Raw genomic sequence first — 1,115,432 nt, forward strand, 5'->3', positions numbered from 1 at the left:
CTTTTGTGCGCCGTTTTGCGGTCCCCACAACTCTCCGCCTTCTCTTGAGGGTGAGAAGGCCGGGTGTCTCTAGAGTTGCCGCCTCTATCAGGTGAGGAGGCATGGGGAATACCAGGTGGTAGTTCGTCTATTTATTTATTACATTTCTATACCGCCCAGTACTTGAAGCTGTCTTGGGCGTTTCGCGACAGTTCAAACTCTAAAATGCAGCAATGTGATAAAATGCAATATGAAACTTTTCAAAGTTTAAAACTGCAGTATAAAACCAGAGTAAAAAACAGTACAAGAATGTTTATCGTTTTGAACATTTTAAAGGTTTAAAATGATAAAAACTGAAAAATGAAGGGACTTGGATGAATAAAAAAAGTCTTCACCTGGTGCTGAAAAGACCACAATGTAGGCAGCTGGCAGCAGAGGCTGGTGGCTCAGAGGCTGGTGGGACAGTGAATCTGCTCTGGGTTTCAGTCAGAACCAGCCAAAACTCTAAACGAGGGATCCGAGATGCTGAACCTATGTTGTGGGCAGGGTTCGCCCCCTTGGATAGTTCCATTAGAGTTTTGGCTGCTTCTAACTAAAAAGCCCCACTGAAATCTGAGCCACCAGCCTCCTCTGGCAGCAGTTGAAACTCTTTCCACAAATGCGGTGCCACCAATGAAAAGGCCCTTTTCTTAGTAGCTACCTGCCTCTCTTCATTTAGCAGGGGAACCTAGAGGAGGACCTTTGAAGATGCTCGTAGGGTCCGGGCAGGTATATACGTTGTTATTATTATTGCGCTATTGGTGTGCGTGGAATTTTACAAAACATTACAGGACAGGTTTCTGCCCCAAGAGGCTTACAATCTGAAAACCGATAAACGGGAGATATGTATTTGCTTGTCTCTTTTCTGAATTAAAACTGGGGCACACTTCATCCTTATACTCAATAAGGCACAGAGTTCTCAATGAGCTCCCCGGCTTCGTTCACGACCTCTGGCCCAAGGGTAACGCCTGCCCTGGAGACACCGCGAGGTGCAAGATGGCCTCTAGAAGGGTGAATGTGGCTGCATTCAAAGAAGCACTGTATCAAAGATGTGCGAAGTCCTTTTCCCTCTCTTCTCGGCATGGGTGAGACCACACCTGGAGTCTTGCGTACGATTCTGGGCACCCCATTTCCAGAAGGACATCGACAGGTTAGAACAGGTTCAGAGGAGGGCAACAAAGATGCTACAGGGTCTTGAGGACGTGCCCTACGAGGACTGGCTGAAGGAACTTGAGGTGTTCAGTCTGGAGAAAAGGAGACTGAGGGCAGACAGGTGAGCAGTGTTCAGGTACATAAAAGGCTGCTGCAAGGAAGATGCTCAAGAACTATTTTCCACAGCCACAGAAAGTAGGACCTGAATTGATGGCTATAAGTCACAGCTATCTACCTATCTATGATGTTGGAGAAAGCAACCTGTAGACGTGCGGGCCAGTTTTTCACTGGGGCAGGGGCGCGATTTGTGTGAATTCACATAGCGACAATGTGCATTAACTAATTAGTGTGAATTAGCACAAATCCCCCCCACAAAAGTGAAAAACTGGTTCGCAAGTCTACAGATGGGATTCATAGAAATCCAAATGCACTTGAATCCACAGCCAATTACTGCTAATTTGCATTTACGAACACACATTCGCATCGCTTCGCATCAGGGTGAATCGAATGAAATTCTGGTGTAAAAACTCCGATTCTGTCAATGAGCGGATGATGGAACACGAGACGCCGAGCAACCTGCGAAATGGATTCTGTGAACACATCCTTGGCTCTGCTTTCTCCCTTTTCTCTTGCTGGTTTGACTCAGCAAGTTTCTTGAGTCCCTAAAAAGGAAATGCAGCCAGTGGTTGCCATCTCGGATTCCCTGTGATTTATGGCCAATTAAGGGATTAATTAACGGTGCCTTCGTGACTGTAAAGGCAAGATCAGGATTCTGCCTCCATCAGCTGGGGAGTGATAAATGAGGACATCCTGAACTTGTCCTGGCTTTAATTAAATTATTTACCTAAAGGGAGGCTTCCTTCCCGTGAGACTAGTATATTCTTGAAGCTCAACGGAGCATGGCCTCCTCAGTATACTGTTTTGCGTTCCAGGTTCGAGGGTGGGCGGTGTCCTGGGTGGTCAATCTCCAAATTTGACCAAGGAGGAAACAGTCTCTGCTTCCAAAGCACTCCTAGCACTAAGGATCAAAAGGCATTGCCTGGTTTTCATCTTTCCCCCCCAGAACAAATTCCTCCCCCCTCAACAATTAAAACCTCATCTAAAAGGACATACACACTGAGGGAGAAATATTCTTGCTACGGGATTTCTTATTTGAAACAACTTTCTACACGAAATCCACCGAATCTTGAGATGCATCACTTTCAGAGTTTGTTTCACGCACACATATTTTGGCCACGCTGTCTGGGGCTGATGGGAGGTGTAGTCTCCCCCTTCCCTCCCCCCTATGTCCTGAAATTATCATCTGATTCCACATGCCCCCATTTGTGGGGGGGGGGAGGGACCACTCAAGAGCGGGACTTTTCCGTGGTGGCCCCCAAATTGTCCGACACCCTCCCTAGAGAACTACTCTGCCTAGCAGGGACTTTGTTGACTTTTCAGCACCAGGCAAACGACCTTTCCATTCTCCCATTCTTTTAAAAAGTATGTTGAACTGCAGCTTGCTTTGATTTAATGCTGGGTTTTCTTTAAAAAAAATCGCCTTCTCCGTATTTTTAGCTGCTTGGTTATTGATCTCTTTTAAATGCAGGATTTCAGTAAATGCAGGATTTCAGTAGCTGCTTTGAAAACTATGGCCCTGTTCAGACAACGCCCTAAACCATGATGGTTAAGTGTTTTGAGCTAAATGTTACGGCTTAGTGTGTTGTGTGAACTTTTCCTAACCACGGTGGCAACATTACCACGGTTTAAACACGTTTGCTAACCACTTGCTGCAACACACCATGTTGTCTGAACAGGCCTTATAGCTTTCTGTATGTTTTATTATTGGTTTCATTGTTTTTGCAGGACTGGGAGTTGTAGGACTTTTTCTGCCTAAATTTATTTATTTATTATATTTTTATACCGCCCAATAGCCGAAGCTCTCTGGGCGGTTCACAAAAATTTAAACCATGAAAAGCGTAAAAACAACCCACAATTTAAAAACACGAATACAAAACATGAATGCAAAATGCAATATAAAAAGCACATATAAAACAATGTAAATATTGTAAAAATGTTTATATTTTTATAATATAAAAAGCACATATAAAACAGCCATAGGGTTAGGCGCTAAGTAAATAAAGACATTCCTTTAATACTAGCTGCAAAGCCTCAGAAGAATCATAGGAAGGTGCCATTCACAAGTCAGACAATAGAGCCATTTAGCCCAAATGTGGTTGATCCTAATGGTTCTCCAGATTTTTGGACACCAACAGTGTTGTACCAGAAGCAGGACTCACAGGGATGATGTCCCGGGACTGTTTAATTTGCAGGGACGAGTGGCATTAACTGCCACCTTCCTCAGACTTTCCTGTCCCCTTTGAGCTTCACGGCTACCCTCACAGTAGCTGGGAGGAAAATGCATTTTCTCCGCATTAATATACTCTTCCCTGTTATAATGCAAAGTATTTTGGGGTGGGGGCAGCTCAGTGTCAATTGAGCAATGAACGCCCGCTGGCTTTGCAGAAGACCCATTCGCCTCGTTTCTGGTGAAGATTAAGACTCTTAGAAAGGGGTTTGCTGGGCTCTCCTTGGGGACGTGACAGCGGAGCCCCTCCTGCTGAGTGCCAGCACCAAGACATTTACCACGCCGCCGCTGGTCTGAGGTCTTTCCCAGGGATGCCTGGAGATGCCAGGGTTAGAACCTGGGCCTTCTGCACACAAAACACGTGCTCTCCCCCTTCCCTCTATTTCAAGATGCTAGTCCTCACCATTCTGAGAAAAGGGGCGATTTGGATGGGGGAAGATATTGCCTCTTTGATGGCGTTGGAGAGAGAAACAATTGCCGGTCCTTTTGGCTTTTGTACAGGGAATGGAAAGAGGCCATCTAACCCAGTATTGTCGGCACTGACCGGCAGCAGCCGCTTTCCAGGGTTTTAGGCAGGATTTTCCCTAGCCCTACCTGGAAATGCTGTTGGGGTCGAACCTGGGACTGTCTGCGTGCTAGGCAGGGGCTCTTCCACTGAGCCACAACCTTTCTCCCTAATTGAAGTAAAATTCTACTCCTCATGGTCCTAAATGATGGAGCTGGCTTCAACAGGAACAGTGAGTCAGACCCTGGGTCCATCTAATCCAGTGTTGTCAGCACAGATCGGCAGCAACAGCCCTCCAGGTGGGAGTTTTCCCATCCCTACCTGGAGAAGCCGGAAACTGAACCCGGGACTTTATGCATACAAAGCAAATGCTCTACCACTGAGCTCCGGTTTCCCCTGCCTAGAGAGGAAGGCTGGCTTTTGCCCGTTGCCTCGTTCTCTCTCGATTTTCTCTCTCTCCCTCCCTCCCTGGGTTTTGCAGGTGCTCATTCACCTGTAGCACAGAGAGAGAGAGAGAGAGAGAGAGAGAAGCAAACACTGTATCCTTGACCTCTCATTGTGAATGCATCAAGGAAACGTTGGCTCGAAATTCTTCCGCCTGAAACTGTTGCGTCTCGATGCGCTCAGCTGGGGAAGTGGCCCCAGAGAGGCCCGGCCCGTAAACAAAACCTGTTGGCAGGATCTGTCAAGGGGGTGTTGCCCAGCCAGGCCTCCGTGGCTAAAAAAGGGGAGGCCGGTTACGGAGTCCGGTTCCAGTTATAGGGGAGGGAGGGAGGGGAGGGTAGAGGAAGAGTGAGGTGTGTGGATTGGCTGACTGTGGCTCTATGATCGGGCAACCTTTGTACATGTACACATCGGATGTTCGGGGGTGACAAATACACTCTGCCCTGCTGTGATCCTGCTGCCCCGTGCTCACGGATCGTCCGCCTTGCTCTCTTCTGCCCCCTGGAGGTAAGTGGAGGAGACCCCCTGCTCCTGCCCTTGGGGAAACAGAAGCAAGGGTCCGAAGCGAAGGGGTCGAAAGTCCTTTTTCTCTCCCTCTCTCGTCAAAGCAGAACTCATCCCATGAGACCGCCTGGCCAAAGAGTAATTGAAATCTCGCGTCTAGCAGCTGCATCTCCCCCCCCCTCCCCAAGCATGGTTTTGTTTTGTTTTGTTATGATCCGGATTGAACCCCCTGCTCCTACTCTAGAGTAAGAAATAATTAAAAAATGATGTAGGCGAGGGATTCAGGACAGACCATGTTGACACAACCAGGAATTGATTTGTGGAACTCACCGCCTCAAGGTGTGGAAACGGCCGCTGGGTTAGAAATGGCTTTAAAAGAGGGTGAGTCAAATCCTGGAGGAAACGTCTGTCCAGGGCTCCTAGTCACGATAGCTAATATTTGATCAGAGACGGTGTAACTCGCTGTAGTGATACCAGTTCCTGGGGAGCAACAGGTGAGCGAGAAAATAATTGTCTCTTTTTGTGGGCCTCAAGCTGCATCTGGATGGTCAGATAAATCCTTGAATTGATCTAGCAGGGCCTCTTTTTACGATATGATTAAAAGGGAGTTAGATGCATTCATAGCGGGCAGATTAATCAACAGTATTATACCGATGGGCAAACCGGTCGGTTTCACTTTGGTGCCGCCTTTGATTTTCTAAAAATTTCAAGATGTTTCTCTCCTGAATATGAAGAACTTGGTTTTTGCTCAATTCTGATTAAAAAAAAAATGAACTGAACTGAAATTCTCACCCATCTGCCCTGGCAAGGGCCGGCCCTCCCATAAGGCAGGGTGAGGCAGTTGCTTCAGGCAGCAGAGGCTGGGAGGTGGCAGCAAGACGTTGGAGAAGAGCTGTGAATGATGCAGGCGGCTCTTGACCCCGTACGTTAGTGTGTGTATGCAGGATGTTGTCTCATCGCCAGTGCTGAAGAAAGTAGCCAATTTATTTATTTATTAAAAACATCTGTATCTTGCCCTATATCACTGGGATCTCAGGTCCAGTCAGGTATTGTACCTGCAATGGGAGGGGAGCGCCATCTTGTCTCTCAGCTCAGGCCGCAAAATGTCTTGAGCCGGCCCTGTGCACCAGCCCAGTCCAACACTTACAGCTATTCCCAGCAGGGAGAGGGCCATGTTGTATAGGGTGACCAGTGTCATTTTGACGCATGTAGCACCTCCCTCCTCCTCATAACAGTCAAAGCTGCAGGAGCCCTGCCTAGTGTGACCTGATACAAAAGAAGGCAGGGGTCCTGCAGTTTTAACTGTTGTGATGAAGAGGGGATTTCACCAGGTGCTGCGTGCCTACAAGTGACACTGGCTGAAATTCCCTTTTCTGTACAACAGTTAAGGATCCAGGAGCCCGATCCTCCTTTCCATAGGGTCACCCTAATGTTGTACCTGCCTGCCTTGTCAGTGTTAAAAGATGAAGAGCCTGACAGGGGGAGAAAGTGGCAATCCTGATTCAGGGTTGAACACACAGAGATTCAAAGCCAGACTTTTAAGAGTGAAGGCCCCTGGGGTTTTGTGACTGGCTATGCCCACCAGGGCGGCCTTGTTTCAAACAGCTACGCCCTCACCGCATCAGGGCAGCCATTTTGTGCGAGTGTCCACAACGCTCTCTCAAAGTTTCAAATGTGCCCACGGACTCAAAAAGGATGGGGACCCCAAGCTAAGACCGGATGAACGAATCTTTCTGTCTCCATGCCTCCCCATTCAAATTTTCTTTTAATAACTTTTTGTCCCTTGTGTGGCGAATGCTGCGAATTTTGGTAAATACTTCTCAAAACCGAACTGAGATGAAATTCTCGCCCGCAGATAGTAGAGCTTCTAGGGCCAGGGGCAGGCTACCTCCCAAAACTAGTGGCTTAGTAGCAACATTACTTAGATGACCTGGGTTTGGGTTTCTACTAGGTATCCGGTCTCTTTCCAAACCCGATTCAAAGTGTTGTTTTTAACCTTTAAAGCTGGCTGGGTCAACACATTTGGAGCACATCAGGACAGGGAAAGCTGCAGTTAAACTTGGCTTGGGGTCAAACTTGGCTTTGAGTCTCTCCTCCCAGGTGCCTCCACCAGATCAGGTGAGCCGGGTGGCTACAAGGGCCTTTTCAGTGTTGGCCCCTCAACTGTGGAATCTGTTCCAAAGACGTTCACCTGACAGACCCACACGCTAGGGTCTTTTCTCCACCAGGTGAAAACCTTTTTTAAAAATCTTCCCAGGCATTTTAAGAACGGTTTTTTACTGCTTTTTCGATCACAACGCTTTGACTGCTGCCGTTTTGACTCTGGTTTGGGGCGTTTTCGTTTTAACTCTCAGCTGCTGTTTTTATCTCGGTTCTCGTTACGTGCTGTGTTTCATTCGGGGTTTTGCAATTTATATTTTAGTTTTTAAAAAGAATTCTACGCCGGCCAGAGAACTTGGGGAGACTGGGTGGTTTAAAAGGGTTGTGCATGGGGGTGGATCTGGATTGACACTGGGTTGACCGCGCTGGTGGAAGTGGGCTTTACCGTCTGTGCCTTCCAACGTAGTAGGGATGGGGAACTGGCTAGCTGCAGCCTGATTTTGAAATTAGACTTGCAATAATCTGAATACATTATTTCAAAAGGATCACCTCCTGTCCTGAAGCAAGAGAACCTTTCCAGCTAAAGCAGGGGCAAGGAACTCGAGATGCTGTTGCACTCCGACTCCCATCAATCCCAATCAGCATGTCCAAGGGCCAGGACATGATGGGAGTTGCAGTCCAACCACATCTAGGCGTCCACACATGCCTCATCCCTGATACTTCTCTGGCTCCTCCCTGCCCTCAAATGGCATCCCATAGAACAAGTTGTGTTTTGCGAAGATATCCAGCATAATCTTAGCGGCTACAAATATGGTTTAAGAAGTCCCAGGTTCGACCGTCGTTGGGCGCTGGCGATTTTCCGGGGGTTACAGCTGCTGCATTTCTGCCGGTTTCGGTATTTTCTGGTTGTGTGATTTTTACCTCCCACATTGATACGGCAGTCATTCCACCAATGTAGCGACGGTATATCTCCCTGCTCCTCTGGGCATAATGTGAGTATAGGATTTCTTTGCCGACCTGCTGGCGCTCTGGCGTTTTCAAACGGTTGCGTAGCAGAGAGAATTTTGGCACGTGCAACTCCTCTCACCTCTGCAGTGACAAGTTCCCGTGTGCAACAGTCCGTCGCTTAACATAACGGCCGCGCGTTACTCCTGGTCTTCTTCATTTCGGGAGGCGATTGCTTTCATTGGTGTTTGATTTTCCCTGCTGTGATGTTGAACTTTTCATATGAAAATTGCTTTGGGGGTGTGTGATGTTTTATTTTTTTAGCCTCCCCCAAACACCTTTGTTCCGAGTGAAGCGCGACGTGTAACTTTTCGAGAGCCGGGCCGATGATTATCTCGCGATCCATTCAAGAGCGGACGAAACGCCTGGGCTCCTCAGGCATTTGAAGCGTTTTTAAAAGAAAAGAAAACACTTGCATACATTTCCTCCTTCTGCAGTGGGGGGTGGACATGCGTGCCAACTTGCTATAAACTTGTTCAAACAACGCTATTCTCTCGCCTTTAGATGTGCCAGGCCCGTGTTTCAAAGGACATGGGAAGCCGTGTTTGGGAGTGTATGGGGGGGGTGATACCATGTTCGGGCTCCAGGCCTTTGAGGGCCCAATGGGTCCCTCCCTCAGTGGGTCCTGATGGATCTGACCGATGGATCTGATGCGTCCATCAAGTCCAGCATTCTGCCCACACAGGGGCCGACCAGCTGCCCACGGGAAACCCAGAGTATGGATTTGGGTATGTGTGGATAGGGTGCATCAACTTGCTCTTTGCCGCAGCCACCGAAAGCTATTGATCCCTCCTCGGAATGCGAATCTGGGCACAAAGTGGAAGGTGGTGCAGCCATTCTGACCAGGCTGTGGGGCGTCCTATGACCTTGCTATCCAGGTCCCATGAACCATCTGGACCCGGCTTGCAAAACCTAGGGATCCAAATCCCTCCCTCTGGAATTCCTCAGTGGGCCACACCTCCTTTCCTTGGCTCCACCCCTTCCCCAACTGCCTATCGTTGGGTGTTTTCGTGGCTTTTGTGCTCTCCCTCATTTTGGAAGGCTGAAATGCCTCGCCTAAGACTTAGTTAGCAGCAGGAAGAGCTGTCAACTCAAATCTGCTGGTATTTTGGGGGGGGGGCTTTTGCCTTTGGCTCCACCCACCACTGGAACGCAACCCCGCAAGAGCTTCTCCCAAATGGAATGGGGCCCTTGGGCTGAAAGAGATTTGACATAGGGCTGCGCTCAGACCTCCCTATCTGCTTCGGAGTCCGATTCGGAGCTTCCAATTCAGCCTCTATCTGCCTTGGCCTGGATTCGACCCGAAGCATGGTTCAGATGTTCAAATTATTGGGACATCCAATGGGCTGGATGGGGCTGTTCGGTGAAGAGGGGGACCCAAGCAGAGGCAGCTGCATGAGGCCCTGCCCCTTACCTGGACCCACCATGAATGCCTGCAGCCATGAGGGCCTCTTCAAAGTAGTTGGCATTTTAAAAATGGTGACTCCATCAAGGGGCCCATACAGCTGTTGGTGCTCACAATGGGTCCAGGTAAGGAGCTGGGGGCTCATGTGGTATGGGGCATGAGCAGGGGAGAGGGTCTGAATCGGTCCAAAGCACATCAGATTCAATTCATGCCGAATCTGCCCAGAGCTGACCTACTTCGGTTCCGGATCGATTCGGTCCGAATTGGCTCACTTCGGCTTGGAATTCAGATCCTGCACCGGAGTAGTGCACAGCCCTAGTTCGACACCCCTGATCTGGACCCTTGGGACCTCTTGACGTTTCCCAACAACTTTTCAACAGCGGCTCCACGCCCGATGGCCTTGGAGGCACCGCGGATCGAGATGGAACCGAGGCATGCCTCCCGCCTGCCTTGCGAGTGGCCGCACGGACGCGAACAACTGGAAACGTGGTGTGGAAGTGGGACCGATGCATCCAGCCTGTGCATGGGGCCAGGGAGCCATTGGAGCAGACGCCCCTGCCTTCTTTCACACGGGCCTTGCTGACCATGGCGATTCTCGTGACGGGCAGGCGAAGCTGCTGATGTCCAACAGATCCCCTCGTCTTTCCACGACTCTTTGGAATGCGCTGATATTTGCTGAGGGTTTGCTCACGCTGGCTCCAGCCCTGGGCTTTGTTGAACATGGGGGTGGGTCCCTTTGTTTACCCGAGGCTTCTTTTGTGTATATATTTCCTTTATCCGAGGCTCGGGTTATATATATGTTTCCTTTATAAGGGATGTATCTCAGGCCCGTTTTGTGTTTGCATCTCTCTCTGTGTGTCTGTCATGTACACAGACACACACAACACAAACCACAAAACTAGCCTGGGAAGGGAGAGGATGGTGTCTTTCAAAGACAGGGCTGGATCCAGGTTTTGGGGGCCAAGATGCCCTCCGTCTCGCCGCCGTGGTCACCAGCGGCTTTTGCTTCTCCTCCTCCTCTTCCACACCGTGCCTCCCACTTATTTGCTTGACAGGCAGAGAGCCAGGAGGCCGTGGCATCTGCTCTTCACCACCAACATCGTCTGGGCCACGTCAAGTGGCAGGTGAACAAGCAGGTTGGCATGGGGAAGAGGAGGTGCGACACCAGTGGATTCTTGTCGGTGGGCTCCTGCTGGGATACGGCCCGGCCATGCTGACCCTTGTCACTGCCCTTGCTCAAAGCACTCCATTTGCTGTTACAGCTGAGCTTGTGATTCCCAGTCTTTCCACAGCGGAAGCCTCTAATCCATCACTATCCAGTTAATTAAGGGGCAGACCCCTGCTATGGGGGAGAGGAAGAGCGAGGAACCACAGCAGAGGGAACCATTTTTTCCTACGTCTGGTTTAGAAATGTCCATCGCTGGGAAATCCGTTTCTCTTTTCACTCGGCAGAGGTCTGCAGCGTGCTGGACTCAGCTTGCATTTTCAGCCAAGCCGTGGGTTTTTCCCAAACCCTGGGAACATGTTGTGTGCTTATTGGGGTGGTGTCCTGTAATTTGTGCAAATAGAGATTTACACAAATTGCAGCTGAAACGTGTGATTTTCAAATTTGCACAAAATTCGGGGGTAATTCGCTCAACTCGTGTTGAGTCAGGTTTAGCAGCAGAAAGTGCCCTGAGTTCTTGGGCTGCTGGTGGTTTGAACGGTATGGCTCGGGTCCAGGTTATCTGAAAGACCGTATTCTCCCTTATGAGCCTGCCCGTGCTTTGAGATCATCTGGAGAAGCCCTTCTTTCAGTGCCACCATCTTCACGGGCGCACTTGGTGGGAACATGGGAGAGGGCCTTCTCGGTGGCTGCTCCGGTGCTCTGGAACTCTCTTCCCGGGGAAGCTAGGCTGGCTCCCTCCTTGATGGTCTTTCGGAAGCAGGCTAAAACTTGTTTGTCAGGCCTTTGGAGAATAATCTGGTCCTCCGTCTATGTTAAGGACTTGTAAAGTTTATGTTTTAATATTGTTTTAATATATATTTTTGTACATTTCTTTTCCTAGGTTTTACAATGTATGTTTTAAACTTTTTAAGGCCGCCTTGAGGCCCAGTATTGGGCAAAAGGCGGGATACAAATAAATATAATAATAATAATAATAATAATAATAACAACAACAACAACAACAACAACAACAACAACAACAGCAAAGGCGGCTCATTGAGTTTCGCCCTTCTCAAATGGATTCTTCCAACATCACCTGTCTGGTTCAGCTGAGCTGGTCTTACCTTCTCTTCTTGTTCTTACCTTCTCTTCTTCCCTGCCCCCCCTCAACCCCTGCTTCTCACAAATAACTGCCTCTCCAGAAAGTAAACCTTATCAACTTTGGTTTATGTTGCAAGAACGACTGTGCTGGTGTGACCAGATCCCTTGTGAGATTGCTGGTTCTTAATCTCTTCTTTTGCTAAAAAGGAAAAAGGAAAAAAGGAATGTCTCGTGATAAGTTTACTAATACATCCTGCTTGTGAAGCCTGCGCGGGACGGAAAATGAACGGCACGCAGGCACATACCTTCAGTAGAGTGGAGTTTGTCTGTATGTGCGTGCGTGCGTGCGTGCGTGCAGGGGGACGAGCAGTGAAAGTGGGTGTGAGGACAGGGGCATTTCAGCTGCACAAGAGTGTTGAGTTTTTCAGCTGTGATCTGTTGTGTGTGTGGGGGGGTTATACTTACGGTGGCCTCCTTGCAACTATGCCATTACTAACAGTAGCTGGAGTTGTGCATCACCGCAAAAAAAAAAAAAAAGGGGGGGGCCCCGGTAGGGGTTTATAGGTCAAAACCAGCACTTTGAATTGGGCTCGGAAACATATAGGCATTCTGTTCACATAGCATTCTGTTCACATGGTGGCTGACCAGCTGTCAACAGGAGACCTGTGAGCAGGATACAGCACTGTCTTGCCCATGTTCTCCAGATGATGAAGATGATCCACAGGCGGGCTGATTTGGCCCCAAGGCCGAAGGTTCACCACCCCCGGTGTAAAACTTTGCTTGCCGATTTCTGCGGATCAGGTCTCTGCGAAAGGGGCAGGAGCCGGAAGGGCTGGTTTTTTCCGCTCTAGCTAGTTGGCAACGCTAGATGTGCACTCACGGAACGCCCTCCTGCCCTGGCAGGCCTTTCCTGCCTAGGCCCAGTAGACTGGACTTCCCTGACTTCAACGAAGCCAGAGAGCAAAAGGGAACCCGAGAAGGGAGTGAAGTCATTTTCTTGAAAGAGAACCAGCCCCCCCTGCCCCTGAGCTTCCACTGCTTCCCCTCCCCACAGCCCAGTGTTTATCTTGCCACAACATACACCTGCTTTGGCTCATTCCCAGTAGAGCCACACCAGAAAACCCAGTATGGCTGCCAAGAGCAATACGTTAATCCTCTTTTCAAAGCCAAAAAGGCATCCCTCGTGTTGGCAAGGGTTGTCTCATTGCCAGCAGGTCAGAGAGCAACGGGGGTGACCCTGGAGTGCTACCAAGTCCCCAAAGGGTCAAAATTAGCTTGCAGGCAATTTTGGCCCTTAGGGTGCACTGTAATATCACTGGATGTCTTCTTCTTCTTCTTCTTCTTCTTCTTCTTCTTCTTCTTCTTCTTCTTCTTCTTCTTCTTCTTCTTCTTCTTCTTCTTCTTCTTCTTCTTCTTCCCCTGTTTTGACACTTGTTTGGGGGTATGTGTGTGGCCCACAGTGGGCTTCGGGAGGAGGCAAAAATGCCTCCCAGAATTCCTGAAGTTGCGTACCCCTGCTTTACTGTGTCCTGCCCCACGTCCCTTTTCTGCGTTGCGCCCCCAGCAGCTCTCCCTCTTACCTTTACCGCCGCTGCCTCCTCAGCTCCCTGGAGAGCGGTGTGGCTAAAAGAAGCGACCAGCGTAGCTCCAACGCTGCTTCCCAGGGCACCCTCCCCAACCTTCCTCTGGCTCGTGGTCAGAGTGATGGGACACATTTTGGCCGACTGCTCCCCAGAGTTCTGCTGGACGCTCTCCCCCTGTGGCCTTTGCTGCAATGGGAGGATGGGACCCTCGGGGCCTTCCTCAGCATTTGATCGTGGCACCCAGTGGGTGGCTGCTTTGGAGAGCCTTGCACCAACACGGTACCACATAGCACGGTGGGAAAATGGCCTCCAGAGCACCTGCTGGGATCAGGGAGAGTGGCGCAATTGACCACGCCTCTCGCTCTGCCACCTGAGGCAAGGACTTCCATCTGCTTCATGGGAAAGCCATCCCCAGGCAGATCATTCCTGGACCATATGTTCAAGAACATAAGAGCCCTGCTGGATCTGTCTAGTCCAGGATTCTGTTCACACAGTGGCCAAACAGCAGCCCACTGGAAACTCACAAGCAGGACTGGAGTGCAACAGCACCCTCCTGCCCATGTTCCCCAGCAGCTGGTGTACATAGGTCTACCACCTCTACTACTGGAGGTAGCACAGAGCCATCAGAACAGATAGCCTTTTCCTCCGCGAATTTGTCCAACCCCCTTTTAAAGCCATCCAAATTGCTGGCCATTGCTACATGGCTAGCCTTCTCCTCCAGGAATGTATTCAACCTCCATTTAAAGCCGCCCAAATCTGTGTCCATCACTACATCTTGTGGCACTGAGTTCCACAGTTTAACTCTGCGCTGTGTGAAGAAGTCCTCCCTTTGATGTGTCCTGAATCTCCCACCCATCACCTTCATGGGATAAGGACCCCGTTGGGTTCTAGTATTACAAGCGAGGGAGAAAAATGTCTCCCTGCTCACTTTCTCCACCCCAGGCATCATTTTGTCCACCTCTATCCTGTCTCCCCTCAGCCTCCTTTTTTCCAAGCTAAACAATCCCAGGTGTTGTAACCTTCCCTCATAGGGGAGCTGCTCCACCCCCTTGATAGTTTCAGTTGCCCTTTTCTGCACTGTTTCCAACTCTACAGTGCCCTTTTTTAGATTTATTCACACACACACACACACAGAGGCTTCAATCCAGCATGCAGCTCCAACCGGATTACCCTGTTGGCAATGCAATCCTCAACAGAATTTCCCAAGCCTGCTCTCTCTCTCTCCCTCTCCCTGTGCACTCTCATCTTGCCATTAGCGCACACGCACGTCAGTGTCCGCTCCTTAAAATGTTTGCCCCTTTACAGCTGCCGAGATCCGCTTTGAACGGTCGCCAACTAATCGCAGGCCAATTACATCTCGCTAGTATAACTTTAACCTGAAGAACCATTTGTCTCTTCGAGAGTTTTGAGCCGTGCGTAATCGGTCGGAGGGGAATGACTCGAGCAGCGAACAGGCATGTGACAAGCATGTCTGCTGTTTCCGTCTGTGACATTTAGGAGGGTATTGGTGACAGCTCTCACCTGTGTGTGTGTTTGTGTGTGTGGATATATCTCTGCAAAGAGGGGAGTGAAGCTCACACACAGGGCTGTGGCGCCAATGGGCGGCATTTGGGGGCACTTGCCGAGGGCCTACACCCCAACGCGGCCCCCACTGACAAGCGCCCCCTGGAGTTGCTCCTCTTCTTCCCTATTGCAACCTGTTTGTCCACCTGCCACCCGGTCTGGCCCATGGTGACTGGTTGCAGGACTTTTTTTCAGCCTAAACATGCGTAGGATTGCGCCTTTGATTAATGCCTTCTGGAATGGGGTGTTTTGTGACCGCCCACGCCCACCGTGGTCGGCATTTCAGGAATGGTTAAGCCTGCCCCCCATGGCAGCCATTTTGTGTGAGCGCCCATGATAATCTTTCAGCACTCCACATATGCCCACTAACCCCAAAACGTTAGGGACCGGTGTACTAAGGACACAGCAGGATTTACTTCTGAGTAACTGAGTACACTGTTAAAATGCCAATTCACATGCTGCCAGTATGAATCACTCACACACCATAAATGCACCATATTATGATCAAAACCCTTTAAAAGACCTTAGTCCACCCATTTTATTAAGAACGTCAGAAGAGCCCTGCTGGATCAGACCAAGGGTCCATCCAGTCTAGTGTTCGGTTCACACAGTGGTCAACCAGCTGTCAACCAGGGACCTCTGAACACACTCCAGCTTGTCTATGTCCTTCTTGAATTGTGGAGCCCAGAACTGGATGCAATACTCTAGATGAGGCTTAACCAGGGCCGAATAGAGAGGAACCAGGACCTCACGTGATTTGGAAGCTAAACTTCTATTAATGCAGCCCAAAATAGCATTTGCCTTTCTTGCAGCCATATCACATTGTTGGCTCATTTTCATCTTGTGATCTACAACAATTCCAAGATCCTTCTCGTTTGTAGTATTGCTGAGCCAAGTATCTCCCACCTTGTAACTGTGCATTTGGTTTCTATTTCCTAGATGTAGAACTTGGCATTTATCCCTATTAAATTTCATTCTGTTGTTTTCAGCCCCGCATTCCAGCCTATCAAGATTACTTTGAAGTTTGTTTCTGTCTTCCAGGGTATTAGCTATCCCACCCAATTTTGTGTCATTTGCACCCTCCCACCCATGTTCCCCGGCAACTGGTGCACACAGGCTTACTGCCTCGGATACTAGAGGTGGCACAAACCTATTAGGACTAGTAGTCATTGATAGCCTTCCAAATTGGTGGCCATCACCACGTCTTGTGAATTCCATCATTTAACTCCGCGTTGCGTGAAACGGTCCTTTGATTCTCAGCCACCATTTACCTCCTACCAGGGATCTAGACTAGCTTAAGTTTCTCCACGCCTGCAAAATCACCTGCAGCATGGAAAGGGTTAAAATAAAACCCCACAGGGTCTGGCCAAGGTATCGTGTGGGGTGCCTGTTCCCCCCTGGGAGTCTTTAGCGATCCGTGTAATTGATTCCAGTGCTCCGTCAGGGGGAGGCGATGTGCGTCAACTCGAGTTTCTCCAGCTCCGTGTTGTGCGTTAGCTTCAAATTTCCGGTGGTTTTCAGCTGTGAAAATTGGGAAATCTTTGTTTAGGAGCCTGAGGAGGAATAGCAGTACATGTTATCAAGTCATCTAGATCAGGGGAGGGGAAACGCCTTGGGTCCCAATCCTGCCCTCTTCCCCAGGCCAGACCATCTTTCCCCATCTTCCAATGATTTCCCAGCTTTTGTGCATTTTTTTCTCCATTCTGAAGGTCGAAATGCCTCTTGTAAGGCTTAGTTACTGGTAGTAAGAACTTTAAGCTACAATATTGGGGCATTTGGCTCCACCTCTTTGGATATGGCCGTGCCCCCTTTTGCCTTCAGACCCCGCCTGCCGCTGGAATGCAGCCTCTGATGGCTTCTCCCAAACTGAATTCGGATTTCAGGCTGATGGAGCTTCCTCACCTTGATGCACAGACACCTTCAGATCCTGCAGTAGAATTATAACATGCAAGGTTGCTCATTGTCCCGCTATTTTTGATGTCCACGGTGTGCGTGCCGTTGGTTTTGTAGTCAAAGTAGCATCACCCATGTCCAGGAAAGGAGATATCAGCCGGCTTCCATGAGCACTGACGCTTACAGAAGCACAAATAATGTATTTCAAAGGGAAATCTTAAGGCAGGGAATAAAGTGGGGTGGAAGGAGAACGGAATGGAATTTCCTGGAGGCGGCATGGCTGGCTGGCTGGCATCCTGAAGAGGAGCACTGCAACATTTTGTTGAAGCTCTGTTAATCTGAAAAAGATGGCCACTTCTATTAGCATTCAGCTAAGTGGGGTGGGGGGCTCTTGTGGTGCTCCAGATTTTTGGACTACAAGTCCCATGAACCCTAGTCAGCATCATCAGTACTGAGGGATGATGGCTGTGGTAGGCCAAAATATATGGAGCTAACAAATCTGAATCCGTAGGAGTGTGATGAAAACACACACATACCAACATCTCCTGGTTAAAACTCAAAAGTCATCCTCAGAAGGTAGCTGAAATATATTGATTGATTTATTGATTCATTATATTTATATCTCGCCTTTCTTCCTTGAAGGAACTCAAGGTGGCATACATAACCCTCCTCCTCCTCCTCTCCGTTATATCCTCACAACAACAACCCTGTGAGGTAGGTTGGGCCGAGAGCCTGTGACTGGCCCAAAGTCACCCAGTGGGTTTCCATGGCCGAGTGGGGACTAGAACCCGGATCTCCTGACTCCCAGCCCAATACTCTAACCACTAGGCCACACTGGCTCCAAGCTTATATTTGGCAAACCTCATTGGGTAATTCTTGTATTTCTACCTCCCTAGACATGGCCTTCAAATGGAATACCTGGTACTTCCCTGCAGCCCTTGGGCTGCTGGGCGTATTCTGCCTCACAGCCCTGATCCTCAGCTTGGTGGGAATCCACAAGGTCACGTTACCTGCCAGGAACAAGGTGAGCGTGCCAACCAATTGCGACTAATACCATACCTTGCTGCAAGTACCTTCCCCAGGTAGAAAGGTAGAAGTTCGGTTCATGCTGAACACTGAATGATTTTTAAAGGCTTGCATGAAAATTCATCACCATTTTTGTTTACATTTCTCCTAATACACAAATATTTGCCTAATGTACACATTTTTCAAAAACAAGTCCTGTGAAAGAATGTATTTTGAACATTATTTTTTCCAATACATGCGTTTTTATATGCTTTTTAAACAAAAATAAATAGAGAACGCCTTTGCAAAATTCGCAGAAGTATGAATTTTGAAGAATTACTAAGCTTCAGTTTGCACACGACTTTGTTCGGTAAATTTGCATTAAAATGTGAACTAAACGAATTTCTCCCCCAATCCTAGCCTGTATACATCCTTACTAGGGAGTAAGTGCCATTGAAATTAATGGGCCCGACTTGTAAGTAAACATGCCTAGGATTATTCTGATAGGTTGTCTTCAGAAATTACAAAATGTGTGTGCTGAAGGCGGCAGGGAGATGAGGCACTTGAGCAAAATCCATGTTGACTGCCCACCCCCATATCATAATATCTAAAGCCAACCTGATGGAGGACCTAGGACCTAGCTACTTCTGAAGTTATTCTTGATTGAATGTGCAAAGCAACTGAGATCTTGCAAAGAGCTTTGAATCAATTTAGCAGCTCAGGTTGTACAAAGCTTATTTTAACCAGGCCTGCTGCTTCCCATCTGAATGCGGTTTTGAATGTCTTTCCTCCAGTATGGACTGGTGTTTGATGCGGGCTCATCCCACACCTCCCTGTTTGTCTACCAGTGGCCGACGGACAAAGAAAACAACACCGGCGTCGTCAGCCAAACTTTCTCCTGCCATGTCAACGGTCAGCGTTTTTTCTTTTTCTTTTTGCTGACGCTAAAATACAGCAGGGCATCTGAGGGAGGTGGGAGACATAGCACGACCAAGAATCGGGGGTCCCCAAACTTTTTGGGTCAGTGGGCACACTTGGAATGTTGGGAGGGTGTCGTGGGCGCTCTCACAAAATGGCTGCCGTAGTGGGTGTGGCCGTTTTCCAGAAGCCAAACTGGTGGGGAGAAAAAAAAATGTATTGCCCAGGAAATGAAATCCAAAGCAGACGTGGGATCTGGGCTCTGAAACACTAAACTACTCTTTTTACTAAAATTAAGATGGTGCCGGACAGCGGGACTTCACTTTGCAAAGTGCTGGTTTCCCAGTTTTTTTGTTTTTTAAGCGAGACCTGGCGGAAGGCCCTTTAACAGAGTCGGACAATGAAGAAGGGGGTCATGAGTCCGGGATCAGCTTCAGCAGGCTGTCCGAGCTCGGGAGCTACAGGGCGAATAGCCAGCACCTGGGGTCAGTAGTTGAAAGAATCCGTGCAGTCCAGGGAAGACGTTGGAAACAACGTACCAACCCCCTGTGTTCAGCCCATCCGGCTCTCCGTGCGTTTAGACTCTCTCGTGAACCTTCACACACACACACACACACACACACGTGACCCCCCGACTCTGTCTGCGTCTGAGCCCTCCTCTGTGACCGTGTGATTCAACTCAGTCGGCGTCCCAGGTAACGGTGAAATCCCAGCTGCCGTTTTTTCTGGCTTGGCCTCCTCCTTGATGGTGGGGACTGCTGTAAATTCTCCGCTCGTAGCTGGCAGACACTGACAGAAAGTCGCCATTTTCGGGATTTTGCAATGGAACGCTCCAGTCGAGAAACGTGTCCCGAAATGCAAATATTTGACAAGATAAGGTTCAAGTATGCATTACTGGGGTCTCTTGGAACTCAGACCCGCAACCTCGGCTTTGTAATTACATTTTTGGATAAGTTCCTTTTCTTTTAGCCTCATCAGTTGGTCTTCCGGGAAGTGGATGTTTCGTGACTGGCCGGCCATGGGCAAGCCCCACCCATGGCAGCCATTTTGTGAGAGTGACCGCTGCACTCTCTCAAAATTTCAGATGTGCCCGCCGACCCAAAAGGTTTAGGGACCCCTGGCGTGATGCTTTGAAAGTGCAAAATTGGGTAAGTTTGTGTGAAAATGTGAACTGAGCGAAATCGCCCTGCATCTCGAACTCATGGGGACTCCTGACCCTGCCTTTTGTGTTTCAGCATCTGGGATATCGAGTTTTGCAAACAACCCTGCAGAAGCAGGCGTCTCCCTCCAGAAATGCCTGGATGAGGCCATGACGGTTATCCCTTTAGAACGGCAGCGGGAGACACCGGCTTATCTGGGAGCTACAGCTGGCATGAGGCTACTCAGGTACAGAGTCAGAGAACTAGGTTCTGCAAGGTGCGGTCCAGTTCGGAACTCACTGTCAAAGCAGGAGTTAGTTTTTGAAACAGGAATCTCAACCGAAGGCTCTCATTTGAGTTGGCAGAATAATCCAATCTAGAGAAACCTGGTTCTTCTACATTCAGGCTTTCTTGATGCAGAATGTAGATGATTTGGGGATGGAATTTCCCCTCCATCCCCAATTAAAAGTAAAAATAGTGCCGCTGGCAATATATAACCCTAAATCCCAAATTGCCCTGCATGTCCAAGTTCTCAAGACTTTCTTTGCACACTGCTGCTACAGAATGGAGAACGAGACGGCATCAGCGCGGGTTCTGGAGGAAGTCGGGAAGACCATCCAGAAATATCCGGTGAGCTTCCGAGGCGCTCGGATCATTACCGGGGAGGACGAAGGCGCCTACGGGTGGATCACCATCAACTACCTGCTGGACTCCTTTACCGAGGTGAGTCTGAACGGAGGGACGCACGCATGATTTAAAATGCGTTCCTTCTGTGTTTCGTGGATATTGGAGCACGGATTTTGTTCCGTCGTCCGGTCATCAACCAAATTGATTTCTTTTTTGGTTTCTGAATTTGTGTGAAAGCGAATTTGCGGAAATTTGCACGTGTGTGAATGTGCAAATTCACACACCCCCGTAGGAAACCTGCAAGCAATCGCGCCCTTCTTCTCGTATTCCCCACTGGTTTCCAGTAAGTGCTGGTGCCAGGAGTCAGCACAGTTGGGCATGCGTCGTGGTCCCACACCCCAGCAAGGGCCCACTGATAAGATCCCCCCAGACTTACTCCTCTTCCTCGCTACTGCAACCTGCTTCTTCGCCTGCCTCTCCTTCTGGCCCAAACAATGGCAGTAGTGCCTAGTATTCTCCTGGTTGTGTCCCTACAGTATTCTGCTAAAGACCAAGACTGGATTCATCCTCCATCAGCCAATATCCTGGGAGCTCTGGATCTCGGAGGGGCCTCGACCCAAATTAGTTTCATGCCATCCGGCCACATCGCCGACCAGTCCAAAGCCGCTCGCTTCCGGCTTTATGGCTTCGATTATGCCATCTATACCCACAGCTACCTGTGCTACGGTCAGAACCAAGCCCTCCAGCAAGCAATCCGGGTTATTCTTGTAAGTCGCTCCGAAGGTCATTCAGATGATACCTGATCAGAAACCATTGGGTAGGACCGGATTAAGATGTGCCGAGGTCTGGAGACATATCAGGATTCAGAAGCCCCATCCCATAAAAATAGAGAGATAAAATGTATTCCATTATAATAGGAAGGGTAATGAAGGGGGACCACCCAGTTTCAGGGTGTACTTATAGTTGAACGATGTTAGATAATCTTCTCTAAAGATATGTATAAAAGGACTGATTAAGTAAGTTGATTTGAACTTCTTTTAAATTGGCCCAAGTTTGCTCTTGTTGCCTCCAAAACAAAATATTGCGTTGCCACACTTTCGCTGTATAAGGCAACTCTGCTGTAAGTCACACCAGACATTCCAACATACTTAAGCCAAAAGGACAGAGAGCCTGGCATGCAAGAGGAGAGGTGTCTAAGGACACATCAGTGCTCTTGGGTACTGCATTGGAGACTTTAGCCCATGGTTTCTACCACGGTTTCTCTCTCTGGTTCTTGTCTCCAGAATCTAACCACCTCTGCCACGGCCAACCACCCTTGCTATCCGGTGGGCTACAATGATTCCGTCATGACGGAAGCCCTCTATGACAGCCCATGTGCCCAGCGACCGAGCACACCTGCCGCCTCGAGGAACGTGACTCTGGTGGGCACTGGAAATGCCAACCTTTGCCGGGAGACCTTCAAGAAGATCTTCAACTTCTCCGGCTGCAGCCATGATGGATCCTGCGGCTTCAATGGGGTCTACCAGCCACCAGTCAACGGAAAATTCCTGGTATGGAAAATTTCTGACACATCCTGAATTGGCAGGGAGCAGGGGTGAGAGTGGCATGTCCCAGAGTTGGCATGGCGGGGCCCTTTGACAACAGTCCCCTGGAGTTGCTCCTCCTCTTCCCCATTGCCACCTGCTTGTTCGCCGGCCTCTCCCTCTCGCTGAGACAACAGACGTGGTGAGAACTAGGAGCAGCAGATGCTGCAGCCTCCTGGCTCTCTGCCTGCCAAGCAAGCAAGCGAGAGCCATGATGAGGAAGAGGAGGAGGGACAATCGCAGTGGGTGACCATGGCAGTGAGAAGGTTGACTCGCTTAGGGAGGGGGGCCATTCAGGATGTCTTTCCCAAGGGCCCTCCCAAAACTGGAGCTGACAGTATATGCATTTGTCGCTCTTTGGGTTTGCACGGAGACTGGGGATTGGGTATCTACTCCATGAATCTAGGAACACACACATAAATTGAAAGTAGCCCTGTTGGTGTGTGTGTGTGTGTGTGTGTGTGTGTGTGTGTGTGTGTGTGTTCATTTTATTTCATTTTTATACCACTCAACAGCGAAAACACTCTGGGAGGGTCACAAACCCCCCCAAAAGTTTTGATACTATACCGTTACAACTGGGACCCCCAACAGAAAGCTGCAATGGATTCTCACCTTGTCGGGAATCCGACGAGAGCCAGCCAGGTCCTGCTCCGGGAAATGCCATTGCATTCCCCCCACCAACACCAACACTGTTTCTGTGTTTTCCCATCAGCTTTCTGTGGCTACTGAGTATGCCCATTGCCTTGATTTTTGAGGAGCGTTGCCCCTTCAAGTTTCCTTTTCAATCGGGCTTTATACTCCTGCAAAAAAAAAGTGTGTTTCCTCCCAGGCATGCGGAGACCTCTCTCCCTTCTTTATCTCTGTTTTGGCTCCACCAAGGAGCCAAAACCTCTTTCAGGATGAGGGCCTCATTCCATTGCAGAGAAGCTCTCGGGGGCCTCATTCCGGGGGTGGGCAGGGCCCAAGCTCCAGGGAGGGCGATGCCCCAAACGCCCGAACTACAAGCGCATTGGAGCTGAGAACTCTTCCTTGCCAGTAACTCAGCCTCAGGAGAGGAAAGAAGCTGGCTGGGAGAAAGGGGCGGGGTCAAGGGAAGGAGGCGTGGCCATCTGGGCAACCTCAGAAGCCAGATTTGGCTCCCAGGTAGGAGGTTCCCCACCCCGGTGCTACTCCATCCTGTTGGCACTCACCACTTGGTTTCGTTAGTAGAGGGAAGGGGTTGAAGACCAACCCAAACGTCACCGAGTCTTGCATCCTACTGGGCAGGATTACGCGACTTGATTACGCCCATTATGCAGATCCCCCCCGCAGGTTGGGAATCAGCTAGCAGGCCTTAATGCAGTGACAGGGCAGGCATGTCGGCCGGCTGGCCAGGGAATGAAGCGTCTAGGGCATCTCCGCATGTCTTCCAGCAGGATATGAAACGAAGGCCAAGAAAACATACCATATTTGCATTCGCTCCAACTATATTCCTAAATATTTGCTGAAAGTCAAATGCATTCATCTCCTTCATGCTGTGTTTATGCTTTTTATTGGGTTTTTAAAACAACAACAACAAATAAAACGTTAATAAACAATGAGACAACTTGGGAATGAAACAACTGTCATATGTCATTGCCATACAGAGATGCCCTTGACTATATTCAATTCATTTATCCTATTCCATTCATATCCTACTGTCCTAACACATCTTTCCATCCTTGATCATGAGTCTCTGGTGGGTTTAATGTTTCCTTTTTTTAAAAAAAATAAATCTTTCCAGGCCTTTTCTGCCTACTACTACACCTTCCACTTTCTCAACTTGACCGAGACTCAGCCGTTGGACACCGTAGAAGATGCCGTTCAGGCGTTCTGCAAAAGAACATGGGATGAAGTAGGTCCCCGATGACGTATAACGGGTAGAGGGAGTGGACTAGATGGTCTTGGGGGTCCTTCTGACTCTGGGTATGGGTGACATGGGACAAACCGACCAGAACTGTGTTTGCTCTCTGGGTGGGCGACCTCCAAAGCCAAGAATGAAGGATAGGGCAACCAGGCGCAAAGGAGAATCAAGGACTTTGTAGAATACTGGCGCCAGGGGTCGGTATGGACGGTCCCCCACCCCAGCAGAGACCTGCTCACAAGACCCCCCTGGACTTGCGCCTCTGCTTCACTTGCCTCTCGCTCTGGCCCAGACAGCAGTGGTGGAGAGGAGGAGGAGCAGGAGACGCGTGGCCTCTTTGCTCCCTGGCTCCTGCCTGCCAAACAAACATGGAATGAGAAGGTAGATCAGGGCTTCTGCAGATTGCAGGGGTTCCTGCACAGCCCCACTATCAATGGTCACTAGTCATGATGGCTATATATTATTTCCAGGATCAAATACCTCTGAGCACCAGTTGTGGAGAACCTGGCCACGAGGCTGCTACTGGGCTCATGTTTTGCACGTTCTTACGTCTGCTTGGCCACTGCGAGAACCGAACTTTGGACTAGATGGACCTTTGGTCTGATCCAGGGGGTGTTCTTGCTATTTTATTGTGTTGTCATCCTGCGACACGAAGGCCACTTTCAAGGACGCTTGCTCAGTGAAAGCATAACGATCTTGCACTTGGGGGCCTCTGGGGGAAGGTAAAGCGAAGCTGTGCAGGACCTCGGCCAGGCTGCTGAGAATGCACGCGGGGCTCTGTTGGAGCTCAAAGATGGTCCTCGCCTGATGCTCCCTTTTTGCCTTCGGCGCGCGTATTGCTGCGCCTGTCCTGCCTCCTCTTCCGTCTCGCTCTGTGTCTTTCTCCAGGCCTGGAGGAGGTGGTGCAGCGCAGCAGCGGTCCGTGATCAATTTCCAAATTAGAAGGGGAGGAGACGGCCTGTCCTCCTCGGAAAACAAAATGGCGGTGGCAGCTTGGGCCGCGGCCCAGCTGTTGGCGACCAGTGGTGCAGAACAGCCCCCAATCTCTTGCCTTCCAGATGTGTTGGAGCACAGGCTCAGAATGATGGGAGTTGTGTGCCCACAACACATCTGTAGGATCCCAGGTTGAGGAAGGCTGGTGTCGAAGGAAGAGTTCTGGGAGAGCTTTCTCAACTCTCCCATGCTGTAGCCTGGGCGGCAACTCCTAAATTCCTCCCTTCTACACAAGCATTAGAAGAGGAAGATGCTCCGATCACCTGAATTGCAGCATCCGGGGTCCAGATACCCTGTGACACTGCAAACAGTCTCTCCCGCTCTTTGGTGACCTTTTCTCTGTCTTCATCTGCGCTTCCCCACCCCCTTCCAGTTGATGTTGAGTTATCCCACGGAGAAGAAGAGCCGTCTAAAAGACTACTGCGCCAGCGCGAATTACATCCTAACCCTCCTGTTGAACGGTTATGGCTTCAGCAACGTCACTTGGAGGAATATTGCCTTCCGGATGCAGGTAAGAGCACAGTTGGGATCCCAGCCTCCGCGTGGCCAAGGCCAAACTTCCTGAGTAGGCAAGAGCGAGGGACAACTCCATCAATTTCGATGTCCCCTTTTCCCCAGTCTTAAATTCGGTCCATCCCGAGCTTTGAAGGTTTTAAAATTTATTTTAGAGATTGCATTTCTTCCAATGCATGCATTTTTGTAGGCCATTTTCAGAAACTCTTTTCTTTATTGATTGAGTCATTTCTTTGGTGTGTATCCCGCCTTTCCATCAAGAAAACGGCACTCCATTTTTCTAGTGGAATGCTTTTTAAACATTATTTCCCCAGATATACGCATTTTCATGGGTCCTACTCATTAGTGTTTTTTTTAAAATTGCTGTGCATTTGAGGGGGGGTTCACCTCACAGATTGATTTGGGGGTTGATGTTTTTAATGTCTGAAAAATATGAATGTTGTGTGGTTGTACAGTTTTCGAGTCCATCAAGGACATACGAACAAACACTTCCTTTTATTTGTATAGAAGAAGATACATAAACTAGGGCAAGCGTCATTTTGGCTCCAGATCCGGGCGCAGCAGGATCAGCAGACCCCCAATAAAGCCGGGTGCCATCCCCCTGTCCCATCAGATGCCTGAATAATTTGGACATCTGAATCTCACTCCAGATCCGGATCCAGATTGGGTCGGATCTAAAGCAGGGTTGGGGATCGGTGCACAGCTCTCATATAAACAGATTTTAAAATGTGAAACGTTTTGGCATAAAACCCCAGCTTTCACATTTAAATGTGTGTGTGTATAATAAACTGCATGCACTATTGTTGTTCATTTGTTTTGTTTTGGAGTGCTGTGTTATGTGAATTGCATCACCTACTTATTGGTGTATTCTTTGGTTTTAAACAAGTAGGTGGATTGATTAAATCTAGTAGCGTCAAATAAAAAACCACAGGCCAGTTTCCAGCTGGCTCGTGGTACGGGCAGCTCCGAGGATGAGCCATCTCCAAGCTGGCCTCCCTTACCACTGCTGCGCTCTCTCTTCCTGCAGGCCGCCAACTCGGACATCGGTTGGACGCTCGGCTACATGCTCAACCTCACGAACATGATCCCGGCGGAAGCCCCCCGGCCGCTGAGAGGTCACGAGGAAGGGGAGTGGGCGGCCGCCATCTTCTTCATTGCCGCTGCGCTGGCCCTCTGCCTCGTTCTGCTCCTCCTCTCTGCCTTGCGGTGAGAGAGGCGCTATTGGGACCGTCCATGCCCGGCACGGCGAGCACTCTTGCGCACTCTCGAGCGAGGGGGGACTCCCAGTGCTATGCATCTCCGACCCCAGAAGTCTTCCCAGATGCGCTGTCCAGGAGATGCCATGCTGGGCCTGCCACCCTTCCGGAGGGACCCTCCTGGGCCCAACAGATTCAACGCCGGCTACTCATCCAAGAGTCATTTTTGTCTTTCTTGGGAGCCATTTAATTAACCCACCACCGCTTTTCCCCCCCTCTAGTAGCCGCGAACCAGGAAGCACCCAGTTCAACTCTGACCTCAATTTACACAGTGGCCTTAGGGAACTCTTTCTCTCTGCCTCAGTCACCCATCTGCAAAATTGGCATAATAATGCTGGCCGACCTTATAGGGTTGTGTGAAGGATGGACTCCAGATTTAAGTCTTGCTTCAAGAAGACTTGTTGAAATCAATGGGAATTAAGTTAGTCCTAACATGTCCTGTTGATTCCAATGGGTCTCTTCTGAATTTGACTAAAACTGGCTCCAACCCAATGGCTTAAACTGCCTAAATGCTGAATCGGTAATTTTGTCAATATTACTGTTATTATTTCCCCACCTGCTCTATTTTCTGGAGCCCTCCGAGAAAGACTTGCAACGATCACACGAACGCAGTACTTGCTATCCTGATTTGCGAGTGATTTGCCTACGTGGCCGTGGATGGCCACTCGAAACGGCCCTGTGCTGTTCAGAAAACATGTTATTCGTAGAAAAAGTGCAGAAAAGGGCAACTAAAATGATGAAGGGGCTGGAGCATCTCCCCTACGAGGGAAGGTTACAACAGACGGGATTGCTTAGCTTGGGAAAAAGGAGGCTGAGCAGAGACAGGATAGAGGTGGACAAAATCATGCCTGGTGTGGACAGGGGGACATTTTTCTCCCTCTCTCAAAATGCTAGAACCCAACGGAGTCATCTCATGGAGCTGATTGGGGGGAGATTTAGGACAAATTAAAGGAAGGACTTCTTCACACAGCGCAGAGTTAAATGATGGAATTCTCTATCACACGATGGAACAATGGCCACCAATTTGGATGGCTTTAAAAGGGGGGTGGATAAATTCTTGAAAGAGAAGGCGATCCATAGCTACTAGCCCTGATGGTTATGTGCTACCTCCAGATCTGAGGCAGTAAGCCTGTGTGCACCAGTTGCTGGGGAACATGGGCAGGAGGGTACTGATGTTCTGCTTTGTTGGTCCCTGGCCGACGGCTGGTTGGCCCCTGCGTGAACAGAGTGCTGGGCTAGATGGACCCTCGTGTGATTCAGCAGTACACTTCTTTTGTTCTTAGCCTTTTTGCCGTGGCATGGTTGTGACGGCTACATGCCAGTGGTTAAATATGGCAGCCTGTGGCAGGAATGTTGGAGATTTGAATTAATTTGGATTTCTCTGAATCTGACCTGCGGATGCTACAGCAGATTGCCTTCTTCTGAGTCATGAGGACTTCTGGACTCGTTTTTTTCACTTTTGGAAGGGATTTGCACTCATTCGCCTTTGCGCACACTACTTAACATGGAACGGTAGCTACTGTGGTCTGGTCATTGGGGTCACGCCTGGGAACCCCGTGGTGGGGCCTTCCTTCCACCCTGGGAGAAAGGTGGAATCCTATATTCTAATAATGAACCTATTCTCTGAGTGCTTTTTCCTTAAGTAGCCAAAACTGCACCACCCATGCACAAAAAGGTGGTATTTGCAGGCTTGCATTTCCTTCCAGGTTTGCAGAAGTACAACTAAATCTTGAAAGGAAAAAGGCATAAGAGGTAGGGTTAAAAAATAAACAATGGCCAGTGAGGACTGTATGCTTCATGACCACAAAATATTCACTGTCTGTTAGAGTGAGAATGGATTGGAGTATTTTAGAAAAGGGCCCGGCTGGCACCTTGTACAGAAGCATTCCAAAGTGCAATATTTTTGTTTCACATCCCACTTGTATAAATTGGTGAAATACTTGAGGATTTGGTTTTAACGGTCTGGATATCGTCTCTTTGTTGCGAAAGGCCGGTTCTGTTTTCATATTCCGTTTTCGCACGGGGAGGTTTTTGCATGGAATACACCAGCAGCCGCCGAAAAACTGGGAAATTGCCCCATCAGAAAACAACAACCCAATTTGCAGAATTTCCCCATTCATCAAAATTGCTCTGCGTTGCTGAGATTATCGACTTTGGAGTTTGAGAATATCAGGAACCCAGATGGGAAGGACCAGGGGGCGGGGGAATGAAGGAAGATGGCCACTCTAGGACATTTGACAGAAGTGGAGGGCTTCTTATTTTGGAGACCTGTTCCAAAGACCCAATACAGCAGGTCACAGCAGGAAAAAAAATGCAGGCTGGGTAAGAATTCTACTTGCAGGGCCGGCCCTACGATGAGGCAGAGTGAAGCAACCACCTAATACCAGGGTCTAAAATTAACTCGCTGCACCGCTGACAATAGATCTGTTCATAGAATCAGGGCATAAACCCATAGCAATAATAACAGCACATGCAGAGGAATCCCGCAATGCCGGGTTGTTTAATGTTTAATATTTAATTATTATTTTCACAAGCTGTCGGCTCCGTGTTTTACAGGAAAGGTCAGGCGCCTGTCTTCTGTCAATATATATAAGCACACATCTTCGGTGATTTGCAGGTTATTTCCTTATTCTCTCAAGTGGCGTTAAAAAGAGGATGAGACACGTTTGCCGGAGAAGAGCTGTCTGTCCAGATCGACAAACCAGTTCTAGCACCTTTCACCTCCACCAGGAGCAGGGGTTTTGTAAAGAGAATGAGACTTAATGGCCTATTCAAGACCAGGGCAGTGTTGTGTAGTGGTTAGAGTGTTGGAAAGGGATGTAAAAGACCTGGGTTCGAGGCCCCACTCAGCTATGAAGCTCGCTGGGTGACTCTGGCCTAGTCCTGGACTCTCAGCCTAAACCTACCTCGCAGGGTTGTTGGAAGGATAAAACAGAGAGGAGGAGGACCATGTAAGCTGCCTTGCTAGAGGAAAACATCTAAGAGGGGAGGGACACACACCAGGCCTCCTCTTCTCCTTTAGAGGTAGGTGGCGTTAGCGCTCTCTTCCACCGCAAAGCATTTTGGGAAAATGCCAACAGCTCCATTGCAGCGCCCTTCCAGCCATTCCGTGTTCACTGTGGAAACACAAGGAGGCCTCGGGTGAGGAGAAGTGGGCTACGGGGAAAGGGGCCAATTGTATAGCTGCTGGCGGCCGCCTCAGGGGCTGGGGGGGGGCAGGAGGGAGGGATCGGAGGACAGAGGCAGGTATCCCACGCAGTCTGTACTGCAAACTCCGAAGCAGCCCTGCTGGCTTCGGGTCTGGTAAAGCAGGGACCTCTGTCAGTCCGAGGGCCAAAGAAGCTCTCGGGGACCACCTGCCAGTGGTGGCCGGGGCCACAGTACCCCCCAAATACCGGCCTCTTTGAGCACAAAGCTCTTTCTGCCCATAACTAAAGGTGACCAGAGGCATTTCAAGCTTTTAGAATGGGGGGAAATTTGCACAAAACACAGGAATCCACCTGAAATCAGTGCCTGGGGAAAGGGGTGGGGGGCGGAGCCCTCTGGGGAATCCCAAAAGGCCAACTTGGGACCCTGGGATGGGCGGATTTTAATAGATACAGAGAGGAGGGAATTCTGGCGAGTGCAGCTTCTCAGCCCTGCGGGACAAGCTGGATTTGCCAAAGAGTTCTCTCTTTGGCACAGTTGTTCAAAACAGGCTGGAGCTCTAGAGCCAGGATTTACCCAAAGGAAAGGTAACTAGGGTGCATCTCCACCCACCCACCCAACACCTGGTCTTGGGGCTCCACTCCAGTACCTTCAGAGAGAACCTCCAGCTTGTCACCTTCCTTAAAATGCAGGTCCACTTGCGCCTGACCGCCATAGGGATGGTGCGCAACCATGCGGTACAGGACCGGTCTGTTCACGCTTTCTTCTTTACCCTTCAAAACGCACAAAACGGGGCTGGATTGGCACAGGCAGTGGAATGAGGACGCAATGAGGGATAGGAGAGTGAACTTCAGACTGCATTTTTGAGGGCTACAGAATCAGTAAAGAAGAAGAAAAAAAAACTCCCCGCAGGTAGAAAGCTAGCAGGGCAGGGAGGGACACTCCAGCTGGGTCATTCCTCCTGTTGTGCTAGTTTTCTACTTGCAGGGAACTGGGGGTCTGTGCTTTTTTTAAAAAAAGGGTTCCCATTCAGCCTGGATCGAGACAGCGAAGAGAAAAATAACCCATGTCTTTGAGACAGAAAACCCAAGACTACATAATATGTACCTGGCACCAAAGGGTCAGGCGACCCTCCTGAACTTCTTGCCATACCGTCTTCAGTTCCTCATCATTGTTAATAGGTATTAACTCGTCATGCCCTGGAGGCCTGTACCTGCAATGGGTCAGTAACACAGCCAGACATGTGAATACGTGATTCGACAGAGGGAAATGTAAATTTCTGCATTTAGGTAAAAAAAAACCAAGACAGCAATTGGACAGATATAAGATGGGGGATAACCGATAGTTTCAGTAGTATGTGTGAAAAGAATCTTAGGATTGTCATCAGTCGCAAGTTGAACATAAGCCAGCAGTGAGACGTGGCTGCAAAAAAGGCAAATGCAATTTCAGGCTGCACGAAAAGAAGCAGAGTTTTGAAGACAGAAAATAATAGTTCTGCTTCATGCTGACCTAGAACATTTCTACACAAGACTTTTATTGCCCGCTCACGATTGGCTGCTCATGGAAGTTTGCAGGTCCTTCACATGACGTCGGCAACCTCCAGTGTCTCCCACATTTTTTGAGTTTTATACCACTTTTAAAAAGATCGAAGATGAGCTGAAATAAAAGCTCATGGTGGCATATCGGCAGTGTGCAATGCCGGTGTTGTGCTACAATACAGCCACTAGATGGCACTGTTTCATTGAACATATAGAGCATTGCGGAGACAGGAAGTTTTCAATTCCGTTGTCCGCTGTTGAAACGAACCCATCGTAAACCCGCAAAGAAACTGGAAGAAGAAAGCCCTAGTAGGGATGCAGGATTTCAGTCTCGTGTGATGAACCTCCTGGTCTAGAGTACTGTGTCCAGTTCTGGGTGCTGCTCTTTAAAAAGGATGTGGAGCAGGGCTTCAAAAACTCAGGCCCAGGGGCCCAATCCAAAGCATTTTCAGCCCCATTTTGAAGGATTGAAATGCCTCACCTAAGGGTTTCGTTACTGACAGGAAGACCTTTAAGCTTTAAAAAATGCTGGCAATTTTGGAGAAGTCAGAGAGGGGTGGCCGGCCTAATCACACTTTATATACCCGACGGTCTGTCAGATAGAAAGGAGCAAAGTCTCATTCTCTCAGGGAGCAGAGGGAAGGACTATTTCTAACGAGTTTAAGTTTCAGGAGAGCGGATTTTGGCCGAACATAAGAAACATATTTATTCATCTATTTATCTATGCTGCCCGATAGCTGAAGCTCTCCGGTGTGTGTGTGTGTGTTTCACACCAATGAAAAGCATAAAATCCAAGACAATGGAATACAACGTACAAAGTTTAAACCGGCAGGGTAAAAATAAAACCAGGAACTGAATACAACTCAGCCACAGCGCAAAGATTTAAAATGCAATGCCAGATTCAAAATGGAAACACTTAAAATGACTGGAAAAGGAAGGCGGGGGAGAAAAGGTCTTTACCTGGCACCGAAAAGAGTACAACGTGGCCCCCAGGCGTGTCTCTCTGGGATGCTTTACTGATGCTCTGAGCAGTTCGACAGTTGGTGGAATCGGAGTTGGTGGCCTAATGTGGACAGGCAGTGTGGTGTAGTGGTTAGAGAGTTGGATTATGGGGTTGAACCTACCTCAGTGTCATCTGTGCTGCCTGCCTACGACACTCCTCCTGCAACAACGTGGTGAGATCAGCCAGGGATGGCGCGGCGCCCACCTTCATGTCCACGGTGTAGGAACCATGTACCTTTAGCAGGATGGGCCTGCTGTCAAGGTGAGAAGCTTCCCGCCGCGCCGAATGGACCTGCTCGAGAGACGGGACGCAAGCGATGGTGAACCGGGGCGAAGGAACGACTCAGAGCACATCTGTTCGTAGTGTGATCGCGACAACCACTTGGGGTTCACACCACACGAGAAGCCAGAGTAAGGGTTGGGAGAAGCCATGGTTTGTTGTTGGGTTGTGAATTGTGGGTTGTTCTTGGTTAACAAACCATGGTTTTGTGGGTTCACACAACGCAACAGCCCATGGTTAAGCGACAACCCACACTCAACCCGAAGTCTGGCTTATCGTGTTGTGCGAAACCAACCGTTTTGTGAGAGGGCCGTCTGTTTTCCCCATTGCCATGGGAAGGTCTCACCTCTAGGGCTTTTCCGGGATCAGTGCCACTGGCATCTGCCCTGCCCGCATTTCCCTCTGTGGGAGCTGCAAAGAAAAATCCCTCCATTACTTTATTTCATTGCATTTCGATCCTGCCTTTCTGCCGAGGCGTGTGCTGAAACGCTCGACGCAGGGGAGTCACCGGTATGTATCGCTTCCTTCCGAATGCCCCCAAGATATGGGATTAATATTACTAAATCAGAGCAGTGAACTTTTTATTTTACAGAGCAGGAAGTAATAATACTGGAAAGACAAAATTTAAAGGTAACAAAATGTCACAAAGGAACATTTGCAAGGACTAAACCGTGATGGATTTGAAACTAAAATAAAGGGTGAATTTGGTAGATGGAAACATCTTAAGCTATCTCTTTTCAGGAAGAATAGCAGCAAGAAAGATGAACATAATTTCTAATTCCTAAGATTTTTTAAAAAAACCATTTTGTCTTTAATGGGGGGCGGGGGGGGGCTGTCTTGCGCTACCTCCGCCTCACAGCTCACCTGGTTTGCTCCTTACCTGGTTTCTGCATCCTCGGTCTCTCACGAGGCCAGCTGGGGGGTGCTGTAACAGGTGGTGGTGGGACGTGATTAATGAATTTCTGAAAGAACAGGGAATCGTTGAGTTACGGCAAATTCCTTGGGGGATAGCAAAGAAGACAAAACTTGCCCGGTTCAAGAGTAGGCAAAAGAAAAAGTTCCAACACACTCAGGACAGGGTTGCCAACTTTTAAGCTGCCCTCTGTTGCTGTGCTTTTTAACAGCAGCTTCTTGTGAAGCTCTCAGCAGGGGGGAAACGTTTACTTCCGTGTTGTGATGCGTTTCACTGCTGATTTCTGCCTATTGAGCTGTTAAGTAGCGCAAGAGCCATCCACGTTTAGGTCAGCTGGCAATCTTAGCTGCTCTGGGAAGCATGCTGGCAGCCGTGGAGGCTGGGGAAGTGAAAGTCAAAAGGATCTAGGGGACTTGTACAAAGCCAGCGCAGAAAGAGCAGGGAACGAGCACAGCTGAGGAGGAAATATTGGAGATGGACCCTTGAATCAATGAGAACTCCAAATGGCATAAAATTTGGTTTTAGGGAGTGAGGCGAGGTAAGCAGCTTGGTAGATCCTGCCTCTGGAACACGCAGCTTGGTAGATCCTGCCTCTGGAACAACAACGTTGGAAAAGTGGTGGCAGCAGTGGGATACAAATAGTTTTTCATCACAGGGGACGGAGCATCATACCCGTATGCTGCTTTGGGTACATTTACGTGAGCATACAAAATAACAACAACAACAGCAATGAAGAAAAGGGGAAGGAGCAAAGGCTGGACTCCCCCCCCCCCAATCCCTGGGAGATGAGAGAAGCACGAGCATCCCGCCATTTCCCCCCTCGTCCTTCCCCATTCCTTTTTCCTTGTGTGTCGTGACTTTTTTAGCCTGCAGGAGCAAGAACTGTCTTGTTTTGCTGATCGCATGTAAACCGCGCCAGGAGCCATTTTGGCTGAGGAGCAAGATAAAGGAACACTTGAAATACTCCACTGAGACCATGTGCATACGCACCACCCCGCCCTTTCTCAGGCATGTGAAGATGAGATCATGGCCACCCTGGGGCCTCAGCTGACCGCGCAAGCAAAACATGTGTCTGTTTGCATATAGGCTACGTGCTCCTTTAGTCCCTAAAAATATGTCAGGGGCTCCCCTACTTAAAGAAAGGAAGTGAAACACTGATCTGTGGCCCGCCCAGTGTTCCCTCAATGGCCGCACCCCCTTTTCTCTTGGTTCCACCCCTTTTCAGGTGTTTTTGTATCTGTGGCCCCACCTCTTTTGCCTCTGGCCACGCCCATCCCTGGAACGCGGGCACCGTGCATTTCTCCGAAACGAAATTCGGTTCTCTGGACAATACGCTTCAACAGCCCAGCCTTATGCGCTGGCACCTGCTAGTGAGGCCTGCCACGTTTGCTCCCGACAGAAGCTCTGCACCTTTAACAATGGCACAGCAGGCAGAAATCCAACCGGTGCAGTTTCCTCCACTGGAGAGAACACTGGGCTGCCATACATCCAGGCATGCTGTTGATGCATGCTGCACCGGTTTGATTTCCGCACGGGAGGTAGGGGGAAAGCTTCACCTATAGGCTGTCTGTCTGTTACACGGCTGTCAATGCACAAAGGAGCCCTGCCATGGAGAAATGTTGGCAGCCGCTGTCTCCAGGAGAAGGACATGTGTGGCCGTACTGTACAACACTCCACTCCCATGTTCCCCTACTCACCTGGGTCTGCAGACCACGAGAGGCGCTCAACTTATCCTCCAGAAAAGCAGAGGAGATCACCTGTCATAGAAAGCGGGAGATATTCTGGTATTTCGGCCCCAGAGAATTCTCTGAAATTGACTCCACCCCTCGCATAGAATCTCTCCCTGCACATAGAAAACTAGCATATCAAGGAAAGACTAAGTTAGTACCCTTCTTCTCCCTGACCTGCTAGTTTTCCACATGGAGGGAATTGTTTTTTGTACGGAGCAACATTTCGTCACGTTATCCATCCCACCCCCGTAACTTGGCATCTAAAGTGGTGCAGCCCAGAGGCGGTCTGACCACCTCACTGAGGACTAGGCTCATGACACCAGAATGACATCACCCCCTTTTAGCCATGGAATTGCAGCCGTTACCTTGGGCTGCCCCAAGAAATCCTTTTCTTCCAGCTCTTCCACGTCTTTGGTCGGAGGCCTGAAAATCTCCCCCACAGGGACGCTTCGCGGCTCCAGGAAGAGATGTTCCTAGAGTAGAGCAATTCAAAACAAGGTTTATCTATTTATATATATTCATCCCGCTCCCCAGCCAAAAAGCCTCTGGGACTGGCTTCAATACAATCAGTAGAGCAAGACACCCACTGCCTGCAGTTTTACAAGCAAAGACACGACACACAAGGAAAACGGATGAGGAGGGAAAAGGGAAACCAGGTTATCTTGTCCCAAATAAATAAAAGCAAAAGAGTCCCGCAACTCCAATTTAAGAATGTGAGAAAAGCCCTGCTGAACCAGTCAAAAGTCCATTTCTGGGGTCTCCGGTGTGGTACCCTTGTGGTATTCCTGCGGAGGTTTCTCTTGGCACTCGCCATGTTCCCTGTCCCTCCCGATCTTTATTTTACATCTGATGGTTTTTACCTAATGAACTGAGAGACTGGCACGCTGCAAAGCGAAGTGACCAGCGAAGAGTCCAGCCACACCTGCCTTGACAGCCATTTTGTGAGAGCAGCCACGAGACCCTCTCCAAACTTACAAACGTGCCCAGTGACCCAAAAAGGTTGGGAGACTCCTGATGCAGTTCACCACCCGGGGAAAACGGAGGCTTCCGAAAAGCCAGCAGAGGAGACGCAAAGGCTACAGGCCTCTCCCAATCTGGCATGCTCCAGACGAGTTGGACTGCAGATCCCATCATCCCCAGCCAGGGATGATGGGACTTGTAGTCCAAAAATCTGGTCACAATGAAGACTGCTTTAAATCCAAGTGTGTGCTGTGTTCCTTGGAGCGGCCTGCTGCTGCTCCTGACTTTGGGGCTTTGAATCCACAATTTCTGTAGAGCGCCCCGCCCCCACCCCAGCTCCGATAAAAGCGGGACGTCTGACTTGCCTGCACCTGCTCCAGAGCCGTATTGAGCTGGGGGATCGGGCCCTTGTGGGACTGTCCGGCAGCCTCCTCCAGTGTTCGCCGAGCATCCTGCCATCTCCCAAGGCGGCACTGGGCCGCAGCGGTATTGTACAGCACCTGCAGGAAAGAACGAAGGAGGCAAGCTTGGGCGGTCACACAGGATTCTTCAGCGGAGAGGAGGAAGGTACTGGTTAGAGGTACTGGTTCCTCTCTGTTCGGCCCTGGTTAGGCCTCATATTGCGTCCAGTTCTGGGCTCCACAATTCAAGAAGGACGCAGACAAGCTGGAGCGTGTTCAGAGGAGGGCAACCAGGATGATCAGGGGTCTGGAAACAAAGCCCTATGAAGAGAGACTGAAAGAACTGGGCATGTTGAGCCTGGAGAAGAGAAGATTGAGGGGAGACATGGTAGCACTCTTCAAATACTTAAAAGGTTGTCACACAGAAGAGGGCCAGGATCTCTTCTCGATCCTCCCAGAGTGCAGGACACGGAATAATGGACTCAAGTTAAAGGAAGCAAGATTCCAGCTGGACATCAGGAAAAACTTCCTGACTGTTAGAGCAGTGTGACAATGGAATCAGTTACCTAGGGAGGTTGTGGGCTCTCCCACACTAGAGGCCTTCAAGAGGCAGCTGGACAACCACCTGTCAGGGATGCTTTAGGGTGGATTCCTGCATTGAGCAGGGGGTTGGACTCGATGGCCTTGTAGGCCCCTTCCAACTCTGCTATTCTATGATTCTATGAAGGAATGGGATGTGGAGTTGCCATGGCCGTCCCGCAGATAAGGCCTGAAAACCTGCCCCCTGGTGAGTCCAGATGAATGTTTTGCTCTAGGTGCCTTGTCATGTGGGCCCCTGGAGGAGTGGTGGGATCCACGCAGTGGAGGCTGGTGGCTCTGATTTCAGTGGGTCTGTGAATCCATCTGGGTTTCGGTCTGAACCATCCAGAACTCTAGTTTGGGGTTTACCACCTTGGATCACTCCTTTAGAGTTCTGGCTGGTTTGGACCAAAACCCAGATGGATTCAAAGACCCACCAAAATTGGAGCCATCAGCCTCCATTGTATATATTACTCCCCCCCACACACACCCATAGGAGACAAAGGCCAAATTCTGATCTTCCCCTGGATCCCATTGGATCCTAAATTACGTCTGCAGGGAGGGGGTTCAGATAAGGCAAGGACTGACGGACATCAGCCATCTTCTGTCTCCGTTATCACATCATTCGCCACCGCCTCTTACCTCCCAGGTACACAGCACAAACTTGAGACCCAGCTGCTTGTAATCGATGCAAGGGTTCTTCCGGAGGTGCGTCAGGGCTAGTCTGCAGTCATTCAGGGCTTCTTCATACCTGCCGCGGGAAGAATGGGGAAGGGGAGATCAATTGGGGGTCAGGCGCACATGTGCGCTTTTATTCTGTACTAGCGAAAGCAGCCAGCTTCGTACAGGTTGGAATACATCACCGTTTGAGGCGGCACCGCCTTCAAGCAAAGTTATGAGCCGTCAGGATTGGGCCCATGGTACAAACCCCATATGAATGGAGCCATGACCACACCCTGCCATGGTACACCCTTCTAGCCCCCTGAGGGAGGGGACTACCCACTCCATTCCAATGAGGGGGGTGCCCCACAGCAGCAGGGAGAGGGCAGTTGCATAAATCTTCCCACAGCCTCCTAATCTCTCTTGGCTTCAAATTCTAGGGACTGCAAAGCTATGTGCTGGTTAGGGAAGTTTGCCACCTAGTGACTGAAGATGTTAGTGCAAGCTTCCATTGCACAGACACATTTAAACGAATTAAAATTAATTGATGTGTTTTTAAAACAAATCAACCTCAAGGTGCACAGCCCTAGGGTCCTCTTAGTATGTGTGCCAAGTTTCAGGTGTCTATGTACCACGGTCTTGGCGCTATGGCGCTGACGGACAGACAGACACACATCCTGTTTTATCTGAGTGTGTCTATTTAGCTATCTATGCACAGAGAAAGCATGAAAAAGCTATGTGCTGGTCCAGGAAGCCTACCACCTAGTGACTGAAAGTGGTAGTGCAGGTTTCAACCAGAAGGAAGTGTTTCCAATTAATTAAAATTAATTAACATGTTTGAAAAAACAAAACAAATATGCTCGAGGTGAATGGATGCGAAGTCTGGGAACCAAATTCTACCCCTTTTTCTTTTGACTCCACCTCTTTTGGCCTCGGCCACGCCCACCACTGGAATGCAGTCCCTGACTTCTTGAAAGAGAGCAAGGGCACTCACCTCTCCAGCCGCAGGCAGACATAGCCTCTCTGGAAGAAGCCCACAGCTAAGCAATTGTCTTTGGAAACAGTCCGGTCTAACGCCTGGAGGCAGAAATAGGACCACTCATTAGAGCCAAGATGGCCAACTTCTTTTTATCGCCCCTGCTCCAGTGCTTCGAACAAGGGAGAAGAAATGAGGCAATTGACGCTTGTCCAGGGAATAAAGATGAAGTGGTAAGAAATGCTTCGCCTGTTTCATTTCTGCACGTCGGGCTGCTTATCTTAGTTGGCACAGCTTTCTCTGCAATGGGAAAGGTTGAAAATGTCTTGCCCGTGGGCCCTCCAAAACCTTACTATGATGCTATGCAGAGACCACGTGTGGACCGGACTGAACTCCTCCGTCCACCTTCCAAGGCAGAAAATCTTTCCTTTCCGTTGACCCGGAAACAGCATTTGCTTCACCCCAACACTGTTACCACAGCCCTTGTTTCTCGGCGATGAGCGAAAGGCACTTTGTACATGCTCTTTAAAGAAGACTTGAGTTTTAAATGGGATTGAGATTCTACGATGGCCTGACGTAGGAGAATTCCGTAACTGGAGGCATGGTGGAGCCGATTTGTTTCTTCAGAACATGGTGGAAAGGATCACTGTTTATCAAGGCGGGTGCCGAGAGTCGGTTCAGTTGGGCATCTGTCAAGGGCTCACACCCTGCAGGGGCCCACTGACAAGCACCCCCTGAAGTTGTTCCTCCTCTTCCCCATTGCAACCTGCTTGTCCACCGGCCTCTCCCGCTCGCTGAGACAACAGAGTTGGGGAGAACTAGGAGCAGGAGATGCTGCAGCCTCCTTGCTCCCTGGCTCTCTGCCTGCCAAGCAAGCAAGTGGGAGCCATGATGAGGAAGAGGAGGACGAACAAGAGCAGCAGGTGACCATGGTGGTGAACCAGGAGTGGCTGCAACTCTCTCTTGTGTGTATACTTGGTGGTAAAAAAAAAGTGTGTGTGCGGTGAGAGGCAGCGCGGCATAGTGGTTAGTGTTGGATTAGGACCGGGAAGACCCGGGTTCGAATCCCCACTCGGCCATGAAGCTCACCGGGTGACTTTGGGACCATTCCCTGACTCTCAGCCTCACCTACCTCGCAGGGTGGTTGTGAGGATAAAACAGTGAGGAAGAGGAGGATCACGTAGTTTCACCTGCTATGCCTTCATAAACAGCCCTACTCCAAACTAGCTTCCAAACGCTCGTTACGAATCCACGGGAGTTGGGGCAGTCAGTGATTTATGTAAGTAGATATCAGCAGTTCGGGTTTCAGTTTTAAGTCTGGCATTGTTTGTGACGATGAAACGCATTCTGGGCCTTTTTGGGTTTTTTTAGAAAAAGATATTAGCTACAATTTTATCTCATTCCAGGAGGCACCACTCACCGTGCTATGTGGAGTGACAACTTTATGTATTCCCTGAATTTGGGATCAACTGAGTCAGCCCGTGTATATTTTCTTTTTCCAAAAAAACGTACCTGAACTGGAGTTTTTAACAAGCTGTGATATGTCCCCTTGACTGTATGTACTTTCAAAACTGCTAAAGTTATCAATCCTGTCGTTACCTCCGGGACACTAATTATTCTTATTGTTTTGTGTATGTTTTCTTTTTTTATTTTAGCTATCAGGCCACTGGGTCTGAAACCCTGCGGCATTTCTCACTTACCTCCAGGGCTCCCTCCAGGTCCCCTCGGAGGAGGTGCAAAGAGCCAATGTTGAAATCTATCTTGGAGGTCGGAGTTGCGACGCTGCGGAAGACGTTTAAGGCGCGTTCCCCATCTCCCTTCTCCAGGGCCAAAACACCTTCGTTCCAACGCCTCACCAGCTCTCGGTAACCCATCGTTTCAGAGCGAGCGATTTGGCTCCAGGAAGTCACTCGGCCTTTGCTTTCCCCAGCTTTGCTTTCCAAGTGATGCAAACCAGGAAGTTTCGCATCCTTCCCTCCCTGACACCCCCCCGCCACCGTTGTTGCCACCTGAACCTGGCCGGCTTCTCTTGCTCACACGAGGAAATGCCAGCTTAAAAGGAGGAGTCTTTCGGATGACCGACAAGACAATTCGGCCACAAAGCTCTTTCTGTCTGGGACTGAAACAGACAAGAAGCCCTCTGTCTGCGTCCGTATCTGTTTATCGTCAGGTGCGCTGCCTTTTTTCGTCTTTCTTTTTTCCCCGTTACACGCCCAGGTTTGCACATGCTGAATTTTTGTGACCACAAAAGCATTTGCGTTTCAAGAGTTTTGCCGGGGTGTACGAAGGATCGCCACTTTTCTTTTCTTTTTTCTTTTTGCTGGGATGTGTGAAGCCGTTTACGTAGTGTTTACATGCGTGCTGAAAACTAGATCGATCCATTCCCTGCTCCGGGATTAAGGCTGCAATCTTACGCCCACTTCCCTGAGAGTAAGATCCATTGAACTCAATGGGACTTCCTTCTGAATATGCAGGTATCAGCCTGCACTGTGAGAAACTCAGGGGAGGCAGCCAGAGACCTGGCGGATGACGAATTTAGCAACGCACACGAAATAAATGTTTTAATCAGGTTTTCCCGAAAGGACCGTCCCTGTGATATCAGATTGTAGGACGATAAAGCTGTTCTGGTCAATCTTTAACCAAAGGAACAATCACTCTTTGGGCATTTAAACGAGTGAAGGAGAGTGGAAATGCAAGGAAATGAAAGAGCTGTTGCGTGGTGTAACGGCGTGAGAGTTTTCAGCAGCGTGTAACGTGTACACAGGGGCAGCGTCGAAGGTAGCCAAAGTTGGGCACGGGCCCAGGGCCCACGGACAAGGGCCCCCTGGAACTGCTCCCCCTCTTCCCTGTGGAAACCCATTTATTCACCAGCCTCTCCCTTTGCCCCAGGCAAAGGCGAAGCAGGCGATGCCCTGGTCTTCCTTGCTCCCTGGCACTCTGCTTTTCAAGCAAACAAGGGGTGGCAAAGTTGGAAAAGAGGACGAGGAGCAAAAGCCGGGCGTGAGAAGGTAGATTCACTGAGGGAGGGTGGCCTTTGAGGATGTCTTGCTCAAGGCCCCTCCATAACCTGGGTAGGCGTGATGAATCAGGCCTCAGTACGAGCCAGTGTGTTCTGGCACGAGAGTGTTGGCCTGGGAGCTCCGGATTCTAGGCCCCACTCGGCCGCAAAGTGCTCTGGGTGACTCTGGGGCAGTCATACCTACCTCGCAGGGTTGTTATGAGGATAAAATGTTGTGGAGGAGGATCTTGTACGCCTCTTTGGGCTCCTTGGAGGAGAAGCGGGATATAAACATAACAATAAATAAATAAATATGAGAATGGGGGTATTACAACTGAGATCTGCAACAAAATGTTGCAGTGTTGAGTGCTGCTGTTCACACCATCCCATCCTCACTCTGAGCCCTGTTTTCCTTTCCAGCCCTCCCCGCAATATCTGTGAAATATTGGCAGGGCGATTGAAGCACTAGAGGCCTGAGGAACTTGCCCCGGCACATCTCTGAAAGATTTTCTCCTCTTCCTTGACTCATTCCACTCAACTTCCATTGGGGACGGTCATTTTGCCACATCTCTGCTCCGGAACAGGTGTGGCTGCAGTGTTCATTCACTCCCGATGCAGAGATGCAACAGGAATTTGAGAAATGCTGTTAAGGCATTAAGGGAAGTGAACACCTCGTCCCAGATGAAATGACAGGCGTGATGTCCATGTTTGCTGAGGTCATCCAACGGGCCTTTGATTCGAGCGCCTTCATGGCCAAAATTCTACATTGTTCCTTACACGTTGTTCTACCCCTTAAAGGCGGCCCAGAAATAATTTAAAACATATAGACTCTCCCTTGCTTCTGGAACCTCAAAAAGGCTCTACAAGTGACGTTTTGGCAATATATATATACATATATTAAAATTGCACCCATTAAGGCTGCAATCCTATGCATGTTTAGACAGAAAAAAGTCATACATGCCCCAGCCATGGTTTTTTTGTGTATGTGGAAGGATAGTGAGCAAAGTTCAGTTCCGGTACTCAAAAGGACTCAGAATTCTTTCATTCTGAGTGTATTTCTTTTTTTGCATTTGGCTCTGGATTTCAGAATGCTAGGAAAAAACAAAGTAGATCCCGCAAGCCTGGAGTCGTCACTTCCTGCTTATATGATGCGTGCGTGCATGTGTCACAGCAGGACGCAAGCTTGGAAGAGAGATTCCCTCCTATGTGAGAGAGAAATGCCTCTTCTAACAAGGTACCAGCCACCCAATGGCACGACAAGAGGGATCCATGTGTCGTAGCAGGCGCTGAAACCGAAGCAGTCCTTTTGCGAGAAAGAAGAGGGAGTCCTCTTCGAAGGTGGTGCCTCTCATCTGCTGTTTTCACAGGTAGTTGTATTATATATGCATCTTCTAATCGGGCACCTTTTAAAATCAATTAAGGCTGCAATCCTATGCACACTTGTTTGTGGTTTATTCGTTCAGTCGTTTCCGACTCTTCGTGACTTCATGGACCAGCCCACGCCAGAGCTTTCTGTCGGCCGTCGCCACCCCTACCTCCCCCAGGGTCAAGTCCGTCACCTCCAGAATATCATCCATCCACCTTGCCCTTGGCCGGCCCCTCTTCCTTTTGCCTTCCACTTTCCCTAGCATCAGCATCTTCTCCAGGGTTACCTAGGAGTAAATCCGATTGAATGCAGTGGGAGCAGCAGTTTCTGCAGCCGAAAATCTCCCCACGGCCTGAGTTCGATCCCAGCGGAAGCTGGTTTCAGGCAGCCGGCTCAGGTCGACTCAGCCTTCCATCCTCCCGAGGTCGGTAAAATGAGTACCCAGCTAGCTGGGGGAAAGGGAATAACGGCCGGGGAAGGCAACAGCAAACCACCCCGCTATGAGGCCTGCCAAGAAAACGTCAGTGAAAGCTGGCGTCCCTCCAAGAGTCAGCAATGACTCAGTGCTTGCACGAGAGGTTCCTTTCCTTTCCTTCCTTCAGACATCCACAGGACTGCACTGCAAAAGTATTACATCCTGTCATCTAACTGATCACTCAAACGTTACAGATCTACTCGAAAGCCAGTTAAACGTGTTTGGATATTCAGTTTTTCATGCTGGGAATGGCAGAAAATTAATCTAGTTGACCACAATTGCTGCAAACAAAGAGAAAACAAGAGAGAGCGAGAGAAAAGAAAACCAACAGAATTTATTGGTCATTTGTCAATATAAAAACAAATAAACAAACCCCCAACAGCAATGGTGTGATAGCAGAGGAACTGCTGGTTAAATTCATATATTATATTATGTACACATCTGAATGCCATTTCCTAAATACAATATGTACACAGCCATACAACAGCCGAAACGAACAACGTAAAACCGAGCAAGGTTAGCAAAAAAAAAAAGAGAGAGCGAGGCCTTGTTTGAGGGAATTGTATGTGCTCTGGGACAAAATGGCAGATGTATCCACAGTTTCGAACTTCAAGTAACATGGAAAGGAAATGTCCCAGTCCGGGCAGCCCTCAAAGAAAGGGGCAAAAGGTGCATAATTGTCGCTCTTGACGAAACTTCTCATTTCTACCTGCCGTTGCTAGGTTACGTGCCAGAAAGGCCGGCTGCGGCCTACCTGATGGTTAGGCTGCAGCCAGCCCTTCTCTTGGGTAACCTAGCAACCAGGTGAGGGGGCGGCAACCTGGCGCACGCCAGATGTTTTGGCCTACAATTCTCATAATCCCTCACCATTGCCAAAGCTGGCTGGGTCTGTTGGGAGTTGTAGTCCAAAACATATGGAGGGCCTCAGGTCGCCGGCCCGTGAATTAGCTCCTACGGTGGCCAACTGACCAGAAAAAGCACACTCTGGCCTGCTCATGTGCCTTTTTAGCATCAGCTGGATCAAGAGAAATCCATCCAGAGAGCTTATCATGGTAAGGCGATAAAATGGGATCTGCGAATATCTGCAGATCTGTTGCAAAAATAGCTCGTTCCCTGATGTACCAAGTCCAATAAAGCACACAAGGAGGAGTTGATGTTAAAGCCACAGATGCAAGCGTGCAGTAAGATAGTTGGCAACTTTGCCAGTTTCTTTAGGAAGTCAGTGGTGATACCGCAAAACTGGGTGGCATTCTCCCCCCCCCCCCAATACCAATGGAGGTGTAGTTCAGTGGCATCTGTAGGCCATAGGATTCAGTCCCTCACATCTCCAGTTATAAATGCTGTGAAATGTTTTCTTAAGACCCCGTTTTAATCCCTGTATCCCAGCCTGGGGACATTCAGAAGTTTTGGGCCACAATGCCTATCAGCCCCAGCCAACATGGCCAATGACCAGGAATGCTGGGAATTGGCGTCAAAACATCTGGGGGCACCAGGTTGGGGAAGGCTATTGTAGACATACAGGGCTGGAAGGAATAGTGGTCATACCCAATACAAGACAGCGTCTTATAGTACTTTCTTTCCTCCGTTCCCATGACAGCCAGGATGAAAAACAGAGCTTCCAGCCCAAACAACTACCTGATAAAAGGGATCAACTAGGATCCAAGGGCTAGAACCTGCATGGCTGTAGGTAAGTCTACCTGAAGGTCTACCTCACAGGGTAGACAATTGTAGGGGGATGCACGCTGGGCATGAATTGTGCCACATCGGAGCCGGGGTGGGTGGGTGGGGGGCAAGTGGTGTACTTTCCATGCAAGAAAACACCAAACTTTCTCTCATTCGCTGGCACATTCTATCCTGCGGCTCACAGAAATTGCTGCTAAAGCTTTTTTTTTTTTTTTTGCTTTGCGGCCAAACCATGCCACGGAATGTTTGCTAACATTCTGACTTCGGAAAGTGAAAGGTCAGTTATGGAATGTTGAAAATCAAGGCGGCACAAGAAAACCTAGTTAGGGATTTTCTTTTTCTTGTCTGGAATGTTTGTGATATGTTGGTGGATGCATCTAGTCGGTAAGTCCAGGGTGGTTTTTGTGTGTGCGGTGGCTTTTGTGTATGTATGGGTATAAAAATGTAATACGTTCTATGTTACGTGTTATAGGGAGCCCCTGCGGAACGAGGTTATCTCTGAAACATTGGACAAGTGGCATAAAATAAACCGGTGCTCGTGTGATTGTGCATCGCTTCTGTTTTATGGAATGCAAATGAGCCATGGTGGCTGAAACTTATCACGCTGGCATTTTTTAAAAGCCATGCCTTTAAGATTCATGACTATGTGTGGGTGTCAGGAAGGACATGATCCCAGAGATAAATTGGGTAGTCCACTGTGTGATTTCCAGAGAGGCTTATTTCTTATTATATGCCACTGTCCTTTGCATACACATCTTAACTTCTTAACAACGCTACAGTCCAGAATAAGTCAGGTTCTTGGAAATCTGAATTCCAGTTATCCCCAAATTCCTGGCTCCCTGAATACACGGCATGTTCCTAAACATTCTTTTGCTGGGTGGAAAAAAAGAGGTCTGTGGTTGCTGCTTCCCCAGCCCCCTTTGATTCTCCGATCACTGAGGTTTTGTTGTCACTGTCACAAATGCACATGCGCAACTGACAATGTGCAAGATGGCAAAACCCCTCAGGAGGCCAGGGGTTAAAGCCTCCTTCCCCAACCACAGCCCCCAACTGGCTTGGTCCCACCTGCTAAAAGGAAACAACCAAAAAATGTGAATAATGTCACACATCTAGCTTGACCCTTAGTTCCAGGTAGATGTGCATAGGGTTGCACTATTAAACTGGTCTAAACTGGTCTCTTTCCCAAGGAACCCTGGGAACTGTAGTTTTGGGACTCAGGAGTTCCAAAGGAGATCTCAAATAGAGAATTCTCTGTATCTCCACTGAACTACAGTTCTCAGGCATCGGCGTGCGCAGCACATTTCATTAGGGAGTGAACCCAGGGAATTTAAAACTGCCATTCCTCTTCCTTCCACAATGCCTCCAATGTAACATGTGCCTTGATTGGAGTTTTTATGGCCCCATTGCTCCAATCGGGGCCATAAAGGCCCCATCTTCAGCAAGGGGGGTGAGGGTTGGGAAAGTGTGCTTTCTGGGGCCTCTGAAAAGTGTGTATTTTCCCCTGCCACGCTAATGGTGACCACCATTAGCACAGCGAGGGGGGCTCTGGAGACATTCAGGTGTGCCTGGGCACACCCTGTACACACGCCTATGTAATCTCAGCATTATTTGGGGAAACGAAAGTTGCTATGTACCTTTGCCCTATAGTCACACCTTTTACGCGTTTAACAGTCATTTCAGCTGCAGCATTTGGGGAGTGAAGCTTTTTGCCACCTTGAGGGAAGCCTGACAATCCAATACCACTTCACGAGCTGGCAGGCAGTCCCTTCCCAGCACCATGAAATCAGGCCTGTGCATCTGCGCAAAAACGCCATCTCACCCCACTTCAAATTGCTCTTCTGTCGCGAATACGCCTACCCGGCATAATTTATCATGCATTTTGTTAGCCCTGGATATAGAGCAGAAGTGACATGATTGATAGCTGTCCTTCTCTCCACTATTGCTGAGGTTTTAAAAAAATAAATTAAAACCACATTTTTCTGACTTAATTTTAAGGGCTAGAAGTTTGGTTGTTGTTGCTGTTTTTAAAAATGAAAGCTGAGCTTCTCCAGTCTGTACTCATGACTGTGGAAAAGAGAGTTTGCACACAGCCTCAGAGATGGCCTTTGGTCCAGAGAGATTTCTAGAAGTTTTGAAAGGCTTCTAAAAACTACATAAAAATAATAAAAAAAGAGGCAGACATTCAAGGGATTTTTTTAAAGGCAGGGTTTCCTTGAACAAGGGGAGAAGGTGACAGGTTGTGTCAAAATGAAGTTAAGGGCGCAATCCTGTGTATGATTAGACAGAAAAAATTGTAGGACTTTTGTAGGACTTTTTCCCTGTCTAAACATGCATAGGATTGCGTCATAAGTTAGTGAGAGGCTCCAATTCTGACGTCTGCTTCCTCTTTGGCATCTTATTAAAGCGGGATGTGGCTACAGAGCGATTTGCACATCAGTCCATTTTGGCTACAAGTTCACAGCAAAAGGCCATCATCATCATCATTATCATCATCATCAAGGCAGTAGTAACAGTGTCAACTAGTTCCCCCTGCAAGAACACCCTCCTCTCAAAAAATCTCAACGACCTTCCTACGGCCATTAACATTCTTCTTCTTCTTTTGGTTAAAAGAAATATAAAATCCAGTGTGGAAGAATTCACACTCGCCCTCCCCCCCCCCCAGCAAACATGGAGTCATGGGCGTCAACGGCCTCCCAAACCCAGAGGATGTAGCCTTGCGATGGCGTTTGACGCTGCTCCATTTTCCAACTTTTGTCCTTCGCTCCTTGTTAGGTTGCATCAAAGATGACTTTTCCAGGGTTGACGCACCTCCAAAGAACTGACAGGAATATTTATTTCCTCAACCGCGTTTTCCATTTTGAAGAGAGGGCGGTTTTCGCCATTTTGTGAGGAAGGAAGAGAAGAGACCTTTCTCTGTATATCCAGGGAGGAAGGCAAAATTATTCCACGAGATGGGGCTTTCTTGGATCCGTGGGTCTCTGGACCGTGGCTGAGGGAGAGAGCAGCTACCACGAGGGTCTCCTTCAAAGAGAAGTCACAGAAAGTGGATTTTGGGAAGCCACCTTGAGCGTGGCCAGAATTGTTTGCCGTGGCAACCGTCCACATTGACGCACCGTGCCACGGAAAGGGCGCCTCACGCCACATTTCGAAGGCATTCCAACAGGTGGCCACTTCAAGGGTTACTTCGGTGGTTTGTCCAAATCCCCTGCAGCAAGGGAGTCTGACAGAAACCTGAGGGCGTTTTGGCCGGCGGGAGGCAGCCCTGCCTCTCTCCACAGCGTCCCTCACGCTCTTTTGCAGGTCAAATGCTCCCGTCCATTTGTTCCACCAGAAACAGGTGGATGGCCTCGAACACAGGACGGTCTTTGATATCTCGGCTCCAGCATTTCATCATCAAGGCAAAAACAGGATTTGGGCACAGTGGCGGCTGACCCAGGTACGCCTGTGGGCAGGAAATGACGTTCTGTGAGAGGCATTTCTGAACCACAGTTGTCTGCAGTCAGCTGGAGACACCGCCATTTTTTAAAATGCTGCTTATTATTTGCTTTATTTATTTATTTATTTATTTATTTAATTACATTTATATACCGCCCCACAGCCGAAGCTCTCTGGGCGGTTTACAACATTTGGGTGGTTTATAACATTATTATGTACCTGCTTGAACCCTTAAGTCATAAGAACATCAAAACGGAGTGGGCTGGATCCGGCCAAGGGTCCATCTAGTCCAGCACTCTGTTCAGCCCACAAGCAGGACATGAGTGTAACAGCACCCTCCCGCCCATGTTCCCCAAAAACTGGTGCATACAGGCTTACTGCATCTGATCCCAGAGGTGTAGCATATAGCCATCAGGACTAGTAGCCAGTGACAACTAGAGTTTAACTCTGCGCTGTGTGAACGCTGGCTGGGCTTCCTAATACCTGCCGGCCTTGGTCTCGGAAGAACTCCCCGGTGTTCTCGATGACTTGCTCGTCAGAGAACCAGCTGTACGGCTGTTCCTTGCACAGCGTGAACATCTCCCACAGCGTCACCCCGAAGGCCCACACGTCGCTGGCCGTGGTGAACTTGCCCTGCAGGGACGGAGAAGAAGACCACAGTGACGGAAGACCGTGTCAAGATTGAATCTAGTTTTGGTCGTCATCATCACCTAGATCAGAGATGGGGATAATCGGGCCAGATCCAACCCTTTTGAGGTCCCAATCCAGTACTCAGGGGTGGCATTAAGAGTACAGGAGCCATTTGGAGTACAGGAAACGATCACGTCACATATCAAGTTCAGTGTAAAGCTATAAAAGTAAAGGGGAGATACTGGATGGGGGTTGATCCCAGACACGAGTAATCTCTGCTGGCAGAAATCTGTATTGGTAATGTACACGCTGTCCTTGGTCTAGTTTTCTTTTCCTGCTGTCACCTTTGTCAACAAACACCAAGGTATCCATTTCTTTCCATCCCTGCCTTAAATACACCTGCTCGCTGTTAATACATCTTTAAAATATAGTCTACGAGCGTCTAGGTATAAAGGAGCTGTGTTAAGTGTAAAATGACGGAGTCACAAAATAACACCTCTCTATGGACCAGAGAGATCATTAGGTTAATTAGGGAGGTCATTAGGTTAATTATCCACACATTATTTCTCCCAACAGTTTCCGGGCTTTAAAAGATTTAAATGTCCCTCCTACGGTTTTGTGCCTGGTAGTAGTAGGTCTAAGCTAAAATATGCTGGTAGTTTGAGTATTTTGGACCCGCCCTGTCCACCTTCAGCCCTGCCCCCTTTTACCTTCTCCCCCTGGGAACTTCTCTGAAATTGAATTTGGCCCTCAGACTGAAAGAGGTTCAACATTCCAGTATTAGAGACTGATTGTAACACGTCTAAGCGGGGAGTATGCCACTTCTTTGTGTATTGTGCCTTGCCCGTTGTCCGGCCCTCTTACCAGGAGGATACTTTCCCAAGCCATCCAGCGGATCGGCAGCACCGCCCTGCCCTGGATCCGGTAGTAATCCCCGCTGTACAGGTTCCGGCTCATGCCGAAATCGGCAATCTTGATGGTGTAATTGTTGCCAACCAGGCAGTTACGTGTGGCCAGGTCCCGGTGTACAAAGTTAAGGGAAGCCAAGTACTTCATGCCGGAGGCAATCTGAGTAGCCATCAGCAGGAGGTGGAGGCAGCTGAGAGAGGGAAACAGATACAAGGGCAATCAAGGGGGTGTCCCCGCCATCTCAGCCACGAGCCGTGGAGGCCGGCGGCTCCGATATCAATGGGGCAGTGAATCTGCAGCGGGTTTCAGCCAGAACCAGTCAGAATTCTAAAGGAGCTAGCCAAGGTGTGGAAGCACCCTGCCATGGGGCACCCCTACAGCTCCCTGAGGGAGGGGTTTGTTCCCCCATTCCCCTTGAGGGCTGCCCCATGGCAGAGGGAGAGGGCAGCTCTCTCATTCTGTCCTCGCCATCCTAACCACCCCCCGGCTCCCGACTGCATGGACTACAAAGCTATGCGCTGGTTAGAGAAGTCTACCACCTTGTGGCTGAAGATGTTACTGCAGGCTTGAACCACATGCACACATTTCAATCAATTAATTAATACATTATATACATAAAAGCAAAATAACCCTGAGGTGCTCGCCCCTAGGGTCCCCTTAGTATGATTGCCAAGTTTCAAGTGTCTAGGAGTCACGGTCTTGGAGCTATGGCATGGACAGACAGACAGACACACCATCTTTTAGTATTATAGATGTATGGCTGCCAGCTGTTCTCTTAGCCAGCGGCTCCCACGGCTGACGCACCCCTTCCCCTCCATCACCTGACACAGGGAATATTGTTGGCGAGCGTAAAGGTGCTTCTGCTCTGCCGTTGCAACAGGAACTGGTGGAGATCCCCGTTCTCCATGTACTCGGTGATCATGCACAGGGGATCGTCACGCACGCACACCCCCAGCAAACGGATGATGTTCGGGTCCTTCAGCCGGGACATGATTTTGATCTCCTTGAGGAAATCGTTCCTTGAGATGGCAAAAGGACACAGGAATAATAGCGTCAGACAGCGGGCCAGATCCCATTTCGGAGAAGTTTTTTTTTTTTTAGGGGGGTGGGTGGGATCGAAAGTACAGGAGGTGGGGCCATAGGCGTGCGTGCCTGTGCAAGGGAAGAGAGGGCATGCTTCTTTTGAGATGGTTCCTACCATCCAGAGCGAGCTCCATCTAGCCCACCGGCCCAGGGTCAGATAAAACCTACTTGGGCTTTTGGAAAAGGCTACCTGTGAGAGCGGATTCTCTCCGGACTGCCCCCCGCGGTTTGTGCTCACCTGGCCGTCTTGGTGACATTGGCGCGTAGCATTTTGACGGCCACGAGAACGGCCTGGCTGGAGGCCTCTGGGGAAACCCGACCCAAGAATTCCAGGAGACCGTCAGCTTCGCAGAGATGGACCTAGAAAGGAAAGGGCCAACCAGCCAGAGGGGATCAGTCAAGCAGATCTAGAGAAGACGGGGACCACCCTCACGAAATGAAGCAAAACACCTTCTTGTCACCAAAACGGGACTGCCGTCAGCCGCCAGGAAACAAAGGATGACCCAGGAGGAAAAAAAAAGTGGACTGGACAGCTCCATATGGAAACCAGGTGTGATGTTTATACAGCAGCAGGGCTCATGTTCGAACCCCGGAATCTCCAGGTAGGGCTAAGAAAGAACCCTGCCTGAAACCTGGAGAGCCGTGGCCGGGATTTGAACGCGAGACCTTCTGAATCCAAACCTGGGCCCTTAACAGGCTAAGGTAAGCTAGCCTTCTCCTCCAAGAATTTATTAAAGCCATCCAGATTGGTGGCCGTCATTACAACTTGTGGTAGGGAATTCCGTAGTTTCACTCTGCGCCTGCCTGGCAGCCTGTGAATGACGCCAGCTCTCCCTGGGCCCCAACGGAGCGTATCTGTGGGGAAAAGCTCGACCCACCTCTCCAAACTGTCCTTCACCCAGCTTCTCCTTGAGCCGCAGCTGCTGCCTCGGAAACTCAGCCACGGAGATGTCCTTCTTGGTCAACGAGTCGATGGTGATGGCCGGCACAGCGTACGTGTTGTTGCCCGTCACGCCCTGCAGGCTGACGATGTCCGTCTCGGCATAGTGGGGCACGTTGTTCTGGAAACCTTGGTGCGGGGTGCACTTGGTGACGTCTGGCTCAGCGTAATCGCCACTACACGCTGCGGGGGAAACGCCGACAAAAGACGGGGGAAGACACGGACAAATATCAGTCCAACAATCTGTTTCATTTAAGAGATTTGGTATATTTATATGCCGCTTTTTTCAGCCGGCTAGGTTTTCCCGAGCAGCTTACGACAGACCACAAAACCGATGACACAATAGCAATAGATCTGTAAACGGGGTGCAGTGTCAGCGAAAGACATTTGGCTGCAGTGGGAGAACGCTGATCCAAAGTCAATTTCCAGAGCTCTTCCTAGGGGCTGCATTCTAATAGCAGGGAGCAAAGCTAGTAGGGTCAAACATACCCACATATTGTAGCTTAAAGTGCTTATTGATAGTAACCAAGTCTTCGGAGAGGCATTTCGACTGCTGAAAATGAGGAAGAAACCAATCAAAAGCCGGGAACCGTCCAAGCCATCAGAGGGGGTGACCAGCGAAAGGAGGTGTGGCATTCTGGGGAAACCCGGAGGGCTGGATTGGGACTGGATTTGGCCCACAGGCTGGAGGGTTCAACACCCATGGTGCACTCGATGCAGAAAAACCAAATGGCTCCCACCTCCTCCCATGGTGGTAAGTATCTAATAACAAGTGGAACAATCGCTTTACTGCCCTTTAAGATTTCCTCTGGGATTTCGTGTTCACTGGACTCCACGACGTCTTCATAATAAGGGTTTGTCTAATTCTCATAACTATTGGAGGTGTCATGCATCTCATGCTTCTCTTGGCAATGCCCACCAGTTGCCTCCTTTGGAGAGGAGGTCATAATATGGATAAACTTTATATTGGAACAGTCTTTAATATTGAACGATGTCTCTTGGATGTTAATGTATGGTCAGCATAAATGGACTTTCCAAGCCCGTATGACAGCCAAAAGACTTGTATTATGCTAGGATAAGTCTTCGTGAGGACCTAACAGCGCTATCAATGGGGTGGTATATAGGCACCATTCATTAATAGATAAATATAAGGCTATTTGGTCTGCTTTTCTTGAAGCTTATGCAAGAAAACCCTGGATGTCATATTTGATATTAGTATTTTTATGCATGCAATTTCTTGTTCTTTTTTCACTTCTTTTCATGATCTGTTTTGTTTGAATAATAATAATAATAATAATAATAATAATAATAATAATAATAATAATAATAGAAGATTTCCTCCAGCCGCACAAAATAATCTGCCATGGGTTAGTAGGCTTTGCAGGCAAAAGATCCCACCCAGTTTTGCTGCTGCTTAACATAACTCAGGAGTAGGTTTTGGGGGAAACTCAAGGGAAAGACAATGGTCCAACCTGCCTCCCGGTAGTGGGCAGGTGTAGCCCCGTCGGACTGCCTCCGAAAGGCACGCTTGCCGGTGTGGGCGTGGGCCTTACCCGAGTCCTCGGCGCTCTGCGAGAGCTCCGGCAGTTTCTGGAGGAGGGTGATGGGCTGGTGATATTCCAGGTCCAACGGGAAGACCCTCTCGTAGGTGGGGTTGGTCTGGTGGATTTGGGTCTGGCCGCTGACGATCCTGGAGCTGTAAAAGGAAAGGCGGACGGTGGCGTCCTCTTCCAGGATTCGCCGGGGAGCCTTGGGGAACGGAGAGGGAAGAAGCTGTTGAGCTCTCTGCACAGAGGACACAGAAACGCCCTCCTCCCCTCCCCCAAAATACCAGAAACGCCCCCCTCAAAAAATAATTCAGCCTAGTTTAGCTTAAAGCAGCTCCTGCCAGTAACAAAACCACAGGAGAGAAGTTTTACAGGATTGGCTAACTGGAAATGAGAGGGGGGGTGTGCCCTGCTGAAAAACCACCACCCCCATTCCCCCAGCCCTGCTGAAAACGGTTTCATTTTTTCCTCTTCCCTCCCCATGCCTTTTTTCCTCGTGTGCTGTGTCTTTTTTAGATTGTAAGCCTGCAAGGGCAGGGACCGTCTTGAGCTCCTGATTGGACGTAAGCTGCTCTAGGAAGTTTTTTTAAGCTGAGGGGTGGGATAAAAGTATTTCGCATCAGTAGGCCTTGGGTTGAGAGTTTGGCCCCTTTTGGACACCGCACAGTGATGGGAACACACTGTGTGTGTGTGAATATTTCAGATAAATCAATAATAAAAGAGAGGGGTTCCGAGTGAGCCGGCCAGCTAGCTGGCCTGCTGTGGGACGCACCATACCGTCTCGAGGCGCTTCTGGGCGTACTGCCTCCACAGGATGGCAGCGATGACCACCAGGAGTAGAAGGATGATGCCCACCAGGCAGCCGACCAAAACGGAGGTGTTGGAGTTTTCGGTCTTGTGTTCGATCCAGGGGCTCATGGCAGACATTGTGGAGGTGGTCACTGCAAGAGGAGTCGGGTGGTCAAGCGATCCATCAATCCATCAACCAATCACAGGCCTTGTGGCAGACTCCACAGTGGGCCCTGCGGGGCGAATTAGCTAATCCATCCATCCGTCCTGGGGTCATCCCATTAGGGTGATGGGCGGGAGATTCAGGACAGATCAAAGGAAGGACTTCTTCACACAGCGCAGAGTTAAACTATGGAACTCACTGCCACAAGATGTAGTGATGGACACAGATTTGGGCGGCTTTAAATGGAGGTTGGATAAATTCCTGGAGGAGAAGGCTAGCCATGGCTACTAGTCCTGATGGCTGTGTCCTACCTCCAGTATCTGTCCTGAACCTCCCATGAGCCTCAGGGTGGGATGAGCCCTTTGGTATTATGGGAGAGGGAGAAAAACGCCTCCCTGTCCCATTCTCCACACTGTCCATAATTGTGTGCACCTCTATCCTGTCTCCCCTCAGCCTCCTTTTTTCGAAGTGAAACAATCCCAGCTGTTGTAACCTTCCCTCGTTGGGGAGATGCTCCAATGGGAAAACGCTCACAAAAGGACAAATGGGTTTTCAGGCGAAAAGGCGATGCCCGCCACATGATAAGGACAGGAGTGAAAACGAGCTTCGAAGGAACTCAGTGGCTTTTGCCGGTTCGCTCAGTCCAGCCATCGGCTGCCCAGGGTGATTTGCTAAGCTTTTGGATGCGCTACATGGCTTCTGCCTTACCCCAAGTGCCGTCCGTAGCATTCGGTTCCTCCGATGGGAGAATCGTTGAAGTTGTGCTTGAGGCGAGAGTCACGACAATCGGGTCAAAGGCATCAATGTCTTCTGGAGGAACAGAAAGAGCTACATCAGTTTATCACTCACAGCCAGGGGCAATCCTCGACCAGGGTTTGCTGCCCAGTCACAACTCAGTCATCCCAAACACGGAGCTGACGAAAGGCAAGGTCTCTGCCCCGAGGAGCTCCCAATGGGACGATCCGCCGCAGTCTTTATTTCTATTTCGTTTGTTTATGTTTCACATTTGCCACCCGGCTCTTCGACCTGGAAGATTTCTGGAGCGGCTTACAAGGAGATTTATCACCCATAGCTATACTAATGTCAAAACAAAGAAACCAATAAAACAAAAAGAATGAATTTAAAGAAACACACACACACACAGACGGCAAACAGCATAACTAGCAGAAGCTAAAATCTGCAGATCTCACAGGCCTGGATGAAACCTTTAGGAAGGGTTTCGCTGCTTGAGTGTTGCAAGAAATTAATTAATTGAATAAAGGTGCAGAGCGGTAGAGCAGCAGTTTCTGCAGCCGAAACTCTCCCCACGGCCTGAGTTCGATCCCAGCGGAAGCTGGTTTCAGGCAGCCGGCTCAGGTCGACTCAGCCTTCCATCCTCCTGAGGTCAGTAAAATGAGTACCCAGTAAAATGGGGGAAAGGTAATCGCGGCCAGGGAAGGCAACGGCAAACCACCCCGCTATAAGGCCTGCCAAGAAAACGTCAGCGAAAGCTGGCGTCCCTCCAAGCGTCAGTCATGACTCAGTGCTTGCACGAGAGGTTCCTTTCTTTTCCTTCTGCTGTATCAAACTGCTGCCCTTAAAAAACACTCTCAAAGTGCTGCAGATGTTACAGTGCAATTCCAGATGTGTCTTTGATTGTTATAAATTAAGGCTCCTTCCCTCCCCCCCCCCCGTTCTGGCATATAGATCCCTTGGGCCAGGCGGTGGGGCTGGTGTTGGGCTATTTACCTGATTGGAAGGAGACTTCGCTGATCATCATCCAGGTGTCGGCGAAATGGAAACGGCACAGGATCGCCTTGCCGACGCGCTGGTTGAGGGGGACGGTCACGAACCGCGCACTGGGGTTCTTGTCGTCCAGGACCGTGTCCACGCCCACGGGCTCTGGCTCCCACACGGCGATCAGCCGCAGCTTGAAGAGGCATTCCACCCTCTCGAAGATTTTCACGCCCTTGGAAAACATGTTGTTGCAATGGACCTGGTGTTGAGGCAGGGAGAGGGACAACGGGAGGAGAAAACGTCAGAGGCCTTGTGGGAACGGCGGGCTGGAAATAAAATGGTCACCAGGCCACCACGGCCCTAACGAAATGACTGCCGTGACCCTAAACAAAATGGCTGCCACACCACCAGGGCCCTACCTTCATGGAAGTGAAGTTCCTCTGTCGGTCAAACTGGAACTCCATCTCGATGGCGCCGTCCTGAAAGCTGTCGTTCTTCCAGCCGACGTAGTCGTAGCCCGGCCACACGCGGTACTGGTGGCTCTTGGTGAAGTCGTCCAAGCCCAGGATGCCGTCCGTCAGCTGGCCCAATCCACCGTGCAGGAGCCTGAGAAGAGAGCGTGTCCCCAAAAGAATCTCTTGAGGTGCTTCCGGGGCGAGGGTCAGAGCAGCTATTCTAACGCTAAATTTTGAAATCCGGGCGCGCTTCATAACCAGTCCCCCTAGCCACGCCCCCAAGGAGAATCCAAAACGGCAGGCAGCTCTGTTGGTATTGATCAACCAGTGCTAGGAGTAATCATCTCCGCCAGGAGCGGGTCTTTGGCAAAGCAATGAAGGGGCAATTAATGGGCAATTAAAGGGACTTCAATTCCCCCAAAATACTTCACATTATAACAGGGAACCTTATATTGCTGCTGGGGGGGAATCCATTTTCCTCACGTGCCGCGTGTTTCTAAATTGCAGGGAATGTCTTGTTTTACTGACTGATGTCAGCTGCTCTTGGAGGCCCTTTTGGCTGAGGGGTGTCTGAGAAAGAAAGAAAGAAAGAAAGAAAGAAAGAAAGAAAGAAAGAAAGAAAAGGGGTGAAAGGGAGATGCGCTTTCTGGGCGTTCTTACCTGCGCTCCTGGTAACCATCGTAGGTTGAGTCATTCAGGTAGACAATGGGGTGTCCAGGAGCCGCCATGATCTCCCCCTCGGGAATCCTGTAGGACTCCAAGCCATCTGGGAAAGGAGACCGCTGAGCGTCAGCTGGGCGGCCCCAATCCCTTCAACCTGAGCAAAAAACGCAGCGGTGCCGCCCAGCCCCATATCACATCAAGGCAAGCCTGAGATGCTGTCACTAGACTCGGTTCACGCTGACTGCTCTGAAGGCCTCCCTGCTTCCCACCTCAGCCAGGTGAGAAGCAGGACGCCCTTCAAGCCATACCTGCACAACGATTTGCTCATACTGAGCATCTGGGGCCACAATCAGCAGCTTTATAGGACTGGGTGGGACCCGATTGGCCTGTTTATGTCACATGGCCCCTGTAGAGCAGAGAGCTGCAATACTCCCCCCTGCCCAGGGGTGGTGCTGAAGCGTAGCGGAGGATGATCCAGCAGTTCCCTCCTCCAGGAAGACCATAGAACAGAGGTGTTGAACCTCTCACCCTGAGGGCCGAATTAAATTTCAGGAAAGCACTCGGGGGCCGGATTCCAGTGGTGGGCGGGGCCAAAGGCAAAATGGGCAGGGCTAAAAATGCCAGCATATTTTAGCTTAAAGCTCTTACTGGCCATAACAAAGACTTGGGAGAGCATTTCAACCTTTGTGGGCGGGGAAGAAATGCACATTAAACCTAGGAAGCCACCACATGATTGGTGGGTGGAGAAAGGGGTTGGTCCAGGGAGAGGAAGTGTGGCCTTTTGGAGAACCCTGGAAGGCTGTATTGGAATCCCAGATGGTCCAGATCTGCCCTATGGGCCTGAGATCCGACTCTCCTTCCACAGAGAGTAAGGGCACCTAGGTCCTGCTACCCTACTTCCCCAGGGCCTTACCAGAGGTGGCCACCATGTCAAGTCCTTACCTGACCAAACGCAACCGTAGAGTTCCACTCGCATGCAGACGGTCATGGGCTGCTCCGTCACCGGGATCACGCGGATGTAGCGGGCGATGACAGGTGGGCGGAGGTCTTTCAGGACGACGTCGTACGTGTCAATGTTGCCTTGGATCACCTGGAAGGGAGAAGGAGATTCCTTCAGCTCAGATTCAGGCCTAAGACGCGGGAGCTGGAGATACCTACACCAGCAGAGCTTCAGGCGTGGGAAGGATGAACCCAAGGCCCCAGGAGCTTCTCACCCACCTGCCCGTTCTGACGGTCTTTCCAAGAGAGCCATTGCTCCCCGTTGCGGCTGTAGTCGATGCGATACGCGCGGGCAAACTCTTTGCCGGTAGCGCGCGCATGCCGCCCTTGGGTGCCCACCAGCGTGATGAAATAGAGCTTGTGCAGGTCTATCTGGAGGAACTGCACGTCTTCAGGCTGCAGGAGACCAGCTGGGCACCAGGCGCCGTCGCCCTCTTCCCGCAGCAAACTGAGAGAGAGAGAGAGAGAGAGAGAGAGACCAGATGTGAAAGCAGAAAGCAGATGCAAACCCAACCTGAATGAGGAACTTTATAAAGCAAGGGTGAGCAACCTCTTTTGAGCCCGGAGAAGCTCTCGGGGGCCGCCTTACAGCGGTGGGAGTGGCTGAGGAGAAAGGAGGCGGAGCCAAAGGCAAAAAGGGGTGGCGTCAAAGGCAAAAGGGTGGGGACTAAGGCAAAAGAAGTGACGCTCAAAATACCAGATGATTTGAACTTCAACCTTTTAGAATGGGGGAAAGAAACATGAGTCAGACACGACTTTTGTCCGTTTCGTTTTGTTGAAACTCACAATTAAAAAAAATATGATTAAAGCCTGAAGAGAAATGGGGCTGGACGGCACCACTGTGCTTTGCAGCACGCCGGCCTCCCAGTTAAAAATAAATAGAAATTTAAAAAGTATTAAGAAATAAAATAAAAATCAGCAGGAGCAAGCAGTTTGGCATGCGCAGCGCACATCAAGGTGTGGAAATATGGGATCCTACATTGGTTCGACACTTGATCTCTGATCAACACCCCCTGCGCTTCCTGTTATCAATTTATCTTTGTTTCAGTTTCTCTAACTTCCTCGATGTTTTGCAAAAGGGAGTGTGTGTGTGTGTGTGTGTGTTTGTGTGTAACTTTGCGCAGCCCTGTGCAAAGCATTGCGCCAAAGCGAAGTCTCGGGAGTTCGTCCCGCTCACCGTGCGTATTGGGGCCCTGTAGAGTCGTACCACTGGCTGGAAGCGGTGATGTCCTCGTCTCGGATCGACCCTTCGTGCATCCCCAAAGGGTACCGGCATATCGCTTTGGAAGGGAGGTTGAAAAAAGGAAAGAAAAAAAGCACAACTTTGGCATCAGCATAAAGATGAAGAGATCAAGGCCGTTTTCGTTTCATTTCACGGAGCAGAGGTCCCCCAAACTTTTGGGGGGCTGCATATTTGGAATGTGGAGAGGGTGTGTTGGGCACATTCACAAAATGGCTGCCACGCGGGCGGGGCTCGCCCTTTCATGAAATGGTTGCCACGATGGGCAGGGGAGGCTAAAGGGAAATTGACAGGGGCAGGGGCTGAAGTCCAAGACAGAGAACGGAGGCTGAGCTCCAAAGCAGAAAAACACCAGTCAAGACTGCCCTTCACTCGGTCCCTGGTAGGGCTGATGGAGAAATCCGTTTGGGGGGTGGGATTTGGGAAGTTTTCCTTGGTCCGGGCCTCTGGACTTGGTTTGGGTTCCCACTGCAGTGCTGGACTCAATCTGCATTTTGCACCGGTCAATTTTCTGCAGTTTCTCCAATTTACATGAATTTCGGAGGCGTTTGCGTGAATTTGTGAGCAATTTGCGTGAGTTTCTGAAACATTGGCACGGATTTCGGAGCCGTCGGTGCGAATTTCCCAGCCATTTGCATGAGTTTCCCAGCCACTTGCGCCAAGTTTGGAACCGTTTATGCAAATGTGGCCGTGATTTGCACAAAAGGCTCAGAAATTCGTGCAAATTGCAAGACCTGCAAAATAAAATAAAAAATTGGGCAAACAAACTTTCCCGCCGTTCGGGTGAAAGCAAACACAAGTCAAGCCATCCACGCTGCTGAACTCCGTCAAGTCAAAATGGGCATCCTTATTTATTTTATTTATTTATTTGTTACATTTTTATACCGCCCAGTAGCCGAAGCTCTCTAGTCACATCCTAGTCTCTGGCCCTTTGAATCCTCGTGCACCTAAACTGGACCAAATCTCAGCTCCGACCAAATCTCTGAGCCAGGCCTAGCTAGGCCTGGCATATTGTTAGAAAATGGTAGGCCATCAGGAGTCACAAGTTCTCAGGAGAAACCCGCCGGGCAGGGGGAAACGGAGATGGGGTAGCCCACCCCTGCCAGCTTCCTACCGGGGTTGATTTCTGAGCTGGAGCAACGGGAGAGGCCGGCCAGCAAGAGGAGGGGCAAGCAGAGCATCCTCGGCGCTGTGGGGGGTGTTTCCCACAGCCCGTGGGTCAGTCGGGCGGTGGTCCCCAAGGGTCAGTCTCTGCCATTCACATTTCTGAGAAGAGAGAGAGAGAAAGAGATGATAGGACAGGAGCGAGATTTCCAGGTTATGTGCCTGTGCATGTCATGATGGGGTTGTGGAACCTTCGGTCCCGGGTAGGTCGACTAGGTCCCAATCCAGCCCTCCAAGATTCCCCAAATGGCCACACACCCTTCCACCAATCACTTCCTGGTTTTAATTTTGGTGAATCGCTCTTAGGTTCATGGGGCAGCATAGAAAAGTAATCAATCAATCAAAGTAACATGAATCCCCCCCTTTTTTTTTGGCAGCATTGGGTTTTCTGGGGTACACTTCTTCTGAATCTGGAGGTTCCAATTAGCTACTACTGAGCCCATCTGCCACCAAAGTATCTTTCAGAGACCCTTTCTTCCGCCTGCGGCATGGAGAGGACTCAGCGGATTATTCTGCTTTCGTTGCCCGCGAAGATTTGGTCTTCCACGGTAATTTGGCCGTTTGCTGCCGCTTCGTTTTTGAGTAAGTTGCATCATACCTCATTTCATGGAAGAGGGCTGAATGATCAAATCCACAAGTAAAACACACACACACACACACCTTTGGCAGCTGAAGCTTATTGAAGGACCATCAGTTTGGGGAGACGGGGAAGATTGGATCCCTGTAGATATCTAATTGATACTTAGTCCGGGCCGCGGTGCTTGCAAAAGTTATGTTGGGGGACATCAAGTTGGCTGGGTTCCTCTGGCGCCGCTGCTTCTCAACGCAAGGGGATGATGCCTTTGCATTGCTCTCGTCCGCGGACACAGTTCTGTCCCCAACCCATCTCCTTTCTACCCGAGCGCAGATAGTAAGGGGAGAACTGAAGAGTCCAAATTCACACACACCCCAGCATCCCGGCGGAGAAGCAGGGAAGGGTTAAACCTCTCCTCGCCGGGGGCCCGGGGCGGATCCGCTTGCTAATTGCTAACAGCTGGCAGGCTGTCCGTTGAAAGCCCCGTCACAGCCATTGGACGGACCGAAACGCTGCGCGCCGTCCCTTCTGCAAGGGGGAGGCGGGCTGGGAGGGAGCGAGACGAAACAGCTGCCTGGGACCTGGGGCGAAAGGCACCCATTCCACGCCAGGCGGGGCCGGGCGGTTTTATCTCTCTGCCGGGCCTCTGCTTTTTGTACTGCTGGTGCTCCCTCCCTCTCTCATGCGTGTGCATGCTCTGGTGTGAGAATGGAAGAACAGAAGGAGAGCCCTGACGCTGGTTCAGGCCCAAGGTCTGTCTCATCCGGCATTCTGCTCCCACAGCGGCCAACCGCCCGAGCGCAGGAAAGCCACAAGTGGGACTCAAGCGCAACAGCACCCTCCCGCCCATGTTCCCCAGCAACTGGTGCACCTAGGCATACCTGACGCTGGAGGTAGCACCAAGCCATCAGGACTAGTAGCCATGGATAGCCTTCTCCTCCTCCAGGAATTTATCCAACCCTCCCCCTTTTAAAGCCATCCAAATTGGTGGCCATCACTACATCTTGTGGTAGGGAGTTCCATAGTTGAACGACGCGCTTCCTTTGATCTGTCCTGATCACGCGCAATGCTCCACCCCAGCCTTCCCCAACACGGTGCCCTCCAGGTGGTTCGGACTACAACTCTCGCTATCCGTAACCTGCTGGCTGGGGATGATGGGAATTGTGGTTGAAAACATCCGGGAGACGGCTTACTCCACGCTCACCCTCTTGAACTCTCACACTTCTCTGCGTTCATCCGTCCCCGACCAGGAACCTTATAGATGTGTTGGACTACAAACCCCATCAGCCCCATGCTGGCTGGGGACGCTGGGAGATGTGGTCTGAGGTATCTGCGGGTCGCAAGATTGGGGGAAGCTGCTCTGTAGTATCCTCCCCCCCACCCTGTTCTCCAAGATGCGTCCTCTTTGTAGAAAGCAGGCAGGAAGAGACGGGCCTCACTCCCAGCATCTGCCGGCCTTCTGTTCCCGTCCCCAAACCTAGATCCGAGCGTGCCCCCTGCCCTCTTCTCTCAACTTCGTGTTAGGGCGCTTTCCCGCTTACCCTTCTCCCCTGAAGGAAGCATGGTTTCAAAATCAAAGTTCCGCTCTATTCTTCTCCGGTCAGAACTCCCCTCGAATGCTGTGGACGCCACACTTGAAGGGGGATTCACACCAATCGGAACGAGTTCAGAGAGGGACATTAGGGACTAGAAACTTAGTCCTACGAGGAAAGATGAAAGGGACTGGGTCTCTTTAGCCTTGAGAAGAGGCTGAGGGAGGATCTGGCAGCACTTTCCAAGTCCCTAAAGCAGCCTTCCTCAACCTGGGGCGCTCCAGATGTGTTGGACTACAACTCCCAGAATGCCCCAGCCAGGTGCAGTCCAACACATCTGGAGCGCTCCAGGTTGAGGAAGGCTGCCCTAAAGGATTGTCCCTTAGAAGAGGGTGGCGACCTGTTCTCAGTCATCCAAGACACAGAATAACGGGCATAAATTACAGGAAAAGCTTGTTTTGGTTGGACCTCTGAAAAACTTCCCCCCAGTCAATGCAGTCTGACAGTGGAACCAATTGCCCAAGGAGATGGTGGGGTCTCTGTCCCTGGACGTATTCAAGCAGAGACTGGACAGCCATCCGTCAGGGATGCTCAAAACGGGATTCCTGCACTGAGGAGAGAGTTAGCCTCAATGCCCTCTTTCACCTCTAGGATTCTACAATTCACCCTGTCCATTTATTTATTTTATTAATTTCTATTCTGCCTTTCCAACAACAACATAAAGGCACCAAAGGTGGCTGACAGCACAATTCAGGTTAACGAAGTCCGAATTGAAACACAGCATAAAAACAAAGAATTTTAAAAACACAAGGAGAAAAGAAATAAGCGTGCCCAAACCAATTAATCTGCTGACACCACTTCAGCAACAGACCAGGTTGGATGCCAAAGGCCAGCCTGAATAGAAATGTCTTTGTCTGCCGGGGTGGAAGGACGACAGAGAGGGGGCCAAACTAGCCTCCCACGGCAGGGCGCATACGTTGTGCTGGGCTCGTACATTTCGCTTCCGCAACGTGACATCAGGGCTGCGGTGTCTGGCATGAAGGGGCCGTTGCCCAAGGTGCACGCTTGTGTTGTTGGGCCCTGGCAGGCTTCCTTGGCAGTGGCGGTGAGTAGCAACATGGCGTAGCGGAGACCAGGCAGTTTAATTTCCCGCAATGCTCCGGAGCGAGGCTCACCTCAGGTGCATTGTGGGAAATTTAAATGGTGGCCAAACTCAGCCGCTCGGGCTGGTGGGAAAAGGATCGTAACAGAGGGAAAGGCTGATGGCTGATACTTCCCAGCATTTCGCAGAAGGAAACAGGCGCATATTTGAAATACTCCCGTTATCATCCCAAGGAGAAACAATGCCCAGGCCATGTGCAACATCACCATTGCTGCATTGGTTTGCTCTGCGACAACCCCGTCCTCTGGGAGTTTAAGAAGCCAAGAAGGAACAATGAAGCAAAAGAACACTTCCAGAAAGGCAATTGGTTGCCTTGCAACGGGTTATCATTGGTTTGGTATATTCATCACCCCTTCATGCGCAATCCTATGCATGTTTGTACAGACAAAAGTCCTACGAGTTGTAGGACTTTTGCCTGTCTAAACATACAAAGGATTTCACCATTAGGGTTCATGTACTCCGGACATCCTCGGCTTTAGTGCGCATCCATGCAAACTGGCTTCCCCGAACCGGGTGCCTTTCAGGTGCATTGGACAACCATCGCCCCCAGCCAGCATGGTCACTGGTGGGTGGTGGGAATTGTAGTCCAACACTTTTCCCAATCTCGCTCCAAGAAAGACCGTGCATCGCCTGGTCGTGTCGGCAGGACGGCCGCATACGCATCACCGATAAAGCGGAAATGCGTTACAAAGGACAAAAGGGAGCGCAGGGCTGCATAAATGCGCACGTGCGGATTGATTGGCGTCTGTGTAAATGGAGAAACTATCCCGACCGCAGAAACACGGGAGACCTCACAACATAGTGCACAGGGAGCTGGGGCCAGGTGGCCCACGTGCCCGCCTGTCCAGGCTGTTGTCCCTGTGGATGGCCAACTGTTCTTATGGCCCTTGGAATAGGGGACACCTTCAAATAGAGGACTGCTCTTCAAAAAGAGGACACTCCTCTGTACAGTAGGATGTGTGGCCGCCCTACTTGTTGGGAGAGAACACTGAGCATAGCCGCGCATCCGTGCGCGCCACAACACATCCTTTAAACTGCAATGTTTCGGCATATCAGGAAACCAGGTATTTCCAACGGTTGATTCTCCTTCCCTCCTCTGAGGCCGGGGTGAGTGTGTGGGGGTTAAAGGGAAGCATCCCTCCGCTCTTCCTGGCCTGTCCCCGACTTCCTGCCGCCAAGGGTGCCCGGCAGAGGCGTCTCCCCGTCACGAGAAGGCACGAGCGGGCCCGGCCGGGGCCTCGTAGCTGGAGAAAAGAGGTGTCCTGCCAAGCCAGTTTGTCTTGCGCAAAACTAAACAAAAAAGGAGGCGCGTGAGGAGGCATTGCGCAAAAAGGAGACGAAGAGGAGGACGGAAAAGAAGAAGAGAGGAAGAGGAGGAGAGAAGGGCCTCCTTGCTTACCTGTCCGGCCTAGCCTCTCCGCCACCGCCATGGCGATCCCAGGCTCCCTACCGCCACGGATCCAGCTGTTGCGCCGGCCTTCCCCACATCCCTTCCCCTCGCAAGCGACTTTTCCAGCAGCAGCAGCAGCAGATCCGCTCAAAAACTTTGTTTCTGGGGCAGGGCCTTCCTCTCCCGCCCTGTCCCTCTGCTCGGGCCCTGGAGACTTTCCTCGCCTTTGTCACTCCTGTTCCTATGGCAACTGGGAGGCCACGGAAAAGAGCAGATGTGCGCGCATGAGTGTGTGCGTGTGGCAGGAAAAGCTGCTGTCTCCTTGGGCCTCCCTCCTCCTCCTCCTCCTCCTCCTCCTCCTCCTCCTCCTCCTCCTCCTCCTCCTCTCTCCCTCCAGCACACACACACCCAGGCTAAGAGCCGCTTCCTTGGGCCAGGCTTGGCCTGGAGTCAGGCCAAAGCATTGCACGCAAAGGAGGGGAACCGCAACACACAAAAGAAGCCCGCCTCTTCAGAAAAGAGGGGGACGGGGTTGAGGAGGGGGGGGACGTGTTGGAGTTTCTCTCCCCCCCACCCCCGCTTCCAGCTGTCCCTGCACAACTGGGAAACTGCGCGCACCAGGCCCGGAGCGGCTTCGAGCTCCCTGCGCATTCCCAAGCTCAACGGGACTTCGGTGTTGCAAAAAACGGTGGCTCGGACGGGATCGGTACCCCAGCATGTCCGGGTATTCATTGCAGGCACACACACACACACACACACACACACACACACACAGTATGTCCAGGCATTTGGGTGGCTGGAAGCCAAGACAGCTGGTGGTGCAAAGATACAGAAAATTAAGTTTAAAAGAAGAAAAAGAAAGCTAGCCGTGGTGGTCCGTGCAAGAGAGAGAGAGAAGAAGAATCCCCAAACCTATAGCTTGATTAGTGGTGGTACCACCTAGCCAGATGAAGAGTCCTGCAGGACACGAAAGCTTTCACATTTCTGTGGAGTTTGGGTTGGTCCTCGTCGAGGTATCGCCCCACTGCGGGTTTGGGAAAATTAAATGCCTCTCTTGCATACGCACCAATTGTCGTGATTTAATCCGTTTTTCTGGTCCCCGTTCCTCCGTGTTTGCTTTTCCTCAAGTTTCATTTCTTTCCCAGACTCTCTAAACCAGAGATGGAGAATGTGTGTGTATCTCCTATGTGTTGTACTGCAATTCCCATCAGCCCCAGCCAGCACAGCCAGTAGCAGGGGATCATGGGAGCTGCGGTCCAGGAATGTCAGGACGGGCACATGGCCCCCAACTCGCTGGGTAACGTCCCAGGCCAGTCCTATGTAGAGGAGACCCATGGAAACGAATGGGACTTCAGTTACTCATGACTCCCAACGGTTTCATTCATTTCAATGGGTCTATCCTATGTAGGACTGACATTGCACAACCCTATACATGCCTGATTCAGAAGTTAATGCCTCTGAGTTCAGTGGGATTTACTCACAAAGTTGGGGGAAAGCGGTTTTAAATGGTCTTGTAGTGCAGCGCTATCCTATGCAGTCTGTCTGTGTTCAATAGGGCTTACTTCCTCGGCTAGTTGGCGGTGATGGGAGTTGGAGTGCAGCACATCTGGGGCTAACCGGGTTAGGCCACTCTTGACTTTGAAATCAGGGAGTTGGCAGGCAGAATAAAGGAGCACACCACACTGCAGGTGAAACATGCATTTCCTCCCAGATCCATAACAGGCGTGCGCTCAGGGAGTAAACCTTTAGTTGCATGGCAGGGAAGGCAGATGGTGTGGAAATACGTACCATTAAGTCCAGGGCACTGTGAATTGGCCGCGTTCCGGCTCTTTCTGGAGAGTGAATTTCTCCGCAGGTCGAATTGACTATTTAAACAAAGCAAGTTTCTAGCTCTCATGACAGCAGGAAAGTTTCTGTACGTATGTATTTATATGTTACATTTAAATCCGGCCTGTTTTTCCTCTTGCCGGCAACCGGAGGCGGCTCACACCTTCCTCTGGCTTTTCTCCGCGGGGCAGGTTAGGTTGAGATGCGCCCAAAGTTGCCTGGTGAGTTTCATGGACGAGCGGGGGGACTGGAATGCTTTTATAATTTATTTATCTTTATTTATTATTGCACTTATAAACCAGTTTTCCTCTTGTAAGGGCCCCTTTGCGCTGGGTTCGGAAGCTTCAGCTAGTGCAGAATGTTGCCATTTTAAACTTTTACATTTTTATTATGCAATCCCTCCGCCCCCCCCCCCATATTTTATGGTTTAAATTGCAAACTGCTCAGAGAGCCTCGGCTATTGGGCAGTATAAAAATGTAATAAATAAATAAATACATAAAAGAACATAAATCTTTGGGTTTGAAAGAGGTGTTTTTCTGTTTTGGAGTTCACGTCCCACACCTCTGCTTTGTACTTTGAAAAATCCCTCTCCTATCAGTCCCACAAGTTTGCCTTCTGGGAAATGAGTGTTTCGTGACCGGCCACGCCCACCGCATCAGCCATTTTGTGAATGGACAAGTTCCCCCCCCCATGGCAGCCATTTTGTGAGAGCAGCCACGATGCTCAGAATTCCAAATGTGCCCACCAACCCCAAAAAGGTTGGGACCCCTATATGCATCCACTCCCGGCTAGTCAAGAGATTTGATATCTGGGGGGAGTCGATGGAACGCGGAGGCCTCATACCATAGAGGTGTTTATGGAATCACCATTCGCTGTGCAACTTCGGCGCCGCGCAGCTTGGGTGTTTCACTTTGGGAGTGTGGCTGCGCGAGACGTAACCCTGAAGGCTTTGGAGAGACAGCAAGCCGATTACATCAACCGGCCGGGTTTTATTTTTGTTTTACTTTTTGGTAATTTACAAGCTGGCCAGCAACGGAGGCTAATCAGCCAGTTCTTATATAAGCAACGTAGCGGCGGGGGGAAGCGAAGCAGGGGAGTGACCAATTTTAGAGACCAACAAGCACACCCGATATAAGAACATCAGAAGAGCCCTGAGGCTGTATCACACCCAGGGTCCGTCTAGCCCAGCACTCTGTTCACGCAGGGGCCAACCAGCCATCGACCAGGGACCCACAAGCAGGACACGGTGCAACAGCACCCTCCCACCCATGTTCCCCAGCAACTGGGGCACACAGGCTTACTGCCTCGGATACTGGAGGTAGCACACAGCCATCAGGGCTAGTAGCCATTGATAGCCTTTGCCTCCAGGGCTTTATCCAACCCCCTTTTAAAGTCATCCCAGTTGGTGGCCATCGCCACATCTTGTGGTAGCGAATTCCATAGTTGAACTCTGCGCGATGTGAAGAAGTCCTTCCTTTTATTTGTCCCGGCTGTCTCACCCAACAGCTTCATGGGATGACCCCATGGGGTCCTAGTATTATGGGAGACGGAGACAAATGTCTCCCTCTCCACATTCTCCATACCATGCATAATTTTGTCCACCTCTATCCTGTCTCTGCTCAGCATCTTCTCCCCAACAGAGAAGCTATTGACCGCTTGCAGGGCCTTTCCTCAACCAGGCCCCCTCCAGATGCTTTGGACAACAACTCCCATCAGCCCCGGCCAGCACAGCCAGGGGCTCAGGCTTCACAGGACTTGCATTCCAAAATATCCGCGCCACCTTGGGAAAGTTTGCGACCGTGCTCCGAAAATGCTGGCCAGCCATGTCTTGTGCAACCCCTCGTAAAGCCCTCGCCCCGCCGGGGTGAGAGGATTCCCCCGCGTGCGTGGGTGAACGCTTTGCACGCAACGGGTGCAAAGCGCTCCGGGTGTTTCCTCCAAAGGGCTCATTAGCAGGAGCGATTCCCGCCTTCCAATTAGCCTCGTCATGCTCTTAATTTGAGGCCCACGGACGAAGGAGCGCAAAAGACCTGCAGGCTTCCTGGGTCCAGACGATGTCGCACACAGGTTCAGCTACTCAGCAGCACACGGCTGTGGTGCAGGAGAGGCTGGTGTCTCCGAGGGCACTGGGATGGGGAATCCGCTCTGGGATTCAGTCAGAACCAGTCAGATCTCTAAAGTTCTAAACTCCAAAGTTTCACACCTTGGAGAGCTTCTTCAGAGCTCTGGCTGGTTCTGACTGGAACCCGGAGCTGATTTACTGCCCCATTGACCTCGGAGTCAGCAGCCTCCACTCCTGTTGGGGAATTACATGGGCGAAAAGAAGGAAATTTTCCTGAGTGCCCCCTTTCAGCTCCACCCAGCCCATTCTTTTTAAAAACTCTTTTCTTATACTCTCAGACAGCCTCTGCCTGCAGAGATTTGAGGTTTAAACCGGGCCGGATCCAGGAGAGAAGAAAACCAAATAAATAAATGGGAGACTCAATTTCGTTTCTTCTGGCCGGAGCTCAACATTACCAACTTACCCGGGACCTAGGCTGCTCCTGTGCCCATTTCAAGCGAGGCGGCACTTGACACTGGGTTTCTTCGTCATTTACTTTAATGCAGCTCTGCGTGTGCACGCGCATGGCGGATCAGGATAATGCTTTTTGGCTCAACCCGCAGGGTGATGCGCAGAAATCAACAGCTGAAGTGTTTCGCATTACGGAGATCACGGTGGCGCTAAAAGCACAGCTGCTGAGGCCGGTTGAGAAGTTGGCAACCTAGCTGGAGCAGTCCTCTCTCTATGACGGTGTCCTCTGCTTTGAACTGCTCCCCGGTCCAATTTCAGTTTCAAGGTCAAAAACCATCAGAAATGTCGCCCGTCCACAGTTCGTGCCCGAACGACAGGCTGAACAGGTGGGCGCATGGGTCATCTGGTCACAGTCTCCAATGGCGAGACGGACTATGGCCTTTTCTAGACCTACCTGTAAATCTGGGCCTGACCAGGGGAGATCCCGTGATGCAAATATTGCGGGATCTCACCTTAGTCTACACGCGTGGCGCGCTGTTGCGCCCGCCATTTTTTTTTTTACTGAAGGGGCTGGACACGCAGGAGCGGTCCTGCGCAAAAGTGAGTATTTTAAAAAAAAAATTCCCCGAACTCCCCCCGTCCCCGATCTCTCCCCTTCCGTGGCCCCGATCTCTCCCCTTCCGTGGCCCCGATCTCCCCCCCGTCCCCGATGGGCACAGAGAGCGCTGCGCCCCATCCGCGCCTCCTGCCTCCTCACGAGTAATTGCAAGGAGCCAGGAAAACCGCTTGTTAGAGGCGCCACATGTTCGCGGTCTCAGCCCGAGACTGTGAAAAATATCAGGCTAAAAGTGGTGCCTGTTATCCCAGGGCCAGGGAGGGTTGATCCCTCCCTGAGCCCGGGATCCCCTGTGAGTCATCTGGACGCCCAGGGACGAGCCCGGGGTTCACCCTGGGATAAACACTGGTCTAGCAAAGGCCTATATTTCTACTGAATTTTTAATCATGATTACGTGTAAATTAGCATGTGCCCATGCCATGCCAAACCATGGTTCCTCTCTTGTCCTCCCGTTCGGCGATTCAGAAACCCGAAAATACGAAACCGTGAACAAGAAAGCGAATAATCGGAGCAATAGCTTAAAGAATTAGGGTGCAATCCTATGCATGTTTAGGCAGGGGGGGAAAGTCCTACAACTCCCAGCTGGAAGTTGTAGGACCTTTTTCCGTCTATAGGATTGTGCTCTAAATCCCCATTGGAAGAGGAAGGTCTTTGCCCAGTGTTTATTTATTTTATTTATTGCATTTGTATAGCGCCCCATAGCTGAAGCTCTCTGGGCGGTTCACATTTATTTTATTTATTTATTTATTACATTCCTATACCGCCCAATAGCCGGAGCTCTCTGGGCGGTTCACATAAGATAAAACATTTAAAAACAATATACAAAAATTTTAAACCACAAAAACAAGCAAAATACACATACATTTAAAACCAGTACAACAACTTTAAAAACAATGAGCCAAAAAAACAGACCCAGGATCCCAGGGTCATTACGTATTGCTAAATGCCTGGGAGAAGAGAAAAGTCTTGACCTGGCGCCGAAAAGATGACAATGTTGGCGCCTGGCAGGCCTCGTCGGGGAGATTGTTTCACAGTTGGGGGGACACCACAGAGAAGGCCCTCTCTCTTGTTGCCACTCTCCAAGCCTTAGATGTTGAACGTAGTATATTCACGTCGGGAGAGGCGTTCCATCAGGTATTGTGGTCCCAAGCCGTGTAAGGCGTTATAGGTCAAAACCAGCACCTTGAATCAGGCTCGGAAACATACAGGCAGCCAGTGTTTAAATGCATACAGTGCAAAAGCCAGACGTATCTTCTCAGAAAGGGCATTCCAGAAACGGGCCACAGCAGAGAAGGCTCTTTCCCTGGGAGCCACTCATCGCTCCGGAGACGAACTTCGCAATCAGGCAGGGAAGTTAAAACGGAGGAACAAACACAAAACAGCAGGTCCAGATTTGGGTGTGTGTGTCCCCCCTTCGTTCTTCCTGGCAATTTGCCCTCCCTAAAAACATGGGGGCAGGAAACTGGGGAGCAGCGGTGGAGCGGCAAGGGTGTGTCGAACCCATAAAGAGAGCACTCCGCATGCTAAAGGCAAACACATCAAACCCCTGGTCGCTACAGAAACCCCAAATTTTGATCTGCAATAGGGAGGAGAAATACACAAACACACCACACACAACTCTCTTACCATATTTCATTCACAGTTCAGAAATGATAGTTGAGCGGAGGCCGTTTGCACACACGGCACGTGAGCGTTCGTGCCCCACGCAGCTGCGCACTAGAAGGAGATGCGTCCACTCGCGACGTCTCGATCCCGCCAGCAAGCGGGCTGAGCCCTGAAGGATGGCAAAACCCTCGCAGTTCGGTAACACTCGCGTCCAGGCAAAAGGAAGGATGGAAATTTACCTAGGGGCAGGATTCAAAGACTGGGGACAGTCCCCGGAATGTACGGTGCACCATCCAGAAACAGATGTGCTGGTGCCTCTTTTAACGCACATCACTATCGAACGAGGATGAAGTTCGGAGGTTTAAATGGCCGGACTGCAGGACTGAAGAAATGCATACTCCACCCGTTTTGTTCCAGGGCCACGGAGCGACCGTTTAATTCTCCTATACCCCACAAAATCCCTCTCAAGTCATTGAACCCTTAAGGACCCCTAGGTGAGCTCTCCTTTGCTAGACCTCATCTGCAGAACTTAAGGACTTGAAACATCAGCCTCTCTCCTTATTCCCTGGACCAGTGCTCCACGTCCGCCGCTACCAGGTCTCACAAGACAGGCCGCCTCTCGGTCCGGAACAGAGGCTGAAGCAGTGGTCTCCATTGGCACGATTCCATCACCCGAGGAATTGGACAGAGCCTGGAGGTGCCGGATGCCTGAAGACGGACCATGCTGCTGGTCCTCAGTGAGGTCCTCTCGCTCGGGCTCCTCCGTGAGGATCTGCAGGAAGAGGACACCGCCGAAAAAGAAGAGCCACCTTTTGGTGGCATCCGTCTCCTTCCGAGGGCAACGTTTCCTCCCCAGCGGAGGGTACAGGATCCTGCTGGGCTTTCTGCCTCTCCGTGCTACGGGGCCGGGCATCCTCTCCGAAAAAGTCCCAACCGCTGAAGCCGCGGAGACAGGTGCACCTGCTGCATTGGGCATCCTTCGCCTGGAGGATTGGACCGCCTTGGAAAACCCTCGGGAACTGACGGGAAAGCGACGATCAGGGAGAAGCAACGGCTCTCGGAAGCCTCTGTCGAGGCAGAAAATGCCCAGGTGTGTGGAGGTAGGCTCTTGCGCTGGTTTTTAGCTTCCAAAAGGTCTGCTTATCCATGTGTGTTTTTTCCCCGGTGGAGTTCGGTCAGGGTGGAGCTGCTCTGACTCACAGGTGACTCTGCCCCAAATCGCTCACCTGTCCACACCCACAGGAGGGAACGGCTAGCCAGGCCGGGAAGATTCCCACCTCCAACGCGGAGCGAAATTGCTCAGCCTCCAGGTGAGAGCTCCAAAATGCTGCCAGATGTTGCCAAGGGCTAGCCCATCTTGGACTACAACTCCAATCATCCCCCTGCTGGCCGTGGGGATGAGGCTCTACTCCAAAATGGGTCTTGAGATATATATGAAATCTTTTCCAAGGATTTTCTGCTCTCCCCTGGGAAGTAAACCTACCGTTTGGCAGAGCGTGGAGAACCCTGCTTTTCAGAGGGCACCCATGGTAGCCACTCAGTACTGGGGTAGCACAAATCGCAGGCCAGGAGGATGGACCGTCCAACTTGCTCTAAGGCAGCCTTCTTCAACCTGGGGCACTCCAGATGTGTTGGACTACAACTCCCAGAATGCCCCAGCCAGCTGGCTGGGGCATTCTGGGAGATGCAGTCCAACACATCTGGAGCGCCACAGGTTGAGGAAGGCTGCTCTAAGGCCACTGCTAGGTCCCTCTGCAGCACCGCGAGAGACCGTCATTCGACAGCATGGAATTGACCTGAGTGACGGGAGAAGCTTCACCTGTTGGATTTCTGCCCGCCACGCTTCCCAAATGACTACGCTTCGGCACACCGCGAAAGAACAGCCCGATTGCCACATGTTATTAAAAATCATTTGCTCAATTAAATTCATTGATGCGTCAAGGTATTAAGTTAATTATTATTCATAATACTGAATTAAAAAAAAATTGCTTGACTTAACTGGCAGCCCCAAAGCCTCCCCGCAGGGGAGGTTGCCCCGCCATCTCTCTGCATGAGTCACTGGACTAGCCTGCCTTTTGTCCCATCAGCCTCTGCTCAGGATGGGTCGTTCCACGACGCCACGTGCGATTGAGCTATCCAGTCGCTCCTGAGGTAGAAGTGCAGCCCTTCGAGGAGGCTGTCTGTTGTACCTCTGCATGGGTCACTGCTCTGCATTTGCCTCCTTCCAATTCAGAGTCCCACCCAGTGGCTAATACAGAGGATGGGGGTCTTACCTCTGAGGGCAGCTAGTGTTTACTCCTGCACACTTGGAACGTCAGCTTTCGATTACTCTGCTGTTTTAAAAGTATTTTGGGTTGGATCCAGCATCCACCCAATTCGGGGGACTCCCCACTTCTCCCCAACCCCAGAACAGCTCACTCTATTCAGTAGGGCCGCCTGACTCTCTGTGTAGCTGCCATGGGAGGTAGTGGGCAGAGAAGCACACTTCCTTCCACGAAGTTGACCCAGCATAAATTCGAAGTTATTAATAGTAGTATTAGTGTTTTTATCTTCATGTTGATTGCTGCATTTTTAATTGTTTATCGCAGGGGCAACTTGGAAGCATTTGCTGAGCTGGCAATGAGCCTTTCCAATGAGCCGGCCAACGAACGATTCCATAAATCAGATATTCGGGCAAAAAGCCAAGCGTCACTGTCTCAAGCGCTCAGCCAGACAAAAAAGTTGGCAACCCGGCAGGCCCCATTCTTCGATCGTGCTCCGAGGTGCCGGTTCTGCCAATAGAAGTCCGTCCGAATGGGTACTCCTTTTTCCTGGGGGGTTTACTTTTGTGTGTTGATCTTGTTTTGAGTCGCGTGTGCTTTTCGGGTTGTCATCTGACCGAGGTTTTTGGGGTGGCGTGGCAAGTTTGGGAAGAAGGAGGGAAATAGCTATCTTTCGGGACCAAAGCCAAGGCGTGAGGGAGCAGGCAAACAGATGTGCCTGACCCAGATGTTGCTACTAACGGCCCCGGTGTGCTCCCTGCACTTTGCACGCCTTCGCAGGAGAGGAGACGGGAAAGAGTTTATTATCGCTGCGCGACCTGTTGAGGCCCAGGGCATTTTGCGGAGCGCCGCCCTCCCGTGTCAAGCCCCAGCTTAGATCTTGACAGTGAAATTTAATTTAACAGAACGCCTCGGAGCCATTTCGCTCCCCCCCACAAATTGCTCCTTCTCTCTTTCTCTCTTTCTCTTTCTTCCGATGCCAGCTCCTTTCTCATTATCATAGGGGGCAAAGCGGGTGATTCCCCGTGGGGCGATTGGTACCGTCAGGGCTTTATCTGCATCCCGCTAGCGCCCACTCACTTGGAGGAGCGGGGCGGATCCCCTTACCCCCGATTGCTTAGCAACGTCAACACAGGAGACAGACACGCTGGGCCCCGAATCCTTCTCAGCTTCGGCTCTGAATCGCTGGGAGAAGCGATGGGGAGTGGAAGTGGTCAATGGGTGATACTGCAGTTTGCAACCCAGCAGTGATCAGGTGACATCATGGGCCAATAAGGTCCCACCTAGGCCTATAAAGCTATTGATTATGACCTGGCTGTTTAGTGTGAGTAACAAGCTGAGACCGCTCTAACCCCAATGTCTTGCTTCCAAACCATTCACCCAAGGAGCTAGATCTCATGAGGGCTCCGACATCATTTTTGTGCTTCCAGACAGAGGGCTCCTTGTGCTCCCATTCAGAAGGCGTCGTGCAGCTATTTTGTCTTTCCCTCCTTAATGGATTTTCCGTGGTAGGGGAAGAGCAGTGGGGAAAAGGTAAGAGGGTGGAGTTATGAGTTAAAGGCTTTGGCCTTTCCTCCATGACGCATTTATCATGCACTCATTATTCCTGCTCACGGTTGTTTATGGGTTCTTTAGATGATGTCATGACCCTCCAGTTCCGCTTCTGTATCTAACCAGCACTTTGGGCAGGGTGTGTGTGTTAGAGCAGGGGAAATGCTGCATTTAATTGTGGAAGCGAAAGCAAGGGCAATTTCCTCTTGTGTATTTGCATTATACTGCTATACCACAGCGCCACCTAGAGGTTATGGAGCGGGAAAGCAGGAAAGGAAACATTCCTCGTGTGGTGCTCGGACTTCACTTCTGTGACGAAACCAAGAGCCGATTAACAGCCTGGTGTGGAAAAGCGCTTTGTCATCCCAAGCCGCTATAAAATTCCGTGAATGAGGCAGAACATGGTAAAAGCCTTGACCGGAAACACGCTGCGCCTCTCTTCGTCAGGGATGCATTGCAACGCCAACTAACGGCGTTGCAACGCCAACTAACGGCACGTCCGAGCGCAAAAAATAAGGCAGCTCTTTTGCAAAACAAACCAGTGAATCAGCTGCTCTTGTTTCGCTTCCCTCTCATGATTCATTTGCCTGATAATTGTAGCAGTTAATTTCAAAAAAGGGATAGCCTCCTGCAGGGTAAATCTCTTGTGCCTGACCAGACAAATACTTTGTGGTTAAAACAACAACAACACCCAACCCAACCCAAAAAAACCACCCCCAAATACTTCTGATTATAGTTTTCTATTTTTAGGGAGAGTTTATTAATATGCCCCTGCCGGCTTTGCAGAAAACGCCGCACGACATGAAAACAGAAAAGGAAGAAAATAAGGCATGAGTCAACGCACCTGCTTTATCAGTCCGCCTGCCTGGGCCCCAGGTGTTTCCATAAGGAGGTGCATGCAAAAGAAGGCTATTTTTGAATTGCGTGGCCGCAGGGAGAAATCTGAGGCAGCTTTCAAATGAAAGAACGGGGAATCGCCCCACTATTCTAGGGGTGCAGGGACAGAGGAAGCCGAAGTTCTCAATGGGGGGGGTGTCTTGAAAGCAGCTTGGAGAGGGAACTCGGCAAGGAATGGGTCAGTAGGGCAGTGGGTTTGAGTGGTTAGAGCAGGGCTGTTAAACATCAGGCCCGTGGGCCACACCCAGCCTCTGTGAGGTCCTCTGAGGCTCCGCAAATGGCCGTACCTCAACGCCCCTTTCCTCCTGATCCCTCCCCCTTTCACCCAACCACAAATCGTTGGGCCGTTTTTCCAGTTTTTGTGGAGCTCCCCAGTCCCATTCTAAAAGGTGAACGCTTCACCTGAGGCTGGGTTATTATTGGCGGTAAGGGCTTTAAGTGAAAATCAGCTGGGATTTCTGGCTCCGCCCCTCTGCCTTTGGCTCCTCCCACCAATGGACTGCAGCCCCCCGAGAGCTTCACTGCAGTGCAGTTTGGCCCTCAGGGTGAAAGAGGTTCAACACCCCTAGTGTGACTTTTAGTATTGGTGCAAAACCTTACGCCAAAACTCTCCCTTTCGCTGCTATGTTTCGGAATACCTCCTTAGCAACTGGCCTAAATTGCTTTTCCTCCACCTTCTTTTATCAAGGCTTTTGTAAAAAAAAACCAATAATGCCCTTCACATGGGACCTCTCTTTTTTCTTCAGCATTTTTATTATTATTTAAAAAACGCAACAACGGGTGCAGGGATCAATCCAGACTAAATTTGTTTGAACTCACTTCCCTGCCCTATAAGAATAAAACTCCGTCATCAGGAGGCAGGAGAAGTAGAAGGGAGACCTTGTAGCAGTTCCGTATGGATGAAGGACTTCTTCCCACAGCGCAGAGTTAAACTATGGAACTCACTACCACAAGATGTGGTGATGGCCACCCATTGGGATGGCTTTAAAAGGGGGTTGGATAAAGTCCTGGAGGAGGAGAAGAAGGCCAGCCATGGCTACTAGCCCTGATGGCTCTGTGCTTCCTCCAGTATCACAGGCATTAAGCCTATGCACCAGTTGTTGGGGAACATGGGCGGGAGGGTGCTGTTGCTCTCATGTCCTGCTTTGGGTATCTCGTGGGCAGCTGGTGGGCCACTGTGTGACCAGAAGGCTGGAGCAGATGGACCCTTGGTCTGATCCAGCCGGGCTCTTCTGATGTTCTCATATCGTTAAGTAGTAACTTAGAGGAGTTAATCACTTCTGTGAATAATCCATACCATTTGGATGTTGTCTGCTATGGATTAGTCACACTTCCTAGGTGTAAGTTCTGGCGATATATATTTTTAAACTACGTCACCCTCATCCTTGCTCACTCCGGGAAAACAAGCGCGTCCCCCACAACGCAAATGAGAGGGAAGCAAACCTTGGGTCTGGGATTTGTATCTCTGCCCTTACAATAGATTCACTTTGGACACCACCTGTTTACAGCCGCTGATGGCGAACTCTTGCCCACCTTGGGTGTAATAGTTGAGTTGGCCGGCTAAGCGCTCGATGTGGCTCGGGTCGGGATAGATGCCTTCGCTCATCATCTCCTCATAGAAGCAGCTCTGGACGTGGTTCTTCTCCAACAGCGTGAACGGAACGATCTCCACCGTCGTCCAAAGGGGGTGGAGGTGGCCGAGAACGGGCCGGAGAGCCGTCCTCAGCTCCTCCATCTTTCCCTGGGGCTGCAGGAGGTTCTGCAGAACGACGTCCATGATCTCGTCGCCGCCCAGGTTGCTGATGAGGATGTAGACGGCGTTGAGGAACTCGTTGGTTTGGTTCTTCTGGAAGAACCCTCCGAGGGTCTCCAGCAAAGCCGGGGACATGGACTCCACCTCATCCAGAATAAAGACGGGGATCTTCTCTTCGATCTCGGCTTGGGTTACCATATCGCTGATTGTCTTGGACAGTTCTGACTGGCAGTCGTATACGGAAGCGGGGTCCGGGCACCGGTGCATCGTGAAGTAGTGGAGCACGGAATGGTGGTCCATGACCGATCGGAAGTGTTTGGCTAACAGCCAACCGACGTGGCTTTTCCCCACCCCGCTTGGGCCGTTGAAGGACATCACCAACGGCTTGTTGTGGATGTGGGTGGCCAGGTAATCTTTGAGCAGCCCTATGATGTTCTCCACCGCTAGCGCCTGCCCAAAAACTTCGCGGCGCATGGTTTTCTCCAACCCATCCAGGTCGTATTTCAGGAGGTTATCGTCCAAGTTCTCGATGGCGTTGAGGATCTGGAAGCAAACGATGCCGACCAGCAAGAGGAGGCATCTCTTGGCTTTGCTCTTGTGCTCTACGGGGAGGTATTTCCTCGAACTGTCCGGGTACAGCACCCTCGGGTTCTTGCACCTCTTCTTCCGTTTGCTGCCTCTCTGCGGGGTCGGCTGCGCAGAGGTGTCGAAAGTGAAATACTTCGAACTCTCAAAGCTCGCTTGGCCCAAGAGGGAGGTGGACGCAGCGCCCACCTTGGCTCGGCCCAAGGAGATCTGCCGTTGGAGGAGCTTCGCTTGGGGGTCCCCCGGCAAGAGGCCTTTCTTAAGGATGTGGGCCGTCCTCCGGAGGCGAATGACGGCCCGAACCGGGGAGGAGAGCAGAGAGAGTTTGTGGGAGCTTTTCACTGGGGTCTTCCGGCCATCCATCCCGACCTCTTCCGGTACACCTCGCAGACCTGTCTTCTCTGGGAGAATAAAAGGAAGCATCAGGACAGCAGGAAGAAGGGTTGCAAACTGTACGGGTTGCAAAGCGATGTGCTGGTTAGGGAAGCCTGCCCCCTAGTGCCTGGAGGTGTTACTGCAGGGTTTGACCACATGGACGCATTTTAATTGATTAATGTGTTTTAAAAGCAAAATCACCCTGTGGGGGTAACACCCCAGGGTCCCCTTAGTTTTCCTGCCAGGTTTGCGCCATCTAGTTTTCACAGTATTGGCGCTGACAGATGGACAGACAGACACATTCTCTTTTATTATTCTAATTTAAAGGCGGGGGTTAGACACTTTCGTGGGGTACGTATCTATCAACAGCTACTAGCCATGGCAGTAGATGGAACCTCCAGACTTAGTGGGAGTCTATCTCCAAAAGCCAGTTCCTGGGAGGGCTTCCCAGAATCTGAGTGCCTCCTCCCAGGGTGGTTTGGAGGACAGCGACAAAGAAGGAGGGAGGGCCTTTGCCGTGGTTGCTCCTCGAATCGCATCCCAGGCATGGCCCATCAGACACCAACACAATCTTTCCCAGCACCAGGTTAAGACCTTCTTCTGTTCCTAGGAATTTGCTGGCCTACAATGGATGCTTTAATGGATCCATTAAATGGTTTATTAATATCCCATGTCCTTTTAGGGATGGTGGTATTTTAATTGATAACTACTTTTAGCTCGCTTAAATTTTCCGTGTTTTCATTTTCTTCTAAGCCGCCTTGAGGCTTAAACATGATTGAGAAACGTTATCAATAAGAGAATGATAATAAGAGTCAGAATGATAAAAGTCAAACAAAAAAAAGGTGTATAAGAAATCTTATTAATAAGCATAATAATAGCAACAACAACAATAATAGCAATAATAGCAATAATAATAATAATAATAGCAAGAGGTAACTGGAGGAAGGATGAAACTAACCTTCCCCAAACTAGAATCATTCCGATGTTTTGACTACAATTCCAATTAGGCCCAGCTGTAATGGCCAGCAGACAGGAATGATGGGAACTGTAGTCCAAAACAAGCTGGATCAGGCCATTATTGCTGCCACTGCAATATTAAAGCGGAAACCCGCACAGAAGTCCACCGCTTGAGTTGAGATAACTGTTTCAACTGGATCATGCAATCGGTCGATATCTTTAAAATCCAGAAGACGCATCTTCTTCAACAGCGGTGCCACCTTGAGGCGGCGGCTTTGCAAGGCAGTTTCTCATGTCGGAATAAACCCCTGAGGGCAACTTTGCAGTTTTAAAAAACGCTGCCAAGTCAAAACATGCATCTATAAGAAAGGGATATCTATCTCAGCCATATACAGAAACATTAGCGGATTAGAGATTTGAAGCTAAGGATGTCCTAAGTGGGTTTTGGTGGGTTTTTTTAAAAAATTATTCACTGTAATTCAGTTATCGGTACTTCTAATGCAAGGTGTCGAATGTATATTAATTTTGTCTTAACTATTGTGTGTTAGATTCATTCTAATAAGGGTCAGGTAATGCTGCCCGAGGCTTGAATTCAGTTCTGCAGAAGTGGTCGTTAGCCACATCCCAGCGGGGCGCAAGGACAAATGCAAAACGGATCAGGGCCAAACTGGAAAAAAATAACACACCAAGAATACCAGCGTATTTATGCTTAAAACTCTTACTGCCGGTAACTTAGCCTAGGAGAGGCATTTCAGTCTTTTAGTGGGTAAAACATGTACAAAAGCTGGTAAGCACCTTATGATTGGTAGATGGAGAAAGGGGGCGGGGCAAAGGGAAGGGGCGGGGCCATCTGCGGCACACAGGAGGGCCAGATAACACCAGAGGCTTCAGGTTCAACACCCTTGCATTAGGCGTTACTCCAGAGGTGCAGTAGAATTTATTCGCCCTTAGAAGAGGTTCCCTGTCGCATCTCTGTGTGAACTGCTCTAAGCGGGGGGCGGGGGGGGGAGAAGATGGAGCTACTCAGGAGTTTGGACAACCCGGCTCTGCCACTCCCCCAAGCTCATGATGCCGGCGAATGGATTTGAATACGTTTGCTTAGGCTTTATGATTTTTAACTTGCTCGTTATCCACCCTAAGTCCTTGGGATAGAGGGCGGGCAGGAGCTTCTAAACCTCATCAATAACTCGGCGGGGAGGATTTTGTTTGTGCAAACACGGCCCACGGGGATCAGACCGCCGCTTAGGCCTTGAACAGAATGCGTCACTCGGATGATGAATTGGGTCTCAGCATGAGTTGCCGGGAATGTCCACCCAGCTACTTATTAATGCAGGAATTCCAGGGTGGGGGTGGGGGGCAGCAGCAAAACGGGCCGGGCCTCATTCCTGAACCGAAACTCTTTACGCTCCAGGAATCGAAACCAGCACGTCTAAGAGGGTGGCGGGAGAAAGATAGAGGGGTCAGCATGACTTTACACAAACGTGCATCTTGGGTGACCCTATGGAAAGGAGGACAGGGCTCCTGCATCTTTAACAGTTGCATTGAAAAGGGAATTTCAGCAGGTGTCCTTTGTATGCATGCATCACCTGGTGAAATTCCCTCTTCATCGCAACATTTAAGTCTGCGGGAGCCCTGCCCTCTTTTGTATCTGGTCAAGAGGGGAAGGCTCCTGCAGCTTTAGCTGTTGTGATGAAGAGGGTATTTCACCATGTGCTGCAGGCATACCAGTGACACCTGCTGAAATTCCCTTTTCTACGCAACTGTTAAAGATGCAGGAGCCCGGTCCTCCTTTCCATAGGGTCACCCTATGCGGATGCACCCTACACAGCGGAGGCTGGCAGCTCTGGTTACGGGACTCTAAAGGAGCCACCCAAGGGCTGGACCTATTTGGGGGAGCCCTGGTTGATTTTGACTATACCCTTCACTGGGAGAACGGCTTGCCCAGACCGAATTCGGTTCTGTTGGAATCGCCGCCATTCCCCACTTTGGAGATATTATTGTCTCTTTCTTACATGCCCCTCCGCCCCTCTCCAGTAGCTGGCAGGAAGACCTTTAAATTAAAATATGCTGGCGTTTTTGGCCATGCCCATTTTGGTCTTTGGCCACGCCCACTGCGGCCCCCGAGAGGGTCACGGAAATGGAATCTGGCCCTTAAAATGAAAATCCCCCCCTCCCTGATTTATGGATTACCAATGCCCTCTTCAACCAGTTTGTGAAGCCCAAAATATGTTCCATCTCAGGCCCCTTTGTGGCACGCGACAGGATCTCCACGCAGCCAGATCACAAAAGCATTTTTCCGGATGTGGAAAGCTCAGATCTTTGCGATCAACTTGCAATCGCATCACGTAATGATGCTTTCTTAAGCTTGCTTCGTCTCTGGTTTTCATTTCGGACAGAGGCGCAGGGCATGTTTAAAAGTTGGCAACCCTATGTAGAGTTACGAACTGTTTCTTCACGTAGAGCAGTTCTTCCCAACTTAGCACATCCCAGATATGTTGGACTACAGCTCCAATCATTTCCTGGCCAAGTTGGCTGAGGCAGATGGGAGATGTTGTCCCAACACAACTGGGGAGCCCCAGTTTGGGGAAAGTTACCTTACGTGGAGAAACGGTTCATGGAATGGCACTGATCAAGCCTGAACGAGTGAGGTGCTCCCATGTGCTTGCCAATCAATCAATCAATCAATCAATCAATCAATCAACAGTCAATGAGGTCTAGCAGCATGTGCTGCCAAAGAAACTGAAGGAATCAGATTCAACATGTGGATTTCGTTGGAATTCAGAGGCAGCAGAGTAGTTTATGTTTTCCATTTCTAAGCCATAAATTTGCACGTGGTGCCGTGTGCCTCATTCTTACCGCAGAAAACTTTTTCAGAATTTCATCCTTCGTTATCAGTTAGCCAAGCTGCGAAGGCCACGCATAACTTCCGAAGAAATACGGCCCTATAATTACAGTTGTCCGTTAAGCTGCGGTACCGGTTTTTGGCTCGTACATTAAAGTAAGGAAACGCCCCAAGCTCTGGGTGTCTGCTGGGAGACCAGCTTCATTGGTTGTTTCTCTACTTTTCATGTAGCCACAGCACAGGTGCCCTGCCGCGCAGGGGTGGATGGGGAGGAGTTTGGCAGCTTTAAGGTTGCCAACTTTCAAAACTAACCCTCGCTTCTCTGCATTTAGCCGCAGCTCAGTCTGCAGGCATTAGCAGGTGGCAAAATGTTCTTGAAAAAAAACTCCACCTGCTGATTTCATGCTGCTGTTAAAAGCGCCGGAGCAGGCCAGGTTGGACTTTTTCAGGTCAGTTGGCAACCCGCTCCCAAATGCATGTGAGGCTTGTCCGTCGCCCCTTTTCCCGGGAGTGGGGAACAAAAAGAAGGGGCCAACCAAAACGGAAGGCCTGCCTGACACAACCCCTAAGAGTTGCCAACATTTTCTCTGTTTCTTTTTTTTTGCAGGCAAGGCTCCTGTCCCTTTTTTAGCTGTCGCAGAAAATCGGAAGAGGAAGTTCCCCCCAGTTTTTATCTCTGTATCAGGGAAAGCTTCACTCTCTTAAAATAGCTGCATGCCAGGCGAGCTACTGCCACCACAGAAATCCTACCTGGAGGGAGCAGCAGAGTGCGTGGGCAGTAGCCCCTGCACAGAGTTGCCAACTTTTTCACCAGCCTCTGCTCCTGTGTGCTTTTGACAGCAAGTTCCACACCGTCAGTGGGATGCTAGTACATTCTCTCTCTCTCTCTCTTTCTCTTTCTCTCTGCCTTTCCGTGTTGCAAAGCCCAAGTCTTTCTCTTCCGCACCTCCACTGCCTGGTCAGCTGGCAACCTGACCCTCCGAGGGAAAGACCCCTCCCGCAAAACGCCTGGAATCTCCACCCGCCCAGCCTCACCGCAAACAGCCGGAGACCATCACCACGCGTCGGGTCTTGCGCGCTTCATCGGGAATTGAGGTACACGGCGGAATCTGTGCGCAGGGGAGGCCTCGCGGCACTTGTGCAAAAGCGCCGTGGTATGCCTCGGTGCGTGTGCGTGTGTGCGGGAGAGAGAGAGAATGTGAGAGAGCAATGGCAAAGCTCGGAGCGGGGCCTCTCTCTCCCTCCCTCCCTCCCTCCCTCCCTCCTTCCCTCCCGTGCTTCCTCCTCACACCCACAATGAGGCCTTATCTCCCTCGCGCACGGCAGCTGTGTTTGGCTGTGGGCTGGCGCACGGCCGCTTCATTTGTAAGACATGGACCAAAAAAAAAAAAACCCTCTGCCCGTGGCCCCTCATTGGCTGTGTCGGGGCTGAACAGGAAACCTGACTCCATGAGGCGGATCAGGCCACCCTTGCTAGGGCAGGCCTCTACACGAAGGAGGACAGGGTCACGGAGAGGCAAAAGGGACAACAGGCCGGCAAAACCACGCCACGGGACTCAGGCTCGCTCCTCGGCCTGGATGAACGTGGGGTGCGTGGTGGCGCTCCGCTGGTGCCATGCGTCGTCCACTACCTCGGAAAGTCCTCCAGCCCTCAGGATCTGGCCACATCCGCTCTGACGGGGCCTAAGGGCGGCTCCCTCATGAGGTGGGCTGAAGGCATCGCCTCAGGTGGCAAAGGCGGGACGCCACATGTGCAACGTGGCATTTGGGACACAGACCCGCGCCTCTGCCTCGCACTCCGTTTTGGGGCCGTGTTTCTTGTTGCGTCAACCTCCTCAGTTTGGCTTCTGCGAAATGGGCATTGGAGTTTCGAACTCAGAACTTTTTCTTCGCCCCCCCCCCCACTTCTGCCTTGGACTTCGGTTCATGGGCAAGTGGCTTTTCTCCTTCGCCCCACCCAGTTGCCATCTGGGAAATGGGCATGTTGTGACCGCCATGGCACCCATTTTGTGGATGGGTAGGCAGCTCTGGCAGCCATGTTATGAGCGCACCCACGAAGTTCCATCGTTTTGTCTCCTGTCCTGCTCGTGTCCTCTGTTTCACCGTGGCAAGTTTACAGTGCCCCGATTCTTGCTACTTGAACTGGCCACCGGCAGCTTTATAGCTGAGCGGAGATTTGAACCCGGGTCTTCCTACACTCAGTCCAGCCGTCTTAATCGCAAGATGGCACAGGCTTTCATCCAAGCCCAACTTGGGCCTGCCAAAATAGCAGCCTGGCCAAAAATAAGCAAGTCGACCCTAAAGATTGCCACCTTTCAAACCAGCCATTGCAGCTGCGCTGCTAGCAGCCCCTCCCCTTTCAAATATAAACAACCCTTAAAGGGCCACGCTCACTCACCAACACAAGGGTCCCCCAGATCGAGTGAATTTGAGCCCATGGCGTCCCACGTCTTGCCTCCGCGACGAAGCCTCCTGCCTTTGTTTTCCACGAACCCTGAATCATGCAAATTTGCCAGAAACCTGCAACAATGTCAGGTGTAGCGTCTCCTTTGCATAACCGCCACACAGGCCAAGGGCAAGTAAAAACACACACACACACAGTTGCAAAACAATACTCAATTAAATACGTGCGTAGAAACGCAACATGACAGGGGAAAATTCCAGGCCGAAAGCTGGGCAGTAAATTTAGGAAGACCAAGCAAAACGTCACAGGAGGGTATGCAAGCTTTCAAGTTGCACAGGGTTCTTCAACAGGCAAGGCGGTACAAAAAGCAGGGGGACATCGCTCGTGGAATATTTGCATGGCATGATTCATCTTTGTCAGCCGTTTGGAGGGGCTTTTATATATTTTAGCTGAAGAGAGAGCTAAAAACGCTGTAAATAAATTAGTCATAAATTTGCACAGCCCTGTTTCTTATCACCTCTGTTGTCTCGGGGCAGAGTGAGAGGCAGGGGAACGAACAGGTTGCAAATTGGGAAGAGGAGGAGCAAGTGCTGGGGTGTGGGCCCTTGGCGTGGGCCCGACCATCTGACCTGTGACGCCAGCCGTGCTAAGCGATAAGAACGGACACCAGGCCGACCAGAACTACACCACAGTGCAGGGATGTATATCCAGCCTCGTCGCCTTGCCAAATCCTTGAACGCTGGCCCTGGAATCGTCACCTGCTATTTTTCTGCAGATTGCTGTGTTCAAGGTGCAGGAAACCTGCCATCAAAAAAAAAAAAAAAGTTGGCACACCTAGTTTCTGAAGAACTCAACCCTACTCCCTTTTCCAGGTTTCTAAGTCCTTTAGCAGGCGTGGTTCGTCGTGCTGGCGACGATAGGAAAATTTACGTGCCAAAATTCCTGCTTCTGCAAAGCTGTCAAAAAGGGGACGGGGGCCCTGCTGTTCCCTTCTGCATCCAGTCTCTCTACTTTTCCTCCGGTCTGGAGCTTGCAACCCCCATCTTCCCAGCTGGAGAGAAGAGAGGGAAGACGTCCCAGGCAGGACATACTTTCCCCCCAAAAAGTATTTGAGTTACAGCAGGAGCAGGCCGCCCCCTGAGAACACCAATATTCATGGGAGACACTTTACGCTCAAGGCCGGAAGCATCGTCCTGGATTTTGGAAAAGAGCTGCTTTTGCTTTATTGGACTTGCTGGAGAGAGACCATTGAGAAAATGCTCTCCCGTCTCTCTTAAAGCAATCTAAGATAGCTTATTACCAAGTGCAAATCCCAAATGTTAATGATAAATTAAGAATTTGGAAATGTAAAAAGGCCAGAAGTATTGCATTCAACTGCATCAAAGAGAAAGCAATACACAGACATGAGCAGGTTCACGACGAATTCTGGGTAAGTGGCAGAAAAATAATGGTCAAGGTGACCTGAATGGTTTCCCAAAAGGAAAAAAAAACTGGTTTAAAAGCCCTATCACTCGAGCCAAGAAGTTATTTGAGTTAGATCTAAAGTTATTTGTGTATTATTCCACATCAAAAGTGTACTTAAAGTTTATGAGCAACAAATACGGTGAAAGGCGCACACATAAAAAAAGTTTGATACAGATGTCTAGAAAAATTTATAGACTTGCGTTTAATTGGCAAACTCTAAGTAAAGGAATTATTGTTAAAATTGATCTTATCTAGTCCGAAAGGGTACATGCAAGCCTTTTATGTATGTTCGTTTTTTAAAGAATGGGTAACAATGAAATAATCAAGGCTGTGTGCTCCAGTTTATGGGACATTAGATAATATTAGTTATGAGGTCATTTCTACACAAGAAAGGTATAAATATGTCTTTATTTTAGAATGCGGGAACTTCATATTAGAAGCATACCAGGTGGGTGTATCTGTTCGCTGAGGGATGCTGGGAGTTGCCCCTCTTGCTGGCTGGGGAATGCAGGGAGCTGTAGGCTTTTTTCTGCCAAAGCATCCTATGATTGCACCCTTATCATACTACTTTTAAAGGCAAAAATCATTTAGCTCTTCTGTCATGTACTATAGCTGCTCCAGCTTTCTCTGGGAGACGAATGAGACAAAGCGCTGGGCAATTTACAAAGCTTTATTGCAAGCAATAAACACTTCTGTAACACAAACTAGGCGCCTTCTGTGAAACTCCCCCTTAGGCAACAACTATGCAAACTAAGCAAGACAATTGTCCGTTCAAAGAAAAGGCCTTCCAAAAGTTCATAACTTCAAGGTGGTTGATGCGTGGGCGATTTCTCATGCAATCTGTCCGCCTGTCTCTTTGCCGCTAACCTCGCTGAATGTTTTAGTTTCCGGCGATTCCTAGCATCAAGTAAGGTCTTTGAATGCTCAACACCGGAAGTTGACTCCCTGTCTCCTGAAAGCATAGAATTTGGCCTTGAAGAAATAGACTCTGGAGGGGGCAGATTTTCAGCTGGAGTCTCTCCCGTGTGAACCTCCTCCCTCACTGGCTCTAACTGCCTGGTGTCTGGCTCAGCGTCTTCTGAGTCTGAATCTGTTTCTGATTGATTACCTGCCTCACCTACTCCCAAAACAGGAGCAGTGGGGCTATACGTGACATCTTCCATGGTGGAGGGTTCTTCTTCTGTGATACTGTTTTGATCTGCTGCTGTTTTTGATGACGGGTTGTTTTTAATTATTTTATAATAAATATATTGTTTCTACCCTTGCGTCTGTGTGAACTGCCTTCGGATCCAGGTATAGGGGAAAGGCAATATATATATTCATCTCAACAACAAATGAAACAAACAAACAAACAGGGGACTTATTGGTAAACAAAAATAAAATGTATTTATTTGCCTCATTTCTGTTGCTGCTGGTCGTACAAACTGAAGACGCTGTCTCGTTTCAGGTTGGGCGATTTCTCCACCAAGCCCAGAACTGTCTGCTCAGATCACTGACAGCTTTCCACCATTTCAAGCAGAGAGAAGTTGTTCTCATCACCTGCAGTCTAATCCTTTTAACCAGAAACCTCAGGGATTGAATCTTGGACTTTATACAAGCAAAGTGTGCGCTCCGGCACTGAGCTATAAAAACGAGCCTCAAAACGAGCCACGCAGGCTGCTAAAGTCCCAAATTTCGTCAGGCTTTGGACCAAAATACTTCACTTTCCCCCACTTTTTTGGTAGTCTTCAGGGCTAGAAACCTGCAGAGCCTTTTTTAAAAGCGAACCTTCAAACGTAGAACTTCAGGGCGCTGTGCTTTGCACAGTGCAATCGTTGTACACAGTGTAATCTTTGTACAGCCCCATGGGACCCTCAGACCCCAAATGGTGTCCCCCCATTGTTTCGATTCGGTCCCTATTGTTTGTGGAGTCGGTGGTGCTGCGCCAGGCTGGAGTTCCGCGTGAAGCCTTTCCCACAGATCTTGCACTTGAAGGGCTTCTCCCCGGAGTGTCCCCGGTGATGCCGGTACAGAGCTGAGCATAGGCTGAAAGTCTTCCCGCACTCCCGGCACTGGTATGGCTTCTCCCCTGTGTGGATTCTCTGGTGCTTGATGAGATCCGAGCTCTGTCGGAAACGCATCTCGCACTCGGTGCACTGGTACCGCTTCTCGGCCAGATGGCTCTTGAGGTGCTCGCGAAGGACCGAGGCATCGCTGAATCTCCTCCTGCAGGTGGGGCACTGGTTCGGACGCTCTTCGGGAAGCGCTGTCGTGTCCCCAAGAAGCCCTGTTTGGCTGCAAAAGATCCTCCCTTGCTCTTGACTGACGGACGGTTTCCCTCCTCGTCCGGCATCAGTATCCTGAACTTGAGCGTGTCCTGCGCCCTGACGGTCCTGCTTTTGTAGCATTCTGGCCAAATCTTTTGGCAATCTCACTTGGAGAACGCTTGCCCACTCCTCGTCACGATCCAGGGAAACGTCTCCTACGCGTCTTCCTGGGGAGCTCTTGGTGGGCTCCTCTGTCTCCTTGTTCTCTTGCGACGGAGTCTCTTCCTCTTTTGGGGTCGTTGTACTACCTGCAAGAAGAAAACAAGGCATGGATCAGTCGTTCCACTGCCCTGAAAAAAAAGGAGCATTGTGCGAGGACAGGGGTGGGAAGGCAGAGCATAAATACGGGTGGTGGGTAAAATTCAAAATCGGTGTGCTTTCGACGTATCGGCATCTCTTAATTGTTTTGTTTTTGACAGGTATCAGCCAAAATGCTGTAAGCTATCAGCCATCATAAAATGTCAAATACTATTGCATGTCAAATACTAATACCATTGCATGTCAACTATCATAGACTGTCAAAAACTAAATACCTTTAGATATCAAGTATCAACTACTAAATAGCCATTGCTATCACCTGTCACATACTGTCAAATACTAATACCATTGCATGTCATCTTTCATAGACAGTCAAAAACTAAATACCCTTACATATCAAATATCAACTACTACATGCATGTTACCTATATTATGGAATACTAAATATCATTGTATGTCATTTCATTTCAATTACTACATTTCTATACCGCCAATAGCCAAACCTTAAAAATACAGCGTTATGCATAATATAAAAACTGTTTTGCTATGAACATATAAACAGAGAATACACACACACACTTATCTAAAAAAATATCCCATCTATCAATTATTAAACACTACTGCAACCCTTCTAATATAGTCAAAAACTATAAGCTGTTGCATGTCAAATGCAAATACCATTGTATATCATTTAAAAATTATTGTGAAATATTATAAACCACTGCAAATATTAATATTGCCAAATACTAAATATTAACTAAACAGTTAAATATTAAATGTTAACACATTAACTACCATATATTATTCATTCGTTTCATTTCTGTCCTGTAGCTGAAGCTGTTTCGACGCTTCACAAAAATGTATCACATATTAAATGTCACTGATTTTCGGCCACTGAGCCATATCAAAGGTCAACAGTCCAATATAATCATTGGAAACAAAGCAAAGTATCCACTCTTGAACTCAAACAAATCTCAAATGTTTGTCTATTCCTAGGGTGGAAACGCCATTGAACACAGAAGGGCTTTATCTCCTATTAAACCTACGTGGGTTTCCTTTGCAAGAATGGCAAAGGAAGATTTTTAAGGGCATTTCTGGGCGTTCCTGCAGATAGTTTATCTTGAGGGAAGCTGGAAATCGGTGCCTCCTTCGCACCGGATGCAAAGGTTTATCTGAGCACTGCATTCCTAGTGTTTTTCAGAGTCTAGGAATTCCAAGTTGCAGCAAGACCAAAAAAAGTTATACTTGCTTCAGGGACTGCAAGGCTTCATACGCTGGACTTGGCAGCTTTCCCTGCAGCCCAGACAATCCCCCCCCCCCCCCAAATCCCACAGCTAATAATTGGCACCAGGGGAACCCAAGTGAACTCTGAGTTTATAAAAACACAAGCAAACACACACAAACACTTTGCACATGCTCAAAATACTTCTTTATCAGGCTTCCAACCTATCAGGGATGTCGAAGCAATTGGAGAACAATGGAACGGTGGTTGGGGCGGAGAGAAATCCGAGTTGCGTGCTTTGCAACGGAAGTAGTGCGCCTGACTGTCTAAAGAGGAGGAATATAAGGGCGCAACCCTATGCTTGTTTAGACAGAAAAAAGTCCTACAACTCCCCAGCCAGCATAGGATTCCACCCTAAGTTGATTAAGTCATGGGTCTACAATAATTTAGCTGCTGCCCCATTCTCCTTACCTGGCAAGTTTTGGTTCGTAACCATCTCTCGCCCTCCTGTCTCCTGGGAGGCCAAATCCTGCCTGGGTCCTGATGTCGCTGGTTCTTTCTCCTGCAAATCTGCGCTCAGTTCCTAGAACAAACAGAACATGAATGAAAGCGAATAAAAACTCTTCCTGAGGCTGCAGGCTGTGGTTTCTACCATGCACCACCGAAATTCCCCCCTGCCTCATCCTCTCGGGCGTTCTGTTGGGCTCCAAAGCTGTTGACCCTTCTTTACAATTTGGGATCCTGTCCTCAAAAAGGTGCCGTTTTAGTCTCCCTGCCCGGAATACTTCGGCGAATGGAGCAGCAGCGGCCACTCCCGACAGATACAGACGTGGGATGCCACACGCCTGGCGTTGCATTAAGCCAGGGGCGTTCAACTGCTTTCAGTCCAGATCCCATTTGGGAAAAGTTCTCGGGGGCCGCGTTGTGGTGGTGGGCGGGGCTGAAAGCAAAAGGGGGCGGGGCCTCCCTCACAGCGTAAACAAGGATCGCGGCGTTTGGGATAAGGGTCATGTGCCGCCCGTTCGTTTGCGCAACAGATGCCCGGTGCACCTTTGCTCCACGCTCTCACCTGCCGCTGTTCCTCCCAGAGCTTGGCCTCTCGGCGCTTCTGCAGGAAACCGTCCACCAAGGCCACTGCTTGTTGACACGTCTCGGGGTTTCGTTCTGTGACCCAGTTCTGGGTTTCGCCGGGCAGGATAGACAGGAACTGCTCCAGAACCAGCAACTCCAAGATATGCTCCTTCGTGTGTCTCTCCGGTTTCAGCCACCGATAGCAAAGATCCTGGAGCTGTCCGCAGACCTCCAGAGGACATCCGGCCTCCGGGTAACGGAACTGCCGGAAGCGTCGGCGCCGTGTCTCTGCGGTGACGTTGTAGGCTTTCAAAACGGCCTCCTTCAGCTTCTCGTAGTCCTTTCGGTTGCAGGCACCGAGGGCGCGATAGGCCAAGTGGGCCGTGTCACGCAGGGATGGCGCGAGCCGTGCCGTCCACTCTTCCCTCGGCCACGAACAGGCCTCGGCCACGCGCTCGAAGGTGGCCAAGTAGGCCTCGATATCGTCACTCTGCGTCAACGGTGGAGGATGCAAGTTGTCCCACGCCGGGGTGGCCGGCGCCTCTGGACGGCTCTTCAGTCGGGCTTCCCTGCTCCGAAAGACTCCACGTTCCTGCTTCTCTGCAGGCAATAATGGCAGACCTAAAAGCTCTTTTAACAGGACTGTCACGGTTCCATTTCTGTAGCCGAGACCTGTCCGGGCGTGTCCATCCCTTTCAGCATTCGGCTCCAGCTGAGTTTGGAACGAGAAATCCTGGGCCATGACGGTGGCGGCCGTTTTGTTCTCCACAAGATGGCGGATGGGGAGGCCTTATCCGAGCAAGAGCTGTTTCAGAACTTCGCTTCCTGAGGTAATTTCTCCCGTTTCTTGTTCTTCTCTTCACGATACATGGGGAAGGCGGTAACTCCAGGACCTGGAAAGGACACAAAGGTACCTCATAGGTATCTTATGGTCAGCCCATCTAACCCAGAATTGTCAACTCTGTCGGCAGTCTCACATGGGGAAGATTTGTTCTCATCACTGCTACCCGACCGTTTTGGCTCGAGATGACAAGGATGGAAATTGGAAGCTTCTGCATGCAACGCGTAAGAACATCAAAAGTGCCCGGCTGGATCAGACCGAAGGTCCATCTAGTCCAGCACTCTGTTCACACAGTGGCCCACCAGCTGTTGACCAGGAACCCACAAGCAGGACATGAGTGCAGCAGCACCCTCCCACCCATGCTCCCCAGCAACTGGTGCACACAGGCTTACTGCCTTGGATACTGGAGGTAGCACATAGCCATCAGGGCTAGTAGCCATTGAAAGCCTTCTTCTCCAGGAATTTAGCCAACCCCCTTTCAGAGCCATCTAAATTGGGAGCCTTCGCTCCACCCTAACTCACCTTTTCCCCCCCAAGCTAAACAATGCCAGCTGTTGTAATCTTACCTCTTAGGGGAGATGCTCCAGCCCCTGGATCAATTCAGTTGCCCTTTTCTGCACTTTTTCCAGCTCTACAATGTCCTTTTTTTTAGGTGCAGTGACCAGAACCGCACACCGTATTCCGAGTGTGGCCGCACCATAGACTTGTATAACGGCAGGATGATCTTGGCAGTTTTATTCTCACTTCCCTTCCTAATTATGTCTAATGTGGAACTTGCCTTTTTCACGGAAGCTGCGTACTGGGTCGGCATTTTCACGGAGCTGGCAGTTTCCGCATGCAATGCATGTGCTCCACCACTGAGCGATGGCTGCAAGCAGGCTGTGGCACCTACTGCCAAAGCCCAGTAGGCCACGCTGGTGAAGAGGGAGGAAAAATCCAGGGGATTTGGGGCAGAGGGGTGCTGCTGGGGGGGGGGGGGTGCCGGCCCTGAACAGCGCAGAATGTTGGATGACACCAGTTTGGATGGGTTTAAAAGAAGATCAGACCAATTCCTGGAGCAGAAGGCTATCAAGGGCCGCTAGTCCTCATGGCTATATGCTACCTCCAGGGTCAAAGGCCGTGTGCAGATGTACATCAGTTGCTGGGGAACATGGGCGGGACGGTGCTATTGCACTCACGACCTTTCTGTGGGTTTTCCACGGGCAGACGGTTGGGAAGAGAAAGCCAGACGAAGTGGACCTTTGGTCTGATGCAGCACAGCTCTTTGGATGTTTTGGAACAGGGCTGGGGCGTGGGGAATGCGCCACAGCAATTAGAAAGGTGGAAATAGCGATGCAAAGTCCATCTTATGTGCAATTTCCTAAGTGAATGACCCCACCCCCAGCTCATCCCGTCCTGAGCAGCTCTCCAGTTGAGGGAAGCAACGGAGGGACGAGAAACTTTTTTTTGAGTTGCGGTTTCAGGGCACCGTCCCCAGGAGGAACCAGGAAAGAGAACTAGAGAACCACTTCAGCTGGGAAAGGCAGCCCAAGTTCCTCGTGGGCTGCAGGAACAACAGGAACATCAATGAGAGAAAAGAAGAAGCGAGAGAGAGAGAGAGAGAAAAGAAACCTTTTTTACCGGCAGCAACGGGCCGGGCAGAAATGGCGGCTGTGGAATGGCAGTGGCCAACTTCCCCTCTGCCCTCAGCCGTTCGTGCTCTTGCGCCTTTTAGCAGCCAGACAGCATCCAGCACTGGGACAGGTTTGGCTGTGGCTGAGGCTTTTATCTTTGCCGCAGGAAAAATTTCACCTGCAGTGTGGGTGGGTGTGAGGCTGCCGTTAAAACGCAAAGATGCGGAAAGGGTATCCCCCAAAATAGCCTTCCTGACTTGGCGCCCTGCAAATATGTTGGACTACAAGCCCCAGTACCCACAGCCAGCCAACATGGGAGTTGTAGTCCAAAACCAGGTTGGGGAAGGTTCCTCCTGAGGCGCGGAGGATGGGTTGTTGAGTGTTTTGTACACAGGTGGCGTGCGGGAGAAAATTGGCAGCCAGGAGATAACCCCTCCCCCTGGTTCATTTGGGGGGTGCGGGTGGCAGACTTTCAGCCAACTCATTTCTTTGCCCCAGAATGTTTATCGAACACCAGAGCTCACGGTCTCTGAGCATGCACAGAGCACCTTTCCCTCGCCACTGAGGGAAATGCAAGCAGCCCTGGGTAGGGAGCCCTTCTGTGTCTCCCGGCGGCATAAATGCCATTCGACAGCAGAGAAAAGTTGTAGGCATGCAAATTCCCTCTTCTTTGCAAGTATTAAAAAGGCAAAGGATGCTCCCTACAAATCCCAACACCTTATGCGCTTCTAGAGGAGGGATGATTTCCCCCCATCTCCATCTCTGCATGCCCATAACTGGAAGGAGGGACATTGCAGCCTTGTCCTGCACTCAGCTCCTGGGGAAAATCCTGCCCCAGCCGTGTAGCGCTAGCAGGTTCTGTTTCAATGCGCCTCATACATGTGCTGCCCTTGCGCTTGCCTGAACCCCAATCCCAGACCCTTCTTCCTTGATGACCCAACACCCTCAGCAACTTACCTAGTCACCAGCTACCGTGCAGAGAGTGATCCACTACCAAAGTTTGTTCAGGGCAGAGCAGGAAGCAGCTGTGGTGACTGCAGCAATGAACTGAGGGGTGTGTACATTCACACATGTGCCTGCACCCACTCATGCTTACCCTTGTGCATTCTTCTCTAGGACGCAGCTGTCTTTGGTATTAACTCTTCATCCAACTCAAAAACAACGGTAATACTTCCTTATGGGGAGTTAACAACGTTCTCCACTTCTGCTGGGTAGAACACCTAGGTTGCTGAGGCTACGCTTTCATTAAAATGATAAAGCATGTTTCTAGATCTCATGGCTGAACAGGCATTCTTGGAAGCAAGTGGCACCTAGTGAAATCTCAGAATAACACGCCCAGCCCCTGAAGAGGGAACGGATTACGGAAAATTCTGCAAGAAGCTGCAAATGAATTACGCGATTAAAACCACACATTTGCACGGGTTGCAGCATTCTGCCGGTTTGGGGGCAGAATTGTAATCTTTATTTTTGTAGCTCAGACTATATCCAACAACAAAAGAGGTTTGGGAATCAACAGTATTGGATCTAAAATGCTGTGGAGAGCTCTTGAGTCCTTGGGATTTTTGTAAACCGAGCCAGGGTGATAGAATGGCGTGGTGGATTAACACGGGGGTGGGTGGGTGCAGAACTTCACGCCCAGGGGCTGAAGTCCTGGGCTCTTTGCTCCCAAATACTCAGCCTCTTTGGGGCTGTTAAGTCCCTTAACCTACACATCAGGATGGAGGCAGGCCACTGATTGCGCTCGTGTTAAAACCAGGCTTGTATTTGAAATTCCAGAGCAGCAGGCACATGGAATTCCATCCAGGTAAGCGTGCAAGCTGGCCTAGAAGGGATGGATCACCCCGCTTGCTAGCTGCAGAAGAGGGAAAATGCCTTCCTTGGTGACCAGCACAGACAGGCAGCAAGCTGAAGTGTCCACAGGGCAGAACATTTTCGAAAAGGGAAATTTTTCCAGCACATTGTTTTCCGCAGAATTTTCTCAAAATTTTGAAAATTGTAATTTCAAAGTTGTAATTAATGTTTTCAGATGATTACTGCTCACACGTATGTGAGAATACATACATGCCAATGAAATACGTGTATATGTCTCAGAATGAAAGGGAATCAAGAAATAGTGACAGCAAAACTGAAGGTGCCCCAGCCACCTCAGAGGCAGACAGTTGCTCTGTTGAAATTGGTTAAGTGGTTGTCAGCATATCATGCACAATTCTTTGCTAAAATTAGTTAGTGCTGCCTTCCGCAACCAGGCCTCCATTTTGACTGAAGAATGCTGGGGGTTGTAGTCCAATTATCTAGAGGGCACCAGGTTGGGAAAAGGCTGAATCGGTAACGAAAAAGCCCCACTGGATCAGACCGAGGGTCCATCTAGTCCCGTGCTCTGTTCACAGTGGCCAACTAACTGTTGACCAGGAACCCACAATCAGGATGCAGGTGTCACAGCACCCTCCTACCCATGCTCCCCAGCAACTGGTGTAATCAGTTTACTGCCTCTGGTACTGGATGTAGCTGGTCTAGTAACCATGGGTAGCCTCCTCCTCCAGGAATCTGTCCCAATCCCTTTTAAAGCCATCCAAATCGGTGGCCATCACAACTTGTGGACAGGAATTCCATATTTAACCGTGCGCCGTGTGAAGAAGCCCTTCCTCTGAACTGTCCCGAATCTCCCACCAGTCAGCTTCAAGGGTTCTAGTGTTACAGTTGAGGGAGAAAAATGTGCGTCACCTTTTCAGTACCTTTGTTTCTTTTCTAACATTTAAATAAGGGAAGTATATGCGATTGTAAAAATACCCACCCAATGGACCATTTAAATCGCATTAAATATGCTTTCATTTCCCCCCAAGTATTTCAGATCCCATGCTGGTGGTATACCGAGGCAAAAATTAACACGGGCTACTTTTTGAAGTGTTAATTCTTCATTTTGCTTGTATTTAGTAAGCATGCTAAATTAGATCACTCTCTATTCGTGTTATGATGAGAACTGAAAGTTTTCCAATACAAATCACCCTAGATTGCAGTGGAATTTCACCGCCCCCCCAGATTTTTTGGGGGGTGGGGGTGGGCTTTTTCCAATTTGAATTTTCTGAGAAAACCCACATCACCCTTTGAGCCCCGCCTTCCATCTTGATCTTCCGTGGTGCTTGTGAGAAAGGAAGTAAACAGCACCGTGATCTTGCCCTGGTTTCCTGGTGCAATATCTCTCGCGAACTAGGAGGCTGAGATAAATGTCGTCTCTCAAAACAAGACCCGCCGACTCCACGCCCCTGCCTCAAAGTCTCCGCCTCTGTCACGATAACCCCGCCAAAGTGAGTGCCCCCCAGAGCGGCGAGAGAGTGCAGGCCCAAAGGAGCGGACACAGCCAAACACAGCTTCCAAAGGAAAAAGACACCTTTAATGGGAAAATGCTAGCCAGTGGGTCAGGGGCACGCCTGAGGCTCATGCCTTCACGGCATACTTCCGAGGCGGGTAGAGGCGCTCTTTCCGCTGCTGTTTCTTGGTCTTCAGCCCCTCCTCGTGCTTGTTGAGCCGTCGCCTCATGGCTCGCGTCTTCTTGGGCCGCAGGTCCAGGGGCTTGTATTTCTTGCCCTGTTTATGGGAGAGAGAGAGAGAAGCCAGGCTCAGGAAGGACACTGAGATACAGAATACGGACAACAGCAGCCTGCAGTCTGGACTTCAAGAACACCGCCACTTCTGTGAGGCTTTTGGCTTAAGCCAGGCTTGGAAAACGCCGCTCGCCTGGGGCGAATACAAAGGCCATCGAAGGCAACTAGTCTTAATGGCTGTATGCTACCTCAGTGTTGTGCCCCAGAGTGTTATGGAGGTCTACACTGCAGTCGGAGCTCTGTGTACCTACCGGACAGCGGCCTGGACCAGACGGCCCCAGCACAAGCTATCCGAGCAGGAGATTGCTGTAGCAAGAGCAGATTCACACTGCATCCACAAGGTGCCAAGCAGTGCTGGGTGTTAGCCTTGCAAACCGTAGCGCTTTGGAAAACCATCCCTCCACCCTCAGACTGACATTATCAGTATGGGAAGATTCCAGACGGGGGACCTCAAAAGACTGGGTTCACACAAGACGCTGATGCGCACTCAGCAGTCGAGTTTAGGTTGTTGCTGAACCTGGGTTGTTCGTTGAACTGCGGGTTAGCGTGCTGTCTGGGCGCAGGACATTTTCCGCTGGGTGGCTTGTTAACCATGCAGTGGGGCTTATTCTCGAACAAGCCACCTCGAGAACCCATGGTTTGTTGTTCAAGGTGGTTAACAAGCCAGCCTGTGGAAACTGGCCTGGGTTCAGACAACGAACAACTCCACCCATGTTCCCCAGCATCTGGTGCACACAGCCTTACTGCCTCGGATACTGGAGGTAGCACCCATCAGGGCTGGTAGCCATTGATAGCCTTCGCCTCCCGGAATTTATCCAACCCCCTCTGAAAGCCATCCAAATTGGTGGCCGTCACCACATCTTGTGGAACTGAATTCTGTAGTTTTAACTCTGTGCTGTGTGAAGAAGTCCTTCCTTTTTATTTGCCCTGAATCTCCCACCAATCAGCTTCATGGGAAATGACCCCAGTGGGTTCTAATATTATGGGAGAGGGAGAAAAATGTCTCCCTCCACATTTTCCATGCTATGCATCATTCTGTACACCTCTACCAACTCCCAGAACCCTCGTGGCTGGGGCATTCTGGGAGTTGTTGTCCATCCGGAGGGCACCAGGATGGGTTAAGCTGCACTGGATGTTCCTCCACGTTCACTGGGAGAATTCTCCTGGCTTTGCCCTCCTGTTCCACCAAAAGCCATCCCAACGGAAGAGGCGGGATGCAGGGAAAGCGGTCGGCACGCAGCTTCAGACTCACTTTGTAGAACTTCCGGAGGTTTTCCTTCTGGGTCTGGTTAATGACAGTCAGCACTCTGGCGATGGATTTGCGAACCACCCGGCTGCAAGGGGGCAAAAGGGAGACAAGGGTTAGCACAGGAGAGCGGCAGTTGGCGCTAACAGCCGCCACTTCTATTAGAAGCGACAATAGAAGTATAGCTTCCAAATCGTGCGAGGTACTGGTTCCCCTCTATTCGGCACTGGTTAGGTCTCATCTTGAGTACTGCGTCCGGTTCTGGGCGCCACACTTCAAGAAGGACGCAGACAAGCTGGACGGGATTCAGAGGAGGGCAATGAGGATGGTCAGGGGTCTGGAAACAAAGCCCTATGAGGACAGACGGAAAGAACTGGGCATGTTTAGCTTGGAGAAGACTGAGGGGAGACATGATCGCACTCTTCAAATACTGGTTGTCACACAGAGGAGGGCCAGGGGATCTCTTCTCGATCCTCCCAGAGTGCAGGACATGGAATAATGGGCTCAAGTTACAGGAAGCCAGATTCTGGCTGGACATCAGGAAAAACGTCCTGACTGTTAGAGCAGTACGACGATAGAACCAATGCCTCCCACACTGGAGGCCTTCCAGAGGCAGCTGGACAGCCATCTGCCAGGGATGCTTGAAGGTGGATTCCTGCATTGAGCAGGGGGCTGGACTCGATGGCCTCATAGGCCCCTTCCAACTCTTCTATTCTGTGATTCAGTGACCCAGGTCCCTGACAAAGGCGCTGCTACGGCAGAAGACTCACATTTTGGAGAGTTTGGAGGCTGCTCCACCAGTCACTTTGGCGACACGCAGCTGAGACAGCTCCACCTTGAGGTCGTCCAGCTGTTTCAGCAGCTCCTCCTTCTTCTTCCCTCGTAAGTCACGGGCTTTGATCTTGGCCTAAGGAGAAGAGTAAAGAGGTCATGCGAGTGCAAGGTGGCTGCCAGTTTGGCCTCCCCGCTTTTCTGCTGTTGATGTGTAGCTATGTAGCACCTGTCCTTGCTATCGGGGCAATATGGAAGACCAAACGATGAACGGTATAGCACAGATGTTTTTAAAAGCTCCTCTCTTTCTCAATTTTTTGCTAGTGGAAGCCTAGACAGACATGACCCACGCTGTGCTGATGCACTACACAGGCAAGAAATGGGATGGGACGTCAGCATACCAGTTGGTCCGCTTTGCAGACAAGGCAGCATTGTGTATACATCGTGAATCAGCGGCAGCACAGAAAAATGCCCAAGACGTGGCATTGCTTACAACACAACAGGGAAGGGGAAACGTGTGGCACTCCAGATATTTTGATCTGCAGCGCCAATCATACCACACCATTGGCTAAGCTGCCTAGAGGTAATGGCAGTTGTAGTCCAAAACACCCAGAAGGCCACTGGTTGCTCACTTCTGACATAGAATTCTGGTTCTGGAAATCTCAGCTCTCTCTCTTTTTTTAAAAAAAGAAAAGTTTGCCCATTGGGCAATCTTGGCTAAAATCTCAGGAGCCTCCGTTCTGCTACAAAGAGGCATGGAAGTTTTATTCAGCTTGCATAATGTACATACAGAGTGCAAACCTGAACACGGGTTTCAGAAAAGCACTTCTGGCAGAATGGTGGCGAAGTCAGCTGCACTACATTCTTGGACTAGAATCCCAGTTCGTTATCTCTATAGTCTCACATTTGCAGCCCCTGAATTGCACAAGATGGGATCTTATTTATCTTAAGCATTTTTACCCGTCAGGGCAAAATGCTTCCAATGCCTTTCCAGATCAATGCAAAAATATGTCGGTCCCCACCCTCAAGGGTTACAAACTAAAAGCCATGACAGAAAATGGGTGCATGCATGTATTTTTAGAATACTTGTTGGTGCAACGTCTTCTGCTCTTCTAGGGAAATCATAATTCAACACCTGCTTAGTTTACCACTCGATGTTTCCAGAGACCTCGCACTGGGCCTCAGGTACATGCCTACCTAGCAACACAGCCACCAAATAATTCCCATGGGAAACACCCTTGCAAAAGCCAACACTGAACCTAAGAATTCCCTGTGCCAAATGAAGCCAAGGATCCATCTTCTCAAGCCTATTAATGGCTGCTAGTCCTGGCTGCTACCTCCGGTATTAGAGGCCCAGGTGCAGGAGTAGTTGGGGAACATGGGTGGGAGGGTGCTCACTCATGTATTACTTATGGGTTTCCGACAGTCGGCCGGTCGGCCACTGTGAACAGGATGTTAGTTGAGATGGACCTTTGGGTTCTTCTCATGGTCTTAAATCCAGAACTCTTGCACCAGCAATGGCCAATCAAATGGCCCTGAAAAGCAAACCAGCAGAGCGAAACGGGAAATACCCCCTCCAGCATCTGGTACTCACAGGTATACTGCCTTGATACACAGAAGCCCCATTTAGCTAGAATGGCAAATTAATGTTGGCAGCCCAATCCGCCATGCAGCTGTCTAATTCCCCTTAGATAATTCCGCCCAGAGAGCTTCGGCTATTGGGCGGTATAAAAATGAAATAAATACTATATTTCTTCGATTGTAAGACGCACACTAATTTCAGTACCACCGACAGAAAAAAAAATCTAAGACACACCCGCGATTCTAAGACGCACCCCATTTTTAGAGATGTTTACACGGGGGAAAAAAGTGTGTCTTGGATTCGAAGAAATAGGGTAAGTAAATAAAAGATACCTGGGACTATTACAGCATGTTTGCGGCTCCCCGCAGAAACACAGCTCAATCCCAAAACAGGCTTTCATCACAGGCTGATTCACACAGCAGGCAGAGACCATCTCTGGCTGCCTGGAAGGATGCTGGGAATTACAGGACTTTTGCTCTGGCTAAACATGTGTCAGATTATGCCCTAAAGTAACTGATTTGGCCCTAGCTGCCGCCGACACCTCACCTGGCTACAGACTGCCTGGCGAGGTTCCCACCAGCTTGGGAAAGTCAAATTTACGAATATATTCCTTGCTTTTATTGCTGTAGACATTTCAGTTTTCCTGGTATCTGTCCCCTAAGAACCTTCAGAGGGGTAAAGAATACGACGGTGCTACAGGCAATTTTGACTAGCTTTGAAACATCGAGAGGTAGTTTTAGTGGTTAAAAACACCCAAGAACATAAGTGTCCTGATGCTGGATCAGACCGAGGGTCCATCTAGTCCAGCACTCTGTTCACACAGTGGTCAGCCAGGGACCAACAAAGCAGGACATGGTGCAGCAGCACCCTCCCACCCATGTTCCCCAGCAACTGGTGCGCACAGGTTTACTGCCTCGGATATTGGAAATAGCACATACTCATCAAGGTTAGTAGCCAGGAATTTATCCAAGCCCCTTTTAAAGCCACTGAAATTTGAAATTGGTGGCCATATTCAGATAGGTAAGAGTCCTACAACTCCCAGCATACCCCAGCCAGAACTGTTGGCTGGGGCATGCTGGGAGTTGTAGGCCTTCTCCCCCCCCCCCACTAAACATACATAGGATTGTGCCCGAACTGATACTGGTACCATCGAGAGGCATCCATGCACTCGTGTGAACCTGTCCACACTGGTTAGGAAACCACAGCTCGCTCTGAAACGTGCTGCCAGTGGCAAACCCGGGTCTGCCGTAGCGTAACGTGTGAAGAGGCCTTCCACGCATCCCTTCCAACTTTGAAGTCTCACTCACGTAAGGGGCTACAAAGAAGCCCGCTTTTAATCCTCAAGCGCCGCTTCCTCCCAGGGCCCCGGCGCGGCCTACCCCAATCCATCGCTCCAGCTCACGAAGACCCTCCATCGCCCCGCCATTTCGGGCGGCCTGACGCCTCCGGCCTTCTCCCGACCCATCCCGCCGACACCCACGGCCCGAAACCCGCTTCCTGGAGCCGATGGAACCGGATTCAACCTGGTCCCCCCGACCTCGCTCTCACCATAGTAGCGACGAAGGACTCGAGCCGCCGACGCGAAAGGAAAGGACGGAAGCCGGGAAGGAACAGGAAACCAGAGCGCCGGAGCGACCAATGAGAGCATAGAGGAGGGGGGGAAGGACCGAAAGCGGACGCTTTACTCTTTTCTCTCCTCCTTCTCGTAATGGTTTAGTCCATATTCCCAGATGAGAGGCGCGCAGTCGCAGTGGAGGCTGGTGGCTCCTATTTCAGTGGGGCTGTGGATCCACTCTGGGTTCCAGTCTCTCCAAACTGGGTTCAGCACCTTGGATATCTCCTTTGGAGTTCTGGCTGGTTCTGACTGAAACCCAGAGCGGATTCGCAGGTTCCTTGGAGATAAAAAGGCGGAATAGTATTGTAATTAATAAATAAAAATAAATACTATAATAATAATAATAATAATAATAATAATAATAATAATAATAATAATAATAATAATAATAACGCACATTGTTACTTTTTGCAAGAATAATCAGTATTGGCCGAGTACATTAATGGATGTGCCTATATGCAAATGTAATAAATACTAAAATAATCCACAATAATAATAATAATAATAATAATAATAATAATAATAATAATAATAATAATAATAATAATAGCAGCATTTATATCCCGTCTTTTTTCCTGCAAGGAACCCAAGGCGGGTACATAACCCTCCTCCTCCTCCTCTCCACTTTACCCTCACAACAACAACCCTGCGAGGTGGGTTGGGCTGAGAGTCTGTGTGTTTCCATGGCTGAGTGGGGACACTCTGGCCACTACACCACACTGATTAGCTGAACATGTCTCATTGGTAATAGTATATTTATATGTGTGTGTGTGTGTGTGTGTGTGTGTGTGTGTGTGTGTGTGTGTGTGTGTTCAACATGCCAGCCTGCCACTGATGCATGGTTCCATTCCATTCCCATCTCCACCCCACAGCCAGCCAGTGCACTGCGCTCTCTGAGGATGCTCAGTCGTCATTGCACTGTTTTGGGGGAGGATTCTCCTTCTTTTATTTGTTTTAGAAAGATTTTTTTTCTTTGCTCTTCTACAAACCTCTTGATCCCCATATTTATTTATTAATTTATTAAGACATTTATATCCCACCCTATATCACAAGGAGATTATATATATATATATATATATATATATGTATGTATATATATATATATAAATAATACACACACACACACACACACACACACACTTGAGCATATATACATATACATATATACACATACACACACACACACACACATATTTCATATTATATATTTTAAACATATATGCGGAAGGCAACGTTTTAGAGAATACATAAATCAAATCCCCCGCCCCCCACCCCCACCCCCACCTCCGGCGACTTCCAGGAAAGAGCCCCCTGTTGCAAGCGCGAGCCCCCTGATTAATGCAGGCCCGGCTGGCCATCCGTCCCGTGCCATGCCGCGCTCTGCCCTCAAGGTGGCGCTCGCCCCCCCTGGCCTTCCGATGATACAGCGGAGGCGACGACGGCGGCAGGGGTGGGGCGAGAGCCAGGAGACCCAGGAGCGCGCGAGACGGGCGGGCGGCTCGGCCAATGGGGCGCCGCCGCTGGGAGGCGCGGGGCCAATGAGGGCGCGGGAGCGGCGCGCGGGGCGGGCCTAGGGAGGCCGTGCCCAGGTTAGGCGGAGGCGGCGCTGCCTCCCTCCCCGCCGCCGCCCCCGCCGCCGCCGCCGCTGCAGCCTCGCTCGGTAGCGCGGATGGTGAGAGGGGCTGCCCGCCAGCGCCTGCCCCGCACCGGCCCGGTCTCCAGGTGAGGGGGAGGGGGCGCATTTGGGGAGGGGGCTGCCGGGAGGGGCGGGGGGCGAGGGAGGGCTGAGGGTCGCTTGTGGGGCAGCTGGGGGTAGAGGGACCGGAGGCGTTTGGGCGTCCTCTGGGGGCGGGGGCGGGGAAGCTCGGGGGAGAGGGAGCCTGAGGGGGGTGGCATGAGGGGAGGGGGTTTGGGGGGTCCTCTGGCGGGTGGAAGGTGGGGGTGGGGAAGCTGGGGGTCGAGGAGCGCGAGGGGTTTGGGGAGGAGCGGGGGGGGGCTTGAGGGTCCTCTGACGGGGTGGGGGTCGTCTGGGGTGTTGGTGTGGGGAAGCTGGGGGTCGAGGAGTTGTGAGAGGTTTGCGGGGGGGAATGGGGGGCCTGTTTTTGAGGGTCCTCTGACAGGTTGAGGGGGCGGGGAGGAGCCTGAGGGGGTTGGGGGGGAGTGGGGGGGTCTTTGGGTCAGGGGACTTGAGGAAATAAGAGCCATGTGGCGGTTTTGGGGGTTGACTGGGGGTCGAGGGGCGCGAGGGGTTTGGGGGAGGTTTTGGGGGGCGCGAGGAGTGGCGGGTTGAGGGCTGCCTGGGGGGTGTCTGGGGAAGCATGAGGGGTTTGGGGGGTTGGTTGGGGTGTAGGTTTGGGTGTGTGTTTACAGACGTTGCGGTAGAGGCGTGTGAGAGGCCATGTTGAGGGGTTGGGTGCATGAGAGGCGAGTGCGAATTAGGGGTAGAGGAAGATGCAAGGCTGGGGGATGTTTACAGAAGCACAGGAGGGTGCGGGGGTGCAGGGGCAAAGGATTTGGAGCAACTGCATGTACCATGAGGGGTTTGGGGATATTGTATGGGGAGGAGGAGAGCATGAGGAATTTGGGGCAATGCCCCTATGAAGTCTTGGTGTAGGGAGGAATTGGAGGGTGTCAGAGGACCATGTGAGGAGTTGGGGACCCCAATGGGGTTTGTTTGGGGTATGTGAGTATTGTGGGCTAGAGCGTTTGGGGTACAAAGAAGTTGGTGGTAAGCGTTGTGAAGGCTTGGGGTAGAAACGTGTGGGGAGCAAAGCAAGGGGGAAATGACGTTGGGGCGTTGTATGCGGAAGTATGAAGGACTGTGGGGAATTGGGATATGGGGCGTGGGGTTCGGAAAGTTGGATATAGCTGAAATGTTAGGATAACTGTATCACGAGGGGGCTGGGCTGAGGGTTTACTCTTTAGAACATTGCTGGTCAGAGATGGATATGCCAGGACAGATGGAGTTTATACAATGATGTGTGGCAAAATTGCGGGTGGAGAATTAGGATGAGGCATAAATATGGTTTGTGTGAGGACAGAAAAAAAGGAAGGGCTTCTTCACACAGCGCAGAGTTAAACTATGGAACTCACTACCGCAAGATACATGGACACCCATTTGTATGGCTTCAAAAGGGGGTTGGATAAATTCCTGGAGGAGAAGGCTTTCCATGGCTACTAGCCCTGATGGCTATGTGCTACCTCCAGTATCCGAGGCAGTTGCTGGGGAACATGGGTGGGAGGGGTCCGTTGCACCTGTGTCCTGGTTGACAGCTGGTCGGCCACTGTGTGAACCAGAGTTCTGGACTAGATGGACCCTTGGTCTGATCCAGCAGGGCTCTTCTTACGTTCTTAAGCTCTTATGGAAGGAATTTGAGGCGTCCAGGTGCAGCCACTGAAGATGTAGGATGGATATGAGGTGTTGGTGATAAGGGCATGGATTTGATGTGGCTGGATGGGGGATGCTGGGATTGGTAGTTTCAGGTTGGAGAGGACTTGGCAAAGACTCAGGCGAAAGGGAGAGAGATTTCTTAAAATGCGATAAGCGGAATATAAATCTATTAAATAATAATAATGATTGGCATTGAGATGGGCTTGGACTGTGGCTGATGTGGTGTTGAGGGGTGGATCTCATCAGCTATGGGACGGGACGGTCCTGGCAGGAGGTGAATTGCTGGTGACTTGTTTTGGATGGAAGCCGGGGCAGAGGTGTCTTGGGCGTTGAGTGTGGAAGGGCACTCAGGGGTGAAGTTATCCTCTGAGGATGGATTTCAGGGGAGCGAAGAGGCACGGTGCTTCTTGGAGCATGCCTGTTCCAGCAGATGCAGCTAATGTAGGACCACTGCATTGTGGGCTGGGAGAGGACCAACTGCCCCTTTGAACCTTAGGAAGATCTTGCAAGAGACCTAAGGGGGACTGAACCCCTGGATTGGTAGGTGGTTACAACTTGCGTGTCGGTGACCCTTTCTTTGCTTCGCGTGTGTGTAGTGGCAGGGGTGGGTGAGATTACTCCAAACGTTCCACATTGGAGCATTAAAATCGCCGAAGAAGCAAGAAGGTCTTTTCTCGACACCTCTTCGCCCCCCTTTGCTTTCTGACGCTTGGGATGTCTTTTGAGTCTAAAATTCTGCCCGGGTTGTGATGCCGGAGTTTCCTGGTGATGTGCTCACCTCGGGAGAGGGAGGGTTTTTGTCATCCTTGCTCGTCCCCCCTGTCATCGCCTTCTCTCTTTCCCCGCCCCCTCTCCAGAACCACAGGCCTGGCGGAGAAGCCCCTGCGCCGACGGAGAAGCAGGTAAGAGCACGGCTGCATCTCTCTCTTCTCCAGAATCCCCTTTTCCCGGTTTAGTGGCGACGAATGCAATAGGCTGCATGAATCGTGTTTTATACCTCACACATCTTGCTCTCTTTCCCTGTTGCTGTTGCAGAAGCTGTGTGTGTGTGTGTTGTGGTTTTTCTCAGATTTTTGGGGGGTAGGTGGGCAGAAAGGACACTTAGGCCTGGCTTGGAAACACAGAGCTGATGGTGAACAGGTCCTGCTCTTTTTTGGGGGGGAAAGGCAAGGATGGAAGTGAAGAGCTAGCACCCCCCCCCATTTCTTTGGTTCGAAATGGGGTTGTATCTGCAGAGACAGATTTCACCTAGTGCCTGTGACAGGAAGGTGGTGAATTCTCCTCCTCTCCCCTAAGTCTCATTGGACTTATGCCACCCATACATGCTTGAGGAGGAATGCCTACTGGGAAGAGTACACCTCGAACTCAAGGCAGTGTGTTGCTTTGTGCTTTGTCCGCGTCTTTCTGCATCTTCCTCTGTTCAGCTATCAGAGCCCCCGTGTCGAAAGCTACACTGCGGTTGTATCAGCTGCGCTAAGCGTTGGCTTCCCATTCCTTAATCCAGGGTTTAATGTCTGAATGGGAGAATCGCTCCCTTGTGTCTGGCGATGCGCTCATTCCACAGGTTTAACGGGTTCAGAGCAGCTTTTGCTCCTTCAAAATCTTGCAGATTTAAGCTGCCTCTGGCATGTAGGAGAGTCTCTTTTTACCTCCTCTCTTTTTACCTGCTGTTGGGGGGGGGAGAACCCCCCCTCCCCAGCTTCCCACCCTGGTGGCTGAAATGACATCAGCTCCTTGCCGTGTGTGCATCGGTGCTTCCTTCCTTACGTGAGCTTCTCTCGGACATGGTCCGCCGGTTGCACTGTCTGATCTGCCCTTTCGTGGGTGGCTGGATTGCACTGGAGAAATGCAAAAAGATGCCAGGGGTTGACAACATTGCATGCGGTGGGGAATGATGGGTGCATTTTGGAAGGGGTGGGTGGGATGCGGTTTGTGCTGTCGTGAAAGCGGTCAGCGGCCTGTTGGGCAGCACAAGCCTGCAAAAAGCCTGTGAGTCGCCCAGCTTTGCTACAGAGGAAGCTGGCGTTTCACTCCCCCCCCTCCTCTCGTGTCTGCCTCTCACCAGGAGACCTTGTCTTGCATTCCTGGAGTGCTCTGCCGTCTCCGAGGAGCTGTAGGAAGCAGCTCGGTGGTGTGTGCATCCCCACCCCACCCCGACCCCTCGCCGTTTGAGGGGTAGGATGCGCTCCGTGTGCCCATAGAAGTGTAGAAGGTGAAAGGGGCTGTGAAGGTTTTGCGTTTGGGGTCAGTGCGAGAGGGAGCGCAATGAGGCTGCTGGTGGAGGGGGAGGAAGAGGTGGAGGGATGGAAAATGAATGCAGCAGATGCAGACAGGAAAGTCCCTTCTGAAGGTTGTATTATTAAGCGAATCCGTCGCACGGATTCCTGGCTGCCGATTTCCCTCCCCTGTTTCCTTGCCCACCTCTGCTCGAGGATTTTGTAAATTCTACAAGTGGCTCAGGTTTCTGCCTGCCTCTCTCTCTCTCTCTCTCTCTCTCTCTCTCTCTCTCTCTCAAGTGTTTGCTGTGTAACGTTGCTGGCATCTTTCCAGTGCTGTCAGAATGTCAGGTTGAAAATTCCCTTTGGGGCAAAATGATTGGGATTATTGCCCGTTGGAGAGCACAGCCAGGAGCGTGTTGCTCTGGTCCTCCAATATGGCTGAGACAATCCTCCCGTAGCATTGCAGGTGCAATTTATGCATTTGGATTTGGTACGGAATGTATCTAAGAAGCTGCCCTCGTTCGCACATGGTTTGGGTTGTAGAATTCTGGATTGTCATGAATTCTGGGTGGTCAATAAACCATGCGCTAACAAAGCATGGTTTGTTGACCACGAATCACCCATGGTGGTTGTTGGGTAGTAAACTCTGGGTTGTTTAAACCACGGGATGTTGTTATGTGTGAATCCAGAACTGTGGATTCCACAGGTTATTTTGCCAGGCTACAGTGGCGGTGGGCAAGAGCATTAAAAAAAAACCCACCAGGCACTTTACATGCCAGTCGGGATACAGGGAGGGAGCATGTGAAGTAGGGACGCAAACTATCCAAGGGTAGAGAAAAACCAGGGTTTGTTGGATCATCTTCCAAACAAACCCTGTGTAGGGCAACAAATCATAGGTTAAATTAACCATGGGTTAGCATTATGTGTAAACCAGGTCACTACTTCCATTTTGTGAGTACTGTTGAAATTTGCAGGGCATTTTGGAGGGTTTTTCCCAAGGGAAGACAGGAAGGTCTGTACCCAGATTTCCTAGTGACCCTGCAATCTTCCTTCTCCCATACCCTGGATTGTGAAACCTAGACAACTGAAGTTTGGCATGCAAAATAAGGGGAGCCTTGAGTCTGCACCTCAGGGTGATTTTGTTTTTAAACCTCATTAATTAATTTTAATTATTTTTAATACGTTGAAGCCTGCAGAAACATCTTCAACCACTAGGTGGAAGACTTCCTAGGATAGATTAGGGGGCCGAGGGGCAGGATTAGATGTCTTCCCCCTCCCCCTGCTGTGGAACAGACCCCTCTTCAGGGGAATGGAGTGGGCACAGCCGTCAGGGGGCTATGGGTGTGAGCCATTGCAGGGGCCGTGCCTAGGGGTGCCAGCAGGCTGAGCTCCACTCAGATGCAGCAGGCATAACGTGTCTAGCCCTGTCAGCTGTGAACATTTGCTTGAAGGCTTCACTATATCAAACTAAGGGCAATTCCTAACCCGTTCAAGGCTGGGTCCGTTGACCAGTAAAAATAATAAATGTTCAGGTTAAATGCTTAATACGAATTTAATATTGCATGTAGTTTGGCCCTTTAAAATGGGGATTAGGCAGACTCATAGAGGAGGAGCCATATTGGGTGAATGGAACTTCCATGGTTAGAGGCAGTGTACTTTTGATTAATAAATACTGGGACAAAAAACGAAGGAGGGCTAATGCCTTCCCGCTGTGATGTTTGGTCTCATCAAGCACGTGGCTTTCCTTATAGCAGAGGGAGATGATTCATCAGATAACCTGCACACAGCTTGCTTATTTATTTAATTATAGTATTTTCATCCTGCCTTTCACCCTAGAAGGTCCTCAGACTATCTTACAAAGATCAGGAATAGGAGAGTTCCTGCCCTGCACGCTTGCAATCTAAAAGGCATGGCATAAAAGGAAAGGGGATTAGGAGGGAGAAGGAAAAACACATGCCCTTGGCTGCAAAGTTCAGCACGTCATGGTGTTCAGTGTAAATATAGTTGAAAGGCGGCTGCTTCCTCTGAAGTCCTCAGCAGTGACAGTTGGTAGCTGAAGAGGAATGGGCTCCATAGTTTGGCAACTGTGGGGTGTGGGGATCCGGCCAGCTGAAGATACCGAAAGGGCTGCATTTGGCTCTGGGCTGTCTGGTTGCCAACCTCTGCCCACAGATTCCCTTTCCCGCTGACTTCAGTTGGGAAAACCGTGGTAGAGCTGCTTTGAGCTCTTAGCCATAGCACAGGCAGAGAGCAGCCACAGCTGCTGGAGAACCGGAGTGCATTTGGCGACCTGAGCTGAACCCGATTGTGTAACGCTTGGAAATTTCTTCGTAGCTCCAGCCGTGGCATGAAGGGCTGAAAGTTCTTCATGTTGTACCTGCCTGCGGGGCAAGAATAGTGGCTTGTTGCTGGTTGTTCTGAAGTGAGATTAATGTCCCTCCTTTCTTTTCTTCTTCTTTTTAGCCCCCAATCTCTACCTTTCTCTCAGTGCCTTGGGTCAGTTGTTGCAAAGGGAATAGCTTTTGAACTGAAGTATCGAGTTACTCTGGTGTTTGGTTCTCACTCCTTCTGTCCACTCTGCCAGTTCTACAAGGAATGGTGTCTACGCTTGGCAGGAGTCAAGGCATAGGAGCATTGCTGAACATGCAGGCATCCGTGTGTGTGTGTGTGTGTGTCCTTGCAATAAACTAAAATCTGGAAGGAGGAGAAGCGGAAACATCCAAAACAAGGAACTTGTGGTCCCTCCAATCTCTCAGAACACCCAGCTGGACAGCCACTGTGTGAACAGAGTGCTGGTTTAGATGGGCCCTTGGCCTGATCCAGCACAGCTCTTCTTATGTCCCCCCCATCTGAACTTTCCCATTGATATACTATCGTCTGGGAAGGGTTTGTAGGTTGGAGGATGCTCAGGTAGAGCCCTTCAGTGGTGTTTCTGCAGCTTTGGAAGGGATCGCACAGGTATCTCGCTACTAGAATTGGATAAGGAGCGAAAGGTTTGTCTCGGGCAATTGAGGTTGCAGGGCATGTGTAGACAAAAAGGAAGTCCCACAACTTCAATACCATTGATGGTCCTCACCTGGGAAACAGAAGATGAACAGAATCTTTTGCCTTTCCCCCCTGCACTCACCTTCTGCCCCATCTTGATTTATTAGTACATTTTGTATCTCACCTTTTCACCTCTTGCAAGAAACCCAAGGTGGTTTACGTAGTCCTTCTCTCCATTTTATCGTCACAACCACCCTGTGAGTTAGGCCAGGCTGACTGTCAGTGGCTCAGTTCATACAACGCTTTTCTCTACGCAGTGTGAAAACTCCACTCAACGGTGGAATTTTTAGGAGGTACTCACCACACAACATGTTCCAACTCCACCGTTGTGTGAATGTGGGCTACCGTGGAGTACAGTAAAACTCAACGTGACGTTTGATTGACAGTTCCTCCGCCCTCCCCTACTCATCCTGATGCTATCCCATCAGCCATTGCTGCAAAAAGACAGTCCTGGTGGCTCTCCTAGAGTGGCACTTCCTCCTTTGGCCACTCTAGCCAGGGAACTCTGTAGCCAGTGTGGAAACTCCACGGAGCCCTCCAGACAATACAGGACACAACAGTTGTGCAGGAGCTCTCCTCTGCCCAGTGCGGATATTCAGGGTGGAGTGGGTTTTTTTTTTAAAAAAAAAAAAAAACTCCACCGTGGGGTGGAATTTTCCCTCCAGACAACACATTTCTCAACGGTGGTATAACAACTCCACTGTAGAGTTTTAAAACTACCGTTGAGAAATGTGTTGTCTGAACTGAGCTAGTGATTGGCCCAAAGTCACCCACTGAGCTTCATGGCCCAGTGGGGACTGGAACTGAAATTGCCTGAATACCAGTCCAGCGCTCTAACCACTACACCACACTGGCCATTTATCTCTAGCAGGTTCATTTGAATGGTTTGAAGGCAAGCTCATGTGTGCAAGAAGAGAAAACCTGTGCCTCTGAAAGTATTTGAGTTGGCTGCCCCCCAAAATGCTACCTAACAATTTATGCTCAGTAAGAGAGACCAGCAGACCTTTTTGCTATAAGAGCAGACCACGCTATCCATCATTCTGGCGTCCTGAGGATATTGAGTGGGAAGGTGGTACAGTAATAGGGGGACAGCATGTGGAACGGTACGGCTTGGATGCTTTGCTACCTGTGATGTGGGTGGTGGGAAAACCTGGAGAAGTCTGCACGGCCCTTGATGGCATTTCACTGTGCGCGCCTTGCCGGATTAAACCAAAGGTCTGTCGTGTCTGATGTTTCATGAATGGACAGCCATTGGCCTCCGGAGCAGTCAAATTATTTGCATCTAGGCCAGGTGTTTGACCTCTAATTTAGATTCTCCCAATCCTTTTAGCTGAGAGGGACAACCGTTATGTATGTGGCCTTCCTTTTTCAAGCTACGAGGAGTAGCAGCTTACTTAATTTGTTAAAAAGATAGAATAGTGAGTTGTGTCAAATTCTAAACCAGATATTTATTTATATTTGCATTTTATCCTGCCCTTCCTATGTGGAGCTTACTTGGGGATTGTTAGGCGGAGACGGATATACCTAGAGCTACATAATATGGAATCTAGTTTCCCTACAAACATGTAGCTGTGTGGACGTCATTCCATTCTCCAACCAAGCGCAGATATAACCTTGCTCAGCCTCCTTACACCTGGCCCAGGACAGATAATAGCCCTGTCTGTCAGGCGACGGTATTACTTTTTTCCTTCCTAACTGGGCTGTCTTCCGAAGAAGCAAGACATTGTCGTGGCTCTCGGATGCTCTCCAGGAACTTGGCTGTTCTAGGGAAGCATTTCCTGACTGCTCGAGGTAAGGGGGCCGGGTTTGGCTCGGCTATGAGTGGAGTTGGCTACCTGCCACTTGACAGGCAGAAAATGGAGCTGGCTGGTTTCCCCTGCTCTGTAACTTAGAGACAATCCGGCATGGTGCAGCAGGAGATATTGTATTACAGCCCTCGGTCAGCCAGGATTGAGTACAAGCAGTAGTACTTGCCTTATCCTTCCAGTTGCTCTTGGGCCTACCTGGGGGTGAGCGAGTTTCCGTCGCTTTTAAATCTCTTATTATGTTTTAAAAACCTTTATACTGCTGCTGGTTTTTACTTCGATTTTATACTGCAGTTTTTATCGTTTAAAAGCGTTATGTTATGTTTTATCGTATTTATTGGTTTAAATTCTTGTGAAATGTCCAGAGAGCTTCAGCTCTTGGATGGTATAGAGATGATGATGATGATAATGATAATAATGATGACGACAATGATGCCTCTTCAGTACGTGGCAATACATTTGCGATCCTAACTGATAGAACAGGTGGCTTTTGGCATCCATATACCTCTCTGAGTGTTCCAAGGACATTATCTAGGCAGTCCTTACAACCTCCCTGAAGAGTAGGCCAATATTAATCCCCCACATTCCAGATGTGGAGTGCTAGCAAACACTGAACATAGAGCCAACGTGGTGTAGTGGTTAGTGTGTTGGCCTGGGACTCAGGAAAACTGTGTTCAAGTCCCTGCACAGCGGTGACGTTCGCTTCCCAAAGGCCAATGGCTGTCCATTCATGAAACATTAGACTTGAAGGACCTTTGGTTTAATCCAGCAAGGCGTGCACAGTGAAATGCCATCAAGGGCCACGCAGACTTCTCCGGGTTTTCCCACCGCCCATCACAGGGAGCAAAGCATCCAAGCCGTACTGTTCCACATGTTGTCCCCCTATTACTATACTACCTTCCCACTCAACATCCTCGGGACGCCAGAATGATGGATAGCGTGGTCTGCTCTTCCAGCAAAAAGGTCTGCTGGTCTCCCTTACCGAGCATAAATCGCTAGGTAGCTTTTTTTTTTTTTTTGGCAGCCAGCTCACATACTTTCAGAGGCACAGGCCTCTCTCTGAGCCATTTTTCTCTTCTTGCACAAATGTGCTTGCCTTCCAACCGTTCAGATGAACCTGCTAGAGATAAATGGCCAGTGTGGTGTAGCAGTTGGACTGGGATTGGGGAGTTCCAGGTTCTAGACCCCGCTGGGCTATGAAGCTCTCTGGGTGACTTTAGGGCAGTCCCTGACTGTCAGCCTAACCTACCTTATAGGGTTGTTGTGAGGTTAAAGCAGAGAGGAAGAGTGTTATGTGAGCCACCTTGGGTTCCTTGCGAGAGGAAAAAGGCGGGATATAAATGTAATAAATAGAAATAAAGAAACAGGGGTGTTGGACGCTGTAACATATTGCTGCAGTTCCCACTTGTCTCTGACATTAACGTTCCCCATCGCTTAGCACTGTTCTGAGGTTTTACATCTTTCTTCGTACTCTGCAACACCTTCTCGTAGTGCGCTTTGCTTTGCTTCAGTTTCCTGGAGTATTTTTCATAGGTGGGGACTCTGTGTTTGTCCTGAAATTTCACTTGAGGCAAAACAGAGGGTTGATGTTACTGCTTTGTCACATCTGCACCCTGGTTCTCACTGTGATTTCTGTTTACACTTGAAATGCACCTTTGGGATAGGAGAAGGCAATGTATATCTGTGTTTCCCAGTTCGTGTAGTTAAATTTCCTCCCCACTCCATGTTAGAGCAGTTACAAAGTTCATCACCCAGTGGATGAGCCGGTTCACACGTCACACTGCAATTCCTGGGTTGTCTAACTTGGGAATTGCTGGGGTCACGTTTCTGCTTTCCGTCCCTTGGTTGTTTTGTGATGCGCAAACCCAGAAGCTCTGGGTTGTTTAAGGGTTAAATGTAGCTGGCTAGGGTATTCTGGGAGTTGTAGTCCAACACCTACGGAGGGCACTAGGTAGGGGAAAGCTATGTGAGAACAATAATAACAGCAACAGCCCAGATTAAAAGAAATGCTCTCAGCATGTGCATTTTTGCAATTTTAGCTCACTTAAATCCCAGTATCATTGTGAGTACAAGAATAAACTGGCATTTGTGTCCTGCTGCTCAGATGTCCCTGTTAGCTTTGGCTCTCTGGGTGGTCATGGGGGGGGGGGGGTGAGTTCTCAGGCCCTTGATTTTGGCCCCAAGGTCCAACCATAACGGTGCCAATGTTACTTCTCCATCAAAGCAGGTGCTCTCAGCCAGAGGTTGAGTCACCACAATCTCAATAATGCTGCTTAGACCCATTTCAATTGCCCCAAACCACAGCACTGTGTCCTTCCATAACTCAGGGTTGCACCCTCAAATCCACTGAATCTAGAGGCAAGAGTTTCCTCCCTGCGTTGGTTGTGTTGTGCGAGAAGAGCTAATTTTAAAAACACATCCTCCTGTACACAGACAATTTTCCACGTGGGTGAATAGAGGAAAATAATGATTAGGATGTGGGATCTTGGTAATTATAACAACAGAGTCTCCGTGACACTGTCATGGCGGCAGCAATGTCTCCTTTCCCCAAAAAGTTAAGTGGGGGAATGATCCGTGCTAGCCTTGGCAGCGATCGGCCGGTGCTGCCCTCTAAGCAATTCACGCCGGCCGCAGGATGGTCGCCCCGTGGGAAGAAAGATGAAACGGGCAGGGCGTGCTTCCTGCGTTCGTACTTCTGCCAAATTAAGGGCCTCTTATAATTGAGGAATCGTGAGGGGCAGTTGAATAGCAGCACCAGAAGCAATAGCATTAACATCTAAGGCTTGCGGAGTGGACATTTTTAATGTCACTTTCCCTGCCCAGAGCCCTCAACAGTCCCCATTGTCACCAGGAGCAACCAGGAGTTGTAGGTTGTCTCACCAACTCAGAAGGAGCTGGTTTACCTGCTAGCCCAGGATTGTCTATTTTGCTTGGCATTGGCTCTCCAGGGTAGGCATGGCCGGACCCCCTGCCACTGGCCCACATCCCAGGAGGGGCTCCAGCAGTAGCCCCCTGGAGCTGCTCCTCCTCCTCTTCCCCCTTGCAACCTGCTCGTCCACCTACCCCTCGCTCTGGCCCAGACAGCGGTGGTGGTGAGGAAGGTGGAGCAGGAGATGCCGCGGTCTCCTGGCTCTCTGCCTGCCCAGCAAATAGGTGGGAGCCATAAGGAGCAAGAGTCAGTGGTGACCATGGTGCTGAGAAAGCAGACTCACCCACGGAGGGAGGGTGTCTTCTCAAATACATGGAGCCGAAACCGGTCTTAGGCGATGGTCACCTCATCTGACCTCTGCTGCAACACATGGCTGTCAATCCCCAAAATTGACCCTCACAACATCTAAACCTTTGCATGTATCAATGGGTAATTCCAGCCTGCTTGCAAAACAAAATGGGCCTCGGTTGCTCACGTGAGCAAGCCAAGCTGTAAGGGAAGGCAATAAAACCCCAGGGTAACTGGCCAACCCGTCTTGAAGGAAAGTCCCTTCTTGATTGTGAACTGGTGATGTCTTCACCAACCAGTGTGGTGTAGTGGTTAGAGTGTTGGACTGGGACTTGGGAGATCTGGGTTCACGTCCCCACTCGGTCGTGAAACTCACTGGGTGACTTTGGGCCAGTCCCTGACTCTCAGCCCCACCTACCTCGCAGGGTCGTTGTGAGGGTAAAATGGAGAGGAGGAGGAAGACCACATAAGCCACCATGGGTTCCTTACAAGAGGGGCGGGGTGGGGGAGGCAGGATATAAATGTAACAATAATAAGATAAATTGCAGTAAAGCAGCGATCATAAATGATCTTATCTTAAGAGCTCTGTCAAGGATCCGTGATAGGATTAGCCTCCCAACAGAACCGCTTTCTTCTCTGGTGTAGTATGTTGGGTCCAAATTGTCTCAGGATAAGCTGGGATAATTTATGACTTTGGCGGCGAGTGGGGGTGGGGGAAACAGATCGGGTAACTTGCGTATGGAATAAAAGGAATGGTGTCCGTAATTATATCCTTCCGGCCAACTGTCTTTCTCAGGCGCACCACAAGGGAAATGCTGGCAACGGCAGTAAATACAGAGAGACCTTGCCATCGGTCACTTTGAAGCGGATAAAAGAGCGATGAGGTCCAGGTATCTTTACGGGAAAAGCAGTCGATGAGGCTGGGTATATACTTGAGCCCACGTCTGCACTGCGGTTTAATTCTGTTCGGCGTGGTGTCAGTTCTTATTGCTTAGCAGTGCTGGGGGCCTGGGTAGGGCCCCACTGAAAAGAGCCCCGTGGATTTGCTCCTCCACTTCCTCCCTTGCAACCTGCTTGTTCCCCTGCCTCTTGCTCCGGCCCAGACCACGGAGGTGGTGAGAAGGAGCAGCAGATGGGTCTGGGTTGCTCCCTGGCTCTCTGCCTGCCAAGGAAGCAAGTGGGAGCAATGGTGAGAAAGACGAGGGAGGAGCGAGAGCAGGTGGTGACCATGGCGGTGAGAAGCAGATTGATTGAGGGAGCGCTGCTCAAGGGCCCTCCGAAGCCTGGAGCCGCCACTGCCTCTGCTACGATTAAAATTTAGCTGATCTCGCCCAGGGCCCCAAATTCACCTGGAGGCAGCATTGTCGCTTAGCCCTGTTTATTTACTTATTTAAAGAAGACCCCACGTTTTCAAGGCGTGTGCAAGCAGCTATTGAAAGGGCGCTGAAATAAAACAACAGCAATTAACACGAGCACTGAAAATCGGAAGGGAAAAGGATGAGGGGTTTTGGAATCTTAACATGTTCGTATCAGATTGCCTGCTTTTGCCGGAGCTCCAATCCTGGAAACGCAACCCTGTGTCTTCACTGCAAAGCAATGCAGGAAAAAAGGCTGTTGCGAGATACTGTGGGTAGGAGTCGGTGACTTGAGTTTCCATTGAAAGACAGTGGCGAGCTAGAAAAGACGGAAGCTCTTTCCCCTCTCTCCATGCTGTTCGAAGGGTTCTCCAGGCAACACGAACCTCAGCCTTTAATGCAGCCTTCCTCAACCTGGGGCGCTCCAGATGTGTTGGGCTGCATCTCCCAGAATGCTGGCTGGGGCATTCTGGGAGTTGTAGTCCAACACATCTGGAGCGCCCCAGGTTGAGGAAGGCTGCTTTAATGGGCACAGACTTTTGAAGCTGGTTATGCTTTTTGGCTGTTTTTGAAGACCGTAAAGCAGGGTTGGGCACTTTAGGCCTTGGGCCAAACACGGCCCGCCTGGGGCGAGGTCCTCTAGATGGCCTCAGCCCATTTCTCCTTCTCCCCCCACAATTGTTGAGTGATTTCCCAGATTTTGTGCAGTTCCCCCCCCATTTTCAAAGGTTGCAAGGCCTCTCCTAAACCTGAGTTATTGGCAGGAAGAGTGTTAAGCTAAAATAGGCATTGTTTGGTTTTTTGGCCCTGCCCCCTTTTGCCTCTGGCCCCACCCCTTTTCCATTAGCCCCACCCACCTGTCAAGCATGCGGCCCCGTGACAGGTTCTCCAAAATTGAATCCGGCCCTCGGCTGAAAGAGGTTCACCACCCCTGCTGCAAGACACATTTACAGTATAAAAATGGTTAGGGTCGTATACTGTCATGGCTTCTCTCAAAGCATCCTGGGAATTGTAGTTTCCGAGAACTCTAGAGATCTCCCCCCCCCTCCCCCGCCGCCCCCTTCAGGGCTGCAGCCAGAGGAGAGGGAGTAATTCTTATACCTGTTGAAGTCTGTGGTATAGATGAGCAGGACTTCATACGTTTTTGCAGCCGTTAGACGAGCGCATCGTTTGGGCCTGGTACTGGACATACTCAATTTATTTTGGAATGTGGAAGCAGGTTTTGGAACTGGGAGGGGAGAAAGCATTCAAAAAGCAAACCCCGTTAAAGGACTGGATTTGCTGCAATGGAGGAATTTCGTGGGAGGTTGAAGTTGCTAGCAAAACTTCCTCCATGAGGGTGAAATATCTGCATTGCAGAGAGAAGGCTTATGGGTTCAGGCATCTCCAAGTGGGCCAGTGGGCCCGCTTGGAACTATGAGGGGGTACCGTGGGTGCTCTCACAAAACGGCTGCCATGAACTGGCTTGCCCACTCAAGGAAATGGCAACCGTGGTCAGCGTGGCCGGTCTCAAAACTCTCATTTCGCAGAAGGGCCAACTGATGAGCCGAAAAGAAAAGTCGCTTGCCCAAGAACCTTAGACCCCGAGGCAGGGATGGGCGGCTGAGCTCCAAAGCACAAAACCACTCGGTCGGACCTAAATAAATATGGTGCAGGAGGCCCTCAGGAGCTTCTGGAAACGGAAGATGCTTTTATCATGGAAAAAACAGCTGAGGGGGTGATGAGTTTTTTTCTCCTCCCCGAAATGTTTTCTCAAAATGGCAGTTCGGGCTCAGTTCCGCCCGCCCGTGCGCTTGCACTCATGTAACGGGTATCGTGCACATCGGTGCGCGTTGTGTGCGGCATGATGGTTGGCGAATGTGAAGCGACTTCCCTGGCTAAAGAAATATGGCTTGCTCTTTCCAAAATGAGTTCCTCTTGTCTTCCTGCAACCTTTTGTTTTGTTTTTCAAAGTAGAAATCCTGAAACGGGGAGAGAGAGTCCTTTCGCAGATCAACGTGCGATGCCTCCGCAGGTGTCCTGGCTGCACAGCCATCATCTCCGCGTTCTCTTCCCTTCCCCCGCGCACGCTATGCACACCTTTCTACAATGCCTGTCCAAAGCTAGAGAGAGAGAGGGAGAGAGAGGGAGGGAGGCTGTCAAAGCGAACAACAAGCGGAAGGAACAGCCGTCGAAGATGAATAGAATTAATAGCTACTTATTTCTTGGAAAATATGCACAAAGGACAACCGGGACCAGACTTGTTCTTGCAGTCTTAATTGGGCACTGCTGTTTGCATCTAACCAGCAGCAATTGGCTGCTATTACCTGCTAAAAATAACGAGGGATTGTATCCCCTCCCCTCCCCTCGTGGCGCTCTGATTTCTTTTGCCTCACGTGCGCCGCCTTTCGCGTCTGGCACAGCGTCGCTCTTTGGCGGGAGCGCTGGGCTTGGCACGCTGCAATTTTCTCAACTCGTTCGCCTTGGAGCTCTCGGGAAGCCCTTTTAATGTTGTCATCTGCTCTGGGGCATCCGTTCCCCGCTCTGATGTCTGCCACGGGGCTCTTGTGTTTTGCCCAGGATTCCCAGGTGTGTTTACGGCAGGCTTTCCGTTCACGCAGGACACTCCCTAGGTCGACCCCCGGCTCAAACTTCCTTGCGTGACAAGGGAAACAGAAGGTGGGCAGCTGTTCCAGAGAGCCCTGCCTGCCACCCACACTCTCGCTGCAGCAAATGCATGCCTTCTTGGGAGGGGGGGGAGGCCTCACCCTGCTTCATGGTAGGGCCAGTTCTACTCTTGGTCTTTCAGGCCTTCTCTGAAGTCTGTAAAACGCCCAGTGTTCTCCTGCAGCTGAGCGCAGAAGAGGTGGGCAAGCTGTCGTCTAGGAAAGCGAATGTCACCCTCTTATTGAGGAACCTCCCTGGAATGCAGTTTTGGAAACCGCTGGCTTGTACAAAAGTCCACGTGCATCTTCTGCAAGTGTCTGCATTATGTGCCATCAATGAGCGGCAGAGCGGAAGGTTCTGAGCCGCCTTGCGGGAGAAAAAAACATGAACCGGGTGCGGGGGAGGCCGGCATGTTTTCCAGAGGTTCTCCACCGGCTTGTCAGCACACCGCCGAGGGAGGGAGGGAGGTGTTCCCTTCAGGCCTGTAGGAGAGAGTTCTGATTTTGAATTCAGGGCTGGATGGCTTACAACAATAAAATACATATCATAGAATCATAGAATCATAGAATAGCAGAGTTGGAAGGGGCCTACAAGGCCATCGAGTCCAACCCCCTGCTCAATGCAGGAATCCACCCTAAAGCATCCCTGACAGGTGGTTGTCCAGCTGCCTCTTGAAGGCCTCTAGTGTGGGAGAGCCCACAACCTCCCTAGGTAGCTGATTCCACCGTCGCACTGCTCTAACAGTCAGTTAAACTCTAACATAAAACAGGTAAAATATTAAAAGCAATCAAAACATCAACACAGTAAAAATAATAATAAATACCACTACTATTACTGTTACTGCTACTTTTACTTGTACTATTGCTACCACATTACACAATTGGTAACCTGGCATTTTACTGCAAATCGTAGAGTTGGAAGGGGCCTCTAAGGCCATCGCATCCAGCTCAATGCAGGAATCCACCTTAAAGCATCCCCGACAGATGGCTGTCCAGCTGCCTCTTGAAGGCCTCTAGGGTGGGAGAGCCCACCATCTCCCTAGGTCACTGGTTCCATTGTCGTACTGCTCTAACAGCCAGGAAGTTTTTCCTGATGTCCACACGGAATCTGGCTTCCTGTCACTTGAGCCCGCGATTCCAGTCGATTTTGATCCTGATCTCCTGCTCGCTCCTACTCTACTCCAACTTCCAGTGGCTCTCCCCAAGGCCTCAAGCAGAGGCCATGAACCCTGCACCGTATGCAAGCATGCATCTACTCCACCTCTTAGCTACGCTCCCTCCCCGTGGCCTTGTAGCAGAGAGACTGCAACGTTTGCAAGCCTTCTAGGAGCTGCTGGGGGAGGTTGGTTTAGCTTAGCTTTCCGTATGATCTCTCCTAGGCCGTCCCCTTCGAAATTTTACAGCCGCCGTTCTAGCCTGCAAGAGGGCTGGCAGGCAGTTAAGCCACAGAGCCGGAAGCAAAGTCATTGAAACTGCTGGAGTCTGAAAAAGAAAATATATATATATAGTCTTCTCTAATTTTAGCCAAAGAAGCCTCACATTGATCAGTTCCCTGGATCATGACATGTTTGGAGCTGTCCAGAGGTTGGCTGATAAATGGAGAAATAATTTGCTGTCTAATTAGACTGGCCATTCGGCATGTGGCATAGTGGTGCCACCAGCCTGCCCAGCAAGCGGTTGGCCATTCTGACACCGTCCAGAGGCCAAAGGGGGGGGGGAATTCTTCAAGGGCTTGGTGGGCCGGAAATGTCCAGCTGGAGTGACATTCATTACGCCAGTCTCTGACTTTCCCTGTGGCTGTTTTTGCAGCCTGCCTAGCATGTGGGCATGGGAGTATCTTTAAACTAGCACACACACCCCAATTCTAGTTTTCCTAGCAGGGCTAGGAAAAGGGGTGAGTGGGCACCTGGCGAACCCTATGAGGTCCAGATTTGGCTCCTAAGAGGAACCCCATGACCTAGAGAATATGGCCAGAGAATTATATTGAATTAGGCAACTGAATTATTGATCTCTTCTAGCAAAGGCTGGGCAGCCATCTGTTGGCTGAATTTCCTGCATTGGACAGAGGGTCAGACTACATGTCCTACGTGACTCCCTCTAGCTCTCCGATCCTTTGTTTGTTGTTTTGCTCATTTTCTTGAGCTGCTGCCATGTCACTAGCCTTAAAAACACCTCCAGGGGTAAACCAATGAGCCACAGCTCGCAAAGGACGAAACCTTAGAAGGTAAAGTGCTTATTAGCAGGGCTTAAGCAACCAGGTACCTGGGAGGAAATGGTTGCTGGTCTGTAAGTAAACCGATCCCCTTGGGGAACATGTTGGCAGGTGGGTGAGAAATGAGGTACCGGAGGCTGGAGCCCAGGGAGAGAAATTACTCCGCTTTGGGGAAATGACCTGGGCCGATTTCTTCCAATGGAGGTTTGTGAAAATAATGCCTCTCGGGTGCCCCCTAAAACTTGTTGTTCCGTCCTTCAATCTTCCCGTTATTACCGTCTTGTTGCCGCTGTTCCTAGCTCCCTCACCAGCAGACTCTCTCTCTCTCTCTCTCTCTCTCACACACACACACATAGAGACACCGTCCTCCTGATTCTTGGCGTGTAATCTGATGACAGCAGAATTTGTTGTTGTAGTGAAGTCTGCCTGTTTGGTCCCTCTTCAGTATATTGTCTTGGGAGCAGGTTGATGGCGAAGGATTACTTGGAGCTGAGCTGCATGGGAGATAACATGACATTTTTAAATAAGGAGAAAAGAAGAAGAGAATCCGTTATGATTATTACTAGGGTTCAACTGCTCCCTCTCCCCGCCCCAATGTGTGTGTGGGGTTGTACCTTCATGATTAAAATCTGCCGGTGTGTTCGAAACATGCCTAACTTTGTCTCTAACATGCTGTCTTTGGGTTGGATCCATCATCTGCCTTCCGCCACGGGAAGGGCTATTTCGCCAGAAGGGAATCCCTTCCACCTGGTTTTTGGGGAACGCCCCTCCCGCAATTCACCCCATTCAGTAGGCTCTCCAGAGTCTACATAGCATTCCCAGAGGGCTCGTGAGGCTGCCTTGAGAAGGACCGGGCACAGAACGTATCAAGCCAGTGCCCATGCGCAGCTATTCCAGGGCAGCGTCGAGGGTAGGCGCGGTTGGGCATGGGCCCAGGGCCCACGCCCCAGCAGGACCCTACTGAGAAGGGCCCCCTGGGCTTTCTCCTCTTCGCCATGGCAACCTGACTTTCTCTCTGCCCCAGGCAACAGTGGTGGTAGGGAGGAGGAGGAGGAGGAGGAGGAGGAGGAGGAGGAGGAGGAGGAGGAGGAGGAGGAGGAGGAGGCTGTGACACGGCCTTCTTGCTCACTGGTTCTCTCCTTGGCAAGCAAGCGATAGCTGCCATGAAGAAGAGGAGAAGGAGCAAGCGCAGCGGCTGGCCATGGCGGCAAGAAGGCCGGCTAACATCAGGAAAAACTTCCTGACTGTTAGAGCGGTACGACAATGGAACCAGTGACCTAGGGAGGTGGTGGGCTCTCCCACACTAGAGGCCTTCAAGAGGCAGCTGGACAACCATCTGTCAGGGATGCTGTAGGGTGGATTCCTGCATTGAGCAGGGGGTTGGACTTGATGGTCTTCTAGGCCCCTTCCAGCTCTACTATTCTATGATTCTAAGGAGAAGGCCCACGGGATGGGCCCTCCAAAACCTGGAGCTGCCCCTGGCTCGGAACCTCCTGCCCCTCCAGGCTCCCAGCACCCTATGCGTATTCCCGCCTCTCCGAAATCATTCCTCTCTTGTACCCTTAAAGTGACAAAGTGCTTCAGAGCTCTTTTCCTCTCACCCTTGCAACAGTTCCGAAGGCCGGACACGCCGCCGACTCAAAGCCACGTGACGATGCCGTGGTTTTGCTGAGAAGGTTCGGCAGACCGCAGCACCGTTTGCAACGCTGAGTGTCCGGGTGGGTGGTCCTTTTATTATTATTATTATTATTATTATTATTTTAAGCTTCTTAAATTTTTAATCGGCAGAAGCATTAAGTAAGGCCTTTTTAGTAAGACAGAAAAGGCAGTGTCAGCATTTAGCTGCTTTGCTGTCTCACCCTTTTGCAGAAGGAAAAGGTGTTGCGATTCAGAACCAGATGCAGCTCCGCTCCTCCTGTTGTGAGCCTTTCACTTAAAAAGCGGCTGTGCGTTATTTAACCTTTTCTAATTTCCCTTCCGCCTCCGCTTGGAGCCCTCCCCGTGTCGTGGCCTACAGCTCCCGCCTGCCCTAGCCACCGTGGCCAATGTGGACAAGGGATTGTAGGCCAAATCCTCTGGCTTAAGCGGCATTCTTTGAGAGGCTGAAAGGGTGTTATTGTGCCTACTGTTGCTTCCTGGGCAAGCTTGCTCAACCTCATCTGCGCCAGATGTGTTGGACCATCCATCCCAGCACCCCTAGCCAGCCAGAGATGCTGGGAGTACTAGCCCAACACATCTGGCAGGCCCTAGTTGGGAGAAGTCAGTCCTAAGGGTGTTAAAAAGACTTTGGCTTGCTAGCAAGTCCTGTAACCTCAGCCACCAGGCCCTGCACCTCTCCCTCTCGGCCCTCTTAATTGGCCAGGGATGCTTTAGGGTGGATTCCTGCCTTGAGCAGGGGGTTGGACTCGATGGCCTTGTAGGCCCCTTCCAACTCTGCTATTCTAGGATTCTAGGGAGCAGGTTTTGGCCCGTGCTGCCTCTGGTTGCCGGTGGCTCCCATAAGCCCGTCGGCCCCCATCCTTGCCTTGCCCCAAGGACTAAGGCTTCCCGTAATTGGCCCAGTTTAAAGGTGGTGCCTCCATTGCTTCCCCTTTCCTCATGGTTACCAGTAACATCTGGACTCGTGGAACCATACGCATAAAAGCAAGCTTAATCCCCGATGCAGAATTCGGCGTCCTCCACATTGTGCACAGCGTCCTCCGCGTGTGTCTTTGTTCCACCATTCCTTTCCGGGCTTTTATCCTCTTTCCAGTTGCTCCATTTTTCCTTCTCCAAAAGGATATTTTTAGCCTGCTTTTGTATGTCTGTTTCTCCTCCACCGCCACCCCCCCCACCCCCCCCCCCCGGCTCCCCGATTTGCTTTTCTGTCTGAGGCAAGGAAAGTGGCGTTTTCTCCACTTGCTCATTTTTCTCCACATCACTCCCCACCCTTGACTGTTTTGTCTGCCTCTCCATCTCTCCATCTGTCTCCTCTTCCAGTGGCTCGTTCACGCCACCTTGTTTACTTGCTCATTTCAGCTTGGCGTTCTCCGCTTGAATCTTCCACTCCCTTTTGTCCACATCACGTGACGGTTCTGGGGATACAACTACAGACACCTCTGCAAACATGTTTGCTTGGTAATGATAACTCAGGGGGCATGTACGGTGGAACTGGGCCGGAAGGAAAGAGAGCTTGGGGTTGTGGCGGGCAGCTGGATGAAACGGTCGGCCCAGCATGCGGCTGGTGAGAGAGAGGCAAATGCCATGTTAGGCAGAATTAGGAAAGGGATTGAAAATGAAACCGCCAAGACCACACCGCCCTTATGTAAATCTAGGGTGAGACCGCTGTTGGAATACGGGGTACCATTCTGGCCAACGCACCTAAAAATGGCATATTGTAGAGTTGGAAAAAGTGGCAACTAAAATGATAAAGGGGCTGGCGCAAGTCCCCTACGAGGGAAGGTTACAACAGCTGGGAGTCATGAGAAGACTCAGAGGCAGTATGCCCATGGGCAACAGTTGCTGGGGAACATGGGCAGGAGAGTCCTGTTGCACTCGTGTGCTGCTTGTGGGCTTCCCGTGGGCAGCTGGTTGTCCGTTGCGTGAACAGAGTGCTGGACTAGATGGACTCTTGGTCTGATCCAGCCTCAGGGCTCTTCGGATGTTCTTAAGTAAAGCAATTAAGCCTTCTCTCAGGTAGTTCCCCCACCCTCACCCTGGTTGGGTTTACTTCCGGTCTCAGAACCAGAAATACATGTAGTTGGGGGGGGGGGTGGACTGTTGAGCTGATGCCTTATAGCCAATTTGTACGACTGTTTTCAAAAACAGACCCAGTGACCTGGTCTGCATGTAACAGCTTTAGTTAGGAGTACTAGTTGAGGATGGGTTGTCAAATTATGGCTTGTTGTTATGTGAAAACCCTGGACTGTGGTTCAACTATGGTTTGTTAACCATAAACAAGACAACCCATTGTTTGTTGTTGGGTTGTGAACTCTGGGTTGTTTCTCTCTTCAGGGGCATTTCTCTCCTTTTTGGGGGCCTCCTCTCCTTTGTCAGAGCACTAGAGAGAGAGAGGAAACTTCCTGTTCTCCTCTGAAAAATAGCCACTATCACACTCTTTCGCTCTCGTCTACGGCAGGCCGAAACGTCCATTCAGTTCTCGCCGGTGACACTTAGGCACACACGAACCTCCACATTAAAGTCATCTACATAGCAAGCTCTCAACCTCTCGCAGTTCTGGTCTCCCTTTCCTGGAAACATGGAATGAGTCCCCATCTGAACCAGGGCTCAATGAGAAAAGAGATGCACCCCATAGGCTGTGTGGCCTGAAGTATCCCGTCACAGTGCGTTAGGAAACATCTGGTGTGACAAGGAAGGCTTTTGTGGGGGACATCATGTTATGCGCAAAGTGTGTATGGAACGGCAGACAGTAGGGTGAATCCGTACAATATTTTTCAAGGTGAGAAATACAAGATGATGCCAATTTGTCGTTTCCATCACCCACCTGCGCATATAACCTTGCTGGGGGGTAAACCTAGGGCTCGATCCAGGATCTGCCATCTGCAAGAGGAAGTGCTCTGATTGCAGAAGTTCCCTCTGTCCCAATTTCTGGAGGATCCCCACACACAGCTCACCTCTTTCAGCAGCATCCCCTGACTCTCTGTGTAGCATTTTCAGGGGGCAGGAGGGGTGTGTGCTGCCCTGGGAAGGGGGGGTAGGAAACTCCCCTCCGTCAGCGCAGTTGTTCCCGTGTAAATCGTCCCTCAGCTGTCGCCACCAGCTGCCGATCCAGCTGAGGGAGGTGAGCGGAAGAGAAGGGCCATTCTGTAAAAGAAGGACTGCTTTCCCCCTCTTCCCTCCCCGTTCCATTTTCCTTGTGTGTCGCGTCTTTTCAGATTGGAAGCCTGCGGTTACAGGGACTGTCGTGTTTAATTGATTATATATAAGTGTCTCTGTGGGCCTTTTTGGCTGAGAAGCAGCATAAAAACACTTAGAACAGATAAATAAATGAAAATAACCCCCTAGAGTCTCTCCAGCCCTGTTTCTTGGTAGAGCAGACTGCTCTGACTGACTTAGTATTGCTGCGAGCCTTGAGTTTACACAGGCGGGGTGGAAAATCTCTGATGTATTTCTTCTTCTTTTTTAAAGGAAGTCTCCAGGATCTGTTTTTAAAAAAAGCACTGGTTTTTTTTTGTGGTTCGGTAATGAATGGAGGAGAAGGACAGCAAATGACAGTGACTTGCTCAGCCTCTCTCGTTCTCTCCTTCCCTTGTGGATTTTAGTTGGCCTCTGGGGGTGGAGAAGGGGTGGGCGGATTGCGTGTCGAGGAGGGCGAACTGTTCCCCCTTCCCATCCCTGTGACATTCTGCGTGTCGGAGTCCCAGCTGCAGCTCTCGTTCCGAGCCTCCTGCCATCCATGGCTAATGTCGATTTCTGTCCGTTCCCCCTCCCTAGGACTGATTTTGCCCTGACAGAAACCATGTCGACGGGCGGCGTGGAAGACGACATCCCTCAGGGAGAGCGGAAGACCGTCACGGACTTCTGTTACCTGCTGGATAAATCCAAACAGCTTTTCAACGGCTTAAGGTTGGTCGGGTCTGGGGTGTTTTGCGTTTCCTGGCACTTTTGGAGGCTGTCAGGTTGGGCAACGCCGCATCACAGGGAAAAACTGGGGAGCCCAACAGCGCTAAAATCCCAGAATCCAAGTTCCGTGCTGATTGAAATTGAAATCTGCCACCTGTAGAAATGTATTTTATTTATTTATTACGTTTCTGTTCTGCCCAAATTATCTTAATTATGCAGATTTTCAACCTTTTCCTCCTAATTTTGTGTAATTCTGCTTTATGGTGCCCGTAGGCTTTATGGCTCGACAAAGTTCCGCTATGTGTACGACTTGGTCTGTGTCTGCAAGCTGAGCTGCGGGCTGTTCCGTGAACGCCTTTGCACATTTTTTGGGATGGGTGGGAAGGTTCTGTAATTTGCGCACATTTCTGTAATTTGTGCGCAGTTATGCAAGTTTGGCTGCAATTGTGTCATTTGCACACTTCCCGTCGTGATTTACTCAAATTGCTCAGAATTTTGTGCAAATTGTAGAACTCTGCTTGACTGCAGCGATGCTTTACTGTGAAATTCTCTCTTTCACATTCTGAAATTGTACAGTCCATTCTCTGACCCCCCCTAGACGTGCTCTTCAGTTCGGGGAGCTAGAGCCTCAGATCATGTTGTCTTTGCTGTACGCACACATCCTCTATTCATGCGCTCTGCCTGATGCATCAAGCCCTTCCTTGCAAGCAAAGAGGAGAAATTGTGCACACCAAAATCCCAGCTGTATCTATTTGGGCTCATGGGGGAGCTGGTGGAAATACAAGCCGTGTGTTTCTTCAAAACGAAAACGGAGATAATACGATGTTCCTCAAAGAGTCTGGGTGTGTTTGAAGGGGTGTGGGAGAAACCGCTTGATTGGGCTCACGGTCTGTCGCTGGTTCCTGTGGATAAGCAAGCGTTACCTGAGTTACCGTCTCCTGGGATGATTTTCAGGTCAAGAGCAGGAAAGTGGAGATACGGAGCACACAGGCAGGGTATGTTTTCAGCGGCTGGCAGAAACGGTCGGGCGGAGAATATTTTTTGTTTTTTAAAAAGATTTTTAGGTTGCTTTGAAGGAGTAGGAACCTCTCAAGGTGGCATGCAAAAATAAAAATGCCCAAAGAAAACAGAAGAGCGATAAATAAAGGGGGAGCAATCCCATGGCCCCTGGACAGTGTCTGGGGGGCATAGGATATTTCGGTTCCCTAGATCTGAGATCGGAGGCAGTGTGCCGACTTCGGAGGGGGGAATCTGAGCTCCAGCCCCACTCCTTCCTTGCAGCAGGCATGGAAAGAACCGCACAAGTTGTCTCTCTTGAGATCGGGAATGCAACCTCGGAGTGGGGGTGGGTGGTGGTAACAGGGGCACTCTAGTAGGCAGGGAGCGGTGAAGACTAGAGAGGCCAGGATACGAGCTATCTCGAGGCCTCTCCAGCCTCCACCCCCACGAAACTCCCCAGCCCAACTGACAAAGAACTCCATCTAATGAAAAGGCAGAGCAGGGAGACAGGGAGGCGAAGATCGCCGCCGCTGCTGCCGTGCCTCCTGCTCTGCACTGGATGATTGTCAGCTTCCAGGTTCGGAGCCTTACAGTCACCGAGGGCAGAAATAATAGAATGGCATCCTTAATCGACAAAATACTATTAAAACAGATAACACCAATAAAAACAGTAGATATCCAACTTAACATTACTTCGAGCTAGGTTGTAGAACAGCGCCCTCCACGATCCTTTTGGGGGGCAGTTGGCGGATTTGGAGTCAGACTCGTGGCTGCCCTCACAAAATGGCTGCCACAATGGCGAGAAGAGGCTCTTCAACCCGGCGGTTGATGGGCGGAGTGGGCGTGCGGCGCCCCGGTCTTGCGCAAGAGCAGGCTCTGAGGGAAGGTGCGGTGGCTTTTGGGAAAACAATCCGCAGGCGATCCCATGTTCCTGGTTCCATATCGGGCCGGGGTGAGCGGCTTGGGCCATGTCTGTCGCTCTCCCTGCAGCGTAGCCCATCTCGAGACGCACTGCGGATTCCACCCCCAGCCCGGTAATTGCTTTCGCTCTGCAAGGCCCTGTTGTTACGCTGGCCTGCTGGGCTAATAGCTTCTTGCTATTATCAAGCCCAAGGAGCAGGAATTGTGTGTGTGTGTGTGTGTGTGTGTGCGTATAACAGGTTCCCCTTTTCCTGCTGAAGAACGGTGGCACATCCTCATCAGGCTGACGTAGGAAACGCTGCACTTCCGGAGGGGTTCTTCAACGTATTTAGGCAGGGCTGGGGAATGCTGACTTCGAATATTTTAAATAATAAAATAAAGCTGGCAATGGCAGGCACCTAAGGATAGGGCTGGGTGTTTGCAGCGATGTTGTGGGAGCACCGGAACAGAGGAAGCTACTGAGTCTGAGCGTTGGTCCATTTAGCCCAGTATTGCTGGCACTGACCGGCAGCCGCCGCTCTCCAAGGTTTGCAGGCAGGAGTTTTCCCAGCTCTACCTGGGGAATCGAACCTGGGGCCTTCTGCCTGCAAAGCAGGGGCTGTTCCACTGAGCTACGGGAAAGTTGCAGGATGTGGCAGTAGGGAGAACAGGCAGCTTCCTGTGGCTCTTCATGGCTAGGTTCCCACAACATGCTAAGCTGCAACGGCTCATTTTCTGGCAGAACCCACGATTGATTTGTGTCTTGAATTCCCGCACTATGGGTCACCCTCCCACAGACACATTTTCTTATGGATCTGTTAGATACTGCACTTTCGTGAGACAGGGACCTTGGGGCCCACGTCCGCCATGTTGGAGACTACGGGGCTGATCCTCAAAGCGACCGTTGGCAGCTCAGCCCTCCCATGCCAGCTGTGAATGCTTCTTAAGTTACAACCCCAAAGGGGCAGCTCCCTTGTCTGTTTCCCTTTTGGCCCCGCCGCCTCCAGAAAACACCTCGCATGATTGCCTGCCCTTCTGGTACGTTGGGCTCTCTGAATGCCGCCTGCTGTTTTTTCACGGAGCCCCGGGTTCACCGTCAGTCAGCATGCAAAAGAGAGCACTTCTGCTTCTCTCCATAGTGTTTATTCAGCACAAACCTCGCTCGTGGTTCTTTAACATAAGTAAAAAAGAAAAGGCCGGTCACCGCCCGAAGATGCTTGCAGTCTTAAGTTTTGGCCACGGGAAGGAAGGGGGAAGAGACCCAGTGGTTTACGCATTCTGGGTTTGACTGCAGCGTTGCTCTGCAAAGGTGCAGTTTTAAGACATTGACAAAATGAGGGGCGAAAGCCTATCTCTCATCACGGAGCATTTGAGAGCCTCCTAGCCAGAGCTGGCAAGACTTTGCAAATTCCTAGGAGCCGCTGTTGCATTTTAATGAAAGCAGATGACACGCCCGTCTGTGGCTTTCCCACAGTGGCCTTTCTGCAGAGCTGGCGAGCCCGGCCCAGCCTGTGACTTTCAAACTCCGCTTCTTCCTCTTTCGTGGATGCCTGTTGTTTGTGCGGGTAGCGGTGGGAGCGTTGAAGGTTTGTCCTTACGAACCAGACCAGGACACTTAAGAGATCACCTGGTCCCCTTACTGGCCTGCTCGGTTGGTGCGGTCATCAGGAGATGCCCTCCTGGTAGTGTTTCCTTCTCGGAGGTCCGCTCCATCACGGCTCAGAACAGGGCCTTTAGCGTCGTGGCGCCCACCCTCTGGAACTCCCAACCACGACAGATTAGGCGGCCGCACCTTGGAGAGCTCATTTAGTGTTCTCTCTGGTTCTGACTGAAACCCGGAGCGGATTCACCACCCCACCGACATTGGAGCCACCAGCCTCCACTGCCCACACTCTTGGACGGGAAACGCATGACGCATAACACGGCACACAGAGAAATGATGTCCATCTGGATGAGCATCACCAGGTGGTCTCTATGCCCCACATGAAGACCCCCCTCTTTTTACTTTGCCAGCTAATGATGTCGGGTCCCCCCGCTTTGCTCTCTTTCAGAGACTTACCTCAGTACGGGCAGAAGCAGTGGCAGTCCTATTTTGGGAGGACCTTTGACGTTTACACCAAGCTCTGGAAATTTCAGCAGCAGCACCGGTAAGAGAGAGCCCTGTAAAAACGACTCCTCCTGGCTCGAGATGGCTTCCCGGCCTCTTCCTGGAACGCACGGGGCGGAGTTGTGGGCGGTTTGGGTGCCCAGGCCGGACTCCTTCCTCGGGAAGAGAGCGTCCCCTTCGGTAACCCTCCAACAAGTTCAGCATCCCGGACAAATAGCTGCACTACAGCAGGGCCTGGTCTAAACATGGACAGGGCTGTGCCTTAAAGCTCTTATTACTGCCAGCAACTCAGCCTTTGGAGAGGCATTTCGACCTCTTAGAAAGGCTCGTTTGAGGCTTGTGAGACTTTGGGTGCAATCCTACGCATGTTTAGACGGGGGGAAAGGTCGTGGGGAGTGCTGGGAGGCTGCGGGAGTGCGCCAGCAGGCTGCCCTTTAGCCCTCTTAAGCAATAAATGGAGACCGCTGCGTTTGGGTGCCAGAAATCTTTATAAAGGAAATTCTAGGGTTGGTGTGGCACCGTCTGTAGAACGTATTGAACGTGACCCGTCCTCTCCCTCTTTCTTTCTTTTTTCTTTTGCGGGGACAAAAATGAAGGCAAGTGTTAGACAATCGGTACGGCCTGAAGCGCTGGCAAATCGGCGAAATTGCTTCCAAGATCGGGCAGCTTTACTACCACTACTAGTAAGTCACTCCTCCCAAGCCTTGAGCGTCGTATTTATTATTTTTACTTATTAAAACATTTGTATCCTGCTCTATATCACTAGGATCTCAGGGTGGCAGACAGATAAGCTTGCCGTCGACGGTTACTGGTCAGTCTGCTAGTAGGCATGGACTGCCTCTGTATTACTGGCACGATGCCTCTGTAGGCCAGTTGTAGGGGAAGACGAGTCGGAGGCTGCTCTTGCACTCATGTCCTGCTGGTGGGCTTCCCACAGGCATTTGGTTGGCCACCGTGTGGACGGAATGCTGGACTAAGTTCCGGCACCAGGTTTCGGATGGCAGGCTGCAAAGGGGAAGAAGAGTGACATTTCCAAGGGGGTGCTTCTCAGTGGGTCCCTGCTGGGGTATGGATCCCTGGGCGTGTGGGCCTTCATTGATGCCGGCCCTGCTGTTCTAGATAGGCCTTTGCTCTGAACCGCCATAGCCCCTCATTTTTTTGTGCTCTTAGACTGCCCAATAACCGGACTCCTGTGAGCGATGTACGTACAATGCAAAACATTAAAACAGTTATAAAAGCATCACAAAACCGAGATAAAACCACCAGCAGCGGGGTAAAACATAAAACCAGCAGTAAAATGAAGCAGGGCAAAGAGCTAAAACGCACTTAAAATCAGTTCTTTAAATGCATGGGAATGCGGAAAGGTCCTGAGAAGACCATCGTGTAGGCGCCGGGTGGGTCTCTCTGGGGAGGGTGTTCCGCAGAGGCGGTGCCACCGCTGAAGAGGCCCCCGTGCCTGCATGGCATGACAAAACTGTTCGGTGTAATGTCAGAAGTGTCAATGAAAGGCTTGTAGGGGAAAGGGTGACCCTCATGCTCGGTTGTGGGGTGGGGGGGTGGGTCCGCACAGGCTCTGGCCGTGGAGGGCTGAGCCCGCCTCTTCCTTCCGCAGCCTTCGCACGTCTGAAACCAGCTACCTGAACGAAGCCTTCTCCTTTTACTCTGCGATCCGGCAGAGGTCTTACTACTCCCAAGTCAACAAAGAAGACAGGTCAGGCCATGCCTCCGTCTTGTGAGTTCTGCGATTCTTCGGAGCGAGAAAGTGCTGCGTCTGAACACTCGTGGCTGGGCGGGCGGCGGGGGGGGTGGCGTGGCGGGGGGTGGGGCAGCTCTGGGTTCGGTTGGCGTCCTGCAGCTGGTGGCGGGAATCCTGCCCGAATGGGGTTGGGGTTAGGGGCTGTTGGGTCAGAGTGGAGCCAGAGAAAAAGCCGAGTTCCAAGTGGGAACACGCTGCCCGCATGACAGCCCCGGTTGTACGAGAAGCCTTTGCGACGGATGTAGAACTTCGGAGCGGACACTGGCCCTCCTGCGGTCACACTCTAGGGATGTAGAATTCCCCCTACTTTTCCCTGGCCGTTGTTCGTTCAATTATTTCTTGCCTTTTTTCACGGTCTTTCCCCCCCTACAAAAAGGTTGAAACGCCTCTCCTACGCCTTAGTTACTAGCAGTAAGAGCATTAAGCTAAAATAGGCTGGTATTTTTGGGCAGTTTTGCCCCTCCACTTGCTGGAATGCGACCCCTGGGAGCACCTCCCAAATGGAATTCCGCCATGAGCTAAGCTGCCTCTGTGACCCTCCTCTGAAAACACAGGCTCCCATCTCTCTCTCTCTCTCTCTCTCTCTCTCTCTCTCTCTCTCTCTCTCTCTCTCCCCCCGCCCCCCCCCCCCCGATAATTCATGGAGCTGAGGCAGAAGCCCCAGGGGCTTTGATGCGCCCAGCCTTTCATCCACAATTCAATCCCTGGCATCTCCAGGTAGAGCAAGGAAAAAACCTGCCTGGAGCCCTGGAGCGCTCTTGCTGCCAGTCAGTGTCAGCAATACTGGGCTGGATGGACTTGTGTTTCTGTGCTGCCTGATTCTTTTAAGGGAAGCCACCAGGGCTTGAGGCTGGGCCTCTCGCCTGCATGCAAAGTGTGCGCTCTCTTTTTCCGCATGCAAATCATGTCCCTCCCGTTGGCGAGACAGCTGTGCTGGCAGGTAACACAGAGGCTTGTGGGCTTCCAGAGTCGCTTATTTCTGGCCTTCCCACACGGTTGGCCTTTGAAGCTCCAGGAACCGCACAGGCGCTGGGGATTAGATCTTTCCTGGTTGCATTGCGGCTCTGATTAAAAACCCGAGACGGCATCGCCGGCTTTTCCTCCGCAGGAGCCATCTTAAGGTGTCGGTTCTCTTCTCTTCCAGCTGCTGAATATTTCTCCGTCTTCTCCCATTTTGCTTTCTCTTCCCAGGCCTGAACTGGTAGTCAAGAAGCTGCGTTATTACGCACGGTTCATAGTGGTTTGTCTTTTGCTGAACAAAATGGATGTCGTCAAAGACCTCGTAAAGGTAAACCGGCCGTAGCCCTTCGGATGTGCTGAACTGGTGTCATATCCCTCCTGCCCAGGTGCTCGGAGGAGTGTGTCAGCCGCACAGCAACCCTGCGAGGCTGGCCTGCCCCAAGACCAGCTGACGGGCCTTTGAGCCTTCGGTTCGCCCACCCAAAGCCTTCTCTCTAGTCCAGATACTAATCACGGATTTCTGTATTATGTGTGTAAGCTGTTATATTTGTTGTTCTTGCAATTTATGTTCCGCCTATATACAAAATACTCTAGGCGGCGTACAAAGTTAGAAACGTTTTAAACAAGATGGAACAGTCAGTAAGACAATACCTAGGGCAGCACAAAGATCTTAAAAGCAATTTAAACGATAAAACAATCCAGCATAAAAGCAATAAATAACAGTATAGATGATAGACAATATATAGCAGCATAAAAATAATATATAAGTTACGTTGGAGCTGCTGTTTGCAGGGAGATGCCATGCGTACATTTAATAACAACGATAATAATATAATACCCACAAAATATATAAGAAAATTACACACACCCCCAAAAGAAGAGCTCTGCTAAATTATTTCCAAGCTGTTCCTCTTTCTTTCACCGTTGCTTTTTCCAGGAATTGTCGGACGAGATTGAAGACTACACCCACCGGTTCAACACGGAGGACCAAGTGGAATGGAACCTGGTTCTCCAAGAGGTGGCGGCTTTCATCGAGGTAAGGATGAAGGCTCTAATGTTGCTCAGCGTTGGTCCGGACAGAGGCTGGGGTCTTCCTTCTGGGATAATCCCATTCTGCCCATTCAGAAAGAGCCGCCGCCGTTTCTGCTTCCTTTTGAGCAAATTTTTACAGGGCTTGAAAGCCTCATGTTTTCAGATTGCGCCTGTTAATCGAGCCAGATGTTTTGGGACTGGTTCTCCCTTACTGATGCCAGAGCTTCCAAGGCTCTCCCGCCCCAAAGGGCTCCCCGAGTGACTTTCAATGATTAGTAAAGACACAATCCCTGCCCTCGGGCTTACAATAAAGACGCATCACAAAAGGAAAAAGGTTTGGGAGGGAGGAGGAAAAAGGCAGGCACCAGTTCTTAGTTTCAAAGTTCTCATAGGTGATCTTTCAAGGCGCCCATTTAACACGGTTCTGAAGGATTCTCACGGGTGCTGTGCGGTGGTGGTGGTGGGTGGGGCGACTGGCTCTCTTGACTGGCTCTCTTTCTAGGCAGACCCCGTCATAATCCTGAATGACGACAACACCCTCGTGATCCTCTCCAATCGCCTCTCTGAAACGGGCGCTCCTCTGCTGGAGCAGGGGATGATCGTGGGGCAGCTGACGCTCGCCGACGCCCTCATCATTGGCAACTGCAACAATCAGGTGGGCTCCGGCACACAACCGTTTCCTTGTCCGAGGTTCACCCCACCGCCCCCACACAAAAAAGTGGTAGGGGTGTGTTTTTTTAAGGCCTAAGAAAAAGCACTGCTGAGGGGACCCAAAGATCCCTCACTTGCATGGTGCGGAGAAGGGGGATAGGGGGACATTTCTCTCCCTCTCCCATAATACTAGAACTCAAAGGGGTCATATCCCATGAAGCTGATGGGTGGGAGATCCGGGAGAGATCAAAGGAAGGACCTCTTCACACAGCGGAGAGTTAAATTATGGAACTCACTGCCACAAGATGGGGCGATGGCCACCTATTTGGATGGCTTTAAAAGGGGGTTGGATCGATTCCTGGAGGAGGAGGCTATCGAGGGCTACTGATCCCGATGGCTACGTGCTATCTCCACTATCAGAGGCAGTAAGCCTACGTGCACCAGTTGCTGGGGAACATGGGCGGGAGGGTGCTGTTGCATGCATGTCCTGCTCTGTTGGTCCCTGGTCGGCAGTTGGACTACATGGACCCTTGGCCTGATCCAGCATGAGGGCTCTACTTCTGCTCTTCCTTGTCCAACACCCTTGTCTCCCCACAGTGGCCGACCCAGATGTGGCCCTCCTGAGATACCAGTCCAGCCCTCTGGGGCTCTCCAAGTGGCCCCGCCCCTTCCCCCGCCCCGCCCCTTTCCCCCTAGCCACCAATCGTTTCGTGCTTTCCCAACGTTTGTGCCATCGTCTCCTCCGTTCTAAAAGGCTCAGTCGCTGGCAGGAAGAGTGTTAAGCGAAAACGGGCTGGTTAAATAAATGCCTCCTGTAGAAAGGTTCAACGACAACCCGTCCCTCTGGATTGCCATGGCGTGTGAACCGGGTTTCTGTGGCTATTTTTACTCCTGTACACGGCTTGCGCGTCTTTTGTGGATAAGCAACCTTCGTGGGTTTTATTTCTTCCTTTTAAAGAAAACGTTTGCAATGCTTCCATGCCCAGCCCAGGTGAGAGACCTCAGAGGACTCTCAGGGCCTCTGAAACTGGTTCTCTCCTAGGTCAAATTCAGTGAGCTGACAATCGACATGTTCCGAATCCTGCAAGCCCTGGAGAGGGAGCCGATGAACTTGGCGTCGCAAATGAACAAGCCCGGGTTACAGGCAAGCTGCTTCCTCGGTGTTTTCACTCGCCAGCTTAGCAGTCGCGTCTTTTTTGCGGGCTTGTGGGCTGAGTAGTTTCTCCCCCCCCCCTTTAGAATTCCACCTGGGCTGATTTTGTAATAATTGAGAGAGAGCCGTGCTGTGATGAATAATCCCCCTGTCTCCTTTTTTTTTAGTGCAGACCACAAGAGCTGCTTTAGGAACCTCTGTTTTTATCTTATACAGGAGACGACCGAAAAGCCAGCAAGGAGGGAAAATCCTCACAAGTACTTGCTTTACAAGCCGACCTTCAGCCAGCTTTATACCTTCCTAGCTGCCTCGTTTAAGGTTTGTGCGACAGGGTGGCGGGGGAACGCGTCTTCGCGGTGGCCCGACCTCCCAAAGTGCAACTCCGCTGCATCGGGCAAGGCCGGCCCGACTGTTAGACAATGGCTCAGTTCAGACGACACGTTAGTCAGCACAGTGTGAAAACGCCACCCGACGCTTGCGTTTTTAGGAGGGGGTCCCCACACAACTCCACCGTTGTGTGAGTGTGGGGTACCGTGGAGTTGAGTCAAAGTCAACGCGGCCTTTGAGTGACAGTTCCTCCGCCCTCTCTCTTCTCCCGGTCCTCCTGATGGTATCCCATCAGCCATTGCTGCAAAAACAATCCCGACGGCTCTCCTGGAGCAGCGCTCGCTCCTCTTGCCAGGGAACTCCGTAGCCAGCAGGGAAAGTCAGCTCAACGCAACGGAAAACTCCGCGGAGGCCGCCACAGAGAGCCCTTCCTTTGGCCTGTCCTAAATCTCTCACCCCTCAGCTTCGTGGGATGACCCCAACGCATTCTAGTATTATGGGAGGGGGCGGAAAACGTCTCCCTGTCCACGTTCTCCACACCAGGCATAACTTTGTACACCGCTATCACGCCTCCCTTCGCCTCCTTTCCTGGGCAAGGTCCTTGAGTGGGTGGTGGCCAACCAGCCCCAGGCTCTCTTGGCTGAGACTGATTATCCCAATCCATTTGAGTCAGGGTTGTTTTTCCTTCTCTGGGTTCCTTTGCTTTGTCAACCACCCCGAGGGCTTTTGCCAGATGGGCGGTATATCAGTTTATCCCGGAAGTAAATAAATGCTGCCCCCCCCCCCGGTACCCTCTTTGTCCCCTGCCCCCCTTTTCTTCCTCTGTCAACCTTTCAGGAGCTGCCTGCGAACAGCGTCTTGCTGATCTACCTGTCGGCCACTGGCGTGTTCCCTTCAGGTCGTTCGGATAGTGAAGGTACAAATAAAGGAATGCCCCCTGTCATGAACAGGGCTTGAATTCTCTTTATGATCCACGGGCCGGCGGGGGGGGGGGACCTCCAGACTGGTTCCGTCAAAGGAGAAGCTGCTTTTTCCACCCCCCCGAGGGGGTTCGCTTTCCTTTGCTGACATAGCGGTGTAATGCTATGCGTGTGTCCGGCTTTGCTTCTCAGTCTGCCCGGGGCCACGGCGAAGGCTTTCAGATGTCGGAAGCATTAGGCCTGGTTCAGATGCTTCACCGCAGGGGTGGGCAAATCTCAGGGCCTCTTGAGGTCCTGATCTGCCCGTTAGGGTTTTTTTCTGGGTGGCCACGTCCCCTTCCCTTGACCCCCCTCCCCCCCCCAACCACAGATCGTTTCGTGGTTTTATGGCTTGGGTGCAGTTTTTTTCTCCAACTTTAAAAAGGTGAAAGTGCCTCTCCTAAAGCTGAGTGTGTGATTCTATGTATGTTTAAGCAGAGAGGAAAAAATCCTACTACTCCCAGCTGGGAGTTGCAAGACGCTTTTCTGTCTAAACATACTTATTTAATCACACACTTATTTAATCATTCCAATTATTTATATCCCACCTTTCAAGATCAAGTCTTACCAAAGTGGCTTCTGAGACAATTATGACTCTCTATTCTACACATCACGTATAATAATAATAATAATAATAATAATAATAATAATAATAATAATAATAATAATAATAATAATAGTTACCTGCCTCTCCCTCCGGATCGAGGCGGGGTACAACGCAAATGCCACAAAACACAGTTGATCAAAACTTCCAAAACTGCTACATTATTAAAAGCATCATACCATTAAAAGGCAAAGTAGGTGTTTCCTTCCCTCTTTCATTTCTCAGAGGAAAAAAAATGGCGGTGGGGAACAGTCCAGGATTACATAGAATTGTAGAGTTGGAAGGGGCTTCTAAGGCCATCGAGTCCGACCCCCTGCTCAATGCAGGAATCCACCCTAAAGCTTCCCTGACAGATGGCTGTCCAGCTGCCTCTTGAAGGCCTCTAGTGTGGGAGAGCCCACCACCTCCCTAGGTCACTGGTTCCATTGTCGCACTGCTCTAACAGAAAGTTTTTCCTGATGTCCAGCCGGAATCTGGCTTCCTGTAACTTCAGCCTGTTATTCTGTGAACTGCACTCTGGGAGGATCAAGAAGAGATCCTGGCCCTCCTCTGTGTGACAACCTTTTAAGTATTTGAAGAATGCTCTCATGTCTCCCCTCAATCTCCTCTTCTCCAGGCTAAACATGCCCAGTTCTTTCAGTCTCTCTTCATAGGGCTTTGTTTCCAGACCCCTGATGTTACAAGGCTCCATGCAGAACACATCACTTTAAGTCGGGTAACTTTAAGCCACCCATCCCTCACCCTTAGCAATGCTGGCTGGGGGTAGTTTTCAGCCCAAACAAGTTGCCCATCCCTGTTTCACGTTAGAACGGTGCCTGTTCATGCACTACACAGAGATGATCACCAGTCCGGTAAGTGTCTGAACCATGCCTTAAGTGTCAGAAATTCTGGTCGCTTCTGGACTTCTCCTGGCCTCCTGTTTGTTTGTTTTCAAATTACAGTTTGAACACCCAAGACGTGAACTTGTATTGTTAACTTCCAAGCAGGGCCAGAGACGGCTGTGCTTGGAAACGGAGATGGTGGTGACTCTTCCCTTGTTTATCCATCATGACAATTCAAGCCCTTGTCATGACTTTGGTGACTTCCCTCCCCGCCTCCCCAACCTGGCAGAAATATTGGGATGCAGTGGCCATGTGTTTTCAAACACCCCCCCTCTTTTGCCCTTCTGCTCCCCTGCAAAAAAATCCATTAAAAATTGGCTGATGCTGAATGGCTGGATCCCATCCCTCCAAATGAAGCGATTTGATTCTCACCATATATTTGCATTCAACCAAGTAACTCCTCTGAGCTGGTGTCATATTATCTTCACTCCACCCACTTAAGACTTGCATTCCTTTATAAAATGCATGCTTGTTTCACCTTCCTTGCATGGTTCATAAACCTTTCCAGAGATTTACGAAGGGGAGGGGAGAGGGGGGAAAAAACCTGTAACGAAAGAAAGTTTACAGGGTTTTTTTTAAAACCAAAACCGCTTGGGAAGCAGCTGTGTAGGGCTTTGGTGTCGGATGTGTTGCCTGTTTTTGTCTCAGCCTGCCGCTTGATCTCTTGTTCTTCTTCCACGTGTACAGTAGAACAAGCGTCCATCTCTGTCCTTTGGAGAGTCTTCTGGTTTTCCTGTTTCTTTTCTAGTTCCGAGTGGCATGTGAACCCATGGCTGGGGTCTCCAAAGTGCCCACAGAGACCTCTCTTGGCCCCCGCCAGGTGTCTAACTCTGCCCCTCACCCACCTCATCTCCCCTGGCTTAAAACTGCAAAGCTATGTGCTCATTAGGGGAGCCTAGTGGCTGAAGATGTTACTGCAGCCTTCAACCCCGCAGAAGCATTTAAATGAATTAAAATTAATTCATGAGTGTTTTTAAAAACAACATCAACAAAATAACCCCAAGGTGCATGCATGCCCAATTTCAGATGTCTGAGTTTCACAGTCCTGGTGCTATGGGACGGACAGGCAGACACCCCCTCTTCTATTATTAGAGATTATATCAGGGGTGGGGGAACCTCCGGCCCGTGTGTGTGGGGGGTCCCTATCTGGCCTGTTTAGGCTTGTACGTTTCAGTTTTAAGTTGTGACCTGCAGCTCTGAAAGGAAATGAGGGTTGGCCCGGGCCACGCTCATAAGAACATGAGAAGAGCCCTGCTGGATCATCTGTTCCAGCACTCTGTTCATACAGTGGCCACCCAGCTGTCAAACAGGGTCCCACAAGCAGGATACAGGGGCAACAGCACCCTCCCACCCATGTTCCTCAGCAACTGGTGTATATAGGCTTATTGCCTCAGATACTGGAGAAGGTACATAGCCATCAGGACGAGTAGCCCTTGATAGCCTTCTCCTCTTCCAGGAATTTATCCAACCCCTTTTAAAGCCACCCAAATTGGTGATCATCACATCTTGTGGTAGCAAATTCCATAGTTTAACTCTGCGCTGTGTGAAGAAGCCCGTCCTTTTCTCTGTCCTGACTCTCCCACCCATCAGCTTCCTGGGATAATGACCCCGTTGGGTTCTAGGATTATGGGAGACGGAGACAAATGTCTCCCTCTCCACATTCTTTACACCAGGCATCATTTTGTCCACCTCCATCCTGTCTCCGCTCAGCCTCCTTTTTTCTAACCTAAACAATCCCAGCTGCTGTAACCTTCCCTGGTAGGGGAGATGCTCCAGCCCTGGACTTCAGGCCAGTTCAGAAGCTAGCCTCCATCGTGAGGGGGCAGTGAAGTGCAGAGTCAACTTAAAAGCGGCGCCTCGCTGTGGAAATTGAGCAAACCCCAATGGGCAGTCATGAAGCCAATGCCGGAAGCCGGACCAACAAATAAGGGGTGTTAACCCCAACGTTTTTGAAGCTTTCCAAAGTACACCCCAGTCTGTATTCTCTCCGTGACGCTCTCGTGGTGGCGGTGGCGGTGGTCAGCGTGACTCTGGAAAGGTTCTAGTTAGCTTGTTAACTGGTGGACGGATGCATCCTCGTCCTTGAATGTATTGCTTCGATGGTGGCACGTGTGTTTAACGTTGTGTGTATTGATCCTTCTGGTATGAAATAAACACGGTTCTACTTAGAGAGACCTCTAAGGACATGGGCATCGCCTTTTGGCACGGCGTAATCTTGAAACGAGGGTCTATCCAGTTGGCCGACCCAAGGACTGAATCCTGCTCTCGTGGCAACTTTATCCCACCTCTGGGAGCACTGTCAAATTTTAATCCAGCTGTGGTAGTTGACATAGCAGGGGTGCAGATCATCTGCCCGGCGGTCACATCCCGCCCTCCAGAATTCCTTGAATGGCCCCCTCCGCATTTCTGGCTTCTGGTGCAGTTACTTCTCTATTTGAAAAGGTTGAAATCCCTCTCCTAAGACTTCATGACAAGCCGGAAGGGCTTTAACTTGCCTTCTCACCGCCACGGTCACCAACTGCTCCTCCTCCTCCTCCTCTTCCTCCTCCTCTTCCCACTTCCAGAGAACCAGGGAGCAAGGAGGCTGTGGCGTCTCCTGCTTCTCCTCCTCCCCACCACCAGTGTTGTCTTGAACAAGCAGGTTGCAATGGAGAGGAAGAGGGACAACTCCAGTGGGCCCTCTGGTGGGGCATGGGTCCCTGGGCAGACGCCCAGCCGTGCCTATCCTTGGCGCCAGCCCTGTTAATAAGCCTCAACTCGGTTGTCTGAAATGGCTGAGAAATTACCCATCGTTAAAGGTGTGTTCATGCAGCAACAAACATGTTACTTCTGCCTTCCGTTGGTTAGTTACGGCCAGTAAGACCTTCAAGCTAAAATATGATGGGATTTTGCACCCTCCCCCTTTAGCTCTGGCAGTTCAGCGAATAACTTGCAGGTTCCCACAAACTCCACTTTTCTCCTGTCAAGGAGAAAAATCCACTCTTTTATTGAGTGTAATACAGCTGTATGGAGAGAGTCCTACAGACAAAGAACGTCTCTCCTGGCAGTGTGAAAAGCGGGTATATTTATACACCGCCATTTATACATTTATAAATGTATAAATTATACATTTATACATTATACCATTATACATTTATTTATACGTTATACATGTATTTGTGAACCGCCCAGAGAGCTTCGGCTATTGGGCGGTATAAAAATGTAATAAATAAATAAATAAAAATAAATACACGGCAGCATCTTAACCAGTTAGCAGTTGGCAAAATTCTAAAGCAAAACAAAGACAGATCAAAGAAAACCTCTTCATTATACCTTATCAGCAGGTGACCCATAACTCTTCTGCCAATGTCAGAATGACCTTTCCATCAAGCTAGCTTACTTGTCTTAAACGATGTCAAAAGGCCTTGATACAGCATTTCCTTCCATTGAAGCAGTTTCAGCATTACAGCACATTCAGGTACATATATCATTCCGATCGCATCATGCAAGAACCAAACTCCATCCAGAGGCCGACATGCAGAGCAGGCAGATCAAGGCTTGTCCTTTCACACTCCCAAATGGGGATCGCCGCCTCGCCTTCCGTGTTTGTTTCTTCCCTGACCCAGCTGTGTAGCTGCTGTTCATCCGGGCTCCTGTTCCCCCCACCCCCCCCCTGCAGGTCCCTATGATTTTGGCGGTGTGCTGACAAACAGCAACCGGGACATTATCAATGGAGACGGACTCCACAAGAGGAACCAGTCATATAAGGAGATGCATTGGTGAGTAGCCTCGTTCCTCTGAGACCGGAGTCGCCAACGTGGTGGTCCGACACAAAAGGAAAAGGGGTGCCGGGGGGGGGGGGGAGAAAGAGCAAACTCAGGCACCTGTGTTTAGCTTCAAAGGAAGAACATCAGAAGTGCCCTGATACTGGATCAGACCCAGGGCCCATCTAGTCCAGCACTCTGTTCACATAGTGGCCAACCAGCCATCGGCCAGGGATGAACAAGCAGGACATGGTGCAACAGCACCCTCCCACCCCTGTTCCCCAGCAACTGGTGCACACAGGCTTACTGCCTCAGATACTGGAGGTAGCACATAGCCATCAGGGCTAGTAGCCATGGATAGCCTTCTCCAGGGAATTCATCCAACTCCTTTTTAAAGCTGTCCCAGTTGGTGGTCATCATGACATTTTCTGGCAGTGAATCGTTTAACTCTGCGCTGTGTAAAGAGGTCCTTCCTTTTCTCTGTCCTGAATCTCCCACCCATCAGCTTCATGGGATGATGACCCCTTTGGGTCCTAGCGTTATGGAAGAGGGAGAAAAATGTTCCCTTATCCACATTCTCCACACCAGGTTTTTGTACACCTCTATCATGTCTCCCCTTAGCCTGCTTTTTTCCAAGCTGAACAAGCCCAGCTTTTGTAACCTTCCCTCATAGGGGAGACGCTCCAACCCATGGATCAATTTAGTAAATGAAAAGGGGTTGGAGGAGGAGCCCTTAGATTAATTTATGTTGGAACAAGCACTTTAGGCAGCAAGCTGAGAAGGATCTCTAGTGGTTCTGGGGGCGCTGTGATCTAAAAGCTCCACGCTTTGTCTCAGTGCCGTGTTTGACATTTGTTGAGGTGTTTCCTCCCTTGGGGAGAACTGTTGCAGATCTAAAGGGGGGGGGGAAGAGGAGGAATGGGTGTAGAATGCCCCCCTCGCTTCTTCGCTTTGTGATACGCCCTCTGTTCTCCCTTTCAGCCTGCATCCTGGCGACCTCTATCCTTTCACGAGGAAGCCTCTGTTTATCATAGTGGACTCCTCTAACAGCGTTGCCTACAAGGTAAGGCCTCTCTCTGCAAAGTGGGTGGGCATCAAGAGCTTGGTGCCACAGCAGAAAAGGCCCTCTTCCTGGTAGCCACCTGCCTCACTTCCTTCTTGGAGAAGGACCAATTCAAGGTGCTGGTTTTAACCTGTAAAGCCTTACACAGCTCGGGACCACAATACCTGACGGAACGCCTCTCCCGACATGAACCTACCCATACACTGCGCTCTGCTTCTAAGGACCTCCTCCGAGTGCCTACTCCGAGGGAAACTCGGAGGATGGCAACAAGGAAGAGGGCCTTTTCGGTGCTGGCCCCCCAATTATGGAATGGTCTCCCCGATGAGGCTCGCCTGGTGCCAACATTGTTATCTTTTCGGCGCCGGGTCAAGACTTTTCTCTTTTCCCAGGCACGTAACAGCATTTAACAACGCTAAGTTTTTGGTTTTTTTTAAACGGACCCCAGAACTGTTGTTTTTAAATGGATTCCGTTGTTTTTATACTGTTTATGTTTTTGACGGTTTAAAATTTTGTATACTTTTTTAATGTTCGCTGTTTTAAACTTTTGTAAACCGCCCAGAGAGCTTCGGCTATGGGACGGTATATAAATGTAATAAATCAAATCAATCAAATCACTGAAAATGATTGCAAGTACATACAGGAGGGGACAGTTCTTTGGATAACCTGGCCCCGAGCTGTTTTAGGGTTTCAAGCTTAATACTAGCACTTTGAATCAGTCCCAGAAATGGTAGCCAGTGTAGACGGAAGACCGTTTCAACGAGTTCCACTAGTATTTCACTGTTGCTAATTCCATTCACTTTGGCACGCCGCTTTTTTTTTGCCCAGAAAGGCGTTATATTTTTAAACTGTTTTTCATCTGAGCGGTTGTCCACCCCTTAAACCTGCCTTGGCTGTCTGGTGCCATGGAGCTTAATGCTTAATCAGCGCTTCAGTTCGGAAGGGGAAGGAAAGGGAGGGGTGAATATTGTTCTGATTAGAGCCAGCTGGTCTCTAATATGTTAACAAGCTTAGTAGGAATTAACTTAATGAATCTTAGTGGAATTGGCACATTTGGAAAGGGAGTTGCCCTCTGGAGTCCTGGATGGAAACCAAGAAAAAGCTGGCGTTGTAGTTTGGACTTCCTTTTCTCTCCTCTGTCTCTCCAAAATGTCCACCCCCTCCTCTAATATTTCTTTCCCACCATGGGGAGCGTTAAAGGAGGCGCTAGAAAATGTCTCTCTCTTGCCTGGGGAAGCCGAGCGATTTGTCTGTCTTCAAGACCGTGTGTGCTTCTCAACACCTGGTCGCCACGTACAGGATGTTGAATGTCCTGGTCAGCTGCCCAAGCGGGGTCCTGTGGGGGACGGCATAATCCGGCATAATCCTTCATCACCCGTACTTGTTAGCTGAGGATTGTGGGAGTTGTAGTCCAATGCCTCTGGCAGACACCAGATTGGAGAATGCTTGTTTGTTGGCAAACAAATAAACCAAACCTACATGTCTTGCACAGATACCAGAATGGGATATTGGGGAGGGGGGGTGTCAACGGAGCCCCCCCCCCCTATGAGGACAGTTGAAGCAGCAACTTTGAACTTTTATTTACGGCCACGGCCTCTGTCAGGGTCCTGCACATTTGGTTCAGCTGTTGCCCCTGGTGTCCCTTCTCTTCTGCCACTGATGGGAAACCACGTTTCGTTCCCATTTCCCCATTGCCAGGGGATTCGCTGCTCCCAGACCAGTTGCTGAGCTCTGAGTGTGTGACTCTCTCTCTCTCTTTCTCTCTCTCTCTCTGTCTCTTTAAACACTTCTCTTGCAGAATTTCACAAACTTATTTGGACAACCACTGGTGTGCCTGCTTTCTCCAACAACATACCCCAAAGCGTTACAAGGTAGGACAGCGTTTCAGTCGCTGCGTTATTGTCTTTGCGCTTTGCAAATGTCTGTGAATTAGACCATTAGCCTTCCTAGATTAACCATTTCTGGAACACCTTTCCCCCTTATTTGATTCCCCTGAACTGTAATAGGTCTTTTGGGGGGTGGGAGAGGGGACTGAGCCTGTCTCCCCTGTCTTCTGGGATTTTGCAACAAGGGTCTCGTCCACATAGGTGTCGAAACTGAAATTGGCTTCCTACTGCCAGTAATTAAGCTGTAGGAGAGGCATTTCAGTCTTTTAGAATGGGGGCGGCGGAACACTTTGCAGAAGCCAGGGAAAAAAGCAAGTGGTTGGTAATCCAGGGGAAGGAGGTGGGGCCAGGAGAAAGCGGGGCGGCATCTTGGGAACTCTCAATGGCTTCTAGTCCTGATGGCTCTATACTGTCTCCACTAGCAGAGGCATTAAGCCCATGTACACCAGTTGCTGGGGAACATGGACAGGAGGGTGCTGTTGCACCATGTCCTGCTTGCGGGTTTCCTGTGGGCAGATAGTTGGTCACTGCGCGAACAGAATGCTGGGTGAGAGAGCCCCTCGGCCTGATCCAGCACAGCTCTTACGTTCTTAACGCTGGGGGGATGGATTTGGTCCTTGGGGCAGAGGATCCCCAACGTTCCTCAAACCCGGCACCTCCTTAAAACGCCGTTGCTTCAGGAAGCTTTCCTTGTGGTTTACCAGAATTCAGATTTTATAATAACTTTGGTGGGGTTTTTTTTTTAAAAAAAAATACCAATTTTAAATATGGTGTTTTTATTCTTTTATTTTTATCTGTTGCTCACTGCTCTGAAATCTTTTGGATGTGGAGTGATATATAAATATTGTAAATAAAATAAAATAAATAACCCACCTTGGGCTACTGGATGGTGGGTGATCCCGTGTGCTGGAAATCAGAAACGTGTGTCACAGGGCCTGTTCAGACAACACGCTAAATCATGGTTAGGCCACTTAACCCCCTTGTAGCAAATGGTGAGTGAACATACCATGGTTATGTAGCCATCATGGTTGGAAATGAGTCACATGACACACACTGTCATGGTTCACAGGACATGCTAAACCATCACATTTAGCTCAAAAATGCTTAACCCCCGTGGCTGAGCGTGTCATCTGAACAGGGTCAAAAATCCAACTTCTGAACCAAATGTTGTGCAAATGGTGTCCTCTTTTTTGACGACACGTTTCCTCTTTTCTGGCCATGCGTAAGTGGTTAGAACATTAAGAAGGGAATAGGAAGGCAGACCTTCTGCTGGTTTTTAGGTTTCCGCTGATGAAGCACAGGTCGTGTGTCGTCCCTTCTTCCGTTGCGCCGGAGGCTGTGGCAAACGTATCCGTAGAAGCTTACTTGGCTGGACGAACTTAATGGAAGACCCTCTCCGGAGTGACTAGTGGATCTAATTAGGGAGCTAAATATTTTCTGGATTTCAAAGGCTCTCTATTAACTTTCCAACCCGTTTTTCCAGTCCCTATAATTGTAAATGGTTCTGGTGTGTCGCTCTCTGAGAGAGCAGCCCTTTTACTGCTACCTCCAAGCATGAAGGCCAGTCTGGTGACATAATTTGTGGCTCAGGAAGGTGGTGCTCAGCCACGAATGCGGGGGAGAGACGCTGGAGACTTCACCGTTTGGCTTTGGAGGTGAGTTCTCTTAGGCGCCAGGAGGCTTTGAGTAGAAAAATAAGTCTTGTGCCTGCGGAAATAACCCACCCGTTTTAGCCCAGAAGAATGCTGAAAATGGTAGAACTTGCCTTTTTCTTGAGAGGAAACACACGGGCGCACCAAACGGTGAAGGTCTCCAGCAGTGGTGGGGGTCGGGGTGGGTGGGGAAGGTGATGCCCTCTTTAGCAATTTGCCTGAAAGAAAGACATCGTCCCTTTCTCTCTCTCTCTCTCTCTCATCCGGCTTAGCCTTACGGATTTGAAACCGAGCTAGTGGAGTTGAAGAGTCTGGTGAATTATTGGGATGGGGAACGGCATATTTATGTGTTTATTTTTGAGGGGGAGATGGGGGGCAGTTCCTTCGAGGTATTGTGCTTCATTCCACATGGGGATCATGGTGCCTGTTTACTGATGCCAATTAGCAATTCACAGTACTTACCCCCCAAAAAGGAATTCTTGCCCACTTTTGCAAATGGACTCCTCTCCTGTTGGTCAACACTAAGCCAAGTCATGGAGAGTTGACTTAGATCTAGTAATAGCTTTCGGTGGCACCTCTCTGTGTGTCATGGTTGAAGGCCGCGGAGCGGTTACTATGGGCGACAGTGCCTCCCTCTCTCTCTCTCCCCCTCGTCCGTTTCATATGCTAAGTACATCGTGTTTTCTTGACTTGTAGATCAGTCCCAACGTGGCAGCCTCTTCACTTTCTTTCTGAACAACCCCTTAATGGCATTCCTGTTTGTCTCTGGATTATCAAGCATGCGCAAAGGATTGTGGGACAAATGTCACGATTACCTTCGCAAAATCAACCGGGATATCGCACAATTGCTGACACATTCCCGTTCCATAGGTATGGATTGGCGCAAGGAGACTTGCACCCAGCGCCGGGCAACGGTGATAATGATTTTGGTTTTTTTTTAAGTGTTTAGGGTTAGGGAGGAACCATGTCTGTTTTCCTGGAATTGTTGATTAATCACTTTCCCGAAGCCGGCTTTCTCTAAGAGCTACTTGTTCCCCTTTGCAGATCAGGCCTTCCTCCAGTTTTTTGGAGATGAATTCCTTCGCTTACTTCTAACGAGATTCATCTTCTGCTCAGCCACCATGAGGATGCACAAAATCTTCCGGGTATGGTGCATAGCTCTTTCTTCCGCTCGTTGATAGATACGGGCCTGTTTCTCCCATAAATGCTATGGGTTATTGAATTCTGGGCTGTTGCGATGTGTAAAAGTGACGCCAGTGCATGGCCAAAAAGCAAATTCATACTTGAGCGTATTTTATTAAGCCGAGATTTGATTTCCACCCTGTTATTTACACTTTGAGTTGTCGACAGCCATTTTATAGTGTCCGGGGAGAGCCATGATCAATTATATATGTTCTGAAATGCACGTCCCTTCATGATGACTTGATCGGACAATTAAACTCCTGATATTCTTTTGTTCCTTTCCTCCCTCTCTTCCCATAGCAGGAAACTAGGAATTACCCAGAATCCTATCCCCAACTGCCAAGAGATGAAACCGTGGAGAACCCACACCTCCAAAAGCACATCTTGGAGTTGGCTTCTATGCTGGATGTCCGAAACGTGTTCCTGGAAACTACGCTGGATGATTATTAAAACGGAAACACACAATTCTGGCTTTCTTACTGCGGGTTTTTCCCCCCCCCAGGCCAGAATATTATTTTTTTTTGAAATGGTGCCATTTTCTAATGTGAAGATCCACAAAAAGGAGTTTACTTGATTTTTATTTTTAAAGTTACGATTATTTTTTTAACAAATAATAATAATAATAATAATAATAATAAATGGCTTAGCTGTGGGCACGGCTGTTCCATTCTGTACGGGGGTCAATTTTATAGAGGAATTCCTCGTTTTAAAAATTTTAGACTAAAGAAATCCCTTGGGTTTTAAATTTTGATTTGGAGGTGGAAACCACCCACCTGTCGCAAATTATTTAAATGCTGTCGGTCACTTTTAGCCCTCGTGTGTGGAAATCCTTTATTTTTGTACACTTTTTAAAAATTTGGAAGCAAAAAAAAAGAAGAAAAAAAAAGAAGAAGAAAAACAAGGGAAAAGAATCCCAAGGAGAAAACTGTTCTCTTCCGTCCCCAAAGATTATTTCGGATTTGAAATGTGAAGGGTGGGATCACAACGTGGAAAGCAGCCATAGCAATAAAAGAGTCTTTTTGAGACGATTACGCTTAGTCACCTCAACAAAGGAGGAGTTGAAGGGATGGCAGAGTGATCCCCTACAGATGAAGTGTTCCCTTGAAATTCCTCATTGAGCTGCAAAAGTGATGTATGTGGGTTAAAAAACGCAGGTCTTTATCTTGCCTGCCCCTGAAGCACTGGCTCATGGTGTATTACTGCATCAAGAAATTGTCCCCCTTTCCCCATTTCTATATCAGACCACGCTCTGTGCCTCTGGCTGAACCACAACCTTTCCTGAGATCCTCCAAAGGAGAACAGCCTTCCTCTGTCGCTCCATTAAGGACCCTTCCCCAGCCCAGGAATGGAACATAACCGCCTTTTCCTGCACATGGGCGAGGAGTTCTTTTGACTTGCCGCGCTTGGAAGAATGCTTTCATGGCGTTCCCCTGGATCCGGGAGAGCGGCTCTCCCTGGACCCTGGTTTAGCGATTGATGGCGTGAGCGCTGCAAGAAGATGGCCGCCCGTCTTTCGGGGCTGAGAGCTCCTCGAAATGAAACCCTGTTACAGTTGTGGGAAAGGTTTTCAGCACTCCTCTTGTGGCCCGTGCGAAACGCGCACCCTCCCGGCCACCGTTGGGGCGAGGTGCTGGTTAACGTCTTTCCCAGCGGAGCCCCTTAGGCATCCATTTGGTCGGCCGGCATCTCGTCGCTCTTGCGGGAGGGGCTTTTTTGCTGGGACATTGTGGGGGGGAAGGGTGCCACGGCAGCAAGGAAAACGGAAGTCTGTTGGGAATGGACCTAAAGAGTAAGCGTGGGGATGTTGCGGAGGAAGGAGAGAGATGCTGAGAATGAGGGTGCCGCTCTCAAACTGCCCTCGACGCCCGTCTGTGAAACGGGCTGTGGCTCAGTCAACTGCCCTTGAAGGGGTGGGGGGGTCTGTCCCCAAACCTACAGCTAAGCACAACCACCTTGGGAGTCCTCAAGGTTTTATTTCTCTACCCCTGTCTGTATTCAGCAACTAGGGCATGGCAGAGCGAAAACCACTTCTGCCCCACAAGGCAGGCATGAATCCTTCGTCCAGCAGTCCGCGTTGCGGGCCTAGAATGGGGAAAGGACGTTTTCCCATCACGAGGAAACGGGGAAGAACTCTCTCGGCTTTGTGTTTGCGTGTGGCTGTCATCTCGACCGTCTTGGACGGGCTGCTGTCCAGTCGTTGGAAATGGGGTTACTGCTCGTGATAGCCGTCCGTGTGAGCGCACAATTCAAGTTCTCTTTCAGCCGGAGACAACGGGCTCTGCGAGGAGATCGCGGGGTCGTTTCGAGATGTTCCGTAGAAAATGCGATTCGTTCAAAGCTAGGGCGGAAGTGAGGCTGAAGGGTGGGCAATGGAGCAAGCGTTTCTTTTTCGTGTGTAGATGCTTCACCCAAGTAAATAATTGTTTTGCTTGGTATCTGTTCCAGCAGAGTGTCCCTGTTTAGACGACACGCTAAAGCCACAGGGGTTAAGCGTTTTGAGCTAAACATTTTGGCTTCGTGTGTCGTGGGAACCGTCCCTTACCAGGGTGGCTACAAAACCACGGTTTAAACACGCTCGCTAACCATTTGCTGTGAAAGGGTGAGCGGCCAAACCATGGTTTAGAGCGTCATCTGAACAGGCCCGCCGTCGTGCAAAGCATTGCCCAGGAAAACACCCGGCGTGTCGGGAGCAGCAGGACTGCGATCTTGTTGCGGAGCTGGAGAAGGCAGCGTTACGGCGAGCGATAGCAAGAGGTGCCTTAGGTCGGGGCGAAAAGTGCAATGAGACGCAGGCAAGAGGCATAGAGTTCGCAGAGCTTTTACTGCCCTAATATGCCTGGCTTTAAGACGCCTTCACTTTTCAACGGGCAATCAGAAGAGCCGTTTCATCGCAGCAAAGCTGTTTCCATTGGGTTAGGTTTGGTAACGGGGCATTGGTGCATTTTCTTCTGTGGTGCTTCGTTCTTTCAGTCCTTATAACTATATTATTATTGTTGTTGTTATTATTAATATTATTATTTTAAAACGACAGTGTAGGTGAAAGGCGTTTTGTTACATGTACTATATGCACTCTGCCTGCCAATTTCTGGAAGAGACGCTCCTTGTAAATGTGTCTGTACATATGTAGATATTAATATATATATATATATATATAAGATAGCGTGAGTTCCATATGTATACAAAAGTAAGATGTATACACTGGTGCTGAGCAAAATTCATTCCAGGCGGGGTAGCTTCCTTACAAATGTTGTTGCTTGGACAGTGATTGTTTGAGTCGGTCATTCAGAGGTGGCATTTTCGGCCATGTGGGATTTACCGAACAATTTTGCTGTCCCCAAAACACATCGGTGACCTGCATGTGTGTCTTAAACTCAAGGCGGCGGGGAGGGGAATCATTTACTGAGTGAACTGCAACCACGCAACGCTCCCCAACCAGGTTTTGGCTTGTGATACGGGAGCTTCGGTGCCTCTCCATAACATGTTTCCAACTCAGCGCTATTTCTTCTGTTCTATCTGTCCCAGAGTAGGCTTCAAAGTGATCATTCTTCCTAGGGGAATCTAGCACACTGTCTTCTTTCTTGTGGGGGGTCCGTTGATAAACAAGTTTTCTCTGGCTGCCTGCCGTGGTCTTGCTGAGATTCCACAGTTGGCTGTGTCTTGCTCCATTTTGCCAGCATTGATGCTGGACTAGCTCGTCTGTGTAAGCTTCTCTTAATTAAATATTTTTCAACTGTATAAGTCTGGGCCAAAACAGAACTGCGTATACAGTTCAGTAGAACAGATACACAAAACACAAATGGTTACAAGACTGTTCCCCCCCCTCTCCCCATAATCAAGAACAGATATTAAAAGTCGGATATCCTTCTAACGATTGACAGCATGAGTATCGTTTAATGTCGTTGATCTTTCTGGTGTGGGTGTAGCTGAGGCATATTCGTTGAGTCGAAACAAAGCAGGAATTGTGGGAAGAATTGATTTCTGGCTTCGTTATGAACAGGACAATCCAAGAGTGAGGGATATCTCTAGGGTGGGAGAGCCCACAACCTCCCTAGGTAACTGGTTCCATTGTCGTACTGCTCTAACAGTCAGGACGTTTTTCCTGATGTTCAGTTGGAACCTGGCTTCCTGTCACTTGAGCCCATTCTTCCGTGTCCGGCACTGGGAGGATCGAGAAGAGATCCTGGCCCTCCTCTGTGTGACAACCTTTCAAGAGTGCTATCATGTCTCCCCTCAGTCTTCTCTTCTCCAGGCTAAACATGTGCAATTCTGTCAGTCTCTCCTCAAAGGGCTTTGTTTCCAGACCCCTGATATTCCTGGTTGCCCTCCTCTGAACCACGCTCCAGCTTGTCTGCATCCTTCTTGACATCTCTGATTCTCTGGAATGCAAGATCTCTACGTTTCCCAGATCATCATGGAGAATACATTAGGAACTAATCAGATTGACTTCCACTCACCCTTCTTGCTTCGCTAAGCTGGCTGTCAGATAGGCGAGTTTAAATGCACAAAGATACCTGTTTCATTGTCTTAAAATGCCATAAAGACACTGCTGGAATTGCTCTCAGACCTAAGCAGGTCTTCTGTGTTATATTCTCGTCATGGTAACTTAAGCCAAACTTTTGGGCGACAGTTTCAGAAACTTGAGTTTGCTCCGGAATCCATGTCTGGATTCTAATTTGGACGTGTTTTGTACGTACCAGGGTTCCGATGCCACGCACCCTTGCAGGGAAGCACATTCCAGTGAAATAGTTGGACGCTTAATTGAAGTAAATGTGAGCTATGCATGAACTAGGAACTTGCACATTTGCTGCTAAGTGAGAAGCCTCCAGAGCCATCTTAAGCTGAACCAGGGCATGGGCAAAACGTCGTTAAATATCATTTATATCTACGGCGTTGCCTAAAGCACAAGAAAACAGCTTTTCTTGTTTGGCCTTGTTGGAGCAACCCAATAGAGATTCACAAGGGCAAGAGAGATTTTAAAAAATAAATAAATACTATTTCGTAGAAAAATGGAGCACGTTTTGCTTTTCTCTGGGAATTGGAGTGCAGAAGACTTAAGACGGAGGAGCCTTTCTAGGTAAAGCATCTGTCAATCAGCAGGGTGTGTTGCTGTTGTTTTTTAAATGCAAGGAACTGCTTGCTATCTCAGTATTACTTTTCTTGGAAGGCTGGGACTGATGAATGTGCAGCCACTGGACGTCTCATGACAGAAGTTGCAAACGATCACTCCTTGAGCAAGTGTTGACGTTTGACGTGTCCGATTCTGGCTTGACTTTTAGGGGTGGCTTTGAACCCTAATACCACTAAGGCCTGATTACTGATTCGATTGTGGATCTTTTAAGCCTGTGCTTTTAGTGCCATTTTGCATGTTGATGCATATCGTGTTTGCTTCTATGGGCTTTGCAGGCCTCTAGATTTGCCTGGTTTTGACGATTTAAAAATTATAGTAGTGCTCTCAGCTATGGTGATTCTCTGAGCTCTTTGCTCATACGGGCATGTTTGGATAACGCAGCAAGAAAACGTCCATAAATTCAGTAGATACAATAGAATTGAACCCTGCTTGGAGGGGGGAAATTCAACTGTAGTTTGCGCCTGCAAGCATTTCTTTTTTTAAGAGATAATGGTTTGGATTCAGTTTTAGTCATACTTAGAGTAGACCGGCTGGGGCATGCCGGTTGTTGTGGGACTTTTTTCCTGTCTAAACTGTATAGGATCGTGCCCTTCCGTTTTTATGTAGCTCCAATGCCTCTACTCTTAAGTATGGCTAAATCTGGAGCCCACTCAATGCCAACAGCTTTAAGTCAGGGAGAGCTTATGAATACATTGAAATCAAAACTTCAGACTCTGTAATGGTGACTTTTTAGGATGGCGTTCCCCACTGAAATTCTAGCAAACTCGGAACAAGCTGACACCGGCCAGGATCAGTTTAGCATTGTCCGTACCTAGAATGGCAGCGATGGAGAAAAATGTGTTCTTCTTTTTTTTAAAATAAATGAAGCTTGTATTAGAACGTAACATACCTGTTTCCCTCCCTTCTTTTTAATAACGCGACTTTTATTTGGGAGTTGTAATAAATAACTTTGCCGGTAAAAATATTTTAATAATCTGTGACAAATGCTCGTCTGTAATTGAAATGTTATTAAACTGTGATGCCAGTTGTACGGAATATACAGCTGTATCTCTTAGACAAAGAGTTTGAAGCACAAGCGTTTTACATGTACCTAACCCTGTCCTCAGTGCTGCTAGTCCATAGTGCATGTGTTGATGCTGTAGAGTAAACTCCGTAACGGTTCACAAAGCCACGGTTACTTTTTGTTACGCAACCACGGTCTTTGGTGACCCTCTCTTTCCACGATGACTTGAGATTTCTACGACATTCCTCGTCTGGCCAGCGTGATGCGATGCTTGTCTTACGCTGAAAAGATTGGGGTCATTCTTGTCTCTGCCTTGCCAAGAGTTATTTGCTTACACTCCGTAGCTCCCCAATTGATGTGGAAACCTGGTGTCCGTCTCTTGTAAAATTGTGTAAAAGTGTCTGTCTTGCGAATGCATCTGAATGACCTAAGCCATACGCTCCACCACGGATGTTCCCTTTTTTTTCCAACCACCACACTATTGGACATTTCTCCCAGGTTGTGGCCAGATATAGATAATTCATGCTGTAGTTTGTGCAGGTGTACTTCCAATGATTCAATGAAGGATGTTTCGGCAAGGTAGTAACGGTGACTCACAAGGAGGGCGACTTTCTCTATGCCCCAAGCATTTGCCTTGCCCTTCTATTTTCTGCTGCTGGGAAGAGTATTCTACCGAATAAAATTTCCGAGCTATAACACTGTGACTCTCAACAGACCCAACATAGCATCAAGGGAACAAAATACTGTAAAAAATAATAATAATACTGCTTTTATGTTGTGTTAAGTAACAAGGTTATGACATTTCTGGGGTTTTGCTGTCCGTGTATTGAAGACTTCCACGTTGGTTAATGTTCGCTTGGAATGTGAGTACATTCATCGGTTGTGAATTACTGTACATGAATTTTGTATCTGAGACCCACTCAAATTATATGTATTACCAATATACAATAAACATATTTGCCTACTGGTGTCCATCTGAGTGATCACAATTAGGTGGACCATGCATTTAAAGAAAAAGGAAAGATTTCCTTTTAAGGATCAATCGCCACGTGAGTCTCAGAATTATGCTACTGATTAATTAATACGCTATTTTCAACAATGAACCAAGAACGGAGTTTGTGTCAACTGTTGGGCATTCTTTCACTAAGATTTTGTTTGCTTCAATGTTCATGGATTATATTTTCCTTAATCAGTTTCTCCCCAAGAGTTGCTTGGAAGACCCACGGTAGTTTTATAGAAAGATCATTACTCCACTTTTGCTGCAGTTTGTAGTTCAGTCACAGCTCACAGTCCTTCGACCAGTTGGTGAGTTTCAACTCTCAAATTAACTGCTGTTGGAGTTGGTTTCAAAGTAAGGATCCAGTGATTTGGAAATACAGGTTTAAAACTGGCTCAACCATAGACAAATCGCCGTCCCAACGGTTCCCTGCCTGTTTTAACCACGATGTATTCCAACCCCTCTCTTTGGTTCTTAATAAGTGGTTTGTATATACGCAGCTACTTCCGTCATTTCAAGTGGATTTTGCAATGCCCATTCTCTTGGGCTGTCTTTAACCAAAATATCCACGGGAACGGAATTCCTTCCTGAAACGCTCCAGTTTTATAAGGCGAACTTGCTTATCAAGCTGGTTAATGTGAAAATGATTCTGGGAGGGTCTCTGTGTGCTCAGCATGAACTTCTGAAAGCTTCACAACCGCTCCTTCACATTGGAAAACACCAAAACCGAATAACTGCCCCCTTGCATGCTTATGGTAAACCAGGAGTGAGGAACCGCTTCAAGCCCGTGGGCCGATTTCAATTTTGGACAAGCTCTCGGACACCGCAGCCCAGCAGTGAGCGGGGATGAAGACAAAAGCTGGAGCACAGTACACCCCCCCCCCCCAAAAGGGGAGGAACCCCAGAGCCTTTTATCTTGCATCTCTTACGGCCGTTAATTGAGTCATAGGAGAGGCATTTCAACCTTTTAGACTGGGAGAAAAACAGCAAAAATGGAGAACCCATCAAATGGTCATTGGTAGAGAAGACAGGAAGTGGAGCCAAGAAAGGAAAGTGTACCTGACCTGTGTTAAATTATGGAAATAAGCACTCGTGATAGAAAACCTGCATTTCCCCCGGGTAACATTTGTTTTAAAACAAAACATCGCAACAGTCACAGTACTACTGGGGGGGGAATTCGGGGGGACCAGCAGCAACCGTTGCTTCTACGTAACAAGAAATTAAAGAACGGCAGGCTGGAGGCTAACATTTGGAACAAGGCATTGAGGGTTATAAACGTTGAAATCCCTTGGGTCAGGGACCAAAGAACTCACCTATAATTGCAACATTGGCTATTTGCAATAGCTCCCTTTTTAAGAACGCAAGAAGAGCCGTGATGGATCAGAGGGTCCGCCTTGTCCACACGGTGGCTAACCAGCTGTCAAAGGGAAATCCACAAACAGGACATGGTGCCACAGCACCCTCCCACCCATGTTCCCCAGCAACTGGTGTACATAGGCTCACTGCTTCTGATACTGGAGAGAATATGAAAAATAACCTGAGAAGAGCCCTGCTGAATCAGGCCAAGGGTCCATCCAGTCCAGGCTCTGTTCACACAGTGGCCAACCAGCCATCGGCCAGGGACCAACAAGGCAGGACATGGTGCAACAGCACCCTCCCACCCATGTTCCCCAGCAACTGTACATGCTTTAGGGTGGATTCCTGCATTGAGCAGGGGGTTGGACTCGATGGCCTTCTAGGCCCCTTCCGACTCTACTATTCTATCATTTTATGTTGACTCAGCACCTCGTGAAAGTCCCTCTTCATCACAACAGTGGAAGCAGGGCTCCTGCAGCTTTAGCTGTTGTGACGAGGAAGGGATTTCACCCGGTGCTGCGCGCCTACAAGTGACACCTGCTGAAATGCCCTTTTCTAGACAACTCTTAACCGGAGCCCGGTCCTCCTTTCCGCAGGGCCACCCTACACCCAGGCCTGCTAGGGCTGTGGTGACTTGGAAACGGTGTTCTTCACATGGCACAAAACACCTGCTTTTAAAGCACCTTCCCCAACCTGGCGCCCCTTTTGAGGGGGTTTATTTGTTTATTACATTTCTATACCGCCCAATAGCCGGAGCGCTCTGGGCGGTTCACAAAAATTAAAAACATTCATATGAATAAATAAATAAAATAAATAAAAACCATTCATATTAAATGAATAAAACCATTCATTTAAACCACAACAGTATAAAACCATAATATAAAATACAATATAAGTATTGTATTTTGCAATGGCTGGGGGCGATGGGAGTTGCACTCCAACCCCTCAAAAGGGGCGCCAGGTTGGGGAAGGCAGAGCAGCCTCCCCGCCCTCAGGCGAAGCTCCTCCTCCTGTTGGGGACGGGGGAGGGGCGCGCGACGTCGACGCCACTCGGCCCCGCCCCCTTCCCCCCGCCCTTTTTGTTTCGGTCGCGCGAGGGGCGTGGTCTATGCTCCGGCCTCGCCCCCTCCCGTGGGTACGCCTCCGCGCATGCGCTCTCCCTGCCTTCTGCCCCGTCACTTCCGACAGCCGGTGGCGGAGACGGTGTTTCCGGGTCCGGCGTCGTCGGTGTCTTTTTTCTTTTTCCTGTCAGGACAGCTGGTGAGTTGGATCCCCGCGAATGTATTCCTCTTATTTTCTGGACCTGCCGGTTCGGCTAATTCGTTTCCCCCCCCCCCCCCCGGCTCCTGAGGCGTATCAAATTGGCGGGGAGCGAATTGTCCGTATCTTACGGTAACAGACTTGTCGGCAATACCTTAAAACTGGAGATAGCGACGCGTTTTCCTTTCACGTTTAGGGTTGCGTCTGAGAGATGGGATGGTAATTACGGTAACAGAGCAACTTCGGCGAGAGGGTAGTTGCGGAGCTGGAGTAATTACGGTAATAGGGCAATTACGGTAATGGGGAGGCAGGGGGTGCCCGGCTGTTACGATAAATACGGTAATAGAGGGGCAGGGAAGGGGGGGCTATTAAAAAAGTTTTTCTTTTGATGCAGTCAAACAAAAGGGGGGCAACAGTGCGACACCCCACCCTAGAAACCTCCTACTGGCTTCTATCTGTCTGCCCCCCACTCCCCACCCCATTTACCGTATTTAACATTGAGAAAATTATTGCTCTGGGCGCTGGCTGAGCCCAGGAAGCCTTGACTCCTTTGCAGCAGGTGAATGAGCCTGTTGCAAAGAAGGCGACGAAGAGCCTCACTTCCTGGCACCTTCAACTGAAATGCCGTCGCTGTACTGGCAGCCTGTGTGTGTGTTGGGCTTACTAGGGTGCTGGGTCGCGGGAAGGCGGTGTGACGGCACGAGTGAGCTTTCAAGTTCCACAGAACTCTTCTTCGGGCTGGAGGTAAAGCAGGAAGGTGCGGGGACAGAAGAGGAAAGAATAGCGCTCCAAAGACAAAGCGGGGTTCTAACACCATGGCCGGCCAATGTTCTCTTTTCCCTCTCGCTTTCTTCCCCTTTCCTCCTCTCCATCCTGCTGTCTTTTGCTCCACGCCTAACCTGAAGTCAGAGTTCCAGAGAACGGAAAAGCTACTTTGCGGCGTTGTGACGTTTTAGTCATCCCGTAATAAAGATATGATCCACCAGTGACATCTGGATTTTTTTTCTTCCCTGCTGGACCAACACAGTTCTATTGTGTTTCTCTTTGCCCATTATCATGACTTTGCATTTTTATTCCATCCTTCCTCCAAGGCGCACTGGGGCAGTGGACAGAGCGCTCTCTCGCGCTCTCTTGCTCCTCCTTACTTTACTCTCACAACAACCCTTTGAGGCAGGTTAGGCTGAGCAGTTGCAACTGGCCCAAAGTCCATCATCCAGTGAGCTTCACAGCCAAGAGAAATTCCAAAGGTAACCCTTCATCACAGCTGGTCTCAAAACAGCGGGCATTTAAAAAGCATTTATTCCAGTCTGCATTTGGTGCTTAAAAATCATAAGCTGCTGCTTTAGTATGTAGTTACTTTATTTGATACACTGGGCCTCACGACGGGAGCCGTCAGCCCACTGACACACTGAACTTGGTGGGGTTTGCTTCTGAGTCCGCATGTATGGGATTGTGCTGTAGATAACGTTTTGAGGAGCCTGGATGTTATGGTGGCAATGGGAGGGCGGGCGGATATGATTGGACCCCAGCCTGCAAACCTGGTCCTCTGGTGGGTGTCATCTCTGTCCAGAGCAGGCCTCACCTTTCCACCATCTTTTGAACTGTGTTCCAAGGAATTCTGGGGGTTCCCCACAAGCTTATCTGAGATTTGTCAATGAGAAGGAGTCAATAACGCCAGACAAGTCAACTTGCTGATTTCCCTCCAGCAAAGGAGAGTTGAGTGTGTTTTCAGGGTCATGCGATTTAAGAGCAGGGCCGTTAACCCTGTCCGGCTCACACGCTTCCCGACCAATGAGAAAATTCCAGCTACCGTTTAACTGAACTATTTGATTTCGCTGTAACTTTTGGTATTTTGTGTCTTACGTTATCCTACGGTGCTGCAACACCTCTTGATGCGGAGTGGTTTCGAGATGAGATAATAAGCGTTGACTGCGAGCTCCAAGTGTTGTTTGAGAGTAGAACCTGCATTGGGTGCGGAGACTGAAGGGACAGGATGGCAGTCACCAACTTGGTACAAGCCAAGGCGGTCTCATGAGGTTCTCACAGTGGGAGCCTTGGGGCGTGTAGAGTTAAACATGGAAAAAGCTGTGGTCGCTCCCCCTGGTATTGTAATCAGCCTGATCGTGTGTCAAAGTCGGTGTCTGGTGCTTGACAGCTACTGTGAGGTTGTCAAGGGACCCGGTGAATAATTCATGGTTGCTTGGGGCGACGGTGCTAGGTAGATCGAGAAGCTGAGTCTGGAGAAGGTAAGTGGAGTTGTGGCAGGGCGGCTTGTTCACTCCAACACAGCGCCATCAGTCCATGGGTTTCATCAACCCATGAATTGGTGTTACATGAGAACCAGGACAGCGACTCAAGAAGCTAATACAGCTTTGCTTTTAGATTTCACTGGGATGGCGTCCGTTCCATTTGTCCAATTTCACTTGCCTTGTATTCATTCATTGTGCTGCTACTTAAATGTTCTAGGGGCGGGGGAGAAATGCATTGCTAAAAGTGGGGAAGTTTTCCATGAAAAATATAGCCGTGGATATTTTCCTTCCGTTTCTGAAATATTCCCTCCCACGTCAGCTCTTGTATGCTGAGATAAGCAGCTGTCTGAGTGGGGAAGGTTGGGGGTCCTCCCTGTCTCCCTTTCTGAAACCTTGAATGGCAACTCTGCAAACCGCTGCTGGAGGAAAACGCTGCTCAGCCTGGGTTGATAGCCAGGACAGTGAGCTGGATGTAGTTGCCGGGGAGGAGAGTACCAATAATAGGGTTGAAAGGAAGGAGATAAAACACTTTGCTTAAAATAATCTTTAATATCCTTTCTCCTGGAGTGCCTGCAACTGTTGATAACATCGACCCGGGTGAGGAGAAGTCCCTGTCCTCTTGTGACACTAATGTGTTGAGTGAGTTCGGGGCTTCCATCCCCCTGTACCTGCTGCAGGGCTGGTGAGGCAGCAGCAGTAACGAGAGGGGTAATGAGGTGACTTTTTAAGTTACTGTTCCCCCAATGTTTCCAGCAGCTTCGTCTCCTGAGAATTAAGTGAGCTGGGAGACATTGAAACCATCAACCTGACAACGTCTGGAAAACGTCTCGTGGAAGAGTACAAGACGAAACTCTAGCAGAAACCTTGTGATATTTAATTGTTGTCCAAGTTTTGCTACGTAAACTGCTTTGAAGACACTTAAGTTGGAAAGCAGTATATAAAATTCTAAAGCAAAAAAAGAGGCAGCCCGTTCTGTCTCTAGCCGCTACGGGGCCTTTGAATGGACAAAATTCAACTTGTTTTCATTCTAAAGTTGTCTATGCTAAGCCGCCATCGTTTCGGCAGCAAACCCCTTTTCCTGAAAAAAATAAAATACACGAGGGTATTGGGTGGCAACGTGAGTCGTGCGCTGCCCACCCCAGTTCTAAAGGAAAAAGTGATTTTCCCGTCCCACAGATTTTAGTCTGAAACATCTGGAGGGCACCAGGTTGGGGGGAAAGGTGGTACAGATTCTTAAACTAGTTCTTGTGGATGCGTGTCCGTTGAACCGTCTTGTCCAATTTGGTCTTTACAGATGTTTCTCTTCTTCCTTTGAATTGCCCAGCAGCGCTGGGCTATGAGCCCCTTGAGGGAGAGGAACTGACTGGATGGACGACACACGTTCGGTACTGAGGACGATTTCCCCGATCCATTGCTCCGTGTGTCCCCCGTCTTGAGTCGGGGGCAACCGTGCTTTCGCCGGCCTGATCCTGCGGCTACGGGAAGATGTTTGCCAAACTGAAGAAGAAGATTGCTGAAGAGGCGGCTACCGCTCCGCGGCCGGGAGGGGCCACCAGGATGCCCAGATCGGTCAGCAGGGAGTCGATCACGTCTGCGGGAGCGGACTCCGGCGACGACTTCGTAAGTGGGTTCAGAAGCAGCGCTTCCAAAGGCAACGCTGCGTTTGTCCGCTTGATTCTTACGCAGGAGACGGCCGGTAGAATAATAATGTTTAAAAAGCCATCATGAAAGAGCTTTTCCTGGGGTGTGTTGCTCCTCTTAAAGTGGATGCGGGAGGGCGCACCTCTTTTGTCCAGGGCGAGGAGTTGGACGCACTAAGGAGCCGGAGCCGGTACCTGCTAGACTGGCCAAATTTCCATCCGTGTACGATGGTAAAATCTGCCCATCGGTTTTCTTTCCAGGGGGAAAAAGCACAAGAGTTTCTGTCTTTTCTGCCAGCGTTGCAGTGTTGCTCTTTCACCTGCTTTTTGGCAAGGCAAATGCCCACTTCCAGTCTGCCTCGTCATGTCATCTGAGCTCATGAGTAGGTGGGAACTTCCTGCTCACCAATACCGGCTCCAGGGACGGAGGGAGCAGCCATAGCTTCGTGCCCGGGCATGAAGGAGGTGTCAGGTTCAACCCCAGCAGCCTCTCCAAGTAGGGCAGGGAAAACTCCTGCCTGAAACTCCAGGGAGCCACAGCTGCCTGTCAGTGTCGACAGCACTGGAGTAGACGGGCCCAGGGTCTGACTCCGGAGACGGCAGCTCCTGGCGAACTTTGTGGTTTTCAAAGATACCAGAGTTGGCCAGCCCTGGACTGACTGAGCTGTAGCCTGGCCTTCCTTATCCTGGTGCCTTCCAAACGTTTTGGACTTCAGCTCCCATCAGCCCCAACCAACAGGGCCAACGGAATGCCGTTCAAAACGTTTTGGCGATACCCTGCTTGGGGAAGGCCGTGTTTCCTTCTCTGTCCGGCAGCAACTGTTAGAGCAGCGTTGCTCCCACCTGGTGCCCTCCAGTTGTGTTGGACTGCAATTCCCATCACACCCAGCCAACACGGCCATGATGGCAGTTGCAGTCCAGCACGACTGCCCTCCAGGTGGAGGAAAAGCCGTGTTAGAGTTTCTGGAGTGTAAAAAATACGAGGCTGCCGTGCGAGTCATGGGAATCTCACGCGAGGCCCGAGCGATAGCAGTGCTGAGTTTAGAGGGAGAAGCGTATTCAACCGAGACGCATGCTAATGGCCAGAGATGACCTGGTAGCGCCGCTGTGCACCCAGACCTTCCTCGTGGGGGCCTGCCTAGCCACGTTACGCCCTGAAGCAGCCTCCCCTGAGACTTCACAATCGTCACATGGGAAGCCCAGCTGCTCCCCTCTGTCCAAATCCCAGCGGACGCTGGCGACTCCAATGCCAGTGGGGCGGTGGATCCACCCTGGGGTTTAGTTAGAACTCTTTATGGGGCTATGCAAGGCGCAAAGCAGGCTGCACTGTGATAGCCCCTATAGAACTAAATCCACTGCTCCCGCTGGCATTGGAACCTCCAGGGGCCGCTGCCCAAACCTGCCTCCTACTGTTGGGTTAGCCAGCACGGAGGCAGGTTCTTTGGAGCCCTTTCGAGGTAGCCGAGGGGGCGTCCCGTCCTCGTTGTGGCTGAAATGCACAAGGACGGCCGTCCTGCCCTTTCCAAGCATCATAGTGAGCGTCCCTCTGTGTGTCTCTTAACCCGCCAAGCACTCTGACGGAAGCAGCTCCAGAGAAGACCTTTCATCTCAGCTGTTCCGAAGGAACGAACAAATCCGGAAGCTGGAGGTCAAGCTGTCTGGTAAGTGTCTCGTTTTACGCGGCGTTGATTTCGGGGCACAGGTTCGCCCTCCTGGACGGGACGATATGTAAGAGCTGTAAACCTCTGTTTCCACCCCGCACCCACCAAGAAAAACGTTCCCATTTTAATGCCACTTCTGCAGTTGACTCCAGTCAGACTGCTGGGGTCATTCCGCTCTCTGCACGCGGGTAGGTTATCCATATTTGAAACTTCCGCTTCTTGAAAATGTGGCCGCCTCTCACTTGGAGAGCTTTAAACTAAAATGGGCTTGTATTTTGGGTATTTCGGGTCCTCCCACCATGGGAAGGCAGCCCCTGAGGACTTCTCTGAAAAGGGATCCGGCCCTTGGAGCGGAAGAGGCTTTTCACCCCTGATCTAGCGGTATCCTTTGTAATTGCCCCGAAGCGCTCGCTGGCGCTACGCTGATGGGCTGTAACGAGAAAGGGGGGGGGAATGTCCGCCTTGGACTTCCTTGCTGTCCTGGTAACTGTCTGCCTGTGCCCCGTTGGGGTCCGTGTGATTCCCCTTTTACTGGCGAACTTGAGAACGTCTCCTTCTGTCTGTACCTCCTCCTGCCTCCATACTTCGCGTCCAGTAGCAGTATTTTGTTTTTCCTGGTGTCCAGGCGAGGCTGTCTGCCTCGCCTTCCTTAAGAGAAATGATTTTCAAATAAAGAAAATCATGGTTTTCCTCCACTCACCATTTATTTTTATTTTATGTTTTCTTCACCCCTCACCCCCCCCCCCTGCTTTTCCTACTGTCTGTCCATATCCGGTCGTGGTGCTGCTGCTTCCTTCCCCCAAGATTACGCTGAGCAGGTCCGAAACTTGCAGAAGATTAAGGAGAAGCTAGAGAATGCCTTAGAGACACACCAGGATTGTACGTACCCGTCTTTTCTTTCCCTTTTTTAAAGAGGTTAGAAGCCTTGGAAAGGACAAAGAGTCGCACGGTCTTTCTGGCTGCAACAGGTAGCCAGCCCAGAAAATGGCACGTACCAAAACGAGAGGGTAGAGAAAACCGTGATGTCGTTTTGTCTGGGGCTGTGGGGATCTGAAACTCAGCTGGGAGTGTGTGTTCTCCGACTCAGGAGTCCCTCAGAGTAGAGCCCGACATGCGGCAGGGGAAGGCACAGCAGCAGTACGGATCAGGAAGGGCAGGCGTCCGGCATTTAAGAACACGAGCGGAGCCCTGATGCTGGATCAGACTCAGGGTCCATCTAGTCCTGTTCACACAGGGGCCGACCGGCTGCCCATGGGAAACCCACATGCAGGACACGAGCACAACAGCACCCACCCGCCCATGTTCCCCAGCAACCAGTGTGCCTAGGCCTACTGCCTCCGTTCCTGGAGGCAGCCCAGAGCCATCAGGACTAGGAGCCATTGACAGACGAGAAGCTTCCTGCTGCCTGCCAGTTGAAAGGGACGGTGTGGCCTTCCCCTACGTCTCCCTGCGCCTGAAGCCGGGGCGCCCACAGTTCGAGGGCTCTCCGAAAGCTGTGACCTTCTCCCTTCAAGCTTAGACGCCCCCAGTGGCCCGGAAGCCCTGCGAAGCGCCCTTGGCTTGGGCGGCAACCTTCCAGTCGGTGTCACGTCCCCCCTGTCTCCCTGCTTGTTTCCTTTTTTAAAAAAGGTGTGCGTCAGTCTATGGGGCAGCCAGAACTGGGTTGCTCCTTTTGGCTTCAGGAGGGGAAAATGTCTGCCTGATTTGTAGCGAACAAAGAATCTGCTGTACGTTGTCTGGAGCCTCGTGGGAGGGAGCCGGTCTCGCTAAATTCTTTATCTTGGGTTTCTCTCTGCATGCTATGCCGATATCTTAAAAGCGGCCTCCCTCCCTCCCTCCCTCCCTCCCTCCCATAAGTGACTGGCCAGAGACAGGTTCAAGATTTGTTAATGGAACATTCTGGCTTCCATTTTCTGCTGTTTAACCAAGAAATCTTAAAGCTTTCTATGTTTAGTCTTTTACATATGGCATACTTAGATATCATTTAGAGTTGAACAGTCTCCTTTTAGGATCCGGGCTCTACTTGTTCGTTAGGCCAATTTATATTCTATTAACACAACCAGATCAGATCCTGGTTTGTAGGCAAGCAGAGACTATGGTTTGGCTGTTCAGAACCAGTGTGCCACTCGCCCGTCATGGCTCATGAGGAGAGGCGGGCGCGGGAGGAGGCAGCACGCCGGCCCGCGTCTCGTTCCCGCAACGCCAAACCTCAGCAGCCTCCCTCAGTTGGTTTATTATTATTATTATTATTATTTATTTATTTATATAGCACCATCAATGTACATTCTTTGTTGCATGGAAGCAGTTTGAGATATTAGGCTTGAAGAGAGAGAGAGGTCGAAAGCGCCACTGCTGTAAAACGTCACATCATTCAGCGTAGCTTTATTTATTTATTTAAGTGTTTCTATCCCAGTCCTCATACAATCAGACTGTCCCCTGCCTGCACGCTTACAGGCTCAAAAGACACGACATACAAGGGGAAAGCGGTGGGGAGGGAAGAAGAAGAAAAAAATGTAAGCGGCCCTTCAGCTGGGCTGGTGGAATGTCCCCTCTCCTCTCCCTGCCTACAGCGGTTGAGGGAGGAAGAGCCAACATACTTGGTGGATTTGCTGTGTAGCTGGAAGGGAAAGAAAGATAAACGAGGCAGAGAATTGTGAGATATTCTCTCCGCTGAGAAGCATGTTAAAAAACACACACAGAGTTCTCGGCAGTTGCTTGCTCCTGATGCGCGACTTCTGCAAGGTTCAAGCAGACTTTGATTTGGTCTTTTCAAAGCGTCCCTTTTCCATCTCATCCTGCCCGTGGGAGAGAGCCGGAGCTCAGTGGTAGAACAAATGCTTTCGGTGGAGGATGTCCCGGGTTCCAGGACCGGCACAGATGCGCACTGCCTGAGGCTCCACATCGCAGTGGGGACCCGCCGGCAAATTTGCTGCTCCTCTTTGCCTTTGCAGCCTGCTCCTTCCCCTGCCTCTCGCTCTGGCCCAGGCTCTCTGCCTGCCCAGCAAGCCAGTGGCGCCCTTGAGGAGGAGGAGGAGGAGGAGGAGGAAGAGCTGCTGATTAGAACGGCAGGGAGCAGGTGGGCTCACTGAGGGAGGGGCCCCGTTGCACACGGACCCCCCAGAGCCAACACGGCCAGCTTCATCCGCCCCCTGAAAGCGCCAATCCAAAGGATCCAAGGTAACAGATGATGGCAACGAACTCTTGGCCAATGACGTTGCAGAGCTGTCGCCTGTCAAAGAAAGGACCAACTTTCCCCAACTTGGGGCTGCCCAGCTGGGTTGGACTGCAATCCCCCGAATGCCCCAGCCAGGGGGATTCTGGGGGTTGTTATCCCAACACGTCTGGGTGGGATGGGGAAAGCTGCTCTATGTGTCCCGGGCTCGATGGACAAATACAAGCTGTTCCTTGTATTCCTACCACGGCGCCGTGCTGGCCTTGCCGCGGCTCATCGCGTCGCGTTGTCGCCCGCAGCCTTCGTGAAGAAGCTTCAAGAGCAGAACGAAGCTCATCAAGCCAGCACGGCCAAGATGGCGGAAGGGATGGCGCTGGCGCTGGAAAAGAAGGACCAGGTAGGCTGGCCGGGGAAATCCCCGGCGCCAGGAGTCACAGATCCAGGGGTGTGGGAGCGGTTTCCCCAAAACAAGGCGACCCTCCCGGTCTTCTCCGTTGCTAAAGAGGAATGCGATCCGACCACTGAGTTTGGGGTAGCGTCAAGGTCACCTGCTGCTTGAGTTACACAGAGGTAACAAGCTAACCTGTTTACAAGCAGGTATGTGCCCTAGGCTCAGCTTGCTCCCTGCTGTCCTGCCCCGTGTCAGGAGGGGATGTCAGAAAGATCTGGTTCCCCTTTGCGCTCAACCTGGCAGCTTGCACAAGTCAGGATTGCAAACCACGGCTTAACGCTGGGCTTGCGGGAAACCCTTAATTTGTCAGCTTTGGATGAAACTGCACGGTATGATTTGCTACATACTTCACTCTGAAGCGACCCGTGTCCTCCGTTCAAACATGGGGAAGGGGAGCAGGGGGTCTGCGAACCCAAGTAAAACGGACAGTCGCTGCCTCACAGGCGTACAATGTAAAAAGACAGGACACCCAAGAAAAAGAGGAGGAGGAGGGAAGAGGAAAAAACCAAAGTCATCTTTCAGCAGGGTCGATAGGCTAGGTTTTCCCCAGGAGGCCCTAGTTTATGTGTCCAGTGGGGCGGGAGGTGCTTGTCCCAGGAGTGTAACCCACCCTGTTTGGGGCACTGAATTGCCAGGCGTGATTGTGTGCAAGCACACCCGCTCTCTTTCTTGGAGATGCTCCTTCCCTCGGAGACTGTCCCTTTAAGGAAGGTGGCCCCTCTCTCTCTCTCTCTCTCTCTCTCTCTCTCTCTCTGTGATGCAACAACAGCACCTGCTGCTGCTGCTCCTTTGAACCGGGCAGAGCCGTTGTGCCGGGCTCTCTGCTCCCTCCTTTTCCCTTGCGGCTTCTGCTGTTCCCCTGGCCCGTCGCCAGCTCACCCCAGGCGCACCAATGTTGACTTGCCCGTTTCTCCTTTCCCAGGAATGGCGAGAGAAGCTGTCCCACCTTGAGAAGGCAAGTGCTTGCTTAGATAGGCCGGGGCTGGGATGGGGGGCGCAAATGGGGGCACGTCTCGTCTTTGGGGGCGCTTCTCCCCCACCACAATGGGCTCAGATTACAAAGTTGTTCTCATCCGTGGGGCGTTGGCTGCCTCGACCGGCCCCTGCCCCCCTGAAGCCCTCTTCCCTCATGTTTGACAGGAGAGGAAGGTCCTTTCGGCCCAGCTGCAAGAGATGAGGGAGAAGAGCCTGAACCTCTTCCAGAAGAGGGACGAGATGGATGAGTTGGAAGGCTTCCAGCAGCAGGAACTGGCGAAAGTCAAGCACATGGTGAGGGCCGCCTCCTTTGGGACAGGCCTCCGAGTCGTCCTCAGGGACGTGATTTGGGCAACTTTGCCCCCGCCCCAGCCAAGACGGCTGTTCCGCTCCGCCTCCGCCCTCCATTCCGTTGGACTCTCATCTCGACTCTCCTGAGCTTGCGCGTCTCCAGGCTCTAACTTTTGCTCCTTGTCCCCGCCCAGCTTTTGCAGAAGGAAGAGTCGCTGGCCCGGATGGAGCAGGAGCTGGGGTCTTCGGAGCAAGAGCTGAGGGGCGCCCGGGAGGAGCTGCAGGCCTCCCGCTCGCTGTCCTCGCGCCTGGCTGGGGAGCTGAAGGAGCTACGGCAGCAGCACGCGGCCCTGGAAACAGAGAGGTGAGGGGAAGGGCACCCCGGGTGGCGGGCCCAGGGCGGGCGCGCCCGGAATGTTGAGAGAGGGCCATGGGGCTGTCACCGAATGGGGCTTGCCCGGTGCTGGTAACCAACCAGCTGAGTTGGCCGTCCGTTGGCTCATCTGTGGCCTCCAGGTTATGCTCCCCGCTCTTTTTCCTGCAGGGATGAGCTCATAGACGCGGAGGAGAGCGCGGAAAGCAAGATTACCAGCCTGGAGCAGCGGGCCCACGAGCTCCAAGCCTACATCCAGCGGCTGTCGGTAGATCTACAAAACGTACGTTGGGAAATTCAGGCTGTGGCTGGTCGGCCTTCCTTCCCCCCCACCCCCGGGAATGCGTCTGAAGGGGACTTCCTCCTGCCTAAACACGCACAGGATCATGCCCTAACACTTCCAAGCACATCCAGTAACAAACAGCTGAAGCGTTACTGACTTTGGGGCAGCGGCGAACCCCACCCACCCGAAATAACGACCCTGCTGTTGCTGGAAGGCCGGTTTGCGTATTCGCTGGCTTTGCCACCACGTGTGCCCTTCGCAGGGCACCTCAGGCAGTCCCGGGTGCTCCCTGCCTTTGGAAGTGTGGCAGGCAGACGCTCTCAGAGAGAGGGAGGTTCCTGGCCGCTGCGCTTCACGGCTGCAGCTCCCGGTCCAGAGGGGCGGCTCGTGACCCACGCTCAGACTTAGGGGTCCTTGTCTCGCCCTCTTTTCTAGGCGCAGGTCGCTGCCTCCGGCTGCGAAAAGAAGCTGGAATCCTTGCAGGGCGAACACGCCTCTCTGAAAGTGGAGTACGAGCAGCAGAAGCAAAAGGTACCGCCTGGACATCCGCAGCCCCGCGGGCGTAAGAAATGGGCCACACGGGCTTCCCCCGCGTCCAGGCACCGCTGTAGGGAAAAGCAGGGAAGGGGCTCCGCCCGGGAGCCGTTGCTGCCAGTCAGTGTCGACCAAGCTGGGTCTGACTTGGTAGAAGGCCGGTTGCTCTCCTCCCTGCTCTTTTCCTCTTCCATCATGATATTCCGGAGCCGCTCTCGGGTGTGGCTGTGGATGTCGCTTCCCTCCCTTCGGCATTCGCCGGTCCCCTCGGTCAAGGAAGTAGAAAACCCCGTCGGCAGCATGTGCCAACATCGGAGGGTGGTCCAGGGGGGCCACGTCGCCCTTGAGCTTTGCGATAGGGGGAGGAGCTGCCGGGCGATGGGCCGCACGGCAAAACCACGTGTGTCCCAACAGATGACCGCCGAAGTGGAGGAGAGAAGCCGGCTCGTGGGCCACCTGCAGGAGAAAGTGGCCACCCTGGAGAAGCGGTTCGAAGGGAACCTCTCGGGCGACGAGCACGTCCGGGAGCTGCTCAGGGAGGTGAATGTGGCGCACGGGACGCTCGGATGTTGCACGTGTGGGAGGCTGTTTCATTCGGGGGAGAGGGGCGTCGCTCAGTGGTGGAGTCCCCGCTTCGCAGGCCGCAGGTCCCGGGTTCGATCTCCGGCGGCATCTTTAGGCAGAGCAGGGGAAAACACCTGCCTGCCTGCAAACCCCGAAGAGCTGTTGCTGCCAGTCTGTGTCGACAACACTGGGCAGCTTCCAGTGTTCCTAGGGGATTCAGCCCTTAAGTCTGGATCACGAGGACTGGACTCTTAGTTTATTTGTACGCGACGGGCAAGAGCTTAGCAGTAGAGCCCCGGCTTGGCGTGCGGAAGGCCCCGGGTTGGATCCCTGGCCTCTCCAGGGAGGGCTGGAAAAAATCCTGCCTGACACCCGGGAGACCTGTTGCTGCCAGTCAGTGCGGACCACACCGGGCTAGGCGGACCAGTGGTCTGACTCAGTAGGCAGCAGATTCCCATGTAAGTCTCTGTAGGCTTGCTATTTTATTTATTTATTGCATTTATATACCGCCCCATAGCCGAAGCTCTCTGGGCAGTTTACAACATTAAAAAAAATGTATTATGGTTGTTATTAATTGATTTGTATTGTGTGTGTGTTATCTTTGTATAATGGTGAAAGAGTGGCATCATCATGGCCACCATTGTATAAATAACACCCATTTCCGTTTTGAACCTCTGTAGAAAAGTGCTCTTGAACAGAGGCTGGAGGAAGCCAGGCAGCAACTCTCATCGGCCCGGGCCGGTCACACGGAGAGCCTAAGCCTCCTGGAAACGCAGGTACGCCGGGCGGAGTGTCTCTCGGAAGATGGGGGAGCGCATGGACGGGAGTCCCGCCCCCCTCGGCTTGGTCTAGGCAGGGGTTTCATTTCGAGGTGCTCCTCTTTGGGTTTTCAGTGCCACTGCTCCGCTTCAGGACGGGTGGTACAGCTCTGGGGAGTTTCTCTGAGCATGTGCAAAGTGATGACCGGTCAGTCCTGCGTATTTGGGATTAAGGGGACGTCGTTTCGAGGCAACAGACCTCTCTGTTCGCAAATGTTAGAATATATTTCTATTTCATTAGATTTCTGTTTGATTAGATGTGCACCAACATTTTTTTTAAAAAAAACAGGCTCATGTTGAAAGCCGTTTTGTTCATGCCGTCTGTCCCTGTTGTAGTTCAGCCTCTCATCTTATCGATATGCCGATATGACATATTCTGCATATTGCCTTTTATGTTTTGATGATTTGCAGGCATCTCTTTAAAATCTGTAGATGTAAGCAGCTTATAAGTACTTGCACATATATAAATTCGTTTCTTAGGTAGGCCCATATTTGAACAGAGGGATGGGTGTGGGAGACAGAGAAATAAATCCTCCTCTTCTCCGAAAGCTGACGCCCACGATTAGGGAAGTCTTATTTTGAAGCCTTTGCTGGGATGTACGATTTCAGAACGCACGTGCCTGAGTGCTAGAGCCATCTATAATACTGGGATTTCGGAGGGAAGCAGCCTGGTTCATACTTGGGGTGGGTGGGTGGGAGGGGGAGCGCACCCCTTCCCCCGAACATTCAAACACGAGACCCTCCCGCTGCGTTCACCAGCTGTGTGGCCCAAAAGGGCCCAGCCGGCAAAAGTTGCACCTGGCTGTTCTCCTGGTTGTGCGTTTCAGAGACGGTGTGTGTTGCATCCTAGATCAGCAAACTGAACGGCGAAGCGGCCGAGAGGCAGGCGCACCTGAGCGAGCGTGAGGCGTTCATGTGGAGCCTCCAGGAGAGCGGCACGCACCAGGTAGCGTCCGTGGGAGCCGGTGTGTTTCCCGTTCCCATATTGGCAGGGTGGGGCAGGTGTGTGTCTTTGAGGGGCTGGTGGGAAGCCAAGGAAAAACCATCCTCGGTCCTGATGGCCGTGTGCTACTTCCAGGATCAGAGGCCATCAGCAGCATCTCTACACCAGTGGCTGGGGAACATGGGTGGGAGGGGGCTGTTGCCCCTGTGTGCTGCTTGTGGGTCCCTGGCCGACGGTTGGTGGGCCACTGTGGGAACAGAGTGCTGGACGAGACGGGCCCTCGGTCTGCTCCAGCCTCTGGGCGCTTCTGATGTTCTCTCTTTCTTTGTAGCTAAAAGACCTTGAGCGAGCCCTGCAGCTTGCCGAAGAGGCAACCGCAAGAAGCAAAGATGACGTCGAGGAGAAGGCGCTGCAGATCCAGAAGCTGGTGAGTTCTTCCGGCCTGGCTTGTACCCCTCTTGCCTGGGACGTTATGTAAGAGGAGAAAACCTGCCTGCCAAATGTGTTCGTTTCTTACTTTTTCACCCCGCCTGTTTTCCCTCTTGCAAGAAAGCCACGGCAGCGCATACGGTCTTCCGCTCCGTTTTATCCTCACGACAACCCTGTGAGGTAGGTGGGGCTGAGAGTCGGGGGCTGGCCCAAAGCCACCCAGTGAGCTTTGAGGGTCAACCGGGGACTTGAACCCAGGTCTCCCCGATCCCAGTCCAACACTCCAACTGCTACGCCGACGCTGGCGGTCTCTTGCAACCTGACATGCAAGCCTTGGTGGAGAATTATGGGCGTTGTAGTCCAAGACATCTGGAGGGCAACAGGTCGAGGGAAAGGCTGCGGCGTGGTATGAGCTTGATCCAGCACTGCCGTTCCACTGATGGAAGGAGTTCCCTTAGCAGCACCAAGAGGGGAGGCGATTCCTCCTCTCTCCGCCCTCCAGAGCAGCTCTTAGGGCAGCACAGAGCGCTGCCGAGGAGAGGAGAGAGGGGCAACGTCCTATCATGCCATTAGCGTGACGTTGGATTTAGCCGCATCTTTTCTCCTGTGGGCATGACTGCGCCTTCCACATCTGTACTTTGCCCAAGAGGAGGGAAGGGGCCAAGACGCTGGTGTCCTGGTCAACCGGTCCACCCCAACAGTGGCAAAGCAGGTAGCTGGCTGTTGCCTCCCTCCAAAGCTTAAAATTTACCTGCAGTTCAGGAGTAAGGGTGAATTGAAAGGGGGCAGCGGGCCTGACGGTGCCTCCAAGGCAGCTGGGCTTCTCCCGCCCTCTTCTTTGTCACGGAATCAGAGCAGTGACTGGCGCGTCGGCCATGTTGGTTTTCCTCCTCCACCCAGGGGTGGTGGTGGTGGCCTTTAAACATCTTTTACTGGCACCTAGGAATTTGGGACATGTTTCTAACTGAGTCGTTGCTTTGTTCCCTCGTCTTCATACGATCACCTTATCTAGTACAGGTTCTGGAGTTGCTGTGATTAAAATAAATAAAGTGGCTAGACCTCAAGAATTTCAGAGGTATCTGAAAGCATCTCGCAGGCTGTCCTTACCGAATTCTCGTGTTCTGGGGCCTGGTTTCCTGACTCTCTCTCCCACTGCACACAGCTAACATTTCCCGTGCCCCTCTGGCCTCTTTCCTTGTGACTGTGTGGCTTCCGATTAGAAATCTGAAAAACAACCTGAAACTACCCTAGGAATAAAAAGCACCCAAAGGAAATGCAGCATCCCTCCCCAACTGGGTGCCCTCCAGATGTTTTGGATTTCTTTTCCCATCAGCCCCAGTCAACGTGGGCGATGGCTAGGAATTGTGCAAGTTGCAGTCTGAAACTTGGAGGGGACCAAGTCTGTGGAAGGCTGGAACAGGAGAGCCCTGCAAATTAAGTTCTTCTCTTTTTTCTTTTCTAGCAGAGTGGGAAAATATATGCTGAGCTCATCCCTCCAGCGGGGTTTTATTGAATGTTAGAACTGGCTTCTACCCATTTTTTCTGCTTCTTCTCCTCCCTACCGTCTTGGCAGCAAAGGGATCTGGAGTCGGAGAGCATCCGATCGCAGGAGCGCCTCTCCGCGGCGCAGCGCCAGTGCACGGAGCAGGTCGTGGCGTTGAAGGAGCAGGTCGCAGTCCTCGAAGGCGCGCGGGAGTCTGACGGGACGGCCACCCGGCTCCACGTGGTGAGTGCCCCTCCAGCCTGAGAAAAAGCCAATTTGAACCCAGGCCTTTCTCACTCAGCGCACAGTTGATTGAGCTGTGCCAGGGTGAGGGGTGGGGAAGAGCGAACGGAGGCGGCATTGAACCAAAAGAATACACAAAGCCCCCCTAAAGCTGTGGATCTGGTCCAAGCAGCTCCGTGTTCCCCCGTTTTTGCTCAGAGCCAGCTGGAGAAAAGCAACAAAGAGCTGAAAGACAGATGCGGCGACTTAGAGAGCTCGTTGTGGACGCAGGAGTCTGAGCTGGAAAGACTAAAGGTGCGCAGTTGGGGGGGGGGTGCTGCCGTCCTGACGATGGGACGGCCTTTGGGGGTGAAGCGCAGCATAGATTCTGGAGGTGGGCGGCTGCATGGCAGAGAAGGCAAAGCGGAGGGAATAGAGGATCCTGGCAGAGGGCATGGCTGGTCGGCAGCTCCCAACGTTGGAGGTCACGGCCAGCCCCCGCGAGTCCACCCGCCGCTCTTTGCGCCCCTTCCCTCCGGGTCAGGGGCTGCTTCAGCATCCCCCAACTGCTGCCCTTTAGAGCTGTTGGAATCCAAAGCGCCCACGATCCGCCCCCGCCCAGCACCGTCCACCCCGGGCGGAGCGCACGGCCATCTTTCGCCGGGGGATCAGAGATGTGGAACCTCAGGCCCATGGGCCCAGTCCAGCCCTCCGTGCGTGGCCACGCCCGCGTCTCCCGGCCGTTTGGTGCTTTGCCCTTTTCCTCCACGTTCTAGAAGGTTGAAACGCCGCCCCAGCGGCTCCCTTGCTGCTTGCATGAACCTCAAGCTAAAATAGGCTGGTGTTTGGGGGCCGGCCCATCCCTGGAGTGCCGCCCCCCCCCCCCCCCCGAGAGCTTCTCTGAAATGGAATGCCGCCCTCAGACCGGAAGGGGCTGGGCACCCCTTGCTTGTATAGTAACCAAGCTGGGGACGAAGGTCCCTGTTGAAATAAGTCCTCGTACTTCAGGTCTGGAGGGCATCTCGCCCAGATGGAATTGGCTAAAGCGCCCCTTGGGGTGGCGGCCGCTTTCTCCCCATGGCGGCAGCCAGCGTTTGGCCATTCCGAACTCTTCGTCCCCTGACTCCGGGGTTCTTGCCGCTTTGCAGGACGAATTGCGCAGCAGCGCCGCCATCGCTGAAACCCTGGAGGAGACGCGGAAAGGCAGGGAGGAGCTCCAACAGCAGGTCAGGCGCCGGGCTGGCCCCACTCAGCTATGGGTGGCGGCGTAGGCCTTATTCCCTGAGACCCCAGAAACGGAGGCCTCCCACTTGACCCAGCTGCTCCAGGAGCAAGAAAGCCCTTCATCGCAGCCGCTTCTTTCTTTATCTTGAGATTTATTCAGAGTATTGTCTGTTTAAGGTTTTTTTTTTTATTCCGTTCTGCCTCGAGCGGCATATAGTCGGTCAATAAAACAAGGTTCCCTTACAGTCTAAAAAGAAGGCACGACACGCAAGGAAAGAGGGGTGGGGAGGGAAGAGGAAAAAAACGAACAAAGACTTTCAGCAGGGCAGGTGGAACGGCCCTGCTTCCCCTCCCATCTCCTGGGGCGGCGGTGGGGGGGGGCACAGTGCCACTGGAGGAGGCCCCGATATTCTGTACAGCTGCTCCTGCCTCCCTCTCTCCTTCTTTGCCACTGGGCAGGTTCTGTCGGTCGGCCTGGGGGTGGGTGGGGATTCTCAACACAGCTTAAAAGCAAGAGATGCAACAAGCCCCAAATGCAAGCCCGCGCACTCCCTCCTTCTCCCAGTCGCTGAATCCAGGTGTCCGTAGTCCCTTCACCGCTGGATGAGGCCAGCGTGGGCTCCTGCTGCAGCCCCAGCGAAGCTGGGGAGTTGGAGCGGAGTGGGGTTTTCTTTTCCGACAAGGAAGGGGGAAGCTGGCTCCCTGCGGCTGCTCCTGCCCACTGCTCTTGTTCGTGAAAAGCCGTTTGAGGATGATTTTGGCTCCGCCAGGAAAAAGAATTCTCGTCCGGGGTCCCCGCGGCGGCGGCGGCTCCGGCCCTGCCACCTGCTGTTCATGGGGGGAATTACAGTTGGGCATCGCTTTTACCGAGAGCAGGAGGGCGACTTTTGCAGCTTCACCGTCGACACGAGGTGGGGAAGACAGAAGTGGAAGGTAGCGGGGAGGGGCCAGCAAGGGCCGGATCAGCTTTGTAAAAGAGGATCTTGCCGTGAGAAGACTTGGGCAAGGAGAGATGGCTGAGAGAGAGGAGGCGGCTGCGTCAATGGGGCAGCATAAGAAAAAAGAGGCAAGATAAGAGAGGGCCAACTTTGGAGGGGTGAGAAGAAAGGGAGCCGCAGATTCACACCTGTTCGTGGGAACTGCAGGCGTCAAAAGGCCTTGGTACAAAGGCAAGGTCAGGGGAGAAGAGAGGAGGAGTCAGCGGGGCGGCGAATCCGCTCCGGGTTTCAGCCGGAACCCGTCAGAACTCAAAAGGAGCTCCCCAAGGTGCGTCCGCACCTTGGAGAGCTCCTTCAGAGTTCTGACGGGTTCCGGCTGAAACCCGGAGCGGATTCGCCGCCCCGCTGACGTCGGATCCGAGCTGCAAGTTGTGGCAATACCCTGGTGCGGAGTGTAAAAGGGGGCACCTAGAGAGAGAGAGATCTGGAGCAGGGGTTTTACTCTATGCAAGTTGAGGCAGTGGATCAGTACACGCGTGTGAGAGCGAGAGCGCTGGCCCATTTCAAGGGCGGGGAGGCTTCACAAATACAGCTCGCTTGCTCCGTCCTGACTGTTTGTGGCCCTTTTCTTCCCGGCGGGTAGGTCGCTGGTCTCGCCTCGTCGCTGAAGGAGAAGGACCTGCTGATCGCGAGTAAAACGGACGCGCTTCGGAAAGAGGAGGAGGAGCTGAAGCGTTTGAGGCAAGGTGAGTCAGAGGCCCAGCAACAGTTGCCAGGTATTTCCGTCTGACGTTTGTCCCTCCGTTCTGTTCCGACGGGTGTTGTGTCAAGGGGCTGTTTTGGCATTGGCACGTCACCCTCCTCTCCCAAGCACCTGCCATGCTTTTTGTGGGACGGGACTCCCCCCCTCCCCTCTTTGCACTCAGAGAGGAAAAGCCAGTGTGGCGTCATGGTTGGAGCCAGGCTAGGAGAGGGCAGGGCCCGGGTTCGGATCCCCTCAGCTCCAAAGCTTGCTGCGCCACGGTGATGCGGAGCCGGGCCAGGACATTCTGGGTGTTTGGGGGTTCATCGCTCCTTCTCCCAGCCTGGCCTCCCTTGTAGGGTGGCCGTGCAGATAAAACCGGAGGATTTGTGTATGCCGTTCCAGCCCCCCTTGGACAAAGGATAGGATGGAATTTGGAGCGGTCCTGGCTTCGTGTCTGGAACCTGCTCCCCCCCCTCCCTTCACCCATCCTTTGCTGTGTCCCGTTTCTCCCAAGGCCATGACACGGTTCTGCTGCAGATGCACCACTTGCAGACCAGCCTGGAGCTGGGCCAGCGCAAGGCTGCTGAGAGGGAGGCCGTGGCGGAGGAGCAGATCGGCGCGTTGCAGGCCCAGCTGCGGGAACAGCAGGAGCGCCTGCTCGCCAGCGAGAAGCAGGTGAGCGGCCGGGCCCTGAGCTTGGGGGGCGGGGGCTCCTGCTCTCCCCAAAGCGACGCGGCGGCGGTCAGGAGTCCCCTCCTGAGTCTCCCCTCCTCCTTCACCTGGGTAGAGAACCGTGGTGGCAGGGCGGAGACCGACCTCCTCCTGTGACCCTTGCTCAGAGCCGCGATGCCTCCACGCCCCGGCGGCAAGCGGTGTCCTCTCGCCCTGCAGGCCCTGCTTGCGGCCTTCCCAGGGGCTTTGGGTCAGCCGCTGTGGCGGAACGTGGCTGGGTGTTTGGAAGCTCCGTGGTAGGATGCTGATGGACGGACACACACGCCTCCTTTTATTAGGGTCGATAAACAGGGTTGCCTGCAGGCTGTGGTTCCGCGAGAGCTCGAATGAAGCTGCAGGGCATTTTAACGGGCACAGAATCCAGTGTCCCAAGAACCTCGGTTTTCCTTTTAAAAAAAGAGATGAAGAAGCTCAGTGATGCTTGGGAAGTGGGGGGGGGGGCGCGGGGGGGGGCCTGATGGCATCTCAGGAACCAGAAGGGGCTGCGATGTAAGATTCCCCCTTCCCACAGCTGCAGAAGCCAAACGAATGGTGCGAAATAAACCATGCATCTCTGCACGATTTAGGCACGTCGCAAGGCTTGGGTTGCCGCAGCGCAGGGTGGCGTTCTCCGGCGCCCTTTAGATCTTGGCCTCCTTGGATCTGTTTGGAGGCGTGTCGGCGCGCCCTTTGGCCCATGACCAGCTTGGTGGGGTTGATGGTCCCTCAGGCTTTGGTGCTTTTCTTTCCACCTTCCCAGGCAGGGTTAGCAAGCGTGAGTGTATCGCACGCGCACTCCACTCCCGGCGCCCTGAACTTTTCCGGGATTGCCTGTTGCTTCCCGTTCCGTGCGTTTGCTGACTCCTGCTCCCCTTCCTGCCAGGCTGCTATGCTGGAACTGGCGTCGGCGGCGTTGACAACGCACTTGCACCCCTCTGAAGTCGGAGAAGGCGAGCCCAATGGGGAAGTGGCTGCCACGGACGTCGTCCAGCTACAGAAGGAGAACAGGGACCTGGAGCAGCAAATTGCAGAGAAGAACAAGGTGCGGAGCCGCGTACGAAGCTCTCTTCTGGGTTTCCCTCTTGGGTTTTCTGGGTCCATTGCCTGCTCTGACTACAGTACAGGGAGACGTCTCCTCCTGGCTTTTGTCTGTCTTTCTGGGAGCGCCGCCTTGTTTTCACGAAGCTCGTTCCCATGAGAGAGTTGCAAGGACGACTCCAGGTGCAAAGAAGAGCCCCTGGATAATGAGGGCCTCTGTTGGCATTGCCGGTATTTATGGTCCCGCCCCTTACCTCCAGTATCCGAGGCAGTAAGCCTGTGTGCACCAGTTGCTGGGGAACATGGGTGGGAGGGTGCTGTTGCAATCCTGCTTGTGGGCCCCTGTTCGTCGGTTGGTTGGCCGCTGTGTGAGAACGCTGGACTAGATGGACCCTCGATCTGATCCAGCATCGGGGCTCTTCTCATGTTCTTATAATGAACACAGCAGAGCGCTCAGTCGCTCTCAATTGAACCGTGTTCGCCCATGAGCCGAAGTTCTCCTTCCCCTCTTTCTCCCACGGCAGATGATAAAGCAGCTACAACAGAGGATGGCGGAACTAAAGAAGACCCTGCAGAAGGAATTGGTGAGTATCGCCTGTGCCGAAAGCCTGACCAGACGTTGACGGGTCTGAATGCACACACTGAGAGGTGCAGCTTGAGAACGAGGCAGCCTTATAAATGTTCAAAGGATAGCAGGGGCTACGAAGGGACCAGACGGTGGGAACTGGTGGAAGGAAGGTGTGAGATGGCCTTCTCGGTGGCTGCTCCAAAGCTCTGGAGTCCCTTGCCAAGAGAGGCCCAACGAGCCCCGTACCTGACCCTCCACCCGCAGGAGATGGGTAAAGGTATGCAAATTTCAAAGCAGAGCAGTGAGTAGGGTCGATAAATATATGCCAATTTCATGGCAGAGCAGTAAAATAGAGTGTGTGTGTGTGTTACACAGATTTTTTGAATGTGTGCATTTACCCATGACCCCTAAAACTGCATGTTGAGAACGTGTTCAGTACACCCTCCGGGGTGAGGAAGGATGGTGGCAGCCGTAGCAAGATCACGAGGAGCAGCGGAGGCTTTGGCCACTCTTGCTGGGCTGCAAAAATCCCTGCTCCAGCCGTTCCCGACAACCCTCAGTTAAGTTGCCCTGTTAGATTCGGACGTCACGACAAGCTATCCCCACAGTGGCTTAGCGTGGGGGGCGATCCCAGGTCTCTCTATACCATTTTCAGGGGAAGCCCACGGAAATCACGTTCAATGTGGCTCAGCCTTCCCTAACCTTTTGCCCTCCGAATGTTTCTGACTTCAACTCCCGTCAACCCTAGACTGCAGGGCTGTGAGAGTTGCATTCCAAAACCCCCGGAGTGCCCGTTTGGCAAAGGCTCGGACGGCGCACGTGTGCCTGTGCGGACGCATCCCTTTTCCCAAGGTTAACCCAGGAGGAAGGCCGTTTCACTGGTTGCCAAGCGCTTCCTCTCCAGAACGGGCTGGAGAGCGGCCCGGGGCCCGAGAAGGCGTCTGCTGCGTTCCCTGGCCGTGTTTCAGCGCGCCGTGTTTTCTCCCTTTCAGAAAATCCGACCCGACGGCGAGGTCCCTGAAGTGCCCACTGCCGCCTTGACTGTGACAAACAACTCCGACCTGACCGACTCCCGGGAGATCAACTTTGAGTACCTGAAGCACGTGGTGCTAAAATTTATGTCTTGCCGGGAATCGGAGGTAAAAGACACACACACACACCCTGCTGTGCTGACGATGCCATTTTATCTTGTTGTCTTTTTTCTCCTCCTGGCTGTAAATCAAGCATGTCTCTACCGGGCGGGGGATGTTCCATGCGAGTTCCAGAGTCCTGCTTTTTAAGTTAAAGCTTAAACGAACGCGGAAGGGTCTATTTCAATTCAGAAATCCCTGTTCGCTTTGATGGGGAGGGGTGGGAGGGTCTCCACGCTCTCAAGATTGGCCGCAGGAAGTCGGCATCAGAGGAGAACATAAAACAGCAGTGGACTCTGCTGTGTACTCTGGAGGCATTCTAAGCTGCGTGTAACCTCTGCACTCGAGGAGGGGGAGCCGGGATGTGTTCGCTCCATCCCCCGCACCCTCCACCTTTGCAGCGGAGAGCTGCTTTCCGCACAATTCAGAATCCTGGTTTTCCACTGCAGTCAGTCCTCCTCTTCCTTTGGAGGCGACAAAGCTAGCATGCTGCTTTCTGCTTCCCCTTCCTCACGTGCGGAGATTCCCCACGCTTAAGATTGCCTGCTCAGGGCTCATCTTTAATTCTAAGCGTTTGGGGAAGCCTCCCCCCACTCCCACTCGCTGGCTGTCTACTTCAATGACCGGGTCTGCAGGGGCTGTACACATGGGCTCAATTGTGACTGGGCGGCCGCTGCGTTTCAGGCGTTCCATTTGATCAAAGCGGTGTCCGTGCTGTTGAACTTCTCTCAAGAGGAAGAAAACATGCTCAAGGAGACCTTGGAGTACAAGGTAAGGCTGCGTTTCAATGCTTAGGATCAGTGACGAAGAAGAAGGGGCCTGTCTGAACTCGGACCGTGACGTCCGAGTTCAGACAGGGCATCCCGTGGGTCGACTTCCGCTATGCGAACCTGCGTGGCAATGAAGATGGACTTCCGAGGCCTTCTCCAGATCTCCCTGTCCTTCAGAAGGCAGGGGCCTACTCTGAGAATTCTGCCCACTTGTGCTCTCAGGGAATGTCGTGGCTGGCAGGAGGGGCGGTTACTTCACAATTGCTTTCCTCCTTGGCGGTTGGTTGGTTTTATTGGCACCGCTGTTTTGACTCGGCACCGGTTCTTTCGTCTGAACTTAGTGCTGTTGTTTTAATTCTGAGGCAAGTCGCCCCCCAAGGACTTTCACAATGGAAAAGCAGGGCAGGGAATTCCTAAGTGAAATAGTGCCCCGGGTCCCCCGAGAAGCTTCAGGCAGAAGTGCCTCCTCCCCACCCCACCTCAGCACTGAGTAAGAAGGAAACCACTGCTCCGTCATCCTTGCTGTGGTTTTTATTTAAAAATTGATTGACCCCCCCCCCCCCTTGGGAGCAGCAAATTCCGTGGTGGTGCAAAGACTTGGCTCGGTCTGTCTTTTGACTTCCTGCCCTTGCATTTCCGTAAATGGCCCTGAATTATGAAAGAAGGAGGAAATAATTCCCCCCCCCCAATGCATCGTTTTAGATGGGGAGTGGTGTATAAACAGTGGAAATAAAACCTCCCAGGCCTTGCCATGCTACCGACATGAACATCGGCAGCAGAGTCACTCTGCCTGACGCGTGTTGTGCTTCTCCCCCACCCTTCAGATGTCCTGGTTTGGGTCAAAGCCATCTCCGAGGGGCAGCATCCGGCCTTCCATCTCAAGCCCGAGGACCCCGTGGTCGTAAATGGCTCCAGGATGTGCCGCCCGCCCACCTGCCCGCCTCCGGCTGCTGCTGCTTCTCTTCCTACGGAAAGGATGCCGCGCCCACTGATGGAGGTGTCTTAAATCGCCGCTGCCACATTATTTTGTACAAGAGCATTGAAAAAATTGTTTACAAAGCCGTGCTGTACAAGGAGTGTCCTTTCTGGCAGCCAGATCCCTTCCGTCGTCCGGTGGGGGGGGAACAGCCGATGTCAGGGTGGGCCGCGTCGTGGCCGGCCCTCCGAGGCCTTCTGGAACCAAAGCGTTATGTTTGTGGTAGCGCGGGAAGGCTTGTGCCAGGGCAGAAACCGCCACCCGCGTACAGTGAGCTTGCTGCCCTAGCGTCGTTCCTGACAGCGCCGAATCCTTTGGGGACAGGAAGCCATTGGGTGGCTTTGGACTGTCAGTCCCACCCCCCTTTTGCTTCACACGGACGTCACTTGCTGGCACGTTCAACCTCCGCTGGAAAACGGCGTCCGCGACCACCGCCGGCAGAGCACAACTTTCTACAGGGTCAGCCAGCTTTATTTTTCTTAAAGAAAAACAATTTTAAATGGTCTTTTACGACGTTTCTTGCCTTTTTAAACTAACGTATTAATGTGTAATAGCGGTAGCCGGCTGGAAAGAGGACAGCTGCCGCTCCTTTTCATAGTGGGGCTAGAACGCCACAGCGTTAAGAGGAGGCACCGGGATTTAACCTCCTTGACAAGATTGCTGCGGGAAACAGGGTTGGTTTCACCTGGGATTTGCTTCGCAGGGGCAGGGGAGCGGTTGCGAGAGCAGCCCGGACCCGGCACGTCCAACCTCCAGCGTATCCCAGCGTCGGTCTACGTGCGACCTGTGGAAGAAGCGCGAAGGACTGACCCGGTCAGCCCTTTGGACGGACGCATCAGCTGGCTCAAACAACCGCGGTTGATTTTTAACACTACTTGAGGGAACGGAATCGCTGGATCTGGGTCAGGTCAGGTCAGTGGTGAGCCCCACACCCACGAGATTAGAAACTGCAGGGTGGGCTGGGGTTATTAACCAGTTTATTTAAACGTTCTATATATACTATACTGTACAGAACCATGTAAGGCAGCGGACTGCAGTTCTGTTACCACCGCATATTGCTAAGCAACAGTATTTTTATTTTTACCAAATTGCTTCTTAAGAAAAATGTAACCGGGGCTCCGAAGTAAAGTTTCTAACCGTTGGCACTTCTGCAGTTAACCCAAGATGTACATTTTTGGGGAGTGCCAGATTTTAAGGTCTTGTATAGAAGCCCGCTTTGTCAGCGCCTTCTTGTGGGTGTGTATGTTCATTCGATAGTAGCAACTGATGCACTTTTGGGGGCCTTGTACAAAGGGAACACAACCCACCTGGAAGGGGGCGGGGGGGGGAAGCCTTTATGGACTCATTCGGTGTACATAGGGGACTGTGCTCTGTAATGGCTTGTAGAGACCTGATTTGCGGTGCAATACATTTTTTGATTAAAACTTGAGGCTGAGTTTTCCTTCTTGCTTGCTTCCTCCATGGGGGTGTATTTAACTGGTGGACTGCAGGTCCCTGGAAGAAAATGTTGGCGTTCCAGTGTGCATTTGCAGCAGATTTTTCCTCTCCTACAAGAGGTGGGCCTTATGTTATGGGGAAAGGTTGTTTCAACTGTTCCAAACTTATTGGAAATCTATCGCAGCCTGCCCCAATTTGATGCCCTCCAGAGGGGTTGGATTACAGCACTCATAATCCCCCAGCCAGGGATTATGGGTGTTGTAATCCAACCCCTCCGGAGGGCATCCAGTCAGCTGATGTATTGTACCCTGTTTTCTTTAGGATGCAGCATTCAAACATCCTTCATTTTCAGAACACAATTATAACACAAGCTTAAAGCACTTCTGTAGTTCTAGACCACTCCAATGGAGTTCTAGATCACCCCATGGGCCTCTTTCAGTGCTCCTGCTTCTTACCAGCACCTGACAGCTGCCAGTCACGACAGGTATATGCCACCTCCGGGATCGGAAGCAGCCTGCCTCTCGCCGTGAGGTGCTGGGGAGCGTGGGCTGTCAACACTCACCCCCTTTTTGTCGATTTTCCATAAACATTTGGCGAACACCTGGGGAACGCAGGATGGCAGGGCTAGCCAGCCTTTCAGTCTAACCCAGCCAGGCCAGCCAACCAATTTGGAAAAACAAGATTAAGAGTTAGGGTTAGTATATTAAAAATTGAATTTTTAGGTGGGCGATCTAGCTGCGGATCCCTTAACGTTTGAGATTCCACAGGGGCCGCTGGAAAGGCAGAGAGGGGGAAATGGATACCCCATCTGAGGTTTTCGGGAGGGGACGCAGACTACAGCTGCGATTGAACATATAAGCCAGACCTAGACGACAACGACTCTTCCAGCTCCCTTAGAAAAAATAGCGTGCGCAAATTCAGTCCTACCTGACTCAAATCCCAACGGTGCACGGCTTGAATGCGGATGCTAGATTTCCTAGGCAGAAATGCACTGGACGAGAGACAACTGTGAGGAAAACACAGGCGCCAGTTCTGTATTTTGTTCACCCCCCACCCTCAGCAGACTAGCCTGGAAAGAATCTGCTGCGTGTGTGTGTGTGTGTGTGTATACACAGAGGAGGGAGCAGCCCTCCGCATTCAACCATTTACTCTAACCATCCAAGAACTTTATTTTGATAGAGCAGCAGGCACTTTACATGAAACCCAACTCTAGCCCAGCAATCTGAACTATGTACAAAAAGCCCTCTTGCATAAGAAAACCCCTGAACCCAGGCTCTCGTTTTGCTCCCGGCATTACAGCTAACCCCCCTCCCCCTGCAACCATGTGTTAATTTTAAATTAAAGCCTCACTCACCCCGCACACACTGGGCCAGAGCAAACCGTCCCGGAGACGGACGCACACGCACACACACCCCGTCACCCCACCACCCCACTTCCCCTCGCAGCTCCTGGATCTGATAGTCAGAACACATGATTATGCAGACGTTCCCCCCCACAACATCTGTGGTTAAAAGGGCTTTGTTCCAAGCCTGGAAGGAGACACACACACACACACACACCCCAACACGAACCAACAGTACTTCAGTCGATCGTGGCTCCTGGGAGGGTGGACCAAAGTGTCGGCGGGGCCCGGCCCTCCTCCTGGCTCCACAAGAGTTCTTGGGTGTCTCAAGTCAAGTGCACACGGTCCTTTAAACAGTTTTTCGGGCGGTAAGAACTCTGACTATGGATCCTAGGCCACCTACTGCTAATGCCTGGGAGGGAGGGAAAAAGAAAGAAGAGTTAGTGACTGGGGCCCCCACACGCACGCAGCCCAAAGCGACAGAGTGAGGGGAGCACGACACTGCTGCCCTCAGAGCTTCCTGCTCCCCTGTCTCCGTCTGAGCTCTACGGTTGTTGGCTGCTGCTCATAAAAAGGCCGCTTGTCTGCCAGGAGCTGAGAAAGGTCTTTTACGGAGACCTCCCGGCGTTCCCTCCTGACCAATTGGGATGGCTTTAAAAGGGGGTTGGATCAATTCCTGGAAGAGGCGAAGGCTATCCATGGCTACTAGCCCTGATGGTTGTGTGCTACCTCCAGTATCCGAGGCAGTAAGCCTGCGTACACCAGTTGCTGGGGAACATGGGTTGGAGGGGGCTGTTACACTTGTGTCCTGCTGTGTGGGTCCCTGGCTGATGGCTGGTTGGCCACTGTGCGGACAGAGTGCTGGACTTAGATGGACCCTCAGTCTGACCCAGCATCAGGGCACTTCTGATGTTCTTACTCTCCAGTCCACACCAGTCCGTTCCCTGACTAACCCATGGGGCAGCATCACATGGCCCCTTCCTTATTTCATCACATCGGCAGGAGCCGACGTTTTGGGGAGGCCAACGGGGCTCGGCCCGGATCTCCATGCTTTGGGTGTCTTCAGGTAACCTCACTGTTCTGCTGAAAAATGTTTCAGCATGACGCTTCTAGCGTGTCTAAAGAAACAGATTTATTCTGCTCTCCTGAGAACATGGCCATGACTCTCAACAGAGGCGAGCGTCGATCTGGATGCGTCACGACTGAACCTGCCCTCAAGGCATAAAGCGGCAGCTGAAGACGAGCCTCTCACACACAGGTTGGCATCCCAGGTTCTATTTGCAGAACCTGGGATGCCTAGAGCAGGCTTTGACCCTCCTCCCAGGGAGAACCCCACCTCGCTTACTGCAAACAACTCCGAGAAAGCAAGAAGGGTTTTGCTCGTGTTTTCTGGAGCGCTTGCTTGCCTGACTTAATAAATCCCCTCTCCCTGCAGCGCCTGAACAGGCAAGCCAGTGGCAGGAAGGGGCCGTTGCTCTCTGCCTTCTCCTTCTGAGTCATTGGCGTGGGTGGGTCTCCCTAACCCCGCTGCCGAAATTGCTCCGGGCAGGTGCGGCTTCCGCCCGCAGACAGATGCGTTTGCTCTTTGCGAACTGCGTGAAACCACTGCACGAGGCAGACATGTTCCCTTTGCACTTTCAGCCTTGCAGGAGAATGCAAATCATACTAAAGCTCTCTGGGAGAGGTGTAGCAGAACAGGCAACGGAACTCTAGCCAGCATGCAAAGCAGGAAACCATGGCCACCTCTCCTACCACTCTGCCTTCGAGCGTGGGAAGCTGTAGGCACATGCAGCCACTCTTCCTCCTCCTCCTCCTCCTCCTCCTCCTCCTCCTGAGTCGGAAGCAAGCCACCTGGTTTCACAGCTCCCCCCTCCCCCCAAGTACCAACCCACGTAGGTCCCAAGCCACCGTTTCCATTGGAAACAAAGAGGCCAAGCAGAAACTGGTTTCATGTTGTCATGAGAACACAAGACTCCCCCTGCATCCGCCCACTTGTACGTCTGCAAGGAAAAAGTCCAGCACTGAGCATCGCTAGGCTGGTAAACCATTAACAGAAGGGTGTGTACAATCCTTACGCTGCCCCATTGTCACAGGGTTGACTCCAGCTTTGCAAGTGATGTTTAACACAGGTCACGCTTCTCAGGAAGCTCCATTTCCTAAAGCTGCCACACATCTCGGAACAATCATTGGCCCAAGACATAGAACTACACTGCTGTAGACTTTGTGCAGGATCCAGCGTAAATCTGGGTCCAGACCTTGGTTTTTTTTGTGGGGGGGGATGGGCTGTGTGTGTGTGTGATTTCAGGCTTGAGGCATATGTTCAGCAGGTAGAAATAGTGAAGTCTCTCCTGGGCTCTGCTACTTCCAGCAGCAGGCGTTTTGCAAATTGGAATGTGTTGCATCGAAAAGCCCCCCGCACAGAGAGAAGCAGCAAGGCAGGAAGAAGGCTAGGCTGAGCCTTTCTCCCTGACGCGCTAGTTTACTACAAGCAGAGGAAACTGAGGTTTTGGCTTTTGCTGCACTTAACTGTCCCGCCGGCAACCTCAAACTGAAGCATACGGTAACAGCTTTCCCACTTGATAAACTGAGCCTTACCCATGCTGAGCTCAAGCCAGCCTGCAAAGCAGGAAATCGGTGCACCCGTCTCCTACCAGGCTCCAGCTCTTTGGAGCAGGGGGATTCTTTGGGGACAGACCTGGACAGTAGCTTCCTGCCTCATGGTCTGGCACATTAGTGCATAGCCACAAGTTCAGCCATCTTCCTTTGGGGTGGGGTGGAGCCTTCTCGCCCAGCACCTCGTGCCAAAAACACAGAGTCCTCTTACGCATAACCGGTGTGGAAGGCAACGGGGATAGAGTCCCTGCCTTGGGTGTGCCTCGCCTATCGGGTGCTTAAAAGCAGCAATGTGCAAAAGCGAGGCCCCTGTGCAATCTCTCAGCTCTGCACTTAAGAACATTCCGAGCTCATCTGCTTACACGACCTAACGCCCCCCCCAGCCTCACCGTGTGGTAGGCAAGCGTTTTGTGGAGCGCGTGGGGGCAGAGAAACAGCCCTTCAAGAACAGCGATGTGGCCTGCGTGAGCCGCGGATCGGGCCCTACAGTTTGAAGGAGAGGCGTCACGTACCTTTTCGTGCCACTGAAGTAGTATTGCACTGCTATTTTCCGTTGGCTTTTCAAATCCTTTATAAATGTACTTCATTAACAAGTCAATACCGTTGCTATCTAAGGAGTTCACCGCCTGCTCGATCTCGCTGCCTTTAAAAGAGGTGAGCACCTTCAGCGCCACTTCCTGGGCCCGCTCCTGGAGAGAAACACACACACACGAAGAGCAGAATGAGGCTGCAGGTACAATTGGAACTCACATTGGGCTGTTTCCTAGGAATTGACTTAACAGTGGGAAGACTGAACTCCAAAGTGCTGCTTCAAGGTTATTCATCTTACAACCGGCAGCTGGGCTGAAAGAGAGAGACTGGAAGGGAGACTGAAAGAACCGGGCATGTTTAGCCTGGAGAAAAGATTGAGGGGAGACATGAGAGCACCCTTCAAATACTTAAAAGATTGTCACACAGAGGAGGGCCAGGATCTCTTCTCGATCCTCCCAGAGTGCAGGACAAGGAATAACGGGCTCAAGTTAAAAGAAGCCAGATTCCGGCTGGACATCAGGAAAAACTTCCTGACTGTTAGAGCAGTGCGACGGTGGAATCAGTTACCTAGGGAGGTCGTGGGCTCTCCCACACTGGAGGCCTTCAAGAGGCAGCTGGACAACCCTCTGTCAGGGATGCTTTAGGGTGGATTCCTGCATTGAGCAGGGGGTTGGACTAGATGGCCTTGTAGACCCCTTCCAACTCTGCTATTCTATGATTCTGGTGAAGGAATGCACAGCACCTCCGCCAAGCAACTAGGATCAGTTAGAAAGACTGCTGTGCACACCAAGTACCTGCGTCAATAAGGGCTCTGGGTTTACTGGCATTTACAGTGTCAGGACAGGGGCAGCCCAACACCCCACCAGATTCCGCTTACCTTTGCTGCTGGGTTCTTTGCGTTAACAGGAGAATTCTGTAAAGCTACCCGGAACGCCCTCAGCATGTCACCTGTTCAGCAAAGCAAGTCAAGGAGCCAAAGCAGTTGAGCCGGCAAACACAACACACCAAAATCAGCACCTTGCTAGGCCTGGAAATCAAATGGTCACTAATGAAGCTTTCTCAGCACTGGTGGTTTAGAGCCGCCGGTTGTCTCTCTCCAGCAGAGGACTTGCCAACTACCTGGCTTCTGCCAATCAGATTCTCATTTCAGTCCAGTTGCAGAAACAGTCTGTTGAATACGAGGCAGGCTAAGACGTCCCACGAGGCCAAACGGACTCACTGATTAAGCAACTAAAGAAAGGACACTGAATCTTGAACTAGTCTTCTAAAAATAGGAGTCCCTGCCCCCCGATGCACTAAATACTATTTCGTGCATTCAATTTCTGGTTGTCCTCAAACTGCGCAGCAAGGAGTCTGACAGAAATCCCCTTCGCAAGAGCATCACTGATTGCAAGCAAAGACTCCTTCTGTGTCAAGGTCAACTCGCTCCACACGCCATTAAAGCAATTGTTCACAATGAAGTTGACAGGAAACTCTTTATCACCCAAAGCCAAAGTGACAGAACTCCACAGAGCCGACGACTGATCAAGGAAACCCTGGGTCACAACTATCCTTGAACTCATCTGTGTAACTCTCCCAGTATTACAACAAATCTGATTTTGCTCATCTTTGACCTAAAGCTTCTTAAAAAAAAGAAGAAAAAGATTCACTTACGTAACTGTCAGGATGCAGGTTTTTAAAAATCAGTTTAATTAGTATAGACAAGGCCACATTTCCGACTGAACCTCCACATTGGGGGGGGGGGCTTGGATCCAGATTTACTCTGGATCAACTGTACTGGTGAGAGAGGGTTCCCCACCATAGCATCCTGAAAATGCTACACAAAGAGTTGGGAGACACTGCTTGAATGGGGTAAGCTGTAGTGTGTGTGTGTGTGTGTGTGTGTGTGTGTGTGTGTGTGTGTGTGAGGGGTAATCCCCCAAAATCAGGCAAAGGGGCCTTCCAGAAAAGAAAGCCTTCCTCCTGTCGAAGGCAGATCCTGGATCCACCCCACACACTGAAGATCTTTTCTTTCTTTCTTTTTCTGTATTGTTGGCTTTACTTAGCTGGCATGGATAAAGACTGAACCCAAATACACACAAAATCTCAGATGCAGCACCTCAGAATCAACATGATCTTCTTCGCTAGTTTTACTTTAGGCTTCCAGCTAGATCAGCTGCCTCAGGACAGGAGGAAAGAGGTAAGCAATTACTTTAATATGGATAATTACTGTAACTGTACTCTGTTGCTAACACACGTGTTTCGCTGTGTTTTCCTCAAACGGAGCTTAGCTCCCAGGCACTGATTCCTTCCCAACACCTTCTCAACTGACACAGGGCACTCTCACATTCCCTCATGCTGCCAGCCCCCACCAAAAGAAGAAAGCTGCCATAACAAATACAGATTTTGAGCAAGGTCCTAACATCTCAGAATTCTGATTCACCACCAGCTTGACAGATTTCGCTCAAGGTTTTCAAAACTAGCAAGGGCATAACCGAAGACCTCAGTACCACAGCTGTCCTCCCAAGGTAGAGGCCTACTTTTTCAAAGGACCAGAAATTCCTTCTGCCCAGCAACAAAGTGATGGCTCTCAAATAGTTCTGCATATTTTGCTCTTGTACTTGATGGAGAGGAACCCCTGATTACAGTAACTGACGTAACAAACCATCTTTTTTCGTAAGCCAGAGAATAAATGAGTCACAGACACCCTTAACATACTGGTGGCACTGGGTTTTTAAAAAAACACTTGCCTGCCACCACCCACAAGTTGCAGAAATCAAATCAAAAGGATGTCTATGAAACATGTTTGCTCTCCGCTTCCAGATGGTCTCTCAACAAAAGCAGCAATCTGGGTTATGTCCGGAGGAGGTTGGTGGCGGAGTTGGTTTGAGCAGCTTCGCATCACTCACTGCAAGGCCATGCTAAGCACGGAACATGGAACTTCGAAGTATCTGGTGTTGAGGATCTCAAAAGCATTTTCAACATTTCTGCTCTTGACTCTGCCATTTTGAGCAGCGTGCAGCTCCTCCATCTCAAGCTACAGGGCTACTTTAACTGGAGATTCACATAGCCCAACTACAGAAAGTTCAAGGAAAGCTATCAGGAAGGATGAACGCAGGAGCAAATATGACCATTTAGGGTGCCATTCTATGCATGTTTAGGCAGAACAAAAGTCCTACAACTCCCAGCATTCCCCAGCCAGCACCGCTGGCAACCACAAGCAAGGAATGCATATTTATATATGACATCTCCATACTGCCCAATAGCCAAATACTATGAAACTGGACTCAATAACGTGCCAGTATTATCCTGATCAGCTATCTCTGATCTCCTGGGACCATTAAGGAGGGGACAAAGTCCCACTGTATTGAATGCATTATTTCACTCTCGGCAAGCACTGGCAAGACAGAGGTGTGTTAATTCTGCTCTGTTGCATTTCAACATATACTCATGGCTGCTGCTTTAACCAAATCTTTCTCTCTCTCTCTCTCTCTCTCCTGTAAGTGACAGAAGCAGCAGCTCCTGATCTGTTGACCTACAGCCAGGACTTCCTGCTCTGCATTCCAGAAAGCCCAGGCTCCCGTTGCATCATGAGGTATGGGAAAAGGCAGCATTTGTGGAGCCCAGCTGGCAGAAACAGACACACACACCCGCCACTTTCTGGATCCAGTACGGCAAGTGCTTTCTTGCCAAACCTACTTCCACCTACAACAGATGCATGCATCACGGCCCGACACAGGTTCGTCACTGCTGACACACCGTGGTCGGCCGCAGGGCGGGGCTCGCCTCGCCCCAGAGGGCCCTGCCCTGCAACATCACCTTGCCTCAACGCCCTCTTAACCTGCCTCTACTGCAGCCTGCTCAGCTGTGTGCACCCGTTTAGGGACGGCGTTTCTGCAGGTTATCTGCAGCTCCTTACACAGCCGGTCACCGCAACTGCTTGGCAGGCCCAGATTACATGACACACCATTCACACTGCTGCAAATCAGCAACACAAAACAGCATCCCAAAGGTTACAAGCACGAAGGACCAGCCCTTAAGAGAGTTCAACCTTTAGAAGCTGCCTCACCCTGCCTTTTATGGTCATATGCCAGTTCCATTCCACCCCTCACCACCCTCCTTAAACAAAATGGGACGTGCAGACCTGAGTAAGGATTTCCCGCCATATACTCAAACCCTCTGAGAGAGGTGAACTGGAAGTCCATTGCTAGAAGGAGGGAGGTGGGCCCCTATTAGTACTCACCAAAGATTAGGTCTTGGACAAAAAGAAAAGGAGGGGACAGTTTGTCAGACTAGAAAGCCAGAGAGATGAGATGAAATAGAGCTGTGAATAACTGGTGGACGTGTCTAGACATCCGTAATATTCCTACATCACTGCCAAAGCCTTGCTGAAGTTTGGCACTAGGGATAGAGAAGCTCTGAGTAACTAAGATACCTAATGCAGATATGGGGCTGTGATTGGGGGGGCAGGGGAGGGAGCGTAGACATGGAGTTTTGACAGGAATGCAGCACTACCCCAGTCTCAAGAATCAGCAGCAGGAAGCAGCGAGGGCATGAGGAGTAGATGACTCACTGAAGCAAAAGCTGCAGAGGACAAAGTGGCGAAGCCAGGCAGCTGCTGCAAGGCGATTCCCCCAGGACTCCCGACACTTCCAAGCGAGTCCCTTGGAACCTCACCCTACAAGAGGCTGGTACCTGGAGTAAGAATCACCGCGGCAACCAAGCCAGGAAAGGTTGATAGAAGTAGCCTCTCTCTTCCTGCCACTCCCAAAAACGCAGAAGCCACAAAATATTCAGGTGGGCACGTTTAGGCATGTGGGCTACTAGTCATTGCCTGATCTTGCTTGCAGGGTGTCCCTCTTCCCTTAGAGAAGAGTTGTGGGGAGAAAAGTGCTAAGCAGTGAAGAGAATAGGAATATCCTTGGGAAGCAGAGCGGGGAGGAACTCTAACGACTCTTCTTTTTTCCTCTTTTTCAACCCCCCACCATGGAAAGGAAGAAGAGGATGCCCCAAAGCCCCTGTCTTGAACTTGTGGGTCAAGACTGACTACCGGACTGTGGCCTGAGCTCTGGTAGGACATAATGGTAGCATTACACGAGGCAAATATGAGCTAAAAAGGGTAAGAAGTAGGTCCCCAAAGGTATATATATATGCTAAAGGCAAGTCCTGGGTCTAAACAAGGCTGCTGGGCTGACCAATATCTAAAAGGCCCTTGGGGATGAGAAGAAGAGGAATATCCCAAGGCACATTATTAAGAGGAGTAATGCTCCAAAGCGGCCTATTTGGGTGGAGAATAAAAGGGGTTGAACAGGATTGCCCTGCCTCAAGCAACAGGAACAGGAGGAATGAATGGAGACCAGTGGAAAGATTTCTGCAAATCGTAAGGTAGGGTTCCCCAACCTGCTGCCCTTTAGATTTTTTGTACTACAACTCCCATCAGACCCAGCCAGCACAGCCAATAGACAGTGATAATGGGAGTTGTACTCCAAACATCTGGAGAGCATCAAGTTAGGGAAGGTGAGGACAGAGGAGAAACGGGTGGGGGAGAAAGGCAGATGGAATGAAGAATTAGAGGGAGGGAAGAGGAACACCCCCGGGGGCAGATAAGGAGAAAGAGGGGCAAAAAAAGATTGCCCCACCTCAAGCAATAGAAGTAAGGGGGTGGGGGAGAGAATGAAGGGCGAAAGACTGTCCGAAGCCAAGTGGAGGCAAGGAAGGGGGTGGAAAAGAGGAAAAACTCCCCTGGCTCACAGGGAGAAAAGGGGGCAAAAATGAGCGCCTCAAGAAACAGGAGTAGGGGGCAGAATAGAAACAGAGCAGGAGTAATGGGGAGGGGGCTTAGGAAATGCTAGAAGAGCCCCTCCCCCACCAGGGACCCCCAAGAGGGTTTGGACTACAACTCCCAGCACACACACACACACACACACACACCAGCCAGCATAGGTGGCCTAGCAAGCAGCTCATTAAGTCAGCAATCCACCCCCACTCCAATGGGTTGGACTACAGCTCCCAGCATCCCCAAGTCAACATGGGCAGCCAAACGAGTAACCCATTCAGTCCCCCTCGCCCTACCCCCACCCCTCGGTGTTGGACTACAACTCCCAGCACCGCCTGGCTAGGGGACGCTGGGAGTGGTGGTCCGACCCCTCCGGGGCCGCGCGGGCCGAGGAAGGATATTGCCGCAGCGCCGCCTCCACCTCCGGACCGGGCCCACCTTCGCTCTCCGCCGGGCCGGCCCCGCTCCCGGCCTCCGGGCCGCCGTCGGGCTCCTCCACGAAGCGGTTCTCGTCGAACTGGTCGATGTCGAGGCGGCGGAAGCGCGAGGAGAGCGAGCTCCGCGCCATGGCCGCGCCGGGACGGAGAGTCAGTCAGACGGCAGCTCCCCTCAGGCGCCGCCGCCGCCGGAGCCCCTCACGCTCGCGCACACACACGCACGCAGCGGCCGGAAACGGAAACCCCGCCTGCCGGGCGGAGAGGCGGGGCCGACGCGACGACCAATCCCCGGGGCGGAGCCGGCAGGGGCGGTGCTTCGCCTCAGGCGCTCGCCCTTCAGGCCAAGACGTTCCTCCCCCTCCTCCACCCACGTGACCTCAAAACGCATTCCTTCCCCGCCCCGCCCCCTCCTCCTCCTCCTCGTGTCCGTTGAGATTCGAATAAATTCGTTAGCCTGGTCAGGGCGCATAAAAGGCAAAAATCCAACCTGAGGCCTACTTCGAGTAGACCCATTGAAATGAACCACACTTATGTTAGGCTGGAATTTCCCCAAATACTTCAAATGAATACATTTGTGACAACTGCATTAAAAAGTCACAGTTTGGGCTGTAGCCAATGCGAAGTCGGATTACACCCATTCATTTCAATGGGCCTACTCTGAGAAGGAGGAACGGGGGATACAATACTTTGAGTCGTCTTCTCATTAAACATCGCCTTCCCTAAGTAAAAACACCTCAAAGCAGTTCAATTCACCTCAGTCCTAGTCCACGAACAAGACGGTCTGCTTCCCTTTACAGGTGTGGGCCTCTTCCGGCCCTCCAGCTGTTTTTGGCCTGCAACTGCCATCAGTCCTAGCCAGCATAGCAATGGTGAAGGATGATGGGCATTGTATTAGGCCAGCCTTCCTCAACCTTCGGCGCTCCAGATGTGTTGGACTACAACTCCCAGAATGCCCCAGCCACTGGCTGGGGCATTCTGGGAGATGCAGTCCAACACATCTGGAGTGCCCCAGGTTGAGGAAGGCTGTATTAGGCCAAAATATTTGGAGGGCCGCAAGCACTCAACACACACCTCCTTCATACACACGGCTGCCGCTGTTGCTCAGTTTTTACCTCAGTTCTCCAATCATTTGTTTCATGGCCCCAAATTCAGTTCAGTTTGCAAGCTGGGCACATACGCAAGGATGTTGGGCACATACGCGTAGGATGTTGAGAGAGCTAAGCGTATATTGTAAGAATGAAGCCCTTCAGGTCAATTACGATAAAACCAAAATCTCACTTTCTGGGGAAAAGGAGGAAAGAATACCAAGGGTTAAAAGATGGCGTCTCTGCCAAAGGGTGGCTACAGGTGGCTACATGCCAGATTTGCATTCCTTAATGGTGGACATCATGTGCTAGCAGACAAAGGCGAAAACTTTCCACCAATAGAGCATCAAATGTAACCTATGACTCATTGAGAACACTCTTCTGTGCCTCAGATTAATTCAAATTATGTCAAACAGCAGAGAAGTGGGCAATTTGTGGCCTTCCAGATGTTTTGGCTGAATACGACTCCCATGATCCCTCACCACTGACTCCCATCGTAGGCCGAAACACCTGAGGTGCCACAAGTGGCCCTCCTCTACGGCAGATCACCTTGCTCATATCTACCTCCGTCAATTTCACTTCAGTCCGCTTCATGCTACCTTGTGAACAACACATCGCCTAATGCGGTTTAATCAACCTCACCCCGTTCAGCTTCCGTTCTTCACCTAAGTTTAAACTTGCTTCCTTCGCAACCTGAAGTGGTCACAAGAAAAATCATTTGGACATGCCTAGCTGGAAACAGTGACTACAACGAGATCCTGCATCAGCAGAATCCAACCCTCCTAATATTAGTATAATCTAACCCCATGGTATTTCTATTGCTTTATAACCTGGAAATAGAATTAAACAGACATTCCCTAGAATGCTAGGGCAATCCCAGTCTTCACAAGAAGAGTAATAGTTTGATCTAAAGGTGCGCAGAGAACAGGTATTTTGGGTCAGTGTACCAGTTTCCAAAACGCAAAAAAAAAAAGTCCGTATGAGACATACCTGTACTTAGCCAAACAATAGTCACATACATTTGCAATATATCTTTGGGAAGAGATGAAAATGAAAAGACATACATTCACATCAACAATACAGGGTTTTATTCTGAATGTTTAACCTAGAGGCAGAGTTCAAGGTACGACTTTATTAAAAATACAAGGTATCTGAGAAAAAAAATCAGAACAATTATTTTAATGTACAAATTCAAATACCTGTGGTGGGTTTTGCATTTCAGTTTGAATCCTAAAAAATAAAAAAAAACCAAAAACAATCAGGGGCAGCTTTTTAAGCCACTTATTTTATACCAGCTTAAAACAAAAGATAAACCAGGACAATTCACTTCTACATCTTGGATATCTGTATCTTAGTTGGACTTCGAAAATCCTATTGTGCACAGTTAAGCACATCTTTGCTGCTGAAATTTCTTAAAACCTTATCCCCCTGCACAAAAAAACCCAAAAAATGACAACTCCCTAAAGACAACCCCCTAGACGACATCTGATGTCTTGCTCTGTTTTTATTTTATTTGAAAGGAAAATGAAGCTTTTCCTTAAAAAAAACAACAACTCAACCCTACAAGAGAGCAAGGTAAGTGCTTAGAGGCGTTTCAAAAGCACTCTTGGACAAGTCTGGGAGGAGAGGATTGGGACCAATAGGGCATGGATGTGTGGAAAATAAAGAGACGCATCGCTACAATGTACAACACATTTAGATAATTAAAAAAAAAAGGCAAGAGGCAGCATTTCAGCAGCAAAGTGCTCAATAAAAAGTATGTCACACAGAAAACGGTACAAGGGCTAGAGCAATGTTCTCAGAGGAAATACGGTGTGGTCGTCCTCGGAGGAATCACACGCTCCGAGTCTGGGACTGCACGGAAGAGCTTTGGTTCTCTCGTATTTACATCTTTAAAGACCATGATTGAGGCGATATTCCCACAGCGATAGCAGTAGTTCGGGGCCGACCATACCGTGACCAGCTTCTCATCGAACATGAATTTATAACCCTCGTGCACCAGCTGGTGGGCTCGGCAGATGAGCTTCAAGTTGTTGATGTGGACAAACTGGAAAAGCGAAAGAGGGGACAAGGAAAGATGTTTATGGTGTTGGAAAAGTGCCCAGCTCTGAACCAGAGTTGCTACGGTAGTTGCCAATGAAATGTTGCAAAATGTCTAAGAGAAGCCATTCTTAAGATAACCAAAATCAAGCGAATGTTCTCTTAAAGAACAGTGAGTACCTATCTCTTTGTGTTGATGCTTGCCAAAAGAACTGGCCATGTATTCTTTTCAGCTAGAAATTTCCTGTTATATGGTGTATGCAGCACCAGAGAAGGTAAGTGTATAAAAACCTAGCTACCTCCCTTGCGAGGTAGGCACATGCTTTGGGAGCAATTCGCTCTTGTGTCTCTTTATTCTGCAGAATAAACGTTGTTTGACCCATACTTCATCTCCTCTCCTCGTGTGCTGAATTGGGACTTGGTACACCAGGGAACGAGCTATTTTGGCAACAATTCTGGCGAGCCAGCCAGGAGACGAACCTAGACTTCATTTCATGGAAGGCAGCCACGGCAACCATTAATACTAGAACCCTCGCGGTCATCTGATGAAGCTGATGGGTGGGAGATTCAGGACAGATCAAAGAAAGGGCTTCTTCACACAGCGCAGGGTCCAACTACGGAATTTGCTACCACAAGATGTGGTGATGGTCACCGATTTGGATGGCTTTAAAAGGGGGTTGGATAAAGTCCTGGAGGAGGAGGCGATCAATGGCTACTAGTCCTGACGGCTTGATCCTGCCTCCAGTATCAGAGGCAGGAAGCCTATATACACCAGTTGCTGGGGAATATGGGCATGAGGATGCTGCTGCACTGTGTCCTGCTTGTGGGTCCCTCGTTGACAGCTGGTTGGCCAATGTGTAAACAGATGTTGGACTAGCCTTCCTCAACCTGGAGCACTCCAGATGTGTTGGACTACAACTCCCAGAATGCCCCAGCCAGCTGGCTGGGGCATTCTGGGAGATGCAGTCCAACACATCTGGAGCGCCCCAGGTTGAGGAAGGCTGGACTAGATGGACCCTTGTTCTGTTCTCAAGAAGACCATCGCAGATGCGCGCGCACCACAAGCAGATGATATTCTCCTGGCCACAGGCTGAAAGCCTCCTCCTTTTAAGGACTTCTTTTCCCTGCAACCGGTATTCCCAAGTTTCTCTCTAACACATGGTGCGTCTGAAATGTGATCTTGAAAGCCGAACTACCATCTCTGAGAACATGTGAGCCAAGCCAGTGGTACAGTAGATAGAACACGGAAACATTTTCAATGTTCATTACCTTGAAGCACCACCATTTTGATTACTGTCTCTAAAGGCTGGCCGGGTCATGGGATGCAATAGAATACCTCCAAATCTCCAAACAGAGATTTATACTGGGGAGCAAGCGCAAATAGTACAAGGGTAATTGAGCCTCAGGCCTGCGGACCAATAGATGCATTTCCCTTCTCCAAACAGTGTGTTGCTTTCGCAGCTTTTGAACCTTTCCCCCACCCCATTCTAAAAGGCTGAAATGCCTCCCCTAAGGCTTACTAGCAGTAAGCTAAAAGATGCTGACTTTAGGGGATTCTCTCTCCCCCCCCCCACCTGCCATTTTGCCTTTGGTCTCACCCACCATTGGAAGGTGTCCTGCAATTAAATCGAACATTTAATTCGGCTCTTGGGTTGAAAGATGTATGAATGAATGAATGAATGAATGAATGAACTGACAGCATTTATAGGCTGCTGTACATTTAAACAGATCCCGAAGTGGTGAACAATAAAAGATAAAATAATAAAAAGACAAAATAAGTAAAATACCTATTTAAAGATTGTTAGTTGTAAAAACAGAGTACCGATAAAAAAAACAAAACCATAGCAGGTCAGTCAAGAAAGTCTCTGTTTTCAGGCGGCGCCAGAAACAACAGTGTTGGTGACTGCCTGACCTCCAGAAGCAGCTTCCATAGGAAGGGGCCACCACATTGAAGGCTCTTCTCTGGATGGGCTGCAATTGGGCCATAGGTCCATGTGGAACCAGCACACGCATGCCTTCTGTGACAAGGCAGCTTGATAGGGGAGAAGGCGCTCTCTCAGGTATCCGGGTCCCAAGTTGTTTAGGGCTTTATACACTAGTATTAGTACGTGTTACCTCTGCAACATGAATAGGATAAAATGGCCTCTCCCACTCTTAACTCGTCTCACGCAAGCAATAAACAGTGCATCTGGCATTTGTGAGAGAAGCAGAAAACGATCTAAAGTTCATACTTTTTTTTCTCTTAACAAAAGCAAACAAAAGCTAAAAAGACAGAGTTCACCCATTGTCCATGACGAATTGCTCCATTACTATTAAAAAAAGAAAACCAGCCTGCATATTGGCCATGCTTTCTCAGACGATACTCCGGATGCACGCTGGAGTTTCTGCCAGGCACATTTTAGGAGATGGCTTTTTCTTTCTTACCTCGTTGGTGACCTTTGCGCCAAACAGCCAGCCTGCTCCTCGGGGACTAATGGCCCAGGTGTCAACGTCTTCCGGGTCAGACCAGACGAGGTCGCAAAAAGCGCCTTTGTGCGGAATCTCTTGGTTTCGCTCGATGGTTCGGATCTGATCCAGCGTTTTGATATCTGGAGACAGGCCTCCGTGGACACAAAGGATCTGCTCGTCTATTAACTTAACACGGGGGATAGGTTTCATTAGCACCACAAATGTGAAATTCAAAAGACGTATGGGGAAGAGCCAGGGAGAAGAGCCCCTTTCAGTCCGAGGGCTGGGTTCCATTCCAGAGAAGTTCTCGAGGGGGGGGGGGGAACGGTCCAGTGGTGGGCGGGGCTAAGGGCAATAGGGGGCGAGGCCCAAAACCCCAGCATATTTTAGCTTCAAGCTTTTAGGAGAGGCATTTCAACCTTTTAGAATTGGGGGAATTTCACAAAAGGTGGGAAACAGCCAAACCATCAGTGGTCTAGGGAAAGAAGTGTGACTGGAAGACCAGGTGGGCTGATTATGACCCCAGTAATTTATTATTACGTTTATATGCCGCCCCATAGCTGAAGCTCTCTGGGCGGTTTACAAAGATTAAAAGACTAGACATTAAAAATCAATATACAAAATTTAAAACCATAAAAACAGCAAACATTTAAAACATTTTTTTAAAAAACAGTCAGCCAGGCCAAAGCTAGTTCTAGAGTCAGTTACACTCAACATATGCTGTTAAATGCCCGGGAGAAAAGAGAAGTCTTGACCTGGCGCTGAAAAGATAACAATGTTGGTGCCAGGAACAGAGATATACAGTCATTCATGTTACATTTTCAAAAGGGAAACTTTAAAGGGAAACCCCTTACCGCTGCTACTGTAAGCATGTCAAAGACTTTGGTGCAGTATCTCCAGGCATTAGCGTTACCATATTTGGTTTGGCATTCATCTATTCACAAGAGAGAGTGAGAAAGGTAACGAAAACCATGTTTGATTATTCATAAGTTCTCAGTCCAAATAGAGAAAAGGGGTTGCAGGAACAGCAGCAGCGAGAGCCTTTCGTTCCCAACGGAAGCTCCCCCTGTTCACTTCCATTCTGTCTAAGGATATTTTTTCCCCACAAGTTACATCCCCACATGCATTATAATCTCCACAGCCTTCAGAATGGGTTTCCTTATTTTACGCAATTGCGAAGTTTTATCCGACGTAGTCAGCATTTCTTGAACGCCTGACAAAATAGGTCACCCTTTTAATTTGTGCTTTCATGGCAAGAGAAAAGCTTAGAGAGCTTGTATGTATAGCAATGGTTGAAGACAGTGCAGCTTGAGAAACTGACAGATTTAAAAATATTATATTAACTATCTCATGCCCACATCAACCAAGAATTTTAGATTTAAAACTCTGTTCCAGCCCTCTATTAGCCAATATACTGTACCTTATCTCTCCTACACACTTTTTCTCATGTGAACACACCCCCTTCTTTGACAGGTCCAATTAGGTATCCAAATTACACAGTCTATCCTTGCAGGTAGTGAGGAAAACCAGCACGGATTTTCTCTTGCTAAGATTTTACAGTGCACCCCACTCCAAGCCTTTAAGAATGGCTTCTTATATTATGAGTTTCATGTTTGCTTTCAGTTGCAATAAATCCATTTTCTGTAATTCCCTGTAACACAAAAAACCCCACCTCTGCATCTTCCAGGGGGACAAGTCAATACGTTGCAATGTTTATGTTGATTAGAACCGAGAATTGGTTTTAGGGGCAGGGGACGACAACTTACCATAAAATCCATACACTTGCGTGATCTGTCTGCTTTCATGATTTCCACGCAAGAGTGTGATGCGGTCGGGCCATTTTGCTTTTAGGGCAAGAAGGTAAGTAAACGTCTCCAGGCTGTAATAGCCTCTGTCTACAAAATCACCCTGAAAAGTGAAAACAGCGCTTTACTGCATCACACGCTCAGGCTGCAACCTTGCGCACACTTACTTGAACTCAGTGGGATTTACCATCGGAGTAAACATGATTAGGTTGTTGGGTTATTTCCAAAAGTGTACACTTCCCTCACCCCTCCCTATCACAAATGAGTCAGCAGGAGCCTTTCTCCACTGAGTCTGGTGCTGCCCATACTGGACTGCCATCGCATTCCACGGCTCAGGAAAAGGAAGGTTTATCTATCACCTGTTGGACTCGATGACTTTATAGGCCCCTTCCAACTCTACTATTCTAGGATACTACACTGGAGATTATCAGGGCTTGACCACAGAACTGGTACATAAAGCAGGCTGTTGTACCTCAGGCACAGGGCCCCAAACGTGACCTCCTGGGGTCCCCAGATGGCCACCCCCAGGCCCCGCTCACCAATCGTTGGGTATTTCCCAACTTTTGTGCAATTTTGTTTCTGTTCTAAAAGGTTGAAATGGCTTCGTTATTGGCACTAAGAGTGTTCCATGCTAAAATAGGCTGGTATTTTGCAGGGACCCCCTTTGGCCCTGCCCACCCCTGGAATGCGGCCCCCGAGAAGATCTCAGAAACGAGATTTGGCCCTCGGCCTGAAAGAGGCTCAGCGCGTCTGAAGTAAAGTACACGGACCACTGCGCTATGGCCTGGCAAAGTTCTAAAGCCTGGACTATTGAAACGACTGTGCTAAAGACCCGTTGAGCTAACTGCAGAAAGCACCAGTGCTTTTCTCGACTGCTGCTCGTACACATTACGTTCAAGGGTCCCGTTCAGAAGCCCTCCTGCTTCAAGTAACGTATGAATGCCGAGTGGGAACAAGGGCAGGATGTTCATAATAAGGAATAAAAGCCCCAGAAAAAAAGAACATGAAGCAAGCCCCTCCTAGCCCTCAATGCCTAAGTAAGAATTTCAATAATTTGCACCTACCATAAATATGTAGTTTGTGTCAGGAACCTGACCTCCAGTTCTGAATAATTCACATAAATCATAAAACTGAAAGGCAAAAAAAAGAAAGAAAAGAAAAAAGGACAAACTTTAGCAAGGACACGTTTGTACCATCAGAAGGGCGCGTTAAGCCAAGGTGATTCACAATTGTCATGGAATTATGTGAACTTTCTGCTAATAAAAATGCTTCTGAAAGGTGTCAGGGGAACAGCCATACACTGAACAGAGAAAGGTGCATGCACTGAACGCTCAAGTATTATAACCCCGCAAACAGCTAAAACGCGAACAGTTTCATCCTAGGATTACCTGAAACTAGTCAATGCTGCATCAATGCAAGGCAGACAGCAGCGCTTTCGCTATTCTGATGTTCAGATGTGTCATTGTTTACGTAGCCAAAATAGCACCAGTGGTGTGCAAGAGGGAGGCGACACCAAGCATGGGGAATCACAAGGTTTGCAGAAGTACCAAAAAATACATCTTTAGGATAAAAAACTAAGGGGTGGGAGACCTCATACGTGTCCAGTGGCCAGGGAATACTGACTGCTGGAAAGGGAGGGGGGAAAGTAGAAAACCAGGTGGGAAGGGGAACCCTGAAAACAAACACCCCATGCTGCAACATTTTGTTGTAGCTCCCGTTTGCTTTACCAGCTCCTGGTCAATGTTCTGTCTTCTGTTTGGACTATGGGCCTTGGTACACTTAAAAAGTCAATTATTGTTAATATTGGTGTTTTATAGTTGCAGTATTTCGTGTTGTGTGTGTGAGAGGAGAATGCAGCCGCCTTCTCACTGAGTATCCTGGAGGGATGCTTGCCCTCATCCTACTTCACCCATCCCCACTCTTCACTCACCTCTGGCCCAGCCCATCAGAACCACAAGAGTGTTGGAACTGCAGCCTGATTGTCAACATTAATATGCTGCCACAACGTGTCACACTACTAGCGGAAGAGCACTTCCTTCAGACATTATGGATTTTTAAAAAATATGACAAGGCTATGAAAAAAAAAAGCTGGTATCCAAAGACAAGAGTTAAGGTAAGTAACTATATTTACAAAATCATGTCACTAACAGCTGTAGAAGGAGTGAATTGTAGCCAGCAACAGAGAAACTGAGCCTGATGTAATTAGCTCCATGGGAGTGACAAAGGCTATCTAATTTCTGGGCCTCTTAATTTGAGTCAGCCCGGTCTAATACATATACAGAAGCTCGGTTTATTTAGGCGTCACAGAAGACACTTCTGTTGAAACGCGTTTGACGTTTTTTTATCATTGTGTTTTTATAAAAATGTCTCTGTTCATATTTGTATACTCTATGGTCGTTACTAGTTTATTTGCAAGTTTAATGTCCATTTCAGATGTTAACTGTTAGTGACATGATTTTGTAAATATAGTTACTTACCTTAACTCTTGTCTTTGGATACCAGCTTGTTTTGGATAAGGGTTATGCCCTTTTTCGTATATAGTATATGAAAAAAAAAGTCCTTAAGGGTGCAATTCTATGCATGTTTAGACGTGGAGTCCTAAAACTGCCAACATAGCTGGCTGCAGAATGCTGGGAGTTGTAGGACTTTTGCTGCCGAAACATGCATAAGACTGCTACAGGTGTTCTGGTGCACAGGGAATGCTTGATTCAACCCTGCAAGCGTTCTCTGGACGTCCCTAAACATCAGATAGAACTGAAGTGAATGAGAAACTTCAGGAATGATTCCTGTCGTGGTTAAGAGTATTGGATTGGGAGATCTGGGTTCAAGTCCCCACTCGGCCATGAGGCTCACTGGGTGGCTTTGGGCCAGTCACCAACTCTCAGACTAACCTACCTCACAGCATTGTTGTGAGAACAAATGGGAGAGTTGGAAGATCATGCAAGCTGCCTTGGGTTACTGGCAAGAGGAAAAAAGGTGGGATATAAATGCAAATAAAGGTAATAAATAAATGTAAAAATCAAGCAGCTCAATTTACTGCAGCCAAAAAGCAAAGGACAAAAAACTAAAAATAAAACCCAAACGTATAAGGAAAGGTACATGGCTTGGTCGCTCAGGAGATTGTACATGTATACATCTCAGGTTTGCAAACCCAACTTCATGTGTTTGGATCAGCGTGTGAAGGAGTTAAAAACACCTGGATAATGTGCGCACAGAACAAAGGCCACCACACCTGAATTTTTGTGGAATGCCCAGCATTGTTAGTATTAATAAACACTAATAAGATCATCCCCTCATTTTCTTCCAAGTTATAAAGAATACTGAGGTCACATCCAACAGATGCACCTGTTTCCCCCTAAGCTAATACTGGCACACTCTTTACAACGTGAAGAGTCGCTTGCAAGGAGGCTACACCGCCAAAGGAACAGTCCCTGTGAATATCCCACCTGTCCATGTATGTCGCCACAGACTGTGACCGGTGTAGAAACGGGCTGCACGTTAGATTCTTCTAGAAGCAGGTCACACACGTAGTCACACAGGCGCTAGAAAGAGAGAATGACTTCCGGTCAGTATCTGATTTCTCTGTATAATGGACAATATAATGGCACATGGGCAAACACCTGGCCTAACAATGGCTGAAGTATCACCAGGGCTTTTCAACCTGAACTGGCTGCCAGTCCGTTTCTGGGCCCAACTCAATGTGTTGGTACTAACTCTTAACGCCCTAAAATGGCTTGGGACCAGGTTATCTGGATGATTGGATCCTCCCATATATACCTCAGACAGCTCATAAAATAATGCGCAGAAGCCCTTCTTCAGGTGGCCTCCATTTATTGGACAGCATATAAATTAATAAAATAAACATATCTAATCTGTATGACACAATCCTTCTGCATAGCATTCTGGGAAAAGATCGAGAGGGTCCAGCCTTGCAAATAAACTACTTAAGTTACTAGCCCATAAGAGGTTTTAGCAATCTGCCTGCTCGCATACCTATGTTAGTCATTGGTAGCACATAAAAGAGAAAAAGAACAAATTCTTGAATTACAAAAGTTTCCCTTCCTGCTAGACTGGCAGCTGTTTCTGCTTTCTGTAGCAATGATGCCAGAGACTCAAGTCTCAGCAATTAATCAAACTGTCCCTGGATTGTTCAATGTTGTATCCTAACCAAGACTTCTGGCTTGCCTTTTCCACAAGCCAGAGAAATCACATATTGGGCACGTTCAGACGACATGCTAAGCCATGGTTAGACCGCTCACCCTTTTGCAGCAAATCGTTAGTGAGTGTGTTTTAACCATGGTTATGTAGCCACTGTGGTTAGGAATGGTTCACATGACATGCTAAGCCGTGGTTCACACAACATGCTAAGCCATGTTTAGTTCAAAATACTAAACATGTGGCTTAATGTGTCTTCTGAACAGGGTCTTAGTTTGTTTGGGGGTTATTTCTCTGGCTTTTCAGGGAAGAGACATGCCAGAGGATCAGATCCAGACACAATGCTAAAGAACCACAGGATGGAGTGTCCTGGGTGTGTTTAGCCACTTGCAGCAGGAGCAATCAGGCAGCGTGCACAACAACCAGGGGTTTAAAAATGATAGACCAAAAGGCGGACCAAAATAAACACACAACTAGTTTATCATCTCTACCACTATATATTGCTCCAACTCGCAGGACTCTTCATCAGACTGAAGTAAGTTTGTCAACCTGAGAAAGTTTGGTCACAACACAGATGGCTAGCTTTCTCTTTTGCCACTACAAAAGTTGTTTAAAAACTACAAAAGTTGTAAACGGTACAACTTTGCCCACTTTAGTAGCCTGGGAAAGAAGAGAACGCACACAGAGAACACAGTACAAAGAGGCAAGGGAAAAACCTAGCCCCAAGGAGTTAAGGATGCAAATATACTGCACGCTCTGAAGCTACAAGCTCATTTCCTGGAGAGGGCTCGCTAGGCAACCGATCAAACAAACACTCACTCACAGGGTAAGGAGCCCACACAGCCCCCTGCTGAAAGCGCGGCGCAAAGTCAGCTAGCCCCAGAATCTCTCTCCCCTCTCTTCTCCCAAGGCAGATAGGATCTGGCTCCCCACGCCAGCCCTCTCTCAGTGTCAAGAACTGAGAAGACCCCAGCTCTCCCAAAACCCAAAATTTGGAAGGAAGCGTGGTGTCCATTTCCTCACACCCACTTTCTATCCTAGGGCCATCAGATATCGTCAGGAGAGTCAAAGCGTTGTGCAGTAGCTAAAGGGCAGGGCAGACCTGTGTTCAGTTCCCCCCTTGGCTCTGAAGCCCGCTGAGTGAGAAGGGACACCGTTATCTCTCAACCTAACCAACCTCACAAGATGCACCACCTTGAGCTCTGAAGGAAAGGAAAGGCATAAATGTCATAGATTAAGAAATAGATCCTCCCTCTCCCCTAACCTTCCGGTTCTTCAACCTATTTTGTGTAATTTATTTAAAAAACTTAATCCCCCTCCAGTCTCTAAACACTCAAGACCGCTGACAAAAACACAAATATAACTCTGCCATCGCAAAAACAAATGCTAAAAAATCCTGTAACAGATAGAAGGAACACGTCATACTATCCAATCCAATCCCAGTGCAAACTCGTACCGATTAATTCATCCAGTACACCCCTATTTAAGGCTACAGTTCTGAACACACAAACTTCTGAGTAAACCCCGTTGAACACAGATGAACAAATATTACACTTTTCAATATTAACGCATAGAGCCAGCATAGTGGTTAGAACAATTGTCCTAAACTGGTGCCCTCCAGATGTTTTGGACTAACTCCCAGCATTACTGACCATAGGCTATGCTGGTAGTGGCTGATGGGAGTTGAAGTCCAAAGCATCTGGAGCACACAAAGTTGCAGAAGTCTAGGTTAGAGTGCTGGAGAAGAACTGAGGAGACCTGGGCTCAAATCCCCATTCAGCTATGAAGCTCACTGGGTGATCAGTCACCACTTCTGCCCTTAGCCTACCTCACAGGGTTGTTATGAGGATAAAAAGAGTGTGTGCAAACCTATGTGCAACACCCTGAGCTCTTCAGAGTAGAGACAGGATACAAATCAAGAGTGATCAACATGTAGCTCTCCAGGTGTTTTGACCTACACCTCCCATCATCCCCTTGGCTCTGCTGCCTAGGGCTGATGGGAGTTGTAGACCAAAACATCTGTAGGGCCACTGGAATAGAGGCAAAATATACAAAATACATACTGGAGACATGTTTAAAAACACACACACTTAACACAACAACAGCCTGCAGAAAGAACAGCAACGTCTCTTGCCGCCCCTTGAAGACTAACAAATTTATTTTGGCATAAGCTGTCGTGGAAACTGCACATTTTGACAGAAAGCAGGCCCTCCAGACGGTTTCTGGTCAAACCCCACTAACTCCATGGACTTGAGAGAGAGAGTTTACTCAAAGCAGAACCACAAGGACACCCTCTTAGAGGGAGGGAGGGAGGGAGACCACTGCCCTTCTCTCTACACACACCATTCTAGCTACAGGTCCCCCACAACCTTCTGGCAACAGGACCCCACCAACTATTCCCCCCCTCCCCAAACCTTTTGGCTACACATCCCCTCGCCACACACTTCTGGCTTCTGGAGCCTCCCAACATTTGGGTTTCTCCCCACCCCCCACTATAATTCTGGTTACAGGACCTCCCCACCCTTTTGGCTACAGGTCTCCCCTTCCCCAACTCTGGCTACAGGACCCCCCAAACTTTTGGGCCTCCACATAATTCTAGCTACAGGACCCCCCAAACTTTTGGGCCTCCACATAACTCTGGCTACAGGACCCCCAAAACTTTTGGGCCTCCACATAATTCTGGCTACAGGACCCCCAAAACTTTTGGGCCTCCACATAATTCTGGCTACATGACCAGCCAAACCTTTTTGGCTACAGGACTCCCCACCCCACCCCAATTCTGGCTAGAGGAGCCCCACACACCTCTTGGTCCCCTCATAATGGTACCTACACACACCCCCACAAGCCTTTTGGCTACAGGACTCCCTCCCACCCCAAGTCTGGCTACAGGACACCCACACCCACGAGCCTTTTGGCTACAGGTTGCCCCCCAACTTTCTGTGAGGAGCCCCCAGCGTCTTTCGGCTCCCCGCCTCACCTTGAGGTCGTTCTCGGGCAGGTACTTGCAGAGCCGCGCGATCTCCACGTACTTATCCAAGTCGAGGGGCGCCATTTTGGGAGGGAGGGAGGGGGGGAGAGAGAGAGAGGCGCTTTGAAGAGGGGGAGGGGGAGAAGGGGGGCAGGAGGAGGACAAGGGGGGAGGAGAGAGGACCGGACCGGAAGCGGGGCCCGGCACTTCCGGGTGGTGGGGCGGGCTGGCAAAGCTCCTCCGGGCTGAGCGCGCGCGAAGGACCCGGCCCCGAATTTGAAAAGTAGGGAGGGGGAGAAATCTTCGCCTTCTTTTCTCTTTTCCCTCCCGGCGGGAGGGAAGGAAGACCAGACCGGAAATGACAACGAGCACTTCCGGCGGAAGTTTGAATCCGAGACCGAGGGCTTTCTTCCGGCCCGGCCGAAAGCAGCTTCCGGCTTCTCTCCTTCCGCTTCCGCCCCAATCCCGGGCTGCCCTTACAGAAGCTCTAGAACCCCGTGGCATGCTGGGATATGTAGTCAGTATCCTTGTCTAGTTTAGCCAGTACCTGATGCCCCTCTAGATGTGTAGGACTACCAACTCCCAGCATCCTCCAGCTTGGCTTGGGTATGCTGGGAATTGTAGTCCGATGCAACTGGGGATTGAAGTCCAACACATCTGGAGGGCCACCAGGTCAGCCTTCCTTGCAAGTAGAAAGCTAGCACAGCAGGGAGAAGGCCAGGATGGAACCTTTCTCCCTGGGAAGCTAGCTTTCTAGTTTCAAATTTTATTTTTACATGGAGGAACATTCAAATATGGTGTCCCTCCCCTTCAGTCTGAAGGACTGCTCTCCTATAGAAGACTTGTACATAGACCAGGGAGAAGATGGGTTTTCAGTCACTACAGAAAGTGGGATCTAAACCAGTCTTCCCCAGCCTGGGGCCCTCCAAATGTGTCGGACCACCATTCCCATCACATACACACAGCTAGCTGCAGGTGCATTGTAGCCTGACGCATCTGCATTATGGTATTTCCAATACCATAATGAAGGCAATCTTGTTCTGGGACAGACGGAGGGTGCCTGGAGGATGATTAAATAGGGGAGACCAGATGCAAAGTAGAGCATCCCTGTGTAGAAAGGAGGGGCCGTAGCACAGTGGTAGAGCCCCTGCCTCGCGTTCAGAAGGCCCAGGTTCCCCGGCATGTCCAGGTAGAGCTGTGGAAGAAGCCTGCCTGAAGCCCAGGAGAGTTTCGACAAAACTGGCCTACGTGGTCTCACTTCCTGATCAGCTGCAGGTGCTTAGCAGGTCTGGTGCGCTCCAATCACATGTGTTGACCTACAAACCCCATCATCCCCAGCAGCCATGCTGCCTGGGGGCGATGGGAGCTGGAGAAGGCTGCTGCAAACTCGTTGCTGCCCCCAAATCCCATCTTCTGTGCCAGCATGAAAAGTGTGGGACCCCAAGCGCACACCGAGCCAGGTGGCATCTTAAAAAGGGGCACGTTCATGGTGGCCGAATAAACTTCGGGGACTGCATTCCACGCGCCAGCTTTTGCCATAATAAAAGTCTTCGCCTCTTTATGGAGCGATTCCAAGGGGCTCTTGTTAGCAGGGGCCCGTGGGGCTGTGGGCCCTGGGCCACTGCCTGATCCTGCCCACCCTTGGCCTCAGCGGAGCATCCTTGATACCTCTGCAGCATCACGGAGCCTTCGGGATTCCCTCCAAACCTGGTCACCTAACAAGGGTACTACCAGAGCCCCATCCCTGGCCTGAGTCCTCCGCTGACCCCACGGGGCCCTACAGGCAGCCAAATATTAGGTCGGCTCCTCCGTCCAGGCCACAGCAAGAGGCAGGTGAACGAGCAGGTTGCAACAGGGAAAGGAGCAGCAAATCCTGGAGTCGGCCGGTGTACTAGCTCCCCAGTCCTGCTTCTGTGGAGGAGCAGGAGAAGTCTGCTTATGCTCAGAAGCATCTCGCCAGCATGACTTTCACAGCTCCCTCTCCGCAAATAAATAATAAACTGGGGTCTAAACTGACCTCTGGAATGGGAGGAGGAAAGGTGCACGTGGGGATGGCGATCAAAGGTGCAACTCGGGAGGAAGAGGGGGTGGGGAGCCTGGCTGCTTTGTAGCTGGGCGGGGCGGGGCTTTCTGTCTCCCAGCAACGGGCCCGGGAGGAGGTGGGGCGCCGATTTAGGCTCCACCCCCGCCTTCCTCCTCGCTCCGCATCCATGGGGCCCGAGCCGGGATCCGAGACGCCGTTGCGGGAGTTGAAGCCCGGACAGAGCCCCGAAGGCGCCAGCTGGTGGGTTGCCAATGCGGGGCGGCGTTGCACGTGGGGATGCGTTTGGGGGCGCGTGCAAAGAGGACGCGTGTGCAAGCGAGGCCGTGGCTGCGTTTCTGGGGGTTTGGATGGGAGGTGGGCAGGCTGAAGTGGGCTTGGAAGCCGGTGCGTGTGTGCTCTGAACGTGTGAATGTCTGTGCGCGTGTGTATCGAAGAATTGGGCGATCCGCGTCATGCTCTCCCCCACCGATAAAAAGGGGAGGAGAAAAATAATCTTGCAAGGAAACGTGACCCGTATCCTGCCCTTATTTATTTATTTTTACATTTAAACCCCTTTTTTTTCCTTTTGCAGCCCAAGGTGGCTTACATGATCCTTCTCCTCCTCTCTATTTTGTCCTAACAACAGCCCTGCAAGGTAGTCACCCAGTGAGCTTCACAGCTGAGTGGGGATTCAAACCCCATTCTCCCGAGTCCCAGTCCAAAGCTCTAACCACTGCACTGCACTGCCGCATCCCAGTCCAAAGCTCTAACCACTACACCGCACTGCCACGTCCCAGTCCAGAGCTCTAACCACTACACCGCACTATCTCCTTAGACAGCCATATTATTTCAGCTGTGAAGCATGCAACCAACATTTCTCTTCGACACCCCCCACCCCGCCAGACTCCAGCTACTTCAAAATTCCTGATGTTAGAGTAAAAAAAGCAAACAAAAACAGTTTTGCCAACCCAGATTTTAAAAGGAAAAGAAGTCCTCTGAGCATGTACAGTGTTGCATTTTAACCTCTCCTTAAATCGTAGCATCATCATGATTCCAGAAATAAGATGCAGTTTTATTCTGCTGCCCTGATGCTAAAGGAGCCCTGCCCTCTTTTGTATCTGGTCACTCTACTAGAGGGCAGGGCTCCTGCAGCTTTAACTCTTGTGATGAAGAGGGAATTTCACCAGGTGCTGCAAGCGTACAAATGCAGAAATTCCCTTTTCTATGCAACTGTTGACTATTTAAACCACCGTTGGTTATCGTGTTGTCTGAACCCAGTCTATTTCTCTCTGCCAGGTATTCCCTTCTCCCGCTGGGGGAGAGCCCCTGTGCCCGGGTGGGCCAGACCGCCTTATATCTGCCTCCCCTGGATCCAGGCAGCAGAAAAGGAAAAATTCTCATTGTTGGCGGAGCAAACCCAAACGGCAGTTTCTCTGATTCTTACTTCATTGATCTTGGTAAGGGAAGAAAGCGTGTCAGTGCTGCGGGGAAAGCGCTGATTTGGCTGCAGAGGACTTCTGCTTTCATTTTGTTGTTGCTGAAAAAAGCAGGTTCCTAGTCCTCTGGATTCCTGACTAAGGGTTGGCTCCTGCCCCACCCCACAGCTCACCCCACTGAATAGATCTCCTGACTCTCTGCAGCATTTTCGGGGGCCTGAAGGGGGTGGGGAAGTCCACGTCCATCAGCACGGTTGATCCAGCGTCAGTCTGGATCCAACCTCACATCTCCATATCCTAGAATTGTGGAGTTGGATGTGCAGGAAAACCAATTCAACCATCCGAGAAGGGTGGCTGTCCAGCCTTTTCTGAAAAACCTCCAGAAATGGAGAACCTGCAACCTTGGCAGGTTGCAGGTTCTCTGTTGTACAGATCTTACCGTCAGGAAGTTCTCATTATATTTAATCGAAATCTAGGTAGCTGTCACTTATGGCTGAATTTCTCTAACCTTGGAGCAGGATTTTACTGGCGTAAAAATTGTAAGCACAAAACACTTAACTGCGTTTGAAGCGTTGGCTTTACTCGGCGCAAGTTCCTAGTCCATATGGTACGAAAGGTCAGGTAAGAAATGCATGGTAGCAGTAAGCAACTTGGTATACTCCAGATGTTTTGGACTACAAGTCTCATAATCCTTGGTCATTGCCATGCAGGCTGCGAATGATGGAATTGGTGGTCAACGATATCTGGAGAGGAACAGGATAGCTGTGTTGAAGATAGCGGGGACCGATTTCTGAGTACACGTGCACAGGATTACTTGTGAGCCACCCAATGCTTTTATGAATTGATGTGTCTTTCTGCACTGCAGATGCACACAGCTGGACGGCCCCCGTCTGGAAAGGGCTCTTTCCACGCTACGAACATGCCGCCTTCATTCCCGCTAGCCGGCCCACAAGCCTCTGGGTGTTCGGAGGGTCCAGCGAAACTGGAAACAGGAATTGTGTGCAAGTTTTGGACCTTGGTAAGCAGTCGCGGTTCCTCATGTCCCGATGGCGGTGTTTCTCTTTCCAGATTTCTGTCGTAATGTTCTAGTCGTATCTTTCAAACCTGTTTTAAATCTAGTCTTGTGTTTTAAATCTCCACAGGGCTGCTGGGTTTGATTTTGGTTTTCCTTTTATACTGTAGTTTTCAACTTTTTCAATTTTATTTTGCATTTTATGCGGGATTTTGTGGTTTTCATTGTTGTTGAACTGCCCAGGCAGCTTCAGATATGGGGCAGTATAGAAATGCAATTAATTAATCCCATGGAATAAATCAATAATCTTGATAGGATTTTTTTTCTAAACATGCATAGGATGGTAGGACCTTTTTCGTTCTAAACACGCATAGGATGATAGGACCTTTTTCCGTGTAAACATGCATAGGATTTTACCTTTAGACATGGTTTGCATTTTCTGTGTCTGTAATTTGATTTTCTTGCCTAGAATATATCTAGAACCCCTGCTTTTTTTCAGTCTCACCATTTGCAAACTCTTTTTTGCCATCCTTATTAGGAACAGGAACCTGGGAGAGCCCCAAAGTGAGCGGCACGCCACCCTCCCCTCGCACGTTCCACACATCCTCAGCAGCCATTGGTGACCGATTGTATGTCTTTGGCGGAGGGGAGAAAGGGGCGGATCCGGTCAAAGATCAGCAACTTCATGTATTCGACGCGGGTAAGTTTGGCTGGCGGTTTTTCAGAAGTCAAAGAGTTCTTCATCTGGATGGATTAAAGCAGTGGTTGAGTGCCTTGAAGGCCTTCCAGATGTTTTGGATTACAATTCCCATTAGCCCCAGCCACCGTGGCCCATGGTCAGGAATGCTGGGAGTTGTAGTCCAAAACATCTGGAGGGCACACGGTTGGGAGGCAGCTGATTTAAAAGTAGTCCTGTCCCAATCCATGAGTAACTCAAGTCTCATTAATTTCAATGGGGATACTCCCCTTATACAAATCGGTGGTGTGGCTGCACTTGGACTACTGTGTCACTGCACCTAAAAAAAGATATTGTAGAGCTGGAAAAAAAAATGCAGAAAAGAGCAGCTAAGGGACTGGAGCATCTCCCCTACAAGGGAAGGTTACAACAGCTGGGATTTTTTAGCTTGGAAAAAATGGAGGCTGAAGGGAGACAGGATAGTCGGACAAAATGATGCCTGGTGTGGAGAAAGTGAACAGGGAGACATTTTTCTCCCTCTCTCAAAATACTAGAACCCAACGGGGTTATTATCCCATGAAGCTGATGGGTGGGAGATTCAGGACACATCAACGGGAGGACTTCTTCACAAAGTGCAGAGTTAAACTATGGAACTCACTACCACAAGGTGTAGCAACAGCCACCAATTTGGATGGCTTTAAAAAGGAGTTGGATGAATTCCTGGAGAAGGCTATCCATGGCTACTAGCCCTGATGGCTATGTGCTACCTCCAGTATCTGAGGCAGTAAGCCTGTGTTGTTGGGGAACATGGGTGGGAGGGTGCTGTTGCAGCACCATGTCCTGCTTGTGGGACCCTGGTCGACAGCTGGTTGGCCACTGTGTGAACAGAGTAGATGGACCTTCGGTGTGATCCAGCTGGGCACTTCTGATGAACCAAAGCTGTTTCAGAGCTCTTGTTCCTGCCCTCGCCCTGATGCACGAACTCTCACCCCCGTAGCCACGCTGTCCTGGTCACAGCCAGAGGTACACGGCCACCCTCCCGCTCCTCGGCACGGCCACGCCATGGTGGCTGTCCACAACAGACTCTTCGTACACGGCGGCTTGGCCAGTGACACGTTTTACGGCGACCTCTTCTCCGTTGATATCAGTAAGTTCTGTTGGCTGTGCCAAATTACAAGAAGGGGTGCGTGGGTGTGTTTTTTTGCCGTTCGCCTCTGTGGGAGAGAAAGAAAGAAATGGAGAGAGAGAGAAAAAGGGCCAGGGGGAGAAAAGACTAGAAACTTTTCTTTTTAAACAAAAGACGTGATCCCCAAATGATTCTGCCTTCTTGACCGAGTTCAGGTTTTGACGGGTGAAATTGCAGATTGGCCGAACGCGCACCCGGATCTATAGGTGCGTTTCAAGCTCTGTTTCGCTTTAGCTTTCTGACAGGTGAAAGGTTGACGACCAATTTCTCCGCTTGCAGCTGACATGAAGTGGGAGACGCTGCCGGCCGCCGGATCTGTCCCAGGAGGCCGGGCGGCCCACGCAGCAGCGGCTTTCCGAGACCACCTGTACATCTTCGGCGGAATGGACCCGACGGGAGCGCTGAACACGATGTACAAATATCACATAGGTGGGTTTTCCCTTCTGATGTCTTCAGAGCAGCCGGCCGCAACCCGGGGGCCTAACAAATCATTTGGCGTTTGAGCCCCATCTGCCCCAGCAAGCATGGCCATTGGTCGGGAATGCTGGGTGTGGTAGTCCAAAGCATCTCGAGGGCATACAGTTGAGGAAGGCTTCTTTGGGGCTACGTATGAATATTTCCAGCTTGTTTGGTTCAGGAATTCACCGTTGAGCGGTGATGTTTTAACGTACATGCAGCTGCTACTTCCTGCTTTAGATTTTGCAAACCGTTTGCCCCAGGAGGGCTGTTCCTGGTTTTGGAGGGCGCTTGGAGGAGAACATCTTCTGTGGGGCCCCCCTTCCTGAATTTACCTTCTCATTGCCGTGGTCCCCAGCTGCCTTTGCTCCCCCTCTTCTTCATCACGGATCTCCTGCTCCTCCTCCTCACCACCACCGTTGCCTGGACCGGAGTGAGGGGCAGGAGAACGAGCAGTTGGCAATGGAGAAGAGCAGCCGCAGCAGCCGCTGAGGACCCTTGCTGGAGTGTGGGCCCTTCACAGGTGCCCAATTATACCTACCCTTGCCACCCACCTGGCTTTTCCCTAGCCTGTAGATCAGCCATCTCCAACCTGCTGTCCTTCAGGTGTCTGGGACTACAACTCCCACAATCCCCCAGCCAGCATAGCTCTGAGTTAGAAGCCTGTCCTCGGAGGCCCAGTTTTGGCCAGAAGACAATTCATAAAGAAACAAACGCACAATTTTCTCTTTTGAAAAATAAAAATCAACCCTGCAGAAAAAGGCCACTGGACACGTGTAGAGTTCAACTCCCCGTTACCCCCGGGACGGCTGGACCATTCTATGTGTGTGATTCCATGGAGAGCATCTCCGGGCGACGAAAAGGCTGCCGGAGGGGACAACGGCCGCACGGAAGCCACGGAGCGCTCCGACCCAGAGAGTCAACTCAAGAAGGCCTGTCCAGCAGAGCACCTGGTGCACCTTTGCTTAATATTTGGCGGAATGGATATGAAAGGGGAGATTTATAGGGACACTGTGGTAAGCCTCCTTGAGTAATAATAATAAAGTTCGTTTAAACAATTCAGGTGTTTGATGGTCATAATTATCGGTCTGGCTCTCCCGCCTGCTCATTACGTTCAAACTTTGCACCAGCAATCCAGGTTGTGTGCTGTAGGGCCAGAAATTCCGTATCTGTGTTGCATTTTAAAGTTTTGGCTCGTCTAGAGTATTTGCAATTTCTGGACGCTGGGCAGAGTACCAGCTCCAGGATTTTGGGAGCCCTTGGGGCAAGTCACCCAGTGGGGATCCCCTTCTTTAGTGAGTCCACCTTCTCATGGCAGCAAGAACCTCTGGAAATCCAAAACTTCTGGAGATATAACCTTCTGCTTAACCTCCTAGCATAGAAGAGCCAAAAGTCAAGGCTGTGTTGGACGGCAGTTGAATCGTGATGCTGCTCTGTAACAGGCTATTCTGTTAAGTAGACATTTTAAATTGTTTCCTGACATTGTTCAGTGATTGAGCTTTTCGAGTCCTTTCCCTTTTTAACCTCAGCTTTTAAAAGTCTTGTACTTCTCCCAAACTTCATGCTGTCTCTAGAGCACACCGATAATCTCCGTTTCACTGCTCCTTGGTCCGATCTGTCATCGCTGACCCCCTGAATCGGCAAGGGCTGCTAGCACTTAAAAGGCTTCTAGACGGTGCTCCAAAAGCAAATTCAAAGCTTGGGCGGGAAAAGATGTCAAAGTTAAGGATATGTGTAAGATAAAAGTGGAGGCTCTGCCTCACAAGTACTTCTTCCTCACATCCCAAATTCAACACCTTTAACCTTTGCATTGTGTGTGGAATACCTGGAGAGAAGCACAGCAGCTGTCAAAACCCACCTAAACCCTTGGCAGAAGCTAGGACAGGATTCAAGCGACAGAGAGGGTCAAGATTCAAGTAAGCTCTGCCTTACAAATTCATAGAATAGCGGAGTTGGAAGGGGCCTACAAGGCCATGGAGTGCAACCCCCTGCTCAATGCAGGAATCCACCCTAAAGCATCCCTGACAGATGGTTGTCCAGCTGCCTCTTGAATGACTCTAATTATATTGGTTTTACGCTGCATCTTTCACAGGGGAGCTATTGATCACAAAGCTGCCACTCAAAGAAGCAACAGAAAACATACCCAACCTGTAAGCCTCATTCTCCCTGGATAACCACTTCCAGAAGGCTAAGCGTACTAAGTCTGTTGTAACAAGTACAGTCTCGAGGCACCTTATTCTGACATAAGCTTTCATGGACACTGTCCACAGAAGTCTATGCCAGAATTAAGTGTATGAGTTTCAAGGTGCCACAGGACGCTTCGTCGTTCTTGTTACTCATAATCCTCTCCAGGCACGAAAAGGAGAAGTTAACCTGACTGAGTCTTGTGGTGTTTTGATAGACAGTGGATTTTAAATAAGACAGTGGGTTTAAAATCCACTATCAACTGCTGAAGGGGTGTGTGAGAAGCAGCCTTAGCTGTAGCCAGCTTGATACTCTGCTCTGAGAAAAGAAGCCCCTGATGCTTCGTGTATCAGGGAACCTGTAGACAGGAGCTGCCAGGCACAGCTATGCAAGACCTGGTCTCCCCACAGCCTTTGTGCAATTGCGTATTAACTTGACCCAAATCCAGTGTAAGTAACAAATTTATTGTTGTCACTTGGGAGGGTAGAAAAGTTCTCCACAGAACGCACACGACCCAGTTTGTTAAATAGAATGGTTTCAAGGTGAACACTTCTATGCCCCCTCCTCCTGGTAAGTTAACCTCTCCTCTCCCCCCCCACCCCCCCGCCCGGACATTTATCAACTGCTAACGAAAAGCAGTAAACAGCCACTTCGGGCTAGCATTTCCAACTCCACTTGAGTGAAGATTCTGGTCACATTCCAGATCTAGAGTTCAATAGTTTAAACAAAAGTTCAGAGTCCAATATTTACAGCGTGTCCAACGTTCAGGAAGCCACGGCCTACAATTCATCCTTCTCCCCCGCCGCTTCCTCCTCCTCGCCGGGGGGTGGGGGCCCTGCGCTGCCATAGAGCTTGCCCACGATGGGCTGGACCACCTCTTCCAGCTCCTTCTTTTGAGCTTTGAAGTCTTCGATGTCGGCATCTTGGTGGCTCTCGAGCCATTCAATCTTCTCCTCCACGGCCTTCTCCATCGTCTCTTTGTCTTCCGACGACAACTTGCCACCCAGCTTCTCCTTATCCCCGATCTGGTTTTTCAGCGAGTAGGCGTAGCTTTCCAGTTCGTTCCGGGCATCGATCCGCTCTTTCAGCTTCTTGTCTTCCTCGGCAAATTTCTCCGCGTCGGTCACCATCCTCTCGATCTCTTCCGGCGTCAGGCGGTTCTGGTCGTTGGTGATGGTGATCTTGTTCTTGTTGCCTGTGCCTTTGTCCTCAGCGGTGACGCGAAGGATCCCGTTCACGTCGATCTCAAAGGTGACCTCAATCTGGGGGACGCCCCGGGGAGCGGGAGGGATGCCAGTCAGGTCAAAGGTCCCCAGCAGATGGTTATCCTTTGTGAGAGGACGCTCTCCTGCAAGAGGGGAGGGGAGAGGAAAAAAAAGAGACCTGGTTCACATGGAGGAATCACAGTAGATTATGCTGAGGCAATCTGTGCAAATATGGAGCGATGCTTTAAAGTCCTCCTCCTATCATTTCTGTGAAGGATGACCATACACCATGTGTGCCCAACCTGCTGCCTGCTCTCCAGATGCTTAGGACTGCAACTACCATCATCTGCGAATGATGGGAATTGCACTCTGAAATATCTAAAGGGTGCTACAGTGAGGCAGGCTGCCCTACGTCCTAGCACATTAGCGTCCCCCACAAAGGGGCTGACGCACGCCTTTCTGGCTCACACGAGACAGGAAACACCCGTGTCTACAGGAGGCGGTCCGTTTACCTTCACAGACTTTGATTGTCACCGTCGGCTGGTTATCGGAAGCAGTGGAGAAGATCTGCGACTTCTTGGTGGGGACAACCGTGTTCCTTGGGATGAGCTTGGTCATGACTCCGCCGACCGTCTCAATGCCCAGAGTTAGAGGGCAGACGTCGAGGAGCACCAGGTCACCTGAGGAAGAACAAGGTTAAAGCAACAGCCAATAAAAGCACTACCGCCTGACCTCTCCCAACTATAGCTGGATTTGCTGCCACTCTAAAGACAAAAGGGAACGCATGAACGGAGCTTCCATGCCAATCCCGCCGGCTTTTCACCCCTCCAAGCTGTCCTTCTTTGAGGACCTACCCAACACCTCTGGCAACGTTTAGGCCACCGCACTCACCAGTATCTTCCACTCCTGAGAGAACACCAGCTTGGACGGCAGCACCATAAGCCACAGCCTCGTCCGGGTTGATGCCCCGAGAGGGCTCCTTGCCGTTGAAAAATTCCTTCACCAGCTGCTGAATCTTGGGGATTCGGGTTGAGCCACCCACCAGCACGATTTCATCAATGTCTGACTTCTTGAGGTCTGCATCCTCCAGGACTTTCTGGACAGGCTTCATGGTGGAACGGAAGAGATCCTACAAGACGAATTCAAAAGCCACTGAGTGGATGTCGCTGTGCGGACAGTGCCTCAGAGAGGGAGGGCCGCTCAGGGTCAGACTGGCCAACTCCACTATATAGCATCTCATTTTTGGAAGCCGCCAAAACGTTATGAACTAAACCTTGTCTGAACAGCTATTTTATTCAGCTGCTAATGTAATTTGATTGGTACGGTGCCTGAAATGGAACAGAGTAATTCTCCCAAATGGGTTACAAATTTGGGAACCAGTCATGTTTCTGTAACCCTAAGTGCTTTCCAGGGAAATTGAGCCTCTTTGAGTCCAAGGGCTCAATTCCAAACTACCAGCAAACTGTAACTTAAACCCTGTACTACTGGAAAGAAACTGAAAAAGCCAGGAAACAACCAAATAATTAGCAGCTGAGGTAAGGGGGAAGTGGCCACCTCGAGAACCCCAAAGGGATGTGTTTGCACACCCTCCCCACAAGCAAGCCGGATTTGGCCTGTGGACTTGAGGATTTGCACCCTTGTTCTGAGTGGTAGATCCAACTCTGCCCTGAATCCAAGGTACCTACCATGTTCAATTCTTCGAATTTGGCCCTGGTCAAGGTTTCAGATAAGTCTTCTCCTTCAAAAAAGGACTCAATCTCAATCCTGGACTGGTGCTGAGAGGAGAGGGCTCTCTTGGCTTTCTCCACTTCTCGTCGGAGCTTCTGAACGGCTCGGTTGTCCTTGCGGACGTCCTTCCCGGTTTTCTTCTTGTACAGCTTAATGAAGTGCTCCATCACCCGCTGGTCAAAGTCTTCCCCACCCAGGTGAGTGTCGCCGTTGGTAGCCACGACTTCAAAGACGCCGTTGTCGATGGTGAGGAGGGAGACGTCGAAGGTCCCGCCCCCCAAATCAAAGACAAGGATGTTCTTCTCGCCTTCTCTCTTGTCCAAGCCATAAGCGATAGCAGCAGCAGTACTGTCAGGAAGAGGCAGTGTTAGCACTCTGGACCTCCACGGCACATTTCAAGACTTCACTGAAAGCGTTTATAGCTCACTTTTCATTCAAATGACTTACGGTTCATTGATGATTCTCATGACGTTCAATCCAGCAATGGTGCCTGCATCCTTCGTGGCCTGGCGCTGGGCGTCATTGAAGTAAGCTGGTACGGTGACGACAGCGTGAGTAACCTGGAAGAGCAGGATGAGAATTAAGCCCCGTTTCTCTTGCCTGAAGCTGTAAGAACACCCAGGAGCTCGTTTTGAGGAGGGAACAGGGGTTGTCCTTCCAAGATTACTTGGAGAAATGGGTGCTTCCCCACTCCCAAGCTGGGCTTCCAAGGAAAGCAAACAGGTACAGGCTGCCCAGTAAAAAACACTCACAAAGCTTGCTTCTTCTGTTTGCTTCCTTCAAGTGAAAAACAAGTTACTCACCTTCTTTCCCAAGTAGGCCTCGGCAGTCTCCTTCATCTTCGTCAGAACCATAGCTGAAATTTCTTCAGGGGCAAACGTCTTCATTTGTCCTCCTCCAATATCAACCTGAATATAAGGTTTCGACTTCTTTTCAATTACCTGTTAAGAGAAATAGAATTGAACATGGTTACAAACTTGAATCATCACACTGACAACATTAACAATGCGATTTCGGGATTCTTTTGCGCATGCTGCAAGCTTAAAAAAAAACGAACAAAAACGCACTTCAGAGAGTATATAAAACCCAACAGAAACAGACGGGATAAAATGCATACCTTGAAAGGCAGGTATTTGACATCCTGCTGCACGGAAGGGTCATTCCACGTTCTCCCAATGAGACGTTTGGCATCAAAAACTGTATTCTCCGGGTTGGAGGTCAGCTGGTTCTTAGCTGCATCCCCAATAAGACGTTCTCCTTCTGGAGTGAAGGCCACGTAGGAGGGAGTAATTCTGTTGCCCTGGTCATTGGCAATGATCTCCACACGCCCGTTCTTGAAGACACCAACGCTGTGGAAAAGAATAGAAGTCATCAATAGACTGACAGCAAGACAGGTGTAAGACGCATCTAGTTAAGAACTTGCTTCTGTGAAGAGATGATGCAAGTCAACTAGAGCCTTATAGCCTGCTTGGATCGACCCTGATGTTTCAGACCAAGGCTCTTGTTTTTAGTAGCAGTACTGGAAACACGGTCATGTAATCATTTGCAGAGGAATATGCGGTGGGGCCATAGCTCAGTGACAGAGCCCCTTGCTCTGCATGCAGAAGGACCCAGGTTCAATCCCTGGCATCTCTCAGGTAGGACTAGAAAGACATGCCTGAAACCCTGAAGAATTGCTGCCTGCCAGTGTTGATGGTGCTGGGCTAGATAGACTCAGTAGAACGACGATTCATTAAGTACCTAGTATGTCTTGTGTTGCTACTACCACGTTGTGCAAGAACGCTAAAGTGGATATACAATTCCAAGTTTTTACACTAATTCAGTAATATGACTCACTGTTCCTGCATCAGATCTTATCTGTATTTTGCAACCAGTATACATCAGACCATAAACCAGCTTTCCCCAACCTGATGCCCTCCAGATGTTTTGGACTCCAACTCCCATCAGTCCCAGCCAACATGGCCGACAGTCAGGAATCCTCAGAGCTGTAGCCCCAAAGTGTCTGGAGGGTGCCACATTAAGGGAAAGGCTGCCATAAACTGCTCAAGGCAAGGGCCCACATAGTAGTTTAAAAGGAAGTATGGTCCCTTCTTCTACATACCAGGAGTATGTGGTTCCCAGGTCGATGCCAACAACGGTCCCCACATTTTCCTTTTTGTCATCGTCATCAGCGAACACGCTGCCGACAAGCAGCAGGCAAACAAGAAGGTACTTCATGCTGTCCTCACGTTACGTCTCACACACCAGCTAAAAAAACACTGTGGAAAGAGAAGCCAAATGTCAATTGCAATACTAGGCCAAAAGAGGCCACAGAACACCAGGGAATGTTCTCAAAGTGGGAGCAATACATAGCAGTATCCCTGGTCCTGCAAAGATCCAGACTGCAGCAGAAGCAAAAGAGGCAGAAGCTTTAAAATAGTTATTTTCATCAGTAAAGTTAAGACTTCAGGCATCAAAAAAGAACAACACGTGCTGTGTCAGCCCAGCCCCCCTGGCCCACAATCTCACTCAAGGCCTAGAAAAAAATTCTATTCACAGGAAAGGAAGCAAAAGGCTCAGAGGAAATGACGTTCGTTTCTTCCTCAAAGCCTGCTAGCTTGGCGGTCCAGTCACTTGGCAAGGAATGATTGCATTTGAACAGAGGCCCAACCCACTCTTTTAGTAACTTTTACATACAACCCCTGAAAAGAGAGAGAGGCGGGGAGGGTGAAAAATCAGCATTCTTTATACAGAAGCTTTTCTGTTACCCTTATATGGGTTGGACTCCAACTCCCATAATTGCCAGCCACAATTATGGGAGTTGCAGCCCAACCCATCTGGGGGGCACCAAGTTTGGGACGGTGGGTACAGGGGAGGCCAACAAGTGCATGCTGCATTCACCCAGCCTGAAAACAGAAGGTCATATGAGCCTTGTATGTGGTCCAAACAGTCCCAAGCCCCAGAAGCAAAGCAATCCAGTCCTCATTCCTGGACCAGCAACATCCTCTATACCAGAATTACCCAACGGGATTGCCTCTCGATATTTTGGACTCCAACTGTCCATAATTCTTCACCCCAGCTGATAGGAGTTGCATTAACACATCTGGAGGGTAACACGTTGGGGAAGGCTGCTCTATTCACACAAACACTCGCTCTTCCATTTCTTTCCCCCCTAAATTCTTGGCATATGGAGTCACTCTAAGCCTAGATGACACATAATCACTGCAGCCTCGCATAGAAGAAAACCACGGGGGCAAACGGAGCAGGGTGAGCAGACCTTAACTAGTGCACCCACAGAGCTATGACAGCTGTTCCCAATGCCCCCCAAACCCGAGCAGGAGACAAGGCATCGAGGCATTAAACTTGTACGTGTTTAAGTGGGCCTTTTCTTTTTGAAGCTTAATGACCCCCCTCCTTTTTCCAAGTCTTGGACTCCCTCGCTCTTCCTTGGAAGAGGCCAAATGGACCACAAGAGGGGGAGAACGGCCAGGCCAAGCCAAACAGCTGTTAAAAGCCCTTTTATTTGCTCTAAGGCAGGCTTCCCCATCTTGGGGTCCTCCAGATGTGTTGGACTACATCTCCCACAATCCCCCAGATTGGGGCAGTCTGTTCAAAGGCATTTCTCTGTGATGTAGGTTTCAGGGAAGTTAAGAAATTAAAAGAGAGAGAAGAAGAAATAATGGGGATCTAGAGAAGACGCTGGACTACAGGTCCCATCATACCGAGCAAGGCTGGCAAAGGATGATGGGGAAGTAGAGCCCCCCCCCCGGGATGCTGCCAGGTTTGGGCAAAGAAGTTGAGGCGCTGTCCACGGTGGCTGGGGATGATGGGGACTGCAATCCAATAGCTTTGTAAGGTGCCAGATGGGGGGGGAAGAGCACAAGGTGCTGTCTATAGTGGTTGGGGAGTGATGGACGCTGTAGTCCGGCACCTCTGGAAGGCGCCAGCTTGTTGGGGGGGGGAAGAGTGCTAAGAGTTGTCTGCGGTAACTGGGGATAATGGGGAATGTAGTCCAGCAAGGGCGAAGTTGGGGAAAAGCAGGCATAGATTATTGAAGACGGAATATATCCAAGCTAGGGTTGATGGGTTGTGTGATACCCCTTTGGAGGGAGCCAGGTTACGGAGGGTGGGGGGAAGGCCATGCAGGCTGGGGATGATGGGCGCTGTAGTCAAGGGAGGGACCAACGAAGCCCCCACCCCTCCGCCCAAGGCCCCGGCGGCGCCAGGCCTTACCTCTGACTGCCACGCGATGCCCGTCCGCACGATCCGCCGCGCCTTGGCTCTGCGCCCTCCCTGCCGATCTCTACCCCGGCCTGAAGCTCAATCGAGTACTCGGGCCTAGGCGGGCCTCGGCGCTTATATATCTTCCCGCAGCCTTGCGTGGAGGCTTGCGATTGGACCTTGTCCGCTCGCTGGAGCCTCCCGATTGGTCGCTCTCCACCAAGCTGGCCGTCGCCGATTGGCCCGCCCGGTTCGTGACGTTTCGGGGCCCGCCCTCGGCCGCGTCTCTCTCCTTCCCTTCTCCCTTTTTTTCTTTGCCGCCCGCCCGCGAGTCTCATTGGGCCGCCCTGCCGGTGTCGCGGACCAATCGGACTGCGCGCTATGGGCCAGGCGGAGGGAGCCCATTGGCCGGGAGGGGACGTCATGTTGAAGGGAGATTGCGCGAGGCTGGGCGGGGTCCTTCTGGAAGTTTCTATGGTTACCAGGCCTAGCAGCCAGAATGAGGCGGGGAACTGCGTTATAGGACTGGGCTGCTGCCATTCCCCAATAATGTCCCCATAGAGAAGCACTGAGGGCCGCCTCACACATTGTCTTCCTGTCCTACTCCATTCCCCATAGGAGACTATGTGGAACCCTAATTCAGCCTCCCCCAACCTGGTGCCCTCCAGATGTGTTGGACTACAACTCCCAGCATCCTCCTCCATTCCTGGAGAAGGCTATCAATGGCTACTAGTCCTGATGGCTAAGTGCAGCCTCCAGTAACAGAGGCAGTAGGCCAATGTACACCAGTTGCTGGGGAACATGGGTGGGAGGGTGCTGTTGCACCCGTGTCCTGCTTGTGGGATCCTGGTCGACACTGATCAGGGTGCTTGACTAAGAACATCAGAAGAGCACTGAGGCTGGATCAGACCAAGGGTCCATCTAGTCCAGCACTCTGTTCGCACAGTGGCCAACCAGCCATCGGCCAGGGATGAACAAGCAGGACATGGTGCAACGGGCCCCTTCCGCCCATGTTCCCCAGCAACTGGTGCACACAGGCTTACTGCCTCGAAGACTGGATGGACCCTTGGTCTGATCCAGGATCAGGGCTCCTCTTACGTTCTCATGTATCAAAGGACCAGAAAAATGGATGTTGTCAAATGTCTCTCTTAAGACTTTCAATGAGAAAAGCCGGACATCAAAGGAATGACCTTGGAAAGATTTCAGAGAATGCATGGCAACATGAGCAGCAGGTGGAAATATGACTCCTAAATCAGTTTGGATAAAACACACTGCAAATCAATGAAAAGAGGGAGAAAGGAGCAGGGAAGGGAAGTTCTGGGCCTGCTCCAGTTAGACTGGCTCCTTGCCCCTGCCAGGGATGATAGGGGAAACAGAACCATTCCACCAGCCCAGCTGAACGACTTTATGTTTTCCTCTTCCCTCCATATCACCTTTTCCTTGTGTGTCGTATCTTTGGAGCTTGTGAGCCTTTGGTCTTTTTTACTGGTTGATTTTTCAAAATACAACAATCAATAAATAATATGAATGACAGGAAAGAATAGAAAAATATATATGTTCCAATGGATTCTTAGGTTTTGAGAGAGTGTTGGTACCAAGCCTGAAATTGAATTCAGAACTGAATTACTATTGGCAGCAAATTGCCATGTAGCACAGTACTGGAAAAAGGAAGATAGGGAATGAATGAACACCTGAGAAAATAATTGCAGGGAGAATAAATAGCCAAGATTTATTAATAAAATGTATTGCATAATCATTAGTGGATGGTTTGAATGCTTTGTAACTATCTAATGGTTTTCAACAGAAGAAAGGAAAGGAAAATAGGAAGACAGACACAGACGAATGCAAGAAAAGGAGAAAGAATTGAACTGAGAGAAAAGCTCTCAGAGTAGCCTACAAAAATATAAGTGGCATTACAGGCTTATGTTCTAAAATTAAGATATGACACACACAAGAAATATAGGGGAGGGAGGGAGGGGAATTACATATAATTAAAACTGTTTTAGAAAGCCTATTTGGCTACAATAGTCTATAACTCCAGTATTGCAAAGATCCATTAGCAGTATTCTGAGATGGGCTGGAAATGTAATAAAGAGATGGGGGAATTTCTACCATTGTTGGTGGCAGCATTGTCAGACTAAGAGAAATTGTCAACAAGCGTTAGCGCCACTTCATAATATTCTGGGGGGAAAGTTACCTCTTAACCCTAAAAAAAAAAAAATCTTTGCAAACTTTACAGGCTTTATGAATAAGGATAAGGTAATATTCCTTTATCACATGATACTGGCTGCTAGAGTAGTATATGCAAAGCATTGAGAAACTCATCAACTCCCAAGAATTAGAGAGTAATCTATTATGCTATGGGACTTTGCAGGTTTAAATAAACTAAAGGCACAATAATTATGTATGTTTTGATAGAAAAAAAGCCTTTAGACTCCCACTATGGCTGGCTGGGGAATGCTGGAAGTTGTAGGACTTTTTTTGGTGGAAACATGCATAGGATTGCACCATAATTTAGTTTATTGCTAGTCAGTGACGGATGTTTGAGCAAAATGAAAGTGGATTGAACAATTCTGGAACAGCTGACACACTATAGCGATTGGTAACCCATTTTTGTCGGTTTAAGGAAGATTAAATGTCGGTATAAGTTGGCTGTTTAGTATGCTGACATCATCGTGGGTATTGTCTTCTGCTGGAACATTTAATCTTAAAAATCAGTTTAAAAATGGGCAAACCAAAATGCCTATTTGAAGAGATGGCAACAATTTTCTTCTTCTCCTGCTCACAAGGCACATGGTTGGAAATGAATGGCCCTTGGGAGGGCTGGAAGGCCCCAATCCCCGCTTGGTGAAACATGGAGAAAGTGATGGACCATTGGCTTCTTCTTCCTAGAGGCATGGAAGGTGGCCCCTTATAACAATACAATACATCGTCATCATCATCATGGTGATGAGGAGAAGGTGCACTTTGATACTGTGCTTCAATTACATGCAACAAAGATGGCGGCCAAAATCCTTTCCCCTCTTGGCAAGTTGGGCACTGTTCTCCAGCACTAGGAGCAAGAATCTCTAGGCACAATGGACAAGAAGAAGCATTAAGAGTGCCACGATCCCAGCGGGAAAGGTGGAAGCCATCAATGGAAGTTACCACAGAGAAAGCATGCTAAGCTTTTACCTCAAGATGGGCCTAAAATGGCCGCCATATGCATGGCCATTAGAGAGGCAGTTACGGTTTACCCATCTTAGCCCTCAGGTGGGCCAACTGGATGAAACTTTTACCTCAGATTAAGAAAGGCGGCAAGGGAGGACATTAAGGCAGGGGGATTTAAGTGCAACTCAAAGCCATACATGAAATTGTTCCCATCTGTGGAGTGTGCAACACAAAATGGCCGCCGATTTGGCAAGGAAGTTGAAAATGATGGCGTGAGAAGGGAAGGGGGGATTCAGCAAGGTGGATGATCAGGAGGACTGGGCACGGCGCTTTCGCAGTTTTTCTGGGCATGTTCAGGAAAATGGCCCTGAAATTATTATTTTTTAAAACAAAATGGACGAGTCACGTGATACCCTTGAGAGCTGTCGTTCCTGGAGAACGCACAGAGTGCTCATGCGTGAGAGGAGGCAAGGCAGAAAAGCTTCACTGTGTGCTTTGCATTTTCCAAACGCGGATATCTGACTTACTGGCAAGCTTGGACCAACGCTAACGTTAAATACAATAGAACTAAGACACTGACGTTGGCCACCCCAACGTGGTACCCATGTGGACACCAATATGCCCGCAGACACTTCCCTTGGTGTCTGCCAGACTCCCCACCTCTCCTGCTTGTTTTAATTGTTAACCTTTTAAAAGAATTAATAAAAGTATTAACTGGGAGGCTGTTGTGCTGCAAAGTGACCCACGCCAACTTCCTTTCCCAGAAGCCTCTTGGCCTCACATAAGGTTTCTTGTATTCTATTGTAGTGCTCATTTTTTAAAAACAGTATTAGATCTTTGCATCCATTTGTTCACGGATTTTGACATTTTAACCCAGCAGCAGGCCATGATCTTTTGTCTCATTGTAGAAAAGCACAATATGCATTTGCACCATTAAATGGTGTACGAATAATGCAAGAAGCTGTCCAAATCCTTGAGACAAAAGTTGCGTTCGCCAGATTGCCTACCACTGCTCTGGGCGCTAGAGGGCACTCCGGTTGAAGAAATGAACTCAATGGACTTGGGGCAAACGGAAAACATCTAAAAAATGGAATTAAAAGCAATGCTGAAAGCGTTTGCGGCCTCGGTAATGAGCTAAGCGTGTTCATCCCTGAAAGATATGGGGTACCTGGGAACCCTAACACGCACGCACCTCCGAGAGGGAAAGGGCACGGGGGTCCTAGGAAGGAGTTGGAGAGGTGCTGTGCCACGTCTTCTTCAGAGGGAGACGCCTGGCATTGCTTCCCTTCCACGAAGAGCCGAGAGAGACTTCTCACAGCCTCGTTCCAGGGTTTAGCTGCCATGCTCATGCCAGCGTGGGCATTGTTGAAGGGACAGCCAAGTATTCCCAGGAATAGAAGATGGAAGCCACCATGTCACACACTCCTTCCCTTCCTTGGTAGCCCTTCTCCATGCATGGGAGGAGTTCCTCCTCTTTTCCCAACATCTCCAGTATCAGAGGCAGTAAGCCTGTGTGCACCAGTCGCTGGGGAACATGGGTGGGAGTGTGCTTTTGCACCATGTCCTGCTTGTTCATCCCTGGCCGATGGCTGGTTGGCCCCTGTGTGAACAGAGTGCTGGACTAGATGGACCCTTGGTCTGATCCAGCATGGCACTTTTTCTGTTCTTATCTGATCAGAGCTCCCCCAGGGCCAGAAGGCAGGACACGGTCTAGGGCTGGATCCAGGATCTTCCATAAGTGGAAGGATCTCTTACTGGAAGTTCCAGCTACCAGATTTTTGCGGATTCCCCCGATACTCTTCCACACACCACAAACCATCCTATGCCCTCATGAGAGGCGTTACATGGTTAGGAATGTTGTGGAGAGAATGAATAAAGGGACATTATTCTCTCTCACACACAATAAACATAAATACCCCAATTACTGGGGAAGCTTGAAAAAAAAGAGTTTTACAATTCTCCCTTGAATTGGGGAACCACGGTGTACCCCAAAATAGCTAAGATAAAGCCAAATGACACAGGAAGCTGAAATTTGATATAGATGTAGTCCAAGGTACCCTGATAACTAGAGATGTCTAGAAAAGGACATTTTAACGTCTCTCTTGTTAAAGGAAGGAAGGGACACGTACCACCACCACCACCACCCACACAGAAGTGCTTAGGATACTTCAATATTACAGAGAAGTGCCAAATTTTAGTACATATCTTGACAGGGCTGTGATTTCAGTTGGCTGTGAATCTATTCTGGGTTTCGGTCAGACTCAGCCAGAGTGCCAAAGGAGCTATCGAAAGTGCTGTACCTACGGTGGGGCCAGGGTTCAGCACCTTGGATAGCTCCATCAAGAGTTTTGGCTGGGGAGCAAATGACATCCGTGACCCTGCTAATAAAAAGGTCCCAGGACTTTGTCCCTGTGAGCCATGACTCCACTATACCACTGAATACCAACCTATTTTAGCTTGAAGCTCTCACTGCTGGTACGTTAAGCTTTAGGAGAGGTGTTTCAACCTTATAGAATTGGGGAAAGGAGAACCGAGAGGAGGGTAAGGAAGCAGCAGCCAGGCACCTCTCCATCGGGCCTGGGTCCAGTTCCAGCTGAGAGCCCTCGTCCTTCCTGCTACCAACTGCTGCTGCTGAGGCCATCAGAGGGAAAGGAAATGGCACTCAGCCATCCCTCCATCGTGCCTTGATCTGTATGAGGCTATTAGAGGGACGGGGAAAAGAAGCAGCTGCTGAACTTGCAACCAAAAATCTAGTGCCTGAATTTGCTTCTTTTTTCCTCCTCCCTCCCAATCCCTTCTTTTTGTGTCGTGTGTGTGTTTTTAGATTGTAAGCCTGTAGGCAGGGACTGTCTTAAGAAATATTTTTGTAAGCTGCTTTGAGAGCCTTTTTGAGAGCCAATTCTAAAGCGTGGGATAAAAGTGCTATAATAAAATAAATAAATAAATAAAATAAACGTCAAAATGATTGGCAGTTGGGGAAAGGGTAGGAGGCATGGCTATTGGGGGGGACTCTTGAGGGCCGAATAGGGAACACAAGCACGCCAGATATGGTCCAGAGCTGTGAGGTTCAATACCTCATGCACTACAGTTCTATAATTTGTTCAACTTGCGGGATGGAAACATAGAATCATAGAATAGTAGAGTTGGAAGGGGCCTCTAAGGCCATTGAGTCCACCCCCCTACTCAATGCAGGACCTCACCTTTAAGCATACCTGACAGATGGTTGTCCAGCTGCCTCTTGAAGGCCTCCAGTGTGGGAAAGCCAACCACTGAAGGATCTACAGTCCCCCTGGGAGCCCATTTAGGGAAGCAGGTTCGAAACATGCACAAAACTGAGTTTGATGGGTTGTCTAATGTGGGTGATCTTCACCATCCCATTCACAGATGCTAAATTGGGGGAGGATGGGACATACTGTATGCATTTATTTATTTTCAAGGATGGATCAAACATTCCCGACAGGCTTAGTGGGGCTGCTTACTGTCAGTAGCAAAGGGTGGCCATTTTCTCTCTTTCTCCCACCATTTCTGAAATAAGTATTTACACAAGACTATAAAATACATTTGATAAATGTCTACTTGTGAAACAGAGAGAGCACTATAGTACTTCCTATCAACAATAAGCGACCCTCAAAATATTTTAGAATCCTTTTGCTCCCATCAAAATTGCTCCCCGGCCCCCGCCCTGGCTTTGTGGCTCCATCAGTTGTCATCCACAAAAATGGAAGCCAATTGTTTGCCACCAGAGTCCCCAAGATTTTGGGTCAGGGAGCCCCATTTAGAATTTTGAGAGTGCTGCAGGTGCTCTCACAAAATGGCTGCCGTGGGGAGGCCTTGCACATTCACGAAAATGGCTGCCATGGTGGGCGCGGCCAGTCAGAAAATACTCATTTCCAAGAAGGCGAACGGGTGAGCCTAAAAGAAAAATAACTCACCCCAGAACCCAAGTACGAGACAGTGGTGTGAGTCTGAGCTCCAGACCACTGTTTTGAACCCAAATAAATATGGCGCCGGTGGGCGGCACTTTGCTTTGCATCCAGCTAGCCTCCCGGTTAAAAAATGATTCATTTTAAATATCTAAAGAAATATAATAATTATCAGGAAGGGGCAGAGAGATGTGTGTCTCTGGAGACGTTGGTGCCTAAATAGAGGCACAAGGTTCACTGCAATAAGTACTGAAAAAGGTACTTCATCATACAGGTACTGTAAACATCCATCTAAGAGAGTAACAGAGAGCGTCAGACGCGGAAGCTGAGCGTGGGCAGGTACCACGGAGGCTGCGAGCCAAGCCTGGAGTGAGCAGAAATCTGGAGGTACTGAGGGGAGGCCACGTTGCCGAAACTGAGCAAAGTCTACAACTCTGTAAGACTTTATACCTCGGAGTAGCACCTGATTCGCTGTCCGGCATCACCTGACCTTCCAGGCCACCATGCCCAATTTTCCCTCTTCCATCCGTCAGCCCTGATGACACAGGGAAACCAGGCCTTTTGCTTCACGGAAAGTATGAATCAGGTTCCCTGAAGTCCGCAAAGAAACTTACACCTGCACCATTTCGGGTGTTTTTTGGTTGTTCGTTTGTTTCAGAAAGACGAAGAGTTGGGTTTTTTTTTCTTTCTTTTTTTTTTTAAAGCTCCGACAATATCGGCCACATTTAACACTTTTGTTTCATGCAGAGAAAACTTCGGATACGGGGTTATTTCGTCATTCGTCGTTTTACAAACAAGAGGCGAAAATGGCAAAACCAACACAGCGGGGCAAAGGAAATACAGAAAGGTACGCACACAAGAGAGGGGAAAGACAGCATTCGGAAACTCTCCAAGGCCAGGAGGGCGCAGCGGATCTCCGAGATCGGGGATCAACCGGCTTCAGCGTGGCCCTTTTGGTGTGAGGGGGACGGACAAAGGACAAACACAGCATAAAGGAGTCACATTCATCCCCTTTCCGCCTCAGCCAGACAGCACAACTCCCATTTATCACTTCAGGGGAAATCATTTTCTTTCTTTTTGGCTTGATTTCTACCGTGGGTGAGAACACCTCGGCAGCAGAGACGCATGTAAACCTTACAGCCTTTGATCGCAGGTTTTTTCCTTTTTCTTTCTGACACATCCCGACTAAAAATACAGCAGCAACGTTGAAGCGGCAAATAAATAGGTACCGATAATTTAGAGGTCTTTCGAAAACAGGGTGGGGGGGAAAGTGCCTCGCTTTCCCTAGACACACACACACAAATAAAATAAAGAGAACGTACAATACTGTGGCACACACACACACACGCCTCCGAATTAATTTATACGTGTACATATATCCGCCCCCCCCTCCTGCAGCAATGCAATTTTCTGCAATCTGAGACGATGGTGTGGAACATGGGTTTCAAATGGGTTTTTTTTTAAAATCCCCCCTCCCTCATTCCCAGCCCATTTTAAAAGCGAAAGCCAACTCCGGTTAATAAGCTTCCCACCCTGACATTTACGATTCAGTCCTGTGGCAGCCAGACACACTGATGTGTTAATAAGTACCTTTGTCTTCAACCTGCATTTCCCCAGCCCCCCATGAAAGAAATGCGAAATATCCCTTCTTCTTAGTTCGTTCAAAGCAAAGAGGAACCAAAAAAAATGTGCGAAAGGAAATGCCCCACCCCACCCAGAGGTATTCAAGGGCTCAAACAAATCATGTTGTCTTCACTTCTTCGTCTTCTTTCTCCCCCTTTCTTCTTCTTCTTCTTCTTCTTTTTCCCCTTACCCCTTTCTTTCTGCCCCCCCCCGCCCCCGTTAAATGCAGAAGTTGGAAAATGGAGAAAAGTTGAAGTTGAGCGCAAAGTGGCTGGGTTGACGTCACGCCCAAAGCGCATCCCTTGTTCGCATTTAACGTAAAAGAGGGCTGGCGAGCGTCTTGACTGAGGGCGGGGTAGGGTGTCTGATGGCACTGGAAGAGGCTTCCCTCAGGCGTGTCTGAAAAAGAGTGGGGAGAAGAATATAGGGGAGGAGAGAGAGTTAAAAAATAAAGAGGCACAGGGGTATTGTAAAGGGTAGGCACGGTCCGGCATGTGGCGAGGGCCCACACCCTAGCAGGGGGCCACTGATCAGCCCCCTGGAGCTGCTGCTCCTCTTCCCTGTTGCAGCCTGCTTGTTCACCGGCCTCTCCCTCTCGCTGAGACGACAGCGGTGGTGAGAACTAGGAGCAACAGATGCCGCAGCCTCCGTGCTCCCTGGCTCTCTGCCTGCCAAGCAAGCCAGTGGGAGCCATGATGAGGAAGAGGAGGAGATGGTGACCATGGTGGTGAGAAGGTCGACTTACTGCGGTTGGAGGCCTCAGCTTGTCCCCTGCCATGGGTCACCCCTTTAGCCCCCTGAGGGAGAGGTCTTCCTACTCCATTCCCCTGAGGGGGGCTGCCCTACAGCTGTGGGGAGGGGACAGGTCTATAACTCTGTCCCTCAGACTCCTAATCTCCTCTGGCTTCCAACTGTATGGACTGCAAAGCTACACAATGGTTAGGGATGTCTGCCATCTTGTGGATGAAGATATCACTGCAGGACACATTAAAATTAATTAAAATTAATTGGGTGTTTTTGGGATGTTTTTTAAAGAAAACAACCCTGAGGTGCACAACTCTAGAATCCCCCCCAGTAATCAGACCATGTTTCTGGCATCTCTGTTCCATGGTCTCAGTGCTATTGTGCTGACAGATGGGACACACATCCTTTTTCATTATTAGATATGAAGAAAGAATGAATATCCTGCCCTTCAAATAAATTCCCAGGGCAGCTTACCATACAAATTCAAAATATTTAAAGTATATTTTTTTAAAAAAAGAATATGATGGGCTAAAAGGAACAGGGCCAAAATTCTAATTCAATGGCGTAAAAAGCCCTTACCAGCTAAAAACCACAGTTAGGACTTTCTTTATTTGGCTCCAGAGCTAAAGCTGATGTCTTTACAGGGGCTGATTCCTTTGGATGCAATTTTCTGGGGTTTAACCCTCAAACAACGCCTGACGACACGACAAATTATGGCCCCCTCCCTGAATATTCAAAATGGCTGCCCGCACATGGCGGGCTGCAGTGATCATGCAAATTGGACCCTTTCTCTCTCTCTCTCTCTCTCTCTCGCTAGCCACTCGGCCACTCACCAAAGCATAGGACCACGGAACTATACGAGTCCGTCGTAGAGGGACAGAGCCTGGACAATGGAGGGGTCGGCCTTGGATCCCTCCTGGAATTCCTGCAGCGTGAGCTTCCCATCGGCGTTCTGAAACACAGGAAGAAGGAGCGATCAAAGACGGAGCTGGGCAGCCGACACAGAGACTTTCGTTCTTATGTCCGTTCATCCCAGGAGTTGATTCATCTCTCGCGACCCTCCCACCGACGGGCTGTGCCTTATCGTGCCCCGTCGGCATCTCTGGATGGAGCCCACGGTTACACCAAGGGAACAAGACACCAGAAAACGTCTTACTTTATCCATCATGGCGAAAATACGGTCCACCCTCTTCTCCGGCGTGTTTTCTTCTTCGGGGAGTTCAACTGTATTGCCCTGTGGAAAGGAAGAGGAGAAGAAGAAATTTCTCCCTGATTGGCCAGACTCCTCTCTCGGCCTTGAATGCCCTCGCTATTTTCGTTCTCCGAAGTCAAGCTCGCCTGCCTCTTTGCTGCAGTCTAACTCCGCCGCTCCGTTCCCATGTCCATCCGTCTTATGGCAAACCCTCACCTCTCCCCAGTCCTCGCAACGAGGTAGGATTAGGCTGACGGTTAGCGACCAGCCCAAAGTCACCCAGTGAGCTTCACAGCCGAGCAAGGACTAGAACCCGGAACTCCTCAGTCCCAGTCCAACATTCTAACCACTACACCACACTGGCCCTCTTTGCTTTTTTCAAATTACAAAAACTAACTGGGAAGCTGGTATTCTGCAAAGTGAAACACGCCCCCCCCCCCAGATCGCCATCTTTATTTGGCCTCAAAACAATGGCTTTGAATTTTGGAATTCAGGCACCGCCTCAGCCTTGGACTTCGGTTCTTGGGCAAATGACTTTTTCTTTTAGCCTCACCAGTTTGCCTTCTGGGAAATGGGTATTTTGTGACCAGCCATGTCCACCATGGCAACCATTTTGTGAGAGCACCCACGACACTGAAAAATTCCAAACCTTTCCACCATCCTAAAAGGGTCAAGAAACCCCGTTGCGATGGACAAGCTCAGCAGTTGAGGATTGCATTCATATTAGGGGCGGCTCTGCTCTGCCCAACCGAGTAGACGGGGGGAAGAAATCACCCCCACCCCAATTTTGTATCCTTGCAAACGAGTCGACAAATAATGCTTTCGCACAGCCTTTCCAATCTTGGGTCCTCAGAAGTTCTTCGACTTCAACTCCCATCCTCCCCGGCAAATGGCCATGCTAGTGGGTATGGTGGGAATTGTAGTTGAGCCCAGAATTGCGATACTCAGTCAGTATTTCTACAAGAAAACAGGCTCGATACCAACTCTTTTCACACAGAAACGGGCTGGGGACTCAGATTTGAAAAAGGATAATTAGCCCCTATTCAGTTTTATTGGCTCAATTGCTGAGAAAACCTGAGAGAATAATTTGCGGCACATCAGTAGCCTAAAAGAAAGAATCAACTTCTACAGTTTACAAAAGCGTGATTCCCCAATCGCCTGGAGACTGTTTTTTTGCTTTGGTCGCCTAGGGTGAGCAAAATCTAATCTCCAGGTGACCACACAAATCGTACTTTTGTAAATTTTGAAAATGTTCACGTTTACATTAAGCATTCTGCTTTTCCGGGGTCTAGCCTAGAACGTGCCTCTCCCTCCATCTAACCCCCTTTCTGGAAATAACAAGACCTTTCTCTCCAATGCGCACTCACCACCATCTGGTAAATAGCATCTACAATGTCCAGCATCTCGTTTCGTGTGATGTACCCATCGTTGTCCAGGTCGTACAGTTTAAAGGCCCCTAAAACAACAAGGAGAAGGTAGGGGGATCATTACAGGTAGAGCCGGGAAGCAGGCGCACTAAACGCCTCGCTGGTAGCAGAGAGCGAATTCAGACGGGCCATCCGGGAGACATCAGTGCAGATATCAGCTAACCTAGGGTTAGGAGAGACGTGCGGTGTTTCTGCACAGAAACAGGCTCGACGCATGTTGCGATCAGAAAGGAAATGGGTTGAGGTAAAGTCCATTAAAAAAAAAAAAAAACAGTTTCAAAATCGTAGGAAGGGATACATCTGCTCTACTCTGTGCTGGTCAGTCCTCGCCTCGAATACAATGCCCACTTCTGGACACCACCCTTGAAGGGGGATTCTCATCAATCGGAACAAGCTCGTAGAAGGGCCATAGGGACTAGAAAGGGGGAAAGAGGGAAAGAGCTGAGTCTGTTTAGTCTTGAGAAGACTGAAATGGGGGGGGGGGGGGGTAGGACAACGCTTCCCAAGTCCCTGAAGGGCCGTCACGCGGAAGAGGGCTGCAGCACGTGTTTTTGTCATCTGAGACACAAAATAATTCATAGAATCATAGAATAGCAGAGTTGGAAGGGGCCTACAAGGCCATCGAGTCCAACCCCCTGCTCAATGCAGGAATCCACCCTAAAGCATCCCCAACAGATGCTTGTCCAGCTGCCTCTTGAACGCCTCTCGTGTGGGAGAGCCCACAACCTCCCTAGGTAACTGATTCCATTGTCGCACTGCTCTAACAGTCAGGACGTTTTTCCTGATGTCCAGCTGGAATCTGGCTTCCTTTAACTTGAGCCCGTTATTCCGTGTCTTGCACTCTGGGAGGATCAAGAAGAGATCCTGGCCCTCCTCTGTGTGACAACCTTTTATGTATTGGAAGAGTGCTCTCATGTCTCCCCTCCATCTTCTCTTCTCCAGGCTAAACATGCCGTTCTTTCAGTCTCTCTTCATAGGGCTTTGTTTCCAGACCCCTGATCATCCTGGTTGCCCTCCTCTGAACATGCTCCAGCTTGTCTGCGTCCTTCTTGAATTGTGGAGCCCAGAACTGAACGCAATACTCTAGATGAGGCCTAACCAGGGCTGAATAGAGAGGAACCAGTATCTCACGCGATTTGGAAGCTATACTTCTATTAATGCAGCCCCAAATAGCATTTGCCTTTCTTGCAGCCATATCACACTGTTGGCTCATATTCAGCTTGCAAAGAATATGAGAAGCAACAGCGAGATTTTGGTTGAACCTCAGGGGAAATGTCCTCATGGTCAGAGCAGTTGGACAATGGAAGGTGGGGAGGTGTTGGTTCACCGTCCCCGGAGGTATTGAAGCAGTGACCCGGCAACCATCTGTCAGGGATGCTCAAAACTAGTCCTGATGGCTCAGTGCTACCTCCAGTATTAGAAGCAGTTAAGCCTTTATACACCGGTTGCTGGGGAACATGGGCAGGAGGGTGCAAAAGCGATCACTTACACCGCAGTTTCTCATCCAACGTTCCTCGGGAAGTGACTGAAAGGGCCTGGATGAACTCCGAAAACTCGATCCTTCCATCCTGAGAAAAAGAAAAGGGATTTGATGAGAGCCGAACCTCCTAGAAAATGTTGTTGTTGTTTTAAAAAAAGGGCCTGAATTCTGTTTACACAAAAGGCTGAGCCTCTGAAAAAAACATTAACAACATTTCCACGTGCGTGCACACCCACAGATACCGTCACCCCAATTTCGTTCCCCATCTATGAAAACACTGTTCTGGTCTTTGCTTCAGGCGAACTATTTCTCGGCTCAGGTAAACCTAATTTTCTTGCGTCCCTTTCGAAAAGGAAGGAGCATTAATCGCCCGAGGGAAAAGGAAAAAGGGGGAAAGCAGCAACTAAGAAAAAAGCATTTAGCTTTGCTGCAGCTTGCTAACGGGGGGGGGGGGGGAACCCCACCCTTAATCTGGTCAGCAACAAGAATCCCGGCGCATCGTGTAATTCCTGCCACAGATAATTCCGGAAGCTTTTAGTGAATTGAGGGAAGTGGGGGGGGGTTCAGAAAGGCGGATTGCCCGGCCGTCTTCCTCAGCCGCATGAAATGTCTTTCTCTCTCCCCCCCCCCCCGGCATCTTTTAGCATTTCACTTAATATCTGTTTCCCTGTAATAATAACAGAGAGAGAAAAAATATCCCCCCGGGGACATCCGGGGACGGACGTCAATTTTGTACCATGGCAGAGCGAAGGCTCGGATATTTCGTCCCCCCGAGAAGAGCTGTGCTAGAGATCATTCACAACAGCAAGCCCATGAATGCTTTAGAGGGAGGGGACGCGAGACATTTTCGGCCCCCGAGAGCAGCATCCGGCTATGGCTGGGGGCTGCACATACGATGCAGGTAATTTGAGACCCTGGATGTCTCCGGTCTTACAGGATTGGGGCGGAACTGACACGCCTGTAACTTCAGTTGCGAAACTCACGATTAACACTTCCCTTCTTGCTGCCACCGTTCTGTGCTTTCCAGAAGCGTCTACTTCTTGACGTGTTATAAAACAAGGGTGGGCAACACACATTCCGCGGGCCACACGCGGCCCATGTCCCCCCTCCACGCTGTTACGGCCCCTGCTACCCTGCCAAGCGTGTGCGTGTGTGGGGTGTGTGTGTAAAATGATGCATGGTAGTAGTGGCCGTGGAGTGTTCGAATTGGAGCTTGTTATCATTCTTCATTGCCCATTCAGGACCAGCCACCCCCCAAATACTTTACCTTTATTCTTGTTGGGGAAATTCATTTCTACCTGCCCCCTGCTACTTTGAAGACTGTGGCTAAGCTCAGAGGGAACAGGGGATTCTAAAGGGGGGTGGCAGGTGATGTCAGAGTCCCTGCTGATAAAATCAGCCCCGGGGCTGCAACCCCGTGAACCCCTGCCTCCACGACACCAATTCCCACAGTTCCAGCCTGGTATCCAGACTTGAGAGCCAGGATTGGATACAGAATCTGGCAGTTTGGAGAGACGAGGCGGAGAGTTTTCATTTCCGCCAGAAGCAGATCTGTTCAGATGCCCATTCAAGACCAAGGTGTCATGTATAGCCCTACTGCTCCTGTATTAGGAGCAGGTGATGCAAGTAATCAATCAGACTCAGAGGACGCTGAGCCAGACACCAGGCAGTTAGAGCCAGTGGGGGAAGAGGTTCACACAGGAGAGGCTTCAGCTGCAAATCTGCCCCCTCCAGAGTCTATCTCTTCAAGGCCAAATTCTATGCTTTCAGTGGACAGGGAGTCAACTTCTGGGGGTGAGCTTTCAGAAACCTTACTTGATGCTAGGAATCGCCGGAAACTAAAAGATTCTGCGAGGTTAGCGGCAAAGAGACAGTTGGACAGATTGCATGAAAAATCGTCCATGCATTTATAAACATTTGAAAAGCCTTTTCTTTTCTTTGAACGGACAATTGTCTTGCTTAGTTTGCATAGTTTTTGCCCAGGGGGGAGTTTCACAGAAGGTGCCTAGTTTGTGTTACAGAAGTGTTTATTGCTTGCAATATAGCTTTGTAAATTGCCCAGCGCTTTGCCTCATTGGTCTCCCAGAGAAAGCTGGAGCAGCTACAGTACACGACACAAGGCCACCCCGAAATATTTGGGATTACAACAGGAAACGGTCCATTGTCACTGGCGAAATCCGTCTGCCTCCCCGCAGCTACTGTGAGGATTGCAGCTAAGCTTGGAGGGAACAGGGAAATCGGAGCAGGTGTCAGCGTCCCCACTACTAAAAAAGTGGTAGTATTTTGTCCCTGTGAGCCCTGGTGCCAGGACGCCATGGCCAACTTCCAGCGACCACCATCAGAAGGAAAACAGCTTTCTCAGAAGCAGAACCAAAGGGTACTGGGAGAAGAATTCACTTTCCTTTCCGCAGTGAGATCAGGGAAAGGAGTGAGGCTACGGAAAAGGTGGTGCGGCGAATAGCAGCACTGGAATATTGTTCCTCCACCACCACCCTCAGTCGAGCTGATTTGCTGCATTTGGAGGAGAGCGGGCGGGGGGGTTAGAGGGAAGGAATTAAGGCGCAGCAAAGGGGAGCAGCACGGGTCACAGAGGAAAGGTGCAAAATTACTTTGTTTTCGTCGAAGACGTTAAAGACAAAGGTTGCAAACTTGGTGGGGTCGCCGAAGGGGAAAAATTGCTTGTAGATCTTTTGGAATCCAGCCGCGTCTAACTGTCCACTGGGGCAATCCTTGATAAAACCTTTGTACCTGAGAAAGAGAGGAAGAAAGAAAGAGAAGATGAATTTGAAATGGGTTTGGAATTGCCGCCAGAAAAAGCAGCGGACACGGGAATCACCCTCCAGAGCAGTTTTTGAGTAGGTGGGCACCTCTGGAATTTTATTTTATTTATTTATTTATTACACTTTTATATCGCCCAATAGCCGAAGCTCTCTGGGCGGTTCACAAAAATTAAAACCATGAAAAGCATAAAAACAACCAACAATTTTAAAAAACATGAATATAAAATACAATATAAAAAGCACAACCAGGATTAAAACCACACAGCAAAAATGTTGAGGGCGTCATGGGCACTCTCACAAAATGGCTGCCAGGAGGGGCGAGCGGGGCTTGCCAGTTTCATTAAAAGGGCGACTGTGGCGTTGGGCTTGGTGGGTCTGAGATGTTTCCCCAGAAGGCAGACTGATGAGACTAAAAGAAAAGTCCCTGGTCCAAAGCAAAGGAGGAGTTCTGAGCTCCAAAACACAAGCTGACTCTTTTCAAACCCAAATCAAGATGGTGCCAGGGGGGAGGGGCGGGCCTTCCCTTTGCATCCGGCCCGTCCTTTCTGCGCCTTTCCAAAACGGAGACAAACCATGCCGGCGATCAATCTTATCCCGTCGATCGGTGATGGGGGCAACGGGGACAGATGGCCAAAATATTTACTCCTTGGCCCCCTTCCGCCCCCAGCTGTTTCTTCTGATTTAGGTAACACAGCAGCCGTGGTTAGAATAATATTTACAGGAAAGGAGAACTTGATGGATGCTCCAGCTGTCATTGGGAGAATCTGGCTTACCTTTCCAGTGCATGGATCATCGAGGGAAAGCAATCTGGGGCGGGGGGGGGGGGAGAAACCCACATGGTCGAAACTCCCCATCAGAAGTTCTAGAAGTTCTAAAGAGCTTTCATTCTGCACGGCTTCTCCATATAAGCCCAGTTGTGGGGGAGAAGAACAGGCACCTGGCACACATCTCCTCCGGCTGGCTCCGAGGACGCCGTGCGAACCCACCCTCCCCGTTTACGAGAAGTTGGGTATACCAGGAATGATTTCGCAAGCACTACATCCCCTGAGACTATCACTGGGATTGATGAGGGCGCGCTTTCGGAGCGTTGCACTGCATTGACCCGCAGCAGGGAAGTCGGGGATTTATCCCGACTTTTCCTGGCTAAGCGAGGTCGGCGTGGCTCTTCCCCGTCTGCCCTCGCTCGGGTACTCCACTGGGGGTGGGTGGGTGGGGGCAAGGTGACAGAAGAAACTGCTATTCGCGTTTCTCCAAGCCCAAGGCATACCGGCTGTTTTTCATTTTGGAGATGTCTACCCCACAATAATCTTTGGAGATGTCTACCCCACAATAATTTACGGGTTTCAGCCGATTCGTCCTTGCGGGTTTTTCCCCCCGTTGAAGCTATCGTGCAAACAGGACAAATAAACCAGAGGCCTGTCAAAATAATGTTTACAACGCCGATAAGAACAAGAAAATAATAAACATAACCTCGTATTATAAATATATGCTTAAAAAGTTACTACACTGATGTCATTACCAGCACTGTATCGTGTCTAAAAACTGTGACCGTGGTGTATGTATATCATGTATCAGAAAGTATTTCTTCTAAAAAGATGATTGTATCAGAAGTAATTTTCATGCACAGTTTTGCTAGGCAACCAGCAGCTTTGCCGTTGATGACCGTGCAGGTGGATGCGTCAGGTATATTTGTGAATAAATAAGGTTAATGAACACTATCTATGCCTGCATGTATAATCGTGTAGTAGTGTGCTTTGGGCACTCTGTATATGTTATTAGACCTCTCATTGGTTGCCAGAAGCCACGGGAGGGGAAAGGCCTGGTCAGCCTTAGGGCCGCTGGAAAACCCGTGCTGCCTCCCTTCGTGCGAATAGCTTGATGCCACCCTCCAGCAGTGGCACCCCGGGGTTTGGCAAGAGGGTGGCACCAACCTGAAGACAGCCCCCAAGTCAACAGGGCATTTAATCTGCATTTAGTTAACCGCCATCTAGAACTATATGGGCAGATAAAACAAATAATAATAATAATAATAATAATAATAATAATAATAATAATAATGGCTAGCTTGGGCTCCATGGAGGAAAAAAGGCAGGATATAAATGTAATAATAATAAATAAAAAAATAAAATATAACTGATGATGGTGTTCAGAGGCAGTATACCTCTTAATCTCAAATACTGGATGCCATCAATGTGGAAAGGACCCCATTATAGAATCATAGAATAGCAGAGTTAGAAGGGGCCTACAAGGCCATGGAGTCCAATCCCCTGCTCAAGGCAGGAATCCACCCTAAAGCATCCCTGACAGATGGTTGTCCAGCTGCCTCTTGAAGGCCTCTAGTGTGGGAGAGCCCACCACCTCCCTAGGTCACTGGTTCCGTTGTCATACTGCTCTAACAGTCAGGACGTTTTTCCTGATGTCCAGCCGGAATCTGGCTTCCTGTCACTTGAGCCCATTATTCCATGTCCTGCACTCTGGGAGGATCGAGAAGAGATCCTGGCCCTCCTCTGTGTAACAACCTTTTAAGTATTTGAAGAGTGCTCTCATGTCTCCCCTCCATCTTCTCTTCTCCAGGCTAAACCGGCCCAGTTGTTTCAGTCTCTCTCCACAGGGCTTTGTTTCCAGACCCCTGCTCATCCTGGTTGCCATTCATACCCTGTTTCGATGTATCCTGAAGCCATTTGCCTGACCACTGCTGGCAACAGAACACAGGGTTAGATGAGCCATGATTGATTCCAGTTAGCCACTTTTTATATTCTCCTTCAGACACTGCTGCACATCGTGTGTGTATTTTCTCCCTGGTTGTGGCTTGCAAGATTTGCAAACACAGTTGGTGACGGGTGTTTGTGGAGATGGATGGGAACTCATCCCTTCCGCTAAAGTATTCTGAGTTCAGCTTCTGTCCCCCGGACAACGTCCCAGAGAAATAATCTCGATCTGCACCCACTGGAGCAGCCCACAGCAATGGTGCCACCTCACGCAACGGCGCTTCAAGATTTGCTGCGCCTTTCTCTGCAACGCTGCAACAACCCTCACTGCAGCAGAGACGTAAAGTCGGTCAGGCACAGATATTTGAGCAGGCACCCTCCCAAGGCATGTGCCTGCGACTGGGTGTGAATAATAATCGGATCGTGCTAACGGAGTTTCCAGAACTCAGCGGGAGAGAAAGAGCTTTGCAGGCAGAAAATCCCTAATTCAGCCGGCCGCACCTTCATTTAAAAGGCTCTCGAAAAAGCGAGGCAGGAGAACATCCCTGCAGGAGCTGTTCTTCAAGCCAGTTTGGTGCCCTTCAAACATTTTGCACACAAGCTGGGAAATGATTGGTGGGAAAAGGGTAGGGCCAGAAGAGGATGGTGTGGCCATCTGGGGAACTCCGGAAGGCCGGATCGGGACCCCAGGAAGGGCCCAATTTGACCTCCAGGCCTAAGGTTCCCGGCCCCTGATTTCCACATATGGCATTTGCAGAACACTCTCACAAACACAACTCAACGGCAGATAACTTGAACGGAGCAGCCTACTCCCCGCTCTTTCCCATCGTCAGCAGATGGGAGTGGAGAAGTTGGAATGCTGAATGGTATTCCATAACACCTCAACAGCTGATGTTTACTACTCCTGGGCAAGGGGGCACATTTCAAATATGCTGAATCGCCACGGAGGTTGCAGCCTGTATTTGCCTCTTACCACTGATCTTACCACCGCAGTCCAGGCCCTGGTTCTTTCCAGACCGGACTATTGCAATCTGTTATATACAGGGCTTCCCTTGAAGCAAATCCAGCGCCTACAGGCTGTACAAAATGCAGCAGCCAGGTTGGTCAAGGGGCTCCCAAAGTGGTCTCATATCACTTTGGTGCTTCAAGAGGTCCATTGGCTGCCGGTGGCTGCTAGGGTGCGCTGCAAGGTCTTGTTGACCAGGTATAAAACCCTGCATTGCTTGGGTCCTGGATACCTGAGCACTCGCCTTTCTCCTGGGTCTCACCACTGGCAGACTCGCTCCCAGGAGCAGGGTGCCCTGACGGTCCCCTGCTACAAATTGGAATGTAGCGCTGGCCTAAATTCAGTGGTTGGCCCCCGGTTATGGAACAATGTGCCACTGGAGTTTCAACAGGCTCCCACTTGTAATTGCTTCAAACGCCTTTGTAAGGTGTTTTTATTTTCACAAGAGTCTGGGGGGTGGGTTTAAACTGGGGGTCGAGGGCTTTTAATGGTTTGAGGGTGAGGGTTTTAATGGAATTGTCGTAATGTGGGTTGAGGGTTTTAATGGAATTGTTTTATGTGTTATTGTAAAGCGCCTCGATGCCAGAAATGGTGAGGCGGCGCTATAAAAATGCTTTAAATAAATAAATACTAAGGCTATTGATGGCTACTAGTCCTGATGGCTCTGTGCTAACTCCAGTATCAGAGGCAGTGTGTACACCAGTTGCTGGGGAGCATGGGTGGGAGGGTGTGGTTGCACCGTGCCCTGCTTATGGCTCCCTGCTCAACAGCTGGTCGGCCACTGTGTGAACAGAGTTCTGGACTAGTTGGACCCTCGGTCTGATCCAGCAGGGCTCTTCTTCTGTTCTTAAGACACCCTCAATGGGCCTCCTATCTCAGTGAGTCCACCTTCTCACCACCTGCTCTTCCTTCTCCTCTTCCTGGCTCCCACTTGCTTGTTCGGCAGGCAGAGAACCAGGGAACAAGGAGGCCGCGGCATCTGCTCCTCCTCCTTCTCACCACCTTTGTTGTCTCAGCGAGAGGGAGAGGCCGGTGAACAAGCAAGTTGCAACGGGGAAGAGGAGGAGCAAATCCAGGAGGCGCTTGTCAGTGGGCCCCTGCTGGGATGTGGGCCCATGCCGGCTCTTGGCACCCACTCCCTTTTCAGGAGAGGAGAAAAACAGAATTCCTTTGTTTTCAGTTGGATGCTAGTTAAATGCTAACGGTGCTGATGGAGCGGGATGGGGTGGGGTGGGGGAGAGAATTAATTCCACACTTCCCGCAAAACAAAGCTGTGCAGGAAACATCTCCTTTCCACGTGTTGACAGAAAGCTGGCCAACATACCACAGAGAATGGCAGTGTTGGGTGTGGGGGGGGACACAGCGCAAAAGCAGAGAACTCCCAGGGGCGCAGAGAGGTCGGGGGGAGGGCTTATGAAATGGGGCCATCTGAATCTGTCAAGCATCAGCCAAGGTAGGATGACCCTATGGAAAGGAGGACTGAGCTCCTGTACCTTTAACAGTTGTATAGAAAAGGGAATTTCAGCAGGTGTCCTTTGTACACATGCAGCACCGAGTGAAAATCCCTCTTCATCACAACAGCTAAAGCTGCAGGAGCCCTGCCCTCTTGACCAGACACAAAAGAGGGCAGATAGAGACAGGTATGGATGAATAGAGGCCGAGAGAGAGAGAGAGAGAGAGAGAGAGAGAGAGAGAGAGAAAAGAGAGAGAGGAAGAAAGGGAGGGATAGATGAGAACATTTAAAAAGCCCTGCTGGACCAGAGCAAAGGCTCCCGAGCCCTGCAGCCTGTCGCTTGTAGCGGCTGAAGCAAATCAACCAACACTCCCCTTTTAAAAGGGATCTGAGCCAGTGAATCCTGAAAATCATGCGCTGAGCATAAATGAAGCAGGCAGGGATGCATCTAGACAAGCCTCCCTCCCACACACACTGGGCAAACATCGCCTTCCCCCCCCACTCCCCGCACTCCATGCTAACTCCTTCCCACCCCCTCCTCACGCCTTTCCCTGGAAGGAAGGTGCGAAGGAACGGAACGTTTGCACTCATCCAATTCAGCGCTGCATGCTAGCTGGCCGGCTACCCAGAAAAACGGGCCGTGGGTGGGTATTTTTGAGAAGGAATAAAAAAGTATTTTGATGATGATGATGATGTTTTCCCTCCCAGAAAGAAGGAAGCGGGTGTTTATTCTTCAATGACTAAGAGCGTGCTTTGTTGTTCAATCTGTAACAACGGAGGCCTGCTGGTGCGTGGCAGTGCACAAGTGCATCAGCAAAGAAATCGGGCTGGGGGGGTGGGGGGAACGTTTGACAACATGCAGCAGACCAAAGCTGCTGCTGCGATCTTCCCCCTCTTTCTCCAGATACTTTCAGTTAAACACAACAGTTTACTAGCAGTGTAAAACAAGGAACCTTGCAACTAAAGGTATTTTGTCAATAGAGCTGCATGCTACGAAAGGCATTAAAAGAAAATAAAAGTTGCAAAAATCCAAGTTCTTTTACCCTAAGCTGCGCCTAGACTTTTTCAAGCTGCTTCTTTCTGCTCCTTCCTTTCGCTCTGGTCTTTCTCTGGCAGGCTCTCTCACTCTTTTATCCCCTCTCCCCCCCCCCAAAAAAGCCCCTGAAAGTACTCTTTCAGTCTTGAAGAAATGAAACTTAACTGGAAAAATGAAACTCAACCAGGGAATGAATCTTAACTGGAGAAATGAAACTACACTTCTCAGGGATACGCCTCCCCCCCCCACCGCCCCCCCCACAAAAAAAAACTCCAGGCCTCTGAGGCCTGACTTTTTAAACTTTGCCTCAGCAGGCCTCAAACCTTCACAGTTGGACTCCAACACCCATGACCCACAGCCCATGGGTGGGTGTGAATACACTGGGAGTTAGGTGGGTTGTGCGGCCGGCCAGCCAATGGTGCGTTATTCTCCAGTGCCACGTTTCAAACAGTCCAACTGTCATTCTTTTTGGAGAGGGGAAGATGCTAGTCCTCATGAATCTGGAAACAAGAGGTGTGGTCTCCTCCTTTTCAGCCTTGTGTGCACGTGGGACTGGTAAATGGTCACCCTATTCTCCCTTTTTTGTTTTGGTTCCTCTCTGCTAACTGGCTTCCTAACAGCAGGCCCAAAAGTAAGTCATTCCCCTCAAAGCCTAACTCAGTACTAGTACAATATATTGTCGCTGGAAAAATTTGTTCCCCACCCCACCCCACTGCTACTGGGAGGATTGCAGCTACGCTCAGCGGGAAGAGGGAATTCCGGTGGTGGTGGTGGATGACGCCAGCGTCCCTGCGGATAAAATAAAGTCCCTGCCTTGCGTCCCTGCAAAACCCCACCTCTGCTACGCTACTGTCTGTCTGAGCAATGCCGGCTGAAGAAACACTCCACAGGCCTGCCCGGGAAGCCTGAGGTCAGCTACGTTTAAAACCGCAGCCGGCGTGACGCCACCCTGCCTCGCCACCTAAGCACGCCCTGCTTTTTATTTTTACCCTGATTTCTAGCGTTCTTTGACGCAGGGGAGGAGAATTTCTGCTCATCTGCCTGCTCCGATCCCCGCACCGAGCTGTCTCTCCCTCCCCACACCAACCCACGCCCCGCCAACGGCCTGAAAAAGAAAGCACTTCGGATAATAAATTCAATTTAAAGCCAAAAAGAGAGAGCGAGAGAGAGAGTGAGAAGGGGGAGGAGAGGAATATTTTGCTCTTTGGCACTTTGGCTAGAATCGTGTTCCAGTTTGCCAATGGCTCGAGGGCTAATGCTCTCTCTCCTTGATAGCGCCTGGCCTCTTTCCCAAAAAAGAATAATAAAAGTATAAGGACACGCAGACACGAGCCAACATTTCTTGTCTGCCTGTGCGCTCTGGAGGTAATGAACCCTCGACGAAATAAGGAAACGGGAAAAAACACACACACAACCTTTGACAGACGACATGCTGCAGGCCTTCCAAAGGTGGCCACCCTTGCCCACGGACACAGGAAGCTCCGAGCCCGCCGGCAAGTGGACACACCATGTACACACATGTGCAACGCAGCATTCTCCATTCTGATGGTTTTGCGCATACACACACACACACACACACACACACACGCTCGTGAGTTCGCAACAAGTGTGAAACAGCACTAGTTACTCACCACTGTTGGACTTCCTTCTCTGTAACTGAAAGAGAAGAAAAGAAAGAGAGGAAAAGTTCAGACACACGTGCGCATCAGTTTATGTATTTATTCATTACGTTTCTATTAGGAGTGTGCACGGACCCCCCGCTCCGCCCCGCGGGCCGATCCGAAAATTTCCGATCGGCCCGCTCCGCGCCGCTCCGCCCATACTCCGCTCCTCTTTGCTGCGGAGCTCCGGCTCCGAATCGGAGCTCCGCAGTGGAGGGGAGTGGCGCCAGGTAAGGCCGGGAGAGGAGGGTGGGGTTCTTTACCGGGCGGCAGAGCCCGGTAAGGGACCAAGGGGGAGGGGGGCCTTACCTGCCTCCGTCCGCGGTCCCTCGGCTTCTTCAATTGAGCCCGCGGTTCAACCAGGAAGTCTGGGCCGCAAGTGCGGACTTCCTGGTTGAACCGCGGGCTCAATTGAAGAAGCCGAGGGACCGCGGACGGACGCAGGTAAGGGAGAGGAGGGGGGGGTTACCGGGCCCTGGCACTGTCGCCGCATGGGCGACAGCGACAGCAGCAGGGCCCGGTAAACCCCACTTACCTTTCTGGCGGAGCTCCGGATCGAGGCGAAGGATCCGCCTTCACCTCGATCCTCTTCGCCACGCTCCGCCGGCCCCACAATCCTCTTCGCCTCCGCCTTAAGGGCAGGCGAATCCCCCCGCTCCGCTCCTGCTTCTCCGGTTCGAGGAGAAGCGGAGCACATCCCTAGTTTCTATACTGCTCCATAGCCGAAGCTCTCTGGGCAGTTTACAAAGGTTAAAAGCAGTGGACATTAAAAACAAATATAACATTTGATTTCTCGACGCTTAACCCCTCGGGTCTAGGTGACCCATTCATCACCGACAGTGGCGTAGCGAAGGCAGGTCTCACAGGTGACACACTTGTTGTTTTACAAGCAGGGATGCTGTTGTCTGAACTTAGCTGCAATCCTCAAAATAGCTGGGGAAGGAAATGAAATTATTCACCCACTTCATGCCAGGGAGGGAAACGAGCATCTAAGGAGCAGGAGGGGAAGGTGCAACCGCAAGGTTGCATCCCAATGTGCAAACGGTGGCGTGCGCGGGGCCTACGTCCCGCTGGCCCCACTCCCAACAGCCTCAGCAGCGGCTTCCTTTCTCAGCCGCCCACCCCATCCTCCATTCCCCCTTCACGCCGTCTGTCTCGGGGCCCGCCATTTCGGCTCCCCGCCCGCCATCGGCACATCTTCAGAGCAAAGCGTGCGAGGACGGCGCTTCGAGGCCTTTTGATGTTACTTGCTTTTCATGCCTCCTGGATTAATCAGGCGCTTCAGAGCAATCTCGCTCCGTCCCGCCCCCAGCCTGGTTTTGATGAATAAGTTCCACCTAGTGCCAAGGATTTCTACACACACACACACACACACACCACCTCTCCCTCTCTTTTACATTACTATTTTTATTCCTCCCCAGCAAGCCTCTTTTTAATGGTTATTAGACCTTAGGGACATTTCACTCTTTGCGTAGCTTCGCCTTCCCCAAGCTGATGCCCTTGAGAGGTGTTCGACTAAAGCTCCCAGAAATCCCCCAGCTGGGGATTCGAACTCGGAACTCTGCAGCTCAAGTCCACCACTCTACCTAAATCGGTGCTCTCCAGGTACATTGGATTGCCAAGTTCCCATCATCCTCAGGAAGGAGATAGCTCAACAGATCTAGAAGCTGTAGCCCAGGGATGGGGAACCTCAGGCCCAGGGGCCCACTCTGCCCCTCCGGTGTTTCCCAGATAGCCCCGCCCCTTTTGCTGGCCCCGCCTCTTTTGCCAACCACCGAGCGTTGGATGGTTTACTGGTGCAGATTCCCCTCCATACTAAAAGGTGGAAAAGCCTCTCCTGAATCACTAGCAGGAAGACCTTAAAGCTATTTATTTTCATTTATTTATTGCAGCTTTATACTGCCCAATAGCTGAGCCTCTCTGGGCAGTTGACAATCAAAACCATAACATACAAACAAGTTGAAAATTAAAACTTTAAAAGTTAAGAATACCATATAAAACCAAAATAAGTCATAGTCCCAGGGAAAGCCTGTCTGAAAAGATATGTTTTCGGGAGGCATTTAAAGGATGTTACATTTTCCACCTCCCAAACTGCACGAAGGAGGGTTTTCCAGAGGGTGGGTGCCACTACAGAGAAGGCCCCGCCGAGGTTCTGTCCATTTTGGAATGACAAACAAGAGCACCTCTGAACACTGTAAATGTTGTCTGGGTGTGTCTAAGGGAATCGTCTGCTGGGTAACCTGGTCCCAAGTTGTTTAGGGCTCTATAGGATAATAATATAACCTTGTGCATGGCTCGGTAGCTAACAGGCAGCCAGTGAAGTTCTTTTAGCACACTGCCGCCTGAGTCCCCTTACGGCAAATGTCTATGTCGCCCACTTCTGATGTAACTGCTCTAGGGCTTGAATCAGCAAATAGCCATTCCTAGAATTTCTAATTCCCAGGGGTGGATCCCGGTTTTAGAGATTTATTTATTTATTTATTTATTTATTTATTTATTTATTGCATTTCTATACCGCCCAATAGCCGAAGCTCTCTGGGCGGTTCACAAAATTAAGACCATTCAAAGTATAAATCAGTATAAAACCATAATATAAAATACAATATAAAAGCACAACCAAGATAAAAAAAACAGCAGCAATGCAAAAATACAAATTTAAATTACAAATTTGAAACAGCAAAGTTAAAATTAATTTATAGACTGTTAAAATGCTGGGAGAATAAAAAGGTCTTCACCCGGCGTCTAAAATAATATAGTGTAGGTGCCGGGCAAACCTCCTTAGGGGGCTCATTCCACAGCTGGGCTGCCACAGCAGAGAAGGCCCTGCTCCTGGTAGCCACCTGCCTCACTTCCTTTGGCAGGGGCTCACGGTAAACCTCCGTAGCCCCCAGACTCAGTGAGTCTACCTTCTCCAGGGCTTCTTGCTCCTCCTCCTCATGGCTCCCACTTGCTTGCTCAGCAAGGAGGCTGTGGCATCTGCTCCTCCTCCTTCTCACCACCTCTGTTGTGTCAGCGAGAGGGAGAGGCCGGTGAACGAGCAGGCTGCAACGGGGAAGAGGAGGAGCAAGTCCAGAGGGCTCTTCTCAGCCGGCCCCTGCTGGGATGGGGCCCCTCGGCAGCTGTCCAATAATGCAGCCTGTTGGCACCGCCCCTGCTGCTCTCCCCGTGTCACTCTTTTAAGGGCCTGCCTTTGGCTATCTGCCCGTCCTTCTCTTGCTGCATCCTGCTCCTTAGTTATAGCTGCGTGTTGGGGTTCCTTCCGAGACGTTGGCGCGCTTGCCTTCCCCCCTCCTGCCGCGGAGACCTTTATCGGCATGGCTTAATCGATACCCTGTCAGAACGGCGCAGAGCTAATGAGCCGCAGGGGGAAAGAAAGCGGGTTTTGAGACCCTGAAGGCCCTTCGGGGAGCGTAATGTGATTGTATCCATAAGGAGACGATTCAGGGAGCAGAGACAACCAGAAACACTTAGGAATGTAGGAACACTGAGTAAAGACCATTGGTGCATCTGGATCACAGCCTCCATCATTCCCATGTGTTGGACTACATCTCCCATAATCCCCAGACAGCATGGGCAACCCGAATCGGGAGCATTCTGGTGCTCTATGAGGGGTATCAGCCCCGAGTCTATTTGTCCAGGCCCTCGATCTTTTACCCGGCGTGTCCTTTGGATCCAATGGAAAGTTTTTCCTTTGGTTCCAATGGAAAGTTTTCCCCTGCAGCTTAATTGCCGCCATGGCTGCCATGGTGGGTGTGGCCAGTCGCAACTCTCATTTCCCAGAAGGCAAAGGGGCCAGGCTAAAAGAAACGACATTCATCTACGAACTAAAATCAGAGGCGGGAAAGGGAGTCTGTCGTCCGAATCACAAAACTGTGAGGCAGAACCCAAAGAAAGATGGCGCTGAAACGAGGCCCTTACTTCGGCTGTCGCCCACCCCAGTTGCGAAAAGGTGTAAGGGAAGGACGTCAGAAGAGTCCTGAGGCTGGATCCGGCCAAGGACCCATCTAGGCCAGCGCTCTGTTCACACAGGGGCCAAGCAGCTGTCGACCAGGGAACAACAAAGCAGAACTCTTAAGAAATTAAATGCTTAAGAAATTAAATATAATCCAGGAAGCTCAGACAACACCAAGAGAGCTTTTCGTGGGTAGATTGGTGCCTACGGGCAGCATGTCAGAGCCCCTAATTCTAAATATGCCCCCGGTTTTTTACCGGGTTGGCTCAAATAATCTTTTTTTTTTAAAAAAAGAAGTGTGTTTCTACTCCTGCTGTAATGTTAATCCAGACGGGGAAATACATCCACCCTTTGGCATTCATTCTCTCTCTCTCGCTCCTAAACACTTTGACCGTTCTCGTCTGATTCTCCAGCCCTGCCAATAAAATGCTATTTGGCTGTAGGCTGGCCTGCAAGAGAGGATAAATGAAGAAGAAACGACAGAGAAACCTCCCCTGCCCCCGCCTTCCCTGTTCCCAAGCACTAAAGCGTGCAAAGCCGGGGACCAGGCTGAACGAATTCGTTCAAGAGGAATGCGAATTAACCTGCAATAAATCAATATTTATTCATTGCTCGAAGTGTGTATGTGGGGGGGGGGGCAGTTTCTTTAATCCAGGCAGCCATCCCGGTGGAGACGGACGGGCCGCAGCAGGAGGAGGCTGGGCAAAGCATGTAGCCGAGGGCAGGGCGGAAGGACAAAAAACGCATTAGCGGAGTGATGGATTGACACCCGCTAAGCAGCAGAGGGAATTTTCTGCGGCAGAAATGTCCACGCTGCAGTAGCTGCTCTAGCGGAGGGGAAGCAGTCCTCTCCTTCGTTCACGCTCCTGTCCACCCAGGCCACCGATACCGAGTAGCCAGTTCCATCGAGCAGAATTTCTAATCTCTGGAGGAGGAGGCGGCAAGACACACACCCCTCCGGAGGGTCACTGTGCAGCTTTATTTCTTGCTTGTTAAGACTTTGATCCTGCCTTTCTACCAACAAAAAGACCCAAGTGCATTCAACTCCGCTTTCAACGGTTCCGAAAAGGGACGTTTCCCCCACAACCTTTGCCATTCCCTAGAAGGTGTGCAACCCCTTCTAGCCCGAGAGCTGAATTCCATTTCCCAGCCGTTCTCGGGGGCCGCTTTCCGGTGTGGGCGGGGCTACGGGCAAAGGGGCGTGGCCAAACAGACAAAAATACCGGCCTATTGTAGCCGAGAGATCTTAGTGCCGGTAACTCAGCGGCGGGGGCAGCATTTCAACCTTTTAGAAGGGGCGTTAACTTTCAAAGCCCTAAATGGCAAGTGAGGCTGGTGGCTCTAACTTCGGCAGAGTTGCGAATCCATTCTGGGTTTCAGTCAAAACCAGCGGGCACTCTAAAGGAGCTATGCAAGGTTCTGAAAGAACTGGGCATGTTTAGCCTGGAGAAGAGCAGATTGGGGGGAGACATGAGAGCACTCTTCAAATACTTAAAAGGTTGTCACACAGAGGAGGGCCAGGATCTCTTCTTGATCATCCCAGAGTGCAGGACATGGAATAACGGGCTCAAGTTAAAGGAAGCCAGATTCCGGCTGGACATCAGGAAAAACTTCCTGACTGTTAGAGCAGTACAACATTGGAACCAGTGACCTAGAGAGGTGGTGGCCTCTCCCACCCTAGAGGCATTCAAGATGCAGCTGGACAGCCATCCATCAGGGATGCTTTAGACCTTCAAGAGGCAGGTTGACAACCATCTGTCAGGGATGCTTTAGGATGGATTCCTGCATTGAGCAGGGGGTTGGACTAGATGGCCTTGTAGGCCCCTTCCAACTCTGCTATTCTCTGATTCTATGAATTGTTTTGGCGGACAGGTTTCAGCACTTTAGACAGCTCCTTTAGAGTTCTGACTGGTCGTGAATGGATTCATTGCTTTGTTAAAATCGGAGACCCCAGACTCCACTGGGGGCCAAATTACCTGAAGGAACATCTCCCCCCTTCTATACCTGCCTGGACCCAAGATCATTCTCCGAGGGCCTCGTCCAGGGACACCCCCCCGCCCAAGGGTGTGAGGCCAATGGCTACCAAACAGCCTTTTTAGTGGTGGCACCCATTCGGTGGAAAGTCCTTCCCAGAGAGCCTCACCAGTCAGGCCCATATTGGGGTCTTTTGGGCACCAGGTGAAGACTTCTTTTAAATCCCCCCAGCTTTTTTTTTGGTTCTCCAGTTCACTTGTTTTTAAAGTGGATTTTAAGATATTTGCGCTGCAGCGGGTTTTTATTTTGCATTTTTGTTTTTTTATCCGGATTTATTCTGTGCTGCTTTAACTTTCGATGGCCTTTATAGTCCATGTGATTATGTAACTTATGGTTTAGCAGACTTCCTCAACCTGGGGCACTCCAGATGTGTTGGACTGCATCGCCCAGAATGCCCCAGCCAGCTGGCTGGGGCATTCTGGGCGTTGCAGTCCAACACATCTGGAGCGCCCCAGGTTGAGGAAGGCTGGTTTACAGGCTTCACTCACAAACTGCCCGGAGAGCTTCAGCTATTGGGGCGGTATAGAAATGTGGGAAATAAATAAATAAATCCCTCTTCCTCCATTCACACAGAATGCACCATCCGGTCGAACGCAATCACATTTCACACCTCTCTCTGCCCACTCAACACCACGGCACTCTTCCACGTTGGCTCCTCTCCCGTCAAAAGCATTTACACTTCTGCGCTCCTGCCTCCCAAATGGCTTTGCTTCATTATCATAACTTCAGTTCCGAACAGACAGTGAGAGAAAGGAGGAGGAAAACGGAGAACACATTTAGGGGGGGCCAATATTTTAAAAAAACAATGACATTACTTGTATACAGAGACTGGTTTCCCTGGAGTTCCGATCAAAACCGAAGCACACACTCCTTTCTCCTGGGTTAAAGTTGGAGGCACAGTTCGAGGTACACACGAATCTTGTTCCTGACCATTGAACTTGCCCTGTTTTGCACCCCAAATGCAAAAGTGAGCGCATTTTTGACGGCTTGCCCACAAAAACGCATACTTTGGAAAAACGTGCCCGTAAAAGGATGCACATTTTTTTGGGGGGGGAAATGTGCATTTTCACGCTTTTGTCCATGGGGGGGGGGGACGTGTATATTCCACCATTTGAATGGGGAGAGGCGGGAGCTTGCAATCAGGAATGGGAATTAGACAAACCAAACTTCAAAGTGGAGTTTGGAGGCTCTCAATTACCTCAACCCATCTCTAGGCACACTTTCCTCTTGAGTGGGAAAGGAGTAAGGGGAAAAGAAATATGTAAGGGGGCCCTGGTGTCTGCCCATCAGTGCCCGGTTTACGCCTCCCAAAATTATCTCAAGAATTTCTGATCAGTGTAATTGTGTGAGACACAACTTTTGCTGCATTTTTAGCATTGTACATTGTCAGGAACGGACTTCAACAGAAATGCAACACGCAAAGCACCTTTTTCAAATACATCTTAAATAGTTCTCCACAGGCCGGCTGCTCCTGCATGCCGGGAACACCAGAAAAAGCAGAGATATGATCAGCTTCGGGTCAAACGTTAACAGCCCAGGAAATTGGAAGCTTTCGCCAATGATCTACATTGCACAAACAATCGTTTATAGGCACAAAGCCCCAAACTCATAAAATCGTCTCTGGGTATTTCTTTCAAAAACCCTCTTTGCAAATTCATAATTCTGAAGCAGAAGGTTGGTGACTGTTTTGAGAAAGACCATCCTAGTGGGAATTTAAATTAGGTTCGTTTAAAAAATAAAAAGTTTTTTTTTACTCCAGTGGTTTCCTCTCATAAAAATTCTAGCTACGCTGGTTAAACATTGAAAGCGCAGAAAAGAAGTCACTCATTCATACTGTATGTATGTTGCTTCAGGCAAAATCCACGCACATAGAAATCTAACATGTCAAAAGGGGGAGGCCCAGCTTTCTTCCTGATGTGCTAGATTTCTATGTACAGGGTTATGGCTGTTGCTTGTGTGGATGAGTGCTCAGGCTTCCGCGCACATAGAAATCTAACACGTCAGCCCCCACCCCCAGCTTTCCTCCTGACATGCTAGATTTCTATGTGCAGGTTTATGGCTGTTGTTGCTTGTGCAGAGGAGCAGCCCCAGGTCTGTGGTCCCTATGCCCAGGGCTCTTTCATACGTCGGTCTGTGGTTCCAAACTATATGACGGGGCTCTTTCGTACATCGGTTGAATAGTTTACAGTTGTCGCCAATAATTTCGTTGTTTTAGGAGATGTCAATGTTTTAGAGGATGCTTGTTTTCAATAGTTTTAAATGTTTTAAATTTTTCAAGACTAGAGCCTTCTTAGAGAAAGGCATCTAACAATCACCATCAGCTAGATAGACAAAGAAAAAACCTAGAAAAGGCACCCTTAGAAATGAGCTCACAGCCCATGGTTCAACGCATCATCATATTTTTAACTCGGGTGCGGGGGGCAGAGAACCAAAATTTCAGATCCGTCTCCTTCTCCCTCTCTGCACCATGCCACCAGCCCCTCCTGTCTTTGACACCCTACATTTTCCTCCTCCTTTGCAACTGAACAAAATTGGCACCGTTCACATTCGCTGAGCGCTCGGCTTGACGCCAGGGTCATCCGCCCGTTCCATCTTCCAGGATTAATTCTGGGTTGTCAGTCCCTCCTGCCAGAGCATCAAATCTAGTAGCAGAGACAATGAGCTTTCTTTTCTATTCTCTCTTCTTCTTTTTTAAATCAAGGGTGGGGAAATCAAGTTCCTAGTCCTTAATGCAGTGGGGGCGGAAGGGCTGGGACCAAAAACAGCAGTACATTTTAGCTTGACGCTTTTCCTGGCAGCTACTGAGCCTTAAGGGAGCCATTTCAAATCTTTACAGGTGGGGGAGGAACTCACAGCAGATGGGAAAATACCAACCGATAGGGGATTAATGGAATGGAAGTCAGGGCAGGACTCTGCCCATCTGGGTAATTTTGAGGGGGGCAGGATTGAGCCCCCCAGGCCTGAATTTCTGCACTGCCTAAAGTAGATGGTTCCTGGTATGATGATGATGATATTTATATCCCGCCTTCTTCCCAGTCCTGGGACTCAAGGCAGTTTACAAAATTAAAACATGTACAATTAAATATAAATTAGAAAAGTTAAAATAGAATTAAACCTACATTAAATTAAAAACATGTTAAAATTAAAAAACTGTAACAGGTTAAAAGTGTGTGTGTGTGGGGGGGGGATCCAATACTTTAGCACAGGTCCAGTATAGTTCCAAAAGCCTGCTGAAACAAAAACGGTTTTGCCTTCCTCCGAAACTGTAGCACAGAGGGAGCCAGCCTAGCCTCCCCAGGAAGGGAGATCCAGAGCCTTGGAGCAGCCACCGAGAAGGCCCTGTCCCGCGGACCCATCAGGTGTGCCGGGGATGTTGGTGGGACTGAGAGAAGGGCCTCTCCAGAAGATCTCAGAGCACGGGCAGGCTCATAGGGGAGAATGCGGCCTTTCAGATCACCTGGACCCGAGCCATAGAGGGCTTTATAGGTGATAACCTCTAAATTCCTGCTGTACTATATATTTTGGAAGGTGGTGATGAAAAGGCACAGGCAGAACAAAGGGGAGAGAGAGAGAGAGAGAGAGCATGCATGGGGAGCGTTCTGCGGGGAGACCCAAGACTTTCCTGAAAGGTGAGGCGATATTCCACAAGCCGACGTCTCGTCTCTCCTTACCGCAGTCGGACACACCCAGCTGTACAATTTATTCCCGTAGGGCAAAAGTAAAGAACAAGGAAAATGTTCTGGCAGGGAAATTCCAGGAGGGAACCGGCGCTTTCCCCCTTTGTAAGAGGGATTTGGCTCTGGCAGTTTCCCTGGGCTGGTTTGCACAAGAAAAACTCACCGGTTGTCATCACCTCTGGAGAAGAACTCTGGGATGAGTCACCTGCACCCTGTCAAGATCTCTTCTTGATCATCCCAGAGTGAAGGATGCGGAATCATGGGCTCAAGTGACAGGAAGGCAGATTCCAGATGGGCAGCAGGAAAAACTTTCTGGCTGTTAGAGAAGTACAACGATGGAACCCATGACCTAGGGAGGCGGTGGGCTCTCCCACACTAGAGGCCTTCAAGAGGCAGCTGGACAGCCATCTGCCAGGGATGCTTTAAGGTGGATTCCTGCATTGAGCAGGGGGTTGGACTTGATGGCCTTCTAGGCCCCTTCCAACTCTACTATTCTAGGATTCTATAGTCATGTTCATTTAGCAAGCAAAATAAGGATGTGAACTTGCAGCAGGTTTCCACGTTGGAAACATGCGATAAGTAAAGCTCCAAGCTGGAATGGCTGAGAGTTAGGGTTACCTGGTAGCAAGGAAACGACCAGGTGGACGCTGTCTGTTTGCCTCCTGCTGCGAGCAGGAGGTCCCATCAGGTCTGGTTGCCAAAAGCTCTGATGGGTTCTTCTGACATTTTTTTCTTTCATTCTCCCCCTTGATGATGACGAAAATCTTCCACCGGCACGCTTCCTTCTCACAAGCGGGGAAGGCTTTTACACGAGGTCAGCATTCAATCCCTTGCCAGCATTGGGAAGTGGTACAGTCCCAGAAGGAGGACTATACCGCGTGCTTTTCCTCAGTGCTGGCTCCAGGGTTTTGGAGGGCCCTTGGGCAAGATGCCTCCATGGGACCCCTCCAACCTGGTGCCATTTGGATGTGTGGGTCACCAGCTGCTCTTCTTCCTCCTCCTCCTCTTCCTCATCATGGCTCCCACTTCCTTGCTCAGCAGGCAGAGAGCCAGAGAGCCAGGAGGCCGCGGCATCTGTTGCTCCTAGTTCTCACTATGTCTGTTGTCTCAGCGAGAGGGAGAGGCTGGCGAACAAGCAGGTTGCAAGGGGGAAGAGGAGGAGCAACTCTGGGTGGATCTTGTCCATGAACCTCTGATAGGATGTGGGCCCTTGACACATGCCCCACCGTGCCTGCCCTTGACGCCAGCTCTGCTCTTCCCTACTGGGTAGATCAGCCATCTCCAACCTGCTGTCCTTTGGATGTGTGGCACTACAACACCCATAATCCCCAAACAGCACAGCCCTGAGTTATAGTCCAACACAAGACTGGTATAAATCCACCCACAAACTTCTTCCATTGGCGTTGTGACCATCGTCAAGGGAGTCTATGGGGGTGGACTGGGGGGGGCTGTTTTCTCACTCTTCATTGCTCATTGCCGGGCCTTTGTCAACAGCAAATCATATTTACAAGGGTTTTTTGGGGGGAGGGCCCCCCAACAGGAGCATTGACTAATGCAAAGAGAGCAGCCAGCCGGCCTACACGAGTTCCACGTGACGCGGCATCAGGGCAAGCCACGCCGAACTAGAGCATATTTTGCGGGGGACGGATTCTCTGCGTCCATCGCCTGCTTGTTTCTTTGGGAGCCGGCGGAGGGGAGGGGGGCGGATCAAGAAAAGCCATTCCAAAAGACAAACTGATGGGCAGCCTGCGGAGACCCGTGCTGGAGAGCTCCCGGTGAAAGAGCTGCCCAATACTGAACCGATCATTGCTGCCTGGTAATGAGACGCAAGAGTCCATTTCAGAGAAGCTCTCGGGGGCCGCATTTCAGTGGTGGGTGGGGCCAAACTCAAAAGGGGAGGGCCAAAACGGAAAAAGAAATATGAAGATATGTTATCTTAAAGCATTTAGAGAGCAAGTGATGGTTTGGTGCAGGGGTGTGGAACCTCTTTCGGCCCGAGGGCCGGATTTCATTTCGGAACTGCTCTCGGGGGCCGGAATCCGGTAGTGGGACCAAACTAACAACATAGTGTAGCTTAAAGGTCTTAGGGCCAGTAACTAAGCCTTAGGGGAGGCATTTAAGCATTTTAGAATGGGGGAGGGAGGAGGGAAGTGCCCAAATGCGAGGCACCACCCAAAAAATCAGGGGGCAGGGAATTGGGATAGGGCCAAGGGGAAGGGGACAGAATTCTGGAGGGCCAGATTTGGAAACGAGGGGTGAGGTTTCGTACCCCTGACTTGGTACAGCTGTGCAATCAATGTTGCATCCTTGGTCAGCAACTAGTTTGTCAGGAAAGCGACGGTATCGTAGCGAGCCAAAGGCAATCCCGAAAACATCTTGCCCGCAATCCAGATGGCCAAGTCAGCAACCAGTGTGGAAGGGCAGGATCAGGCCCCAGGGACCACCAGTTGCTGACCCTGAGGCTCAGACGGGCCGGCGATCTGAGCCAACAGAAGCAGGGTCCTCGCCTCCCTGCTATCGGCAGGCAGGATCCGGCGAATGGCCGGGTCCGCTCTGTGAGCCGTCCTGGACCGCCGAAAGCGCTCCTGGCTTTGAAAGGGTTGTGCATTGCGCCAGTGTGCAGCGAGTGCACGGACCTGCTGCGTCCTCATTGATTGCCTTTTTCGGGTAAGCAATGCTGTGGGACTGCAGCAATGGCCACGGAGGAAGTGGGTGGGAGAGAGAGAGAGAGAGAGAGAGAGAGAGAGAGAGAGGCGCACACCTTTGTCTGCAAACGTGCTCAGCATTCAATCGTTCCGCAAAGCTGGGGTTTCCAACCTGCGTTTCCCTCCCCCCCCACACACACACGCAGAGTTGAGCAAACCAGCACCAAATAACACCCCCCATCTTTGTACGGCCTTGTGCCATTTTCACAGAACACCCCGTCGCTATCAACTGAACGCCCCGTTAGAGCGATTCGGTGCTGCCGAAAAGACCAGGCCAGATGCTCCGAGAGCTCACCAAGATGGACAGCGGGGGGTGTCAAATCGGGAGGTCGAAGCGGCGTTGGGAGGGGTGAGAGAGAGAGAAATCCATTCTGAAAGGCAGATTATCCAACAACGCAAACAGCCAATAAAGGGAGGGAAGGAAGAAGCCCTGCTCAGCGTCGTTTCACAAAGTTCGCTTGCTTATCGTACCGCGTGAAGGGCGAGGAATCGCTCACTGGGTCGGACCCCAGGCTCCGGCGATATCAGCTTTCCCCCGAACTGCTGCCCTCCAGCTGGGTTGGACTACAATTCCCAGCATAACCCAGCCTGGGGGATGCTGGGCACTGCAGTCCGACCCGTATCAAAGGCCACCAGCTTGGGGAGGAACGGCTGATCCGGTCCGGCGTTCTGGGAACGTCTCCAAGAAGCCCACAGCCGTCGTTGCTTCCCGGCAAGGGACACCCGGAGAGCCGCGGAACGGTGCTTCCATTCCCACACTGAAAAGCTGCAGGCAGCAAACCACGGATTTAGAAATGCATTCATGCGGACGTTAAGAGTCGCCGCATCGGGGCCGGTGGCCCGTTTCTCAGATACCTGAGCAGGACATGAAGATAGCAAGCCTTCCATGTTTCCTGCCCCCAGCCTGTGGCATTTAGAGGTACACTGCCTCTGCCTCTGGAGGCTCCATTTTAATTCTGGGGTCTCCAACATGGTGCCTTGTGGGCCCCAACGAGCCCACAAACACCTCTCTTGGCATCTGCCCGGCTCGCTGCCTCTTCTGATTATTATTATTATCATCATCATCATCATCATCCCATCTTTTACCCGATATTGGGCCTTCTACCAGCCAGCACAGTCTGGCTGTGGAAGATGGGGGTTGGTGTCCAACACACATGGAGAGTGCCAAATTGGGGAGTCCCGCTGGACATACCATCCAAAATTTCGAGCATGGGGGAGATCGATAGAAAAGGGGTAGATTTTCCTCTCTTATAATAATTCGTGTGTGTGTGTGTGTCACAATGAAATAGATCACATCAGAAGCTGCCTTCTACAGAGTCCGACCGTTGGTCCATGTAGCCCAGTATTGCCGGCACTGACTGGCAGCAGCCGCTCTCCGGGGATTCAGGCAGGAATTTTCCCAGCTCTACCTGGGACCTTCTAACCTACAGCCGTTCCTCTTAAAAGCCAAAGCAAGGTTCCAGTCCTCATAGTACTGGTAAAAAGACAGCTTTAAAGCAGATCGTTGGAAGCTGGAGCCATCTGGCCCAGGATTGTCAACACTGACAGGCAGCCACAGCTCTCCAGGGGTTCACACAGGAATCCCGCTCCCCACCCTCCGCACAGGACTACCTGGAAAAGCCGGGACACAAACCGGGGACTTCCTCCCGACCAACGAACAGTAGGCTGAGGACAGGTGAAAGGAAAGGCAGCTTTGGCAGAACAGAAGTCAACGTCATGGATTCCGCTGCCACAAGACCGTGGGGGTTGAAGTTTTGGTTGTTGTATGTGGCGGTGGTATTTTGAAGGCTAATTGTTGCAGCTGTATTAAATTTTGAAGGTTTTATTTTTTTTTATTGCAAGTCACTTTGAGTCTTTTTCTTTCATAAGAACGTAAGAAGAGCCCTGCAGGATCAAACGAAGGGTCCATCTAGTCTGACATCTGTTCACACATTGGCCAACCAGTTGTCGACCAGGGACCCACATACCTGCAAAAGACCCCTCACACCCATGTTCCCCAGCAACTGATATATATATATATAGGCTTCCTGCCTCTGATACTGGAGGCAGGATCAAGCCATCAGGACTAGTAGCCATGGATCGCCGTCTCCAGGAATTTCCCTTCTAATAAATATTAATAACAACAATAATGATAATAATAACGAAGAGAGGATCGGATTTAAATTGGGGCACCCCAGGTGATAATCCCAGCTCATCCGTGACGCAGTATTCACTGAGTGAACTCAGGTTGGTCACCATCGCAGGGCTGTCGTGAGGCTAAAATGGAAGTGGGAACGGAGAAAATGTTTTTAGAGGAAAGATGATCCTCTTTCATAAATCACAGAGATTCTTTTTTTCTCTCTAATGCTTTCGTATAGTAACATTTTGCACCAAGATACTCCAAGTCCTGTCCCAAGAGAAAAGGAATTCTCCTCCCCTGATTATGCAAATTAAGCACATTTGCATAATGATCATCCTTTTGCTGACGTTTGTTCTAATTCTGCATTTTGTTGTTATCTCAGCATCATTGTCGGACATGGGGATAGATAACTGAAGCCCCGACGGCAATTTTATGTAGACACCACCACCCCAGGTCCCAAACACACACACCATGGGCTTTTAGGAGTTTGCATTTCCGAACAAATTTCTGCCCACCATAAGGACTAGTAACTTTCTCTTTTTAAGAACAAGACGTTCCCAGAAAGCCGCAATCTGGTTTGATCAATGCGGCTTCCCCCATGTACCAAGACGGGAGCGCTGCAGAGGGTGTGTGGGAATAGTTCCAGTCGACTCAAATCAGTGAGCCAAACTAAATACTTCTGCTAGGAAGCAAACACAAATCAACCACAAAGATCCCTCGCTGACTGGCAATGCAGCAACCCGGGCGTGCGGTAAAAGCCACCCGCAGAATTTCCAAACCCACACGCAATAGGGGAACTCATTGAGGCGCAAGCCTGTATTCCAATTTTCTGGGCCCGCTATCACAACGGCGGAGAGGAAGGAACGAAAAATCTCAAAAACCATAAGCCATATTCGCCATCCAAATTTCAGAACGCCACGCAAAATTATCCCGCAAAATGCCTGGTGGGGAAATCGAGGAAACGGAGTGGGGGGGACACACCACGTTTTCTGCCTGCGTTTTGTTTTGTTCTATCCCTCACCACGCATTACGCTTTTCTCTCTTGGTCTCTCATTCAGACTAATTGTCCACCCCACCCCCCGGATTGCTAGGCCTTTTGAGGGTGCGTCGTGAGGGGTAGAAATCCCTCCTCCCCAAAGCCTCAGAAATGGTGCAACCATTCCTCTCTTTTCCCCAGCACATGGGCGCATGGTGCGCGCACATACACCAGCCCTGACTCCCTTCCGGCTCAGCCCGCCTCCACCCACCCAGAGTGGTTGTCGCTATGAGCATCTCTGGATGACAAGGCGCATGAATCACCGCAGAGCACGCGAGCCCCTTGGAAGGGGGGGGGAGAGAGAGGAAAACCTGCTGGCCTTTTTGCTTCCCTGTGCCATAGAAATAATGACACCCCCTTTCTCCCCGTCCACCCGCCCCCACTCGCCCAATGCCATTCTCTTTTCCAAACCCTCTGCTTTTTAATCAGCGCATCATATAGCACTGCTAAACTACAGCCAAATTCATCTCCCCGCGGCCCCAACCCAAATTCGTGACCTATGGCTTCGCATCGCTAATGACTGCATAGGTAACACCTCCTCTCCACCAAAAGAGACAAAAAAAAAAAAACCCTCCCCATCCACAGCCTCCCCTCTGCCTGATTCCGAAATCCGACAATCACCAGGAAGTGAGCCCACCCAAAGGATTTCACAGTTTTGCTTCGGGGTGGGCATGAAAAGGACTTACAGTAGGTCTTCCTGGTCAGCTCTTCCACAACTTCGGGCTTCAACTTGCTGTTTGATTTCCCCATGGCGGCCCGGCGGGTGTCTCCTCCAGACTTAGCAGGGCATAAATTTTTCGCGCGATGGGCCTCCCTTTGCTCAATGAAGAGACATATAGGACGGCGGGAGAGAGGAGGCGCTCTCAGTTTTGAACACGAAGCTGACGCTTCGGACCGCGTTCCCGTAGCAGCGGCAACACCGGGGAAGGGGGGGGGGAGAGGATGGAAGGAAATGGGGGGGAGGGGGAGAGAGAAAGAGAGGGGAAAGTGGAGTGCAGCGGGGGGATCTCCTTGATGCGTTCAGATGCGGCAGTCCAGTCCTGGAAGCCTCCTTCCTTCCTTGGCGTAGAAACCCGGCGCTCTCAAGAGAGCTGCAGAGGTTGGGGGAGCGGCAGTTTCTTTTCCATACCCAGCAAAAGGGGGGGGTGGCGGTGGAGGAAAAGGCTTGTGTCGATTTGGCAGCAAACCCCAAAGGCAGAAATTCCACGCAGCGACCCGAATCGGAACGCCGGAGGCCGGGAGCTTCGGGGCGAATGTTCGCCTCTCCGCCGACAGAAGCGTTCCCTGCGGAGGGGGGATTTTCTCTCCGTTCCCGGCTGCGTTTCCTTTCTCCGTCTCTCTCGCTCACTCGCGCTCTCTTTCTCTCCGTGCCTCGGTCTCTCCTTTCGCTGTGGCTGTGGGGAGTGTTGCCGCGGTCGCCCCTGGTTACAAAACGCCCTCCTCTCTGCCTCTCTTCCCGCCTCTCGCGCTCTCCGGGTTGCTTCAGCAAGCTCGGATGCGCTGCTGCGCTGATAAGGTGTTAACTGGAATGTGCCAGTCAAGGCAAGCAGGCGAGGTTCCTTTTGTCTTCCCTTGGCTTTTCCTTTAAAGAGGGGGGGAGGAAGGAAAGGAGGGGGGAACCGCAAATCAGTACCTTTTCCATTCACAGTTTCCCCCTCCTTTTGCAGAAAAAAAACCCCACAGCACACTAAACTGTCCGAAACCTTGACGTCGACGAGAGCCAATAGGAGAAGTCAGGAAAATCGCGCCGGCGAATCACAAAATGCTTTCGGGCGATGCACCAACGCCATTCCTTTTTCCTGGGAAATGTCGACATTGACCAAGCCATCGTTAGAAAAGGCCCCATTACAAAGCTGGGGCGCGATTACAACTCCCGTGTTGCAACAGCTCCCTTGGTTTCAGGCACAATTCAAAATGATGGTTATGACCTATAAAGTCCTACACGGCTCGGGTTCAGGTGATCTGAAAGGCCGTATCCTCCCTTATGAGCCTGCCCGGGCTCTGAGATCTTCAGGGGAGGCCCTTCGCTCCGTCCCATCACCATCTTACGCATGCCTGGTGGGAACCCGGGACAGGGCCTTCTCGGTGGCTGCTCCAAGGGTCTGGAACTCCCTTTCCAGGGAAGCTGGGCTGGCTCCCTCCTTACTATACTTTCAGAGGCAGACAAAAGCTTTTTTGTTCCAGCAGGCCTTTGGGAAGAGTCTGGATGTCTGTTAATACGCTGGATGTTTTATTCTTACTTGTCTTTTAATTTTTTAAAAAATGTTTTAATATTACAGCTGGTTTAATTATATATTTTTTTAACTTTTGTATAATTCTATGTTTTAATTGTATATGTTTTAATTTTGTAAAGCTGCCTTGAGTTCAACGCCTCTTCTACCAGGCATTTAGCAGCATTTAACAACGCTAAGTTTGTTTTTTAACAGACCCCAGAACGGTTTTTTTAAATGGATGCCGTTGTTTTTATACTGTTGTTTTTACGGTTTTGATGGTTTTAAATTTTGTATACTTTTAATGTTTACTGTTTTTAACTTCTGTAAACCACTCAGAGAGCTTCGGCTAAGGGGCGGTATATGAAGGTAATAAATAAATTATTATTATTATTATTATTATTATTATTATTATTATTATTATTTGCTCATGGCGGTTTTTATAGATGAACCTAATGGGCTTTGCCAGGTCATGGTATCTTTTACTCTTTCAGGGATTTCCTGGCTATTGAGCATGTTTTAAATTATGGCTGCTTTCTGGATGCTGGTGTGGATGTATTTTGGTAGGCCCAGTTTCGAAGGTTAACTGTGAAGTTTTTTGATGTGACTAATGGAATAATTGTGACCTTTGCATATGCCAAAATGCCATAGGAATGCAAGAAAAAGCACAGACCTGGCTTTGGGCATAGAATTCCACCTCCTGCACATCTTAGCTGTTGCTTTACAAGCAGGTTACTAGTCCTTATGAAAGTGCAACAAAAGTGCAGGACATCCCAAAAGTCTGGGTGGGTGGGCGGATAGGAACGAGCCCTGCTCCCTCCCCGATGATGCCAAAGCGTCCAACTTGCGTTAATATTTCCAGGTTGCAGAATTCAGCTGGCCCCGGAGCGCAGAATTTTCATCACACCACTGTTGTGCTGCAGTTTTTGGCTTCCAAGCCATATCCTGTATGCCTCCGGCTAAATTCCCTTAATCTCTGTTCCAGGGGCTATTTCAGTGGTTGCTGCCCTGATAAGCTTCAATTAAAGGGGAGGGAAGCAACTTTCTGGGAATGCCAGAGATAAGGGGCGGGACACAAAGGCCCCCTCAAAATGAAACCCAGCAGCAGCTCTGTCAGGCCTTGGCAAATGGCAATCCATTATTTTCCTAATCTCCATGGAAGCAAAGAAAACACGCCGGGATGAAGTCTTCGAGCACATTAGGCAAAAGAATCTGGCATAACGATCGCGAACCGTTACTTTCCATTATCTCCTGTCCCCTCTTTACGCTCCATCAGTCTCAGTTGCAGGTTGACCGCAACAAAGCTGCCCAGCCGCCAAAAAGGGATAGCCCATGGGAGACAGGGGCCCTGATCCGCTCAGGCGCCGAAACTGGGAATAAAAAATGGTTGGAGCAGTCAAATCTTACAGAGACACAACAGGATGCCTCTCGAGTCAGGTTGATCCCTTCCCCTCTTCTCCATCATGAAAGGGTGGGCGACTCGGTGGCTTGGGGATGTTTTGGACTACAACTCCCATACGCCCCAATAAGTATGGCCATGGGTCAGGGCGTTCTGGGAGTTGTAGTCCAATACATCCTAAGGGCATCTCGTCATCCCCCTTCCCAGCATCAATTAAGTTTTGGGAAAAAAGCTTTTCGGGGGGCGCCACCCACATCAGCTTTGAACCCTCCCACTTTTGTGGGGCCTGCCATGTGGGTCCCCAAAGCTTCCCTGGTCGGGAACGTGGCCCACAGACCAAGAGGGGTTCAATTCTGTGCCTGATTCAAGGCATTGGTCGCTGGTGTCTCCAATTTCAGTGGGGGATCCAGTGAATCCATGCTGGGTTTCGGTCAGAGCCAGTTAGAACCTTAAAGGAACTCTCCATGGTGCTGAATCTGTTTGGTGGATAGTGGTGTCTCTGGGGCATGCTGGGAATTAAAGTGTGTTTTTTGGTCTAACTACACATGCATAAATTTCTAGTGTTTTGAGTTGAGTCACTGGGATATGCAACACACGCCCCAGACATTAAAAGAAAAAGAAAAACGTGGCTACATAAAACAGCTTGATTTCATCTACAGATTTCTGCCAAGCGTGAGCAAGAACCAGGAAGGGCAGTGCTTGCGCCCAGGACGTAAGCAGGAGTAACAACGGCGAAGAACCACGGCCGAATATTGTATTTTCGGATATCCAAGGCCAGGCAGCCATGACATTCGATTTAGATTTCAGAGATATGGTCTAGGGAGCCTGGGATGAAATTAAACTCTGATTAGAGGGCACTCAGGCATAAGGGCGGGTGTATTTCACATTTCCCTAACTGCATCACTGATTTGATGCTGGATGCATACCAAAAAAAGTGGGAGACAAGAAATCCCGAAAAGAATGCTGTCCAACCTTTGCTCGAAGGCCCGCAATGAAGGAGAGTCAACCAAAACCGTAGGCCAACAATGCCCAACCTTTTGGGGTCAGTGGGCACATTTGGAATTTTGAGAGTGTTGTGGGCCCTCTCACAAAATGGCTGCCATTGGGGGTGGGGCTTGCTCATTCATAAAATGGCCGCCACAGTGGGCGTGGGTGGTCACGGAACTCTCCTTTCCCAGAAAGCCAACTGGCGAGACCAAATGAAAACATCACTTGCCCGAAAGCCTAAACAGAAGACAGACGGGGTGGGGGGGGGGACTCCACTCCAAAACACGAAACGCACGCTCCGGAACCCAAATAAAGGTGGAGATGGAGGACGGCGGTCCGCAGTGCAGCAGGCCAGCCTCCCAGATGAAAAAGTCATACTTTAAAAAACTGCAAAGAAATAAAATTAAAATCGGGAGAGGCAGGAAGCCCAGCAGATGCCAAGAGAGGTTTCCGTGGGCAATGAGTTATCAGCTTCAGAATCTTTAACTCAAAGACCTTTCTGCTAATGTTCAACCAAAATCTGTCTTCCTGTAATGGAAGCCCGTGAAGTTGAACAAGCTGAAATTAAACCCAGACAAGTGTCGCTGACTAGTAGAAAGCCCTGCCCAGGGACTGGGAGCCAACCTGGATGGAGTTGCGCTCTCCCTGAAAGATTAGGTTCGTAGCTTGGGAATGTTCCTGGATCCTTTTGCTGTCCTTGAATCTTCAGGTGGCAGCGGTGGCAAGGAGCGCGTCTGTGCACCTATATCCAGTACACCTGCTGTGCTCGCACCCAAGTCAGTCTGACGTGCCAACAGTTATCCATGATTTAGTTTCATCACGGTTAGACTACCGCAATGCGCTGTACATGGGGCTAACCCTTGAAGAGCGTCCAAACACTTTCTGTCAGTGCAAAATGCAGCCGCGGGGCTCCTAACTGGGGCACGGGTTCACATCATCCCAAGAGTGAAAGATCTGCACTCATCGCCCATTGTTTTCCAGGCTCAAGCCAAGGCGTTGGGCTCGTTGGCCAGCTTCAAGCTAGACACGTCTTCGCTTGACAACACCAAAACAGCTCTCCCAGAAATCCCATAACTACAGTGGTAAATTCAAGGAAAGGAGAAGTACCGAAAATGAGGAATGGATCCGATTACATGGAGAGAGCACGCTTCCTGTCCTCGGGAAAGAAAGCCCCGCTATGAATTGTCCAGGGACGTATTCCCTTTAGCAGCAATTTGAAAAATACATAGCCCTCTATTAGGCAGTGTTCTGAAAACAGCTCATTAAAGCAGCAATGCTTAGGGACGGAGCGGCGGTATTTGTCAACGTATCTTCGGCACGAGTGAGAGGCCGGGTTTTTTTTATAGGCGGACGCAAGAGGGAAGAGAGATTCTTAGAAGAGCTGCAGGTGTCGAACTTGGGATGCTAGCTGGGGCATCTAAGGCGAAGGTGCCATCTTGGTGACTCCCTTTCTCTCCAAAACGAGACCCCCTTTTGGGTCAAAATGGGACGCAGGGCCTAAGATCGAATGAAATGGTTTTGCAGGATGTCCCCAGCCTTTTGGGATCGGTGGAATTTTGAGAGTGTTGTAGGCGCTCTCACAAAATAAAAAAAATCTACACAAAATTATAAACGGGATGCGCTACTAGTGGTCATGGTTTTAGGTTTAGTGCTGTGCCGCGCGCCTCGCCGGAGTATCATTTTTCCCCTTATGAACATTTTTAAAGCACACTTTTTGCCCCTAGCCAACGCATTTTTTCAAATACGATTGTCGGCTTGGGAACGTGCGAGGTTTCTCCAAAAACCGCTCCCCCATTTCGGCTTGCGAATCGGGCGAATCCGACAACGAATCGGAATGAAATCCTCACACATCCCTAAGCGTGTGGCAAAACAGAAATGACAGAATTTTCAGTGATGCGGGGGTGGGTTTTTTTGATTTCACCCCTGTCTTTTGCCCCTCTCCATGTTTATGAAATGCAGAATCCCTTTGCTTCACTTGCGGTCGCAGAACAACTGTTTCTCGGGTGCAGAATTGGCAGCTGCGTTTTGATGGGGCTGCTCTTTCTTTGGAGAGAACGAAGCGTATAGAGACCTAACTCCTCCTGACCTCCTGGCAACCCTCACATCGGCCAGCCGATGCTGAGAAAACAAGATGCTAACGGGATTCGGTTCTATTTTAAAACCTGCCCTGCCTCCAAGATCATGCGTCCAGAGGATGAAAAAGACGCCAGAAAACGGGCTGCCTTTCTCTCCTTAACTGCTGGATTTATTGTATCCCAGGTGCGAGGAAGAAAACTGGCAGGGGAGCTGCTGTGATAAAAATAACGTAATACTAATAATACAAATATTCTCCAAGTACCGGTCCTTGGGAAGCCAAAATGGCTCCAGCCATACACAAGTATCAGCAGACTTGGGGAAGTTCCAAGAGAACCCCACGGTTCTCATTGGCCCATTCCCTTCTTCCTCACTGCAACCTGCTTGTCCACCTGCCTTTACGTACAAGCATATAAACCGAGAGCACAAACACACATGGATCTAAACAGTTTTGAACAATCGCCACGAAGAAAAATCCAGGACCTGATGAAAACGTCTGAGCAAAGAGGAAGGTCTTAACCTAGTGATGAAAAGATAACAATGTGGGCACCACACAGGCCTCGTTGGGGAAATCATCCTAGCATTCGCGGGGCCACCACTGAAAAGGCCTTCTTCCCTTCTTGCTGTCTTCAGAGCCTCTTTCAGAAGCGGCACCCAGAGAAGGGCCTTAGATGATGAACACAGTGTAGGGGTAAGTTCATTCCGGGAGAAGTGCTCTGTCAGCAATTGCGGTCCTGAGCTGTGTAACACTTTGTAGGTTCAAACTAGCCCCTTGAATTGGGCTCGGAAACTTAAATCTTTAATAGATGCCAAATACCTTCTGCTCTATTAATTGCAACGGCCATCCGTGTGCAGCAGAGAAATCCAAAAAATAAACCTACCTATGAAGTACTCCAGCTGGCCTCCCCCAGCGCTAAGGATGGGGGAATATTTCGCTTGAGCGTTTATCCAAATTCACAAAGTCCTCCAAATTCAGGACAAAAAAAGAACTTATTTGTTTTTAATTGAATGTGGGAGAAACCAAATGTAACAAATGTGTCCATTTAGGACTAGGACATTGAGTACTTAGCTACTCCTGCTAGGAGGAGGAACCAACAGGGAGCAAAGTGGCAGACTACACCAGTACGCTCATGAAAGGTAAGCCAGGCTACGTGTGTTGTATGAACATGGCCATCACTTCAGCTACCTTGACACCAGCTTTGTCTCTAAGCTCTCGCCTGGTTGCCAAAGGCGACCAAGAATTGCATACAGTCTGGCAGAAGAGAACTCTGTCCTTTGCCCCCTGCACAGAAATGGGACTCGCTGTCCCTCCTCCACCAAATTGCCGGAGGCAAGCAAAAGTAACTATGAAAATGCAAGAAATAAAATAAATAGATAAAAATAATAAACTAGCTTGCAAACATTTTTTCAAGGCAACTGTCCTATAAGGCCAGGCGGTAGTTTAAGCACCCTACGGCAGGAGCAGGGGCATGAGGCCGACTTAACCGTGTCTTGCCAAAAGCCACTTGGGAAGTTGTTGGTGGCTGATGTGAGATTTGAACCCAGAACTTGGCTCACCGGCACCTACGAAATCTAATAAATAATGAGAATAATGCTCCATGCTGCTACGCCAGCCCCGACTACTCTTGAATGAAGCCTTGAGTCTCACATTTCTCAGCGTCTCCTCTTACAGCATTGCTCTCACCTTGCGCACGCTAAGTGCAACATAACCAGGAGCCGTGTTGAGTATTTTCCCTCCCCTGAGGAGCAACAACATACCACCTAAAGGCACGGAAAGTTGTTTGAGCCCCTCGACGTCTTGCACTGAGCTTCCGAACCCCGCAGCCCGGGCCTTTCATTAAGCAAGTTTGCAGAAAATCTCTCTTTCTCTCTCTCTCTCTCTCACACACACACACATCATCATCTGTTCGCCATATTGCAAAACTGCTGGTGTGAAAGCGTTTATGCAAAGAGCCATCACCTCTGGGATGAGGCGAGGTTGAGCAGAGAAAACGCGGAGGCTGAAAACGAGACAGCAGACACAACGGGAGGGACCGAAAGAGAGAGACCGCAAGGCACAAGCCCAACCCTTGGGACGAATTCCATTTCGGAGCTGTTGGGGGGGGGCGCATTCTAGTAGTGGGCGTGGCCAAGGGCAAAAAAGGTGTGGCCATTTTTTTTAAAAAAAGCTTGGCCTGTAAGCAACACGGCCTTAGGAGAAGTATTCCAACCATTTAGACTGGAGAAAAATGGGATGAAAGCCAGGGAACTGCCCAATGGATAAGGGTTGGGGAAAGGGGAGTGGCCTACTGGGGAATTCTGGAGGGCTGCATTTGGCCCCCAGGTTTAACGTTCTGCACCTTTGAGGGAAGCAGGCTTTTTATCCAAGCCCCCTTTTAAAGCCATCTAAGTTGGGAGCCATCACTACATCTGGTGGGAGGGAATTCCATAGTTCAACTATGCGCTGCGATGATGCAAGATAACAGTTACGGTGGCACATTTATGGCGCAATTCTATCATGGTGCCAGTCCGTCTCCGAACCTGGAGGCCAACAGGCATCTCATGCGCAGCGGGAAGAGCGCCGACGCCATCGTCGCCTCCCACTCCGCATTTTTTGCTAGATGGGCGTTTTTGCCCATCTAGCTGGTACTTGGTGGAGCGAGAGGGGAGGAGGTTGGACAGTTCAGCGGGGCTTACTCCTGAATAACAACTCCCTTGGGGCTGTGCTTACTCAAGAACAAGTCCCACAAAGCCCAGCAAGGCTTCTTCGCAGGTAAGCGTGCAAATGATTCCAGCCTCACAGTGTGCCCCTGGGCGTGTTTTACTCAGGAGTAAACCCTGTCAGTCAGTGGGACTTCCTTCCATGCGATAGACCTATTGCATGTGTGCCGCCTTGAGTGCTGACGCGGGAGTAAACCTTTCCATACGACTTTTTCCTAAATAAGTGCACATTAGATTGGGGCCCTCTGCTAATTTGGTTTCAAGAGCACTTCAGCCCAAGGGCCAGAGGTACCATCAGGAGGAAAAATTTAGGACACATGTCTAAGGTCCCAGTAGCACCCCGCCCAAAAAAAATCCAACTCCCATCATTCTTAGCCAGCATGGCTGGGGGATGCTGGGAGCTGTAGTCCAACCCACCTGGAGGTCACCAGGTTGGACGAGGGCTCCTACAGTGAGACGGCCCATTGCACAGCGAGCAGAGCACTTTCTTCCCCTGCAGAAGGTGGTGGGTTCAAATCCTGCAGCCCCCAGCTAAGAGCTGTTATAGACTGCAGATGGAAAGCAGCCGCCAACTCACCCATCTTCCAGAGGAGGCGGATTCAAATCCTGCAGAAACAAGGTGGCCTCCGTTCCCCTCCTGATTTTTATTTTATTCCTGAAGATACTTTTTTTAAAAAAAGTCACACTTTCTTTTTTAAAAAGCCGAGCGCCTGGAGTGCTACCCAGCCAAATAAAGATGGCGCTCCGGTGCCATTTTTATTTGCTTTCCAAAGAACAGTGTTCTGTCTTTTGAAGCTCAGAGCACACCTTTGCCTCCTGCTCGGCTTCTCGAGCAATTTTTTTCCCCATCTCGCCATGCTGGGAAATGAGAGTCCTGCGAGCGGCCATGCCCACCGTGGCAGCCATCTTAGGTGTGGGCAACCCGCCCACGGCAGCCATTTTGTGAGAGGGCCCACAACGGTCCCTCGACGTTCCGAACACGCCCACCGACTCAAAACAGTCGGGGACCCTTGCCGCAGTACCTGAAGGAAATCCCCCCTTCCTCCGCAGTCTCAGTTTCTGAACTGAGACTCCAGGCCGCCTTCAAATTGACCCACAGCAGCTGTTTTGCTGCCCGGGGCCTTTATTTTTTTAAGAGAGGTGATTTTCTTTCGCGGCCCGAAGTTTCCTCCGGTCTCCGAAGCGCAGACACCTGATCGATCCGCTCTTCAGCTTGCAGACATAAAGTCACAGGAGGGCTATTTTAAGAACACTTTGATGGTCTGATTCCCGCCTTGAATATCTTCAGCAACCTTTCCTGGCCCTGGTGAAGAAATCTAGGACGGAAGCAGCAGAGAACACCTCCTTGGGAAGGTTATGGGCTTTGGTGTATATAGGCTTATTGCCTCCAATACTGGAGGTAGCACGTAGCCATCAGGGCTAGGAGCCATGAATAGCCTTCTCCTCCAGGAATTTATCCAACCCCTTTTTAAAACCATCCCAACTGGTGGCCATCACCCCATCTTGTGGTAGTGAGTTCCGCAGTTTAACTACGTGCTGTTGGCTGCTGAGGAAGCAGGATCTAGGATGAGGTGGGCCTTTTGTTTGATCTAGCTCCGACATCCTTATTCCTTCTAGGTCACATTCTAGTGTCACCACCTCTAGTGTCACTACTTACTACTGGTCTATACCCACAACAGCAGAGTAAGCTGGCGAGGACTGTACCACTTTTAAAAGGACTGTACCACTTTTTTTAAAAGTTTCTCTTCGTTAAAAGCTGCAACGTACGAAAAACGATCCACGTTTTCACTTCCCTTTAATGTTCAACCGTGCTCAGGAGTAAAGCAATTAAAACGGCAGGATGAAAGATTCCTAATCATCAAATCTTTAATTTTGTACACCTGTTCCACGGCAGGAAAACCACATTACATAGAGGAAAAGAAAGCCCCCTGATTTCTATGCCCCCTTGCTCCTTTTACATAAATACTGTCATTTTATTTTTCTTAAAAAAGGGCAATTAAAAAAAAAGAAGACACACACCTTAAAACACGGATTCATTTTGCATCCCAAATCCTGGACACGGAACAGAGACGCTTCAAGGTCCCCAGGAGGGAAAACGCACACACGCAAATCTTGCATTAAAAAAAAAAATGAAATATTTTTACGTTTTGTTAAGATGGTGGCATTTTTATCCAGAAGCTTATTTAGGAAGTTTATTAAAAAAAAAAGTGGAAGAGAGAGAAAAAAGAAGAAAGCACACAGAATTCTTCCCCAGATTAACCAAGTATTTTGGTCAGCTACTGAATTGGTTCTCTGGCTACAAAGTCTTCAGATATAAAAACCTGGGCTGCCCCAGGCCAACGTGGATATTACAAGCTCTTCTTTAACGCGGGATGCCGGAACCTCCAGGAATGCACTGAGAAGCGTGGAGTCCGAAGCGTTCATGGGAAGGAAACATTGTTTCCAGAGTAGCCCCGCAATGGGTTCTAGAGTCGCTACCTAATGGGTTCTAGAATGGGGGTGTGATTGGTTCTAGGGCAAGGAGAAGAGGGGGTTGGGAGATTGTCTTTCTTCACATATATAAAAAACCCACAAACCTTTAAAAGGATATTTTAAAAGTGGGGGAAGCCCAGCCTTGTAAGGAGCCGGTGGGCATGTTGTTTCAAGCCAACGCTCTGCCGCCACGTGTGAAGTTCTCTCAGTTCCTTATCCAATAGTTCGCTGCTGCTGAGCGAACGGAGCGGAGGGCTGGCGTTCCATCTTTCAGAGGGCAAATGATCCCTGTGAACTTCCCTCCCTCTTCTCCTCTGCCCCGCCAAGCCACCCTGCCCTAACCGTTTTTAAAATGGGGTGATTTAAGAGCCTGCAACGTTGCAGAAGTTCCAGGTTCAGAAAGCGAAGGGAACCGTGAGACCGAATTTCGGCCCAGAAGCAGAACATGTCAGCCCAGGACCTAAAAGTGGATTACAATCCCTGCCAAATCTAGAATGCAGTCCCTATCAAACAGAAGGGTTTACTCCGGGGGTGGGCAAGTTCCAGAGGGCATTTCTGCGCCCAAGACGCCACGCAGTGCCCAGGGCACCTCCCCAAAACCAAAGGGCTGAAATTGGACACACACCACATACTCCCAAAAGCTACAGAATAATATGATGGTTAAATGTAGCGTATTTTGGAGTTAAATGTAACCTATTTGGTACTCTGTAGCGTCTACGGAACCCACTTTGTTTGGGGTTTTTTAACGGGGTGGAGGAGCTGCGACCGACGGAGGCTGCACGCGGCCCGTGTGTTGCTCACCCCTGGTTTATACCTTCTTTCCCCCACTTCACCCAGCTGCACTCACATCAATAGGCCATCTGGACTGAAAGTCTTCCAGCTAGAGTGTCCCTTGCCTACAGCTTCCTACGCTACAGGTCTGTGATACAGCAACTCAAAAAAGATACTCTTAAAGCCCGAAGTCCTCACTATCTGTATTTGGTGGTGTGTCTGTGCTGTTTTCCCACCCCAAGAAGGGCACAGGGAAGGAGCTACCGTAGCTGATTACGAGATGGAGGTGCAAGCCCACCCCTTCTAAAATGGCCCATATACGTCGGAAGGGAACATCAACAGCGACTCAGACGATCCCTCTTCTACAACATCGACCCAAAGAATAAACAGCGCGACCAACCATGCGTCGGCGAGGCTCCTGAGTGGAGCAATGAAAACGCGGAGATTCCGACCGGCCGTGAAGCTTGACAAGGTGTCAACACGAGAGCCCGTGCGGTTCTGCTCTTAAAAAGACGCCCACCCGTTTCACAGGGGAAGGAACAAATCAAAAACGTTGTGAAAAATAAATCTGGTATTGCGGGAATGGGCCGGAGGCAGCGTTTTGCGTTCAGAGGAACGCCCCGTGGAGAATACGCAGCATGCTTTCATATTGTCCTCTCCCATTTGTGTGTGTGGGGGGGGAGGGAGGTGGAGAAGGCCTTCGCACACAGGTACGCTCTGAAAACGCTGCAATGCGCCACATTCTTTGGCAGACGTGCTCCCAGGATGTGTAACAAGGCGGGGGGAAGGGGAAAAATCAAGCACACACAACCTTCAGAGAAGATGGGAGGGAAAGAAGCAGGTGCCCCCCAACGGACCATTAGGAGAAAGTGGTCAGAGGCCCTGCGTCTCACACAATCCTTGCGCGCAAAAAACCAAACGAACCCAAAAGCCCCAGCAAGCAGCTTTGCACAACTTCGTGTTCCCGTTTCTCGCATTGTAAGCCTTAGGCCAGCCTTCCTCAACCTGGGGCGCTCCAGATGTGTTGGACTACAACTCCCAGAATGCCCCAGCCAGCCGAGCTGGCTGGGGCATTCTGGGAGATGCAGTCCAACACATCTGGAGCGCCCCAGGTTGAGGAAGGCTGCCTTAGGGAAAGGGAAGCCAGGCCCGGGATGGAGCCAGTTTGAAAGAAGGCACCCCGGGGTTCTCTGGATGCAACAGCGCAGAGAACCAAGTCAAATCCTCCCTCCAGCCCCTCTGCCGTTTTGCCTTGGACTTTTATGTCCAAGCTGCCTTTTGCAACTTAGGGCTCTCCGGATGTACTCGACTGTAAGTGGTTTAGAATTTCATTTTCTGGAACGCTGCCTGGTCCGGATTTCCTGCTTGTAGCCCAACACACCTAGCAGGCACCAGGTTGCTATAAAATAAGCAATTTGTTTATTGCCTTGCATTGGAAGCAAGAAACCTATTCGAATCGGGCAACGTTCTGGAAGGCGGAATTCTTCCCACTAGTGAATTCTCCTGGGGCCTTTCAGGGCTGCCTAAGCGAAGTTCGAGAGATGGAATAGAATCTCGGTTTCCAATTTGAAATTCCCAGACTGCACGTCAGCCTGTTCCCCACTCCCCAAATCAGGCCAGGCCAGGCTGCTGGGACCTTTACGCAGCAAACCACGGAAGAGATGAACAGGCCAATGAGAGCCTTGCTGCTAGAAAAGGCTTACAGAGGAGTGCTATTTTCTGCCTGAGGAAGACTGGAGCTCTGGTGTCCCTTTAGTTGTTGTTTTAAACCCCAGCACTTATTTCAATCAGCTACTGGGACAAAAAGATCCACAGGCAGCAAGCTTCAGCCCACGTGCTTACGGGGAACCAGAAACACTCGGCTTCTACTAACAGGAGGAGGCTAAAAAGCTCCCGTCCTGCAGTTGGTGCAATGCTGGACATCCATCAGTGCCGTGCAGCGTGCAGGCCACGCGTGGGACGCCCTGGACTGTTTTTGCGGCCGCTGCCAAATTGGCCACCAAAATTTGACGGTGCGGCAGGAACAAAGGGCCAAATTCCCCTTGCCTTAAGGGAAAACAAGGGGCAGGGTGACACGGGGGTAGGGGGAGAAGGTGGCATCAGGGCGGGGAGAAGGAAATCGCAGCCCCCGCCCCCGCCCCTGCCCTAAACGGAGCTGCAGTCTACAGACAAAGCGGCTCTAATTTTGGGAAGCGACGAGCCAAAATCTCTACAGCCAGGCCAGTGCAGGAGCTCTGGAGAGGAAAGGAACAGGAGAGTCCTCGTTTGCAGTGACAGGATCGCGTGCCTTCGAATTCCTCTTCGCCGGAAGCCAGCTGCTCTGCAAAGCGCCCCTTCCTAAAAAAAAACTTTCAGAACAGAGACACCCGGGGGTGTGTGTGTGTTTCCTTCTGGTGAGAGGTGGCCATGCACCTTTCTCGCTCACCCGCTGTCGTCAACTCGGCGGCTGCAAGGTCACAACAGAAGTTGCCTCCTGTCCGACAGCTCCTGAAATCCGACGGATTCTCCCAAACAAGCATCTGTTGGGCCGGAGTGGCGGGGATGGAACGAACGGGGCGTATAGACACCGGCGAGGAGTCGACGCGCCTTTGAGAGGGTGCAGCTGATGGAATTGCTGGTTTGCGTCACAGGATGAGAGCTTGTTTGGGCTGAGAAAGAAGAGAGACGGAGAACGTCTCGCCTGTTTCGTACAGGGAGCCCAACGGCAGGGGCACCAATCCGAAAGCACATCAGAACGCACAACAGACTGAAACAGCGGAGATTTGACACGCTCGGTAGGCGCTGGTTACTCCTCAGGTCCTAGAAGTACAAGCGCTATCCCGATCCGCTAGCTCCAAAATCCCGGGACCAGCTAATTCTGGATTTCTCTCTAAGGGTGGGGTGGGGTGGCTCTGTGGTGTTTTTGTCTTCTCTTTTTCTGGCAGGGACTTGGAATCCGTCACGCCTGACTGCGCCACTTTTCGGACAAAGGTGTGGAAGGTGGACAGAACCACGCGGAACAAAAACGCCCACCGCGCTCCCCCGTTTCGTTGGGACACATTCAAGAACCCGTCGGGTAAATGCACAAAGTCAACGGGAGCTTTTCCTGGGCCACGCTGTTAAGGACTGGGTCGGGGAATTGGCAGAAGGAAAGGCTACTACTGCCGGATAAGCCTTTTGGTCTCCGAAAGAAAGAAAGAAAGAAAGAAAGAAAGAAAGAAAGAAAGAAAGAAAGATTCTAGTTCTATCTGGGGGCAGAATTCTTCTGCCCTCCATCCAAACGGCAGGAATAAAAAGAAGCGACTCGAGTCAGCGGAAAAGGTAGAAACCAACCACGAAGGAACGTCCCCCCACAAGCAACACCTCCCCAAGCGCCTCGCGAATCTCCCGGCACGCAGCGTTACATAGCGGGTCTTTTGCATTTCAGAAGGCATCGATATAAAATATATATATATATGTATATATGTGTATATCTATAATTTTACACACACAACTGCTACCAGTCATTTTTTGTTTCTTTCACATTTGGAAGCAGCGTCTCAAGGAGCTGAGCTGCGGACTTTTTCGGAGTCAAGTTTCCCAAAGGAGGAGGGGGCGGGGTGGAGAATGAAACCAAAGCAACGAAAACAAAAGATCTTGAAACAATAATAAGGTAAGGGCCATCAGCTTATCCAGAAAACCTTCCTTGTAGGTACCAGAAGAGTCCAAGATCCTTAAGACAGAGGATACAGTTTTGATTTTTCTTTTCTTTTCTTTTCTAGCTTTTTTTTTGCAGTATTTTGTCTCTGCTCACCCGACCCCAATATTCTGTTTCCGTATGAGGAAGCTCAACTTGCTCCCCTTTCTGTCGAGGGAAGTCAAAGATCAATAAATTAGAGTTTGTCTGAAAAGTGCGGCTTTGTCCTAGGGGTGAGGGGTGGGGCGGAGGGGGGGTGGGGGTGGGGGTGGGGAGGAAGACGAACATCACGCAGAGCTTTCTCGCTCGCTTCGGGATTCCGTGGAGCCGTTCACCACCTTCTTGACTTTCTTCATGCCCTCCATGACTCCTGAAGTGGTCACCCTGAAGTGGGAAGAAAACGGCAGACACCCATCAGGTGGGAAGGGTCCCTGCAAACGCGGCCCACCAGGCAGAAGCACGGCAAAACCCCACCCCACCCCCCAGGACAAAAACCAGCCATGCTAATGTGCAGCTTATCTTATACATGCAAATTGAGAAGTGAACAACAAGGATTTATTTAAATTTCACCGGGGGGTGGGGGGGCAAAAAGCCCCCTCCACGTGCCAACTTCCCTACTCAAATAAAATACATTTGCGAATTTTGCGTAAAATACATCCCAGGTCAGCCCAAACCCTCCTTCTCCGCTGCAGCTGAATTGCCCTAGAGAAGATTTGTGACGGGTGTTGAAGCATGTGGGAAGGGGGGGGGGAACGAACTCCTTCACACACACCCCAGCTGCGATCTGGGGAGGGAGATGCAGTCGCTACGAGACGTGGGGATGGCCACCCGTTTGGACGGCTTTAAAAGAGGGTTGGAGAAATCCCTGGAGGAGGAGGAGGAGAAGGCCTGATGGCTCTGTGCTACTTCTAATATCGGAGGCAGGAAGCCTAGGTACACCAGGTGCTGGGGAATATGGGTGGAGGGTGCTGGTGCACTCCTGCTCTGCTTGGGGATTCCTGGCCAACAGCTGGCTGGCTACTGTGGGAGCAGAGTGCTGGGCCAGACGGACCCTTGGCCTGATCCAGGAGTGTCCAGCACGGCAAATAAGAGGAGAGAAAAACTCTCCTGTTGGCACCAATGGATACTCGGGGTCTGGGGAAAAGACCTGGGGTCCCTGGGAAATGGATTCAGGGCTGGGGGAAAGGTAGTTTGCCCCCGATTCCTAGGCACAGACTCGATGAAAGCTGGCAGCCCTTGGCTAGCTTTACCCAGCCATCGGCCCACCGTCAACAGCCCCCTGAGGGCCATTCGCTCAGACCTCTGGGAAGACCCATTTATCCTATCCAACAGCAGCCCACCAGGCAGGAACAAAGAGAGAGACAGAGAGAGAGAGAGAAGGCCGTCGGCCTGCTGTCTTTTGACTCCAGTCTCGTCCATCGCTGGCTTCAGCCCCACCTGCTGGCAGGATGCGACCCCCAAAGCAGACAGTAGTTTTCTAACAAGCTAACAGGGCCCCTTGCGTGGTTCCTGGCCCCCCCTCCTTTTGGGGACGCTGTGTTTGTGCTGCTCACCCCAAAATCGTAAAGCTGCAGAGAGCCACAGAGGGGCGTGGGATTTGCCAAGTGCAGAGAGAGCATGCATATTATGGGATGCTTGGCTGTAATTAAGGGATGACGGGCTGGCAGAAGACTTTTGGTAATGTGTTGTACGATACTTGAGAGAGAAAGAGAGAGAGAGAGAGAGAGAGAGAGATTGAGATTGATTCTATATACACCAAGGAGGAAGAGGCCATGACAAAATGGGCATCTCAGCAAAACAGATGACACACAGCAGCCAGCTTGGCTTCCAGGAACAGAAAAGTAATTCATTACAAAAAGAAAAACAAAGGGGGGGGGGACATCTTTGGATCTCGACAAAACTCCCCTCCAGCCGACAGCAACCAAATTCACCGAGGCTTTGAGAAAAGATCGAAAGGACTACTTAAGGCATAACCCTGTACATCAGCCTTCCTCAACCGGGGGCGCTCCAGATGTGTTGGACTACAACTCCCAGAATGCCCCAGCCACCACCTCCAGAGAAGCCATTTTGTGAGAGCGCTCACAACAGTCTATCAAATTTCCAAATGAGCCCACCGGCCCAACACTTAGGTGCGCAACACTTAGGCTATTTGACACGATTCAGGGAGAGAATCGTGGATCTACTCAAGCCTGGCCCTTTTTTGGCTAGTTACATCACGTCAAGGGGGATTGACTGGGTGGGTTCAGGAGGTTATTAAGGCCGCCTCAAATAGTTTGGGTCCAAATTACTTGAAGGAACATCTCCCATATCAACCTGCCCACACTTTAAGATAAGCGAGAGGCCTTTCTCACTGTTGAGGGCGGGTGATTCGACAAGACGGGGCCCCACACGTCCGCAATAAGTCACCGCTGAGGGTCAGCCAGGCCCCCCAACTGCAGGCTTTTAGGAAGGCCTGGAAGATATCCTCCTTTATCCTGCCTTGCGCCTGATTAGGCTTTATCGGACCGGGTTGCATCTGCAATTGTGTGCTGCGGGCATTGTCTTTAGCTGGCATTTTGGGGAACATTTGCGTCGGGTTTTGTGATGTAAAATTAACTACTGCATGCCGCCTTGGGGTGGCTCGTGTCCTTAAGGGTGGCCAAGACGTATTTTAAATACATAAAGTGAAAGAGAGGCCACATCTTAAGAAATCCTCATCGGACCCAGTTGATTGGAACAACAATTGCCCCATTTCAAACATCCCTTTTTTGATTCGAGGCGCTCAAGAAGGCTCTGATTTCGGTGTGGCTGTGAATCTGTGGACGAGATCACATGACAAGGACGGACGGACACCCCTCCCTGGCAACTGCTTCCAGGTCAACACGCCTTGCTCTGCTCCACTTTTGCATTTCACAGCCAGCCACGACGCTTCCACAGAAGCTCTGCCCGACGCCCAAGCGACCGAAATGCAAAAAGGGTCCCTTACACAGCTTCCATGTCCAAGCTGTCTTCGTCGTCCTGAGAAAGCTGCAGGTAAGGGTTGTCGGAGGCCGGTCGGAACTTGTACCCGGTTAGGACGAAGAACACCAAGGTGGCCATCTCGTCCAGCAACTGCAACCGAAAACGAGACACTCAGGAAACGGTAGCCCCAAAGAAGCCCCGACCGCCCACCACCAGCAGCGTGGCGCTTGCTAATTTCCCCTTCCTCGATTCAGTCCCCAGGGAAGATTCCGACATGCACTACAACGAAAGGTGCTCGTGCGAATCTCTTGGTTCTTATGACAGCCTTGCGAGGTAGGTTAATACCGTGGGCTAAACATTGGCTATTTGCTCGTAATGCTACATTAAACACCTTGAGCTCCCCTTTAGTAATATAGCATAGTAGGGACAGACCCCAGTTAGTGCATTTTCCTTCTCCCCCCAACCCCTCCCAAAAAATTTGCTCAAGACTCAGCCTCAATTTGTGCACATGTGAATTTGGGCAAATCTCCCCCAGGTTTTTAAGAAATGGTACGAAAGTTCACACGGCTTGGAAAAAGAGGTCTTGCTACAGAGTCCATGGGTCTGAACTCGTTTAAATCTGCAGAGGCTTTCTCCAACATTCCTCTATATATTGTAACACCTGATACGCAAAATATGTTACAATGGTAATATTACATGTCTGCAATATATCCCAGTCATTGACGCTTTTCAATTTAGGGGGCTTTCTCGTGGCTGGTGTGTGTGTGTTGTTTGTGAGTTTAGAACCAAAAAGAAAAAGGCAAATCACGGTGTTCCTGCTGCCTCTTTCAGTGCTCTTGAGTATTATCTGAAGGGCATTTCTGGCACGTTCCGAGATCAATAAAGCAATTACTTTCCAGCCCTTGTGTATATAATCCAGCAACCCCGCTGGAGAAAACCGTGACGGGGCGGAAAGGTGGTGGGGGGGGACGCCTTTCAATGATGAAAAACGCAAATATTGCAAATTTGGCAACCCCCACCCAGAGAGAGTTTCCGTGAAAGCTCATTTGCCCTGTGAAGCAGGTGGCTCAAAAAGGTTCATATTTTCATGTCGAGTTGCCGCTTGGATACGAGTGCAGGCGAGGGGAGACAGGGGTGCCGGTACCTGATAAAGCCATTTCCACTGGAACGGAACAGCGATCTTGATGAGGATGGCGATGATCCGTGTGAAGTAAATGTAACACACAATCTGCAGAGAAGAGGAACGGAGGGGGAAGGAGGGGACACGGAGTCAGCCGCCGGAGCGAAAGGGGCTGATCCTTCGGGAATTAATCCCCGCAAGCGATAAAACGTCTCAGCTGGGAACGACTCGAGAGCTTCACTCCCCCTCGCCAAGGGGGAAATGGCGGAGGACGGAGGTCGATTTCCATCCGAGACGACAACTCACACGTTGAAACAGCCTAGGACCAAAGCGAGGGATCCTTTAATGGCCAAGGTCCGAGGGTCAGGTTCCAGTCTCGGGGGAAGAGAGGGAACCTTTAGGGAAGGACAGACGCACCTGGGTCTGGAGCGCCGGGCGCTCGTGGCCTCACAGCGTGAGCTTTTTTGGGAGGGCAAGAAAGGCAATACCTCATCGATAGGGACATGAACTCTCCCTGCGATGCCCAGACGGACAATCCAAGACCTACAATCCCCTTTGAAGCTGCTGCAAGGGAAGGTAGAACTACCCAGGCAGCTTCAGCTACTGGCCGGTATAGGAACGAAATTAAATGGAAAGCGGAATTAGGAAAAGAGGATCTTGCCTTCCCTGAAGAATGGGGCAGAAAGATCTGCACTGACAGCATTCAAACCACTGGAGCCCAGCGGCTCCTACTGCAGTGAGGCGGCCCTGGGTTTTAGGCACAACTCCAAAAGATCTATCCAAGGTGCTGAATCCATTTGAGGGACAGGGTTCCGCAACTTGGACTCCGCCTTTCAGACTTCTGAATGGTGCGGACGGAAACCCAGAGCGGATTCAGTGCCTCGCTGAAACGGGAGCCTCCTTCAAATGAGAATTCAGGTACAGAGAGATGTATGTTTTTCAGGGCTTTCTGGCATTTCACACGGCAGTTGATTTTGAAAATACAGGCAACGAGGAAGAAGGGCACCGTGGAACACCACAGCAAATCGCCAATTTAAAAGGGGGGGGGGGAAAGCCTTAGTATGTTCTGGGTGCCCCAGTGGAACAAGAGACTCTCGCTATTGGAAAGCGTTTATAGAGGTGCCCGTTGTGTAGCTGAAACACGGACAGAAAAAAATTAATGTGCGCGCTTGATTGGAATGCGGCCAGAACCTAAAAGGGTTTCCACCTAGGAGGTAAAATAGAAATCATTGTGCTTAAAAATTGGAATCCCTTGCTTTTCAAAGATTCAAATCACTCGCTGAGGCAGTTTGCACATCATCGCGGCCTCCCAAATTTCATCAATCCCCTACTGTTTAGAACGTCAGTCGGGAAATTTCCAATTACCGGCCTTCTTTAAAGATGTGGCCGCCCCCCTTCCGCTTCGCCTGGTCTGAAACGCAAAGGCGGCATGGGAGCAGGCCCACGGGTGGCGTGGCGTGGCCGGAGCGCCTCACCGCCCCCTCGGAGGCCTGGCTCACAGCCGCTCGCGTCAAACGTCTTACCATGACGTAGTAATGTCTGAAGAGCTTCAGCTTTGCTAGGTTGATGGCAGCTGCAGAAAGAGCAAACAAAAGAGGAGTTAGCAGCGGAAGGCGCGACTCGCAAAATGGCGGCAAGCTGGCCGCCAAGGAGGAAAGAGAAGGCAGCAATTCTACCTTGGAAGGCACACTTCAAGCGTTCCAAGGGACACGCGGTCTTGGAACCCCCGCCCCTGCGGGTCTAATCAAAGCTCCCCCATCTGGCCCACAGATCCATGGGTTCCTCTAGAAAGCGAGACTTGCCCCCTTGAGGAACCACCACCGTTATCGCCAATTTCAGCTCTTAAGAAAAACGACGGAGACGTCAGCACTTGAAACTGAAGGACGGAGAAGGTTAAGACAGTGGCAGAGCTTCGGGAAAGGAGGACGGGATTCCTTCGCCCCGCACGGAGCACGTCTCCCAAATGCAGAAACCGAACCGGTCCATCCATTCTGCAAATCGGGGCACTGGCCTCCCCATGGTTTCTGCCAAACCACTAAGGACAGCCGATTGCAACCTTCCCAGATACAGTAACCCACTTTGAACTGGGAGGCTGACGTGATGCAAAGGTCCATGTCCGGAGCCATCTTTATTTGGGTTCCAAAGAGTGGTTCTGCGTTTCAAGGACAGAAAGCTTAGGAACTGAAGCATTTGAACACCTGACCGGGCTGAAAGCTAGCAAAAGCGTCAAACAAGCAAGCAGTGAGGGCACTGGCACGGTGCAGGAGCTAAGCAACTGAATCGCAGGTTCAATGGCTGGCAGGATTGAACCCTGGCAGCTTGGGTTCCATATAGGGGGGCGTTTTCAAGGAGGAGGGAGCTTACACAGCTGGGAAGGGTTAACTCCCCCCTTCCTAAATGCTGTAACACCACCACCCCTCCCAAAGCGTCCTCTGCGTGGCAATTCCGTCTTTAAAAACGTTTTCCATTGGTTTGGGATGATCTTGGCCAGAATGCAGATTAATTGAATTCATGTCAGTTGAAAGCATTTGACTGAGAAATTAATCGCCTGGTTTCGCCCTTCGCAGAATTTAAATGCCTCCGAGTCATTATTTCTAAATGCGCACGTATCCTTATTGTAGGGATGGCCGAAGTCACCCGGGTCTGACTCATCAAACACTCATGGAGTCACCGAAAAAGCTCGGTGGGGCAACGGCCCGGCGAGGCAGACCCGGGTAAGCTCGCCCATCCGTAGCAATAAGAATGGGAAAAGGTGAGACGCGTCTCAGTGTGGGCAGCCATTCAGTGGACTTGCGGGAATTTCACTTCCCCTCCACCCCCCAAAGTGGGTTACCTATTAGCGGTACAATGACTGCGTAATAAAGGTTTTTCTTTTCTTCTTCCCCGACGGAAGGAGATTTTTGGAACAGCAGCAAGAGCAGAGTGAACAGAGGAAGAAAATCAGACCCCAATCATGACTCAAAGCCACTGGTCCAATCGTCAAGATTATTATGTCCGGTGTTTATTTTAGGAACGTAGCGGGTCATGATTCATGGGGCGCGATGAAGAAGAGAGGTAACTGCGCAAGGCTTGCTTGGCTTTTTAAATTCCTTTTAAAAAAAGAAATCCATGTTCCTGACCGCAAAAGTAGCCCCTCCATCAGGACAAGGGGGCCTCTTTCCATTTCAGAGAAGCCCTCAGGGGCTCCGTTCCAGTGGTGAGCGTAGCTGAAGGCAAAGTGGGCGAGGGCTGAAATGCCAGCTCTTGCTGCCAGTAACTAAAGCCTTATGTCCTGCTTCCAAGCCCTCCTGCCGAGATGTGAGACAATAAAGAGGCAAATTGCTTGGCACAGGTAACTACCATAGAGATAACACATTTTTCAAAAGTAAGGGGTCCATGGCTTGGCACTTGAAAAACAAGGGGTCCGCAGTACTTAGCTAATTGGGAACCACTGTATTAAATAATTAAAAAATCACAGAGATACGGAGCTGAGAAAGAAGAAGCTGTACGTGCTTCCTCTGCCTGCCACGCCGTGTGCTTTCGCTCAGCTCAGAAGTCACCTTGACATGTAGAAACCCCCTCCTTGGCCACTATATCACCTTAGGCTTCGTTCCTTCCGTTTCTCTCCGCCTGGCTTTCTTTTAGCTTTTATCGCCTGCGCCAGCAATGTTCCCAGTGGCATTGAGCGAGGGTGGCATAAAGTTTGAGAAACAAGAGGAGGCTTCTCCCATACACCCCACCCCCTACTCCACAACCCTTCCAAAGGGCCGAGCGGGCTATTTCCGCAACGCTGAGAAGTAAGACAAGACACTGCACAGCAAAGGAAAGGAAAGGAGAGCTCCAGATGACCACCAAATCCAGCAGGCAAGAGCTGACCTTTTTCAGAATGTGTGTGTCACAAGATCAGACAACTTCCAAGGGAGAGGGGTGGGCGGCACGGGGCCCAGAGGGGTTTTGATAGCCATCACAGGGTTCCTCACCCCTCCCACCCTGCACCAGATTGTGGAGCTGCCCCTGTGCTGCGTTTCCCAGAGGAATCACTGGGAATACTAGCAATGTTTCTGGTTGTGTCGCCGCTGCGTTTGGGTCCCATTGCTGGAGTGTTCGGGAGGAGGCAATCCCGCCACCCCACCACTCCGCAACCATCCACAACTGAGAAAACCTGAACACCCTAAAAGCCAGCTAAACACCAACATATTTGAACTAAACTGAGAAGAGGCTCAATCAAGGTGGGTTCCTCACCTTTCCCGTCTGTTGCGGAGGCCTCCTGTAAATGCCTTATGGACCTAGAAGAGAGAATTTCACGTGAATTGGTTATGAGTCCAGCGTTTCATACCAGGTCTCCCCTTAGCCTCCTTTCCCCCCAAGCGGAATAACCCCAGCTGTTGTAACCTTCCCTCATAGAGGAGTAGCTCCAGTTGCCCTTCTCTGCGATTTCCCCATGATATCTCTTCTTCCTCTTTTTTTAATAGTAGTAGTGACCAGGACTGTACGCAGTATTCTAAGTGTGGCCATGCCCTTGGTTGGGCTCAAGGCCAAGGCCAGGCTCTGCTCACTGGGGTGAATGATTACAACTGGACTCCTGGGAGGGGATCCTGTGGGCACTGGCCTGCAATCAGCTGCCTGAGGCCTGCCCTGTGTTGCCAGGGCCCGAGAGATAAAAGGGGCGATGGAGGGTGGCTTCGCTGTCTCCCCTCTTCACATATCAAGGCGTTGCGAGCTGGTGCGTTCTTGAACCCTGGCTGGGATCCTGCCTCGGGGGATCCTTTACTCAGGTAACGTATAGGAGAGGCCCGTTGGCGTTGCATTGTTTTGCTTGGGATATAGCAGCAAAGGTTCTCTGTAACATTTGGTATAAGTCTGATTTCTTTTCCCTCTCTCCCCGTTCCCCATCTGAATAAACTACTGATCTACTTCTAGAGCGGAGCGGGCTTCCTTCTGGGCAAACCACAACGCTAGGCTCAGTGTCTCTGGGCTGAGTGACTGGCTACTGTATATCGTTTGGCCTTGGGGAAATGGTTGGTGGCCCAGCTACGCCCCTATCTGGACAGGGATAACCTAGCTTCAGTCGTCCATGCTCTGGTAACCTCCAAATTAGATTACTGCAATGCCCTCTACGTGGGGCAGCCTTTGAAGACAGTTTGGAAGCTGCAGCTTGTGCAAAATGCGGCGGCCAGATTGATAACTGGAACAAGGAGGTTCGAGCATATAACCCCGATTCTGGCCCGCCTATACGTTTCCGAGCCCAATTCAAGGTGCTGGTTTTAACCTATAAAGCCCTACATGGCTTGGGACGCAATACCTGATGGAACGCCTCTCCCGACATGAACCTACCCGTACACTGCGCTCAACATCTAAGGTCCTCCTCCGAGTGCCTCCTCCGAGGGAAGCTCGGAGGATGGCAACCAGGGAGAGGGCCTTTTCGGTGGTGGCCCCCCAATTATGGAATGATCTCTCCGACGAGGCTCGCCTGGCACCAACACTGTTAGGCCCAACACAGGTAGTCCTAAGGGGGACTACCACGAACTGTTATCTTTCAGGCGCCAGGTCCAGACTTTTCTCTTCTCCCTGGCATTTTAACAGCATTTAACAACGCGAAGTTTGTTTTTAATGGACCCCAGAACTGTTGTTTTTAAATGGACACTGTTGTTTTTATACTGTTGTTTTTATGTTTTTGATGGTTTTAAATTTTGTATACTTCTTTTACTGTTTACTGTTTTTAACTTTTGTAAACCGCCCAGAGAGCTTCGGCTATGGGGCGGTATATAAATGTAATAAATAAATAAATAAAAAATAGAGGGCGCGAGCTTGAGCCTTGATTTTGGCGGACCCCAAGCATATCCAAAGGCCCGAGACTCAGACTGGATTGGAGGAATCGGGGGTGGCAGCCTATTGGCCGTTGGAGATCCCTGCCTACCTTGCAGGGAAGTCTGGGATAACGCTCACCCTCCCTTCACAAGTGTGAAGAAACAGCCGAGCCAAAATGCCCACGAAGCCTGCTACTCCAGGCGTTTGCTGCCTGTCCCCAACCCCGGCCCTGTAAGGGGGACTACCACGAACGAGGTTACGTGGGCAGTGTCTCCAGACTCCGCCCGTAGTGCGGCAGCGGCCACAACTCACCATACGACTGGGAACAGGATGGCTCCGCAGCAAAGCAAGTCCACCAGGAAGAGGATCTCTTTCCACAGCCCGTATTCCGTCGTGCCTTCTTCTGTCGACTCGATGATGATGTACGCGACATTCGCCAAGACCTGGGAGAGGGCGAGAGAGTCGTGGGCCGCCCGAGAAACAGCAGAAGCGTGCCAGCTTCTGCAGGATTGCAAAACTCCCTTTTCCCAGGGCTCTCTGTTTTTATTTAGCCCTTGCGGCCGGCAAGGCAGGCTTGGAAGCGGGTGGATGTAATGAGCCCAGCCGCCAGGTCTCCCGACAGAGGATTCTGATGAGACGCAGGCTACTTTCTCGAGGGTAGGACAGCCCAACTGGCTAGAGGACACAGCCCTGACATCATCCTCTGGCTCACAGGACGAATCCCTGCACCTCCGTTTTCCCAGCCTTGCAGGTGTCTCAGGATGCAGAATCCGGCGAGGGCCCTTTAATAATCCATTTAGCTCCTCCAAGAAAGGGGAAGGTGATGACACAGCAAGACTCGTCAGCCTGCATCAGGTTTCGGTTGGCTTCAGCTCCCTGCTGAAGCAACATCCTCCTACTGCCCTAGCAGCAAAGAGCTCCAGCCAGCACTTGGGAGCTATCCAAGGTCCTGTTTTCTCCTTTGGGGACACAACTCCTGGTTCCACCCCTCGCCTTTTGGCTTTTTTGCTCACTCGTTATCTCGGGTTTCCTTTCTCTTTCGGCTACTTCCTGTTTTCTCCTTGCCTTTTTTCCTGACAGCTCACAGGCCGGTTCTCACAATCGCCAGGAGTTCAACAAGCTACAGCGGCTGCTTGAAGCTCTGGTGCACGCCAGGCGCCATTTGCCTAATCACCTACCTGGGCACGGCTCGTCATGTCCCCTGAACTTGGGCACCGTGGCTTGCTGGAGGGGGAAACTTCCATCAAAACACCCACGGGCTCTTGTTGGGCTATTTGAAAGTTCTTTCCCCCCCTCCAATAACTCATGCTGCCCAGGTTTGGACACTGACAAGCCATGTCTAGACAGGTGATTAGGCAAACGGGGCTCAGCATGCACCATGGCTTGTTTAACCCATGGCGATCGTGTGAACCAGGTCAATGGATGCAAACAGTTTCCCCTGCAAACAGAACAGGTTGGTGAGTAATCCCCGCTGAAGTTTCAAAATCCAGTGGAGCAGCTGAATAGGGTTTCCACAGGCTGTAGGGTGGGGCTTTAGTACGGTGCCAATCCCTACTACCAGGAGAACACGGCGCACCCTTAAAATGAGCACAGGGCAGGGAAACATCTCGCAGAAAAACACACACACTAAACACCCAGCCCAGCCCAAAATGTGCATTTTCCCCATAGGCTAAAGCAGGGGAATTTGCACACTTGGGGAGAATTTGTGCATGAGACATGATAGCCCTCTTCAAATACTTGAAAGGTTGTCACACAGAGGAGGGCCAGGATCTCTTTTCGACCCTCCCAGAGTGCAGGACACGGAATAACGGGCTCAAGTTACAGGAAGCCAGATTCCAGCTGGGCATCAGGAAAAACTTCCTGACTGTTAGAGCAGTATGACAATGGAATCAGTTACCTAGGGAGGTGGTGGGCTCTCCCACACTGGAGGCCTTCAAGAGGCAGCTGGACAACCATCTGTCAGGGATGCTTTAGGGTGGATTCCTGCATTGAGCAGGGGGTTGGACTCCATGGCCTTGTAGGCCCCTTCCAACTCTGCTATTCTATGATTCTATGATTTGGGGCATTTGCGCAAATTCACGTTTGCGCGAATACAGAAACGGGGGGAAATCCGCTTCTGACGGAATCGATTTTGCACATTCGATCCATCCTTACCTGCAGTGGGATGACAATCATGAAAATCTTCTTGTCCTTATCGGAGAGGATGTGCTTAATGAACGCCCAGCCTGTGCCGATGAGAGCGATGGTGATGAACAGCAAAGCCCCTTTCAACCTGGAAAAGGAAACACACACGCACACACACCGACAATCAACTGGAGTTCGCATTGGCAAAGAAGGGAAATTTCCTTGAACACTCAAGAACAGTCTTTGCCCAACCTACTGCCCTCAGATGTGTTGGGACTACAGTGCCCATGATCCCTTGGCACCATGACTGATCAATCAAAGGAAAATGTTATCCAAGTCACGTTTAAAATGCCAGATTTCGAATGCAGATTTCGAAGAAATTTAGAACCAGATTTTTCTACATTCCCATCCTGCACCCGTAAAAAAAGGTTTGCTCCCATCACAGTTTATATTAAAAATAAAATAACCCTGGGACCTGCTTGACCTCTGGAAGGATGGGAGCCAAAGCAGAGCCTGCCTAGCTGACCTCAGCGGAGGGGGAGGAACGCACGGAGAACGACACGGTCCGAACACTTACAGGTGAGTGATGTAGTAGACGACCGCCCAGCCTTCAATGGGGAAACCCTGAGTCGAGATGTAGTGGTAGTCGATCTGCAAGAGGAGGACGCACAACTCAGCTCTGCACCAAACATTTTCAGCCTAACTCCTGCCCTTTCCACGCAGGATCTGTTGATTTCAACCTGCCTGTCATCCTTACGGATGGTACAGGATGCGACCAAACTGATGCGCCGAAAGGAAAATGCAAGAAAAGCAATCCAGTCAAGCACATTCCAATCCGCCTCTGGGCACCCTCTCTTTGCACCTGCCGGCCTTCCTGCCCAGCCTGGTATTTATTTCATTTCTTCAGTTTATCTACTTAATTTTTTTAAAAGCGACCGGGTGAAGCTGGCCTGCTGCAGAGCCAAGCGCCGCCCTCCGGCGCCACTTTTATTGGGGCAAAGTAATCTTTTCCCTTGCAGCAGTGCGGGCGTCCTCAGCGCAGTTTTCCTTTTCGGAAACAAGGATGACGTGACTGGCCATGGCAGCCATTTTGTGAGAGCACCCACGACGTGCTCTCAAAATTCCAAATGTTCCCACCGCCCCCAAACAGCTGGGCAGATTAGTATAAATGACTCGGGGGGGGGGAACTACCGGGCATAACCGAACCCCCCTACCCCGTGGCAGCCATTTTGTGAGAGCACCCACGACGCACTCTCAAAATTCCAAATGTTCCCACCACCACCCAAACAGCTGGGCAGATTAGTATAAATGACTCAGGGGGGGAGGGGAAACTACTGTGCATAACCAAACACCCCCCCGCCCCATGGCAGCCATTTCGTGAGAGCACCCACGACACCCTCTGAAAATTCAAAAGTGCCCAATGACCCCAAAAGGGTGGGGAAACCCGCCCTAGACAGACACCCGACCAGTGCAGTCATCTTTTCAGTTTCAGCAGTGTGGACGTTCTCAGCACAGTTACCGGGACAAAGAAACACGCTGCGTAAAACTTTGAGAAGGCCTGTCTGCATCTCCTCTCCCGCCTGTCTCCTGTCCCTGCCCACCGCTGACTCCCCTGTGGCACAGAGAGCAGCCAGAGGAACCACAGAGCAACTTACCGCATGGAAGACTAAAGACAGGGACTTGGTAAAAGGAAGCGCGGCCATCAGCCAGTGGATTTTGAACACATCAGCCCTGTAACGGAGAGGTGGCAATGAAGGAGCAACACAGGCTCAAGCGTCAGACGAGCTACTGAGGTTGGGGAGCATTTTTATGGGTGCGTCTATAAAATCCAAAGGCAGCCGGCCTACACATGTTTTGGAAAAGAAGCCAACGTCTGTGGGCTTTGTTTCCCCTTTATTTCCAGGCAACGTCCTTATTCACAGGGTCTAGGAAATGGTTTAACAGCTATCAAATAAAACAGACAAACTAGCCCAGTTTGCACGTAACGCCAACCTATGGTATGGGTTGTTGCGACGCGTGAACTCAGCCAAGCTAGCAAACCATGGTTTGTTCACCATGGACTACCCAGAAAGAGGACCCATTGTTTGCTGTTGGGTTATGGACACTGGGTTGTTGAAACCATGGGTTGTTGTTTCATGTGAACTCAGAAGGGGGGGTTGTTCACAGGTTGTTTTGTCAGGCTGCACAGGCAGCAGGTAAGAATGGTTAAAACACACACACACACACACACACAAACCCAGCTGTTCTGCGAACCAGTACAAAAGCACCACAAAGGCGTTTGGATTACAAGGGGGCCAAACAGCAGACAAAACTCTTAGGGCAGCCTTCCTCAACCTGGGGCGCTCCAGATGTGTTGGACTGCATCTCCCAGAATGCCCCAGCCAGCTGGCTGGGGCATTCTGGGAGTTGTAGTCCAACACATCTGGAGCGCCCCAGGTTGAGAAAGGCTGCCTTAGGGGAACAAACAAATCCGCACTCACTGGGGCTGTTCACACAACACACTAACCTACCCTCAATGGTTGAGGGTGGGTTGTTTTGATCTGTGCGTTTTCTGTTGCCTGAATGCAGCCAGGGTGGCTGGGTCAGCATGCAATGCAGCTTCTTTTCTAGAACAAGCCCCCTTGAGAACCCATGGCTTGTCGCTGGGTTGTTCAGGGCGGTCCCCAAGACACGCCACGTGGTAAGCAAGACGCTCTGGCTGCCTTCAGACATGAGAACGCCCCTACGGGAAACATGCTTTGTTCGGACAGCACGCTAACCCACGGTCCGACAAGCAACCCGCAGTTCAGAACAACCCACCCTCAACCACTGAGGGTGGGTTAGCGTGTTGTGTGAACAGGCCCAGTGAACGTGGGCTTGGCGTATTCCATGAGCCCAGCCAAAAAGTCCTAGTCATCATTTTGGGGGGGGGGGGGAGGGGGCAAGATTGCAGCTGCTTTGCAAAGTTTACCTGCGTTTCCGAAGCGTGTGGATCCAGACCACCCCAGAGATCAAAAAGAAGAGAGACATGGATATGTACAGCTTGGGCAGAGGGATTTCTCCCGCCGAGAGGTAGCTGTTGGGGTTCTCCTCCTTTATCACGATCTGAAAGCGGGGGAAGCATTAACATGAAAAGCGGGGTGGTCAGGCACAGGGGACAAAACCCACCCATCCCGGGGTCTTAATCCGGCCCTCTGGGGTGTACCCCTACACTAGCGGAAGCACTTACTCTCGCACAAAGGTCCTTGGGTAAGTGAGAAGCACTAAGCATTTCTTAAACCGTTGAATTTGCAGCTACTGCAATCAGGGCAACCCCTGTTCAACCCCTAAGGCAACCCTCTTTTCCCTTCCGACACCCCGTCCACCAAAAACTTTCCGGGGAGTTTTGGGGGACAAACCAACTCACTTCAAAGGAGAAGAAAACTTTCTCGTTCTCCACGCCGTCCGGAACACATTTGTAGAAATAGAGGCTGTAGAGGCCTTCCTGGTTCTTGGAGCTGATGTTGAAGTGGAACTGAAAGAGAAAAAGGAGGCGTCCGTGACTCCCGCAAGCTCTCAGGAGCTGCTCCGACGGAAGGCGCCCGTCCTCCACCTGCACCCCAGGCCTAAAATGCGCCCCTGCTTTTAAGAAAGCGTAACTGCGAATTAAAACACACCAGGTGTGCCCGGGTAGAGCTGGAAAATCGGATCGACACCATTCTAATGGAGAGATTGTGGTACGGAGGGGGAAGAAGCTCTCTGACAGCTCCTGTTCATTTATTTTTTACTCAGAAGTAGTTAAAAGCATGCTGAAAATCTTATTTCCCCCCTTTTCCCTCCTCATCGCCTTTTCCTCGTGTGTTGTCGTTTCTAGATCGTAAGCCTACAGGCAGCTACTGTCTTTTACTGATTAACTGATTGTGCTTGATCAATCAATCAATCAGTCAAGGACAGTCCCCTGCCTGCGGACTTGCAACCTAAAAATGACAACAACACACGAGGAAAAGGCGAAGGGGAGGGAAAAGGAAGACAAATACGTTTTCAGCAAGGCTGGTGGAGGGGCCCTGCTTCCAAATGGAGGAAGGCCCTGGCGTTCCCTGAGCCTGCTCCGGTCCCCCTCGCGCCTTCTTGCCCGTCTTCCCTCGCCTTCTCCTTCTTCCGTGTCTGGATTAGGCGATTTATTTGTTGGGGGGAAATTTGTCCTGCCACGCTTCGGGTGCTTCCGCATCACTCATGACAGCCAACATTTCAAAACAATTGTAAAATATAATAAAATCTCCTTGCACACATGGCAAAACTACCTCGTAGTTCCAGTGGAACTCCCCACCTCTGGAGTTCAGGCAAGAGTCAACGTTGTATTGCATCCAGCACTTCCTGAAAACGTTGCTGTTTCACGAAGCTTTCCCCGAACCACCGGCCGCGGTTTTATCAGAGTTTTGTTCTTTTAAAAGTGCAATTTTTAATACAGTGTTTTTATTCTATTTCTTGTTTGTCACTTCGAAATCTTTGGATGGGGAGTGATTTATAAACATGGTAAATATGTAAATAAAAGAAACGAATCGGTTCAGACGACGCCCATTAAGCCAGGGAGGCGAAGCATTTTGATTCTAAACGTTATGGCTTCGCGAGTCGTGGGGACTCTTCCTAACCGTGGTGGCTACATAAGCACGATTTAAAGACGCTCGCTAACCACTGGAGGCAAAAGTGTTAGCAGCCTAACCATTTTATCGCAGGATCACTGCGATAAAAACAGAGGCACATGCTACGGAAAAGACAGAGCCATTCGACAATGGGGGTGCTGTGATTACCAGTCTCCTATCCCGGTTGCCGTTGATGCAATCCGTCTCCGAAGGCAGGGGCGCGTGGAGAAGGGCCCCCGAAGAGGATTTGAGTGATCGGTTAGGTTTGCATGGAAAAAGCCTGTCCTTTCAGTACCTTCCGGCCAAGCAGACCCTCCCCTCCGCTTATGTTTCAGAGACGGACTACCGAGAAGAGACCCACCTGGAATGAAAAGCCGTTGTCTTTGTCTTGGATGGGGTACCTCCTCTCCGCCGGCCCCTGAACCTTGAATAGAAGGCAAAGCGGTTTCACAATGCGGCGTGGTTAAATGAAACGCATTATGCAACTAAACCAGCCATTCAACACAGCAGAGGAAACATTTCAACTGCACAGGTGAAAAAGTGAAAGAGCATTTTCAAACCGTAGGCCCGACTGTTCTCTGTGAAGTCGGTGAGGCCCAGTGTCAGTGACTGGCCCAAAGTCACCCAGTGTGGGACTGGGGGACTCAGGAGATCCGGGTTCTAGTCTCCACGCAGCCACGAAGCTCACTGGGTTGACTTTGGAACAGTCACTGACTCTTGGCCTAGCCTACCTCACAGGGTGGTTGTGAGGATAAAATGGAAAGGAGGACCACGAACACTGCTTTGGGCTCCTCGCAAGAGGAAAAAAGGTGGCATATAAACATAATAATTAACAAAACATAAAAACTAATGAAATATAAAAATAAAGAGAGGATACTTAGATAAGAGTCAACGCTTGTCTCCAGGTGTAACACTAAGTCAGCTTTTGGAGGATGGGGACCACATTGCCTCCCCCCCACCCACCCCGAAACCACGGAGGGGGAAGCAAGCCCCCGAATTTGCCGCTGCGATGTTCCCCAGCCGCTGGCAACTTTGGCTTCCCAGCGGTGGGAAAAGTCATAAGGAGCAAAGGTGTGCTTTGTCTCCAAGCAGGCTGGCGCTTCTGCTTGGAAATGGGGGCTCGGGGCCGCCCGCACGCCTTGTTGTCCCGCAAAACGGCTGCGGCGTTCGCCACCGCTGAAAATGCGGAGGTGGCAGCAAGGGAACGCAGCAGAACAGCCGGCAAAAGCAGCCACGGGAGGCCAGAGGCGGCCCACACGTCGCCCACCCGGCTTCATCGCGAGGAGAATGATCCAAACCAAGTCTAGGACTGGTGCGCGCATGCGCTCCCTGCCCTCTCCTCCCGTGGCACGGCTGCGAGGAGATCAAAATAATAATAATAATAATAATAATAATAAAATTATTTATTTGTTACCCGCCTCTCCCTCTGGATCAAGGCGGGGCACAACACAAATAAAAACACCATAAAATACATAAAACTAATTCAAACCTTTAAAACCGGTGCATCATTAAAAGCAGCACACCATTAAAAAAGGCATCTTAAAATTCCGCTGGGTAGGCCTGCCGGAAGAGATCAGTCTTCATGGCTTTCTTAAATACTGGAAGACTGTTAAGTTGAAGAATCTCTCCCGGCAAGCCATTCCACAAACTGGGAGTGGCAGAAGAAAAGGTCCTCTGGGTAATAGTTGTCAGCCTTGTTTTTGGTGGCTGGAGAAAATTCTTCCCAGAGGACCTGAGTATGCGGAGCGGATTACGGGAGAAGGCGATCCCGCAGGTAGCCTGGACCCAAACCAGGTAGGGCTTTAAAGGTGATAACCAAAACTTTGTACTTCTGGTTGAGACGACAAGGTCTTCCGAGGGCTTGGAATGTGGACACAGCCGGCATGTACTTACTGGGGGGCACCCCCTAACGGACGGGAAATGCACCCCTGCTCAAGAATGGGCGGCGCCCTTCCTCCCTCCCTTGCCTCCAACAGCTTCGGAAAACTGTCCGTCTGGTCTTACCTGGTTTTCGGTCCCGTTTTGCTTGGCTGGCTGCTTGGGATCTAGATGTACAAAACACGCAAAAGTGAAGTCAGAGACGTTCAAACGAGGCGGGAGATCCAAGCCCTTGCTCAACACTCTTGCGCGTCCCAATTGCCACAGGAAGGCATGGAGAAGTTCCCATCCAGCATCAATACCCTTCAGGAGAACAATCAGTTCTACCCAGAGTAAACACCCAGAGTGATGCCTGCATCACCGTTCGGGGCACTCTCCTGCGCGGCTGCTCACAAGAAGGCAAGCCTGTGTCTTTGTGACTCCGGTAGAACTTATGGCTTAACCTTCCACCCCTCTTCTCCTCTTCTCTTCCTCCACTCCCACGATTCCCCTCCAGATGTTTCGGACTACAACTCCAGCATTTAGCCAAGCTAGCTAGCACTGATGGGATTTGACGTCCAGGCTGATCAAAACCGGAAGGACGCGTATACATTCTCTCTTTTTATGCTGGGGGAAACTTTTCAATCCCATTCTAGCCTCTGCGTTGCGTCCCCTGAAAACTATCGACAGACCAGAGGTGGTTATTCCAGGGTAACTGAGCGCCCCCTCAAACCCCAAAACCTTCGAGTGAGCAACCCCCATGTTTCCAGGATTGGACAGATAGAAACAGGGTCCGAAAGCACGAGTCGTGTCCCGTTAAATGGTCTTCAAAGGGAAACCGAATCGGACCCCTGTTCAGCTATCAGGGCTAACCGGCGTAAATGGACAAATTCTCAAATTCCCTTGCGGTGGCCATCTTGGGGCAGTGACCTCCATAAATAAGTAATCCCCATGTGGCTTAGAGCCTCGTGTGGCGCAGAGCAGTAAAGCAGCAGTTTCTGCAACTGAAACTCTCCCCACGGCCTGAGTTCGATCCCAGCGGAAGCTGGTTTCAGGCGGCTGGCTCGGGTCGACTCAGCCTTCCATCCTCCCGAGGTCGGTAAAATGAGTACCCAGTGAGCTGGGGGAAAGGTAACAATGGCCGGGGAAGGCAACGGCAAACCACCCCGTTATAAGGCCTGCCAAGAAAACGTCAGCGAAAGCACGAGAGGTCCCTTTCCTTTTTTTTCCATGTGTCTTAATCCCATAAAACACCGGCTTCCGTAGAAGGCAATTAATTCAAGCTATAAAGTTCGGGACAAACTTCTTTTGCCTGGGGGAGGCTTACCGGAAATCTGGATGCTTGCCAAATGCGCGCTCCCCGGAGGCTCATTGAAGATTATTTTGGGCAATTGCGAAGGGTTGATTTCGGGCTTGACTTTCACGCTGCGGAGACAAGGGAGGAGGGGCGTGTTTCGACAGCGCAAAAAGCAAACGGAAGGGCCCGGAAATAGGAATCGGGGGATTCTCTTTCCGGCTCTACGGCGTTATTGTTGCGGGGAAGGGAAACCGCTTTTTGAATGGACTAGGAAGGAGGGCACGAGGCCGGGGAAGCGATTGACCAGTGCACTCAAGACGCGAGCAGGAAGGAAACGCAGCCTAATTCGGCCTGCAAGATCTCCGGAGTCCGCTTTAAACCAGCCTTGAAAGGAAACAGAAGGTGGCAGGGCAACTTTCCCGAGGAGGCCCAGCAAATATTATGGTTTTATCCGGCCCGTCCTCCGAGACCAGCACAGTACGAGCTATCACCCCCCACACACTTTTATGCTCACAGCACCTTATGGGGCAGGTGAGGTGGAGAGAAAACAACCCTGCGGTGGAAACGTGGGGCGGGCGATCCCTTCTGCCAGGGCTTGGGCCTCTGCGGGAGGCCTATTTGCCCAGATCTTTCAGTCAGTCATTGTTTCATTTACTTATTGAATTTATACCCCACCCATCCATCAAAAGGCGCCCAACAAGATCATCTGGCCGCTAACCAGAACCACGTGCGGTTTTGCTGTTACACGTTTTGATCCTGCCGGATTTTGGCAGATGGGGCCTTCAACATCTGCCTCGAGGCGGTTTTACCTGGCAACTGTTTGGATTCATTGCTTTCATTGTTAGCTGTTCCGAGAGCCCTTTGGGACTGAAGAACAGGTTACAAGGGCATTCAACGCAGACAAACAATGCGAGGTCATGGATATAATTTAGCCGGCTCTCCTCTCTGCCTGGTGGTCTCCAATGTGGTGCTCACGGACACCCCTCCGGGCCCATGGACACCCCTCTTGGAGTCCAGCAGGCTCTCTTCCCCTCCTGATTTTTATTTTATTCGTTAAGACATTTTTTTTAAAAAAACCCATTGTCTTTTAAATTGTCCCTGTAGGCCTGACACAGCTCAAGAGCGGCTAGTTGCTGATCGCTGCGACACAACGTTCAATTCTCTGGCCCTCAACAGGAAGCGGTGATCAGAATGGGCCGTCCCAGTTCACACTACAGATGGGAGAAACCACTTCGAACACACACACCCGGTACCGCCTTCCCGGCCCACGTATGGCAGTTTTATTTTCAATCCCTTGCCGAATAATCCCTAGCGCGAAATTCACCTCTTTCCCAGCACTGGGCTGCCGTTCGCAGTGAGCTCCCTAAGAGAACCCCAAGATTCAATCCCTGCCAGGTCAGAACCCCATCACTGTGGGTGTGAAATTAGGGTTTTTTTTGCCCCAACGTCTAAAACGGCTGATGATGAAATGCACGTTGCCACCTCCGTGTCCTGCTAGTGCTTTCTACCGCACGGGGAGCCCAGACCCGGGGGCCAGGGGAGAGCGGAGGAGAGCTTGGGAGACACGCAACGCGGATCTCTTACAACTTCTTTGTGAAGTTCAGGAGCAGATGGATGGAGTCGTCACGGTCTGGCGTTCTGTTCAAAATGCAGTAATCCCGGTCTTCATCCTGGCGGAGAAGGGGCGAAAAAGCAAACGGTCTCTGTGTGTGCGTGTGTGCGTGTGTTTTGCACAATCCCGCTTCTATCCCCTATAACAAGGGTGGGCAGACTGCAGGTTTTCGGGAGCTACTTTGGGTGGGTGTGTTTTTATTAGAACCCCGATGTCGATCAAGCCTGTGCCTTATGCAAAACAACTCCTGAGTTCACAGTCCCTTCCCACAAAAATCCACCCCCGGCTTTCTTTATTTCAGCAGCACAACTGTTGGGGGTGGGGGGGGGAGCAGCTTTGGGGCATGTCTTTTTGCTGTTGCCATTGTTAAATAACTGGGAGTCACATCTTTGCCGATCTGCATCAAACCATCCGGAGATCTACTAGCACAGCCTTCCTCAACCTGGGGTGCTCCAGATGTGTTGGACTACAACTCCCAGAATGCCCCAGCCAGCTGGCTGGGGCATTCTGGGAGATGCAGTCCAACACATCTGGAGCGCCCCAGGTTGAGGAAGGCTGTTAACTAGCAGAACTTCTGCCCCACGGTGCTCTACAACAACAGAGAATTTCAATGCCCTTTCGGGTTTTAATGCAGCAGGTGGGTCGCTCGTCAGAGAAACAGTTATCAATCTGGAAGGTGCTGCTACATGCTGCCGAATCAGGATGTGTCTGGGTTAACTTTGGGCTCAAGATACACTCTGGCTGGGTTCACACAACACGCTTACCCACCATGGGTTATTGCGTCAGGTGAATGCAATGCATTTTCCACAGGATGGCTTCTCAACCCCCCTTGAGAACCCATGACATCTTGTTGAGTTGTTCAGGGTGGAGTTAACAAGGCGTGCTGCATGGTTCATGAGTAACCTGAGGGCGGGGAGGGGGGGGCAGGGAGGAAACGTACTGGGTTCAGACAACACAATCACCCACCCTGTGGAAAACACGCTGCCTTCAGACAAAGCGAGAATCCACCCTTCTAATTGGTTTCAGCTAAGCAAGAGGAACACCCAGTCCCCGTCGATCTTACCAGGTAAGTGGAGAATCCATCATTCTGCGTTCGGTCTAAACTGAACCCCATCTAAAAAGCAAAAGCAAACGTTTTCCATGTAACGAACTATTACAATGTGAGGCCACCAACTGGTTTAAAATACCTTTAATAAAACAGAGGGCCGTAAGCGTAGGCTGCCCAAATGTTCCCACCTGGCTCCGTGGTTTGTTTAGCTGCTCCTAAGAACGTAAGAGCAGCCCTGCTGAATCAGACCAAGAATCCACCGAGTTCAGCATCCTGTTTACACAGCAACCAACTAGTTGTGGACCAGGAAGCCACAGGCAGGACACGGGCTCAACAGCATCCTCTGACCCATGTTACCCAGCAACAGGTGTACATAGGCTTACTCCCATGATCCCACACCATCGGCTCTGCTGGCGAGGGCTGATAAGAGTTGCAGTCAACAACCTCAAGCTTCTAAGGCCATCAAGTCCAACCCCCTGCTCAGTGCAGGAATCCACCTTAAAGCATCCCTGACAGAGGGCTGTCCAGCTGCCTCTTGAAGATCTAAAGCAGAGCTTTCCAAACTGTATGTCGCAACACGTTAGCGTGTCAGCTGCAGTGTGTAGGTGTGTCACGCGAAGGTAATGAGAAACCTCTGAGTCTCTGTGAAATAAGCAAGACCAACTTGCATGCATTTTTACGCAGCAAAGGTGCCGATCAGTATGGTGCACTAGTATATGCCCCTTCTGTCGTATCCGTGTATGCACACCGCGGTCGAGGGATCCTACAGGCACTGCGCATGCGCAGTATGCATAATCGAGTCGAAACAGCTGATTCCGCGTCACTTCCGGTGACGCAGCTGTACCTGGAATGACGCATTCGAGAAATTCCATGGGTCCAGTTTTTTGATAGAACACCGTCTCCGCCGCCGCTCGATCGCAGCTCGACAAAATTGGTTCAATGTGAAAAGTCTTGGAAATGTATGTTATTATCTTGCAAATCGTATATTTTTAAAAATATAAATGAAAGGTTTTCATGAGATATGTTGTGTCCCCATACATTTCATTATTACAATTTATGTATGTGTCCGTCTCTTTTATAAGGGGTTAGTTTAACCTCCGGTTTGCTAGTAAAACTGAATTACTGTGTCGCGAAATGATGCATGTCTAAAAAGTGTGTCACCAACATGAAAAGTTTGGAAAGCTCTGGTCTAAAGCATCCCTGATGGATGGCTGTCCAGCTGCCTCTTGAATGCCTCTAGGGTGGGAGAGCCCACCACCTCCCTAGGTCACTGGTTCCATTGTCGTACTGCTCTAACAGCTGGAATCTGGCTTCCTTTAACTTGAGCCCATTATTCCGTGTCCTGCACTCTGGGAGGATCGAGGAGAGATCCTGGCCCTCCTCTGTGGGACAACCTTTCAAGTATTTGAAGAGCGCTCTCATGTCTCCCCTCCATCTTCTCTTCTCCAGGCTAAACATGCCCAGTTCTTTCAGTCTCTCTTCATAGGGCTTTGCTTCCAGACCTCTGATCATCCTGGTTGCCCTCCTCTGAACCCCCTCCAGCTTGACTGCCTCCTTCTTAAAGTGTGGGGCCCCGTACTCACGATGAGGCCTAACCAGTCATCAGTTAAGATGACAGCTTTTGTTTAAAGGATGAACCACCTCCAGGGGCCAAGCGGCGTAGAATCCAGAAACACGGCCCCTCCCTACACCTCCAGAGAAGGGAATGGGATCTCTTTCCTTGGGGTAAGTACAGAAGAGGCTTACCACAACGTTTTTATCAGCAACCCCTGGAGGGTTAATGGACAGGTTAGTGACGTTGACCATCAGGTATCCATCCTTGAAGAAGCCAAATGTGTTGAGATGAACTTTCTGCCGCACGTCGTCCTGGAAGAGAAAAAAAAAGCAAAGTACAGACAATTAAGCAGACGCAGTGGAAAACTGAAAATGCGTGAGCCACTCTAATGGGTGTTGCTGTGTGCCTCACCAGTCTGGATCAAGGCCAGCTATTTATGGTATGGATTCACGTCCCACGCCTTCAACTAAATCCCGGGGTGGCTTTCAAACTGTCGGAATTGTGAGCAGAGGGGGGAAGGGAACAAGTTGGGTTTTAAAAGCCTTTGGCGAATGATCTGGACCTCCGTCTGTGCCAAGGACTTTTATTTATTTATTTATTGCATTTCTATAACGCCCAATAGCCGAAGCTCTCTGGGCGGTTTACAAAAATTAAAAACATTCAAAGTATAAAACAACAGTATAAAAACATAATATAAAATACAATATAAAAGCTCAACCAGATAAAAACAGCAGCAATGCAAAATTACAAATTTAAAACACCAAGTTAAAATTTATTTATAGACTGTTAAAATGCTGGGAGAATAAAAAGGTCTTCACCTGGCGTCTAAAAGCATATAATGTAGGTGCCAAGCGAACCTCCTTAGGGAGCTCATTCCACAGCCGGGGTGCCACAGCAGAGAAGGCCCTGCCCCTCCTGGTAGCCACCTGCCTCACTTCCTTTGGCAGGGGCTCACGGAGAAGGACCCCTGAGGATGACCTTAGTCCGGGCAGGCACATATGGGAGGAGGCGTTCCTTCAGATAGCCTGGCCCCAAGCCGTTTAGGGCTTTAAATGTCAATACCAGCACTTTGAATCGGGCCCGGACCTGGACTGGCAGCCAATGAAGCTGGAAAAGGACTGGCGTGATGTAATTGTCATTTAAAATGTTTAAATGTTTTAATTTTGGAATATGTTTAATACAATTTTAACTTTGGCATATCTCTATAGATTTTTAATGTATACGTTTTCAATTCTGTAATGCCGCCTTGAGGTCCAGCATTGGGCAAAAGGCGGGATTGATGAAGATGATGATGATGATGATGATAATAATAATAATGACCACCATCAACAAACGCATCTAAGTAACTGTTTTTGGAAGGCAAGGCAAGGGGGCCATGATTTGCCTAAAATGGGAGGAGCCGGGGTGGGGTGGGCCTGCACACGTGTGTGTCTCCTCTAAGCACCGGTCCATGGCTTATCAGTCCATTACTAAGTAAGCCGTTCACGCCGCAGCCATTTGCAAGTCATCCCCAGGCTGTATCACAACCTTCAGGACCCAGTTGTTTCCTCCGACCGCCCCCCACGTACGCCCCATTGAGCGTGGACCTAGAAGTGCATTTGAAGGATGAAAGGAAAACTGCCAGGAGTGAGCTAGGCCTGCAAGAGACTCCTGAAGGGAAACCATCTGGTTAATCAGGACAAAAGGCCATCAGTCACACACGGCTTCCCACCAATTGCTGATTCAGAGAATTCCAGCTCATTTCTCTTGGCACGTCTAGATCTTTAGGATACAGAAGAGGAGCACGGGCCAAGGAGCTGAGTTGAGGCACCCCGGGGCTGTTTTGCTGATGGCTGCCCGTATCCTGCCTCCCATGGGTAAACAAGTTCAGGGCTTTGCCTACGGGGTGAGCCTTGGACAAAGCCCAGCCTGCAGCCACCAAGGCTGGCAGATCCAAAACGTGTCGAAGAACCACATAACTGGACCTCGCGATGAATGCGGTTCGTCACAAAGCCCAAAACGGTGCAAGGAACTGCTGAAAGAGAGGCGTGAGTTTGCTTTGTGGCGCTCAACGCTCAACTAAGGGTCGCTCCTGCTAAAGAATGCCAGCTGTTTGGGGTCAACAGCCCAGCTGTGGGCTCCCCGGAAGCACTGCGGGAACAGAACACGGGACGGACTGGAACTTTGGCGTTGATCCTTGCAGTGAGTTCCTTCCTGTTGCCTTCTATGCAGTAAAGCAGGGGGGGGACGCCTCCGTAGCCTGAGGGCCGAGTCCTGTCTCGGAGAAGCTCTTGGGGGCCGCATTCCAAAAATGCAAACATCACCCAATTGTAGCTTAAAGATCTTAGTGCCAGCGACTCAGCCGTCTGAGGCATTTCAACCGTCTGAATGGGGTGAAAAAGTGCGCACAGAAGCTGGGAAACCCCAAAGCCTTGGTGGTGTGGGAAAGGAGAAACCTGGTGGATTGGGACCCCAGAAGGGCTGGGTTTGGCAACCGGGGCCTGAAGTCCCCCGACCAGAGCAGATTTCAACGGTTCCCTACATAAACACTGTCAAATCTTGAGTGAGCCTACCAGGTTTAAAATAGATCCTGGAAATGTTACGCACTTCGACTGAAAATATTTACAGCCTACCTTTATTTATAGACACTCAAGGCAGACAAACCATGACAAACAGCGAAAGCAAAACAATACAACAAAAAACCTGCAAATAACTTCATCTATATCTTCTGCAGACTCCATGGCTATGTTTCGAGATGCGGGGGGGGGGCTTATTTTCCCCACCTTGTGCATGCACCTTGTGCAGCTACCATTCACGTAAGTACCCAAAACACGGCTTGGGTTATCGTGTCATAGAATCGTAGAACAGCAGTGTTGGAAGGGGCCTACAAGGCCATCGAGTCCAACCCCCTGCTCAATGCAGGAACCCAGCGCAGTACACAGCATCCCACAAACCATGGCTTCTTCTAGGGGTTGTGGGATGATTTAGAAGCCCACACACACACCGTGCACCTCGCCAGGTTCAGACGACATGATAACCTAATTAATAATAATAATAATAATAAATTCATTTCTTACCCGCCTCTCCATTCTGATCCAGGCAGGGAACAACAATAGACGATAAAATACATAATACTCAATTAAAACATAATATACATTGTTAAAAACATCCTAAAAGCATCCTAAAGTTCCACTGGATAGCCCTGCCAGAAGAGATCAGTCTTGATAGCTTTCTTAAATGCTAAAAGACTGTTAAGTTGACGAATCTCCTCTGGCAGGCCATTCCAGTCTGAGAGCAGCAGAAGAGAAGGTCTTCTGGGTAACAGTTGTCAATCTAGTTTTTGCTAGCTGAAGTAGATTCTTCCCAGAGGACCTGAGTGTGCAGGGCGGATTGTACGGGGAAGGCGATCCCGCAGGTGGCCTGGACCCAAACTATGTAGGGCTTTAAAGGTGATAACCCACACTTTAGACTTTGCTTGGAAACTAATTGGCAGCCAGTGAAGAGATTTTAAGACTGGTGTAATGTGGTGACCCCTAGGTGTACCGGTGACCAACCGTGCTGCCGTATTTTGAACTAGTTGAAGTTTCCAGACTAGGCACAAAGGTAGCCCTATGTAGAGTGCATTGCAGAAGTCGAGCCTCGAAGTTACCAGCGTGTGCACGACCGTCTTTAGGTCTTCTAACTCTAGGAAAGGGCGCAGCTGGCATATCAGCTGAAGCTGATAGCAGGCACTCCTGGCTGTCGCATCTATTTGGCCTGTCATTTGGAGCGGCGGATCCAGAAGCACCCCGAAGCTGCGAACACAGTCTTTCAGAGGGAGTGTCACCCCATCCAGAACCGGTTGACACACCTCCAAACCCAGGTTGGGGCCTCTTGACAGCGAGCACCTCCATCTTGTCTGGATTCAGCTTCGGTTTGTTTTTCCTCATCCAGCCCATTACCGCCTCCAAGCATTCATTCAAAGGAGTCACACTATCCTTAGCTGACGCTGTTGTCGAAGGCATAGAGAAATATATTTGGGCGTCATCAGCGTACTGATAGCACCCCGCCCCATGCCTCCGGATGATCTCTCCCAGCAGTTTCATGTAAATATTAAATAGCATTGGGAAAAGGATGGTACCTTGTGGTACACCACACAGCAGCCCCTTCTTTGAGGAGCAGCTATCCCCAAGCATCACCATCTGAAACCTGCCCAAGAGGTAGGACCGGAACCACTGAAGCACAGTGCCCCCGATTCCCAGTCCCCTCAGGCGATCCATAGGATACCATGGTCGATGGTATCCAAAGCCGCTGAGAGGTCCAAAAGTACCAGCAGGGACACACTCCCCCTGTCAATACTCAGGCCTAGATCATCCACTAAGGCGACCATAACTGTCTCAACTCTGTATCCTACTCAGAAGCCAGTTTGAAATGGGTCTAGAAAATCTGTGTCACCCAAAACTGCTTGGAGTTGGGAGGCAGCCGCCCTCTCAGTCACTTTGCCCCCAAATGGTAGATTTTTGGGTCTATGGTTATTAAAATCCAGGGGATTCAGGGAGGGCTTTTTCAGAAGCGGCCATACTATCGCCTCTTTTAAGCATGATGGAAAACTCTCTCCTGAGAGATGCATTGATAATATGTTGCAATTGCAATCTAACTGCATCTCCTCCCTGGGTGACCAGCCAAGTAGGACAGGGATCGAGAGGACAAGTCGTCCTCTTCACTCGTCCAAGCAGCTTGTCCACGTCCTCGGTACTCACCAACTGAACGGATCCAGGGTAATCCTACTCACAAAGTTGCTGGACACTCCATTGTCAACTTCTGCTACAATGATTGCGTCTAAGTCGGCTCTTATCCAAGAGATTTTATCTGTGAAATGATCGTTAAAGGCATCACAGCGAACTGTCGTGAGCTCTAAAGTCGGGTTCAGGGGGGAAGGTGTCTGCGTTAGACCCCTCACCACCCTGAACAGTTCTGCTGGCCACGAATTCGCAGACGCAATGCGTGCAGAGAAGAAAGCTTTCTTTGCTGCACTTACTGCCACCCCACCGGAACAAAGATGTTCTCTATGTCGTGTCTAGGCAAAGGCCAGTTGTGCGAGCGGCACGAGGGGAAAAGGTCACGGTGGCCAAACCCGGTCACGGTTAAAAAACGAACCTGGTCACGGTTAGAAAACCCATGCAATTTCTTCTCCCCACCCCCACCGAGATTTTAAAATCTCTTCACTGGCTGCCAATTAGTTTCCAAGCAACGTATAAAGTTTTGGTTATCACCTTTGAAGCCCTACCTGGTTTGGGTCCAGGCTACCTGCGGGATCGCCTTCTCCCGTACAATCCGACTCGCACACTCAGGTCCTCTGGGAAGAATCTACTTCAGCTAGCAAAAACTAGATTAACAACAGTTACCCAGAGGACCTTCTCTTCTGCTGCTCCCAAAGTGTGGAACGGCCTGCCGGAGGAGACTCATCAGCTTAACAGTCTACTAGCATTCAAGAAAGCTATCAAGAATGATCTTTTCTGGCAGGCCTATCTAGTGGAATTTTAAGATGTTTTTAGGATGTTTTTAACAATGTATATTATGTTTTAATTGAGTATTATGTATTTTATCGTTTATTGTCGTTCCCTGCCTCGATCAAATTGGAGAGGCGGGCAAGAAATAAATTATTATTATTATTATACTCCCCACAACCAGGTGTTTTGGGCTGCAACTTCCTCATACCCTGACTACTGGCTATGGTGGCTGGGGCTGATGGGACTGGTAGTCCAAAACGCCTGGAGGGCATTGGGCTTTGGAAGGCCGCCCCTATTTTTAAGCAAGGAAAACAAACTAGAATCGACGTAGGAATTTCCAATACGGTATTTATACCCAATTCACATATCCTGTTTCGGAGGCACACCCTCTTGCAAACGTCTAACGTGACAGAGCTACAGGGCAGTGGGGGAAATGGGTCAGACTGGAAGAAGGAAACAGCCAAGAGGAGGCAGGAAGAAAAAGTCAAATCATTCGTTTTCAAGCATCAGGGCACAGGCTTTTATTTCTCTGTTGCTCCGTGTTCTTGCTTCATGACACGTCTCTACTTGCAGCTTGAGCGAACCCAATAAAAACCTCAAATTGCACATGAAACTGGAAACACAGAGTCAATCCCTTTGGTCCATTTAGCTCATCCGTGTCTACACTGACCGGCTGCAGCCGCTCTCCAGAGTTTCAGGCAGGAGATTTTCCTGCCCTACCTGGAGATGCCGCCGGGGTTCGAAGCTGGGAACCTTCTGCATGAAAAGCAAGGGCTCTTCTGCCACAGAGCGACAGCTCAACAGCTAAAAGGATAGCACGTCAAACTTCTGGTTCTGCGCGCGTATTTAAACCCAAACCTCTTGGAAAGTAGCTGGTACTTAGCACAGCTTTCAGGTTGTGTAAGTTTGTTTTTTACCCTTAAACAAAATGGTCATTTCGGAAGGTTAAATGATGGAATTCACAACCACAAGATGTGGTGATGGCCACCAATTTGGATGGCTTTGTGAACGGCTATCAATGGCTACTAGCCCTGATGGCTCCGTGCTACCTCTAGTACCTGAGGCATTAAGCCTATATGCACCAGTTGCTGGGGAACATGGGCGAGGAGGTGCCTGCTTGTGGCTTTCCCACTGGGGGAGTTGGCTGGCCACTCTGCAAACAGAATGCTGGACTAGATGGACCCTTGGTCTGATCCAGCACAGCTCTACTTATGTTCTCATGTGGACAAACGGCACAAGCAGCTGTGTTTGCCCACTAGGAAAAAAAACAAATATAACTTAGAGGGTTGGTTCCAGGATCTGCATTCTGCAAGGTCAGTGTTAGAGAAAGAGAAAAGAAAAGCCAGGGTAGAAATAAGAAGGAAGCGTTGTTTGTAGAGGACGTAATAGATGCTCAGTCTGAAATGTATAACAGTCTTAAGATGACACAAAAAGAAAAGGTAACCATTCTGACCACACACAAAATCCGTAAAACCATGAATATCTTTGTTGGACCAACAAAATGCAAGAGGAGGGGAAAAGAAGGAGCTCATGTTCAAGGCCGAAGGTGGCCGTTCAGAGAGCTCACTGCAAGGGAATCGTGTGAACGCAGAGAGAGACGAAGATGGAAGAGCTACCCCTCCCTTTGAAAGCGTAGAAGCCAACAGTTCCATCCGCAGAAGCGAGGAAAAGCTTTGGCCCTATCCATTTATTTACAAACTTGCTGCAAGAGTCATTTCTGTCCTTATGAACAATGTCTAAACCCTTCAATAGCCGTTCTTTAACAGCAGCCGCTTTCCCAATATCTAGCGAGAACAATTCCGGCTGCCGCTAATAAATGTATAATCGATGCTTTAATAGAATTGTCCGACATCTCCAGAAGCTAATTCAATAATATAGTTAATGCCTCAAATTGTACATTCGCGCCTGTTATTGCTTATAGAGATCATTTTGAGCTTCAGGACAGTTCCAGAAGACATGAGCTAAACCAGCGTCTAGACAACGACATTTCCAGCCCCTGAACCTATTGCTTCTATATAGCCTGTACATTCTTTGTGCTGTCTTGTACCACCTATATAAGATTTGTTTTTCCACTGCCATGGTTATCTGGGTCAGAGCAAGAAGCTGGTGAACAAGCAGGCTGCAACGGAGAATGGGAGGAGCAACTCTGTGGAGCTCGTCGGAGGGCCCTTGCTGGGGTGTGGGCCCTTGGTAAATGCCCAACCAGGCCTACACTTGATGCCATCTCGGAAGGAAGGAAGGAATCACGCTGTAGACTCTCTCCTATGCAGCCCAGAGTTTCCCCTGTCACTCCAGCAGGCACAAAGCAAAGCTGCTCCTATACTGCCAACATAACGTAATACGTTTCTGGGAAAGTTAGCAGTAGCAAGGACCCAAACACTAGGGCGGAGGAGAAATACAGTTGATAAACCTGTTTAGGAACATTGGAAGCTGCCTTATACTGAGTCTGGGCCTTGGTCCATTGTCTCTCCAGCATTTCAGGCAGGATTTTTTCCAGCTCTACCTGGAGATGCCACCAGGTATCGAACTTGGGAACCTTCTGCCTGCCCACTGAGCCACGGACCCTTCCAGATTACTGTAAACAACGACACCCTACAGTTCAGGCCACTCTCTACTTCCTCCCAAAATACATTTGAACAAATGGCGTACGGTTCTCAACAGCGACAACGTTTTTTCCGTGAGACGAAGGTTGGCGGTTTGCAGGTTTGAACTACAAAAAGTCCTACAACTACCAAGCCAGTTATGCTGGGTGGCGAATGCTGGGAGTTGCAAGACCTTTCTGCTATCTACACACGCGTAGGATTGCGCCCTAAGAGAGGAAGCGTGTGTGTCCGGCTGCGGTTTCCCACTTCTAGGAGCTCAAACGGTATTTAGGCAGCCTTAGAAAAGAGGAAGCGACATGCTAAAAAGGGGCATTGGCTCAGCTCAGCACGGAGCTAGCAATGAGCAAGCATTTCCACTGTCCCTTCTGAATCGAAAGCTGAAGGAAAGATACTCCAAGCGACAGGAATAAAACAGAAACATCAGCTGCACGGTTATAAAAGTCCCTAGGTCACGGCTGGCGATGCTTTCAACCCGAAGGGCCACAAGCCATTTCAGAGACGTTCTCAAGGGTGGGCAGGGGCCGAGGGCAAAAAAGGGCAGGGCTGAACCACCCAAAACAACATCCTATTTAATCTTAATGCTCTTGTTGCCAGTCACTAAGCCAGATTGGGACCTCAGGCAGGATTCAGCCAAAGGTGATGGTAAATTACCCTATACGTGACCCCGCTGCAGCCTTCTGCCAACTTGCGCCCCCCACCCCACCCCAAGTATTGGACTACAATCCCCATCACCCCTGACCACAGGCCATGCTGGCTGTGGTTGATAGGAATCATGGTAAAACATAGCTGGAGGGCACCAAGTTTGGGGAAAGGCTGCCCTGGCCTTACAGCAACTTTCTCCCAGACTGCCCCCTGCCCCGATACACTGCACAACAAACCCCATCCCCTATGGCCATAAGCTGTTGGTCTGAGTCACAGTCCAATGTACCTGAAGAACACCAGATTGGGTGAAGGGCTGCCATTGCCCCCAAAATGCCACTTGATGTGTGGACTACAACGCCCATCACCCCATCCCTCACCAAGATGGAGAGCCAAAAGGCCATCCTGGCCTTAGAGGAGCCTTCCCCCAACCCACCCACCCCCACCCGATGTGTTGGATTACAGCTCCCATCACCCTTGACCACTGGCCATGTTGCCTGGAGCTGATGGGAGTCCTAGTCCAACCTTTCCAGAGAGCACCAGGAAGAGGAGGGAAGCTGCCATTGCCCTATAGCAGACTTCTACAACTCTGGCAGTGGCCTCCATGTGTTGGATTACAGCTCCCATCACCTTTGACCACTGGTCATGCTGCCTGGGGCTGATGGGAGTCCTAGTCCAACACATCAGGACAGCACCAGGAAGGGTGGGTGGTGGGTGGGGAGGCTGCCATTGCCCTACAGCAGCCTTCCACCCCTCTGGCAGCAGCCTCCGCATGTTGCACTACAACTCCCATCACCCTTGGCCACGCTCCATGCTGCCTGGGGCTGATGGGAGTCCTAGTCCAACCTTTCTGGAGAACACCAGAAAGAGGAGGGAAGCTGCCGTTGCCCTACAGCAGCCTTCCCCCCCTCCGCGTGCTGGACTACAGCTCCCATCAGCCTTGGCCGGGGTCCGCGCCCCCGCTCCGCCTCCGCCTCCCCTCCCGGCCTACCTTGAGGGTGAGGTGGTGGACGCGGGCCTGCGCGGGGGCCGCCGAGAGCAGAGCCGCCAGCAGGGCGGCGACCGCGGCCTTGGGCCGGAGGAAGGCGCCGGAGCCTCCGCCGCGGCTGCTGCTGCCACACGACGCCATGTTCACTCCTGCATCAACACCGCCCTCCGCCCCGGCCGCTTCCGGGGTCAGAGGGCAACGCGGCGGAAGCAGGCGCGGCGCGCTAGGACGGGGGCCGGACGGGCGCGAGGAGGAACAGGGGCCGCCTAGAGCGGCGCACGCGGACTTCCGGCGAGGCGCATAGAGCCATGAATTATACAGAGGAGAGCATGGCGGTGCTGGGAGAGGCAGCTTCCGGGTTCGCTTTGCTGTCAGAACCATATTAGGTGTTATCAAGACTTTTGTGGCTTTTTACGGGTCTTCGTCCAAAAATAATAATAATCAGATTTTGTCACCTGGCCGCGGGATGGGGAGTGGTCGCCTAGGAAATTCTCTCAGTGTTTTAACACTTAATTTTAACTTAAATTTAAATTTTACTGTTTTAAACTCTGTATTTTAATCTTATATCAATTTTGCTGCGTGGTTTTATCCTGGTTGTGCTTTTTATACTGTATTTTGTATTTGTGCTTTTAACCTGTTGGTTGTTTTATTGTGATTTTAATGTTTTATTGTGGTTTTAAATTTTGTGAACCGCCCAGAGAGCTTCGGCTACTGGGCGGTATAAAAATGTAATAAATAAAAAGACCTCTAGGTTGTACTCTCAAATCCATTTATTGGTGGATATTGCACTATGAAAGCGGTATGAAAGCGCAATATAAGCGGCGGCAGCCACACGGCTGCTTTATGGCGGCATCGAAGCGCTATAGCCGCAGTTGGGGAGGCCAGCCGCTATCCCGACCAAGTGGCTTTCTCTTGGCTGTTCTGTTCTGCTGCAAACTTGCATTTATTTAGTATATATTTTTGAATACTGTTGTGATATTGCTGTTTAGTATATTGTTAAATATTGTTGTAGTATATGGTTGAATATTTTTTGTGATGTTTCTGCTGTAAACTTGCATTTAGTGGAGTCGAATGGATTGTTGTATTTATTGTATTGCAAACTGCTGGTTCACTTTATTTTATGTACAGCACTTTGTAATAAGGCAATATATTTATATTATTATTATTATTATTATTATTATTATTATTACTACTTTTTTTCTGTGTCAGCATGCATAGGATTGCACGCCTTTTTCTTTCTAAATATGCCTCGGATTGCAGCTTTTTCCCCTGTCTAAACATGCATAGGATTGTACCTTTTTTCTATCTGAACATGCATAGGATTGCACCCTTTTTCTGTCTGAACATGCATAGGATTGCACCCTTTTTCTGTCTGAACGTGCATAGGATTGCACCCTTTTTCTGTCTGAACGTGCATAGGATTGCACCCTTTTTCTGTCTGAACGTGCATAGGATTGTACCCTTTTTCTATCTGAACGTGCATAGGATTGCACCCTTTTTCTGTCAACGTGCATAGGTTTGCACCCTTAAAATGACAGGAGGAGGAAGAGGGTTTGCAGACTTCCAAAGCCTGCCCTGCCAGGTGATGTGACCGTTTCAGGTTTCAGTCCCCCCCCACACACACACACACCCCAGGACCACTAGGGAAGAAGAAAAAAGCGGCAGACCATCTTTTGATCCTCCAAAACATCTCGTTCCCCATAGCCTCCACTAGATGTCACATGAATTCAACCAAGCGGCTTCCGGTCGCCCAAAAGGCAGATGGATCAATATTCATTTAATTGCAAATCATTGTTTCAGTGTTGTTGTTTAATTATTAAAGCTGTGCCCTTTAATCAGCCAATCAATTGGCGATATGAATTTATTTTTTAAAATTAATTGACGAACAGAGGACCGTAGGAGACTGTTTTCTACCAGGTCACACACGTCACAACTCCCATGGTTTGTTTAAACCACGGTTAGTTGTGAATGTGTGGAAGCCAGCTCGTTCCTGGCTGGCCGGCCGCTCCTGCTGAGCTAAACAACCAAAAATCTTCGCAAATTACAGCTGAAAGTTGCATTATTTGTGGAAAGTGCTTTTTCTGCCCTCCAAAACCAACTGAAATTTCCCCAGGTTTCGGGAACAAACCCCCGTTTTGGCTCGAAAATGCAAGCTGAGTTGGGAGGGGGACACTGCGGGACTCTGTCAGGCCCATAAAGGGCCAATTTTCCTGGTGATGGACATCCCTATTTCAGACATCATGACAACGTTTAAATCCTCCTGGCTGCAGTGGGAGCAATTGGACAAGTGACAACTGTCATGCATTTCACCATTGCAAATTAACCCGTTCTATCTGTCCACCTTGTTACAGGACATAGTCTGGACATACTTGCATCCCTGACATCATCATCATCATCATCATCATCATCATCATCATTATTATTATTATTATTAGCATTAGCATTTTTATACCGCCCAATAGCCGAAGCATTGTGCATTTTGGATTTAATTGCTTGCCCCATGACACCTTGACTCAAGGAGCCTGTTTCGTTTTGTTCCGGAAGGCACAGCCCCAAAAAGCTTCCAAGAACCAAGAATTCGTCAAGTGGGTGGCAGAGGATTCCACGTCCCTGCTAATAAAAAAAAATCACGCTGCTGTGTTCCAGTGTGCCTTGAGTCCGCTACACCACTGATGCCAGGAAAAACAAATCAGCCTTCCGCAAATCTCCGTTTGTCAGGCTGCTGCTGACCGTAAAGGCAAAGACGCAAGACCCGTTAAGAACTTGGCAATCTTTCTGTTGATGAGCCTGCATCAAGAATCAACAAGCTCTGGTAGAAATTGTCAATAAATTCAATCCAGTGCCTTTTATTGGCCAACATTTCAAACTTCCGCTGTAGCTTTGCCTTTCCAAGCCGTTTGCTATGCAGGCGTTCGCAGGTGACCGTTCTTTTTATCTCTGTGCTGGGAGACGCCAACACAGGTCTGATAGTCTGGAGATATATCAGGGTGGTGGTGTGTGCTACTTTACAGAGGACGACATCACTAACTCCAGTTTTAATATGAAGAACCATTAGAAGGGAGAGCTGCAGGAGCCATGAACTGGGATTGCTTAGCTTGGGGGGAAAGCCGGCTAAGGGGAGACATGATAGAGACGTACAAAACTATGCCTGGGGTGGAGAAGGTGGATAGGGGGACATTTTTCTCCTTCTCCCACAATACTAGAACCCACAGGGGTCATATCCCATGAACTGATTGGTGGGAGATTCAGGACAGAGAAAAGGAAGGACTTCTTCACACAGCGCAGAGTTAAATTATGGCACTCACGACCACAAGATGTAGTGATGGCCACCAATTGGGATGGGTTTAAAAAGGGGTTGGATAAATTCCTGGAGGAGAAGGCTATCCATGGCTACTAGCCCTGATGGCTCTGTGCTATCTCCAGTATTTGAGGCAGTAATCCCGTGTGCACCAGTTGCTGGGGAACATGGGTGGGAGGGTGCTGTTGCACCATGTCCTGCTTTGTTGGTCCCTGGTTGATGGCTGGTTGGCCACTGTCTGATCAGAGTGCTGGACTAGATGGACCCTTGGTCTGATCCAGCATCAGGGCTCTTCTTTTGTTCTTCTGAAGTTAGCCATCCACAGATAGCAGCACCTGCACAGCGGGCTCACTCAGGCCACAGCTAGACCTAAGGTTTATCCTGGGATCATCCAGGGTCCGCCCCTGCCTGAGCACTGGATCCCCTGTGTGTCACCTAGATGAACAGGTTTGACCCCTGGACGATCCAGGGATACACCTTAGGTCTAGCTATGGCCTCAGTTCCCCCCGTTACGGTAAGATGTACTGGTCTTGTCATTTAAATCTGCGTATTTCTAAACATGTATCTATGCCTATGAATTGACATACGCATGTTTTCTGTCAATCTGTGTCCTCTGCATAGTTCTCAATGTACTCAATTAGCACATGCAAAATGTATGCAAATCGATGCCACCCTATCTCATACTGCTGTTTAAAGCATATGACAAGTCATTTTTTTCCTGGTCTTCTGGAAGCCTTAACCTCATTTGATTAAAATAAACAGATGAGGCACTTTTTACCACGCAGCTTCAGGTGGACCATATCCTGTGAACTGTGGTTCCTTTTTGTTTTTAACACTTTGGTATTATTTTGAGCTGGTGCTTCACACTTTGGTTTTTGGAGGGGAGGGGGGAATATTTTTCCCCGTTGCTATGGGATGAGAAATAGTTCCATCCCAGGAGAGGGCGATTCTGCAGTTATTTTGCCAGTTTCTAGGAGAGGAAGATGATGTGTGTATTTAAAATAATAATAATAATAATAATAATAATAATAATAATAATAATAATAATAATAATAATACCAAAACATTGCAGCGGTCAACACAATCGACAAATATAGCGCTTAATTTGTATATCAAGTTAGATCAGCGATGGAGAACCTGTAGCCTTCCAGGTATTCTGAGATTACCATTCCCAGTATCCCCAGCCACTGGTGCTGTAGACTGGGGCTGATGGGAGTTGCTGTCCCCCCAGATCTGAAGGGCCCCAAGTTCCTCTGTCCCCGAACTGCCAATATCGAAATTAAATCCTGTGTTCGTCCTACAGAGAGTCACAACTGACATGTCATATTTATTTCGGTGGGTCTACTCTACCCAGGACTAAGATGGCATATTTTCCTAGGTAGGTTCCCCACCGCTGACTTAGATCTACTCGGGGATCAGGCCGCCTGGTTTAGAAGCCTCCCGTCTTACCTGCACATTGGAGACTAGGAGCATAGCAATGTCTTGCCCAGTATTGCTTACGGTAAGAGTGTTGAACCTCTTTCTGTGTGCACCAGTTGCTGGGGAACATGGGTGGGAGGGTGCTGTTGCACCATGTCCTGCTTCTGGATCCCTGGTCAACAGCTGGTTGGCCACTGTGTGAACAGAGTGCTGGACTAGATGGACCCTCGGCCTCATCCATCAGGGCTCTTCTTACGTTCTTATGATACGCCGCTAACCCTTTTGCAACAAATGGTTAATGAGCATGTTTAAACAGTGGTTACGTAGTCACTGTGGTTAGGAATAGTTCACACGACACACTAAGTCATGGTTTACACAACACGCCAAGCCGTGTGGCGTAGTGGCTAAAGTGTTGGACTGGGAGTCTTGAGATCCGGCTTCTAGTCCTTGGAAGCCCACAGGGTGACTTTGGGGCCAGTCACAGAATCTCAGCCCAGCCTACCTCACAGGGTTGTTGTTGTGAGGATAAAAATGGAGAGAGGGGAGGAGGATTATGTACACCGCCTTGGGTTCCTCGGAGGAAAAAAGACAGGATATAAATGCATAAATAAATAAATAAATAAATAAATAAATAAATAAGCCATAATGTTTAGCTTGAAATGCTTCACCACTGTGGTTTAGCATGTTGTCAGAACAGGGTCAAAGTCTCAAAGCCTATCCCCAACTCCCATCATGCTGGCTGAAACATGCTAGGAGTTAAAGGACTTTCTTCTGTCTGAACATGCATAGGATCCCACACTAAAATGTGTAGTTTTTGATGTATGTACTGTTTAGAATGTTTTTCATTATTGCAGGGTGTTATCATTTTAGGACTCCCCCCCACATCTAAACATGCCCAGGACTGCATCCTAAAACGTGCACCTTTTACCGACTATCCTGCTTTGAGCATTCTTGTTTTGCAGGGTTTTCTGATTCTAGGACTCTCTTCCTACATCTAAAAATGCTGGCCGGGGGATGCTGGGAGATGCCTGTTTCGACAGAAAACTAATAATCCCCCATCCAATTCTGTCCTTGAATTGTTCGCCTCCGGCTAGATGGCTTTGGAGGCACGTCAGGCGGCCTGCAAACGTTCATTTGGCCGGTGTGTCTCTCTCTCTGTGTGTGTGCAATGCTCCAAAATTGGGGGCTTAATTATTATTATTATTTTGCAAAGCAAGCTGATGTCTAAGAGGCTGCTGCGTTCTGTATCGCAGCATCCTGATGGGCTTCTGCTGCTGTCCCTGCTTTGCATCGCTTTAGCCCTGGGCCCCAGAGGCCTCCTTCGCGCTTGCGCAAATTCTCTGTGCTGGACAGAGCCCCCCCTTTTCTCTACACACTCCCTCGCCTTCCATGCTCCTCCAGGTGGCGCATGCGCGCAGCACCGGGGAGCTGTCAAGCCCTCTCCCCTCCCTCAGTACTCCAGGGCTGCCCTCCTTGCTAGATGCTGCTGCTGCTGTTTGTCCCTGCTGCTCTGGCCATTTTGCTCTGGAGGGAAGCAATGAGGAGGTAGCAGCAATTGCCACAAGAGAAGGTGTCGGGGTGAGAGGAGGAGACGACCCCCCCCAAAAAAAACCCAGCAAAAAAAGAGGCCCAAGATCCAGAAGGTGGAATTAAAACACACAAAAAAAGCTAAAAAGCTGCTGTCTTGGCCAACATATGCTCTTTTTTCGCAACCGTCTTGGAGGGGTGCTTTCCTTTTTTTGGGGGTGGCAGGGCCAGAAAAGGGGGGCCTGGACCCCAGACCCTTGAAAATCCCGTCCACCAAGCCCCTCGGCCGCCCCGGGCTGGATCTGCCGGAACCATGAGCTGGGGGAAAGAGTTGTGGGTAAGTGACCCGAGGGTGTGAGGAAAGAAAGCGGAGAAGCGTGGTTTTGTTTTTAATTTCCATTTATTTTTTTGCAGCGTGTGTGTGTCTGTCTGTGGGTGGGTGGGGGCTATTTCTGCATGGCTGAACAAGGGGAGGAGAGAGCGGTCGCCTTATTTCTGGGCTCAGGAGGTGGGGGGTGTCTACCCTGTTAGGGATTCCACCTGCGTAAAAAGATTTTTAAAAATGGTGCAACAAAGTTGACCCTCCCCAAATTGATCTCTCTTCCCTCTCCTCCTTTCTGTCCATGCTTTTTTTCTCTGCCTCCCAGTGAAATAACGGTTTCCAGGATTAAGGTCCAGGACACCGCGTGTTCTCTGCAATATAGCATCACTGGTATTTCTTTCTTTCTTTTTGTTTTCCTTCCTTTTTTCAAAATAATAAATGAATCCAGAGATGTTCAGGTAGTTATTGAGAATGGAAAAGGGGTCATGGGGGGAACCCAGCAACTGCACGTCTCTTTCATGAGCTACGCAATAATCCATCCTTTTCTCCCGCAAAATGTGGACCGTTATCATTGGAGGCTTTGGGGCCGTGGAGATGTCTGGAGTGTGTGTAGTGGGGTGGTGGTGGGGGCGGCAAGGCGCCGTTAAGTTTCCGATTCAAAAATTGTCTTTCTCAACGCAGAGGAAGGAAATTAACCGGAGGTATTTTGCATTGCAGCTAGCCACAGACTTCTGTGGCAGGGTGGAGGAAAAAGAAACGAAAAAGAGAAGCAGAGAGAGAGAGAAAGAGAGAGAGAAAAAGGATTGATACGCATGTACAGGCGTGAAAGATTCTCTCTCTCTCTCACTCTCTCTCTGATGAAATCAACTGTGTTTCAGCATCTTTGGGGATGTTCTCTGGGAGAAGGATCCTGGTGGTTTCAGCCAAGAGAGGGAAAGAAAGAAACAGATCTTTTTTAAAAAAATGTAGTTAGAGATCTAAGCAGAGAGAAAGATGCAAGGGCTGACTTGCGTTGGCCTCTGGCTTCATCAGCACCCCAACGAAATCTCGGTGTCTTATCCACGTAGCTCTTCTCCAGCGGGGTACCACCCGCCTCTGTTTTTCGCATACCGTAGCCCTTTCGCGACATTCACATGCTACTCATCCAGCATGTCAATGCTAGAAAACAACCCAAAGTGAGCTGTTCTCCTTCCCCCACCCCCTTTTTGCAGGATTTAAGAAAGGGGAAAGAAAAAAGGTGGCGGAGCAGAAATCCACTTTCAAAGCTTTGATGCTTTTCCTCTCCCCCCCCCTCCCACTTCCATTTTGTCAGAGGTTTGGCAGAAAAGCCAAACCACGGCTTTGATGCATCCTAAAGGATCCAGTTTCCAGAGTTGTTAAGGAGGAGAAATGCAGCACAGCTCCCGGGAGGTGTGCAGGAAGTGAGAGGCTTTTACAGTGCCATCTTATGCATGTCTCCTCGGATGTAAGTCCCATTGAGTTGAATGGGACTGCCTCCCAGGTGAGTGTGTATAGGATGGAGGCCTTGCTTAAGGAAACCCTGGGTGAGAGGGCGTGACGAAACTAAAGGTGCAGCTTTTATTTACCTGCTTGGGGTGGGGGGGAGAACTTAACACCTACTGACGCCGCAGAATAAAACAGCAATAATTCTATCGCACCTAACAGCTCCTCCTCTATCCTCCCGTCAAAACAAATCTTATTGTATGCCTTAAAATGGACTGGGAAGATCCAGGTTCTGAATCGCTACTCAGCCATGAACCTCAGCTGGGCCGGTTGGTCTCTCTACCTGCCTGGCCTACCTCGCAAGGGTGTTGGGATGATACAGTGCGGCGGGGGGAGGAGGATCCAGGACTCTGCCTTGAGCTCCTTGAAAGAAAGACGAGATATAAAGGCAATGCATCTTTTTTAAAAAAAATTCCCTTGGGCTGGGGATGATGGGCGTTGCAGTCCAATGCATCTCCAAGGACATCAGGTTGTGGAAGGCTGAGCTCTGTCTCGTCCTGCAGGCTGTTTCCCACGCTGGGCTCTTGGGAAGCCTGAAAGCAGAATGTGGATGCAATAGCCCTCTCCCGCTGTTGTCCCCCTGCAAATGGTACTAAGAGGCATATTCTGTTGAATCTGGAAGCTGCATACATGGCTGGCATTGAGGCATTTACCACGGCTTTGATGCATCCTAAAGGATCCAGTTTCCAGAGTTGTTAAGGCCCATGCCCCAGCAGAGATCCCCTTGGCGTTGCTCCTCCTCTTCCCCATTGCAACCTGCTTGTTCGCCGGCCTCTCCCTCTCGCTGAGACAACAGCGGTGGTGAGAACTAGGAGCAACAGATGCTGTGGCCTCCTTGCTCCCTGGCTCTCTGCCTGCCGAGCAAGGAAGTGATGAGGAAGAGGAGGAGGAGGAGCAAGAGCGACTGGGGGCCCTGGTGTTGAGTAGAGTCACTCAGAGAAGGAGCCCATGGAGGGTGTCTCAACCAAAGGCCCTCCAAAACTTGTAGCCAGCATTGGTTGTAGATGGCTGTCACAGCTAGTAACCACTAAGAGGTCTCACTTCCACCATGAGCCTGCTTAATCCTCTTGAAAGCTGCCTAATTCTGTGGCCATCACCACACTGTGTAGAAGGTAATTCCATCATTCCTTTTGCCCATCCTGAATCTCCCATCGGACAAAGTGTTACGAGAGAGGGGAGAAATACTATCCCATTTCTTAACCCCTGGCATAATTTTACAGACCCCTGCCATGTCTCCCCTTAGTTGTTCCCCGCCACCCCCAAAAGGCCCCAAATGTGATTGCTTTGTCTCACAGGGGACTTCCTGCAGCCCCCTGGATCAGTTTGGTTGTCCTCTTGTACACAAAAAGTAGATGATCTATAATGAGTTGGATCCAGATTTATGCCGGATCAACCGTGCTGCCAGGTGTGGACGTCTCCTCCGGTTCCTTTCCACCGTAGCTCCTCCATCCCCCTGAATATGCAAAGCAGAGAGGAAGGACACCCTGCAGAACATAAGCAGGAATGGGAGATCCCTAAAACTCGGGCGGAGGGACCTCCCAAGAGCGGAGCCCTACCTCTAAAGGCAATCCCCTTCCTCTCATGGAAGGCAGATCCTGGATCCCTCCTGATACTTCTGTACCACATAACGTCACGAAATTTCTTCGCCTATGATGGCGGATTGTGAAGCAAACTCATATGAAGGGTTCCTTTGGGCGAGTGAACTGGGATTTGTGGAGACACAAACTATTTTAATGATAGGGGATTAACGCCGGGTGAGGTTTCTGCCTCGGCCAGACGGTCGGCCAAAAGGAAACGGAGCTAGCGGCGGATGAGGACGGATGAAATTAGTGGATTGTGTGACGGTCGGATTTCAGGCTTGTGGGCCAGGGCCGGAGGCCGAGAGTTGTCATTGGTTGAAGGAGAGGAGTTACGTTGAGGGGTGACTAGAATTCTGAAATCGCTCAGCATCTCCAGAATGTTGGCCATCCTCCGGCGTACGAGGATCTGTTTCCGTTCGCCTGAAGATGCGACGGCCCCACGCTGGGTGTACGGTCGGTTCAACCGGCTTTTTGGAAGGAGACGCTCAGAGTCTGCTTTCTAGGTAAACAGCTAATTACAAAGTCGTCTGTCTGTGCAGAGATTCCTGTGGCGGACGCTAAATACAAGGAGCGAAAGATCAGCTGATGATGCCATGTCTGATTGCCGGTAATGGCTGTTCTGTCGGCCCGATCGTTGCGAGAGAAATCCGGGGCGGGAAAGGAACGGCATGTGCTTGGCTGCAGGTGGATTCTTGCCATAACAGCCGGAGGCCAGGCCAGGTGGGACGCTTCGCCCCTCAACCCAGTTTTGGGAACGACACCCCCCCTTGAAACAGCAGGGGCGTAAACCTTGAAGCTCGCCGTTGTGGTTTTGAAAGTCTAGCGCTCGGGGCAGGGGGCCTCTGAGCTGAGTCAAGAGCGCCTTGCGCAGGAGGGTGGGAAAAAAGGCCGGAGGACCTAGCTGATGTACGGCAGCTTGTGTTTGCTGGTGTTTGGGGCTCCAAACTTCTGGCTTTGGCTCCGCCCACCAATGAAATGTGGCCCTCAAGGGCTTCTCCGAAATGGAATTTGGCCCTTGAGCTGAAAGAGGTTAAGCCCCCAGCCATAAAATATTTTTGGGAAGGGGGGATAATTTTTCTCAATTTAATCCCCCACCGCTTGCAGGGTCATTGACCACAGGGTTAGGGAAGATCCATCCATCCAAGTTCGGAATGACAGGGGACCATCAAGAGGCCGGCTCAGCGTTCCTGATTCGTGTCCTGCCCCTTCAAATGGGCGCGTTCCGTTGCAAGAGAGATGCTACCTTTCCCATATTTCTTCAACCTCTAGCTTAGCCCCTGGGGAACGGAGGAATCTGGTAGCTCTTTGCTGGGGAGTGGGGAGAGACATTTGGCTCAAAGGCTTCTAATTAACGGCTCCCTTAGTCCAGAGGTGTCAAACCACTTTTAGCCCATAGTCCACCTTCCATTTCGAAGGGCTGCGTTCCGGCCAAAGGCAAAACAGGGCAGAGCCAATAATTAAAGAAATACCAGTATCTGGTAGCTTAGTTTCAACTGCTGATAATGGGGATAAAAACTTCTCAAAAGCTGGGAGACCATCAAAGGCACCGTGAGTTTTTTAGGGAAAACCTGTTTCTCTGCGAAATCGCTGCAGCAGTTGCCTGGACTCCCTATTTTTGGCTGGACCGGTTGTGAGTGTCACTCAGAAAGGGCGCTGCTTGCAGGCGGGCAAGTTTTACCTGCTGTAGAACAAGTTTCTTTTTCACATGTCAAGTCGAGATTTGATCATTGCCAGCAACCTTTCCCAAGTTGGGGCTGTCTGTATGTGCTGGACTGCAATGCTCATTATCCCCAGCAGCTGGGGATGATGGAATTTATAGTCCAACCTACCTGGAGGTGGGGGGGAAAGCGATTTTTGAGGGTACCCATCCTTTGGCAAGCACCTGCTCCCTCTTCTCAAATGGGCAGGATTTGGCCACGTCTGAGAGGTAAACTGAGCAGCTGTTACAAGCGAAAACTCATCAGGGGCCTTTCCTCTGAATGGAGAAGGCGTGAAGGGCACGGCCTGGGAGACCAGCTGAGAGCAACGTACGGTTTGAAGGTTTGGTGTGTGTTCCCTTGAGGTACTTCTGTGTGAGGATTTCAGCACACCAAGTTTCTAGCCCTCAGGAAGTATTGCAATTTGAACCCGTGGGAGAACACTTTGAACAGTTCATAAAAGAAGAAGCAGAAAAAGCAGGTTGGATTATATCGCCAGTTTCCTGGCTTTTGCCTGGTTTCCCCCCACCCTTTCTATGGGGGCAAAATGCTTCTCCCAAGGCTTAGAAAGAGCTAAAACACGACAGTCTTTTTTGGTGGAGATGTTAGCCCCACCCCCTTTTGCCTCTGGCCCCGCCCACCCCTGGGAGGTGGTTCCCGAAAGCTTCTCTGAACAGAAATTCGGCCGTCGGGAGCTGAAAGAGGTTCAACATCTATTGAGATTTTCAAGGCCTCGGACACGTTTGAAGGGGATGGTCTCCAAACAATGCAAGCGCATCATATTTTAGTGGGCGCCTGTCGGGTTCATGAAAACCTTTTAAGATAATTGCAGGGCAGACGTGTGCAAATTTATTGTTTGGAATACGTTGTCCATTCTGCTGCAGGGAGCATTGAATACGTGTGTGTGTGTGTGTGTGTGTGTGTGTGAAAGATAGACAGACGAGCAACAGTAATTTCGAAATATATTTGGAGCTAATTACTCTATTGTTACTCTTCTATATTTTAACCTACAACTGCATTCACTGTTGCCTGGCTGTTGTGCCACTTTTACATCTCTCTTTCTCTCTGAATACACGAGCGTAAAGCCCATGTTGCCATGAAGAATGCAAATGTGACTCAGGCATAGGGAATCCCCTTTCTGAAATTTGCATGTGGTGCAGCCCCGCCTCCTCTCTTGCACTGGCCAATTGGCCACCTCCGTCTCCTTCCCCCCCCCACCTTCGCGCCCCACTGATTGGCTGAGCGGGGCTGTCCGTCACCTGTTCGGCGCAGTGGAAACGAATAGCCATTAAAGCTCGAGCTTTGAACTTTTGCGAACTTTTGACGTTCTCTGCACGTTTCTGCTCAACCTTCAGTTTAAAACAAAAATGAGCCAAATCGGTCTGGTAGATATGGAGTAATAAGCCTTACACTACTGTATTCTTAGATAAGACATAAATGCAGATGTTTTTAAAGCTGTTTGGCTCCAGAAAAACTAATTCAAGCATGGCCAAATGCTGGGAATTCTGAAGCTGCTGGGGTTTTATTTGCTTTGTAATAGTCACAAAAACCATGTTTTTATTGCTGTGAATCAGGGACATAATTTCTGAATTTCTTGCTTTAGCAGTTTACCGCCAAACTTCCCACAGCCTTTGTTGAAATCTGTTTTATATTGAAATATTCTTAACGTGGGGGGAGGGTTTCCCAGGGTTCGTTTCTTCAGCATTTACACATGGAAATCAGCCGTGCGCAACTCTGTTGCTCTTGAAACAGGTAAACCCATTATTGGCTGAGTGCACATTCCTATGCGTGTTCAGACAGGGGAGGAAAAGTCTCCAACTCCCAGCGTTCCCCGGGCAGCCATGCTGGTCATTGTAGGATAGGGTGACACTATGAAAAGGAGGACAGACTCCTGTATCTTTAACAGTTGTGTAGAAAAAGGAATTTCAGCAGGTGTCATTTCTGTGCATGCAGCACCTGTTGAAATTCCCCTTTCCATATAACTGTTAAAGATATAGGAACCCTGTGCTCCTTTTCGTATGGTGACTCTATCTTATGGTCTCAACCTGGTGTCCTCCAGATGTTTTGGACTACAACTCTCAGGATTTCTGACTATGGGCCATGCCAGTTGGGACCAATGGGAGTTGAAGTCTGGGATGTGCCCAGGTGACTTGTAGTTCTTTAGGCCAACTTTCTACAGCCCTACTAGGGCAGATATACTAGGGTGACCCTATGAAAAGGAGGACCGGGCTCCTGTATCTTTAACAGTTGTATTGAAAAGGGAATTTCAGCAGGTGTCATTTGTATATATGGAGAACCTGGTGAAATTCCCTCTTCATCACACCTGTTAAAGCTGCAGGTGCCCTGCCCTCTTTTAAATCTGGTCACTCTAGTATAGCTCCTGCAGCTTTAACTAGTGTGATGAAGAGGAAATTTCACCAGGTTTTCCATATATACAAATGGCACCTGTTGAAATTCCCTTTTCAATACAACTGTTAAAGATACAGGAGCCCAGTCCTCCTTTTCACAGGGTCACCCTATTGTAAAACTTTCTCCTGTCTGAACATGCATAGGATTGCACGCAAATATAATGGATAGATATACAATGACAGTTCAGAGGAAAACAATCATAAACAACCAAATCTTACTCCTGACAAAAAACAAGCAAATATTCTAAATAAATTTCATAAATAAACTTCCCCGGCTGTAGAAGGTTCGGCACGCCAGGAGAAAAGCTTCTAACCTAAGCTTTTCCCTGCTGGTTTTCTACCTGCAAGGAACCTTTGGGTAAGGCGTGGGGAAGCATTCAGCCCTCTTCAGCCTGGAGTGGTATAGTCCTGCCACCCAGTTTCCTCACCTGAGGGAAAACCAGGCCCTCTGCTTGCATTGCAAATTGAACTGAACTTCACCTCTTTGGTCTACTCTTCACGCCCCCACCGAAATGCCGGCACTAGCCTCTTTTGGGGAAATAAAACACCAGCCTGTCTTCGTAATGACAGGCCTGAGGCGGCTGCGTATATATTTGTGGTTGCCGAAAGCTGCCACCCCTGGGGAATGCTGGGTTTGAAAGTGTGTTAGCGGCCAGGCAGTGGGATGACCGGGAAGTTAGGATGGGAGGGGGGAAAGACTGATTTCTTTATTATAGCTGGAGAGAGAGGCAGAGAGAGAGAGAGACAGAGACAGACAGAGAGAGACAGAGAGCAGGCTGGGAAACACTTGAACCAACCTGGTTTCAAGAAACAAAATGTGTGTTCTGTGTGGCCCAGTTACGACTGCAGCATGGAGGGCCTGGTTCTTCCTCAAATGTCCTCTGTATGCCTGTGTCATTACCGGGCTCCCTAACCGTTTGGGGTCAGGGAGCACATTGGGATTTTTCAAGGCGTTTAACCGTGGGTTCCCAATTCCGGGTTGTCTCTCCCCCACACACACACAAAACCCAGAGTCCCGGATTTGGACATCACGATAAACAACCCACGGATGGAGCGTCCTTGAGCTGTTTCCCTCCTGCTGCTGCTGCGGGAGAAATTGAGCCCTGGAATCCACCACGCTCGCTGGAGAAATCCATTGGTAGGATGGGATTTGATGCATTTTCCTCAGCTCGACCCCTTCCCGGACTTTGTTCTGTTTCCCACGGAGGTGCCTGACTCCGTCTGCAATGAGTCAAGCCTGTTTGTGGATTTTCCAGGTGTTTTGCGCAATTTTTGGAAGGATTTGTGCACTTTGCACAAATTTCTGGCGAATTTGCATAACCGAAGGCCGGATTTGCTCGAACGAGGTGGGCAAACAAATGTGTTTTCAGCTGTCGGAAGGCGCAATCCAGAAATGCTTAGAAACTAGCACTGTGGCTCTCGCTCCGGCCCAGACAATGGTGGTGGTGAAAAGGAGGAGCAGGAGACACCGCGGCCCCCTGGCTCCCTCTGCCTTTCCAGCAAGCAAGCAGGAGCCGGGATGAGGAAGAGCAGGAGCAGGTGACAAATGTGGTGAGAAGGTGGACTCACGGAGGAAGGGGAGTGAAGTGGAGCAAGTCCAGGGTGATTGCGTCAGCAGACTCCTGCTGCGGTGTGGGCCTTAGGAAAGTGCCCCATCGTGCCGACCCTTCATGCCAGCTGTACATGAGGGCTCTGTAAGTGCAGGACCAGTGTCAATGGTAGCCATGGATGGGCATGTGCTGATGGCCTTCACAAGAGCAGGGGCCCACTGAGAAGAACACCTGGAGTTGCTCCTCCTCTTCCCCATTGCCACCTGCTTGCCACCGGCCTCTCCCTCTCGCTGAGACAACAGAGGTGGTGAGAGCTAGGAGCAGTAGATGCTGCGGCCTCCTTGCTCCCTGGCTCTTTGTCTGTTATGCAAGCAAGTGGGAGCAAGGAGGAGGAGGAGCAGCAAGAGAAGCTGGTGACCATGGCGGTGAGCAGGTGGACTCAATGAGGGATGGAGACCATGGTGGGTGTCTCAAGCCCCCTCCAGAAACTGGAGCCGGCATTGGTAGAGCTAGTATTTCGTGGCCGTTCATTTGCATCTCTGTGTGTTTTGGGGGTAGCGTAGCATCCTCAGGAGTGAGTTGTAGCTGATCCTTTACAGTAGTACTACAGCTACTACCAACGTGTGTATTACAACAGCAGACATCCCAGACCGTGTGTGTGGGAAGACTTGGCTCATGGCTTAAGCGAAAGGAGTGCATCTTCTGTCATTGTACAGCAAAATGAAAGGAATGAGCCAGAACCTGCTGCCGCTGTCCACGAAAGGTTGCCCAGCGGCACCTGGTGCTCCCTGGGGTTAGTGGGGAGGAAGGGGGCCCACACACCAGAAGTAAGGGGGGCACTGTCCAAAATGGGTGGAGGCACAGCTGTCTGCGGAATTCCCCGCCAAGGGAGGCTGAGTTTGCGTCCCCTGTTGATGAAGCCGCTGTTCCGTAACGTTGTACACGTGGCTATTCTCGGGGAGGCGGTCTCGTACTAACCTGAGTCAAAACAGATAGCAACGGGGGCTACCTTTACATCTTCAAATCGCCCCCTGATTAGTCATGCTAGATTCGGAAAACTCCTCCGCCCTTTGCTCACTGAAGGGAAGTGAGCAAGCAGGAAGTGGTAGTTACTAGGACATTTTCTGTTCAGGGGGATTCTTATGAAAGGAAACTGTCGCTGTTTTCTGGTGTTCATGCCTCAGCGTTATCTCTACTTTCAGTGCTGTTGATGTCCCTGATCCTTGTCGTTGGTGCACGGGCAAAAGGACTTCCCAAACGTAGGCTGCTGAAATGAAAAAGGTTTAGTGATAACCAGGTGTTCAAACTTTTGGATCCAGTGTTGCTATCTAAATTCCATGGAAAGATGGGAACCCACTAAATATTTTCCAAAGGAACATAAAAATTCACTCCTGGGAACCCCAAATTTTCTCCTTCATTTATTTGTGACATGCGTATACCACTGAAGATAATATTTTTTTAAAAAAAAAAAAACACCTCAGCTGTTCGCAAGAAATATTACAATGATATAACTAAGTGACACAAAGACACAGACTGTCAGAGGTGAACTTCTGGAAATCAAAGAGAGATGGACCACATCTTAGTAAGTTTGAATTCAATTCACTTCCAAAAGTCATGAAGGAAGAAACAGCCTGACAGACCCATTTCAGAAAATCACAGGTTGCGTTCCTCGCTTTCAGTTCGATTCCAGGTATGTGACGGGCTGTTTTCCCCCCACAAAAAGGAGAACCAGTCAGCGTTGATTATTTATTTTTATTTATTAAAACGTTTGTATCCCGCCCTATATCACTAGGATCTCAGGGCAACGTACAGATAAAATTACACAACAATATAAAACTATAAATATACCCAGCTAAAAACAAATTAAACCATTCATCAAGCTAAAACCAGGATAGAATTTAAAAGCAGTAAAACCCAATTAAAACAATTAAAACAATGTGCAGGCGTGGTGAATTTAGCCGTCAAAGGCTTTGTTTAAAAAGCCACGTCTTTAATTGGTGCTGGAATGAAGTCAGTGCTGGTACCAGTCGGGCCCCCAAGGGGAGGGAATTCCACAGTCGGGGTGCCCAACGCCCGTTTTCCCCCCTTCTGACACCTGTCAGACATGTAAACCTGCCAGACTGGAGTGAATTCCAGCTTTGCAAACCCTGTGAGGTCTCAAAAGCCTTCACTGCAGGTATTTACAATTTTTTTCCTCTACTTTGCCTCTGCCCACCCCCCAAATAGGAAACTCTATTTTGTTCCATCAGCAGTGACATTTAGAAGCACGCACCAGGGAAATTCAGGAACTGGACTTTACCGCTTCAGTTTGGGGAATCCCGGGTTCAAATCCTCCTCCCTACAGATTCCCCCCACCCTGGAAAAAAACACCCTGTTAGCAGAAAATGAAAACATCAGGAAGAAATATTCCAGTCTACAGCAGGCTACCCGGTGCACTAGTTTTCCATGTGCGGGGAGCACCGGGACTTACTCTCCATGGGCATAAAAAGCTTGCAACACAACTGACACCAAATAAGCCTGCTTCAACCCACACCCACCCACCCAAAAACCCCACAACTTAGCTTCTATTAATCCGAGAATTGTAATTTAAATACATCAAGACTAATCCGCGGGGAATTTCCTAGTGATTAATTCCTGGCTAAAGAAACTGGTGGCACAACTCTCAACGTTAACCCAAGGTAGTAAGCAAACACAGAGAGAAAAGCCCTGTTTCAAGAGAATAATTATTTATTTAGAGATGAACGCCTTGCAATTCAGGCATGTGGAAGCTCAGCTTCAGGGCCAAAACCCGGCCTTCCCTTGTTCAAAATCCGGCCTTCCGGTGTTCGCCGGATGGCCACGCCCCCTTTCCGAATCCCTGATTGTTTGGCGGGTTTCCGGTGCTCACATGTGGGGCCTCCCTCCTGGTTCTAAATGGTTGAAATGCCTCCCCTTAAGGCTTAGTTTGCTGTCAGTAAGAGCTTTAAACAAAGTGATGTTGATATTTTGGCTCCTCCCCCTTTGCCTTTAGCCACGCCCACCTTTGGAATGTCCCCCCCCCAAGCAATTCGCTGAAACGATAATCCATCTGTTGGCTAAAAATGTCGGCTAAAATGGAGTCTTTCCCAAAGGGCAGCTTACTAGAGGTGGGGATTTATATGTGTTTCTACATGTATGTGGAGGCGTGTTGAAGTTGTGTGACTACCTGCAGGTGCAAGGTTTTCCCCCCCATCAGTACCACAGCACAGAAAGTGTTCAAAGAACCCCTCCCTTTGCTCAGTCCTGATTATCTCCCGCCCCTCCATCCACATTTACAAATAGAAATAAATAAACCTGCAGTGCTGAGTTATGTGTTTCACGTAACCTCACACAGTTTGGCTCAAGTTTCTAGCCCCTGTGACTGCGAAAAGGTACTTGAAAATGCTTGGTCTGCCCATAACGAACTGAAGTCGGACCACGATTTCCAGCGTTGGAGGGGTGTTCCTCTCCCCTTGGTCTGCAAAACCAGAACAAATTCTGCAAATTAGTAAAATGTGGCAGAATCGTGTTCACGGGATAAGAAAGAATAACCATGCAACTTTCCTTCCTTCAGGTCATTTCTGCCAACTTTTTCTTGGTGCAAAGTGGGACAGACCTTGGTGCGGAATTATAGTTTATTAATATTCTCTGGGCACGTCCACCTCAAGAAAACGTTTCTCTCTTGCTTTGTGTTGCAGACAGCTCGTGTCGGTTGGGGCCGGGTTGTTTAAGGATTTGCTCGGGAAACAGTAAGCTAACAAAGAATGCTTTTGTGCGAAATCCTCTTTAGCAGAAAATCTTGAGCGGGTTGTGGAAATACAAACTAAGTATGACTCTTTGTCTTGGTTTTTTAATTTGTGTTGAAACCAGATCGGCCCCGATGAATCGGTGCGATGTCTAAAATGAATTGCTGTGGGGGTTTTCAGCACTTCTCATAGAACATGTGGTTGGTTTTGTCGGAATGTGTGAACTGGGGGACACTCAAAGAGATGGGATAACGGTGTGTGAAATCTACCTTTTCGGAGAGATTTTTTTTTAAATGTTGAAGTCAATGGACTTTTTGAACAATCACTCCTAGGATTGAGCTTTTGGCTGTGGGTTTCCTGTTCCTACTGATTTAAGATATTCAAAAATAATATTTTAAAAAATAGAGGTTGACATGCTGCGATGCACAGGTTTTGTGTTTTGAAGCTCAGAACCCACCTCTACTTCGTACTTTGGTTCATGGGAATGTGACTTTTCTGTTAGTCCCACCAGTTTGCCTTCTGGGAAATGAGTGTTTTGTGATGGGCCATGTCTACCACAGCAGCCATTTTGTGAATGGGGAGGCCCCGCCCCCATGGCAGCCATTTTGTGAGAGCGCCCATGACAGCCTCAAATTCCAAATGTGCCCAGCGACCCATAAAATTTGGAGACTCCTGAGCTAATTATTATTTCCCCCCTATTTTATTTACTCAGAAAAAAGGCTACTTTAGTTCCCTCATAGTCAGTCCTATTTACTTTATATTACACCACATACTATTTCTAATATCCACTTGCCTGCATCTTGTAGAATATTCTTGTTTTTTTCAGACCAGAACTATATAGTACAAGCCAAACATTTCCCAACCGTTCATTTATGTATTACATTTCTGATCTGCCCAATAACTAACGTTCTCTAGGTGGACTGAAAACAGTTGACAAACTAAAATGGCATCTAACAGTTAAAAATATAAAATATGCAAATGCTTAAAAGGATAAAATGCAATATAGTGCAAAACAACAAGAAGCACAGGAATTGATAAAGCAAGCCATAATAACCTAGAATTAGGACTCTTAAAATGCCTGGGAGAAAAGAAAGGTTTTGCCTGGCGCCAAAAGATAACAATGTAGGTGCCAGCCGAATCTCTTTGGGGAATTTATTCATAAGCGAGGTGCCACCACGGAGAAGGCCCTCTGTCTTGTAGCCCCCCCCAGCTTCCTATGGTGGGGGCACCTATAGGAGAAGCCCCTGAATCTGTCAGGTACATGTGTGAGGAGATGTGCCTTCACTACACATTTTCCACATGATCCAAGTAAAAGAGTTGTGACACTCACAGGGGAGAATCAGCAACAAACCAGAAGTGTGTGCTTAACCCTTCTGCACCCGCCAATTCTTCCCGGCAAATGCCTCCCTGGGCCGTTTTTCAGGCTTGTCTCCAAACCCCCCAGATGTAATCCTGGTGGAAGGAGAGAAATGGCTGAAGGGCAGGGGATGCTTAAAGGAAAGAATCAGCCATGGGGGGGAAGGGTTAAGCACCTCTCCCCTCTGCTACCTGATTCTCCACTACAGCTATTCATGTTACCAAGTGTCTTCAAACGTGTGGCTTTCTCCAAAGACTCAATCTTCTACTACTGGCATTTTTCAATGCATCCCCCCCCCCCCGCACACTCACAAGGAAACAAAACCTAGTCTGTTAATGGGGCAGTTTGCAAATTCGGATTCTGACGCCTCTTCCCTAATCGCTTGAAAAATATCACTCGTATCTTATCTTTGATTTGTCGTAGGTTTTTTTTTTCATGCCACACGCCAAAGCGTGCCATCTGGCCTTCCTGGATCAGCCAACCAAGTTTGACCTTAATCTGGAGTTAATATTTGTTTTTCGGCCGATTTCACCCAGATCTGATTTTGACTCGGCGCAGACAATAGCGTTTCTTTTAACTGTGGGGGGGGGGGGGGCAATGCCCAGATTAGTCCCTTTCGGGGGTTGTCTCCTTTTAAGTGCATAGAAATATTTTCAGTTTCGATTTGTTGGACACGACCTTGGTTTTCGAACTGTAATCCCTAGGGATCGAACCACAGGCATGGGGGGGTCCCAAGCTGGTATTATTTTTGTATTTTGCCCGTGCCCTTTTGCCTTTGACGCCGCCCACCACTGGCATGTGTCCCCACCCCCAGAGTTTCTCCAAGATGGAATGCGGCCCATGGACTGAAATCCATGTGCTACAGTGATAGGTTTCTCTACAAGCGATGCCCGGATGTCTTCCGGAGCTTAATGCTGAGAGAGATCCATACCCTTGACGATCTGCCTTGGAAGAGTTACTTACCCTTCGATGCAAATTAATTCTCCATTTGCCAAATGGTTGTGCAACGCTCTGCTTAGAGGACGACATCAATATTAAACGGGAGCATCAATAAACCTCTTGGGTAGCCCTGGAATTTCAAACCAAGTGTTGAGTTGTCAGCGGATCGCAGTCATTCGCGGACGGCTTTTTGAAAGGGGCGACGCGGCGCTTGGGGGCATGACCTGGCCGACGTTGAGAACGGACAAATCCCTTTGATTTCACAGGAAGAGTTTTCAAGCGTGGGCTGGACTCGGTGGGACCTCAACCACGTTCAATTTGTGCAGGGTGGATCAATGTCGGAATTAGACATTTGGAGGGACCCTGTTCAGATCGTCTACTTCTGAACAAAATCAATTTGCAAGGGGAATACAGTGACCACCGTAGTAGATCCAACCCACTCTTCACTGATACTTTCGGCTTGTGGGCCTCCCTGTGTGCTGTAGATGATGATGATGATGGTGGTGATGATGATGATGATGATGATGACGGTGATGATGATGATTATAACATCCATCTTTTCTTTTGCCAAGAAGCCAAGGCAACTTACATGGACTCGTCATGTCCATTTTATGCTTACAACAACCCTGTGAGGTAGGTTAGGCCATGAATCAGTGATTGGCTCAAAGCCACCCAGTGAGCTTCACTGCTGAGTGCTGACTAGAACCCGGATCTCCCATGTCCCAGTCCAACACTCTAACCACTACACCACACTGCCGCCGTCCATTTCAGCTGCTCATTTTTTCAATCTTCAAAGTTCGATTTGTCTCAAACATTGAGAATTCCTCCAGCCTTCAGTGTAGTCCCGAAGATTGAGACGAATTTTGTTTTACAAATTTGCATGAGAATCCCTAAGCATTTTGGGGTACATTTCTGCTAATACATGCATTTTGAATGCAATTTCTGACTAAAGTACGCAATTCTCATCATATAATGCATTTTTGAGCATGATTTGCCCTAATACGTGCCCTGTTGCATGGGTTTTTTGGTTGGAGAACTGCCCTGCCGAATTCGGAGATGTGCGAATTTCTCTCTTGTTCCTACTCAGAAACCTGGAAAATCAGGGTTGATTATCTCATGAGCACTGACACACATAGAAAAGGCTCCCTGCTTGCAGAAATCACACCTCCAACTTGTGGAAGGTGACAGGGTGGAGTCAGGGTGCCTGTCTTGGCTGTCTCTTTTCGCACGTTGTTTATTCGCAGAAGTCGAATGCCTGGATAGGGCCGGAAACAGGGCTATAGGCATAAGCTGATAGGATTCTAGATTTAGAATCCAGCTGGGAATGATGGAACTTGCAGTCCAATACATCTGAAGGACACCCAGTTGGGGCAGGCCGAAAGAGCTCTTTGGAAGAGGAGCTCCTGCAAAAACACGGCGTCATTTCATGGCTATTTCAGTTCTAGCGAAATTATTCACTCTGTCTTTTCTGTTTGAGGCTGAACAAGTGCCTTTGTCTGCTTTTGTTGGGTCAGCGTTCCACGCAAATATTTCCCCTTTTTCTTCCACCTACCTCCTTGCATTCATTTAAATCTGTGGGGGACTATTGTTAACTGGGGGGGTGGGAAACGAGATAGCAACTCCTTTTTCTTTCGAGAAAGCAATATGGAGTAGCACGTGGCCATTGAAACAAGAAGGTTGTTTTGGTTCAAACCCTTTCCTTTTTATTATTTCAGTGTCCCCCTGCCCCTTCTTCAAATATAGAAGATTTCTTTCAAAATCGAGTTGGGAATCTACGTGACTTTGTGGATTAAAACTACCTCCTGCTACACTCTGCTTGGTTTTACCATGATAAATTCATTGGGGCCAATTAATACTAGCATTTAATCCCTGTACGGTAACATCTGGCTCACTTCCACGATGCTTTTCCTAACCTGTTGCCCCATCATTATTTCTCCCTCCATATTCCATTTCTCCAACAACTACTTTTATGGTGTTTTTCTCGGTGCTTGCAATTCCCATGTGCTACAAAGATGTGTTCGTTCCAACCTGGTGGTATTATAACTTCTTCCAGTGGGGCCCTCTTTGGTATTTTTCGTCCCACCCCTGTTGCCTGCTTTTTACTTGCAAGGATTCTGATGGGACTTTCAGGAAATCCATGATTTTTGATGTACAGATATTTTTCGCTGTGCACTTACACAGCTGCGCAGCTGTGATCAAACATTTTACCTTTAAAGTATTCCTGCACAACTGAAGATGTGCATGCAGTTAGCCAACATTTTTCTTGAAAAAGAAAGAACCAGAACTCCTCATATCTTTCTCTTCCCTGATTCTTCTACTCTGTGCTCTTTCTTTCTCCTCACCCACAGTAGGATCTACGTTTCTTTCCCCTCCTTCTCCTTTTCTTTCCTGCTCTTTCCTGGCCCTGATTTTCATGGGATTTTCGGGCAGAAAGTCTGTGATTTATTTAATTTTTGCGGCATTTTTCACTGCACACCTACACAGCTGTGCAGCAGCAAATAACAGCACGCTTTCTTTTTAAACCCACATTCCTGTGCACTTCATTCATCGCATGTGCTCCCAGAGCAGCAATTGTGTTTTGAAAAGATACTAAAGTGTAGGTCAGTGTTCCCCAGCCTGGCGCCATCCATATGTTTTGCGCTACAACCCCCATCAGCCCCAGTTAGCATAGACCATGCTCAGGGATGATGGAAATAAAACCTCTAGAGGTCCCAGGTTGGGGAAGTCTGGTGTAACTTCTCCCATGGAGATAGAGATATCGGAATTAAATTGGTAGACATATTCAGAATGCTATCCGACGTTTCAAGCTATTATACCAGCTCGACTTTTGTATCCTTTTTCTAAGGATGCTAAAACAGCACAAAACATCAGTGGTTTGGATTCACATGTAAACCATGGTTTATTGTTACATAAGTGAGCCACGGTGCTTGCAAACGCAACCCTCCACTCTCTCACTGAAGCGATTGCAAAGCTTTCGCGGTTGTTTTCAACTCACCGCAGTTACTTGTAATGACTGAACCTGGACAAACTGTGGTTAGTTTTAACTATAGTTTAGGGAAACAAGCCAACTTGCAACTGTGGTTTATGATCCTGGCTTGTTTCCTGAAACCATAGTTAACATGAACCACAGTTCTTGCTTCAGACATGAGAAGTAACTGTGGTTAGTTCAAAACAGAAGGAAAAACTCCCTGTCTCTGACTCTCAGGCACAATGGAGAAAGAGAGGGGAGGACGGCCGGGTTGGAGGAGAGCAGAAGGGGAAAGCGCTTGACCCCAAGGAGTACATTACTTCATGGGCAGCCATTTTGAATTGGTTCAGCAGAGGCTGGTGACTCCAGCGTCAGTGGGGCTGTGAATCCACTCTGGGTTTCAGTCCAACCCAGCCAGAACTCTAAAGGACCTCTCCAAGGTGCTGAAGCCATTTTTGGGCTGTGGCTTTGTTTGACTTTCCTCTAAAAGTATAAGCTGGCCTTCCCTTACCTGATGCCTTCCAGATGTGCTGGGCTAGAATTCCAAGAACACCCCCCCCTCAGCCAGCTGTCCAGATGGAGTGAGATTTTGGCGTTGGAGTCCTTTGAAAAATGCAGTGATGCCCTCACACATGTGCTGAGGTTGTTGACTTCCTTTGCTGAATTCCACAGGGATCAGCCGGTTGCCAGCAATCTTCCCGGTCTCCTGAGTCATAGAGGTGGAGCCAGGAAGGATTTTTTTACTCATTCTTTATGACAAAGCACAATGCCTTTCTGTGAATCAGCGGTATCCACAAAACTCTGGATTCCTTTAGGAAGAAGAACACCGTACTCTTCCAAATGCATTAACAACACACACACACACACACACACACACACATTTTTTTATTTATTTATTTATTTACAATATTTATATACCGCTCCCCATTGAAAATTTCAGAGCGGTGTACAAGATAAAATGAAAATAAAAACAGAATAAAACAATTAAAACGGATTTTAAAAGAAGCAAACGCAGTGACTCATGGCTGGACATTAAGGAAAGGCTTCCTGGAATAATTATGTTTTCAGGAGGCGCCGGAAGGAGTACAAAGTTAGCGCCTGCCGGACCTCCATAGGCAGGGAATTCTACAGTAACCCTTTGCTGGAAAACATATTCCTACAACTTGAGGGACTTTCCATTTGATTATTATTATCATCTCTTTTCTCGCTCGTGGTGTTTTTTCTAGAAAGACATGAGGGCCTTTGCCAGGTCATGCTGTCTTTTACTGATTCAGGAATTTCCTGACAATTGAGCATGTTTTAATTATGACTGCTTTCTGGGTGTTGGTGGGCATGTATTTTGGTAAGCCCAGTTTCTGAAGGTTTTCTGTATAGTTTTTGGATGTGATGCCAGTGACTGATGTGACTAATGGGATAATTAGTGACTTTTTTTCCTGTTGCCATAGTTTTTTAAAAAATTCCAATGCCAGTGATGTATTTTCTCTATCTCTCCTTTCCTCATTTTTGTCATTAGGTATTGCTATGTCAATGAAGTATGTATGTTTTTCTTTTTTGTCTATAACTGTTATGTCTGGTCGGTTGCAAAGTGTTGCTTTGTCCATATGAATTGTTCTATCCCAGCATATTTTATTATCTGCATTTTGCAAGATTGTTGCGGGTGCCCAACTGAGTCCCAGAGTGGGAACCAGGGGGAGGGGTCCACTGGAGTCCTGGGCCCAGTCAGCTGCTCGTGACATCCCGAGATAGAACACCCATCAGGATTGAGACCACATTGTATCCTGGACACCCTTTTTTTTTTTTGGTGCGGCTCAGCCCAAATAATTTATGGATTCATTCCTTTCATCCCCTACCTTTTTACCAAGCAAAATGGTGATCCAGGCAGCTTACAATCATAAATAAAACCTGATTAAAAAAATAATAAAACGGATGCATTAAAACACAATTAGAAACACAACAATAACAGAATAAAAACCGCATCCCAACCCAATAGATCCTCTGATACGCCGAAAGCCTGCTTGAATAAGCAAGTTCCGTTTCTGATTTCTTTTGCTTGGAAAGCGGCAGGCCTTTCTGACATATGTTTCCAATTGTGGTAAAATCACACCGTACCGAAAGCCTCAGTGCGCGTGTAAACTTACTTTGGGGGGATTTAACTGCTATTTCAATTTGGCTCACGTCTGTGATTCCTCCCCCCTTCTTTTTCTTCTCCCCGTTGAAGCGAGCTTGCTGCCGATTGTGGGTTTGACCGTGGTTGCCTTTGAACGTCACCCTCGAGAAAGTTATGCCCTCATTGGTTAACTCCTCCAAGGGATCGGACGTGGGGCACGTTGCTCAAAATGGAACGGAAGTGATGGAATGATGATTGGGGGGGGGAGAAATGCACACAAGCCAGGAAGCTGCCAAATGATTGGTAGGTGGGGGGAATGGGCGTGGACGGAAGAAGACAACTCCAGAAGGCCAAATTTGCCCCCCAGGTGGGCAGAATCATTTTCATAATAGGTGTTTTTTCTTTGCTAATCTTTGGGAGAATACAGTCCAACCCAATCAAAAGGAAGACACTGTGCTATTTGTAGTGTTGTAAGGCAGCCTTCTGCACAATCAGGATTATGTTCTTAAAACAAAGGAAATACCATCATATTTATATCCTGCCTTTTTCTCCTCCAATGAACTCAAGGCAGTGTACATAATCCTCCTCTGCTCCATTTTATCCTCACAACAACAACCCTGTGAGGTAGGTTGGGCTGAGAGTCTGTGACTGGCCCAAAGTCACCCAGTGGGTTTCCATGGCCAAGTGGGGACTAGAACCCGGATCTCAAGGCTCCCAGTCCAACACCTTAGCCACTACACCACACTGGCTCTATACATTCTTGACATGCTAAATTTTAACACGGGGGCATTCTGGGGTGCCACTTATACTTGCTACTTGAATCATGCCTCGTTTTCAGTTCCCGCAAATCGTTCTCAAAAAAAGGTAGTCAGCCACCTGAGAGAGCAGCGGTTTAGGCATGTGAAACTAAGCAGTTCCTTTTTAACTCACCACCGACATTTGGACTTGTGCCTTTCCTGAAAGGGGATGTCCACCGTCCCCTGTTGCCTGAGATCTGGGTTCCATTTTGTGGGGTGCGCCACGTATACGAGGAAAGGCTCAAGCACACAGGTGTGGCGTGCGAGTTAACTTCTAAGCACGAAAAACCAAAAAGGTGAAAGCAAACAAGTCAGGGGAAAAGAAGAGAGAAGCAGGTTCTCAGGATGCAAAGGAATTATTGATACAAACCCCAGCGCAGTTTGGAACGGGGGGGAATGGTGCAGAAGCTGGGCAACCCACCAAAGGATTGGTGGGCAGGAGTCAGAGTTGGCGCTAGGGCAAGGTGGGTTTCGCCCATGGGCCTAAGGTTGTACACCCTGCACGGGATACTTACAGGGAACGCTGTTCTAGCCAGCTATTCCTTCCACTTCCAGGATACAATAAGCTTTGTTTATTATTTGTTTCCGTTATTATTATTATTTACATTTATATACCGCCCCATCACCGAAGCTCTCTGGCGTTTTACAAAAGTTAAAAACAATGAACATTAAAAAGAAATATACAAAATTTAAAACCATAAAAATCATAAAATACAAACAAAAACAGAAAATATCCATTTATAAACAACTATTCTGGGGTCAGTTAAAAAACTCAGCTTATGCTGTTAAACGCCTGGGAGAAGAGAAAGGTCTTGACCTGGCGCCGAAAAGATAACAACGTTGGCGCCAGGCGAGCCTCGTCGGGGAGATCGTTCCATAATTGAGGGGCTTCCACTGAAAAGGCCCTCTCCCTGGTTGCCATTCTCCAAGCTTCCCTCGGAGTAGGCACTCAGATGAGGACCTTAGATGTAGTGCACAGTGTACGGGTAGGTTTATGTCGGGAGAGGCGTTCCATCAGGTACTGCGGTCCCAAGCCATGTAGGGCTTTATAAGTTAAAACCAGCACCTTGAGTTGGGCTCGGAAGCGTACAGGCAGCCAACGCAAGAGGGCCAGAATCGGGGTTATATGCTCGAACCTTCTGGTTCCAGTTATCAATCTGGCCACTGCATTTTGCACAAGCTGCAGCTTCCGAACCGTCTTCAAAGGCTGCCCCACGTAGAGGGCATTGCAGTAATCAAATTTGGAGGTTGTTTTCCAACTTTAGCCACTGAGCATGCTGAGTCCTCCTTGAGATTTGGGGCTGGGTGGGGAGATTGTGTTCCCTTTTGGATCTTTTCTATTTATCTTAAATTCTTCATACCTTGGGGTTCACCCCAACTTACTGATTCCTCCCCTTTTGGCTCCAATCTGGCCTTCGCCCAACCGCCTGCGTTTGCCGTCAGCGGGAATGAGAACAACCAGCCCGTGTACCTGTCAGACCTCAGAGAAAAACCCAGGCGTTCCCCCCACCCCCTCCTCTCCGCTCCTGTGAAGCCAACCATTCGCCAAAGGTCCGTGTATTCCCAGGACGCGCCAACGCAACCTCTCATTAGCGGAGCGCTGCCGACTTAATTAACCGACACGGTTTATTATGCGGAAAGTCTTATGACATTCGAGGCAGCTGAGCCAGGCAGAAAACCTTGGGGGAGCTTTGTGCTTCTCTTTCCTCCCAGCCCCCAGCCTCCGTCCCCAAATCCCGGGTTTTCTGAATGCTTTTGCAGCAGTTAAGCAGTGCCGGCCAACCTTTCGGAGAGAACGCCACGAGCCCGAAGGATGAGATAATGCCGCTGTCTTGGGTGCTGCTTTACACTGGTTCTCCCTGCCCCCCTGCCTGGCCGTATTTTGCCTCTAAGCTTACGGAGTCAGGCAGCGCTCAGGGCAAGAGAAGGAAGCAGATCTATGACTAGCGACGTCTCCTTATAGGGAGCATCCGCAAAGCCAAACCTTGCTCTTACTGGGAAGAAAATGCAACCAGAGGCCATCTTGGATTTTGTTTTCCCCTTACGAAGGAAGGACGGGTGCTTGGGAACCTCCTTGGCTTTGGCCTGGAGGTAATAGCACTAGGGGTTGGGGTGGTGGGGTGCCCGCTGAGGCCCGCACCCTTAGCCCAGCTGGCCCCCAAAGCCAGGGATGAGAATCTCAGGCCACGCCTCCTTGCTTGGCCACGCCCTGATTTCCTACACTCACAACGTCCAGTGTTTCCCCGTTTATGTGTCCCCCTCCCCTCCCTTTGGAGTCTAAATTTAAATTTGTAAGCTCCTTGGGGCAGAGAACTGCCTTATGTTTTCATATGGTGCTCTATGTCGTCGTCGTCTTCTTCTTCTTCTTCTTCTTCTTCTTCTTCTTCTTCTTCTTCTTCTTATTATTATTATTATTATTATTATTATTATTATTATTATCCCTCTCTTTCCCTCCTTCCCTAACCTTGGTCTAAATTTAAATTTGTAAGCTCCTTGGGAAACCAATGGATTATTTTGCAGCCACGTTGATGAACTTTGGTGGTGGGAGTGTGGCCTGCGAGGGTGGGTAGAAAGTGGCCCTGGATCCCCTGAAACTTCCCACCCCTGATTTTGGGCTTTAAAGGTGAAAACTGGTACTTTACATCAGGCTCAGAAATGCCCCAGAAACCAAGGCCCCTGCCACGTATGCAAAGCCTGCCGGCTCCCTACTGATATCCGGGCGGCTGTGTCCTGTCCCAGCTGGAGCTTCCGAACTGTCTCCAAGGGCCGCCCCATGTAGAGTGCATGACAGTACCCCAGCCGGGATGGAACCAGAGCGGGAATCACCGAGCCACGATCCTTCCTCTCCAGATTGGGTCGGAACCAAATGTGGCATCCGAAGGTTGTAAAAAAACCTCCTAGCCGTGTCGTGGCCACCCGAGCTCCCGGGAACGCCATTGCCTAAAACTGCCTTGGTGGGAGCACAGCTCAGCTAAGACCAGATGTCTAGCCCTTAACATCACTGTCGTGTGTGTGTGTGTGTGTGTGTGTGTGTGTGTGTGTGTGTGTATTTAAAGCGACTGGCACAGACTCCCATCAGACGGACGGGAGCAAACCTGGAATGTCTTGCTCGGGAGAGCTCCACCGGCGTCTCTGATTTGAGGACGCCTCCTCCAATGAGACAGCCCCTCGGAAGTGTGCGAGCCAGGCGAAGGCAATTCCCATTGGCGGAGGGTTCCCCCACCCCAGGAATGCCGGGGCTGTTGCTATAGCAGCATCCGAAAGCTGCCTCTCCGGAGTTTAACCCTTCCCCTTCTCCCCTTTTTTCAACCTGCTCCTTCGGAGCTCACCAGGTCTCCGAACAGCTGCAGCGAGCGATGGAATGACATGCAATTTGCTTTCCTTCCCCTGCTCCCCGCCAACCCACACTTGAAATGAAAGTTTCCACTCCAGGCCCAAACAGTTTGGGCAAACCCACCCCTCTGGGGGGCCCAGTAAGACTTTCTGGGGTTCCTCAGATGGCCATCCCTTCTCCCCTCCAACGATCATTCGGTAGTTGCCTGGATTTTGTACAATCCACCCCCGCCCCCTGCTTCCAGGTTTAAAATGCTGAAATGCATCTCTTAAGACTGAGTTACTGGCAGCGAGAGTGCTAAGCGAACTATGCTGCTACGTTCTGTAGTTTGGCCACGCCCCTTTGCCTTTGGCCCCGCCCACCACTGGAACACGGCCCCCGAGACCTTCTCTCAACTGGGATTCGGCCCTCGGGGTGAAAAAGGTTTAACGCCCCTGCTCCAAACCATTCCCCAGCCAGTTGTCCTCCAAGTGCTTGAAGCTAAAATATTCTTGTATTTTAGGGTTTTAGACCTTGCCCTCTTTTGCCTCTGGCCCCTCCCACCATCAGAATACACACACACACACACACACACACACACACACACACACACACACACACCGAGAGCTTCCCCCAGAAAACCCTTTCTCTTATTTCCGAAGACAGAACTTAGAATTATTGCCACATCTTTGGTTTTCTCCTTCTGCTCGAGCTTCTACCAATTTATCAAGTTTAATTCTTTACATGCCTAGAGGAACTTAGCAATGCTTTAGCTCAGCTTTTTATATTCAAGTCATGTGTAGGAGGAAGTAAATTAGCAAATCACTAGAGTCAGCACATTTTTAGCATGTTTTAGGTTAGTTTTACAACGCAAGTAGAACTCATGATGAAAAGGAGTTGTAATGTTAGAAGTTCAAGTGAAAGGGGGGGGGAATCAAAGACTTATAATTAATTCTAAGTTCCATCTTCAGAAATAAAAGAAACGGTTGTATCCAGTGTTAGCCCTATGTAGAGTAGACCCATTGAAATGAATAGACCATGGTGCCAGCTTTGTAACTCTTTTGGTTGATCTCCTATTTATGTTATCTTCTCTTCCACTGTTGATAATGTAATCAATCGGGGAAGTTCCAGACACTCATATAACCTGCCATGCTATCTTTTCTTAACGTTTGTGATTTTCTTAAATAAGAACATAAGAATGTAAGACGAACCCTGATGGTATCAGAGGGTCCATCTCATCCAGCACTCTGCTCACACAGAGGCCAACCACCGGTCAACCAGAAACCAACAAAGCAGCACATGAATGCAACAGCACCCTCCCACCCATGTTCCCCAACAACTGGTGTCTATAGGCTTATTATAGGCTTATCCACCCCCCTTTGAACGCCATCCAAATTGGTGGCCATCACTACGTCTTGTGGCAGTAAATTTCATAGTTTAACTCTGGGCTGTGCAAAGAAGTCCTTCCTTTGATCTATCTTGAATCTCCCACCAATCAGTTGTGCGGGATGACTCTGGGTTCTAGTATTTTGAGAGAGGGAGAAAAATGGACGGATTTCACTGTATCCTAAAGAGAGCTTTTGCCTGCTTGCTTTTGAATGCTCTTCTGGAGAGAGAGAGAGAGAGAGAGAGAGACAGAGACAGAGAGAGAGAGAGAGAGAGAGAGGGCCCATCTTTTTTGCAAGAGTTAAGATTTGTGAGCCAGGTTTCCTGGTAGGCCTGACCATCTTCTGTGAATCAAAGGAAGTGGTTGCTTTTCACACATGGTGCTGCGGCTGCCATTTAGATGGCTCTAAGAACAAGAGATATTCAGGTTGGCTTCCTGCTCTGGAGGAAGTCAACATGACTTCATGGGCTTGCACCAATTTATCGCAATATTTTTTGTCGTCACCTTTAAAACCTAGTGGAACGTGCACGTTTTCTTGGATGTCCAGAATTGACTCTCTTGCTTTAGCCGTGCAAAACAGGGAGTGGTTGTTCAAAAACCCATTCTAGACCAAAAAGATAGACGATGGGGTCATGTTTCAGTTCAGTCCAGGTAAGTGAAAATGTCCATTTATTTTTAAGTAGGAATTTGAAATAGCTAGAATTTCACCCTGTCAAATGGCTTGTACAAACATTTCCATTTCTTGGATCCCAGTTGGTGGTGAATCATAGAATAGTAGAGTTGGAAGGGGCCTACAAGGCCATTGAGTCCAACCCCCTGCTCAATGCAGGAATCCATCCTAAAGCATCCCTGACGGATGGTTTTCCAGCTGCCTCTTGAATGCCTCTAGTGTGGGAGAGCCCACCACCTCCCTAGGTCACTGGTTCCATTTTCATACTGCTCTAACAGTCAGGAAGTTTTTCCTGATGTCCAGCCGGAATCTGGCTTCCTGTAACTTGAGCCCGTTATTCCGTGTCCTGCACTCTGGAAGAATCGAGAAGAGATCCTGGCCCTCCTCTGTGTGACAACCTTTCCAGTATTTGAAGAGTGCTATCATGTCATATCGTGTTTGCCCTGATTGCTGCTGCTTTCTCATCCTTTGCTCAGTCACATGCCTGATCCCAGCCAATCAGGAAGCCCGTGTAGTAAGTGGAAAGAAGCAGTAAGACAGCCAATGTAGTGTAGTGTTGGAGTGGGAGTTGGGACTCTCAGAGACTCTCAGCCCAACCTACCTCACAGGGTTGATGTTTTGAAGATTCAGTGGAGAGGAGGAGGATTATGTACGCTGCCTTGGGTTCCTTGGAGGGGGGAAAAGGCGGGATATAAAAGCAATAAATAAATTAAATAAATAATGCTGCATTAAGGGCAAGTGAAGCCAATTGAGAATAAGAGTGAGTGAGGGCAATGTAGAAACATAAGCAAACGTTTTTGTACAAGGAGTGCTTAAAAGTGTTCTTTTTAAAAAGTTCTTTTGAAAAAGGATGTGTTTTTCAGTACTATGAGTAGTTTTAGCCCAGTCTCATCTTTTTCGGTTTCAAATCACCGTGTCGGGAAGGCTCATTTCAGAGGGCCGCGAAATAGTGAAACGCTTCACCGTGTGCCCCAGAACGCTTCCCCAAATTCTCTAGGTGAGCAAAACAAGGACTGTTGATTTAGGATGTTAAAAAGCAGATCTGATCCACTGGGTCGGAGAAACTGAAAGAGGGAAGGTTATTTTTAATATTGTATCAGTTCTATATGCTCTTTTAATCAGTTTAATGCATTTGATTTATATGGTGTTGTTATCCTTAATGTTGTTCCCTGCCTCGATCCAAAGGGAGAGGCGGGAATAATAATAATAATAATAATAATAATAATAATAATAATAATAATAATAATGGGATAAATGGGACATATTGTCTGGCCTGGGATAGGGCACACTGACGTTCAGGGCATGGTATTATTAATTACCAATGTATTTTTAATAGTATTATTAATTACCATAAGCACGAATCAACAAAGTTCTCCGAATTCCATCCCAAATCTCATTCTGACATAGTGTTTGTGCCAGCTGCTGCTTTCTCCTCTTGGTTTAGTCAAGTGGCTGATCCTAGCCAATCAGGGAGCCAATGTATTGCGTGAAAAGAAGCCATGATGCCGCATTCAGGGCAAGAGAAGAGGATAAGAGCAAGTGAGAGCAAAACAGGCAAATCGTTTTGTACAGGGAGTGCTGAAAAGTGGTCCTTTTTATTAAGAAAAAACAAAAAAGAGGAAGTATTTTTCGGTAGTTTTAGCCCAGACCATATCGGACGCAGTTTTTTCCATGTAGTGCACATGCAGTCGAGCAATGTTTCTGGGCCCCCGAATCACCTTGCACACTTGGAAACGTACAGACTTTCACTGCAGATTGAGTCCGTGTTCAGTCCGGAAAGTGCGAAATGGGTAGATCCTGACAAAAACAAGTTGAAACGAATTTCCTACGCACCTTTACCGCTCAGCACAGTTTGAAGCACCTGTAACCAAGGGCATGGATCCGGATTTACACTGGATTCCCTGGCCCGTCCCTTCCCACGGCAGCCCGTCCACCCTCTTGAAAAGGGCACCCGGAGAGTAAGGAGACCCAGCAGAATGGAGTGAGCTGTATTTGTGAGAAGGGAGGGAGGATCCCCGAAATTTGGCGGAGGGAACTTCCGCAAGCAGGAGGCCCCTTCCTTTGGAGGGAGGCAGATCCTGGATCTAACCCAATATTTATAAAACAGGTTATCACACTCTGTTCCGTAACGCTCGGAGCCGGAGCTGGAAAAAAACCCAATGTTTATCTTTCATCAATGTGACGTTAGGCATAAATATTAGTAATTTTCTCTTAGACGGCCGACGCGTAATTGATAACTCCCGAGCCCGGCCTTATATGGCTGCTCATGCTACAGAAGGCTCAGCCATGCCTTGGCAATCACAGCTCAGATCCGAGCGCAGACTGTGTATGACTGGAGATTTGGAAGCAGAGCGGTTTGTAAACACAGCTGAGGTCACTTATTGGGGCGGAGGATTTCTGGATGTGATACCGTGCTTCTGCCTGCTCTGGGTTTTTTTTTTTAACTTTTTGTAAGCAAATGCAAGGCTCTGTTGGAAATGGTCTGGGATTGCTGTAGCCTCAAGCTGCATCATGCGCTTCGCTTTGGGAAGGTTGCAAGGATTTTCTACCCCCCAAAAAAATAATTGCAATGCCCCCTTTCCTCCGCAATGCATTTTCGCTGCACTGCATTTCTTGCAACCAGGGCTGGTGGGGAAATCCGGAATGGATTCAAAAGAGACTTCTTTGAATTGGCCTGTGGGTTCTGGAGTAGATTGGCTTCTTCCAAGTTGAGCAGGTCCCGCGGACCGGGTTTTTACATTTGGGCGGGGGGATTTGCGCCAATTTGCGGAACCGTTTGTGAACAGGGATGAAACTCTCTTGCACAAAATCCAGTTGACACAAGGAAAGATTCCTGACACCCTGCAAAACGTTTTGGGAATGCATTTGACGAAATCCCTTCTCCCCTCCCTACAATAAAGCCTCTGATGCTGACGGTGATTGGCTGAGCTAACGTGATGGTGTGGAATATGGGAAGATTACAGCTGTTCGGGGAAAAGTGCTACAGAACGAATGCAGTCCTATCTCCCGTGAGGGAAGGGAGCATTGTCAGTTTGGGTGGGATTAACAGCCCCCTCCCCCAGGGGATAGGAACATTAAGTTTTGTTTTTCTATGGGCAGGCTTAGAATGGGGGAAAGCTCATTTATTTATTATTGTTGATTTAATATGTTTCTACACAGCCTTTCTGCCCAGGCACACATTCTTAAATGCAGAAACAAGCATGCAAGTATTACCACAGAAACAGCAACACGATAGCTCAAACCAACACCAGAAGGCCCTTCTCTCAGGCCAATTGATATTCTCCTCAGGAGCCAATGGTAAAAATCCCCGGGTCTCAGCTTCTTCACTTCCAGGAGACAGGGAAGTGATAGGGCACAGAGCGCAGAAAGGCTAAAAGTACTGGAGTAGGCCTGGACTAAAGCCTCACCTGTATTTGGGGCATTTGACTTCAGACCGCAGATGAGGGCTCATATGATGGTTTGCTCCTCCATTACAATAATAATAATAATAATAATAATAATAATAATAATAATAATAATAACAACAACAACAACCCTGCAAACAGAAAACTAGCAGCTCAGAAGGCCAATCCTACAACATTTCTTCCTGACACATTAGCTTTCTACATGCAGGGCTTCCTTTAAAAAAACACCAAGAACAATTTGAGCATTCATTCCTGAGAGGCCCCACCTGCCGCCTGAGGAAGTTACAGCCCATATCCAGAAAACGTCTTACCTTACCACTGGTCTTTATATGTGGTTTCTAGTCGGCCCCAAGCCTCCGAGCTAGAAGGGGGAGAGGAAGAGATCGTGAGTGGATGAGCTCAAGGGGCCGGGTTTCATTCCCTGCTCAGCTCCGGGCTTCTGCCTTGCAAATCTTGCTGCAGGAGTGAGGTTTCCAGACACCGTTCTGCACCAAAGCTGCTGAGAATCTTACAGAGATGTTGGCGGGAGCGATTGCTGACCTCTTGGGCGGGGGACCGACAGACATCATGGTAACTGGCGCTTTTCCGAAGCTGGTTACTGCAGGGCTGCAATCCGAAACGCAGTTGCTGGGGAGTAAGCTGCCTCAAACAGTGAGAATTACTTCTGAGTAAGCAGCGCCGGTTCCAAGTTTCGGAGGGCCCTTGGGCAGGACGCCCTCCGTAGAACCTCTCCCTGTGTGAGTCGGCCGTCTCACTGCCATGGCCACCAGCTGCTCTGGGTCCTCCTCCTCTTCCTCAACGTGGCTCCCACTTGCTTGCTTGAGAGGCAAAGAGCCAGGAGGCTGGGCCATCGGCTGCTGCTCCTTCTCACCACCTCTGTTGTCTCAGCGAGAGGGAGAGGCCGGTGAGCAAGCTGGTTGCAATAGGAAAGAGGAGGAGCAACTCTGGGGGCCTCTTGCCAGGGACCCCTGCTGGGATGTGGGCCCCTGAGTGCTGCCCAACCATGCCGACCCTTGAGTGTTTGACATTCCCTGGTGTATATGGTTTTGGATTGTGTTTACCTCCATTTATGTTGCCTAGATTTTGTTGATGTTGTTGCACTTGCATTGTACCTTGACACTGCCAGCCACGAAACAACATGGCAGGGAATGGTCAGAGTTGAGTTGTGGGGGGGACGGGGACTGGCGAGTTGAAGAAAGGTTTAGAAATGCCAATTCTCCCCTGAAAATCCTTTATCGATGATGATGATGATTTTCATTTCTATAACACCTCATAGCCAAAGCTCTTGGGGCGGTTTGCAACCAGGGTCGAGAGCCAGTGTGGTGTAGTGGTTAGAGTGTTGGACTGGGAGTGTCGGGAGATCTGGGTTCGAATCCTCACTCGGCCATGAAGCTCACTGGGTGACTTGGGGCCAGTCCCTCTCAGCCTCCCGTACCTCACAGGGTTGTCGTGAGGATAAAATGGAGAGGAGGAGGAGGACGACGAGGACTATTGAAGCCATCGTGCAAGAGGGGGGAAAGGCAGTCACAGATTCTCAGCCCAACCTACCTCACAGGATTGTTCTTGTGAGGATAAAAATGGAGAGGAGGATTATGTATGCTGTCTTGAGTTCCTCAAGGAGGAAAAAGGGTGGGATATAATTGTAATAAAGAAATAAACAGCTCTAGCCATGGCAGTTTTGGTACTCAAGCTTTTGTTTGCGACCAAGTGCTGATATCATCTTTGGGGTCTGTTGGCTTGATTAAAAGCGTGGCTTTAAATATGCTCCCCTCTAATGACGAGAAGTGTGTATTATTATTATTATTATTATTATTATTATTATTATTATTATTCCTGAATAAAGCTCCCCCAATGACACAATCTCTTTCTCTCTCTCTCTGTTTGCAGGATCAGTTTGACAATCTCGAAAAACACACTCAGTGGGGTATTGACGTCCTGGAGAAATACATCAAGTTTGTAAAAGAGCGGACCGAAATCGAAATCAACTATGCAAAGCAACTTAGGTGAGTCAGGTTACTTTTTTCGGAAGTGTCTGAAAAGATCATTTCTTTTGTGGCTCATCTACACTAAAAAAAAAGGAATGAACAAGGTCTGTTTGAGGCGGCTTCAAAGACTACTTTGAAATGGATGAATGAAATATACTGCACAAAGGTAGCCGGTCCGGTCTGTGACAGGAAAACCACAAAACGAAAACCACGGTGGGGCGACGCCGTTTTCAGGACTAACCAGAGCTCCAGGAAAATGGTCAAGCTTTTAGGTTATCCAGGACTCTTCTTCAGGCTTGGTGGTGCAAAAAAAGCAAACCAGAAAACCAGAAGGGTTGCAAAATCGGGATAGGTGTTGTGGCTATGAAACTTGCCGTTTGGCTAGATTCTAGAAATCTAGAAATGATTTCCAGTCTAGAAATGGAGATTTGCAGCCTGAATGAATTAGTCAGTGGTAGGGCAGTGGAATTTAAGGCAGAGAGGAAAAGTATTGTCTCAGCCTTAGAGTTACACAAGTGAGGACCATAGCAAAATGTTGGGCTGCAGAGCGGTCTTCTTCATGATGCCAGCCAAGCCCTTTTTCACGATATTCCATTACATTCTCTTCCCCCTCCCCCACCACCCCTCCCCAGTTTTCTGGATTTCTCCCCCAATAATCAGCTTCACGTAGTTCGCCTTAGACCCACGCAGGTGGGGAACTGTAGCAAAATGTTGGGCATTGTGTATGTGTGTCGGGGGGAAATGGCTGCTCCTGTGGTCACCACGTGTGGGGGATATTTATCTAGAACATACTTTTGAAGGATGACAGTGTTGTACTGGGGCAGGTTGAAATATGGCAGCTGGTGTTACGGAGGCAATGGCGGCTGTGGCGTTTCATTCCCCCCCCCCCAAAAAAATCACTGTCCCCCTGAAAATAGTTGAAATGCCCCCATTTGCCACTTCCGAATGGGGTCGTGAAACCAGAGGTCGCCATTTTCATTCAGCAATACATTCATTATATGTATTGTGTTATTACTTGTACATTTCTGTTACGTCCAATGACCGATACGGAGAGAAGACTGCAACTGGCAGGCTGCCGGCGACGTCTCCCTCATCTTAGAACTGAAATCTCTGCCTTGATATGTTTCATCATTAGGGCGCAGGTGCGTCTCTAAGCAGAGTGACCTTGCTGTTTTTCTGCGTTTCACCGTACCGTACATCGCGGGGAGTGCCGTCGCATAAAACTGGCTCTCCTTGCTGTCAGGGGCAAGGTGAAAGCACATCCTGAAAAAGCAGAAGGATGAGTCGTAAGGATTTATCCCAGCCTGAAATTCCCTCAGGCCCCACCAGGCCCAGCGCCAAGTGTCGGTGTGGCTGGGCACCTGCCCAGGGCCCTGTCGTGTCCCTCCCAAGCCCTCGTACTTTCAATGGGAGGCAAATGACGAGGTTCGCTAAGTAATCTACAAAGTCTTTATTAAGCAACAAACGTCTCTTTAAACTGAATAGAGTCTACCTCTTTGAAACGACTCCCTAAGCAATTACTATGCAAACTAAGCAAGACAATTGCCCGTTCAAGAAGAGAGAGGGGAGTTACTTTTCAAATGCCTGTAACTTCAAGGCGCCTGGTGCGGTGGTAGTTTCTGGCGCAATCTCTCCGACTTTCTCACGGCCTCTTTACGCTCTGTGCGCTTGAGCGGGCGGATTCTAGCATCAGTTAGTGTTTCAGAATGCTCACCCCCGGAAGCTCTCTCGTTTCCCTCTGAGGGTGTAGGATTTGGCCCTGAGGAGATAAGCTCTGGAGTGGGCTGATTGCCAGCTGAGGAATCTCCTGTGAGAGCTTGCTGTTACGGCCTGGCTGGTGTCTGGCACTGCATCTTCTAGTTCCGAATCTGATTCTGATTGATTACCTGAAACCCCTTCTCCCGAAACAGGAGCAGTAGGGTTAGACATGACAGGCCCACCCCTCAAGGAGGGCCACTGACCACAGCCCCATGGAGTTGCTCCTCCTCTTCACCGTTGCAGCCTGCTTGTTCGCCTGCCTCTTGCTCTACACTGGTCCCAAAGCCAAGCTCCGTCTTCACTTTGCAGTCTACGAACCAGGGAGAGCGCGGCGTAATGTCTACTTCAGGGAGGCTGAACCTCTTTCAAAGGCAGAGGCAAGGGGCTGTGCAGGACGCTGAGACCATGACCCAAGCCATCGGCTTCATTGGTCCAGTCCTTTTAGCTATCCTTTGACCTCTCAGACCACTTTCAGTCTGAGGGCCGGATTCAATTTCAAAGAAACCTTTGGAACCCGCGCGTCTGTGGTGGGCGGGCCAAAGGCAAAAGCCACGGCTTTTACAATCATTTTTATTTAACAGATTCATATACCGCTGACTGCATCCCCAAAATATCTCTAAGCGGTTCACAAGGGAATTAAATGCAGCGGTGGGGAAGCTTTTCCCACCAAGGGCTGTGCTGCACTTCTGAGAAGCTCTCGGGGGCTGCGTTCCGGAGATGGGCGGGTCCAGAGGCAAAAGAGGCGGGGCTGTAGCGAAAGGAGTCACGAGGAAAAGCGGATTGGGTGGGAAGAGGAAGAAAAATGAGGTCGCCTTTCGGCACTAATGCCGCCGCCGCCTCCCTTTGCATCGCTGTCTATATGGTCAGCTATCCGATAATAAACAGTGAAGACACATTCTTGTACAACTGAGTGTTTTAAAATTGGCATGCTCTGTCCTTGAACAGCAGCAGGGACGTGTGTGTGTGTGTGTGTGTGTGTGTGTGTGTGCTTTTCTGCCCCGGATTTGGGCATGGATGGAGCTCACATCTTTTTTTCCTGGGCCCCGGAAGATTTCTTGAGCGTTCCAAATGCCCGTGATGACCCAAAGAGAACGGCGAGGGGCAGCCAGGTGGAACATAATCTACAAAGCCCTTGAAAGGCCCAGGGGTGGAAAACGAGACCCGGTTAGCTTCCGCCGGAGCCACTCCGAAATCAGTGGCACAGAGAGGCATCAGCGGCTTCGGCTGCAGACAAAATGCTACGAGATGGGGGAGGGGAGGAAGGTGGGGGGGGCTCTAAGGATGTTAATTTTTGTGACATCCGTCTTGTGTGTGCGTTTTGTGGATTGTGCAGTTTCATTCTTTCGGCGTCCATTCGCAGACAAATTCAATTTTTTAAAAAAATTCGCTCTGCGGACAAATACTCAAAAAATCCCGTAAGAGGATTCGCAGCAATTCACGTAATTATGTCAATATGTAGCATTTAGCACACCGCCCCCCATTCCATTCAACTTTTCCCCCACATATATTTTCCAGTCTCAGAAGAAACGCGTGAATTTTCCTAAGAATAAATTTGCGTAAATTTCGGGAATTTTTTTTTAAAAAAAGTCCTGAAAGTCCGTGGACTCCACGTGGTTTTAGAAACCGAACTGATCTTAGTCCATCTCGAATTTCTCCTGCATCCCTTGTGGACTCCAGCGGAGGCTGGTGGCCCTGATACCAGTGGGACTGTGAATCCGCTCCAGGTTTCTGTCAAAACCAGTCAAAACTCTAAAGGAATCCTTTAGAATTCTGAAAAGTTCTGACTGAAACCCAAAGCAGATTCACTGCCCCACTGACATCGGAACCGGACTCCACGTAGAGTAGGTGCTGTTGCTGCTGCGAACAGACAGGGCCTTCCCAGACGTGTCCCCCAAAATGCCACCTTCTGCAACCTTTGTAAAAGATTTGCACAGTTCCTATTACTGGGGAGAACATTCTGCGTTGTTTTATTCTATTCTATTCTATTCTATTCTATTCTATTCTATTCTATTCTACAAGGCCATCGAGTCCAACCCCCTGCTCAGTCTCTTTGGCTACGCTGCAGGGGTGTCAGACCTCGGAAAAGTCAGGCCTCGTATTCCAATAGTAGGCGGGGCTAAAAGACAAAAGGGCAAGGCTAAAGACAAAGGGGTGGAGTTAAAGGTAAATGGGTTGGGCCAAATTATCTTTGGCCCCGCCCCTTCTGCTTACAGCACCGCTCACCCCTGGCATGCAGCTTCCCAGAGCTTCCAAATTGGATTCAGCCCTGAGACTGAAAGAGATTCAATACTCAGTACTCAGAGGAACAGAGGGGCGTGAGGGGATGAAATGGTTTTCAGTGGAAAACACGTGACCTCGCTCAGATGGGAGTGCTCTTACGAAACAGGAAATGTGCAAGATAATAGAGGCAAGATATTAATAAATAGGGAAGTACGCCCCAGTTGAAAAAAAATGCCATTTTGCATTTTTGTTTTGTTTTGTTATGATGATGATGATTAATTTTCCAAAAACCAAGAGAAACAAACTAAAAAATACATGGAATTTAAATTTCATTATTGACAGAGAATAGTAAGTTCCCTATCCATATTCTTAACTTGGGCTCCTTGAATGAAAAGTAAGATGAAGATACAACAAACCACATAAAATACCATATTTCTTCGATTCTAAGATGCCATCGATTGTAAGACGCACACTAATTTCAGTACCACCAACAGAAAAAAAAAGCTTTGATTCTACGAAATAATAAACGCACCCGTGATTCTAAGACGAACCCCGTTTTTAGAGATGTTTATATGGGGGGGGGGGGGGAAGTGTGTCTTAGAATCAAAGAAATACAGTAAAATAAATAACATTCCAGGCAAAAATATAGGTGGAATCCATTGAAGGCTTGCAGGTTTTCTTTAGGGTTCCTCATCATAGCAAAGTGCACTGAGTCTCCCATTATCTGAGGAAAGGCGTTGAGAAATATTGCAAACTATAACAACATGACACTTAGTTCTTCCTGCGCAATAAATTGTCTTGTTTCCTATGCTAGTTTTTTTTTAAAAAAAACTCTCCTTCGGGAACGTGGGGGTGGTAAGGAAGAACTTATTTATGAGCTATCCGGTTGGCATACTTAGAAATTGGACGACATACTCTAGGGGAAAAAGCAGAGAAGGGGGGAAAAAGCACCAATCTGACTTAGGCAAAGGGCTGTGTGTACTTCATGGTATGTCATAGTTTTTAAACCCCCACATTCTGCAGTAACGTAAACCCAAATTCTCCCCCAGGAAGGCTCGATTCTGCAATTTTTAAAACATGTTTATTCACTTTATTATTGTGGCGTTTTTAAACAATGTGTTCTAAAGCTGCACTGTCCAAATGTTGGGAAAGCGTCCCGTGCAGTTTAAAAACAAAGCAAGCTTTAATAAATAAGATGCAAATTAAGCAAACGGGTTTCAGGGCTGTGTTTTCATGGCTGCAGGCCCCTCCGAGAATATTTATGTTTGAAGGTGGGGGGGGGCGGAGAAACGTACAAATTCATCAAATCAATAAATCTTTTTGGTCCCCTAAATGTATATAATTCCACAGTCCAGATAGTGTAATACTTTTGATTATGCTAAGTCAAAGATCATGAAAAATGTGCAAGCTTTCAAGATCTCTAGATGCCTTCATCACTCCTGCCGCTGAGAGCTTGAATTTGCCCTCCGCCCGGGCCGAAAGAGGTTCAAGACCGCTGTCCTAGGGACACTAGGAAGACAGAAGCAGCAGACAATGGCTGATGCTCCATTTTTGATGGTATAAAATCCATCCGGCTGCTCAAATGTTTTCCACCAGACAGCTTTCCTCGGTCGGCGGGAAACTGAAACGGAACTCAACAGGACATTCTTTATATCAACAAAGTCAGAGATACATAAATGCTGCTCTAGTGGAAAGAGGAGTTCAACAGAAGCTCACTTGGGTAGTCTTACCTAGTAGTTGGAGAGGCCAAGAGGGTATTGTATTCAATAAGCCTTTCTTCTGCCTTTTTCTCCCCACAACTCAACCCTACCCAATTCACCATCTTGCATTTTGTGATGCCTGATGAAGAGATCTGGACATCTCGAAAGCTTGCACATTTCCCCCAATCTTTGAGTTGGTCTGTACTACAGTATATAGGTTTTTGGATTTCTTTTCATTTGGACAACACATTTTGTGTGTGTGTGTGTGTGCTTGTACATATTGCTAGAAGATTCATTGGCAATTGGTTTAGCCTATTATTTTGCTTCTGTCTCTTATTTTATTTTAGGAACCTTTCAAAGAAATACCAGCCCAAAAAGAACTCCAAAGAAGAGGATGAATACAAGTAGGTTTCCGTACAAACCTATTCAGGGACTATCTCTTTTCTGGAAGGGGTGGGGCAGATCAAATCAATATTCAGAAAACTACTTTGCTTATTTATTTATTTATTTATTTATTTATTTATTTATTACATTTATATCCTGCTTTTTTCCCTCCTCAAGGAACCCAACACAGCATAAATAATCTTCTCCATGTTATCCTCACAACAGCAACCCTGTGAGGTAGGTTGGGCTGAGAGCCTGTGACTGGCCCAAAGTCACCTAGTGAGCTTCCATGACCTAGTGGGGACTAGAACCTGGATCTCCTGACTCCCAGTCCAAGACTCTAGCCACTACACCACACTGGCTCATAAACAAATAAGTTAAGGTTCTTCTGATTTAATTATTCTCTCTCTCTCTCTCTCTCTCTCTCTCTCTCTCTCTCTCTCTATCATATGTGGGGTATATGGAAGGCAGTGTGGTGTACTGATTACAGCGTTGGACTGGGACTCGAGAGATCTGGATTCTAGTCCCCCCTCAGCCATGCTGAAGATTATTCAGCATATTTTATAAGGCTGTACACCAGCCCCGCCCCCCAAACCGCTTCGTGGCCTGATCTGAAACTTTTGGATCAGGCCTGAACCACTTTGGGTCAATCTGACCCTCCCCTGACCAGCTCCAGAACTGGATCCGGAGCGAGATCCAAAGGGTCGGATCAAGTTTCCCCCCCATTTTGCCCCCCCTTCCCCACTTACTTGCCTCTGTGGCGGGTGGCGGAGGCAGGTAGGTGGCGAAGGGGGGACAAAATGGGGGCCAAATAAGCTCCCCTCCCCATTGCCCCCTTACCTGGCTCTGCCGCTGTCACCACACGGACTGCGGAGCCAGGTAAGCCCCCCTCCCCCCCTCCACTTACCTGCATCCGTTGCATTCCGATGGTGGCTTCAACTGAGGCCCAGGCCTCAAGCCAGAAGCAGGCCGTGGCCTGCTTCCACTTTGAGGCCTGGGTCTCAGTTGAAGCCGCCGCTGGATCACGATGGAGGCAGGTAAGCCCCCCTCCCCATTACCTGGCTCCGCCACAATCGCCGCACCGACTGCAGCGCCAGGTAAGCCCCCTCCCCCCCACTTAGCTGCATTCGGAGCTCCGGATCAAGGCGAAGCGATCCACAGCAGAGCGATTTGCTTCGCATCGATCCACAACTCCCCCGACCCAATTCGGATCCGCCCTTAGTGGATGCGGATTGGGTCGCTCCACTCCCGATTCGGGGATCCGAATCGGAGTGGAGCACAGCCCTAACATTTTAGCGTAAATTACTAAGCCTTGGGAGTGATATTTCAACTTTTCTCACAAAATCAAGGAAGAGGATGGGATCAGAGGATGGAATAAAAGGCAGCAGTTGGATTTTTAAAAAAGGAATTAAATTAATGGATTTCTTTGCATGTTTTTGTCGTGTTCAGGTATTCGTCATGTCGAGCCTTTTTAGCCACTTTGAGTGAAATGAACGACTATGCCGGGCAGCACGAAGTCATCTCGGAGAACATGACTTCCCAAATCACCACTGAGCTGGCCCGTTACGTGCAAGAACTGAAGCAGGAGAGAAAATCGGTAATTCCGTTGCCGTAAACAAGTATTTGACTTGTGTTTATTTAGAATTTTGTCCCACCCCACCGCAAAAGTTTCAGGGCGGGTCATCAACACGGCCACACTTCCCGAATCACGTGGAAATGTGGAAATGTCCACAGCCTTGTCCCAAAAGCTGGTCTGGGCCGGTAGTTCAGGCAGGGGTTCCAAAGTCTCTTTCCCTGGAGATTCGACAAACTTTGAGCCTGAGCACAAGGATGTAACACATTCTAATTCATTCTGGCAAATGATGGCCAGGGGATAACATAAAGAAGCTGAACCTATCGATGCCGAAATAAACAGAAGCTTATAGAGCTTCTCTGCACGCAAGATTTCTTGCACACTCGTGATTGGTCCCTCACAGAGGTTTGTGGGTTCTTTGGCCACGCCCCCTTCCCTTTGGACACACCCACTACTGGAAAGCGTCTCCAAAATGGAATTTCGCTCTCCGACAGGATGCCCCGCATCCATACGCAGAGCTCAGGAACCTGACTTGCTAGAAAGTCAACCTTGGACACTTCCAGTTGAATTATCCACCATAGCAGGGCTGAGGAAAGGGCCCTGCGCATGCGATCTTGGCGTGCCGGGTGGAACGCATGATGTTGGGCTTCAGACAGCTTTGCTTCAGATTCGGGGTCGCTTCGTCCGATGGCTGGAATCCCCGGCGGGCGGTTTTGTGCAGATGCGGACTCGTCTGAAGGACGGCTTGTCTTGTTTGCTGTAGCTCTTGAGCTGATGAATGCGAAGGCAACCCGCTCTCCTCTCCGCGCTTTCAATTCCCTCCCCGGCTCTTTGCAGACATCGTCTCTCTGTTGTTCCCTTTCCATAAAGCATAAATAATGCATTGGTTCTTGCCAGGGGCTCCGGCGGAGACGACGGTTGTTGGTGTGATCTGGAGCGGCGGGGGGGGGGAGGGAGGGAGGTTGAAGCAAATGAACGGTTTCAGGTTTCCGCGAGGGATTCTTCTGCCTCCCTTCCTGCATATAAACCTGCAATTAATTCCCCGTTGAAAAGGGGGAGCGATTAAAACCCTGGAATAAGAAGAAGCAGAATCCACTACGTAATGCGCTTATGCATTACACGGAGGAAATGGAGGGAGGCAGCAGAAAGGGATCCATGGAACTGACACACCGCTGACTTGGGTTCCAGCTTCGGCTTTTCCCGAATCGCTGCGAAGTCCCCATTTTATTTAGATTTGCATCGGATTCCTCCCAGCTCCGGCGTGAACCTTCGAGAAAGACGGTCCGAGTTTGTGCGAGCATGCAGACCCTCTGTCCAAGGGCGCAGAGGGTCTTTCAGCTCGAGGTGCGGATTCTGTTTTGGTGAAACTCTCAGGGGCCACATTACAGTGGTGGGAGGGGCCAAAGGCAAAAGTGGGTGGGATCAAAGGGAAAAAGGGTCAAGGCTAAAAAAAAAACACACAACACCCAAAATCTTAGCAGTAGATGCTTTAATCTAGAATATGATGGGATTGTGGGGGTTTAGCCCTGCCCTCTTTTTCCTTTGTCCATGCCCACCACTGGAACACAGCTCCTGAGAGCTTTTTAGGCATTGGGACCTCTTCCACTGAACCAGAGTCCTTCATGAGCTGTCATCAAGAGCCCTGAATTACACTGGCAATGGAGTATTATTCAGTTGCCTTTTTCGCTTCCTAGTTTTCAGCCTCGGTGCTTGAATCCCGAACCTGCCCTGTCAAAGACAGGTTTGGACTTCCATAGAGCACGTCAGCCGTAGCTCAGGGGTTGATCCTCTGCTTTGCATGCAGAAGGTCCCGTGTTCAATCCCTGGGATCTCCAGGTAGGGTTAGGAAAGAGTCCTGCCTGAAAGCCTGGTGAGCCATTGCGGCCAGTCAGTATAGATAATGGGCTAGCAAAAAGAAGCTTCCTGTGTTCTTTATACCTGGGTCTGGCACATGGCGAGTTGAGGTTCCCTGCCTTCGGACCTCTTGGTGTGCAGCAGGGGATTCTGATGAGGACGAGGTGCAGGCTGCTTGCTTGTGGGTAGAGCCATCAGTGCCTTATTCAGGGCGCAGAGGACACTGCGCTGTCATTGTCCACTAGCTTGGAGGATGAGACCCCGGCAGAACCGCCATCTCCCCAGCCTCCAAGGGACCTCAGGCTACAAAATCAGGTGAGGGCCTTTTAACAGTCTAGTCAGCTCCTCCAGGAGGGGCGGAGCTGCAAGTCTTGTCAGCCTATATAAGGCATCAGTTGGCCTCAGCTCTCTGCTGAGACAACATCCTCCTGTTGGCCTTGTAAGAGAGAGTTCCAGGCAGCGGGACCCACCTGAAGCTATCCAGTATCCTACTTTCTTCCTGCCTTGATCTTGCTACCAGCTCCCCTGCCAGCCTCAAGGAAACACAGAGCAGGACCCACAATGGGTCACCGGCTTCATCCCAGAGCCGCCACTACTTCGCACGTGGCTCTGTTTGGTGGACCTTAGCAAAAAAAAAAAAAAATCCCAGTAGATGCCTCACGTCTGAGGCCTGCCCCCTCCTGAGGAAGATGTTAGGTGTGGCTAATGGTGTGGAAGGAGATGGGCTCTCCAGAGAGGACTTGGGGAGTTTGTTTCTTCATCCACCCACGGTTTCTGAAGATGACGGGAAAATGTAATGGACATTACCCGTTCTCTGGCTTGGTGCCCAGGAAACCCATTAAACGGTGAGCAAGTCTCTGAAGAAGCCTCCCCTGCGTGGATTGATACAAAGCCCTGCCCTGCGAACTTCGCTGCTTCATTGCGTGAAGGGCTTTGATCCAAAAATAGAGAGAATTATTCATGATATGGTTGACTAAGGGTAGAAACAGGCAGCTCTGAGCTGGGGGGGGGGATTAGGGTTGCTGCTGCTGCTGTGCATGGGTAGGTGTCCTGTGTTGTGCCTGTGCATTGCCATGTGGGCTGATGCATGTTGTTTTCAGTGGCAACTATAGCAGGTGGGCTTGAAGCAAGGGATGTGGGAGAAATCCTTGGGGTGGGGTGGGGATAGCATACAGTGAGCTTTTCCACATCCGTCCCTCCTCCAGACTTCATTCCAGTTCCCGCTGCGTTGCCGGACTCGGATTGCAGCAGTTTGGGCCAGTTTGCGGATTTTCTGGGCATTTTGTGACATGTTTTTTTCAGGTCCCGCAATTTGCGCAAATTTCTGAACAATTTGCGGCCGAATTTGCACAAATCGCACTGTGTTTTAAGCAGTGGACAGGAGCACTCGGCAACTAGCCCTCTGCTGGTTTCCGACCCAAGGACAAGACGAGAATCCGATGAGAGCCACGGTTGCACAAGCCATTATGCACTCATAATGCGCAACAGAATGGTTCGGCAGAGCTTCGCCAGTTCAGCAAGGAGGTTGTTCCATGTGGTGGGTGCCACCACAGAGGAGACCCCCTCCACACTGCAGCCAAACAGGCCTCCGTAGGCCATGTTACGGTGAGGAATGCCGGGGAGACCGGGGCGGCCAGTCCAGGGGGAAGACAGGAGCTGTCGTCGCTTGAAATGTTGTTGCATAGGGTGCCCATAAAAAAAAATAAGCTCCTTCTTCAGTAAAGATTATTTCTCCGTTGACTGGTAAATCTAAACAGAGCCCGTGGGAACAATTGCCGCTTGTTCCTTCGAGACGAATAAGGCTCTTTTTGTTGTGGCTTTTCGCGAGTGAAATGTCTCACATGATCCCTGTTCCATGTGGCAGCATAAACAGGCCTGTTCTGCCTCGTCCTCCCTCCATCCCATCTCTGGGGTGCATCTCATGCGATCATCAGTGGTACCACGTGTCATTGCGCGGGCCGAGAGCTCAGTTGGTGTCATGTCGACAGCTGTCCCTTTTTGTACATGTGTAAGATGCTGGGTTTGTTGTGCCTCTGTGAGCAAGCAACGATGAGACAGGGAGGTGGTGATTTTTGCTCAAGGCCACCTAAATTCTGGGCAGGAATTTGAACCCAGGAGTCTGAAGAGCCAACATGGTAGCTTCTAGACCAGGCGAGAACAGTTTGTCCTCCAGAAGTTTTGTCTGACAACTCCCATTAGCATGGTCAATAGTCAGAATGCTGAAACTTGTAGTCCAGAATATTTGGAGAATGCTGGGAGTTGTGGTCCAGAATATTTGGAGAATGCTGGGATTTGTAGTCCAGAATATTTGGAGAATGCTGGGATTTGTAGTCCAGAATATTTGGAGAATGCTGGGATTTATAGTCCAGAATATTTGGAGGGCATCAAGTCGAGGAAGGTTCTTGAGGAGTGGTTTTCAAACTTACTGCTTCCAGAAATCACATTGTGCATTCACTCCTTTGCTATTGAATTCCAGCTACGGCCAGGGCCAGGGGTTGGTAAATCACGTGCTGCACCCCACAAATTGCACACATTTCTATTTGCATTTTAAAAAAAAAAAAAGGGGGAAAGTTCCAGCATTTGGGGAATAGCCCTGCAGTTCAGCCTGCAACTGTGAACCAAGTCGGGTATTCACTGGGAGTCTGTGAGGCCAAAAAGCACTGGATTCCACAGTGACTGGCATCCCTCTCAGACAACACTACAAGTCCTTTGAAAAGTGGAAAGCAGGCATTTTAAGAAGGAAACGCATCCATGCAAAACTCTTGGGGAAAGCACCATTCAAATGTATGCGGCCTTTTCTTCGTGCATAACGTGTTCCATGTTATGCACCTGTTGTATTGTGCCCATTTTACAGATGGAGAAAAGAGTGTTCACGTTGGTCTTTCGCAGCTGGGATGCAAACCCTGGATCTTCAAAGTCCGATGCTGGGTGTCGGACGGCATTGGGGCCGTGCAGAGGGACCGCTGATATCCGTGTTCAAAAAGCTTCCCTTGTGAAGCCAAGGCCTGATCCGTCGCTTCGCAGCTGATTAAAAAAACACTGCAGCATTTCGCAACGACGCAGCGGCAGTGATCTCTCTGCATATTTAGCAGGGATGCTGTGTGCATCACACATGGCTCCCTATTTTGCGTCTGCTGCGTAAAATAGATTCACCCGCGTGATGGGAATACATGATGTGGCGAAAATAAACCCCCTTTTTAGGGCCGTGTTTTTCTCGGAGCCTCCTGGGTGGAAAAACGGGCTCGTGGCTTTGTTATCCTCTTTCGTCTGTAACGAAATAATCAGGTCGCTGAATTGTTTTTAAAACTTATTGCTCCCTTTCCACGGTCTCATTTCCTGCTAATCCTTCCTCTTAGCGTCCCGTTGCAATGTTCCGATATTTTTATTTTTTGAAAAAGAGAGAGAGCTTTTCTGCAGCTGCCACTGAAAAGATTTCTGAGGGGCCTGGGATTAGTTTCTTTTCTCTTACGTCTTCCGAGCAGGGTTTTGCAACCTGGAAAAAAAAAAAGAAAGAAGCAATTTATAGATCACATTAAATTAAAATCTCTTTTGTTGCCCGGACAGCTATTCCAGATGTGGAAAATATGAAGACTGTTCTTTTGGCCTTTTTCTTTCTTCCTTTTTTATTGTCTGAAGGATTACATATTTGTAGAAATAAAGTAAAACAAAATGCAAACAGAATCAAAGCACACACACCCTGACACATAAAACCTGGCATGGAATTCTAGGGTTGGAGATGAAATCAGAGTCAAAAATTGGGGTTGTTTTTTTTGCCTTCCATGAAAGCAGGTGGCTGCATGCAGACCACACACACACGTGGCAGGATTTTTGCAGCAAGCCCAGGAGAAAAACTGGAGCTCCCAAATACAGGGATTCAGGTTGCCTCTTTCCACAGTGTCGCATTGTAGCGTGAAAACCTCTCTCCAACAAACGTTTCAATTTTGTTTTCCTTCTGCATGGTTCCCCCTTTTTTCGATCTGGCTCCCTGTTATTTATTTATTTTCCAATTTTAGGTGCTTGATCTTTGATTTCCTAGGGTTTTTAAAATATTCTTGGATTGCTGGTTTTAATATTGTATGGGGGTGTTCAGGGGTAGACCCCCCCCCCTGTTTTGCATGCTCATAGATTTGACAGAGGATGCGAATGGGGTGTATTTGTGATTTCTGGTAGTCAAATACTCTGCATATGCTCAGAGGCTCTGTAGCATTTTATGTCTATTCTACACGCACACATGCACGTGCAACACTCCAGCTCTGAGATTTTATATGCAAAACAGGTCTGTGAGGCTGAGGCCCAGTGGGCTGTGGAATAACCGACGTGAGCCCTGGAGAAATCAAGCAAAAGCGTTTTGTAATCCACCCAGGGATTGCTGCAGCGGTGTGTGAGCGCTCCCTTATCTCCTTTGCAGGCGTTAAAAATTCCACAGGTTGGCACGATTTCGAGCGGCCCCAAAGAGGAGGGATTTGTATGCAGAATGCAGCGCCCTTCGTATGAGTTGAACTGCAATTCCCAGCAGCCCCAGACGGCAGGGGAAGATGGATGTATTATATTTCTGGAATGTTATGCTGCAGTTTGGAGAGACAGACAGAGATGGAGGGAGAGAGTTTTAAAGAAAGCTACTGGGTTTATGGCAGAGGAGAGGTCAGCACGGCACGGGTGTCTTCGGAATTAATGGGAAAGGAGGACTATTTCAGGGCTGCAGCTTTGCCAAGCAGGGAGCTGCATTGCCTTTTATGGCCTCCGTTTGCCTTTGATAGAGCGTTCTGTGTAGGTGCAGCGATGGCAGCCTGGCTTATGACAGAGTCGAAAAGGAAGTGAGAGAGGGCATTCACTTCCCCCCTCTCTCCGTTCCAGTTAAGAGAAGCGGGTTCCATACTCCACTTCATCGGAGTAAGTGGTCGCTTGGTTAAAAAGAAAAGAAAAAACCTCAACACAAGTCAAATTGGGGGAGCGTTGCCTAGTGGTTGGACCCAATGCCAGGTGGTCTAAACGATCTTGTAACCCTTCGCTGTGCATCCCAAAGTCCCCGTTGGAAAGGAGGATTGCAAACGGACGTGGCTGGCCAGATTGCAGTGTCGCTTTGATTATTTTGGGGCCTGTGAACTGTTTGAAATATCTCAGAAATCCTACGGTCTATTCATGGATGGATTCCCCTCCCCTTCAAGCGCCATATATAAACATGATCGCGTTGCCCTGCTAACAGTTTTACATACTGAACGGCTAACTGCAGTCCGGCTAGCGGCTGTTTACGGACTCCAGCGGGTCACTGGGATACTTTTAGGGTTGGTGGCTTTTCTTTCTTTTTTTAGAGTCTCCTGCCACCCCTTTCTACAGTGGGTTCATGGCCTTGTCCAACCTGACTCTCCCAGCAGGCACATCCTGTCGGGGCCTTCTCGCGCACAATGCCCAGTGACATGCATGGGAGGCTCATGTTAGGGGTGTGTGCTTTGATGAGGTTTGTGCAACAGGTATCAGCTCATGTCCCTATATGTTTAGTGGGCTGGTTCAGACTTAATGCTAACCCATAGTTGGTACCAAGGCTGTACGGAGAGAGCCGGGGGGGGGGGGAGGCAGGACCATCCCACTAGCCCTGTTGAAAGACTTCCCTTTTTTTTCCCTTTCCCCTCCTCATGCCTTTTTCCTTGCATGCTGTGTCTTTTTAGATTTAGATTTTAGATTTAGGGATGGTCGTGATTTCCTGTTTGCAGGTAAGCCACATCCTGCAAAGGACCGGGATAAAAAAAAATACTTTGAATAAATGAATAGTTTGTTTGTTATTTACTTAAATCATGGTTGCCCTGCTCTTTAGCCCCTAAGCTTGCCGATAAGGGCTTACAAGTCAATACGAAACCCTCTGGCTTACAATCTAAAAGACACGACACCAGAAGCAAAGCAGATGTGCCCAAGGCAGAGAGAGCGATTCAGCGAGAATCGGAAAGACAGAACAGGAATCGATGAACCAGACATAATAAACTCGGACAAGATCTCTAAAATGCCTGGGAGAAAAGAAAGATCTTAGCTCGGCCCTTGAAAAAAAACAACATAGGTGCCAGGCGAAGCTCTTTGGGGATTTTATTCCATAAATAGGGTGCCACCACGGAGAAGGCCCTCTCTCTGGTACTCTCCTGCCTAGCTTCCTTTGGCGGGGGGCACCCGGAGGAGGGCTTCTGAAGATAGCCTAACATTGGTGCCTTTCGTTGTTAACGCTTGGTTCTCGCCTTCCCACAGCACTTCCACGACGGCCGGAAAGCACAGCAACATATCGAAACCTGCTGGAAGCAGCTTGAATCGGTAGGTGTGAACGCATCCCGTCACGGCCCTGCCGAAATCGGTCTCGTTTGATTTACAATTGCGTCCGTTCCCCATTTCCCCCCCTCTGGAAATGGAGATGCCCTCCAAAACGGCTAATGAGGCCGTATACGCAGGCATGTCGGCAGCCGCCCCATACTGGTGAGACCGTGGCTAACTGCCTGGCCACCTTGAGGACCGCGTGTCGTGTGTGTCTTCCCGGCCTTCAAGTCACGATGCCTCCCCCTTGGCTTCCCAGAGCAAAAGGAGATTTGAGCGGGATTGCAAAGAGGCGGACAGAGCGCAGCAGTATTTCGAGAAGATGGACGCTGACATCAACGTCACGAAAGCAGACGTCGAAAAGGTAAGAAGGAAACCGGGCAGGGGGGGAGCGGCACCCACAAACCGCCATCCGGATTTCTTCCGTTCAACTCGCAAACTTTTGGTCATCAGTGTTCGTTCCTGGGCTGGCTTGTTTCTGTGGCATCCCTCCTGTTTATCATCTTCACATTGGTTTCCCGTTATATCGTGTTCAACTCATCGCCTGGTCAAGTGTCCCCAAACTTTTTGAGTCGGCGGATTTGCAATGTCTATACAGTGTTGAGGGCGTGCTCACAAAATGGCTGCCGTGGCCAAGCCCGCCACGGCAGCCATTTTTTTTAAAAAAAGAAAGTTGTACTTGATGAAATACTGTTATTACTAGGCATGTCGTGTCGTGTTCTTCTTTTCATTTTTCATGATTCGTTTCCTGTTTTGTTTTGTCGAATTGACAATAAAAAGAAAAAAAGATAATAAAAAATATGGCCGCTGCATAGCCAGCTGCATGGCGCTCGTTTCCCAGAGGGCCAAGCGGCGAGACGGAAAAGAAAAAGTCACCCAAATCCAGATTGGGGGGGGGGGATTTCCTTGGTTGCAGGACTTGACGTTGAAGTGTGTGTGTGTGTGTGTGTGTGTGTTTGTGTGTGTGTGTGTGATCGCTGTGCTGATATTTTCCCGTCCAGAGAGAGAGAGAGGAGCTTTTGCAAAATGTGTGTTTCCCCTTTCTGTGCTTCGGCATCAGCACGTGATGCGGGGCTCACGTACATGAAATTCCCCAGGGCAGAAGAGGACATTTGTTTAATCAAGAGGCAGCTCAGCAATAATTCAAAAGCTGCGTTGCCTCCAAAGCATGATGCAACGGGATTGTTTTCTCTCGCTGCTGTTGTTCACCATGGCTCTGTTGGCTTCCTCTTATATATATCTAAGCCAGGGAGTCTTGAGGAATGACAACAAGGGAGCCAAGCATATGCTTGGCTCCCTTGTTGTCATTCCTCAAGACTCCCTGGCTTTGTTCGGAGACGGTTGCCGTTTTTTCCCCTGGCCGGATCGGTGACCTACTTACTCCGGAGCTGGTCTGATGGGCAGACCTCGTTTTTGGGAGCACTACCCCGACGGCTCCCTCGAGTACATGATAACTTTGGGGGGCTATTATTATCAGAGTGGCAGCGTGGTGCAGCAGTTAGAGCATTGGACTGGGATTCAGGAGACCCAGGTTCTAGTCTCCCCCGCCCAGTCAGCCATAAAGACTGCGGGGTGACTTTGCAGAAAGTCGGCTCAACCACACCCTATTCAATGGCGGGGCCATCCATTTTTCAGGCTGCTCAAAGAAGTGAGCCAAGCTATATTCTGGAGCTTCGCAAAAAGGCTCTTCATGCCAGCCATGGGATTGGGGCGCTCGCAGCCTCACAAGTCTTGGAACTGGTGCTGCCAGTTAATTGCCATGTGGGGGCGATTCTCAAGGGACGGAGGGGTTCACTCTCCCCTTCCCACATGAGGCAACTCCTCCTTCCTCCCCCGCCCAAAAGGAATCTTCTCTTGCATAGCAATTTAGTTTCAGAACAAAAACAAAACCTTTTCCATTGGTTTCGGTGCAAATGAATTAAAGATTTTATTTTGAGATACTGAGACCTCCATTTGCCGGCTTTGCCTCCTGTGAAGTTTAAATCAAGATCAGTCATTCTTTCTTCGTTACTATATATGGGTATCAATGAGCATATGCAGATTTTATGCCGATTCGTGGCCTATGGGTTTGGGGGCATCTTTTCAGTGCCTAGCGATGCCTCTGTGAGGTCTGTATGACTCGGTCCTCAGCCCTCGGCGTGGCCGTCCTGCAAAACGTTCCTAACTGAGCCTCCCGCCCCGCCCCCTCACCATGTGCAAATCCGTTCTCGGAAACTTTGCGTCGCAAATGTTTCAGGGAAAGGGAAAGCTGGGGATGTGAATCTTGCCACATTTCTCCTTCGCCCCTTTATTATTTATTTATTTATTTACATTTATATACCGCCCCACAGCCGAAGCTCTCTGGGCGGTTTACAACAATTAAAAATAGTAAACATTAAAAGTATACAAAAATTTTAAAAACATAAAAACAGTATAAAAACAACAGTATCCATTTAAAAACAACAATTCTGGGGTCGATTAAAAACAAACTTAACGTTTGTTTCTTTTCTCCCTTTCTTTCATTGCCGGCCGGATGGGCCTTCTTGGGGAATTCTGCATTTCATCTGGAGGTTCTTAGACCATTTACCAAAAGAAAGAGCGGAGGCCTGGGGCTAAAATCCAACCTATGTCCTCTTTAGAGTAGACCCACTGAAATGAATGGGACTTAAGGTAGCCATGGCTCATTTAAGTCCCATTCATTCCAGTGGGTCTGCTCGAAGTAGGTCTTTTGTTGGATCTTACCCTTGGTTTTATGCCAGGGTTATGCGATACTTCCTTTACAGCGTATTTTACAGAGAGGCAGTGTGGCGTAGTGGTAAGAGGAAGGACGTGGCATTTGTGCTGCCCATGAAAGGGTGCCCAATGTGGCACCTAGAGGTACTCACAAAAAAACCCACTTTTTTATTTTTCCAGTTCTTTTAGTATCCGTACATGGATTTGTATAGATCCACAGCAACGAATTGGCCCACTTCGACTCGGCTTCGGACCCAAGGCACAGCCCAGCCCCACTTTCCCCTCCATGGGGTTTGAGAAAGGTCAGACAAGGGACCTTTTGGGATGTGATGTTAAGAGCAGTCTTTCCCAGCCTGCCTACACCCCGGTTCAGATGTGTTGGACTACACCTCCCAGTATCCCCCACTAGCTGGGTGTTGTAGTCCAATGCATCTGGACCGGGGGCCAGGCTCCACCCCTTCTTTCGAATTCATCATCAGTAGGTTAGGCTTCCTTCAGCCTGGCCTACCTTGCAGGCTTGTCGTGGTGATAAAATCATGGGGGCAGAGCACGTACGCTCCCTTGATCTCCTCGGAAGGGCGCGGGAATAAATAAAACGAATAAATGCCTTGAGGAAGTGTGCAGGAGAAGCATGTTCTGCCTTTATAATTCCAGGTCTTCAGCCGTTAAGCACCCCCTCGCTCCCTCATTAGAGCTTCGTTAGTGATGTTCCCACTCTCTCTTTAACGGCGCTAGCATTCCTTCCGAACCATTAGCGCATGAGGATCATCTGGCAGAGTTTTGTGCCGTGCTGAAAGCGTTAGATAACATTTGTGCTCGCCTTTGTTAATGAAGAGCAGGCCCTGTGTTCTTTTCGCTGCCTCCTCCTTCTCCTCTTCTGTCTTCTTGCTTGCTCGTTTTCTACCAAATTTGGGATTCGGCCACCAGCTTCCACCCTGCCACGCCTCGTTAGAAAATTTCTTCTCCTCTTGTTCCTGGGTGAGCATTGCTGTCTCATCTTTCCGCTCAAAAGTCACTTTCAACTTCTACCCCAGATCCCAACCGTTCTGATTTGCTGGGGATGAACCCCCATTTTCCGACACATCTCCCTGATAAATCACTGTTTCTGTTTTTGTATTTGTCTAGTGTGCCTTTAAAAATGTACCCACGTGTTCAGGCTTGCTGGCTTTCTTAAGGACATGAGAAGAGCCCTGCTGGATCAGACCAAGGGTCGGTCTAGTCCAGTTTTCTGTTCACACAGCAGCCCACGGGAGACCCATAACCAGGGCATGAGTGCAACAGCACTCTCTCACCCATGTTCCCCAGCAACTGGGGTACCTAGGCCTACTGCCTCTGATACTGGAGGTAGCATAGAGCCATCAGGACAAACAGCCACGGATAGCCTTCTCCCCCATGGATCAAATACTTTGCGGGCTAGGCCCTCTTTGTAGACTCCTTCTTCACAAAGTCCAATCTAGCACATGGGGAAGAAAAATTCTAGCCTGGCTTGTACCCTGTCACACTAGATTTCTACATGCAGGGATTTTTAAAAAAAAAGTTGGGAACCATTCAAAAACATGACTTGCAACCAGAAGCAGCGCAGTCTATCTTTTAGCCCTGAACACCTCCCCCCCCCACACACACCTCATTCTGATGCATTTTGGAACTTATCTCACTCCCTTCTTCTGCAGATTCCAAAGGCAAAAACGTATTCTCTGGGTCCACAAATCTCCCTGCTTCCAAACATTTTAAAACATACATTTTTATCCCCCCTCCTTTTTTTTTTTTTTAATGATGCCAAAGAATCCCCTGCATCCCATCTGAAACAAATTGCATGCCGTGTGTGTGTGTCACGTCATGGGGCCATGTATGGTTTAAATAAATAAATTAAGATGAAATTGTACATCTAAGTCCAGGAAGAGACACACTCAGAAGTCTGTGGGGGTGAGACGAGGAACAGTTTCATGTAAAATAAACAAGGATTTGTGCCGTCGCCACACAGTCTGTGATCTGTTTCCATGTTTGTGTGCTAAATTATAGGACGGGGTTATCATTCCCCCATCACCCCCAAGCTGCAGTTCTGTGTTTAAGCCAGACTTGTAGTTAGTAGGGTTGTATACAGCGATATATACACTTGCATCTAGACACTTCCAAGATTTGGGGGCTATACACACAGTTCACGAATCTGCACAAAATCTGCATATTAAAATCTACCTATATATGTAAATTTAGAAATAATTGCCAGGATTTCCTTAAATTTCACAGGAGGTAAAGCTAGCCAATTAAATTCATATCCAAATAATCTTAAATAAAAATAAACTCTTCAGTTCATTTGCACCCAAACCCATGGAAAAAGTGTTTCCCCCTACCTCCACAAGTTTTTGCCATGCAGGGGTTTATTTTTTTTTGAGGGATGTGTGTGTTGCAGCATGTGGCGAGGGGTGAGTTAACTCCCCGCGACTGCAATCCCCCTTGAAAATTGCCTCTTACATTGGCAACAGAGTTCTGTGGAACAGATCCGGGGCACCCTGAAATGCATCCGGGGCGACGGCCTTTACGAGCCCGGTCTTAACAACGCCCCTGGTTGTATGTTACAGTTGACATTATTTTTATTCCCCCATCCGTAAAGACATTGAAAGCACAACTATGTGTCTAGTATATGTCTCTCTGCATGGGTACAACGATACCTACAAAGAGGGTCAATGTGTGGGTGAATTTGGCTCCCCGCCCCTTCAGGGGTTGCTGGGTTGTGCGAACCCGACCCGGATAAATTAAACAACCCACGCATAAGGCATGGTCTGCTGTAGGGTTATATGAGGGCTGCCCTCAAAAAAACCCGCCGGTCAGGAGTTGTGTATTCATATGCTGCTAATCGAGGGTAAATTAACCCACAATGAGCTGTTGGGTTGTCTGAACCAGGCCCGTAAAACCCTTTCCTCCGCCTGTTTTTATCATTTGTTTGCTTTTGAAACATCCCCGTGTGTTTGTCTCTCTGTTCCCGCCTTGTTTATCAACTTGGAGATGGGAGCGTAGCTTTGGCTGCCGGCCGCCTGGCAAAGCTACAACAGCCCAGGGTTTGGTTGGCGGGGAGCAAAGAAAAGGCCCGGTTTGCTTTGAGCTGGAATGCAGATTTCAAACCTCTGCTGCCTTTGAGCTGTTGTTCCACTTTGAAGATCAGGGCTGGGCGATGCTCCTGCCACCCGCCAAAATTCAGGAGAACCCCACAAAAAAGATTTATTTGTAAAAAAAAATGGCTGCCTCGGATTCCCAGAAAGGTCAAAATTAGCCTGTTTGCAAGATAATGTTGACCCTCTGGAGGTGCCAAAGCCAATGCAGACGCCATTTTTATTTTATTAATTTTTATTTTCCTCCTCCCTCCCTGCCATTTTTGGCACCCACCGGGGGGGAGGGGGGGGAGGCAGCTCACCCAGGAGCAGTCCATGGGCAAAAATGCGGAAATTGTTCTCTTCTTTTTGGTTACGGGCGGACCTTTCTACGTTTGACAGAGCGCTAATGCGACAACGTTTTACGGAGCGCTAATGCAGGAGCGAAGCAAGGACAAATCTGGCGAGCAGCCTCAATTCATTTCCCATTCCCTACCCAGGTCCTGCTCCAAAATTTGAGCAACTCCCCCTGCAGTGAATTACCCCATTCATCAATCATTAGCTCTAGGGGCTTTGCTAGGCCTCGGCCAATGGGATCCGTTCCCAAATTGATTTCCCAGGGCCCCCAGTGTGTGTTGGTGGTGGAGGAAGATTTTTCCTGATCTTCATTGCAATGCAAGCAGCAGTTTTCAAGTGGGGGGGGGGGAGTTTGCAACTGGGGAAAGAAGGGAAAACTCTCTGCAAGACTGCAAGACCCCCCCCCCACCCTGGCATGATTTTATTATTTATTTATTATTACATTTATATTCTGTCTTTCCCCCTCTTGCAAGGAACCCAAAGGGGCTTGCATGATCCTCCTCCTCCTCTCCAATTTATCCTCACAACAACCCTGTGAGGTAGGGTAGGCTCAGAGTCAGCAACTGGCCCAAAGCCGTCCAGTGAGCTTCATGGTCGAGGGGGGACTCAAACCTGGATCTTCCCGGTCCCAGGCCAACACTCTAACCACTACACCTCACTGGCTCTCATGATAATTAAGCTGGGGTGGGGGGGAATCAACATTTCATTGATGCCAATGGAAGCTTTTTATTATAAGCTTGATTGCACTGGGGGCTGTTTCCAAGAGATATGAAACAAACTAACCCTTTTGGGTGCATTTCTGCACCCCAGTTCACAACCATCCCAAATGAATTGTAACTGGAAAGGAAGTTCGGATTGCGGATGCCCTGGGAGGGACACGGGTGCAAATTCACAAAAGGGTTTATTTTATTTTGGTGCGATCCGAATGGGAAACGAGGTCGCTGCCTTTGCCTTTTGTGCAATTCCCGTGAAGTTCGGTCACGACTTCCACATTTACACGGGCAGATAGTCCATGGGCGTCTGTCCATGTGATGCAGATTGGCGTCCGGTGGGCCCGGGATCTTTTAAAGTGCCCATATTCCTTCTCGTGTCCTTGACGGTCCTTCGCCTGTCCTTGGCTGGGAGGAAAGCCCGAACGGCGAAGATAGGAAGCGAAGCAGATGGGCCCGAGGCAGAGGGAGGGATCCGGCGAGAAGCGGAAAGACAGCTGAAACGAAACAGATGGGCGGCAGGCCAGGGAGCGGTGATTAAGTGGGCCATGAGTGGAAACAGAAGGGCTCCAGGGTGAAAATCCCGAAGGCACGGGGTCGGGGCGGAGGGTTTAGAGAGGGGGCAGCTCCAAACGGGATTGTTGAATGGAAATATTTGGGCAGAGATTTTACAGGAGAGACGGACAAGGAGGAGGACAGCGATCCCGCAAAGGTGCACCACCGAAGAACTGTCAGCGGGCCACGAGGGATAAATTAACTTGCTGGATGCTCCCTCCACTAGGAGCTACTGCCGTCTGCGTTTCTACATGGGACCGTCCCGTCTTTCTGATCAGCTCCTGCTGGGAGCGATCCGTCCCGCTGCCTCTCTGTGCAAGGGTGTCCTCGGAAGGGCTGCTTAATGTAATAAATACTTCTGTACCACTTCATATAATAAAATCAGCTGGACTTTTTTCGATCTAAACACACATTGGATTGTGCCCTTAAATACACCATTAAAAGCAATTTTAACTACAGTAACAATACTAAACAATACAAGGAACTGTGAGATGGGGAGCAGGTAATTATTCCAATGTTGTGAAGCTGTTGGAGGTGTTTTCTGCTCCGACCGCCACTCTCAAAGTTCCAAAGGTGCCCACAGGCCTGCCAAAAATTTGGGGATCCCTGCACATCCGACCCTCTTCTTACCCCTTTTACGGAAGACACATAACTTCCGGGTTTGGCTGCCATCCAGAAACGCCCCCAAGACCCATCGCCCATGGTTGATATGAGGTTCGGTCCCTGGGCCACCGTTTCTCTGAGACGTTCTTCCTTCTTTCATTTATGTATTTCAAATATCCCTTGGGCGCCTTTCAAGGCAGAAGCTCCTCCGAGGTGCCATCCAATAATAATAATTCTTCCTTTCTTCTTCCTCAGGCACGGCAGCAAGCTCAGCTCCGGCATCATATGGCCGAAGAAAGCAAAACGGAATATTCCGCCATGCTGCAGAAGTTCAACCAGGAGCAAAATGAGCATTATCACACCCAGATACCCAACATCTTCCAGGTGGGGACGCCTCCCCGATGGCCACCAGAGACCCACTTTCTCCGCACTTCTTAATCCCAGAGACTTCGACCCAGTTTTGACGGTTAACTTTTCTTAAACTAGTGGGGTGGATGGAGCAACGGGTGGGTGGGCGTTACTTAAAAGTAGTAATATTTTTTCTTAAAAAGCCCGATGCATAAACAGAGGTCCAGTCTAGTCACCAAAGGCCTGCCGGACGAAAAAAGTTTTGAATTATTTATTCAATTTATATCCCGCCTATATACAAAGAAATCCTAGGCGGTGAACTGTATTGCAAATTATTATCATTGCTATTATTGTTGTTGATGATGTTAGTTGAATGGAAAGTTCCCCGTCCTACTCTTTGACTGCCAAAACAACAGGGCCTGAGTGAGCTGTTTTGAATTCTGGGGAAGGATGCGCCCGCCGGGGTCCTGCCGGGAATTGTTCTCTGTTATCCGCCAGTGGGTCAAAGCTATGCAAGGAAATCGGAGCTCTCCGTGGGGAATGGAGCCCTGTCAGGTTGTGGCGTGGAGTTGTGCGAACATATGGCCTGGATTCGTGTCTGGCCAGGCCTTCATTCCACTTCCAGCATGCAATCCTGCTTCCCCGGTGGCTCCCCTCTGCCCGGGATGCCGGTGGCATTTTGGTTGCCCCGGGAATCGATTTTGATAGTCTTGACGGGCGCTGTTTTCACCTACTACTTCGTAAGTGAATGAAGCATATTGGGGAAATGCTGGAAGAGGTCCTCTCTGCCAGAGACCATTTTGCCCCGAGATCCCGATCCACACAGAGACCCACGCAGACAGACCCCCATACAAAGACAGACATACAGGCACCGCCGAAGGCATGAGCAGCCTGGCAGATTTTAGTTTAAAGTTCTTCCCGCCAATGACAAAATCTTAGGAGAGGCACTTCAACTTTCCGGAATGGGGAAAGAACAGCACGAAAGACGGAAAACCGCCAAATTATAAGTGGTGGGAGGAAATGGGGTGGGGTCGGGGGAAAGAACCCTGGAGGACCAGCTGGGAAACCTCATTAGGTCCCAGCCAGCCATGCCCTTCTCTGCAGTACTCCATTCCCAACCGATTTTCCATGTTTCTTTTCCAATACCCGCTCAACACTCTCTCTTTTTTGGCTCCTGAGCCAATTCTCTCTGGCCATCTAGTTTCCCCTTCAGGCTTTCTTGTTAAAGTTTTTTTGCCCTTCTCCAAATCTTGGGGTTCCCTTGATCTGGCTGATGCCACCTTCTCCTTTTGGCTCCTATCTTATACCAGCACTCACCACCTGCGTTTGCTATTAAAGGGAATGCTAACACGGGCCGGCTTTAGGGAGTTGTTCTACGGAGGGCGAACGTGTCGCTCGAAGAGTCGTCCTTTTGATCCGTGAAACCGCGACGTCAAACGCTGCCAATTCTTCTGTTTGCAGAAAATCCAGGAAATGGAAGAGAGGAGAATAGTCCGGATAGGCGAATCTATGAAAACCTTTGCTGAGGTCGACCGGCAAGTCATCCCGATCATTGGGAAGTGTCTAGACGAGATCACGAAAGCAGCGGAATCCATTGATCAGAAGAATGTAAGTCAGTGGCTCCGTTGAAGACCAGCTTTATTTTCAGAAGACCCTCAAAGGAAACCAAATCCTCTGACAGAATTGGGGAGATGCTACAGAGCTACCTGTGCTTAAATTTATGAGTGGCTAAATTTATTGCCCATAAATCAATCAGTGCCAGCTCTGGAGGCCTTTTGGACCAGACAACAAGACGACCCATGTTCAATGGTTGTCTATGGGTTGAGTGTAGGTTGTCGTTGAACCGTGGGTTGTTGTGGAACTGCGGGTTATCGTCTTGTCTGAACCCAACCATGCTAACAAAACATGGCTTGTTTACTATGCACAATCCCCGGGTCATAACTCAACAACAAACCATGAGTTCTCCTCATGGGTTGTTTGTGGTTAACAAACCACGATTTGTTACCACAGCTGAGATTAGACAACACAATAACCCACAGTTCAACAGCAAGCCACATACAACCTATACTCAACCACTCAATGTGGGTTATCATGCTGTGTGAACCCTATGGCTATACGCGCACTGGGGATGCAGCCGAGAATGGAAGCTGTGGCAAACGGCGCATGAGCCATGCTCTGCACATCTGGATATGTATTTATGTAATAGATTTATATACCGCTGAACGTATTTTAAAATATCTCTGAGCAGTTATGGGTTGGTGAGGAGAGAGGGTAAGAGCCCAAGGATGTTCTTGACTTTATGCCTTACGTGTGGACTTCCCAGGGTGCCCGTGGACAATTCATCTGAGCATACTTCTCATGTTCAGCGTTCTAGAGAGATAGCAATTGCCATTTTTGCTATTTAAAATAAATAAATGAAGCAGTTGCGATCACAGCTTCTTTAAAGTCTCTCCTCGGCACGTTAATATTTAGTTTATGACTCTGACTCAAGAGGAGGGAGCAGGGCATCTTGCACATGCTCAGAGGCACGTCTCCATATGTCTCAGGGTTTGAACCCTAGCATAAAAAACAGAACAACAGGATTCTGGAAAGCATGCCGGCTTTAATCCAGCTGGGTCTGTCCACCATGAGTCACGCGGGCTTTTTAAGCTGAACTGAATTTGACCGCTTGTTTCTGTAGTTTTGCCCTTAATACGGCACACCTCCCTGGCGTCCTCCCGGCCTCTGTTTCTGTTTCCCCTCACGGTATGTCCAGCTGCGGTGACTGCCAAGTGAACCTTCAGGGGAGATGCCTTCCCAGTTTGCTGGCAGCGGATAGGAATTAATGCGTTCTGGATTTCTGACTTCCTGTTTTGACATTTATCTCTTTCTGCCACATGAAGACAAGCGGGGTATTTTTAGCTCCATTGTAGTGGTGGGATGTTTGGATCGTGGTAATGGGGACAATATGGCTGCGAGGAGGCAGAGGAACAGATTTTAACGGGTTCAAAAGGCCGGGAAAAAGCTGTGTGTGAGTGAAAAGACGACACCCAGCATATGATAATCATTTGACGGGTTTATTCTTCTTGTTTTGATCTCCTCCTGCCTTGTATTCCTTGTTTCCTCTCTCTCTCAAGCGCATTACAAACTACAAAAAAAATTAAAAAATCTGAATTGTTATCTAGTTTGTAACGCACGTGGGGCCACCACAAAAAAAGCACATGCAATGACCTCCTACCACTTTTTTCCTGAGGGCCAGAAGGAGGAACTCCCCGCACTTGGTTTGAGCAGGGAGCTCGGGGGGGGGGGGGAAGGCTGATGTGCCGTTTCCTAATTTCCAGAGATCCCCTACACCAAGGGGATTCGAACTCATGTCATGGCTGAACTCCACACTGAGACGCACACACACACGCAATGGAAAGGATAACTGCTTCTCCGCGCCTTCTTCTGGCAAGAGAGGAAGTGATTCCAATCTTAAGGTCAGGGGTGTTGAATGAATCCCTCAGTCCAACGGCCAAATTCCGTTTCGGAGACGCTCCAGCTGAATGCAGAAGGGGCGGAGTCAAATGCAGAGGGGTATTTTATGCCCAGATATTTTATCTTACCATCCCCTGGCCTAGCCATTCACATGCTGCTTTGGACTAAGTTGGGCTCATATGATGTTCTCCAACTGGCAAAGCGGAGTTCTTCCTTTCAGTGGGAGATGCAATGGATTGCGCATGAGCCTTTGCACATAGCAACCCATGTACCTCCCCTCGGAACTATGGGCACCTTAAAATCTATTTCTGGGAGATTCCCGGACTCCCAAAACTTCCAGGTTCTCATCAGAGGACTTTGTGGTCCACGTCGCTCATTAACGGAGCCTGCTTTCTGTCCCTTTCAGGATTCCCAGCTGGTCGTAGAAGCTTTTAAGTCCGGCTTTGAGCCTCCGGGCGATATCGACTTCGAAGACTTCACGCAGCCCATCAAGCGCACGGTCTCCGAATCTAGCCTTTCAAACTCCAAAGACAGCAAATCCGAATCCCGGTTCAGCGGCAAGTCCAAGGGCAAACTGTGGCCGTTCATCAAAAAAAATAAGGTACCGCCTGTTTTGGACATTGGCTTAGTTTCAGTACGCTTTGTAGTTTGCGACCCGTGAGTTATTTTGTAATTCCAGCAGTGAAGTCTCTCTCTCTCTCTCTCTCTCTCTCTCTCTCTCTTTCTCACTCTTTTTTTAATAGAAATTAGTTTCTAAGAACTAATAGCTGATGTCCAGTTGTAATTTATTGTAATAGGTTTTATTTTTAATTGCCGAATTTTCCTTTAATTTTTTTTAACGTTCTGTATGATTTCAGTGTACTTTTTCTTAACATTGAGTTGCTTTTTATTGGTTCAAAGCTGTTTTGGCCTCCGTTTCTTTATGTTCTCCTATCTGCACCATGGCAGTTTTTCGTTTCTGGCTCGCTTCTAAACCATTGCCCTCTGCTTACATTGTTTCATGCCTACCAATTGCGCTTTGCTTACATTGCTCAGTCCCCTCCAGCTGATTAACAACATGCCTGCCTCCACCATTGCTTCTTTAACGCTTCCTCAGTGTGTGCTGGAGGGTAACGGTGTAGCTGTTGGATCTTATTAATTCATAGCAAGGCGCATGTAATGCAACATCCTCCTTTTTTTTTTTTAACCTTGCACCATCTGCCTTATTCTAAACATTTGCTTCACTGTGCCAGCAGCAAGAGCAGCGATGGTGTTAAGATGCTGGCGTGTTGTCATGTTGCATAGCCAGCCGTGCAAAGACGGCGACGGAAACTGTTGTACTAGCCTTTCTGCCCGCACGAGTGTGTTATTCAGTTGTGCAAGGGGGAGAAACCATCCCCTTTTGATTTACCAAAATTTTCCTGACAGAGAATGCGCAGCCAAATGTAGCAATCACCACGTGCCTGTTTGTCATTTATCTGCCGGGTAGCAAATGTTTTGGTTCAGCTTGTGTAACTCTCTTCATATGTACATGTGTGTGCGTGTGCGTGCGCGTTTCTCTTTTCCACCCCATCAGCATGGTAAATGTTGCACGAAGGCATGTTAGGAGGGTTCTTCATTATGTCTCAGGACGGCCCACTACATCCTTACCTGTTGGTTTTGATTTCTTTCTTCCCTTTCCCCTGGGGGTAAGGGAGGGGTTAGAAGTACAAATTTCTCTCTGGAAGGTGCAAGGTTGAAGAGAATTGTCATATTATTATTATTATTTTCATCGTCCTAAAAGGCTGAAACACCTCTGTTGACGCATAGTCACTGGCAGTAAGGGCCTTAAGTTAAACTATGTTGGCATTTTTGGTACCTTATCCCCCCACCTCCTTTTCCTTTGGCCCCGCCCATCACTGGGGCCCTCCCAAGAGCTCTCCCCACCTTCCTCTGACAACTGGTCATTTGGGGGTACCCCAGCTTCTGCGCAGTTTCCCCCTTCCCCACTTCTAAAAGGCTGAAATGCCCCCCAAAATATGCTGCTCTCTGATCCCTTTCCCGTCGGCCTCGCCCCTTTTTTCTTCAGCCCCGCCCACCACAGGAATGCAGCCCCTGAGAGCCTCTCTGAAATGGAATCTGGCCCTCGGGCTTAAAGAGGTTCCACACCCCTGCTCTAGATTTTCCTCCCGTATTCAAATACAACCTGTCTCTCTTGCTGATTGCTAGAATGTGCCACCTTCCTCTTTATACCTGGATGTGCTTTCACCCATGTGAGGAAGCATGACACGTGTTTCTTCCATGCATTTGCTTCATGCCCGCCCTACAAGGTCCCGGGGGTGGGGGTGGTTAGACCATATTACCTTCTACACAGCCCTGCAAGGTAGGTTAGGCTGAGAGCGAACAGCTGGCTGGGATTCAAACCCAGACCTCAGTGGTTTCAGTGCGACACTCAAAACCGCTACAACAGATCGTCTCTTCTGTAAAGCAGGTCCCCTATGTTTCGGGATGCCAATTCCTGGTGGATTCAACAATTTAGTCAAGGGTGAAAGATTGGGCTGGGGGATCTCTCATCTCGCTTGCATGCAGCATAGTGGGCTTTCTCAGGAGGAGGAGGAGGGACCCCGCATATTACTTCTTCGCATTGCATCGCTGAACTAAAATTCCTCATTTTCCATCCCAGCCTCATTTACGTAACCCGAGTCCTTTTTTTTTTTTAATTAAAGAAAACCAAACACCTTTCTGTCTCCTGATCCTTCTCTTTTTCTTTCCTTTCCTGTTAATTGTGTTCTACTTTTTTTTATTTCCTAAAAAAAACAAAAACAAAAAACCAAACCATGATTTCAATCGTTTGCTTTGAATCGCTTTTCAAATTTTGCTTTGGAAATGTTGCTTCTTCCGGCGCTTGCGGGTTCATTTTTGTTTCATATGTGCTTCTCTGGGTTTGTTTTTTAATCTTTTTATTTCGTTTTTTTTTTCCTTTTAATTCTATCACTTCTCCATCTCTTATACGTAGCTTATGTCCCTTTTAACGTCCCCCCATCAGCCGCCTCCTCCGCCCCCTTCCTCTGCCTCACCCTCTCCTGTTCCCAATGGCCCTCAGTCTCCTAAGCAGCAAAAGGAACCTCTGTCCCATCGCTTCAACGAGTTCATGACCTCCAAACCCAAAATCCACTGCTTCAGGAGCCTAAAACGCGGGGTAAGTTCTCCTCTGGATGTGTCTGCCTGCCTCTCTCTCTTATCTTGTGCTTCAGTTGCACGTTCTATTGTGACTCCATTTGGGAATTGACTTCTGCCGTTCCCCTTTTTTCTTTGTAGTGTGTCCTGTCCCCATGTCTGTGTCAAACCATAGCCTAGAGACCAGATTCTGAGAAATTCAAAACCTTGGTCAAAACCCCCCATGATGAAACCACAAAAAAAAGGGAGGGATTTCCCCACCACCACCTTTTCCTTCACAGGTGCAAGTCCGATCGAGCAGCCTAAACAGAGACGCAGCATCGCAGCAATATTATTTTCAGTCCCTGTCTTTTGGTTTCAAAAATTACTGTTCTTGTTCTTCTGAAATTTGCTAGCATAAAGCCATCAGGTCTCTAAACAGGATCAGTGCCGTCATCCCCAGGTAGACGCGCATGAATCAGGCAAAACCGATGAGCTTCCGATTTTCGTTTTTTTCGTGGGAGAATCCTTCCGTATTTTTGTATTCTTCTCCCATTGATTGAAGTGGATTTGTGTCCATTTTTTAAATATACGCTGTTAATCATGGAGGGGGGGAAGAATTTGGGGGAGTCCCCGGGTCACACTGCAATCTTGAAATGTACGGATTTTGACCTCGGCTCTGCTGCAAAAAAATTAATTAAAAAATTAGGGTAGATCATTTGGACAGATTCAGATTCAACTTCGCTCACTGCCAAAAGAAAAAATAAACTGCTCACAATCAGATCCGTAGGGAGGTATTTCTTAAGTTAATTAATGTTGGGTTAATTGTCGCTGGGGGTGGGGAGGGTGTTAATAACTCATTTGCTTTTTTTAAGCCCAATCCTGGAGAGTGTGGCCGGTAGTTCTATAGCCACATTATCTCTGCGGACAGAAAGCTCTAAAGCATTAACATTCATCATGGGACCAGGTTTGGGGGCTGTTCTCCATTGGGGTATCCCAGGATCCTTCCTTGAATTTTCAGCATTTAAGGAGGATGGGGGAGGAGGGATGCCTACCCTGCCACGGGCCACCAAGCGAAGCTGTCACTGTAAGGTTTGAAGAGAATAGATGAACCTCAACCTATATCGCAATAGCAAAATCACAGAATGCCTGACGTAGGAGATTCAGGACAGATGAAAGGAAGTCCTTCTTCACACAACGCATAGTTAAACTGTGGAATTCACTAGTGATGGCCCCCAGTTTGGATGGCTTTCAAAGGTGGTTAGATAAATTCCTGGAGGAGGTTATCAAGGGCTACTAGTCCCTTCAGTAGCAGAGGCAGTAAGCCTATACACACCAGTAGCTGGGGAACATGGGTGGCAGGGTCCTGTTGCATCTGTGTCCTGCTTATGGGTCCCTGGTCATGTAGCTGGTTGGCTACAGAATGCTGGACTAGATGGACCCTTGGTCTGATCCAACAGGGCTCTTCTTACGTTCTTATGCTCTTAACTGTTGTGGCTTGGGAACGGAATAGAGTTTTGTGAAAGAGGTCATGGCTGGCTCGCTGGAAACCTGGACACTCCATGTCCAGTCTGTTTCTTTACAGAGAAGTAAGGGGGAAAGTACAAGCCATATTTCACCTCAGTGCTCCGTGGGAAGTAAAACTGTTCCTAATTGGCAGGTTGCTAGCACTTTAAACTGATAATATTTTTTCCCTTTTTTAAAATCAATCAATAAACATTGATTTAAATGAATTAAAAAATATATCAAATGAAGTTGAAACTAATCTTCCCAGCAGCACTTCCCAGTGTGATGGGTTTCTCCGGAAAAAGCTGTCACACCAGCAAACCCTGTTAACCAGCTACAAACCACAAATAGAAGCCACGGTTTTTGGTTGGCTTATTTAAACCACGGCTCGCTAGAACGTCTGAAACTAGAACCATGGCTTATCCCTGATTGATTTACAGAGGGAGCAGCCTGGAAATACAGCTGTTCTGAAAACTTGCAAAACAGGCAGAAGAGAAACAACCCAAAAATAGAGAAAACAAGCCGGGTTCATTTCTTCGTCTTCAAGGCAATTCATGGCTAAGGCAACAAACCGTGGTTAACATAAAACCACGGTTTAGCGTTATGTGTGAAGGCGGCGAATGCTTGCCATAGAAAATTATCCAAGAAGAGTTTGCACAGACCCGAAAAACGTTGGGTAAACGTTTTGCTTGCACCTGGTGGACTTTCCTGCCCCTCCCCCCCCCCGGCCCCCTTTTCCTTTGGTTTGAGATGAGCCAGGTCATTTCGGTAAATGCATTGCGGAGGTGGATTCCTTCGTCCCATGACAGCAAATGTGGGACGAGTTCGCAAAGTCAATGAATCATGGCCTCTTGGATTTTTGTGGTTTCTGCTCCAGTGGACGTTGTTGACCTTATTTTTATGATTATTATTATTATTTGGTTCTCCTTACCATGTAATTAACTCTTCCTTTTGCACCCAGGAATGTTTTCCTGATCATTCATCTTGTTTTCCTTTTCCTTTGTAGTCAGTGCTTCTTTCTTGTAGATTTTCCGCCTTAACATCCTTCCAGTCCACTTGTAGTGATTCATGTATGTTTATGTATTTAGAATCAGAACACAAGATAAATAAAACCTTACTGTTTTTCAGCCTTTGGGATTTGTATATTATTATTATTATTATTATTATTATTATTATTATTATTATTATTATTATTATTGTACTGCATACAGATGATAGTTCATAGCTACTTGTGACTGTGTTTCTGTGTTGTTGTTTTTCAAACCTGGTACGTACTTCATGTTCTTATAAACAAAATGAAATGATTTTGCAGATTCACGGGGTTAACTGAGTTAAGGGTTCCTGTCCATGTTATAATCTAACATCCTTGGGTCACATCCATGCCGGAAAATCTACAGTGGCATTTAAGCATATACACAGCTCACTTTGGGCTGAGATAAGCCATTAGCCAAAATATATGGTTCAGACAAACTATGCAGTTAGATGTTCCTCTGCCTCAGAAACTCCCTGTCTGTGGGAAGGTAGCATCTCAGGGACGAAGGTTTGTAGCACAGCCTTCCCCTGACATGCTATGTTTCTATATGCATGGAATGCTGTATCATTCAGCACTTTTGTCCCAAGCAGAACCTGGGATTTGGGGCATCCTCTTTTTCTACCCACCCTGGAAGTGCATGCAAAAATTCAGGCTATGCTACAGTGGTGCCTGGATTCACAGAGATGAAGCCCCCAGCACTTTTTTATCAGCAGGGTTGCCGACGTCACGCGCCCCACAAACTCCCCTTTCCCCTCTGAGCTTAGTTGCAAGCTTCACAGTCGTTGGCGGAAAATGGACTTTCCAAGAAGCGATATATAGTTCCCTGTTGCAATGGAAAGTATTTTGGGGCGGCTTTTTGATCTGACTCAAGGCAGCGGCCTGCAATTTTGGACTGCCCTGGAGACGTAGCTAGGGGGGCGGTCTTCAAAACGAACCACAATACCACCCGTCTGCTGCGATAGCAAAGCGTTGGTACAGCCCAATCTCAGAATGCCAATGGTAAATATCCTCTGGGCTGCGTGAATATTCAGCCAACGTTTGAGAATTCGTCCTCAGCATTTGACCCTGGGTGATTTTTTCAGCAGGGGTCGACATTGGGCGGCCTCCTCGCTTGCAAGAGCACTTTGTGGCTTCTGTATGATGAGCTTCAGTCGTTTCTTTCCACGTCAGGGAACATAGGAGACAAACAGTCAAATTGGAGGCGCCGAATTTTTCCCGATTAAAAAAAAAGGGCCCAAATTGACGAATTCGGAAAATGTGTTGAATTTCAACGTTTCCTCCAAAGGTTCAGCTCAACGCTAGGGCACGCCCATTTCCCACAAATACGGAGGTCGCGTTGGGTGAAAGCAAGAAGGAGCAGAGCGATACTTAGCATGATTATCTTGGACGCTGGGCATCCAGTCCCCGAATTTATGTTTTCCGAGCACAGGGGTGATTTCTGGATGTGCCTCCGCCTTGTTAGATCATAACACGGTTGACGGACCCAAAGAGAGCTATCTTCTTTTGCTGTAGAAGCAGTAAATGTGGAGGTCTTTTCCCCCCTCTCCCTTCCTCCCCCCCCCTTTTAATGCGTGTCGTTTTCTCTTGCTGACTCAACAGCAGTCCCAATCCTTGTATTTTCACAAAGAGCTCATGAAGAGGACTTTAGGCAAGCCCACCTATGCCCTTGAGGCTAGGGAATATGTTGTAAGTCCTTGTATGGTGTGGCCAGGGCCATAGAGTCGCTGCAGAGTCACTGACCCCACTTACAATGTTTGCAAGAGGGGGGCACCGGGGGGGGTTACATGCATTGGGGAAGTGTGTTTTTTTCCTGAAAACCCAGAGTGCAAAATCAAATTTAAAGCAAGGAGCTCAATTCAAAGCAAACCAGCCCAGGCCACCATGGCAAATTCCACTTAAGGAAGGCTTTTCCCCCTCCTACTTCTTCTCAATGGCAGAAACTGCTGTCTACGCAAAAAAAAAAGACAACCAAAAAAGGGAGGAAACCCTGAAGCCGTTATCAGCGACTGGGAGGGGAAATGAATGAAACGGGCCTGCAAAAATAAACAGAGGAAAATGTACGCTACAGTGGAACTCCTTCTATAGACCACCGAGAACGTCAGGGCTAGAAGGGATCGGCATGTTTAGTTTGCGGAATCATAGAGTTGGAAAGAACTAGAAGGCTAGAAAGGGCCGAGTTTGCTCGATATTGCTTCAGGGTCCGCAGGGGTGTTAAATCTCTTTCACCTGAGAGCCGAGTTCCATGTCAGAGAATTTTCGGGGAGGGTGGGGGACATTCCAGTGGTGGCTGGGGCAAAAGTGGCAAGCCCCCGCCCCCCCCCCAAATGCCAGCATTTTTAAGCTTAATCCTCTTCCAGCCAGTAACTAACCCTTCAGAGAGGCACTTCAGCCTTTTAAAATTGGGGGGAACTGCAGAAAAAGCCGGGGAAACAGCAAGTGATCGTGGCCATCTGGAGAACATGGGAGGGGCAGATTTGGCCCCTGACCTTGATGTTCTGGACCCTTGCTCTACAGCTTGAAGTGACACAAGATAATGAGTCAAGCGTTGTATGCGGAATAGACACTACGCCTTAAAGGCAGGGGAAGGCCTCGTGTGGGTGCATCCCTGCCCCACCAACCCCTGCTGACCCCCGCTGACCCCTGCCATAGCAAAAAGTCATATTACTGCTACGGCGTGGTAACTGGGTCAAATTTACTTTGATCTCAAGCAAAACGCGACCTAGTTATCGCTCCGTAATGGTGTGCCGCTAAATTTCATACCGCTCTGTTCCTTTGCTGCCCGTGTCCCGCACCACTACCAGCAGCAGGCGTGTGGTCCACAGGGGAGGGTCTCTAGACTCTCACCCCAAAGATACCCTCCACTGCTCAAGAACTACAAACTGGCCCGAAATCGGTTGAATGGAGCTAAGCAAGGCTTACGTCTGAGCAGCCGTGTGTCAGATTATGCAGACCATCTCTGTTTCTGTTTCAGCGTTAAAAAGATTATTCTCGGGGAAATTGTTCCCGGAGCAAAAGTTGTACAAGAGGGTTCCACTGTGGCCGCTAGTTTCTTGTGGGTTGCAGATTGATTTGCAATTGGTGATGGATTTTAGGGGGGGGGGATCGCCTTGAAAAGGAGAGAGGGTGCAAATCTCACTTCTTTGAACTCCGCATTGATTATCAAATGCTCCGGGGACAGACAGTTAGATATCTGAGGCTCTTAAGTACAGTAATGGCAAAGATTATATTGCCCCCAAAACCGAAACCGACCCAGAGACTCCAAATGGCCCTCTTGCCCGCTGTAAGTGAGAGTTGTAGTATGTGACTATCCAATAACACATAGATTCCCTCGCTTCTCATGCGCTCTCGTGTGTTATTGTTGCTTGTGGCTGGTAGTCTTCCTTCCATTTGCTCTCCGCGAAAGGCTACGTTAGACCCATCCGGAGGATACGCGCCTCAAAGAGATTTGCGCTTTTTAAAAACAAAACAAAAAACCTTCCCTAGAAATTAGTCATCAGAGCCTCATCAGGAAAATGTTTCCCTGGCCCCATAACTAAAAATTATCCCCTGGATCCATAAAACCCAAATTCTCCCCAGGACCTATAATCCTAAATTCACCCCTGGACCCAAAATCCCAAATTTGCCCCCGGGCCCAAACCCCAAAAATTCCCCCCCAGACCCATATCTCCAAATTTTCTCCATGCCCTATAACCCAAAATTCTCCCCCAGACCTATAATGCAAAGTTCACCCCCAGACCCAACCCCCCAAATTCCCCCTTAGTCCTATAACCCCAAATTCCCCTACAGTGACTTAACCAGCCAATGTGGAATTCCCAGATGTTGTTGGACTTCAGTTCCCATCATCCTGAACTTAGCTTAGAAAAAAGGCGAGCGAGGCATGGAGAAAGAGAGATTTTTTTTCTCCAAAATATTAGAACCCAGTGGGTTCAACCCATGAAGTTAATTGGTGGGAGATTCAGGACAGATCAAAGGACGGGCTTCTTCACACAGCGCAGAGTTAAACTATGGAATTTGCCACCACAAGATGTGGTGATAGCCACCAACTTGAATGGCTTTAACAGGGGGTTGGAGAAATTCCTGGAGAAGAAGGCTACCCGTGGCTCTATGCTGCCTTCAGTTGCAGAGGCGGTAGGCCTATGCACACTACCTGCTGGGGAACATGGGTGGGAGGGTGCTATTGCACCACGTCCTGTTTGTGGATTCCTGGTCGACAGCTGGTTGGCCACTGTGTGAACAGAGTGCTGAACTAGATGGACCCTTGGTCTGATCCAGCATCAGGGCTCTTCTGATGTTCTCAGCCAGCATAGCCAATTGTCAATGTACTCCAACAACATCTGGAGACCCCAAGTTAGGAGACGTTGGGCTAAGCAAACCTCTCCAATTGTCTGACATCATAAATAGCAGAAGCAGAACCTTGAGTTCTCCTTGTCAGAAGACAGGGTAGAAATGTTTGAAAGGAAATGCAGTTCATTGATTAATTAACAAAGCCTGCTCAGTGCAGCAAAACGTTCCATGAGTCATGAGATGAAATTGACTCTTCACCTCCACCTTAGCGAGGATGAATGAAGTCCTCCGTTTAGATTTTGGTTTCATTTATTACATTTCAAAGGTGTCGAAACCACAAGGATAATTCTCACTCAGCGTGCAGGTGGTTTTTTTAAAAATCAAAATTAAAATGAGATCGTGCGAACGAGGGGCTTTGGAACACTCGAAATCGCAAATGCAAGATGATGATGATCCTGCAAGATGAAACTGCATTTCTTACTGTTTACGTTTCTTACCACCAACGTATTCAAAGTCAGGGCAATTCCACCTGAGCCATTTCACTCGGCCGTCTTCATATTTTTACCTCCTACAACATAATGTTACTTCAAAAAAATTTTTAGCCCTTCCTTGTCCTTGCCTCTAACGCAGATCTTTAACAAGACTTCGGTCATTGTTTTGCGGCAACTCTCTAGATTTAGGGGCCTAGTTATTGTAGCGTGTAGAACCCAAGAAAACCCCCAAATGTCCTCACCCCTGCTTTAACCCTACTCCGCCCCGCCCCCAAAATGCTCTAGGCATGCTGTGTGTGTGTATCTTGGGGGCCCCGTAGCATTTGCTGAATTTACAGCAAAATGATAGTTATTCGTGGCTGGTAATTTTTTTCTGGCCTTGGACTAGTTTCGGCTACAGAAAGTGCTTATCAAGTCCGTCGCCTTTAGCGGCTGTCGCCCGTAGCGCATGTCGCATATACATTCTGTGCCTCCGGTAGGCTGCTTCCATAGACGGATCGGTTCCTCTCCGTGCCACTGTCTGTAAAATACGTTCGGCAGACTCTCGACGTGTGCCGGTTGGGTCTTTGCAGAAGTTCACAGGAAGGCGAGAGCCACCAGGGCAGAAAGAAAAAGGGGCTGCCAACATTTCGTAGACTGGGGGGTGGACCCAAACCCTGCCCCCTTCTTGTGCAGAGATAGACCAAGACATTTTGGGGGGCACTGGAGGTAGAATATCAAAGGGAGAACGTCCTCTCCCCCATGGTGAAGAAGCATCGAAGAGTAATATTTCACTCCTTGCTGCCTTTTTGTCGTAAGCTCAAGTTCGGATGGTTGCATTGTGCTTCCCAACCGTAGGGCCAGCAGTGGTCATTCCTCTTGTGTCTCAGAAGTTGGCTATACCAGCTCATTGCTTCACTGGAAGCCATTCCCTGCCTTGGTGGGGGATTAAACCTCTGACTGTTCGATTGCAGAGTGAGCACTCTCTACCCCTGAGCTAGTCCACGTCAGGCGGTTTGTTCCTCGAACCCAGCGTTGTCGACACGGGCTGGCAGCAACTCCCTGGCGTTTCAGGCCAGGTTTTTTTCCAGCCCTACCTGGAGATGCCGGGGATCAAAACTGGAGACCTACCACTGAGCTATAGTCCCTGCCCGCAAGCTTACGATCTAATAAAGACACAGCACAAAAGGAAAAGGTGATGGGAAGGGAGGAGGAAAAGTGGGCACTTTGAATGGTCTCATGTTCAATCTCCCAGGTACCTCCAGGTAAGGCTGGGAAACCAAGTATATGCTGTTCAGAGGTATAATGTCTCTTCACACAGAGTAGCCTTCCTCAAGCTGCTACCCTTCAGGTGTGTTGGACTACCATTCTGCCAGCTTGGGGATTCTGGGGGAGGAATTCACCTGCACAAAGGCCAGAAGGTTTTATTGGCCACTTTGTGATGGAATTATGAATGGTGTGAAGAAAGTGGAGGAAGAATTTAAAAAATGAACAAACACACCTCCCTTTCTCGTAAGAAAGCACTACTCTGTGCAATCAACCTGCGGAACTCACCGCCACAAGATGTGGTGGCTCTGTAGATTAGACGAGGCATGAAATGATTGCATTGCGTTTCTTCAAAATTCAGCCACTGGGGAGGTGGGGGACGTGATTGAGATTGTGGTGAGGGGGGTAACCTTTGCCCCCAGTGCTATTGTTCCAACAAAAGTCATCCCCCCCTTACACAAAAAGTTGCTGTTGCTATAGCCCCAACTCCTCTCCCGCACGGCTGTGTAAACATTTTTAAAAGGCCCCCAGGGGGCTGAAGTGACAGGAAGCCAGATTCCGGATGGACATCAGGAAAAACGTCCTGACTGTTAGAGCAGTACGACAATGGAACCAGTTACCTGGAGAGGTGGTGGGCTCTCCCACACTAGAGGCTTTCAAGAGGCAGCTGGACAGCCGCCCATCAGGGATGCTTTAAGGTGGATTCCTGCATTGAGCAGAGGGTTGGACTCAATGGCCTTAGAGGCCCCTTCCAACTCTACTATTCTATGATTCTAGGTTAAAAACAAAACAATTAGCACAGCAGAGAGAAAGGTTGTAACCCGGCTCTTTTACTTTGGGGCTCTTACCTGCAGTCCTCGGGATGGGACTCCAGTTCCCATCTACCTTCCCTGCTCTAGAATGAGAGGAGCGCTGAACCGGAGAGGGTTTTTTTCCTCCTCTATATCCAGGGGCAAAATGGCAGCTGGCTGGGGGTATTTCTTTCCCCCAGCCACCCACCCCTGGTCTTGTGAACTTTTGCACAGATGCGTGAAAAGCAGTGTCCATTTTCACAAGCAAAGCAAAGAGAGTGCGTCTGTGTGTGTGTGTTCGCGTTTGTCATTTTATTATAAATCGATTTGGCATTCTTCTTCTTCTGATACATGCTTGTCTCTTTCTCTCTCTCTCTCTCTCTCTCTCTTCCCCCCTCCCTCTCTACCTCTCCATTTTTCCGTGAAGCTTTCGCTCAAGCTGGTAAGCACAACTTTCGGCATGCTTGTCACGTGTGCGTATTTTGAAATTGCCATACCGGGCTTTTCTGCCCGTTGATGCAGCTGCCCTGAAATTAACTCACCTTTTCTGTTGTCTTTTGTGTTTTGTTTTATTTTTTGCTTTGATATTTATCAGATAACTTTGAATATGCAAGTCTGGAATCTAATGGAGGTGATCTAGCTTTAATGCTTCTAATGAGCTGCTAAACATTAACATTTAATTTTAATAGTTTAGTTTAATTATTAGGTTAAAAGGAAAAAAAAAAGAAAGAAAAGACATTGTGATCCGGGGCTGTAAAAATGTAGTTAAATTGCTTCTCACTCCGTTGCGGTGTCTGAAATACACGTAAAATAATGTATTCTTCTTTGCAAAGAGTCTTGTTTTCAACAAAACGGAGAAGATAATGTGTTGACTCACTAAATTGCAGAAAAGATCCCAGACAATTCAAGTGGGGGACAGGATACTATGTAATATGCCCGGTGTATCCATAGTCATCTTTCCTCGCCTCTGCTAGGTTCCCTGCTCCTCCTAATTTTTATTGTGTTTCTTTTAAAATTATTATTATTATTATTATTATTATTATTATTATTATTATTATTATTATTATTCCAGGAGGCCACTCACCTCTGCCTTGGGCTCAAGTTTTTGGTCAAGGGGTTTTTCTTTTAATCTCACCACTTTGCCTCCAACGAGCGCTTTGTGACCTGCCCTGACCACCCTCGCAACCGTTGTACAAAGAGACAAGCCCCACCCCTGCAACAGCCATTTTGTGAGAGTGCCCATGACACCCTCAACATTCTAAACCAGGGCCTGTCTCCTACCTTTACAATAACCCTGACAATATCTACTTGCCTGCCCCTCATCCACAACCAGCCATTGTCTGAAAAATAGAATGGCCTTTGAGAAAACAGAGGTTGGCCAACGCCGAGTTGAATCTTTTGAGATCTTTGTCTTTCTCTGGGATCAGCATCGGCCACTCGTTGATAACACCAACAATTGGACGCAAACTTGCACCATTTCCAGATCTTGCTGTTTATGTTTCTTGATCGCCAGTGAGCTACATTTTTCAGCCTTACGTAGTACTAGTACCTCAGAATGACTAATGCCTCGTAATCAAATCCAGGAATCCTAACTAAAAATGTTAACTCCATTTCATGTCAAAACTGGGGTGGGAGTGGGGGAGGGGGGAACAACCCTTTTTCGCTATTAATCCCAAATCCTGTCCCAGATAACAATGGGGAAGACAGTTCAAAAAATGACGAGAGAGAACGCATTATGAACTTGGAAAACAGTTTGACCTCTACATGAAGTGTTTTGGAAATTATACATTGGATTTGATGCCTGTAGCCAAATTGGTTAACTTTGGTAGCAACTTTTCCAATTTGTCTAGAGTCTGATCATGTAATGATGTTAATTGGAGATGTTGCTTGAATAAAGTAGTTAGTTGATTAATCGTATGCATTCTAGTGGATTAATAGATCAGTTAACTAAAAAACATATGATTCGTTGATTAATTGACTGACCAAAATTGCTTCTGATTTAATCCAAAAGCCTACTTCCTTCCTTCTGCTGTGGATGTGCGTTCCACAGCAAGCGCCATCTTAGAAAAGGGACTCGCTCCTGTGTGTGAGGGGGGGATGCGTCTTGTGAAGACGCTGGCCCTCTGTACATCTGCTCACTCCAATACCAAATTCAGGTGGTGAGTGCCAACACAATCGAGCCAAAATGAAGCCACTAAGAAGAAAGAGGGAAGTTTCAGCATGCGTGGGGAGAGTGATTTGCCAGTTGGAAGAGAAAAATGGGAACCGTTTGAGTCTGGGTGGACCAGAATTTCCTAGAGGCAGGATAATGGCAGGCCAAACCCTTCCCATTAGAAGTTTGGTTGCAGGGCCCACTTGTAAGAACTTCCAATAATTATTATTTTAATCAAGGCAGCTTCTTTCAATGAAAGGGTTGCTATTTCTTGCATGGAATAGATCTGAGCCTGCCCTTCAATCAATGCCAAGCTAGCAGTCACAAGCCCGATTGCATCAGACAACGACAAAACGCTTCCAAGGGCTTTTTTCCACTCTTCTGCAAGGAAGGAAAATTCAGGGTCTTTATGGGAGCAGGTTTGGTCCGCTCACCTCGGGTGCTGCTTGCAGGGGAGACCATTTCCCTAGGATTGACCAGCTCCTATTTCTCCTCTTTGTTGGCTTCCTGCCTGGTGTAGGGTGGAGGACCGGAGGACTTTAGCAACCTCCCCCCTGAGCAAAGAAGGAAGAAACTCCAGCAAAAGGTGGATGAGCTCAACAAGGACATTCAGAAGGAGATGGATCAAAGGTAGGAATGGCCAAAATGCAGCAGAAGGCTACACATGCGATGTGGAATGCTTTTGCAGAATGCGTTTTTGCAAAATGCGTTTTTGTTTGTTTTTGCTTTATCTTCTCTATGTGTGTGTTTATCCTCTCTTTCTGCCTCCACTATTCGGTGTGGTGGGTTTTTATGTCGCTGCTTTTGCAGAATGCTTTCCAAATAAAAAGCAAGCAATCCAAACTGCAGCGCAGCGAAGAGGTTAATTCCCCCGGCACTGTTTTTCTGATCTAGATTTCGTAACACCTACTCCTAGGGACATCCCTCACTGGGGAATCCAGCCCTTTGGGGGCTTGCCAGGTTTTCTTAGAAATGCGTGAACTGTTTTGTTTTTTAAAAACAAGCGTAAATAGACATTTGCGCAAATTGCAGGTGCAATTTGCGCAAATGGCTGTTTACGCAAAAAAATTTTTTTAAAAAAAAGACAGAAAACCTGCTAGCTGGCCCGACCCGCTGCAGGCCAAGTTGGGCTAGCTGCTGGAAACAATATGGAATCTGAGGTCCTCAGCTGATTAAAGTTTGTTGAACTCTACCCTCCGTAACCGGATTCCTCCAACATCCCTACCCACTTCTCTGGGACTGCCAGCCACTCCAAATTAGCCAGGTGCTGCATCTTGTGGGTTTTGGGCACTCCCTGAAAACACACCTTTTCCAACAGGCGTTCCCAGGGAGGTCATCTTGTCCTCCGTAGGAAGACGTGGTCTTTCGTCCATGCCTTGCAAATGTCTTTAAACCATCCATCTTGCCCGACGAATAAATACCTTTGGCCTGAATAAATCTGTCCTGCGCTTCGCCTCCGGCAAACGGAATGCATTGACGTGCTTCAGTCTCATGCTGTCTTCAAGCTTCCTTCCCCCCCCCCCCCTTTTGTGAAATAAAATGGGTCAGGGAGGTCCGAGCCGTGAAATCCCCGTGGCGGGGGATTACATACCAGAGTCCGCAAAGAACATAGGGAGAGTGTGTCTCGAACCCTCAGGGCACCAACACTACCGAAAGCAATGGCTCTTTTGAATGGCCAACTCAACCCTGCCCCCCCCCAACGCCCCCGGGACATACGCAGAGCATTTGGAAGCATACAAAGGATTATGATTGTCTCAAGATGGGCCGTGAGGCTTATTCATATGAGCCTAGGAAGACTGCAGAAGAGCTAAAATGGTTCTGTTAAGACAGGGATGGGGAATTGTAAGCCACAGGGTCAAATTTGGCCCTCTGGGAGCCCATGTCCCCTTCCTATGGCTCCACCCCCTTTCCCTCAATGTCCGATGGTTTGGAGGATTCATAGAATAGTAGAGTTGGAAGGGGCCTGTAAGGCCATCAAGTCCAACTCCTGTTCAATTTATCTTTTTTATTTTTTATTTATTAAAGCATTTGCATCCCACCCTATATCACTAGTCCCAGAGTGCCCTTCGAGGTGTGGGAACACACACACACACAGCCACCCCCTCCCTCCCCAACCTTTGACCAGCTTCCTTCGTTTCCTGCAGAGATGCCTTAACGAAAATGAAAGACGTCTACATCAAGAACCCGCAGATGGGCGACGCGGCCAGCGTGGATCACAAGTTGGCCGAGCTTGGGCAGAACCTGGCGAAACTGCGGCAGGAGGCCCAGAAATTTGAGGTACAGGGGAGGACCCTTTCAGGTGTTGAGTACATGGCTAATCACCCCTTAGGAGCAGGGCCGGCGTCAAAAGTAGGCATGGTTGGGTACTTGTCAAGGGGCCCAAGCTTAATTAGGGGCCCACTAAGGAGAGTCCCCTGGCGTTGCTCCTGCTCATCCCCATTGCAACTTTCTTGTCCACCGGCCTCTTCCTCTCGCTGAGACAACAGAGGTGGGGAGAACTAGGAGCAGGAGATGCTGCAGCCTCCTTGCTCCTTAGTTCTCTGCCTGCCAAGCAAGCAAGTGGGAGCCAGGATGAGGAAGAGGAGGAGGAGTTTGAACCAGTTAAACCCCATACTCCTCCCCATAACCAGACGTCGTCCCTCATTACTGCCCACCTAACCTGTGAGAACGATGGGGGTAGGGTCTCCAGGGGAAACTTTAATTGGTGGGCAGGTTTGGGTGGGAAAACATGATCCGAACCCTCTGCGGGTGAGGGGTGCCTTAGGTATTCCTCCTGTTCCCCCGCAGGGCTGGCTCGCCGAGGTGGAAGGCCGGTTGCCTGCCCGGACCGAGCCGACGCGGCGTCAGAGCGGGATGTACGACCCTCAGAACACCTTGACTGTCAACAACTGCGCCCAGGATCGCGAGAGGTACAGTATCTGTAGAGCGCCGTCTGTTTCAGCAGCCTGCCCCTTGAAAAGGTCTCGCTCTCTCAGCCGCTCGCTTACAAGGTGTAAACGTTGTGGTGGGACTCCCACACCACTTGGCATTTTAGCTAGCTCGCATTCTTACGCTACTCTTCAGGCCCCAAAAGACTCTAAGAGTAGCTTGCATGAGACTGTTCCTGCCCTCAAGCTTACAATCTAAAAGACATGACACAAAAGGAAAAGGGATGGGAGAGAGAGAAGGGGAAAAAGCAGCATTCAAGCGCCAGTTCTTAGCTTCTAAGTCCTTATAGGTGTTCTTTCTGGCCAGAAAGGGCGAAACAGAGGACTTTCCCACTGTCCCTCTGTCGGCCCGCCAGGCCTATCGCTTTAGTTGCCGTGTTTTTTCCTGTCTTGAGCAGTCCGGATGGCAGTTACACAGAGGAACCGAGCCAGGAGAGTGAGGTGAAGGTGCCCGCGACCGAGTTTGACGACGAATTCGACGACGAAGAACCACTGCCCACTATCGGAACGTGCAAAGCCCTGTATACTTTTGAAGGTATGGACAAGACCGGCTCAGGCTCAACGGTGTGCTTAGTACAGGACGTTCCCCACCCCCCACCCCATTTGCTTGGCTTTTGAACAGCAGCCGTGGTGGGGTGCCGCCGGTTGGGATTGTGGCCGGGGAAGAGAGGGAATTTCATCCGTCACACATCCGCCCCAGTTCTGATTGAGATTCCATACCCACGTACAGACACAGCTGGGATTTAAATGGCAGGGGGGCAGAAGTCCAACCCTCCGGTCTTCCCCAAATGGCCACACCCCTTCCCTGGCTCCACCCCTTTCCCCTCCGACCACTGACGATTGGGTGTTTTTCTGGCTTTCGTGCATCCCCCCCCACCAAGGTTGAAAAGCCTCTCCAAAAGACTTAGTTACCGGCAGGAACAGCTTTAATCTACACTATGATTAGGATGATTGCCTGTACTCTGGGTTCCTCCCTTTTTGCCTTTGACCCCGCCCACTGCCACACCCACCCACTCACTCACCCCGAGACCTGCTCTGAAATAGAATTCGGTCCCCATACTGGAAAAGAGTTTGCGCCCCCCTGGGCTCAAGGGAGACTCATGCCTTTTTGCACTGCAGCTGAGATTTATATGTGAACCGTTTACGGATTTCATTATATTTAGCAGTGTATAAATATCACAGATAAATAAGACCAAAACACACACACACACACACACCCAGCAACAATCCACGATGCACGTTAGCAAATATTCCATGCTGTTTTGCCTTCATTGAGTGACCCCCTCCTCCTTCAGCACCCCCGCCGGCTGGTTTCATCTGGGTTTATTTCCTTATTTCATTTCATCTCTATACCGCCCAATAGCCGAAGCTCTCTGGGCGGTTCACAAAAATTTAAACTGTAAGATACAGCATAAAATACAAACTACGGAAGCTGAAGACCACAATATAAAACCGCAATATAAACTGAATAAAACCAAGCAGCAATGTAGAGATTTAAAATACAGATTTAAAACAGCCGAACTAACTAAAAGACTCGGATGGTAAAAGGATAAAATATGGGGGAAACAAAGAGGTCTTCACCTGGCACCTGAAGGAGCGGTTTGCATGCTGTGCTCTTCATGTGCAATGTTTCCTTGTATTTTATGTTTTTAATAGCCTGAACGCTGCCCAGGGAATGTGGGTGATCGGGCAATTTAAATGCGCAATTGCATCAACGGAAACAGGTTCCTTGGGGAAACGCTGCCCCTGATCTGTCAGGTTTTCTGCCCCTCAGGTCAGAACGAAGGGACGATTTCCGTCACTGAAGGAGAAACCCTGTTTGTCATAGAGGAAGACAAAGGTGATGGATGGACCCGGATCCGGAGGAACGAAGACGAGGAAGGCTATGTCCCCACCTCCTACGTCGAAGTCTTTTTGGAGAAGAATGCCAAAGGTGCTATGACTTACATTTAATTCTCCTTGCCTGGTCGCTCTCTTGCTTCCGCAGGGACGCTCCGCCTGCCGCGGAAAACGCTTCACTCGAAAGTGCATTTTTTTGCTCCTTCCACTCAGAGGAAAGAGTTTGGGGGCTTAAAGCCCTGCAAAAGCGCCATCCAAGGCAAGACAGTCTGGAGAGGGGTAGAAACCATTCCGGCGGACATTTGCAGGCCGGGAAACAAAACCTTCCCTTGATGAACCAAGCTTTGAAGGGAGGGGGAGGAAGAACGCGGGATCTGACTCCCTGGAGGGGCAAAATCCGAGGCTGGTCAGATAGAAGCAAGTCCCATTGCATCTGACAGGGATTACTTCCTAGTAAGGGTGCTCGGGATCACAGCCTTAACAAATATTTCCACTTGTGTCTTCTCTAGATAGGAAAGTGGTGAGTGTTTGTACTTTTCATAGCCATCTCAGCCATAGACAACATCCAATTGCAGGTTTTGAACCTGGCTGGAGAAATGGGGCCGATACTGGATTGGGTCCAGGGTCTGCCTTCCACGAGAGGAAGGCCTCCGCTCAATTTGGGGGGATCTCTCCTCGCCCCCACCTCCCATCAGCAAGGTCTCTCAACTCTCCGTGTAGCATTTTCAGGGAGCTGTCTTGGGAAGGGGAAGGCGGTAACGTTCGCTTCCGCTAACGTGGTTGACCCAGCATCAGTCTGGATCTGACCCCAAGCCTTTTGCTGACTAGGGCTTTGGCGGGGCCATGTGTGCATCTGTGATCACACCATCCAAACGTTTAGCATTTGGAACCCGGCGTCCTGAGGAGCTCCCGTTTCAGTGATTAGTTTTGAGTCGCAAGTTTGTAGCCCTGATGGGTGCGGAAAGGACTTTGAAAGCCAGCGGGTTTAAACCAGAAGCAGAATGCTGGAGCTGCACAGACTATCTATAGGAAGGTGGCTACGTGGCACTCTTCTAGCAGAGGTAGGACACATTTCGTGTGACGTTATTGGCACGATGTATTTAGAGAGCTCAGCCCTGCCATCCAAGAACGGCTGTGCAGCCTACGCACCTCCCAAACACGCAGCGCGTCTGCTCCGCCCAGGCAATGATGCACTGATGCTCCATTTGTACAGTCTGCAGTGGGAAAAGGCTTCGAAGCTCACCGCTGCTTTTTCGTCTTGCCAAACCAACAACCACAACAGTGTTTCTTTCATGCGCTCTCCGTGCGGGCAAAGCAACCAAGCCGGAACCTTCCAGGCTTTTCTGCAGCTACCGGTGTGTGTGTGTGTGTTCAAACAGCATTCTGAGGTCCCTCGAAGTGTCTCGGAAGAATTTCGGCATTTCCCGAGCTAGAAGATCAAGGACGGCAGGCGAGCTCCCCCAGAAATCGGAGTTTGCTCAGGGTCTGCCTTCTGCGAGAGGAACAGAAGATCCCTCCGCCTGATTTAGGGAGGGGGATCTCCCCCACCCTGCCCACAAACACAGCTCACCCCTTTGAGCACGGTCTCGTGATGATTTGTGTTGCATTTTCAGGCCTCTCTCGGGCCTGTCTGGGGCAGGAGGCCACTTCTGCCGGTGCTGTTGGACCAACATAAATCTTTCCCTCCCAGCCCTGGCAGGGTTCGCCAGCATTCCCTGCAATATGCCCCAACAGGCTTAGCAGCATTTGGGGTGGTGGGAGGCCCATAGCCGCTGCCCACAGGGTCCCTGAACCAGCCGGTCAAGGTGGAAAAAGTCTCCTGAAAATCTTCTCTGCCCGTGCTTCCCTTCTGCCCACATGGGCAGGGGTCAAGCGTAATGATGTCGCATGACCCGTCTTCGAACTCGACTTTTATCATTGAAGGTCAGCGGCGCGTTCGGCCACGTTCCAAACAGAACTCTCTTTCTTCCTGCCCTGAAGGACCACACAAAGCCAGTATTAACCTGATTGCTATTTCTTAATTTATTGGAAGTATTTACACTCTATCCTTCATGGGTTTCTGTTGTTGCTGTTGTAAAATCACAAATTCACGCTGCAGAACTCTTGGAAATCAAGGGTTGCGTCCAGGATCTGCCTTCCACGAGAGGTAGGGCTCCGTTTGCAGAAGGTATTTCTGCCCGATTTGGGGGGCTGGGGGATCCAGTTTCCCCAATTCACCCCTGACTCTCTGTGTAGCATTTTCAGGGGCTGCCGTGGGAAGGTTGGGAAATCCGCTTCCTTCAGCGCAGTTGATCCAGTGTCAATCTAGATCCAATCCCAAATTTCTGGAAACAGGTAAGGCCTGCAGTGGGAAACTCCTTGAGTGCACTCACGCACACGGCTACATCCCTACAAAGGTGTGCTGTTCGTGGTGCTGTGTAAGGCCGATGGGGGGGGGGGTGAGGCCAGTGCAGGATGGGTGTCCTTTCAACCCACCCACCCTCAATACCTGAGACCACAGGAACTGGAGACGGTGGTCAGATCAGATGCTGAATCCGCAGAGCTCCACCTCCCGGAATTTTTTCCTTCAGCTGGACTCAGGGAGTTGGATAAAGATTTTACGCCGCATCAAATGCCCTTCTCCTTCCAAAACTGGAACCCTTCCTCTTGCGGAAGGCAAGAGACCCAGAGACGAGGGGAAAGGTGCAATGAAAAAGTTGCCACGGGAAGATTTAAGCCTGGCAGAATCTCTTCACCAATTTGCACACCTTCCACAGGAGTATTACAAGGCAGACGCCAGTTTGGGAATATATCTTTGCCAATATATCCTGGCAGGTTCTTTTCCTTCTTCTTCTTGATGGAAAGTATGGAGCGTTGGTCTCTTAAGACACCATTCCTTTTCCCACTTCTCACCCTAGAATGTCCATAAATTTCCCTCCCCTAAGAGACCCGGAGGCAACGTCAGCAGCGTTGTGTCTTGCAAGTTTCTCTCCACGGGTCCCAGTCCTGCTCTGAAATAAAACACCGATGCACTTTGAAACCTAGGATCAAAAATGTGATTATTTTAAGGCTTGCCAAAAGTATTACTACTACTTTTTTTTAAAGGAGGTTCTTCGTGAGGAATTATTTTTCTAAAAATTGGTTGTATACATTATCCGTAGTTTGTATATAATTTCACTGAAAGCTGAAACGTGACTTGAACTTGCATCTAGCGTATTTGGTGACAGCCTTTTGCCTTTCTTTATGTGGACTTGTCCAGTTGTCTTACTGACTGATCTTCCTTAACCAATCATTTCCTTTTGTTGAATTGATCAAAGCAGTCAAAGTCCTGTTTACGGTGTTGAAATCCTTTCCTGTTTTCCTCTGTGTTTCCCATTTTGCCTGCTTCAGAATCAACAGTATAGGAAATTCCACATTCAAAGCCGAGGTTTGTTAAATCTAGAACTGGTTGTTGTTTTTCTGTTTCCTCTGCTGGGTTTCTCCTATTAGATGTACTGCTTTATCCCATCCTGTAATAAAAGCAAAAATGTCTTATTTTCTCAAGCTTGTGGGCTTTTCTTTAAGTGGCCGCGGAACTGATTAATTTGCGTTTGGCCTCGTCGCCGAACGCTGCTGCACTTTTGCTAGTGACCGAATCAGCGGTGTTCTGCGGTAGTTGTGTTGGTAGTGAATTAAGAGACGCTTTTGCTTAAAAAGTTTCTGCTTTGCAGCTGCCTTGGAATAGCAATTAACTTGTGGTTCAGAAACCAAGGGGTAAAATATGTTTCTCGTCACCTTTTTGCTTGCTTTGGGACATGTTAATTTTATTCAGGGGTAGTTTTCATTCCCCTGCCCCTAATGTTAACCCGATGCTAAGCGTTACCCCTTGGTAGATACCGTATAGAATTATCTTATCGGCTGCTGCACTCATGCCCCGCTTATGGGTCTCCCGTGGGCCACTGTGTATACAGAACGCTGGACTGGATAGACCCCTTGGTCTGATCCAGCAGGGCTCTTCTCATGTTCTTATCTAGGCACTTATGACTTTTGGGGCTGTGGATAGAGAAGTAGTCTAGAAAACAAGGCCTCCAACTGAACGGCTTTATCCAGGAAGCCTTCCTTGACTGAACAGCCACAGTTTTTATGGATGCAATGTTTTTTGAAATAAGAATTTTTATTATAGTGTTTTCTTGTAACAGTTTAGCATTTTATCTTTCATTGTTCACCGCTCCGGGATCTGTTTGAAAGTGGAGCGGTATAGAAAAAAAACAGCAGGATCCAGCGGCGGCTGGAGGAAAGCAGTGCAGGAGAAGCGTTCACCACCCCTCTGCTCCTCCTCTGCCATCCGGATCGCGCTTTCCTCTGTTCGCTGTGCAGCTGTCCACCTGATGGTCTGGATTCTCAGGACCAAGTTAAACTCCCAAACACTGCAAAACACGAAACGAAGTGGGAAATGAGTGGAGAGGGGACTACTGATGTTGGTGCCTCATGGGCAATGATGTATTCTATCCAGTTGTCTTCAGTTCTCAAAACAAAAAAAGTCCTTGCTGTAGCCTTTCTCGGGGACAACGCCCCAGGGCCAAGGCGGGTGACGAGGATGTAGATGAGCATTTTCAGACTCATGATTTTCCTTCTGTGCCTTCATGAGAATCTTGCAAAATGGATCCCCAGGAAAGAAAACCTTTTTCCTGCTTTTTCTTCTCTCGGCCCGTTTCTGCTTTAGCTCCTTGTAGCTGTGGGGTGGGGGGGCTGTGCTCTCACTCTGGTAGCTCTGCAGATTTTGAATCCTCCCCGTCCCCAAACCTCACCAACTTTGCCTGTATCTAACAGATCTTCTTTTTTCCTTTTTCTCTTTCTTTTTTTTTTATTTATTTATTTATTAGATTCCTAAAAGTGTTGGTTGCTGGTACAAGACCCTCAGGGCGAGCTGGGCACCAAGAGGAGAAACAATGGTCTGGTTGTTGCTTTTTTAGTGGTTTTTTTAAAAGCACCCTGTTCTCTGCAGAGTGTGTCTGTTTTTCAAACCACCTCCGCCCCTCTAGCTCGGAATGGAGTCCACATTTGCGGGGCGAGGAATAAAACGCCGGATTAAAACTGTACGTCCCGTCCCCAGCTCCCAACGCCACCCCTCGGTTGCTTGCTAAACTCTTCCCAGCATGCCACCTGCTGCCTAAAACTAACCCAACCTCCTTCTCCCCCTGCTCCACTTTACGCCATGGTTTGAGTAGGGTCTAACATAGAATGTAACCAAACGCCTCCCATTGTGGTTTATCTGAACTCCAGGAAAGGGACACCAGGAAATTCTATTGGCGAGTGACCGACCCTTCCGTACACGGTCGGCCAATTCAGCTCCGTTACTGTTCCCATTTTACAGATGAGAAAAACGAGGCTGAAAAACGGTCATTGGCCAACCAGGGTCTTCTTAGCCAAGGTGGGATTTTATCCAGGCTACCAATTGAACGCCTACCTGCTGTTCTTCTCCTCTCTCTCCACCCATAAGGCTAGGCGAACACGCAGCATGTGGCGTCCAGTTCTGTCAACGACTGGGACCTGCAAAACGCAGACGGAGTGGATTTTACAAAATCCGTACCTCCGTAGTCTAATGGGGCTTTCTCCCAGCAAAGGGTGCATAGGCTTACCGCTGCTTCCAAGAGGGAGCCCTTGAGGGTCACTTTACACACGGTGAACACAGACCGGCCACCACGTGGGCTCGGCCAACTTTTTTTTACCCGTCATGCTAAGTGTCTTTGTTGCATTTGGGAATTACATTTTTATGTATGTGTCCAGGGAGAGCCACACAGGCCGCGGGCCGCCTCCCCTGTCTGTTTTGTGCCTCCAAGGTCCCACAGCCGCTCTGGAAACTGGGTGGCGTGGCAGCACGGGTGGGGTCAAGCCCTGTCTTAAAAGGAAATCTCAGTGGCGAAAGAGGGCTTCTAAAAAGCAAAACAGAAACTCCAAAAGAGAGAGCGAGTTTGGGCAGCAACTGCTGGTTTTGCCTTTCGAAATGGGCCTGTTCTTTACCGGTGCTGCCAAGCCGCTGAATGCAAGCAGCAGGGCAGTGGCCAGGGGCGCAATGCACCTGCCCCCCATGTAACCCCTGGTATACATGAGAACACCTGAGGCGTATGCCTAGAGGAAAGCACGATGTGTGAAGGAGACCCTCAGGTAACGCAACCGCAATTCGTGGTTTGAGAGTTGGCGCGTGCCAATGGTTATGAGAGGACATTTTCGAAAAGAGCCGACCATTCCTGGCCTCATTACATCCTAAAAGAACCGTTGTTCCCTTTTCCCCCAAGGCCTTGCTGCAAGCTTGGCGTCGTTCCCTGGGCCCTACCCTGAGAGACTGCATCTTTTCCTTCTTTGTCCATACTGGGCAGCCATTTTTACCTCATCCATTTTGCCCCAGGCTTTGCCTGCTGCCGAGGATTTGCTGGACAGTTCCGGGAGGTACTTTACAGGGCTGAAGCAAGCTATCCCCCTCTGACTTTGGGAAGGTTTGGATAGCCGCCCACAGCAGAAGTGTCTCCCGGGACATCTGCAAATCGCCCATCCACCTGCATGCCCAGACAGACGCATACGCATTATCTTAGCCAAGTGTCCTGTTTTCCACAGACCTCCGTTTCCGCCATCTTTCCGCCCGCATGCTCGCCCTGCTGCCTTGTGCGTGCCCAGCTGCCTTTTTAAGGTGCTTCGTTTAATCTCTCTGCTGCCGTTTTTAATTTATTTGGTTCCTTCGTTCAGCGCCTTGAGATTTTCCCTTTCCTTTTGCATGCTGTCTCCGCACGCTCTCGCATTTTATTTATTTTCAGCTTCCCCCCAAAAAAGAAACCCCACCCCACATCCAAGCAAAATTGCACTCCGATCGACCCCGGCCTCTACTGAAACCAGCCACCGCCTCGCTCGGGCGTGTTTCAAAATGACCTTTTGAGGGACACGACATGGCAGGTTAAAGGGGGCGCGCCCGTCCCTAGAGGAAGCAACGTCATTGCTGAAAGCTGCTTCGTCGCGCACGAATCACTTGCTTCGGAGCACTCGTGCGTTTTGAGTCCACCTCGCCATCTCCCAAATGTCTCCAGATCTTGGATCAAGTGGAGCACGGCGTCGCTCCTCATTTCAACAGCAACCAACGGCGCACCGGAAGAGCCCAGCCCGGGTTGATATAAACCACCCTGGAAGACCTAAAGGACCGTGCTGGAGAAGTCCCAACTTTCCTTTGGAAGAGTCGCGGATCTGGTTCAACAGATGCCACGAGACGACTGTTCAAGCGTGAACAAACCCCTGCATGTGCGGTATGGCCGAGAGAACTTACGCATCACCTGAGCCATCTGCCTTCAGCAGAGGCAGTTCGAAGTCAAGAGACATGCACGTGAGTCAGCTCGGAGAGAGAATACTTATGTGGGATGGACAGACGGACACACACACACACACTTTGAAAAAGGCAGTTAGCAGATGAATCTCACTGCCCGTTTACCAAACGCAACCTAACGTCGTGTCAACCCAGATGTCCGTTTGCCATGCTGGAATGGGCCGCTGCTCAGGGGGTTGAGCACGTGCTTGGCGAGAACAGTCCCGGGTTCAATCCGCAGGGTGGACAGTGAGTTTAGACTAAGTGTGTGGGACCTCTGGCTTTCTAGGGTTCCCCAGGCCACGCCTCCTCTCCTGGCCTGCCCCTTCCCACCATCACCAATCATTGGGTGGCTTCCTGGGTTTTGTGCCATTAAGATGGCACTCTGAAGGCCTTGTGACTGGCAGAGAGAGCTCTGAGCTACAATAAGCTGGTATTTTAGGCCCCGCCCCTTTTGCCTTCAGCCACTACTGGAATGCGGCCCCCCGAGAACGTCTCCGACGTGCAATTCGGCCCTCGGGCTAAAAGAGGTTCTGCACCCTTGGCATAGACTTAGACAGACCAACTTTCTGATACTGTCTGAGGCAGCCTCCTATGGCCCTAGAAGCAGTAATAACTCCCATGGTGCATACATAATCTTAGGTGGGGGCACTTGAAAATGAGGCTGTTCCCACTGCTTTTCCAACCAAGAAAGCATGGTAACTTTCTCCCTGTCGCACAGGCAGGCACTCCCAAAGCCTGCCTGTGATGGCTACAACAGACCTTTAGTCCGGTCCAGCTGAGGAGGTTCCGTTCCTGCGAGGGGCTTGGCCCCGTGGAAACGACCACTCGGCCAAATGGCGCGATCCGCCCAACCCAGCATGGGTTACCACTGGGGACACGAGGCCGCCATTCCGTCTCCTTACCAATTAAGGGGAAACGAGCCACCCCGCAGCCCCAGGGAGGGTGGGACTTGGGTAGGACAGACCTGGTTTGTGCTCCCCACCTGCCTTCCTGGGAGTTGGGCGGAGAAGCTTCGCTACGGTAGTGTGGAAGGAAGCCACGGGGAAGCGTCTGCCGCCCTGCCGTGGTCATGTATGACGCAGCCCACAAATATTTTCACTTCCAATCGTGTTGCTAGCAAGGACGTCGCTAGGCCTGGCCCTTGAGGCCTCAATGCCAGAGCTATTCCCCAGAGTCCTGAGTGTCCGTTGGTGCCAACAGGATTTCCCGCCCCCCCCCCCTCAGCTTAATAGCAATTTTCAAGGGGGCTTGCAGCTGGAGGCTAAAGGGTTAACCTCCCCCCTGTATGTTACAATGGCCCACCCACCCTTCCAGCTCTCCGCAAGGCAATTAAGCTTAGAAACAACGTTCCCATTGCGTGGGTGTGGAGGATTTACAGGGGGATCAGTGTCCGCCCACCCCCCACCCCCCGAAAAACAAACCCTTCCACATTGCAATTAAGCCTCGAAAAAGATACCTCACATTGATGCCAATGGAAAGGTGGACTCCCAGATCTTGTAAGTGCCTGGGAACCCTTCCAGTCTCTGCTGACATCAACCGAGTAGTCAAGGGTGGTTTTATTGCAAATTGGGGCGCTTATCAGATGGGAAAGGAGGGAGCTATAGCCTCAAAACCGATGGAGAAGAAACCATTCATTAGGCAGGATTTATGCATGAGAAAGAGCCTCACGCACTGCCTTCCTACCCAGGAGGTTCAAAGGCCTTTGGGTTCTGGCTTTCATGCCCATGGCTTCCCAAAGCCACAGAAAGCTGGCCGGCAGCCTGTCATTCCCAAGATGGGCTGTAGCGGCTCTCCATTATTCTTCCTTGCCTAAGATCAGTGGATCTCTTGAGAGCAAGAAACCTAAGCAAATGAACAGACCACAGGGCCGAGCAATGCATCCAGCATTTTTGGAGGGGGTGTTGATGTTGACACCCTGTTACGAAAGTAAAGCAGAAGAGGAGCCGACTGTACTTCCCCCGCGTTCATTTTTCTTTGTTTGTTTGGTGTCACTGACGTAAGACTAAGAGAGAGTTCTGATTGTCAATATACATATAATATATAGACATATAAATATATATTTAAGCTAGGTGGACAGTATATTATTGTCACCCTACCGGGGACATCCGAACGATGGCCATGTCCACACAGCGACTTTGGGTGCTGCAAAGAGTATTGCCTCTGGCAATGGAACGTAGGTCTGTGAAGAAACAAGTCCTGGGAGTTTTTAAAACCCGATGCTTCCTTGGTAACTTTCTACTCCTTTAAGAACATGCCAACCAAAACACAATGGCATTGGGGAAAAGTGATTTCTCTTCCACGAAGTGCAGATTTTCACAGAAGCCAAGAAGCAGAGGCACTCTGGGCTCCCGGCTAGGTGCCTTTGCACAGAGCAACAGTGGAGGGTGAAAATGGATGTTAACATTTGTATAGGGCGGCCATATGAATAGGAGGACAGGGCTCCTGTATCCCTTTAACAGTTGCATAGAAAAGGGGATTTCAGCAGGTGCCATTTTCATGCATGCAGCACTTGGTGAAACTCCCTCTTCATCACAACAGTTAAAGTTGCAGGAGCCCGTCACTCTTGCAACTTTAACTGTTGCAATGAAGAGGGACTTTCACCAGGTGCTGCGTGCCTACAAGTGACACCTGCTGAAATTCCCTTTTCTCTACAACTGTTACAAGATACAGGAGCCCAGTCCTCCTTTCCACAGGGACACCTTAATTTTTAAGAGAAGCTGTGTGGTTTTGGGAGCACCCTTGCTATTGTTTTACTGTCCCAGCACAGACTCTGAAAAACCACTGAAGTGTTTGAAGTAGGGAAAAGCCAGCTTTGGAGACGGTGTGCTGAACCGTTTGGGTAGGTGGGCCCATCCGGAATGTTGAGGGTTGTGGGTGCTCTCACAAAATGGCTGCAATGCAGGTAGGTGTTGCCCATTCGTAAAATGGTGGGTGTGGACTTTTACACTCATTTCCCAGAAGGCAAACCGCCGAGACTAAAAGAAAAGTCATTTGCTTCAGGGCCTATGTCCAAGGCAGAGGTGGAATCTTAGCTCAAAACTGCAAAAACCGCTCTTACAAACCCAAATCAAGATGGCACTTTGCTTTGCTGCACATCAGCCTCCCAGATTAAAAAAATATACATAGCAATTAAAATAACTTAGGGAACAAAATAAAAAGCAGGTGTGACCGGGAACCTCACAGGTACCAAGACAAATGTCCGTGGTCATGTTGGTGCTCCACGGAGACATCTCACCGCCCAGCACGGATGTGTCTTAGTCCGGGAAGGGGTTAAAAACTGAGAATGGTCACAGACAAATAAATGTGGCAGTTCAATTAGGTTTTGTTAAGGGCGGGAGAAGTTGGTAACCCACAAGCATTGGGTTGGGGAGGCCCTGATCCAGTCTTTGGCTGGGTCAAAGGTACACCCGCAAAGCGTACGTGGAGACCGACCGTGGTCGCTCGTAAAATGTGATTGCAGTCTTCATTCAAAAGGTGCACTCTTCAATAATTGTATCTCACAAGCTGATGCTGACATCTACGCCGAGTTTTCACCCACGTTGTAGGCTGCCACGTGGATCCCATCGTGGGTGGCTCACGCATCTTGGGTGTAAAGAAGGAAAATCTGGAGACCGATGCTTTTGGAGTCTCCCCAATTCAGAAAAACCCCCAAAGACCTGTAAATCCAGTGTACACAGGCCTCCGGAGTCCCTTCAACAGACAGAGCTGTTCTATGCGCACAAGCCTTTCCGTGCTATGGGAAAAGAAGCATAAAGAGGCTCCCTGTCCACTTAGGCGCACATACGGAGCTCCGGCACAGAGCCTCGGATAATTAACTTGAAGCAGATGAATGACGCCACCGGTTTATAAAAACTCTTTGCAGCTTTCTCATATTCCTACTGAAGAGGGGGAGAAAAAGAAGAATGACCCTTCCCTCTAAATTCCACCACTGTCTAACACCCGTTCCTAACATCTGTATATAGTACAAGAGAAGAGAAACATATTTACTGAAAAGTCGTGTTTTAATGCTGAATATTTTTCATAGGTTCTGCAGCATATTGATTCCATCTCTCTCCCTTCATGCTTGAAGTGTCAAAAGATTTTTTAAAAATAAGCCAAATTATATTTTAACATATAATGTTGAGCACTTTTTTTTCCTTTTTTTTTTTTACCAAAAAAAAAAAATGATTTCTGTGTATTTAGGCACTGGATTTTTTTTTATTATCTAGGTTTTGGTGGCATCTTCATGTGTGTCCGTGTGTAAGGTTTCATAGCCCCCAAAGTGTAAAGGTTTTAGTGTTTTTGACCCATTTGTTTCTGGCGACAGAATTCTATCAAATAAAGTGCTTCCATTTGAAAGCGAGTAAAGGTCTTGTTAACTTAATTTTTTATATATCTAAATGACTTCCAATATACTGTGCTATTAAGAGATGATCTCTAGGATGAGGGTGCTTCCAGACTGAGGCGTCCTACTGCTAATCCTGGGTTGAAGAACTTCTTTCAGCCAGAGGGCAGAATTCAACCTTAGGGATGGTTCCAGGTGGTGGGTGGGGCCAAAATCCCAAAAATAATAGCAGATTTTACCTTAGAGATCTTGCTGCTAATAACAAAGGCTTAGGAGAGGCGTTTCAAACTTTTAGAAAGGAGAAAACTGCACGAAAGTCAGGAAACTACGTGATCAGTGGTTGGGGTGAAAGGGGCGGAGCATGAGGAAGGGGCGTGGCCTTCTGGGAACTGGCCGAGCCCTGCGGTAATTTTAAGTAGGATGTGTGCAGCTATTCGGTCTTTTCTTAACGGGTTTTCCACAGGGAGAGAAAACAGAAGCAGCGGTGGGAAAACATGGGAAGGGTTGTTTTTTTTACCGGAGGAAGAGAACGGCCAGGAAAATGCCGTGGGCTGGGCGGGACCGCAGCACGATAAACGCTTCCTCTGGGGGAACCCTTAACACTTTTAAGCCAAGTCTCTTACAAAAGGAAACTGGAAGAAAGTCCTTAGCCATCGAGAGAGATGAAGGTCTTCCCTGCTCTTAACGTCGGATGGGCAACTGGCGGCCCACAACCAGAGTCCGGCTCAGAGAGGAGAATGCCAGCTGTCCCTTTTGGGTTGAGTGTAACGTTCCTTACCCCCTACCCACCCACCCACCCACCTGACCATTTTTCTATCAAGGTGTGACAACTGCCCCATAACTTGTGTTCACACAGACCGGCGTAGAAAGATTTAAATCCGAAAAGGTAGGACGTAAGGGAGGGAATCGTATTTGTGGTTGCTGGGAAACCGAACAAGCATCCTCTGGTGTGTGTTTTGCCAGGACAAGAACCCAGAGCTGCCTCTCTTGCTGTAACCCAGGGATCCCTTCCTTTGCTTGACTAGATTAATGCCTGCTAGCCCGATCTGCAACTGGAAAGCGATGGAGCCACCCACTCCACCATATCTTAACTCAGAGGTAGGCTACCTGGCACCCTCCCCCACAAGATGCTTTGGACTACAGCTCCAATAATCCCCAACCATGGGCCACACTGTCATAGTCCAACATGTCTGGAGGGCACCGGGCTGCTGACTTTAGTTCAAAGCTGTGGCAGAGGAGAGAGGAGCAGGTTGGAAAAAGATGAGGTTTCGCCAGCCTTCCTGAGCCTGGTGCTCTTCAGATACCCTGGACTGCAACTCCCATCATGCCCAGCCAGGATGGCCAATGACCATGCTAGCAGCGATGATGGGGTTTATAGTCCATCTGAAGCAAGCCAGGCTAGAGAAGGCTGGGCTGTGCCCCGAGATTTGGAAGCTACTCCTAATTACAGCCGGATGGGTGGGAATGACTCAGCAGGGCGAAAGCCACTCTGCACGTGCATACAGGTTTTGTTACGTTTTGCACGCAAAGCCAAGCAATGCAATGTTCACGCCGCTCTGGAGGCAAGCAAGTTTTATTGGCTCACGTTCTTAGCATGGAAGGAGGAACCCGCGCACAAGCGTCCTTCACAGCCCAAGGGCCCAGGGTCTTTCGGACACAACAAAGGCCGCCCCAGAAGCTCCGTGGTCGACAGGAAGTGGTGCCCGGGTAACGAGAGACGCGGAGAGCGAACCACTCCCCCCCACATGCTCCTTGGCCGCCCGAGAAGAAGTTCTTTTAGGCGTTAAGAGATCCAGGTCAACAGGGAAAGCAAAGGAACACAGAGAAAGATGTACGAGAGCGCTTCTTTCTTCCTTTTCAGACAGGAGAGCAACCGATTGCTGTTTGCAGCAGAGACTTTGTCACTGAAAGGAACTTCTCCAAATGCCCCGTTTCATTACAGGTCTCCGTCCTTCCCCTTCTGTTATCATCCACTTCCCCGCCCCCAAAAACCAGCTTGCCTTAGAAGAGCTCCCAATAAATTCCAGGAGCATTCCGGACGACGAGGGAGGGGAAAGTAAGACCGGATGTGTGCATAACTGTGTGTTTTGGGGGGAGGAAGAGGGAAATCAGAGCACTTCTGGGGCAGCCAGACCAATCAAAACACCAAAGTCTGAGGCTCCCCGCTCTGCCGAGGGCTTGCAGATGGGACTCGCTGCGGGCTTTCAGCAGTGGTTTCGGAAGAGAAGCCCCCTCCCCAAGTGCAGCCAGGCACATGGCGCTCCTCAGAGGAACTGCCCCAGCCGCTCGCATGCCACGGATCGGGATAGTTCTAAATTTGGCACTACTGCAGTCTGGTTGCAAGGGCTGTTGCAGCCGGAACCGCTTCTCGTCTCTTGGTTCTCGCTGTTGAGGGAATAGCTCACAACGGCCTGTCGCCGCTTGCCTGGAATACTCCTGGCTGCGCAAGCCGTCTCAGACGTGCAAGCGACCGCACAGCTTCAAGGGACTCATTCGAGCGTACGCGGGTTTTCTTCCCTCGGGGAAGCCAAAGTCAACGGGGCGTCGTGGGAGCAAACCGCTCAGCTTTGTTCCCTAGGAAATCTGGGGGGAGGAAGGGAGGGGGGCAGGGAGAACAGTCACTGCGAACGAGGGGGCGTCGATCCGCGCAAATAAATATATAAATAAACAGTGAAGTATGGGATCCACCCACGCCGTTTAGAAAGCTCCTTCCCCGTCAGAAGAGGGCAAAGCAGCGCCCTCTTGTGTGCAACGGGAGGAGGAAAGGGCTTCGTCACCGTTAACGATACAGCCGCCGGCCGCCTTCGGGTAAGAGACGCGTGAGTGGCTTTCGGGGCCACCTTGAAACGTCCCCCCCAGATTTCTGGCGTGCCTGGCTCTGCTGCCTCTACTACTGAAATGGCAGAAATCCGAGAGAAGAGAGGGAAAAGAAACGGAAGAAGCCAAACACAGCACATCCAGACGTCACAGCGACGGAAGGCCACGACTATCAACGGTAGGAACGGCCCCGGCAGGAAGCCGGCGGAAAGTGGCAAACTGCTCGCTCCCGGTTTCTTTCCGTGGACGCGCCAAGCTGGACCTACCAGGAGGCGCTTTCCGAAGGCCGAGCAGGAGGGAAAACTGAACGAAGGCGCTCCTCTCTCCCCGCCGGATGGAGGCTCTCTTGACCCGCGAGGCTGCAAGCGAGCGGCTACGAGACCTCGCGGGCCTTGGCTAGCATCAAATGACCGTTGGTTTCGGCGGGTTGCAGTGTAACTCACGGCGGGCAGGGCGAGGTGGTTGCTGCTTGGTACGTTTTGAGTTCCAAAATACAAGACAGAGTGTTGAGAGACTCACTGCAGGGGTGCAGAACGTCCACTCCCCGGTGGGAAAGACAAGGCCTAGCCCCACCTGACAAAAGCAAAGACACAGGGGTCAGGGTTACTCTCCTTTCTCGCAGGAAACCACTCCGCACAGGCAGGACTCTCAAGACGCTGCCGCCAGAAGCCGTCTCTCTTGGTGAGTTTCTGTCCTCCCGGTTCTCAGCGTTCGGAGATGCTTTCAATGCCATCAGGCTACGAGACTTGCGGTGCCCGAAATCTAGTGCTGGCAAAAGTCACTCTAAAAGTTACAGGCACGGAAAGCTCCCTAAGGACAGAGCTGGGAGAAGTCTGTGTAAGGAAATTGACACAGAGGTGGGAAAATGTGACTATCCAAGAAATCGGCATTCCCCAGCAAGGCATGATTTTGGATTTGGTTTCCCCCCTCCCCCCCCATTGATTTGAACTTGAGCGTCCCCAGTCCTAGGCAGACAATCTAACCAGGCTCTCTCTTTCTGCTGCATCTCAAAAGGGACTTTATGCGTTGAATGCAGACGGCCCTGAGGTTCAATTCCTGACCAAAAGGACCTCGAGAAGCAGGACTGGGGAAAGAAAGACCCAGAAGAACTGCAAATCAACGGAGGAAACCACCCTTCCCCAACCTGGTGCTCTCCTGATGCATTGGACTACGATTCCCCCCGTCATTTCCCAGCCAGCATGGAGAGTCGGAGCACCAGCCGAGACGGCCCAGGAAAAGGCCGTTGAGCTCTAGCACCGGACCCCCGGCGTTCCCGGCATACAAACGCACGATCCAGGGTACCTTCTCCACGGGGTCTGGTCCACGGTCGCTCAGGCAGCCCGGGTCTCCGCTTCTATCTTTTGCTCCCCGTGCAGACTCTCCACCTCCGGCACCTGGGCCACGTTCTGCCGGATGGCGATCTCGGGACCTCCGCCGTAGAGCGTGCTTAAGTAAGCCCACGTCTCCTCGGAAATCTGCCCGTAATCCGCTCCTGTAGAACACAGAGAAAGGCAGCCGGTCAATGCTGCTGGTGAGCGGCTTCTGTTACAGCAAATCTCTCCTCGCCTGGTCCAAGAGGTTACAACGATAAATTATGATCGTGAGACTATAGGAATGGAAGGAGCGGACCACGGGTCCATGTCGTCCAACGTTCTGTTCACACAGCGGCCAAACAGCTGCCCAGGAGACAAGCAGGAGACGAGTGCAACAGCGCCCTCCCACCCACATTCCCCAGCAACTGGCATAGAAGCACACCACCCCCAATAGTGGAGGTGGCATGGACCCATCCGGACTAGAAGCCCTTGCTAGCCTTCTCCTCCTCCGTGAATTTGCCTAACCCCCTTTTTTAAAGCCACCCAGGTCTTGTGGAAGCGAAGCACATCAGTGCCGGCTCCAGATTTCGGTGGGCCATTGGGCAAGAAACCCCTCAACACCCCTCCCCTGCCCTGACAGCGAGTCTTCCTTCTCTCCGCCATTACCACCAGCTGCGCCGCCTCTCTGCCTTCAGTGCTACCCACAGGCTTGCTCGGCAGGCAGAGAGCCAGGGAGCCAGGAGGCCGGAGCGTCTCCTGGTCCTCCTTCTCACCACCGCTGTTGTCCGGGCCGGAGCGAGAGGCAGGCGGGCAAGCAGGTGGCAGTGGGGAAGAAGAGGGGCTTGTGGGTGTGGGTCCGGGGCAGGTGCCTGGCCACGCCGACTCTTGACACCGGCCCCAATTATTATAATTGACAGTAAGAACAAGTTCTGAACATGCATCAAGACATGACCCTCTATTCTAGATCGCTTTTAGTACTGCAAGACATCAACGCGACAAGGGAAGCCATTAGCTCTTTCCCCAGGACAAGGCAGGGGAGGCTCCCTCCCAAACCCAGTGCTTTAATTCTTTTCAGCTTCACCAAGATCCATTTTTGGGGGGGGGGGGCAAGGAGAACAGGGCGAGGGGCCCCTTACCCTGCTTGACTTGCATATGGCCGCTTCCTTTCGCCACGGCAATCTTGCTGTTGTCGATGGGTCCCGGTGGCTCTGCAAGAAAGGAAAAACAGGCGGCCCGGGCATTGCTCTCTGTCGCTTGGGAGCGCTCAGCACCAGCTCAAGGGAAGCGGAATTCAGGATTGGTTTCACAAAGCTCTTTCTGCTCCGGGCGTTTCGGGGCCGAAGGGCAGGTGTCGCCATCCCAGAAGAGCCCTGAGGCCGGATCAGCCCAAGGGTCCATCTAGTCCAGCACTCTGTCCACACCGCGGCCAAGCAGCTGCCCAGGGGAAACCCACAGGCAGGACGTGAGCGCAACAGCACCCTCCCGCCCGTGTTCCCCAGCAACTGATGTACATCGGCACGCTGCCTTTGGCACTGGAGATAGCATAGAGCCGCCTTTACAGAATCCCCTTTTAAAGCCATCCAAGTAAGTGGCCACAGCTACAACTTGAGGAAGCAAGTGCCTTGGCGTAACTCTGCACTGCGTGAAGGAGTATGTCTGTCTTCTATCTCCCACCAATCAATTCTTGGCCTGGTTTGGGGGGGGGATCGCCCCCCCTTACACCACCACTCGCCCCGCTGAGCAGCGTCCCCTGGCTCCACCAGCGCTCTTGATACAGCTTAAGTGGAACTCTGCCCGTATAGCCATCCCCGTGGATTGGCCTCCCAGGAACGGGCACCGCCCTGCTTCTCCTCCCCACCCCGCCCTGCGTCCCCCCTCCTCCCAGGCCCCCCGCGTCCCCCCTCGGATCTTACCATTGTCCTTGCCTTTGACGAAGGCCTCCCACTCCCGGAACCACTGCATGCTTATGCAATAGATGACGCCGGGAGACTCCTCCGCCTGGAATGCTTTGTTCAGCTGAGGGACCGAGGACAGAGAGGGATCCGCGTCACCATCATCACGGATGAAGGGAAAAGCCCACCGCTATCAGCGCCACCTCCGGGGTTTTGCAGGCCTTGGGGCAAGACCCCCTTCCATGAGCCCCCTCCCTCAGTGAGCCTACCCCCCCCCACTGCCCTTGCCAAGGCAGTGTGGCTTGTTAACCACCCCCAACAACCCTACAATAAGCCACGGGTTCTGAAGGTGGGTTGTTGGACAAAAACCCCGTTCAGCTGACATGCTAATAAACTTTTTGTACACAGCCCAGAGAGTTTCGGCTATTGGGCAGTATAGAAATGCAATAAATAAATAAATAAGCGTGTTGTGTGAACCGTTCCTAACCATAGTGTCTACATAACCACGGTTTAAACACGCCTGCTAACCATTTGTTGCAAAAGGGTTAGGGGACTAGCCACAGCTTAGCGTGAAAGGCCCACTGCCTGGTTAACAAGCCGCCCTGCAGAAAAGGCACTGCATTCAGACAACGCTCCAATCCATGGTTCAACAACCGCTGAGTGTGGGTTAGCATGTTGTGTGAACCCAGCCCATCTCTCTTCCCTAGCTCTGATGCCCGAGATCTTTTTAACCAGAGGTGCCAGGGGTTGGACTTTCTGCATGCAAGATGTACGCTCTGACCAGTGAGCTCTGGGCCAATGGGGGAAGGTGTGTGTGTGTGTGTGTGTGTGTGTGTGTGTGTGTGTGTGTGTGTGTGCCTGGAAGCGTCATACACCCTCTCCCGCCTCCACACTCCCCACTCCAGCAAGACACCAGAGACGGCGGTACCTTGATGAAGGTGTCAATCTCAATCTTCCTCCTCTTGGCCAGGGCTTCGATCTCCACCTGGCACACCGAGCACACATACAGGTGGTTCACAGCCGGGCCGCCGCCGAATCTGAAGACAAAAGGGAAGCCGGGCGCTGAAGCAGAGCAGCAGAGCAGGAGGTAGCAAGCCCTTTCCTTCCCTGCCTCCCACGGGATCCCAGCCGTGGGGCTGCAAGGGCTGGACTTTAGAGCGAAGGTCCAAAGCCCCACAAGCCCAGGAGTCCCCACAAATGGCCACCCGGAGAGGCGCAGGGGCAGAAGCAAACTCCCATTTTATTCCTGGAATCATGACGGTGCTAGGATTGAAGTGAGTTTTAGAAAATGCAAAACTGCACATGTTCAGAGGGCTTTATATTATTTATTGTTGTTGTTGATGATGATGATAGTAATAATATTGACAATGACTTGGCAAAACCCATCATGTCTGTCTAGAAAAAACACCATGAATGGGAAAAGAGAGTTGCTGAACCATGCAGGCAATAAAAATCTCCGTTTCCAAGAAGAGTGTGTGGGATCAGTACAACTATAAGGCCCCTGTCCCCTTGAATACCCCAGGGAAGCACCCCCAAAACTTCTGGCATTCTTATATGAATGCACCCTTTGTAGTGTCGGAGGAGGGGACCTGAGCCCCGCCGGTCTGGTCCAGGGCAAGGAGACGAGGCCTGGAGGAGCAGAACGTGATGAGAAGTCAACCGGAGCCGAAGCGCCGTGGAACAGGAATGCCTCCCCACCTGTTGTAAAGATACTCCCAGACATTCTGTGGAAGGATCACCACGAGGTCGTCAATATAATGGTATTTATTTGGAGGGATCCCTGTAAACAAATGAGGAGAGGAGAAGAGAGGAAATTAAAAACAGGGCAAGCTTCCAGGAAGATGACACTTCAGCAGGACTCAGGGACTGGACAAGCGCGGCTTCCAAGGAAAGAAGAGACTCCTGCCGCTAGCTTTGAGGCAGGCCGAGGCCAGAGGAGGCCTTTAAGGAGGCAGGAAGCTGCCTTCACCTAAGGAGGGTCTTTCTGGCGTGGCCTGATCCTCCTAAGTAGGGATACTGGGGGCTGAACAGAGCATCACAGCAAGTGGGAGACCAGACCAGCTCCTTACACGGCTCAGCGAGGGAACAGCTGTAAGGAGCCCACTTCTTCCCAGGCTGCCAGAAGGAACACACAGCTCCGACGGACAGTTCCTTGAGACTGCAGACTCTGGCCTCATCCATCTGCCAAGGGGAATCAAGGCCCCCTGGGGGGCTGCTCTCCTTGCCTCCCAGGAAGAACATCACAGTAAAAGGGGGGAGATCAACCTGCCCCCCCCCCAAAAAAATCAGCCAGAGAAGGAACAGCTGCAGGGGGCGTCGTTTCGCCAGCCCCTATCAGAAAGAACATCTATAAGAACTTTGAAACTAAGAACTAGTGCCTGCATTTTGCTTTTCTTCCTCCTCCCTCCCCAATCGCTTTTCCTTTTGTGTCGTGTCTTTTAGATTGTCTCACTATTAATCTCTGTAAGCCACACCAAGAAGCTTTTTGGGCTGGCGAGCAGGATAAAACTGCTAGAAATAAATAAACATTGATAAATAAATCACGTGCTCCAGCACCAAGCGATGGCCCCTCCCACCCAGAAAACTAAGTGACCCAATGAGATCGATCCCTCGGCAGCTGGTGGCTGGGATTCCGCTAGAGAAGGACAAACAGGGTGGAAAGCGTGGCCACCATCTCCTGGAAGGGGGCGGCTCGCTCACCCCGGGGCAAAAGCTCCCCACCTCTCCGCACAGGGGCTCAGTGGCGGACCGGGGGCAGCCAGCGCATCCCCTCACCTCCGTGGGCGCAGAGAAAGGTGTGGTTGGTGATGGGCCCGGGCTCCGCGAAGGTGTTGAACTTGTTGAGCCATTCCCGGGAGATGTAGAACTGCAGCAGGCCGGGCTCCTTCATGGTGGCCAAGGACACCACTTTCTGCCGCTCCCGCATGGCCTCCTCGCTGCTCTTCCTGGGGGCAGATTTGGGGAAGGAGGGAGAGGGAGACGTTACGGGGGAACCGCAACCGCCACTTCCACAGGCACCCCCGGCCCCTTCCTCATTCGTTATCTGAAGAACGGCGGAGCCTGGCCCAAAGTAGTTCAGCGTTCAGACCTGGGCAGCACTCTGCCGCCCACCCCTCCGCAAATCACTGCGAAGTGGGCATCAGAAGGCGAAACCCCTGTTCAGGCACATTCTTTTAGAAGAAGAACTGGGCATTCACACGGCACACCCGCTTCACGGGCAAGGTCATCTTCAGGGTGGAGAGGAAAAGGAGGCTCCCCTCTCCTCGCCTCCACCCTGAAAAGAGGAGAGTTTGCTGAGGGCACAGTGACCCAGAGTGAGGGAACACTGGAGACAGGAAAGAGACCCTCTTGAGCCTTCTACGCTGTCTTTTCCCAATTGCCCCACAGTTGGCTCCAGGGTTGAGGGGCAGGGCTCCCTCCTGCGCGTCCCCCCAAAGCCAACTGCTCAGCTGGAGACGACCTGCATTCTCGTGAGCTGGTTGCCCTCGGAGCCACCCTCACCTGTAGAACAAGACATAGGCCTCTGCGTTCTGCACGACCGTCTCGTGCACCTCTGTGACGTACTGGTCATCGAATTCGTACCACTGGCCGTTGATCACATTCTGGCAGTAAGCGATATAATGCCCACCTTTTAAGAAAGAGAAGATTCACACACTTAGGCCGGGTTGAATTCCTGGCGCCGGGAGCAGGGGAGATGTGTGATAGAAGAGGGGCCCTGTCCAGGAACTCTCAGAGAGTCATGGAGGCTGTGGACTTCGACTCCGGCGTCCAGCTCCAACTGCTGCTTCAGTACCTCCTTCCCCGGGCTCTTCTGCCAGCCCTGCCTCTCTTTGACATAAGGGCTGTTCAGCCAATCACAGCCGTAAGCATCATCAAAGCCCCACTATAATATAGACCAGGGGTGAGGAACCCGAGGGCCAAATTCAACCTTGGAGAACCTCTCGGGGGCCGCATTTCCGTGGTGGGTGTGGACAAAGGCCGCAAAACACCAGAAATGCCAGCGCATCGTAAGTTGAAGTTCTCGTTGCTGGCAACTTGGCTTCAGCGGAGGAATTTAACCCTTTTAGAATAGGGGAGAACAGCAGAAAAGCTGAGAAACCCCCAGCGGTCAGATGGGAAAGGGGTTGATTTAGCTCCTGGGCCAGATATTCCAAACCCAAAGTAGACATCCAGTTGATGATGCATGAAAAACAGGCCGGCTCGTGGCTGCAACGACCTTCATATTTTTAGCCTGCAAATCAGCTCGTGGCATCCAGCCAGTCACGGTGAGGAAGGCGACCCCGCAGATCGTTGATGTGGCCGTGGGCCTCTATTCCTGACGCCCCTGCTCTCGCCAACGCGCTCCCCCCCTCAGGGTCAGGCCAAAACAGGCGGCGGACTTACTGCCTGCAGTGCCGTGGTGGCAGATCACAGACAAGAGGTCGTAGGTAGTGATCTGGGAGACGCTCTCCTTGGCCAGGAACGGCCGGAGGTCCAGCCCTTCCAGGGGAAAGGAGACGTGGCTGTTGATTTTGAAGGAGTACATGACCTCATGCCGGAAGCGCTTCAAGTGGATGCACAAGATCTAGGAGAGGAGAAGGAGTCGGAGCTTTAGGAGGTGGCTGCCGGCGGGGGCACGTTCAGAGCAAACCCCGGCAGGATTCGGTGGGCACTTCTGAAAGGCATTCTCTCTCAACCGGGCCTGTGTGTGCTTGGAAGACCGTTTTAGTCTCTCCAGTTTAAAAAACAAATCAACGCAGATCTACATCCGGCCTTTGTGTTTCCAGAAACGGAGGTCAACCATTGCTGCTCCTCTCTTCCAAAACGCATCGCTAGGAGAAATCTAAAGCCTGCAACCCCTCTAACGCTTGACTAATTCGTTCAGTCTACAATCTCCATTTTGAGACGGGGTCTATCGAACCTGGAGACCTCATGGCCAACACATCTAGTCCCATTTTGGGACTTTCTTCCCCCACGCCTTGAGTTTTGTACCGCCTAGCCTGATGAAGTGTTCTGGAGAAGTGAAAACCTCGCACAATTTTGTAGGATTTTGTTTGGGACTAATAACGGTATTGCGGAAGTGAGTGGATTTTAGATTCCGCGGCTCCCTTGGCTTATGTGTTCTATTCTGGATGTAAGAGAAGTAAGTCTAGAATCTCTCTCTAACTCCCGCACTCCCCTTTTTCTTTTTAAAGCACAGCCAACTTGTTTCTCAAACAGATGGAGAAGGGACTGCCTCAGGATCAACTACCGTGGAAATTTAGCTGCAACGTCTCAGCAAAAAGGGGAGTCAAACCTTCCTCTGCTTACCTCAGGGAGCCGGAGGACTTTGCAGTATTTGACTCCGTTCCGCAGCCTGGAGGAGAGAGAGAGAAGAGAAAGAGGACCGGTCACCCCACGCAAATGGGGAAATCGCCAAACCTTGTTTTTAACCCTGCCCTGAGGCTGATCATGACATCTCCCTTTTCAGCTCACACATCCCAGGGACCCACGAAACAACAGCTGGTCGTATCAGTCTCTGTTCTGGCGAAGTTGCCATCCCTTTGCACTGCCCTCTGGTTTCCCCTCCAGTTTTTTCAGGCTGCCTTCAGAATTCAGAGCACCGGCAAGCAACCTGGTGTCCTCCAGACGTTTCGGATAACCCTGACTGTTGGTCACGCTAGACAGACTTGTAGTCCAAAACATCTGGAGGGCCCCAGGTGGCCTGCCTCAGATTTAGAGCATCCACAGTGGGCTCCACAAGGAATGGCCCATGGCCAGGAAGGCTGCAGGCAGGGGGGCTTGTAGTGCTAAAACCACAGTCTCCCCCACCAAGAAGAGCCCTGAGCGGAGAGGGGAGAGATATTTGCCAAATGGAGCTCGGGAAGGAAGGCCCAGGCCAGGGACTTACTTTTTACATCGTTCGCAGCTGTACATGTTGTCACCTGTAGAAAGAGAAGGGGAGGAATGAGGGGAGTCTCCAGCCAGCCCAGCAGAAGGGAAGGCACTGCAGTTTAGCCGAGAAGACCATCTGCATATACTGTATATGAAGCTGCTTCATACCGGGTCAGGTTTCTGGTCCATCCAGCACAGTCTGGTCTATTCCAGGAGTGCAGAACTGCAAGCCAAATCCGGCCCACTTTGGGGGCTAATCTGGCCTGCTGGGGATCTCCAGACACCCCCGCCCCCTTTTCCTCCCGAACACTGATTGTTTGGCTGTTTCTCAGGTTTAGCCGTTTTTTCCCTGTTCTAAAAGGTTGAAACACTTTCTCCTAAGGCAGTTAGTTACTGACAGTAACTTTCAGCTAAGAGCAGGCTGGTCTTTTGCCCACCCCACACCGGAATGCAGCCCCCGAGAGCTTCTCTGAAATAGAATTTGGCCCTTGGGATGGAAACGTTCCCCGCCCCCACTCTGCAGAGCAGGCACAGGCGAGGAGGAGGAGGAGATGCTGAAGGCGTTCATCCAAGGGGAGCCTCTCGCATCCTTTCTGTCACCCTCTGGCCTCCGCCGCCCTCCCGCCCCACCGGTTCAGCACGCACAAGGGAGTCTTTCCTACCGCGTAGACCCACCTTTCAATTCATCGGCTGCAAAGAAGGCAGCGAGACAGTCCTCCAGGGTGACCACAGGACCCCAAAACCAGCTGGGAATGCAGGAGACCACAAACCTGGAGGAATAAGGAAGCAAAAGGTGCGTTATTCGGGATGGGTGTGTTATTCTGGGCCTCAACATGCAAACACACACACACCCTCCTCCCGGTCCCCGAAGGCCCTGCTCCTCGAGATCCATCGGCAACAGTGATAGCATCCAGACTGAATCGCTAATATGCTTCATACGAAAGGCTGCCTTTCAGAGCCAGTGTGGTGCAGCAGTGGGGAACGCTGGCCTGGGAAGTAGTCGGTAATTAGCTCCACTCCCGAGCCACCATTTTGCATCTGGCTCCACCCCAAGCCACTATTATGCACCTGGCTCTGCTCCTTGGACTTTGGGGTTCTAGTAAAAACCAAAGTAGACCACAGAAGCCTCAAAGCTGCCCATCCCTGGAATTATGAGATATGTAAGGGAAGAGAAAAGCACCCCAAGAAACGCTGGCGTTAAGAGAGCACTCCCCCCCCCCCCGATCCAAAAACCAGCTTTAGCATTCTCTCTGAACAGGGCCTCCCACCACAACGCCCAAAGCTGGAAAGGTCACGGCAGAGGCCGGCCACGCACCTCCGGATGTACTCCATGATAAAGGCGATCCAGCCCTGCGAAGCGGCGTAGTTGTCGCCGCACGCCCCCGTCTTGGCCGGCACGTTTTGGTAAATGGCGGAATGCAGCTTGGCCAGGTCTTCCTTCCCGGGGATGGGGAGCGAGAGGTCCTGGAACGTCTCCACGGTGGTGGATACCTGGAAGGTGGCCGCAGGAGGCAAAGGGGAGACAGTCTCAGAGCCGAGAAGGGGTTTTTTCCACCCCCAGAGGCAGCAGCAACATAGGCGGCACACGTGCACATCCTTCTTGCGTGATCACGGGCCCCACGAGGATGTCAAAATGCCGCGGCCCACGAGAAAGATGGAGGGGAGCCTTGACGTGTTACACTAGCAGTAGGGGCACCAGCCGAAAACGGGCCCTTCCTGGGCTGCAAAGGTGTGAGGAGTCCTAGGGCACGAGGTAGGAATCCCCACTCCGCCCAGCTCCTCCCCACTGCCTCCTGGAAACCGAGGAGCTACAATATGCATTCCACCCAAGGCTTCATGTGGGACCCAAGTAAACTGGGGAGGATGGTGCTGTGAGGGACTAATGCTGCAGGAGTAACCCCACGGAGGGGTGCCAAAGGCACAGGAATGATATGACCTTGGTGAGCAGATGCTAACATGGGCAACAACATGACCACCTGCACTCCTGTGGCACACCTGGCTTCCTGCCCCACCCAATTTTTATTCTCTTCCTTAAGATGTGTTCAATTATTTTTCAACTGGGAGGCTGGCATGCTACAACGCAAAGGGATGCCCTCCGGGGCCATCTTTCTTGGGGTTGGGGTTTTGAGAGTGTGCCCAGAGTGCTCTCACAGAGCGGTTCTCTCAGGAGCTCAGTCCCCACAATCACAGAATCATAGCAGAGTTGGGAGGGGCCTCTAAGGCCATCCAGTCCAACCCCTTGCTGAATACAGGAACCCACCATAAAGCATCCCTAACAGATGGCTGTCCAGCTGCCTCTTGAAGGCCTCTAGTGCGGGAGAGCTCACGAACTCCATAGGTCGTTAGTTTCATTGTCATACCACTCTAACCATCAGGGTGTTTTTCCTGCTGCCCAGCTGGAAGCTGGCTTTTTGTCACTTGAACTGAAGAGAGAATAAAACTCTGGTGTTCAATGAAATAAATGAATGGTTTTAATTGTTTTCTTTCAAAAATAATCCAATGATTAAAACAATAGTAAAAATCGTGTATTGGGAGCTCAACGTTTACGACTTTATACAGATAACAAAGGCATCGACACTACAGCGCAACAGAGAAGACTTTAAGAGCCTTTATCTTGCCTTTTACTTGAAAATAGATGGATTTCTATCACCGGATTCAGACTCCAGGTGAGCCAATCTCCACACGCAGCTCCTGAGGAAGGACCGCTTCAGGTCTGAAACGTTGAGCTCCCAATACACAATCTTTACTATTGTTTTAATCGTTGATTATTTTTGAAAGAAAACAATTAAAACCGTTCATTTACTTCATCGAACACCAGTGCTTTACTCTCTCTTCAGTACCAGTGTTTTGGTGGTTTCCCCCTCTTTCTATTCCTGTCACTTGAGCCCATTAGACTGTGTCCTGTATGCTGGGATGATCGAGAACACATCCCAGCCCTCCTCTGTGTGACAACCTTTCAAGTCCTTGAAGAGTGCTATCATGTCTCCCCTCAAGCCTTCTCTGCGTTTTACTTCGATTCCAGGGCAAGTGACTTTTCATTTAGCCTCAACAGTCTACCTTCTGGGAAAGGAGTGTTTTGGGACCAGAGATGCCCACCACGGCAGCCATTTTGTGAGTGGGTAAGCCCCTGCTCTGGCTGCCATTTTGTGAGAGCACCCACAGCACTCCATCATCAAAATTCCAATTGTGCCTAACGAACCAAAAAGGTCGGGGGTGCCTGAAAACAGCAGCTGCGATTTTTGCCAGACCTGCAGCAGGACAGGAAAAGGTTAGACGCCCTTCCCTAACCGCTGTGATCCAAATAATTATCACACATTCACACACGCAGGACAGAGTTCCTCTTTGCATTTTCAGACGCGTGCAGGTTGAATACAAATCAACTCACATCTAATTGGGCTCTAAATCACCTCCAGGGAAGAGATAGAGCAGAGCCAACTGCTTTCAGAAGCGTTTTACCTGTCTTGAGTCACCGCTTTGGCTTTTAAGCACAAGAAGCAAGCCAGAAAAGTGACTCACCTACAAACACAGAATGTAGGACTCCTGGACGTGCAGGAGGGAGAGAAGGCCACCTTTGGGGCTGGATGAATACCACCGCAAATTCAGAAAAATAAAAGTGTGTCTGAACTGCCAGACTTCGGGGGAAAACACTGAGCTGGAGGGAGATGCAGAAAAGCATTTCAAGCGGTTGTCCTACAACCCTAATGCCCCACTTCTCTGAGCCTGTGCATCTGTCCCCAAACGCAGCTCCGCTTATAATCTTTAACATGTTACGAGGGAATGAATCACGGCTCAGTGCAACCTCCCTCCAATCTGGCGCCCTACAATGCTGGTTGGGGGATGCTGGCTGTTGCAGTCCGACACATCTGGAGGGCGCACGGTTGGGGAAGGCAGGGTCAGGAGTAAGAGCACAGACCTTGAAAGCGGAAGAGCCCCGCTCGGCTCTCCAGCGTCTCAGGGAGCAAGAGACCTCGGAGAACAGTGACACGCCTGAGAGCAAGCAGCGGTCTCAATCAGCGGTGGGGAACCGCTTTCGGAGAGGCTCTCGGGGGCCGCCTCCCGGTGGTGGGCAGGACCAAAGCCAAGAGGGGAGGAGCCAAAAGGAACAGCCTGTTTTAGCGTAAAGCTCTTACTAACTAAGCCTTAGGAGAGACATTTTGAGTCTTTAGAACGGAGGAAAAAAACGGCTCAAAGCTGGAAAAGGTGGCTGGAGGAAAGGGGGAGGGGCCAGGGGAGGGGCCATCTGGAGTCCGGATTCAGACTCCAGGTGGGCAAAATTTGCCCCCCATCCCCCGGGCCTGAGGTTCAACGCTCCTGGATTAAGCAGTCTGACTGGGTATAAAAGGCAGCGTCCTGGGTTCAAAGCGAAGGCCACCTCCCCGGAGGAGAGGGTTTCGGAAAGCATTAGCCTCTTGCCATTTTCACTGGATCAGCGGCAGTAAGAAAACGCACTCGGTCACAGGTGAGGCACTGCACGAGGCTCAGGATGGAGCCGTCGAAGATGTCGGAGATGACGCTGCGGTAACGGACCTCCTTCTTCCTCTTGCCAGAAGCCAACATCTGAGCTGAGGAGGGAGATTTGAAAAGAAACAAACAAATGAATGAATTTATTTATTTTGTTTATTACATTTTTATACCCCCCCCCGCCCCCCAATAGCCGAAGCTCTCTGGGCGGTTCACAAAAATTAAAACCATAATAAAACAACCAACAGGTTAAAAGCACAAATACAAAATACAGTATAAAAAGCACAACCAGGATAAAACCACGCAGCAAAATTGATATAAGATTAAAATACAGAGTTAGGACAGTAAAATTTAAATTTAAGTTAAAATTAAGTGTTAAAATACTGAGAGAATAGAAAGGTCTTCAGTTGGCGACGAAAAGACTACAGTGTAGGCACCAGGCAGACCTCTCTGGGGAGCTCGTTCCACAGCCGGGGTGCCACAGCAGAGAAGGCCCTCCTCCTAGTAGCCACCTGCCTCACTTCCTTCGGCAGGGGCTCACGGAGAAGGACCCCTGTGGATGATCTTAAGGTCCGGGCAGGTACATACGGGAGGAGGCGTTCCTTCAAATAACCTGGCCCCAAACCGTTTAGGGCTTTGAATGTCAATACCAGCACTTTGAATCGGGCCCGGACCTGGACTGGCAGCCAATGAAGTTGTAAAATGACTGGCGTGATGTGATCTCGCCGGCCAGTTCCTGTTAGTAAACGGGCTGCCCTGTTTTGTACCAGCTGAAGCTTCCGAAATGCTGCCCCCATCCGTTTTTCTGGGCAGAAGGCCGCCCCAGGAACTCCGCGCACATGGTGGCAACTGAAGAGGAAACGCGTATAAAGGCCAGAAAGGGCATCCCTTTCACAGGCCTCTGTAAGTCTGCCCAAGACTTAAGATCAGTGTCCGGAGGCCCTGGTGTCTGGCCCAAGAACTGTCACCCTGGTGAGTACTAGGGATACGGCTTTCTCCATGGTGGCCCCGCGCCTTTGAAACTCCCTCCCCAAGGAGATACATACGGCTTCATCACTTCTGGCTTTTAAATAAAACCCTCAAGACACGTTTATTCCAGTCCACATTTGGGCACTTACAAGACCATGAACTGTTTCTGATACTGCTGTGTCTCTGGCACAGAAAATGTTAAGAAGTAGCAGGTTTCACAGCCTGAACGTCGTTTGCCGTGACCCAGTTTCACGATTTAAGCTTGAAGACACATTTATTCCACTCTGCATTTAGTGCTTAAAAACCTATAGCTGCTTCTGATGCTGCTGAGTCTTCTGGTATGGAATTTTTATTTTTAAAGCAGCAGGTTTCAGTCTGAGCATCATTTCACATAACCAGTTTCACGATTTAAGCCAGTCCAAGCCGGGACAGATGGTGATTCAGGGGGACCGCCCAGGCCGATGGAGTTGGCACATGCTGGGCAGGGTGTGTGCGTGCACACAAGGAGTGAAACCTTTCAACCCTCAGGCTCATTCTGCTTACAATCCTATACACACTTCCTTGGAAGTCAGTCCCCTTCAGCTGAACACGGCTTTTTATTTTACTTATCGAGTAGAAATATATCCCCCTTTTCAACTAGATTCCTCAAAGCTGCTTACGATATTTACAAAATACAACACACCACAGAATCATAGTCCTGGTTCATTTATAGTGGCAGCGAATTGTGAATTAATTAACCTACGATTTGCCGCGATTAGTTGTTAGGTTAACTGTGGGTTGTTTAACCCCCAAACAACCTAACGTGTCCAGCTGAAGCAACCTACAATCAGCGCCATCGGTAGCTGCAGGAATCATAATGGGCTTTGCTTTTATTTGCTTATTCATAGCATAACTAGAATCATAGAATAGCAGAGTTGGAAGGGGCCTACAAGGCTATCGAGTCCAACCCCCTGCTCAATGCAGGAATCCACCCTAAAACATCCCTGACAGGTGGTTGTCCAGCTGCCTCTTGAATGCCTTTAGTGTGAGAGAGCCCTTCACCTCCCTAGGTCACTGGTTCCATTGTCATACTGCTCTAACAGTCAGGACGTTTTTCCTGATGTCCAGCCAGAATCTGGCTTCCTGTAACTCGAGGCCATGATTCCACATCCTGCACTCTGGGATGACACAGTTTAGAAGCTCTCGGGGCGGGGCGAAGGCAAAAATGGGGCAGGGCTGAAAGTCAAGGAGCCCACAGCCTAAACTATAGCATGTTTTAGCTTAAGCCATCGGCTGTCAGAGGGAAAGGGGCTGGGATCATCTGGGCGATGCCAGAGGACCGGATTGAGACCCCAGGCAAGCTGGATTTGGTCACAGGGCCAGAGAGACCGCACCCGCTGGGATCCATGATCTTGTTTTGAACTTCACAACCACCCTGCATAGACCTGCCATTCTGCAACTGGGAGATCTGAGCCCGGTAGAGACCAGCTTCTCCTCTCTGCAAAGGTTAAGAAATGTACTGGGAGCTTCCAGGTCCCTCTTGTCACTTTTAGACACAAATCAGAGTCCGCTCCCGCAGCCACAACGGAGGCTTCCTAGCCCCCTACCTCTTTTCAGCACGTACGAGGGTCCCAACTTCACCGGGCTTGAGCGCGGAGGGCTACTCGAGAGCTTGGAGTGCACATCGTGGTGAACAGGACTGCAGGGCCGAGACGAGCAGCGGCTGTAGGCATCGTTGTCCGGCTCTGTGCAGGGAGAGAGAGGAGGAGAAGGGAGAAGATCGCCGGTGAAGCAGCCTGGCCAGCGCTTCTCTCTGGCCGCCGCCACGTCCCTGCTCCCATTCCTGACACCGCTTTCGGCCTTTCGGGATCCGCCGCAAGCTGCCCGGAGCCAGCTTGGGAAAGGTGAAATAATAGGGGCTTCGGGCGAAATACGTTTGGATTTCGGTTCTGGTTACGGGGCATCTCTGGCGCTCTTGGATGGCCTTAAATGGAGGGGGACCAGGTCGGACTTCCCCAACCTGGCACTCCCCTCCCGGATGTGTTGGACTGCAGCTCCCATCATTCCCAGCTGGAGGGTCGGGAAGCCTGGCAGCCACCAAGGGAAATGTCTGCTGGCACGTTGGTGCCCAGGGACCACCATGCTGGAAACCCCCTTATTTATGGATTTCATCAGAAACATTCAACCCGACACAGAAGTCAACAGAAGGCTGTGGGGGAGATACGGGCTGCTGGGGTTTGGACCGGATTGTTCTGATCCAGCAGGGGTACCTGGGGTCCTAGAGGGGCTGGCTGGACGAGGCGGAGCAGGACAAGCAGGCACTTCCGGGGACGCCCTGCCGCCCACGGCCATCACCGAGGTGTCAACGTCGGCATCTTCGTCCGCTTGCTCGGAGTTGCTGCGCCGGTGGCTGCAGGAGAACTTCCGGTCCTTCAGCCTCTCCTTTTCGGAGATCCCTCGGCCGGCCTCGTCCTGAATCAGGAGCTCAGCCTCCGCCAGGGAGCTGCCGGCTTTGCTCTGCCCGTCTCCTTCACCCCGGTCGCTGCTGGAGTCACAGGAGAGGAACTCGTCCTCTGAGGGGCTGCGGTCGCCCTCCCGCTTGTCGTCCGTGTCGCTCGAATCGGAGTCCCGCATCTCGGTGGCGACGGGCTCCTTCAGCTCTTCGTGGAGTTGGTCCATCAGGCAGCGCAGGAACTCTTGCGTGTCCTGGGGTGGGGGAAGACGGGGGACATGCTGACATGAGCGATTCTTGAGGGGAGAGGAGTTCCCAAGGGGAGGGTATTCCACAGCCAGGGTGCCACAACAGAGAAAGCCCTGTCCCATGTCCCACCATAAGTTATGTCTCGCTTTGGTGGAATGCAGAGGACGACTCCTCCAAGAGATCCCAGATCTCAGGCAGGCATATAGAGGGAGAGGCGCTGAAATGAGACTGGAAGGAAGTAGCGTATGTACCTGCCCTGACCCTAAGGTAATCCTCAGGGGTCCTTCTCCGCGAGCCCCTGCCAAAGGAAGTGAGGCAGGTGGCTACCAGGAGGAGGGCTTTCTCTGCTGTGGCACCCCGGCTGTGGAATGAGCTCCCTAAGGAGGTCCGCTTGGCACCTACATTATATGCTTTTAGACGCTAGGTGAAGACCTTTTTATTCTCCCAACATTTTAACAGTCTATAAATAAATTTTAACTGTTGTTTTAAATTTGTAATTTTGCATTGCTGCTGTTTTTATCTGGTTGAGCTTTCATATTGTATTTTATATTATGGTTTTATACTGTTGTTTTATACTTTGAATGGTCTTAATTTCTGTGAACCGCCCAGAGAGCTCCGGCTACTGGGTGGTATGGAAATGCAATAAATAAATAAATAAATAAATAAATAAATAATCCTCCTCCTCTCCATTTTATCCTCACAACAACAACCCTGTGAGGTAGGTTGGACTGAGAGTCTGTGACTGGCCCAAAGTCACCCAGTGGGTTTCCATGGCTGAGTGGGGACTAGAACCCGGATCTCCCGGTTCCCAAATCCAACACTTTAGCCACTACGCCACACTGGCTCTCAGCAACATCCTGGCGAAGGAGAGGGTTCCTCATGGGCTGGCTCACCTGTTGTGCATAGCCTCGGAACATAGGATTCACCAACTTGATTCCATGGGACAGGCTGCTTGGGACCACGTAGCTCGGGCTGGGGGTGGGTGGGAGAGAGAAATGGAAGTCAAAAAGTAAAAGCTAGTTTAAGATGTTCAAAAGACAAAGACTTCAGAAGACGGCTGGAAAAGGCAGAGCCGAGCAACCTTAAGAGGTCTGTTCCTGAGCATGTTAAATATGTGACAACACATTACATGCACGTTAACACAGCCCCAATACCTTCTCGTAGTTTGGGGATGCTCTTGGATCCAGAACTGTCACTTGAGGCACAGGTGAACGCAGTGGCAAAGAGCACCTTTTATCAGCTCAGGCTGATTTACCAACTACGCCCTTATCTGGACGGAGATAGCCTAGCTACAGTTATCCATGCTCTGATAACCTCTCGTTGGGATTACTGCAATGCGTTATACGTGGGGCTGCCTTTGAAAACGGTCCGGAAACTTCAACTGGTACAAAACAGGGCAGCCCACCTACTAACAGGGACTGGCCGACGAGATCATATTACGCCAGTCCTTCTACAACTTCATTGGCTGCCAGTCCAGGTCCAGGCCCGATTCAAAATGCTGGTATTAACATTCAAAGCCCTAAACAGCTTGGGGCCAGGTTATTTGAAGGAACGCCTCCTCCCATATGTGCCTGCCCAGACCTTAAGATCATCCACAGGGGTCCTTCTCCGTGAGCCCCTGCCAAAGGAAGTGAGGCAGGTGGCTACTAGGAGCAGGGCCTTCTCTGCTGTGGCACCCCGGCTGTGGAACGAGCTCCCCAGAGAGGTTCGCTTGGCGCCTACATTGTTTTCCTTTCATCGCCAGCTGAAGACCTTTTAATTTTCTCAGTATTTTAACACCTAATTTAACTTAAATTTAAACTCTGCTGTTTTAATTTCATATTTTAACCTATATCAATTTTTGCTGTGTGGTTTTATCCTGGTCGTGCTTTTTATATTGTATTTTGTATTTGTGGTTTTAAATTGTTGGTTGTTTTATTATGCTCTTCATGGTTTTAATTTTTGTGAACCGCCCAGAGAGCTTCGGCTATTAGGTGGTATAGAAATGAAATAAATAAAATAAAATAAATAAAATAAATTCTCCCTCACTTCAAGCATCATGGGGAAGGAGAAATTCCAGGCAGAGTAGAATAATAGAATAGCAGAGTTGGAAGGGGCCTACAAGGCCATCGAGTCCAACCCCCTGCTCAATGCAGGAATCCACCCTAAAGCATCCCTGACGGATGGCTGTCCAGCTGCCTCTTGAAGGCCTCTAGTGTGGGAGAGCCCACAACCTCCCTAGGTAACGGATTCCATTGTTCACCCATCAACAACGGGGGAAGGAATTTGCCTTCTATCATAGAACAGTTCTGGAAACAGGCACGCAGCTGTCCTAGATCTAACTCACCGTTTCTTATGCCACACCTCAGAAATCAGTTTCTGGTAACTTTTGCAGAGCGCCGGTTTCTTGTCCGTGCGCACAAGTCCGCCACATTCGAGAAAGAACTGCGTGAGCGGGGGGCTGAAACGCAGATCAAGAGAAGGGCAGTGAGAACGTTTCCAGCAACTGTATTTGGACGCAGAAAATAAAAAAGGGGGGCGGGGGAACCACAAATGCCTTTCAGAAAAAAGGAGCATGAAGAAATCATGCTGTCAAAAAACCGCTTGTCTCAGTACTCATCGGGCTACCTGCCCTTCCCAATTTTTATTTTATTTAAGGTGTGCCTGTGTTTTTTCAAATTAAAACTAATTTTTTTTTAACAAGGAGGCCAGCATGCTGCAGAGAAGCTCTGCTCACCAGTGCCATCTTTCACGGAGTTCAAAAGAATGGCTTTGCGCTTTGGAAGCTCAGGCTCCCCCACGCCAGCCTTTTCTTTCAGCCTCAACAGTTTGCCTCCTGGGAAATGAATGTTTTGTGACGGACTTGCCCACCATGGCAGCCATTTTATGAATGGGTCACACACACACACACACACACACACCACGGCAGCCATTTTGTGAGAGGACCCGTGACACTCCCTCAAAATGTCAAATGTGCCTGACCCCAAAAGATTGGGGACTCCTGCCCCAGGCTTCCAAGTTTGTCCACTGGAATGGTTTCCCCTTTTCCCATTCCTGCCTCTTTATCGTTGCCTTCACTTCCCTTAAGAGAGGGGCTGTGGCTCCATGGCCGAGCCCCTACTTTGCAGCCGGAAGGTCCCAGGTTAGATTCCCGGCGGCCATCTCCAGGAAGGACTAGGACGGACTCCTGCCCAAAACCAGAAGGCAGCTTCCGGTGTCCCCTTCTCTTCCTATGTCAAATTTTAGGTTGTAAGCAAGGAGCGGCCCTCTTGTGCTTTGTAAACAGCGGCTCGGCTGTTGTCAGGAGCTGCTGCCTCCTTTCGGCAGGCAACTCCTTAGCTGAGGGAATTGCACTGGCTGCCTATTGGCTACTGGGATAGGTTTAAGGTTTGGTACTAGTGTACAAAGCCCTAAAAAACTTGGGTCCAAGATACCAGAGAGAGCGCCTTCTCCCTTACCAGCCTGCCCAATCACGGAGGCTGTCAGAGGGCGTGGTCCTGGTGGTTCCACGTGGACCTGTGGCCCGACTGGAATCCACCAGAAGAAAAGCCTTGAGCAGGGTGGCCCCTTCTCTGTGGAACTCCCTCCCCCTGGAGGTCAGGAAGATGCCAACACTGTGCTGCTTCCGGCACCTCCTGAAAACAACTCAGTTTCAAGAAGCTTTCCTGGCTCCTCTGTTTTTAAATTGAACCATTTTAATTTGCATTTTTAACCTTCTTTCTTTTTACTGTTTATACCCATGTTCACCGCTCTGGAATCTTTTTTAGATATTGAGCGGTACAGAAATATTGTAAATAAATAAATAATAAACCAACGACATGGACACTGATGCCACTAAACGTTCCTCCTCCTCCTCCTCCTCCTCCACAATGGCTCTACAACATACCAGTTAGAAAGGGCCTGAAGTGCAGCGTTCATGTAACAAGAGTTCCCAAGGTTTTTCATTCCCGTAAGGCCTAGGGAAGGAGGGAAGAAGAAATAGGAGAGAGGGCAGCTTTGCTGGTCACTATCCCCATTTCTACGGTTCTGCATCCAAAGGGAAAGGTAGTTTCATACCCCGGAGTATGAGCAGATTTACCTCTTGGTTTCAGATCGTCGTCTTCTGATTCCGACTCCCCTTCATCAGCCACTGCAATCGGTACAGCTTTGAGAGGATGGACGGGCGGAGGAGAATCCTGGAAGTAAAGGGCGTTGGAGTTAGCATCAAAGGCACAAGCCTGCTTCGCAACAAGGTAAGAACGTAAGAAGAGCCCTGATGCTGGATCACCCCAAGCGTCCATCTAGTCAAGCATTCAGTTCACACAGTGGCCAATCAACTGCCCACAGGAAAGCCATAAGTGGGACATGAGTGCAACAGCACCCTACTGCCCATGTTCCCCAGCAACTAGTGTACATAGGCTTACTGCCTTTGCTACTGGAGGCAGCATATAGCCATCCAGACTAATAGCCATTCATAGCCTTCTCCTCCAGGAATTTATCCAACCCCCTTTCTTTCAAAGCCATTTAAATTGGCGGCCTTTAACTCTGCGCTATGGGAAGAAATCTCTCCTTTGATCTGTCCTGAATCTCTCATCAGGTTCACGGGGTGATCCCAGGTTCTAGTATTATGAGAGAGGGAGAAAAAGTCTCCCTATCCACATCATACATAACTTCGTACACTTCTACCATGCCTCCCCTCACCTGCCTTTTTCCAAGCTGAACAATCCCAGCTGTTGTCACCTTCCCTCATAAGGGAGCTGCTCCAGCCCCTGGATCATTCTGGCTTCCCTTTTCTGCACCTTTTCCAACTCTATAATATCCTTTTTTCGGTGCAGTGACCAGAACTGTACACAGTATTCCAAATGTGGTCGCACTACAGATTTGTATAAGGATGATCTTGGCAGTTTTATTCTCAGTTCCTTTCCTAATTATGCCTAACATTGAGTTTGCCCTTTCTTTCTTTCTTTCTTTTACAGCAGCTGCACACTGGGTCGGCAATTTTCATCGAGCCGCCGCCCACCACAACCCCAAGATCTCTTTCGACAAACCCGGCCGCATCGCAAGGCAACCACCTGTTCCGTGAATTTTGCGGATGGGGCTGATGGGTGGGAGGCCAGCCGCTGGTCCAAGAACACCTCCTTCTCGCAGGCGTAACACCACACCCGGAACGTTGTCAGGTTCACGGTGAGATTGTGCTTTTTGGCCTAGTGCATTTATGAACAAAAAGGACACTAAGAAAGCAATCACTCTTTCTGATTCATGGTCCCTTTCTTTTTCCCTCGCTCTGTTTTAATTGACACAAGCCACTTTAGGATACAAGTGGAATAAAGATGCGGTAACTAAATAAAATGATATTATTAAAGGCCTGGATGAACGGGAAGGTCTTTGCCTGGCACTGAAAAGACCACAGGTATGGCGCAAGATGAACCTCTCTAGGAAGGCTGTTCAATAACTGGGTTACCACCAGCAAAAATGCCCCGTTCCTAGAAGTTACATGCCTCACTTCATTTAGTACGAGCAGCTGGAATAGTGCCCACTGAAGAAGATCTGGACACAGGGCCGGCGCTACCATTAGGCCAACTAGGCAGCTGCCTACGGCAAAGACCTGAGAGGCGCAGTACTGCCTCATACAAATTACTTGTTTTAAGGAAAAACATACCGTATTTCTTCGATTGTAAGACGCCATCGATTGTAAGGCGCACAGTAATTTCAGTACCACCAACAGAAAAAAAAACCTAAGAAATACCCGCGATTCTAAGACGTACCCCATTTTTAGAGATATTTATATGGGGGAAAAAGTGTGTCTTAGAATCGAAGAAATAGGGTAATAAAAGCAAAATATAGTAGTTCAGAAACTCTTCTTGAACAGCTGAATCAAAGTTGGCAATTTTGGGGGGGGGTGCGCACAAGGAGCTCGCCTTGCCTAGGGCACAAAATAGTCTGGCACCGGCCCTGTCTGGACAACCATCTGTCGGGGATGCTTTAGGGTGGATTCCTGCATTGAGCAGTGGGTTGGACTCTATGGCCTTATAGGCCCCTTCCAATTCTACTATTCTATGATTCTATGATCTTAAGGTTAGGGTCACGGAATAATGGGCTCAAGTTACAGGAAACCAGATTCCAGCTGGACAGCAGGAAAAACGTCCTGAGGGTTAGAGCAGTACGACAATGGAACCAATGGCCTAGGGAGGTGGTGGGCTCTCCCACACTAGAGGCCTTCAAGAGGCAGCTGGACAACCATCTGTCAGGGATGCTTGAAGGTGGATTCCTGCATTGAGCAGGGGGTTGGACTCGATGCCCTTAGAAGCCCCTTCCAACTCTACTATTCTATGATTCTCTAAAAAGGCAGTCTTTCAAATGAGTAACTGCAGGCTAATTGTCTCATGCATTTTCAAGGCAAATATGGTTAGGACAGAGAAGTGTTCAATGCTCAATGTTCGGTGTGGGGAATTAAACTCAGCGGTCGCTCACTCCCTGATGGCAAAGTTCCCTCACCTGTGCATGAAGGGTGCTGTGGTCAGAAAAGGATTCCCCGCAACCAACATAAGGGCAGCCAACCTAGGCAACAAAAGAGCAGAAATGTGGTTTGTAGATGTTGCAAAAGAAACCTTTCGGAATGTGCATGCACCCGCACATATGTTGAACCCAAAATATGGCGGTTTTATGCCCCCAAAGTTGGGAAGTTCAAAACTTCGCCATGGACACAGTTCTTACATACAGGAGGATATATTTCCACGCAATGTCTTTACCTGAAGACAGGCCCAAAGGTTGGGTCCCCCCGCTCCACAGGACTGGCACGTTCCCTACATTCAGAAAGAAGGAAAAAATAATGATCAGTGGCTTACAGTCCTCAGAGAGAGACAATTATTCCAACATAGGACTTCTCCTTTTAGGGATGAACTTTAGATGCACAGGGCATGGCTGAGCAGAAGGCAGTTTAGGATCTACTGGCAGATCTCCGGGTGATTTGCAGTAGACTGGCAAATGTTTTCCAGTTCCCAGTAAGTCAATTTGAAACTCAAAAATAAAAGTGCCGTCTTGGCTGGCCTTGTGCAAATCAATTACTGGCGAGGGGGCATCATTCAGTGATGTAGGTACAATCCCTGTCACCTCCAGGTGGGGCCAGGAAAGAATCCTGGCTGAAACCCTGCAGAGACATGGCTGCCAGCCAGTGTCAACAATACTGTTCCAGATGGACCAAGGGTCGCTCTCTGTACAAGGCAAACTTCCTACATCCCTATTTGTCAGGGCGCTTCCAGAGAGAGAGAGCTCCTACCCGAACCAATCAAAAGGTGTCATCCATCTTTCCTTCTTAAGCATATTTTCTGTAGCAAGAAAACAAAGATGGAAGAAACGGTGGGAAAACACAGGAGGGTTACAAATGGAAAACGGCAACGCCCATTGGGTGGGACAGAAATGTAATAAATAAATAAATGTGCAGTCTTAGCCTCATCTGCAAAATGGGAGTATTAACTCTTCTGATTAGTGGACCTCGGTATTCTAGTCAAAAACAAAGTAGAATCCACAAGCCCAAAGGCTATCCTGGCTTAAGCATCCCTACATCACACTGATTTAAGCAGCCATGCCCTCTCCCCAGGGAAAATTCTCAAACCTGGCCAATTATTTTTATTATTATTTTCAGTTTTTCATTTCAAGGAGAGGCTGGTTTTTATTGCAAACCAGCCTTCACTTACCTTGGATTTCTGAAGGAGATCATCCTTGGTGACTTCACCTATTGAATCCAGGTGAGGACAGAGGTCTCTTGGGTCACCCATTTTGAACTTTGGCTCACCTGTGTAGAGAAAGAGAGAGATGAAGAGACAACGCAGAAAGTCAGTTCATTTTCGAGTCCAGTTTGGCCAACAGTTCCCACCCACCACTGGAATGCAGACCCCAAGAATCTCTCCAAAATGGAATTCAGCCCTCGGACTGAAAGAGGTTCAGCACCGCGGATACAGGTAAGTTCCAGGACTGATACCTGGCATTAAAAGCAACTCAACTGAGCTCAGCTTGTCAGTTTTGTCCAAATGAACAGTTCTTGAATATCAGAAGATCTGGATTAAAATTGGATAATTTCACAGCAATTTTAGAGAAACTGATTCTTCTAATGAGTCGTTAGAGCTGTACTGCTTGTTTAAATACTAGGTTGTATTAATGATAATTCCACTCTTTTTGAGTATGTGTGACCGGAACATGATTCACGCTCCTGCTGATCTCCTCACGGCTTTTTTCTTCTTCTCTCTTTTGAATTTAAATATGTTAAGATTCAATTACAATTACCTCATGTAAACAAAATTATTTTAAAAAATAGATATATTTTTTTCCTGCAGAACAAATATGGACATGGAAAATTCTCCAGTTTGCAAGATTTGAATAAGCCCTGCTGGGAGGTCATGCCTTAAACATTGCTATGCAAATTAAGGAATGAAACTGATCCGGTATCAAGCTCTTGCTGATCAACAGATATATGAGAGTTCTGGACGGCTGAAAGAAAGCAGGAGACGTACAGAGATGTTGCAGCTCGACATACCGGCAAACCTGGAACTGATTGTACTTTGCGGTCAATCGCCTTTCTCTCCAGCCAGTCATGAAAATTACAACAGGCTTATGAGCAGTCAGTTGCTAGATCACCTATTATTATTATTATTATTTATTTATTTATATAGCACCATCAATGTACATGGTGCTGTACAGAGTAAAACAGTAAATAGCAAGACCCTGCCGCATAGGCTTACAATCTATGATGAGCCAAGATTGCCTCAAGGCGAACAAGTCACCGCAACTTCTCTTTGATCGCGAAGTATGTGCAAACTATAGATCTCATAGCTTGAAGCTGGGGTGTTTTGAAACTGACCACAGTTTATTTCAAACTACAACAGTTTGGATTTATTTGTTAGCCTTCGTTTCAGGAAAAACATTCTACCAAGATGCCTTGCAAGTAACATAAGTTCCCAGGTCTTCAGAAGACTGGTTTCCCATTGTTTTCTCCGAACCCATTCCCAATCTTTCTTAAAAGGCAGTGCCCAGAACTGGACAGAGTACTCCAGATGAGATCTGACTAGTAGAGAATAAAGTGGAGTTATTACTTCTTGTGACTAGTGCTTAATCTACACCAAGCAAGATATTGCGGTATGAAATCGGTTTATAAAAGGCAGGAGCCACACAACTGCTTTACAGTGGTATTGAAGTGCACTGACAACTGTTGGGGCCCATTGACACAGACCATAGACCGCTTTCATACTGCTTTCACAGTGCTATATCCTGCCTTGGTGTGGCTCCTGCCTTTCATATACTGCTTTCATAGTACAACATCCTGCTTGGTGTAGATTAGGCCCTGGAAATACACTGACAAGCTAAACTGGCACTAGCACCTAGGTACAGACCAGCAAAGGTAGATGAGGGGACATCCCAATATGAGATGGAGGCAAACAAGCTAAAAGGAGACAGCTGTTCCTGCCCCACTTCAGAAACGCTGGCGGAATGCACTCTTAGAAACCCTGCAAGTCATCTTTCTGAAATTTGGTATGCCTGCCGTTCTTAGACCATGCTTATGCAAGCAAGGAGACAAACTCCTTCAGGTTTTGTTAAATAAACCAAAGGCGGAAAAATCTGTTGAGGTATGAAAAGGACGTGATGGTTATCTCCAGTACTGGCAGAAACAAAGCCTCCAAGTAGCACACGCAAGACAGAGCAGCTGATTGTCCTTCTCAGTCGGAGAAATCAAGCATTACTCATCATTTCTCCCTCAACAGCTAGAGTTGCTGCATCATCACTGCGGTCTCCATTTCTGCCACAGCCTCTACATTTCTCTTTCTCCGTTTCACACAGATGCCTGCACCCCATCCTTGCAACAGCAGACAAGATTGTGTTTTGGACAAAGGCCTCACAATTTTAAACACTGCCAACGCAAATCAAACCAGAGACTCCGGGAACAACGCCTCTTTTCCTAGCAAACCGAAAAGCTTGGAAGCCCAACGGTCTGCAACTATTCCAAGCTCACAAAATCACTGAGCGGTTCTACATTTATCCTTTGCTTCCATTTTTCTATAGAGTGCCATGCACATCAATAAAGCAATATAAAGAATAATAGTTTATCTTCATGAGCTAGGGTGGAGGGTGCCTCCATTCTACCAACAGCATATTTTTTCAATGATAGTAGATAAAATCTACTATAAACAGATTTTACAAATAGATAAAAATGTGTTTAATTCTTCATGCTTCCTTTTCCTTAACTGGATATACACCTTGCAGCTAATTCTGGCACAAGCTTGCACACACACATCATAAAACTGTGGTTTTCTCAACTTGTCCAAAACCTAATGTCTAAGTAAGATAATTTAAACACACATACACAGGTCCTAGAAATACGGTTCATACTGAATTTACCTTCCTGAGCTTTCTACTTTGTCACAAAATCTCTATTGCCACCCAAAGCACATATTTTCCAATTTATCTTGGCATCTTTGCCCTATTCAACAAACATTAGGTCCTCCACCACATGGGGAAGCTGTCAAATAACCCTTTGGGGCATTATTCATCCCAAACCAATACTTCCATCACTATGTGATCTCTTTCTGCCACGTCAGCCAAAACATGCATTAAAACATCCATGCTGGGAAACATGCATTTTTTAAGAAATGTATCCCACCTTTCACATTTCAGCTAAACCAGTTCCATCCAGTCAATCACAAACAGACACTAGGTATAAATATATGAATATACATAGAGAGGATAGGGAAAGGTTTGATTTAATATCAGACTACCCTGTATAAAAAGGAGGGTACAAGCACGTGAAGCGATGACTAGCTAACATTAAGCAAACGGGACTTTGAAACAAAACCATCGCTGATGAAATAACTCATTCAGCTGCAAGGGACAGCCAAATCCCAAGAAGTCCCTCAAGGAGGAAACACCTGGAGAAAACGTCCCTGCAAACCTCAAAAGTGATGGCCCGTAGGGCTGGGGATGATGGGTTTGCCTAAAAATGCTCCCCCACAAAAGCTGCCCCCAAATTCACCACATATGGCAGCATCCCCAACATTTTTACACACACACACACATTAATGGTGTGGGGGAAACCTGGCGCCCTCCAGATGTTTTGCACTACAAACCCCAGGATTTCAGGCTATGGGCCCTGCTGGCTGAGGCTGATGGGGGTTGTAGTCCAAAACACCTGGAGGGCACTAGGGTGGAGAGTTGGAAAGAACCCCTCTCCTGCAAGGACTTCCCCGTGATAATGATGGGGGGGGGGGGAGAAGGAAGGCATAGGGAGGAAATTCTTCCCCATTGATCCTGCCCCCTCCCCAAAGGTTAGGGGTCAACAGCCTTTGCAAATGCCCCCAAATTAGAGGAGGGGGGCTTCCTGCATCCCTCTTTCCAAAAACTCGCCTTCTCCTTCCCTCAAGTCAAAGATGAGGAATATGACCCTCATCTTCTCCACCCCCACATACAATTTTCTCAAGCCCCCTCACCTATCCTCCACACACCCCAATTCAATACCCTTGAACCCCCAAACCCTCCAATGACTCCCTTAAGTGTAATTCTTTGAATTAAAGTGAGTAAAATTCAGCCCGTTTGTAGCCTCCAGTGACACCTGCCCGGCTCCAAGAAGACCCCAATTCTCCCCCGCCAGGACGCCCCTCTCCCGGCGTAAAGGCCTACGCGAGGCCGGTGCTTCGGGACCCCAGCTAGGCCCCAGGCGTCCTGCCCTTGCTGCTTCTACCTCTCTGCGGGGCGAAGGAGGCGAAGGGGCCGGGGCCCAGGTGAGGGCCGGGGGTGGCCTCTTCCAGGGGAGGCAGGACGCTTGGTACCTGCTCGCGGCGGCGCCTCGGGAGAAGAAGGAGGAGGAGAAGGAGGCGGCGGCGGCGGCCGCTGGGCAGGAACGGGCGGCTCTGACAGCGGGAGGCGGCGGCGGCATCAGCAGCAGCAGCTGGGCGGGGAAGGAGCAGAGGCGGGCCTGGGGGTGGGCCGTACTTATGGGGGCGGTGGGAGACGGGGGGCTCATTTGTGCCCCTTTCCCCCCCCCCACAAGGGAATAAGGGGGGGTCTGTGTCCCCGGCCCCCACAGGAATTTCTCTCAGGAAAAATATGTGCCCCACAAGAGGAAAGGGGGGGTCTGTGTGCCCCCCCAGATATGGGCTCCCCAAATTTATGTATGTATAGAGAGAGCATATATTTGGGGGAGACACACGCATACCCCATATGCCTCCCATCGCCCCACAAGAGAAAAGGGGGATGGTGTGACCACACACACACACACACACACACACACACACACACACCAAATATATGCTCCCCATCACCCCACAAGAGAAAAAAGGGGGTCTGTGAGCCCCCTTAAAGTATTTCTCTCAAGAAATTATGCCCTTTCCTCCTTTTCTTTTGTGGGGACATGGGGGCAAATATCACACACACACACACACAAATATATCCCACAAGAGAAAAGGGGGGGACTGTGTGGCCCCCCACAAGTATTTCTCTCAGGAATGATGCCCCTATATTCCCACAAGAGAAAAGGGGGGACTGTGTGGCCCCCCACAAGTATTTCTCTCAGGAATGATACCCCTATATCCCCACAACAGAAAAGGGGGGACTGTGTGGCCCCCAACAAGTATTTCTCTCAGGAATGACACCCCTATATCCCCACAACAGAAAAGGGGGGACTGTGTGCCCCCCCACAAGTATTTCTCTCAGGAATGACACCCCTATATCCCCACAAGAGAAAAAGGGGGGACTGTGTGGCCCCCCCACAAGTATTTCTCTCAGGAATGATACCCCTATATCCCCACAACAGAAAAGGGGGGACTGTGTGGCCCCCCACAAGTATTTCTCTCAGGAATGACACCCCTATATCCCCACAAGAGAAAAGGGGGGACTGTGTGGCCCCCCACAAGTATTTCTCTCAGGAATGATACCCCTATATCCCCACAACAGAAAAGGGGGGACTGTGTGGCCCCCAACAAGTATTTCTCTCAGGAATGACACCCCTATATCCCCACAAGAGAAAAAGGGGGGACTGTGTGGCCCCCCCACAAGTATTTCTCTCAGGAATGATACCCCTATATCCCCACAAGAGAAAATGGGATGTGTGCCCTCCCAGTATTTCTGGATATAATCTGTGTGTGCATGCCCCCCATGTCCCCATAAGAGAAAAGGGGGATCTGTGTGCGTCCCCTCAAGTATTTCTCTCAGGATAGATAGATAGACAGATATGCTTTCCATGTCCTCACAATGTCTTTTAAATTAATTTGAAATTTGTTTTTAAATTATTGCATTGTTATTAAATTCATTTAAAAAGCATTTGCATTTTTATTAAATGTGGCGGAGGAGGATTCTATACACCGCCTTGGGTTCCTTGGAGAAAAAAAGGCGGGGATGTAAATGCAATAATGAAATAAATAAATAAATAAAAATTCAAACTGATTTTTAAATTATTACATGATTAAATTTATTTTAAAATTGTGGGTTTTTTTTAATTATTGCGTTGTTATTAAGTTTATTTTAAAATTACTTCGGATTAAAAGCAACCACAACCACAAAGTGGCATAAACAGCCACTACTGCTTTAAAGCGCTTTATAACAGTTTTATAGCGCTTTAAAGCAGTAGTGTAGATCCTGCCCAAGACGTCCCGTGATCAGACCGTGGGATTATCACTCTATCGCCTTTTTACGTCTCCTTCCCACCCACACTCCCCAGCCCAGTATCTCTTCGCCCTCACATAGTAAGGGCAAAAGCCGCCGTGGCTGTGGCTTCGGCCCGCGCCTCTTCCGTCATCATTGCGCGCGGCAAGGGCAGCGGAAGCAGGGGCGACCATTGTTGTGGTTCTAGCAAAGCGATCGGAGCGATTTGTCGACCGCGCAGCCAGGATCATGCCGGCGGGGAAGACTTTCCGAAGGAGGAAGGCGGACTCCGAGGAGGAAGACGAGGACGAGCAGATCACCGAGGAGGTTCGGTGGGTGCCCCCCCCACTTTTAAACGTTTGGGGGTGGAGGTCCCAAGAGGGGGGGGCTTTGGGCATGGGGGGTTGCAAAAAGACGAATTCAGACAGGAGTGAGTGGGACTTTCTATGCAAAATGGCTAACAAGTAACAATAAATAAACAACAATAATGCAAAAATTAAAAAGCATCCTTTCAATTTAACCACGAAAACAGCAGCTGGATAAGTATCCCTAATGCCTCGTTTCTTTATTATTTAATTGTGTATCTAAGTGTTTTTATTCTGCTGCTCTGTCAAGAAAAGGCTTCCAGTAAATCATGAAACATGACAGCCAAAGCTAACCCGGAAGCTGCCTTCCACCGAGTCCGATGCTTGGACCCCTAAGCCCAGTATTCTCAATCCTGACTGGCAGCAGCGGCTCTCCAGGGTTTCAGGCAGTTTTTTGTGCCCTACCTGGAGATGCTGCAGGGATCAAACCTGGGAACCTTCTGAATGCAGGGCATACGCTTGGCCACTGAGCTACAGTCCCTGCTCGAAAGCTTACAATCTAAAGAAGAGTGCAAGGCGGGTGAGCATCTAAGATGAACTCAAAAATAGAAAATACTCTCAGGATGCTATACACAAATTTATCGTAGAAAAGCCCAACGCATTTCGGCCTCTTCCTTTTTATTAGGCCTTCTTCAAGGTGTCGTAACAATGTCTGCAGAAATTATTTACAACAGATTGTCTTATGTTTTATTGTCTTGTTTGGTTTATCTGTTGTAAATAATTTCTGTAGGCATTGATGCAACCCCTTGAAGAAGGCCTAATAAAAAGCAAGAGGCCCAGAACGTGTCAGGCTTTTCTACAATAAATTTGTTTATAGCATCCTGAGACTATTCTCCCTTTTTGCGTTACATTCTCAAAAAGACATGACGCACAAGGAGAAATGGATGGGGAGGGAAGAGGAAAGGTTAAGTGGACTTTCTGCAGGGCTGGTGGAAGGGACTTGGAGTAGGCCCTGATGTTCCCTTTGCCGCCTCCTGTCTCTCTTGTTCCTTCTTCTTTCCCGTTGAAGTCTTAAAACTATTCTGTTTCTTTCCCCCCTTCAGATTAAAACTGGAGGAAGCAAAAGAAGTACAGAATCTCAGGAGAAGACCAAATGGGGTGAGGTAAGTGGTATTGGAAAAGAACCTCAAAGTTCCTCGGAGGTTACCTTGTAAGCTTGAACGTTGTTAAGGTAAGGGGTGCGTAGAGGCCCAGTATTGGGCAAATGGCGGGATACAAATAAATAAATATAATATAGTAATAATAATAATAATAATAATAATAATAATAATAATAAATATCTGTTGTGGAATGCTGGCTGCCCCCAGAACCTCAGCTTTGCTTTTCTGAGAATCTGTTTGCTTTTGAAAAGTTTCTAGCCCTCATGATGGCCAAGAATAATTTGAATAACATCCAGAGAAATAGCTGCAATTCAGGGCAGGGGCTAGGCTTGAGGGAGCAATGCAGAATGAAGCAAAATGCAGTACGTTGCTGCCAGCTTTAAGATAAAACTAGGAGTTCTTGATTGACTTGAGTCTCTCTTTTGTGTGTGTGTTTCCTCCAAGTGCTGCTGCTTTACTCGTGGGGGAGAAATTACAAGAAGAGACGACGCTGGTGGTAAGTTCAGGAAGGGAAGGGATTGGGCGGAAATGATTTCTCTTACCCAGAACTGTAAAAGTAGGTATGATGAGATCACTTATAGGTTTCCCCCCCTCTCCTCAGGATGATCCCTTTAAGATAAAGACTGGTGGAATGGTGGACATGAAGAAACTGAAAGAACGAGGCAAGGAAAGGTGGGTGTGACATGACTGGTTTCCTCTACAGGGGGCATGTTCCTCAGAACGGGAGAGGCTGCCTGGAATACCCCCCAAACGGGGCAGATTTGTCCCACAGGAGGGCTTGAAATTCCCAATCCTGGTGTAAGGCCACCCTTTGTGCGTTTGTCTCCCGTGTAGGATCAGTGAGGAGGAAGACCTGAACCTTGGGACCTCTTTTTCGGCAGAGACCAACAGGAGGGATGAAGATGCTGACATGTAAGCGGTTTTATTTATTTATTTATTTAAACATTTGTATGCCGCCCTATATCATTGGGATCGCAGGGCAGCATACAGAAAAAACCCAGAACAGTGTCAAACAACAAATAACTCACACAGCTAAAAACGTATTAAGTCGTTAACAAATTAAAAGCAGTAGAGATGTTCTTAAAAGCAGCAGAAACAGTTAAAACGGTATGCAACCACGGAGAACTTATCCCTCAAAGTCTTTGATAAAAAGCCATGTTTTAACTCGGCGCTGAAATGAAGCCAGTGTCGGTGCCAGTCGGACCTCCAAGGGTAGGGTATTCCACAACCGGGGTGCCCCAACAATATTTAATATCTCTAATAGCAGTGTCTCCTGCACTCTGCTTAAAAGAATGTAAGAGGTGCCCTCCTGGATCAGACCAAAGACTTGAGCCAGTCCACATCTTGGTGTGGGTGACCAATAGGGCACCCATTAGGTGGACTTGCCTGACCGAGGAACTTCATCTACTGTTCCCAGTCAGGGAGACACTTTAAGCTTTTCGGGGCTAAAAAAAGGGGAAAGATAGGAAGGTTCTGCCACACTGACGGCCCTCTCAAACGATGAGCGGAACTTCCCACCCGCAAAGAAGCCAAGTTGCGGTTTCCTAGGTGTTGACGCCTGACATGTTGGCTCCCTCTTCAGGATGAAATACATTGAAACGGAGCTGAAGAAGAGAAAGGGGATCGTGGAGAATGAAGAGCAGAAAGTGAAGCAGAAGAACGCGGAAGACTGCTTGTACGAGCTCCCCGAGAGCATCCGGGTCTCTTCGGCCAAGAAGACAGAGGAGATGCTGTCCAATCAGATGTTGAGCGGGATTCCGGAGGTGGATCTGGGAATTGAGTAGGTGCCTTGGGGGATTTGTTTCCCTACCAGCCCGTTTCTCCAGCTGGATGGGGAACTCGGGGGTGTCCCAAGGTGAGAAAGCTGAGGAGGGTAGGAATCTTGGGAGAGGAAGCATAGGTGCGGTTGGTGGTTCAGCCGTTGGACGCTCAGCAAAAACTGTTGCTTTGTGGGAGACATCACCCACATTAATCCCCTGGGGCTGCTGCGTATGACCTCTGCTGACCCCAGTTCAGAGACGATGCCCCCCCAAAAAAATTTTACACACAAAAATGGCCACTTTTAGTGCTCTATGACACTGAAATTGTCAACTTTTAACTTGTTCTAAAGCTAAATTTGAGCCTTTAAGTGCTACATAGTGCTAAAAGTGGCCTTCCCCCCCTTTTTTTGCCTGTGGGGGTGCTCCGTGGGCTGTAGCAAAAATATCCCCCTTACCAAACCTCCGAGTTACCCACCTTTGACCTAGAATAATAATCATAGTATTATATGGAAAGCATTTCACTTTCCCCACCCTCTTATTTTGCCCTTTCAGAGCAAAGATCAAAAACATTATCTCCACTGAGGAGGCCAAGGCACGTCTGTTGGCTGAGCAGCAGAATAAAAAGAAAGACAGTGAAACCTCCTTCGTTCCCACAAACATGGCCGTGAATTACGTCCAACACAACAGATGTGAGTCCCGTCTGGCAAGGGCTTGCCAGCACAGCCACTGGACAAGTGGGACATTCGTCCAGGCAGCCTCAGCTTAGCCCACCTGTGCTCCGGCCACATTTTGCACCGTTGCTGAGGAATTGCAGGGTGTAATCTGAGCTGGAGGTGGGGACAAGTAGTGAAGGAGCCATAGCTCAGAGGTAGAGCTTTTGCTTTGCATGCAGAAGGTCCTAGCCTGCCTGCTCTCCCTTCTCATGTGCATGCTTTTGGTTTAAGGCAAACCATAACTTACTGTTCCTGCTGAACCAGCAAACCATGGTTTGCGCTTACCTTGCACAGTAGGATTGGAAAACATGGTTTGGAGAAGAAGCACCAGCCATAGTTTGCCATTGTGGTTTTGAGTTGAAACAGTAAGCAACTGAATAGAAGTAAGGCATGTGAGGGGAGGAGAAGGAAGAACAGGAGGTTCGTTCACATAAGCCAAACCATGGTTCTGTGTTACATATGAGGCAACCCATGGTTTGTGCACTGCTATGTTACTGTAATAGTCTGAATCGGTGGCTTGTCTCCTTCTAGTTTATCACGAAGAGCTGCATGCACCGGTAAGAAGAAACAAAGAGGAACCTAAAGCCCGTCCCCTGAGAGTGGGCGATACGGAAAAACCGGAACCTGAGAGTAAGTTCCTACAATAAGTTGTTATACGGATTTCTGGAACGCCAGTATGGCCACGACAATGCAGAAACGGTCTTTGCCCTCAGCTAAGAAGAACCATACCAGATCAGACCTATTCAGTCCAGCATGCTGTTCCCAGGTGCCTGTGGGGAAAGCCCACAAATAGGAGATGAATGTAATAGCTCATATTTCACATGCTGGCATGGCAGGGCATGATTTGTAGAGACTTAATGACTATACGTGTCCTAAACTATTAGTTAGTTTCATTGCTTGTTGGCTCATAAAACCCACCTCTAGGAAAGATGTTCTTGTCTTCTTCCATAAGAATCATCTGAAAATAACTTTAATAATATTTCATAATATTAGTATGAGCCAGCAGTGCAGTGCAGCGGCTGAAAAAGCAAATGCGATCTTAGGCTGCATTAAGAAAAACAGTGTGTCCAAATCATGAGATGTACCATTCCCCTTTATTTTGCACTGGCTGGGCTACATCCGGAGTCCTGGGTCCAGTTCTGTGTGCCTGATATCATAATTGCCTGTAGCATTGGCAATTCATTCAGAAGTAGAATGTGAAACTTCTGTTTAGCTCTTGTGGCTAATTGAAAAATGCTTTTGCTACCCCTGATAGAGTTGTCCTCTGCCAAGGGAGAACATAGCTGCTTTCATAGTTGTACAGAAGAAAATGTTTTGTTACATGCAGCTTTTTCACCCCATGAGAAGTTGCGGTTCCCGAAATTCCTTATTTTCTGTACCAAAGGAGACCCACCCTCGTCTGCCTTGGGTCTCTCTAAAGAGAAAAGGAGTTAAATTTGTCATTTATGGTAAAAAAAAAGGGAAAAAAGTAGATTCCACAGATGAACAGTGGGTTTGGTTTGAAAAGGCTGAAAACGTCTGCTCCACAACGTACTTGCCGTCCTTGTAATCTCACCTCTGAAGTTCATCAATGTCTAATTTACGCTTCCCTTTTATTTCTTTTGTAGATTCTCCTCAGAACCGCAAGCGTCCGCCAAATGAGAAAGCAACAGATGACTATCACTATGAGAAATTCAAGAAGATGAACAGGCGCTATTAAAGCCGGCTTGTCAGAATGACATAGAAATTGCCTGGATGTTCCCTGTTTGCATTGGCCAGAGAACGAAGTGTAAATACGCCGTGAAAGCTGGGATATTTTTCATTTCTTGCAGGTGTTGGTTTTGCCCCTGACGTAGAACTTAAGTGTACCGTGATTGCTGACTCTTCCATGTTGTCACGTGCTTCTTTTTCAGTTATAAAATGTTATATTTTAAATAAAACTGGCTTGGAGTATCTCTGGTAGGTAACCTTTTTGTGGATTCAGATCAGTTGGAACTAGCTGAGAGAAGGGCAAAAGAGATGATCAGGAAAACAGAAGCTACATCCTTTGAGGAAGGATAGGCGGAATGGGGTCTGTTTAGTCTTGAGAAGGGATGACTGAGGGGTGATATGATAGCACTTTCCAAGTACCTAAACAATTGTCACACAGAAGAGGGCTGCAATGAAGATCACTCTTTAAGTACTTGAGAGGTTGTCACACAGAGGACCAGGGGATCTCTTCTTGACCCTCCCAGAGTGCAGGACACAGAAGAATGGGCTCAAGTGACAGGAAGCCAGATTCTGGTTGGACATCAGGAAAAACGTCCTGACCGTTAGAGCGGTACAATGTTGGAACCAATGACCTAGGAAGGTCAGGGGCTCTCCCACAATAGAGGCCTTCAAGAGGCAGCTGGACAGCCATCTGTTAGGGATGCTTTAAGGTGGATTCCTGCATTGAGCAGGGGGTTGGACTCGATGGCTTTGAAGCCCCTTCCAGCTCTATTATTCTCTGTGTTATCTGTCACACAAGACACAAAATAACGGAGCTTAAGCTACAGGAAGGCAGATTTCAGTTCGACCTCAGGAAAAATGTCCTCAGGGTCACAACCAAATGGAACCAATTGCCTAGAGAGGTTGTGGGCTCTTCATCCCTGGACATATTCAAGCAGAGACCGGACAGCCATCCAATAGGGGTGCTTGCAATTTAATTTCTGCAATGAGCAGGGCCTTCCTGACCTTAATGGCCCCTTCCATCTCTATGATTCTACCATTCCCCATGTTCTATGATCAAGACATCAAAGGTGCCCCACAGAAGTTTACTCGCAAGAGAATGCCCATGCATGAGTCAAACCCTCTCTGAAAGCAGTGGGGGTTATATAGACACCATACATAATAGCACCAATGGGTAATCACATCAGTGACATGCATCGGCCTGAGAGAATTATCAGGATTGGCGTCTCCAAGACAAATAGTTGTCTTTTCTGTTTTATTGCATAATTGTATTGATTTTTTATTGTTTAAATAAGCTGCTTTGTGAGGTCAGTCTGACAAGCAGTACGTTTAATAAATCAATATTTATCTCATTCTCTCTTTTTCCTCGTTGCTTTTCTCCTTTCTCTGTAGCAGGACTAGAAGAGTCCCACCAAAGGTTAAGGGCAACCACTCGTCGGAATCAAAACCCACACCCTTTCCCTCTTGGAGGTGCGTGCGTGTTAGGGTTCCCAGGTACCCCATATCTTTCAGGGATGAACACGCTTATCTCATCACTGAGGCCACAGACGCGTTCATCATTGCTTTTAAATCCATTTTTTAGATGTTTTCCGTTTGCCCCAACCCCGTTGAGTTCATTTCTTCGACCGGAGTGCCCTCTAGCGCCCAGAGCAGTGGTAGGCAACCTCCAGATATTCTGGGCTACAACTCCGATAACCCCCGACCATTGGGCATGCTGCTGGGGCTTATGGGAGTTGTAGTTGAAAGCATCTACAGGGCTGGCACCAATCTGCATGCCTCTTATCTGAGGTATTTTCTGCAGAGGCCTCTGCTTGCTTTTTCCCAGCCCTGGGTGCTCCTGGGTCTCGGAGGTGGCCTATCCAGAGAGAAGCTACAACCCAGTTTGCCACTGGCCTTCTATGTCCAGAACACACTCCTTCAAGCTGCTCTCTTGTCCTGCCTCAGTTTCCCCCACCAACTGCTTCCAGCCTCTCTTAAAGCTTGGCCGCATTGGCGCAGAAGGGCAAAGCCAGGAATCTGGCGAACACAACTTTTGTCTCAAGGATTTGGACAGCTTCTTGCATTATTCGTACACCATTTATTCCAGCTGACAATGGTGCAAATGCATAGTGTGCTTTTCTACAATGAGACAAAAGATCATTGCCTGCTCCTGTAATCCTCTGCTGGGTTAAAATGTCAAAATCTGAACAAATAATAATAATAATATATTTATTTGTTACCTGCCTCTCCCTCGTGATTGAGGCGGGGTACAACACAAATAAAAGCACCATAAAATAAATACAACTAATTCAAATGATCTAATGCAAAGATCTAATACTGTTTTAAAAAATGAGCACTACAATAGGATACAAGAAACCTTATATGAGGCCAAGAGGCTTCTGGGAAAGAAAGTTGGCATGGGTCACTTTGCAGCACAGCAGGCTTCCAACTAACACTTTTATTAATAAGAAAAAAAGGCTAACTTTTTAAAAATATATAAGAAGAAGGGCAGGGAGCCTTGCAGACACAAAGGGAAGTGTCTGCGGGCATATTGTTGCCCACATGGGTACCACGTTGGGGCACCCAACATGTGTCTTAGTTCTATTGTATTTAACCTTAGCGTTGGTCCAAGCCTGCCAGTAAATCAGATATCCGTGTTTGGAAAATGCAAAGCACACAGTGAAGCTTTTCTGCCTTGCCTCCTCTCACGCATGAGCACTCTGTGCGTTCTCCAGGAACGACAGCTCTCAAGGGTATCACGTGACTCGTCCATTTTGTTTTAAAAAATAATAATTTCAGGGCCATTTTCCTGAAAATGCCCAAGAAAACTGCAAAAGCGCCATGCCCAGTCCTCCGGATCATCCACCTTGCTGAATCCCCCCTTCCCTTCTCACGCCATCATTTTCAACTTCCTTGCCAAATCGGCAGCCATTTTGTGTTGCACACTCCACCTCAGCCACTTAACATGTCACTGATGGGAACAATTTCATGTATTGCTTTGAGCTGCACTTAAATCCCCCTGCCTTAATGTCCTCCCTTGCCGCCTTTCTTAATCTGAGGTAAAAGTTTCATCCAGTTGGCCCACCTGAGGGCCAAGATGGGTAAACCGTAACTGTCTCTCTAATGGCCACGCATATGGCGGCCATTTTAGGCCCATCTTGAGGTAAAAGCTTAGCATGCTCTCTCTGTGGTAACTTCCTTTGATGGCTTCCACCTTTCCCGCTGGGATCGTGGCACTCTTAATGCTTCTTCTTGTCCATTGTACCTAGAGATTCTTGCTCCTAGTGCTGGAGAACAGTGCCCAACTTGCCAAGAGGGGAAAGGATTTTGGCAGCCATCTTAGTTGCATGTAATTGAGGCACAGTATCAAAGTGCTACTCCTCGTTATTATTTTAAGTTATTGTGTTGTTATAATTCATTTCTAAAAAGCTTTGAATAAAAAAAGAGGGAAAAGTAAAACTTTACAAGGTTTCAAGGCATGTGGAGATAATGAATCTGAATGCCACAAAACGTGGCCACTTATGAATTGCCAAAACAGGAAATGCATCACCAAAAAAGAGGACTGTGATTTGCATAGCATTTGCATATGCTAATTTAGCTCTCATTCCAGAAGGTTGTGAGCAGGTGACCTGCCCAAGTGCTAACTATGGATGGGGAATAGTTCTTACGATTCTTTATCTTTAAACCGAAATTGGAAAGCCCTTCAGAGGATGCCTTTGAATAGAGGACGGTTCTCTATAGAAAGGACACGTGGCCACCCTCTGTGGAGATAATCAGGACTCCACACTCCAGAAAGAGTGCGGGTGTGGATGACAAGTGGTGCTGAAATGATATTTATGTGTTTGTTTGTTACATTTTCCTCCAAGGAGCCCAAGGAGGCCTCCATGATCCTCCTCTTCTCTCCATTTTATCCTCACAAGAACCCTATGTTAGGTAGGTGAGGCTGAGAGTCAACAACTGGTCCATAGTCAACCAGTGAGCTTCATAGCCAAGTGGCGACTAGAACTAGCCAAGTGGCAACTAGAACTCGGGTCCCATAAGTCCCCGGTCCCATACACTTCGCCAAGGTCAGGCAACCTTTTTGAGCTGTGGACGCATTCAGAAATTTGGCAGCACCACCACAAAATGGCTGCCACAGGAAGCTCAGCAAATGACAATCCTTTCCTAGGAGACGCCGTGGGGTTGAAACTGAGACTTCCTGCATGCAAGCCGGGTCTCTACCCCTGAGCTACAGCCCGACATTAATTAAAGAACATGGGAAGCTACCTGAGAAATAAGAACATACAAAGAACCCTGATGCTGGATCAGACCAAGGGTCCATCCAGTCCAGAATTCGGTTCACACAGTAGCTACAGGAAACCCAACAGCACCTTCCTGCCCATGTTCCCCAGCATATAGGCTCACTGCCTCTGATACTGGAGGTGGCATAGAGCCATCATGACTAGTAGCCTTTGATAGGAGTTGGTGGCCACCACAAAATCTTGTGGTATGGAATTCCATTTTGATCTGTCATTTTCTGTCCCACCATTCAGCTTCATGGGATGACTAGTACTATGAAAGAGAGAGAAATGTCTCCCTCCACTTTCTCCATAGAATCATAGAATAGCAGAGTTGGAAGGGGCCTACAAGGCCATCTAGTCCAACCCCCTGCTCAATGCAGGAATCCACCCTAAAGCATCCCTGGCAGGTGGTTGTCCAGCTGCCTCTTGAAGGCCTCTAGTGTGGGAGAGCCCACAACCTCCCTAGGGAACTGATTCCATTGTCATACTGCTCTAACAGTCAGGAAGTTTTTCCTGATGTCCAGCTGGAATCTGGATTCCTTTAACTTGAGCCCGTTATTCCGTGTCCTGCACTCTGGGAGGATCGAGAAGAGATCCTGGCCCTCCTCTGTGGGACAACCTTTTAAGTATTTGAAGAGTGCTATCATGTCTCCCCTCAATCTTTTCTCCAGGCTCAACATGCCCAGTTCTTTCAGTCTCTCTTCATACAGATTTGTTTCCAGACCCCTGATCATCCTGGTTGCCCTCCTCTGAACCTGCTCCAGCTTGTCTGCGTCCTTCTTGAATTGTGGAGCCCAGAACTGGATGCAATACTCTAGATGAGGCCTAACCAGGGCCGAATAGAGAGGAACCAGGACCTCACGCGATTTGGAAGGTATATTTCTGTTAATGCAGCCCAAAATAGCATTTGCCTTTCTTGCAGCCCTATTGCGCTGTTGGCTCATATTCAGCTTGTGATCTACAATTCCTAGATCCTTCTCGTTTTTAGTATTTCTGAGCCAAGTATCATGTTTTTATACTGTTTGTTTTATACTTCGGCTTTAGTTTTTGTGAACCGCCCAGGGAGCTTCAGCTGTTGGGCGTTATAGAAATGCAATAAATAATAATAATAATAATAATAATAATAATAATAATAATAATAATAATAATAATAATAATACAAGCCCTCTGGGTCAATTCCCCCCGTGGCCATTTGCAAGCTCAATTCATAGGCATCACAAAAGGCCTCCCGGCCTCCAGGCAGTTTAACAAGGTTCAAGGATCTCAAGGCATTCTTATGACCATCCCTAAACTCAGTTGATTTTGTATGCAGATGACAATGGAATAAGGGATTTGGGGGGGCAATTAACACAAGCCAGCCCCTTTCGCTGCATTTCTATAGCTGTTCAGGAAACCATTTGACTCACCCAGCCACCTTCAAAAATGCAGTGCATTCCTTTAGTGGTCCTTTGGAAGGGCAACCCTTTTTATTTAATAAATTTGGAGGGCAGCAGGATTTAACCCGTTCCAATGCGAGGTCCTCCCAAAACAGGCTAGTCAATATGCTGTTTTTCCTTCTGACCTCAGCCTTAATCCTCCGGGGTGGAGGGATCAGGATTATAACCCACTCCAAAGGAAATTCTAAACGCGTTATTAATAGGCCTTTTGTCCTGAGATGTGCTGGTCAAGAGTTCAGGATCTAACCCATCTGCCAAAGGTCTGCCTCGATCAGCACTCTCTTCCCACAGTGGTCAACCAGCTGCCAAAAAGAAACCCAGAACATGCGTGCAACAGCACCCTCTCGCCCATAGAATCCTAGAATAGCAGAGTTGGAAGGGGCCTACAAGGCCATCGAGTCCAACCCCCTGCTCAATGCAGGAATCCACCCTAAGGCATCCCTGACAGATGGTTGTCCAGCAACTGGTGTACATGGGAGACATTGCCTCTGATACCGGAGGAAGCATATCACCCTCAAGACTAGTAGCCATTCTCCTCCAGGAATTTGCCCGATCCCCTTTTAAAAGCATCCAAATTGCTGGCCATCACTACGTCTGGTGCTAGCCGTGGCACAGTTTGGCAATGTGCCGTGTGAAGTTTTTTCCCCAATCCTATCAGAAAGTTTACTCTGAAATGAGTCTCTGGGCCAGCAATGCCCAGCAATGTGGATTTGGGAACTTTTCTTATGGTCAATGTAACACAGCTACCTTTGTTTTATTGCACATAAATGTGCCTTACCTCTAAGGAACCATGCTAGGATTGGCATTGTTAGAGCCTCTGATGAAAAACACTCTTTGCTGTTTTTAGGCCTTGACAGACTTCCTCCTCTGCCTAGTCAGAATTTCTGCTTTCCACCAACCAAGTGCCCTGTCTGGTTTGCTGGCGCTGGAGAGAGCTTTCAGTTAACAGCTGGATTGTCTATTTCTGAAAATGGAGGATTAACATTTGTCTACTTTCTTGTCCCCAGTGATCCTGGATGCATTGAAACTTGAAACCATCCCATCCCTTGGGCAGAGTGGAATCTGCATGTTTGCAAACCCTCCTCCTCTTCCTCCTTCTCCTCAACTCTACTATCTGTGGTTTGAACAAGAACAAAGATTTTATTTTATATTTATCCCACTACATATGTTAATCAGCTCACCATAGCAATGATGTCTGTGTTATCACACAAGAATGTTTGTGAAAGGCAACTATTAAGGTAATTATCACTATCTTGTACTTTTTTGCATTTCAATTCCTTCTGATAAAGGTTTACATCTCCCCTTAGCCCTGGGCACCTACACATAAATCTGCCAATTGGAGCCATTGTGGTGTGTGAGTAAGAGCATTGGACTGGGAGATCTGAAACTCACTGGGTGATTTTGGGCCAGTCCCTGACTCTCAGCCTAATCTACCTCGTAGGGTGGTTGCAAGGATAAAATGGAGAGGGGAAATGTTGAGATATAAATGTAAAACTTAAGGATAAATAAATAAATTTACACCCCCACCCCACCCCACAGCAAGCTACTAAGAAGTTTAAAGTATTCTAAGGGCACAATCCTATGCCTATTGGGGGGGGGGAGTTTCTACAACTCCCAGCATGGCTGGGGCACACAGTTGTAGGAGTTTCTCTCTCTCTCTCTCTCTCAATATGCATAGGAATGTGTCCTAAGAGCACTGGTGTTAATGGAAATGAGTCAGGTTGTGGAACTCTGGGTTATAGTGGCAGAGAGTTCCTTAGGCCCTTAAATATAAAGTGTTTGCTAAAAATAAGAAACTCCACAAGTGGGATTACCCAGTGAAGGAGCAGTTTCTGAAATGAAATGAAATCTCTTCATTGGCTTCCAATTCACTTCAGAATCCAATATAAACTTCTCCTGTTGACCTACAAAGCTTTTCACTGTCTAGCTCCTTCCTATCTCTCCTCTCTCATCTCACACTATTGCCCCGCTCGTGCTCTTCGCTCCTCTGATGCCATGTTTCTCACCTGCCCAAGGGTCTCTCCTTCCCTTGCTCGGCTTCGTCCATTTTCTTCTGCTGCCCCTTCCACCTGGAACGCTCTTCCAGAACATTTGAGAACTACAAGTTCAATCGCAGCTTTTAAAGCTCAGCTAAAAACTTTTCTTTTTCCTAAAGCTTTTAAAACTTGATTTTGTTCTGACTTTTATACTGCCTGTTTGGTGCATTCTCTTCCCCTTCTTATTGTTTTATTATGATTTTATTAGAATGTAAGCCTATGCGGCAGGGTCTTGCTATTTTATTGTTTTACTCTGTACAGCACCATGTACATTGATGGTGCTATATAAATAAATAAATAATAATAATAATTTCCCCACAGGTGGTGGCAACGCTAGGAAGAAAAAAACCCATATGCTAGCCGTTAAGTTACTGCAAGGTTCTTAGGGTGCGATGCTACACATATTTAGACAGAAAAAGTCCCACAATGCTGGGAATTGTGGGACTTTTTCCTGTCTAAGCCTGGCTAGCATTGCACCCTTAGTTGATTTATCATCTTAAGACTCAGGCTATGCAGATATCCAGACTTCAAGAACCAGTCAGCGTGCCTACTCTCCTATTCCCTGGACAACCTAGTTAGTGTAAATATAAAGAGATCTGGATATCTCTAAAGCTTGCACATTTGCAGGGAGCTGAACTTTGAGCGGGCCTCCTAAAGGTGTTACACCAACAGGGATTTTTGGAATTTGACAAACAGAACAAGATCAGGCTGCAAACGTACCTTGGCTCTGGGGGAATTTTTCCTTCCTTGCACGGTGCTGATGTCAGAAGGAAAGCCAGAAGGAAATAATAATAATAATAATAATAATAATAATAATAATAATAATAATAATAATGTCAGAAGGAACTAATAATAATGATAAATAAATAAAAGTTTGCAAAAAGGAAGATGTGAGTGTGAAATGTTGTTTCACCTTTTCGGGGTAAATGCGCTACTGCTGCAAACCATATTAAAGATACTGTTTAAAAAGTTTTTTTTAATGCAGGATTTCCTTCCAGCCAGGTGAGTTGGGGGGGGGTACCTGCCCGCGCATGCGCGCGCCTCCGTCCTACTTTCCTTTCAGGCTGCTTTTTTCAGCGCGCGTAAGGCGCGTTCTGAGCCACGCCCACCTTATGCATATTTATTTTATTTATTTATTTTTTAAGGATTTTAAATGCATATATTAGTTTCTCGCCACATAGCCCCGGCGGCCAATCAACACCCAGCGAGGGCGGGCTGAAAGCCGTCAAGTCCTTGCCTGCGTTGAAGACTTTGCCACCTTAAAAAAAAAAAAAAGTGCTACGGAATTTGACCGCGCATGCGCCGATTATGCCTGTCCTGCTTTCCGTAGAGGCTTTCACGTCCCTTTCCCCCTTGCGGAGGAGGGAAACTGACGCGCTTGCGCAGGAGAGTTCTCTCCCCGATGGGGAGGCGGGAGTTTGCACGCTGACGTCAGTCTCTGTACCCGATGAGAAGAGACACGGCGGTGCAGTCAACGAGCTTTATCCCCCCCACCCCTTACACCCTCTGGTGGAGAGGAGCGGGGGGGGGGATAAAACTGAGCCTGTGCACTTGCGCGTTCTTGCTGTATCCCAGGAGTTCTGCGCCTGCGCAGCGCCTTCACCAGCCTCCCTCAGGAGAGGTGAGGAGGTAAAGGGTCGCTTCTGCGCATGTGCAATCGGACTCCCCCCCCACGCGCTCACTCAGAGGGAGGCGGAGGGACATTTCCGCGCACGCGCAATCGCCCTCCTCCCCACGCGCTTTCTCAGAGGGAGGCGGGGGGACGCTTCCCCCTCCCCCCCGCGCGCTCAACTCAATTCAGAGAGACGCTTCTGCGCGTGCGCAGTTGCACAGCGAAACGCACACACCTCCGCGCGCCCTGAGCGGGAGGCAGACACAGGGAGGAAGAGGGGGTTAACAAACAACAACAAAAAAAAGAAAGGAGAAAAGCGAGGCCTTCCCCCTTCTGCGCAGGCGCCCAGCGATCCCTCTAGTGGAGGAGGGCGGGGAGGCGGGAGCGGAGAGCTTTTGTGCGCCTGCGCAGAGCTCACTCGCCCCTCGCCACCGCCAGCAGCAGCAGCAGCAGCAGCGGAGGAGGAGGCGGCGGCTCGCTCTCGCTGGTGCGGAGATCGCGTGAGGGGAGCGCGGGCTCTTCTGCCGCCGCCGCCGCCACTACCACTGCGCACCCCGGTCCCGGGCGAGGCGAGGCGAGGCGGGCCCGTGAGGCGGCCAGGAGGAGCAGGAGCAGCAGGAGGCGGAGCAGCGGCGGCGGCCAGGAGGCGGCGGCGGCGGCAGCTGGGCGCCCCGGCGGTGTGGTGTGAGGCGAGGCGAGGCTCCGTCGCGCGCGCTCTCTGCCTGCCTGCCTGCCTGCCTTCCCCCTCCCTCCTTCCTTCCTTCCTTCCCGGGCCTCCATCCCCTCCCCTCCATCATGTCGGCGCCGGCGGCCAAAGTCAGCAAGAAGGAGCTCAACTCCAACCACGACGGGGCCGACGAGATCTCAGGTGAGGCGGAGGAGGAGGAGGAGAGCGGGCGGGCGGGCGAGGAGCCAGGCCCAGAGCGAGCGAGGCGGGCGGGCGGGCGCGAGAAACGCAGACACGCCGCCGCCGCCGCCACAGGCGCGCGGGGGTCTCGGCTCGGCCGCCGCCATCTTCTCAGCCACCGGAGGCGGGAAGGGAAGCGCGCGGGGGGCTTGGGCCGGATGTGCAGGCCGCGGCGGAGCCAGGCGAGGCGGAGGCCATGTTCGGCGCCCCTTTTGTCTCCCGCGCGCTCCGGCGCCCGCTCCCCGCCCCGCCAAAAGGCAAGGCCCACCTCTCCCTCTCGGCAGATACAGACAGATACGCCTGCAAGAGAGGGAGAGAGGCGCCCCGCGCGCTCCCGCCGCTTCCCACGCGCGCGCAATAGGAGGGGAATGGCATTTCCCCCCCCTCCTCCTCCTGCTGCTGCTGCTGCTTCTTTAACGTTGCCGCCATGATTGCTTCGCAAAGCCGCGTGGCTGCTTTTAAGGCTGCACGTACAGAGTTCTTAGTTTTCTTAGTTTTATTTTTCCCCTTTTTTGGTGGTGGTGTGGGGGGAGGTTTTGCATGGAAGGAAAGCGCGTTTGGGAGGGCAGGTTTAGGATTATGTAAAATATTCGTTTCTCTCTCTCTCTGTATGTGAATAGAGGGGGGCTCTCTGGGTGCTTTTCCCAAATGCAGTCTGGGGCTTTGCAACTTCCAGCCAGCACCACGTGCGAGCCCTGGATATGCTTTCCACCACCCCCTTTTACAAGCAGACAACCCCCCCCCAATCAATTCTCTTTGGGGGCGACAACTTTTCCCCATCGCCATGTGCGATTATTTTGCACCCATCCACTTTCCCTAAAAAGGCTCGGTTCCCTTTTTTTTTTTTTTTTTTTTTTTTGGCGGGGAGTTTGCAACGTGACGCCCTTCTTTATATCATTGATACGAGAAAGAGTTAACTCCACTCCGTGGCTTGCAAAAAAATAATTAAAAACTCTTTTAGGAAGAAGTGGCGATTGCAATCCTCCGTGTGTGAAAGAGAGGGAGGGAGAGAGAATCGGGGCTTTTAAACCCCCCTCTCTTCTCCTCACCCCCCACACACACACACTTAAATCGCGCTGTGCAAGTGTGCAAATGGGGTCCCGCGCGCGTCCCTCGGCGCACGTGTTCCTTCCTCCTCCGCCCCGCCTGCCCTCTTCAGAAAGTTTTACTGGTACCACGAGCTCTAAAGGTGATTGCAATTCTGCCTCTTTGCGTGCAACCGGATGGTCCACTCGGAAGTAGACAATTTGTTCCCAAGTAAATACATAAAGGATTTCAGCCCTAGTTAATTGTTTGTGTATTGGAAAGGGGGGTGTCCCCTCACTCGCGCCTTCTGGCTTTTTAAATGGCTGCTTTTAAATGCCTACTTCCCGCCGACTTCCCTCCAACCTAAAACACGCCAGATAAGCAAAGTCTCTTGAACGAAAAGTTGCTGCGGTATGATCGTTGCTGGATCTTTTGGTTTCTTTTTTAAAATTCCCTTAAAAATTAGTACAGGTATGCTTTTTTTCCAGTTCAGTGCACTGATTGGGTTTCTTTAAATGTATTTAACTGAGCAGACTCTCAATGCTGTTTTAAAGCTTATTTTCTGTCTTTTAAATCAGTATGATCTGCAAGGTGGGAAATCCATATAACGAGGGAAATAACCATCTTTGCTGAGCCTGCTAGGCTAAAATGTAGCAGTGAAATCAGTACTGATGAAAACTAGCTCATGAACATGCTAGAGCAACTCCTCTTGCCCATCGAACTCAAATTCTTCCAAATTTTGCATTAAAACCTTGATAGTCCAGTCCTTAGTTGGTTTACTCAGAAATAAGTATGGAGAGCCAGTGTGGTATAGTGGCTAGAGTGTTGGGACTGGAAGTCGAGAGATCCTGGTTCTAGTCCCCACTCTGCCATGGAAACCCACTGGGTAACTTTGGGCCAGTCACAGGCTCTCAGCCCAACCCACCTCACAGGGTTGTTGTGAGGATAAAGTGGAGAGGAGGAGGATTATGTACACCGCCTTGGGTTCCTTGCAGGAAAAAGGCGGGATATAAATGCAATAATAAATTAAATATTCTGATGAGTTAACACTCTATTAAGTGTGTTTAGGATTGCAGCCTACGGAAGCAAATAGTACGCTTCAGTCTTGAGATCCAACTTAGTTGAACATGTTCAAATCCTTGCTGTGGATCCAGAGTCTGAGCAATTATGCAAAACAGAAACTCTGCAAATTCAGAAACAACATTTATTAAGTTCATAATAATAATCAAAACATTACTTGTCTTGTATTGTGTTAATTGAAGGCTTTCTTAGAGATTTGACTGGTACACTTTTTCCCCCCAGACAAAGAGCAACAGGAAGCAATCGAACATATTGATGAAGTACAGAATGAAATAGACAGGTAACTCCATATGTTGTTGTTCCTTCTTTAGAAGACATTAACAAATAACCACAACTGATAGATGTAGTTGATGGTTAGATGTAGTTAGATGGTAACTACATGTAGTTGATGATAAAAGTTCTTTTGAGCTTTGTTTAATCATTGGTAATGAAGAGAGTTATTGGCTAACTGATAGTAATGCAGAATTTATCAACATAAGATGAGTTAAAGTGTTAATAAACATAACTGAGAAATAAACAGTTGTTAACAATAAATATTTTTAAGAAATGTTTATGTTCTTGATACTTAACGTTTTGGGCAGAGACCCTCTGTTCTGTGAGCAGAGACTGCTTAAGCAGTGATGCCAGCTAAGTGTGTGTGGGAAGGGGGTGGACTTTTTTCCATGCATATTACTTTCAATTTTGCATTTGTTTCACACATAAGAATGCGAGCTCATTTGATTCATTCTTAATTCTTTTTGCACACTCCTAATGTCAGTGATCAAATGTGCAGCGTACACAACTGCACTGCTGAACTTATGAACTTTTTTCGTTTAGAGGGTTGAAGCATATCAGATGAAGATGAAGTTCATTTGAAATCGGATTAAACCTTACTTTTTTGGTTTACCTTCCTTCAGCATTCTAACTAGTTAAGGATGCAATTTAAGCTGCCTGGGAAATTCTGGGAGTTGTAGGATATTTTTTTCCTGCCTAAGCATGCATAGGATCACCCCTAAATCTACTCCAGAATTCCACGTTGCCCTTAAGAGTTCAGATCCCCATGCTTAGTTTGGCTCTTGTCTTTGCTACAGACTGAATGAACAAGCCAGTGAGGAAATCTTGAAAGTAGAACAGAAATACAACAAACTCCGCCAACCATTCTTCCAGAAGAGGTCAGAATTGATCGCCAAAATCCCAAATTTTTGGGTAACAACATTTGTCAACCACCCACAAGGTATGTTAAACTCATGTTTTTTTCTAAGTGTATTTCCTGCGGAAACCTAGTCACTGATGTGATTTACAGCATTCAGTGTCGTATCTGCAACATGTAAAACGCAATCTAGGTATACTTTTCTGTAACACAAAGCCCTAAATCAAATTCCAAGGTGCTAACTACTATTTCCATAATTGTGTGTTGCGTTTAGGCGTCAACATTCTAGAATCAGTCAAGAATAATTTAGTAGAACTGAGGCTGTCTAAAAGTTTTGCTTGTTTTATGGCATGGCCAGGTGATAATTTTTACGTTTATTACAAGCATTCTGAAACAAGCATATATTTTACAGGAGGGCAAAACTTACATGGGAAGTCATGATGATTGCGAAACAAATTTGTGATTTGATATTTCATAATTATGTCTTAGTATCTGCACTGTTGGGGGAAGAAGATGAAGAAGCGCTGCATTATTTGATCAGAGTTGAGGTGATGGAGTTTGAAGACATCAAATCAGGTTACAGAATAGATTTTGTAAGTATAGGTGCTCTTCACCTTTCTTACGCGTCCTTTGGATGGCTGGGAGAACTATTTCATGCCCCTGATTATTCATTACACAGAGTATAGAGTTCAAACTGTCTAGATTCTTAAATGTTTTTTTCTTGACTGCAGTGTTTTGATGAGAATCCATATTTTGAAAATAAGATGCTCTCCAAAGAGTTTCACCTGAATGAGAGTGGAGACCCGTCGTCAAAATCCAGTGAAATCAAATGGAAATCTGGGAAGGTATGTAGCTGTTGTTGCGTTTTAAAATCACTCTCTGAAACTGACACTTTGATTTCCTTTTGAGTTTCTAGCCACTAGTGTCGCCATCTTCTCTAGCTAGGATGTTTCTTCCCAACATGGGTGAAGTGGAGTAAGATTGCGGCACCATAGGGAATTTTAGGTTCTATGTTTTAATCAAGGAAAGGAAAGGAACCTCTCGTGCAAGCACTGAGTCATTACTGACTCTTGGAGGGACGCCAGCTTTCGCTGACATTTTCTTGGCAGGCCTTATAGCGGGGTGGTTTGCCGTTGCCTTCCCCAGCCATTATTACCTTCCCCCCAGCTAACTGGGTACTCATTTTACCGACCTCGGATCGAACTCAGGCCGTGGGGAGAGTTTCAGCTGCAGAAACTGCTGCTTTACCACTCTGCGCCACATGAGGCTCCGTTTTAATCAAACCTTGCCTTAAAAAAGGTCAAAACTACTTTGGGGGAGGCAGTGAGTTTGCCCCTAAATGTTCTCACAGCAAATGTCAAATTATAATGTAGTTGCGTGCTGTGAAGTGAGATCCTTAGTCCAGAAAGAGCAATGATATTATTCTTAAATACACTTAAATACACTTAAATCCAGCCCTTTCCTACAAAGAGTTCTACTTTATCTCTGCAACGACCCTGTGTGATGGAGTTAAGCTGTGAAAGAATGTGACCGGCCCAAGTTCACCTAGTCCATTTCATGGCGTGTATGTGTTGAAACTGAACTGTCCTAGTCCTATGCTGTAGCCACTACACCACATTGTTCCCTGTGTACCTCTTATAAAAGGCCTTAAAAATCAAGTTTTACTGACTCATTGTAAGACTTTTACTATTGGCCTGGTATTATCTGAAGTTTCACGTTAACAAGGGCAAATCGGGGAGGAGGGGTTGCTTTTTGGCCAGGGGGTTCCAATATTTTAATAAAGTTAGCTAGAACTAATCCTGATTATAGCTCTGAGAAAGTTAGTTTTCTCTACCCTTGGCTTGCAACTCCCATGAAACACACACAAACACACCCTTATTGGCTATGCTGGGTAGAGCTAGTAGGAGTTTTGGGCCAAAACACCTGATGGGCCATAAATTTGCCCACCCAAGCTTAAAATATTACTTAATGGCCTTGTTTGGTATTACCGTAGGATGATCCTAATATGAAGCAATGTGTGGACCTCTGTGCTGTCCTTTCTGGACCACTGTGTCAGAGTATTAGTGGGACTACTTCATATTGTCTGGGACTACTTCATATTGTCCGGGACTAACTACTTTCTCATGCCCAAGGAAGAGTTAGTGTTGTTTTTCTAAATAGCCATTTTGTTCCTGAAACAGCTGGGGCTGAGGGGAGGGCATTGCAAGTAGCTTGATATGCCAAATTATAATGTAGTATAATAGCATGTGTTGTCTATTCAGGGAGTTTGGAGGACTCAGGTTGACACCTTTAAAGTAGCGTTCCATAACTGAGTCAATAGGTGGCTTGAAGCTTGTAGATCAATGTGGATCAAATACTTTTTGCCACCATGCAGGTGAAAATGGATGTTCTTATTAATTCCACACTTTCAGATGAAAGTGCTGATTTCTTTTGTCTCCTTCCCTCCCCAAGGATCTGACAAAGCGGTCAAGCCAGACACAGAACAAGGCCAGCAGAAAGAGGCAGCACGAAGAACCAGAAAGCTTCTTCACCTGGTTCACTGACCATTCTGATGCAGGAGCTGACGAATTAGGAGAGGTCATAAAGGATGACATCTGGCCAAATCCTTTGCAGTACTACTTGGTAAGTGTCCTCAGTGTTTTCATCACAGTTGTGGAAAGACATTTATGGCGGGCTTGAGATAATTATACTAACTTCAGTGTGTGTCCAACAAGGTTCCTGATATGGATGATGAAGAAGGTGAAGGAGAAGAGGATGATGATGACGATGAAGAAGAAGAAGGCTTGGAGGACATCGATGAGGAAGGTGACGAAGATGAGGGGGAGGAAGATGAAGATGATGATGAGGGAGAAGAAGGAGAGGTTAGAACTTAAAAGATTCACTCTTCAAATTACAAGTCTTAATGGCTTGTAAATAGCTTTATGAAGATCATAATCAGGCATAAACCTGCCTTTCTTTGTCCTGGCTGCCTACAGATGTGTTGGACTGCAATTCCCATAATTCCCAGCCAGTATTGCCCCTAGCCAACACATCTGGAGGATCTGGGTTGAGGGAAGGTTGCCATAAGCAGTGCAGCTCTTGACTTTTTGGCTACTTCAAAAAACTTAATCAGCCCCAAAGTAGAAGTGCGCTAAGTTGCTAAACGTGTGTGTGAAAGATTTGCACCTTGCTTCTAAATACTTGGTACCGACTCCAGGGGTTGTTTAAGGTAGCTTTGCAATTAAGTCCGAAACGGTTAAAAGCTAGGATTTCCACCTTTGCTTTATGTAGTCTTTTCTAGAGTAGGAAGGAGGAATTGCAGAGCACTTCCTGAAGCGTAACAGCATAGTGACTAAAGCTGTGGACGTTAAATTTGGATTAACTTGATAAAACACTTAGCAATATTTTGAAGTGTTGCTTTTCTTTCAACAGGAGGATGAAGGAGAAGATGACTGAACACTGACAGATTCCAACCCCCCCCCTCCCTGCCCCTTTCCCTCCCCCTCCAGGCCCTGGGAGCAAGTTGCTGTCTGTCCCCTTCCCGCCCCCCCCTTCCTTTCTGTGCTCAGTCACCTTGTTCTCCTGAGGTCTTTTTCCCCCTCTCCTCTTCACCATGGTTCACAAGTGATTTTGGAGAAAATACCTTGCGCAGAATACAGCAGAAAAGAATCTCTAAGCATTTCAATTTTTTTATCCTTCTGTTTTGAAACAAAAATAAACTGTTATGGAATCAACACACCGTGTTCCGTGGGGAAGAAAGAGAACCTTCTGCTCTCTTCAGTTGGCCGGAAGCTGAGGCGTGCTAGGCCCCTGTGTAGTAGTGCATAGAATCTAGCTTTTTCCTTCTTTCTCTGTATATTGGGCTCAGAGATTACACTGTGTCTCTATGTGAATATGGACAGTTAGCATTTACCAACATGTATCTGTCTACTTCTCTTGTTTAAATAAAAAATGAAAAAGCTAAAAAAAAATATGGGGGGGGGGTTATAGACAGGGTAAGCAGGGGGTGGGTTTCAGACGTGGGGTGGGTTAAATGGGCATTTTGACAAAACATGGCTTCCTTCTCCTTTGGCATGTTTAATCGTGATGTTTAACAAACATCCTTGCAGTTTAAGACGACACTTTTAAAATAAATCCTCTCCTCTAATGATTACAGTCGAGCCCTGCCACTTGATGGAGAAATCTGCAGAACCTTTAGAATCTTATTTGGAATTTACATTCTCTTGTAATTTTGTTCCTTGTTTTGTTTTTTCAACTATTTTTTTTTCCGTTTTTGTTTCACTGGAAAAGAAAGACGCTCAGTTTTAAACGTTAAAAGTGTACAAGTTGCTTTGTTACAATAAAACTTAATGTGTACACAAGGGGGCTGATAGTCTTCACTGAAAGGGAAAAAAGAAAGAAAGCTTGCTTCTGACTCATACCCTTTAGTTTGGTTTCTCAGCATATAACTTAGAACCATTAAGATTGATACTAGATGACGAGGAAGAAAATAGCAAAAAAAATGTCACTTGTACATAAAAACCTTGAAGGGATCCTCCCTCTCCAAAGCAAGTCCCTCATGCACACATCTCTGACGGGATTCGGGTTTAGATAGAAGAGACATTTGCTCATCAGTGCGATTTCCATCTTTTTCGAAGTGATTTGGTGCTTGCTGCTTTTCCCTCAACCAATGTAGGGAAGTGTTGCAAATTCCATATCAACGGATAACCATTGTCAGCTCACCTCTCCAGAATTTGGTTATCATTGCATTGAGACTTCCAGCCCGTTTTTGGGCCAGGTAGAGAGATTGGTTTGTTTCCAAGGGCCTTGGTCTGAGATCTGGTAGAGTGATACTTGGGAAATGATCTTCATTGTAGGAGGAATTATGTAACTTCATCTATTGGTATCAATAAAGATAATCACTGGATTGGCACTTCTTAGTGGGTTCTCCTTCAGAGTTGGTTGAATGGAATGTTTTTATTTCCCTGGGGAATGGATCGTGCGTGAATTTGGATTAATACTTGTCTTGCAGTACCTTTTAATTCCAGGTGGCATTTGCAGAATTTTCACTGTTCCACCTTTAAGCAAATAGACGCCCATGTTCTTTGTTTAATATTTCTGTATAGTCTAGTCTTCAGGTAATGGTGCAAAATAGCTTTACTGTCACAATTGAGCGTTGAGTTTATTTACAAATTAGCCCAGCTGACTAACCCTTTTAGGTAATATATTTAAAAGAAGATTAATCTTCATATTGAGACTGTTAACTAAATCTACTCACATTAAGCAAGTGATGTGTATGCAACTATGGATTTAACTGTACAAGCAATGTTCAAACTGCACTTGGTAATAATTTGTATAATGTTATAAAGGAAAATATGTATAGGCTTGTGAAGGACAGATGCCAAATCATTGCTAATTCAGTGCATCCTGTGCTAAAAAGTGTGATTAAATTGTTACACTTTACTTTTTAACAGGCTTAAGTGTAATACAGAAAGCTACTTCAACTCCCTTTAGCTTGGAATCTTTTCAGGATAACTTCCCTTGTTCAGTGTTGACTACTTAATAGTGACCATTGTTTATGTTGAAGCTCTTGAAATCACTGGAAACGAAGATGACTAAGTAGCAGTCCAAAACTGCAATAAAGACCCGATGACTTTATTCCCAAGTAAACATTTATGGCATTGAGTACCTTTTGAGTTGTAAATTTTGCTAGGATTAACATTTCCACAGGCCTCTATGGACAGGATTAACTATCTGAGGCAGACTGAGCCTGCAAAGAAAAGTGGAAGCAAGCCACAAACTGAGACCCACAACGCGGTACTCGGGTGTATGTATGTGAGCGAGGAGGGGGGATTCTACAGGCTTCCTAGCATATTACGAAGAACAGGTGACTTCCTGTAGCCAAGTGTTGCAGTATGACCCAGTCTCTGCTCTGTTTCATTCCTTCTCTGAATTCCTGACAGCTCAGCATGCTCAGTCCTCAATGTCTTGTTCAGTTTTTTTCTCAGTCCAAGATGCAGTAACATTAATTTCTGTGGGCAGCTCTCCCGTCCCCTGAGGCGGGGGGGGGTTCTCTACCCCTTTTTAATACCATCTTCCAGTCACTCCTTTCACCCTCCCTTTGGCATTCCATAGGCAGGGTATTTGTGGGGAGGGGTTCCTGAGTTCTTAACACATGGGTCAGATGTGCCTGTAGGTTGTATACACACACACGAGAATAATGCAGACTGATACTTCAGCATTCTGTATGGGTAGATCCATTCCTAACCTGGTGCAGTCCAGATGTACATGACTACAATCCTGGGGGGAAACTCTTCGAACCAGCTTAAGTTATTCTACTTTTTAGAAGAAGCTGGTTGAATTTTATGCCACCATTTCAGAATGCAGGTGTTTTGATCACACTCCTGATGCACAAAGTTAATCAAGGGAGGTTTTGCTGTGGGCAAAAGTAGGTTTTGATGTGGGCAAGATCAAAAATTTAACTCCTCAGCTGCAGCTTAAAATGGGGGCAGTTGGAGACCATGTTTCCTTCAACTTTCTGCGTAATAGATATAACTGCAGATGTGCTCTGGGTTCCACATTCCCATGAATTGAAAGGGTGGGAAATAGCCACCTGTTTTCCACTTTTGCACTCGAGAAGATGGCAAAGGATCCCACCTTTTTTTCTTGCAAGGGAATTTACATGGTCTTCCTCTACATTTTATCCTCATAACAACCCTGTGAGGTAGGTGGGCTGAGAGTCAGTGACTGGCCAGAAGTCAAGAACACAAGAGCCCTGTTGTGTCAAACACAAGAGCCAGCAATGTTTCCACAGTGACCAACCAGCTATCAACCAGGGAGCCACAAGCAGGACATGGTGCAACAGCACCCTCCCACCCATGTTCCGCAGCAAGTCGTATATATAGACTCTCCTCATACTGGAGGTAGCCCATAGCCATCAGGACCAGTTGCCCTTGATAGCCTTCTCAGGATCCAACCCCCTTCTAAAGCCATCTGAATCAGTGGCCATCACTACATCTTGTGATCGTGAGTTCCATAATTTAACTCTGCTGTGTGAAGAAGTCCTTCCTTTTCTCTGTCCTGAATCTCCCACCCATCAGCTTCCTGGGAAATGACCCCAGTGGGTTCTAGTATTATGGGAGAGGGAGAAAAATGTTTCCCTATCCACATTCTCCACAACATGCATCATTTTGTACGCCTCCCCTTGACTTTTTTCCAAAGTAAACAACGCCAGCTGTTGTAACCTTCCCCCACAGAGGAGATGCTCCAGCCCCTGGGCCATTTTAGTTGGCATTGGGCCCCCAAACCACCAGCAACCCCCCAATGTTGATCAGAACAGAGGGACTCTCTTTCAGGCCAGCTGGGTCCCAACACTTCTCCTGAGATGATACTTTGAGGGTGCTTTGCAGTGGTGTTGTGTAGTCATGGTCCACAGGGATACAGCTCCGGCCCTTTCAGCAGGGACCCTGTCATCATCTGCTCCTCACCCTCTGCCCCAAATTTCCCTGATCCTTTTGAGTTTAGCTGCCATCCCCACAGTAGCTGGAGGGAAATGGATTTCCCTAGTTGAAATCTTTTGTTCCTTTTTGTGATGCAGAGTATTTTGAGTTGGCTGGGTCTTGAATGGGCGATTAAGACCCATTCTTTTTGCAAAAGAACAGCTCTGGGAGAAATGAAAACTGCTGACACTGGTTGATTTATCCTTGTCAACACAACTCCCTGAATTTTTGGACTCTCCTCACTGTCACACTTCAAAATTTGGCCACTCTGGTTTATTATATCATCCCATTTCCTTCACGCCCAAGGCGGATTCTCCATGACTCTCCTCTCTCATCTTCACAACAGCCCTACAAGGTAGGTTAAGCTGAGAGTCAGTGACAGGCCCAAAGTCATCCAGTGGGCTTCGTGGTTGAGTGAGAGGACTAGAACCCAGCTCTCCTGAGTCTCATTGCAAGACTCTAACCACTACACCGCACTGCCTTGCTGGCACCCCGGTTATATTTCTGGACGGTTTCTTTGGTTCTGCACAGCGCTGAATGAACGTTCTAAGACGACTCAACCGCTGTTATGGACTAGGTATGCGGCGACATGCCGAGGGCACAAATCCGTTGCTTAAATTAAAAGGCCGGCAATTTCACCTGCTTGACCCATGATCTCGTCGCTATAATTATCGTGCGGGGTTTAAAAATTGAAGTGAGCGCAAATGATGCGGTTGTTGTTGCAGGACCATTCTCTGCACTTTAATCCCCCAGAGAACGCACTGCGGAGGAGTGGAATGAGAGGCGGATTCCCATCTCATAGCTGAGCAAGTTTACTGGGTGGCTGTGGGCCTACCTCGCAGGGTTGTTGTGAGAAATGTCCTGTAGCGAGGGCAATACATTTTTTAAAAAATATATATGCTGAACTGTTTTTTTTATATACAAAACCTGTTGGTGGTAGGCACCATTTTAGACAGTGGCTTACTTCCTCTTTCCTGTTACCAGGTAACTTCCCAGTACCTGGGCCTCCAGTGACAAAGGTGGACCCAAGAGCACCCCGTCACACCTGTCCCTTCAGAGGGAGCGCAACTCCCACCCAAAAGTAGTAAATAATCCAACCCCCACCTCCATTCATTCCAATGGGTTTACTCTAAGTAGGACTAACATTGGAAAGAACCCCTCGGATCTCTGTCTTATCAGGATTCAGTTTCATGAATCCCTCATCCAGCCTACAACTGCCAGAGAGAGGTAGTGTAGTGTAGTGGTTAGAGTGTTCAACTGCAACTGGGGTGACCCGGGTTCTAGGCTCTGCTGGGCCGTGAAGCTCACAGGATACTCTGGGCCAGTCACTGACTCTCAGCCTAACCTACCTCGCAGGGTTGTTGTTGTGAGGATAAAACAGACAGGAAGAGGACCATGTGAGCTGCCTTGGGCTCCGTGCAATAAGAAAAAAGCGTGATACAAATGTAATAATATAATTTTAAAATTAAAAGCTGCGTCTGGACACCAGAATGTGCACGGCTTCTCCTGAGATATTTTTCACCCCAGGTCTATCCTTTTAATGCTGCTCTGGTTTTGGGACGTGTCACTGGGTAGACGCTGCCCTAAAAAGTGATTTAAAAAATGGCTTTTGATAAAGTAATGTCATAACATTACCGAATGCAAATGCCGTCCCTTTAAACCTCGCTGATCTCTTCCTGGTTTCTTAAACCCACCAGGAGCACCTGTTAAACTCTTTTTAATCTGGAGAGTTGTTACCTGCTTTTCTATTTCCTCTTCTGAGGGGCTTCTCTGTTTGGCTGGCATGAGATAATTGTATTCCCCGTTGCTACTCTTTTACTGTCTGGATGCTGTTTACCAGAAGTAATTTATAACCAAGCAACCATAGTTTTGCTGAGACAACTCTCATTTTTGATTGGGACATCTTGGAGTCTGGGTTTGGAGGAAAGGGATTAATATGTGACTTTTTAAGGAGAAGGCCACCCCCCCACACACACACACACACAAACCCAGCCAGTTTTGGAGTTGTGGGGGGCATAAGGAACTCCTGGCGGGTTCTTTTTGGATCTATAGTCCGGGATCCGGTGACGGCCAGCAGAGGGCGTGGGATCCCCTTGGAGGGGCTTGCATGCTGCTTGGGGAATGTGGAAGTTTGGAAAAGTCCAGCCGGCTACTCCGGATTGGGCTGGCCCAAGTTCCGCAAAGAAGGAAAGCGCCAAGCACAGTGCCCGGATCGGAGCCATGGCGGCCGGCCACCTCCAGCAGGTGAGGAAGAGGTCCAGAGTTCTGGTTTCTGTCAGGTTCTAGCTTCTGGGCATCTGCTGAAGTCCCATCTCTTCACACCGACGTATCCCTGAAATTTGATCCCACCAGCTGCGGCCTGCAGCGTGCAGCGGGGTGTGCCGCTTAACTGCTGAGGAGCATTGATGGATGGTTTGGGCAGTTCCCTTGTTATGTTTCGGTGTTGGTTTGGTGTACACCGCCTGGATAGCTCTGTATGTAAATATTATTATTTATTATTATTATTAATAATAATAATAATAATAAACAGGTGCATTGTCAACTGCTTTGTATGGAGTCAAACCACGGATCCATCTAGCGCAGTATTGTCGTAGGGTGACCCTATGGAAAGGAGGACTGGGCTCTTGTATCTTTTACCAGTTGCATAGAAAAGGGAATTTCAGCAGGTGTTCTTTGTATGCACGCAGCACTTGGAGAAATTCCCTCTTCACCACAACCATTAAAGCTGCAGGGGCCCTGCCCTCTTGACCAGATGCAAAAGAGGGCAGGGCTCCTGCAGCTTTAACTGCTGTGATGAAAGAAGGGATTTCACCAGGTGCTGCAGGTGTGAAAAGGACACCTGCTGAAATTCCCTGTTCTATACACTCATAGGGTCACCCTAAATTGTTGACAGTGACCAGTGGCCAAATCCAGACCTCTAGAGTTCCCCAAATTGCCACCCTCGTTCTCCCCCACCCCCCATGATTGGTAGTTCCCATTTTTTTGCAGTTTTCTGCACCTGATTCTAAGAGTTTGAAAAGCCTTCTCCTAATTTACTGGCAGGAAGAGTGAAAGTGAAAATATGTGGTGGTGGTGGGTCACTCCTTTCCCCTTGAGGTGGAGGCCATTTTTCTTTGGGGAAAGGAGTGGGAGGTAGCATCTCCGAAAGCCATGCTTGCCTCTTAACCATTTGGAGCGTCATGACTCCAACTGTAAAGAGCTCCCTTAAGCAACTGAAGAGAGTTGTGAAATCCAGGCAAGCCCGTCATTTGGAAAGCAGCCAAGAGCCTTGCGGCTTAACACATTCATCATGCCCAGCGGGGGAGACAGGTGAGTCTGCTGTGGCGAAAACCACTAACGGTCTTTGTGGCACCTTTAAAGCTTTCACCGACAGCAGCAAGCGTATATACCCCAGTTGCTGGGGAATGTGGGTGGGAGGGTGCTGTTGCACCGCGTCCTGCTTTGGGGTCCCTGGTCGACAGCTGTGTTTGGCCGCTGCGTGAACAGGGTGCTGGACTAGATGGACCCTCGGTCTGATCCAGCCGCAGGGCTCTTTGTACGTTCTTATGACACTGCGTAGCTCAAATTCACAGATTTAGTTACACGTGAAGCGGATGTAAACTGTTGCTGTCAGAGGGAATTGAAATGCAAAACGTACAAACGGTGACTGTTAGAGCAGTACAACAATGGAACCAGTGACCTAGGGAGGTGGTGGGCTCTCCCACACTAGAGGCCTTCAAGAGGCAGCTGGACAAGCATCTGTCGGGGATGCTTTAGGGTGGATTCCTGCATTGAGCTGGGGGTTGGACTCGATGGCCTTGTAGGCCCCTTCCAACTCTGCTATTCTATGATTCCATGATAATTGCTTTAACAGTCGCCTTTCACAACTCATTGTTGGGTGATATCACAGACATCATTGCTACAGTGAGTGGATTAAAATATTTTGTTTTGTTTTGTTTTGTTTTTAAAAACACACACCTACCCTCGTCCTTATTCAAACCACAGGAGAGAGAGTTGAATCTCCTGATGAATTGTACTTCAGTGTTGCTATCGCGATATCTGTTGACTGATACCAACAATGTTGCATTGATACCTGTCTTTGAAATCCCTTGTTCGAGAATGGGCATCTTAAGGTCACTGGTCAAGTGTCCTAAGACATTGATTATGACCGAAGCTTTTGTGGATCATCGCCCACCAAATGCACAAAATGCTATTTTCGTCAGTTCCCCTCTATTTCTGTGTGGGTGTCCTTTGATTGAACTTTTTTTCCCAACAAGAATTTCAGAGTTGCATTTATACCCCTTGTATCTCTCTCTCTGGAAAAACTAAGAACGCAATTGTTTGCTCTGAATTTGGATTTGACTGGGGTGACTAGCTGCCATAAAGAAATTCTCCTCCTATTTGGCATGATCTTTTCCTGTTTGTTTAACAGGATGCAATTAATGGTTGTGTTTCTCTCTCTCTGGATATTTGATCATTTGTATCTAGGTTATTTTTGTATTGGGTCCCTTCCTGTTTCAGCACCCTTGATTCCTCTGTTTTGATTTTCCATTATCTCCTTCTTGATTACCAGTTAGCCTGTATTTCTGTGAATATTTCTCCAGCTCATGAGGACTAGCAACTTGAGAGATTCACTAGGTGGTTGGATGAGTACCGTGTTTAGAACTATAATGGTTCTATGAGTAGGGAAACTGCCAGTACTTAATTTATGTTGGAATCACTCCTGTGTGGGCTGGACATTCCTAGAGGACAAAGCTAGTATATCTTGGTAACCAGCTTTGGAAAAACGAAAATATCATTAGGAAACAAAGCCGAGGTTAATTACAAGTTGGTTGCGTATTTGGCTGTCAGAAGCTTTCTGTGCCTTGTTGTTTGCGTCTGTTAGGAAATGTCCTTGCGTTGTGTGGAGATTTTCCCTCTCCTTTGGTTTTCCCCACTTGCTGGAACCGCCAAATCTCCCTACATCATACTACAGTTTATTAAATAATCTTGGTGTCAAATGAGAATTTATTTCTGGGCTTGGCATGATTCCCAGGGGGGGGGTCTCAGTTAGGAAACGTTAGCCCTCCTCTTCCTTCCACGCTGTGACACACACACTCACACACTCACACCCCCAAATTCCCCTTCCCACACAACCATGAAGCTTAGAACAAATGCTGATGGACTCTTTCCCTCTATGCTTAATTGCACATTTGGTGAGACAAGGCCTTCTCGGTGGCTGCTCCCTAGCTGCGGAACCCTCTGCCACTTCACTGGCTTTCCGTCAACAGGCAAAGAGCTTTTCATTCAAGCAGTCCTTCGGTGTACAAGTGGCTCTGTTGGCGTGATGGTTTTTATTCTGCGAGTGTGGTGTGTTTTCATTGCATTTTTGATATGTTTGATCCATTACTGTTTTGATCAAGTTTTCTTTGTGGTTGTAAGGTACCCAGAGTGCCGTTTTCCTTGGGAGAAAGGCGGAGTGCAAATCAAATGGGTCAATAAATGGGTTTGGGGCGATTTTGCTCCTGGAAGGACAGGGAGAAAATTGTGTGGAAGACGACAAGAGGCAGGCCAATTGGTTATAATTTAAGAGAAACTGGTGATTTGGGATCACCTGGGATGGGAGCAAATGATTGCACCATTTATTTTATTTGAGGTTATTTGGATGCAAATGTGAGCGGCTGGCATGGCCTCCTGTGAAAATTAAACAAATCCTAGTTGTGATTTCTAAATTTGCATATAGATTTGCATATGCTGATTTTATGGTGATTTGTGTCCTAAGGGTCGGGAGTTCCCAAATCTTTTAAGTATCCAGCAACTCCCCTGGAAGCAGGGAAAGTGTGTGTGTGTGTGTGTGTGTTGGAGAGAGAACTGTATAGATTTGAACCCAAATCTCTCTCGCACCACACTAGTTCCTCCTAAAATGACCTCTTCCAAACCAACGTTCTTTGTCCTCCTGTTGCATGCTGGGCAAACAGACTCCCCTGAATTTGTCCCACCCCGAGTTAATATTTAGCTCAAACATTTGAGGCTGGGCGATTGTTATTCCGCGGCCGAAATCTTTGGATTTCCCCCGCTTTGGGCCTTTGGCTGAATTCCCGGTCTTCTTAGTCATCGGGCGAGAACTTCCTGCCTCCAAGGATATTCAATGGAAGCCACCGTGTCTAATTTCCGGTTCTTGTCAGCCGAACCTTTTTGAGGGGCATGAATTCTCCATGGATTTCCTGGCTCGGCTACTTTTTGAGCAGCAATTTTCTTTCTGCCTTTTCTGAGGCATGAAAGCCAAGGCAAGTGGAGCCTGCCGGAAAATGTTGCAGCGTGGAATGCTCCATTTTGGGATGCCAGCCAGCCCTTTACCAGGGTACTCTGTTCCAGGGTCTCGAACATGGTGTCCAACACAGTCTCCCACAATACACCTCTCATGACACACCCACCAGGCTTCCTACCTTTCCTGGTCCTTATTTTATTTCTCTCTCTCTCTTTTAAATTAATTATAAATAACCAAGGGGCTAGCGTGCTGCAAAATGAAGTTCTTCCATCCAGCGTCATCTTTATTTGGATTCAACAGTTGCCTTGGTTTTAGGTTTTTGGGCAAGTGACTTTTTCTTTCGATCTCACCACTTTGCCTCCTAGGGAATGAATGTTCCATGACAAGCCGTGGCAGCCATTTTGTGAATGAGCCACCGTGGCAGCCATTTTGTGAGTGTACCCATGACACTTCCTCAAAATTCCACCCGCCCCAAAAGGTTGAGAAACCTGGGCATGTTTTTCTACTCACCCCCGCAAGGGTCAGTCAGCATTTCATATCCACTGTCTTGTCTACCTCTCCTATACAGCAGGGGTGTCGAACCTCTCTCTGCTTGAGGACCAATTCCATTTCAGAGAAGCTCTCGGGGGCCACATTCCAGCAATGGGCGGGGCCAAAGCCAAAAGAGGCGGGGCTAAAATACCAGCATAGAGTAGCTTAAAGCTCTAATTGCCAGTAACTAAGCCTTAAGGGAGGCATTTCAACATTCTAGAATGGGGCAGGGGAGTGTACAAAAGCCCAGAAACACCAAATGATCTTGCGGGGGGAGGGGAGGGGAGGGGTTACATGGTCATCTTGGAAAAAGGGCCTGATTTTTGCCTTCTCTAAAGCTTAGATTTAGCCCACAGGCCTGATGTTCAACACCCTTCCTGCCTGTTTCTCAGTGGCCCCATTTCTGCTCCATTTCCATCAGCCCGCCTCGCTCGAGTTTGCTATTAAGAGGCAGCGCTAACGCTGACGAAGCTCTGCAGGCTTTCTTTCGCAGTGACAAAAAACACCCGACGAGACGCGGGTTGTCGCCACCTCCCTTGCCAAAGTGGCTTTTGCTCCCTGCCGGATTCGTGCCGCTTCAGGTAACGCTCTCTTCCGAATCGGACCGGTTGTAGGGAAGCCGTCTCCATCCGCTGAGCAACAGGGGAAACCTCATGGGTCCGGGAGCCCAGCAGAAACTGGAGGCGGAGACGGAGCGCCTTCGTCAGGCCATTCAGAAAGAGATGAAAATCAAGGAAGGGGCCGAAAACCTGCGCCGGGTGACCACGGACAAAAAGAACCTGGTTCACGTAACGAACATCCTGAAATCATCCAGCCGCAGACTTGAGCAGCTGCAGTCGGAGCTCCGGGAACTCAACGCCCGAATCGTGGCCACCGAGAAAGAGGGCGGCAAGACAGGTGTGGCTTAAAAACCGGCCAAACAAGCCCCTCCCCCCAAAAGCCCCAAACCTGTACAGTTCCCAGAATGCCTTGCAGGGGGAAGGCATGATGACAATGGGATTGGTTTAAAAGCAGGTTACTCTTACGGGACAGATGCACCCTGGTCTGAAGGTCTTCTAGCCATCAGGGCTGAGTAGAAGCCCCGGACCAGGGATTTGAACCCCTTTCAGCCTGAGGGCCGAATTTCATTTTGGGGGTGTGGCCAATGGCAAAAGGGGAGGGGTTAAAGGCAAAGGGGCAAGGCCCAAGAGACCAGCATATTTCAGCTCCAAGGCCATGGGAGAGGCATTTCAAACTTTGGGAAAATGCGCGAAAGCTGGGAACTACCCAATGGTGGGTGGGCAGAGCAAAGGGTATAGGGCAGCCTTCCTCAACCTGGGGCGCTCCAGATGTGTTGGACTACAACTCCCAGAATGGGAGATGCAGTCCAACACATCTGGAGCGCCCCAGGTTGAGGAAGGCTGGTATAGGGGACGTGGCCAGATTTGCCATCTGGGCGGGCCGTATCTGGCCCCAGAGCCTGCGTTCTGCACCCTGCTTGTGATCTTCCCAAGGGTATTAAGTCAGCCACGGCAGCTCCCACAGGGCTACTATTATGTCATTACAGATGCCAGTGCGTCCCCTGAGCCCTGCCTGGGGGAAAGGATCCTGAACCCGGCGCCGAGGAGGATTGACCAGCTGAAGAGGCAGCTTCACGTGGAGACAAAGGTGAAGCAGGGAGCCGAGAACCTGATCCAGATGTATTCCGACACGCCAAAGGTGAGCTGGGACCTGCGATGGATCAAGAGCCGAGTGGGTGGGGGGGTTAGTGACAGCTTTAACCCTTCCCCGCCAGTATGGGCCCGATCCGGTTCACACGCGCGCACCACATCTGCAATTTCTGTTGCAAAATTGTGGCCTGTCAAGCCAGTGTATCAGTACTTTGCAATAAAAATCGCAGGCCTCCCAATCTGGATGGGGTCCATAGCAGAGAATGAAAGGACTAAAGGCTCCTTAAACATCCCCCCCTCCCCACACTGCGGTCCCGATCTAGATCAGGGGACCCGTGCCTACTCTAGAGTAAAAATGGAGGCGGGGAGAGATGTAGCTGCTAGAGGCAGATTTAAAGGACGTCTATTTTGAAGCCGGGGGCGGAGAAATGCAAAGGAAGGTTGTTGCGTCCCGTGCTCTTGTGCGCCCCCTGCAGCATCAAACTGGAAGTGCATAACACACGCACACACACACCCGCCTGGATCTCATTATGGGTGCTAAGCAGTGGTGTAGCGGAGGCAGGGCTCTCAAGGGACGCAGCCCTGGGACATTTTTATTAGCAGGGTCTCTGACATCATCTGCCACCTCCCTCGGAATTTCCTGTCCCCTTTAAACTTAGCTGCCAGCTAAGTGGCCCGCAGGGGCGGAGGAATGAATCTTCCCAGACACAATATCTTGTTCCCTGTGGTTCCACAAAGACCTGCTGCTGGTGGAGACGAAACTGGTTTGTTGATACAGGCTGACGCAGCTGCCTGCCATTTTGGGGTGTGATTGTCAAGGTGAGCATCTGCGCTTTAGAACGGATCGTGACCCTAGTGGTGCTAGGATGCTGTTCTGGAGCTCTCGGCAGAATGTGACTGACCTGTTTCTCAGAACGCTCCTACTTTCGATGGGAGGCAAACGACGAGGCTTGCTAAGTAATCTACAAAGCTTTTATTAAGCAGTAAACGCCTCTTCTACCTGAATAGAGTCTAATTCCTTGGAAACGTCCCCTTAGGCAAAACTATGCAAACTAAGCAAGACAATTGTCCATTCAAGAAGAAGAAGAAGAAGCTACTTCTCAAAATGCTTGTCACTTCAGAGCGCTTGGTGCGGTGGTAGGTTCTGGTGTAATCTCTCCGACTTTCTCACGCCTTCTTTTCGCGCCGTGCTTTTCAGCTTCCGGTGGACCCTAGCATCAGCTAGCTTGTTGGGGCGCTCTCCGCTGGAAGGAGGGTCACTTCCCGCTGAGTGTGTAGGATTTGGCCTTGAGGAGATAAGCGCTGGAGAGGGCTGACTCCCAGCTGGGGAATCGCCCGTGAGAGCTTCCTCCTCCACTGGTACAGGCTGGCTTGTGTCTGGCGCTGCGCCTTCTAGTTCTGAATCTGATTCTGATTGATTACCTGAAACACCTTCTCCCAAAACAGGGGCAGTAGGGTTAGACATGACAGTCCTCAATCTCTCTCTCTGTCTCTCCCTCCTTGCCAGGAACGGAAGCTGCTGGCCACTGCTCAACAGATGCTCCAGGACAGTAAGACCAAGATAGAGTTGGTCCGCGTGCAGATCGCGAAGATGTCTCAATCCGTCGGGGGCACAGAAGGTGCAGCGGAGCTGGCAGGTACGAGTTGCTGTGAGCGTTGGCTGAGCGACGCATCAAGAGGTGTACAAAATGATGCCTGGCGTGGAGAAACTGGATAAGGAGACATTTCCCTCCCTCTCTCATCCTACTAGAACCCAACGGGGTCATATCCCATAAAGCTGATTGGAGATTCAAGACAGATCGAAGGAAGGATTTCTTCACACGGTGTAGAATTAAACTTTGGAATGTGCTAACAAAAGATGCAGTGATGGCCACCCATTTGAAAAGGGGGGTTGGATAAATTCCTGGAAGAGGAGAAGGCTCTCCATGGCTACAAGTCCTGAGGGCTATGGGCTACCTCCAGTATCAGAGGCATTAAGCCTATACACACCAGTTGCTGGGGAACATGGGTGGGAGGGTGCTGTTGCACCGTGTCCTGCTCATGGGTCCCTGGTCGACTGCTGGTTGGCTGCTGTGTGAACAGAATGCTGGACTAGATGGACCCTTGGTCTGATTCAGCCAGCGCTCACCACAATTCCTCCAACCACAGATCGCTTTTCTACATTCCACCCCCACCCCCATTCTAAAAGTCTGAATTGCCTCTCCGAAGACGGTAAAAGCTTTATGCTACAATCTGCCAGTATTTTGGCCCCGCCCCTTTTGCTTTCGGGCCCGCCCACCTCTGGAACACGCCCCCTCCGAGAGCTTCTTTGAAATGGAAACCAGCCCTCAGGCTGAAAGAGGTTCTCCACCCCTGCAATAAGGCCGAAGAACGCGCTTTTTCACCGAAACAATAACTCAGCCAAGGTTCTCAAGGTACCAAATTCGATGCACCAATCTCAAATGTCAGCCTTCTCCAGTTTGTTTGCGCAGTTTCAGGGAATCCACAATTCCCCCCCGCCCCCCCATGATTCATCTGTGATTTCAGCAGGAAATGGAGCCCCGGTCAATCTTCTGGAACTGCGTCTCGAAGAGCTACGGCACCGCCTGGGCATCGAGGCCGCGGTGGCTGAAGGGGCCAAAAATGTGGTAAAGCTGCTTGGAGGACGGCAGCTGCAGGACAGGAAGATGTTGGCTGAGGTAGGCAGGCTGGTCCCGGGACCACGAAAGGGATTCTATGGCCAGGGACAGGGGAGGCAGTGCTAATTTAGGATAATCCAATAATAATAATAATAATAATAATAATAATAATAATAATAATAATAATAATAAACACACACCTCATTGACGTAGCAATACCTAATGACAAAAATGTCAGAAAGGAAGAGGAAAAGAGAGAAAAATCTACACTCGCCATGGAAGTTAAAGAACTATGACAACAGGAAAAGGGTACAATTATTCCATTAGCCACATCAGTCAACGGCATCACATCAAATTTCATTATAGAAAACCTTCAGAAACTGGGCCTACCAAAACACATCTATACCCACCTCCAGAAAGCAGGCATACTTAAAGCATGTTCAATAGTCAGGAAGTCCCTGAACCAGTAAAAGACAGCATGACTTAGCAAAGCCCGTCGGGTCTATCTAGAAAAAAACGCCATGAGTGAGAAAAGAAAAATAAATAAATAAATAAATAAAATCTGGCACCCTCCTGAGCCTTCTCTGTTCCCGCAGAGCTTAGCTGCAGCTCTCTGGGAGCACCCAAGCCTGCCCTTGGGCCAAGCATCTTCCCTTCTTGTGTTCCAGGCGCAGGTGTGCCTGCAAGAATCCTCACAGAAGATTGATCTGCTGCGGCTCTCGCTCGAAGACCTTCTTGGCCAACTCTCGCCCGGTCACCCAAAACGGGAGCTCATCAAGCAGGAGATCGAGAACACTTTCTCTCTGGGAGCTCGGCCTGGAAACGGGCCGCCACTCACCTCTTTGATCAAGCCTACCGCTCTTACAGGTAACCTTGACTTAGTTTAGGCTCAGATCCTAAGCAGAAGAGTCCACCTGCCTGGATTCCATAAATTGCCCCACCCCCTTTCCCCTGGCTCCACCCATTTCCACAACCACCATTCTTATGGTTTCCCAGCTTTTGTGCCATTTCCCCATGCCCCCTGCATCCGGAAAGGTTAAAAGACCCTCCTCACTTGCCCACCTGTGAGAGTAGTCAGGTGGGCGACTGCACAGGACAGGGCCTTCTCTGCGGTGGCCCCACCAGTCGAGGCTGATGGCTCCAATTCCGGTGGGGCTGTGAATCCATTCTGGGTTTCAGTCACAACCTGCCGGAACTCTGAAGAAGCAGTCCAAAGTGCTAAACCCCATCTCCAAACTAGGTCCAGCACCTTGGTTTGCTGCTTTAGATTTCTGGTGGGTTCTGACTGAGACCCAGAGCGGGTTCACAGCTCCACTGAAATCGGAGCCGTCAGTTTCCACAGCTCTGGAATAAGTTGCTGTCCTCCATCCTTGCTGGCTTTTAAGAAGGCCTTGAAAAGACGTGATTTTACTCTGGCCTTCTCCTAATAAGGTTGCTGTTCCTGTAGCTGTGTTAATTGCTGTGTTTTGTGGTTGGTTTTATTGCTGCTTTTATTGCTTGGTGTTTAATGTTTTTATTGTGTTTTTATTGCTCTGAATATTATGCCGATTTTATGTGCTTTATTGCTGTAAACGACCCTAAAAGGCAGCCAAGAAATATTATAAGTACATACAAACATTCATAAATAACTGTCTCTGCTATGGCTCAGTTACTAGCAGGAAGACTTTTGAGCTCCAATAGGCTAGTACTTTGGCTCCGCCCACAGCTGGAACGCGGCCCCCGAGCACTTATCTGCAAGGTTCCGCACCTCTGCACTAAGTGGAGGGTTTGGCTCAGGTATCTAAGATGCCTATACGTTTTGCTTGAAACGTTTCACTGCTCGTGGTTCCTCTCCTTCTCCAACCTCCCTCAGGCACGCTGGAGGTTCGATTGCTGGGCTGTCAGGACCTCTTGGAAAGGGTCCCCGGCCGTTCTCGAGTGGCCAGTGCAACGCCCATCTACAGCAGCCCTGGCGACCTGAAGTCCTTGACCCGCACGTTGGTGGGTGTCAGCGGCCCCGGGAAACATTTCCGGAAGGAGGAACTCTGCAGTGAGTGGTAGGACCCTCTGTTGGGTTCCTTGTCAGGGGCTTTTTGAAGGTTGGGGAGAATAGCAACAGCAACAATTCTTTATCCATTTATTTATTACATGTCTAACCATGCCCATTAGCTAAAGCTCTCTGGGTGTTTTGTGGAAAAAATAGGATTACAGTCATTATAATTGCAATATTACGTTCTTATTATATTACGTTGCTATATTATAATTGTTATTGTTGTTATCATGTGGGGTCCTGTGATAGCACAGGGTATATGAGTGGTTTACATAAATGGATCATAAATAAATAAGGTGTTATTACCATTATAATTTTATACATTTCTTAGACGCCCTTCTAAAAGGAAAAGACTCAACCAACTCCCAGCAGACCTGTGGGATGGGTGTTTTCCAGGATTGCTGCTATTCCGGCACTGGCTGGCGATGCCATGTTGTGGGGGTTTCTGCAAGGGTGATGGCGGAAGGGAACTTCACGCCCTTGCGTTTGCAGAAGGGACAGCCTCTCTGTGGGTTGCATACTTGCTTTGTATGCAAACGGCCTCCTTTCTTCTCTTCCTTCCTTCTTTCTTTCTTTCTTTCTTTCTTTCTTTCTCCCTTTCTCCCTTTCTCCTCCTCCTCCCTCCTTCTTCCTTCTACTACTACTACAACAACATTCTTATCCTGCCATTTTTCCTCTTGCAAAGAACCTAAGGTGGCTTGCATCCTCCTCCTCCTCCTCTCCATTTTATCCTCACAACAACCCTGTGAGGTAGGTTATGACAGGAGCCAGGGACCCCAGGCCAAAGTTCCTGGGTCAGTTTGTGCCACCCGACATCCTGTCATGGCTTAATTTACCCCCAAGGAGCTTAAAACAAACCACGGATTATGCGAGGGTTATTTAACCCTCAAGTTGTCCCCACTGGCCGGGGCTCGCACATTCCTAATGGTGGCCGTCGCACGCCACGACTCCTTTGTGTCATGAAAACCAGGTCACCCAGCTTCATGGCCGAACGGGGACTAGAACCTGGATCTCCCAAGACCCAGTCCAACACGCTAACTGGTAAACCATGCTCGCAGCTTCTGGCGTTCCTCTGATTTTACAAATCAGGTCGTAAGTGGGATGCATTTGCAACTACAGGATTCTTGGCATTCTGTTGCATGATGACTTACTCTAGCTTGGGTGTTTGGGCTGGGGACTTATGGCTGGGATCTCCCCCAAATGCACCTTGGCACTTATAAGAGCTATGGTGTTGTCCTTCTTTTCTCCCATGGCGCAGGTGAGGTCCTTGCCGTTCTCAAGGTAGACAACAAGGTGTTTGGCCAGACAATCTGGGGACCCGTCCGTAGCCAATCCTGGGACCAAACGTTTATCATCGAATTGGATCGAGTAAGTGTGTGTGTCTTTCTAGAACCTAGAAATGTGTACTTTTTGGTCTCCTTCCCCCCCCTCCCCCCCCCCCAAAAAAAAACAGTGGTCAATTTGGAGGTGTATTACGAGCCGGGTTCTCAAGGAGGGTCCATAAATTGCAGGCAGCAACATTGATCCAGATCAGCAAACCAGTTCTAGTGGTTTTGATCTCTACCAGGACTTTGGTAAAGCTAATGGAACTTTGAGTGCAATCCTGTGCCTGTTTAGACAGGAAAAAAGTCCTGGTTGTTGTAGGACTTTTTTCTGTCTATACAGGCATAAGATTGCACCCTTAATGGTCCATTCCAGTGCTGCGGCATTTTGAGAGCCATGTCATGGGCGCTCTCAGAAGATGGCTGCCGTGGGGGCGGCTTGCCTGTTCATAAAATGGCCGCCGTCAAACCAGGCATATTACATCAACATCGGCCCTATCAGCAATAAGGGAAGAACACCCTGCTAAATTGAAGAGTCAAAGCTAAAATTTGGAAGATTGCAGAGCTTCGAATGTTGATGTCTTGGTATCCTGAATTGTGACAAACAGCCATGGCAGAAAAATGGCTGTCCCAACTGAAATTAGCTAAAGGACGAAACATCTGACTTCTATAAAACACAGCAATCTACCAATCAGGGACATATATAACAGTGTTTCTTCAGACTATGGAAAAGAGATTAAATTTAATATGTTATGGTGAAGATTTATAAAGAAAAACTCCAGGCAGCTAATTGATTCCACTTATATCTTGTTATGTAAGGTAATGGGCGAAATACTATAGAGACACTGCCATGGTGGGCGTGGCCGGTCACAGAACCCCCGGATCTCAGAAAGTTAATGGTGCAGCTGAAAGGCAACGTCGCTTGTCCGAGAATCTTCAGTACGAGGCAGAGAGCTGTTTTCGGAACCCAAATTAAAATGGCGCAGGTGGACACCAAGAGAGGTGTCTGTGGGACGTTGTTTCAGCGGCAAATTGGAGGCTAGAAGTTCTAGTATTCTTCCCTTTCTTTGCAGTCCCGAGAGTTGGAAATCTCCATTTATTGGCACGACTGGAGAGGACTTTGTGCGGTGAAGTTCTTACGCCTGGACGATTTCCTGGATAACGAACGCCGCGGCATGGCCATTCCCCTCGAACCCCAAGGGATACTCTTTGCAGAGGTAACGGTTTTATTTAAACTAGCCAACGGATCTGGATTCGTGCGGGTTGGATTCGCTCTTCGTTTGATACAGGAAAGGCTTTCAGCAAAATTAGAGTTGGGCGCATTGTGCCAACTCATCTGAGTTGAAGCCAAGCTCTGTTGGCACCCATTGGCGTGGCCCCAATCCTGGTGCAGCCAATAAAACGTGTTTGTCCTTATCCGCTACCAAGCAACAAAATGAAACATGTTCAAGGAAAAGTAGGTGTGTAAAAACAATGTTAATATATATATTGATGTTTCACAAAAAGGACTGTATTCAACATTAGTTCTCTTTAGAGTAGACCCATTGCAAGGAATAGGAGTTATGTATGACTAGCTTCCATCCCATTTATTTCAATGGTTCTGCTGCTCTAAGTAGGTGCAAAAGAGGGGGAACGTTCGTGGAGTGTCTCTACACTAAGGGGAACTCGTGTTGCTAACCCGGGGCTTTTGTGCTTCCTGCCTTTTTTTGCACGATTGCTATGGGCTACCATGTGGTTTGAATACTTCCCCTCCGTTCCTGTCCATTGAGACAGCACCACCTAGTGGCAGAAGATCCCACTTTTCCAGATATTACTACATTAAAAGTGGTTCTTTTCTTGGATGAGAGTCAAGCTCCAGGACGTTTCCCTCACTTCCCTCCGTTTATCCCGTTTTCAAAAAGATTGGAGGTAACGTGGAAAGAATGTTATTTCAATCTAGCGGCTGTGTGAAATGCCAGCACAGCACTCTAATGCCAGCGCCATCTAGTGGCTGTAAATTGAAAAAGACGGAAACATATAGAACTTGCTGAGGAAGGACTTTCCTCGATTCAAACCACGTGTCCGCCAGCCGTGTAAAGGAGCCTGTTGTAATCCTGCAAGAAACCAAAAGCAGAAAGCCCTGGGTTTTTTGCTTACTGTAGAGAAGCTCAAGATTTTCTGGAGACAAACCACGTGCTCTACCACTGGCTGTATACAAAGCCTCTATACCAGCCTTCCTCAACCTGGGGCGCTCCAGATGTGTTGGACTACAACTCCCAGAATGCCCCAGACAGCTGCTGGGGCATTCTGGGAGATGCAGTCCAACACATCTGGAGCGCCCCAGGTTGAGGAAGGCTGCTCTATACAAAGCTCAACCGCTGGCCTTTCCTCCCAAGAAAACCTGCCATTTTGAAGGAGTCTTTTTTCTGTCTCTACCCACCCACCCACCCACCCAACCCGCCATTCCTCTGCAGGTAACTTTCAGCAACCCGGTCCTGGAGCCGCGGTCCAAACTGCAGCGGCAGAAACGCATTTTCCCCAAACTAAAAGGTAAGGGGGCTGGAGAACCGCACTGGCAGGGGATCCTATGTGCCAACGGTTGATATTTCTTAGGGAGGGCATCATGGCATATTTCCCCCCATCCTTTGGAAGACCGAACAGCCGCTTGACAGCAATGAAGGCAGGGCTTCCTCAGAAACGGATTGTGGGAAGCGAGATGCCCGGGTCCTTTCCCTGCCAAGCGGGGCTTTTGAGAGCGACTAGGGGTCCCCAGCTTGGTGTCCGTGGAGACCCATTTGCCCGAAGACACCTCTCTTTGCGTCCGCCGGGATCCCTGCCTCTCTTGATGCTTTTTTTATTACTTAAGAGGGTTTTTTAATTAAAAAAAATAGTAACTAGGAGACTGGCTTGCTCCCAAGCAAGGTGCTGCCCTCAAGCGCCATGTTGATTTGGGTTTCAAAGAGTGATTTTGTGTTTTGGTGCTCCGATTTCACCTCTGCTTTGGACTTTGGTTCTCTGGACAAGTGACTTCCTTTTAGCCTCACCGGTTTGCTTGGTGAGGGAGAAGTCTTCGTATTAGTACTAATATTAGAATTAGTATTACATTTATATTCCTCCTTTTTTTTCCTCTTGCAAGGAATCCTTAGGCAGTGCTCATGACCCTCCTCCTATCCATTTTTCCTCACAACAACCCTGTGAGGTAGATTAGACTGAGTGTCGGTGACTGTCCAAGGCAGACCATCAAAGTGTCCCCGATCCTCCTCTGTTTCACTTTATCCTCACACAACAACCCTGTGAGGTAGGTTAGGCCAAGCCCTACTCCAACACCCTAACTGTCACACCGTACTTCCTCTCAGGGTTGTTGTGACGATATTTCGTAGACTCCTTTCTCAAGAAAGAGACTCACAGCAACTTACAGCAAAATTAAGATGTACCAAATTTGAAAGAGAGGCAACAATTTTCCACTAAAAGACCACCCCATAAAAGCCAGAGTGGTGTAGTGGTTAGAGTGTTGTATTGTGACTCAGGAGACCTGGGTTCAAGTCTCCCCATGCCAGTCGCTGACTCTCAGCCTAATCTACCTCTCAGGGTTGTTGTGAAGATAAAATGAGGAATTAGGAGGACCATGTAAGTCACCTTGTGTTCCCTTGCAACAGGGGGGAAAGGCAGGATAGAAACATAATAAATAACTCAATATACGATGAAAGCATCAGTGACAACCTTATATTGTTCAATGAATGCTTTAAAGAGCCCCTGTTTCAAAAGTCCCGTCAGCTGTTGAGTCTTGCTTTTCTGCAGGCAAAGAGTTTCTCCGCGCTTCTCAGATGAATATCAACATTGCTGCCTGGGGGCGGCTGATGCTGAGCCTCCTGCCCCCTTGCAATTCCCTGAACACTCTGAGCCCTCCACTCCGGATTTCCGTGTGTACAGACAACCCCCCTGCGGCCCGTTCTCAGAGTCGGGTTGATCCGGGGGCCAGGTAAACCACATTAGTTGCAAACAACTCTAAATACACGCCTGTCTGTTGTGTTTCTCAGAAAACTCCTGCTTTCGATGGGAGGCAAATGACGAAGCCTGCTAGGTAATCCACAAAGCTTTTATTAAGCAACTAACGTCTCTTCCACCTATAGAGAGTCTAACCTCTTGGAAACATCCCCCTAGGCAAAACTATGCAAACTAAGTGAGACAATTGTCCGATCAAGGAGAACAGGAAGCCTTTTCCCAAACACCCGTAACTTCAGAGAGCCTGGTGTGGAGGCAGGTTCTGGTGCAATGCTAGCCGGACTGACTTTCTCACGCCTTCCTTCCACCCCGTGCGTTTTAGCTTCTGGCGGACGCTAGCATCAACTAGCTTGTTGGGACGCTCACCTCCGGAAGAAGGCTCACTTCCCCCTGAGTGTGTAGGATTTGGCCTTGAGGAGATAAGCTCTGGAGAGGGCTGACTCCCAGCTGGGGAATCGCCCGTGAGACCTTCCTCCCCTCTGGTACAGGCTGGCTGGTGTCTGGTGCTGCATCTCCTAGTTCTGAATCTGATTGATTACCTGAAACACCTTCTCCCGAAACAGAGGCAGTAGGGTTAGACATGACACTGTCCACCCTCCCAACCCCATTTCTTTTAGCATGAAATGCATATCTGGGGCAGGAGGATATAGAACTTTAAAATGCAAGAGATGTTTCCTGGTAGAAAGAAAAGAAAGTCATCCCTGCCCAATGAAAGGAGGCGGGTGGCTGTTAAAAACAGGGCTTCTTTTTTGGGGTGGGTGGGTGTTGGTACCTCTGTTGTAGAATGCCCTTCCCAGAGAGGCCCTCCTGGGACCGATGCTATGGTCTTTTCCGTGCCAGGTGAAATCCTTTCCCTTTTCCCTTTTGCTTTTAAATGTGTTATTTCTTGTGTTTTTACTCTGGTTTGATTCCTTTTGAAAGCAGGTTTTATTTTTATTTTCTCATGTTGTGCTTTTTTAAGGTTTAATATATTTATATGTATATATATGTATTAACCACCCAGAGAGCTTTGGTTATTGGGTGGTATATAATTATAAATAACAATACATAATAATTACTATCAATAACGAAGAATGATAACTAATAACGTTAACTGATAACAATAACAGATAACTAATTGGTAACTATAACTGACAATGCTAACTGATAATAACTAATTATGATAAGTAATTACAGTTACTAATTGATACAAGCTGATAATAATTGATCACAATTAATTGACAACAATTAATTGATATTAACAGGAACTGATAATGGTATCTGATAATTAATTGATAACAGTGACTGACAATAGCTGATAATAACTAATTGAAAACTGTAACTGACAATGAAAACTGTTAATAACTAAGTGATAATAGCTAATAGAGAATGGAAACTGACAAGGATAACTGATAAGTGAGAAATAACCCTGACAAAAGTAACTGATGAGCTGATAATAACTAATTCGTAATAACCGACAAAGGTAACTAATAAGAATAAATTATAATTAATCTGATAACTAATTATAACTTATTGGTAATAACTGATAACTCATTGATATTATTAACAATGCATTAAGAATTAATAACAATGATAAAGGGAGGTAAGCGTACTAAAAGCCAGGAGAGAGAAGCAGCAAACCTATTTCGGAAACACAGAAAGGTCCATTTCGATCTGTATTGACCGGTTTGCCTGCGGTTCTCTAAGAATCAAACGGTCCCCCTTTTCCAGCCCTGTCTGGAGACGCCGGTGCCGGAACCCTTGGACTTCCTGCGTGCAAAGCAAGGCGTCTGCCACCGGGCTCCGGTTTTCCCTCCCTACCCTCTTTCTGGTCCTGTATCGAACGTTCGATCTCTGCCTGAAGAACCGAGAGGGAGAGACGGGTTTTTAAAAAAGACATTTCCCCCCCTGTGCAGCAGCTATCCGGCAGCTAAGCTGAGCTTTGACGGAGAAGCCCCTCCCAAGCCGCCGCGCCTCTTTCTTGAACCTTCCCCCCAAAAGCCGGCGCGCTCTCCTGTGGATTTTGGGGTAAGCCTTCAAAGGGTGGCGTGGTGTGGTACCTGGGGCACTTTCTGTAGGACTCCGACAGCCCCGTTTGACATCCTGAGGTCTCCCCCCCCCCCACTTCCCTATTTAGAATCTGAAAAGGCTGCATGTAGATGAACAGACCCATAGTTTGCAAGTGCCGACCCAGGATGCTGCCAGGTGAGTACCAAATTGGGAGAGGTGGAGGGGCGCGGGATTCATCTTCAGCATCTTCTCCATCTTCCTCCTTTTCTGCAGTGCTTTAGAATACTCAATACATTTCCTCTTTACCGTGTTAGAATCCTGACACCAGGGGAACCTTACCTTTCTGGATGGGCGGCGCTCTCACAAAATGGCTGCCGTTGGGGGAGGGGCTTGCACATTCTTAAAACAGCTCCCCCCCCTCTCTGACTCTCTTCATTAAAGGACCATCTCTCGGGTATTAACTGCTCTCAGAGGTGGGCAAGTGAGAAGGCTCTCTTTGGCTGATACGGGTGATGTCAGTCCTTCCAGTAATTCGGTCACTTGGCGTGAAGCTGGCTGGGGCATTCTGAGAGTTGTAGTCCAACACATCTGGAGCTCCCCAGGTTGAGGAAGGCTGCTCTAGAGTTTCTTTGGCAACCTTTCATGGAAAACCACCACACAGTTCTCAATCGGAGCCCTTCAATTTTAACTCCATCTTTTGCCTTTCTTATATTTCCTTACTTTCGGGCACCCTTTTCCGAATTTTGCTGTGATCTGTTATCTTCCTCGTGCGCCTCAGCATTTTGCCATGATCACCTTCCTCGTGTGCTTCAGTTGTTTCTCCCTTCAACTCTCCGGTCCCATTCTAGCTGTTCTTTCATTTTTGTTTCCTTTGTGTTTTGCTTTTCCTCCCTAAAGACGTTTCTCCAGTCTCACTTTCACATGTGCACACACCTTTTTTAATGGTGTGCTGCTTTTAATGATGCACTGGTTTTAAACATTTGAATTAGTTGTATGTATTTTGTGGTGTTTTTATTTGTGTTGTACCCCGCCTTGATCCAGAGGGAGAGGCGGGTAACAAATAAATTATTATTATTATTATTATTATTATTATTATTATTATTATTATTATTCATCATCATCTCCTTTGCTTGGGGTTGGCGTGCCAATCCTTTCTCCTCACTGCTTTTTGCCTGAACGCAGTGTTTTCTCTGCCAACAGGAGGAGAAGGGCTGTCCGGTTGGAGGATTTCTCTTGTATAGCCATGCTGGGACGCGGGCACTTTGGAAAGGTAGAGCCTGAGAATAGGACCTTGTGTCTGCCGACCGTCCGGTAGGACACGAAGGTCTAACACCAACCCTTTCTTTCCACCTCGGAACATTCTCAAGCGCAAGCCAGGAGTTCACAGGACCAAACTAGACGTAAAGTTAATTGTGGGAATACAATTAACAGGAATAGATTGAAAGGAAGCTCGTGAAAGTAAGAGGTTCAAGTCCAGGGGTCTGACGTGTGATGTATGTTTCGTTTTTGGAATGGAGGCTTTTCAATCTTGCTCTGTCCTTCTCCAAAATGAAATGCTTGGTGACTCGATCTGACGCAGGGTCTGCAAATTATTTCTGCATGCATGTGCGCCTTTTGTAATGCTGGTTGGAGAAAGGGGTATAGAATCCTAGAATAGCAGAGTTGGAAGGGGCCTCTAAAGCCATCGAGTCCAACCCCCTGCTCAATGCGGGAATCCACCTTAAAGCATCCCTGACAGAGGGCTGTCCAGCTGCCTCTTGAAGGCCTCCAGGGTGGGAGAGCCCATTTTTCCAAACTATGGTTGCTAAGTACTCCAGGCCAGATTTCTGTACAGGAATGCAGCTGTCAGATTTTTCCTTGGCTTGCAATTGCACAGCAACTTTTGAACAGAGACGGGGAACTATAGACGGGTGTTCTTCCTTTTAGTCGGGGAAGCAGTGTGTGGGCAAATCCCCCAAAAACGAAGGCCTTTTAAGTTTCCTGGAACATTCGATTGTTGTCTTTCAGGTGTTGCTAGCTCAGCATAAGGTGACAGGGAAGTTGTTCGCCATCAAAGCCCTGAAGAAACATGAAATCATTAGCCGGGATGATATGGACAGGTGAGTCTTTGCCCCGAAATGGCACGGCAAATGATGGCTGGAGGAGATTTCTAATGAAGAGTGGATCTGTCGTGGTGTAGTGGAGGCAGGTCCCAGAGGGACACAACCCTGGGACTTCTTTTATTAGCAAGGACACTGAAGTCATCTGCTGCTTTTCTCAGGCCTTGCTGTTCCCTCGGAGCTTAGCTGTAATCTTCACGGCAGCTCGAGGAAAATGACTTTTGAGCCAGTTTGTTCCTGAATGGGCAATAAAGGCCCTTTAGCTTTATGAACAAAGCGGACAAAAAACCATGCCGTTTTGGACTCCCCTTGAGGGAGTGCCTGTACTTCAAAATTCACCACTACGCCACAGCTGATTCCTTGGGGAAAAGAGGAACGTGTTTCCGACTGGGCCTAGAAATCTCTATGCTTTCCCTCCTAGACTACATATTGCCCTTCTTTTACTTCTTTCTAAAAAGCTGGTTTCTAGTCCTCATGGGTCTCGGGAGAAATGCAAAAGCCAAATAGGGAGGGGGGGAAAACCCTTCCGTTTGTTCTTCCTTCGCTCGTGTAAATTCCCCCACCCCACCCCACCCACCTGACATTTCCTTCTAACTTCTCCCTGGCAGCTTGAATTGCGAGAAGCGCATCTTCGAAGTGGTCAACTCCTCCAGCCACCCTTTCCTGGTGAACATGGCCGCTTGCTTTCAGACGACGAGCCACGCGTGTTTTGTGATGGATTATGCCCCGGGCGGCGACCTCATGATGCGCATTTGCGCCGATAACTTCCCGGAGCACGTGACGCGGTGAGCCCTTAAGAGGATTGCATCCTTAAGGATGCAATTCTAGGCATGTTTAGACAGAAAAGAACGGGCTTAACATTTCCCTGCATGCCCCTGGAGCATGCAGAGAGCTGTAGTCCTGTTTTCCTGTTTAAACATGAAAAGGATTGCGCCTTAAATATTATGAGAACATATGCAGGTTGCTTTTTAGCAAACAAAGTAGTAAAGCGAGTAATGAATAAATAACAGCCGGGCTGGATCCCATGATAGGCTTGTCTTTCGGGTCCCCAAGGTGGCACCCGTGGGCACCGCAAATCCAGACTGAGGCGTCCACTGGGTTCTTTTCCTTCTCTGCAACTGGACGGAGCGATTTCCCTGTTCCCGTCCACAGGTGCCGGAATTTTCAGACTCTCCCCGGGGGCCCGGAGGGAGAAAGAAGCAGCGACGGAGCGGAGCGAATCCAAGCGGAACCTGCAAAGAAATGTTGGCGGCATCCCTTTACCTCCTAGAAAAAGATGTCCCTGTTTACGGTGCCTCCCTGCCCCACAACGTTCTTTTCCAGTGGATGCTCAGCCTTTCGTGGCCACTTAGCATGCTCATCCCAGGCCACGGGCATTTTCCGCAATCTTATTACTTCTGGAAACATCACGATTTCCTGAGTACGCTGATCTCTCCCTCTTAATTTTGCAGTGGACCCATTTGGGTTACATTTCTGTCGGCACGTGCCACTTGAGCACAGCATTAGAGGGACTGATGTGCTCCAGTTTGGCGTCATTTGCATCATTTCTTTGCTTAGTGAAGAATTTGGATTTCTTTCGCATAGATGGGTTGCGGGGCAGGGCGGAGGAAGGGACTTGGACCCAGGATCCTTACAACTTTGGCTGCTGCAGCTGTGTTCATGTTTAACTTGGATTCCCCCTGTTGTTCTAAGAACTGGATCTCCTTTTCATAGCTTCTACTCTGCCTGCGTTGTCTTGGGACTCCAGTTCTTACACGAGAAGATGATCATTTACAGGTAAGGCATTTGAATCGCCCGCGAGAGGCAAGACCTGTGGGAAGCTCGCAAACAGGACATGAGTGCAACAGCACCCTCCTGCCCATGTTCCCCAGCAACTGGTGCCTCTGCTACTGGAGGTGGCGCGTAGCCGTCAAGACTAATAACCACTGATAGCTTCCTGCGCCGTAAATTTTGGCCCCATCCTCTTTTAAAGTCATTCAAATCAGCGGCCATCACTGCACTTTGCCGTAGCGAATTCCGCACTCTAATTCTGTGCCGTGTGAAGAGTGCGGAGCGTGGAGACGTGACCTGTGCACATAGGTGACCTGGATCGCTCCTCCTTCTCCGTCTGCAGGGATCTGAAGATGGACAACCTTCTCTTAGATGCAGAGGGCTTTGTGAAGATTGGCGATTTTGGCCTTTGCAAGGAAGGTGAGTGACTTGGGCCATGCTTGCAATCATGGGCGTTGCTAAGCGTAGGCCGACAGGGCCTGGGGCCCGAAACTATTCCCTAGTGCCCCGGCTCAGTTCCCCAGAGCCTTGAATGTCTATCAATGCCTTTGGAAGTTGTTTTTTACTTAGCTTAATTGCCATGCAGGGGGTGATTTTCAAAGGGTGGGTGGGGTTGCAGCTTGCAGCACACACACACACACACACACACCAATCTTCTCCTGCATAGCAATAAAACCAATATCACACACACACCCCATTGGTTTGGGTTGATCTGAGACAGGGCACAAATTTATTTATTTATTTATTTATTTATTTATTGCATTTATATACCGCCCCATAGCCGAAGCTCTCTGGGCGGTTTACAAAAGTTAAAAACAGTGGACATTAAAAAGCATACAAAAATTTAAAACCATCAAAAGCATAAAAACAACAGTATCCATTTAAAAACAACAGTTCTGGGTTCCGTTAAAAACAAACATACTCAGCATATGTTGTTAAATGCCTGGGAGAAGAGAAAAGTCTGGACCTGGCGCCGAAAAGATAACAATGTTGGCGCCAGGCGAGCCAACCCTAATTGAAGAATTTATTTTCTTCGAGACAATTTGGAATTGAAATGGGTTTGGCTGGCTTGATCTTCTGTGAAATTTAAATGAAACCTAGTCATTATCTCTACATTAACATATATAGAGATGTCAATTAGCATATGCAGATGTGTGTCCTATGGGCCTAGGCGCTGGATCTTTTCTGCAACTCACCAACAGAATGAAATTTAATAGGGATAAATGCCAAGTTCTACATTTAGGAGATAGAAACCAAAGGCACAGTTACAAGATGGGGGATACTTGGCTCAGCAATACTACAAACGAGAAGGATCTTGGAATTGTTGTAGATGGCAAGCTGAATATGAGCCAACAGTGCAATATGTCTGCAAGAAAGGCAAATGCTATTTTGGGCTGCATTAATAGAAGTATAGCTTCCAAATCACGGGAGGTACTGGTTCCTCTCTATTCGGCCCTGGTTAGGCCTCATCTAGAGTATTGCGTCCAGTTCTGGGCTCCACAATTCAAGAAGGACGCAGACAAGCTGGAGCGTGTTCAGAGAAGGGCAACCAGGATGATCAGGGGTCTGGAAACAAAGCCCTATGAAGAGAGACTGAAAGAACTGGGCATGTTGAGCCTGGAGAAGAGAAGATTGAGGGGAGAGATGAGAGCACTCTTCAAATACTTGAAAGGTTGTCACACAGAGGAGCGCCAGGATCTCTTCTCGATCCTCCCAGAGTGCAGGACACGGAATAACGGGCTCAAGTTACAGGAAGCCAGATTCCAGCTGGACATCAGGAAAAACTTCCTGACTGTTAGAGCAGTATGACAATGGAACCAGTGACCTAGGGAGGTGGTGGGCTCTCCCACACTAGAAGCCTTCAAGAGGCAGCTGGACAACCCTCTGTCAGGGATGCTTTAGGGTGGATTCCTGCAATGAGAAAGGGGTTGGACTCGATGGCGTTGTAGGCCCCTTCCAACTCTGCTGTTCTATGATTCTATGATTTGCGGCAGTAGGGAAGTTGCTCAGCTTATTTACGAGCCAATCCAACACGAACCACCACTAACAAAATGTGAATTGGTTGTTCTGACTTCATTTCCCAGGTGTAGTAAGACGATTGGTCTCTTTTTCTCCCCCTGCAGGGATAGGTTTTGGTGACCGGACCAACACCTTCTGTGGCACCCCGGAATTCCTGGCTCCAGAGGTCTTGACGGATCCTTCGTACACCCGAGCGGTAGATTGGTGGGGCCTCGGCGTGCTAATTTTCGAGATGCTGGTTGGGGAGGTGAGTGAAGCTGTCCCAATGAACTGGGCCTCGTGGGCAGGATTCTTGGAGGGGGTGTTCTTAAGTATGCAGCCAGAGCCGATAGGCGTAGCTACGAGGTCTGCGAAAGGACCGACGAGGGAGAGAGCCACGAATTACGTCAGCAGATAGGAGAAGAGGAGATTCTCAATTTCCTAGAAATGCTTCAAGAAAACCGACGAATGTCTGAAATCTTTCACCGCTCCTCTTTCTCCACAAATGTCCTGAAAAATCTTACTGATACCGAACTACACTACAGTTCGGAACAGAGGAAGTATCAGTAATATTTTTCAAAACACACGCGGAGACAGACGAGTCTTTCCATAACGCGCCGGGCTTATTTAAAGAAGTTCGGGTATTAACAAGCTCCTGGCCTCCTCCCAGGCCCCATTCCCTGGGGAGAACGAAGAGGAGGTTTTTGACAGCATCATCAATGAAGATGTCCGTTACCCACGATTCCTCTCTTCAAACACGACCACCATAATGCGTAAGGTACGTTCCTGGGATCGCGTGAAAACGAGGAGCTTCACTTGCGTGAACGCCTGCTTCAGCTGTGCAGAGAGGGCGACTGTGGCGACCCCCATTGTTTCAGCTGGGCTGGAGCAGCTAGTCTTCATGGAGGACTACGACTCATGCCTAGACACATCTGCGGGTCTCTCCTGCTGTTTTGCCCTTCCGCACTCACAGTCTGCTAGCCCAGGGGTCCCCAACTTTTGGGGGTTGGCGGGGCACATTTGGGGGACTCGTGGGTGCTCTCACAAAATGGCTGTCATGGGGTTGGGGTTGCCCATTGACAAAATGGCTGCCATGGCTGGTCACAAAACACTCATTTCCCACAAGGCAAAACGGGGAGGCTAAAAGGAAAATAACTTGTCCAAGGCAGAAATGGTGGTGTCTGACCTCTGAAACGCAGAACTATGATTTTGAACCCATTTAAGATGGTGCTGAGGGCAGCCCTTTGATTTGTGGCGTGGCAGCCTCCCAGCTGAAAAATACTTAACTGAAGAAATCTTAAGAGCTAAGATAAAAATCAGGAAGGGAAAGGAGTTCAGACGCGCACGGAGACCATGTGGCAGACCCAGTTGGAGAGGCGGGCCAGTTCTCTCGTCTGCTTTTCCGCTTCATCCTTCGGGTCCATTTTTGTGTGTTTATCTGTTCTTGCAGCTTCTCCAAAAATGTCCAGAGCGTCGCCTTGGAGCAGGTGTGGGGGATGCGGAAGAAATTAAAAACCAGCCCTTTTTCCAGGTAAAGGAGGCTGCTATCAACACACACACACACACACACACACGCTTCTTGAGGGGAATCGCTGTCCTTTGATCCGATTGCTGCTTTAGTCCAAAGACTTGGTTGGAAGGTCCGACATGCCTTTCTGCATCCGAAGCTAAGCTGATGGAGTCCGGCCTAGACAGGGGTGGGGAATTGCTGAGTGGCTGTCCAGGAGCTGTCCAGAACATTTTGGAGGAAGAGCGGCACACGGATCTCAGGAAAGGGGGCACTGCTCAGTGTAGAGTGGGGGTGTCCAACCTCTTTCAGTCCGAGGGCTGGATTCAGTACCAGAAAAGCTCTCGGGGGCCGTGTTCCAATGGTGGGCGGGGCAAAGGGGTCAGGGCCCCAAATGTGAAAAATGCCCTTTTTAGCTCAAAGCTCTTCATGCCAGTAACTCAGCCTTAGGAGAGGCAGTTTGACCATTTCACATTGGGGTGTGTGTGTGCAAAAGTGGGCGTGAGGCCAAGGAAGGGCTGGATTTGGATCCGAAGTGGGCCAAATTTGGACCCCCGGGGCAGGGCGGATTTCACCATGCGCCTGAGATTTGACACTCCTGTTTTAGAGGTACATACTTCGAACCTGGAACTTCCTACATATGATTCTTGCAACGCCATTTAACTGTTAAAGGCTGTTTGAGAAAGAGTGGAAGGGACGACATGGGCGTCTGCTCAGGACGAGGCAGGACTCAAGTGCACCAGCCAGGATGGCCCAATGGTCGTGGATGATGTGGGTCAGGGTCGGCATGGTGCCGGTGGCCCACACCCAAGCTGGGGCCCACTGGCAAGAACCCCCCGGAGTTGCTCCTCCTCTGCCCCCTTGCAACCTGCTCGTTCATCTGCCTGTTGCAAGCAGGTGAGAGGAGGAGGAGTCACAGCAACTGCTGACAAGGGCGGTGAGAAAAGAGAGTCATTGGTGGGGGGCCATGGAGGGGGTCTTGCCTGCGAGCCCTGGAGTAAGCTCTGCTAGGAAATAGGTTCGGGGACCCAAGGAAATGGATTCGGGGACCCAGGGAAATGGATTCGGGGACCCAGGGAAATGGATTTGGGGACCCAGGGGAATTGATTTGGGACGTAACCATAGCAATACTGCCTACGTCCACAGGACAGTGACAATAAATTAAAGCAATGGCAGCAAAGGAACAAGGATGTCCATCGCTCCCCCTTTTTCTTCTTAAAGGGAAATGGGGAATGGATCAGATCTTGCCCCAGGGCCCTCCAAAACCTGGGGCCAGTGCTGATGGGAGTTGTAGTCCATGAACATCAGAAGGGCCACCGGGTCCTTGGCCTTAGAAAGCTAGCGAGACGAGAGCCCCCAGCTGCCACTTGGATGGACAGATGTGTCCCAGCTGTTCCCTCGCTTCTTTCATTTCCAGGAGGTCGACTGGGCTGCCCTCTTTGCCAGGAGGGTGGCGCCCCCTTTTGTGCCACGCTGGCGAGGAGCCACCGACATCAGCAACTTCGACAAGGACTTCACCTCCCAGAAGGCCATCTTGACTCCTGTGGATTACCTCCCGCCTCTTACTGTAGCCGATCAGGCCAGGTTCAAGGACTTTGACTTCGTCTCCAAACGCCTCCTAGAGGTCTGAATTTGGGGTAGGGCGTCGAGAGTCCACTCATTTTCCCACTTCGGAAGATGACGCTGCCAAGCACCGCTGTCGTCGTTGTTTTTTCAAAGCTCAGTATATGAAACCTTGCAGGAAACGGCGTGGATGTTTCCAGCGTGGATACTGACAGCAAAGCGTTCTTGCCAGGAAAACGTTCCCCTCCCCAAGGCCCTCGGGGTCTTGGGATGTGCTTGGAGCAGATTCCGGTTTTTTCTTCAGCTCAGAAGTGGGCCACTTGCAATGATGAAAAATGTGATTTCACTCTGATCCAGGAACCACTTAAGATGTGACACGATGGTGGAGGGGCAGGAAGTACAAGGTGCCCGAACTTCCTGTTCACTTCACGCCTCCGTCTTGCCCGAAATAGAACTCTCTTTTTTTTTTTTTTTGCGTCTTCCCCACCCAAGAAATGAATGAGTGCCAGATTTCAGGGACGGTTTGAACGTTTCTCTCGCGTTTGGGAGATGCAAAAGCCCCGTTTTAGGTGAAATGGAGCGACGGAGAATCTGGAACCGAAAGCTTTCTCTTTGCAACATTGCCAAGACTACAGTCGCCCTCCAGCAAAGCTCATCCAGGTCAAAAGCAAGCACTTCTTGAAGGAAGATCTAGCAAGCTTGCACACATTTCCGGAGTGGGCAGTGGGCGGAGGAAAAAGATGTAGGGCGTTGTGAAACCGAAGCTGGAATTCATTTTGTTCCTCTTGGAGAATTTTGTGTTTTTTATTCCTACATAATATCGTCACATCTGAAGCGTCTCTGGGTTCCAGATGAACCGAGTTTGCCGAAACGAGGGTGCCGAAGGATCTGTTGATTTGAAGGCTGCCAACTCGACCGTCTCCATGAACGTCTCCATTTAAAGTTGCAGGGTGGCTCCTGCAACCCTTCCCGCGATGGGTTGATGGAGCGCATGGGTTATATGTGCAGCGGGCTCCTGATGCGCCTCAAGAGAGGAATGCTGGACGAATTCAGGACGACCGTGCAGCCAGGTTCCACCTGTGAACTGTTCCCGCGCGGAGAGCAGCACAGAAGTTGGCTTTGAGTCTTAAGGGAGAGAGACCTGTAGTCCCTTTTGGAGCTTTCCTCTGCCGTGCGTCCTGGCCCTGTGCCCCACCTCTGACACCCACGTCTGCCATGGGGAAACCGAACACGCTTGTTACAGAACCTGGCGAAAAATCAGGGTTCCGATTTTTCCGATAACAATGCGTAATGACAGTCCCTCTGCAGGCGCCTGTACCAACATGCGGCCATTGGGGGTGAACCTGATGCGCCTTGCCAGGGAGCGGGACCAGGAGGCGTGGTCCGCCCTGCTGTCTTCGCGGCTACCCTGTGTGCATTAAAGCAGGGCGGTGTTGCGAAGCCTAACTTGTACTCTCGGCGACGAATGACCTGTTAAAACGCCAGAGTGCTTTGCTCTCCGAGCGGGTTGAACAATAAACGGATTTGATTGTCTTTCCCTCCCGCTGACGGTAAAGCCGTTGCTTCCCTTTCCTTTGTGAATGTACCATTTCTCTTTCCTATTCTGCCTCCGAAAGGGTTTTTATTGCCCCAATTAGGCTTGCTCCCCCCCATTTTGTCTCCAAAGATGCCACCGCAGGGCCATCGTAAAGGATGTGCGAAGAGCCTCCTTTTTCTCCCCCCTCCTGTGAATTTCTTTTGTCTCGGGGAAAAGGAGTGAAAATTCCCCAAAGGACGAGGAAGAAGGGAGGGGGAGAGAGAAAATAACAGCTGGAGAATCCCAGTCCAACCGGCCTTGAAAAGAGAACCGCGCGCCGGTCTGAAAGGTTTGTTGTGTTCCTTGCAAGCCACCCGCTGTGATTTAATACTTAAAATTAAAGTGTTTTGAATAGGAAACCAGGGCATGGAGTCTCTCCCCAGTGTGAACAGGTGGTAAAAAATGATAATAATTACAGCTGTTCTCTTGAGCATTTTGCAGAGCAGGGGGTGGGGGTGGATCGGGAACTCCCCTGGCGCTTAGAGGAGCTCCCGTGGGGGGGGGCAGAGATTACACTGCCCGCCCGTTGTGCAAGGGGGTTCCCTCCCCCAGAGGGAACCCCCTTGTTATCGCTGATCGCAGGTTAGAGATTACAAGGGGATTCCTCTACCCGCCTTCGCTGAAACTCCTTGCTAGCCTCCAGGACCGGGGGTGGGCTTCCGGGACAGGGGCGGATCCTGCATCAGGAGCCCAACCCGCTGAAAGCCAGCTGGGTGACTTCCGCAGGCCGCCAGTGACCCACCCATGCTGTCGAAGGAGCACACGCTTGAAACGCCCGCACACAGATTAACATGCCTGTTTCAACCCTGAAGGACATCATTGCCTCCCTTTCTGGGGATTGAGATGGTTCTGGGATCCTATATCCATCTCACGCGGCCTCTGGGGCAAACCGCTCGGTGGTATCTTTGGGTCCGCCTCTTCCTGCATGCAAATCAATCTTTCTGGAACAGCCTAAAATAAAGAACATTGGGGTGGCTCCTGCCTTCCCCCATTGGGACTGAGGCATCCAGCTAGGAGATGAGATGTTTGATACATCAAGGGGTTCCTGCGTCCTTATCCAGTAGGCTAAATTGTTAGGGAAGGACTGAGGCTTAGTGGTAGAGCTCTTCCTTTGCAGGCAAAAGGCACCAGGTTCAAATCCTGGCCATCTCCAGTTAAAACAGGGATGGGGAACATGCAGCCTTCCAGATGTTCTCGGACTGCACCTGCCATCATCCTTCACCATTGCAGCCCGACAACATCTGGAGGGTCCAGTCAGCTGACTTCCATCTCAGACGTTTAGTCCAAAACCTTTAATCGAAACGACGGTTGTACAAGGATCTCAAAAAGCCAACGGCTGGTCAAATGCGAACATTTTAGTACCGCCTCCCCGCCCAGAGAGGCAGGACTACAACTCCCACAATCCTCAGCCAGTATGGCTGGGGATTGTGGGAGTTGTAGTCCTGCCCCTCAAGGGCAGAGCCCTGGGTGGGGGAGAAGGCTGTTTTCGTAGAACAATCTTTATTAAAGCTTTCGATATAACACTTCAAGGCACAATGTTAACAGTTGGAACAGCGAGGCCCGTGCCCACGCCACAGGACCAACACCCCGAACTTCCGCCCCCGATAAGGCATGAAGACACGTGGCTTTTCAAGCCAGCATTTCGGCGGACGGTTGCTGGAGAATTCTCCCCGTGGAACAACGAGATCCTCCCTTCCGTTTTCTCTCCCAGAAGCTGTCCGCAAGCTGGAGAGCACCGAGGCCGCTAACCCGAGAGGCCGCTACCATCGACCGGCAACATTTCCAAGGGGGTCGCTCCGTAACGGGATCGTGGCCTCTTTGTACGAGGTCAGGCAACGAGCAGGGCCTTTGTGCAGGAGCTCCGCCTCCCGAGTCAGAAGCTCGTTGGCATTACAGGAAGCCACCGGCGGTCTGTTTGACCCTCGCTCGGGCTCGCTCAGCGCTCACACGGCGCTGCCGTCCTCCCGGGGATACAGCTTTTCCCACGCCACGAGGCGGCAGGCGCAGAAGAAGCCCCAGAGGTTGAGGAAGACACCCCGGTCGAAAGGGTTCTCCGCCTCGCAGCGTCTCAGGTAGGAGATGCGATGGCGGGACATGAACTCCCAGGTGGTGGTGTTGCAGGAGACCAGGTAGAGGTGCGAAGCCAGCAGGAGGACCGCCACCAGCGTGGAGACAGCCATCACCAGGAAGGCCAGGAGCAGGAGGAGGTTGTGCTGGAGCCACGCCCAGGACAGCTGCCCAAACTTAAGGCCGGACCTTTGGAGAGGAGGGGAAGGAGAAGCCGTTGGACTCGTTCCTGGAATGCCACTGCTAACCCTCTACATTGCACTTTCAAACGTTTCACGTGCATTCGCCTTTTAATCCTTACAAAACTTTGTAATACGGGGTTGGGGAGCATCAGGACCGTGGGCCAAATGTGGCCCCCTGAAGTTCTCAAGGGCCACGCCCGGTTCTCTTGGCTCCACCCCCTTTCCCCCATCCACCAATCATTCCCCAGCTTTCGTGCAGCATCCCCCCCCCCCATTATGAATGGCTGACAAAAGCCTCTCTGGATAAAAACGTCTTTGAGGGAGGACAACAAAAATGGAGCTACTGTTGTCTCCCTTGGCGAGGAATTCCAGTGTCGGGGGGCTAACACCAAGAAGGCCGCCTTCTGCCATCATGTCACGCTAGCTATCTGAGCAGCGTTGTGAGCGGCTCAGGAGAGCCAAACATCATTGGTTATGGTTTAATTTACTTTTGCTCTTCGACTTGGTGGGAGTGTGCCCCACCATGTCTTTCTAGGGTCTCCAGCCGGGCACCAGTGAGGACCTTCCTGTTTTTTTTATTTAATTCCTTAAGATTTCTTTTTTCTCTCACCACTTTGCCTTCTGCGAGACCGGCGATGCCCAGCACGACAGCCATTTTGCAAAGGGCCGTGGCAGCCATTTTGCGAGAGCACCCACGGCACTCCCTCAAAATCCCAAATGCGCCCGCCGAAATGGATTGTGTGCGTGTGTGTGTGTGTGTGTGTGTTGGAAACGACACACCTGATTTCACATCACCTACCAAGCCGCCGGAAGAGCCCACAGCAGAACCGCGAGCTGAACAGCCAAGTAGACGAGGAAGAGGGCGTGATTCCTCTCCCCGACGCAGTTCTCGATCCAGGGGCAGTGGTGGTCGTAGCGGCGGACACAGTGCTGGCAGGCCTGGCAGTGTTTTGCCCGCATCGGCTGCTATAAGAAGCAAAGAGCAAAAAGCGTTGCTTCTTGCGGTTCCATTTTGCAGGCCCCTTTCACAGGTCACGGCAGAAGGAGGGCCCGCAAGTGGAACACCACCGGGGGTGTGTATCTACCCATCCCTAAGCTCTGGGGTCTCTTCTTCAAGGCGAACAGCATCCCCCACCCCGGAGCGGCGTACCTTAAGCATGCAGTAACCACAGCGTCGGAGACGAAGGGTTGAGTCTTGCTGAGATATCATCACTTGCTGTTCTTCGCTCAGCAATTCCTACCGGCAACAACAATAAAAGCTAGTTGTAGAAAAAGGCAGTGAGAGGGGGAGATTTAATCAGAGAATTGTAGAGTTGGAAGGGACCGCAAGGGTTGTCTAGTCCAACCCTCTGCAGTGTGCAGGAAAACCAATCAAACTATCCGAGAAGGGTGGCTGTCCAGCCTCTTCTGAAAAACCTCCAGAAATGGCGAACCCACAACCTCCACAGGTAGACTGTTCTTTTGTTGTGCAGGTCTTACCGTCAGGAAGTTCCTCCTTATATTTAATCTAGGTATCCGTAAGTTATACCCATTATTTGGGGTCCTACTTTCTGTGGCCATGGAAAATAATCCTTGAGCATCTTCCTTGCGGCAGCCTTTTATGTCCCTGAACCTGCTCACCTGTCTCCCTTCAGTCTCCTTTTCTCCAGACTGAACACCCCAAGTTCCTTCAGCCTGTCCTCGTAGGGCCTGCAGCATCTCTGTCGGCCTCCTCTGAACCTGTTCTAACCTGTCCATGTCCTTCTGGAAATGGGTTGCCCAGAATCGTACAAAAGACTCCAGCTGTGGTCTCACCCGTGTCGAGAAGAGAGGGGAAAGGACTTCACGCATCTTGGGTACAATGCTGCTTCTAATGCAGCCCAAAACTGCATTAGCCCTTCTAGTGGTTATTTCACACGGCTGACTCCTGGGCAGCTTTGCTGCTTAAAAGAAGCATTAACTGTATCGCACTGCTAGCAATTAGACGGATTAGACAAACTGTTAATGAAGAGACGTTGAGGCATCCCATAGACGCGAAAGAAACGTTCTTTCCTGAATGAGATTTCATTTATTTATTGCATTTCTATACCGCCCAATAGCTGAAACTCTCTGGGCAGCTCACAAAAATTAAAACCACGAAGTACAACCCTAAAGTATAAAACTTAAGCCACAATATAAAAACCACGATATAAAAGTCAAATGTAAAAATACAACCGGAATAAAACCAAGCAGAAATTTAAAATGCAAATCCACCTATTTAAAAGACGTCTGCTGCCTAAGATCCACAGGTGCGGCAGGTATGGGCGGCAAAGCAGCCATTTTGTGGCGGCGCCCACAGCGGTTTCTCAAATTTCCAAACGTGCGCACAGGTCCCCCCCCCCAAAACGGTTGGAGGCCTCTGCCCTAGAGAGTTACAGGAGAAAACGTACCCCCTCATCCTCGTCCTGTTCCACATAGCCCGGATCCATGAAAGAGACCACAAAGTAGAGCGAGACGGAGCAGAGGACCAAGCAGCTGAACAGCAGCGGTGGAAGCAGTTCCCCCTGCAAGACCTGCTGGCGCAAATCTGAGGAGCGAGAAGGCAAACGCTATATCAGGAGAAATGTACCGATATACAGCTGTGGCACAGCCTCCGGCCCCCCAGGGCAACCGACCATGACACCACCAACACAGGCAGAGATGGGGCAGGAGGCGGAGGCTTCTCCGTGGTGGCTCCCTGTCTCGCCGGTGCCATCGCTGTTACCCTTTCGGTGCCGGTCCAGTAGTTTTTGTCTGTACTCCCTCATTTTACCCTCATGACAACCATGCGAGGGAGGCTTGGCAGAGAAAGAGAGAGAGAGAGAGAGGGAGGGAGGGGCAGGCCCAAGTATCCCTCTTTTTGCACAGTGTGTAAACGGCCACCCGAACGAAAGCAATTCACTCAAGACGGCGTAGTGAGTTTCAGGGCAGGGTGGGGATTTGAACCCAGGACTCTCTGGTCCTTGCCTGGGCCGCTGATTTCTCTCTGTCTCTGTCTTTCTCTTTGAGGCAGCCTTCCCCAAGCTGGTGATCCATCATCTCCTGGAGCATGCCCTCAGAGGAGGGCAACCACGATGATCAGGGGTCTGGAAACAAAGCCCTATGAAGAGAGACTGAAAGAACTGGGCAGGTTTAGCCTGGAGAAGAGAAGATGGAGGGGAGACATGAGAGCACTCTTCAAATACTTGAAAGGTTGTCACACAGAGGAGGGCCAGGATCTCTTCTCCATCCTCCCAGAGTGCAGGACACGGAATAACGGGCTCAAGTTAAAGGAAGCCAGATTCCAGCTGGACATCAGGAAAAACTTCCTGACTGATAGAGCAGTCCGACAATGGAATCAGTTCCCTAGGGAGGTGGTGGGCTCTCCCACCCTAGAGGCCTTCAAGAGGCAGTTGGACAGGCATCTGTCAGGGATGCTTTAGGGTGGATTCCTGCATTGAGCAGGGGGTTGGACTAGATGGCCTTGTAGGCCCCTTCCAACTCTGCTATTCTATGATTCTATGCTGGTAGGGATGCATGGGAGTTGGAGTCCAAAACAAGGGGAGGGCACACAGTTGAGGAAGGCAGAATTTTGGGGGTTGGAGGGGATGGCTCACCTGTAGGGTGCAGGAAAAGGCCCACGGTGATGCCCCCGCTGAGCCCCATCTGAGCTGCCCGTACCAGCCAGCCGCCGCTGCCTGCCTGTGCTCGCATCCTCCGCCCGGAGTAACAGAGACCACACACCCCGCACTGCTACTAAGTTGCCAAGTGCGGAAGTGCTGGAGCCCCGCCCACTCCTAGGAGGGAGAGAGGTGATTGGATCACCTAAGCGAGCCGAGGGCGTGCCCAGCTGAGGCATGCTGGGAGTTGTAGGATTTTTCTTTCTTTCGCTGTCTAAACATGCATAGGATGGCAGGCTTAGGATGCCATCCTATGCATGTTCAGGCAGAAAACAATGCATAGGAAATGTATTATCCTGGCAACGTAAATGACAGAAGATTAAATAAGAGAACAGACGAAGAGAGGATCCCTGCTAGATCAGACCAAGGACTCATCTAGTTCTGCCTTCTGTTCACACAGTGGCCGACCAGCTGCCTAGGGTGACCCACAAGCAGGACATGAGTGCTACAGCACCTTCCCACCCATGTTCCCCAGCAAGCGGTGTACACAGGCAGACTGCTGCCTCTGCTACTGGACTCAAAACAGCCACACTGGTCTCTTTTCCAAGCTTTTGGTATGTTAAGAAGCATGGGAAATCCTGCACATGTTCAGACAGAAAAAACAACACCCAGCAACTTTTTTTTCTGTCTAAATCTCTTTCTGCTGGGAATTGTAGGCCTTTTTGTGTGTGTCTATCTGAACATGCACAGGATTGTGCCGCAATTGACCAAATGCATCTTGTAATTGACTAAAATGCATCTCCTCAAATCAATGGCAATTTCTTCCCTTCGGTGACTGTGCTAAGTACGGTTAATGCTGTTCTCTTTCCCATGTCTTTGCTGTGTAAGGGTGCAATCTGGCACGCTTTTTATACAGAAGAAAAGTCCTACAATTCCCGTGGTCCTCGCCTCTCCATTTTTACTATCGCAACAACCCTGCGAGGTAGGTTAGGGTTAGGATTCGTGCATGTCGTTAAAAAAAAAAAAGTGAGATCAGGTATAGAGAGATCAAACAGAGAATTGACCCGTCACAAGCTCACCAGGCGGGCTTAGACAAGTACTGGCCTACTTTACAGGGTTGTTGTAACTATTATGAAGTTCTTTGCTCTAAATCCCTATATAAATGTGACATATTATGCTTGGAACTGTATCCCAGAACACCAGTGTGACGTCACTGCACCTGCTTTCTTCGATTGGGAGTGTTGTATATGGCTTCCGTTTCGACACCTGCCTCAACACCCCCCGCTTTCCTGCGTTGCTTCACCCTATATCAATTTTTAGATTGTAAGCACCTTGGGGGAAGAGACCTGTTGCCTTGTAAAGCACGAGACGCACTAATGGCGTGTAATAAACCGTAAGTTCATCATAATACATTAGGGTGATATTGTCATCTGCCAAACAGACAACTTCAGTCCTAGACTGGCCCCATGAATGGACGTTGCAGGTCGTAGTCTCACGCGACTGGTATCCAAGGTGGGGAAAATTGTGCGCCATTTTGTACAGACCTACAAAGGGTTCCAGCAATTTCTCAGAGTTTCTCATTAACTTCTGCTGAGCTCCAGATCTCTACTGTGGGAATGAGGATTTCATACTATCCAACATGGTTTTTACTGCACCATCATTAATTGGATTCAGAATGGTGATCCTGCCTTAAATTTCGATTCTTGGGCAAGTTTTCCCTTTTCTTTTTTTAAAGTCTCAATTTGCTTGCTGGAAATGTATATTTTGTGACAGCCCATGCCCACCCTGGCAGAAATTTGATGAATGGGCAAGCCCTATCCCCATAGCAACCATTTTGTGAGAGTACCCACGACGCCCTCTCAAAAGTCCAACCCCCCCCAAAAGTTGGAGAACCCATTAATCAGTGTCACTTGGGCCTGTACCAACTAAAAGTCCGTTATTATTCATAATAATTCCAACTGGCTGTACTTATCGCGCCATAACGTTGACGAGGAACCGCTTTTGACCGTTCCGTTCTTTTTGGGAGCCTCCTTCAGCATCCATTTCCTTCAAAAGAAATGACACACGCAGAGACACAGGTGCAATCATGATCAGGCAGAGCAAAATTAGCTTCCTCGTTTATTGAGAACGTATGACAGCAAACGGAATAGTTAGTAATTGTCCAAATTAAAAAAAATAAACTCATCACAAACACCAGGACCAAGAAGAGCGGTTCAGAACAGAGACGATGGGAAATTCAGTTAAGACTGCAAAGGATCAACAGTTCTCCATTCTGATATGATCTGAGTACGTCACCCTGCCCCGCTTTAACAGATAGCCAGGGGAAGCAAGTTATTAGGAAATACACAGTTCCGATCAATTTCAACCTCTATAACCTGCTTTGGAGTTATTTCTGTAACAAAAAAAATAAAGTTAAGGGCTTGGTTTGCACACAACGCTGGGCCGTGGGTGTGATTTGTTGAAACCCAGCTTGTCGTCGTGTCTGAACCCCCCCCCCACGAACAAACCATGGTTTGTTAACCAGCTACAAAACACAAATAGAAATAGCCGTTTCTTTTTTGCATACAAAGTCCAGCTTGCTTAAACCATGGCTTGTTACACTGATCCTGGTCAGACGACACGCTAAACCAGGCTGGTCAACCCCAAACCATGGCTTTTCCCTGGCTTGTTTCTGCTACCACCTGCCCTGAAATGGAGGAAGCAGCCTGAAAACAAAACCGTTATGAAGACTGGCAGAACAGGCAGGGAGAAACAAATCGGAAAACAAGTTTGCCTTGTTTGCTTGTCTGCAACACAAACCGTGGCTAAGGTAGTAAACTATGGTTAACACAAACTATGGCTTAGCGTTACGTGCAAACGCAGCCAAACTCTCTGGAAAGAGTAATTATTTGGAATCAAAACTGAATTGGTAGTGTAGCAAGCTGGTCCCTTCCAAAAGAGGAATTTCTCTATCTTATCCCACTGTGTCAAATCACCACCTTGGCCACTCTGAGAACCAGAAGCTGGCCATGAGAGAGCCTACGAACGCCTAGTATTTCATTTTTACATTTCTATTCCGCCTTGATTCCAGGATGGGAGTCACCCTGGGTTTTTCCAGATGGTGCGCCATCGAGACGCTGGCCAGAAGCAAACCTCCTTAGCTTCAACAAGGATGCCGCCTTCAGCAAGTGCCTTCATATCAGGAGAATAATAATTCAAAAATAAAGTTTAAAAGCATGATCATAAAAAAATAATAAAAATAATAATAAAGTGAAATAGAATCAGAAGGCATCAACATTAACTTCCTTCCTTTTCTGCACTCACAGGGTTGGCCCAGGGTCTGCCTTCCTCAGGAGAAAGGGCTCCGGTTACGGAAGGTCCCTCTGCCCGATTTTGGGGGATCCTCTTCCCCCACAAACCGCAGTTCAGCCCATTTATCAGGGTGCTGGTGGAGCTAAATGGGAAGTGGGGCGGCGGCGTCCACTTGAATCGGCATCGCTCTGGATCCAACACACTAGCAGCAAGGGTGACTGTTTTACTGGCCTGCCAGGCCTTCTCACCTCTTGTAACATGTCAATTGGAGAAGAAACGGGAACAGGGGAACTTTTAAATTAAGCAGAATTTCAGCAGTATATTAGCAGCCATTGAGCAAACGAACACCGAACAGCGTACAGTGCAGTTTTAATCAGGCCCCGGATTTTCCTCATTGTTTAAAAATTGGTTAGCTATATGTGTGCGTACGTTTCTATGTCCATGAGTGGTTGTTTTTATATATATATTATGCATCATTAATCTTTGTAAACTGCCCAGAGATTTTACCATTTGTATTGGGGCGGTATAGAAATGTAATAAATGAGATGAGATGAACTTCATGGATTGCTTCCTTTCACTCTTTGCCTGTCCAGCAGGTGAGCTGAGATCTCCTACGTTTGCAGCCTAAATGGTGGGGTTTGTTTTATGACATTTCTGTACCGCCCAACAGTCAAAGCTTTGAGACCCAGGCGACTTCACCGACCTGCCGGTCCAAGTGCACACCTGGAACGGTTCCTACCCACTTCTCAGATGGAGAAAAGTTATCTCTGGGTCCCCGTATTTATTTATTTATTACATTTATATCCCACCTTTTTTCCTCCAAGGAACCCAAGGCAGCGTACATAATTCTCCTCCTCCTCTCCATGTTCTCCTCACAACAACAACCCTGTGAGGTAGGCTGGGCTGAGAGTCTGTGACTGGCCCAAAGTCACCCGGTGGGTTTCCATGGCCAAGTGGGGACTAGAACCCGGATCTCCCAACTCCCAGTCCAACGCCTTAGATGTACACGGATAGCAGAATTTACAACTTGAACAGGTGGCAGGGGGAGTTAAGTGATAGCGAGTGGATAACAGTACTGCCAGTCAGTGTCGACCACACTGGGCTGGAGAGACCAAGGGTCCTCACGTCATGTTTTTATACATTCTTGTATGAAAATAATTAACCATTTACTTTTCTTAATGGCCGCTTCGATTAATGGGGTGGGTGGGTGGTTTACTAGTTGGTTAAAAACCAACCAACCAATAAATCAACCAGCTACACATTGCAATCTTAACATCCAATCTCCAGACTTCAGCCAAGGAGAAATTTCCTGACAGTAAGATCTAAACAACAGTGGAGCAGTCTACCTGCAGAGGCTGTGGGTTCTCCATCTCTGGAGGTTTTTCAGAAGAGGCAGGGCAGCCACCTCTCATGGTTGGTTGAATTGGTTTTTCTGCACATTGCAGAGGGTTGGACTAGGTGATCCTTGTGGCCCCTTCCAACTCTACAATTCTACGAAATTCTCCTTCCCACCTTGGCAACATTCCTGTTCTGTCCCATCCTCCTCCTTCCCATCCCATAATTTCTAGGGACGTCAACAATAAAGCGGCTTCCTCTGTCCCTACTTTGGGGGACTGCAGTTTCCTATTAAAAGGAGATTAGGTAATTTCAGGGGGGATGAAGTTTTCAGTGGCTGTATGCTGCCTCCAGGATCAGAGGCAGTGTACTGGGGAACTCAAGCTGGAGGGTGCCATGCCTTGCTTGTGGTTTTCCCATTGGGGCATCTGGTTGGCCCCAGGGGGAAACAGAACGACTACATAGGCCTTTGGTTGCATCCAGTACGGCGCTTCTCACGTTCTATTGCCTCCAGGCCTGATGTGGTGTTGAAACTGAGGACGTGTGTGAACACGGGCGGCTTTTGTTTCTTCTTTTTCCAAGAGAGGAAGGGCAATGAATAGAAGGGAAGGTAAACAAAGAAACCAAAGCTGCCCGCATTCGCTAGCAAAAGGGGAACTGCTAGGATGGCTGGGCACAGGGGCAGGAAGAGAGCCTGCAGGGCGCTCCTGCGGGGAAGGAAATATGTCTCTCCGGCAATGGAGACACGTCGCCTCCTCCCTCCCTGTGGGATCCCGCCTTAGCAGAGGTCAAACCGCCTGGTACGCACGACAGGGCGGGTTCCGCTCCGACCACAACAGGGTCACCATGCAGAGTGCTTTATATTAGCCACGGACGCGAACGAGGGCCTTTCCGCCCCCGCCTTGGAGAAATTAACAGTGTGCACTTTCACTTGGTCCCGGGTGAACCCAGGTTTTGTTTTAGCGGAGTGGGTTCTGCTCCTCCCCGATCAACCTGGCACGCCCCGATCCGCATTGCCCTACTCCTGCAACGGCAGGATTTCAACTGCTCGGCCACGCTGCGGCGTGACAGCTCTCGAAGGAACGGGCTTCTACACGATCGCGATTCACGGTTAATAAGAAGAAAGGGACAGGACCTGACCTTTTATCGTTTAAAACACAGAAAGCAAAGCCCAGAAAAGGCCGCGACTTCTCCTAACATCCTGCTTTCGAACTCTCACGTACGCTCTCCCTTTTCGCAGAGGAGGGGAGGAAGTTAACCTGGATGCTTCAGAGGAACCTGATTTCCCCGGAAGAACGGACTTCCGTAGCACAGCGTTGCCCTGCAGATGGCCCACCAGGCGGTGGAAGGCTGAACCGTTCGGCCAGCGGAGAAATGTCAGCTTGCTTCCTGGTCGTTCGCACCCAAACATTTATTCGCCGTACAGCCGGAGGCTCATCCGTCCTTTTCCCTTTGTGCCCCCTTCCTCAACCTGGTCTTCTCCGGATGTTTCGGACTACAACTCCCAGCATCCCTGACTGCTGGCCCTGCAGGGAGCTGGAGTCCGAAACACCCAGAGAACACAAAGTTGCAGACGGCTGCCTTAGTGTTTTACTGACCGAGTATCAACAACATTTTTATTTTTTCTAAAAAACAACGATTTAAACTTCAAAACCGTAAGGTATCTGGAGGGGAAGGAGTCTCAAAACAGCGATTCTGGCAGGAGGGATCCTTTGACCCTTCTTCTCAGGGTAGCTGGATGGTGGAGGATTCACCCAGGTCTACGAAGTTGTCAACTCCGGCCTAGCTCCTCAGAGCTAAACTACACACTCTTTTACATGCAGCGCATGTAGGCAATCACAACTTTTTCTTTCCCTTTTGTGTTAGCGCCTGGGCCCCTGATGCGTGGGGGCGGGGATGACGTTTTCCCACTCAGCCACCCTTTTTTAATGTTATATTTGTTCCACCCCCACCTGCCCCATATAGGGGCTTAAGGGGGGGGGAACTCCCTTGGCACAAAAAACCTCCCTCCATTATTGCTAAAGTAAAAAACAACCCTCCATTGGTGGTGGTGGGCATTTAAAGAAAAACGTGGCTGGGGTGGAGGAAGGTTTAACCCCCCCCCACACACACACACGGTACATGGTGCTCTTGATTTGGATCAATGTGGTGATGAGACCCAGCTAACCTGCCCCTGGACCGCTAGGTCTCCACATCGCTCTCGTATAGCTCTCCGGACCCAAATGCCCCCGATTCAAACCCAGCTCCTCTTTTTACTGGAGTCACAAGACCTCCCGCAACACAAATGGGAGAAATCTAGAACTTAAAAGAAATAGGTGGGTGGGTGGGTTGGGGGCGGGCGGGCACGATGATTACATCCCTCTTCTGGCTAGAGGGTCGCGGTGACGTCCATTTGCGGCTTTTCCTGTTCTCTACGAAAGGTCGACAGATACATGATGCTATTTTTGCTTCTTTCCTTTCCTTTTCTTTTTATACAGAAATCATACACACGCACACAAACTCCAATTTGTACTTTTTTAAACAAAAGAAAAGGGGAAGGGAGAGGGCGGAGGAAAAATCCACTATTTTAAAGGAAAGCGGGTTTTTTGTTGTGCAAAATGGTCTCCCTCCAGCGACGTTTCCTCGGGTGCATTCCCCCCCCCTCTATCTGCTGGGGGTCATATTTTTTTTAGACATACACGCACCCGCACGCTCACACACACACACACACACACACACAAATATTCATCAAGGCTCCTTCCAACAGCTAAGCTGGTGAGAAAGTCCAACCTATGTACAGTGAACTGGAGAGATCCTGGTTACAGAGCCGGGCAGGAGCCGGGGGACGCCACGTTCGCCTCTATCTAGATGTGTCCATGTTCTCATCCATAAAGTTATTGCAGTGTTCTATGACTTTCCTAGAAAGAAAAACACGAGCAAGCTTAGGGAGCAGCAAAGAAGGCCGCTTGCAATGAGGAACAACGCCCCGGCCCCCATTATTTTGCTGGCTACAGATTTCGGCAGAATCGCTGGGCAGGGGAAGCGGCCTGGCTTCACTCGTCCGCCCCTTGAGGCGTTCCATTGGGAGCAGGACAGGCGCATAAGGGAATTCTCTTGTTATCTCCCACCACAGATTGGAGATAACACGGGGATTCTTCTCCCCACCTCGTCCCAAGTTCCCTGGGTAGCCTCCAGGCTTGGAAAGGAGAGCGGGTGAGGTCCACAGGGCCCACACCGGTCGGAGGTTGCCATCACGATGGAAGAGCATGATGGCAAAACGGGGTCAAATCCCTACATCATTGAGAGATGCGCTTGCTCCCCTGAGAACTTACCGTCCCATTTCCTTCGTCTCTGGTCGTGCCGACGCCATCTTAATCATGTCCCTCAGGAGACGGAGCCCGCCTTCTTTGATCAGCAGGGAGCAGTATTTGTCCGCTGTCAATGGGAGGAACACAGGTGGGTTGGGTTTGCTTTTGCTCCCAGCTCTTGCTACTTTATAGAAACAGTAAGTGTTTTGCTCTCAGAAAAGGGGTCAACGTCTCCAAACATTGGGTCAGGCTTGGTTCCTGGATAAGGAACTCGACCCAGGAGAGAAGAAAGGAAAGAAAAAGAAGATGGAGAGAGGAGAGAAGCCCCCTTTCTCACTAAATATAATATATACCCCCTTAAAGGCAGCCTAAAAATAATTCTACTACCGAACGGTACTGAATTTACATGGGTTGGAAATGCTCATATGTTGATACAGTGAACCCTACAAGAAAACTTATGCAGGTATTGGAATTGAACATCTTGGTCCTGCCCCATCTGAGTGAAGCCGTGCCTACTCGCACCCGTAGGCACAGCTCCTGCCATGGTACCTCCTTAATAGCCCTCTGAGGAAAGGGCCCATTTTCCTGAGTGGGGGCTATCCCTCAATAGAGGGGAGGGGGCAGGCATCGGGTTCTGTTACTCAACCTCCTAATCCCACCCCCCTGCTTCAAACCGTACGGGCTGCAAAGCTGTGTGCCAGTTAGGGATGTCTGCCACCTAGTGACTGAAGATGTCACTGCAAGATTCAACCACAAGGACACATCAAAATTAATTCAAAGTAATTAATGCATTTTAAAACAAAATAGTCGTAGGGTCTCCTAATAGGCATGTCAAGTTACAGGCGTCTAGGTTTTATGATCTTAGAGCTATTGCACTGACAGACACTAATAAAAGAGGACAGACAGACATCCTCTTTTATTAGGATAGATTTATTTACACACACACACACACACACACACACACACAGAGTTGAAGCCATACTTAGAGCTAACTTAAGTCCCATAGATTTCAATGGGTCTATTCTAAGTAGGATTTAAGTCTGGATCTAAGCCACAGCAATCTCCCAAAAGTGTTGAAAGCATTTTCTTTTAACTGAAAGCTTCTGCCTTTGTGCGTGTGTGTGGTGTTTTTACATTATTTTAAGTGAATGCTGTTTAAGCTGCCCTGAAAAAAATGAGTGGAAAATCAAGATACATGTTTATTAATAACAAAACATTAAGATACGCTGTATTAACGCCTGGCCACCCTTCTAGATATTATTTCCATAAAGACATGTTCTGAACGCCCCTGACATAACACCAGCTGCCATGGCACATCTTTTTTTCCGGGAAGGACTTACGGTAGACAGAGATGAGGTTGTAGAGCGCCCAAGAAGCCCAGTGCTGGCTGACCGGAGATATTCCTTGGGGTATGAGCCTAAGAATCGGTTCAAAAGACCTGTGCAGACAACCCAAAAAAAACCCCGGAGATCAGAACAAGCGATGTTTGTGTGCGGAGAAAACAGGGAGGACAGAAACCAAAAATTTGGAACTTGTTGGGGGAGAAAACACGCCATCTTCCTGACCCCAATAATAGTCAAAACACCTGCTTTCAGACATCATATTTATCCCGCAAAGAGGGCAAAGGTATTCCTGCAAAGATCTTTGTAATTGTATCTCCTGGAATTCATCGTCACTACATATAGTGATGATAGCCATGGGCACAGCTCGCTTTTAAAGGAGATCAGACTTTTTTTTTTAAAAAAAAAAAAGTGGGTGCATCTATCCCATAGAACAGGGGTGCAGAACTTCAATCCAAGCCTGGGTGAGCAAGGGCGTTTCTGGAGGTGTTTGAAAGATGCCGTGTTTTCTACCTCCTGAACTGCATCGGGTGGGGTGGAGGGGTCCAAAGGGCTATCAAGAAGGCCCGCCAACGGGGCACTGCGTGGTGACACTCCATTAATTTCAGAAAGACCAGCAAGGCCTTGTTTGACGATCTTAAAAGTTGCCTGGGTATGTATGTGACAAGCCGGTCTGGTCCCTAAAACTACTACAGTAAAAACAACAAAACCAATGTCAGGCTGCCCTTGATTTAAAGCAGCAACAAGCTATCACGGACTATGGCTAAAAGAAATAATGGGGAAAAGACAGATTCCTAGCGCGAAGTCCGACCCCAGAACAACGCAAGGCTGTTCCTCTTTCGCGCCTGTAATAGGGGGTTTCTCGCCACCTGTAATTGATGTTTCTCTTGGAATTAACGTCCCAGCGCTGAATAGCTGCCCACATCCTGCCCACAACTTCTTCTCTGCGCGGCTCACAGATCATCCAGGCCTCTGGCCCATCGAACATGATGTGAGAGAGGACCCCGCAGGCGTTATAAGACACTTCAATCCCGTCCGCTTCGCTGTCCAACAGGTTGCTGTCATGGAACATGCCCAAAGATGTCAAACTTTGAAATTCTTACAAAGTCAGGCTTCAGGGATTAGTTACCAGCTTTAAGCTAAAACAGACTGGTATTTTCAGTATTTAAAGAGTCAAACTAAGGATTACTTTCACCTTCAGGGTTTTAAAGCAATTAGTAGGCACAATAACAAGGGTTACTTAGAGTGCAGAGTTAATCGACAGCTATGAATACATCAAAGAAACTTGGGGAAGGTATAGTATCTAACAGCCAGGTTGGGGCAAACAGCCTGATATATATGTGTCTATAAAACAACTAACACGTTCATCATGTTCTGTAGTAGTGCTGGTTTCATTCCGTTAGAAGCCTGGCCTGATGTGCTCTGCTGTTTTATACTTCTGACTGCTTATTCTGTTTATGACTCAGTAACATTTACTCCAAGGCCCTGGTTACTTCAGGCTCCCTTCAGCTCAGAAGTATAATTCAGGGTACCTGGGAATAATTCAGGGTACCCCTCTGTTGCAGGTATTGTTAAAATAACTGGGAGTCAGAAATCCTTGCAGATCTACTCAAATCACTTAGAGATCTATCAATAAACCCAGACTTACCCATATTACATGATTGTGCAAGGAATGATCTCCAGTATATTCTTAGGACCCTACCCACAAGGTAATTCTCACGCAACAATCACGTAGAACAAAACTGTGAAATGCCAGAGACCGCCTCGGAGGCCACTTTCAATCCCTACCGCCGGAGGAGGGATGCACCCACCTGAACACACTGATGAACTGGGAAGTCATCAGTTGTGGCCGTAGCTCTTGCACTTCCGCAACGTTCCCCAAAAGGCCCAGCATGTTACGGTGCAGCTCTTGGTTGTTAGGAAATTCCTGGGGTAAAAAAACAACAGCGAAAGGAAATAAGGAATCTGAACAGAACCCAGAGTAGTCATTGCATCCCAACGCCCAGCCTGAGGCAATACAGATAACGAAGGGATTTCCTTCACACCGCTCGCCCACTTGCTGTCATTCACTCACGTCCAATGAAACCAGCGGGGCCTAGGAATGCGGAAATTTGGCTGTGTTGTGCCCAAAATATCCATATAATATAATAACTTTGTGCGTTTATATTTTAACCAAAATATGAACTAGTCGCAGGCAGCAAGAGCCCAAAACTTGAGAAACTCATCAATCCCGCTAATAGCAAGCTCAGCTGGTGAGCGCCAATAAAAACGGAGCCAAAATAAGGCCACTCGGACACACGAGGGGGACGTCTTAATAAGCTAGGGGGAACCGGAAGGTTTACAAAAAAAGGGAGACTCAGTAGGTGGCAGAAAGGGAGAAGGGCCGTCTCAATGGTGACCCCTCAACTAAGGAGTGAGCTTTTCAGCGCCAGGGAAAGACCAACTTCTACTCCAAGCATTTATTTCATTATTGCATTTATATCCCGCCTTTTTTCCTCCAAGGAACCCAAGGCGGCGTGCATAATCCTCCTCTTCTCCATTTTATCCTCACAACAACCCTGTGAGGTAGGTTAGGCTGAGAGTCTGTGACTGGCCCAAAGTCACCCAGTGGGTTTCCATGGCCGAGTGGGGACTAGAACCCAGATCTCCCATCTCCCAGTCCAACACTTTAGCCACTACGCCACACTGGCTTTAATGGCAGACGATGGGGCATCGATGTCTTCTGTTTTTAAACAGGTCTATAAGGGAATATATTGCGTACTTAATTTGCTTTTAGCTGTTTATACTGTTTTAATTTTTCTACGTTGGCATTTTTCAGACTGTTTTTACTACGTTGTATTTAGTAATTTTTTTAATGAATTGTTGCAAATCAGCCAGAGAGCTTTGGTCACGGGGCGGTATAGAAATGATATTATTATTATTATTATTATTATTATTATTATTATTATTATTATTATATCTCTTTTCTCACTCATGGCAGTTTTTCTAGATTTTACATTGTATTTTATATTATGGTTTTATACTATGAATGGTTTTAATTTTTGTGAACCGCCCAGAGAGCTCCGGCTATTGGGCGGTATAGAAATGTAATAAATAAATAAATAAATAAATAAAATGGCAGTTTTTCTAGATCAGCCTTCCTCAACCTGGGGCGCTCCAGATGTGTTGGACTACAACTCCCAGAATGCCCCAGCCGCTGGCTGGGGCATTCTGGGAGTTGTAGTCCAACACATCTGGAGCGCCCCAGGTTGAGGAAGGCTGTTCTGGATGGACGTGACGGGCTTTGCCAGGTCATGCTGTCTTTTAATATGATTATTATTAGTAGTAGAAAACAGCTCCTTCACTTTTGCAATTTATTGGTATACTTGAATTTTTATTTTCAGAAAAGCCGAAAACTTTTACACACCTTCAAGCACTCCAAGAACAGTTTCATGCCGCTATAATTAAGGAACATTTCACAGTTGTTGGGGGTTTCGTCCGTGATGTTCCACAAGGCGCTCCAAGAGAATTCCATCACCTGGTCACACTGCCAGAGCAGAAGAAAACAGAGAGAGAGAGAGAAAAGGTTCAGTTGCAATGGACACAGCCAGACCTGTGCAGAGTCTATCTGCCGCTCTGAAGGCCCCTGGGAGGAAAAAGCGGCCCTGAAATATTTATTTAAATAAACAAACGACAAACAACAGAACATTTTTTTTAACAACAACAACACCACGGCTAGCTGTTGATGCTCTAGCTTGTTTTTCCCCGTCCCGTTAGACAGGCAGCTCTTTCAGGGAGCCGGATCTTACCGTTCTATCCACCAATTTCTTCTGGATTAGCTTCAGCATCGTCTGTCGGCAGAAAACAAGCAGGGATAAGTGACATACAAGCGCGTGAATTGCAGAAAGGAAAATTATGACCCACGGTAACGACTAAATGAGATTTTAATTTTCCCGCGCTTAGTTCTGCTGTTGGTGACGCTTTAAAAGTTCTCCAACTGTTCTGCAAAGTTTTCCCCCCCAAAAAATAAATCAAAAGCTTTCACATTGTTTCCAGTTTTAATTGTAAAACTGGGCACCTTGGGTATCCTGTTTAGGCAAAAAGGTGACCCATAAACAGAGAGAAGAAGAGGGTTAGCATCATCTTAGCCAGACCATTCCTTAAAGTGGAGTTAGATGAGGCAATAGCACCATTTTCTGGTCTTTGAATCACCACGCAACACCCTCTAATGACGTTCATTTAATCCCGATGCACTCTGAAGGGAAGGAACTGTTTGTCAAGGTTTTGTTTTTGTGAGAGAGACTTCTACAGGTGAAATGTGTATAGCAGGAGGAAAAGAGTAAATTAATTCAGGGCTCAGTTCTATTGTCCCCGAGAGGGCGTTGGGATTCCAGTGTCAGAACCGGGACGTGGAAGAGGGCAAAAAGAAGCCATTCTGGAGTTGATCAGGAGATCCGCGGGACCTGAAACTCTCCGATTTCCCAGAACGAAAAAATAAAAGCTATGCCACGCCTGGAGCTGCTGTGCTTTATTTCCCTGCCGGTGAGAGGAAAGACAGATACGCTTATTTTCCCCTTGTTCAGGCAATTGCGTTACCTTTCGTTAAACCTCTCAGGGTGGTTTCAGCCAGGTTCGGGGGCGAAATCTGGCCTGCTTGTGGTCCCAATAAAGCCCTACAAGGTTCTCCAGATGGCTCCCACCCCATTCCCCCCAATTGTCACCCACCATCTGGTCCTTTGCACCGGTTTTCCCCACACCGAGCGATGGAAATGCCTCTGGTAAGGCATAATTGCTGGCAATCAGAGCTTTAAGCTAAAGTATGGTGGCATTTCTGGCCCCGCCCCCTTCTCTGTTGACTCCGCCCACCCTGAAATGCAGGGGGGGCCCTCCCCCCCAGAGCGTCTCTGCAATTGAATTTGGATCTGGGGCTGAAAGAGCGTCGACAGGCTCGGCTTGAGCGAAAAAAATCACAGGCGCCAAGGAAGGAGGGAAAAGACCTGCTAAAGGAAGGGTTTTTGACCGAAATTTCAGCATGGCCTAAGTGAGCGATAAGCAGCCGTCTCTGGGGCCATACCAACCATGACAAACCCCATCTTGCCCACGGCCTCCTTGTGGTCGTTGTCCACCTGGCACACCAGGGCGTTGCAAAGGTGCACGGCGATGCGCTGGATCGACTCGTCCTGCCGCGTCGGGTTGAGGATGTTCAGGAGCAGCTCGTTGACCCGGCGGTACTGGAATTCCAGCTCCTCTGGGATGCTGAAGTTGCACAGGGTGAGGCAGCAGTTGCGCTGCACCTGGGGAGAAGGGAACACGGATGAGCAGCCGCCGGCCAAAACGGGTCATCCCGCAGACAGCAGCGCTGATGCCAGGGTTACAGAGGCTCTAGCTCAGCCTTCCTCAACCTGGGGCGCTCCAGATGTGTTGGACTACAACTCCCAGAATGCCCCAGCCAGCTCTGCTGGCTGGGGCATTCTGGGAGATGCAGTCCAACACATCTGGAGCGCCCCAGGTTGAGGAAGGCTGCTAGCTGCTGGCCTGAGCGTCTCAATTTGGCCCGGAGCTTCCTTGCATTCCTACAAAGACTCCCAAGCTCAGGGGAGACCTCTTTGGAGCAGTCAGCTACAGTCAATCAGGGCAACCTGGAAGGTCCGGAGACAGGGATGCTCTCCTGAGCTCCCCAAGAACCCCTTTAACCCAGTGCCAAGCCCACCCGTAGTCCCAGACATTCCGCCCACGGTTCATCAGAGCACTAGGGACGGCGACAGATCAGGTGGGGATGCTGTGATCCTTTAGAAGGCGGACCAGAAACCAGCTCAAATAAGTAAAACCAGAACTCACGGTGACTTCCTGATAAGACTCCATGCCGTTCAGCACCACCTGAATGATCTGCCGCCTCAACCTGATGGTCTGCTCCAGGCGGTACTCCGAGTTGGTGAGGTAGAAGAGGGCGGCGCTGCCCGTCACCTGGATGTTTTTGTCGTACTTGTGACACTTGAGGGCGCTGATGACGAGCTGCGGAAATGGGGCGCAAAGTCCGGCCGCTATCAGACGCCTTTCCCCCCCCGCTCGCTCTTGTTACACAAAGCGAGAGCTGAAAATAAGGGATCGGTCCACCTACACATGTATCCTGTACCCCATGGCAACTCCGGGTTTCAGCAGCGGTGTATGCCTCTTGTTACCAATTGCGGGGAAGAAACCGTGAGGAACTGCAGCTACTCTTACGACCCGTTTACGGCCTTCCCAGAGGCTTCTGGCAAGAGGCAGTGCGGTAGAGTGGTCAGTGCCGGACTGGGATTGTGGAGACCCAAGTTCGAGTCTCCGCTCAAGCTGCCACTGACTCTAAGCCCTAACCTACTTCGCAAAGTTGTTGTGAGGATAACACAGAATCATAGAATAGCAGAGTTGGAAGGGGCCTACAAGGCCATCGAGTCCAACCCCCTGCTCAATGCAGGAATCCACCCTAAAGCATCCTTGACAGATGGGTGTCCAGCTGCCTCTTGAAGGCCTCTAGTGTGGGAGAGCCCACCACCTCCCTAGGTAAATGGTTTCATTGTCGTACCGCTCTAACAGTCAGGAAGTTTTTCCTGATGTCCAGCTGGAATCTGGATTCCTGTAACTTGAGCCCGTTATTCCGTGTCCTGCACTCTGGGAGGATCGAGAAGAGATCCTGACCCTCCTCTGTGTGACAACCTTTCAAGTATTTGAAGAGTGCTCATGTCTCCCCTCAAACTTCTCTTCCCCAGGCTAAACATGCCCAGTTCTTTCAGTCTCTCTTCACAGGGCTTTGTTTCCAGACCCCTGATCATCCTGGTTGCCCTCCTCTGAACACGCTCCAGCTTGTCTGCATCCTTCTTGAATTGTGGAGCCCGGAACTGGACACAAGACTCTAGATGAGGCCTAACCAGGGGAGGGGAGCAGGACAACCATTTCCTTGGAGGAAAAGGTGGGATATAAATGTAACACAATAAACAAAAGTGAATTAAAAAATAAAACTGTGGGGAAGAGACTGCTGGACCAACAGAACCTTGCTTTGATTGTGCAAAGGCTCTTACGTTGTCACGGAAGAGAGGTCTACCAGCACAACACTCAGTGACGCAGTTAGGAAGTGAGGGCTTTGAGCTTAATGGTCGTCTACTCTGGGATCTCTAATGTAACTCAGGCTCCCTTCCCCTCCTGAATTTTATTTTATTTCTTAAGATATTTTTTAATCAAGAAAAGAAATAACAGGGAGGCCGGTGTGCTGCAAAGCAGCGAGCTGCCCTCCAGCGCCATCTTTCTTTGGGTTCAAAAGAACGGTTTTGTGTTTTAGGAGCTCTGCCCCACCTCTGCTTTGGACTTAAGATCTTGGCCAAGTGACTTCTGGGTCACGGGACAATTTGTGAACGACCGTGCCCACCGCGGCAGCCCTTCCGTGAATGGGCAAGCCCCGCCCCATGGCAGCCATTTTGTGAGAGTGCCCAGAGCACTCTCAAGCTTCCAAGTGTGCCCACCGACCCTCCCAGGAAAGCCAAAAGCCCTGGGCCGCAGCGCTCCCCGCTGGGATGCGCACGCTCACCTTGAGGGCTCGCAGGAGCTGGCCGCAGCGCTCAATGCGGGCGATGTCGAAGAGCAGGTTGATGGCTCGAGACGTGATTTCGGGCCGGTGTTCGGTGTACGCCTCAATGGCGTTCAGCACTTGCTCTTCGTTCTTAGCCCCGGTCACCTGGTAGCGAGGATGAGAATATTCAGAAAGGGGACTTCACGAAGGAATTGACTGGAGAACTGTACCAGGCAGCCGGTCTCTGGACGTTTGGTCAGGTTCTAATGCAGGCGTGGACAACCCGCCACCCCACCCCACACACACCCCATCCCCATGGCCGTTTCTGGAGGCCCGCTGACCCTGCGAAACGTGCCGCGGAGGCGGCAAAAAACAGGGCAATACTGCAAGGGGAAAAGGCAGACTGAGTCCTTGTGCAACTTCTCCCCATTCCAGTGTGGTGTCGTGGCTAGAGTGTTGGACTGGGGGTTGGGAGATCCGGGTTCTAGTCCCCACTTGGCCATGGAAGCTTACTGGGTGACTTTGGGCCAATCACAGGCTAAAGCAGGGAGACGAAGTCCAAAATGTCTGGCGCTCGCCCTTCTGCCCTGCCCTGAAGTATAATATACATGCGAAATACGATGTTATTGCTATCTGGTATGGGAAGACTCTCAGGCAGCTCCTAGATGCTCCTGTTGTTCCAAAGGGTGGAGATTCTTCACCTCTTCTAATTCCGCATTTACCTTGTAGGCTGGGATATGCGACAGGTGGCAGAGCGAGGTCTCAAAAAGTCCCAAGAACTGGAGCGGCCGCTTCAGGTTCCGGAAGGGGGTGATGCTGCTAGTTTCGGGATTGGTACTGGAGGGACACATGAAGCAAATGAAGCTGTCACGTCACTTAGGGCCTGTCGACGCTGGTCAGAGGTTCCGGGAGCCTGACCTTTCCGTAACCGAAACGGGCCTTACCTGGTCTGGCCCACTTTCTCGTCCAGGCAGGAGGACGTGCAGTTCTCCAGCATGGTGTGGCCCGAGATATCCAGGGACGTGAGGTTTCCCAGGTTCTCCACAAAGAGGTTTAGGACTCGACGCGTCAGCTTGAATTTGTAATAACTGGAAAGGCGGTCCCGGGAGATGTCCAAGTGCCTGCGACGACCAAGGAGAAAACGTCGCGTCACCTACGGGGGACGCCTGGAACAGGCACGGGGCGTCACGGCCTGTGCGGCGGCGGTGCGCGGGTGGGTGGCGATGCCCTGCCCGCTCCGAAAATGGGGCAGGAAGGTGGGGTTTGGGGGCAGAAGGCCGCTTCCTGAGGATACCGGCTTTCATTCTTTTCTTAAAAACGTTTCCAGACCTCCCGTTCCCAGGCCCCGGACGGCCTCTCCCGCTTCCCACCCACCCGCAATCGTTCAAAGCTCTTGTTGCTGGTATCACAGCATCAGGACCTTTCAACCTTTTAGAATGGAGGGAAAAACTGCACAAAACCCAGGCGATCACCAAACCCTCAGTAGTAAGGGGGGGGACTATTGGGCCAGATTGTAATCACAGGTGGGGCAGATTCAGCTCCCAGGCCTGAGATTTCCCACCCCAGCAATAAGAGCTTGAAGGCACAACCCTACGCGCAGGCTTAGACAGAAAAAGGCCTACCTAATACCGGGAGTTGTAGGCCCTATTTTTCTGCCTGAACATGCATAGGATTTAAGAACATCAGAAGAGCCCTGAGGCTCAATCAGACCCAAGGTCCATCTAGTCCAGCACTCTGTTCACACAGTGGCCAACCAGCCATCAGACAGGGATGAGCAAGCAGGACATGGTGCAACAGCACCCTCCCACACAGGCTTATTGCCTTGAATACTGGAGATCGCACACAACCAACAGAGCCATGGACAGCCTTTGCCTCCGGGAACTTATCCAACCCCCTTTTAAAGCCATCCAGATTGGTGGCCATCACTCCATCTTGTGGCAGTGAGTTCCATAGTTTAACTATGCGCTGGGTGAAGGAGGACTTGCTTTGATTTGTCTTGGATCGCCCACCTGGATTCCTCTGCCTAAACACGCTTAGGATTCCTCTGCCTAAACATGCCTCCCCAAAATGGAATCCAGCCCTAAGGCCGAAAGAAACTCAACCCCCGCTGCCATCGATGGATTGATCCTCCCTATTCTCCCCCCCACCCCCCACCCTCAAGCTATCGCTGCCATCTTGCAGCCACGGGTCCCGGGAGCCGATCCTGCACCGGGCGGAGAAATCCAGCGAGGCGCAAAGCTGCTCGCTGACCTGAGCTTGCGCAGCTGCGCAATGGCTTGGATGTGCTCCTCGCAGAGGTCCACGTTGTAAAGTACGAGCGACGCCAAGCTGTCTTTCCACTGGGTCAGGAAAAGGATTTCGTTGAGCTGGATGCCAGAGAGGTCCAGGGCGGTGAGGGTGGCCAGGGGCCGGAGCAGGCTCTCCACGTTCACCCCTTCGGTCATCCGGCCCAAGTTCAGGATCCGCAGGCGGCGGAAGCCTTCGAAGGTGAAATCTTTGACCAGGACCTGGCGCTTGGGGTTCAGGTCGTCCTCGCAGCCCCCGGGGTTCTCCTCCTCGTAAAAAATGTTGGTGCAGCCGAAGAGGCTGAGGGAGACGAGGGTGGGGCTGAAACTGCCCAAAGTCTGGAGGCTTTTGGCGGTCAGCTTCTCGCAGTTCGTCAAGAAGAGCTCGATGAGATCCTACGGGAGAAGAACCGGTGGGGGAATATGAGGCCGGAGGGCTCTGGCGCCACGGAAAAGGCCGGTGGTGTCGTGGAGGCCGGGCTCGCGGTGGGGGACGCAGCCTCAACACCTAACTGACCTCACTGGGGACGCCGTTGTGAGGATATAATGGAGAGGAAGAGGAGGATCATGCAAGTGGGGAGAGAAATGTCGTAATACAAAGAAATAAATTGTAGTCCACAAAGCTTTGTGCCGTAATAAACTTGTTCAGTCTTCGAGGTGCAAGGGGGAGGGTTTCCCTGTCAGTTTTGTCTCACACGAGGCACTCAGAGTGGCTTATGACCAAAATATCTGACAACCAAACCCTCCCATCTTCCCCGGGATACGACGAAGTTAATCAAAACAAGAGAGATCCTATAAACCAGCAATTCAATCACACAGCCTTAGGGGAAGCATTTCAACCACTTAGAATGGGGAGTGGGGTGGTGGGAAATCATGCAAAGGCCAGGAACCTACCAGAGGAGAGGCGATCAGGGACCATTCTGTGATGTGGGGAAGGGTGTGTGGCTATGTGCGAAACCTCAGAGGGCTGGATTTGGCCCCCAGGACTGAGGCTCAACACCCTTGCTCTGCAGCCAAAGTTCCGGAAATTGCTACCAAGCGTTAACGGCATCATGATGGCATGAAGCAGCGCTAGGGTACCTGTTTCCGAATTGCTTCCAGGTCTTGATCCTGGACAATGTCCTCCCTCAAATGGATCCGCGCCAGCCTGGTGCTCCGAGGATCGGAGAACAGGGTGAAGAAGTTCTCGTTGTGCTCAAAGATGCTGTCGGCGTTGACCAGCTCCACGTACCTACGCAAGAGGCGAGGGCGTCAAGGCAGGGAAAGGATTTCCGCGTCCTTTGCAAAGGACAGCATGCCTAACTTAAGTCCCATTCATTTCAATGGCTCTACTCTAAATAGGCCTTAGGTTGGATTTTACCCAGGAAAACTGGATTCAAATCTCACTCAGCCCTGGATTTCTCCAGCCAGCCTCTTTCGGGACTATTCCCATTCTTCCATCCTACATTACCTCATGGGATTCTTCAGCGGAGACATTGTTATTCACCCTTAAAGCAATATATCTGGGCAGTTATGGGGTCCTAATTTATTAGTGTAAGACCTTCCTGGAGTGGGCAGGACCAAAGCAAAAGGGGGTGGGGTCAACACACCAGCCTATTTAAGCTTAAACCTCTTGCTGCCAGGCACCAAGCCTTAAAGGAAAGGCATTTCAAAGTTTTAGAAAGAGTGCAAAAGCCAGGAAACCACAGCAGATTATGACCACACCTGGAGTGTTGTGTATGACTCTGGGCACCCCATTTCCGGAAGGATATGGACAGGTTAGAACAGGTTCAGAGGAGGCCGACAGAGATGCTGCAGGCCCTATGAGGACAGGCTGAAGGAACTCGGGGTGTTCAGTCCAGAGAAAAGGAGACTGAGGGGAGACAGGTGAGCAGTGTTCAGGGACGTAAAAGGGTGCTGCAAGGAAGATGCTCAAGAACTATTTTCCACAGCCACAGAAATTTGGAGCTGAAATAATGGGTATAAGTTGCAGCTATCAGGATTTTGATTAAATATAAGGGAAAACTTCCTGACGCGAAGATCTGCACAACAGTGGAACAGCCCAACAGAGGCTGTGGGCTCTCCCACACTGGAGGCCTTCAAGAGGCAGCTGGACAAGCATCTGTCAGGGATGCTTTAGGGTGGATTCCTGCATTGAGCAGGGGGTTGGACTCGATGGCCTTGTAGGCCCCTTCCAACTCTACTATTGTATGATTCTATGAGTCTACTAATGGAGGTTGCGGGTTCTCCATCTCTGGAGGTTTTTCAGAAGAGGCTGGGCAGCCATCTCTCATGGATGGTTCAAATCTATTCTCTGCATGGAGCCGGTCACTGTCTCTCCAGTTAGCCTACCTCACAGGGTTGCTGCGAGGATAGGACTTTGGTGGGAGCTGGGGAGGAAAGAACTATATGCGAGTTCCCTAGAGGAAGGGCGGAATGGAAACAGAAACGGAAATTTACTCGTTGACGAGTCTGTCGCAGATCTCGCTCGGCAGGAATATGTCCGGGTGGAGACGGAGCGTCTCGTTGTCCAGGAGGTAGCAGAGGGTGTCCTCCAGGTTGTGAAGACAATAATTGGTGCACAGCGTCATCAGCGACTCCGGGCTGTCGGCGGCCATCTTGCGGCAGAGAGCGGGAGAAATGGGGGAGTGAGGGTAGGGGGGGAAATGCCAGGCAGATCAGCGCTGCTTCTTTCTCCCTAGAATTGTTTTTTTTCTAAGGAGATTTCAGGGTGGACTTCAAAGGGATATCAGGACCGCTGCAGGCAGAGGAAAGAAAGATACACCAGCTGTTTTCCAACGATTTCCAGCACATTTATTTATTTACTGTTACATCAATAGCCCTCCATTTTTCCCTCTTGCAAGGAGCCCATGGCTGCTTACATGGCCCTCCTCTTCTCCGTTTTACCCTCACAACATCCCTGTGAGGTAGGTCAAGCTGAAAGTCAGAGGCTGGCCCAAAGCCACCCAGTGAGCTTCATGGCCAGGTGGGGGGACTAGAACCCAGGTCTCCTGACTTCCAGTCCAATGCTCTAACCGCTACACTAATGCTCTAACCGCTTCTCTCCCACCAAGTAAGGCACAGATCGTAATTCAACAGTCTCATGGGTGACAAAATTGGGGGGTTAGCCTCGATGGTGAAGAGAGGGGGGGGGGCATATTCTAAATATTAGTATCACATGGTTGATTTTATTTGTATTTTAATCATGATCATAAAATGGCTGGAGAAATCTATTTGGTGAGGTGTTTAATAAATGTAAAAATAAATATATGTTCTCTTTAAGAATATTTTTAATATAGACTTATCCCTGCTCTTATGAAGTGGGATCTACATCTTCTTCTTCTTTTTTACATCAGTTTCAAATCCGCCAACCAGAGCCTGCTACAAAAGACATTAAGGGCGCAACTCTATGCATGTTTCGGCAGAAAAAAGTCCTATAACTCCCAGCATTTCCCAACCGGTCTGCTGAGAGTTGTAGAGCTTTTTTCTGTCTCAATTCTATACCCCGGGAATTTGTTTCAAGAAGCAGAAGTCCACACACGCATAAATGCACTTGGGCGTATCTTGATTTCAGCAGTTTAATTTAAGTGGTGTGTGTTAGTGTCTGTGTGTGATGTTGCTGCCATTGTTAATAAATTAGGAGTCAGAAACTCTTGCTAACATACTGCAAATCACTCAGAGCTCTATATTGATTGATTGATTGGATTTGTATCCTACCTTTCTACCAAGAAAAAAAGTACTCAAGGCAGCTTACAAAAATGCTCTTACAGAAGGCTTTTCACTAAAGATTCCCACAGTGCCAACAGAAGTAGAACAATCTGCCTGGATCTCTCTTGGTGTCTTTGCCAGAAACAGAGGCTGCTGTGGTTCCCTCCTCTCAGCATGCCCCCAACCCAGCATCCTCCAAACGTGTTGGACAACAATTCCCATCATCTCACAGCCAGAACAGCTGCCTGAGGGGTTATAAATTGTAGTCCAATACATCTGGAAGGCACCAGGGTGTTGGGAGGCTGCTGTGTTTCAACAGGTGAATCTCAAGGTTGGGGGATCATGGGAGTTGTGAACTACAGCACTCAAACTGGCTGGAGGAGGATGGGAGTTGTGGTCCAACACCAGGCTGAGGTAGGCACTGCTTTTTCTCAACAGGTGGATCTCAAGGATTTAAAGCCATCGAAGTCGGAGGCTAGCACTACATCTAATGGAAATTAATTCCATAATTTTAACTTTGCACTCTGTGAAGAAATCTTTGTTTTTATGTGTCCTGAATCTCCCACCAATCAGCTTCATAGCATGACCCCACTGGGTTCTAGGATCATGAGAGATCCTAGAACACTTCTCCACACCAGGCATAGTTTTGTACACCTCTATCAAGTACACCTTCCCTCATTCACCTCTTTCTTAAGTTCAACAGTCCCAGATGTTATAATCTTTACTCATAGGGGAGTTGCTCCAGCCCCCTGACCATTTCAGTTGCCTTTTTTCAATTGTACAATATCTTTTTTCTTCAGGTACAGTGATCAGTACTGTAAACAGTATTCCAGGTGTGGCTGCACCACAGATTTGGATAAGGGCAGGATGAGATTGGCAGTTTTACTTTCAGTTCCTTTCCTAAGTATGCCGAACATGGAGTTTGCCCATTTTCACAGCTGCCACACACTGGGTCGACATTTTCATCGAGCTGCCCACCACAACCCCAAGATCCCTTTCTTGATTGGTCAACCACTAACTCAGATCCCATCAGGAGAGAGAGATAGATAGATAGATAGATGAAGCTGAGATTTTTGCCCCAACATGCATCACTTTACACTTGCTTGCATTAAACCACGTCGGCTATTTGGACGCCCTTTCTCCCAGGTGCAGAGTACAACTCTCACACTGGCTCGGGGACGATGGGAGATGGAATCCAACACACCTGTTGGAAGATTTGCCAGCTTGCAATGTTGCCTGATGCAGGCTGGGGGTCGTTTTCCAATGCACCTTTGCAATGGGTGGGTGTCAAGGTGGGGGGATCCCATGCCCCGCGTCTCCCCCTCACCCACCTCCCCACACCCACCCACCTCAGTGCAGCAGGATGGGTCCCCTTGGGGGGAGCCTGGATTTCCCCCTCCCCCCAATTTCCCACCTGCAGCCTGCGTGGGCCCCTGAGCCTGCACCCCCTCCCCTCCATCCCATCCCATCCCATCCCATCCCTCCATCCCACATACTCACCTGGATCCCAGGTTGAACAAGTGTCCGGGTTGTACCTGGTTCCGGTTCCGGTGGAGGAAGGGAAGTAGGGAGGGGGCCACAGAAGGGGATGTGGGGTGGGGAGGGGAAGAGTCCCTAGTTTCCCCCGGGGTCCGCTCCCCCCTCCTCGCTTTCTCTCTCCCTCGCTGCAAGAGCAGCCGCTGTCAACAAACCCGCGCGTCACTTCCGGCAGCCGGTTCTCCCGTTCCCTCCCCCACCACCGCTCCAGAGAACCAGAGCGGTGCTCCTTTCTTTCCCTTCCCCCGGGAAACAAAAGCCACGATAGGAGGGTTCCGGAGGTGGGGCGGTCCTACCTCTTTCACCCAAACCCCACATAATTTTATTTTTAAAAAGAGATCCCCCCCTCCTCTCTCTCTCTCTCTCTCTCTCTCTCTCTCTCTCTCTCTCTCTCTCTCTCTCTTCCCCCCCACGTTTCCTTTGGGCAGCCTTCCCCAAAGCTAGAGCCCTCCTAGTGTGTTGGAGTGCAACTCCCAGCATCCCCAGCCAGTGCGCTAGGTATGTTGGCCGCTGACACTTCCCCTCAAAAGAGAAAAGGCACCACCCCCAAAAGAAGAAAAAAATAAAGAGGTCACTAATTTGCATAATATTTGCATATGTTAACATGGAATTTGAATAATATTTGCATGAACGTGTACGGTGGAGATTGATTCAGTACACATCACCAGCGGATTTACAACAATATCTGCCCGCTGTTGCTTTGCGCATCTGGACATTTTAACAACCGAATGAAGATCATACAGCACATTTATTCACTTTCTTTCTCTAAAGTTAGATTAACCAAGTCTTTTGGAACAGCCTATTATGCCCTAGTTGTCATTGTACCTAAAATTTTTTGCATGTGCTAATATGCATAACTTGCATAATATTTGCATATGCTTAAGAGGAAATACATCACCAAAAGGAAAAAGAGGTTACCAATTAGCATAATATTTGCATGGATTAATATGAATTTGCATATTTGCACATGCTAATAAGCACTTATATGACATTTGCATATGTTAAGAGGAAACGCATCAACCCAAAAATAAAATAAAGAGGATCCCAATCTGCATAATAATTGCATATCAACACACATAGATGCAAATTGGAGAAATAATGGCTATAATGTAAATAGAAATACAGTACGTCTCACCATAACGGGGGAGACTTAATCATGTGCTACTGCATAACCTCTGCAAATGTGTATTCTCTCTGGGGCTGCACTGGAATAAAACTTAACCATTAGAATAACTTCATTAGAATTAAACTTGCAAAGATATAAACTGAACAAGCATGCCTTTTAGTAAGAATCACAATTATACAAAAATGCACAGCGATTGCCCCGATGCAAATAAACGCAACAAATAGGCCTTCTGGGACCGGATAAAAATAGTGATTTTTTTCTTGCAACTTCCAGTTCTATGAGATGCTGGATGCCTCAAGGTTTTTGCAGATACTTTCACTCCAAACCACAAGACAACCACAAACGGCAGCTTAGAAATCGTAGTTTCAAGATATTTGCCCAAATACCAGTCGATAAGAATCCATCATTATGGATGGTTTCCAGCATTCAGCTGCCCCGCAGAAAAGCTGACTCTTTCCTTCCTAACTCTCCCCAGAGGGACTAAAGGTGAAATCCTATGCATTTTAGACAGAAAAAAAGTCCTACAACTCCCAGCATCCACAGCCAGCATGTTCTGTTTAAGGATACAATCCTGTGCATAATCCATGTAGTGTAATACTTTCATTAAGCCAATTCAAAGCTCACCCCACCTCCCCAAATGTGCAAGCTTTCGAGGTCTCCAGATCTCTTCATCAGGCACATCTTGCCTGATGAAGACATCAGAGGTCAAAAGCTTGCACATTTTTTTTAAAGCGGCATTTATGTTGGCCTGGACTCAGTGGCCTTATAGGCCACTTCCAATTCTTCTATTCTACGACTCTATGATTATCTGTACAGCACCATGTACATTGATGGTGCTATATAAATAAATAAATAATAATAATAATAATAATGATTATGCTCTATGGATTCTGCACAGGTTTCTGTCCGTAGGGCGCAATCTTATGCAGGTTTAGACAGAAAAAAGTCCTGACTAGAGAAAGCTGGGAATTGTAGGACATGGAGGGACTGGAGGAGAGAGGCGGTTGTAGGGGAAATGGGACAGGCAGGGGACGGAGAGCTAGGGTGGTATAGTGGTTAGAGCATTGGACTGAGACTTGGGAGATTCGGGTTCGAGTCCTGACTCAGCTGTCACTGAGTGACTTTGGACCCATCACTGTCAGCCTGACCTACCTCGCAGGGTTGTTCTGAGGATAAAATGGAGAGGAGGAAGAGGAGGAGGAAGGCTACGCAAGCCGCTTTGGGCTCTCTGCAAGAGGAAAAAAAGGCGGCCTATAAATGTAATAATAAATAAATAAAAATGTGTGTGTGCGAACGAGGGTTGAGACCAGGCTTTCCCAACCTGGTGTCCTTGAGATGTTTTGGACTTCAACTCCCCGCCTTGAGAGGATACAAATGTTTTAAATAAATTAAATAAATGTTCAGAGGAGGAGGAGGAGGAGGAGGATTGCTATTATTTTAAATCAGGCTCCCGCTCATGGGAATTCAGCTGAATTTTAAGATGCCTTTTTTAAGTGTGCTGCTTTTAATGATGCACTGGTTTTAAACATTTGAATTAGTTGTATGTATTTTATGGTGTTTTTATTTGTGTTGTACGCCGCCTCGATCCAGAGGGAGAGGCGGGTAACAAATAAATTTTATTATTATTATTATTATTATTATTATTATTATTATTATTATTATTATTATTAAACTCTCTGAACAGCCAAAAGTGCTCGCCCACATTCACGCCACATTGAAAGCCTTGAATATTTCGAACACGGTCCCAACAATCATGTTTCGTCCTTGTTCTCCTTCCAATTCCTGCAGAGCAAAGGGCAGACCGAGCCACAGGTCAGGGCCTGGAGGTTTTAGACCGTGGACTTCACGGCTTCACGGTGCTCGCCGGGCGAAGAGAAACGCGTGCCGTGCGCTTCCCGGCTGCAGCAATGCGCAGAGCCGTGCCAAGGGGGCCCCATGACACCGTTATGCCCACAGGGCCTGGCGGGGCCTAGCTGCTGCGGCACTGCTCGCATGGCCACACCACCACAGGCGTGGGAGAGCCAGGCCTGTGGGGCGGGCGGATGTGGCAGGCGGCTCCTCCTTCTCCTCCTTCTCCTTCTCCTCCCTTTCCCCCTTTATTTATTTATTCCCCACAGCCGAGGCCGGGTTTCCGCCCGCCGTGCATGGGGCTGCGAGCGGCCACCGGTGGCTGGACTCTCGTGAGGGGAAGGAGGAGGAGGAGGAGGAGGAGGAGGAGAAAGAGCCCAAGCAGCCGCCACCATCATGTCGAGTCTCCACAAATGCAGGTGGGGCTCAGGAGGAGCAGGAATGATTATTGGGATTATTGGTATTGTTCTGATTGTGGATTTTGGGGGGAGAGGTGTGCAACGGCTCTGGAATGCTTGAGGGTTTCCTCACGCCTGGGGAGTGTCGCAGGGAGACCCTGGAATGCTTTTCTTCTTGCATGCATTCATTGGCGGGGGGGGGGGATGTATTTGTATATTGTTTTTATCTTAAAAGAATACACAAACAAAAGCCGTTGTTTTCCCCGCAAGGAAATGAAAACTGAACGCACATGGGCACGCCACCCACAGAGGCAGCCACCCCACACACGGAGGCACAGAAGCACACACACACACACACAACGCAGACAAAGAGACACAACCCACACTGCCAGACATGGAGACCCACAACACACACACACACACACACATATACATCCCACACCCACCCCACACCAAGAAACATGGAGACATCACCCCACATGCACAGACACCCCACACACACACAGAGACATGGAGACCCACAAGACCCACACACATATACCACACACACACATATACACATACACTCCCCATACACAGACCTGGAAACATACAATACGCACACAGACACATATACCATACACCTCACAGAGAGATATGGAGACACAACACATACACACATATAACACACACACACACACACACACTACATAGAGACATGGAGATACAACACACACACACACATACCGCAGACACATCCTACATAGAGACACACATCACATCCACACACACACCACAAAGATACGGAGACACATACCACACACATAACACCCACACACCCAACACACACATAGAGTCACAAGGACACAGGCACACACACTCCACGGAGACACACACCGCAATACACAACCACACACATCCGCCCTTGGTCTTTCGGCTGCTTTTCTTTTCCCCAGCGCAAACGACGATTCCTTCTTGTTTCCTAACATTTGTGCAACACTTTTATTGCAACTAACCAATGTTCCAGAAATGTGTGCAAGCCTTCGAGTCCCGCAGAACTCTTAATCATTTTGTTCTACCGAGCCAGATGAAGGGTTCTGTAGAAGTTGAAAGCTTGCACAGTTTTGTGGAATTTTGCTCAGTCCTAACTGTGGATATTTTGGCACATCTCCCTTTCTGTGAGGCAGGAAACTTTGGATCACATCTTTTGCTGTGGGGATTTGTTGTCCCAAGCATTCTCCTCTGAACAAAATATAATGAAAATCACCTCCTCTGGCGTTTCCCCTATAACTATTGAGATAGGGCACGGGGTGTGTGTGTGTGTGTGTGTGTGTGTGTGTGTGTGTGTTTGTGAGTCATCCTTCTTTATGTGACTTTTGATGGACATCTCAACTAGTTTGAGGTGTTCTCTTCTCCTTCACAGCTTTTAATATGTTAAATGCACAATCCTAGTCACGTTTAGACAGAAAAAAAGTCGTACAATTCCCAGCACCCTCCGGCCAGGTGGGGGACAGATTACAATTCCCATCAACCCCAACAAACACGGTCAGGGTTGCAGCTCAAAATATCTCCAGGGTTGGATAGGGATGGTTTCCCCCAAAACACAAGACCAAAAATGATAAAATTGCCCCCCACATTTACAACACGCACCCTTACTCCTGACTTACGCTCTATAGTGCCCCCGCCAGGTCTTCCCATAATTGGTGAGTCTTTGCAAAGGACTTGATGTCCCATAAAACCAAAAAACCCTTTTTATCCAAGCAGCCCAAGCAGGTCCGTAGTGTGGCTTTTTAATCCTGTTATCGTCGTAGTTTTAATTGTGCTCTGATGCGTTTCTTTTGTTAACGCTCTGATCGAGTTCTACCTACGATGGCCAGCCGCTTGGGATCCATTTTTCTTGGTAGAAAGTTGAGGCACCAATCAAATCAACCAAGCGTTTCACTTTCCAGCAACCTTACAGAATTTAAGGTAGTGGAAGCCCACTCAGACGTACCTTTGGGGCGTATTTTCCCCTGCCTTTCCCCACCCTTTAATTGTAAACTGCCCCCATATACAGCTAGGGAAATTTATGTCCCTGCTGCCCGCTCCCTGCCTCCGCAAAAATATTGATTGATTTGATTTGTATCCTGCCTTTCTACCAAAAATGGCCCTGGAGGCAGCTTACAATTGCTGGTAAAAACAACAGTAAGAAAATACATTGAGGAAAACGATTAAAAAGGCACAACGAAAATGATTAGAAACAATTAAAAACACAGTAGCCCTGACAGATGGCTGTCTAGTCTCTGCTTCAATACCTCCAGGGACGGAGAACCTGTCACCTCCCTAGGCAGTTGGTTTCATTGTCCAACTGCTGTGACCGTTAGGACGTTTTTCCTGATGTCCAACTGAAATCTGTCTTCCTGTAGCTTAAGTTTATATATTCTCTCCTTCCTCCAAGGAGCACAGAGTTCATACCCCCATTTTTCTCCTCACATCAGACCTGCGAGGTAGGTTAGGCTGAGAGACGGTGGCTGGCCCTGGGTCGCTCATTGTGAGCTTGATGTGTGAGTGAGGATTTGAACCCGGGTCTCCCTGGCGCAATTCTGACAGACAGTCCGTTACACTATGGCCCTTTAATGGTCTTCCAACAGGAGATAAATCATCCTAAAGGTAAACTAAGGCTGTCTTACTTTAGAACACCCTCCCGCAACACGGATGTGTGGGACTACAAGTCCCAGAATCCCCCAGCCAGTGCCCTGCTTAGAACACCTGTATTGTGGACTGAAGGGCAGGAAATTCACCTTCAAGCTTCCGAAAACACATTATTCTATATCCTTTCCCCCACAATATCCCTATTTTATTTAGCTTGGTGGTGGAAACCCCTAGCTTACACAAAGAAAATCCCAGGTTCGAATCCTGAGATCTCCAAGTAGTGTTGGGAAAGTCCCCTGCACTTCAAATCTTACCACTACGCCACTGGAAAGGACTCCAACGGCACAATCCTAGGTATGTTAAGCCAGAAAAGCCTCCTACAGGTTGTAGGACATTTGTCTGGTTAAACGTGCACAGGATTGTGCCCTAAGTTATTCAGGGTTTAAAATGTTCCTGTAATTGTTTCCAGCGACGGATTCGTGCGGGGTTCAAACACACCTTGAACTGCGCCACATGCCAACTATTTCGGTGGTGCTATGTCAAAGAATTGCAGATCTCTAGCCCGAAGGAAGGAAACGGCTGTGGAGAATCTCTCCTAACAATCCCTCTTTCCTCTCCAGCCAAACCTGCTGATGTGTTTCCCCTTTCCCGCATATCATGCTCAAAATGCAGAACAGAATTGTCGCTGTTCAGGGAAGGGTGGGGTGTTCGCATGTTTAGGAGATTCACCCCACTGCCGTGATGTGAACCCTGGCGTGCACATGGGAAGAACTGGTAAAAAGTACCTTTTCTTCAAAAACGGAGTAACCACAGCATGTGGAATGAGGAAGAAAAAGTTTCCAAGTCAACGGGTGCAACTCCGGGGCGTGCCCCTCAACAAGCGCTTTTCTTTCTCAAAAATTAAGCCTTTATGTGCCTTTCGAATTGTGAAATGAATTGGCACTGAACTAACTTCTCTATAAGTTGTATCACATAGCTCGCTTATACGCTGGTCACAAACTTCAGTGCCTTGAAGAATCCTCATGGCCAAGCAAAGTGACGCCCTCCAGCACCATTTTTTTCTGATGTACCAAAGAGTGGTATTATGGTTTGGTGCTCTGGCTTGGGAATTCTGTTCTCAGGCGAATTGTTTTTCTTTCAGTCTCCCCCGTTTTCCTTCTGGGAAACGAGTGTTTTGTGACTATTATTTATTATTATTATTTATTTATATAGCACCATCAATGTACATGGTGCTGTACAGAGTAAAACAGTAAATAGCAAGATCCTGCCGCATAGGCTTACAATCTAATAAAATCATAGTAAAACAATAAGGAGGGGAAGAGAATGCCAACAGGCACAGGGTAGGGTAAGCAGGCACAGGGTAGGGTAAAACTAACTAGCCGTTTTACGGGTGGGCAAGCCCCTCCCCATGTCAACCATTTTGTGAGAGCGCCCTCGACATGCTCTTAACCTTTCGAATGTGCCCACTGGATCCAAAAAGTCAGCAATGTACGAAACAATGTGCATTGTTCCATGGATTTCGCTGGAGAAGGAGTTGAATGAGGTCCGAGATGCGTCGGAACTGTTTATCATTTTGGAATCAAACTTCTAAAAAAGTTCTAGGTGGCCATGGCGTGCGAAACAAGCCAGTGTGATTGTCCCGTAAAGAAGGACAAAGTCTTAAATCCCCAAAGGGTCACACTGCCCTTAACTTCTTGTGTCGGTACAACAGAATACAATCAGAACAGAAGGAGAACTGTTGTGCGTGTTAGAATTAAAAGTTCTTTTAGCCCCTGAAGGCTGAGGTTCCGACAGGCCTCTTATTCCGATTAATTTCTCACCCTTCGCCATGCCTTAATAGTTTTACGGATCTTCAGCAAGGAAAGAACTTAAGGGTCCGTAGCAGCTGTTTGGGTGGGTGGCTGTTTTTTTCCCGTGTGGTTTCTTGTGTTTGCATCGCCTGTTCAGATAAAAGCTGTTATCGGAACTGCATGTTTCTCTGACTATTTACAATGGGCTTGACTAGGTTTGGCATGCCCTTGAAGGAAAGGGAAGGAAAGGAAGACAGGCAGAAAGACACTGGCTTGAACCCAGTAAGAGTCAGGCCTGAAAGAAACCTTAAGCTGGTGTGAGCTATGAACGTGATGCAGAATAAGGATTTACTATCATTATGACAATAATGCAGTTGGATTGTTGGGCAAACAGGGCTTGCTTTCATCTCCTCCTCTCAGCCGTTTGTGCATTTGGCTAGTGCTGACGTTGGCGTGTGCGGTTGTGCTCCCTTTTCCTGTAGGATTGCGGAATTTCAAGACATCCTTAGCGAACCCAACGTCCTGTTGCAGAAGCTGCGGGAAGTTTGCTTTAGCGGTAAGCGGACTTCGGCCGGTTCTCGCCACCGGTGGTCCCGGTTGGGTTTCGGCATGCCAATGGCATGCCGGGAGAGACCCGTTTCGACGGGACTGATTCCGGGAAAAAAGGATCCTTTCTTCAGAATAGAGAACAGCATGTTGCAGCCAGAGGTCTCTCCCTTAAAAAAGGAATAAAAATACTGCATTTGGAGATAACCATCTGTGTGTCATGTCAGCTGTGCCCTGAAGCGGTAGATAAGGGATGTGGCTAGGGCTGCATCCTGATGTGTCAAAGATATCCATAGCTCATGGCTTGGCGCACTGTTTGGCTGTCAATCTATCAACCGTCCCTTGCAATGTGCAGTCTCCATGGGTGGTGAGCATGTGTGCAGCCTTCCTCAACCTGGGGCGCTCCAGATGCGTTGGACTACAACTCCCAGAATGCCCCAGCATTCTGGGAGATGCAGTCCAACACATCTGGAGTGCCCCAGGTTGAGGAAGGCTGTGTTAGGGTGAGCTCTCAGCTCACGCAAGGCAACAAGCCCACAGGCCTGGCTACTATCCCGTGTAAACCGAATGTGTGCTCTAAAACAGATTTCAGGTTCGTAGAATCCAGAGGCAGCCCTATATTTGGGGCAAGTGGGGCAGCGCCCCCCTACTTCTCCTCCATTCATTCATGGTAGAGAAATTTACTTATTTATTTATTACATTTTTATACCTTCCATTAGCCGAAGCTTTCTGGGCAGTTCACAAAAATTAAAGTCATGAAGAGCATAAAAATAACCGGAGATGCTTGCTTCAACGGACGGCACGCTGCTGCCAGTTGTAACCCCTGGTCTTCTCCTGTCCTCTAACCAGTAGAATATGGAGAACATCAGCCCTGCCCTCTGCCCCACCAGTCTCCAATGAGCCCCAGCCACCACCAGTACAATCTGCTTATATAGGGGAAGGGGCCGTCACTCTGTGATAAAGTCCCTGCTTTGCATTTAAGAAAGCTATAAAGTCTGATCTCTTCCGGCAGGCCTATCCAGTGGAATTTTAGGATGCTTTTAGTATGTTTTTAGGAAGTTTTAATAACGTATACTGTGTTTTGATTAATATTTTATGTATTTTATACTTGCTGGTGTTGTTCCCCACCTCAATCAGAATAGAGAGGTGGGTTAGAATTATTATTATTATTATTATTGCATGGAGAAGATCTCAGTTTCAAACTCTGGCATCTCCAGGTAGGGCTAGGAAAATATCTTTCCTGCATAGCCGCTGCCTTGCAGTTTCGACAATACTGGGCTATCGGAACCAGTAACCAGACAGGCCGCTTCCAAGGTTCCTATTTAAATCCGCCCATTATTCAGGATCATGAGGACTTGGGCCTTACTTCATTGAGGGGAAAGGCCCGTAGCTTAGTAGCAGAGCAGATGTGTTGAGTACAGAAGGTCCTAGGTTCAGTCTCCGGCATCTCCCAGTAGGGGCGGAAAAAACATAGTGTACAGTTCGCACAGAACAATCACCCATAACTCACAACAACCCATGATTCAACGACAAACCATATTCTGGTTTGTTGTTACGTGCGAACCAGAAGAAACTAAGGGGACATAAACAACTGAAGGAGAAAGGCAAGGCAACAGCATTTGCTATACTCTGTGTGGGTGAATTTCTGCTTTCTGGAGAGCGAAGCCCTCAGTTACCTTCCTAACAACCCTGCGAGGTTGGTTAGGCTAAGAGAGTGTAACTGTCTCCACAACTTTAACAAACTAGCCACAGCAACGCCATACTCTGTCTCTTTCTTGGACACAAGCAAGCTCATTTCAGAACAAGGAGCACTTCCACATCTAAAGGCAGATAAAAAATGTTCTGTGCATGGACACTTTTGAGTCTACAAGAAGATGTTTTGGTTAAAGATTTATAGGCGTAGTAACTCAGTGACAGCAAGTTGGCCTTTGGCAGTATAGCACTGACCAACAGTAAACTGTGGAACCTGATCAAGTATTTCAGGATTCCCTGTTAATCCACTTCTTGGGGGCAGATCTATAAAGGTACTAAATAAAACGACATATGGACAAATATCTACACATTTACGCCTTGCGGATTTTTTTAGGAGTTGATCCAAGTATTGAGGTACCCCTATGATTCTCATCTGAAAACACATCATTCACAATGTGGATTAGTTAAGACGAAGGAACTGGGGACAGAATGGTTTCTTCTCTACATAGGAGTTGGGTTTTTTTGGGGGGGGGGTGCTTGTATGGGTGTAGTTATTGGCTGCTGTCCAGGGTTTAAGCTGCCATTTTTCCAACCCTATCTGGAGGTGCTGGAAGTTGAAACTGAGATCTTCTGCATGCAAACTGGGGGCTCTACCCACTGAACTATGGTCCCACTCTGTTTTGGGATGCTCCACGTTCTTGTTGTCTTGTGTTTCACCATCCTGCTTTGAGAGTGGGTTCTCACTGCTGTTGAAATTGGGTTATTGTGTTGTCTGAACCCAGCTGCGCTAATGAACCATGGTTTGTTAATCATGAACATCCCATAGTTCACAACCCAACAACAAGCCATGGATTTTCTTCATGGGTTGTTTGTGGTCGACAAACCATGCTTTGTTAGCATGGCTGAGTTCAGGCAACACGATAACCCACGTTTCAACGACAACCCGCACTCAATCCATACCCAACCCTTGAGTGTGGCTGATCACGTTGCCTGAACTCAGTCATTGAGTCGTAGTGCTCAAAACTGAATTCATTACTCAAAGTAGTAATGAATCAAGTAGTAATGAATCAAGTAGTAATGAATCAAGTAGCCATTTATGATTATTTCCGTTCTATATGCTTAGCTGCCTTTTCCTCTTGCTTTCCATTTAACTATGAAATATGTATTTCCCCCTCTTATAAAGCACACCACAAGAACTTCCTTTTAACAATCTTGTCATCTACTGAAAATAAACGACTATATTTAATCTCATGATACTGTTTCTTTCATTTCACAGGGATTCCTTTTGAAAGTGGCTTGCGCTGTCTTTGCTGGAAGGTGAATTTTTTTGGAAAGGGCGGGGGGTCACTTCATTTCCTGTGTGTCCCTCTTTCTGCTTTGTCCAGGCTTAGAGGAATGAAAAATCATACAGTATCTCTTTATACAGCACTTTTACATGCTTTACAAACATTGGCCTGGTTCAGATGTATTGCTAACCCATGGTTTCGGTTGTTGAATTCTGGGTTGTCGTGACGTGTGAATGTGGGCTCGCTAACAAACCATGGTTTGTGTGTTTTTAATCACAAACAACCCAGAGAGAGAACCCATAGTTTGTTGCTGGGTTGTGAACTCTGGGTTGTTTATATCATGGGTCATTGTTGTGTGCAAACCCAGGACCGTGGGCTGTCTGTGGCTTGTTTCGCTAGGCTACAGAGACAGCAAGAGTGTTAAAAAAAAACCTAGCCACTCTACATGCCAGTACTACAGAGTCGCAGAGGTATTTGTTATACAGGGAAGGAGCAGCTGAAGGAGGAGGGAAGCAAACAACCCAGGGATTGAGAAAACAAACCAAGGTTTGATTGATCCTGTGCTCTGGGTAGGCAACAAACTATGGTTTAGTGTAATCTCCATTTGCTGTGATGAGAACTGAGGCTGTGACGTGGTTCACACAACACGAAAAGCCAGAGTACAGGTTGAGTATGGATTGAACCATAGTTATTGAACCATGTGTTGTTGTGTTGTGTGAACTCAGCCGCACTAACAAACCATAGTTAACCATGAACAACCCATGGTTCAACAACCCACGGCTCAACGACAACCCACACTTAACCCATACTCAACCCGTACTTTTGCTTGCCGTGCTGTGTGAACCCAGCCTGTGTGTGAAAGTCTGTGTAAGTATCAGCTTTGCTGAAGGGCATATGACATGATTCCTTTAGGATTTTAAGGCAGCTACCTCTTCTTTTGCTAGAAATCCAAATTGGGGCACAATTCAATGCATGTTTAGAAATAAATAGTCCTACAATTCCCAGGATTCCCAGACAGCCATGCTGGCTGAGGGGTTCTGGGAGTTGTAGGACTTTTTTCTGTCTAAACACATGTGGGATTTCACCTTTAGTTACTCATCACTATCCCTTTCAATGCCTTTTGTTCATGAATCAAATCCTTTTTTATGCGTCCTTCCTTATGTAGATCCTTTTGAACTACCTCCCAGTGGAGAGATCCTTATGGAGCTCCTTATTGAAGAAGCAGAGGTAAATGTATCTATTTTTCTTTTCTTTTATCCGCCACCCCCCCTGTACGGCGTGCAGATGGACCCATCGCTTCTCGAGGCCTAGATTCCTATTGCAAAGAGGCAGGCAATACCGCGTGGTGAATTCGGTGGATTTTTCTTTAAAAGGAATAAATATCTTTTATGCTGCTTTTCTATCAAAATATTCCAAGTGGTTTGTGGCAGAGATATGATCACCTGGGAGGAAACCAGAAAAATGGTCGGGTGGGAAAGGACCTAGAAAATCTCTCCCCCCACCCCCTGGAACTTTTTTCTCCCAGGGATTTTTGAAGGGGGGAAATTTGGGGCAAAACGTTCCTTCCTTTTCCCCCTGGTTTTTCTCCTCCACATCTTCATCGGATCCCTAGTTTATGGTGAGACTTGGAGATCTAGCAGAACATTATCAGGTTAACTTGCTACCACACACACACACACACACACACACACACACTTTAGAGAACTGGTAGAATCACCTGATTAATCAACAGCAAGGACTGTTTAAACCTACCAATGAAAAATTCCAGCCCATTTTTTCCTATATAAAACATTAAGCTAGTTGCTCCATTCGGACTGGAGTAGTGACCATCCGGATAACACAAAAAAAGCCAATGATAAAACGTCTAAATTGGGCTCCTTATAGTTTTATTTTAAGCATCTCTCATTAAGAGAACTGTGCTATGGTCCCAAATTAAACCTGTGGAAAGTGGTGGTGCGCTGCACAGGTAGGACCAGGTTGTAGAACGTTAGTAATTCTTGCTTCAGTTGGTGCTCAGGACTCCAAGTGGATAGACGGCTAGTGAGAATTTGGTGGTATTTGGGTGCAAATTCCGCTTCTTCATCTGGCATTCCCTGTTCTCTCCTCCTGCCCCACCTGCCCTTTTGAAGAGAATTGTACGCCCAGTTCTTGAAGGAAATGATTATACAGCCTGGGATAGCCAAAGCTAACTTTGGAGTCTCCAGGGAAGATGTGACCTTAGAGGATCACGTAAGTAAACCATTACTTTACTGCTAATTTGCAGTGTTCAGTCTGTGGCTTTGAATATTACGTCTGTCCTTTTACGACGTCTTTTTTAAAAAATCTCTTAATTTTTACATTTTTGGGGGGGGCAAGGAATTGGTATTGAATATTCTAAATTTTTGTTGTCATGGGCATCTGTTAAACCAGCCTTCCTCAACCTGGGGCGCTCCAGATGTGTTGGACTACAACTCCCAGAATGCCCCAGCCAGGCTGGGGCATTCTGGGAGTTGTAGTCCAACACATCTGGAGCGCCCCAGGTTGAGGAAGGCTGTGTTAAACTGTTTTCTTAGTATATAACTTTGGTTCCATGCTAAAAAGCACATTTTATAGTATATAAATTGTTTTCTTAGCATATAAATTTGATCCAGATGTCTAAGGCTGCAACCCTATGAACATTTACCTAGGAGTAAGCTGTATTTTATTTATTTATTTTATTACATTTATATACCGCCCCATAGCTGAAGCTCTCTGGGCAGTTTACAAAAGTTAAAAACAATGAACATTAAAAACAGATATACAAAAATTTAAAACCATCGAAAGCATAAAAACAATATTGATTTAAAACAATATCGATTTAAAACTACTATTCTGGGGTCAATTAAAATTCAGCACATGTTGTTAATTGCCTGAGAGAGGATAAAAATCTTAAGTCTTTTCACTGTATTGAACACAGCGACCTGGTTCACACAACATGACAATCCTGAGTACAGGTTGAATATGGGTTAAGTGAGTTGTTCTCACAGTTCACAGCCCAACAATAAACCATGGGTTAACAGTGCTGGGTTCACACAACACAACAACCCACAAGTCAACGACAACCCATGGTTCAACAACAATCCACACTCAACCCATACGCAACCTGTACTCTGGCTTATTCTGTTGTGTGAACCATGTTTATGTGTTGTGGGTTCACACAACATGGCAAGCAGAGCATGGGTTGAATGTGGGTTGTTGTGTTGGGGGAACCCAACTGTGCTAACAAACCATGGTTTAACTATGAACAACCCACAGTTCACAGCTCAACAACAACAGGTCTTCATGGGTTGTTTGTGGTTAACGAACCATGGTTTGTTATTGTTAGCGCGGATGGGCTCCCACAACACAACAACCCACGATTCCATGACAATCCATGGTTCAACGACAACCAACACTCCGCCTGGACTCTGGCTTGTCATGTTGCGTGAAGCCAGCTGGTGGAACTGACGTCTGGGTAAATGTGCACTGTAAGACTACATTCATGTAAAACAGGGGCGGGCCGTTTGCGGCCCTCCAGATATTTTGTCCTGCAATTCCCATCAGCAATAGCCAGCATAGCCAACAGCAAGGGATGATGGGAGTTGTAGGCCAAAACATCTGGAGGACCACAAATGGCCCATCCCTTGTCTAGAAGCATTGATAGCAAAAGACTTTGCCTGTTGAAAGCCTTCTTGCTGCCAGTTTGGCAATGCCTCTTCTCTTACATCCTTCTGGGAAGCCGCTGAATCCGAACCCGGATAGCCGGTGGAACACCTACTTCAAGGACAATGAAGTGTTGCTGCAGATAGACAAGGACGTCAGGTAGGTGAAGACAAACCGTGCGTGTAACAGTGAGAGGGGGATTGGGGAATCAACGGGACCGTTGCATCCTACCTCCAGAGCGTCTCTGGCTGGGGGCGATTCCTCTGGCTCTTGTGCCTCTGGTCCTCACCGTTTTACAAACACGGGCAAATTCTTCTGCCCCCGCCCCAGGCGGCTGTACCCTGACATGGCGTTCTTCCAGCGCCCGACCGAATACCCCTGCCTGCTGATCCTTGACCCCCAGAATGAATTCGAGACTCTTCGGAAGCGGGTGGAGCAGACCACGCTCAAGTCGCAGACGGTGGCACGGAACCGGAGCGGTGTCACCAACGTAAGTGGGCGCTTCGGCTTGCAGAGGGGTGTGTGTGTGAGGGAACGACACAGAGGAAAGAGGAGGTGGCGGGTGACTGGCCAGTCAGTGAATAGCAGAGGAGAAAGTAAAGAGCCAAGGCCCGGATATTAAGCTGTCCCTTCTCCGTGGGGTAACCATACGTGGCTGGTGAAGATCAGGCGTAGTGTGGCTGCGTTATGCCAGCAGGCTGCCCTAAAGTCTCGCCAGAAGAAGGTTACACAAGCAGACAGTTAAAAGCCCAGATAAAACGGTCCAGGCAGCCAGAAATACAACAGGAGCAGCCTTGGGAGTCAGCGACGGTAGCCAGGCGCGAGTGGTTGTGAGTTTGGGTTTAGGGAATTTGTCCTGAGGTAAAATAAATCATTAAGACGTGGGTATTAGCAACAGGGTCTCCGGAGTCCTTAAGAAGTATCAGCAAGCATGCTTTTGAAAACCCCAAAGTAAATATCACTATTTCCTTACGTACAAAATATCCCTTTGATGAATTAATTTGTTTACTAGTTCTTCTTGTCTCTGGTATTGATCTCATGCCTAAGCCTCTGGTATCTGCTACTAGGAGGTTTTAAAGAATTCTAAGGGAGTTGTTGGCGTTAGAAAAGCATCTGGGTTATTGGGGCAGAGAGTTCCTTAGGCCCTGAAATATAAGCATTTGCTATAAATAAGAAACCCCGCAGGTGGGCTTGCCCAGTGAAAGAGCAGTTTCCCCATAGGTGATGGCAAAAATGAGGAGTTTATGGGTTACACTTTCTTTTTAGCAGTTTACGAGAAGCAGCGATACACCCCATTTTGTAAAATCCATTCCGTCTGCATTTCGTGGATTGTCAGGGATCCGTTTTCCCCCAGTTTCTGGAATTCGCGCAAATTCACACTTGCGCAAATTCGCAAATCCCTCCGAAATGCGCATTTTCAGCTGGTGTTTTTTTGTTTTGTTTTTTTTAACATATTCTTCAACAACTAAAGTTGCTTAAAATTCCAGAAAGTATAATAATCCACTTGGAAAGTCCGTGGAATCCGTTGGACTTAGGGCAAGTCATTCTGCTATGGAATCCACGGGTCGGATTCATAGAAATTAAAACTCATTGAATTCCATTACAGATTTGTTGGACATTTCTTTAATATATATATATATATATATATATATATATATATATATATATATATTGTTTTATGAGTTTGATTTTATGAGGTTGATTTTGTTAGAGTTATATTAGATTCCACATTGAGAGTTTGGAGCAGTAGGTTAGAAATGTCCTTCAAGGGAAGTGGAGGCCCCTCTTTCGCCCCAAACGGTTTCCGACCGCGTCCGCGTCTTCCTTCTGTCCTTTCCCAGGTGAGTTCTCCTCTGAAAACGTCGGCGCCCAACTCACTCAACGAGTATGAAATTCTCCCCAACGGCTGCGAAGCCCACTGGGAGGTGGTCGAACGGATCCTCTTCATCTACGCGAAACTGAATCCGGGGATCGCTTACGTCCAAGGGATGAATGAAATCGTCGGGCCGCTGTACTACACCTTCGCGACAGACCCCAACAGCGAATGGAAAGGTGAGGAGAGGACGTGCCTCCTCGCAGTGCCGGCTCCGGGTTTTTGAGTTCCCTTGGGAGAGACACCTTCCACGGGTCCCCTCTTTCAGTGAGTCGACCTTCTCACCGCCATGGTCACCAGCTGATCTTGCTCCTCCTCTTCTTCCTCCTCATGGCTCCCACTTGCTTGCTTGGCTGGGGAGCCAAGGCCGCGCCATCTCCTGCTCCTCCTTCTCACCACCGCTGTTGTCTCAGCGAGAGGGAGAGGCCGGTGAGCAAGCAGGTTGCAAGGGGGAGAGGAGGAGCAAGTCCAGGGGGCTCTTCTCAGTGGGCCCCTGCTGGGGTGTGGGCCCCCGGTAGCTGCCCATCCATGCTGACCCTTGGCGCTGGCCATTCCTCCTTGGCATACTCTCTGCCTTGTGGCCCTTGTGAATGAAGCTGATGGTGTCCTTCTTCCCCCCCCCCTCACAGAACACGCTGAAGCAGATACTTTCTTCTGCTTCACTAACCTCATGTCCGAGATCAGAGATAACTTCATCAAGAGTTTGGATGACTCCCAGTGCGGCATCACCTACAAAATGGAGAAGGTCTACTCCACCTTGAAAGAGAAAGACGTGGAGCTCTACATGAAACTGGTAAGGAGTTCTTCCCCTGGAGTTTTCTAGCAGAGGGCAGGGATCGAGGAGAATCCTTGCGATCAGCCCTAATAACAAGGGTGCAAAACGTGTGGCCCATGGGCCACGTACAGCTTAACAGGGCCATTTATGCCAGTATCTGCTACGAATTGCCTCCAATCCTTCATCAGAAACCAGAGATTCCTTGCTCCCCTTATATCACTGTGTTGATGTTGGGTCACTGAGACAGAGAAGAGGTTGCAACTTTCCCCCCTTCTCCAGCCAACCTGAAGTAGCCTGGATCTAGCTGTGTGTGTGTGTGTGTGTGTGTGTGTGTGTGTGTCTTATCCAGGGCCGGCCCTACCATGAGGCAAAGTGAGGCCGTTGCCTCATGCAGCAAATGCTGGGAGGCGGCAGCAAGGCGTTGGAGGAGAGAATTGTGTGCCACATGGCTTTCCCTTCACCCCCTAAGCTAATCTGCTGTCTTCAGGGGTGGCGGAAGATGCTGCCCCATCCATCGGAGGTTCAGTCTCAGAGAGGTCGCCATTTTGTTCTCCACCTTAGGCAGCTAAATGTGTTGGGCTGCTCATTGTCTCATCCCCCACCAGTAGTATGTGTGTGTGTGTGTGTGTGTGTGTGTTCATTCCTCTATGTGTGTATGTGTGTTTCTCTCCCCCCCCCCTCTCTCTGTGGCCCCTGGACCCCCACCAAAACCAGATTTGGCCAATGGGGTCAAAACAGTTGTGCCACCCTGCCTTAAACTGGATATGCTTGCCTTAGTTGTGCTGGGGGTTTTCCTCCACGCTCGCCTAGCCCTCTTGAGCGTGCACCCTAGAGCACGTCCCAGACACCTTGGCGACGCAGGGCGCCCAATCCGTGGCAGACTCACACAGTTCCTCCAGCACGCAAGTTGATGTGGCAAATCTGTCGGACGCCTTTTTTCCAAGTTGGCAGTCCCCAGACGTGTTGGGCTACAACATTGGTCATGCTGGCTGGGAATGATGGGAGTTGTAGTCCAATACATCTGGAGGGCACCAGGGACAGGGAAAATCGACGTGTGTGTGTGTGTTTTCCCCTGCCCATCGTACCACCGAATCTCAGCGGGCAAATTTGGCGGCACAGTGGCAATCTTGGGGTGGGTGCAGCCCCCGCTGGGTTCGACCTGGGGGAGAAATTGGCACCCAGATTAACAGAAGTTGCCCACCCCCGATCTAAGTAATAGCTGAACGTGCTGAGTTGTCCCTGAAGAAGGGTTTCCACTTGATGCATTGGGTGGCAGCATTGAGTCTTGCGACTGTGCAGAAAATGCCCAAATCGATACCCCCACCCCCAGCCCCTCGCCAGCCTCCCCTTTTCCCTGAAAGAATCACCCCGGTGATCAGTACATTTTCTTTTTCTCTTAACGATTGAGGAGGAAGGAAGTGATTCTGATCGAAACCCACAAACTTCCTCCGGAATGGTGTGGTGGCTAAACGAAACCCGGTTTAGATCTCTAGGGGTTTTCTTGCGGAGAACTCGCTGTCCTGCAGTTCTGAAAGAAACAAAAAGAGGACGAGAGAGAGAGAGAGAGAGAGAGAGAGGATTCAGGATGCTAAGCCTCTCTCCTCGAAAACAGGGGCAAAGCAAACAGGGAATCTTCATCAGACAGAACAGCCTGGTTTGCACATCACGACAACCCAGAGTAGGGGTTGAGTGTGTCTGGGTTCACATAACACAACAAACCCAAATGGGTTGAGTCTGGGTTGTTGTTGGATGGTGGCTTGTTGTGTTGTGTGAACCCAGCCATGCTCACAAACCATGGTTTGTTAACCACAAACCACCCCTAAAAAAGAGAATCCATGGCTTGTTGGGTTGTGAACTGCTGGCTGTTTCTCAGAATACTTATTTATTGAATAGATTTCTCTTCTGTTTTTGCTCTTGACTCCTCGGAAACTCTCACAACATAAATGCAATGGATACATTAAAAGCCATGCAGACAACGCGCCCCAAACAAAAATCAATCCAGCAGTAAAAGCTACCTGAATGTTTGTTTATTTGTTTGAAGTATTTTTAGCGTGATCCTCAGGCAAAAAAGAAAAAAGAAAGGAAAAGGCCTCCCAGAGCAGCTAACGATCAATCGGTAAACAAGATAGGTCTCTGACTGCGTGCTTACAAATCTTAAAAAGACACGACACATAAGGAAAAAGCGGTGTGGAGGGAAGAGGAAAAAAATGACATAGTCTTTCAGTGGGGCTGGAGGATCGCCCTTGCTTACCTTCTCATTGCTGTTTCTGCTTGCCTCCCTCTCTCTCCTAGACATCCGGAAAGGAGGATTGATACCTGCTCCAAATCCTTGTGTTGTGTGTCGTTCCCCCACCCACCCCACTTTCAAAGTGAAGTGAAACCGTGCTTTTCTCTCTGCTCCCTCTCTCCCAGCAAGAACAAAACATCAGACCCCAGTTCTTCGCCTTCCGCTGGCTGACGCTGCTGCTCTCCCAAGAGTTTCTGCTGCCGGACGTCATTCGCATCTGGGACTCCCTCTTCGCTGACGACAACCGCTTCGACTTCCTGCTGCTCGTCTGTTGTGCCATGTTGATGTGAGCAGCTTGGGGGGGGGCAAGATGTGGGAGCCGTCTGGCTGGCTGCTAACTTAGCAGGCTTTAAAAGGGAACTGGGTGAATTCCCAGATAGGTCTCTCAATGGGGACAGATACCCATCAACTGCGGATGGTGTTGGAAAGAGGACGATGAATTAGATCGGCGGGGGAGGTAGATTTGCAGATGTTTGGGACTTCAACTTCCAGAAGCCCCTGCCAGCATGGCCGATGGTGAGGAACGCTGGGCGTTTAAGACCCAAACATCTGGAGAGCTACTTTCTACCCATCCCTGGACTCCATGGTCTTTGAGCCAAGGTCTTCGAGACCATTCGTCTGTGTGTGCCTGGAGCTGAACCATGTTGGGTTTTGAGCTAAGAACGTTAGAAGAATCAGACCAAGGAACCATCTAGTCCAGCATTCTGTTCCTGCAGTGGCCAAACAGCTGCCCATTATAACCCAGCAACTGGTATACAAAGGCATACTGTCTCTGGTAATCATAGGTGTGCACAACGGGTGTGCCGGATGTGCCCAGGCACACCCTAATGTCTCAAGCGATAAATATCTCCTCAATCCTCCCCTCACCTGCAATGGCCCTTCCACAGTCAGACAAGCCGAACCCATAGTAGGGCATCAGTGTCTAGAGTGTCTAATAAATAAATGAATTAAAAATGTCCTTTATGACTGAGTCCTTTATGATCCTTCCAAACCATCTCTTGTTGATGAAGTAGGAATATTCTGACTTTCGTGAAACAAAACGTCTTTCTCTCTTCCTTTCCACCTAGGCTCATTCGAGATCAATTACTAGAAGGCGATTTTACTCTAAACATGCGACTTTTACAGGTAAAATAATAGGGAAGGCAAAAAATAGTTCATTCCTTACATGGGAGCAGTCTGTGCAAAAACTTGGCTTCTGTTGATCCCTTCCTGCTGTTTATGCTAGAAAGAGTGTAAACAGAGACAAAAAACAGGCTCAAGTGACAGGAAGCCAGATTCCGTCTGGACATCAGGAAAAACTTCCTGACTGTTAGAGCAGTACGACAATGGAAGCAGTGACCTAGGGAGGTTGTGGGCTCTCCCACCCTAGAGGCCTTCAAGAGGCAGCTGGACAAGCATCTGTCGGGGATGCTTTAGGGTGGATCCCTGCATTGAGCAGGGGGTTGGACTCGATGGCCTTAGAGGCCCCTTCCAACTCTACTATTCTACGATTCTATGAAAACCCAATGTAGCCATGCTGGCCATAAGAAAAATTCCAAAATCCATACAGTATCACACCTTTACTAGGTCAACTCAAAGATCACATGAGAGATTCTAGCTATTTGCATAAGGAGTTACGCTCATACTACAAATCCCCTCATTTAAGTTCTTATTTATTTATTTATTTATTCTTTCCAATGCAGGATTATCCCATCTCTGATGTTCACCAGATTTTGAAGAAAGCAAAAGACCTTCAAGACTCCAAATAGCTCCCCACGCCTCCTGGTATGTACACGTGGCAGGGGCCTGGGCAGACTTCTTCAACCCGGTTCACACAACACGAGAAGCGAGAGTGTGGGTTGAATACAGGTTGAATGTGGGTTGTTGAATTGTGGGTTGTTGTGTAGTGTGAACCCAACCATGCTTAGAAACCCATGGTTTGTTAAACAACAAACAACCCACAGTTCTCAGCCCAACCACAAACCCACGGGTTCTCTTCGTGGGTTGTTCGGGATTAACAAACCGTAGTTAGTGCGGTTGGGTTCGCACAACGCAACAACCCATGATTCAGCAACAACCCATGCGGAACCCATACTTAACCAGTACTTTGGCTTGTCATGCTGTGTGAACCCAGCCTTCTATTCTGAATAATTCCAGAGACAGTGATGTTCAGGGAACCCAAGCCTTGCGTTCATGTATTACTGAATTCCAGCTTCTGAAATGACGCCATGCTGAGTGACCTGCTCCCTGTATTTTTTCTTTTCTTTTCTTTTCATGACTCCATACAGGCAGGTAAACGACAAACTACCTATTTCTCAATCTTTACGGAACAGACAATAACACGGGGCATTACGGAAGCTGATCCTTCTGCACTAAACCTTCTGGAATACCCCTGGGATGGGCCAAGGACTGGTGAAATTTGACTGGATGAAGAGAGAACTCACTTCTTTTTGCAACTTTCTTCATGCGACTTCTTCTGCAAGTTGTTGCTGGAATCGGCCTCCGCACGTTCGCCTCTTGTGTACGTTGTGGGGTGTTTTTCACCCCTGCCTAGTGGATGAGGCTCTAACTCTCTCCCCTTCCAAGGGAAAGGATATATAACAGACTGACTTTTCCACAAGCAAAGGCCTCACCCGGGTCACCTCTTATCTGATTTTTCCCTCCTCTCCTTTTTTGGATACTGGCTATGTTTGGACACTAGTCCTAACCAAGCAAAACAAAGCTTAGTTGAATGAATTTGGATCTGCCTTATCACCCACCGCCTTAGAGGAAGCACCCTGACTCTTCTGCTGTTGAGAGTTTGCAGGCCCATCAACTGCTACTAGAACTAGTGCGATAGCTCACCCACTGCCCTGGCAGCTGGAAAGGGACGCCGGTGGAATAGACACGATATCTCTAGATACAAAGGCAACGTGTTGTCTCTAGCTCCTTAATTTGGGCTTTCTGGCATCCCCACCCCATCTTTCATTGCGACTCCTCAAGGCGTGGGCATATGGATTTGCAACCTACTCTTGCAAATGGACTGCCGCAGATTAACTCCGGGACACTTCTGAGCTTGTGGCAGATTGCGGCGAAGTGCAGTCACCGATTTTTCTTCGGGCGTAAATAGGCACTGGTGACCCCTCACCGGTACCTAGTATATGTGGTGGGGGATGTAATAACAGCAGAAGATGACCTACAGGACATCCTCCCGAGGGTCTTTGGGAAAGAACGCCTCGCCCAGGAGGAAGGTATAGAGCAGGGATGACCAATTTGTGGTCCTCCAGAACCCTCCTCAACCCTCACCATTGGCTATGCTGGCGCAAGTGGGCCTAAACATCTGGAGAACGCACGTTGCCGCCCCCTGGTGTGGAGACTGATGAAGGCAGAGCCCTCCAAGGGGAAACAACCAGGGGTTCTAGAGGCTGTTTGGGCATTCGCCGAGGGGACGTTTCGAAATGTTGTTGCGTGATGTTCATAATCTTCTATCTCCACGGGATGAACCCACCTGCGCACCAAACTGTTTGAGCCACTGTCTAAAAAAAGCTTGCTTGGCCCAAAGTCTCTTCCTAGGCACCTGCTGCACATCATGGTTCCCCCCACCCCCTGTGTTTCCACCTCCCACACATCAGTTCCTCCCGTTTTTTGTTTTAATGAAAGTAAGAAAACACTTCCAGGTTCCTTCACCAATATGAACCTCTTTGTACCAAAAGAGCAAATGCTCTTGAAAAACAAGCTGACACACAACAGCTTTGTAGCTTTCACGAGGTTTGAGAAAAGGCGGCCTCTCCTCGCCTCATGTACCCCGGCAATATCGCTTCTTTCCCCATCTTTAAACTGTTTCTGGGATCGGTTCTCTATTACTTGGGGAGTTTGGGTGCCCGTATTGTCCTCGAATGTAATGGTAGGGATGAGAACTTGGGTTTAGATGTAGCGGTCTCTAGAAACTGGTTTAGATGTAGCGGTCTCTAGAAACACCTTTCGAATGTCAACACACCTGTGGAGCCTTTTTATTTCTCCGTGAGAGGTGCTTTCCCTTCTCCAAATAAAAAAGGGCCCACTTTTAAATAGTGAAAGAGGGTGCCGTTTACTCTTTGAAAGGCAGCTGGCTGGAGTTCCTTCTCTCTGCTTTTGATCGGGAGGATGCTGAAAAGGTTATGTCGTCTCCTGCCCCAAATATTGCTTTGAGACCATACATCCGGGGTGAGGAATGAGTGGCCTTCCAGATGTTCTTGGACTGCAGTTCCCATAGTCCCAAACCATTGACTCTGCTGCTTAGAACTGATGGGGATTGTAGTCCATTACATCTGTTGTCAATCCTTTCATTTCCCTCATCAGCTCTTGTGTTTGTTCTAAAAGCCCCAGGGCGAACTAAGCTGTTGAAAACATCACTCCTGATCTGAAATCTCGTGTGGGACATTTCTCTCCAGGACTTGCTTTCCTGCAGAAGCAGATGGATAAGCAAGAACCCCAAAAACGTTTTGGCTATTCTTCTCTTTTTCCTATTGCATAGTGCCTTGTGGCGTTCACGGGCTTTGCAAAGCCCAAATGTTTCATGGGTGCAAAAGGCCGTACTTTTAAAGAACGGTGTGCGAGGTTTCGTTTGAAATTGCCGGAGCGCTGTCTCTCTCCCCGCCTTGCTTTATAGCTTTTAAAGAGCTTCATTACTGCTGTTTCTCAAAAGTTTTCCGTTTGGGGAATCAATTTACACTAGATAAGAGCGCAGTAATGACCTAAAATTAATGGCCACCACCCCTTAGAAACAACATATAGGATTTCACATCTTTAGTAGCAGGTGATGAAATATCCTAGAAGGTAGAGAATAGTCCTGTCTGAAACAACGGGGAAATGGACATTATATGGGTGTCTAACCACAATTTTAATTCCCTTTTATACCATCCTAGACAACTTAGGTCAAGGCCCTCTATGTTTCCTGGGAGATATACAACCCCCATGATGCTGGAGGGTGGGTTTTGTTGCTCTCTGAGCTGTTACTGAGGGATAAAGGAATTTTAATGTGTGGTTCCCATTTTTGCAGGCAGACTCAGGTTTAACCCGATGGGTACTTTTAGCTTGGCGAAAAGGCTCTTTTATTGGACTCAAGAATTGTTCAGAATTCAGCCGACCAATGGAATATAAGTGAACGTTCAGTATGTAAAGGAAAGATCTTTTAAAATGCTGTTCTGTAGCACGGGGGAGAAAAATCTAGCAAGTCTTTGTACGAATTATTCGAGGCGAATACCTTGTTTTTGACTGGGGAACAATTCCAGTATCCTTAAGGCTTAGTGAACATCTTTCAAGGCAACTCCCCGCCCCTTTTTTAAAAATCCTAAGCGGCTTTGAGTGAATGAACTCAGAAGATTCATTTCTATTCCTTCTGTCTTGTGTGGGAAGCAACGTCCAAGCAATGCTGTTTGGAGTTTGTAAAGATACTTCTGTAGATGTCTCGGGAAATCATAAATCCCATCACATTTAGGAAGATAGAAAGGCGTGTCTGTTTTGGGGGTGGGTTTTTTTGGTTTTTTTGCTGTTTGAGTGTGTCTGCTTTTTAGTTCTGCGTGCCGGTGGCATTGCCGAACTTTTGTATCAGATCAGTTTCATGTGGTTTTCTTTTAAGGTCCGCCTTGGTTTCTTGTCTGCGTGTTTCAAAACACCTTCCATTTACCTATCCTGCAGAAATGATTTTTCCTCCCCCTTCAGGGCACAATCCTATGCAGGTTTAAACAGGAAAAAAAAATTCCTAAAACTGCTGACAGTGGCTGGACGTTTTCGGATTGTGCCCTTTTACGTTTTATTCAATATTTAGTTTTCACAATAATAAAACAGTCTGCCGATAACTTTCATACACGGAAGGCTGAGGGAGGGAGGCATTGGCCATGTTATAGAAATTATGATTTAACGAAATGAATAGCAACATTGACTCAAATGAGAATTCACGGGCTGTCTGTTTGTATGGAAAATCTCATATTCAACGAAGAAATGATTGATCGGAGCTAAAAGATCTGCCTCTCCTTCGATGAGGTATAAAAGGAACATTTTGTTTCTGTTTTTTGTTTTTGTTTTGAGAAAAGCTAAAAAGATTCCTGGATATATATTTTTCCTCCAAGTGACAGAGTAAAGAAAAGTTGCCCTAATGGGTTTATTTTTTATTTATTTTTTTGGTCAGGTTTTGTTTTTCTGCACCAACTTCTTAATTATCCAGCTCAGAACTAAATAAACACCCAGGCTGCATCAACAACAGCGATGCTGTGTTGTGGTTAAGAAATTTGCCACATTTCCAGTGTAAAAGAACACGGCATTACTTCTGCACAGGAAGGTAACAAGGCTATTTTTAATTTGTTTCTCCGTGCTTCAGACCCCAAAGGTTCGGGTGTGTGTCCGTGTTTTGAACTTATCCCAATATACACACCTTTTTATTTCTCTACCGGATCACCTACAATACTGTCACGAACTCATCACGGATGCCTCCCTTTTTGATTTTTGTCTTTTCCCTAAATAAACATCCTTTGTAAATCCTGGCTCATTTTTATTTTGTTCTGTTTTTGGTCTTCCTTCAGGCTATACAGCAGAATGAATTGAGAATGACATTCCGGGGAGCAGAGATCCTAAATTACTCAAAGGGGGTTTAAGACCCTCTTCCTTGGGGATGATGTGGCTTGTAGTTTAATACATATGGAAAGCATGGGCGACTTCATTTCTTGCTTGTGGGTTTCTCCTGGTCCTCTAGTGTGAACAGAACGCTGGACACGATGGACCCTTGGACTGATCCGGCATCAGGGCTCGTCTTATGATCTTAACAGAAATACTTGGAAGATTAGGGATGCAATCCTATGCATGTTTAGACAGAGAAAAGTCCTACAACCAGGGGGTTGGACTGGATGGCCTTACAGGCCCCTTCCAACTCTACTGTTCTATGAGTCTCAGCATTCCCCGGGACTTTTCTCTGTCTAAACATGCATTTATTGCATCCCAGCCCGTAGATTATGGCGGCTGCTCTTCTATTTTGGAATTCAATATGGCCAATGTTCAGGAACGCTAGGAGCTGCTCCTGGTTGTTGGGGAAAGACAGATTGCAGCACGAGCATTCCTCGTGGCCCCTCCAAAGGCCGTCGCCGCTTTAAGAGGCCGGCGGGGGTGAAGGTCGCGTCATTGTATCCCTTCCCGCTGTCGCGAACGTTCCATCCCATTCATGCCGCCGCGTTCCGCCCCATTCATCTTTTTGCTTCTCCCCGCGCCCCATTCAAGCCCTGCAGGGCTGCCGGTCCGCGTTGGCCACCGGCCTTGCTGCCATGCAGCGCTTGCGGGGCAACCGGTGGCTGGTGCCGGCGACCTCGCTCGCCCTCGGGCTGGGCCTGGGCTGGTCCGGGAGGCGGGAGCCGCAGCAGCAGCAGCAGCAGGGGGCCGCGGATGGGCTACTCTTAGCCCAGCTGCCGGTCGTGCCGGTAGTGGCCGCGGCCTCCGAGGTGGCCCGGGGAGGCGGCGAGCTAGCCAAACACGGCCTGCCCGGGCTGACGCAGCTGCGGAGCCGCGAGTCCTACGTGCTGTGTTACGATCCGCGGGCCCGGAGCGCCCTCTGGGTGGTGGAGCGCCTCGACCCGGCTGCGCTGAGCGGGTCGTCGGAACGCGCCGCCTGCGAGTTCCGCGAGGACGACTCGGTGCACGAGTACCACCGGGCCACCAACGCCGACTACCGGGGCAGCGGCTTCGACCGGGGACACCTGGCGGCCGCGGCGAACCACCGCTGGAGCCAGAAAGCCATGGGGGACACCTTCTACCTGAGTAACATCGCCCCCCAGGTGAGGAGGAGGAGGAGGAGGGAGAATTACACGCGGGTAACGTGTCGTGTGTATGTGTTTTCCTTCCTTGACATCTTTCTTGCATTAAATTCATTTCGGTCCTATGCATCCTTACTCGTGAGTAAGCCTTACTACTTATAATGAGGCTTACTTCTGAATAAACACACATAGGATTAGTTTATTAAATTATTTTTCATTTGATTAGTACTTTATTACATTATGTGGTTATTGCATTAAATTTATTGCTTTAAGGCTGCAGTCCTGTTCAAGTTTACTCGGGAGTAAGTCTCATGGAACGTGTTGAAGTTTACTTGAGAGTAAACACACACAGTTATGTTGACTTTTCTTTTACTTTCATAAATTATGTTTTATTTTGTTTGGGGGGAAATTATTTTAAAAGAAATAAAGCCAATCAAAACAAAAACATATATGTAATACTATAATGGGATCACTAAAGAAGAAACTCACTAATTATAATGCTTAGCTCATCATTGATATACTTGTGGGACAGTCAAACTAGTGCCTGCCCGATATTTTGGACTCCAGCTCCCAGAATCCCTGGCCATGAGCCGGGGCTGATGGAAGTTGAAGTCCAAAGCATCTGGAATGCACCAGGTTGGGGAAGACTGAGTCAAGGTGTAGTTACACCTGTAGTGTAATGAGACGACAGAGTCCTGACCCCGAAAAATGGGGCTGTACCATTTCAAACTGTGTGTCAACGGGTGTTGCCATTTTTTATGCTCCCTATATTAAATAAAAGTGGGGGGGGAGGAGGGAAGCACCCTTGCAAATAGAAAAACAGAAAATTAAGGAAAAAGTTTCCACCCTGCTCTGCTAGATTTCTGTTTGCAGGGAGGTATTTTTTTAAAAAAATATATAGGATCAAAAAATGTGATGGGCAAGCAACTTGGTTCCCTCTAGATGTGCTTGGACTACAACTCCCAGAATCCCTGACTTTTGGCCATGCTGGCTGGGGCTTATGGAGATTGTGGTCCAAAACATCAGGAAGGTGCTTGCTTGCTGCTTGGTGGTACAGCCAGCACATAGGACTCTACCACCTGGTCTTGCTTTTCACCTGTACGTTACTCAAGCCAACGGCATCTGGGCCTTTATTTTGCTTCTAGAACCCTCACCTGAATCAGAACGCCTGGAATAACCTGGAGAAATATTGCAGGAGTTTAACCAAATATAACAAGAATGTTTACGTCTGCACTGGGCCGCTTTTTCTACCCAGGTAACCGTTATAGGCTTGACTTCTCCAACCTGGCCTACTCTGCTTCACAGGCCCCACCCTCTAGCAATCTCATCAGTTGCAATTTTCATAGGATCCATCTAGGCATTGTGACCTTCTAGGAGGTTAGATCAAGACCGGGCGGGACTGTTTAAAGGAGCTCTCCAAGGTACAAAAATATAATAGGAAGGGTAATGGAAGTGTTAGGGAGTACTTATAGCTAAACAGTGTTCGATAGCCTTCTCTGATGATGTGTATGAAAGGACTGATGAAGTAAGCTAATCTGAACTCCTTTCAAACTGGTTCTAGTTTGCTCGTCTTGCCTCCAATACTGAATGCGGCGTTGCCACGCTTTCTCTCTAGATAAAGCAACTCTGCTGCCAACAATTCACACCAGACTTTCCAGCCTATATAAGCCAAAGTGATTTCATCTCATCTCCAAGGGGAGAGCTCTTTTAGAACTCTGACTGTTTCTGTCTGAAATCTGGAGCGGAATCACTGGCCCAATGACATCGGAGCTTCCAGGATCCAATGGCTTCCCTGTATAGCCACACCCCCTTTCCCAGGCCACACCCCTCTGGGTCTTCCACGGATTTTATACAGCCCCCCCGCCCCCATTCTACAAGGTTGAAGCGCCTCCCCTGAGGCTTTCCTATTCGCAGGAAGAGCCTGAAGCGAAAATAGGCAGGTATTTGGGGTGCTTTTAACCCGACCTTTTTGCCTTTGGCTCTTTTACTTTCAGCCCCCCTCCCTCCTCACTGAAATACGGTCCCTAGGAGAAAAGAGGTTTTGCACGCCTTGATCAGAGCATTCTACTGCCCGGTATTTTTAATAAAGGGAGCGATAAAGGAGCCCTTCATGACATACACCCACCCCAGCCCAATCCCCACCCACATTTATCTTCTAGCCGCCCCCACTGCAATTATTTAGCTTCCAGGCCCAACTCAGAGTGCTAATTTTCACCTTTAACGCTGCAATCCTGTGCATGTTTACTTACAAGTGTTCAATGGGGCGTATTCCCCAGTTAATGTGGTTGGGATGTGTTTGTTTAATGCCAAGAATCTAGTTGTGGGTTTTTTTTGGGTTGTGGGCAGAATGAGGTAATCTCCCACCCCATAATTCAGGGGTGGGCTACTCCTGGACCTCAATACATCTTAGCCTACGACTCCCATCAGCCTGAGCCAACAGTGAGGGCTCATGGGAGTTGTAGGCCAAAACGCACAACAATGACTCAAAGTGGACTAGAACCTTAACCCCCTTTTTATTTTATTTCTCTTCCCTTTCTTTGCAGGACGGAGGCTGACGGGAAGATGTACGTCAAATACCAGGTGATTGGGAAAAACCATGTGGCCGTGCCGACGCACTTCTTCAAGGTGCTCATCCTGGAGAAACCAGGAGGGGAGATCGAGTTGCGCTCCTACGTCTTCCCCAACAGCCCCGTGGACGAGAAGATCCCGCTGGAGCGTTTCCTGGTTCCTATCGAGAGCATTGAACGGGCTTCGGGTCTCCTCTTTGTCCCGAACATTCTGAAACGGACAAGCAACCTAAAAGCCATCACGGCTGGAACCAAGACCTCGTAACCCTGGCTAGTAATTGCCGGGTGGGGGGCAGCAGAGAACCAACAGCCGCTGGGAGTCTGCACCTCTATCTAACGCGGTTGCTCGGCTTCCTAATCCCCCCCCCCCCCAGCAAGGCTTCAAACTGTGTGGACTAGAAAGCGATGTGCTAGTTAGGGAAGCCTGCCACCTAGAGACTGAAGGTGTTACTGCCGGCTTCAAACACATATTGAAATTAATTAATGCATTTTAATCACAAAATAACCCTGAGGTGCACACCCCTTCCTTTTCCTCAGCAGGCATGCCACATTTCAGGTATCTTAGGTTTTACAGACATGGTGCCACAGCACGGACAGACGTCCTCATTTATTATTACAGATCCAGATGTTGTTCCAGCGTAACCAATGCGGAAGAGTCAGGTTTCTAGCTGCGAGTTTTGGGGGGAATGGCTTCACTGTAATCATCCCCCACAGTAAACCACACAGCTAGTTGGTCCCAGTTTATACGAACAGATTTCCCCTCCCATCTTTCATTGCGAACGAGCGTAGTTAAGGAGAATGTCTCATTCTGAAACGAAGCAGGGCTGTTTAGATGCCCTCGATGGGTCTCAAAGCTCAATCAATTTGCCCTTGACTACCCTTACACAGAAGACTTCAGCCATTTCTGCTATCTAATAGTGGCCGGTTGGTCAGTTGGTCGGTCCTGGCACATTTCTTTTTAAATATATATTTTAATTAAATTTTCAAAATACAACAATACAAAGCAACGTTGTTGAAGAGTCTTCATTTATTTACACATACTGTGGTGTGGTCTGCACGTGACTTGCTAATCTTCCATCACAGGCCGGGAGGATTTGCAAAATTACCTTCGCCGGCACACAATGGGTAGTTAAACGAAGGTGACTTATTAACCACGCTGCGATTGTGTGAACCGGGCTGTACTTTGGAGTTGTTTGCAAACTAAAATACTTTGAGGAGCAGATTTGATCATTTCATTGTGTATTCGTTGATCCTTCCTAAGCAATTATTACACAGAACTCCATGAGTTTGCCGAGGCTTCTCTATGCTGAACTGTAAAAAAAAATCTATAAATTTTTCCATAATATGTACAAATCATCCACGTAACAACCCTTCGTCCTGGTGCATTTCTAGATCTTGGAGAGAGAAAGGGAAGAGACGGCCACGGAAGTTTTATCACTTTTTGTTTGCAGTGAGCACAGGCCAAAAAAAAAAGATCCAGAGAAAAACAGAGCTATCTAGCCCTTAGACCATTCACTTGCTTGCTTTTGTGCGGCTGTTTTCGGCTTTCTTCGCCGCCGCGTGGATCCGAGGCCTCAGCGCCGACAGAGAAATGAGGATCGCTTCCTGGGAAGGAAGTCAAAAAGAGTTGCGTTTAGCAGTCGGTGTGAAACTGGGATCTCCAACGCCCGACGCATTTCGGACTACCAGGGCGCCTACCTCGGTCCTGATGGTGCGGCTTCCCTGCCCTGGACAGGTGTTCAGATACAAGTCAAACAAAGTGCTCGGGTCCGTGACCTCCAGGTTTGGGTCGGCGTCCACGCCGGCCTCCAGCCCTTGCAAGCCTCCAAACACAAGCAGAGCGTGGCTGGGAGAAACGAACGGACAAAGCAACGGATTTTAGTGCAGGCAGAGAGGCGTCCAGTACAGGGGTGTTGAACCTCTCAGCCAGAGGGCCGTCCCGGAGAAGCTCTCGGGGGCTGCATCCCAGGGGTGGGTGGGGCCGAAAACACCAGCCTGTTTTAGCTTGCAGCTCTTACGGCTGGTCACTCGGCCTTAGGGGAGGCGTTCCAAATTTTTAGAGAGGCCGTTTCAGTTACCTGAAAGAAGGCAGAACTGCTTGTTCGACAGAGGCCCCTCGCTCAGAAGTCCCGATGGAGAGATCGTAGCCTTCCTTAAACGGGGATTCAGCAAACACAGCACCTGGGAGGAAGGGAAAGAGAGAGCCCATCACAGCACCTGCCCACCTGTTCCTTAATAATAATTTTAAAGTTCGGGAATGTGGTTTGATGCAAAGTAAGACTCATCCTTGGGGTAGGCTGCTTGGGGCTCTCCAGATGTTTTGGTCTACAACTCTCATGAATCTCCACCACTGGCTAGGGCTGATGGGAGTTGTAGGCTGAAACATCTGGAAGGCCGGAAGTGGGCCTACTTCTGCTATAAGCATTGCACAGGGGAAAATGTTCCCCTCTTTTGGGTCATAAGGTAAGTATTTGTGATGTATATTTGTAGGGGTGGGGGAGACCCCAAGTAAAAATCATAGAAATGGAAGCGAAGTTGTTTTTGTTCTACTGGATCTGACTTTTACCCAAAACTTGTGGAAAAGAGAGAGAGAGAGAAAAGAGAAAGATAGCAAAAAGTGAGAAAGGAAGAAAAAAGAGTGAGAAAGAAAACGAAAGGAGAGAAAGAAAGTGAGAGAGAGAGAGGAAGAGAGATCAAATTTCCAAATATGCCCATGGGCCTGAAAAATGTGGGGACCCCTGTGCTGTACCCGAAACAATGCTTTTATGCCTACAAACAATCATTGCAATTTATTCAGTGCCCTCAGGGTGGTTAGCATTTTACAGAGAACAAGCGGCAGGTCCCTGCCTTGAGGCGCTTACAGTCTCAAATGCAACAAGGGGGCAGGGCAGTAGAAGGGGAAGGCAGACGAAGGCCCGTGGAAACAGGGAGGCCGTCGGGGCTGGCTTCCGTCGCACGGGCTGAAGCCGGGTTCAGCGGCTGGGTTGCAGCCGGCAGGCCGTGCGGACACACTCGGGCAGCGGTGCAGAGCCTCTGGCGCGCCTGGGGTCTCTCAGATAGCTCCGCCCTTTCCCTGGCCCTGCCCCCTTGCCCTGACCGCCCATTGTGGAGCATGCGCGGGAGATGCTCACTTGGTGCCCATACTTACTCAGACAGGAAGCTAAGCGGACAGTGTAACCCCAGTAAAGGCCGGAAACGGTGCGCGGCTGATGCGAAGACACCACAGTGCCCTTTTGCGTTTTGCTGTCTAGAAGAGAAATTGGTGGCTTAGCCGGAGATATTCATTCATTCATTTATTCCATTTAACAGAGCGCTGTACACAATTCTCCTCCTCTTCACCATTTTGTCCTCACAACAACCCTGCGAGGTAGGTGAGGCCACTGGCTCAAAGACACTCAGGGAGCTTCATAGCCGGGGAAGGGGGGGGGACTCAAATCTGGGTCTCCCCACTCCAACACCCTAACCACTGCACCATACTGCCATTATTATTATTATCCTCCTGCCTTTTCCACAATACCGGGCGGGATATAAATACTAGACTCCTAGGGATTTATAATACCTACAAAAAGGCTTCCCCCCCCCCATGAAATTTTATTATATTTCAAAATGAAGTTAACATAATAAACACAAGAAGAAGAAAAAGAAGAAACGTAACAATAAATCAAGATCACTAAATTCTTGTAATTCTTAGTTTATAACCAATATGCTTATGGAATATCTACAGCATCACAGGGGAAGTAGGAACACACAAGAGCCAGTGTGGTGCAGTGGTTAGAGCGTTGGACTGGGAATTTGGAGATCCGGGTTCGAGTCCCCACTCAGTCAGTGGGTGGTTTTGGCCCAGTCGCTGACTCTCAGCCTCACCTGCCTCACAGGGTTGTTGCGATGATAACATGGAGTGGAGGAGGGCCATTGAAGACGGCTTGCACTGGAAGACCCAGCGGGCCGGATCTGTCTTGTGGCCCAGACCTCACGGCCCCCCTGTTCTAAGCCGAGTTGATATATTACCCAGATTCTGCTGTTCATCTAGTCGCACTGTGACTCTGAGCCCAGCTTCTAGCTGCTTGTCTATCTGTACCTCCTGCAAGAAGATATGGTGACACAGGATGTTACAAATACTGGGACCGCCAAGGCCGTAAGCAGACAAAGGAAACATGGAAGCTACTATGACGGTCACGCAGAGAGCGCCCACCCTTCCCTCCTCCCATTGGATAAAGCGAATGCCATGCCACAGAATGTTCACAAACATTCCAAGGGAGAAAGGTCAGCCAGTTGTATCCATGCTCCTTCTTAAAAGACCACAACTCTTTCCACGAAGCAGTGAGGGGTCATCCATAAGAGATGGCACACTTTACCTTCCGCATTCCACAATTCACGAAGGAGCCCCGGCCGGGTTTGGTGGGCCGGGCCAAAACCACACCTTCCCGGTATTCCGAGTCCTCGTCGATCCGCAAATGATGGGGGGTGTCCAAGGGATTTAGGAGCCCTGAAATGAAACATTCACGGTCGGAATGACGCATCCATCCGAGACAGATTTTGGACGCTGGATGCTCATAAACATGGCAAGGCATGGAAACATTTGCCTCTCTGCTACTGATCTTTTTAGGGTGCAACCCTATGCATGTTTAGAGTCCTACAACTCCCAGCATGCTTCATGGGATGTGACCCCCATTTAAATGTGGTGACCAGAACTGCACACCGTATTCTAAGTGTGGTCGCACCGTAGATTTGTACAAAGGCAGTAAGATACCGGCAGTTTCATTCTCAATTCCTTTTCTAATAATGTCTAACGTGGAATTTGCCTTCTTTACAGTGGACGCGCACGGGACGGACATTTTCATCGAGCCGGATCTGAGGTTCAGCGCCCCTATTAGGGTGGCCCTCAACATCTGGGTATGTTCAGAATTGAAGTGGAGGTGAACAGCATCCTTTCAGCTGCACGACCACCAAAGCAACAGAGGGGAAATGGCTCATGTTCCGTGTTGCCAAGTCTGAAGACTTGGTAGTGCTGCAGCTACCAAATCTTCCTTCACCTTACCTGCAAATTGCAAGTCCTGGTGCTTGGGGAAAAAAGATTTCCTTAGGTACCTGCCCGGGAGAGAAAAAGAGGCGTCACATTTGGTTTTTGCGAGAACACAAGCAGAATTCACTACTAATATTTATTTATTTATTTATTTACACTGGGTAAAATCCAACATAAATCCTAATTAATCTACTGAATGGGACTGAAGTGAGCCATGACTAACTGAAGTTCCATTCATTTCAATGGATCTAGTCTAAGTAGGATTTATGTTGGATTTTACTTACTGCTTTCCTTTTTTAAAAAAAGATTCTCTCCTGCTCTGAGCGATGTTTTAAAGTTTTCCACATGTTAGTTAAGCTTTTGACTTGTTTTCAAAGCTTTCTGCCTGTTTCCAACCGGTTTTCAAAGTTTTAGTTGTAAGTTTCTTTGGGAGGCCCAGTTTGGGCCAGAAGGGGATTCATCAATGAATAAATGCATGAAAATAATGTATTAGCCACCTTTCCGGCGCTCAAGGCAGCATAAAACAAGAAATAAAATGAAACTCAACAGCCAGCAAAACTAGAAAAGAAGAACCAGTAAAAAAGAAGAAAACGTCATTCCTTCCTGGTTTCCAGAAATCCTAAGAGAAGTTGCAGGTCTTTCTTGTAACCATCACATGACTTGAAATGTCCGCAGACCCCTCCTCCAAGCAGGGGTGTCGTGGAGGCAGGCGGGGCTCTCAGGGACGGAGCCCCGACGATGTTTTCACTAGCAGGGACTTGGACATGATCTGCCACACTCCCTACACTCTCCTCTGAGCTCAGCTGCAATCCTCACAGGAGTCGGGGAACACAGATTTCCCTAGGAATTACATATTGTTTCTGGGTGCCTGGTCTTGAACAGACAGCTACGACCGGTTTGTTGACACGGATCAACACAACAACCAGCGATTTGGGGCATGGCCACAGGGATTGTTATGATGAGCCCTGCACGTCCAAATTTATCGCTCCTTCCTCTCCCACTTCATCTTGGGACTCTGAACATGCAGACATCGGGACCTCTCACCTATTCCCTTCCTGCTCCCATCCAAACCTGCTTTTCGTAACGTCTCGCCGGATCAAGAGATCTGTAGATCTCGAAAGCTTCCACACTTTCTGAGAGAGTGAACTTTGGGTGGGCCCAATAAAGGCCTCTCTCCTTTATTTTGGAAGCCAAGCGCTCCTTGGAGACTTACTGGGGGCACTCCAAATACTGCAGGATCCGCGCCAGCTGCACGCAGGCCTGGCCTTTCTTCTTGATCCCCTCGAAGTCGCCTTCAACGGTCCTGGAAGGGGAGAAACCCTTGAAAATTCAAAAAAGGAACGCTCTCTACATGCAGCTGCTCTGTTCTAAGCCGCCGCCGCTTAATCGCTTCTCGTTGAGGGATGCAGCTTGTTGGGTAAAGAAAGAGCGCTCAGGAAAGGGCGCAAAGCTCCCAGACAGAACCTCTGCTTTGCACAAGGTCCCAGATTCGATTCCTGACATCTTCAGGTAGGGCTGGGAAAAATCCCGGATTGTGAAATCGTGCTCCAAGACTCAGGAGGCGCTTTCTAGCCCTCTGTGCACAACGTGGCAGCTATTGTGCGAATGGGCAAGCCCCGCCCCCATGGCAGCCATTTTGTAAGAGTGCCCGCAACATTCCAACCGTGTCCAGGTACTCTGAAAGCTTTGGAACTCCCATGGACACTGCAGGGGTGTTCTATCTTCCCTATCTCAGTGGATCAAGGGAGGGGTGCAGGGAAGGAATTGAAAGCAGATATTGAGGAGGGAGGGAGGAGTAGTCAAATCCTCACTTTGAATCTTCTCCATCTTCATCAAACACCACGATCTCATCCACGCAGAAGATGACGCAGGCCCGAGCAATCTGCCCAGCAAGGTACGTCCGCAACTCCAGCGACTGGGCATTGTTTAGGATCGAGCCGGGAAGGGCAATACTGACCGTGTAGCGACGGCCTGAGAAATAAAGAGACGAGCGGTGGAAACAGAGGGGCGACAGCAGAGTCCCACGAAATAAAATCCCCAGACTCCGTAGCGATGGTTTAACCTATGGATACAAGGGTGGGCCCGTTTTGGTAACCCAGCAGGGCTGGATTGGGGGCCCGCCACACAACGGTTGTGCAGAACTGTCCTCTGCACAGCGTGGATATTCTGCATGGAGTGTTTCCCAAAGGAACTCCACCGTTAAGAAACGTGCGGTCTGAACTGAGCCAAAAAGTGTTCCGTCACATCATGCAGAATGAATGCATGGAACCCGCTGCTATGCTGGCTGGCAGTTATGGGACTTGTAGTCCAACACGTTTGGAGGGCTCCAGGTTGGAGAAGGCTTCACTGTACTATTTGGGTTTACCTTTATCTTCCTCTGGCTTTGACTCTTCCTTCCGTTTCTCCATCGCCTCCTGTGACCTTTGCTTTTCTAATTTTCTTAATAGCTTCAACTCTTTCCATTTTTTCTTCTCCTCTTTTTCTGGGAGAGAGAGAGAGGGAGAGACGCTGAGATGGGAGACACAGAGTGTGCACAGGTCAAATTAAGAGTCCCTGGGTGTTACTGCTGGGACACATCCCAGTTAGTTGTGAAAAATAACTTTAAAGGTCTGGTACCCAAGTTTGCTTCTTTTCCCCCCCTCCTCCCTCCTCCTCCCTTTTTCCTTGCATGTCGTGTGTTTTAAATTGTAACCCTAAGAGGGCAGGGAGGTATGTTAGTACAGGTATTTTTGTAGTACCCTAAAGACTAACCAGGAAATCACTAAAATTGTGCCAGCTTTTGAGATCCACAGATCTCTTCATCAGGAAAGACGTTGTAAAAAGCTGGTGAAGTGGGCGGAATGGGGGGATTTGACTTGAAGGTGAAGTCACAGAGTTTCTCATGTTCAGCGTTCCAAGATGAAATGAGAGAGGAGGGATCTGCATTCAAATTAGTCTTTTTGGAACATTTTGCTCGATGAAGAGATCTGTAGGTCTCAAAAGCTTACACACGTTTTGGTGATCTCTTGGTATTAACTTATTTGTTTTATTTTTTTATTTATTACATTTTTATACGGCCCAATAGCCGAAGCTCTCTGGGAGGTTCACAAAAATTAAAACCATGAAGAGCATAAAAAAAGGTATTACACTAAGACAGGTCTTCAGATTTGATTTATGGTCAAGATGTCTACCTTTGCTTCTGAAAGACTAACAGCCTTTGAAAGGATGGATTCCCGATGGCTCTTTCCCCAAAGATTTGCACGTTAAGAAATAGAAAGATCCCAGGTACCCCAAAAGCGCATTCTTACTTACTTTCTTGCTTCCATTTGCGCCAGTCAATCTTTTGGTCACCCCCCTAGAAAACACAAGGTCCACAAATATTTATTTATTTATTAACTTTATGTACTGCCCCATAGCCGAAGCTGTCTGGGTGGTTTACAAAAGTTAAAAACAGTGAACATTAAAAAAGTATACAACATTTAAAACTATCAAAAATATAAAAAAACAACAGTAGCCATTTAAACAACAACAGTTCTAGGGTCCATTAACAAACAAACTTAGCAAATAATAACAATAACAATAACAATAACAATAATAATAATAATAATAATTTGTTACCTGCCTCTCCCTCTGGATTGAGGCGGGGTACAACACAAAAAACACCATAAAATACAACTAATTAAAACATTTAAAAATAATACATTATTAAAAGCAGCACATTATTAAAAAGGCATCTTAAAATTCAACCGGGTAGGCCTGCCGGAAGAGATCAGTCTTTATGGCTTTCTTAAATTCTGGAAGACTGTTAAGTTGACGAATCTCTCCCGGACAAACCATTCCACAAATGTTGTTAAATGCCTGGGAGAAGAGAAAAGTCTGGACCTGGCGCCGAAAAGATAACCATGTTGGCACCAAGCGAGCCTCATCAGGGAGATCATTCCATAATTGGGGGGCCACCACTGAAAAGGCCCCTTGTCATTGGCTGCTCAGGCAGACTTTTATCCATAAGCGCAGAGGTCAGTGTCCAAAGCTGGTGTTTTATACCAAAACGTTTCACATTTTAAAACCTGTTTTGTTTTTTAAAATCTACCCAGTTTACACTTTTTAATCTGTAAAATGATGTGCAACCGGGTGGTGATTTCTTTTGTTTCGGAATATGCCGCGTCATGCGCATCACATCAGCTGAACATCGGCTGCTGCATAAATTTGAATACGTATGTATATATTTATGTCATTCCTATACTGCCCAATAGCCGAAGTTCTCTCTGGCGGTTCACAAAAATTAAAAACAAAAAGGCGCAGCGTAAAATATGGACGCTTAAAACCACAACAGAAAAGTACAACCAGGATAAAAGCGCGCAGCAATGCAGAGATTTAAAATGAAGATTTTAAACAGCAGCGCTAAAAGAGCAGAATGCTAAAATACGGGGGAAATAAGAAGGGCTTCACCTGGCGCCGAAAAGGGTACAAGGCTGGTGCCAGGTGACCCTCTCAAAATCAATGCACGCATGTAAAATGTTTATACTGGCGAATGAAAATAATATGGCTTTCGAAGGATTCTGCATAAAACTTGACCAGAAGCCGACCAAATACCCAGGTCAGTCCTAGGTTAATGAATCTCGTAATGGAGACCCAGGGGCACCAACGTTAGACGCACCCATCTCTTGCTCGCATCCAAGGGTGCTGTGGATACGCTTTCATGCCATGTGCACCTCTAGAGCAAGGCTGGGCAGAAAGTAAGTCTCCAGATGTTTGGACTCAAACTCCCAGCATTCCTGTCTGTTGGCCATGTCTGTAGGGGATTCTGGGAGCTGTAGTCCACACACACCCAAGGATCTCTTTTCCCCCTGGTGCTGTTGGACTGCACCTCCCACTATTGCTTGCCATCGGGGCTGATGGGAATTGCAGTCCCCCCCACCTTGAGCCCTGCCTGGTCTATGGCTTTTAAATCCTGATAGCCAGCTGGGCATGGAGTCAGGGCACCTTTGAGGACCAGGCTGATGTGAGGGCTAATAGCCCATGAGAAACTAGCCACTTGCCCACTTTGCTCCCTTTGCTTTCACCCTGCATTAATGCGCAGCGCGAACATCCCGTAGCCTCCCTTTAACCCCTTGCGCGCCGCCTCCACGTGTACCTCCCGCTGGCGCTTCGTTCCACTCCTCTCCGCCATGCTCCAGCCGACCAATCAGCGCCCCGCAGCTTCCGGCTGCCCCTCTCGCGCGGGCGGTGATTGGGCGGGGCGGGGAAGGAGCCATAGAGCTACGCAACAGTCAAGAGTCTTTGTCTAGGTGGGGTGTTTCCGGGACCACATGCAAGAACTCCCTCCCACCACCCTTTTCTCAGATGCCCCCAGGGAAAATGGCAACATGCAACGCTAACCCCCAAAGCAGGCAGATTGGTCGATTTCATTTATTTAGTAGTTTTAGCTTTTAATAAATGAACGTGGGTAAAACCCAAGCAAAGTCCTACTTAAGAGTAGACCCAATGTCCTACTTAAGAGTAGACCCATTGGAATGAATGAGATTCATTTCTATGCGTCTACTCTTCTCTAAATAGATTTTTAAAATAAATGAATTTGGGTAAAATCCAAACTAGCACTTTGCTTGCGCGTGTTTTTTGGAGGGGGTATTTATTTATTTATTTATTAGATTTTTATACCGCCCAATAGCCGAAGCTCTCTGGGCGGTTCACAAAAATTAAAACCACAATAAAACAACCAACAGGTTAAAAGCACAATGACAAAATGCAGTATAAAAAGCACAACCAGGATAAAACCACACAGCAAAGTTGATATAAGATTAAAATACAGAGTTAAAACAGTAAGATTTAAATTTAGGTTAAAATTAAGTGTTACAATATTGAGAGAATAAAAAGGTCTTCAGCTGGCGACGAAAGCAGTACAGTGTAGGCGCCAGGCGGACCTCTCTGGGGAGCTCATTCCACAACCGGGGTGCCACAGCAGAGAAGGCCCTCCTTCTAGTAGTCTGCATGCTCCCATTAAGTCCCGTTCATTTTAATGCATGCACCCTTCTTTAAGTAGCACCTAGGCAGATTTTAAGAAGCACCTATCTGCATTGCTTTTGGGGTTGCATATTGCCATTAAATCCCATTTATTTCAGTGGGTCTATTCTTTTCTAAGTAGGTTAGGTTTTGCCTAAATTCATTTATTTATTATTATTTTGAAAAATACTACTAAAAAGCATCCGGATCAGTAGATGATGATGATGATTTTAACACATGAAACGCTGAGGCCATCAGAGGGAAAGGAAGCAGCAGCCAGGCATCCCTCCATCGTGCCTGGATCTGTATGAGGCTCTGAGAGGGAAGCAGCAGCCCTTCCGCTGCGTCCACATCCTGCAGAACTTTGCAACAGAGACTGTAGTGCCTAAATTTGCTTCTTTTTTCCTCCTCCCTCCCAATCTCCTTTCCTTTTGTGTCGTGTTTTTTAGATTGTAAGCCTGTGGGCAAGGATTGTCTTAAGAATTATTTCCGTAAGCCGCCCCGAGAGGCTATAATAAATAAAAATTAAGTCCTACTTAGAGTCACCAGATGATCCATGGCTGGAGGAAAGAGGTCAGCCATCTGGGGAACCCTGCAGGACCAAATGGAGACCCTGCAGCCCCCAGGATTCAGCACCCTTCTGTGCCATAGAGCTTGTGCTTGTGGAAACAGATGGGGAAACAGAACCTAAAATGTCTGACCTGGGTTTCCAAGGATGGAAAGTAGTTCTCCAGCTGTTTTGGACTTCAACTCCCAGAATTCCTTACAATTGGCCCAGGGCTTCTGAGAACTGGAAGTCTAAAGTATCTGCAGACCAGCCTTCTGCCTACCTCTGCCCTAGGAAGCCCAGTGCAAACGATTCCCATCCTACTTCCCCATCAATTCCCACAGAAATCCCACAATTTCCTTGGGAAACCCTAGAGAAGAACTCCGCCAACTGTATCTCCCATCTGGATCCAGTCGGTCGTCCTTTCCAGAAAACTCACACCTTAGGAATAAATGATACAACTCAACTCTTTTTCTTTTTGCCATACATTCCTTTTATTGGCTATCGGTAGCATTTCCTTGACCGTCCCTGATTTTCTGGAGTGGAATACAACGAAACGGGAAAGGATTATCAGTCCTCCCCTCTGGAGATAAGACAGTGAGGTCAGGAGGGGCTCGTTCACTCTTTCCCTGCAAGGCGAAAAACAATCAAACCCGCTATGCGGTACCCGAAAGGGGTGGAAATCACAGCCTCACACCAATCCTAAAAAGCTATTTGCCTACCTATCACGCACGATTTCGAAAGGGCATTAAGGAGAACACCTAGTTGAGGAGTGTGTTTCGCATTTTCATTGAAAACTCAGATCAAAACAGAGCGAGACAAAGCGAGAGGCATTTGGAAATTCTTTAGGATGAGGCCAGGTAGTGCCTAAGAAATCCACAAAACCCCATTGAAACGGAGCAGAAAAAGTCGTCAAGTTGATGGATGCACAATCCCTGGAAAATAACATTGCTTCACCGCTGCGTGTGCAATTTGGCAGGGGAGACCCAGCCTGGGAACAGCAGCAAAATATGCACACTGGCTACCTTCCGCCAGCACACTGGCTATAAAGCCCTACTCCAAGGTAGTCTTTTATTGGCTGGGTTCCTTTTGACTCCATTGCTGCAAGATGTCACCTGCGGCTTTCAGAGTTGAGTCCTCCTAAAGAATGAAAGTAAAAGAGGTTTCAGTACAACCCAATCTGGTTGCTTGCAGTCAAGTTGTTGGAGTTTTTCTCTGCTGCCCAGGGAAGTAAGGATCAAAGTAAAAGCCACGGAGATAGCCATGTTTGAGGGAGGTTTGGAGGAGGGCAGGAAGGGATGGCCCCTGCACTGTCTATTTCCAATGCATTTTAATGAATTTATTTATTATTATTATTTACATTTTTTACCGCGTTAAAACTGAAGCTCTCTGGGTGGTTTTCAAAGATTAAAACATTAAAAACAATATTCAAAATTTAAAAACATAAAAAAGACACACAACAGACTGTATCCACAGAGACCACATACATCTAAAAACCACTTTGAGCAATCAGTCAAACCGTAAAAACAATCTGGCATCGATTCAAATGCATCCCATGCTGCTAAATGCCTGGGAAAAAGAGAAAAGTCTTGACTGGGGGCCGAAAAGAAAGCCATGTTGACATTGGGCGAGCCTCGTCTTTTCAGACAGAAAAAGCATTGGAAAGATTTCTTGTAAGACATTTGGAGAAAGGTAAGTGCCCCCCTCCCCCCCTCCCCCAGGAAGGAAAGTCCTTTCAGAAACATTTCAGGCAGAATCGACATTCTTTTTCAGAATATTTTTTTCTCTATTTTTTTTGGAAAAAAACCAAAAGCCTTTGAGAAAATAAATTCCCGTCCCGCAACAGCAAAGCCTAGGAAATCGCCCTATCCCGGGGGTACCTCACCTTTGCAAAGCAGAAGCGGATGAAATGGTCAAAGTTCTTCTTCTGCGGAGGGCTGTAGAAGGCAGAGACGGGAATAGCAGCTAAGCCCTGCGGAGGTGGAAGGGGAGAGATCAGGGAGGGAAAAGGGGGCACACTTGGCGAAAAGCCCGTCACAAGCCGCCATTCGACATGAAGGCTCTGCCCAAACTCGCGTGTCACGGATACTCACCTTGTTCTTGATCATCCACTTCGCAAAGCGAGAATCGTAAGGTTCCTCCGAGTCTGGGAGACCAGGCAGTTCCACTTCTAGGGGAAAAGAAGCGTGGGCGGTGATCCACGGAGTCCGATTCGCCCTCTGGACTACAATCTAAGAGCTGTCTCACCCACTGTTGTATTTTCGCAGCTGCATCCAAGGCCCAGGCAGAGGCAAACGCTTCATGGGTGTGAATTAATGCCTTCCTGGAGAGGCTCGCGTTTACGTTCCGAGTTTATTTCTTTTTTTAAAATTACTACATTTTTATCCTACCCAACTGGGAAGGGTAGATGGTTGCCTCCCCAAAACCCCATAAGAGAAGAACATCAGAAGAGCCCTGAGGCTGGATCAGACCAGGGGTCCATCTAGTCCAGCACTCTGTTCACACAGGGGCCAACTAGCTGTCGACCAGAGACCCACAAAGCAGGACACGGTGCAACAGCACTCTCCCACCCATGTTCCCCAGCAACTGATGCACACAGGCTTACTGCCTCGAATACTGGAGATAGCACACAACCATCAGGGCTAGTAGCCATGGATAGTTTTCACCTCCAGGAATTTATCCAACCCCCTTTTAAAGCCATCCAAATGGATGGCCATCGCTACATCTTGTGGTAGTGAGTTCCATAGTTTAACTATGCGCTGTGCACATAGTTAAGCTCAGAAAGGGACTGCGGATTGAAAAGGTTCTTCTATCTCCAAATCTACTGCGGGGGGGGGGGGCGAACTTACTGAACGTCGAGAGGTCTGCAGTCAAGAAGTAGCTGCCTTCGGGGACGATGGGTTTCATGCCCACGGCTTCCAAGCTCTGGATGAGGAAGTCCCTCTTCCGCTGCAGCTGCTGAGGGAGCTGGAAGAAATAGCTCTGCGGTGTCCCAAAGCGCTCAAACTCTTTTTCCAACACACGGGCCACGGCCTCCTGGGGGTGGAAATGGGGGAAAGGGGAAATGACCCCCCCCCTCGCTGCCATCAGTCGGCTATTTCACTCCCATTCTAGTTTTATTATATATTTTAAAAGCCCTGTGCCAGAGGTAAGCAAACTTTTTTGAGCCCTGTGGGCAGTTTGATGAATTTGACGGACTTGCTCGCCTTTTCTCCAAGTTAAAACAAGCAACTGCGTGTGGATGGAACCTTTCCCCAGCCGAATGCCCTCCAGATGCGTCAGCTGGGGGATTCTGGGAGTTGTAGTCCAACACATCTGGAGGGCAAACAGGTTGGCAGAGGACTGGGGTACGAACCTTTTGCAGAGGTGATGCAAGCACCTATGGGGATATATTTTGGAGACATATTCTACTGAATCCCCCGGGACGGCCTCCTCTGGGAGCCGTTTGGTCCACCTGCTCCTTCGGACGCCTTTTTCCTACCTGAGGCGCTGTCCCGCAATGATAGACAGAGTTTTGATGAACAGTTCTTAGATGTTTCAGAAGATGATCAGGCCCGAGGGCCCAGCCGACCTGTGGCCACAGACGGAGAGACGGAAAGATTTCAGAGACCCAAAATCCAAAAGAAAAAAAAAGTACAGTCGATACAACTACCTTGGCTTGTGTCTGTTTACCTGCCTATCTGAGCCATCTGTCTTTCACACAATACAGAGGGTACAGAAAAGTCCACAGGACAGTAAATTCATCCCCTCCAACTACCAGGTAAAGCTACCCAAGTTTGACTCCGATTGACGTTATTTTAAGCAGCCCTCGGGGGCTGCGTTCCAGTGATGAAAACTGGGTCAATCCTGATCAAAAACGAACCAAAACAAATTCTTCATACAGCCCTACAGCAAACGTGTCTCTATAGCCCATTTCTCTACCCTTGGCCTTTTTTTTTTTACCTTCCACCCTGTGGCGCTGAACGATTTCCCGGCGCTCCCAATGGTCACGGTGCGGTCCCACATCCCTGGTAAACTGCCTGGGGGGGGGGGGGGAAGAGCAACAGGTTAAAAATGAAATGCTTAAAGAAGAAGGGTCTAAATGTATACAATAAAAGCACAAGATGGATCTCCCCAGGGTGGGCATTCTATAGATCAGGGGGGCCACAACAGAGAAGGCTCTTACCCGGGTAGCCACCCGTCACATGGTTGTCTGGCGGTGACACCCAGAGAAGAACATCTGAAGATCGTCTTAGCAGTCGGGCCGGAACAGGTGGGAGAAGGCGATTTAGGGCTCTAAAAGTCAGCAACCCCATTTTGAATCAGGCCCAGAAAATGGAAAACCGGTGCAGCACGGTGGCTACGAGACTGAGCTACGAATTAGGATGCCCCTGTTCGAATTTCGCCTCTGCCACGAACCCACTGGGTGGCCAGAGAATGGACCCTTCATATCTCTTTGCAGAGGTTGAAAATCCAGGGAGCAGATTGATCTGGAGAGAGGCAGGGGTGTTTTGGACCTGGAATGTGCAGGATACGGAGAGTGCCTCTTAGTGAGAGCTGGTCCAAATTTACAGAGCTGGAAAACACCGGGTGTGCGTATGTGTTTGCAGGGTGTGGGTGTGTGTCGGGGGGAGAACGCCAAACCACACATCAAAAATAATCCAATTTCCCTTACCGATCCGGACGTGCTCATTTCCATCATAGACCAACCATTCGTACACCTCGTCGCTGAAGCACACGACGTCGTGTTTCACACACACAGCCGCAATGGCCTCCATCTCCACCTTACTGAACACCTGCCCCGCACAGACACACACGGCACGCTGAAGGTTAGCAACTCAGGGCTCCCGACTAGATAAGATCATGGCAGACGCGTCTGCCGTCTCACGGGCCGGCATTGATCAGGATGAAGTCGAGGGACGGGTGTAGTATGATCAAAAAGGGGCTCTGAAACACCACTTTCCCCCAATTTTGCATTTTACGGCCCTGTGCCGCATTGTTCCATGTTTCCAGTGTCAGTACTGGAAAAGAGTTTGACGTTTTGGAGTCAGAACGTCTCCATCCCTGCTTCATACGCGAAGAAGCTGCACAAGCGATTCAGCATTTTGAGCTAAACGTTATGGCTTCGCGTAGCATGTGAGCCATGACTTAGTGTCGTGTGTGAACCATTCCTAATCACAGTGGCTACCTAACCACAGTTTAAAGGCGCTCGCTAACCATTTGCTGCGAAAGGGTTAGTGGCTTAATCATGGCTTAGCGTGTTGTCTGAACGGGCCATTTTAAAAGTTGAAATTCCCCTCCTAGGACTTTAGTTACTGGCACTAAAAACTTGAAGCTAAAATAGGCTGGTATTTTTAGTATTTTGGAACCGCTGGAACACGCGCCTAGACAGCTCTTCCGAAACAGAAATTCGGCCTGCAGGCTGATAGGGATTCAACCCCCCTGGGCTACAGACTGCAAACATGGCCTATCATTCAATGCTGCTCCCGCACACTCTTTGAACATTGGTGGAATCATGCGTAAACTATTACAATACACCCCACTAGACAGCTTGCAAATGGCAGGGTGCATAATTACCTTCCCCAGGGGATTATTGGGAGAGTTCAGGACAATGGCTTTGGTTCGTTGGGTGAACTTTGCCTCCAGTTCCGCCAGATCCAGTTGCCAGTCTCTGCTGGAGGACAGCTTCCCACTTTTGTCAGCGTTCTGGAGAAGAGAAAGAAGAGCGGTTTACGCCACCGGTCTTCTCTCGGTGAGCCAGGATCCAAACAGTGACTTACGGATCACAACAGGCATTTTGTTTTCTCTCTTTGCTTTTTAAAAGAAGCGGACACCATGGAATGATAAATAGGAACTGAGAAAAAAGAGAGAGAAGCCAAAAGATATCTATATAATTAACACAGCATCCATTCCTGTTGGCTGTACAGAGGGTTATCAGAGGGGAAGTGGGGTCATTCCACCAGCCCTGCTGAAAGACTCGTGTGTTTTTTCTTCATCCCTCCCCACCGCTTTTCCTCGCATGTCGTGTCTTTTTAGACAGTAAGCCTGCGAGCAGGGATTGATTTCTTTTACTGATTGCATAGAAGGTGCTCCAGGAGGGGGGAAAGGGGCGGCTGAGGAGCAGCATAAAAATACTTAAAATAAAAAGTTGAAACGCCTCTTCAAAAGCTTCATTACTGGCAGGAAGCTAAAGTAGGCTGGTATTTCAGGTTTTTCTCAGCCCCACCTCATTTGGCCTTCAGCCCCGCCCACCACAAGGATGCGGCCCCCGAGAGTTTCTCTGAAATGGAATATGGCCCTCGAGGTGAAAAAGGATCAACGTTCCGGGCCACTTACCACTCGGAGAGGAATGAACACAGGGATCCCACCAGCCATTTTCACCATCAGTTCATAGCAGTCAAAGAACGGCTCAATGATAATCACCTAGGAAAAATGCAACAGCGGAACAGTCAGGCATTTTAATGACAAGAGGATTGTGAACATTCACGCTGGTGATTTTGATTTATTATATCCCACCTTTTCCCTTCAAGGAACCCCAGGCGATGTACATAATCCTCCTCCTCCCCATTTTATCCTCACAACAACAACCCTGTGAGGCAGGCTGGGCTGAGAGTCTGTGACTGGCCCAAAGTCACCCAGTGGGTTTCCATGGCCGAGTGGGGACTAGAACCCGGATCTCCCGACTCCCAGTCTGACACTCTAACCACTACACCACACTGGCTCTCCACTGGTGTGTTTTGGAGTTCTCAACTCAGGATTCTAAGAAGAAGGTTGTCTATTAGGAATCCTCTCGATTTCAGAAGCTCTCCATCCTGGACTGAAGGTGATTTCTTAGAAGGCGAGCCATTATTTTAGGCACACTCAAGGCCAGATTAAGACACGCTGAAGCCCTAAGCCATGCCAAGATTCAGAGGCCCCATACCATAAAAATAAAGAGAAAAAAGGTGTATTGTTTTATAAAAGAAAGGGTAATGAAAGAGTACCACTCAGCATAAGGGAATGCTTGTAGTTAAACCGTTAGATAGCCTTCTCTGAAGATGTGTATATAAGCACTAATGAACTAAGTAGATTTAAACATCTTTTAAACCGGCTGTAGTTTGCGCTTATTGCCTCCAATACGAAATGCTGCATTGCCGCGCTTTCTCTCTATATAAGGCAACTTTGCTTAATAAAATAATAATAATAAATAAACTGGGCTGGTCCATGAAGTCACAAAGAGTCGGAAGTGACTGAATGAATAAACAAAACACGCTATGCCAGGCTTTCCAACAGATTTAAGCCAAAGCAATTTTAATTACAATACATCTTAGTTCTCTCCAAAGTATGTAGAGGCCCCTCATGATATGAGGCCCTAAGTGATGGTTAACTTGGCTTGTTCCGAAATCTGGCACTGGTCATACTACCAATCCAGCTGCCACATTTTGCACAAGCTGGAATTCCCAAACAGTCTTCAAGGGCAGCCCCATACGTAGCAGAATGCAGTAATCTAACCTGGAGCTATCGAGCTGTTTCGAAGGGGAGAGGCAGACACCTTACCTCATCTCCTTCATCCACAAAAGCCTGGAAGCAGCAGAAAAGAGCCTCGTAGGCTCCGACAGTCACCAGCACATTCGTCCGAGGGTTGAGGTCCCGCCCGAACAGCTTCCCAAAAAAACGAGCCAGGATTGCCACCAAACGCGGATGCCCCTGGAGAAAGATCAGAGAAGGCCGGCATGCAATGCTAACCAAAAGACACCCAAATCTGTAGGATTTTATTATTTAAGTATCTGTACTTGTACAAAGGCGGCCTTAAAACAAAAAAGGAACAAACGGATAAAATTCAACGTGCTTTATTTAGTGTAGACCCATTGAAATGAATGTACAGCACCATGTACATTGATGGTGCTATATAAATAAATAATAATAATAATAATAATAATAATAATAATAATGGGGCTTATTAGTCATGACTAACTTCAGCCTGATTCATTTCAACGGGTCTAAAGATAAGACGAATAGTGGATTTTAGCTAATAAAATCCTTTTCTTTATTGGGAATGATTTCATGTCAGGTTTGGGATATAAAATGGACTGCGTTTAAATGCTCAATGCTGCTTTTAATTCGTGTCTAGCTTCGATGATAGAATTTGATCACCAAGAGCAGTATTTGGGATTATTCTGCATCAGGCATGAGGACGGTGTTGTGCGTTATGTGATGAAAAATAATATAGGAGTTGGGTTTTTTAAAAAAAAATGGTCAAAAGGGGAGGAGGGAGAGAAAGAAAGAAAGAAAGGAAAGAAAGAAAAGGTTCTCACGCACAAAAGCCTGCGTATACTGGTGAATCGAGGTATCATTTCCACCCACAACTTCGACTAATGCTTCCCTGACGAAATCCGGCGGGGGGAAATTTGGGAATCCCTGGCCCAGGTTCACAGCTTTGTACGTAGCAGCCAACGAAGCAAACTCCACCCTGGGGAGAGAGGAACACAGTGGAGCAGAAGGGCTGAGTGACACTGATGAGAAAGGAGGACTGCAAGGATTTGTGTTAACGGCACAACTACCTTGCGAGGAAGGCCAATGTGGCAGGCTTTTATCTGAGAAAAGGCTGCTGCTGCTGCCCCCCACCCGCACCCCTTTTGCCTCTAACCAGGAATGCAGAATCTCAGACATGGCTTCCCCCACCCTCTGACCCACCCAGCTTCCCCCACCCTCCGACCCACCCAGCTTCCCCCAAGTAGCCACACCCCCTTCCTCTGGTCCCACCCCTTTCCCTGGCTGCCAATCATGGTGTAGTTCCTTGTATTTCTCAGCCCTGCCTCCGTTACACTGCTGATTGTCAGTCATCATAGAGAAAGGACTAGGTGGGGAAAAGAGTCTGATGCCGACAGTGTTTTATGACCGGTAACTTACCAGATATTCTTGTCTAGGCCTTCCAGCCTTCGAGCCGGAACAGCCTTGGACATTTTTGCCTGGAAAGAGAGAGAAAGACGACATGTCAAAAACTTCCCTGAAAGTTACAAGAGCTCAATAATACTAATACTAATAGCTTGATTTCCCACTTTGGGACCACTCATATTTGCAAGAAATTTGAGCACAGCTGACAGCAGGCTGTACAGAGGGAGGCGAGAGGGGAAGGAGGGCTATTCCTGCTGAAAAAAATGTTTCCATCTTTTTCCTCTTCCCTCCCCATTGCTTTTCCTCATGTGTCATGTCTTTTTGGATTGCAAGCCTGCAGATAGGGACTGTCTTGTTTGATTGCATGTGAATCACTCCAGAGACAGGATGAAAGTACTTTCGAAGAATGAAATAAATACATAACCCCACTCCAAAACCTGTTGTGTTTTTACTAGTTTTTACACATATATTTAAAAAAAACATTGCTAATAATAATAATAATAATAATAATAATAATTTGCTATTACAGAGGGAGCATCCAGCAGATAAACCAAGAAAAACATCCCATCTTACATTGATTCATAAATACAAATGATCAAAAAGAGATAAAAACTTGGCCAAACTCAAACCAGTTAAATTACCACTAACAGTAAATAAGATTGTCCTAAACCCTGTACTTAATTGTTCCAATATAAAATAGACTCATTATTATTTATTTATTTATTTTTATTTATTTATTAAACTTATATACTGCTCCCATAGCCAGGGCTCTCTGGGCGGTTTACAGAACCATATTATTATTATTATTATTATTATTATTATTATTATTATTGATGCTAAGCATCCTTCTCTAACTCTGATCATATTAGTTAATTCCATCATTGAGGCCATATCCCAAACCATTTTACACACTTGAGCAATTCTTCAGTGGATTTATTTTAACTTTTTACAATTTATTTATTGCGATTTTTCGTTTATCTGTTCTTCGTTTATTTGTATACCACCTAAATTGCTTAAAAGAGAGCTTCACTTACAGGGCAGTACCAAAAAGAAATCAAGAAATCAAGCCGGCGTAGAACAATTTCAAAACAATAAAATTGCAACACAGTAGACTGCTTTTCTGAAATTGACCACAGCGCTTTACAAAACATTCAGAAAATAAAGAACACCAAATAAAAACCCAGCAAAACATTAAAGAAAACCTTACACATTGTAACAATTTAAAAAGCCACGTTAAAAAAAGAAGAAGCATTTTGAGCCCATTTCTGAACCCCCAAATGACATGACTTCACCCAAATGTGCCGAAAGACCACCATCCTCTTAATCTCTTTGGCCAAAGGTAGAAATAAATAAAAGGGCTATTTTATTTGTTTGTTTATTTAGCACATTTCTACGCTGTCCCATTGCTGGAACTCTCTGGGTGTTTCGCTACAGTTAAAACCACAAAACGTGGCATAAAGCGCAATGTGAAATTTAAAAGTTTAAAACCACAGTGCAGCAGTTAAATCAAAATAAAACCCAGCAGCAATGCAGAGGTTTAAAATACAGTCGCAGCTTTGAAACATAGGAATATCTTCTCAGATCTGTGGACTCAAGGGATGTTCTCTTTAATAAAGGTCTTATTGCAACCTCCTTCCAGCACGAGGGAACACGCCGCTCCTGCAAGGAGACGTTTGTGGCTTCCCTTAGCCCCGTGGCTACCTCTGTGCTAAGGGTGCAGCATCCACGTAGTGGCCCTCACCTCTCCGGATGCCTTCCTCGGCGCGTAAAGCCTTCCTCGTCCTGGATTCTCTATCTGAAAAAGCCCGTGTGGGACTCTCAGACGTCTCATCCTCCAAGATTTCTTCAAGGATTAGGTATCCAGGCGGTGAAGGACAAACCTGGTAAACAGGTATAAACCCCCAAGAACCAAGGGAACTGCAGCATGACGCAACCGAGGCCTGTCATGTGCTGCGGCTGCTGTGACTTTTGGCACGGACTGCATGACACAACCAGCCAGGAATTTGGTTTTTTAATTATTATTATTTTTTTAAAAAATGGGTTGTTGGGGTAGGGGGAAAGCTCCATAAAATCTAATACGGCTCTGGGCAAGAATATCTGATGGAGCGCCTCTCCTGATAGGAGCCCTACAACCGACATCTGAGGCCCGCCTCAGGGGAAGGCACAGGGATGTCACCAATGTGAAAGGGCCTTCTCGGTGGTGACTTCTTCGATTGTGGAACTCCTTTCCCAGGGAGGCCCACCTGGCCATCTTTTTAAAAAAAGAAATTTCCTTTTTATTTAAAGGTGTTCCGTCTCCTGGTTGTTTAGGGTTCTGTGCGAACTGGAAACCTCTGGGCTGTTGTGAGAGAGAGGCAACGCAAAGCTAAAATCCAGACGAAAGGCTCGTAGTTCTACTTATAAAAGGAGATGGTGTAGCACTGAGGATCGCCAACTTGGACACCTCTCTTGAAAAACTCCAGCCTCCAGAACCATCTTTATTTCCCAGAATTCCTCCAGGGATTACATGGCATTCTTGGTCAAGTTACTTGTCTCTGAGCCTCATCAGTCTGCTTTCTGTAAAATGGGTATTGTTGCAGAGAACCGAGAGTGGTTCCCCCCTGCCGTTTTGGCACTCAGACTCTTCCTCAGTCTCGTACCTAGGTTCTTGGGTGACTTGCTTTCCTTTTAGCCTTCTGGGAAAGGGGTGTTTCGGGACTAGCCATGCCGGCCATTTTGTGAATGGGCAAGCTCCCTAGCGGCCATTTTGTGAAAGCCCCCACGACACACAACGTTCCAAATATATCTACCAACCAAAAAGATTTGGGGACCACTGGTTTACAAAGATTTCATACCTTTGAGGGGTACAAGCTGAACCCAAACGGACTATTCCTTCTCAGAAGATCACGAACCAAACACAGTCCAGAAGTTGTTTGCAGTCTCAGAGGCATAAATCTGTACTTTTGCATGTGCGTGTGCAAAAATGGGTAGAAGGAGAAAGAGAAAGTAAGAGAGATGAATGAAGCGGCAATTTCAGGACTATGAAGCTATGGTTTAACATATGGTGGTGTTCTGTTAAGTAGATGCCCGTGTTACAGATGTGGTTGCTGAAACCAAGAGATCAAAGCTAACCTAACAAGTTCACAGCCCACGGGTTTTCAGCTGGTCAGTTGGGAACCACTAACGCAGGGTCCCCTGACATTTTTAGGCCAATGGGGACATTTGGAATTTTGAAGGTGCTTTCACAAGATGGCTGCCGGGGTGTGGTTTGCCAGTCACAAAATAGTCCTTTCCCAGAGGGCCGAACAAGTGAGGGTAAAAAAGAAAAAGAAAACACAAACACATTCTGTTTGACCCCAAATAAAGGTGTTGCTGGAAGGCGGCACTTTGCTCTGCCGGATGCCAGCCTCCTAGTTTTAAAAAGTGATGAATTAAATGAATCATAGAAATAAAATGCAAGCCAAGAGAGGCAGGGAACCTGACCCAAGAGAGGTATCTCCAGGACGGTGCATGGGAACCGGCCATAGTTCAGGGAAAAAAGTCACCTCCAAGAAGAGGCATTTGATACCCCCTACAAACCTGGTTACATATTTCTCAGTTAGAGACCAAAGTTCATTTTCAATGGTCTTTACTGACAAATCATCAAGGTTTTCCTGAACGGTGCCAACGTTTCAGTCCAAGCAGCCAGATGGGTCAGAGAATTTAGTGGCTACAATTTCCTAATTTCAACAGAGATCAGGCGCGGTCCTAAACAGAGTGCTCCTAGCACACCCAATCAAAATGACGGGTGGTGGGGGATGCTAGGAGCTGTAGTCCAACACAACTGGAGGGACCCAGGTTTGAGGAAGGCTGTTTAAGAATGAAAAACACTCAGAGCCAAGAGAGCACGGGGCAGTGGTTCATGTTGCCCCACAGCTGGGCAGATCTAGGTTCAAATTCCTCTTCAGCTGTCAAGCTTTCCCAAACTTTTTGGGGCCAGCGGGCACATTTGGCGTTTTGAGCTAGTACTGTGGGCGCTTTCACAAAATGGCTGCCGTGGAGGCGTGGTCCTTGGCCTAGTGGTATGCATGCCTCCCAGTTTTTAAAAGAAACTGTAACTTTGTAAAAAATAAATAAAATAAAAAGTGAGGGACAGGAAGCACCAAGGTACAGATGTGCCTGCTGGCATATATAGGAGACCCTAACATAATAGAATTGTTGAAGGATAAGGGAGAGAGAGAAAATAAAATAAAGATGAGCAGCTGTCTTTGAAAGGACAGGGTCTTCCACTGTTGATCACACTTATTTTATGATGGAATTCAACAAATCAAGAGATGTCACATACTTGCTATTTACTGTTTTACTCTGTACAGCACCATGTACATAGATGGTGCTATATAAATAATAATAATAATAATAATAATAATAATAATAATAATAATAATAATAACTAGAGGAACAGAAATAAAAGCGTATCACCCTAAAAATTGTGCATTTCTTAGGAAGAGCTTGCAGAATGGTAACGCATTTCAGCGTGGTTGTGGCTTTAACAGGAGGGGGAAACGGCCCCTAGTCACTGTTAGCCATTTTATAGATCATCCCAAACTGAAAAGACCTCAGGGGAGAAAAAACAACACAGGAGTTTGCCCCCTCCTCCCCCAAAACCCACAAAAATTAGAATGAAAAAGTCAGAACGCTTGAACAAAATGAGTTTCCTGTCTAAAAAACAGAATCCAGAGAAGTGTCACTTTCATGTTCTGTCTTCCATTTCTTTACCGCCCCAGAGCCCAAACTTGCGGGGCAGTTTACAAAGCTTAAAAATGAAATATTGTGCAAAACATTAAAACAACATTTACATGCAAACATATCAACAGACAATGGAGATGCAGTTCAAAGCAGCACCAAACTGAAACTAGCAAGAAGAAGCAAGTTACAGAAAAGCAACAGTGGGTTCACTTACACTGAACTCCTCTCGCTGTGTGTGTTTTTTTACAATAGAGAACCCATCATGTTTTCCTCCTTTTTAACCTTCCAGGCCTTTTTCCGAACAGCTGATATGTTCCTGGATGATTTCCTGGGTGGAGACACGGTAAGGCCGACAACCAATCCCAAGCAGCCGGGGCAGGACTTTAAATGAAGAGGAGGGAGGCGGAAAATGGACAGCTGTTTGAACACATGCGTTCACTGCGCATTGAACAGGTGTTGGATCTGCGTCTGCTGATCCTGTTGCCTTAGCCACGCTTTGGAGGGGGTAATAATTCAAATTGCCTGCAGAGCAAGCCAGGCACCAGAGCTGCACACGGCGTGAAGTGTGTTTCCACATTGACCAACTTGATCATCCGAATTCCAATGCTCCTTTTCTCTCAAATCAACCTGGTGCCCTCCAGTTCTCCTGGGGTACAACTCGCCCCACCCCAAATTAGCTTCTCCGCACACCACCAATTAATTCCCCTCCCATTATACCTAAATTAATCCCTCCCACCTCGGTTTCCCTCCGGCAAAGGATGGAGGAGCCTCTTCTGTTCCCACCGAAAGAAGTCGAATGTCGGGTTTGCTCCTCATTTTGCCCTTTCTGATCCGTTCCACCTTCAATCCCTGCTGTCCTCAAAAGAAAAGGGAAAAAGTAACAGGGAGAGGGATTTCCCAGGGGGGAGAAAGGACTGACCCTAGTTAAAAAAAAGGGACTATGTTGGAACGTATAGCCTTGTTCCGTGAACCAAAGAGCACCAATTCAGAAGTTCCAAACTCAGGAGTTACTTCTAAGTAAATGCATTTAGAATTGTGATATTGGTGAAATTCCTGAAAAACCACAGTTTAGGTAGATTTTATTATGGGAACATACATTTATGCAAGGCCAGCGCCTTGGGGTGGTAAGGATGAGAAAAAGGACGAGGAGCTAGAACAGTTGGCAACCACGGGGGTGAGAAGGTCAACTCATTGAGGGAAGGGGCACATTGAATGGGTCTTGCCCACGGGTCCTCCAAAATCTAGAGCCGGCCCTGCATTTCTGCAAAAAATAAATCCACACAAAACGCTTAAACACTGCCAGCAATCTCTCTTCTGCACTAATGAAAACATAATGACTGCCTTTCAATTCTCCTTTATTAATATTTTAGGATTTTACCACACGGGCCAACATTCTGCGAGGATCCAGCCCAGTTGAAAAGGATGCTGAGTGAATCATCCGTTGGACTGAGAAATCCGCTTTTTGTTTTTAATTGATGCCGCACGCAAAGTCGACATTGGAATCTGATACAATCCGAGGCTTGAAAGCAGGCTGGCATTCGGGGCGCCATAAAAGAAGCATTTGCCTGACCAAAATGCCTTGACTTTAGCAAAGCAAAGTCACGATAATGCTTCAGGGTTTGTCAGAAATGGATTTTTCTATTTGTGGAGGCGCATTATGGAACAGTGACTTTCTGGGCTGTTTTTTTGGGTTTTTTTTAAAGAAATAAGTTTGTGGTCTTGAGCGGAGTAGCGTTTATTGCATTGCAGAAAGGATGTGCATGTTTTAAACAAGAATAGTTTGGGGAATATCTAACCTCTAACATACAGAGGTTAGAAATTGTCAGACTAGGAGGGGAGAAACCCAGCTTCAACCCTAAAGTCACTGGGTGATCTGAATCCATAAAGCAGGAGAACAGAAACTCAGGGCTGAGGACCAAAATTGGAGGTTCCCATGAGCCCACGCCCCCTTTCTCTGGCTCCTCCCCCTCAACCACCGATTATTTAGTGGTTTCACAGCTTTTGTTCTGTTTTTGTTTTCATTCTAAAAGGTTGAAATGGTTCTCCGAAAGTCTTAGTTACTGGAAGGTTGAGTTTTAAGGCACAATACTAGGCTGGTACTTTTTGCTCCGCCCATTTTCCTTTGGCCCCGCCCACCACTGGTAGGCAGTCCCCAAGAGCTTCTCCAACAATGGAATTTGGCCCTCGGCCTGAAAGAGGTCGTGCACCCTAGCCACAAAGCAAATATATATAGGTATTTATATTCACACACACATTACACACACTTATTCATTCACACACACACACATATACACACAAACAATGCACATATACCATTGGAGTGAGTTTGTGAATGTAACAATTCATCATCTTTTTGCGCAAGTGGCTTGTTTCATCTTTATAACCAGAAGAACCTGATTGATGGCAGAACCCGAACCCAGCTCAACACAATCATACACACAAATCCATACACCTATGCCATGTATATAAAGCAGCACAACAGCAAAGAGACACGCGGAGGCTCTGATCCGCTGTTGATGCAGCCAGTCTTGAGGTCAAATGTATAAGAAAGAGAGAGAGAGAAAGAAAGAAAGAAAGAAAGAAAGAAAGAAGCATTTAGCTTTAAAGTATTTAAAATACTCTGTTGTTAGTCTTTCTCTCCTTCATATACATATAAATATATATTAGTCTTTCTATCTTTCATATATATATATAAATATATATTAGTCTTTCTATCTTTCATATATATATATAAATATATATTAGTCTTTCTATCTTTCATATATATATATATATATATAAATATATATTAGTCTTTCTATCTTTCATATACATCTAAATATATATTATATACACACACACTTACGTTACACACAAATATATATCTATATATCTGTATCTAATATACAAATGCATACACATACATTACACACTATATATATATATATATATATATATATTATAATACACATATGCCTTCTACACACACAAATACATGCACATATACATCACAGCTACTGAAACTGGTCTGATGTTAGTATCTATCTATCTATCTATCTATCTATCTATCTATCTATCTATCTATCTATCTATCTATCTATCTATCTATCTTTCTATCTATCACATACATATATGCAGACACACACCATAGAGATGTATGTGGAGAGCGACTCTCCCTCGGAAAGCGAGGGCGCCCTTTACAAACATGGCCGCCCCGCGCTTCTTCCTCCCCCCCCCCACGATAAAGATGGCCGCCCGCCGGCTATGCTCACGCCCTGCCCTTCCCCAAAAGGGCCTCCCCCGCCTCCCCCCCGCCCGCCCTGCCCTTCCCAAAGATGGCGGCGGATGGCTGCGGCGCAGGCCCCGCCCCTTCGTTTATAAGCGCGGGGGGCCAAGATGGCGCCGTCTGGCGGCGGCGGAGCGAGGCCTGGCCGGGCGAGGAGCGAGGCAGCCACGGCGGCGGCGGCGGCTCGGGGGATGCTCTTGCCGGCGGCTGGGTGAGGTCAGTTCCGGGGTGGAGCAGCAGCAGCAGCAGCAGCAGCAGCCCGGAGTGGTGCAATGAGGGACTGAGGGACCAACAAAAGGAGCCCCGGAGGGACCGGAGCCGCGGAGGCGCCGTCAGGTGGGTCTGGGGGCGTCGGCGGCTGTGAGGGGGCTCCTCCTCCTCCTCCTCCTCCTCCGGGAGGAAAGGGTCTGGGGGCTTTGCAGCTGGCGGGGCTGGGGTGCCCGGGGGAAGGGGAGCAAGGGTAGGGCTGAGGGAGGCGGGGGTGGGCTCGGGAGGGACCCAGCGGACTAGCCACCTCGTTTGGTTTGATTTCTGTGAAGGAAAAGTGTGGGGGGGGATGAGGATGAGGATGGAGGGGCTTCCCCCTCTCCCCCGCTGCTTTTGGGGATCCAGGAGGGGCTTCTTGGAGAGAGAGAGACGGGTGGGGTGGGGGGAACCCAGAGGACTAGTAACTTGGTTTGTTTACTTCTGTGAAGATGTGGAGGGGGGGCAGAATGGGGGCTATTCCCCCCCCCCGCTTTTGAATATCAAGGAGGGGGCTTTTCTGGGAGAGAGAGGGAGAGGAGGGGCTGGCTGGCTGGCTCAGGGACACTGAGGACTAGTAACCTCCTTTATTTGATGTCAGTGAAGGAGGGGGGGGGAGAGAGGGGAGAATGGAGAGGATTTCCCAGGGGGCTTCTCAGAGAGAGTAGGGGAGGGTCTGCTTAGGAATCTAGAGGACTGGTAACTTTGTTGGTTTGATGTCTGTGAAGGAAGAGGGGGGAGAATGAAGAGCATCACACACACACACACCCCGCTTTTGAATGTTAAGGAGGCGGCTTCTGGCGTAGAGAAGGAGGAAGGGAGGGCTCAGGAACATTGAGGACTAGTGGCTTCATTTATTTGATGTCAGTGAAGCCGATGAAAGGTGGGGTAGGCAGAATGGAGAGTATGCCCTCCTTCCCGCTGCTTTTGAATGTCAGGGTGGGGGCTTCTGAGAAATAGAAGGGTGGTCCAGGAACGGAGAGGGCTAGTAACTTTGTTTGTTGTTGTGGAAGTGGGGGGACGTGGGGTAGGCAGAACGACGAGCGTTTCCTTCCCCCTATTGCAGCCTTCCTCAACCTGGGGCGCTCCAGATGTGTTGGACTACAACTCCCAGAATGCCCCAGCCAGCTGGCTGGGGCATTCTGGGAGATGCAGTCCAACACATCTGGAGTGCCCCAGGTTGAGGAAGGCTGCCCTATTGCATGTCAGAGAGGGGGCTTATATGATAGAGAGAGGAGGGAACACAGAGGACTAGTAGCCTCATTTATTTGATGCCCATGCAGGGAGTGGGGGTGAGCAGAAAGAACAGTTTCCCCTTCTCCCCATTGTATTTGAATATCGGGGAAGGGCCGTCTGGGAAGGAGGGCAGGCAGGCAGGCTCAGGAACCTAAGGACTAGTAACTTTGTTCATTTGATTGCACTGAATGGTGGGAATGATGTCACTGAGAGTGGGAAGAGGGGATTTCCACAGGGATGGGCTCTAGCCCTAGGGATGGGGTGGGGTTCACGCAGCACAGGGCTTGTTGTGGGCAGTGAGGGCAAACGAGGGGCGGTGTAGCGGGTTCAGGCTGGTCGGACCAGTGAGGGAGTTGGGCAAAGGGGAATTCCCAGAGGCCTGGTGGCAAGTGAGGGCAAGTAAGAGAGGTCTAAAAGGAGTTTTCTTTTGCCACGAGAAAGGCGGTGGGGTGGCAGATGGGAAAGCACATTCCCCCCCCCCAGGATCTTGAGAATATAGGATTCCCAAAATGGGAGGGGGTGGAATTCCCATCTTTGTCACTTGTGGGCCTGAGCGTGGGAAAGGGATGGAGGGGAACAAGGTGACAAGAAAGGGGGGAAATTGGGGTCGGAGGAAAAGGAGGAGCAGGAAGCCTCTTATGCCATCAATGAAACAACATGATGGGACAGGACCGCTCTCCATAGTCTGTTTTGGAACTTATGGGGCTGGCAAGGGGGTGGCAGGAGAGGTCGAAGGATGCAGAGCGAAAGGGACCAGAGTCCGGTTCCGAGGCCAGGCTGGCTTTGACCGGAGGATTTGGCCAAACCATTGGCGGCTAGCAGGGGGAGAAAGGCAAGGTCGGCCCTTTGCCGTGTGTGTTGGCAATTAACGGGTGGTAAGGGAGCAAACGGAGACCGGAGGAGGAAGGGAGGTGGGGGTGTTGAGTTTGACAAGGTGTCTGGCAGAAGACTGATGCCTGGTTGGCTGCAAACACATGGGTGAGTCAAGCTGTGAGCAAGTCAGCAGCGGGCCGGAGAAGGTGTGTGGGTGGTGTTACCATGTTACTAGTCCCTGTTGTGTATGAGTTGGAGGGCGGGGGGCCTCGTAAAAAAGAGGGAGGGAGTCCAGCAGAGGGAGGAGGAGGAGATCCTGGGAGGAAACGGGGGGGGGGGGCAGAGGTAGAGCATTGGGAGGGGGTCCGGCTCTGGAGAGGCCTGGCAGGAAAAGAGGTGGAAGGAAGAGACCGAGGGGGAGGTAGGGTGGGGGCGGAAAAGGTCTGGGTGTGGGGAGACATAGGTCTTTCCGGAGAAAAGGATTGTTTGGAAGCCGGTGAGCGGGAGTAGCTTTTGGAGAGAAGGATGGCCCTGACTCATTGGGGGTTTTGTGGCTGAACCTTCTTCCTCAGCTGTTTTTACTTTAAAGCGCCACCGGTGGTATGCGCTATCATGCGCTGGTTTTATGCGCTTCTTTTACGGTTGTGTGTGTGTGTGTCCCTCGGCCCCACAGTAGCGGTTGCTGTAACAACTCTGTGTCTGTTGCAGAAACATCTCTTTTTTTATGGGTTGTGGGGGATAATTCCACTTTCGGAGCAGTGGTTCATCCGGGGTTACGCTCCTCTCGGAGAGGGAGGAGGCAGGAACGGAGGATTCCAGGAAATGGGCCAAAATATCCTCAAGGCAGGGATGGCTGAAACCGGTGGGTAGTCGTGGCAGGGGGGGGGGGGGTTTCAGGGGGCTTTAATGGCAGCCCCTTTAATTATCTCTTGTTTGGTGGCACTTTTCTAAGTACTGAGATAGTGGAGTAAAATATAACCAATCCCATGAAATGTGTGTGAATACGGTATATAATTTCCCCCCTATATATAAGCTGTTTACTTTAGAATCCAAGACTTTCGTGGAATCCATGGGCTGGTTAGAAGCTTTCTTTGTAATTCTTCTGTATGTCAAACTTATGTTTTAGTCTCTTTTCCATAATCAGAGGAAAGGCTTGGACAAAATCGGCTGTGTATTGTCTGCGATCCGTACATGGAATAAAATCCTGCGTTGGAGGCCAAAACATCTGGCAGGCCGGAAGTGGCTCACCTGTCTTGTAGGATTGTGTGCGATGCGGACAGAGTGCCTGATGAGAATCTGTTCGTTTTTTCTAGAACTGCTTTTCCCAACCTGATGCCCTCCAGAAGTGTTGGACTACAATTCCAATAATAGCTGGCTGGGGGAATATGGGAGTTGTAGTCCAGCCTCTGGCAGACACCAGGTTGGGGGATGGTTGTTCTAGAACTCTTTTTTGAGTCACCCGATGGAATTATAGAGGTCCTGTGTGTTAAGATGCTTCAGGGAGGATGGAGTGATCAGTGGCTGTGATTCTAGGATTGCTTAATGGACCCTCGATGTTCAGGATCAGTATAGCTCTGAATAACCGGTTGCTGGAGGGAAAATATGGTGGGGAAATGCAGTTGCTTTTATGGATTTGCTTGTGGGCATCCCAGAAGTGTCCGATGTGGAGGAAAAACGACACTGGAAGAGTAAAAATGTTGGACTACAACACCCATCATTTCTTGGTTGGGGAAGACTGGACAAGATGGAGTTTCACACTGATCCAGAGGATTGCTGCCTTCTGTCTTTGAGGAATGTGAAATCCAGGCCTTGTAAACAAAGCTCTTTGTTAGCATGTGTTTTTGTGGGGTGGGGAGGCGTTGAGTGCTTAAAGCTTACATGTGATATGCTATCAGTAGCGTCGGCTGCGTTTGATGACCAAACACTTCCTGCGGAGTATTCAGTTCGTAGCCTGGTTCCATCCTGAAGGCTTGAGGCCGGGGACCCCTGGCTGTGATGTCCCATCATGGGAAGGGTTTTGCTCTTTTGACTTGTACTGTGTTTGGGGTGCCCCATGGCCACAACTGAAGCCTTTAGGGCAGCCTTCCTCAACCTGGGGCGCTCCAGATGTGTTGGACTACAACTCCCAGAATGCCCCAGCCAGCTGGCTGGGGCATTCTGGGAGATGCAGTCCAACACATCTGGAGCGCCCCAGGTTGAGGAAGGCTGCTTTAGGGGAAGAGTGTAGAAACTCCGGCCCGATGGAAATACCTCCCCTAAGGCTTAATTACTAGCAGTAAGACCTTTAAGCTAAGATGTGCTGACATTTTTGGGAATTTTGGCCCTACCTCTTTTTCCTTTTGCCTCCGTTCCCCTCCCCTCAAATGGAATTCACCCCTCGGGGTGAAAGAGGTTTCATGCCCTGCTCTGCCCATGCCCTGCAGCCTTGCCCTACAACTCAAGACCAGTTTGACGAACGTAACTAAACCTGAAAACCACGTAGGCATTAAAGGCCAGGCCCTGAAACGCCTTGTCCTCATCACAGCCAGGGAGCTGCATCATCAGAGGCATTCAGCACCCAGTGACAACACTGTCCCTGGGTTTTGAATGAATAGATGGGTTTTGGTCTCTCCCCGGCCCTGAAGGCTGTTCTGTGGTTTGGACTGTGTTGATTGGTAAGTGCCAGAGCCATCACCCAGTTAAAGACATCTTAGTCATAAAAACTTCAGAACCTAAGAAGAGCCCTGCTGGATCAGACCGAGGGTCCATTTAGTCTCTGATCCTGGAGGTAGAATAGGGCCATCCAGATTAGCAGCCATCGATTGACTGGGTTCGTACAACATGTTAACCCATAACGGTTTATTTTCTGGAACAACCCACGCAGTGTGTTACTTCCTCCACATAAGCCACCCCAAGAACTCATGGTTTGCAGTAAGAGTTATTTTACCTATAGGGGGTTAGCGTGTTGTCTGTTGCACTGCGTGGGTATCGGAAGATCGCCTACAGAGCCGCTTGGCAAGAGCGTCCAAGGATGCTACTGCCACTCTAATGCTCTCAAGGGCTGTCTATTCCCACTGCAAAGGATGCTTGGGATATACCTGTATTGGTAATTTGTGGGGCACACCAATAGCTTGAAAGGGGGGAAGGAAGGAAGGAACAAATGAACAGCTCTAAAGTTTTCTCACGTGGTCACCCAGCGCTAATTTTTAAATGCAAGCAAGCCATGATTTTCCTTAACGCTGGCTTGTGGCTTGCCCACACTGGGTTGCATGACATACTTGTGGTGTAGCCAGGGGGATTGGGGAATTATCTTGCTGTACAGCAAGTGGTTGTTAGGAGAGTTCTAATTAAGAGCTAAGAGCCTTCACCACTGATACACACACACCCCATTGTGGTGTAGCGGCTAAAGTGTCGGACTGGGAGTCGGGAGATCCGGGTTCTAGTCCCCACTCAGCCATGGAAGCCCACTGGGTGACTTTGGGCCAGTCACAGGCTCTCAGCCCAACCCACCTCACAAGGTTGTTGTTGTGAGGATAAAATGGAGAGGAGGAGGATTATGTACGCCGCCTTGGGTTCCTTGCAGGAAAAAAGGCAGGATATAAATGCAATAATACATACATTAGAATCATAATTCTACAAACACAAATAATATGTGAGACAGCCATCAGCGAAATAGACCGTTCACCCACCCTGCAGGGGGGCGCCATGTTGGGGAAGACAGATCTGGACCCGTGGTCTGATCAGCTGGACTTTCCTTACGTCCTCGCAAGGTTCATGACGAGCATGAACGCTACGGAGGCCTTTTGCTCCTGTGCTTTATCGGGTAACGTCTGCTTTCCTGCGCGGAAGTTCCGAAGGCCATGCCTCCTGGCTTTCTGTTCTTTCCCGAGGGTTTCGGGTAAACCAACAACCAGTCTTCACCCAACCTGCCTCCGTAACTCAACTGTGTGTTTGTTTTTCAGGTTGCTGCTCCCATGGCGTTTGGGGAATGCGTCTCTTCTGCACCCGGTCAGGATCCAGCGCTCAGAACAGACCTCGATCTTCAGCCCAGAGGGCTGAAATGCAGATAGCAGACGGGGCCAGCCAGGCATCCGATTCCTAAGGGGTTCCTCCGGGGATGACGTACTTGGTAATGTGATTTTCTTCTTCCTCCTCCTCCTCTTCTTCTTCTAAACTGCAAAAGCAGGGAGAGAAAGAAATGCCTGGTCGAAAGCCAAGTGGAAAAAGCCTGCAGGCGAGAAAGGAAAGCAAGGAAGGGAGAGGAAGGACGTGTTTTTGCATCTCATGACTGCTTAGCCATGACTTGAATGTCCTTTATTTTTATTTCTTTATGTAAAGTATTTCCACCCCCCACCCCCCGCTGCTCAGCCAAAAGAGCTCCCCGGATCTGCTTACCAGTAAAAAAACTAGGCGATTCTTGCAGTCTAAAAAGGCTTGCAGTCTAAAAAGTGCACAGCACACGAGAAAAAAGGAACTGGGAGGGGAGAGGAAAAATCTGAATCAGGAATGGGTTTGCAGAGGCATTTTGACTTTTTAGAACGGGGGCGGGGGAACGGGCAGCAGCCAGGAAACCACCAAATGATTGGCAGTCAGGGGAAAGGAGGCGTGGCCTGAAGAAGGGGCATGGCCTTCTGGGGTATGCCCCTTCTGCACCCCTGGGGTAGCCAGTTTTGGCTACTGGTCTGACTCTGTATAAAGCAGCTTCATATGTGATATTTTGGTGGCTGGTCCCTGTCCATTCTGGCAGAAGCTTCCCTGAGTCTCTGCTTTTGCTGGATTCTTTCCAGTTCCACCCCACCACCCCCACCACCCCCCGGGCAGGGGGTTTCCTCCTCTTTCTCACAATCTCTGCTTCTACCTTCTGCGGCCACTGGCAGATTCTCCCCAGGGACGTCCCAGCGTTGTACTTTATAAGTAACGGAGTCATGATTCAATTAACCTGTTGGCTTCAATTAAACCAGTTACCGATTCTTTAGTCAGCAGCCCCTAACGGATACCTCGGTAATAACATCCCATATCGTGTTTGGGGAAGGGGAGATTTTTATTTATTTATTACATTTAAATTCCGCCCCATAGCCGAAGCTCTCTGGGCGGTTTACAAAGATGATCGTTCTGTTTGGTGGCAGAGAAATGAAACGGGAGAGGAAATGAAACTGTCTGCTGTTGCAAAGCGAGGAGACTGAGCTGGTCAAAAATGGCTGTTTAATCTTTTGGGGGAAATGGTATTTGCACCTTGATGATGGAAGATGGTGTCAGGGAGCCCCCACAATCCCTTGTGTTTCCGTGTAAGACTGTGTTGATTATTGAGTGCTATTGACACCGAACGGAAAAAAATGTGTCAAGGAGAAAGTTGCTTGGTTTTTCTTCTTCCTAACACCCCCCCCCTGCAAAATCTCTAGGTCTGGGGTCTCCAAAGTGTTTTCGGGACCCTGGGTGGAACAAATTTGACCCCCCACCCAAGGCTCTCGAGTCTCTGGCCCAAATGGCACTCTTTCTTGGGGCTGCAATTTGCAGGGGGGAACCGGAGATATTCCCGTCGGCCTTTACTAATCACTTCTCCGAAGAACCCCTGATGGACTTCCAAAGAACCTTTGGGGAGGGATTGTGGAGGCCTGTCTTTGAAAAGGACCAGCCTTCGTCCCATTTCATTTTCATCTATTGCATTTCTATACCGCCCAAGAACCAGAGCTGTCCGGGCGGTGGGCAGAGATTAAAAAGCTTAAAAACACGGTATTATGCACAATGTAAACACAGTTTAGCTGCAAACATAATAAACAGAGCAGGTGCACGTATCCAAACAATGACCTGTTTAAAAAACCCAAAACACTCTGGGACGGTTGATAAAGATTGAACTCCTTAAAAATGCAATATTGTACGTCATAGAAAAACCATTTACACGCAAACAGGTGAACAGACAGTACAGTGCAGTGTGCACACCAATATGTGTCTCCAAACAATTTTAAAAGTCAACAGTGAGGAATCCCAGGATACAATTAAAAAGCTTATCGTACGCTGCCGAATGGCTGGGAGTAGAGGAAGGTCTACTCCCTATCTTTACCTGGCGGCGTAAAGATAACAATGCTGGCGCTAGGTGGGCTTTGCTGGGAGTTTTTTCCACAATTGGGGGGCCGCTACGGAGAAGGCCCTCACCTTTGTTGCCACCCTCTGAGCCTCCCTTGGAGGCGTGTGGAGGAGGGTAGGGCCCTGGGACACATGGTCTTGACAGGTTGTTCACCTTTCAGGATGCTCTTGTGGACGGTGTCTGGGTAATGGTGGTGTACGTAACATCACAATTGGTGGATTGTGGAACCCTGGGCACAGCCGTGCTCTAGAATGCCTGGTCTCCGAGAAAATTGGAGAGAAATAGGTGAGCATGAAATCTTCAGCATTAAATACTTTCAGGATCTCTTTATTTTTTTATTTTTAATAGAATTTCTTTCCCAGTCCTCTCCTTTTCCTCCCAAACTTACTCCGTCTTTACCAGCTCGAGAAATAATCTTGAGCCCGTGGTCTTTTGAGACTGATGTTTCGCAAATTCTAACTCCGATGAGACCACCAAAAAAAAGAGCTAGAGCCGTAGAAATCCAAATGTGTTTGGATCCGTTACAGATGGGTGGGTTAAGGGTGGACTTCACCCTTCCTTCCCCGGCGGGTCAGAACTTGACGTTTGAGGATCTACCTCTGGCTTATTCCATCCACATCAGTGGTGCCGTAGAAAGGACGAATCCTTGCTCTGTCCTGTTCCGGGAAGAGTCCTGATTTTGCTCAGGGAAGCCATGTTGGTGTTCCACAATCCTCTCCTCTGCTCCACTGAGACATCTCGCCGCCTCTGCGCGGGCCTGTCGCCTCCATCTGGCTGTGGAACCCTCCTGCCTTTCAGAGCACCTGCAACCTCTCCCAGCTCAGGTGCAAACGCTGGGGAAGTGATGGGAAATGATGGGATAGCATGCTGGGGGTTGTAGTCCAACAGATCTGGAAGACACCAGGTTGGGAAAGCCTGGGTTAGCGTACTAGACTAGGATTCACGGGAGCTGGGTGAGAGTTTTCACTGTGCCATAAAGCTCATCGGGTGACTTTGCACTGTTTCAGAGCCTAGCCTACCTCACAGGGTGGTTGTTGAGGATACAGTGGAAGCGGGGGGAGGGAGAGAAACATATACGCCGGTCCAAACTCCTTCCCTGTAGGAAGAATGGGTTAAAAATGGAATAAATAACTGCCCCCGGGTGGGTTAACCTGTTGAGAGTTTTCCCTACACATTGAGTTTTCTCCGTTTGGCTTTCAAGCGAGGCTCCTTGCCATCTTTCACCATCAGAAAAGACCCCGAGATGAATGCCCGTTGGTTCCTTTGCGCTTTGTAACACACAAAAACCTCCACTCTTGCAGTCTTTTCCAAGAAAGCCTTTGAGCTCGCTTGTTGCCAAGAAAGCTTGGCCTCAAAAAAGGGAGCTAGAAACGCCGACTTCTTTGGAAGAACCTCTCCGCCCGCCCCAAACTTTGTGAAAGACGCGGAGGCGGTGAATCACCCGTCCCTCTGTGTGTGCGTGTGTGTGTTGAGTTCTTATTAATCTCTCCATTGTGCCGGAAGAAGCAGCTTTGCGTGCGTATTTTTTATTTTAGAATTTCAGGTGGCGCGTTTTGAGACGCTGGCTGGAGTGTGTGTGTGTGGGGGGGGGGATAAAGTTTGGGAGGAGCATCTCAGGCGGCTTCGCCATTTGCAGGTTGCTTACTCCTTTTGCGAAGGGCCGTTGTTGTCTTTTAAACCCGATAAGAGTCTCGTGAACTGCTGAACATTTTTTTAAAAATAAAAATGCTGCCGGGTGTCAAAAGAGGTAAGATTTCAGGGCGTGCAGGTAAGCCGATTAGCAAATGTAACTACGCAATTAGAAGGCCAAATGGATAGCACGGAAAGTTGAGAGATTAAAAGTGCAACCTTATACACCTCTAGTCAGAGGTAAGCCCCGTTGAGTTCAGTGTGACTTATTTTCAGGGGCGATTGTATAGGATTGCAGTCTTTGAGATAGCGATCCTATGCAGTCGTATGTCCCTTTGGGTCCAGTGGGATTCTCTTCTGAGCAGACACATACAGGGTTGTGCTGCGGATGAGGACAGGTTCAAACCAAGCGCGACCATATCCAGAATGTGAAACGCCGAGGATTTCCTGAGTCGGCTGAGGGTGGGGATATCTTTTAGGTTATATGGAACTGGTTTTAATGGAATATCTAGGTGTCAAAAGCGCAGCGGCTCTTGGGGCAGAAGCAGGATCTCAAATAGGCTTCAACGTGACTTCCTTTTGACCTGGAGAATTTCAAGGATGCTACACTAAGGAAGGTCTGGAGGAGTAAGGAATTGGTTGTCGGGAAATGTGTGTGCTCGTTTTTGAGGGGGTGTCACAAAATACTAAGCAGTCAACCGTGTAAATAACAGGGACACTACAGAGGCTTTAAATCAGTTTGGGACACACGGCTGCTGTTTTTCTGGCTTTTCCTCCTGTGATTATTGCGATTTCTGAATGCCGGCACCAGATTTCTTCACACTTGGCTTTTGTCGTACTCCATGAAGGCCTAGAAATACTTGCCGTTTCACGTTTCCGGACCGGTAGCCGTGCTCGTCAATTGCAGCGATAGCGACAAAGAGTCTTGTGGCGCCTTAAAGGCTAACGGGTTTATTTTGGCATAAGCTTTCATGGACCGTAGCCCACCTCATCAGAGTGTGCACACGTGTGAATTGGATTACCTAGCGCCAGGATGTTTGGTGCTGTCGGCACCCAGCGTTCTTTGTGAATGGCTCCTTGTTAATGTGACTTTCACTCTCAGTACTTCCTGCATTGAATTTCTTCCTGGTCTCACTGCTTGCAGTTTTACCCTCCGCCCCCCACCACAGGTTCTGTTTATATCCCTGAACCTCTCCATAGTACTCCACGCACCTCATGTGTGCCAGAATAAATTTGTCAGCTTTGACAAATAACGGGCTCAAGTTAAAGGAAGCCAGATTCCAGCTGGACATCAGGAAAAACTTCCTGACTGTTAGAGCAGTACGACAATGGAATCAGTTACCTGGGGAGGTTGTGGGCTCTCCCACACTAGAGGCATTCAAGAGGCAGCTGGACAGCCACCTGTCAGGGATGCTTTAGGGTGGATTCCTGCATTGAGCAGGGGGTTGGACTAGATGGCCTTGAAGGCCCCTTCCAACTCTGCTATTCTATGATTAGGTTCTTAACTTTCTTATCTGTTTCTTTTAAACTTAGTTGCACAGAAAGGCAAGGTATCAATGCAATAAATCAAATGAACTTTCTCTCCTTTCTTTCTACAACGTTCCTTGTATTTTCCTCCTCCTCCTTTGTATTGCTTTCTCTTAATTATGTGGGCTATTTTTCTGGAAAATTTTCCCAGGCAAATTATCATAAGTTAAATTGCATAGGGCAATTTGCATCTGAAAAAACACACACTTTGCCTCAGGAAGGTTTCTGATGGTCTAGAGAAATCTAATTTAGCATGTCTATTTTAATTGTATTTAGTAAATGACAAAGCATTTTTTTAAAACAAAACAAAAACTACTCTATATTAATTATTTTTCCCAATACACCACAAGTATTTGACCTGAATTACTTAAGGGGCGGAAATTAAAGCACACTTAATGTGATTTAATGGTTACGATTATGTAGACGTTTCTACGAGAATCCTAGAAAAAAATGTGAAGAAGATTGCGCGTGTTGCATTGTTGAAATTTAAGGTGGAAAATACTGAAGGCACTGAAAACTGTTGACACACTATGAGATTTTAGCAATTCAAACAACTGTTTCTGATATGCTGAGAACCATTTAGCTACAACTTTAAAACTGCTAAGCTTGCGAAACACTACATTTACAATTGGCATCCATTCATGGTTACTAATGAACTTACGAAATGGGTGAAAAGAAATCCATGGGAAAAATAAAAGCGCTGGAAAAATTTCCACTCCCTCGTCCCTGTTTTTTCTCTTTCCCCTTGGGTCTGTTTGCTCTGTGATTGGGCGTCCTGGTTAAAGGTGGACGCCGCAGCGTCCGCTGCAAAAGGAAATCCCATAACAGCTCTGGTAGCTTCCAGGATGCAGGGTTATGACCCTGTGAACGCCGTGCTTGTAGAGCATGGTTTGATTCTGATTTAAAAAACAAACCACAGCCGGATTTCTCTGCCCATGTTTCTTCTGAGCCGTCCAGGGTAGTGTGGGTGTTGGAATTGCAGGAGGATTTTGTTTGGTTCTTAATAGCGGTGCAAAGGCCTGGGGTGTGAGGGAACCAGGAAAAAAATGGGGGGAAATAGAAGGGAAAAACCGCTATGTTTTTCTGTTTTTTAATCTCTATTCCCTCCACCCCACAATTCTTCAGTTTTCTTCCCATTTCTCCTCCACCTAAGCTTTCACGTTTCTAGTCCTTAAGAAAGGCAGCTTGTAGCCTTCTCAATGTATTGGCCTACACCTCCCATGGCCCCTCACCATTGGCTATGTTGGCTAAAGCTGATGAGAGTTGAAGGCCAAAACATCTGGGGGGGGGGGCACATGCTTCCATCCCCGCGCTTAAATGAGCCAGTCTGATTTGCACCATGCAATGGAGCACAATTATCCTTTTCTGGTCTCCAAATTTTGTGACACAGACTGTACCAGAATCCACGTGAAACTAATTGGGTTTGGTTAAAACGTGGAAGACCTTCTGTGGAGAAGATATGTTACACTGGGCGTCACTGGCCTCGGTCCCCCCAGTCTAAAGTTCCCCACCCCACCCCACCATCCCACGAGTTTAAAACATGAGAGATTTTTCTCCTTCTCTCATAATACTAGAACCCAGTGGGGTCACTCCGTGAAGCTGATGGGTGGGAGATTCAGGACAGATAAATAAAGGAGGACTTCTTCACACAGTGCGTCAGTGAACTCAGGAATTCGGTACCACAAGACTTGGCGATGGCCACTAGTTTGGATGGCTTTATAAGGGGGTTGGATCAATTCCTGGAGGAGGAGAAGGCCACCCATGGCTACGGAATAACGGGCTCAAGTTACAGGAAGCCAGATTCCGTCTGGACATCAGGAAAAACTTCCTGACTGTTAGAGCAGTACGACAATGGAACCAGTGACCTAGGGAGGTGGTGGGCTCTCCCACACTAGAGGCCTTCAAGAGGCAGCTGGACAACCATCTGCCAGGGATGCTTTAGGGTGGATTCCTGCATCGAGCAGGGCGTTGGACTCGATGGCCTTGTAGGCCCCTTCCAACTCTACTATTTCTGCCTGTACTATCCGAGGCAGTAATCCTGTGCGCACCAGTTTCTGGGGGACATGGGTGGGGGGACATGGGCGGGTGCACCGTGTCCTGCTTTGTTGGACCCTGGTTGACCAATGTGTGAACAGAGTGCTGGACTAGATGGACCCTCGGTCAGATCCAGCATCAGGGCTCTTCCTACGTTCATACAATATGCAAATGACTCCCCTCTGAGTTTCTTCCGAATTGGATTCAGGCCCCCCCCCCCCCCCGGCCTGAAAGAGCCTTGGCGGGTGTCAGTAACCCCCAGATTCTCCCCGCTGCATCCTGAATCGCTGCGATGCGGCCGCCTCCCTCAATGCTCTCCTGAGGCGGGAGGGCTCCTTCCGCTTTCATCCTGTGACTCTCTTTTTGAGTCCCAGCGGAGAACCCTCCCGGCAGGGATGGGGGTGGGGGAGAACGAGTCTCCTTTGATTTTCATCTCTGTCGTCTTTGCTTGCTGATCTAATGAGAATAAAAGAAAATGCCCGGGAGTGACATAACTGCATTCTCCTAGGGTGGGTGGGGGTGGAGTTGCTTCAACCCTGGTGTCTTTCAATCCGCAAAGCAAGAGAAAACCTCAAAGTTGAGTTTCCACACACACACACACACCCTTTGCATTATATTCCACTATCTCCTGCTTCTTTCCAAGTAGGTTGCTGTTATCAAGGGAAAGTATTTTGCTTATTTACTCACTGCTGCCTATCAGCCCCGGGGTGGGTTGGGGGGTGGGAACCGTGCCCTAACTTGCCGGCTGTAGGGCGAAGGAGAAGCCACTCGGAGCAGACTGGGCCTTTCCAAATTGTGCACGGGCCTCACGCCTGGGGAGCGGCCCGTTTCCCAGCAGCCGCGAACAATGCAGACGGTTCATTTGGGCCCCTGATGCTTTTTTTTTTATCAGCAGGGTCTCTGACGTCATCTGCCACTCCCCTCTGGTTTCCTTGTTCCCTCTGGGCTTAGCTCCAGTTCTCCGTGGCTTTGGGGAGAAATGGATTTCCCCAACCACGATATCGCCTTCCTCTTGTCATGCTAACTATTTTGGGTCGGCTCAGTCTTCAGTGAGCAGTTCTGACCCGTTCGTTTTCCGAAAGAGCTGCTCCTGCTGGAGACGAAACCAGTTCAAGCTGGTTTCTCGATCTGGATCCACCCGGCGGCCTGCAGTTTTGGCCTCTCCTTGGACGTGGCTGAAAGGATGAGGGCCCTGCCCTCCAAACTTGGCCGCCACACCGCTGTTTAGGGACCATCGAGACGCTGTTTCGGAGATTCTGTCGGTCAAGGCTAGAGGACGCCCAAAGTCCTTGTGAGCCTTTGAGCGACTTCTTGGGTTTGGACAAGAACTGCTGGAAAGACGTCGTTGCAGCCTTCCTCAGCTTGTGTAGCCTTCGCCCAAGTCCCTATACTAAAACTCTGAATATTCCTGACTGACCTCTGAGGGCCTCCTTCGAGGGAAGAGGGCCTTGTCGGTGGTGACCGACCAACTGAGGAACCGTCTCCCCAGTGAGGTCTGCCTGGTGCCAACTTTGACATCCTTTCAGTGCTCAGGCATATGATGGGGCTTTGTAACGTCAGTTGTTATCAGGTAGTTTCACTGTTGATTGTAGTTAACTGTTTCAATAGGTCACAGATGTTTTTGGTTAAAGGTTTTACATTATGCTTTTATCATGCTGTGACTTGACCAGAGAGCTTTGGCTACTAGACGGTATAGAAATGGAATGAAGGGATGAATTAAGGACCACCGTCCATGTTGCCTGTGGCTGATGGGAACTGGAGTCCCAAACGTTGGGGCTACCTAGATGTTTCGGGACTAGGGTCCTCCAGATGTTTTGGGACTGCAACTCCCATAATTCTGGGCTCTTGGCCTTCCTGACCGTGGCTGATGGGAGTGGTTGTCCAAAGCACCCGGAGGCCATTGGATTACTTTCCCCTACACTAATTACTCTGGAAAGTAAACGGCGCTGTTCTTCGTTGCTAACGTCCGTGTTTTCTTTTCCCCTCTTAACCTTTTCAGGTGAGCCATGATTCCGGTCACAGAATTACGCTACTTTGCCGACACCCAGCCGGCGTACCGCATCCTGAAGCCCTGGTGGGACGTGTTTACCGATTACATCTCCATCGTGATGCTGATGATCGCTGTGTTTGGAGGGACGCTGCAAGTCACCCAGGACAAAATGATTTGCTTGCCTTGCAAATGGGTCACCAAAGGCGCTTGCAATGACTCCTCCAGGGACTGGACGCCGGCCACCCCCAGCCCGGTCTTCTACAACTCTTCCCTGGCGTCCTCTGTGGACAAGGGTCCGAAGGGGATCAATTACGAGCTCGACAGGCACCAGTACAACTACGTGGACGCCGTGTGCTACGAGAACCGCCTCCACTGGTTCGCCAAGTATTTCCCTTACCTGGTGCTGCTGCACACCCTGATCTTCTTGGCCTGCAGCAACTTCTGGTTCAAGTTCCCCCGGACCAGCTCCAAGCTGGAACATTTCGTCTCCATCCTCCTCAAGTGCTTCGACTCCCCGTGGACCACCAGAGCCCTGTCCGAGACGGTGGTGGAGGAGAGCGACAACAAGCCGGCCTACGGGAAGATGAACGGCTCCACGGAGAAGAAGTCCTCCACGGTCAGCGAGGACGTGGAAGCCACGGCCCCGATGCTGCACAGGACCAAGTCCCGGGTGGAGCAGGGGATCGTGGACCGGACGGAGAGCGGCGTCCTGGACAAGAAGGAAGGCGAGCAGGCCAAGGCGCTCTTCGAGAAGGTCAAGAAGTTCCGCACGCACGTGGAGGAGGGCGACATCGTCTACCGCCTCTACATGAGGCAGACCATCATCAAGGTGATCAAGTTCATCCTGATCATCTCCTACACCGTCTACTACGTCAACAACATCACCTTCGACATCGACTGCAAAGTGGACATCGAGAGCCTGACGGGGTACCGCGTGTACCGCTGCGCCCACCCGCTGGCCACCCTCTTTAAGATCCTGGCTTCCTTCTACATCAGCCTGGTGATCTTCTACGGCCTGATCTGCATGTACACGCTCTGGTGGATGCTCCGGCGCTCCCTCAAGAAGTACTCCTTCGAGTCCATCCGGGAGGAGAGCAGCTACAGCGACATCCCCGACGTCAAGAACGACTTCGCCTTCATGCTGCACCTCATCGACCAGTACGACCCGCTCTACTCCAAGCGCTTCGCCGTCTTCCTCTCCGAGGTGAGCGAGAACAAGCTGCGGCAGCTGAACCTCAACAACGAGTGGACCTTGGAGAAGCTGCGGCAGCGGATCACCAAGAACTCCCAGGAGAAGCTGGAGCTGCACCTCTTCATGCTCAGCGGCATCCCGGACACCGTCTTCGACCTTGTGGAGCTGGAGGTCCTGAAGCTGGAACTCATCCCCGACGTCACCATCCCGCCCAGCATCGCCCAGCTCACCAGCCTCAAGGAGCTGTGGCTGTACCACACGGCCGCCAAAATCGAGGCCCCGGCCCTGGCCTTCCTGCGGGAGAACTTGAAGTCCTTGCACATCAAGTTCACGGACATCAAGGAGATCCCGCTGTGGATCTACAGCTTGAAGACGCTGGAGGAGCTGCACCTGACGGGCAACCTGAGCGCCGAGAACAACCGGTACATCGTGATCGACGGCCTGCGGGAGCTGAAGCGGCTGCGGGTGCTGAGGCTGAAGAGCAACTTGACCAAGCTGCCCCAGGTGGTGACGGACGTGGGGGTCCACCTGCAGAAGCTCTCCATCAACAACGAGGGCACCAAGCTCATCGTCCTCAACAGCCTGAAGAAGATGGTCAACCTGACGGAGCTGGAGCTGATCCGCTGCGACCTGGAGCGCGTCCCCCACTCCATCTTCAGCCTCCACAACCTCCAGGAGATCGACCTCAAAGACAACAACCTCAAGACCATCGAGGAGATCATCAGCTTCCAGCACTTGCACCGCCTCACTTGCCTTAAGCTGTGGTACAACCACATCGCCTACATCCCCGTGCAGATCGGCAACCTCGTCAACCTGGAGCGCCTTTACCTGAACCGCAACAAGATCGAGAAGATCCCCGTCCAGCTCTTCTGCTGCCGGAAGCTCCGCTACTTGGATCTCAGCCACAATCTCTTGATTTCCATACCGGCGGAGATCGGGCTGCTGCAGAACCTGCAGAACCTAGCTGTGACGGCCAACAGGGTAAGGAGGGGAGGGGAGGGGAGGGGAGGGGAGGGGAGGGGGTGCCGGAGGCCCCTTGGGTCGGGGTGTCCTCCCCCGCCGTTTTCTAAGACCTATTTGGGAATGGGGGGCAGGCTTTTAGACTGGTTTCATAATTCAAATCATTCCACACCTTCAAATACTGGAAAGGTTGTCCCACAGAGGAGGGCCAGGATCTCTTCTCGATCCTCCCAGAGTGCAGGACACGGAATAACGGGCTCAAGTTAAAGGAAGCCAGATTCCGGCTGAACATCAGGAAAAACTTCCAGACTGTTAGAGCAGTATGACAATGGAACCAGTGACCTAGGGAGGTTGTGGGCTCTTCCACACTAGAGGCCTTCAAGAGGCAGCTGGACAACCACCTGTCAGGGATGCTTTAGGGTGGATTCCTGCATTGAGCAGGGGGTTGGACTCAATGGCCTTGTAGGCCCCTTCCAACTCTGCTATTCTATGATTCTATGGTGCGACCACACTTGGAATACTGTGTGCAGTTCTGGTCATCACACCTTAAAAAAAAAAGAAGATATTGTAGAGCGGGGAAAAGTGCCACTAAAATGACCAAGGGGCTGGAGCATCTCCAGAAGGTGAACATGTTTCCTGCATTGAGCAGGGGATTGGACTCGAGGGCCTTGTAGGCCCCTTCCAAGTCTGGAGATTCTATGATTCTATGATCTCCAGAAGTTTTGGACTTCAACTCCCAGAAGCCCCCTGCCAGCCTCCCCCCCCCGCCAGCCATTTAGATACCCCACTTCACGATGTAAGGCGTGACGGACCTCTCACCCCAGCGATCTTTTCATAACGGTTGCAGTCATAACAGGCCTTTTTGTTCTCAGGATGGACAATTACGCTCGCTGCACACTCCGAGCCTGAAATTGCAGGTCTCTTGCATACCTTCGGGCGTGCACTTAACTTGTTCTGGTGCTGAAAATACAAAGCGGGGAGGGACGGCAGCTACACGTGGGCGTAGGCGGGGCGTTTGTTATCAGGGTGTTTGCCTAAAGCGCCGTGCTGCACCGAACCTGCCGGGTCTTGACTTGCCCTGAATAACCCTTGACGTAACATGGATCAGCCCCGCCTTGAGTCAGGCGTGGGCAGATTTCCCGAAAGGTGCTCCCGGGGAGAAAGAGAGAAGGAGCCTAGATTTAATCTGAGCCAGAGTTCAGAATTAGGACTTGCCTGACAAGTATTACCTTGATATCAGGGCTGCATGACATCAGGCCTTGGGGGAGGGGGATATCCCGCCCGCCTGAGGTCCCAGTCCAGTTCACCATTTGGACACACCCATGACCCCTTCCCCGACTTTGATTTACCCGTTTGAAAAAAGGTAAAATCCTTCTCCTTACTGGCACTAAAGAGCTTTAAGCTCAAACGTCCTGGTCTTTTTTGCCCCGCCTACTTCCGGAAGGCGGCCCCCGAGAGCTTCTCTGAAACGGGCATCAGGGAGGAAAGCGGTTGAACACCTCTGAGTGATTTGGTGCACTCCGTGTGCGCAGAGGAAAGAGGCCGGGGGTAAACAGAGGGTGCGCATTTGAGTTATTTCAGTGACATGTACTTAGGCTAAGTTGAGGTAGTATGTTATTACTGTACTGTAATGCTCTCCAATGCCAGGACCTTGTCCTGGAATAGGTGACGAGGTGGGTACTGAACGTGGCGATCTTCTCCAGCGTGACTCACAGCTGCTTTTCCAGGCCCCGCTTCGTCCTCCGCTACGGGGGCAGACTGAAATAATATTGAAGAGCCGCTGTCTGCGTTTCTCCCTTTCTCGTTCAAGTGATTGTCCGTGTTATTTAATAATGATGAAGCCGACTCATCCCAAATCATTTGGCCATCTAGCCCAAGGTTATTTTCCCTGTCTGTCTGCAGTTCTCCAAGGCCGAAATGTTTGCCTAGCTCTGCAACCTGAGATGCTTTCTCTTTTAAACTGAAGATGCTGCTAACCCCAGAATCCGTTTCAGAAACTGAGCCTTGTCAGGGATGTGCGACGCTGAGAATTGCTTTCCATTTAAGCCCGACGGGGTGTCTCAGTGTTTCTGTTCCGATAAGCGGCGGCAGCCTGTAGCTGTTTTTTTTTTAATATAACTTGTTTTGGAAATATTTTGCATATTTATTCCCCGGTTCCTGCGATTTGTGTAAATGCAATTTGTGCAAATTGGAGACTCCCCCCACATTTTAAAACTTGTGCAAGTGGGGTTGTAATTTTTTAAAAGTATTTTTTTATTGGCCGTTTTGTGCAAGTGCGCATAGTCGCAGGTCCGCTATATAGCTCAGCAGAGATCCTATTCCCCTCTTGTCAGTATCCTTGTCACTTTCTTCTTCTCTCCGCAGGCTATTTCCTTTAGCTCAGTAGATCCATAATTGTGGATTCCACACACACCTCTTTCCTACTTGTCAATTCCACGCACAACTCTTTGGGAACTGCAGAAGTGGGGGATGAAATTGACACGTACGGAATATGGCTCTGCTGGGTTGAACCAAATAGTGAAGAGGATGAAGCCGACAAGGATATTGACAAGACCGGCATATTTCTCTGCGGGGCTATTTGGGACAGGCGGACTTGCGATCATACGTAGTTACACAAGATCATCGATTTTAAAAAAAACCCTATCTCGACCTCATTTGCGCAAATTTAAACACCCAAGGGGTGGGAGAGGAAATCCAATTTGCGAAAACTGCCGCCATTTTAAAACAACAACTACCAGCATCTGCATTTTGTGGTGGTGCCCACGGGAGTTTCACAAAGGGTGAAAGTGCCCCCCCCCCAAAAAAGACCTCTCTACCTCCTGCTCTAAACCCTCGGTCAGACTTCCCTATGTGGCTTCTGTCAATGCTGCACGCAGGGCCGTTGCCATGAGCCCGGCTGTGTTTTCCTTTGCTCTCTGCCTTACAAGGGAAGCCAGTGTTCTGACCAGTGTTAAGAGTCGGATCTGAATAATTGCCGGCTTTTACATTTTCAGAGGGAGACCATTAGTTGCCTTCTGTATCCCAGTATCCTTTACCGCAACCTGAGATCTTTTGCACTTGGTATAGACTAACTTAATTGGTCTGCAAAGGAGCTTCATGAACTACTATATTCAGACTGTCTGATATTACAGGCTGGAATTTGACCGTATCCTATATCTACAACCTTTATTCTCTCTCTCCCCTTCTCCTTTTCCCCTTGATTTTGTTTTTTTAACATCCACTCTGAGGAGGAAACCTTTGGTTCATTTCAACGCCCCCTTCCTGACAGGTTGAAATGTCTCTCCAAAACCTCAGCTTCTGCCAGGAACTGCTTTCAGCTCAGAGACACCTGTGATTCTGGTATTTTTGCCCTCACTCTTTGACCTTTGCTCACCCCTGAATACAGACCCCCCTGGGAGGCTCTCCTAAATGAAATCCAGTCTTCCGGCCGCTAAGAGGCTCCGTGCCTGAAATGGTTGCATTTTAACGAGTTATGATGATAGCTGTTCTTAATTTCATACGTTTATAATTGTACTTTAAGCTGCCTTGAGCTTTTTATTGAGAAAAGCATCGAAGCAATAACCACAATAATTTTATTTATTCTATTACGTTTCGGTTCCGCTCAATTGGCGGCTGGCCACAATTAACACCCCCGAAGTGCATCACAAAATACGATGTAAGATGTTAAAACCGCAGCGCAAAAGCACAAACCGAAATAAAACCTAGCAGCGGTACAGGAATTTAAATATACAGTAACGGATTTAAAGCAGCTGAGCGGAAAGACTAAAATGCCTGGGGAGAATAAAACGGTCTTCTCCTGGGGCTGGAAAAATCTCAACATAGGTACAACAACAGTAATCAAATCATACTCGATAGTCAGGAAATTTCTGAATCAGTGAAAGAGAGCGTGACGTGTTCATCTAGAAGAACTGCCACAAGTGAGAAAAGGCAGCTAATAAAAACAACAATAACACCATCACCAATAATAATATATTTATCACCACCAACGCCATGGAGAATGCTGTTCTGTTGACGCTGCGTTTATTGTATGCTTTTACCTAACACTCTCTCTCTCTTGCTCCCTCCCCCAACCTCTCCTCCTCCTTCCCCCCCCCCCAGATCGAAACCCTCCCCGCCGAACTCTTCCAGTGCCGGAAACTTCGGACTTTGCACCTGGGCAACAACGTCCTGCAGTCCCTGCCTTCCCGGGTGGGCGAGCTGGCAAACCTGTCCCAGATCGAGCTGCGGGGCAACCGCTTGGAGTGCCTGCCGGTGGAGCTGGGCGACTGCCCCTTGCTGAAGCGCAGCGGGCTGGTGGTGGAAGAGGACCTCTTCAACACGCTGCCCCTGGAGGTGAAGGAGCGCCTGTGGCGGGCCGACAAGGACCAGGCCTGAGACGCTTTGGTGGAAAGGGGAGGGGAGAGCCAAACGCCTCGGACCAAAGCACCCCAGAGAAACGCCTGGCTGCCCCTCCCGGCTCAAACCGGACTGGCCGAGACCCGCCCGGCCAGAGCTGCCACGCGTGGGTGGGACTCAGGTGGCTTGATCCTCCAGGACGCAGGGCTTGCGGGAGGAAGAAGGGAGCCAGGGTGAGAAGAGCATTTCTGCTAACGTTGCCGTTGGCGGGACGGGAAGCCGGGCGCCCCTGCCGGCCCCCGCCCTGAAGTGGGACTCTTAACTCCTGCCCAAGTCCCTTGGAGCTGCCTCCGGACCGGAAAGGAGGGCAGGCAGGAGAGGGCGAGAGCCCACTGGACCCTGCCTCAGACTGCCTGCTGGCGCGCCGTCCCGAGTGGGAACCCGAGGGGTTTTGGCCGTCGTGCGATTCACAGGCAGGCTTCTGCATAGCGACGCTAGCTTTACTTGCACACGGACTTCACGGTTGGCTCATCGGGGCAGGCAGCTTTTCCAGCCCCACGCCCTCGAGGGGTTTTGGGACACAGCTCCCCGCCTTCCTTACCGTCGGGCATGTTGGCTGGGGATGCTGGGAGCTGGAGTCGCAAAGCTACGGGGGAGACCCGGTGGGGCTGAGTTGGGAAGTTGTTAGAAGAGCCGAGAAGAAGAAATTTGTTCTACCCATCAATTTGTTCTACCCATCAATTTTGATGCTGGCATTGTACTTTCTGTCCTTTTAATCTCCAGTCAATTTACCTTGGATCACTATGCAGAACTTGACTTTCTTTTTTCCAAGTCTCCCCTCCCTCCCCCCGCCGCCCTCTCCTGTCCTAAAATTAGGATCTTTCTGTCTCCAAATCGTGGTCATTCGATACTACGGTTACCGTTCCTAGGTGGGGATAGATCCGAAAATGTAGCGACTCCAAGGCGTTCCCTGGCCGAGTTTTCTGTCTGGACAAGGATCATGGCTTGTATAATCGGGGGGGGGGGGGGGATTTAATTTTTTAAAAACTGACTTTTAAACTGTCCCTTCAACCTCTTAGCACGCGGGGGATCCGAAACACTGCGGTCAGTTCAGAACCATCTCTTTGGATAGGTGATGGCGATAAAGACACTAAAATAAACACAGAATTCCTCTACACCAGGTGAGGGCGGAAGGTCACCTTCCAGATGTTTTGCAGCAAACACCCCCACGCTCCCTGGTCCGAAATGCTTGTGAGTTGAAGATCGAAACATCTGGATCTCTCTCCCTCCCGCCCACCCCGTGCTGCACCCTCCCTTGGGGGCATTTTGTTTTTCTTAAGGTGCTGCTCCTCATTCCTCTTCCGTTTATGTTTTTTATATTGCAGCTGGTCTGGTTTTTTTTTTTTTTGGGTATGTGTGTGTTTCGTTTAGTTTTTCGCGCTCCTGCAGCCTCCGCAGAAGAGGCTGATATCCCCCCACCCCCGTTGCCAGCGTTGGTTGCTGGAGCAAGCGACCCGCTTGCCGGCTCTCGCTGGACGGCGCCCGGCTCCCTCCCTTTGTACCCCTTTCATTCCCTCTTCAGTCTTAAAGGAACAGCGTCACGCACCTTCGAAGGGCGCCAGGCTCTCTGGCTTCCTGTCGCGAGGAGCCCTTGCGCTCGGAAGTGAAGGGCCCGTCTTAAAACATGTAGACCTTGCACTACTTTCTAATCTGTCCAGTGGGAAATTGAATCTTTGGAATGGCCACCAAACTATTGGCAAAAACAGGCGGTCAAAGCATAGCGTTCCCTTAGAGTCGAAAACGCTCTGCTCCGTCGAAGGAGGCGTTCCAGCTGCGCGGTTCCCTTGAGGTGTAGCATGGGTGTGCGCTCAAAAGCAGCTGCTATGCTTTTCCGAGTTTTTCCTTCCTGCCAGAAAGGTGTTGGTTTTGGCCCAAGGCGCGCGCGAGAACGTCCGGACCCCCCCTTCCCTCCCCCTTTGTTTAACGTTCCTTGCAGTTGAAAGGATTAAACAGACGCTGCTAGCTTCCGCTTTCTTCTGCGTCCGGTGTAATAGGAGAAAGACACACGCGGCCCCCGTCCTCCGCCCGCGCGCACCCGCCAAGCTGAAAAGCCACGTGAAAAAGCGATGTAAAGCAGGCCTCTGGTATTGTCAGTGTTCCAATAAAGCTACATGGATATCCGAGGAAAACCTTGGGTCTGTTTCTTTTTATTCATAAATACTTCGAAGGTGAGGAGTCGTTGTGCAAAATGGGAGCGAGAAAATAAACACCTTTATTCAGCCATGTTTACCAGGGGCCCACCTCCGGGCCCGGGAGCCTGTTTTCTCTCAAGATCTGCATCACCACATTCTAGCACTGGGTGTGGTCGAAGCCAAAAGCGGGCATGAAAAGCCAACAGGTAGCCACTGGTGTAGCTGGTATACTTAAACACTTTACTGTAGTGTACTCATTCCTGCCGTATTATGTACGAGCTAGGTCTGTTGGAGAACTCCACAAGGGGTTAAAACAGGGATGGATTTCTATGAATCCGACCTTTTTTCCAAGTCACACAGACTTGCGGACAGGTTTTAGGGGGATTTGCACCAATTCGTGCTGCGCATGAGCGTAAGTGGGACGAAATTCTCAGATCTCCCTAAAAAAGAAATCTGATGGACCAGCGAGCGGATGATGGAACGAAAGGTGTGAAACCCTAAAGACAGATTTAACAAATTCTGTACATCCCTACTACTGACTGAAGTTTCCAAACCGACTTCAAGGGCAGCCCCATGGAGAGCACATAGCAGTAGTCTAGCCTGGACATACGGAGAAGGTATGTCACGGAGGCCAGGTGAATTTGTTACAGTTGCATATGTATTCACAAAAGGGGCTGCAGGTTCAGGGTGGGATATGTGCTGTGAAATGAAACATTCCCTAGCTGCACCAGAGGACAGTTGCTTTTCTGGGGGGGTCCCTGCAGCTGCCCCAGGGTACCATGGGTGGCTGGCAGGGCTCCCACAAATTCACAAAAATTTTCAGTGCCAGGCTTGACTTTGGCACTTCCAAAGAACAGACGGACATGTCCCTGAGACGTTTCAGAGCATCTTTACCTCAACACTAAGAACTGGTCTCGACGCAAGCCATGAATTGGGAAAAGGCTTCCAGACGAGAGAGTGGCGTGTCTCAAACAGCCAGAGGGAGCTTGCCAACTGACCACAGAACAGCTGCTCCTGTGCCTTCAGTAGGGTGGTTGCTTACACATTGCTCAAAAAAGAGGAAATGCATCAGCAAAAAAGAAAGAAAAAAAGCGGATGCAAATTTGCATATCATTTGCATGTGCTAATATATAGATGCCCATCTAGGCGTAATGATATACATGCCAAGTTAGGAATAATTTGCACGTGCCAATATGTAAGTGCTGATTTAGAAATTATAATTTAAATTGGGCAGGCAATTTCTGGAGTTCTGGGAGGGGGCATATTTACCCCCAGGAACCCTACACACATGGGTCACACCTTCCCCTGCCCCCGTGGTGCTGGAAAAAATCATTTTAAAATGGCATCCGGTGAGGCTACAGCTTAACCATGGTTTAATTTAAATCATGGTTTAATTTGTTTTTAACTGCATATTTATTGTTTTATACTGTATGTTTTTATCTGTACGCCGCTCTGAGATTGTAATGATATAGGATGGGATATAAATGTTTTAAATAAATAAATAACCAAAGGATCAGAAATAGAAATATAGAATCGTAGAGTTGGAGGGGGCCTACAAGGCCATTGAGTCCAACCCCCTGCTCAAGGCAGGAATCCACCCTACAGCAAACCTGACAGATGGCTGTCCAGCTGCCTCTTGAATGCCTCTAGTGTGGGAGAGCCCACAACCTCCCTAGGTCACTGGTTCCATTGTCGTACTGCTCTAACAGTCAGGGAGTTTTTCCTGATGTCCAGCCGGAATCTGGCTTCCTGTCACTTGAGCCCGTTATTCTGTGTCCTGCACTCTGGGAGGATCAAGAAGGGATCTTGGCCCTCCTCTGTGTGACGACCTTTCAAGTCCTTGAAGACTGCTGTCATGTCTCCCCTTAGTCTTCTCTTCTCAGTTTGTTTGCAAGCTATTTTTGACCTTTTTGGTGCTCTAATAGCTACAGAGTACTAAGACTGTCAATATGGCTACCATGGACCACATGTGGCCCACCCCAGATTTTAAATAGAAATGCAATGCATTTCACCCTAGTGTGGAAGACTGACTCGTATTTCCCTGCTCGTTCTGTCATCCAGCTGCCAACGGTTGATGGGTAACTCCCAGGCCCTTGTCTGCTCTCCTGTGTGGTTCTTTGACATTAAACCAAACCAGGCCTGGAGAGCCCATCAAATGGAGGACGCCTTCAAAAACAGGACTGTCTGCTATTTGAGAACACCTGGCCACCTCTTAAACAACACCCTCAACTTGTAGGAATCAGCAAGTGCAGTTTCTCCGGTGTGGAATTCTGCATTCTTACTTTTCTGCCTGCCTGCCAGGCAAGATGCTACTAAAGGCACAAAAGCGGAGCTCAGTTAAAAAAACATTGGCAACGCCAAAAACATCAACGGCACCATAATTAGGAGGGCTTCTGCCAGCTCTTGTTACAAGTCCAACTTGCGGAATGCAGGAAAACAAGTTTTGAGCCACCCAGTTCTAGCAATGGGGTTGCCATTCTCTGTACTTTTCTGCATTTCCTCCTGGCTGCCGTCTGGAAAATCCAACCGGATTCCTCTTGTGTTCTGGAGAAAGCGGCATCTCTTACCCAAGGGAAGCCTCTTTTCTGGAGATGCATTAAGATAATTGTTCCGAGAATCCTGCATTTATGCTGCCAGCGTTCAGGTTGTCTGTTTGCAGAGCACGGGATGTTCCCCTGTCGTTGCTTTTGCCCTTTTCCCGCTCGAAGGACGAGGCGTTGAGAGGTATTGGCGTGACACACTGTTCTCTCCGGTCCCCGGGGAACAAACATCTCAAGAACGGCCTAAAACAAAAGCCGTCTTCCGCTCTTTTTTGGAACGGCACCTGGGAATTAACCGAAGGAGAAAGGGTCCGGCCAGTGTTTTGCTTTGATTTCAACTGCATTGTGTCCGGGAAAGAAAGACGGTGTGCAAGCTTCTTTTTTTAAGTTGCAGTGTCAACAAGCAAAGAGAGAGGGGCGAGCTAAGAACCGATTCAACCGCTTCGGTACAGCGCCATGAACATTGATGGTGCTTTATAAATAAATATTAATAAGAATAATAACCGAGGCCCTGACGCAGGCCGAGAAAAGGTTGGCTTCCTCTGTTAATCTGTGAACTATCGCACGTTCGAAAACAGGGCCCTCTAAGCTGTGGAATGTGCGGTTAGGCATTTAACCTGGAATCCAGAGCATCCTGGGATATTAACATTTGCACAGGCAGCCTGGGATTCCCGCTTTGGAATCGTAGGACGTCTGAGTGTACCCTCAGTTCCACCTGTTTGGTGGGGTAGGGGAGGGGGCTTCATATAAAGCACTTAAGGGAGGTCACTAATTAACATCTACTTATTCACGATATTTATATACTTAGAGAAGTTATATGCCAGTGCTCCAATAAACAAACGCTTCCAACATATAAATAGATGATTAAAAACCCAGGAAATAAAACAGATTTTGCTTGGCCTCAGAATGATATCGTGCTAATCTTACTACCTAGCAAATGCCCTAAGGAGTTTTGCCCAAGTCTTGAAAATGCCTGTTACTATTTTTTAGAAATATCTATATACCACTTCTTGTTGAAAAAATCCTAAACAGTTAACAAAGGAATAAAAAATGTTGTTATTTAACAACAACAGACCACGTAACGGGGGGATGTAAAATTCCTGCAGGAATGGACTATATGGACAGACTCCATACAGCTGCAAAAATAATTCACCATCAAATTCAACCTCGTCAAACAACCTACACCAATACTACACTTACTCATCCGAAACAATCTTGGAAAAGGCAGATCATAAATATACTAGGACACAGCAATTCATATGGACAAGACAATACCCTGTAACCGACCAGACATAACAGTAATAGACAAAAAAGAAAAACACGTACCTCATTGATATAGCAGTACCTAATGACAAAAAAGTTGTAGGAAAGGAAAAGAGGAAAATATACACCACTGGCTATGGAAGTTAAAGGACTATGGCAACAGGAAAAGGTCACAATTATTCCGTTAGTCACATCAGTCACCAGCATCATATAAAAAAATCTATACAGAAAACCTTCAGAAATTGGACCTACCAAAATGCATCCACACCAGCATCCAAAAAGCAGTCATACTTAAAACATGCTCAATTGTCAGGAAAGTCCTGAATCAGTAAAAGACAGCATGAGAAAAGAGATGATGATGATGATAATAATAATAATAATAGTATCCTATTTCTTCGATTCTAAGACACACTTCCCCCCCCCCCATATAAACACCTCTAAAAACGGGGTGCGTCTTAGAATCGCGGGTGCGTTTATTATTTCTTAGAATCAAAACTTTTTTCTGTTGGTGGTACTGAAATTAATGTGCGTCTTACAATCGATGGCGTCTTACAATACGATAATCGCAAGCATTAAAAATAAGCAGGCTTTTTCAGAGTCTTGAGTCATATTTATCTTCTGCTTAACTGCTGGATCTTCTAACAGTTTTTCATTTTGTTGTAAAATTGATTGTTTTTCAAGGCTGTTTTTTTATTTTTGTAAAAGCTGTTTTGCATGCCCTTGGTTTTCAGTGTTTTTGTTTTAAAGGTGGGATACAAACAGTATTCTTGATTGCATCTTTTAAAAAAGTTTTTTTCCCCAGCCTTAAAAAGTGCAGAGAGAAAAACACTCTGCTGTATTGATTCCATGTGGACTGGACTCGAAGAGAAATGTCAAAGTCCGGCCAAAGGCCCCCTTAGATCATCCGCTTGACATAACCGTCTTTGTCCGCTGTGGTTTCATCACATGGTCCTGGGAAAAGGATTGTAAACGCCAGCCGTGGAGAATTAAGCGCTCCGAAGGACGCTGCACGTCAACAAAGCTCTCTGTACGGGCTGATCTCTTTACCTTCAATGGCATCTATAACTCAGGAAGACATTCATAAGGTAAGGCGAGTGAGCCAGCAGAAAAAACAAATTTGTGTCCCCAAGAAAGCAAGGGGGGGAGAGTTTGTGTGTAGGCAAAAAGCTTTCCCATCACTCCACTTTCGGATTTAGCAAAGATTTGTTGGCGGAGTCTGAGCCGTTTTCTGTATCCGTATATGGATATCTTACTGGGACGGCAACTTCTCAGGTGGGTCTTGGATTTTGGACACTTTTTCTTGTCATTTCACTGACTCACACACAGACATCACCCTCACCCCCGGTCCTCTGTCTGCCACCTCTTCTAAATCTGAAATCTGTCCGTCAAGAGATAAGCTCCTTCGTTTCTGTAACAGGCCCAACGTGTCGGCCGGAACGAAGAGGTCATGGCGTCGAGAATGTGGTCGCTTGGTTGGGCAGGGCGATATTAGGAGAGAGGTCTGCCAATTTGAAGAGCTGCAAAGAGAAGGGATTGTTAAAGGCGCAATCCTGTGCATTTCAAGGCAGGGAAAAGTCCTACAACTCGCAGCGTGCCCCTGCCAGCCACTGTGTTTTATGTTTAACGCCTTCATCCTTTTGTGGAAAGCGGTGTCTACATTTGAATAGTTTAAGGAATTAAAAAATAAATGATTTAAGCTGCTGTGGTGAGGCAGTGCCTTCAGAGCCGTCTCCTCCATTTAATTGTTTATTTAAAATATTTCTTGGGCGCCTTTCAGGGCGGAAGGCCTCCCAAGGTGGTGTACAGTAATAGAACACATACAGTCAGTACAATATTAAGAGTGATAAAGCCAGCAACAAAGTCGCCAACAGAAACAGCAACAAAACCCAGCGACAGCAAATGCCATGTTAGAAGATGGCCAGAGTAAAATCACGTCCTTTCAAGGCGTTTTAAAAGCCCGCAAGGACGGAGTGTGGCGGACTCCCTATGACAACTTATTCCTCAGGTGTGGGGCCGCTGCATAGAAGGCCCTGTCACGTCATTCCTCTCACAGGTGGGCAAATGTGAAGGGCCTCTCTAGTTTAACTCCCCCAAGCTGGTGCCCTCCCAATGGGCTGGAGTGCAACACCCATCGTCCCCAGCTTTTAGCTCCTGCTCTCTGAATGGCTCCTGGAAGCCGCACTCCTTCTTCCTTTCAGTTTCGCCGGGACGGGTTCCTCGTCCTCGAACAGTTTTTCAGCCCCGAAGAGTGCGACGCCATGAGGGCCCAGATCCAAAAGATCGTTGCCGACATGGACGTGCCGCCGCACTGCCGCACGGAGTTTTCGACCAAGGAGGAGGAGCAGCTGCAGGCGCAGGTGAAAGAGACACCCCAACGAAACACAGTCAGTGGGACACACTGTTTTGAGCAGAGGTGTTGAACCTGAATCCCGCAGGCCAAATCTGGCCTACCGGGATTCCCCCAGAAGACTCCGCCCCTTTCCTCTAGCTCCGCCCCTTTCCTCCACCGGGTGGTGCCCCAACAAAGCTACTAGTACTCGTGAAGGTGCCACAAGACTTCATCTTTACGAAGCTGTGCTTTTTTTGCTTTAAAAAAATGATTATTTTGGCCTCCAACAGGGCAGCGCGGAATATTTCCTGACCAGCGGAGACCAGATCCGGTTCTTTTTTGAAAAAGGTGTTTTTGATTACAAAGGTAATTGTTCCTTCGTTTGACCTTGACAACACGCCCCGGAGGCAGAAAATGCTGCCAAAATATTACTTGAGAAGCTGCATTTGTGACAGCAGCAGCATTTGGGTGTGCAAAATGCCTTTGACTCATTATCTCGCTCTGTCTCATTGCGCGTCTGTGTAGGGGGAAAGGGGGAAGGTTATTCAAGTCCCCATTTTTATGGATCAATACCAGACAGACTAATTTCACTTAAGCCGCTGACTCAATATCTGAGCTTTGAGTTTGGTTTTCTAAGACTGAAATTTTAATCCCCGTCCAATGAATCAGATTCAGAAATCTTCCCTGGCCGGGCGCCTTCCAGCTGTGTTGGACTGCAACACCCATCATTCCCGGTGTCTTGTAGTTCAACACAGCTGGAGGGCACAGGCTTAATTTCTAATGTTTATAATGTACCTTTTAAATTAGATATGGGTAATACTGGGTTTAAAAAGTGCTGGATGTCCTGCCTGAAATCCCAGAGAGCCTTTGCTGCCAGTCAGAGTCGACAATACTGAGCTAGATGGACTAAGGGTCAGACTCAGCGGAAGGCACCTTCCACTTTTAGATGGCTCTCTTACTGGCTTCTGGACCCAAGGTTTGCATTGCAGTCATATTCTAACATATGTCCGGGCCCGATTCAAAGTGCTGGTATTAACATTTAAAGCCCTAAACGGCTTGGGGCCAGGTTATCTGAAGGAACGCCTCCTCTCGTATGTACCTGTCTGGACCCTAAGGTCATCCTCAGGGGTCCTTCTCCACGAGCCCCTGCCAAAGGAAGTGAGGCAGGTGGCTACCAGGAGCAGGGCCTTCTCTGCTGTGGCACCCCGGCTGTGGAATGAGCTCCCTAAGGAGGTTCGCTTGGCACCTACATTATATGCTTTTAGACGCCAGGTGAAGACCTTTTTCTTCTCCCAGCATTTTAACAGTCTATAAATAAAATTTAACTTGGTGTTTTAAATTTGTAATTTTGCATTGCTGCTGTTTTTATCTGGTTGAGTTTTTATATTGTATTTTATATTATGGTTTTATACTGTTGTTTTATACTTTGAATGTTTTTAATTTTTGTGAACCGCCCAGAGAGCTCCGGCTATTGAGCGGTATAGAAATGTAATAAATAAATAAAAATAAATAAATCTGTTCAGTGATTTCTTTTCAGTTTGCTGTTTTCTCTGTCCTAGGGGATTTCCTTGTTCCGAAGGAAAAATCCGTCTGCAAAATTGGCCACGGTGAGTGTGACCGCCCCCAGGGTCTCTTAACGTGGAGGCTGCTGGGGTGTCCATTTTTCCATGAAAGGGTTCCCACGGGTTGCAAAGATCCGGGCGGAACGTCTGCGAAGGGTGTGTCTCACTCTAAAATGGAATCACGTGAATTTCAAGCTGACCTCCCTAAATGCCTTTAGGATCCACTGAATTCGGTGGAATTTCTTTCTTTTCTCCCCCCCCAAATATTTTTGACTGAGTTTCATACACAAAACTGATACAAAACAGATTGTTTCATTATAAACATATAAACCAAGGAACGTAACAACAAAACAATTGTTGGGTACATTACAGTTCTAGAATTGAATTATTTTTCCATTTAATTTCAGGATTCCAAGTCTATGTACAAATTAAATGCCTTTATTTACAAATCATTATTATGTTCACTCATTTATGCCGAGGCATCTTTCCAATAGGATCCGTGCGAGTATGGAAGTTCTGTATTATTTCATAAAATCATAGAATAGTAGAGTTGGAAGGGGCCTATAAGGCCATCGAGTCCAACCCCCTGCTCAATGCAGGAATCCACCTTAAAGCATATCTGACAGATGGTTGTCCTGCTGAATTGTTTGTAAAATTTATGAAAGCAGCCCAGTTTCCATAGAACCTATCCTTATAGTTTTCAGACTTTTGTAACCTAACTTGGTTTGTTAATTTCTCTATCAGGGTGATGGACTATAGAGTGGGATATATTTTTGAGTAAATATGTATAGCAGAGATGTGGGACTTCTGAGTCGTGGGCCTAATGAGGCCCGCAGACGTTATACATCTGGCTCGGTGAGCCTCGTTGGGTTCCTAATTTCCTGGAGGAACCCCTGCTGTTATCTCCGATTTGAAATTGGAGATAACGGTGGAGCAGGTTAGGCTTTGTACAGCTCCCTCCTGTGGGGAAGATGTGCAAAGCAGGGGAATTTCTCAGTACCAAGGGAGGCACAGCACCCCCGCCCTTTCTCAGCATGGTGAGTGTGTGTATTATTATTATTATTATTATTATTATTATTATTATTATTATTATTATTATTATTATTATTATCTGTATACTGCCCCATAGCCGAAGCTCTCTGGGCGGTTCACATCAACGTGTATGACATCAACGGGCACGGCCACACACCCTCTGATGTCTTCCGGCCCACCTTGGGCCTGTGGGAGAGCGATTTTACCCCATGTCCTGTTCTCTTTCTGTACAGAGGTTTTCAGCGCCTCTCTTTCAGCCTCCTTTTTCTTCTTCCTTTTTGCAGCATTGCACGCCTACGATCCCCTCTTCAAGCGAGTCACTCACGCCGCCCAAGTGCAGGTGAGCCCTCCCTGTCTCTGCCTCTTGGTTAATGCATTTAATTCTTAATTAAAATGTTTCTTGGCCGCCTTTCAGGGCAGAAGCCCTCCCATGTTTGGTGATTTGCTGGAGTTTGTCAAGCTTCAGCCCTTTCCACAGCGTCTCTAGACGTTAAATCTCAGAGGCGGGAGTGGATAAATCCCGCTGTGGCAACATTTTGCCACCATTTTATGCCCTGGGACTGCTGTTTTATTTATTTATTGCATTTTTTTACCGCCCAATACCCGAAACTCCCTGGGTGGTTCACAAAAATGAAAACCATTCAAAGTATAAAACAAACAGTATAAAAACATGATATAAAATACAATATACAATACAATTGCTGTTAACAATGGACTGCAAGAGTATTTTAGGGGTCCCCCCCTCTAGAAACAGTTTAGGACCAAATTATCAAACAATCCAATTTCACATTGCAAAATGAAAGAGAATGAAGCCAAACGAATTCTATCGCTCAGTTTCTGTGCAGAGATGGAAATCAAAGATGGATCAATGGCCATCTCTCCCTACACCTCTCAGGCGCCCTTGCAGGTATTAAAATGGGAGCAGACGCCCCCTCCACCTTGATTTACAGGTGCTTTCCTTCTTTATCTCATGTCCTTGGAGCCACGTTTGGGATGTCCAAGTCAGGCGTTACAACTGTGTCACTATTTTAATCTGCGAAGTATTGGAAGTAGAGGAGTCATCAAGACCTGGGAGTAGATAGAAAATTACGCTCTCCTGTCATTCTGGAATCTTTTTTCAGGAACTGGCAAGAAAAATTGGCCTTGAACATCCCGTGGTGGTGCAGAGCATGTACATCTTCAAAGTACAGTAACCTTAACTCTAATTCTATCAGATACTTCATTGCATGAGGCTTTGAGCTTCTTTTGCCCGAGTGAAATGCCCTTTTTCTGTTCTTTTATAGCAACCTGGCATTGGTGGTGAAGGTGAGATATATACTATGTCTATGCTACAATTCAGGGGTGGTGGTGGAAATCTGGCCCAACTTACATCCCAGAATGGCCCTCCAGCATTTCCCAAATGTCCACCTCCCTTTTCCTGCATCCAACAATCATTTGGGGATTTTCTAGCTTTTGAATGGTTTTCTGCCCATTATAAGAGCTTGAAATGCCTCTTTGACGGCTTGGTTATTGGCAGCAGGGGCTTTAAGTTAAACATGCTGAGTTTGGGGGGTATTTTAGGACCGCCCACTGCTGCAATGTGGCCTCTGAGAGCTTCTCTGAAAATGAATTGGACCCTTGGGCCCAAAAAGGTTTGACACCCCTGCTGTACTGCACACCTGGATTTGGTGATAGTTGCAGCTTAGGTCTCATCTCCACATTATGCAGGACAAGGCGATAGAATCCTGGACTGTACCAATTCGGAATGTGGGGGGGGGGAAATGTGTGTATCATATTTTCAAACGCTGCCAAGTAAAACTAGCAAGACGGGGAGAGGCCAACACCAGACATCCGTCCCTTGGAAACCCGATGCCTGGCTGCAAAAGGTCAGGTACAAAGCATTCACCTTTCACAGGTAACAACACACCTGGGGTGAAACTTGAGATGCGGTTATATAATCTCTGAGATTGCCTGAATGGCAGAGAGGAGCAGCGGAATTTAGAATAAAGCAATTTCTGAGTAGTCTTTTATGAGTCTGAATTGCAGATGCAACAGGCAATAGAGGACTCTGTTGTCTTCACACCTTGCTTGGTACCTGCTGGAACCAAACCAAGTACCTGAGCGGAGGATGAAATTGATGAGGGTGGAACTTGGCTCAGCTGGGCTGTAGAGTGTGAACAGGATGAAACTGACAAGGATATTTACAAGAGGGGAAAAATGTTTTTGAAAAATCACAACCCCGTTTGCACACATTTCAAGATTACCCCGCCAAAACCCCACCCAATTTGTGCAAATTATCAGAACCCTCAACCCTCAGAGGTGGCTGGCTAGGAATCTCAGGGAAGGTCAGGGAGAGGAAATTGATGAAACCTTGCATGACAGCATGGATTATATCATTTTAAAATCCCTGAATGACATTGGGAAATAATATTAATACTTACCTCATCGACATAGCAATACCTAGTTACAGAAACGTTCTAGAAAAGAAAGAAGAAAAAAGAGAGTTAACCTTCAGAAACTGGGCCTACTAAAATACATGCACACCAACATCCAGAAAGCAGTTGTACTTAAAACATGTTCAATAGCTGGGAAACTTGCTGATTTGTTTGTAGTCTAATCTCCTGCTTGGCCTTACCTCTTTGTGTGTGTATGACTTTGTTGCTTTCAGTGACTCCACATCAGGATGCCACGTTTCTACACACCAACCCTCTGGGCAGGATTGTGGGTCTCTGGATAGCCCTGGAAAACGCCACGCAAGAGAACGGTTGCTTGTGGTTCATTCCTGGCTCTCATACAAGTAAGAAATTATGAGGGTTTGGGGTTTATAAACAAATGAAATACAATTTGGACTTCCGTAATCATGTTTCTTTGGAAGAAAATCAGGGTCTCCCATTTTCTCCGGGAATAAACCGTACCTTTGTTAAATGGAGTTACTGACACGAAGGTGTCCAAGGTCAGAATTTGTTGAGTGAGCAGAGGCAGGAAAAACCAGGGATAGAAGACTCTCACTGAGGGGAAAGTAAACGTAAGAAGCTCATACAGCACAGAGTTGAACTATGAAATTCACTACCCACAAGATGGTAGTGATGGCCACCAATTTGGATGGCTTTAAAAAGGGGTTGGCTCTTTGCTACCTCCAGGTTCAGAGCCAGGAAGCTTATGTACACCAGTTGCTGGGGAACATGGGCGGGAGGGTGCTGTTGCACCATGTCCTGCTTGTTCATCCCTGGCCGATGGCTGGTCAGGCACTGTGTGAACAGAGTGCTGGACTAGATGGACCCTTGGTCTGATCCAGCATCAGGGCTCTTCTGATGTCCTTATACGTCAAGGCTCTAGCTCAGGAGTGCAGAACATCTACCTGTGAGGTGCCAGTCCATGCCACTGGGACTCCCCAGATGGCAACTCTGTGCTAGGTAACGCGGTCCAAGCTTTGCATTTGATTTGCAGGCGCTTTCCTGTTCAGGACAGCCTCCTCCACAGCAATCAAGACATGTGCAGCACGGCACCCCATTTCTGACTTGCTGTTTTGTCTGCCCTGTGGGGGCTTCTAGGTGGGATCACTCGGCGCATGGTCCGAACTCCCCCGGGGACGGTACCGTGCACCACATTTGTGGGCTGTGAGCGGGAGTACGAGGACAACCGATTCATTCCTGTCCCGGTTGGGAAAGGTAAAATGGTGGCGCGGAAAACGTAAGAGGAAGGTGATATTCATCCAGGGTGGTTGGATCTCAGGCCCATGGGTCGAATCCAGCCTGCCTGGGGTCCTAAACTGGCCCACTGAGTTTTCCCAGAGACCCCTGTCTACCTTCCCTTGACCATTGGATGGTTTATTTGGTTCCTCTGCCCCATTCTAAAAGACTGAAATGCCTCTCCCAAGGCTGAGTTACTGGCAGGAAGAAACGGAAGCTCAAATAGGCTGGCATTTTAGGCCCACCCCTTTTGACCCCGCCCATCCCTGGGATGCGGCCCCCGAGAGCTTCTCTGAAATGAAATGCGGCCCTCGGGGTTCAACACCCCTGGTGCAGAGAATCCGTATTAAAAAACCCTTCGAATGGTGTGGACAGAGCATTGCAGGCTAGATTGGTAGGTGGAGGCATTTTCTTACGTTGCCTGTCTTCTACCCCTCTCTGCTCCTGATAAGATGGTGTGTTTTTGTGTGTGTTTAATCGCCAATAGGTGGCACGGTGCTGATTCATGGCGAGGTTGTCCATAAAAGTGAACCCAACTACTCGGAAAGGTCCCGCCACGCCTACACCTTCCACCTGATGGAGGCCAAGGACGCGACGTGGAGCAGAGAAAACTGGTAGGAGGAACAGCAGTCCCCGTTGCAGGAGGAACCTCGGCGACCCATAAGCTGTGATGGCCCAAGGGCTGCCCTGACACGCCATGGCTTTATTCACTTGAATGTGACACGGAAAACCTGATCTTGAGTCTGAAACACAGTCTAAGGGGGGCAGAAGGTTGGAATCACAGGAACTGAGGCTACTTGGGAGTTTCCTATGGGCCCTTTTTGCCCAAAGTATCTCAAAGTGCAGGTGCAAACATCCCTCTAGCCCCACGTCCCAAATGATTCACTGAAGGGGTTGGGGTTGGCCGTGGCAACGTCTCCTCCTCCTCCTCCTCACCTTGCCCTCCTAGCAAAAGGAAGCGCTGCACCAACTCGCCGGGTAAGGCACCATTTTGAATGGACATGGTGAATATGCAGTGATCTCAGCTCTTGGGGGGCACAGCCAATGAGGGCACAGGAATGACGGGAAGAACGGCCCTTTGCCCGAGGGCCAAATTCCACCTCGGAGAAGCTCTTGGAGGCTGCATGCAAAATTACGGGGCCACAATAATTTGAATGTTTTAGAATGGGGGGGGGGGAAATCTCCCCTTCCAGATGATTGGTGTATAGGGAAAAGGGGAAGATGGCCATCCCAGGAGGCCTGGGTTTGGCATCCATGTCGACCCAAGATCCTGCAGCCCTGAATGAAAGCTTCTGTCACACCATTCCTATGCGAGTTAATTCCTTTCTGTTCTCTTTCATCTTTCAGGCTTCAGCCAACTCCTGTCTTACCCTTCCCTCCTCTGTACACACACCACTAACGGCTGGAGTCCGACCGGTTGGTTGCCCGTCGCATGTCTTGGGAGCTGCCATTAGCTGCTTTTGTTTTTGGATCCAAGTTTCTAGTCCTGAAGATTCTGCTTTGCGGGGCTGGGAGGACAAGACCCGGTATAGTGTGCTGTAGTGGTTATACTGTTAAACTGCGACTGAGGAGGCCTGGGTTTGAATCGCCGCTCAGCCATGCTTGAGTTGGGGCAAACCACTTCCCAAAGATGAACAGAGGGGTCGAGCTCCTTACGACGGGGTTCCCCACTCGTTGGTTTGTTTATTTTTAGCTGCTGGGCAAATTTGGAGTTTTGACAAGGTGTCGTGGGCGCTCTCACAAAATGGCTGCCACAGCGAGGGCGACTGATCACAAACATTCATTTCCCACCAAGCACAGTGGTGAAACTACAGAAAAGTAATATATCCCAGATCCTACCTCTGCCTTGTAACTCATGCCTGTTATTTCCTCACACCCCACACGTAAACTGTCACGTCTTAATACCTACAGGTACTCTAATTAAAAATAATCCAAAGAAAGCTTTTGAGTTTGTGTGATTGTTTAAACTACAGAAAATGTGCTTTGTAGATCACCCCCCTGCCTCTGGCCAAATACTTCAGTCAAATAGTTACTTGTGGATATTGGTGAAAAAATACACACGCTTTTTGAGATACTTACAAGGCATGTGATGCTAACATGGTGATTTATTTATTTTTAAGTTTAGCTTTCTAAACAGAAGCTGGACACGCCAAATCAGTTACCGATTGATTAGGGCATGGGAGAATGCTCTGGAAATTCCATGTGACTGCATGGTGGTAGTGGTAGCTAGCGTAAAACATTTTGGAGTGTGGGGATAGTGGAACAGTACCCCAAACAAGGCTCAGCAATCCAGGTTATGTCTCCTCCCATACACACCTGCCTTGATCTCAAGATAATCTTCAGGTGCCCCCGCCGAATGAGACGAGGCAAGTAGCTCTTAAGAACAGGGCCTTTTCGGTAGTGACACCCTGGTTGGGAAGGCCTTCCCCAGACAGACTTGCCTGGTACCTACATTGTGTCCCCCCCCCCCCCAGTTCCAACGGAATATGTTTTTATCCCAAGATGGCTTTTAGTGCCATTAACTGCCATTTCCTAGTAGAAAGGTGAATATACATTAAATAAACAGGGAAAATGGAAATAGAGGGACGCAGAGAACAGTCCAAGGCTGAGCCTCCAGATGTTTTCGCCTACAACTCCCATGATCCCTCACTGTTGTCTAGGCTGGCTGATGGGAGTCTAAGCGTCAGCTAAGGATAGTGTGTCTCCTCTGAATGAATGCTTGGAGGCAGTAATGGGCTGGATGAGGAAAAACAAACTGAAGCTGAATCCAGACAAAACAGAGGTGCTTGCTGTCAAGGGCTCTGACCTAGGTTTGGAGGTGTGTCAGCCAGTTCTGGATGGGGCTACACTCCCCCTGAAAGGCTGTGTTCGCAGTTTGGGGGTGCTCCTGGATCCATCGCTCCAAATGACAGCCCAGATGGATGCGACAGCCAGGAGTGCCTACTATCAGCTTCGGCTGATACGCCAGCTGCGCCCCTTCTTAGAGTCAGAAGACCTAAAGACGGTCGTGCACGCGCTGGTAACCCCAAGGCTTGACTTCTGCAATGCGCTCTACATAGGGCTACCATTGTACCTAGTTCAGAAACTTCAACTAGTTCAAAATAGGGCAGCCAGGTTGGTCACGGGTACATCTAGGGGTGAGCATATTACCCCAACATTAAAATCACTCCACTGGCTGCCAATTAGCTTCTGGGCAAAGTACAAAGTGTTGGTCATTACCTATAAAGCCCTACATGGTTTGGGTCCAGGTTACCTGCGGGATCGCCTTCTCCCATATAGTCCGCCCCGCACACTCAGGTCCTCTGGGGTGAACTTACTTCAGTCAGCCAAGACTAGGCTGACATCAGTTTCCCAGAGGACCTTTTCTTCTGTCGCCCCCAGATTGTGGAACGGCCTGCCGGAGGAGATTCGTAAAATTAACTCTCTGTGTGATTTTAAGGCAGCTTTAAAGACTAGCCTTTTCCGGCAGGCTATCAATGTTAAATCATGAATTTTTAAGACGTATTGATTCCTGTTCTAATGTTGTTCCCCGCCTCGATCCAAAGGGAGAGGCGGGTAATAATAATAATAATAATAATAATAATAATAATAATAATTGCCCAAAACATCTGGACTTATGCATTGGGAGCAATTTCAAGAGTGAAATTAAAAATGGAAATGGAAAGGCAGACACATTTGGATTTCAGTTTTAAATTTGATCCACGAGCAATAATGTTGACATCGCGATTCATTTCACATCCATGGGGATCACTTTGCAGCAGACGGAGTCAGCCAAGCCTTTATAACACCAATCACGTACGTACTCTCGTCGCTATCTACTACCAAAGAGAGTCTTTGCCCCGCTAAAGTTCCTTACGCCATCAGCAGTATCTGGAGGTAGACAGGCAGAAGTAAATTGTCCACTTGGCTTGTGTAGGCCTCCAAAAGGGAAACCATGCTGACGGATGCCAAGATCCAGGAGTAGCTGGCGTTGAGATCCACGGCGCCGTCGAAGATCAGAATCACAGCCACGGAAATGATCTGCGCAAATATGGAAGTCATTGTGCCTTCAAATGTTTTCTTGGTGCCTGGCCATTTGATTTCCCCCACCGTGCTCCCGAAAATAGCGGCGACCGCATCTCCAACCCCTACGGACAGAATCCCCGCGTAAGGAGCCAAAGCGCCTGCCCCGGACAAAGTACCTTTGGGCGCACAAGGCCTGGGGAACAGCCACACCGGGAGGGACATGCCCAGGAGAAGGTAGATGTGAGTCAAGATCAAAGGCCCGCTGTCCCGTTCATCCAAAAAGAGAGAGAGCAAGTTCCTGAGCGTGTGGCCGAAAGGTTTGATGGTAAAGTATCGGACGTACTCCAGAAGGATGAAGACGGCCAGGCACACCACGGCAGCGACGTAGAGTAACTGGCGATCGTAGATCAGCCCCGGAACGTAGGTCGCCACAACGATGAAGTGGAAGTATTTTCTGGTGATGGTTGAGGCCCGGTGTTTTTTGGAACCGGACAACCGCTTGGTGTTTTGGTAGAGGACCACGCCGCACGCCGAAGCTGCCAAGAGGGTCCAGTAGCCGAGGAGGTAGATTCTGGTCTGCGTTTGAGAGAGGAACTGGTAGAGCCAAAACAAGGGATTCTTCCGGATCAGGCGGTAGAGCCATGGCATGACGACTCCGAGCCCCAGAACTGCGGTCATCATATGGAAGAACATGGATGAGATCCAGGTCCCGGAATCCATGAAGAAAAAGAGGATGGTGAAAAAGATTCCGAGGAGTACGACCCCAACCACGACCACCAGGAGGAAGAAGTCGACGGGGTCCCCTCTGCTGTCGGTGACATTCAGGGAACGTTTGATGAGTTGGTTCAGGACGAAACTTATGCCGGTAAGGATGAGCAGGGCCTCCCCGGGGGAGAAACACCGGGGCAACAGGTACAACAAGATCATGCTGAGGTAGACGAAGATCAACAGTACTTCCAGGACCTCAATCACTTCAGAAACTGTCAAGGAATGCTTCATGGTGTAGATGATCAGGCTGCCAGCAATGCCGGAGAGAACACAAGTGTTTTTCGGCACTGGTTTCGTGATGCCAAGGGCGATCACCGAGAGGAAGAGGGCGATTGCCATGCCGGTCGAGGCCACGACGATGCCGAAACGCTCGAAGTAGACGATGCCGGCTGCGCTACATCTCTCCTTCATCACAATGCCTAACAGCGGGACGGCCATGCACGCTGGGACGAGGCCGCTGTTGGCTCCCGCCCGGAACTGGAAGACGGCGCTGCCCAGGTGGAGCAGGTGGTCCCATTTGAACTGGATGTAAAAAGCCTGGATGGCGAGGGCGATGGCGCACCAGGAGAACCGGTCCCAGGTCACGCTGTGCACGCACAGCACGACGGCGAACACGATGAGGGACTCCACCAGAACCGGTTTGTTCAGCATGGTGCCAGCTGCGTCCTGCCACTGAAGAGCCGTGGCAGCCGTTCGGGTGGGATCTTCCTAAAGTCAGCTGCTCTCTCTCCGTCGAAAGCTCGCTTGCATCTCTGTGCAGTTCCTAGAAACGGAAACAAAACCCAAACTGTGAAAAGAGCACGCTGTACCATCTGCTCCTTCTCCTGTACTGTCGAAAACGCTTGCTTTGTTTAACAGCAACACTGCCATACTTTGGAAATCTCTATCCAGGGAGGTTAGTTTTGCCTTTCTGCCACAATGTTAGCAAGAGTTTCATTGCTTGCCTCGCCGTAACTGATAAGCAGGCCTGGGTTTGACAATGATGTTACTATCACTGTTTTTACATTGTTACATTGCCGGCTTGTTATTATTGCTCTTTCATTGTGGTTTTTATTTTATGTGAACCATCTTTATGAGGAACGGCAAGGTAATAACTATCGTGAATAAACAGAGGCTGATGTTCTCTGCTGCAACCACGTAAACCGAGTGCGGACCACACACACACACGTGACTTCAAATGCCTGTGCACATGCATTTATTAATCCTGGACCAATCAGGTACAGTCTCCCACATGGCATTTCTTACCTATCTCCTTGTGCCAGCGCGAAAGAGAGAGTTGTTGAGCTTGGATGTCGGAGGCCAGGAACGAATTCCTGTTTAGGCACAAAGCAGGCGGGGTGGGTACGCAGACCTGGGCAAGCCGCTCTCTGCTGAATCTACCTCACCAGGCAGTTCTGGCAATAAAATGAGATCAGGGAATATAGTTACTTCTTCTGAAGATCTGAAATAGGATGGACAAAAAAACCCCAAATACATAGTCGTTCTATACTATATAGCACTATGTGGTTTATTTATTTCATTTCTATAGTCCTCTCTCCAACCCTTGAACTGTTTCCTTACAGATGCGCTCTCTCTCTCTCTCTCTATATATATATATATGTGTGTTTTTTTAAATGTTTTTATCTTATGTGAACTGCCAGAGAGCTTCGGCTATGGGGCGGCATGTAAATATAATAAATAATACAATAATATCCTTATAAACCCTTTTTTAAAAAAACGTTATCGCTGTTATTAACATGGCTATTTATAAGGATAATGTAAGCCTATGCGGCAGGGTTTTGCTATTTTATTGTTTTACTCTGTACAGCACCATGTACACTGATGCTGCTATATAAATAAAATAATAATAATAATATAGGGTGACCCTATGAAAAGGAGGACAGGGCTCTTGTATCTTTAACTGCAATGTAGAAAAGGGGATTTCAGCAGGGGTCAATTGAAGAGGGTGAAATCCCCTCTTCATCACAACAGTTACAGCTGCCCTCTTTTGCTATCTCTACTATAGCTAGTGTAGCTTTAACTGTTGTGATGAAGAGGGGATTTCGCCCTCTTCAATTGACACCGGCTGAAATCCCCTTTTCTACATTGCAGTTAAAGACACAGGAGCCCTGTCCTCCTTTTCATAGGGTCACCCTAAATAATAATAATGATGCTAATGGCATTAAGGACACAAAGGGCCACCCATGAGCAGGTGCTTCTGCCGCCCTCCCCAGCTGAGGTAAGCCCCCACCCCATGCCCGCCTTCCAGCCTGCCTGCCTGCCTGCGTGGCTTCGCTCCCCGCGTCTCCGCAGCCGCCCTTTGGTCAACTCATCCCACCTGGGCGCCGCCATCTTAGCGCACGCCGGCGCCCTGACGTCATCCGCCCGCGTCGAAGGGAAAGGACCGCCGACGTCACGCCGTCGCCCCGCCTCCTCCTGGAAGCGGCCGATTTAGAGTCAGGGGCGGGAGGCAGGGAGTCACGTGGGCAGGGACACAAGATGGCGGCCGGCGGGCTGTGCGTGAGGTAATGAGGGCGCCCCCCCCGCCTTTGCTGAGGGGCTTCGTGTGTGTGGGGGGGGAAAGGGGGCTGCTGAGGCGGTGGGCCGGGCCCTGCGAGGCCCCCTCGGAGAGGCGGGAAGGTTTGGGGCAGCTCCCCCCCTCCGCTTTTTCGCCCCGCCCCCTCGCAAGGCGCCCCACAGGCCCCGCCCCCCCGGGGTATCCTCACAACAACCCTGTGAGGTAGGCTGAGGCTCAGGGACTGGCCCCAGAGTCACCCAGGGAGCTTCATGGCTGAGAGAGGGGCCAGGACCCGTTTGTTATTTATATGCTGTTTATCCTCATAGTGTTTTCCCCACTTCGCAAGGATCTCAGAGCAGGATCTCACATGTCCCTCCTCCTCCTCCTCCTCTGCATGCAAGGAATCAGGGCAGATCCAAGGGCAGATCCCACAACCACCTGTCAGGGATGCTTTAGGGTGGATTCCTGCATTGAGCAGGGGGTTGGACTAGATGGCCTTGTAGGCCCCTTCCAACTCTGCTATTCTATGATTCTATGAAATGGCCCTACCTTACAGGGAGAGACTGAAAGAACTGGGCATGTTTAGCCTGGAGAAGAGAAGATGGAGGGGAGACATGATAGCAGTCTTCAAAGACTTGAAAGGTTGTCACACAGAGGAGGGCCAGGATCTCTTCTCGATCCTCCCAGAGTGCAGGACACGGAATAATGGGCTAATAAGTGACAGGAAGCCAGATTCCGGCTGGACATCAGGAAAAACTTCCTGACTGTTAGAGCAGTACGGGAATGGAACCAGTGACCTAGGGAGGTGGTGGGCTCTCCCACACTAGAGGCCTGCAAGAGGCAGCTGGACAAGCATCTATCGGGGATGCTTTATTGTGGATTCCTGCATTGAGCAGGGGGTTGGACTCAATGGCCTTGTGGGTCCCTTCCAACTCTGCTATTCTATGATTCTACGAAAGGAAGCACTTCTCCCTACAGTGCGTAGCTAAACTATGGAACTCACTGCCAGAGGATGTGGTGATGGCCACCCATTTGGAAGGCTTTAAAAGGGGGCTGGATAAATTCCTGGAGGAGGAGAGCATCAATGGCTACTAGCCCTGATGGCTAAGTGCAACCTCCAGTATCAGAGACAGTAAGCCTGTGTGCACCAGCTGCTGTTGCACCAGATCCTGCTTTGTGGGTCCCTGGCCAACGACTGGTTGGCCCCTGTGCGAACAGAGCGCTGGACTAGATGGACCCTCGGTCTGATCCAGCATCAGGACACTTCTGATGTTCAAGGCCAGGACTCTCTGGGAAGGGATTAAGTGAATCTTCAGTTGCAGCGTTGTATACGTATCTTGCGTTCGTACATATACGCGTACACAGATACACACACACTACATCCTGCCTAGTCAGATGTGTTGTGGTATTAGTTGACAGACTGTATACATATTCTGGTCATATTTGTACATGCACCAATAACCCTCAGAAACCGGTAGGAAAAGATTTCAATCTCCCAGAGGCAATTCCGCTGACCTGAAAGTTGCCATTGTCAAGAGAGGAGTTTCAAAGAGAAAGGCGTGAAACTGCTGAATCTTGACTAATGATGGTGATATTCATTTGCATCTGAATAGACAGCGCTTTCCTGTCTCATTACAGGCATTGCTTTATTGCCAGTTGCTGCTGTTGTGACTATGTTTCATCTGCATACATTTAAGCTCAAATTGAATTGTTACAGATCTTTATATACTGCTGTGTATTTGCCATCATATCTGATATATTTCCCATACTTCTGAACATACTGATACATCTGCCAACTCAGGATAATGCTTCTTGTATTTGATGAAGTGGGTTCTACTCCACAAAACCTTATGCCAATGCCATAATCACTTTTCTAAAAACTAAATCTGTGAGCTTATTTTTCTATACTACACACACACACAATTTTTTTGTGTTCCTAGGAGCAGCAGGGAACTCTGGACCATTGTGAAGGGCAAATCCGCTTTAAGAGAACCAGTAAGTAAAGGATGTGTTTTACAGAGTCCTTTTTAGTGATGTTTTCCTAGCATTTCTGCCCACATACTAGGGAGTTACATTTTGTTCTGCAGCTTCTTCTTATCCCTCAAAATTCTTACAGTGAAGCTTTATTTTTATTGCTCTTTTCTCTTGTTTGTTCGTTCCTAAGATTTAAAAATAAAATTAAAACTGAGGTTTGTGTTTTGGTGCTCAGATCCCACCTCTGCTTTGTCTTCCAAATTTTGTGCAGTTTCCTTTTCTTTTAAACCTGCTTTGCATGACATGGTCAGCTGTAATCCTGGGTTATTTAGCCCATGATAATCATGGGTTATCATGGGTTATTTAACCCACAATTAGCCCCAGTATGTGCTGTGGCCGTTTGGATTGCACAACCACTGACCGGGCGCGCGCCATGTTGTCTGCAATTAGTCTGCGTGGGTTATTCGAGGGTTAAATACCCCTCGCTTAACCCACGGGGTTGTTTAACCATGAAATAACTCACAATGACTGGGTTCAGATGACAATCAAAATGGCAGCTGCATGCACCTAGCACACACTGCAGTTCATCTTGGATTAAATAACTCACAATGAGCTGTTTGTGTTGTGTGAACTGGCCCCTTAGTCTCACCTTTTTGCCTTCTGGCTTGTGCCCACTAGGGTAGCCATTTTATGTGTGGGCAAGCCCCGCAGCATGTGAAAGTGCCTATGACATTCAAACTTCCAAGTGTGTCCAGTGACCCCCAAAATATAGGAGTCTGTGTCTATATAGTAGAAGCTAAGCTGTATGATATTTCACTGTTGCTGTTGCCCTGCTTTTTACATCATTGTGGGAAAAAATACATGTTTTTACATTTTACAGCATGGAGAAGACTCTATATTCACTCTTCTTCTCTTCTGTTCTAGGATCAACTTTCAGAAGAGTTGAATAAACATTCCCAGAGGCTACTTGAAGGGCTTTCCTACTACAAGCTCCCCAGGTGCGGTCACTGGCTGAGGAATGTTGGGTGTCCTAGGGTCGCATCCAGTGGTGTCTCAGCACCAGGGATAATGACATTGTGCCCCCATGAACCAATGCTTGCTGGTAGCACAGCAGGGAAACGTGGCAAGGTCCTCAAGGCTGTTCACAAAATACCGAAAATACATGAAGAACTTGTTCCAAGCATTCAAACTTCTTGGCTGATATTTCCAGTGGTTTATTGCTAAGAGTCCTGTGCCCCAGCCTCTATCTAAGTCAGTGGATGGGGGATGTCTTTCAGCCTGCGGTCCAGATTCCACCGTGGAGAAGTTCTCAGGCTGGATTGCAGTGGTAGCTGGGACCCGAGGCAAATGGGCGGGGCCGGAATGCCAGCCTGTTTGAGTTTAACGCTCCTGCGGCCAGTTAGGAAGCATTTCAGCCTTTTAGAGTGGAGAATAAACTGTGCTAAAGCAGGAAGCCACCAAGCGATCCGTGGCTGTGAAAAGGGGTGGAGCCAGGAGAAGGGGGTATGTGGTTTTCTGGAGCATCCCGGGGCAAGAGGGTGGTTGGATCAAGTTCCCAGGAGGGGCAGATTTTGCCCCTGGTTCTGAGGTTCCCAGCTCCTGCTATAAATCCTTAAACAGAGACCGCTTGGAATGTCAGGCCTGTTTTGCTTCGAACAAAATAAGTTTTTTCTTATTTTCAGGCATTTTTTAAAAAAGAACTTTCTTTCTTTTTAATCTAGTGCAAGTTCAGCAGAAAAAGTGAAAGCTGATAAAAATGTGGCTGCTCCACTGAAGGAATTTGGTCTCAGAGTCAGCAAGTTTTTGGTAAGTAGAGCTCACAGGCAGCTCTCCCCCCCCCCCCCCGCCCCCCTCCTGCTAAGCATTGCTCTGGACAAAAAAAGGTTACGATGGAAGGAAAACCACTTCTCTTCATCATCTTACTTGCTGTTTGAATGGGAGTAGGGGGGTGGGATTTTTGAAGGTTTCACGGGATGACTATGCATGACTTGCAAATACGATGTTTCTTAAAAACCTTGAAGCATTGAGCGTTAGATGGGGAGAGATTTAATTTGCTGCATTCTTTCCCCCAAAGCAAAGGGGGCAGAAGCTGTGACCCAGGGGCTAAATCTGGCCCTTCCATGTTCCCCAGTGGCCAATGCCCTCTTCTCTTGTCTCTTGCCTAACCACCGATCACCTCCGGCTTTCATGCAGTTTCTCCTCCATTCTGGAAGATTGAAATGCCTCTTCCAAGGCTTAGTTGGTAAAACAGGTTGGCATTTTTGCTGTTTTGGCTCCACCCTTTTTGCTTTCTGCCCCTCCCACCATTGGGATGTAGCGCCCAAGAGCTTCTCCGAAATGGGATTTGGCCTTTGGGATAAAAAAAGCGTTCAACTCCTCTGCATTTATCTAAAGGAGACGTATAATTGATGGTTTTCAGCCCTACTGATGTAAACTAGCTGAATGTATTTGTTACTCCAGGGTTTGGATGAAGAACAAAGTGTTCAGCTGTTACAGTGTTACCTTCAAGAGGATTATAGAGGGACCAGAGACTCGTTGAAGGTTGGTAATTTGCAGTTTAATGTTTCTCTTGTCCAGAAGCTCTGTTGAAACGGAATCCATTTTTATTGAGATTTTCTGCATCCGCTTCAACAGCATCCAGAATTTTAAGCTGCCGTTTTTTGACTGAAGGAGAAGTGCAGGTTTTTCAGTGTCACTTCCACACTTGACAGCTGGTCAGAAAATTTGTTATACGAAGTTTCTCAGATGTGTGGGCTATTTTCCTCCGCTGTGAAGTAACAGTCTTCAGGTCAAGATTTAAATTAACTCTCTTTATTTTACAAATTACCCCAAAGATGTGAACCCATGCTCACGTGAGTTCTTCTGAGAAAAACTCTTTACATTTTAGCCATGGAAACGGAACAGTATGAAGGCAATAAGGCCCCTTTCATGGCAGCCCCATAAGAGCCTTGTATAAAAGCTGTATATCAACATAACAACTATCTGTTTTTGCATGAAAAGAGAGGCACAGTAAAGACCTACTCAGGTTGCATTTGCAGGGGCATCTGTGTGCTGCATTACTTGAAATCTCTAGCTTAAACTTATAACCAAAATGCCTGGCAGCACTAGAATAAGTGAGTTTTTCCAGTTCATGCTGAGGACTATTTGATATGAACCCTTAACACAGCCTTCCTCAACCTGGGGCGCTCCAGATGTGTTGGACTGCATCTCCCAGAATGCCCCAGCCAGCTGGCTGGGGCATTCTGGGAGTTGTAGTCCAACACATCTGGAGCGCCCCCAGGTTGAGGAAGGCTGCCTTAATAGGTATTTTACTTTTGTGTTTGTTCATAGATGGTTCTGCAAGATGAAAGACAGAGTCATGCATTGATGCTGAAGGTGAGTAATGTGAATCTGCATTCTTAATTTTTTATCGTTACGTATATAAATCAGCAATTCCCTGATATTGCAACCTGGCTAAGTGACAGGCCCAAATGGCCAATGAGAGAAGCCTTGGCTGACCTTCCAGCAGAGGAGCTGAAGAGAGCCACCCCACGTAGCGGGTTCCAAGCTGTCCTTCAGGTCAGGGGTGAGGGGAACTCAGACTTGAGGGAGGGCGGCACTTTATTTTTTACCAGAACACCGAGACTCATCAACATGAGCTTGGTGCAAAAGACACCCAGTTTGAATGAAAGAAATCTGAGCCAGGGAATTTGTTCCAAGTACCAGAATTGAACAGAACTCACAGACCGTCCGCACACATTAATTCCGCTCCTGGTTACCGCAAGCGTCCTTCATTTCAGCAGTCTAATACAGGGCACAAAGGCGACTCATTTGGGAGTCAGAAGTCCTGGCCCATCTAGTGTAAATCACCCAGAGAGTTCTATCTGTAGGTCCAGATGTACCTTCCGCTCTCTCCTGCTTTATGGGAAAGTTGGGTTGAAAATGCGAACGCAGCTGCTGTGTGATACTGACGTTGATCCGCTTTCACAGCTTGCAGACTACTACTATGAGGAACGGATTTGTATTCTTCGCTGCGTCCTCCACTTTCTCACTTATTTCCAGGATGAGAGGCACCCTTATATGGTGAGTATGGAGCTTCTTTTTTCTGATTCCACCCCATGCTAATATATGCATCGGTATCCTGTGAATCAGGGCTGTTGACAAGGGTAGGCGTGGTGAGGCACAAGCCAGGGGCCCACGCCCCAGCAGCCTCTCCCCCCCCCCGACAAGACTGCCCTGGACTTGCTTCTCGTCCCCTTGCAACCTGCTTGCCCACCTGCTGCCTCCCGCTCTGGCCCAGAGAGCGGAGGTGGTGAGGAGGAGCGGCCTATTTTCTCATTGGCTCTCTGCCTACCAAGTAAGCAAGTGGGAGTAAGGATGGCAGATGGCGGCTGAGGCAATGAAAAGGCAGGCTCAGTGTCGTGTCTCTGAGTTGCTCTTGCTTTCGATGGGAGGAGAAATGAGGAAACTTGCTAAGTGATCCACTAAGCTTTATTTCAAGCAACAAACGTCTCTTTAACCTGTATAGAGGCCACCGCTGTGAAACGCCCCCCTAGGCAAAACTATGCAAACTAAGCAAGACAATTGTCCGTTCAAAAAGAAAAGAAATCGCATATCAAATGTCCATAACTTCAAAGCGGCTGGTGCAGTGGTAGTTTCTGGCATAATCTCTGACTTTCTCACTGCCTCTGTCCGCGCTGAGCGTTTTAGCGCTTTGGAATGCTTGCCCCCGAAGCTCCCTCCCTTCCCACTGAGCTTGTAGGATTTGGCCTTGAAGAGATAAGCTCTGGAGGGGGGTGACTCACAGCTGAGGCCTCTCCTGTGAGAGCTTCCTCCCCCACTGGTACGGCCTGGCTGGTGTCTGGCGCTGCGTCTTCTAGTTCTGGATCTCATACTGATTGATTACCTGAAACACCTTCTCCCGACACAGGGGCATTAGGGATGATAATAATAATAATAATATATTTAGTTATTTCTTACCCGCCTCTCCCTTTGGATCGAGGCAGGGGACAACATTAGAACTGGAATCAACACATCTTAAAAATTCTTGGTTTTACATTGATCTGGATAGGCCTGCCAGAAAAGGCTAGTCTTTAAAGCTGCCTTAAGAGAGTTAATTTTACGAATCTCCTCCGGCAGGCCGTTCCACAATCTGGGGGCGACAGAAGAAAAGGTCCTCTGGGAAACTGATGTCAGCTTAGTTTTAGCTGACTGAAGTAAGTTCACCCCAGAGGACCTGAGTGTGCGGGGTGGACTGTATGGGAGAAGGCGATCCCGCAGGTAACCTGGACCCAAACCATTTAGGTTAGACATGACACTCAGGGAGGGAGGGAGCCCATGAAGGATATCTTACCCAGTGGCCCTCAAAAGCCTGGAGCCGTCACTGCTGCGTATTTTTAAAAGCTCTCCCCATAGAGGCTCACCTTTAATGCCATTTCAGCTCTTTTTATTTTATTTTCCTAGACCTCTTAATCGGTTTTCACTTCACTCTTGACCGTTACCTTTACAAAGTGCATTTATGCTATTTTTTATAGATCTTATCGTAATACCTTTAAAAGAATTATATGTTTTATTTCAGAGTTGTCTTTTAATTGTTTTGAAATTCAGGTTTAGTGAGCTGCCCTGTTTAAAAGGGTGGGATAAATGCACCAAAATGGATACATCCGTTTATGGTTGTGCCTTTTAGTAAAAAACAAACAAACAACGTTTTACTTTGAAGGTCCAGTTTTCACAGTGTCTGGAAAAACTGGATAAAGAAGTGATCCTTAAGTACCGGAAACAGTTTGAAGAGTTGTACAAAACAGAAGCACCTACGTGGGAGACCCATGGAACTCTAATGGTATTTCATTCCTCCGATATCTCTTGTCCAGTATTCTGTGTTTGAACATTGTACTTCTAGTTCAGGGGTGTTGAATCTCAAACCATGGGCCAAATCCGGCTTGCCTGGGGTCTCAGTCCAGCCCTGGGGTCTCAGTCCAGCCCTCTGAGTTTCCCGAGGTGGCCCTGTCCCGTTCCCCTCACTCCACCCCGCGGCCGATCATTTAGTGGTTTCTCTGCTTTTGGAAACCCCATTTTAAAAGGATGAAACACCTCTCCAAAGGCTCTGCTCTTGGCAGTAAGAGGTTTATGCTAAAATAGGCTGGTATTTTGGTCTCACCCTCTTTGCCTTCGGACTTGCCCACTACTAGAAGGTGACCCGCGAGAGCGTCTCCGAAATTGAATTCAGCTCTCAGGACCAGAAGCGGTTCAGCACCCCTGTTTTAGTCTGTCAGTGGAGACAGTGAAGTATAATAGAATTGCCACTTTTACGTCTCTCATGAGCTTCCTAAATTCACTGTGTGCCCCTCCATCCGAAGAAATTTCCTGCCAGTATCAGAGAACTGGTTTCTTGGAGCATATCTCTGAAACACTCTGTGTAGCTGAAAACTCGCTTGCTAGATGGCTAGTGATCAGAAGAGGTCTCTTGGCACTCACTAGGCTGCCTGATCCATGTCTGCAGGCTCATTTGTGCCAGGGGCACCATGCTAGAGAACGCATAATTCTGTATTTAATTGTATTTTCAGACTGCGGTTTTAAGCATTTCTATTTTCTACTGATTTATAATAATAATATATTTTTAAAAAAAATCTTACCCGCCTCTCCATTTTGATCGAGGCGGGGAACAGCAATAAACGATAAAATACATAAAACTGAATTAAAACATAAAATGCATTGTTAAAAACATCCTAAAAACATCCCAAAACATTCTAAAAACATCTTAAAATTCCACTGGATAGGACTGCCGGAAGAGATCAGTCTTGATAGCTTTCTTGAATGCTAGTTAGACTGTTAAGTTGATGAGTCTCCTCTGGCAGGCCATTCCACAGTCTGGGAGCAACAGAAGAGAAGGTCATAGAATCATAGAATAGCAGAGTTGGAAGGGGCCTTCAAGGCCATTGAGTCCAACCCCCTGCTCAATGCAGGAATCCACTCTAAAGCATCCCTGACAGAGGGTTGTCCACCTGCCTCTTGAAGACCCCCTAGTGTAGGAGAGCCCACCACCTCCCTAGGAAACTGGTTCCGTTGTCGTACTGCTCTAACAGCCAGGCAGTTTTTCCTGATGTCCAGCCGGAATCTGACTTTCTGTAACTTGAGCCCGTTATTCTGTGTCCTGCACTCTGGGAGGATCGAGAAGAGATCCTGGCCCTCCCGATCATCCCAGAGTGCAGGACACTGAATAATGGGCTCAAGTTACAGGAAGCCAGATTTCTCTGGGTAACAGTTGTTATGCTGTACTTCGTAGTTTTAATTTTTGTGAAACCCCCCCCAGAGAGCTTCGGCTATTGGGTGATATAGAAATGTAATAAATAAATAATTTTTGGCCAGTATTTTTTTTGGTGTGTGCATGTGTCTTGTATGCTACACCCAGAGCTATAGGGAGAGCGTTGTGCTGTTTGCTTCTTGAATTAAAAACTACACATTTCGCTCTTCCCCTCTGGAAGCTGAAGAATTTCACCACGATCCTGTGCAGAATTACGTGTAGCTAATTCTGAGAGTGCCTTGGACTGCAAGAAGATCAAACAAGTCCGTACTCCGGGAAACAAAGCCAGACTGCTCACTTGAGGGAATGGTATTAAAGGCAAAACTGAAGTACTTTGGCCACATAATGAGAAGACGGGACACCCTGGAGAAGAGGCTGATGCTAGGGAAAGTGGAAGGCAAAAGGAAGCGGGGCCGACCAAGGGCAAGATGGAGGGATGATATTCTGGAGGGGACAGACTCGACCTTGGGGGAGCTAGGGGTGGCGACGGCCGACAGAAAGCTCTGGCGTGGGCTGGTCCATGAAGTCACGAAGAGTCGGAAGCGACTGAACGAATAAACAACAAAAGCCCACGTAATTCTAAGCTCGGGTGTGCTTAACTCCGCATCCGATTGACGTTTCCAAATGTGGCCTCCCCTCTTCCTCCCTTCCCCCCCATGTTACTTGTTCATTTACTAGTACTCGGCTTCTGCTTCTCACGCAGACAGAGCGGCAAGTTTCTCGCTGGTTCGCGCAGTGCCTCCGGGAGCAGTCCATGGTGCTTGAAATCATCTTCATTTACTATGCCTATTTTGAGATGTTACCTGAGGAGCTGCTCGGTTTTGCCAAGGTGTTCAAAGAGCAGGGCTTTGGCTCTAGGCAGACCAACAGACATCTGGTTGATGAAAGCATGGACTACCTCGTAGACCGTATCGGGTGAGTGTGGTGCCTCTGACCAATTAGGCCTTTACAGACCATCTAATAATAGAAGAGGATGTCGGTGCGTCTGTCGGCACCTAGACAGCTGCTTGGTCCTAGGTGTGGTAGAAACTGATAGAGAAAAATGCTCTTCCTTTTTCTGTTGATGGTCCTCTCTGTCTGTTTGTGAACTAACAAGTTCTTAAAACGGGAAGTCTTCTAGCATGCTTTGGACACTTATTTTAAATCCCAGCACTCTCAAAACAAAACAAGGGGGCTGTTTGAAGAAGGATGAAATCATTGTGTTTGTTCCTCTGTTGCCTCTTCCACTTCTGATTCTCTGTCCGCCCCCCCCCCCTCCTCTCTACATTTCCAGGCACTTCAGTTCACTAATTCTAGTGGAAGGCATGGAAATCGAGTCTCTGCACGACCGTTTACTGTACGACAGGAAAGAGGAGCATAAATTTGGCAGCGGCCAAATCTTCCAGGTAAACCTGTAACAAAACCTGTGTTTGCAAATGATGGCTACAAAATAGTATTCAGCGTTCATAAGTTGGCACGCTTGTCTATCGATCCTCAGTGAGACATCAATAACGAAAGGGGGGAAGTGCAGAGCTGCGGCAAAGATGGGCAGTGTGATAACATCATGGGAGCGTTCGCTTCTGCCTCCACAATAACACACTGTTCAGTTCTTTGGGCTGGAGCTTCCTGTGAACTCCCAGAGATCAGTAGATACTTTGTTGGAGAAGTGAGCAGGAAGGAGAGATCATGGTTCACTGGTTGGTGCACTATGCAAGACTGAAATCAATCCCCTTCTACCTTGCAAGCTGCTGGGCTTTTGGTCCAGGAGTTTCCTTGATACTTGCTTGGGCCCTCAACTTCAGCCAATCAGTTCTGTGGGTTAGCGTTCTGTTCTGCCTTCTGAACTCTGGTAAGACCTGAGTTCCAAGGCTCTGTACAGGGTTTTTGGCAAAGCAGGTTTCTCATGCAGGCAGAAATGGGATGAGGACAGCACCATGGAGAGCTCCGAGTGATACTGGGCTGGAAGCCAGGCAAGCATGTCTGTGGCCCTGTTCAGAAGACACCTTAAACCGTGGCTTTAACCACGGTGAATAAAGCAAAAAGCCTTATTCACCCTGGTTAAAGCTGTGGTTTAAGATGTCTTCTGAACGGGACCTCATGTTGCTCCAACAAGCAGCATATCCTGACTAAGCCTTAAGTAGGGCTTTAGCTTCCTTTCCATTGGTTTGCCCTGCCTCCACACTGGTGGAGGTCTTTTCTTTTCACCCGGCCTGGTCTATTTGGGTAGCCTCAGGCTGTGGTATGCTGGTGTCTTCACGGATGGAGCTCTCAAAGTCTGAGGATGTTACTGCGACTTCCTCTGGATGCAGCAGACAGGTTCTAGGGTATTCCTTGAGAACTTGGCCCTGAGAGGGTGGACGCCGCATGACGCCTTTCTGTAACAAGAGTCCTCTCCATGAACAGTTAATTCAGGAGCAGCCTCTTCTGGGAAGGAGGCTTTGGAGTCCTGGTTCATGACACTTAGCCCACTGGGTGACTTCGGGCCGGTAACTGACTCACCGACCTCACAGGGTTGCTGGGAGGATAAAATGGGGAGGAGGAGGAGGACCACGTGCACCGTCTCAGGCTCCTTGGAGGAAAGGCAAGATGTAAGTGTAATCAATAAATAATGCGTATATTCACTTTAGGCAGAGGAAATAGCTGTAGAATTTGTAGTCGCCTCTTTGAGCTCCGCCTGTCCTCAACCTGAAATAATTCCGGCAATTTCTTCAAAGTACTTTCATCTTGAAATACCTAAAACACAGGCCCAGGAAAGGAAGATGCTCAGTTCCTGAGCGATGGGGAAAGGCCTGCTTCTTCTCTTCAGGGAAGAAACAAAATAAGAGTGCTCGAACTCGCATTTCTTGTGCTCAGATATTTAGCACGAAATGCTTGCTAGTTCAACTCTTTTTTGTGCCCTGAGCAGGAGATGGATTGCCTGCTGCTGACTCTAGGGGATATCTCCCATCACGCGCCTGTCCTCTTGGCCTGGGCTGTGCTTCGCCACACGTTGAGCAAAGAAGAGACGACGGCCGCGATCCTGCGCATGGGCAGCACGGCCATCCAGCTGAACGTTTTCCAGTATCTGACGAAAATGCTCCGGTCCGTAAGGAGCGAGGGACAGGTGAGTCTTAATGTAATCTCACGGGAGGGATCTTGAGGTGGGGCGGCCGTCCTCTACCTGGTGCCTTCCTGGTGTTGGATGGGGGACGTTGGAGGGTTGCACTCCAAAACATGTTGGAGGCGCCAGGCTAGGGGAGGCTGTTTTGAACTATTCCACTGATGCAGCCCCACAACCTTGGAATGGGGCCCATGATTTGGGGCATTAACGTGAGGGGCGCTTCCTGCCCTCCTATGGATTTGCGTTCTTTCCGAAGCCCGCTTGTTTCACACGGATTCTTTTGACCCCTTCATCGATGCGTCGGTGAAAGCTGAGACAAGGGACGTTAGAAATTGGCTGTTACTAAGGAGGGTTAAATCTTCCAGTTTTGCTTTATTCCCCCATTGGAATTTTTAAGATCTCGAGTTCCTTTCTCTCCCGAAGGTGAAGGACTTGGGAAATTTTAGTATTGAACTGAATTTGAAATGTGAGATTTCGTGACCTGCCTGCCTTGCAGTGTAGGTGTTAAAGATGAGCTGCCTAACAGGAAAAAAAGAGAGAGAGGCGGTCGTCCCAAGCACCACAGACATGGTTGAATCCACAGGGAATCAGGCCCAGACTTTTAAGAGCAGGTGAAGGCCTGGGCCTGCAGGAATGAATCTCTGTCGGTTTTGGTTTCTCCCACATTCTGTTTGTCAAAATCGCAAGTTCTTTTTTGTCGTGGATATGGAGAACTTTTGCGAATCTGGGGGCAGGATCTACGCTACCGCTTTAAAGCGCTTTATAACCTTTTTGACAACTGTTGGGGCCCAGGACACGCTCCATATACAGTTGTCAAAACAGTTGTAAAGGGCTTTAAAGCAGTAGTGTAGATGCGGTCTTGGTCAATTCTTAACCTAACCAAACTGAAGCAAAAATCTCACCCCGCTTTAGGTGTTTGGCCTTCCTTGGACGCTTGCGGCGTGGGCTTGTGACCCTGGCATGTGAGGTCGTAGCAGTGGCCTCGTCCACTTCCGTACTTTACTTTTGAACCAGGAGGGCTTTTCTCTCACTCGCCTCTTCCTCCTTTTGCCTTGCAGTGTGTTTACAGCACCGCGTGCATGTGCACCTACGGCCTGATCTCCATTGTCCTCACTACGCTGGAGCTGCACACTCTGGGCAATCAGCAGGTAGGAGTTGACCCTCTTCCAGCCCGAGGGCAGAGTTCCGTTCCGGGGCAGCCCTGGGTGGGAGGGGCCTAGGGCAGAAGGGGCGGCCCCAAAATGGCACATTTTAGCTTGCAGCTTTTACAGCCAGGAACTCTAAGCCTTTAGAATGCGGAGGAAAAACTCCCCCAAAGCCAGGAAACTGCAAAACGATTGGGAGGTGGGGAAAAGGGCGGCTTTAGAAATATTTAAGATACTTGTATTTTTTTAAAAAAATAAATGGATAAAAAGACCAGGATTGCTCTTCAGGCCAAAACTGCAGCAAAGGAATATCGGCCTGGCCCAAAATACGTTTAAATGCCCACTTCGAGCAACGCCGCCTTGTTCTAGCCTCAGACAACCGATTTCTCTCCTCGTCCTTTCCCCTCCACTCACCTTCCCTTTGCACGTCTTGCCATTTCAGTTTGTAAGCCCCTATGGCAGGGCTCTCCTCCCTCTGTTTTGAATCGATGTGAGCGGCTTTGGGACACAGTCAGTGCCTGAAAACCAGGATAAAAATGCAGCAAATAAATGAGCAACACAATGAACCGACCACATGTAACGGGTGTGTGTTTTCTCTCCCCCTCCTCGCCCCTGTTCCTAAAGGATATCATAGACACAGCGTGTGAAGTGCTGACTTCTTCAACCATTCCTCCGTTGTTCTGGAAGATGGTGAGTTGGCTGTCGGGCAGGTATTTGGCCCGTATTTCTGTTAGGTACTTAGCAGAGTTTAAGCAAACGCATATCAGCCTTCGAGCCTTTGCTCGGCGACAGAGTGCCCTCCTCAAAAGAAATACTCCCAGACGTGGAGTTTCTTCAGTAAAAGAATTTACTGAGGCATATCAACATGCATCATTCCCAACACATAATCTTCCATCGACCAGCAGCAACGGGGAAAAAGGAACGTTCAAGAGGCACAACTATATATACATTCAGAAACTAGATGATGACACTATTGCGTCAGTCAATTAAGGATGAGGGGGGAACGTCTCCTCTAATCTTTGACCTTTACAGTTTCATCTTTTTTTATATATATAATTTTTATTGATGTCACATCTTAAAATACAACAACATAATACTAATTAAAGCACATAAATCATTACATAAATTGCTTACAGTTTCACATTTGTAATTATCATTTTTACATGATCGCATAACGTAAGTGCTCCCCTCCACCCTTCGGGATCTATTCCTGCTTCCAAAATCTCATTGTTTCTTCTGGTGGTGGTTTTCCACTCCCCTTAGAGAATACATATTCTAGGAACTGTTTCCAAATTCCCTCAAATTCATTTACATTTGTTATACCTTTTCTTACCTTTATATTACATGTCAATTTATCATTAATAGCTATATCCCAAATTTCTTTATACCACTCTTCAATATGATAATCTCCTTGAACCTTCCAGTTCCTAGATATAATTAACCTTGCTGCTGTCAGCAAATTTGTTATCAATTCTTTAGTCTCTTTATTACACTTTAAATCTCCGTATAATGATAGTAATGCCACTATAGGTGTCTCTTCAATCTCTATTCCAACAAATTTTTTTTATCTCAATAAACACCATTTTCCACAATCATTAATGAGCAGCACCTGAAACTCTGACTCTATGCCCAGTTCTATTCAGGGCTTATCTTTCTGTAGATACATTTCCTGCCCTGACAATTTCCTCCCATTGCATTCCTTTTGACCAAAGTTTTCATGGCTTCGAAACTCCAGTTTGCAATTTTAAGAGCAGCTTCCTGTGTTTTCTCCACGTTCAAAAGTGATGCAAAGATCGCCTGACACGCGTTGGCGTTTTGTCCTGGCTGTTCCCATTTTTAAGCTCCTGCTTTAATCACTTAAGGGTCTACTTCAGCCTTCCCCAGCCTGACACACTCCGGATGTGTTGGACTACATTTCCCACCTTGCCCAGCATAGCCATGATGGGAGTTGTAGTCCAACATATGTGGAGGGCACCAGGTTGGGGAAGACTGCTTTGCGGAAGCATTCAGGTGTCTCGTTCAATGGGTATGGATGGATGCACAAAATTCCAGCTGTGAGCCAGCTGTGGAAATGGGTGTGCTGCGTTGAGAGCAAGGAACCAGCCTGTGTGAAAGGCAGAAATCGGCTTTTGATCCAGAACTAGATACACGTGTGGGTTAAGGAGTGAATGGGGGGCGGGGGGCAGGGAGCCGGGCTTCTCTCCCAGCAAATCTCACCACACCTATTCCTGCTTCTGTGTTAAAAGATTTTCTTTAGGAAGACAGTGTATAAATTTTGAAAATAGATATATGTCTGTCCACAACATAAGGCTTCATCTTCTGCTTGCAGAGAAAAAAAAATGCCCTTGAGGGTTCGTTTTACCCGTGACAGCAAGTGTATTTTGTACGTGGCTTTTCCTATATGGAAATTATCTCTGTGTTGGAAGAGGGGTCATGTGTGAAGGGGCCCTTATTCCACCGATGAAGGTGAGAACAGGTGAAATGCGATGGTTCCTCAGCCCTGCCTCTAGACCTCCCAGTGGCCAGGATTTTAGAGCAGAGCTGTGCTCCAAAGCTTTATGTATTTATTTATTGCATTTCTATAACGCCCAATAGCCAAGTTCTCTGGGTGGTTCACAAAAATTAAAACCATAAAGTACAATTTGAAGTATAAAACTTAAACCCACAATATAAAAACACCATATAAAAGTACAACCAGAACAAAACCGACCAGCAATGCAGAGATTTAAAATACAAACGTTGCCTTGGATCGACACGGTTTTTTGATCACTTTGCTTTGCGTGTCTCCCGCCAGGAACCGACGGCAGGCCTGGCCATTATTTTGGACAGCGTCTGTGGGATGTTCCCCCATCTCCTCTCTCCTCTTCTGCAGTTACTTACCGCTCTTGTTTCAGACAAGTCTACGGCAAAGAAGGTACCTTATGGGAGTTCTGGAGAGAATGAGAGAATGTGTGTTTAATATAACGATCCCCGTGTGTATTAAAAAGGAAGGCGGCGGCAGGGCGGGGGGGAGTTCTCTGATGGAGCGTTGAGCTACCTCTTTCCCGAGGTTTCTCTCAGATAAGGACATTCGTGTCCCGTGGCCACTGGTGGCGGAGGGTCCCTTTCAGGTTGCTCCTGGAGCAGCAGGACTTGTGTCGATCTGTTCAGCCACCTTCCCCAGCCAACCCCTGTCTCCCTCCTTAAAGGTATACACCTTCTTGGATAAGATGTCGTTCTACATCGAGCTGTACAAACACAAGCCGGCCGATGTGATCTCTCATGAAGATGGTACCTTGTGGCGGAGGCAAGCGCCAAAGCTGCTCTATCCCCTCGGTAAGAACATTTGCCCTACCTAACCCTAACCCATGCAGAATTGCGAAAGGATCTGACCAGTGTGCTTTTTACAAGGAATTCTGCTCCTGTGAAGACTCTGGCCATAGCTAGACCTAAGGTTTATCCCAGGATCATCCTGGGTTCGTCTCTGCCTGAGTGCTGGATGCCCTGCGTGGCACTTAGATGAACAGGTTTGAACCCAGGACAATCCTGGGATAAACCTTAGGTCTAGCTACGGCCTCTGACTTCCCCATTGGCTGTTTTTTTCCTTAGGGCTGGGTCAAACAAACCTGAGGATACCTCAAGGGACTGTGGGTCAGGTGATGCTGGACGACCGGGCCTATTTGGTACGCTGGGAGTATTCGTATAGCAGCTGGACGCTGTTCACGTGTGAGATTGAGATGCTGCTGCATGTCGTGTCAACCGCTGGTGGGTGTCTAGGAATTTGGGAAGCTGGGACGGCGTGGGGCAGGGACCATGCTGTGAGAGGTTTAACAAAAACAAAAATGAATCCTCCAAACAGACGTATAGTTTGTCAGTGATGTGCAAAGTAATGAAATAAAACGGTATCCTCTGTAAAACTATTCAATATCTTTACTCTATCCAATTCACAATCACCAATTGGTGTAACTGGAGGATGCTGTTGATGCTAACCCATCACAGGGAATTATTTATTTATTTATTTATTACATTTCTATACCGCCCAATAGCCAGAGCGCTCTGGGCGGTTCACAAAAATGAAAACCATTCAAAGTATAAAACAACAGTATAAAACCATAATATAAAATATAATATAAATTGTATTACTCGGATTATACAGAGAAACACACAAATATGTGTAAACGTTTCAAGACAATATCTCATAGAAAAACGTGTCCTCTGAATACAATAAGAACCACATCATATGTATGAATACACGTGAAACAGGAATTGCCTGATAGCCAGGAAATAGGACAAAAGCACACAAAAAGATTAAGGACAAATGTATACAAAAAGATTAGACGGTTTTCACGAGTCATGTACCGTTTCCTCCTTAATCAGTAATCTTTTTAATTATGTATTGTTAAGAAATGTCCAGACTTGAGGAGTTCTTGATATAGACTCCCGTGGTTGATGTGAAACTTGCTCGTTTTGATAGCCCAAATACTGAGTTTTATCTCAAAATGTTCATGTCCATCTGTAACAACAAAGATGCGCCACTAAAAAACTCTTGTAATAATTAAATTAATAGGGTTTTTCTGTGTAAAGCTAGAATTTTTTTTTGTCTCACTACCTGCTGCATTTGGGAACGGCGTCTGACTCACGGAAAAGATACTGAATCCATGTGTGCAACTCTCTCTTACTAGTGTAAAAACACTTGCCTGTAAATAGTTGAAAAGTAGTGGGAGGAACCACAAGAGAGCTGAAGAGGGTAATAATCTCATGGACGCTACAAACAGCTGATTTGGATCAAAGAATCGCTGACCGCGCTGGGAGCTGTAGGCCAACACACCTGAAGATCACCCGGCTGGCGAAGGCTGCCTTACGTTGCACGATCTATGTAAAATTGTTTTCAGCCCGCCTTGAAGGGTACAAGATAAAAACCGTACAAAGCGGTTGCAATAAAAATCAATCCATTCCTATTCAAGAGAACTCTGTAAAAAAGAGGTTACCGATTAAAAAAAAAGGAATAAAATCAGAAATTAACCATCGAACCCTCAGTCTGGAAAATTACAGAAAGGCTGTTGAGGGAAAGTGTGTCCAGCCACAAGTTCTTATGACTGATGCCTTTGAGCAGTATCAAGTCCTATTTCATCAGGCCTTATCTAAACCAAAGCATCTAACCCTCGATACAGTGTTTATTATGTGTATGTGCCTATTTGAACCCATTCGATGCCCTCCACAGCTTCTTTCTCTGTGCTATGCCAACAGACCCTTATCACCCCACTCTCACACATATTCAGTAAAATTGTAAATGAAGAAAAGAGCCCTTCACTTCCTTGGGGCCTGACAAACCCGCCATGGGAGCTGGTCCCTGAGGGGCGGGGTCACCACTGAGCCGGCCCCCTCCCTGGTCCTCACCATCCTAGCCGCCCTTAGTGTTTTGGCTTCTATGTCTCCGAATGCCTGAATTTGCTCTGGGAAACCGACGTGTCCGTGCTAAACGCACGTTCCCTTTCTCAGATGTGCTCCAGCACTGCCAGCGGGTTAAGCCCATCATTGATCTGGTCCACAAAGTCATCAGCACCGATGTGTCGATAGCCGATTGCCTTCTGCCGATCACGTCGCGGATCTACATGCTGCTACAAAGGTAAGTCGGCGCCTGCTGGTGCTTTATTTCTGAACCAACCAGGATGTTGGACAGTAACCTGGGCTTAAGGGGCGCAATTCTATGCCTTTCTAGACAGAAAAAGTCCTAGCATGACCCAGCCAGCGTGGCATGCTGGGAGTTGTAGGACTTTCCCCCCTCTGTTTAAACATGCACGGGATTGCACCCTAAGCCTTTCTCAACCCCCCCCCCCCCCCAATCTCCAAAGTACCTCACTGTGTGCTCATGCAGCAACAATACTTCATCTTTGAGTGTTTTGTGAAGCTCAGAGCCGCCTTTTTAAACGTCTTTTCGCAGGCTAACGACTGTGATTTCTCCCCCGGTTGATGTTATCACTTCCTGTGTGAACTGTTTGACAGTGCTGGCCTCCCGAATGCCAGCGAAGGTAGGAGACGGTTGGCCACGTCCGTTCTATCCCAGTCACCGTGTGTGTGTGTGTGTGTAATCTTTTGGGTCTCTTTTCAGGTTTGGACTGATCTTCACCCTACAGGCTTTTTACCGTTTGTGGCAAATCCAGTTTCTAGCATGAGTCACATGATCAGGTAATTTTACTCCCCCCCCCCTGCCCCCGCCCCCGGATGCTGTGTTACTGAGGTGGATGGAGACAGCTGGATATAATGGACAAAAACTCACGATGATGCTGATAATTAGAAATGAACTAAGGTTAGCCCTCCCTGACCTGTTTTGGACTACAGCTCCCACCATTCCCAACCATTGACCATGATGGCAGGGGCTGAGGGAGGTTGTAGTCCAAAACTTCTGGAGAATCCCACCTTGGGGGAAAACTGCCCTGAAGATTTGTGTGGGTTTAAGGCGGCTTCATCTATCTACTTATCGAGAGACTGTTCAGACGGCACGCTAAGCCGTGGTGCTCACCCTTTTGCAGCAAATGGTTAGTGAGTGTGTTTAAACCGTGGTTACGTAGCCACCATGGTTAGGAATGGTTCCCACGGCACGCTTAAGTCGTGGTTCATACAACACGCTAAGCCATCATGTTCAGCTCCAAACGCTTCACCACTGTGTCGTCTGAACTTGGGACATCAGGCTTCTGCATTCTCTGTCGCGCCCCCGGTCACGGCCGCCTTGCCCTCACTTTCCCCCCCTCGCCTGTTCCCCCACAGTGCAGAGGGCATGAATGCCGGAGGCTACGGCAATCTTCTCATGAGCATTGAGCAGCCGCAAGGCGAATACGGGGTGACGGTCTCCTTCCTGAACTTAGTCATGACGCTGGTCCGGGTGAGTGCTTTCAGGGGGAGGGAATCGTGCCGGGGAAGCCTGTCGTTGTGCCGTCAGGGACGGCCGCCCCCAACGTGGTGCCCTCCACATCTTTTGGACTTCAACTCCCGTCAGCCCCAGCCAGCATGGTCAGTAATACTGGGAGTTGTAGTCCAAAACACGTGCAGGGCATCAGGGCGGCCTTTGACCTGGACGCAGAGAGACTTGAATGCTGCAAAGAGTGGTTTTGCGGCTGCCTGTGTCGGGGCATTCCTGCTAACGAAAGATGCTGTGGTCTCACCTCTTCCCCTAGGGACAACTGGGCAGCACCCAAAGCCAAGGCCTGGTGCCGTGCGTTGTGTTTGTCCTGAAGGAGATGCTGCCGAATTACCACAAGTGGCGCTACAAGTCCCACGGCGTGAGAGAGCAAATCGGTACGCGTGACTCCCCTGCTTCCCCCCTCCCCCCCGAGGGGTCGAGGCTTCTCCTGTTGGGTCCTGTGCTGCTTTGGGGCATTTGTACCTTATTCCAGGAGTCCCCAGCTCTCTTGGGTCCGGGGGCATCTTTTCCACCCTGGGAGGTTCGTGGCGAGTTTCGCTGCCTCCACATGCAGTTGGAGCCAAGCGTGAGGGATTGGGCAGCGAGAATCAGAAGCCAGAATTTTTGACCGTTCTGGCTTAGTGTTTGGTGCAAACTGAAATAATTCTAGACACGTTCCCATAGGGACAAAATGTCGCAGATAAACTGGCTGGTTTGGGTCCACGTTTCCCCCCTGAAGATGGTTCGCATTTCCCCTTATTTTTCAGGGTATCTTATTGTGCAGCTGATCCATGCAATCTTGAATCTGTTCCCTGACATGGATCCTCACAGCAGGTACGCTGCGTTTAGACCCTCTTCCCCCTGCCTTCCCAATCAACGCTCAGCCCCCTGCATACTTCGTTCTCACCTTGAGTTGAGTTTCTAGTCCTCATGGCTGCAAAGGAACGAAACACCCTGTTGCCTTCTCATGCTCACTGTGTGTCAGGGTTGGCCTGGGAGCTGAGGTCCGTGTCCTCCCCTTTCAGCAGTGCCCCCAGCCTGCAGTCCCTTTGCATCTTCAGCCTGGCTAATACCGAAGCAGGACAGGCCGTCATCAACATCATGGGCATTGGCGTGGACACCATTGACGTGGTGATGGCCATGCAGTCCACTAGGTGAGTGGCCTGCTTTATCTATTTTTAATGGGTTGGTAGCTTCTAGTGTGATAAGAGGCAGTGAAGAGTCGTGTGAAAATGGTGGGTTCTAACGTTGTGGTGGGACTGTGGAGACGGTGGGTTCTAACACTGGGATGGGACTGTGGGTTCTGATACCGTTCTTGTCGTACGCCCAGTGAGGAGCCCCAGAGCCAGTGTGAGAGCCAGGGCCAGCTCCTCATCCACACAGTGAAACTGGCCTTCTCGGTCATCAATAACGTCATCCGGTTAAAGCCACCAGCCAGCGTCGTGTCTCCTCTGGAGCACGCCCTGACTCAGCACGGTACGTAACCTTTTTGCTGCCCAGCCGGGAGTGGCTTCCCTGCCTCAGGCCTAAACAACATACGTGTCATTTCCGACGTGTCTGTTTTTGGGCAGAACGTGGCCTTCTGAGGAAATACGTATACGACATTTCCTCCACGCTGCTTTCCTCAGAGGTGCGCTGATGTTCCTGTGTGCTTTTTAAACTCTGCTCTCGGCAGGCGCCCACAGGAACAACCTCGTCGCTGTCCTGGCCAAGTACATCTACCACAAGCACGACGCAGCCTTGCCCCGCCTCGCCATCCAGCTTCTGAAGCGGCTGGCCACGGTAAGGCTTGTCCTCTTCCCCGGGTTTTTATTTATTTATTACATTTATATACCGCCCCGTAGCCGAAGCTCTCCGGCGGTTTATCGTCCTGTGTTTTATGGCTGCTCTGAGACTTTGAGAATGGGGTTGTCTAGGAATACAAATGAACGGTAAAGCATCCGGACTGTGGGACAGCTTGATCACTCTGTTTTGAATCATTTCGTGGTCTCCAGTGTGCTTGCAGACATCTCTCTTAGCACCCCCAGGCTCTCTCCCCGCCTTTTTAATTTACATTAAAGCAATTTTTTAAAAAGCTGGGAGGTTGGCCTGCTACAAAGCGAAGTACTGTGGGTTCAAATAAGAGATTCCGTGTTTCGGAGCTCAGGGCCACCTCTGTTCTTGGCTAAGTTACTTTTCTTATCGTCTCACCTGTTTGCTGTCTCAGAAATGGGTGTTCTGTGAGCTGCTGTGGCATTATGAATGGGCAAGGCAGCCCTTTTGTGGACTTGCAACACTCCCAGGTTGATAATAATAAAATTGGGGCGGAGCCGAGTCAGAACTGATGAGAAAAGATGTATTTTTCCATTTAAAAAGTGGCGTCCTTGTCAATAGTTCCAGAAGAAGTCGCCTTCCTTCCTCCTTTTTCAGGTTGCTCCCATGTCTGTCTACGCGTGCCTTGGCAACGACGCTGCCGCCATCCGAGACGCCTTCCTGACACGGCTGCAGAGCAGAATCGAGGACATGCGCGTCAAAGTCATGATCCTGGAGTTCCTCACCGTGGCTGTCGAAACGCAGCCCGGCCTCATCGAGTTGTTTCTCAACCTTGAAGTGAAAGACGGGAGTGATGGGTCAAAGGTAACCCCCAGTGTGGATTCCTCTCCGTTTTGGTCGCATCCAGGGTTAGACCTACGTTGAGTAGACCCATTAATATGAATGAGACAGGTTAGTCACAGCTAACTGAAATCCCATTCGTTTCAACCAACCTACTCTACGTAGGACTAATAGTTTTGACTTGTTTGCATTGCAACCTACTTGTGCATTATTCCGGAAACGTTGAGGGGTTTGAGTTTTTAATGTTGGGAGAGGGGGGCCGGACGTGAGACTCTCTTTCCTTTCCCAGTGGCTGAAGGGAAGGACCACCAGATAGGCGACCGTATCTCCTCGCTCCAACATCACCTTAAAGCGTCCCTCTCTTCCAGGAATTCAGCTTAGGCGAGTGGAGCTGCCTTCACGTCATCTTAGATCTGATAGACGCCAGGCAGCCCGAGCGCTACTGGTGCCCGCCGCTCTTGCAACGCGCCGCCATCGCCTTCCTCCATGCCCTGTGGCAGGATCGCCGCGACAGCGCCATGCTCGTCCTCCGGAACAAGTGAGGGCGGTTGATTTCGCCAGCCTCCTGCTGCTGAGCGGAGCAATCCCGAGCTCCGGAAGCAGTTCAGCGCCATCTCAAGGGCACGAGGGAGGGAGGGGAGAAGCAGCCTGGGTTAACGTAGGGAACTCCCTGCCGCGAGGTGTGGTGAGGACAGGAGCAGGCTTTAAAAGGGGATGAGACAGATCCATGGAGGATTTGCCCACTAGCCAAGATAGCTACCCTAACATCCGTGTTGAGAAACAACAGGTCCCTCCGAAGACCAGTTGATTGGGAGGCCGAAGACGGGGTTTCGGGGAGCTGATACGCCTTATGCCCTTCCTGTGGGTTGCCCAATCAGCCATTGTGGAGTGTAGGGCTGGAAAGGGGCCCAGAGTAAACTGCCCAGAGAGCCCTGGCTATGGGAGCGGTATATGTGTAATAAATAAATAAATAAAAGAAAGACCCTTGGTGTGCTCTTGGATTCTTGCTCTGTATTTGCAAAAGTGGAACCCATTGGTCTTTTCTTTCCTTTCTTTTAGGCCAAACTTTTGGGGAAATGTAACCAGCGCGCTCTTCGGAACACTTCCTCCGCCTTACGAAACGTCCGAGGTGAGCTGCTCCCGTGGAAAGCAGAGCTGGCTTCCTACTGTGGCGAGAAAGGTGGAAGCCTGGAATGGCCGCTCCCCTCGTGAAGAAAAGCGGGGTGGAAGCCTTAGAAATAAGTTGCCAAAACTGGATAGATTACGGGGTGCTTTTGGGGGTGGTTGGCGGGCGCATTTGGGATTTTGAGTGCCGTCGGTGTTGTCGGGAAATGGCTGCCGTGGGCATGGTCAGTCGCAGAACCCTCCTTTCTCAGAGGGAAAACCGGGGAGACTGTAAGCAAAGTAACTCGGCCAAGAGCTTTTGTACGAGGCAGAAGTTGTGGGGTATCTTTTATGAAACCAAATTTGAATATTCTTAGACTGCAGAAGGCAGGCAAGGCGCCATCCCAGGAGAGGTCTTTCCCCTTCACGCTTCCCCACATGAGAGCCAGCATTCCCCAACCTGTTGTCTTCCAGATGTGTCGGACTACAACCTCCAGCATCTGGGCATGCTGGGAGTTGCAGTCCACCACATCTGGAGGGTGCCAGTTTGGTGCCTCCTTCGACGCAGAATCTAAAAAGCACACTTTTTTCTTATGCATATGCAAATTTGCCTCGATTAAATCAGTTAAACCTCATATGATTCCCGTATGACTAATACTACTTCAGTGTCAGGGAACTCCTAATGACGAGGAAACGTGTTGGCACTCGTCATCTGAGATATACGGTGTCCGTTTGGGGCACGGATATTGCTGGCCATGTCAACATCGGAAGCTGTCTTCTGCGGAGTCAGACCTTCGGTCTCTCTAGCCCCATATTGCCGACGCGGACTGGCAGCAAGGGCTCTCCGGGGTTTCAGGCAGGAGTTCTCTAGCCCCACCTAGAGATGCCGCCAGGGATCAAACCTGGGAACCTTCTGCCTGCAAAACGGGCATCATGGGTTTCAATCCTTTTGTTTTTCATTTCTGTCAGCCAGAGATCGGAGGCCCAGAGCTCTCATGCTGATTCTCTCTCCCATTCCCTCTTTGTAGCTCAGTGTCTTAGACACCTGTGCCTTGATCATGAAGATCATTTGCCTGGAGATCTACTATGTGGTCAAGTAAGTATCCTGAAGAGCATTTTCTAGGGGGAGCGACCCATCGGCCCAGTTCGGACAGAAGAGGGGACCACAGTTTCCTGCTGCGTCACGGGTGGGGAAGCTCTCAGCCTAAGGACTGGCGCTCTCGGAGGGGCCACAATCCTGCCCGTGGGCAGGCAGAAGGGAGAGGGGCAGAAATACCAGCCTGCTTTTGCTTAAAGCCAGTAACTAAGCTTTAGGGGAAGGAACTGTGGGAAAGCTGTGGAAGTGGGGTGTGGAGCAGGAACCACTTGGTGGCACGGAGAGGTGTTTTTTGGCCGTCTGAGGAACCTCACAGGGGGTGGATTGGGTCCCTGGGACCTCGGCTCAGCACCCCTGTGCTACGTGAAGAAGGTTCTGCCTCGTCTTCTCTCTCTTCCCTCTCTTGTCTGTATCAGAGGACAGAATACTTCACAGCTAGGGGTTCTAAGACAATATATTACAAACACTAACCAAAGTCATACAGTTGACCACTATAATAACAGGGATGAACGCATATGTACCTGACGAAAGAATGCCTATCGAAGTCTGTTTCAGCAAACGGCCTTTTAAGAAGTCCGTATCTGTAAGATTTTTGAGTCCTTGGGAGAAAACCAAACGTTTTGACCTGCGTTCTGTGGTTACGTATGCATTCGTTCCTATTATTATACATCGTTGGCAATATAGTGGTGAATTGCGTCGGTGGGTTCTTGTGGTTGCTCCCTTTTAAAGCCATCTAAGGGAGTCGCTTTCCCGCACTCTGTGCCAAAGCTGGGATCCAAGGAAGGATTCAAGCGGGCACGACAGCTATTGATGTTGTCTTAGCGGAAACAAATGCTTGTGCAGTATCAGTAGTGTTTGTAAGCTTACAAACTTGCGCCATGGCCATAGTACCAGTGGCACTGCACCGTTGGAGCCTTCCCACAGCGTTGTGTGTGTGTATCTCTTATTTTCGTACTCTGTAGCCTGTTTGTTTTTCATACTCTATACGTCTGCCTGCTTAAGCTCTTTGGCCTTTCTGTAAATCCAAGGGCAGCCGAGAAGACTTTCAGCTCCTGATTTCTCCTTTGGGTGCAGGGGTTCTCTGGACCAGTCGCTCAAGGACATGCTGAAGAGGTTTTCCGCCGAGAAGCGCTTTGCGTACTGGTCAGGCTACGTGAAGTCCCTGGCGTTCCACGTGGCAGAGACCGAGGGCAGCGGCTGCACCTCCATGATGGAGTACCAGATGCTGATTTCTGCCTGGCGGATGATACTCATTGTTTCTTCCAGACACGTAAGAACTTTTGCATTCCATGCTGTCAGTCCCCAAATGTTTAAGGGATGGAGTTGGAGGAGGAGGAAGAAAGGAAACAAACCTCATCACAGCCTGAATAATTTAGTTGGGGCCGTTTAATAGGTGTAGCTTTGGATGACACTAGCATAAGTGAGTGGGCAGGTAATGTGGCACGTGAATGAATAATACCAAGGACCTGTCCTGCAGGGAACTCAAGAATTGTTACACTGGGAGTGGAGGGACTTTTGCCTGTCTAAACCTGCGTGGTTAAGCAAGAGCAAGTAAAATGATCAACCGTCTGGGACACCTTCCCCATGAGTTTGGAGCCTTTTAGCTTGCAGGGGACGTGATACAGAGTCACGGTGTCACTTCTCAGAAGCCAAACTGGTGAGGCTAAAAGAAAACTTGCACAAGTGCCTGAATGCAAGGCAGATAGGTGGGGGCTGAGCTCCTAAATCCAGATAAAGATGGTGCTGGAGGGCGGTGCTTCACTGTGCAGCTTATCGGCCTCCCACTTCTTTTTCTTTTAATTAAAAATCTTAACAAATAAAGTAATCAGGAAGGAAAGGGAAACCTGGTGGTGCTGAGAGCGCTCGGTTAGGGCCTCTGAAGGGGAAATTCTCCTGCATTATTATGATTACCGTATTTCTTCACTTGTAAGACGCCATCGATTGTAAGAAGCACACTAATTTCAGTCTCACCAACAGAAAAAAAGCTTTGATTCCAAGAATAATAATCGCACCCGCGATTCTAAGACGCACTCCCGTTTTTAGAGAGGTTTATATGGGGAAAAAAGTGCATCTTAGAACTGAAGAAATACGGTATTTCATTTTATCCTGCATCTGTGGAGGCGCCCCACACCATTTCAGACATGGCGTCTTTACCAATTTTAAATAACGGACCTCGATCTTCATAGGCTGACATCATGCTCTTGACCGACTCGGTGGTCCAGCAACTGTTCCTGGACGTCTTGAGTGGGACTGAGGCCTTGGTGAGTGATTGTATTTAGACGATTGTAATGTTTAAGGTAGTTTTCGACAGGGTTTGGGTAGGCAGCTGTAGAGAACGGTAAGTAGGCTCTAGGCCATTTATTTATTTTCGTATTTATTTATTACGTATTTATACTGCCCAACAGCCTAGGCTCTCTGGGAAGTTTACAATTAAAACCATAATGTAACAATCCAGATTAAAGCTTTAAAAACTTTTAAAATCACATAAAACCAGAATAAATTACAGTCTGGAGAAGGCTTGTCTAAAAAGATGTGTTTTTAGGAGGCGTTTAAAAAAGACTACATTTTCTGCCTCCCTAAATTCCTGAGTTGCAAAAAAAACCCCAATGAGTATATTCATCTCTCCTGGATTTTGTATTTTGTAATTCCATTTTTTTTTTTTAAAAAAACCCAACTCTCTGCAGATGCTGGTCTCCACGTCCGTGCGCTGCTTGCAGTTAGGATCCATGCTGTGTACTCTTATGTTAATCCTGCTGAGACAGTGGAAGAGGTAAGGTCTCTCAGGCGAGAGGTCGTAGGTCCGTGACGGAGCACCGTTTTGCATTCCCAAGTGTAAATTTGGTCCTTTTTAACCTCAGAACCTACACCAAATTGGGTCCGAAACACCCCAGTGGGTAACCTGTGCTAATCCAAACAGACAAACATTTAATCCCATCTGATAGCCAAAAGTGTTTTAGTTTAGCTTAAAACCGCAAATAGTAAATGGAAGCAGATAAGGAGGAGTCATAACAATGCTAAAAGCTCAAGCCGTTATCTTATTAGCTAAGTTTGTAATACCTGCTTTGGCAACTGCAATTCTTTTACTTAATCTTGTAATTTGTATTTCATTCTCTTTTCTTGTAACCAGAGAGAGAGAGATCGTATACTTCTATAACCACCATGCCACTAGTTTAATTTTGCAATTTTTTTTTACAATAAATAGATTCTTATTTACAATCATGTCTGCAGTGATGCTTGTCAGCTGGGATTAAATGTTTGTCTGTTAGCACTGGTTACCCACTGGGGTGTTTCGGACCCAATTTGGTGTAGGTTCTGAGGTTTAAAAGGACCAAGTTTACACCAAGGTGCCAGGTTTGGGCCCCGCGTCTCCAGTCAGGACTAGGGAAAGACCCCTGCATGAAATCCTAGAGCGTCACTGACAATTGGCAAAGTATAGACTGGGGAAAGCAACATGGCGCCCATGGGCACCAGCGCACCTCTGGAAGACTTCCTTGGCACCTGCGAAGGTGCCCTATGCCCCTCCCACACATTTCCTTATTGACAACTAGGATTGCTGCAAGATAGTTTACTGTTGGTGCTGAAAACAGTGGGTTCAGAGGAGTGGTTTAGTGCGGTGGGTCTCAGCCCCAGCTCTGTCGTCCCGTGCTTCTGTTCTCCTCTAAGCCAAGCCCTCTGCATGCCCTACGAGGCCGTGGCCAGCACAGAGCAGACACGATACGATGTGCTTTAACAAGGTCTCTTAAGAGCTTCTCTTCCCTCTCTTTTTTCCTTGCTTTCTCCCCGGCCCTGTTTTCAGCGAGTTGGGCTCTGTAGATAAAATCATAAATTCCTTGACGCAGATCCTGGATGGGGTGCTACAGGCCGATCAACGGGTGATGGAGAAGCCCAAAGTCAAAGTGTTCTCTGCGCTCATCATGGTCCTGCAGACGAAAGAGGTGGAAGGTGAGAGGCTTCCTTCCGACAGGCCTCGAGGCAGGGACGTGCTCCCACACGGTTCCGAGCCTTGCTTTTTCACGTCATAGCTGAGTAGGGGAGTTTTGGGCACAGCTGCTTTCTATGGAGTAGGCAATTGGGTGCCCTTCAGGTATTTTGGACTACAGCTCCCATAAACCCCAGCCAGCAAGGTTAGGGATGATGGCAGTTGGACTTGAACGCACATTTTGCTTCTGTGGTGAATTTTAGATTGCACGTTCCTGGCAGAGACCTGTTGTCTCGTTCCTCTGTAAAACCCGCGGCATCTTGACGGAGGGAGATTTTTTTTCTCCTCCTCGCCTCTTGTTCTAATTCGGGCCGCTTTGTAGAGCGTTTCCTTCCCTGCTTCTCTCTGCTCTGGCTCACACCAGGGTGTGTATACATGTGTGTGTTGCAGTGAGTGAGATTCCTCAGTATTCCCAGCTGGTACTGAGTGTGTGTGAGACGCTCCAAGAGGAATTCATCGCCCTCTTTGACCAGACGCGGCACTGCCTGACCGTGGGAGACTCCGTGGAGGACAAAGACAGCATGGAGACGGACGACGCCTCCCGATACAAGCAGAAGGACCAGCGAGATGGGGCAAGTGACGTACAACAGCCCTTAAAATAAGTAATATTGGGGTGGGAAACGATGGTGGGAATGAAGAACAGCATCCAAAAGTGGCCAAGTTAAAAATGTATTTGATTCATTTATCTCAGGGATAACCTTTTTGGGGCACATCTGAAATTCTGAGAATGTCACGGGCGCTCTCACAAAATGACTGTCGTGGGGGGTGGGGTTTGCCCATGTGCGCATGGCTGGTCACAGAACGTTTCCCAGAAAGCAAATTGCAGAGACTCGAAAGTCACTTAAAACTAAAATACAAAGCAGAGGTGGCTTCTGAGCACCAACGCATAAATGCACTCTGTGTTCAGGATGGCGCCGGAGGGCGGCCCTTCCTTTTGCAGCATGCCAGACTCCCTATTAATTCAAAGTATATAGCTACCTATCTTGAGAAATAAAATTTAAAAAATCAGGAGGGGCAGAACGCTTCGCAGGTACCACATTGCCGATCTCATATTTGTCCCCCTCTTGTCTGCTTGGGACAGCCTTTCCCGCCTGGGCCCCTTGGCCATGCTGGCAGGGAATGCTGGGATTTGTAGTCCAACATACCTAGGAGACAGCAGGTTGGGGAAGGCTCTCCTGAGGAGAGGAGAGGAGCCTGTGTGGAGCTTGTCCCTTCCCTGCACAACGTGGTGGGTTAGGCCAGGAAACAACCCCAGGTAACTTGGGCCGAAGGACACACCTTAACACCAAATGCATCTTTGCTCTTAATGTACAGAGGTGGATGAGAATTGGGATCGCTGCAGGAGTGGAGGGGGGGGGAAGGTAACCCTTTTCTCCTCTAAGGGGGAAAAAACCTCTCCGCCTTTTTGGAATTGGTTCAATAAGAGATTGGGACCATTTGACAGATGACAAAATAGCAACACAAATTGAGGATATTAGACCAGGGATGAGCCTCTTTCAACCCCCACCGCCAGTAAAAAATGTGGCTCGTTGACTGAGAACGAAGTGAAGTCGAGTCTCACGAAGTGTGGCGCTTCAGTGGCTCACGTAGTGCCTGTGCCTGCCCTCCTGCTCCTCCTGGCAGGTGTGCGTGCTGGGACTTCACCTGGCCAAGGAGCTCTGCGAAGTGGACGTCGATGGCGATTACTGGCTGCAAGTCACCCGCAAGATCCCGATCCTGCCCACGCTCTTCACCGCCCTGGAGATCAGCTTGCGGGTCAAGCAGAACCTCCACTTCACGGAAGCCTCGCTGCATCTCCTCCTGACTTTGGCCAAGACTCAGCAGGTGAGCGGCGCAAACGCTTTTGTCCCTGTGACGCTCTGTTGAGCCGACGGGCAGCAGCCTGGAGGGCTGGGCTGAAATGCCTCCAGGTCCAGTTTCGCGGCCCTGTTTGTGAACGTGTGCGGGGGCCGTTTGGGCAGTGTTCAGAGTTGGGGAGTGGAGCTCAGCGCAGAGACCAGCACTCTCCCACACTCCCAAAGGCCCCATGCATGGCACTGTTCTGAGGCATTCAGCTTAGAAAAAAGGCAAGGGAGGGGAGACATGATAGAAAGGTGTACAAAAATGATGCCTGGTGTGGAGAAGGTGGAGAGGGAGACATTTTTCTCCCCCTCCCGTAATGCCAGCACCCAAACGGGGTGTGTGTGTCGTAATCCCATGAAGCTGATGGGTGGGAGATTCCGGGCAGCCTTCACGCAGCGCAGAGCCAAACTCCGGAACTCGCTAAGTCGCACGTAGCGGCTGTGAGGGTCAGTATAAGGGAGCCGGGATCAATAAGCACTTTGCACAGTTGGTATTAATGATTCATGATGGCAATGAAAACACAAGGCAGAAGGTGACCGATGATGATACTAAAAGGCGGAGAGGGAGAGCCCGCATCCTACCAGCCCTGCGGTTAGATTTCAGGGAAGAGGAGAGCCTTGGCCAAGGGGCGAATGGGACCAGCTGGGCTGCCAGGGGGTAAGAATGTAAGAATACTGAGAAATCTGGGGTTGCTTTGATTTATCTTCTCCGCCTGGGCTGAGGCGATGTTCCTTCCGGCAGTGATTCTCTTCTCTCTTGCAGGGGGCGGCGGCCATTGCTGGAGCTGGCATCATGCCAAGCATCTGTTTGCCCCTCTTGAGCGTGTACCAGTTGAGCAGTAACGGAGCCGGTCAGGTGAGCGGCTCTTGTCCCTCCCTCCTTTCCGTCGTGGGCTGCCGGATTTGCCTGGATCCCTCTCGTGGAGCAGGAGGGGCCCCTCTAGTGCATCACCAGCATTTTTAGCGCTCAGACTAGCATACGGGACCTGGTGTCGCACAGGTGGGAACAGCCCTCTGTTTGATAGAGCAAAGACCTAAAGTAAAGTGTGCCCACCCTGTCTGGAGCGAAGCCATGCCTGTTTGCATCCAAGGCAGGGCCCCTGCCATGGTGCACCCCATAGCCCACTGAAGGAGGGATGCCCTATAACCGGGAGAGGGGGCGGGCAGATAACTCTGTCTCTCAGCCAACCAATCTCCCCTGACTCATGCATGGAAAGCAAAGCCATGTGCTCTTTGGGGACGTCTACCCCCTAGTGACTGAAGATGTTACTGCGGGCTTCAATCGCATGGACACACTTACATTCATTACACTTAATTAATGTGTTTTAAAAACAAAATGACCCTAAAGTCCCCTGAGTATGCATGCCAAGTTTCAGTTTCCTAGATTTCACAGTCTTGGAGCTATGGTGTAGACAGACCAGCCAGTTTCAATCTAAAATTTGTCACAAGGAACGTGGCACCTGAGAATGGAGGCAAGAAGGAGCAGGGAGAGACTAGGCCCTTCTAGCCATTTATTCACAGTAATATCCCTGGGAAACCCCTAGCTGCACGAGTAGTAAGGCTCGCTTGTTCTCTGAGGCCTTGTAACGGTCGTTGGTCTCTGGGATCGCCTGTGCAGGTGCCGGCATCATCCCGGAAATCTCTGGACGGCCCCTCGTGGCCCGGAGTCTACCGCCTTTCCATATCGCTGATGGAGCGCCTCCTGAAGACCCTCCGGTACAACTTCCTAACCGATGCGTTGGACTTTGTGGGTGTCCATCAAGAGAGGATCCTCCAGGTGTGTGTCCACGAATGAGTTTGATTTGTTTGCCGCATTTGTGAGCCTCCGAAATGGGAAGCCGCTTTACAAGGATGAATGAAACGGTTCAACGAAGTTAAAAACAGAAACGCCAAATGCCAACAGCGCAGGCTGCGGCAGCATTTGATAACAAATAATAATAATAATAATAATTTGGAAGGCTCCTAGAACAGAGCAGCTTTGGACCTTGTCAAAAGAGCGGAGTTTGATTCCAGGCAGTGGGGGACCGAGGAGATGTCTTGTAAGAATCGACGGGAGAAGGTGGAGGTGCTTCAGAATTCCAGCAGCCTTTTTTAGCGGCACACTTTTTTTGGGGGGGGGGCGGGTGTATCAAGGGCACAGGGAAGGTGAGACTCCTCGTCCTGCTCTGAAGGCTTCTGCTCTTCTCTTCCCAGTGCCTGAATGCGGTCCGGACAGTCCAGAGCCTGGCCTGCCTTGAAGAAGCTGATCATACTGTAGGGTTCATTCTTCAGCTTTCTAACTTCGTGAAGGAATGGCACTTCCACCTACCTCAGCTCCTGAGAGACGTGCAGGTAGGGTGCACCTCTCGCCCGGGTCCCTGCGTCACACGAGAAAGGGACAGAGCAAGCCGCTGGTGGAGGAAGCCGGCTGGCAAAGGGCTTGTGGCATCCAGATTGCAATATCAGAGTGGTGGTGGGGTGTCTTCTCGAAGGCAGCAGCCTGAATTTGGGATCGGGGTCCTTCGGCTCCATCTGACTTCCACCCTCCCTGTGGGCCAGCTGGCTTCATTTTACATTTGCTGGAAGACCTGTCAAGCGTCGCTTTCTCGTGCGTTTCAGGTGAGCCTCTGTTACCTGTGCCAGGCCTGCACCTCGCTGCTGCACAGCCGCAAAATGCTTCAGCACTATTTACAGGTAAGCGCTAGAAGGTAGAGGCCTAGTTCTTTCTGAGGTGGTCGATCGCCGTTTGGGTGGTGCCGCTCCAGACTGCCAGGTGAGGATGCACGTGATGGAACGCTACGCCAAAGCACACAAAAATCCACAAACATAGAAAACTAGCATCTCAAGGGAGAAGGTTATGCCAGAACCATTCTCCTTGGCATGTTAGTTTAGGTGGTGTCATCGGGTGTTTATTTTTTTGGGTTGGGGGGGGGCAGAATATTAATGTCATCTGAGCCTTGATTTGCAGTCTGGAATAGTACAACTCAGACAGAGGTTGGCCACTCCAGTGAGAACTAAGCTTTCCGTTATTAATTAAAATGCATTACGTGCTCTTCTAAAAACACAAAAGATCAAGGCGACTTCCAACAAAATTACAACACGCAAGAATCTAGAACAGCTGAAAACAACGGCCCTGTTCAGAAGACACCTTAAACCACGGTGTTGTTAACCAACAAAAAGCCTTAACTGTGGTGGTTTAAAGTGTCTTCCGAACAGGGCCAAGGATTGATAAAATACCACCACGCCCCTATAGAACAACAAGACATCAGTGACGGCCTAAAACAATTCAACTGATGCATTGAAGAGCTCATCCCTATGCTGTCAAATGCCTGGGCATAGAGAAAAGTCTCGACCTGGCGCCAGGCAGGCCTCGCTGGCGAGAGAGGAGGCTACCACCAAAAAGGCCCCTTTTCCTTCCCGGCCCCCTCAGAGCAGGGCCTTAGATGTTGACCGAAGGGTGTTGATGGATTAATACCAGGAGAGGCACTTGGCCAGGTTTTGCAGCCCCAGGATGCAGAAGGGCTCTCTAGCAGCTTTCCCTAACCTGTTGCTCTCCAGCTGTGCTGGGCTGCCACTCGCCAGCTAGACGCCTTTGGCAAACCTCCCCTGTGCCGGCAATGGAACTTGTTCAGGTCTCATCGGTGCGCTTCTCCCTTCCAGGCCAAGAACGGAGAGTCCCTTCCGTCGGCGGTCGTGCCTCGCGTCCAGAGGCCTCCGCCGGCCTCCGCCAAGCCCCCGAGCCCCGAGACGGAAGCGGCGGAGCAGAAGGCGCTGCGTGCGGTGCAGTACGGCCTCTTGAAAATCCTCAGCAAATCCCTCGCCGCCTTGCGCCACTTCACTCCGGATATCTGCCAAATCCTCCTCGACCAGGTGAGACACCGGTTGCCTTCTTTCATTTGTGTTTATATCCCCGCTTTTCTTCCACATTGGAACTCTGGACTCTGGGTTCCCCGAGTTCCGTCTCCCATCCAGGCCTTCCCTAGAGCCGGGGCTGGTGGGTGCCCTCTTTTAGCACGTTGGTGGAGCCCTCGGGGGTCTGCTTTCCAGTGGAGGGGAGCCAAAAGGCACAGGGACAAAATGCCCGCCTATTGCCGCTTCAAGGTCTTTACAGCCGGCAATGAGGCCTTTGGAGGAGCCTTTCGAAACTATTTGAATATGGGAGAGAGGGGGGAGCACAAAAGCTGGGAAACCAGGTGGGTGGGGGTCAGGGAACGGGAGGGGGCGTGGCCACCTGGAGGAAGTCGGGTTTGGCCCTTGCGGTAAAGAGATCAATCACCCGTGCTATTCATGCGTTTCAGGTTTAGGTAGTCTTTGCATCCTGCCTCTGATAGCATCCCAAAGCCTCTACAGCCCAGAGGTGCAGGGAGCCCGATTTCTCCTGCCTCCACCGTTGCCCACTCCCCCCTTTCTCCAGGCGGAGAGAAACCTGGAACACCCTCTCTCTGCCTGGGGAAAGTGACGCCGGAGGAGCGGTGCCTCCCAAGGCCGGCGCCGCAGCCTCCGTATCTGCCTCTCGCCATCCCCGTTGGCACGGTGCGCAAAGGGACCCCCAGAGTTGCGTCCCTCTCTCTGCGCAGAGAAATGGAAAAGTGGGCGGGGGTGATATTATGGGATGGGGCCGGCAGAGCTCCCTCCCCAGGTTCCCCTCGTGAGACCGCCTCTCTCGGCTGCCGTGCATTTGGACCCCTGCTTTCTCTCGCAGTCGCTGGACCTCGCCGAGTACCACATGCTTTTCATGCTGAGCTTCGCGACTCCGGCCTTTGATTCGGACGTGGCGCCCTCCTTCGGGACCCTCCTGGCCACCGTCAACGTGGCCCTCAGCATGCTTGGGGAGGTAAGCAGCCGGAGGGGACCTGTGTGGACGTGGAGCCTGTCGCACCGCAGTGCCTGGACTTGCTTCTGAACAGATTGGGGCACAGCAGGAGATGGGGGGGGATCTCAGGAGCTTCTTGCCCGCTCTGGATTTCGGTAGCCCGCTGCTGAAAGGCAGAGAAAGGGAGGGAGGGATGGTCCAGCTTTGAACCCAGGGTTGTACTTCAGCCCTCCATTGGTCTGGGGTCCAAGCAGCCTCTTTCCCTATCCCACCCCCTTCATGAGCCCGCCTATCCGTTCAAATTGTCTTCTGGGGACCTTGTCCGGGCACCCCCATCTTCAGAGGTGAGGCAGGCAGAAATGGAGGGGCTTTTCTCCTTTGCTACCTCGCTTTCCGAGTAAACCTAGACTTCAAGACCGGGTACCGATTCCCCCTTCCTTCCATAGCCAAGGCCTCCACGCAGACTAGAATAAGTGTTCTCCCTTGGCAGGGTGGGGAGGTTCTCCACCATCCCTTCTGCCTTCTCTTCCCCAGACGAATTAGCTAGGATGGAAAGGCAGCCAAGGCAGCTCACAAAGGATTTCCTTAAGACATTTATTTTGAATGAAAGCTGCTGAATTCTGTGTTGAGCTCCAAATACTGCACTTGCGTGGAATTGCATAATACCCTGGCAGCTCCGACCGTAGGGCAGCTCCAGTCTTCGTCTGTAACACGGCTCTTCCTTCTTCCCAAAGCTGGATAAGAAGAAGGAGCCTCTCACTCTGGCGGCAGGACTGGGCACCCAGCAGGAGGGGAATAAAACCCTCAAGTAAGTATCGAGCTCCCTTTCCTCTCCCTTATGACAAGGACCACAGAGGCTCCGGCCCTCTTTTCACCCTGGTGTGATGCAGGTTTATTTCTCAGAGGCCCAATCCTTTGCAGGCTGAGACAGTGTTAGGGCTTTCTTTCCTGTCTTAACATCCAGAGGAAGTAGATTCTCCCTGAAACTTTCTGGGTTAGACTAGCCCTCCCCAATCAGGTGAGGAACGCCGTGGTGAAGAATGCTGGGAGTTGTAGTCCCACACCTCTGGAGGGCAGTAGGTTTAGAAAGGCCCGGCTACTAAAACCACTAGATTTGTTCTTCCACAAGACTAGCACCACGTTGGCGCTTGAAAAGTGACCCTCCAAGGAACCCTTTTAATGCCCAGGGACAGAACGACGGTTACTATTCATTTTGCACCTGCCTACAGGTGTGACACACATATATATATGTGGTGGTGATGCTGACCTTCACCTGAGGAATTAAAGACTATATTTGGACATTTGGGCTTGTTCCTTCTGCAGCTCTGTCTAGCCTCAAAATGTGTTCTGAAACGGGGTTTCAAATTCAAAGAGCAGGTTTTTTGCAGCTGGCTCTGGTTGGGGGGGAATCATGAGTGTTCCAGTATCAAGAGAAAAGCAGACTAAGCTATGGCTTCTCTCCTCCTCCAATCTCCATAGCTTTGGGACTACAACTCCCAGCATGCTGGCTGTGGGATGCTAGGAGTTGTAGACCAAAGCAGACTAAGCTATGGCTTCTCTCCTCCTCCAACAGCCTTCCCCAATCTCCATAGCTTTGGGACTACAACCCCCAGCATGCTGGCTGTGGGATGCTAGGAGTTGTAGGCCAACGTAGCTGGACTGCACCAGGTTGGGTCAGGCTGGCATAGGTTTTACCACGACTGATTCCCGTGCTATTTTGCTGACTTGACTTCCCCTCCTTCTCCCAGGTCTCTCCTTATGTTTACGATGGAGAACTGTTTCTACCTGCTCATCTCTCAGGCCCTCCGGTATTTAAAGGACCCGGCTGTGCAACCGCGAGACAAGCAGAGAATGAAACAGGAGCTCAGCTCTGAACTGGTAAGTCGCTTCGACACCCTGCGTTGAATCCCCAAGAATTAAAACCCAAATTCAGGTGATGCACCGATAGGGGTAGCCCTGAACGCCTAGGAAGAGCGCGCCCTCCTGAAGAGCATGTCTTTCCCCACATGTGGGGGGTCAAACCCAGCCTCAACTAAACAGCTCACTTCCAGATGGTGTTTATATCAGGGGCGTTGAACCTCTTTCGGGTCATGGGCCGAATTCCATTTCGGAGGGGCGGGGCTAGAATACCTGCATATTTCAGCTTGAAGCTCTTTCTGCCAGTAAACGAAGCCTCAGGGGAGGCGTTTCAACTTTTCGGGATGTGGGGCGGGGAATGGACAAAAGCCGGGGAAACCATCAAGCTATGGCTGTGGGGGCGTCTGAGAGGGCTGGATTTGGTCCCTGGCTCTGAGATGCTGCATTTCTGGTGCCGATAGTACAAGGAGCCTGACTCGGAGCGTCTTCTTTTCAGAGCACCCTCCTCTCCAGCCTGTCTCGCTACTTCCGCCGCGGCGGCCCTTCCTCTCCTGCTAGTGGCGGTGGTGTCCTGCCCTCTCCGCAGGGAAAACCCTCCTCCAAGCTGGGGCCCGAGGGGCAGGAGCCCCTGTTCCAACTGGTCCAGGCCTTTGTCCGACACGTGCAGAGATAAAAGCCTCCTCGCGCCCGTTTCAGGATCCACCGCCGTTTTCGTCGGATTCTGGCTGGGCCCCGGTTCCCTGCCCCCAGGAAGGAGGAGAAGCAGCAGCAGCTTTGACACCGGTGCCTGAAGAGTACCATCCCTAAAAGATGTGGAATGGTTCAAAAACAATGCCTTGTTCAGAACACAAGTAGTTCCGTGTGTTACGAGTAAATTGGGGTTTTGCCTTAGCGAACCAATTCCGTACTTTTTCTTGCTCATCTGCGGCCGGGGAGGGATGTTTTGCAGGGATCCTTTCCCCTGGAGTGGGCATCAACTTGTTGGGTGAAAGAGGCAGCCTTTCTGGTGAAGCCAAAAGACTTGTGCTTTTTTAGTTCTACCAACTGGACTGGCCGCTGCTGCTGGGGTGGCAGAGTGCCGGCGAGGCGTTTTTACGGGGCCCTCCTCTTTCCAGACAAGTTTTAAAGTCAAGAAATCCATTCCTCCGGTCTCACTTTTTGTACCGCTCGTTCCCTATTTATACCGATTAAAAACGTTTCTAAGCAATACCGGAAATCACACTCCTCCTGGTGTACAGCCAGTGATCGCAGTGCTGTGGTTGTCGTTTTTAATTCAGTAGCCACTTCGAAGCGCAGCCGTTTCGGAAAGAGCCCCGGATGCCGCGGGAGCTTGGTTTAAACGACAGCGAGCCCTTCCCAAAGGCTTACGAGGTGCTTCGGCTTCTGCGGCGTAGGGAACAAGGAATAAAACCAGTAACTCCTTGCCAGAATGGGGCTTGCAGCAAAAAGCAATCCCTGCCCATGGGGCTACTGAGTCCTGGTGCGGATTATATGCTAGTCATGGCTCTGCTCAAAATACAGTCAAGCAGGACAGGGCAGGTTGGTCTCCTCCAGTGTAAATTAACATTCAGAACAGGGATAAATGAGAGAACTAACCGAAACTATGAGTAAGAAGGAAAGCGGCTGTTGGCCCAAAATTGCCACTGGTTTGAGTGGACCAGTATGTTTATTTGTATGTGAAGGAGCTTCAGGGAGAGACCGTAGCTTTGGACGCAGCTGGTCTCGGGTTCGGTCCCCCGCGGCAGCTCTTAAGTGGGGCGGGACAAACTCCTGCCTGAAACCCCGGAGAGGCGTTGCTGCCAGTCAGTGTTGCCAAACTGGGCTGGACTAGAGCGGGAAGCAGCTTCCAGTGTTTGGGGTTTTCTGGAGGATGCACAACACGCTTCGTGAGCAGTCCGAACAGAAGGGGCTGAAGAGACCCCTGACCTATTGACAGAGCTGCCTGTTGCACGAAACCCCTTAAGGGGTCCAGTTGTCTTCCAGGGGGACCTCGTGCACCATTGCATCATCTCCGTAAGAAATGCCCCCTTTGTCACAACGCTCAAACTGCTCAGGTTGAAGCCAACATTTTCTTTCCTTTGCAGGGTGGGGGTTAGAATCATAGAATAGCGGAGTTGGAAGGGGCCTACAAGGCCATCTAGTCCAACCCCCCACTCAATGCAGGAACCTACCCTAAAGCATCCTCAACAGAGGGTTGTCCAGCTGCCTCTTGAAGGCCTCTAGTGTGGGAGAGCCCACAACCTCCCTAGGTCACTGGTTCCATTGTCGTTTTTCCTGATGTCACTCTTCCGACTGGGGGAATGCGAACATCTCTGGAAGGCTGAACAACCCCGTGCCATTTACAGTTGAGCCATGCCTGTCCCGTTCATTCACCCGCTACGGGAAGGAAGTAGATAGAGGAAAGGAGCGAAGGAGTGAGTTGCAGGTATAAGTTTATTAGTCAAAGGTAGCAGAAACAAGAGTATTGGACCTTTCCGTTTACACGGTGCTCCCCATCCAAAACTTTTAAAGGAACTCACAGCAAATTGAAGGAAAGAAAACAGCAGAACCTTTGCAGAAATACAAAAATAAAGCTCAAAAGAAAGGATCAACAGGCGTTGCCAGCTGTCCGAGGGCACAGCGCACAAGGACATGTACTCTGGCAGCTTGGGTGTGCAGTGAGCGCTCTTGACGTGGCCCAGTGTTGCCAGACGGAGCAACACAGCAAACGAACAGGGTGGGGGCTTTTGGTGGAACCCAAACCCAAGGGAAAAACATGCAAGAGATTAGCATTCAGACGAGAACAACTGCGGCACGAGCAAGCAGGCTGTTTCACTAACCATTCCCATCGCCCCCACACCATTGGCCGTGCCGGCTTGGGGTTGATGGGAATCACAGGCCCAAACGCCTGGAGGGCTGGAAATGGTGCTGTGGAGTCCTGCGTTTAACAGGCACGGGGGTGGCTGGGATGTTCAGTCTGGATCTCTCAGGAGGTGAGATTTATTCCTTCATCCCTCAGTACCAACCAGCCTAACTTATCGGGAGTTCAACGTCATCCCTCGGAAGTGTTTTTAAAAATCAAGATGCCCAGGACGCTACCTCCCGTTCACCGATATATAGAGTGTGTGTGTGTGTGTGGGGGGGGGTTACTGGATGTCAAAAATCCACCTACCTCTTTAAAGACGGAGGAGACCCATTCTCCCGTACATTTAAGCGTTGGGGCGTGAGCATTGCCTGGAACTGCTCTGAGCCCCTAAGTAAACGATGGAAAGGGGAGAAATGAAGCCCCTAAAAGAAGAGCAAAACAGAAGGGGCAGGCTAGGTGCTTTATTGGCAAACGTCAGCCGTGCGCTGAGGAATCTTTCACGTTGTGATAAACCACAAAAAAAGAAACCGCTCAAGAGGAAGTTGGAAACTAAAGACACCCGAGCGGCGTGTCTCCCACGGCCGCTGTCTCGAATAGCAGCTGACGGAGACCCCCACGGAGGGGCTTGATCTGCACTAAGGTCTTGCCCTAAAAGGTACATTTGCAGACTGCGTCTTCCCCTTCCACCCAGAGAAAGAAATATGGCTTACTCAACCCCTGAGCCAAGTGAGAAGCGGAGGTGAGGAGGGGCTGCCGCTGTTTAATGCATTTCACACGACTCCCAAGAGTTCCCGTCACAAGCAAAGCGGGACCAGACAAGCAGCCCAGGGGAGGGCTTGCGAGCATGGAATTACACTGTCCAGGAGGAGGAGAGGCGACCCAAGAAACGGAATTGAACCGTGATCTACTGTACCATTCCCCATGTCCAGCCTGGTCAGTAAACCGGTGAGGGGGCTGAATGCATGTAGGTTATTGAAAAGGCAGAAGGTTCTCTTTCAAAGGGGTGGTGTGAACTTAGCAATGCGAGGAAAATCCATGTTATCACAGCACAGGGCTTTCAAATAGCTAATCCAGCCCCAACAAATTAGTATTTTCTGTTTCTGGCTGGTTTAATTCACGCCGCAATCGTCTGGCGTGTGCCTCACTTTGGAGTTTCCCCAAATCGGAAGCGTTGGCAGGGATTGGGCCATTTGCAGCCTGCCGGGTGTTTTGACCTACAACGCCCATCATCCCTGACTAGGGCTGATGGGAGTTGTAGGCCAAAATGTCCGGAGAGTCCCAAGTTGCCCACCCCTGACCTAAAGAATAGAGGGAGTGTGGATTTTCCCTTCCAAAAAGCTCTAAATACTCAGACGGAGTTCTAAAACTTGTGTCTTTTGCCCACGTCGGCGCCCAGCTCGTTAACACGTTTGTATTAAGGATTTGGCTTCAGTCTACAAATAAACCGGTTTCCCCTCCATCCTGCCCTCTCAACTCTGGAATGTAGAAGATGACTAGACGCTGGACTGAAAAAATAGAGATGCCAAGACGGTTCGAGAAACGAAGGGCAGGAAACCAAGGCACGGCCAGAGTTAGCTGGATTCTAGTTGAAGTTCATTTGGTTGGAACCGAAACGAATAGCCGTGGCAGAGGAAGTGAGAAAAGGCGGGGAGGGGGGCGAGGTTGTGGTTGCAACCGTTAGCCAACCCCAAAGGGCTTATTATAGACGAACAGGATTCCCTGTCCCAGTTATCACCAGCTCTCAAACCCGACTGGGTGGATGATGGATGGGTTCAATCCCGGAAGCCTTGGGAAAGTGGAAGAGCGCAACGCCACTAACCAAACCGGCCGCCCACGGCTTCCGAGTCCACTCTGTGCCTTAACCCAAACATTAAGTGAGAAAAAACCTGACCCTGGAGAGAGCAAATGGTCTCGGATGAAGCAGTCGTCAGCCTTTCGGTGGGGGTGGGGGTGGGGGAATTGGTCAGGACGCAGGAAGGGGCGTGACTTGCTTGGAGAATTCCTTCTCAGGCGCGCTTAACTAAGCAGTTCTAAGTAGGTGACCGGGACCTTGCCTTTCTTATTGCCTCTCTCGCCTATGAGCCAGTCCGGGTCCATCCCTGGGAGACTGTACACGGTGATCATCTGAGAGACAGACAGACAGACAGACAGACATTAGTTGCACACAGTGGGAAATTGTGAAGCGCCGCTGCTCATTCCGATGGTCTCTTACCGCCCCGTCCTCCAAGAAGAGGCCAGAACAACAATGTCCATCACTACCAATTTTGGCATCTGAAGTTCCGCCCTCCTTTTTTTCCCTTTTCGTGGTGCCATCCCATTTTTGTTGCATTCCCCCCTTTCATTTTCATCACCAGGAGCAGGGTGTTAACGGCAGGGCCGGCCCAAGGTATTTGGCTGCCTGAGGCAGAGCAGCGAATGGCACCTCTGCTACCCGAGTCAAGGCGCAGAGTTTCCAAAGCCAACCAAGTTATTCTGGGACATGAGACAAGAAATCCCAACAGGCGCCTCTCCCTATCCTTGGCAGTAGTATCACGATAACAGCAAAGTAAACAGTGAACACCTTGCTGCCCTTTCACGGCATCCGAGGCCACTGCTTCGCTCTGCCCTCACGGTAGGGCCGGCCCTGGTTAATGGCCTGTTCAAACCTGAGCCACCCCAAAACACGTTGTTCCCTGCCCTAATGCAATCTATTGTAGCTGGGAAAATGCATTTCCCTCCGGCTAACCTCATCCGAAAACAGGGACAGCTCGTTGCTGTCGGCTGCTTCGTAGTCATACAGCACTCGGGCCTTCCGTGTGCCACTGGCAGTGGGCTTCACATCACCGGGGTTCAGGGCTTCGACCGCTGGGGCAGAGTTGGGCGCGCCCACGATTGTGGGCACCACTGGGATGACGGGCACTGCTGGACCCGGGGCGGCGGCGGCAGCAGTGGGAGAACCAGTGATGGGTGGAGGCGATGTGGACTCCGCATTGCCCACAAACGTTCCAGGAAGCCTAAACGGCGGAGAGGAGAGAAGGGTGACCATAGCCAGTCCTGCCCCACAACACGCCTATCTCTTTCCTTCTCCATTCGGAACATGCAAAACTTCCCCAAGATTTATCCAAGGGATAGGAACAAAACAGCGACATCCAAACGAAAAATTAAAAGCGCACACGGGCCAAGACCACCGCTGACCATTCCCGACGGCAGATGAAAAGAGAAAGCGGGGCCGTTCTGCTAGCCCTGCAGAAAGCGTTTTTCTTCTACCCTCTCCATCCCTTTTTCCTTGTGTGTCATGTCTTTTTAGATTGTAAGGCTTTGGCCGGGGGGGGGGGGGGGGAGGAGGCAGGGGCCGTCTAAAACAGAGCTTAAAAACTATCCATCAAAGTGTTGATGCAGAGGAAACTCTTCCTCAATATGCATTTTGTCCAGGATTCTTTGCAGCGAGAGGAGGGAAGGATATTGTGAGAGCTGTCTGTGTAAAGGACAGCACACCCACACACAGAGAACTAAACACACCCACACAACAACCGCACACCCTTACTTACATTTCTCCTCTGGAGCTGGAAGCAGGGGGAAAAGAGCAGACATAAGAGGGCAAGCATACAGCCTTTTTGCAGCAGCATAACTTCCTGCACCAGCCTTGGAGCAGGGGTGTTGAATTTCAAGTCCCTAGGCCCAATCTGGCCCGCTTTGGGATCAAACACGCCCCCCCCCCAGGTTTCCAGGTGGTCACACCCCTTCCCAATCGCTGTCCTTTACCTGCCCAGCTGTTTCTGCAGATCCACCATGTACTGGTAGCATTGCGCATAATACGTGGCCTGAGCTTCCGCAAACTCATGGAGGCAGCGGAGATGATTGACCTGAAGGAAGAGAAGCGGTGAACTGGCGCACGTCCCTAACCAGCGTGTCACTTTGCCGTCTGCGCAGCTGGAAGCGAGGACGAAGGGAGGGGTTATATGGCTGCCCCCTCCCTCCCCTTTGCTGTGGGGCACCCCCCCCCGAAATGGAACGGACAGACACCCACCCACCCCAGGGGCTATAAGGCAGGAGGCGTGCCAGTGGATGTAGCTTCACTCTGACAGCTGCGTCAGTCTGCTTGAAGGCTTTCCTCGATCAAGTGAAGCTGTGCAAAGCCAGCTCTGTTTGCTAGCGTGGAATCAATAAAGGGGCCCTGAGCATTTGCTTTTGTCCACTACTTAGAAGCCCCCCAAATGGCTTCAACCACACCCCCTGTCCTACACCTTTTTGGTGCGGCAGGCACCTCTGCAGCTTTTGAGTATGGCGTGGGCACTCTCACAAAATGGCTGCCGGGGGAGGATGGGGCTGCCCATTTGTGAAATGGCTGCCACGATTTCCCAGAAACCAATCTGGCGAGACTCAAAGACAAGCCACTTGCCCAGAGACACCGAAGTCCAAAGCAAAGGTGAGAGCTGAGCTCCAAAACGTGAACCGCTCTGTGGCTGGGGCTACGTGTTCCCTTCCTTTCCCCCCTTTTACACTCCTTTTTCCTTCCCTTTCCTGCCCCCCAAACGAAGCCCCTCGTCTTTCCCGGGGAGACTCACATGCGTGCTACTGATCCCTTCCAGGAGGAGGCGAGTCACTTCTGCTTGCCGGTCAAATTCCGTCTGAGCCAGCCGGAGGTCGTGTTCGGCCTGCGAGGCAACGCCGACAAAAGGGAGAAAGAAAAGAGAGCGGGAGAGAGGGGGTGTGCGCTGTCACAGAGGGTTCCAGAAACAAGGGCCAGTCCCGTCCCACCCCCGCAAAAAACATGAGACCTGCTAGAAACACAGTCTAGGAATAACCCCCTAATGTGAACGGAAGGGTCATGGTCGCTTTGGAATCCAACTGGCCGTCTACTCCAAGCTCCTGTATCTTGGGGTCTGATCAGCCCTAACAGAGCCAAAGAACGCTAGAAGAAGCACCAGAAAACGCCCCAAGACAGGAGTCTTACATCTTTCGGGCACATCTAGAGCTTTGAGTGTGCTGTGGGCACTCTCACAAAATGGCAGATGCTAGGCATGCATGCGTGTGAATTTCTCTACGTTTTCTTTTTCGAAACTTTAGAATTTGGGGAATTTCCCACAGTTACAGGGGAGTCTTTCCTTTGCGTGTGAATGCCCAAGTATTTGGGGCTCAATCTGAGGGTCCCACCCAAATGCTTTAAGAGAGGGAGGTGTGTGGTAGGTTCAACTCTAACGCCAGCACCCAGGACAAGGGGTCTTCTTCCTACATTCAACGACGCTGCTTCTTTCAAAATCCGCAAGAGTGTAATACCATCATCAGGACAAGCAAAAGACCACAGAAATTACGCAGTTGTGACCTTCCGGTGGACCCAAGCAGGGCATTACACTAGATTCCAGATTTTTTTCTTATCTTCAACACAGCCACCTTTTTGCGATGGGGTGGAGGTGGCTTTACATGTTCTTTGACAGCAAATCACGGCCAACTTTCGGAGCCTTGGTGTGTGTACCGACAGCACACGCAGGTGTTAACACACACACATTACACGTTTGCATGCAACACATTATAAACACATGTTAAGCAGCCACCCTACCAAGGTTCGAAGCTACATGAGAAGGAACACCACACTCATGCGTCTTAGGAAGGGGACTAAGGTACAGCAAGGCTAGAAGCAGCACTGGGATCGTGGCCCTGGAGCTATCGTCGACGATGAAGGGCGGCTCTCCCAGAAGTCACCACGGAAGGACAAACAGGGTTGTCGACCCCTTACTGCCGAAGGATGGCTTGCTTTTTGCAGGGAAATCCTTTCCCAAAGCCGGTGCCCTTCAGATCTGTTGGATCATAACTCCCATCAGCCAGCTATGCTGGCTGGGGGATGCTGGGAGTTGTAGACCAACAAACCCGCAGGGCACCAGGTCAGGGGAGGGCGTTGCACGGTGTGGCCACGCTTGGGAATCCTGTGTACAATCCTGGTTGTGGTATCTCAAAAAGGCTCTTGTTGAAGTTGGGGAAAGGGCTGAGGTGGGCAGCCAAAGCTGTCAGGGGCCTGGAGGAGGGACGCCGGTCGTTTCCAAATCTGGCCCTTTTGGGGTACGATGGATTCGCGCTGCCTGCACGGCTCGGCTTGCGTTCGTGACTGAGGTGTGACTTTTTCCTGAAATCTGGGGACTTCAGATGTTTGCGCAAATTATGACAGCAATCTGCATAATTCGTGCAAGTTATGGCCGCAGTTTGCACAAATTTCGGCCACAGCCTGCATGAATTACGGGTGCAAATTTCACAATTTGCACAGAGGTCTATTTAAGAAAAAACCCTGCAGAAAATCCCCAAGCTGGCATGACTCCATGGAGATGAAGTCAGGCTAGTGAGTGGGTAGGTGAGCCCAAGTCCAGGGGGTCGAACAGATGACAGCTCAGACAGCTTCAGCGCCCTTCGCCACTGATGGATGCCTCTGACCCCTCTAGGCAGGGGCCGCTCCCCTACAAGAAAATTCTAAAGGGTTGGGGGCCTTTCGGTTGAGCAGAGGGGCAACCAAGCTGCGAGAGAGGCCTAGGAAACTTTGCATGGCACGAAAGAAGCCCACGAAGCACGTCCTCTTTTGCTCTCCCCCTTGACACCTGATCACGGGACCGTGCCATGAAAACGGACAGCGAGGAGCCCTGCTTCACCTGGCCAGGAGTTTAAACTTGCAGACCCCCTGGCTGCCCAATGGGGTGACGGCCACCAACGCAGATGGCCTTCAAAGGCGATCAGACCAATAAATGGAGAACGCCATTGATTGCCTACTAGCCGCAATGTCTAGATGCATCTAGAGGCAGCGGTGGAGGGCTACCACGCTTACGCCCTCCCTGCGGGCTTTCCGAAGGCATCAGCCTAGCTGCTGTGGGAAACCAGGTAGTGGACCGTTGGGTCTGATTCAGCAGGGCAGAGGCCCGCCTCCCATGGCCTACCCCCAAGATTCGCAAGCGAAGTACAAGGAGCGCCTTTGGGCTCTCATCCCGTCCCCCCGCATCAAACCCTCTCTACACCCTCGGTGTGGACGTTTCTAGAAAAGGCACCGGAGAGCCCGAATATTGGCAGTACTTACTTTTTCCACCTCGTCACTCCAAAGCTGTGGGGGCCACAGAGCAAACAGGAAAGGAGCAGGTCAGCGTCGGAAGACGTCAAAAGAGCAACATTCCACAATGAAACAGCCGTCGGTGGCGGAGGCACGTCGCGGAACGTCCTCGGGGCCGCGCCAGGAAGGGGAGGGGTCCGTCCCCCAGCGAGGACGGCAGGCGGCAAGGCTTCCCCAGATGGGACGCCCCTATTTCGGGGACCCATTTCCGTCCCCCTAACCCCCCCCCCACAAAAAACCTCAAGGCTTTAGGACTCGAACTGCATGTAGGACTCTGGGATACTTCTTTTCGCAGCTACCTAGCTCCCCAGCCCTCCTGATTTTTACTTTATTAAGGTTTTGGAAAAAATATTTATATTTTTCCAGCACCAGGCCATGGCCTTTCTTTTCTCCCAGGCTTTCGGGAGACTTCTCTGGGTGTTGCCGCCCTCAACAGTGCAACAGGTGAGAAAGGACCTTCCCCGTGGTGGCCCCCTGGTCTACCGAATGACCTTCTTCGAGATCTACCTGGCACTGTACACATGTAGACGCTCGGTTAAGACTTTCCTCCTTATGCAGGCACTTAACCTTTTATCCGTGGCTTTATTCATTTTACTGCTGGCTCCCCAATGTTTTTAATATTTGTAAAAGGCTTTACACGTTTATTATTTTATACTAGAACTGTTGCTTTTTAAATTTATTTTGGGATATTTTTCCCCCTATTGCTGTTGTTTGGTTGGGCAGCAAACAAATCTCCCAGGCATTTAACAACATCAGCTGAGTTTGTTTGCTTTTAACGGACCCCAGAATAACTGTTTTTATAAGGGTACTGTTGTTTTTATGCTTTTTATGTTTTTAAACTTTGTATATTTGTTTTTAATGTTTACTGTTTTTAACTTTTGCAAACCGCCCAGAGAGCTTCGGCTATGGGGCAGTATATAAATGCAATCAATCAATTATAAATAAATAACAGATATGGCTATTCTGTGCAGTTTACTGCTTTGCTTGGCACATTTTCCTTTATAAACATTAGCACAGAATTTTAAAACGCTGGTTGTTGGCTGGGTTAAAAATATAATGAATAACTAATCCAGTAAATAAGTAAGAAGCGTTCTCTTACTGAGTCTGTCTTCCAGAAGTATTAGAGCTACACAGAGAAAGAGTCCTTACTACAGAAAGCAGGAGTAACCCCCCACCCACCCCAACTAGCCGCCTGCTCGTCTCCCGTGGGATCTGGCTCAGACAGATGGAACCGGACACAAAACGCAGCACTCCGTACACGACAGACGCAAGCACAGGCAGCAGAAGAAAAGCAGCAAAAGGGGGAACGAGAGCTTTCCGGAGGTCTTGGCATTTCTTTCCCACAGCAGACCCATTCTCCCAGCCCCCTCCCAATACCGGCCCGGTGCCAAGAACAGATACTGATCACCTGGGGCGCGATCCCACGGCCACAAGACAGGGATTTCAGGTTGGGTTGGAGGGAGAAGAAACAGGCAATATCAGCATTTAAAAATCCGGAGGAGGATTTTCAATCCACAAGGATGTTTCGGTGGAAGCGATTGAGCTACACGGGAAAGCTGCTTCCTAACATCTTTTTTTCCTCATCCCTCCTCATCCCTTTTCCTTTTATGTTGCGTTTTTCAGATTGTAAGTCTGAAAGGAAGGACTGTCTTATAATTAACTTTTGTAAGTTGCTATGGGAGCCTTTTTTTAATTTGGATGAAGAGTGATGTAAAAAATGCTGTAAACAAACAAACAACTACCCAACCCCCATTTGTGACGAATCTGGAAAAAACATACTTCCCACCTCGCTTTTAGCAGGGCTGGAAGACGCTTTTGTTTCACACTAACTTCTCAGGACTGTCGAAGGGGTTTTAAAGCATGGGATGGCAGCGGAGGGGAAGAAATGTTTGTGGCGTAAACTTCAGCTGTGAAGCCCACAACACAGCTGGCTAACCCTACCCCCATTAATACCTTTCAATCCAGCATCTAAACTTACCTGCCTGTGCTGCTGCCTCCCTGTGAAAACCACGTACTTGTCCCAGAAGCCTCTGCGCCTTTCTAGAACGTTCCAGCGTGTGCTTTCACGGGGGAGTGAAGCCTGAACGCCCCACCTAGGGCAGCCCCAAAGCTTCCAAGCTCAACGCCTCTTCCCCGGGGCCTCCCCATAAGTGGAATCACACCCTAAAGCGCTTCGATTAACACCGACAGTTTCCGAAAGGGACCGGAGCGACCAACGCCAGCCGGGCGAACCAGGCATGCCGCAGAGAGAAGGGGAGGAGGGAGAACGACCGGCTGAAATGGCATCACGGTCCTGTTCTATTTCAACTTCGGGGCCGGCACCACGAGGCGTCACGCTTGCAGTCACTCCTCCTCTTCATCACTGCAGCCTGCTTGTTCGCCTGCCTCTCACCCTGGCCTGGACAACGGTGGTGCTCAGAAGGAGCAGCAAGAGATGCAGCAGCCGACTTGACTCTCTTCCTGACAAGCAAGCGAGTGGCGGAGGAGGAAGAGGAGGAAGAGGAGCTGTCGGTGACAAGGGCGGTGAGAAGGCGGATGCGCCCTCCATGACCTGGACGACTTATTTATGTAACAGGACAGGAGGGCCGTGCGTGACTCCCATCTCCTCCCCCGACCCTGCGCGTGGCCGTTGCTGCTTCCCGTGGAGAAAGCCTTCCTCATCTGCCAGCACCCAGGACTACTGGCCAACAACGCCCAGCGCGGTGCAACCATCAGGTGTAGAGGCCTAGGGTCCCAGGGGGCTGGGGTTCCAATCCACCCTTAGCCATGGCGCTCGCTGGGACCCAGGCTATTCTCCACCCAACCTACCTTGTGGGGTTGTTTTGAGGATAATTGGGGCCGGGGGGGGGGGGGGAGAGAGCTCTCTGGAGAAAGGAGAGGGGGCGTACAAAAGGAATAAAAAGATACCGAAGATGGACACCACGGGATTGCATCCAATGGTAATCCAACTTAAGTCCCGTTCTTTTCAACGGATCTGCTTGAAGTAGGACTCACATTGGATGCAACCCTATGTCTTGTCTTCCTGCCTAGCGTTTGAATTCTCCCCACCCACCTTTTCCCTCTGTAGCCCCAGCACGGGGTTCCTTCTCCACCCACTCACCCCCGTGATTCATTTCGCCTTCCCCACACACTGCTGGGGCCTGGATCAGAAATGCCGCTCTGGGAAAGAAATGCCCGGTTGGGGGTGGGCGAGTTGGTTTCTCCACCCTCGCTCGATCAGGGGTCTCGGGGACAGAGACGCAGCAGCTGCATGCGACGCCAGCGTGGCTAGAGCAAAGACCGGTTCCAAGCGAAACCACACGGAGGCCCGTCCGTGGGACCCCCTCTAACTGGCGCTTCTGCACGCCACGTACAACGCAACAGAGAGACAATTTATTTGCATTGCTATTAATACTGATATTGATAATAAATAATGACCTGAAATAATAAAAATAAAATAACAGCAAAAAATAAATATGAAGTATTAATAAAATAATAAAATATCAATAAATTGACTATAATTTATAATGATAATAATTGATAAACACAAGAAGCCGCCCAGGGTGGGCTTCTGTCCTGGAAGGCGGCCAAGAAATATTTAAAAACAAATGAATAACAGAATAATTTGCAATAAAATAACTGAAAACTAAAAAAATAAAATATTGAAATAATAATTTAAATAAATAAAAATTAACAAATAATAAAATACAAAACAAAGAACAATGATTTCAAATGAAATAATTCAAAACTAAAAAAAAACCAAATAAACATTACTACTAGTAAATTAATAATAAAATATAATAAAATAATAAAGATATAACAAAACAACAAATTAATAAAAAATAATTTTAAAAAAGAGTAATTTAAAACATAATAAAATAAAAATAAAATTGTAATAAAATAACACAATAATTAAAATACTAAGCTACGGACAGTTCACTTAATAAGCCGTCCTCCCTTTCCTGCCAGGGGACCCAACGTCCCAGGAGGGGCGTCAGTGCCGTTCCGCTCGCAACGCAGGGCGAAGGCACAGAGTTTTCAACATTTTAACAGAGATCTTGACCGGGGCCGTGCAACCGAGGCAGGCATGAAGCACAGATCAGCGAGTTCAGATGCACTCAAAGCAACCTGGGATGACACGAGAAAGGGGGCGGCTCCGTGGGCAGGGCACTGGGCTCCTCCACGGCACGTCTTTGCCCTTGGAAGGAAGTTGGCGCGTGGTGGAGAGGAGAGCGAAGGAGAGACGGGCCCTGCAGGCAGACGCCTCCGGGGAATACCGAAAAACACTGCACAACACCGCTTGCCCCATCCTGGTGCCCTCCAGGTGTTTCGGACTGCAGCTCCCAGAAGTCCCGGCTGTTGGCCTGGGCAGAATGAATGCTGGGGAACGACGCCCCACACAGCTGGGGGGCACCAGGTCAGCGGAGGCTGCAATCGAGCTATTCTGTCTCCCCCTCTATGATGGAATTCCTGCCCGACGGGAGGAGGCGTGGGAGAAACCCAGGAGGGTTCCACGTGGGAGAGACACAACGTGGCCACCCTGGGTAAGACCCTGCGGAGGAGGGGAGGTTGAGCGCGTAAGAAAAGCCCTCGTCTGGAAGCACTGGCCAAAGTAATCGTCCACTGGATGGTCTTCTAGACCAGGGCCGAAGGAGCAATGACCCACTGGGTGTCTACACACCACCCCGTCCTGCCGAATTTTGACAGCAAAATGCAGCTTTTCTTGAAGAAAAGGAAATACCTGCACTTCTGTTGTTGTTGTTGAAACTTTCGGGCAGCGGTAGCGGGGAGTACAAGATGGGCCCCGGAGGTGTGTGTTCGGACAAACCTGGAGCGGAGTCAACGCCCCACTGGCCTCCAAGCCACCAGCCTCCTCTGCCCACCCCCGTCCTAGAGGGCTAGTGGCCACCAGCATCCCGTGCCGTCCACCTCGCCTTCGGTTTCCACAGACACCTCGCCGCTTGTCCAAGCGAGCAAAGACTTGACCAGCTGTTCGGACCCACTTTTGTAGAGGGCCCCTAGAAAAGCGGGAAAGGGACGCCTGTCCAACCTGCGAGCTCCTAGGTCTACACAGCACCCCTGCCTCCGAGGTCCACCTACAGCCGAGGCGGAATTTGGTTCTGAATCGCGACCGTCCCGTTAAAATGTTGAAAACAGCGTTTGTGCTTGGTCCAGGATGATAAAGGGGAGGAAAGACAGCAAGGAAAGGGAGTGAGAGAAAGAGAGAGGGAGGGAGGGAGAGAGAGAGAGGAAGGCTGAAGCGCAGATGTTTCAGATGAAGGAGTTGATCTTACCGCTGATGCGCTGGCGGAGAGAATGTAATTACGTGGTCTAGTCTCGTTAAAGTCAGGCACAGCCTACGGAGGGGGAATAGAGTCACGTACAGATCATGCAGAAGGGGGCTATTGATGGAGGATGGGGCCCTCGAGGCATGGGGGACGCACAAACACCCCCTGGAAGGAGCTCGGACGTTTCCCTGCAGCTCCCAGGGAAGCGTAAAAATATCGGAAGCCAGCGGACGCTTCCCTCCATCTCGACCGCCTCTTTCCCCGACATCTCGGTCACTAAAGATTCTTCCCAGCCTTTTAAGCGGAGTTTTTTAACACACATTACACCACCACCACGTCAAGATTCCCTCCTGGATGGAGAGCTCTAACCACTGAGCTATGCCACCTGCACAGGCCGGTGTGGATACTGTGCACAAAGGGTAAAACCCACGTTCTCCTATCAGAAGCAAGAGTCCCAGAAGCAGAAATCTGCACGGGATGCATTGGTCGTGCGTGATTTCTTCTGCCCCCAAGAGCTGCGTTTGGAGCGGGGAGGAAAGGCATGAAATGAGACCTGAGCTCTAATCCTGCCACAACCTACCTTGCAGGGTTGTCAGGAAGATAAATGTGGGTGAGCACTATGAACATCAGCTAAAGCTCCTTGGAGGAACGGCAGGTAAGAAACTCTATCTATCTATCTATCTATCTATCTATCTATCTCAGGGGTGCAGAACCTCTTTCTGCCCGAAGGCCAGACTCCGTTTTGAAGAGGCTCTCAGGGGCTGCATTCCTATAGTGGGTGTGGCTAAAAGCAGAAGGGGCGGGGCCAAGAATACCAGCCTATTTGAATTTACAGCTCGTCCTGCCAATAATTAAGCCTTAGGATAAAGGCATTTCAAGCTTTTAGAACGGGGAAAATGCCTGCACAAAAGTACCTTTCCCCATTGGTAGTTTGGGAAAAGGGGGCGGGGCAAGGGAAGAGGGTGTGGCCAACTGAGGGATCTCAGAGGGCCGGATTTGGCCCTCGGGCCGGAGGCTCTACACCCCTGATATATGCAAATAAAGATAGGAAAATGGAATGGCGTGGAAATGGGATTTAGATGACCAGGAACGGAAGAGGATATGGAGCAAACCATGAAAAAGTGCAAGAAATTTAATTCCCACCCCTGACCAACGCAAGCCCCACCAATACAGTTGTCATTGCCTCAGTGCAATGCTGCAAACCCACAATGCTCTGCAACCATGTGGGCTAGGAACTTGAAAGCCCACAAAAGCGAATGCCCAATTCTGCCCCAGACTGGAGCAACCCAAACATATCACAACCATAGGACTTGCTCTAGATCCGACAGCATTATCTCAGATTCCCCTGTTCCTGCTGAGCTTAGCTACAATCCCCACAGTAGCTGGCGGGGAAATGCATCTCCCGGGAACAAAATATTGTTCCTCATTGTAACAGAAAGTATTTTGGGATGGTTCAGACTTGGAACTAGCCATTAAGGCCCATTTGCTTTGCAAAAGACCTGCTCCTGATGGAGAGGAATGCTGGAATTGGTTTGTGGAGATGGGCCAACACTCAGGGTACCAATTTCTGGCTTTATTTATATAAATAAATAAATAAATAAATAATACTAATAATAATTTGGGCATGGCTTGGGAAAGACTTTTATCACACCATCACCCTGCTTTGCTCCAGAGGGTCTGGACGTCGGTGTCTTCCACTAGTACCCTGCCATGTTTCCCCACTGCTTCTTCCGTCTTTTCTCTTACCGGGTGGGTGGGTGGGGAATCATAGAATAGCAGAGTTGGAAGGGGTCTATAAGGCCATTGAGTCCAACCCCCTGCTCAATGCAGGAATCCACCCTAAAGCATCCCTGACAGAGGGTTGTCCAGCTGCCTCTTGAATCTGTTAAGGAAAGACGAGATGGCACACCAGCATGATAGCTTTTGAGCGTTAGTGCTCAGAGGCGTCCACCTGAAAGCATCTTCAGATTTCATCCCAAATTGCTGGCTTGCTCTCCGGTCTACCTTCGCGGCCACAGGGGCTAGAAACTTGCTTCTTGGAGGTTAAATCAGACACAAGCGTTTTGGACTTTTGCACAGCATACACACAGCCGTGTGGACTGAATATGTAACCCTCAGCGAGGAAAAAACCCAACAACACCCCACATATTCTTATGGGAGAATGAAACTCTCCAGCCTTGGAGTTCAAATTCAGGTACAACCAAGAGGAAGCTTTGAGTAATCTAGTAAGATGTTCTGAAACAGCGGCCCGGTTCAGACGACACGCTAAGCCAAGCTGGTTAAGCATTTTAAACTAAACATTACGGCTTAGTGTGTCATGTGTGAACCATTCCTAACTATGGTGGCTACATAACCACGGTTTAAACATACACACTAATTACTTGCTGTCTAATCATGGTTTAGTGTGTTGTCTGAACAGGCTCAGGATGAACTAGGAAACCAAAACCACTGTTATGAAACCTGAGAAAAGTAGAGAAAGAACACCTTCTTAAGCAGGAATCTGTGCTTTATTTAGCGAGACATTCTTTTTATTTTAATCGCCTCTTTCTGCGGAACACAGATATGCCAAGGCACCCTTGCTGCAAAATTGGCAATTGCTTTTGTGCCAGTAAAGCCATCATGATCAAGAGCCAACACTGGTGAAAGGGAGAACGTTTCCCTGAATGCTACACTGCGAGGATTCAGGGAGGAACGAGGCAGTGTTGTGGGACGTCAAGGCGTGACAGGACAGCAGCGCAAGCGTTCGGCCATGGCTCTTATAAAGTGTTGCGCCTCAATCCCCAATGAAACGCCATTATTTCTAGCAGGGGATCCATAGCCTCATCTTTTCAACACTACACTCACACACACGCGACCCACAGACACACCTTTCCAGCAGGGCTCGGTATAACTGTAGTAGTTTTAAAGACGCCATCCTATGAATGTTTAGGTAGGTCTTTTTTGCTGTCTCAACATGCATAAGGTTGGGTCTTAAATTTATCCATTCCTCTGAAAGTTCTGCACTGAAGTTCATTCCAATTCTTCGAGCTGCGTCACTCGTGCAAATTTGCAGGATTTCACTCATCTTGCATCATTACCGCTTCTCCGCTTGGTTATGGGGAAGGGTTAGGAGCTACGCAGGACGCAAAGTCGTCCGTCCCCCACCCCAGCAATTCAATTTGGCAAATGCCGGAGATTTCACCCACACCGTTTCAAGCATAGCTTTGCATCCGTTAAGGCCGGGGTGCAGAACTTACATCAAGGGCCACGTCATATTTGGGAGAAGCTCTCAGGGGCTGGATTGCAGGAGTGGGCAGGGCTAAAGGCCTGGGGGGCGGGGCCAAAATCCCCCCAAATACCAGCATGGTTTCGCTTAAAGCTTCTCCCTGCCGGTAACTGAGCTGTAGGAGACGTGTTTCAACCGTTTAGAATGGGGAGGGGGACACACACATGCAGAAGACGGGGGGGGGGAGAACAGGGTGTGGCCATTGGGGTCCGATCCAGAACCCATTTGGGGGCTTTGCACCCCTGCATTAAGGAATAGAAAAGTGACTTTTTTAAAAAAGAAAAAGCCAAATTCTGCAGCGTCTGCACTGCCCCACACGGCCCCGCATGCCACTCCCTCCCCCAAACGCTACCTCTTGAGCAACGCTTCCAAGAGACTAGATTAACGAAACGGCGGATGCACAGCAGCCAGCCAGCCAGCCAGCTGCTCCCACCCTCACACACACACACACACACACACACAAACACACACACACACACACACACCAGGAAGAGACCCTGCCGAGCAAAAGGAAAACTTTCCCTTAAAAATAAAAAACCACAATTCTGGATGGGAAGGGGACAGTGAGAAGCATTTCAGGTCAAACGTCACAGCACCGTTAACACAGGTAATACTCACATCTCCCTCACACTGAGCAAAATTACAGAATAAAAAAAAAAAAGACAGAACAAAATCAAAGAGGTTAGTGGACAAAACAGCAGCAACGTGAAGGACAAGAGATTCAGAAGTTCGGGAGGGCGGGGAGAGGGCGGGAATCAAGCAAAGCAGGGGAGGACCCAGGGGCAGGGAAGCCTCTTGCTCTGAATGGCCATCTTCTCTATGCAGTGGTGTCGCGGAGGCAAGGCGGGCTGGGGGGGACTGTGACATCATCAGCCACCCCCCTCAGATTTGCCTGGTTTTTTCCCCCTCTGAATTTAGCTGGGGTGGGAGGAGGAGGCGGCGGCGGCAGGGGGAATGAGTTTTCTCAGCGACAATATTTTCTTCCCTGTTGTTGTGCAACGTGTTTTCGGGCGGCTTGGACGGACGCTGGCGATTGACCCCTTTGCTTGACCAAAGACCTGCTCTTCTTATAGATGAGAACTGCCAGAATGGGTTTTTGTGGGTCTGGATCGATGCAGATGCCTGCAATTTTGGATTCTCCTCGGGGGTGTGGGAGGGCGTGGCTTGGAGGAGTCTCACGGTGAGCGCCTGCACTTGCAAACTGACCACTGCACCACTGTCTACATGGAGGACAAAATGGTCCAAGCTTGGAATGAGGCGGTGATTCTGCAATGGGTCCGAACGGGGGTCTATGGGGAAGGGGTTTAAGGGGACGGGGCGGGGACGGCATGCTTGATTCAGCCCCTGGCAACGGAGGCAGATAGCAAAGGAAGCATAATGCAACGATCAGCAAGCAAGCGCTAGGAAGAGGGGAGCAGGATACACGATAAACCGATACGTCAACGGGACGCTTTTCAGTTCTAGCAGAAGTCTCGGAAAAGGCATTACGAAGTTTGCAGAATTGTTTCCCGCTCAAGACAGCAGCGCCAGTCACTTCCTTGGGGCCAAATCACACGGTAGTTCCGTGTTCCCTTAAAACCCAGAAGGGTATGCCAGAAAAAAACACCCTAGTAATTCTTGCTAAATTAGCATAGATTACAGAGAAATGAGCATATGCACATTTATGCAGATGTGTGTCCTATGGCCTGGGCCCCACATCTTTTTAGCGCTTCGCAAGTAAGATCCGTGAAGCCCGTCTTTCGACTTGCCCTAAAATCAGGACTCCTCCGTCTCGCTTTGGCCCAGGTAACGGAGGTGGCGAGGAGGAGGCGGCACAGGAGAGACCGCGGCTTGTTGGCTCCTGGCCTCTCTGCCTTACGAGCAAGCAAGCGGGAGCCGGGATGAGCTGGTGTGACCCTGGCGCTGAGAAGGGAGCCTCACCGAGGGAGGGGGAGCCGTGGAGGGTGCCTCGCCCAAGGGACCCCAAAAACCTGGAGCTGGAACGGAACCTGATGCTAGGAGCAGAACCCTCCCATGGCCGTTCGCTACACAAGTGCAAGGGAGACGGAAGGAAGCCGTGGAAGTCAGCAGGGCTCGACTCCGAAGACACGGGCTCCTCTATCCATTTGGGCTGGGAGAGAGGCGCCATTGGGGTCTTGCATTCCAGACATCCACACATCTTTGGCAAGAGCATTTATAGGAGGGGTGCGCACGTGTGAGAGAGGTTCTGGCTCCAATCAGCCAAGTTTAGGGCTTGGAGTTAGGTATGCGACACCTCTGGGTTCCAAAGCAAGTGCCGGGAGTGACCGGATTGCGAGAGGGAGGAAAAGCAAACGCGTAGCTCCGTCAGAGCTCTTCAGCCGATCTCCCCCCACGCTGGCTTGGGGGCTGAGGGAAGGATTCATGGACGCAATCACCCTTCCTCCTCAACAGATGCGCGGCATGCAGTACAGAACAGATTCAGTCCCACGAGAGAGAGAGAGAGAGAGACAACAAGCAACCGGACGCGTCACATGCGTATGAGTAAAGACCGGGTGGGTTGTCAAAAAACAAAAACTAAGGGATGGGGGAGGGCGGGGGAGGGGAAGTTACCGCGGCTTTGGCTTCGGCCGCCTTGGCTTTCTTCAGCCTGGCTTTGCAAACGTCGAGATCCAAGCGGCGGTTCTCCAAAATCCGTCTCTCCTTCTGCAAAAGAGCGAGGGAGAGAGAAAGCTGAGGGAAGCGAGGGACAAGCGAGGGAAAAGAGCCGATATCCCACCACCCTTCTACAAATCGATGGCGCGAACACATCTGGAATAAACACTCCGTACAGTTCTGATCACCGCACCTAAAAAAAAAAAGGATGTGGTCAGGTTGGAAAAGGGCGCAATCCTACGCCTGTTTAGACCGTTTGAATTGAATGCTGCACCTCTGCTCAGTTCCATTGTGTTCTGTTGAGACAGCGCCATCTAGTGGCAGAAGATCCTGCTGTTTCCCGGCTATTACCACTTTTAATCCCGGGATTTCTAGAGAATTCCACAAGTTGACGACATCATGAAATCAACCCAAAAACTTCCGTGAGTGGCAGGCTATAAAAACACTTGTAGCCTGTAGCAAAGAGACTACTCTAGCAGAGCATAAGAAATAAGAACGTAAGAAGAGCCCTAAGGCTGGATCAGACCAAGGGCCCATCTAGTCCTGCACTCTGTTCACACAGCGGCCGACCAGCTGTTGACCAGGGACCCACAAGCAGGAAACGGTGCGACAGCACTCTCTCACCCATGTTCCCCAGCGACGGGTCAGTAGGCTTAGTGCCTCTGATACTGGAGTGAGTCCTGCAGAAGGCATGCTTGCTTCTGCAGAGCAGAGGTGGGCTGGATTCGTTCTTGAGAGCTTTGAATTCCCACCACCCAACAACCCGTAATGCATAAATGCAAACTCTGGATGTCTCAAGCGTGAAGGCATCACTCATCTCTTTTAGTGCACGGCCGCGAGTGCTTAAGAACGCGAGTGCTTCCGATGGACCGGATCGATGCCCATCTATAATCCAGCCACCTTTGCAAAGAACCCAGCGCCCGGCAGAGACAGGAACTGGCCAGCGGCCCACCACCGCCCGTCGCTGCTGTAGGGAGCGGAACAAGCCTGCCCCGTCCCCCTTACCGAAATTGTTCTCCAGTCCCCTTCCAGGAAGTTTCGCAGAGGACTCAGGAAGTTGATGGAGGCAGAGTGGATGAAGTCCCTTTCGGCGCCTCCCAAACGCCGCTCAGTTTCTCCCACTTTAATGAGGGTTTTCCCTGCGAGAAACACAACCACCAGTGGGATCAGCCTGAGCGTCCGTCACCAGGAGAGCTAGGGCATCTTTGTCCCCCTTCAAGTCAAAAGCGGCTCCTTCCCCGTTCTGGTCCCTGCAGTTCAGATGCGTTAAAAGCAGGCGTCCCCCAACCTTTTCAGGTCAGTGGGCATGTCATAGGCGCTCTCACAAAATGGTTGCCACGGGGCTGGCTCCTCTGTTCAGAAAATGGCTGCCATGCTGGCTGGGAAATGCTAGGAGTTGTACGATTTTCTGTTTAAACGTGCATAGGGTTTTGTCTTATTTTATATTATTACTGTATTCTTTGCATTTGTCTTATTTTGTATTATTACTGTATTCTTTGTATTTCTCTTATTTTGTCTTATTACATTTACATCCTGCCTTATTTCATTTTGCAAGGAACTCATGACGGCTTATGTGGTCTTCCTCCTCTCCGTTTTATCCTCACAACAACCCTGTGAGGTAGGGACTGGCCCAAAGTCACCCAGTGAGATTCATGGCCAAGTGGGGACTAGAACTCGGTTCTCCCCAGTCTAATACTCTAACCACTAAACCACACTGAGTCTGTGTGCCTTATCTAGCAAAGGAAATACGTTTCTCAGTTCAGAAACCTTATCTTTCTCCTCTCTACCGAACTTGCATATGGGGGGGGGGGGAATGACTGGCACTCATAGCATTAATCAATAAAAGCTTCTTTAACTGGGTTACAGTCCAAACTGAAACTAATTACCAATTAAGAATAGCTAGTGAAATGGATCGGTTCCTTCCAAATGGGAACTGAATTTCTGAGTGGCCATCCGGAGGCATTAAAGCACGCATGATTTCTGCAGGGGTCTTCCAGGGACCATCGAGAAATGGCGGAAAGTTAATCAAAGGCCGCTTGCAAGCCCCGGCTCAGCCAGGCTTTAATGTATTCCAAGGACCACTCAGAGATTTAATGTTTCATTACGGCCACTCAAAAGGAACCAACGTCTCCCGGTCGCCATTTTGTGTAATTGGATTTTGCACGGCCTACGGTAGTTCTCTGCTTCTAGAAGAGCCGTCCTTCACCTGGTCCCGCTCCAGTTGGGTTGGATGGCAACGCCCATCATTCCCAGCCAGCCTAAGCAAGCTGGCTGGGAATGATGGGAGTTGTAGTCTTACAGGCCTGGAGGGGCACTAGGTCGATGAAGGATCACCTAGATGTTGCCTTAGAGTCAAACTGAGGGAATTATGGGAGTCGCAGTCCAAAACATCTGGAGGGCGCAAGGGGAAGGCATGACCTCAGGCCCCAGCCCAGGGAATGATGGGAGTTATGGTAATTACAGGGCTTGCTGTCGAAACATCTGGAGGGCGCCATGTTGAGGAAAGAAGACCTAGACATTCCCTCAGGCCCAAAATCGTGGGGCTGAGGTTGATCCATACGGGTCTCAAACAACACACCAACGTAACACCCAGATTTCTCTCAGGTCACCCCCATATTATTCCCCTCAGTACTCCCGTTTTGCGGGTCAATGACCGCCTCCTTATTCCCTTCCACACCAATGCCCATTCCCTTAACGCTCCCCCCAATTACATCTCCCAATGCGTCCCTCAAGACATCCTCCTTATTCCCCTCAGAATCCCCCTCAAACCCGCATTTTCCAGGTGAGCTTTATTCCCCTCAGGAACCTCAAACCCCCTTTGCATGCATATCCCGCCTTCCCTGCCCCTCCCACAAGGAGCCCAAGGTGGTGTATATGCTCCTTCTCTCCGTATTTTACCCTCACAACAACCCTGCGAGGAAGGTTAGGCTGAAAATCAGGGGCCATCAGTGAGCTTCATGTCCGAGAGCGGGGACTCGAACCCAGCCCCCAGCCCCCCTAGTAACCACTGCACAGTCCCGGGTCTAGGAGGGTGTTGCATTGCAGTGTTATCTCTTCCCCCTCTGCACCATTTCCGCGCTGGCCGGTTTTCTCCGGAACGGCAGCCAAAGGAACACCTGATGTGACCGATGATCGCCATCCAATTACGAGAGACAGAGATCATTAACTAAGCCGGGGGGCGGCAGGAGAGGGAGGCTGGAATGGATTTGCAGGAACCCGACATAATCAAATCAAAAGGCACCAGAGCAGAGAAAGCAAGCAAGACGACGTCCAATCAGCTGCGAGCCGAAATTACCCGGGCCTTGCCAGCCACGAGCTCTGCTATCGGTTTAAAGAAACCGGAAACAAAACCCAGAACAACCGCAGAGGAACGAAGACGGGGCGTGGACTGAAAAATTGCCTTCTCCGGCATCGCACTCCCAAACAGAAATCCAAATTCTACCCAGAAGAGCCGAATGGGGCTTCCCGTATAATACACCAAATAAGGACATTTGCACAATGCTCTTATTTTGCACAATTCAATCCCCGGCTTGATACAGGGAGGGGTAAGGCACCACAGGTCCGAATTTATTGTTTATTAATTTATTTATTGCATTGATATCTTGCCTTTTTTCCTCCTTAAGGAGCCCAAGGTGGCGTACATGATCTTCCTCCTCCTCCTCCTCCTCCTCCTCCCCATTTTGTCCTCACAACAACAACCCTGTGAGGTAGGCTGGGCTGAGAGTCTGTGACTGTCCCAAAGTCACCTGGTGAGCTTTCAGAGCTGAGTGGGAACTAGAACCCAGATCTCCTGACAACCAGTCCAACACTCTAACCACTACGCCACACTGGCTTGAAGCGAAAATTGGCCAGGGGAAATTGCACAGAGACCAAGAAACCATCAAACAATTGGTGTTTGGGGAAAGGGGGTGGAGCCATGGGAACAGGGCGGGTCCAGCTGGAGAAACCTGGAGGGCCGTATTTGGCCCCCGGGGCTGAGTTTCTGAACCGTTATCCTTGATCGTTGAAGATTACTCTACAGAGGTCCAGCTATTTCCTTACAGTTTCTCAGTCCTCTTTCACTCCCGTTTCTGGGGTTGCATTTCGGTAGCACTACAAGCCTCCTCGGAGTACATTACGGGAACGGCCGGATCGCCTCGAGTTTCTGAAAGGGCACAGAGGTGTTTCCGTTCCGCCGGACCGGATTGCGTTGCATTATCACGAAGCCGCCGACGTTGTCCGGGGCGATTGAAGCCGCCAAATTAGATCACCAAGTCCAGCAATATTTACTGTGCGTTTACAGCAAGGGGCTGCCATCTTCTCCTAAGCAAGGGTAACCCTAGCCAGAACTAACCATGAAAATAAAGCTCAGGTGCAGTCCGACCCATGGACCTGAGGTTCAACAGCCCCGCTCTACAGAAAGCAAAGAGAGGTTCTTCCCCCAGAAATTTCGGTTTTGCTTACTTAGCCGGCCACTTGTGGTCACCGCCAACTCCCAAGTCCTCTGCACATGGCCAGAGGACACAAGGAGCGGGGCCTGGCGGGAGACCCATCCTCCCTTGCGTTCTCTCCAAAGTCCCCGTGCGAGGGGAAAGAGGGCCCCCGCCTTCTGACACTCACCGTACGGAGATCCCGCGCCAAAGTCGTTGGCGGCCTCTATCATGTACTGCGCCAACAGTTCCCCGTTGGTGACTCGAGACGGGACCTTCCGGTCTAGCTTTTCATAGAGGAACTCTTCAACTCTGGCACCTGGAAATAAATCAGATCCCATTAGGACCTGGACACGTTTTGGAGGCGCAACGAGGGGAAATAGCTCAAGCGGAACTAAAACCTACTGAACCAGCAAAGGAGGTTGATTTTGCCATTCAGAGCTGGCTAGGAGCCAAACTACATGTGACGGTCACCACAGAGGACGTAGGCGAAGGCGAGCGGTTTATTTACTCGAGTGTAAGCGCAGGCGGCACCGATTCAGATCTGGGGGCATGGTGCAGCTGAGAGCAGATTTAGGAGGACAACAGTGTTGGGGGGAATGTAATCCTCCCATCCCAGTGTAGATTGGGGCCTCGCGCATTTACACTAGAGTAAATAAATAAAAAAGGAAAGCCTCGGCTACATGCCACACAATGCGCGTAATACTTAGTTTTTTGCTAGAAAAATCAACACGCTCCTTTTGCCTCTCGAAAGCGGGCGCCGAGAGCGTCTCCCGCACGGAATTCGGCTCTCGGGGTGAAAGATATAAAGGATCTCACGAAGTTGGAAGGTTAAACAAATATCTTGGATGAATTCCAGTCTGCCAGACTGCATTGGTCCCAATCCGGCTGCTGGTTCACGTGGACTAGTAGCCGTCAGCGTGGGCGGCACTGCGACCGGGGGAGCAAAATGCCCAGCGTTGACAGCAACCAAGAGGTACTTTTTTGCCTGCTGCTTATTGACTTCGTTCTTTGCTAAGGGGAACCAGGGGCCGGAAAGCTTTCTTCGGCCTCTGTGCAAAGCACCAGGGCTAAAGAGGAAAGGAAGCGGTGTTTTGCAGAGACTGTCGCACAACAAGCCGGCGTTCCCTCAACCCTCTTACACCCACCTTCACCAATTCAGCACCCTCCAGACCCGTCGGACTCAATGGCCTAGTGGACGCAGGGCTCACAGCGACGAAGCCCTGAGAGTTCTTTTATTATCAGGGACGCCAGCAGAATCTGCCACGACCCTCGGACTTCCCTGTTCCCTTGTCACTTAACTGCAAAACTCACAGTAGCTGGTGGTGGTGGTGGTGGTGAGAATGAATTTCCCCAGCAACAATTCTGTTGTTCCCTATCGTACCACAAAGTGTTTTGGGGCCTTGAATGGGCAATACCGGCCCACCCGTTTGACGAAACATCTGCTCCGGCTGGTGATAAATTGCTCCATGACCCAAAGACCCACGTACTCGGATTTGGCTGCAGCAGGACCTCGGTCTGACGCAAGATCTTCTCTGTCCAGTTCTTGGTGCTGTCGGCTCGGGTCAGAAGGTTCTCAAAGTGCGCGTCTAATTCGGTTTTCTCCGCCTGGCCTAGCTTCTCCTCTGTGAACTGCAGGCAGGAGAGAGAAGCGATCATGGATGATCCACTGGACACAACTGTTTATTTAAATCAGTTTCCCATAAAATCGAAAAGAACCGAGTTAAAAGAACCCAGAAGTGCACGATAAATTTGAGTTAAGAAGCCCTAAGGCTCAATTCCCTGGTATATGGCAAGTTCCTAGGCTCTGGGGATTTGTGCGGGTTAGGAACGTGGGACAAGGTCAGGGCTCACAGGCAGAGCCCTTCCTTTGCATGGAGACGGTGACAGGTGCAATCCCCGGCCACGTCTCCAGGTAGGGCTAAGAAAACCCCCGGCCTGAAACCCAGGAGAGAGCCCTTGCTGCCTGTCAGTGTGGACAATACTGGGCTAGCTGGACCCAGGGTCTGACTAAAGAGGAGGCAGCTTCCTAGGTTCCGAAGTAGGTGGCCACGAGCAGACAGGGTTAACCGTCAGTCCACCCGGATGATGCCGCCGGCTTTGTTTGGGTTCAGTTGCAATAACAGCTCTTGGGAAACCAGACTCCGTGAATAACACCCTCCGCAGCGCGCACTTTCCCACAATGCTGCCACAGGGAACTTGCCAAACCAGGTTTTCAACTAGCGCAGCAGTTTCAACTTTTCCGGCCGTGGGACCCCCACGTTTAGCTCAAGGGTGCCTTTGGGGATCCAAATAACGTCTTTTACCAAGGACTGCACTGTGGTAGGGCTGCTGTTGCAGATCCTCACCCCACCAAATGAAGACGAATGCGCTAGAACCAGGAGTGGGGGGGGGGGTTGAACTTCAGAGCCGCCCCAAATGCGGTCCACCTGCCCCCCAAAAACCACCCCCCTTCCCCTAGCCCACACCTAACCCCCTAACCATCTGGTGCAGGATTTCCCTGACTCTAAAAGCTTGAAATGCCTCTCCAGGAACTATATGGCCGGGGCAGCAAAAAGCAGATCTAGTCTGCCATATGCTTTCACAGTGCAGCCTGCCTTCTATTATTCTCAGAGTGCAAATCTGGATTGCAAATGCTGGTTCCAAATTCAGCTCTAGGTACACAAGATTTTCATTTTAGCTGCAGGCTTAATCTACAGGCACAAACCGGCTTTTTGAAAAGGTCAAGTTTGTTTCATGTCCAGTAACAGGTTGTACAGGACTATGTAACAAGAGGTGATCATGGCCCTGCCTTGAGATGAATGCAGGGAAGGAACAATGGAAGCATTTGAAGAGAGAGTGGTGGAGAAAACTAAGTTGCTTTCTCAGAAACAAAACAGAATTTATTATTAATTATTACTACAACGATCTATGGAAAGTTTCCGCTGTCTAGAACAGCCTTCCTCAACCTGGGGCGCTCCAGATGTGTTGGACTACAACTCCCAGAATGCCCCAGCAGATGCAGTCCAACACATCTGGAGCGCCCCAGGTTGAGGAAGGCTGGTCTAGAACGTGTCTCCGATTAACTGGCTATTTTTCCAATGTTTTTAACTGTAACTATACAGAAAACTTAAATATTTATATTATATTTAAATGCAACTTTGTGCACAGGAAAAAAAATCTTTATAGCACCACCTCACTATTTTCTCACATCATGGCGCTTTGCCATAACACATAAAAATAGTTACCATTAAAAGTCCTCAATCCACATTAAAATTCAAACCAAACTCTTCTGCAAATAAATATTTATTTATTTAAAACATTTCTATCCCGCCCTATATCATTAAGATCTCAGAGCGGCGTACGGATAAAAACATACAGTATAAAACAATAAATATGCACAGTTAAAAACAAATTAAACCATGATCCAAGTTGAAACAATATATAATTTAAAAGCAATTAAAGCAGTTATAACCATTGTATTTTCATATCTAGTCAAGTCATATGTATTGATTGCTATGGAGATATACAAGTGTGTGTATGTATATTTAAAAAGATGTCCAACCCTTAACCAGCTATGAAACTAATTGGCTGCATTTCCATGGAACAGTAAGGACTAGTAACATGAACGGGTTACATGATTCGGCCCATTTACTCCCTCGGCTTCTCCCGCTTGCAGCAAAAGTAATCCAAAGAAGGTTAGTTTAGCATCTCATCTGAACCTGGGAACCTTACACCAGAGAAGGCAGAAGGTATGGGAGTTGTCCCAGGGGGACGATTTTAGGCCTAGTTTGAAGAACATATAAGGAAAGCTCTTCTATGTGTATGCTTTAATAAACATTATATATAGGCTTCAACAAAAGCAGAACAGATTTCCAAATAAATATGCATTTGCAGGCAGAGCGGTAAAGCAGTAGTTTCTGCAGCTGAAACTCTCCCCACGGCCTGAGTTCGATCCCAGCGGAAAGCTGGTTCTCAGGCAGCCGGCTCGGGTCGACTCAGCCTTCCATCTTCTCGAGGTCGGTAAAATGAGTACCCAGATAGCTGGGGGAAAGGTAATAATGGCCGGGGAAGGCAACGGCAAACCACCCTGCTATAAGGCCTGCCAAGAAAACGTCAGCGAAAGCTGGCGTCCCTCCAAGAGTCAGTAATGACTCAGTGCTTGCACGAGAGGTTCCTTTCCTTTCCTTTCCATACTTGTATAGATTAGAGCTCTACTTCTACAAACCAAGATATTGATCTCAGATGATCATTCGTAACTTTCATTTGATCAAGCAAATTGGAATACAAGCAACACACACACACTTTTATCTGATCAATAGCGAGGCTTCGTTGGTGCCTTTCTCATTTCTCCCGAAAACATGCAAATATGTTTTTATTTAGGCCGGGCATGTAAACTGGTTTGTTGCCTGAAGGGGGTGGTAATTGATTGATGCCCTTTCTTCCTTTTATTGGTATGTTTTTATTTTATTATCTTTTGGGAAATCAACAAATAATTTGTACTGCAACTCAACGGAACATTTTATTGCCTGCCGGAACGGAAACTGACAACATCTTAGATGAGAAAGAAATCTTCCCCTGCTCTAAGAAGATGCTGTTATTGTTTCTTGTTGATGTTACATCTTGCTTTTCTTTTCTTGTTTGGGTATCTTTTTTGTCGTTGTTAATCGATTGCAAATCAGGTTTTTTTAAAAAAACGGTATGATTTTACGTGATGTTTTCATTACAATTTTGTTTTTAAGCTGGAGTTTATCGCTAGCTGCCTTGAGCACCATTTGGGGCGGAAAAGCAGGGTAGAAATTAAATAATTTTTTAAATGATGCATCCCAAGAACGCTGCCTACTCCAAAGGAGGAGAAAATACAATAGACTTTGGTGGGGTATTGATTTGGTCTTTTATAGTGGGATGTCGGCCGAGCTGAAAGTACCGAGAGATTTTGGGATGGCTTGCAGGAGATCAGGAAGGATTCCCTCCACCTCCCCAGGCCCTTGGTATCCTCTTCATCCCTGCTCCGTGCAAACCATGAGCTCATTCTCCAGGCGAAACGGACCCCATCAAAGTCTCAGCCAACTTGGGGGAATCCCAGACTTTGCAGAAGTACAAAAAAATGTCTTGGGGGAGAAACCCCCCCCCCCCAAAAAAGGACAGCTCCCCGCCCTAAATACAACCCAATGAAGTCTGAGCATGCTCAGAGGCTCTTTGGAATGTTGGCTGATAGTTAAGAGATGGAAAAGTAGAATCCTGGGTTGAGTGGAAATGGAACGGAATATTCTGAGAGAGAGCCTGGCTGGCGGGAACCCAGAACACTTGTGTCCATTACTGCTGCTTATGAAAGCAAAAAGCTGCCCCAAGAGGTGTTCTGTGGTTCACTCATTATAACTGTCTCACTATTTTATGCAGCACGTTGTGCAGGAGGAGAGGAGAGGGAGAATCCCACCAGCCTTGCTGAAAGACGACTTGGTTTTATTTCTCCTCTTCCCTCCTCCTCCCCTTTTCCTTGTGCGTCGTGTCTTTTTTCATTTTTACATTGTAAGCCTGCGGACCAGGATGGTCTTGTTTTACTGATTGTAAAGATCTCCAGTAGTTTTTTTGGGGGGGGAAGCAAGGAGCAGGCTAAAACTACTTTAAATATAGAAATGCACACCAAATTAAGTGCCAGCTGGGTGTTGTTGTTTTTTAAGTTGCACCCCAAGCCCCCCCCCCCCCCGCTTTCCCTGGAGCTTCGGGGCCAAGAGAAAAGCACCTGCCCTGGTTTTCGGCGCAGGGAAGCCGGCGATAAATAATGCAGCGCGGCCTTTGCAGAGAGCCTCACGGCCACATCAGCAAGGAAGGGAGAAGGCAGAGGCAGCCCAGAGAATCAATATTTCATGCCGGAGTCACGTTTCCTCAGGGCGACAGGGTGGGGAGGTCTGCCATTTGACAATATGAAGGGCCCCCTTTGCTCTCTATCCGACTCGCAGAAGGGCAGAGAAAAGCGCAGAACGGGCCATATGTCTCAGGCCGGCCATCTGCCTTGGTGTTGAACACCCTCGTAGACCGAGGGCACGTCTCAGGCGTCAAGGGGCGGCACGGCCGGGCAGCTGCCGAGGGCCCACGCCCCAACGGGGGCCCGTGCACGAGATCCCCTGGGGCTTGCTCCTCCTCTCCCCGCTTTGCAACCTGCTCATTCGCCTGCCGCTCGCTCTGGGGACCCCAGGCAACGAGGGCTGTGAGAAGGAGGAGCAGGAGACGCCGCGGCCTCCCTGCTCACTCCATCATGTATTACTTTTCCTATACTGCTCAATAGCTAAAGCTCTCTGGGCGGCTCATGACAGCGTAAAACATAACAGAAAACCTTTTAACATTCAAAAACGTAAAACAGTTTAAAAACAAGTCCAAAACAACTGATCATAAAACTACCGCATCATCATCATGTGCTGGGCTCCGGGGGGGGGGGGGGGGGAGGTCTAACAGATGGCCACGCCCCTTCCCCTGGCCCCACCCCAATCCCTTCCCCCAACCACCAATTGTCCCCTAGTTTCCCCTTCTCAATTCCCCCTTCTCAATTCTAAAAGATTTGAGATTCCTCCCCTGAGGCTTAATTCCTGGCATTAAGAGCTCTAAGATAAACCCTGCGGGAGTTTTTTTGTGCATTTTGGCCCCTGCCCACCCTGGGATAGGGCCCCCAAGTGCTTCTCTGAAACGGAATCTGGCCCTCAGGCCGAAAGTAATGGACGGTAGAGCTTTAAGCTCCCCACCTGCTCTGTGCGCTCTCTCTCCTTCTCTCTCTCTCTCTCTTTTTACCTGGAAGAGTTCCTCCCTTCATTAAGCCAATGACTTAAGCGAGAAAAATGGGAAGATGCTGAAAAGAAGCAGTGACAGGCACCAGATCAAAGAGGGTTTTCTGAAGGCCAAAACTTTTGACAAGGAGGCGCGTAGGTTGCAGGCAGCCGAGAAGCCAGGGTACGTTTTTATAAATAGCAATTTGGGCTACACCCACATCATCCAGGTTTGTCGATGAATATTCCAGGCTAGTTATCTAGTTATCTTTTTTGAAGGGAAGCATAGAGCAGCAGCACCTGGGAAATGGCCTCACGGTTCTCTAGTCTGAGAGGCGATGAAGCCCAGAGTTCGAGTTCAACCCTCTTGAAATGCAGGTGGCCATTTAAGAAGCACTCCCGAATCTCTATTTAATTTTTTTATTTCATTTATATCCTAGCTTTTTCTCCTCCTGCAAGGAACCCAAGATGGCTGACGTGGTCTTCCTCCTCTTCGCCTCCATTTCATGCTTACAACAACCCTGTGAGGTAGGTTAAACTGAGTGTCAGTAACTTGCCCAAAATCACCTAGCGAACTTGATGCCGAAGTGGGGACTAGAACTTGCATCTCCCGGGTCCCAGCCCAACACGCTAACCACTACACCACAATGGCTCTCAATGCTTGGAAGGGGGAGAAAGAAAATCAAATATTCCGGATGCACCAGAGACAATAAGATAACCCAGCTGGATCGAACCAACGGTGCATTTAAGACAAGCAAAACTGAAGGTGCTGGAGGAATAGATTCACTTGCTGTAGACCAGCCTTCCTCAACCTGGGGCGCTCCAGATGTGTTGGACTGCATCTCCCAGAATGCCCAAGCCAGTTGGTCCACGAAATGGACCTTCTGTCTTCTAGTTATCTCCCCGCCCCCTTTCCTGCCACGCCTCGGATGGCAGGGGCACCCGGAGACGCGCCCATTGCACAGGTACAGTAGGTGAGCCATCTTCTGTTTTTTCGCCGAATGTCCATACTCACCTTGGTCTACTCTTTAAAAAGAAAGAAAGAGCGAGAGAAACACCCAACGCTGCCCACTCCGGCTCCACCCGCTGCAACGTTCGCTTTCCCCCTTAAAAACCATATTTCTTGAAAAGCAACATTCGCCCAAATCGCTCGACAGCTAGAAGGCCCATTTCGTTACAGAGCTGCTGCGGGCTCTTTTCTCCACCCGGTACGTTTCAATCCATTACGACTCGTGAGGCCATTGGCAAGGCCAGAACTCCGTTTTTTTATACGGCACCGGAGAATACATTTCCTCCGGCAAATCGATTTCCACAAAGTTAATGCGTCCATCGGAATTGCATTGCGCTGGAGGAGACGGAGGCGGCGGGGAGATCCGAGCACAGTCCTGGCCAAATTGCATTGCGTCTAGATATTCTGGCCAAGGGCTCAGGCTGTACTCGTAGGGGCGGCTGCGTGCTCACGCTCTTGGTTTCGGTGGCAACACAACAAGAAACAGGTCTTGGACTAGAGGCGCTCAATGGGGTCCTCCGGCTGTGGGTCCGCCTTTCCACCGCCACCGGCTGTGTTCACTCCTCATGCTCTTTCTTGTCTTTGCTACCGCTTGCATGCTTGACAGACAGCCGGCGAGCCAGGAGGCCGTGGTGTCTCTCCCCACCGCCATGGTCCGTCTGGGCCAGAGCGAGAGGCAGGTGGACATGCAGGTTGCAAGGGGGAAGACGAGGCACAGCTCCAGGGGGATCTCATCCATGGGCCCCCGCTGGGGTATGGGCCCTTCTCGGCAAAGGCCCGACCATGCTGGCCCTTGGCTCCGGCAAAAGTTATACCTGCTTGTAAAGTTTATCAGTCTTCTCGCAGAGGTAACTTGGAAGCCAGGACCTCACAACTTGGGTCTTTGGGACAGGCCAATTGAGAAGTCTTTCCCCAGCAATGAGATTCCTAGAGATTGATCTCGAAACCATCTCAGTTGGCATGGCAAAGCAGGCTTCTGGTTTTTTTAATAACTAATTCTCGTTGCTCGCACCGACCAGACAAAACGTTGGCTTGGGGTTACTTTTGGGAGGCTTCCGGCCAAGGATAGTTAGCTGGCCAAGATTATACATTCGTTTTGACAATGGGCCGGAGAAATTGTCATCGGACGCCGCATTTTGCACCTTACAAGGAAGCCAAGCCGAGTCTTATTAGAGGGGTGTCCGAGTCCAGAACGGAGATGTTGACCTAAAGCAAGGGTCCCCAACATTTTGGGGTCAGTAGGCACATTCCGCGTGTCATGGGCACTCTCACAAAATGGCAGCCATAATAACGTAGGAAGAGCCATGCTGGATCAAACCAAGGATCCATCTTGTCCAGCCTCCTGTTCACACAGTGGCCAACCAGCTGCAGGATATGACTGCAACAGCACCCTCCTGCCCATGTTCCCCAGCAACTAGAGTACAGAAGCACACCGCCTCTGGTACTGGAGGCAACAAACGGCCATCAGGACTAGTAGCCATGGATAGCCTTCTCTTCCAGGAATGTGTCGAAGCCCCCTTTAAAGCCATCCAAATTGGTGGCCCATTTCCCAGAAGGCCACGGTAAGAATTTGCTCTCAATCAGGACTAACTGCCGCTACCACCCAACAACTGCTAAACTTCTCTTCCACATATTTGTTGAGATACCAAAGCTGTCATCAAAGAGATGGAAGGGACCGGGGGAATTTATAGAAAAATATATGTTTATTGTTTGCCACATTTATACTGCCTCAGCTGTATTTTAAGCTAGCTGACCCCAAAGGTGTTTGGGGCTTGAACTCCCACGTACATTTTCATTCATTCCTGCTTAATGCAGGGGAACCTGATGCATCAGGCGCCATGGTGAAAGGTTGAGAAGGCACGCCCAAAATGGCGAAGAAGCGATTTTCTGGGCGTTATGCCTTCCTGGTCTGTTGGACTACTGGTTTGGACGGGCTGTACTAAAGGAAGGGGGGGGGGGAAACAAAACCTAGGAAAGAAGTCCTGCCCTGGTAAACAAGGACAGGTGGAGGTGTGCAACCATGAGAAGGAATTCTCGTCTAGGGTGCACAAGCCAACCTAGCCAGGCGATTAGATTATCCACACTTCTTGAGCCTCCAACTTAAAAACAGCACATCCATTTACGACTTTCAACCTTGACACCATTGACTTGCCAAGTCAAAGAGAAGGAGTTAACAGCCTCTCTTCTCATGTTTGTTGTTCTCCAGCTGACCTTCTAATTAACTCTGCGCTGTTTCCGTTACCGGCTTTCCTCTGGAGGAGAAGTCTTATGGTCTTATATAAGAATATGTGCTGTAAGTCATTACTCGAGATGTACCAGGGCGATTTTGCTCGTTTTCGTTTTAAACTGAAGCTTGAGCAGTGCAGGTGTGCAGAGAATTTGGGACGGTCGAAGAAGTTCAAAGCTCGAGCTTTAATAGCCATTAATTTCCTCAGGTAGGGCAGCCCCTCTATTGTGCCCACGGGGACACGGGCTTTACACCAGTCCATTCAGAGGGAGGGCGCGATGCTACAGAACTGGTACACTAGTCCATTCAGAGGGAGGGCACGAAGCTACAGAACTGGCACTCTTTAAGAAACGTGACTTCTTTTTTCAGGGTCGGAACGAGAACTGAGTCTAGCTTCTTCATGGCAAGGAAGGAGCCCACCAGGGCAAGGCCTGTTACGTAATCGCCAGTTACGTCACAGCATAGCAAAGCTCTGTCATTAGCTGCATTTTCACCAGGATCAATGCTTTAAAAACACACACACAATCAATGACGTGTTGAATATATCAAAGAGAGAGTTTAGACGGCAGGGCCAGCACCAAGGGTCGGCGTGGTGGGCCAGCGGCCCAGGGCCCACACTCCAGTAGGAGTTACCACCATGAGCTCCCTGGCCTTGCTCCCTCCCCTCCCCTCCCCATTGCAACCTGCTTGTTTCCTTGCCTCTCGCTCTGACCCAGGCAACGGAGGAGGTGACAGCGGCCAGCAAGACCTCCTCTGAAGATCCTAACTGTCATCCGGGTGTATATAAGGGAAGGCCGTCTGCTAGGTATCCCTGCTAGGCTTTCTAAGATGATAGTATAACCACGAGATACTAGGATCAACAAACAAGTCTCAGCAAAAGAGAGAAAGGAAGAATTGAAACCCGCAATGAACTTTTCCTGCAGCGCCACTAATGCCCAAAGCGAGAAAACAACACCAAGTCCCTGCCCTGAGAAGCTTACAATATGAATTTCAACAGAGGCGGAAGGGAAACGGAGCCCAAGGGGACAAGGAATTGACACGGCGAGCGTTCAGTTTCATTTTGTCACATGCGTGGAGCGTCTCCTGAGGAGGGCACAGGGGGAGAGGAGATCCCGCACGTTTGACAGAATAATGTTCAACCGAGCCGGCAGTTTGGCACATGGTGGACGCTAATCACTGACAGGAACTTCTCCACGTTAGACCACCACGTACAGCACATAATTGGACATCTCCAAAGCAACCAGCTAAACAGCAGTGGGTTGAAAGAATTTGGGAGCCGAGGAGGATGTGCAAACTTACTTAGTGAGTGCAGCAAGAAAGGAATCCTGGTTCTGAGACAGGTATTACGGTGCCCAGGTGCCAGCCTTTTCCCAAGTGGGTGTCCTCCAGCTGTGTTGGATTACAACACCCATAATCCCCCAGCCAGTTGGCTACCCTCTGTGGAAGTCCTCCGTTCTTTCATTAGGTCATGAACATCCACTTAGGCCGTTCAGCCTCTTTCATGCCCTCCCGATGTTTGAGACTTCAACTCCCATCTGCCCCAGCCAGCCTGGCCAATGGTCAGGCATGCTTGGAGTTGTAGTCCCAAACATCTGGAGGGTGCCAGACTGAGGGACCCTGAGAACCTCATCTGTATCACGGGTGATTTCAGTGATAAACTCACAAATTGTCAGCCTCAGTCTATTTCTTTCGTAACCTTTTTGTATTACTGGGTGCGTTTTTGTTATTGTTGCCTTCGTGATTATTTGTAAAAAAAGAAGAAGCTTTATTTCAAAATCAAATAAAATGTCCTGGTAGAAAAGAAGAGCCACATACGAATAGGGGGCGGAAGGCCATCTGGAAAGGGTGCTTTTAAAACCAAGCACCATTTTCCCCAGGCTTATCTGCAGACGCAAACTCAAAATCCTGGAATTTGTTACTGCTGGTTGCTTTCAATTGCTTCTGTAGGTTTTTATATTATGCTTTGTGTTGTATCTTTAAGGTTTTAATCTTTCGTAAACTGGCTACTGGATAGTATAGCAATGTACAATTTATTTATAATAATAACAACAACAACAACTCCCCCTTATCCTTTGGCCTAGAATTGCAAAGAGCCTGTCTTTCCCAATCCAGCATCCTCCACATGTGCTGGACTACAGCACCCATGGTCTTCAGCCAGGGAGGATGGGAAGTGTAGTCCCACACACCTGGAAAGTGCTAAATTGCAGAAGGCCATTCTAGGCCTTTCTCCCGACAATAATTAGGGGAGAGTGCAGGTAAAGCGGGTGGTTTTTCCTCTGGGCGGGGGAGTAGACAGCCAGACTCAGATCCCTATCCAGCAAAACCTATGCGCCTTTGCTCATGTCCCCAGACCCACCACAACAACAACTCTATCAGACACGCATCATTTCCTAGCTGATGGGGAGAGCAAGCTTATAGCACAGAGAGAAAGTCAGCTGCCCAGCCAAGGGGGAGGGATGCAAAATTGGTTTAGCCAAAGGAGGAAAACCCAAGACACAGCTGAATGCAGGAAGAAAAGAAGAATAAAAACATGCAATTGTGCAAACGGGAAGCCATCAACTTTTCCAACTCGTCTTCTTCCGTAAACCTAATCCCATAGCCAGTTCCGCTGCATTTAATTGCATTTTGTATCCTCTTCCCTAGATGGCAAACCTTTCTCATGCACATAATTGCATGTTGTTGGTGTTATTTATTTATTTATTAGTTTTCCAAGTCATGCTTTACACACATACACAAAACGTGCATTTAAGTACAATTAAATGCTAGAGAACGGCTTAGGAAATTGGTTGACTTTAGAAGGCAGTCTAGAAAAGTCATTTACATATAGTATATGTGCGTGTGTATAGAAAATGTGCATTTCAGGGCAATTAAATGCTGGAGACAAGCTTAGGAGACTGCTTAATTGAAGAAGACGGTCTGGAAAAGTTATTACACATAGTATGTGTGTGTATATATATATATATATATATATGTGTGTGTGTGTGCGCGTTACATGCACACATACATAAAATCATCATTCAAGTGCAATAAAATGCTAGAGAAAAGCTTAGGAACTCGGTCCATTAGAGAAGACAGTTTGGAGAAGTTATTTACACGCACTTTAATCTATTATTATTATTATTATTATTATTTATTTATATAGCACCATCAATGTACATGGTGCTGTACAAATGTGCATCGATGTGCAAAAGCCAGAAGGCCAAACAGGGAAGTTCACAGCAGCCTCTTGAATGCAGCGAGAAGAGAATTTAGCAGCAGCTGCTTGCATGCAATCCGAGGCACGTCTACTCGGAAGCAAATCCCCTGCCTTCGACCGGGGCCTTGCTCCCAGGCAAGCGGCGATGAGCTTGCAATCCTCTCTAGCCGCTCACCTGGGAACCAAAAACACACGCCAATGGATTGACTTCCGAGGAGACCCTGCCTGGAATTGCACCCCAAAAGAACACCCAGCCCCACCATCCAGCCCTGCTCATTGCAGCAAAAAAAAAAAAAAAAAAAGAAGAGCTCCTGCTTTCTGCAGCGTTTGGGTACCAGGGCCCCGATCCGCCTGGCATCTGCCTGCCCCTTCTTACCTGGACGGCCCTGGTGAAGAAGACGCCGGCATCAGAGGCCAATTTCTTCATGTTGAAGTCCATCCTACGCCCCCAGCAGCAAAGGGGGGAAAGGAGAGAGAGAGAGGAGGGGGGAAAACAGGGTTTTATCCGGGGAAGTTGCAGGGCATCCGTGCCAGGCTGGGGCTGCTCGGATCCTGCGCTCTGCTGCTCCTGCTGCGTCCTCCGCCCACCTGCTTGCATAGGCGAAGTACAGGCAGGAGGCGAGAAAAATAGCCAGAGCCTCCAATCCCAGCTCTGCGCCCATCAGCGCCCTCTAGCAGCCTCTGGGCGGCTTCTTAAAGCGCAGCGCGCCTGCCATGGGCGGCGGGCGAGAAAGAGGCTGGATCGGGGCCATGGGCAGCGCCCAAGAAGAGTCCTCCTTAGGGTAGACCCATTGAAATGAATGGGATTGAAGTGAAGCGTGGCTAATTTAAGGCCCATTTATTTCAATGGGTCTACTCTAAGGAGGACTTGACTTGGATGTATTTTACGCCTCCGGGGATGGATTGAGTAATTTATTTTAGCATTTTTGTTTAAAAAAGAAAAAGAAAAGTTTCCAAAGAGAAGAAATGGGTGGTGGTGGTGGTGGTGGGGAGAGATAGTTCTCTGCCCCGCAGGGTTACAATCTAAAAAAGTCACAGCACAAAAGGAAAAAGGGATGAGGAGGGATGAGGATTTTTTAAAACAACAATAATAACAACAACAACAAAGCAAATTCAGACAAGCAAAATGCCTGTCTTTAGGAGCATTGGTGTGGATGTGTGGAGGAAGAACCATAGAATCATAGAATAGCAGAGTTGGAAGGGGCCTACAAGGCCATCGAGTCCAACCCCCTGCTCAATGCAGGAATCCACCCTAAAGCATCCCTGACAGAGGGTTGTCCAGCTGCCTCTTACCACTTGGAAGGAGGTAAGGCATGGCACATCTCTGCGCCGAATCTCTTCCCCTAGAGCCCCCAGTGTCCACAGGTGTCAATAGAAGGGTCGTTTTCTCAGCTGAATCACCTCTTGTGTGCGTGTGGGAGCATTTTCAGCGGGGAAGAGCTGCAGTTGGAGACCAAAGGGTTAACGCTCTCCTCCCTACATGTTGCAACACCCCCCCCCCCCCAATCTTCTTAGGTAGGATCTCGTAAGATGTTTTCCCTGAATCTAAATATTATCTTTTTTAAAAACAACAACAAGTATTTTCTGAAAGTATTGCTTTTAGAAATGTTGTTTTTATACCCGTTTGCAAATCTGCAATCCTATGCATGTCCCCTCAATGTCCCATTGAGTTCACTGGGACGTAATTCCCAGAAAAGTGTGTCATCGCCTAATACTTAGACGACTGATCATTTAAAATCCCTTTTAATCAGGTTATTTATTGATACATAAGGCACAAATCCCACAACTGCTGTTCTCAGGAATGCTGGAAGTTGTAGAACTTTTTCCTAACTAGGCATAGGATTGCACCCTCGATATATAACATATATAATATTATAGCAAGTTGCTCGCATTAATTAAACCCCCTGTGTCGCTAATTCATTTATTTTTAATGTTATGTTTTAATTAGATTTGGGGTTTATTATTAGCAGCCTTTGAGTACCGTTTTCTGGTGGAAAGGTGGAATGTTAAATAAACAAAAATAAATAAATAGAAATAACAATCAGGATATTGACGGGGAATGGAGGGGTTCCAGCTGGAGCGGAGTTGAGGCTTGATGCCTGGTTGCTGCTCCGTTCTATGTTTCTAGTCCCTAGTTTTTTGATCGCGGTATTCCTGTTGTGCTGGGCCCACCCTTAAGGAGAGGTTGCCCCTTTAAGGCAGGCCGCGCCCCTTTTAATGTCACGACCAACCTGAGCCAATCAGCTCTGAAGCACGCGCAGTGGGGGAAAAAGAGAACTCGCCTTTCTGTCGCTCAACCGCCCTCGACGTGGGTTGCGGCAAGTTAAACCGCTGGGGGAACGTATGCCCATTGGCCCTTGCGGGGACTGCGCTGCCCTTTTCATTGGTCTAGGCGGCTGCCCATCAGTAGTCTCGCCACGACGCTCCGCCCTCTGCTGGCAGCAGTCGAGCTAGGCTGCGAGAGAAGCGGGAAGGAGACGCTGCCCTTCTGAAACCATGGAGCGCGGCTGCACGGTGAGCGTTCTCCCCCCCCTTAATCCGGAAAATGGTATCGCCCGCTACGCTTAGGACAGGTGCGCGGCGGCCTCTTCCATTGTGATCGCGGGGGGAATGTCTATGTAAGATTGCCTTTTATTCTAGAGCCAGCCTTCCTGCACGGTTAGAAAAGCGGGTCACCTGTTGGGCAGGTGCTTTCGGTGAGACCCTCCTGGGAATGATGTGGGGGGGGATTGCCTTTGGCTGGAGGGCGGGGGTCCTCTACAGCTCTATAGCTGCTGCCCTATATCTGTGACGATTGAACTGCTTCACCTGTTCCCTCTCACCTGGACAGGTGAGCTGTCATCACCCGCGATACTTGGAGCTCAGTTCAGTCCAATTTTATTGTTTTTTATTGTATAGATCTGTCTATAACCAATAATTTCTGAATGGTATTGCTTCCAATACACTCTCTTGTTCTTTTTGGTTGTTTATTCTTGAATGTTATGGGGGAAATAATTTCAAATCTTATGACAACAAAAACAAGCAGCCACCTAATTTATTATTTACTTATACAAAAAAATTAACCATCCATTGTATTATTTGCTTATTCAAGGTGCAATTCTGTGCATGCTTAGATAAAAATTGAACCACAATTGCCCGGGAAAGTCAACAGCAGTTGACATCCGCAAACATTTAAAACAAAAAACAGGATGATGGCTTGGATCTGGATTTAGGTATACTTGGAACAGACTCTTTGAAATGATTGACTCTGTTCAGACGGCACACTAAGCCACCGTGGTTAAGCACTTTGAGCTAAACATTATGGCGTAGCGTGTCATATGAACCACAATTTAAGTGTGCCGTTTGAATCGTTCCTAGCCAAGGTGGCTACATAACCATGGGTTAAACATGCTCACCAACCATTTGCTGCAAATGGGTTAGCGGCCTAACCATGGCTTAGCGTGTCGTCTGAACAGGCCAATTGTGATTTAAGGTGTAATCCTATACATGCATATACAGAAAAAAAGTCCTATAACTCCCAGCATGCTGGCTGGGGTATGCTGCGAGCTTTAGGACTTCTTAAAGATAACAACGTAAGAAGAGCCCTGCTGGATCAGCGCATGGGTCCATCTAGTCTGGCATTCTGATCACAGGGTAGCCAGCCAGCTACCCACGGGGAAACCCACAAGCAGGATACAGGAGCAACAGCACCCTCCCACCCATGCTCCTCAGCAACTGGAGTACATTGGTATACTGCCCCTGATACTGGAGGTAGCATATAGCCACCAGGACTAGGAGCTCTTGCTAGCCTTCTACTAACCCTTTTAAAGCCATCCAAAGTAGTGGCCATCACTACATCTTGTGGAAGTGAACCCCATAGTGCTGTATGAAGAAGGACTATGAAGAATTTCCCTGCAATCAACAACCTCTCGCCCATGTTCACGCAGCAACTGGTTTTTCTGTCTAAACTTGCATAGGATTGCACCCTAATATGCATAGTTATAAGTTGCATACAGGACAAGACGTTCCTCAAAGATGTACAAAATGTGTGGCTTGCACGAACAAGTTCCACCTGCTAGAATTCCTCCTCCTGCACAATTGTTGAAAGGTGCAAGAAACTTGGTCTTCTTCGGCACCTCGGAGGGGTTGAGCAGATTTTTCCACTGAAAAAATCCGAGTGAAGGTTTACAACAGGAGTCCCCGAACCTTTTGGGTCGGTGGGCAGCTTTGGAATTTTGAGAGCGTGTCCCAGATGCTCTCACTACATAGCTGCCATGTGAGTGGAGCTGGTCGGTGGATTTTTTTTAAAAAAAACTTAAGACATTAATTAAAAAACCCGTGGGCACTTAAAGGGGTGGCTGCAGGCACCATGTTGGTTTGCAAAATAGACGTGATGCACGACGAAGAAGGCTTGGGTGATGTGGAGAGGAGAGCCACCCACTTGTAACACGATGTGTGTTTTGCCTTCAGCTCTTATGAGAAACCAAAGAGCCGCGTCCTGCAAACTCCACACGGAGTGATGGAGACTGATGCCCTGGTTTGATATGAATGGGATAGCTGACACCCTGCAGTGCTTTATCTTTGCTCAGCTGAGCAAAGGTTGCCATTTGCTCATCTATGCAGCAGTTTAGAAGAGGCGTTGCAGTTTTGAGTTTATGCTGGAGCATTCTGAATAGAATGGCTTTTTTTGGTTACATTAGAGAAGCCGGAAAGGCAGTTTTTGACGCTCTGGCCTTTTTATTGCAACAATCGAGACCTTTTGTCTCCCTCTGTAACTATTGTCAGAAGTTACTTTCCCCAGATCAGAGAGCACAATAGAAAGAAGCGATCTGGTTTTACTTCATCCGATGTCATACCCCTCCTACCAACAGGTTCCCCAAAAGTTAAAACTTGCAGTGTGGTTTTTATAAAAACAGTTGAAACTGCAGTCAGTCTTGCAAAAACAACAACAACGCCAAACACTTTTGCAAAACGGGCAAGGCTAGGAATCAAAGCTTTTTGGGGATGAAACTGATTTGGGTTCTTTCCCCATCTGGCCCTTGTGGTTGCCTTGTTTTGCGCTGGTAGATGGACAACAGAGGGTGGGCGTCCCTGTTGTTTCTCCTGGATCTCTCCGCGACGACCACCTGGTATCAGCGGTTTTGTTCCAGCTTAATGAAGGTGGTAAAACACCCCCTTTCGGCCACCTTTCTGCCTCCACGGAAATATACGGAGAAGCACTCTGTCACGGGAACAGTTTTTTGTGCTACAAGCCAGTCGTAAGTGTTCTGCCCCGAATGAGAACTAGGTCTCAGAAGTGACCCTGACTTGTTTCTCTTTGTTTCTCTCGGTGCTGGGAGTCTTTATCTTTTGCTCCAGCCATTTCAAGGTCACGCTGAAGAACTTTGGTTCCTTCACTCTCTGACGGCGCAAGGGACGGGACTGCCCACGTTCCGGTTGGTGCCGGGGTGCACAACCTTTTTGGGAGGGAGCGGAGGGTCTTGTGATAGAGATTACTCTTTCCTCGCTGCTGTTACTGGCAACAGAAGAGCAATCTGTGTCAGGATAGCAGGGGGAGGAAATTCGGGGTCAGGGCACCCAGCGGATCCGGGGTCAGGGTTTTCCAAATCACAGCAACGGACTGGAAGAGAACCACTAACCAGTGACTCAGTCCAGATAAGGCAGAGTGAGTGGACGCTTCTTCCGCCCGGAAGATTGATCTTCAACTTACTCTGGAGAGGGTTGAGTTCTCTGAAAAGCAGGAGTGGGTGGGTCCGGGGCCGTTTTCCCCACACGCTTCTGTTTTAAACTTAAGGTTTTCGTATTATGTTTCATTGCGTTGTTTTGTTTTCTAGCTGTAAGTTTTGTTTTGACAATCATCAGGAGAGCTTTGGCTGGGCGGGTGGTGATGTAGAAATGTGACAAATAAAATAATTTTGGGGTGGTGAAATCAAGGCTTTGTGGAGGGGGAGCACTTTTGATCCCCGGGTCCCAGGAGGTACAGCCTTGGGTGTTGACGGCACAGCTAAATGCTAGTAAAGCGGCCCATGGTGGTCTGGTAGGAAAGGGAATTAAGGCTCATGTTAGATTCGTTCAGTGTGGCTTTTCCTCCCCTTCTGCAGCCTGCGTCTGGCATACAGAGGTAGTTTTGCAATGGCATGTTCCAGAGGAGGACGAGTGATTCTGGGTCAATGGCACCTCTGCACTTAGAGGCAGTGTATCTTTGGGCATCTGTCCTGGGATGCAAATCCGTTGTCCTTCATGTTTTGCTCGAGAGTTTCCCGGAGGCACCTGGTTGGTCGGATGAGGAACTAGGCCTGGCCTTTGGTTTGGTCCAGCGAGGTGCAGTTCTGTAAACGTCCTGTATGCCAGGGGTTGAGAAGCAAGTCGGGCCAGGGAAAGGGTTGATTGACGTCAGGGGGCAGGACTGGTGGGAGGGGGAGGGGTGGCGTGGCATGGAAGGAGAGTGCCCTAGTTATCTCCAATTATAGGTCGGAGATAACAAAGGGATTGTTACCTTCCTGCCTCTTCCCCAAGGTTTTGGTAGCCTCCAGGCTGGGTGTGTGTGAACCTTGACAAGAGGAGAGGGCAGGGCCCACAGAGAAGCTGGATGGGGAACCTCCCCAGGCTTGATCAGGACCATGGGCTGGGGGTTCCTCATCCCTGCTATATGCAAGTCATCATCTCATTCTCCACATGTGTGTCCTTATCTAGGCAAAATGGCCCCATCTCCCGTCTCAGCTGTCTTGGAGGAATCCCAGAGTTTGCAGAAGTACAAAAAATGTTTTGGGGAGGAAAAAAACCTAAGTGGGGGGGGGACACAGACCCCTCCCCCACAAACAACCTAACAAGGGTGGAAATGGAATGGAATATTCTGGGAGAGAGCCTGGCTGGCGGGAAACCAGAACGTTTTGTTGCAGGTCTCACTTGTGTCCATTATTGCTCTTTGTAAAAACACATGACAAAAAGCTGCCCGAGATGTCCTTTGTATTTTTCTCCCTTTTCTGTTTATGTATATCGTGGTGGCCTTTGGCTCCAAGCAATGAAGTTACTCCTCCTCCTCCTCCTCCTCCTTTATAACTGCCCTGCTATTTTATGCAGCAGGCTGTACAGAAGGAGACGAGAGGGGGGTGCGGAGCCTTGCGGAAAGAAAAAAAACTACTCCACGCTCGATTCCGCCCCCCCCTCTTCCCTCCCCATCCCCTTTTCTTGTGTGTTGTGTCTTTTTTTAGATGGTAAACTGGCGTGTATGCCTCTGCAGGAGCCTTTTTGGGCTAAGGAGCAAAAAATACTTTAGAACCCTTCTTTAAAATACTTATTTATTTAACGTGCTATTTGGGATGTGTGCAAGGTAACTGGGTCCCACTTCTCCAAAGTTAACTGTACTGTTCATTGCATAGGATTATCTATGATGATGTTGATGATGTATCTCTGTCCCAGGAAGGAAATTTCCAACTAGGCCCAGACTGTAGAATCCTGAGGCCCGCAGCAAAGCAAAGCTGGATTTCAGGGAGAACGTTCTGAACGACGATCCTTTCCTGCGCCGTGCTCCAGCAAGAGCTGAAGGCCTCTTTCCGAAATGGCGTTCCAAAGATCCGAAGGGATGTCCATCATCCAAGCTTTGGCCATGACCGTAGCGGAGATCCCGGTGTTCCTTTACACCACCTTCGGTCAGGTAAATAGAAAAGAAGCCGTGGAGTCACAGTTAGCATCTATGGAATCAAGTCCATAGAGCGGAGGTCGCTCGGAGCCTCACGCTCACGGGCCAAGCCTGTCCCTCCAGGGGGGGTAATCCGTCCCTCTGAGTTCCCCTGGATGGCCACGCCTCCTTTTCCTGGCCACGCCCCTTCCTCCGAACTAACGGCCACTTGGTTTCCTGGCTTTTATGCAGGTTGTCGTCCCCCCCCCCCCCCCCAGCAGTCTAATATGTTGGAACGCCTCTCCAAAGGATTTACTTCCTGGCAGGAAGAGCGTGGAGCTAAAAGATGCTGGCAGTTTGGGCCTTTTGGCCCCGCCCTTTATGCCTTTGGCCCCGCCCACCACTGATTTATTTAGAGAAGCGCTCCTGGGTTCTTGTTGCAAAACAGGGGAGTGATGTGGCTATAAAGGCTGCTGCTGTTTTGGGTTGCAGTTTTGTTCATTCTCTTCCTCTCTCGTTTCCCCCTTTTAAAGACCGCCTTCTCTCAGCTGAGACTCACCCCGGGCCTGCGCAAGGTGCTGTTCGCCACGGCTCTCGGGACGGTCGCCTTGGCCCTTGCGGCTCACCAGCTGAAACGCCGCCGACGCCGGAAGAAGCAGCTCGCCCCGGAAAAGGCCGGCGCCAAGCCTGCCGGGGTTCCGGTCCCCATCTTGCCGACGCGGCGGGTCCCTTCCGTGAAAAAAGGTGCATCTGCTGTGCAAAGGGAGCAAGCTATGTCTATTGTTGTAATAATGATTGATTCTGCTTTATTATTCTTCGATGGCGATTATGAATGCCTGTCAGTAGGGCTGTTGGGGCGTAGGGCAGGGTGTTGAACGCCTTTTAATCCGAGGGCCAAATTCCGTCCGGGAGAAGCTTTTGGGGGCCGCATTCCAGGGGTGGGCGGAGCCAAAGGCAGAAAGAGGCGGGGCCCAAATCGCCAACCTTATTTCCGCTTAGAAGTCTCCGGCCCAGGGAGGCCGGGGCCAGTCGAAGGTGCTGCCGTAACCGGCAACGGGTTGTAGCGCAGGTGGAAGGGGGCCACCCCTACGAGCTCCTACGAATCTCTGGTGGTGGTGGTGGCGTTTTCCTGTATCGCTGTTTTATCTGCTCCCCTTGGCAATCGGACCCGGGCCCTTTCTCGCTCCAGGCTATTCGAGCAGACGCGTCCAGAGCCCCAGCAGCAAGAGCAACGACACGCTCAGCGGCATCTCCTCCATCGACCCCAGCAAGCACTCCAGCTCTTCGCACAGCCTGGCTTCGGTGAGGGCCCTGCTTCTCGCGCTGCCGTGAGGGCGGGGGCGAGGCTGAGAGTACACCTTGGTTGCAGACCTGCCCTGCATTGCGCGGTTGAAGGGTCTCGCTCGAGGTACGCTCGAGGCGCCTGATGGTCCTTCCTGCTCTTCTCGCCCGCTAGATGGTGGCCGCCAACTCCTCCAGTCCGACCCCAGCTTCTGCTGCACCCTGGGAGGCCCAGCTTTCAGAAGACCCCGGAGCTGCTGGGGACTGCAGTGCAGAAAACCTCTACTTTCAAGGTAAGGGATTGCAAAGCTTTGGATGCGGAAGTGCCTTTCACGGGGTGGTGTAGCGCGGACGCTCCCGCATCGCAGTCCCCGGAGCGGTGCCCCCACTCCCAAGAAGGGTCCAGAAAAGGCTGGTGTGTTGATCCTGGTCAGCAAAGCGGGCCTAGCGGTTTTCAACTCCAGCAGGACCAGCTCTTTTGTAAAGTCAGCAGGTGCTAATGACAGGCGGACTTTGTGTTACAATAACGAACAATATTTGCTTGTAGGGAAAATTAATCCCTCCCCCCCCCCCCCAGTTACTGTGAGCATTGCAAAAGGAAAGCATGAGTGGGTGGCAGAGGAGATCTCCCCTGCCAATCAAAAACATAGTTACTATAGTGAGCGGTTTTTTTCTTTCTTTGTCGTTAGTCAAATCCCAGAGATATTTCTGAATCTTTGGATACTTCTGCAATTTTGCATGAAGACTTTAAGTCTGCCCCAGCCTCCTCCAACCCGGCGCCTTCCAGTGGTGCCGGAGTACAACTCCCATCGCCCCCCAGCTAGCAGGGCAAGTGGGTCTGTTCTCTGTGGCTGATGGGAGTTGGAGTGCAGTACTTCTGGTGGCTCCAGCTTGCACTGTGCCAGTGTATTAATCCGAGAAATTGTATCTGGGAGTTGACTGCCTCTCCTGGTGATGGTTTCGTGCGACCGTCTTTAAGGGGCGGAAGGACCGGCCGGAATGTAGATTTCCTCCGGCTGCCAGCAAGCGCGTCCGCTTTGGGCCTTTCTTGCTTTGGCAGGGATGGAGCTGTTTGAGGAGGCCTTGCAGAAGTGGGAGCAGGCCTTGACCGTCCGGCAGCGGGATCACACCACCCCCTCGGTCACCTGGGACCACTCTAAAGAAGCGGAGCTGCTGCTGGAAGATCTTCCGGAAGTCAGGGTGAGCAGGAGGACATCCTGCCGGAGTCTAAGGCCAGCACCCAAAGATTTGGCGGGTTGATCCAAGACGTCATGAGATCTTCCCCCTCCTTTACCTCCCTGGCTTTGACCCTACGGATCCCTCTCCTCTCCGCCTCTTTTCTGTCTTGATTTTCCTTCCCCTCTGGTGCTCTTCCTGACCTTCTCTACACACAGGGGTGTTGAACCTCAGGCCTGTGGGCCAAACCTGGCCCACATGGATTCCCAGTCCGGCCTTCTGGGGTCTCCCAGACTGCCGTGCCCCATTCCCTTCGCCCGACCCCCTTTCCCTCCACAGTCGATTGGTGCCTTCCCAGCTTCTGCCCAGTTTTCATCCCATTCTAAAAGGTTGGAATGCCTCTCTGAAGGCTGAGATACTCTCAGGAAGAGCTTTTGGCTACCATAGGCTGGACTTTCTGGCCCCGCCCCTTCTGCCTTTGGCCCCGCCCACCCCTGGAACGCGCCCCCCCCCCCCCCGAGAGCTTCTCTGCAATGGAATGCGGCCCTCAGGCTGAAAAAGGTTCAACACCCCTGATATAGATAAATGATTGGGAATCAGAAACCCTTGTCTGTCAACTGCAAATCATACTGTAGTTGGCCAGTAGGGTCTTGATCTACCTTCTGCCTAATGGTGAACCCCCACCCCCTGTACAACTCACCCATTCCCACTCATCTGCCCCTTCGACAAGACAGAAATGTTGCTGGCAGACTGTAGGCTCCTCCACTGCTGTTCTTCATGAAGAACCCGGCACTTCCCAGGACAACAGTTCTAAAAACAGCTGAGCTAGGGTATATCTCAAAACCTAGAACAATGGACGTGATCTAGTAAACGGCGCATGTTTCCCTGTCTTAAACAGGAATCCCAGAAAAGAGAGTTTGCGGAGAGGCTGGAATTCCTCTTGAACCGAGCGTATCACCTCCAGGAAGAATTCGGCTCCACCCTTCCTGCCGACAGCATGCTGGTAGACCTGGGTGAGTGGTGCTGGGGGAGCCAGAGGTGAAGCAAAAGCAGGACCGACATCCGGAGCGCCTTGTCTGGTCTTAGCAGGCGCTGTTGCAGTTCTTTTGCCTTAAGGGCTGAATATGCGAGTAAGGTTGCAAACTATACACCCTTACCTGGGAGTAAGTCCCAATGAACTCACTGGGGCTTACTTCTGAGTAGACATGTATAGGTTTGCACGGTAATTCAATTATGCCTATTTAGGGGTAGTTATGATAGGATAGAGAGCCAGTACAGTGAAAACATTGCTGCTGTTTTTATCTGGTTGAGCTTTTATATTTTATATTATTTATTTATTTATTACATTTCTATACCGCCCAATAGCCGAAGCTCTCTGGGCGGTTCACAAAAATATTATGGTTTTATACTGTTGTTTTATACTTTGAATGTTTTTAATTTTTGTGAACCGCCCAGAGAGCTCCGGCTGTTGGGCGGTATAGAAATGTAATAAATAAATAGTGGCCACAGTGTTGAACTGGGGCTCGGGAGATCCGGGTTCTAGTCCTCACTCAGCCATGGAAGCCCACTGGGTGAGTTTGCGCCAGTCACAGGCACTCAGCCCAACCCAGCTCACAGGGTGGTTGTTGTGAGGGTAACATGAAGGATTATGTGCGCTGCCTTGGGTTTCTCAGAGGGAAAAAGGCAGGATATAAATGTAATAATAAATAAAATATTGGTTGTTCTAAAAGTTCCCATTAGTGGGAAATTCGGCTAGGGGGCAGGTGTGCTTGTCGTGCTATCTGGCCCATTATTACATCCTGTTTTTTCTTTCTTTCTGCCGTTCCCAGAGAGAGCGCTTATGTTCCCCTTGACCGAGGAGTCTCTGAGACTTCGGGCTGACGACGAAGAAGACAGCTTGACGTCCGAGGACTCCTTCTTCTCTGCCGCTGAGGTGACTCCTTCAGGGAGCCCTTTCCACGTCGTCTCGTCCGCCATGTGGCCTCCCGTAGGAACCCAGCCTGTTTCTGAGACTCATGGGGCTCCCTAAACTTTTTTGGATTGGTGGGCACATTTGCGATTTTGAGAGAGTGTTGTGGGTGCGTTCACAAAATGGCTTCTGTGGGGGTGGGGCTTGCAGTAGTCTAGCCTGGAAGATCCAGAGGCGTGGATCGGCGTGGCGAGGTCTGACATGGCCACGACTCCCTTACCTTTGGTTAGTTCACTTTGGCAAAAGTCATTAAACTCCCAGCATTAAGGCTACAGGGCTTTCTGGCCTTGTTTGCTTTTTTTTGCCTTTGACGCAGCTCTTTGACTCCTTGCAAATCGGGGAAATGCCGTTCCCGCTCTCCAAGCCGGCCGCTGCCTACGAAGAAGCCTTGCAGCTGGTGAAAGAAGGCAGGATTCTGTGCAGGACTTTCCGGTGAGTGAGGGGGTGGCGGCAAGCGGGCTTGGGAGCGCCTGATGATCCAACACCGTTCAAGCGAAGCCAGCGTGGACTCAGTCCTGCAGGGCGGGAGCCTCAATGAGGGGGCTCTGAGCTACTTTACATGCATTTCTATAGCGCCCAAGAGCTGAAGCTCTCTGAGTGGCTCACAGCAATGAAACGTTCACAGCACCACGAGCCTCTTGTTAATGTCGCTCTGTCTTCTCCCGAACTGAATGCAACGCTGGAGGTTCTAGCAAACGAACAAAGCAGGGGTGGGCAACACACGGGCCACGTACGCCCCCCCCCCCCCCGGGCTTTTCTGCGTCCCTGATGGCTCCCCCGCTACTGCCATACTGGCCGCTGAAATTTGGCAGCCATGGGTGACAAAAAAAGCAGCATTTTTGTTTCCAAACCAGGCATGCGGGAGCACAGTTTTGCTTCCAAATGAGGTACAGTTTCTCTGCACATCTTGTTTTCAAGTAAAATCGTTGCTTTTTTGCCTCCCTGTCGCCAACCGGAGGGGGGGAGGAGAGAAGCGGTGCGGCCCCCAATGCGGTCCTGCGGGGCAGTGCGGATCCCGGATCCCTGAAAGTTGTCCAACCCTGGAATAAAGGCTCAGGAGGGGGTGGGTTGAACGTGGAAGGACCCCTCTCCACTCCCTGCTTGGCCACAAACCTTCTTGTGATAGCCTGGTTCCTCCTTGCGGGAGTGGAAAGGAAGTGTTACGAGAACGGTCATGCCGTTTTAAGCCGTACGTTTTCGTAGAAGTGCTTAAAAACCAGTGTTTGCCTTGGGATCCGTGGTTGACGTGCGAACTCCCTGTTTCCTCCTCGTCCTCCTCGTCCTCCAGAACAGAGCTTCTCGGCTGCTACAACGACCACGACTTCTTGGCGAAGCTGCACTGTGTCCGAGAGGCTTTTCAGGTAGATCCCTTTGGAGTTCTCCCAACCCCACCCTACACTTGGGACGATGAAACGCTGATCCATGTGGGGTGGGGACCCTAAGTCAGCGAGAGGGCACCTGCGTTGCCTGCACGACATCCCGCGTCCAACCCCCGGAATGTCCTGTTAGAACGGGGGGGTGCAGGCACACCCATACCCTTATGGGCACACGGGCACGTGTGTGCCTATCCCAGCCATCCTGATACCAATTGCTTTTATCAGGAGCTGTGGGGGAGAGGGAATGGAGCATACAGGCAGGAGGGAAATTGGCAGGGGGAATTTCGTGGCAACGGGGCGGAGTGTTAGGGCCCCCTTGGGGGAGGGATTTTGTAAAGGCCTCGGAGAGCTGCATGCAGCCCTCCCCACCCGGGCCACAGGTTGTGCACCCCTGTGTTAGAAGGATCAGGTGACAGGTGTTATGGGGAAAGACCCCTCTCTGCCTGGGAGAGAACTCCTGGAGAGGTGTTGCCAGTCCGAGCAGACAGGATTGGGCTAGGTGGAGAAGTAGTCTGGCCGGCTATAAGCCATCTTCCTGTTAAAGCAGCTCAGGGGTAGAGCCCTTGTTTTGCACGCAAAGAGTCCTGGGTTCAACCCCCAGCAGTATCTCCAGGGAAAGAATCATTCCTGAAACCCTGGAGAGCTGCCTGCCTGTTGACGATCCTGGGCTGAATGGAGCCATGGTCTGTTTCAGCGACTTGGTTGGACGTAACGACAAACCATGGTTTAATTAAACATGGTTTGTTGAATCATGGGTTGTTGTTACTTGCGAACCCTTAACATTGGGTTGTTAACCATGCACAATCTACGAAGAGAGCCCATGGTTTGTTGTTGGGTTGTCAATTGAGGGTTGTTTGAACCATGGGTTGTTATGTGCGAATCTAGAATTGTGGGTTGTTTATCAGTTGTTTGGGCAAAACAAGAACAACCAGCCTCTTTAATCCTGGATAGGACAACAAGACATGATTTAAATAAACCATGGGTTAGCGTGATGTGTGAACCAGGCCAGTATGAGGCAGCTTCCAATGTTCCCCGTCTCTGGCATCTCCAGGGAAAAAAGAACTGGGAAAGACCCTTTGCTTTCTGAATCCTCGCAGAACCTCTGCTGGGCAGACCAAAGCATCCTGGCCAGACAAATAGTTCATAAGAGTCTTGCGGCATCAGACCAAAAGCTTGTCTGGCCCAGGGTTCTGTCTGCACGGTGGCCAACCAGCTGCCCCTGGGAAGCCCACAAGCAGGACACGAGTGCGAGAGCAACTGGTCTACGGGAAGCACGCTGCCTCCGATAACTGGGAAACTCCGATAGTCTTCCCTAGTTGAAGGCGGCTTGCTGTCTTGGACAGCTTCCCAGGATGGCTCTGGCGTTTTCTTCCCTGTCCACGCCAAGAGGTTCTTTTCCCGCTGGTCTCTCCTCAGGCGCTCCTTCAGGTGGACAGCAACCAGTCGTTTTTTGGGGAAGTGGGGAAACGGATGGTGATGGGGCTGATCACCAAGGCCGAGAAGGTAAGAGGCCCTGTGGCGGGGAGCGGCAGCTGAGCTGTCCCTCCGAGGGCAAATGCTTCTCCGTTGGCCTACTGAACAAGGCACACTGGCTGGGCTCGCTGCCCTTTCGATGTTGGTTTCCCACAGTGCTCCGTGCTGATGTTACCATTCCAGGGGCATTGTGGGAAAATGTAAATGGCAGCTAGAATGTTGGCGTGAGGAGGGTGGGGCTCAGCGCCAGGCCCAAACCGTTGGGTGCTGTGCAGGACATGCCTGTCAGCCACCTTTTCTGCCAGGTAGGGCTACCAGGGCCTGCTGCCGCCCACCGAGGGGTACGGTGTTGAGGTCCACCTCATGTCTTGGACCTGCCCCGATTGAGCCCCTTCTGCCCTTTGCGACTGTAAGGCCAGGGTGTCGAACCTCTTTCGGCCCGAGGGTCACCACCCATTTCCGAGGCCCCGTGGTGGGCGGGGCTTAAAGCAAAGTGGGCAGGGCCAAAATACCAGCCTACTTGAGCTGCGCGAAACCTGGGAAATCCAGAAACGTTTGGCGGTTGTGGGACAGGCCGGAGTTTCAAGACCGCTGCATCAAGGCAACTCCGCGAATCGCCGCCAAAGCCTTGATCGCCGCTCTTAGGAAACCCCACGGTGCGTTTCAGCATCGATGTTGCCAGCGGCAATGAAATGGGCTCCCTTTTAGCTCTGGTCAGTCTTCTGTGTCTTCCCCGCCAGAACACCACGGGCTTCCTCGAAAGCTACGACGAGATGCTGCGCTACACGCGGAGGCAGGAGACCTGGCCGACGACGCAGAAGGAGTTGGAAGGGCGTGGGGTTCGTGGAGGGCTTCTTCTCTCTTTGCAACCACACATGTGTTTACTCGGTCCTGTGGGTGGACTGATGGCTGTGCGATACTGGGGTGGGCAGAAGGTGGATCTCCAGACGTTCCGGGCTTCAACTCCCAGCATTCCTGACCGTTGGCTGGGCTGGCAGGGGCTTCTGGGAGTTGTAGTCCAACACATCTGGAGCGCCCCAGGTTGAGGAAGGCTGTTTTAGAAGGATTTTTAAAATGCTGCATTTTTATTGTAGCTGCCCCTTCATTGCCATATTTTTCATTTTTTTTAAAAAAAGGTTTTATTTTGTTTTTCTAGATCTGTGTTCTGCCCAGAGAATATTTGGAGGCAGGCAGCCTTATCAATTTAATAAAATGAAATCAACCCAATCAAATCCGGTTGGCTGTTCTAGGAGGCAGGATGCTGGACCGGGCAACTTCTGCTCTGAGCCCGCAGGGCTGTGCTTGGCATCCCTGCCTTGGAAACTCACCTGTCTCTCTCTCTCCTGCCCTCTGGCCAGGTGGTTTGCATGAGCTTCTTCGACATCGTGTTGGATTTCATCCTCATGGACGCCTTTGAGGACTTGGAGAACCCGCCTTCTTCAGTACTTGCCGTCCTGCGGAACCGGTGGCTCTCCGACAGCTTCAAAGAGACGGTGCGTCCATCCAACCCCCAACGCCCATCCTGGCCGGGGATGGTGGGAGAGGTAGCCCAGCAGTTGTAGAGGGCAGCAGGCTGGCGAAGGCTGAGCCGGACCTGGGGGTGTCGCACCTCTTTTGAACCATATTGAACACACATGCACACACGGAGGGCCATATGTATGCTTCCTCAGGTGGGCTCAACACCCCTGACCTAAACCTTATGTGGGGACGCCTAGTCGTGGCGATTCAAGTGTATAGAGAAGCTGCTTTCAAGAACAAGTAGACACCTTGACCTAGTTCTGTTTTTTATTCTTCAATTCCAGGCCCTCGCCACGGCCTGCTGGTCGGTTCTGAAAGCGAAGAGGCGACTTCTGATGGTAAGGGAAAGGAGCACGGGGAGAGGCATACAAACACTACGAGTGCTGACTAGTCCTGGGTACTGCTGACTAGGCTCTCTTGGAATCGTGCGGCTGGATCCAGTTGTAGTCACGCTTAGGCCAGACCCATTGAAATAAACAGGGCATAAGTCACGACTAACTGAAGTCCCATTGACTTCATCCAGTCTACTTAAGTGTGCCTACATCTGGATCCAACCCACGATGTTTCTGGCCCGCTCTGAGCCATGGTTTCACTCTCTGGCTTGCATGGGCGGACAACGTAGCGCTTGTAGGGGGCCGGTGTGGCATTTGCGCGAGGCCAAGTTGTGTGAATTGGAGCCCAGAGGAACGAGGCCCTGATGCTTGTATGGGGCTCTGTGACTCCAGCAGCCTCCCCATCCTAAAGCACCGGAGGAGACGCAACTGGAATTGCGCATAGAGCGCTTTCTGTGGCAGTGTGGATTGCTCCCTGCGTCCAGCTCTGTGCATGCGCAGTGGTGTCTGTGGAATCTCTGATTCTTCTTCGTGGCCTTTGTGCATCACGCATAAGGACTCTGCATCTGTGTAGAGCCTCGATTTGGGAAATCTACAGCTGAGGAACTGTTGACGGGAGCCCTCCCCTACCATCCCACTGAGCATGCCCCATCAGGGTCCCGCCTATTCCCACAGCTCTTCGTCGACCGCCTTTGTGACCATTGAGTCGCAGAAACGTCACGCATCCCTCTTTTCCCCTCCTATGCATCAGGTTCCAGACGGCTTCATCTCTCACTTCTACTCCGTATCGGAGCACGTCAGCCCCGTTCTGGCTTTCGGATTCTTGGGTCCAAAGGAACACCTGGCAGAAGTTTGCGGCTTTTTCAAGGTAAACTTTGTTTTTGAAAAAAACGGCAACTACTTTATCTAAAGCCGGGGTGAACCTATTTCAGCCCAACGGGCAAACCTCAGTTTTGGAGAAGCTCTAGGGAGCTGCATTCCAGTGGTGGACCTCCAATGGCAGCCATTTTGTGAGCCCACGACACTCTCTCAAAGTTCCAAATGGCACCGAAAGGTTGGAGACCCTGGTTATTATATATATATACACATACACACACCCATATATTATATATACATTTATATATTTTCTCTATATAACAGACACACACACACACACACACATGGAAATTCTCCACTTTTATTAAAAACGTTATGGGGCTGGTTTATCTTTCTCTCCCAGCACCAGATATTGCAATATTTGAAAGACATGTTTGACCTCGACATTGTGAGATACTCAACGGTGTCGCTACTCGCGGAAGACATTCTCCAGCTCTCCCGTCGCCGCAGCGAGATTTTGCTGGGATACTTGGGGGTCGAGACCACCCAGGAGATGAACGGGACGCTGCCCAGTGACATTGTGCCCTTGGAGGAGTTCAACTAAGCTCACTCGTGTCGGCCACAAACTTCCTGGCTTTTAGGGGATTTTCCTTTCGGCGGGAACGGTCTATCGCCACAACGAAGTGGCTGAATCAGTGGCAGAAAATCTCTCTCTCTCTCTCTTCCGTCCCCAGGACAATTCAGGGCATTGGCTGACTGCCCAGATGTTTCTAGCTGCACCTGGAGGCTCGGCAGAGAGCACTCGAGGACACTCGCTGAATTTGCTGTGTGCTCTCCTGTCGTTCCTCGTTAATTTTAGGTTTTTAAACGATAGCAAACACACTTGGGCTCAGCCCTTCTACCGCTCTGCTGAACTTGCAAAAGGGCATAGCTCACGGGCACGTTCCCTCCGGTTTAAATGTGTGAGCCGAAAGTCAGGGCAGGGGCGGGAGAGGCACAGAATGTTTCCTGACACCCCACCCCCCCGCCCGATTCAAAAATGAGAGGTTTCCCTTTTGTTCCTTTTTAATGTGACTCGTTTTGCCGTGACTGTATGTACATTCAGGTCCATCACCTTTCGTTTTGTTCTAACGTTACAAATTCTGCTCCGTGTGAGGATCTCTTGATTGCACGGAAAGAAGTATGCCTTCCCCTTGCAAGGGGTTAAGCTCATGTTTCTGTAAAGCACTGAGAAACGGCCCTCGGGAGACATTGGGAGTTCTGTTCCCACCGTCCTCAGGCAATGTGGCTGGTTGGGGCAGGATGGGAGTTGGAGTCCAACAAGGTGGAACTAGAGGATGCTTTTATGAAACAGAAAATTTGTGTGGGAACCCATGACTTGCGAGGGAATTAACCATCTTGCATAGGTGAGATGAAATTCATGTTTTCCTCCCTGCTCTTATTGATCCAGACGCCGGTGACTTCTTTCGTCCACAAGAGGGCAGGTACTAGACCTGGGGAGGAGTTTATTGGGTTTGGAAACCCCCACCCACCCCGGCATGTCGTTCCTTTAGGCTCACGGAGTAGGTGGTCCACTGATCTGATGCAACCCCACTGAGTGTTACTTGATACTTGCAATCCCTCCTGTTCTTACAGACTCAAGCCAGCAGCAAAACCCAGAAGGTTTATTGTCACTGTTTTAGCGTTGCAGCTCTGGCAGAACGCATTGCTGTCTTTAGCGTGCAAGTTGGCTCCTTTGCTTGGGAAACCGGTCCGAGTTGGCCCGTGATTCCCGGCTTGCCATGGAGGATCCTCTCATCTTGTTCCTGAAGCTCACGACAGGCGTTGTGTGCGACGCCCCGCGGGGAAACAAAAACGGGCAGTGGACCCTTCCCGCCAAACCGCAGGAGGCCACTAGCGAGGGAGTACTGACGGCTGGCTGCTTCTCTGAGGTTTAGGATGGGGTCCCAGCGCTTTCATAAAGCGCCTATTAACCTCCATGCCATGACCAGGAACCCTGCAGTGCCTTGCACAGCAGCCACAGAGAGGTAGTTTTTCAAATGAACCGTTCTGGGAAACCCTGGGGAGAAACTTGGTGCGGTGGCGTGGAGGTTTCCTCAACCATGGCTGGCCTTCCCTCATGGCGCGATGGCATAGCGGAGGGATTGCCGGCGGCGTGAGGTGGCCTGGTGGTGGGTGGGCTGACTCTTTAGACTCACAGACCCGGTAGGCGCACCGAGGTGTCCCATAATCCTCTGCAGAATACGGCGGAATCTCAGCACACAGATTATTGGGAAGAGGGAGTCTTCTGAAGATAGAAACACGCAGGCCTTGTTGGGTAGCCCGTGGGAGTTTTTATAGAGTGTATATAGAGTGACTACACAAGCCGCCCTGGTGCCTTTCTAGTATTTGTTCGTAACAATCAGTCTCGCGCAACTCCACCGCCTTTCAACAGGCAGTAGCATCTTTTAACGCACACTGGCAGATGGGAGAACATGTGTAGCGTGAGCTGCACTTTGGAAAGCAACACGGGGAAAGCTGAGCGTTGTACAAAAGACAGATTTTACAGTATTCGGCGCACCAGAGAGTTGCTGGCAGCAAATTTTTTAATCCGTCCATGCCGTGAGTCTCTGTACGAGGAAGCTCTCGAGTTGTACAAAGAACACAACAAATCAGAGAGCCTTTGTATAGCAAAGGATGTAGCACGAGGTGTTAATTGTACAAAATGATGGGGAACTCGAGGCTTCCTGCTAGTTGTGTAGGTGTTAGTAGCTTGGCAGAATTCCTCAGCGTAGGATTTGAGGCGAAGGCTCAGACGGTCTAATCCTTCCAACCAGCCTTGCCCAACCCAACACTCTTGAGATGTGTTGGACTACAGCTCCTATCATCTGTTAACATGGGAGCTGTAGTCGAACACATTTGCTGGGTTGAGCAAGGCTGATCTGAATCATGGGCTTGCGCACACCAGGGGAGCCAAAGCCTCCACTTTTGCTTTAGGACATACCGTAGGAGCATGTTTTGCGCAAACTCTGGGGATTCTGGATTGTTCTGAACCAAGCTGGGTTAAAATTCTAAGTGCATAGCTTATAAATAGATAAATTAAAGTCTAAATAAGAACTTTGTTAAAACAAACCAGGATTAAGCCATGATCTGATATCTTGGTTTGTTAACCAATGTTGGTTAGAGTACACCACAGTTCCCCAAGTTTGTATGTAATGTGGATCTGTCATTTTGTCCTAAACCAGAAACAGAAGCTTTTGCCATTTCTCCTCCTAGATGTGAAGGAGAGTGTGCGAGCCTGGAGTGAGCTTGCACCTAAGCCAGCCTTCCTTACAACTTCCATCACCCCTGACCCTTGGCCATGTAGTTTGGGGCTGATGAGAACTGGAATCCAAGACATGGAGATGGGGAAAGATCCTCTAAACAGAACCAAGCTTAGGAGTTAAACCTTCCCCACCATCTGAGGATTAAAGAATCTGAGGACAGAAACTCATTTCAGTCTGAGGTGCCTGCCTGCTTGTCTTAAACAGCAAATAAAGGCCTTGAAATGGAAACGTAGCTAGGCAACCATGTGCCAGAAGTTTTTGCCCCGTGGGAACAATCTGTTGTCGCTGTGTAGACACAATTCCAGATGTCTGTGCTTCTTTCCCCTATGGCAGCCTTCTGCAACCTCAGGTCCCCTGACATTGTTAGGCTACAGGTTCCATCATCCTGAGCCAGCTTGAATGGTCTGGGATCATGGGACTTGTTGTTTAACAAAGCCGAGGGGGTGGGGTGAGGTTGGGAAAAGCTGCCCTTCAGGAACTGTCACCTTGGGCTAGGCCCAAAATCCAGGATTTGCAACAAGTACAAGGTTGAACGTGAGCTCCAGGAGACAGCTGCGAATTTGTATCACCAGCCCTGACAAAGAGTTGTCTCTTCTTGCTGAGGTCTCTTGAGATATTGGCACTCCCCAAAACAGTTTTTGGTGCCCTGTTTCATCCAAGGGGTGCCCTGTTCCGCCATGACTCGGGAGCATTTTCCAAATTTCAGCCCCCCTTTTGGAACCTGTTCTGTTAGGTTAAACTGTTTTGGAAGGAAGGGGGCACACTGCATTTTGCACAGTTGAGTTACTTGCTTCGGGATCTGGTTTCTTCGGAAGCGTGATGAGGGGTTGCCACCGGAAAGGAACCCCGCCAAGACAGTGGCTGGGCTTTTAGCATTTGCACACAAAGGCTTGTTATTGACTGCAGATCAAGACCCTTTTAAAGCAGCCTTCCCCAGACTTCCGCCCCCTTGGAGTGCAACTCTTGATGGGAGTTGTATTCCAACACATACAGAGGGCACTAGATTGGGGAGCGCCATCTTAAAAGAACGGGTGGTTCTTCTCCTTTTTAAAGGACATTCCCGTGAAATCTGAAGCTAATGAATGTAATAACTTCTGTGCCTAATTCTCTTTCCCCCCCTCGTTTTTCTTCTTTAAGCTGTAAATAGTCATCTTTTGTTTATTATTGCACTGCATCTCATCTCCTTTGCAACTAAAACTTTTGTATCCTGTTAGGATTTTTGGCACTGAAAAGCAAAGTCAAATAAACATTTCCTTCATTAGCCAAACTGGTCTTGAGGGTTTGTGGTTTTCGCGTGTTCGGGATCTGCTTGCAGATTCGAGAGAGAGGTCCCTGAGGCCATCTACAGCTGGGGTGTTGAAGCGCTTTCAGCCCAAGGTCCGGGTGCCATTTCGAAGGCAAAAGGGAGGCGCATTTTAACTTCAAACTCTTACGGCCAGTGACTACTTAGGAGAGCATGTCAACCTTTTAGAATGGGTGGGTGGGGGGGGAAACACCCAGAAAGCAGGAAACGACCGAACAATTGGTTAAGGAGGAGGCTGTCCATGGCTACTAGCCCTGATGGTTATATGCTACCTCCAGTATCCGGAGCAGTAAGCCTGTGTGCACCAGTTGCTGGGGAACATGGGTGGGAGGGTGCTGTTGCACCACATCCTGCTTTGTGGGTCCCTGGTTGACAGCTGGTGGGCCACTGTATGAACAGAGTGCTGGACTAGATGGACCCTCGGTCTGATCCAGCCTCAGGGCACTTATGTTCTTATGTCCTTAAAAGAGGTGGGGATGGGCGAGAGGCTGTCAGGAACCTGGAAGGGATAGATTTGCACTAGAGCAAGAGGTGGGCAAAATGTCGGCCTGAAGACCACATCTGGGTATGGAAATTGTGTTGGGCGGCATCTTGCGAATCGCAGGACAGCCTCTCAAGGTTGCTTGCTTGCTTCCTCCCCTGTGCTAAAGGGAGTTTCCCCCCCCATACTAGCGCTGGGTTGAAGTATTCAGCCTATAGCTTTTCGTCTGTTTCAGGGTGCTAGAGTTGGAAAGGAAAGACTGGCGAAAGAATATTTAGTAATTTTAAGGTGTGCCCTGAAGAGGGAGAAGGCATTTCATTTCTTGCTGCTGCTTGAATCAGTGGTGGTGCTCAAATCAACCATCTTTCCCAACCAAGCGCCTTCCAGGTACGTTGGAATACAGCTCCCAGCATGCTGTGGGTACAACACATCTGGAGTGTTCCAGTTTGGTGTTAAGCGGCTCATGTAGCACAAAGTGGCCAACTGGGAAAGGACAAAAACATCACTATGATGTAGTGTTTTTCCCGGGGATGCCGTGCGGAAGGAGAAAAACCACTCCTTTTGGCTGTAAAGCTGCCCAAAAACACTTTTGCAGGAGGTAAAGGGTCCCTGTGAAAAGATATTCAGCCCGGTACCAGTTCCAATGTGGGTGGAACTGTCCCAAGTCGAAAGCAGGAATAATGTGGGGCAGGAGACGTGTGGTTGTGCGTTGCAAGAGAAAACGAACAGCCGGGAGACGAGCTCTGCCCACCCAGACGACCTCCTTTTTGCTTTTCTTCTCCTTACCTTGTTTTCCTTTCTCCTCTCTGGCTTCGCTTGGCCTTGCCCATAATTGCATTATCACGTCCTGGGAATTGCCTTGCCGGAGGAGAGGCTCCCGGGAGTCCATCTGGGGGAGGAAAAGACAGAAGGAAAACAATCGCTCTCCATCGTGCAAACCTTCTATGATAATATTTCTTACACATGGCAGATGTAATCCTACCCCCCCCCCCCCGCCCCCTGGGCTTGGCTTGAGTGCCCCCCTATTAAACACCGAGGTACGAGGGGTTAGCACAGCAAATGAGCTGTCTGTATTGCAAACCATTGCTGTTATTTGTAATTAATTCCGCTCATTTATGTCAACTTCCCTTAAAACAAAACAGCATACTTTCTCTTATGAAGGTTTTTTTTAGGGTGTGTGTGTGTTGTTGCTTATGCCAGAACAAGGATGCAATCCTATGCATGTTTAGACAAACAAGAAGTCCTACAATTCCCAGAATTCTGGGTGTTGTAGGGCTTTTCTTTGTCTAAATTTGCATGTGATCGTGCCTTAAATTTGTTCGTCTCTCTGGACTACAAAATCCCTTGTTTCCCCCCCAGGAAATTGTCAAAATCTGTGAGCATATGTATCACCTACCTGTAATTGGTATGGATTGTGCTGCTGTCCAGATGTGCGGGAATGCTGGGAGTTGCAGTCCAGCAGCTATTTTAGCTGGGGATTATGGGAGTTGGGGCTCAACATGTTAGGAGGCACTTTATCATGTACACCACCAGGAGTAGGCCATATGCTGGCCTGGAACTCCCATCAACCCTAGACGGTATAACCAATGGTGAGGGCTCATGGGAGTTGTAGTCTGACAACATCTGGAGGGCCACAAGTGCCCCTCCTCTGCTGTACCACGATACTGAGCAAGAATTCTGCAGAGCCCATCATCCCCTGGGCACTGTCAAGGAAGATGGCTGTGCGTGTGCACCTGGCTGCCAAGATATGGAACCACAGTGTGTGTAAGTTGCAGACAGCATATCCTTTGAGGATGATGGGAATAGTAGTCCAACACATCTCCAAAGCATCAGGCAGTCTTTCTAACCTGGCGCCCTCCAGAGGTTTTGGACTACAACTCCCGTTATCCCCAGCCAGCATGGCCAATGCTTAGGGATGCTGGGATTTGTAGTCCAAAACCTCTGGTTGGCAAAGGCTGAGGTAAATGGACCCATGGTGTGACTGGGTCTAAGGCAACTGCTATGTTTATATAGGTTTAGTTCCCCTCAGTCGTTACCTTGGCGCCACTTTGAGGGCCAAATTCCCATTTTGGCTCACAACACCCACAATGCACCTCTCCCAGTCAAGCGGCCCTCGAGCCCGCCATCCACTAGCTAAGCCCTGATTGGTTGAGACAGGCAGCGGAGGGAGGGAGGCGGTGAAGAGAGGGCGAGGCCGAGAAAAGATCAATAGACCTTGATGATTGGCGGCACACTTCAGCCAATCCCCGAGCGCCGCCACGCCCCTACTTTCGCTGCCATTGGCCCCCTCGTCTACCTGAGTCCCGCCGTGGATTGGACCTACGGGAGTCTTCCCTGATTCGCTCTTGGCCTCTGAGAGGGGGGCGGGAGAGTCGGGGCGTTGTCGCCTACGCCGATTGGCCGGCGCCTCACCTGCCGAGCGTCGCGATTGGCCGAGCGCTTCCCCCCCCTCACCCACGCCCGCGCGCGCGCCGCCCCATTGGCTGAGGCGGCCCGGCCCGGTATCCGGGTAAGATGGCTGCAGTCGGAGAGTGCTCGCTCGGCGTTCCGTGGACCCCGGTCTCCCTCACGCACGTCGAGTATCCGGCAGGTAAAGGCGCCTCACTCTTCCCGCGTTGGGGCGGGCTGCTTTTTAGGCCGACGCTCGGGCGCAGGGAGGCCCGGGGGGGCTCGGGTGGGAGCTGCCAAATAGTGAGCCATTGACGAGCGCCGTTGGCAGGCGAGCGGCAGCGCATGCGCGCTGGGGCCGTCAAGATCGAGAGCCGCCTGCCGCGCAAGTGCGCATGCGCGGCACCCCCTTGGCTCTTGGCTTGCTAGTGCAGAAAACTGCTTAGTTTGGGGAGGACTTTTCAACTCTTCCCCCCCCCCCCCCTCAGATGCCCCGTTGCATCCTGGGTCCTTTCTCTTCGCATTGTTTATTCATGTATTTATTTATGAATGTGCATTTACTTATGTATTTATAGCTTTTGAAAAATACATGCCACCCTTTAGCCCCCCCCCCCAAAAAAAGCTTTCCAAGGCGGCTTGCAAAGATTAGAAATTAAACAGGTCCTGCTGGCAGGCTTCTAATCTAAAAAGCACGACACGAAAGGAAAGAGGCTTGGGAGGGAAGAGGGAAAACAAGAAAGAAGGAAGCACATTCAAGCACTGGGTTTTGAATTGCGGCGTAGTGTGCAGGCACAGGGGAAGGGTTGTGTCTGATTGTGATGCTTGTTATCCCTAGCCAATGTGGTGAGACCCTTTTCCTCTCCCCGGTGCTCCTCTTTTCTTTCCCCTGATAATACAGCATTTTAAACTCAGCTTGGGATGAGTAACTGGAGAGTGTGAAAGGAGGGGGGGGGGAAACCTGCCTTCCTTGCAAAACACGTTCCTGTCAACTCAAAGGCAAGAAGAATGTGCAGGATCCTGACAGCAAAGGGTAGCTCATTTTGAGGCATGGCGGATGGTGCTCTCTGCTCCCCCACCCACCCCCTGGTTGTCAAAGTATTTGCTGGCCAGGAAAATTCTGCAGCCCCAAACCCGGGGAAGTGGACCGCAAAGTGGGCAAGCCATTGCAAAGAGCAGCATTCCCCTACTCAGCGTCCTCCAGATGAGATCATACAATAGCAGAGTTGGAAGGGGCCGGTGAGGCCATCGAGTCCAACCCCCTGCTCAGTGCAGGAATCCACCCTAAAGCATCCCCAACAGATGCTTGTCCAGCTGCCTCTTGAAGGCCTCTAGTGTGGAAGAGCCCACAGCCTCCCTAGGTAACTGATTCCATTGTCGTACTGCTCTAACAGGAAGTTTTTCTGCAAGTCCTGGGATTGTTAGGAGTTGTCCTGCACATCTGGAGGGTGCCAGGTTGGAAACGGCTGTGCTGGCCTGTTGGGGTGTGTGTGTTTCCTCCCGATTTATGAGAATCGGAAAGTTACTGAATTTATACTTCTGCCACCCTAACATAAGTACTACTGTGTTGGGTCGCAGATCAAAAGTCTTCCTGGTGCCAGCCATACTTTACCCAATGTACGTGGAACATATTTGTTTATTCGCTTATGAAATTTGTTACAGGCTTCTCATTGTAAAATAATCCCGAAGCAGGGTGCAAACAATAATAATAAAAAAACCCAAATAGCACTGACCAAAAAACCTACAATCAAACGGGGGGAGAAAGGTAATCCTGATTCACACGTAACAATAGCCCAGTGTATTAGTTGTTGCCTTATCCAGAGTTTACCCAAGATTTGTGTGCCAGTCGATTGCACAAAGTGCAGGTTGTTTTTTCAATACTTGGGCTGCTTGTTTCCTCCTTTGTCCGCTCCCTCCCTGTATCCCAAATGCCTTTGCGGCACTGTAGAGCATCTCGCCATTTTGTAAACCCTCATGTATGTTTTTAATTACATGTTTTCCCTCCACCTCTAGCCTGGCAAAACAGTTGGTGAACAAGCCATGGTTCTGGGTTCACAGGCAATGACAGCCCATAGTTAAAACAACCCAGAGTTCACAACCCAACAACAAACCATGGGTTCTCTTCCTGGGTCGTTCATGGTTAACAACCGAAAGTTAGAGTGTAATTCCAGGTTCACATGTACTTGCGAACTAGGACATAATTAACAGCAAGACATGCACACACGGGGCTGCATTACACTCTGCATGTCCACTACCCTCATCTGCTGTTCGCCACCCACCCAGCCTTTACCAACTCGGTTGCCTGAATGACTCTTGTGCCATCAGTGAAACAAGACGGTCCCTGTTTTGCCCACAGGCGTGCAGTCTAAAAAGACAACATGAAAGGAAAAAGAGACAGAAAGGGAAGAGGAAAACATTAAGTCGTCTTTCAGCAGGGCTGGAATGGCTGCTGCTCTTGACATCCTGATGGGAGGGGATGATGGGAGTGGTAATCCAACACATTTGCTGGGCACTTGGTCGGGCGACGCTGTTCTAACTGCAAAATGGTGGTTGGTGTCTGTTCTGATAGTTTTAATATATCTACAAAGCTGTAATCCTACGCACAAACACACGCACACATATATGAATTTAGGAGACTGGTTTCTGAGTTTTAACACCTCGTCGTCATATTTTATATGGCACGATCAGTGTACACGCCTCGTCTAAGAATAAAGGGTTCATGTGATGCATGCAATCTGTGACTGCAATGCCAGAGTCGGGTGTGTGTGTGTGTTTTAAACCCTAAAGTGGCTGCAGGGGATTCCACTTTTGGACAGAGCAGTAATGCTAGGGGGGAGAGAGGGTTAACCGGTTCTTTCTGTGCTGTTCTGTTGATGTAAATGCCCTCCCCCTCAGTGGCTATTCAACCCCCCTCCCCTCCCAGGCGGAAAATGGCAGCTTTGGATGGAGCCAGGCATTCTGGAAATATAGGGGAAAGATTTAAACCTAACTGTTTTTAAACACAGTTGGGAGAGCCTTGCATCACGCATATTGGGGGCGGGGGCTTAACATGAACGTGCGTGTGGGAAATAAACCCCTGCCTCTAGGAGCTTACAATCTAAATTCCCAGACAAATAAGGAGGGGATACAAAAAGCAGGATATAAGTACATGCAGTGGCAAATCTTTAGGGTGTGTGTGTGTGTGTGGTGACTGATGAGGACCAGGGCGGCCTTCCCCAACCTGCTGCTCTTCCGATGGCTTGGACTGCAACTCCCACCATGCCCAGCCCTCAGCCATGGGAGTTGCAGTCCATCCCAGGTTGGAGAAGGCTGAACTAGGGGAATATCAAAACGCGTTGCAGAAGCAGTGAGCTTTGAGGTGGGAGGGAGAGCATTCCAGGCATGGGAAGGGGAAGGGGAAGGGGTGGGTGGGGCAGCAGCAAAAGAGTCTGGCTGGGATCGTTTACGAGAGCAGAAGACCTGAGGGTGGTGGAATCACTGTCTGTTTCTCTGAAACCGGACATCCCAACCTCTCTAATCTGTGTCTATTTCTCAGTTGAATTCTGAATCTTTTATTGACTTAGGGCTTAAATTGTGTTTTGAAACATCCAAAAGTGTGTCTGCGCAATTCCCCCAAGCAAACCGCCGAAAGAGAGCTCCTCACGTTGGGGTTTAAGTGGAAGGGCTTCCCTAGCAGGGTGTGGTATTTCCATGCAAAACTGCACCCTGGCGTTATTTTTCTTTTCTAGACACTGAGCTCTGTGGGAGTTAGACGCATTGTGGCAATAAAAAAACCACCACATGTATTATTTATCTCTCTCTCTCTCTCTCTCTCTCTCTCTCTGATATTTAGCTCCCTCGTCTCATGTTTCCTGCATTAAGATGGGATGTCTTTATGCTTGCAAGCTGGCTGTATTTTAGAGTCATGTGTTTGTAACATAAAAGTTTCAATTTCAATCTTTATTGCTTGTTAGCCGAATAGGCCGATAGCAAACAAATAAAATAGTAGCAAAATAACATATTAACATAATAGCATGTCCATACACCGTCTCACCGCAATCAGAGGAATAATACAAGATAATAATAAAAAACCAGTACTGGCCCGCATGTAATCTCAGATTAGTAAAATTGATCCTATATGGTTAACAAAAGCTTCCGTACCTCCAGCGCCCGCTGTACAAATTTGGCAGTCCTGAATGATATATCGTGATCAGAGCCTAAGAATAATATCTGAGTTACATTTTTAGGTGATGTGGTTTAACCCAGGAATCGGGCTCAAGGTATTGCTTCCTCAGCTCGACATACACTGGACACGCAACTAGAAAGTGCGTCATATCCTCAATTTTGGGGCAGCTGGCTGGGCAGTCAGCTTTAGCGCGTGGATGGATCCTATAACGCGCTTTCACCGCCATTAACTGGAGTGAATTTAACCTGCACCGGGTAAATAACCATCTCAACTCGTGTGAGATAACAGAAGTTAAGTAGAAAGGAACTTTTCCTGGGGCAGTAATTATACTTTTGTATATTGTATTTGAATGGCTCGCTTTGATGACAGCCAATGATGATTGTGTTTCACAATCATACAGTCTTCTTGAGATCTCCTCTTTAGCCTCATCAAACCCCCTTGTAAGGAGGTAAACTTGTGAGCAGCCCAATTTGGATACTGAATGGCTCATGACATAAAAGTAACACCGGCCAGTTTCCCTGATTTTGACATGAGGGAGTGAGTGGGGCAGGGTAGGGACCAATGCCCTGTTCCTTGCTTCCTCCCCCAATCCTACCCCACCCCATTAACTAATGGAAGCCTTGGATCATTAAAAAAATAACAGCAGCCATACATGCAGGAAAGGACGCAGACAAGCTGGAGCGTGTTCAGAGGAGGGCAACCAGGATGATCAGGGGTCTGGAAACAAAGCCCTATGAAGAGAGACTGAAAGAACTGGGCATGTTTAGCCTGGAGAAGAGAAGTTTGAGGGGAGACATGATCACACTCTTCAAATACTTGAAAGGTTGTCACCCAGAGGAGGGCCAGGATCTCTTCTCGATCCTCCCAGAGTGCAGGACACGGAATAACGGGCTCAAGTTACAGGAAGCCAGATTCCGGCTGGACATCAGGCAAAACTTCCTGACTGTTAGAGCAGTACGACAATGGAACTAGTTACCTAGGGAGGTGGTGGGCTCTCCCACACTAGAGGCCTTCAAGAGGCCGCTGGACAACCACCTGCCAGGGACGCTTTAGGGTGGATTCCTGCATTGAGCAGAGGGTTGGACTCAACGGCCTTCTAGGCCCCTTCCAACTCTACTATTCTATGATTCTATGAAAGCAGGTTGGCAGCTGAACCATCTGCAAAGCCACCCCCCTTCTGTGCTTTGAAAGGTATAGCGCAGTGCTAGAGCTCCTGTCTCGTGTGTAGGAGCTTCTAGGCTAGACCCCCAGCAGCTCCAGCTAGGGCTGGCAAAAGCCCTTTGGTTCCGTGCCTGTTCTCTTTAAGGGTTTTAAACTTTGAGGTGGCCTAAAAGTAATTTTAAATAAACAGCTATCATAAGATTCCTGAGGATTTTAGGGGCGGCCTTCTGAGGTGTGCTTCCACAACTGGTGTCTAGGGGAGGCGTGGCTGGGCGCCTGCGGAGGGCCCACACCCCAGCAGGGTCCACAGATAAGCGCCCTGCAGTGTTGCTCCATGCGTCCATGTTTGCAGCCTGCTTGTCCGCCTGCCTCTCACTGTGGCCCAGACAAAGGCAGAGGTGGGAAGGAGGAGCAGGAAGCACCACGGCCTCCTTGCTCCTTGGCTCTCTCCTGCTGAGCGAGGAGGTGGTAGCAGGGATGAGAACAAGGATGAGGACCCAGAGCACGCGGTGACAGCAGTGGTGAGAAGGTCGACTCAGCGAGGGAGGGGGACACTGGGTCGTGCCCGGCTTTCATCCCGTGCAAACCAAGCGGGATTCCCAACGTTTCCCTGCTGCGTCACGTTGCAGGGGAGGATGGGTTGTGTGTGGCGAGCAGGCTGTGCTTCAGGGAAGCTCTTCAGCCACCGCTGCTCTTCTCAGCAGGACCCACAACGTGCTTCTGAGGAGCCGCAGAGTTCCCGAGAACGCAGATTGCTCCGGAAGATCAGCGGCTGCGAAAGAAACTCAATTCTAATTCAGTACACACACGCACACCCCAAAAAAGTCAAGGCCCGTCGGTAAGGCTGAGACTATTCTGCACAAAGTATAAAGTGTGAACCCAAGCGCTGTGCCAAGAAGCATCAAGTGAGGTGACCTTAAATGTCGTGTTCAAATTTATGCACGCGGGCTCATATTGCATTCCCTTTTATTTATTATTTATTCAATTTACCTGGCTCTTCAGTCACAGAAGGCTCCTGGAGCAGCTTGCAAAGACTAATAATGAGACGGTTCCCGCCCTCGGGCGTACAGTCTAAATGACGTGACACAAAAGGAAAAGGGATGGGGAGGGAGGAGGAGAAAAGCAAAACTCGGGCAGTAATTCTTAGCGTCGAAGTTCTTCTAGGTGTCCTCCGTGAAGCTGGTCCTTTTCTGCCCAATGGTAGGGCAAGACGGTGTTTAGCAAGTACCTATTCCCTGCTGAAAGTCCTATTACCTTCTCTCTGTCTCTGTACTCTCTTGAGATTTGAGTACCGAAGCTCATCTTCACTGCCATAAGGGCTAGCACCTTGTTTATTGTTTTTTACATTAAAGCTGGCAGTCTCAGGAGGTTGAGTCCTGTGAATATGTTGTTTCTCTGCAGTGTTGTCGAGAAGGATTGTCCCTGTTTCTGGCCGTATTTATGCTGTGCTTTGTGCGAACTCTTGGGGTGGGGTGTGCCGTTCATTTGATGTCTGTGAGAACTCCCGCAGAACAGCAATTGCAAGCTGATTTGGCCCACATGCCACCTGTCTCACATTGAAGCTGCAGCGTGAATTTTTCTTGCTGTAGTTCATTAAATTGTTTCCTGCTGTGAGGCCATCTGCCCTGGCTTCTTTGTGCAGAAGTATGGTGTGTGTGTGTGTGATTGTGTTTGCACTGTATTCTGTTTATACTGTTGCAGAGGCATGTAGAAATCCTTCTCATCCTGCACATGTCATCTGGTTCTCGTGCTGAAAAGCATTTTCTTAACTGCTCCTGCAAGATCTGCCACTAGTTGTTCATTCTAGAGCGCCTACGTAAAATGAGGCATAATCTGTACAACATAAGGGACGTCTCCTGCTCTTGGCTTCCAGCCAACGGGAACGTGTTGGATTACAAACGCGGAGTTCCCAACCCTGCGTTTGCTGCACATGTGCAAACCTGCGCTGTTCCTTCCTCCCAAATTAATAAAGCAAAGCCTAGAGCAGGGGTGCAAACCGTGCGGCCAGCGAGCGACAGATAGTCCTGCAAGCCCAGTCAGGCAGTCCCCCAGCTGGAAAAAGAGAGCAGAAGGTGCACTAGGAACAGCCTCTGCGGCTCGTGCTATAGATGTCGGCATTCCCAGAGCGTGTCTAAAACATCCCGCTTCCTGAGACATTCTGGGCACACTCTAGGAACGGGGCTTCTATGGTAAGAACCATAGGGCCTGTTCCTAGAGTGTTCTTCTCTTTTTGCAGTAGGGTTGGGTGTTTATGGCTGGGGAGGGGGCTTCAGCACCTTGGCACTGTGGCAAAGAACAGATGCTGCCGGTGAAAAGGCCAAGGTGTTGCTGCTGGTGTGAATGTGTGTGTTTGTGTGCGTACACATGTGTGGGCAGACACCCAGTGCTCACCTAGAGACTGGTCTGGGAGCACCCGATTCAGCACCGTGGTTGAAGCCGTGAATGTGGACCTGGTCATCTGTCGGGATGAGAGATCACTTGGAGCCCATGTTGCAGTTTTCACATGACAGGCACATTCAGGAGAGAGCGATGCACAGGGAGAGTGTCTAGAAGAGGGGTGTAGGCCCTCAGCGGCCAAATCCACCCCTCTTAGAATTCAAGTCTGGGCCTCTAGGGTTCCTTGGCCAGCCTCTTTGCCCCATCTCCCAGTCTTTTGTGCAGCTCCCCACCCGCCGAAGGTTTAAATGCCCCTCCGAAGGCCTAATCCCTTGCAATATGTGGTTTCAGCTACCATACGCTGGATGTTCAGCTACCCACCGAGTCTGTTGCCAGGTCCAGTTTCAAACTGGTGCCGCGCTGTTCCATTGGAACGGAGCGCCTCGTACCACGTGACGCCGGCTTCCGTCCTGCCGTTTCAAAAGCGGCGGATGTCCGGCGCCAAGTGGTTGCGCGACCCAAACTTGTGCCGCAGGCAGACATCCAGCAGGAAACGGTGGCGGCTGAGGTGTCTACGAAAGGAGGATGTGGTTGGGTTGTTTCCAGTCGTCCTTGGGGCTAGGTTTTCATATTTTGGCTACGCTGCTGCGGTAAACCTCAAAGCTTTCCTCTGAGGCTCGGAGGGTGTTGCGCTCCTCTGTCTTTTTTCTGTCTCCTTGTTCACAAAGTCAACTGTTATTATAAGACTAGTTACACTTCTAGCCTTGCATCAACCCTGTGCAGTAGCTTAGGGGACGAGTGACTGGTCCCCAGCCACCCAGCGATCTTCAAGCCTGAGCGGGGATTTGAACCCAACATCCTAACTACGCTTTCGCCAACCTGGTGCCCTCGAGATGTGTTGGCTGGCAGCTCCCAGCATTCCACAGCCAGCATTTTGGAGAATCTCTTGGGGGGGGAGTGTTCATGCGATGGCTGGGGCCAGAAATAATCGTATATTTAGCTGAAAGCTTTTACTGCCAACGACGGAGCTGTAGGGGAGGCGTCTCAGCCACTTCGAATGGCCGTTTAGTGCGAAAGCTGGGAAACCTCAAAACAGTTGGGTTGGGGGAAAGGGGCGTGGCCGGGGGAAAGGGGCGTGGCCATCTAGGGAAATCTGGAGGGCTGGATTCGTCATCCCCCCCCCCCCCAGGCCCAGATTCTGCACCCTCGCTTTGCTGCCAGTGAGAGTGTGTTTGAGCACGCTTTGATCTCTTCGTTGCCTCCCCCTTTCCCCAGGCGATTTCACCGGTCAGCTCCTCGCCTGCGTGAGCCTGGGTCCCATTTTCATCATCGTCGGCTTCGTCACGCTCATCGTTTTCAAGAGAGAGCTTCACACGGTGAGTCCCGCCTGCTCTCCGGATCCGGGCCCAGCCGTTGGCGTTCTGGAGTTCACGTCTCCTGCCAGGGCCCGGGAGCTGCTCCTGGCCTGCTGCCTCCTCTCCTCTCTCCACTCACACCGTTTCCCCCCTCCATGTCTTCCACCTCGCACGGACCAGCCTGCAGCTTTCCCTCCTCTCTCCCTTTTGTCTGCACCACCCTTCCCCAATCCGGTGCCCTTTAGATGTCTTGGACTACAACTCCCAGTGTCCTGTCTCCAAGCTGGCCGTCAGAAGTTGGAGAGTAGCAGATTGGGGAAGGGCTGGTGTCCAGGATGTTGTCAGATGCACACAGTGCCTCGATGGAAGAAGAGCTGTGATAAAACTGTTGCAGCGGAAGCAAGAGTTTCTTGGAGACAGGGTTTGTTGTGGCATAAGAACATAAGAAGAGCCCTGCTGGATCAGTCCATCTCGTCCAGCACTCTGTTCACACAGCGGCCAGCCAGCCGTCGGCCAGCAGCCCACAAGCAGGACATGAGTGCAACAGCACCCTCTTGCCCATGTTCCCCAGCAACATTTCTGTATAGGCTTACTGCCGCTGACACTGAAGGTAGCGTGTAGCCATCAGGACTACTAGCCCTTCATAGCCTTTTCAGGAATTTATCCACCCCCCTTCTAAAGCCATCCAAATTCGTGGCCATCACCACATCTTGTGGCAGCGTATTCCATAGTTTTAACTCTGCGCTGTGTGAAGAAGTCCTTCCTTTGATCTGTCCTGAATCTCCCACCCATCACCTTCATGGGATGGCTCTTTTGGTTTCTAGTATTACGGGAGAGGGAGAGAAATGTCTCCCTGTCCACCTTCTCCACACCAGGCATGATTTTGTCCACCTCTATCCGGTCTCCCCTCCTTTTTTCCAAGCTAAGCAATCCCAGCTGTTGAAACCTTTCCTCGGAAGGGAGTTGCTCCAGCCCCTTAACCTTTCATGGGGAGGAATCTACTTTGTCAGGTTGCCTTTTAGGGTGGGCATATAAACGATGCGTTAGATCCAGGTTTACGCTGGACCAGCTGCGCTGACGAAAGTGGGTTTCCTCGCCCTCTCCTTCCAGCAGCCGCCCCTCTCACCCGCTGAAAAGCCTACACGGAGAGTCAGGAGACCCTGTTGAATGGGGTGATGTGGGAAAGGGGATCCTTAAAAATTGGCCGGAGGGATCTTCCGGGAGCTGGAAAGTCACTACCTCTTGCCAAAGGCAAATCCTGGATCCAGTCCTCTGAGTACACGGAGAAGAAGAAAAAACCCTGTGTTTTTTGCAGATGGAGGCCAAAAGCAGTGCGAGAGAGAAAGCGAAAGAGCCATAGGGACCTCACAGTGCAGTGGAGAGCGCAGAGATACGTCCAAGAGCCAGTCAGCCTCCTGACTCCGGGGGGAATAGGCGTAGTAGCAAGATCAGTGGTATAAACAGGAGAGCCAAACAGATAGCCGTAGGTACGTTGCAGAGTTGTGCAGCGCCGGTATTGAATCAGTGACACGCTCCAAGCAGCAGGCGCGTGGCCTCTTCCTGCCTGCTAGCAGAAACTGCGGAAACGGAAGAAGCTCTTCGAAGCCACGTTTGGCCACGGGGCGTCTGACCCGAGTCCCCTGGGGTCATTTTCCCCCCTTCGATCCTCCTGAATCGTTGTGGTTATGTGGGGTTTCCGTAATTTTATTTCTTTTTATTAACTTGGGTATTGGATTCAATTACACTGTTTACATCACCAAATGATCTGTGGTTGGGAAAAGAGAATGGAGCCAGGGGGGAGGAAAAATGGGTTTCCGCGGAACCCTGGAGGGCAAAGACATCCCTCTATTCAAGCAGACCTTTGGCGTGAAAGCTGGTCTGTTGTTGTGTTTTTCAGTTGTGTTTTAGTGTATTTGTTTTAATCGCTTTTTTAAAAATATCAATGATTGGAAGCTGCATCGAGTGTCATTTTATCAAATCCTGTAGCTTATTAGAAAACCAAAATCAGACGCATTTTGGACCCTAAGGCTCCTTCTTCAGGGTAATTCGGTAAATGCAAGATATCCATTCTGTTTCGTACCCGCAGTCTCCCATGCACTGCTAACTGCAAGAAAAGGCGCCGGGTACGAAATAGGATTGACATCTTGCGTTTATCAAATCACCCCGAAGAAGGACCCCTGGGGTCTGAAACGCGTTGGATTTCGGTTTTCAAATAAGCAACATCCTTTGTTCCACCCCTTTGGCTTCAGCTGTTTTGGCTTCTCTATTGGGGTTTTCCTTTTTTTTTTTTGGCTTTTGCGTACAAATCCAGTTAGTAAATAGATACATCTAAACAATTTGGGTCTTTGCACTTCACTCGGCCTGACCTCCAAATCTCTTGTCCCTTTTCGTCCTTTTTGCAGATCTCTTTCTTGGCAGGGCTGTTGGTCAACGAAGGGGTGAATTGGCTAATAAAGAGTATTATCCAGGAGCCGCGGCCTTGTACAGGTAGAGTTACTGCAAGTGGGGGAAAGCATGGCTGGTTACAAAATGGTGGTTCCCCGTCCTTGCCCACTGTAGGAGATCTGAGGACAGTGCTGTGCTTACAGAATGAGAAGTACGGCTGCCCATTTTTAATGGTTTGGATTCTTCCGGGTGTAGTTCTGGGGTCTCCTATGTAGTGCAGGTACCACTCTCTGCCCCTCCTTAGTTTTATTTTATATCTAAAACCTTTTTTTTTAACTTGGGAGGCTACCGTGCTACACAGTGAAGGGCCGTCCCCCGGTGCCATCTTGATTTGGGTGGTTTTGTGGAGCTCAGGTCACCACCTCTGCCTTGGGCTTCAGTCCCTGGGCAAGTGACTTTTCATTTGAGTCTCCTAGGCGATGGGCATTGTGCGAGTGGCCAGGCCCACCGTGGCAGCCATTTTGTGAGTGTGCCCCCACAACACACTCCACATTCCACATGTGCCCACCGACTCCAAAGGGTGGAGGAGGGATATTTCCGTTTAGATGACAGAGGGACAGCTAGCACCCTCCCCCAACCTTTAGCCCAAATGGTGGGGGTCCGGGGTTGGTTTGGGAAGGTTCCTCTTTATCCTCCTCCTGGAGCAACCGTACACCAGAAGGGCAGCTGATCTGGGTCCTCAGGTCGTCGCCACTAACTGCCGTCTTATACTTCCTTCCCCTCCTCAGAAATCCATACATCGGTTTATTCAAAGAACGCGATGCCTTCCAGCCATTCCCAGTTCATGTGGTTTTTTGCCGTCTATTCTTTCCTCTTCCTTTATTTAAGGTCAGTTGCTTTTCCTTCGATGCCGGCAAATGGGTGGGTGTGTCAATCCCTCTACGTTGCGTGAAATCGAGCCGTGGAACGCTGCTCTTTCGAATTGAGGGTTCGGAGTGGGGTGTTCTGTTTTGTTTTTGAGTGTAGCTGTAATATTTTGGGTGAAAGTTTGCTGGATGGTGACTCTTGACTTCTTGCTCGTGTAGCGAGAGGTCAATTCCAGTTCAGTCTCTTTGTCTCCCAGAATGCACCAGACCAACAACGCCAGATTCCTGGACTTGCTGTGGAGACACGTCCTCTCCCTCTTCCTCTTAACGGCGGCCTTTCTAGTCTCATACAGTAGGTACGTTGCTGCCATTTTGATGAATGCTTCGGGGTCCCCTGTTTGCTACTAGCTTTGGTGCCTCGTTATCCGAAGTAGTAGCTTGATGCATCCTTAGTTACTTTTGGAAGAGATGCACGATGTTTTTATTCAGGCAGATCTTTTTCGTAGATATGGAACAGCGGGTGGTTGTTTTTGCCAGTTCTTCTGCAGCTGCCTTATTTTAAAATTATATATTATTTCTCCGTGACTTCCTACAAAGATAGCATAGCATCGTTTCTAGAATCCTTTAGCCGCTTCCCTATTGGACTCAGCACTATTTTCTCCTGAGAAGACACTTACGGGATTGCGTTGTGGGAGACCCGAGTTACAAATTCCCTGGTTTGAGTCTCCCCCGTGTTGGTAAACTCACTGGCTGGCTCCTCCTTCCCACGGAGAGGAGCGGGGAGATCCCGAAAAATTGGGCAGAGGGCCCTCCCGCAAGCAGAGCCCTTCCTTTTGAGGAAGGCAGATCCTCCATCCAAACCCTGGTTTGGTGGTGAAATGTGGTTGGTGGTAATCAATGTTTCCCTGATCCAAACGTCATGGCAAATAATAGTTACCGTCAGCCAGGAAAGGAAGGGGAGACATCGGAATGCACAAGGGTTGGAGGGAGTCCGGGGCATGGCTCCGCTGACAACCGTGGCTTGGCCGTGATGCCTCACCTGGCCGGTAGCACTCCCCACATGTATTTCCACAATACACACATGGAGGAAGCTTTGGAAGAGGCAGCGGCTCTACGGACAGGGTGCTTTGGTTGCATGTCTGAGAAAGAGAGAGAGAGAGAGAGCTGGGCTGGGCCAGGCCAGGCCGGGCCTGTCCCTTGAGAGCGTCTCTGTTTCGACGATGGTGGTATCCTCCTTTTTTGATACCCCCTTTCTGCTCTGCCTTTCCACCCCCCCCCCCCCGCAGGGTCTATCTGGTCTACCACACCTGGAGTCAAGTCTTCTACGGAGGGGTCGTGGGAAGCGTCATGGCCGTGGTTTGGTTTGCCTTCACACAGGAGATCTTAACTCCCTTGTTCCCGAGGATAGCTGCCTGGTAAGTGTTCCTTGTCCCTTCCGGCCCTTTTTCTGCGTTGGAGCTGTAGTCATAGAATCATAGAATCCTAGAGTAGTAGAGTTGGAAGGGGTCTCTTAAGGCCATTGAGTGCAACCCCCTGCTGAATGCAGGAATCCACCTTAAAACATTCCTGACAGATGGCTCTCCAGCTAACTCTTGAAGGCCTCTGGTCTAAATCTTCAACAAACAAATCAGTCGCTGCTTTTGAATCTCTTCAGATTGAAAAACAGACCAGAACGCCTTCCGATGAATCAGTTTGGGGACCGTTTTGCTAAAGCTGTGGAAGGAGCAGACAGTGGGCAGAGTTAATTGTAGAGGGTGACGCCCAGCATGGCAGTATCCTGGCACGAGAGGCTGATTGTAGGAATGGGGTGGGGGCAGTATTCAAAGACTCGCTCTGGGGTTTCCAACCTGGAGTCTGTGAGCTCCTCTCTTGATGCCTGCAAGCTCTCCCCACCCCCTTCCTGTTTTCAATTTTATTTACGATTTTTAAACTTATGTTTTAACTTGGCAGAGTGAAGCGCCGCCCTCCAGCGCCATCTTTATTGTGCAGCTCAGACCATCTGCCTTACACCTAGGTTCCCCCCCCCTTTTAGTCTCACCTGTTTGCCTTCTGGGAAATGGAGTGTTTTGTGGCCGGCCGTGTCCACCGTGGCAGCCACGTTACCAATGGGCAAGGCCCGCCCCCGTGGTGGCTCTTTGGTGAGAGCGCCCACGACCCCCAAAATCCCTAATGTGCACACCGACCCCAATAAAGGTGAGGGAACCCCATTGAGCACGGCTCATTTCAGGCATCACACTTCACCTCGGTTAGGGATGCTTAAACAAGGTTTGGTGTGATTTCCACCCGGCGTGTTTTGTCAGAAACCCTGGTTTCAAGCGGGTTTGCAAACCACCGAATTAAAAGAATTTTCCAGCCAGGTGATCTCAGGGCAGGTGGAAGACAAAAGCAGGCAAGCAGGTCTGAGTCGTGCTGCGTTTAGCAAAAAGCAACGTATTGACAGGATGTCTCGGTAGAACCTCTGAAGATGTCGCCACGCTTGTCACAGGAAAGACGTTATGGCTCCCAAGTCTTACCTGGGATTTCCTAACAGGTCCCCATCTATGTTTTAAGGTGCGTTGGCAGGGCAGGCAATTAGACCAGCCTCTCACCATCAACACTGCCAAGATCCAAAACTCCTTTGGAATATTTTTTTTCAGCCCCCACTCTTGCCTCAGCTAAGGCACCTCTGTGCGCCGTTGATTTGCTAAAACTGTACGAAGTAACAGACTTGAAAATAAGAACTGAGCTGAATTCTCACTCTCTGCCTTCTTCTGTATTCTCTCTCTCTCTCCTCCACCCCCTTTCCCCCGGAAAACCTTGCCGCTTCTTTTCAGGCCGTTATCCGAGTTCTTCTTAATCCGGGACACCAGTCTCATCCCAAATATCCTATGGTTCGAGTACACAGTCACCCGAGCAGAAGCCAGGTGAGGGCTGGGCCAGGGGACTGTGCACAAAGCAGAGAGGCTTGTGATGCTTCGGAAGCACGTTGCTACAGCGTCCGCACTAGGATCCTGTCGTATACTGGGCATAACGCAAAGGGCTCAGTGTGGGCCTCTGGAATTGCAAGCCCAGGGTGCTGAACTTCAGACACACAGGCCAAGTGGCAGCACAACCGGGGCCCCTCTATGGCCCTCTGGGGTTCCCTGGATCACTTCACTCTCATCCCCTGATCCCAACACCTCTCCCCTGACCGCACCGATCTTTCGGTAGCTTCCCACCACCGGGACGCAGTCCCCAAGGGCTCCTCCGAAATGGAATTTACCTAAAAGAGGTTCAGCGCCTTCCCCCCCCCCCGCCCCAGGGTGTAAGCAGGTTGGGCTTTCTTTGAGTCCATTAGATGATTAAAACGTCTTCCCTTTTACACTGTAGGAACCGACAGCGTAAGCTGGGTACGAAGCTGCAGTGAACTTGGAACGCACAGGAACTGGACTGCACGATTCGGTCAAGCGAAGAAGGGGCCGGAGCTGGGAACTTAAGCAGAGGAGCCTTTTATGAAACGACGGACCAAAGGACCAGGCAGGGAGAGACCACCTGTAGACCGGAGGCCTTTTCCAACGGGCCGGATCGACCCTGCTGCATGTTGAGGACCGGACAAGAGCAGAATCCCTTTTATATATCACAGATATGCACAGCTATAGGCCGGAAGCTACTCTCTCGTGGGCGTGATTTACTGGGGGCGTCTCTTGCGCCAGCATCGCTGAAGCGGGGAAGGCCGCCGGAGAGCCCCACCCGGCTCTTGTCGGCGCGACCGTTTCGACGGGGCTTGCGCAAGACGGGCTCTGCCAGGTGGCGCTTGTGAAATCCAAAGGCAGGCCCAGCGGTGCGCGCGCATGAGTGGGCGGAAAGTATACCTAGTGTCTTGTCAACGAGAGGGGTGGGGAGGGGGGGATAAATCATATATAGAGCTCCGTGACTTTTTTTCCTATCGAATTTCCCTTTTTGCGGCATGCAATATACACACTATTTATTATTTTTTAAACGGACTGTTTGCAAAACGGGGGAAGTGGAGGGGGAGCCTGTTTGACCGTGCGTTCGGGAGGTGGCTGACGCATCGCCACTGGGGAAGGCTTGGGGCGCGCGGTTGCCTGGAGCTGAAACGGCGGAGGTGGGGCGTCGGAGGCCTTTCCCCCCCCCCCCTTCTGGTTTTTAATTTTCCACGCCGGTTTGAGGCATCTGGTTCGATCCTGACTGCACTTTGTATCAATTTTCAGGAAAAACGAAACAAAACAAAAAACGAAACCCAACTGAAAGGGTTGCTATTAACACTAGCGGCGTTTCTGCACGTGCGGCGCGGAACGGGGGATTTGTGGAAGGTGCGCGTGGTCGTGGCAACACCGTGGCAAAACAACTCCACTATGCTAAACTTTTTATATTCTTTTCCTACTCGTCCAAATGGTTTGGTTTACTCGGGACCACTTTTCTCTGTTTTCCTTTCCTCTCCTTTTGAGTGCTGATAACTTGCTCCACTTTACTGACTACCCTTTATTTCCCCCCCTACTCCCTTTCCCTCGCGCCCCTCCTTTCTCCCCAAATTACCCACCCCACACGACTGCAAACTTTGTTACTGGTTGTTCAAATGCAACAACAACAACATCAACAACAACAATCCCCCTTATCCCGAAAAGAGGCACTGTTAGGGCATCGCTATGTTCTTAACGGTTTAGAACTATCCCCTAAGCTACCCCCAAACTTTTAAATACTCAATAAAAGTGTTTTTATGGTGATTTCCTTGCTTCTAGTAATCCCCTAGCCCCAAATACGCCTGTGATTGTTTCACGCATGTAACGAGGTGGGCAGGCGTCTCTTCGGAAGACCTCTTGGAGACTGGGATCTCCGTCATTCTCTCTTTGAGGATGGCTTCCTTTAGGTCCTCCACTTCCCCACAAAACTATATATCTGGGGGACGGGACAGGACATCCTAGCAAATCAACTCCCATTGAAATCAACAGGCCTTTGAGCGAGTTGAGCCTGCTCCATTCCGTTGCACCTCAGTGGCGCGGGCCATCTCCCCTCTGGGGTTTTCCAAATGGGTCCCACCCTCTTACCGCTAATTCTTCGGTGGTTACCCAGTTTCGCGCAGTTTTCTATCTATTTATATATAGTATTTTTATCCCACACCTGAGCGCGCCTTGCTTAAACGTCTGATCTCTAAGCCGAAGCTCTTTCAACCCAAAAGCCGAATTTCGTTTCGGAGAAGCTGTCGGGGAAGGAAGCATCCCAGCAGTTGGCGGTTCCAAAGGGGTCGAGAGACCCCCCCACCCCCAAATACCGGCATATTGTAGCTAGAAGCTCTTGCTGTCTATATCAAAGGCTTAGGAGAGGCATTTCAAAAGCGGGTGAACTGGCAAATGATTGGTGCTTGGGTAAAAGGTGCGGCCTTGCGGGGGACTGCTCCCCGGGCCGGATTGCTGGTCCTGAGGTTCGATGCCACCCCCCCCTCTAATTTGTTACATTAGTATTGTTATCGCTTCTTCCTCTGCATAAGTACCTTCCACGCGGGAACGTAATACCTGGAGCCGTACGTAGGAAAAAACTACAAATGAACCTTAACTTCCTCCCCCTCTTTTTTTTAATTGGGTTAGAAAGCGGAATTCCTGTGTCTTTCAGGAGCCATTTATACATTATCAAAACAACAACAACAATAATACAATTTAGTTAAATTTACAAGCAGATCATGCAAGCACTCGGCAGAAGTAATATAAAATCAGGCACATCCAGAACTTTGCAGTATCTGTTAAACAGCGCTAATTCTAACACTAAAATAGCTTGGATATGCACAACTTCACAGTCTTTAAGGCCACAGCTTATAAGTAAGCAGCATACATAAGTGTTTTGGTATTTTCAAATAATAGAATGGTTTAGCTTTCGAGTGTTCCAAGCTCTTCCAAGTTATTTCAATCCTTACAACGACCCAGTAAGGTAGGTCAGTATTATCATTGCAGGGAGTGGGCACTGCCAGGCATAAACGATCCACCTACTAGGTCTAGGGGTGGTAAGGCGAGATTTGAACCAGGCATTCCTGCACATGCTTCTAGCTCCCACCATTTTTATATATTAATTTGATAAAGAACCCTAATACATAAATCCCAGTTTTTAAGCAGCTATATATAATCCCCAGCACTGAATCTGGTCACTGCAAACATCAAAAAAGGAGGATGGGGAAATCAAAGATTGCAGTTAAGAACACCAACGTACCAAATGTTACTCACAAACTTCTTGTAAACAGTTCTACACACTTAAAAATACAATCTCCCTTCGTCCCTGGGAGTGGGCAATATAAGGCACTTCTATAGCAGGAGGGGTTCAAGTTCCCAACCCTCATGACGGCCAAGATAAATCTCTGAACCTGTACGGCAGAAGATGTGATAAAACCGGGAACCATGAAGCAAAGGGTTCAAGAAACCCACATCTGTTTGGCACAATCCAATCCACAATTCAGGGTTCGCATTCAAAGACACGGCCTTAAAATCTGCATCCGATTGCCACCGTTAACTTTCCCCCAAAACGTTATCAGCACATTGTAAAGTAAGTGCAAGTGGTTTGGCAAATTGGCGCTTGGCATCATATGTTGTTGCGGAAATGATAGTGCATCGTGGCAATTGCACAGATCTGCACTGTATGAATTGAGTATTTGTCTTCTCTCCCTCCGCCTCATCCCTGGTGAAAAAATTACTGAGTCTTTCTAGTTCCTGATTTCCCCTTTCATCGTCCTAAAAAAAATGAAGGATTCAGTTACTTAGAACTCCACATCCTCATGGTTTTAAAAGTTGCCAAGGGAATAGTTGAGACCAAGGCAATAATTTTGGCAGACCTCTAAGAGTACAGTGGTTTAATTCTCCCCTTTCCCTCCCCAATTAAAATCCCAGCTTTCCTCTCTAGACTATCTACATAGAAGTACTTCTAGCACCCAAGTGAGCACCTTTAAGTCTCCCAATGGCACATTATTTAGCAAGAGGGTTTCCCTCAAAAGTGTGTGACTGGAAAGTTAACTGAACCCCACCGCTAGGTATGTGTGTGTATGAATTTTTCTAGCTTTTCCATTTCAAAACTGGATTTTGGAAAGGAGAGTTTCAGGGGAATCTTTTCTGCAGATGTGAATGCCCATGTATTTGGGGTTCAATTTGAAGTTGCCCCAAAAGTTTTAAGAGTGGTGGTATGTGTACACACGGATGTTTCAACCCTAAAATTACCACCCAGGGCAGGGAATTTCCTACATTCATAGATTCAGTGCTGTTGATCCAGCATAAAATCCAACCCACTGAGCGGCGAACAGGAAAAAGTTCCTCAAACAAGTAGCACAGGGCAAAGGCGGCGATTTTGAACAATCGTTAGCTGTGCAGGTGAGTCACAGTATAACTTACCGGCATTTAGTTAAGGCAAGCAGGGGGGAAAAGATGGAGCTGGGGTGAGAGGAGAAAAGAAAACTAAAAGCTAATTCCAAAACGTTCCATCTCCTTCCAAGGCTTTGTCACATGCTTAGGGCAGGGCTATCTATGCAGCCTTAGTCCCCTACCTTAATGGGATCTCCACATTCACACCGTTATTTCTCATATATACGTCAGTGGCTGCCATTTTTCCCTATGGGGGAAAAATGCTGCCCAGGAAAAACAAGACGACGTAAATCTGAACCCAACCCCAGAAATCATACCGGAGGCTTTCCAAAGGCTGGCAAGACGCCTCAAGGCTTTGAGATGGCTCGGTGTTCACGTACCTGACTATCAGGTGTGCCAAACAAGCCAAAAAGAAAGGAGGACCCTCCAGCAGTCTGGCCAGAAGAGATGCCAACATGTTCTTCAACAATAACGTAAAGAGAGTTTCACGTTCAAACAATAAAAACGGCCCGACCCACAGGAAGGTGCCCGTTGTGACGACGGGTACCACGCAAACGATTTTCAAACATGCGAGGACGGATTCGGGGGCGGCGGTGAGAGGGGAGCGCTCTCGGGATAAAGAACAAAACGGGACCAAAACCCTTGGGAGAAATTAGGGCGGAAAGACCCTCTCCTCTCCAGACTAGCACCAAAGGGGATCTTAACGGGGTCCTTGGAAGGCACGGAACTGCCGTAAAGGTCGACACCAAACCAGCCAAGAGTCCCAGAGGTGGCCTTGAGGATCCTCCGCTCCTTTCGCAGTGTCGGCAGGGGAGCGTGAATTCCCGACTTGCCCGCTGAGGGAGGAAAGGATACGTTTTCTATATTGTTTCCACAGCAAAACAAACATACAAATGATGCCTTATGAGGAAGTGTCAGTCTGCAACCTTGGGGGTGGGGGAAACGCAGGGCACTTTTGGAATCCCAGGACGAGGTCCGCCCTACCAAGCTACAAGAAGGCACATGTACGGATTTCTGCATTCGCCTCGTAGTCCCAGAGAGGCAAACGGGGGGCCACCCTCTCTGTCATCAGCACGGGTGGCCCACACAGCCCACATCTGGAGCCTGGACAGTCTTTGCCCCCACCCCACCCCACCCCTGAAAGTTTTCCAACGGTGATTTTCGCCTTTTAAAGTTTGGACTTGGGATTCGACTCGAGCAGCTGCCGCATGTCCAGTAAGGCCTTCTCCAAGTAATGCGCCATGCGGGCCGCGTTGGTATCGCTGCAGCTGTTGAAGGCTGAGATGGCGAAGTTGATGTGCTCGGCCATGGGGTTGTAGCAGATGCCGTAGCCGTCCGGGACGACGGGGCCGAAACACATCACGCAGTCCGTCTTGGCGGGAACCTAGAGGGAAAAAGATGCAGTTCGTTTACGTCGTCGGGAATCTTTTCGAAACAGAGACTCATGGCAGCGGATGAGAGATCGTTTTTATTTTAAAAAATTTAGTATTAGGTCCCTATTCTGCCTTTCTTCCTCTTATTTATTATTTATTTATTTAGAATATTTATATACCGCTGCCCATTGAAAAACTTCGGAGCGGTATACAAGGTAAAATGAAAATAAAAACAGAATAAAAACAGTTAAAACAAAATTTAAAAGCAATAACAGTAATCCAAGGCTGCATGTTAGAGAAAGGCTTCTTGGAATAAAGATGTTTTCAGGAGGCGCCGAAAGGAGTACAAGGTTGGCGCCTGCCTGACCTCCAGGGGCAGGGAATTCCACAGGAGGGGGGCCACCACGCTGAAGGCTCTTCCCCTGGTGGACTCCAATCAGAGGATGGATCTACGTGGAACCACCAGGAGCATGCCCTCGGATGACCTCAGTGACCGGGCAGGTTGGTAAGGGAGAAGGCGCTCTCTCAGGTATCCTGGTCCCAAGTTGTTTAGGGCTTTGTACACAAGTACAAGAACCTTAAACATGGCCCGGTAGCGAATAGGCAGCCAGTGCAGTTCCCTCAGCAGAGGAGTGACATGCTGGAAAGGGGCAGCTCCAGACAACAGCCGAGCCGCAGCGTTCTGCACGAGTTCTTGCTTCTTGCATGTAACCCAAGTGGGCTTACATGACCCTCCTCCTCCTCCTCTCCATTTTAATCCTCACAACAACTAAAGACCTGAAGTCGCCCGGCCAAGTGAGGACAGGAACCCGAGACTCCCCAGTCCTCGGCCAAAACTCTAACCACTACACCGCACTGGCTCTCGATAATGACAAATGTTTTTGCTGTCAATCCGGGGTGCAAAAAGGTCTCGAAGGCTGCACATGGCCCACCAAGTCATTTTTGGCGGCCCTCCGGACCCCGCCTGAATCTGCCTCTCCTTCCTTATCTCCCATTTTTGATGAGAAATCCAAGATAAGCAAGCAATTCCTTCACTAGCAAGGGAACCCCCAGGTTTATGCACATGTTTGTGTGCCTAGGCCTGCGTGTTCCTTGTCCGACACCAAACAATGAAATGAAAACGCCAAATGATCGGTGGTTGCGGAAGACGACGTGGTCATCTGGAAAACCCGGACTGCAGGAGGGTCATATTTGGCCCTCGTTTCTGCACCCTGTCTCTACTTGTAGTCCAGAGAAGATCGTCTTGAGATATAGGATTTAGTAGGAGGAAAATGAGGACAAAGAAAACAACAAATGTTCATTAGGTAGCGAAGGGTATCAGTAGATTTGCCTGTATTCTCTGCCAAAGTAAAGTACGTACTGGCAAACATGTACTTGGGGTCTGAGCAAATCACACAAATTATTCTGCTTCCAATACCCAAGAGTTTAAGAAAGGCTCTAATGCTCCAATCCCTAATCGGATAGAAGTCCTTTCTGGCCTGCGCACACACACCACTGAGGAACGTTGCTGGATACCAGAAGCACAAGTTTCAAATGTTCCTTTTGCTATCATAAGGACTAGAAACTTTTTAAAAAAATTAAACTACAGCACCGAGAGATTGCCGGGGCTCCCAAAATGCCGCGCCCTGTGTCATATTGCGCTCTGGTGCAGCCTAAGACAGCCGGGTGTCCAGATCACCCCAGGATTGCTCGGTGGCCGCTCACCTGGCTGGTGGAGAGGTTGAAGTGCATGGCCACGGCAAAGGCTGTGTCCATGAAGAGCTCTGGCATGCTGACAAGGTCTTCGATGGCTTGGAGTTTCAAGCCCAGGAGATGGCGGTCAATGGCGTCCCCTTTAATCGCCTAAAGGGAAGAAATGGGGGTACAAAATCCACACGGCCGAATCACAAAAGAGCAACACTGGGGGGAAAGCCATGGCTTTAAAAACCTGGGGTCGGATTCAAGATCTGCCTTCCCCACGAGGAAGAACTCTACTCGCGCATCCTCCCCTCCCGCACCACACCCCATGTGTAGCATTTTCATTGGGGCGAGGGGGCGCGGTGGGAAGGAATAGGGTGAGCAGAAGACTCCTGGATCTGGTGTTAAATCTGGATCCAGGCCACTATGTAGTGTTTACATTTCAAAATAAGCCAAAGCCCATGGAAACGCCATGTTGGACGGTGCCAAGTGTGGGTACAGTCAGGCACTTCCGGGGCCCACTGGCAAAAATCCCCTGGAGCTGCTCCCCCTCTTCCTCGTTGCAACTTGCTTGTTCACCTATCTTACTCTCACCCGGCTTTACCACAAGGTGTGGGTGCAGTAGACGGCCAACAGCTCAGATCTCAAATGCCGCAGAGCCAGGGAAAAGCCTACGCTCTTCCCGAGGGACTTCCAGCCAGAATAAACCACGCTGGGCTAGAGAAGGCTCAGCATAACGTCGTTTCGTGCGTGATATAGGCAGCTGCCACCCAGTGGCGTAGCGGAGGCGGGGCTGGCAGCGTCAAAGCCCGGTGGCTTTTTGATTGGCAGGGTTGCAAATCAGACCCCCCTGTTCTCTCTGAGCTTAGCTGCAATCAAGGCAGCTGCCAAGGGTCAGCATGCTGAGGGGTCCCACCCTAATGGGCCCACTGACAAGCGCCCCTGGACTTGCTGCCCCTCTTCCCCTAGTGCAGCCTTCCTCAACCTGGGGCGCTCCAGATGTGTTGGACTGCATCTCCCAGAATGCCCCAGATGCAGTCCAACACATCTGGAGCGCCCCAGGTTGAGGAAGGTTGCCCTAGTGCAACCTGCTTGGTCTGCCTCGCTCTGGCCCAGACAATGGCGCTGCGGCCAACGTGCTTCTTGGCTCTCTGCCTGCCAAGCGAGCAAGCAAGTGGGAGCCATGATGAGGAACAGGAGCAAGGCCAGCCGGTCACCATGGCAGTGAGGAGATAGACTCTCTTAAGCTAGGAGGCTCAGGCTCTCTGAGAGTGTCGTATCAGAAACAAGCACCCCAAATCCATCCTTCTATTTATCTATTGGTACACCAGAGAAGCTGCTTTGCCCAATGGATTTAGGGATGGATTTTGGGCGGGTGGTGGTGGCACTCACCATGTCAGTATAGGATCGATGGGCCTGGGTCGCTCTCCTCAAAAGCTCCACTTTCTCCTGGTCCTGAAGAGGGGACAGCCAGAAAGCACCATTTTGAAACCGCACCTCCATTTCAACAGCCCGTCGGCATGACCTCAACCCTTCCCATTAGCAGCACGGGCTATTCACCAAGAAGACTATGGCCTGGTTCGCACGTAACCCTAACCACAGCTTATTTAATTGATAGACCGTTGCCGTACCCATGGTTGGCCTGGCAGACGATCAAACAAACTCTGGCTTGTGTTCTCAGTCCCTGGTGTGTTTGTTTCCAAACTCCTTTTTTCTACCTCGTATCCCAGACGCCTTTGCACTGTTGTAGAATGGGCATGTAGAGTAGGGTGGTTTTTTAAAAAACGTGTCTATTGCCCCTGTAGCCTGACAAACCAAGCCACAAGCAATCCACAGTTCTGGGTTCACAGCCCAGCAACAAACCATGGCTCTCTTTCTGGGTTGTCCATGGTTAGCAAACTATGGCTTGTTAGCAAGGCTGGGTTCACACATCACGACAACTCAGAATTCAGGAGCCCGTGGGTTAAATAAACCATCGTTTAGAGTTATGTGCAAACCAGACCTCTGTTTTTTCTATTATTATTTATCGCATTTGTATACAGCCCCATAGCCGAAGCTCTCCGGGCGGTTCACATAAGATAGAAACACTTAAAAACAATATACAAAGATTAAAAACCACAAAAACACGCAAAATACACATACATTTAAAAACACTATAACACCTTTAAAAACAATGAGCCAAAAAACAGCCCCACAGTCATTACATATTACATTAAATATGGGAGAAGAGAAACAATTCTGTTTCCTGAAAAATGTTTACACAAGGAGAAAAAGATTTGCGGTTTAAATTTTTGTGGCCTACCCAGAATGCTATTGGCTTGTATAGAAATGAAATGGAGCGAAATGAAAACACAAGAAAAGTCATTTACAATCATAAAACACCTGTAAAGAATATCATCAAAAACACAGCTAAACAATGAGTGTTTCAGCCTGTTTTCTTGTCTTTGCACGCTTCCTTTTATATTCCACCGTCACCTCCTGATCAAACAGATCTAGTAGGTTTTCTCTCTCTTTTCAACAACACAAAAAGCCTGCCGTGCCTGTTTGACCGGCCAGGAGAATATGGCCAACTGGATTTGGCCGAGTCACGGCAGGCAAGAACAGTGTTCCTTCCCTTTACCTGCTTGCTGGCATCATCCATGGCCTCCACAAACTTCAGAGAGTCCACAGAGGTCGAGCGGATTGTATCTGTCCGGCCCAGGCGGAACATCCGGAGCGAAGCGCTCTCGTAAGTGGCACAGGCCTGGCTGTACATCCTAGAAGGAAGCGGAGAAGAAAGTGCCGGGAAAAGGCAAAGGCGGACAGACAGACAGACACAACCCTTCTCTGCGAAAGCCCAAGAGAGGACTGATTCCGGCAATGCTTCGTCCTGCTGCAGTGGAATTTTAGCGTGTTTTATCCGGCAGGATTTTTATTCCTTTGTTGAGAGCAGAGCCGCTTTCAGTCCGAGGGCCGGATTCCGTTCTGGAGAAGCTCTCGGGGGCCGCTTCCCAGGGTTGGGTGGAGCCCAACCCAAAAGGGGTGTGGCCAGAAAAGCAAGCCTATTTCAGCCTCAAGCGCTTCCTGCCAGCAACTCGGCTGTCGAAGAGGCATGGCATTCTTTTTAGAATGGAAGCGGAAAGAGCAGCAGGTGGAAAGCTGCCAAGTGATAATTGTTCGGGGAAAGGGGCGTGGCCATGTGGCCAATTTGGCCACCGTGAGCCTAAGCTTCTGTAGGCCTGGGTTAGAACACTCCTCTCCAATATGGTGCCTTCTAGATGTAAGTGTGTTTGTGTGAGCGCATGCACAGTTGAGTGGGCCCCGATACCGTCTGAAGTGGCCCTCGGTGCCCCCCTGCGCTAAGGAATTCAGAACCTATAGCTGTGAGCTCTAGGATTTTAGACTACATTCACTGTTGGCCTGACCCAAGAAAGCCGCTGTTAACATTCTGAGGACGGCGAGAAAGCAAAGCCACGCACCCACCTCCGGTCACGGACTCACCTGTAATACGCCAGCTGCAAAGCCATCTGGATGAAAGCGTCCGGACTGATCTTCTGCGACTTGGGGAAATTCTTCCCAAACTGGTGGAAGACGATGGCCTTGATATCCAAGTCTTGCACCATTCTGTGAACGACCAGAGGAAGGGAAATGGTCCCGTGAGATGCTGCAGGTGCGAAGGCAAGCAACTGAGGTCGCTAACACAATGGGTCGAGCTACAGAAGTTATCCATCATTGCTGAACCCAGAAAGAAAACCTTCCAAGATTCAGAACAGTCCTCATAGGGACTAGGAACTTGGATCCCCCACCCACATACTTAGTTCGAAGGAAAAGGAAGTAGGATTCTCAGTATGTGAAGAGGGACAGCCGTTGTCCACACTGCATGGGCGCCTGTTCTTCTTGCTCTGTCCTGAACTTTTCCCCCTCTGTCAATAACCCCTTCTCCATCACTCACATGTTGAGGTTCTGTTTCGCCTTCTCGATGTCATTCTTGATTTCTGGGGTGATGTTAAACCTCAGTTTCTTGGGCATCGGCAACGGGATCATGGGAGATCTCACCAACTCTGGTTTCTTTCTACCAAGGAACGGCAACCACACGGTCAAAAGGAGTTCCGAAAAGAGACATATCACTCACAAGCATAACATTCTACAGGCCTTACCAACCCGGTGCCCTCCGAATGGTACCCTGAGAGGTTCTATGGAAGAGAATCCGGCCCTCGGGGTGAAAAAAGGCGCCCTTACGTGTACTCCACCACGTGATCCAGCAAGGCGACAATGGGAGGACCCTCCGAGGGCGCGTGTTCATACACCAACCCGCAGGAGCCGTCTTCAGCCACAATGAACTGCAAGGGGAATTGGAGGCCGTAAGAGAGGAACGGCCCTGTGCACGGCCAAGAAGGGGAAAAGAACGCTCCGCCTATTATTATTATTATTATTATTATTATTATTATTATTATTATTTATTGCATTTTTATAACGCCCAATAGCCAAAGCTCCCTGGGCGGTTCACAAAAACTAAAACCATTCAAAGTATAAAAGAATCAGTATAAAAACATGATATAAAATACACATTAAAAACTGATTACAAACATACCATACATGATTAAAACATCTTGAAAACATCCTAAAATTTCATTGGCTAGGCCTGCCGGAAGAGATCAGTCTTAATGGCTTTTTTAAATTCTAAAAGACTGTCAAGTTGACGAATCTCCTCCGGCAGGCCATTCCACAGTCTGAGAGCAGCAGAGGAAAAGGTCCTCTGGGTAATACCTGTTAGCCTAGTTTAGGCTGGCTGAAGGAAGTTCTTCCTAGAGGACTTGAGTGTGCGGGGCAGATTGTACGGGACAAGGCGATCCCGCAGGTAGCCTGGACCCAAACCATGCAGGGCTTTAAATGTTATAACCAACGCTTTGTACTTCGCCCGGAAACTAATTGACAGCCAGTGAAGAGATTTTAAAACTGATGTAATATGGTCACCTCTAGGTGTACCAGTGACCAGCCATATTTTGGACTAATTGAAGTTTCCAGACTAGACACAGAGGTAGCCCCATGTAGAGCGCATTGCAGAAGTCGCGCCTTGCAGAAGCGCGTGCACGACCGTCTTCAGGTCTTCCAATTCTAGGAAGGGGCGCACCGGCATATCATCTTTCCTGTGGGAAACTCTACCCCAAACGCATTTCTTTGACATCTTTAACCACCTGGCTAGTTGGGGCGCTCAGAGAAGCGCCTGCACCCTGAGATGATGCCGGTGTTCACGCAGGCTGATGTGGGAGCAGGCTTGACACTGTTCTGGGAAAGAACTCCACCACACGCAAACCCTGCTGAGCCCGGTTCCCCACCTGAAGGGTTTTGTCGAACCATCGGTTCCCGCTGTTCCAGCGACTGCCCCCGCCGTGCAACATCTGGGCAGCGACCCGGCTCCTGTAGATGTCGTCCGAGACCCGCGGGATCGGGGCGTCCAAGCAGACCGTGAAGATGCTCTTCTCGATCGAACGCACAGACTCCTTGTTGGTCTTGTCTGGGAAGAGAAGATGACGTGGCACAAGCGGGTGGAAAAACGTGCACTGCGCAGATTTATCCCTGGGGAGGGGACGTGGTATAGCCCTGGGTTCAATCCTCAGCAGCACCTCCAGGTGGGTCTGGAAAAACTGCCTGAAATCCTGGAGAGCCGCTGTTGCCAGTCAGTGTTGGCAACAATGGGCTAGATCAGCCTTTCTCAACCTGGGGCACTCCAGATGTGTTGGACTGCATCTCCCAGAATGCCCCAGATCGTCTTATCATGACAGATATATGCTCCTTTTGGGCCCCCAAAGCAACTCACGAAAGTAATGAAAAACATTAACAATAAAATCAATTGAAACACACACACTTAACAAAATCACAATACAATCAACAAGCTCTGGGGATCGGGGGACATCCAAAGCACATCAAAATAGCAAGGAGTTTTGACCGGTCTTCTCAACCTGGGGTCTTCCAGGTATTTTAGACAAGAATCTCAGCATTCCGAATATTGGCCAGGCTGGCTGGGGCTGATGGGAGTTGAAGTCCTAAACATCTGCAGGGCACCAGGTTGGGGAAAATTGGCTTTGACTGTCTTTCTTAAGATTGGGAGGAAAGAGAGCCCGAAACAAGCCTCCTGGACCCACCACCAAAAAGTCCCCGTCCTGCAACTCAATTTCAAATGGTGGCTGGACACGGAACAGAGACTCCCCAGAAGTAGCAGATAGGGGCACCTTTCTGACAGGGAGGAGGCAGACCTTTAATGAGGTTGTTATAGGCTTTGGCCCAGCTGTTGCGATGGTTGGTAGTCAAGATCCCAATCGGCTCCTTGTTGGTTTGAAGGGAAGTGTTCCAAATCTTCTCCAACTGGATGAAAATCTGGTCGGTTGTCAGAGGGCTGCCGTCACTGCTGTAGACATCCAGTTCAAAGAACTGGAGAGGGGGGGCAAGAGGGAAGAGAAAAACCAACACGACACTCCTTTATTCAAAATAAACAAGAACTGTGAATCAAATGCAATAAATAAATTGAAATGCCCGAACCTCAGCCATCAAAATATCTACCCCCACAAAACAACGTTGCACCTCTTTGAAAACATGCTCAGGCTAGGGCTTTGGGGAGCCTCCAAGAAAAGGAAGTTAAGCAAAAGTGGAGGCTCTTTATAGGCACTTTGGGGCATCACTTACAGCAGGGGTGTTCAACCACTGTCATGCGGGCCAAATCCATCTTGCCTGGAGTCCAATTCTGGCCCTCTGGGGTTTTCCAGAGGGCCATGCCACGCCCCTTCCCTTGGCCACACCCCTTACCTCTGCCCTATTTTCCTAGCATTTGTACGCATGTCCCCCCCCCCCCAATTCCAAAAGCTCAGAATGCCTCTCCGAAAACTTCGTTACTGGCAGCAAGAGAGTGAAGCTAAAATGTGCCGGCATTTTGGTTCATTTGGCTCCAGCCCTTTTCCCTTAAGGCAGCCTTCCTCAACTTGGGGCGCTCCAGATGTGTTGGACTGCAACTCCCAGAATGCCCCAGCTGGCTGGGGCATTCTGGGAGTTGTAGTCCAACACATCTGGAGCGCCCCAGGTTGAGGAAGGCTGCCTTAAGCCCTGCCCACCATTAGAACACGGGGCCCCGAGAACTTCTCCGAAACTCAATCCAGCCCTCCAGGTCAAAAGAGATTCAATGGCTGTGCTGAGGGCCCTTCCTTTACCTGGAAGTTGTGGACCACTGTGATGTGAGTGGAGGGCTTCTTCCCTTTGGCGTAGTTCACCACGGAGTCCCGTTTGGGGCCGGGTATACGGCAGGAAGAGAGGATCTGGTAGTACTGGTTCATGCAGAGGGGCTTCCCACCCAGGTACTCCACAGGAAGGGTCTCGCTGGAACAGCACAGAAACCGGTTTCAGAACCGCTTCTCAGGGAACTCAAACAGGACGATGAAAGGGGGACTTTTTTCTGATGTCAGACAACTTAACCTGGGGTCCCGTTTCCCGCGCCTAACGGAAGTCACCTCTAAGTCAGGAGATGCCCCAGGAGTCAACATTGACATGCAAACGCTCATCATAATGATCCTCTAGATATGCTCCCTAGAAGTTTGTTGATGCCTATCAATGAACTTCTAGCTGTTTTCATCTCTGTCCGAAGCAGGCCTTTGGTAAAGCAAACCGGGGGTAGTGGTGGTCCTGAATTGCCCATTCAAGACCCCAAAATACTTTGCATTCCAACAGGGGACAATATATTGTCGCTGGGACGATTCGTTTGCCCATGCAGGAGAAATCCACAATGGAGAAAATGAATTTGTATTTCACCCAACCTGTGGATTTTTTTTTTCAAGTCACACGGATTCCATGAACTTGGGGGTGACTCTTCTGCCACCACCCCCGATTGCCGCAGTCCCATTTATTGGTAAATGCGCACATGCGTTTGCAAACAAACTGAACCCTCGTACAGAAGATCAGAGCCGGTCAAAGAGCGGACGATGGAGCACTCTGCCAAAACACAACCCGTCTATTCCTTCGAGCAGCTAAGCCCAGAGGGAACAGGGAATTCTGGGGGTGGCAGCACATCTGCCATGTATATTTATTGTTTTATATTGAATAATAATAATAATAATAATAATAATAATAATAATAAAATATATTTGTTACCCGCCTCTCCCTCTGGATCGAGGCGGGGTACAACACAAATGAAAACACCGTAAAATACATAAAACTAATTCAAACATTTAAAACCAGTGCATCATTAAAAGCAGCACACCATTAAAAAAGGCATCTTAAAATTCAACTGGTTAGGCCTGCCTTAAGAGATGAGTCTTTATGGCTTTCTTAAATTTTGGAAGACTGTTAAGTTGACGAATCTCTCCCGCCAAGCCATTCCACAAACTGGGAGCGGCAGAAGAAAAGGTCCTCTGGGTAATAGCGGTCAGCCTTGTTTTTGTTGGCTGGAGTAAATTCTTCCCAGAGGACCTGAGCGTGCGAGGCGGATTGTACGGGAGAAGGCGATCCCGCAGGTAGCCTGGACCCAAACCATGTAGGGCTTTAAAGGTGATAACCAACACTTTAGACTTTGCTCGGAAACTAATTGGCAGCCAGGGAAGAGATTTTAAGACTGGTGTGATGTGGTCCCCCCTAGGTGTGCCGGTGGCCTGGCTGCCATATTTTGGACTAATTGAAGTTTCCGGACTAGGCACAAAGGTAGCCCTATGTAGAGCGCTTTGCAGAAGTCGAGCCTCGAAGTTACCAGCGTGTGCATGACCGTCTTTAGGTCTTCCGACTCTAGGAAGGGGCGCAGCTGGCGATCCTAATGATATAGGGCGGGATACAAATGTTTTCAATAAATAAATAAATGACCCCAGCGTCCCTGCTCATCAAAAAGTGTTGGGGCTTTGCCCCTGCGAGCCCTGCCTGCACGACACCCACGGGCCAAACTCACTTGTCAATCATAGTCTTGAAGTCCAGGGCTCCCTCGATCAGCTTGGCTGCAAACCTGCAAAAAACCACATAGACAAAGCAAGGAGATGGGTGAAAGGCAAGCCCTGTGGCTGATGTTCTCCTACGTAGTCTGGACGTGGCTGGGACCGCAATGCCTCAAGAATCACTTCTCCCTGTGTGAACCTACCGGGTCTCTAGGGTTGGCCTCCTCCAGGGAAGGGGTGGGTGAACTCACCCTGCGCCCACTTCGGGGGGCGCTCGCCCTACCCTGTTTGCCACACTACGTCCGAAGGCCTGTTCAGGATGCGGCCACCTTTGGAGGTGAGATGGGTGGCAACCGGAGACGGGGCCTTTTTGGTGGTGGCCTCCCTTGGGTGCAGGAAAACTCTCCCCAGGGATGTTTAGCCAGTACTTGCGTAGCTACTAGTTCTTTGGCGGGAGAGGAAGGCTGTTTTTATCTTCCTGAGGTTTTATTTTTATTTATTTATTACTTTTCTATACCGCCCCAATAGCTGACGTGCTTTTAATGGGGGTTGTTCCTTCTGTTTCTCTGCTATTGTTGCCGCTCGCCCTCGCTCCGAAATTGGCGTCCTTCACTTGCACCAAAATTGCTCCATTCGCGCCTTTACCATTGTGTAAATGGGGCCTTTACAGCTGCCACTGACACAGCAGGGCGAAAGAGCACAATTTTGGCGTCAGGGCAGACGGTTGCCGAATGCTCTAGGGGCCTTGCGGGCCTTGTCTAGCACCTGGGAGAAGCTCCTTTAGCTGGCTGAAACCCGGAGCGGATTCGCCACCCCACTGACATCCAAGACACCAGCCTCCCCTGACTGGAGGCAGTAAACAAAACCGCTGGGATCAGCTGCCTGCTCAATTTAACGCCGGTGTGCAGTTTAGCCCAGCGGCTGCCACCTTTGGCCTGCTTTCACAGCACTAGAACTTCCAAACACTCAGGTCTTGGGCAGGCACATCTGCTGATTAAAATGTCACAGCCCTGGTGTCGTTAGTGGTTTTTTAAAAACAACAACAACACGTGAGCTATTTGTATATGCCGCTTTCGATACGTTTAGGGGCAGTTTTCGCCCAGAAAACCTTGAAACAGGCCAGTTGGTCTAAGACCTGGTAAAGAGGAAAAAGTTGCTTTTATTCCGTCGACTTGCTTGGTCTTTTCTCGGATTGGTCGGTATTTTTAAACACAGCCTGAGGACAGATGAAAGGAGAAACAGGGGCCGACGGGAAAGTGTTAGAAAGGTGATCCTGTATAAAGTTCAGAGCTTCTTCCTCGTGTGTGCAACAAAGGAGAGCATGGAGATCCACTGGGATCTGGGACAAAGGTGCATGCTGAATCGTCTTAATTACCATCTGGGCGTATCGAAAACACTGCATTCCAAATTCCGCCTCCAGCGAATCCCAGCTTAACCTTGGCATCTGTCATGTGCGCGCCTGAGATCTCCTCTTTCCCAATTTTTCCTCCCCCACCTCTGCAAAACTGCCACCCACACACAGCCCGAGAGATGTGACCAGGCACATCCAAAGGAGGAGGGAGTGTGGATTTGCCGAACAGAGGTGCTTTGAAAACCGGTAATAAACAAATTGTATTTATGAATTCCATTTCTACTTCGCCCAATCTCTGGGAGGATTGCAAACGGAGGAGAAGACAGAAGACCGACGAGCAGTCGAGAATATGAAATGCTATACAGAGATTAGAAAGGATAAAATGCAATACAGCGCAAAGCAATAGACAGCACAGAAATCGATAAAGAAGATGTAGTATCTGAGGATCTTTATAGCGCCTGGGAGAAAAGGAAGTGTGTGTTTTTAAAACCTGGAGCCAAAAAGACAGCAACGTAGGCTACAGAAGAGAGGGATGTCTCCCTGGCGCCCAAAAGATAACAATGTCGGTGCCAGGTCTGAGAAGGTCCTCTCTCTTGTAATCACCCGCCTAAGCTTCCTTTGGCGGGGGCCCCAGAGGAGGGACTCCAAAGATGAACTAAGGGTCTGAGCAGGCACGCCATTTACCCCTGCCCCTGTTTCCGTCCCCCTTCCACGGTTGTTTCCCTGGGGCGAATTTTATATTGCACACGCTTCGGGTCAGGGCCCTGAAAAGTGCAAGACACAAGCGAAAGCACCATATCAAGACATCAGGGGCGTTGAAGCTCTTATAGCCCGTGGGCCGAGTTCCATTTCGGAGAAGTTTTGGGGGTTCACTGACGCTCAGCGTAATCTACCTCAGAGGGTTGTTGTGAGGATAAAATGGAAAGGAGGAGGACCATGTACGTCACCTTGGGCTCTTTGCAAGAGGGAAAAAGGCAGGATATAAATGTAACAATAAAAATAAAATCGGCAAGAAAGACATGACACCCACGCCCTCAGACTTCCATTGCCTCCCTGTGAAGGTTAGAGGCTTACAGAAGTAAAGTAATAAAGTCAGGCTTAGAGGCCTGGGATTTTTCTTTTGGCTAGGTGTATCCCTGAGAGGACTAGTTTCATATATCCGATTATGATTCATTTCCCTAGTTAAGTTTCATTTCTCCCAGTTTGCTTCATTTCTTCAAGGCTGAAACTGTACTTTCTGTTTTGGGGGAAGAGGGTACAAAAAGAGAGGCGAGAGAGCCAGCCAACCAAAGAGAGCAGGGAAAAAACGAGAGCAGAAGAAAGAAGCAGATGGAAAAGCCTAAACGCAGCTAGGGTAAAAGAACTTGCGTTTTGGCAACTTTCCTTTACGTGCCTTTTGCATCACTCATCTCTATTGAGTAAACACGTTTAATGTTAATGTGGTTGTTTGGAAATACTAGTGAACTGTTGCGTTACACCCAAAGTGTCTGGTGTGCAATCACCCAACATCTACAGCCTAAACCCCACTTTACTGCGAAGGAGAAGGAGGGGCCCTTAAGGAAGCAAGACATCCTTAAAGAGTTGCTCAAGAAGTTGAGGACACAGAAGGAAACCTGACACTCCCAGTAGCTGGTACGTTTTGGCTTGGGAGGCTTCATCTTACCACCTCCAAAAGCCTTCCTCACACGTCCAGGTGCCTCTTGACAATCCCAATCACAACACCCTGTTTTAAATGGATGTTGTTGTTTTTATGCTTTTGATGGTTTTAAATTTTTGCATATTTGTTTTTAACTGTTTTTGTCCTTTGTAAACCGCCCAGAGAGCTTCGGCGGTATATAAATGCAATAAATAAATAAACCTCTGCGTCCACGGTGGTGAGTTACCTGAGCTGCCCTTGACGATCCAGAAAATCCTGTTTGGGCAAAACGACACCTGGGCTGGAATGCACAACTACCGGCAAGCGATACTCCAGGTATGCCGTTTTCAACCACCAGTCTGAGAGCTGAGATGGGAGAAAAAACAGAAGGTGCATTATTTATTTATTATTTGGATGATGATGATCCCGATCCTCCGTCAAAAATGACTCCTGGAGAGGCTTACAAAGACTCAGTCTGAAAAGACAGCCCCTGTTGCCCACAGGCTTGCAATATAAAAAGCAGTGACACGCGAGGAAAAAGGGATGATGAGGGAAGAGGAAAAAACCACAGGAATAATTAAAGGCGCTATTCTGTGCATGTTTAGACAGAAAAAAACTCCTACAACTCCCAGCCTGCTGTGCTGTTTCTCGTCCCGCCTAGCCTTGCTCTTTCTTTTTCCTCTTCCCTTTGCCTCGTTTTCTCTTCATGCCCGCTGATTAGCGCCAGGTTCAGAAACAGGAAGGTGAACCCGGCGCCCGGGCGGTTTCCAATTTTTAATTACATTCTTTTTTTCTGAAGGGGCCAGGGAGTGAACCGTTCTGCGGGCACCTTCAGAGGTGCCCGTCGGGACCCCGATATAGACAGTTTTCTTGGAATACTTAAATATTTTAAGAGCCACAGCATTTACATCATTTAAATTTAAGGCAAAAATGTAAGGCAAAATAAATCAAGGGGCTGAAAACCATTGACACATGTGTTAGTTTTAGCAACTCAAAGAACTGCACAGGACATGCTGACCATTCCTCATCTGTTTCGATGGAGCTCCACTTTTCCCCAGTGACATTGCTGGGCGCCTTCAGTTTTGCAGTCTCTATTTTCTAGTTCCAGTTCACCGTGACACATATGTGAATTCTGCTGGCATATTATGCATGCTCGGGATAATCCCCCGAGAAACACGGATGACAACTTCGGAATGGCCAAGTCGGCCGAATAGCGTCTTGGCCTACGTTCATTCTTACCGACGGGACTTATGAAGCGGAATTTTTTTTCCCTGCAGGAAAAGGAACCCCTGGAAAATTTATTTATTTATTTAAAACACTTGTATCCCTCCCTATATCACTAGGATCTCAGGACAGCGTGTACGGGCCGTGAGATCAATCACGTTTTTTTTTAAAACTCCGCTAAAGCGGTTTCTTTTCTCCAAAGGTTTTGGAATTTTAGCCTGATTTTACTGTTTTAGAACGTTGGTTAGTTTTATTACCTCCTGAGCTGACGTGGCGCTTTTCTTCTCCTTTTTCGGTTGTGAATTTACTAACTTGTGTGCTGTTGTGGCAAAAGGTGCTGTTTTATTGTTTTATCCTGCACCGCACCATGTGCGTCGATGGCGCTACATAAATAAATAAATAATAGTATGTCCTGCAGTGGAAAACTTCCCACGGAAAACGTTCCAGCCCCACGTCGCTGGCTGGAAAAAGATCGTGGGAGAACTGTCTGCCTTTGCGACAGTGTGCGAGCCGTGCGGCGGGTATCCCCGGACCCCTTCCGGGGTCTACCTACCCAGTTTTCATTTTTCCGGGCTCTTCTCTCCAGCCCCTTCTGCAGCCGTTCCCCGACGCCGCCCGACTTGCGGAAATCCTGCACCAGCGCTTTGGTGTGGCTCAGCTCCTCTTCGCTGATGATGGGTTGCAGAGCCAAGAGGTAGCGGTCCAAGGTTTGGTGGAGAGGCGGCACCGGGAGGTGAGGCAGGGCTTCCTGGTGGGCGAGGTAGCGGCCCGACAGCTTCCCCAAAGCCACCGGCTTCAGCAAAGTCGACGGCTTCACCTGCAACCCGCGGAGAACAGGGTGAATTCCCTTGCTGCACAGTCCCACAACTGGATGTAGCAGAGTTCCCTCCAAACTATACCCATTTCACAGGCCTTACTGCCCAACTTTCAGAGTTCCGGTGGGGGCTCACGAATGAAAACCTCTCCATATTAGAAAAATAAAAATCCCTGCATGCAGAAAACTAGATGCCAAGAGAGAAGGATTCTAACCTAGCCTGCAGCATGACATGCTAGTTTTCTACTTGAAGGTGTGTGTGTTTTTGTGTGTACAAATATTCAACATATGAGCCCCCAGTTGCAGAGCTGAAATATGCCAGTATCTGATAGGATACCTCCAGCAGCAGAGGCAGTAAGCCTATATACACCAGTTGCTGGGGAACATGGGTGGGAGGGTGCTCTTGCACTCAGGTCCTGCTTGTGCTTGTTTGGCTGCACTAGATGGACCCTTGGTCTGATCCAGCATCAGGGCTCTTCTTACGTTCTTAAGGTTTCCTTCTGATACGTTTTATTTAAAAACACTGCTATCGTAGCTTTCAGCAGAAGCATGCACAGCAGCTAACAAGCACATTAAAAAATGTAATGTTTAGCATCCACACAATAAAAACTATAAAAAGTCACTAACACTCACAGCAACAATAGCAGAGAAACAGAAGGAACAACCCCATTAAAAGAGCACTTCAGCTATTGGGGCGGTATAGAAAAGTAATAAATAAATAAAAATAAAACCTCAGGAAGATAAAAACAACCTTCCCCTCCCGCCAAAGAACTAGTAGCTACGCAAGTACTGGCTAAACATCCCCAGGGAGAGTTTTCCCACACACAAGGGAGGCCACCACCAAAAAAGGCCCCGTCTCCGGTTGCCACCCATCTCACCTCCAAAGGTGGCCGCATCCTGAACAGGCCTTCGGACGTAGCGTGCAAAAAGGGGGGCAGGCTCGCGAGGGGGCAAACGGTCCTTCACCACACACCTATGATGTATTCTGGTGAGTGGAATAGCAAACCCTATCAATGTTATCAGAAAATGTGTGCTCATAGGAAACGTCTCTTTGCCCTTCCTGAGTTCCATTTTATTTCTGAAGGTTTCTTTTCTTTTTTTATTACACTCTTTAAAAAAATACACCCTGGGAGGCTGGCTTGCTGCAAAGCGCATTTGGGTTCCAAAGAGCATTTTCCTGCCTTGGACTCAGCACCCAGCAATCCCCTGGCCTCCATCCCCAGCCAGGTAGAATCGTTTCAATCAACAAATGTCCAAAGTGCAAATGCTTCCTCACAATTAAAACCATGTCTCCAAGGTCCCCTGAGGACTGTCGGGCGCCCCTTGAAGCCCTAAGGAGACCACGAAACAGATGCCATTTGACAGCTCCAGCCCATCTTCTGTCACTCCCCCTTTTTCTGCCTGAGAATCCACTTTTGTTTTTCTCCCTCGTTTGGTGCACCGCCTTTATTTTCACACCACCCGACAGCAAATGCCTATTTACCAAACCTTCTCAAGACAAGGGCCGCTGACCTCCCGATAAACAAATAATTCTATGCTCCCTATTATTTGTGTGTGGAGTGTCAGGGAGAGTTAAAAATAAATAAATCAACAGCTTCTCCAGAAAGCCAGAAGGAAAACACAAGGGCATTGACCAGCCAGGAGCTGGAAATGAAACGACATTGACCAGCCAGGAGTTAGAAACAAGGCGACATTGACAAGACACGTTTTTTAATCTTCCTTGCTTGCAAGGATCTGGTCAGCAAAGAGGACAACTGGGCAGCTTTTTGCAAAAAGGCAAAGCAAGTGTCCCCTAGCCAGGCCTGGCGGTGTCTCCTCCCCAAGGTTGTTCCCTGCAGAGGGCAACAACCAAGCAAACTGGGGACCCTTTTCTTTGCAAGACCCCCAACCCCCCAACCCCAGAAAACTCTGAGCTCTTACTCACCATGCTTCTTGCTATGAAACTCAGCATTGCTTTGCTTCCTGATGCACCGCCTCTTTGCAAAGAGCAAGGCCCTGCCTGGGAGGAAAAGAGGGTGTGTGTGTGTTTGTGTAGGTGTGTGTGTGTAAGGGTGCAAAGTCCTGCTTGTTGGCCTTGGCCAGCCCAGGAAGGCCAGGGACTGAAGTTGCAACTTCAGGAGTAGCCTCAAAGAGAGCTGCAGCTGCTACCCGCATTGGCAGCTGCCAAGGGGAGGAGCTAGAAGGCAGCCATCTTGGCTGAGGGCAGCTCCTTCGGCTGCCCTCCAAAGAAGCCGCGCGCTCTGCCATCTTTGTCATGGGCGAGCCTTTTGGCTTGTCTTTTGCAAACAGCGGTCTGCTGTTCGTGCAAGGGAAGAACATGGTGATGCTTTTATTTATTTCATTTTTATACCACCCCATAGGCAAAGCACTCTGGGCGGTTTACATCGAGTCATAAAAATGCGACATGCGGCATAATAAATATAGTCTTACAATTTTTTAACACAGAAAAATGAAAACAGTGTCAACAGCTAGAAACAGTTTAAATAAACAAGGCTTTCCTCTAACAGACCTGTCCTAAAAAAAGCAGACATTGATGCCTCATCATATAGCATTAAATGCCGGGGAGTAGGGGTGGGGTTACCTGGCACCCAAAAGATGACAGTGTTATTATAATATTTATTTATTTATTGCACTCTTATATCCCTCCTTTTTTCCTCCAAGGAACACAAGGTGGCATACATAATCCTCCTTCTCCTCTCCGTTTTATCCTCACAACAACAACCCTGTAAGGCAGGTTGGGCTGAGAGTCTGTGACTGGCCCAAAGTCACGCAGCGGTCTTCCAGGGCCGAGTGGGGACTAGAACCCGGATCGCCTGACTCCCAGTCCAACACTCTAATCTCTACACCACACCATTAATGGATTGATTTATGATGCATTTTGTGGTTTTCATTGTTCTGAACCGCCCAGAGAACTTTGGGATCGAACTGTAATAAATAAATACATAAAACTGGAAAGGGTTTTATGCACTGTTCAGGGCAGGGCCAGCTCTGGGTTTCGGAGGGCTCTTGGGCGAGACATCCTCCATGGTCCCCATCCGTCAGTGGGTCTACCTTTTCGCCACCATGGTAACCAGCTGCTCTTTCTTCTCCTCCTCTTCCTCATTCTTGCCACAACGTACTTGCTGGATGGGCAGAAACTCAATGAGCAAGGAGGCCTCGGAGTCTCCTGCTCCTCCTTCTAACCCCTTCCGTTGTCGGGGCCAAAGCAAGAGGCAGGTGAATGAGCAGTTTGCAAAGGTGAAGAGGAGGAGCAACTTCAAGGGGATCGTGTCAGTTGGCCCCTGCTGGGGTGTGGGCGCTCGGTCGATGCCCAAATATGCCTACTGTTGGCACCGGCCCTGCCTTCACAAGGACACCCACAATATTACAAACACGTGAATGTACAAATTGCAATTCGACGGACGCGGTTCGGAAAATCTCATGGTTTTCGTTGAGGGCAGCATTCCCCAACCCAATGCCCTCTGGATATTTTGGACAACTCCCAGGATTTCTTACCATTGGATCTGCTGGCTGGGGCAGATGGGAATCGAAGTCCAAAACCGTTGGAATGGCTGGTTCAGGGAACGCCTTGGGACGGTGCCCCGAATGCTGTGCAAACCCTGAGAGCGATCTGTTTGGAAAACCAGACGGCTTTTGACGAGCCTTCTTTCCAAATGATGTATGGCCAGGGCTCAAGGAGAACTCCCCCGTTTCGTAACGGCCTTCGGACTTAGCAGAACGGACGCCTGAGTAAACGTGCCAGAGAATTGGCCTGACTGCTAGTTGGTTCCTGCAAAGTGTGGATGTGACTTTGACCCCAACTCAGAGGGAAGGAGTAAAGCCTCCCTGCATGAGTATGGATGTGTTGGCAGGGAAGAAAGTATGGGCCAGAGATAATCAGGGCAGGGGGAAGAGGTCAGCGTCCTCCAGTCCAGCCTGGTTGTGTTAGATCTGAACGACAGAGGAAGTGGAACTATGTGATAGTATGCCTAATGTTACAATAAACAATGTGCTGATTGAACATGTCACGAAATGTAAATACCTAGGAATTTGGCTCAAAGAAGATAACAAGCGGACTTAAGAGATAAATGCAAGAATCAAGACTGCAAGGAATGCATTGGTCAGAATGAAACAATTGCTGTGTAACTAAAACCTTAATCTTGCACTAAGGACTGGGATAGTAAGATGTTCCAGGTTTTCAATATTATTTTATGGAGTGGAGGCTTGGACACATATTTTAATAGGCGACTGCAGTGGGAGAGGTGAGGCAGCTGAGCCATTCCATCAGCGCTGCTGAGACAACGGCTCCTTTTGGCTCCTCCTCTCCTTGAACTGTTTCCATCCCAGCTGGTCATTATAGAATAATAGAATAGTAGAGTTGGAAGGGGCCTACAAGGCCATCAAGTCCAACCCCCTGCTCAATACAGGAATCCACCCTGAAGCATACCTTGTCCAGCTGCCTCTTGAAGGCCTCTAGTGTGGGAGTGCCCACACATCAATGATAATTGATGAATTGGGCATGAGTTTGCTTGTTTGCCTCTTCCCTCCTCACCCCTTTTTCTTTGTGTGTCATTTTTTTAGATGCCCGCTTGCCAGGCATGTGGGAAAGGCCAAAAATGGTGTTCAAAGTGAACTCTGAAATGCTTTCGCCAGACAATAAGCTGAGGTACTCTATTTTTATTAGCTCTATGCTCACACATGCAATACTACTCCATCTGCAGAGGGAGGACCAATCAGCTGACTCTGTAAGAGAGAGAGAGAAAGAATGTAGAGTCGACCTACTATTTGAATTTCCATTAGAAATGGAATGCGGCCTTTGCTTGTGCTTCTCTATGGGTGCAGTAGTGTCGCTCTAGATATTAGCTCTCTGATGCAAACTTTTTTACACCTTGCATTGGAAATTAAAATGGAACAACAAGCCTAAAGTCATCCCTGAAGTGTTGAGTCGCATGTCATTCTACACCTTTCTTGTCTCCTTAGGCTTCCAGAGAGGGGTGAGGGAATAAGCTGCCCTTCCTCAAGATGGCCGCATGAGGGTGGGAAAGAAGGGCAAATTAGGTATAAGGAGTAGACTAGAGATATTAATGTAGAGTGATGCAGCTCATCATCTGGATTAAGCATCTTATTGAAATGGAGGTGAAATCAGTGGAGGGAGCCAGGATTTTAGCGTACCTACGATTGGAAAGCATCATTGTGTGTTTTTGGGGTGGGTAGGTGAATTTTAAATAATTTTAAAATAGCCAGCGCAGACTCCAATGTAAAAGTTTTGTTGTTTATGCGTTCAGTCGTTTCCGACTCTTCGTGACTTCATGGACCAGCCCACGCCAGAGCTTTCTGTCGGCCGTCGCCACCCCCAGCTCCCCCAAGGTCAAGTCTGTCCCCTCCAGAATATCATCCGTCCCTCTTGCCCTTGGCCGGCCCCTCTTCCTTTTGCCTTCCACTTTCCCTAGCATCAGCCTCTTCTCCAGGGTGTCCTGTCTTCTCATTATGTGGCCAAAGTACTTCAGTTTTGCCTTTAATACCATTCCCTCAAGTGAGCAGTCTGGCTTGATTTCCTGGAGTATGGACTGGTTTGATCTTCTTGCAGTCCACGGCACTCTCAGAATTTTCCTCCAACACCACAGTTCAAAAGCATCTACCTTCCTTCCCTCAACTTTCCTTATGGTCCAGCTCTCGCAGCCATAGGTTACTACGGGGAATACCATTGCTTTAACTATGCGGACCTTTGTTGTCAGTGTGGTGTCTCTGCTCTTAACTATTTTATCAAGATTTGTCATTGCTCTCCTCCCAAGAAGTAAACGTCTTCTGATTTCCTGGCTGCAGTCAGCGTCTGCAGTAATCTTTGCGCCCAGAAATACAAAGTCTGTCACTGCCTCAAAAAAACAAGATTATGGCAATGTAAAAGTAGTTGTTGTAAATGTACTGGCCTGCAAATCCCATCATTCCCACTATTTGCAGGGTGAGGAGGGGCCATGAGTGAGAGCTTACGACAGTCCTGCAGTGTAGATCTGTCTGAATATTGCAGGTCAGAGGCCTTGCCAACCCTGCTATTTCATCGCAGCTACCCTAAAATCCTAAAGTAATCTTGTGGCACTTTAAAGCAGTTAAAAAAAAAAAAACTGGCCCTCTCCAGATGCATTAACCGCCTCAGCCACCCTGGAAGGCTGGGGCATGCTGGGATTTGTAGTCCAACACATTTCTGGCCTGGGCATGCTGGGCTTTGTAGTCCAGCCCATGGCTGGTCAGGGTCATGCCCAATTCATGGCTGGCTGTAGCATGCTGGGATTTGTAGTCCAACACAAGGCTGGACTATATCTATTTGCGTTGAATACTTCCAAATCTATTAGATAAAATCCCTAAAATCTCTGAAAAGCCCTAAAATCCCGGATTGCCTCGTTGATTTCTATGGGCATTTCTTCCTCCTAGGAAGGGAAACCCCAAACGCGTACACAGGACTCTTAATCCGACCCCGCGTGTCACTCTAACGTCTGTGTCTATAGAAAGAAAGAAAAGGGGGGGGGGAAAAGGCGTTGCCCTCGATCGACATGGCCGCACCGGCGTCTAGAGTCAGAAGAACGCAACCGTGTTGCCCTCGCCCAAGATGGCCGCGCAACGTCGCGCGCAGGGGCCGCCATGCCCGTCCCTAAGATGGCCGCCGCGGTCTCGCTCTCCCCTCCCATTGGGGGAAAGCCGGCCGTGCCCGTGCCTAAGATGGCGGGCCGACGGTTATTATCTTCCGTCAGGTGGTGAAGAGTTGAAAGGCGACGGCTCCGGGAAGATGGCAGAAAGCGAGCGGCAGCCGGGTAGGAGGCCCTGAGGGCCCTGAGGGGAGCCCCCCACCCCCGCACCCCCCGGCCCCGGCGGGAGGAGGAGGAGGGGAAGCCCTGCCTCTTTCCACGGCGGCCCACCTTGCAGGGTTGTCGTGCTGTGTCATGGCGCGCACTTAACGCCTGGGGAGGGGGAGGGGGGTTGTTATAAGGAAGGGGAAATGTGTCCCATAATAGCAGTGCCAGGAAAAGTGGGGCCGATATGGAGGGTGTCTTTTTTTATTGGGGTGTGTGTGTGTGCCCCCATAATTGGGCCTGCAAGCATGACCCCCCCTCTATTTTTTTTGGGGGGGTATGTCTTGTTTGGGGCCTGTGTATATGGGGGTCACCTTTTCATGCGTAATGTGTAGGGTTTTGGGTGTGTGTGTGTGTTTGTGCATGTGCTTTTTTGGCTACAGGAAAGAGGAGGGGGGAATTTATTTTATTTATTTATTTATTACATTTCTATACTGCCCAATAGCTGGAGCCCTCTGGGCGGTTCACAAAAATTAAAAAAAACATTCTAAGTATAAAACAACAGTATAAAACCATAGTACAAAATACAATATAAAAGCTCATTTAATGAATGAATTTAAAATTACTTTTAGGACGCTTTTAAGGGTCAAAGCTCTTCAAAGTGGTGTACAGGACATATATAAGGGGTAGGGGGAGGAACAAAAATGTATCCCATAATGGTAGGTCTGAGATCCTGGTGGGTGACATTAGCTTGCTCTTTGTGGGGTAGGCTCCCTCCATGGGGTTTTCACTCAGGTTAGCCCCACCCGAACCCCATTCCTTTCAGTGGGTTCTACTCTTACGTAAGGCCAGTTTTGGATGTGGCTAGCAAACTCCAGAATAGGGCTTCAAATAGGCCAACACCTCCATATTTGGGTTGGCCTAGATGGCCTTTGGGTGCCCCTGCCCTTGAACCAGGGTCAGCCATTTTTGAGGTAAGGCACTGAAATCTCATTTTCTTGGTTGCCCTGCACTCTCCTTGGGAAGGGAACTCCAAAATCTATTTATGATCTAGCAGTTGAATTCAGGTTTCCCACAACCGGGTGCCTCCCCAGGGTCATTGGACAACAACTCCCAGAATCCCCCAGCCAGCCATACTGGGAGGTGTTTTTTTTAATTATTATTATTATTATTATTATTATTATTATTATTATTATTATTATTATTATTATTATCCTACCTTTTGCCCAATACTGAGCCTCAAGGTGGTAGCCTTACAAAATTTAAAACATATACATTTTAAACCTAGGAAAAGAAATGTACATATATAATTATTTTAAAAAATACAACACCTACAGAAGATGCCTGGTTGGAGGCAGCTTAGATCAAAATGCCTGCTTGTGTTATTCTAGCAAGAAGTCAAACTGTTCCCTGCAAAATCCTGGGATAGGCCTGTGTTTCCCTGTTGCGTGTCTCTTGGCTCACTTGCTTGAACTCTTTGTTCTGCAAGCGCATGGCTATGGTGCATCCTTCTTGCTCTGTCCTTGGGGCACAGTGGCGAGGTAGGTTGCGCATTTCCTAAACTCCAGGGTGGCGATTTGAAAGTCTCTTTCTAAAATAGTCTAAAATCTAATGAGATCTCAGATCAGAGTTTCCTCATTGCCTCGAACTAAGGGGGCCTTCCGCGGGAACCAGGTGGCCCGTTCTATCTTTGGCCAGCTGCGCTGTTTTGGCCTCTGACCCACCCAGTATCTGAAATATGGTGATTTATTTATTTTATTTTATTTATTTATTACATTTTTATACCGCCCAATAGCCGAAGCTCTCTGGGCAGTTCACAATAATAATGCCACCCTACCTTACAGAGCTGGCGTTGGGGTGATGACAAGATAACGTTTGTGAAATGCATTGTGTGTGTGTGTGTGTGTGTGTGTGTGTGTGCGTGTGGCAGAGAGCAGAGAGACTGGAGTTTGAATCTCTGCTAGCTAAACTTGGAGAAATTTGTTTGTGGGTCTTTTGTGTTTCTTGGAGAAAACTGGGGTATTAAATATGGAGAATGGTACCCAGAGCTTACTACTTCAACTTCCGTTGGTAACTAGTTCAGATTCAGTTCCAAAATGTGAATTCTGTAAAAACAATTCAGGGTGTGATCCTATGCATGCTTAGGCAGAAATGGAGTTCTAGGACTCTTCCCCCCACCCGTCTAAACATGCCCAAAGTGAGTTCTTAACACTTTGGCCGTGATGTGGGTGCAGGGTCAGATTGTAAACAGTGAAGAAAGAAATGAAAATTTTCACCAGGTCTGGACAGCGAAAAGCACATGATCAAAGGATGTCATTCTCAAAGCAGCGGTTGCTGAGAAACCAGCTGGCCCTAGAATTCTGCAGTGTGAACTTGTAATTCTGTTCAGTGTGGGCATGAGCGACTCGTGGCGTTCCATACGTTTTGGCCGGCAACTCCCATGAGCAGTGGCCCTGTAGTGGAGAGAGTGTTGGGACTGGGGAGACCTGGGTTCCGGTCCCCACTCCGCCATGAAGCTCATTGGGTGACTTTGGGCCTGGTGCCGTTTCTCCTACCTCGCAGGGTTGTTGCATGGATGAAATGGAGAGGAGGAGGGCCGTGTAAGCCGCCTTGGGGGGGAAATGGGAGGCGATAAATGTTACAAGAAATCGATCAGTGATGGTGCCTATCCCAGGGTGAAATTATCTGGAATGGAAAAGGAACAGAGACACAAATGTCCTTGATGGTTTTGAATCTGCACACTTTGGGAGAAATTATCGAGGGTTTGGCCGTGGCTTCGGTTGGAGGTGAGCAAATTCCTCTCCTGTTTCCGATCCGTCCTCTCCTTGCCACGGTGCTTCGACTCTGGCTGACGGCAAAGGGCCTGCGTTCACCTTGGGGCAGCGATCCTCGATCTTCCGCGTCTCCGCACACGCCGGTGCGCACTCATTCATCCTTGAGAGCTGGGAAAGGTAGCCTCCCTCCGCGCGTGTGTGTGTGTGGCGGCAGCAGGGTCTGTGCGCTTTTGAGAGATGCGCAGGGGCGCTTATCTCCTTTCTGACTAATGAGGAAAAATGAACCAAGCTGCGTACCTAGTGGGGGGGTGGGTGGGGGAGGTGGCGGAGGACCAATCCTGCTGACTCCGCGCCTTGGCAAATTGCATTTTTCTCCTGGCTCCCATCCAAAAGGCTCTGGGGACTTTTCAGTGCTTGCTAGCTCTGACTCCACTTTGCAGGCTGAGGGTGCTGCAGGTTGCGCCACCCTCCAGGTGGGCGCGGTGGTGAAGGTGTCTTTCTGAAGCGAGGGCGGGCCTTTACCTTGAGCTCCCCCACCCTGCCCGAGAGCCATTACATCAGGCCCTGTTCCTTTCTGCTGCATATGCGGGTTACTCTCCGTTTGTGCTGTTTGTTTCTCTCTCTCTCTCACACACACATGCGCTGCTGATGGAAAGCATAAGAACACGAGCCGTGGTGGGTTAGATGAATGGCTGCGCCTCTTTTCCGCATGCAGGGCCATGAAAGCCAATCGTCTGGCCACTACAACTCCCAGCATCCCCCAGCCAGCATGCTGGGCGTTTATTTATTTATTTCCACCCTTTCACCAGAAAAAAGAGCAGCTCTCGCAAAGAATAGCAATAAAACAGTCCCTGCCCCCCCCCCCCCCCCGGGGCTTACAATCCAAAAGACACAGCACAAAAGGAAAAGGGATGAGGAGGGAGAAGGGAAAATGTGCACTGCAGGCACCAGTTCTTAGTGTGCGGTTCTGCATTTTCAGTCTTGACCTCACAGGAATGAAATGGCGTTTGCCTCTGCTAAGAACGCATTGACTTGGGAAGGAGGGCTGTTTCATTCTAGGGAAGTATAATACATTTTGGAAGTTTAAAGAAGAGAATAAAATCAGGGTCTGTGACCCTGCACATGGCTGGTTGGTGGCCCCCTGGCAGTGAAATGTTTTAAAAAATAAGGTGAAAGGGTTCTGCGGCGACCGGCGTTGGCCCTCGGTGGGCTCAGGTGCTGATAGGGGGTCACCTGGGGTGTGTATGCGTGCCCTGGACACCCTGCCCCAGATCATTCCGAAGGAAAATGAAGTTTAATTGTTGTGCAGGGAGAGGTTGTGTGTGTGTGTGTTTTGCAGCATGTGAGAAGCGGTGAGTTAACCCCCCCATCTCCCCCTTTTAAAACCACCCCTTGTGCGGCAAGTAAGCTGAGAAAAATCCTTTCTGCTAGCCCTCGCAGGCGCTCAGGGCTCTGTAGAATAGACCCAGGGGAATACATTTGGGGGAGGCCTCACCCTAGAAACAGCCCTTGGGAGGAGACTATAGATAAAGGTGTGCAACGCTGGGAATTCCGTTTGGTTTAAGACGGTCGGGATTCTGCAGCGTTTCGATTTCGGGAAGCAATGGCGGACCGTAGCGGACGTTTTTGATCCGATTCTGGAAACGTTTTGCGTATATTCTTTTTCCAGGCTCTGCAATTTGCACAAGTTTTTATTTTGGGGTGGGGATCGTTGACATTTGAGCAAATAGTATCAATTAAAAAATAATAATTAAGCGGATCTCTTGTTCAAGTGCACAGGATTGCAGAGGCGTATTTCCCCTCTTGTCAATATCCTTATCAGTTTCATCCTTTGCACACTTCATTCAGCCCAGTGGAGCCATATTCCATTGTAGGACTTCTTTCTGTCTAAACATGCATAGGATTGTAGGATTTCCTTCTGTCTAAACATGCATAGGATCGTAGGTCATTGTTCTACCTAAGTATACAGAGGCTTGCGCCTTGAAACTATTTTCTCCAGAAACAAATGCACACAGCTGGGGATGGTCAAGGATCCGATCCTCTCGGTCTTCACGGTTTGACGTCTTCCTCTGTTTTCCAGACCCCCCTGAGGAGGCAGCGCCTCCTCCCTGCCAGAACTTCATGGTCCCCAAAAAGGAAATCAACATGGTCCCTGACATGGCGAAATGGAAACGCTCTCAGGTACAGAATATTTTATTTCTTTATTCAAAGCATTTCTATCCCGCTTTTCAGTTGAAAGGCTTTCAGAGTGGCTTTCAGCAATCAAACTGTCCCTGCCTGCAGGCGTGTAATCTAAAAAGACACGGCACACAAGGAAAAAGGGATGAGGAGGGAAAAGGAAAAAAAAAAAAAACCCGGAAGTTTTTTTGTAATGTAAATATTACATTATTTATTTATGTAATGAATAAATAAATAAGTGTCTCAGCAGAATCTTCTCATCTCCCTCAGTGCAGCTCGCTGATGGAGGGGAATATATCAGTTGTACTCAGGGTAGCCCTGGATTTCTTCTCCTTGGATGGCCTTGGATGGCCTTCTCTTCTCCAGTTTCTCTTCCTTTGAGTTCAAGCCTAACCTGTTTCTTCAGTCCCCTCAGGGCAAGGTGTCTTTTCAGACACCCTTCTCATGGCAATTGTGGGGGAGGGCGCTAGATAGTGAGGGCTCACCTCGTGATCCCTGCTTCTTTTCCCATCTCCTCGGGGCAGAATATCCTTCGTTTGGGATTTCCTGAGGCCGGTACAATTGGCACGGCCCAAGTCAGACGCTGATTTTACATTGAGCCGGTGATCGCACACCTGGGCTGCCCCATCTCAGAACTGTAGGCGGGGGCTGGCATGATGAAATGCGCCTCCCCACGCTCCCCACAGGTGGAAAGCTAGCCTGCCAGGGTGACCGTTTCTAACTTGGCCTGAGAAAGCCAGCTTCCCTTTTCCCCGCCATCTACTGCTGGAACTGCTGTAGTGCAGGTTGAAGTGAGGTGTGGGGAAATCTCATCCCCTGCTTTCCATGCCTGGCCGCAACGCTGAAATGCTTTTGACCGACAGGGACTGGAGGAAGGGACAAATTTGGCTTTCCACATTTCCCTCGGGAATCGCTTTTCATGTGATGACAATCCATCAATTTGGTCCGATTTCAGGGGTGCAGCAAGGTCATTTTAGTCCCCTGATGTCACGGTCCCCTTCACTTGTGAAGCGCTCGCAGCTGAGGCTTCTCTTATCCCCCCTCTAAGCGCCTCCTCTGGTTCACGCCGCGCCCTCCTGGATCTTGCCACGCACGGGGCAATGGAAGAAACGTTGGCTGAGCATTCTGTGCCACGGTTTGGCTGTTGCCCCGTCCTTACGCTGTGCGTGTGTCTGTGTCTTTCTCCCCACAACAGGCTTATGCGGATTACATTGGCTTTATCCTCACGCTGAATGAAGGCATCAAGGGGAAGAAACTGATGGGCGATTACAAAGTCTCGGAGGTGGGCAAAGGGGGTCCCCCCCCCTCTTTGTAGCCTGGTTTTCTTGAGCCGAACTCTGTAGCCCGTCTAAAAAAAGGTGCATGTGGGGACGCTGAAACGTCATCCCTTCCCCAACCATTGCAAATCCACTTTGGCACCCCCCTTCCCTCCCCTTCCTTCGGCCATCTCCCCTGTTTGCTCAGCCTTGAGAGCTAGGAACTTGTTTCTTCTTTTAATTAATCCAAAGAAGGGCAAGATCCGTGGCTGCTGGATTCTGTACCTGTTTGCCATTTCTACATCCTCGTTTATGGATGGCCTCGAGATCATAGAATCATAGAACAGCAGAGTTGGAAGGGGCCTACAAGGCCACCGAGTCCAACCCCCTGCTCAATGCAGGAATCCACCCTAAAGCATCCCTGACAGAGGGTTGTCCACCTGCCTCTTGAAGACCCCCTAGTGTGGGAGAGACCACCACCTCCCTACTGAGATCCCTGCCCTTCCTCTCTGAAGTTTAGAGCCGAGTGGATGAATCTCTTGACTCCGACCCAGCAACCCTGCGAGGTGGGCTAAGCCAAGAATGAGGCATTGCCCGAGGTCACCCCATGACCTCCATGGCTGTAAGCCCTGATGGCTGTGTGCTACTTCCAGTATTTGAGGCAGTAAGCCTGTGTGCACCAGTTGCTGGGGAACATGGCTGGAAGGGTGCTATATAAATCTTGTGTTTCATTCCAACACATTGATGGTGCTATATAAATAAATAATAATAATAATAATAATAATAATAATAATAATAATAAGGGTGCTGTTGCACCATGTCCTGCTTGTTCATCCCTGGCCGATGGCTGGTTGGCCACTGTGTGGACAGAGTGCTGGACTGGATGGACCCTCGGTCTGATCCAGTATGGCTCTTCTTATTCTAAAAGGTTGAAATGCATCGCTAGTGAGAGGGGATGGGTTATAGCCCCACACATCCGGTGCGGTCTGGGGACAGCTGCCCTAGACAGGGTTCTCTGCACCGGAGTCAAAAGCTCCTGGCTCAGAGACGGTGCAGCGCCGCCTCCCCGTCTTCCTCGTCCCCTCGGGTAATACGTCAATTATTATTATTATTATTATTATTATTATTATTATTTATTTATTTATTTATATAGCACCATCAATGTACATGGTGCTGTACAGAGTAAAACAGTAAATAGTCAAGGGCTGGTAATGTTGCTGGCCTCGGCAGTTTCCCGTCCTTCCGCTGACAAATCGAGCTTTTGCCCGGGAGACCAGAGGATTCCTCAGGAACGACGCCTCTGGCAAAGTCAGAGCTGCCCGTGTCCTTCCCCTCTACCTTCAAGGAGGAACCGCCTTCCTGGGATACCTGCGGTGGAAACAGCGCGGTGGGCGGCCGCTGCGCCGTTGGAATGAAACACAAGATTTTGTTTGTCATTCAGTTGGAAGATTTATATATTGCTTCACGTCCGATAAAATATCCGAGCGGTGAATAAGAAAAAGAAATAGTAATAGCATGATGATGATTAGAAATAAGAATAGAATTAATAATAGACAGAATGGAAATTATTAGAATGTAAGCCTATGCGGCAGGGTCTTGCTATTTACTGTTTTACTCTGTACAGCACCATGTACATTGATGGTGCTATATAAATAAATAAATAAATAAATAATAATAATAATAGAAGCATCAACAATGATAATCAAACCAACAGCAATAATAGAAGCAATGACAATAGAAATAATGGACCCCATTCAGACGACACGCTGAGCCAGCCTTCCTCAACCTGGGGCGCTCCAGATGTGTTGGACTGCATCTCCCAGAATGCCCCAGCTGGCTGGGGCATTCTGGGAGTTGTAGTCCAACACATCTGGAGCGCCCCAGGTTGAGGAAGGCTGAGCTAAGCCATGGGGAGGCCGCTCACCCTTTTGCAGCAAATGGTTAGTGAGCCTGTTTCAACCGTGTTTATGTAGTCGTCATGGTTTAGAAGTGGTTCGCATGATTCACTAAAGCCATGGATCACATGACACGGCAAGCCATAACATTTAGCTGAAAATGCTTCACCACCATGGCTTAGCATGCATGCTGTGTGAACAGGGTCAATAACAGAAATATTACCAGCCTTCCTTGTATTATTATTGTTGTAACAGGAATAGAAATATTTGGAAAGCTGAACATCTTATAAATTTGGTGCCAGGATCTGCAGACGAGCGCAGCTTGGGGTGTGTGTGTGGGGCCGGCGGGGGGGGGGGACGACTCTTGACCTGTTTCCCCCCCCCCCCCCCTGTGTGGGGCTTGCCTACCCGAGTGAACTGCTGCCCCTTCTCTCGTTTCAGCCTATTGAAAAGCTGGTGGCTCTCCTGAACACGCTGGATCAGTGGATTGACGAGACCCCGCCGGTGGACCAGCCCTCACGTTTCGGGAACAAAGCTTTCCGGACGTGGTACGCCAAACTAGACCAGGTAAGTGAAGCGGGAGGGCCGGACGGGATTGCCAAATTCTTTTCTGGATGGAGGCTCCTGTGCTGTTTCTTAGGGACAGAGGAAAGCTTTTGTTCGCTTCTCGTACAACCTTGGAAGGGAAAAAGGCTTCTCCACTCATTTTAGCCTGACATGCTATGTTTCTGCATGCAGGGGAACACACCGGCTTGCCATTTTCTCCCCCCACTTCCATTGACAGCCTGAAGTGGTACAGTCTAGCAAGAGATGATTCTGCTGGTAGCTTTGCTTGGCGTTGAGACATATCGTAAATTAGTCTTGAGGGGCGACCGCCCGCTATGGCCAACGCAGGAGGAAACCTTGCGGCATCTTTTCAGGCTGGCAGATTTATTGTAGCAGAAGTTCGTACGCCCCCCATTTACTGATAAATCCTCTCCCTAATTAGGTTGAAAGAAAAGATGAAAATCTGCACGAAAGGGAAATTAGCTCTTTTTCTACCCTTGCAAGCCGGCAAAAAGGTTCTCCAAGTTTAGCGCTGGCGCACATGGTTCCAATGCCCCGCCCTGGCTTTGTAGCTAGGGCAGAAGGTTTTTGGCTGCTGCTGCTGCTTGCTGTTTTACATGATGCATTCAGCACCAGTCCAGTCCTTGGTGCTGTAACAGTGTCCAGAAATCAAGTTGCTCCGAGAACTCCTGCCCGGCCCCCTGTTCCGACTCTGGCTTGTCCCTTAGGGAGCGGAGAACCTGGTTGCCACTGTGGTCCCGATGCAGCAGGCAGAAGCGGTTCCCGAGGTGGCCGTGTACTTGAAGGAATCTGTGGGGAACTCCACCCGCATCGACTACGGGACAGGTACCTGTCGGACCGTATCGGAGGCAGCATGCCTACGTGCGCCAGTTGCTGTGGACCGTTGGCGGGAGGGTGCTGCTGCACTCGCGTCCTGCTGGGGGGTCCCCTGTCGGTAATTCATAGAATCATAGAATCATAGAATAGCAGAGTTGGAAGGGGCCCACAAGGCCATCTAGTCCAACCCCCTGCTTAAGGCAGGAATCCACGCTAAGGCATCCCTGACAGATGGTTGTCCAGCTGCCTGTTGAAGGCCTTTTGGGTGGGAGAGTCCACAGCCTCCCTGGGTCATGGGTTCCATTGTCGCACTGCTCTAACAGTCAGGAAGTTTTTCCTGATGTCCAGCTGGAATCTGGCTTTCTTTAACTTGAGCCCGTTATTCCGTGTCCTGCACTCTGGTTGGCCACTGTGGGGACAGAAAGCTGGACTAGGTGGACCCTTGGTCTGATCCAGCATCAGGGCTCTCCTTCGGCTCCTGCGTCCTTCTGTGTCACGTGACCCCTCCGAAACGCTCTCGAGGCGCTACGTCTTGATTTTGACCTGGGCGTTCTCCGGTGCTTTTGTCTCAGGCCACGAAGCAGCGTTTGCCGCCTTCCTCTGTTGCCTTTGCAAAATTGGCGTTCTCCGGGTGGACGACCAGCTGGCCATCGTCTTCAAGGTGTTCAACAGGTGAAGCCAGGGGAGGGGGGGATGGAAGAGCCGGAAGCGGCGACCTTCTTGCTGAGTGTGGCGTCGCGTGGTTGCTTGGAACGGGAGTCCCTGGAGTTAAGCCTTGCCACGGCCACAAACTCAAGCCGTCACATGGCAGTAGGCAACGAGTACTGTGGCCTACCTTTCAGGGGTGCGAACCCAAGGCGGCCGCACCCCCTTCTGCCAACCCCACCCCCTTTCCTCTAACTACCGGATCGATGGCCTCCCACCTTTTGCTCACTTTCGCCCTTTCCTAAAATCCTAAATGGTTTAAATGCATCTCTTAATTTGTGTCAGCGAGAGCTTTACTCTACAATATGCCGACATTTAAATTTTTTATTTTTACACCTCGCCTCTTTCCCCCTGTGGCCCCGCCCCATTCCCCTAACTGCCCACCATTTGGTGGTTTAGTGATGTTTATGCAGCTCCTACCCGCAAACAATTTTAGAAGTTTGCAATCCTTCTCCTAAAGCTTTAATTACGGTCCTGCGGGAAGAGCTTTATGCTACAACATGCTGGTATTCGTGCCCTGCCTCTTTTGCCTTTGGCCCTGACCACCACTTGAATGTGGCCCCTGAGACCCCGCCCCCTGGGACAGTCTGGCTTCCAAATGCTGCCAGTTGTGCCTTTGATCTTCTCCATGCTACCAGTCCTTCCCGTCATCCCCGTCCCGATCCACCAGTCCTCGGTCCTCCTAGCCAGAAGGTGGTGCTGTTTCTGACCAGTCGATGTGGAGCCTTGCATCATCCCATGGGCGGAGCATACCAATTGCTTCTGTTGGGGGGACACGTGTTTGGTTAATGGCAGTAAACGGGTCGGTCCCACCACAGTGATGTTGATATTCGGGTTTTTTTGTTTCTGTTTCAGGTACTTGGAAGTCATGCGGAAACTCCAGAAAACCTACCGAATGGAGCCAGCCGGGAGCCAAGGGGTCTGGGGTCTGGATGACTTTCAGTTCCTGCCCTTCATATGGGGCAGCTCACAACTGATAGGTAACCAGTTGTGCATGATCCAGTAACCCCTACTTTACCACACTGGCCTGGTTCACACACAACTCAAAGCCATAGTGTGGTTTGTTGAAATCTGGCTTGTCGATGTGTCTGAACCCATTCCCCCCATACAAACGATGGTTTGTTAACAAACTATAAGCCACAAATTGAAACTGTGGTTTGACGTTGTCTCATGAAGTCTGGCTTGTTTAAATCGTGGCTTGTTGTGATGTCTGAACCCAGAACCATGGCTTATTCCTGACTTGTTCACCCTGGTATGTGCCCTGAAGCAGCCTGACAACGAAACTGTTCTGAAGGTTGGTTAGATGAGCGAGAGAGAAACAAACCCAAATTGGGGAAAACAAGCCATGATTTGTTTGTTCATCTGAAAGCAGCAAAATCATGGTTAGCATAGACTGAGGGCTAAATTCAATTTTGGGGAAGTTCTTTGGTGAAGAACTGGGGCCAAAGGAAGCGTGGCCATTGGTGGACCTCTGGAGGAGCCCTGAGTTTTCCCGCTCCTGACATAAACCGTGGCTTAGCATTGAGACGGTGCCGTCGCAAAGTTCTCAGATACCTGTCAGAACCCTCCTCTGAAATGTGCCTTCTATTTTCAGATCATCCAAATCTGGAGCCTCGGCATTTTGTGGACGAGAAAGTGGTGAACGAGAACCATAAGGACTACATGTTTCTCGAGTGCATCCGGTTCATTACAGAGGTGAGAAGGGAGCCTCTCCCTCCCTCTCTCTTTCCTTTGTGGGACTTTTCCCTCCTGTCTAAACGTGCATAGGATTGCGCCTTTATTACTGTTTTTTCCCCATCCCTCCTCCCTCCTCATCCATTTTTCCTCATGTGTCGCTACTTTTTATATTGTAAGGCCGTGGGATTCCACCCTAATTTTAACAACTGCAAAGCTAATTAACTAAAGATCACCCCAAAGATAGGCTAAGGAAGAAGCTAAGAAAGAAGATGAATGTAGTCCATTACATGGCCTAATTTTCTTGGAAACATTATTTTTTTAAAATGGGGACCGTTATCTTCACATTGGTATCTCATTTATCAAGTATGTTGAATATCAGATCTTTAATTTTGGCCTCTGTTTGAGTGGGTGGGAGTTGCAGAGCCAACGGCGGTTGCTCCTTGGACAGTTGGGAAAACGTTGGAGTGTGCATGGATGTTCATCAAAAGCCGGGAAAACGTCAAACGCGCAGTTGTCGGAGAAACGGGGGTGTGGCCATTTGGGGAGGGCTGGATTTGCTGGGGGTCGGTGGGTGGGCAGACATTGTGCAGTCCTTGATTTAGCCTAGTATTGCCTACACTGGCTGGCAGTAGCTCCCCAAGGTTTTCCCCTGCCCTCCCTGGAGATGCTGAAGATTGAACATGTGACCTTGTGTGTGCAAAGTGGCTACTCTTCCACCGGGCCTCTGTTACTTCCCCAACTTATTCTGGGTGACTTGTGCAAGGCTGCCTTGCGGCTTCAGATCTAAGCCAGGATATCTCTTATCCCAGGCCCCCGTCCCACTGTATGTCTTTCTCTGGAGACTACCCTGTCTTTCCCTGAATTTGCGGGTAACCAGTTCCAAGCAAAAGCCATTGCGCTTCAACCTGAAGTCTTCACCAATGGTCTAGTACATAAAAAATGATCTAGTATGTAAAGAGGTATATAAGAAGATTAAAAAAATCCTTAGGTATGCTTACACATTTTACAGTCCATGATCCTTATATATACAAATAAGTTTTTACAATCACAAATGTGTGTGTGTGTATTGGCATTTTTATTTTCTTATATACCTTTTCTACATACTAGACTATTTTTATGTAGTAGTCCACTGACAAGGTCGTTTGGTTTTGCTTGGTACCAGTTACTCCTAGTACTGGTGGATAGTACTTATTTATTTATGACATTTATATCCGGCCTTTTCCCCTCCTTTAGGAAATCAAGGCAGCATACATAATCTTCCCCTTCCTCCTCTCCATTTTGTCCTCCCAACAACAACCCTGCGAGATAGGTTGGGCTGAGAGCCTGTGACCAGCCCAAAGTCACCCAGTGAGTTTCATGGCTGACTGGGGACTAGAACCCGGATCTCCCGACTCCCAGTCCAACATTCTAACCACTACCCCACCCTATTACACCACAACAACATTGTATTTTTTTCTGTTGTCTTTTAATGTTTGTTTTTAGCGTAATGTTATCGGGTAGTTCTGTATGGTCTTTTTAAAAAAATCTTCACCAGTTTGCCTATCCCAATAATTTTATCACGTTTTAGTTCAGGGTTGGGATACATTTCCTGTTTCCTTTGGGTTTTTTGCATCTGTGCCTCTCGTGCTGTGTGCATATACCCTTCTCCCCACCCACCCTGGGATGTGCGAGAGGGTTGATGTCTTTTAAGACTAGATCAGGCTCTGCATGTCAGGTGAACTACCGTGCCGAATGCAATAACCACGTATCCATCAGGGCTGTTGGAAAGTAGGATTAGTGTCTTTAACTTTCAAATCTCACTCACACGCTGCCACCTTGTGGCCATCAAACCGTTTTATGCATCTGCTGGGTTTTTTTTCCCAGTGCACCAGTTCTATTCTGAACAATATTTTCTCATCGGCAGTTTTCGAAACAGATCTAAGCGTTTGGATTTAAAATCTCTCGGTCAGTCGGGTGGGATGTTTGCTCCCGTGCAAGCTGATACCCAGTTTCGGGAAACTGGGCCGAAGACTGAACGAGAGACACATTAATTAAAAAAAACAAAAACAAAGGAAAAATTAAAATGCATTTCAGATATTTCTCTTAATACAAAAAAATCTCGTTGGGAAGGGAAATCTTTTACACAATGGACTGTGCTGTGCCAGGTAGTGTTAGGCTATTCCAGCTAGATATGTTGGACTACAGATCCCATAATTCCCAGACGGCATGGCTGCTGGTGGTGCTAGTTGGGAATTGTAGTGCAACGTCACTGGAAAGCAACAGAAGGGAGATCACTTGTAACGTGTGTACTTCTGGTTTTAGTGGGATGCCATCTTCTGTGCTGGAATATATTCCTCCCCCTTCACACCCTATTACCCTTGAACGAGCAGTTGATGGCACGGGTACCCCGAGTGTCTATGGAAACTGGGCTTACAGAAAACATCGCCTCCAAGAATTATTGTGATGTATAATCCCTACTTCCACGCACACCCTGCGGGCCGTGATTACTGACATTCCGAATCTGCATTTGTCCTGCGCCATGCCACGATCGCTGCTTTTGTGTGTGTGTGTGTCGTGGTTACAGTCTGGAACTTTGTCATGGCCTCCTGTAGCCGATTACAGCAGCTGCAGTTTTATGATGCTTCTTTCTTTGTGGGCTTCACTCTTCTTTTGCTGTGCTTGGCCACTAGCTGGCAGTAGAGGGCCGTTTGATAGGTGCGCGAGCACCAACGGCGCTTGACCGACCCCTGGCGGCAGAGCTCTGGCATTACAGCGACAACAAAATGGCAGCGAGGGAACTATTTTTGCCTGCTTTGATCCAGAGAAGAATCATTAAAAAACTTACACACAACACATGCCCCATGGGTATTTGCTCCCAAACTCCGATGGCATCCAGTGATACGTGAGCGTACCCAATCCATCAGGTTAAACCCCTCGGTTGGGATTGTCAGACCAAGCTGGTTATTTGGGGGAAATGTAACCGTCAACTCAATCTTCGTGTGGGACTACACTGCAATGTTGGCTTCTTGTCGTGGTGTTTGAAAGTCTGAAAACGTCTCCCATTTTCAGAATTCCACCCCCCCCCCAATAATCAGGTTGTCCTGGACCGCGCGTGCCAAATTTCCACCATTCTGCATGGTGCAGGAATGGTTTGCCCATCTTGACCTCTACTCCCATGAGTGTCCAATGTTTCTCGTTGGCTTGTTTAATGCATCTCACTATCTGATTCACCCTGCCCCAACTTGGTGCCCTCCAGATGGTTGGACCGCAACTCCCAGAATTCCTGGCATCAAGCTGGCGGGCACCACGTTGCTCGGCCGCTCTCCCCCTTCAGTTCCTGCACGGCTCCTTTCTTCCACGGATGCTCAGCCCTAAAGCCTCCCACGCAAGACCTACTTCTCTCAGCACGGCTTTGTTCCTTTGTTTAGCGAGAGTTTCCCGCCGCCGCCTCCTCCGGGCGGCTCGTCCCTCGTTTCCGAAGCCGGGCCCCCCGCCAAAGCTTTGAGAGAGTGCCCCTTTACGACGCCTCTTTCAATCCACCGGGGTCGGGGGGCTTGCATGTGCAAATGTAGGAACAGAAGGCACGTTTGCTTCCCACGTGTGAATTCAGAGCGTGTAGGAAACCCGGCTGGATTCCTGTCCCTTTAAAAAGCCTTTTTAAAAAGAATAATAATGCAATCCTGTTCTCTTCTCCTGGATCTCTTCACCCTCACTTGCTTCCCCCAGTTTCAACCTGGCTTCTAAATTTGGAGTTCGGGTGGGTTCAGATTTCAGCTGGGAGGGAAGCAACGGACAGGAAGGTGCTGAGCTGCTTTGCCCCTTCGCCCCTCCTCCTCCTCCTCCTTTTTTTAACTGACAGAGGAACCATTTACAAAAGGCTGATTCTCTTGGGAACGGAGAGGCAGGAACGCAGCGTCTGTGAGTAATTTCCTGCTCAATATGGCTGCTCTGACTCACTCCGTTCCCCTGGGGTCACTGCGGGACTGCAGTTGTCTCGCTCCGTCTCTCTCTCTCTCTTTCCTCTCCAGCTCGTTCGCTTTCTTCTCTCTTCTCCCTTTGTGGCTCGCATGAGCAAAGGTTTGTTTGGGGTTCCCCCCCTCTCCTCCAGCCCCTCCCTCCCTCCCCTCCCTCTTTCCTTTCTCGCCTCCCTCGTTCCCAGTTCTAAACAATAGCAAGATTTTCAGCTAGAGCAGATGTCAGCTTCGAGAGCTGTGCCCACCTCCGAGCGGGATGCCGTTCAGCTTCCAGGTCTCGGGGGCGTGAGGGTCCTGGCGTCGTAACCGGCCCATTGGAGAGGCCGCTCTCCTTGAATGCCACGCGCAATCTGTCCCACTTCAACCTGGGAAGGGTGGTGTGCTTAGTAGGCGGGTGAGGGACCGACGAGAACCGTGTTTCAGTTTGTTTTCAACCTATTATTATTATTTGCATTTGTATACCGCCCCATAGCTGAAGCTCTCCGGGCGGTTCACATAAGATAAAAACACTTAAAAACAATATACAAAGATTAAAAACCACAAAAACTCGCAAAATACACATACATTTAAAACCACTATAACACCTTTAAAAACAATGAGCCAAAAAACAGTCCCACAGTCATTACATATTGCTAAATGCCTGGAAGAAAAGAAAAGTCTTGACCTGGCGCCGAAAAGATGACAATGTCGGCTCCAGGCGGGCCTCGTCAGGGAGATTGTTCCACAGTTGGGGGGCCACCACAGCGAAGGCCCTCTCTCTTGTTGCCACCCTCCGAGCTGGCACCCGGAGGAGGACCTTAGATGTTCACATCTCACGGACCCAAAGGCAAACTGTGGTTCGAGTCCGCACGTTTATGAATGTGCGATGCGATTCGTGGAACAACAACAAAAGCCTTTGAAAAATGCACACAAACATGCTTTAACCCCGGGTTCTCCGAGGGATGCCCATTGGAGACCCGTCTCTTGGCGTCTTTCAGCCTTGGGCTTTTGGGCAAGTGACTTTCCTTTCGGTCCCACCCGTTTGCCGTCTGCGGAAGAAGTGTTTTGGGACCGGCCGCGCCCACCGCGGCAGCGAATTTATGAACGGGGAGGTGGGCCCTGTGTGGCAGCCATTTTGTGAAAGTGCCCACAACACAATTCTCACAACTCCAAATGTGCCCACTGACCTCTCCAAAGTCGGGGACCCCTACATGGAGGAGAGAGAGAGAAAAGTGTACTTTCTAAAAATGCATTCCAGCCTTTGGGAAAACGTGGCCGGGAGGCGGAAAGGCAATAAACGGACCTGAGTCAGAACGAGCTTCGAGGTGGGATTCGGAGAGTTTTGCTCATTCGCGCACATGAGGCGTGGAAGACAACATCAATGTCTGGACTCTTGCCTGGAAGCATCTTAAAAGAACACGGGAGTGTGGTGTAGTGGTTAGAGTGCTGGACTGAGACATAGGAGGTCTAGGTTCGAATCCCTCACACGGCCATGTAAGCTCACTGGGTGACTTTGAGCCTGTCACTGACTCTCAGCCTATCCTACCTCACAGGGTTGTTGCAAGGATAAAAATGGAGAGGAAGGGGAGGAGGACGAAGACGATTTTGTGAAGGAGGAAAGGTGGAATAATGATAATGAAGATAATAGCGATTATTTATTTATTTATTTATTTCACTTATATACCTCCCCCATAGCCAGGGCTCTCTGGGCGGTTTACAGAAATAATAATAATCAATGGTTCTTGAAAGAAAGGTTGGATATAAATGTAAGTAACTAACAAACTAATCAGTCCGTCTAGGAAAACTAGCCAATATTCAAACTTAGTTCAAAGTGCACGGTCGCCATTAGTATCGCTATCCTTCCTATCATTTTTAAATGTCTTGTATTTATTTTATTTTATTTACAATATGTCTCTATCGCTCCACACCCGAAGATTTTAGAGCAATGAACAACAGATAAGATGTAAGAATAAAAACACCATGTAACAAATTGCATTTTTTAAAAAAGAAAGAAACAGAGTTCTGGTAAAACCGCGGCTGGTCGCTCAAGGAAAGCTTCCTGAAACGACGACGTTTTTAGGGGGCGCTGGAAATTTTGGCACCTGCCTGACCTCTAGGGGCAGGGAGTTCCGAAAAGAGGGGGCCACCTCACTGAAGGCTCTTCTCCTGGTGAACTCCAGTCGGACCATAGGTCCATGTGGAACCACCAGGAACATGCCCTCTGATGACCTCCGTGACCAGGCAGGTCGGTAAGGGCAAAGGTGCTCCCTCAGGTATCAGAGTCTCAAACTTTAAGCCGTTTGAAACCACCTTATACTAAAATAGGCTGATCTAGCTCTGAACTGTCTGCTTGGCTTATTGCATCTCTCTGTGGGTCTCCGTCAAAGCAAACCTCCTGGTCGTTCATTTTAACTGCAGATGCCAGGAACCTTCTCCATGCTAGGAGAAACTAGGAGTGAGCACCTATCTATGACCTACTTTCTCCAGTCCTTGAGGACTAGGTGCTTGCAGTCATCGAACAGCGAGCCTGCCAGATGCCCCCGATACAAAGGCACACGGCCTTTTAATTTTCATTGATTTCTCCCTCTCTCTCTCGTCTTTGGCTGCGTTGGAGTGCACGAGGTCTCCGAGCCCCGTAGAGACGTATCGTGGGAGGCCGGCATCGCTTTTCATTTCAACAAGAAAACAGACGTTTCGATTCTCTTTGGCTGATTTCTTTGGTTTTGCGTGAATGCCTCCTCCCCCCCCTCCCCGAAGAGTGGGTTGGGGAGCCCACCGGGACAGAGTTTGCCAGTCCTTTTCTGGCTTGCAAAAACGCGGACAGGAAGCAGAACTTCACATCCGTTGCAGCTGTTGAAATGGGCAGAAAAGCATAACTTCGGTGTGTGTGTGTGTGTTATCTGCAACGCTTCAGCTCTGAGATCAGCGGATTCTAACCTTGTGAGCTATTTCTCTCTCTCCACCACCACTAAAGAGGCGCAACGGCAACCACGTCTCTCTCTCTCTCTCTCTCTCTCAATCTCTCCAAAATATTTTCACCCGGGCTTTGTCTTGGTTTCCCCCTCTTGCTAGGGGCGGGGGCATCTGTGAACATTTTCTGTGTTCTGGATCTTGACAGCAGCAGCAGGAGGAAGTGAGCTATTTTAAAACCTGCACCGTCTTAAGTTCCTTGTCTTCCCAGAGTTCCTTTTTAGCCGGGGCTACGGCCTTGCGGTTTATGATGTCATGGAAATTTGTCCTCCAGCGTGTTTGGTTGCATTTTTTCCCTCCTCCCCGGAGAAGTGCCTTGTATTCTAAGGGCGTGCCCGGCATCTCGTTCTCTGGGTTTGCCTCGGATTTCACGCGCTCCTGCTGCTGCTGCTGCTGCTGCTGCTACATTTCTCTGTTCAAACCGCACACACCACTGAAGGCAGCTTGCAGCCCCTTGCAAAACAAGGGCGGCGTCTCATCAATAAACACAACGACATGTTCAGAGGCAGAGCTGCAGCCGATCTCACCCTTGGGATGAGCGTGGGCTCCAAGGGGGGACGGACGGACAGACGCTTGAGGGTTTCGTTTTTGTTCGCGAAACTTGGGCGCGTGCCCCATTCAAAGCCCCGAGCACTACCGTGTCTCTGTGGAAATGATCGAACACGAGCTCTTGTGTTTGTCTTGCCCCCATTCCTGTTTCGATTTGCGCCAATTTCCTGATTCGTGCAAATTTCCCAAGTAGACCAAATGAGAGCCTCGCTTTAATCTATGGACAAAATGGGCGTGGATTAGGAAATTCGCACAAATTCGGAGGAGATTTGCGCAAAGCTCTCATTTGGCCGCTGCTCGATTTGCGCGAGATTCCTGTTCGCGCAAAGCAAGCGCTGGTTGCAAATGGGAATCGGGCGCGAGATGAGCACCAAGGGAATGTTTGGAGAGTGCTTGTGATCTCAAACGTGGCTCGTCCGCCCATTGCTACCTCAAGGACAACCTGGTCTTTAATTCGAAGTCTGGGGTGGTGGTGGGGTGTCCTCCAGTGTGGCACGTCTCTTGGCCCCCACCAGACTCTCTGCCCCTCCTGGCTTTCTGATTAATTCAGTTCGCTGCAAAGCCAAGGGCTGCCCTGCAAAGAGTGGGTTCCAAAGAGCGGATTTGTGTTTTGGAGTTCGGACCCCACCTCTGCCTCGGGACTTTTTCTTTTAGTCTCACCCCATCACCTTCTAGGAAAGGAGCGTCATCTGACCGGCCCCTCCCCTCCCTTTGTGGCAGCCATTTTGTGAGAGTGCCCCCCCGACGCTCTCAACATTCTGGATGTCCCCACTGACACCCCCCAAATGTTGGTGACCCCCGATATTTCCCATAGACCTTGAAAAACGCCAGAGCCCCCAACAGCTCTCACTTCCGGTTTCCACCTGGAAGCTTTCGTTTGGGCGGCACGTCTGTCGCGCAGACAGGCGGAGGCATCATGGTGGAGCGCGCTTAGCTGACCTGCCGTCGGCCGCCACCCAGATGACTATCCAATTGGACGCAGGGAGCGCCAATCCCAGGCAGTCTTGCAGGCACAGGGAAATGGTGTGTGTGTGTCTCTGCACGTCGCTCTCCTGCCGGTGCCTCGGTATCTCGCACAACAGGGGCCCCAAAGTTGGCCTGCCGGTGATGTCAGACCCGGCGTTGTGGCTCATCCTTTTTCCTCTTGTCTTCCAGATGAAAACGGGCCCGTTCGCTGAGCACTCCAACCAGCTGTGGAACATCAGCGCAGTCCCTTCCTGGTCCAAAGTGAACCAAGGCCTCATCCGCATGTACAAAGCTGAGGTGAGCAAAGGCAGAGGAATGTTTGGCTGGGAGGGGGTGTCAGGAGGGGGGGAGGCTGCCATGAGTTGCAGTCCCAACATGTCCGGAGGGCATCGGGTTGGAGAAGAATGCTCTGGTGGATTCCGGTGGGTCTTTCTGTTGCAGGGCGTGGGGGGGGGGTAATGGTAAAACGGCACCTCCAGGCTCAGGGGGAGCCTACCTTTGTTGCTGGGGTTTGACCATGGGAGAGGCCTGTCACCTTCTTGTCATCAGCCGCTTTTGGCTGAAAGCTCTTCTTACTGCTGGTAACTAAGTCTCAGCAGAGGCATTTTAGAAAAGGAGTGTGTGTGTGGGGGGGGGGGGGGGGACGACGACTGTACAATAGCCAGAAAAACCACCCAACGCTTGGTGGTTAAGGGAAAGGGTGTGGAGCTAGGTGTCGTGGCCCTCTGGGGAGCTCTTGAGGGGGGTGGATGCGGCCCCCCTCAAGAGGGATGCTGGCTGGGGGGATGCTGGGAACTGTAAGCCTTTTTTCTTGTCTAAATCTGCATAGGATTGCGCCCTTAAACCTGCCTTTTTGCAGCTCGGCTTGCAACACGTGCCTCATTTTTGTTTAGTCTTTTCACGCCCGCTCTCTTCCTCTTCCTCCTCCTCCTCCTCCTCCTCCTTTTCAGTGCCTGGAGAAGTTTCCCGTCATTCAACACTTCAAGTTCGGCAGCCTGCTTCCCATCCAGCCTGCTGCGTCTTAAGGAGGTCCTTTCCTTTTTTTTATTTTTTCCAGGCGGGGTGGGGCGGGGTGGGCGACGCGCCGGCGAGAGCGCGCGGGGCGGTCCTAGCGCCTCTTCTCCCTTCCCGCCCCTGCCGCCACGCCTGTCCGGGGGGCACACGATCCCCCCTCCCCCAACCCCGTTCATCCTTGCAGCGCAGCCGGGCCGGAGGAGAAGGCGGCCAGGAGACCTTCCGAAGGGGGTCTTGCAGCTAGGAAGGGGAGAAAAGACCCGAGACGCAAGAACCAAGCGTGACTCCGGACCACGACAATCAGCGCCGAACTGTCCTTCGTCCCGGCCTCTTTGGCACCCTCGGGTGCTTTTCCTTTTTATTTTTTAAACGGAAGCTCTGCTGTAATATTGATTTGGGGGAAATACACGTGCTTTAAATTGAGGGGGCGAACCGTAGGATTGTGTGAGGTTTTTGCCTCCGTCTGCTGCCGCCTTCCCCAACCTCGCGTCCTCCGGATGCGTTGGACTGCAATTCCCATCAACCCAACCCAACTCCTGGAGAGCACTAGGTTGAGGAAGTCTACTGGAAGAGAATGGAGATTTTTTTCTCTTTCTTTTTTTTCTTTTGTGGTGGGGAGGGGTCATTAACAAGGAAAGTCTAGGTGGGTTCGAGTTTTCGGGAAATTGTTACTCTGATGTAGCTATTCCTGATTTTTACCGTGGACGTGGGAGCAAAGCTAAGAGAATGCCAGTATCTCTGAGGTGTTTCCCGGGGAGCATGGGCCAAGCGGTTAGAGGGAGTCGGAGCCTCTTGATCTACAGAGTAGAGGGAGCTGAGGACCGAGGAAGGGAAATCCTCCCTCCATGTGGGATCCTTCAGTCAAGGGAACCCACTTTGAAACTTCACGTGGAGGGGCAAATACATACTTTTGCTGTAACAGCAGCTCTGCGCAAGGCTGTTTGCCTCAGGGGATTCGTCCTTTCCCTGAACCTGCAGCCCTCCAGAGGCATCGGACTGCAACACCTATCATTCCCAGCTGGTGGGAGTTGTCGTCCGACGTAGTTAAAGGGCGCCAGGTGCGGACGGCTAAGGCACGGGAACAAAACAGCTCTCGTTCGTGAAATCAGGGCATGACCAGCGCGTGCACATGCCTGGTCCTCTTCCATCTCCGGGAAACCGTCCCCTTTTCCGGCTCGTTGCGTAGCAGCATCAGGGCTGTGCCGAGGCTCATCCCAGTGGCGGTGGTGGTGGAGTCTTGGCTGCGTTACACAGCCAGGGAAAATAAAATGATGCGAAACGCCCTTTTGAAGAACTCCACAGTATCCAAGCCTCACATGTACGCTTCATTGTAGGTTGCACGCTAGATGGGGAAGCCATGTGGTCTTTATAGCGAGTACATCCATTCCATTGGTGGGAATGAAATTTGACTGAAATCTCGAGTCTCACTATACACACACACACACAAACCGACCTCCAATCTGTTTTAAGTCGCACGGCCCCGTAACAGGGAGCCCTGGGGCTTGTCGTTTGAGGAAGAGGGAAATGGGGTACCTCTCACCAGGGGCTCCACTCTTTTCGGGACATGTCTGAAGTCAGCCTGACCTTCAAGCCAGCTTAAAACTAAATGTCTAAACATACGCTCGGCGTGTTGAACAGGGGAGGTCAATAACCCTCCTGAGTTCAAGAACGCAGGTGGGCGTCCCCTCGATAGCTCGAAAGATCTGCCAGCCTGCTGTGAGAGGGTTTTGCATGACCAACCCTCAACGCAGGGGAGGGGAAAGTCTGGCCCGCGGGCCAAATTTAGCTTGAGGCGCCTGCAGAAAATACCTCCGGGGGATGGGGCTTGGCCTCCAAACTTCACTCCCCCCCCCCGGAAGTGTCCCCACTGTTAGCCTAACAGTTGCCAAAGATCTACCAAATGCTTAGCCAACATCCTGAGTATCGCCCACTTCCCACAACCGTGCAAAGTTTCTGTGAACTCTGGGATGTCTGTGTGTATCTGTGTGTGCTAAACTTTATTTTACTGAGGGATACTTCTGAATTGTCACTTTTTCTCCTAACAAAGCGCCGCCTCTCTGTTGCCCCGTTTGGGGACCCGGGATCTGCTACATTTCGCAGAAAATATTTGTGTCTGTGTACTTCCTCTGAGCATTTAGAGTCGCTCCTTCTTGGTATGGCCCTCGTTTTCCTTTTGGAACTCTGACCAGAACAGACTTCTGTGTGAATGGAATGTTGTAGTATTGACCAATTGTTTTGGAAATAGTTTGAGACCCTGATAAACCCTCTCTTCTGCTCCATCCTCCATTTCTGAATTCCCAAGTAATCTGCCAACTGTTTGGGAAAGAGGGACCTACGTTCACATCTTCAGAGCCAAACGGGAAGGATCGATAGATACGAACTGTTGAACATACTCTCTCTCCCCTCCCTTACCTGCTGATCTGGGTTCACTTTCCATCTTGGATTTAGGATGAGGCTGTATTCTCCCATATTTGAAACCTCTTGTAACGGTCGTGGCTGGGAATCGTAGCTTTTGTGGGTACGGGTTTGCATGGGTGGGCTCCCTCTCCAAGCCCTGTCCTCCTGGTCTAGAGGCTAGCGGTGGCTTTGTGAGGAGGCGGGGAGAGGAATCCCCTCAACTGTTGCTCGCCAAATCCCCTGCTGCCTCCGATCTCTCGGAGATAACGAGGGGACTGCAACTCCTATTAGCTCTAGCCACTGTAGCCAAACATCTGGAATACTGGGACTTGTAAGCCAAAATGTTTGGAGGGCTGCAAGCTGCTCTCCTCTCCTTGAACGGGAATGGATGCTTCTGCATGTAAACTCATAAGGCCGGCTTGCATAGAGAGATGAACACCCCCTCGACTCCTGCATCCTGGATTGGCTGTTCAGTCTTTGAGAAGGCTTAATTTGCTATTAATTCAGACCTAATAACCTCTGTTGACTATCGACGGGCCCAGCAACTAGAACGAGGCCTCCTCGGTTCATTTCGTTGAAGATGTGGGACGTTTCCATCAGTCCGGCGTCTTTGCTTGTTTCACCTGCGGAATATTTAGAGGGCAGTTTGGTTGGCTGCCAGAGCAAGCGCGTTCGTCCAACTCTCTCGTCACAAATAGTTCCCCGCGCATGTGTACCCCTCGGCCTGGAATCGCCGCGCGGCATCCCTCGGGGCTGTAAACGTTCCACGCAATACTCTTTTCCGGGGGGACTCCCAGCTTCCTTAGCGTTGTGGTTTCAATTAAAAGAAAAAGTTTGCGTTTTGCACCTGATGCCTGCGTCGGTTTGTTCAGCGTAAACGGATGGATGTTCATGTCAGCTGCTGAGATCGGAGGGCGAGACATTCTTGGCATACGGGGTCTTAACATGACCCTTCCTTTCTTCTCAGAAAGCACCTTCCGGGGTTGAAGTAGTGCTTGCCTCTTCCGGCTTGGAGTGGTCCTCCGAGGTCTTGAAAGGGCCCTTTCCCAGCCCTGCAGTCTCGCTCCTTGGGGGAACCTTGGTTTGGATTCGCTGCTCCTGGCTGAAGCATGCAGGATGGCCAAGCTAGTTACTGACACGACGTTTGGAAAGGTCCATATCCTCCACCTAGGGCTCACTGTTAGGCAACCAAGAAAGAATCTGTTTACCTACAGTCTAGGTCAGATTCCCCCTCCGATCCAAACACAGACAGTCCCCCACGCACACAAACACAAATTCATACATACACAGAGAGGCAAACAGAGACAGATGCAGGGTAACAGACAGACAGACAGACACACACACACGGTGTTTTCAGTGGGAAAATCTGGGAGGGTTTCGAGCAGAAGATGCCATCATCTGGATACGCCCCCCCCCCCCGCGTAAAATTCCACGAATGAGGCCGTCCGGGGGCAGGATAAAAGCCTCACTTGGAAGCCCCCACGGACAGTCTGCTGCATTAAGTCCCTCTGCTGTGGTTACTGAAGCAGCCTGTGTTACTGAAAGTAGGAAACTCTTGCAGCCCGCGGGCCCAATCCATGTCCAGAGAAATTCTCGGGGGGCGCATTCCAGTGGAGGGCAGAGCCTGTTTTCAGCTTAAAGCTTTCACTGCTGGTAAAGGCATTTCAACCTTTTAGGATGGGGGGAAAATGTGTAAGAGCTTGAAAATCTGATGTGAAGGAGGGAAGCAGGGATCCCCTGAATCTGAGAGGGGCGGATTCTGATTCCAGGCAGGCCAAATTTGACCTCTGGGCCTGAGGTTCAACACACCTTTGCTCTCCTGCCAGATGGATCAATGAGTATCACCAAACGTCCTCTACGGGGAGTGCCATCCCCTCCAGAGCGGGATGGACAGCGCTCCCCTGAGCAGACAGATCCCCCGCTAACCGTGCCTCCATCTTGCCTGGATTGATGCTCCTGCTTCTAGTCACTCAGCTGTTTCAAGGGGCTGACGAACCGTTCCATTGTCTCGCCTGGATTTGATGAGGAAAAAGACAAGCTGAGCAAATCCAGCATGGCTTGTACAGCACATGTTCTAGCTGGCCTCGGTGTAGAAGAGGCATCCTGTCTTGTGGGAAAGAGTGAGAATGCCTCTTCTTTTTATTACATAAGTGCATTCATTTTCAGCTAGACACTACCAGGCTCCATAAGTCTACCCCAATGACACCGGTGGAATGCCTCTTCTCAGATAGTCCCAGCCATCTAGGGTTATTTATTATTTATTTATTTATTTGATTTCTGTATCAGCCAATAGCCAATGATACAGTTTAGTTTTAAATTTATTTATTATTATGCATAGTTTCCCAGTGCAATAATCAGTCTTAAAGCGACACACACACACACACACAAATACAGAAATCCATAATTAATATAACGGGGGAATAAAAGAATCGATATATACCGTAATCAGCACAAGAATACAAATAAAAATGAACGGCATAAAAGTATCATCTAAATACAATACAATGTGAAAAATACTTATCCTTGATACACAAAATCTCCCCCCCCCCCCCAAATCCACTCGCAACAATTGGGCTGTCACGAACATTTTTATTGTGACGTGTAATGAAAAAAATATCGACAAAATTAAAATCGGGGGGTTCTTAGTCAATTAAAGCGTTGGCAATCAATCCATTGATGAGATGTTGCAAGCCTCGTCGAAATTCCTTTCCTCTCCAAAGGTTCTAATGGGACGGATACCATTAAAACTGGGATTTCTACTATAATAAAGGCGAGGAATATATTCTAAGTCAGTCTTTTCCAACCCAGTGTCTTCCAGAGGTTTTGGACTACAACACCCAACATTCCAGACCATAGGTCAAGCTGGCTGGGGCTGATAGTAGTTGGAGATCCCCCCAAATCTAAAGGGCTCATGTTTGGGCTAAGCTCTTCTCAAGGCTTGGAGGAGTTCAGGTCTTTACTTTTCCGTGCCCTCAGCCAAGCGCTCCAAGGTGACTGGATCAGCCAATGTCTCATCACCACTATCAGAAGCTTGTCAAGGGAGAGGCTCCTTAAGGCTGCAATCCGAGATTTGCTTACGTGGGAGTAAGCCCCATTGAAATGGACGAGCCGTGTTTCCAAGTCAACATGACTGGTTTATTGGACTGCCAGTGAGTCAGTGCGAGCAAGTTGGAATCGCGTCCTCCACGACTCATGCTGGTGGTCCTGGTTTAGTCCCCAAGGAGGAGGGGATGGGCCTGGAGCCTCGATTTCTCTACGATATCCCTTTTTAGGTGCTTTGACCAGAATTGCACAACATATTCCAAGTATGGTTCAGGGGTTTCCTAGTCAACCAATAAGAAAAGACCAATGAATTTGGTTATGTTCAACTTAAAAAAACAGAGGTTGGGAACATGGTCCCCAACCTCCTTGAGCTGGTGAGCCCTTCTGGAATTTTGAGAGAGTGTTGTGGGTGCTCTCACAAAATGGCTGCCATGGGGGTGACCCATTAATAAAATGGCTGCTACGGTGGGCTGGCTGGTCACAAAACAGCCATTTCCCACAAGGCCAACTGGCGAAGCGAAAAGAAAAATTCACTTGCTCAAGAAACGGAGTCCAAGGCCGAGGTGGGGCCAGAGCTTCGAAGCCCGCAACCACTTTTTGGAACCCAGGCAAAGATGGTGCTGAAGGGAGGCACAGCATGGCCACCTCCCAGTTAAAAAGTATTTTTAAAATTCTTCAGAAATAATATAAAAATCAGGAGAGTCAGGGAGCCTGGCAGGCACTAGGAGAGGTGTCACCAGGTCGCTGTTATTTATTGTTTATTTACAATATTTCTATATCGCTCCCTATTAAAATAGATTCCAGAGTGGTGCACACAGGGATAAACAGTAAAAAGAAAAAAGATTTTAAAAAGCAAATTAAAATTGTTCAGTTGGTCGGTTGAGGAAGGCTTCTCGAAACAAGGTTGTTTTCAGGAGGCGTCGGAAGCAGCCTCGTGTTGGCGCCTGCCTGACCTCCAGGGGCAGGGCGTTCCAAAGAGAAGGGGGCCACCACACTCAAGGCTCTTCTCCTGGTGGATTCCAATTGGGCCACAGGTCCATGTGGAACCACCAGGAGCATGCCCTCTAACGACCTCAGTGACCGGGCAGGTTGGTAAGGGAGAAGAGGCGCTCCAGGTATCCTGGAGATCTAAGTTTGACAAAACTGGCTTGTAACATTACATGGTGTGGGGAAAGTGGGTATGACTGTAGCGGTCAACCCACGGAGCATGAATGGAGGGATTTATGCACCTTGACTGTGGTGTGCAAGCCCCCAAAAGTGTGACACTGAGGTGTTGAGCCAAGCCGCTGTTTTGCATGTTGTTTCTGACAAGATAGATTTCATAGAATCATAGAATAGCAGAGTTGGAAGGGGCCTACAAGGCCATCGAGTCCAACCCCCTGCTCAATGCAGGAATCCACCCTAAAGCATCCCTGGCAGAGGGTTGTCCAGCTGCCTCTTGAATGCTTCTACTGTGGGAGAGCCCACTGCCTCCCTAGGTAACTGGTTCCATGGTCGTACTGCTCTAACTGTCAGGAAGTTTTTCCTGATGTCCAGCTGGAATCTGGCTTCCTGTAACTTCAGCCCATTATTCCGCGTCCTGCACTCTGGGATGATCGAGAAGAGATCCTGGCCCTCCGCTGTGTGGCAACCTTTCAAGTGTTTGAAGAGGCTGATAACCTCTTGTAGGGAAGTGGGCCAGAAGTTCAACAGCCCTGCGTTACAGCAAACTGTCTGTCTCGGCTGCTTGAGGTATCGGACTAGAGTGGAAAGCAAGTCAGTTTGTACTGGTAGATCTTTCAGTAATTTGCAGGAGATTGGCAAGGATCTCTGACTCCCCCCCCCCATTTTTAAAACAATAGTAACAACAAAATTGCAAACCTCCCCCCCCCCCCCCCAAGCTATGAGTAACCAAGACTGGATTACTCAATCTTGTGGAAAGAGCATGAGCTCAGTTCAGGTCTAGTCCTGGGCTCTCAGTTTCATGGAATTGTAGAACTGTGGAGTTGGAAGGGACCACAAGGATAATCTAGTCCAACCCTCTGCAATTTGCAGGAAAACCAATTCAACCAACCATGAGAGGTGGCTGCCCAGCCTCTTCTGAAAAACCTCCAGAGATGGAGAACCCACCACCTCTGCAGGTAGACTGCTCCACTGTCGTGCAGATCTTACTATCAGAAAGTTCCCCCTTATATTTAATCAAAAGCTGGGTAGCTTGTACCCATTATTTCGGGTCCTAATTTCTGTGGCAGTGGAAATAGTTCTTGAGCATCTACCTTGTGGCACCTTTGTCGGGGCGAGGTGTACATCTTTTGCACTTGGGTTGGTGGCTGTTGGGCAAAACATGCAGAGTCCACCCCGCGTGCCTGAAGCATCAATGCGCCCCTCTGCACACGTTTGCACCTCCGACACAAGACCACTATGCGCCGCGCATAAAATCGTGTTTAGTGTTGAAACGGGATTGAATGTCATTGTTTTAAAGAAGAGGAAGCAAGCCCAGCACAAAGGCACCTTGCCACACCGGCGTATACACCTTTTCTGAGGAGGCTAGCAGTGCGCAAATACAGGCTGCTTTTCCACAACAGCCGTCTCCATCTCTCTCTCTCTCTCTCTCTCTCTCTCCTCTGAAAGCCTCAAACCAGTCTCATCTGCATATTCATAAGCAGCTGATAAATTAATCATGATGTCAGTAACGCTCAGGCTGCAAAAGAGGCGACAGCCGAAGGTTGATTCCCCACCCCGTCCCGGTTCCTTCTCTCAGATTTGTTCTCTCTCCGCCGCCCCCCTCCCCACATCCTTTAGATTTTGCTCCTTTTATTCGTTTCCCCACTGCCACCGTCTAGCCTCGCGCAAACAAGGATGTTGTGTGGCTGATGCCGGCAAGGGAAAAGTAAATCGACTCCCTCTCCGGCTGGATTTGCACCTGGGGCTCGGTTTTTGGCTCTGAAACCACAAAGCCTAGGGTTTGTCAAGTAACACTAGAGGGGACAAACCGAATGACCAAGCAGGTGATGACAGCATCAGGGCTTTGCCCTGCCAAATCTGACCCTCCCACGCCACCGTTTAATCCTCCACCTTTCCCTGGTGACCTTTTGGGAATTTGTCACTCTGGGAGGAAAATGGGTCTCTCCTGTTTTGTTGCTCTGGAAAAGCCGTTGGGTTCGAGACGGTCCTTGCCGTGCTTTGAGTAGACCCATTGGAAGCAATGGGACTTAGGTTTATTGTGGCTCCCTTCCCCTGTTTGATTTCGGCAGGTCTGCTCTCAGCACAACAAAGTCTGGATCCAACCAGATTCCAGCCCTGATCATCCAAACTCCAAAAGTGCCATTCGCAATAGGATGAAATAATCATTGTCCTTCGAAAAGTGTTACGGAGTTCATAATTCATTAATTGGCACTGCTAATATTTTCACATTTTGTTCTTGTCCCAGGACCAACATGGTGTGCCCACAAAAACATTGATTGGCACCTGTCAATCTCTCTGTCCCTTCTGGATGGCCAGCATACTAAGAGACACATCAGCCTAAGATGTCTTTGTTGCATCCCGTTTGGACTGTTGTAACACTCTCTACTTCAGAGGGGTAAACCTTGGGCTTGAGGCCCACATCTGGCCCTCTAGAGATCCCCAGAAGCCCTTTCCCTGGCCTTGCAACCAGCAATGGTTCTGTTCTGCAGTTTTTCCTTCATTCCAAAAACTGACTTGTCTCTCCGACAGCTTAGTAACTGGCATTAAGAGTTCTAAGCTAAACTATGCTGGCATTTGGGGGATTTTGGCCATGCCCCCTTTCCCCTTCAGCCCTGCCCACTACCGACATGCAGCCCCCGAGATCGTATCCGAAATGAAATTCGGCCCTTGGGCTGAAAGAGCTGCCTTTAGAAACTCTTCAGAAACTTCAGCTGGTCCAGGATGCTGCAGCCAGACTGTTGACCCCGGGCCAGTTACAGGGAGCATATGAGCCTGCCTGGTTCTTCTGGAGAGGCCCTTCTTTTGAGACCACGTCCGTCAGAGGCACGTTGGGGAGGAATATGAGAGAGTGTTGGGAAGTCTTACAGCAGAGTTGTCTTATACAGAGGAATTGTGGCAATGCAGTGTTTAGTTTTGGGGGCAATAAATGCAGGCTAGAGCCAATTTAGAAAAAGTTCCAATCAATGTACTTCATTAATGCTTTTGTACACATTGTCAGAGAAAGCTATTTAACACTGTTTATCTACAAGCACCTCCTAACGCCGGGTGCATGAGTGTGAGTGAGCAAAGGCATGAGACACAGTTATTTGCTTCCTTTTTTGAGAGTCTGCATGGCGCTTGTTGCAGAGGCAGAGAGAGAAGGAAGAGGAAGGGGAGGGAGCAGGGAAATGGAACTGATCAGACAACAAGGAGGATAAGCGAGACAAATCATCTGCTGATGCAACATATTCTCTATTGACCCCTAGTGTGTGGAAGCATGCAGAGTTGTTATTCTCCAACAGAGATGGCCTTCTTGGTGTCTGCTCCCAGGTTGTGGAATGCCTTGCCAAGGTTAGTTCCATCTTTACTGAAACTCCACTAGCAGGCAATGATGCATTTATTCAGGCCGTCCTTTGGTTGTTAAATGGTCTCGTTTGCAAGTGGCGAGTGTCATTTATTTTTGCATGATTTTTAATGAATGTGGTTTTTGTTTTAATATGCGACATTTCATCTGTATTTTACTCCTGCTCATCGTCTTGAGTGCCATTTCGGGTGGAAAGGCAGCATATAGAAATAATTCCCCGTCGCTACCAAATATCTGAGTGCGCCCTGTTCACTGTCACCGCTGCTGCTGTCCGAAGTCCCAGTGCGTGTTCCTTGCCCCGTCCTCATCTTTCTTCACCGTCAGCAAAACAGAGAACACACGGGGTGTGTGAATCTGCGTAAAATGTGCACGCGTGAATTTGTATCAATGTAGGCACATTTGGAAATTGTTACTAGGGTTTCTTTCATGTTTCACCGGAAGCAAAGCCGACCATTTTAATTTCTCATCCAAGTCACCTCAGATAAAATAAATCCTTCAGTTAATTTGCACACTGCCCCTGATCATCCCAAACCAATGAAAAATGTTCCCCCACCCTGAGCTTAATTGTTGTGTATGAGAAGATACCGGGGGGGGGGGGGCATTGCAGCATGGGAGAAGGGGAGAATTTACTGTTTTCTCCCCAGCTGGAATCTTCCTTGAAAATTGCCCCCTGCATGGCAATGAAGCTGAGAGGTAGGAAAAAACACATCTCTGTTGGCTCCTATGGCCACTCAGGGCCTTGGGAAATAGGTTGGGGGTCCCCTGGGAAATAGATTGGGAGCCCTGGGAAACTGATCCGGTGCCAGGTCCTCATGGGTTCAGACCTAGAAAGCCCTCTGGCTGTTTGGGAGGGAGGAAAATACTTGATCTCTGGTCGTTTGTGCGCTACTCTGGGAGTCTTTTTTTGTGGGGGTGGGGGAGAGAAGCAGGACAAAAATGCTTTAACAAAATAAATAAATAAGCAGTAAATAATCCCAGCTAAAGCTTCGTGAGCAGAGAGGCGAAGCAACTCTGCCCCTGCACAGAACACGTTTGGCCGTGTGCCGCACAGCCGTTTGGATGAGTTGGTGCCTTGGAAATCGGTTCCGGAGGCCGAACCGAATTAATAAGCACCTAGCGAGGGCGGGACGGGTCTGCCAATCTCATGGGTGGTCTCCTAAGCTTTGCGATCCCTCCCTCGTCCCAGTCAAGCCTGCCCCACCCCTCCCACGGGGACGGTTCATCTGGCTAGAAAAGGAACTTTTGATCCCTCGCCCTGCGGGAAAGGAATTCATTCCTGAACAGGGCAGAAGAAGAGCCCTGATGCTGGATCAGACCAAGGGTCCATCTAGCCCTTCACTCTGTTCACACAGTGGCTGTCGACCAGGGACTCACAAGCAGGATGTGGTGCAACAGCACCCTCTCGCCCATGTCCCTCAGCAACTGGTGCACACAGGCTTGCTGCCTCAGCTACTGGAGGTAGCCCGTAGCCATCAGGACTTGTAGCCATGGATAGCCTTCTCCTCCTTCAGGAATTTATCCAACCCCTTCTTAAAGCCATCCAAATGGGTGGCCATCACCACCTCTTGTAGCCATTTCCATAGTGCCACCCAAAGTTCCTGGATAACTTTCCTCCATTTCACTTTTTTTTTAAAAAAGGAACTTCATTGCTCCAATATATGCAAATTGCACCCAGTTCCTCTGCCTGATTTTTGGGGGGCCCTCCCTTCCATTCACCCTATCAGTTAGGCTCTCTTGACTCTCTGTGTGACATTTTCAGGGCTGGGCTGGGGTCTGCCGTGGAAAGAAGGGGGCAGGAAGCCGTCGATCCAGCGTAAAAACACACCAAGCAGATCCCCCAGAGTCAATGGGACTTAAGTTGGTCCTGTGTAACACCAGGTCCATTGATGTCAATGGGTCTACTTTACGTAGGATCCAGCCTGTGGCAACAAGTGCCAGTCTTAACTGAAGCATCGTTACTGGAGGAGAAATAAACAGCAGCCCTCACTCAACTGGCTCCCCCACCCACAACCTCCCCAGAACCCATCACCACCATTGCAAGAATGAATTTTTGCTCTTTTCCTTCCAGTTAAGAGAGCCAAAGGCTGACATTTCTCACGACGGTCACTAGGAGGAGCTCTAGCAATTGCCTTGCTCTTTTCCTTTTAAAAAACAAAAAAATACCCTCCCACCCCTGTTCCGAGTTTAGTTGGGGGGGGGGGAACAAAATCATTTTAACAAAAAAAATCACACTAAAGAACACACAAATCTTGCTTAAAAAACCCCAACCATCCATGCGACCAGTCCAGCCAAACCTGGATTCCGGTTCCCATCTAAAGCAGGCTTTATAATACTTAAGTAGAGAGCAGTTAATAAAAATAAAGAACAAATTAATAATATTTTCCCACCTTAAAGATGGACTCCTAGAGAGGGGTTGAGGGGTGGGGGAGGAATGAGATCGAGATCTTGGGGTTTAGATCTTTGCAATACAAACAGATGTGGAACATGGGGGAGAAGAGAAAAGAGGAGAATTCCCTGCCTTCCCAGACAATAAATTTAAAACAATCAAATAAAAGTGTAAACAACAAAGTTCCGATTTAAATATACCCATTTTGCGAAGAGCTGAAAACCCCCAACTCCAGCGATTGTGGATGCTTCGCTTTAAAGAGGTATAAAAAAACCCCACATGCTATATTATACTGATGTCATGTCTGTAGGTGGTCCGAAAATCTTTTTATTACCTTCATTCATTTGGTTTAAAGAGAGGGGTGTGTGTGTCTGTGCGCGCGTGTGCGCGCGTGTGTAAAATATGCATGCACCACCAAGTGGCACAAACCAGAGATAACAGAACTCAAGATATATAAAAGAAAAAAAAAACTTTTCGAAGTGCATCTAAGATCCGAGAAGGGGCGTTATTGGGGTTCCTTTTCATATTTCTCCAGCCACCTTTATTCAAACGCAGCCTTTAAAAAAAATGCTTGGAAAAGGTAGCTAAGCAGAGTATGCGATCTGTCTACTTACTTGGGAATAAATCTGGGACTTTGGCGTATTTTTCATCAGACTGCCCAAAGCCCTTGTGGGGCTCTCCAGATGTTGGACTACAATTCCCAGCATGCATGCATGCTGGGAATTGCAATCCACCACATCTGGCAAGGCTGGCTTATAAACATGCAGATTTATTGGCATGGTCCCCCCCCTCCCAACATCAAAGGAGGACCAATGCCTTCAAAAACGCAGCCAGAGTTTTTCCTTGCATCTCTCCTCCGCCCCAAATCTTTCATCGAAACTCTAGGGACCTAAAATTCAGAGTGTTCCCCTCCTTTGTTTACCTTCCCTTCTCTGTAGATCTTGAGTTCTCAGCCACCCCCTTCATTCGGCTTTGGTTATCTCTTCTGCAGATAAGGGACCCCCTGCTAAAACGAAGTTGTGGGTTTAGAATTCCCACCCAAAGACCACTGTGAGGAGCATTTGATCTTTTACACTTATCTTCTGGTCAGTTCAGTTCTACTCCAAAGCGTTGCATGTAGGGAAACAAATGAGGTGTGTGTGTGTGTTACAGAAAGTGTAAATTTGGACTTAAAAACTCAACCAGGGCTCTTCTAACAGATCAATGCGAATTATCTGCAAGGAAGTGGGGTGGGGGGGAAAGTTTAGTATCTATATGCGAGTCCATCCCAGTGGCAGCTGTTAAGACATCTGCAGAAAGTATCTAGTCGCTTTCTTTAAGGGAGTAGGTCAGAAGGCAGACCACACTTTTAACTTCTTTTTATAATTGGACTTTTTATTAAGATTATAAATTTAAACAAATCTGAACAGTTTTACCCGGTGATATACAATTCAGTAATGCACACGCACACTCACACACACACACAAATATACAGAAATACAAAGGGGAAAAAAATTACTTTTGGCAAAGCGTCCTTTTAATACACACAGTGCTTTTAATGTGACGTTTGGATGGCCGGCTGATAAAGCTACCTTTTTACAACAAAAGGTGTTTTATTTTTCCTCTTTCTCTCCCTTTAATAAAAAAAGAACACAAATTTTAAATTTCATTACTTTAAAAAAGAAGGGTTACAAGAACACAAGACTTTTTTCTTCTTTGTTTTTCCACATAGGACCAAACTCTGCTGGCTGAATAAGGAGCATCTTTGAGAGAGAGAGAGAAAAGAGTCATCCAGCATATTTAAAGACATTAAAATAGTGTTAACACATGTATTTGTGGCATTCGTACACACCCAGACACACACCCCTAGGTGGGAGGTACACAAATTGAGAAGGCAGGCAGGGAAGGGTGGGGGAGGACCTACAGAGAGCTGTGCATGATGGGAAATGTAGTTACCATCTTGTCCCTTCCTTCTCTCCCCAAATCAAAGTATCTTTTTTTCAAGAAAGAAAGAGAAGCAATGTCAAACAGAAGTAAGGAGCAGTAAAACACAGGGAAAGTGGAGAGAAAAGAGACCCATTCAACTACATCAATACCAAATCACACCAGACATCTTCCTCTATGAAAAGTTGTTTTCGTTTTCCACTTTTCAAAAATGTGTATGTGCTTAAATTGGGGGGGGTGGGGAAACACCCGTCAGGGAATAAAGGGTGCCCCCCCTCTCCCGGCTGAGTCCAAATCACTGCAAAGGGGAACTGAGCCACCCCAAAAATGTTGCGTGTGAGTGTGATCCAAAGTTGATCCAAATTGAGGGAAGAGCTGGTAGACACCCATTCAAAATCTGCCTTTAAAAATATAAATAGCTATAGATTTTCAAAATAAATCCACCTGGCTATCTTGGAAGGCTAAAACTTCCCCAATCTATGTAGTGCAGATTATTATGGGTTGGGTTGAGTGAGGTATTCCTTCTGCAACACTAAAACAGGACTTTGTGTGTGTGTGTGATATATGACATGTCCATCTCAAGCTGCTCCCCCAAGTTTAGTGACTTGGAGCCCTCAAAGTAAGTGGATCTCTCTCTCTCTCTCTCTCTCATACACACACAGACACACACACTCTCTCACACACAGTTTATTCCCCCTTCGCTCCAAAGTTCGCTTTCACGCCCCCACCTCCTCACGTGGCGGCAGAGCAGAATTTCGGAAAACCCAAAAGACATTATATATTCCACACACACACACACACACACACACCAACCCTGGAAGGATATTAAAACAAGAGAAAGAGGGTGGAGAGAAGAATTAAAAAAGAAAGCACAAATGAACGTCACCCCAGCAAAAGACACAAAAGGAGTTCTGTTTTGCTTTTAAATAGGTACTATTTCATCCTCATTGTCACTGCAAAAATAAAGACCCCCGGATCTTCGAAGTTCAATCCTATGGTACAATTTAGAAAAAGAAAGGGGGGGAAAACATTCGCTTGGCTTTTTTTTTTTAACCCCCCCCTCCTCCCCCCCACCCCCCCTGCAAATTCACCCAATCCAGTCTTTGTTTCGGGGTGCCGCCTTCGCCCTTCACCGCGACCCCCCTCCTCCCCGCCAAAGAGCCAAACAGCAGCAAGAACTCGCCCCCCCCTCCCCGCGCGTCCGCCCCGTCTAAAAAGCCACGATGGCTCGCGTCCAAGCGCCCAAGCTAGCCAAGGCCTGCTTGCTGCACAGCTGTCCGTTAAGCGGCTGCTCGGAGTCCGTCTGCGTCTGTTGCTGCTGCTGCTGCGGCGTCGGCGTCGTCTGTTGCTGCGCGTGCTGGTGCTGGTGGTTGTGGGGGTGCGGCTGGTGGGGCTGGGGGTGCGGCGCCTGCGCCTGCCGGCTCACCAGCCCGCTGAACCCGGAGCCGAAGATGGAGATCAGGCTGGAGATGTTGTTGGACGGCTCGGCGGCGGGCGGCTCCGCGGGGAAGTCCTCGAAGCGGGCGCGCTTGGGGCAGGGGACAAAGGGGGCCACGGGCAGGGGCGGCGCCGGCGCCGGCGGGTGAGGCTCCGCGGGGCCGCGGGGGGCGGCCGGGACGGCGCCGAGCTCCGGCTCCTGGCCCGGGTAGTATTTGCGCTTGGAGCCCGGGCTGGGCGGCGGGCACCCCCCGCCGCCGGCCGCGGCGCCTTGGCAGCAGCACGGGCATTGCGCGCAGCAGTCCGGCGGCAAGAAGCCGTTCTCCACCGTGGTCACCACGTGCGTGTCCAGGTCCAGGACGGTGGTGCGGCTGGAGCAGTGCGCCGGAGCGGCCGGGGGCAGCCCCGACGGCGCGCCGCTGCTGGCGGCGGCGGCGGCCGAGAAGTCACAGGTCCCAGGCGGCGGCGGCGGCGGCGCGTAAAGCAAGCCGGGCGGGGAGGCGGCGGCAGCGGCGGCGGCGGCGCCGCGCTGGTAGAAGGCGAGCGGCGAGTCCCTGCAGAGCCCCGACGGGGCGGGCGGTGGCGGCGGCTCGTGCGGCAGCAGCGCGCCGGGCATCTCCAGCGCCTCGGCGGCCCGCGCCAGGGCGCAGCTGCGCGCCTGCACGAGCCCGTCTTCCTCGTCGGGCGGCTGGAGCGGCGGCGGCGGGCCGAAGGCGGGCCCGGGCGCCCCCGCCATGCCGCCTTCCAGGTAGGGCTGCTGCTGCGGCGGCGGGTGCTGCTGCTGCTGCTGCTGCTGCTGGCGGCGGTAGAGCTCGGCGTAGCGCTCGCTCAGGTAGAGCTGCCGGGCGTTGCGGAGCACATAGGAGACCAGCAGGTTCTTGTGCAGCTTGATGCCGCCGCGCTGCGTGCGCGAGCTGTGGATCTTGCGGAGCGACAGGCTGATCAGCGACTGGGCGTCGAGGGCGCACTCCATCCTCCGGCCCGCCGGGCGCTCAGCGGCATGGGCCGGCGGCCGCCAGGCGCGCCCGGGCCCGCGCCCGCCTCCACCCGGGCCGCAGGGGCGCCGAGCTGGCCCGCACCATGCGCCCGGGGCGCGCGCGCGCCTGCCTGCCTTTGGAGAGGGCGCCGGCCGGCCGAGCCCACCCGCGCCCTGCTCGCCAAAGCCGTCCTTCGCCCGGCTCGCGGCTCCCTCGCCAGCCGTGCGCGCGTCGGTCGGCGTGCCAGGCACTCAGCGCTCGCTTCCCCCGGACCCCCGCGCTATATACCGCCTTCCCCCCCGACACGCCCCCGGCTCCCCGCGGCCGCCTATGGCGCGCCGCGCTCGCTTCCAAGGGGCGGCCGCCGACCGCCCAGCCCCAGCCCGGCCAGCCAATCCGGGCGAGGCGGTTCCTTTGTGCTATTCAAATACCGAACTGGCTTTTTTATTTTTTTGCTTGCGGACCGGGAGGGGGGGCGGGGAGGAGAGCGAGCGAGAGAGGCTGGGCTGGAAGGTTCTCTGGAGAGAAGCGAGCGAGGCGCGGCGGCGGCGGCAGCACCAAGAGCCGGGCAGAGAGAGACGGGGCGAGCGGAGGAGGAAGAGGAGGCTGCGGCTGCGAGAGGGGCCGCGATCCTTCCTGGGCGATGGGGAGGGAGGCGGGCCGGGGCGTCCCCCTTTCTCAGGTGAGCCCCCTGGGCCGCCATGTGCCTGGAAAGGGGGCCGGGCGTCGAAGGGGACAGCCCTCCGCGCTGCGTCCTTGGCGCCTCCTCCTCCGCCTCCGCCTCGCCAAGAGCAGGTGAGAGTTTGCGAGCTCTCGAACAACAGGACACGTTTACTCTCGGGAAGGAGCTCTGGGACCTGGAGAGCACCGGGACAACGTGTCTTCCGCCGTGGACTCCCACCTGCAACGTGGCTGCATGCCCACATCCTAAGCCTCCACCTGGCCTTTTCTAGAGGTCCCCCAACTGGGCCTCTTTCCTCATGGGGGAGTGGCTCCAGCGCGCTGATCCTTTTTGAGGTGCGCGCTGCGTTCTGTACCCCAATCGCACCATCGATTTCTATATATCTTGGCAGTTTTACTTTCGATTCCTTCCCTGAGTATGCCTAACGTGGGGTTTGCCTTTTTCACAGCCGCCACACACAGGGTTGACATTTCCATGGCTCTGTCCACCACAACCCCAAGATCTTTTTCTTGGCTGATCAGCACCAGCTCAGATCTCATCACTGTAGACATGAAGCTGGGATTCTTTTGCCCCAGTGTGCATCACTTTACACTGCCTTACACTGAACTGCATTTGCCATTTTGATGCCCATTCTCCCAATTTGGAGAGATCCTAACCACCCTAAATAATTTGATGCCATCAGCAGACGTGGCCACCTCACTGCTTACTCCTAGTTGAAGAAGTTCAAAAGCATTGGTCCCAATTCAGATCCCTGTGGGAGCACTACTGTTTATATTCTTCCCTTGGGAGAATTGACCCTTTATCCATGCTCTGATTTCTGTTCTTTAACCAGTTACTGATCCATAAAAGGACCTCTTTTATTCCATGACTGCTAAATTTGCTGAGGAGGTTTTGGTGAGAGTCTTTCCCAAAAGCCCCTTGGACTCCTGTCTACTGGATCACCCCTGTCCAGATGTTTATTGATATTCCCCAAAAGTTCCAAAAGGTTAGTGAGACAGGACTTACCTTTGCGGAAGCCATGCTGGCTTTTCTTCAGCAAGACTTGTCCTTCTGTCTCAGCCTCAGTGTTCCTCACTTGTAAAATAGGAGCATTTCTTGGTTGTGTTTGAGCAGGGCTAGGAGCAGCTCTTGTTTTTTTGGGTGGTGGCAGGGGGAGATTTAGATCTGGAAAGCAGCTGTGGGGAAAGACAAAATACCCTCTTTCCTAGCAGTGGTGAAAGCCAGAGTATCTCTAAAGAGGGAGGAACATGTCAAGCAATTTGATCACCGATCTTGTGTCACATCTCTTTTGATCCTGCTTCACAGGGTTATTGTGAAGAAAAACTGGGAGGGGAGACCAATGCCGCGATGCAGGCATTCTGTGTTACCCTCCTCAGTGGAATTTTTGGCACCGTAAGAAATGAATGGAAGAAGCAATGGGAAGACTTGGGAGGGTTACAAGTGAGTCCCTCTCTCTCCCCTCCCGGCAGGGCAGTTGCATGACACAAGCACTGGAAACCTCTTCAGTATGCAAAGGGTGTCTTTTACCACATGGCATGTCTAAGAAACATTCGGATATTTCTGTTGTAATGCACCCTGTGTGGGGCTGCCCTGGAAGTGTGTTCAGAAGCTTCAAGATGAAGCTGCCATGATCTTGACTGGAGCAGAGAATTCCGATCTAATGTCACTTACTTTCATTTGCCAAGTCCAAATCAAAGTGATGGGACTTACCTTTAATAATAATAATAATAATAATAATAATAATAATAGGAAAGAAGGAAAGAAGGAGGGAGAGGCCTGCTGGACATTGACACAATTCATGCTAAACAGATAAAATCACTCAGAGAATTCTTCCACACTAAAAACACCCCCATCCATAAAGCCATAGTAAAAGCAGATAAAAATTACGCCCCACTCAGCACTGCAAAAGGAAGGTAAAACACGACCACTCACACTCGTAGAGAAAAAGAAAAGAAAAATGGGCACAAAAAACATTACACGGGAAGCACGGCAACTTAATACAGAGAACCCACAAATAAAGAACAAAGAACAATCATATGACTGGCTCAGGAAGGGCGAACTATTTCTTGAAACAAGGATTTCTAATAGCCATACAGGATCAAGTTATAGCAACCAAGAACTACCAAAAATACATCATAAAAGATAACAGTGTAACAACAGATTTATGTAGGAAATTTCATCAATTCCAAGATACAATCAACCATGTAACAGGAGGATTTAAAATTCTGGCAGGAATGGACTATACAGACACAAAAAAGCTGCAAAAATAATTCAACAACTGGCCATCAAATTCAACTTCATCAAACAACCTACACCATTCTCTCCATCAGAGCTTTCCAAACTTTTCAGGTTGGTGACACACTTTTTAGACATGCATCATTTCGCGACACAGTAATTCAGTTTTACTAGCAAACCGGAGGTTAAACTAACCCCTTATAAGAGATATGGACACATACATAAATTGTAATACGTTCACGCGACACACCTACACACTACAGCTGAATGGCGATCTCAAAAAATCAGGCCAAGGGACCTACCGTGAATAGAAGGAGGTCTTTATTTATTTATTTAATTTATTTATTACATTTATATACCGCCCCATAGCCGAAGCTCTCTGGGCGGTTTACAAAAGTTAAAAACAGTGGACATTAAAAATATAAAAAATTTAAAACCATCATAAACAACAGTGTAAAAACAACAGTATCCATTTAAACAACAGTTCTGGGGTCCGTTAAAAAACAAACTTAGCGTTGTTAAATGCTATTAAATGCCTGGGAGAAGAGAAAAGTCTTGACCTGGCGCCTGAAACATAACAGTGTTGGAGACAGGTGAGCCTCATCGGAGAGATCGTTCCACAGTCAGGGGGCCACCACCAAAGAGGCCCTCGCCCTTGTTGCCATCCTCCGAGCTTCCCTCGGAGTTGGCACTTGGAGGAGGACCTTAGATGTTGAGCGCAGTGTACGGGTAGGTTCATGTCGGGAGAGGCGTTCCATCAGGTATTGTGGTCCCAAGCCATGTAAGGCTTTACAGGTTAAAACCAGCACCTTTCATGGAAAATAGATCCTGGATCTAACCCTCTCTTCCTCCGCCGTATACCACCTTATTTGCTAAAACCATTGAGGGATACAACTTAAAACAATAAAATCTTAACACGACATCAGTGAAAAGGCTAAATTAAAAAGCTGGTCCTTCACAACGTTTCTAGAAGCTAATAGAGTAGCAGCGAATCATTGTTTTCGAGGGAGCACATCCAAAAGTTAGGGGGCAGCCCAGGAGAAACATTGGGAATAGGATTCCAAGACGATTCCTGGGATGGTACCAGGACGATTGCCAGCACTGCCCTTCCACATGTGACTCGCTGCAGCTGACATCAACATCACAGACCCCACTGTCTGGAGGTTGTTAGGTAGGACACAAGGCAGGGCCTTTTTGGTAGCTGCACTATAAAAGTCAGGAAACAACTGTATGACGGTGGTTGCAGGAAAGGGGGTGGCATCAGGGGAAGCAGGAGTGGTCCTATAGGGAAACAGGGAGTCCTGGATTGGGCACAGGGGTCTGAGTTCCTACACCCTTGCTTAAATGGCTTGAGACCCGGTCATGCACCTGAACTTTAAAATCTTCCTCCTAGTGCTCCTGCCAGATGCGATTTGGGAGATTATGGGGACTTTTCAGGAACTGCACCCTGGTTATAGAACAGCGTTTCTACAGAGAGATTTGCCTCCTAGCGCCATCCTTGTGGTCTGTCAGGTATTTGGTGAAGGCCGTTTGCTTCACCCAGGCCGTTTAACAAACTCTTGTGGCCTGGGGCCCCTCTGTTCGACAATCCCTGTTTGTTGTTTTTCGTTTTTATTGCTGTCATTTTCATTGGAGACATTTCTACTGATCCAACACGGCTCTTCTTAGGTTCTTAGCAACGGACGATAGATTGTGGTGGGGAAAATTCATTTCCTTTCAGCCACTGTGAGCATCGCAGCTAAGCTCAAGAAGGAACAGGGAATTTGGGACGGGGCCGCAGCTGATGTCAGCGTCCCTGCTAATAAAAAAGTCCTGGCACTTCGACCCTGCGAGGCCTGATTCCACTACAACGCCGACTGCTCCACCCTCTTTCCTGTTTGTCCTCCCTTTTAAGCAGCCTCCCCTTCGCTCCTTTGAAGGGAATTGTCCCTTTTCTCGCATCAACTTGCTCAGCAAGGCCCCTGAAGTTCCCCGCAAACATGTCAACAGGACGGAATTGGTTTGAATGCAAGTAACGCCAGTTTATCCCAGCCTGAACATGTTAAATAAAATACAACGCTATACTGTGCTGCATCAGGCGCTTAGTAGCATAACGGAGGCAAAACAGCCTGGAGTGTGTGTGTGTGTGTGTGTGAGAGAGAGAGAGAGAGAGAGAGACGTGTGCATTGTACAAGTGGGAAAAATGCCATGCTTACCCTAAGCAAGTTAAAACAGACCCTCGGAGTGCAGAGCGACAAGCTAGAAAAACGGCATTGTCATTAAAAAAAGGAGGAGGAGGAGGAGGACGACGACACAGAAGAGTTGGAAATAAAGTTCTCTGCCTGCAAGGATTGGTGGAGAGGATGCGACCGTCACCAATTCTGCTAAGCAAAGGAAAAAAGATCTCCAAGCAAAACAGGCATTGCGTTGTCATCAGTGTTTGAAAGTCTTTCAGCTGATTCAAGGAATGGCTTTATTTGATGTATTTATTTATAAAATGTAGATACCACTCAACTAGCAAACGTCCCCCGGGGGCAGTTTTACCATCATGAAAAGCAAAACGAACATGAAAACAACCACCCAGATGATAAATACAACAATGAAAATAACAGGACTATATATATATATATATATATAAAATTAACAACATTAAAGACATTACAAATACTAAAAATACTGAAGAGCTGGCAGTCAAGTTAATAATCAGAGCAACAGATTAAAGACTAGAGATGTGAGCATCAGAAAAATCCAAAGCATGGAAGTTCTCCGAATTCGTTCTCGAAGCTCATTTTGACCTAATTCTGTGTGAGGTTGCGAGTGGCGTTTTCTCTCTCTTTCCGAATGAAAATTGTACGTATTTCCATGTATATTTGCCCAAACGTAGGTTCATCTTTGAAATGTGGGCATTCTTGTGGAATGCTGTGGAACGTATCTTTTTTGAGTGTGGGTGGGGTTACTTTGCAAGTCAGAAATGTACGGATTTCAACCTGAGCTTGCGTTTCTGCCTGTCTTCGTTCCAGAACTGGGTAAATCCCAATCAAAAAAGTCTTGTAACAAATTTTTCATACATCCCTATGGAATATTCAATGCCTGGTGGAAGACATCGTCATCTGGCATCTAAATGAAAGGGGATTCCACAGATGGGTGGGGGGAGAACTACAAAGAGCCCCCTTATCCTGGGAGTAACCCTTCATCCATCAATATCATCAGTTTACTTGTATGCTGTTTTTCTGTGGCAGAACCCTACTCAAAAGTGACTTACGGCGGCAGCATGAGAAAAATGTAAACTAAACAGCAACGCTTCCAGTCTGTTCTCTAATGGTTACAAGCGAGAAGAACACGAAAATAGTCTTACGTGTAGCCTAATAAGAACATCTCATGTGAATAAATCTAAACCGAGATGAAACGATTCAATCATAATTCGTATTAAGACTGTAGAAATAACAGTAATATCAACAACAACATCAAGAGGAATAATAATTGTAGGGGTGGATTCAGATTTGTGCTGGATCATCTGTGTGGATGGGAGTGGACTCCTGATAACTCTTCCAGACCCCTGAAAATTCAAGACAGAGAGTCAGGAGACCCCTGCGGAACGGGGTGAGCTGTGATGTGGGGGAGAAAGGGGGAAGACACCCCCCCCCAAATCAGGCAGAGGGATGTTCCTGCCTTGTGGAAGGTTCCTCTTGCCTATGAGGGAAGGTTACAACAGCTGGGATTGTTTAGCTTGGGGAAAAAAGGAGGCTGAGGGGAGACCTGGCAGAGGTGGACAAAATGATGCCTGGTGTGGAGAAGGTGGACAGGGAGACATTTCTCTCCCTCTCCCGTAATACTAAAACCCAACGGAGTCATCCCATGAAGCTGATGGGTGGGAGATTCAGGAAGAATCAAAGGAAGGACTTCTTCACACAGTGAATAGTCAAACTATGGAATTCGCTACTACAAGATGTAGCGATGGCCACCAATTTGGATGGCTTTAAAAGGGGAGGCTGGATAAATTCCTGGAGGAGAAGGCTATCAATGGCTACTAGCCCTGATGGCTAAGTGCAACCTCCAGTAGCAAAGGCAGTAAGCCTGTGTGCACCAGTTGCTGAGAAACATGGGTGGGAGGGTGCTGTTGCACCTGCAAGTAGGACAAGGACTATCTCACTGAATTTCAGCACCATGAACAGACTCCAATTTCCAGAAATCTTTGGGGGAAGCCCTGGCAATTAAATTGACAGAACACTAATAAAAGCCAATGTGCCTTCTTCTTCTGGTAGACTGGGCTATAAATGTTTGTTTGAAATTGTCAGAAAGACATGTGACTTTTTAAATGGCTGCCTGGAGCATGCTGGGGGTTGTAGGACTTCTTTCCCCTTCTGTCTAAACATGCTCTTTTCTCTCCTTGGGTGGGGAAGCTTTGTAAGAAAACCTGTCCTGCAGCTTTTTAGAATATTTCTATTTTAAGAGGTGTGTGTTTGTGTGTGTGTAGAAACCCGCTGCAGATTGTATCACCAAAACACGCACACAAACTCAGTCTCCAAAGCGGTTTTGCAACTATTTCTTTAAAAAGTTTTGCAGGCAATTGAAACGTTTAAATGAAGGAGGAACAGTATTTATTTACTTAAAGCATTTTTTAGTCTACTCTTCAGCTGAAAAGGCCCTCAGGCGTATAATCTAAAAGAAGAAATGCAAGAGGAAAGGAAGAGGAAGACAAGAAAACTCAGGCACTGGGTCTGACATTTGCAAAGCTCTTAGCATTACTGGCGAGGATGGAAACAGTTCAGGGAGAAGAGGAGCCAAAAGGAGCTGGTGTCTCAACAATTCAGGGAGAGCAGGAGCCAAAAGGAGCTGGTGTCTCAGCAGAAGTCCTTGTTCTTCCATTGCTGTGGCCTGCCCCTAAGCGCACTTCCTAATGATCTCAGTGGGGTTTAATTCTGAGTAAATATGGCCAGGATAGCACTGTTAGAATTAGAGATGGACAAATCCCAGTTTCGCTTTCTCCCATATTCGAATGTTTCAAACATCAAGCTTGTGAAGACATTGGTGGATTTGGGAAAGTCGTTACCCCCCCCCCAAAATATCCTGAACCGAACAAAATTCTCACCCAGAGCCTAACAGACACCAAGAGAGAAGTATGTGGTCAAATTGGAGACCCAAAGGCCTAATGGAGAAATCTGTCAATTTCTCTTTCATTTTTTTAAAAAATCTCAAGTTCTTTACATGCCATTTATGAAGAAATGTGCACATTTTGTTATGTTTTCATTCACAAAAGAGCAGACCGAGCAAATTCTTACCCACACCCAGTTATTAGAATAACGTACCCAGAAGAATTACTGTGAAAAAGTGAAGACCTCACTAGCAAAAACGGGCGTATGTGATTAACTCAGACACAAACACACACACACACACATGGTCTTTGACCCACCAACTCTGCTCGGGAGGGAAAATTTTGAGACATCCTTGCACTCCTTGGGGGAATCTGTCAACACGATCTTCTAGAATGACATCTAGGAACAAACCAGCAATCAACAACTTGGCTTTCTTGTTCACAAGACCCCAACATGTAGCTGTTGGTCATAACCGTACGGAAAGACAGATGTATGCCTTGTGGTGATGGTTTTGAAAAATAAATGGATAAGGAAACCCCCTGTCACCATAAGCAGGTTCAGTAAATGGGTGGATCCATCCTGTGCTTTCTCTTTTCTTTTTGTGTCCTTATTTTCTGATTGGACAAGGAAGGAGCAATGTTTTAGACATATACCATGCATTATTGAAGCAGGGGGGGCATCAGTATAGTGTCACTTTTGTTACTGATTCCCCCCGGAAACCCGCAGCAGCGAAGCGGCAACGATAGGGTTACATGGCAGGAGTGAGCGCAGTCCATTCAGCCAAGAGGATTCACAGCGCCGCTGTCACACGGCGGTAATGCCCAAGCAAATATCGAGTGACTGAAAACCTCCAGAAGCCTTTTTTAGTTCGTTTTCTGGCAACTCTGCGCAACGCCGTAGCTTTGAAAGGCTGTAGCTGTGTTTGTGACTTTTGGAGGCTGTGTGGCAGGGCGTCTCCAGTGCGGCACCCATGGGTGCCCGCGGTGGTACCAGCCCCCTTCAAACACATTTTTCAATAAAGGATTGCAAAGTGTTAAGGCACCAGGTTCTCCTTCCTGGTCCTAAAACTGCTACTGTTCAGTAAGCAGGAAGAAAAAGCAAGGCAAAAAGCTAGAAAGGAGAGGAGTCTTGCAGCATCATCATAAGAACATCAGAAGAGCCCTGATGCTGGATCAGACCAAGGGTCCATCTAGTCCAGCACTCTGTTCACACAGTGGCCGACCAGATGGGGGCAATTGCATTTCCTTACTGATTGTTCCCAGCTGGGGGCAATCGCATTTCCCTACCGTCACGTACCGTTGCTCTGCTCCTTGCTTCACTTCGCATTGGGGACGTGCTCAAATTACACAGGAGAGTGTGCAGAGACCACGTGCTCCCTACAGAACAATGGAAACAGCGCCCTTTATAGTAGAACTTCCCTGTGCAGGGCAGGAAATCCCGACAAATCCTGACTTATTCCAAAAAAGCGGCGTTTTTTTGTGGCTTATTTTAAAACAAGAAATAGAGCGGGAGACGCACAGCAGGGTCACTGCATCGTCAAAATGACCCACGAAGATCCGTGAGTGCCTGGTTGTGAGCGTGGGATGAAACACGTTCATTGGCAGGAGTTTGGACCAGATGACCTCTGGGGTTCCCCCCAACTCTGCGATGGTTTCTCTGATCGCCAGTGGCTGAGGGCAGGCAACAGGTGGGCGGGCGCATGAAAGCTGTCGCGTTCTGCGCACAAGGAAGGGTGGAGCCCATCAGGAACCCGGGAGTCGATGAGGGGACCGGCTGCATACAGCCCAGAAGATGATTATCACTGCACACAAAGTCAGGAAATGGATAGAGTCACGGTTAAATGTTCTTGGGCCTTGGGAAGGAAACCGGGCAGCTGTCCCGCTGCAGAGGGACTTCCTGTCGGGGCCTCTTGTAGCCTGGGGTGGCCAACAGCTGCAGTCAAAGGAGGATCAGAGAGTGCGAGGTTTTCGACAGTGCACAGCGCCTGGATTCCGGGCGTCAGAGGTTCGCTCAGGCAGGAGGGAGATCAAACGCCCCCACATCGTCAAAGCAAGGACCAATTCAACCCTGCAGTCTTCATCTCCTCGTCGCACAGGCTGGATCCTGAATTTGCTTTCTAAAAATGGGTTCCGATCCTCAGGAGTGCAGCTAGGTGATTTTAGAGCCTGGAATTAATGTTTTCACACCCCTCCTCCCCTTTAGACAGCTTTGTGTGTCACGTCATTTCGTGAAACTGCTTCTACGTTCCCGGTACGTTGGAGCAAAGAGCAAGAGGAAAATGGTTTGCCTACCCTGCTTTAAAAGAAAGAGAAAGAGGAAGGGAGAAAGAGAGAAAGGATATTTTTATTTATTTGTTACATTTCTAGTCTGCCCAATAGTCAGAGTTTCCTGGACGGTTCCAAAACTTTAAACCAATAATAATAATAATAATAATAATAATAATAATAATAATAATAATAATAATACATTATAATAATAATCATCTCTTTTCTCGCTCATGCCGTTTCTTTCTAGATGGACTTGACAGGCTTTGCCAGGTCATGATGTATTTTACTGATTCAGGAATTTCCTGACTAATGAACGTGGTTTCTGGATGTTGGTGTGGATGTACTTTGGTAGGCCCAGTTTCTGAAGGTTTTCTGTATATTTTTTTGATATGATGCCAGTGACTGATGTGACTAATGGAATGATTGTGACTTTTTCCTGTTGTCATAGATGATGATGATGATGATGATGATGATGATGATGATGAAGATAATTTCACTTCTGTACCGCCCCATAGCTGAAGCCCTCTGGGCGGTTTACAACAATTCATAAAAACACCAAATGCAACATAACAAAAATAGTCTAAAACGTTTAACATAAAACAATGTAAAAAGCTAAAAACAGTTTAAATCAATAATGACCTGTTCCAAAACCAGCAGACATCGATGCCCCATCGTATATCATTAAATGCCTGGGAGCAGAGGGTGGTCTTTGCCTGGTGCCGAAAAGATGACTGTGTCGGCACCAGGCCTGCCGACCTCATTATGAAGTCTGGGAGCCACCATGGAGAAGGCCCTCTTCCTCGTTGCTACCTTCCAAGCCTTCCTCGGAGGGAGACCACAGATATTGATCGTAGAGTCCGGGTATGTTCAGGTCAGGAGAGGCGGAGCTCCGTTAGGTGTTGTGGTCTTGAGCCGTGTAAGGCTTTATAGATTAAAACCAGCACTTTGAATTGGGCTCAGAAATGTACAGGCCGCCAATGCAAGTGGGCCAAAATTGGTCTTATATAACATGATAACGCATCATATAAAAACCTGGACAAGTTTATAAAAAACATCAGCAGGGGAAGGTCTCACTACACAACGACATGCATTTAAAAACAACGATACTCTGAGCACGCGCAGTTTGCTCCCAATGCCCTGATGCTAAGACACATTGATTTGGGAACAAGCACAAGTTTGTTGTAGAATCGGCTTTGGCTACTGTTGCATTTGACTTAAGAACTAGAGTTTTCACACTGTTCACACACCACGTTTTTAAAGTGTACTCGCGAGGAAGTTCCCCTGAGTTCAAGTGCGGCTTTACTCTCGGATCAGAGCGCCTCAAGGGATCGTAGCCTTAAGGAGGCAGGGAAAAAAACGCATTGTGGGAGCTGAAGGGTTAAACGCTTGCCTGGCTCTTCCAACCTTCACCCCCCATGGGAAAAGCAGCTGTTCCCAGTATGGCAATTCCCCCCTCCTCTCTTTTTCCTCCTAATATGTATTTTGCTGGGGTGGGGGCAGAAAACTACAATTCCCAGGCGAGGCAGTGCTCCCTTTCCCCTTGCCTCCCATGGCAGCTGGGCAGCGAGGCATGCTGGGAACTGTGGTTCTTTTGCTCTTCTCCCCTCCCCTCCCCTCCCCCGGGGCTTTTGAGCTCCCTGTAGGGCAGCCCTTTTCCAATGCTGTTGGGGGGAGGCTCCAGATGGGTGGGCTGGGACTACATCTCCCATCATCCGCAGGCTGCAGATGATGGGACTTGTAGTCCCAGCCCACCTATCTGGAGCCTCCCCCCAACAGCATTGGGGTTAAGTCTGCTGTGTGTGTGTGTGTGTGGTTTTTGGATGCCCTTAAAGGAGCCGCGCCGGTAGATCCAGCAATCCCCGCAGAGAGTCTGGGGTTGTGGGCTCTTTAAATAAAATGAAATAAAAATAAAATCATGCCCACCTCTCCTCTTTTACCCGTCCTTGGGCGATCCACGAGCCCCGGGAGGCTGGCCCTGGCGCGCATAACCTTCCCCCCGCCCCCCTCCCCCCGCAGCGGCGGCGGCTGCCTTCGCTCAGCAAACGAAGTCCCCTTCATTTCAATGGGTCTACTCTACACAGGACTCGCATGCGGTGGAAATCTGCGGTGGAGAGGGGCATAGACTTTGGAATAGGCGCCCTCCACATGTTTCGGACTGCAATTTCCATCATCCATGACCATCGGCCATGCTGGGGCTCATGGGAGTTGCAGTCCGAAACATCTGGAGTGTGCTGGATTGCCTCCCTCTCCTTTGCATCCACACCTCCCTCGGCCAGTCTCTCTCCTTTCCAATATTTATGTATTGATTAGTAATACTCCTGTACCCCTTCCACATAATAAAAATCTCTAAGGGCGCCATCCTAGGGACCGTTAGAAGAAGGAAAGTCCCACAAGCCCCGATATTCTCCCGCCAGCATGAGGACTTTTTGCCTTCCACGTTCAAAGCCCAGAGCGGAGTTTTCCAGGTGCCACGAAGAACCGCTTGTTTAAAGATGGGGAAAGGGCGGAAAAGGGCCGCAGGGAAGGTGACGACAGCTGAGGTTGTTCAGCTTGGAAAAAAAGGAGGTGGAGAGGAGACCGGATAGAGGTGGACAAGGATCAGGCCTGGTGTGGAGAAGGTGGAGAAGGAGACATTTTTCTCCCTCTCTCAAAATACCAGAACCCAACGGGGGTCACATCCCATGAAGCTGATGGGTGGGAGATCCAGGCCAGATCAAAGGACGGGCTTCTTCACACAGCGCAGAGTCCAACTCCGGAACTCACTGCCACAGGATGTAGCGATGGCCACCAATTTGGATGGCTTTAAAAAGGGGGGTTGGATAAATTCCTGGAGGAGGAGAAGGCCAGCCATGGCTACTAGCCCTGATGGCTATGTGCCATGAGTCAGTGAGCCTATGTACACGAGTTGCGGGGGAACATGGGTTGCTGTAGCCCCTTGATCATTTCCTTTGCCCTTTTCTGCACCTTCTCTTACTCTGGAACATCCTTTTTGAGGTGCGCCGACAAGAACCAGGCACAGCGCTCCGAGTGTGGTTGCACCCTAGATCTGTACAAGGGGGCTCTTTCCAATTCCTTTCCTCATTGTGCCCCAACACGGAATTTGCCTTTGCTTTCCTAGGGTAGAAATGTGGCCAACCCTAACCCGTGCAGATGGTCACTCCCCCCCCCCGCCCCCCATATCCCACCCCATTCCCACCCAACGTCTCTTCTAGGATCACAAAGCCACGCTTGCTTCTTGTATTTCTGCCCCCTCCCTCCTAGTGGGAGAACCTGAGCCGTGGGGAGGAAGCTGCAGGACGGCTGCGGTGTGCTACTTGTTATTCTGAAAGGAGCCGCGCTGTTCACTTCTGCTAGCAGCGTGCTGTGGCCCTACCTGGCCAGTTAGTTGTGCCTCAAGCACACTGCAGTTCCTGCGAAGGCTGAGAGCTGAGCTCATCCAGGAACAAGAGCGTTCGTTTGTGTGTGGGGGAAGAATGAAAAGACGTTGCAGGGCTTACCAGGCTGCCAGGCCCAAGCGAAGAGGCTGCTTCAGGCGGCCATCGGACCCCTGACGCCCACCCTGTCTAGATTGAGCATGAGGCCGTGATGCGGCTCACAAAATGCAGCGCCGGCGGTCCTGTTCTCCGGAATGCTTCGTCAGGCCACATCGTCACTCTCTTGATGTGCTGGGATACAATTCCCAGCACACGACTTCAGTTTCGCTTCTCCTCGTGGAAACAAGGCAAAACGCCCTGCACGTAGAAAGCTAGTCCATAGGGTCGAAAGGCATGTGAGGCAGCTGCTGCGCGGCGCTGGTGTTCCAAGTGGCGCGGAGGGGTTCTTGTCAGAGAGCGAGCGAAGCGCTTGGGTTTCCAGGGGGTGTTTCTTTTTGATGATGTCGATGAAAAGAAAGGTGCATGTGGATTTGGTGCCCAAAGCGGTACAGATTAGGTGGCATTGCCTATCGAAGTGACTGCCTTCACAGCATAGCAAGCTGTAGAGTCACACAGAGTTGTTCTGCGGGGAACGTTGGAGAAATCTGCAAAGGATTCAAATGAGATGGAATCCAATCTGCAGATTCTAAGGAGAAAAAATGTCTGTAGATGACGTAAGTAGCCCTGGGCGTGTCTCTGTACGGCAGGGGTGCAGAACTGACTTTCCAGGGGTCCCCAGATGGTCACATCTTCCTCCCTTTCCCCCCAACTGCCCATTGCTGGATTGTTCCTCAGCTTCTGTACAGTTTTCTCCCCCCATCCTAAAGTTTCAAATGCCAGCCCTATGGCTTAGTGACTGGTAGGAAGAGCTTTAAGCTACAATAGGCCAGTTTTTGGCCCCGCCCTCTTTGGCTTTGGCCCCGCCCACCCCTGGGATGCGGCCCCCGACAGCTTCTCTTTTTGGCCCTCCGTTCTGCACCCTTGCTGTATGGCGGTTGCCCACTGGAACATCTTGGCTATGCCTGTGGTAGAGGTGAAAGGAGACGGTGCCATGTTCTTTGTACAGTTAATTCAGATGAAATTTTTGGGTAACTGGGACATGTACCTGGGGAACTGGTGACAAAGAACTTTGAAAAGAAATATATTTTAGCTGAACACAGAAGCTTGAATGAAAACATTTTATAACCTTGTGATTTTTTTATTTTTTTATTATTGTAAAGGACCTTTTTAAAGGAACACTGCTGCGTTTTCTTGGTCACGTCCTAAGAAGTCATCTAGAAAAAACAGCCGCCATGACTCAGAACTGTAAGAAAAGGGAGTTTCTGCTGCACAGGGTGATGCATCTTTTGGGGATGCGTTTCCTCTTTTCCCAGGTGCCCCCAACGACGGTGACCCCCCCCCAAACTTCAAGGAAAAAACTTGGCTGAATTATTTTGGTAAACTGGGAAACATTTTGCCCCTATTTTCCATATATATATATATATATATATATATATATATATATATATAATCATCGTATTTATTTAAACGAGGCATAATTATTTGGGTTTTTTCCATCCGTTTTTTTTAGAAATCTGTATTATGTCCCTCAAATTTGGCCACTCACTTAATTGGGTCCAGTAGTCCAACAGACACCCTTGTAGCCTAACCCTAACCCTGGACCCAGTTGGGTGTCCACAATGCGTTAGCAGTCCCACGCCTCAAGTGCCTGCACTGCCTGATGAGTGTCCGGCATCCATCCACCCTCGTCCGGAGACTCCATTGTGCACAACAATGGAGTCTCTAGAAATTACGCATTATGAACCGTTGCATAAATCGCGCCGGTAAAGCCACCATTTACGCATTGTGGGAAATGCGCAGTTTCTGGAGCCTCCATTGTTGCGCATGATGGAGACTCTGGACGAAGGTGGATGGAACGGGGTGAGCATGTGACGAGGTGAGCATGCGATGAATTGGAGGCACATGAGCCCGTCCGTCCCTAGCAATGATGAGAGTAAGGATAAGGAGGAGGAGGAGCTGGTGGCCATTGTGGGGAGACTCACTGAGGGGTGTGTGTCCGTCCCATGGAGGTTGGGAAGGCCGCCATACAGTAACTCTGCCCAGTGCAAAGTGATCTTCAGGCAAACGTGAGTCCCCAACTTACTTTCTAGAGTCCTGGGGGCTACGGAATAGCTTGTCGTTGGGAAAATCCAGAGTGACCAGACCCGGTGTGGGTTCTAATTGGATTCTGAGCATGTGCAAAAGAGAAGGTTTCGGGGTGGGGGGAGGGAGGTGGGATGGACTGTCAGGAGTGATCAGATCTTTGAAGTCGGAACAGAGCCGCTCCTTCGGCGGGCTTTCCGTGCCGACGCTCCTCTGAGGCTCCTGGCTCAGCGTAACCTTCACTTTGCATTAGGCACCGAAAAAGGCTGCTGGTAGGATTTGCTTGTGAGGCTGCAATCTGGGGAGGGGGGAAAAAAGGAAAGAGACAAAGTGTATGATAGGCTACGTTGTAGGACTGTTCGCCTCTCTATTCCGGTATGGAGGGGTGCGGCGGGAAATTTTTGAAGCGCAGCGTTTCTCCTGACGTTCTCCGGAGCTGCATCTCCAAGGAGTGTCCAGAAATCTGGGTGGCTGCATTGCTCCCTATCCACAAAACAGCTCTAGCAGTTTTCACCTGGTGGGAGCAGCGCTTTTGTAAAGAGAATGGGTCTCAATTGCCCATTCAAGTACTTTGCAGTGTGACAAGGAAAAACGTATTGCAGCTGGGATATGCCGGTTTCCTCCCCAGCTACTGGGAGGATGGCAGCTCAGCGCAGAGGGAGCAGGGAATTCTGAGCGGGGTGGCAGGTGATGTCAGAGTCCCTGCTCATAAAAAAGCACCGGCGCTGCGTCCCTGCGAATCCTGCCTCCACTACACCACTACGAGTATTGTCTACTCCAGGGTTGCACAACTGCCGGGGGCTGCACACCTGCCCTCCACTCGGTCTGCCAAGTTTGCCACTGAAATCCAGTTGCATGGAGGGACCCCTCCCCCCCAAAACAAAACAATTTCCCTTGAAAACAAGGTACGCAGGGTTTTGAAGAAGAGGTGTGTTCCTGGGTAGTTTACGGGGGCACAACTCTACTCCTGAAAATTGCCTGGCTTCCTCCCTGGGCTCCCCACTTCCAGCCTCTCCCCCCAGCTCCCAGCTGTGTTTATATATCCTGTTGCTTAGCCACACAAAGTTCTTGTTATAGCTCAGAACCTCCAGCGTACAAGTTCTTCTCATAGCTCAAAACCTCCACCATGTCATTGCTCAGAACCTTGGTGTCATGCATTACCATGCATAGCATTTTACATCTATCTATCTATCTATCTATCTATCTATCTATCTATCTATCTATCATAAAAGTAAATACAATACATTCTATAAACAATATAGGAGGATGATCTTGTATCATCTTTAGATGGGACAACATTTGGAGATTACTTACTCTCCAACCATTTCCAAATCTATGTTCTGGCACCACAATTTTGTCTCAAGCTTCGCTAATATAAAGGCTGCCAAGTTGCTCTTTTCTTCCTCACGAGGGCCGGAGTACCTGCTACATATGATATTTCATTTCATTTCCATTTATTTGGGGCACAGTGGAGACTGTCTAAGGAACCATAGAGTTTTCCAGATTCCCATCTTGAAGCCGTAGACACTGCTACAACTTTGGGAGAGTGACTCTAAAGATGCGATACAATTTCAGCTATTGGGTGCTATAGAAATGCAATAAATAAATTTCAAATAAGTTATCATCAGTGAATAATATAAAGGTTTCCAATTAAAAGCCAGGGAGTTTTGAGAATCTCTTAAAGGCAGTCTCAAACGTTGCAAATACCCCAGTCTTAAATTCAGTTCAATCCCCAATGATGAGGTCATTTTTTTTAGACGTTCGCATGAACACTCACAAGCACATTAGTGCACATTTCTCAGAATTCATGCATGTTTGTACCCTTTTTTTTTGGCCTAATATACACATTTTTCTGCAAGCAATTTTCTTAATATAAGGCATTTTAAAACATTATTCCACCAACTATGCACATTTTTTAATGCATGTTTCAGTTCGAGAACTCCGTTGAAAAATCCAGAGAAGGGAGCATTTCAAAGGCTAACTGTGTTTTGGTTTGCACAGTGGCTCACATGGAAATGCAAACTGAAGGAATTCTCCCCTATCCCCATCAGGAAGTCTCCAGTTCAAATCTTGCCTCTGACACAAATTTACTCAGTGGCTTCCAGCACATATGTTATCTGCGCCCCCCCCCCCCGAAATCAGGGGATAATGATAGTGTCCTACCTTACAGGGCTGTTGTACGGATTTCCGAGATGATATAGCTAAGCAATTTGAACGCTCCGAGGAACTATTATGAGAGTATTGTCAGTCACGAGGTAGATAAAGAAAGAACATGGGGACGTTTTAATCTCTGGTGGGTGAGGATGTCCCCTCCTGCTCTGTAAAATCAGATGCATTGCATTTCCAAGTGCACCAAAAGTTTAGGATTTGAACACCCCATATGCGGCGTGATATCAACGCTCGGATGTGGGATGGTACAAACCCGATTTCGGCGGGTCGTGTGGATGCAGTGTTAGTGGAGCACCCCGAAACAATTTATTTTATTTTAGGCTTCTCTTTGTAGTGGTTTTCTTTGAAGTCCTAAAGCACAGGTGTCCTTGTTCTGGGTAGACACGGAGAAGTGGAGCGTTTAGACGGAGCGACGGTTGCTGGGACAGGCACGGGGAGGAAATAAAAGGCGGCTTTTGATCCTTTTGAATAACACCTTCCAGTCCCGGTGGCCGGCTGCCGCCGGTGTGAAATCCCCTTGTGAGACAGCAAAGTCTTTAAGTATGAATATCTAGGGGTCCAGTGACTAGGGGAAGACGTCAAAGTCATCGCACCTATTTCCCCCCCTTGGGTTGAGAAATCTCTCCCTGACAATAGTCTTTAAGTTGCTGTAGCTGATGGGTAAGATGGCCATTGGCCACTGGAGGTCACTTTTTCAATAATATAGTGCAATCCAACTTTATTTGAGTGAATATCTTTCATGTGTACCGTCTCTAGGAAGCCGCCAGGCAGGGAGAACAGAGAGAGAGAGAGAGCGTGCGCGCGACAGAGAGGGAGGGAGACATAAACGGCAGCAGCAGGAAGGTGGGCAAGGAATTAGAGAGGAAGGCAATAAACGGTTGGCCAAAAGAGAATGGGGGGAAAACATTGCTGATGAACAGATGGGGTTAAAGGCTGGGGTTAGGAACGGTCCCGCAGGGATCTTTCCTGTGTCCGTGGCATCCCTTTTGGCTGTGGTGCAAGTCTCGTGATTTCAGTAAGTCTTGCTCAGCAGATGTTGCTGGCGGATTGCATCCTACATGGATCATAACGATAATGAGGGGGCCGATTGCGCATGCCGGAGAAACTTACCACGGATTCAAATGAGATTCAATTACTGTGAATCCAAACTGCCAGCTTCCACAACATACGAGGCCTTTTTCTGATGCCGTGGGTTGGCGGACCGTTTTTATTTTTAGCGTTGGGGGCAGGATTTGCGCAAATGTGCGTTTGCAAAGGAACGGAATCCTCCCGTGTTCCGCCAGGGAGCGCCGGCAGCGGAACCAAAGGCGGCCAGCAAATCCACGATACCCAGATGAAATGGACTTAACGAAATTCATAGTGTTGATCCCGAGGTACATGGTGTGAAGAGATCTGATCACGGCTTTTGCGAGCCATTAGAACGAAGGCTGCGCGCGTTGTGAGGTGGCTATGACAGAGGAACTCATTCCAAAATTGGGTGCTAGGTCACATGATTGTGGCTGCCAAAAATGGGCAGTGAGGGCTGGCGTTTACCATTAGGCCGAGCGAGGCCACGTTTCAGGCGGCAGATGCCACGGAGCAGAGAGTAGCCAAATGTTGGGGGAGTGGAGAGATGTATGCCACACAGCAACCCCTAAGTATGGGGTCTCCAACACTGTGCCCTCGATGGTCCATCCTTTGGCAAACACAAGGCCCACTTATTATTATTTGAAGGTAAGTCCCATCACTCTGATTTGGACTTGCAAAATGAAAGTAAGTGGTGTGTGTGTGTGTGTGTGTGCGTGTGTCATATTGCAAAGAGAAGTGCTGCTCTCTGGGAAATGGGTGTTTTGCGACTGGCCACGCCCACTGCGGCACCCATTTTATGAACGGGCAACCCCTCCTGCCATTACGTGTCCATGAAGCTATTGTGAAACAGCACTGATCAAAACATAAAAATGAAAAACTCATCCACAATGTGTGTGTGGTTTTTTTTAAGGAAGTGTCACACTCAGGCGACTTGTTCCTCCCCTGTCCACAACGCACCGGTAAGTCCCACCTACTAGTGTAGAGGAAGCATAATGGGATGTACACACTCAAACATAACTATACTTCCGGCCAAGTGTTGGATGTCAGCTGCAATTCCTCATGGCGGTTACAGCAGAAGAGTCATAATCAGGTAGCACTAGGAAGCTCTCTGGAAGCAACCTTCCGCATATCTGCTGGTCATAAATGATGTTGCATTTTGATTACGCCAAGGACCAGTGCTTTTGATTACTCCAGTGCTGCCTTTCCTCCTCCCTCCCTATTCCTTTTTCCTTTCGTATCGTGTCCATTAGATTGTGAACTGAACTCATCCCTTAATATCTGTGCACTGCGTAGAATGGGGTTCTGAAACGTGATGCCCATGGGCCCCACACAGGCTGCGAAACATTTCCTCCTGAATCTTCAGTTGTGCAGCTTTAGATGAGCTGTTGAAAGTCCTTCCTTAGCCCTTTCAAAGGTGAGAATGAACAGATTCAGCTAAGAACTTTTTTTTAAAAAAAGGGAAGAGAAACAGCTCAACTTCAACCACATTGTGCTGCTGAATAAACCACAACTTATTACACAATAATAATCACTGAAGTCATCTCTTGCACATACTTTTATATGTGCAACAAGGAGAGTGTGAGGGGGACTTATTATTTTGCGGGTGTACGGAGCAATGTTCATTCATTCTACAGCAACGGATGATAAAGAAGAGCCTTAAACGTGTTCAACATGGCTTATCAAGTGCTCTGCTAGGTGTGACAGGCCCCCAATTAAGATATTTTCTGCGGGAGTTGAGTAGGGATGTACGGATTTCGATAAATCCCCCCGTCTGTGTTTTGCGGATTGCCAGGCGTCTTTCGTTCTGTTGTCTGCTTATTGACTGAACCATTTTTATTTTTAAAACTAGAATTTCATTCTACCTGCAGGAATGCGCATTAGCCCTAATTCACCAGGGCTTGCGCAAATGCGCTTTAGTGAATGCAACTTAGTGCAAATCACCCCCTCCGAAAGTGGAAAACTAGTCCGCAAGTCCGCGGAATGTGCCTGACTTGGAAAAAGTTGGCCTGCAAATTCAGAAGTAATTTCTGCAAACTGCAAAAAAAAATTCTGCACATTGCAGAACCTGAAAGATGCGCAAAAACATTTCTGGAGTCCAGGGAACAGCCTGCAGCTCAGCTCGCAGACGGAAGTCCGACGTGCCAAAAAATAACCGGATTCCCCAGTGACAGAGATCCTCACATGTATGTAAGCATTCTGTTATCAAAAGCCAGGCAATTCCAACCATTGCCATTGCTGGCCAAACACTCATGAGGACTTCTGCATTGTAAGAGAAAAAAAGAAGAGAGAAAAACAGAGGGAGAGAGAAAAGTTCTACAACTTCCAGCATTCCCCAGCCAGGATGGTGAATGCTGCGTATTGTAGGATTTTTTTCCCTGCCTGAACATGCATAATATTGTGCCCTTAAGACAGTCAGGATGGAGTCTACAAGGAGAGGAAGGTTTTCTACCAACTGAAGAGGGAGTTTGCATTTCTCCTCCCACCACTAGGCAATACTGCACAATCTGTAGTTAGTGTTGCACTGCAGTGGACTTTGGTGCACCCGCTAAAACCAACCTCTGGCTTTGCTAATATAAAGACCGCCACAGTTCTCGTTCCTTCTGCTCCCTGACTTCTCAGGAACCCGCACTTTTCACCCAAAGCTGGAGATGGATCCGGGTAACAGCGGGACTTTCTGTTTCAAAATTGAGGCTCAGCCCCTGGTTCTTTGTCCCAGCATCCCAGGTGTAACCCGATACCTGCAGCACCTCACAGTGGCTAATTCATTCAGTCTGCAATCTCCATCTCTTGACGGGGTCGAAAAACGCAAACCGCATGGCTGCAGCACCTGAGCCAATTCTTGTTCATTTTGGGGGTTCTGCCCTCCCCCCACTCCCTACTTTATACAGCGTCTAGATCGTCTAGATCGACGAAGCATTCTGCAGGATGGGAAAGCTTGCTCGCTGTTACTTAATTTAATTTATTTAACTCTCCGTATGCATCTCTTATATTAACAGACATTTCGAAGCAATGTACAAAACCATACCGTAGAAGAGCATCATTAAATCCTGTACATTATCGGGAGCGCAAGTTGGAAAAAGGTACGGGTTGGTGCCTGTCTGCTTTGTGGTGCAGGGATACGGAACGTTAGGCCTGTGGGCCGGATCCGGCCCTCTTGGGGTCCCCATTTGACCCTCTGGGCTTTCTTGGTTTTGTGCAGTTTTCCCCCATCCCAGGAGACTGAGATGCCTCTTCTAAAGCTCGGTTTCTTTCCGGAAGAGCTTTAAGCTCCAATAGGTTGGGGTTTGGGGGGCCACGCCCCTTTTGCTTTCAGCCCCGCCCACCCCTGAGATGCGGCCCCCGAGAGCTTCTCCGAAATGAAATTCAGCCGTGCCTCTTGTTAACCGTGATGTCATGTCTTCTTGCCCTGGGGATGCGTTTCCCTGCTATCCCTCATTGGCTGCTGCTTCCAGAACTGATGGGGAAAGGGGAAATGGTTTCGGGTGCTATGGCGTCACCCTGTACATGACCGGAAGAACAAGTTGGAAGGCATCTCCCCCCCCCCCCACTACAGGAACATGCCCACATCTGGCATGATAGCGACTCAGGGGACTTTTAAATCCGGTCCCCAAGAAAGCTCCCTTTTCCCAGGCTCCGCCTGATTCTCAACCCACCCTTTCTCACTGCACCGGGGGTTCTCCCTGTTTTAGAGAACAGCATCTTTGGAACACAGTAGGAGGCCTGGCGGTATCACCTGGCGGTTGCTTTCCTAGCCGATGGAGGCTGCCGTATGTGGGCTCCGGACCCAAGTGGGCTCGTGAGTCACTCTACTCTTGCTCCAAATGTCAACCCGGTCCTCTGCCCCCCATTCCTCTGTCTCCGCTGCTGAGCAGACATTAGGAGAACAAGAAATGTACACACACACGCACACACACACACACACACACTGCGAGTTAGAAAGAGAGAGAGAGAGCAAACAGCCCCCTAGTTCCAAGTAATAACACGGTGAAAGGAGGAGGAGGAGGAGGAGGAGCGTTTCACAAACTCGGTTTTTCCACGGCAGCAAACCGACTCTGACGAGCGGAAAGGTTGATGGGATTGCGTCTGGCTGATGTTGCGAACCGATCCATTAGCATAGCTAATACAAACCCTCCTTTCAAAGTGTGTGTGTGTGTGTGTGTGTGTGTGAATACCAGAAAGCAGCAGCTGTAGAGTTGTGAGCTGATAGACACAATCCCAGGAGTCACTAAGGCCATGGCTAGACCAGGAGATATCCTGGTGATTGCCCCAGGGATCATCCCTGTGCGTCCACATGACGCACAGGGCATCCTGGGAGCAGGAGGATATGATCCTCCTCCATTTTATCCTCACACCAACCCTGCGAGGTAGGCTAGGTGGAGAGTCAGTGACTGGCTCAAGGGCACCCAGTGAGCTTCATGGCCAAGAGTAGGGACTGGAACTGGGATCATCCAAGTCCCAGTCTAAGGCTCTAACCACTCCACCACACAGTCTCCAATTTTTCAGAAATGCATTTCCTTTTGGGGGGGCAATGCAATGCCTAAGTGGCTACCCTACGAATGCGTAATGGCACCCCCAAAACGGATTTCTTCTCCTTCTGGGCCTCTCCAAGATAAATGCATATTGCTCGTGCCACCACTTTTTAACTTGATTTTTTTTTTTTAAAAAAAAAACAACAACGGTGAAAAATATGTCAGGAGGGAAGTTGTGTAAGAATCCTGACAGTTACCCCAGGGATAAAGGAAGCCTGTTTGTGGTTTTCTTCCTCAAGGAGACGAGTTCTGGTTCGTCAACGTTTCTTGTTCGGTTTCCCCCGTGGACGGCCCACCTTTTCCTGCTGCCTCTTGGGGAGGGGGAGTAGAGGGGGGGGACTTCCTCCCGCAGGGTCTACAGCACAGCTACAACACAGATGGCCTTTCCTGTCTCATGGCAGGAAACGAGTGTCCCCCCACCCCCAACAGCCACCAATAGGAAGGAGGGGGTTCCCAGACAGAACAGCTGTAAAGTGCTGAACTCGACCAGAGTGATTGCGGCAGCCGAATCGGAGAGAAATGCTTGGGCCATCGTTGTGACCTGGCAAGGATTTCATTTGCGTTTGTTTTTGAGAAGTGTGGACCCAAACCCTCCGATGTACGCCGTCTCCTGGAGAGAAAGAATTTGAGACTTAAAAAGCAAATATAATAACCCATGGAAGGTGGGCGAAAGTGCAACGGACAGATTTTTCCATCCAGGCCTAGGGCTTTGAGGGCTTTGCTCGGGGTGGGGGGTGGGGGGTTGCGCAACCTTTTGGGTAGGGCTGTGCACGGGCAGCCCCCTGATTTGCTTCGGAGGCGATTAAACTCAGGGCGCTTCGGGTCCGGGCCGATCTGCTTCGGATAGGGATCTGAAGCGAGATCCGGACACCCAAAGCAGGTCGGCAGCTGCTTGGTAGACACCCAGAATGAACAAAACAAACATGGAGTCTGTTTGACCGGTGATGACCAAGCTGTTTTCTGCTGTGTTGGAAAAGCAAACAGTGAAGAGTCTTCGTCATCGTTCCAGAAGAAGATGGGAATGTGGTTGATGTCCCCAAAAAGCCTGCCGGAGGGCTAAAAATGCTTCTTCAAATATTTGCTCCTCCCGACACATCTTTTGGGTCACATCTGGATGGAGGGTGGACCTGGACGCTGTCCAGCTCCTACGGAAGTCTCCCCCTCTTTCCTGCTCTCTCCACATCTCACCTGAAAAGCAAAATGCAGGGGGGATGAAGATACAAGTTCAAAACCTTCATTTCACATCACAAAGTCGTTTCCAGAGAGCCTCCATGAATTTGACTATTTCCCCCCCAACGCCTGTGCATGGAGAGCACTGAGGAGTGAGGTCTCACCCGGCTGGTTTCTGAGATCAAGTCATTCAAGAGTACAAATTATTATTTTCTTCTCCCAAATGTATCCGAAGGCTTGCAGACGAAGGACAGTAGGGCTAAATGAAGGGATGGGCATTCGGGGTCATGATGAATCTCTAACCCCCTGCCAGCTAATGTCTCATTAGTATCTGTTTGCGTGAAAAAGGTCTTTGATTGCGGCATGGCGTCTACCTGAAACGACGGAAGCCATTTGGCCGGGCAAATAAAAACTGAGCTGTGGTGAGGGTTTTGGAGATTGCAGCCTGCCTACTCAAACAATCCCAATGCCCTGTGCTGGTTTAGGGCACTCTCCGCTTGCAGGTTCTTAGGCATGTGGGGCAGTTGAAGAACAACACATTTTTTCTTCATTGCATTTTTTTTTTAAAGCCCGTTCTTCAACTGGAAAGGCTTCCAGGGCAACCTGAAACAAAACGGTCCTCGCCTGTACATTACTCAACATCGAAGAAAGTCACCGCATAAAAGGAAAACAGGGTGGGCAGGGAAGAGGAAAACAAGAAAGCCCCGCCACCCATTCTTAACGTTAGATGGGTCTTATCATAACCAGTGCAGCTGAAGTGTTGGGATAACCATAATGCAGCTGGAACATTTGGGTGTTTTTGTCATCGCCAGCTGGAACGGAAAGAGGAGGAGTCCAAAACTGCTGACTCTTAGCTGAGCTGACCATGCTTTCAGCTGTAGCAGAAGGAGCAGTGTTGCCTTCTGCTACAGCCTAGTAGAAAGGCTGTGGGGAGAAAGACAATACCTGATGAAGCTGGCTTCTGGGGTGGGGCTTCTGCCCCCCACCCCCATAGACCGATGGGACATCTGCTGGATCTAAAAACATAAGAACCTTGGATCACACCAAGGTGCAATCTAATCCAGCATTCTGTTCACACAGTGGCCAACGAGCTGTGGACCAGGAACCCACATGCTGGACATGAGTGCAACAGCAGCCTCCCACCTATGTTCCCCAGCTACTGGTGTACATAGACTTTCTGACTCCGATTCTGGAGGTAGCACATAGCTATCAATTCCATTCAGGTAGTATATCTCTGACTGTGGTCCATCACCCAGAAAACATGGGTTATTGAATGGTTTGAACAGGACTGGGAGAGGAAGCGATGTCCGCCTCTCTTCCGATTCCCGCCATCGCTGTTCAATTCGCGCGAACCGGACAACGTCGCAAATCAAAATGCGAGCCGACAGCAAAAACCGCACAAAAAATGTGAGCATTGATTGAAGGTGCGCAACTCCCCCCCCCCCCGTAGGCGAAACCGCGCATCTTTTCAAAACTGTGCCGTGTCGGACAGCTTTTCGTTAGGAAATGAACGTGGTCTATGAACACGAGCGCAGGTTCGAGGGTTTGGAGTTGTGAACGGTCCTTCCTGCCTGCCTGCCTTATGAGCGCAAACTAAATCCGTCCCCAGGTTTAAAAGTATGATAAATAAACGAACGGACAAATAAACATGTCGTTTGGCCCTGTGACTGCTTGCATTCCAGGTGCTTTGCTGTTTCAGGTGATCTCCCCCCCACAACTGCAAAATATCTTATTATGGGATGGCTGTTCCACCTCATCTCTGCCTTCCCTTGTTGCTCCCTGCTATCTCCAAAGCAAGCCGCTGAGGTCATGTTGCCCACCCCGGCTCCTTCAGCTGCAGCCCCCCCCTGCCCTCCCGGCTCCTTGCCTAAGAAGCCAGACGGGGCCGGCTTGTCGCTCCCAGCTGATTCCCCAGCTGGGAACAATACAGCCATTGATGGAGGGACGCGAGCCTTCGCATCAGACTGACCGAGTCTGTGGGTTGCGGACGGCGCGAAACAGCTGAAGGCGCCGTGTTCCGTCCTGGCCGTGTTACGGCCCAAAATAGGAACTGAGTAAGGGAGTTCTTTACCCCCACTTTTTTTCTTTCTCCTCCGTCTCAAAGGCCTCGTCTTGTTTGTGTCCAAATGACTTATTTTTCCAGGGTATTTATGCCTGTGAGATGACGTGAGAGTGGGCGGGTGGTGGAGTCACTAGTTCTTAGCCGCGTTGCTGCAGGCTGTGTGTGTGCTTGATATCAGGGAAAGAGCTTTGCTTCTCTTGAGGGTGGCTCTATCTCTCCGTACTTGTAAACTCTGTAGTTGTAAACTTCCCTCTCCCCTAACCACTCCAACGCCCCTTTCATCAATGCCGGTACAAGTGTACAAATGGGTGAACATGGCAGTGCGGTGTAGTGGTTAGAGCATTGGCCTTGGACTCAGGAGAGGGTTTTTCCCCCCCAGCCTCCACTCAGGCAAGAAGCCCACTGGGTGACTTTGGGCCAGTCACAGTCTCTCTGCCTAACCTACCTTACAAGAATCATAGAATAGCGGAGTTGGAAGGGGCCTACAAGGCCATCGAGTCCAACCCCCTGCTCAATGCAGGAATCCACCCTAAAGCATCCCTGACAGATGGTTGTCCAGCTGCCTCTTGAAGGCCTCTACTGTGGGAGAGCCCACAACCTCCCTAGGTCACTGGTTCCATTGTCGTACTGCTCTAACAGTCAGGAAGTTTTTCCTGATGTCCAGCTGGAATCTGGCTTCCTTTAACTTGAGCCCGTTATTCCGTGTCCTGCACTCTGGGAGGATCGAGAAGAGATCCTGGCCCTCCTCTGTGTGACCACCTTTAAAGTATTTGAAGAGTGCTATCATGTCTCCCCTCCATCTTCTCTTCTCCAGGCTAAATATGCCTGGTTCTTTCAGTCTCTCCTCATAGGGCTTTGTTTCCAGACCCCTGATCATCCTGGCTGCCCTCCTCTGAACATGCTCCAGCTTGTCTGCGTCCTTCTTGAATTGTGGAGCCCAGAACTGGATGCAATATTCTAGATGAGGCCTAGCCAGGGTCGAATAGAGAGGAACCAGGACCTCACGCGATTTGGAAGCTATACTTCTATTAATGCAGCCCCAAATAGCATTGGCCTTTCTTGCAGCCATCTCGCACTGTTGGCTCATATTCAGCTTGTGATCTACAACAATTCCAAGATCCTTCTCGTTTGTAGTACAACAAGGTCGTTGTTGTGAGGAAAACAAGGATAGGAGAAGGGTCACGTACGCCAGCTGCCCACAGAGGACACAAGTGCAAGAACAGCCCTCCTGCCTGACATAGCTGCTAAGGATGTGGAGCCCATCAGAAAAAAGAAAGAATAGGTGGTGACTCCAAGTAAGCACTAAAGTGGTTGAATTCACAGGATTTGGCAAGCCAGTCTTCTAAGACCAAAACACCCTGGACCTGAATGGATGAAACCAACAGTTTCATCTACTCCCACATTCAGAGATTTTAAATCTCGAGTTCTTTTCATTCTAAATGTAGAGAATTTTGCAAACTTCAGTAAATGCTCATCAAACTCCAACCGAAACGAAAATTCTCACCCGGGTCTCCTTACAGGTGGTACGGGGAGGGGGGTGTCATCCATTTCCAGAATATACGTCGAATCCCCTGTTTTTGGTGGGGATTGTCTGATACTTAGGGTGCCTCGGCCAACCTGGGTGCTGAATGCAGACCTTGATCATGTGGAACGACGTTCTTGATTAAGGGGAGAAAATGTTACCTTCAGGCACTTATAAAGCCCTGAGCCACAGGACACAAATTTGCATCGATTCTGCATATGCTAATTTCTATCTGTGTATGCACATTCAGAAAGAATTACTGGGATTTATTTCAATCTCAGAGGAGGCAAAGCCCATTCATTTCTCGTCCAAATAATCTCAAATAAAATAAACTCTTCAATTAATTTACACTCCACAACATGTTCCTTTTCAGTTACAAGGAATTTGCAATCCCCCACTACCCCCCCGCCCACATATCCCCCCCTTCTCTCTCTTTCCCTCCTGTAGGGAAATCTGCCCCCAACTCATGCAATGAAGCGTGGAAGTAAAGCTTCCACTAATACCAACTGAAGTCTCCCCCCAAACTTAATTGCTATGTGGGGAGATATTTGGGGGGGGGGGCCTGTCCCAGCTTGCAGGGAAGGTAGAGTTAACCTTTCTCTTCCTAGATGCAATTCCCCTTGAAAATCCCCCACTCCGGCGTGGCAATTAATTAAGGTACAAAAGAAGTCCTTCATTGGCATCAATTGACACTTTCGTAGGGATGGGCGAATGAGTGACATTCGTCTCATGACCGATTCCGGTTCAGGTTTGCAATTGCTGCTCGCTCTGTGCGAACGGGTAACTTGCTCAAATGTAGCAGCGATCGAATGGGAGATTTGCGAGATTCCCCCCTCCCCCAAATTTGCAAAAATGCTACAACCTGGGGTTCCCATGGAACCAAATGGAAGGAGATCCAGGGAAGATAAAAGAAGTGCCAGTGTGCAGACCAGATAGGGCATCACCATGGACCAGAGGTTACCTTCTCTGGAGCTACTGCTGATGTGTAGCTCCTGAGCAAATGCCTGGCCATGCCTACCTTTGACACTGACCAACACCTCTTTCATTGTACACCCTCAGTGTGTCTCCTCCTCCAGTGAGTCTACCTTCTCACCACCATGGTCGCCAGCGGTGATTGCTCCTCTTCCTCTTCCTCCTCATGGCTCCCACTTGCTCACTTGACATGCAGAGAGCCAGGGAGCAAGGAGGTCGTGGCGTCTTCTGCTGCTCTTTCTCACCACCTCTGTTGTCTCAGCAAGAGAGAGAGGCCAGTGAACAAGCAGGTGGCAATGGGGAAGAGGAGGAACAACTCTGGGAGCTCCCATCAATGGGCCCTCCAGGGGTGTGGACCCTTGGCTGGTGCCCCATCATGCTGACCCTTGGCACCCACCCTGGAATAGCTGCATACGGAGTTTGGTTTGGTAGAGCCGAAAGCACTAAAGCCCCAATGAAAGACACAGCAATGACAGAATGAGAACAGCCTCCAACCAAAGAGACCTCCTTCCACACCCAAGAAATAGGGGTGAAGTGATGGAACAGTGAGGTGTAGAAGTCTCTGGTCAGATCTCCACTTTTCTGTGAGAAGGGGTAGCTGCTAGATCTTCCATGCTGGTTCCAAGTTTCAGAGGGCTCTTGGGTGAGGCACCCTTCATGGGTCCCCTCCCTCGCTGAGTCCACCTTCTCACCGCCGAGGTCCTCCTCCTGTTCCCCATCATGGCTCCCACTTGCTTGCTTGGCAGGCAGAGAGCCAGGAGGCCGTGGAATCTCCTCTTCCTTCTCAGCATCTCCGTTGCCTGTTCAAGAGCGAGAGGCAGGTGAACGAGCAGGGCTGCAAGGGGGAAGGGCAGGAGCACGTCTCGGGGGCTCTTTTCCGAGGGCCCCTGCTGTGACGTGGGCCCGTGGCTGGGGCCTGCCCATGCCTGCCCTCGACGCCGCCTCTGCCAGCAGACCTTGGGTTCTGCAGTGGGGTAGACAAATATCCACCAAGGGCCAGATAGAGCCCTCAGGCTGCCAGTTGCTTATCTCTAGTCTACAGGGCTTGCTAGGTCTTGGTGTGTGTGTGTGTGCGTGTGTGTTGCCCCTCGAACATGAAAGCCCTGAAACCAAACCCCGCACGTTCCCATCTGTTTTCCTCCCCTTTCGTTTCCCCCTTCAGCCAGCTGCCGGAGCCAAGCTGTCAAAATACAAAACCGCCCTGAAAGTGGTGGAATTCGAAAACGTTCTCCCAATTTGGGAGGCTGAAGGAATCACATCCTCCACGCCCCGCATGCGACGCCCAGCGGATCCGCTTTTAGCCTGCCTTTATAGGTGGCGATTTTAAACAAAAATACGGAAGGCATCTAGAGAGGATCCTGTCCTGCTGGGAGGCCTAAAAATCTTTGAAATAAAATAAAAACCTTTCAAATAAAAGCAAAGGAATAAATAAAATTATGCGTTCCACTCCCCAAATCATGATCTGAGCTACTACATCTTTGGCTGTGTTGGGCCGGCTAGTTGTCTGTTTCGGAAACAAAGAAACCTGATGTTGCATTGCCAGTGGTTTTAAAGCAGCCTTCCCCCTCCAGGTGGGTTGGACTGCAACCCTCATTATCCCCAACCACCAGGGGATGATAGGTGTTGCAATCTGACCCAACGTGAGAGCGCCAGTTTGAAGAAGGCCAGGTTAAAGCCAATGCAGCCAACCACTTACCAACCATGGTTGCCTGTTTTCTGATACATGTCCCCAGAAAACCGGTGCTCCGGTTTTGCCTTTGAAAGGCTCTTGGGATAGAAGAAGAAGAAGAAGAAGGAGGAGGAGGAGGAGGAGGAGGAGGAGGAGGAGGAGGAGGAGGAGGAGGAGGAGGAAGACACCCACATTGTTAGAGAGAACACACATCACATCGAGTCCTTATCTGTGGATTTCCGTCCCAATCTTGGATTTCAGCCTGGGTGAGATGGAGACAGCTTGACGTTAATCTAGGTGCATATGTAAACTTGTGCACACGGACACATGGTTTTAATCTTCTTCCACTCCACTGTTCCAGGGCTGATCCTAGACCCAAAGGTGGGTTTTTTTTGATGCACCGTTTGCACATGAGATTTCACCGATCGTAGAAGCTGATAAATTTGCACAGGTGGATTGGATCCGTGTGTGCAAATGTGTCATCATGTACGCCATTAGAGGTGGGGCAAAATGATGCCTGGTGTGGAGAAAGTGGAGAGGGAGACATTCCTCTCTCTTTCATAGTATTAGTCATCCCATGAAGCTGAATGGTGGGAGATAAAAGGACTTCTTCACACAGCGCAGAGTCAAACTGGAATTCACGACTGCAAGATGTAGCGATGGCCACCAACTTGGATGGCTTTAAAAGATAAATTCATGGGAGAGAAAACTATCAATGGCTACTAGTCCTGATGGCTATGTTCTACCTCCAATATGTACACTAATTGTACACCAGTTGCTGGGGAACATGGGTGGGAGGATGCTGTTGCACTCATGTGGGCTCTCCCACACTAGAGGCCTTCAAGAGGCAGCTGGACAACCGTCTGTCAGGGATGCTTTAGGGTGGATTCCTGCATTGAGCAGGGGGTTGGACTCGATGGCCTTAGAGGCCCCTTCCAACTCTGCTATTCTATGATTCTATGTCCTACCTGTGGGCTTCACATGTGGATCTGGTCAGAACAGAGTGCTGTACTAGATGGACCCTTGGGCTTACTCAGCATGGCTCTTCTGGTGTTCTTATACTCACCATTGCTCTCACGCCCACCGTTTGTTGAATGGGTACAGGTGATGTCTTTTCTTCCTGTGAAAAAAACACCCCTTCCCCAGAACCAGAGATTAGGAACATAGGAAAATGTCTTGTACTGAATCGCCCCTGTGATCCATTTAGGCCAGTATTGTCGACACTGACTGGCAGCAACGGCTCTCAAGGGTTTCAGGCAGGTGTACCTGGAGGTGCCTGGGATCGAATCTGGGACCTTTTGTGTAGAAAATAGGGGCTGTACCACTGAGGTACAGCCCCTCCCAAATCATGCAGCCTTTTCCAACCTGCTGCCCTTAGATGCCCTTGGACTCCAAGGACAACCAGCATGGCCACTCAAAATAGGGTAAGCTATTTGGAAGCAGGACTTTCGAGGGAATCGCTTGGCAAGATGAGCAGGAGGGGACCCAACTGCCTCAAAGCCCTGCCTGGATGACGCCAGTGCCTGCATGTGCATTCACATGATTGTGCACTAGAGGCGGAGGCACAGCTTCGGGGAAACACCCCGGGGCGGCTACGAATCGGCAGCTGCGTCGTATAACCAATGCGGCGCCGGTTCACAGCCACCGCGGGACTTAGAAGATGTAGAGACAGCCCCCCCCCCCCGGTCCTGCGTTGTTTAGGGCTTGTGTAAATAAATACAGAGTAAACAACACAACCTTTCGCAACATAAAAGGGCGATGGGCTGGTTTGTGCCTGAGAACGTTGGTTTAAGAAGAGGGATACGCTGAAGTCCCTATGAAAAGTTGTGTGCGCGTGTGTGTTTGGTCAACCCCTTTCCATCGATTTGGCCAGCTCATTTTGTATGAGTTGCAACCTTTTATTGTTGGCCTGTAGGATGGGAGCCGGGGTGGGGGGGGGAAAGAAAAGTTATCTCCTCCTTACCTGCGTTTCTTAGGGTTTTTAATCCTTGCACAAACAGCCCCCTTTTTGCAACGGAGCCCTTTGATTGGCTGCCGTTTCTATGGTTACCGTAGCTCTTGGCGAGGGGTGGGTGGGGGGCAAGCAGTGAAAGTGCTGGAGCCCGGCGGCACCGCGCAACCAGAACCCCGTGTCCCTCCGGATCACGCAGGAACTTGACAGCAAAGGCTGTGCGTTTGAGAGTGACAGGCCGGGAGACAAAGAAAAGGAAAAGGAGAAGCGAATTGAGAAGGGAAGACCCAGTGTGTGTATCGGCTACTAGGGTTGCCCCCAACAGGTTATCCTCAGAACAAGCATTTCAAGAAAACCCAGATAAAAATTGCTCATTGGCGCCGGAACGAAAGAGACAGGCAATTGCAGCAGCTGGAGGGGAGGAAAGGGGGGGGGAGAGAAACCCCATAATCATAAAGGAAGAAAGAAGTTGTCTTGGGTTTTTCCCCCCCACAGCGCCTTAAAAAAAAAAGACCATCCTGTAGAACAAAGCAAAGTCCCCGATGTGGGGTAAAAAAAAAAAAAAAAAGCCATTGCGTATGTGTGTTTTATTTCATTTAGGGAAAGGTGGCTGGGAATTTTTTTTGAGGTACAGAAATGTGTGAATGTTTGTGTGTGTTGAAGAGAGTTACAAGCCTGATCCTAAATGGATTTGCTAGGAAGTCTGTCCCAATGATGAGCAGATGCCCATTGTCGTTATTGATGATGTGTGTATGTGTGCGTGTGTGCATGTGTGCGTGCATCTATCAGAGGCTTGTAGATGACTGTGGCTCTTGTGAAGTGGAGTGTAGTATCTCTGTGTGCTCTGCTCACAGACACACACAGACACACATACACAGAAAGTCACAGAGAGAGAGAGAGAGAGAGAGAGAGAGAGAGAAAGAGGGAGGAAGAGACACACACAGAAACACGTCGTGGATTCCCGTTCCCTCCGGCATTCACACGTGCTGACACACTGACACGGGACGCTCACATCCATGAGGCTTCTTTTATTGAGGGAAATCTCACAGTGAAAAGCTTAATGGTGACACACTTCTGAAATACTTAAAGCAGATTGATGGTCGTACAGTCAAAAATGCTACTCACTACACACACAGAGAGAGTCATACTGTGGGGCATAGAAAGACACAGACATACACAAGGAGAAAGAGACACACATAGAAACTCTCTCTCTCTCTCTCTCTCTCTCTCTCTCTCTCTCTCTCTCACACACACACACACACACACACACACACACACACACGTACACACACAGTCGGAGATTGTGCCCTCACTGGAACAGGGCCGCCAAGAACTCTACTTTTTTTCGCCCTAGGAGTGAATGGCAACATATGTGAGAAATGAAAAGAAGGTTCACACTGTGGGTCATTGTCCCTTTGGGGGGAATATTCCGCTCTGCCCCAGGTGGAGGCTAACACTGCTCCCGGGACCTGATGGATCTCAGCCTGTTCCTCTTTGCATAGCCACACCCCTTCATCTACATAGCCTCACTCAGGGTTCTGGTTCTTGGTCACCCACAATAGCTTCAGCTATTGGGCGGTATAAAAATGTAATAAATAAATAAATAAATAAATAAGCCGTAATGTTTGACCAATTACATGAATTGATCAATTACAAGTACATTTCACTCCTTTATGGGGATGATTCCCCTTCCCCCGATATGCAGATTTCCTCAATCGATTCATTGATTAATGGCTCAATCCCGTGCATGTTTACTCAGAAGTAGGTCCAACTGAGCCCAGTAGGTCTCCCCTGTCAGTGCGCATAGGATTGCCACTTAAGACTCATACAATGAATAAACTAAGGTTTCTTTAATTGTCAGCCTTAATATATTCTATTTATCTATCATCTACTTTATTTCCAAACTGTCTTTTTTCCAGAACTGCCAAGACATGGGGAAAAAAATCCCCTAAGAACATAGAATAATAACCCTACTCATAACATGAAACACAACTATTTAAAAATCCCGAACAGCGACAACCAAAGTCAATCCAAACTTCTGCAATGGTTTGAGTGAAACTTGCTTCTATGTTTGGGGTTGAAGATGTACACTTCGGTGCTAAGCAGCAGGACTGTTGTCAAAAGCAGTCCGTGGTGGTGCTGAGAAGGAGGAGGAGGAGGAGACGCCATGTCCTGCTTGCTCCTTGGTTCTCTGCCTGCCAAGCAAGCAAGCGGGAGCCATGATGAGGAAGAGGAGGAGGAGGAGGAGGAAGAAGAGCAGCTGGGGACCATGGTGGTGAGAAGGTAGACTCATTGGAAGAAGGGACCCGTGGAAAGTGTCTCGCCCAAGGATCCTCCAAAACCCGGAGTCAGCAGGACGGAGCACGCTTACTCAGAATCAAGTCCCTCTTCTCATAGAATTATAGAATTGTAGAGTTGGAAAGGGTCACAAGGATCATGTAGTCCAACCCTCTGCTAGGTGCAGGAAAACCAATTGAACCACCCAGAAGAGCAAGTAATGCTTAGAATCACTGAATCAAAACAGAGAAGCATCCGTCCAAAGCATGAACACACGTGACCTCGACTTTTGGGGTTGTCACTTGAGCGTCGGAAAGAGGAACCCCGTGTGTCTCACCCACAGTGAGATGCAGCTGCACAGGATTTTTTGGGGTGGGTGGGAGGGACCATACAGCTATCGCCCCTCTCTCCAGGCCCCCTTTCAGACCACGCGCCAGGAATGCGAAAAGCTGACGCGCAAGCCGTGTGCTTTCCTGCAAAGTCCGGAATTTATGGCGGTCGTAACTCGGAGTCGCGAGGTTGCTTGTTCAGCATACGCCATCAGGGTTTATTAGCCCGACGCTGGAAACCGCTTTTCAACTTCAAAGAAAGAATTATGAGTTACATGTGAGTAAACGGTCTTCTTGGATCAGGAAGAGCCCCTCCCTGTGCTCTCTCTCTCTCACACACACACGCTTGGAGTCAGCAAAGTGTCAGGCGTTGGTTTTCATCTCGGTTTTACAACAGAGCTTCCAGTCTCTTCAGCTACGTGAATAATTTCCCAATCCCTTTCGTTGTTCCCCCCAACCCTGCTAATTTCTTGACTCCTTCCTTTTCTTGTTTCTTGGCATTTGAAATGGTTCGAGACAATTAAGTGTATCCTCTACTACCAGCTCAGGCAGGTAACTGTGGACATAGAATCATAGAATAGCAGAGTTGGAAGGGGCCTCTAAGGCCATCTAGTCCAACCCCCTGCTCAATGCAGGAATCCACCCTAAAGCATCCCTGACAGATGGTTGTCCAGCTGCCTCTTGAAGGCCTCTAGTGTGGGGGAGACCACAACTGAGGGTCCGAGGGTCCATGATACCGAGGGTCCATCTAGTCCAGCACTCTGTTCGCACAGTGGCCAACCAGCTGCCCATGGGAAACTCACGAGCAGGACAGGCGTGTAACAGCACCCTCCCAGCCATATTACGCAGCAGCTGGTGTACAGAGCCACACTGACTCTTGATATTGAAGGTAGCACGTGGCCATCAGGACTAGTAGCCATGGATAGCCTTCTCCTCCAGGAATTCATCCAATTCTCTTTTAAGGCCATCCAAATTGGTGGCCATCACTACATCCTGTGGAACCTGGATTTCAAAGCCCCCCACCCCAAAGTCGGAGAGGTGATGCCGTGTCTGAAAACTAGGGTAATTTTGGCTGTAATGGTGCAAAGAGCTAAGTTGACACAGTATTCGAGAGCAGAATGGAACTATTATTTCCCAATAATTACTTCCCAGATCTTGGCAACTTGATGGAATATCTCCTTCTTTATGTTCCTCCCTATCTATTAAGTTCTGCCTGGGAATAAGAGACTTTTTGACAGTCCCTGCATCTGTTAGACTGGTGGTCATTGGTGAACAAGCCTTTTTGGTGGTGGCCCCCGCTCTCTGGAATCGACTGATGAGTTTGGTGCAACAGATCCCAGGGATTAGTCCTTTTCAACACGTTGCCAAGACCTTCCCCTCTTCTGGTGTGCCTCCTGCATCTTAAGATGCTGCCAGCTCCGTATCGTAATGTGTCCCTGTTTTACATTCGTCTCTATATTTTATAGTCCTCAGTCCAATTTTATTGCTAATTTCTTCTGAACTTCACTTGCGACCCACTTGGAGAACAATTTGCCGAAAAGGTGGCGATAAATCTGCCCAACCAACAAATCAAAGGAATCGGGAATGTTCTGCTGAGGCACACGGTGGGTACTCGAATGGCAGAAGCTTTGCTGGGAACTGTGTGGGTTTTAGCATGGATCTGACCACTCCAACTGGACCTCCACTGTTTAGAAAACACGTTGGTTCTGGAGAACACTGAAGCCTGTTCATCTCCGGCTTAAAGAAACTGACGGGACGGGAAGAAGGAAGAGCCCACTTGAGAAAGTGAGGGTTGGATCGGTTTTTCGATTTTGGTTTCGCTCAGTTGGTCCTTTCCCCAGTCTTTAGTTTGATCGGTCTCAAACTTGGAGCATTTCTCCAGTCTTCAGGTGATTTCATCCTGAACACTGAGGGTTTTTTTTTGGCAGGGTGTGTGTGTTTGACTTTGCAAGAAAATCCATCAGCATTTTGGTGCACATTCAAAGCCAGTGCCATGAGTGGGCCTGGCCGGGCACGTGACGAGGGCCCACACCCCGGCAGGGGCCCACTGACAACAGCCCAATGGAGTGGGTCGTCTTCTTCATTATTTGCAAATGGCTTGTTCCCCTTCCCCTTGCTCTGGTCCGGGTCACAGAGGGAGTGAGAAGGAGGCGCGGCCGATGCCACACCCTCCTTGATCACTGGATTTCAGCCCATCAAGCAAATAAGTTGCGGCAATGATGAGGAAGAGGAGGAGGAGCAAGTGACCATGGCACTGAAAGAGGGGGGCGCTGAGGTTGTCTTGTCCAAAACCTGGATCTGGCCCTGTGGCCATTTCCATGAACGCATGCCTTGATGCCTAAAATATGCATTCCTCCTCCCCAAGGAGGCCTCGTGTGGCGCAGAGTGTTAAGCGGCAGTTACTGCAGCCGAAACTCTCCCCACGGCCTGAGTTCGATCCCAGCGGAAGCTGGTTCTCAGGCAGCCGGCTCAGGTCGACTCAGCCTTCCATCCTTCTGAGGTCGGTAAAATGAGTACCCAGCTAGCTGGGGGAAAGGTAACGGTGACTGGGGAAGGCAATGGCAAACCACCCTGCTACAAAGTCTGCCAAGAAAACGTCAGCAAAAGCAGGCGTCCCTCTAGGAGTCAGCAATGACTCAAGTGCCTGCATGAGAGGGTCCTTTCCTTTTCCTTCCTCCCCAAGACACTTTCCTATATAATGCCTTTCTGAACGTGATTCAGCCCGGGCATTTTCGCACGCGTTTTTCGACTGGCGAAATCCTCTGCGACATTCGGAGAAGGGCGAATCTCAAAGGACAACGGCGTTTTGATTCATGCAGAGCTTTGGAATGATTACTTATTTTATTTTATTTATTGCCTTTCTATACCGGTGTACACAACCCCCTCCCCGCCATTCCCATCCTCACCACAACAACCGTGTGAGGTAGGCTGGGCTGAGAGTCTGCCACCGGTCCAAAGTCACCCAGTGAGTTTCCACGGCCAAGAACGGGGACTAGAACCCGGATCTCCCAGTCCAATGCTCCAGCCATTGGAACGGCGAAATAAAACGTGTCCGTGGTTAAATGCGCACCGAACGAATTTCCCCTTCGCATCCTGCGCAGTTGATAAACTTGTCTCAGGGCAGCCGGTGGGCAGTTGTGTGCATGCAGGGCAAGGGACTCAGCCTCTGTTCATTTCCTGTTGCTGGTTTGCTTTTTGAAAACCTCTCTCTGCCTTCCCAACCTTGCCTTTTCCCCTCCGAGAGTCTTGGATTTCTCTGAGTCACCGACTCTGAGCTTCGGTTTGCTGGGGCTTGTAAGCTCACCAAATCCGCTGTTTTGTACCCTACCCTTTCCTCTCCCCCCTCCAGACTTCTCTCCCTCCTCCTCCTCCTCGGGCGGATGAGAGTGAGACGGGAAAGGGTGGATGGAGCCTCCGCTTAAAGACAGGTCTCAGCAGGCGTCCTGCAAGCCCCATCGTCTCTCTGCACCTGAGACACCTGGTCTAGCTGCTGGATTAACTCTTTAGCTCACTTAGAGGAGGGGGGGCAGCCAGGCAGGCGGGCGGGGAGAGAGACCCGTCTGCTTTGCCTTGTCGCAGCTGGTCGGCTTTTCATGGCGGCTTGAATTGTCCTGGGTTGGTGGGTTTTTGGTTCCCCCCCTTCTTTTTCAGAGAGGGGCAACAGGGAAGTTGGTGGATTCAAGGAGACATCTGAAGCCGCCCAGGAGAAACACGTGAAGGATGCAGAGATAAACTCCTTAAGACAGGCGAAAGAGTCCATTGTGCGTGTTTGCGCACCATCGTTCTAGCCTGGTTGAAGTGGGGTTAATCCTGGGCCAAATATTGTAATTCTGGACGAAATTCTGGGTTTCATAAGGAGGCTTGTAAACAGCTACTTGCCTGTTCATCAGAGAGATAAGCTAGGGATGAACTGCACCACTATATCAAATGTGTGGTTGTCATATGCTGCTGAACCAAACTTTTTCTTAAAAAACCCCACCCTTCTGTGGAAGTGCACAGTAAAGATGTATGGATTTGGCTAAACCTGCAAACTGTCAGGCATTTTTTTGTCCCAATAATAGAATCAGCTTTTCTTTCTTTTTTTAACCAAAATGTTGTTCTCCTTCTGCTAGTGCACACTAGCGCTTATGCGGACTTGCACGCTTGCGGAGATGTGCGTTCGCTAATATGAATGAGCAGTAATTCAAATTCACAAAGGCACATTCACGCAGCTGTTGCTCAAGCTATGAAAACCAGGTTCACACGTCTGGACTTATAGAATCATTTAATAGTAGAGTTGGAAGGGGCCTACAAGGCCATCGAGTCCAACCCCCTGCTCAATGCAGGAATCCACCCTAAAGCATCCCTGACAGATGGTTGTCCAGCTGCCTCTTGAAGGCCTCTAGTGTGGGAGAGCCCACCACCTCCCTAGGTAACTGATTACATTGTCGCACTGCTCTAACAGTCAGGAAGTTTTTCCTGACGTCCACCTGGAATCTGGCTTCCTGTAACTTGAGCCCGTTATTCCGTGTCCTGCACTCTGGGATGATCGAGAAGAGATCCTGGCCCTCCTCTGTGTGGCAACCTTTTAAGTATTTGAAGAGTGCTATCATGTCTCCCTTCCATCTTCTCTTCTCTAGGCTAAACATGCCCAGTTCTTTCAGTCTCTCTTCATAGGGCTTTGTTTCCAGACCCCTGATCATCCTGGTTGCCGCTCTCCAACCAGACACAAAATCTGCAGTTCCAGAGGGATGTCTACTCCCGAAAGAATACTTGTGCCATTCAAAAATCCAATGGACATGAAAGTACTAAAATTCTCTGATGTGAACAGTGGCTGATAATAATGTGAACATATAAATCCAGGGTCCTCTAGAATCTCAGACCCTGGCCTATCATAGCCATTCCTCCACCCCATGGCAAAGGCATTCCCCACAACCCCCATGGCGACTCTCCGTAGAATGTTCAACAGTGTTTCCAAGAGGTAGGAAACCATTCTAGAACAGGAGTAGGCAAATGCTGTTTTAAATCTGTATTTTAAAACTGTATTTTAAATCTTTGCATTGCTGCTCGGTTTTATTCCGGTTGTACTTTTATATTGTGGTTTATATTGTGGTATTAAGCTTCCAAATTTTCTATTTCGCGCTGTTACCTTATTGGTCTCAATTTTTGTGAACCGCCCAGAGAGCTGTGGCTATTGTGGGTGGCGTAGAAAAGAAATAAATGCAAACTTTAAAGAAATAATTCTTAAATAAAACAGCATCGAACCGCAGCCCAGCTGCGGTTCTTCAGAGTGCAGGGAGAGCCTCTTTGGAGCTGTTTAAAGATTGTGCCAGATGCAACACTTGGGGACAAAATTATTGAACTTTGGAAAGTGAGAAATTATCCTGATTTATCACTGTAATGGGAAGCCAACCGCATATTGACCTCGAAGAGGCATTTGGGAGAACCTCTTCTTCTCAAGCTGACTTCAAAAATCTGGCTAGGCCTGTAGAAAGATCCCAAGAAATCCTGGTATGGTGGAAGGCTGCTTGCCTCATTCAGGATGAGAGAGAAGCTCTCTGCCTTCCACAAAATGGCCTGTCGTCTTGACCTCACTTGCTTGTGTCTGACCAGAAGCTGAAGCATCACTGTGAACAGTCCAGAGAGTTTTGGCTATTGGGTGGTACAGAGAGGCAAGAAAGAAATGAAATGGGAGAAGCAAAACTCTCCACGTATCATACAGCTAAAAAACGGGCAGAGAGGGGCAACTGAAATGTTTCCGGGGCTGGAGCATCTCCCCTACGAGGGAAGGTTTCAACGGCTCGGCTGTTTGGCTTGGAAAAAAGGAAGCTGAGGGGAGACACGATAGAGGTGGGCAGAATTATGCCTGGTTTGCAGAATGTGGACGGGGAGGCATTTTTCTCCCTCTCTCAAAATACTAGAACCCAATGGGGTCACCGCATGAAGCTGATTGGGGGGAGGTTCAGGGTGGATGAAAGGAAGGACGTCTTCACACAGCACAGAGTCAAACTCTGGAACTCGCTACCACAAGATGTGGCGATGGCCACCAATTTGGATGGCTTTAAAAGGAGGCTGGATAAATTCCTGGAGGAGAAAGCTATCAGTGGCCACTAGTCCTGATGGCTAGGTGCTACCTCCAGTATCCGAGACAGAAAGCCCATGTGCACCAGTTGCTGGGGAACATGGGTGAGAGGGTGTTGTTGCACCATGTCCTGCTTTTGGGTCCCTGATGGACAGCTGGTTGGCCCCTGTGTGAACAGAGCGCTGGACTAGATGGACCCTTGGTCTGATCCAGCATCAGGGCTCTTCTTCTGTTCTTATGGGAAGCAGGGCCATTCTGCCAGACATGTTGCAAGACTTAATTGTTTTCCTCTTCCCTCCCCGCTCCCTTTTTCTTGTGTGTCATGCCTTTTTGGATTGCAAGTCTCCAGGCAACAGGGACTGTCTTTTTTCTTTACTGAATTTATGTAACCCAACCCTGCAGCCTTTAAAAAGACTTTAAATTAATAAATGATAAATAATGCTGGGGGAATGAAAGGACAGGTGACTGCTTTTGTCCCCAACTTATGCACTTCCCCGAAAGCCTTTGGCTAGTTACTGCTGAATACGGAACTCTGGAGCAGGTGGGGCTTTGTTCTGGTCCAACAGGGCTCTTCTTCAGCCCTTGCGTGTCGTCAATGCCGGTTCGTGGACTAGTGAGCCACTGATACATTTAGGAATTCCCCCCTCCCCCAAATTTCATCTTGAAAACATGAGCATCTTTTACACCTGTTTCGTCCCCCTCCCCAGCCGTTGTTTGAAGAAACGGCACAGAGACGTCCTCCTAGAGGGGGAGAGAATTTGGGCTCCTCCACCTCCTGTACGCCTGCATCTGTTTCTCCTCTCTTGGTAGCCAGATGAGAGACGACGGGGTGATTTGGGTGTATGATGACACCTGGTGTTATTAGGGAACACGCGACGTTTGAGAAGAACGGCTCCCTCCCTCGCTCCCCTTCGCTCTCTTTCTCTTTCTCGCTGGCTGTTTCCTGTTTGATTACGATTGGCAGCGTCCAAGAAACCTCATTTGCAGGAGAGGAGAAACAGCGGGAACAGATGTCATGTCGGACTGAGCAGCCCTTGCTACAGCGACGGCACCTTGTAAACTACGTGCCTTTCTGGGCTTTTGGACAGAGTTCACAACCAGCTGTTGATTCCTAAAAGAAGAGAGGTTCTGGGGTTGGAGGCCCCAACCCTGAAGGAACCCGATTTCAGAATATTCCTCCCACCGCACCTCGCCATAGGCTCGTTGGAGAAATCCGTAAAGGGCTCCCATCCGTTCAGATTTCTATGCATCTGACCTGCGGATTCCGCAGCAGACCGGTTTATTCCGAGTCGCGTGAAATATACGGGGTAGATTTAGCACAATCCGTACATCCCTTGTGCGAAACCTTGCAACCTTTCCTTTCAGACAAGCACAGACACACATGTTGACTTGGTTTTTGTGCACATGGATTGATAAACCAATAATGAGTTCCTTACTCTTTTTAAGGCAGAAAGAAGGAGTTAAGTGAACAGGGAAACTGTGCAAATCGAACCACGACTCTCTTCGGTTCAATTTGCGCAAATCGTCTAAATGTACGCAAACTTCCTTCATTTCTTCTGCAGACTAAACCAGGGTTGACTCAAGTCTACTGGGGGTGGGTAGAATCTGCATACATTTAGGACATTTGCAAAAATTATACGTGATCACCTGTCCAGTAATTTATGGACATTTTCGATGGACCCGTGCTCACGATGGTGTTCGAAGTTGTAGACAGGGCGTGTTTTGCGAGCAAAACATGAAATACTCTGACCTCCCTAGTCTGAATTGCCAATTTGAGTTTGAGCCGCCCTAAAATACTTTGCAGAACAACAGGGAACAATAGAAAACTGCTGGGAAAATCCATTCCCCGCCCCCAAGCTACTGAGGATTGCAGCTAAGGTCAGAGGGAACAGGGAATTCGGGAGGGGCGGTAGATGACGTCAGCATCCCTGCTAACAAAAAAGTATTGTCGCCTTCTCCCTGTGAGTCCCGCCTCCACTACATCACTGCACATGACCCCATGTTTGCGCACTGGCGTTGCTGTTATTACTGCCGTTTTCCCTTTTCTCGCAGTGAGCTAGGAGCCAGCGAAAGGCAGGCTAAGGGGATGGAACCGCTGCAGCGCCAGATGATGGTAATAAATGCTGGCACCCGCTTCTCCTTGATGGCTGGCCTCTGCATCCTGATTGGAGGGCACGGGTGGATCTCTCTCCTGGCAGGAGGCTGACCTAGATAGCTTGTTGGTCCTTGAACTCTATGGCCTTCAGCCCCGTGCCGCAGGATGGAGGGAGGCATGCTGAGTGGCCGATGGCCATCGAGAGGCACGATCAAGGCGGAAGGAGGCCAAGAATAGCTGTGCTGTGAACCACAGCAGGATTTATGCTAGGAAACATCCAGATCTGGCTTCAGTTCTTTGGACCCACTGGACACCCTGCTGTGTCTCCTGGTTTGTGCTGTGCTCACTGTAGCTGCATTCATGGGCAGTGGACAAAATATCCATGTGTGTTGCATCCTTCAGTCTCTCTCTCTCTCTCTCTCTCTCTCTCTTTCTTTCTCGTGTGTGTGTTTAGTTTCCTCCCTCCTTTGAGAGATCCCTTTGAGAGGCCATCTCCCTGGGTGTGCCAGCATGCCTCTTCTTACAATCTTACGTGAAACCCAAATGCACCACCATCGTCGTGACAAATTATTTGGGGGGAACCTGGCTCTCTAGTCGATCCACCCGCTGCACTCACTTGAACCCAGTTCCTTCCAGTTGTTTTGGACAAGAGGTCCTGTCAGCCCCATCCAATCAGGGATGATGGGAGATGTAATCCAAACATATGCGGTGGCCTACCCATGAAGTAAGGCAGTGGTCTTCAACTGGTCCAGACCTGAGACCTACCTCGGTCTCCCAACCTGCAATTTGGGACCCACTTTCACCACTTTCTGTAGGCCCAACATGGCGGCAACAGCTTTGCTGCAACCCATCTGGACTGCCTCTCGTGACCAGTTGAATAATAATAATAATAATAATAATAATAATAATAATAATAATAATAATAATAATAATAATAATGCCTTTTGCCCAATGCTGGGCCTTGAAGACCACTGAACTACAGAATGGCAGAGGCGGCAGCTCCATAACTTGCCCATTGGAGAGTTGGCTGGGAGGCCTTGATGTAGAAAAGACTGCACAGTTTTTTTGTTACCCTGCGGAAATAAATAAATAAATAAATACAGGATGCCTGCGTGGTTGCCCAGCAACTACAGATGTGATCTTTCCTCTAGCTACTGCTGTTCTGGCTTAAATTTTGCTCCCCTGTCCTCTGTGAACAAAGTTATGCAAGCTATGGGGCAAAAGGAGCTGGACCCATGGATAAGGGATAGGGCCCAGATACCAACCACACCAGCCTAGTTTAACCTAAAGCTCTTTGTGCCAGTCTCCAAGCCGTAGGGGAGGCATTTCGACCTTTCAAACTGGGGGGGGGGGGGGAGAAACTGCGCAAAAGCCTGGAAAATGCCAAATGATGGTCAGCCAAGGGAAAGAGGCGATGGCCGTTTGCGGGACCCGGGAGGGCCAGATGGGTGAGCCGCCTTTGGCCCCCGGGCCCATGTTTCTGCACCCCTGCTGTATTGCAAGCCACGTCCACATCTCTCTGCTAGAGTTACTATGACAACCCTAATGCTGCTCCTCGCATGTAGGGGGTGGAAAACGCCATACTTTGGGGGCAGAACTGTCCAACTCCTGCTAGAAGAGAAGGGCTCAGAGCAGGTCAGAATTTTGATTGGTCGCTTCTCTGAAAAGTACATCACGTTGGAACAAAAGCAGGGTCTGAGCTCCGAATCCAGGGCCCTGCAGGCCAGAGGGCTCCCAAATGACCCCCAGAGAGTGGTAGGTATTGGGGTCCCTTCCTTTCAGATCGAGTGCACTAAGTGAAATTTCACTTTTTAAGCATTTCTAAATTGTTTTCTAAATATTCGTATCGTTTCCCTTTAAAGTCTAAGACAATAATACTCCCCCTCCCAAGATGGAAGTAAAAAAGCCAAGCTGTACATGGGCTGTCCACTACTCCTTCTAATAGCAAACTCCATGCCGACGGATAACGGAGGCAAAATGGGGCTGCTGCGAAACAGGAGGTCCGCTTGTCCAGGTCTCAGGATGCTCTGAGATATACAGAAGGACGAAACGTTACCGGAACTACATCCGAAAGGGTGCGGAAAGCCCCCCCTCCCCCTGCAAAACGGTCCGAAGGACATTCCGCTTGTTTGAGTACTCATCGACACGCCCGCTCAACCTACCTCTCCTCGTGCAACTCAGAAGTGCAAAATCTCCCCCTCCCTCTTTCCTGTCAAGGAAGGCTTCTGGTGGGGGAAACCTTCAAGAACCGCTGCTTCAAGGTTTTTCCGGAGCCCTTGAAGGGCTCTGGAAAACAAAGGGAGCACCTCTCTCCCTTTGCTTTCCCCGGTGGGTAGTGGGGGACCTGGGCTCAGTTTCGGGGAGCCATACAGAGGCCACGTCGCGCCCTCCTCCTAAGGCATAGATACTGTCACTCAGAGCTTCAAGCTAAAATAGGGGGGCGTTTAGGCCCCACCCCCTTTGCCCCACCCCTTCTGCCTTTGGCAACGCCCACACTTGGAATGAGCTCCCCCAGAGCTTCTATGAAACTCAGTTTGGCCCTTCGGGCCGGAAGGATTTCGACACCCCCTGCGTTAGGGACGTGAGGATGCACTGCAACATTTTGCTGCAGTCTCGCTCGTCCGCCTCCGTTTCTCACCATCCATTCCGTGCTGGTTTCCAAGGCCGATTTGTTCATTTTTCTGGGTGCCGCAAAACACCTGGATGTGCAGGGACTGTAGGCAGAGAAGTTGGTAGTCAAGGGTGTGCCTTCTCTGTGGGAGGAATCTAAAATATGAGAGGATTCCTGAACTCTAGAAACTCTGTGTTTCTTTATGGTATGAAAGGGCAGGTTTCAGAGAAGGACCAGAAGGTGATGACAACTTTCAGAAGCTCCCAAATTTCCCCCCGCACTCTTCCTCACCCTAGATATGGCCGGAGATGTATGCGGCCCTCTGCGTAGTCCGTTGGAGGCTGGTGACTCTGTTGTCAGTGGGGTGGTGAATCCGTTCTGGCAGCAAGGGAGAGGGCCTTTTCAGTGGTGGCCCCCTAATTATGGAATGATCTCCCCGACGAGGCTTGCCTGGCACCAACATTGTTATCTTTTCGGCGCCAGGTCAAGACTTTTCTCCCAGGCAGTTAACAACATACGCTGAGTTTTTTAAACTGACCCCAGACTAGTTGTTTTAAATGGATATTGTTGCTTTTTATGCTTTTGATGGTTATAACTTTTTGTATATTTTGTTTTTAATGTTCACTGTTTTTAACTTTTGTAAATCGCCCAGAGAACTTTGGCTATGGGGCGGTATATAAATGAAATAAATAAATAAATAAATAAATAAATAAATAAATAAATAACAACCAGAACCAGTCGGAACTCTAAAGGAGTTCTCCTTCAGACCTCTGCGCCTTTGAGAGCTCTTTTAGAGTTCCGACTGAAACCCGGAGCGGATTCTCCACCCCACTGACATCGGTGCTGTCCGCCTCCGCTGGCACCCTCCCTCGGCCCACACGTTTGCCACACGTTTGTCAAACCTCAGGGCTGGTGCAGAGTACTGGGGAAGAGACCCTCTGCTTCCATTTTTCAAATGCCGTTGCTAGTCCTCGTGGTTCTGAAGTGGCGTTTACAAACGTCCCTGAGCTGTTTCTCCTTCCAGCATTCTTTGCTTACTTGAAGATTCAAAATTCTTTTTTTGGGGGGGGCAGGGGAAAACCCCCCCCCACTCGCTGCAAAGGAAACAGGTTCAATAATGCAAGATTAAGAAAACATATGCCAATATTTAAACGAATTAAGCTGCAGGGTTGCAGTGGCCAATGTCAGGCGCTCCTTATGACCATTGACACACCCTCGAAGAGAGTCCAAAATCACAGGTAGATGCATTGATCTGCATCAACAAAACCAGTGCTGGGAATTTTTCCTCTCTATCAGGAGCAGGGCTTCTTTTAAACAACAACAACAACAACAACAACACAATAATGAGTCAACTGCCCATTCAAGACGAGCCGTCCCAAAATACTTTGTGTTGCACAAAATCTTGTTGGGGAAATTCACTCCCTTCTGCTACTGCGGGTTTGCAGCTGAGCGCTGAGGAAACTGGGAAGTGTGAAGGGGGCCAGGGAGAGGGATGCCGGCCGGATCCGCCCAGGGGTGGGGCTCGCTGAGTTGTCATCAGCTTCCCCCCACCCTCGGGACTTCGTCTCGCTTCCGAGCTTGCGGATTTTCCGGAGGTTTTTGATAAATAAAAAATTTGCGCAAATCTGCGCAAATCCCACTCGTAATTTGCTTAACATTGTGGCTGCAATTTGCATGACTTTCTATTTATGACTCCCCCCCCCAAAGTTCCCAGATTTAGGGGGGGGGGCTTGGTTTAGGCATCCACCTAAAAAGGGCTGGATTTTCAGACGCTGGACATCCTTAGCGGTGGCAGATGATGTCAGCATCCCTGCTGGGGTGGGGGGGAAGTTGCAGTGCTGTGAAGTCCTTGCTCCACACTACCATTTATTTCGTGGCTTTAGCGTGTTTCCCCTCAACCTGCATCTTCTTAGTTCCCTGCAGTAAGAGCTTCACCCCCAAATACGCTGGTAATTTTGTGTTTTGCGGCCTCACCTCTTTTGCTCTTGGGCTAATAAGTGTTTGACACTATTGTGTCAGGGGGTGAGGCCGTACTACAAGACTTCGTTGCAGTTTGTACTCGATTGACCACTTCCATTTCTCCCCGTCTGTTCGGTGAGGGCGGGAGGTGGGCCTCTGAGGTGGGCCCGAGCTGGCTTCCTGGAATATGACCCCCCTCCATGAGAACTCAACTCCTGATCCGGCTCAAAACCTTACGTACCCCAATCGCCTTACAAGTGGTTCCAGAAACATCCACACAGGGCAGGAAATGTGTGTGTGTCTGTGGGGGACTTTCTGGTTTTCGCAGTTGGTCCTAGTTTAGCTCGCTGCAAATGTGCCAAATACATATATATTTAAAAACAAGATCATAAAGATAGAGTCTCTGGTCCCCCCTCGGCCCCGGGAATTTGAATCGACAGTCTCAGAGGCCGAGCGTGAGGCATGAAATTGCAGAGCCACGCTTTCTCTCAGAGAGATTCGTATCGAGGTTGCCAACGTTTTTGTTTAAAAAAGGAACTGCGCTCCTGCGCCTCGAAAAGCAGCGTGCAGAGATCAGCTGGCAAATTGGGTCATCTGGGCCAGGGGTGGGCGGAAAAGAGATGGCTTCTCCCAGCATGCCTCACCACGGGCCATGCTGGCAAGGGCTTCTGGGAATTGACGCCTAACCCATCTGGAGAGGGACCTTCCGCCCCGCCCTGAGCTGCACCGTGCTTCCCCAACCAGACGTATTGGACTTCCAACTCCCATCAGCCATAGCCTGAGTGGCCAATGGCCAGGATTGCTGGGCACTGTAGTCCAAAACACTACTGGTGACGGATGAACTGAGCAGAGCTGACAGCTGTGAGCCCAGAGGTGAACAATTCCCCCCCCCTTCCTCGTTCCCCCTCCGGTCAGTTTTCCACCCTATTCTTTGGGCCGGGGTCAGAAAACCGCATGCATGTGCTAAATTTGAACAGATACCTTCTGGATTCTGCATGTCTTATGCCATCCCCTCAGTTCTCCCTGCTCAGCTTCCTTTCTCTCCCTCCACCACCTTCTCCACGGGATGCACGGAGCGGAGGGGGGGGGGAGTATTAATTTTTTTTCCACCTTGCGTGGGAGCCGTGAAGGTCTCCCGTTTTGTCCGGGTTCCCACTCCTTCGCAGTGGTCCTCCCGGTCCGCCCATGCTGACTCAAGCTTTGCTGGAGCACCGTAGGGTGGAGGAAAGAAAGGAAGAGGCTGCAGTATGATAAAAAATAAAGAGGAGGAAAAAAAGGTCGAGAAGGGAAAAAGAGAGTGAGGGAGATGGAACAAACAGAATTAATTTTTTTTTTTGGATCTAGAGGGGGAAGCACAGAGCTAAAAATAAAACAGGAAGATCAGTATCTATCAAGCGGACAGCTGATTGGCTCTCTGGAAATGCATATAATTACCAGGCTGTAGGTAGAGATTTGCATGAAACGAATCGCGAAGCAGCTAGACAAGGTTACGCGTTAACCTTTCTGAGTCCTGCATTCGCTGGTGGGGAAAGGGGGGGGGTTGTGTAAAAACACACACACACACCACCCAAACGAAGGCAGAGCTTGCAGGAAATTAGCTGAAATTAATAGAGGAGCTGAGATTGTGTCACGGACTTCCTTCGGCGCAGTTCCGTCGGCTTATCTCCACGCTGCAGCTCAGTTTTGTTCATTTGGTGGCGGGTTTTTCTCCCCCCGTTCTTTTTTCCTGGAGTGTTTCGCCTCTTGGCAGAGAGCAGTGTGAGGTTTTCCTCTTTTGGGGATTTTTTTTTTTTTTAGGGGTGGCGGCAGCGGTGGAATGATGTGGGTAAGGGGGGAGGTTTTATTCCCCCCCATAGATGTGGCTGCGACATGCCCAGGTTTGGGGAGCGGAGTTGGCAAACAGACCCTTTCCCATAATACTAGGACCCAGCGGGGTCATCATCCCACGAAGTTGAGGAGTGGGGGATCCTGGACAAATGAAAGGAATTCCTTCTTCACACAGCGCAGAGTTAAATTATGGGATTCACTACCACAAGATGTAGTGATGGCTGTCCATTGGGATGGCTTTAAAAGGGGTGGGTGGATAAATTCTTGGAAGAGAAGACTATCCATGGCTTCTAGTCCTGATGGCTAAGTGCTACCTCTAGTATTTGAGCCAATAAGCCTAGATACACCGGTGGCTGGGAAACATGGGTGGGAGGGTGCTGTGGCACAGTGTCCTGCTTGTGGGTCCCTGGTCAACAGCTGGTCGGCCACTGGGTGAACAGAGCTCTGGACTAGATGGGCCCTCGGTCTGATCCAGCCTCAGGAGCTTTCTCAGGTTCTGATGTTTTTACACACGCTCTTCTGAATTCATTCCAGCTCTGTGTTTCACACAGGATCTATTTGGCCTAGGGCAGCCTTCCTCAACCTGGGGCACTCCAGATGTGTTGGACTGCAACTCCCAGAATGCCCCAGCCAGCTCTGGGGCATTCTGGGAGGTGCAGTCCAACACATGTGGAGCGCCCCAGGTTGAGGAAGGCTGGCCTAGGGTGTCCCCACCATCACACAGATGGACATGTTTGACTGGTCTGAAGAGTGATAGCAATGATGATATTATTATTATTATTATTATTATTATTATTATTATTATTATTATTATTATTATTATTCCCACCCCTCTGTCAAAAGGACTCACAGAGTGGCTTACATGCAGTCGGTAAAAACAGACGGCCCTGATTACTCACAGACTTACAGTCTAAAAAGACATGACACACAAGGAAAAAAGGAGGAGGAGGGAAAAGGAAAAAAAAAAGACAATGAAGCCTTTCAGCATGGTTGGTAGAGAGGCGCTGCTTTCTCCTTTCATTTCCCTCTGTGCAGCCAGCTGGGATGGCTGATGGTGGTGACCGTTGAAGGAGGAGGAGGAGCCGTCAGGGGGACGGTTTTCATGAGGGCCGGTGGAATGGCCCAGCTTCACCCCTTCACCTCAGCTAAGACAAAGCTTTCTAATAAGTAAATCTTATGTCCAAAACGTGGTTCTTCTTACAAGTAGGGATGGCTGAATTTGTATATTTCATTTCTGCGTCAGTTTCTTCTGTGTTCAGGTTCTTTCCCTCCCGTTTCTGCACCAGTCTGCAATTTTTTTTTAAAAAAAATAGCACTTTTTGATATCTGCAGTTCCTTGTGCGGATCTCCCCCACTAAGCGATGCATTTTGGCACACAGTTTTGGAGCTGGGAAATGCATCGCAAAATGTGGAGAAGTGCACAGTCCAAAGAATAAGTGCATCCCCCCCCCGGTCTTATGACCCCCCAGTCCTTAGGCCTTCCAGTGTGCAGTGCAGCATAGGCAGTGTTTTTTTCTGGGCTCTCCTAGGCCAGAGGCTACAGCCCTACCATTCTCCTCTGGCTCAAAGGATGGATGCCTGGCAGAACCTCCATCTTCCCAGCTTTGCAGGGGTCTCAGGTGAGGGCTGTTTAACAGTCTGGTCAGCTCCACCAAGAAGGACAGAGCTGCCCACACTGCAAGTCCTGTCAGCCCATATAAGGCTTTGGTTGGCTTCAGCTCCCTGCTGAGACAACGTCCTCCTATTGTCCTAGTAGGAAAGAGTTTCAGCCAGCAGGCTGATATCCAAGGTCCTACTTTCTTCCTGTCTTGATCTTGCTACCAGCTTCCTTGAGAGACTTTAGGGAGCACAGAATGGGGTCTAATTATTTGTTCCAAAATTGCAAATAAGGTTGGTTTGCTTAAAACTGTGGATAAAGCTGAATTTGTGTGCCCCCCCTGCCCATCCTTAGCTGAAATGTCTTTTCCTCCTCTTCTTCGCTGGTAATGTTCAGTGTTGTGAATAGTTTGATATAACCCCAGTGATGGGCAGCAACGGCTCCCTAGGATTTCAGGCAGGATTTCCCCCCCCAGCCCTACCTGGGATCAAACCTGCGACCTTCTGCCTCCAAAGTAGGGGCTCCATGACTGAGCTACAGCCATTCCGCTTTAAAGCAAAGTAAGATGCTAGTCCTCATGGTTCTGAAAAAAAAGAGAGAGGTGATTTAAATGGGAACATAGGAAGCTGCTTTACATAAGGGAAGACCCTCGGTCTGTCTAGTGCAGTAGTGTCGACACTGGCAGCGACGGCTCTTGGGGGTTTCTAATGGGATATTTTCCTAGCTCTACCTGGAAATGCTCTCCAGGATTGAACCTGGAAAATGGGGGCTCTACCATGGAGCTACGGGCCCTCCCTTCCTCGAGGGAGGTGCTCGGGAAATGACGCCATTGCAACGCCCCGCAATTGGGCCAGTTATGGGGGGACATTGTGGAGCAGAGGGGTGGAGGCAAAGGAAATGAGAGGCCCCCCGACACACAACCCGCCCCCGTGGAATGTCCAAAGGCACCCCCAAGCTTTCGATCAAGCAATCAGTTCTTTATTGCGTCTTAGCCAATTGCCATTATACACAAACACAGAATAAAACACTATACAATCTAAAACTCCACCAACAGACCATTAATGGTTGCATAGTTTTCCATACAGTTTTTAGACTTCGTGGCACGTATTTGTAGAGCCTTGACAAGGAATTTGGAGGTTCTGAAAGATACGTACTTCTCAGCATCAGACAATAGGAAACAAGCCTTAACAAGGGATGGCCTTCCCTTGAACGATCTTAACAACGGATGAATGTATTTGGTTCTGAGATCATTATACACAGAGCATTCTAGCAGGACATGAATAGTATCTTCAACTGATATGGAATTGCAACTGCATACTCTATCCTGACACCCAAGCCTTGTCTTCCCCACACTTCACCCATGCACAGATGCCCAGTCTTTTCCTCTTCTCTTGCCGCTTCAGCCAGGGTACCGAAGGGGTTAAGTTTCCGACGCTCTTTGCCCTTGGGTTGCCGGCTTCCAGGCTGCTTGGAATGTCTGCTATGCAGCGAAAGAGAGAGAAAGAGAGGGGAACCTGGGGAGGCATCCGGAATAGCTTCTCCCTGAGACTTGGGGTACCGGATAGCAGGGGCTGCTTGGCGCAACAGCCGGGCCGGACGCGGCTTGTGCCAACTGTAGCGGTTTCCCCGAGCAGTACAAAATAAAAATTAAAATGCAGCTCTGGTTCAGCACATGAGAAGAGGAGCCACCCTGGTAGGTCAGACGAAAGGCCCCGTTTTGTCAGCAATTCGTCTCTTTTAGCTACCCGTCTCCTACCTGGTGGTGGTGAGAAGTTCCGTTCTGTTCAGTTTTGGTAAGAGGCAGTGTGGTACAGCGGTTAGAGCATTCGACTGGGACTTGAGAGATCCAGGTTGGAGTCTCTGCTCAGCCATGAAGCTCACTGGGTGACTTTGGGCCAGTCTCTGACTCTCAGCCTGACCTGCTGCACAGGATTGTTGTCATGGGCGTCGTTAGTTTAAGGACCACCAGGGCATGTGCCCCAGATTTTTTTGAGCTGTGCCCTGAATCTTTTGAGCTGCCCTGACGACATCATCTACCTTAATATCCATGGATTAAAACAGATATATTCAATTTATATAGCTACAAGTTTTCTTTTCCTCTTTTATTGTTTTGTTGAAATTCTAGAATAAGAAATTGATAATAAAAAACAATCTGTATTAATACAAGCCAGTCTCTTCCCTTTAAGTTCAGTCGCCTTGGGGTGACTAGGGCCATAGCTAGACCTAAGGTTTATCCCAGGATCATCCCGGGTTCGTCCCTGCCTGAGCGCTGGATGCCCTGTGTGGCACTTAGATGAACAGGTTTGACCCCAGGACAATCCTGGGATAAACCTTAGGTCTAGCTACGGCATAGGAGACCCTAGGACTCACCCCTTAAGAATCACCTATAGGGATTGTAGCATGAAGGTAGCAGCTTTGGCCCCATTCAGAAGACACCTTAAACCACGGCTTTAACCATGGTGGTTAAGCCAGAAAGCCAGGCTGTGTTCAGAAGACACCTTAAACCACGGCTTTAACCACGGTGGTTAAACCAGAAAGCCAGGCTGTGTTCAGAAGACACCTTAAACCATGGCTTTAACCACGGTGGTTAAACCAGAAAGCCAGGCTGTGTTCAGAAGACACCTTAAACCACGGCTTTAACCATGGTGGTCAAGCCAGAAAGCCAGGCTGTGTTCAGAAGACACCTTAAACCACGGCTTTAACCATGGTGGTTAAACCAGAAAGCCAGGCTGTTTTCAGAAGACACCTTAAACCACGGCTTTAACCACAGTGATTAAACCAGAAAGCCAGGCTGTGTTCAGAAGACACCTTAAACCATGGCTTTAACCACGGTGGTTAAACCAGAAAGCCAGGCTGTGTTCAGAATGCACCTTAAACCATGGCTTTAACCATAGTGAATAAAGCAAAAAGCCTTATTCACTGTGGTTAAAGCCATGGGTTAAAGTGTCCTCTGAACGGGCCCTTCTAAAGTATAGGAAAGTGTAAACGACAATTCCACTTTTCCTTCCACAATCTGCTCATTGAATGTTTCCCCCCGCCCTCACCTTTCTTTTCTCTTTACATGCCCACTACTGGATGTTTGCTTGCAATGAAGGTTATAAGAGGGAGGGGGGATGGATGCTTAGAGCTCCCTGTAAAATACTGGAATTTTACACAACATCTGATTTTACTGCCCCAAACTGAAACTTTTGGCTTCAGCAGCAGCTCAGTAGCTTCAGCACAGAAAAAGATTTAATTAGCCTCCACAAGCTCCTTTACCTCCTCCACCTTTAACTTCTCCTACATAGCTGCAGGCAGCGGATTATGCCAAAAGAAGGGTTAGGGCATTATGCTTGAGGACGTGCCGGGGAGGCTGCGTGCAGGGTGCCTCATGGCGCTGTCAGCAGGTGTGAGGCGGTTCGGTAAGTTTTACAGATAAGCAAGAAACCAGCCTCAGCCACCTATTCAACCCCCCCTTTTTTTTGCATGGGCTCAGAAACGAGGGAAAAGCACTTGGTACATGGTCAAGAGGTACTTTCTCCGTTACCTCGCTGTACTATTGAAAACAGACTTCTTGACTGAATCCTGTTGAAGTCTTTGCACAAAGGAGGAGACGACAAGAGGTTGCACGTAAGGAGGAGGAAGTAGAGAAGGGTTGCAGAAAGCAAAAACAAAGCCCCCCTTTTTATGAAGAGTTGCCGGAGGACGGAAAAACGAGGAGGTATTGTTACCTGGAGGGGAACAGAATAGATGTGATCTTGCAACAGGTGTGGTCAGTGATGAAGAGGAAATTGCTGAGGTTTTAAAGCTCTGCGGTATATATTCCATGGCTATGATGTGTGTGGGGAACGAGAAGCCCTAATTGCTCAGTGGCAAAAGAAAAGCATTCTGAATATGCTCTGGGGCACCTTTCATTTCGCAGTACATTTTTTTGCCAACATTGGTGAAAGGGAAATAAACGATAGTCGATATGGATTTGCATCCCTACGCAGACACACATTTGTGTCATGCGCCCCACATCTTTTAAGTACCTAGCAATGGCCCTGGTTGTTGTGAGGCCTTCAGGAGGCAGCTGGACAAGCATCTGTCAGGGATGCTTTAGGGTGGATTCCTGCATTGAGCAGGGGGTTGGACTCGATGGCCTTGTAGGACCCTTCCAGCTCTGCTATTCTATGATCAACTAGAAGAGGAGAAGGATCATGCAAGCCGCTTTAGGTTCCTTGGAGGAAAAAAAGGCGGGATATAAATGTAATAATAATAATAATATTTATTTATTTATTTATAACATTCACATACTGCTCCACATCTGGATTGATATCCAGAGTGATGAACCAGAAAAGATACAAAGCTACAGTAAAAGAATAAAACTCCATGTCAAAAAACATTGTTATTTTTTAAAAAGGAAACAGAATTCTGAAAAAACCATGGCTGATTAGTTAAGGCATTGTGAAATAAAGCTGTTTTCAGGAGGCCCTGGAAACAGCACAGCGTTGTTGCCTGCTTGGTCTCCAGAGGCAAGGAGTTACGTAAAAATGGGGCCACCACACTGAAGGCTCTTCTCCGGGTGGACTCCAGTCAGACCATAGGTCCACGAGGAATGGCCAGGAGCATGACCTCAGATGACCTCTGTGGTCGGGCAGGTTGGTAAGGGAGAAGGCGCTCTCTCAGGTGTCCCGGTCCCCAGTTGTTTAGGGCTTTGTACGCCAGTACCACGACCCTAAACCGGGCCCAGTAGCCAATGGGCAACCAATGCCGTTCGCTCAGCAAAGGAGTTGCATGCTGAAAAGGGGCAGCTCCTGACAACAGCTGAGCTGCTGCTTTTCTGCACTGGCTCCAGCGTCTGGAGCAGCCTTAAGGGCAGCCCCACCTGGGGTGCATTGCAGTAATCCAGACTTCAGGTTACTAGTGCCTGTACCAGTGTGGCCAAGCTATCCCTGTCCAGGAGGAGTCATAGCTGGTAAAAGAGCCTCCAGTGACAGTGATGGAGCTAGGAATACCACTGGACTAGGACCTTTGAAAAGGAGTGAAACCCCATCCAGAAGAGGCAATGAGCCCATTTTCTGGATCCAATCTGGGGCTGCCACATGCAAGAGAGGGACTCTACCACTAAGTCACGGGCCATACCCTGGATTGTAGCCCTAAATTTATAGTGGGGAACGGCTGTACTTTGCGATTGTACGACGGGGGGAATGGAGTGCAAAGTCTGAGCGTCTCACCTTTGCTTTTCCGTGTGCGGTCTTTTGAAAAGAAGGTTGAAAGAGGGAGCATGCAACCTTTCCATCTGAACTGGGAGCCTTGGTGCCTTGCCCTCATCAGCTGTAAAACTCCCCCCCCCCTTTCCCCGAAAACCCGGAGATTGATTCCCTGGCAGGGGCACGTCGCAGAAGCGGAACCTCGTCCGAATGGTTTGCACGTCGGCATTCCCCCCCCCTTTTACTGCTCTCGTTTAATATGTATGCAAATGCAGCCTCCTTGTGTGGGTTTGCACAGTTAGGAGTGGATTTGCCATTAAACCTTCCCCGTCTCCGTCTCCGCTCTGCATTCGAGGAGACTGCCTTTGAAACGCTGATAGATGGAGAGGCAGAGGGGAAACGAAGAGATAAATGACGGATTTTCGTAATTTCAGCAGAGGGAGGCAGACAGGAGGGGGCAACGGAGGGAAAATAAATAGACAAGGAAGCCTGAATCTATGCAAAACCACCAACTGGGAAGGAGGGAAAGAGTTGAACCTGAAGGAGAAGGATGCCTCCCATGTGATTTTCACCCCTCCTGAAGGATGCAAGCCTGCGCGTCCCAACAGCAATGGGCTGGATTAGGAATGCATGAGAATTTCATAGAATCATAGAATCAAAGAATCATAGAATACTAGAGTTGGAAGGGACCTACAAGGCCATCTAGTCCAACCTCCTGTTCAATGCCGGAATCCACCCTAAAGCATCCCTGACAGATGGTTTTCCAGCTGCCTCTTGAAGGCCTCTAGTGTGGGAGAACCCACAACCTCCCTAGGTAACTGGTTCCATTGTTGTACTGCTTTAACAGTCAGGAAGTTTTTCCTGGCTTCCTGTAACTTGAGCGTGTTATTCTGTGTCCTGCACTCTGGGAGGATCGAGAAGAGATCCTGGCCCTCCTCTGTGGGACAACCTTTTAAGTATTTGAAGAGTGCTCTCATCTCTCCCCTCCATCTTCTCTTCTCCAGGCTAAACATGCCCAGTTCTCTCAGTCTCTCTTCATAGGGCTTTGTTTCCAGACCCCTGATCATCCTGGTTGCCCTCCTCTGAACATGCTCCAGCTTGTCTACATCCTTCTTGAAGTGTGGTGCCCAGAACTGGACATAATACTCTAGATGAGGCCTAACCAGGGCCAAATAGAGAGGAACCAGTACCTCATGCGCTTTGGAAGCTATACTTCTATTAATGCAGCCCAAAACAGCATTTGCCTTTCTTGCAGCCATATCACACTGTTGGCTCATATTCAGCTTGTGATCTACAACAATTCCAAGATCCTTCTCGTTTGTAGTATTGCTGAGCCAATTTCATTTTCGCTCGCAAAATATGTGAGCGTGCCCCCCATTCGAAGCTCTGAACGCAAGTGCAAAATGTCAGCTGAAAATATTCGCCAGTTGTTGACCATGTGCTCGTAAATTGTCGAACGCACATCTCTCGTTCCCCATTCTGCCAATTTCCTAATTCACGCAAATTTCCTTCGTGGATTGGATCGGCACCACTTTAGCCTGTGAAGAGAAGTTGTTCCAGTACAAATCTCCCATTCGATGGCTGCTTGATTTGCGCACGGCTCCCCTTCCCGCGGAGCGAGCAGCAATCGCAAGTGTGAACAGGTATCGGTGCCCCAGATGAGCTCATATGCCCATCCCTAGGCTGGATCCAGATTTAACTGGATCAGCCCTGCTGGTGGAAGTGGAATTCCCTTCACCCACATTCCTGTGACAGCCATGCAACCCCCCTAAAATGCCCCGCAGAGAGGCAGGCGACCCTGTCGAATGGGATGATTTGGGGCATGTGCGGACGGAAAGCCCTTTCCCCTCATGGAAGGCAGATCCTAGAACCATCTCAATGTGTCGGTGGTAGAGCCGTCGCTGAAATTTTGGCTTAAGCGAAGTGCAGGGCAAATATTTGTAGAGGGGTTTGTCTCTCTGTGTGTATATCCTCTAGGGATAGGCAAATCCTTCAGTTTGGCTTTCTTGGACATTGGTGGGTTGTTAATAAATCTTGAGTTCTTTTTGTTGTGGGCATGAACAACGTTGCGAATTTTGGTACCCGAAGCGAAATCAAATTCTTACCTGTCGGCACTGGCCGAATTCAAGAGGCAGAGCTATTCCCAGTATGGAGATGACAATGATATACTTCCCTGCTATAGAGCTGTTCAAGGTGAGGCCCTGTTGGAACAGAAGATATAGGAACCTTAATCCAACAGCACAAACGTGGTTGAATACAAATGATGTAAACTCAGGGTCTTAAGAGCTAAGCAGTCAAAAGCCTTCAGCAGTTCCTTTAATCCCAAATATGATGAACTACAGGTTGGTCAGCCATGGGCCTACATTTCAACATATAATGGTTGGAGCGTGGGAACTAACCTATAAAGCCTTACACGGCTCGGGACCACAATACCTGATGGAACGCCTCTCCCGACACGAACCTACCCGTACACTGCGCTCAACATCTAAGGTCTTCCTCCGAGTGCCTACTCCAAGGGAAGCTCGGAAGACGGCAACAAGAGATAGGGCCTTCTCTGTGGTGGCCCCCCAATTATGGAATGATTTCCCTGACGAGCCCCACCTGGTGCCAACATTGTTATCTTTTCGGTGCCAGGTCAAGACTTTTCTCTTCTCCCAGGCATTTAGCAATATGTGAAGAGCTTCACTGATCCCAGATCTGTTTTTAGGTTTGGCTGACGGCTTAAAGTTGTTTATAGTTGTTTTTCGATGTATGTTTTTGTGTACGCTGCATGTTTTTATGGTTTAAAATTTTGTATAACATTTTTAATTGTTTTAATTTTACGTAAACTGCCCAGACAGCTTCAGCTATGGGGAGGTATAGAAATGTTAATAATAATAAAAATAACAACCACAACAACTATTGGAGCAGACGATTGGGGTGGGACTTAAAACCACGTGTCCTTACGCCCAGTGGAGGTTGGTGGCACTGGTATTGGAGCCACCAGGTTCCATCGTTCAACACAGTGTTGAACGAAACAGTCCCTTCAGGCGTTGCGCCCATGAGATTCAAAGCTTGACGAACATCCCGGGGTCTCTCAATCTGAAACGTCAGCCGTATTCCCTCCCCATTTCCTGCGCTTCCTAAATTCCTCCCCTCCACTTCTGGCTCAACCCATTCCTCCGATATTTAGCCTTCTTTATGGCCCAAGACAATTTCCTTTCTCGCTATTAATAACCTCAAGTGGTTGTCGACGGTTATTGCCTTTCCCCACTTAGGACTTGTCTAGGCGGGGGTGTCGGGGAGGGGAGAGAATTTGCGCCAGCATAAATTTACATTGATGCAAGTCTCCCGCTCCTGGATGGCTTTCCAAAATGTCTCGTCTCTTGGCACATGCCGCTATGAAACAGACCGGGCTGGCGGGCCGAAGGCAGCCTCCCACACGGGAACTGTAGTATGGACCTCCGTGCAATAGTGGCCAGAATTGGACGGGGCGTCAGCGTCAGACTCACAAGAAGGTAGCGAGGGGGGAAGGCCTCCTTTCAAAACCATAACAGCGGACAGTCCCTTGTGTCACTGGTGTCCTGGGGGTGACCCTGGTGGGTCTGGATCAGGGACCAGCCGGGTTGCTGGTGTTCTCTTCATGCCACAGCCTCCTTGAAGGGGCCATTGCCCCATGCTGCTCGTCTCAGGAGGACTATTACCAGATCCTGCTCCAAGTTTTGGGGGGCCCTTGGCCAAAACACCCTCCATGCCCCCCCTCGTTCATTGAGCCTACCTTCTCATGACCACGGTCACCACCTCCTCTTGGTCCTCTTCCTCTTCCTCCCTTCCTTGCTTGAAAGGCAGAGAGCCTGGGAACGAGGAGGCCGTGGCATCTCCTGCTCCTCCTTCTCACCAGCTTTGTTGTCTTAGCGGGAGTGACAGGCAGGTGAACAAGCAGGTTGCCCTGGGGAAGAAGAGGAGCAAGCCCAGGGGGCTGTTACCAGTGGGGGCCTACTGGGTGGGGGCCCTCGGCAGATGTCCAACCGTGCTGCCCTTGGTGCCGGCCCTGACTATTAGCACCCCCTGATGACTCCCGACCCTTGCAAGGACCAGCGACAGGGTCCTCTTCCTCCTACACTTCCAGAGTTGCCCCACCAGGAAGGTGGTGGGATATAACACCTTCAGACCCTTCTCCTTCTCCCCCACATCTTACTCTGAATGCCGCTGCAGCGTTGTTGACCTACCTTCCAAATCTCACCTGATCCCCCCCCCCGATACTTATCTTAGCCATTATCCTGCCTCTTCCAAAGTTCATTTTGTGCCCTCTTCTCCACTCCGGCACCTCCTTACTACTGCATCGTATCCCTCCCCCCTTTCATTTCAGATCTTGACCCCCAGCGTGCCTTCTTCGACATCCTCCGTCTTTTCTCCTTGGACCTTTCCACGTTCAGGTCCAGCATTTCTCTGATCCCCCGGTCACTTCCCCGTTCCTCTCTTTGCCATCCTACTTTAACCTCTGCCTTTGCGCTGACTCCTTCCTCAAATGCCGTGGGCACTTGCTTGATCTTCCCTTCGCCAAGAACGTCTTTGGTCCTGACCTTGCTGCCGTGGAATTCCCGCTGCGCGATCATCTCCGCCTCTCTTTCAACACTGCTCTCCGACCACCTTCCTCACCTCCTGCCTCTTGCTCCTTCTGTGACCTATAGTCCATTGATGGAGATGGTTTCTCCCTCCTATCTTGTCCTCCTGGACCTCAACTCTCGGCTCATTCTCCCCTGCCCTCCCAACAAACCATTTCTAGTATTAGTTAAATTTCATTTCCTAATAACAGACCAATCAGTAAACAAGCCTGCTTTGTTCAGTCGCCTGCTTTCCTCTTCTGCAATTTTCTTCCTATTTTAACATATTTAAATAGGGTTTTCAAACAGCTCTGCCATTTTTTCTCTCTCGGCTTTGCTTGCCTGATGCTTAAGGGCTGGAACAGCCCTGTCAAAGGTAGAGTGTAGGGATGTCAGTGGAATCTGGTGGGGAGTGGAATTTGATGAACTCTCAGTGTCTCAGCCTTGTGGACTTAGTTCCGACTTCCACCAGCTGGCCCACCATGGTCCGCAGCAAGTCTGGGCCACCTGGCGGCTTTCCCCTCTTTGTTTCTATCTGCTCAAATAGCCATTTGTGAAAACTGGGACTGCGATTTGCGTAATTGGTGCTAAATTGTGGTCAGGGTTTGGGCAAATTAAGCAAACTGCAGCTGCAATTTGCACAAGTGGCGATTGATGATGATGATGATTAAATAATAATAATAATAACAACAACAACAATAACCATGAAAAAGTTCCCGGATTTCTACAGCTCGGCTCACAAATGCAAGGCAAATCAGGGGCCCACAGAAACCTGAAAAGCCCAAAAGGGGCTGTAGAGACGTCCTCACATTTGGGATCACTGCGTGCTTTGGGCAAATGGGAGACTTGCACAAATTGAGCAGCCGTTGAACAGGAGATTTGTGCAGACATCTCCAAATTTGCCCAAATTTTCTTCCATAGACTAAAATGGGTCTGATTCAGTGCACTGAGGAAATTTGCGCAAATTTGGAAATTTGTGCAGATCAAACTGGAGGAGCTTGAAGGAAAAAAAATAGAGTCTTCTGAGAACGTTCAACCTAGTTCTAGAGACACTGGGGAAAATGTTACTTGTCCTGTTCTTGTCTTAGCCTAAACCCACAGGGCTGCAGGCTGGACATTTCAGCACCTGGGAGAGCTCCCAGTGAGAAAGGTAACGCTGTTGATGCTACAGCCCCAGGAGCTACACCCTTTCCTACCAAATGGAAGCCGTTTTGGTGCATGGGCTCCATGGGGACTGGGAAACCAGCAAGGCAGGGTACGTGCAAGAAAGCAGAGTCAAGGCAAGTCTGGGTCACTTCATGTCATGTCAAGGCAAGTCTGGGTCACGTCAAATCAGGTCAGATCTTGTCAGGTTGGGTCAAGTTCGCTGAATACCAAGGCAAGATTAGATCAGGTGGGGGTCTTTCAGAACCTTGGGAGGCTCCAAGATTCAGCCTTCCACCACCTCCTACTGTGACACGTTCCAGGCTGGAGAACGTGGCTTTACCAGGCTCCTTGGACTCAGAGGGTACCCTTCCAATGCAGTCCTCTCTATTCCCATGCTGTAGGAACCAATCAAGCAATGTTTGGTTCGTCTTGTACTGTGAGGTTTTCTCCAGTCCTAAGTTTCCTTTAAAAATTAAAAAATGCATGAACATTCATTAACGTGTTCATGTACATTCTCCTAACCCCCATTGCATTTTCATATCAAGTCACCTAGTTTCCATCTCTTTTTCCATGCCATTTTCCTCATCCAATCCATTATTTGGCCCAAAGAATGCATTTCTTTTGTAAGCACCTTTTGATCAGAGAGCTCAATTCCAAAATTTGGAAAAGTGCATCTTTTGAGTTCTGCCTCCCATAGTGCAGGGGTGGGGAACCTCAAGGTAGCCCCACCCCATCCTCTAGCCCCACCCCCAGATAGCCCTGCCTCCATCTCTAGCCCCACCCCTTTCCTCAACCACCAATCATTTGTATGATGATTATTTGCAGCTCAATTATCTAACACAGATTCCACAGTGGTGAACATAGATGTAAGCAAAAAAAGAAAGAAGATTTAAAAAGCAAATTAAAATTATTCAATTGAAAAATAAAGGAGCCAGAAAAACAGTGGCTAGTCAGATATTTCCTGGTGTTTTGCTCTGTTCCCTTCCTTCTCCCAATTCTAAAAAAGTTGAAATACCTCTCCTAAAGTTTAGGTCCTGGCCGTAAAACTTTAAGTGAAAACAGGCTGGTATTTTTTTTTGCATTTTAGCTACACCCCTTTTGCCTTAAGCCACACCCACCACTGGAAGGTGTTCCCTGAGAGCTTTTCAGAAACTGAAATCAGCCCTTGACCCTTTTTCTAGAGAGATGCCTTTATTTTTGTTTTGTTTCATTTCTTTGGGAGTATTTATCTATGGATTTCAAAGAGGGTTCCCCCCTCCACAAATTGTCAAAACATAGGCCTATGAAACCAATATTTCGAACATATTGTGCCTTACACATGCATAAGATGGTAGGTTAAGGGTGCACTCCTATGCATGTCAAGACAGAAAAAAGTCCTACACTTCCCAGCATTCTGGGAAGTGTAGGACTTTTTTTCTGTCTTAAGATACGGTCTGTGCGACCGCGTTCAGACATAGAGCTGTGGGTGCAACCGCCTCATTTCGCTACGTGTAAAACCCGCCTCCGTATCTAACGTCTGCCTTTGGCGGGAAGCAAGTGCCGGACACACGGACACAGTGGGAGGATGCTGATGGTTTGCGGCCATGCGCCCTGACCGAAAAATAAAAATGGGGGTGGTTGGGGGTGGAATTCAAGCAAGCAGACACCCACCTTGCTCTCCTCCCCCCCCCCAAAAAAATCGAGCCAGCCCCTTTGGGGGAAAATGCGTGGATGAATAATATATGATGAGGAGGATGGGAATGAGGATTTGAAAAAGCTGGGTCTATAATATATATATATATATATATATATATATATATGAAATCCACACATGCTTTTCTATCGATGCATTCTGTTAACCCCTCCTCTCGTTCTTCCAAGGCTCTTCCTTGCCTCTTCCTTTCTTTTTCCCGTCTCTCTTTCTCCCCCGTGCTCCTTTCGCATGATCCGAGCCCTCGGTGCCTACCCGTTTCCCAGGGAAAACACGCACACGCACACGCCCGCCACACAACAGGCGGAGGCAGGAGGGAGGCCGCCTTTGAAGCCTCCAAAGGGTAAAGGCCGTTGCCGCGGCAACGTCGCCGTGATTGGCGGAGGCGTCCTGGGCCTTTTCGTCCTCCTGGCTGTGTATTGAGTGATTAATGAGCCAACGTTGAGTTGCGCGAGAGAGCAGGCGGAGAGCCGTGCGTTTCACCACTGCAGGGCGGATTGCTTGCCGTTCTTTCTTCTTCTTCTTCTTCTTCTTCTTCTTCTTCTTCTTCTTCTTCTTCTTCTTCCTCCTCCTCCTCCTCCTCCTCCTCTTCTTTTTCTTCTTCTTCTTCCTCCTCCTCTCTCTCTTTCTCTCTCTCCCCCCAATTTGCCATCATTTCGTTCTCGGCCGCTCCCTCCTTGCAGAGGAAAAGTTCTCGCTGGCGCCCTTCCGTTCCAATCCTTCCACCCACCCTTTTTTGTGTGCGGTCTGGACTCCGGCGTCGGTTTTCAGTGTGGTGAAATGCGGAGGGGCTCTCCCCGGGGGTTGGGGGTGGCGGTGGAGGTCATTGAACTCCGGGGGTGGTTGCTTGGGAAAAACAAAACCCAAACGAAGCAGCAAACAACGCACAAACACACACAAATGTGCAAAGATGCTGGGCCGGAATTTTTTTGGCGAAACGCCGCCCCTCCTCGCCAACGGGACACTTGGCTTCACCACACGCACCCAAGTAACAGTCAGGCTTCCCTCAACCCCATGGGCCAAAAAGGTGGGTTGGTCCAAGATTTTTCTTGCTTTGCTCGGTTCTCACATGCAATGCCATTTGAAAGAAGACAGATGTAACGTTTGTGATGGAGCAGTGCATTTGTGGACCTGAACACTAATGTTCTGGAATGCTGTGGAGAGTAAGTTGCCATTTCTCTGTCGGCATTTTTGTTTTGTTTTGCGGGGGGAGATCTTTTCTTTTTCTTCCTCCTGCCTCCCACTTTGTGGGTCGTTCTCCAAACCGTGGAGGCTGCCGGCTCTGCTTTTCATGGGGCTGTCCGTTCTGGATTCCAGTTGGTACCAGACCGAACTCTAAAGTGCTGAACCCTACACACACACACCGCCCAAATGGGGTCAGTACCTTGGACCGTTCTTTTCAAGTTCTGGCTAGTTCTGACCGAAACCCAGCATGGTTTCACACCCTCACCAAAATCGGAGCCACGAGCCTTCACAGCCTCCACATAGATGCTTCCACATATTTTTGTGATGGCTGCTATTCCCTGCCTCAGAATGACTTGAAATGATATGGTGTTGAACTTCAGACCGTTGGGCCAAATCCGGCCGTCTGGGTTCCAAATGGCCACACCCCTTTCCCCTGGCCACACCCTTTTCTTTCAACTGCCAATCATTTGATAGTTCCCTGGTTTTGTGCATTCTAAAAGGCTGAAATAGTTTACCTAAGGTTTAATCACTGGCAATAAGAGCTTCAAGCTAAAAGAAGCTGTCTACAAAATATTTTCAATTTTATATTTAAGCTTTTGTCTCCAGCCCTTTTTGTCTTCACCCCCAGAAGGAAGGCAACTATGGGTAAAATCCAACATAACTTCTATTTATTTATGTATTTATTACTTTTCATCATCATCATCATCATCATCATCATCATCAATCTATTGTACAGTCACAGACACATTAAAACAAAATTAATCATAATTCTTAAAATGCAGAACCACAGTGACAACAAAGGTCCGCATAGTTAAAGCAATGGTATTCCCCGTAGTAACCTATGGCTGCGAGAGCTGGACCATAAGGAAGGCTGAGCGAAGGAAGATAGATGCTTTTGAACTGGGGTGTTGGAGGAAAATGCTGAGAGTGCCTTGGACTGCAAGAAGATCCAACCAGTCCATACTCCAGGAAATGAAGCCAGACTGCTCACTTGAGGGAATGGTATTAAAGGCAAAACGGAAGTACTTTGGCCACATAATGAGAAGACAGGATACCCTGGAGAAGAGGCTGATACCAGGGAAAGTGGAAGGCAAAAGGAAGAGGGGCCGACCAAGGGCAAGATGGATGGATCATATTCTGGAGGTGACAGACTTGACCTTGGGGGAGCTAGGGGGAGCAACGGCCGACAGAAAGCTCTGGCGTGGGCTAGTCCATGAAGTCACGAAGAGTCGGAAACGACTGAACGAATAAACAACAACAAATTACACAACAGAAAGAGGAATAAAAACAGTCATTAAAACATACACACATCATAGTATATAAACATATTGAAAACAAAATGCGATGCAAGAGGTAAAGCATGAAATACATAGAGTAGGGAGTTACAACTAAGACGAAGGAGTTGTCTTACGAGACCTTTGGATGGAAAGAGGATGGGTGAACCGGCCGCCATTTTAATCTCCCACGATGCATATGGGGCATTGTGGGGGATTAACACGATGGCTTCCCAATCCACCCTTTTAAAATGAGGATTCGTGGTAGATGGCTATTTATCTATTTATTTTCAGTTCATTACATTTCTGTACAGCCCCAACAGCTGAAGCGCTACAAACGGTTCACAAAACCCAAAACCACAGCATGCGGCATAAAATACACCCTAAATATAATTGCTTGAAACAACCATCTAAAAGGGCAGCCAGAGGAAAATGTAGCAGCAGTGCAGAGATTTAAAATGCAGTAGCAGATTTTGAACAGCAGAGCTAGAAGACCAGAATGCTAAAGTGCTGAAAATGCCTGGGAAAATAAAGATGTTCACCTGGTGCTGTAAAGAGCACAGGTGAGCACCTCCGAGAGTAGACCCATAAAAGTGAATGGGACCTTAAGTCCCATTTATTCCAGTGGGTCTTCTTCAAGTTGGGCTTCCGTTGGATTTTATCCTATCGCTGCTAATGGCATCTCCATCTCTGGGAAACTCTTGGAGAATTTCTCTTCCCTTTGCAGGAATTTGGCGAGATGGTTTGCCTCCCAGTTTCTCTGTGGGGGAGCAACACTGCGTCGTTTCCCCTGCTGATGGTCCAGCCCTGAACTAAGGTCTTTCAGCCCAATGGACGGGAGTTCTCAGGAGCCAGAATCCAGTGGTGGATGGTGCCTGAAGGCAAATGGCAAACCCCCTGTTGCTGGGGCTGGATTTGACCCATGGCCCTGATGTTCAACACCCTTAGTGTAAACGGTACTGAGCTGGATGGGCCAATGCCATGCCTCACATCTACTTTCATTGAGTTGTTACATTTCTAAGCCAGTCTCCTTCGCGGCCGTATTTTCCCTCTGTACAAAATCAGGACATACAAACAGAAAAAGCCAGGCAGTTCAGTTTCACTGCAGAAATGAGGCCAGGTAACTGGGTATTCCAAAAGCCAGGAAAGACTTAGGATACGAATGTTGGAAGCGTTCCTAGCAACATAAGAACCTGAGAAGTGACCTGCCGGATCAGACTGAGAGTACATCTAGTCCAGCCCTCTGCTCACATTGTGGCCCACCGGCTGTCAATCAGGGACCTACAAAGCAGGACATGGTGCAACAGCACCCTCCCACCCATGTTCCCCAGCAACTGGTGCACACAGGCTTACTGCCTCGGATACTGGAGGTAGCACACAACCGTCAGTGCTAGTAGCCATGGATAGCTTTCTTCTCCTCCAGGAATTTATCCAACCCCCCTTTAAAGCCATCCCAATTGGTGGCCATCACTGCATCTTGTGGAAATGAATTCCATAATGTAACTCTGTGCTGTGTGAAGAAGTTCTTCCTTTGATCTACCCTGAACCTCCCACCCAGCTTCGTGGGATGATCCCCTTGGGTTCTAGTATTTTGAGAGAGGGAGAAAAATCTCGGCCTCTCCACATTCTCCACACCAGGCATGATTTTGTACCCTTAGTTTCCTTCCCCCCCCCCAAGCTAAACAATCCCATCCGCTGTAACCTTCCCTTCTAGGGGAGACAGCTCCATTTGAGTTGTCCTTTTCTGCACTTTTTCCAGCTCTATAATATCTTTTTTTAGGTACGGTGACCAGAACTGTACACAGTATTCCAAGTGTGGTCACGGTATGATCCTGGCAGTTTTATTCTCAATTCCTTTTCTTATAATGCCTAACAAGGAGTTTGCCTTCTTCGCAGCAGCTGCACACTGGGTCGACGTTTTCAGTGAGCCGTCCACCACAACCCCAAGATCTCTTTCTTGGTTGGTCATTGCCAGCTCAGACCCCATCAGAATATTCCTATTCCAAGACGCAGCCATGATCTCCAGAACATTAAAAAAAAGGGGGCCCTTGCTATGTACACAAACACCCTCTATTCTTCACGTCACTTTTCTTCCAAACAAGTTGTTATTATTTATTATTACATTTGATTTAAATAACAATCTCCTGGCCCCTTCCAACTACCTGGCCCCCCTCCCAGCCTGGAACGACAGGCCGGCGGACGCCTGCAGCCCAGTCCCTGAAGCAGATGTGTGGACGAAGGGAGGTGTCTATTTATAATTCGCCGCATTCCCTTTTAAGCCATGGCAACTCTGAGCCGTAGCGCTTGGGCTCCTTTTGAAGTCCCAAGCTGGGATCCGGGGGAACAGTTTCTTGGCGCTGCTGAAATTCCCCTCCCCAAACAGCTCGGATGTCACGCTGCCATAGCTCCTAGCTCAGGCCTCGGCTTCAAATGTTGTTTCTCTAGGGCACGGGTGGGAACGCTCATCCAGCCAGACGTCCGACTTCAGCGGCCAGGGAGCTCTTGAGGGCTGTGTTTCAAGGGTGGACCGGGAGAACCGCAAAATGGGTGGGACCGAAAGACAAAACATCCCAGCGTGTGGTGGCCTAATGCTCTTACTCCAAGCAACAAAGCCTTTCAGGTTCTTAGAACAGAGGTGGGGCGACTCACCCCCAAAAGACAAGGAATCTCCAAACGGTCGGTGGCAGGGAGAAATGGGCAGGGTCACATTATGACATGCTGAGGCCCTATATCAAGGGTCAGAGCCCCCGTACCATCATAATAAAGAGAAAAGCGTGAACTACGTTATAGTAGGAAGGGTAATAAATGGGTACTCCCCAGCATTAGATGGTGCTTGTAGTTAAACCGTTTTAGACAGCCTTCTCTGAAGATGGGTAAAAAGCCACTAACAAAGAAAATAGATCTGAACTTCTAAACTGGCTGTTGTTTGCGCTTATGACCTCTACTACTAAATGCTGAGTTGCTGCGCTTTCTCCTTATATAAAGCAGCTCTGCTGTCATTCATGCCAGACTGTCCAATATATTTAAGCCAAAGTGATTTCCATTATAATGCATCTTAGTTATTTCCAACATATTTAGAGGCTCCTCATTAATATGAATCTCTAAGCCATGGCTTACTTGGCTAGTTCCTAAATCTGGCACTGGAAAGGGAGGTGGGCCACTGGGCCAGGAATAGGGAGTTTGACCATCTGGGGAACCCCAGAGGCCTAGAAGGTCATCCTAGGTGGGCAGAATTTGGCTAGTTGGACACCTTTGCTGAACGAATCTGGACCCCCTTCAGAAATGGTGTTGCTTTGGTCCCCGATAGGATTGAGCGAACAATCTATATGTACAAATTTCTCTCTGAAGAACGACTAAGCACCCGGCTCCTGCCTGATTCCTGTTTGCGTTTGAGATCATTGAACTTTACACCCTCCAGAACTGTTGGACTACAGTGCCCATCAACCCTAGCCAGTGTGGCCAATTGTCGGGGCTGATGGGGCTTGTAATCCAAAACAGTTTTGGGGAAGGCTGTCTTATAAATTTTGCGGCCTAGTAAGTGCTCAGCCTTTCTATAGTGTGGAATGGTTTCACTGACATTTAACCTTTTCTTTCAACTCTTACAATGGCCTTATAAGGTAGGTCAGTATTACTACGCCTCTATTTCAGAGGAAGGGCTGAGGCCTTTGTCCAGTGCAAATGGGGGGGGGGAGAGAGAATTTTGTTTCAGTCCCTTTCTGATCAGATTTTACCCAAAGTCACAAAATTCTTCACCGCCCCTGACCTTTTCTATGCTTCTCATGGTGGCCATTTTGTGGTGGTGCCCAGGACAGTGTGCTCACACCCTCCAAGGGTTGCTTACCCCCCAGTGAACAGACTGTAACTCTGTCGTCATTCCACTGGGATCAGGGCCCCTTTGGGGTTCTTGACCCATAATGCAAAACATAAAATAAAAGCCCAGCGAATCATGTTTTCTCTGTCAAAGGTTGGAGCGTGTGGATGTGTTGTGAGCTGGGTTCTCCGGATCCAGAGTGCTTGGAAACACTGATATATTTTTAGCGTTATTTGCGACAGGCTGTGCTATAAAAAAGCCCAAGTGTGACAGCTGCCACCTTGGCCGGCTTCCCGGGGTCAAATCTGGGCTCTCAAGATGTCATGGCAGTTGTTGTTCCAGGGCTCGGATAGTATTCCGGAGAGCTGATGCCGTGCATCGCCACGAGGAACACTTCCTCTCTCTTTGGATGCCGCATCCAAAGGAAGATTAAATGTGCTTTGTTGTTGGCTAGAGATCAGCGGTGTCATGGAGGCAGGGCTCACGGGGACACAGCCCCGACGCTTTTTTTTTTTATCAGCAGGGATGCTGATGTCATCTGCCTCCTCCCTCAGACTTCCCTGCTTTTCTGAGCTTAGCTGCAATCCTCACAGTAGTTGAGGGTGGGTAGGAAATGGATTCTCCCAGCAACAGAGAGTTCCAGTTGTGATGCAAAGTCTTTTAAAGATAGATTGACCTTGAATTTATTTATTTATTTATTTATTTATTTATTACATTTTTATACCCCCCCCCCCCAATAGCCGAAGCTCTCTGGCCGGTTCACAAAAATTAAAACCATAATGAAACAACCAACAGGTTAAAAGCACAAATACAAAATACAGTATAAAAAGCACAACCGGGATAAAAACCACGCAGCAAAATTGATATAAATTTAAAATGCAGAGTTAAAACAGTAAAATTTAAATTTAATTTGTTAAAATACTGAGTGAATAAAAAGGTCTTCAGCTGGCGACGAAAGGAGTACAGTGTAGGCGCCAGGCGGACCTCTCTGGGGAGCTCATTCCACAACTGGGGTGCCACAGCGGAGAAAATGAATGGGCAATTGAGAGCCATTAGCTTTACGAAAGGTCTGCTCCTGGTGGAGATTGTACTGGAACTGGTTTCGGGATATGGGTCAACACGTCTGCCTGACTTTTTGGATTATTTTACCTAAAGGGTCTGTCATAAGAACGTAAGAGGAGCCCTGCTGGATCAGACCAAGGGTCCATCTAGTCCAGCATTAGGTTCACATAGTGGTCAACCAGCTGTCCACCAGAAACCCACAAGCAGGACATGAGTGCAACAGCACCTTCCTGCCCATGTTCCCCAGCATGCTACCCCTGATCCTGGAGGTAGCATATAGTCATCAGGACTAGTAGCCATTGATAGCCTTCTCCTCGTTGAATTTGTCCAATTCTGGTTTAAGGTCATCCAAAATTGTGTACAAAAAGTTAAACAAAGAAACTTTCAAAGTTCAGGAGAAATGGAACTTGAGGTTGGAATGAGCTGTAAGGCAGGATAAATAAATAAAGAGAAACTGGGAGAAACTGACGTAGCTTTGTTGCATCTTTCTGCCCCTAAGAGCTAGAAACTTATTTAAAACATGGTAGCTGAGGTCCTCCGAGCAAACCGAATCCAGCATCAGCTCTGAAAACATTTGTGCTTTCTGCATCCCCAGGGGATTTCAGGGTTCAGGCAGGTCTGAGATATGTCACATATGGGGAAATTTCTTTTTATAGGGCTTTGTCAATTTCACCAATGCAGGGAGGCGAAATTGACAAGAGCCCAGAGGGTGAAAAATAAATCAGGAGGCACATGTCCCCAACCTTAAACAGTTTGTTAATGGGAGAGATCCATAAAAGGGCAGAGGTGTTCCTAGTAGGGAAGGGGATTTTTGCTGGAGTTCACCACTTTTTTGTTGTTGTTGAAAGGGCTAAAAAAATCCCCCCAGAGACCTTTAATGTTGCAGGGGACAAACAAATAGGCAGTGTCTTCTAATGCTCAGTCGTTAATTGATAATCTATCTCTGATGAATAGGGCAGGTACAGAGACAACTCCACCCTTTGGTACAATGTGTAACTTTCTACCTGTGTAACGTAGCAGCCATAACGTGGTTTCCAGCTTGCTGTGGTGGAGAAAACAGGCTAATAAGCCCTCCAAAGAACAGCGGCATTCCTGCAGCCGCACAGAGAGACCAGCAACCCATGTAGGCAGAAGCACACATGCACACACCTGTCAACGTACTTTCGCGAGAGGCTCTGAAACACACAGCCAGAGGTACTCAGGCTCCCAACGCAGATTAAATCTCCTGGGGGAGGTGCGCAAGACCGTCTTGTTTCAGCCCCCTGAAACTCACTGGAAATGCTGCTCCCTGCAGGGTTTCCTAATGCGCCTTGTTCTTGGGAGACTAGGGGTGTAATTATATACCAGGGGAGTGTGAGATCCAAACCTTTCCTGACCCAAGGCTGCAGAGTTCTACGGATCGATGGCGAAGAGGTGCTTTCATTTTCCTTAGGCGTTTCGCTGATGGATGGAAAAATCAATGCCCCACAGAAAGGAAAGGTGGGAAGGGAGGTGGTAAGAGAGAGGGAAGAAGAAGAGGAGGAGGAGGAGGAGGAGGAGGAGGAGGAGGAGGAGGAGGAGGAGGAAGAGGAGGAGGAGAAGGAGGAGGAGGAAGAGGAAGAGGAGGAGGAGGAGGAAGAAGAGGAGGAGGAGGAGGAAGAAGAAGAGGAGGAGGAGGAAGAAGAAGAGGAGGAGGAGGAAGAGGAGGAGGAGGAGGAAGAAGAAGAAGAAGAAGAAGAAGAGGAGGAGGAGGAGGAGGAGGAGGAAGAAGAAGAGGAGGAGGAGGAGGAAGAAGAAGAAGAGGAAGAGGAAGAGGAAGAGGAGGAGGAGGAGGAAGAAGAAGAAGGAGGAGGAGGAGGAGGAGGAGGAGGAGGAGGAGGTGTGTGTGTGTGTGTGTGTGTGTGTGTGTGTGAAATGAAGACAGAAAAAACGATATCGTCTTAACAATAATGCATTGGCGCAGGGTCTAGCCCCCAAAACCCCGCACTTGTGTTTCTGCGGAGTTGTCCCCACACCAAGGAGCAAAGGCAGCGTTTGCATCCTTCAGTTGGATTATGGTCCAGGCGGCACTTCAAACTCTCTCTCTCGCTCCCCCCTTCCTTCCTTCCTCTCTCTCTCAAGCTGTCCGTGTGTATCACTTCCTTTCACTAGAGGCTGCTCACTTTCACTCTTTGCCTCATTTTTGGCACCGTTCCGCTCTTTTGGGAAGGATCGTAGCCAGCGAGGGAGAGAAAACAGGGAGGGCCTGGCTGAGATGCCCTCGATGGCTGAAACTCTTGAGTAAGAAGAACTCACCCCTAACAGGCTGGGTGTAAATCTGTAGCAAGCTCTGCTTTACCCCTGGCTTCTCTCTCTCTCTCTCTCTCTCTCTCTCTCTCTCTTTCTTTCTTTCTTTCTTTCTTTCTTTCTGAAGAGCTGAGCTCCTGCCTTTCTAGCATGCAAATCGCCCCCTGATTAAACTGGGGAGAGATTTAAGCTTGAGGCAGTTGGGAACATTATTGTTTTTTTAGAAGAATCTAAGAATGAAAATAGGGGCGCCCAAAGAATTTGCACGGCCCACCGTTCGAATTCAACTACGCTGGCGTGCGCCTCCCATAGGAATGCGTGGATTGCAATACAGTTATCCTTCAGAGTTCATCCTTCTTTGACTTTGGCAATGCAGTACCTGTCTCAAACAAAAATGTGTATTTTGGGGGATCAAATATGTTCAGGATCCTGAGAGAGAAAACCATTTTGAAATGCGTGTTCGGTGAGAAAATGCATTCAAAAAGAGGCATTTAAACATTAATTTTAATGGGGATTTACAAAACAAACGAACAAACAGAAATCCCTCCCCAGATCACACATTTATTTATTTATTTATTTATTTATAAATAATATTATTGTATTTTATATCATGGTTTTATACTGTTGTTTTATACTTCGAATGTTTTTAATTTTTGTGAACCGCCCAGAGAGCTCCGGCTATTGGGCGGTATAGAAATGTAATAAATAAATAATAATAAATAAATTTTATGTCATTTAATATATATTAAATCCCTAAGCAGCGCACATTTAAAGTACCATTTTAAAACATTATACCAGCATACTGATAAAATAGGGGGCTAACAGACCCCCCCTTGCAAGTCAGGGAAAAACTGTGTAATAGCAAGCCATCATTTTGGCCTCTTGATTGACACATGGGAGAGTGTTCCAAAGGGTGGGTGCCATCACTGAAAAGGCCTGCTTATTATGGGATGTTCACTGCTACTTGGTAACATACCGTGGGCTATGGAATGACCAGTAAGGCCTGCTCAGAAGTTCTCAAGGGTTGATTGGGTACAAATAAGGAAAGACATAATGCATGAATGTGGAAACAGGACGGAACGGACTTATGATGGGACATTGACAAAAGTCAAGAAATAGAGGGATCTTCCATCCCAAGGTGAAAACAGATATAATCCTTGAGTTTGAACTGGCCGTTTAGACACACAACAGATGTTCAGAGAGTACACAATGCCTGTTTTATTTGAGCTTCACTGGTTACCATTTTGCTTCTGAGTTACGTTAAGGATGCTCACTTGGATAATGGAATCCTAGAGCTGGAAGGGGCCACTGGGGCCATTGAGTCCAACCCGCTGCTCAGTGCTGGAATCCAGTTTCAAGCACTCCTGATGGCTGGCTGCCCAGTCTCTGCTTCGATACTTCCAGTGACGGGGAACCCTAGACCTCTGTAGGCAGTTGGTTCCATTGTCTGACTGCCCTGACCATAGGAAGCTTTTCCTGAGGTTCAACCAAAATATGCTTTCTTATAACCTAAGCCCATTATTTCGTGACTTAAAGATTGTGGTCCTCTTTTGTGAGACGACCTTTTAGGCTCTTGAAAAGTGCTATCATAGAATCATAAAATAACAGAGTTGGAAGGGGCCTACAAGGCCATCGAGTCCAACCCCCTGCTCAGTGCAGGAATCCACCCTAAAGCATCCCTGACAGGTGGCTGTCCAGCTGCCTCTTGAAGGCCTCTACTGTGTGTGAGCCCACAACCTCCCTAGGTCACTGGTTCCATTGTCGTACCGCTCTAACAGTCAGGACGTTTTTCCTGATGTCCAGCTGGAATCCAACTGGAACGTCCCCTCTCAGTCTTCTCTTCCCAAGGCTGAACATACCCAGTTCCGTCCAATGTTTTCTCATAAGAACTTAGCTTCTAGTCCCTTGCTCATCTTTGTTGTCTTTGTCCGAACTCATTCCAATTGGTTTAAATCCATCTCCTCCTCCACTTTGGTTTTCTTTTGGCACGAAAATCCATGCATGTTTCCGGGTATATTCAATTGTGCACCTCTTTGATATTTATGCATTCTTCTCCCTTTAATTAAAGCGTTTTGTGGACCTTTTTTTTTCAAAAATACGCATACTGTCGAACACACTTTTTTAAAATTCCCCAATCACATTGCAAAATTAGACACATGCAGACTTTGATGGCAGATTACGTATGTGCTTATATTGGTCTGGAAGGTGCAAATGGGGCCAATCCTGATCAAAAATGAAAATGAATTTTTCATGCCACTCTAGGTGGCCATCACTGCAATTCGTGGTGACAAATTCTACAGTTTAACTATATGCTGTGTGAAGAAGTATTTCTTTTTATCTGTCCTGAGTCTCCCGCCATTCGGGTTCAGTGGATGACCCTGGTTTCTAGTATTATGAGAGATCCACTTTCTTCACATCATGCACAATTTTTTTACATCTCCCCGTATGTACTCCCCCCCCTTAAATGAAAGACCTCCGAACATTATAACCTTTCTTCCTAGGGGAGTTGTTCCAGCCCCTTGATCATTTTAGATGCCTTTCTTCTCTGTACATTTCCCTGCTCTTCAATACCCTTTTTTGAGGTTCAGTGACCAGAACTGGACACAGAAGCTCCAACTGTGGTCCCACCACAACTTTGTAGAAGAGCATTAGAACATGGGCAATTTTATATTTGATTCCTTTTCTAATTCTGACCCACTTGGAATCGTTCCATGCCCGTTCCCCCAATGAACGCTTGCTGTCGAACACATTGGACAGGGTCCACGAATCACATGGCAATCTCAGAAATCTCCGGGCTCCATGTCTGTGTCCAGTCCAGAAGGTGCAAACTGGGTAAATCCAGATAAAAAATGCACCGAAATGAATTTCCCAGACATCCCAAAGCCAGATCAAGGGAGTGTTTCTCCAGCTTTTGAGCCGACCGTCTGTGCGGTTCCTCTGCCGTGGCAGCTTTTCCACGCCGTGTGTGGGTCTGAGTCAGCCATGAAATATCCCAGAGCTGTCTCTGCCCTGGTCATAGTTTTCATGGCTTACTTGGAGAGCGAAGGCTGCAGCTGCAGCCTCCATCTCTCGGAAAGTCTGACTCATTCGTACAACGAGACAAGTGGAGAAGCCAGCCAGAGGCTAAAGGAGGGTGTGTGGAGGTAAGCTGTAAGCAGATGTTCTGACACGTCGAGAAGGACTTTTTGGGAGGAGAAAACGAAGGTGGAGGTTGGGCAGGGTCTGGAGAACTTCTGCATGGTTCCTGCCCTGGACACATAGGTCAGGGATGACTCCGATGGAGAGCTCCCCCTCAAATATTTCCTGCTACCTCATGCACCCCAAATCCATCTATTTGTCACAGTGCTCCCCTTCCTCACTCTTATTCATGGTTGCACAACAGTTTAGGCACCTTGGGCAATGTTAAAAACTGTGCTGGGCACTGCCACAAAATGGCTGCCAAGGTAGGTGTGGCTAAGGACAAATCACCTGCCACAAAGACTACAGGGCTGTTGTATATTACTTTCTCAGCATATAACTTGCGATATTGAAATAAAAGCAAAGGGTAACACTGCAGGGTTGTTGTATTTTCTCAGCTTTAGTTGAACCCCCAACCTGGGTTAGGGATCTAACACAGATAGACAACAACGAAGGTTTGAAGCAAAGCGTTGGGAACCTAATGTGAGGTGTTCAGTGTGAACTACACCACAGGGGTGTTGTAAATCAGTTTATCCCAGGTACAGCTTCTCCCAACAGTCAATGAAGTACATTTGCTTTGCATTTTGCATTTTTAAACATTCCACACTAAATGAGAAATGAGTCGGAATGAGCTGCAAGCCTTCTCTTTACTTCAATCTTTTGGGGTGCTTTGGATGTGTGTGTGTGAACACACTGGGGCCAAGTCTAAGGTATGTTAAAAGCTTAGATTTCCCACTTCATTCCTATAGCCAAGAATATTTCACTTCTGTCCCTGGAGACATTTTAAAACTGCTTCTCAGTGTGAACCAAGAAATTACCTATCCAGACAATGGGAGAGTTCTCTCTGTGCTTTTTTTTTTGTCTTGGAGTTCTTGTAGATCACATGCTGAATACGAGCCAACAGTGTGATGTGGCTGCAAAAAAAAGCAAATGCTACTTTGGGCTGCATTAATAGAAGTATAGCTTCCAAATCACGCAAGGCACTGGTTCCCCTCTATTCGGCCCTGGTTAGGCCTCATCTAGAGTATTGCGTCCAGTTCTGGGCTCCACACTTCAAGAAGGATTCAGACAAGCTGGAGCGTGTTCAGAGGAGGGCAATGAGGATGATCAGGGGTCTGGAAACAAAGCCCTATGAAGAGAGACTGAAAGAACTGGGCATGTTTAGCCTGGAGAAGAGAACACTGAGGGGAGACCTGAGAGCACTCTGCAAGTCCTTGAAAGGTTGTCACACAGAGGAGGGCCAGGATCTCTTCTCGATCCTCCCAGAGTGCAGGACGCGGAATAATGGGCTCAAGTTCTAAATAGACTAAAGCATGAATATGTGCGTGGGGGGATTTGCACAGTTGGATTCATGCATTTTGGGGGGATTTGCACATTATTTTGCACATGCAAATTCAAATTTATCCAAATGCAAAGTTGTGAAAATTTAGGAAATTGGGGTGGGGGTGGGGGATCCCATGCCACCAGCGAGCAGACCATGGAGGGAAAGGCACCTGACAACCCATGAGATGCAGACGGAATGGATTTTCAAAACCAGCACATCCCTATTTGTGAACGATATCAGTTGCTAGAGAGCAATGCACGGGGAGGGCCGTGGCTTCCACGTCCTGCCCGTGGTTTTCCTAGAGATGTCTAGTTGGCCATCCTAGAAAATCGGATGCTAGAACCTTTCCTTGGAGCCCCGTGGGGCTCTTCTGTGTTGTTCTTCCCAACGTTCTCTGAATAGCAAGAGGGGATTCTCCCCTTGTTATGCAGCTCAGCTTTGCACTTCATTTGCCTCTGCCTTGCCTCACTCGAGGGAACGCGCAGCTGAGGAGCATACTAAGGATGGGTTTGGGTGGTGTTGGAGTCTCTCCCCCAAAGATTTGGAAAGAGAACGGGGGTGTTGCGACCACATCCTGGTTTTCATGTGTGAAGCCTGGCACGGGGTGTCTCCCAAGGACACTGGAACTATGTGCTTGTGTTGGGTTTTTTTGGGGGGTGGGTGGGGATAAGAGCAGTGCCTCAGAGCATCCGTACTTTCCCCTAAGGCAGCCTTCCTCAAGCTGGGGCGCTCCAGATGTGTTGGACTGCATCTCCCAGGGCATTCTGGGAGTTGTACTGCAACACATCTGGAGCGCCAAAGGTTGAGGAAGGCTGCCCTAAGGAATGGGTGAATTCAGGTGGAGGGCCGTGGCACAGTGGTACGCAGAAGGTCCCAGGTTCAATCCCCGGCATCTCCAGGTAGGGTTAGGAAAGAATCTGGTCTGAAATCCTGGAGAGCTCTTGCTTGCCAGTGAAAGCTAGCAGCACTGGACTAGATGGCTTGGGACCAGGCTACTGGAAGAGTTGCCTTCTCCCATACAAAACTTCCTGGCCCCTAAGATCTTCTGGAGAGGCTGTTTTTTTGAGACCTCCATCTTCAGTGACCTGAGAGTGGACCTTTTCAGTGGTGGCCCCCAGGCTATGGAACTCCCTCCCAAGGGAGGCAGGGTTTTCTTCCCCCCTGCTCACTTTCTGCTGCCAGGCAAAGACCTATGTACACCAGATGGTGAGGAACGTGGGCAGAGGGTGCTGTTGTGCTCTCATCCTGCTTGTGGGTTTCCCATGGGCAGCTGGTCGGCCACTGTGTGAACAGAAGGCTGGATGGACGCTTGGTCTGATCCAGCAGGGATCTTCTTAGCTTCTTGAGCAGGGGGTTGGACTTTATTTATTTATTTATTTATTTATTACATTTTTATACCGCCCAATAGCCGAAGCTCTCTGATTGCTTTATAGGCCCCTTCCAACTCTACTATTCTATGATTCTATGATTCATATTTTAAAGACTGCTTTTTTAAAGAAGGCCTTTGGCTTATATGTGGGTCTATTGGATTGGGTGCCATTTTTAATATATAATTGTCATGTTTTTATTGAATTTTAATGTATTGTTTTAATCAATTTGAATTGGTTCTGTAAGTGGGCTTGAAAGCCGTTATCTTTTTGATAGAACACTGGGCTATAAAATGAATGAATGAATGAATAGTCCAAGGCTCTGTAGCTTCCTATGTTTGCTTGTTTTTTACACTGGTATCCTGCCTTTTTCTGCAAGGAGGCTGAGGTGGCCACGTCTGCGTTTTGTTTCGTTACAGCCAGGTTTGCCAAATGGCCGGACCTCAAGGCCTCGTTCTCGATCTTGTAGCTTTCCATCTGAACCTTTAGGGTAGCAGAGAGAGGTTTATGACATCCGTGTCTCCCACCAGGAAAGACACACATGGAGGGGGGTGAGCTCAAAGGACCTGCTCCTCACAACAACCCTGCGAGGTAGGTTAGGCTGCGAGCTAGCGACTGGCCCAAAGTTACCCCGTGAGCTTCATATCCGAGTGGAGATTTGAACCGAGATCCCCTGAGTTCCATTCCAACACTCTAACCACTACGTCACACTGTCTTTCCCATTGTGTCTCTCAGATTCGCTGCTTCCCACATCTGCATTTCTGAACTTCACACACTTTCTCTTCTGAATATGAACTCTGTGAATCTTGGTCAATTCTTATCAAAATATGAGCTGGAACGAAATTCACACCCACCTGCAACAGGCGAATTCGGTAGGTACAGCTGTCAGAAGAAAGAAGTGGCAACTGTAATTAAATGCCAACACGGTTGAGTACACAGGGATTCAAATCCAGGCTTTTGAGAGCTAAGTTCTCAAATCCCCAGGCCTGTGTGGACAGATCTGTCTGTGTTGTTTTCTCCCGCATTCAAATATCTTATATCTCAAGTTCTTCTCATTCCAAATATATAGAAAATTGGGAATTTTGGGCAAATTCTGTTTGAGAAATGCCTTTCAGTTTGCTTTTGATCAGGATTTACCCAGCTCGGACCTTCTGAATCGAACCCAGATTCGGACACAACCTGCGGTCATTTGCAGACCAAATGATTTTTCACTCGACAGCATGTGCGTGTTTGGAAAAAGTGCATGAAAAAGTGCATACCTTTAAGAAATGCACGCAAGGAGACTTTATTCAATGGGAGAAGAATGCAGATGTTTCACCGACGTACACAACCAATGTCCACATCTGGAAAAATTGGCATGAAACGATGCATGGATTTTTATGCAAAAATAAAAACCAAAACCCAAAAACCCAAAACTAAACTCACAATCTGGGATGGGTCCAAGTCGGAATGAGCAACGAGATGGAATTTGGAGAAATTTGGTCACCTTGTTTTTTTTGCAGATTCGTACGTCTGAACTGAATTGAAATCCTTCCCCATCTGCACTGGACAAATTCAAGTGGTACAGCTCTTCCCAGCATGGAGAGGACTGTGCATTTGGCTGCCACTTAGCTGAAGGAAGAGGAGCCCATCTGAAAAGAAAAGAACAGAAGTGAAAACACCAGCAAAGCTTGTAGATGGTTTAATACAGACAGGGGTTCCAGCCTAGGCTTCGAAGTGCAAAGTGTTCAAAGCCCTGGGCTTGGATTGATGCATCTGCCCAGTTTGCTTTTTTCACACCATTCGATCGTTTACATCCCCAGTTCTTCTGGTCCCGAATCTGGAGAACTTTGCAAAATTTGGTAAATTGTGAACAAAATGGAAACGGAAGAGAATTCTCATGCGTCCCGACTCCCTCACCTTTTAGGTGATGAAAGGTAGGACTTCCAGCCTTTCTGAGTTAAGCATTGAATTTGCATGTGTTTAGGTTTACCTTAATTACAACTGGGGGGGGGCTTATAACACTGCCCCCCACCCCTCCAGAGGTGCTCGTGCCTCCTCCTGTAAATGAATCGGCACAGGTTCTCCTTTCCGAAGCGTGGCCCCGCTCCTTCAAATCCGGCACACTAATAACATTGTAATTCATTTGCATCTGAGATGATGGGGAGGGGGAAGAAGAGTGCCGGTGGTTGTTATGGCAACTGCCTCCTGAACCCTGGCGCCGAGAGATGCTGAGTGCAGCCGGAGAGATCCAGAGATGTGAGCAGAGTTCCTCGGGCTCCAGCGACTCACTGGGCCAACTCTGTTTCGTCTTGAGGGGGGCGCTTGCCGCCAGGGACCATGCCAATGGTCCATGAGGCAGATGGCTGATTCAAAAAACCCAAATTGAAGGCACAATGGCTATGGGTTCGGGCAAAAAGGGATTGAGTACCACTCACGTACAGTGGACACACCTTGCTGAGAATGGGATGGGTCCAAGCAACGTGTTGATACAGAAGTAAATTATCTGAGACTTACATTTTGAGCTCAGGAGCAGGTGAAGAACAAGATGAAGGATCTGCTCACTGGAGAAATAGTAGATTTACCTGGAAAGGGGATGGTTGGGAGGAAGGTTGGAAAGCATTGCAGCGGACTAGGCTGGGATGGGAAATACGAATACACTGTGGAGTAAGAAGCCCGTGTGCCCCAGTTGCTGGGGAACAGGGGTGGGAGGGTGCTGTTGCAGCATGTCCTGCTTTGTTGGTCCCTGGTCATCAGCTCAACAGAGGGATGGGCTAGGTGGACCCTCGGTCTGATCCAGCAGGGCACTTTTTAGGCTCTTATGTTAACAGAGGCACCACCCTGCAATGCCTGGGACCGTTTAGCTTGCGGGGAAAGAGGAGAAAGGGAAGATATCCAAGAGGTCACAAAATTATTCCTGGTGTGGAGAAGGTGGCTAGGGAGACATTTTCCTCCCTTCCCCCATAATATTAGAACCCAACAGGTTCTAACATTCACTTCCACAAGATGGAGAGATGACCACCAATCTGGAAGGCTTTAAAAGCGTGATTAGACCAATTCATGACTACTTGTGGCTACTATTCCTGATAGCTCCAGTATCAGAGGCAGTATATGCCTGTGTGCACCAGTTGTTGGGGGACATGGGTGGAAGGGTGCCGTTGCCCCTTTGCCCTGCTTGTGGGATTCCCATGGGCAGCTGGTGAACAGAATTCTGGACAAGATGGACCCTTGGTCTGATCCAGCAGGGCTCTTCCTATGTTCTTACATAGTGCCTATCCAGTTCTTGGAGTGGACAATGTTGCCAGCTTAGATTCAGGTCTCACCGACTCCATACCAGGCAGTGAGCTTCGTCATTTTTTATTTGTTTCACCCCCCCCCCAAATAATCACACCTACTTTTCTGCCCATTCCTCCAAATTGTGTATGTTTTTCAAACTGTTTTTCAAAGGTACGCATTTCCCCAACATGTTTCTTTTGTTCTGTGCCCTGCAACCCACAAGCTCAGCCAAGGATCACAATGCTGAAGACGTCCACTTGGGAGGTCCTTCAGAAGTGCTTGCTCTATGAAATGCACCCAGCCCTGGATAGGAATGCAAGGAGGTTTTCCCCCATGGAGGGAGGATGTGGGCAGATCAATGAACGGGTGGCCAAAGGCTACAAAACAAATGCAGTTTAAACTTTTGTCAAATTGTAAACCTGGAGAACATGGTCCTCTCTCTCTCTCTCTCTCTCTCTCTCTCTCACACACACACACACACACACACACACACACACACACACACACACTTCTCAGCAATTGCTAAAACCAAATACTTAAGAGGCTATCAAGGCCGCACATAGATCTTCCAAGCACTTGACACAACCACAAAACCCAGAAACAAGTGCAGAACTGGCCTGCCTACTTCCCACGTGCTCAACGGGTTGATTTGAAAGCAGTCGGGCATCGCAAAAACGCCGCAAGCTTCCCATCCCCAAAGGAAACAGAATCCCGTATCCTTCTTGGACGTGGGTGGTCCTGGGGCAGCTGACTGGACTCTCATCAAAGGAACCTCACCTGATTTTGTAGCCTGAGACACCTGCCAGGCTGGGGAGATGGAAGTGGAGAAGTTTGGAAATTCAGGCCGACCTTATTCAAAACTGAACCGAACCAAAATTCAGACTTGTCCCTTGACCACTGTGCCTTTGTTATTGGCCAATTCATTCTCAGGAGAACCCCATCGACCAAAGCTGTCCCACTGAGATAGCTGTGATTGTGTTCTTCTCTGCTCTCTTCAGATGTAGAGCAGGGGTCTCCCTTCTCAGTGCCGGCGTGTGTTACGTCAGCAGCCCAGGGAATTTCCCAGGATTCTCCAGGGCAGCCAAACCCTTTCATGGGTACCTCCACTCTCGCTTTGTTCTGACATCTGAGAGCGAAGCAAACATCCTGTTCCCTTTGTGACGGCCGATTTCCATTTTTTAATCCTCGCTGTCACCGGGACTCCTCGCTTCGTCCATCCTACTTCCTGACTCCCTTCCACGTCTTTGCTTTTGATCTTCGCTTGCGCTCCTGGCTTTTCTCGGCTCCCTCTCCAGGGAGGTCAAGCGGAGAAGAACACCTCCCTGCGTGCAGGAAGATCAAAATGCTCCGCGCCGCCCTGGCGTGCTTGCACTTGGGGAGAAGGGAGTGTGGCGAAGGTGGCCAAGTTGACGGAACAGCCAGTGTGGTCCCGCAGAGGACGAAAGCGCGTCAGCCGTGATTGTGAGGTCGCTTGCTCCTGCCCCCCCCCCCCGGCTTTGGCCAAGTCACTCTCAGACCTGGTTGCCAACCCTCAGCTGGTTAACATCATCAAACATGAAGGGTGGGGGTGATTGGGCACGTGCTGAGGACCCACACCCCATTAGGGGTCCATCAACCAGAACCCCCCCCGGACTTCTCCGCAATTACTTTGTGAATAGCGAAGGGCCTTTTTTGCTTTGGCCCCTGCCCCCCCTCCCCCCGTTCTGAAATGAGCTTCCCATAGCGGCTCGTCCCAGTCCAACGTTGTGCTCTTTCGGGCACCGGGTGAAGACCGTCTTATTTTCACAGGTGTTTCGGTTGCCCATTTTCTGTTCTTTTCAATCTCTGAAGCGTTTGCACCGCTGCTGGGTTTACTGCGGTTGTGACGTCTTACTTTAGACCATAGTTTTAGATGTTTATGTTGTACCTTAGGTTGCATTTTATGGGTTCAATGGTTATGAACCACCCAGAGAGCTTCAGCTATTGGGTAGCATGGAAAGGTAATTAATAAATAAATAAAATTGCAGCCCTAATTGCAGCCCCCTCTCTCAGTGAGTCTTACCCATAAGAACATCAGAAGAGCCCTGAGGCCGGATCTAAGCAAGGGCCCATCTAGTCCAGCGCTCTGTTCACACGGGGGCCAACCAGCCATTGGTGGACAAGCAGGTTGCAATGGGGAAGAGGAACAGCAGCTCCAGCGGGCTCTTGTCATGGGGCCCCTCTTGGGGCGTGGGCCCTTGGCACATGCCCAATCATGCCCACCCGTGTCGTTGGCCATGCTGTTCCCCATTGGTGAAATCTGTCTCTGCTGCCTGCAATGGCAGCCAAACCGTTGTGGCTTTTTGGGAACCCCACGGCTAAAACGCTCGGGAGACATCACCAGGAGAGGAAAATGGTGACCTTGTGCCCCTGATGGCGCAGGATCAGGTCCGCCTTTGGTCTGATCTGGCGAAGCCCTTCTTGCATTGTTTCGAATAGCGCCCCACTTGCTTGGAGCTGTCGGGAGAAGGCAGGACAGCTGCTCAAGTTATAAATGAACTAATCATATACAAATGAGCTGCATCGGTCTTTTAACGGTGGCCTCAAATTGGAGCCCTTGGCTTCAAAAAGAAAGAAAGAAACAACAACTTCTCCATGTTGTTTTGAAGGTGCAATGCTGTCGTGTGCCTTCAGAGCGCCCACCGGGGTGGCACAGGGTTGCTTTTAAGCATGCAAATGGGCATTTTCCGCCCTGCAAATAAGCAAATGGGTACAGAGGCACAGCAAGACACCTCTCTCTCTCTCCCCCCACCTGCGGTGTGTGTGTCTCACTGTGCATCTCTCTCTCTGTCTCTCTCTCTTTACATGTGTCACTCTGTGTGTATGTATGTGAGTGTCCGTTTCTCCCTGTCTTCTGCCTCTCTCTGAGTGTGTGTGTATGTGTATGTACGTGCGTGCACATGTCTGTTTCTGCTTGTCTGTCTTTCTGTGTCTTTCTATCTTTGTCTCTCTCTCTGTCTCTCTGTCTCTGTCTCTCTCTTTCTCTGTTTCTCTTTATTTGCCTCTCTCTGTCTCTCTGTCCTTTTGCTCTCTGTCTCTATTTATCTGTCTATCTGTGTCCCTTCTCTCTGTGTGTGTCTGTTTCTCTGCCTCTCTCTCTCTGTCTCTTGTATGGAGAGAGAGAGAGAGAGAGAGAGAGAGAGAGAGAGAGAGAGAGAGAGAGAGAGAGAGAAGGCTGAAGTTAGAGATTTTGTGGTGTTTGCAGGATGCCTGGATCCAATTGCACGATTCCGTGGTACAATCAGACAAGCTCTAGCATCAAGCTGAACTCAGCCAGAGGGGCCAACTGAACCTGGGATGAATCCAGGATCTGGCTCCTGTGAGAGGAAGGGACTTTCTGGAAGAGGAAGGGCTCTGCTCGTGGGGTCCCTCTGCCAGATTTTGGAGGATCCCACCATTCGGTTCATTTCCAGGGGGTTGGAGTGGTTGCCGTGGGACAGGGGGCAGGGAACTCAACTTCTGCCAATGAAGCCAATCCAGCCTAAATCGGAATCCAGTCCCCTGGGTGTACCCCCCCCTTCTGTGTTTCAACAGTGGAGGCTGGTGTCTCTGAAGTCAGTGGGGCCATGAATCCACTCTGGGTTTTAGCCAGAACTCCAAAGGAGATAATGTGCTCTTCGGTCTCTCACTACATCTTCTTCCCCACAGGGCAGTTGTGGGATACAATGAGCCAGGTGCAGATGGAGTCATTCTTAGAATGGCCCCATTGAACTCGATGGGACATAAGTTAGCCATGATGAACATAAGTCCCATAGACTTGGCCAAGGTCTATCACTGGTTAACTAACCCATGTAAAGTTGAATGTCGAATGGCTCCAGGTTACAAGTTGGCAACCCCCGCCGCTGTACTTAGAGTGACCTGCCTCGCAGGGTTGTTGTGAGGGTAAAGTCCTATGAGGATTGCCAAGGACTTTAGGAAGGCATGTAAAGAAGCCAAAGTTAAGAGGGGTTGTTAAACAATGACAAAGAAGGTCTTACCAGCTTGGGAGGGCCTTTGCTGCATTTTCCTGGCTGCTGAGGGCCTGTTTTCCAGATCGGTCATTCCGGAGATGCACCTCCATTCCTTTACCGCTGTCACATGCCCCCCTCACCTCCTCTCTTCCCCATTTTTAAAACTGAACCCCTTTCCCCAAGGGAGCAGTGGAGCTGCCGAAAGAGGAATCCAGGCTGAAAACAATAACAGTAAATAACGCTCACCGTCGATGTCATAAAAACACACACACAGGGAAACGGTTACAATGTTTTTTAATAAGTATCCCCCATAAATCTGTGTTCGGCAGAAGAAGGAAGGTGGAAGACGCGCCGACAGAGGCACCATGCAGAGAATTTGGGAGGCAACGTTGCCAGAGGCGGAGATTTTTCACTGCCTTCTTGCTCTCTCTCCTCGTGGGAACGGGTTACCAGTTAGCTGCAGTGTTTAGTGTATTTGGTTGGTTACACTTGGAGGGACTAGTCCAGCCTTCCTCAACCTGGGGCGCTCCAGATGTGTTGGACTGCATCTCCCAGAATGCCCCAGCCAGGGGCATTCTGGGAGTTGTAGTCCAACACATCTGGAGCGCCCCAGGTTGAGGAAGGCTGGACTAGGAGGTTTTGATCCACTAAAAGTGCTCCTATTGAGTCGGACAGATTTCTTTAAAAAAGCTTTAATTTCAAAGTGGGCATTTCCAAACAATACAATGAGAGAGGGAGACATTTTCCTCCCTCTCCCATAATACTAGAACCCAACGGGGCCATTATCCCATGAAGCTGACGGGTGGAGATTCAGGACAGATCAAAGGAAGGACGTCTTCACACAGCGCAAACTCTGGAATTGGTGACCACAAGGGGTAGTGATGGTCACCAACTTCGATGGCTTTAAAAAGGGGTTGGATAAATTCCTGGAGGAGGAGAAGGCTGGCCAGGGCTACTAGTCCTGTTGGCTAGGTATCCTCTGGTATCCGAGACGACACACCAGTTGCTGGGGAACATGGGCAGGAGGGTGTTGTTGCACTAATGTCCTGCTTGTTGACAGTTGGTTGGCCACTGTGTGAACAGAATGCTGGACTAGATGGACCTTTGGTCGGATCCAGCACTCTTCCTATGTTCTTAAGAAAGGAAGGAAGGAAAGGCTGAAAGAAGGGGAGAAAGAAGAGGAATCGAGGGAGGAGGAGGAGGAGGAGGAGGAGGAGGAGGAGAAGAAGAAGAAGAAGTAGAAGAAGAAGAAGAAGAAGAAGAAGAAGAAGAAGAAGAAGAAGAAGAAGAAGAAGAAGAAGAAGAAGAAATATATATATATGTGGAGGGAGGAAGCAAGGAGTGCAAAGATGGGAGGCAAAGCTCCTTTAGCCAACACGGTTGCTATGGCGACGTGGCAACGAGGAAGAGGAAACGGCAGAAAATAGAACCGCGTTCTGCTGAGGCCTGCAAGAGCTGAGCGGCCTCTCCCCCCCCCTCCCGCTCCGCCTGTGTTCTTGCCTGCCTGCGGGAGCGTGTTACCAGAGAGACTCCGATGAAAGGCACGCAGCCCCCCCTCCCTCTGCTTGCCGTTGCTGGTTGCTCATTAAATTTATGGGCCCTGATCCATCCTCTCTCAGGTAGCGAAGCTGAGAAAAGAAAGAGAGGCAGAGAGGGAGCGAAGGACGCCGTTCACAAGAAGCCTCTTGTTTTTGTTTCTTTGCTCTCTGCCAGCTCCCTCCACCCCCCGAACCTGCTTCTCTGCCTTCCACAACTGCCTGACGCGAACAAATTCAGTGCAGGCAGGATTCGTGCCTCGCTTCAGCGCCAGGCCGGGGTTGCCAACTCTTCCCCCTTGCTCCTGCTCCTGGGCTTCTGGCAGCAGGCTGTCGTGGCGAGACCTCAAGTGCACGGGACAGGGCCAAAGTAATCTTTGCCTTTCCATCTGCCAGGCTCCTGCTTTAAGGCGCAGGAGCTGGGCTGAGGGGGAAAGTTGGCACACCTTCTCTCAGTGGACGCACGTTGCCGGAGCAGTGTTTGCTGGGTGGGCCGAGTCAGACGCACTGCGTACTGTCAGAAAAGGAATGGAAAATAAAGCCGTCCATAAAACTACACCACAATAGAGACAGCGTGGTGTAGTGGTTAGAATGATGGACTGGTTCTAGTCCCTCACTGGGCTTTGAAGCTCAATGGGCTCCTCTGGGCCAGTCACTGACTCTCCGCCTCACCTACCTTGCAGGCAACAGGGAAGGACCTCCTAGGCCACATTGGATTTTTTGCAAGAGAGGGGAAAAAACTGGGATATCGATGCAATAATACATTAAAAATAAATAAATAAATAAATAATGGGGGGGGGGAAACAGCACAGAATAAAAGCAAGATAAACCTTTCAAAGAACCAAACCTTTCCTGTACATAAAACCAAATTAAAACCAGCAGCAGAATAAAGTATTAAAAGTGCTAAAAAATAAATTAATGAATTTAAAAAGCTCTTTATCTGGTGCCAAAAATACCAGAATATAGGCACCAGGAGACTCTCTTTGGGGCAGAGAATACCTCAGATGGGGAGGCGTGCCGTTGAGAAGGTCTTCTCCCTGCCTGCCTGCCTGCCTCCCTCCCTCCCTCCTGGGCTCGGTCTCTGGAAATGTGACCCCTGGGCAGAGGACACAGCACTGCCACTGTTCTCTAGTTGAGGGGATGATTTTACAGCAGAACCTCTATCTCCTCACCCTTGCAGAAGTCCCTGGCTACAAAACCAGGTGAGGTCCATTTAACAATCCACTCAACTCCCCCAAGAGGGGTGAGAATCATCATACTACAGGTGTTGTCAGCCTACATAAGACTTCAGCTGGCCTCAGCTCTCTGCTGAGACAACATCCACCTATTGTCCTCCTAAGGAAGTGTTCCAGCCTTTAGGACTCATTTGAAGCTATCCAATGTCCTACTTTCTTGCTGCCTTGGTCATGCTACCAGTTTCCCCTGCGGACCTCAAGGGGCCACAGAACAGGACACTTTTTATCCAGCATCCGTAGTTGTGACTTTACAAGCAGGCATGGATAGGCTGTAACGTATCCCTCTAGCCTCTGAAAAGCTCCATTGCTTGAATTCTGCAGCAAGGCAGGGCCAGGCCAGCCTTGTGCTCAGTTGGCAACCTTCTCTACTCAAAACAAATGCTGTGTGTGAGTTACACGGATGGAGGGAGCCAAGATTGCTGCTCACCTCTCTCAAACTCCTTGCTACCCATTTATGGCATCAGCTTGTGGGATCCAATAACTCACCCTGGCGCATGGCAACCCGATTGCTCGGTGGTTAGGCGCTCGACGCCGTAAATCCTCATCACGGTTTGCCACTTCTGTTTTTCCTCACCATGGCTGCTACCATCAACCTCGCAATATCCATTGATCAAAGATGCGGCGGACGCTAATGCCACGCTCGATGCGTGGGGGGCTTTGCAATGGCTCCTGCAGGTTTCCCTTGTGGGTAGAAATAACAGGAGATGTTAGCGGTGGGGTGGAAATCCGTTCAGTTCCTGCTTTAAGGTGTACTCCCCACTTTTTGCAGATGAGAACCCTGTTGCGAAGCGAAATACCCTTCAAAATGCACGGTTCTCTGAAATGATCTTTCGAGTTCTGGAATCAAAAGAGGAGCAGAAGAGGCGGATATTGGGAGAAGCAATGTCCGAAAACGCATTCTGTTAGGAAAGGTTCTTGCATGAAATGCATTTATTCGGCCAAAAATGCATACAAAAATGTGTGTACGGTTGTATCAGGTGAAATAATTCAGCCCAAGGAGGACCTGGTGGGGGGGATGGGACAAGTAATAGTGCCACAACTTCTTAAATTTTATTGATTTATTTATAGTCCCTGAATCCCACCCTCCAGTCGCAGGGGGCCTCGGAGTAGCTCACAAAGCGAAGAAACAAAACAGTCCCTGCTCTGTGGGCTTAAAGTCTAAAAGACATGGCACAAAAGGAAAGCAGATGGGCAAGGAGGAGGAAAAAAAGAATAAGCAAACGCAGGCACTGGATTCTCAGTTGCAAAGTTCTGGGGGTCACGAAACTTGGAGCGAAACACAGTGGAAGGCCTGCTGCCTCTCCTTCCTCTGGAATCCTCCGCAGTTGCAGTGGGGTAAGAGGAGGGAAGGGTGTCGGATCGAGACGTGAGGAGGGGGCGCCCCCTCCCCCTGGCGGCCTCGGCAGTGAGGGAAGGAGGGGCGTGTGTCAATTCCAGAGCTGTAGCCAAGCATGATCTTCGTAAACCGCCCAGAGAGCTTCGGCTATGGGGTGGGATGTTGTTGCTCTACAGCCCCCACCAGCTATGGTCCAAAAGAACTGGAGGGCAAGAAAATATGGAACCGATTATGGGGATGGAAAAAATAGCTCGTTTGCCGAGAGCATGAGAACCTAAGAACCTAAGAAGAGCCCTGCTTGTTCAGACCGAAAGTCCATGGAGTCCAGCATCCTGTTCACACAGGGACCCACCAGCTGTCGGCCAGGCAACCACAAGCAGGATGCAGTGCAGTAGCACCCTCCCACCCATGTTCCCCAGCAACTGGTACACACAGGCTTACTGCCTTGGATACTGGAGGTAGCACATAACCATCAGAGCTAGTAGCCATGGATAGCCTCCTCCTCTTCCAGGAAATTATCCAACCTCCTGTTAAAGCCATCCAAATTGGTGGCCGTCACTACATCTTGTGGTAGTGAGTTCCACAGTTTAACCCTGCGCAGTGTGATGAAATCCTTCCTTTGATCTTTATTATAACATGTTCTGTCTTTTCCCACTTTCAAGGAACCCAACGCAGCTTTTGTGGTCCTCCTCTTCCTCTGCATTGAATCTTCACAACAACCCTGTGAGGTTGCAGGCCCCTTGGGGCAGGGATCTATCCTCATGCAGTCCAAGAATTGCACACTGTTTCCTCATTTCCCGTCTGCTTTTCCTTCCCTTCCTCTGCATCCCCCCCCCATGTTGCCTTTTACACTGCAATCCCCTCGGAGGCGGAGACCTCTTAGACTCTGATGGCGCCGTATTGCGGAAAGAACACATAAAACATGCTTCAGGGAAGCGGCGAAATGACGACATCTGAAGCGAAGTTAGGGACACTTTGCGTAACAGACGCTGATTACAGGAACGGGTTCCCTGATCTCAGGCCTAGGAAGTGTGTGTGTGTGTGTATTTCATTGTGTATTTCTTTTTCCTTCCCCCCCATTTGACCTTCTTCTTTCTGCCATCTCTCTTTTCCTCAACTGCTTCTTCCTTCTCCTTTTCTCTTTCCTAAGCCCAGCAGAACACAGCAAAATGGGCCTCGTCTTCTGACCCAAGCACCCCTCTCATCCGTGGTACGGCAAAGAACCCACCAGAGAGGGGTTACGTCGTTTCCTGTACGATTGTGTCACCCTTTCAGAGACGTCTCGCTCACTTTTGCCAGCTGGCTGCTGGAAGTCGAGGTGCTGGGATGCCTCCCCCCCCAATGCAGCTGCGCGTGACGGCCGACGAAAGACCGGGCAGCTGTGTTCACTTGGGTTGTCCTTGCAGATGGATCAGGGAAAGGGTGTGCGTGTGTGTGTGTGTGAGAGAGAAACCTAATTGTCTCCTGTCTAATCCATTAGTGGGACATCTTCCATGAATTTTCCAGGCAACCCGGGAAAAAGAGTTATGCGAGTCCCCCGTTCCGCCGTTGCGCTGTAGTGCATTTTAATTGGTCTCCCCATGTTGCGTGCGTGAGTGTGCCCATGGTAGGGGTGTGCGTACACTGCTCTCGTCAACCTTTTCTTTCTGAGACATGGATCCATCAGATAGGAATGGGTAGGGTGACCCTATGAAAAGGAGGACCGGGCTCCAATATCTTTAACAGTAGTGTAGAAAAGGGAATTTCAGCAGATGTCATTTGTATGCATGCAGCACCTGGTAAAATCCCCTCTTCACCACGACAGTTAAAGCTGCAGGAAGATGAGGCAAATTCCAAGGGGCTGAACCGTCGACACCTCGTAGAACTCCACCCCCTCACCAAATTCCTCTGACATCCCTAAATGCACACTTTGTTGCTTCGTATGAAATGAAAAAAGAGCGCAAATTGGACGTGGGGGGGAACAAGGCCATTTTCAAGACGGTGTTTGGCGAATTTTGGCGAAAGTGAAAACCACTTCTTTGCTTATCCCAAACACTTGGTTGCAGTTCAAACTGTGTGTTGCTGTGAAATGGCATGGCTTCGTCAAATCGCAAGGCATAGCTGCATATTAACTTCATCTGTCAAGGGTTTCGTTTCTATATGTTTCCCGGAAGCAGGAAATAGCCGTTATCTCGTACTAGAAAATAGGCTGCTTTGATGACAGATGGCAGGCAGGAGAAGCAAGCTGCATATTGGAGTGAGTCCTGCTGGGATGTGTGTGTGTGTGTGTTTGTGCGCGCGCGCATGCACACAATGGATCTCTATGCACTCTGTGTACAGAGGCACAATATGTCTCCGCTGTGACTCCCCTTGCAAAAGGCTGGCACACACACCCCAGCATCTCAGAGGGTGGGGTCAGCATACGAGTTGAACCTGCAAATAAAATGTGATTTTGTGACATGCTCTTTTTCAGAGTGCCAGCCAGGGAGAAATGCCCTTTTCTAGATACTCCATTCCACCTAGGGCTCATCTCCATCTCCAGCCCTTTGGAGAGTGGGAGGGATGATAACGGAGTTTTCCACTTTCGGGATCATCCCTCGGGGGCCACACGCCAGCGAGTTGTCCCAGAAGTAAAGATGGACTGTGTGGGTGACTTTTTTTTTTTTAAAGAGACATTTGCGCAGTTGCATGGGCACGATCCTGGTTCGCACAACAGCCCAAAAATTTGATCTGGTCTCATTGAAATGCAAACTGGATGCATTGCTCCCACATCCTTACAAACAGGGATGGCCAAACGGGCAATGTTCCGGATTCCTAGGATTCCTGTTCATCTTCACAATCGCTGCTCTCTCTGCTGCAGTGGGGAAATCGGGCCAATTGAGCTGGGACCGAGCATGAAATCTGTGCAGATTCCCCCAGATTCAGGCAACTTTCCACCTGCAGAAAGTGGTGCTTTCCATCTGCAGAGGGGAATGTTGCAAAACAATTCGGACATTTGCCCCAAGTCGAATGGGTGAAGTTGTGCAAATCAAAACGGGAGCAGATGGCCAGCAGTCTGCAACATTTTCAGCGGACGTGGGCTTGCGCTTGCTTCCGGGGCTTCGGACAAAGCATGTGCGCATGTATTGTGAAGGAAAACGAAATTCTCGGACAGCCCTGCCTACAAATCAGAGAACTTCTCCTGCCAGTCCCCCCCCCCCCCCGCTCACCTCTCCCTGCTCATCAGATCCGGGTTTGTTTTCACTGGTCGCCTCCAGTCCCATTTCTTTCCCCCCATTTCCCCATTCTGTTCCACTTTTGGCAGGCTTCTTACCCACCTTCTCCTCTCCCCTTCTCCCTTCCCTTCACCCCCCCCAATGCTTCTCTCTGTCCCTCTTCCTTTCCTCCACGCTCTCAGCCTCTCTCTCTCTCCACCCTGTTTTCCTCCTCTTTGCCTGTCCAGTTGATTTACATGCCGCCTGCGTTGAAGTGCCTCAGCTGGATTCCGGCCTCCCGCCGCGAGCAGAAGAGCTATATCTGGCCCTCGCGTGACGCTTCCCCTCCCCAACGGGAAGGAGGCGCCACACCAAAGAGAGCACCAGCGGCAGAGGGGCAACTGCAGCCGCCCACCCATGGAGGCGTCTCGGCGCGGAGAGGGCCCCAGTGCTCCGGTGCAAAGCGTCTCTGAGCAGGAAGGCTGGCGCAACGTCCTCCTGAAGCCGTGATGAATTCTCTCTCTCTCTCTCTCTCTCTCTTTCTCTCTCTGTATTTTGCATCCATAAGTGACACATCCCCATTTGAACAAAAGCCACATTCACAAGTGACATCAAGAAGCGTTTGGGCTCTTTACCTTATCCCTACAGTCATGGTGGCGGAGCCTCTTGAATATTAATAATAATAATTTTATTTCTTACCCGCCTCTCCGTTTTGATCGAGGCGGGGAACAGCAATAAGCGATAAAATACATAAAACAGAATTAAAACATAATATACATTCTTAAAAACATCCTTAAAAACATCCTAAAACATTCTAAAAACATCTTAAAATTCTTGAATGCTAGTAGACTGTTAAGCTGATGAGTCTCCTCCAGCAGGCCGTTCCACACTTTGGGAGCAGCAGAAGAGACAGTCCTCTGGGTAACAGTTGTTAATCTAGTTCTTGCTAGCTGAAGTAGATTCTTCCCAGATGACCTGAGTGTGCGGGGCGGATTGTACGGGAGAAGGCGATCCCGCAGGTAGCCTGGACCCAAACCATGTAAGGCTTTAAAGGTGATAACCCACACTTTGTACTTTGCCCGGAAATTAATTGGCAGCCAGTGAAGAGATTTTAAGACTGGTGTGATGTGGTCCCCCCTAGGTGTACCAGTGACGAACCAGGCTGCCATATTTTGGACTAATTGAAGTTTCCGGACTAGGCACAATGGTAGCCCTATGTAGAGCGCATTGCAGAAGTCGAGCCTTGAAGTTACTAGCATGTGCACTACCATCTTTAGTGCACACTTACTTTTTAATTTTTATTGAAGCTGCTTCTATATTGCTTGACATCCCAGGATGATGAAGATGAAGATGATGATGATGATATTTATTTGTATCCCGTCTTCTCCCCAATACTGGACTCAAGACAGCTTTACAAAATTAAAACAAATACAATTAAAACATAGAAATATACAAAAGTTTAAAAAATCTAATTAAACCTGGTGCAATACTAAAACATTTAAAACACAAATAAAAATCGGGGGGGGGGGGGAGGGAAATCCAACACATAAACAGAGGACCAGACTGTTCTCCAAAGGCTTGCCGGAACAAAAACTTTTTTGCCTGCCTCCGGAAGCATTTCCAACTGGTTGAGATGGAAACACCTATGATGCGTTGGAAAAACCAATATAAAAACACCATAAACAGTGCATGCCTTACAAACATCACAGTGAGGAATGGGAGAATGAAGGATGTTTGAGATCGATAGATCAAGTCGTGGCCCCTGTGCCTATTCACGATTGCAATTGCTGCTCGCTCTGTTCGAAAGGGGAAATTGTGTAAATTGAGTAGCCAGCGGATGTGAAATTTGTGCACATTTCCCCCCCGTAGACTAAAGCGAGGTTGATTTCATCTGGAAGGGGAAATTTGCGCAAATTGAACTGGGAAAGTTGTGCACGTCGAATGTGAGCTCACGTCCAACAAAGTGCCAGCCTTCTCAGCAGAAATGTGTTCGCCCTCGCACTCGGGGCTTTGAACAGTACGCACTCAGATGCTTTGTAACTAGAGGTGGACAGACTCACCACTGTCCATTCTAGATGATGTTGTCTCAGCAGAGAGCTGAGGCCACCGCTGCCCTTCCCTGCTCACTGTGTAGGTCACTGGACAGCCCGACGAGTGCCGCGGGGCCTCCTGACCAATTAGAGAGCTGCCATTTTACATAAAAATGGTGCTTCAGGGTTTCCCCCAAATGTAATGTTTGCGTAAATGCCATCCGCAAAGGGGGCAATTACGCAACATGGCAGGTGTGAATGGACCATTTACGCTTGTAACGTTGCATAAATGGTCCCTTCATGGCTGCCATATATGTAACATTATAATTCTGAAAAACCCAAACGGCCATTTTTACGCAAAATGGCCGGTTATTAAGGGGACAGGTGCTCTCAGCCTGTGCCACGCTAGGCGAACAGGTCCAATAAGTGGTGACTTGGCAAACAGGCTATGGGATTCTGAGCGGTAGGAGTCCGCTGGACTCCATCCCCCTCTTGGACTACCACGACATCCCTCTTTGCGACCAAACCCAAATTCAGCTACATCCCTAATCACAAAAAAAAAATGGAGCCGTGTCATGATCAATTGCAAGTCAGGGAAAGCCTGAGTGAACAGAGGGATTTTCAAGAATTAGGACCCAGTTTCTGCCTCTACATGGGAAGAGCATTCTGGTGTGTGGGTGCCACTACCGAGGAGGCCTGCTTAGGCACTGTTACCTGACGACACACCATTGGTCCAATATTAATTCAATATTAATATTTAATACTAAACGTTTGAATATCATCCAACCAGAAAGGCATCACAGTGTTCATCCATTCATTCCAAAGATAATTTCAGACATCCTGTCACACAGATTTTCCCAACCTCGGGTCCCCAGGTGTTGTGGGAAGACAATTCCCATGAATTCCAGTCATTGGCCATGCTGACTTGGGCATGATGGGAGTTATCGGCCTGTTACATCTGGGGACCTGTGGTTGGGATAGCCTGCACCAGAGTATGACGGAACATAGGAAATTATCTTTCGAATGAATGGATGAACACTGCTCTTCTCCTTTCTGGTTTAGCGATATTAAAATATTAATTATTAAGATAATATTGTCTTTCGGTGTCCGATGGTGTGTAAAGAGTGAACGCTGCTCTTCCCAGTGCTATAATATAATCTGGTATATACGCACATATGTCAGTGTAGGGGAGACGAATCCGTCTCACGTCCTCCTGCACTTGAATTGTTTAAATCTCAAGTCCTTTCCATCCTGTTTCCTGGACATTTTGGGAAATTCTAATTAAAAATGAAATGGCACGAGGCTCCATCTGGGTCCACATGGGCGATGTACCCCCACATCCAGCCCTTGTGGACCCATTTAGACATGCCCGGTGCAAAGTTGACCCAATTGTTTGCAAAATGGACCGAATGGAAATTCTCAGCAATTTGCACCGGCCAAAATCCAACAGCTATTTTGGACGTGCAGAAGAGCATGGGTGTAGCTACCTGCCATGTTAAAGATAAGGAACATGTCAGGGGGGAAAAACCCCCACAGGTGCAGACCTTAATTGAGCATTAACAGGGTTGAATACACAAGGATTCGAACTAGTGCCATACCAAAAATCTCTCCCTCATCTTTCCTGACCATTCTCACTCGATTTGATAGAAAAGGAATTGGAATTAAACGGTGAAGGGAATTTCAGAGAAATCCTCATGGCTTTGTTTGGCTTTTCTTGTGCTTCTCTTACTCGGGAGGTGTGCACAAAGGTCTTGTTTTATACTGGGCAATCACCTCCCCTCGGCTCTCCACACTGCAGCAGCCTTCGCTTCCCACACTTCTGTTAGCGTCCAGGAGAAGACACCTATAATTATTCTTCCCATAGAGCTTTTCCAGATCAAGAAGCACAGGCAGCCCGGAAGCCTCAGAGTAGTGGAGAGATGTGGAAAAGAAAGAAAACACACACAGGGCATCCTTGGCTGCCTTGCAGTCCTTAGGTAAGTTCAAAAACATCACAGAAAGAATCCTAGAATCCTAGAATAGCAGAGTTGGAAGGGGCCTACAAGGCCATCGAGTCCAACCCCCTGCTCAATGCAGGAATCCACCCTAAAGCATCCCTGGCAGATGGTTGTCCAGCTGCCTCTTGAAGGCCTCGAGTGTGGGAGAGCCCACAACCTCCCTAGGTCACCGGTTCCGTTGTCGTACTGCTCTAACAGTCAGGAAGTTTTTTCTGATGTCCAGCTGGAATCTGGCTTCCTGTAACTTGAGCCTGTTATTCTGTGTCCTGCACTCTGGGAGGATCGAGAAGAGATCCTGGCCCTCCTCTGTGTGACAACCTTTGAAGTATTGGAAGAGTGCTCTCATGTCTCCCCTCAGTCTTCTCTTCTCCAGGCTAAACATGCCCTGAAAATGAGGCAGAAAAATGGAAGCCTCTTCCATGGTGGAGGAAAACGTTCAGGAAATTAGAGGACAGGTTTTGGCACAGGACTAGCTCTCCGTCTTCCCTGGAGTGGGATGTGACTGTGTCCCTCTTATACTTGCACTGTGGTGGATGCAAAATGGGAACCATGCTGCCCACACAGCAGATGCTGTTGCCACTTGCAGTGGCCACACAACAGTTGCCAAAGGTGACCCCTACCGGGGAGAAACTGTTGAACGATTTCTCCTCCTCCTGGAGAAATTCCGTGAAACGATCTCGTCTCCACCAGCTTCTCTGCCCATAAATAGGGTGGAGAATTTCAAAAGGCCCTCTGCTCGCAGCTCTAATCCAAAACAGCGATCAGAGCCCTTAAATCTGAAGTCCTTTTCCTTCCAAAGAAGGAGAACACTGAGAATGTTCCTAAATTCGTATCAAAACCCAACCGAAAAGATGTCTCCCCCCCCATCCCTACCCTGGGTTTGAGGTGGGAAATCCAGGTGACACCCCCATAAATACCCACGCCCACACACCCCTTACTAAAAAATTATCAGCTCCTGTTCATTGTAGGGACGTTTGTTGCGGGAAAACCTAGTGCTGGATCGAGCCCCTTGAGTCAGATCAGTAAGTTGGCTCGGAGCCGGGGATCTGTGTGGAATGTTAATTTCGCTCGCTCGTATCCGGAGGAAGCCGAGTATCTGTTGCCGTTCCGCGATCAACCCCGGCATTCTTCTTCGACGTCTGTTAGCTCACGCCGTTGTTGCTTGCGAACGCCTTCTTTCCCCTTTCTCTTCCCCGCTGCCCCTTCTGAGGGTACGGAAATTATTTTGGTGAATCGATCTCCCTATCTACAGCTTGGTGTTTAAACTGGGCCATCTGAAGCCTTACGTGTTGTCGATAAACAGCCTGGGAGGTCTGCAGAATAATCGCTTGGCTTGATGACGGCATGGCCGCATCTTCTGGGCTGTTGGCAGCCACTCAAAAGCATGTCCCGTCCCCCCCCCATAATCCTCTGCGTGCTCTAACCGCTGGAGGAGGGAGGGGGGAGGGAAAGAGGAATTGCTTCAGCCCTTAATCGTGGGATTTGAAATCCTAGCTAGCTTGCCCTGGTTGATGTTGTGTTTGGGATGGGTTGGTTTCATCAAATTGGCCGGTGAATACCACTGGCTGGGGAACACGGGCGGGAGAGTGCTGATGCCCTCATGCCAGCTGATTGGCCAACGTGTGAAAGCAGTGAAGAATCAAAATGGTTGCAGCCACGTGAACCGCTTTGGGTTCCTTGCAAGTGGGGGAAAAAAGGCAGAGTTGAATGTAATGTAATGAATGAAAACATTAAGGAAACTGCATGCAGAAAAGTGACGCGTATTAGGCAAAAAATGCGCACCGAAAATACACGCATTAGGGTATGGGAGCCCTACTGCCTTTGCATGCTGGGGTTGAAGCAGTGAAAACAGGCAGCACTTTTCCCACTTGCAACAAGCTAGAACTTGTCCTGTTTCAAGTTCCCGAAAGTCAGACATGGCTAGAAGCGTGCCCTTCAGGCTAAGCACTTGGTTCTCCTCCAACTGTAGACACCAGTGACTGTAGAGTTTAAATAGAAATCCAATGCATCTCACCCTAAAGGGGAACACTGAGACCAGGTGAGTGGTATACCTCTTGCTCAGTCGGGTTTCTGCACTTTTCGCAGCTCTATAATACCTTTTTTTTAAGGTGTGGGTACCAGAACGGTACACAGTATTCTAAGTGTGGCCGCACCATAGATTTGAATAAAGGCAGGATGATGATGGCAGTTTTATTCTCAATTCCTTTTCTTATAATGCCTAACATGGAGTTTGCCTTCTTTTCTGCTTTTAATGATGCACTGGTTTTAAACGTTTGAATTAGTTGTATGTATTTTATGGTGTTTTTATTTGTGTTGTGCCCCGCCTCGATCCAGAAGGAGAGGCGGGTAACAAATAAAATTATTATTATTATTATTATTATTATTATTATTATTATTATTATTATTATTAGCCGCACAGTGGGTGGACGTTTTCATGGAGCCGTCCACCACAAACCCAAGATCTCTTTCTTGGTCGCTCACCGCCAGCTCAGACCCCACCAGGTTATATTTGCCATTTTTATTTCTACCAGGCACAGAACTTTGTTCAAGAGAACGTGTCTGAATTGCTACAAGAAGACCAAGCCGCCCGCAATGGCCTACTCTCAACTCTGGCCTTGATGGCATCTAAGCTCAAAAGGAAGAGGGAATTCCAGGCGGGTGGGTGGGGAGGTAACAGACGATGATCTCTTCTTGATCATCCCAGAGCGCAGGACACAGAATAATGGGTTCAAGTGACAGGAAGCCAGATTTCAAGACTGAGATGCTGTTAGTAGGTGATTCCGCTGACAGGATGGGGGATGTTCTACCGGTTCTGGATGGGATTGCACTCACCCTGAGGGAGCAGGTTCGTAGCTTGGGGGTTCTTTTAGATCCATCATTGTCACTTGAGGCTCAGGTGACCTCAGTGGCACGGAGTGCCTTTTACAAACTCCGGTTGGTGGCCCAGCTACGCCCCTATCTGGACAGGGATAACCTGGCTTCAGTTGTCCATGCTCTGGCAACCTCCAAGTTAGATTACTGCAATGCACTCTACGTAGGGCTGCCTTTGAAGACGGTTCGGAAGCTGCAGCTCGTGCAAAATGCAGTGGCCAGATTGATTTCGGGAACCAGAAGGTTCGACCATATAACACCTGCTCTGGTCCACTTGCACTGGCTGCCTGTATGTTTCCGAGCCCAATTCAAGGTGCTGGTTTTGACCTATAAAGCCTTACACGGCTTGGGACCACAATACCTGATGGAACGCCTCTCCCGACGTGAATATACCCAGTCACTACGTTCAACATCTAAGGTCCTCCTCCGGGTGCCTACTCCGAGAGAGGCTCGGAGTGTGGCAACGAGGGACAGGGCCTTTTCGGTGGTGGCCCCCAGACTATGGAATGATCTCCCTGACGAGGCTCGTCTGGCGCCAACGCTGCTATCTTTCCGGCGCCAAGTTAAGACTTTCCTCTTTGCCCAGGCATATGGCGGTGCATCTTAATCACGCACATGTTTAGTTTTTTTTAACTGTTTTTAATGCTTTATGTGTGTATGTTCTGTGTTTTAGAATTTTAAATTTTGTATACTCGTTTTTATCTTCATTTTAGAATTTCTGTAAAAATGCCCAGAGAGCCCTGGCTTTGGAGGTGGTATATAAGTGTAATAAATAAATAAATAAATAAATAAAAAAATATCAGGAAAAACTTCCTGACGGTTAGAGCAGTATGACAATGGAACCCATGACCTAAGGAGGGCGTGGGCTCTCCCACCCTAGAGGCCTCCAAGAGGCAGCTGGACAGCCTTCTGTCAGGGATGCTTGAAGGTGGATTCCTGCACTGATCAGGTGATTGGACTGCATGGCTGTATAGGCCTCTTCCAGCTCTGCTATTCTGTGGTTCTGTGTCGGCGTCCCTGCTACTAAAAAAATCCCAGGGCCTCGGCCCTACGAGCCCAGCCTCCGCTACGCCACCGGCTGCAGTGCAGGGACAGATCTGGAGGGAAGCAAGTCCTGTGCCTTGATGGCTCATCTTAACGCTGCTTTCTGTTGCACACGACAGGCACGCACAGCCTCAGCGATCCGGGAGATGCGGAGGAATGCGGCTGGCCAAAGTTCAGCGCGGAGAGCTCCGATTCCCCCCCCCCCCCCCGGCCTGCCCTCTTGCGTTAGCCGAGCCTTCCGGGCAGAACAGCTCCGTGGCCGCCTGGCTCCAGTGTGACCGCTCCTCCCCCTCCGCCCTGTCTGGCCCACTTCCTCATTCCCGGCAGCAGCCCGGTTGCACAAGAACAGGATGAAGCTCTCCACAGGATTAGGGCGAGGCCTTGAAAGCCGAGTTCCTTTTTTGCTGTTAACAACGAGAGAGCGGGGGGGGGGAGGGACGGAGGGAGGGAGCCATTCGAGCCAGCTGGGGCGGCGAGGTGGGTCCCTCCGATGACACCCGGGCACGGCTGCGAGCACGCAAAAGCGTGCGGTGGAGAGGGACCCACTGGTTCGGGGAGTGCTGCGGCGAATTTCACAAAGGAAAGACAAAGTAGAGTCCAGCAAAGAAGATTTGTGTGTGTGTGTGTGTGTGATTCTGTGTCCGGCAGTGTGTCTCTGGATGTTTCTGTATCTGGGTCCCTGTGAGCCACCGGTGGCAGCTCCTTCACCACCCCTGGTCCCCAAGGAAAACTGCCACCACTGTCCATGAGCTCCGAGTACGAATTTGGACGCCACGTACACTTTCCAGTTCCTCCTCCATCTGTACACATCTCTCCCATCTTCTTCTTCTCCTCCCTCGATTTCTCTCCTTTCTCCCCTTCCTTTTTTAAGAACACAGGAAAAGCCCGGCTGGATCAGACCAAGGGTCCATCCAGTCCAGCACCCTGTTCACCCAGTGGCCACCCAGCCACCGGCCAGGGGCCAACAAGGCAGGACGTGGTGCAGCAGCACCCTCCCGCCCCTGTTCCCCAGCAACTGGTACATATACGATTACTGCCCCGGATACTGGAGGTAGCACAGAGCCATCAGGGCTAGGAGCCATGGCTAGCCTTCACCTCCAGGAATTTAACCAATCCATAAGAAGACCATCTAGTCCAGCACTCCGTTCACCCAGTGGCCAACAAGCTGTTGACCAGGGACCCACAAGCAGGACACAGGGGCAACAGCACTCTCCCACCCATGTTCCCCAGCAACTGGTGTATATCGGCTCACTGCCTTTTCTGTGCACCAAGCTAGCACTGTGATGCTGAGCTCATTATAATAACAGAATAAATGGGCTCCAGCAACCGTGGCGCTCCTGATGTCGGACTCCAACTCCCATCATGCCTACAGGGGCTGATGGAAGTTGGATTCCAACAACATCGTTTTTTTTTTTTTACTATTTCTCCACCCCTGTTCTAGGGCTAGAGTCTTCAACTGGTGATTGTCTCATCTGATCAGTACAACCACCAATTTATTGGGTCCCCCCCCCCACAGCTTTGTCTTCTGTACAGAGGGAGATGCGAAGGAGCCCTGCTGAAAGGTGACTCATTTCCCCCTCTTCCCTCCCTGTTCCTTCTTCCTTGTGTGTCGTGTCATTTACACTGTAAGTCTGCAGGTGAAAAGAGGCCATCTCATTTTACTGAATGGACGCCACTCCGAGCGGGTTTTTTTTGGCGAAGCAGCAGGATAAAAACCCAAGCCCAGCCCTGCCCTTTAAATAAATAAATCGCTGCTTCTTGTTTTGAACAGGAGAGAGGAGGAGGATGTAAGGAGGAAGGGGGAAGTTGGAGTCAAAGATGGGCAGGTTTGAATGTTCATAACATTTTAAAAGCGGGTGCGCCAGCTGGAGAGAGAACGGAGTCTGAAATGGCGGAGGATAGAAAGGGAGGCCTTCTACAGAAATAGCCCAGTGGGGCAATTGCACGCGGGTGTGTGAGAACGTAAGACCAGCCCTGCTAGATTGGAGAAGCGTAGATATTGCAGCATCTTGTTTCTTGAAACCAAGTATGGCCTAGTGGTCAGAGCCCTGGGCTCACGGTTCCGGTCCCCACTGGCCAAGAAGCTCACTGCGTGACTTTGGGCCAGTCCATGATTCTCAGCCTAACCTACCTTGCAGGGAAGTAGTGAAGATACAAACTGAGACGACCAGGACCGGTGTGGTGTAGCAGTCAAGGTGCTGGACTGGGATCTGGGAGATCGAGGTTTGAATCCTCACCCAGCCATGAAGTTCGCTGTGTGACTTTGGGCTAGTCACTGACGCTCAGCCTCACACTACCTCGCAGGGCTGTTGTGAGGATAAAAGGGAAGAGGAGGAGGAGGAGGAGGATTGTGGGCTCCTTGGAGGAAAAGCAGACGTAAATGTAACATAACAAATATAGAAATTATACACCCTTCCCTGCAATGCTCCAAGGTGCCTCCGGGAAGCCGATGAGCAGGGCATGAGTGCAAGAGCACTCCGTGGCTCAGTGGTGGAGCTCCTGCTTTGCGCCCAGGAGGGCCCGGGTCCGATCTTCAATTCAGGCAAGGAAAGAATCTCGCCTGAAACCCCGGAGAGCCACAGCTGCCAGTCAGTGTGGACAATACTGGGCTAGCTGGAAAAGGAGACTGACTCAGGAAAAGGCAGCTCCCAATATTCCTAGTTGATTCAGCAATCTGTTCAGAACTATGAGGACTAGAACCTTGCCCTATAAAGCAGCTCCTGACATTGCTAGGCTGTTGCCCCAGCAACTGCCGTCGGGAGACGGGCTCCGTTCCTGAAACCCCCATGGCATGACGTTCCCACAGCAGCTCAGAGGCCGGCAAGTAGTTGAGAATGGCAACAGGATCCGGCCTCGTTCATAGCAACCTCGGGCTCTCCAGCTGTTTCGGACCATAAACCCCACCATCCCCGACCATCGGTCCTGCTGGCTGGGGTGCATGGGAGCTCCAGTCCTGAACCTTCGGAGGGCACCGGGTTGAGCACCCGTGGCCTCCTGACATGGCAAAGTTGTCCTTTGCCATCACGGTGGGGTGTCGTGGGCAGACGTCCTTCTGCCAGGTCCCTGGGAAATTGTTTTTTTGGGGGGCAGGGGAATCAGGGGAAATTGTTTGGGGAGGGGGGGCATGGCAGGGTGGAAGCACGGAGAGGCGCGAATGCTTCTCCTGACAAGGGACGCCGAATCGTCCGAGGCCTCTGCAGTGCTTCGGACGGCCTTGGTCGGGCGCCGCTTCCCCCCCGCCCGCCCCTGCTGGCGAGTCGCTTCTCTGTGGTTGCTTTTTCCTTGGCAACCCTGCTCCTCTCCCCCTCCTTCCCTCCCTCCCTCCCTCCCTCCCTTTCTCCCTCCCTCCCTCCCTCTCTCTGGGGGGAAAAAGGTCATTGCGCAAATGATTAGTCAGAGCTCAGTTGCTACAGCAACCAGCCGCTGTATCTGGGACAGGCAATGCATTGAGGACAAGAGAGAGGTCGACCATTAGTGGAGGCTGCTGCTGCTGCTGCTGCCGCTGCCGCCGCCCGACGTTGCCGGATTGGAAAGGCTTTGTGTTGACTTCCAAGGGAGGCTGGAGAGGCCAGGCGAAGGCGGTGGGCAGCTTTTCTCCCCCCCCCACCGCACCGTGGCCCCCCAGCACCACCGGCTGTGCTCGCTCCCGCCCAGACCCAGTGCTTGGGTGGAAAGCAGAGCAGGCCGGGGCATCGAGCTGGGCGTTGGTCTCATAGATGTCCGTGGGTGTGGGTGTTGTGGTGTGGTGTGCGTGTTCGTATGCATGTGTGGACACGGACATGCAGGCAGGCACAGACGGGCACCGCATGGAGACACACAGAGGGACACGGGGAGATCCACACAGAGAGAGACGTAGAGACAGCAGTAGAGAGAGACACACACACATACATACAAAGAGAAAGACAGAGAGAAATGGATACAGGGAGAGACTGACAGAGAGAGACAGAGACACACACAGAAACAGACCGACAGAGAGAGAGAGACAGAGAGAGAAACTGACACACAGAGAGACTGACAAAGAGACAGAGAGGGTCCTTGGCCTCACCTACACCTAGAGGCCTTTCAGGACGGAGGGGGGAGGATCCTGGGCTTCCCTGCTCCCAGGATCCCCCCCCCCATGTCTAACCACCAGCGTGTCATCCCAGAAGTCAAGAGGGATGTTCCTGGTGCAGCGTTTTTGTGGTTGTTTTAGGGAGACGACGTGGGGCCCTGATCCAGTGCACCGGGAAATGGCGGGAGCCATCCCAGCGATGGCGAGATGCTGCCCCCCCCACCCTGGATGGGCACGGAAGCCTCCCCCCACAGCTCCCTACCCATTTGAAGAGCCCCGCTACTCATGGGGAGGAGGGAGGACCTGAGAGCCTGCATCGGGGTTGTCCTGGGACCCCGGGAAGAATTAGGAAAACCATGGTCCCAGTTAGCCCGGGACAACTGAGAGGTTGTCCCCTGGGGTCCCCTGTGTATATCCTCTCTCTCTCTCTCTCTCTCTCTCTCTCTCTCTCTCTCTCTCTCTCTCTCTCTATATATATATATATATGCCTGTTTTAATTTGTTTTTGCATATAAACGCTTTTTATGTTATGACTTATATTGTACTTTTAACTTCTTCTTTTTTTGTAAAAGTAAATCTTTTGTAAACTGCCCAGAAAGCATGGATTTGCAAGAAGGATGGATTTGCAGAGCAAAGATGGCGCTTTTAAAGAAGGCTTCCAATGGGATCCGCCAAGTGCCTGAGCGGGAAATGATGCTCCCGGGAGCGGCGTATGACGGGGGGGGGGGAAGGGCGTCCGTGGCAGGAGGGCAGGAAACGGACAAGGGAATGGGAGGAAGTGACCTCACCGCCTTGGGTGGGGAATCCGACCGCTGTGGTGCAAAGGAAGCGGACCAGGATACAGATGGGACGCGGGGCGGGTGCGAAACCGCCTCCGGAGTTTTGGCTTTCTCTTTTCTTTTTTTGCATGAACCAAGGGACTGATCCTGATCTAGACGGAATGCCCTCAACATCCGGCGTTTTGCAAACCCAGCGTGCGCCCCAGTCCTCTTTCGCTGGTGCGTGAGCAGGCGACGTTTAGCGGGGCAAAGTAGCATCTGGGCAGCTTCTGAGGGAAGCTGAAGAACCCAGGAGACTTCGCCGCCCAAAGGCTGCACTTTGCTGCTCGATGCTTTAGGGTGGATTCCTGCATTGAGCAGGGGGTTGGGCTCGATGGCCTTGTAGGCCCCTTCCAACTCTGCTGTTCTATGATCCTATGATTCTATGATGCGTCTTTCCAAGGAGCTCAGTTCCTTCAGGCAAGCCCTCTTCTTGTCTCCGGGCAGGCCCAAGGACCCGAAGGTGAAACCAAATTGGCCTCCGCACCTCCCGACAGGGCCAAGGCCTTGCGAGATGTTTCTGCCCCATTCTGACAGTGCTCCCTGCCTTTAACTACCAGAGGAGTGTTGAAATTTTTCCCCGTGGGTCAAAGTGCGCCTGCTTTGGAACAAAAACTGGCTTTCCTGGGTTACCCAGAAAACTATCCTCCCTTTCCATGGATCTATCCGCTTTCCCCTGACCATTGATTTTTAGATCGTTCCGCCCCCTGTTCTGCTCTGAAGTTAAAACAAAACAACCCACACAAATATATATCACCACAAAAGGCCCAAGTCGAGATTTGGTGTGGTGTTGTGTGGTGTCAGAAGGAGTTCATCAAGGAAGAGAATATTCTTTATCTGCTTATTTATGGCATTTACACCCCACGGTGTAGTCAAAAGAGCTCTCAGAGCAGCTTACAGTACGGCACGCTAGGGACGTTCGGATGTTGTGAAATCTGTTCCGTCCACATTTCTCAGATTGTCGGGCACCTTCCGTCATCCGCTCATTGACAGAATTGGATTCCCCACCCCACCCGATTTCTGGAATTTGCGCAAATTCGTATTCACACGAATCTGCATTTGCGTAATCTTCCCCTTGCGAAAATGCGCAAATCCTTAAATACACTGATCCACTCCAAAATGTGCAAATCAAAGCTTCATCTAGTCCAAGATCCCGACAGTGGCCAACCAGATTCTTCTGACACGCTCACCGGCAAGGTGAGAAGAGAACAGCAGCAGCAGCAGCAGCATCGCACTGGGATTCGGAGCCGGGATTCGGAACCAGGGTTCGGAGCTGGGATTCGGAGCCGCACGCAGGGCTCCTCTGGCTTTCCCTTGCCGAGCACCGCCACCATCCACCTCTGCTAGGTGGACTTGTCAGGGCTCCCAAATTCAGACACTGCCAAATGGGGAAAAGCAGGCGGATATGTACCAGGAACCCAGGAGGTGGCAGAAGCCACCACAACTGGGGAAGAGGCGGTGCGGTGCACATATGGAAGAGTTACGGTCAGAGGCTGGCGAAGAGTCCTGCTTCCTCTGTTCTTCACAAGCTCGCCGCCTTGGTCTCCTCCTCCTCCTTCCTCTTTCTGGGCCTTCTGCCATGCATGTCTGGAATAGATTATCCACCGCCTGCACTCTTTCTCTCCCTCTACTTGTCAAGCCATCTCTCTCTCTCTCTCTCTCTCTCTTTCCTCCTTGGAGTCTCTCTCTCTCCCGTTCCCTCTCTCCTCTAAAGAAGAGTTGGAGAAGGCTCTTCTGAAACATCATAAGCTACCCTGACTTCTCCACCGCTTTTTCTTGTTGTTGCTGCTTAGATTCGGGGAGGGGCCGCGTAGGTCATTTCAGACCCCGGGCAGAATGTTCTGACAGGGGACCCTCCCACCTTTAGCCGGCCATGTGGCTTGATTCACTTGTGAAGCAGACAACTCACACTTCTCCCCCCCCGACCCCCTCCTTGCATGTTGTACCGCTGCTTCATCGTCTGTGATAAATTAGAGTGACGCCCCTCCCATAACAACAACAACAACAACTCCGTTTGACAACCCTGATTTTCTTTTTTATAATGAGGTACTTCGAACGTGGGCAACTTCATGTTTGAGACTCCCCAAACTAGTAGCTCAGCCATGACTGCAGGAAGAAGATGGAGTTTGCTCCGGCCACCAAACACCTTGACTTGGGAATCAGCACCATTTTGTCGTAGGGAAGGATGAGGTGTTTTCAAAATAATAATGGCAAAATCAGGAGGGGCAGCGAACCCAGAAGGCACCAAGTAGGAATGTCCGTCACTAGGAAATCTGGCCCTTTTAGGCCCAACAGATTCTCACGGCGTCCCCCAGCTCAGCTTGCCTTTGCGAGATGAGCCGGGGTTTTGTTCCTGAAATCCTGGATGATTATTTTTTGAGTGCGGGAAGCGGTTTGCGTCAAAAGCAATTTGCGCAAATTGCACCTGCCGTCACGGCCCTCATTTGCAGAAATCCAGAAGTTGGCCTGATTCATAAGAACGTAAGAAAAGGCCTGCTGGGTCACACCACGGCCCTATCTAGTCCTGCATCCTGCTCACACAATTGCCAACCAACTGCTCATGGAAGCCGACAAGCAGGACATGAGTGGCACAGCGCCCTCCTGCCCATGTTCCACAGCAACTGGTACGCAGAGGCATAGTGCTTCCAATACTGGAGGTAATCTATAGCTGTGATGACTACTGATAGCCTTCCATGGGAGTCCATTGATAACATTTTTAATGTTGACACCGTGCCCTTCCCACTTTACACTGACGCCCCTTGGAAAGTACGCGAACCTTCAGAACCTTATGTCAGTATTTGTGCTTTAAATGGGCTCCTCTCCCCAGCCTCCTCCCCAACTGTGCTAAGATATATTTCAAGCGAATGCTTAAGTCAGTGGTCCCCAAATGGATAAACCCCAAATTTCCATTGCTCTTGCAGCTGGCGGAAAAGCGAGCTGAAGTTCATAGAATCATAGAATAGCAGAGTTGGATGGGGCCTACAAGGCCATCGAGTCCAACCCCCTGCTCAATGCAGGAATCCACCCTAAAGCATCCCCGACAGATGTCTGTCCAGCTGCCTCTTGAAGGCCTCTAGTGTAGGAGAGCCCACAACCTCCCTAGGTCACTGGTTCCATTGTCGTACTGCTCTAACAGTCAGGACATTTTTCCTGATGTTCAGCTGGAATTTGACTTCCTGTAACTTCAACCCGTTATTCCGTGTCCTGCACTCTGGGAGGATCGAGAAGAAATCCTGGCCCTCCTCTGTGTGACAACCTTTTAAGTCTTTGAAGAGTGCTCTCATGTCTCCCCTCCATCTTCTCTTCTCCAGGCTAAACATGCCCAGTTCTTTCAGTCTCTCTTCACAGGGCTTTGTTTCCAGACCCCTGATCATCCTGGTCAGCAGGGCTGAGCTGACGGAAGCTCGGCTGAGCTCCACCCCCTGGATGGATCCTATCAATGGACGCACTGGTGTCCACGGGTACCATGTTGGAGACCTCCGTTTATGGACCTATTTGCGTGTAGTTTCCATCTTCGCCAAATATTGTATAGTCCATGGATGGTATTTTTAAGATAACAGAGTGTGCGGGTCATGGCTGTTATTTTCTTTTTTAAAAAAGCAAGTGGTTCGTGTTCTCCTCGTGCTACTGAAGCGCTGGCCCTGTTCTTTGGCAAGGGCATGTTTTTGAGACCCCGCGTGCCGACAGCGTCTTGCTTCTCATCTGAAAGCGCATTGCCGTCAGCTATCGGAGACGGAGGGGTGCCGTGCCCTGGGAGGACAGAGGGAGATGCGTATAGGAAAGAGGACTTGGGGTTTGGGAGGGGGGCGGTGGCGATGCCAGCCTGAACCCCACCACAGTGCCAAAAGACGCCGAGTCCTCCATGCGCTCGGCCCGTTGGAAGCGGCGCCATTGACTTCCCACTGTGTCCCCAGTTCGAAAGTGCAGCGGCTCCAGCAGGAGTGAGAGAGAGAGAGAGAGAGAGTGTGTGTCCCGTCAGGAGGTGCAGAGGAGGAGAGCGCCTGTGCTGGTTACTCTACTCCCATCTGGTCTCTTGGGGAGATTATGTGCGTCACTAATTCAATGCTGTGCGGGGACAGGGGAGCGTGTGGGTAGGGTTCGTTTGCTCACCAAACCAGGACTTCAGCCTCCCTCCTTTTGGGAAGCTCGGCTGCTCCAAGAAGTTTTAAGGGCGCAATCCTGTGTGTGTGTGAAGTCCGACAACTCTCAGCATTCTTGGCTGGCTTGGGAACGCTGGGAGTTGTTGGACTTTTTCCCCTGTCTGAACATGCATAGGATCGCGCCTTGAGAAACAAATCCACACACAGGCGCTAAAGGATGTGATGCATCTCAGCCCCGGTGCGCTCAGTGTCATCATTTAATTGCGGGTGGGTGTTTGGAAACACACACGCACAGACACCAAAGAGCATGGTGCGCTTGTGTGCTTTTAAAACACACACACAGTCAAGTGATTGCAGTGCACACCAGGGCTGATATGCACCGTGCCCTTCAGCGTCTCTGTGTGGGTTTTATTGTTTTTGTTTTTAATGGTGCAATCCTATGCATGTTTCGGACTGAAAAATGCCCCACAACTCCCCAGCAAATCCTGGGAGGGAAAGCACGTGGCTCGAATCGAAGCCCGAATGGACGGATTCATCGATTTGATTTGTAGCTGACCTCTCTACCGAGAAAATGAGGCTCAGGATGGCTTACAATCACAGAGAAATTAAATCTTGATTAAAAAACCCCACACACAACTGAAAACACAACGAGAACAGAACAGAAACAGCCCACAAGTCCCATTTCCACGCCAAAGGCTTGCTGGAAGAAAAATGAATTTTCCTGCAGGCGGAAGGGCAACAGAAAGGGAGCCAACTTAGCCCCTAGTCCCTAGTTCCAAAGGTAGGGAGCGGCCACCGAGAAGGCCCTGTCTCCAATCTCCACCAAACACGTCTCTGAGGACAGGGATACTAAAAGTCATTCCTGTCCCAAAGATCTAAGAACCTGGGCAGGCTCATACTTGGCCCGGATCCGGGTCTATGCTGGATCAGCTGTGCTGATGGGAGTAGACTTAATTGCCCCGTCATTCCCACGGCAGCTGCTCCAGCTCTATGAAAATCCTACCCAGAGTTTTGGGGACCCTGCTCAATGGGGCGAGCTGTAGTATGTGGGGAGGGGGGATCCCCCCGGATCAGGCAGAGGGGCTTTCTCCAAGCAGAGTCCTTCCTCCCCCGGGAGGTGGAACCCGCAGCGAAGAAAGCCGTAGAAGAAATCAAAGGCGGTAGGGTACCAGTGCCACTTTCAGCTGCTATTGAGGGGTGTGTGCCATTTTAAATGCTCCCCCTCTATAACAAAACAAAAGTGACCCTAGCACTTTAAAGTTAGCACATCACAAAAACAGGGAGAACGGGAGAGATTTTTAAAAACTCGGTTTGCTCCCTTCTGCTAGCTTTCTCCTTGCAGGGAATCAGTTCTAACTTCTTTTTCAATGCGAGGAATGGACATTTAAAAACATACTTCCCCTAGAGGGCAGCCTGAAGCGGTAGAGGCACTTCTCGCACCTTGCCTAGGGCTCTACCACTTCTTTCCATTGAGCCGTAACTGCACACAAAAGGCATGCTAGGCGCAGCTCTTTGGCTAACAGAAATGGAGGTGGGGGGCGAGCTTGGAGGGGGCAGAGGAAGCAGCGGGGATGTGGCCGGCAGCAGAGCCAAGTCTGCGCTGTTCAGGAAGGTTTCGTGATGGAGGGAGGGAAAGAGGGAGGGGGGGACTGGCCGTCTTCAGCAGAAAGGAATGTTCTCTCGGGACGGCAGAGCTGAACCGTAGCCAAAAGTCCCTCGGAAGGAAGCCCGGATCTTTTGAAAGCATTGAACCTCTGGCTCTGAACGTATGCGCGTGCATGTGCGTGTGCATTGTGTATGTGTGTGTGCACAATGGTGTGTGGGCATCGTGTGTGCACATCAGCGTGGGCACACTGGTGCACGGGCATCAGTGTCCGCGCTCCGGTGGGCGTGCACTGCTAGGTGTGCAACCGTGCGTGTGCCCCGGTGTGCACGCGTGCGCATGGCTCTGTGCGCATCCTGCCTGGCTTCTCCCTCCGCGTGCGTGCTGGTGTCTTGTTTCCACCTCCCGTCCCACACAGCCTTTCCACCCTCATTTTAATGTTGTTGTTTTTAAACTGCTTTTCTGGACACGTCCTCATAACCCCGGCATGACTCATGCGCGCCCCACACGCAGCAGCTTTGCTGCTTGCTCCTCTCTGTGTGGGTCTTTTTCTTCCCCTTCTTTTAAATCACACACACACACACACCCCAGCGCCCGCCGGTTCGAATCCGGCTCTCTCCCTCTCTTTCTCTCTCTCTCTCTCTCTTCCACCCAGCAGCCTCTTGTGTCTGCTTTCTTGCTTGCTCCTGAAATAATCCACACACCAGCTGCTCCTCTCTCCCCCCCTCCTCTCTCTCTCTCTCTCTCTTTGCCTTCGCCCTCCCCTCCCTTCCTCCCCCTCCTCCCTCTTTTTTCTATAACTCAAAAGCTTGTCAGCCCAGTTCCAGACTGCTGGCGCCAAGCTCCTCTCTGGGAAGGGAAAAAGAGGAAGGCGGCGGCGGCGGGGAAGGGGGGTGGTGGAGAAAAATAAAATAAAATTTTTAAAAAGCACAGAGAGAGGGGAGGAAGCATGCAATGCAAGGCAAGGCAAAAAAAAAGGAAGAAAGAAAGAGAAAAAGAAAGGAAGAAAGAAAGAGAAAAAGAAAGGAAGAAAGAAAGAAAGAAGGCCCTCCACATGAGCACACATCAAAACAGTGCTTTATCTCCCCCCCCCCGCCCCGGCATGTGTGTGTCGTCGTCCCCTTCTGCCTTCAGCTGTGCTTCCTTCCACACTCGAATTCTCCCCACCCGAATCCGAATCCTAAATTTGCAGCCAGGACCGCTGCTACCCTTAAGGATGGAGGTCAGGAAGGTGCAAAGCACACACAGGCATGCACACCCACCTACACACCCCACACACATCCCAGAGAGGCAAGCAATAAATAAATAAATAAATAAATAAGGAAAAGGCAGAGCAAAAACACAAAAAAAGCTAGAAAACAAAAAAGTGTAACAAAAAAGAAGCCGCCGAAAAATAAAAATCATCATCAACAACAACCGAAACCCCCAGCAAACACACGATCTATTATTTATCCAAGCGATCAATTATTTAAAGCGCAGTCTCGGGGAAATAAATAATAAAAAGGGGGGGTCGGAGAAATAGGTGTGTGTGGTTGTGGGGGGGTGATGAAAAGCGGGCGAGCGAGCGCGGAATGGAGCCCCAAGAGGGGTGGTGGTGGTGGAGGAGGAGTTGGGAGGGAGGGAGGGGGGAGAGAAAGATGGGCTGGGTTGTTGATTTTCAAAGGGGGGTGGGGACATACAGCACCCCCCCTCTCTCAGCCTTCCCTTCTGCCAACTCCACACAGGAAGGAAGATGGAGTGGTTTTGAGGGGGGGGGAGATTGTCACATCCCTCAAGTTTCCAAAAGAAATACAGAAGTAAGAGGGGGGGGGGGGCAACTGTGGTCTCTCTCCCCTTCCTGAAATGGTGCTGATATTCTTTTGGGGATGGGGGGGGGGGCCTCTGCAGGACTGCCCAACTTGAAAAATCTGCTTCCTCGGGATGGAAGCTTTTCTCTCTCCCCCCCTCTTCCACCCCAGGAAAAAACCAACAACAGACGGGAGTGTTATATTTTAGTGGGAAGGAAACAGGGTTCCAGCCACACACTCACTCCAATTGGGCTTTTGGGTGAGTTTGGCTCCTGTTGCGTTTCTCATCCCACGACAGAATTTGGCCTGCACAGGATCTGGTCCAAATTACAGATCCGCTCACAAACTCTTGTAACACAGAGGGTGGCAGCGAGGTCATTTTAGACCCTGGACTTAATGGTTTTATGGAGCACACCCACACCCACACCCACACCCCCCGCTTTTAAATGGCCCCTTTGCCTATTGCTTCAGCTGCGAAGCATGCAATGAAATCTCTCATTCTGGGTTTTTGTCCTGTTTCTCCATTCCTGATTATATATATATACATACTGTTTGCCAACCCTGATTTTTAACATTATATAGCCTCTGAGCATGTGCGCTCTCACATTTGAAGCCCACTTAAATCATAGCACCACCCGTGACTATACGAGGCTGGGGGGCGCTGGTTGGGGGTCGGAACAGAGGTGGTGTCTTTTGCTTTGACAGCAAACACGTTGACTAGGGGAATGAGCCCCCTTTGTCGTAGAGAAGGAGCGTGTGTTTAAAAAGGTGAAAATAATAAAATAAACTTATCCGTAACTGATATTTATTTATTTATTTATTTATTTGAGAGGCAGTGTGGTGTAGTGGCTAGAGCATAGGACTGGGAGTCGGGAGATCTGGGGTCATGGGAGTGGGGTGACTTTGGGCCAGTCACAGACTCTCAGCCCAGCCTACTTCACAGGGTTGACGTGGTGAGGATAACGCAGAGAAGATTATTTACATTGCCTTGGGTTCCTTAAGGAGGAAAAAAAGCCTGATATAAAGGCAATAAATAAATATGAATATATAAATAAATATAAATAAATAAATAAATAAATAAATAAATAAATAAAACACTATATATTATTGGTTACCAGCCCTGATGGTTATGTGATACCTCCAGTAAGCCTGTGTGCACCAGTTGCTGGGGAACATGGGTGGGAGGGTGCTGTTGCACCATGTTCTGCTTGTGGGTTCCTGGTTGATGGCTGGCGGGCCACTGTGTGAACAGGGTGATGGACGGGCCGGGCCCTCGGTCTGACCCAGCCTCAGGGCTCTTCTTCTGTTCTTCTGTTCTTCTCTATTATGCTTTCTATCAAAGAGGCAAGCTGGCATTTATGGGGGGGGGGGTTCTTCTTTTATTTCTACTATTTGATTTTATTTATTATTACATTTATATCCTACCTTTTCCCCTCTTGCAAGGAAACCACCTCCTCCTCCTCCTCCTCTTCCTCTTCCTCCTCCTCCTCCTTCCCCTCCTCCTCCTCCTCCCCATTTGTATCTTGACAACACCCCTGTGAGGTAGGTTAGGCTGAGAGTCTGTAACTAATCCTAACTCATCCAGTTAGCTTTGTGATTGAGTGGGGCTACACCAATCCCTATACCTCATTGCCTCCTAACAACCCTGCAAGGTAGGTTAAGTTGAGTCTGTCCATCTGTCTGTCTGTGTGTGTGAGAGAGAGAGAGAGAGGGAGGGAGAGAGAGAGACTGGCCTATGGTCACCCAGTGAGTTTCATTGGCTGAGTGGGGATTTGAACCCAGGTCCATCCATCTCCCATCAAATTCTAACATACTAGGAACATCTCCACACTGGCTCCCCCCCAGTGCCGCACTGCGCATCCTCGGGGAGTTGTTGACTCTCCTCCATCACGTGGGCTTGGCATTCTTCCACGGCGATTGTGCAGAAGACCCGTCTCAGCAACCAGCACCATGCAGGCACATGGATGGCGCAGGGTTCCCTGGCCATGGGTTGTTGTGAAAAACGCCGCTCCGACACACCGCACAGGAGCCGTGAGGTCTGGCGGCTCAAAGTCCAGGCCTGGTGCGCTTTCAGGAGGCGTCCGTGTGATCTCCCACCTCCTCGTTCGCCTCTGCAACACATCAAAGCATTTAAGCAAAAGGTCACTGTCACACCACGAAGAGCGACTCAAACAGGAGGTGTCAGTTTCTCCTAGGCTTCCTGCTGAGGACTTCTTGTGGGTGAAGAAGACCACTGTGGAATGTTGAAAACCCTCACGGTGAAGCCCGAATCCAAGCAAGAGAGACCCGGTCAGGTTTAGGTAAACAAGCGATGATGGATCAGAACAGAAGGAGAGCCCTGCTGGATCTGACCGAGGGTTCGTCTATTCTGTTCCCACAGTGGCCAACCCACCTGCCCACCAGAAACTCACAAGCAGGACACGAACGCAACAGCACCCTCCTGCCCATGTTCCTCAGCAACTGGTGTACATGGACATACTGCCTCTGACACTGGAGGTAGCAGGAACTGGTCCAAACCCTTTGAAAGCCATCCACGTTGGTGGCCATCACTACATCTGGTGGTAGCCAATTCCATAGTATAACTCCGCGCTGCACGAAGCCCTTCCCATGAATCTCCCACCATTCGGCATCACTCTTTGTGTTCTAGAATCATGAGACTGGGAGAAAAACATTATTATTATTATTATTATTATTATTATTTATTTATTTATTTATTTATTTATTTATATAGCACCACTCCCTACTTCCTCCACCCCATGCACCTCTATCCTGCCTCTGCTTGCACGCCGTTTCGCTAAGAGCTTTTCTACACAAGGCTGTTCTATCAGCTGTTTACTGGCTGTGTACCTACTTTTGGTTTCGTCACAGAACTGAGATCCGAGCAGTACATGAGGAGCGATTCCTTTCCTGCTTTTCTGTGTCATATCCTCTAGGTGGCACTAGGTTATAACAGAACAGTGCAAACACAAAAGAGGAAATTGCACTTTCTTTTACTTTCACAACGAAATGTGAAACTTCAAAGTGATCTTGATAGGCTGGAGTGCTGGGCTGAAAACAACAGAATGAAATTTAATAGGGATAAATGCCAAGTTCTACATTTAGGAAATAGAAACCAAAGGCACAGTTACAAGATTCCTGCACTGAGGTGTACAAGATTCCTGCATTGAGCAGGGGGTTGGACTCGATGGCCTTGTAGGCCCCTTCCAACTCTGCTATTCTATGATTCTATGATTCTATAAGATGGGGGATACTTGGCTCAGCAATACTACAAATGAGAAGGATCTTGGAATTGTTGTAGATCACAAGCTGAATGTGAGCCAACAGTGCGATATGGCTACAAGAAAGGCAAATGCTATTTTGGGCTGCATTAATAGAAGTATAGCTTCCAAATCGCGTGAGGTACTGGTTCCTCTCCATTCGGCCCTGGTTAAGCCTCATCTAGAGTATTGTGTCCAGTTCTGGGCTCCACAATTCAAGAAGGACGTAGACAAGCTGGAGCGTGTTCAGAGGAGGGCAACCAGGATGATCAGGGGTCTGGAAACAAAGCCCTATGAAGAGAGACTGAAAGAACTGGGCATGTTTAGCCTGGAGAAGAGAAGATGGAGGGGAGACATGAGAGCACTCTTCTGTGTTGTCACACAGAGGAGGGCCAGGATCTCTTCTCAATCCTCCCAGAGTGCAGGACACAGAATAATGGGCTCAAGTTACAGGAAGCTAGATTCCAGCTGGACATCAGGAAAAACTTCCTGACTGTTAGAGCAGTACGACCATGGAACCTGTTACCTAGGGAGGTTGTGGGCTCTCCCACCCTAGAGGCCTTCAAGAGGCAGCTGGACAACCATCTGTCAGGGATGCTTTAGGGTGGATTCCTGCATTGAGCAGGGGGTTGGACTCGATGGCCTTAGAGGCCCCTTCCAACTCTGCTATTCTATGATTCTATGATTCTGTGAAATGCTGCATTTCCCCTTCTCTAAAAATACCCCTCCTCATTAATAGTGCTTGTTAGATGCAGAAGCGAAACTGGAGGGTCATAACATCATCTACAGGACCTGTAAACAGCTGTGAGTAGAGAATGAGAAGCACACGATAAATGCCTATTGTAGAAAAATCCAAAGCTTAACAGTCCCAGATGTTGTAACCTTTCCCTCATAAGGGAGTTGATCCAAACCCTGGATCATTTTAGTTTCTCCTTTCTGCACTTTTCCCAACCCTAAAATATCCTTTTTAAATTTTAAATTCCTCTCCGCGTTGCGTGTCCCCCCCCCACAGCAGCCACCACTCAGGGCGGACGCTTTCATCGAACCATCCACCACGGCCCCAAGATCCCTTCCTTGGTCTGTCACAGCTAACTCACATCCCATCAGCTTGTATGAAAAGTTGGGATTTTTTGCCCCAATAAGGATCACTTTACACTTGCTCGCAATGAACTGCGTTTGCCATTTTGGGGCCGGCATTCTGTTCACACACAGTGGCCAACCCAGGGGAAACCGACAACCAGGACATGAGTGCAACAGCACCCTCCCGCCCATGTTCCCCAGCATACTGCCTCTGATCCTGGAGGCAGCATATAGCATCTCCCTCTCATTCTCTGTCTCCTGCACTCTTGCTCTCATTCCGGTGTGATGTATGTGGCCATCGTTGATAATGGACCCTCATGGGCAACTCGATTGCTCTTCGTCCAAGGCAGTCTTGGAGTATATCTTGATCCATCTTCAGGTTCTTGCTCATCCCAGAGTGCAGGACACGGAATCGTGGGCTCAAGTGACAGGAAGCCAGATTCCGGCTGGACATCAGGAAAAACTGCCTGGCTGTTAGAGCAGTGTGACAATGGAACCCATGACCTAGGGAAGTCATGGGCTCTCCCACACTGGAGGCCTTCAAGAGGCAGCTGGACAGCCATCTGTCAGGGATGCTTTCAGGTGGATTCCTGCATTGAGCCGGGGGTTGGACTGGATGGCCTTAGAGGCCCCTTCCCACTCTACGATTCTGTGAGGCCAGGACTCTCTTACAAACCAGAAAGGTGTGTGTATGTGTAGTAACTGGGAACGTTTGGTCCTGCCCATGTGCTGGATTCCGGGCCTTCTGTTCAAATTCTGCTCAGCCTGAACATTTGTAAATAGACCAGTTTTATGAACTGTCTCTACTCAAGCAGGAGTGGGCAGAAGATAGACAGCCAGATGTTCTGGACTTCAACTCCCAGAAGCTTCCCCGGCCAGCATGCCCAATGGTCAGGAGTGCTGGGCGCTGAAGTTTCATCTGAAGATCTACTTTCTGCCACCACCCCGACTCACAAGCTAAAGTCCCCAGTCTTTTGGGAAAAGATGAGTGTGCTTTCAAAACGCTGGCTTGAAGAGCAAAGCATTTGGGCTGCAGGTTCAAAACTTGCTTGAGTGGTACTGGTGGCTACGGAAGACAAGAAATTGCAGGCAAAATCGGAACACCTTCTCGCCTGGGAAAAACAAGGCTAAATTAAAGTTGGGGGCACCTCTGCCTGAACACATCTCAAGGTCATCTAGTGAATCAGAAAACCCATCTGGAGTTGAGAATCTTACTCTTAGGTGGTGATGAGGTTGGATCCAGGAAAGGGCTTCCTCACGGTGGACGGATCTTCTCCAAGAAGAAGGGCTTGACTCGCAGAAGTCACTTTTGAGGCTTTCATGCCTCTGCCCACCCCACCTCGTCCTGTTCAGCAAGGTCTCCTGACTCTCTGTGGAGCGTCTTCAGGGGATTTCTGCGTGGGACGTCAGGGCTGAGAACACCCACTTCTGCCATCCCAGTTAATCCAGCGTAAATTTGGATCCAAGCCCTTGTTCTTGTTGCTGATATTATTATAATATTTTATTATTGTTTTGCATTTATTAGCATCATCTCAATCAATCAATCAATCAATCAATCAATCAATCAATCAATCATCTTGTTCAGGGAAACAGAAGCCTGGAAGAAGCAAACCAGTCATCAATTCTAGGGAGGTGATGAAAGTTAGGCTGGGGAAAAGACATATTTTGTAAACTGCCCAGAGAGCTTTGGATATAGGGCGCTATAGAATTGTCAACAACAACAACAACAATTTGTTTCTCACAGCCAATTGACACACATGATTGCCGTGAGCCCACAACCAACCCTTCCCCCTCCCGAGTTGCCCCAAGGCTCTTCTTTTGCCAAACCAGTCCTGTCGGCAGCACCCTGGTGGTGCAGCCGTGCCGTTTCCTGCCTCCCTCCCTCCCGGGGGCAAGTGCTGGCCCACTTAGAAGCCATGGACAGAGGGAGTGCAGAAGGGCTTTATTCCCGGATCCTGAGAAGCAAGAGAAAAATGGAAGATAGGGGACGAGAGAGCGAAGGGGGACAGGGCCTCGTGGGGAGGCCCCCTCCATCCGGCAGCCTGCCTCACCTTTTCATATTCTAATGGCTACCCCCCCTCCCCGACCCACCCCGGTGCCTGATTTGTGAGCGCTCTCCGGGGCTCCTGCTGGGAATTCTCTCCATCAGAAGCACACGCCGTCCCTCGGTAAATTACACCGAGATATAATGAAGGAGGAGAAATCAGCGACGTGGTGACGGGGTCTCCCCGGGGGACCTTAATTCAAATATTGGTGGAGCTGAGCTACTGGGACATCAAGGAAAGCACAGGGAGAGGCTCCTCCTCGCAGGCCTGTCGCAGGTGCTCAGCAGAGGGGGGAATGGAGGGGCAGCTGGAGGCAGGAGCCGCGGAAAAAACATGTCCTTGTGATACAGCCTGGATTCTGGCCTCCAGTCTAAGAGTGGCCAAGCCCGCTGGTTTCTTTCTCCCCTGCATTTGACTTCTTGGGTCTTTCTCCATGGAATATGAGTGTGTGTGTGTGTGTGTGTGTGTGTGTGTGTGTACATTCCTCTCCAAAGCAAACTGAAAGGTAACCTTCACTCACCTGCACAGGTACAGCTATGCCTAGCACGCAGAGGACTGTGATTTAACACAGAGCCGTTAAAAATGCAAGTGACAACCGTAACGAAGCACTGATATCGAACACACGGAGATTCAAACTTTTCAGAACTAACTCAGAGCCCTGGTCCTGAAGGAAGGAACCCGTCAGTTTCACTTCCTCCCACGTTCTTTCTGTCTTCCTTTAAAAAAAACTAAAACGAAAAAAACCCACCACCTCAAATTCTTTTAGTCCTGAATTCGGAGAACTTTGTGAATTTGGAGGTGAATTCTTATCCAAACCCAACCGAAAAGAAATTCTCCTGCATCTGAACTCTGGTCATCCCATGGATCTGGGCATGTAAGGATTGGATTGGTTGGACGATGGGGTCTCGCACACGGGGATCATTCCCTAATTGGGGGGCCACCACAGAGAAGGCCCTCTTCCTTGTTGCCGTCTTCCGGGCCTCCCTCGGAGGAGGCACCTGGAGGAATAAGGAGATGATGGGAAAGTGAGTGGAGCCATGGAAAAAGAGTTTTAAGGAGATTTTGGGATGCCTCAATGTGGTGGAGCTGGTGAGTGAAAATCAGAGGAAGGATTTTCACTTGGGGAACTCTCAGAAAGCACAATATCACGCTTGCAGTCTCATGGTGCAATCCATAATTTGGGTCCCTCATTCTTGATCAATGTCAAGCAAAGGAAGGAAGGAAGGAAGGAAGGAAGGAAGGAAGGAAGGAAGGAAAACCTTTCTGGAACTTCTTCTCCCAAACATTCAAGCGAAGAAGTTTGGGACACTGGTGGCCAAATCCTGCTCTTGCACAGCGTGGGGACTGGCAAATGAGACCCCGGATTTGCCAACGCTGCAGCCTCTCCATGCATGGGAGCTCTCTCTCTCTTTCCATTCCATATCTGCTTTTTTTCCCGACGTTCCATGCCGCCGAAATCACGCTGGAGATTCGATCTCAACGTAGTGTTGTGAAGCAGCCAGGAACAGGGGCTCAGGTGCGCGGCGCTTTTCCCACCCTGCAGCTATCCGTGACGTCGGCTGAAATGTGTTGTTACCATGTCGACGGGGCCCTGTCCCATGGGGAAGGACCTCAAAAGGGGCCCCTGGAAGAAAAAGGAGAGTAGCAGCCGTCAAAAGAAAGTCAAAAGGAGAAAGTCAAACGGTCTCTAAAGCATCCGTCTCTATTTGGATTTGGGTCCTGTGCAAATGGCTGTGGTGTTTGCATATCGAACCAAGTTCTAGACCAGCCTTCCTCAACCTGGGGCGCTCCAGATGTGTTGGACTACAACTCCCAGAATGCCCCAGCCAGTTGGCTGGGGCATTCTGGGAGATGCAGTCCAACACATCTGGAGCGCCCCAGGTTGAGGAAGGCTGGTCTAGACTTTCAGGGTGGGGTGGGGTGAGAATAGGGACGTCCGTCATCGTGGAATCTGGCCCATTTGGGGCCTGACACACTCCTGATGAGCACTCGGCTTTGCTCGGGAAATCCGGGAACTTTTAATTTCCCTTTTAAATGAACATAAATGCAAATGTGTGCAAATTTCAAGGCACAATTTGCAGAGTTTTACACAAATTTTGACCACGATTTTCTTCACTTACGCAAATTCTGGCTCTAAACGACGCCATTCGTGTAAATTGCAGCGGCGTTGCAAATGCCAGTCAAAATCTACGTGCGTCACGCAAATTGCACTTTGAAATTTGCACACATTTCCATTTATGTACCTTTTAAAATTGACGTGAATAGGAAGTTACACAAATGGCAGGGTGCGATTTGTGTGATTCATGCCTGCGGCCAAGATTTGCACGAATCATACAAATCACACCCTGCCATTTGTGTAACTTCCTATTCATGTGAATTTTAAAACCACAGAACAATCCAATTGCACCTTTACCCTTGCATAAGCTGCTGTTTCCGAAAGTGGGAAATCACATAATTTCTGGAACTTCCATTGTCGTCTGCACTGGTGGCTCCAGATGAAGGCAGATAGCTGCCGGACACTTTTGGGGCAGGGCAGATGCTCATTCCGCAGCCCTGCAAATGCATCACAGGCGCCCAACTGGGACCGGGGAGCCAGACGTGTGGGAGTCCATCAGTCTCCTGGACCCAGTTAGGGGCCGGTAACATCCCTACTGGGACCTTTTCCATGCAAAGCTGAGGCACTGCCAGTGATGTATTGTCCTTCACATTAAAAAAACAAACCGTGGTAAGTTTCTAGTCCTCATCAGAAGCTGCCTTCTACTGAGTCAGACCCTGGGTCCACATAACCCAGTGCTGTCGACGCTGACTGGCAGCAACGACTCTCCAGAGTTTCAGGCAGGAACAGCGAATGGTGGCTGCGATTTGTGCAAATCTCTATGGGGTGGGCGGAAAACTCACAAACTGGCCCGAATCAATGTGGATTAAATCAGGCCGGTTCGCGGGAAATGGACCCAAGTCCTTGGTGCTGGACTTACAGCTGTAATTTGCACAGATTTGCATAACACGGGCTAATTTTTGTGAACCGCCCAGAGAGCTTCGGCTATTGGGCGGTATAAAAATGCAATAAATAAATAAATAAATAAATTTTGGCCATCCACGCAAATCCTCTCTCTCTCTCTCTCTCTCTCTCTCTCTCTCTCTCTCTCTCACACACACACACACACACACACACACACACATGTAAAATGTCCAAGGAGTTGATGGGAAAACTGTGACTTGGCTCACAAATTCAAGCCACATTGGGCCTGCCAGAAAACTCAGATGTGCCCCAAACGGGCCAGATTTCCTGGCAATGGACATCCCTATAGCCCATTCATTAGGAAGGAAGATAATTTCCAGGGTATATATGGAGGGCTGGATTCAAATCTTGCTGTAATCCCAATTCTCTCTCTCTCTCTCTCTCTCTCTCTCTCTCTCTCTCTCTGTTACAGATAGACAGACAGACAGACGCGCGCACACACAGCTGCTATCTCTGGCATCTCAGCCCAAATCACATATGCAGATGAGAACGGGTTGCGCTGTGTAACGGAGTCTGCAGTGCCTGTTTGGGAGAAGGGGAAAATGAAAAACAGATTCGGCAGAAGGAGCGGGGTGGTTGCGGGTGGGGTGGGGGGGAGAGAGAGAGAGAGAGAGAAAGAGAGAGAGAGAAAGAGAGAGAATGACAGACTGTAATCCCCCTTGAGTGCCTAGTCTCATGAATATTAATAAGGTGGTAATTAAAATGCAGGGACACAGCAAGACGGATGCAGGCGCTGGGTTCAGAGCACTGGGAATGGGGCGAGCTGTTGGTGGGGGGGGGGTTGCAGAGTTTTTGCTGGCAGGGGTTTTTTTTGAAATGAAAGTGGGGGAAGAGAAAGAATTTCGCTTCTCTGATGAAAAAAAGAGGAGAAAACAGAGCCTTCAACTTTAATCCATTTGGAAGGGGGCTTGGTTCTGGTTCTCCTCCTCCTCCTCCTCCTCCTCTCTCTCCCTCTCTCTCCCTCTCTCTGTCTCTCCATCCCCCCCTCCCCACTAATTTTTTCTTGACACACCATCTCTTTAATTGCTGATTCCCCCCTGCCCTTCTGCAACCCAGCTGCACCGTCTCCAGCCATAAAAGCTGGAGATAACGAACCCACCGTGCGCAGTGGCACAGCAGCGCCTTTGCGCCAGCGTTGTTGTTGCTGCTGGTGGTGTGCGTGCGTGTCTGTGCTTCACTGCTGTAAGCGCGTTCGGCTGGCTTCGCTGCTCAGCCTCCGGGTTTGGAAAGGTGGAAAGACCAGCTCTGCTGGGAGAACGGGGCCTGGATTTCTTCCTACCCCCCCACCCCACCCCCAAACTGCTGCACCCCCCTAAATCCGGTAGGGGGGGAAACACCCTCATCACTTATCCAAATGGTGTTGGCCGCACAGTGTTTTGCACAATCAAATAACCAGGCGACGTCCTCGATCGCTTCAAATAATAGTGACCTGTGACGGCACCAGGAATTCAGCCAAATGAGACAATCCGTCTGCCGCATTCTTCTTCTTCTTCTTCTTCTTCTTCTTCTTCTTCTTCTTCTTCTTCAATCCAGTGCAGCGCGGCAGCTGGAGCGTTGGACAAGGAGCAAGGCAGACCTGGGTTCAAATCTCCACTCAGCCACAGTTCTTGCGGGTCGAGCTTCTTGGACCAGTCACTCTTTCTCTCCATCCAGCCTACCTCAGAGGGGTGTTGTGCCGCCGGCTTTAATCTTGGTTATGACATCAGTGTTATTCCATTTTAAACGTATGGTTAGAATAGGACGTGTTTTACGGCTGTTGTCTTGCAAATTGCCCAGAGAGCTTCGGTGAATGGGTGGCATAAAAATGTAATAAATAAATGGATAAACAAATACGTAAGGGGTCGTCTGGCCGTAGCAATCTATTTATTTATTTATTTATTTATTTACTTATTTCATTTATATCCCACCTTTTTTCCTCGGAGGAACCCAAGGTGGCATACATAATCCTCCTCCTCAACCATTTTATCCTCACAACAACAACCCTGTGAGGTAGGTTGGGCTGAGAGTCTGTGACTGGCCCAAAGTCACCCAGTGGGTTTCCATGGCCGAGGGGGGACGAGAACCTCCTAATCTATGCCTTGATCACCTCAAGATTAGACAACCGCTCTGTGTGGGGCTTCCCTTGAGGCTGGTCCAGAAAACACAGCGGGTGCAGAATAGAAGCAGTGGTGTAGTGGAATCAAGACTCAAAGGGCTGAGGGTCTGGGGCTGTTTTAGTAGCAGGGCGGCTGTTATCACCGGCATCCACCTGTTTCTCACTGAGCTTAGCTGCTATCCTCAGAGTAGCTGCTGCTGCTGGAGAATCAACTCCCCCAGTCCTGATATATTGCTCCTTGTTGCAACGCAAAGTCTTTGGGACTCTTGAACTGGTATTCAGCATTCCCAAAGCCCTGCTCCTGGGAGAGATGAAAAGGGGATGCAGTTATGGGGCCTGTCACGACGAGCCCCCGCACTTCAAAAGGCACTGCCCCGCAACGGCCTGCCAGTGTCGGGAAGGCCGCACGAGCGCAACACTGAGGGCCTTTCTCTGGTTCCAATTTCCCTCGGGTAGCACAGAACTCTTTGGAAACCCTCAGGCAGAAAAGATAAGAAAAGAAAAGGGTCATTTCTGTGGAAGCAGCAGGGCGCCGATGTGCCTACAGAGCGTACATAAAAAAGAGGACCAAGTTCATTGCGGAGATGGCGTCATCAGTGAGTCACATCCAGCGAGCGCTCCAGTCATATGAGCCACACCCATGGCCCGGGGCTTCTTGGCTGCATGGTGATATTTTCCTGGGTCCGAACAGGTTTTTCTTTCTCCCCCCCCTTGCCCCCCCCCCCCGAGAAATCCTTCCCTTAGTCATTCCGAGCTTTGATTATGAAGAAAGACGGGAAGGTTTGCATGATGCTGTTTTGACAGGTTTCACACGAACTTGGAAGCCTGTGGATCCGTGGCCCTCTCTTGGGAGTATCCTGGAGGGGTGGGCGTAGCCAGGGTGACTCGGTGAAGGAAATACACTCTGCACATGCTCAGAGTCATCCTTTGACTAGCCCAGCGCTCTTCACTGCAAGGCCTGAGGTCTCCAGATCTCTTCAAGTGTGGCCTCCCTCCCTCCCTCCCTCCCTCCCTCCCTCCCTCTCTCTCTCTCTCTCTCTCTGCCTGCAGTAGCTGCTCCCGCACAGCAGGGACTCCCTAACTTTGCCTTGTGGTTTGCTTTAGCAGTGGGCCGGGTGCTGAGATCTGGGCAGCTGCAGGAGGCTTTCGTGTTAGGGAGTCAGGAGGCTCTGCCAATCGTCACTATAAGGGGACTGCAGGGGCAGAGAAGAGAACGCTGCAGCAACCAGCCAATGAGCTGCAGTGGGGGAGGAGCCCAAGAGGGGAAAAGCAGCTGCGGGGCTGGATGCGGCAGGCCTCCACTGGGCCTCGGTGGTAGCACCTGCCGCCCATACGCAGCACTCGGTCTGGGTTTTGGAGGGACCTTGGGCAAGAAGCCCTCAATGGGTCCACCCCATCAGTGAGCCTGCCTTCTCACCGCCATGGTCACCAGCTCCTCCTGCTCCTCCTCCTCTTCCTCATCATGGACACCACTTGCTTGCTTGAGAGCCAGGGAGCTGATCCTGTTTCTCCCCACCTCTGTTGTCTCAGCGAGAGGGAGAGGCCGGTGGACAAGCAGGTTGAAATGGCAGAGAGGAGGAGCAAGTCCTGGGGTAGAGGTGGGCAAACGAGCCATTCTCCAGACACGATCTCACTCAGCCCCCTGCTTTCCCGTTCGTGTTTGCAATCGCTGCTCACTTCGTGCGAATGGGAAACTCATGCAAATCGAGCCCTGACCGAATGGGAGATTTGAGTGACTTCCCCCAAATTTGCACAACTTTCCTCCGTAGACTAGAGTGGGGCTGATTTGGTCTATGGAGGAACCTTGCGCAAATTGAAAATGAGAGGAACAGTTTGCGAATGTTTTCGGTGGGCACGGACTCATGCTGATGCTGACGTTTGGAGATTCAAATTGGGGAATGCACACTGGAATTCTCATACATCCCTACCCAGGAGATTCTTGTATATATATTATATGTATTCTCGTCCATACTGATTGTTGCATGATGGGAGTTGTAGTTCAAACCCATCTAGGGGAGAACAGGAAGGCAAACGCTGAACAAACGCGTAAGTGAGCCAAGTTGGGTTGGGGGCTGCATTCGAGTCAATTTTCTGCCACCCCCCCCCCCCCATGCTCTCAGGTTTAACTGCACCAGAATAATCTTTTGCAATCAGACCTACAATTCATTTGTGTTTATATCTTTATTTAAAATGATTTTAAGGCTGCTTTTAAGGATGGAAAACCTCTCGAGGTTGCTTACCCACTTTCGGAAGCATTTTTATCGGTGCATCGGTGCACATTGCTTTGGAGAAGAAAAGGGGGGAAAAGAGGAAGGGAAGTCTACAAATGGTCAAAGGAATGGATCTTAACGATGGTCCCGTTAGGCTGTGGGCCCTTTGCACATGCCCCGTCATGCCTACCCCTGACGACGCCCCTGGGTTGGTCTAGTGTAACAGTTTCCCATTTCCAGAAGAGGCTACATTATTGCTTCGACAAAGTTCACAGGCGGGAAAATGGTTTTCCTTCTCTCAGCGATGGGCATAAAGGCATCTACTGCTTCTGAACCCGGAGGTTCCATTATTAGCTATCATAGTTAAGAGCAGTGAATAGATCTGCTTTCCCCAATTTATCTAAAGCCATCTAATCCAGAAGTCACCACCAACTGTTGTCCATCCCAGCCAGCCATTCTAAGAGCCTGCTTGTTTTCCTCTTCCCTCCTCCTCTCCTTTTCCTTTTCTGTTATGTCTTTTAGACTGTGACTAGCCTTGATATCAGCCCTAACCCTCTTCTAACTGGTACATCAAACCACACACACACACACACACACACACACACACACACACACACACACGCTCACATCATTCACATTAGCATAGACACAGCCTAAGGTGAACCAAACTCAGACATTCTGTTAATTAGGGGGGTGGAGAGTTGTGCCTGTACTTGCTATTCCAGCGTTCCCCAGCATTACTCATCACGCAGCCCTGTTGTGAACGATGAGTTGTCCTTTCCCCAGGTAGAACGCGGCAGAGCCTCTTTCATGTGACTCACCAGCCCATCTGGTTTCAGGACCACCTTGGAGTTCCGTTTACACCTGCGTGAACCTACTCAAGGCAAACAGGGCTGCAGTGATTTCCCCCCAAGATCCCGTGAGCATTTTTGTCACGGCCAACGATTGCCGGTTTTATTATTTATGCCATTGTAATACCTGGCTTGAGCTTCCCTTAAAGCAGATTTCCCCAGCCTCCCAGAACTCTTGGAGTACAACTCCTATCATGGCTAGGCTGTCTGGGGATATTGGGATCTGTAGTCCAACCCACTTATATCCAGGATCTCTAGTAATCAAAATCACTGCTGCTACCTCTCTCTCTCTCTGTGTGTGTGTGTCTGTCTTAATTTTATTCATGCAATTAATTAAATTAATTTCAAGCGCAATCTTATACCTCTTTAGACAGAAAAAGGACTACCATTCCCAACATTCCCTAGGCAGCCATGCTGGCTGGGGGATGCTGGGAATTGCAGTATTTCCCCCCCTGTTTAAACAGGCATAGGATTGGGCTCTGAATTTGTTTAGTTTAGTAAATAAACTGTTTAGTAAATAAATAAATAAATAAATAAATAAATATACGAACAGTAGGAGCATATGGAATTGGACTGGTACCTGGGCAGTGGGTAGCGGAGAGAGATAAACACTGAAGAATTATTGTTGTATTTTTAATTGTGTGTTATTACTGCTTTAGGGCGCAATCCTATGCATGTTTAGACAGAAATGAATCCTACAACTCCCAGCACGCCCCAGCTAGTTGTAGGACACATTTCTGCCTAAACATGCCTAGGATTGCGCCCTTAATCAAGGGTTGTTTATTGTTTGTAAGCTGCATTGACAGCCATTTTTCCTTGGTAAAAGGCGAGGTACAAATCAAACCCAATCCAATCCACCAATACCATTATTTCTCATATTTACTGATGGTCTTATAACCAAATTCTCAGCACAACAAAATTCACACTAACAACGTGGTAAATATCAGGGCAAAATGGCGGCAGCAGCAGTGACTCACTGGTGATGGGAAGAAATGGGGTCTGTCCCTGGTAAATACATTCCGATGCTGTATATGGATTTTTCTCCCGTTGGCACCAAAGAAGCAACAGTACAGCTCATTTTAGACCCTGGACTTCGGGCACAAACCTATGCATCATGTTTAGATAGAAAATAAGTCCTGTGACTTAGAGGCAGTGTGTCTAGGTACATCTGTTGCTGGGGAACATGGGCAGGAAGGTGCTGTGGCACACCTGTGCTATTTGTAGGTTTCCCACAGTTCAGACCCATTAGTTCAGCCTTCCTCAACCTGGGGCGCTCCAGATGTGTTGGACTACAACTCCCAGAATGCAGTCCAACACATCTGGAGCGCCCCAGGTTGAGAAAGACTGCATTAGTTCAACGAAGGTACTGCTTCTGGCGGAAGTGAAAACTGCTGGAACAGCTTTCTTGATATTGGTCAACACCGCTGCCTACATTTTTGGCCACTCCTCATGGGCGTAGCTATGAAGAATGTCATGATGAGCGATTGCATGTCAAAATTCCCCCCTATACAACTGAGCACTGTCTTGCTTTGGAATGAGAGAACACAACGTAAAAGTAAAAATCATTAAGTGGGCGTCTGTAAGCGTGCATATCCAGCCTGTCTGCCCCCTGACAATAACATTTAAATAAATAAATAAATAAATAAATAAATAAATAAATAAATAGGACAACCAGCCTTCATAAGAACATCAGAAGAGCCCTGATGCTGGATCAGACCAAGGGTCCATCTAGTCCAGCACTCTGTTCACACAGGGACCAACCAGCCATCGGCCAGGGATGAACAAGCAGGACATGGTGCAACAGCACCCTCCCACCCATGTTCCCCAGCAACTGGTGCACACAGGCTTACTGCCTCAAATACTGGAGGTAGCACACAACCATCAGGGCTAGTAGCCATGGATAGCCTTTGCCTCCAGGAATTGATCCAACCACCTTTTGAAGCCATCCAGATTGGTTCATCCCTGGGGTGTTGACATGTCCTTGCTACTGGATCCCCCCATTAAATGTTGCTCTCTGGCTAGGGATGTACAAATTTTGTTAAATTCCGTCTGCGTTTCGTGAATTGTCAGGCACCTTTGTTCTGGCGTCGGCGCCTTCACAAAATTGAATTTTTCTGAATTTATTGAACTTGCGTTCATGTTGGAAAGTGCGCACCTGCGAAACTGCACACTTCCAACAATGAACATTTGCGCAAATCCTTCCATGTGCATTTGCACACTTGGGCAGAAAATGCACATTTTCTGTCATCATCATCATATTCTTCATATTTTTGTACGATTAAATGTGCATTCAAATCCAGAAAGTTAAAAAAAAAAAAAGGCCGCAAGTCTGTGGAATCTGCACAGCTTGGAAAAACCTGTCCTTCTGCAGATCAGTTTCATAAAAAAAACCTGAACTCATTTGCATCTGTTGCAGATGCCTGAGACATCCCTCTGGCGGGCCGTTTCAGCCATGCCCTGAGTTCCGGCCCCGTCCACACCGCTGTCGAAATGTCCCGGACGGACTCAGTTTTGGCGTTGCAGGACTCGCCGTTCCTCCCGGTCCTGAAACGGTTAAATTCTTTTCCAGTGGAACTGGCAAACCAAGCATGAGCATATTAGCTCAATGGCGGGAGAAGAGAGCGAGGGAGGGAGGGAGGGAGGGAGGGAGGGAAGGAGGGAGCAGAGGAGGGCTTGAGTCTTGAAAGCTGCAGAGATGTATTCTCAGGGGCTCTGAAAGGGGAGGAGGGAAAGGAGCCGCTTCCCAGAAACTTGAATTTATTTTTAACCCAGGAAAGGGGCGGTGGAGGGGCGGGGGGGGGGGGGAGGCTGGAGAGAGAGAAAAAGTTGCTGGCACACGGCGTGTGCTTTGCAGAGGAAAAGGGCAGGCTTGGCTGGATGGGAAATGGTGGCAGAGCTACAGGGCTGCCCTTCGGTCCTTCGTCCCCGGCTTCATTTGAGGGTCTAATTTTTAAAAACAAAAACAAATAATACCTTTTCCTTCTGGACTGGGGCACACGGGCAAGAACCCCTGCTTGTTGCAGGCTTGTCGTGTTTTCCAAATTATCTCGTGACACATGGGTTCCGTGGAGGAGGCACGTAGCGCCTTCCCCCACGGGAAGGGCCGCTTGCTTGGCTGCCTTTGGAATGGGAGATGAAGCCAGAGGTGCCATCGTAAAGGGAGACTGAAGTCCGACGACTCCCAGCACACCTCAGCCATGCTGGGAGTTGTAGGACGTCTTTCTACACACGTAGAAATGCGCCTTAAGGTAGCCCTGAACATGTGCAGAGCGCAATGCTTTTGTGAAGCGCAGGCTGCCTTACCCCATTAGAATATCAATAGGACATGCTCTGGACCTGGTGTCTTCTGCCTCGCTCTCAACTCTGGCCTGCACAGGCAGCAGGATGAAGAGGTAGAGTCCTGAGCTGGTGGAGGAGACTGTACCACAAAGTGGTTGTGCAGATGCCACTGTTAAATGATCCTGTACAAGAAGAAAAGGAAGGGTCCATGCAAGTCACTCCCTGCTGTGCTTGTTTTCCACATGCAGGGATCTTCTTTCTTTCTTTCTTTCTTTCTTTCTTTCTTTCTTTCTTTCTTTCTTTCTTTCTTTCCTTCCTTCCTTCCTTCCTTCCTTCCTTCCTTCCTTCCTTCCTTCCTTCCTTTTCCTTTTCCTTTTCCTTTTCCTTCCCCCCTTTCTCTCTCTCTCTCTCTCTTTCTTTCTTTCTTTCTTTCTTTCTTTCCTTCCTTCCTTCCTTCCTTCCTTCCTTCCTTTTCCTTTTCCTTTTCCTTTTCCTTCCCCCCTTTCTCTCTCTCTCTCTCTCTCTCTCTCTCTCTCTCTCTCTCTTTCTTTCTTTCTTTCTTTCTTTCTTTCTTTCTTTCTTTCTTTCTCTTCCTTCCTTCTTTCCTTCCTTCCCTCCTTGATGGGGGCATTCCTGGTCCATTAAACCACTTCATGACTCTACCACCTCATTTCACTCCATGCAGAAGCTACTGGCTTCAGAGTCAGTCTCAGCATGTCCAATTGAGAGTGCAAGTGTGGGCAGGAGTTTTCTCCCAAGGTATTTTTTTGGGGGGAGGGGGAGAGAATCCCTGTACGTAGAAGACTAGCATGTCAGGGAGAGTGCTGGGCTCAACCATCTTTCCTGATGTACTAGATTTTTTTTTTACATGCAAGGAGGTGTTCTTTATTTAAATGTGTCAGGGCCTTTAAAAAATGTAGATCATAGAATCATAGAATCATAGAATCGCAGAGTTGGAAGGGGCCTACAAGGCCATCGAATCCAGCCCTCCACTCAATGCAGGAATCCACCCTAAAGCATCCCTGACAGAGGGCTGTCCAGCTGCCTCTTGAAGGCCTCTAGGGTGGGAGAGCCCACCACCTCCCTAGGAAACTGGTTCCATTGTCGTACTGCTCTAACAGTCAGGACGTTTTTCTCCCTGCCCCCCACTGGAACATGAAGGAGTCCAGCCCAGAATTCTGCTACTCCAGTCAGAAACCTCGTTCTGCGTCAGGCGTTCCATCTGGGCTGGACTTCAGGGCAGGAGTCCGGGGGCTCACCCAGTACTTGGCTTACCATGTGTGAAATAACACACGCCCTCGCCCTGTAAGGTCTGGTCCAGGGACCAAATCCAGCTGTCTTGAGGTCCGAATCCGGTTTGGGGCCCCGTGCTATTTCCCTTGACGGATGGCGGTTTGGCAATTTCTTGGCTTTTGCGCCATTCCCCTCCTCCCCCCTTCATTCTAAACTGTAGAACCAGGTGGCTATGGAGACTGTGACAATTCACCACAGTGCCATATAGAAACACAACCCATAAACGCTGTGTGTCCATGTAAGAGAGATCGTGTTAGCAGATGCAAACCGTGCAAAGTGACGCGGAAAAGCAAAGGTTTCCTTGCTGTGTACTTGAGACCCAGTCCTTTTGCTTGCGCCTTCGCTGTCCGGAAACCCCTGATTCGGAGGGGGTTCCTACGCCCTGCGTGGCTGAACTGAAACACCCACTAGGCCCCCGTTCCTCCTCCTCCTCCAAGGTCAGCAGCTGGCAGAGTTCTCTCCATGCTGGCTGCAATAGGGGTCTGGGGTCGGATCTCAAATTCCCCCTTCCGAGGTCAGACTGCTGTCTCCGACCTCGGAGTGGCTTTTCTGAGGTGTCCTATGGTCCTGGATGCTCACCCAGGCACCACAGTATTGCTCTCTTACTACTTCGAGTGCGCAATGCCATGGGTCTAACTTCTCCACTTAGCATCAACTCCATGGTACCGTTTATCAGCTGCGGGTGCAAACCAGGACCTCTTGCATGCACCCCACGTGCCTTCTTTTGCTCTACGATGTTTTGGGACAATCTGGATCAACAACCCAAGAGGTGGAAAAATGGCCGCCATTCCGCATAATGCCAAACATCTGTGGAGCACTTTCAAAACCGGGATTGTGAGTCCATTACAACCCCCCCACCCCCAGAACATTGGACTCGGTCCCGCTGTAATAAGCTCCGATCGTCGGTTCCCACCAGAAGATATCGGATGTTTTCTGAACGAGAAGAATTCCTAACTTAGCTGTCGGCTTGGATGATTTCATCCAAGTGGAATTCCCTCCCAAGGATCCTGCTGAGTCCCACCCAGGGCTCCGCTGAGCCAGTATGGAAAAGCCCCCTGTGGGGTCAAAGGTCAGAGGGCAAGATGGAGGGGGGAACGGCCAGGAAGCTCTTTAGCAATGAACTAACAAGCAACGTTGGAGCTGAGGATTCCACCCGCAGGAAATTCGGACGTCGGAGTCAGGAGTTGAACATCTCTACCTAGTTGAACATCTCTACTTTCCCGATAGATAGATAGATAGATAGATAGATAGATAGATAACTTTATTTTGAAATGAAGTTTCTTGATAAGAGAGAGAGAGAGAGAGAGAGAGAGAGCTATGATAGAACGATACATACACACACAACCAGATTGACTGGAGCATGTCCAAACAGAAGAGGCCTTCAATCTTCCAATCCAAATGAAAACTTTGAATTGCCATGTGGAAGCAAAATTGCTGTTCTTTTCCCCCTCCCTCCTTAAACAAAATCAACTTCGAGGATTAATTCCCCTAATTGTCCAATCATTCCTTCCATTTCAGATGTTCAGGCGGTGTCATGGTTTGTGTAGCCAAAATGGCACCAACGACATAAAAGAAGGAGGTATCGCCGGGCATGGAGGAATTTCAAGGTTCGCGGAAGTACGCCAAATCTTTACGGGGGCGGTGGGAGGAACCGCTAATGGGGCAAAACTCCAGGCTCCACTTGTTCGTCTCTAACTGGCATATTGAGCCTCTTTCAACCCGAGGCCCAGATTCCATTTTGGAGAAGCGTTTGAGGGGCGTATTCCAGTGGCGGGTGCAGCCAAGGAAAAAGGGGCGGTGTTGAAGGAAAAAGGGGTGGGCAAAACACCAGAGCAAAATTAGTGTGGGAAACATCAGATGCAGGGGCCAAAGTTGCCCCCACTGGGTTCCCAATCCAACCCTGCAGAGTTCCCCAGAAGGACACTCCCACTGCCTTTAGCCCCACCACCTTTCCCCATCCATCGATTGTTCATTGGCTTCCCACCTGTCTGCCATTTGTTCCGCATTCCAAAAAGGCTGAAATGGCTCCCCTAAGGCTTCATTATGGGCAGTAAGAGCTTTAAGCTACAACGGGCTGGTATGTTGTGTCTTTTTGCCCCGCCCCCTTTGTCTCCGCCCACCACTGGAATGAGGCCCCCCAAGAGCATCCTGGAAATTGAATTTGACTGAGCTAAGCTTTTGGAGAGGCGTTTGAACTTTCTGGAATGGGGGGAAACTGTGCTCCAAGTGGGGAAATTATTGGTTGTCAGGGAAAGAGGGTGGAGCTAGGGGAAGGGGGCGTGGCTATCTGGGTAACCCTGAAGGACCAGTTTTGGCCCATGGGCCAAAGGTTCAGCACCATTGTTTCTTGGCCGCCTCTCGATAGTATGTTTTTGTCTGGGGTCAGATATCAAGTTCCTCACATTGACTGTTGAACTCTAACAATGCTGGTCAACTAGGAAGCCTGTCGGATGTTCAGTTGTCAAATACAACCGGCTGATCCCAGTCGACGATGGAAACTCTGAAATGAATTAAGACGGAGAAGGCTCGGAATGTGCAGTCATGCTCGTTCTGATCCGGAGTCCCCGCTGAAGAGCGATTATATGTTCAAAATGCCTCGGGATCTTTTGCAAGCGGGTCAATATATTTTATGCATCCCCTATTGGAGGTCTTTCCCCTCCCACCCCCAAAACCGGAACAGAAATGATTTTTCTCATGCGTTTGAAGTAGCACAAGTCCTGAAAAATTCAGAAGGTGAACTTTAGTGAGAATTCCCTTCCCACACGTTTGTTCAAGCCCTAGATTGCTGTGTTGGGCCACCTCCCGGCCCTCCAGATGTTTTGGGCTGCAGCTCCCATCAGCCAGTGTAGCCCATGGAGAGGAGGACGGGGGTTGCAAGCCAAAACCTCTGGAGGTCCACGAGTTGCCCACCTTGGCCCTAGATGGACCATTAAAAGTGTTGGAATTTGCTACCATATCATGTGACGCTTGCCAACAGCTGAAGGGACGCCCTTCCTTTCCTTCCTTCCTCCACTTCCTTCCTCCTTTCCTTCCCCTCCTCCTCCCCCTTGGTTCCTCCTTCCACACCCTCCCTTCCGGGCCAACCCCCCCCTCCCAACCCCAATTTCAGACGCAGCCCATCCTTTTTTCTCGCATTCATACGCCACAGTGAACGCAGCCATCCACCCCACAGGGTCGGTTTGCGCTGCCGTTCACCGGAGAAGCTTGCAGACGGCAAGGTTGAGAGACGAGCGACCCTTTGCCCTGTCGGAAGACTTCGCTCTCTCCCTCCCTCCCTCTTTTGGCAGGGTATTTTTCTTTCTTTCTTTCCCTCTTTTCTCCAGCCCCCCCCTTTGTTAAGCTCTTTTTCAGCTGCAATGGCAGCGCTGGGGTCTTCAGAGCTGACAATAATTGCTGGAGTCTAGACAGTGTCTGGTATGAGGCACACAGAAATCAAAGAGGCCCCTTCACTTGCTGTGACTTCCACACATGCTCCTGTGGTCGGGCTCCGTCTTTCTCTCTTGCACATTCATGTGCTTTTATGCTCTCTCACCCCACACAATCTCTCCCCCGCTCGCTCGCTCTGTCCCTCCCTCCCTCCCTCCCTCCCTCCCTCCCTCCCATCCTTCTTTGGGTCTGCCCCTTCTTTTTGTCAACCCTCACTCCCTCTGCCTGTGATTTTATACCTTCTCCCAGCCCAGAAGCACCGCCTGAAGGCACAACCCACCAGGTCCCCCCCCCCCGCCCTGCACTCAACAGGAGTCAGCGCATGTGCAGTTCGGATTTTGCTTGGGCAGGAGAAGGCAGGCACGTCCGAGAATTTTGTTTCTGTTTGCAAATCATGCCAACATGGCCCTTCACAATCCCAAAGGCAAACGCAAGGGCTTCCCTGCCCCTGAGAAATGTTAGCAAATTCCCAAATTTGTGATCGTGTTAGAAAAATGCATTATTATTATTTTCTTTTTAAAAAGTGCACCTTGACATGTGTAGTTAAATGTGCCGTTTAACACGCACATTTTCACACTTTAGTCAATGGGGAGAAGGAAGCGCACATTGTTGAAAGACACTCACTCAAACCCCCACGATCCCTGTTTGAATGACCCCCAAAAACAGGTAAAAAAAGAAAACGGGAGCAAGCCAAAATGAGTTTCAAAATGAGTTTGGGAGAATTTAGGTGAGCTTGAAAATTGCCTTCCTAGCCATTCCTCTTGAGCTCCCGGCTGTTCCTAAGTAAGAGAAATCCACAACAGAGCCAAAAGAGTTCAAATTTCTGTGAATCCAACCCATGAATTCTGCAGAAGACCAGCTTTTGGCAGAGTTAGTTTCTTTCTTTCTTTCTTTCTTTCTTTCTTTCTTTCTTTCTTTCCAGAATTGTATGCAAATTTAGTCATAGAATCATAGAATAGCAGAGTTGGAGGGGTCCTACAAGGCCATCTAGTCCAACCCCCTGCTCAATGCAGGAATCCACCCTAAAGCATCCACGACAGATGCTTGTCCAGCTTCCTCTTAAAGGCCTCTAGTGTGGAAGAGCCCACCACCTCCCTAGGTCACTGGTTCCACCGTCGCACTGCTCTAACAGTCAGGAAGTTTTTCCTGATGTTCAGCCGGAATCTGGCTTCCTTTAACTTGAGCCCGCTATTCCGTGTCCTGCACTCTGGGAGGATCGAGAAGAGATCCTGGCCCTCCTCTGTGTGACAACCTTTGAAGTATTTGAAGAGTGCTCTCATGTCTCCCCTCAATCTTCTCTTCTCCAGGCTAAACATGCCCAGTTTTTTCAGTCTCTCTTCATAGGGCTTTGTTTCTAGATCCCTGATCATCCTGGTTGCCCTCTTCTGAATACGCTCCAGCTTGTCTGCGTCCTTCTTGAATTGTGGAGCCCAGAACTGGACGCAATACTCTAGATGAGGCCTAACCAGGGCCGAATAGAGAGGAACCAGTACCTCACGTACAGAAATATCAAAGATATGGAAAATTAAAACACACACACACACGCCAACCAAAAATGTACATTGGGGGGGGGTCGTTGCAAATTTTGCATTTGCACGTTTGCTGCAAAATGTCGTAGCTCACCCCTATGGGCCAAACCCAGCTAACCTCAAATGGACACACCTCCTCCTTCTGGCTCCACCCCCTTTCTTTATCCACCAATCACTTGGTAGTTTCTCCCAAGGTTTAATTCCTGAAAGTAAGAGCTGTCAGCTAAAATATGCTGCTCTTTTCAAAGATGGTTCCAAGGAAGGACGCCTCAGGCGGATGAGCTGAATTTTGCGCTACTCCGTCTTATCCTCCTATGAGCAAAAGCACGGAAATGAAAAAGCGTTTTCGCCCATTTTTTTTTAATGATTAAAAAGAAATCAACACACTTCCCTGCTGGTCAGCACCTTCTTTTAGCACCATTTTGTTTTGGTGTGTGTGTGTGTGTGTGTGTGTGTGTGTGTCCCCTTTCATATCATTTAATTAGCACTAAAACACTTTCAAGCCTGCCTTAAAACAGCAACGCTGACAGTCACTGGGCAGTGGCGCTTCAATAAAAAATGTGCCGCATCCCCAAAGGAGAGAATGTAAAAGGCCGCCAGTGTGGCACGGCTCGGAATGGCTCACCCCTTCACGGCTACATCATCTCCACTCATCCAGGTGGAGCATAATGGGATGGATACACACAGCGTTCGGTCCAGGATCTGCCTCCCACGGAAGAAGGAACTTTCTGTGAGAGGTCTCTCTCTCTGCCCAGTTTTGGGAGGTCTCCTCTCCCCCTCTACAACTCGCCCCATTCAGTGGGGTCTCCTGACTTTCTGCGTCGCGTTTTCAGGGAGCTGGAGGAGCTGGTGTAGTGGAGGCCAAGCACACAGGGGCGAAGTCCCGGGACTTTTTATATTAGCAGGGATGCTGATGCCATCTGCCACCCCGGTCTGACTTCCCTGTTTCCTTTGAGCTTAGCTGCAGTCCTCACCATAGTTGGGGTGAAATACATTGTTCCCTGTTGTGACGCAAAGTATTTTGGGGTGCCTTGGCTTCAAATGGGCAATCAAGACCACTTCGCTTCACCAAAAACCTGCTCCGAATGGCAACGAAAACTACTTGGATTGATTCCTTGAACTGGACCCACACAGCTGCCTGCAATTTTGGACTCTTCTTTCTGGTGGTGGAGGTGGTAGTTGTGGAGGTGGTCAGGAGGAGGGCCTGTCCTTCAAAACTTGCCGCTGCATCACTGCAGTTGATGCAGCATCCATCTGGATCCAACCCGCTAAAAGCGCTATTCGCCTTCTCCCCCACGACGTGGAGCGTGAATTGCATTTCGGCACGTGGTTTGTGGTCGTGATTGGGTAGCGGGAGTCTTTCTCCATGGCTTTATGGCCCTCCTTTCATGATTGCCTTGAATGGTCTTCTGCCTTCAATCAACTGCTCAGCTGTTGGTCAAAAGTCTGTTTGGCATGAAAAAGTTGCAGGCTCAACCCTCCTCATCAACCCTTCCTGAAATCCCTGAACAAATGGAGGCGGGAACAAAATACCGGCATACTTCAGCTAAAAGCTCTCACTGCCAGTAACAAAACCAAATGAGGGACTTGTGTGGCTAGTCCCTTTGACGGAAGGGGCTGTCGTATGAAGCTGTTTGATTTCTTCTCTGCGGAAAATATGAAGACAGTTGGCAGTTTGGGAAATTTGTCCTCTCTGGATCAGACCAAGGGTCCCTCTTGTCCAGCATTCCTTGCCCGCAGGAAACCCGCAAATAGGAGATGCGTGCAGCAACACCCTCCCACCCATGCTCCACAGCATCCTGCCTCTGATACTGGAGGAAGCATATAGCCATCAGGACTAGGGGCAGTTGAGGAAAAACAGAGAAGCATTTCAGACTTTTAGAATGGGGGAAGATGTGTAAAGGTCAGGAAACTACCAAATTATTGGTTAGGGCAAAAGGGGTGTGTTTGCTATGAGAAGAAGGTGTGTCCATCTGGGGAATTCTGGAGGGCAGGATTGGACCCCCCAGGCATGTTGGATTTCTGTGGCTGTGAGGTCCCCTCCCACCCCCGTTGTGATTTTGATGGTCTTTCCTTTTTTTAATGAAACAGAACCCCTGCGAAAGCAAAGTCCTTTTATGGACTTTTGCGAGTTTATTTGTTTGCTGTCTTTGCACTGTTTTGCTTAGCATTTTATCGGTGTCTTGAGAAATAGAGCAGGAAGGGTAAGATCAACAAACGAACCGACCTGGAGCAAGAAGTATCCTGGTTGAAGCAAGGTGTGGGTCCCCTTCTGCATTCAAGATTGCTCCATTCTGACCCTCCGCGTCTCCTTTGGACCAGAAATACTGGTGGTGCGATTCAAAGGCCTGTGGAATCTTCGCCTGTGGTTAACGCAAGGCCGTCACATGCGCGTTTGGCCCGCTTCATCTCTCTGGCTGGTTTAAAAATACACCGCATACTTTCCTAATGTGACTTTTTGTTTTTAAAATGGTAAGCAAGCACCACTTTCCCCCCACAGTGGACGTAAAACACACAGGCGGCGAGAACATGGAAAAAGAGTACGTTTCTGCACATGATGTGCAGATGCGCAGAAAAAAGTTTTATACCCCCCCATTTTTTAAGAAAGCAATGGTGATTTACGTTCCTGCCGTGTAGCTGTTAAAGATGAAAAGTTGCAGTAAAAAAAAAGAGAGTTAGTGGTTCTAATTTAGCACTCACAAGGTTGAGCACACAGAGAGCGTTGGGCTGGGACCTGGGAGATTTGGGTTCTAGTCCCCACAGGCCTTAGATTTGGACTACGGATGCATGAGAAATTGGTTTCAGTTCGTTTTTTTAAACGGGATTTACCCAGTTTGCACCTTCCAGAGCAAAGACAGATTTGGAAATTACTTGTGTTCATGTCTGACCTTGTGATGTGTTTAAGGACCAAACCAAATCACATTCACCATCGTATGCACGTTTGAAAAATTACACATGAAAAAATGCATCCTTGGGGGAAAAATATGCATAGATATGCTCGAATGAATGGGAGAATGCATATATATATATATCTCAAAGATGCTCTTGATTGATGTGTCCATTTGGAGAGAACACATGCGAAAATGCGTAGTTTTGTTTTGTGAAAAGAAGCAAAGTCCACAATCTGATACGGACTTGACTCAGAAAGAGAGTTGAGGTGGAATTGGGAGGATTTTGATGAGCTTTGCTGCTTTGCACATTCCTACTTTGAGGCTAGTCACGGACTCTCAGCCTAATCTACTTCACAGGGTTGTTGTGAGGATAAAATGGAGACATTCTCTTCTAGTTCCTTGCAGGAGGGATAAAAAAAAGGTGTGATGTTAATGTAATAATAATACAAATAATTTTAAAAATTCAAACCCAGATTCTTAAGAGCTATAAGCCTGGGTCTGAATGGAGAAATTTGTCAGGGATTGTCTCTTCTTTTTAAATAACTGTCTTCTTCTTTTTTAATCCCAAATAAGGAGATGGTTGTGAATTTGGGTAACTTCTTATCAAAACCAAACTGAAATTAAATTCTCGGCTATCTTTCCCCCCAGGTCTTTCCAGTCCTGCTGACCTGCCGTGTTTTCTGATTCCCCGCAAACCCTGCTCTTCTGCGGTCTTTTCTCCGAACAATTGTTTGCCCTCGTATCCATTCCACTTAACTCAAAGACTCCGGTGAGAGTGTCGTGACATGAAAATGACTCACCGGCCCTAAACAAGAGAAGGCAAACAGATCTTCTGAATCACGCCCGTTGCCTCTTGGCTGGTTAGGCTCTCCTGGCAATCGGAGAAACGCAGAGCTTTTGACCAGGGTGGGTGAGTGGGTCTCAACGGAATAACCCCTTCCAAAGCCACACTCGTCCCCAGGACTGGGGGATGGTGTGTGTGTGTGTTGAGAAGCAATTTATTTATTTATTTATTTACAATATTTATTTACCACTCCCCATTCAAAATTTCGGAGCAGCGTACAACATAAAATAAAAACAGAATAAAAAACTTTAAAATAGATTTTTAAAGAAGCCAAATGTACAGTGAACCGTGGCTGGTCATTAAGAGAAGACTTGCTGGAATAATGACGTTTTCAGGAGGCGCCTTAAAAATACTTCAAATACTTAAAAGGTTGTCACACAGAGGAGGGCCAGGATCTCTTCTCGATCCTCCCAGAATGCAGGACACGGAATCACGGGCTCAAGTTAAAAAGCCAGATTCCAGCTGGACATCAGGAAAAACTTCCTGACTGTTGGAGCAGTACGACAATGGAACCAGTTACCTAGGGAGGTTGTGGGCTCTCCCACACTAGAGGCCTTCAAGTGGCAGCTGGACAACCAACCACCTGTCAGGGATGCTTCAGGGTGGATTCCTGCATTGAGCAGGGGGTTGGACTCGATGGCCTTGTAGGCCCCTTCCAACTCCGCTATTCTATGATTCCATGAATGCAAAGTTGGAGCCTGCCTGACCTCCAGAGGCAGGGAGTTCCATAGGAGGGGGCCCACCACGCTGAAGGCTCTTCCCCTGGTGGACTCCATTCGGAGGATGGGTCGGTGTGGAACCACCAGGAGCAATGGGGTGTGTGTAAGGCTTTATGGAGGGCAGAGGTGTGGAATGAGGGTGTTAGCCGGCTACATCGTGATCCTTTCTATATGCTGGGAACAGCCCTGCAGAGTGAATTTGGCCAGTGGGAAATGGGTAAGGAAGGGGGAGAGAGAAAGGGGGAGGGAAAGAGAGAGAAATGGAGGGCAGCTCTACTCTTTAAGGGTGTAGAGGGAGGGAGGGAGGGGGGCAGGATTGCAGACTCACCTGCTTCTGCAATCCTCCCCCAGGGCCTTGACGGCTGCGCGACATCCTGGAAGGAAAGAGGGAAGTTGTGACCGCCAATTTTTCCTGTAAACATGGGAGAAGAGCGCAACTGTGCGCCCCAGAAGAAGGAAGGGAGGGAGGGAGGGAGAGAGAGGGAGAAAGGAAGAATTTGCTAATATTCTGGGCAGGTGCATGGTTGCATTTGGAGCTTTGAATGGGGCACGTTCGCACCTTTTGTGAGCAGAAATTCTCCGACATGCCTGGTTTTGCTGTGTGCAATGACTGGAGCATCTTCCCTATGAGGGAAGGTTTCAACAGCTGGGATTGCTTAGCTTGGAAAAAAGGAGGCTGAGGGGAGACCGGATAGAGGTGGACAGAATGATGCCTGGGGTGGAGAAGGTGGAGAGGGAGACGTTTTTCTCTTGCTCTCATAATCCTAGAACCCAACGGGGTCATTATCCCAGGAAGCTGATGGGTGGGAGATTCAGGACAGAGAAAAGGAAGGACTTCTACACACAGTGCATACATTATGGAATTCACTACTACAAGATGCGGTGATGGCCACCAATTGGGATGGCTTTAAAAGGGGGTTGGATCAATTCCTGGAGGAGGAGAAGGCCAGCCATGGCTACTAGCCCTGATGGTTGTGTGCTACCTCCAGTATCCGAGGCAGTAAGCCTGTGTGCACCAGTTGCTGGGGAACATGGGCGGGAGGGGCCCGTTGCACCATGTCCTGCTTTGTTGGTCCCTGGCCGACGGCTGGTTGGCCCCTGTGTGAACAGAGTGCTGGACTAGATGGACCCTTGGTCTGACCCAGCATCAGGGCTCTCCTTACGTTCTTATTGGGCAGGAGAACCAAGCGTAACTCAGCACACATATAGTACAATCTTTTTTTTTTTTATCACCCCATTAATTCCTAAAATCAATCTTTTAATTAATGTTAAAACACATACGTATAACTTTAGCAAAATATCACTTTAATGGAAGAGTGTGAAGGCACCATAATACTGATTCTTTAATATATATATATATATATATATATATATATATATATATGGGCGGGGGAGAGAGCCTTTCTGGCCAGCACAATTTCAGCAATGTGGTTCCTTCCCCTTACTAGATAAATACTTCCAATCTACGCTTCTCATCCAAAACCAACATTAAACGGGTTGTTTCTGACATGTCATGTGTAGTAATGGGCAATCACGCTCAAATTAATAAGTGCTTAGCACCAAAGAAATGGCATGATGATGATGATGATGATTGCTCAGAATTATTATTTTCTTCCAAAACGGCCAGTCAGGTGAGACCTGTGATGCTTACAGGTGTGGATGGACTGTAGCAGGATCCAATACCGAAAAGTGCAATGATCCCAGTTGGGTGGAAAGTCAATTCCAATTCAGCTTCTAGCTTACAGTGGAAGAGCAATGAGGATTCGTGACAGGGATCTATTTGTCTGGAAGCAACCGCAGAGAGAGGTACCTTCACAACTGAACAACCCAAGTTATGGCTGAACTGTAGATCACAGGTGTGCACATTTATGAGAACTTCCTTCCCCCTGTATGAAGGTGCCCTCTTCCAGATCTTGCGAATTTGGGGGAGCCAGTCAGGTAGCGACGTATAGGGATATCGGAGGAATCTGATTTTGGTGGTGGAACTTGGCAACTTTCCAACAGTTTGGTCCCACGGATGCCAGTTCATCGATTGCTGAGCTGCCTCCACTCAGCATGCTCACTTGGGGGCGGGTGTGTGTGTGACTTTGGGCCTGTCACTGATTCTCAGACTCACCTACCTCACAGGGTTGTTGTGAGGAGAGGAGGAGAAGGACGACGAGGACCATGTAAGCTGCCATGGGTTCCTTGCAAGAAGGGGGAAAGGAAAAGACAGGATATGATATTTTTTTTAAAGTGGAAGTGAAAGTGAAAAAATCTGAAAGCCGGAGAAAGTGAAACTGACAGATTCGTCAAGTTCCTCAACAACATAGAATCCTAGAATCATAGAATAGCAGAGTTGGAAGGGGCCCACAAGGCCATCGAGTCCCACCCCCTGCTCAATGCAGGAATCCACCTTATCATCTTAAGAACCTGGGAAGAGCCCTGATGCTGGAGCTGACCCAGGGCTCATCTAACTTGGTTCATGGTTTAATTTGTTTTTAACTGTGCATATTTATTGTTTTATACGGTATGCTTTTATCTGTACGCCACTCTGAGATCTTAATGATATAGGGCGGGATATAAATGTTTTAAATAAAAATAAATAGTCCAGCATTCTGTTCACACAGTGGCTGTCAACCAGGGACCCACAAGCAGGACACGGTGCAACAGCACCCTCCTGCCCATGTTCCCCAGCAGGTGGTGTCTATAGGCTCCCTGCCATGGAGCCTGCTTGTGGGTCTCTGGTCGAGAGCTGGTGGGACCCTCGGTCTGATCCAGCGTCAGGAGCTCCTCTGACGTTCTTATGTTCACTCTTCAAGTTTATATCAGCCTTCCACAACCTCGTGCCCTCTAGGTGTGTTGGACTACAGCACCCATTATCCCCGACCGTCGGCCACCCTGGTTGGGGCTCTTCTGATGTTCCTACGTTCTCCTCCTCAATGGGAGGAGAAGGCGCACATTTCGAAGGCGCCCGCAAGCGAGGTGGACCTCTTGGGAAATATCTGAGAAGAAGGAATGGGAGCAGAGATCGCAACTTGATGGGGACGTGAGACGGAAAGAACTCCGTGCGGGGATTTGGGGAACTTTGGGTGGCACGCCTCTCCCTCTCCCTGCATGGAGCTCCCTCCCTGGGTGGGGTCCAGCCCAGCAGCTGCTCAAGAACCAGACACAAGCACTTGGAAAGAACCCTGAGCTCCCCCCGCGTCGCTGCGGCGTCTCCTCCTGCCTCAGCCCCAGGCTCTTCTCCATTACGCAGCCCGAACGAAACGGCGGCGGCGACTGTTCTCTGTTCTCCCGGCAAGCGGCTTTCCTCCGCTCACTCTCCCCGGCCTTCCATCCATGGTGCTGCTTTTCCAGAGGTACTTTGTGCAAATGTAACCTTTCTGCAAGTCTGGCTCACATTGGAAACCTGGCGGGGGCGCAGCTCCGTCGTGTCCACCTCCATCCCCTTTTCTCTCCCCCCCCAACTTCGGAGCTGGGAGGCAGGCCTATTCGTCAAGAGCCGGCTGACAGGCCAAAGCTGACATCGCGGGCTGGAACCAGGCATGGCTGCCGGGTCCAGTCCCGCTGCTCCTGTTTGCAAATCAGGCAAACGTTTTCTGGAACGGGAGAACCGGCGGGTTCCCCCCCATCTAGCCTAAATTCGTCCCAAATCACCCCGAAGCGGATTTCGGCTCTCTCTGGTTTCCGTTCTCGACCCTTTGGCTCGCACGCACGAGAAAAGTGCGCCGTTTGAATGGGGAAAGTGCGCATTCCTGTGTGTGAGTTTCAAAAGCCGGCACTTTCTCCCCGTTACGTAAGGCGTGAAAATGTGCATTTTTGTGTCTGCGGAGAATGTGCATTTCAAAGCGCTTTAAAAAATGGGATTGCAAACTATATTCAGTGATGACGATCATGATGATTCAGGAACGCGTGGTCTCGGGGTGGAGAAACTTATCTCCGCTCACCTCAGCGAGAACCCGCCCCGTCCCTGCAGCCGCCCCGCCCTGCTCGTCGGGCCGCACAAGTCTCAGAAGAGGCTCGCTAGGCCCTGGCGGGTGCGTGACAACTACCTGCTCACTTGCCGGAATCGCATCCCGCTCCTTCCTGCGTCAACGGCGGCCTCCATTGTTGCAATGGGGGGGGGGAATCGTGCAGTTTCCATAGAAGCAGGAAAAGGAAACACGCAATTTCAGCATGCAGGTGGATGGTGGGGGCCCTGCATTCGTGTCGAGAGCGCCTGACTGGGTCTGGGGGGAAGGACATGGGGCGGGGGTTTCCACAGGCGTCCCGCACACAGCCAGGTGCTGGCAGCATCTTTTGGGTGGACATTTTGCAGGAGAAAAGCCTCCCTGCTCGCCTTTGCCCTTCTGTTTCGCAAATGGGACGTGTTCGCACGAGAAACGAAATCCTCCACTGCTCCCCAGAGAACTCTGTTTGAGATTCTTCTTCGAGAGGAGCTGCAGGGAAAGCCGTCCGTGGGATCTCCCTCTATCCATTTCACATGGCAACATGGAGAAGCCGGCCAGGGCGGCTCGTAGCGGGTCTTTCGGAAACCCGCGAGTGAATCGGGTTTCCCCCTGCCGAGTGCCCTTTGCGTTATCCGAGGACGTTCCTGCCGCCAAGACATCCTGCGATTACACCAGGCCCCCGTCTGCTCCTCGGGTGATAAACGAATAAAGTTCCCCGTAGTCAGGCCATGCCTCACCGGGCAGCTTTCATTACGCTAATGGACGGGAGGAAGGGCTCTTTCCCTATCCATTAGAGAGACAGACGGCATCTTTCCAGAGAACAGCATCTCCTTTGCTCTGTACGCCTAAAGCAACCTGCTCCCAACCTGGGAGGGGGGACTACAGCCCCCATAATCCCTAGCTACTATGGCCCATGGAGGAGACTGCGTTGGCAAAGGACAGCTGAAATCAGGGTTAGGGAGCCTGTGCTTCTGGGAACGGCACATGCTGCGATTTGACGCGGCTCTCAGCTAGTGGGCATCAACTGACATCAACCGCCGTGGAGGAAAGAACGAAACACAAGGGAGACAGACGGTACATCAGGGCCTGCTCTAGTTGGACTGACCCCTCACCCCACCCCCGCCACCTACCCTGGGGAGATGAGAGGCAAAGCAGGCCTGTTCCACCAGCCCTGCTGAACATCTACTGATCTTTTTAAATTTTTCCTCTTCCCTCTCCGTCGCCTTTTCCTTGCGTGCTGTGTCTTTTTAGGTTGTCAGTCTTATTTTACTGACCGATTGTAAGCTGCTCTGGAAGCCTTTTTTGAGGGGGGGAGGACAGTGGAGTGGCATAAAAATACTATAAATAAATAAATAATGCCAGCTCCAGGTTTTGGAGGGCGTTTGGGCAATGGCCCCCTCCCTCGGTGAGTCCACTTTCTCACCGCCATGGCCACCAGCTGCTTTTGCTCCTCCTCTTCCTCCTCATGGCCGCCACTTGCTTTTTTTTTTTTTTTTACATTTCTATACCGCCCAATAGCTGGAGCTCTCTGGGCAGTTCACAAAACCGTGAAGAACAAAACTTTGGCAGAAGGACAAGCAGGTTGCAATGATGAAAAGGAAGAGCAGCTCCAGGGGGTGTTTCATCACTGGGCCCCTGCTGGCGTGGGGCCCCTCGGCTGATGCCCCACCATGCCCATGGCCCTTGATGTCGGTCCTGCTCCCCCCTCCCAGCTGTGATCAGCTGCAGAGGGGGGAGCTTCCATGAGCTGTGGCTAATGGCACCTATTGGGTGGGGGGCATTCTGGATTGGCCTGCTGTGTAGGGGAGGATTTCCCCCTACCCCTTGTGCTACACCACAGCCTTGGATCCAGTCACCTCTTCCATAACTTGGCTGCTTTTAGCAAAAAGGAAAGAAGGAAGGAAGGAAGGAAGGAAGGAAGGAAGGAAGGAAGGAAGGAAGAAAGAGTGAGAGATGTATCCACTCAACTCTAACGTCATGGGATCACTTAAATCTGAGCAGTTATGACTGTTCTGTTGAAAGATCCGGAGTATGGACTCCGTCACTGTGCGCTTAACACACATCAGCGACCGCAGGGCGTCTTGCAAAATTAAAACCAAACGCCCGCCAGAACCCTCCACAGGACACGCTGTGGGGGTTCGGTGGCCATTTCAAAGCAGGAAACGCTTCCTTGCACGAAGAAAGTTTGCAAAGAGCCGCATCCGTCCATTGAAGACCAGGAGCCTGGAAAAAAAAACCCACCCAGCGCTTCTGCTCTGAAATCTCCCTTCCTGTGGTTTCCACGGGCTCCAGGCTCAGGGTAATAAACCCAGGGATTTGAAAATCCTGCTTCTTCCCGCAAGCTGAAACGCAGCTGCGATCTTCAACGCCACCCACCCCGCGCGCCTCGCCTCGCCTCGCCTCCTGCCCCCTCCCAGCCAGCCTGTCCCTGGTGGTCTTTGGGGAATGTTTACTTTTCAGGGCCGCTGGAAAGAAAGAGAATTGCTTTCCCCCTGCTACCCTCTGCAGGCGACCCAGCGAGACAAAAAGGGCCCTGTTCCTATGAACAAAAGGTCCTTACATAGCTTGACTTCCTCCTAAGTGCTATCTGTAAAGATATGCTCGGGGGTCTTTCACCCTGCTCCTTATCCCGCTCTGAAGTTCCTTCATAGTCTGGGTGGGTGGGTGGGATCAAAAGCACAGGTGTGAGGTGGGGCATACCTGGCTTAGTAAGAGTAAGCGTGCAAAGGATCTTGGGAGTTTTAGAAGCTCACTAGCTGAATATGAGTCAGCAGCAGGGTGCGGCCACAGCTAAAAAACTAGTGGCTGGAATTTGCTCTCTTTTTCCTCCTCCCTCCCCATCCCCTTTCCTTTCGTGCCGTGTCTTCCCACCCTCGTAAGCTGCCTGGGGAGTCTTTTCGGCTAAAGGACAGGATTCCAAAAATGCAATAAAGAAATGAACAAATAGATAAATAAGGCAAAGGTCATTTTAGGTTGCATCAAGAAACGTATCATTTCTAAATCACGGAAAGTGATCATCCCAAACCACTCTGGTCTAGTCATACTTCATCTGGAATACGGCGTCCAGTTCTGGACACTTTTAACGAGATCAATTGGAACAAATTCAGAAAAGGGCAGGGCTTGAAGGAAAAGAAGCCCTATGCGGAAGGATGGAAAAACCTGGGTCTGTGTAGCCTTGAGAGCAGAAGATCCATAGGGGATTTCGCTAGCAATTTTCAAGTTCCTAAAGTGAGGTGAGTTCGGCTGACGGGTGCTGACACGTCACCCAAGGTCACCCAGCGAGCGTCACGGCTGAGTGGCAATTTGAAGCCCTGTCTAACCTGCTCCGAGTCCCAAACTTTAACCACTAGGCCACACCGCCTCCTCTTGTGCGTGCGCCTTTGCTCTGCTCTGTCTTTTGTGAAATCGCTCTGCAGCTGGGTGACTTGACACCTCGAAGCCTAACACAATTTACACATCCGTGCTCTGTCGCTACTCTGCAAAATTCTCCGGGGTGTGTGTGTGTGTCTATTGTAACTGCCTCGCAAACCCACCTGCGAAGATCTAAGGAGTAATCAGTGAGTTGCCTGTTGCGCTCGTCCTCCTCCTCGTGATGACCTCTCTGTTTCTCCCCCTTAAGGTGTCGTTTTGTTCTATTGTGACGCGGCGCCCTTTCTTCACCTGTGCATTGGATCCGGGGATGTCACGGGAGTCCGAGAAGGGGGTGGAGTCCGGCGCCTGGCATCCGCCCCTCCCCTTAACGTGATGCCATTATGCTTCAAAATGGCGGCTCGGGGTTTTCTGGGAATGTAACGTTGTGTCAATGGCGGCCATCAAGGGCTATTTACACAACATGACGGGTGTAAGCGTTGAATGGGGAGCAGTATATAAATATTGTAAATAAAATAAATAAATAAATAAATTTGCATCTATGCCCCTCTTAGAATCATAGAATCATAGAGTAGTAGAGTTGGAAGGGGCCTACAAGGCCATCGAGTCCAACCCCCTGCTCAAGGCAGGAATCCACCCTAAAGCATCCCTGACAGATGGTTGTCCAGCAGCCACTTGAAGGCCTCTAGGGTGGGAGAGCCCACCACCTCCCTAGGTCACGGGTTCCATGGTCGTACTGCTCTAACAGTCAGGATGTTTTTCCTGATGTCCAGCCGGAATCTGGCTTCCTTTAACTTGAGCCCGTTATTCCGTGTCCTGCACTCTGTCCTCTTTTCCGCTGAGGCATGCCCTCTTTGGGAGTGTGTGTGTGTGTGTGTGTGTGTGTGTGTGTGTAGGGGGCTTTTACAAGTTTCGTTCTTTCCCAAGAGGTTCTGGGAAACGCACCAGGGCTTTTAAAAGCGAACCAAAAACAAAACCAGTAGGGTGTAGTTTTTTTGCAGGGCAGTGGAGAGATCAAAATAATAAGTTATTGGGTGGGAGTTTAGGAAGGCCCAGCCCCGTGCCCACAGCCTCCCTCAAACCAGATGGGATCTGTCCTCTTTTCCGAGGCTGAATCTCGGGGAGGGGGGGACGTTGGTGTCTAAATATGGGCACCCAAAGCCTCCACTTCCCTTGATCCTCCTTTCCTGGCAACAGGAGCAGGCTGTCGGAGGCTACATTTAGCACAGTCTGATGGACCGACCTTGGGGCTACCACCTGACCAGCGTCGGGAGCCAAGAGAAGCCGGCCGTTCTCCTCCTCCTGACAAAAGGGACGTTCCGAATAATAGGTCGCCGGGAGGGGAGGGGAGGGGAGGCAGATGTCAGCAGTGGGGTAGGTGTGGGGCACAGTGGAGAGGCCTGGAGAAGGGTATTTGCTTAGTCCATGAGAAACGGGGTGGGGGGACGCCGCCGCTGAATTTCAAAACCTTTTCACCCTTTGTTAACCTTTCCTCCACCCCACACAGGCATTTTGCAAACGGGCCGGCTGACATGGGGGGTCCCTTGCCAGAGCCCGGAACGGAATCCAGGCGGAGCTCGCGTTACATTTACACACTCACTCACTCACACACACACACACACTTTTCTTAAGGAGATTCGATATGCTTCCCACTGTACCTCCTTTGGTTCAGGAGCTGTTTTCTCGCTGGGGATTTGACGTTCCCGCTTCACAGCCAAGTCTCCCCCCTGCCCTTCCAAAGAGCCTTGTGGCACCTTGAAGACCATTGAGAGCCAGCGTGGTCTGGGACTCAGGAAACCCAGGTTCGAATCCCACACTCAGCCATGGTGACTTTAGGCCATCCCCAGACTCTCAGCCTCATCTACCTCGCAGGGTTGGGGTGAAGATAAAATGGAGGGGAGGATGAGGAGGATCATTGAAGCCACCTTGGGTTCCTGGGAAGAGGAAAAAAGGCAGGGTATAGAAACAACAACAAGATTTATTGTAAATCCACAGTGGGGAAATATTAAGGCCCATGCAAATCCCACCAAAATGGTGCAAGCTTTGCTTGTTCTCCAGAATTGGGTGGTGCAAAAACTATGGAGCGCTTTCCCAGCGAGGTCCGCCTGGCACCAACATGGGCATCTTTTCAGCGCCAAGTTAAGACTTTCCACTACTTTCAGGCAGTTGACAACATATGACAAGGGATTTTTTTTTAATGTTCTGGTTTTATATATACAAATCAGGGTCCTGGCAGATGTATTATGATTTTTTTATATATGTAACCATTTCAAACTATTTTAAATCTGTGTATGTTAAAGGTTTTATATTAGGGTTTATCAGGTTGTGATCCACCCAGAGCTGTTGGTTGGTACTGAAAGAAGAACATCAGAAATGTCCTGATGCTGGATCAGACCAAGGGTCCTTCTAGTCCAGCGCTCTGCTCACACAGGGGCCAACCAGCTGGCGACCAGAACCCACAAAGCAGGACATGGCGCAACAGCACCCTTCCACCCATGTTCCCCAACAACTGGTGCACACAGGCTTACTGCCTCGGATACGGGAGGTAGCACACAGCCATCAGGGCTAGTAGCTATTCTTAGCCTTCTCCTCCTCCAGGAATTTGTCCAACCCCCTTTTCAAGCCGTCCAAGTGGGTGGCCATCATCACATCTTGTGGTAGCGAATTCTGTACTTTAACCCTGTGCTGTGTGAAGAAGACCTTCCTTTGGTCTTGTGGCAGTGAATTCCATAGTTTAACTCTGGGCTGCGTGAAGACGTTCATGGCCTCGGATGTCATCTGCAGTCAAAGTCGGTCCATTTCCCGAGCTTACAAGGTGATTCGCAGACCAGAAATTTGGATTCGACAGCATGCGTACATGTGAAAAGATGTGCCCGAAAATGCACACCTTTGAAAAATGTGCCCAAATATGCTTTCATCAATGGCGAGAAGAGCGTGTGCATTTCAAAGACGGGCGCAGTCGATGGGGACGTTTGGAAAAAGTTCCACAGAATTTGTGTGCAAACAATTTGCAAACTTATACGAGCTCCAGAATGGACTTCGGTGAGTTCGGGTTTTGCCAGTCGGCCCACCTCTGTGTGAAAGGAGGGAGAGAGCTTTGGTTTTGCTCCGCCTGAATCGACGGTTCTGCAGTTCCCCGTCGCCTCTTTGCAGCCTCCATCGTGTCCGGAAATTTCCCGCCACATCCCAGGCAAGGAAAGGTCACCAATTCCCGCACCTCTCCCTCCACGAACGCCGAGAGAGTAGAGCCAGGGAGGCAGGTGGGATGGAGGGGTACTTGGGAGACGGGCCAAGCAGCCCAGGGCCTCCGCTTCAGCAGGAGAGAGAAGAGAACACAGCCTCGTCACCCAGACAAAAGATCAATAACTAATTTCACTGCAGCAGCCAAGCAGGTTTTTCCCGATAATTGTGAGCTAGCAAGTTGGGACTGGAGCGCTCCCTCTCTCTCTCTCTCTGCAGCTCTTCGCTAACCTGCGCCCGATCAATCCCAACCACCGCTGGGGCAGCAAGGAAAACTCATTTTTTCTCTTTTTCTCTCCCCTTTCGCTAACTTTGTCTCCTGTTCCTCCCTGTGTTTGCTTTAGGAGAAAGTCCTTCCAGCTCCGAATTTGTCCGAGAGTGTTGAGGTGATGTTGCGGGGCGGGGGGGGGAGCATCTGGTGGGTGGGCGTCTTGAGGTTGATCCGTCTCATGGGGGTCGTGGTTGGGGGATACGCTTCGACATATCCAATGGAGACGACGCATCAGGACTTGAGAAGCTAAATGGTTCTCAAGTTAAATGGATGCTGCTGTTTTTATACGGTTGTTTTTATGACTCTGATAGGTTTTAAATTTTGTATACTTTTAATGTTTACTGTTTTTAGCTTTTGTGAACCACCCAGAGAGCTTCGGCTGTGGGGCGGTAGATAAATGTAATAAATAAATAAATTAAATAAATAAGAGGAACCCTGCTGCATCTGACCAGGGTCCATCTAGTCCAGCATTCTGTTCACACAGTGGACAACCTGCTGTTGACCAGGGGCCCAAAACCCTCCTGCCCATGTTCCCCAGCTACTGGTGTCCATAGCAGCTATTAATATGGTTAAAGGCACCCTCCCCGGTGCGCTGAATTGGTGCTATATTTTTACCATTTCAGGACGCTCTCAGGTGAAATGTTGTGTTGGAGGTTCAAAAGTTCAACCTCCCCCCCCCCCTCGCGCCCAAAGTTCATGTCCACCTTGTACGAATCCCAGGGTGAAAAATTGCCTTCCGAGAGCCGACTTTGGACTGAAATGGGTGGCTAATGAATAGAATCTCTCGTGACTAACACTGCAGCGTGGTGTGACAATCACTCTTCCTGGCAGGCATCCCTTCGGACCCTGCCCCCAAAGCAGTGGCACTCTGTCCTTGTCCCCAAACTGCCCCCTACACAAGTAGTTTGATCAAACCCAGTTTGGGGGGCCCTCCTGCAACCCCCTACAAAAAAACACCACTTGGAGGTAGTGGGAAAGAAAGCATTGGAGAGAGAGAGAGATGAAATGGCCACTGGTCAGGAGGGCTGGCACCAAGTGTAGGAATAGTTGGGCACATGCTGAGAGACCTTACCCCAGTAGGGGCCCACTGAGAAGAGCCCCCTGGAATTGGTCCTCCCCTTCCCCCTTGCAACCCGCTTGTCCGCTGGCCTCTCCCTCTCGCTGAGACAACAGAGGTGGTGAGAAATAGGAGCAGCAGCTGCCGTGGCTTCCTTGCTCCCTGGCTCTCTGCAACAAGTGGATGCAATTAACAGTAGTATAGAAAAGTGAATTTCAGCAGGTGTCCTTTGTATGCATGCAGCACCTGGTGAAATCCCGTTCTTCATCACAACAGTTAAAGCTTCAGGAGCCCTGCCCTCTTTTGTACCTGGTTACGCTAGCCAGGGCTCCTGCAGCTTTAACTGTTGTGATGAAGAGGGGGAATTCACTTTTCCATACAACTGTCCAAGTTACAGGAGCCCGGTCCTCCTTTCCATAGGGTCACCCTACCACTAAGCCCGGGGTCTAAAATTCTGTCGCCGAGCCGCTGCCAATGGCTCCTTTAAGAAGCCGTGCAACCTTCTCTCGAAATCCGCTGAAGGTCACAGCGAGAAGCGAGTTGGCGGAGGGAGAGGCAAAAGGAGGGGAGGAAGGAGAGAGCCCAGTTGACGTTGGAGGGATTTAGAAGCCAGAAAGAGGGAGCAGGAGGGGTAGCTAGAGGAAGAGGCAGGCAGGCAAAAAGAAAGAGAGAAAGAGAGAAAAGAAAAGAGAGGGGAAAGTCTGAAATCAAGCCTGGGTTGAAACCGAGCCGCTTTGAATACAAAAAAAGTCTTGTAGCATTAATGGCTCTGGAATTCTTGCCATCCGCTGTTTCTGTAGCAACAATCAGTAATGCGGATTAGAATCTCCAATCCGCCCAAGACTATGCAAGGGAAGGGATGGCGGGGGGGGGGGAACCCCATGGCTCCAATGTGCTTGTTTATTGGGACGGGTCTTGTTTCCCGGAGCCGGTTCCTGCAAAGAAGATGCCCTTGTCTGGATGGAGTGACGGCCACCGACTTGGGTGGCTATAAAAGGGGGTTAGGCAGATCCGAGCCTCCTAGTCCTGATGGCTCTAGGCTACCTCCAGTCACAGAGGCCATTGCTGGGGAACATGGGTGGGAGGGTGCTGTTGCATTCGAGTCTTGCTTGTGGGTCTCCGGTCCACAGCTGGTCGGCCACTGTGAGCACAGACGGCGGGACTGGGTTAACCCTCGGTCTGTCCCGGCCTCAGGGCTCCTCTGACGTTCTTATGTTCACTCCTCACGTTTTCGACCAGCCTTCCACAACCTCATGCCCTCCAGGTGTATTGGACTACAGCACCCATTCTCCCTGACCGTTGGCCACCCTGGCTGGGGCAAATGGAAGCTGGAGTCCAGAACATCTGGAGATCACTAGGTTGAGGATACCTGAGATATTTTTCTAAGAACGGCCCTTCTTCTCAGTTTCATCCAACCTTGAGGCTGGTTACCAACACATGGATCACTGTGGCCCTGTGGCCCGATCCAGGAACGTCTCTGAGTTCTCACTACGGAGAGCTGCCGATGGAAAACAATGGGCAAATTTGGGAGTTTATCATAGGTGTGTTTTGGCAGCAATTCTCTCTCTCTCTCTCACTCTCACTCACACACACAAGGTTAACAGCACAGCAGGTCTTTTTTGTTACTGTCAAAATCATTTTTATTGTCTTTGCAAGTATACAAACGATTAAAATTAAATGTTTGTAAACTCAAAACAGGAGCTTCAACAGCAAAAGCAACAACAACCGGAGAAACGGGGGGAAAAACAGCATCTAAATATAGTATCTTCTTCAACAGTTTCATGGGTATGTTTACTATCACACACAATCTAACAACCGTAAATCTCTTTCTTTTGCGTTCAGGTGGGCGCACCAATCCAGAAAGATGCTTGGGCATCTGAGAGATGCAGTCCAGATGAACCTTCATGAATTCATGTTATAAACGGAAACCATATTTCTATTATCATCCTTGGTGGCTCCTTTGATCACTCTACTGTGTGAACCCTGAAGTGCCCTCTTGAGACAATGAGACGAGTCACTCTACCAGTTCTTACCTCTATTCCTTCAACTTTCCATTGATGCCCTGGAAGCTGAAAGAGCCTGGAAGCTGAATGCACTTTTTTCTTTTAACAAAATCCGTCTTTCAGTTAACAAAACCATATACAAAATCTCATTCTTTCCAATAGATAAATACCTACGGAGTCACCCAAAGAGAGGAAAACTGCGACTTCCTTTTTGGGTGGTCTCGTTTGGCTTCCAAATGGATTGTCCCTCCACCACACACGTTGGCAATTAGAGGGAATAATGGTGGGGATAGGGAGAAATATTGGATGTAACCTTGGTTGTGAAAAATATTTATTGATTAGGTTTTCAGCCTGCTTTGCTCCATAGGATAAGAAAATGGGGACGTTCCTGTGTGTGTGAAATATCAGATGATACGTCAAATGCCCTTTACCAGAAAGATGCTGTGCCCCAGATCAGGATTTTTTTTGTCCTTCTTCTCCTTTCCCTTGTGGCCCACAGATTGTGTTTTAAATTTACAACGCATGAATGTTCCAGCAGCCCCTACGTTTGGAAGTCAGGTGGGGGCTACCAAATCAGGGCCTTCTCTGTGGTGGCACCCATAAGTAATAGAAGTCTTTCTCCATCCAAAAGCATTATAATTCTGGCATCAACCCAATGTTTTATTTATTGCATTATTGCACCCAACAGCCAAAGCTCTCTGGGCGGTTCACAAAAATGAATATGTTCCTATTCCCTCAAGGCCTTGATGGAAAACATATTTTAAAGGCCTAGCCACACCTGCAGGTAGGGACGGGTCGGATCCTCTTCCTGCCGCTGTTCGCCTTCGCGAGCTTCTTTTGCGGCTCCGTGAGCCTCCACCCTCATCCAGAGCCTCCGTTGTGCACAACAACGGAGGCTCCTGAAATCATACCATCCCCCCTGCTGCGTAGGTGCAGCAATGGTGCCCGGCCATCACGGCGTGCCGACGAGTCTAGAGGAGACCAGACCCACGTGATAAAAGCTGGGCATGTTGGAAAAGCAACAAGGGACATCTTTTTTATTTTATTTTTAAAAAAGGAAAGGTTCAACTCCAGGTCGTCCTTGACAATCCGGGATGCTTGAACGGTGCCCCGGCGCACATGATACGGGCGGATATTTCTCATGCGTTTTGCTCAGGCAAACCCAGGCACGGATCGAGCGGCTGTTGCGATAAATCTCCCCCTTCGCTGCGCGCCTTCGCTGCCGCTATCGACATGCCGTATATCTTGCCGCTGGATCCATAACAACCTGGAGAGCGAGCCCCCGCTCCTGCTCCTCCGCCCCCCCCCCCCACCACCACCCAGCTTTCGTTCTGTCTCTGCAAAATGATGCTTTGCAAGTCCAGGTCTCTGGTTCAATAGAAAGGGGAAGAGCAAGCTGTCGAGATTATGGATAGCCAGGAATGGAGGAGGCCGGGCGGCAGTGGGGTGGAAGGGTGAAGGAGGAGGCAGCCCCGCCAGCTCCTTCCTCTCCCCTAAGCCATCACCCACACGCACGCACACGCACACCGCTAACAGTAAGCAGCCTGAGTTGTCAGCAAAGCCTCACGGAGCTGCAGCATCAGCACAATTTTTATCGAGTCCGACGCAGCGAGCCAAAGAACGGCCCGGCCTGCTGCCTCGCTTCCGGAAACGAAGGTCTTCCGCAGGGGAGACCGGCAAGGGGAACCCGTCCCTCCGGAACCGAGGACGCAGCCTTCGAAGCTCGGACCGCCGACTCAGGGTGGTTCGGTGGATTGGCACGGCCCTGGTCCAGGCGGAAGGGCAGCGGGGCATCGAGACGGCGCTTTCGCTCCAGTTCTACTCCACCCCCCAAGCTGATTGTGTCAGATGACGCACGCCCCTCTCCGTAGCGAGCACGGCGTTTCTTCCCCGAAATCCGGTTTATTTCCAAGCTCATTTTGTGACAGATTTCCCCATCACCGCGGATTGAGTGTGGTTTGGGAGCCTGTGTGACCTCACCTGGCTTCAGTGTGGGCAGGTGAAATCGGCATTGATTGGCCAGAGGGAAAGTTGGGTGGGGCGGGGCTTGGTGAGAGAGGGCTAAACATGGCTACCCAAAAGGAACTCATTGCCTTCCGTTGCACTTTGCCGAGTACAGGGGTGGGGAGGGGAGGCAGCCTTGGTGCTTTGAAACGGTGCCGTTGCAAACGTGGGCTCAGTCGCTGCCTTTCCACGCTCTACTGCTGCGCGGTTGCGCGGTTGCGCAGTTCTGCACTTCAGGCTTTCTTACTTCACCCAGGCTTGTGGGCAAGAGAGGAGTGTGAGGGCAGATGTTTGCATACTTGGCTCAGCAATACTACAAACGAGAAGGATCTTGGAGTTGTTGTAGATCACAAGCTGAATATGAGCCAACAGTGCGATATGGCTGCAAGAAAGGCCAATGCTATTTTGGGCTGCATTAACAGAAATATAGCTTCCAAATCGCGTGAGGTACTGGTTCCTCTCTATTCGGCCCTGGTTAGGCCTCATCTAGAGTATTGCGTCCTGTTCTGGGCTCCACAATTCAAGAAGGACACAGAAAAGCTGGAGCGTGTTCAGAGGAGGGCAACCAGGATGATCAGGGGTCTGGAAACAAAGCCCTATGAAGAGAGACTGAAAGAACTGGGCCTGTTTAGCCTGGAGAAGAGAAGACTGAGGGGAGACATGATAGCAGTCTTCAAATACTTCAAAGGTTGTCCCACAGAGGAGGGCCAGGATCTCTTCTTGATCCTCCCGGAATGCAGGACACGGAATAATGGGCTCAAGTTACAGGAAGCCACATTCCATCTGGACATCAGGAAGAACTTCCTGACTGTTAGAGCAGTATGACAATGAAACCAGTGACCTAGGGAGGTTGTGGGCTCTCCCACACTAGAGGCCTTCAAGAGGCAGCTGGACAACCACCTGTCAGGGATGCTGTAGGGTGGATTCCTGCATTGAGCAGGGGGTTGGACTCGATGGCCTTGTAGGCCCCTTCCAACTCTGCTATTCTATGATTCTATGATACCTACTCAGACATAACTCCACCATTTCACTTTATGAGCATAAAGCGGGCTGTTGATTCAAAGCTTCACAACTGCAAAGGACCACAGCTAAGAGAGGGTGGGCAGCTGTTGATTCGAAGCTACGTAGGTGTGCAGACGCATCTTTTCACTGCTACAGAGTTGAGCAGCAGAAAAAAATGGCTTTCAGGGTCGCATCGTTAGCCACTATTTGCTGTGCATTACCGCCATGAAACTGCATCCTGCGAATTTTGGGGGCAAGAGATTCCACGTCCAATCCTTCCCATGTTATCACAGTGGTGGCTGCTTCACAGCTGCGATGCTGTGGGTTTTTGGGCAGTGAAAGCAGCACTGTGTAAATGGCCCCCAGAGTATTCTCAACTTTCATTTGGTGGCATTTTCGTCTTGTGCTCAGACATGTTAATTAATAGATGCATTAAAACATGGGGGGGGGGGAATTCTAAGAATTCACCTTTCAATGGCTCCGAATTTCCGAGGCCGTGTTCTTAGCTTTGAAAGCTCTTCAACCTGATCCCTCACCTATACTGTGCTCTACCATGTCATGGAGGATTATCCGGGACTATACAAGCAACTTAAATCCAAGAACTTTGCCTTAAAATGGAGGTCGTGTTAGTGGGCAACCGTGTCTTGGTGATTCATGCTCTGGTATCATCCAGGCTGGCAATGGCTGGTCAGAGATTGACCTGTGGCGACTCACCTGTGGTGACTCACGAGCTCATGGCCCACAGGGTTAGAAAAGGAACATCACACTGAGCACATCATGTTCCCATGGTGCACTTTGGTAATGCACATGAACTAAACTTTGACTTTCTTCTGAGTTTTCATTCAGCTGATCTGGTAAATCACACTCAAATCACAACAAGCTAAGTTCACCCATCATTAGTACAACGATCTTAATTTTCATAATTTATGCAGGTTGCAGAATTGATCTTTCTTCGGTGTGATTATTAATGTGATTTCTTGGCACAGGGATTCCCCTTCCTTCCTTCCTTCCTTCCTTCCTTCCTTCCTTCCTTCCTTCCTTTCAGCACAGAGTCCATGTCTCTATTTTCTCTCTCTCATCACCTCCATTTGATGCCTGGATGTGCTTGTCTGTGATAGGCTGCCCAACAAAACCAATGAGGAGCTGCAACGGTGCCGCTTCTGCCTAGCAAGCTGCCCTTACTAAGCCTCTAGGTACGTCGATATCTGGCTTTTTAAATCCACAGCCCTGAAAACATATCTCGTTATTCGCACTGCTTCAAAGACTACTGATCTCTCCCAAAAACCTTGGATTACCCTTTTGCAGGCTTGCACCCTGGGCAGGGCACGAGGAGAAGGCCCCTCCAGTGTCTCACCCTAATTAGGCCTACTGGCGACCCTTTTCACGGGGGCCCTCATGTGCTGGGGTTTTGTTCCTTCATCTGAAACGGCCAGCCATCCCGACGTCTCCAACCGTAAAGAATGAGGAAGGAACACTAAAAAGTCTGTCTCTTGTTCGCTGCCGCGTACCGTGACAACAGTAACCATAGAGATCTTGCAGGGCGGAGGGAACGGGAGACTGGGAACTCAACGGCCTTGCACGACATGGCGGGAAAGGGTTGGCTTTGGGGCCACAGTGCGTCAAGGAAGAAAAAATGACCCCGTGCTCCTCTCTTGCAGTGACCCTGGTCACTGATTTACCATGAGGAATGCTTCTTCCTGGTGACGAAGGAGGAGTGGTAATTTTGGAAGGAGAACACCAGTCTGTAATGTGTCCATCTGTCTGGCACAAGACCAACAAAGCGTCTTCCAACTCATGAAGTGTGCTGGAGAATTTCATTCATGTTGCTGCTGCTGTTGTTATTGACTTACTTATTTCTCATATTTATCAGCCACCCCTTCCTCCGCAAGAGACCCCAGAGCGGCGTACGTGACGTTAAAAACACCGATTCTAAGAGGAGAGCCACCCGACGGCACATTAAAAGGCAAACTAAAACAGCAGCTCTTCAACCCACAAAACCCAACCTAAGGCAACGGTCCGTTCTGTTTAAGAATGAGTTCAACTGTCAAATTCTTAAACATTCAACTGTCTGGGAAACAGAACTGTTTTCATTTGGCACTGAAAAGAAAACAGAGTCAGCCCCCGTCGTGTCTCCTTTCGGAGGGTGTTCCAAAGTTGGGCTGCCACCACGGAAAAGGCCCTGCTGTGCTTGGTAGTTTGCTATCTGGTGCCTGGTTTCGTCATCATGTCACACACGCCAGTTCTGCACTGGGTGCCAATCATTTCCTGAGCTCAATTCAAGGGGTTGGGGCTTACCTTTCAAACTCTGAACGACTTTGCCCGTGGCTATCTGAGTTACCACCAATTTTGGGACAAATCTTCTTGGTTGCTAAAATCAGGAGGAGAGGCATTTTTGAAGACATCCTCGCTCACAGAAGTCCCTTAATTGGGCATGTGGGAATGGGTTTTCTCCTGTGGCACACCCGAACTCTGAAAAAGGTGGAGCAGGAGACGCTGCGGACTCCTGGCTCCCTGACTCTCTGCCTGGCAAGCTTTGGGTGACAATGGCAGTGAGAAATTAGATGAGGGATGCATGGGAAATTTGTTCCTATTCCCAAATCATGCGCATGTGTCCTATTCACAATCCTGAAGATGAACACGAACAGGACTGCTTTGTTTTTAGAAATGTTTCAAGCATTTTTAAAAAGTGCATTTTATTTTTTTTAGAATGCACTTTAAAAAAGAAGATGCACACATTTTCATGCTTTAGCCAAAAGGGCGGAAGGGCGCACTTTGTATATTATTTTTTCCAATGTGCACTTTGCCCATTCAGAACACACTCTTTTCCTGTTAGGGACGATCTGATGAATGGTCGAAAATGAACGCGAGAGCAAGGCGAAATGATATTCAGACATTATCGTGTTTGTGTGTGTGAGAGAGAGAGAGGGCGAATGAAGGTGAGGATATTCAGTGAAAGTTCTGCAAACCGGCTTTCTTTTTCCATCTCCAGTGTGCCGTTTTGCAGAGGCAACTCTGCCTGTCTCGAACTGAAAGGGGTGCCATCTAGATCCCACCAAATGGCTGGCACACGGGAGTCCGCTTTGCCGCAATGCAGGAATCCACCCTAAATCCACTTTAGGGTGGATTCCTGCATTGAGCAGGGGGTTGGACTCGATGGCCTTGTAGGCCCCTTCCAACGCTGCTATTCTATGATTCTATGATTCTATTGTTTTCGTTGTGACTCGTCGACACATAAAGGCCTGGATGAATCGGACCAAAGTCCTTTCTGTTCCAGCATTTTGCTCCCACAGCGGCCAACCAGCTGTCTGTGAGAAACCCACAAGCAGGACATGGGTGCAACAGCACCCTCCCGCCCATGTTCCCCAGCAGCTGGTGTGTATAGGCTGGAGGTAGCACCTAGCCATCAGGACTCGCAGCCACGGACCGCCTTCTCCTCCAGGAATTGGTTTAGGCCTCTTTGTCCAGCCATGCAAATGGGTGGCCATCACTACGCCTTGCAGTAGCCAATTCCATAGTTCAACTCTCCCGTGTGCAAAGAAATCCTTCCTTCAATCTGCCTTGACTCTTTCTGCACTTTCTACAATATCCCCCCCCCCCGTTGTGGTGACAAAAAGGCCTTGCTGAATCAGACCCAAATTCCTACCTGCTCTAGCATTCTGTTCACATTCTGAGAGTGCCTTGGACTGCAAGAAGATCAAACCAGTCCATACTCCAGGAAATGAAGCCAGACTGCTCACTTGAGGGAATGGTATTAAAGGCAAAACTGAAGTACTTTGGCCACATAATGAGAAGACGGGACACCCTGGAGAAGAGGCTGATGCTAGGGGAAGTGGGAGGCAAAAGGAAGAGGGGCCGACCAAGGGCAAGATGGAGGGAGGATATTCTGGAGGTGACGGACTCGACCTTGGGGGAGCTGGGGGTGGCGACGGCCGACAGAAAGCTCTGGTGTGGGCTGGTCCATGAAGTCACGAAGAGTCAGAAGCGACTGAACGAATAAACAACAACAGCCATCTGTAGAAAGCCCACAGGTGGGAACATCCATATATTTGATCCATGACCCACATGTTCACTATGAGACCTGTTCCTTCATGAACTTATTTTTTTAAACCAAAAATCTGAGCGTCAGAAGAGCCCTGATGCTGGATCAGACCAGGGGTCCATCTCGTTTAACAGCCTGTTCCCACAGTAGCCAGCTTCCTGCCCATGGAAAACCCACAAGTAGGACATGAGCTGCTGATGGTCTTGGAAATAGCCTACAGCCCTCAGGACTATTGATGGCCATCTCCTTCGTGAATTTCTCCAGTCCCCTTTTAAAGCCATCCAAATGGGGGGCCTTCACTACGCCTTGTGGAGGTAGCCAAGTCCATAGTTCAACTCTCCAGTGTGCAAAGAAACCCTTCAATCTGCCTTGAGTCTCCAGTCGGCTTTATGGGATATGACCCCGTTGGGTTCTAGTAGGACGAGAGAGAAATGGTGAATTCTGTAGTGTAGCTCCTGCCCTGTATGAAGACCTGTTCCTTCATGAACTTATTTTTTAAACCAAAAATCTGAACGTAAGAAGAGCCCTGATGCTGGATGCTGGATCAGACCCGCCTCGTGTCTTGTAACTCTCACCGATTCCGTTCCATGGTGGGACCTCTTTGGGCTCATCCGACGTTAAAGGTGGGAAACCGGCTGGCCAGGTGCCCTCTTGGATGGAGATCAGACCTCCATTTGAAGGCGCATAAGTAAGGCTGCGGATAGCCTGCTCAGGACGCGTGCGCTTGGCAATTTTGTGGGGACGGTTTCCATGCTCCGTGCTCCACGGGAATCCTCACAAAGCTTTGCTGCACAGTGTGTGTGTCGGTGTGCGTGTGTGTGTGTGCGGACGAGGTGGGGGAACAGGAAGCTGGAGCCAGACCAGAAAAAGAGAGAGACTTAATCCTAGCGGTGCTAGGCTTTTAGGGCAAATGGAAACTTCAGAATTAATTGCTAGCCTGCAGGCCTCATCAGCCGCTGCGTCTTCTCCTGCCTTCAATCCTTTCTCCCGCTCCACACACCCCCACCTTTCTCCTTCCCCCGTCACCCATAAAACTGACAGTTGAGGCGAGGGCCACAGCCACAGGGGGACGCAACGCCGAGGACGTGAGAGGCTCAATTTGCCACTGCGCCGGGCGCCAGCAGTGGAGGAAGATGACGTCGGAGGGCTCAGCTGGGGACCAGTGCCAGTGGCATGTTGGGGGGGGGGATATAAAGACTTAGACATTTCTAGGGGGGGGATTGCATGCAGGGAGCAGGCCAGCTGCCACATGACCGGGCAGCGCTGTAAACAAGCACAGAAGGTCAGGATTAACACTTCCCATGCCTTTCCTTTCTGCCCCTAATCCCTCTGCCCTGGTCCCCCGTTCTACAAAGGCAAATCCCCGAGATTTTAGCTCTTCCTAACCCTGTGTGATTCCAAAGGTTTGTTTATTAGTTTGTTTAAGGCTGTGCCTGCAGCAAGGGCCAACGTGACACACTGGATGGGTCAGTTACTTGTCGTGGGGGAGGAGAGAGGACGTGTATTCCCCCCCCCCAAAAAAATGGAAAGACGGAGGTTTGGGAAATCCCTTGCAGGTGCTAATTGTTAGGTATAGGTGGAAATTGAGAAAGATTGCTGTCATTTAAATAGAAACGCAAGACGCTTCACCATAGACGTCTGCTTGGGATGTCAGAGGGATGGGGGGGGAAGCATTTGTTGGTTCGTACGACTAACTTTGCAATTGCAAGACAAGCTACGGGCTTTCCCCCGAAACCTTGGGAAACTTTTGTTTCGTTTTGTTTTTCTTTTCCTGGCAGGTTCTACCATTTGCACAGAGTTCTGAGCAATTCGCCCAAATTTCCAAGCAATTTGTGCAAATTAGGGCCGAATTTGCACAGAGTTGGAGGAATTGCTTGAATTTGGCCGTATTTTGTACACACTCCTCAGAAATTCACACAAATTGCTGAACCTGCCAAGAACGATGGAAATTCCCCAAATTCAAAACGCCCGGAAATCTCACGTCAGGCGCTGCAGCAATGACCAAAATGAAAACCGGCGCAAACAAACCTAAGAAAACACGTCAAGATCCGCCCCGCCAATGGAATCCTCCCTCCTCTGAAATCTAACCCTATAGAAATCCATCTGGGCAAACTGAATACAATTCCATGCCCTCTTCTTCTTCTTTTTCTGGTGATGCATTTCCTCTTTTTGACACCGTGTATGTGGCTGCCTTATTTCCCCTAACCAGTCCAACCCACCATGCCCACCCGATACAGATTGAGATTCCACCAGATTCCACCAATGCAGGTTTACTTGGGAGTATGCTTTACTAGAATGTCCTTGGACTGATTCCTGAGTGAACGCATTGGGCCTCAAGGTTGGTGGTTGAATCTGGGCCCTCGTTGCCCATTCCTCCTCCTCCTGGCCACACCCTTTCCTCCATCCACCAATCATTAGTTGGCTTCCCTTCTTTTGCACTGTCCCGCCCCCCCCATCAAATCTAAAAGGTCAAAATGCCTCCCCTAAGACTTAATTTATAGGCAGTAACGGCTTTAAGCTGAACTATGCTGGTATCTCTTTTATTTGGCCACGCCCCCTTGTCATTGGCCCCACCCCTTTGTCCCCGCCCACCACTGGAATGCGGGCCCTGAGCACTTCCCCAAACTGAATTCGGCCCTTGGTCTGAACTAGATTTGACACCCTGTTTTCAGCTGTCTTTGTTTTTTCGTAACGGATCCATACACACACACACACACACACACACACACACACACACACACACACACAGAGAGACTTTCAAAACCAGCTGGCTCTCTGGAGGAAGTAATCTCTCTCTCTCTCTCTCTCTTTCCAGTGTGGAGAAACAAAGGACGGGGCATCAAGGATGCAGTTTCTTTGCTCCCCAGGAAAGTTGTGCATTGGCAGACAGACGGCAATCCATTCCAGGACCGGCCTTGAAATCCAGCCTGGGATTTCTCTGCCGCTGTCCCAGGTGCGCTGGGTTGGTCGGAGGCAGCCTGCCATTCACCGGTGTCAGGCAGGTAGAGGACTCCTTCAGGATTGCAATGTTTTCGGAGGAGAAAGAAGCCGGAAAACCTGGGCTGGATTGCAGATCGGGTTGGATGGCTGGTTCGCAAGAAAGGGGACCGGGCGGGTGTTACAGCAAGGGAGACGGAGAGGCAGCAAAGAGAGGGTGTTTCGTTCTTACAACGGGAGCTTCCTATTTGCGGCTCCATTTGCCCTTCTTGCCCTCTGCAAAAGCGAAGCCTGGGTGCAAGGAAGTCACTTCTTGGACGGCTGGGGAGGGGGGGGACAGAAACACCGGTGCTCGGCCAAGTTCCAGGCTGGGGGATTCGATACGTCCAGAGTTTACGGCAGACCAGAGGCTTATGAAACTGTATCGCAACCTAGATTAACTGCATTCTGCTAATGCTATTTTATTCCTCCCTCCCTCCGCCCCCGTCTCTCCCCAGCCTATTCTACGCCGCACAGGCTGCCTTCTGCTCAGAGCTTTAGAAATCAGCCGATGTGTCTGTCGGTTGCAGCCTCGCCGGGTTCCCCCTTCTCTTTCGCGCCTTGTAAAATAAATAAATAAATGAAATCAGGGCAAGGGAAAAATTGTGTTTCTTGTACCGATGGAGAACGCTCCACCACCCTCTATGAACAGGGTGTATCCGGGGGCGGGGGGGGGGGGGTAAAGAAAATGCTGCCCCCGGAGTGATCCACTTCCTGCAGCAGGTAATTTTTCCTGCCTGACAAATTCGACGCTGCTCCATATACACGGCCGGGGTATACTACAAAGCCCATGAGGCAAGGGGAATGGGCAAATTAAAGGCTTGCAAGCCATAGAAGTGTGTGTGAAGTGAGCAGATTTGCATGATTTCTCTCCTCGTGCATCAGCTGCCCTGTAGTGTCTGTAGGCTTTGCAGAATTGATGTCGGTTTTGCTACTCATGGGTGGGGCAAGGACAATGAAGCCCCCCCCCCCAACCTCCAACCACGGAAAATCATGGTCAGACAAAGCGCTGAACTTCTGGAATTCCAGCAGGGCTCGCTCACAAGTTTTCAAACCTGTCTTTGCCACAAAAAGGGCTAGAAACTTGAGTTCTGTTTCATTCCGTTGATATCGTTTCCATACCGCCTAATAGCCAAAGCTCACAAAAATTGCAAAACAAAAGCACAGTATTAAAAAAAAAAAAGTTCATACAATCCTTTAGAAACAATTTAAAACAGTTTTTTTTTAAAAAAACAGTTAGTTATGGAGACCTGAGAAAACAACTGACATTAAAAAAAAAAGCATCATATGCCATCAAATGCCTGAGAGTTGAAGACTGTCCTAACCTAGCACTGAATTTTTTTTTACAGTGTTGGTGCCGGGCAGGCCCCAGTTTGGAGAGCCTTCTGCAATCGACGGGGCCACCACTGAGAAGCCTCCGTCCCTTACTTGTTGTTTTAAAAAATAAACAGAGGGTAGGTGATTACTACCCCTTGTTTCCAGGTCAGTTTAACACAGGGGTGCTGCATTTTGCCCCAGATTTGCAGAACCAGGGTCCCAAACCAGCCCTCTGGGGTTCCCCCTCCCCCACTTCCCCTCAACCACTGATTTGAAAAAGTTGAAACACCTCTTTTAATTACTGGCAGCAAGAGCTTTCAGTTCCAATAGGCTGACATTTTTGGTACTTTGCCCCCACCCACTACAGGCATGCATTCCCCTCCCCACATGTTCTCTGAAATGAAATCCAGCCCCTGAACTGAAAAAGACTCCGAAGCTTGATTTCTGGGTGCAATTCGAAGTGCTGCCCAGGACCCATACAGGCCTCGATGGCTTGGGACCAGGCTACCCAAAGACCACCTTCTCCCATGTAAGCCTTCTCCCAGGGTTTGAGATCTTTGGGAGAGGCCCTTCTTCTGAACGCTTTCAGAGTTGTGTTAAGTAGGGATGCAAGACGGGGCCTTTTTGGTGGGTGCTCCCAGGCTGTGGAACTTCCTGCTAAGGGAGTCTGGGCTGGTCCCTCTCTGCTATCTGCTATCTTTTTATTCAAGCAGGCCTTTGGGTGCTGCGTTTGTTCTGGTTCTGGTGTGTCTAAACTATATTTCAATGCATTGCTTAATTATTATGTTAATCTGGTTTTATGATTGTAAGCTGCCGGGAGTGCCATTCCCCCCCCTTTTTTTTTTGGTAGAAAGGCGGTGTACAAATCAAATCAAACCGATCAGTCAATTCCTTCTGATCTGGAATCCCTCCAGGCGTGTGCCATAGTTGTAGTGACGGGACAGAGAGTTTAACGTGGGCTGGAAGGCGGTTCCAGCAAGCCTGAGGTTTACGGGCGTCTGGGAATTTAGCCAGCTTTGCTCTTCCCTGTTCCTCCACCTTTTGCTCCTTGCTGCCCCCTTCTCCCAGTGAGAGAACGAGTCAAACAAGTCCAGCTATAGCAGGGTGTTGCAATTTGTGCCTGTACACTTTTCTGCAAGCAAAGTCAGGTGGAGAGAGACTAGAGAAGAAGGAGAAGGCAGAGCGGGATTGGTGCAACTAGAATTGCTGAGGGAGTCACCTTACCACTGATGGAATTATTTAGTCGTGCTGCTTTCTGTAAGAAAGGCAATTAGCAGAGGAAAAAACAAAAGGCAAAACAGAATGAGCTTCTACCAGCCCCACATGCACACAGAAGCTATCTCACAACATCTGGGACTGTGTGACTTAGAGAAAAAGCAGGTAAGGGGATAAAGGTGCACAGATAGAGGTGCACAGAATTATACCTGGCCTGGAGAAAGTGGATCGAAGACGTTTTTCTCACTCTCCCAAAAAACTAGGACTCAAACGGGGTCATTATCCCATGAAGCAGAATAGTGAGAGACTGAGGACAGAGAAAAGGAAGGACGTCTTCACACAGCACAGTGTCAAACTATGGAAATGGCTGCCGTCAGATGGAGTGATGGCCACCAGTTTGGATGGCTTTAAAAAGGGGGTGAGACAGATTTATGGAAGAAGAGGCTATCAATGGCTACCAGTCCTGATGGCTGGATGCCACCTCTAGTATCAAAGGTACAACAGTTGCTGAGGAACATGGACGTGAGGACACTATTGCACCCAGGTCCCGCTTGTGACTTTCCTGTGGGCAGCAGGTTGGACGAGATGGACCCTGGGTCCGGTCCTGCAGGGCTCTTCTTCGGTTCAGATGTATGGTTTTAAAAATGAATGAACGTTTGGGCCATGGGTGAAAAAATGTGGACATCCTTCCCACAAAGTGGATTTGCCACCTTGGATAGCTTTGTTAGAGTTACGACTGAAATCCAGAGCAGTTTCACAGCCCCACTGGCATTGGGGAAATGGGTGCGGTCACACTGGGAGCCCTGGGGAACCAGACGGAGGCTCTCGGGCCCCTGGGCCTGTGGTTTGACACTCAACGTCCTGGAGTCAAGTCAAACTCCATACAGCCTGGCATTACCAATCATGTGCCCATCCATTTCACACCCACCCCATGCTTTGGTGAAATGAAGTCCTCATAGATCTGCTGTTGGCTGGATTCTAGCGCCTGCTCTCCTCTCCAGGTTACGTAGTTCCATTTCTCTCTTTTAGGGACATATCCGAATTTCGGTCGGGCTTGCAAAGCAGGACAGCTCACCCCGTTTCAAAGCACCGCCCGTGAGCATGTGTGTATGCCGAAAACAGCTCGTGGTCTTCTTGATCCAATTGGCACAACCTTCCTAATTTCCACAAATTTCCTCTGCGGATGGAATCGGACCCGCTACACCGCAGGGAGGAAAGTCGCAGACGTTTGGGGAACCCTGCACAAGTCCCCCTCGAGATCGGTGTTCCGTTGGTGCCGTTTTCCCGTTGGCCCAAAGCGAGCAGCCTTGCGAACGGGCACGGGGGCATTTGGCGCGTGCAGTGATTTCAACTCTTGTTCGTTCACTGAGCCGAACTCTTTTCAGCGCTGCTCTCCAACCTGGTTTGGGGTGGAGGGGGAAAAGGGAAGAGGAAGAATTTCGGGTGGGGGGGGGAACACACACGCAGCTTGTTTTCACTCCTCTCCAGCACACTGAGAGACCCATCCAGAAGCAAACTGTGCCCCGTCACCCGTCTTTCCTCAGCTTGGCTCCCCCCCCTCCCAACGGCACGGCTTTAAGAACTCTCTGAGCTTCCCTTCCTAACATGGCAATTTCATTTTACAAGTTAAGTTCCGTTAATCCCGCCGCAAACTCGCAAATATGCTTTGCATATTTAAACTGGCGGGGAAAATTTATCAAACAGAAAGTCACATTCATCAAACAACGGAGAACTTAGCAGGGTGAAATCTTCAATCCCCCCACCCCCGTGCAATCTTCTCTCTCTTTGCAATGCAACAGAGTAAAAACTATTTCCGCTGGGAAAATCTCTGTGTCCCCCAGCTACAGTGAGAATTGGAGCTAAACTCACAGGGAACTGGGAAGTCAAAGGTGGGTGGCAGAAAATCTCATGCCCCTGCTAATAAAAAAGTCCTGGTGTTGCCTCCCCGTGAGCCCTGAAAGGTTTACTCGTTGTTTAATTGGAATTGAAGCCAGGATACCCCACTACACAACCCAACCTCCTTTGGTCTGGCTTCTGACGCAGTTTCTTGCATCCAAAATAATTTAGCCTCAAACCATTTCCTTCTATAAAGACTTTGGGGGTCTTTCATCCTAACCAGGAATCTAGCCGGGCCTCCTCAAACCTTTTGGAGTCCGTGGGCAGATCTGGAATTGGGGGAGTGTTGCGGGCACTCTCACAAAATGGCTGTGACCAGGAGGGGGAGCCTTGCTAATTTAGTGCCTTCGCTTTGCAGCCTGCCAGTTCCCCAGGTGTTTTTTAAAAGCAATATTTTAATGTTTTGTTTTAAGTATCTTAAGGAAGAAAATCAAACTCAGGGAGGGGAAGGGTGCCAGGTGGCTTCCGAGAGAGGAGGTGCCTGTGAATTAAACACACACACGGACACACAAATGCAAGGCATTTCCAACACCTCTCGAAAATGCAAAAGTGGAATGGGAATGGAATGGCGACAGAGACCAGGGCCTGCCCAAGATCCAAAGGAACCATTGGGAGCATATGGTGTCCCCCTGCTCTGCTCTGAAGCATATGGGACCCAGAGAGAGAGAGACAGAGAGAGAGACAGAGAGACAGAGAGAGACAGAGAGAGAGAGAGATTCCATTCAAAAAGTCATGGAAGACAGACCTTCCTCAAACCAAAACACAGAAAAGAGGTATCTGCTTGGGTTGATGCCAGGATCTATTGCAACCTGCTCCCTCCCGGCTTTGGAAGGAATGGGCTGGCTGGGTGGAACGGGAAGAAGAAGCCAGCCCAGCTGGTCACGGCAGCCCCAGCGCCCGTCTTTTCCCAGGAAACTGTCCCTGAAAGGGGGTTTGGCTCCATTCCAGCCATTAGCAATGGAAATGCACCATCTCCCGGAAAGCGCTAGCCAGACCACGGTGGGGTTTTTTTGGGGGTGTGTGTGTGTTCTTTTTATTATCTCTTTTCTTTCTTCCACTGACCCCCGCCCCAACTCCATCGCCGGGGGATTGGCAGCAGACGTGGATTGTGTGGCTTCTGGAAACACCTCCAGGGAAAGAGCCGGCAGCCCCGATCGGACAGTCCGTCTGTAGTGGGACGTTGAAGGCCCTTGCTTGCGTGATGAGGCGAAAGCCCTTTGTTCTGCTAGAAATTGCTGGCCTTTTGTCCCTTCCTGGTGTTGTACACTCCTCACATCCCTGGCCAGTAAACTTACGAAATGGTGAAGGAGGAGGAGGAGGAGGAGAAGTAGAAGAAGGAGGAGGAGGAGGAGGAGAAGAAGGAGGAGGAGGAGAAGGAGGAGGAGGAGGAGAAGAAGAAGGAAGAAGGAGGAGGAGAAGGAGGAGGAAGAGATGGAGGAGGAGGAGGATAAGAAGAAGAGGAGGAGGAGGAGGAGGAGGAGGAGGAGGAGGAGGAGGAGAAGGAGAAGAAGAAGAAGAAGAAGAAGAAGAAGAAGAAGAAGAAGAAGAAGAAGAAGAAGAAGAAGAAGAAGAAGAAGAAGAAAGCTGAACTTTCCTATTTCTAATCTCATGAGTTCCTTATTGCACTTACCTGGCTCCCTTCATTTGAACTTAAAGCATGTACTATCAATGACTAAGGTTCAGGAGAGGCATGAGAACCTTTTAGAAGAAGGGGAAAGTGCAGAAGCACTGGGAAACCTCTACATGGTCTGTGGTTGGTGAAAGGGGTGGAGCCAGGGAAGGGGCGGGGCAAGAGAAGGGGTTCTAGACAGCTGGGGAACTGAGACGTAACAATCAGTGTAATAATAATCAATACAATATGCTGGAGGCAGCATATAACCATCCAGACTAGTGGCCATTATTCCTGCATCCTCCAGGACTTGATCCAACCCCCTTCTAAAGCCATCCAAATGGGTGGCCATCGCTACATCTTGTGGCAGTGAGTTCCAAAGTTGACCTCTGCGCTGTGTGAAGAAGCCCTGCCTTTGCTCTGTCCTGAACCTCCCACCAATCACCTTCCTTTGGTGACCCCACTGGAGGGGCCGCAGCTCCGTGGTAGAGCCCTTGCTTTGCGTTCAGGAGGTCCCAGGTTCCATCCTTGGCACCTAGGATCTAGGGCTAGGAAAGAACCTTATCTGAAATTCTTGGAAGAGCCGCTGCTGCCAGTCAGCGTCGACAATATTGGGCTTGAGGGACCAAGGGTCTGACTCAGCATATTATAGATAGATAGATATGAAATGACAGTCAGTAAGCATGGTGTCATGGTTAAAGTATTGGACTTGGGAGGTTCTGAGTTCGAGTCTCCCCCTCGGCCAGGAAGCTTGCTGAGTGGCTTTCAGGCCTCATCTACCATGCAGGGTTGTCGTGAAGATAATAATGAAGAGGAGGACTGTGTAAGCTGCCTTGTGTCCCTTGGAGGAAAAGGCAGGGTATACAAGTCACAGAGAAATAAATAATAAAATGAGCCTCTGGTAACCCTGAACAGGCCGAGTTGGCGGCCCCCAAACTCTAACATGTTTAGAAGTAAGCGGGGGGCGGGGAGGACGTTGGGGCAAACCGCGTCAGATGCAGGTGAGTCCCTCATGCCAATCCAGTTACGGATACTGGGCCTGTTTCCCCCTGGCTGCACCACATGCCGCTTTCTGGATGAGCCTTTGGGGCGGGGGCGAGTCCTGGTCCAACCAGCACCACTACCGATGCTCAACTTGAACAGATACCGCGAAGGTGTCATGAATTCTCCTGGGAGATCAGAACATCAGAAGAGCCCTGAAGCCGGATCAGAACGAGAGTCCATCTACTCCAGCACTCTGTCCACACACTCTGTCGGCCAGGGACCCGTATAACCACCGGTCCTGGAATTTCCTCTGTCTCGGGAAGTGGTCCCATCAAAAGAACATCAAAATTGCATTTCCCACCTGCGTCTCTCGGAGCTCCGTAGTCTCTTTCCTTGCCTTCGGTTTCTCTGGAACGCGGATGCAAACGAGGCGCTTTGCATGCGGCGCTCCTGTGCGTTCCCTCCGTCTGCGAAGACCCATTTGCTATTGGGAAGCGGTGTAGGTGGAATACGCACTCGTGTCAGGCTGGAGGCACCCCGGCTGGGGTGGGGGGGACCAGGTTTCTCCGCAGGACAGGGACACTCTTCCGACTGGCCGGTTTGACTATCATCACCTCTTGCACATTTCCCTCCAAACATTCTAGCCCAGATGTGTGAGGACTAGAAACTTGGAAGCAGAGAAAAGCAGTACAGCTGAGTAAGGTTTCGGGAACCCAATCTCTGTGCTTTTGTGCCCACTCCTGCAAAATTCTAGCGTTGTTGTTATCGTTATTATAATTGATAATCGTAATGTACATTTTCTTTCCTGTGTGAATTTAAGAGGGAAGGTGGGGGTGTCTTTGGGGTGATGTGGCAGCAACGGTATGCAGTTTAAGGCTGCAATCCTATACACACCTACCTGGGAGCCTGCCCCATTGAACTCAGTGGGACTTACTTCTGAGTAGGTACTATTGATTTGTTTATTTCACATACTTATTTAAAGTGGTTTTCCCCGCTGCTCGCCCATATAGCCGGTCAAACAAGACAGAACCCGTTACCCCAAGGCTTTTGATCTAAAAGGACACGGACAGTCCTCTATTTGAAAGTGTCCTCCACTTGATGGGCTGTCCAGTCGAAATTTGGATTGAGAACCTGAAGGAGGGAGACCAGAGCAGGGCTTTGAAGGTGCCCATCAACACTGAGCGCATGCGCAGCTGATGGAGCGCATGCGTCACCGGGTTACTACAGTGAGCAATATTGAAATTCTATTTAAATAATTTATTCAGCGTTACAATTATATCCCACATTTCCCCCCTCTTGCAAGGAACCCAAAGCAACTTACATGGGCCTCCTCCTCCTCTTCCTCTCACTTTTATCCTCACAACCACCCTGTGAGGTAGGTTGGGCTGAGAGTCAGCGAGTGCCCCAAAACCGCCCAGTAAGTCTCATGGCTGAGTGGGGATTTGAACCCGAGCGCCCCCCCCCCAGTTCAGCGCTCTAACCACTACACCACACTGACTGTAAAAATAGTATTGCTCGTTGTGACACCTGCAAATGTTATGGAGATTGGTGTCCCCTTCCCCCCTTCTTTTGGTGCATGGAAGTGGGCCGCTCTAGGTTCAATCCTTAGGTGAAAACACACAGAGTGAAACTATGGGGTTTATTTCCCGTGATGTAGTGAAGGCCACCAATTCGGATGGCTTGAAAAGGGGTTGGACAAATTCATGGAGGAGGAGGAGCCGGCTATGGATGGCTACTAGCCCTGATGGCTCTGTGCTCCCTCCAGTAGCAGAGGCAGTATGCCTGTGTGCACCAGTTGCTGGGGAGCATGGGTGGGAGGGTGCTGTTGCATTCCATGCCCTGCTTGTGGGTCCCTGGTTGACAGCTGGTGGGCCCTGGACCCTGGGTCTGATCCAGCATCAGGGTTCTTCTTCTGTTCGTCTGTCTTAATCCCATCATAGCCCATCAAAAGGCTCAGGTTGCAGGTGATAACATTAGAAGAGCAGGAAGAGCCCTCAAAGGTCATCCAACCCCACCCCCTGCTAATACCAAAACCTTTCTCCACCTGAGACCTTGGCCAGCCGTCGCCAGCCAGGACCAAAGAGCCCTGCCGGTGCAATCGAATTAAAAACAAGACGACAGACATTTCTTTTTAGTGATGTTTTTCCTGCATCTCAGAGGAAGCGATTTTAAAAAAATATATCCACAAGAGAGTTTGAAGGAGGCAGGAGGGGGCTGTCTTCGACATTAGCTATACTGTGAGTCGAAATGAACGGGGCTTGTGCTAAAGGAACGCTGGGAGTTATACCCTGACTGGGGACGATGGGAGTTATAGTCCATACATCTGGAGAAAAGGCTGATGTGAACCATTTTTGCCTCCTCCTTCCCCATCTGTTTGGGATTCATTTCTGACTCACTCGCCAACCCTCGGAGCCGGCAGCATTGGTGTGAGTCTGCCTGGCACCGTCCCCCCTTCTCTTTGCAGCCTTCGTTTCTCTCCCACCGCCTTTCCTTGCCCTTCAATTCTTCCTTTATTTCCCCTTTCTCTTTTCTCTCTCTCTTTTTTTTTTTTTTGCATACAGAGACTTGTGGGGCAGGGTGAGACCACAAGTGGCAGAGCCTACCACGTTTTCAGCCATGCGGCGCTGAGCGCGCCATGGCTTGGTGTAGGATGATCTCTCCGAACAGCAGAGAGGAAGCGAAGAGGCAGAAAGAGAGATGGGGAAAAAAGTTTCCAAGCCATTAACAAAGGAGGGAACAAAGTTGAGCAGAGCAGAAGGGCGCGGATGAAAAGTGGAAGGCACAGCGCTGCTCTGAGCGCGGCCCACGGAAATCCAACACTCCCCCCATGCGGTCAAGGGTGGGTACTGTGGAAAGACGGCAATCCAGCAGCAGCCCTGTTCTGGGTCGAGCTGTGGAGAAGGGGGACACAGCAGTGGGATGGTGGGGTGGGTGGGTTGCGCATCTCTCCTGTGGAAGCGGCTGTGCGTCGTTGCGCAGGATAGTTCTGCTGGACGCTGCGGTTGTGGAAAGGACCGGACGGGTGTCTCCGGGTGAGGCTTTTATCGCGCCATCGGCCTGCCTTGCTCACGGGGTTTTACGGGGGTCCAGGTGATGCCGCCTTCTGCTCGTAACTCTCCCGTGTTTTCCCACTGCTTCTGCTTCTTCCTTTTCTTTTCTTCTAACTGCGGAAAATCTGCTAAGGAAGAACAGCCGGAATAGCTTCAAAGCGCCTTTTGAGTGGCAGCGCTCAGAGGCCCTTCATCAGGACGTGCCCAGAAAAGAAGAAAGAGAGAGAGAGAGAACGATGAGAAGAAAGGGGACGAAGAAAAAGAAGGAAGGAAGAGATGAGAAGGAAAGAAGGAAGGAAGGAAAGAATAAAAGATGAGAAGAAAGGAAGGAAGGAAGGAAAGATGAGTGGGAAGAAGGAGGGAAAGAGAAAAGGATGAACAGGAAGGAAGGAAGGAAAGAAAGAAAGAAGGAAAGGCAGAAGAAAAGATTGGAAGGAAGGGGAAAGGAAGGAAGGAATATGAGAAGGAAGTAAAGAAAAAGAAGGCTTTTGTGCTTGGGAGCTCAGATCCCACCTCTGCCTTGGACTTCGGTTCTTGGGTGCGTTATCGTTCTTCTAGCCTTATCAATTTGCCTTCTGAGAAGTGACCAGCCGTGCCCACCGTGGCACAGCCATTTCATAAATGTGGAAGCCCACTCCCATAGCAGCCATTTTGTGAGCACGCCCACGACACTCCCAAATCCCCCATGTGCTGAGTGACCGCCCAAAGTTGGGCACCCCAGTCTATCAGATGCCCTGAGTCTTTTTCTCTTGTTAAAAGTGTGTGTGTGTGTGTGTGTGTGTGTGTATGTGATATGACCAGTTCTCCCCTGACTTCATATTGTAGAGACCGCAAAACTATGTGCTGGTCAGGGAAGTCTGCCAGCTAGTGGCTGAAGAGGTTATTGCAGTTTTCAAACACGTGGACACATTTAAATGAAATTTTAAATCATCAGCGTGTTTTAAAAGCAAAAAATCAAACTTCAGTGAATGCCCCTAGGTCCTCTTAGTAGGCAATTGAAGTTTCAGGTGTTTAGTTTTCATGGTCTTGGCACAGACAGACAGGCATCCTCTTTTATTCTGTATAAGAATACAGTAGAGTAAAGCTTATTATTCGAGACCTACCAGACTGATTTTTAAACCGAAACTTTGGCCCAACCTAACCTACCTCGCAGGGTTGTTGTGAGGATGAGATGGAGAGGAGGAGGAGGAGGATCATGTAGGCCACCTTGTTTTCCTTTAAGAGGAAAAAAGCTGGGATGTAAAATATGATGATGGTGATATAATCATAGATAAATGTAGATTTTTAATTTATTTTTTACTTGAATTCCCAGGCCATTTACCCCCATTTTTGTACCAGGCCCTGTCACACACACACACACACACACACACACACACACACACCTGGACCAGATCTACACCAAGCAGGATATGACACTTTGGAAACGGCTTCAAAAGAGTGTCCTGGGCAGATGTCAGCGCTGTTATAAAACGTTTTAAAGCACTAGTGTAGATCCTGCCCAGGTAGCCGGGGCTAGTTGTCCTTCCCCATCGGGCCACACTTCTTTCCGGCCAGTGTAAAGAGACCACTATTGTCCACAGAATCCCGTTGCCTCAGGTAACTGGCGTTTTGATTCCTCCCTTTCCTTTCTTGGACAGTTTACAAAGATACCCCCCCCCACTGCCCCCACCCAAATCAGAGCCTTTATGACAGACGGAGGTGATATATATCAATGTCCGCACTAAGTTCGGCATCAGAGGCATCAACTTGAGCTGAAACGCAGCACCCCAGGCCTCCTGTGGCCCAAAGAATCCCCATTTGTCTATGGGGGCCTTGAACCTCAATTAGCCTGAGGGCTGGATTCAATTTCAGAAAAACTGTCGCGGGCCACATTCCAGCAGTGGGTGGGAATATAACCGGAAACATACTGGTTGCATTCATATCAATGGGTTTCCTGTGGGCCATTGGATGGCCACTGTGTGAACAGAGTGCTGGACTAGATGGACTCTGGGTCTGATTCAGCATCAAGGCTCTTCTCCTCTATCTTATCTTTTAGCACAGGATAGCACTGACATCATCAGCGGTATAGAAATCTATTAAACAAGCAAACGAACAAGCAAACAAGGTATTCTATCTGTTGTCTATCTATGTAATCTTTTGGCATAAGATAGCATTAAATGTGGTCAGCGGTATATAAAGCGAAGTAAAGAAATAAATTATCTATCAAATCTTTTAGCACAGGGGCAGCATTAAATATGGTCAGCGGTATATAAATCTACTAAATAAATATAGATAGAAGGACAAGCTGGAGCATGTTCAGAGGAGGGCATCTTGAATTGTGGAGCCCAGAACTGGACGCAAGAACTGAGGCCTAACCAGGGCTGAACAGAGAGGATAGAATATCTCATTTATTTATTAGATCTATTTTTCTTTTTTAGCATAGAATATGGTCGGTCTATTGAACAAATTAGATGGATGGATGGTCTCTCTCTCCAACCTTTCAGCATAGGGAGGCATCTGAGTTTAGGGGGAGGGACTGGCAAACCGCGCCCTCCCCCACCTCCAGTGGTACAGCCCTTTGTGAAGGGACTATACCACCCCGCGGCGTCGGCGCGCGCTCGAGCTCTCCCTCTCCGGCTCGCCCTCTCCTCCTCCTGCTGCTGCCGCTCGTCAGTTTCAGCCGCGCTATTTAAGGAACTTGCGTGCCGAGGGGAGGAGACTCCCGTGCCCAATGTGCCGCCGGCCGCTGCCGGGGCGGGGGTCGCGATCGGGGTCGCCGGGGGCTCTCCGGCTTGGCGAGGGCTCGGGGGCGCAGCGGCGGAGGCCCGCCTGGCTCCCCCCAGCGCCCTCCGGCAGCAGCAGCGGACGAGGCGCGCCTTGCTCCTGGCCTCCCCTTTCAGGCGCCCCCGGTGCTGGTCCCAGTCGGAGCCGGTGAGTTTGCCCGGGCGCGGGGCCCGAACCGGAGTGGATCTGGGTCAGGGGAGGAGGAGCGCGCCCAGGGCGCGTGGGACGCGCGGCCCCACGTGGCGCCGGGGCCGGGAGGAGACGCGGAGGGTCGCTCCCTGCTGCTGAGACGGTGGGAGAGAGGAGACCCCCCTCTGCCCCCAAAGCCCACCTTCGTGCGCTCGCTCTCCGGGGGTTCCACGTGCGCCCCGATGTGCCCGGCTTGCACACTTGCCCTGTCCGCCTGCCTCTCCCTCCACCCACCCATTGTGACCGCATAGAACGAGAGGGTTGAACTCGAGAAGCGGGGGGCATGGGTTGTAATAAGAACTTGGGAGGCTGTGTTCCTGAGCGTGTGCAGAGTGGCTCCCTCCCGGACTGGGATGCGGCTTGAGCTCGCGCTAAGTTCGCCTCCCCCCACCAAAGCTGGTAGGTGGGTTGGGTTGCCACTGCCCGGCGTGCCGGAACCGTGGCCATGCTGGCGGGGGGATTATGGGAATTGTAGTCCTAGTGCATCTGGAGGGAGTCAGGTGGGGGCCTGAGTGGTTTTGCCCGTGGGGGAAACTGAGGGCTGCCCAGAAGGCGTTCGCCCGGGGGCACCTGGTTTTGGTTATTGGTCGGACGTGCAGGCGGCTGAATAGAACCAAGTCTTTCAGGGTGCACTTCAATGCCTGCTTAGGCATCGAAAAGGCCTTCAACTCCCAGCATTCCTCAGGCAGCCCTGCTGCCTGAGGAATGCTGGGAGTTGTAGGCCTTTTCCGATGCCTAAGCAGGCATTGGATCGCGCCCTTCCGTGGTTTCAGTACAATACAGCTTTGGCAAGTGGGCAGAGAACAAATGTAGGTAAATAAATAAATGTGTTTTTTTTAAATAATAATAATAATACAATAAATGTTTAAAATCAGTGTTTAAAAAGCTCTGTTAATAAACAGCTGCACCTGCAGCAGCGTGGATAAATCAATCAAAAGGAAGGGAGCACCGGAACCATGAAATGGAATCAATCAAAGGGAGTTTGTTCCGAGCGAGGAGCCGTCCCCCAGCCCCCCTTTCCATGTTTGGGATCAAGACGGCCCAGCAAGGAGGATATATATTTAGCTCCATCTCTCACGCTACACATATCTTTCGGATTAGAACGCCGCCAGCTTTTGTTTTCAAGTCTCTTTGCGCCGGCTTCCACAGCCTGGGGGATGATGGGAGTTGTAGGCTGTTTCCTGCGTTCTCAGCCTGTCGGCTAGAGATACGGATTAACCACGTTACTTTGAATTAAATAAATCTTTTCTTTGTTCACCGGGCCGCGTTTTGCCTTGGCTCATTCTCCAAAATATTGCTACTCTAGCCTCCTGCAACCCGACCCCCTCCAGATGTTTTGGACTACAGCTCACATCATCCCCAGGTAGCACGACCACTGGGTGTGCTGGCTGAGGATCATGGGACTTGCGGTGCAGAACACTGGATTGGGGAAAGCTACATTGGCTCGTGTTCCGACTTATCTGGATATAATAATCTGGGGGTCGCTTAAGCCACTCACAGGTATTTTTCTCTCTTCTTCTCTTCCTGTTGAAGAAGAGAACGGCACCCCTCTGCGCCGCCCCATTTCGTTTGGCCCACAAAGAAGCACAGCCATGGCGAGCGACGTGGTGGAGGATGAACTGGAATTCTACTCCAAAGCAGAGAAATATTGGAAGGACATCCCGGCCACAGTGGATGGGATGTTGGGCGGCTATGGGCACATTTCCAGCATCGATATCAACAGCTCCAGGAAATTTTTGCTCCGGTTCCTGCGGGTAAGCGGATTCTTCCACGGTGGGGCTGCAGGAAGTAGCAGGGGAGACCTTCGTGTGTGTCAAGGCGCGAAGGAGCAGGCGTCTGTTTCTATCTTCATCTACTTCTCTTTTCCTCTCCCGGAATCTTTCCCACAGGCCAGCTGGTGGCAGATAACCCTGGGGAAGGACCCAGCTGGTCATTTTTCTCCCATCTGCCTTAAGGGGAGGATCATCCGTGGTGGGCAGAAGGTCTTGAGATGTTTTGGGTGTCAACTCCCAGCATTCTTGGCCCCTGGACGTGATGGTGGGTCCTTCGAAGAGTTGACATCCCAAACAACGGGAGAACATTCTGCCCACTCGCTTGAGGGATTTTAGGGTATTAAGTGCTATAAAAGAAGCACAGATGAAATAAAATGCTGAGGGTCCTTCAAGGTTCTATGCCTCATTGACCATTTCCGTTCAGGACGCACCGAACAGGACTGGGACGGCCCGGGCTTTGGACTGCGGCGCCGGCATCGGCCGGATCACCAAGCGACTCCTGCTGCCTCTTTTCAAAGCGGTGGACATGGTGGACGTGACGGAGGACTTTCTGAACAAAGCCAGGTCCTACCTGGGCGAGGAGGGCCGGCGCGTCCGGAACTATTTCTGTTGCGGCTTGCAGGACTTCAGCCCCGAGCCCAGCGCGTACGACGTCATCTGGATCCAGTGGGTCATAGGTGAGCCTCTCCTTCAAGGGCCAGGAAGGGAGGTCACAGATTTGCACTTCTGAGCTGGCTGCCTTGTTTAGTATTACCAGAACGTTTTCATCGGATGTCCCTTGAGTGGGGTGAACACGGGAGGTTCCAGGTTTTGGAGGTCCCTTGGTCAACCACCCTCCCACAGTGAGTCTAGTTTCTCACCACCGTTGTCTTGCTTCTCCTCCTCTTCCTCATCACTGCTATCGCTTGATAGGCGGAGAGCCCAGGAGCCAGCAGGCTGGGGCATCTCCTGCTCTGCCTCCTCGCCACTGCTGTTGTCTTAGCGAGAGGAAGAGGCATCAGGTGGACAAGCAGGTTGCCATGGGAAAGGGAAGGGAAGGAGCAACTCCAGGGCGCTTTTGTCAGCAGGTCCCTACTGGGTGTGGGCCCTCTGCACGTGCCCCACTATGCCAACCCTTGATGCCCGCCTTGGGGGGACAAAACGAAGGACTTCTTCACACAAGCCCGAGTTAAACTGTGGAATTCACTACCACACGTGGCCCGATTGGAGTCTACCTGGAAAAGAGCCTTCAGTGTGGTGGCCCCCTTCCTATGGAAGTCCCTGCCTCTGGCGCTCTAGCAGACACCAACGCTGTGCTGTTTTCGGAACGTCCTGAAAACATCTTTATTTCAGGAAGCCTTCCTTAACCCACAAGCCACGTTTGTTTGCTTTTTTATTGGCGTTCTGTTTTAAAAGGAATAATTTTGAAACGCTCGTCGAATTTTTTTAAAACCCTTTTTACGATTGTATTTTGTTTGCGCTCACCACTCTGTAATCTGTTTTAGAGATGGAGCAGGATATAAATATTGTAAGTAAATAAATAAATGCAGCTGTTGTTTAAGATATAAAATAAAAAGCAAGAGAGGCCCAAGGAGTCTTTAGGTGCATGGGAGGCCTCAGGATTCGTGGGACTCCCGGTGGGGCAGGATTTGACCCCGACCCCCCCGGGCTGGAAATTTGTTAATGTTCCTCTGCTCCCCTTTCCCGAAACAGGGCACCTGACGGACGACCACCTCGCTGACTTCCTGAAACGTTGCCGCCTCGGCCTGCAGCCCAACGGCATCATTGTCATCAAAGACAACATGACACAGGAAGGGGTCATTAGGGATGATGTCGACAGCAGCGTGTGCCGGGACCTGGACTTGGTCTGCAAGATCGTCCGTCACGCCGGCCTCAGCCTCTTGGCCCAAGAGAAGCAAGAGAACTTCCCAGATGAAATCTATCAGGTCTATACTCTGGCCATGAGATGAAAGTCCTGCAGCCGCGGGGAGCATCGACGAGCTGCCTCCGGGGATGGAGGGTCCGAGGCGAACGACCCGAGGAGACGGTCCGGATGTCGGGAGGGGGGTGCGTCGCAAGGAGCGTGGCCGAGATTTTGGTGTGGGACGGGGGAGAAGTAAACCTGAGCCTTTCTTGGTCTTCCAGCCCTGCTGCGGTTGTTTTTCTTGTTGGAGGAAAATCGGCCCAATACACTCTGTATGGTTTCAGGGTTTATTACGGTTATTTGGAATTGGTTGTAGTTGGGAGGCAGGGGGGCGGGGCTACTTCCCTCCGTGTTTGCGCTTTTACGGGTCCGTGTTCAGTCTTCTCCCAAAGGATACACAGCATCTCTGAAAAGTTTTGTGTCAGAGATACAATACGCTGTCTGCAAAGAATGGGATTTACTGGTTTGTCCGTTTAAGGCAGGGCTGTTGAACCTCAGTTCCCCAGCTAGCCACACCCTCTTCCCCTGGCCACACCCTCTTCCCCCTGGCCACGCCCCTTCCTTGACTGTGCTCAATTGATGGCTTTCCAGCTCTTGCACGGTTTTGGCACAGCCCTTAATTTTCAGCTGCATCGCTCAGTTTTCGATGGAAGTGCTCACGAGTGGTCTCTCACAGGCTGTCAACCATGACAGCTAAAAGTTGGCTGGCTACTGTGTGAACGGTGTAGTTGATTTTGCAAATCCCCCGCTCCACGAAAGCATTTTTTCCCCCTTATCAAATTGAGTGAGGGCGTTCAAAAAAGATGCAAGAGGCATTTTTTGGCACAGCACTAGAAAATTCACGAGATGGCTGGAAAGGAAAGGGTTGCGAGGAGGGAAGAGGAAAACCTAGAACCCGATGGGGTCATCGTTTGAAGCTGATTGGTGGGAGATTGCGGGGCCGGGCCGGGGAATTGTGACTACGTGGATGGGAGGAGCAGTTAACCCTTTCCTCCCACCCTCTGACAACAACCCTGCCCAAGCTGTTTTTAGGCTGAATGCTCCTTCAAGTTGAATAAAATCTGGCTGGACCACCATGGACGAGATAAAATGAAATTCAGTGCTGTATATGGATGTCATACATTGTGTTGGTGCAAAGGGATCCTGGGGAATGAGTGTAAAGCAGGCAGGCGAAATTGTGGCCCTCCGATATTTGGGCCTACCACTCCCATGGTCCTTTACCATTAGCTATGCTAGCTAGGGTTGATGGGAGTGGTAGGCCAAGACATTTGCCGCAGAAGAACCGGGCCATATCTCCCCAGATCAATGCCTCTAAGAAGGTCGAAGAAATTCATGAGGACTAGTAACCTTAGTTTTTAAAGTAGGAAGGCTTTTTTTAAAAAAAAAAAAAAAAAAGAAGAGGCGCTAGGTCCTGCACCAATATTGGCATTGCTTGTTGCAAAGTGTTAACGCCCCTTTCTTCAACACGGACATGGCGTATACAAACAACAGAGCTGAACTGGTGCAGACACAGAATTTTAATGGCTTTGGAGGCACTGCCGTTATTTCCCCCTCTAGGCCGGAAGGCCAGGACGGTCGCTCAGGAGGGGCGTTCCGAACGGAGTGCTCCAGCCCAAGGCTCGGTCAAGGCTCGGCCAAAGATCCTTCCATCCTTCGCAATTCTGTTTCCAGCAGCTGAGATCTGGAGACTTCGAAGCGGTACGGATCTTCCTGGGGAGGGGAAAACCACCAGTGCATTAACAGCGAAGGCCGTGACAATTCCACATGCAATTCTTGTGACCCCCGTCAAGGCCTCCCGGCCGACGCATCCGTGGAGAGTGACATGGTTCGGGTGAGGAAAACCTCCGAAGGCAGGCGCGCTCCGGGGGACGTCGGTGGCTAGGACCCAGCGTGGAACGTTGTCATATGTCCTCTTCCGCAGAACTGCTCTGGCCGAGGAGCAGAAAACTTTTCAGCCTGTCGGGCAGCGGCAGCGCCTTGACCTTCACGTCCACCGGCCACGGCCGGAGACGCTGCCGGAGGTAGACCCGGCAGAGGTGCTTCAGGCTGGCCGGAGATCGCTCCAACTGCTTCAGGGAGCTGAACAGGGCCCGGATCTTCTCCCCGTGGAAGCAGCAGCCGCTCGGGTCGACCTCGAAGTTGCTGGGCAGCTGGAGGGTGGGCGTGCTGGCCGTCATGAGCTCCAGGGCTGTCTCGGCCTTTTGCAGGAGGTCAACCGAGAAGTGGTCCTCCTTGGATTCGCTGAGGTGGGAGCAGAGCCGCTCGAAGACGATGTCGAAGCCGGACCAGCAGGAAGGGCCGTGGAGAGAGCAGTTGTAGGACGCCCCGGACTCCAGGAGGAAGCGCAAGAGCGGGAAATGGAGCCGGAAGCTCTTCAGGCAGAGGTGGGTGAGGGACTCGTAGGACGGGCATTCGCTGGGGTCGGCGCCGTGAGCCATCAGCAAGCGGGTGACCTGGAAGCAGAAGCGGCTGATCATCTTGGCCTCCTCCTGGTCGCCTCCCACCGTCTCCCCGAGCAGGACGATGATGAAGGTGAAGACCGTGTCGCCGTCGTTGGTGGCGGCCTTGACGTCGGCTCCTGAGAGTGAGGAGTAGAAACGGAAAAAACAGACCATCCTAGTGAAGGGGGTTTGAAAACGCCACGTGTCTCCTGGGCCCTGCCTTGACGGCGACGAATTGCCGCCACGCAGGGTGGTGGCGGGTAATTTCAACAGCTGGGCGACAGCATAGGCTTTCTGGGCCCAGCCCGTGCCCAGCTTCTGCCCAACCAATCAGGGCTCACGATCTGCCCTGAAATCCCCCACAAGGTCAGAAGGCAGAAGGGCTGTGATGAACTTCTCTTCAGTGGTAACTACAGAAAATGCCCCAAGCTTTTTGGGTGTCAGTGGGCGCATTTGGGACTTGGAGAGAGGGCCGTGGGTGCTCTCACAAAATGGCCACGGCCGGGTGGTTTCCCCGTCCCCAACATGGCCGCTGCGGTAGACGTGGTAGGTCACAAAACACCCATGTGCCACGAAGGCAAACATGGTGAGGCTAAAATATTTTTTAAGAATCTTAAGAAATAAAATGAAAATCAGGAGGGGGCGGGCGTCAAACCCAACCAACACTTCACACAAAACGGCCCTAAATGGCTAGCAGATTTATTTTTAAATGTCATGGACATTTAAATAAATCTGCTAGCCGTTTAGGGCCATTTTGCATCGAGAGTTTGTTGGGTTTTACCTTGCTGTGACCCCGGCTCCAGATTCTGAGAAATAGCACAAAAAATGTGGGTGTCCCCAAAAGGGCGCTGCAGGAGGCCTGGACGGGAGATTCGCTCACCTCCTTCCAACAAGAGGCGGATGTTTTCCGTGTTGTGGATCTGAACCCCGTCGCTGCTGGCCAGGGCGTGGAGCAAGGCTGTCTTTCCTGTAGAGAAAGAGGCAGAATGGAGGAATTTGGGGGGGGGGGGAGGGAGACGGCGGACAAAGAGAAGAAAAATAATTCCCGGCAGGTGAGTTGTAAGATAAAAGCATCCCCCCTTCCTCCATTTACATCAGGAAAAGGTGACCTGCTGCTCAGACGCGCCCCATAGCTGCTCTTCATAGAAAGGGTCCCCAACGCAGCAACCCTTGGGCCCACGAACCTCCGCTCCTTGAGAACCTCCGAAGAGCCCTGATGCTGGATCTAGTCCCAGCACTCTTCCCACAGTGGCCCCCCAGCTGTCAGCCAGGGACCCACAAGCAGGACACAGTGCAACAGCACCCTCCCACCCATGTTCCCCAGCAACTGGTGCACACAGGCTGACTGCCTCGGATACTGGAGATAGCACACAACCCTCAGGGCTAGTAGCCACTGGTAGCCGCCTCCTTCAGGAATTCATTCGACCCCCTTTTCAAGCCATCCAAATGGGTGGCCGTCACCACATCTTGTGGCAGCCAATTCTGTACTTTAACCCTGTGCCGTGTGAAGAAGACCTTCCTTTGGTCTGTCCTGAATCTCCTTGTTCCCTTTGGAAAATGTTTTAAAATCAAGACCTTGGGAAAGGGTGAGGGGTTCTTCTTTCTCTCCCTTTTGAGCCTTGCGGGTTTTATCCTCCAGCTCGGCGTTTCTCCTCCTCTGAGCTCATAGCCTTTGCTCTTTCTCTACCCGTTTGCTAGTTCCCCCTCCCAACTTTCACTATTTCTCACGACACCTGCCCCCACGCCTCTTCAGCTCAGAGAAAGGGAGGCACTGACCGTGTTTATCGGCTGCGTTGATGTCGGCCCCGAGGGCCAGGAGTCGCCGGAGGCAGGGCAACCGTTCCGGCTCCTCGCTAGCCAGGTCCAAAGGGCTGCTTTCATGAATCTTAAGGCCAAGGGGAGGAAAAAGGAAAGAAAGGGTGTGTTTACATCACAGTACGACTGGCAGACACCGATAAGCGCCCCCTGGAATTGCTGCTCCTCTTCCCTATTGCAGCCTGCTCATTCAGCGGCCTCTCCCTCTCGCTGAGACAACAGAGGTGGTGCGAACTAGGATGCCGCAGCCTCCTGGCTCCCTGCCTGCCGAACAAGCACCGCGGGCCCCATGACGAGGAAGAAGGTGAGGAGTAATCGCAGCTGGTGACCATAGTGATGAGAAGGTGGTTTTCCTGAGAGAGGGGGCCCACAGGGGGCGTCATGGCCAAGGGCGTTGACTCCTCAACAACCATAGCAGCCTCTTACCACCACCACCCAGCTGCCGGCCTGCTACCTACCCTGTCTCTGCGATTAATGTCCGCACCCTGTCCTACGAGGAGCTCCACCATGTCCGGTTGGTTCCGGAGCACTGCGATATGGAGAGCCGTGTAATAGGTGACCGGATCTTTTTTTAAAACAAATAGATAAAATGATTACATCAGAGTAGCATCGCAGGCGAAAATTCACTTAAAGTCTCACTTTTCCCTGTTTAGAGGAGAATTCAGTCACACCCTTAATATCCTGCTTTTGGACGTCAGGGCTGCCTCCCTGCTTTGCAAAGCTGGCATTGGCACAGGTGAAAAGAGAAAGAACCATTTATTTATTTAAAGCACGCCTGCCCTGCTCTTTAACTGAACCTGATCGCTCCAACAGGACAAAACCAGCTTACAAATCTAAAAAACACGACAGCAAAAGAAAGAGGGCTGAGGAGGGAAGAGGAAAATGCATACCGCTGTACACGGTTGCCCCGCAATAAGGAAGCCAGCAGGATAGGAAGCATCCCTCCACCCACTTGCGCCCCATTGCCTTCTGGATGGTCAAAGGCCCTTGCACACACCGTCAAGCCTGCCTCGCCTTGAAGCAGCCATGTTGCTACGGAGACAGCCTATATGGAATCTTGGTGTGACATCATATTCCCGAGACATCTAACTAGGGTTGTTGGGTCTCTGGAACCTGAGACTCGGGGGATGGAGTCTGAGAGATGAGGGCTGGTGCGTGGCGAAGCGCAGTAGGGCAAAAATTGTCTCGAGTCTAGTAGTTTAGGGCAAAGCTATGGGTGGATTTTTTTTTTAGTTGTGCTTTCAATGTATTTGTTTTAATGCTGTTTTAATGAAGGTTTTGTTCAGCTGGATTTCATCCTTATCCTGCCTGAGCACCATTTGGTTGGGAGAGAAATTAAGTAAACAAACGAAGAGCACAAGCTGTCTAGCGCCCGGCGGAATAGCCTCCTTGTGGCTTTAATACGGAATGAAGATGGCGCTACAGCGTCACCTAGTGAAAGAAAACAAGCATTACACTGCCAGCGAAAGGGGAGGGATTGCCCAAAAGGACGCACAGCTCCAGTGGAGAGTTCCTTGGAGCTGTGGACCCTGGCCTCATCTATTGGCTCAGTGGGAGTCTGCCCGCCCCCCTCCCAGTATGAATATCAGGGCAAGAGGGAGACCAAAGTGGCCCCCATACATCAGCCAGAGAAGGTACAGCTTATTCCACCTTTCCCTGCCAGAAAGAACATCCATGAGAACTTTGAAACTAAGAATTGGTGCCTGAGCTTTGCTTCTTTTTTCCTCTTCCCTCCTGACCCCTTTTCCTTTCCTGTTGTGTCTTCTAGATTGGAGGGTTTATTATGAATCTTTGTTCACTGCTTTGGGGGTCTTTTTTTGGCTGAAGAGTGGAGTAAAAATGCTGGAAATTAAAGAAAGAAAAATGGGGAAGAAGCTTGTTCCTAAACAAAATCTGCTCCCAAACCCCCCCCCCCACCAAAAACAACAACAACAACAACCTAAACTATGCCAAAAAATAAAAATAAAATTTGCATCCGGCATCGATTCACCCTGGATATTTTGGTGTTCATTTATAAGAAAAAGAAAGCAAAAAAGCGGCGTAAGCTGCAGCACGCAACGCCCTTCAGTTAGAAACACCACCTTCAAAGACGATGTCTGCCCCATGGCGAAGGAGGGTTTTGGCGGCGTGAACCAGGCCGAGTTCCGCCACCTTCAACAGCGCGTAGCTCACGCCCTCTTGGTAGAACGGCGCGTGGGCCTCCCTCTCTAGCAGCTCCCGGAGGACCAGAAGTCGGTGGTCGTCTTCGGGCACGTAGCTGGGACTTTGCAAAAGAAGAAGGCAAAAGTAACACCGGGTGTGTGTGTGCGCGTGTGCGTGTGTTCCTGCTGCTCTTCTGCCCCCCCTCCACATTGGCTTCCTTGAGAAACACCCCCCCCCCACCAAAAGAAATCTGTCTTACTGCTGCTTTGCCTATTCTCTCCCCCAGTTCAGGGATCTAGGAATCTGCATTGTCCTGAGCTTTATCCCGTAGAACTCTACTCCTGAGCTACAACAAAGTCAGTTTCTAGTGCCCCTGTTTCCGATAAAACGGCTGCTTTAAAGTGGATCGTGGAACGCTGCCTTGTACCGATTTAACCTCGGCGCGGATTAATTAACGCAATATTCAAGACTTGCTTAGAAGAGCTCTGCTACTGAGCTACGGCCGTTCTGTCTAAAACCACAGTCAAATTCTAGTCCTCATGGTTCCGATAAAACGGCTGCTTTAAAACGGATCGTGGGAAGCTGCCTTATGTCACGTGTGACCCTTTGGCCATGTTAGGTCTGCCAAATTAATAAATGCAACGGGGTCTCTTTCTCCGTGCAGCCGGTTTACCTCTCTAGAGTTTCCTGTCGTTCAGGATCCTGCAGCCCCAAACTGCCCAAGATCTCATCCACCAACGGCTGGTACTCAAAGATGATCCTACGGAAGCCGTGTAGAAAAGGCATCGTACTCCTGGCCAAAAACTCATCCAAATCATCGGCTCCCAGGCCCAAACCGAAGTGTCCTCCTGGCCCTCCCTGAAAATTGAAAAGAAAAGAAAGGATCGCAGTTGACGCATTGGAAAAGCAGAGTGCAGGTTCGGGATGTGGTGAACCAGAGAAGCTCTATCTAAAAACGGCATGTCAGGAAACCGAGATATTGAAATCCACCTTTGATTGGCGCAAAAGGGGCTATGCAGAATCACACAGGATTCAGCCGTCAGCAGCTGTGGGTCACGAAAGAGTGAAAACGGGGGAGCGCAGAACCTCACTTCCGGCGTGCCTCGGCCCTGCTAAAATGGGGACGGCACACCGCGCCCCGTATGGAAGGCAAAATGTCATCAGGTTGCACAAGAGTAAATAGCAAAAGGGCACAGTTTTGTGCCCCACAAAATAATCCTCCGGAGAGGACTTCTCCTAATCTAAGACACCACCGGTTCCTGTTTCAGGGTCAGGGCGGATCCGTGTTTTACATCCACGGCGCACAGACGCTTTTATCTTTCAGGCTCTGGGCGGCGGCAACGGTTCCAGCCCGCCAAGGAGGGATGATCCCACTGCACCCCAAGGGTTGCTGAGACCCAAGCAAGACGCCCCTGCAAAACTTCCACGCCCTCAAATCCTTCCCACCCTGTGGCTACATACAGAACGTATCTAGGTAGTAGCTACACCCATCCCTTACACTTGCACTTAACAATCCAACTGTTAGTTGCTTCCCCCCAATACAAAACAAGCAGACTTGTGTCATTATACAAACAGATAATACGAAACAAGCAGACTTATAATAATACGAAACAAGCGGCCGAATCCACAGGCCTAAAGAAAAGCTACCATCATAGGATTGCAGCCTGGGCATTTAGAAAAGGAAAAAAAGTCCTACAACTGCCAGCATGCCCTAGTCAGGCATATTTGCTGGGAATTGTAGGACTTTTTCTCTCTGCAATCCTATGCATGTTTAGATGGGGTAAATCCTACAAACCCAAAACTGGCTGGGGCATTCTGGGAGTTGTAGGATTTTTGTTTCTGTCGAAACATGCACAGTGTGGATTTCAAGTTAGTCACTTTCATTGATCTGTCTTTAATTCCTCCATTTCCTATTTTTGCAATGGACCAGATGCTTTCTCTCCCTTAATCAATAAACCAAGTAGGAGATTCCCAGTTTGCAATTTAGCAAGCCCTCTGCACCCACCCTCTGGCAAATCCCTTAAAAGTTTAACCGTTTCAGCAAAAGCAGGAGACGAGATAATTCCTCCTTTCTCTCTCTCTCTCCACCCCTAACCATTTTGCTCAGCAGCTAAAAAGAAGAAGCTAGAATTTCCACCCCCTCTTTTTGCTACAGGCAGCAATACAGAGTTGCAAAGTGCATGCATTATGATATTTATTCCCCCACCCATTTCCCTCTACCAACCTTCCTTCTATAAAATCCTTTCCCCCTCTTTGTACCTGCATTGACTCTCTCTCTCTCCAGGATGCAGGAAGCGGAAGGAAGTAACCGCTCAGCCTCTTGGTTGCACTTTTCAATTTTGCAGAAATATTTCCCTCGCTCTGGCTTCCTCTTTTGGTTTGCTTCTACCTCGAAGTGCCCTCTGCAGGTTGGAGGCTATTTGAAGGCTAAATAGCAGCAAGAAGACAGAACTAGGAGTGGAGAACTTGCAAATAACCTCTGGAGGGCAAAATTCCCCACTGGAAGAATAAACACAGATCGCTAGCTAGTTAGTCCGCTGGAGTGAAACTTCTCTTTTCTCTGTTGACGTTTGTTTTTATCGATTGGTTTGGAACTATTTTCTTACCATAGATCTACACGGCTCTGTTACGGCAGTATTGAAGCGCACCAAGATCTGTGAGCTTGCATTATGCACGCTATATGTCGCTATCATAGTGGTGATAGCTTTTTATTCCACCTTATCCAAAACACAGCAAAAATGGCAATTGTGTGTCCTGCAACGTATAAATCCACGAGATGGATATAGCATTAACGGGATGAGGTTTGGCCATTAAAGGTGTAGATTTGGCCATTAACTGTTAATTTTTTATAGCCACAGGGCGCGGGGGAGGGGGGCGATTCCTTAGATCTTATTTTACTTTTGGACTGCAGTTTTAAACATTTAATTAATTAATTACCTTTTCATACTGCCCAACAGCTGAAGTTGCTTGGCCCGCTTACAACCACTGAAACAATAGCACCCACCTCTGCCCACTCACGGCCACCATGGAAAGAACCCTTCCGGCTGCTTTCCATGGTCAAAGGCAACCCAGTATTTTATTCTGCTTGTCAGCCAAAAACAACCTCACCCAGGACAACTTGCATAGCATCAGTAAAACAAGGCTGTCCTTGATGCCTGCAGGCCAAATCTAAAACAAAAAAGGGGGATGTCATAGCACACAAGGAAAAAGCAATGAGGAGGGAAGAGGAAAAAGAAATCTCTTGCTAGGGCTGGTGAAATGGCCCCAGTTCCCCTTTGCATATTTTTCGCCGATGCAAAGTACGGTCTTTATCTCTCGCTTCTGTCTGGCTCCGAGAAATCATAGAATCTCTCTGGCTTGTAAGCTCTGCAATATATCTCACCCGTGAGAATGAGGATTATCAAGCCTTACAATCATTGCAGTTTTTCACAGCCGCAAACCGTCAACAACAACAAATGACGGAAACCGTGGCCGCTTACCTTTGGAGACTGCTAATAACACACACACACACACACACACAAAATTCGGCTTTACGGTTTGAGCTCTTATCTTGAGAAATTAATCTGCCCTTTGACATGTCCTCTATTAGTTGTTCTTTTTTAAAGACCTCTTTTATTATCAGCTTCCATCTGTTTCCAATTTATAATTCATCTCTCCTAGTTTCAGTGGACTTTATTACTCTTTCTCTTCCAGATCCTGGCCTGCCCCCACCCCCCAATCTAAACTTTGCTTTCTTGCGCCTGGATCCTCCGAAACATTGCCAGGTTCCCAATTCCGAATGCTTTTGTTTGTTGGCTTTTAAATAGAAAGGTTTCTCTGGGAGCAAACCTATGCCTGTTTAGACAGAAAAAAAGTCCTACAACTCTCAGCATTCCCAGTCAACCAAGCTAAACCAGAATGAGCATTTACCAGTCCCACAAACACAAAGGATAACTTAAAATGACAAAAGGAGACACTTTAGTGAAGGAAAGAAAACTGTTTTACACACAGATAGTCTTGCATACACAATGCAGGTACAGCGTAGAGTTTCAAGGGAGTTTGTTCTGCCCAGTTTGTGTTCTTTTATGCTCTGCAGGAGTGAGAGAGCCAACACACATGCTCCCAGCAATGGTGGAAAGTCAGAGAGAAGTGGGGAGGAGCAAAAGGAAGAAACCACAGGAAACCACACTGTGGGCTATAGGATCCTGTGGCTAGCTGTGGTCTGAAGTCTTACGAATTAACGAACTGCCACATTCCCCCTTCCTGTAACCTGCTCATAAGGTTGCAATGTCCCCAACAGCTGAAAAATATAGAAACGGCTAAAATAAAATTCCGGCAATCATAGTGCGATTAATGTCTACTAGTCATGAGGCCCATACACACAATCGCGGGGGGAAGGTGGGTAAAGTATCCACGGAGTGGACGGAAAACCACCCCGCGCCCGCCCGTCGCACGGGCATCACCCCCACAGAGCACCGGGGATTTCTTACACCTCTGCGTTCTGTGAATAAGTTCGTAGTTTCTTTCTTTCTTGGAAAATCAGACCCGTTCAACGCGTTGGGTCCAATTTTCACAAGTAAATCTGTCTGTTTCAGTTTTCCCCGCATCTGAATTTCTTTTTGATCTCAAGGTCTTTTGTTCCCAAGATGGAGAGCTGGGCCAGCCGTGGAGAAATTTGTGAATACTCCCGCGCGTTTGAAAGCAAAGGGTTTTCAGCGCGTCCTGAAATTTCTTACGCTCGTTCGTTGAACCTGCTTATATTTTGGACCTGTAAGTTCTTTTCTTATGATGTTACTGTGTTATATTTTTAAGGTTTTAACTGTTGAAAATCACCCAGATGATCACCTCCTCCTCCTCCTTCTTATTTCTTTGCCACTTTGAGTGGCATTTGGGGCGGGCAAATAGGAGGGATATAAATCCATCCATCCATCCATCCATCCTTAAAATAGGCAATTGATCCCCATTTCTCTCCAAAATTCTCTCTAAACCTAATGTTAATCAGCGAACTATTGCACATGTACCATCCGAGACGTTATTGTGCTGGGTGTAATAGTTTGCATTCTCTCTCTTATTGCCCCGACATCTCCCCTGCAGTGCCAGGGCTTGGCTGGACTCACAGCGAGGCTGTCACGACTCCCTAGAAAACATGTGCTCAGCCCTGACAAAATTTGGCCACCATGTGAAAACGGGGGCCCACCCGGACTGTCTGCGTGCAGCTATTCCACGCCCCCACCCTTCCGAGAAATGCCCGGCTGAACGTGTCCAACGATTGCATTTGCCTCCTTGGCAGCAACATCACAGCAGTGGCTCACCGTCCGCCCTGGGAGCGGTCCCAGTCTTCCTCTCTCTCTCTCTCTCTCGCTCTCTCCTCTGTTGTTCCCATCTGGTGAGTCCCCGGCCGTTCATAAAAAGAATAATAAAAATGCTTTTTCGTGACTAGCCCCTAAATGCGTGACCTTTCACATCGGACTGTTGGATTTTCATTCCATTTCTGTGACTTCAGCCCGTGAGGTCATCCTGTTCCTCGCGCAACTTTTTCCAATCCTGCGTCAACTCGTCTTCTACACTGTCTCTGGGCGAGAGCGTTCCCAGGATGGAAAGGGCAGCCTTAAACATTTCCTGTTGTTTTCTGTCGCTCTACCCATTCCCCCCACACTGCCCCCGATGCCTGGCACGTCCTCATAGAATCAGAGAATAGCAGAGTTGGAAGGGGCCTACAAGGCCATGGAGTCCAACCCCTGCTCAATGCAGGAATCCACCCTAAAGCATCCCTGACAGATGGTTGTCCAGCTGCCTCTTGAAGGCCTCGAGTGTGGGAGAGCCCACAACCTCCCTAGGTCACTGGTTCCGTTGTCGTACTGCTCTAACAGTCAGGAAGTTTTTCCTGATGTCCAGCTGGACTCTGGCTTCCTTTAACCTGAGCCCGTTATTCCGTGTCCTGCACTCTGGGAGGATCGAGAACGTGCGAGGTGCCGCCTCTCTCTGTCTCTCTCTGCCTTCCTTGCAATCCTCCTCCAAGAAACCCATCTGTTCCACAAACGGTTTGGCTTTCTCCCCCGCAAGCTGCAGTAAAGCCACGCAGAAAGCTGCCTTGGGTGCAAGCCCTGCTGGTTTCAATGGCAGGCACTCACCAGTAAATGCGCTTCGGGTCGCAGCCCGAGCACATGGGAGAGCCAGGGGCATGAAGCGGTGGGACTGTTGGACTGGGACTCAGGAGACCCGGGTTCGACTCCCCGCTCACCCACAAATCTCCCTGAGTGACTGTGGCCCAGTCGCTGGCATTCGGCCTAACCTACCTCGCAGGGTTGTTGTGAGGATGCAATGGAGAGGAGGTGTGGTGTTGTGGTGGATGCGTTGGACTGGGACTTGGGAGACCCGGATTCGAGGCCCCACACAGGCGTGAAGCGCACTGGGTGACTTTGGGGCACTCGCTAATTCTCAGCCTAACCTACCTCACAGGGTTGTTGTGAGGATGCAATGGAGAGGAGGAGGAGGAGGGTCATGTAAGCCACCTTTGGTTCCTTGCAAGAGGAAAAAAGGTAGGATATAAATAACAACAACAACAATTTCCAGTGGTGGGCGGGGCTGAAGGCAAAAGAGGAAGGCCCAAAATACCATCTGATTTTAGCTAAATTCGCTTAGTCACTTAAATCTTAGTCATTTTGGCTCCTTGGAGGAAAATGTAACAAACCGATGACCATCATTTCAGCAGGTTTTATCATTCGCATCGAGAGGGTGAAAGGTGTTGGGCTGGGAATGGGGAGACCTGGGTTCGAATCTCCGCTCTGCCATGAAGCTCACTGGGCGACTTTGGCCCAGTCCCTGACTCTCAGCCTCACAGGGTTGTTGTGGTGAGGATAATATGGGGGGGGGGAGGATTATGTGAGCTGCCATGATGGGGATAATAATAATAATAATAATAATAATAATAATAATAATAATAATAATAATAATAATAATAATAGAGGAGGAGATAGCAGGCATTCATCCTTTAACTGGAGACACCAGAAATCGAACTCGGGATGTCTTCGGGGCAAAGTCCTCTGCTCTGTTCCTGAGAAGAAGGGAGAGGATGGAGGGGTTGGCAGAAGCCACAGTCCTGTCCCAGAAACCTCGCTGAAAGTCGATGCATCGGAACACGGCGTACAAATTGTCCGGCTCATCTGTTCTTCCTCCCCCTGAGAATTGCAGCTTGCTGAAAGATTCACCATGTCCTCGGCACAAAGATGTGTGAAATGACCGTCTCCCTTCATGGATGTGTACACACACTGCTTTTTTGGGGTGGGTGGGAGGGTGAGAATTTTATTTCAGTTTGGTTCTGTCAACACCGGCCGCCATTCCAGGAGACTGTACAGAAGATGAGAGGGAGAAGCAGCACTGTTGAAAGCCTTAGTTCTTATTATTTTTCCTTTTCCCTCCACCTCCCTTTTTCCTTGCATGCTGTGTCTTCGAGATTGCAAACCTGCAGGGAGGGGTTGCCTTCTTTCAGTGATTATTTGTAAGCCACTCTGGGATTCTTTTTGACTAAGGAGCAGGATAAAAAAACACTACAAATAAGTACATTTTCCAAAATTCAACACTTTCTCCATATTCAGGCCAAAAAGAAATTTGGATTTCAAAAATTTGGATGTGGGAGAAAGGGAAAATGACACGTCCAGGGCTTTGAGAGCTCTTAAATATCTGGCTTTGAAACCCTGAATTGGAGTTGCCACCTCTCTTTTTTTTCTGTTTCTGGTTTGCGTTTGGCTGATGCAGATGCCGGAGTATTTGCAAAGTTCTTCATCTTTGGGTCAAGAAGAGCTGCGACTCTGCTAACTGTGAACCCCCCAAACTGATATCTCCTGCAAAAGTGTATCACATGCCTCGAACCCTGAGTTTCTTGGGCCTCTGCACCTGTGTCAATGTCACACTTTTGGAGGTGGCACAAAATGTGACATTAGTGGCACAAAACAGCACAAAACATTGGCATTTGTTTAGACGAGATACTAATTTGAGGGGTTCGTATTTAACAGAAGAACTTGAGATTTTAAAAACAGAATGTAGGAGAAACTGAAAGCAACCAATGGACTCATCCAGGCTTCTTTGAGTGCTGCACCCTTCAAAGTCAGGATTTGAACCTGCACCTCACTCCATGTATTCAGCCCTGTTCCTGCTGATGGATGATTGTGACAGGCTCCTCAACTTTAAAAGCTACACGGCAGGCGGGTACTTTTCATTTTTACTTTAGAGTAGGCACAGGGATCTTAAAATCCTCTCTACCCCTAGGCTCCCAATCCAGATCAGGGCCCCTGCACCTACTCAGGAGTAGAATTCGCACAATTTCCGCAAATTCGGCACTAATTTCTACAAACTCAGAGCTGTAATTGCAGAATCTTAAAAAATGCGCAAAATTCCTGGGAAATCCACAAACTGCTCCGAATTTACTAGGGAAATGGGGGGGGGCATGGCGGCAGCATTTGGTGGCAACCCTGCACCCCCTGCTAACAACGCATTAGGATCTGCGCCTTACAACACGAGTGGGGAACTCCGACCCCGGGGGGCAAATCCCTCCCTCCCTCCTGAGTCCCCCAGAAGGACACGCCCTCTTCCTACGCGCCCACCCTCTTTCCTTTGACCACTGATTGGTGGTTTTTCTAGTGTTTGTGAGCCTCCCCCCATTTTAGGAGGTATAAATGCCTCTCTTAAGGTGTAATGACCGAGAGAAAGAGCTTTAAGCCCAAAGATGCTAGAAATTTTGGAGATTTTTTGCCACATCCCCTTTGCTGTTGGTTCTGCCCCCAGAATGTGCCCCCCCCAAGAGTTTTTCTGAAATGGAATTTTCCCCTCGGGGTGAGTTTCCTCATCCTTTGTTAGGCCCCTGTTCGCGTTACACAAACCTCTGCCCTACCTCCCCAGAGGGGTCTTATATTCTGGATTCCAAAGCCACGCTCAGAGTGCGTTTTTCTGCGCATGGAACGACGCCGTTTGCCTGATGAATGAGGAAGAAGGAGAAAGGGGGACGTGGGCGGAAGGGGTCCTACCCTGACATGCTCGGCTTTCCGCGCTCAACTAGACTCAAGCGCCTTAAAATGGTTCCTCCTCCTCTTCCTCCTTTAGCACTATTCAGCCCGGGCAAAATCCAGTTGGCTATCCATCAGGGAGAGAGAGAGAAAGAGAGAGCGCATTTCAGGAGAGGGCATTTTAGGAAGGAAGCCAGGGAAATTTGATCATTAAGAAACCCCTCCTGGCCGTCTGGGGAAATTTAATTAAATCGCTGGAAGGCTTGTGCGCAAGAGCACACATCTGGATCCAATATGTGGAGCTTTGAAATATATATATATATATATATATATATATATATATATATATATATATAAAGTTCACTCTTTTCCCATCTTGTAGTTGAAGGGAAACCGGGGTGGGATAGACGGAGTATTGTGGCGGGGTTGGAGAGAGAGAGAGAGAGGAGGAAAATAGCAGAGCCACGGAGCGCTGGCAGAGAGAAAGAAAGAAAAAGAAGAAGAAACTGGGTGGGGAAGGAGAAGGAATTTGTGTGCCTGTGAAGGGCAGGCGGGGAAAAGGTTGAAGCAAAACGCAGCGTCAGGCCTTCGTTTGGACACCCAGAAAGCCTGTGGTTCCAAAGCACGGCGTCTTGGAGCAGGAGCTGAGATGGGTTCTGGGTTCAGATCCTTCCCCCGGGTGCTTTCATGGGCAAGCCACTCTGTTTCAGGGTCCGGCGCTTGCTGAGACAAGGAAGTGGCATAACCCAACCAGGAGCTGGTGTAGGACCAAGGAGGGGATCGGGATACGTGGGGATTGGGGCCGGCACGAAGGGAGCAGGGAGACAGGCAGGGTCCTGAGCGGACTCCGGAAAGGATCTCTTACTGTGGAGAGATAGTGTGATGTCATGGATACAGCAGTGGTGTTTAACGTCAGGCCCGTGGGCCAAATGCAGCCCTCCCAGTTTCCCCGGAGGTTGCTGCCCCCTTTGACTGGCCCCGCCTCTTTCTCCCCATCCCCCAGTTGTTTGATGGTCTTCCAGGTTTTGTTCTGTTTTCCTCCAATTCGAATCTCTTTAGGCTTAAAGTCTGGCATTAAGAGCCTTAAGCTCAAATAGGCGGGTATTTTGGCCACACCACTTCTGCCTTCGTCCCCGCCCACTAGTGGAATTCAGTCCTCGGGGTGGAAAAGGGTCTGGGGGCCCTAGGTGAGAGTACTGGGTTTGACCTGCATTTGAATATCTGCTCCCTCCTCCTTCGGTTAGAAACTGAAAATCGCTTGAAAACCGGAGTCCGAATCAGTTATGCAAAACTAAACCAGCTGTCCATAATGGGATTTGCCTAATTTGTGTGTCCATCTTCCGCACGGAGGTTTTTGAAACCTTTCTCTCCGGGAGCTGAAGAACTTTGCAGATTTGGGTAAATTCTTTTTTTTTTTTTTTAAACTTACAGAAACAAATTTCTCTCCCGTCTGCCTCAGCCGAATTCAATAGGCAGAGCGATTTCCAGCATGGAATAGCGGTTAGAGATTTGGACTGGGAGGTCCGGGTTCGAGTCCCCGCTCAGCCATGAAACTCACTGGGTGACTTTGGGCCAGTCCCTGACTCTCTGCTTCACCTACCTCACAGGGGTGTTGTGAGGATAATATGGAGAAGAGGAGGGGGCCGAAATAAGTCTCCTTGGATTCCTCACGTGAGGCAAAAAAGCAGGATAGAAATGTCATTGTCATGGAGAGAAACGTGATGTCCCTGCCTTAAAGATGAGGAGCCTGTGGGGGGGGGAGGGAGCACTAAGAGGGTTAAAAAGAGAAGGATTTGAACTCAGACTCTGAAGGGCGAAGAACTCAAATCCCTGCGGCTAAAGGGACTGATCTATCAGTTTCTCCCACATTCGGATTTTTTAAACCTCTTTCTGCCCCATGTGCAGATAATGTTGTGAGTGTGGCCCTATCCTCATCCCAACCACATGAAAATGAAAATGTCCACACACACACACACCCTACTCTGGACACGGGGAAAGATTTGTGCAGCACATCTAGAAGATGGATCGGGGCCGTTCAACCTGAACGTCCCTGCTCGGAGCAGAGGAGCATTCCTTCCCAATTTAAGATGCCGTGAGTCGAAGTTTCCTTTCCTCATCGACTCCGCTGTGCTCCACCCGAGGAGGAAGGCCTGGAACAGGAAACACCCCGGGACAGGAGGGGGGGCAGGGAGACGGCCTCCGGAAAAGCCGCCCTTGCGGCAAAAAACAACAGCACCGTCTCGGAGCACCTCAAAGACTGACAGATTTAGTGTGGAGGTTGTGTCTTTCGTCCATTAGTCTTTCTCACACGGCGAGACTGGAGGTTGTTCTTAGAAAGGACGCACAGCGGCTTTCTCACCCACCCCTCACCCACCCCCCGGTGGGGTCCCGGGGTCCCTGCTAGCATCTGGGCTTGGGTTTGTTTTTCTCAGTAGACTTTCAAATGGAAGAATATTTATTTCAAAGTTGGGAAAAGAACAGTGTAGAACAGGCCAACCAAAATGATGGCGGCCAACCACACCCGGGGGGCTAAATTCGGACTACTTGGGGGTCCGATTCAACCCCCTGGGGCTTTCCAGATGGGCAACCCCCCCCTTCACCCAGCCCCAATCCCTAGACACCAATTGTGTGTTGATTTCCTGGCTTTTCTGTTATCCCTCCCTCCTGCCAATGCGGATAGAAGTGGACTTGACCACTTTCTGTTCCCCACAGCGTAGACGTAAGGGCTGTGCACGGCTTCAGTTTCAGTTCGGGATCCCGAACTGAAGTGGGGTGATTTGGACCGAATCGGGTCAGATCTGTCTGAAGCGCCTTGGATCGATTCGGAAGATGCAGATGATGCTGAGCTGCCAGCTTCTGCACGCTAGCCACCGTCTTCTATGGAAGACGGCCCTTTATGTCCGCCATTGTGTGCAACCATTAGACCTACTAAAACGCAGAACCTCCATCTTTTGTAAAAATGGCGGCTTGCATGGAGGACGGGCATGCAAGAGCAGGTAGTCCCGGTACATCCCAGGCTCTTCCCCCGCCCCCAGCTCTTCATTCAAGCTGAAAAGGCTGTAGTATTCTTTCCAGAGAGGCCTAATTGCAGGGCTTAATTATTCTGCAGAAGCACAACTTTCAGCTCCTTGAGAAACTCTGCTGCCTTTTCTTCAATTTAAAAACAAACAAACAAGTCCTTATGAATTGTTGTTGTTGTTAAAATCAACTATCTTTTATGACATGCTGGAAAATGGTGACATGTTGACATGGCAAAATTCAGCTTCGTTGGCGCACAATTTGGATTCCAAAGACAGTCGCCTGGCACATGAGAAATCCCCAAATTCCCCCTCCCCCAGAAAACACGATGTTATGGAAGGTTCAAAGTGCAGTTCGGTTCGCTCGAAAAGGCGGCGATTCCCAGCCTTCCCGAAATGCCTCCTGCTCTGCAAACCATTGGCAAGGCAGGAGACGCACATGTTGTAAATGGCTTCCCTTTACTCCTAGTGTAAATAAAGCAAATTTATCGGTTTGACCTCTTGGATCATCTCCTGTATGAGCGTAAAGGGAGCGCCTCCAGCAGATGAAACGGAAAAGGTCAAAAGTGTAAACCGGCTCAAGAATGATTGCTGTGTTTTTTTTAAAAAAAAAAAAAAGGAGGAGGAGGAGGAGGAGGAGGAGGAGAGAAAATCCAGGTTTCACCTCTTAATAGAGGAAGAGTGAGCGTCCCACTAAGAGAGGCAAAGTGGCGCTTTTATGAAAACACCTACAGAACATGGAGGAGTCGAATTAGCACATTTTCCCAGCCCTTCTGGGGCTCACAATCTGCCCTCCTGGGTTCCAGAACTGGCCCCAATCTCTTCCCTTAGCTCCTCTCCTTTCCCTCCAACCTACATCCGTCAAAGTTTAGTTACTGGCGCGAAGACTTCTAAGCTCAAACAGCCTGGTGGGTTTGGAATGTTATCCCCGCCGCTTTTGCCTTTGGCCCCACCCACCACCGGAATGCGACCCCCGAGAGCTTGAGCTCCGAGAGGTTCCCCACCCCTGTTCTAATGGCTATGCAACCAGGATGGAGGAGGCGTAGCCCTCCAATGTGGCAGACTACAATGCCCATCAGCCAAAGATGGAATTCCTGGAGAGGCAGGCCTTTCCCCATCCCTGCTGTCAAGATGGATTGCTCAACACCACATCCATAAAACGGAGGTGATTACATAAGAGACCAGGGGCTCTCCTACCCCTTGCAGCCCTTCCTTGGGGCACACGAGATGGATCTGTACTGCAATTAAAGGAGTGCTGTTGCGGTTTGAGGAAGAGGAGACCATGGGAGGAGGGGTGCAGCCGAGGGATCCGTGCTCCTCGAGCGATTGGCATATACAAATGGAGAACCAGGAATAATGGAGAACTTTCATCCGAGACCATACAGAAGAATCCACAATCGGGAAAACGCATTGCGATTTATTTGGGGGTATGTTCCCCCATCACTCTCCATCCGCCTCCACCTCTTTTTGCTAACAGATTTGAGCCCTTCTGTATTCCTAGTGACACTCAAGTTGATGGTGAGCCAGATTCTTACTTACCGTGGGTGCCTGAGGGAAGGCAAAGTATCTCAACCCCCCCCCCCCCGTTCCTTACCAAATTCCTACCGAAGAGTAAAACATGGCTTGCAGCTCTACCCAACGTGCACAGAGGCCCCTAAGACGTCACTACTGACTCAGGATGGCAACGTTTCTAGCACTTGTAAGCTGACCCGATAAGGAGCTGGTGGGGAGATGTGGTAGAAGGGAGGCGGTGGGCTCTCCCACCCTAGAGGCCTTCAAAAGGCAGAGCTGGACAACCACCTGCCAGGGATGCTTTAATGGTGATTCCTGCATTGAGCAGGGGGTCGGACTCGATGGCCTTAGAGGACCCTCCCAACTCTATGATTCTATGGTTGTATTGATGCATCTTGGGGTTTCGTGTTATACGAGTGCAGTGCCAGCCTTCGCCACTTGGGGGCATGCTCATTTGCCCGCTAGATCCGTTTACATGCCCCCCCTACACCTTTGAACACGCGCTCCTTTCCTAGAATGAAGGGTCCCTTCCAGACTTGTTCTGAAGAGCCCTCTGAACCCAGAGGCCCAACTAGGGGAGCGTTGGATTGCATCATTTGCGTAAATGACAGCCGGAATTTCCGCAAATTTTGTAACTTTCTATCGAAGAGAGAAACAAACAAACTGGAAAATCCACAATGTGGGCCGGCATATGGAGAAACGGGGCGAAGTCCTGGGGGTTGAAGCGAACTCCACCCCCTGGACCTCTTCCTCTGACATCCCGATGTGCATTCTCCCACCTTCGGTCCCAAGTTCTGTGGATGCCAAACGAGCCCCTGAAGGTGGCGGGCGAGATCTTCCCCCTCACCTCTCTGGGAAGGTCCCGCTGGTCGCTTCCCCTGCAGTAACTAATGAGAGCACACCGGGACCAAACGTTTCACCTTGAGGGGTCCTTCCTCGAAGCAAATGAGGCCTTCTGGCCTTTGAAAGCCACTGTGGTGTAGTGGTTAGAGCACTGGACTGAGACTCGGGACTTTGGGCGACTTTGGGCCAATCAATTCCTACCTCACAAGGTTGTTGTGGGCATCAAATGGAGAGGAAGAGGGTTATACGTGCCACCTTGGTTTCCTTGGAGGAAAAATGGCAGGGTATAAATCTAATAATAATAATAATAATAATAATAATAATAATAATAATAATAATTCCTGTGCTTCTGTGGCAGAGACAGTTTCCAGGGCACCTTTCCCAGAATGCCTGGGGTGGCAAAATACCTGGAGACAGGCCTGTCGCTGAGCAGGGACTTCTAGAACCTCAGAGCAATTCTGGATTGAGCCCTCTCCTGCGTCTCCACCAAACACGGCTCCCGCGGTGGCAGTACTTTTTATTCGGAGTGATCTTAATCTGCATTTGCAACTTTTAATCAATGACTCGCGGCGTTGAATCAATTCAAACCAGCCACCCTAGTAAAAAGAAAAGAAAAGAAAGAAACTAATTTTAGCACTTCCTATAATTGAAAACAAATGGCGGTTAAAATCAACACTTCTTCCAACTGGGATCTATTAAAATGACAAGATGCGCGTTTTTAAAATAAATGTATTTAATCCTGTATAAATTGTGTAACTAGAGTGGGGGGGAGGGGGGAGGGAAAAAACCCCTAGACTCCCCACCGTCTGTCTAAGTACTCGAGTGAAAGAGGAAATTGCATTAATATAGATTGTTTTAATTTTTTGCATTTTTTTTTTTAAAGAAAGCAACCTTGACCTCAACTTCAAAAAACGTTTTTAAAAACTGTGTCTGTGGGGTGGGGGTCAGGGCGGAGAAGTCATTAGGTTTTTTTACCCCCTTCTAAAAGGCCGGCAGGAGAAGTTATTGAAAAGCCTGTTAATTTCTCAATGACTTACTGTTCCGACTCCCCTTTTGGAAATGTGTAAAGGGTTGGAGGGTAATTCAAGGAACCCCTGCCGAAAGGAGCATAAATCTTGGCGTGTCTAAAGAAACTTTACCAGACCGCCAGGACCAACAGAAAGAAAACGCGCTGCCCTTCCCCCCCCCCCACGTGCCCCCCCTCCCAAACCCTTCAACTCTCTTCCTTCTTCCCCATTTCCTTTGCGACTCTGATCCGCTTTGATCACAAAAAAGGTCATATTTCACCTTAAAAATACCAGCAATCACCAGAACCGAGGAAGCAAGTTCCTAAGGGGGTTTCGCTGTTGATTATTCTTTCCATATAATTATTTAACGCCCTAAGCGGCGGCCGGTACGTGGCTGCGATTCCCCCCACCCCCGCTCGCCTCCCTTCTTCTCTGAAAGAGAAACAGAAGTGGCACAGGTTCAAGAACGGGTTATTATCATGAATAATAACGGCGGGGTCGTTACAACCCGCGTTCAATGACAAGCCCGTCTCATTTCAGCCCCCTCCTCCTTCGCGATCCCCTCGCCGCCATCCTAACCCCGTCTGCCGAGTCTGTCTGGCAATGCCCAGAGGCTCTGCAGCGCGGTAATCACAGCAAGATGTCACCCCCGTTCAGAGGGCTCGACTCGACCAATTAAAAAGCTCGCGTGGGGGTCAGAGGTCGGCCCCTTCGCCTCGGCTCCCCCCTAGGCTGCCGTCTCATCAAACCCTTTCCCCGTCCGCGACATTTTCAAGCTGACGGAGCCATCCAGGCCTGGCCTGCCGGCAGCCATCAGGCAATCAGTAGCCATGTGGCCACAGGACTGCTGGACGTTTCCCGTAGCCGGGCTCACCTGTATTATTTATTCAGTTCTATGGGTGACATTTGTGGCCCACTTTTCAGGATCGACTCTTCCCAAAGTGGGGCACAACCGATAAAACGTTAAGACTTGGGTCCATTTTTAACGCTGGATTGACGCGCTCGACAGAAGCAGACCCGTCCGCCCCGTTTCCCACGGCACAAAGGTTCGGAATGCTGGGATTTTTTGATTAGGAGGGACACTGATGTCACGGGCCAAACCTGCCCCCAGAATTCCCTGTTCCTTCCGGACTTTGTTGCAATCATCACAGATGCGGCGGGAGAAATGGACTTCCCCACCAACCATCTAGGGTTATGAGCTGTTCCAGTTGCAGTGCCAATTCTTTTGCGATGGGTTGACCCTGAGTGGCAATTCACTTTCCAACACAGCTGTTCCTGGTGGACATGAAAAACCCTTAGAATGGATGTGTTGATACGGATCAATAGAGCTGCCTGCATTTTGGCCTCTCCTTAGGGGACGTAATTATGGGGACTCATGACGTTTGACTGGACCTCAAAATTAACCTTTACTCCCTGGCCCTCCAACGCTCCATTAAAGTTTATGCCACTACTACTACATGCACGTCTATAGTAGGCACTCACTTTCACCACGGTATGGGTCAGGAATAAACAAGATTCCGTAGGAGCATAGAGATGTGCTTCCTGGCCTTTCTGAACTCCCTATCCAGCTTTAAATTACAATACTTGAAAGTCAGGAAAGAGTTTATCTGACCAGCAGTGTTCATGGCCCCTCTGGTTTAAAAATCACAGATCCAAATAGCGGATCCTTGGACAAAGACCCTCCATCGAAAGCACAACAGCGACTAACGGATCTGCCGGGTGTTTCATCCATGAGCAGGTTAGTTGCAATCCAAGAAGAAAACCGGTATAGAAGAAACCGTCAAGCCGTTGTCTTCTATTCTGAACTAAAAACTAGGAGCTTTAAATGGCAAGCCAGGAGTCATGGACTGGTCGTTGGTGTGATCCAGCCAGGCTCTTGTATTCTGAACTGAAAACATACCTGCTCATCAAGGAGACCTCTTAGGTACTCAGGCTGGTTGTCGCTTCTCTTTTTGAGTTCCCAAGGGAGACGTCAACATTTTTGGTGGAGCAGGAAGGCGAGGAGAGCGCCCCCTTTCATAAATCAATAGAGTTTGATATTTAAAATATGTCTTGGCCATCTTTTAGAACAGAAGCCCTCTTCTTCTTCTTCTCCTCCTTCTCCTTCTCCTTCTTTCTTTTTTTAAAAATTTGTTCAACAGCTGGCTTTCATCATTCGATTTTATGAGCTCGTTTTGTACGTTAACGTATTAGATCAGCTCTGTGTGTGCACGCATGCTCCTGCCGTGATCGATTGAGATAAGATAGCAGCACCAAAAACTCAAAGAAGGAGGAGGAGGAGAAGGAGAAGGAGAAGAAGAGGAGGAGGAGGAAGAGGAGGAGGAAGAGGACCACCTAGGGGCCGCGATCTGGCCATGTGTAACGACGGATGGCCACAGACATGGCCGTGCAGCATAAAACGCAGTTCAGTGGCTCCCAAGAGTCTGTCACAAGGCAGATGGGGAAGTCCATGCAAATTTGAATTGCTGGGTTGCCTTCGGGCTCATGGGGTGAGACCTGGAGAGGGGACCTGAGTGATGCTCGGGTGCGTTCTAGTGCCACCCATGGCAATGCCCAGATGCTGAGTCAACTTCCACTGCATTGTGCTAAGAGAGCTAGTGGGGTGTGGCTCTTGGACGGGGACTGAGGAGACCCGTGAGCATTCCCACAAAATGGCCACCCAGGGGGGCCTGCTGGTGGACATGGCCAGTCACAAAACACTGGGAGGGCCCCACGACTGTGGCGAAGCCCCTGTTTTGCACACAGGATGCCCTGGGTTCAAAACCTGGCATCTCCAACTAGGGCAGGAAAAATATCTGCCTGAAATGCTGGAGAGAGATTGTTGCCGGTCTGTGTCAACAATGCTGGGCTGGATGGACCGAGGGTCCAACGCGGTATAAAGTGTCTTCCAATGTTCCTAACACCCATTTCCCAAAAGTGAGACAGGTGAGGCCCAAAGAAAAGTGGGTTCTCATGTCTCTAAGCTACCTTCAGTATCAGAGGAAGTATGACTACATAGACTAGTTGCTGGGGAACATGGGTGGGAGGGTGCAGTTGCACCCATGTCCTGCCTGTGGGTTTCCCCTGGGCAGCTGGTGGGCCACTGCATGAATAGAAAACTGGACTAGACAGACCTTTGGTCTGATCCCATTCTCAGGGCTCTTCTCATGTTCTTATGTTCACCCATTATTATTATTATTATTATTATTATTATTATTATTATTATTATTGATGTAAGTTTCCTCCCAACCAGCCATGTGTGTGTGTGTGTGTGTGTGTGTGTGTGTGTGTGTAAAAACGTAAGTTACACATTTTATAAAACCTACCTAAGCCGATCCCAATTTTTCCCCTCTTCTTTTTTTCCTTCTGAGAAATGCACAGGTTCCAAATACTGGATGTCTTTATATCACAACTGTTGGAGAGGAGGCACTTAAAGTTTCTCCGAAACAAAAAGGCGAGGGGGGAGAGAATATATTGGGAGTTGGGGGGGGAACCTCAAGAAGGGGAATTCTCTCTCCCCCCCCCCAATTTAACCCTTCCTCTTTCCAAAACTTTACACAGAGAGAGAGGGAGAGGGAGGGGAGAGAGAATTTGAAGGAGGGGGGGACGGACTAGCGCAAAGACAGAAAATTGAGGAGGAGGGAAAGGAGTTTTGCTGTCAGAAAAGAGGAGGCGGGAGACCTCTTTGGTCAGTTTCAGAAGAGGTGGGGCGGAATTTGAGTCAGTTTCAGGACATCTTCCTCAATTGCCAATCCTGGTCAATTTCAGAGCCCGGGGAGTTTGTGCAGCAGCGAAGTTGGGTCTGAACAGCTAGAAAAGCGGGGAGAGCGGAAAAGGCGAGCGAGAGAAAGTTTGGGGGAATCTCTCTCTCTCTCTTTCCCCCCTCTTCCAGACGTCAACACGAGGCTGAGCAAGAAATACACGCACACGCATCCATCCCAGGAGGAGGAAAGTGGTGATCTGGGGAGGACACTAGAAGTTTTTTGGGGGGCGGGGCGGGGGTAAGGAAGATCGCCGGATTGCATTGCAACATCGGGGAACGAGAGAAAGGGGGGTGTCGCGGCTTTGGGGTGGGGTTGGGGGCCCCAGCCTGGAATCTTCAGGCGATATGGAAACGGTGGCGGCTTACGGCATGGATAAGCAATTCGCCCCTAACGCGGTGCGGATTTTGGATCCTCCAGACAACCCCCAGGCTAGGAAAAACTTCAGCGTCAGTCACCTTTTGGATCTAGAGGAAGTCGCCGCCGGCATGAACGGAGCCAAAGAACCCGGCCCGGAGGCGAGGGAAAGCGGCAAAGGGGCGCAGGAGCAGTCCGGGGGCAGCAGCGGTAGTGAAGGCGGCGCGCTTCGGGAAGGTGAGCGTGGGGCGCTTTTGTGTGTCTGGACATTGGGGAGGAGAGACTTTGAGGGGAGATCTTGGGGTCTTTTTGGAGGGGGCGTGGGGGCGTTTGAAATATCTATGGGGGTTAAGCGGCTGTGAAACTGGGCTGGGGGGCTGGGGCCAGACTGCCTTTCTCGACTCATCTGTCATGGTGAAATTGACCCCTGGGGAAATTAGCATGGTGATATTAACACGGTGAAACTGACAGGGGGCAGATCTACCCCAAGCAGGATAGAAACACTTCGAAAACGGTTTGAAAACTGTATACGGAGCGTGTCCTGGGCCCGAACAGTTGTCAAAACCATTATAACCCATGTAAAACAGTAGTGTAGATGCTGCCAAGGGTGAAATCGACGAGGTGAAACTGACACGGTGCAATTGATGGGGGTGAAATCGACAGGGTTCAAGTAGAGCCATTGACAAAGGGGAATTGTATGCCCCCAACAGTCTTGGGGGCAGGGAAGGTCTCCTTCAAAAGGGCGCCATGGAATGAACCGATGTGATCGTGCATGTGACTCCCGTTCATTTCAAGGGGGTCTTCTCAGTTAGAAAATGCCCCTAAAACCTCTCTGTGTGTGTGTGTGTGTGTGTATGTGTGTGTTCTTAGAACCAAGGTCAGCCATTTGGGTCTGTTGAACCCACCTTCTTTCCCTGCCTAGATAGCACCCAGTTCCTTGCTGTTCCAATTATGCATCCCACCGGTGATTAGTAACAAATATTTTTCACAGCCACTGGGAATTTTGAAAGGAGACAAGGGTGGAGGGGAGTCTGGGTAAAAATTAAGGCCTGGGAAAGGGGGCCTATGGGTTGTACCCAAAGCCAGTCCTATTTAGAGTAGACCCATTGGAACGAATGGGACTAAGTTAAACTTAGACAGGCCACAGTCCTACAAAGCGAATGCCTGTGATGTGTTCCAAAATGCAGTTTAGTTTAGTGTAATACCTTGCATGAAAGTAAGGCCCAGTGAATTTAATGTGGCTTAATCCCGGGTAACTGTGGACAGGATTGCAGCCTTAGCGTAATACATTCATTAAGCCAACTAAAAGATCACATACACACAGCCCCCCAAAAACCCAATGTGTGCAAACTTTCAAGAGCTCCAGATCCCTTCATCAGGTACGACTTTGCAAAAAGCTGAAGACATCTGCAGACCTCGAAAGCTTACACATTGTTGTGAAATTTCGGTCAACCTCATAAACATATTACACTTAGGCTGCGATCCTGGATACCGTTACCTAGGAGTAAGCCACATTAAACTCAGTGAGCCTTACTTCCAAGTAATATATAGGACTTCACTCTTTGATGGATTTGGGGATTTTTCTTCTGGTCAACACAGCTATCTTTGGGGTGGGGTTCTTTTGTACTTTGAAATATGTTTGTGTGAAAGTATTCATGATGCAAATCATGATCAGTGTATTCTGAAGTTGTCCAAATGAAGGACAGCGACATGAGCAAGATCCGGTGCATTGAGTGCAGACTGAACGCTGCCTTTAATATCAAACACGATTGAAGCCAAAATTGCTGCCACAATCCTATGGAGGAACATAAAAACATGTTTGCTCTGCAGTTAAGAGCAATTCTATGTGTATTCTATATGTGGCACTATTCTATACATGTCTACCCAGAAGTAGTTCCCATTGAGCTCAATGGGGTTTATTCCCCCAGTAAGGGTCACAGCCTTAACGACTGAAATCCTATACACACTGGCTAGGGAGTAAATCCTGTGGAATCCAACAGGGCTACTTGAAAGCAAATATGCATAGGATGAGGTGGAAAAGTTCTTGATATGTGCGTCATTATTATTATTATTATTATTATTTAGAGTAAAGTTAAGAACTTTTGAAGCTCTTACTGTCAATGGCAATGCAAAACATGTTCTATGCTTATTAATTAAAAGTTGTCACACTTTGTAGCTTTGTTCTGCAGGCTAGAGAAAGTTAGGGGCACCTCCGTGCATGTTTTCACACATGATATAACAACGCTTTTTGCATATACTGCATGCACCAGCTCGAATATGCATTGGATTAAGTGTGTTTCAACTTTATGAACTTTTGTTCATTTGTTTAGATGTGGCTTTCTTCCTGCGCATAGCAATGTGCCATATAAGCCTCGCTTGAAAATCAATTCACCGCAAAAGCTTCCCCATAGAAATGACATAGAAGTTCTCTTGCACAATTCTTGCGCTCCAGAACGTCCAACATGTTGGCTGTATGCGCCCAGGTTTCTCTGGAGTCCTTGACTGCCCGTTCCAGATCCCTGCAATTCTGAGATACATTAGTAATGTACCCCCATGGTTAATTGTATTCATTTAGTTCTGGGCTGTCAGATACCACGGGGTAAAAATGACACCCATGTTCTCATCCATTCATTTATTTATTACATTTATATACCACCCAACTAATAGATGTTATATACACCCTAATGGCTACCTGGTGGAGTAGGTAATCATATGTACCATTTTACAGATGGAAGAACTAAGGCTAAAATAATAACTTGCTCTGGCCTCCATTGACAGAGGTGTGGCTTGAATTCTATGATGGATGATTTCTTAGAGAGATTTATGCCTTGCCTTTCTATCAGAATCCCAGGGTTGCCAAACTTCTGTTCAGCTCTTTGCTCCTCCATCTTTAAGAAGGCCTTGATTGGCAGAGAAGACGGGTTGTTATGTCTGCAAATGGATTTCAACCAATTTTGCACATTTCTGTTCATCCTGGCTTCCCCACCTGCACTCCTGTTCAATTCTGAAATGCTATTAGGGATGAAAAAGACATAACGGCACTACTTTTGATCACACCAACTTTAGAAGAGCGCGCATTAACTAGAAAGCTTGTAAAACATAAATAAATCCCTTACCCAATGGTTACCACTTTACCTTGCTCATCTTAAGGCGCAATCTGGTGTATATTCAGATGGATAAAAGTATGACAGCTCCCATAATTTCCTAGCCAGCAAGGGAACTGTAGGACTTTTTCTCTGTCTTGATTTGCATGGCATTGCGTCCTTAATTTCTCTTTTCACTACCACACACAGTGACAGATATTTTATGCTCGTTACCACCTAGCCGTCCAGTGAAAACAGTGCTGGGTTGTGAGATGAATTCAAATCCCAACCGCAACCTTGGTTTTCCCCCTCTGTAAAATGGGAATAATAATTCCAATCAATAATGAGGATGAAGGAGGGAACAGGATAGCATCTCTGCAGTGAAAATGCAGTCTCTAGACTTAAAGATAACGATAAATAGTTAGAAGTAATGAATGTTGCTTTTGGGATATAGGTAGCCTCTATATTAGATGCAGAAATCGAGGGCGCTAAAAAAGGCAGTCCGTGTGTGTGTTTCCATTGGTGGACTGTAACCTGAAGTGATGTGAACGGGCAATGGAGGTACAACTTGCTACATACAGACCTTTCAAATGGCGTCACATCCCTCCAGTCACTCATTCAGACATTCAGCTCGGGAAATCGGACAATGTTGTGCCATGCGTGGGTGAAACCAATCCCTGTTTTTCATGAAATCAGCGAGACAGGCACATGCCGTTGTGCCCTGGATTGGGGCCTATGCGTGTAAAGGCAGAACAGGGATGACCCCAAAATCATGGCGTTGGAGAGGACACTTAAGAGTTGCTTTTTTCACATGTAGGTGGAAATATTATCCTGGGTATTTATTTTTTTCTGGGGTAAGTCAGCTTCTGGAGAGTTAAGTGCAGTCTATATTTATGATGAGCCCTGTTTCACTTCAGAGATCAACGATAAATTCAACACACACACACACACACACACAGAGCCCATCTTTCCCTTCGAGTTCTGGCTTTTGACGTTGACAGTTTCATTTGTAGATGTTAGTTTATCCTATCCTTTGAAGGAGTAGAAGGACACTGCTATTTTAGGCTGTATTCCTACATGGGTTTACAGGGGTGCACCCCCCCTTTTAATTCGGTGGGATTTACTTCCCAGTCTAAATGGCCAGACGAGTCGGCGGCATTTAATATTTCAAGCAGCTAAGGGTGCCAGCAAGGACGGAATCGTGAAAAGAGTTGGAGTTCAATAAAATGAAGACAGGAAAATAGATTGTACTTTCTCTTCCACGTGAAGACAAGGTCCTGTCATAGTCGATTATACAAGCCCTCTGCCCACTTTAGGGGAATATTTCCATCTACTAGCAGGAAGAATTCAGGTGTTCTGTGATAGCTGAGATATTTATTTATAAAAGCTTGTTTTAAGAACCATACTAAACTAACCAAACCAGATGAATATTGAAGCAGGATAAATCAACCCTGGGGCTGTCCTGTACTTCTCACCCCCAATGTGCATTCCTGTTCCAAAAAAATACCCGCAAAGTGCTCAAAAAGGTAATTTGTGAGTTCTGTGTGTCTACGAAACTCCCCAGACTCATTGGGCAGACCACGTTCTGACAAAATAGCTAGTGGATCTCCTTCTGAATGTGATCACAAGTTACTTTTTGCAAACACATTGCACCTACTAGTTTTTCCTAAATTCCACGTTTGAAGAATCTGTGGTGAGTTCAGATTTATTTTCTGGTGCCGAGTTTTAGGGGCTCAGGATACCTCTAACATCTTAGAAGATCGTATTTACATAGATGGTGTTCCTAGAATGGGCAGAACAGTTGTACGTGCAAATATATATATATATATAGCCTCTCTCACAATAATTACACACTTACTACCATGTATATCGGCTCATACGTGTCGGTAGCATTTTTGAAAACGACTTACGCTCAATCTGCTGTTCTAAACATCTGTGTAATTAGTATGCCAGACTGTGCAGCAGCATTGATCGAAGTCTCAAAATGATGTATAAAAAGGATCCGGTGGTGTGGAGTGTTTTCTGTTTTGGGGGTTCCCACCCGCTTTTAGGCCTGTATCTCATCAGGGCCTAACTAATTACACATGATGCTAATGACACAATTAGCAATCATGTTGCTGCTTTTTAAAAAGCTAAAATACCAGGGTATTTTGCAGCCACACCCTGCGCAGCCGTTAACATGTGGGAGTGGGGAAAAATGCCTCCCGTTGGTACCCATGGGAGGTTTTGCCTAACACTCATTGTCTTACGTGAGGAGGGCAATTCTACTGGAGATGGCTGTTAACAGAAGATTGAAGAGTCTGCCTCAAATGAACAAATTCAGAGCTGGAGAGGGGAGGATTTACCTATCACCCTCCTTGTATTTAATTAAAACAACAGGAAGATAATTGCATTGTGAGCTTCATAGGAATGCTTTCAAGTGGATTCCTGCATTGAGCAGGGGGTTGGACTCGATGGCCTTATAGGCCCCTTCCAACTCTACTATTCTATGATTCTATGAATGATGCTAACAGTGCAATTGATTGACGGCAAGGAAGTCAACGGGCCATTGTAGACACGCCTAAAAATATATATTTGTACAGCCAACGTGGAACACTTTTAAATTCTGTTGCTTTTGATGGAAGGATCAAGCATGTCCATAAATTGCTCCTGTTAAAACGGTGCGTCCAGACGCTCAAATCTCCTGGTTTGATTGATCCCAGATTGATGTGTGATTATTCGAAACAAAGGCGGGCATCAGAAATCTGACTAGAGGAACTAACAGACTCTCTTGCTGAATGTTTCATCCACCATCAAGGAGCAACCCCTGGGTCATTTGGGTGATAATAATTAGAAGGTGTGGCGTGCCCCTCCTTTTTTAAAAAAATAACAACAACCGTATGTATTTTGTCTGCCTGGCTGCTTAAATGCGTTGCCCATGCTTACTGGTTGCCTTGCAATTGGTTCTAAAGGTTGTTGCATTTCACGTAGTCTAGTTTTGGCTTTTCATCTGTTTTTATATGAAGGGTGGGTGATCAAAAGCATGCCTTTGGTTTTAGCAAGTGGAATAGCAGCCTATTTTACTGCGAAACTGGAAATATTTAATGCCTTCTTTAGTACATGTTTTAAATGGAGGAGAAAGATGTAGCACTTTATATATTTAACTTTCCATTCCAAGCGGTCAACAGATCAGTGCTCTAATTCTAAACACATTTACTCGGAAGTAAGCTCCAACTGATGGAAAGAATATGGGCTTTGGAGAGTTACCTGAAAAGCGCCATTTTTGTGGTACCGGTCTCTGATTCATTTTGTTAGATGAAAGAAAGAAAGAAAAATCTGAACGTGAATGTCTGGAACGTATTTAGGAATAAGCCAGCACAGGGCAGAGTCACTCTTAGCTAACTCCTGTTCGAAGTCCTACGGATTGGTTCGTCGCAGCAAAATTCCTTTCTGTTGCTTGAAATGGGATGTGCAACTACTCCACACTTTACTCAGGTTAGACCCACTGTGTTCAGTGGTTTACTCTCACGTAAGTAAGTGTGCACAAATTTGCAGACTAACTGTGCGATCTTATACATGTCTGCTCAAAGATAAGTCTCCAATTTTTAATTTTATTTGGTAAGAGTGCATTTAATCCCGTACCTCAGCCAAAAAGTACCCTGGAGCAGCTGACCCATAATTAAAAAAGGAGGCCTACAGGCTTGCCATCTAAAAAAAACGCGGCATGCAAGGAAAAAAGAGTCAGGAGGGAAGAGGAGAGAATGAGACGTCCTCCCAAGTAAGCATGTATAGGATTGCAGCATTCCTTGTGAGTGACTTCAGTTGAATTGTGCATTTATTTTTTTGAGGGGGAGCTGCAACTTAATTTACAGGGGAGGATGCTGTACTGCAGTATACCTACCGTAGCTCTAAGTCTAAGGACATGATAGCTATTAGATATTTCATCTATGCATGAAAACAGGATTTCAACTATCAATTGATTTAATTGGTTAACTTAATCAAAGAAAAGTATTTTAGTCAATTTAAAAGGTGGCCCTTGGTTGATTGGTCTGCAGATGTATTTTTTGATTTAATTGGATTTTTAATTCCCCCCCCAAAAAATTATAAATACTTATAAAAGCTGCTGCCAAACGAAGAAAGCTTTATCCAGTGTGATGCCTGCTACAATAGCATGCTAAAATTACAAAATACTGAGATCCCCCCTCTTTAGAACAATTATGTTTTCTCTCTCATACATAAGCTTGTACAAGTTTAACTGATTATGGCTGCAGCCCTATCCACACCTGGGAGTATGTCCCATTGAGCTCAGGCGGACCTACTTCTGAGTAGATATGCACAGGATGGCACAGTAAGGCTGTACTCCTAAATGCACATACTAGGGGGTAAGTCCCCTTGGGCACACTGATGCAGGTTTATACTGGATCAGCCCTGATGATGGAAGTGGTCTACACCAAAATTGGGTGCAGGAACTTTTTTTCCCCCCTCATGAAAGGAGATCTTGGAACAACCCTGTGTCACTCCCAAGTAAACATATATAAGAAAGCGCCGTTGTTAATGCATGGATGACCTGAAAGAAACACATACCAGTAATGCACAAAGATTTATGCAACTGGATGACAGTCCCAGAGTTATTGCATGTTTATGTGTGTATTAAAGAGGAGTAAGATGTGCCTCCGCACATCAGCAAAATGCAAAACAGATCTTTAATTTGTGGTTGTTTTAAATTTAGCCCCCCCCCCCCTCCCCGCCATCATTGCATTCATCATTTCCCCAACATTTCCCCAACACACACACAGAGTTTGCCCTAACTGAAGTCTGAGTAGACATCGGACAATCAGGCTTCAAAAATGGCTCCGTTGGGAAGACACCAGGCCACGGTTGCAATCCCTTGGAAGGGCCTCGCCATTCTAATAAAAATGGGTCCGGTCAAAGATGACCCTGAAGATTTGGCTTCCCCCCTCCTGGGCATTTCAGAGCAACAGCGCTCCAGATCAAGAATAACAGGACGCCCTGTTGAGGTTGCAAGAATCACCGTCATTTAAGATGCTGCTCTATCCTGCTGCTTGGCTAACAGAACCACAATCAAACCCCAGACCACGAGTACCCAACTTCAAAGGGGCAGAAGTGATCTGAATACCATAAACACTCAAAGCGTGTGTGTGTGTGTGTGTGTGTGTGTGTGTGTGTGTGTGTGAGTGTGTGTGTGTGTGTGTGTGAGAGAGAGAGAGAGAGAGAGATGTAGAAAGGGTAAGGAATGATATCTGTGAGCAATTATCCGTTTTGCATTTTGCTTTAAGTCATCTTAAAACTTGCCGTGTAAGAGAGGCAGGCTTGATGGATCGATTGTGTGCATTGCTTCTCCGTCGGGACTTTCCGGACATAGCCAAAGCTTGCTCCGATGTAAGAGTCAAAAATTAGCCTTTGGGTTTTGTTTTCTTTTTAATGGGGCGGGGTGGGGGGATATTACGGTTACGCGTTTGACTTGTGGTTTTTGGTCCTGGAATCAACAGCCCATTTCTTTTCAGTCGGCAGCAAAAGGAAACCTAAACTCATAAAGCAAATGAAAAAGGAGTCCTTATGGAAAAGAAAGGGAACTGAAAACTTGTAAACACCCAGGGAAAAAAAAAGGCCTTTCATAAGGGGTTCCAGTCCTCTCCCAGTCTGATCAAGGGAACGTTTCTCCGGAGAAGGACCTTCAAGCCTCTCTTATTAGTGTGTTCCTGTGAGCCCTCTTCTCCAACGCATCATCCCTTGCAGGAAATTAAAGGCTCAGCACTTTCTTTAGAAGAAAGGCAAAAAAAGACCCCCACAAAAAAAAATTCAGTGGATGCAAGCATGCCTTCTCAGTTCTGTGGGCTAGGATTTTCCCACGAGTCCTTTAAATTATTATGGATGGCTTCTAAGTCGTTCTCCTACTGAATTCTAGGAAGGCGCCGAAGAGAAGTGTGGAAACCCAACGTAGCAGGGAGTAGGTCCCATTGAACTTTGTCAAACGTATTATGGGTCTGGAAACAGACTTAGGAGTTTGGATGTCATACAAATCTGCAATGGATCCAAACGAATTTGGATTTCTATGCCTCTGACTTGGGGGTTCAACTCTGTACAGCACCATGTACATTGATGGTGCTATATAAATAAATAATAATAATAATAATAATAATAATAATAATAATAATAATAACTGCGGACCGTGTCCCCCCCCCGTTGGGGGACGTCCATGGATTTGGGGACCGTTTTGCTGTCCTTTGGGAATTTGAGGCAGATTTTGTCTCAGAAAAATAAGCGGAATTAAATAAAAGCTGGCCCATAATTGCACATTTCCCCCAAGGTGTGAAAATGCACACTTTGGGGGAATTTGTGCATTTCGGGGGGAATTTGCGCATGTGCGAATTTGCGCAAATTTGGAAACTAACTACTGATTCTGTCGATGCATGGACGATGCAACAAAAGGTACCTGACAACCAACAGAACAGATGGAGTGGAGTTTGCACAATCTGTACAACTCTGCTTATGAATAAACCCCTTTTTACTTGTGGATAAGGGTGAACAAGCGGAGTTTAATCCAGGCAGGATGGAGGTATTGTGGGTCAGGAAGTGAACTATGTTAGAGGGAGGCTAACAACTGGCCTTATATAGGGCTGCAGTCTCCTTAAAAGACCAAGGCCATGATCTGGGAGTCCTCCTGGACTTCGTGCTAACTGGTATGCCAGGTAGCTGACATACTCAGGAGTGTGTTTTATGCACTGGTGACATCCAGACTGGACTACTGTGCGGTGCTCTCTGTGGGGCTGCAGAAACTTCAGTGGGTGCAGACCGAGGGCACCTGAGTGTTAGTGGAAGTGAGGAGGTTCAGTCATAGAGCACCTATGCCGTGCATTGGTTGCATTGGTCACTGGTGTGTTTCTGAACCCAATTGGAAATGTTTTTCACCTTTCAAGTCTTAAAACATTTTGGGACCAAATTACTTGAAGGACCACCTTCCCCCTTATCACCCTTGGCTGGAAGATCAGCAAGAGGGGCCCTTTCTCAGCCGCCCACCTTTGAAAGCAGTTAAGTGGGTGACTACATGACAGAGGGGCTTTCCTGCAGTGGCCTGACCCCTCTGGAATGGGCTGCCTTTGAGGGCCCTAGCATTGTAACCCATTTGTTCACTCTGGCCTTCCCCTAATGATGTGCACGCGCGTTTATTGTTATACTTTGGACGGCTAATTTTTTTTTTTAATGAAATGGCATCAGCCTGTTTTATTGTGGTAAGTCACCTGGGGAGGACTCCTGCCCAGAAAGACGCCAAATGATGATGATGATGATGAGGAGGAGGAGGAGGAGGAGGATGACGATGGGTGTTGCTGGAGCCAAGATGGGCTAACTTTGAAACCTTTAACAATGTGTAATGCAGGGAAGAAAAGAAGGCGGGCTTGGGACTTGGCAACAGGAGAGGCATGCAGTGGAATCCCTGTTGTTATCTCCACTCTGGGATCAGAGATAACACCTGGAATTCCTCCCAAGGGGGATTCCTCCTGGGGGCAGGGCCTGTAGGCCAAGCCGTGCCCCCTAGAAGAGCCCAAGGTGGCCTTGCAGGTTCTGCGTTATAAAGATTTCCTTGCCTAATTTGAGCGGAAGGGAATCACAACTCCTCTCCTTCTCAGTTGTGTGACCAACGTGGATTTCCCCCCTCCTCTCCGCCACCCTGCATTTTCTTGGCTGCCTATGCCAGCACGCGGCTTCTCTTCCGCTCCACCCAGAACCACCTATCCAGATAACTCCGCGTTGCCAGAAAGTGTTTGAGGGGCGGCGATTCTGTCTAATAATTACAAGCAGACCCATTGCGAGATTAAACATTCTATTAAACTTAAGAATGTCTAATATAATGTTTAATCTCACTGTGGATCTGGTTGTAATTATTAGAGACTGGTCACAGCTCTCACACACATTTGGAAAAGAAGAAGAAGACACACACACACACCCCTCTCTCTCCTTAAAGGAAACTACAGTGGAGACCTAACTAACACGCCCTGCGTCAGAAGCCAAGATTGGACAAGCTGTTGTGGAGTAAAACGCCTGCAACGTCCGGGAAGCCGTGGAGAAGCCTTCTTTAGGAAGGCTCTGTGTAAGGAGGGGAACACTTGGTGGATATAGAGATCCCTCTTCTCCAAGCGGAGAGAAGCGGAGAAAGCCCGGCTCCATCCGTCGCATCCTGTATCCATTTGCGCTGCGACGCCTTGTCCACCCTTCATTTAAAAGCCTTGATTTGGGCTAAGTGAGGGCCAGAACCCCTGAAGATGTTATCGGAAAAACACCTCGGCAGCTGCGGACAGGAAAATGCCTTTTTGTGCACGGGCTGTCCTGGCGCGGACGCCATTGTTTCAGGAGTGGGGGACCGCTTTCAGCGACGGGTGGATGCCATTTTGCAGCAGTTCTGAGGGCCGGCACCGCACTCCAGGGGTGGGCGGGATCAGAGACAAAGTGGACGGGGCCAAAAGGCCAGCAATTTTTTTGTAAGGGTGCTGTTGTGCCGTGTCCTGCTTTGTGGGTCCCTGGTCGACAGCTGGTGGGCCCCCGTGTGAACAGAGCGCTGGACTAGTTGGACCCTGGGTCTGATCCAGCCTCAGGGCTCTTCCGATGTCCTGATGAAACTCCTACTGCCAGTAATTCAGCCTTCAGGGAGTCATTTCAATCTTTTAGCCTGGAACAAAACACAGGAAACCAGCAAAACCTCCATGGCCTGGATTGGCGACATGAGACTAGGAATGCTAGAAGTCTTGTTGGGTGGTGAAGTCCACGTTTGTCGCCTGCCTTCAGCATCGGTATGCTTATGTACACCAGTCGCTGGGGAGCATGGGTGGGAGGGTGCTGTTGCTCTCATGCCCTGCTTGTAGCTGGTTGGCCCCTGTGTGAGCAGAGCACAGGACGAGATGGACCCTTGGCCTGACCCAGCCTCAGGGCTCTTCTGATGTTCTTAGGTTCTCATGGGCAGACAGATGCCGTAGCTAGTAGCAAACCACATGCTTTGCATGGAGGAGATCCTGGGTTTCATGGGGCTCAAGCACAGGTCTAGCGTTGAGGGTCAGCACGGTTGGGCTTGCTGAGGTCCACACTCTCACGGCCAAGAGTCCCCTGGAGCTGCGCCTCCGCTTCCATCTTGCAACCTCTTGTTCTCCTGCCTCTTGCTCTGGCCCAGGCAACAAGGGTGGTGAGAAAGGAGGAGGAGCAGGAGACGCCGCGGCCTCCATGCACCCGGGCTCTCTGCCTGCCAACCAAGCAGATGAGGAGGAAGAGGAAGAGGAGCACGAACCGCTGGTGGCCATGGCAGTGAGAAGGTGGACTCACTGAGGGAGGGAGTCCGTTGCGGGGGTCCTGCCCGGGGGATCTCAGAAAGCGGTTTGTAACCTTCCCTCACAGGGGAGGGGCTCCACCCCCTTGACCATGTCAGTTGCCCTTTTCTGTGTCAGGAAACTCTGCCACATATTTATTTATTTATTACATTTATATACCGCCCCCATAGCTAGAGCTCTCTGGGCGGTTTACAGAAATTCTAAAATTGAGATAAAAACGAGTATACAAAATTTAAAATTCTAAAACACAGAACATACACACATAGAGCATTAAAAACCGTTAAAAAACTAAACATGTGCGTGATTAAGATGCACCGCCATATGCCTGGGCAAAGAGGAAAGTCTTAACCTGGCGCCGGAAAGATAGCAGCGTTGGCGCCAGGCGAGCCTCATCAGGGAGATCGGTCCATAGTCTGGGGGCCACCACTGAAAAGGCCCTGTCCCTCGTTGCCACACTCCAAGCCTCTCTCGGAGTAGGCACCCGGAGGAGGACCTTAGATGTTGAACATAGTGACCGGGTATATTCACGTCAGGAGAGGCGTTCCGTCAGGTATTGTGGTCCCAAGCCATGTAAGGCTTTATAGGTCAAAAATAGCACCTTGAATTGAGCTCGGAAACATACAGGCAGCCAGTGCAAGCGGACCAGAGCAGGTGTTATATGGTCGAACCTTCTGGTTCCCGAAATCAATCTTGCCGCTGCATTTTGCACGAGCTGCAGCTTCCGAACTGTCTTCAAAGGCAGCCCTACGTAGAGTGCATTGCAGTAATCTAACTTGGAGGTTATCTGGTGTCCTCCCCTAATTTGTCCCTCCGTGGGACTTTGCGTGTGAGCAAACACGTTCCGAGCTGGGCACAAATCTCAGGTTTTAACTTCCCCCCCAAATTCGTAACAGCATTATCTAATACTCGTTGGCAACCAGCAGTTGGGAACACAGACCTCAAGCCACAGGAATGGGATTTGTCCGGACTGAGAGCAGAGGACTCTATTCCCGACCCACCTCTTACTTCCTCCTCCACCGATTCTTTTCTATTTCGATCAGGTTTTATTTTTTAAACAGATTTATTTATAAACATGTTTGCGCAACTGCGTGGCTGCCATCACATGTCCTAGGGAGGGCCGGAGAAGGGAAGTATTGGCAACCATTGAAGTCTGGAGGCAGATAAAGAATCAGAGAGAAGAATGAGCCAAACAGCTCGTAACACTGGTTTTTAAGTCACTGCCTGCAGGGGACGGGAAGCGAGGAGGATCCGCTAGGTCCAGAATAACCCAGGCAATAATCGTGGGCTAGGCCAGTGGAGGCTGGTGGCTCCAAGGTCAGTGGGGCTGTGAATCCGCTCCAGGTTTCTGTCTGTACTCTCAAGGAGTTCTCTAAGCTTGCCTTCCGATTCCACCCCCTCTCACCCTTCCAAATGTTAAAATTGCAACACAACAAATTCAAACCAAACCAACCCAATTGCAACCCCGCAGACAGCAGGACTGAAACTAAGCAGCGTGACATTTGCAGAGGGTTTCAAAGCCCAGCGAGTTCTTTAAAAATGGGTCTTTGCCTGGTGTAGAAAGGACAGCATAGCAGCCAGCCCCTGAGCCTCTGTGACCTCAGAGCAGCTTAGCCAATCACTGACAGAGGCTTGATAGCCATAACCTGTGTAATTCTCTGCCTCTGGAAGTCAGGCAGTGGCCAACTTTGTATTCCTTTCGGCGCCTCCTGAAAGCGTCATTATCCCAGGAAGTCTTCTCTTAATGACTAGCCACGGTTCACTGTACATTTGGCTACTTTTAAAATTCTTTTATTCTGTTTTTATTTTACTTTATCTTGTACACCGCTCTGAAATTTTGAATGGGGAGCGGTATATAAATACTGTAAATAAATGAATAATAACCTACAACAGATATTTAAGGGCTCAGTCCAATGCCTGTTTAAGGCAGGAAAGAAGTCCTAAAATTCATTTTATGTGGTTTTTAATAAAATAAAATAAAAGATAACACAGTGCCAGAAGCTAGAGGGGCGTGGTGTTGTAATTGTTGGAGGAGAAGGACAAATAAATTAGATGGCTCCGCCTTTGCCAAATCAAAGTACGTTCATCCATTGTTCTCTTTGCTGTTTGAGGAGACGAGAGAAGGAGTTCCAGGCCTTAACAAGAGCAAAGGCCATTAAAATAATAAGAAGGGGGGAGAGAAAGATGGAGAGAAGGAAATAAATTTTCTTCCCGAAGGTAAAACATGTAATTCTTCTCTCGATATGATTAAAAGAAACAGAAAGGGAGAGGATTGATTTCAGTAGCTATAAATCAGTTCCCACTTTGGGTGGACGGGGGACCCGGCTTGAAGGTTTTATCCAGGCTGCCGTTAGAGGCCCGTGATTAGTGGGTCTCTCTCTCTCTCTCTCCTGCCCCTCTATGGATAATGGGGGGGGGCAACGGTGGGCCGGAGTGGGGGTGCAAAGGAGGCCCTTAACAAAAATGTAGAAATAAATCAAGTTTTTTGGAGGGGGGACGCTTCCTGAGAGAGACACAGATCAATGGTGATAAAGGGATACAAAGAATATTTCTTTCCAAAACAAAGAATATATCTCTGTATCCATATCTCTCTATATAGATATCTGCACATACACACACACACACACACCACGATCCGAAGGGCATCTGTGACCAATTAGAGTCAAAATGGGTTGTGTTTAGATCTCCGACTTTTAATCCAGCTCTCGCTCAGAAAGGCTGATAAAGAGGCCGTCTAATGTTACATTTCCGATGCGCCTGGATCCGACAGCAAATTAAAATCCGCCCCGCGTTTCTTAAACATGAAATCAGGGGGAGTCGGAGCAAGGCGAAACGTCCCAAGGACGCCGCCGGTAGAACAGCAGGGAGTTCGTTATGTGGAAAGAGGGAAAGGGAGAAAACGTCTCTTTGCCCGGGGGAGGATTTGAACCGTGGGCAACCCAGGCCCAAGACCTTAGTCCAGGAGCATTGAACCTCAGGCCTGGGTTCCAAATACGGCCCAACAAGAGGGAGAGAATGTCACACCCCTTTCCTGTGACTCCACCCCTTTCCCCCCATGGCCGATGGTTTGGTGGTTTCCTGACTTTCACGTGGTTTCTTCTTCTTCTTCTTCTTCTTCTTCTTCTTCTTCTTCTTCTTCTTCTTCTCCTTCTCCTCCTCCTCCTCCTCCTCCTCCTCCTCCTCCTCCTCCTCCTCCTCCTCCTCCTTCTTCTCTATTAGTTTCCAAAGACTTCCTTAACTGTCAGTAAGAGATTTAGGCTAAAATGGGCCACTGTTTGGGATTTTGGCCACGCCTTCTTTGCATTCAGCTCTTCCAAAATCGGATTTTGCTCCTCCAAAATTGGATTTGGCCCTTGGGCTGAAAATGTTTCAAAACCAGGAATTGCAGAGAGCCAGACTGCAGTACCAAGTTGGCTGTGTTTTAAATCGTTAAAAACAAATAATTGGATTTTGGCAAGGGAACGTTGCTTTTGTTGTTAACTGCTCTAAAGCCCTCGTGTCTTTTTTTCTTTCTTTTTCAACCACAGGCTCAAGTGTCTAAATGTGTGTGTGTGGGGGGGGTTTACAAGGAGGGGGGGTGAACATTTGGAACACTTATGCAAGTTTGGAAATTTGCAAACATTTCCCGAAAATTACGCGCCTGCTCCAGTTCGCATTTGGGCTTGCGAACAGGATAGGTTGGCACGGTTTGCAAAGTGGACAAATGTGTCTTAAAGCTCTCGCTGCTAGTGGCCCAGCTGTGAGAGAAGCCTTTCAGTCTTGTAGAATGGGGGAAAGTACTGGCAAGAGAGTAGACCCCCCCAAAGGATTGGAAGTCGGAGAAAAGGGGCGGAGCTAGAGGAAGGGGGCAAGGCCATCCTCCAGTGGCTGGTGGATGGCTATATATACCAGTTGCTGGGGAACATGGGTGCGAGGGTGCTGTTGCACTGTGTCCTGCTTGTGGGACCCTGGTCGACTGTGGGAACAGAGTGCTGGACTACATGGACCCTTGGTCTGATCCAGCATCAGGGCTCTTCTCATGTTCTTATTTTCATCTTTGGGGCCCCAGAAGGTTGGATTAGGAATCCAGGTGGGCCAGTTTTGGCCCGTGGTCTTGAAGTCCAGCACCCTTGAAGCAAATAATAGTGGACCACACAGTGGATGAATAGTATGAGCTGGTATACAGGAGCTTTGCTGCATCCCTAACATTCATACAATTAATCGACTCTGGGTTTTGCAACGGCGAGCAGCCCTGGGAGGAACAAAATCAGAAGGGCAGTTTCTCTATTCTTGTCTTGATCCCTGAAATCTAGGCGTCTCCTCCTTGCTCTTTCATAGAATCATAGAATCATAGAATAGCAGAGTTGGAAGGGGCCTACAAGGCCATCGAGTCCAACCCCCTGCTCAATGCAGGAACCCACCCTAAAGCATCCCTGACAGAGGGCTGTCCAGCTGGAATCTGGCTTCCTTTAACTTGAGCCCGTTCTTCCGTGTCTTGCACTCTGGGAGGATGGAGAAGAGATCCTGGCCCTCCTCTGTGTGACAACCTTTCAAGTATTTGAAGAGTGCTCTCATGTCTCCCCTCCATCTTCTCTTCTCCAGGCTAAACAGGCCCAGTTCTTCCAGTCTCTCTTCATAGGGCTTTGTTTCCAGACCCCTGATCATCCTGGTTGCCCTCCTCTGAACATGCTCCTCTTTCTTATCCATCCCTCCTCCTCCTCCTCCTCCTCCTCCTCCTCCTCCTCCGGTTCTTCCCATCTGGAAATCCTCCCATTTCAATGAGACAGCGTGATGATAGGGATGGAGCGCCCACATGGAACTTTTTACTAGGAATGTTATCTTTTTATGGCGATCCTAAAACAAAACAGGCAATGGACGTTCCGGTTTCATTTCTTTTTACGGCTCTCTCTGCCTCCCACAGATGCCGCCTCTGTGCTGGAGCATAACTGTGGGGAGCAAGACGGAGAGGTGTGATGACTGACCCATGCCGGGGTGGGGGGAAGGAGAAGGAGGGAACGGCTGGGCTGGGCTCGAATGGACGGTTAAGACCCATCGGCGACACCCAAGGCCTGGTACGGATGAAAAGGGCTCGCGCTGCTTTGTTGATCCGGATCACCCCCGGTGCCTGGATTTTCGGGGCTCTGCTTGAGGGGAGGGCGTGGCTACGGTGGCCATCGCAAGGGTCGCCCGCAGCTCCAAATGTACCCCTGCACCGCTCCTTAGGAGAGGCACGCCAACCTTTCAGAAGGGGAGGAGAAACTGCCCTGAAGCCGGGTAGTTGAGGGAAACAGTTTGGGATTTGGAGAAAGGGGAGGGGCCTACGGAAGGGCGTGGCCCCCTGAGGAACTGCAGAGGGCCAAATGGTGTTGGGAGAAATGGCCAGATTTGTCCCACAGGCCCTTAGGTACTGAGTCCCCCACCCAACGTCCCTGCCCTGGACGCCGGGCAGCACATAACTAGCTGCTGCGCTGCGTATCACTTGCCGCCACATTTAACTAGATTGAGAAATTATGGCACGGAGGGATTGCAGAGATGGCAGTGCCGATTGGCTGAGGGCTAGTGTTCTCTCTCTGTCTCTCTCTGAACAATGCAATAACCCGTGTGTGTGTGTTTGTGTGTGTGTCTGTGTACCTTATACTGGAGAGAGGGGCGGGGGAGCGAAGGTCTTGAAAACCTATTCACCTCCTTTCATTAGACTAACAAATAATGCTTAACGCAAACCATCTGTTCTCAGCAGACCTTGCCGCTCTCGAGAAGATAAAACAGAAGGGTAATTTTAGCCAGGGGGGAACTCTCATCTGAAGCCTTTTCAAACAGCGCCGTTACTTTAGCGTCTCTTGGGAGGTAGGCCGTGGGGGGAAGGGTTTGGCGTGGAAAGGTCTGCCGAACCCTGCCTCGCTTAAAAGTTGTACCTGAGCAACGTTGCAGACATCTGGCAGGGCTTTCGCGGTGTCAAGCGCCTCCTTGCAAGAGGGGCTGGGCAGGCCGTTCCTTGAAATGTGGCTCCCAGCCCAATCCTAAAGGCTTTGTTGGCATCCGGTTTGACCAAGGGGTAAAAAGTGCCTCTCTGTGTGGGGACGCCAGGCCTCTCGGTAGGTGCGGGTTATATTTTATTAGCCTCCCTGATGGAAAAAAAAATGGCCCATTTCCAGCTGCAGATGAGCAGCCTGAAGAGAGCGACAGGTTTCCAGAAACAGTTAGCGCAAATCCGAGAGCAAAAATGAAATGATGATTGCTTGATGGTTTCCAGCTTTTTCCCAGTCTTCCCCCTCTTCCAACTGGCAGTGCGAGCCGTAAGCATTGGGGTCACAACCCTGGGTCAGCAACCCTGATCTAGAAACCCAATAGGGGAGAATGCCTTCCAGTGTTTCATTCACTCAAGTCATTGATAGTTTTATAGATCAAAACCAGTGATAGTCACCATTTCAACTTTTGCTGGTCTTGTGACTGTAATAGCTTCTTCTTCTTCTTCTTCTTCTTCTTCTTCTTCTTCTTCTTCTTCTTCTTCTTCTTCTTCTTCTTCTTCTTCTTCCTCCTCCTCCTCCTCCTCCTCCTCCTCCTCCTCCATTCCCAATCTTAGTCGCCTGGCAAGTAAGTTGAAGCTGCACTCTGCGCCCTCCCATCTCTACTCTTGTCCAGCAAGTCTCCCAAACAGACGTAGGACGTCCCTCCAACCCCACCTACCTTGCAGAAGGACGTGTGCTGGGCGGGGTGGCGAGAAACGGAATAAGATCTCTGTGTTGTTTTAAAGCCCCGTGGAAATGATCTCTGGAGAAATTAGCTTAGCCAAACAATCTGGAAATATTCGTGTCTCCGCCGAGTTCTGGAGACTTGGCTGCTGACTGCAAGCGGTTCTCCATTTATTTGTTCAAGTCCGGCGCTGGGCGTCCCTAAGATGTGGAGCAGGAGGGCACACGCTTCATGTTAAATGTAACGTAGGCGATCTCCCGGGTCTGAGGAAGGCAGCGAGCTTTCCTAATAGTAAGCTAAACGCTCCTTCTCCGGTGACGTGGCGGCTTCCTCTTTCTGCGTTGTGGAATTGGGCCTGTCTGCCAGGCCAATGTTGTGGGAGATCTGCTTTGCCCCCAGATCAAGATGAAGGCTTGATATGGGGCTGGCATCAAGAGATGGCTGGGCACCCTCGAAAGGGTCCATGCCTCTGTACAGGCCCACGGACAAGAGCCCCCTAGAGTTGCTCCTTCTCTTCCCCATGGCAACCTGCGTGGTCACCCACCTCTCGCTCCGGTCCAAGCAACGGAAGTGGTGAGGAGGAGGAGGAGGAGCAGGAGACGCCGTGGCCTCCTGGCTCCCTGGCTCCCTGCCTGCCCAGCAAGCAAGTAGGAGCCATGAGGAGGAAGAGGAGGAGGAGCAGTCACTGCTGGGGACCATGGTGGTGAGAAGGTCAACTCACTGAGGGAGGGAGTCCATTGACGGACTCTTGCCTAATGGCCCTCCCTAACCCTGGAGGCGAAACTGACGTGATGTCCTTCAACCATCTGTATGAGGGTTGCAGAGCCTTTTCCCCAGCCATTTCGGAGTGGTTCTCAGGGGCTGCAGTCCAGGGGTGGGGGGCAGAGGCAAACCAGAGGGGCATGCCCCGAATACCAGCCCACCGTAGAGCTCCGACTGCCAGTGATGAAGGGGAGGCGTTTGAACCTTTTAGACGAGGGGAAAGACGCACACACACAAATCCCCTGGAAATTGCCCAAGGACTGGCGGTCCGAGGAAAGGAGGTGGGGTCCGGGTCCAGGGTGGGGCTTTCTGGGGAACCCCAGAGGGACGGATCTAGACCCTGATGATCAACACCATAGTGAATATTATCATTTGAGGGAGATACTGGGGATCCCGTAGTATTAACACTCTCCATAAGAAAAGCCATGCAGGATCTGCTCCAGCACTCTGCTCCCACAGTGGCCAACCACCTGCCCACGGGAAATCCCCAAGAGCAACCCTCCCACCCATGCTCCCCAGCAACTGGCGTACATTGGCCTACTGCCTCTGATATTGGAGGTGGCGTAGAGCCACCAGGACTAGTCGCCATGGATAGCCTTCTCCTCCAGCAATTGGTCCCATCCCTATTTGAAGCTGTCCGATTGGTGGCCATCACTACGTCTTGTGGGAGCATTGTTTGACTATGTGCTGAACCCGAGAACTTTCTGCATGCAACGCAGGGTCTCCACCAGTGAGCTCCAGTGGGCTTGGCTGAGCAGCTGGGTTCCAGCAGCCGTCTGCGGACGTTGAGTGCTGACATGAGTGCTGAATGCAATCCAAAGAATGATCACCCTTTGGGCTTTGAAATGGGTGGAGGACAGGCGAGTGCGGAGTCAATTTGAAAATAGTTAGGGTAATTGAAGCCGAAATAGCATACATGTGTTGTGCCTGCTGCTCAGGCCCGCTGTCCAAGCACTGGCTATTGATGGGGGCCCTTCTTACCTACGGCGCTTTGCCGTTCTGTTGAGCTTGGGATTAGACAGCTTCACACAGAGGGTGTCTTCCAATAGGACAATGAGAGTTTAAATAGAAATGAAGATGACTCCACGTACCTCGGGACACGGAGTCCACCTGGGCCTCCAGTGACAAGGATGGGTCTAGGAGTACTCCAGAGCTACGCACTCCTCCAGAGGGAGCGCAACCCCATCCTGAACAGGTCGCGTACCCAAATACCAGACTTGGGAACCACCAATCCACCAATTCTTCTGATCCTTGTTGGAGCAACATGCAGACACCCCTGTCTGGCTTCCAGCCCCAGCACCACTCAGAGCTCTCCGTGGTGCTGATCTCATTGCGCCTTGCTTCCTGGGAAACCTGTCCTATTCTGACCCCTGCTCAAGATCCTGATCCATAGCTGAACCCTTGGAGGAAGGGGCGGAGCTGGAGTAGGGGCATGGGCTGTGGGGGAACCCAAGCCAGTGTGGTGTAGTGGTTAGAGTGTTGGACTGGGAGCCGGGAGATCCGGGTTCTAGTCCCCACTCCGCCATGGAAGCCCACTGGGTGACTTTGGGCCAGTCACAGCCTCTCAGCCTAACTCACCTCACAGGGTTGTTGTTGTGAGGATAAAATGGAGAGGAGGAGGAGTATGTACGCTACCTTGAGTTCCTTGGAAGAAAAAAGGTGGGCTATAAATGCAATAAATAAATAAAACACTCGTTCGTTCTTGCACATCCTAGGCACGTGCTGTTTGATCCCTCCTTTACTCTTTTCCACACAACAGCCTCTTGCCCGCTCTCTTTCATTTTGTTTCCTCCTCTCTGGGTTTGCTTTTCTCCTCCCTTTCTCCCCTCCGCTAACCGAGCCAAGGCCCGCGTCGCACCTCCTTTCTCCTTTGCGATTAACTAGATCCATCTGTGGGCTTGAAAGCGGGCAGGTTGGTGCTGCCGGGCTCTTAAATTCCACAACCGAGATCGGTGTGTGTGTGTGTGTGTGTAGATTTGGGAGCCCTTGTAAATCCCAACTTTGTTTATGTCCACCAGTCTGGGGGCTTAACCACAGGAAGCGAACTAAGCCCGGTGCGACTTCAAAACCCAACCCAGGTTGCTCTCGCCGTATTCAAGTCTTGTGAGTTGGCTACCGGCGAACGTGGAATGTTAAGGACAGCGCCATTCTGCATTTATGCTCCAGAATGGATAGAACTCAACTCGAGTTTCCAATTTTCAATGAGGGCTAATCTCCTTGGAGGTGCTACTGCTGTTGCTCAGCCATTGCTGACTTTCGGCACCTGGCGTTGGGTTCCTCCAAAGAATTTCGTCGGTCAGGTTTCTGGTTCAAATGGTTTCGTTTCGCCCTTGCAAGAGAGTTGTCATATTAAGCCTGTGCAGTGGTAATATCCAATGGTGCCGTTCCACAAACACCAATAGTGATGCTCCGTTGATTTTTTCCATTGCACAAATAGTTGCCCGTTGTTTTAAATAAATTCGTGTTAACGGAATGACACAGTTGGAAACCGCCCATAGGGTGGCTAGCTGCCCTCCATTCTAGGGCATTGCTAGGCATATAAAAGATCCAGGACCCAGGTCCCATAGGACAAAACTGTGCATCAAATCTGCATATGCTCATCTCTCTCTCTCTCTCTCTCTCTCTCTCAGTTTAAAAATACTTATGAGAAATGTGGCCAGGCAATTCATTTCAAATGTAAACGATCTCGAAATATATCCTTCCATTCATTTGCACTCTGCTCCAGGCCAGCCCAAAGAGACAGAGAAAAAGCTACAGCACTACTACGCCACACCGGACTCCTCTTTGAACCTCAGGAGTCCCAGTTTTGGCTCTCTGGGTTTCCCAGCTGGCCCCGCCTCCTTCCTCTGGCCCCACCCCTTTCCTCCTGACCACCAAGCACTTGGTGATGTCCCGGCTTTTGCACAGTTCTTTCCCCATTCCGAAACGTTGAAACTCCTCTCCTGAGGCTTCGTTAATGGCCGGCAGAACTTTCAATTATAATGTGCTGGTATTTCGCCCTTGGAATGCAGCCCTCGAGAACGTCTCCAAATTGAATTCAGCTCTTGGGCTGATAGATATCCCTCCCCCCAAAAAACCTAATCTATTAAACACACTGCCTACTGACACCCTAAAATTGTAATGTGTGAAGAGCAGCACCTTGTCTTTCAGATTCCCCCCAGCTCCTGGTCACCTCGCATTCGCTTTTGTGCATTTCCACGATTCCTTGCTCATATCCTCACTTGCAAAGCTTGTCGTAAACTCTCCAGAAGTTAATCAACTCCTTCGCTTTTACTCTCCGAGATGCTATGACTTATTAAAACCATAAAGGCCCATTGGATTTTATTTGCCAGATGTGGGCCCTTGTGAGAGAAAGCCGGGACAGAAGCATACCTAATCCCAGGTTAAAGAGAGCCGTGGTTGAACAAAAAGCGTGTACGATTGGATTAATGTTTACAGTGTTACTTCTCTACCCGAGACTTTCTTTTTCTTTAAGAATAAAAAACAGATCGAATCTCGCCCTCCTGTAAATCACTAAGACCCCAATATCTTATCTTCTCCACTCTTGATATGGTTTTCAATGTGCTTATTTCCCTTTGCTGGCGCCTGCAGGGTTAAGGATTCAAATTCTAAGGATGCTTAAGACATTAAATCTTCACCAATTCTGATACTGACTGAACGGATCCTCAACCCCTGGGCGAACACGCAGCTTAGAATGTAGTTATCCGCTGGATGACACACGACTTGGACAACCCTCTGTCAGGGATGCTTTAGGGTTGATTCCTGCACTGGGGGGGTTGGACTCGATGGCCTTGTAGGCCCCTTCCAACTCTGCTATTCTATGATTCTATACTTTGAGAGCCAGTGTGGCGTAGTTCTTAGAGTGTTGGACTGGGACTCAGGAGACCCGGGTTCTAGGCCCCAGATGCTCACTGGGTGACTTTGGGCCAGACGCTGACTCTCAACTTAACCTACTTCACAGGGTTGTTGTGAGAACAAAGTGAAATAGAGGAGGATCAGGAAGCTGCCCTGGCCAGTCGCTGATTCTCAGCCTAACCAACCTCACAGGGTGGTTGTGAGGATAAATATTTACTGTTATATTTATATTTACTGTTGTTCCCCGAGAGGTGGGTAAGAAATAATAATAATAATTATTATTATTATTATTATTATTATTATTGAGACGCTGAAGACCTTTGAATTGTCTTGGACTCTGTGGAAGAGGGGGGAAAGTTGGATATAAATATAATCATCACCAATGTTGGAGTCCAGTTCTCGCCTCAAAAATAAATAAATTGAAAATGCTTACTTTGAAATACTAAATCTCACTGCACTTTCCTTCTGGGCATACATGCTTAGGACTGCAGTGTCAGAAATGTGTATTTTGAGAGAAAAGATATTATATCTGAACTCTGGAATTTTGTGGGGGTCTTTAAGTATGTCACAAGTTGATGTGGGAAAAGGGTGCTGGACTTAAGAATGAACACGTGTGAAAGCGACTTGGGGTACATTTGCCCATCACTACCCCTAAGCTGCAGTTTGCAGCTTTGCTTCTTTTAATACATCCAGCAAAATTCCCAAAGGTTAAAAAAAAAAAAAAGTTCCGCAACTCCGCAGAATTCTGCTGCGGAATCCAGGGGTCGGACTTCAGAAATCTGAACTCCTTTGGTTCTGTTGTGGATTTCTTCAATATTTTCTGCAGTGGTCAGCGTGGCTTTCTGGAGGGCCGCAGTTCATCTGGGGGTGGAATTTGTCACCCTTCAGGATTCGCCGCCTGAGGTGGGAGCAGCACCCTGCTTTACGGAAGGGTCAGCCCTGCTGGAAAACAACAAGGGATCATTGATCCTTAGCTACAAATTATAGCCTGGAGGGGGGGATGTCCAAAATGGGCAGGGAGTTTTCAATCTCTCTCTTCCCCCCCACCCCCAAAATGAAACCCTGCCCTCCCAAAAATATAAGAGCAGAAAAGTGGGAAAAAAATAGGGTGTTACTTTCTGGAGGAGATTCACAGGTTGGGACACAGCTCTGTGGAAGTCTTTTGTTAGAACATCTGTTCGCTTGGGTGGGACAATTTATGGAAATGATATTATTGGCAGGAGAAAGGAAAAAAAAAGTTATGCTAAAAATACGAAACCCAGATCATCCAAAGATTCCAGACGTTTTACTGAAGAGACTTAAAAGTGGCTCCTTTGGAAAAATAAAAGAGGTACCAACGAGGTTGGAGACAGGGTGGAAAATGTTCCCTCGGACATGTCCACCCCATCCAACTTTTGAGTGGGCCATTTCATTAATAAGGGAGAAGTACCTTGCCTGGGCCCACTGGCGTCCTGCTTATGGCCAGCATTAATTATTACATTTTCATCCAAGTCCGTGCAGAGCACATTGCCCCCCAACCAGGACCTCTGTGGACTGGTTGATGTCAGTTGGCTGGATATTGTAGACTTGGGAAAAGTGCAGAGAAGGGCACTAAAATGATCAAGGAGTTGGAGGACAGATTACAACATCTGGGACTATTTAGTTTAGGAATATAGACAGCTACAGGGGAGACATGATAGAGGTATATAAAATGATGCACAGTATGGAGAAATTGGAGAGGAACTTTTTCTCCTGCTCATAATCCTAGAACCCAACGGGGTCATTATCCCATGAAGCTGATGGGTGGAAGATTCAAGACAGAGAAAAAGAAGGACTTCTTCACACAGCGCAGAGTCAAACCATGGAATTCGCTACCACAAGATGTATGTTATATGTATGCATAATAATAATATTCCGCCTGTTTCCCAGTACTGGGACTCAAGGTGATTTACAAGATTAAAACATGCACAATTAAAACATATAAATATAAATTTACAAAAGTAAAATAGAATTAACCCTGCAGTAAAATTAAAAATGTGTTAATTGTTTTTTAAAAAGCAGTAACAGATTAAAAGGGTTCCCCCCCAATACATTAACACAGTGATGGCCACCAATTTGGATGGAGGAGGAGGAGGAGGAGGAGGAGGAGGAGGAGGAGGAGGAGGAGGAGGCGATCCCTGGCTACTAGTTCTGATGGATCTGTGACGCCTCCAATATCAGATGCACTTTGCTTATGTATGCCAGTTGCTGGCAGGGCCGGTGCCAGACTATTTTGCACCCTAGGCAAGGTGAGCTACTTTCACCACCACCACCACCCCAAAAAAAGCCAACTTTGATTTTTAAGAACATATCTTTTCTGGAAAAAATAAGCACAAAACTTGAAACTGCTAAATTTGTTTTAAAGTGCAAGAAATACATCATGCCAATTATAGCAAACAAATTGGAAAGGAATGTCTATGGGTCTAAAATGCATTATTTAATAGGAACGTCACCTCTAAATCACCCCCCCCCCAGCTCACACGCATGCACACACACACTCAGCATCACTCACTCCAAACAAACACACGCATGAGCACATGCATTCACTCAAAGACCCCCCTGCACCCCATTCACCCATACATTCTCTCTCTCTCTCTCTCTTCCGGGCGCGTTCCGGAAGTCCGAACGTGGAGCCGCCCCACCCCCACCCCAGCGTCCTTGGCTTCGCTTCGGCTGGGCGGGCACAGGGCGCCATCTCGCCCGCCCAGGCCCAGCTAAGTCCTTGGGCCGGGCTGGCTTACAGCTAATGCGCGTGAGTGCTGTGCTGTGCCCGGCGCCCCTCTTAGCTTGGCGCTCTAGGCGGCCGCCTGAGTGGCCTCTATGGTAGCACCGGCCCTGGTTGCTGGGGAACATGGGCAGGAGGGTGCAGTTGCACGCATGTCTTCCTTGTGAGTTTGGACACTTGTGAAGAGAATGCTGGACTAGATGGACCCTTGGTCTGATCCGGATTGGCTCTTCTTAAGTTTTAAAGCCCGAACAGGGCCGGGAACAGTTAAATGCCCCTCCTGAACTGTTCAGGACCTGATCTTGATTGGGGAGGTAAGGCGGAAGCTACTATTTCTCATTGCTTAAAAGATATATGTGAAATTAATCCGTGTGCGGTTTGGCTCAAGGAGAGCGAAGCCCTGCTTGATCTAACGTAGTGTAAATCCAGAGGTAGCGGAAAAGAGTGCATCTAGCAAAGTATGCACGTTGGGCTGCCTATCTGTGTGTTAAAAGAAAAAGAAGGATCTCTGAGCATACACAGAGATTTTAAAGGGGGCTTTTTAAAAAAAGGATGCAAGGGCAAAGCTGCACAGGCCGCCTTTCCTGCGTGAAGGAAACCAATGTCTTTTTAGAACGCTAACGTGGCCAAAGTACTGCTGAGCAGAGCATGCGCAGAGTTCCATTCTCCTCCAGGAGGAAGCAGTTTTTTGAAGCAAGTCACGTGAGCCAGTAATGTGTTGAGCTTCTTTGGGCCCCAGGGGCCGAATTTCATTTTTGAAAAACTCTTTTGGGGGAGGTGGTACATTCCAGCAATGGGAGGAGCTAAAGCCAAAAAGGGGGCAGGCTGAAAGCAAACCGGTGGGGACCACAAACGCCAGCACATTTCAGCCTAAATCCCCCCATGCCAGGAACGAAGCCTTAAGACAGCCTTTTAGAATGGGGGGGGGGAACCCTTTCAGAGCCACGGACTGATCAACAGTGGGGGGAAAGGGGTGTGGCCATTTGAGGAACCCTAGGGAGGGGGGGCAGATTTGCCCCCCAAGCTGAGTTTCAAAATCCGCCATGTAAGCCCTCTGGCCTCCTCTGCAGGGTTGTTGTTTTCATGGTTTTGAATCCCAGGGCCAGGGAGGCATCATAGTTAGCGATGGGGCAGGAGCTCAGGTTTGGAGCCCAGGCTTTGCAGGGCAGAGGTGATTGGATTGGATTGATTGATTACATTTATGTACCGCCCCATAGCTGAAGCTCTCTGGGCGACCATCCTGCTAGGCGGAGGCGACCACGCAGGGCGGAACGGATCGGGGCACTGCGCAGCGGAAGCCCTCCGGCTTTGCAAACCAAGTGGCCCCAAACTCTGGCTTCTCTGGGGAAGGCTAGAGAAGCCCTATGACCCGGGGTGGGGTGGGGCGCCGCTTCCAGCCAATGCTGAGCTAGATGGATCAATAGGGCGAGGCAGCTTCCTAGGTTCAGGGTGTCTCTGAGCATGCGCAGAATTCCTCCTCATCCCCCAGCTACCCAGGAACAAGCCAGTGGCCTGCACATCTGGGAAAGGAGGAAGCGGCTGTCCCCGCCAATTTAAGCGCAGACAGCTTTCCCTATAGAAAATCCACCGCTGCTTCTCCCCCCCCCCTTCTCAAGCGGCCTTGGAAATCAGGGCTGGGCACCTGAGCTTCTGCTAGGATCTAAAAAGTGGCCCTTTGATCCCCGGGAGGGTGCAGGCGGCAGGCAGCACAGTCGCCCTCCTCGCACCCGGCTCCTCGGTCCGTCCGTGGGTTTTATACCTCGCGGCCCCCGTCCGTCCCAGCTCGAGAGCGCGAGATGATCATAATGCATGTTGGCACTTTGGGAGCAAACGCTTGTATACATCCTGTGCAGGGAAGCTGTTGCGCCCCCCCTTTTCTGGAATCCTTTTTTTTTTAGAGGGGGGGGGATAGGGATTGAAATATAAGAAAGCAACTTTTCATCTGCGGCCGCAGCGATAGCTCAGGAAGAGAATTGTACGAGTCTATTAAAGCCTGTGTGTGTCTCTCCGCTGAAGTCTGTGGCTACAGCCGGCGCCAGGCTCTCGCATTGAACCAGATGTGCAGAGGCGCCACTCCGCCCAGCCACCGAATCCGAGTTGAGGCAGGCCTCTCTCACGCGAGGGAAACTGGAGCGCACATGGAAAAGCCATGGGGCTCAGGGGCTGCCTCCTGCTCTTCCTCCTCCTCCTCCATGCCAGAAAGAAAGAAAGAAAGAAAGAGGCAGAGTTGAGGAGGAAAGAGAGAATGCAAGCTGTCTGTCTCCTGGAAGACGTGATGGGCAACAAGGGAGGATACCAGAGCCAGGCGTTAAGTTTCAAGAGCGTCTAACATGCAACAAACTCTCCAAACCATGTTTCCGTCGCCTCTGCTCAAATAGGTTTGGGAGGTTTTTGAAACGAGGACGCAAACCTGCTGGACCTTTTTAGCAGAACCAAAATAATTATTATTTATTTATTGAATCTACCTATCTGGAAATCATAAAGAAAGGTGTAGTGATTAAAGTCTCTGGAGATCCAGATTCTAGTCCCCCACACAGCCGTGAAGCTCACTGGGTGATTTTGGGCCAGTCACAGACTCTCAGCCCAACCTACCTCACAGGGTTGTTGAGAGGATAAACTGGAGAGGAGGGGAGGATCATATAAGCCGCCCTGTGTTTTTGGGAGGAAATAAAGGCGGGATATACAGATATCAATGTAATAACAAATTATATTTCAGGGCAGTGCACAACATCAAAGCAATTCAGCAACACACACGGAGAAACAACCACACACACAAAAACAACTCCTGGTGGAGAAAGCTATCCATGGTTACTAGTCCCCATGGCTGTGTGGTACCTCCCGTAGCAGAGGCAGTAAGACTCTGTACACCAGTTGCTGGGGAACATGGGTGGGAGGGCTTACTGCTTCTGATACTGGAGGTAGCACATAGCCGTCGGGATAGATCAACTGTGTAATCTCAATGTGATGTTAACTTTATGGACGGCAGCAAAAATTTGCAGCACAACAAACTGGAAAGAAAATAGGGGTGGGGGAACAGACACCCCAATGTAGTCTGAATCCCAATTCTGGGATATTAACATTGAAGATTAGGCTGAATTACTTGCTGGGAGGTTATTTTAAGAATTAGACTGATAAGTTTGCAGAGAGATAACCTTCCTGTTATCTACTGGAATGACAAGTTTCATGATAATATTCAACCATTTTGTTTATTTTTCTTTGTCCTAACATTTCTGAATTCATCATCAACAACAACATAATCATCGGCATTGCTGTTTTAAGTGCTTATTCTATCCTAATAGCAATCTGGATAAAAAATGAATATCATTCTCCCCATTTAGAATAATAGAACCATAGAATAGTAGAGTTGGAAGGGGCCTTCAAGGCCATGGAGTCCAACCCCCTGCTCAATGCAGGAATCCACCCTAAAGCATCCCTGACAGATGGTTGTCCAGCTGCCTCTTGAAGGCCTCTAGGGTGGGAGAGCCCACCACCTCCCTAGGTAACTGGTTCCATTGTTGTACTGCTCTAACAGTCAGGAAGTTTTTCCTGATGTCATGCCGGAATCTGGCTTCCTATCACTTGAGCCTGTTATTCCGCATCCTAAACACCCTATGAGGGAAGATTATAGCAGCTGGGACTGTTTAGCTTGGAAAAAAGGAGGCTGAGGGGGAGGCAGGATAGAGGTGGACAAAGTCACGCCTGGTGTGAAGAATGTGGACAGGGAGACCTTTTTCTCCCTCTCTCAAAATACTAGCACCCAACGGGGTCATCTTACGAAGCTGACGGGTGGGAGATTCAGGACGGATCAAAGGAATGATTTCCTCACACAGCACAGAGTTAAACTATGGAATTCACTACCACAGGATGTGGTGATGGCCACCAATTTGGATGGCTTTACAAGGGGGTTGGATCAATTCCTGGAGGAGGAGAAGGCCAGCCATGGCTACTAGTCTTGATGCTAGGTTCTACCTCTGGTATCAGAGGCAGTAAGCCTACGTATGCCAATTGCTGGGGGACATGGGTGGGAGGGTGCTGTTGCACCGTGGTCTGCTTGTGGGCTCCTGGTCAACAGCTGTTTGTCCACTGTGTGAACAGAGCGCTGGGCTAGACGGACCCTGGGTCTGATCCAGCCTCAGGACACTTCTGATGTTTTATTGTTCAAAACCACCGCCAAAATACATGATAAAACACCCAGAAAACAACACAGAACACTCGAAGGCGCTTTCTGTGGGGGATGAGAACTTTCAGGCGATTGGAGGGCAGATTTTGCTAGAGCACTAGTTCCACCTCTTCTGAAGCTAGACACCACACTCACCCCTTCACATCTGCATTGTGGTGGATACAAAATGGCAGCTACGTTGCCAACAGAGTTGATGCTGTTGCCACCTGCAGTGGCAGCACGTAAAACAAAAAAATGAAACCCAAAACACTTCAGAGAAAAGGAAGAAGCTGTCCTGCCACCCCTGTCAAAGGTGAGCCCTCCCGGTGAGAAACCTTTGGGGAATTTCTCCTCCCCCTGGAGAAGAAATGGTCTCCTTGGTTTCTCTGCCCACAAACAGGGTGGGCCACTTCCAAAGCCTGTTTGGGTACAATTCCCCCTTCAAGCAACGTAGAGGAATGAATCTTGAACAAAACGGTTCTGGGCATCCACAGCCTACACGCAGTTATTGGGGAAATTCAATAACCGAACTTTTAAATTGAAGGAGGGGCGAAAATGTATAGGCCTCCCATTAAAATCCGTTTTATTGGATTTTAATTAAGACTTAACCGTCTGTTCCCCCACCCCCACCCCTCCAGCCCTGTTGGGTGAGAAGTGGAGTGGCCCAGATGCAGGGTTGCATTTTGAAGTGCAATGTGGGTTGAATTAGAATTGCTGTAATTTCAACAGAAATACAATACATCTCACCACAGCAGAAGAGTCTGTCTACTATTTATACTCAAAGGAGCTAACACTCTGGTTAAAAACACCATCATAAAAAGCAGAAATCCAAAACAAACCAACCACTAATAAATTTGTAGCATGACTGCAACCCTAGGGTAGGGTGGCCGGGCGGACTACTTTACAGAGAGCAGTCCTCTAGCTGAAGGAGTCCAGGGATCCCCAACCTGCCTGAGATTTTCCGAATCCCGCTTCGAAACTCAATTTCCCTTGCTCCCATTCTCATTTGGGACCTGTTCTTCTTGTCGTTTGAATGAGAAAACTGTGCCTCTCGATTGGGGGAAGTGTGTGTTTTCTCCCATTCACTGAAGGGTGAAAATGTGTTGGTTGGTACAGTTCAAAAAATAAAATAAAAATTGAACACGGTTACAAGTTCAGGAATTGGTGAGCTTTATTGGTGAAATACTTCCGTGTTCCCATTCGCTGTTGTGGAGTTCTGGCGATTTGTGAACAGAAAATAAATTCTCATACGTTCCTGTTTGGTTAGAGACGGATGAGAATTTTTTTCCTGGTTAGTTTTTGATCAGTATCTGCCCAATTTGCACCTCCTGGATTGAACACAGAATCTGTGTTAGAATTCCAAAGCTTGCAATTCGATACAGATTTGAGTCAGAATGGGCTGGAATTTGGATTACGTCGGCACCCTGAACTTTAGGAGATTCGTCCAGTTGAAGTCTGGTTTAAAGCTAAAGAACCAGAAGTGAGGGAGAGAGCAAATTATTTCTAAATTTGCATTGATATATGCAAATTGTCATGCCAATCAGTGTCCACTTTTCTCCTCCTGTTTCGGCGATGCTGATGTGGTCAGTTTCCTCTTCAGAGTTACGTGGGAGTGAGCGCCATTGAACTAAATGGGACTCCTTTCTTTCCTGACTGTGTCACTCGTGAAATGTTTACAGCGTTAACAAGGTGGGTTGGATCCAGCGTGACGCTGGATCAACTGCGCTGATGGATGGGGTTTTCTCTGCTTCATCCTCGCCACGGCAGTTTCTCCAGCTCAATGAAAATGCTTCACGGAGCATCAGGAGACCCCACAGAATAGGGTGAGCTGTGGGCAGGTATTTGGAAAAAAAACCCCAAATCATGCAGAAGTTCCCTTCCTCTCACAGAAGGCAGATCCTGGGTCCAGCCCAATAACTTTTTGGTATTTGTAAAGGATTTTAAACTGATTTTTTCACCTAGCCTCGAAACGTAATAGCGCATCAATGTACCCAAAATTAAATATTTAAATCCTGGACATAAAATAAACCAGTGGGGGGGGGGGGGCAGTGAAACTATCACTGTACAATTCTCATTGCCTGGGTAACACATGTGAACCAAAAGTAGCTTTCTTGCAAAATATTTGAGCCGGAATGTCAGTGGAATATAAATTTCTCAAGTATGCCCACAAAGTAGAAACTGCTTGGCTCACATAACATGTACTAAGCCAGCCTTCCTCAACCTGAGGCGCTCCAGATGTGTTGGACTACATCTCCCAGAATGCCCCAGCCAGCTGGCTGGGGCATTCTGGGAGTTGTAGTCCAACACATCTGGAGCGCCCCAGGTTGAGGAAGGCTGTACTAAGCAAAGGTTGGTTTCTTCTGGGACATGGAAAGGGGTTCTTTGATTACTGGGGGTGAAAATGTAACCCCATTACTATGGCATCGGGGTCTCCAATGTGGAGCACGTGGGCACCAATGGGCCTGCAGATCCTCTCTTCGCGCCCTCCAGTCCATCTCACACCATAGGGTGGGAGGCAGTGACCAGGTGGCCTCTGGGCTTGACCGCTCAGGGCAGGATTAGAACCGACGGGCGGGAATAGCAGGGAAGCAGGTGTCACCAAAGCATTAGGAGGAACTTCCTAATCACGAGAGCTGTTCCCCATGTCAGGCATGCTGTAGCTGTGCTCTCCCGCACAGAGCCGGCATTGATCACAGGGCTGGACTAGATGTTCTCTGAGGACCCTTTTAACTCTATAAGGACATAAGAAGGGCACTGCTGGATCAGACCTATATGGAGTCCAGCATTCTGTCCACCAGCTGGCTATGAGAAACCCACAAGCAGGACATGAGTGCAACATCACCCTCCCGCCCATGTTCCCCAGCAGCTGGTGTACAAAGGCATACCTTCTCTGATACTGGAGGCAGCATATAGCCATCAGGGCTAGTAGCCGTGGATAGCTTTCTTCTCCTCCTCCAGGAATTTGTCTAACCCCCTTTTCAAGCCATCCAAATTGGTGGCCATCAAGACATCTTGCAGCAGCGAATTCCACAGTTTAACTCTGCGCTGTTCCTTTGAGCTGTCCTCAGTCTCCCACCTATCAGCTCCATGGGATGACCCCATTACGAGAGGGGGGGACACACACATCTCCTTCGCTAACTCTACGTTTATCTTTTAAACCGGAACGAGGCAAGGCCGCCCTTCAAAGAGAGAATGGTCCTCTGACCCATGGCCACCGTACACAGCGCTTTGGGGCGGTTGCCCCATCTTCCCTGGGAACCTGCCCCGAGCAAAGCAGCAAGACAAGCTAAATGTTGCTGCTGCTGCTTTCAGACGGCGCCTGTCTTCGTTCTTTGCCCACGGTTTTCCGGACGGGGCTTTGGAAAAGCAAAAGCACGTGCAAAGAAATAACTCCAAGCTACACACTGAAGTATGTACCCAGAAAATGATAGGAGGAGCCTGGATTTGTGTACCACTTTTCATAGGGGAGGGTGTTGCCCTGTGAGTTTTGTCACCCCAGACAATCCGGTCTATATGGGCATGCTGGTGCCGGTCCTTAGTGAAGGAAACAGAGGAGGAACGAAAGAAACCGGCATAAACACAACCTCCGTCTGCCTTCGTAGATGTCTTTAACCTAGAATCAAGTCAGAGCCAGTTTCTCGAACACCAAGGCTGTCCCTCATGCCTCTTGTCGTCCCGCCGCCCATTTCCTGTGCGGGTCGAACGCAAAGGACACTTGGCTTCCACCTCAGTTACCTTCTGACAGCCTGAATGGATCCGAAAGAAAATTGAGACGCCGGTAAATGTTTTCAGATGGAGGGCTTCGGAGGAAGCGGGGTCACCTCGTGTTTGCTTTGCTCGCGGTCCCTCGTTGCCCTGGCGAAATCTAGCACTTTGGCCTCTCTTTCTCTCTCTCGCTTTTACATTTTTGTAACCCCTTTGGAGGGGGGAAAAAGCAGATGAGAAGTTTCAAAAGAGCTGGAGCGGGGTGGGGAGAAAGGAAAGCCTAGAAAAACAGAAAGAAAGACAGACAGACAGAAAGGAAGAAGACTTCTAACAGGTCTGTGGCAAATTTAATGAGCTGTGTGCCGTACCAGGTGGATTAATTGGAGGAAATACCATTTCAGCCACTTATACATTTAGGGTGCAAACCATACACCAGTATATTTTAGCTGAAAAGCTTTTACTGCCAGCATCTAATCCTTAGGAGGGATTGGGGGGGGGGCAGTGTTCTCTTCAGCTCCAGGGAAGAGGAGGAGCTAGTTCTGTCCCAAAATCTATCCTCCAGTTTCCTGAAGAGTTTCTTCCCCCAGGAAAAAGTCTTCCCTTGTTCTCAGGTGTGTTGTAATGTATTTCCGTGGTGGTTTTGAGCTTACCTAATCCCTGCGAGGAAATTGACATGTGGGAAGCCAAGGAGGCTGCTTCGAAGTAAAGGTACGCACGAGAAACCCAAACCCAACCCATAAGAATTTTCCCGAGCTTTTCTTCACCGCTGGATTTCTTTTCGAAGGCCCTGTCTTGGATGACGATGGTGCGCCTAAGATGAGGGAGACATTTTTGGCACTCTGCTATTCCCACCCAGTAGAATCTGTTTGCGCATCTGTCGGCCATATCCTGGAGAGATTTCACTCTCTCTCTCTCTCTCTCTCTCTCTCTCTCTCTCTCTCGTTCACCCACACAAACAACTTTTTAAAAATCCTCTTTCTAATTTTAAATCTCACCCAAACAGCCGTAACAGACGGCATAAATTACGCTAGCCAAACCAAGGTGGGGCAAAATGAATCCCAGGTGCTGGATGGTGAAGCTGGGCCACCAACCGATGTTGGTAGAAGGCACTCTGTGCCACTAAAGCCTCACATGACAAAGGTGGCTGCAAGAGCACCCCAAGGCTATGAAGCTTCTCCTTCAAGGGGAGTGAAACCCTCTCCAGAACAGGTTGAGCACCTCCATCCAGTCAGAAGACCCGTCCACTGATTAGGGTTATCCCCTTTTTTTCCTGACCGTCAGGGACATCACAGCCTTCTCCATGCTGGTAATAGATGGACCTATTGCATTGGGCCAGTGCAGATGAGTGAGAGTTTTGTTTTGCTTTGCTTTGGATGAGAATTGATTTGCGAATGTCTCCATATTCAGGAGAGAAAGAACTTGAGGTTGAAAGAATTGGGAGAAAGACATTTATTCTTCATTTTCCAGACAGGAGGCCCAGAGTCGAAAGAGGAGAGGGTTGCAGAACCTTCAAGGCTGAATTTGTTTCTTCGACACAATTTTCTTCTTCTACACCACTGACATCCTCCTTTGTATCCAGGCACCCACATTGTGGGCGGCGGAGCAGTGGTAAATTTTGAAGGGTGGGTGCACCTTGTCCCTGTAGACACGGCCCTAAGGAGAGTCCAAAACTGCAGGCAGCTGGGTTGATCCACATCAACAAACCAGTTCTGGCTGCTTTCGTGTCCACCAGTTGCAGGTCTTTTGTAAACGCATCCATTTCAAAGATGCGCACATCTGATGCACGCACTGTGGGAAATGCACACAAACAAAACACATGGATTTTCATGTGGAAAGAATCAGCAAAGCCCTCAGTCTGATGCCAACACAGTTCAGAAGAACTGTCTAAGTGGAATTTAGAGGACCCGAGATCAAATTTTGCTGATTCGCACATTCCTACCTATAATCCGAAGTGATACCAACCAGAAAGGGCTGTTCATGTTCCTGAACGTGCAGTCAAGTTCTCCATCAGTAAAGGAAGCCACTTTTTCTACCAAGAATTATCAAGGGAGACTAGGAAGACGCTGTTTCCCCAAATTTCTGGGCAAAGGACGTCCCTGTGGCTAAAGCTGAGTGTGAATTTGTCAAATCCACATTAAGAGCCCTGAGCTACGCCTGTTTGTTTTGCTAATTCAGACCGCTGAGATCAAACGGGGATTCCATGGGCTAAGGATTTGCGTTAATTAATAAAATCTATTTATTTGCTTAGAGAGGACTGCGGGGCCGAGGTCACGTTTTCCGTAATTGTTATTTCAAACAAAAACAGAACGGGTCTGCGGACTCTTTGGGGGGGGAGTTAGGAGAGAGCTGCATTTATTTTTCTTCGGAAGAATTTACCGCTAATGCACTCCAGGCAATTTCAGTTCCTTCAATTAAACCGAATCAGAGAAGGGGGGCAGAGAGTTACTAGATTTGTACATTGTATCTGGCCAGTTCTTCGTTCTTGGATGTATTTATTTATTTATAGTATTTAGAAATTGCTTACATTCAAAGACATTTCTAAGCGATGGACAAGTCAGTATGAAGTCATCGAAATTAGTTGATTCATAAATCGAATCTGACAGGTTGCTCATTCTTGAATGTATTCATTTCTTCATTCCACAATATTTATGAATCGCTTACGTTCAAGGCCATTTCTAAGCGATAGACAAAACGAGACAGTATAAGATGGTCGTTAAATACGGTATATTCTTGCTGCAGACAGAAGACAGGGTTACTTTCCTGGGAATACCTGCCCGCATCCTAAAACCATCCTCAGAGGTCGTCCTTCAGGCGCTCACGCGAAATGAATCCGTGAAGGAGAGGGCCCTTTTCTGATTTCTCTCCCTTTTTCCAGCCTTCTTCGTACAAACCATAGTGGTGGCAACAGGGCGGGAGGGGGCTGGAAAAGACAGAGAGAAATATGGCGCCGTTCTATTTTCTGCTTTCCCTAATGAGCCAGTCTGATTCTTGGGAAAGCAGTTCATTCCTCTGTGAGCACGGTGGAAAATTCAATGTAAGTCGCTTTTCCTCTTGTGGATCCAACATACCGAGTCTAATTTGCCCTGTGGAAAAAGCTGGCAAGTGACACGATGGGCGAAGGAGTTGGCTTTGAATTCTGCACAGGGAGATTTGAGTGGGACGTGTCGTTTAGGGCCTCAGGTGCACACGCCCGAGAAGCAATGGTGTAGCGGTACATTTTGATGAGCAAGACCTCATTAGGACAGCCCCCTATATCCCCCCCCCCCACAGAAGAAATCCCATTATTGCAAATGCTGGGTTTGATCCAGATCAACAAAACAATTCTAGCTGTTTTCATCTCAGCCAGGAGTAAGTCTTTGGGGTTCCTTGAAGACTCAGACGCCCCAAAATGCTTTGCCTGATAACAGGGGAAATGGCAGAGAGTTCAATGAGTTTTTGTCCGTTCCTGGGCAGGTGAGCAGGGCGGGCGCAGCAGCGGGGAGGGGGGAGCCCAATGGACTCCCGGTCAGCCTTGCACCTGGCTTTCCAGGCGCCTGCAGAAAAGCTGGAAAACTACGATACTAAGTAGTAAAGTAGTAGCGAGCCAGTTTAAATCAAAATGCATGATGAGAGATTGACCGGGTGAGCTGCCTGCCTGCTTGGTCAACTATTCAGGTGCCAGGACTTTGTGGACAGCTCTTTATGGGTCTTTGACTTTAAACCAAGCATGGATTGGACAGGCCATCCAATGGAGGACACCTGCAAGCAGAGGACAGTCCTCCGTCAAGCAGGACACACTGGCCACCCAATCATGCAGACGTGCGTGTGAAAACTCAAAAGCCAAAGATTATTTCAAAGCAAGGGCTGGCTGGCTCCTGCCAGTGCCGTCAGGGCTGCGTTAGGGGGCACCTTCTCCAGGCGGGCAAGCATTTGCTTGGACTTGGTTTTCTCTCTCTCTCTTTTCTTTCCCTTTTGCCACATCATAGCTGCTAAAATTTGACATACAGCAGAGGAATCCGGGGTAACACTCTGCTACAAATCAAAGGGCTGTCATAGAACTATTCCAAATTTCAGAACCATTCCAAAATAACCTCCACCCCCCACCCCCGCCGCCATTAGGGGAGAAATGGAAGCCAGATGTTTGCGTAAGCAGAAAAATCGATGTATAGTATTTCAGCAGAGAATTTAAACTAAAACACACACCGGGAGTCCTTCTCTTGCGGGCCGTTCCTTTTCTAGGCTACGTTTCCAGAGACGCCACGCTCTAAAATTCTGGAAAGAAAAACGAAACAAAAACAGTTCACCAGTCTAGAGAATCCGTTCGACTCAGAAAGAGCCGGTCTGCTTTGAAAAGCAATTCACAAGACATCTAAACTCACTTGATTCCGCTGTGCATTTCTCTCCCTAGTTACAACGGGGAAGCTGAACCCGGTTCAACCAAATCCGGCCTGCTTACCGGCCCCTATCCAGCCCATTTGGGGGTCTCCAGAAGGCCACGCCCGCTTCTGGGGTCCCGTTCCCCTTTCACCGGGCCACCAATAATTTGGAAATTTCCCAGCATTTGGGCCTGTTTTTCCGCCATTCTAAAAGGCCAAAATGTCTCTTCTGAGGTTGAGTCACTGGCAGTAAGAGCCTGAAGCTCAGATAGGCTGGTGTTTTGGCCACGCTCCTTTGGCCACACCCATAGCCTGAATGTGGCCCACAAGAGCTTCTTTGAAATGGAATCCGGCCCCCGGCTGAAAGAGGTTCCACAACACTGCTTTAATGTATTTCTGGTGCAACCTTTTAGAACGGGGAGAGGGGAAGACACACACACAAGTTGGAAAATTATGGGCTTCTAGGGGAAAGGAGGTGTTGCCAATTGGAGAAAACACAGATGAGGACCCTAGAGCTGAGCTTCCACTCCCTGGTGAATAGGAGATGCATCCTAAGGAAGTCAGGTGGTTTTCAGAGGAGGGCAACCAGGATGATCAGGGGTCTGGAAACAAAGCCCTATCAGGAGAGACTGAAAGAACTGGGGCATGTTGAGCCTGGAGAAGAGAAGATGGAGGGGAGACATGAGAGCACTCTTCAAATACTTGAAAGGTTGTCACACAGAGGAGGGCCAGGATCTCTTCTCCATCCTCCCAGAGTGCAGGACACGGAATAACGGGCTCAAGTTAAAGGAAGCCAGATTCCAGCTGGACATCAGGAAAAACTTCCTGACTGTTAGAGCAGTGTGACAATGGAATCAGTGACCTAGGGAGGTGGTGGGCTCTCCCACACTCGAGGCCTTCAAGGGGCAGCTGGACAACCATCTGTCGGGGATGCTGTAGGGTGGATTCCTGCACTGAGCAGGGGGTTGGACTCCATGGCCTTGTAGGCCCCTTCCAACTCTGCTATGATTCTCCACGGCGCAATCTGTGCCACTGCCGGCATCTCATGGTTCTTTGTGCTCTCTTTTGTCTACGTCTCCCCGCAACAGGCGAGAGCTCGAGCCCGACCCGCAGCTCCTCCAAGCGGAAGAAGAAGCAACGGAGAAACCGCACCACGTTCAACAGCAGCCAACTCCAGGCTCTGGAGAGGGTCTTTGAGAGGACGCACTACCCCGACGCCTTTGTCCGGGAGGAACTAGCGCGGAGGGTCAGCCTTAGCGAAGCCAGAGTCCAGGTGAGAGAGAGATGGAGCCAACGGAGTCCTGAGGACACCAGAGGAGCCCTGTGGCGGGATCAGACCCAGGGTCCATCTAGCCCAGCACTCTGTTACCCAGTGGCCGGCCAGCTGTCGACCAGGAACCCCCAAGCAGCACCCTCCCGCCCATGTTCCCCAGCAACTGATGTAGATAGGCACACTGTCTCTGATACTGGAGGCAGCACACAGCCATCGATAGCTTTATCCGCCATGGGTTTGTCTAGCCCCCGTGTAAAGCCAGCCCAACTGGTGGCCATCACTACCTCTCGTGGTAGCCAGTTCCATCGTTTAATTCTGTGCTGTGTGAAGAAGTCCTTCCTTTCACTTGTCCTTAATCTCCCACCAACCAGCTTCCTGGGATATGACCCCGTTTGGGCGCTAGCATTCTGAGAGAGGGAGGAGAATGTCTCCGTCTCCATCTTCTCCTCAGCAGGAGTAACGTCGGACACCTCTATCGTGACTTCCTTACTCCCCTTTTTGTCTAAGCTAAACAATCCCAGATGTTGTAATCTTTCCTGATAGGGGAGTTGCTCCAGCTACTACGTGCTGGCTTGGCAGCTGGAGAGTCAGGGAGCAAGGAGAATGTGGCACCACCGTTGTCTCAGCGAGAGGGAGAGGCCAGTGAAGGGGCAGGTTGCAATGGGGTGGGTGGGAAAGAAGCAAGTCCAGGGGACTCTTGTCCGTGGGCCCCTGCTGAGGTGTGGCCCCCTGGGAAATGCCCAACCATCTGATCATGACCCTTGATGCTGGTCACGATCAGACCAAGTGCTTTTGTTAATTCTTAATAATAATAATAATAAAAACTTCCTCACTCTTCCACTGCTCCAGGTATGGTTTCAGAACCGGAGGGCCAAATTCCGCCGTAACGAGAGAGCCATGCTCGCCAACAGGTCGGCGTCGCTCCTGAAATCCTACAGCCAAGATGCAGCCATAGAACAGCCCATGGCTCCCCGACCCACCACCCTGAGCCCAGATTATCTCTCCTGGTCAACCACCTCCCCATACAGGTAAGTCAAAGACATATTCGCCCCCCCCCTCCACGATCCCTGCATGGTCCAGATTAGTGATAATCATGACATTATGTTAGTTTTTGAGTGAAGGTGCTCACAAAGCCATAGAAAGGAAAATAAAACCTAAGCTTCCTTAATTAGCCAGAGATCACACTTTTTTCAGAGAGCAGGAGGGGAAAGCCATTCTAAAAACAGAACATGCTGCTCCACCTCAAAGGAAACAGAATTGATGGGTGTCAACAGCTTCCAGCCCCAAATGGGCATAGCTTTGTCAGATAGAAGAACTCCATAGGGTGGCAGAGGCTTCCAAGCCCACAAATCAGAGGCTTGGGAGGGCAAGAATGGGCCCCTAGCTGAGTGGGGGAGCCCTTGTTTGCACACGGAAGGTCCCAAGTTTGATTCCTGGAAGCATCCTCAGGTGGGGCTGGAGAAACTCCTGCTTGAGCCCTTGCTGCCAGTCAGTGTTGGCAATACTGGCCTGGACCGCCCTCCTTACCTGCAGACCTGGAGACCCACTCCATCCTACCGAACCTAGCATTGCAACCTCCTTCCCTCATAGGGTCCATCAAAAAATCCATTCCCATCAGCTGACTGCCCGAGTATTTGGGAACTCCCCTATTCAGGGGATAGGCAAACTGGGCCTTCTAGCTGTTTGGGACCACAACTCCCATCAGCCCCAGCCAGCATGGCCAATGGTTGTGGATTGTGGGAGCTGTAATCCAAAACATCTGAAGGCCACCGAGTTGCTCCAGCTGTGCCCTTTCATAATGTCAACGAGGGCTGCTTTTAAACAGTGACGTAGCAGAGGCCGGGCTCACGGGGGATGCAAGCCCCGGGACCTTTATATTAGCAGGGAAGCTGATGTCACACACACACACCGGCCAGACTTCCCTGTTCCCTTTAAGCTTAGCTGCAATCCTCACAGTAGATGGAGGGAAATCCGTGTTTCCCAGCGACAATAGTTTCCTCCCTGTTGCAACGGCACATCTTTTAGGCCAGGCTGGTCTTTCACAAGAGACCTGCTAGAACGGGCGCGTTGATCCGGATCAACACAGCCGCCTGCATTTTAAGACTCTCTGTGGGGGGGTGGACACGAGGCCTGCACTTCCACGCTTACCATGTCCACCGCCGTTGCTCCTAAGACTTACAACTGTTCTCTTTTGGTTTCCTCCCTCTCTCCCGCCTTGCCTGGACCCTCGCTGCCGTGCCAGCAACACAGTGCCTTCGTACGGTTCCAGCGGCCCGCCGGCGCCCGCCCAAGGCGTCAACATGGCCAACAGCATCGCCAGCTTACGCCTCAAAGCCAAAGAGTTCAGCCTGCATCAGAACCAGGTGCCCACCGTGAACTGATAGGACGTGGGCTTCTTGCCTCTATCTTTCCTCTTCTACCTGGATTGCTAGCTCCACCCATGTCCAGTCCACACCTCTGGGCAAACAAGACCTCAGTGATTCGAACGCCAGCTCTGCTCTGCAATCTCTCTCTCTCTCTCTCTCTCTCTTTCACTCTTGTTCACCCCCCCTTCTTGAAGGCAGAGAGAGTTTCGACAAACTACAGAAGGCACCGTTTTCCACCTCTTCGAACCAACGAGAAATCCTCTTTCTTAAAAATCAAAATCACAGTGACACAGAGGGCGTATCCATTCTCCGATCAGGAAGAAATTCACCGGAACGGTTCAGTTTCAAGCGACGAAGGAAGGGGCCCTCAGACCGCTTGCAGGTTTGATTTGTGACTCAATGTCCCAAGAGCGACCAAAACAAATCGACGCAAGAAATGCAGCTAGATGATCAGATCACCCGTCTCAACTTTTCCACTGTTTGCTCGTGCCTGGCTGACTTTGGCAATGCTCGGGCCAAATTAACCGGCATTTGATTTGACACCGATCAGCTGCAGTGCTTTGAAAGCGAGGGGGGGACGCACACTCCCCCCCCTAAGTGGGTGGTGGAAATTCCTGGACTCCGCTGTACATATTCCTCAGTCCACATTATGCGATTGTACCTTGAGGAGCATCCGGCAACCACGGTGGCTGTAAAATAGATGTTTCCGTCTCTTTACTTTCTTCACCCGCCCCCCATTCCTTTAAAAACACAATTCATGCAAAAGGTTTGGGAAGGTGTTTTTTTTCAAAACTCTGAAGGACTGCCTTCGATAAGGAGTGCAAAGCCCTCAGTGAGGAGCCCAAATTCTGCCCACCTGAGATTGCTCCGGATATCCCCGAATGGCCACACCGCTTTCCCTGGGGCTGAGCGGTACAGCCCTGCGTTGCATGTGCTACAGCCCCAGTATCTGGGAAAGAATCCAGCCTGAAACCCTGGAAAGCCGCTGCTGCCAGTCAGTGTTGGCAACACGGAGCTAGATGGATCCAGGGTCTGACTCTGGGTAAGGCAACTCCCAGTGTCCCGGTGTACCCTGGTCTTTCCCTTCCTAATCAATGATCATTTAGTCGTCTCCTGGCCTTGATGCATTTCCCCCCAGTGCCCAGAGGTAGAAATACCTCTCCGAAGGGCGTCGTTACCAGCAGGACAAGCTTTTAACTCAGATACGTTGGTCATTTGGGGTTTTTGGCCCACGCCTTTCACCTTTTCCTTTTGGTAACAGCCCCTACTGGATCATGGCCCCTGGACCCTTGTCCACCATGGAATCTGGTTCTCCAACACTCCTGTTGTAAGAGAGATGAGTATAAACCGCTAGCTGGCCATGTGTAGGAAGGGTGTGTCGTTTGGGGTGTGGCCTGGGTTCTCTACCCGTGTGGCACGGCCTACTCCCAGGGAGAAATGGGCCAGAGACACTGGACTGCTCAATTCCACCAAGAGACAGGAGTTGGAGGCTGGCCGGCCTGAGGACTTGGCAGACTTCGCGCCGTGTTGCAGAGGGACGCTCTTGACCCGTGTGAGTTCTTAGGAGGCACCTCCAGAGCTCTGCCCATGCCACAAACACTCTGTTAATCCAACTCCACCCCTGTGGCAACAGCTCCTTGATCCAGGAAGAAGCACACCGAGAAAGGTGGAGCTGGGCCAACGTTTCGAGGAATCTAATAAAAAGGAATTTGGTGGGCCCTATTTTGCATTCGTGGCCCTTGGTGGAATTTCAGGAAGGGGATTTCAATAATATCTCAAAATGTGCATTTTGCGAGAAAATGCATCCTAAACATTTGAGCGAGGTGAAATTTTCATTCAGATTAATATTATTGTTAAAAACAAATGAACAAATGTTAATGTGGAAACAGGATGGGCCGGATGTATGGGTGAATATTCAGAAGAGACACAAACCCAAGCTAACATGATCCTATTCCGTCTGGTTCAGCTCAAGGCATGGAGGGGAACCGACCTGCAGCAGGTGCACTTAGTGAGTGAGACAGAGTCAAGTGTAGCTATACAGGCCTTTCAGGACCTTGGACAAATCCAGGCTCACTCAGGAAGAGCTGTTGTCTCAGCAACCAGCAGAGGCCTTCTGAAGCTTTGTGAAGGTCGGCTAATCTAGGCCTGCTGTTAACCTCACCCCCTCTTGTCTGACTCTTAAAGGTCCATTGCTTGATTCTGCCACTGCTGACTACTCCAGCATGAGGGTATTGAGGACTGCCTCAGGGGGGCGCCCTTTGAGTCCGAAGTGTCGGGAAAGAGTCTGTTCTTCTGGCCTGGAAGATCGCAGGGTCACAGATAATGGCTCACTGGATAATGCTTCGTCCGCCTTGGTCCTCCTCTGAGACAGAGCGAAGACCAAGGCCAGAGAACATGACGTCCACCCACCCCAACTGGCAGCATAATTCCTAAAGAGACAGAAAGGAGAGGCCCTTTTCCACCACCCACCCCCAAATGTAAAAGTCAGAGGACACCATTCCAAACGGATGTTAAAAGCTACTGATTTCAAGGAAGTCTCTCTGTTTCAAAATGGTTTCCAGTGTTGGGAGAGTCGTGAAGTGGCCAAGCGTTTCTAGCTCTGTTGATTTTTTTAAAAAAAATGCCTGATGCTGACAAAATAAATATTAAAGAGTTTCTACTTTCACTGTTTAAATTGCCTCAGTGATTTGTGGTGGCTGCGTCATGAACAGCATGCAGCCTGAAGTGGTACAGCCCTGACACAAGCTTTACCACCTTAGGGCATGCATGTTTAGACAGAAAAAAGTTCTACAACTCCCAGGGTCTGAAGTGATACTGTCCTGCCACAAGCAGTCTGAAATGGTACAGTCCTGACACAAGCTTTACCACCATAGGGTGCAATCCTATGCATGTTTAGATTGGGGGGGGGGGAGTCCTACATCTCCCAGCATTTAATATCCAGCACAGCTGCTGGGGAATGCTGGAAGTTGTAGGAGGTGTTTTTCGGCCTAAAGATACATTGAATTGCACCCTTGGAGAGAATGAGGCCTTTGACTACAATGACCATGGGAAACCACTAGATGGCAGCAGTGTACAATCTAAAACATGTCGTTAAAACCTTTAAAGGCTCTTCATGTCAATTTTGGAAAAGGACTGTGAGCATTTTCAAGGAGGGGGGATGCAATTTTGGAAATAGATCACCCCCTTTAAAAAAAAAAGTGCATGTTTAGAAGGAAATCTAATGCAGAAAGTTGAGCATGCAAACATCATGGCACTAGAAAAGCCAACTAACAGAGGTCACGTGGAAACAATCCTTGATCTTGATCCAAGCCTCTGGAGACAGAATTAAACCTGTTGATGAAGACGCTCCATGCTGCAGTTCTATTAACTCACCAGGTGAGGGCAGCCATACGCTGAATCCAGAATTCCCTTTCGCTATTCACCTACTGACTGCTCTTCGGGGGGGGGGGGGGGCAGGGGAGTTATGGACTTCAGTAGCCAGCCAAATCTTTTCAGGCTATCTTCTGAAAGACAGCCTGAAAAGCTATCTGAATGCTCACACGAGGCCTTCAAGAGGCAGCTGGACAGCCATCTGTCAGGGATGCTTTAGGGTGGATTCCTGCATTGAGCAGGGGGTTGGACTGGATGGCCTTGTAGGCCCCTTCCAACTCTACTATTCTATGAGTCTATGATGCTATGATTCTATGGTGGTGGCTGGGAACATGCAAACATCCTGCATCCCCGCCTCCCTTTAGGATCCTACAAGGGTCATTAAAAACTGCCCCATTTCGCCAGGGCTTTGGTGGATTTTAACGTTGCTCCACATCTTATTTTAAAGACTTTTTCCCCCATTTCTGCTCTTATTTTCCTGTGGTGGTTTTATTATGCTGTATTTTAATTGCTGTGGTTTTATTATATTGTGTTTTTAACTTGTGCATTGCTCTGAGGACCCTGGGATTTTTTTGAAAAATAAATAAATACAACTGTATAGCAGAGACATTCCACAGCAGCAGTAACACTTTTCATTTTTATGTATTTTATTTTATTTATTTATTTAATGCATTTTTATAGCGCCGCCTCACCATTTCTGGCATCGAGGCGCTCTACAATAACATATAAAACAATTCCATTAATTGTTAGTGTATTTGATGTATATCCTCCATTTCAACAGGCTGTCAAGGCTGCTGTTCATGGCTTGCTCCTGAACAAGTATTTCAAAGGCATACTGCTCTTGTTCATGGAGGTTCTACTACCATGACAGCTAGTAGCTGCTGAACTCATTTCATAGTTCAACTAGACGTTAAGGATGGATCAAACAAATGATAAATTCATGGCATATGATAGAATAGAGAGATAATAGCATTTCATTTTCTCTGTCCTGATTAGTTACAAATTAGTTTCCAGGGGTGACTCTGAGATCTAGAGTTACACAGGAAAAGAAATTCTTTTGTTTGTTTATTTATTTATTTATTTATTTTATTACATTTCTATACCGCCTAATAGCCGGAGCTCTCTGGGCGGTTCACAAAAATTCTCTTCATACCATGCATAATTTTATAATCCTCTTTACATGTTCAACCTTCACTCATCTTTTTTTCTAAACTAAAAAAAAGCCTCTAAATCAAAGAAAATACTTCGATTTGAAATAGGATATTGAGAGCCTGCATATTTTCTTGAAAATCACAGAAGATGGACATTTTCGGTGCCTAAAAGTTTGCATTGAATAGCATCTGCAAAGCATTACAGTAATTAATTTCCGGAAATGCTTCTAGCAATGTATATATCACTAGACAGAGACCAGCTGGCACAAGTCCAATTCTTTTTCCTTGCGTTTTCATGAGAATAAGAAATTACATTTTTTGCAATCTCAATCCCAAATTCTTCCTTCCACTCTGGCCAAAGTCGTCAAAAAAAGAAAAGAAAAAGTCGTGTCACAAAACGCCAGCTAGTTTACGTCAAACACCCTGGAAATTCCCTGTTAAAAATCTTTCCAAAGTTTCTCTTCCAGTAATGTTACAAACAACAGAATTTTCAGATTTGGGGGGCAATTTCTTATTAGGAAACAAATCCGTCTTTGTTTTCCTAATCCTGCGGTGATCTTTTAGATGGCATTACTGCCTTTGATTTCGCGGGATGGCTCTGGCAGACCAAATTTGGAAATACCTGCCCGCAACATTTCACAGACGTAAATACAGACGCTCTTGCATAATCTGGTGGGGCTCACTCCAGAGGAGTAACTGAGCTTCTTGCTAAAAACGACGCCATTGCCACTCACCACAACAAAAGCAGACTTATTTTGGTTTTAGAGGGATACCACACAGAATTGCACAAGGATTCCAGAGGATTTTCAAGAAAGAGTCTTCTGTGTATGATGGACGTGAACCTGTTTTCCCCTCGGTGTTTGTTGTTCGGCTTTTGTGCCGTTCACCCCACCCCAAACGAAAAGGGACTGTCTGTACGCCCCCTCCGTACTCCACAGTGGCTGTGCAGTGGTGCTGTGTCCTTTATCAATGCAGCCTCTAACTTGAAGCCACCACGGGCTTGTCAGGTGAAACCGCGCGCTGGAAAAGTAGCTGACTTACTATAGTTTATCGCATTGCTGTGAGGTCACCGCCTTCTTTCCGCCATCAGTCGGGGGTGTCCTTGCTTCGGCTTCAAGCTGGGAGCATTTCCGGGAGCGGATCGAGGCCCAGGATAGGACGTGGTAAGCAGGAAGGCAAGGCAGAGATGATACATATTGCTATTGCTATTTAAATCATAGTCGTCATTAGAGTCATTACTTTTCAATTTGCATCAAGAATCTGTAACTTAGCATGTGCAAATCAGTACCCGTTTTTTAGGGTGACGCCTTTCCTCAGTTTTGGGGATGGCGTGCAGGTGGACATCATATTGAGGAAGGCTGGATCAGAGAGAGCTTGAGAAGGACTAAAGAGACCTCAGTTCAAATCCCTTCTCACGCTTGAAGCCCACCACTGCTATCTGAGCGTAAAATACCTCACAGGGTTGTTGTGAGGAGAGAGCCACACACCCCTCCTTGAGCTCCTCAGGGGAAGACCAGGATAGAAACGGATCAACGTTTTTCTTTTCTTTTCCCAGTTGTAGATTAGCACTCTTGAATGGCGGAAAGGTCAGATTGGCAGCGAGGTTCATGGCCTCCAAAAGACATTTTGAGGTGTGACGGGAAGAACAAGATGGTGGCCTCTCGCCTTTCATGGATAAAAGCGGGCTGGACTGGCAGTTGAATCTGTCTTCAACACCGACAGCAGCATAAGTGAACACACCTGAAGGCTTAATTTAGCAAGCGCAGAGTAGGCTGCTCAGCACAATGCCCTTGCTGCCACCTCCTAGCCTCTGCCACCTGAGGCAACTGCTTCACTCTGCCTCAAGGTAGGGCCGGCCCTGGTGGAGTATACGTGGCTGGGCACAAGCCGTCTCAGGGGAAACACTTTAGCCGTCACTGATCCTCCCCCACAGATCAGGAAGTCATTTCCCTTGCAAACAAAACACTTGTCAAAGGCATCAAGAGATCCCATGTTGACACGGAGAGATACAATCCATGATTCAGTGCTTTGGCTCGGCTTTAGCTCAAACGCTTGTTGTTGTGTTAAAGTTGACCACAAAGCTACCAGGGTTTGCCGTGCCAAAGACTATCTAGATCCGAGGCTTACAGTCTCCTGAGTTATCAGTTGTCGTTGCCTTCCCTTGAGTCAGTCTTGCATGTTAATCTTACGGAGTTTCCTTTTCTTTTAAACTGCATCTTGAAGAAAACAAACATGCGCGTGTGTGATTGTGTGTGTCTAATCCTCAAACGCTATGCCGACATGGAGAACTAGAGAGTTGCTACGTTACATGAATGAAACGGACAGTATATTAAATAGAGAGGCTGTGTGGTGCAGTGGGTAGAGAAGACCCAGGTTCTAGTCTCCACACTTGGGCTTTGAGCCAGTCACTGACTCTTAACCTAACCGACCTTGCAGGGTTGTTATGAAAATAATATGGAGAGGAGGTTCCTTGCGAAAGGAGAAAAAGGCAGCATGTAAATGTGACGACGTCTGCTTGTCCCATATTATGACAGCTTGTGGTTTGGGAACTCTTGGCCAAGACACACTTAATGACATACAACCCAGAAGCAGCACCCACCCACCCATGTTCCCCAGCAACTGGTGTACATCGGCCCCTGATCCTGGAGGTGACATATAGCCATCAGGGCTAGTAGCCATGGCTAGCCGCCTCCTCCTCCAGGGATTTATCCATCCCCCTTTGAAAGCCATCCAAGTTGGAGGCCATCACTACGTCTGGTGGTAGCAAATTCCACAATTAAATTCTGCACTGTGTGAAGAAGTCTTTTTATCTGTCCTGAATCTCCTGCCAGTCAACTTCATGGTGCGACCCCGTTGGGTTCCAGCATTATGAGAGAGGGAGAGAGAAAAATCTCCCTAACCAGTTTCTGCAGACCAGGCATAATTTTGTACTTCTCCATCATGGTTCCATATACTCACCCTTTTTCTAGGCTAAGCAGTCCCAGACGTGGTAACCTTCCCTCATAGGGAAGTTGCTGCAGCCCCTTGATCATTTTAATTCCTCTTTTCTACACTTTTCCCAGCTCTACAATAGCCTTTTTTAAGGGGTGGGTGACCAGCACTGCACACCATATTCTAAGTGTGGTCGCAGGATGAACTTGGTATTTTTATTTTATTTATTATTGCATTTATATCCCACCTTTTTTCCTGCAAGGAACCCAAGGCGGCGTACCTAATCCTCCTCCTCTCCACTTTATCCTCACAACAACAACCCTGTGAGGTGGGTTGGGCTGAGAGCCTGTGACTGGCCCAAAGCCACCCAGTGGGTTTCCATGGCCAAGTGGGGACTAGGACCCGGATCTCCCGACTCCCAGTCCAACACCATAGCCACTACACCACACTGGCACTTTTCAATTCCTTTCCTAATTATACCTAACATGGAATTTGCCTTTTTCACGGCAGCCGCACACTGGCTTGACATTTTCATCAAAGGTTTTGGCCGATGCGATTCAAACCTCAACAGGAAAAAGGTTCCCTGGAATTATAACCTCCTGGGTTTATAGCCTCTTCCCAAGCCTTAGGGAGATCCCCAATCCTCAGCGAAGTCAATTAGCACAGCATTGAAATGCACGGCTTAAAAACTAGAGACGTTTTCTTCTCTTCAAGAAATTTTATTATTACTATTATTGGGGATTGATGGACCTGCACTTCTGTATCATCGATCATCCTGCCCCAGGGAGATGTCCCCAGGAGAGAAGGCCTCCAAGTAAACGTTGTCAAGTTCAGCACGCTTAGGGTTCCATCCAGGCAGAGGAAGAGGAAGAAATCAAAAGGCACCAACGCCACAGTAAGAAAAAACAGGGAGTTTGTCCCACGGAGATGGTACGAAGCCATTGTCTTGTCACTTTCCAATTTCCATGACCGCCACATCACCGCCGGGTTATCAAACCAACGCCTCTAGAAAGCAAGCTTGAAGATGACCTGTAGGGCCATGGAGAAGCAGGGAACCTGGGCCACGACATAGGCCACAGATCGCGTAGGGGCTCTCAGCATCAGGAGGTAGGCCACCGTGTGGACAATCCGGCCAAAGAAGAAGACCAGGAAGTGGATCCGTGCAACAGTCAAGTTGGGCTCCGTGAGGGAGTAGATCGCCCCAAGGAAGAGGAATGGGTAGATGTTCTCCATATCGTTACGATGAGCCCTGAGGAGTGAGATACGGAATAATTCATTCATTGATGGATTGATTACCTTTCTATACCACCTAATAGCTCTCTAGGTGGTTCACAGTCCAGTAGCATCCTCTTCAATGGCCATGTTCCATTTTAGTGCCACTCTGGAGGCTGCTAGGTTGGATTTTGCCTTCTGTTCCCAAGAGTCAGAGAATTCTGCCAGTCAAGTTGCTACAAATCAGCCCCGTAAACTCCACCGCAAGATAAAAAAAATTACCCAGTGCAGGCCTGTGCACATATTAAGAAGGCAGCAGCTCTTTAGGAGGCACAACTGGGAAAGTAAGAGACGGGTTTTAATAGCATCCTACGTCATTAAAAATATGCCCTCCCCAGTGATTGTTCGGGAATGAGATGCTACCGGTAATCCTTACCACACCTTTGAGACAGGCTCAACTTTGCCACGGCTGATTCATCAGGCCAAACCCCGGCGGTTCACAGATGGGTTCACAAAGTGGAGTCTGGCCGGACCGTTGGCATTTCTTTACAACTTGCAGCTTCCGCTCCATGGAGTCAGAAGAATCTCGTTCAATCACAAAGCCAACTCTGCGGTGGAGGGGCGAGCGAGGTGTCTCCCGGGGATACAAGCATTCCCACCCCTGCGGAGGGGTCAGGGAGTTCACTCCACACCAGCGGGGTGGGTGTTCATTTGGGAGACTGAACTGATAGAGCTCGCGTTCGCCAGCTTGGTTTTAATTGGTTCCCCCAAAAGATATAGATACGCTGTTAGATATCATATCTATTTGTTTTGTATTTTTGCCACTTGGAGGTGCGGGGGCCTTAACTGCTGCCATTTTGTTCACCCGTTCCAGGTCATTGCAGATACCAGGGCAAGCAGCAACGGTTAGGGATGGGCGAATTCCCGGCGTCCGGCTCCTGCTCTGCTCCCTGGACTTCCGCAGGGCTCCTCACCCTAGTGTGCATGCGGGCCGAGCTGCGAGACAGTCCGTAGGCACGCAGCAAGACCTTGCATCTTTTCCTCTTTCTTTTTTGTCCATGAGCCTCGATTTGCACAAATCTGCGGCTGGGGATATATACGCGAATTGAGATTCGTCAAAATTCGCGGCCATTAATACACCCCCCCCCCAAATTGGCGTAAAATTGCAGGCGTACGTGACTACTTCCACCTGCAATTTTGCACCAATTGTGCTATTTGGGGCCATGAATTTGCACTAATGGCAATTTGCGAAAAAAATTCCCGGCTGTAAATTTGTGCAAATCGGGATTGGCTCAAATAAATAAATAAATAAACTGGGAAGCTGAGAGCTTGCCCAACTTGGTGCACGCCAAATCGAGCCCACTCCGGGATCTTGAGCTGATGTCCGGCAGGGGGCGCTGAGCTGGTGGAAACGTGCCAAGCTCCACCACCAAACTGGAAACCTCCAACATCCTAGTTGGCGTGGGCGGGCACCTGCTGAGGGCCCACAGCCAACCAGGAGCCTGCTGAGTGAATTTGCTCCCCCCCCTTCCGCATTGCAACCTGCCTCCCACTCTGGCCCAGAGACCGGTGGTGGTGAAAAGCACCTCTATTTCAGTGCTGGCTCCAGGTTTCGGAGGGTCTTGGGTAAAGCACCCTCCATGGGGGCCCTCCCTACTTTCTCACTGTCATTCCTGCCAGGTGTTCTTGCTCCTCCTCCTCTTCCTCCTTCTGGCTCCCACTTGCATGCTTGGTAGGCAGAGAACCAGGGAGCAAGGAAGCTGCCAGCATCTGTTGCTCCTAGTTCTCACCACCTCTGTTGTCTCAGCGAGAGGGAGAGGCCTGGTGGACAAGCAGGTGGCAATGGGGAAGGGGAGGAGCAACTCCAGGGGGCACTTGTTGGTGGGCCCCTGTTGGGAGGTGCCCAACCTGCCACTCCTGGACACCAACCCTCGATGCAGTTTTTCCCAGCATAGGGGAAGCTAAAACTGTTGAATTCACTTGCTAGAAATTCATCGTCTGTGCTTGCGTTGGTTTAGGGGGGAATGTTCTCTAATAGTGCTTGCTATTAGAGAACATGCATCATTATGTCAACAGGGAATGGACTGGTAAAGGGGTGGGTTGGCGTGCAGTTCTTGGCCAGGCGCTGGGAGAACAGAGGGCGGAAAGCAAGGCGCAGCTGTCTCCAATCAGCCTGCACCCCATCAACGTGAGAGCAGCGAAAAGCACGCGCACGGACGCAAGGGTTGCCACAGCAATGTCTCGGCTGGACTGCTTCCCCGTCCCTCCCCATGTATGTACACACACACCTTGGCTGTATCCCAGAGCTGTTAATGGGCCTTGACGTCACGTCACGGTGCCCACTTCCTGCCCACAACACAGGGAAGGCCCCCAAAGGGAAAGGTCTCTGGCCCTGAAGGATTTGTTTTAAAAAAGGAGAGAAGGAGAGGGAGAGAGAGAGAGAGAGAGAGAGAGAGAGAGAGAGAGAGATTTGATGCCTGGCAGAGAGCTCCTTTGCTCACACTTCAAGGGGACGGTCACACGCACAGGGCGTGAAATCTGTGATGCCAACAGCCCAACAGCTCATAAGGAAGGAAGGGAGCGGCTATTTGGAAAGAGGGGAAGAGAGCGACCACAAACTCTCCCTGGGTCACCGAGGAGGCCATCTTCCTCTCCTCTCTTCCCAAAGGAATGTGGGACACATCACAAATGTGCTGGGAGGACGGCCAAGCTGCGTTCCCGAAAGAACTTCACAGCTCTGGAGTTCCACTGGAATGTAGCTTCGGGCCTGTTTACATCTTCCAGATTCCACCTGGAGTCTACGTTAAGGTCACTTGTGGTGGCCAAGTGTCCTCTTTTACAATGGATCATCCTCTGATTGAAGGCACCCTATGTTTGAAGAATGTCATGACCGATTCCAATTCAATTAAAAAAACATCAGAAAAATGGAATCCGCAGGTGAGATTTGTGGAAATCATTTCAGTCCGTCGCCAAAGGAGTTTGGGGAAGGTGAAGGGAGGTGTCTATGGGGACCACGCTGGAGGCCCCAGATCTATGCGGCGGCGACCCGTAACCTGCACACCCACCCCGAGCAACCCTGGAACCAGGTGGATACTCAGGCGGTTACGTGTCTTGCTGTGTCCCCAGAAAGGCCCCGTCCTCTCCTTTGCTTACATTCCAGAGCCAGATTTTGTTCCCTGAAACTAACAATACGTTGTAAATCTCTGCCACTTCCACTGCAATTGCTGTGCCATGAAATACACACTCGCCTTCCTTCAGGGCCTCCGGGCTAAAGAACCCCGAAGAGAGGGAGGGAGGGGGGTTAGCAACTTCATTGCAGCATTGATGCCTTTCGTCCACGCTGCCTCATGGACCCCTGGTTTTTCTTACCTACTCTCTCTCTTCTTCCCCGCCCTATCCACTCCGCTGCGCTTCCTCTTTCACGGAAATATACTTCAAAAGAAAAAAGGCAACCACAGAGCACAACCACAAGGGACCTGAATTAGCTCAGCGAGGGAGCGACCCCTTTCCCCTCTGAGTTCCAGGGAAAAATGCATTTATCTGGAGAAACGCCCACAAAAACGTGTCTGGATTTTTGCACAAATTTGGTCCTCAACATTTGGGACCAAACAAATTTAAGATTAGAATAGCGAGAAATTGAGAAACCAACACGGACACATTCCTGGAAGAGGCCTTTGGGTTTATATTGTGCTTTAGACTATTCCAAACACGTTGCCCTTCTCATCTCAGCAATCTAAGAGGAAGTAGAAACTTTTGTGGAAATTCTGAATTCTCAAAAGGCAAGAAACAAATCCCGATACAATGTGAATACTGAAGTTGGCTCATTTGGTTTAAAACACAGATGAGTTTGTCATCTAAACGCCCTTCAAAGTGGGCTGACAAGTGTCTTCTTGTCATTTTTTGGCTGCCCTAGGAAATCATTCCTTGGTTTTTTCTTCCGTAATTTATCTGCCAGCTGTTCCCGCTGCATCCTGAGCAACCCTGGGCTATTAAGTCTCTTTCAGTTTTAGCGCTGGTCCCGCCAACAGCAGAGTGTCCCAGGAAGGGAGCTCAGGTTGGCAACATTATTGTTTTTTTTAAAAAAGTCCCTTTTTGAAATTGTACAAGTCAGGAAGTTCCTGACTGCATGGCCTTAGGGGATCCTGTCCCAGTTCCGCTTCACCAAAAATTAGGTGCAATTTAAATGGATGGGATCGGCCAACTTTACATGGATTAATGGCCCAATTAATCATATCCTCAACAGACAAGGAACAACCCTCCTTTTTCTGAGAGGTGGAAAAATTTTATTGGGCAATGTTATGTGGCAATCCAAAGGATTGTTCATTTCCTTGGGTGCTTTTACCAGCTTGCTTACCAAAGGGAAAACTAAATTTCGTTCTCTTCCGATCTGTTTCCATTTGCCCGGTGGAAACAACACCGGCCTCTCAAAATTCAAATGCGTCCCTGGACCCAGAAAGTTTGGGGACCCCCGCCATTGCAACTATTTTATTAATAAGCAAGCTCTGCCCCCACATGGCAGCCATTTTGTGAGAGTGCCCACACCATGCTTTCAGAATTCCAAAGGTGCCCATGAATCCCAAAAGTTTGGGGACCCCTGTCACTGCAAACAATGAGCAAACCCCGCCCCACACAGCCGCCATTTTGTGAGAGTGCTTACATCAACATTCCAAATGTGCCCACTGAGGAGGGCAACCAGGATGATCAGGGGTCTGGAAACAAAGCCCTATGAAGAGAGCCTGAAAGAACTGGACATGTTTAGCCTGGAGAAGAGGAGATTGAGGGGAGACATGAGAGCGCTCTTCAAATACTTAAAAGGTTGTCACACAGAGGAGGGTCACAATCTCTTCTCGATCATCCCAGAGTGCAGGACACGGAATAACGGGCTCAAGTTAAAGGAAGCCAGATTCCAGCTGGAAATCAGGAAAAACTTCCTGACTGTTAGAGCAGTACGACAATGGAACCAGTTGCCTAGGGAGGTTGTGGGCTCTCCCACCCTAGAGGCCTTTAAGAGGAAGCTGGACAAGCATCTGTTGTGGATGCTTTAGGGTGGATTCCTGCATTGAGCAGGGGGTTGGACTCGATGGCCCTGTAGGCCCCTTCCAACTCTGCTATTCTATGATTCTATGACCCAAAATGACTGGGGACCTCCTGATTATACAGATAACTCTGAACAGGGCTATTTCTTGGAGACTCTTGAGTGTGACAGACTGTTGAGGATGAGCAGGTGAGAAGCTGTGCATGTTGCATTTTTATATTACCATGCAGATTTATTTTTTAATTTATTTAATTTATTACATTTTTATACCTCCCAATAGCCGAAGCTCTCTGGGCAGTTCACAAAATGTTCCATGAAGATGTGCCATGAAGGATGGGGTGGGGTGGGGAGAAAGATGTGTGAATAGCACAACCAAGGGCCTGGGGAACTACACCAAAGCATCTTCACCCAGCTTCCAACTGACATGAGCACCCAAGGAAAAGTGACCTCCAAAGGCAGGACTGAAGACTCACCTGAGGCAACGTTCTACGTCAGGGTCTTCTCTATAAAACTGCACGCCTCCGTGTCTCATAGCATCTTCAGGATTGGCAAATGCCTGGAGGAAGTCAAGAATTAGTCGATACAGACCAACATCAGCAGGGCCTGGCTGAATCAGACCACAGCTCCAGCGTTGGCCAACCAGGTTGTGCTAAATCTCTGCCGTATTCAAAGCCGGCCAAGAACCTTGTTCATTGCTTCCCCCCTTGCAGACTCTGCCGTGCCTCCACAGCCGGAAAAAAGATAGCGACTTGCGAAAGGGCGGTTGCAGAATGGTGTTGACAGATACAGGAGAATTTTCATGCAGATACAAGATCTGTATGTACAAGTATGTGCCGGAGAAATCTGCAACGGAGTCAAATCAGTTCAGATTTTTGTTTGCGGATTCTGCCGCAAACCAGGTTTCCCCAAGTTGTATGGATTCTGAGAAATTGCAGAGCTGTGTGTGTTACTATCTGGAATTTTATGCAAATTTCATTGTAGAAAAATATGTAAGTTAAAAAAAAAACACATTAGGCGAAAATGCACATTTTCCCCATAGGCTAACATATGGATATGCATATTTTGGCAGGATTTGACCATCTTGGGGGAGATTTGCACATTTTTTTGCTCGTGTGAATTTGCCCAAATAACTCCCCCAAGTACCAAGCACAAAGCTGGTGGGATCTGAGCTCTGACACTCAAAAACAAAATTCTTTTGTGGGTATTCCAATTACAGCAACCCAAGGAACGGAATGCACTTTCTACATTTATATGCCAGTTTAAGAGTCTTTAGACTACCCTTTGTGTCCAAAGATGGATATCATTTTAATGGTATCACACGCACCCCACCCCAGAGGTTTTGCAGATGCAGCTTTGGCAAAAAAAATCCTAATGTGCTGCTGTCGCTCCCCGTTCCGTCCAGGGTTTATTTATCAGCACTTTGGCGGATTTAGTCAAACATTCCAGCTGACGTCGCTGGCAGCCTGACCGAGCCCGGAAATTTCCCACAGCTGTTGGAGGCCTGAGACGGCCATTTGCACCCTGTTAGCACTGAGCAAGAGGATTGTCAGAAGGTTGTGCAAGGACAAACATCAGCCACCCTACTTATTTAGGGTGACCCTATGGAAAGGAGGACAGGGCTCCTGTATCTTTAACAGTTGCATAGAAAAGGGACTTTCAGCAAGTGCCGTTTGTATGCACACAGCCCCCTGGTGCAATTCCCTCTTCATCACAACCGTTAAAGCTGCAGGAGCCCTGCCCTCTTTTGAATCTGGTCACTCCGGCTTTTCTATGCAACTATTAAAAGATACAGGAGCCCTGTCCTCCTTTTCATATGGTCACCCTACTTAAATTCCCTTTTCAATACAACTGTTAAAGATACAGGAGCCCTGTCCTCCTTTTCATATGGTCACCCTACCTTAATACATTCCAAAACCCTAATCTGATGATGGGTTTTTAAAAATGCCCCAACCTGAAATTACCGGAATTTCCCCCCATACGGGGATTCCTCTTACTTTGATTCAGCACTCTTGATTCGAAAAGGGGCTGCTATCACCATTGGTGGGACGGTTATGCTACCACAATTGTACACGATTCACCATTACAAGAATCTCTGCTTTCCTTTTCAAAAGCAAGAATCAAGTTTCTAGTCCCTGGAGACGATCCTGGTTGCAACAATTATATTCAGAAGTTTGAATCGCAACAACGTTTCTCAAGCAACCAAGACGATTCAAAAGTGCCTTCCTCTTCTGAACAGGGCCAGGGTTTTGTACATTTGCAGCAAAACCTGATACTGTCCACAGATATCGGTCATTCTCTAACTCTCCCACCCTCAAACTTGGGCAGGAGGGTGCTGTTGCACCATGTCCTGCTTGTTCATCCCTGGCCGATGGCTGGTTGGCCACTGTGCGAACAGAGTGCTGGGCAGGATGGACCCTTGGTCTGATCCAGCAGGGCTCTACTTAGGTTCATCCCAGCAGCAGTTCCTGAATGGCCATGTAACCACACAACATCATATGGAATTATTCAGCAAAGCGCTAGTAATTATCACTGCCTAGCCTTTGCTTTCCTTTCCTTGCAGTTCAGTTCCCATCTCTCCCTAACCCACTGCGTGTATATATAAACCTGCCAAATTGAACTCAACACTGTATGTGTCCTATGAAGCAGACCATACCCGTGAAAACTTATGCCAGAATAAATAAATGCGCTAATCTTTTAGGTGTCACAAGACACTTCATTGCTTTCGTTGCAGCAGGCTAACACATACACACCCACCCACCCACACACACACACACACCCACCCACACACACACACACACACACAGAGACACCTTTTACATTTTAGCCATATCCGGAGCAACAATACGCAGTGAGCACATGTATGCTTTTGGCGTTTTTACAAGCAAGCCCATCCCACGTGTGTGGCGCGTACTGTTTTTGTTCAGAAAACGAGCACGCTTTAGTGATCAGAAGCATCTTTTTGCCCCTATAAAAAGAGTAGTTTCAACTTTCAGCCCTGCATAAACCTGTCAGGAATTTAGTTTGCTTCCCAGATTATCCAATGGGGAAAAAATATTGCATCACTCAAAAACTTCCACGCACAATGCACAGTCGTTGATCCAATCCTCCTCCTCCACCACCACCAGAAACCAACCAAGGATCTTAGTTCAGCTTTGTTTGTTTGTTTGCAACCTAAACAACCATCTATTAGAGCCAAAGATAACATTCAACATTTTTTTCCCTTCTTTTTGTCAGTTGCGGTTTTCTGAGAACTAGTGAAGACATTCTTTCCTTTGTAGAACATGACAGAGATCACAATATTTTTTTTAAGTGAAAAAGCTTGATTTTTTAATGACACACACAGAGAGAAACTTCCTGCTAGCTACAAATCCCATTGTTTTCAGAAAAGACTATTGGTTAGCCTCTGCAAAACGCTTCTTCTTTTTCTTCTTTTCCTTCTCCTTCTCATTATTATTATTATTATTATTATTATTATTATTAAAATGATTTTTATTGTGCAGAGAACACTTTCTTTCTTTCCTCCCACACACAGTTTTCTCAGGGGTGGGGGCGGGGTTCTCTCCCCCTCTTTTGAAACCTTTCATTTGGGTCCATCTTTCTACTAGAAAAAAGTAGCCATGGAGGGCGAAGTCTGCTCTCAGCTCTTCTCAGCCCAGAGCAAGAAGGGGGAAGGGATCACACTGCCTGGATTGGGTTATATTAGGCTCGATGTCACCGTCTCGGCATTGGGCATTGCACGTTTCTTTTCAAACGCCAGCTTGCAAAGCAGAGAGCAAAACGCGAGAAGGAAACAGGACGCCGCCATCGCAGAAAGGAGAAGAGAAAATTGGAATAAAAAATAGCATTGATTAAAGCACATCTACTTAGACTCCAAATTGCTGAAATATCTAAGTAAGGAAAGCTCCCATTTCTCAAGTTTGGAGTTTTATCCGTCGAGGGATTTGCAGCAACTCCTTTAAACATGGAGAGTGCAAATTTAAAACCTTATAAAGTGGCCGTGAGGCTTACCTTCTTCCGCAGCCTCACTTGTCCCGTGATGATGGCCAGGACGTACATTTTTATGACCAGAAGGGTGCCGAAGAATACAAAAGAGGCAAAGGCTTCATTCTCCATCATTTTTGCGAGCGGCAGAGGAGAGACAGTTAGTTTCCCTGCTGCCTTCAGAGGCCTGAAGCTTGTAAGTGATATAATCTGGCAATAAAGAAAAGGGGTTGGATCAGCCCTTGATCTGAGTGATTACACCCCAGAGGCATTCACCAGAACTACCCGACACATGATCCCAGGCAAGTTTCCTCAGAAGTTACTTCCCACCATGTTGAGCTCTCAGGAAATGGGGTGAAGGATTGCAACCTGGAGCAAGTAGTGGAAAACCTCAGACCACATCCAGCCTGCGCGATGGGCCAATTTGCCGCCCCCCTGAGTTTCCCCCAAATGGCCACACCCCCTTCTCCTCTCCCCCTCCTGCCGGGTTTCCCTTCCCCATTCTAAAAGTTTGAAATGACTCTCCTAAGGCAGAGGTATGGGCAGCACAACTTCAAAGCTAAAACGGGCAGGTATCCTTAGCTCCACCCCTTTGCCTCCGCCCACCCCAGAACGCAGCCCCCGAGAGCTTCCCTAAAATGGAATCCAGCCCGTGGGCCGAAAGAGGTTCCCCACCCCTGAAGCAAAACATGCCAGCTTAAGAGATCGAAGAGCACAACACATTTGGCCAATGGAACGTGATGCTATATTGGAAACACATAAGGATTCCCAAAGACGGGTTTCTGTGGCGTTTAGTCTGGTGCCCTTTCATGGTAGTGCTCCTCTGGATGACAGCGTGATCCATGCCCACTGCTTCTTTGCAACCCAGGAGGAAATGGGAAGCACTTATGGATCACACAGGCCAACAGGAAGGGCTGCACGGATCGTAGCCTACGTGTCCCCTGTAAAGGAAGCATGCCCTAACCAGGAGCCTTGCTGGGATAGAACTGCCACCACCTCCAGCCGGCATAGCCATAGGGATGGGAACTGTAGCCCAGGATGAGGAGGGAGTCTGGAAAGCAAGTTGGAGAACCTACAGCCCACAGAGACCCCCAATCTGGCCCAGAAGTTTTCCTAACTCCGATGGCCAATCCATTTCCTTCAAACTCTACCATCACAGGCATCGACTACGCCCAGCCAAGTCAACCAAACCCAAAACAGTCAGGAAATTCTTCTTCGTCCTGCCGCCTCCTGGTCATGTTACAACTTTCAGCGTCCCCAGTCAGGGCCAATAGGAGGCCCAAGGATGGTGAAGTTCTGGTCCGGCACAACCGGACGACGCCAGATTGGGGACGGCCGCAGCAGACAACGGAAGAGTTGGTGGCTCTCTGTAGGCAAACTTTGGGCAAGGAGCACTCCCGCATATGGCGGAACAATGCGCTGAGCACAAGAGGGTGAAAGGTTTGGACGCCAAAATCTTCACTTGCATCATCATGTTTTTGGCACGTTGCCCCGTAGGCCTTCCGAGCGAGTCACAAAAGCCCCCAGGATTAGTTGTTTGGGTGACTTACCTAGGTAAGATCTCTCTCTGTCTCCCTCTCTTTTAAGGGTGCACCTAGAGGTGATGACAGAGATGCTGCAACCATCCGCTGGCAACTCCAAAGCATCCGGAGATTGCTATCTCACTTACTCAGCAGGCAAGATAACCGGCAGCTGGCGGCACGCCCAGGACGTTCTGGGCGCCCCATGCCAGCTGTGCCCTCGGCGGTGGGGTGGCCACTTTCGCATGGCCAAAAGCGAGGAAAAGCATTGGCAAAATAGGACACCGATTTGTGTAAGATTTGCATGTGCAAATGTAGACAGCAGAGAGAGCGGCCAGGTAACCCGAGTGCTCTACCTGTTCAGTCTGCCCTCCAGGTGCCAAGCCAGGCTGGTGACAGTACAGCCCCCCCCCCCCCCCTGGGGCCCTCTGTCACTGAGTCTGGCTTCTCACCACCATGGTCACCATCTCCTCCTCCTCTTCCTCACCATGACTCCCACTTGCTTGCTTGGCAGGCAGTGACCCAGGGAGCAAGGATGCTGCGGCATCTGTCGCTCCTAGTTCTCTCCACCTCTGTTGTCTCAGTGAGAGGGAGAGGCCAGTGCACAAGCAGGTGGCAATGGGGAAGGGGAAGAGCAGCTCCGAGGGGATCTTGTCAATGGGCCCCTGATGGGGTGAGGGCCCCCGGCAGACACCCAACCTTGCCGACCCTTGACACCGGCCCTGGTGCTAGCTACAAGGCCCTCACCTGCTCTGCCACCTTATGCTTCTTTGACTCTTAAACCAGACTTGGACTGGAGAGTAAACAGAGGACACCTTTAAAAAGAGCCTGTGGGGTGTAGTAGTTAAAGTGAGTCGGGAGATCTGGATTCTAGTCCCCACTCGGCCATGGAAACCAACTGGGTGACTTCAAGCCAGTCACAGACACTCAGCCCAACCCACCTCACAGGGTTGTTGTTGTGAGGATAAAATGGAGAGGAGGAAGATTATAGTAATAATATAGTTCTCTGCCAGCTCTTCAAACAGACATCCGGCCGCCCTGCCCCGCCCTTGGAGATAGAAGTCCTGGATGCCTTGGGGGCAGGCTCTAAATCCTGAAGGAGCCCAACAGCAATGACCCCTAAGAGTGTTTCAAGAAGGCCTCCACAACACAGGGCCGCCGTTTGACCAAGGCCAGGAGCCTCCATGCAGGAGCGGGTCCCTGTCCCAGTGGGACACAGGCTGCAAAATGATTTCCTCTAGAAGTCTGAGGATGCAAGAGAGGGTTTGCAGATTCTTGCGTCAGTTTGGAAACATACGTGTTAAAATTTTTTTTTTAAAAAAATCCCAGCTCGGAATGGAATGCTATTTTGTTTTTCAAATTAGTTTCTGGCGTGACAATCTGGAGCGGAGCGAGGCAGCTAACTGAGTGCTGAGGCAGGAGCACATTCCGATCAGAGGAAATATAAATGGGGGCGGCGTGTGAGTGTGGAGAGATCAGGGGACTCCACCCAGCAAGGCACTTACCACTCGATTCGAGGAGAAGACTTGAATTTTGCTGGGACGGCAGACAGGAGCGTATCTCAAAACAGCCTCACCGAAGGTCCTCAGCAGACCAGAATGACACTCTGGGGCTTCCTCAGTAGCTCTTATATAGGACTGGGAAGGGGTCACGTGATCCTTCTCCACTAGCCAATCAGAAACCAGGGGAGGAGCACAGCTCTGCTTCCCGGGGGCAAATCTTGGCCCTTCACAGGTGGTGGGGCTCAGCTCTGCTGCGCCTTTAGTGCCGCCAGCTTCCACTGGTTCAACTGAAGGCTGACTTTGCACGAAGAAGGTCTCAGGTCCGCTTCCGGGCGCCTGCCGGTCAGGGGCGTAGTGGTCACTGGGGAGGTGCAGGCACTCAGCCGCAAAGCCACGGCCTCCACCACCCTAAGGAGAGTCCCAAAATTGCAAGCAGCTGTGTGGCTCCATCTCCACGAGGCAATTCGGTCCATTTTCGTCTCCCCCAGGAGCGGGGATTTTGCAAAGCCAATGGGTCCAAATCGCTCATCCGGGGCTGAGCCGCCCTAAAACACTTTCCACTGCAACAGGGAACCACATATTGTTGCTGGGAAGATTCGTTGCTGGGGAAATTCGTTTCCTCCCAGCTGCTGCAAGGGCTGCAGCTCAGCTCAGGAAGAACAGGGAAGTTTGAGCCAGGGGAGAGCAGAGGAGCAGCTCTGCAAACCGCGTTGCATCTGTGTAAACCCGGACTCCGCTACACCGCTGCGAGGAAAGGCTAGAGGGGGAAATCCAGCCTGGAACCGGGGGAGACGCAGGCGAACAGGCTCAGCAACGGGGAGGGAGGGAGCTGAGTGGGAGAGGAGGTTTCGCTAGGTCCAGCGCTGGGGGTGGGCGACGCCTGCTGAAATTTCCCTCTTTGGGGCAGCTCTTGAGGACTGTGTCCCAGCGTTGCTCCTTCTAACAGCGAAAGTAGGCGGTGAGTGCCAACTGGACTGGAGCCAAAGCAAGCAAGAGGGAAGCATCACCATATTTGGGGGGGGGAATGAGTTTTGCAGCTCCCCCACCCCCAAAAAAGGCGTAATGCAGACTGAATGGGGCCATGAGGGGAAGAGGGTGGAATGGTGTCCCTCGGAAGAGAGTATGGCTGGCTAAGTGGAATCCTGAACGGAAGCCCCTTCTGTTCAGGATTTCAGTTAGCCAGCCAGGCCCTTTTGCAGGACACTCCATTCCAGTGAGAAGGTGAGGATGCACAGCCATGTCTTGCCGCAGCGGGCTCCCACTTCCATGCTTCCGTAAGGGAAAAGAACGGATCCAAATACAGTTCGTTAACCATTGCAGCACGCTGGAGAGCCGGTATGGTGTAGTGGTTAGAGTGTCGGACTGCGAGTCGGGAGATCCGGGTTCTAGTCCCCCACTCGGCAGGTGACTTTGGGCCAGTCACAGACTCCCAGGCCAACCTACCTCACAGGGTTGTTGTAGTGAGGACAAAACGGAGAGGAGGAGGGTACCTTGCGAGAGAAGATGATGCCTGCCTTTGACGCCAGCCCTGGTTGCCTCTTATTCTGAATGCGCCCGTGCTTGTTGAAGCCCTCGCCTGCGAGCTCCCTTTCCTCTGCGGTTACGCACTGTTGGAGGCTGCCTCCCTCCCTCGCTCCCACTCCCTGCCCCCATGAACTCTGCAATGGCCCGTCTTGCCCTGACGGAAGCACCCCGGGGCGATTGTTCTTTTGGTTAAAGATATACCTGGCGGAGCATTGCCCCAGAAGAGGTTACCCAGGGTTCAAAACAGCCCCCGAGGAGCTGCCGTGCGCGCAGCAGCCAGACTACATCCGGCAGGCCTGGGAAGGGGCAAGTTTCCCCGTAGACGGTTCACGGTAGACAGGCGGGCATTTCCGACTCCCGGTTGTTTGAAGCGCAGCAATGCCGTGGATCATACGTTCTATTTGCTTGCGCTATAACTCCTTCTTGCTCTCATGCAAGGGTGGGTGTCTGGTCCCAATCCGGCCCTGCCGGGTCCCCCTATGGCCACGCCCCTCCCATTAGCCCCTCCCCCTTTCCTGAACCACTGATTGTGTGGCGTTCCCAGCTTTTGCGCCGTTTCTTCCCCCGTTGTTCTAAAAAGGTCAAAAGGCCTCTGCGAAGGTGTTTCGTTACTGGCAGGAAGAGCCCCTGAGAGCTTCTTCAAAAGCCAAATGGCCCTCAGGTTTGGTAGAAAGCAGCTTCCTATGACAGCAGAACAACAACAACAACAACAATAATTAGGGTGACCCTATGGAAAGGAGGACCGGGCTCCTGTATCTTTAACAGCTGTATTGAAAGGGGAATTTCAGCAGGTGCCATTTGTACGCCTGCAGCACCTGGTGAAAATCTCTCTTCATCACAACACTTAAAGCTGCAGGAGCCCTGCCCTCTTTTGTATTTGGTCAAGAGGGCAAGGCTCCTGCAGCTTTAAATGTTGTGATGAAGAGGGAATTTCACCAGGTGCTGCAGGCGAACAAATGACAGCTGCTGAAATTCCCTTCTCTACACAAATGTTAAGAGATGCAGGAGCCCGGTCCTCCTTTCCATTGGGTCACCGTACAATAATGCAGTTAAGGTCTGTTGTTTTAAACATGGTGCTGTCCATGTGCATTGCCAACTGTAAGAGGAGAGGTCTCTGCCCCCAAGGAGCTTACAATAACCTTCAATCCGGGGAAGGCGACAGGAGAAAGCCCCCTTTTTAAAGCCATCCCAATTGGTGGCCATCGCTCCATCATCTGGATTCTCTGTTGTTGTTCCATTATACAAATCAGCATGTGACATTTTTGTCTTGCTAGTTCTTGGGTTGGCTTCTGCTCTTCAGAAAACGCATCGCCCTTTTCCCCAAACTGTGCTGCTAATGCTGCCACCTGCTGGGCGCAGACAGGCATTTCTACCATTGCATCAACCCCTATTTCCCGGAGAAGGGTGGCGGCGGTGGTGGTGGAAGATCTATTATGGGTCAGAATCCCACCCTCAAGGAACACTTCTCTGGTTTTATTCTTGCCACGAGAACATCAAGAAAAATCAACCCGGCCAAAGCTAGTGTAGTGTAGCAGCAAAGAGACCCAGCTATGGGTGAGGAAGTTCTGGGTTCGAATCTCCCTTGTGCTGTGAATTTCCCTCAGTGGCCTTAGGCAAGCTACTATCTCTCAGCCTCGCCCCGCACCACCTGTAATAAGGGGTATTTTAATAATGACCTACCGTACAGGGTTGTTGTAAGGATTTCAACTAGATTCAATTATTTCCCCCCCCCCACCGTTATATTAATTATAGATTTCTAAATTTGTGTGTGCAAGTCACTTTGTGATTGCTTTTTGTGATGGGAAATAATAATAATAATAATAATAATAATAATAATAATAATAATAATAATAATTAGATGTGAAGCATTTTGAACACTTGAAAATTCAATGCAAATGGCAACTATTGTTATTATTTTTTAAAAAAATATGGATTTCTGCATTTGTGTATGTAAGTCACTTTGTGGGAAGTGCCATTTAAATTATATTATTATTATTAATAATAACATGATGATGAATACGAAATGCTTTGAACACATGAATGCAAATGGTAAGCGTTATTATTATTGTCTTAAAAATGTTTTTTTTAAAAATAAATATAGCATCTTTTCTCACATAGAAAAATTATATTGTCCCCCCACAAGAACGCAAAAAACACCCTACAAAAAGGAGAAGAAAATACATGGATGGATATTACTGATATTTGCAACTCTAAAACATTGCAAATGAGGCCTATGTATTACTACTGCTGCTGCTGTTATTATTACTACTATTTATTTATTATCACGCACACAAACCAAATATTCCATCCCTCCGGTTTATGCAGAAAATCCTAAAAAGGAATCAATTATCGGCGGGGAACCATCAGCCCCACTGGGCAATAAAACCCTTACTTCCAAATACCCAGGATGGACATCCATCTTCCCCAACCTGGTGCTCTCCGTACCTGTTGGACTGCACCTCCCAACATCCCCAGCCAGCGCTCCCACCAGCCTGTTGCAACCCAACACATCTGGGCAGTCCCAGGTTGCAGAAGGCTGTTCTGTAGGATGCTTCGCGGAACAAGTCATCCAGTTCCATCCGGATGTGGTGAGGTTGATCCACATCCCCGGCCGTGCACGCTAGGCAGACGGGTAGCTCTTTCCGACTGCCGTACCGGAGCCAACATCTGGAACAGACAGAAGCGTGGCGGCTCCTTCTTCTTCTTCTTCAACGCAGCCGTCAGCGTCCAGGAATGAAGAAGACGAGGGTGCGGCGGAGGCCAGGTGGGAACGGCCTGGCCCGGCTTTGCGGAAACGGGAGAGTTCCAAGGCATCTGTGGCTACCGGCTTGTTGGCCACATCCCATATTTCCACCAAGGGGGAACAGATGGCGCTGCCCATTGCGAGTGACCGTGGGGCAGGAAGGCGAGCGGGAGGCCTGCGATAATGGCAACAGCTCTGGCCGTGTGACCCACCCGACGGGTTCAAAGCCTGCTTCCTTTTTCCTCCCAGGCCTGGAAAGGGTGTGCGAACGGAACCAAATCTGGGCAGCTTGACGGTTTGGTGGCAACTCGGACCCAGCAACTCTTTGTGCCGTTGGCAGTTTGTGGCACGAAGGTCTCCTGGAAACCGAAATCCTTTTCTCTGCTCCAGAGACACAGTTGCAGACCCTTCGTTGACCGCCTCCTCCTCTTCTTCTTCCTCCCAAAAAAGAGGAAATGCATCACCAAAGGAAGAGGACCAAAGAGGACCGTGATTTGCATGTGCTCATGTATATGTGTAGATGTAAATTTCGAGAGCTTTGCTAGAACTTAAGCAGAAATGCAATGCCTCTCGCCAGTGGTGCAGCTACATCATTTTAGACCCTGGACTTTGTGACCTTACGGGTAAGGTTGTCGGAGAAGTCCACGACAGAATTAACCGGGTTCAGATTTCTATGCTTCTGCAGCGGGCCGGCCTTTCCTGAGTCGCACGGATTCCGCAGTCCTTGTTGAGTTTCTCCAACAAGGACTAGAAGCTTGATCCGTCCTTTTAAAAAGGGAAATGGACGCTCTTATAATGATGAATCCTAGAATTTTCCTGGAATCTCAGCTAGGGGCTTTTTTAGATGCTTAACCAAAATGTTTGTGAGATTGGGAACTTGGAGGATGGCTGAGGCCTGTCTTTGCACCGACAGCTGTGGGAAATACCCAGGAACAGCTGTGCTGCTGCTGCTGAAATAGGGGATGCCTTCAAGTAGAGGACCATCCCCTGCAAAAGACGACACCCGGCCACCCTACGCTTCCACGTGGCCGAGGTTCCGTTCTGAGGGGAACCAGGCCCTTTCCTGTCAAGACAACGCAAGGAAGCAATTACAAGGTGGGGAATTTTTTCTTCTGCTGCCCCTTCCTGAAACCAGACCTGCGCCCGTTGACAAAAACCACCCGGCGGACCTGCTGCGGAAAATCTTGTGGAGACGGCGCCACGGCGACGGCTTCTCACTCAGGAGGGACCGAGACGGAGCAGCCTCAGATGGAAGAAGCCATTTTGGGCCCACCGTCCCCTTTTTTGGGGGGTGGGGGAGAAGTCACATTTTCATTTTATTTTTCTATAAAAGCCAGTTCATTGAGTAGACCACTAAGGGCACGATCCTATGCATCTTTAGGCAGGATATATATATATATTTTGTGGGCTCTCCCACCCTAGAGGCCTTCAAGAGGCAGCGGACAGCCATCTGTCAGGGATGCTTCAAGGTGGATCCCTGCATTGAGCAGGGGGTTGGACTGGATGGCCTTAGGGGCCCCTTCCCAACTCTTCTATGAGTCTAGGATTCTCCTTACCTGGCTCTGCAGTGCGCCTTTCTTTCTGCACGCAGGCAGCTGCTGCTTCATGCACCTGCAGAACGGCTTTTGCATGGACCCAGAAGCAGCCGCACTCTTTGATTTGCATCCCGGCTTAGGTGACGCCACTTGATTCCCGTAGTATCGGGTTCCCCTGCCAGATGGGATGCCTTTGTGTCTGGCAGATTCTTCTCGGATGTCTTCGGAAAAGGCAAGAGGGGCCTCGAAAAGTGACGCAGAGTGAGCGGCTTAGTACAAGACGCCCCCACAGACGCAAAAAAACATGCGTTTGTTTTGATGCGAAGAGTTTTAATTAAGATTTTCTCCCCTCCCCTTATATAATTTTTTAATGATGCTTTCCCCACTGCAATCATTCGAAACAGTTCCCAACTTTCATCTTAACACACATTCCGGATGATGGGAGGTGTAGTCTCAGCATCGCTCCCAGGGTTGTGGGGCTACAACCGGCTTGTGGGACTATGTGAGAGATGCTGGGACTACAACTCCCATTACTGTAGTCCCACACGCTTGGGGGGGATAGTGGCACTACAACTTCCACCATCCCCCTATAGAGGAGAGTGGGTTATTGTAGTCTCAGCATACCTCATGTAACCCCTGGGAGGGATGTTGGGACTGCAGTGATGGGAGTTGTAGTCCCAGCATCCCTGCCAGGGGTGGGGGATTACATGAGCTATGCTGGGACTACAATTCCCACTATGTCCTATGGGGGGGATGGTGGAAGCTGTAGTCCCAGCATCCTCCCAAGCGTGTGGGACTACAGTAGGGATGTGGGACTACAACTCCCATTACTGTAGTCCCACATGCTTGGGGGGATAGTGGCACTACAACTTCCACCATCCCCCTATAGAGGAGAGTGGGTTATTGTAGTCTCAGCATACCTCATGTAACCCCTGGGAGGGATGTTGGGACTGCAGTGATGGGAGTTGTAGTCCCAGCATCCCTGCCAGGGGTGGGGGATTACATGAGCTATGCTGGGACTACAATTCCCACTATGCCCTGTTGGGGGGGGGGGGGGATGGTGGAAACTGAAGTCCCAGCATCCCCCCAAGCGTGTGGGACTTCAGTAGGGATGTGGGACTACAGCTCCCAGCATCCCCCCTGGAGAGGGGCGGGCGGAGCAGGCTCTTCCGCCCTCGGCAAAGACGGCCTCCGCGCAGGGCACGCCGGGAGTCGTAGTCGCCCCCCCGCCGCCGCCCCGCGTCTCCGCCGCCCGCCGCCCGCCATGCCTCCGCTCCTGCCGCTGCTGCTGGCGGCCGCCGCCTGCTGGTCCGCGCCGGGCGCCGCCGCGCTGGAGCCCATCAGCACCACCATCGCCATCGGGGCGGCCTCGGCGCTCACCGGCTACCTCTCGTCGCCCCGCTTCTACTGCAGCTTCGTGGAGTGCTGCCCCGGCGAAGACGAGCGGCCCAACGCCACCGGTAACGGCGCGGGCACCGCCACCACGAGGCCCATCATCCCCGGCTGGGCGGCTGGCTGGGGATGATGGGGAGCTGCGGTCCGACAACCCGCCTTCCAGGCGGACTGGGTGAGGGGCAAGAGTCGCCCCTAGTTTCTCTCCCCCTGACCACACACACACACACCCAATGCCTCTGGGAAGCCCGGGTTAGGGCAATTTTACCCTCTCTCCTCCCCCTCTGCACCAAACTGGCGCCTTCTGGAGGGTTTTGGACTACAACTCCTATGATCCACAATCCTGGGCCCTATTGCCTAGCGATGTTGTTATCAGCTGGATGCCAACACACGTCAAAGAGGCTGGGTTAGAGCTTCCTGCCCCAGCAGCTGGTGCCTTTGGGGGGGGGGGCTTGGACTACAACTCCCACAATCCCCAACGGTTGGGGTCAATGTAGCTGGAGGGTGGAGGGTTAGAGAACCCTTCTCTCCTCACCCCCACCCCAAACCTGGCACCTTCCAGGCGTCGTGGACTACTATTCCCATCATCCCCGATCATGGGTCTCTTGGCTGTTGATGAGATTTGTAGACCCAACGGTTTGGGGAAAAGCAGGGTTCCAGGCATTTTGGGACTATACCATCCATCGCCCCCAATCCCTGGCCCTGTTGGCTGGGAATGATGGGGGTTGCAGTCTGCCGGGGCTGGAGAGAGGCCGCTGTCCTGCCGGACAGCTGACTGGAAACGTTTCTCAACTTGGGCGCCTTTCTGTCTGCCTTCTGCCGCAGCGCTCCGGATGGAGCTGAACGCTAGGCTCTTCGGGCAGCACCTGGCGCAAGAAGTGGCCTTGAAAGCCGTGACGGGCTTCGTCCACAACCCCAGCCCCAAGAAGCCCCTCACCCTCTCGCTGCATGGCTGGGCCGGCACCGGCAAGAACTTCGTCAGCCAGATCGTGGCCGAAAACATCCACAAGAAAGGCCTCAAGAGTAAATTTGTCCACCTGTTCCTCTCCACGCTGCACTTTCCGCACAATCACCAGATCAAACTGTACAAGGTGAGCTCTTCTTTGTATCACTGCGATGAAACCCCATGTCGATATCCCACCTTTTCCCCACTTGCAAAAAGCCCGTGGTGCCTTTCACCAACTTTTTCCTCCTCTCTGTGTTATCCTCACAACAACCCTGCAAGGTAGGTTAGTCTGAGAGCCAGAGATGTCACCCAGGCAGCTTTGTGGTTCAGGGGGGATTTGAACCCAAGTCCCAGTCCAGCGCTCTGACCACCACACTACACCACACTGCCTCCCTACTTCTTTGGGTACTGGAAATGTCGTGACCTTTTCCAGCACTCCGCTGGCGCGATGCTTTGACTTCTGGTAAAAGGCAGGGCGGCCGATCGGAAGAGAATGGAAAGTGAGACGCGAAGGCTTGAACACATGTTTGCTTTGGCGAGTTTCCTAAATTAGACGCCCTATCTCCTCAGACCGGTTAGACTCCTTTCTTTTTTCAAGATTTTGCAGAAATGAATGTTGCTGTCTCCATCATACAAAAATAGAGCGTTCCTTTATATGTTTGTACCATGGCATTTAGGATACGTTTGTTAGGATGCAGGCCTGTGCAGGTTTAGCCAGAAAAAAAGGCCTACCACTGGCCAGCATGCCCCGGCCAGCTTCTTCCTGTCTAAAGATGTATAGGATTGCACCCTTAATCTATCTAGGATCTAAAGGGACATTTATTTATTTAAATTGTAACAGCTGTTGGCCATCGTGGAGGGAGGCAGGAGCAGACAGAGGGAACATTCAGTTGGACGCCCTCCCCCTAGAAATGAGAGGGCCATTAGTTTCATCACTTCTGCTGAGAATCCACTTCATTTTTTCCTCTTCCCTCCCCACCGCCTTCTCCTCATATGTCGTGCCTTTTTTAGATTGTAAGCCTGTGGGGGCAGGGATTGATTGTAATCCATTTACCGATAAATTGTCAGTCGCTCCGGGAGCCGTTTTTGAGGGGTGGGAGGTATGGGGATGGGCAGAGAGGCATAAAAATGCTTCCACTATAAATAAGTCAGGTTTGCGTTTCTTCTTTGCACTGTTTGGGTCCCAGGACCAGTTGCAGAGGTGGATCCGGGGTAACGTGAGCGCTTGCGCCAGGTCCGTCTTCATCTTCGACGAAATGGACAAGCTGCACCCGGGGCTGATTGACGCCATAAAGCCCTTTCTCGACTACTACGAGCAGATTGACGGAGTCTCCTACCGACGCGCGATCTTCATCTTCCTCAGGTCAGTGGGTCTCCGCAGCCAGCACGAACGCCCCTCCGGCTTCTGGTGTAGCCGGTTCATTCGGCGGTTTGAAACTGGCACATTGCCCTGAACCAGGGAAGCAGAACTTCTTTAACGCAGGGGGTCGAATTGGACTCCGCCAGGCCCGCCGTGGGCTGGATGATCATTGCCGCGATCCATGGTTCTTTTCACTCTCTTTCCATGCTGATAATAGATCAGAACAGGAGAAGAGCCCTGAGGCTGGATCAGACCGGGGGTCCATCTAGTCAGTTTCGTTTCCGGCCTGTCACATGCCTGCATGCAGCCCCCAACAGAAGGGGGGGAAAGGCCCCCTTTCCCCCGGTTATGTCTGAACGAGGCCAACTTGAGAATCATACAATCGCAGAGTTGGAAGGGGCCTCTAAGGCCATCGAGTCCAACCCTGAAAGCATCCCTGACAGAGGGCTGTCCAGCTGCCTCTTGAAGCAAGAAAGAGTCTTCGCGGTAATCAAAGAAGGAAGGGTGGCTGAGCCAGATCTTACGAAGACGAGAGAAAGAAGGACTAGCCGTTGAGGGAACATTACAGGAAGAGGGAAGGTCAAATATTGACACCGCTAATGCTACGGGGTGTGTTTTTCCCCTCCCCGCTTTTCTTCAGTAACGCTGGGGGCGACCTCATCACCCGGGTGGCTTTGGACTTCTGGAGGAGAGGGAAGCAGAGGAGAGACATCCGGCTGAAAGACCTGGAGCCGGTCTTGTCCGTGGGCGTGTTCAACAACAAGAACAGTGAGATGGCTTGCATATTTAAATGCTGGGGGCACGTACGTGTGTGTGTGTGTACAATTCTTTAATTGAAAAATAAATCAAAGATCAAGGATATTTCGGAATGAAACTAAAGCCCTTGCAAAAGGATTGGCTCAGTAGAGGCCCTGAGCTTTGTGCCGCAATGAGTTGAGAGGCCCTGGGAGCTCAGCCCCCGAAGAGGCTCCCTGTTGCTTCTCTGTGTGAGTCACTGCTTGGGGTTCGCCTCCTTCCTGTGTGACCTCTGAAGGCTGAATTCCGCTTCAGAGAAGCGCTTGGGGGCTCAACAACTTCCCTGTCCTAAACAGAGAGGCCCTCAACTAGCTGAGTATGTCAGAACCAAGGATAAAGGCAGTGTGGTGTAGCGGTGAGAGTGTTTGACTGAGACTCGGGAGATTCAATCCTACTCTCAGCCAAGCGAAGCTGACTGAGTGGCTTTGGGCCAGTCCCGGACTCTCAGCCTAGCCTACCTCACAGGGTTGTTGTGAGGGTAATACGGAGAAGAGAACCACGTGAGCTACACTGGGTTCTTTGCAAGAGGGGAAAAAAAGCAGGATGTACACGCAGTAATTAATTAATTAATGGTGCCCCCATCTCCTCTATCCCTCCCAATGTCTACCGTTCTCCAGGCGGCCTCTGGCACAGCAGCCTGATTGACCGAAACCTCATCGACTACTTTGTGCCTTTCCTCCCGCTGGAATACAGCCACGTGAAAATGTGCGTCCGGGCGGAGATGCGCTCCCGCGGCCGCGCCGTCAACGAGGCGGTGGTCAAGAGCGTGGCCGACGAGATGACGTTCTTCCCGAAAGACGAGCGGATCTACTCGGACAAAGGCTGCAAAACGGTGCAGACCAAGTTAGACTTCTACTGAGGGTCGCCGTTTCTTCTAACGACGCCGAACCAGGAAGCGGACGAGGAGGAATTACCACGAAACCGCGGCCTTCTTCAAAGCACTTTGAAAAGCCTTTTTTAAAAAACGCATAATCTACGAATTTGCACTTTTTAACTGTTTTGGAGTTCTCGGAGCTGCCCGGGTTTTCTGGTCTCCCTTTCCCCCCTCCCCAAATCGTTTCCTCTTCGAGCGCGTGCCGTCATCCCAAAATTGCCGTTCTGGTTTTTCTGTCGAGATCTCTACAAGGGGTCCTGGCCAAACATAATTTGACCCATAATCCAATTTACTGCGGTGACATTCCAGGTAAGCTTCTCAGCGACACTGTTTGGACGGAGACGAAAGCGGCCTCATTCTATGACTTATTCCCGCCCGGCCCGATATCAGTTTGGGAATTTCAGGGGTCAGGGAGGAGTAGAGTGCTTTGTTCTCGGTCATCGGCGGGAGCGGCAAGCGTTAGAGGTTGCGCGAGGGCGTTTTGGAGACGGCCAGTTCTCTTTCAGGATCAGCTTCCGGGGAAGTTGTAGCATAGCTGGCTTCTCGTCTGTAGCGGAAGAGCCGGGTCCATGAACCTTCTGTCATGGGGACACTGGAGGCATCAGGCTGAGCTCAGGGCCGTGGCTAGTGGATCACACCACTGTGCCCCTATCCTTCCCTCCTCGGAACAAACCGCCATCCCACGTCCAACACATCTGGTGGCCAGTGGCTTGCAGAAAACGGCTGGCGTGCTTCCAGGGCTTTTGACCGTTGCAACCCAATTAGGTCCACAGCGCCAGCATAGCCTGAAAGAGGATTCCGCGTTTTGCGGGGATCACTGTTACAGCTCAGCCGTCTTCTTTGCGCAAATCGGGGTCGGGCCCCGTCCAGCCCGCGGGGGTGAGCCACACGGTTTTATGTGTGGCCCACACTGCACCCCGGAAACGTTTCTCCCTAAAAGGATGCCCCCTCCTGACTCAGGTGCCCACCCGGGTACGATGTCGCTTGTTACCTTTTTACGGAGGTGACTTTAAGGAACATTTTTTTAAAAAGTATCTTTTTATACCTTGATCCCGAGAATGGTGGTAAAAATATGATAAAGCTAGAGAACAGAGAGAAGGCGGGGTCCAGTACAAATAGCTCCTTTCCACTCTTTCTCTCTCTATATATTGTAAGGCTTAATAAGCAGCGTTGATTTCAGGGAATGAGAACTTGGGATCTGAGAATGATTTGCTTTTCTGTTGGCGTGTTCAGCAACTCTTCTTTGTAAGCCCAAATCGAACCAGATCCTGTGATTTGCGTGCGGTGGGGGAGTGGGTCATTGCAGCCGAAGGGCTTCGGGGAAGATGTCAGAGCCCGGTCAAACGTGGGCGTTGCAGCAGCACACCTCTCTAGGACGGGTTTGGTCCCGGGCTGGCTGGCAGCCAGGCAGCAAAGGGCGCTGAGCTTTGGGCCAAAACCTTTCGCTTTCGGCCTTCGCATCATCGCAAGGGGCCAGAGGTCTGAGGGGGGCGTTCTTCCTGGAGTCCCTGTTTCCCCACAATCTTCACGTGCAGCGGATGTTTTGCCAGATAAGTGCCTTCCTGTGATCGAACCTCTGGCGTGCTCATGTTTCTCTCCCTCTGTTCCTTGTCGTAGGTCTGCGGCTTCTTGTCCTAAGCACCCCACAGCCCGGCGGTGAAAACGGATCATGGTGGGGGGGGGGGGGGTCCGTTGGTATTTCCGTCACTGGAAAATAAAACCATAGGCAAAGGACACCAATGAAGAATGGTTCTCACAAGGTTTTGGGGTGGGGGATTTGACGCTGGTGTGTTTCCCTTAAGCTAGAGCAGGGATGGGCAACTTGTGGCCCTCCAGATGTTTTGGCCTACAGCTCCCATGATCCCTTGCCATTGGCTATGCCAGCTGGGGCTCATGGGAGTGGTAGGCCACAACATCTGGAGGGCTGGAATTGGCCCGCCCCAACTTAGAGCAGGACGGCATTCCAAATGCTGTTCGACTCCATCAGCCCTAACCAGCGTGGCTAATGGTCATGCATGATGGGAGTTGTAGTCCAGTAACATCTGGACGACCACAGATCTTGAGAAATAGAGTATGGTTGCAGTGTGGCGGAGAAACGAAAGCTGTGTTGGCGGTCATGAATTTGAAACTTAATTCAAAAAATGCAGGATGTTAACCCTTTCTTTTCTTTTTTTTACTGCTGTGAATTTTAGAGTCTGAACAGAACAACAGTGGGTCATTTGTAGCTGCTGTGAAAAACCATTATGTTGGTTTTTATCCATAAAACAGACCTGGTTTCTCTTTTGTTATGCAGTCCAAAGTTGTATGCTTATCCTTTCTGTTTTTTGGAATGTCGGAGTCCTTTCGTGGACTAAATATCACTGTTACAAACAGCAGCATTAAAGAGGTTCTAAGAAACACACTTTGTCCTCGTTGTCTCGTTACCTGCTGTTAAAACATTTTCAGCTTCTTTGCTACAGCTGTTCAACCACGTTTCTATCTTCTGGTGCATATATGGATTGCCTGATTAAAGGCCTGCTTCTTTATTTCCAAAGATTTTTAACCTGCTTTTCAGGGCGTGTCCCAACACGTGAACGTACACACGCTGGGTGGGATTCCAATTTATGATGGAGGAAATGAATTTCCTCACCCCTGTTATGGAAGACAGTTCCTGGATCCAACCCAATTAAACACACGCACGTACATAAGCAGCAGGAACTCACGGTTTTTAAATCAGGATGGAATAAATCAGTCTTTAGCGTGATCTTAAAAAGTTAGTAATGATGAAGCTTTCCCCCCTTCGATATCTCCCTGCGGGAGGGAGTTCCAAAGATGTGAGGCCACCACTGAGAAAGCCCTGCCCTTGGTGATTGGTTGTCTAAAGCACAAAGAATCAATTGGCAAAGCAGAATAGGGAAGTAATAATAAGGCATAATGAATCAACCACAGGCACACGTGGTGTACTAATAAAAGAGGGCACAAAATTCCAAGAGAAAACACAACCCAGAGAACTAAGTCCAAACTTGGAGGGAAAGAGAGTCAAGGCGACACCAGGTGTTGGACTGCAACTTCTATCATCCCTGACCATTGGCCATGTCGATTGGGAGTTGTAGTCCCAACACACCCGGAGGGCAGCAAGTTGGAGAAGGCTACGGTGAACCCTGTGCATACTTACGTGGAGGTGTCATAGAGCTCAGTGTTACTCCTGAGTCACTTCGCAAGCATTCCAAATTTGCCCGATGCTACGAATTTGCAGGCAACAAGGAAGCTTTTAAGTCGACAGGTGCAACGGTACATGGACATTCAACAAAGCTTTATTCACACATTTATCTTATAAAAAAGCCACTTGGAAAAAGAAATCGGGGCAGGAGGGTGCCGTTTAGGTGAGCTCTGCACTTCACCTTCGGGAAATCTCTTCTCCCGAGGAACCCTGTGCTCATGGCCCGCTGTGTGCTGCAAAGGATTCTGGGGAGCACTCTGTGTGAGTTGTGAGCAGCCTGGCTGTTTCACACAAAGCGGGAAGGATCCAACCGTCGACAGACACTGTCAGATCCTGCCCAGTGCACGCGCAGGTGATGTCCTAAAACACACCTAGTATTCTGCTCCTCCCTAAGTGCACGGTTTGGAAATCACTGCATGAATTACCTCCCATTACCGGAAGCCTTTGAAGAAAGGATTTATTTTCAGAGACAGAAAGGGTTCGTTCAGCCTTCCCCAACCTGACGCCCTCTAGATGCTGGGTGTTGTAGTCCAACACATCTGGAGGGCTCCAGGTCAAGAAAGGCAGAGTTAGTTTTCCTACAGATGTTGCAAGAACATTCCTTCATTGCTTAAGAAAAGTCACAGTACTTAAAGAATCAGAATATACCTGACATCAACCAGATATCGGATTAGAAAAGGCTCAATGATAATATGATATTGATCAGGTATCTGATTAGAAATGGGTTCTATCACGCAGATCAGCCCTACCTTTCCCTGGTCCATAAAAGAGTCATAAAAGTAATTCTTCACGATAGACGTTACCACTGAGCAATGCTCTGGAGCGGACAAACCTATAGGTCGCTCTCTTAAAACAAGGCCATAATTTTGTGTCGTTTCAGAATGGCTGTTGCTCCTACTCTGCCTCCGCCCCATGAATCGTACCCTATTTACACTTTTAAAAAAACACCAAACAATTAGGAAAAAAAGAAAAATTCAGTTTCTCCTAAGTTCTGTGATTGGGTTCATTTCCCTTGGAAGGCGAGATCGTCAGGACTTATTACAAGTCGTAGTAGAAGTCCAGCTTGGTGTACACGGTCTTGCATCCCTTGTCGGAATAGATTTTCTCCTCCTTGGGGAAGTAGGTCATCTCGTCGGCGACCCGGGTCACGATTTCCTCGTCCACCATGTAGCCGCGGGATTCGAGCTCCACCCGGATGCACATTTTCACGTGCTTGTACTCCAGTGGCAGGAAGGGGATGAAGTAATCGACGAGGTTCCGGTCGATCAGGCTGCTGTGCCAAAAGCCGCCTGCAGAGAGAGGGAGGGAGGGAGGGAGGGGGAGAGGGACCCTGTGACGCGGTACGGTTTTAGGGAGGTGGACCAGAACAGAAGCAAGGAAAGAAGGGCGGCAAGGTTTCTATTCATTAGTCTCATCAGTAGATGGACGGAGGTGTGATTAACGTTAGTGAGGCGGCAATTTGAATCAATGGGACAGAGGGCTGAAAGCACACCGGTGTGACTCAAGGTGCTATTTTGGTTCTGGTGTGCTACTGTGCTAGGGAACGAAAAAGAAAATATGAAAGCTCGCCTTTCCCCCCCCCCCCCCCCCGTAAATGGCAACTTTTGTCTGTCTACAGTTAACACAGTCTTCGCCAACCTTGTGCCCTCCCGCTGGGAATGATGGGAGTTGTAGTCCAACACAGTTGGAGGCTGGAACAGCAGTAAACCTACATGGGACCCTCCAAAGCCCAGCACTGCTGAAGACATCAAGCGTGTTTACACTGAACCAAGAGTCTGCATTCCAGAGTTGAAAACGCTCTCGTCTTGGGTCATCCCAAGTCTCAGGCTGTGCCTGCGGCGAAAACCTTTTAAGCGAGGGACCAAACAGCCCAATGGAAAGGTTTCCACATTGGAGACCGAACTGCGAGGCTGGAAAGGAACTCTGATGAGCGATGGAGCGGAGAAGAGTCCTCAAAGAAACGCAGAGCTAGAAATGCAGAGGGCACGGGGCCGAAGCCGAGCCAGAGGGCTGAAGGCAGCTCCTTTGCTACATAGGGTGCCCCAACGGGGGCTGAAGAACACACACCCTGGTTTTCTTGACTTCTGGGACGTTATGAAAAACTGGGAGGGTGAGTCAAGCGCCTGATGGGCCTCAATGCATAGCTATTAGGTTAGGGTTAGCTGGGTGGGTCCAGAGGTGTGCAGCCCTAGTCAAAGGCCACACTTCAGGGAGGCGGTTACACTGGGCCTGTTGGCAGCAAAGCATAGGTTAATTCACCCCTGATTTGCTGGTCGCATGCCGCATGGGAGCCACGGCCAGCTTTGCAGAATCAACCTCTTATCGGGGGTTGCTGTGTGATGTGCGAACTTGGACACCATGGGTTATTCATGGGTCAAACTACCCAAAGTTAACCTAAGAGCAAAGTCTGGGTTGTTTAAGCCACAAATAACCCATGGTGTCCAGGTTTGCACGTCTTGCAGCAACCTCGGATCGGAGGTTGACTGTGCGAAGCGGCAGGCGCCTCGTAGAATACAGACGCTTCTTACGTTTCCCGCGAGTGCAACGTCACGTGCTCCTGGGGAACTGTGCCGCAGGGCCGTGGTCTTAAAACCACGACAAAAGCCAGCGTTGACTCACTGTTTTTGTTGTTGAAAACAGAGACGGACACCGGAGCCTCCACGTCCCGCAGTCCCAAGTCTTCCCTTCTCTTTCCCCGCCTCCAGAAATCCAGGGCCACTTTGGTGATCTCTTCAGCCCCCGCGTTGCTGGGTAAAGGAAGGAGAGGGCTTTTCAACTGGGGATGGATGGGTCACAGGTGCGGCGGACAGCTCCCTGGGGTGGCAGACCTCTGGCCTCATCCCTTGGAAGCTTCACCCCTGCCTCCCAGGAAAATCACGGCAAGGGGGAGACCAACCTCTTCCTCCACCCACCCGATACAAAGGTCAAAGAAGGAACAGCTGCAGGGAGCTTGTTTCACACCTATAAGAACTTTGGAACTAAGAACAGTCCTGTCTTCTTCTTTTTTCCTTCTCCCTCCCAGCTGCTTTTCCTTTTGTGTCATGTCTTTTGGACTGTAAACCTGAGGCCAGGGACTGTCCCATTATTAATAATTTTAAACTGTGCCAGGAGCCCTTTTTGGCAGAAGAGAGGGGAGAAATGCTGTAAATAAATAACATTGGTTTGCTGAAACTGCTGGTTTTTGGAGGTCGAGTTGGTTCAGTCCCATTTCTGCAGAAGCATGAGATTTTTTTTTAAAAAAAGAAAGCACACACATTTTTGCCAATGGGTTAGTGTGCTAGTGCTCCTTTTGGAAAAGTATGTATTAGTGAATGTCTCACAGATCCCATAAACCCAATAAGCTTATGTCTGCTAACTTCTCAAAGAAAGACTGGAATTAAAATAAAAATTCCAAGCCACTTCACAATCCCAGTATAAAAAAATGCAACACCTCGGGACAGAAATCTGAAACTTTTCAGCCTGTGACGAGACCCGCTCTGGCTCCTACAACTGGAGATCTTATTCCAGCCTCGTCATTTTTCCTCACCTGAGGAAGATGAAGATGGCTTTCCGGTAAGACACGCCGTCCAGCTCCTCGTAGTAGTCCAGGAAAGGTTTGATGGAGTCGATGAGCCCGGCGTGCATTTTATCCATCTCATCGAAGATGAAAATGGACCTCGCACAATCGCTCACGTTGCCCCGGATCCATTGCTGTAACTGGTCCTAAAAATTTAAAAGCGCACATGTCCTATTGAGATATTCTGTGGGCTGCAGGTGAGAACAGCAGCTGGGATTCACAACCAGTTCAAAAATAGTGGTTGTACATTTAGCAAAGAAGTTCAGGAAACACCCACCCACCCACCTCCGACACACACGTACAAAGCGTAGTGCCAAAGGACAGTTTCAGGAAGTTAAACCTTCTCAATTGAGGAAGTATCTCAAGTCTTCACAGCAGCAGGGGCTTCCTGCGCTAGAGCTGCAATTGACCAACGGACAAAATCAAAGGCCGGCCCCTAAACACAGCGAGCTCCTGAACGCTGAAAACACAAGTCAGCGTTCCCCCAAACTGTTCCGCTCCAGATGTGCCGGACTACAACTCCCATAATCCCTGTCTATGCTGGAAAGCATCACATTGGGGAAGGCTGCAAGGCTCCCCTAAACGCTCACTTTAAAAATAAAGTCATTCAGATAGTTCTAATTCTACCGAGAATCTGCAATCTCCTACCCCTCTGCTTCAGAAACTAGCTGGAGTCAGCTCAGTGGCTTTCCACCGTGTTCCACAGGGGCTCACTCCTAGGAAATTTGGTGTGTTTACCTTGTAGTGGGTGATGTTCTGCCGATGAGGAAAATGCAAAGTGGACACAAACTGATGGACGTATTTGCTGTTGAGGCCCTCTTTGTAAATGCTCTCGGCAACGATCTTGCTGACAAAGTTCTTGCCCGTGCCTGTCCAGCCGTGTAAGGAAAGGGTCAGCGGCTTCTTGGGCTTGGAGTTGTTCAGAAACCCGGTGACCGCCTTCACGATCACCTTCGTCACCAGATGCTGACCGAAAAGCTTCTGGTCCAAATCCTCCTGAAGCGCTGTTGGGGTGGCAGAGAAGCAGAAGGCCGACAGCCGGATGAGCAGGGAAATAGCGTGCTGGGATTCCGAAGCCCGTTACACACACGCAGGGTTGGATCCAGATCGACGCTGGACGGGTGGAAGTGAATTTCCCCACCCACCCCCTCCTTGCCACGGCAGCCCTACGGTTCCCTGACAAGGCTTCACAGAGAGTGCAACAGCACCCTCCTGCCCATGTTCCCCAGCAATTGGTGTATACAGGCTTACTGTCTCCGATACCAGAGATAACACGTAGCCATCCGGACTAGTAGCCTCTGATAGCGTTCTCCAGAAATTTGTCTAAGCTCCCTTTTAAAGCTATCCAAATTGGTGGCCATCACTACGTCTTGTGGCAGTGAGTTCCACAGTTTGACTATGTGCTGTGTGAAGAAGTCCTTCCTTTTATTTGTCCTGAATCTCCGTTGAGGACTCTCAACGGGTTCTAGCGTTTTGACAAGAGGGAGAAGAACGTTACCCTGCCCACATTCTCCACAATATGAGATGTGCAAAGCGACGCCAGGCGTTTCCACCGCTCCTTGTGACGACAACGCCCGCCTTTGTCGGGAGAGAGATAAAAGAGAGTCCAACGTCCCACAGCACACATCCTCAGGCTGACTTTGGCCCCAGAGCGCCTGGGAACCGGCCTCACAGAACAGAGATGGGGGAGAGCGCCGGGGTGGGGGGCAGGACTGGGACAGGGGGAGAAGAACAAGGCCTTCCAAGCCAGGCTTCCCCAAGCACACCAGCTCCGCATGTGTTGGACTACAAGCCCCATCACCCACACCCAGCGTAGCCAAGGGCCAGGAGCGGTGGGAATTGGGAGTCCAAAACGTCAGGTTGGGGGAGGCGAAGGTGGGTCGAGATCTGTCATGGGCACCCAGTATCCCCAGCAAACACGGCCATTTGGGTGTGTTGGACGGGGATGATAGGCATGGTAGCGCCTTTCAGCCTGCCTCTACGCCAGCCTTGTCCAACTTCGCATCTGTGCAGGACTCCAGCTCACATGCTCCCCAGCCAATTCGGCTATGCCTGGGGATCATAGGCGTTGGAGTCCACCAAGCCTCACCACAACACCCCCACCCCACAACACCCCTGACGCCGCCTGCCCGTCCCAGCACGACCACCCCTGACGTCACCGCCGCCCTGCCCTGACGTCACGGCAGCCCGCCCAGCCACAGGCCTCCTCACCGGCGCCGCCGCGGGCCCCGGGCCTCTCGAGGCAGCACTCGGCGAAGTAGCAGTAGAGGCGCGGCGTGTAGATGAAGCCCGTGAGGGCCGAGGCGGCGGCGCCGGCCAGCGCCAGGCCCAGGCTGATGGGCTCCACCGCCTGCGCCGCCGGGCCCAGCTGCCACAGCCACAGCGCCAAGCCCAGCGCCGAGCCCCGCAGCAGACGCATCGCCGCCGCCGCCGCCCCGTCAGGCCGCTTCCGCTTCCGGCTACCCCCCCACACACACACCGCAGGCCGCTTCCGGCCCCGCGCGCGCCATCTTGGGATCGGGCGGCGGCAACCGCAGCAGCCAGGACCGCGGGGCGGGACGCGATTGGCTGCCGGGAGGCAAGGGGCGGGGCCTGCTTCTCCCTCCCCACCACCCCCATCCTGCGCGCGCAGACGCCGCAAGAACGCTTATATGGCTCATTGGGCAGCCAAGAGGGCGGAGGTCCGCTAGATACCCTCACCGCCCCGGAGGATGATGGGAGTTGTAGTCCAACATAATCTGGGGAGGATGGGACTTGAAGTCCAACACAAATTCGCAGCCTTTACGGAATCGGATGGAACGCAGGGCCATCCTGGGCACGTCTGGCCAGGAGTAAGCCCACATTTATGATCACAACAACAACAACAACAATAATTTGTATCCCACCTTTTGCCCAACGCTTTGCAGTTTAAAACATACATTGGGGGGACGAAAACAAAACCATAAACGTTTAAAATACACAACAAAATTATAAGACATTAACATAGACGGAGGGCCAGATTATTCTCCAAAGGCCTGCTGGAACAAAGAAGTTTTAGCCTGCAAAACTGGGATCCCGAGGGGGCTTACTTCCAAGTAACCCCATCCGCCACAGTGCAAAGCAGCAAAGGCTGTGGGGCCCTGATGGCCAAGCAGCTCAGCACAAGCCAAGGCGGAGCAACCACAGCCAGACTGGCTTCCGGAACCTGGTGCCCTCCAGATGCCTTGGACTGCAACTCCCATTGTCCACGTTCTGGCTGGGGGCGATGGGTGTTGCAGTCCAGCACATCCGGAGTGCACCAGGTTGGGGAAGGTTGGCCTTTATGCCTCCCTGGCGGGGAGGCAGTTTGAAAAGCCCCTCTGGTGCGCTGTCAGAGGCGTATATGGGGGGCGGCCGGAGACCTCTCACCCACTGGCCTTTCACCCCACCTACTAGAGTCCAAACACGTCCCTCCCCGAGGGGCACCTATGCAAGCATTTGGACTTCCTTTTAACATTTCAGTTTTGTTCTTCTCTCCAGCCGAACAAATAACATTTACTAGAAGTATTGTTATTGAGTCATCGGCCATTTCATGCGCGCACACCGCACTTCACGCCTGAATCTCACGTTCATGAACTTGGCTCGCTTACAGTCAAAAGATCATTCAGCCTACATGGAAAAACACACTTCCTGCCCCCGCTCCAGCTTTCTCATTCCTGCCTCACCTTCGGTTTGAAGTGGGCTTGCAACTGTGGTCTGCGAGAACTACCCTTTGGCAGCGATGGTAGCGGAAACCGAAAAGCTGTGGCTGCTGGGATGGAAAATGGAACCAGAAGGCAAGGAGATCCCAGTGCTCATTGGCAGCTTAAAACAGAGGTGTATGAGGGCCCTTGGAACATCACCTTCGACGGGTCTCCTCCCTCCTGCTCCCCCTCCTTTTCCTCATCATGGATCCCCCGCTTGCTTGGCAGGCAGGGAGCCAGGAGGCTGTGATGTCTCCTCCTCACCACCACGGTTGTCTGGGCCACGGCCAAAGGCAGGTGAACAAGCAGGTTGCAGTGGGGAAGAGGAGCAGCAACTCCGGGGGGGCGGGGCTGTCGGTGGGGCCCTGCTGGGCTGATCACGCTGGCCCTGACAGGCCCCTCCACCCCACCCCACGTGCAGAGTTTGCATGCGTTCGCAGATTGGGGGTGCTCCTGGATCCGTCGCTCCAAATGACAGCCCAGATGGATGCGACGGCCAGGAGTGCCTCCTATCAGCTTCGGCTGATACGCTAGCAGTGCCCTTTCCTAGAGTCGGAAGACCTAAAGACGGTCGTGCACGCGCTGGGAACTTTGAGGCTCGACTTCTGCAATGCGCTCTACATAGGGCTACCTCTGTGCCTAGTCCAGAAACTTCAACTAGTCCAAAATATGGCAGCCAAGCTGGGCACTGGTACACCTAGCGGTGACCACATCACACCAGTCTTAAAATCTCTTCACTGGCTGCCGATTAGTTTCCGAGCAAAGTCTAAAGTGTTGGTTATCACCTTTAAAGCCCTAACTGCGGGATCGCCTTCTCCCGTACAATCCGCCCCGCACACTCAGGTCCTCTGGGAAGAACTTCCTTCAGTCAGCCTAAACTAGGCTAACAGGTATTACCCAGAGGACCTTCTCTTCTGCTGCTCCCAGACTGTGGAACGGCCTGCCGGAGGAGATTCGTCAACTTGACAGTCTTTTAGCATTTAAAAAAGCAATAAAGACTGATCTCTTCCGGCAGGCCTAGCCAGTGGAATTTTAGAATGTTATCAGGATGTTTTAAAGGTGTTTTCATCATGTATGGTATGTTTTTAATCAATTTTTAATGTGTATTTTATATCATGTTTTTATACTGTTTGTTTTATACTTTGAATGGTTTTAGTTTTTGTGAACCGCCCAGGGAGCTTCAGCTATTGGGCGGTATAAAAATGCAGTAAGTTATCATCATCATCATCAAGGGCGGAGCTTCCCTTTTCCCCTTCTTGGCCATGCGCACGAACTTTAAACTGTTTCACTCCAACTCCATACGGCCTTTGCTTCTGTGGCGAGGGTGCTGCCCAAAGGAAGCGTTCTCTCAAGCAAGGCCATTTATAGTCAATAGAAAGAGAGGACCCGTTTCTAGCATCAATGACGATTTGCAGGCGTGGATCTTTTGATATGTTCCAGATGTCCTACGGGAGGGATAGAATCATAGAGGCCAACCCCCTGCTCAATGCAGGAAT

At 49.4% G+C, this 1,115,432-nt stretch overlaps 41 protein-coding genes across 77 annotated transcripts; 19 read left to right on the plus strand and 22 right to left on the minus strand.

Annotated features, from left to right (window-relative positions):
* The first annotated feature begins 4,860 nt into the window (after window positions 1-4,860).
* ENTPD8 (ectonucleoside triphosphate diphosphohydrolase 8) lies at window positions 4,861-28,715 on the plus strand. The gene is made up of 10 exons (XM_063145006.1): window positions 4,861-4,973; window positions 17,664-17,791; window positions 18,567-18,684; window positions 19,926-20,076; window positions 20,393-20,552; window positions 20,993-21,223; window positions 21,740-22,006; window positions 23,802-23,912; window positions 25,288-25,425; window positions 26,455-28,715. The coding sequence occupies exons 2-10, from the start codon at window positions 17,666-17,668 to the stop codon at window positions 26,635-26,637; spliced, it is 1,485 nt and encodes a 494-aa protein (XP_063001076.1). The 5' UTR covers window positions 4,861-4,973; window positions 17,664-17,665; the 3' UTR covers window positions 26,638-28,715.
* Window positions 28,716-29,701: 986 nt separating this feature from the next.
* NOXA1 (NADPH oxidase activator 1) lies at window positions 29,702-40,743 on the minus strand. The gene is made up of 10 exons (XM_063144990.1): window positions 40,604-40,743; window positions 38,888-38,977; window positions 37,876-37,984; window positions 36,619-36,753; window positions 35,650-35,766; window positions 35,261-35,320; window positions 32,493-32,662; window positions 30,938-31,043; window positions 30,480-30,603; window positions 29,702-29,799 (listed from the first exon to the last, which is right to left on the minus strand). The coding sequence occupies exons 1-10, from the start codon at window positions 40,741-40,743 to the stop codon at window positions 29,702-29,704; spliced, it is 1,149 nt and encodes a 382-aa protein (XP_063001060.1).
* Window positions 40,744-48,310: 7,567 nt separating this feature from the next.
* LOC134411238 (discoidin domain-containing receptor 2-like) lies at window positions 48,311-65,900 on the minus strand. Its single transcript, XM_063144954.1, has 17 exons — window positions 65,792-65,900; window positions 61,075-61,226; window positions 59,898-60,000; window positions 58,940-59,168; window positions 58,664-58,811; window positions 57,719-57,824; window positions 57,023-57,209; window positions 56,616-56,862; window positions 55,596-55,697; window positions 54,713-54,876; window positions 53,942-54,137; window positions 52,327-52,571; window positions 51,687-51,808; window positions 51,187-51,384; window positions 50,321-50,555; window positions 49,310-49,459; window positions 48,311-48,833 (listed from the first exon to the last, which is right to left on the minus strand). Exons 2-17 carry the CDS (start codon window positions 61,139-61,141, stop codon window positions 48,693-48,695), a joined length of 2,640 nt encoding a protein of 879 aa, XP_063001024.1. The 5' UTR covers window positions 61,142-61,226; window positions 65,792-65,900; the 3' UTR covers window positions 48,311-48,692.
* Window positions 65,901-77,827: 11,927 nt separating this feature from the next.
* Window positions 77,828-84,724, minus strand: TOR4A (torsin family 4 member A). Its single transcript, XM_063144622.1, has 2 exons — window positions 84,600-84,724; window positions 77,828-79,791 (listed from the first exon to the last, which is right to left on the minus strand). Exon 2 carries the CDS (start codon window positions 79,751-79,753, stop codon window positions 78,524-78,526), a length of 1,230 nt encoding a protein of 409 aa, XP_063000692.1. The 5' UTR covers window positions 79,754-79,791; window positions 84,600-84,724; the 3' UTR covers window positions 77,828-78,523.
* A 4,520-nt stretch (window positions 84,725-89,244) lies between these two features.
* On the minus strand, window positions 89,245-93,057 carry LOC134411085 (zinc finger and SCAN domain-containing protein 20-like). Its single transcript, XM_063144692.1, has 3 exons — window positions 92,288-93,057; window positions 91,690-91,801; window positions 89,245-89,986 (listed from the first exon to the last, which is right to left on the minus strand). The coding sequence occupies exons 1-3, from the start codon at window positions 93,029-93,031 to the stop codon at window positions 89,328-89,330; spliced, it is 1,515 nt and encodes a 504-aa protein (XP_063000762.1). The 5' UTR covers window positions 93,032-93,057; the 3' UTR covers window positions 89,245-89,327.
* A 5,052-nt stretch (window positions 93,058-98,109) lies between these two features.
* RPL35 (ribosomal protein L35) lies at window positions 98,110-103,592 on the minus strand. The gene is made up of 4 exons (XM_063144746.1): window positions 103,490-103,592; window positions 100,359-100,495; window positions 99,595-99,676; window positions 98,110-98,325 (listed from the first exon to the last, which is right to left on the minus strand). The coding sequence occupies exons 1-4, from the start codon at window positions 103,490-103,492 to the stop codon at window positions 98,176-98,178; spliced, it is 372 nt and encodes a 123-aa protein (XP_063000816.1). The 5' UTR covers window positions 103,493-103,592; the 3' UTR covers window positions 98,110-98,175.
* Window positions 103,593-105,185: 1,593 nt separating this feature from the next.
* Window positions 105,186-151,476, plus strand: SCAI (suppressor of cancer cell invasion). Of its 4 annotated transcripts, XM_063144477.1 has the most exons (19): window positions 105,262-105,278; window positions 107,805-107,849; window positions 126,464-126,562; window positions 128,879-129,010; window positions 132,958-133,053; window positions 133,610-133,696; window positions 134,626-134,745; window positions 135,961-136,057; window positions 136,667-136,765; window positions 137,264-137,416; window positions 138,455-138,561; window positions 138,787-138,883; window positions 139,730-139,808; window positions 144,995-145,094; window positions 146,061-146,142; window positions 147,938-148,010; window positions 150,374-150,547; window positions 150,722-150,822; window positions 151,160-151,476. In XM_063144477.1, the coding sequence occupies exons 3-19, from the start codon at window positions 126,552-126,554 to the stop codon at window positions 151,307-151,309; spliced, it is 1,758 nt and encodes a 585-aa protein (XP_063000547.1). In that variant the 5' UTR covers window positions 105,262-105,278; window positions 107,805-107,849; window positions 126,464-126,551; the 3' UTR covers window positions 151,310-151,476. The 4 variants fall into 4 exon arrangements, with proteins under 4 accessions (XP_063000544.1, XP_063000545.1, XP_063000547.1 ...); XM_063144474.1 differs by lacking the exon at window positions 126,464-126,562 and having other exon boundaries at window positions 105,186-105,278; XM_063144475.1 differs by lacking the exon at window positions 126,464-126,562 and having other exon boundaries at window positions 105,186-105,278; window positions 134,626-134,724.
* Window positions 151,477-162,677: 11,201 nt separating this feature from the next.
* Window positions 162,678-186,215, plus strand: GOLGA1 (golgin A1). Of its 2 annotated transcripts, XM_063144618.1 has the most exons (24): window positions 162,678-162,849; window positions 164,147-164,472; window positions 166,063-166,153; window positions 166,958-167,032; window positions 169,625-169,722; window positions 170,699-170,731; window positions 170,917-171,045; window positions 171,237-171,406; window positions 171,587-171,698; window positions 172,134-172,229; window positions 172,647-172,772; window positions 173,477-173,572; window positions 174,465-174,560; window positions 174,889-174,984; window positions 176,560-176,712; window positions 176,911-177,006; window positions 177,840-177,917; window positions 179,497-179,599; window positions 180,113-180,273; window positions 181,193-181,351; window positions 181,872-181,931; window positions 182,908-183,054; window positions 183,730-183,816; window positions 184,640-186,215. In XM_063144618.1, the coding sequence occupies exons 2-24, from the start codon at window positions 164,338-164,340 to the stop codon at window positions 184,718-184,720; spliced, it is 2,478 nt and encodes an 825-aa protein (XP_063000688.1). In that variant the 5' UTR covers window positions 162,678-162,849; window positions 164,147-164,337; the 3' UTR covers window positions 184,721-186,215. The 2 variants fall into 2 exon arrangements, with proteins under 2 accessions (XP_063000688.1, XP_063000687.1); XM_063144617.1 differs by lacking the exon at window positions 162,678-162,849 and having other exon boundaries at window positions 164,058-164,472.
* Window positions 186,216-187,372: 1,157 nt separating this feature from the next.
* Window positions 187,373-197,084, minus strand: ARPC5L (actin related protein 2/3 complex subunit 5 like). Its single transcript, XM_063144745.1, has 4 exons — window positions 196,870-197,084; window positions 191,592-191,663; window positions 190,696-190,872; window positions 187,373-187,982 (listed from the first exon to the last, which is right to left on the minus strand). Exons 1-4 carry the CDS (start codon window positions 197,035-197,037, stop codon window positions 187,920-187,922), a joined length of 480 nt encoding a protein of 159 aa, XP_063000815.1. The 5' UTR covers window positions 197,038-197,084; the 3' UTR covers window positions 187,373-187,919.
* Window positions 197,085-199,056: 1,972 nt separating this feature from the next.
* On the minus strand, window positions 199,057-211,531 carry PPP6C (protein phosphatase 6 catalytic subunit). Its single transcript, XM_063144642.1, has 7 exons — window positions 211,417-211,531; window positions 207,731-207,826; window positions 205,349-205,414; window positions 204,246-204,387; window positions 203,334-203,413; window positions 202,456-202,665; window positions 199,057-200,038 (listed from the first exon to the last, which is right to left on the minus strand). The coding sequence occupies exons 1-7, from the start codon at window positions 211,489-211,491 to the stop codon at window positions 199,790-199,792; spliced, it is 918 nt and encodes a 305-aa protein (XP_063000712.1). The 5' UTR covers window positions 211,492-211,531; the 3' UTR covers window positions 199,057-199,789.
* A 2,031-nt stretch (window positions 211,532-213,562) lies between these two features.
* Window positions 213,563-219,230, plus strand: RABEPK (Rab9 effector protein with kelch motifs). The gene is made up of 7 exons (XM_063144523.1): window positions 213,563-213,691; window positions 214,727-214,887; window positions 215,732-215,884; window positions 216,417-216,578; window positions 217,552-217,701; window positions 218,020-218,169; window positions 218,953-219,230. The coding sequence occupies exons 1-7, from the start codon at window positions 213,618-213,620 to the stop codon at window positions 219,228-219,230; spliced, it is 1,128 nt and encodes a 375-aa protein (XP_063000593.1). The 5' UTR covers window positions 213,563-213,617.
* A 1,747-nt stretch (window positions 219,231-220,977) lies between these two features.
* Window positions 220,978-227,612, minus strand: HSPA5 (heat shock protein family A (Hsp70) member 5). The gene is made up of 9 exons (XM_063144881.1): window positions 227,526-227,612; window positions 225,415-225,571; window positions 224,431-224,662; window positions 224,117-224,254; window positions 223,761-223,873; window positions 223,271-223,661; window positions 222,477-222,714; window positions 222,098-222,265; window positions 220,978-221,728 (listed from the first exon to the last, which is right to left on the minus strand). The coding sequence occupies exons 2-9, from the start codon at window positions 225,528-225,530 to the stop codon at window positions 221,160-221,162; spliced, it is 1,965 nt and encodes a 654-aa protein (XP_063000951.1). The 5' UTR covers window positions 225,531-225,571; window positions 227,526-227,612; the 3' UTR covers window positions 220,978-221,159.
* An 8,806-nt stretch (window positions 227,613-236,418) lies between these two features.
* NCS1 (neuronal calcium sensor 1) lies at window positions 236,419-268,138 on the minus strand. Its single transcript, XM_063145008.1, has 8 exons — window positions 267,906-268,138; window positions 251,667-251,691; window positions 243,662-243,800; window positions 241,062-241,140; window positions 239,513-239,601; window positions 238,110-238,187; window positions 237,787-237,905; window positions 236,419-236,608 (listed from the first exon to the last, which is right to left on the minus strand). The coding sequence occupies exons 1-7, from the start codon at window positions 267,967-267,969 to the stop codon at window positions 237,807-237,809; spliced, it is 573 nt and encodes a 190-aa protein (XP_063001078.1). The 5' UTR covers window positions 267,970-268,138; the 3' UTR covers window positions 236,419-236,608; window positions 237,787-237,806.
* Window positions 268,139-283,268: 15,130 nt separating this feature from the next.
* GPR107 (G protein-coupled receptor 107) lies at window positions 283,269-317,281 on the minus strand. Its single transcript, XM_063145005.1, has 18 exons — window positions 317,126-317,281; window positions 307,616-307,735; window positions 305,885-305,935; window positions 304,794-304,879; window positions 303,240-303,337; window positions 302,060-302,100; window positions 300,417-300,479; window positions 298,843-298,950; window positions 298,408-298,541; window positions 297,113-297,188; window positions 296,035-296,108; window positions 295,488-295,605; window positions 293,646-293,776; window positions 291,768-291,811; window positions 289,070-289,119; window positions 287,571-287,654; window positions 286,452-286,576; window positions 283,269-283,870 (listed from the first exon to the last, which is right to left on the minus strand). Exons 1-18 carry the CDS (start codon window positions 317,261-317,263, stop codon window positions 283,774-283,776), a joined length of 1,638 nt encoding a protein of 545 aa, XP_063001075.1. The 5' UTR covers window positions 317,264-317,281; the 3' UTR covers window positions 283,269-283,773.
* Window positions 317,282-323,326: 6,045 nt separating this feature from the next.
* Window positions 323,327-407,836, plus strand: FNBP1 (formin binding protein 1). Of its 14 annotated transcripts, XM_063144855.1 has the most exons (18): window positions 323,327-323,703; window positions 354,999-355,114; window positions 361,122-361,178; window positions 362,608-362,755; window positions 370,814-370,876; window positions 371,133-371,237; window positions 379,149-379,277; window positions 380,703-380,849; window positions 383,104-383,298; window positions 385,672-385,854; window positions 389,950-390,036; window positions 395,589-395,603; window positions 397,834-397,943; window positions 399,458-399,590; window positions 400,101-400,222; window positions 400,636-400,775; window positions 402,015-402,173; window positions 406,921-407,836. In XM_063144855.1, exons 1-18 carry the CDS (start codon window positions 323,680-323,682, stop codon window positions 406,926-406,928), a joined length of 1,941 nt encoding a protein of 646 aa, XP_063000925.1. In that variant the 5' UTR covers window positions 323,327-323,679; the 3' UTR covers window positions 406,929-407,836. The 14 variants fall into 14 exon arrangements, with proteins under 14 accessions (XP_063000925.1, XP_063000923.1, XP_063000924.1 ...); XM_063144853.1 differs by lacking the exon at window positions 406,921-407,836 and having other exon boundaries at window positions 402,015-402,193; XM_063144854.1 differs by lacking the exon at window positions 406,921-407,836 and having other exon boundaries at window positions 400,639-400,775; window positions 402,015-402,193.
* Window positions 407,837-415,266: 7,430 nt separating this feature from the next.
* USP20 (ubiquitin specific peptidase 20) lies at window positions 415,267-445,540 on the minus strand. 2 transcript variants are annotated; one of them, XM_063144434.1, is made up of 25 exons: window positions 445,463-445,540; window positions 441,347-441,444; window positions 440,402-440,455; window positions 440,148-440,210; window positions 438,725-438,856; window positions 437,752-437,848; window positions 437,560-437,629; window positions 436,021-436,134; window positions 434,588-434,666; window positions 433,264-433,699; window positions 432,601-432,738; window positions 429,998-430,146; window positions 426,900-427,075; window positions 426,260-426,354; window positions 425,601-425,634; window positions 425,021-425,066; window positions 424,115-424,295; window positions 423,233-423,359; window positions 422,507-422,676; window positions 421,430-421,511; window positions 420,660-420,768; window positions 419,753-419,855; window positions 418,976-419,047; window positions 417,829-418,018; window positions 415,267-417,099 (listed from the first exon to the last, which is right to left on the minus strand). In XM_063144434.1, the coding sequence occupies exons 2-24, from the start codon at window positions 441,425-441,427 to the stop codon at window positions 417,858-417,860; spliced, it is 2,769 nt and encodes a 922-aa protein (XP_063000504.1). In that variant the 5' UTR covers window positions 441,428-441,444; window positions 445,463-445,540; the 3' UTR covers window positions 415,267-417,099; window positions 417,829-417,857. The 2 variants fall into 2 exon arrangements, with proteins under 2 accessions (XP_063000504.1, XP_063000505.1); XM_063144435.1 differs by lacking the exon at window positions 445,463-445,540 and having other exon boundaries at window positions 430,034-430,146; window positions 441,347-441,690.
* Window positions 445,541-447,438: 1,898 nt separating this feature from the next.
* C19H9orf78 (chromosome 19 C9orf78 homolog) lies at window positions 447,439-453,142 on the plus strand. Its single transcript, XM_063144842.1, has 9 exons — window positions 447,439-447,604; window positions 448,681-448,740; window positions 449,182-449,233; window positions 449,339-449,409; window positions 449,572-449,649; window positions 450,320-450,517; window positions 451,050-451,186; window positions 451,742-451,840; window positions 452,818-453,142. Exons 1-9 carry the CDS (start codon window positions 447,522-447,524, stop codon window positions 452,907-452,909), a joined length of 870 nt encoding a protein of 289 aa, XP_063000912.1. The 5' UTR covers window positions 447,439-447,521; the 3' UTR covers window positions 452,910-453,142.
* Window positions 453,143-462,688: 9,546 nt separating this feature from the next.
* Window positions 462,689-470,724, plus strand: SET (SET nuclear proto-oncogene). Of its 2 annotated transcripts, none has more exons than XM_063144526.1 (8): window positions 462,689-463,110; window positions 465,478-465,535; window positions 466,326-466,468; window positions 466,874-466,977; window positions 467,116-467,229; window positions 468,836-469,006; window positions 469,099-469,189; window positions 469,796-470,724. In XM_063144526.1, the coding sequence occupies exons 1-8, from the start codon at window positions 463,038-463,040 to the stop codon at window positions 469,801-469,803; spliced, it is 762 nt and encodes a 253-aa protein (XP_063000596.1). In that variant the 5' UTR covers window positions 462,689-463,037; the 3' UTR covers window positions 469,804-470,724. The 2 variants fall into 2 exon arrangements, with proteins under 2 accessions (XP_063000596.1, XP_063000595.1); XM_063144525.1 differs by having other exon boundaries at window positions 462,691-463,110; window positions 469,099-469,245.
* A 5,337-nt stretch (window positions 470,725-476,061) lies between these two features.
* On the plus strand, window positions 476,062-503,190 carry PKN3 (protein kinase N3). The gene is made up of 22 exons (XM_063144991.1): window positions 476,062-476,085; window positions 481,213-481,495; window positions 482,145-482,296; window positions 483,755-483,866; window positions 484,774-484,925; window positions 485,534-485,732; window positions 486,718-486,894; window positions 488,153-488,262; window positions 489,290-489,433; window positions 490,670-490,745; window positions 491,994-492,174; window positions 494,093-494,204; window positions 494,314-494,381; window positions 495,387-495,456; window positions 496,194-496,285; window positions 496,894-497,070; window positions 497,999-498,061; window positions 498,399-498,475; window positions 500,179-500,321; window positions 500,724-500,831; window positions 501,504-501,584; window positions 502,978-503,190. The coding sequence occupies exons 1-22, from the start codon at window positions 476,062-476,064 to the stop codon at window positions 503,188-503,190; spliced, it is 2,814 nt and encodes a 937-aa protein (XP_063001061.1).
* A 2,992-nt stretch (window positions 503,191-506,182) lies between these two features.
* ZDHHC12 (zinc finger DHHC-type palmitoyltransferase 12) lies at window positions 506,183-510,664 on the minus strand. Of its 2 annotated transcripts, none has more exons than XM_063144624.1 (5): window positions 510,542-510,664; window positions 509,357-509,493; window positions 508,099-508,185; window positions 507,748-507,911; window positions 506,183-506,955 (listed from the first exon to the last, which is right to left on the minus strand). In XM_063144624.1, the coding sequence occupies exons 1-5, from the start codon at window positions 510,636-510,638 to the stop codon at window positions 506,643-506,645; spliced, it is 798 nt and encodes a 265-aa protein (XP_063000694.1). In that variant the 5' UTR covers window positions 510,639-510,664; the 3' UTR covers window positions 506,183-506,642. The 2 variants fall into 2 exon arrangements, with proteins under 2 accessions (XP_063000694.1, XP_063000693.1); XM_063144623.1 differs by having other exon boundaries at window positions 507,748-507,914.
* Window positions 510,665-512,625: 1,961 nt separating this feature from the next.
* On the minus strand, window positions 512,626-534,896 carry ZER1 (zyg-11 related cell cycle regulator). The gene is made up of 16 exons (XM_063144841.1): window positions 534,786-534,896; window positions 532,038-532,335; window positions 530,679-530,829; window positions 529,564-529,994; window positions 528,258-528,434; window positions 528,036-528,150; window positions 527,332-527,478; window positions 525,615-525,788; window positions 524,855-525,070; window positions 523,586-523,627; window positions 523,204-523,323; window positions 521,609-521,724; window positions 520,667-520,855; window positions 519,798-519,895; window positions 518,482-518,584; window positions 512,626-518,067 (listed from the first exon to the last, which is right to left on the minus strand). The coding sequence occupies exons 2-16, from the start codon at window positions 532,193-532,195 to the stop codon at window positions 518,010-518,012; spliced, it is 2,295 nt and encodes a 764-aa protein (XP_063000911.1). The 5' UTR covers window positions 532,196-532,335; window positions 534,786-534,896; the 3' UTR covers window positions 512,626-518,009.
* Window positions 534,897-538,043: 3,147 nt separating this feature from the next.
* On the plus strand, window positions 538,044-561,188 carry TBC1D13 (TBC1 domain family member 13). Of its 2 annotated transcripts, none has more exons than XM_063144473.1 (13): window positions 538,044-538,214; window positions 543,076-543,149; window positions 546,108-546,148; window positions 547,283-547,344; window positions 548,247-548,346; window positions 549,854-549,936; window positions 550,108-550,267; window positions 551,619-551,829; window positions 552,280-552,443; window positions 554,838-554,998; window positions 555,780-555,837; window positions 556,395-556,476; window positions 556,980-561,188. In XM_063144473.1, the coding sequence occupies exons 1-12, from the start codon at window positions 538,192-538,194 to the stop codon at window positions 556,458-556,460; spliced, it is 1,203 nt and encodes a 400-aa protein (XP_063000543.1). In that variant the 5' UTR covers window positions 538,044-538,191; the 3' UTR covers window positions 556,461-556,476; window positions 556,980-561,188. The 2 variants fall into 2 exon arrangements, with proteins under 2 accessions (XP_063000543.1, XP_063000542.1); XM_063144472.1 differs by lacking the exon at window positions 556,980-561,188 and adding an exon at window positions 556,849-556,943.
* A 762-nt stretch (window positions 561,189-561,950) lies between these two features.
* ENDOG (endonuclease G) lies at window positions 561,951-565,282 on the plus strand. Its single transcript, XM_063144604.1, has 3 exons — window positions 561,951-562,466; window positions 563,591-563,700; window positions 564,989-565,282. The coding sequence occupies exons 1-3, from the start codon at window positions 561,960-561,962 to the stop codon at window positions 565,275-565,277; spliced, it is 906 nt and encodes a 301-aa protein (XP_063000674.1). The 5' UTR covers window positions 561,951-561,959; the 3' UTR covers window positions 565,278-565,282.
* Window positions 565,283-566,110: 828 nt separating this feature from the next.
* On the minus strand, window positions 566,111-575,190 carry SPOUT1 (SPOUT domain containing methyltransferase 1). The gene is made up of 12 exons (XM_063144487.1): window positions 575,149-575,190; window positions 573,327-573,369; window positions 572,401-572,517; window positions 571,847-572,006; window positions 571,249-571,338; window positions 570,051-570,100; window positions 569,368-569,498; window positions 569,021-569,093; window positions 568,161-568,259; window positions 567,091-567,193; window positions 566,711-566,858; window positions 566,111-566,617 (listed from the first exon to the last, which is right to left on the minus strand). The coding sequence occupies exons 1-12, from the start codon at window positions 575,182-575,184 to the stop codon at window positions 566,525-566,527; spliced, it is 1,143 nt and encodes a 380-aa protein (XP_063000557.1). The 5' UTR covers window positions 575,185-575,190; the 3' UTR covers window positions 566,111-566,524.
* A 1,857-nt stretch (window positions 575,191-577,047) lies between these two features.
* On the minus strand, window positions 577,048-590,407 carry KYAT1 (kynurenine aminotransferase 1). Of its 3 annotated transcripts, none has more exons than XM_063144485.1 (14): window positions 590,333-590,407; window positions 588,249-588,348; window positions 585,430-585,488; window positions 584,839-584,989; window positions 584,077-584,226; window positions 582,877-582,963; window positions 582,118-582,246; window positions 581,216-581,336; window positions 580,504-580,580; window positions 580,043-580,132; window positions 579,411-579,597; window positions 578,655-578,731; window positions 578,447-578,533; window positions 577,048-577,701 (listed from the first exon to the last, which is right to left on the minus strand). In XM_063144485.1, exons 2-14 carry the CDS (start codon window positions 588,342-588,344, stop codon window positions 577,633-577,635), a joined length of 1,380 nt encoding a protein of 459 aa, XP_063000555.1. In that variant the 5' UTR covers window positions 588,345-588,348; window positions 590,333-590,407; the 3' UTR covers window positions 577,048-577,632. The 3 variants fall into 3 exon arrangements, with proteins under 3 accessions (XP_063000555.1, XP_063000556.1, XP_063000554.1); XM_063144486.1 differs by having other exon boundaries at window positions 588,249-588,353; window positions 590,333-590,391; XM_063144484.1 differs by lacking the exon at window positions 590,333-590,407 and having other exon boundaries at window positions 588,249-588,858.
* A 9,292-nt stretch (window positions 590,408-599,699) lies between these two features.
* On the plus strand, window positions 599,700-617,582 carry LRRC8A (leucine rich repeat containing 8 VRAC subunit A). 3 transcript variants are annotated; one of them, XM_063144934.1, is made up of 4 exons: window positions 599,746-599,783; window positions 601,897-602,021; window positions 608,926-611,089; window positions 615,167-617,582. In XM_063144934.1, the coding sequence occupies exons 3-4, from the start codon at window positions 608,933-608,935 to the stop codon at window positions 615,440-615,442; spliced, it is 2,433 nt and encodes an 810-aa protein (XP_063001004.1). In that variant the 5' UTR covers window positions 599,746-599,783; window positions 601,897-602,021; window positions 608,926-608,932; the 3' UTR covers window positions 615,443-617,582. The 3 variants fall into 3 exon arrangements, with proteins under 3 accessions (XP_063001003.1, XP_063001004.1, XP_063001005.1); XM_063144933.1 differs by lacking the exon at window positions 601,897-602,021 and having other exon boundaries at window positions 599,700-599,783; XM_063144935.1 differs by lacking the exons at window positions 599,746-599,783; window positions 601,897-602,021 and adding an exon at window positions 608,196-608,217.
* PHYHD1 (phytanoyl-CoA dioxygenase domain containing 1) lies at window positions 599,731-631,920 on the plus strand. Its single transcript, XM_063144936.1, has 12 exons — window positions 599,731-599,783; window positions 622,201-622,483; window positions 623,597-623,755; window positions 624,018-624,093; window positions 625,287-625,334; window positions 626,606-626,661; window positions 627,443-627,505; window positions 627,605-627,626; window positions 628,969-629,097; window positions 629,852-629,968; window positions 630,477-630,603; window positions 631,337-631,920. The coding sequence occupies exons 2-12, from the start codon at window positions 622,451-622,453 to the stop codon at window positions 631,386-631,388; spliced, it is 882 nt and encodes a 293-aa protein (XP_063001006.1). The 5' UTR covers window positions 599,731-599,783; window positions 622,201-622,450; the 3' UTR covers window positions 631,389-631,920.
* A 1,739-nt stretch (window positions 631,921-633,659) lies between these two features.
* On the minus strand, window positions 633,660-637,116 carry DOLK (dolichol kinase). The gene is made up of 3 exons (XM_063144494.1): window positions 637,080-637,116; window positions 636,008-636,156; window positions 633,660-635,525 (listed from the first exon to the last, which is right to left on the minus strand). The coding sequence occupies exon 3, from the start codon at window positions 635,411-635,413 to the stop codon at window positions 633,842-633,844; it is 1,572 nt and encodes a 523-aa protein (XP_063000564.1). The 5' UTR covers window positions 635,414-635,525; window positions 636,008-636,156; window positions 637,080-637,116; the 3' UTR covers window positions 633,660-633,841.
* A 102-nt stretch (window positions 637,117-637,218) lies between these two features.
* Window positions 637,219-811,629, plus strand: NUP188 (nucleoporin 188). 2 transcript variants are annotated; one of them, XM_063144830.1, is made up of 45 exons: window positions 637,219-637,266; window positions 639,200-639,254; window positions 640,158-640,231; window positions 640,955-641,039; window positions 641,694-641,774; window positions 642,564-642,608; window positions 643,203-643,295; window positions 644,932-645,051; window positions 647,216-647,427; window positions 647,786-647,897; window positions 649,397-649,594; window positions 650,650-650,739; window positions 651,361-651,426; window positions 653,531-653,650; window positions 653,925-654,051; window positions 654,325-654,480; window positions 656,215-656,341; window positions 656,657-656,744; window positions 656,825-656,901; window positions 657,481-657,595; window positions 657,888-658,008; window positions 658,381-658,447; window positions 658,639-658,767; window positions 658,944-659,089; window positions 659,289-659,395; window positions 660,023-660,229; window positions 660,574-660,743; window positions 661,265-661,334; window positions 662,338-662,405; window positions 663,480-663,675; window positions 664,592-664,666; window positions 665,090-665,175; window positions 666,202-666,347; window positions 666,775-666,956; window positions 668,008-668,208; window positions 668,989-669,081; window positions 669,844-670,002; window positions 670,419-670,556; window positions 670,824-670,898; window positions 671,865-672,074; window positions 672,907-673,038; window positions 673,752-673,825; window positions 674,766-674,895; window positions 675,371-675,551; window positions 811,615-811,629. In XM_063144830.1, the coding sequence occupies exons 1-44, from the start codon at window positions 637,241-637,243 to the stop codon at window positions 675,545-675,547; spliced, it is 5,226 nt and encodes a 1,741-aa protein (XP_063000900.1). In that variant the 5' UTR covers window positions 637,219-637,240; the 3' UTR covers window positions 675,548-675,551; window positions 811,615-811,629. The 2 variants fall into 2 exon arrangements, with proteins under 2 accessions (XP_063000900.1, XP_063000899.1); XM_063144829.1 differs by lacking the exon at window positions 811,615-811,629 and having other exon boundaries at window positions 675,371-676,083.
* Window positions 677,290-714,139, minus strand: SH3GLB2 (SH3 domain containing GRB2 like, endophilin B2). Of its 5 annotated transcripts, XM_063144598.1 has the most exons (12): window positions 713,879-714,139; window positions 701,824-701,965; window positions 700,524-700,652; window positions 696,930-697,063; window positions 695,883-695,975; window positions 690,053-690,115; window positions 684,750-684,773; window positions 682,264-682,353; window positions 681,461-681,561; window positions 681,247-681,261; window positions 680,445-680,712; window positions 677,290-679,843 (listed from the first exon to the last, which is right to left on the minus strand). In XM_063144598.1, the coding sequence occupies exons 1-12, from the start codon at window positions 714,098-714,100 to the stop codon at window positions 679,736-679,738; spliced, it is 1,389 nt and encodes a 462-aa protein (XP_063000668.1). In that variant the 5' UTR covers window positions 714,101-714,139; the 3' UTR covers window positions 677,290-679,735. The 5 variants fall into 5 exon arrangements, with proteins under 5 accessions (XP_063000668.1, XP_063000671.1, XP_063000669.1 ...); XM_063144601.1 differs by lacking the exon at window positions 690,053-690,115; XM_063144599.1 differs by lacking the exon at window positions 681,247-681,261.
* MIGA2 (mitoguardin 2) lies at window positions 715,958-735,606 on the plus strand. Its single transcript, XM_063144496.1, has 16 exons — window positions 715,958-716,016; window positions 720,901-721,135; window positions 721,633-721,843; window positions 722,289-722,401; window positions 722,556-722,673; window positions 723,441-723,580; window positions 724,455-724,569; window positions 725,386-725,489; window positions 725,842-725,957; window positions 726,814-726,886; window positions 728,318-728,404; window positions 729,115-729,213; window positions 729,733-729,867; window positions 730,177-730,230; window positions 730,976-731,092; window positions 731,444-735,606. Exons 2-16 carry the CDS (start codon window positions 721,040-721,042, stop codon window positions 731,642-731,644), a joined length of 1,779 nt encoding a protein of 592 aa, XP_063000566.1. The 5' UTR covers window positions 715,958-716,016; window positions 720,901-721,039; the 3' UTR covers window positions 731,645-735,606.
* DOLPP1 (dolichyldiphosphatase 1) lies at window positions 738,616-755,518 on the plus strand. Its single transcript, XM_063144483.1, has 8 exons — window positions 738,616-738,719; window positions 747,492-747,592; window positions 749,974-750,058; window positions 750,745-750,844; window positions 751,080-751,178; window positions 752,109-752,237; window positions 753,636-753,725; window positions 754,171-755,518. The coding sequence occupies exons 1-8, from the start codon at window positions 738,644-738,646 to the stop codon at window positions 754,205-754,207; spliced, it is 717 nt and encodes a 238-aa protein (XP_063000553.1). The 5' UTR covers window positions 738,616-738,643; the 3' UTR covers window positions 754,208-755,518.
* On the minus strand, window positions 756,364-778,842 carry CRAT (carnitine O-acetyltransferase). Of its 5 annotated transcripts, none has more exons than XM_063145012.1 (15): window positions 778,582-778,808; window positions 775,965-776,071; window positions 774,826-775,089; window positions 773,296-773,414; window positions 770,079-770,132; window positions 768,361-768,526; window positions 767,416-767,590; window positions 766,498-766,676; window positions 765,401-765,501; window positions 765,114-765,233; window positions 764,663-764,785; window positions 763,803-763,938; window positions 762,575-762,637; window positions 761,210-761,347; window positions 756,364-759,516 (listed from the first exon to the last, which is right to left on the minus strand). In XM_063145012.1, exons 2-15 carry the CDS (start codon window positions 775,980-775,982, stop codon window positions 759,301-759,303), a joined length of 1,872 nt encoding a protein of 623 aa, XP_063001082.1. In that variant the 5' UTR covers window positions 775,983-776,071; window positions 778,582-778,808; the 3' UTR covers window positions 756,364-759,300. The 5 variants fall into 5 exon arrangements, with proteins under 5 accessions (XP_063001082.1, XP_063001079.1, XP_063001080.1 ...); XM_063145009.1 differs by lacking the exon at window positions 775,965-776,071 and adding an exon at window positions 777,011-777,085; XM_063145010.1 differs by lacking the exons at window positions 775,965-776,071; window positions 778,582-778,808 and adding exons at window positions 777,011-777,085; window positions 778,138-778,383.
* On the plus strand, window positions 781,768-806,394 carry PTPA (protein phosphatase 2 phosphatase activator). The gene is made up of 10 exons (XM_063144831.1): window positions 781,768-781,868; window positions 786,702-786,802; window positions 787,995-788,081; window positions 790,392-790,517; window positions 791,225-791,342; window positions 791,906-792,005; window positions 792,894-793,018; window positions 793,633-793,733; window positions 802,322-802,429; window positions 803,083-806,394. Exons 1-10 carry the CDS (start codon window positions 781,844-781,846, stop codon window positions 803,155-803,157), a joined length of 966 nt encoding a protein of 321 aa, XP_063000901.1. The 5' UTR covers window positions 781,768-781,843; the 3' UTR covers window positions 803,158-806,394.
* A 6,970-nt stretch (window positions 811,630-818,599) lies between the features above and the next one.
* IER5L (immediate early response 5 like) lies at window positions 818,600-819,848 on the minus strand. The gene has a single exon (XM_063144992.1). The coding sequence runs from the start codon at window positions 819,809-819,811 to the stop codon at window positions 818,612-818,614; it is 1,200 nt and encodes a 399-aa protein (XP_063001062.1). The 5' UTR covers window positions 819,812-819,848; the 3' UTR covers window positions 818,600-818,611.
* A 181,490-nt stretch (window positions 819,849-1,001,338) lies between these two features.
* On the plus strand, window positions 1,001,339-1,003,768 carry NTMT1 (N-terminal Xaa-Pro-Lys N-methyltransferase 1). Its single transcript, XM_063144497.1, has 3 exons — window positions 1,001,339-1,001,559; window positions 1,002,002-1,002,254; window positions 1,003,270-1,003,768. Exons 1-3 carry the CDS (start codon window positions 1,001,398-1,001,400, stop codon window positions 1,003,524-1,003,526), a joined length of 672 nt encoding a protein of 223 aa, XP_063000567.1. The 5' UTR covers window positions 1,001,339-1,001,397; the 3' UTR covers window positions 1,003,527-1,003,768.
* Window positions 1,003,769-1,004,979: 1,211 nt separating this feature from the next.
* Window positions 1,004,980-1,012,186, minus strand: ASB6 (ankyrin repeat and SOCS box containing 6). Of its 3 annotated transcripts, none has more exons than XM_063144734.1 (7): window positions 1,012,138-1,012,186; window positions 1,010,552-1,010,736; window positions 1,009,818-1,009,999; window positions 1,008,195-1,008,301; window positions 1,007,698-1,007,806; window positions 1,006,802-1,006,888; window positions 1,004,980-1,006,058 (listed from the first exon to the last, which is right to left on the minus strand). In XM_063144734.1, exons 1-7 carry the CDS (start codon window positions 1,012,141-1,012,143, stop codon window positions 1,005,382-1,005,384), a joined length of 1,353 nt encoding a protein of 450 aa, XP_063000804.1. In that variant the 5' UTR covers window positions 1,012,144-1,012,186; the 3' UTR covers window positions 1,004,980-1,005,381. The 3 variants fall into 3 exon arrangements, with proteins under 3 accessions (XP_063000804.1, XP_063000806.1, XP_063000805.1); XM_063144736.1 differs by lacking the exon at window positions 1,012,138-1,012,186 and adding an exon at window positions 1,012,103-1,012,117; XM_063144735.1 differs by lacking the exon at window positions 1,012,138-1,012,186 and adding an exon at window positions 1,010,869-1,010,963.
* Window positions 1,012,187-1,029,322: 17,136 nt separating this feature from the next.
* PRRX2 (paired related homeobox 2) lies at window positions 1,029,323-1,071,883 on the plus strand. The gene is made up of 4 exons (XM_063144993.1): window positions 1,029,323-1,029,569; window positions 1,069,060-1,069,244; window positions 1,070,094-1,070,272; window positions 1,071,487-1,071,883. The coding sequence occupies exons 1-4, from the start codon at window positions 1,029,323-1,029,325 to the stop codon at window positions 1,071,623-1,071,625; spliced, it is 750 nt and encodes a 249-aa protein (XP_063001063.1). The 3' UTR covers window positions 1,071,626-1,071,883.
* Window positions 1,071,884-1,079,798: 7,915 nt separating this feature from the next.
* PTGES (prostaglandin E synthase) lies at window positions 1,079,799-1,092,388 on the minus strand. The gene is made up of 4 exons (XM_063144669.1): window positions 1,092,315-1,092,388; window positions 1,089,317-1,089,499; window positions 1,085,782-1,085,864; window positions 1,079,799-1,080,310 (listed from the first exon to the last, which is right to left on the minus strand). Exons 2-4 carry the CDS (start codon window positions 1,089,422-1,089,424, stop codon window positions 1,080,067-1,080,069), a joined length of 435 nt encoding a protein of 144 aa, XP_063000739.1. The 5' UTR covers window positions 1,089,425-1,089,499; window positions 1,092,315-1,092,388; the 3' UTR covers window positions 1,079,799-1,080,066.
* A 6,836-nt stretch (window positions 1,092,389-1,099,224) lies between these two features.
* On the plus strand, window positions 1,099,225-1,105,864 carry TOR1B (torsin family 1 member B). The gene is made up of 5 exons (XM_063144994.1): window positions 1,099,225-1,099,573; window positions 1,100,331-1,100,596; window positions 1,101,639-1,101,814; window positions 1,102,452-1,102,579; window positions 1,103,224-1,105,864. The coding sequence occupies exons 1-5, from the start codon at window positions 1,099,225-1,099,227 to the stop codon at window positions 1,103,463-1,103,465; spliced, it is 1,161 nt and encodes a 386-aa protein (XP_063001064.1). The 3' UTR covers window positions 1,103,466-1,105,864.
* Window positions 1,105,865-1,106,757: 893 nt separating this feature from the next.
* On the minus strand, window positions 1,106,758-1,112,655 carry LOC134411057 (torsin-1A-like). The gene is made up of 5 exons (XM_063144641.1): window positions 1,112,447-1,112,655; window positions 1,110,974-1,111,239; window positions 1,110,206-1,110,381; window positions 1,109,299-1,109,426; window positions 1,106,758-1,107,968 (listed from the first exon to the last, which is right to left on the minus strand). Exons 1-5 carry the CDS (start codon window positions 1,112,652-1,112,654, stop codon window positions 1,107,718-1,107,720), a joined length of 1,029 nt encoding a protein of 342 aa, XP_063000711.1. The 5' UTR covers window position 1,112,655; the 3' UTR covers window positions 1,106,758-1,107,717.
* Between the last annotated feature and the right edge of the window lie 2,777 nt (window positions 1,112,656-1,115,432).

The sequence above is a fragment of the Elgaria multicarinata genome, chromosome 19 (genome assembly GCF_023053635.1).
Source record: "Elgaria multicarinata webbii isolate HBS135686 ecotype San Diego chromosome 19, rElgMul1.1.pri, whole genome shotgun sequence".
NCBI classification, from domain to species: Eukaryota; Metazoa; Chordata; class Lepidosauria; order Squamata; family Anguidae; genus Elgaria; species Elgaria multicarinata.

What these genes read in the sequence shown, in the direction of transcription:
- PRRX2 (XM_063144993.1), top strand. Translation starts at nt 1,029,323, where the DNA reads ATGGAAACGGTGGCGGCTTACGGCATGGATAAGCAATTCGCCCCTAAC. An exon ending in AGGCGGCGCGCTTCGGGAAG is followed by an intron (nt 1,029,570 to 1,069,059) that starts GTGAGCGTGGGG and finishes TCCCCGCAACAG; the next exon opens with GCGAGAGCTCGAGCCCGACC. An exon ending in TCAACCACCTCCCCATACAG is followed by an intron (nt 1,070,273 to 1,071,486) that starts GTAAGTCAAAGA and finishes CTGCCGTGCCAG; the next exon opens with CAACACAGTGCCTTCGTACG.
- GPR107 (XM_063145005.1), bottom strand. Translation starts at nt 317,263, where the DNA reads ATGGCGTCGTGTGGCAGCAGCAGCCGCGGCGGAGGCTCCGGCGCCTTC. An exon ending in TTGCTGATAAAAACGTTGTG is followed by an intron (nt 305,936 to 307,615) that starts GTAAGCCTCTTC and finishes TTTGCTTTTTAG; the next exon opens with ATGGGGTTCAGTTTAGACCG. An exon ending in AAGTTTTCTTCTCCTTTGAA is followed by an intron (nt 298,542 to 298,842) that starts GTGAGTTGGTTT and finishes CCCCGCTTTCAG; the next exon opens with ATCGTGATAAAGGAGGAGAA.
- PTGES (XM_063144669.1), bottom strand. Translation starts at nt 1,089,424, where the DNA reads ATGATGGAGAATGAAGCCTTTGCCTCTTTTGTATTCTTCGGCACCCTT. An exon ending in AAGTGAGGCTGCGGAAGAAG is followed by an intron (nt 1,085,865 to 1,089,316) that starts GTAAGCCTCACG and finishes GACTTCCTCCAG; the next exon opens with GCATTTGCCAATCCTGAAGA. An exon ending in GACGTAGAACGTTGCCTCAG is followed by an intron (nt 1,080,311 to 1,085,781) that starts GTGAGTCTTCAG and finishes CTCACTCCTCAG; the next exon opens with GGCTCATCGTAACGATATGG.
- USP20 (XM_063144434.1), bottom strand. Translation starts at nt 441,427, where the DNA reads ATGGGTGACCCAAGAGACCTCTGTCCTCACCTGGATTCAATAGGTGAA. An exon ending in ATCTCCTTCAGAAATCCAAG is followed by an intron (nt 440,456 to 441,346) that starts GTAAGTGAAGGC and finishes TTCTGAATGTAG; the next exon opens with GGAACGTGCCAGTCCTGTGG. An exon ending in CTTTCTCTGCGCCCACGGAG is followed by an intron (nt 421,512 to 422,506) that starts GTGAGGGGATGC and finishes ATTTGTTTACAG; the next exon opens with GGATCCCTCCAAATAAATAC.
- SPOUT1 (XM_063144487.1), bottom strand. Translation starts at nt 575,184, where the DNA reads ATGGCGGAGAGGAGTGGAACGAAGCGCCAGCGGGAG. An exon ending in CAGTATTTGGAGTGCCCCCA is followed by an intron (nt 570,101 to 571,248) that starts GTAAGTCTCCAA and finishes TCTCCCGGGCAG; the next exon opens with GTACCTAAGGAAATCTTTTT. An exon ending in CCAGGACTTGCAATTTGCAG is followed by an intron (nt 569,499 to 570,050) that starts GTAAGGTGAAGG and finishes GTTTCATTTCAG; the next exon opens with GGCTCCTAAATCCCTTGGAC.
- ZDHHC12 (XM_063144623.1), bottom strand. Translation starts at nt 510,638, where the DNA reads ATGCGAGCACAGGCAGGCAGCGGCGGCTGGCTGGTACGGGCAGCTCAG. An exon ending in AACAGGACGAGGATGAGGGG is followed by an intron (nt 508,186 to 509,356) that starts GTACGTTTTCTC and finishes TGTTGCCGGTAG; the next exon opens with GAATTGCTGAGCGAAGAACA. An exon ending in TGGGCTCTTCCGGCGGCTTG is followed by an intron (nt 506,956 to 507,747) that starts GTAGGTGATGTG and finishes TCCTCTCCAAAG; the next exon opens with GTCCGGCCTTAAGTTTGGGC.
- DOLK (XM_063144494.1), bottom strand. Translation starts at nt 635,413, where the DNA reads ATGCTGAACAAACCGGTTCTGGTGGAGTCCCTCATCGTGTTCGCCGTC.
- LRRC8A (XM_063144933.1), top strand. Translation starts at nt 608,933, where the DNA reads ATGATTCCGGTCACAGAATTACGCTACTTTGCCGACACCCAGCCGGCG. An exon ending in TAGCTGTGACGGCCAACAGG is followed by an intron (nt 611,090 to 615,166) that starts GTAAGGAGGGGA and finishes CCCCCCCCCCAG; the next exon opens with ATCGAAACCCTCCCCGCCGA.
- RABEPK (XM_063144523.1), top strand. Translation starts at nt 213,618, where the DNA reads ATGGGGCCCGAGCCGGGATCCGAGACGCCGTTGCGGGAGTTGAAGCCC. An exon ending in AGCCCCGAAGGCGCCAGCTG is followed by an intron (nt 213,692 to 214,726) that starts GTGGGTTGCCAA and finishes TCTCTCTGCCAG; the next exon opens with GTATTCCCTTCTCCCGCTGG. An exon ending in TGTGCAAGTTTTGGACCTTG is followed by an intron (nt 215,885 to 216,416) that starts GTAAGCAGTCGC and finishes CATCCTTATTAG; the next exon opens with GAACAGGAACCTGGGAGAGC.
- ARPC5L (XM_063144745.1), bottom strand. Translation starts at nt 197,037, where the DNA reads ATGGCGCGGAGCTCGCTCTCCTCGCGCTTCCGCCGCCTCGACATCGAC. An exon ending in TGGAGGCGGCGCTGCGGCAA is followed by an intron (nt 191,664 to 196,869) that starts TATCCTTCCTCG and finishes CTTTGCTGAACA; the next exon opens with GGTGACATGCTGAGGGCGTT. An exon ending in CAAAGAACCCAGCAGCAAAG is followed by an intron (nt 190,873 to 191,591) that starts GTAAGCGGAATC and finishes GTTTCTCTCCAG; the next exon opens with GAGCGGGCCCAGGAAGTGGC.
- FNBP1 (XM_063144853.1), top strand. Translation starts at nt 323,680, where the DNA reads ATGAGCTGGGGGAAAGAGTTGTGG. An exon ending in GCTGGAAGCAGCTTGAATCG is followed by an intron (nt 370,877 to 371,132) that starts GTAGGTGTGAAC and finishes TTGGCTTCCCAG; the next exon opens with AGCAAAAGGAGATTTGAGCG. An exon ending in CGTTCATCAAAAAAAATAAG is followed by an intron (nt 383,299 to 385,671) that starts GTACCGCCTGTT and finishes TCTTATACGTAG; the next exon opens with CTTATGTCCCTTTTAACGTC.
- SET (XM_063144525.1), top strand. Translation starts at nt 463,038, where the DNA reads ATGTCGGCGCCGGCGGCCAAAGTCAGCAAGAAGGAGCTCAACTCCAAC. An exon ending in GTACAGAATGAAATAGACAG is followed by an intron (nt 465,536 to 466,325) that starts GTAACTCCATAT and finishes TCTTTGCTACAG; the next exon opens with ACTGAATGAACAAGCCAGTG. An exon ending in ATCCTTTGCAGTACTACTTG is followed by an intron (nt 469,007 to 469,098) that starts GTAAGTGTCCTC and finishes GTGTCCAACAAG; the next exon opens with GTTCCTGATATGGATGATGA.
- PKN3 (XM_063144991.1), top strand. Translation starts at nt 476,062, where the DNA reads ATGGCGGCCGGCCACCTCCAGCAG. An exon ending in CGGCCGGCCACCTCCAGCAG is followed by an intron (nt 476,086 to 481,212) that starts GTGAGGAAGAGG and finishes GACCGGTTGTAG; the next exon opens with GGAAGCCGTCTCCATCCGCT. An exon ending in TTCCCGGAGCACGTGACGCG is followed by an intron (nt 497,071 to 497,998) that starts GTGAGCCCTTAA and finishes TCCTTTTCATAG; the next exon opens with CTTCTACTCTGCCTGCGTTG.
- C19H9orf78 (XM_063144842.1), top strand. Translation starts at nt 447,522, where the DNA reads ATGCCGGCGGGGAAGACTTTCCGAAGGAGGAAGGCGGACTCCGAGGAG. An exon ending in GAGGTGGATCTGGGAATTGA is followed by an intron (nt 450,518 to 451,049) that starts GTAGGTGCCTTG and finishes TTGCCCTTTCAG; the next exon opens with AGCAAAGATCAAAAACATTA. An exon ending in TTACGTCCAACACAACAGAT is followed by an intron (nt 451,187 to 451,741) that starts GTGAGTCCCGTC and finishes GTCTCCTTCTAG; the next exon opens with TTTATCACGAAGAGCTGCAT.
- NUP188 (XM_063144830.1), top strand. Translation starts at nt 637,241, where the DNA reads ATGGCGGCCGGCGGGCTGTGCGTGAG. An exon ending in TCATTGTTTCTTCCAGACAC is followed by an intron (nt 663,676 to 664,591) that starts GTAAGAACTTTT and finishes CGATCTTCATAG; the next exon opens with GCTGACATCATGCTCTTGAC. An exon ending in CTTTGGCCAAGACTCAGCAG is followed by an intron (nt 668,209 to 668,988) that starts GTGAGCGGCGCA and finishes TCTCTCTTGCAG; the next exon opens with GGGGCGGCGGCCATTGCTGG.
- SH3GLB2 (XM_063144598.1), bottom strand. Translation starts at nt 714,100, where the DNA reads ATGCAAGCAGGTGGGCGGAGGACGCAGCAGGAGCAGCAGAGCGCAGGA. An exon ending in CGGCCGAAGCCAAAGCCGCG is followed by an intron (nt 690,116 to 695,882) that starts GTAACTTCCCCT and finishes CCCCCTCCGTAG; the next exon opens with GCTGTGCCTGACTTTAACGA. An exon ending in AAGGGATCAGTAGCACGCAT is followed by an intron (nt 681,562 to 682,263) that starts GTGAGTCTCCCC and finishes CTCTTCCTTCAG; the next exon opens with GTCAATCATCTCCGCTGCCT.
- RPL35 (XM_063144746.1), bottom strand. An exon ending in GCCTCCAAACTCTCCAAAAT is followed by an intron (nt 99,677 to 100,358) that starts GTGAGTCTTCTG and finishes GCCCCCTTGCAG; the next exon opens with CCGGGTGGTTCGCAAATCCA. An exon ending in ACCTCCGGAAGTTCTACAAA is followed by an intron (nt 98,326 to 99,594) that starts GTGAGTCTGAAG and finishes TCCCATAAACAG; the next exon opens with GGCAAGAAATACAAGCCCCT.
- NOXA1 (XM_063144990.1), bottom strand. Translation starts at nt 40,743, where the DNA reads ATGGGTTACCGAGAGCTGGTGAGGCGTTGGAACGAAGGTGTTTTGGCC. An exon ending in GTCTGCCTGCGGCTGGAGAG is followed by an intron (nt 37,985 to 38,887) that starts GTGAGTGCCCTT and finishes TTCCCGCGGCAG; the next exon opens with GTATGAAGAAGCCCTGAATG. An exon ending in CTCGTGGTCTGCAGACCCAG is followed by an intron (nt 32,663 to 35,260) that starts GTGAGTAGGGGA and finishes TCTCTCGAGCAG; the next exon opens with GTCCATTCGGCGCGGCGGGA.
- LOC134411085 (XM_063144692.1), bottom strand. Translation starts at nt 93,031, where the DNA reads ATGGCCCAGGATTTCTCGTTCCAAACTCAGCTGGAGCCGAATGCTGAA. An exon ending in TCTGGGAGGAACAGCGGCAG is followed by an intron (nt 91,802 to 92,287) that starts GTGAGAGCGTGG and finishes TGTTTGTTCTAG; the next exon opens with GAACTGAGCGCAGATTTGCA. An exon ending in TACGAACCAAAACTTGCCAG is followed by an intron (nt 89,987 to 91,689) that starts GTAAGGAGAATG and finishes TTCTTCTTGCAG; the next exon opens with GTAGTACAACGACCCCAAAA.
- TBC1D13 (XM_063144473.1), top strand. Translation starts at nt 538,192, where the DNA reads ATGTCGAGTCTCCACAAATGCAG. An exon ending in GCGGGAAGTTTGCTTTAGCG is followed by an intron (nt 543,150 to 546,107) that starts GTAAGCGGACTT and finishes TTCATTTCACAG; the next exon opens with GGATTCCTTTTGAAAGTGGC. An exon ending in GTCTGTTGTGCCATGTTGAT is followed by an intron (nt 554,999 to 555,779) that starts GTGAGCAGCTTG and finishes CTTTCCACCTAG; the next exon opens with GCTCATTCGAGATCAATTAC.
- ASB6 (XM_063144734.1), bottom strand. An exon ending in GGCAGACATCGTCTTTGAAG is followed by an intron (nt 1,008,302 to 1,009,817) that starts GTGGTGTTTCTA and finishes TTTTAAAAAAAG; the next exon opens with ATCCGGTCACCTATTACACG. An exon ending in CCGCCTCTTGTTGGAAGGAG is followed by an intron (nt 1,006,059 to 1,006,801) that starts GTGAGCGAATCT and finishes CCTCACTCTCAG; the next exon opens with GAGCCGACGTCAAGGCCGCC.
- HSPA5 (XM_063144881.1), bottom strand. Translation starts at nt 225,530, where the DNA reads ATGAAGTACCTTCTTGTTTGCCTGCTGCTTGTCGGCAGCGTGTTCGCT. An exon ending in ATGAGAATCATCAATGAACC is followed by an intron (nt 223,662 to 223,760) that starts GTAAGTCATTTG and finishes TCTTCCTGACAG; the next exon opens with TACTGCTGCTGCTATCGCTT. An exon ending in CTCAGGAGTGGAAGATACTG is followed by an intron (nt 222,266 to 222,476) that starts GTGAGTGCGGTG and finishes GTTCTTCCTCAG; the next exon opens with GTGACCTGGTGCTCCTCGAC.
- PPP6C (XM_063144642.1), bottom strand. Translation starts at nt 211,491, where the DNA reads ATGGCGCCCCTCGACTTGGATAAGTACGTGGAGATCGCGCGGCTCTGC. An exon ending in GCAAGTGTATGGATTTTATG is followed by an intron (nt 203,414 to 204,245) that starts GTAAGTTGTCGT and finishes TCTTGTGAATAG; the next exon opens with ATGAATGCCAAACCAAATAT. An exon ending in ACATGCTTACAGTAGCAGCG is followed by an intron (nt 202,666 to 203,333) that starts GTAAGGGGTTTC and finishes CCCCGTGTTAAG; the next exon opens with TTAATAGACGAGCAGATCCT.
- NCS1 (XM_063145008.1), bottom strand. Translation starts at nt 267,969, where the DNA reads ATGGGGAAATCAAACAGCAAGTTGAAGCCCGAAGTTGTGGAAGAGCTG. An exon ending in GCTGACCAGGAAGACCTACT is followed by an intron (nt 251,692 to 267,905) that starts GTAAGTCCTTTT and finishes CTTCTCTTTCAG; the next exon opens with TTACAGAGAAGGAAGTCCAA. An exon ending in ATGCTATTTACCAGATGGTG is followed by an intron (nt 238,188 to 239,512) that starts GTGAGTGCGCAT and finishes TCCTTTCCACAG; the next exon opens with GGCAATACAGTTGAACTCCC.
- IER5L (XM_063144992.1), bottom strand. Translation starts at nt 819,811, where the DNA reads ATGGAGTGCGCCCTCGACGCCCAGTCGCTGATCAGCCTGTCGCTCCGC.
- PHYHD1 (XM_063144936.1), top strand. Translation starts at nt 622,451, where the DNA reads ATGGCATCTATAACTCAGGAAGACATTCATAAG. An exon ending in TCCTGTCCCGGTTGGGAAAG is followed by an intron (nt 629,969 to 630,476) that starts GTAAAATGGTGG and finishes AATCGCCAATAG; the next exon opens with GTGGCACGGTGCTGATTCAT. An exon ending in ACGTGGAGCAGAGAAAACTG is followed by an intron (nt 630,604 to 631,336) that starts GTAGGAGGAACA and finishes TTCATCTTTCAG; the next exon opens with GCTTCAGCCAACTCCTGTCT.
- LOC134411057 (XM_063144641.1), bottom strand. Translation starts at nt 1,112,654, where the DNA reads ATGCGTCTGCTGCGGGGCTCGGCGCTGGGCTTGGCGCTGTGGCTGTGG. An exon ending in CGGGGCCCGCGGCGGCGCCG is followed by an intron (nt 1,111,240 to 1,112,446) that starts GTGAGGAGGCCT and finishes CCACCCCAACAG; the next exon opens with CGCTTCAGGAGGATTTGGAC. An exon ending in AGAACATCACCCACTACAAG is followed by an intron (nt 1,110,382 to 1,110,973) that starts GTAAACACACCA and finishes TTAAATTTTTAG; the next exon opens with GACCAGTTACAGCAATGGAT.
- PTPA (XM_063144831.1), top strand. Translation starts at nt 781,844, where the DNA reads ATGGCAGAAAGCGAGCGGCAGCCGG. An exon ending in GCGATTACAAAGTCTCGGAG is followed by an intron (nt 788,082 to 790,391) that starts GTGGGCAAAGGG and finishes CTCTCGTTTCAG; the next exon opens with CCTATTGAAAAGCTGGTGGC. An exon ending in GCATCCGGTTCATTACAGAG is followed by an intron (nt 793,734 to 802,321) that starts GTGAGAAGGGAG and finishes CTTGTCTTCCAG; the next exon opens with ATGAAAACGGGCCCGTTCGC.
- MIGA2 (XM_063144496.1), top strand. Translation starts at nt 721,040, where the DNA reads ATGGCGTTCCAAAGATCCGAAGGGATGTCCATCATCCAAGCTTTGGCC. An exon ending in CTTCGCACAGCCTGGCTTCG is followed by an intron (nt 722,402 to 722,555) that starts GTGAGGGCCCTG and finishes CTCGCCCGCTAG; the next exon opens with ATGGTGGCCGCCAACTCCTC. An exon ending in AGAAAACCTCTACTTTCAAG is followed by an intron (nt 722,674 to 723,440) that starts GTAAGGGATTGC and finishes TTGCTTTGGCAG; the next exon opens with GGATGGAGCTGTTTGAGGAG.
- SCAI (XM_063144474.1), top strand. Translation starts at nt 105,226, where the DNA reads ATGGTGAGAGGGGCTGCCCGCCAGCGCCTGCCCCGCACCGGCCCGGTC. An exon ending in CAGCTTTTCAACGGCTTAAG is followed by an intron (nt 129,011 to 132,957) that starts GTTGGTCGGGTC and finishes GCTCTCTTTCAG; the next exon opens with AGACTTACCTCAGTACGGGC. An exon ending in ATACCCCAAAGCGTTACAAG is followed by an intron (nt 148,011 to 150,373) that starts GTAGGACAGCGT and finishes CTTGACTTGTAG; the next exon opens with ATCAGTCCCAACGTGGCAGC.
- KYAT1 (XM_063144484.1), bottom strand. Translation starts at nt 588,362, where the DNA reads ATGCAAAAGTACAGATTTATGCCTCTGAGACTGCAAACAACTTCTGGA. An exon ending in TCAGCTTGTACCCCTCAAAG is followed by an intron (nt 585,489 to 588,248) that starts GTATGAAATCTT and finishes CTCTCTTTCCAG; the next exon opens with GCAAAAATGTCCAAGGCTGT. An exon ending in GGCCTAGACAAGAATATCTG is followed by an intron (nt 584,990 to 585,429) that starts GTAAGTTACCGG and finishes CTCTCTCCCCAG; the next exon opens with GGTGGAGTTTGCTTCGTTGG.
- TOR4A (XM_063144622.1), bottom strand. Translation starts at nt 79,753, where the DNA reads ATGGATGGCCGGAAGACCCCAGTGAAAAGCTCCCACAAACTCTCTCTG.
- ZER1 (XM_063144841.1), bottom strand. Translation starts at nt 532,195, where the DNA reads ATGGCCGCCGACAGCCCGGAGTCGCTGATGACGCTGTGCACCAATTAT. An exon ending in GCAAGATGGGGTTTGTCATG is followed by an intron (nt 523,628 to 524,854) that starts GTTGGTATGGCC and finishes TTCTGCCGACAG; the next exon opens with ACGATGCTGAAGCTAATCCA. An exon ending in CAGTTCATCAGTGTGTTCAG is followed by an intron (nt 520,856 to 521,608) that starts GTGGGTGCATCC and finishes GTTCCATGACAG; the next exon opens with CAACCTGTTGGACAGCGAAG.
- GOLGA1 (XM_063144618.1), top strand. Translation starts at nt 164,338, where the DNA reads ATGTTTGCCAAACTGAAGAAGAAGATTGCTGAAGAGGCGGCTACCGCT. An exon ending in AGGAGAGCGGCACGCACCAG is followed by an intron (nt 174,561 to 174,888) that starts GTAGCGTCCGTG and finishes CTTTCTTTGTAG; the next exon opens with CTAAAAGACCTTGAGCGAGC. An exon ending in TGTCTTGCCGGGAATCGGAG is followed by an intron (nt 183,055 to 183,729) that starts GTAAAAGACACA and finishes GCTGCGTTTCAG; the next exon opens with GCGTTCCATTTGATCAAAGC.
- CRAT (XM_063145009.1), bottom strand. An exon ending in GATCACGTGGTGGAGTACAC is followed by an intron (nt 765,234 to 765,400) that starts GTAAGGGCGCCT and finishes GTTCCTTGGTAG; the next exon opens with AAAGAAACCAGAGTTGGTGA. An exon ending in GCGAAACAGAACCTCAACAT is followed by an intron (nt 764,786 to 765,113) that starts GTGAGTGATGGA and finishes GGTCGTTCACAG; the next exon opens with AATGGTGCAAGACTTGGATA.
- LOC134411238 (XM_063144954.1), bottom strand. Translation starts at nt 61,141, where the DNA reads ATGCTCTGCTTGCCCCTCCTCTTGCTGGCCGGCCTCTCCCGTTGCTCC. An exon ending in TGCTACGGACGGCACTTGGG is followed by an intron (nt 54,877 to 55,595) that starts GTAAGGCAGAAG and finishes CTCCTCTTGCAG; the next exon opens with TGACCACCTCCACAATGTCT. An exon ending in AATGTCACCAAGACGGCCAG is followed by an intron (nt 51,385 to 51,686) that starts GTGAGCACAAAC and finishes TGCCATCTCAAG; the next exon opens with GAACGATTTCCTCAAGGAGA.
- NTMT1 (XM_063144497.1), top strand. Translation starts at nt 1,001,398, where the DNA reads ATGGCGAGCGACGTGGTGGAGGATGAACTGGAATTCTACTCCAAAGCA. An exon ending in TTTTGCTCCGGTTCCTGCGG is followed by an intron (nt 1,001,560 to 1,002,001) that starts GTAAGCGGATTC and finishes ATTTCCGTTCAG; the next exon opens with GACGCACCGAACAGGACTGG. An exon ending in CTGGATCCAGTGGGTCATAG is followed by an intron (nt 1,002,255 to 1,003,269) that starts GTGAGCCTCTCC and finishes TTCCCGAAACAG; the next exon opens with GGCACCTGACGGACGACCAC.
- TOR1B (XM_063144994.1), top strand. Translation starts at nt 1,099,225, where the DNA reads ATGTGGGACTACAGCTCCCAGCATCCCCCCTGGAGAGGGGCGGGCGGA. An exon ending in ACCAGATCAAACTGTACAAG is followed by an intron (nt 1,100,597 to 1,101,638) that starts GTGAGCTCTTCT and finishes TTTGGGTCCCAG; the next exon opens with GACCAGTTGCAGAGGTGGAT. An exon ending in CGTGTTCAACAACAAGAACA is followed by an intron (nt 1,102,580 to 1,103,223) that starts GTGAGATGGCTT and finishes ACCGTTCTCCAG; the next exon opens with GCGGCCTCTGGCACAGCAGC.
- DOLPP1 (XM_063144483.1), top strand. Translation starts at nt 738,644, where the DNA reads ATGGCTGCAGTCGGAGAGTGCTCGCTCGGCGTTCCGTGGACCCCGGTC. An exon ending in GCACGTCGAGTATCCGGCAG is followed by an intron (nt 738,720 to 747,491) that starts GTAAAGGCGCCT and finishes CCCTTTCCCCAG; the next exon opens with GCGATTTCACCGGTCAGCTC. An exon ending in TTCCTCTTCCTTTATTTAAG is followed by an intron (nt 750,845 to 751,079) that starts GTCAGTTGCTTT and finishes TTTGTCTCCCAG; the next exon opens with AATGCACCAGACCAACAACG.
- ENDOG (XM_063144604.1), top strand. Translation starts at nt 561,960, where the DNA reads ATGCAGCGCTTGCGGGGCAACCGGTGGCTGGTGCCGGCGACCTCGCTC. An exon ending in TGAGTAACATCGCCCCCCAG is followed by an intron (nt 562,467 to 563,590) that starts GTGAGGAGGAGG and finishes TTTTGCTTCTAG; the next exon opens with AACCCTCACCTGAATCAGAA. An exon ending in GGGCCGCTTTTTCTACCCAG is followed by an intron (nt 563,701 to 564,988) that starts GTAACCGTTATA and finishes CTTTCTTTGCAG; the next exon opens with GACGGAGGCTGACGGGAAGA.
- ENTPD8 (XM_063145006.1), top strand. Translation starts at nt 17,666, where the DNA reads ATGGCCTTCAAATGGAATACCTGGTACTTCCCTGCAGCCCTTGGGCTG. An exon ending in AAGCAATCCGGGTTATTCTT is followed by an intron (nt 21,224 to 21,739) that starts GTAAGTCGCTCC and finishes TCTTGTCTCCAG; the next exon opens with AATCTAACCACCTCTGCCAC. An exon ending in CAGTCAACGGAAAATTCCTG is followed by an intron (nt 22,007 to 23,801) that starts GTATGGAAAATT and finishes AAATCTTTCCAG; the next exon opens with GCCTTTTCTGCCTACTACTA.